Source organism: Ambystoma mexicanum, chromosome 1p (genome assembly GCF_040938575.1).
Source record: "Ambystoma mexicanum isolate Mex_15411 chromosome 1p, UKY_AmexF1_1, whole genome shotgun sequence".
In the NCBI taxonomy this organism is placed as follows: domain Eukaryota; kingdom Metazoa; phylum Chordata; class Amphibia; order Caudata; family Ambystomatidae; genus Ambystoma; species Ambystoma mexicanum.
Window position 1 is genome coordinate 310,461,680 of NC_090921.1, and position 1,153,433 is coordinate 311,615,112.

The 1,153,433-nt window shown below is 46.4% G+C and overlaps 1 protein-coding gene across 3 annotated transcripts; it reads left to right on the forward strand.

The window, feature by feature from the left end:
* Positions 1-430,063: 430,063 nt before the first annotated feature.
* R3HDM4 (R3H domain containing 4) lies at positions 430,064-917,647 on the forward strand. 3 transcript variants are annotated; one of them, XM_069647594.1, is made up of 8 exons: positions 430,064-430,305; positions 504,634-504,788; positions 552,328-552,446; positions 605,222-605,345; positions 706,871-706,956; positions 832,278-832,363; positions 849,370-849,425; positions 916,549-917,647. In XM_069647594.1, the coding sequence occupies exons 1-8, from the start codon at positions 430,265-430,267 to the stop codon at positions 916,650-916,652; spliced, it is 771 nt and encodes a 256-aa protein (XP_069503695.1). In that variant the 5' UTR covers positions 430,064-430,264; the 3' UTR covers positions 916,653-917,647. The 3 variants fall into 3 exon arrangements, 2 of the variants coding, with proteins under 2 accessions (XP_069503695.1, XP_069503687.1); XR_011303256.1 differs by having other exon boundaries at positions 430,094-430,305; positions 849,370-849,517; XM_069647586.1 differs by lacking the exons at positions 849,370-849,425; positions 916,549-917,647 and adding an exon at positions 847,465-847,769 and having other exon boundaries at positions 430,118-430,305.
* Positions 917,648-1,153,433: the final 235,786 nt, after the last annotated feature.

The window sequence follows — 1,153,433 nt, forward strand, 5'->3', positions numbered from 1 at the left end:
AAGTGACAGTGAATTACATAGTGACGTTGGGCTCCCATGAGCTGTGTGGGCAGTTTGTAGTCAATACTGTGTAGACATCCCTAGTGGATATTGTTGTTGTATTGTACACTGCATGGTGTATTGATATGTGCTTGTGCATCCATGTCTTCCTTCTAATTTGCAGGTTCCTTCCTCATGTCTTCACAAGGCTGTCTACTTTGCAGATGCAGTTCATGTTGTATGCAGTACAGTGAGACATTTGCGTGGCAGCAACACTCTACAGTTGGAAGGGGTCGATGTGCTGGCGTATTCAGTTTGTAAGACTACCACTACTTGAACTTAGTACTGTCATGTTTTTGCATCTTTCCATGGTGTGTTGCAGCATTGTGTTGGTGGTAAGTATTTGGTAATGTGTGCTGTTAGTTATACATTGCTGGGAGCATATTTTGTGTGGGCAGTTTGCATTAGGGACAGTGTACTTTGTGACACTTGTGTCAGGTCTTGTGCATTGCTTTGTTTGCTTTCACATTGCATGACATGCCATGGTGTGTTTGGTGGTGGAGCTGGGGAGGGGTTGGGTGACATGGCGCTGTTCTCATGTTGTATTTAGCAAGGGGATAATGAATTTAGCAGATGTATGTCTTTTGATGACACAGCATTGGTGGTGTTTGGGTAGGTAGGGATGCACACAATTTAACACTTCCAGGTGACCAATCTCAGGCTTGTATAGTTGTGACAGTTGACTGTCCTTTATGTCATCATCATTGATTGTAGCTGGTATGTGCCAGGGCTGTGTGCACTCCACAGGGGTGTGATTGTATGTGAAGTAATTAGCCACCAGCTGCATACGGGCTGCCTCACCACGTGCCTTTTCCCCTCCCATGTGCAGCGGGCGTGCATGTGGTTGGGGATATGGGGGCACCACCATGTCTACTGGCAGGCCCCGGCGTGTTGCAACGCTGTTCAGGACACATGCTGCCACTATGATCCTGCACACTACTGGGGGAGCGTATAACAGCTGCCCACCAGAACGGTCAAGGGAGCGAAAGCGTGACTTGAGCACTCCGAATGTGCGCTCCACTATGCCCCGGTTTGCAATATGGGCTGTGTTGTATCTTACCTCGGGTGGCGTGGTGAGGTTCCGAATTGGCGTCATCATGTGGGTGCTCAGAGGGTAGGCACTGTCCCCTGGGGAGGTGGTGATGGGTATCATTAGTGGGGTTGTGACATTACTCAGTATCTGGCATGTATGCATGTGCAGTGGCATTTATGCTCACCAAGCAGCCATGAATCGCCATGCCGCCCAGCTTGTTCTGTTCCTTCGGCCTTCTGCCAGCATTGCTCATCTGCGTTGCTCGCCTGGCTGCCCCATCTCATATCATGCACGTGTTTTGCTATATTTCTGTGTCACTGTACTTCCATTAAGTGTCAACCTGCTTTCATTTTTATTGCGTAAGCAACGTTGCCTTTGGTGTAAAGCAAAAAATGCTGTCAGACTCTTCAATGTGGCATCGTGGCAAACTTTGTAAAGTAACCGGTACTTTCTGTAGAACTTGGCAATTAGCCACTGGGTACTGGCCCGTCGTTTGTGGCTGTACCCTTGATCAATTAACCAATGGGAGGAGGCCCCTTTGCCATGTGCGTGCATTTTATTTAGTGGTCATTTCTGGCTTTGAGCGCATTTCTTGGAATTCAGGTGTCTCTTGCCATGATCTTGTATGCCCGCTTAGCAAATGAGAGGGTCGCTTTTAATAACTTTACATTTTGTACCAAGACCCTTCTAAAGCGGAAGGTTGATAGATGAATGTGGCATTCCTTATTCTGTCCTCATCTTTGTTAGTTTCCAGCAGCCATGTTGGTATTTGTCACAGTGTCATATGTGACTGGCCAACCCCTGATGACCAATGAAGCACATGCCTTGTTCTACATTGCAGTCATTTCTTAGTACAATATTGGTTTGGCTTAATGTTAATGTTAATGTTAAAGGATATTTGAACCGCGCACCATCACCACCGGAGTGGTCCCCTGGCGCTCTCAAGGCAAATCCATTCCATTTGCAGCTGGGCCAGCAAACCCATTTGAACCATTAGCAATTAGGACGCTGTATATCCTAGATGCTTTACCAAAATCATTCATGATATTATAGAATTAAAATATGTAATGCACGTTTATGTGGTGCACTGTGTAGAATGCACTATAGGTGCACAGTGGCATGAGTCTTGCTCTCATGAAAATGCTAAATGTCAAAGCCTTTCTTGATTATTTAAAAAGAGTGTATGAGCAAATTCACACTCTGAAGCTCCAGCCCTCGACGCTCTGTTAAATAGCTAAATACAGTGTGATTTATGCCACGTGTGTATATGTAATGAGTGTTTTATTGGAATGTACAAGCCACATAATAAGTGTAACCGAATTGAAAGAACTGCATTGTAGTGCATTTAAATCATGTTTACGCAGTTGCTGTAGCTACCAATGCTCTGTATTGTGTTTTTACTTTTTGCTATTAGACAGACGAGCATTGGAGCAGTTCCAGATGGCAAAGTATTCTTCCAAAGTTTCAGGCCCAAGATGCATTGGGCCAATTTAGATTGTCTATTATTTGTTGTGTGATCTTGACTTACTGCTCAGGTTACCTTCAGTTCATCTTAAAGCATCATTTGCAGGTACTGATGTTTTGTTGTTTAATGTTGGTGATGCCTACAGTTCACAGTGAGGGCACTGCTAAAGTCTCTTGTCCAAAAGATCCAGGTCATTTCCCAGTCGTTTCTATACAGGATTGTAAAATCTGTCAAGGAACATCGATCTTAGCAATGAAGTATTTCCAGGCATAGCGGGGCAACCTCTTACTTGCCCCCTCTCCCCACAGACATAAAACCATATTCATCTTCCCCTTATCCCAATGATTGCACAGACTCTTATTTTGTAATGAAAAACATACAGGTCACTTTATTGGAGTCAACTCATGAGCTGTCCTGTCCTTGCCTCGGTCCCGAGTGGACCTGGCCAAAACACCTCTCGAGGTGGCCCTTTGCCATTCCCTGGCTTTACACAAACCGGTGAGCCGTCACTTTGGTTTTATTCTCCTTCTGGGTGACCCCTGGTGCGTGTGAGAAAAGCGCAGAGCCCCTTTAAGAAGGAAGAGGCTCAGGGCAAGGGGAGGGAACAGGGTGGTGGGAAAAAGGGGAGGGACAAAGGGGGAAACAGGCAGAATTATAGAGGAAGAATAAAGAAGAGGTTGACAGTTAAAGAGGCTCTGGAGACCTTTCTGTGTATGGAGTGTGGATGATAGCCAGTGATAACAATTGGCGACGAGGCCAACGAGGACCCACTCCATGGAGAAGGCGGAATAGATGGATGAGGTGCACCAAGCAGAACGGTGGGCCAGTTGAGACCAGTAGGAGAAGCCATGTCGGGCAAGGAGCCCAGCAGGAGGGAGGTAGCGCTGCACCCGGCAGACCGGAGGGCCAGTGAAGTCCAGCAGGAGGAACTACGCCCAGTTAGGTTGGAGGGTCAACAGAGCCCAGCAGTAGACAGGCATTACACACCCAGCAGATGACAGGAGTAACGAGGCAAGCAGACTCTGTGGCCCATGAAGGAAGGCCAGTAGCAGAGACACAGCCCGACAGCAGGACAGCGGGTCGTGAACACCCAGCGGAGTGAGTGCGACGATGGGCCTGGTGAGCCCAGCTTCGATCAGGCGGGTATGACTACCCTAGCCAGCAGTGCGGTGGAGAGTTGAAGCCCAGCAGTCCGTGTCGGAGCACGGAGGAGCCGGTGAGTGACAGAAGACCACCGCGGGCAAATGGTGTGGGAAGCCCAGCAGCCAGTACAGGTGAAGGTGAAGACCTGCAAACAACGAGCCCAGCAGCTCGTGCCGTAGCATGGAGGAGTCAGGCGAGCAGAGGAAGACTGCTGCGGGTGGAGAACGTGAGCAGCCCAACAGCCCGCACGAGGGAAGGCGGGCACCAAGAAGTGAAGTGCCCGGCAGCCCGTCATGAAGAACAGAGGAGACTGGCCAGCAGGAGAGGACCGCTGTGTCCCACGCAGAGAGGAACCAGGTGCACCAGTAGGAAACCCTGCACCCCTGCCCCACCCCCACGTGCCAAGTGCCGCCAGCAGAGGGCAGCAGAAAGCAGACACCCCCTGCATCACGCGCCAAAGCCTGTACGCCCAACACGCTCGCATGAGCGTTCCAAAAAGATGTTTTTAAAAAAAGAGGAGAACACACGAAGTGAGCGCGACTCAACATGCCACCGCAAGTACATGGCAAACCCCATGATTTAAACAGTGCTAACAGCCCCAACAGTGACAAAATCACGTCCAAACCTACACCATCTACCGCAAGCACCGCCACAAGGCCACAAGCCATTCTACCGCACAGCATCGCACAATACCACGCTAAGAGAGGTGAGGCAAACGAGACAGAATCACATTGCTTCGCCGCGAGAAGTACCAAGAGCATAAACCCTATTCATCATGGCTGACCAGTCACAAGCAGCTGTTGACGCAGGTGCACAAGACCTAGCGAACTTGGGCCCCACATCCGATGCCAGCCTCATGAGGCATGCCGACCCATTCACACTCAACCCACATCATGATCAAGGACAAAGGTGGGAGGAGTGGGTTGAGGAATTTGAAGACTTTGTAGGAGCAATAGGGAACCAGGACCCCCCAAACCAAATTAACATATTTATGAATCTAGCAGGTAACGAAATAAAAAGCATAGTAAAGACGATTCTAGCACAAGAAAGGACCACGTACGAATGCCTTCTCACTGTAGTCAATGACAGGCTGATAGTAAACCCCAACAAGAACTACGAACACATGAATCCGTGGGACAGTTTGTCATCCACCTCCAGAAGAACATTATGTGCTGTGACTTCACCAACTTCAATGACGAGTAGGCTTGGAACGTGGGCTGAGATTGTATTTCAGCCCACATTTCTAGCTACCTGATTGGCTGGTTCCCCCTTGTCGGGTGCTAATAAAGGCTCCTGCATTCCAGACAGAAACCAACTTGCGTTTTTCCGTCTGCAAGCATAGACTGGTGAAAGGGCCTGAGCAGTGCTGTTGCCAGTTCTAGTTTCATGCAGAAAGAAAATAAAACGGGGTATATTGGGGCTCACTGTTACAGACTCAACTGCCTCCACTTACCCCCTAACTTTGCTTGTTCCCCTTACCCCTCGGCTATTCTATTGCAGGCTAGGTTTCACCAGGGGTGTTGCTAGATCTGGGAACAATCCGGGGCTGCGCTAATTTTGGGACTATCGGGACTGGGGGCTAGCTAGCCTTTTTGGTTGCAACCCCTGAGCTTCTATCCAGGGCTGCAACCAAAAGTCCCAGGATATAGCGCCCTCACCCCTCCCCCCCCCACTTCCTCCGCAGCAACTCCTCTGGTTGTCATTCTCTTTCCCCCAACCAATACCATATCGCTTCTGTTTTGCAGGCCATCGAAGGGAGAAATACAATCTAATGTGAATGTGTTGTCTCTTCTCGCTGATGCTGACACGATCTGCGGTAAATTGTGAATGACGTGATTTGCATGAGTAGAAAGAGTGGCACTGCCGACATCCTGACCCCTGCCTGCTCAATGGGCAAGAGGGAACGCGAGCACTATTGTAATACTTGAAATGCACCCTTGAGCCTGGGCGTCAGTCAGGTTTCGCTTCCCTTCTGAATAAATAAGGGTTGTACTATTTCAGAGTTTATGTGTTAATAACACGTGGGCAGATGCGTTGAAGTTACTGATTACAACCTCCAGCACGTATCCACCCCTTCTCTCTCCCCGTATCCACTCCTTCTCTCTCCCGCTAATGGAAAGAGAAAAATGGGTGCGCTTGTTTATGAATGTATAATAAAGTACCTCCATGAAAAGTAAATAACATTAAAACAGCTTCGCCAGCTGCTCAGGTGCAGGCCTCAGAGAGAGGAGCTGCCTCAAATTCTGTCCACTTGAACGTAAAAGAAGAGCCGTGCGGATGATTATGGAGCGTGCGCTGCGCGGGAGGCCTCACGAGCACGAGCACCTGCGGCGTGCGTAAGTAAGGACTGTGAGTGATGGATGCGTCTGACGGGAGAACTCCTGACCTCTGAGAAGGCGTTCAGCAGGCATGAGAAGGAGGAGGGGTGCGCCGCGCATTCTGGGCTCTGAGCAAGACAGGCAATTTGGGCTTTTGGGCAGACATGGGATCTGCACTGTCCGGGCCATGAGATGTCCACATTTGGCGTATGCTGTTAGTACCTGGTAAATGTCCATCTAATCGCTGATGCTTCGTTTCAACAGCAAGTCAGGGCAAGAAACAGATGCAAGGAAGCATATACTATATATGAAGTACACCTCTGAAGGCACACTTGGTTAACACATTTGTATTTCACTTGCAACTGGTTTAGCGCTCTAAGAGCTGCAGTGAAGCCTTATTATTGTTATATGAGGGTATTTATTGAACTTTACCTTTCAGGAAGGCTAGTTAGGAAGCACAGACATAGCTCAAAGAGATGCTCGGGCATACTTATGGGAGGAAAGGGGCAGGTAGTGGGTGGGAAAGGTCATAAGGACTAGCATGGCCATGGGCGGTCGATGGGTGGGTAAATATCCCAACCCCTCACATCCCATTTCCGTAAAGTAAGCGGTCTCGCATAGCCACTGTAGGTGGCCCCGCTGCGTGTGGCTCTGTAAGATAAAGGGAGGAACATTAATGTGACAGTGGTAGAGGTTGATGGATGTGCAAAGCCGGGAAATACCCCGCTGCTGTGTGCCAAATTACTTTTCATATTGGGCTAACCGCGGGTTATTTCAGAAATAACCCTGGTTATTACTTGCATCAAACAATAAAACAAAATGGCAGCTTTTTTCATTTCTGAAAAGTCTCTCTACTGAAAAGCAGCATGGGACATATAGCGACAATTTTAGGAGAAGCGGTCACCCCCTTCTCCATCAAATATTTGACCAACTACTGTACGGAATAACCCCAGACCCCTCCTGGAAATCGAGGCAACGCTTCAAGTCCCAAGTTGTTTCGTACCTGGTCCAATTCTGTCCAGCGTTTTTTGCTGTGCGCTGAGCAGAAATAGAAATGAATAGGAGTAGGCCGAAAACAGTGTTGTTTGGCTTTCTTAATAACTTTTTCATTTTACGAAAGAATCTTTCCCAGTACTTGCAATCTGGTGGGGAAAGTGGAGTGTGGCTTAGCAAGGTTCTTAGCAATTCAATTTTCGGGTTTCCTATGCAACTTGATGCTCAACTATAGTGCGGCTTCCACCGCAAAAAAATTTAGATGTGTATATTCTTCATCACTTTCCTGATGGATCGATGAGATGCATTTTCTTAAAATTTAGATTAAATCTATTGGAAATTATGGAACATGTAGATTGTGCAAGAACCCTAAAATAATTGAGACCCGAATTGAAAGGATATCAGAACAGAGTGCTTCAGTAGATTTGTATTTGATAATGAAGCCATCACCTCAGAACACTACAGGGGTCTTTGTGCGCATGGTAGACAGGCGGATCCTAGCCTAGATGTGGTGGAGTACTAGAATAGAATAGAAAACCTACTGGTTAAGGTATTTTTGTAGATGAGTGTATTCTTTATTTTTAGACTTCGTCAGTATTACATTTATAAGAATTTGTTATTTCACTGTAATCCTTTGTATTCACTGATCATAATCTAATGTTAATAGTGTGTAATGTTTGACCTTTTCAGACCAAAAATGCAAAAAAATCACTTTTAGAATGTGCTGTCCTTCCATTCTCTCTCATGTTCTAAAGTCAAATTAATGTCTCTATGAGGAAACAAAAATCCCAATTTCATATCTTGTCACAGCTGTTTTCTTGTAGGTAGTTGCTAGTCTAAATTTAGCCAAATCAGTTACAGCTGCGCCCCCTGCATTCAGACTCTAGAATAGAAATATGGGCCAGTTTCCATCTGATCTTAAACCTCCTTCCAATGCTTAAGTAAAGGCATAATTATATAACATCCAAACTTGCATAATATATGAAAACCACATGTGTAATTATTAATGTAAGTAAAATAAGCAAGACAGAAAGGTGCCTCATGTCACTTGCATGTCACATCTCAATATTCATCCTCATCGCCTGTTCTGTTCCTTCGGCCTTCTGCCAGCATTGCTCATCTGCGTTGCTCGCCTGGCTGCCCCATCTCATATCATGCACGTGTTTTGCTATATTTCTGTGTCACTGTACTTCCATTAAGTGTCAACCTGCTTTCCTTTATATTGCGTAAGCAACGTTACCTTTGGTGTAAAGCAAAAAATGCCGTCAGACTCTTCAATGTGGCATCGTAGCAAACTTTGTAAAGTAACCGGTACTTTCTGTAGAACTTGGCAATTAGCCACTGGGTACTGGCCAGTCGTTTGCAGCTGTATCCTTAATTATAACCAATGGGAGGAGGCCCTTTTGCCATGTGTGTGCATTTTATATCAGAGCAACATGCTATGTGTGTGTGTGTGTGGTGTGTGTGTGTGTGTGGTAATATTTGGCTCCAAGCTAATTTCTTTATTTTCAGTTAGCAAGCGCTGCACAATCTCTTATCTAATGCAAGGTTGGCTATTAATAACAATACGTTTTGAAACATTACCCTTTGAAAGTGTGGGATGAATATATTAATATAACATTCCTTATTTTGGGGTATGGTATGACAGTTTGTACAGTAAGTGGTACTTTCTGTAGCACTCGGCAATTAGCCACTGGGTACTGGCCCGTCGTTTGTGGCTGTACCCTTAATAATAACCAATGGGAGGAGGCCCTTTTGCCATGTGCGTGCATTTTATTTTGTGGTCATTTCTGGCTTCAAGCACATTTCTTGGAATTCAGTTGTCTCTTGCCATGATCTTGTATGCCCGCTTAGCAAATGAGAGGGTCGCTTTTAATAACTTTACATTTTGTACCAAGACCCTTCTAAAGTGGAGGTTAATAGATGAATGTGGCATTCCTTATTCTGTCCTCATCTTAGTTTCCAGCAGCCATGTTGGATTTTGTCACGGTGTCATATGTGACTGGCCAACCCCTGATGACCAATGAAACGCATTCCTTGTTCTACATTGCAGTTATTTCTTAGTAGAATATTGGTTTGGGTTAATGTTAATGTTAATGTTAAAGGCTATTTGTACCGCGCACCATCACCACCGGAGTGGTCCCCTAGCGCTCTTAAGGCAAATCCATTCCGTTTGCAGCTGAGCCAACAAACCCATTGGAACCATTAGCAATTAGGATGCTGTATATCCTAGATGCTTTACCAAAATAATTCATGATATTATAGCATTAAAACATGTAATGCACGGTTATGTGGTGCACTGTGTAGTATGCACTATAAATGCACAGTGGCATGAGTCTTGCTCATAAAAATGCTAAGATTATTTAAAAGGAGTGTCTGAGCAGATTCACACTCTGAAGCTCCACCCCTCGAAGCTCTGTTTAAATAGCTAAATACAGTGTGATTTATGGCACGTGTGTAATGAGTGTTTTACTGGAATGTACAAGCCCCATAATATGTGTAACCGAATTGAAAGAACTGCATTGCAGTGCATTAAAATCATGTTTGCGCAGTTGCTGTAGCTACCAATGCTCTGTATTGTGTTTTTACTTTTTGCTATTAGACAGACGAGCATTGGAGCAGTTCCAGATGGCAAAGTATTCTTCCAAAGTTTCAGGCCCAAGATGCATTGGGCCAATTTAGGTTGTCTATTATTTGTTGTGTGATCTTGACTTACTGCTCAAGTTACCTTCAGTTCATTTTTAAGCATCATTTGCAGGCACTGATGTTTTGTTGTTTAATGTTGGTGAGGCCTACAGTTCACGGGGAGGCCACTGCTAAAGCCTCTTGTCTAAAAGATCCAGGTGATTTCCCAGTCATTTCTATACAGGATTGTGAAATCTGTCAAGGGACATTGTTCTTAGCAATGACGTATATCCAGGCATAGCGGGGCTACCTCCTACTTGGCCCCCCTCCCCACAGACATAAAACCATATTAATCTTCGCCTTATCTCAATGATTGCACAGACTCTTATTGTTGTATTGGAAAACATACAGGTCAGTTTATTGGTGTCAACTCATGAGCTGTCCTGGCCTTGCCTCGGTCCCGAGTGGACCTGGCAAACACATCTCGAGGTGGCCCTGTGCCATTCACAGGCTTTACACAAACCGGTGAGCCATCACTTTGGTTTTCTTCTCCTTCCGGGTGACCCCGTCACTTGCGGCTTTAGTTCTTAGCGGGTAGTCAAGCGAGCCTCTGGTTTTATTTTTCTGCCCGGACAGTCACTACCATGCACCTGTGTTAGGCAAGATTTGGTGCATACCCTTTGGGTGCACTACAACAACCTTGACCTCCTGGCAAAAGGAACCCAGCCTTTGGTATAAGTCTGTACTGCACAGGTTGGTAGTCTGGCTGAGCAGCAAGGCTTATCTCAAAGGGTGGGGGGGTCACTGTGAGCAATAGAGTGGTTACACAGAGATTCACAGTGACAGTATCCAAATAAACTCTTACAAACAAGGTTTCTTGATTAAACAATTATTAATTTATTAAACAGTCAGCTTGGATAAGCCTTCTACAAAAGGGGCAATATAATAGTAACACACAAATACACTGAAAAATACACAATCTCAGTTTCTCTAAATCAGCAAGTACTCATTTGGGATGGCACACAGACACTTCCTACACCCTCAGATGGCTTAAATAGCTAGGACACCGTGGACATTAATATATTGCTGGTACATATAGATCAGTATTGAGATGAGTGTCAAAGTAAAGAGGTTTCAGACAAGAATATTCTGAAGCAGGTAAGTAATTTAGAACCCCCCAATGCAAACTAAGTTAACCCTTTAACGTAGCTAGAAAACACACTATCAAAGGACAGAAGAGTCATTCAGGGAGCCAGGCCAGCCAATGTCAATTGGGCAAAAGTCTAGGTGAGCTGAAGCACTTCTTTGCAGGTAAGTAAAAGTCTTGCACAATGTTTTAGAAGTCTTAGTAGAAAAAATAGAATCAATGTAGGGGCACATGCTGGGAGGCTTGTGAGAAGTAGAAGATGCAAGCAACTCTACAGGAGCAACCACGACAAGTCTCAACTAAGAACAAGTATGGGTACAAGACAAGAGGTACGTTCTCTTAGACTGTACAGTACCTTTGGTTCGAAGAAATGGTTCCAGCTGGCGTCTGTTCCTGTATGGCTCTGTAGAGCCTTTTGTTCCTGTGCCTCAGTCGTGGGGACAAGAGGGAGGACTTCTGGGGACTCCTGCAACACAACGGAATGGTTAGCGCCAGTAAAGGGCAAATTTCAATTCAGTGGCACTTCGGCATTTCAGCTCCTCACGTCTGACAGCAAATAGCAACACTGCGGTTCTCAGATACCACTTAAGACATTCCTTGCTTCTGTGGTACAGCACTCTGTTGAGGTGGCTCAGGCTTGGTCAGTCCTGCATCAGGGAAGTCCGGAGGATATTCCTAGTGCTCGGGTCCAACTTAAAAGCGATCATCTCGATTAGGTGTTCCTCCTCCCCTTGGCACTTCGGTTCCAGCAGCAGCGGCAGTGGAAGTATAGCCAGCTTTGAGGGGATGTCCAAACGTGTTCACTTTGGAGTTCATTGGTCCAACCATCTCAAGGGGAGAAGTCTTCCTTGCAGGGTTACGGAAGTTGAGGCGAATTTGGAGCTTCTGCACAGCAGCAGGGCTTCACCGGGCAAACCAACGGTCCAGGAGTTGCAGCAGGCATCTCTTCCAAGTTCTTCTTCTGATTCCTTCCTTCAGTGGTCGACTCTGTCTTCCAAGCCAAAACACCTTGCCTTTTATGCAGGTTTCTCCGATTCATTCCAGCCTAGCTGTCAATCCCCCCGCAGGGTGGCTGTCCTTGCCAGACAGCCAGCCGGCCAATCACCTTTGGATGCATTTCTGTAACCAAGCGGATTAAGCACATGGAGTTTCGGGCACCTCCCTCTCTTCCTGCCGCTTCTAGACATACTCGAGCCAGAGGCTTCACTCATGAATCCCACCAAAGACAAAATGAGCAAAGGGACCAAACCTAGTAAATTTCAGGAAGGACGTTTCCAACAGGAAATAGTGAAAAAAGAAGACCGGGGCCATTTTGACCAAATGGGCACCCATGGTGCTTTACTGCAGCTGCAAACGCAGCCCGCGGCAAAAAAGTCCCAATGGTAGTTAAAAGTAAACCACTGCCACAGCCATTAATTGTAAAATGTGTAACAACATTTTTACATGAGAAACTAGAGAAAGGGAATACTAAGTAACCCCTCCAGCACCCTATTGTAAGATAGTGTGTGCTGGGTCTAGAAAGTTACAAATTTAAGTAAAGTCAATTTCACTTTACTGCTCTTGGAAACAGTAGTTTGCCCAAGAGAAGGTATTTAAACCTTTGGGAAATCTGAAAGACTTCTCTGTGTCACTGCACTGGAGGTGCTATGTGTCAGAATGTAAAAATGATGATGCCTATGGAGTTATTGTCAGACTCCCATAACCAAAAGAAACACAGAGTTTATATAACAGTAAAATACATGAGAGTGGGGAAATGGTCTCACTCTCTCCAGGTTAAAAATGAAAAAGTCCTAGGGCCTCATTACGACCCAGGCGGTAAGGGGTTTACGCCAGCGTAAACATCGCCGACCCTTACCGCCTGAGTACGAGATCCCTTAGCGCCATGGCGGATCTAACACCTGCTTTTAGCAGGTGTAAAAATCCATGGCGCTAAGGGACCTTGATGTTAATTACGCCACCGTAATTTACGGTGGCGTAATTAACGCCTTCCCCACTCCCATTATGCCCTATGGGGCAAAAATGGGAATGGGGAAGGGTAAATGGGTATTGGGGACTTACCGCCCCGCCAAGGTCGGAATGGGGCGGTAAGTCCGCCAACTCCCATGGCAGAGTTGGCAACTTAGCGCCATGGTCCATGGTGCCAATAGCGCCATGGACCTCCGCCAAGGTCGTAATGAGGCCCCTAGAGTCCAGAAAAAGTGCTGGGGGTCTCTAAGGTAGAGGGGAATTAGCACATTTCTGATAATTCTCCCTAACAACCTGTATGGAGCGTCACCCCAGTGCCACTACAGTTACAAGGAATCCAAACTGACCACAACCGTGTCAGTGCCCATAAAACGCCAACCTGTCTCCTAGAGCCAGCAGGTATAGGTCACGGCAGCATCCGCAGCGTGACTAATCCCCAGCTAACTCCGCCTGTGACAAAGGAAAAACACCATTAGAGATATAACAAAACTATCATAAGGAAAACAACATTATTTCATTAAGAGTAACAGAAACCGCAAACAGCCATTCACATTTTGCCCAAATCATAAAAATGTTGTTAACCTCATTCAAAACAATATGTCCTTCTTCTAACTCACCCTGCCAAATTCCTTCAAGAGGAGCAGGTTGGTGGGTGGCATGCCCGGTGCTGGAAAAGAGACTGGCTCCATCCAGCGCCGGCTTTTTAAGTGCCCTGAACCCAGGGACACCAGATGGTTTCAGCCAGCCTGGGGTGCAGGGCATGCCCCTTCCGGCTCCCTTAGAAGAGCGGAGGCAGTGCAGACCCAGGGATGGTGAGAGGGTCAGCGGGCCATAGGCGTTGCTAGGGGGTCTATAGACCGGGGGCTTTTGGTTGTAGCCCCGGATAGAAGCTCAGGTGCAACAACCAAAATGCTAGCTAGCCCTGAGTCCCGTCAGTCCCGTCATTAGCTTAGCTCCTGATCTTTTCCAGACCTAGCAACACCCCTGCAGCCCGCTATGCCAGATGGCCGCCATGGAAAGGGAAGGGGGGGTCCATACAGAGCCCCTCTTCCCTTTCCATAGCAGTCGGAGAAGCTGGGAAGCTATGGGGGTGGCCTGCACTGCCGCAACAAACAGGTAAGTGGGGTTGGAACGGGGGCTTGGAAATGGTAAAAATAAAAAAAATGAAGGGACGGAGGGTGGGGTGGAATGGCAGCCGGAGGAACCAGCCATCAGGTGGCTTGGAACGTGGGCTGAGATTGTATTTCAGCCCACGTTTCTAGCTACCTGATTGGCTGGTTCCCCCTTGCTGGGTGCGAATCAAGGCTCCTGCATTCCAGACAGAAACCAACCTGCGTTTTTCTGTCTGCAAGCAGAGACGGATGAAGGATCCTGGGCAGGGCTGTTGCCAGTTCTAGTTTCATGCAGAAAGAAAATAAAACGGGGTATATTGGGGTTCACTGTTACAGACTCAACGCCTGCACTTCCCCCACTACCTTCCCTCGTTCCCCTTACCCTCGGCTATGCTGTTGCAGTCTAGGTTGTCACCCTCTTTGCCCAAATAATACCATATGGGCTGCTGTTTTGCAGGCCATCGAAGGGAGAAATACAATCTAATGTGAATGTGTTGTCTCCTCTCGCTGATGCTGACACGATCTGCGGTAGGTTGTGAATGACGTGATTTGCATGAGTAGCAAGGGTGGCACTGCCGACATCCTGACCCCTGCCTGCTTAATGGTAAGAGGGAGGGCGAATAATATTCGAATAATTGAAATGCACCCTCGAGCCTGGGCGTCAGGTTTCGCTTCCCTTCAGAATAAATAAGGGTTGTACTATTTCAGAGTTTTGGGGTCATTACGACCCAGGCGGTAAGTACACCAACTTTACCACCATGGTGTAAACTATGTTTACACCATGGTGGATGGCGGATTTACCACCCCATTCCAAGGTGAGTGGGGCGGTAAATCCCCATTTCCCATTTAAACTTCCCCATTCCCATTTTTGCCCCATAGGGCATAATTGGAGTGGAGAAGGCGCTAATTACGGCACCGTAAATTACGGTGCCGTAATTAGCACCAAGGCGGTTTAGCGCCATGGATTTTAACGGCTGCTAAAAGCAGCCATTAAAATTGGAATCAGGCGTTAAGGGTTAACGACGGCGTTAACCCTTAACGCCTGAGTTGTAATGAGGCCCTTTGTGTGTTAATAACACGTGGGCAGATGCGTTGAAGTTACTGATTACAACCTCCAGCAGGTATCCACCCCTTCTCTCTCCCCGTATCCACTCCTTCTCTCTCCCGCTAATGGAAAGAGAAAAATGAGTGAGGGCAAATATCGTGGCTGCGCTTATGCACTAATGTATAATAAAGTACAGCTTCGCCAGCTGCTCAGGTGCAGGGTGTCTGAGAGCGGGGCTGCCTCAAATTCTGTCTTCTTGAACGTAAAAGAAGAGTCGTGCGGATGATTATGGAGCGTGCGCTGCGCGGGAGGCCTCACGAGCACCTGCAGCGTGTGTAAGTAAGGACTGTGAGTGATGGATGCGTCTGAATGGAGAACTCCTGACCTCTGAGAAGGCCTTCAGCAGGCATGAGAAGGAGGAGGGGTGCGCCGCGCATTCTGGGCTCTGAGCAAGACAGGCAATTTGGGTTTTTGTGTAGGCATGAGATCTGCACTGTCCGGGCCATGAGATGTCAACATTTGGCAAATGCTGTTAGTACCTGTCAGGGCAGTTACTAGCCCATTTGGTGCTCAGGGCGAAACACTAGTAATGCGCCCCCCCAACCCCACTCCCACTGCACGCCACTCCCACTGCATGCCACTCCCACCGTGCGCCACTCCCAAACAAATGAAATCGGTTTTATTACATCATGATTCAATAACTTTGAAGTAACTCCTTGGACAAAGCAGAGTACACAAACAGTATATACTACTTTTAAAGTTTTGTGTCCATTTTTAGTCTATGTTAAGGGCACTCTCCTCGACTTTGCTGCTGCGAAAGTATTTATTGCTGCTGCATAATCAATGTTTTCGACATATCGGACCCCATATTTGGATGTGATGAAACGTTCTCTTCTCAAGAGATCAGCAGTATGGTTCTGGCCTCGTCGAAGTTAGGAGGCTAGAACGGAAAGGACCAGAAGCTCTGGGGCTCTCTTAGAAGACAGGCCACAGGAAAAGCTCCATCTCCAGGTGTTACTCAAGACCTCCAGTGTGCCATGAGATGAGTCACAACAATGAGATTGCGAATATAACTAACCTCTACAATAGGACAGTTAGATATGCCTCCCATGTTCTATCCTCTGAGAAGATTTGTAAGACCAAGAAAAGGTCCTCGCCTTGGTACTCTCACACTGAAATCTAGGACCCGTGCTCTGGATACTAACTGGTGCAAAAATGATCTTGCGGAGGACACGTTTTTTTACAATAACTGTCAGACTCTCTTCCACAATACAGAGCAATGCATATGTTCTTTCCCCCTGCATTAATGAACATGCCAACAGAAAGGGAGCTCTTTCAGGTGGTAAAGGATTTTGCTAGTCCTGATGCTATAGCCAGAGCGTCTCACGGGGACCAGTGGGATACAGGGACCAGTTGGAGCACACATTGGGATACAGTGGGACACAGGGACCAGTGGGGGCACACATTGGGACACAAGGACCAGTGGGGGCACACATTGGGACACAGGGACCAGTGGGGGCAGGGGACCAGTGGGGGCACACATTGGGACACAAAGACCAGTGGGGGCACACATTGGAACACAAGGACCAGTGCATAGCAACAGCTAATGAGATAAGCCATCAGATAACAAAAGTTGAATTTCAACAACACAGCTTTCTTCAGTACTTTCTAAATCTGTATAACAGCATGAATTGAACAATATCAGGTGTCACCCCTGTCTTGTTGTGACGTGATCGTTAGTACCTACATGAGAGAAATTGAAGAGGTGTGGATATGGTCAAAGCACTTTAGTATTTGTATCCATCCTAAAATGCTATTCTCTCCTCTTCAGACGCACAGTACACTGAACAATTTTGGCCATGTAATAGCCACATTCTAAACATGACTTCAAAAGGTAGTACTTTTGAAACCATCTTTTGACACTTAACTGATGCGTAACCACACACACGGAAGGCCCTTCTTAAACAAAAATGTTGTTTCAGAAAATATGAACACTTTCAGCAGTGAGTAAGTTTGTCCTGTTCTGGATTTGATTCTGTGTGAATAACACTGATAAATGTGTAGGTATAACTTTGGCCCGTAAAAAGTATGCCTAGTAAATCCCCTGTGTCTGACTGACTGAACAGCCAGTTGGGAGTTTCCATATTGTACGCAATAAAAATACATTTGCCATTTCTCAATTCCTATTGGTTAAGTAGAAACCTACCGCTTATCGCTATAAGATGATGGTACTTTATGCATCAGGTATCATATCTAAAGTAATCCAATAGAACGGTTTTAGGTTTTATGTCTCCAAGTAAAGTGGCTCTTTTAATGTACCCATACGGGGAATGTACACATGAATGACACACGTGTAAGATTAAGATTGGCTTGTCTAATTACGCTCAGGTCAGCACATTTTGTAAAATAAATGATTTGTAACACAAAAAAATGCAAAAAGAGCTGTTCGGTTTGTCAGAGCACATCACTTCAGGCAATGGCACCTCAGGCCATTCGGTGCTGGGAGGTGTTCCCTGCATACTCTGCAGTGGGGCGGGGGACGGGCAGAGGGGACTTGGGCTATCTAGCATAGGTGGTGGGCTTTGTGTTGGAAAACCCTTTGGCACACACACCCACCTCAAATCTCATGGATTATAGGAAAATGGTCAGCCAATTACGAATGAAGCACTGTTACTAGTTCCGCTATTGGTAGTGGTTTCTGATTTAATACATGCCACATTTGTTATTTACATAACTACTTGGGCATTTCGGTAGGAAGCGACATTGCCACTACAGCAGCCTTATTTATAACCCACTATATCCTTGTACTGTAGTACATTGGGACACGGGGATACAGGGGGGGCACACCCTGGGACACGGGGATACAGGGGGGGCACACATTGGGACACGGGGACACAGGAGGGAAGGGGGGCACACATTGGGACACAGGAGGGCACACATTGGGACAGGGGGTTACAGGGGGGGCACACATTGGGAAAAGGGGACCAGTGAAAACACACACTCTCATACTCTCATACTTTCATGCTGACACAAACACACACTCAGTACACACAGCTCTGACAGGGAAAACACAAACAAAGGGGTCAAGGACTTAGAAGAACAAAGCATAATAAAAATAATAAAATAAACATGGTAGGCACCTACCTTCTTTCTGATGAAGCGTGCACACAAACAAGTCCGAGCTGCAAATAAATGTTTCTTCCAGGAACGCTGCAAGGAAAGCAGTGAAGTCTTCGAAGTGCAGGGTCCAAGAACGCCGTCTCGATAAAGCCAGCAGCAAAGGTGGGCGGCCAGCAGGAAAGGCGCCTTTTTATGCCCCCACCCCAGCCCAACCCCACCCCAAGTGGCGCGAAAGTCAAGGGAGGGGGTGGGCTGGGAGCCTGCTCTGACTTCCGTAATGTCACGTAGTACCTGTGTACTACGTGACATTACAGTCAAAAGAGGCAGCGCCAGCACCTGCTACGGTGCTGCGCAGCCGAACTCTCTGCCCTCGGCAATCGCTGCACACAAACCTAAACATGAGAAGCCCTCCAGCCAGGGGCAGGGACCGGGGCAAATGTGCCCCCAGGGCAATTGCGCCCCGGGCAGCTGCCCGCCTCGCCTGTGCCAAGAAACGGGCCTAGTACCTGGTAAATGTCCATCTAATCGCTGATGATTGGTTTCAACAGCAAGTCAGGGCAAGAAACAGATGCAAGGAAGCATATACTATATATGAAGTACACCTCTGAAGGCACACTTGGTTAACACATTTGTATTTCACTTGCAACTGGTTTAGCGCTCTAAGAGCTGCAGTGAAGCCTTATTATTGTTATATGAGGGTATTTATTGAACTTTACCTTTCAGGAAGGCTAGTTAGGAAGCACAGACATAGCTCAAAGAGATGCTCGGGCATGTTTATGGGAGGAAAGGGGCAGGTAGTGGGTGGGAAAGGTCATAAGGACTAGCATGGCCATGGGCGGTCGATGGGTGGGTAAATATCCCAACCCCTCACATCCCATTTCCGTAAAGTAAGCGGTCTCGCATAGCCACTGTAGGTGGCCTCGCTGCGTGTGGCTCTGTAAGATAAAGGGAGGAACATTAATGTGACAGTGGTAGAGGTAGATGGCTGGGCAAAGCCGGGAAATACCCCGCTGCTGTGTGCCAAATTACTTTTCACATTTGGCTAACCGTGGGTTATTTCAGAAATAACCCTGGTTATTACTTGCATCAAACAATAAAACAAAATGGCAGCTTTTTTCATTTCTGAAAAGTCTCTCTACTGAAAAGCAGCATGGGACATATAGCTACAATTTTAGGAGAAGCGGTCACCCCCTTATCCATCAAATATTTGACCAACTACTGTACGGAATAACCCCAGACCCCTCCTGGAAATCGAAGCAACGCTTCAAGTCCAAGTTGTTTCGTACCTGGTCCAATTCTGTCCAGCGTTTTTTGCTGTGCGCTGAGCAGAAATAGAAATGAATAGGAGTAGGCCGAAAACAGTGTTGTTTGGCTTTCTTAATAACTTTTTCATTTTACGAAAGAATCTTTCCCAGTAATTGCAGTCTGGTGGGGAAGGTGGAGTGTGGCTTAGCAAGGTTCTTAGCAATTCAATTTTTGGGTTTCCTATGCAACTTGATGCTCAACTATAGTGCGGCTTCCACCGCAAAAAAATTTAGATGTGTATATTCTTCATCACTTTCCTGATGGATCGATGAGATGCATTTTCTTAAAATTTAGATTAAATCTATTGGAAATTATGGAACATGTAGATTGTGCAAGAACCCTAAAATAATTGAGACCCGAATTGAAAGGATATCAGAACAGAGTGCTTCAGTAGATTTGTATTTGATAATGAAGCCATCACCTCAGAACACTACAGGGGTCTTTGTGCGCATGGTAGACAGGCGGATCCTAGCCTAGATGTGGTGGAGTACTAGAATAGAATAGAAAACCTACTGGTTAAGGTATTTTTGTAGATGAGTGTATTCTTTATTTTTAGACTTCGTCAGTATTACATTTATAAGAATTTGTTATTTCACTGTAATCCTTTGTATTCACTGATCATAATCTAATGTTAATAGTGTGTAATGTTTGACCTTTTCAGACCAAAAATGCAAAAAAATCACTTTTAGAATGTGCTGTCCTTCCATTCTCTCTCATGTTCTAAAGTCAAATTAATGTCTCTATGAGGAAACAAAAATCCCAATTTCATATCTTGTCACAGCTGTTTTCTTGTAGGTAGTTGCTAGTCTAAATTTAGCCAAATCAGTTACAGCTGCGCCCCCTGCATTCAGACTCTAGAATAGAAATATGGGCCAGTTTCCATCTGATCTTAAACCTCCTTCCAATGCTTAAGTAAAGGCATAATTATATAACATCCAAACTTGCATAATATATGAAAACCACATGTGTAATTATTAATGTAAGTAAAATAAGCAAGACAGAAAGGTGCCTCATGTCACTTGCATGTCACATCTCAATATTCATCCTCATCGCCTGTTCTGTTCCTTCGGCCTTCTGCCAGCATTGCTCATCTGCGTTGCTCGCCTGGCTGCCCCATCTCATATCATGCACGTGTTTTGCTATATTTCTGTGTCACTGTACTTCCATTAAGTGTCAACCTGCTTTCCTTTATATTGCGTAAGCAACGTTACCTTTGGTGTAAAGCAAAAAATGCCGTCAGACTCTTCAATGTGGCATCGTAGCAAACTTTGTAAAGTAACCGGTACTTTCTGTAGAACTTGGCAATTAGCCACTGGGTACTGGCCAGTCGTTTGCAGCTGTATCCTTAATTATAACCAATGGGAGGAGGCCCTTTTGCCATGTGTGTGCATTTTATATCAGAGCAACATGCTATGTGTGTGTGTGTGTGTGTGGTGTGTGTGTGTGTGTGGTAATATTTGGCTCCAAGCTAATTTCTTTATTTTCAGTTAGCAAGCGCTGCACAATCTCTTATCTAATGCAAGGTTGGCTATTAATAACAATACGTTTTGAAACATTACCCTTTGAAAGTGTGGGATGAATATATTAATATAACATTCCTTATTTTGGGGTATGGTATGACAGTTTGTACAGTAAGTGGTACTTTCTGTAGCACTCGGCAATTAGCCACTGGGTACTGGCCCGTCGTTTGTGGCTGTACCCTTAATAATAACCAATGGGAGGAGGCCCTTTTGCCATGTGCGTGCATTTTATTTTGTGGTCATTTCTGGCTTCCAGCACATTTCTTGGAATTCAGTTGTCTCTTGCCATGATCTTGTATGCCCGCTTAGCAAATGAGAGGGTCGCTTTTAATAACTTTACATTTTGTACCAAGACCCTTCTAAAGTGGAGGTTAATAGATGAATGTGGCATTCCTTATTCTGTCCTCATCTTAGTTTCCAGCAGCCATGTTGGATTTTGTCACGGTGTCATATGTGACTGGCCAACCCCTGATGACCAATGAAACGCATTCCTTGTTCTACATTGCAGTTATTTCTTAGTAGAATATTGGTTTGGGTTAATGTTAATGTTAATGTTAAAGGCTATTTGTACCGCGCACCATCACCACCGGAGTGGTCCCCTAGCGCTCTTAAGGCAAATCCATTCCGTTTGCAGCTGAGCCAACAAACCCATTGGAACCATTAGCAATTAGGATGCTGTATATCCTAGATGCTTTACCAAAATAATTCATGATATTATAGCATTAAAACATGTAATGCACGGTTATGTGGTGCACTGTGTAGTATGCACTATAAATGCACAGTGGCATGAGTCTTGCTCATAAAAATGCTAAGATTATTTAAAAGGAGTGTCTGAGCAGATTCACACTCTGAAGCTCCACCCCTCGAAGCTCTGTTTAAATAGCTAAATACAGTGTGATTTATGGCACGTGTGTAATGAGTGTTTTACTGGAATGTACAAGCCCCATAATATGTGTAACCGAATTGAAAGAACTGCATTGCAGTGCATTAAAATCATGTTTGCGCAGTTGCTGTAGCTACCAATGCTCTGTATTGTGTTTTTACTTTTTGCTATTAGACAGACGAGCATTGGAGCAGTTCCAGATGGCAAAGTATTCTTCCAAAGTTTCAGGCCCAAGATGCATTGGGCCAATTTAGGTTGTCTATTATTTGTTGTGTGATCTTGACTTACTGCTCAAGTTACCTTCAGTTCATTTTTAAGCATCATTTGCAGGCACTGATGTTTTGTTGTTTAATGTTGGTGAGGCCTACAGTTCACGGGGAGGCCACTGCTAAAGCCTCTTGTCTAAAAGATCCAGGTGATTTCCCAGTCATTTCTATACAGGATTGTGAAATCTGTCAAGGGACATTGTTCTTAGCAATGACGTATATCCAGGCATAGCGGGGCTACCTCCTACTTGGCCCCCCTCCCCACAGACATAAAACCATATTAATCTTCGCCTTATCTCAATGATTGCACAGACTCTTATTGTTGTATTGGAAAACATACAGGTCAGTTTATTGGTGTCAACTCATGAGCTGTCCTGGCCTTGCCTCGGTCCCGAGTGGACCTGGCAAACACATCTCGAGGTGGCCCTGTGCCATTCACAGGCTTTACACAAACCGGTGAGCCATCACTTTGGTTTTCTTCTCCTTCCGGGTGACCCCGTCACTTGCGGCTTTAGTTCTTAGCGGGTAGTCAAGCGAGCCTCTGGTTTTATTTTTCTGCCCGGACAGTCACTACCATGCACCTGTGTTAGGCAAGATTTGGTGCATACCCTTTGGGTGCACTACAACAACCTTGACCTCCTGGCAAAAGGAACCCAGCCTTTGGTATAAGTCTGTACTGCACAGGTTGGTAGTCTGGCTGAGCAGCAAGGCTTATCTCAAAGGGTGGGGGGGTCACTGTGAGCAATAGAGTGGTTACACAGAGATTCACAGTGACAGTATCCAAATAAACTCTTACAAACAAGGTTTCTTGATTAAACAATTATTAATTTATTAAACAGTCAGCTTGGATAAGCCTTCTACAAAAGGGGCAATATAATAGTAACACACAAATACACTGAAAAATACACAATCTCAGTTTCTCTAAATCAGCAAGTACTCATTTGGGATGGCACACAGACACTTCCTACACCCTCAGATGGCTTAAATAGCTAGGACACCGTGGACATTAATATATTGCTGGTACATATAGATCAGTATTGAGATGAGTGTCAAAGTAAAGAGGTTTCAGACAAGAATATTCTGAAGCAGGTAAGTAATTTAGAACCCCCCAATGCAAACTAAGTTAACCCTTTAACGTAGCTAGAAAACACACTATCAAAGGACAGAAGAGTCATTCAGGGAGCCAGGCCAGCCAATGTCAATTGGGCAAAAGTCTAGGTGAGCTGAAGCACTTCTTTGCAGGTAAGTAAAAGTCTTGCACAATGTTTTAGAAGTCTTAGTAGAAAAAATAGAATCAATGTAGGGGCACATGCTGGGAGGCTTGTGAGAAGTAGAAGATGCAAGCAACTCTACAGGAGCAACCACGACAAGTCTCAACTAAGAACAAGTATGGGTACAAGACAAGAGGTACGTTCTCTTAGACTGTACAGTACCTTTGGTTCGAAGAAATGGTTCCAGCTGGCGTCTGTTCCTGTATGGCTCTGTAGAGCCTTTTGTTCCTGTGCCTCAGTCGTGGGGACAAGAGGGAGGACTTCTGGGGACTCCTGCAACACAACGGAATGGTTAGCGCCAGTAAAGGGCAAATTTCAATTCAGTGGCACTTCGGCATTTCAGCTCCTCACGTCTGACAGCAAATAGCAACACTGCGGTTCTCAGATACCACTTAAGACATTCCTTGCTTCTGTGGTACAGCACTCTGTTGAGGTGGCTCAGGCTTGGTCAGTCCTGCATCAGGGAAGTCCGGAGGATATTCCTAGTGCTCGGGTCCAACTTAAAAGCGATCATCTCGATTAGGTGTTCCTCCTCCCCTTGGCACTTCGGTTCCAGCAGCAGCGGCAGTGGAAGTATAGCCAGCTTTGAGGGGATGTCCAAACGTGTTCACTTTGGAGTTCATTGGTCCAACCATCTCAAGGGGAGAAGTCTTCCTTGCAGGGTTACGGAAGTTGAGGCGAATTTGGAGCTTCTGCACAGCAGCAGGGCTTCACCGGGCAAACCAACGGTCCAGGAGTTGCAGCAGGCATCTCTTCCAAGTTATTCTTCTGATTCCTTCCTTCAGTGGTCGACTCTGTCTTCCAAGCCAAAACACCTTGCCTTTTATGCAGGTTTCTCCGATTCATTCCAGCCTAGCTGTCAATCCCCCCGCAGGGTGGCTGTCCTTGCCAGACAGCCAGCCGGCCAATCACCTTTGGATGCATTTCTGTAACCAAGCGGATTAAGCACATGGAGTTTCGGGCACCTCCCTCTCTTCCTGCCGCTTCTAGACATACTCGAGCCAGAGGCTTCACTCATGAATCCCACCAAAGACAAAATGAGCAAAGGGACCAAACCTAGTAAATTTCAGGAAGGACGTTTCCAACAGGAAATAGTGAAAAAAGAAGACCGGGGCCATTTTGACCAAATGGGCACCCATGGTGCTTTACTGCAGCTGCAAACGCAGCCCGCGGCAAAAAAGTCCCAATGGTAGTTAAAAGTAAACCACTGCCACAGCCATTAATTGTAAAATGTGTAACAACATTTTTACATGAGAAACTAGAGAAAGGGAATACTAAGTAACCCCTCCAGCACCCTATTGTAAGATAGTGTGTGCTGGGTCTAGAAAGTTACAAATTTAAGTAAAGTCAATTTCACTTTACTGCTCTTGGAAACAGTAGTTTGCCCAAGAGAAGGTATTTAAACCTTTGGGAAATCTGAAAGACTTCTCTGTGTCACTGCACTGGAGGTGCTATGTGTCAGAATGTAAAAATGATGATGCCTATGGAGTTATTGTCAGACTCCCATAACCAAAAGAAACACAGAGTTTATATAACAGTAAAATACATGAGAGTGGGGAAATGGTCTCACTCTCTCCAGGTTAAAAATGAAAAAGTCCTAGGGCCTCATTACGACCCAGGCGGTAAGGGGTTTACGCCAGCGTAAACATCGCCGACCCTTACCGCCTGAGTACGAGATCCCTTAGCGCCATGGCGGATCTAACACCTGCTTTTAGCAGGTGTAAAAATCCATGGCGCTAAGGGACCTTGATGTTAATTACGCCACCGTAATTTACGGTGGCGTAATTAACGCCTTCCCCACTCCCATTATGCCCTATGGGGCAAAAATGGGAATGGGGAAGGGTAAATGGGTATTGGGGACTTACCGCCCCGCCAAGGTCGGAATGGGGCGGTAAGTCCGCCAACCCCCATGGCAGAGTTGGCAACTTAGCGCCATGGTCCATGGTGCCAATAGCGCCATGGACCTCCGCCAAGGTCGTAATGAGGCCCCTAGAGTCCAGAAAAAGTGCTGGGGGTCTCTAAGGTAGAGGGGAATTAGCACATTTCTGATAATTCTCCCTAACAACCTGTATGGAGCGTCACCCCAGTGCCACTACAGTTACAAGGAATCCAAACTGACCACAACCGTGTCAGTGCCCATAAAACGCCAACCTGTCTCCTAGAGCCAGCAGGTATAGGTCACGGCAGCATCCGCAGCGTGACTAATCCCCAGCTAACTCCGCCTGTGACAAAGGAAAAACACCATTAGAGATATAACAAAACTATCATAAGGAAAACAACATTATTTCATTAAGAGTAACAGAAACCGCAAACAGCCATTCACATTTTGCCCAAATCATAAAAATGTTGTTAACCTCATTCAAAACAATATGTCCTTCTTCTAACTCACCCTGCCAAATTCCTTCAAGAGGAGCAGGTTGGTGGGTGGCATGCCCGGTGCTGGAAAAGAGACTGGCTCCATCCAGCGCCGGCTTTTTAAGTGCCCTGAACCCAGGGACACCAGATGGTTTCAGCCAGCCTGGGGTGCAGGGCATGCCCCTTCCGGCTCCCTTAGAAGAGCGGAGGCAGTGCAGACCCAGGGATGGTGAGAGGGTCAGCGGGCCATAGGCGTTGCTAGGGGGTCTATAGACCGGGGGCTTTTGGTTGTAGCCCCGGATAGAAGCTCAGGTGCAACAACCAAAATGCTAGCTAGCCCTGAGTCCCGTCAGTCCCGTCATTAGCTTAGCTCCTGATCTTTTCCAGACCTAGCAACACCCCTGCAGCCCGCTATGCCAGATGGCCGCCATGGAAAGGGAAGGGGGGGTCCATACAGAGCCCCTCTTCCCTTTCCATAGCAGTCGGAGAAGCTGGGAAGCTATGGGGGTGGCCTGCACTGCCGCAACAAACAGGTAAGTGGGGTTGGAACGGGGGCTTGGAAATGGTAAAAATAAAAAAAATGAAGGGACGGAGGGTGGGGTGGAATGGCAGCCGGAGGAACCAGCCATCAGGTGGCTTGGAACGTGGGCTGAGATTGTATTTCAGCCCACGTTTCTAGCTACCTGATTGGCTGGTTCCCCCTTGCTGGGTGCGAATCAAGGCTCCTGCATTCCAGACAGAAACCAACCTGCGTTTTTCTGTCTGCAAGCAGAGACGGATGAAGGATCCTGGGCAGGGCTGTTGCCAGTTCTAGTTTCATGCAGAAAGAAAATAAAACGGGGTATATTGGGGTTCACTGTTACAGACTCAACGCCTGCACTTCCCCCACTACCTTCCCTCGTTCCCCTTACCCTCGGCTATGCTGTTGCAGTCTAGGTTGTCACCCTCTTTGCCCAAATAATACCATATGGGCTGCTGTTTTGCAGGCCATCGAAGGGAGAAATACAATCTAATGTGAATGTGTTGTCTCCTCTCGCTGATGCTGACACGATCTGCGGTAGGTTGTGAATGACGTGATTTGCATGAGTAGCAAGGGTGGCACTGCCGACATCCTGACCCCTGCCTGCTTAATGGTAAGAGGGAGGGCGAATAATATTCGAATAATTGAAATGCACCCTCGAGCCTGGGCGTCAGGTTTCGCTTCCCTTCAGAATAAATAAGGGTTGTACTATTTCAGAGTTTTGGGGTCATTACGACCCAGGCGGTAAGTACACCAACTTTACCACCATGGTGTAAACTATGTTTACACCATGGTGGATGGCGGATTTACCACCCCATTCCAAGGTGAGTGGGGCGGTAAATCCCCATTTCCCATTTAAACTTCCCCATTCCCATTTTTGCCCCATAGGGCATAATTGGAGTGGAGAAGGCGCTAATTACGGCACCGTAAATTACGGTGCCGTAATTAGCACCAAGGCGGTTTAGCGCCATGGATTTTAACGGCTGCTAAAAGCAGCCATTAAAATTGGAATCAGGCGTTAAGGGTTAACGACGGCGTTAACCCTTAACGCCTGAGTTGTAATGAGGCCCTTTGTGTGTTAATAACACGTGGGCAGATGCGTTGAAGTTACTGATTACAACCTCCAGCAGGTATCCACCCCTTCTCTCTCCCCGTATCCACTCCTTCTCTCTCCCGCTAATGGAAAGAGAAAAATGAGTGAGGGCAAATATCGTGGCTGCGCTTATGCACTAATGTATAATAAAGTACAGCTTCGCCAGCTGCTCAGGTGCAGGGTGTCTGAGAGCGGGGCTGCCTCAAATTCTGTCTTCTTGAACGTAAAAGAAGAGTCGTGCGGATGATTATGGAGCGTGCGCTGCGCGGGAGGCCTCACGAGCACCTGCAGCGTGTGTAAGTAAGGACTGTGAGTGATGGATGCGTCTGAATGGAGAACTCCTGACCTCTGAGAAGGCCTTCAGCAGGCATGAGAAGGAGGAGGGGTGCGCCGCGCATTCTGGGCTCTGAGCAAGACAGGCAATTTGGGTTTTTGTGTAGGCATGAGATCTGCACTGTCCGGGCCATGAGATGTCAACATTTGGCAAATGCTGTTAGTACCTGTCAGGGCAGTTACTAGCCCATTTGGTGCTCAGGGCGAAACACTAGTAATGCGCCCCCCCAACCCCACTCCCACTGCACGCCACTCCCACTGCATGCCACTCCCACCGTGCGCCACTCCCAAACAAATGAAATCGGTTTTATTACATCATGATTCAATAACTTTGAAGTAACTCCTTGGACAAAGCAGAGTACACAAACAGTATATACTACTTTTAAAGTTTTGTGTCCATTTTTAGTCTATGTTAAGGGCACTCTCCTCGACTTTGCTGCTGCGAAAGTATTTATTGCTGCTGCATAATCAATTTTTTCGACATATCGGACCCCATATTTGGATGTGATGAAACGTTCTCTTCTCAAGAGATCAGCAGTATGGTTCTGGCCTCGTCGAAGTTAGGAGGCTAGAACGGAAAGGACCAGAAGCTCTGGGGCTCTCTTAGAAGACAGGCCACAGGAAAAGCTCCATCTCCAGGTGTTACTCAAGACCTCCAGTGTGCCATGAGATGAGTCACAACAATGAGATTGCGAATATAACTAACCTCTACAATAGGACAGTTAGATATGCCTACCATGTTCTATCCTCTGAGAAGATTTGTAAGACCAAGAAAAGGTCCTCGCCTTGGTACTCTCACACTGAAATCTAGGACCCGTGCTCTGGATACTAACTGGTGCAAAAATGATCTTGCGGAGGACACGTTTTTTTACAATAACTGTCAGACTCTCTTCCACAATACAGAGCAATGCATATGTTCTTTCCCCCTGCATTAATGAACATGCCAACAGAAAGGGAGCTCTTTCAGGTGGTAAAGGATTTTGCTAGTCCTGATGCTATAGCCAGAGCGTCTCACGGGGACCAGTGGGATACAGGGACCAGTTGGAGCACACATTGGGATACAGTGGGACACAGGGACCAGTGGGGGCACACATTGGGACACAAGGACCAGTGGGGGCACACATTGGGACACAGGGACCAGTGGGGGCAGGGGACCAGTGGGGGCACACATTGGGACACAAAGACCAGTGGGGGCACACATTGGAACACAAGGACCAGTGCATAGCAACAGCTAATGAGATAAGCCATCAGATAACAAAAGTTGAATTTCAACAACACAGCTTTCTTCAGTACTTTCTAAATCTGTATAACAGCATGAATTGAACAATATCAGGTGTCACCCCTGTCTTGTTGTGACGTGATCGTTAGTACCTACATGAGAGAAATTGAAGAGGTGTGGATATGGTCAAAGCACTTTAGTATTTGTATCCATCCTAAAATGCTATTCTCTCCTCTTCAGACGCACAGTACACTGAACAATTTTGGCCATGTAATAGCCACATTCTAAACATGACTTCAAAAGGTAGTACTTTTGAAACCATCTTTTGACACTTAACTGATGCGTAACCACACACACGGAAGGCCCTTCTTAAACAAAAATGTTGTTTCAGAAAATATGAACACTTTCAGCAGTGAGTAAGTTTGTCCTGTTCTGGATTTGATTCTGTGTGAATAACACTGATAAATGTGTAGGTATAACTTTGGCCCGTAAAAAGTATGCCTAGTAAATCCCCTGTGTCTGACTGACTGAACAGCCAGTTGGGAGTTTCCATATTGTACGCAATAAAAATACATTTGCCATTTCTCAATTCCTATTGGTTAAGTAGAAACCTACCGCTTATCGCTATAAGATGATGGTACTTTATGCATCAGGTATCATATCTAAAGTAATCCAATAGAACGGTTTTAGGTTTTATGTCTCCAAGTAAAGTGGCTCTTTTAATGTACCCATACGGGGAATGTACACATGAATGACACACGTGTAAGATTAAGATTGGCTTGTCTAATTACGCTCAGGTCAGCACATTTTGTAAAATAAATGATTTGTAACACAAAAAAATGCAAAAAGAGCTGTTCGGTTTGTCAGAGCACATCACTTCAGGCAATGGCACCTCAGGCCATTCGGTGCTGGGAGGTGTTCCCTGCATACTCTGCAGTGGGGCGGGGGACGGGCAGAGGGGACTTGGGCTATCTAGCATAGGTGGTGGGCTTTGTGTTGGAAAACCCTTTGGCACACACACCCACCTCAAATCTCATGGATTATAGGAAAATGGTCAGCCAATTACGAATGAAGCACTGTTACTAGTTCCGCTATTGGTAGTGGTTTCTGATTTAATACATGCCACATTTGTTATTTACATAACTACTTGGGCATTTCGGTAGGAAGCGACATTGCCACTACAGCAGCCTTATTTATAACCCACTATATCCTTGTACTGTAGTACATTGGGACACGGGGATACAGGGGGGGCACACCCTGGGACACGGGGATACAGGGGGGGCACACATTGGGACACGGGGACACAGGAGGGAAGGGGGGCACACATTGGGACACAGGAGGGCACACATTGGGACAGGGGGTTACAGGGGGGGCACACATTGGGAAAAGGGGACCAGTGAAAACACACACTCTCATACTCTCATACTTTCATGCTGACACAAACACACACTCAGTACACACAGCTCTGACAGGGAAAACACAAACAAAGGGGTCAAGGACTTAGAAGAACAAAGCATAATAAAAATAATAAAATAAACATGGTAGGCACCTACCTTCTTTCTGATGAAGCGTGCACACAAACAAGTCCGAGCTGCAAATAAATGTTTCTTCCAGGAACGCTGCAAGGAAAGCAGTGAAGTCTTCGAAGTGCAGGGTCCAAGAACGCCGTCTCGATAAAGCCAGCAGCAAAGGTGGGCGGCCAGCAGGAAAGGCGCCTTTTTATGCCCCCACCCCAGCCCAACCCCACCCCAAGTGGCGCGAAAGTCAAGGGAGGGGGTGGGCTGGGAGCCTGCTCTGACTTCCGTAATGTCACGTAGTACCTGTGTACTACGTGACATTACAGTCAAAAGAGGCAGCGCCAGCACCTGCTACGGTGCTGCGCAGCCGAACTCTCTGCCCTCGGCAATCGCTGCACACAAACCTAAACATGAGAAGCCCTCCAGCCAGGGGCAGGGACCGGGGCAAATGTGCCCCCAGGGCAATTGCGCCCCGGGCAGCTGCCCGCCTCGCCTGTGCCAAGAAACGGGCCTAGTACCTGGTAAATGTCCATCTAATCGCTGATGATTGGTTTCAACAGCAAGTCAGGGCAAGAAACAGATGCAAGGAAGCATATACTATATATGAAGTACACCTCTGAAGGCACACTTGGTTAACACATTTGTATTTCACTTGCAACTGGTTTAGCGCTCTAAGAGCTGCAGTGAAGCCTTATTATTGTTATATGAGGGTATTTATTGAACTTTACCTTTCAGGAAGGCTAGTTAGGAAGCACAGACATAGCTCAAAGAGATTCTCGGGCATGTTTATGGGAGGAAAGGGGCAGGTAGTGGGTGAGGAAGGTCATAAGGACTAGCATGGTCTTGGGTGGTCGATGGGTGGGTAAATATCCCAACCCCTCACATCCCATTTCCGTAAAGTAAGCGGTCTCGCACAGCCACTGTAGGTGGCCCCGCTGCGTGTGGCTCTGTAAGATAAAGGGAGGAACATTAATGTGACCGTGGTAGAGGTAGATGGATGGGCACAGGCCGGGAAATACCCCACTGATGTGTGCCAAATTGCTTTCTAGGTGTTTGGTGGAGAGACCTGAGGACATGTTATCCCTAGGGACGATCCCAAAAGCTGATAGGCTACAGCATCTTGGGTCTGGTTAACCAGTTATGCGGAAGAGCATGATGGGGCTAGAGAGGAGAGCTTAGTCATGTCTCGATTAGTGATGATGTACTAATGACTAGGCCGGTGGCAGGTGTCTATGGGGGATTTGTATGTGGTGTGTGTCCTGGTTTTCCCTTGGCATGTGAACTCCTTACCTCCCCTTAGCACTTGCCTAGCCCCTTGAGCCCCCACCTCCTGTACTTCCTCCCTCCCCCAGCCCTTCCGCCTTGACCTTCATTCTCCGCTTGCAGTTATTGTCACTGCACTTGCAGGGTCTGAATGTCACAAGGCCTAGTGTGACCATTATTGTTGTTTCTTCCTCGGCCCCCACCCCTTTCTGTCTTGTGGCACCTGGAAACACTTGAGCATAGGCGCCATACAAATGTCCAATAAATAAATAAAAAAGAAGGTGCTAGGAGATCTTAGAAGGTAGTCGGTTATTCAGTGGAAGAGAGGAGCAGGACTTACAGGGCAAAATATCCTGCAGCCCTGTACACCTGCCACTGGCCACCTGCAGACAGATCTCCTTTCACTAGCTCACGTTGCTAATATCAATAACTCTTTGTCTGTCTTTCTCTCTCCCTCTATCTCTTTCTCTTGCAAATAGATCCATTGCACCCCACCTGCAACAAAACAAGCATTTGCGAGTTGGCATATGAGGGGAAGGGGCAGTCTGGAAACGCCACTCATTAACATAAGCTACACGCTAAGGCTTATGGGAAACAAGAACATTTGGGTAAAAAAAGGACTGCTTGACATTTGAAGTCCGCAGGCACCAATAACACCTTCCTTAGTATATTGGTTAGGAGGCTGGGAGATGCCTGTAACCTCACTCTGACATATATTGTGGGCAAAGGTATCATGGACTGGCATTGGGAGATGATCGTGTGCACTGTTGTTGTTATAATGTAACATTGTAAGCCATTCTATAAAAACCTTTCTCAGGGGTCCCTCCCGCCCCTCTGAATTCGCTTTGGTTGGTTCGGGCTCTCTGGCTACGCTTGGTCACTCTGGCATATTTGTGGGAAATGCCCAAACAGTTAAACATTTCACCAGCCGCCACTGGTGGCGCGCAGGCCAGGGGGCATTGGAACATAGACATTTTCTAACACTTTGTACTGCTCTTTTTGGGCCAAGTCAACTTGCTGAATGATGGAGGAGGGTTTGTTGTGGAGATTGTATAGCATGATGTGGCAGGCAGATTGGACATGTTATGTAGCATGACATTTTTGTCTCACATAAGGGGAAAGGCCAACATCATGTGTTTTGTTGCATGGGTAGGGTGGGGGCATTTGTGCTATCAGCAAGTAACTGTTTTCTTACTGTGGCATTGTATGTTTTACTGGTGTTAAGGGCACAGACAACATGATGAGTGTTCTGACAGGGTGAGTCGTGTGTGGAGACGTTTGTGCAGCCAAACAAGGAATCATTGCATGTTTTACTTGCGTGAAGGGCAGAGTCAGTATGAAGAGTATTCGTACATGGAGATGCAGCAGTTGGGCAAGCATTTTTGTAACAGCAATAGCATATTGTCTTCCTGAGGCAGGAGAGTTTTACTGGTGTTGGCAAAACCAGCAAGGGAATGTTCGTACATGAGCATGTTTTCTTATGGTATCGTTACTGTGCATAGTATTACTAGCCACACACAGAGTTGGCTGGTACATTTGGGTGTTAGGACACAGGAGCCAGGCGCAGCCCACTTGTTTCTACGCGCTGTGAAAGATTTAAGGTTTGATTAAAACACATGCTCACATCTGTCACCTAGTATACAGTGCGCTGCGTGACCCTGCGGCAGCATGTTCAGCATGCCCATTGAGCATGCATGGTGGTCCCGGCCGGCCCAGAGTGTGGCGCCGATTTGCTTTGTTGCCAATCTTGGGATGGAGGTCCTCAGCATGGCTCGCAGGGGCGGGACACATTTTGTGTTAAGCAAACTGTGCACTGCCTGTGAAAATCTGCAGCGGGCCCTATGCGCATAAGAAAGTTGTGGCGGATTAGAATATGGAGTTCATGAGCAGACGACTTGATGCTTTCAAGGGCTGGATTCCCCCTAGCATCTCCTCATATGGATTGGTGTGCATTATGTCTGACATTATATCAGCACACAAATGGAAACCAGCATGGTGGGAGACTGGTGACAGGGCCCTGTGGCAACCCCCTATTGTTGTAAGGAACTGCTCGTCTGCACAAGCCTTCTGTAAACGAGGCACCTGTGTTCGTCTTTGGTTATGCAGGGAGTGTGTCCATTCTGTTGGAAATAAACAGAGTTGAGTGGTTGTGGCATGCGCGCTCTCGCTTAATCTCCCGAAGGGTTTGCATTATGCCCTCTGACGCATCACTAATGTTTGAGACAGTCCCATAAACATCAGCGTTCAGGTTATGAAGAAGCAGTTCAGCAAAGAGAACATTCACTGGCACATGCCCAGTAAATCCTTTTAATGTGCTTTGCCATACATTTTCATGCCAAGAAGACCCCAAAAACATGCTTTGCTCTGTAAAGTATCACGTGATTCATATTTTAGGGTTTGAGTGGGGTATAGTGGTTTAAGTAGCAAAATAGTACTGAATAATCTCCCATGTGTTCCATATAGCGCCCTAAAACCAGTGCCAGTGTTTCACAGCACTTGAAATGCCAATTGTCATTATTTTCCATTTCTGAACTATTCAATGTATCGACCTTAAAAGAGACATCACCTGGAATTCAATCCTGGGGTGTTGCCAGTCACAGATCTGGGCAAAGGGTGTGATAACCTACTGGTCTCTTATTCATGCATACACAGTTACAGCAAATGGAATGCTTTGCAAACTGTTATATGTGTATCCATAACTGTGCAGGCATGTACTTTGCTAAACGGAAGCCTGTATTTTCATCATACTTTGAGACCAGGGGGGCAGACCCAGATAGGCACTGGGGAATATGGGGAAGTTCATGAGCAGGTTGAGGATCACGAGCCTGGATGGGAAAGAGGCTTGGAAAGCGTTTGATGGGAAAGGCCTGGAAATCCGTGCTGCCCATCGCTTATATGAGCACAGACCGGAGAACGTGTGGCAAGAGAAGCAACTCTCCCTCCTAGTAGTTCTTTATCAACTGTGGACCATGTCCGACTCTGCATCCTGAATGAGAGTGTGCACAATGTCAACATTGCTAGAGATGAAGCACTTTTGGCTTCTAAGTCATATACATGAACTGCACTCTTGGCAAAGCAGTGATCTTGGAGAGTATCGTGATCCACATCTGATAGTGAATTCTTTGAGTGCTAGAGCAGAAAGCAGCAAAGGTAGCTCAGCAGGGCGAGTGACTGTTTCTGAGATATTATATGACATTTTTTCCATTCCCTCTGAAGAAATGTGTTGTGAAAGGCGCCACTTTACCCTGGGCTGGGTCCGTCTCATACGCAGGGCAGAGTTCGGGGAACTACGGACCATCATGGTCAAAATCAATATGACTGTTGGTAGAAACCTTTGGGCGGCCTATGTGTAATACAGCTCTGTTGGGGCTCTGTCGGTTGCCAGCAATAATATACTCATTGCGGAGGGAAACCAAGCGGACCGAGAACTGGAGCCGCTAGGTTTAATCTATCACTCGAGAGCTGCTATCCTCCCACGTGATCCTGCACCCAGCACCCCACCAAACGTCATACCATAGATCTGAGGTCAGGTGGGTTATCATGACTGGGGGAATTCAGAAGATGACAAGGGCCCGGGGGCCTGCGTAGGGCCCAAAAGAAACCAGGGAGTAGCCTTACTGATAAATTCCTCACCACCGCCACCCCCATCCCCCCAGAGGACCACATTCATTGCATCCCATATAGTGCCCTGAGTCAAAATATTGGTGAATCGTTCTTTTCAAAGAATTCTATCAATTTCGCATCTGATTGCTATATCTTGGGAAAAGAGCCAAGTAGTACCACTGTTCAACAAAGGAGACGTGACCGATCCCCATTGTTACCGCCCAATTGCCTTAATGGATGTTTCTAACAAGATTTTTGCGGAATGTTTCACTTCGAGACTGGAGGATTGGGTTTCGGAGAATGTTGTCCTACCAAACACACAGGCTGGTTTTCGCAAAGGGTTCTCGACTATCGACCAGTGTTTTATTCTGAATCCAATAGTGGAGAAGAACTGCCTGTTTACCACCTTTTTGAATCTCTCCAAAGCTTGACTCCATCAGCCGAACGCTACTATGGTACAAGCTAAACAGAATCTGGGTTCCCCCCAAGCTCCCCCAATCAATGAAGGTACTTTTATATGGATTCCTCAGTGGCAGTCAGGGCAATAGGCATTATGGATATTCAAGGATGTTAGTACTAATAAGGGGGTGTTGGGAAGGGGGAAGCTCAGTTCCCCACCTAGGCGCTTTAAAGTAAGGTGAGATGCATTCGAGGCACTGTGATGAGCCAGCGGGACCCTATGTCAATATAACCAATTATAGTTTAACTACATGGTGTGGCACAAGGCTCGGGCGGCATCACCATTTTGCGTAAATATTAGTAATCCTCTGTAGAAAGAAAGGCCTGAGCGATAAATGCAGCATTGCCAGCATTAGGCCCAAATCCATGAGGCCACAGAAATCTCCAGTCATGCCCGAGCTCCCATGAGGACAGTGCGCACCCCCACCCACCACACCATCTATTCATTGGTCCAAAAGTGTTGGAAAGATGTGTTTTTCAGCCACGAGGAATTGGCCTTACAAGGCCGCAATCAGAGACCGGCGCCTGGTGTGCATGTTACCTCACACTGCCCAATGCTTGACCTGGCCCATTCCCGGGTGACCACGAGTTATAGCCCATATAACTGACGAAACCCTAAGATCCCCGAATTCCATGACACGGATGCTCTTTGACTCCCAACCCCAAAGTAACAAGTCCTGAAATGTTCAAAGAGGATGGATAGGGCATAACGGTGAAGCGACAATCGTGTGATATGTATTGCGAGGTGCTGGGAGGGATAAATTAGAGAACAAAACGAGGGTGGATGCCTTGGAGCCGGATGGTGCAGAGGGAGTGAATGAAATGTGTGTAAAGGTTAGAGTGCCCCAGAACCTCCTGTGTGCCAGTCTTAAGGCACGCCAAGTGCACAGTATGAGTGATAAAACAAGCTGTATAGTAGGAGTATATTTAATTTGTTTTCTGATGAGAGAAGAAAATGAACCCTGTAGCACCCATGTGATGAAGATGATCGGACTGGGCTGGGCTGGGACCAATAAACTGCCATCCTTTATGGATAAAGGTGGTAACTGTATAGGGTCCATCAAATCAGCCGAGCAGGTTTTTACTGTCTGTATTGCATCATCTATGACGATGTTTTGCTTTATAAGATTCTGCTTGTGCTACTTTTCGAAAGAACATTCTTAGCAGCAGAGTTCTTTGCTGTTGCTCTCATCTGCGTGTGAGATTATAACTTTTTTATCCTTACAAGATCGACTTGGGCCTTTCTTCCCTAGCGGGTTGTATTTTTTCTGGTGTGAGCATTCAGGGATCTGCCTTCAGGGGTCAAACAAAGATGCCCTCTAGCACTCCTTTTATTCGCTTTATTTCTCTTTATTTCTCTGAAATTGTAATCCCCATGATGCCATGCAAAGCCTGATAAACCCCTGTTTGAGAAGGTGTAAAATATAGCTCGCTTATGTATGCCGATGATACCATCCATTATGGACCTAACAGTCAGAGGAGTACAGCAGAGTCTGGAGTATGCTAATAACGACTTCCAGGTGCATGGCCTTAAACTGAGCCTTGCAAAAACCATAATTGTGGTGTTTGGCAAATGAAATAATGATTTTAATTGGGTGCTTGAAATCTCAGCAATAGAAGTTGTGAATGAATATAGATACTTGGGTCTGCTCTTCTCTTGGAGCGGAACATGGAGAAGTCATGTAAATACAACGGTGAAGCAAGCATTGGCGGCTCTTAGAGGGCTTCTCTGCTTTTATCATCAATTTGGAGTAAAACATTTAGATAAATGCCTCAAGGGGCTGCAATCTCAAACTAATACGGCAGTCCTCTATAGTGTGGAAATCTGGGGTATGTCCTCGTGTAGGTCCCTGGTAAGTTTCCAAAATGCATGCTTATGTGGAATTGTGGCCTTACCGGCGAGAACCCTTGGAGACAGAGGCATAGACAGGGTAGGGCCTGAGTGGGCAAGGCCCAACCAAAATCTGTAAATGTCCACCTACCAGCGCTGTGTGGGCATTTACAGATGTTAATGTGACTGCAGTGGGCCCAACTATATCAGCTTCAGGCCGCACTTGTTAGACAACCCTGGACGCGTCTCTGCCTGCAGATGCTCTGCGGCATGAATTGGGACTTGTCAACATCTGGCTTTTAGCTGAGGAGCTGTTTCTGGTCTTCTTTCTGAAAGCCCACCTCACTACTCCTACGAATACAAATCTTGGTGCTGCATTGAGGTGAACTATGCTGCTACCCTAGCAAAGATTGCTCCAGCTGGTATAACAGCGGGATTAATATAATGGCCCGCTAGAGGTTGAGGGATGTGGCAGCTTTGCGTACCCTTTCAACTTTGCAACACAAGCTTTTTTTAAACAAAGAGCCGCTGCAACGAATTGGGCGCCTTTAAGGAAAGAATTGCGAAGTTGCCCTCGTTAAAATGGTATCCACCCATCCCAGAGCTCCCAAAATGTGCCCCTGCAATAGTAGAGCTAAATGCAATGCACCTGTGAGCCGTATTTGCTGATCGCACAAATATCCTAGCGCTCAGAGCTAGAGCACCATGGCTGGGACTGGGGAAGTTATTTGCCCCTGCGGTTTGGAGTGTGTGGAAAATTTAATTCATTTTTTTACGGTTTGCAGGTTTTTTTGTAATCTATGGAAACAGTAGCTTATGCCACATTTTATCAGGAACAATATCAGGCCTGTTGCTGGGGCGGTGAGCTTTTTTATGATTAATAATGATGACATTTTTTTATCTGATGCAGCGAATTTGATTACGTTTGCTTTTAAAGATATGCATAGAAGGAATATTGTAACATAGCCTTGTTCGACTTTAATCCATCCCTGTTTAAATGCACTGAATTTATTTTATAATCGGTTTGCACTGCTGTTTGTACTATGTCTGTGTGTTATGTACTTTTTTACTCTGTTCTTTTAAAACTGTTAATGGATTGCTTTCCGAAAAAAACTTTGAATCTCTCTTGGATGAGCCAACTTCGAGGATACCAGGACGAGCGAACATAGTCAGCGGCGATCGAGGCCCCACACAATAACAAGAAGGCCAGAGCCCAGATTGACAAGCCCAATGGCCTATCAGAGAGGGAGAAATCCCTAGGGTGAAATATTGAAAGGATTCTCAACCCTTGTCACCTTGTACACTGCTTCTTTTCCTGCTGAAGCAAGGAAGTGCTGGTAGCGAGCCCTCCACCTGGGCCTATTGATCATCCCACGGGAGGGAACACTCCCAAAACTCAAAATCAGAAAATGTTTTGGCCTTACTACAGAAAGAACAGCACAAGAGACAGCTTTGAACGCATAATGGGTGGACTGAAACAGGAAAACCTTTTGTATTTTCTGTATTTTATTTGTTTGTGTATGCATGTTTTACAAATGTAACCTTATACACTTTTAGAATTTGGTCATTAAAACATTAATATGGTACAATTCATATTATCGGATCCACTAATTCCTCCATATTTATCATATGTGTCATCTGCCACCATATAAAATACAAATAAAAAAAGAAAAATACAGCAGGCTTAACATAGGAACGATCTTACTTTGCAAATGGAATGCTCCTCTTCTAATCATCTAGGATCTACACAGAACCCACATCTTTTCTAAAGGTTGTCTCAAGGTGTTTCGAGTAATTGACTATATCAATAATTAAGCTGATCTGTCTGTCATGCATGCATCTATTCCAGAAGGCTCCAGACTCATAGTTATGTTAAAATTTTCCAAAATAGCAATAACAAGCCCGTGCAGCATACGGACAATTGAGGAAAAGATGTTTTACCGTTTCCTGTTCTTCTTTATTTCGGCAGAGGCGACGGAATCATGCCAATTTCTTTCATTTTCTCTGGGTCCCATGATCTCCATAGTTTCTAGTAAGTTTGGTCTGAAATTCATGTATATCCGTCTGTAATGTTTGTCAGTAAAGTGTGACAGATAATATGGTAAGGCTAGGAAACTCGGAAGATATTTTAAAAATTCAGTGCTAAGTTTCAGCAAACACAGGTCATCTATGTTCCTATTCCAGTCCCATAACCTGGCTCTTTAAAAAAAAAAGAAAATCAAGTTTTACTACCAAGGAGTGTTCTCTACTGGGACGAAATCGATCTTTTCTGGAAATCGCCTATTCAATCTTGCATGTTTTAATACTTGTATGTATTTTATCTTTTCAAAGTCTTCTTTTACAACACCTAAAATATTATTATTGTCTAACTCGAGATCTGAGTTGAGCCATTAAAGGGGGTTTGCGACACCGAAACGGGCTCCTCAAAATCCAGCCTTGAGGTGGTTCAGGACAGTTTCTGAGTTTCTAAACTGTCAAGGCTATAGAAAAGATGGGGGAAATTTGTGAGTGTAGAGCCTCTTTAGTGGGGCTTCTCGGTATCCTCTGTGTCTTCTATCCAGCTGTCTGATTTCAGCTCCCAAGGAAGCTCCTCATTGCACTCTTTTGTTCTAAATATCTGTATATGAGTGCTTGGTGTTTACCTCCAACCCCAAGCAGCAAAAGTCTGGTACCACCTTAAGCTTCACAGAATTTAAGAACCATATGCATTTATTAGATTATTTTTTGTTTTGATTTTGTAAATGATCAGGTGGTTCTTATCTGCAAAATTGTTCAGGGCATTGAAAGCTGCTTGTAGGCCTCTCTTAATGTGATCATACAGAACTACAACATCTGGGTAGGCTAGGTAGTACCTAGATTTTGGGTATTACCCAAATTGTTTGTTTACAATTGTTCGAATGAACAATTGACCGAATTTAAAGGGTCACAATTGACCTTTTCACAATTGACCGTATATATATATATCTGTTTGGTAACATATATTTATTTATATATATAGGGGTTTTGGGGGTTTGGCGTTAGGTGGGGGGTTGTGGGGGGTTCCCCCCACATATATGTTACAATTGACCTTCACAATTCGGTCAATTGTGAAAAGGTCAATTGTAATTCGAACAGTTGTAAAACGAACAATTCGTATACAACCAGATTTTGATGTACTGTTTTGGCCTTATCCAGCTCATCTTTGTCAGCCGAGCAGGCATTGAACAGAAAGGATGCAAGGATACATTCTTGTCTTAATCCTTTATTTGTCTGTATGCTGTGAGTGCAGTAACCAGATCTGTCTGTCGCACTTACCCGTCCTTGTGGCTGAAGTGGTGCTGGCTTCCTCAGCTGTCAGTACGCAGAACCCAGCATGGCATTTGGAACCATCTGCAATGGTCTAGTCTCCTTTAAGATGGCGGCTCGGCAGCATCAGAACAGGCGTCTTTCGGGCAGGCAGTTCAGGTTTCCACTATAAAAACAGGCATCAGCAGGGGTGAGTCACGTTGCAACTGTGTTTTGCTTTACGCTCTGTTTCTCACCCCCTGTTGCTGCCTTTCTCATCTTCTGCTCCTTGCTACGTTCCTTCCTGCCTTCCCCTGCTTGATTTCTTTCAATGTTTTCCCATGCTGTGCTTTCACCATACCTTCTGTTTTTCCAGCTGCCAGTGTTGCTTTGATCCTTTTCTGTAACCCTGATTCCCGTTTCAACTGGCCAGGTTTTTCTCCCTCATTGGGAGTTTTTTCCTGAGGGTTTACCCTAATGAGTGTCGTGGGTGGATAGTGTTTCTATCGCTGTCCGTCTAGGCTGTCAGGGAAGTGGATTCTATGGGCATGCTCTGTACGTACAGTGGATCAAGGTAAGTGTTTGCATAGACTTTCTAGGCCGGCTCTGACCGAGGCGTCAGTATAGATACATTCTGCCCATGAATCATCGAGACCACCTTTTACAGAGCTTTTTCCAAAGACAATTTCCACAAGTAGTATTAAATGATGATGCTTTAAAGTCTACAAAACCCACATAAATGGGAGGATTTTTTTTTAGTCAAGGTTGTTTTCGTCAGGATGCTGAAGACGAACAAGTTCTGGGCAGTGAGCCAATTTTCTCTGAAACCTACAACCATGCTTTAGCCTATTAAATATGACGGTGCCGAAGACACTATCTAATAGCTCAACAAGCCCATAATGACTGGGTTAATTCCCTTTTTAAATCAGAATTCTTTGCGCACATTCCTCAAGGTTCTCATCTTCTCTGCTTGGGGGTGAAACCAATTTGCTATTTGAAAGTGAGTTTGTACGTAAGTACCCCATTCCGCCACACTAATAGGATGCAACTGGTCAGAAATGTGAGTTTGCTTGCCTTTATTAATTATGTCCCAGAAATACAGAGAGTCCTTAACTAAGATGATGATTAGCATCTTCTCCAATCTTACTTGTGTAGTCAATTTTCTGTGGTTCTTCTACGAATTCCTATTAATCAGTCTGTATCTCCTCTTCAGCAAAATGTACCGTGTATTTCTCTGGGTACTATATTGTGCCTCAAGAAGTTATTTTCTAAGAAGTTTCTTTCTATCCTTGTTTCATACGACTTCCATAACCCCTCTATATATTGTTGTAGCCACTACCCCTTTGCTTATCAACCATGCATTTGTTAGATTTATGTATTCATCTGTCGTTTCCTTACCCATTAGTTTGTTTCCACAATTGCCCCGGGCTCGTGACTTATCCTCATAAAGCCCTCAAAATGACTTAGGTTTCTATGACACCACGAGACCCTGTTTCATTGATTATTAATTTCTAGTCCTCTTAAGTTACTCATTGTTGTTTCAGTGCACTGTAAATTAATGCATTCTTCCCACTGTCAAGCGCTAACACAAATGTAATCAAGTGCAGAGTGTCATGACGAGTAAATGTACCTGTCCTGTCACCTTTTAGTCTGCCATTAAGCACCGTCAAACCCCAATCCTAGAATGCATTTCAACAGAGGTCTGGGAGCCCCTCTACTGAGACCAAAAACGACCAAATTACCTGTTCTATGGGTAAGTTCCAACTTGAGAGGGTCTACAACCACGTGTTTGCTCACTGTACCTTTCACAGAGGAGAAATATCCATTTGCATATCAGGTAGTTCCACCTGGACTGCCCCAACACCGAAATGCTAAGCAATTCTCCTCTAAATAAGAGTACCAACAGCTACCACAGACACGTGTTTCAGCCTAGTCGTGCCTCTCTAAGAACAGTGAGCAGGGGGCCCACTCTGGATTACCTGGGCAATTTAGGGTGAAACCCCAAGTCCCTAAACATTTCGAAGAATATGTGTGCCCAAAATCCGCCATTGTTGTTCACTGTTTTTTGCATTGGATTGGCTTTAGGGATTCTGTACAATGCCCCATAATGGACCTTGTATGCCTTAATTTCTGCCGGGCAACTAGACTAAAAGTCCTCCGCACATATTACTACACGCTTAGGGTACAAAGTCGTCCATTCTTCTAGTATATTTTGCAAATTTAAAACTAGTCTGTCACACTCATTATTACCCAGTGCACAATATATATTGATCAGCAAACCTAATGCTATTGTATGGTTCTTCTCTGTAAAAGTTAGTACAATTGTAATAACGTTTTGCCCCCAGTGATCCCTTTTGATTTATCGGAAGACGAATTTGTTGTTTCTACCAATCCATAGAGCTCCTTTGGGTCTTCCTAGAGCACCTTTATTATGTAGGTCACTGTAAGATATCAACCCATCAAAATATAGAGGAGCCCATTTTCATATGTTGCATAATGTGAATGAAAGGCGTAAAAGCCTTGAGCAAGGCCTTTATGCCTTTCATTCACCCCAAGCCATATTTTCAATCATTTGTGAGGGCCGAGAGGAGGGGGTTAAAGGCAAATTGCATTTCTGCAGCTTTCCTTCCTCTCCACCATACAAATGCTTCAACATTTGCTCCGGCATGGAATTTCATGCCTGGGCAAATGCTGGAGATCCGTTTGGGTTCCGCTGTATCAATGGAAGAAGGACAGAAGTTCAGGCTCACCAGACTACCATTATTTATGTGTATTCTTGTTTTTTCCCCATCCTCTTTGTTTTCCACATTAGAACCTGCATAGGAAACCACACAGGTGCTAATAGTGATATAGTCAGCTTTGCTCTGGCTTTTAACCTGGGTGGCAGGCTGTTACCAGCAGGGCCGGCTCGCCAGCATGGGTTGAATCGCCTCAAGTGTTCCCTACATTTTCAGTGTATTTCTTCGAATTCGGGACTACCAAGACTGGCACTTTTGATGTTGGGTTGGTAATGGGGGACTCTCTCCTTTGTTTTCCAAATGTTGGAGCCAGCAGAAGAGATTAATAAGTGAGGAGTCAGACTTTCCCTTCTCTAGGTGACTGTTGAAGAAATCCGCCATTTTCTTTTGTTCAGCCTGTGAGGTACTCCCCTCTCCAGTCAGTTCTTTTTGTTGCAACGGACTCTCTCAGAGTACATTTAAAGGTGGCTTTGAGTTTTTAGTGTATAGACCAGCCAAGTTATTTTACCCTTCCCTCCTATTACTCAAGTTATAAGGAGAGGTGCTGATGGAAGGTGAGCGTTCCATGGCAAAGCCAGGAGTAGGATTAAGGCACAAATGGTACCAAGAGTAAAGAAGACAAAGATTAAGTGTTACATTGCTTCAGCTTCATTTTGTTAGAGAAGACAAGCACCTTTGGTGACCGCTTTGACTGTACTTTACTGCGGGTAACTGCGCTTAACTGGCATTTCGCTGGTGCAACCAGCCAGCGTGTATTTGAGTCTCCAAACGCTGCCATTAAGGGTAAAATTTAAAGGACCACATACAGCAACTCTTTGTCCGTGATGCTTCTCTTAGCATTCACTGCGGGTAACTGCACTTGGCTGCCGCTTTGCTGGCACAACCAACTGGCGCATATTTGAGTTTCCAAACGCAACCTCCAAACATTAAATTAAAGGGAACCACATACAGTAACTGTGCTTTAGCAATTAACTAATTAGCTTCAAACCACATGTGTCCAGGGGTGAATTCCTAACAAGCTCTAAAGCTTTAAATACAACTAACCTTCATTCACTTCCCTCCCGTTACCTCCACAGTGGAGGGAATCAGACATTTTTTGAAAGTGCTGCCTTTACCTCTTGTAACTAACAAATGGAAGCAGGAAATGTTAACAAACTGCAACTCTAAATTAGTAGTATACGTGATCTGGTGTCCCGGCAAAATGATCTATATAGGAAAGACAGAGAGAAAGGTTAAAACCTGTATCACGGAACATAAAAGTTGCATTAAAAACAAAGTCCACACGGTCCCCTTGGTAGGTCACTTTATTGAAAAAATAGTAGAAGAACTGACTTGGTCCATAGTATATCAAGTGAAATCCAGCAATGATATCAATATGGACAAAAAGAAATTCCTGAAAAAAGAGAAGGAGTTAATATTCCTAACAAAAAGAATGGAGTTGGGGTTGGACGAAAGACCAGAATGATGTTAATCGGTAATCAGTCATGCAGATTACTAACGGGTTAGGTTTGGTATGAGTGTTGTATTGAGATAACAGCAACACATACATTACGGGCCAATATGACAGCTGAAAAAGAAGAACATAGGCATTTGATGTCCTAATAGAAGATATAGGTGGTGAGCCCAAATAAAGATCTAAAATTATGAGCTAAGGGCTTACATACTTCATCTTGAGGTGAAAGAATGACGGGAATTAAAACTTCAGATGAATGTTGATATCATACAGATATCCGGCACACCTGCGCTGGATTTTACAATAACAGTTGGTCTATATAGGGCTTTGGCTGAAGTGGAACATCTTAATTACATGGCATAATCAGAGTACTAATGTAGAATATAGCTGTGTTACCTTGACAACGAGAATCCAGTTTATATTGTACCAAAGAAAAGGACTCTAGACGTATGTCGTGTGACGGAGTGACGTCACATTAGCGACGAACAATACAGAGCGACACAAAATCAGGGACCTGCCCGAGAGGCGTAGCGTTGCAGGAAATGGAGCCAGACAAAAAACGTCCGGATGAATATGAGCACGAGAAGGAACTAAACTGATCATGATTACGAGTGGGAACCGATACCAGCGGTAGTGTGAAATCGCACACAAATGTTCAGGTAAAGAATGAGTGCGTATAGCCGCTGATATACGTAACGCGGTCATAATGGAGTAAGTGAAGGAGAAGGGCTAGGATTTTCTATTAGCTCCCTAAGACACCTTTATATCTATCATTTTACAGACTGTGATACACTGGAGAACAAGCAATGGAAACTTTAGGAATTAATTCGCATTACCAAAGGACCTCTAATTAGGACGCAAATTTAAATCGCACAAACCGGATGACACAAAGAAGGTGCATGTCCAATAACTGGCATAAAGGTAACGAGGCTCACGATGGACACTATGACTCAGTAAGATGTTTTGAGGCCAAATATAAGAACCAATCCCTAATGCATGATACTTTATATGATTTATCGGCTTAGGTTTGTGACACAAAAGACAACCTAGAACTTTATCCTAGAGACCATTAGTACTACACCAAGCTACAGAAGAAAACATGTGGTAGCAAGACGGTTGTAGAAGACACATAAGAATAATCAGTGTTGATAAGGTAAATATCCAGAAATCTGATATACTTTCTCAAGTCCTGTATATAGGAACTTTGAACTATGAGTAGAGAGTGTAACATAAGAAAAACAGAATTGTTTTGGGGAACACTAAATCGAGTGTTAATGCGAAACCTGTTTCTGTAAAACAAGAGGGAGATGCAAGATAAGATAAAGGAGGGAGGATGGCAGTCACTTTCCCACTCCACTGTAATTAAAATACAGTATCTTGTAGTAATAGAACTACAAATAAGACTGGTTACTAATGAAACCATCTTTGTGTTTGCTTGCTTTTTACAGACCACCATCCGCTTAATGGGTTCAGATGTAAGATAAAAGGGAGTGAGACAGAAAATCACCCGCCGACTACCAATAGAAGACAAGCACTTTTAGTTGCATAACAAACTGTTTGTGTACATGCCATTGTGTACATGCCACTGAAGAATTTCCTAGACAATTGTATGAGAGATTACATAAGGAATGAAACATGTTGGGTATGTTATGAGTGTTGAGTGTATGGATGACTGATTGTCACAAGGAAAATTAGAAGGTGTGAGGACGACTGTAAATCCTGCTAATTGAGGCAGACTTACTGAATAGATCCCTAACAAATATTTGTGTTATAGATTGAAAATTGCTAAATTAATTGATGTGTTTATGTGATTCACTTGTAGGTGACAAATGTTTTTTAAAAAATTGTTGTGTTAAAAATAAAAATGTATATGTTTTGATAAAAAAGAAGTCAGTGGTGGTATGTGATAATTCAAAAGAAAATTACATAGAGTACTGGCTTAATACGGATGGGTATGAAAAAGCAAGGGACCCTTTAAACAAAGTTGGTGTATGGTTTTGTTCTTCCTTAAAGAGGGCTGTTTAAAGTGGTCCAACTAAAGATTCCCTCAGGTCTCCATAGGGTTTGTTTGCCTCAGCAAGAGTCAAAATGATGGGGGCGTGGAGGTGTCACAAAGTGTCCCATCCCTAATCGTCCCATAAACCTCAGTACGAGCTTTCGTATGGCTGCTGATCCTTTCGTTCACACTGTTTCTTTGGTTTTAGCAATACATGTCCACATGGTAGCTCTTTATTAGGGATTACAGCAGGCATTTCAAGAGATACAGGAGTGAAACATTACTCTGAGAAGCCCTGCTCCTCTTACAGTTCATGTTTAGGCAATTAGCACTGAATTTCAAAGCCATCAGCTGTGAGAGACGGACACAAAGGTAATGTTTTCTCAAAAGTTGCCATTTTTATTAAATAGAAAGTGGTGAGATAGATGCCTAATACCAAAAGGTATCTGACCCATCCACTAATACATACAACAAAATTATACATGGAATGTTTGGCGGTCTTCAGTTAAACAAAACAAAATACCAATTAATAATCAAAGATTTTAGAAAGTACTCCTTGTAACAAGGTTGGACTCCCTTCCCCTGGATAAATTCAGGAATATCGTGAGCAAAGTTCAGATTCAATAAAATTCGGCGTAATAACAAAGTTCCAGTCAACGTAGCACAAAAAGTCTTTTCCATTCACTGGATCTTTCCACTTGGCAAAGAAAATGTCTCTTTCACAAATGTGTAGTCACAATCAACACAACTGTTATTTTCAACAGTCTCCTGCTTGGCAAAGTAAATGTTTTCCCTTGAAACACAAGTACATAAACAAAGGCAAAAAGGCCAAGTAATTATTAGCACATCACACTCCTTTTCTCAAAGGAAACACTTTTGTCAGGATAGAACAGCAATTACTTTTGGTAATGCAACAGTTCATCAAAAAGGTGATAAAAGTATCAAGTTCTTTCCTAAACACCTTTCCACAAAAAGGTGATAAAAGTATCAAGTTCTTTCCAACAGACCTTTCCACCACAGCCAAAATGCTTTAAATCACCTACGTCCGTCCTGGTATACTCGCCAGCCAAGACTATCAACTAATGGTCCCTCTCCTGGTTTACTCGCCTGGCAAGATTCTTCACACCAGTATCCTTTGTGAGGAGTTTTAAACAATAACTGCACTTGACAATGTTGGTTACATATCTCCCAAGATTAGTATTCCATAAAAGGGAAGTTGCACCCTTGTTGTCTCTTGATTTCTCTTCTATAGCCTTTTGGCTGTTGGTAATGCAGATTACAGGTTTCTGCCCATTGATGTTTCATATAAAGAGATTTGTGCTTCTGTGGCCTTTGTTTTATTCTTAGGTGACCTCTTGGCTGCTGGCAATGTGGGTTACAATCATCCCCCAATTGGTATTCCTTTATAAGGAGAGATGCGCCCTGGCTACCTTTGTATCACCCGTCTGTCTCCTCTTGGCTTCTGGTAATGCTGGTCACATGCCAGGTAGTGTTAGGGCTCGGGGTTCATTTGGGGCCCCAAGGGCCTTGCATTGTCACCGGAGACTCTCCTGGAGTCAGTCCTGGCTCATATTTGGAATGGGACTTGAAGGGACTACTTTTCATATGGAGGCCTGCAGCCAACAGAGAGGCACCCACACAGTCTAGTCCCTAAGAACCAGACTGTGCGGTGCAGTGTTTTAGGGTGTGGTAGCCCGGACTACTTTTCCTGGACTACTTTACAGGGTAGGCTATATAAACCACACCCAAGCTAAAGAACGGGCTTCGCGTTATTCTGCAGCCAGCAGCGTAATGCTCACCATGTTCAGAGACCAGCACCCGGCGTTCCTGGAATCGGGGACCTGCAGAGGGGACAAAAGAACATTATTAGCAGTTCCAGCTTACCTGCAGTCTACCATCCTTCGATCCCAGCTGCTCGCGGTCTTCCATCCCGTTGGCAGCATCTTCAGTACATCGCGCTCGCACCGGAACAAAGCACCTGGGGAGGAGAGAAAAAGGGACAACGTTAAACAGGTTACTCACGGCAAGCTTAGCAGTAACCAAAATCTCCTCACCTGGCTGGGCATATCTTGGCCAGTTCCGCTCCGGAAAACACCGCATGCCCAGAAAGACCATCGTAACCTGAAAAGGAATAAAGAATACAAGTTAGCCCAAAAAAACATTAGTGCGCCGCACTTCGCGCTGAACCTTCCTTTCTTCATATGCTCTGCGTCCATAAATCCCAGCAGGAGCCGAACCCAAGCAGCGCACCCAGCGAACCTCCACATACCTAAAGGGGAAACAATCAGGGAAAGACATTAATAGCCCGCAAGAAAGCAAAGGCCCTCAAAGACTACTGTAATCGAACTTACCTCTTTAAAGACACTTGAATGGGTTGGCATCAGTGAAGTTAACTCGGTCGCTTCAACCCACAGAAACTACGCGCCCCTGCGCAGAAAGCAGGACGGAGAGCACGCCAGACATCATAAGAAGGTGAGGAGGGTGGGGCCTTCAGGTCGACTCCAAGGGGCTGGTGGGAGGAAACGAAATCTGAACCTAAGCCCAGTCCTCCTGTGTTTTCAGGCCCACCTGCCATAGAAGACATCATCCCGAATTGAGTACATCTGGGGGAAATCCGGCAAACAGGGCACACAGGCGTCCCCGTGGATATTAGGTGAGCATAACAAATGCAGATTACAAACATCCCCCAATCGGTATCCCTTAGAAGGAGAGTTGCACCCTGGCTTCCTTTGTATTACTCTTCTGCGGCCTATGGCTTCTGGTAATGTGGGTTTCAAACATCCCCCATTGTTATCCCTTATAAGGAGAGTTGTGCCCTGGCTGCCTTATTTCATTTGTTCACTATTCAAAATCATTGGTTCCAGTTGAAAGTCTCAGACGGAACACTCCGGAGCCACCTAGTGTCTCAGGCCAACTCACTGATTTTCCTTTGCGTCTCCTTCTTTCTCGCGGATACTGCAGTGAATCTCCTCTGGTATGTCTGCACTTCTGCTAGCTCTGGTATGAGTGTTGCGGTAAGCACAGTCTTTTGGTGGACCTCTGACAGCTCTGTTAGGTCTCCGATTCTGCTTCTTCACCGGAGCGGTCACGGCGTGTTAGGAGCTCATCTGCCACATGGCGTAGCTTTCCCCAATGCCGCTTCCAGCTGCATTCTCTCTGCACTGCCACGTGCCTTCTCCCGCGTCTGCCTCAGCTGGTGCTTCTTCTGCTTCCACAGCGTATCCCACGTTCAATGCTGCTGCCGCCTCTACTACTGCATCATCATCTCCCTCTCTCACCTCAATCTCGTCCCTGAATTTAAATGTCCCGCTCAGGTGCTTCCCATTGTAACAACTAGACTGCTCATTATGTTTAATCTTTGTCAGCTCTGAGTCCCTCTTCCTCATCTCAGCACCACTGGCATTATGGGTTCTGCAGTCCATAATTTTTTTGGTCTTTTTATATTTAATTACCTTTAACGGATTTGTGAACTGAGAGTTTTCAAATTTATGGGAGGTTGTGAAAAGAGGTTGTAATTTACCCTTGTTTTTAGGACCTCTCTATAAGGCAGAATCATGATGATTTGGGGTTGCTGAACCTCCAATGTACCAATTTAATGTTATTTAGCAGACTTTTCATAGTTTGTGCTTCGGGTAGTTGTAGCAGAGGGAATTGTACACTGACAACATGCCATTAGGTATCTGGGTATTATGGGAATTTCATCCTCAAACGACGATGAATACCATGTCTCTCCTAGAGGAGTCACCACTTCCCCTTGACAGCCGTCTCCTCCCATGTGATCCTCCCTCATGTTACCACCCTTGTCTCATCGGATGAGAGTTTAGGCTGGGGTTTGGTGATGACACCCAGGATTCAACACAGTTGTCTATACAATCTGTCTGAATCACAAGTAAACATGTCAACACAATATATGTCAGGCAGGATGTACCATCCAGATATGTTTTTTTTACTTTGCATTCTGGGAATTGTAGTTAAGGATTTGAATGGAAAAAGCTAAACTACAGCTACACGTGTGCAAAGAATAAAAAAAGTACTGGATGACTTACGCCACCAGAAATAGGTCTAGTTGGGAAATTGGTAACATATTTTTATAATTGTATAAGGCTGGCAAATCTGAAATATTTATTTGTTTCTCAGAAAGAATGTACACTTTTTGAGTACCCGGAAATGTCATGCACCTTATACATAACAAGCTGCAGGGCTATGTAAAACAATGACTACAAGACGGTCACTGTATTGCACTGACCGTTCAGACGTGTGTCTATGTATTTAAAGTAGTACATTCCGCAAGACAGTTTATTAGGAGCTCAAGTTCTCCCCTCTTATCATTGTGCATTCTGGTACATCATAATGCAAATATGAACACAAAATGACATGCACTGAAAAAACTCAGACTGGGTGTAATGCGAGAGCTGTTGTTTCAACATTTTAAGAAACAATAGGGTGAGTAAATTAGCAATGTTAGGTGAGAAATGTGGGACGGGATTTGACCTCTTGTCTAGCTTTAGTGTGCTTTAGAGGTTTCATTCTCAGCAGTTATTTTGCTTGCAGATTATTTTGTACTGGAATACAGAGAACATTTACTTCTCTGTTTAAAGTTGATTCATCTCATGGGGACTAGGTGTTCATGTACATACATCTCTGGATATATTTTCCCACTTCGATGCACATATTCGAATTTTGGCAAGTCCGTTTCTGCCTTTTATCCTCATGCATTTGATCAAGTATGTATCCTTGAGAATAAACACTTCTATGTACTGTGTTTTAAAGCTACTGGCCAATTTTATGATGTAGTTAAGTTTATTACTTGCACCAAGGAGATTGCTGATTTGTTCTCTAAGCCCTGTTTTGGGAGACCTTCAATTCCATGAGTATTTGTCTCTAGGTAGATTATTGCATAGGTATTTTTGTATAGGCTTTTGTATACGTAGGCATTGGCTGGGTGTTTTTTTTGTAGACATAGGATAGATAGTGACCTTTGTGTCTAGGTAGTTTATGGTAGTTACTGAATGTTCTTGTCTATGTTGGTTAGGGCTGGAATCTGGGGGTCATTCATAAATGGTGGATGGGCAGTAGTACCCTGCCATTCATCAGCCCATATTAGAGGATCCAGCAGAGTGGCAGATTAAAACAAAAGCAGGGAGGAGGAAGTGTACTGGAGCACTCCCCCCTCTGCAGGAACTTTGAGCTCCTATTCATACTCAACGGGCCATGTCTGGCTAGGGCTTATAGGGGGCTTCACTCTGGTCACAATCGTTGACATTACTGTGCCTCGCCCCCAAATACATTGAAGTTGCTATGATTGCCAAACAGTGCCCTAATGTACTTTACGTGGTTGCTTCCAACAGTCTGTAGTCACAGAGGGAGTTGGGAGTGGGGGCAGCCAAGCCATTACTATGAATGTTCAATACAACATTAAAAATGATGAATTGTAGATTACAACATTTTTCTGAAGGGTCGCTCATTTCCTTGTAGTCTCCATGCAATGCAACATTAAAAGTCCAAAACTACTGAGTCAGTGATAATAGTGAGCTGTGCTCTGGTGCCAGCAGCAGATGGTATGTTGTAAGACAAGATGATCATGGGGGCTCCAATTGGCAGATTAATGTTTGCTGCAGAGTGGGGAATGCCATAACTCAATGTTATCAGACTGAAACATTTGCAGAATGGAACAAAATAACTGAAATCATCAAAAATATATATTAGCTTTAGCAAGGGGCCTTCTTGTCATCACACCTACCATGGATCTGTAACCTTTAGCAATCCTGGTGATTCTGGGTAGAGCTACCATCTGCCCTAGCCAGCATGATCAATGATGATGGGTCATGGAATTTGTAGTCCAAATTCATCTAGAGAGCTGCAGGTTGCATTGCTCAACTTTGATCATGTATTAATATTTTATGTTAATACATCAGGCACAGGGATTGCCTTCTGGTCCCTGCCTAATGGATCAAATATGGGATTTCTGAGCTGGGATTTACAAAATACAAAGTTTTGTACACACTGGGCCATGGAAAAGGGGGTAGCAGTATAATATGTCCCGTATACTGTAAACTTAACTACAGTAATGTCTTATGATCTACCTACATGCGTAAATTGTGAACAGTTTCTCCAAGTCAAATCTAGTGTTGTGTTGAATTTTTAAAAAGTGCAGGTTTTGGGTCTACATATACACAAACTAGGCTTACAGGGGTGCACCTGCAATCAGGCAAGAAGGCCACAGTGCAATGCAGTGCAATGTCTCCTCTCCCTTGCATTAGACAAAACGGAGCCAAAAGGAACAGATAAGTACAGAAATTCCATGTCTGTACTCACCCTCCCCAACCCAAAGAAAAGTAAGGGATCCAGCAGCCCATGACTACGAGCTAAGTAATGAACATACATACCTGCTATTTTATACAATTCAGACCATTCAGTGCACAGATCATAGACATAAAATGACTGCACGCACATTCCTCACTTCAACACTCCCTCCCGTCTACTCACACCTCATTTTGGGTGTGCGCGCTTGTTGGGCGTGCCACCAAAATTAACATACAAATGTTTCTGCAGCCCGGACAAAGGCCAGTATGTTTTGAAAAGGCCGGTCAATATTTCCATGTACCTCTGTTGCTCTTCGTATTTGATTTATAGTCGAATTTGGAAGCAAAGAACTTCTACAAGACATGCGATCTGCCACGCAAAGTCAACTTTGATCACCCAGAGCTTGGAATGCCACTTCGACCTCTGAAGTGCAAATGGCCACTGAAAAACAAGAGTCCCAAAAATCTGAACGCTAAAACCACTAAGATGGAATGGAAGAGCAAGATGCTCACTGTTAGGAATTGAGATGGTGTTTCCATTCTTCCGTCTCATTCCCTGCGGAGTACGCTTACCAGATTACAAAATTCATGCACACAGTCACACTTACTGCCTCCTTGTAAACGATGAAAGGATGTTTCGTTACAATCTCGTAGTATTAAAAGAAAACTACGCCCGTTAAAAGACATACCCCTTTTGCTATGCGGTGGCGGTTGCCATGGAGATTGGGGCATAAGCATTAGCTCCTTTCTACGTCATGCGCATGTTATGGTCATGTGACTTCAGATTCTTTAACCCCTTCCTGAAGAGTGACCGGTGCTTCTGATTGAATGAAGTGTGTTACATTCTATATGCTCGAGTTCTAAGTTTCTTGCTTTCTGACTATTAGCTCGTTTCATGAACTCTGTTTTTTCTTGCTCCCTGCCTGCAATGTTAATCCTTGGACTTGGTCCTCTTTCTGAAGACTGGTGAACTTTGTTTTCTTTTTGCTTCAATCTTGCTCCTGTTTACTCACTCTTGCTAAGTACTAGATCTCCTGTTGCCGACCCGGACCTCCATAAGGATTGCCTCTGCCTCCCGCTTTACTGCAATTAGACTTGATACTCCTGTTGCCGATCCGGACCTCCATAAGGATTGCCTCCGCCTCCCGCTTTACTGCAATTAGACTTGATACTCCTATTGCCGACCCGGACCTCCATAAGGATTGCCTCTGCCTCCCACTTTACTGCAATTAGACTGATACTCCTGTTGCCGACCCGGACCTCCATACGGATTGCTTCTGCCTCCCGCTTTACTGCACTTAGGTTTGATACTCCTGTTGCCGACCCGGATACTCCTACGGATTGCCTTGTTTCCTGGATCCTACCTGCTACACAAGCTACCTGTTAAGACTGAAGGCACTCTTGTCTCTACTTCACCCCGGTACGGACTAGAGACTTCCTTTGTACCTTAGGGGGGGGGGGGGCAGGGAGCGCCCTTGTTCCTTCGGCAATTGCTTTGGACTTCCTGACCATTTGGCGTTCGCGTGCCATCGAGAAAAGCCCGTCCCATTTCAGTGCCTCCAGGTTTTACATGTAGCTTTTGTCATCCGCTGCTGTAGAATTCATAGCCGTTCCATCCCAGCTCCTGGTAAAGATCATCTGGTTATTCCTCCTTATTCTATTTGTTCCACTCGAGCATTGTTTTACTTAATTTCTATATTTCTCTTTCTGTTGCTACAGATACTTCATGCCTCCCTTTGATGCCTGTTGATTTTGTCCAGTATTTCCTACCAGTGTGGTGTTATACATTACTAACCATCAACAGTGAGGTTATATTTATATCCACTATTATTGTTCCTGTCTAACGAAAGGGTTGTTGCTAATTTGCCTTTCCTTTCCGGTTCTAGGAGGTCTGCTGCACGCGTTTGGGTCCATTCTTCCAAATAATTGATCCCTTGCTATTGGTTTTCAATCCAGACACAGGGTTACATTGTTGGATCGAATTTGTCATCTACACGACTTGGGCAAGTTACGAGGCATTCTTGACACTCAGTAATGAATAGAATAAGTACTATACTGGCCAAATGTTAAACTCTTTTTCCTTGTACTCTTTACCTTATTGCACTTTGTGTTGGGTACAATCTGTGTTTCTTACTGTAGGCTATGTTACTGTTTGTTACAGTATTCCATTGGCAATGGCAAGCAAATGGTTCCTCGCCCGCTAAGTGTGTTGCTGGCTTTGGGCTCTATCAGGAGTTGGGCGGTAACCAAGCGGTAAATCCACTGGGATACTGCCGAACACAATTAGCATTACCGCAACTTGGTCCGACATTATTAGCACCGGATCACAAGTTGCAGTGATGGGGTAAGTCCCCATTTTTTCTGAGTCCATGGGACTAAATGGCACTTTTTCTGGGCGTTTTCGGTGTAATTACTGTGGCAGTAATTGCGCCATGGTAATTGCGCCAAAAATGGGTGGAAAGTTGCTGAGTGTCCCCCAAACTCGGGATTGGGCAGAGCAGTAATGCAGTAATAGTAGTGATGCCACCACATTTTTACCGCTCCGCCCAACTCCTGATGAGGCCCTTTGTCATCACACACGCTCACTCTCTCTCCATATTTTTTCCACACCTTCCTGCAATATGTTCTGCTATGAGGTGATGTGCCAAAATGTTCTAGGGCTTTTCTTAATAGAAGATTCTCAAGAATGTGTGATTACCCTAATGCAGAAATAGGTCATTGGCTGCACTATTCTGTTTAGAAACAATGCAAATGGCAAGATATAGGGCCTCATTCCGAGTCCGGCGGTAACAGGTGCCGGTATATTTGTTAATCCCCATTCCCATAGAGTCCTATGTCACTCTATGGGAGTGGGGAAACAGGAGCACCGGCACCGTTGCCAATGACTGCTGCGCCTGGCAGGGTCAGACCTGTCGGGCACAGCGGCCCCGGCAGGCAGACTTGTAGATTGCCGGTCCGGAAACAAGGGTGCCACTGAGCTTACTGGCACCCTTGTTTCCGGACCAGCAAACTTATAATGCAGCCCATAGTCTGCATTCATCATGATATATGATATTACTGGGTTTATACTGCACGTCACTTTCTCTAGAGTATGTTTCATTCTTCTGTCTCTTACAGAAATGCAAGATTTTTCTGCATGTAAACTGCATTCATTGTGTTATGTTTTGGTATGTTACTGTATATTGATAACAATGCCAATCACATAGCCTATCTCCCTCACTCGCTCAACTGCATCTGTCTCCTTCTGTGTCTCTCTTCCTCACTCCCTTTGTCGCCATCTTCTGTAACTAGGCTCAGTGGGTTCTGCTATGGTTTGATGTTCTAAAGTAAAATGACCCGCAGAATTCTCCACAGTTCGAGAAGGAGGTTCTGGACTGCACAATGCCACTCAACCCTACTGCCAAATTCACTAAGGATACAGTCTATTCCGCTCCCGCTGCTTGCATGCAGCACTCAGGATTAGGCAGATGCTGTCCGATACAGAGGTTCACATTAGGCTTTTGTAACATCTTGTCTGTTGATTACAGAGACTCAGTGACAACTTGGATATGCTGGTGGAGATTAAGGGGGGTGTCTGCTTCCACCTTTGAACTAGAAATTGTAGAGGTGCATCAGGGTTTGATGTCGGAACTCCCACCGTTGTGCTCTGCCTTTTCTGCACCCTGCCCTTTGCAGAACCAACGTATCCACACCTATCACCATCGCTGAACCACAGCCTTTCCCTCACCTTCTCGCGCCCACTTCCTCCTCACCAGCTCCCACATTTGCACGCAATTCCACCTCACACATTGCCACCCTTGCATCCCCACCTTCTCTTCTGCCACATCCGCCTTTGCACGCACTCCTTCCAATCCTGGCCTCTTTCTTCTCACCCATTCGCACCGTGGTCCCACCAGCACACTTTGCTCCACTGACTTTCATGCCGAGCCCGAGGGTGGAAGAATAGTGTTGTGACCCATTGCCAGATTACACCCTGCAAACATTTCAAGAGGATGAGAACGTGATTATTATTGCTTGCAAACATTGCCCAGGAAATGTAGTCCACATACTGTTAAACCATTTTGTCACTTTTGAGAAGTAAGCAAGTCAATTCTATTCTTCTGATGACCGCAATCAAAGTTCACGGGTGACCACACCAGCTTTGTAAGAATAAAATAAACAAAATCTTGTCGATGCAAACTTTGAAACTAGAAGAACACCTGTGTGCCCTCCATCTGCCAAAGCACACCTCCCGTCTTAGTCACCAACCTTCCACCTAAACACCACCCACATCTCTTCCCCTTGGAACCAGATCGCAGTAACAGCCATAAGCTTTCCGCTGTATCAGCTCTAATCTCCTTGGCCGCAGATATCAGTGGAAATCATCAACCTTCTTCAGTGTACCACACCAACCTCCTGCCCCGTTGGTCACTGACACCAATGGCAGTCAGGAACCCGCCTCCCTCATCAACTCTGACTGGTCCTTCACCTTTCGCTCCTTCAGCTACACTGTTGAGGCCGTTCTTTGCTTTGGTTGGACGCTTTACCATACTGTTCTGCACTTTCCTTCTTCCTTCCACAGTGGAACATTTTAGAACAGTTCTAGTATGCACTTCTTCTTTGTATTGGGTGACAGTGCTGTAGAAAAAAGGTAAGTAGCGAGGTAACATAAGATAATGATACAGCACTTTCAGAGTGAGGCATAGCGTGCATTCTTATTTTAGTCACTTCTCTATTGAGCTCCATGACTGCGGGGAGAATCTTCGTAATGTGGGTTATTATCCTTACATGAGTATCTGGGGTGAAGACTTGCAGGAAATAGTTGCAATGACCCCCAAGAGTTGTGCCTTATTGGTTGGCTTATGAACACAATTGCAGTACCTCTGGCCTTCTTCCCAGATCAACACCACGGGATTTAGGCCAGTGGTATGTAGAGGTGTTTGATACCAAGTGGGTCCCCTGGCCTCCACAAAAGCAGCTGTACAGAAGTGCGTGTGGTCATTTTCCTGCACAATATTTCATTCATGTGTGTCCTCCAGGCAATGCCCCGTGCCTTCAGAGAACATCCCATGCAGTATTATGATATCTTAAAAGAAGGCTGTGTCCATTATGGAAAAGGAGTGTGGGAGCCCCTCTACTGAGAAGGAACATGGGTCAAATACCCTCTTCTATGGAATTGTTTCCACTCAGGAGGGTCTACAGCCATGTTTCAGCTCACTGCACCCTTCACAGGGGGGAAATAGCCATTTGCAAATCAGTCTTTGTTCTGTTCAACCCACAAGGGCAGTCCACCGAAATGCTAGACAATTCTCCTCTGAACAAGAGTACCTTCAGAAACCCCAGACACATGTTTCGGTCTTATTTGGTCTCCTCAGTGAGGTGAAGCTGAGCCTCTTTAAGCCTCTGTGTTCATTATGTCCTCAAAATAAATGAGCAGCCCTGGATCCTTCTTGGAGATGTCTCCCAATCACGTACGTTTATTGGATGGCTTGGGGCGAGCTTGCTTGAAAAGTGTCTTTTCAGTAATGCCATCCTGTTGAATCTCCTCAAAGTCTTCCATCCTCTCCTTGCAGACCATCCAATGGGCTGCCTGCATTTCCTGTTGCCAGCCAGATCATAGGGCAGAGCCTGTGGAGCATGGTCAAGGCTTTGGTATAGTAAAATAAATTAATGTGTTTTATTTATTTATTTTATTTGTTGTTAGCGCCCACGACCCAGAGGTATCGGGGCGCTAGCTTACAGAGCAAAATACATAGACAGGTACATGGTTTCATTTCGTGACAGCGGTGGTCACAGCTGGTACAGGATTCATGTAAATTTGTTGAAAAGAGTCGAAGGGTACTGTCATGATGGGGCGGTAGTTGGTCGGCATGGTGGGGTCAAGGAGGTTTTTTTCAGCAATAGTGTGACCAAGGCTTCTTTTATGGAATTGGGCACATTACTGGAGCTGAAGCAGGCATTGATAAATGTGGTAATGGTGGGTCGAGGAGTTCTGCACACAAATTGATGAGGTGGTCTAGGCAGATGTCGCCTGTACAATTGGATGCTTTGAGGCGCAGGATGGTGGAGAGCGTGTCTGCCGAGGGGACAGGGTAGAATTCGATGGTGGGGGGGAGCTGGGTGTGCTGGGTATGGGGATGTCTGAATTGATACATATGAGCTGGGATTTCTTGAGAATGGTTTCGTGTCTAAGGTTGAGTATTTTATTTGCTACGGTTGATTGTACCAGGGAGCACCAGGCTTTGTCTTTGAGGAAAGGTATAGCAGGCGGGTCGGGTGTTTCGAGCTCTTTGAGGATTTCGAAAAGCTCTGGTGTTGGAGCGGTCCTCAGCAATGCGGGTGTTGTAGATGGTGGCTTTAGTGTTAATGATCGCCAATTTGTAGGCAATAGCGCTGATGTTAAAGGCTTCTTTGTTGGTGGGGGAGGGATTTTTTCTCCAGATGTGTTCTTTGGTGCGTTTAGATTTACAGCGGGCTGCTAATTGCTCAGTGAACGATTTGTGGTGGTCGTCATTTTTCCGACTAGTTGTCTTGAGGAGGGCATGAAGGTCTAGGGCACAAAGGGTCATGGAATTGTAGGCTGCGAGAATGGTTGTGGTTATCGGGCCATGAGTCGAGGGAGGTCTGGATGGTTGGCTCCAGTGTTTCCTTGGTTATCTTTTTGGTGTGTCTCACAGTGATGGGAGAGAGGATAGTCATTATTTTGTCGTGGTGAGTACAAGGGACAAGGTGAAAGAAATCACAAAGTGGTCAGTCCAGGGTAATGGATTTATGGCGGTAACTTGAGTGGGGGAGATTATGTGGAAGGATCCAGTCGAGGTACCGACATTTGGCATAGGTGGGGGTTCAGATGGCGTGTGTGAAGTTCATCTCATGGAGAGTGGTGGAGAGGGTGGTGGCCTTTAGGTCTGGGGGGTTATTGACTCCAAGGTTAAAATCACCCAGGAGAAGGAGTTTGGTGCTGGGCTTCAGGAGGGGGGCAACGAGGAGGGGTGGGTCGGCATCAGGCAAACCGATGCTATTGGGCTGGTGATAGAGAAGCAGAATGTTGATGGTGGTTTGCAGGTCTTACTGGAGTTTAGCTAGCTGGATTTTGTGCCCCGGCTGGGTTGGGAGTGGAAGGATTCTGATGAGATGTGAGGTTTTGGAGATGATGGCAACTACTCTGCCTTGGCTCCCCATTCTTTCAGACCGGAGGATGGAGTAACCCAAGGGGAGGGCAAGAGATGAACTGGGGCCAGCTGCCTCGTGCAGCCAGGTTTCAGTGATGGCGTGCATGTCCAGGTAGTTTTTGAGTAGGAGGTCATAGATATCAAGTGTGTCTGCACAGATGGAGCAAGCATTTATGAGGGCACATAAATAGACTTCCTTACTCCCCATGAATATTTCTGCACCCTTCATATTAGCTAGCCTCTCCCCTGTAAATGGTTTGTTGGCATTGTCTGTCTGTTGTCTTTCACTATATGTGCGCACTGATGCATGGGGGCTACGGTGCGTTATAAGTGCAACATAACATAACGTAACATGCCAGGGGTTTGGGCGCAACAGGGTAACTTTGAGTATTAAGGAGGGTTATTTTTGGAGCTGAAGTGAGAAGGGGGGCACAGGGAGCTAGGGATTGCAGTCGGACCTGGCAGATGGACCAGTAGCCATGAACAGAGCATGTCGTATGCACCGGCACCATTCTGAATGGTACCAGTGCATCCGACCTCCCCATTCCCATTGGGCCCTATGGGGCTCAATGGCAATGGGGAGCATTTTTTACTGGCGCCCGGGAATGGGCAAATACCGGGTCCGGCGGGGCCGTAATGACCTGGTAATTTCCCATTCTCGGGCGCTGGTCAAATTCGCAAGTTCGGTGTAAGCCTGCCGGTTTTACCAGCAAGGCTACTGCCGAACTTGGAATGAGGCCCACTGTCTTGTTGGGGTGAGGAAGAGTGGGTGAGTGGAGTGACTACGAACTTTGTCTTTGTGCATCAAATTTGCAGAATTTAGGCATCAAGCAGATGTCAGCTATGTTGAATAATCAGTGTGTTTAATTCATTTATTGGCAACACCTGAGGCTAAAAACAACCAATATTACCAATAAAATACATTTACTAATCTCGCCTAAATGCCTTGTTTTCTTCAAATGGTCTCATATATGATATATATGTACATTCTATTTGAGAGTGGCAGGGTCCTTCTTTTTTAAAGCAATTGTCAGGGGTTACACCGTTATGTTGGACATTGTTTAAAGCCTGGGTAATCTGGGCCTGAAGGCATGATGTAATACTATTGATGATGCCATCGGAGAGGATACAGAGATGAAAAGCATGTTATACGCCTCCAGTGCAGGCTGCCACATCTGTTAATATAAATTGTTAGGGATAGTTAATCAATCAGCTGAGGCTAACAGTTCACCTAATAATAGTCCTACCATTACCTGTTATTCAGCTTGCATGTGGGTGACTGGGCAGGCACAGATGTTTGCCTATACATGTAAAAAGCAATGAACACGTGTAAAGCCCAAACTATTGCCATTGCCAAAGCTTGTTTAGTTGTTCTTTGTTACTGATGTGTTCTCTGAATTTGGTTTCCATTACACTTTTCAGCATGTTCTGCTTCCTGTGTCTATTCAGTCTAGCTGTCTTCCTTTTCCTAAAGCAGTATGTTTACAGTGCCTCTCTTTTTTTGCACAGCACAGTTTACTGTGCTCTATAGATCTTTGACCTTGCTTTGTTCACAGTTTACACTTGATGCAGCTCCTCTTGGAAGGTTTGCTCATTCTGGTTCTGGTTCCCATTTAGTTCTTTGCCTGGACGAGGAGGTGGAAAGGTTTTGGGCTTGCTCTGATGTTTTCCCCGTCCCTTTTCCTTTACTCCCCATTGGGATGGGTTAATGTGTTCCTTGGTTTTCCCTCTCTTCTTCCGTGGTTAAATGTTGGTGGGTCTTGTGTGGTATGCTCGTTTGTTTGCCTTCCCACCTCTGCCTGAATGTCTCGGTTTCCAGTAAGCACTACTCCTACTGTTGGCCCTTGTCATGAGACTTGTATATTTAGTTAGCCTTTCTTTACTGGTGTAGTCTTGTAGGGTCCCTGTTTGATTGCTCGATATGCAGGCATCCGGGATGGTGTTTGTTGGCCTCATGGATATCGTCTTGAAACTTACTTATGCCACCAAGGGCACCAGGTAACAGACCCTGTCATTGCACATCCTGTCAAGTGGACTGTCTGTCACAGTAACCGAGACAGCAATTGTGTCTGAGAGTTCCATTGCAATCATGAGATGTTTCTAAGCACTTAGCCCACAACCCTTGCATATTATTTGTATAACCTACTTCTGGCTGTTATCATACATGTGTCTTCGTTCATGATTGCATTTTATTTAATACGTATTTATACCTTACGTGATCAAGTGCACATCCCCCTTGTGAATATCCTCTGCCTTGTGCATCCCCTTGACAACATGTGTGTTGAAAGCATGGTTGACCATTATGTGACTCATGGTGTACATGTTGTCATCTCTGCAATGGTCAAGGGCTGAATAGAGTTGCAGTCTGATGTTTGCAGTGGACACACAACCCCACTGGGCTACATTAGGGGCTTGAGAGAGGGTTTGTTAGGCGCGTGCATACTCCCTTAGAAGCCAATCCACCACATCTACCTGGATCATGGCTCTTAAGGAGTCACTTCTTTCACGCCACTGGGCGTGGCCTCCACTCTGACCCGAGGTAAGCCCATAGAGCAGGTTTTTGCCTGCAAGGCTGGTGCAGTGCATGGATTCCCAGCATCTCCACACATTGCACGTCCCTGTCATCTGCCTCCCACACCCCAAGCTCAGGGCAATAGGAATGGCATGAGGCAGAGCTGGGGCAGCGCAGATGTATATTGTTGAGGCAGACCTCGTTATTTTCTATGGCCATAAGCAGGGCCACATTTTTGTTGTAAGTTTTTTTTCTTTTTCTTCTGTGGCTCTATTACTATGGATTGTTGGGGCCAGCATCATAATATGCACAAAAGTGATGGGTGGAAGGTTTTGAATGAATCTGAACCACTGGCATTGCTCTGGGCAACCTTCCACACCACCTTTTTTTAGCCCGCCTGCGCCATTGCAGAAGGGGTCCAGCCATATGCAAATCAGTCAGGTACTGCCACCAATTATAGCAGCCCAGCCCAAACTGCTAGGCCAGGTCCCCTCTGCACGGAAACACAAGCAACCCCAGACATGTTTCGGCCTTGTTGGGCCTCCTCAGTGAAGTGCAGCTTGGTTCCCTATGGCGCAGCGAGCAAGGGACCCACGTCTGGGCATACCCTCTCTCACATAATGAGACAAACAGTAAGCACAAAAGTGATGGGTGGAAGGTTTTGAATGAATCTGAACCACTGGCATTGCTCTGGGTAACCTTCCACACCACCGTTTTTTAGCCCGTCTGTGCCATTGCAAAAGGGGTCCAGCCATATGCAAATCAGTCAGGTACTGCCACCAACTGTAGCAGCCCAGCCCAAACTGCAAGGCCAGGTCCCCTCTGCACGGAAACACAAGCAACCCCAGACATGTTTCGGCCTTGTTGGGCCTCCTCAGTGAAGTGCATCTTGGTTCCCTATGGCGTAGCGAGCAAGGGACCCACATCTGGGCATATCCTCTCTCACATAGTGAGACAAACAGTAAGCACAAAAGTGATGGGTGGAAGGTCTTGAATGAATATGAACCACTGGCATTGCTCTGGGCAACCTTCCGCACCACCGTTTTTTAGCCCGTCTGCGCCATTGCAAAAGGGGTCCAGCCATATGCAAATCAGTCAGGTACTGCCACCAATGGTTGCAGCCCAGCCCAAACTGCTAGGCCAGGTCCCCTCTACACGGAAACACAAGCAACCCCAGACATCATAAACATGTGTTTTACAGTAGCAATGCTGGTATATATTGTTGGCCACTAATATCATGAAAATGTGCTCTACTGTTGCAATGCTGGCTTAAATGGTTGAGACAGAACTCACAGTTTTTTGTCTGAAAGCAGGCCAGCATTGGCATATTTGACGGGCCTCATAGACTGCTGCGGGCACACTCACTTTGGAAGATGATTAACACTGGCATTTATAATTGCGGGAGGCGTATGATTTTTCTTTAAGCGCAACCAACATGAAAATGTGTTCCAAAATACTGTTAAGGATATCACATATATTGGGATATTTCCTTTGTTCTCCCATAGAACGGATTGTAAATTTCGTTTGCTTGCAGCGCATATTTTCTGACTTTTGTGTTGCAACGTGCACCATTAAATGTCATTATTTTAAAGGAACACGTCAGTGTTGGCTCGGGCTCACCGAATATGGTTGCACACTTGGGCCAATTCTGGGATGATATGAATGCTGCTCCACTTTAAATAGCCACAGGCCTCCACTACCTACAGGTGATTGGCCGCCAGTCTGGCCGATTCAACCTGCCCAGGGGCCAGGCTATTATACAAGTCTATGCGTGCATACTCGTCCTTGGCGCTTAAGGGGTTAAGGAGGATGGAGAGTGGGGTAGAAGAGGTGATGGGGGAAGGAGCCTAATGGTGTACTCTTAACATATGAAGACCCTTCATGGCTCTAGGCTGCCTCAAAACACTGAGGGTGAAGAGGACAGAGGGAAGAAAGGGAGGAGGGAGAGACAGATGTAAGGAGACAACTGTATGTTATTTTAATTGCTTTCATGCCATTTTCACAGCTCTCAGGCGCAATCAATACTGAGGGTGAAGAGAAGGGAGAGGGCAAGTAGGGAGACATAGGCAGTGTCAGAGGAAAGCAGAAAACACGTTAAATTGGTGGCTTATGGTATTGGCAGACAGAGGCGTTGCTAGGGGGGAATATGAGGGGGCTATAGCCCCGGGTCTTTTGGTTGTAGCCCCGGATAGAATCTCAGGGGCTACAATCAAAAGGCTATAGCTAGCCCCGAGTCCCAACAGTCCGGACATTAGTATAGCCATGGATCTTTTCCAGACGGAGCAACACCCCTGCTGGCAAGCAGGGGAGAGAGAGAGGGTAGGAGTAAAAGAGGGGGGAGGATGACATTACTGAGTGTGCTTCAAAACGACGTCTCTGTATTATAAATGCATGGATAATGGGATGTAATCCTCGGAACTTTTCTCTTTTGAAGCCCTTCATTTCTTCTGAACCCCACGTCTAACCTCATCCCAGCATGGTAAAGCGGAAAAACAATTGCCATGCCAACAGAAAACCCAAAGCTGCAGGACTGGAAGCCCGGGCATGTGTGACCAAACAGAGGAAGTGGCACTTGGCCTTGCCCAGGAATTAAACACATGCCAGCCGATCCGATCCGCGCAAATGCCTGCATCGCCCTGACGACGGCGGCCTGATGGAAGCCTAACAACCAGAAGCTGATTACAACAGATGCGCCCACCCTTCTCTGCCAATGACAGGCGACCTATTGCACTGCTTCTATCGATTTAGCAAGAAATATTCATGTGAACATTGCAGGAGCGTCTGCATGGGAGGGAGCAGAATGGGTGTGGGTGGACTGATTGCAGGGCAAGGAGGTGGATGTTTGCAGCGTAGGGTACATCATTTCTGGGCACAGAGTTCAGGCAAAAGGGTTGGATGGGCACAACCCATGGCCAGCGGTGGCCACGGGCAGGACCGTACCCACACTTCATTGGGAATAACCCTTCAAATGGTGGGCGAGTGGTTACCTTCAGAGACATTGAGGACCGGGGCAATGCACCTGCGTGGGGCTGCCTTCTTGTTACACCCCACGTGTTGTGGAAAATAGCCAGTGCATTGCCCAAAGTATTGTTTGGTACTTTAATTGGTACCTGTCGGCATTCTGTCACGTCTGCAGTGTGCAGTTGGCTTTGCTTTCTATCATAATCCCATCCAAGCCTAAATGGCACTACAGTTGGAGTGTCTTTGAGGTGTCAGTGGAGTCTGAAGGGAGTATTCAGGGGATGATTTATTTTGCCCTGGTCTAGTGTATCCTAGCATAGCTTGACTTAGCCGGACGGTTAATGGTTATTCTTTATTTAAATATGTGCATGGATGCGTGTATGCCTGTGTTATGAGGGAGTGTATGGTCATGGGTGCTCATGTGAATGATAGAGGACTTGCTGTGTGAATGTGTGTGTGTGAATGGGTGTGTGTTTGTGTTGGTCTGGTGAGCTGATTTTGTCGAGTGGGAGGGTTTACAACAAAAGCATTTTAAAAATGCCTTATTTGCACAATCCCCCTACACACCTGCCAAAATCAGCCCTCCTTCTGTGGAGCCCAGGGGACTGGGATGGTATTTTTCTAATGTACACCTATCATAGATGTCCAGTCAAAAATACCATGCTTTCCCCCTGAGTTCCCCAGCGCCTTGCATACACACATAATGACGTTGATTGTGAGATGGTGTTAGACGCTGTGGGGCCCAGGGGACAGGGATAGATAGATGTACAGTAAAAACCACTATGCCTGCCCCCTGGTCCCTCCCAGTGCCAATTGCAAACTGTTTGACTTTTTACTCAAATTCATTTTAACAGTATGCTCTAAAATGCAACATTTTAACCAATTATTTAAAGAAATTCCCTTGGGAGAACCCCCCGAATTGGCTTTGGTTGGTTCGGGCTTGCTCAGTCGCTATGGCATATCTGTGGGAAATATTTATGGGCGACACTTAAAAAATTCGCCAGCTGACAATGGCCCTGGGACTGTGCTGGGAGCAGGGTGGAGGGAGCCCAGGGACTGTGGTGGGAGCAGAATGGGGGAGCCCAGGGACTATACCGGGAGGAGGGTACAGTGACAGCGCGTAAGAGTTCATAGCCATTTGGACTTACTGTCCATTTGGCATTTTTGGGGGGATCAGCCTACGCACAGTTTGCTCAGGGGGGGGCCTAGGCCAATAAAGGTTTGAAGACCACTGGCCTAACCTCACTTCATCTAGCACAACGTGCCATAGTAGGTGAGCAGAATTCTGCCCTGGCCAAGCAACTGTGGTGACTGGCGTTACCCTGTGTGCAAATTCATCATTTTTCTGCTGCATTCAGTCTCAGGATGAGAAAGTGATTATTATAACCTGTAAAAACTGCCCAAGATATATAGTCCACATACTGTTAAAACATTTTGTCACTTTTGAGCAGTAAGCAAGTCAATTCTGTTCTTCCGGACCGCAATCAAAGTTCAAGGGTGACCACACCAGCTTTGTAAGAATAAAATAAACAAAATCTTGCAGATGCATAGTTTGAAACTAGAAAAAAACCTGTGTGCCTGCCATCTTCCTAACCACACCTCCCGTCTTAGTCCCCAACCTTCCCCCTGAACACCACCCACATCTCTTCCCCTTGGAACCAGATCGCAGTTACAGCCATAAGCTTTCCGCTGTATCAGCTCTAATCTCCTTGGTGGCAGATATCAGTGGACATCATCAACCTTCTTCAGTGTACCACACCCCCCTCCCAACCCATTGGTCACTGACACAAAGGGCAGTCAGGAACCCGCCTCAATCATCAACTCTAACTGGTCCTTCACCTTTCGCTCCTTCAGCTACACTGTTGAGGCCGTTCTTTGCTTTGGTTGGACGCTTTACCATACTGTTCTGCACTTTCCTTCTTCCTTCCACAGTGGAACATTTTAGAACAGTTCTAGTATGCACTTCTTCTTTGTATTGGGTGACAGTGCTGTAGAAAAAAGGTAAGTAGCGAGGTAACATAAGATAATGATACAGCACTTTCAGAGTGAGGCATAGCGTGCATTCTTATTTTAGTCACTTCTCTATTGAGCTCCATGACTGCGGGGAGAATCTTCGTAATGTGGGTTATTATCCTTGTGTGTATCTGGGGAGAAGACGTGCAGGAAATAGATGCAATGACCCCCAAGAGTTGTGCCTTATTGGTTGGCTTGTGAACACAATTGCAGTACCGTGCCTTAAAACACTTGTGTATAGGCGCGTTACAAATGCCATATCATATCATATCATACTTCTGGAATTCTGCCCAGATCACCACGGGATTTAGGCCAGTGGCATGTAGAGGTGTTTCATACCAAGTGAGTCCCCTGGTCTCCACAAAAGCAGCTGTACAGAAGTGCGTGTGGTCATTTTCCTGCACAATATTTCATTCATGTGTGTCCTCCAGGCAATGCCCCGTGCCTTCAGAGAACATCCCATGCAGTATTATGATATCTTAAAAGAAGGCTGTGTCCATTATGGAAAAGGAATGTGGGAGCCCCTCTACCGAGAAGGAACATGGGTCAAATACCCTCTTCTATGGAATTGTTTCCACTCAGGAGGTTCTACAGCCATGTTTCAGCTCACTGCACCGTTTACAGGGGGGTAAATATCAATTTGCAAACCAGTCTTTGTCCAACCCACAAGGGCAGTCCACCGAAATGCTAGACAATTCTCCTCTGAACAAGAGTACCATCAGAAACCCCAGACACGTGTTTCGGTCTTATTTGGCCTCCTCAGTGAGGGGAAGCTGAGCCTCTCTAAGCCTCTGTGTCCATTATGTCCTCAAAATAAATAAGCAGCCCTGGACCCTTCTTGGAGATGTCTCCCAGTCACGTATGTTTATTGGATGGCTTGGGGCGAACTTGCTTGACAAGTGTCTTTTCAGTAATGCCATCCTGTTGAATCTCCTCAAAGTCTTCCATCCTCTCCTTACAGACCATCCAATGGGCTACCTGCATTTCCTGTTGCCAGCCAGATCATAGGGCAGAGCCTGTGGAGCATGGTCAAGGCTTTGGTATAGTAAAATAAATTCACGCTTTTTATTTATTTTATTTGGTGTTAGCGCCCACGACCCAGAGGTATCGGGGCGCTAGCTTACAGAGCAAAATACATAGACAGGTACATGGTTTCATTTCGTGACAGTGGTGGTCACAGCTGGTACAGGATTCATGTAAATTTGTTGAAAAGAGTCGAAGGGTACTGTCATGATGGGGCGGAAGTTGGTCGGCATGGTGGGGTCAAGGAGGTTTTTTTCAGCAATAGTGTGACCAAGGCTTCTTTTATGGAATTGGGCACATTACTGGAGCTGAAGGAGGCATTGATAAATGTGGTAATGGTGGGGCGAGGGGTTCTGCACACAACTTGATGAGGTGGTCTAGGCAGATGTCTCCTGTACAATTGGATGCTTTGAGGCGCAGGATGGTGGAGAGCGTGTCTGCCGAGGGGACAGGGTAGAATTCGATGGTGGGGGGGAGCTGGGTGTGCTGGGTAAGGGGATGTCTGAATTGATACATATGAGCTGAGATTTCTTGAGAATGGTTTCGTGTCTAAGGTTGAGTATTTTATTTGCTACGGTTGATTGTACCAGGGAGCACCAGGCTTTTTCTTTGAGGAAAGGTATGGCAGGCGGGTCGGGTGTTTCGAGCTCTTTTAGGATTTCGAAAAGCTCTGGTGTTGGAGCGGTCCTCAGCAATGCGGGTGTTGTAGATGGTGGCTTTAGTGTTAATGATCGCCAATTTGTAGGCAATAGCGCTGATGTTAAAGGCTTCTTTGTTGGTGGGGGAGGGATTTTTTCTCCAGATGTGTTCTTTGGTGCGTTTAGATTTACAGCGGGCTGCTAATTGCTCAGTGAACGATTTGTGGTGGTCGTCGTTTTTCCGGCTAGTCGTCTTGAGAAGGGCGTGAAGGTCTAGGGCACAAAGGATCATGGAATTGTAGGCTGCGAGAATGGTTGTGGTTATCGGGCCATGAGTCGAGGGAGGTCTGGATGGTTGGCTCCAGTGTTTCCTTGGTTATCTTTTTGGTGTGTCTCACAGTGATGGGAGAGAGGATAGTCATTATTTTGTCGTGGTGAGTACAAGGGACAAGGTGAAAGAAATCACAAAGTAGTCAGTCCAGGGTAATGGGTTTATGGCGGTAACTTGAGTGGGGAGATTATGTGGAAGGATCCAGTCGAGGTACCGACATTTGGCATAGGTGGGGGTTCAGATGGCGTGTGTGAAGTTCATCTCATGGAGAGTGGTGGAGAGGATGGTGGCCTTTAGGTCTGGGGGGTTATTGACTCCAAGGTTAAAATCACCCAGGAGAAGGAGTTTGGTGCTGGGCTTCAGGAGGGGGGCAACTAGGAGGGGCGGGTCGGCATCAGGCAAACCAATGCTTTTGGGCTGGTGATAGAGAAGCAGAATGTTGATGGTGGTTTGCAGGTCTGACTGGAGATTAGCTAGCTGGATTTTGTGCCCCGGCTGGGTTGGGAGTGGAAGGATTCTGATGAGATGTGAGGTTTTGGAGATGATGGCAACTCCTCTGCCTTGGCTCCCCGTTCTTTCAGACCGGAGGATGGAGTAACCCAAGGGGAGGGCAAGAGATGAACTGGGGCCAGCTGCCTCGTGCAGCCAGGTTTCAGTGATGGCGTGCATGTCCAGGTAGTTTTTGGGTAGGAGGTCATAGATATCAAGTGTGTCTGCACAGATGGAGCAAGCATTTATGAGGGCACATAAATAGACTTCCTTACTCCCCATGAATATTTCTGCACCCTTCATATTAGCTAGCCTCTCCCCTGTACATGATTTGTTGGCATTGTCTGTCTGTTGTCTTTCACTATATGTGCGCACTGATGCATGGGGGCTACGGTGCGTTATAAGTGCAACATAACATAACGTAACATGCCAGGGGTTTGGGCGCAACAGGGTAACTTTGAGTATTAAGGAGGGTTATTTTTGGAGCTGAAGTGAGAAGGGGGGCACAGGAGCTAGGGATTGCAGTCGGACCTGGCAGATGGACCAGTAGCCATGAACAGAGCATGTCGTATGCACCGGCACCATTCTGAATGGTACCAGTGTATCCGACCTCCCCATTCCCATTGGGCCCTATGGGGCTCAATGGCAATGTGGAGCATTTTTTACTGGCGCCCGGGAATGGGCAAATAACGGGTCCGGCGGGGCCGTAATGACCTGGTAATTTCCCATTCTCGGCCGCTGGTAAAATTCGCAAGTTCGGTGCAAGCCTGCCGGTTTTACCAGCAAGGCTACCGCCGAACTTGTAATGAGGCCCACTGTCTTGTTGGGGTGAGGAAGAGTGGGTGAGTGGAGTGACTACGAACTTTGTCTTTGTGCATCAAATTTGTTTTATAAATAGAGCACATGATTGCAGAATTTAGGCATCAAGCAGATGTCAGCTATGTTGAATAATCAGTGTGTTTAATTCATTTATTGGCAACACCTGAGGCTAAAAACAACCAATATTACCAATAAAATACATTTACTAATCTCGCCTAAATGCCTTGTTTTCTTCAAATGGTCTCATATATGATATATATGTACATTCTATTTGAGAGTGGCAGGGTCCTTCTTTTTTAAAGCAATTGTCAGGGGTTACACCGTTATGTTGGACATTGTTTAAAGCCTGGGTAATCTGGGCCTGAAGGCATGATGTAATACTATTGATGATGCCATCGGAGAGGATACAGAGATGAAAAGCATGTTATAGGCCTCCAGTGCAGGCTGCCACATCTGTTAATATAAATTGTTAGGGATAGTTAATCAATCAGCTGAGGCTAATAGTTCACCTAATAATAGTCCTACCATTACCTGTTATTCAGCTTGCATGTGGGTGACTGGGCAGGCACAGATGTTTGCCTATACATGTAAAACGCAATGAACACGTGTAAAGCCCAAACTATTGCCATTGCCAAAGCTTGTTTAGCTGTTCTTTGTTACTGGTGTGTTCTCTGAATTTGGTTTCCATTACACTTTTCATCATGTTCTGCTTCCTGTGTCTATTCAGTCTAGCTGTCTGCCACTCTTTTTTTGCACAGCACAGTGTACTGTGCTCTATAGATCTTTGACCTTGCTTTGTTCACAGTTTACACTTGATGTAGCTCCTCTTGGAAGGTTTGCTCATTCTGGTTCTGGTTCCCGTTTAGTTCTTTGCCTGGACGAGGAGGTGGAAAGGTTTTGGGCTTGCTCTGATGTTTTCCCCATCCCTTTTCCTTTACTCCCCATTGGGATGGGTTAATGTGTTCCTTGGTTTTCCCTCTCTTCTTCCGTGGTTAAATGTTGGTGGGTCTTGTGTGGTATGCTCGTTTGTTTGCCTTCCCACCTCTGCCTGAATGTCTCGGTTTCCAGTAAGCACTACTCCTACTGTTGGCCCTTGTCATGAGACTTGTATATTTAGTTAGCCCTCCTTTACTTGTGTAGTCTTGTAGGGTCCCTGTTTGATTGCTCGATATGCAGGCATCCGGGATGGTGTTTGTTGGCCTCATGGATATCGTCTTGAAACTTACTTATGCCATCAAGGGCACCAGGTAACAGACCCTGTCATTGCACATCCTGTCAAGTGGACTGTCTGTCACAGTAACCGAGACAGCAATTGTGTATGAGAGTTCCATTGCAATCATGAGATGTTTCTAAGCACTTAGCCCACAACCCTTGCATATTATTTGTATAACCTACTTCTGGCTGTTATCATACATGTGTCTTCGTTCATGACTGCATTTTATTTAATACGTATGTATACCTTGCGTGATCAAGTGCACATCCCCCTTGTGAATGCCTTGTGCATCCCCTTGACAACATGTGTGGTAAAAGCATGATTGACCATTATGTGACTCATGGTGTACATGTTGTCATCTCTGCAATGGTCAAGGGCTGAATAGAGTTGCAGTCTGATGTTTGCAGTGGACACACAACCCCACTGGGCTACATTAGGGGCTTGAGAGAGGGTTTGTTAGGCGCGTGCATACTCCCTTAGAAGCCAATCCACCACATCTACCTGGATCATGGCTCTTAAGGAGTCACTTCTTTCACACCACTGGGCGTGGCCTTCACTCTGACCCGAGGTAAGCCCATAGAGCTGGTTTTTGCCTGCAAGGCTGGTGCAGTGAATGGATTTCCAGCATCTCCACACATTGCACGTCCCTGTCATCTGCCTCCCACACCCCAAGCTCAGGGCAATAGGAATGGCATGAGGCAGAGCTGGGGCAGCGCAGATTTATATTGTTGAGGCAGACCTCGTTATTTTCTATGGCCATAAGCAGGGCCACATTTTTGTTGTAAGTTTTTTTTTCTTTTTCTTCTGTGGCTCTATTACTATGGATTGTTGGGGCCAGCATCATAATATGCACAAAAGTGATGGGTGGAAGGTTTTTAATGAATCTGAACCACTGGTGTTGCTCTGGGCAACCTTCCACACCACCTTTTTTTAGCCCGCCTGCGCCATTGCAAAAGGGGTCCAGCCATATGCAAATCAGTCAGGTACTGCCACCAATGGTAGCAGCCCAGCCCGAACTGCTAGGCCAGGTCCCCTCTGCACAGAAACACAAGCAACCCCAGACATGTTTCGGCCTTGTTGGGCCTCCTCAGTGAAGTGCAGCTTGGTTCCCCATGGCGCAGCGAGCAAGGGACCCACGTCTGGGCATACCCTCTCTCACATAATGAGACAAACAGTAAGCACAAAAGTGATGGGTGGAAGGTTTTGAATGAATCTGAACCACTGGCATTGCTCTGGGTAACCTTCCACACCACCGTTTTTTAGCCCGTCTGTGCCATTGCAAAAGGGGTCCAGCCATATGCAAATCAGTCAGGTACTGCCACCAATGGTAGCAGCCCAGCCCAAACTGCTAGGCCAGGTCCCCTCTGCACGGAAACACAAGCAACCCCAGACATGTTTCGGCTTTGTTGGGCCTCCTCAGTGAAGTGCATCTTGGTTCCCTATGGCGTAGCGAGCAAGGGACCCATGTCTGGGCATACCCTCTCTCACATAGTGAGACAAACAGTAAGCACAAAAGTGATGGGTGGAAGGTCTTGAATGAATATGAACCACTGGCATTGCTCTGGGCAACTTTCCGCACCACCGTTTTTTAGCCCGTCTGCGCCATTGCAAAAGGGGTCCAGCCATATGCAAATCAGTCAGGTACTGCCACCAATGGTAGCAGCCCAGCCCAAACTGCTAGGCCAGGTCCCCTCTACAAGGAAACACAAGCAACCCCGGACATCATAAACATGTGTTTTACAGTAGCAATGCTGGTATATATTGTTGGCCACTAATATCATAAAAATGTGCTCTACTGTTGCAATGCTGGCTTAAATGGTTGAGACAGAACTCACAGTTTTTTGTCTGAAAGCAGGCCAGCATTGGCATATTTGACGGGCTTCATAGACTGCTGCGGGCACACCCACTTTGGAAGATGATTAACACTGGCATTTATCATTGCGGGAGGCGTATGATTTTTCTTTAAGCACAACCAACATGAAAATGTGTTCCAAAATACTGTTAAGGATATCACATATATTGGGATATTTCCTTTGTTCTCCCATAGAACGGATTGTAAATTTCGTTTGCTTGCAGCGCATATTTTCTGACTTTTGTGTTGCAACGTGCACCATTAAAAGTCATTATTTTAAAGGAACACGTCAGTGTTGGTTCGGGCTCACCGAATGTGGTTGCACACTTGGGCCAATTCTGGGATGATATGAATGCTGCTCCACTTTAAATAGCCACAGGCCTCCACTACCTACAGGTGATTGGCCGCCAGTCTGGCCGATTCAACCTGCCCACGGGCCAGGCTATTATACAAGTCTATGCGTGCATACTCGTCCTTGGCACTTAAGAGGTTAAGGAGGATGGAGAGTGGGGTAGAAGAGGTGATGGGGGAAGGAGCCTAATGGTGTACTCTTAACATATGAAGACCCTTCATGGCTCTAGGCTGCCTCAAAACACTGAGGGTGAAGAGGACAGAGGGAAGAAAGGGAGGAGGGAGAGACAGATGTAAGGAGACAACTGTATGTTATTTTAATTGCTTTCATGCCATTTTCACAGCTCTCAGGCGCAATCAATACTGAGGGTGAAGAGAAGGGAGAGGGCAAGTAGGGAGACATAGGCAGTGTCAGAGGAAAGCAGAAAACACGTTAAGTTGGTGGCTTATAGTATTGGCAGACAGAGGCGTTGCTAGGGGGGAATATGAGGGGGCTATAGCCCCGGGTCTTTTGGTTGTAGCCCCGGATAGAATCTCAGGGGCTACATTCAAAAGGCTATAGCTAGCCCCGAGTCCCAACAGTCCAGACATTAGTATAGCCATGGATCTTTTCCAGACGGAGCAACACCCCTGCTGGCAAGCAGGGGAGAGAGAGAGGGTAGGAGTAAAAGAGGGGGGAGGATGACATTACTGAGTGTGCTTCAAAACGACGTCTCTGTATTATAAATGCATGAATAATGGGATGTAATCCTCGGAACTTTTCTCTTTTGAAGCCCTTCATTTCTTCTGAACCCCACGTCTAACCTCATCCCAGCATGGTAAAGCGGAAAAACAATTGCCATGCCAACAGAAAACCCAAAGCTGCAGCACTGGAAGCCCGGGCTTGTGTGTGACCAAACAGAGGAAGTGGCACTTGGCCTTGCCCAGGAATTAAACACATGCCAGCGGATCCGATCCGCGCAAATGCCTGCATCGCCCTAACGACGGCGGCCTGATGGAAGCCTAACAACCAGAAGCTGATTACAACAGATGTGCCCACCCTTCTCTGCCAATGACAGGCGACCTATTGCACTGCTTCTATCGATTTAGCAAGAAATATTCATGTGAACATTGCAGGAGCGTCTGCATGGGAGGGAGCAGAATGGGTGTGGGTGGACTGATTGCAGGGCAAGGAGGTGGATGTTTGCAGCGTAGGGTACATCATTTCTGGGCACAGAGTTCAGGCAAAAGGGTTGGGTGGGCACAACCCATGGTCAGCGGTGGCCACGGTCAGGACCGTACCCACACTTCATTGGGAATAACCCTTCAAATGGTGGGCGAGTGGTTACCTTCAGAGACCTTGAGGACCGGGGCAATGCACCTGCGTGGGGCTGCCTTCTTGTTACACCCCACGTGTTGTGGAAAATAGCCAGCGCATTGCCCAAAGTATTGTATTGCTACTTTAAGTGGTACCTGTCAGCATTCTGTCACGTCTGCAGTTTGCAATTGGCTTTGCTTTCTATCATAATCCCATCCAAGCCTAAATGGCACTACAGTTGGAGTGTCTTTGAGGTGTCAGTGGAGTCTGAAGGGAGTATTCAGGGGATGATTTATTTTGCCCTGGTCTAGTGTATCCTAGCATAGCTTGACTTAGCCGGACGGTTAATGGTTATTCTTTATTTAAATATGTGCATGGATGCGTGTATGCCTGTGTTATGAGGGAGTGTATGGTCATGGGTGCTCACGTGAATGATAGAGGACTTGCTGTGTGAATGTGTTTGTGTTGGTCTGGTGAGCTGATTTTGTCGAGTGGGAGGGTTTACAACAAAAGTATTTTAAAAATGCCTTATTTGCACAATCCCCCTACACACCTGCCAAAATCAGCCCTCCTTCTGTGGAGCCCAGGGGACTGGGATGGTATTTTTCTAATGGACACCTATCATAGATGTCCAGTCAAAAATACCATGCTTTCCCCCTGGGATCCCCAGCGCCTTGCATACACACATAATCACGTTGATTGTGAGATGGTGTTAGACGCTGTGGGGCCCAGGGGACAGGGATAGATAGATGTACAGTAAAAACCACTATGCCTGCCCCCTGGTCCCTCCCAGTGCTAATTGCAAACTGTTTGACTTTTTACTCAAATTCATTTTAACAGTATGCTCTAAAATGCAACATTTTAACCAATTATTTAAAGAAATTCCCTTGGGAGAACCCCCCGAATTGGCTTTGGTTGGTTCGGGCTTGCTCAGTCGCTATGGCATATCTGTGGGAAATATTTATGGGCGACACTTAAAAAATTCACCAGCTGACAATGGCCCTGGTACACTGCTGGGAGCAGGGTGGAGGGAGCCCAGGGACTGTGGTGGGAGCAGAATGGGGGAGCCCAGGGACTATACCGGGAGGAGGGTACAGTGACAACGCGTAAGAGTTCATAGCCATTTTGACTTACTGTCCATTTGGCATTTTTGTGGGGATCAGCCTACGCACAGTTTGCTCAGGGGGGGGGCCTAGGCCAATAAAGGTTTGAAGACCACTGGCCTAACCTCACTTCATCTAGCACAACGTGCCATAGTAGGTGAGCAGAATTCTGCCCTGGCCAAGCAACTGTGGTGACTGGCGTTACCCTGTGTGCAAATTCATCATTTGTCTGCTGCATTCAGTCTCAGGATGAGAAAGTGATTATTATAACCTGTAAAAACTGCCCAAGATATATAGTCCACATACTGTTAAAACATTTTGTCACTTTTGAGCAGTAAGCAAGTCAATTCTGTTCTTCCGAGGACCGCAATCAAAGTTCACGGGTGACCACACCAGCTTTGTAAGAATAAAATAAACAAAATCTTGCAGATGCATAGTTTGAAACTAGAAAAAAACCTGTGTGCCTGCCATCTTCCTAACCACACCTCCCGTCTTAGTCCCCAACCTTCCCCCTGAACACCACCCACATCTCTTCCCCTTGGAACCAGATCGCAGTTACAGCCATAAGCTTTCCGCTGTATCAGCTCTAATCTCCTTGGTGGCAGATATCAGTGGACATCATCAACCTTCTTCAGTGTACCACACCCCCCTCCCAACCCATTGGTCACTGACACAAAGGGCAGTCAGGAACCCGCCTCAATCATCAACTCTGACTGGTCCTTCACCTTTCGCTCCTTCAGCTACACTGTTGAGGCCGTTCTTTGCTTTGGTTGGACGCTTTACCATACTGTTCTGCACTTTCCTTCTTCCTTCCACAGTGGAACATTTTAGAACAGTTCTAGTATGCACTTCTTCTTTGTATTGGGTGACAGTGCTGTAGAAAAAAGGTAAGTAGCGAGGTAACATAAGATAATGATACAGCACTTTCAGAGTGAGGCATAGCGTGCATTCTTATTTTAGTAACTTCTCTATTGAGCTCCATGACTGCGGGGAGAATCTTCGTAATGTGGGTTATTATCCTTGTGTGTATCTGGGGAGAAGACGTGCAGGAAATAGATGCAATGACCCCCAAGAGTTGTGCCTTATTGGTTGGCTTGTGAACACAATTGCAGTACCGTGCCTTAAAACACTTGTGTATAGGCGCGTTACAAATGCCATATCATATCATATCATACTTCTGGAATTCTGCCCAGATCACCACGGGATTTAGGCCAGTGGCATGTAGAGGTGTTTCATACCAAGTGGGTCCCCTGGCCTCCACAAAAGCAGCTGTACAGAAGTGTGTGTGGTCATTTTCCTGCACAATATTTCATTCATGTGTGTCCTCCAGGCAATGCCCCGTGCCTTCAGAGAACATCCCATGCAGTATTATGATATCTTAAAAGAAGGCTGTGTCCATTATGGGAAAGGAATGTGGGAGCCCCTCTACCGAGAAGGAACATGGGTCAAATACCCTCTTCTATGGAATTGTTTCCACTCAGGAGGTTCTACAGCCATGTTTCAGATCACTGCACCCTTTACAGGGGGGTAAATATCAATTTGCAAACCAGTCTTTGTCCAACCCACAAGGGCAGTCCACCGAAATGCTAGACAATTCTCCTCTGAACAAGAGTACCATCAGAAACCCCAGACACGTGTTTCGGTCTTATTTGGCCTCCTCAGTGAGGGGAAGCTGAGCCTCTCTAAGCCTCTGTGTCCATTATGTCCTCAAAATAATAAGCAGCCCTGGACCCTTCTTGGAGATGTCTCCCAGTCACGTATGTTTATTGGATGGCTTGGGGCGAACTTGCTTGACAAGTGTCTTTTCAGTAATGCCATCCTGTTGAATCTCCTCAAAGTCTTCCATCCTCTCCTTACAGACCATCCAATGGGCTACCTGCATTTCCTGTTGCCAGCCAGATCATAGGGCAGAGCCTGTGGAGCATGGTCAAGGCTTTGGTATAGTAAAATAAATTCACGCTTTTTATTTATTTTATTTGGTGTTAGCGCCCACGACCCAGAGGTATCGGGGCGCTAGCTTACAGAGCAAAATACATAGACAGGTACATGGTTTCATTTCGTGACAGTGGTGGTCACAGCTGGTACAGGATTCATGTAAATTTGTTGAAAAGAGTCGAAGGGTACTGTCATGATGGGGCGGTAGTTGGTCGGCATGGTGGGGTCAAGGAGGGTTTTTTCAGCAATAGTGTGACCAAGGCTTCTTTTATGGAATTGGGCACATTACTGGAGCTGAAGGAGGCATTGATAAATGTGGTAATGGTGGGGCGAGGGGTTCTGCACACAACTTGATGAGGTGGTCTAGGCAGATGTCTCCTGTACAATTGGATGCTTTGAGGCGCAGGATGGTGGAGAGCGTGTCTGCCGAGGGGACAGGGTAGAATTCGATGGTGGGGGGGAGCTGGGTGTGCTGGGTAAGGGGATGTCTGAATTGATACATATGAGCTGAGATTTCTTGAGAATGGTTTCGTGTCTAAGGTTGAGTATTTTATTTGCTACGGTTGATTGTACCAGGGAGCACCAGGCTTTTTCTTTGAGGAAAGGTATGGCAGGCGGGTCGGGTGTTTCGAGCTCTTTTAGGATTTCGAAAAGCTCTGGTGTTGGAGCGGTCCTCAGCAATGCGGGTGTTGTAGATGGTGGCTTTAGTGTTAATGATCGCCAATTTGTAGGCAATAGCGCTGATGTTAAAGGCTTCTTTGTTGGTGGGGGAGGGATTTTTTCTCCAGATGTGTTCTTTGGTGCGTTTAGATTTACAGCGGGCTGCTAATTGCTCAGTGAACGATTTGTGGTGGTCGTCGTTTTTCCGGCTAGTCGTCTTGAGGAGGGCATGAAGGTCTAGAGCACAAAGGATCATGGAATTGTAGGCTGCGAGAATGGTTGTGGTTATCGGGCCATGAGTCGAGGGAGGTCTGGATGGTTGGCTCTAGTGTTTCCTTGGTTATCTTTTTGGTGTGTCTCACAGTGATGGGAGAGAGGATAGTCATTATTTTGTCGTGGTGAGTACAAGGGACAAGGTGAAAGAAATCACAAAGTAGTCAGTCCAGGGTAATGGGTTTATGGCGGTAACTTGAGTGGGGAGATTATGTGGAAGGATCCAGTCGAGGTACCGACATTTGGCATAGGTGGGGGTTCAGATGGCGTGTGTGAAGTTCATCTCATGGAGAGTGGTGGAGAGGATGGTGGCCTTTAGGTCTGGGGGGTTATTGACTCCAAGGTTAAAATCACCCAGGAGAAGGAGTTTGGTGCTGGGCTTCAGGAGGGGGGCAACTAGGAGGGGCGGGTCGGCATCAGGCAAACCGATGCTTTTGGGCTGGTGATAGAGAAGCAGAATGTTGATGGTGGTTTGCAGGTCTGACTGGAGATTAGCTAGCTGGATTTTGTGCCCCGGCTGGGTTGGGAGTGGAAGGATTCTGATGAGATGTGAGGTTTTGGAGATGATGGCAACTCCTCTGCCTTGGCTCCCCGTTCTTTCAGACCGGAGGATGGAGTAACCCAAGGGGAGGGCAAGAGATGAACTGGGGCCAGCTGCCTCGTGCAGCCAGGTTTCAGTGATGGCGTGCATGTCCAGGTAGTTTTTGGGTAGGAGGTCATAGATATCAAGTGTGTCTGCACAGATGGAGCAAGCATTTATGAGGGCACATAAATAGACTTCCTTACTCCCCATGAATATTTCTGCACCCTTCATATTAGCTAGCCTCTCCCCTGTACATGATTTGTTGGCATTGTCTGTCTGTTGTCTTTCACTATATGTGCGCACTGATGCATGGGGGCTACGGTGCGTTATAAGTGCAACATAACATAACGTAACATGCCAGGGGTTTGGGCGCAACAGGGTAACTTTGAGTATTAAGGAGGGTTATTTTTGGAGCTGAAGTGAGAAGGGGGGCACAGGAGCTAGGGATTGCAGTCGGACCTGGCAGATGGACCAGTAGCCATGAACAGAGCATGTCGTATGCACCGGCACCATTCTGAATGGTACCAGTGTATCCGACCTCCCCATTCCCATTGGGCCCTCTGGGGCTCAATGGCAATGTGGAGCATTTTTTACTGGCGCCCGGGAATGGGCAAATAACGGGTCCGGCGGGGCCGTAATGACCTGGTAATTTCCCATTCTCGGGCGCTGGTAAAATTCGCAAGTTCGGTGCAAGCCTGCCGGTTTTACCAGCAAGGCTACCGCCGAACTTGTAATGAGGCCCACTGTCTTGTTGGGGTGAGGAAGAGTGGGTGAGTGGAGTGACTACGAACTTTGTCTTTGTGCATCAAATTTGTTTTATAAATAGAGCACATGATTGCAGAATTTAGGCATCAAGCAGATGTCAGCTATGTTGAATAATCAGTGTGTTTAATTCATTTATTGGCAACACCTGAGGCTAAAAACAACCAATATTACCAATAAAATACATTTACTAATCTCGCCTAAATGCCTTGTTTTCTTCAAATGGTCTCATATATGATATATATGTACATTCTATTTGAGAGTGGCAGGGTCCTTCTTTTTTAAAGCAATTGTCAGGGGTTACACCGTTATGTTGGACATTGTTTAAAGCCTGGGTAATCTGGGCCTGAAGGCATGATGTAATACTATTGATGATGCCATCGGAGAGGATACAGAGATGAAAAGCATGTTATACGCCTCCAGTGCAGGCTGCCACATCTGTTAATATAAATTGTTAGGGATAGTTAATCAATCAGCTGAGGCTAACAGTTCACCTAATAATAGTCCTACCATTACCTGTTATTCAGCTTGCATGTGGGTGACTGGGCAGGCACAGATGTTTGCCTATACATGTAAAACGCAATGAACACGTGTAAAGCCCAAACTATTGCCATTGCCAAAGCTTGTTTAGCTGTTCTTTGTTACTGGTGTGTTCTCTGAATTTGGTTTCCATTACACTTTTCATCATGTTCTGCTTCCTGTGTCTATTCAGTCTAGCTGTCTGCCACTCTTTTTTTGCACAGCACAGTGTACTGTGCTCTATAGATCTTTGACCTTGCTTTGTTCACAGTTTACACTTGATGTAGCTCCTCTTGGAAGGTTTGCTCATTCTGGTTCTGGTTCCCGTTTAGTTCTTTGCCTGGACGAGGAGGTGGAAAGGTTTTGGGCTTGCTCTGATGTTTTCCCCATCCCTTTTCCTTTACTCCCCATTGGGATGGGTTAATGTGTTCCTTGGTTTTCCCTCTCTTCTTCCGTGGTTAAATGTTGGTGGGTCTTGTGTGGTATGCTCGTTTGTTTGCCTTCCCACCTCTGCCTGAATGTCTCGGTTTCCAGTAAGCACTACTCCTACTGTTGGCCCTTGTCATGAGACTTGTATATTTAGTTAGCCCTCCTTTACTTGTGTAGTCTTGTAGGGTCCCTGTTTGATTGCTCGATATGCAGGCATCCGGGATGGTGTTTGTTGGCCTCATGGATATCGTCTTGAAACTTACTTATGCCATCAAGGGCACCAGGTAACAGACCCTGTCATTGCACATCCTGTCAAGTGGACTGTCTGTCACAGTAACCGAGACAGCAATTGTGTATGAGAGTTCCATTGCAATCATGAGATGTTTCTAAGCACTTAGCCCACAACCCTTGCATATTATTTGTATAACCTACTTCTGGCTGTTATCATACATGTGTCTTCGTTCATGACTGCATTTTATTTAATACGTATGTATACCTTGCCTGATCAAGTGCACATCCCCCTTGTGAATGCCTTGTGCATCCCCTTGACAACATGTGTGTTAAAAGCATGATTGACCATTATGTGACTCATGGTGTACATGTTGTCATCTCTGCAATGGTCAAGGGCTGAATAGAGTTGCAGTCTGATGTTTGCAGTGGACACACAACCCCACTGGGCTACATTAGGGGCTTGAGAGAGGGTTTGTTAGGCGCGTGCATACTCCCTTAGAAGCCAATCCACCACATCTACCTGGATCATGGCTCTTAAGGAGTCACTTCTTTCACACCACTGGGCGTGGCCTTCACTCTGACCCGAGGTAAGCCCATAGAGCTGGTTTTTGCCTGCAAGGCTGGTGCAGTGAATGGATTCCCAGCATCTCCACACATTGCACGTCCCTGTCATCTGCCTCCCACACCCCAAGCTCAGGGCAATAGGAATGGCATGAGGCAGAGCTGGGGCAGCGCAGATTTATATTGTTGAGGCAGACCTCGTTATTTTCTATGGCCATAAGCAGGGCCACATTTTTGTTGTAAGTTTTTTTTTCTTTTTCTTCTGTGGCTCTATTACTATGGATTGTTGGGGCCAGCATCATAATATGCACAAAAGTGATGGGTGGAAGGTTTTTAATGAATCTGAACCACTGGTGTTGCTCTGGGCAACCTTCCACACCACCTTTTTTTAGCCCGCCTGCGCCATTGCAAAAGGGGTCCAGCCATATGCAAATCAGTCAGGTACTGCCACCAATGGTAGCAGCCCAGCCCGAACTGCTAGGGCAGGTCCCCTCTGCACAGAAACACAAGCAACCCCAGACATGTTTCGGCCTTGTTGGGCCTCCTCAGTGAAGTGCAGCTTGGTTCCCCATGGCGCAGCGAGCAAGGGACCCACGTCTGGGCATACCCTCTCTCACATAATGAGACAAACAGTAAGCACAAAAGTGATGGGTGGAAGGTTTTGAATGAATCTGAACCACTGGCATTGCTCTGGGTAACCTTCCACACCACCGTTTTTTAGCCCGTCTGTGCCATTGCAAAAGGGGTCCAGCCATATGCAAATCAGTCAGGTACTGCCACCAATGGTAGCAGCCCAGCCCAAACTGCTAGGCCAGGTCCCCTCTGCACGGAAACACAAGCAACCCCAGACCTGTTTCGGCTTTGTTGGGCCTCCTCAGTGAAGTGCATCTTGGTTCCCTATGGCGTAGCGAGCAAGGGACCCATGTCTGGGCATACCCTCTCTCACATAGTGAGACAAACAGTAAGCACAAAAGTGATGGGTGGAAGGTCTTGAATGAATATGAACCACTGGCATTGCTCTGGGCAACTTTCCGCACCACCGTTTTTTAGCCCGTCTGCGCCATTGCAAAAGGGGTCCAGCCATATGCAAATCAGTCAGGTACTGCCACCAATGGTAGCAGCCCAGCCCAAACTGCTAGGCCAGGTCCCCTCTACAAGGAAACACAAGCAACCCCGGACATCATAAACATGTGTTTTACAGTAGCAATGCTGGTATATATTGTTGGCCACTAATATCATAAAAATGTGCTCTACTGTTGCAATACTGGCTTAAATGGTTGAGACAGAACTCACAGTTTTTTGTCTGAAAGCAGGCCAGCATTGGCATATTTGACGGGCTTCATAGACTGCTGCGGGCACACCCACTTTGGAAGATGATTAACACTGGCATTTATCATTGCGGGAGGCGTATGATTTTTCTTTAAGCACAACCAACATGAAAATGTGTTCCAAAATACTGTTAAGGATATCACATATATTGGGATATTTCCTTTGTTCTCCCATAGAACGGATTGTAAATTTCGTTTGCTTGCAGCGCATATTTTCTGACTTTTGTGTTGCAACGTGCACCATTAAAAGTCATTATTTTAAAGGAACACGTCAGTGTTGGCTCGGGCTCACCGAATGTGGTTGCACGCTTGGGCCAATTCTGGGATGATATGAATGCTGCTCCACTTTAAATAGCCACAGGCCTCCACTACCTACAGGTGATTGGCCGCCAGTCTGGCCGATTCAACCTGCCCAGGGGCCAGGCTATTATACAAGTCTATGCGAGCATACTCGTCCTTGGCGCTTAAGGGGTTAAGGAGGATGGAGAGTGGGGTAGAAGAGGTGATGGGGGAAGGAGCCTAATGGTGTACTCTTAACATATGAAGACCCTTCATGGCTCTAGGCTGCCTCAAAACACTGAGGGTGAAGAGGACAGAGGGAAGAAAGGGAGGAGGGAGAGACAGATGTAAGGAGACAACTGTATGTTATTTTAATTGCTTTCATGCCATTTTCACAGCTCTCAGGCGCAATCAATACTGAGGGTGAAGAGAAGGGAGAGGGCAAGTAGGGAGACATAGGCAGTGTCAGAGGAAAGCAGAAAACACGTTAAGTTGGTGGCTTATAGTATTGGCAGACAGAGGCGTTGCTAGGGGGGAATATGAGGGGGCTATAGCCCCGGGTCTTTTGGTTGTAGCCCCGGATAGAATCTCAGGGGCTACAATCAAAAGGCTATAGCTAGCCCCGAGTCCCAACAGTCCAGACATTAGTATAGCCATGGATCTTTTCCAGACGGAGCAACACCCCTGCTGGCAAGCAGGGGAGAGAGAGAGGGTAGGAGTAAAAGAGGGGGGAGGATGACATTACTGAGTGTGCTTCAAAACGACGTCTCTGTATTATAAATGCATGAATAATGGGATGTAATCCTCGGAACTTTTCTCTTTTGAAGCCCTTCATTTCTTCTGAACCCCACGTCTAACCTCATCCCAGCATGGTAAAGCGGAAAAACAATTGCCATGCCAACAGAAAACCCAAAGCTGCAGCACTGGAAGCCCGGGCTTGTGTGTGACCAAACAGAGGAAGTGGCACTTGGCCTTGCCCAGGAATTAAACACATGCCAGCGGATCCGATCCGCGCAAATGCCTGCATCGCCCTAACGACGGCGGCCTGATGGAAGCCTAACAACCAGAAGCTGATTACAACAGATGTGCCCACCCTTCTCTGCCAATGACAGGCGACCTATTGCACTGCTTCTATCGATTTAGCAAGAAATATTCATGTGAACATTGCAGGAGCGTCTGCATGGGAGGGAGCAGAATGGGTGTGGGTGGACTGATTGCAGGGCAAGGAGGTGGATGTTTGCAGCGTAGGGTACATCATTTCTGGGCACAGAGTTCAGGCAAAAGGGTTGGGTGGGCACAACCCATGGTCAGCGGTGGCCACGGTCAGGACCGTACCCACACTTCATTGGGAATAACCCTTCAAATGGTGGGCGAGTGGTTACCTTCAGAGACCTTGAGGACCGGGGCAATGCACCTGCGTGGGGCTGCCTTCTTGTTACACCCCACGTGTTGTGGAAAATAGCCAGCGCATTGCCCAAAGTATTGTATTGCTACTTTAAGTGGTACCTGTCAGCATTCTGTCACGTCTGCAGTTTGCAATTGGCTTTGCTTTCTATCATAATCCCATCCAAGCCTAAATGGCACTACAGTTGGAGTGTCTTTGAGGTGTCAGTGGAGTCTGAAGGGAGTATTCAGGGGATGATTTATTTTGCCCTGGTCTAGTGTATCCTAGCATAGCTTGACTTAGCCGGACGGTTAATGGTTATTCTTTATTTAAATATGTGCATGGATGCGTGTATGCCTGTGTTATGAGGGAGTGTATGGTCATGGGTGCTCACGTGAATGATAGAGGACTTGCTGTGTGAATGTGTTTGTGTTGGTCTGGTGAGCTGATTTTGTCGAGTGGGAGGGTTTACAACAAAAGTATTTTAAAAATGCCTTATTTGCACAATCCCCCTACACACCTGCCAAAATCAGCCCTCCTTCTGTGGAGCCCAGGGGACTGGGATGGTATTTTTCTAATGGACACCTATCATAGATGTCCAGTCAAAAATACCATGCTTTCCCCCTGGGATCCCCAGCGCCTTGCATACACACATAATCACGTTGATTGTGAGATGGTGTTAGACGCTGTGGGGCCCAGGGGACAGGGATAGATAGATGTACAGTAAAAACCACTATGCCTGCCCCCTGGTCCCTCCCAGTGCCAATTGCAAACTGTTTGACTTTTTACTCAAATTCATTTTAACAGTATGCTCTAAAATGCAACATTTTAACCAATTATTTAAAGAAATTCCCTTGGGAGAACCCCCCCGAATTGGCTTTGGTTGGTTCGGGCTTGCTCAGTCGCTATGGCATATCTGTGGGAAATATTTATGGGCGACACTTAAAAAATTCACCAGCTGACAATGGCCCTGGTACACTGCTGGGAGCAGGGTGGAGGGAGCCCAGGGACTGTGGTGGGAGCAGAATGGGGGAGCCCAGGGACTATACCGGGAGGAGGGTACAGTGACAACGCGTAAGAGTTCATAGCCATTTTGACTTACTGTCCATTTGGCATTTTTGGGGGGATCAGCCTACGCACAGTTTGCTCAGGGGGGGGCCTAGGCCAATAAAGGTTTGAAGACCACTGGCCTAACCTCATTTCATCTAGCACAACGTGCCATAGTAGGTGAGCAGAATTCTGCCCTGGCCAAGCAACTGTGGTGACTGGCGTTACCCTGTGTGCAAATTCATCATTTGTCTGCTGCATTCAGTCTCAGGATGAGAAAGTGATTATTATAACCTGTAAAAACTGCCCAAGATATATAGTCCACATACTGTTAAAACATTTTGTCACTTTTGAGCAGTAAGCAAGTCAATTCTGTTCTTCCGAGGACCGCAATCAAAGTTCACGGGTGACCACACCAGCTTTGTAAGAATAAAATAAACAAAATCTTGCAGATGCATAGTTTGAAACTAGAAAAAAACCTGTGTGCCTGCCATCTTCCTAACCACACCTCCCGTCTTAGTCCCCAACCTTCCCCCTGAACACCACCCACATCTCTTCCCCTTGGAACCAGATCGCAGTTACAGCCATAAGCTTTCCGCTGTATCAGCTCTAATCTCCTTGGTGGCAGATATCAGTGGACATCATCAACCTTCTTCAGTGTACCACACCCCCCTCCCAACCCATTGGTCACTGACACAAAGGGCAGTCAGGAACCCGCCTCAATCATCAACTCTAACTGGTCCTTCACCTTTCGCTCCTTCAGCTACACTGTTGAGGCCGTTCTTTGCTTTGGTTGGACGCTTTACCATACTGTTCTGCACTTTCCTTCTTCCTTCCACAGTGGAACATTTTAGAACAGTTCTAGTATGCACTTCTTCTTTGTATTGGGTGACAGTGCTGTAGAAAAAAGGTAAGTAGCGAGGTAACATAAGATAATGATACAGCACTTTCAGAGTGAGGCATAGCGTGCATTCTTATTTTAGTCACTTCTCTATTGAGCTCCATGACTGCGGGGAGAATCTTCGTAATGTGGGTTATTATCCTTGTGTGTATCTGGGGAGAAGACGTGCAGGAAATAGATGCAATGACCCCCAAGAGTTGTGCCTTATTGGTTGGCTTGTGAACACAATTGCAGTACCGTGCCTTAAAACACTTGTGTATAGGCGCGTTACAAATGCCATATCATATCATATCATACTTCTGGAATTCTGCCCAGATCACCACGGGATTTAGGCCAGTGGCATGTAGAGGTGTTTCATACCAAGTGAGTCCCCTGGTCTCCACAAAAGCAGCTGTACAGAAGTGCGTGTGGTCATTTTCCTGCACAATATTTCATTCATGTGTGTCCTCCAGGCAATGCCCCGTGCCTTCAGAGAACATCCCATGCAGTATTATGATATCTTAAAAGAAGGCTGTGTCCATTATGGAAAAGGAATGTGGGAGCCCCTCTACCGAGAAGGAACATGGGTCAAATACCCTCTTCTATGGAATTGTTTCCACTCAGGAGGTTCTACAGCCATGTTTCAGCTCACTGCACCCTTTACAGGGGGGTAAATATCAATTTGCAAACCAGTCTTTGTCCAACCCACAAGGGCAGTCCACCGAAATGCTAGACAATTCTCCTCTGAACAAGAGTACCATCAGAAACCCCAGACACGTGTTTCGGTCTTATTTGGCCTCCTCAGTGAGGGGAAGCTGAGCCTCTCTAAGCCTCTGTGTCCATTATGTCCTCAAAATAAATAAGCAGCCCTGGACCCTTCTTGGAGATGCCTCCCCAGTCACGTACGTTTATTGGATAGCTTGGGGCGAACTTGCTTGACAAGTGTCTTTTCAGTAATGCCATCCTGTTGAATCTCCTCAAAGTCTTCCATCCTCTCCTTACAGACCATCCAATGGGCTACCTGCATTTCCTGTTGCCAGCCAGATCATAGGGCAGAGCCTGTGGAGCATGGTCAAGGCTTTGGTATAGTAAAATAAATTCACGCTTTTTATTTATTTTATTTGGTGTTAGCGCCCACAACCCAGAGGTATAGGGGCGCTAGCTTACAGAGCAAAATACATAGACAGGTACATGGTTTCATTTCGTGACAGTGGTGGTCACAGCTGGTACAGGATTCATGTAAATTTGTTGAAAAGAGTCGAAGGGTACTGTCATGATGGGGCGGTAGTTGGTCGGCATGGTGGGGTCAAGGAGGTTTTTTTCAGCAATAGTGTGACCAAGGCTTCTTTTATGGAATTGGGCACATTACTGGAGCTGAAGGAGGCATTGATAAATGTGGTAATGGTGGGGCGAGGGGTTCTGCACACAACTTGATGAGGTGGTCTAGGCAGATGTCTCCTGTACAATTGGATGCTTTGAGGCGCAGGATGGTGGAGAGTGTGTCTGCCGAGGGGACAGGGTAGAATTCGATGGTGGGGGGGAGCTGGGTGTGCTGGGTATGGGGATGTCTGAATTGATACATATGAGCTGGGATTTCTTGAGAATGGTTTCGTGTCTAAGGTTGAGTATTTTATTTGCTACGGTTGATTGTACCAGGGAGCACCAGGCTTTGTCTTTGAGGAAAGGTATGGCAGGCGGGTCGGGTGTTTCGAGCTCTTTGAGGATTTCGAAAAGCTCTGGTGTTGGAGCGGTCCTCAGCAATGCGGGTGTTGTAGATGGTGGCTTTAGTGTTAATGATCGCCAATTTGTAGGCAATAGCGCTGATGTTAAAGGCTTCTTTGTTGGTGGGGGAGGGATTTTTTCCCCAGATGTGTTCTTTGGTGCGTTTAGATTTACAGCGGGCTGCTAATTGCTCAGTGAACGATTTGTGGTGGTCGTCGTTTTTCCGGCTAGTTGTCTTGAGGAGGGCATGAAGGTCTAGGGCACAAAGGATCATGGAATTGTAGGCTGCGAGAATGGTTGTGGTTATCGGGCCATGAGTCGAGGGAGGTCTGGATGGTTGGCTCCAGTGTTTCCTTGGTTATCTTTTTGGTGTGTCTCACAGTGATGGGAGAGAGGATAGTCATTATTTTGTCGTGGTGAGTACAAGGCACAAGGTGAAAGAAATCACAAAGTGGTCAGTCCAGGGCAATGGGTTTATGGCGGTAACTTGAGTGGGGGAGATTATGTGGAAGGATCCAGTCGAGGTACCGACATTTGGCATAGGTGGGGGTTCAGATGGCGTGTGTGAAGTTCATCTCATGGAGAGTGGTGGAGAGGGTGGTGGCCTTTAGGTCTGGGGGGTTATTGACTCCAAGGTTAAAATCACCCAGGAGAAGGAGTTTGGTGCTGGGCTTCAGGAGGGGGGCAACAAGGAGGGGCGGGTCGGCATCAGGCAAACCGATGCTATTGGGCTGGTGATAGAGAAGCAGAATGTTGATGGTGGTTTGCAGGTCTGACTGGAGTTTAGCTAGCTGGATTTTGTGCCCCGGCTGGGTTGGGAGTGGAAGGATTCTGATGAGATGCGAGGTTTTGGAGATGATGGCAACTCCTCTGCCTTGGCTCCCCGTTCTTTCAGACCGGAGGATGGAGTAACCCAAGGGGAGGGCAAGAGATGAACTGGGGCTAGCTGCCTCGTGCAGCCAGGTTTCAGTGATGGCGTGCATGTCCAGGTAGTTTTTGGGTAGGAGGTCATAGATATCAAGTGTGTCTGCACAGATGGAGCAAGCATTTATGAGGGCACATAAATAGACTTCCTTACTCCCCATGAATATTTCTGCACACTTCATATTAGCTAGCCTCTCCCCTGTACATGGTTTGTTGGCATTGTCTGTCTGTTGTCTCTCACTATATGTGCGCACTGATGCATGGGGGCTACGGTGCGTTATAAATGCAACATAACATAACATAACAGGCCAGGGGTTTGGGCGCAACAGGGTAACTTTGAGTATTAAGGAGGGTTATTTTTGGAGCTGAAGTGAGAAGGGGGGCACAGGGAGCTAGGGATTGCAGTCGGACCTGGCAGATGGACCAGTATCCGTGAACAGAGCATGTCGTATGCACCGGCACCATTCTGAATGGTACCAGTGCATCCGACCTCCCCATTCCCATTGGGACCTATGGGGCTCAATGGCAATGGGGAGCATTTTTTACTGGCGCCCGGGAATGGGCAAATACCGGGTCCGGCGGGGCCATAATGACCTGGTAATTTCCCATTCTCGGGCGCTGGTAAAATTCACAAGTTCGGTGTAAGCCTGCCGGTTTTACCAGCAAGGCTACGGCCGAACTTGGAATGAGGCCCACTGTCTTGTTGGGGTGAGGAAGAGTGGGTGAGTGGAGTGACTACAAACTTTGTCTTTGTGCATCAAATTTGTTTTATAAATAGAGCACATGATTGCAGAATTTAGGCATCAAGCAGATGTCAGCTATGTTGAATAATCAGTGTGTTTAATTCATTTATTGGCAACACGTGAGGCTAAAAACAACCAATATTACCAATAAAATACATTTACTAATCTCGCCTAAATGCCTTGTTTTCTTCAAATGGTCTCATATATGATATATATGTACATTCTATTTGAGAGTGGCAGGGTCCTTCTTTTTTAAAGCAATTGTCAGGGGTTACACCGTTATGTTGGACATTGTTTAAAGCCTGGGTAATCTGGGCCTGAAGGCATGATGTAATACTATTGATGATGCCATCGGAGAGGATACAGAGATGAAAAGCATGTTATAGGCCTCCAGTGCAGGCTGCCACATCTGTTAATATAAATTGTTAGGGATAGTTAATCAATCAGCTGAGGCTAACAGTTCACCTAATAATAGTCCTACCATTACCTGTTATTCAGCTTGCATGTGGTTGACTGGGCAGACACAGATGTTTGCCTATACATGTAAAAAGCAATGAACACGTGTAAAGCCCAAACTATTGCCATTGCCAAAGCTTGTTTAGTTGTTCTTTGTTACTGGTGTGTTCTCTGAATTTGGTTTCCATTACACTTTTCAGCATGTTCTGCTTCCTGTGTCTATTCAGTCTAGCTGTCTTCCTTTTCCTAAAGCAGTATGTTTACAGTGCCTCTCTTTTTTTGCACAGCACAGTTTACTGTGCTCTATAGATCTTTGACCTTGCTTTGTTCACAGTTTACACTTGATGCAGCTCCTCTTGGAAGGTTTGCTCATTCTGGTTCTGGTTCCCGTTTAGTTCTTTGCCTGGACGAGGAGGTGGAAAGGTTTTGGGCTTGCTCTGATGTTTTCCCCGTCCCTTTTCCTTTACTCCCCATTGGGATGGGTTAATGTGTTCCTTGGTTTTCCCTCTCTTCTTCCGTGGTTAAATGTTGGTGGGTCTTGTGTGGTATGCTCGTTTGTTTGCCTTCCCACCTCTGCCTGAATGTCTCGGTTTTCAGTAAGCACTACTCCTACTGTTGGCCCTTGTCATGAGACTTGTATATTTAGTTAGCCCTCCTTTACTGGTGTAGTCTTGTAGGGTCCCTGTTTGATTGCTCGATATTCAGGCATCCGGGATGGAGTTTGTTGGCCTCATGGATATCGTCTTGAAACTTACTTATGCCATCAAGGGCACCAGGTAACAGACCCTGTCATTGCACATCCTGTCAAGTGGACTGTCTGTCACAGTAACCGAGACAGCAATTGTGTATGAGAGTTCCATTGCAATCATGAGATGTTTCTAAGCACTTAGCCCACAACCCTTGCATATTATTTGTATAACCTACTTCTGGCTGTTATCATACATGTGTCTTCGTTCATGACTGCATTTTATTTAATACGTATGTATACCTTGCGTGATCAAGTGCACATCCCCCTTGTGAATATCCTCTGCCTTGTGCATCCCCTTGACAACATGTGTGTTAAAAGCATGATTGACCATTATGTGACTCATGGTGTACATGTTGTCATCTCTGCAATGGTCAAGGGGTGAATAGAGTTGCAGTCTGATGTTTGCAGTGGACACACAACCAACCCCACTGGGCTACATTAGGGGCTTGAGAGAGGGTTTGTTAGGCGCGTGCATATTCCCTTAGAAGCCAATCCACCACATCTACCTGGATCATGGCTCTTAAAGAGTCACTTATTTCACACCACTGGGCATGGCCTCCATTCTGACCCGAGGTAAACCCATAGAGCTGGTTTTTGCCTGCAAGGCTGGTGCAGTGCATGGATTCCCAGCATCTCCACACATTGCACGTCCCTGTCATCTGCCTCCATCACCCCAAGCTCAGGGCAATAGGAATGGCATGAGGCAGAGCTGGGGCAGCGCAGATTTATATTGTTGAGGCAGACCTCGTTATTTTCTATGGCCATAAGCAGGGTCAAATTTTTGTTGTAAGTTTTTTTTTCTTTTTCTTCTGTGGCTCTATTACTATGGATTATTGGGGCCAGCATCATAATATGCACAAAAGTGATGGGTGGAAGGTTTTTAATGAATCTTAACCACTGGCATTGCTCTGGGCAACCTTCCACACCCTCTTTTTTTAGCCCGCCTGCGCCATTGCAAAAGGGGTCCAGCCATATGCAAATCAGTCAGGTACTGCCACCAATGGTAGCAGCCCAGCCCTAACTGCTAGGCCAGGTCCCCTCTGCACGGAAACACAAGCAACCCCAGACATGTTTCGGCCTTGTTGGGCCTCCTCAGTGAAGTGCAGCTTGGTTCCCTATGGCGCAGCGAGCAAGGGACCCACGTCTGGGCATACCCTCTCTCACATAATGAGACAAACAGTAAGCAAAAAAGTGATGGGTGGAAGGTTTTGAATGAATCTGAACCACTGGCATTGCTCTGGGTAACCTTCCACACCACCGTTTTTTAGCCCGTCTGTGCCATTGCAAAAGGGGTCCAGCCATATGCAAATAAGTCAGGTACTGCCACCAATGGTAGCAGCCCAGCCCAAACTGCAAGGCCAGGTCCCCTCTGCACGGAAACACACGCAACCCCAGACATGTTTCGGCCTTGTTGGGCCTCCTCAGTGAAGTGCATCTTGGTTCCCTATGGCGTAGCGAGCAAGGGACCCACATCTGGGCATACCCTCTCTCACATAGTGAGACAAACAGTAAGCACAAAAGTGATGGGTGGAAGGTCTTGAATGAATATGAACCACTGGCATTGCTCTGGGCAACCTTCCGCACCACCGTTTTTTAGCCCATCTGCGCCATTGCAAAAGGGGTCCAGCCATATGCAAATCAGTCAGGTACTGCCACCAAAGGTAGCAGCCCAGCCCAAACTGCTAGGCCAGGTCCCCTCTACACGGAAAAACAAGCAACCCCAGACATCTTAAACATGTGTTTTACAGTAGCAATGCTGGTATATATTGTTGGCCACTAATATCATGAAAATGTGCTCTACTGTTGCAATGCTGGCTTAAATGGTTGAGACAGAACTTTTTTGTCTGAAAGCAGGCCAGCATTGGCATATTTGACGGGCCTCATAGACTGCTGCGGGCACACCCACTTTGGAAGATGATTAACACTGGCATTTATAATTGCGGGAGGCGTATGATTTTTCTTTAAGCACAACCAACATGAAAATGTGTTCCAAAATACTGTTAAGGATATCACATATATTGGGATATTTCCTTTGTTCTCCCATAGAACGGATTGTAAATTTCGTTTGCTTGCAGCGCATATTTTCTGACTTTTGTGTTGCAACGTGCACCATTAAAAGCCATTATTTTAAAGGAACACGTCAGTGTTGGTTCGGGCTCACCGAATATGGTTGCACGCTTGGGCCAATTCTGGGATGATATGAATGCTGCTCCACTTTAAATAACCACAGGCCTCCACTACCTACAGGTGATTGGCCGCCAGTCTGGCCGATTCAACCTGCCCAGGGGCCAGGCTATTATACAAGTCTATGCGAGCATACTCGTCCTTGGCACTTAAGGGGTTAAGGAGGATGGAGAGTGGGGTAGAAGAGGTGATGGGGGAAGGAGCCTAATGGTATACTCTTAACATATGAAGACCCTTCATGGCTCTAGGCTGCCTCAAAACACTGAGGGTGAAGAGGACAGAGGGAAGAAAGGGAGGAGGGAGAGACAGATGTAAGGAGACAACTGTATGTTATTTTAATTGCTTTCATGCCATTTTCACAGCTCTCAGGCGCAATCAATACTGAGGGTGAAGAGAAGGGAGAGGGCAAGTAGGGAGACATAGGCAGTGTCAGAGGAAAGCAGAAAACACGTTAAGTTGGTGGCTTATAGTATTGGCAGACAGAGGCGTTGCTAGGGGGGAATATGAGGGGGCTATAGCCCCGGGTCTTTTGGTTGTGGCCCCGGATAGAATCTCAGGGGCTACAATCAAAAGGCTATAGCTAGCGCCGAGTCCCAACAGTCTGGACATTAGTATAGCCATGGATCTTTTCCAGACGGAGCAACACCCCTGCTGGCAAGCAGGGGAGAGAGAGAGGGTAGGAGTAAAAGAAGGGGGAGGATGACATTACTGAGTGTGCTTCAAAACGACGTCTCTGTATTATAAATGCATGAATAATGGGATGTAATCCTCGGAAATCTTCTCTTTTGAAGCCCTTCATTTCTTCTGAACCCCACGTCTAACCTCATCCCAGCATGGTAAAGCGGAAAAACAATTGCCATGCCAACAGAAAACCCAAAGCTGCAGCACTGGAAGCCCGGGCATGTGTGACCAAACAGAGGAAGTGGCACTTGGCCTTGCCCAGGAATTAAACACATGCCAGCGGATCCGATCCGCGCAAATGCCTGCATCGCCCTAACGACGGCGGCCTGATGGAAGCCTAACAACCAGAAGCTGATTACAACAGATGCGCCCACCCTTCTCTGCCAATGACAGGCGACCTATTGCACTGCTTCTATCGATTTAGCAAAAAAATATTCATGTGAACATTGCAGGAGCGTCTGCATGGGAGGGAGCAGAATGGGTGTGGGTGGACTGATTGCAGGGCAAGGAGGTGGATGTTTGCAGCGTAGGGTACATCATTTCTGGGCACAGAGTTCAGGCAAAAGGGTTGGATGGGCACAACCCATGGCCAGCGGTGGCCACGGGCAGGACCGTACCCACACTTCATTGGGAATAACCCTTCAAATGGTGGGCGAGTGGTTACCTTCAGAGACATTGAGGACCGGGGCAATGCACCTGCGTGGGGCTGCCTTCTTGTTACACCCCATGTGTTGTGGAAAATAGCCAGCGCATTGCCCAAAGTATTGTATTGGTACTTTAATTGGTACCTGTCAGCATTCTGTCACGTCTGCAGTGTGCCGTTGGCTTTGCTTTCTATCATAATCCCATCCAAGCACAAATGGCACTACAGTTGGAGTGTCTTTGAGGTGTCAGTGGAGTCTGAAGGGAGTATTCAGGGGATGATTTATTTTGCCCTGGTCTAGTGTATCCTAGCATAGCTTGACTTAGCCGGACGGTTAATGGTTATTCTTTATTTAAATATGTGCATGGATGCGTGTATGCCTGTGTTATGAGGGAGTGTATGGTCATGGGTGCTCATGTGAATGATAGAGGACTTGCTGTGTGAATGTGTGTGTGTGAATGGGTGTGTGTTTGTGTTGGTCTGGTGAGCTGATTTTGTCGAGTGGGAGGGTTTACAACAAAAGTATTTTAAAAATGCCTTATTTGCACAATCCCCCTACACACCTGCCAAAATCAGCCCTCCTTCTGTGGAGCCCAGGGGACTGGGATGGTATTTTTCTAATGGACACCTATCATAGATGTCCAGTCAAAAATACCATGCTTTCCCCCTGGGATCCCCAGCGCCTTGCATACACACATAATCACGTTGATTGTGAGATGGTGTTAGACGCTGTGGGGCCCAGGGGACAGGGATAGATAGATGTACAGTAAAGACCACTATGCCTGCCCCCTGGTCCCTCCCAGTGCCAATTGCAAACTGTTTGACTTTTTACTCAAATTCATTTTAACAGTATGCTCTAAAATGCAACATTTTAACCAATTATTTAAAGAAATTCCCTTGGGAGAACCCCCCGAATTGGCTTTGGTTGGTTCGGGCTTGCTCAGTCGCTATGGCATATCTGTGGGAAATATTTATGGGCGACACTTAAAAAATTCACCAGCTGACAATGGCCCTGGTACACTGCTGGGAGCAGGGTGGAGGGAGCCCAGGGACTGTGGTGGGAGCAGAATGGGGGAGCCCAGGGACTATACCGGGAGGAGGGTACAGTGACAACGCGTAAGAGTTCATAGCCATTTGGACTTACTGTCCATTTGGCATTTTTGGGGGGATCAGCCTACGCACAGTTTGCTCAGGGGGGGGCCTAGGCCAATAAAGGTTTGAAGACCACTGGCCTAACCTCACTTCATCTAGCACAACGTGCCATAGTAGGTGAGCAGAATTCTGCCCTGGCCAAGCAACTGTGGTGATTGGCGTTACCCTGTGTGCAAATTCATCATTTGTCTGCTGCATTCAGTCTCAGGATGAGAAAGTGATTATTATAACCTGTAAAAACTGCCCAAGATATATAGTCCACATACTGTTAAAACATTTTGTCACTTTTGAGCAGTAAGCAAGTCAATTCTGTTCTTCCGAGGACCGCAATCAAAGTTCACGGGTGACCACACCAGCTTTGTAAGAATAAAATAAACAAAATCTTGCAGATGCATAGTTTGAAACTAGAAAAAAACCTGTGTGCCTGCCATCTTCCTAACCACACCTCCCGTCTTAGTCCCCAACCTTCCCCCTGAACACCACCCACATCTCTTCCCCTTGGAACCAGATCGCAGTTACAGCCATAAGCTTTCCGCTGTATCAGCTCTAATCTCCTTGGTGGCAGATATCAGTGGACATCATCAACCTTCTTCAGTGTACCACACCCCCCTCCCAACCCATTGGTCACTGACACAAAGGGCAGTCAGGAACCCGCCTCAATCATCAACTCTGACTGGTCCTTCACCTTTCGCTCCTTCAGCTACACTGTTGAGGCCGTTCTTTGCTTTGGTTGGACGCTTTACCATACTGTTCTGCACTTTCCTTCTTCCTTCCACAGTGGAACATTTTAGAACAGTTCTAGTATGCACTTCTTCTTTGTATTGGGTGACAGTGCTGTAGAAAAAAGGTAAGTAGCGAGGTAACATAAGATAATGATACAGCACTTTCAGAGTGAGGCATAGCGTGCATTCTTATTTAAGTCACTTCTCTATTGAGCTCCATGACTGCGGGGAGAATCTTCATAATGTGGGTTATTATCCTTGTGTGTATCTGGGGTGAAGACGTGCAGGAAATAGTTGCAATGACCCCCAAGAGTTGTGCCTTATTGGTTGGCTTGTGAACACAATTGCAGTACCGTGCCTTAAAACACTTGTGTATAGGCGCGTTACAAATGCCATATCATATCATATCATATCATACCTCTGGAATTCTGCCCAGATCACCACAGGATTTAGGCCAGCGGCATGTAGAGGTGTTTGATACCAAGTGGGAACCCTGGCCTCTACAAAAGCAGCTGTACAGAAGTGCGTGTGGTCATTTTCCTGCACAATATTTCATTCATGTGTGTCCTCCAGGCAATGCCCCGTGCCTTCAGAGAACATCCCATGCAGTATTATGATATCTTTAAAGAAGGCTGTGTCCATTATGGAAAAGGAGTGTGGGAGCCCCTCTACCGAGAAGGAACATGGGTCAAATACCCTCTTCTATGGAATTGTTTCCACTCAGGAGGGTCTACAGCCATGTTTCAGCTCACTGCACCCTTCACAGGGGGGAAATAGCCATTTGCAAACCAGTCTTTGTCCAACCCACAAGGGCAGTCCACGAAATGCTAGACAATTCTCCTCTGAACAAGAGTACCTTCAGAAACCCCAGACACATGTTTCTGTCTTATCTGGCCTCCTCAGTGAGGTGAAGCTGAGCCTCTCTAAGCCTCTGTGTCCATTATGTCCTCAAAATAAATAAGCAGCCCTGGACCCTTCTTGGAGATGTCTCCCAGTCACGTATGTTTATTGGATGGCTTGGGGCGAGCTTGCTTGAAAAGTGTCTTTTCAGTAATGCCATCCTGTTGAATCTCCTCAAAGTCTTCCATCCTCTCCTTACAGACCATCCAATGGGCTGCCTGCATTTCCTGTTGCCAGCCAGATCATAGGGCAGATCCTGTGGAGCATGGTCAAGGCTTTGGTATAGTAAAATAAATTCACGCTTTTTATTTATTTATTTTATTTGTTGTTAGCGCCCACGACCCAGAGGTATCGGGGCGCTAGATTAAAGAGCAAAATACATAGACAGGTACATGGTTTCTTTTCGTGACAGTGGTGGTCACAGCTGGTACAGGATTCATGTAAATTTGTTGAAAAGAGTCGAAGGGTACTGTCATGATGGGGCGGTAGTTGGTCGGCATGGTGGGGTCAAGGAGGTTTTTTTCAGCAATAGTGTGACCAAGGCTTCTTTTATGGAATTGGGCACATTACTGGAGCTGAAGGAGGCATTGATAAATGTGGTAATGGTGGGGCGAGGGGTTCTGCACACAACTTGATGAGGTGGTCTAGGCAGATGTCGCCTGTACAATTGGATGCTTTGAGGCGCAGGATGGTGGAGAGCGTGTCTGCCGAGGGGACAGGGTAGAATTTGATGGTGGGGGGGAGCTGGGTGTGCTGGGTATGGGGATGTCTGAATTGATACATATGAGCTGGGATTTCTTGAGAATGGTTTCGTGTCTAAGGTTGAGTATTTTATTTGCTACGGTTGATTGTACCAGGGAGCACCAGGCTTTGTCTTTGAGGAAAGGTATGGCAGGCGGGTCGGGTGTTTCGAGCTCTTTGAGGATTTCGAAAAGCTCTGGTGTTGGAGCGGTCCTCAGCAATGCGGGTGTTGTAGATGGTGGCTTTAGTGTTAATGATCGCCAATTTGTAGGCAATAGCGCTGATGTTAAAGGCTTCTTTGTTGGTGGGGGAGGGATTTTTTCTCCAGATGTGTTCTTTGGTGCGTTTAGATTTACAGCGGGCTGCTAATTGCTCAGTGAACGATTTGTGGTGGTCGTCGTTTTTCCGGCTAGTCGTCTTGAGGAGGGCATGAAGGTCTAGGGCACAAAGGATCATGGAATTGTAGGCTGCGAGAATGGTTGTGGTTATCGGGCCATGAGTCGAGGGAGGTCCGGATGGTTGGCTCCAGTATTTCCTTGGTTATCTTTTTGGTGTGTCTCACAGTGATGGGAGAGAGGATAGTCATTATTTTGTCGTGGTGAGTACAAGGGACAAGGTGAAAGAAATCACAAAGTGGTCAGTCCAGGGTAATGGGTTTATGGCGGTAACTTGAGTGGGGAGATTATGTGGAAGGATCCAGTCGAGGTACCGACATTTGGCATAGGTGGGGGTTCAGATGGCGTGTGTGAAGTTCATCTCATGGAGAGTGGTGGAGAGGGTGGTGGCCTTTAGGTCTGGGGGGTTATTGACTCCAAGGTTAAAATCACCCAGGAGAAGGAGTTTGGTGCTGGGCTTCAGGAGGGGGGCAACGAGGAGGGGCGGGTCGGCATCAGGCAAACCAATGCTATTGGGCTGGTGATAGAGAAGCAGAATGTTGATGGTGGTTTGCAGGTCTGACTGGAGTTTAGCTAGCTGGATTTTGTGCCCCGGCTGGGTTGGGATTGGAAGGATTCTGATGAGATGTGAGGTTTTGGAGATGATGGCAACTCCTCTGCCTTGGCTCCCCGTTCTTTCAGACCGGAGGATGGAGTAACCCAAGGGGAGGGCAAGAGATGCAAGAGATGAACTGGGGCCAGCTGCCTCGTGCAGCCAGGTTTCAGTGATGGCGTGCATGTCCAGGTAGTTTTTGAGTAGGAGGTCATAGATATCAAGTGTGTCTGCACAGATGGAGCAAGCATTTATGAGGGCACATAAATAGACTTCCTTACTCCCCATGAATATTTCTGCACCCTTCATATTAGCTAGCCTCTCCCCTGTAAATGGTTTGTTGGCATTGTCTGTCTGTTGTCTTTCACTATATGTGCGCACTGATGCATGGGGGCTACGGTGCGTTATAAGTGCAACATAACATAACGTAACATGCCAGGGGTTTGGGCGCAACAGGGTAACTTTGAGTATTAAGGAGGGTTATTTTTGGAGCTGAAGTGAGAAGGGGGGCACAGGGAGCTAGGGATTGCAGTCGGACCTGGCAGATGGACCAGTAGCCATGAACAGAGCATGTCGTATGCACCGGCACCATTCTGAATGGTACCAGTGCATCCGACCTCCCCATTCCCATTGGGCCCTATGGGGCTCAATGGCAATGGGGAGCATTTTTTACTGGCGCCCGGGAATGGGCAAATACCGGGTCCGGCGGGGCCGTAATGACCTGGTAATTTCCCATTCTCGGGCGCTGGTAAAATTCGCAAGTTCGGTGCAAGCCTGCCGGTTTTACCAGCAAGGCTACCGCCAAACTTGTAATGAGGCCCACTGTCTTGTTGGGGTGAGGAAGAGTGGGTGAGTGGAGTGACTACGAACTTTGTCTTTGTGCATCAAATTTGTTTTATAAATAGAGCACATGATTGCAGAATTTAGGCATCAAGCAGATGTCAGCTATGTTGAATAATCAGTGTGTTTAATTCATTTATTGGCAACACCTGAGGCTGAAAACAACCAATATTACCAATAAAATACATTTACTAATCTCGCCTAAATGCCTTGTTTTCTTCAAATGGTCTCATATATGATATATATGTACATTCTATTTGAGAGTGGCAGGGTCCTTCTTTTTTAAAGCAATTGTCAGGGGTTACACCGTTATGTTGGACATTGTTTAAAGCCTGGGTAATCTGGGCCTGAAGGCATGATGTAATACTATTGATGATGCCATCGGAGAGGATACAGAGATGAAAAGCATGTTATAGGCCTCCAGTGCAGGCTGCCACATCTGTTAATATAAATTGTTAGGGATAGTTAATCAATCAGCTGAGGCTAACAGTTCACCTAATAATAGTCCTACCATTACCTGTTATTCAGCTTGCATGTGGTTGACTGGGCAGGCACAGATGTTTGCCTATAAATGTAAAAAGCAATGAACACTTGCAAAGCCCAAACTATTGCCATTGCCAAAGCTTGTTTAGTTGTTCTTTGTTACTGGTGTGTTCTCTGAATTTGGTTTCCATTACACTTTTCAGCATGTTCTGCTTCCTGTGTCTATTCAGTCTAGCTGTCTTCCTTTTCCTAAAGCAGTATGTTTACAGTGCCTCTCTTTTTTTGCACAGCACAGTTTACTGTGCTCTATAGATCTTTGACCTTGCTTTGTTCACAGTTTACACTTGATGCAGCTCCTCTTGGAAGGTTTGCTCATTCTGGTTCTGGTTCCCGTTTAGTTCTTTGCCTGGACGAGGAGGTGGAAAGGTTTTGGGCTTGCTCTGATGTTTTCCCCGACCCTTTTCCTTTACTCCCCATTGGGATGGGTTAATGTGTTCCTTGGTTTTCCCTCTCTTCTTCCGTGGTTAAATGTTGGTGGGTCTTGTGTGGTATGCTCGTTTGTTTGCCTTCCTACCTCTGCCTGAATGTCTCGGTTTCCAGTAAGCACTACTCCTACTGTTGGCCCTTGTCATGAGACTTGTATATTTAGTTAGCCCTCCTTTACTGGTGTAGTCTTGTAGGGTCCCTGTTTGATTGCTCGATATGCGGCATCCGGGATGGTGTTTGTTGGCCTCATGAATATCTCTTGAAACTTACTCATGCCATCAAGGGCACCAGGTAACAGACCCTGTCATTGCACATCCTGCCAAGTGGACTGTCTGTCACAGTAACCGAGACAGCAATTGTGTATGAGAGTTCCATTGCAATCATGAGATGTTTCTAAGCACTTAGCCCACAACCCTTGCATATTATTTGTATAACCTACTTCTGGCTGTTATCATACATGTGTCTTCGTTCATGACTGCATTTTATTTAATACATATTTATACCTTGCGTGATCAAGTGCACATCCCCCTTGTGAATATCCTCTGCCTTGTGCATCCCCTTGACAACATGTGTGTTAAAAGCATGATTGACCATTATGTGACTCATGGTGTACATGTTGTCATCTCTGCAATGGTCAAGGGCTGAATAGAGTTGCAGTCTGATGTTTGCAGTGGACACACAACCAACCCCACTGGGCTACATTAGGGGCTTGAGAGAGGGTTTGTTAGGCGCGTGCATATTCCCTTAGAAGCCAATCCACCACATCTACCTGGATCATGGCTCTTAAGGAGTCACTTCTTTCACACCACTGGGCGTGGCCTTCACTCTGACCTGAGGTAAGCCCATAGAGCTGGTTTTTGCCTGCAAGGCTGGTGCAGTGCATGGATTCCCAGCATCTCCACACATTGCACGTCCCTGTCATCTGCCTCCCACACCCCAAGCTCAGGGCAATAGGAATGGCATGAGGCAGAGCTGGGGCAGCGCAGATTTATATTGTTGAGGCAGACCTAGTTATTTTCTATGGCCATAAGCAGGGCCACATTTTTGTTGTAAGTTTTTTTTTCTTTTTCTTCTGTGGCTCTATTACTATGGATTGTTGGGGCCAGCATCATAATATGCACAAAAGTGATGGGTGGAAGGTTTTGAATGAATCTGAACCACTGGCATTGCTCTGGGCAACCTTCCACACTACCTTTTTTTAGCCCGCCTGCGCCATTGCAAAAGGGGTCCAGCCATATGCAAATCAGTCAGGTACTGCCACCAATGATAGCAGCCCAGCCCAAACTGCTAGGCCAGGTCCCCTCTGCACGGAAACACAAGCAACCCCAGACATGTTTCGGCCTTGTTGGGCCTCCTCAGTGAAGTGCAGCTTGGTTCCCTATGGCGCAGCGAGCAAGGCACCCACGTCTGGGCATACCCTCTCTCACATAATGAGACAAACAGTAAGCACAAAAGTGATGGGTGGAAGGTTTTGAATGAATCTGAACCACTGGCATTGCTCTGGGTAACCTTCCACACCACCATTCTTTAGCCCGTCTGTGCCATTGCAAATGGGGTCCAGCCATATGCAAATCAGTCAGGTACTGCCACCAATGGTAGCAGCCCAGCCCAAACTGCAAGGCCAGGTCCCCTCTGCACGGAAACACAAGCAACCCCAGACATTTTCGGCCTTGTTGGGCCTCCTCAGTGAAGTGCATCTTGGTTCCCTATGGCGTAGCGAGGAAGGGACCCACGTCTAGGCATACCCACTCTCACATAGTGAGACAAACAGTAAGCACAAAAGTGATGGGTGGAAGGTCTTGAATGAATATGAACCACTGGCATTGCTCTGGGCAACCTTCCGCACCACCGTTTTTAGCCCGTCTGCGCCATTGCAAAAGGGGTCCAGCCATATGCAAATCAGTCAGGTACTGCCACCAATGGTAGCAGCCCAGTCCAAACTGCTAGGCCAGGTCCCCTCTACACGGAAACACAAGCAACCCCAGACATCATAAACATGTGTTTTACAGTAGCAATGCTGGTATATATTGTTGGCCACTAATATCATGAAAATGTGCTCTACTGTTGCAATGCTGGCTTAAATGGTTGAGACAGAACTCCCAGTTTTTTGTCTGAAAGCAGGCCAGCATTGGCATATTTGACGGGCCTCATAGACTGCTGCGGGCACACCCACTTTGGAAGATGATTAACACTGGCATTTATAATTGCGGGAGGCGTATGATTTTTCTTTAAGCACAACCAACATGAAAATGTGTTCCAAAATACTGTTAAGGATATCACATATATTGGGATATTTCCTTTGTTCTCCCATAGAACGGATTGTAAATTTCGTTTGCTTGCAGCGCATATTTTCTGACTTTTGTGTTGCAACGTGCACCATTAAAAGCCATTATTTTAAAGGAACACGTCAGTGTTGGTTCGGGCTCACCGAATATGGTTGCACGCTTGGGCCAATTCTGGGATGATATGAATGCTGCTCCACTTTAAATAGCCACAGGCCTCCACTACCTACAGGTGATTGGCCGCCAGTCTGGCCGATTCAACCTGCCCAGGGGCCAGGCTATTATACAAGTCTATGCGTGCATACTCGTCCTTGGCGCTTAAGGGGTTAAGGAGGATGGAGAGTGGGGTAGAAGAGGTGATGGGGGAAGGAGCCTAATGGTGTACTCTTAACATATGAAGACCCTTCATGGCTCTAGGCTGCCTCAAAACACTGAGGGTGAAGAGGACAGAGGGAAGAAAGGGAGGAGGGAGAGACAGATGTAAGGAGACAACTGTATGTTATTTTAATTGCTTTCATGCCATTTTACAGCTCTCAGGCGCAATCAATACTGAGGGTGAAGAGAAGGGAGAGGGCAAGTAGGGAGACATAGGCAGTGTCAGAGGAAAGCAGAAAACACGTTAAATTGGTGGCTTATAGTACTGGCAGACAGAGGCGTTGCTAGGGGGGAATATGAGGGGGCTATAGCCCCGGGTCTTTTGGTTGTAGCCCCGGATAGAATCTCAGGGGCTACAATCAAAAGGCTATAGCTAGCCCCGAGTCCCAACAGTCCGGACATTAGTATAGCCATGGACCTTTTCCAGACCTAGCAACCCCCCTGCTGGCAAGCAGGGGAGAGAGAGAGGGTAGGAGTAAGAGAGGGGGGAGGATGACATTACTGAATGTGCTTCAAAACGACGTCTCTGTATTATAAATGCATGAATAATGGGATGTAATCCTCGGTACTTTTCTCTTTTGAAGCCCTTCATTTCTTCTGAACCCCACGTCTAACCTCATCCCAGCATGGTAAAGCAGAAAAACAATTGCCATGCCAACAGAAAACCCAAAGCCGCAGAATTGGAAGCTCGGGCATGTGTGACCAAACAGAGGAAGTGGCACTTTGCCATCCCCCGGAATTAAACACATGCCAGCGGATCCTATCCACGCAAATGCCTGCATCGCCCTAAGAGCGGCGGGCTGATGGAAGCCTAACAACCAAAAGCTGATTACAACAGCTGAGCCCACCCACCTCTGCCAGTGACAGGCGACCTATTGAACTGCTTCTATCAATTGAGCAAGAAATATTCATGTGAATATTGCAGGAGCGGCTGCATGGGAGGGAGCAGAATGGGGTTGGGTGGACCTTATTGCAGGGCAAGGAGGTGGATGTTTGCAGCGGAGGCTACATCTTTCTGGGCACAAAGTGCAAGCAAAATGGTTGGGTGGGTACAACCCATGACCAGCGGTGGCCGTGGGCAGGACTATACCCACACTTCATGGGGGATAACCCTTCAAACGGTGGGCGAGTGGCTACCTTCAGAGACATTGATTACCAGGGCAATGCACTTGCGTGGGGCTGCCTTCTTGCTACACCCACGTGTTGTGGCAAATAGCCAGCGCATTGCCCAAAGTATTATTTTACAACAAGCGCATTTTAATTGGTACCTGTCAGCATGCTGTCATGTCTGCAACGTTGTGTGCATTTGGCTTTGCTTTCTAACATAATCCCATCCAAGCCTAAATGGCACTACAGTTTGAGTGTCTTTCAGGTGTCAGTGGAGTCTGAAGGGAGTATTCAGGGAATGATTAATTGTGCCCTGGCATAGTGTAACCTCGCATAGCATCACTCAGACTAACGGTTATTCGTTATTTAAATGTGTGTGTGTGTGTGTGTGTGTGTGTGTGTGTGTGTGTGTGTGTGTGTGTGTGTGTGTGTGTGTGTGTGTGTGTGTGTGTGTGTGTGTGTGTGTGTGTGTGTGTGTGTGTGTGTGTGTGTGTGTGTGTGTGTGTGTGTGTGTGTGTGTGTGTGTGTGTGTGTGTGTGTGTGTGTGTGTGTGTGTGTGTGTGTGTGTGTGTGTGTGTGTGTGTGTGTGTGTGTGTGTGTGTGTGTGTGTGTGTGTGTGTGTGTGTGTGTGTGTGTGTGTGTCCCCGTTGAGCTGATTTTGGCGAGTTGGGGGGGGTTGTACAACAAAAGTATTGTAAAAATGCCTTTGTAGCACAATCCCCCTACCCACCTGCCAAAATATGCACTCCTTCTGAGGCTCTGTGGAGCCCAGAGGATTAGGATGGTATTTTGTTACTGGACATCTATCATAGATGTCCAATAAAATACACCATGCCTGCCCCTGGTTCTTCCCAGCCTCAATTATTCAAGAAATTCCCAGAGGAGAACCCCTACCCACCCACTGAGTTGCCCTTGGTTGGCTGCGCTCAGTCGCTATGGCATATCTGTGGGAAATATTTATGCCCCGACACTTAAAAAATTCACTGGCTACCACTGTCCCTAGGACTGTGCTGGGAGCGGGGTGGAGGGAGCCCAGGGACTGTGCTGGGAGGAAGATCAAGGAGCCGGCACGCAATAGTTCATAGACATTTGGATTGACTCTCCATTTGGCATTTTTGGGGGGACCAGCCTGCCCACATTTAACTCAAAGTTTGAAGACCACTGGCCTAACCTCATTGAATATAGCACAACATGCAGAGTTCTGCCCTGGCCAAGCAACTCTGGTGACTGGTGGTAGCCTGCGTGCAAATTCATCATTTTTCTGCTCCATTCAGTCTGGTATTCTAGAATCTATGGTTCTCTGACTGGCTAAGCAGAATATATATCCTGTTAAATCAGTTATGATGAGATGATGGATGGGCCAGTGCCACAGTAGTGCATTTTCAGTTGACTTTTTAAGGGTCCACCAGCAGAACAGCACCAAGGGAAACCATTTGGCCCTCATTAAATCTGCCCAATTGTAAGGCCGGTGTTGTGACAAAATAGCACTTCGCATTGAGCAGCATTAATCATTCACTAGCAGAATGACTAGAAAATATTCTCTTCAACTCATCATGCTGCAGGCAACTGGGAAAACAGGACATATCCCTCCTGACCAGTCAGACTGTGCTGCACCGAGATTACAGTTAACATGTCTTCTTAATTGTTGTACAGTGCGAGATATCCCTTCTTTCTGACCAATCAAGGGAGGAACATGCATAGGAGGTTGTAGATCCAGAATACTTAGGGTGATAAGCTAAGAGACCAGGAAAGATTCTATATAAGGGAAGTAATTAAGGTGATCTAAAATTATCTTGTTGGGAGGCAGATGAATACCTCATCCAAAGCTTCTGCCCCTCCCCGCACCAATACCGCAAAGGTGAGAGAGGTTACTCCCTGAGGCAGCATTTCTTCCCTTACCCCCCACTGGTACAGCACATCTTGGGGACAATGTGAGGTGAAGATGAAAAAAGCATTCAACTAACGTAACAGTAAATAGCGCATGCATTAGACATGAACCAAACATGCACTCCACATGAAGAACATATTAGACATGAACCAAACATGCACTCCACATGAAGAACATTTACAATCGGTAATATATGCATTTAGACATGAAGAAAACTAACATCGCATCCCAAAAATGAAGAATACTAACATGACCAACATGAATGACATTGAAACACGAGTGAAACATAGGCAGCCATATTCTTAAAGATGGACGCCACAGCATGTCTCAGAATTAGCAACAGCCTCAAGGATTTCTCAAAAAGCTCAAAAGGCTGAATACACAAAAACACATATCCGTGCAGAGCTCAGACAGTAGCCAGAAACAAGTACCAAGGTTAGAGGAAATAAGGGATGATTGCGACAGCGGAACAAAGGCACGAGATAACAGTTCCTAAGATGCAAGCAGCATGCTCCAAGATTAATTAAGGTTTCAGAAAGGCACAAACAGCCTTTGATAGTCAGGTGCAGCATAATAGCAATTCAAAAGACTCCAAGAAGAATAACTCAAGAATGTCCCCAATGGCAAGATAAAACATGACACATACAGTAGTATTAGCTAAAATCTTAATACATAGAAGGTAATTCAATTTCATACACTGTCTCTTAGCACGTGACCCAGACACAGAGAACACTGGCCATTCATTAGAAACAAACACAGAAATGGCACCTGGGATACTGCCAAATGCAAACAGAGACACAAATCGCTGCACAAGGTTAAGTAAAAAGGGATTGCCCGATCTCATGCCCTGGGAATGAGGGATGATAATGTTTAAATGGAAGAAGAGCAGTCAATGGGCCTCTCTCCCACCACTCTAAGTGTGGCTCATATCTTGACAACCTGTCAAGTTTCCAAGGTTGGTAAGTAAGGAGCCAACCTACCAAATTCTTTGGTGACACACCGCGTCTGAAATCGTATGCCAACCAACTACTTGTCAAGATGATGTATTTTAACCTTTATCAATATAGGGGTGGTTCCAGGTGGAGCCATCAGATACTTTATGATATGTTTAACCCCCTATAGAATCTCTATGTAGCCAAGCCCACAAACCTATCCCCAGTCCCCATATGCTTGGTGAACTGATATGTTGTGACATCATTTATAACATGTTTTAATACTTATTCAATTGTTTTTGATTTACATGTTGAGAGCAGCAAGATTTGATACTCTGTACTTGTATGCTGAATAAAGCTGGGTTTTGTCATGTGCTTTGTCTACTCTGTTATTGAGTATTGTTTTGAGTTCGATACCTCTGGGCCTATCTGCGATTTTAGGGCCTCCTCAACATATGGTAGCAGAGGACAGTAGCTAATCCTCGTCAGACTGTCGAGGGGTGCCAGCCGTGTCCCTGAGGACTGCGGAGGGAACTATGGAGACCGTGATCATGCGCAGCAAAGAGACGTCGACAGGCACCCCCTTTGAAGAGAAGTCCTGTCTGCTCCCTGCAGGCCGCCCCATAGGGCGTAGAGAAAAGCAGGCTGATAGGGGAGACTCAATGCTGGAGACATTCATTCGATCCGTGGATGTGAGTATGACACAGGCATGGCAAAACTGTGGAGGGAGATTTTTGTGTATTGTGTGGTTGTGAAGAAATAAGAGATTGAGAAAAAGAGATCATGTGGTAAGTCTTGTTACGAGCAGTAATAAAGAGATGAATCCCTCACATGGAGTGAGAAGACAGGTGTATTTTATTGGTGTCATGATTGCTGACACCAGCCTTATGTTGTGAGACAGCTTAGTGTGAGACAGGCATGGTATCAAGAGAGACACAGACTCAAATGGGTTTGTTTGAAAACCTTTATTTACTAAGGTTTCTGTGTTGGTGTAATTACCGACTAGCAACTCTAAAGGGGTAATTCCCTCAACAGATGTTTCTAATTGCCATCATTGTTTAAGAGTACAAAATAAAAGTCTGTCAGTGTCTAAATCTAAAGCAAAACACATACGGGTGACGAAAAAACAAAGTTCATGGCTAATCCTCCAGGGATATAATAGCCTTTCTGTCACTATCTATCACGGTATCACACAAGACAGAATAAAGACTGGAAAAATATACATTTGCCAAACGTTCTTAAGAGCTTTTATGAACTTTTGGCAAATGTATACTTTTCCAGTCTTTATTCTGTCTTGTGTGATACAGTGTCTAAATCTATACTTGCCCTCAATCTATACAAGAATGTGATATGAAGTCCCTTCAAAAATAAGAAAAATAGTGGTTCACCGAAAATGGAAACCAGGATTGATTTCAGGTGGTCATCTCACCAGGTGCTGCTGGGTCAATTTCACACAAATACGTTCAATCCACATAGCTATTCGTAGGACCTTCTCCTCCAGTCCCTTGTAGTTATTCCAACATACCTTCAGTGTCTTTATGTCCTTTGTGGATCCCTTCCCCAAGCTTTAGCTTCATTAAGTTTAAAAATACCATGGAAAATGGTAACACAGTAAGCCTCTCGAGGTTCCCTTCCCCACGCTTCAATCCTCTCACCTGTTAAAAAAAACGAACAAGTCTCTTACTTGGTTAGGCCTGTCAGGGTCTCTGTCCCTCCAAGCTCTAGGCCTCTTCCAGCTTTTAGACACAACACATGATGTATTACAGTTCTGTCTTGAATTCATAAAGCATTCTTGCATGGGGTACAGAGGCTTTCAAAAATGTCAGGCTTTTTTGCTTTTCTTAGGCACGATCACTCTGACCCCCTTGCCCCTCTCTTTGCTATCACCTTCTTATGATATCTTTTTGTTTCCTTCAGATACTTCCTGCACCCCTTTTCCTCTGCTTTCCTTTCCATGCACACCTGCACTCTCTGCTTTCCTTTCAGTGCACACCTGTACCCTCTTTAACATGCACCTGGCACTTTGCCGATCTGCTTTCCTTTCTGTGCACCTTTGCACCCTCTTCAATCGGCCCTGGCACTTTGCTGATCTGCTTTCCTTTCTTTGAACACTTGCACTCCCTTTTGTTCATTGAACACTTGCACCCTCTTTTGAATGCCCCAGCCACTTTTCTTTGCCATTCTCGTGCCACTCTTTCTCTATGGGCCACTTGCTGCTTCTTTCCACTTTCTCTCGCTTTCAGCTTCGATCAAGCTTTTACTCGCCTTTCACTCCAATCTGCCTTTCGCACTGCTTTTCTTTTGCTTCCTGTGTCCTCACTACGCTTTCAGCATTTTCGCTTTACTTTCACAGTTTTCTTTCATTATAATTCTATGCCGCTTTTCCTGTTCATGCCTTTTGCCCGCTCCGCTCTCATTTAAACGCACGCTCCTGATGTATTCTTACATTCTTCATGAAACTAACCCGGCAGCATCGCATTGAGAGGCGGTTCCTCCAGACAATGCAGGGTTGAGTTCAGGGTCTCACCACCTGACCACCCCTCAGGCACACTTGGGGTCAGCACTGGACCCAAGGGAACAAGCACTTTTACTGGACCAAGCCTGCAGAAGGCAGACCTCGCTTCTTCGGCTTCCTGGAGGCACGGCTCCCTCGCCATGCTGCAGTCCACACACACCGGCCCAGCGTTTCTGTGTGCCGTCTTCTTCCTGCTTGCAGCTCCTGCTTCTCTCTGCTCCTGGGCTCCACTAGTCCTGACTGCTTCCCCAGCTCATTCATGTCTCTGTGACTGACCACACCTTTTATAGCTGAACAGTCAAGTGGAGTCAGGTTTGAATGGTTACCTACCAATGCCTGACTCTATTAGTGGGACAGTGTTTTTTTCTAAAGTAGGTGGCCCTTTCTTTCCCCATATTATTCCTATGGGGTTTTGGAACATGATAATAAAGGGGGAGTAATAAGGTGTTTGTGAATTGAATGGGAGATAGGATGTTCTTCTGGCTTTGTGGTCATAGAATGGAAGGGGTTTCTTTTCTGGCATACAACTTCCTATCCCTGTTGTTCTGTTGTGGTAGTGTGGGTCCTGATAATGTTCACCATATTTTAGATGGATAAGAGGTGGGAAGATATTAGTATTAAGGGCTTGTTTTGGTCCTATTGGGTTTTTCTTCTTTCTATCTCTGAGATACTGAACTCTTTCCCTCCTCGCCCTGGGTCATGGATGCCGATATTGGAAGGAGAGAGGGTGAGATCGGGACTGGTCTGACTGGCCTTCATGTATCCCATGAAAGTGTCTGAGACTTTCGCCTCCTTCTCGATTGACACATTCAGGTAACGTGTCTTGCTTAGGGTGTCTCCCCGATAACAACCCTGGACTCCCCTACCCAGGTGATCCTCCCTCGCTTGTCCCCCCCAGGGTCGGGATCCAAGAGTGATTGTGCTTCCCTGGCCACCTGAATAGAGTATTCTCTGGGTGTAAATGGGAGGATACCCCTAGGTTTCTTACATTAGGCTTTTATAAGTGGATTTCTTTAAATTTGTCGAGGACGTGAAGTGGTGGTGTGGACCAAGATGGGTGGTCTGGTGCGACAGCAGCAAGGTGGGGCTGCTTGGGGTAGGAGAGGCATTTGTGGTGCCGCTTAGAAGGGTGGAGTGACGCAAGAGGAGTCGTCTCAAAGAGAGACACAGAGGTGTCAACTTGTGGGGAAATATTGTTGAGGAGGAGTGCGTAACGGTGAGTGAGAATTGTAGCAGTGTTTATTGATCAGTGGTAAGTTGTGGTTTAAATTGTCACTATGGGAGACACTCCCATCATTCATTTGTGTAAGACACATCCCTGATATAAGGACAACATTATTAAATACCATACGAAAGGCGATAAAGATACGGCAGGCAAGATGTTTATGCCCTGTCCACAAGCAGGCATGAATTCAAAAACAGTATTGCAACACATGTGCACATATTTACATGGAACTCATAAGGGAAAACAGTTAAAGAACAGACTAGACATGCTCAAGCTGTGGAAAATATTTGAGGAATCGGAGGCAGAACCGAGTATGAAAGAACGGATGCTTAACAAGCATGATATGGGGTGTATGACATCCAATTGCTCACCCTCTTCCTCAGCGCATTGATCTGTCCTTGACAGTACAAGGGTTACACCCATTAAAAACATTAAAAGTAGTGGCAGGGTATATTAATCGCACATAGGCACACCCCGCCTGTAGTGATTCAGACATTATATGTGGAGAGAAAATAATCAAACAAAGACCTGTGTCCACGCACATAGAATATGACGAGCGCCACAGCTTGCAAGCAAAACTAACAGAAGCAGAGGAGGAGGTGCAGAGAGAGAGATAGGGGAAAGGTGACAGGGTTGAGACAGCAATTGTGCCGAACCAATGTAAAGGAGGACAAATAATACTCAGATTTGATGGAAAGGGCATCAACGATTCTTATGAGAAGGCAATGGAAGGTAGAGAAGGAAAGGAGAAGGGAGTGGAGGAAGAGAGAGAAGTGGAAAGACAAAGAGAGGAGAACGAGTGAATAGACAGAAGGAAGATAAGGAAAGATAGAAGAAATGGGAAGAGAGAGAGAGAGAGAGCAAAGAAAAGGAGGAAGAAAAAGAAAAGGAAATGAGATGAAATGATGAAAGGATAAAGAGAGGGGTTTATAGAGACGCTGTAGGGAAGTTGATGAGATCATGAGGAAAAACACAGGAGTAGAAAAGGGAGAGGAAGACATTAGGAGAAGAAATAGTAACAGTTTTCCCTGCAACAGAGCAGATGGCATCAATACAAGGGGAAGTTGGTGAACGTATCAGCAAGAGGGTAGCAGAGAGCTATTATTGGAGAAGTTAAGGCGTGGAACATGCCGCTGTACTTTTTCAGGAAGGCCCTGACAGATCCCTTTGGAAGACTAGATTTTGAGGGCAGAGAGGACGAAGAGGATGAAGGCAGCAAAGACACAATGTTGGAAGTCGAAGTGGATGAGGAGAGTTGGGAAGAGGAGGCTACACTATGGGCACAAGTATAGGGAGAGAGGTGGCTTGGTCAGAATTGGAGGAGCCCGCGATAAGGCCAGAACCAAAATCAAATATCCGTGGCTTGAAGAGCTTAGTAGAGGGTGGAGGACAGGAAGACTCCATACATAAATAGACTACGAGATTTACTGGCCCAAAGGAAAGCTAACCTAACGGAAGTACCAAAAAGAAAGAAGGGTGCAACAGAACTGTTATGTAACGCCGAATTGACACAATTTCTTTTATTAAAGAAAGGTAATGGACTAGCACAGTATATACTGTGGCCTCAGACGGATACAAATAATTTGATTTACAAGTTACCGTCACTCACAGCAGGAAAGTGGATCTATGAGATAGAAAGAGAGGTGGCTGGCATGACATCAACTGTGGGTGACATGAAAAGCTTGTTTGCTGCAATATTGGGTGAACAGTCAGACGACATTTGGAAACCAGCAGGGTATCCTAGGGTGACATCCCAAAATACAAGCCATGATGATGCACCTTTCAATAATTGTCGAGCAGGTGTGTGGAAGGCACTTAGAATACTATTCCGAGACACATCAGATATGAGTGCCATAATGACGCGAAAATAAATTGGATGAGTTGACAAACCTGCTATGTATATACAGGAGATTCAGGAGAAATCGCATCTGGACAAAGGAAGCATGAGACAAAAATATAACCATTTTTGTATCATATTTTATGTCATGACCTTCCTGAAGAAGTACAGAGGCAGTTAAAGGAAATTATAGAAATTGAAGCTAAACCATGGCCAAAGATAAAATTAACCATTGTCCATCATTGTAGGTTAAAACAAGATTAGGATATAAAGAAGTTTGGGGCCAGGTAGATTGATGAAGCAAAGTTGGGCCAATAGAAATGATTAGAATTGACAGTAGAAGAAGCAGTGGTAACAAATAGTGGGGAAACAGGGTCGAACAGAAACTTTTTGCGGGAAGAGTGGAGTATAATTATTATCTGCAGGGGACAGGGGTTGAACCCAGAGGGAGGCAGAGGGTCTGGATTTCATGCCCCACAAGGAGGAGGTTTAATGGGGGAAAGCCATGGTTTGGAGGACCTCCAACACAATTTTGGACATGCAGAAAGATTGGACACATTGCACGTGCATGTAGCAGTGGGGGAGGAATACTACAAAGTTGGCAATTATTTGGCCCACGAAGAGAGCCAGCACACTCCCCACCATATAGTACATAACCACAAGAATATTATGCCAAACATCACATGCAGTATCAGACACAAGTGCCACAAATAAAACAGACACAACAGGAGATATAGCCTCCAACACAGCAAGCACCAATACAGGCACAGGCACCAATACAGCATAAAGCAGTGACAACATGGAACGCAAATATATTGCTGCAGGCACCTATACCCAGAATAGAAGGTGTGACAGTAGTGCAAAGAGCTGCCCCTAATCAGTAGCCCAGGTGCCGGTTTGTCTTGTACGTGCTGTTGTAAAAGGCAGTTAAATGTGAATTATATGCAACTAACAGTGCTCCTTCACAGAGGATGGTATTTTCTGTGCCTCAGAACTGTCTGACCCTTAACTCATGAGCCACAGCAAGCAGATAACATTGGTTGGAATGTCTCCCTCCTAGAACAGTGCGCCAGTGCCCCGTGTTCCCCTTAACAGAAAACTGTCTCTGCAGCCTCTGCTAGAATACGAATGTTTAGACTGAATGAAGACTTGTCATAACTGTCAATTACTGAACCCTAACTTGTTCGTCATGTATAAGGGCGGGCCGAATGGTATTGTAAAGGATGATGTATTATGTATATATATGACTGCTTTAGCGCTTCTCGCTCTCTCTCATCTCACGGTGTCTGGGAACACACGTCGTGAGGCGTTGAGACCCAGTCGGCCGACTGAGATAGCTTTTGAAAGGAAACCTTTCACTGGCCCAGGACTGAATATGTACCCACAATAGGACAGCCCACAGAAAGACTACACCAGACCCACAAGAGGTAGCAAAGGTTGGGGTGACCATAGGTGACAAAACATTTTCCTTCTTAGTAGATATAGGGGCAACTCGATCCTGAAAAGGGGATATGTTCTACCCCAAGGATCCATTATGTGAATGCACAAGAATTCATAATGGCATTCTATGGCCAAAAAGTACCAAGAGGGGTGCCACTAAACCCAGACGTATTCCTTTAAGCAGTACACATGTTGTTAGCATGGCTTCCAAGAATACAGGACAACTTATTGAGAAAATAAATGGTTTACAAATAAACAATTAAAATTACCCACAGAATTTTTGTTTAGACCAGGAATGCCCACAGACGTGGCAGAAGGGCAGACAATTACAATTGAGCTAGAAGCAACAATAGTAAGAGAAGACAGGGTAATCTTATATGGAGTAGCCAGCAAAAGGGTACATTGTCGCACAGTAATAGTGCTTTCCTCAGTGCATTGACTGACTGATTTAACAGATGAAGAATTGTTTACAGATGAGGACTCAGATGACGAAATGATGTTTAGCATCAGTCTCACATATCAGTGGCAAATTAAGGGCAGGGAGATTCACCAGAGAATTTAATTGGTGAGGAAAATACCATCCTTTCTTTAAGAAGGTTTGGCACACATGCCAAGCTTACTATGGACCCATAATCCATATGATGTTGGTCTATTAAAAGGTGTAGGAGCAGTAAAAATCAAACTAAAGAAGGGAGCCATTTTACCATGAGTAAAACAGTATCCCATGTCAAAGGAAGCTGACGAGGGTATCTATAAAACTATCACCACTTTAGTGCGACAGGGGATATAAGTGCCTTCAGAATGGCCATGCAACACTGAGTTATACTGAAAATGCAATTGCATAGCCCGAATGATATGAATAGTATGTTGACCAGAAGCAAATAGCATCATGTGACAAACATTGCAAACCGTGAAACCTGAATGTGACCATTGGGAGTCCATTTTGTAAATGCCGGCCATTTTTGTTTTTGTAACGCTTTGCAAATATATTCTATGCTTCAAATCCACACACGATGCGAGGCCACAGCTTGAACTCTGAAATGCTAACATAGACAGGAATGTAGAGCCGTATAGAAATTCATTGTTTTCCTCTTACTGAGGCCTTGAAGCTGTGCAAAGAGCTGCGCCTAATCAGTAGCCCAGGTGCCGGTTTGTCTTGTACGTGCTGTTGTAAAAGGCAGTTAAATGTGAATTATATGCAACTAACAGTGCTCCTTCACAGAGGATGGTATTTTCTGTGCCTCAGAACTGTCTGACCCTTACCTCATGAGCCACAGCAACCAGATAACATTGGTTGGAATGTCTCCCTCCTAGAACATGATATCCTCCCCTGCGCCAGTGCCCCGTGTTCCCCATAACAGAAAACTGTCTCTGCAGCCTCTGCTAGAATACGAATGTTTAGACTGAATGAAGACTTGTCATAACTGTCAATTACTGAACCCTAGCTTGTTCATCATGTATAAGGGCGGGCCGAATGGTATTGTAAAGGATGATGTATTATGTATATATATGACTGCTTTAGCGCTTCTCGCTCTCTCTCATCTCACGGTGTCTGGGAACACACGTCGTGAGGCGTTGAGACCCAGTCGGCCGACTGAGATAGCTTTTGAATAAACCAGACTTGTTTGGAATTCAAACCTCATGACTGGCGTGTCATTTAGTATATGGTTATTGTGCCTTTATTCCATATATGGACTACCAACTGCAGTGTATCTGAATAAAAAAGTGACAGGGGGGCGTGAGGATTTATACAGGATTCATGACCCCTGAATAATATTGTTGAGGCAGAGTTTCCATTGGTGCCAAATTCAGACTGGATATTATGTAATATACAGTCTACAGCCAAATACTTTACAAAGATCGATTTAAAAAATGCCTTCTTTTCAATTCCCTTACTTTAAGATCCTGTATATTTAACAGAGTTCACCTATATCAGAATCCAATTGCAACATTCCTCTTTGCCCCAGGAGTACTGTGAATCGCCCTTGGTGTTCAATAGGGTATTGCAGATTGACTTAGGAAATGTACAACTTGACAGTCAGTCATCCAATATGTGGATGACATCTTAGTCTGCAGCACCACGGAGGAGGAGTGCAGAAAAGACTCAGTGAAACTACTGACAGTACTGGCAGAAAAAGGGTACAAAGTGGACGAAGAGAAATTAAAAATTGTCAGGTGGAGGTCCGATACATAGGCCAGCTAATATCTAAAGAAGGGAGGAAAATGACACCTGAAAGAGGAGAAGCAATTACCAAAAAACGCAGGCCAGAGACAATGAAAGAATTACAGCCATTTCTAGGCCTTTGCAATTATTGTAGAACATGGGTCTTTGACTAAAGTCCATATGTCAGGCCACTTCTAAGAGGACTGAAAGAAGCACAGAAAGATAAAAGTGACATAGCCTAGACAGGCGAGATGATAGATGCCTTTGATGAGTTGAAGCTAGCAATTAGCACAGCTCCTGTGTTAGGGATTCTTGATTAAAAATGAAGACCTTGTTCTATTTTCCCATTCAAATGGAGTAGTGATGCCGCTGTCCTTGCACAGAAAGCTTCTATGGGATATAAACCAATAGCATTCTATAGTGGGAGGTTAGATTCAGTAATGAAAAGCCATTACCCATGTGAGCAAGCATTGGCTACAGCAGCTTTTGCAACTAAGAAATCAGCCAGCAAACCTGTGGGTTGTTCAGTTACATTATATGCTGAACATGCCCTTTTTGCCATCCTTGAAAAGCCCAAAAGTACATTGACGAGACAAAGAGCCTCAGGCTATGAAGTGATTATTTTGAATCAATCAATCAATATTGTTAGGTATGAAGTGGAAGACTCCAAGTTGCAGAATGCGAGTGTGAGCCTGAGAAACCAAGCTGTGCTATATTGCTGTACTTCCAGCATTTAAAATATTCACAGTCTATAGCCTTTATTTGGCGCAGACTTGTAGCTCGTTCTTTATTGCACATGAAGTTTAGAAAAGTCGAGTTTCCATAAAAACAGAAAACTCATTTGTGATGTGAAAACCTAGCACACATCATGACTATAAACGTGCCCATCTAAAAGGGAGTTTTATTTTGTGAGTCATGTCAATTGAAAAACGGACCGATCGCTAACTGGAGCCATTTGCAGCCTTTCAGATAGAAACGTGCTATTCACAGCTCTAATAGCCTAACCATTCACACGCATTAAGCATACTTGTCACAAACAAAAATGGTCTACCGCAGTGTCCACTATCCCATTACAATGAGCTTCTCATGTTGAATGTGCTGCTAGAAAATGTTTTGCTCATAAAACACGTTTTTGCCTGGCAGTTTCAAGTTGCTGTGTTGGGACAGTCGTGGCACAGACACCGTTAATCAGCTGCACCTTCGCCCTCCAGATGACAGGTTTGGAGAGGAGCGAGAAACTGCACAGCAAGCACTGCACTGGCCATGAATTTCAGGTTGGCGGGGGGAATTGAAGCCTAAATAGACAACAGTGCAATGGTGTAGCGAGCTTGGAGGTATCTGGGAGTGGTATGCCTGCTTTGTATTGCTGTGTTGTATATCGGGCGCATGTCAAGCCAAAGAGCACGGTGGCAAGGCCAAAAAGTAGCTGACCAGAGAGCAGGGGGAAGGGGTGGCTGGGGTGCAGCCCAAGGGATGGGAGGTCTGAGAACAGACCAAGAACAGAAGAACAGAGCACAGTGTGCCGTAGCACAGGGCAAGCGATAACTAGGGACAGCACAGGATCACAGGTGGCTGAGCACAAGATAAGAGTTAGGGGGCTGCAGGCTCGGGCAAGGGGTGGATGGGTACACCGTAGGGCAGGAGGTAGCTGGGGTACGCACAGTGCATGGTGAGAGGTGACTAGGTAAGGCATAGCCTGCAAGGGCATTCACAGGGCGATGGCAGGATGAGTGAGTAAAGGCTGGGGGAAAGGGAGGTTTCTCAACAGTCCTCTGGTGAATGGGGTGAAGAGAAATATCTTTAGTGAGAAAAAGGAGTGTCCACCGAGTTAGAGAAAAGTGCCTCAAAGGGTAACGCAGCAGAGCAGTCAGACTTCACACTTAACAGAGGATTGGCTGGTATCAAAGCACAATTAGTCACATACACAACAAACAACACATAATATGCTGTACAAATATATACATGCTGCTTGTCAAGTATTTCATTAAGGCAGTGGTATTTAAACCTTTTTATGCTGAGGCCCCTTTGAGTAAAAATAATGTTGCGGAGCCCCCCTTGAGTAATGATAATGATGTGTTATTTATATAGTGCCTTAATCCAAAACACTTTACAGAGCACATATTTACATACAATATCATCCAACCGAAATTGGTACCTCGGAAGGATGAAAGGCTGAGTTGGCCCTGCCAGGATTCGAACCTGCGACCTACAGTTCACGCTCAGTTCACAGCAGCGAGCACCCAACCCGATCTAAAACTAGTGTTGGTGGTTCCCCAGATGCCATATCTGCTTATATTTCCTATTGAAAGTAGTCACCATGCTCCCTTTCCAAGAGCTTCTCCCCCGCCCCTCCTGGCCACCAATCGTGACCCCCTAGGGGGCAGGAGGGGGGAGCATCCTCACAGCTTGAAGACCACTGCATGAGGGGAAGAATATACAGCCAAATGAGTGCCAGTAAACATATACCAACAACGTGAACATGTAGGAAAACACATGAATGGTAGACAACTCCTAACATGGAAACACTGGGCATATGTAATAGTAAACAGGAGAGAAGAAAGGGTTAAACATTATTAGAAACTAGGCTCAGAGGGCCAACAAACAGGCAGCAAAATTAGTCAAAGAGTACTGGGCCGGAAAAGGTCACAGTTCACCCCCAGAAATATAGAGGAACAATGTAACCACACGTGGTTACTGTACCATCATTGCTTCCCCTGTCACACAGTGAACTACCCTGATTTATCATTCTAAAATCTATAGTGCGTCACTGGTACGTTCTCAAATGACATTTATGTTCTACAAATCCCATACGGGGCCAGGAAAAATGCCAAGGTCTAGGTAAGTGCTTTCTTACCTCACTTTAAAAGAGTTTAAACGTTTTCAAAAGTATCTACAGGAATCAATGGGACAGATCCTATAGTGCTGCTATGGTAACTTCAGCGTGTACCCAACAGGTGCAGCAGAAGAAGCAGCAGTAGCCCAAGAGGGGAGCCCAGGTGACACTTGCAGGATTGGAGAACCAGCAGGCCGGGAAGAGCTGATTGCAGACGGAGCACAAGCTCACTCCACACAATGCAGATCGATGGTAGAACACCCCACTACTCGTGCACTAAGTGGACCCGCTAGAATGGAGCAACCCAGGGCTCAGGACCCCAGGACCTGCTGAGAGGTACTCTCAGGGCAGGGAGTTTCGACTCCTTCCCAGGGATGGCAGGTGGGCAATTGAGTTTGGGTGTCAGGTTTAAGGCTGGCTGGCTGCAGTTGGGGGCAGCCGATGGAGTTACTGGAGCCCATAACCCAGCAAGGGTCCAGATGAGGAAGACCTAAGAAAGAAGACACCTGGAGAGATGGCTCATTCGACAAAGAACCCAGCAGCAATGACGACAGGGACAGGAGCACTGCTGAACCCGGCGTGGGTCATATGGAAGCCCAGGGGAGAAGAGGGTACAGCGTGCAAGGACATAGTAAAATGGCTGCAGGACACCCAATTTACACCACAAAGAAGCTGAGGCAGAGCAGCGGCAAGTCACTTGGATTTCCAAGCGAGAAAGCCCAGAAGGTACTTGGACCAGGAGGATGTTACCATGGCGACAGCAACTGCAGATAATGAGCAGTCCAGCCATAACAGCGAGTCAGCCAGCTAGGAGGATGGCAAGAAGCAAAGGTAGAGCAAGCGGGATGTATTGATGAACGGGTCCATCTAGTATGGCCATCCAGAAGACTTCAGAAGCCCATCTTCAAGCAGTCTCCAGATAAGAATCAGGAAGGAGTGTCAGGGCTGCAAAGGGCCTCCCACTGATAACTCAGTCACTCAGTGTATGGACCAAGCCTACCCACTATACACACTCTAGGCACCACACACATCGCAGTGGCCCAACCGTTAAACTGGCCCTAAACACTGACCTAAACATGCTGCAGGCACCCCCACTCAGAATTTATATTGAGAAGTCTGGAGGATTCTAGACCAGCCTACACCAGCTTAAACCAACACCGAGGGTGCATGTGCAAAACGCGTTCAGGCTGTGCCCAGTGGTCCACACACACAGATGACAAAAACAAAATGCCTGGGGGCATTAGCATCCAAACGACCACCCCATTGGTGCACTAGGCGACTCACGCAGTAAAAGTGGCTGCAACCCTGGTGTTGCCCAAAAAGATTTTAGTCCCATGGTGATAGAATCACCATGGGACTAAAAGGAGGTGGTTTTCTACCCTGGGAGCCATATGGACAGCTAAAAGCAGCACAGCAGAAATAGGGGTTCAATGATAGGGGAACTTCACTAGCGCCACTGCAGTCACAAAAGAAAAGTAAATCAACATGGAAGCTTGCAACCATTCCTGCCCTAACACTGAGAAGAACAAAAGGCAAACCCCCGAATTCTAATAGATAACAGGCTGAGCATGAGAGCATAGGGCCATGCCATGGAGTGAAGACAGAAGAATAAGGGGGCTTAGAGTGTGCATTGTCACTGACTGATGGTGACAAGACACTGACACTACGCCCTTCTCTACTGTGTAGCCTCCTTCTAATTGCACAGCACTCAACAGCTGCCAACTAGCCTTGCGCTACATAAATCAGCTATAGACATACATACAACAGACAATGGCATGAGCACAGCCATGAAAGGCTTTTCCATCTTCAGAGCCTCCGGGAGGGATCCTAATGACTATTCCCTTTGCCCAATTTAAGAGCATGATGCCAATGAGCCAGCTGGGCAATGTTCTCAAAATGCATATTGCCGCTCACTGACTAACATGTTCATATGTATTGTGAACGTGTGGCACATGTCTCGTCATATGCATTTCGACAAAATGGCACTGTGCCTATATGTACACATTTGCCCATGGCTTATTAGGCACCAATGTCATTTTCCCTGTGGATCCAGCCCAAGGTCACCAACTCTGCCCTTTGTTATGGTATGTTAAGCAGCTTTTACAAAGCTCGACATCTGCTTTTTATAAATACTCTATGTGCTGATAGATATATTGGTCCATTATTATAGTATTAACAATAATAATAATAATAGCCCACCCTCCCCCTCCCCCGTTGTTAGCTCCCCACTCACTGGTATGTCTGCTTTCCTCAATGTGTACTTACTTCTATTTCTTGTAAGGCACTCTATTGCTTCCTGAAGCTAGGTCCATAATAAATACCCTAAAAATAATAATAATAATAATAAAAAAAATTATTATAATAAACATTGGCTGCTAGCCGTGGGTTTCTCTGGTGGGTGTACCATAGGGCGGTTGGGGCTTGTGACCTACTTGTATTGAAGGGTTCATCTGTAGATTGCCTTACGGTGATCGCCACAAGGTAGGACGTAGTCTTGCGACGATTTCCAATGCCCTGAGGGTTTCAATAGCAGAGTCTTGTGCTCTGCCTTTGAGGCAGAACGAGCCAGGAGATGTGTCGGCATGTGTCGGAGGGTTTATTAGTTGGGAGCGGACGTAGGAGCCCTTGACGGGGTGCATTTGTGAGTTGAGTCGGTGAAGTCCGAAAGAGTCACATGTATTCTTGTTGGCGGTTGATTGAGTAAGTATACACATCTACTCCTCTTACCACCTGTGGTTGTCGGGTGTGATGTTCATTGTTAAAAGTTGGCTGAGGATCGGGTGAGTATGTGTGTGCACACTGCAGTGGTGTGAGCAGGGTTACTATACCAGATATGAGATGTTCTGTTGTGCAGTGGAGACTCAGGGGTGTTTCGCCTAAGTGCTGCCTTCCCGTCTACCTGTTGATATAGCAGAATTTGAATGGTTCTTGTGGCTTAGTGGTGACTGTGTGTATGTGGTTTGGGTGCAGCAGGGTGTCTAAGGGGAGATGGTGCCACAGTTTAAAAGACCTCAACTCTCTTCCGTTTCCTCCAGTGTAGTGTTAGATTATGGAGCACCCACGTTCTCCCTGATATCTTAGGTCAGGCATTAGTGTTTTACCTGCTTGCTCTGTGTGCAACATTTCTCCGCTTTAATATTGAGTGTGACCTCTCATTCAAAAAACACATCGCCAGGAAGACCCAAACAGAATGGTACAAGTTTGCGCTCCTCCCCAAAGTCAAAACTTTCATCCCTGCTTTGAGTTTCGGAACAGTTGTCCAAACCCTGGTCATATCCCACCTGGGCGGAGGCAATGCCCTTCCCGCAGGAGTCCCAGATGGCACCTTGTCCTTCTCAATCTGTTCAGCAATCTGCAGTACAGCTCATCACAGGTCTAAGAAAATAGGACTACATCACCTGCATCCTGCCGGAGCCGCACCGTCTACCTCGTCAAGCATGTATCATGTTCAAGGCAGACTGCTTCGCTTACATAGCGGTCACAACCAAAGCCCTGCACTACCTGCCTGAGAAAATCACCATCTCTGGAAGCGAATGAGCCACCATGAGCCACAGCATCACCAGACTGCTAACAAGAAGGAATGAGCTAGGAAACAGGCGTTCTCCTGCTAGGCACCCTGTCTCTGAAGCTTGTTGTCAACAGAGATAAAACTGGCCCCCTCCACCCTACACTTAGGAAGGACATGAAGACCCTGAACCTCAAAGAACATGTCAACATGCCCTGATAAACCACACCCCAGCCCCTCTTGAGCGCTCCCTACTACCTGCCCTCCCTACCCATTCCAACTACCTCTGCTACCAATCACTGCGCCCTACCTGTAACCGCCTGGACGTGTCCACTGCGTACAGCGCTCTGATGCGTCCCAGCTAGGTTCAGGCTCTATACATCCCAGACATAGCTACACATAGTGAAAAGAAAACCATTGCAGCTAAAAAACCTGCACGCGCAGCCTAGTATGCCTGCCTGCGCCTCAGAGTGCCATTGCACGCCTTGAGTCTGTCGCAGACTTACTGAAGCAGCATGCAACTTCAATAGTCACTGATGCCGGGTGAAAGTCAAGCCCCCTGCTGCTTCCAGCAAAAGCTGCCGGTTTCAGATCTCCCCAGGATATTAAGCCTTTAGAGTCAAAGACATTTCTACTTAAAGGGATTCTTTATCGCCAAATAAACCCCCTTTAAAGTCTCTGCCTAGCCCTACACCCAGCTTGCGCCGCTTTCAAAAGAATGACCTTAAATATCTTTGATTTCTGTGTTATCCCTGTGCCCCAAGCACGGGCCAGAGAGGCTGAAAGGTCTTTGCTGTGTCGGGAGCCCTCCTGTGGCTTTAGTGCCACAATGGCAAAGGTCAATTGTATGGGCTGGGCATCCTATTGAAGTCGGCTCGTGGAATTTCTGACTGTAAGATTTCCCTTTCCCCCACCTGGAGAAATGCATGTATATATTTAGGGACCGATTTATGGAATTTTTTGCACGGTTCAAAGTGACTTTGCACTTCTGAAAAGTGACTTTGCACTACGGACACAAACCCTGATTCATGGAACTGTGCAAAGTGTATTTTTAACCTGCAAAGTTCATTTTGTACGGCAAAAATGACTTTGCACTAACGTTTCACTGCAAAAATACACTTTGCGCAGTTCCATGAATCAGGGTTTGTGTCGGCAGTGCAAAGTCACTTTTCAGCAGTGCAAAGTCACTTTGAACCGTGCAACAATTTCCATGAATCGGGCCCTTAGTCTTTACTGCACTAAGCTTCCAGTGAAATACACCAGGGGAAGGGATTTAGTAACTTGTAACCACAACAGGAGAAGGGTTGCTTGATAAACCCACATAAGTATTATTTGGCATCCCAGGTTTCCCTATGGGTATTTGCCTGGTGCAGATACAAATGTAGGGTGTCTTCAAAGGTGTACAGTGCCACCACTAGTCCCATGAGGCAGCCATGGTCCCAATAGGATCTGCATGATGTGTGGGCAACTCCCCTCATAGTACTACCCTCATTACATTATACCATTACACCTGTGAGTCCTTTCTATGTTCAGCCTCCTTTCCTTTCGCTTATGGGTTGGTTATTTCGCAGAGGGCTCAATATGTCAACAGTGACTCACGGCGTGCGTAAAGGGTTGCAGTAGAGAAGCTTGAATCTCTGGGAGATTGTGGCATAGGGGAAGACACAGCCACATGCAGATCTCTGTGTGAGTACTATTCAAGAGGCAGGCACAGCTGTACTCGGACCCCTTGTGGGGCACTAGTTGGATGGGTCCACGATGAACCCCGAAAGAGAGGGAGGCTCTCAGTGTGATACCTAGCACAGAGTTGCCATGCAAGGAGCACTCTGAAGTAGGCTTAGCAGCACATGTTCATCACAATAGCCAGTGAATGGGCAGGAGGATGACATTGTGAGAGGCTTTGGGCCCAGCACTTATCTTCTTGGCTCGTAATTTTTCAGGATCTCGATCATTGTCCAATCAGAACTCACCTCACGGTCGCATTCATGTGCAGATGGATGTCTTTCCCCCTTCAAAGTGGTTGTTCAACAAATGCAAAGAAATGGAACTATGAACTGTTCTCTAATCTACACTCTTTCTCTCAATGTTTTTGATATACTTTGCTAATTGAAACATTCATATTTAATTCAAAACAATATAGTTCGTTGATGGCGCCTTTTATTTAGAAAATGTGGAATGCATTTCAATTTTTTGTCAAACCGAAACTGTCATTGCACAATGTTTTGAGCTACTTTGCACCTCCACAGGTGACTGCTAAAAAAAAGCTGATATGAAAATATTCATTCATTGATTTTCACTTCAAACAAAATAAACTTGACACATTAGTTCATTACGAGTTCTCAACACAAATCCCTTCTGTGTAACATTTTCATGGGCCTTATCACGTGGAGAATGTTCGCTGATCTTCCCTGATCTTGTTTCTGTTGCAAGGAACCTCCAGGGTGGCTGAGGCCAGGGACATCATTTAGGGGTCGCCAGGGGTCGCAAATGCGAACCCTGCGGTCTCCCTTGCTACCCCTGAAAAAAGAAACTGTTTATTTTTTCATGCAAGCTCCTGTGGCTAGCGCCATGTGGCTCTTTGCTTCTGGAGTCGCTGACTTTCTTGTTCAGGCCTCTTAAAAAATACAGGGTTGCACAAGTCTAACACTTTTAGCAGTGACCCTAAATAAGAAAGAATAGGAATTACAAATCATTTGTCTTTCTGGAATTCTATATAATAATTGCTAGACTCATTAAAGGTTTATTTCAGCCACACTTCAGAGGCTAAGTCACTGATTTAGTCTGTTCTTAAACACCTCAACTCAGCCTTTCATCCTTCTGAGGTCGATAAATGAGTACCAACACAGGTTAGGTAATATTGTATGTATATTTGTTCTATATAAAGCTCGTAAGTGCTATAAAATAAGACATTATCATTTGGCCATGGATGTCTGCTTGCATTTACAGTGATTTGGTAATTGCTGTCCCCTCCCCCCCTTCCTTGGCTACCTTGCCTATCCCCTGCCTCTCTGCCCCCTCTTGGGCACTTTCTACACTTCCGCAGGGCGTACCTCTGATCTGTACCCCTCCCCGGAACCTTCTCCACATTGCCACTCTTAACTCCCGCTCCACTGTCAAACACTCCTCTGACATCTGCCACCTTGAAGAACTCAACCTCGATGTCCTCGGTCTCACCGAGACATGGTTTACGTCCAGCTCTGTCACCAGCTTTGACACGCTCCTACCTGATGGCTACAAGATCCTCTCCGCACCCAGGCCCAACCGATCTGGTGGGGGCGTAGCCCTTATCTTCCCTGAGTGGATTCCTGCCTCTATCATTCCTACGCAGGCCTACTCCTCTTTTGAATGCCTTGTCTGCAGGCTCTCTCTCTCGCCTAGCCATTCCCTTACTGTGGCTACTATCTATCGGCCACCTGGTCAGGTTTCTTCCTTCCTCTCTGAGTGGGCGGACCTCTCCTCCTCACTCCTGGCCTCAACCACTCAACTCCTCCTCCTCAGAGACTTCAACATCCACCTGGATGCCTCCTGTCCCCCCTCTGAACTCTTTAGTGACCTCTGCGACTCCCTCTCCCTCACTATTCTCCCCTCTGGCCCGACTCACTATGCAGGGCACACTCTCGATGTTCTGATCTCTTCAGACCTTCCCCTCTCTATCCCTCTCTCCACTCCTCTCTCCTGGAGTGACCACTTTCTCCTTTCCTCCCACCTCACCCTCCCTACCCCGCAGGCCAAGCCACCTCCGTCACTGCCACCCACCTTCTCGGTCACCCGACCCATGATGCGCGTGTCAGTTGAGGCTTTCGCTGCCACCTTCTCACCTCCTCCTCCCCCCTGGCTGACTCTCACCCTGACGCAGCCCTCTCCACTCTCCACTCTCCACTCTGCTATATCTGATACTCTTGGCATCCTTGCCCCTGTCATGAGAATCCGCTTGAAGCCCAAAGCCAAGTGCAACTCCTGGTACGACTCAGACCTCGTCAGCCTAAAACGTAAGTGCAGGGTTGCCGAGAGGAAATGGCATGCTTCAAGTTCATCCTCTGACAAACTGGCCTGCCGCCTGCTGCAAAGGCAATACCAGCTCTCCGTCCTCACCAAGAAGAGAGCTCATATCCAAGCCCGTGTCTCTGCAGCATCTAACAACTCGGCTGAACTCTTTAAAATCTGCAAGGAACTGGCCAATCCTGTCGCAGTCTCTACCTCTCCTGTCCCTTCCCAGGCCCTCTGCACGACATTGGCCTCTCACTTCATTTCTAAAACTCAGGACATCCTGTCCTCACTCTCCTCCTCTCACCCCCCTCCCGCTATTCCCTGCTCTTCCTCTGGCCCTTCTGCTGCCACCCCTCCTCCATCCTTCTCTACCTTTCCCCTTTTCTCCCCAGACGAGGTTTCTAGACAAGTCCGATCTATGAAAGTCTTTTCGAAACAGGTTCACCCCTGTTCCTCCAAAACTATTAAGGATCACATTGACTCCCTAGCTCCTGCCCTGGCGGATTTCTGCAATCACTCCTTCGCCAGTGGAGTCTTCCCTTCCCCCCTGAAGCACTCCCTTGTGCACCCTCTTCTTAAGAAACCCTCTGCCGACCCCTCCTGCCCGGTTAACTATCGCCCAATCTCCATAACTCCCTTCCTGGGCAAGCTCCTGGAGAAACTGGCCATTTCCCAACTCAATCTTCACACTGAATCTGTTGGTTGTCTTCATGACCATCAGTCTGGCTTCAGAGCTGCCAGAAGCACGGAAACTGCTCTCCTGAACATCCGTGAAGACCTGCTCTCCAAACTCGACTCCAACACCCCTTGCGTTCTTATCCTACTTGATCTCTCTTCTGCCTTTGACACTGTCAATCATGCCATCCTTCTCAACCGTCTCTGTGACAACCTGGGTATCACTGTTCTGGCTCTGGCGTGGCTGACTTCTTTCCTCTCCGACCGACCCTCCCAGGTCCAACTTGGGTCCTTCCTCTCTGACATCTTTTTCTCTACCTGTGGTGTCCCCCAGGGATCTAACCTCTCTCCCTGGCTGTTCAATGAATACCTGGAACTCCTTGCCCACCGCATCGCCACTCACTGTCCCAACTTTCAGTGCTATGCTGATGACACCCAGCTCATTTTCAGGCTACCCTCATCCTCCTCCTCTCCTTCCCTCATCTCTGACTGTCTGTCTGCCATCCAGGATTGGTGTGACGCCAACGACCTCTGCCTTAATGCCAGTAAAACTGAGATTCTACTCATCGGCACACCCACTCCCTCCTTCCCTGCAGCTCTTTGGCCGGCCTCCCTTGGCCCTCCTCCCACTCCCACCTGCAAGGCAAAAAACCTTGGGGTCATCTTCGACTCTGCACTCTCCTTCTCCCCTCACATCTCTGACATCTCTAAGAGGTCACACTACCAGCTGCACCTCCTTAGAGGTATTCTTCCTTTCCTATCCTTCCCCCAGAAGCTCACTGTCTCCAGAGCCCTGGTCCTCTCCAAGCTGGACTACAGTAACAGTCTCTATCTAAATCTTCCTGCCTCCACTCTCCACCCTCTGCAACTTATCCAGAACAGGACTGCGAGACTTGTCCTTGGCCTCAAGCCCAGGGATCGTATCTCTCCCGGACTGAAATCTCTGCACTGGCTCCCAGTGGCTGCGAGGATTAAATTCAAAACCCTCTGCATTGTACACAATGCCTTCTGGGGTCTGGGGCCGAAATACCTTCAACTCTCTCTTCCTAAATACCTTCCTTCTCGAGCTCTTCACTCATCTGCCTCGAACTCCCTCATGGTCAGTCGCTTCTCCAAGCAACGAGTTGGTGGCAGATCACTCTCTTCGGCAGGGGCCTCTTTCTGGAACAGCCTTCCTGCCTCCCTGAAACTCGAGGAGAACCACCTCCGGTTCTGGAAACACCTCAAAACCTTCCTCTTTGCTTCTGCTTTCTCTCCTCCCCTCCCTTGCTGAACTCCTGACTGAAATTGCACTGGTTACCTGGCCACCCTTCTGATCTCTGGCCCAGGCCCTGTCAACTGCCCACCTGCACTGCCTCCCTGGCAACCCCTGCACTTGGGGACTGTTTTTCTGTACCCCTTCAGTCCCCTTTCCAGCACTTTGTCCGCACTTCCTTGCACTTGCCTGTTGCTGTTTTTTTAATGTGTTTTATTTATTTATCTTATTTATTCCACTTCCCATGTACTGCACTTTCCCCTCTCCCTTTTCCCCCTTGCACTCTTCCTTTTCCCCCCCTTCCCATGCACTTGCGCGATCTGAATGACACCTGGTCTAGTAAGATCGATGTCTGTCCTCCCTTTGTCCCCCCCCTTGCCTCGTCGCGCCTTGAAACACTTGTGTATAGGCGCGTTATAAATGCCATATCATATCATAGCATATAATATCATATCATATGGGCCTATACACACTGATCCTAACGATACATATGGCTATCAATTTTTGTATGAAATGTATATCACATTATAGTGATATTGTAACCATATTTTTCATAGTCTACTTAGGGAAAATGCTATGTGATGCCACTACCTGTTTTGTCAAGGGGTGATAAGTAGTGTTCCATCGCTTCTTTTGATATCACTTTGGGGTGTGGTCAAATGACATAATTTCCTGTGATGTCACCAGACGTCAAGCGTCATGTGATGACACTTACGCTACCTCAGGCATTTTCGTGAAATGACGTCCATGGCTGAGGCATGGGGTTATACGAGCAGCGGATGTTGGGGGCTGGGGGAGTAGGATGAAGGTATATTTATTATCATTTTCTTAAAATCTGGGGAGCTGGTGAGGATGTATCTACCCTCCCCAGGTTTCAAATGTCATACATAATTTGCAATTGCACTCTATGCCAAAGAGCCTCAGATTAACTACATTACCCCTTGAGATCGGTTTAAAAGAGGCAGATTCAGAGCATCGAAACTGTTCATCACACTTGATCAAAATAATAAGGCACAACACCCAGTACATAGTGTGTTTGTAGAACAAAATCGGAATTTTGATACTTTTAGTAATTCTTAATACAAAGACCCATGCTGAGTACCACGCTGGGACAGGAAAGGGAACCGGCCGCACATCTCAGGACGTGGCGGCCCACATCTGCACAGGCCTTGCACTAGTCTCAAGGTGCAGCAAAAGCAGCCGAAAGCAATGGAAAACAGAGAACCACTAGGCCTGCACAAGCCACAGTAGCATCAGCTCATGCCTCACAGGTGTGTTTTCATGCAGCAAATAATTCTGCTAAGCACTGAAGGTGCAGATTGTATGTTTGCGAGGGGGACTGCCTTTGATTTGTCTGTTTCCTTCTTGCGCCGGCACCTTTTTGGGGATTCATGCCTGAGCACAGGTGGCCATGTCATGGAAGCTCTGGTGAAGCGCAGCACGGCTCTATTTTCTCTAGCATTCAAGTCCTCACTGGTTTTCTTCAAAATTATGAAGTTGTAGAATCTTATGTACGGTATTGGGCATGGTTCGTGGTATCCCAATGGTACATCCGGCGGGATACCACCAAACGGTATTAGCGCTACCAGCATTTTATTTTGTTTTGCCGGAATTACCAGAAGATTACAGGTGCTGACAAGGGTAGTTACTCCCCATTCCATGGAGTACCATAGGACTTCATGGGGGGAGTTGCCAGCATTACTGGCACCGGTAATGCTGGTGCCGGTAATACTGGCAATTTGTTCTGGTGGGGTGGCGGAATTACCTCCAGCTTTTGGCTGGAGGTAACTCTGACCACCCCGCCTGTAAACACGGAGTATGCCGGTGCGTAAACCTGCCGGTAAACGGAATTACTGGCATGTTAATTCCACACCGGCATACTCACAATGAGGCCCATTGTCGTAATGAGTCTCACTCTGCATTTTGTACTTAAATTGATTGGCCTATTCCTCCACCACAACTGCTTATAATGCCTACTGCCACACTCATTCACTTTTTTTAATTTATATTTGAATCAGCTGAAATTAATCAACCTTTCAAAAAGGAATCTTTTAAACATAAAGGGCCTCATTACGACCCTGGCGGAGTGGGTTTACGCCAGCGGTATTCGCGGCGGACCCGTCCGCCCTACTACGAGTTCCCGTAGCGCCATGGAGCGTTTTCCGCCTGGTTTTTCCGGGCGGAGAAATCCATGGCGCTACGGGACCTTGTTGTTAATTACGCCACCGTATTTTACGGTGGCGTAATTAACGCCTTCCCCACTCCCATTATACCCTATGGGGCAAAAATGGGAATGGGGAAGGGTAAAATGGGGGATGGGGATTTACCGCCCCGCCAAGGTCGGAATGGGGCGGAAAATCCGCCAACCCCCATGGCGCTATCGGCAGCTTTCCGCCGTGCTCCATGGTGCATTTTGCACCACGATTTCCGCCAGGGTCGTAATGAGGGCCAAAGTATTATGACAATGAATAGATACAACCAAAATCACCATGATAACATATGAATGACATATTAAAAAAGAATACATAATAAAATACACAATAAAATTATCAAACAATGCAGTTTCCCATAACATCAATCCATGACAACAGATCAGTCCATCAGATAAAACTTAAATGCTAAAGATCACAGATACATTTATTAGGGCTATATAAAATTATCTAAAGCCAAACTTCTAAGAAAATTAATGGATGCAATTTTTAACGGCATATAAGCTGATGAAAGTATTATAGCCCAACATTGATCAGGATCTAAATCTCCCAAATATTTACAATGACGTGAACAGTGGGTTTCTCTGGCTGGACGTAATACCACACATGCTGTGATCAAGTGCTCCAAAGTTTCAGGAGATATTCGAGTTAAACGAAAACGACATTGTGTTCCAATGTCTGCGATTGGTAAAAGCTTGCGTTGAACCGAAAGCGCTTTCGTGGGCCATAATTCAAATCTCATACGTAAAATACTCAAATGAAATTGAACTGAAGGAGCACGCAGCAAATAAGAAATCTGCTCACAGCACCATTTTTTCATACTGCAGACATTGATTTAAAGTTTTGATCCAGTCCACATCGTAGATTTTTGGATTTTACTTTGTCTGGATTATTAAGCAATTCATCAATTGATAAATTCGCCTCAGCCAATGTGTGGTATACTTTATAGGTCCATTCAGTTACAAAGACATGCTTTGTTGTAAAGAAGTAATTGGCCAGAGTTCTCAGAATGGAATTTTGATTTGTAGAAATCAAGCATTTTCTAAAAAGAGAGCATGCTCGCCATAAATGAAGCGCTCGAAGAGAAATCAACCCCAGCTCATGCGTTTTACACACATTGCGGGAGGTGCAAAACTTGCCTCCAAAATGTTGCTTCCCATTTATCGAATTGAAGATCAATACCACTAGACAGGGTTTTTAGTCTGTTTAAAAGACTTGGGACTATTTCATATTCCAAAAAACCCATGCTGTTTTGATTGAAAACTTCCCAAATTTATACAAAATAATTTTCGCCTGAGATATAGCTGTAGCTAACTTCTCCTCTATGTACATAATTTGGGACCTGGCATTGTTGTGATCTTCAAATGCCATGCCCAAGTATATATAATATGGAACAACGCTCAAGGAAATGTTATTAATCGACCAGGTGAAAACATTCTTATATGTCCTTTTTGGGGAGTATAACACAATTTGTGTTTTTTCAGTTTTAATCCATAGTTCATTTTGCGTAATATAGGCCTGAAAGCCAGCAAACAATTTTGTAGACCTATTTGTGTTTTATAAATTAATACTAAATTGTCTGCATACATTAACGCTTTTATTGACTGTTCATTAAATTTGGGGGAATCTGAAATTATTTGATCAAAGATATATTGTACGTCGTGTATGAAATAATTGAATATTGCAGACACCAAGAGATAGCCTTGCTTCAGGCCTCTTGCTGTTGGAATAGATCTTGATAATAGTCCTGCAAGAGACAGTCTGATTTGTATTGACGTATCAGTATGTAAGGCTGAAATGATATCATAAAGAGAAGATGGACATTGATCTCTGTTCAATTTGGAGAATAGGATCACACGTGAAATGGAATCGAATGTGGCATTGAGATCAACAAACATGAAAAAAATTGGTTGTTTTAGCTTATGGCTTTGGTGTTTAATGGCATTTAAACATAGTAAATTAATGTTAGTGCCTAGACCCGCTACAAATCCTGTTTGCGATGGATCCCTGAGATGATATTTTGCTGTCCATTCATTGAAATCTCTTAGGATGAGTTTGGCAAATATTTTTTCTGGTGCGTCCAAGAGCGCAATTGGTCGATAATTACTGGGCATACTACGATCCCCTCTTTTAAAGATTGGAATAATAATAGATGTTTGCCATGATGTTGCTACTCTTTTTGCTATTAAGATTTCCCGGAATAGTTTGAATAAAATCCAACTCCATTCTGTCGGGTGGGTCTTGAACATTACATTATTAAGCCCATCGGGACCAGCTGCTCGAGATGAACTTGCCTGTAATATAAAATCATAAATGGTCTGTTGTGTGAAAACTATTTGCCAATGACCCCTTGACCTAGAGATGCGAGTAGAACCGGTATAATGATTATCAGAATAGAGATCTAGATGAAAGGAAATCCACTGGTGTTCTTGCATTCCATTGATCTGGGCATCGGCTTGCATGTTTTAGTTTGCCAACGCTAATCCCATACGCTCGCTATCTTTTTGGAACATAAGAGATTTTGGACTTTTGATCCAGTTCTTATAGCAGCATTTAGCTGTTTTGAGCTCCTTACATAATGTTAACGACTTTCATTTGGTAAGAGTCTTCTGAAGCTGTCTATATTCAGCGCGTTTTGCACGCAAGGCTGGATCAAAAGCATGTGCATGTTGGACTACATTGTGCCATGGGATAGCGATAGTATTGGAAAACGCTACAAACAAGTCTGAGTATTCGATTGAGGCGTATCCTGAAATGCAATGGTCTATGTCTGAGCTAAATTGCGCCAGTTGAGCTGGATTCCAGCGAATTCTAGATCTCGATGAGTTAGTGACCATAGTTTGGGAATGGAGTGTAGGAAGTTTTATTACTGAATCCCACAAGATGGTTAATAACAAAAGTCTATGATCACTTTTACCTTGATCTTTTACAACCATTGTTTGAATATATTGTAGTAAAGAGGCTTCAACGTAGATATAATCGATGGTACTACTACTATTTCCTCTATGCCAGGTATGGTGTGGGGGTTTGCCGCCCATTACCGCCACATTCACCATATAGACATTTCGGTTTTCCATAAAGGAAAGCCATGTCTGGACCTCACTGATGGCTTTGTCCTTGTGGCAACAATCAAGATTTAAATCGCCCACGATGATGGTATGTGTAATGGACGCACGTTTGATGATATTATTCAAAACTTGGAATAGACCTTGATAGAATGTCTCATCCGTCATTGCCGCCGGTTTGCGGTATATGTTCACCAACGCCCCAATGGTTGTTAATTATACATGTGCTTTGGGTTAGACATGGAGCCTTCTACCGACCCCTGGGAGCTTTGGTAAATGTTGGGTGTGGGCAAAGTATGATGTGGTCTGGCGGCTGTACGATCGGGGTCTTGCACAATGAGAAAGCCCATATTGAACAACGCCATTTTGGCTTTCCAAATTGCATTCATGACCACTCCTGATGTTATCCAATGCCGCACCACCATACACCTTGATTCAGAAATTAATTCAATTTGGCCCATGTCACTCGACACAATGGGCCTCATTACGACCCTGGCGGAGTGGGTTTACGCCAGCGGTATTCGCGGCGGACCCGTCCGCCCCACTACGAGTTCCCGTAGCGCCATGGAGCGTTTTCCGCCTGGTTTTTCCGGGCGGAGAAATCCATGGCGCTACGGGACCTTGTTGTTAATTACGCCACCGTATTTTACGGTGGCGTAATTAACGCCTTCCCCACTCCCATTATACCCTATGGGGCAGAAATGGGAATGGGGAAGGGTAAAATGGGGAATGGGGATTTACCGCCCCGCCAAGGTCGGAATGGGGCGGTAAATCCGCCAACCCCCATGGCGCTATCGGCAGCTTTCCGCCGTGCTCCATGGTGCATTTGGCGCCACGATTTCCGCCAGGGTCGTAATGAGGCCCAATATCCTCTAATTCCACCAAGTCATTAAAGATGTTGATCACACTACACCTATTAAGGTCGTATGATGGGTACGGTCTATTTCTACACTTCATTATCAATGTATGACATGGCGAATTGACAGAATGAGAATATCTAGATACATTTTTATACGCAGGTCTATCAAGAGCCATGTCTTGATGGCACTGGGATGAGCTGGTCCCCTCCCCCTTTCTTGGCAGATAGTCACTTTCCTGTGGCCGACCTGTAGGCAAGGGAATGAAAGCAGCTAATTCGGTGCTACCGTTGGCTGTCTGTTGTCCTATCTGATGTTTAGTCAGATTGGGATTCTGGGGAGGTAAGGATTTGACCTCTGGTTTAGCTATACGTGCTGCCAGATAGAGTTCCACCATATGGTGCAGGTCCTTAATTGTTATTTGAGTTTCAGTTGCGTTGATCAATACTGAAGAAGCCACAGGTAATGCGAAGGAAACAGTGTTTTTGGGAGGGATAATGGGAGCATTACATTTATCTGCCTTTGCCCACTCCTCAATAGAGTGTATAAGATTATTCAAAGGTGAATAGGGTTTAGGTGTTGTGTTATGTCGTTTTCTAAATTGGGGAGAGTCATCGATGTATGTTGTTCTGATACGCTGACAACATTTGAAGCACTGGAAGCCATATTATTTGTCCCAACTACAACCTTTGGAAATTTGGTTGAGTGATCAAATGATTGAAAAAAAGCATTCAAAGTTCCTCTGAATAGTTTTGCGGCAGCCATGTTTTTTGTTTTCTTAATAAATGTACGCCGACCTTTCGTGGCTCACTTTAATTGAGTTTGGGCTGCTTTTGGGCCTTTGTAGTAGCACTGGCTAGTTGTTGTGTGGGACATTCCACCCCCAAGGACTACACAAGCGGCATCGTAGGCGAAACTGGAGGCGAGTGATCAGATAGACATGACTGGTCTTCCCTAGGGGGAGCTGATGGTGTTACAGTTTTTTGCTCAATCGCACAAATGATGCCCGAGATGAGTGGTAGAGAGGGATTGGAGATAGACGGAGCAATATAGAAGTCCTCTACAATAGAAACCACCTGGCAATAATTAGAATCCTCTAAATCAGATGTCGCGTGCGTGGGTTTAACGGAAGGTGGTACTGCCGGTGTGTTGGAAAAATGCACAAATTGACTATTTTTGATACATGTGGTCAACTCCTCCATCTTAATAGATTGTGCAAAACGTTTACTCTCTACAGTCTCATACATTTTTACCAGGCTAACAAGAGTGGTATTAATGGCCATTAGTACATGCTGTAACATAGTCAAATACTGAGGAAATGAATCTCTTAGACGTGAGCGTGGCAGTCTTGGTGTTGGATGCATAAATGAGTCCACCAATGAGTGGACTTGAGCCATGTAGGAATTTAAAGTGACAACTTCAGAACCGCTTAACCATGTCTCCTCAACAATGGAAATGGGGGACTCACACTGACTGGCATATATTGAAATGCCAGAGATATCATGTGTCAGTGTGGGAAAGGCAATTGGAGAGAGGAGACAAAAGGAGGTTGGTTCAACGATGTTACCCTTGACTGAGGTCAACGTCGTGTGGTCAGATAAGAGATGAGAAATTGGCCTTTGGTTGGGTGTCTTTAAAGACTCACATGGAATATTTGTGGAGGAAAGCACATGTGGTCTGGAAGACACTGTTAGATGGGATACGTGAGCAGTGGGCAAACCAGTAGAAACCGATGTCTTACTTCTCATTGGAGTAATTGCAAGGGCAGATTGGAACCATTGGGGATGGCAGTTGCATTGCTCTCTGAGGAGCTAGGTATCCTATGCGTGGAAGATGTCGGCATGTTTGTTTTAAGGGAATACATTGTAAATACCATAATGTACTTTTTAATGAATACAGCAATGACAAACTTATTTTAAAATCAGATTACTGAAAAGCTTTCCAATATACCACTAATGTGACAATTGTAACCAATTGTAAATACCTGTGAACAAAAATGAAAAGATTAAACCAGAGCTGCCTCGCCACTGCCTCTCCGCCCCTCCGCGGCTAAGCGGCAAAGCGGGTACTGCTAAGGGTGCTTACACGTGTGTGTGCATGCTGTGCGCGTGCGTACACAATTTATGTGAGCCTGGAAGTGCGGCGTTGCAGGTGGGCGGGCCGAGGGCGGGACAAGCAGCAACTGCAATGGAAAAGACACTATCAACTCAAGTTGAATCTCACAAGCGTGGCAAACTTGGCAAATGAGGCATCGGTACGTAAGTCAGAGTGCAAGTATGGCTCTCAAGAGTCACCTTGTATCTGTAGCAGAAAGCCCAAGTCCACAAGTCCACAAGTTCGCAATTGCAGGAAAAGCACACAGCAGCGTCCAGAAAGGAGACTCGCGGCAAAGTGGGTACTTCTACATGTGCACGCACGCTGTGCGCATGCGTGCACAATTTATGTGAGCCCGGAAGTGCGGGGTTTCAGGTGGGCGGACCGAGGGAGGGACAGGCAGCAACTTGTATCTGTAGCAGAAAGCACAAGCCCACAAGTCCACAAGTTCACAATTGCAGGAATAGCACACAGCAGCGTCCAGCAAGGAGACTCGCGGCAAAGCGGGTACTTCTACGGGTGCTTACACGTGTGCGCGCTCATTCACTTTAGCAATATATTGTATCAGCCAATTGACAAACCTGAATTAATTTGTAAAAGTAGCTAGTGCTTTCTTGCACATAAACCTGCTCAGATGGCTCACTTAGCCGGAAAAAGCTGAGTTTACTGGAGTTGCCTACATTAAAGAACCCCTGAATGCGATGTGATTGTACTATACCTCAACTGGATCTGGCATGCAGTGAACGGTGTGTGCAGACTGTGAGTCGCACACCTGGAGGCCCTGCTGATCTCTCTATTGGAAACTAGTTGGGAGAAAGCCAGATGCCAGCTCAACTCTGGCACATGAATGAATCCTTTTTAGTGCTGCCATTGTTCAGACTCCCTCCCCTATCCCTCGGGATCCAAGTTGGCTCCCGTGAAATGCTCATGACAATGCACGTCCAAACACAAAGAGGCTTTCATTGTTGTGATTATTTCGCAGAGAGCTTCCTCACTCCCTTGGCTCCAACGTATTAGGCACGTTTGACGTGACCTCGATATGGTACACATCTGTGAAATTCAGATTCGATAAATAGTGGGACTCTTGGGTCTGTTAGAATTGCGTTTGAGGCTGGGTTTTGAAAGCCGTGGAGTGGAGAACTCTGGCATTGTTCTACATGAGCCAGTGTTTAACTCAGACTTAAGCCGCAGATAGGGAATGGAAAACAGGGCTTAGTGTCTCAAATGTCAATGTGACACTACCATTGGCTACCTTTAGGGAAAAATGCAAAGGGGTGGTTATGAGCTTTGCTCTAATTGCCCCATTAGTACGGAAGACATTTATATTGCCTGCTGCTTTTACCAAGCTGTGCAAAAAAAGTGGCCTGGGCGCCCACAGGGTACAACAGTGTGTCCCCTTCTTTAATTTATGGGACCCTCTGTCTTCCATTCCATAACTACAAATGCCTCCTCACCTCTCCCTCTCTATGCTGTCTGGGGCGGGCTAAGAGTGCTGACCCTGACAAGTAATGTTGTTAATATTACTGGAAAAATGGCAAAAGACATCATGAGTGTTTTGATGTGGGAGGAGGGGTCGTCTTTACATTTATGCACTGCCGCACTTTGCAGCCAGTCTGGAGATATTTCCTTACTATGGATAACAGAATATGGAACAACCCCCCACCTTCGTTTAACATATACCTCTGTGGGAGGGCTGCCAGACAACATTCCTTGACAACAGTTTAAAATGTACCACATTGTCTCCTGCCTATTTTACAGTCTTCTCACAGGTAGAAACAGAATTTTTAACGACCTCCTCGCGCCGGGTTGAGGACACCTAGCAACGTGGAGCAGATGCATATTGATATAATTAACTCAGGTCAGCAGTATCTAGTGCAGACTACGGTTCTCACAGGGTTCAGCTACTGCCTGGTCCACCTTATGTTGGTGATCTGCACAATGGAGCCGCCTCGCGGAGTGAAGCGAGAGCGAGGCGGTGCACTAAATTTCCCTTATCAAAGCAAAACGTAAATACGTATGAAGCGGCAGCACATGAAGCAGGCTGTATCATGATAGATGGGGAGGGGAAGACATCAAGCACATATCTGGACACGTTCAAAGAAACAAATATAGTGAACACTATAGACACAAAAACAGTCGTGAAATTGACTAACATTACCCTAGAAGATTGTACACGAAAGTTACTGGAAATGGGTTTGTTTTTCGCTCCAGATCAGAATTTAGATCACGTTTATACCCTTATTGATGTCTTCAAATTCTGTAGGAAGCGTTGCTTATCTAAACACTTGGTGTGCTCAGATAAGATACTGATCCCATTCCATCGGAAGTAGACAGGTTTAGCATAAGAGAAAAAAGAAGGTCTTATGTGCCTTACCTCATTAGCGGACGAATCCAATCTATCAGAAAATAATACTGAATTTTTGGATTTGGACTGTGAATTGTTTTTTCATCATAGTCACTTCAAGCCAAAGTATTGCTTTATTCCCCCAATGCTTGATGTCAAAGCAATCACCTCATTTGAAATTCTTGTTTAAGCTGATTTAGCTAAAATTAACTGGTTTCAAAGGCAAGTTAACATGTCGAAATCTGATATGATTTGCTTTAATGAATTTAGCACTAACCACAATCTGGTAATCAAACCTTCAAATAATGGGGGAATGTTGTAATCTGGGGTAGAAATGATTATATTAAAGATGTCTATAAACAGTCTTACCCAAATTAATCATTTACAAACTCTCGTATGGCAAATATGCCCAAATTGTGCCAGTACTATTCAATCGTTTGTAAACGATCAGTTTGGGTAATCACTTAAAAACATGGGGAGCGAGGGTTGCAGGGATGTCCCCCGCTCCCCATGTTTGGTACTGATAGCCTGTGGGGGTAGCAGGGGTGTCCCCCGCTTCCAGAGGTCTGGAGGTGGGGGGACGGGAAGAAAAAGAAAAAAAAAGAAGAGAAAAGCGCACTCTGCAGCGTCGGATCCGACCCATGTAGGAGGGACGGACCTCATGCCGCAGGGTTAGAAGATGAGCAGACGATGAAATGGTAAGTAGTGGGTGGGTGTGGGAGTGTATGGGGTAGGGTGAGGGGTTTTAGTTCCGTTGGATTTGGCCACAGCAAAATTGGCTTCGCGGTCGAATTCACCACAAACAATTGTGCTAAGGTCAAACCGTTACATCCCTATAAATAGCTTTGAAATAGAAAATTGCTATAAAAAGCTAGCAAATAAAAGAGGAATATTTTTAATGGTAAAATACCCTTCAGTTGCCACATTATACTTATTTCCTAAACTTCATGAAAGCAAATCTGACCCTCCTGGCAGACCTATTGTTAGCTCCATTGGTTCATAGAACAAAATCAATGAAACTAGACATGGGTTCAATGTCAAGTATTATTTGTATTTGTTCTACTTCCATTTGTGACTAGTCTCCCATCCCATGTTAAAGATCCTGGTGATGTTCTGAATATATTACAACATATACTGGGGAAAAAGGAATTTATCATGGTGACCCTGGATGTCACATCATTGTACACGGTTGTTCAACACGAACATGGCATAGCAGCAGCCGAATTCTTTGTGCGTAACAGATTAGCAACGTGTATCCAACAAAATGGGATGCTCCTCGAGATGATTATTTTTATACTCAAGCATAATTATTTCTTGCTTAATGAGATATTTTCTTACAACTGAAAGGTACTGCTATGTGTCTTAAGTTTGCTCCCCCTTATATCAAGCTTCCAATGGGTTACTGGGAGGACGTATGTGTCCTCAATAATCCCAACAACAAATTAAATGATAGTATTGCCATTTGGCTTCGGTACATTGATAACCTCTTTTTAATTTGGCAAGGCACCATGGAAACCCTAAACGATTCCCACACATTTCTAAATTTGAATAATCTTAATTTAAATGTTGTGATAAATACTAGCAAACATAACATCGAATTTCTAGTCTAAAAATAATGGCCATAGATGGGCAAACTCACACAAAAATGTACTGAAAGCAAACAACAGGGAACACTATTTTACATGACAACTATTCCTTATGCAAAATGTTTAAGAGCGAGGAGAAATTGCTCAAGAGTCGCTGACTTCGAAACCATAAGCACAGAAATGAGCGTTAGATTTTCAAGGACGGGTTATTCCAAGGAGGTCATAAATCAGGGAAAGAACAAGACCAACTTAAGATCAAGACAAAATATGTTACAACTGAAGACAAAATAAATCACAATTTAAAAATATACGTTTTATTACCACCTTTAGTATGCAAGCTTGACAGGCCTACAATATTATTAAAATATTTTGGCACCTACTGCTCAAGGACATGACAGAGATGTCTTTATGGGAGGGCAAATGGGGCGCTTGTCCTGGGCCCCAACCTTGCAGGGGGGCACACAAGGCTGTATAATCTTTAGAAGTCAGTTTCCATTGCTGACCAAGCATAAATGGCACACGTTAGGATATGATATGGCATGCTGTTGAGGCTGTAAACCAATGACCTGTCTCTTGTTGACAAGTACATTCTGCTCTGATTATTTCATCCTCTAATGCTTTCTTTGTTCGGGGTGGTACACAGTTTGAACGTTCACTATAGCACACCTCCTGTAGCATTCTCACCTTTCTGTGGGCACCCTATTGATCATGTGCAAAAGCCAAAGTTGAAATGCATATTGATACATTTGAGTGGTGTGAAGGTTCAGAAGATAGCTCAGTGTGTTAAGCACTCATTGCAGAGATATGTGTTCATATGCAAGATTACAAAACCAAATTCCAGCAAGACTGGCTCAGCCTTTCCTAAATCTGAAGTTGATAACTCTGCATGTATATGTAATTTGTTTTGTAGCACATTGAGTGCAATTATCAGAAATGTATCTGCACCAAATAGCAGTTGCTATAGAAACAAAACGCATCAGTAAGGTGAAGGTCGAGAAATCAGAAATCAGTTTCTTCAGACAGGTGGTTGTGAAACCTACAAACACTCACCCCAATGATGAGCGTAAAGTGTTAGTTTGGAGAGGTGAATAGGTAGCAATATTCAAAACTGTGAAACCAAGGCGTTCATTCTCATGTCCTGGCTTTATTAGCAGATGGTTGAGTCATCCTGGACAAATCATCTTATATCACTAACGGTACTGTGCTATCTGCTGTGAAAAAAGGCTTGCCTTCTCATATGCTGATGGCATTGTTTAGCCTATTACTTGATCATACTTTTTTTAGGGGCCTTTTGAGTGGAAGGGGGTCTACACAGATGAAATCTGGCCAGATATTGCGGGCCTGCGGCAAGCATATTTTAAGGTGTGCTCATTTGGCAAAAAAAAAACGGTTTGCTATTTTGTACAATTCAAAGGTTTATCTGCACATTTATAAATATTAAATTTGACAAACCTGTGTTTCGGGTCTATTTAAATATTTTAAAATAAGAAACAAATCACATCAATTAGACTGCATCTACTTAAGCACTTCCCTTGATGGTAGAGACAATGATACTAGAACCATCCTCATTTTCTATAATGAGCTACTATGAAATTTTGTTATTAAAAAAACTGTTATGTTGGGTTATGTTGGGTGTCCTGACCCACGTTTGAGCTATCATGCTGCAACATTTGGTGCTGTGGGCTTAGAAAATCCAAGATGGCCAAAAAGCCCACATGTACGCCAGAATAGGAAAACTGTGCAGTACTGGCATGGAAAACATCATGATGGCCAGAACTTCCCAGAAAATGCACAGGGGAAATGCATGAAGAATAGGCTGCCACCCATTTTTGCCTATGTTGTGAGCACAGGAGGGCACTGCCTAAAACCACCATTGGGCTACCCACACAGTAGCCTGAAACCATTGGGAATGGCAATGCTGATTGCCAAAAGCAACCTAGAACTGTGGGGAATTCATTTTCTTAAATCCCAAAAATGGTTCCATTACCAGTACTCACTACTATCAGAAAGGCGGCATTTTAAAACCACCAGACTTTTGTGTAAAACTTAACAAATGAAACAAAACCAGACCAAGGAAATACTTGCTAAGAGGTGAATATAATGTAAAACTATACTCTGAAATGACTAGAAGGAAGTCATTATTTAATGTTTATGTAATAATCATAATAGACTTAAACTGGGGGACAAAAAGTGACATTTAGCTGAAACCTGGCTTAATGAAACTGAATTCTGCCTGACATCTACCCCCACAGGAGTTAAAACCTGCTCAGCCACTCTTCCCCTTGCCAAAAGGAGTTGTCACCTCTCTGATTAGATTAGGGGTGGAGCAGCTACAGGGAGTTGAATAAAGGCCTGTCCTGGGCCCAGGCAGATGGTTTATTGGGGGGATCGTAAATGGCTTCCTTTTGAACAAAGCCCTTCCTTGACTCAGGCAGAAGTTATATTGGGGGCGTCTTAAAAGTGGCTTCCTCTTGGCAGAAACGGGGAGGGGCAGCCCTCTCTGAGGACAGGCGGAGCTTAAAGAAAGTGGATGGACTGGTTTCTCCACCATGTGACCTGGGAAGACACACCCCTGTTGGCCAGAATATGATTTTAAGAAAGATGTATAACTCATGGTGCGGACTTGTCAAAATTAGCTAAATGTTACCATAATTCTTGTGATTTTTCTGCCCACATTTTAAGAGGTTTTAGGACCCGGTGGGATGATCTGGGGGGTTGCTAGGGGAAAATAGGGTTTCACTCCAAATGTCTGCATGTTAAAAATCTGACACTTCATCAATTAATGTCCACACTCCTTGCGCACATGTGTGTAAATTTGGGTAAATGTCCGATATTGCAAAACCAGTTAAAAAGTGCAAAATGTTGCCATTTCTGAATGCAAGCCCCCAGGAAGAGCAGAGTTTGAACAGAGTATACCTCATGTGATATGTGATATGTGATGGGTGCATGTAATTTTAAACAACTGTGTATCTGTGCAATATGTATTTGAATCAAATATAGATTTGTGGGCAAACTGACCAGGGGAGTATCCTCTGACCCATAAAACCTACAGCATCACTCTGACCCACATTTCCTTCCCCCAATCATGGGAGAGGGGAGAATTGGGCCAATGACAAGTAGAGAGGGGCAGGCTTAGCTAGGCCCAGGCACACACCCATTTTCAAAACACATAAAAAGAGACTGCTGGGACAGGTAGAGACACTCAATTCCATTTGCTGCGGAGCATGCTGACCGACGACTTCACATACAGAGATCCTACACTTAGACTTCCAAGCTAAACAGAGACTACAGAACTTTGAACCAAGAAGGCCCACTGCGAGCAAAAGTATTTGTCAGCAGGCCCACAAAATCATTTGCAGACTATTCACAGCCGGACCCAGGTGTTGATTCTGGCCTGAAACCCTGTGCCAGAAAGATCCAGAAGCAGTGCTGTACCCAGAGAAAGCAGAGCAGTATCCAGAACCAGAGGCCAAAAATCCAGAGTGACCCAGACCGCTGTTAGCAGAACCAGAGAGCTGACCCAGATCACTGTGAAGTGCCGAGACCAGAACCGGAGTCCAGTCCAAAACCTGACCAGATCCGTGGCGAGGCCTATTTCAAAAATATATTGTGAGTACCTAGCAGAACTGTGCAGAACCAATCTCTTAGTTAAAATAATCTAATCCAAATTATTTTAATCTAACCAGAACTGCCTCCTAGCTGTCACCTGTCATTTTCTAGCTGCAAGCTGTAACCTGTCGCTTTGAACTTTTAAAATTTCAAATCCGAAAAACAACCTTCACAAAATCGTTCATAACTCCGTAACCGTTTGGGCTAGGAACTTGGTTTAACTTTCCTCTGAAAGCTCAGAATCTTACCTTTCAAACAAGCCTAGAACCGACTCCTTATACTTTCTCCGCAATCACGATTCACACATTCGCAAATTTTGCCGCGATTTGCGTTTTGGCCTGATTTCTTTACTGTAAAAATCAGCAGCTTTTGCCTGAACTGCTAAAATTTCGTTTGCCTCTTAAGAACCATCCCTGAATCATTGCATTGCTAGAGTGAGCCTGAACTCATATTAACTAGATACCACTCACCCTGAACCTCCTGAAGGGAATTAAAAGCATTTTCAGCATATTTCTCACTGCATTGTCACCATATTCAAAGCATTTTGCCTGTGTTTCAAAACTCCTATTTGTTGTATAAGCTGCTGAGGGGGAATTGAACTGAATTCTATTTGATTGCATTTCTAAGAACTGTGTGCTCTCCTCTTCATTTCCTTACATTGCAAAAGGGGGGGGGAGTGGATTGCCAGAGAAAAGTGATTACATTGTTTTGTTGAAATCATATTGAGTATTTTCTGTATTGCATTTTCATTCAACATTGCATCCATCTGAAACTAGATAAAGCATTCTCTACCACCTTATTCTTCTGTTCCTATTCCCAAGCGTGCTACCTCATCCTTTATACTACTCCTGGGTAATCAAATCAGTTTATTAGTAGAACATTACCCATTGTTGTTAACTGCTCATGTTCTGAAGTGTGATATTAATTATTAATTTATTATAAAGTGTGATATATATATATTGTTTACATTCTCAAATAAACCGTTTAAACTTGCAAAACAGAACTACTTCTTGGCTCAGTGGGGTCAGGGGGGTTCCAAGAGAGGGGTGTTATATAGGGGTAGGGCGTGCGAACTGACGGGATACATACATTCGGTCGGATCACCACGCTGTTTTACGCTGTAAAGCACTCTTCAAAGGGACACTCTAAGGAAAAGGTCTGTTTTTCAAAAATAAAATACTAATTTCTGTAAGTCAGGACAGAGACCAATCTCTAGAATGACAACCTTAGTAGACATGAAAATAGCCAGAGAGCACTTCTTACATAAGTTATTTGTGAGAGGTGAGTGGACTCACCAGGACCGCATGGTCTGGTTGCAGGCCATCAAGCAACAGGTCACTGAAACAGGGTCAGATATATGGAGAGATCAGGGTCCCTTACATGTGGCCCTGAGTAAACTATACATGGCTCCTAAAGCTAAGGATGAACAAGACAAGATGGTTAGGATAGCGGCATACCTGTACTATATATGGGAGACATGCAGGATAAATGTACTGAAAGCCAAGATCTGGCGAATAAGCGACAGATGGCGTTAGAGAAGGTCCAATCTGACCTGGTCTCTTCTGAGCAGAGGCTGCAGGGGAGCCAGGAGTCAGAAAATGATAGTAGGCAGTATATCATTAAAATAAAAGAGGACATGGATATACTGCAACAGGAAAAGACAGACCAGGATACCAGAATTCTGGCCTTGCAGAAGGAACGCCAAGACAGTTTGGACTCCCTACTGCAGAGCCAGAAAAAGCTGGAGCAACAGATCAATTTCAACAGGGCATGCACAGAGCAGGTAGCCACCCTGGAAATCCAACTAGACAGAGAGAAAGAGGAGAGCAATAAACTGATCCTGAAAGATCTGGATACCCAGGCAGAGTTTGATCAGGAGCGCCAGAAAGCTGGTGCCTTCCAAAGGCAAAGGGACGACCTGACGGCACAGATGCAGACTCTTAGTCAGGAAAGGGACACCTTAGGCCAGGAAGTCTGCCACTTAAAAAGAAAAATGGAAGAAAATCACCTGGCCCACCAGGGACTGGGTGACCTCCAAAAAGAACATCAGGACTTGCTAGAGCACACCAGGAGGGTGGAGGAGGCTCTGGCAAGACAGGAGCAGGCCAGTAGGGATGGGACTCAGGAGGTAACCCTCCTGCAGCAAAGACTGGCCCAGTGCTCCAGGACCAATCAGGAAACGCACAGAGAGAATGAGGCTCAATGATAGGCTCCAACAACAGGTAGCGATGCAGGAGAGACTGATAGAGTCTAGTAAGGCCTTAACTGAGGAACTGAAGGCGCAGGCTCTTGCATTGCAACAGGGAGCAGGGGCGCATAGAGACCAGGTTCGCTGGGAAAGGGAAAAACCTGAGCATAACCTCAGGAGCCCTAGTACCAGAGGCCTTTATCTCTCTCAGTCCCTGGACTCTGCCACCCCCATGTCCCCTGGCGCACATGAGCACCGGGCCACAGGGATGGCAGATTACTATCCAGCCAGATGCATGGGGCTCATAGGCCAGTACCTCCCAGGAATGGATGGGCGGGCATCCGGGTATGGGCACCCAAGCACAGTGCAATTTAGTGGGGAACCCCAGGAGAATAGGCCCATTAAGGGCATCCTAAAAACTTCTGTCCAGTTAGGTCAGTGGGGGGGTACCCATCAAATCCTGGCAGCAAGGAGGAATCTGAAGACTCCTCTGAATGGCGCAGGACACAGGAGACCAGGTCCCCACATTCTGCCAGCCATTCCCAGGCTCGCAGAATCCGGGAAAACCTGGAAGATCAGACAGGAACCTCTGGGAGCAGTGCCTCTGAGTCAGAGGATGAATGGACCAGGGTTACCCGAACCAAAAAGGCCAATAAGGCAAAAAGGGCCTTGCTTAAGGGCCCATTGAAGCAAATAAAGGCAATAAGGAGTCATCACGCCTTATCACAAGAACGCCAAGTATTCTGTTTGGGAACACTCGGAGCTTTACGAGCAAATGATGGAGACTTTCCATTTTAAGGACAGCCAAAGCTGTATTCAATATGTAAAGTGGACCTTCTCACCAGAATACTCCAGTTTCTTTGCGGGGCTGGAGGACCAAAATCATTTAAGATGGTCCACCTATAAGGCTGTTCACAGAAATCCTCAAGAGGCTCGCAAGGCAGCCTACAATTTGCAATGTGGGGAGGATCAGGCCCCACAAAAGTTTGTGCAAGAATTAAAACGTGCTTTTGCGCAGACCACCAGAAGGGTGTGCACGGATAGCAGAGAATTTATCAATACGTTTTTCCATGCCTTACCCAAATACATAATGACCCAGCTCGTGAGAGATTTTCAGGAGAAAAGATCTTTAGACTGGGTCATTGAACAGGCTACCCGGATCTATGAGGTGCAGAAGCCCATAGAAAATAAAAATAATGCGCCGAAAAACCCCAAAACCAACAGCACCCCTGCTGCTGCCAAGGTGGCAGAGGTAAAGGTTGCCCCCGTTTTAGATTTGGAGATGGGGGGCCTAAAAACCTGCCTGCACCAAATAATTCACAGCCCAGAAGGCCCTCGGGCCAGTCACAGACAGGGAGTCGAGGAGGTAGTCCCACAAATGGGGTCCCCCACTCCCCTGACTATGTAAGTCCCCGCTACAAGGGAAACCGACCAATCGTGGGTTATGTGTGGACTCCTCCAGCCCAAGGGGGGGGATCCAGCCAAGCACCTGACCCGGGGAACTTCCCTCCTAACTTCCCCCAGGAGGGCAGAAATTCTCCAAATCATGGGCAGAACGTTTTCCCCAGGTATCCACCCAATTTCCAGCCCCAAAATCATCCATTCTTCTTTCCCCAATTCCCTGAGCCCAGACAACCTAATCCGGGAGAGGGGAGGCCAAGGGTGGAGGGGTACCAAAATCTTCCCAACCAGGGGTACTACCAGAGAAGGGATAGCTACCCTTCCCGGGATCAGCCCAGGGGAGAAAATAGAGCCCCGTATAAGCCTGAGCGGGTTTCCCAGTTAGAGCGCCAGGTCCAAAATATGGCACGAGATCTGGGTCACATACTGAGGGCTCAACAGAAACCTCAGATGAGCATGCCACCGCAGAATGCCCCAAACTCGGGACCTGGTGCTCCAGAACAATGACGGGGGCAGCACCCCGATAACACACCGGTTCCCAGGGAGGAGGCACGAGGGGAAAAGGGTGTAAAGCCTTGGAGGAAGCTTCCTTCCCAACTTGTAAACAGTCCCTGGAAAACCAGGAACCGGAAACAAAATCTCCTGCTCCTGAATGCCTGCCTCCCAAGGAGCAGAGGGGGGGTAGGAGAAACAAAGGACCCAAACAGACCCACTTTGTGGAGGAAGTACAGGTCTTCCAATTTGAGGGAGAGGGATCCTCAGAAGATCCTGGGAAAAGGATCTTCTCCTTCAGAGATGGGGGAACTCCTCCCAAAGAAAAATGGGTCCCAAGGGATTCCAATCCAGACTGGGGAGATATGGAGACTGGGCTACCACCGCCCATCATCTCATACCAGAACCTACAATACCGAAATCCCCTGATCCAAACCCATCCTGGTGACTTCCTCCAAAAAGGGGGGGGGGGCGGCCCAGAACCGGAACCAGGGGAACCCACAATGGCTCTGATCTCCAGTTGCCAACTTTTTCTTTCAGATTCCCAAGACTCTCCACAGAATTCTGCCCAAATCTCTTCTCTAGCAATGTCCAAAACCACAAAGTTAGCCCACCAGTTGTCCAAAAATGTGCATTATCTGTGCCCCTTGAGGAGAAGGAGGGAAGATACTATGCCCCGGTACAAGTACAGGGGCAGAGTACAATTTTGGCACTGGTGGACACTGGATCCCAAGCTACCCTTCTGTCCAAAAGGGCCTTTGATGAACTAAATGCAGGAAGGGGGAAGAATTACCGTATTCCTCTCACCTCTCTTCCCGGACAACTGCAGAACTTTGAGGGGAAGGAAATTCCCGTTGAGGGGACTGCAGACTTGGACATTAAAATTGGGTGAAACAAGGTGAAACACCCGGTCATAGTAGTGACTCCAGAGGGCACCCCTTGTTTACTAGGGAATGACCTCCTGAGAAGGTTGTCACCCCTAATAGATTGCGTAAACAAGGTCCTCTGGACCCAGACTAGCCGACCAATGAAATTAAAACAGAGTGTCAACCATGTTAGTTTAAACGGCACCTGCCACATGGCTGAACAAAAATCTGACCAAGTAGAATTTCACTTCCGGAACAACCAAACTCCAGACATGACAGTAATAGCAGTAGGACAACAGACTGGTGATGGAGGGGTCCTCTCTATTTCTGAAAATCAACCTTCCTTCCAGTTTAAGTTGGTATTCCACACTGGAAGGAAACACCCTGAAATTCTTTACTAATCCACAATCAGAAACTCCCACTCCTATAGTCCAGAAAGATGTGAAATCAGCTCAGAGCCTGGCTGATATTCAGCAAATTGGAGAGCAGTTGTTCATCCCTGTTCAGTTAAATGATGGGAAGGACTCTGTTCTCGCTCGAGTGTGCGTGAACAATGGTAAGAGCTTCATCAGCAAAGCCATGTTCCGCCAACTCCCAAAAGATCCAGCCATTCCCACGTTCAAACTGATAGACAAATGGGAAATGGACCTGGAAGCACCCAATTCCAAACATCTCCTGCCAAGCAGGTGTATGCTCAAAATCTCCATTGGCAACAGGAGCATAGTCCACAATTGTTGGGTCGTGCGAGACGTCACTGCCGCTTTTTACTTTAGCAGTGACATTCTCAATCGATTTGCCATTAGTTTGGACCTAATAAACTTCAAAGCTTGGACCCGATTAGCGGATAATGCCATGGGCTTTGATGATCCAGAAAAAGCATTTAGGTCAGCTCAATTGCTACCTTATGCAGTTGAAATTCAGATCAAAGAGGAAGTCACCATCCCAGAAAGGACCCGACAATTCTCCCTGGAAGTGAAAGTTAAAAGAGGACAACATTTGAAAAACCCTGATGCTTACATACATCTAAACGCTTCTCTCCAACAGCAAGGGTTAGGGGTAAACCCAACACCATTAGTCAACATAGAACATGACACCATTCCAATAGAGGTGGATAACAGCGACTTAAAGAGTATTACTCTAGCCGCAGGCACCATTATTGGAATGGCGGTTGATGACCGACATTTTTCCATTGATCTAGGAAACGAACTTTTTGGACCAATCCCCAAGGACTGTTTTGACGGTGACAGTGATGACAACACAACACCAGACAGGATTTTCACCCGGTATGGAGGGAACCTCCTGGTGTACACTTCCTGCCCCTATGGTAAGGAAGATGTGACTTGTGACTTCAGGAGGGATGAGGTGATTTTCCAGGTCCATGAGGGTTTCCTTTCCCACCTGAGGCCTCCAGTCCAAATCAGCACTCTGACCAGGGACTTCTCCACCCAGCTGGAGGAGGCCGCTGAGATAGCCAAACCAGAAGTCTTTCCAGGCTTCAGGCAAATGGTGCAAGAGAGAGTCAACCTAGCTGATGCCTGTGTGACTCTGGAACAAAAGCAAAAGTTGAAACAAGTTTTCTTGGATTTCCAAGATCTCTTTGCGGTAGACTCATATGACTGTGGTCGCACCGACATCCACACAACAACAATTCCCACGGACCCTGGAATGACTCGAGTGTTTGTGAAGCAATATCGCTTGCCTCTCGCATCCATGGAGTCCCTTACTGAAATAATTAAGAACCTAGATTCCCGGGGAATAATCCGTCCAGTCCACAGCACTTTCAATAATCCGGTGCTGGGAATATTGAAGCCAAACGGCCAGTGGAGACTCTGTGCCGACCTCAGGGAGCTCAACAAACGGGTCCATACTTCCCGATGGCCTCTGCCCTACATTGACCAAGGGCTGGCCCAGATCCAGGGGTCACAGGTATTCACTGCAGTAGACCTGACCAATGGATACTGGACTGTGCCTGTCAGTAGGGAGGACCAATAAAAGCTGGCTTTTACCTTTGGGGGCCAGCAGTACACATGGACCCGGAATCCCTTTGGATACCTCAACTCCGGCAATTAATTCAACATTTTCCTACACAAAGCCATGCCCGACCTGGGTGCAAGGGGTAACCTGGCTTATGTAGATGATGTCCTCATCAAAAGTTCATCTGTGGAGGAACACATAGCAGAGATCCGTTATGTTCTGACCCAGTTGAGTGCCGCCGGAGAAAAACTTTCCTTTCAGAAAGCACAGTGGTGTAGAACCCGTGTTAATTTCTTGGGGCATGAGATTACTCCTCAGGGTCTCTGTCCCCAAGAAAAGAAAGTGGAAGCACTCCAGAAACTGAAAGACCCCACAACTCTGCGGGAACTAAGGAGCCTCCTTGGACTGACTAATTACAGACCCCTGATTCATCTCCTGAAGGGGGGGTCAAGTGGGAATGGGGTCCAGAACAAGCCGAGGCAGTAAGACAACTCAAAAGAAGCCTCTCACAAGCACCTTGCCTAGCTTACCCTGTCAGAAACAAGGAGTTCTTCCTGGAGAAGGGGTTCTCTAATACGTGCTTGACGGCAGTATTATACCAAAAGCATGACAAGGTCAATAAAGTAATCTCCTATGCGAGCAAAACTTTATCCTCTGTGGAGGAAAAATTCAACAAATGTGAGAAGGCACTCCTGGCAATGGTGTGGGCATTGAAGAATTACCGCCCGTTTATCCAGGGGGAACACATCATAGTGGAGACTCCACACCAGCCTCTGCAATATCTCCAAAGTGACAGAATCCGGGCCGGGAATGTGAGTAATTCCCGAATTACTTCCTGGATTCTGTCAATGCAAGGCTTTCCTGTGGAGGTCAGATATGGCCAAAACAAGAAGAGTCCCCTCGCGCAAGGTCTGGCTGACTTGTATGATTGTGCCAGAGAAAACTGTCTCGAGGACGAAAGTCTAAAAATCAAGGACAACATGGAGGCATACCTTAATTCCCCACACAAAGTCTTTGAAGAGGACAAGTGTGAGGGAATGTCCACTGTCTATGTGGATGGATGCTCGTACCATGTTGACAACGACGGGGAGAAAGAACTGGTGGCTGGCATAGGGAATGCATGGGTGAAGGAGTTCCCAGAACCATCCGCTGGATACAAAATTGGTCCCCGAAGTAGTCAGGTGGCAGAATTGATGGCTGTGCATCAGGCCATCTTCACTGCTGTCCAACATCAACTCCACAAACTGGTCATAATCACAGATTCGGATTATGTACGGAACGGGTTCGTGGACCACCTGGTAAATTGGAAAACCAGAGGCATGTTATGTGCTAATAACAAACCCTTGAAACAAGGGAAGTTAATCCAAAACATTGATGATCTGGTCATATCGAATGGGATGACCATCTACTGGAAAAAGATCAAGGGTCATTCCAAAGTAGAGGGACCAGACAAAACTGGAAATGACTTAGTTGATCAGCTGGCCAAAACCGGGGCCATCCAAGGGGATCTAGTCGAAATAGAGTCCCTGTTGGGGGAAATCCAGGTCACTGCTATCACTAGGTCCCAGACAAATGCTCACAATGATCTTTCAACTGCCCAATGGAGCAAGGAGACCCCTGATGCTGATTTGATTACAGCTCAGAAGGGGGATCCAATTATTGGTAAGTTTTACCAACACCTTGAGGACCCTGAGAACTTTCCCCTGATGGATACCGATTACATTGGGAAAGAGGACCTAAGAGTGTTGATGAAATGTCCAAAAATGTTCCGAATCCAAGACGGTTTGCTGGTAAAGAAATCCAAAGCTGGCCACGATCAGTGGGTGGTCCCTACCTCATTCCGAAGCCTGATGTTAAGTCACGCCCATGATGCGGCCACCGCCGGTCATAGGGGGTTTCACACAACACTGGAAATCTTAAGAGAGGTTGCATACTGGCCACACATGGGGCAGGACCTTGACCAATACTTGAAGGGGTGTCTTGTGTGTGCACAATTTCAGTCATCATCCCTCACACACAGTGCGCCTCTCCAAAAGAGGGGGATGACACTGCCATGGTCAGATTTGCAAATCGACTTTGTAGGCCCTGTAATCCGCTCGTCTAGAGGAAACAAGTACATGTTGACCGTTACATGCTTGTTTACCAAGTGGTCGGAATGTCTCCCAGCTCCAAATTGCAAGGCAGAAACAGCAGCTGCCCTGATGATTAACCACATCTTTTCCCATTTTGGTCTACCTCAAAGGATTGAGTCAGACAGGGGTAGCCACTTCACCAGTGAAGTAATGACAAAGATGTGGGAGATTCTGGGGGTCAAAAGGAAGTTACATATTGCTTACAGGCCAGCTTCTTCTGGAGCAGTAGAACGTTACAACCGGACAATTGTGAGCATATTAAAGAAGTTTGTGGCAGATTCTGGGCCAAGTTGGGATATCCAATTACCTCTGGTCCTAATGGCCATCAGATCTACCCCTTCATCTGCAACCAAAATGTCACCATTTGAGCTGATGACTGGACGCAAGATGGTGCTTCCCCAGCATTTGCTCTACAGAACCCAAGAGCAAACGTTGATAAATGCCTCCACAACTCATGAGTATGTGGAGAATTTAAGGAAACACCTTCAACATGCTTTTGCCTATGCTCAGCGGAATCTCGAAAGATCAGCCGAGAGTATGAAGACCCACTATGACCTGAAAACTTCCAGGAAGGAATATCAGGTGGGTGATCGGGCCTATCTATATAATTTCCAAAGGAACCAGGCCAAACAGCGAAAATTCTTGCCTACATGGAAGGGACCGTTTGAAATTATAGACAAGATCTCCCCTGTGGCCTAAAAGATCTGCATCCCCAAAGGCGGTTTGGCAGAGGGGGAAGACAAGTGGGTACACATAAACCAGTTGAAGTGTTTCCATCCCAGGCACACTTTGCAGCAACTGGAGGAGTCCTCTGTAATCCCAGAGCGTACCGCTCCAGAGTAATTCAATTCCAACCCTAAAATATCCTACATATAGCCTATCAAATTCTGTGTTTCTCAGGTTTATGTGTTCCTGTCGCTTAATTTAAAAAAATGTGCATGTTCATATCTGTTGAGTTCTAAAATATATATGCCACCCCACTATATCAATGGTGGAGGAGAAATGTCCATGAATAGGTATTGCCTCTTTTCCTTTGTCGTCCTAGGAGAGAGAAAACCTGGAGACTGGCCAAGGAGGACGATCCGGAGACCGGGAGCAGAGACCCAAGGGGCCCGGGGTACCGTCCAATATTCCCATCAGGACCGGCGAGGAGAACCGATCGATCAGTACCGGATGGAGGAAAAGATGCTGAACTGTGCCATTTGCAGAATTGGAAGAAGATTATGCGGACATACCAGTGCGTGGGTCAAAACATTCTGTGCACCCGACTCCCCATCGACTCAAATTCAAAGTGCAGTCGCGTGGGGGGGCTTTGTTGGGTGTCCTGACCCACGTTTGAGCTATCATGCTGCAACATTTGGTGCTGTGGGCTTAGAAAATCCAAGATGGGCAAAAAGCCCCCATGTATGCCAGAATAGGAAAACTGCGCAGTACTGGCATGGAAAACATCATGATGGCCAGAACTTCCCAGAAAATGCACAGGGAAATGCATGAAGAATAGGCTGCCACCCATTTTTGCCTACGTTGTGAGCACAGGAGGGCACTGCCTAAAACCACCATTGGGCTACCCACACAGTAGCCTGAAACCATTGGGAATGGCAATGCTGATTGCCAAAAGCAACCTAGAACTGTGGGGAATTCATTTTCTTAAATCCCAAAAATGGTTGCATTACCAGTACTCACCACTATCAGAAAGCCGGCGTTTTAAAACCACCAGACTTTTGTGTAAAACTGAACAAATGAAAAAAAACCAGACCAAGGAAAGACTTGCTAAGAGGTGGATACAAAGTAAAACTATACTCTGAAATGACTTGAAGGAAGTAATTATTTAATTTTATGTAAAAATCGTAATAGACTTAAACTGGGGGACAAAAGTGACATTTAGCTGAAACCTGGCTTAATGAAACTGAATTCTGCCTGACATCTACCCCCACAGGAGTTAAAACCTGCTCAGCCACTCTTCCCCTTGCCAAAAGGAGTTGTCACCTCTCTGATTAGATTAGGGGTGGAGCAGCTACAGGGAGTTGAATAAAGGCCTGTCCTGGGCCCAGGCAGATGGTTTATTGGGGGGATCGTAAATGGCTTCCTTTTGAACAAATCCCTTCCTTGACTCACGCAGAAGTTATATTGGGGGCGTCTTAAAAGTGGCTTCCTCTTGGCAGAAACGGGGAGGGGCAGCCCTCTCTGAGGACAGGCTGAGCTTAAAGAAAGTGGATAGACTGGTTTCTCCACCATGTGACCTGGGAAGACACACCCCTGTTGGCCAGAATATGATTTTAAGAAAGATGTATAACTCATGGTGCGGACTTGTCAAAATTAGCTAAATGATACCATAATTCTTGTGATTTTTCTGCCCACATTTTAAGAGTTTTTAGGACCCTGTGGGATGATCTGGGGGGTTTCTAGGGGAAAATAGGGTTTCACTCCAAATGTCTGCATGTTAAAAATCTGACACTTCATCAATTAATGTCCACACTCCTTGCGCACATGTGTGTAAATTTGGGTAAATGTCCGATATTGCAAAACCAGTTAAAAAGTGCAAAATGTTGCCATTTCTGAATGCAAGCCCACAGGAAGAGCAGAGTTTGAACAGAGTATACCTCATGTGATATGTGATGGATTTCTAGGGGAAAATAGGGTTTCACTCCAAATGTCTGCATGTTAAAAATCTGACACTTCATCAATTAATGTCCACACTCCTTGCGCACGTGTGTAAATTTGGGTAAATGTCCGATATTGCAAAACCAGTTAAAAAGTGCAAAATGTTGCCATTTCTGAATGCAAGCCCACAGGAAGAGCAGAGTTTGAACAGAGTATACCTCATGTGATATGTGATGGGTGCATGTAATTTTAAACAACTGTGTATCTGTGCAATATGTATTTGAATCAAATATAGATTTGTGGGCAAACTGACCAGGGGAGGATCCTCTGACCCATAAAACCTACAGCATCACTCTGACTCACATTTCCTTCCCCCAATCATGGGAGAGGGGAGAATTGGGCCAATGACAAGTAGAGAGGGGCAGGCTTAGCTAGGCCCAGGCACACACCCAGTTTCAAAACACATAACAAGAGACTGCTGGGACAGGTAGAGACACTCAATTCCATTTGCTGCGGAGCATGCTGACCGACGACTTCACATCCAGAGATCCTACACTTAGACTTCCAAGCTAAACAGAGACTACAGAACTTTGAACCAAGAAGGCCCACTGCAAGCAAAAGTATTTGTCAGCAGGCCCAAAATCATTTGCAGACTATTCACAGCCGGGCTGAGCTGTTGATTCTGGCCTGAAACCCTGCGCCAGAAAGATCCAGAAGCAGTGCTGTACCCAGAGAAAGCAGAGCAGTATCCAGAACCAGAGGCCATAGATCCAGAGTGACCCAGACCGCTGTTAGCAGAACCAGAGAGCTGACCCAGATCTCTGAGGGGGGAGGGGGAATCTTGACATTCGAGGACCGCTGTCTCAGATTTCACCTTAGTATGTTGGCTGGCAGGTTGAGAGATGCCTCAAACCTCACTAACATGCTATGGTGCTATGTTCAATGGCCTCCTGGGACTTTTGCCCGTCAAGGCACAGCAAATGTAAGTAAATGTAGAAAGAATTTTCAATATGAATCTGAAATTCTGTCAAGGGCTTACGGACGTTATCTGTATTTTTAAGTACTGCACAAGCTCTAAATTTAGTGAAACCTATCCAATCCCGCCATTAGGGTACTGAAATTCTGTTTTTCTAGCTTGATATAGATTTGATAGCTCTGGCAATTAAGAAATCAAATGATTACACCTGAATCAATGACAATTTAAATAATGCATTAGATTTGAAAACAATATCCATATAAGATGATTGATTTCGGATTGGTTAACTCTTGAGTGAAATTGACAGACTTCTTGCCACAAATGATATCATTCCAAGCAGTCATATAACACGTGTTGTAGTGTGCCAACTTTTTGTTTGCATTGCCAACAATCTTGTGATTTTTTTACAACTTGGCTTTTATACATTTTACCTGAGTTCATAAACAATAATTGGGGGCAGATTCGCCACATTTACCATCTTTTTCAGTTGTTTTTCCGTTTCAGTCAAGACAGTCAAGACAGTTTTACATTCTTGTTTTTTTCTAAGTGTTTGCTTGATTGGTTCTCGCCCAACGAGTGTTCTTTTGTTTTTTTTAATATTCTGTGTTTTCTTTTTACAGTGTGAAATCTCCCTGGGGTACCTTGTGAGTAAACCTGATCTCATGGCTTCACGTAAGATGTCTGGTGAACAAGCTCTCAACTTGGTCTTGCAGTCGGACTTGGAGTGTGAGAATGAACCTGAAGCGCTATCAGACACTGACTGTATAACTGAAGGTGAAGTGGATTCTGGAAGCAATTTTTCTTTTGAGGATTCTTCCTCAAGTGATGAAGAAGTGACCCATTAGGCACATCATACAGGTGGGGAACTTCCCACACAAAGCCAACCTGCAAGTTTGAGTGGACATGGGGCACATGCACTAGGTGCGAGCTATGTGCCAGTTGCCCAGAGCGCTGCTGATGTGTCTGACTGGGTGGCTCTGGCAATGGTTCAACCTGTTATTCCACCTTTCACTGGAGTGCCAGGGTGAAAGAGAATACTCACGTTTTTTTGCCAGTTGATTTTTTTCAACCTATTTGTTGATGATGAGTTCCTTTATGACATGGTTCAGCAAACACATTTGTAATGCGGCCCAGTTCTTGAGGAAACATGATGGCAGCCTGCATCATCTTTCTAGAGCTCGCCAGTGGTCTCCTAATTCGTTTGTTCAGATGAAAACATTTTGGGTTCTTTCTCTGCTTGTGGGAATGATGTGCAAGCCTTCAATTTCGTTATACTGGTGCACAAAACCATATTTGCCAGCACCTTATTTTTCTGCCATAATGAGTAGAGATTGTTAACTGGGACTGCAATGTATGCTGCATTTCAGTGAAAGTTCTGCATCATTACCAAGAAATGACCCAAATTTTGATAGGCTCTTCAAAATTCACCCATTTGTGGAACACTTTACAACACGATTTTCTAAGGATTTTGTTCCTGGGCAGCACATACCAATTGCAGAGTCTTTGGTCTTGTTCAAGTTTCAGCTATTTCTCAAACAGTACATACTGTGAGCCAGGCCATGTATCAAGAGATGACACAGGCATAAAAATTTGAGTTTTAAACAGTAAACGTCTTTATTTAAGGTCAGGATATTGTAAGGCAACTGATGCAACTAACGAAAGTCTATGTCTGTAAGCCCAAAACAAAAGTCTGTCGGTGTCAAAACATATGCTTTCCCTCACATCTAACTTAAACACAGTGTAGGGATGTTCTTGTTCAACAAAAATAGTGTTCAAAAGTAAAATGCAAAAACAGAGTTCTGCTGGAGTTCTTCTCTGGCTCTTTTCTACAAGTTCAAAGTATATTAGTTCACAAAGTTCACCAAGGTTTCTCAGGGTTCCCTTCCCCAAGCTTTAGATTCATGAAGGTCAACAGGCTTCTCTGCAAGTTCAAAACATATCAGTTCACAAGTTCACCAAGGTTTCTCAGGGTTCCCTTCCCCCAGCTTTAAGTATATTGATTCACAAGGTTCAACAACTGCTCTCCAGTATTCAACAAGGCTCTGGGTTCTCCTTCCCAAAGTTCAAAGTCTCTTGTCACGCTATTCAACAGTCTCACTATACTTGACATGAGCTCTGGATTCCCTTTCCCAAAGCTCAAAGCACTTTGAATAGTTCACAATATTCAACAGCATATTTCTTGGTCTCCTTGATTACTTTCATGTTTGGTTGCGGCCCCCTGGTCTAAGTGCAGTTGATAGGCCACACGGTCCATCCATTACAGGTCGCACAACCATATGCCCTTAGCTTCCCAAGCTCTCTTCATTGTGATTAGCTCACACTTAATTTTTCTCACACTTCATTGTGCTCCCCTTTTCTGTCACACATTATTCGTACTTGATACTTGCAAGAGTTTGCTCATTGTTCAGAGACCTTCCAACACATGTCCTCCCTTGTACGCGGTCACTACGATACAATGTTTTACCCACGTTTAGCTTTCAGGTCATTGTTCACTTCTATACTTGATTGTTCTCACCTTCGTTTAGAGACTTTCCACAACGTGCCAACTGCACGTGACCACTCCGCTACACTGTATCCATTCAGTTCATTCATTCGCACACCAGGTTTCTTAACACATGAAACTCATTGGTCGCTCTGTGGGATCTTGAAACCTGAAGGATTCTCACAATAACCAGCAAAGGACACACCATGGAATCAAGGTTTACATGTGTGAAAGTACTACTGGTTATGCATACAGCATGAGTGTATGCAGGAAAATACTCTACCATAAATCCTCCTGGCTGTCCTGCATATTTAGGGGTCCTTGAGAAGATTGTGTGGGATCATTGCTCCTCATTATTCCATAAGGGTCACCATTTCTGTGTGGACAGGTTCTACACTGGAATTCCATTGTTTAAAGAATTTCACAGTCTGGGCACACTGGCATGTGGAACAATTCGTAGTAACCACATAGGCTTCCCCAAGCAGCTTGTCTGTAAGAAGCTTGACAAGGGGGCATGTGAAGCCTAGCAGTGTGAGAAGGCGTTGGCGGTAAAATCTTGCGACAGAAGGGATGTGCATATGCTAGAACTTTCCAACATGACGCTTATGACGTAGATGCAGTTCACTGGGTTTTCCAAAAATATTTGCTGTCAGTCCTTCCTTTACATGGGGCTTCCTCTGAGAAAGCCAGTGTTTTCCTTCCATTGAGGAAACGACACGCTGTGTTAGATGGTCAGATTTAGAATTAAGGTACTTAGCATTTCTTATTCTACTTGATTCATATATATTTTATATTTGGGTGTTTGATAAATGCCACTATGCAAAGTATGGAATGACTTCTAATTTAAGGGCATGCGCTAGATATGACCAACACACAGAAACACAACATCAGAGAGGACATGTCAGAACCGGCCTCAGTCGGGAGGCTTTGGCGGGGTGTTAGGTCAATAGAAGAGTGAAGTTTTAAGTTCACGTTTGAAAGTTGAGAGGCTGATACATGCTCTTAAATCAGGGTGCAGGGTGTTCCGGCATCTAGGCACGGAGTGCGGAAAGGATCCATGTGCAACAATAGCCAGCATTGAGGTGTGCATTGCCTATATGGTCAGATCACTTTTTTATTATGTTCCATCTTACCATACCAGCTTTGGTGCTGGATAGAAAAAACGTACTAAAAAGAGTGACCAGTTGGAATTTTAGTTACATCCATGTGGGAAGATTTCAAAAACTGTCTTGACGAAATTATGGCTAATATTTCAGCAGAAGACAGTCCACGGACATTGGTGACGAAATATGAGAAAATATTACCGGAGCTCCTGAATCAGCTGGCACCATTGAAATCGAAGTCTTTCAGGGAGCAAACGAATGGGCAGAAATAGTTCACCTCCTCACTTACAGCGCGGAAAAAGAAAAGCTGCGAGAATCTGGGAAAAGGAACAGACACAAGAGAATAGAAATTCCTGGAAGAAAATAGAAAAAATATATTAATATTAGATTTTATTAGCAACAAAATGTTTCTTCGACAATCAAATAATTAATGCAAAAAGGACTCTAAAAAGCTTTTTGAAATTCTCAGAAATCTGGAGAAACGGAAAGCACAATCCAATCACTTTATCCCGCAGGATTGTGTAGCTATCCAGAAAACTTTCGCAGAGAAAATTAGGACAGCACAAAATAATATGAGGAAGAAGCTGGTCACTTTAACCCATGCCAATCAAGCGCAAGTCAGATCAGGTCCAAAACCTTGAATAAAATGAGACTCACTACATGATTTGGTTAAACTCTTTCATCTAAAGTCATCCTAAAGAATGGCGATATCGTTGTCAGATTTGCCAATGCCACTTTTGAAAAAAGGAAACTCCGGCCACATTAAAAAAAGGTATATCAGTTACACCTCTTATTAAAAAGGCTGGTCTGGATCACCAACTTTACTCCAAATACAGACCCATAACTAATGTTGTTTTTTTGCTTAAGATTGATTGATTGATTGATTAATTGATTTGAGATAGTGGACTAATTGGCCTCTTTGCAGTTTCAGCAACATCTAGAAAATGCTAAAATTCTACATTGTAGACAATCGGGTTTTAGATCTTCCCACGGGCGGAGAGCGCCCTTCTTGACCTTCAAACCGAAATGCTCAAAGTTATGGATAGGAGTAACTCTGGGCTGCTGATGCTTTTAGACCTATCAGCAGCCTTCGACCTTGTAGTTCATAATAAACTATTAGAGATAGTAACATCTATAGGTAATTGTTCGGAAGAGGCGGTCTGTTGGATCAGATCATTTCTGAGTGATAGGAGGTGTAGAATTGTCTGGCGGGAGGTGTGTTCAGGGCCTGATGTGCTTTATTCTGGGGTTCCACAGAGAGCCTGTATTTCCCCATCCCTGTTCAATGTCTTCTGCCACCCATTATGTGATTTACTGAAAACATTGGGAGTCCGATTTACTAATGATGCTGATGACACTGAGCTCCTTATGGAGCTGAATGGGGAGTATGCAAAAGATGCTGAGAAAATATCCTCCATCTATGACCTAATACAGAACTGGATGGAAACTAATGGCATGTGCTTGAATGGAGATAAGAGCGAGCTCCTGATTTTCGGCTGCCCACAGGCACGCACCAGACTCCATAATTTATATACCGGCTTCACCATTGAAGATCATTGCATTCCAGTAGCTAAGAAGGTTAAAACACTAGAAGTAATTATAGATTCCTCATTGAATATGGATGTCCATGTTAATAGCACCATTTGCAAAACAACATACCATCTTAGACTGCTGAGACTGGTTAAACCATATGTTTCCGAGGCCAACTGTTCCATGTTGGCTCGAGCTGTGGCAATCCCTAGCATTGACTACTGTAGTGACCTGTTGGGAGGAACCAACAAAATATGTGTGGAAAAACTGCAGATTTTACAGAATGATGCTATCCGGATTGTAAAGGGTGTGCTAAAACATGTACATATCGGCTCAAAGGAGGAAGCTACATTGGCTTCCAGTCAAGTCTAGAATTTGCTTCAAAATACCATCGTCCATATCTGCTTATATGGACAAGCACCTCGGTACATTAAGGACTGCATCAATGTACAGAAGTATGTGAAAGAAACCAGGTCTACGGATACCATGCACCTGGTCATCCGAGGAGCAAACAGGTGAGAGGTTACAGTTGTGCCTTCCCGGTCCAGGCCGCAATGGAATATAACAAGCTATCGCAAGAACTGCGTACTACCCACATCCCACTGCTGTTCAGGAAACAACTGAAACGGTCATGTTGGAATAAGGAGTATTTCACCTGTTTCTCTTCTGGTCCTGTAGCCACTTATACCAACCGTAATACCAAACACGATCATTATGAAGTGACTAATCCCAGCAACTAATGTCTACTTACTCAATGTGATCCCAAGCAATGTCGCCACTGAATACACCTATTAACTCGCTACAAGCGACCCTCGCTTGATATCCAGAATATCGATCTTCTTGGATCATAACTCCACCCAAACACTTCCCTCCACATGACACTATGCTTACTCTCTGCTCTACACCATCACACAATTAGAGTGCAGCTAAACCTCTTGATCATTTCGGCCTAGCTGCTCAAATATGAACACTACCCCATGGACACCCATCACTCTAATAAAAAGCAGCTATATCCCATGACAAACAGGCCTAGCTGCTCACATAAGCGTCCTTCAGGCATTACGCAGCCAGAAGCAATCTGGAAGGCCACCCGCCAGACTGCACCCATTCAACTGATATCAAAACCACCACACCTAACCCTAGGATGCAGCTGCCATCAGGCAATTACTTCATCTTCACACATAACTTGTGCACCCTTGCACCCTACTACACCTCCCTCTCTCAACTGACCTGGACTACAGTCCTTGAGGTCATTCATCCTATCAGGGGTTTGAGGTCATACCAATGATATATAGAGTGCTATATAAATGCCAAATAACATGGCATAACTTTTCTTGAATGCGCCCTGTTGCCTGCGGGCTCTGGCGCTATATAAATATATAATTAAAGTAAATAAATAAAAGTTGGGAGTTGTTAGATCGGAGGACTCTGCGCACGGGGAGCCAACACATTCTTTCAGCCAGGTAGCGTGGACTCTTGCTATAAAGGCACTTATGAGTGATAGAAAGGGTGTCATAGGTGACTCTGCTTTCAACTGGAAGCCAGAGGAGAGCCCTCCTAGCCTTGGAGACGTGATCGGTCCTCCATAGGCCTTCCACCATGCGGACTGCTTTGTTCTTAATTACCTGTAGGCAAAGCATTTCCCCTTTACCGATGCCGTGCAAGAGACTTGCACAGTAGTCCAGGTGAGCCCCACTAATTGCCCTTGCAATAGTGGCACAGTTGGAAGGGTTTAGAAAGGGCCTAAATTGAGCTAGTAGCTTCAGGTAGTATGCTGAGCTAGAGACAAGGCCATTGACGTGTTACTTCATGGTCAGTTCCTGATCAAGAACAACACCCAGAGTTTTAACTTTGGGCATAGTGGCTATGGTGCAGTCTGTGATGGTAAAGGACCAATATTCCTTGCTAAGCTTCCACAGTTGGGGTTCTGTACCCACGATCATGAGCTCAGCGTTTTTGTTGTTAAGAGCCAGACAGTTGTCAACCATCTACGACTCAATTGAGCTGTAGATGTTATTCACAGTGATGGTGCCTTTTGCATGATGCCCTGAAAGCAGGATCAGGCACAACATATCGTCCACATAATTTGCATAAACAACCCCTATTTCCTCCAGCATCTCAAAGAGAGGCATTGTGAAGATGCTGAATAGTGTGGGTTAGACACACGCCCCCTGGGGTACTCCGCACAATATCGAAAAGTCCTCAGTCTTTGAATCATTGTAGAATACTTTAGCTTTCTGCCCGGACAGAAAGGTGTCAATCCACTCTGCTGCCTCAGATGAGAAATGGGCTGAGTTCTGCTGTCTTGGCACAAGGATGGCGTGGTCCACAAGATCGAAGGTTAAGGATAGATCAAGTACTATCAGAAGTACTGTGCTACCTTTTTCAAAAGTACTCCACAGGCCACACACCTTAACAGTATATATGGTACTACCTGCTGTGAGGAATAACGTGATCCCTGAATTTTTGGCCGAAGGCAATGCTGAAACAAACCCACTTGGAAAAGGAAAAGAAGATGTCTCTTTAAGGAGAAACATACATTTAACTGAGATGAGTGGAGTAATGAGAAAGATAGAGAGGGACGTATGCAGGGGAAGCACCCTGACATGATCACGCCTGGGAGAGGCGGAGCCGAGCCGAGCCGTGGAGCCCGTGAGTTTCGAGGAGGCAAAGAACACCAGTGGGAGATGCCGGAGACCCAGCACATACAACAACGGGGAGACCGTTGTGAAGCAGGAGACAGGAATCCTGTATCAAGTGTTGGCGTGGCCACAACCAGATTGTGATGGGCAAGATGCCTGGAGAAGCACCCAGGGGCCATCCCAGCAGGGAGCGCAATGAGCTCCCTATCGCCAGCACCCGTGTGCAGCAGCAGCTAGAAGGAAGACAGTGAATGGGAAGCCAGCGAACCCAGAGCATGAGAAACCAGATACCGAAGAGTACTGCCCAAGCGAGCGCCGTGACCTGCAACGGTCCCTTGCATATACGGAGGTACCAGGGAGAACGGGAAAAGCGGGAGATCTGCCGGGAAAGATTATATGAAGAGTGAAACTTGTCTCAGTCATAAGTACAAGATATTCACTAACAAATTGTTTAAATGGAAGTGTGAAAAACAGATACAAAGAATAACGAGCAACCCTGTTTGAGAAATAATTAATGACTGCAAACAAATACCATGAACGGAAGGAAATGACCCTATGAATTTAAAGATGAAGAGTGAAGAAAGCCTGGTATGAAATCTTGTAATGAGGGATGTGAGATGAAACTACCAAGTGAACAAGATAGAGAAAGAGACAGTTATAGAGAGAGAACCCAGGAAAGGGGAATTATCAAATTAGATCAAGTTCAACCCAAGCTGAGAAATCCAGGGTTAAAAGACAGTGATAATTCTATAAGTGTACACAAGACTGCAGGAAAGTATAGTATCGAAAGGAGAATTGTCATACGTATATCAGTAAAGAGACGTTAAGACCAAAGAACAATGTGGAAGAGCTACAAGAGCTTACCAAGGAGATATCTAAAGATTATTCCAGAGAAACATATGGAGTGAAAGAGGGACTTTTAAAACACCAGCAGATAAAAGAAGACCAGGGGAAGAAAGACAATCTCTTGGCCTCGTTTGAGTTGGTTTTATTGGTGGTTGGGTCACCTAGAGTTAGGTTTGGACTGAGGACATTTTACTTTGGGACTTCCTGATGACCAACAGCACCTTTTGTTCCTTCAGATAGGCAGGGAAATCCCTCTAGCAGTAGGTAAAGATAAGCCTTATTCATCTAATTTCATTAAAAACAAGTCAGAATGTCCTTAACGTGTCCGACTCCCTTTTCTGACCCGACACACTACGTTGAGGAATAATGCATGGTGATACCTATGATCACAACCTCCACATTCCAATTGATATCGCACATGTGGCAGCCCCTGTGAACCAGGCCCTCTAAGGAAGATAATGTGTATTTTAATCAGCTAAGTGTAGCTCGCCAAATGGCAGGAGGAGAACCTGAAAGGCCAGGCCTCCTCTTTGATCTCTTTGTGAGGATGGGTAACACCATCCAACCACAACAGCAGTACAGCTGTCCGGGGACTGGGCATCAAGTGAGCACACCCATTCAAAATGAGTAGCCTCACACCAGAGCGCTGCATATCTAAGGGCCTTTTCTCTCAGTAAGAAGGGTAGTCAGCTGGATTATGATAGGCAGAAGGGCATTAGTCAATGGAAAAAGGTTTCCACCATTTTGATTCTCACTGTCCCTTGCTCTCTTTCCTATCCCCTCCACTTCCTCTCGAGCAAAGAACTTTGGGTGTGACATCAAAAGGGCAAAGTCCACTTCACCACCTAGTAGGGATTGGACTGCTAAGGCAGGCTAGCTCAGGTCCAATCACCTGAGGACACTTTCCCTTAAAAGAAGAGGTCTTCCACCTCTTTAACAGATTCGCTCAGTTCCTCTCAGATCCTATATGGCTGAAGATTTGTTCTGAAGATCTCACTAAGTTGTACTCTCCAAAGCCCTCAGCTCTGTGGTGAAGAAGGAATCATCCAAGGCAGAAGGAGGGTCTGGGGTCTGTCCCCTACCACTCCTATGGCACATTGGGAGCAATCGAAAACATTACCCTAAGAGCCATCCTAAGCATCCCAAGGAGAGAGCACATCTCACATGCGAGGATCGACTCCCACTGGCTCCCAATCAAAGAATGCATAACTTTCAAGGCCCCTCACAATCATATACAAATGCCTCGCCCAGACTGCCCCAGCCTACCTAACAGAAAGAATACACCAGGCTCCTGCCTACAGACCAAAACATGACCAATACTCGCAACTCCTCTCCATACCAACATTCAACAGAGCCAAAGCTGGCGGCACCAGCTTCGAAGTATTAGCCCCAAAAGCCTGGAACGCGCTTCCACACAGTTTAAGAAACCAAGAAACCCTCACAATTTTCAGAAAGGTGTTAAAAACAAATCTATTTAACTAAACCATTTCCGAATGTATTGCCTCCAACACCGTTCCACTGTAACCTTGAAACACTCTCAGCACTGACTTTCAACCTGTGTTTCTACCTGTGTCATATTTGTTATAACTTGTATTACCGCTTCTGAAATACCGGTCCTAACGTGTATTAAGTGAATAATCTGTAACAGCGCCACGATGCCCTTGGGCCGCTTGGGCGCTTTATAAATCCAAATAAATAAATAAAATAAATAAACCTCTGCTGTGGATCAGGACCTACCACACTGCACCAGAATCTCTGAGCTGGGAGAGCAGACCCTGAATGGAATCATCCTATCCTCGACTCCCCCTGAAAGGGCCTCACAGCAACCGGAGGACCAGACCACCCAAAGCTCTCTGCTCTGTTTACTGCACCAAACATGTCACTCCATGTTCACTGCACCTTGAACAAGAGGGAAGTCACTGGCGCTGGTTGTTTTGCTCCTCCAACAATCAAACATGTGCTTGCAGCTTCGACCAGCTCGACACTGCATCGTGTCCCAACTAAAGCTTGTCCCGAAGCGACTGCCCAAGAGTCAGTCGCTGACTCTAACTGGAGGTTACAACCACAACGTGGCCTACCTAGTCCTTGAACTGCTGTCTCATCGATTGTACAATGACACCACCAAGATCACCACTTCGACGACAGTCGCCTGCCGACTCGAACTGCTGGCGTGTCACTCTTTGACCCCTCTCAGCAGCATAAAGCTCAACCTGGCCAACTGTGAAGCGTTGCTGGACCGCCCGGCCTGCATCTTTGAAGAGACACCATTCTACCACACAGAGCACCCGCATTTGCCCCTACTTGATGCCAATTTGCTGCCGGGACCTCCATGATCCTACTTGCCCGAACTGAGCCTACTCAGTTTCCATCGACTTTGACCCCGGGTCTTACTGAATCAGCCCACCAAGTAATGAATCCAGGTACTTTTGACTCTGAACTGCCCCCTTCATCCACTGGGACCCTAGAGACTGGATAGGTCACAATCGCTCTTACTTTCTACCAAGATATCCTTTTTATGGTACTACCTTACCTACCACCTCTGGAACTACTCTCAGACTGCTACTTTTGCCAGTCTGTTACATCTTCTCTGTTCTTCCATTAGGGTGTGTTTTTGCACAGTGTTTATATTTGTTTACATGCAGATGGTGTGTTGTAATGTTTATACTTTTATAGAATCTTGATTGGACATTCCCTTTATTTTGGACTGTGATACTGTATAGTTTGGGTCGCTTATGATTCACCTTCACACCCCTCTTAAGAGCATAGCCTTTCTTCTGCCCATGTTACCACAAAAGGCGAAGGAGGTATATCTCTTAACGGTCCCTGGTTTACCTTTATGATTGTGTTGTGTTCTAGTTTGTATAAGTGTGAGGGCTAAATGGGCCATTTTACCCCGACTAATCCTTGTACTTTTGTGAGAGAGAATCCAATTAATCACAGTGCTACCTTAACTTATTCTAAGAGGATTGGAGGGAGGGCTGTGATGAAATCCCTCAAAGTGTAAACATTTTAAGTGCACTCATCAGCACTTTATGGGGTGGAAGTATGGGGTTTTTCATGTTTCAATGTTTAGAGATATTGAATTAGGGAAGAAAGCTTTTTTTAAAACATTATTTATCTCCCGAAAGGTCCACCAACTATCCCAGTATATTTAGAAATTACACCATTACCTGCACAGTATGAAATTTGGCTAAGAGTACTGCAATTTCGGTTCGACATAAATGCGAGAGCGGAACCAAGAATCCCCAAAAAATGTGTTATGGAAATTTAGTAACCCGAGAGAGGGATGTGAGTGGAAATGCAACATTTTTGTTAAGAAATGTTAAAAGATCCGGATCTGTTTTATTTATGGAACAAGAGTAGTAGGTTACCAAAGACAATTTAAAGTAAGACTAAAGAGGTGTTTTTTAGTAGTGGTTTTTATTTCATTTCCTATCAGGAACTGCCCTGGGAACTATCTCTATTAAGTATTTATGTGCTTACTGGTGCTGGGGATGCGAAAATTACCTGCACTTGTTAATTTGCCTGAGAAAAGAAGCTTTATTTACGAAGTGTAGAATGGATTTGCTTACCTTAAAAGATATAGTAGCAAAACGGAACAAAGATATGTTCACTTTCTGTACTTATTTGTTATATACCATCTACACTGTGACCCTGTCTCAGTGATATCACTGTGAGAATGTTGTGTGGATGCTGAGAATCTTTGAGTATATTTTCTTGTGAATCAAGGTTTCACATCCAGGTAATTTGAAATGTAAGCCTGAGTGGTGGTGGGAGCCAGAGGATTCCCATTTCCCCTACCCTGTCACCCTATGTATGTGCCTACTTAGTTCCTGATCTGATGTAGCCTGATGTAAACTAATAAAGGAGTTTCCTGAGGAAATGTAAGCTGCCTCCAGAAGTGCAAGTTATTTCAGATGGTGACGAGGATGGGAAAAATTGATCAGTTTTAGAACGCTTCTCTAAGTTCTAAACAGGACCTTCACCTGCCACCCAACGCTCCCATACGACATCCATATTACTTGAGAAAAGGACCTTACAATGTAGCCCGGCATCATATCAGTGGCACTTCCCTCTTATGAGGCAACCCTCTGACGAACAAATTATGGACTTCGGAGTTCCCTTCTTCAATGTTATATTGCCTCTTAGACTTGCCTCCAGATTACACATATCATGAGGCAACGTTCTTATCAGGAGAATCCCTTCAACGGAATTCAGAAATGTGGCTCCCACATATGCATTAAGTTCACTGCCCGAGCACAGCTCTGAAGACTTTGCATTTGGACTCAGGTATTGCACTATACTCTGTCGGCCTGCCAAACAGGAGACCACAGAAAAATTGCTGCTGCTTCTTCCTTCCACTTCCAATAGTTACATTTTTGTTAAACTCTTTTTTTCAATTTTAGAAGCATGGTTGTTAAAAGGTATGTTTGTGTCCTTCTCTCTAGGTTGTGGCAGGCTCGGGTGCCGTCCCCTAAGAGTTATGGACAATTTACAGATGTTTTACTGTCTGCTGAGCACGATGTGTAAGAAAATGCCTCCTTTATATGCTTTGAATTGTGCAGTTGTGTTTCATTCTCCACGCCCCTACACTTTGGTTACAAACTTCCAATGTTTATAGATAGCCACAGTTGAGAGCACATTACTGATGAGGGGCATAGGCAGTGGATTTAACTGGATCTCTTTTTGGGACATGTTGACCATTTCAAGGAATTACCAGAGCGTGGCGTTAAGGTCATCATAATCATTTTGTACTTCCCGTGCTACTTTACATTTCCTGTTTCAACTTTCTGCATTATTGCTTGTTGTTCGGTATTACAGACCCAAATGTCATATGGCTAATGACCAGTAGGTACATCAATGTTACCTCTTGAGGATTTTCAGGACAGAACCAATGGACTTCTACAATTTATGGGATCCATTGTTATTATTCCCCTGTACCTGGACGTTTTCGAGTTTCCTCAAAAATTATTTTCATGGCTAGTTCTAACCGCTTGAGGACTTTCCAGCTTTGCAACCAATGGACTTTTACAATGTACATGATGTTTATTATTGGTATGCCCTTTACCTGATGTGTTCACCTCTGTTTAAAACTTGTTTTCATTTCTTTTTCTGGCTCTGTTCCAGACATTTTCAAAGTGTAAAACTTTCATCACAGTTTAGACAACAAAAAAAAAGAGGTACACACTCGATTGTTCCCTAAAAATTGGTTTATGCCTCTGCAAGGTAAACCTAACGTTTTGTGTTTTGCAGGAGTCAAATGTCAATATCACAATTTCCTATCCTGTTTTGCTTTGAAAGTGCTGTAACCACTTCAATGCTTCAATTTAAATATTGAGGCATGCTTACACAGGACAACCCTTTTACTTTTGTGGGGGTGTTATGGCTACTTTACAATTCATTTTCTGTTTCTAAATTACGCGTGCACCTGCACATGCGCATTACAACCTATTTATGGGTGTAATATTACTTAAATGCGGCGTGAATGGCAACGTGGTGGGCAATCTGAACATATATAATAACATGTCTTTCTACATGGTTATAATCCAGTGCCTACGTCTCGATTTCTTATTTCTGCTCTAACTGATACTTTCTGTTCATAGTGCTGGTAATTACTGCATAGAATTTCAAAGAGCAACGCTTGTGATTTCTTTTTTACACATTCAAACTTGTGTTGTTCTGAAGGGGGCAGGTCTTGTTAGCAATTCTAAGTGCAATCTCGCCATCATGGTAGCCTGCCATGAAAAGAAAAACAAATGTGAATGTAGGTCGAACTACCTGTTCTCCACCCGACATCTCAAGTTGTAGGCCGTGCCTTTGCCTAGTTGCGTGGACACTACATAAAGTGTTTGCTCGGCTTATACTTCTGCACTTCGGCTTTGCCACACACACATGGTTTACTTTTACTTTGTGGTATGTTTGGTTGATATCCATAAAGTTTTCTATGGAATCAAGTGTAAGGGTGCACCCTCACTAAGCGCCTCCCTACAGGTGGGCTCATTTCATTTAGGGTTATCACTCACAATGTCTGGAATATAAGCATAATTACTATGTGCTAACGGCTTACATTATCTTCTCTAACTTTGCATCTTGGCATGTGTGATTGATATTGCTGATGTGGGGTGGGGCATTTCAGAATTTTCTGCTGTAAATTGGGACGCCTTCTTCACCTAGGATTTGCATTTCAAATTAGCAATCCCAAATTATATAACCCTATTATAAAATTACTTACTGGTATTCATGTCAATATCAATGTTCACTTCTACATACATTTCAGTAGAGAACGTCAGTTCTTTACTTTATATCAGTGCATCCTACTTACACGGATTCATGTTCGAAATCAATGTCATTTGACTATTTTAGGATGATGCTCATTCACTAATTTAAGGACGTAACCATCCTCACCCAGGGCTCACGGGCATCGCAAACATGTTTAATGGTGATAGCCTTTATGAGGATTTCCAGAGTTATGACAATTCATGCTCATAACGGTCCCTGATGTTCCCGTTTTGCCTTTTCGTTCATGAAGGGGCATTTGCAATTTGGATAGATAATTTAGGATTGACAGCCGTGGGTGTGTGGGCAATAGGCAAAGTAGCTGATCTTTCATTACTTTAGTAAAACAGGGTAAAAGATTATATACATCATAGGTATGTGATACAATTCTTTTGGTATAGAGAGCAACAACTAACAATTGCTATTGTGAATCAGTGTTACAATTGCTGTGCATTTCCGGGAATTTACTGCTAGTTGTGGGCTATTTACCGTGTTTTTCCACTTACATTATGTTCCTCATACATGTTGATTCACATGAGTTCTGAACAGCATTCTTGTGGGATGGGACACCTCCTGCATGACAGTGTTGAAACTTGCCGGTGTAGGACTGCAATTTCCCTAAACGTAACATATATTAGTACAAGAAACTGACTAAGGTGGGTTGGGACGCCTCCTGCCGTACGGTTTAAAATCGGGTGTGAGTTGGGACACCTTCCTCACCCGTAGTTATGTAACAATAATACAATTCACACTGTTGCATGTTTCTTCTTCAGAAAATTATTTTCACTACGCTGTGGTGATGTCTCAAAGTATTCTCCGGAATGATCTGTTTGAATGTGTAAGTAAATAGGTTCATTAATTTAGGACAGTTAAAGATCCAGAGGTATTACAACCCTTACAAAGCATTACCATTACGGAATTATTATTCTGTTGGGTCATCACTCACTATTATTTGTGTGGTATTGCTACCAATTGGTGCAGTCAAAACTTACACCACGAACATGTGACAATCATTAAGATTAGTAATGGGGTCCAACTACTCATGTATTGGTGCTCAGTTGACTTGGTTAGATTGCTACAATTGAGATGCTCAGGTATGTGTAGTACAATTTCTTTAATTGTTATTTATAAAATTGAGGGTTTTTTTCTAAGTGCTGTTGTTGGTTAATTACTTGGCTATGTCGAGTTGCAAATGTTGTAATTTTCAATTTCATCATGACACACTTATGATTTAAAATGTTCATTATGGTTCCATCATTTTAACATATGTATGGAATTATGTGTTACAGTGGCTTATATCCTTCAATATATTAATAGTTTCCCTGCTCACTCTCCTAGCCATAGAGAGCAGAGAGTGTAATGAATATTTTATGCAGGTCTCGTGAATGCTTTGCTTGTATAGTGACATGTTCCCTCTTGTCCTCTTGTATGATGGTTGATGGAGAGAAGGTGTGTGTTGTGTCCCACTTTGTAATGTTACTTCCCTGGATGGAAGGGATGTGTTTTATATCTCATCTACACTGTGTTCCTGTCTCACTGATGTCACCGTGAGAATGTTGTGTGCATGCTGAGAATGTTGAGGATATCTTCCTGTGAATCAAGGTTCCACATCAGGGCAGTTTGAAATGTAAGACTGGGTAGTGGGCACCAGAGGGCTCCCATTTCTCTTACCCTGTAACCCTATGTATGTACCTACTTAGTTCCTGATCTGATGTATCCTGATGTAACCTAATACAGGAGCTTCCTGAGGAAATGTAAGCTGCCTCCAGAAGTTCAAGTTATTTCAGTATTACAAAGCAACTATGTGGTATCTCTGTACCATTTTCTGTTCTATTGCCCATTCTATAGTAATAAGGAAACAGATATGATAACGTACGTTGGCTACAACTATTTTTACAGTGATCAGGATGCTGTTATCATTTGTTTAGGTGTCTGTGTGTTCTGATATCATGTTGTGGTTCGCAGACATTTTAGATGCTGCATGGTAAAAATGGAAGAATTCTATGGAAAATTGGTTATATCAACCTCATAATAATCTTTGTGTTTTGCTTTTTTCGATGTGTTTATCGGAGTAAAGCTATAATGAATAAACAGAATTGTAGACCCTGCAGCCTGATCATCACACACATACAACAAAACAAATGAAGACAACCAAGAAAAATCATAGTTTCAAAATAACAATGAAGATAGAAAATGATCAGAATGCAGATTAGATGTGATATTAAAACTAAGACTTTAAAGCAACAGCATACTGAAGAGAGACGATCTACTACAATTTAAAGACCATAAGCTTTCTGCCTCCAGTCAATACTCCTCTTTAGGAATTTGGGTAGTTTGCTCCTTCTACAGCCAGTAAGGATACATTCAATGTTTCTATCCCATTCTGGAATATATACTTTCCAGATGCATCCATTCATTTTGTAGAACTGTAGATGTTCATCCTTCCCATTTAGCCACATAAAGCTCTTTTTCCAAAGGACCTTCCCTGGTCTCTGCCATGTGTGCTTCTAGATATTGGTTATAGTGATAGTGCTCCTATCTTTAATGCTGTTGGCTATTTGAGCATTCTGCGCTTTTGGCATACGTTTGGCGTATCTTCTTTAAATGGCATGATTCCATCTCTCCGAGCCATTTTGAGATCAGGAGTGAAGAGTAAAGTCTTGATGAAACTAGGCTATGCAGTATTGCCACTAGGACATGACAGGAGAATAGTCAGTTTGCAGAATCGAAAGATTATCAGAGTTAATGAGCATTTGATTCCCATAGTGTCAATGAATTCCCAGTATTTTGATCCTTATGTGACAGAGGCAAAGGGTGCAGTGAAGTAGTTTGAGTCAAGCAATTAGTTGTTTCCCTTCAAAGGCACAGGGAGTACTGATCTCATATTATTACACACTTTTTGAAGTTCCTCTTTTAGTTGTCCAATATCATATTTTTTGCTCTTCCACCAGACTTAGCAATTCAGAGTAGACAAGAGCGCAAATAGGACTAGGTTCATCCAAGATCGTGGACTCCTGTGACACCTTCGATTGCACTGTAGGGAAAGGAACAGCGATGCCTCTCAGGGCCACTTAAGTGAGGGGATTTTTGGAGGGTGTTCTGGATTTGTAAGCGGTGGGTTAGCACCCAGATGGCTGTACTCAGATTGCTGAAAAAACAGAACATCTGGCAGGAGACTAAGCATGAGTGGCATAGTAGACGAGAGCCCGGAAGCTCTCCTCTCTTCAATTTCCCTCTGGTTTTTAGCTAACAGGGAGTGGATCCTCTGGTCATGCCTTAACCTTATTGTAAACAGACAATCCCTGCTGGGGTTTTTATTGTCGTTTTTTTCCAGTCAAGATATCATTGCTGGTCCTGCCATCATCGACCTTTTCACTTCTTTCCAAAGTCAATTCGACTTGGCTAATTGAACCATTTGCAACTTGAGTAGCATATGTAATGCTTGGAGAATATGTCCCCCTTGCTGCCAATCGAAGCAACACTCGCAGACAATGCCTGGAGTAATTGGTGCACTTTACGTTGGCCGGGTTCACTTGACTTTGTGATTGATGTGGACATACAGAGTTCAATAACAGGACGATTGCTTGGCAACATACAAAGAGCTGCAAAGGGAATTTTCCCTCAATGCAGCTCTTGCGATAGAATATTATTAAAGTTTGGCAAATATAACTAGAACAATATTGGTGACAATCCTCATACCAATAGTAGCACTGTCCTTTGTAATACTGAAGAGAACTTTTCCACCCCATTAAACTTCACGTGCTTCTAGATCAACATGTACACAGTGGCATAATAATGTGGCAGAAGATAAAAGCAGGATATTCAGTATGAGCAGAAAGACACAACATCACTACACTACAACACTGACGTCAGAACATTCAAAGCAGATAGCATCTTGAAATCAGCACAAAACAGCATCGCAGAGAGCTGTGAGGCATATTGGACCTCCTAAAAAGTCATTTTGGACCGTCACACTCCCCCTACCCAGAACATGGGAGGACAGAGACAAACCCTATCAACCCAACACTCACCCCGATTGTGTGGGAAACCACTTCTGTCTTCTGGCACTCTTTACCATCATGGGATGACATGGCTGGTTCTGATGAGATTATAGGCAGTAAATCTGTCTTCCACATATTACAATTCCTTAGACATATGGGACATCTGGAAAAGAAGCCCAGGAGTGCACTGTAACTGTCATCTAACTGTAGTTTATGGTAGCCTTCAGACAGGAGGTCATCCCAGATGTAAACTAGGACAGTCCATGCCCATCACAATGGGGCATGGACTAATGTCAATTATTTACGCTTGATCATAGGAAGGGAACTGGTGATGAATACAACATTGCTAAAATCATGGTGGAGGTTGTGATGGCGTTATAGTTGGAGAAATGAATAGCTGTAGTCAAATCAGCAGGAAACGTGACTACAGCCATATTAGATGTCCAATAAACCTGAAAGCAGGATGCAAACCTCATAGAATGAAACTGGGGAAATTGTTGGAACAGAACGACCAAATGTCAACATGCATGCATCGGTTCCATGTAATACTGTCCCTGTCAAAAGGTCGCCTGCAAAAAAAGTCACAAAAAAAGCTGTTTTTTGCGGGGACATTATTCCATTGAACATGCAGGTTTTTTTTACCCCCTTGGCCTCTGCACGTTTTGACACCATATATATGGTCACCATATATAATGTTGCCACAGCCTTTTCCCGGCGATATTGGGGATAATATTACCTCATACTCATGCAGCATGGTGATGTCTGAAATGTCTCATTGTTTCCTTTTTTGTTTAGATGGTTTGTTCACTTACCCTGATAGATTGTGTTATTTTGCTAACCAGTTTCTTTGGAAATGAGGATGGGAGGATGGGATGCTTGGGGGAAGACAGCTGGGGAGTTAGGGGTGCGGACATGTCTTGGTTTCTCGACTTCAAGGAACGTCCATGATTCCTGTTCATGACATATGGCTCGCTTCATACCTTTGCACCGGGGCTCACGGGCAAGCCTTATGCTGCTGTGACTTGCTGTGTCCCCATTCATTTCCCATATTCCTTGTTGAGTAGGTCGTTATACTGTGTTTTTTCTACCCTTCTGTGGCCTGCAGCTCTTCTGCAGGACACCCCATACTCTTTTTCTTCTTTCAACCACTCCAAATTCCCAACAACCCATTGGATTTATTCTTCTCCCCTAATATATATGCTCTGCCCTCCTCTTGCTTCCTGCCTAATTAAGTAGCTACTTGGGAGATACGGACAATGGCAATGAGACTTCCTGTGCCACTCCACCTGTTTCCTCCTAATTCTGGAGTTACTTTTGGAAGCCGAATTTTGGCGCCCCTTTCCTGCTTCATAGCTCAAACTTCAAGAGAATTTGGGTTTTCCCATAACCTCTCTGCTCCTCCCTTTAGAATCCATTGCCAGAGTTCTTGCCATCTTCATGAAGACTCGTCATACATTGGGAAGTTTGAAGTCCTACATTTTTTTCTGCACATTTTGGTACTTCTTTATGCCACAGGTAGAGAGAGTGTGGGAGAGAGAAAGTGAGAAAAGAGTGTTGGAAAGCAGAATATCTGGCTGGCATAGCAACTAGCAATGCAAGTGGCATGCATCAGGAAAACCTCTGAATGTTATGTCTTGTGGTTCTAGGAAATAGCCACCAGTGCAAGCTTATTTGATTAGATTTTGCCAAATCAGGAACTGTGGTTATTTTATGTGCAGGCTTTCAAATGTATCAGCTGGGGAGAGGCTGCACAAGGATCCATTTGCTCTGCACTGCCGTTAAGCTTTATTGTATATGGTCCCTTCTCTAACTTCAGGAAGCACCAATCAGGCGTAATCCCTCAGGTTCCTTGATCCTCCGCTCCCACTTGGCTCGCCTCCTGTGCTGGTTAGAGGAAGATCCTGGGAGTTGTGGCATGGCGTGCAAGGTCGGCATCCTTACTGGCCCTGTTCATGCTACCATTTCCCCCCCACATTCGTTTGTATTGTTAACAATGTCTCCTCGTGTGTTCGAGCACCCCCCAGGCTGTGGCATCTAAACTGAAGGATGACGCCGCTGCCAAGGTGAGTTTTCAAAAAGTGTGTTTGTTTGAAGAATCAAATGAAAGCATGTTCATGAATTGGTTTGCATGTGTGTGCGCGCGTCGGTGTGTGCGTGTGAAGTATGTGTGTGCATACATGTTCTGAATAAAAGGTGTCGGCCTGTGAAATTTTGAATGATCATGTTTGTTTGCACATGCGTGTCAGTGAGTGTGTGGGAGACACTTGTGTGTATTTTCCATGGAAGGGTTTCACTGAGCACCATCAAGAACATTTTCTGTAGTGACAAAGAAAGCATAGGCTTGCCCAAAGACTGCATGAAACATGTTTTACAGGGCCATGCTGGCACATTGCGGACCGAGCCATCATGGTCATGTGTTTGGTAGTAGCAGTAAGGACATGTATTGAGGGCACCAACATGAAAGCATTCTAGAGTGGTGGCATGTATTTTGGGCATGGAAGTGTTTTACGGTGGACATAGGCAGTATGAAAACAATGTTTTATAGGACCATATCGTCATATATGACGGATGGAGGCATTATGAAAATGTTCTTTAAAGTGGCAATGATGGCATATATTGTGGGCATACTTATCATGAAAAAGTGAACAATGTGTCTGTTTATTGATATTGACTTGGGAGCCATCTATTGGACTTTTGTATTCCCCTGCACGCTATCCACGCTATCCTTCCTTCCCCTATTGCATTGCCCTTCCTTGCCTCTCTTGATCTTTCAGTCCTTTCCTTTGGAGCCGTCACTGGTTCCCCTTGCATCAAGTTTCAAGCCCGTGAGCCTCGTTTGGTTGTGTGGATGAGTAGCGGTGTTTGTCAGGCGAACACATTTCGTTTTGGGTATTATGAGCTTCAGTTAATAATTAATGATTAGATAAGCAGGAATCATTCCCTGAGGAAGAGGATCCACCTTGGTCCATGGAGATAAGGCCCGGGAGGATAGCTCAGGGGCAGCGCGCTCGTCTTGGAAGCAAGACAACGCAGAGCAACACAGGTTTGATCCCCGGGTCCGAAACCTCTGGGCATTAAGCGCATTGCAGTACAATTGCGATAGTTGCACACTATCATTGTATTGAAGGATGTGGATTCTATGATCCGAATTCTCTAAAATGTTTGGAATTCTCTGCAACCAAGGAAAATTACTTGCGTACATTCAAAACTACCTGTGCAGTCTTATCTGCCACCAAATGTCCGAAAGGCCGTTCCTGAGGCCCAAGATTGTTTAAGCAAGACTTTTCCTTTCAGATATGTTGAACAACCAACTGAACATCAGCGTTTTTAATTCCGATTGGTCCAATGTTTTCAGATTTGTCATTCTGCCAGGACACTGGGAATTCAGATGGGTCATTCAAGCTTGGCATTGCTTCATGACTTTGATCATAAGTGAACAAAACAAAGCCATGGTGCCAGGCTGCCGGAGCTGGCGCTCGATCATGTAGAAAGAGGATGAACAGCAGGCTGGCACGCTTCAATCATCAAAAAGTACAAATGCTGCAGCACTCAGTCAAGGTTCCAGAGTGTTTGCTTTACTGGCAGGAGAGCAGAGAACACACACATCTTCCCAGTGTAATACATTTTTATTGAACATTAGGGAAACGAATCGCAAAACATTGGTAAGATTGAAAATGATAAAAAAAAACCTGTGTGTGCATTGATGCAAGAATTGTGACAATATATTAATATATTGATAGGCAGAGATTATTGAATAGATACAAACAAGTGAATTGAATAATCCAGGTCAAGCATGAAGAGAATAAAGTAATCCATTACTTTCAAGTGTTTCGAATAAAAGTGGATAAATGATTGAGTTTTGGACAGACTAGGGAACAATCAAGAGACAGACACGGTACACAAAAAGGGGTATGGGGGAGAAAGGATATAGTTTACAAGTTTGCTCATATATAGTTAAGAATCTTGCAGTTCATATAGTTAATGGTTGGAAATTCATGTGTTACTGAAATCCCCAGACACCCCCTCTTTTGTCTAAATATTGATTCAGGACTCCCGGGCTCCAGAGGCGCAGCACCGGGCTGACCCATGCCCCACTTAGGAAAGCCATAATGCTGGTTTTCCCTCTTCCCCCCACCGTAGGATTTATATTATGCAATCAGAGGGGAGTTGGTTCCTGCTTACCAGCATTGACTACAGCTACCAGAATTCCCTGAGGCCAAAATTGGCCCCAATCAGCAACACCCGAAAAGACTGCCTCCCTGAAGATTGCAAGAGACATGAAAGCATTTGGAGGCGAAGAGCAACTGAACTGCAGAAGGTACACAAAGCTGGGAACTAGAGTGCACACCTCACCCCCTCTTTTGTCTAAATATTGATTCAGGAGTACCGGGCCCCAAAGGCACAGCACCGGGGTGACCCATGCCCCACTTAGTAGAGCCATAATGCTGGTTTTCCTCCCTCCCCCCACCGTGGGATTTATATTATGCAATTGGAGGGGAGTTGGTTCCTTGCTACCAGCATTGACTACAGCTACTGGAATTCCCTGAGGCCAAAATTGGCATTAATCAGCAATACCTGAAAAGACTGCCTCCCTGAAGATTGCAAGAGGCATGAAAGCGCTTGGAGGAGAAGAGCAACTGAGCTGCAGAAGGTACACAAATCTGGGAACTAGAGTGCACGCCTCACCCCCTCTTTTGTCTAAATATTGATCCAGGAGTCCCGGGCTCCAGAGGCGCAACACCGGGGTGACCCATGCCCCACTTAGGAGAGCCATAATGTTGGTTTCCCCCTCTACCCCCATCCTGGGATTTATATTGTGCAATTGAGGGGAGTTGGTTCCTGGCTACCAGCATTGACTACAGCTACCAGAATTCCCTCAGGCCAAAATTGGCACTAATCAGCAACACCTGAAAATACTGCATCCATGAAGATTGCAAGAGGCATGAAAGCGCTTGGAGGGGAAGAGCAACTGACCTGCAGAAGGTACACATAGCTGGAAACTAGAGTGCGCGCCTCACCCCCTCTATTGTCTAAATATTGATTCAGGAGTCCTGTGCTCCAGAAGCGCAGCACCGGGGTGACCCATGCCCCACTTAGGAGATCCATAGCACTGGTTTTCCCCACTCCCCCCACTGTGGGATTTATATTGTGCAATTGGAGGGGAGTTGGTTCCTGGCTACCAGCATTGACTACAGCTACCAGAATTCCCTGAGGCCAGAATTGCCACTAATCAGCAACACCTGAAAAGACTGCCTCCCTGAAGATTGCAAGAGGCATGAAAGCGATTGGAGGAGAAGAGCAACTGAACTGCAGAAGGTACACAAAGCTGGGAACTAGAGTGTGCGCCTCACCCCCTCTTTTGTCTAAATATTGATTCAGGACTCCCGGGCTCCAGAGGCACAGCACCGGGCTGACCCATGCCCCACTTAGGAGAGCCATAATGCTGGTTTTCCCCCCTCCCTCCACCGTGGGATTTATATTGTGCAATTGGAGGGGAGTTGGTTCCTGGCTACCAGCATGGCCTACAGCAACCAGAATTCCCTGAGGCCAAAATTGGCACTAATCAGCAACACCTGAAAAGACTGCCTCCTGAAGATTGCAAGAGGCATGAAAGCACTTGGAGGAGAAGAGCAGAAGGTACACAAAGCCTGGAAATAGAGTGTGCGCCTCACCCCCTCTTTTGTCTAAATTATAGACATAGGAGAAACTTCATAAACCATGTGCAGACATATTATGATGGTCCAAGTAATTAATAAAGGGGGCCCATTTCAAGTTGTGTTTGGGGACAGTATCAAGAGACAGAGCCATACAGTGTTCAATTCTATGTGTGTGTCAAATATTGTTCCACCAGCCCTTAGTTGAGATGTTTTATTTCAATTGGCAGTAATGAGCTTGATGGCAATAGCAATAAGGAGGTCAAATAGGATGGGGGAGGAGAGTGATTCGTCCACTTTGACCGCAATACTTCCCAGAAACACAGTTGGGAGGGAAAGAGGAACATGGATGTTAAAGATTGCTGTTCGGTATTTCCAGATTTCAGGTCTTCTCTTTACAGGCTAGATTACACTCCGACCCTTCGATAGTTTTGCTTCATGGGGCGTGAGGTGTGGAGTTTAGCCACCAAGTTGATTGGTGTTCCATTCGAGACTGCTTTGTGGGTAGTACATGCTGTTTTGAATGTGATCCTGCCGAGGAGGGAGAGCCAGTGAATCTTCTGTACCGTATAAGAGACATGGTCAAAATAACGAGCGCATGTAATGAGATGAGCTACAGCATGGAGCGCTGCATTGAGGGGGGCCAGGTGAGGGGCTTGAAGCCCAGTAAGGAGGGCATTTCCCCCGTCAATGTGTGAGATCATCAGGGACCACCGTGCAATAGCCATGCAGGGGGATGAAGGATTTGATTTTGTGAAGTGTGAAGATCTGTGGCCGCATAGTTCAGACCTTTTTGATGTGCTTTTAGAAGGAAAGGCTACTATCAATAATGGAGCCCAGAGAGTTGGCTGAATTTGACAGCTGAAGGTAAATCTTTCCAGGAGCAAATGGTCCAGCCATTGTTACACAAGTTGCTGTTTGGTGGGCAGACCGATGAGGACAAATTCGGTATTGGTAGGGTCCAATTTGACTTAATCGCTTGATACCCATGTTTGCATGGTACCCAGGTATTCGCAGAAGTGAGTGTTAACCTAGGGGCTTTCAGTTTGGTGGCAGATGGAGGGTAATGATTTCTGAAGATTGTGGGTGGAACAATTAAGACAAGAGTGTACTGTCTAATGGGTAGAATGCCAGGTGAGGGTCTTATTTTGTGATGAACGTGGGTGGACAATGTACCACACATGATTTTGTTTTGTGGTTTGCAGAGGCCGGAAGCTTGGTTGTGGGTCTTTTGCAATTTTTGTATTTTGTATTTGTTTATTATTTGTATTGCGCACCAGACCCAAGGGTATCAGGGCGCAGAGCATAAAATAATTCAAAGCTTAGTTATACAGGAAAATTACAGGAATAAACAATTAAGCACACAGAGGAATATGATACAAGTGAGAATAACAAAGGGATGTACAATATACAGTAGCAAGAGAGTAAAATATTGTAACATAAGTAACATGCAGAGAAAAGCTGTACAGTTTGAAGGCAAGTATTTACAGTCAATATTTACAGTCATGTTGCAGTACAGTATCTAGTACCAACTATAGATCTGATTCTTTAAGCCATTTGATGTTACTCTTGCGGATGTTGTGGAAGGACTGATCGACTCTTAGTGTAGGTGGTAGTGAGTTTCATAGTTTAGCTGCCTTGACTGGGAAGCTACAGCCCCCAATTCTTGATAGCTTGAATCTAAGAACTGCAAGGTGATTAGTATTAGATAGTCTAGTGATCCTAGTTGAAGACATCTTGTTGAAACTTTCTGACAAGTAGCTGGGTGCAGCATTGTTCAAGCATTTATGGGTCAAGGTCGCAACCTTCAACTTAATTTTGTCGAGTGCAGAAAGCCATTTGTTGGCTCTTCGTGTCACAGAGATGTGTACTTGTTTAGCAATTCCTAATGCAGCTCTAAGAGCATTATTTGCAAGGTCTGGTATTTTTTGATAATTTGTTTATTAGCACATATGAATAGGGCGTTGCAATAGTCCAATTTTGATAAAATAAGAGTTCGGCTAAGGTGATGTAACTGCTATTTGATAGAAAAGGTTTGCTAGCCCTAATCAATTTGGACGTATAGGCTGTGGGGGAGGCCACCGCATTAGCTTGCTTGTTGAGAGATAAGGTTGAATCTAGGTAAAAACCTAAAGTATTCACCTCTTTGGCCACAGGGATAGTGTTATTATCGATTTGAGGTATGCAGTGGTGCCTAGGATGATGATCTCAGTCTTGTCGTCATTCAGACATAGACCGTGGGTAGCCATCCATGCCTGGATGACGAGGTAAATCCTATTCACCAAGGCCAAATCCTTGTCGTAATCACCAGAAAGAGGGAGGAGGATCTGGGTGTCTTCTGCATAGTTAGTGTAGGTGACACCCAAATGATCCAGATCATCGAAAAGGGGCTTAGTGAAGATGCTGTAGGCGGTAGGTGAGACACAAGACCCCTGAGGCACTCCACAAGTGATAGGGGTGGGGTCAGCAGCTGCAGTTGGGGAGAAAACTCTCATAGTCCGGTTGCTGAGAAAGGATTGTATCCAGACTATAGCTTCCTCTGAGAAGTGGGCAGCTGTGTCAAGGTGACTACATAGGACTCTATGGTCAACTAGGTCAAATGCCGCAGAAAAATCCAATAGGAGAAGGAGGACGGGGATCCCCTTGTCTCTGAGTTCGTCAATCTGTGCCTTTAAGTCTAATAGGCTGTTTCCGTTCCATGCTGTGGCCGGAAGCCAGACTGACGTGAGCCCAATAAGGAGTTGGATTCCAGGTATTTTTTAATTTGTGAGTAAGCCATTTTATTTAATATTTTCAACAGGAATGGCACAGTTGTGATGGGTCGGTAGTTAGTAGGGATAGTTGGGTCCAATGTCTGTTTTTTTAAGAGTGGGAGCACCCACGATTCCTTTAGGTTAGCTGGGATTTTGCCAGATGAGAAAGAAGCGTTGATCAGTTTAGTGATGAACGGGGCCAAGTCTCTAGCGGCATCCTTTATGAGTTGTGCCGGGCAATGATCTCCCTTACAGTTCGACGGTTTAAGTGATTTTTTCCGTCTCAAGTATAGTAACCTTAGTGAACTTGAAGCGTGGGGGTTGGTGAAGGCTATTGGGTATAAAATCAGCAGTAAAGGGAGATAGGGATGATATTTTGATTAGTGACTCTTTTTTTTGTTGGCGATTTTCATTTGTAAGGTCTTGACTTTATTAACTAGTGTGTGCTGAATGTCCGAGCACCAAAGCTTGTCTTTTGTGCAGTTATCCGGTATAGAGATTGGGGTTTCCAGCTCTTTAAGTATAGCAAAGAGTTCCTTCGTGCTTGACTTAGCCTGGGCTATTCTAGTATTGTAAGTTTCATGTTTTGCTTGGAGTATTTCCTTTTTATAGAGAGCCGATATGGTGTGGAGGTTGGTTTTATTTTCCTCAGATGGCAGTAGTCTTCAAGATACCTCACATTGCCTTTTATTTTTCTGCAAAGTCTTCAAGTGTGGGGGATTCCAAGAATTAAGGTGTGCCTATTTAATGGTGCTATTGAGTCTAAGGAGGTGGACATAATTTGATTGAATTCTTTAACTAAGTCATCCGAGTGACTATGGTCTGGAAGAGCATTGAGTGTGGGGAGAATCAGAGGGAGTAGGTTGTCAACTGTAATGTTCTTTTTGCTCCTAGTTAGGATGGAGGGGGCAAGAGCCGGTGTAGTGATAGGTCTTTCAGTACCTAGAGAGAAGGAGATCAAGTAGTGGTCCGTCCAGATCTGGGGAGATATGGAAGATATTCTATTATTACAGTTATGGTCTGCCACCCAGTCTAAAGTTCGGCCTTTGATATGGGTAGGGTCAAGCACTGTTTGAGTAAATCCTAGTTCAGTTAGGGTATATTGTCATTAGGACCCAGGTTCATATCTCCTGATATTAGTACCTGAGAGGTATTTTTAAGGTTATTGGATACAAAGTTAGAAATGTCATCCTCAAAGGTACTGATAGGGCCTGGAGGTCTGTAAACCAGCTGAATCATAAGAGTTTGAGTTTTGTTAATAGTGAGTTTGATGGTAAGGAGTTCACATGATTTAATGTCAGTCGCAGTTATTAATCTGATGGGTAGATTTGCTTTGGTAATGAGGGCAATGCCTCCTCCTCGTGAGTCATTTCTATCCGATCAAAGCATAGTGTAACCATTAGGTATAGCTAAGGAGAGAGCAGGACATGCCGACTCTGCTCTACCAATGAATTCTCCAGATTCGCCATCTCTTTACATTGGTCTAAAACTAAAGATGGGATCGGATGGGATGGGAGGAGTTATAGACTGCTGTCAAATTGCAAACTGTGGACAAAGGAAACCTGGGCTCAATACCAGCTTTCCCATTGCACCATAAAATTATTGTGAAATCATTTTACTTTATTTGGTATGTGGGAGCGGTTCCTGGGCCTGGCTCTCTAATAAACCCCCAAACATTACTGAAATATACGTTGCATAAAAGGAAGGGAATGTGAATAATGTCTTCCATATTTATTTGAGAATGTTTGGAATGGGGAGAGGTTGGTATTGAGTTTACTTCTACTGGACATTTGGGCTGCTGTATTGTGTGCTTGTGCCACTACACTATGGACCAGAAAATTATACTTGTCCGCCAGGCCAAAAAATGGGCAGTCCTTGCATAACACAGTGCCTCTTAGAACTAACGGAAGGATCTGGAAGTAGGCCAACTAGAGTCTGAAATGGCCATGCAGAGTCACTCTTCCATTACAATATGTGCAATGAGAATTATGTTGTGGCTTTATGTGCCTTTTACTCAGAAAGGTATTTTGTAACATATACTGATTTAAGTATACAGTCATATATGACCAATTTCTCCTAGCAAAGATTCCCAGTGATGTTAACTTTGGCAATGGAGACATGGCCTCGTTTTAAGGGAGGTTTATAGCTCTGAAACTGCTGCTTGTCTTGACTTTATTCAAGCCCTACCCCTTGAAGCTGCCTCTGGTATTGGCATTGACTCTTCCAAGAAACCATTACAAACGACAAATCAAGGGCACCGGTGATAAACAGTGTGATAGTGTCTAAACATCAACTTCCACTAATCCTTAACTTGCAGTAGTACCAATCTCATCCATGCTGCTCAGACCAGAGCACCGAACTCCTTAAGTGAACGTGCATCGGGAGAAAGGGATCTTGCCAGGAGCGCCCTAGTCTGCTCTGATGGGACACACAAGAGATAAATCCATTAACTTTTGCCATGATCTGCATCTAAAATGTACATCCAAGACAGCTCCACTTGAGCCCAACTGAAGGACAAGGAGGCGAACCAACTAGAATTAAAACTGCCATGTTGCCTTGCTGTTTCATCTCTGCACGCTTCATCAAATGCAGGAATTGAAATTAAGTCACCCCTTAAGTGCCCTATTTTACTACAGACTCCAACCGTATAAAGTATGTGGCAGTATTTGGGCCTCGCTTACAATAGTGAAGACAGAAATAATGTTTTAACCCAGTTAATGCAATGATCACGCCATAATGGGACCTTGTAGTCATGAACCCCAGAAACTGCCCCTATACAGAGCTGGACTGGGCTACAGGCAACTCAGTGGATTTCCCCGTAGGTCTCTGAACCAGGGGCCTGTTTTTTTGTGGGTACTCTGGTTTTCTGTTCCTCTATTCCTTTCTCCAACGCACCTACCCCTTCATTGTTATCTCTCCTCATCCCTTACTTTAGTTTAAAGTCAATAATTTGTTATAAAGTTACCAGTATTTTGTTCCACAATCTTGACAAATGTTATGTCAGTTTGTTATGTTTAACTACCCATTTTTCAAAACTGCCTCGTGGTGAAGCCATCCAAACCCTACTTAGAGGGGTTGGGCTTGCTCATGCGGTGTAATATGGGGCCACTTTGAAAAACATTTCCAGGGCCACTTTTGCCACCCACTTGCTTTTTGACCACATCTGTTATAGATTAGACTCTGCAGCGCGTGACTGTATTTGCGCACTGCTTTTTAAGCTGGTGCTTGATCCCCTAGATGTCAATCCTGACACCCCCAAGCCAGCTGCCTACAACCTACCAAAAACACCTTTCTTCCCTTATCTTAAGGTGCGTGGCAGAGACCTATAGTCTGTGGGCACTGCTACTAAAAGCAGCATCCACCAATTCCTCCCTCTGGTCGAAGCGGCCGACTGTAGCAGGACTGGCATCATGACTAGTAGGAGGCCCAGCAACTGCATGAGTGGGATTGCAGAGCGGGTTGACCACAGGGCAGTCATTTCTTCTTGGTTTCTTTTGGGAATAGGAGAGCAAGCACAGAGGTTTATGTGTATTTATTTTGTGGCGCACAATGCTACCATGAGAGATTCCTGTCATCACTCCAGACTGCCTATTCTCCACATGCATAATTAAATGCTGAAAGCTTTATTAAAGAGTCAGCCACATTTTAAACTTATGCCAAAAGACATTCAGAGTGCAACGAGTTTTCAAATCGATAGGAAAAGAATTCCACGTCTTTGGGGCAAGAACAGAGAAAGAGGCAGAATCTAGCCACCATTGGGTGCACATGCTCTGCCGAATGAAGAATTTGCCCAGGGTAGTAAAGTTTGATCCTAGATGAGAGAAAGGACATCCCTGTTTGCTAAGGGCTGTGGACCACCATGACAAGAGCTTCAAATACACTCCATTGCCTAATGTGGAGCCAGTTCAGCTGTGAAAGTTAGGGAGCGATTTGGGGCGATCGTTGCAAGGTAAAAGGAGCCTTGTAAGATGATGCTCAGGCAGTCTGAAATAAAGTGAGGTGGCATAGTTCATCGGTTTGAGGAGACAGAGAAGATGAAGAGATTCACGGTGAAGAGAATGGGCCTGAACCTATATAGAAACGAGGAAAGATAAATAAGGGGTGGAGTCCATGAATACATTTTAAAACCTTGCATAATAGACGACAGCGCAATTGAGTCAAAGATAAGCCAGAAAAAAGATGTAAGTAAATTGGAGTTGCAAGTAAACTGGAATAACGAGAAGGACAAAAGAGAGTACCAATAGCAGTGTTGCATATAGCCATTTAGTAGAGACCAATTAGTAACACAGAGCAGTAGTCAAGAAGTTATAGGACCAGAGAGGACATTAAATGTTTAGTTGCTTGAGTTTTACGAATTTTGTGAAGATATTAGCAGCAGGAGAGAGAGATATAAGAAATAGAGGGAAATAGAAGGAATGGATGAGCAGAGCTTGAGAAACACTGTGTAGTACAGTACAGGAAACGTGTCAAAAATTTGACGAACCCAAGACACTGACAAGAAACGATTAGAAAGATAAAAGCAAAACTTTCGATGAACCAAATCACAAAATCCAAAATATGACGGAATTGCTAGCAGTAAAGAGTAATAAACCGCATCAAAGGCAGCTGATATGTCAAGAAGAATAAGAATAGATGAGTCTTTTGTATGATGAGCAGAAATAACAGAATCCATAACAGCCAGAAGAGCACAGCGGAGTAGCTTTGCTCAAAATATTGGGGCGATATGACATCTAAATGAAAGGGGCCCATGCCAAATGAGTGGGACAAATGGTGTGCCACAAAAGTTGTAGGGGACAAACTCCCTTGTTCCCTGCCCCGCCTAAAATTGGGATTGGGGTTGAAAGAATGATTTAAAAATGTTCGAGGGAGGACAGACTGAAGATTATTTTTTCAAAATAACCTTCGGTCTTTTCTCCCCTGAACATTTCTGACTTGGCCAAACCCCTGCTCACACCCCCGCCCACACACCTTCCCACACCCCCAACACATCCCATCCCCACCCCCTACTTACCTTGCCTCCGAGTCGCTGGGCCCTGCAATGCCTGTTGCCTTTCACTTCCATGATAGGGAACCAGCGCCGCAGGGTCATTTCCTTTTTTCTTTTTTTACGAGATGGCTGTGGGGGACACACCTGCAGCCCTTTTCTTGGGGGGAAGATGCCTCTGGGCTCTCCCTAACCCCCACAGTATAGTGAGCGGGGGTTGCAGGTGACACCCCCGCAGCCCCTGCAGCCCTTTTTTCTTTTTTTGAGGGGGTGGCATATGCCGACATTTTTGAAGGTAGAATATTTGGTAGTACCTTTTTTAGAATGTTTGATTGGGTAGGTCATTTCAATTCAGTCTTTTTGGACAAAACCTAAAATTACACCAATGGAAGAAGAGTTTCCGTAGAATGTAGAGGACGGAAGTCACACCGAAGTGGAGAAAGGAAATAGTGGTGGTCAAGATAGGTAGAGACCTAAGTAAAGAACTCAATCAAAGATTGGAGAAGATTTTCGTTGGAGTCATTCAGATACTTTTGGTTTTCAACACTTTTTCTAACATCAAGTTAAAGACATTTTCTTTCACCTTTTGTTGTTTGTTTATAAGTGTGAGATCCAGGATTGGGTCAGGATAGTTTGTTTTGGACACAATAAAGGATTTTCAGTTACTGACATCCTAACACAGACAGATCCTTAGTTTCTGTTTCTAGATCTAGGTCTAGAGAGGTATTTTTCCAACCCATTTAAAAACATTTTTAAAATACCTTTAACCAAGGATACACAACTTTGTGTCCGTCTCTCATTTCTGACCCCTCACAATAGACAGAAAAGCAGGAGGCATCTGGCGATGATTGAGGACAAATTGTGATTCAGAACCTGTAAGAGACAACAGGGATGAGAAGAAAGAGAAGGAGGACCAATTGTGATTCAGAAGCTGGAAGAGACAACAGGGAGGAGAAGAAAGAGAATGATATTCATTCTTAGCAATGGGTAAAGCAGACCCATATGTAGACTGAATAATAGAAAGACGATCCAAGTCATTAAATGACTAAGACCTTTTCCAAATCCTTTCAGCGCAACGTAAAGAGGCATGCAAAGATATAAAATTAGAAGTAAGCCAAGGCTGGGGAAGTTTACAAGAAGGACAAAAAGGTTGGCTGGGTGATGGAAAATCAAGTGAAGATTGATGTACCTGAGAGATTTCTGCTAAGACACCGCACATAGGACATGAAAGTGGCAGTATAGATAATGATCATCTTTGGATTGATCTCTTTGAAGATGTTAGAAATGATGCTTACAAATTTGGTAACCAGGGTGGAAGGGGGACCTGTGTCTTTTTTGTGTAACAAACTAATAGATACCATTGCTTACCGCAGAACTTGAACCATAGAATGTTTATGCAAACCGTTAGATAGGATTGTTGTTAGTTGGACTACTTGGTGGCATAACCCTCACAGGAATATTTTTATCTTAATGTGTTAATGCAAATCCTAATTGAATTCCGGATTCTATGTATATTTTGTGCAATTCAGGTAACAGTTGACCTCCCTTCCTGGTGAATACCAAAGGGTAAAACCAGGGTGATTTATAATTCATTGTTTGAGGCATCCAATTGAGGTTTTCAGCAAACAAGTCTAAATTACACTAAGTCTTTTTACACTTATTTATTTTGATGTTTGTGTATCGTGAAAAATTAACCCAAATCAGGAGTAACTTCACCTCTATGGTGCAGCATATTTTTGTGTAATCATGCACCGTTATTTTTGGGAACCAATTTTGTTTTCAAATACAATCACTTGTATCTAATGCTCAGCCCCTCTCTGTGTGTTTCTTTTCAGACTAACTTTTGGGCTTTTGTTTGATTTATTCAATCAGTAATACTGAGAGTCCCCAATTGGTTGTGTTTAAATAAGAACATTGTGGGTAGGACCCTCTGGTAGCAGTACTTCCCCTTTTTTGCTTGATTCTTGGAAGTGGGACTTTGGCAGGGGGTGTTTTCTTTCTCATACTGCAATTGATATTTAGAATATGCAACTATTTGTATGTTTCAATTGATAAGTACCTGATTGTGACCATCTTTGAATAAAAAACAATACAAATAGTTGAATACAAAAGAATGGGAAAGGGGTAGCAGCCATGCAGGACAATTCATCAAGAATGACGAGAACCAATTGAAGGCGTGACAGTCATTGTATATCTGGCAATTCATGCCAGTTGTGCCAAAATCATTTTATTGTCAACAGTGTGGAAAGTCACCAACAGGTCAAACATGACCAGGCCTATGTCAGCTAAGGCACCACCCTCAGAATATTATCCCATGTAGCCAACAGTACAGATCCCATTCCTCGGCCAGGGTAAAATCCTGACGGAAGAAGATGGATTATACATTTATAAAAATTAACCATGACCATGACTGTAGACTGAAGGAGCTTAGCCACAGTCAGGAGAAGGGAGACATGTCTATGAATCACCACAGCTTTGGGGTCATGCACAGGCTTCATCAGAAAAAGCCCAATGACAGCCCTCTTCAAATTATCTGTAACATAACCTAGTCAGTGATAGGGATGCAATAAAGACAAGTGCTAGCATTTCACAAATCAATAAAAAAAGGATTTAAGAATATTCACTAGACAGAAGTCAGGGGAGCTCTAGACGTATGTTCCTTCATGTATTCAACAACCTCCCAAGATGAAAGATGAGAAGAATCATAAAGCATTTGAAACGATTTCATAGGAACTCATGGAGCTCTGGGCATCAGAAAGAAGATGGTTTATAAGGGGCCCCTCAATTAACTCTACTTTGTTAAAAAAGTAATGTGCCAATTGTCACAGAACTCTAAAGAAGGATCTGTTTGAGGTAACACTGCCTCAGGGATGAGAGTTCTTCAAGACTAGAGAAAATGTGTCTTTGTAAACTATCAGCTAATTCAATGGCTGTCATCACGAGTCTTCCTGTAACATGCCGTACCGGCAGACCTGCCTTTCCATTACTAGCACCCTATATCCCCGTGTTACCGGGATATTACGGTTGCCGGCAACAGTGGCAAGTTCCCATTCCATGGAGTCCCATGGGATTCCATGATATGGGAACTACTGAATCACTGGCACTGTTATTAACAGTGCCAGTGATTCAGTGAATACTCTGCCGGTGGGGCCTGAACACCCAGCAGGTCAGGCCTGCCGGTAGTTCACTGCCCCTACCAGCAGACTCAGAGTGAGCGCATGATTATAATTATAATTGTTCTTTTATAACGCGCTTAATATCAGAAACCAGTTTCTAAGCGCGCGACCGGGATTCGAAAATGTGTTGCTATACGTTGTCTTGCTTGCAAGACTAACGTGTTGCCCCTGAGCTATCCTCCCGACCTTAATCCAGAAAAAATGCCTGAGCCGGTAGTACCAGTGTTTTTCCTGCCATTTTTTCCCGACTGGCTCATTCCTAATGAGGGCCATTGTATCACAGTTAAGCCAAGCTTCACTTTGTGGTTCGTGGCCGGTTCAAAGGTTATAGGCGAGATATTCTAGGTCTGGCTCTTGTGACAAATCAAGGGAATTCGTCCCTTCTTCCTAAGAGGTTGCCCCGCTGCGAGATTAAGGAGGTGAGACCGCTCCATAAGACCCTCCCTAGGAATTGAGGCAAGATCTTCATATGGGGTTTGTCCAGCCGGGGTTAGGACTTGGAATGTTAATGAATCCTACAGAGTCCTCACAAAGACCCTACCTAAATGTTCCTCCCAGGAGGTATGGGGAAGGCAGCTGCTACCTGATCCTGACCCTGGAGGTTATATTAGCTGGGACGATCAGCTGGGAGGAGAAGGGCCCCGGGGAGAGAGGAGGATTCCGTTCGATCAGACGCAGTATTTGTCTTCCTCAGAGTAAGAAACATCAGGGATGCCAGAATATATAATGGCTTGTTGCCAGAGGGAGGCTTTCTTCCCCAAGACTAATTATCATGTTGGTGGTGAAAACTGGCATAACCAGTCATTTATTAGGGGTAAGACCCCCAACCTAAAGTCACCCAGAGGTATGGTGCTGAAAGCTCCTTTGATCCACAGGGGATTGTTAAAGGCGAATCTCAACCATTAACATCTTAGATTCTGAAAACCCTAATTCTTTTGTAAATCAGAACCATCCATTAAATCCTTATAAAACCTAGAGGAGGAGATTTCGAAGAATAGAAATGAAGGTACTACATTTGGAAACAACATTCAAATTAGAAAAGGTAATTGGAACATTAAGGACTTCAAGTCCCACAATGCCCAAAGTACTGGGACGATGAGGAAGGATGCAGAGACACTGGGCTGCAAGTGGCAGTCTAATTATATTAATGACTCACACCTGAGGGAGACTGGAAAGTATAAAAGACCCCCTCATATGCAGGACATAGGGAGCAGTAGTGGGAGGTGGAGTGATTTCCGTAACTCCACGTTGCAGTTGAAGTTAAAGGATACTAGAGACTTCGGAGCTGCTGTGATTTGTAGATCTGAGAGGGTCTCTACCTTCAAACACCCTGAATGCAGAGGTTGCACAGTGGGAGGCTTGCTTGTGAAAGCCTGCCTCCTGAAGACTGTGAATGCAGAGGTCATGTGGCAGGAAGCATTAAGTTAAGTATAAAAGCTTTCCCCAATGTGAAGCAGGGTTCGGTCCCAGGCGAGCACCAGAGTGCCCCTAGAGCAAGGAACGCTCTATTCCCGAATGGCGTGGACTGCGGGAAGCAGAAAGAAGTAGTTTTTCAGTCAGAGTGCAGCAGAGAAGGCAGAAGACCCGGAGGAATCTTGGTATTGCAATGCATGCGTATGCAATATCTGGTGAGTTCACCAGTTGCGGGTGAACCCGGAATGCTCCGTGATCACCCTCTGGCCAAATGTAATGCTTTAGAATACTGAACTGGTGTAAAGAACCTGCAGTGACAGAATAATAATGTTTTTGAATACAGAACTTGTGTAAAGAACCTGAAGTGGCAGAGTAATAACAATGCTTTTGAATATCAAACTGACCAAAGAAGCTAAAGTGGCAGAATAAGAACTTTGGGACAAACAAGAAAGCTATCATTATAATGGTGAGGGTCAGAGACATTGCCAAAGTCACAAGAGGGCAATATCAGGGCAAGTTTGTTAAGAACCAACATTGCCAAAGTTAAGAGAGGGCAATTAAGAAGCAAGTTTTTTATAAACCATTTTGCCAGAGTGAGAAAGAACCAAGTGTTGTAAATGACCCAAAAAAGCATTTTCTAAGCCAGAAAAGACAGAGTTGGAGTAAAAGCCACGTTCAGCAGCTGGTTAACATATGAGTGGGAAAACAGAAGTGTTAGGCGAGCAGCCTTCCTGATAGAGAGTATTCAGGAAGAGGGGAGCATAACCTGCATTGCATGTGGCAATCCCAAGTGTGGAACAAACAGCACCAATGTGTTTCATGTCTTCGCAGAACTAGTCAGCAGTGATGTTGTGCAAAGTCAAAAGACTTTGCTAAATTGTTAGAAGTACATCTTTTTTTACCACAGAAGTACTTGCAGTAGTGCAAAGTGCTACAGAAAAGTGTGACAGTCGGCAATGGAGGTCCCGGTATCCTGGTGCTTTACTTTGGAGTCTTCTCTCTGTATCCTTTGCTACCTGGAAACTCCACCCTCAACATCTATTTAGAGGGTGTCTGCCGCGAAGTGAGCCGCAAAGTGTGGCTGTCAGTAGACAGTCTGGCAGTCTGTAGGTACTTTAATTTGGTTTTGTTCGTTCTGTACGTTTTGCTCATTTTGTTCATACTGCCTGGATCGCTGCCTTCCCTCATTTTGGGGCCAGGTACTCTTGAATCAGTGAGTCTGTGACTGCTTGATCGCTCACCGCTCAATGTGAACACTGTGGATGCCTGCATTTAATACTGTAATGACCCTGAACTTAAGGATCGAATTGTAGAATCTGGAATTTGGAAACCTGACACTTAACAGTGGAGACAGCCGGTTACACCAGAAGGAGTGTGTACCAAAATTAATTTCTATTCGCTGATCAATCCACACTGCGAGAAAGGTGGTTGCACTCAGTGACTGCGTGGTTTTCACCTTTTTGAGCTGAGTGTATTTTAAACTAATTGTATTCAACTGTTATTTTTATATGCACACGCCTTATAGTGTGTAAGTATTTAAGTGTTTGCAAGCAGTGGCAGTGGGGTTATTAATCTTTTGAGCTGAGTGTCTAACTCCCTCTCCTACGCTCAAAGTGAAACCACCTGCTCTTTTCTGTTTGGTGTAAGGCCAGGGTGTGCAATGTAATTAGGTCTATGGTTACCCACGCAGGTCTGAGGAGCCAAATCAAGGGCACAATTCTCAGAGGGTAGGGTTAGTGTCTCCGGCCATAGTATCAGGGGTTTGGATAGGATCGTTGATGAAAAATCAGAGAATGATATTGTGGCAGCACTAAAGCATAACTTAGAGGCTGATGGAACGTCTCTACTGGACGATCCTAGTAATCCGAGCCAATTGGGGTGTCCTGTTAATCCCTCTGCTGCTCAGAGCCCAAGGACTAGTCTATTAAGTGAGTGGATCAACGCTTGCTACTAATGTGTTACTATCTCCAATTTCTGGGAAAACAATAACAGACTTTAATAAGTCAGTGGATTCAAGTACAGAGTTAAGGCTTCCTTCTAAGTGCACTGCAGTACTAGACCAAACAGTGTAGGAAGGAGCTGAACGATTTAAGTTTAATTGAACATATGGATTTGGTTTTAGTAGATGTGGATCACAGTGTAGTGCAACAAACATGTGATGGATCGGGCCTTGGCTCCCCCACTGAGTTGACTGATTTGATGGTAAATCCAGGAGTTAACTCTTTTTCTATAAACTCTGTAAACCATGATGTGTGTGGGGGCTCCAACGTTTTACATCATACACTTAGGGATGTTGATGAACGTATTAGGCTTATGCACCAGAACGTATCTGCATTGAACATGGCGCTTAGTTCATTTGTAACATTATGTCAACATATGTGGCAGGAGGTGCGAGCACATTCTATGATATTGGGTGCTATACTGACTAAATTAAAAGATGTGGATTTGTGGTTTAGTAATGCGTGCTGGTGGGCGGTGGTTTACCGTTGCATTGGACGGGTTTTAAAATCAAAAGTATTAAATAAGACACCTATTAATATCTCCGACAATTCAACTGTTGAAGGGAATTTGCTTAATTTGGAGACGGAAAAGCTTGAGGGGGACCTTTTGAGGGGAGTCACTAAATCAAATCAACAGCTTATTGAAAAAAATGATCAGGTGAATAGTGCACAGCTAGAACTAGGTGTAACAGTGATATTAGTGAACAGTGGGGTGATGTCTCCTCCTAGGAATACCCTGACAGAGGCGATGAAACACAAGATTCCAAAAACATTGGATTTAGCCTCTATTAATAGTGAGGTGCTTCCCCCCAAGAGACTGTTAGCAGAAGGCCCAAAACATAAAAAGCCAAAAAACCTGAAACTAATAAAAAAGGAACCATACAGCCTCATGCTCGTTTTGTAGAAACCTGGCCATCACAGAGACCCTGAATAAAGTCAAACCATCTAAGAGGAGACGGGGAGCCCCGACTTTAATAACTCCAGTAGTTGAAGAAGTCAGCAACACCGCTACTTCATAGGACACAAAAGGAAGATTTGGGAAAATAACTCTGAGTCCAAATAACAGAACCAACTCAGGAAGATGGCAAAGTACTGTTTTATTATCAATTATCTAAAACAGGAAGGTTACAACGAACTTCAATGGACGTACGCTCAGTCACTCAGTGATCTTTGCACAAAACATGACTCTTATAACAAAAACACGTCAGGGATGACGTCATACTACATGGCAATAATAAAAAAAACTATAAAGGGTCGGGATTGGTCAAGGAAAACATCTAAGTATACTTTTCTATAGGGGCTAAGATTGTGATTGGCTGTCCACTATCAGGTGGACAACATATACCCACCTCTAAAACATATCATCGCCAGAAACATTAGATACACAGTTTCTCATTGGTCTTCAAACTATAAGGTCCTTCGTTGTATGGACTAATATAATTGGTTGACACCCTTGTGCCATGTCTGAAACATTCGGTTCACTTAGCAGCACATAAGCCCAGACCCTGGTGCAAGGAGATGGGGCATGACACTACCCCACCACCCAATTAGCCTAGCATCTCTCATTGCCCATGCCTGCTGCCTTGAGCATTGTCTTAGTACTTGGCGTGGCAAAGTATTCTTGTCTTTGAGAATGCACAGGAGTGAGAGCACTCACTATCGTGTCTGGGACTTTATGTTCAAACTCTATTTTCATCCTTGGCTCACGTGACAGGAGACAATGATTTGGTCCATTTTGCAGGCTTTAAATGCTCTACAAGAATTAAACTTGGCACCCTTGGTGTTCTTTCATTGCACCTCAATAAGGTAAGATTCATCCTCTGCACGTTCACTCCTTTCTAGAATAGATAGGTGACCTTGGCTGCTTCAGTCTTGACTCTAGGCCAGACAACCTTTCCATGCAGCTTCGCGATTCTGCTTATTCTTGCTGTGACAGAGCTTTCCCATCCCACTTTATGGGTCCTGGCTTACTAAATTTATGACACCAATGTCCAGTTTCTATACAATGGTGGCTTCACCTGCGTTCTATTCACTACTTATAGCCAGTTCTTATGATGACTTGGACTACCTTGCGTTTCAGCATCTGTACATGTATTGAATGGATGATTACTGCAGCATTTTGTGCATGTGTAATCTTCTTCCTTTGTATTTAAAAGTTTACTTGATTCTTTTACTCCGTCATTAGTTTCTTTAGGATCTATACATCCTCTTCAGCCAGTATCTAGGGATGATGTGCATCCTTTTTATGATGTCAATAGATTATTTTATTTGCTCTTTCTCACATTCCTATCGGGAGTTCCTCCCTTAGGTTATCATCACTTTGGGGGTACATTCAGTAGGGTTGTCTCAATGGGTATCTTCCTTTGAACACACGCTGCGGTATTAGCACAACAGCTGGTGTCAAACACGGCACGGTCTCATGTCTCCAACATATGGGAGGACAGGGGCGTGGCCTCCTGCAGAGGTATACAGCTGCTCCTCTCCATTCCCCCCTGTGGTTGAGTCCTCAACCACCTCCTAGAGTGTGTCTGCATCCTGGTGTTTTCTCTTGAAGAAGTGTTTCTTAGTTTTTCATATTTTCATCACCACCCTCAGGGTGCTCGCTGATTTAACATGTTCATCTACACTCCAGTTCATGTATTTACATTGTCCATTCGGGGTACAATAGACCCATCGCCCCACGCATTTCTTATGATTCTTCGGATACAGAAATGTTGTTCCCTCAGGTGCTACGATTCTAGCCTTTGTGGATTCTCTGACAGCGTAATCAACTACTTTCCTTGCAATTTTCTTGCATTGGGCAATTATTACTCTGACTATAAAGAATCCAAATTTATTTAGCACCAGTATTGCTCCAAGAACCTTGAATAAATTTGCCAACAACTGAGAAATCCATGAAAACAAGGAGGTAAACCAACTGTCATCTTCAATGCCATTTGTCTCTTCTTCAATCTTGGTATGCAGGTCCATCAGCACCAATATGGCCTCTGCCAAGGTCCCATTCTCGCCAAGCGTGAGAAGGGGTAAAAGTGCAACATGATGGCCCGATTTTGGTGCACACTCCTCCTTCCATTGCTGTGATCATATCAAGGACATATCTATTCTGGAGGGTCATCAATCGTATGGCCCTCAGCTCTTATTTAATGACATTAAATCCCTTTATGGTAGCATTGATTGTTTGCATAAGCTCCCATCTGGTGATTTGTAGCCATTTGACATTCACCACTGTTTAAATTCCAGGCATACATATAGCTGTCATTATCATAGCAGTCTTGCTGAACAACTTGTATTCTTCAGGAATGGTTTCATATGCTGTTATTGATTTAGCTGAGAAATAATTCCCTCTTTTCGTCTGTCGGAGTTCAAGTGCTCTTCCTTTTCTCAAACAGTCATCCACTTTTAGGAATTCATCAATTTTTAGGTCGCTCTGGGGAATCACTCATGCTGGAACATGGATGAACACCAGGAAACACACTCCTCCCCAATTCTTGGGCAACTTCATAGAGGCTCTAGATCCACAAGCCCAATATCGATCCATAAGGACAGCTGTCCCTTTTCTCATTGCAGGAACATCATTTGTGGTTTTGCATCCTTTATTATGTCCCATGTGGTTCTTTCCATGTCTTCGGAAACATATTGTTGCATTATCCAATGGGATTACAAATACCCGGCCTGATTTGTCTTGTACTCATGTCAGTAACCTGGAGTGCTTGGCCCATGACTTTAATCACCCATCATTCACTCTCTGCACTCCTTGTACGTATTCTGTTTTCAGCAGATGAGCTGCACAGGACATCATTCAATCTTCCCATCCCTTCTTGGTATGCACTCGTCCATGGATCGACACTTCTGATTGTTCCTAACATCCAGGCATTTCTGCCATTTCCGTCACATCAGAACAGTTCATTCTCTTAATTTCTTCAAGGATCACCTCATCCTGTCCTGCAGCAGGATACACAAGCATTTTGTCTGTCCGTCCAGGCTCCTTCTCCATTCATATCATCTTGATATAGTCATCCTGGTATGGAAACAACTGTCCTGATCTCCATTGCAAGGTTGCCCAGCTTCCTTGGAACTGTTCCCGAGCAGTACATGCTGCAAGATGGCTGAGGCATTTTGCCTCGTATGCTGATACCTCCTTTGAAATTAAAGTCTTTACTGTATTCATGACATAGGAGATGAGAGAGCAGACATAGCAATTCTCATCAGATGCTCTTTCCTCCACCTTTTTCATGAGCTGATACCACATATTATTCCCCAAGAGAACTGACTTATCTACATAGGTATTTATCCCTTCATTATCTTCATCCGCATCTCTTTTATGTCTCCTAACATACCCATAGAGATCCAAGAAATTGTCATCATTCGTACTCATAGTGGGGAAAATCACAGGAGCTCTTTCTTCAGTGGGACCATTAGGATAATAGAGACTGTGAAAGGTAAGGTACAAAAAGATAAAGAGAACAATCATGCAGATACATATTATGCATAGAAATCTGGAAAACCATTTGTCCTGCCATCTCACCAATTGCTGAACTTGTGCTCTCTCTATAATCATGTTGTCTTCTTCATTAATCATTTTAAATACAATAATTGAGTTCTTTTACATTAGTAACTGTATAATTTGTTCAATTATAGTAATGAGGAGTCTTCTTATGACTGGACTGTTTTTAGGATCCTGTAAAAAAAGTGTGAATATCAACATCTCTCATTACAATAGCAGGGTAAGATTGAAGTATGAACACAAAGACAGCAACCACAAGCCGATGAATGTCACTTTTGGCAGGTATGCTGTATTTGTATCACTTAAAACAGATATTCTGCATGAAATGAATCTGGGTACTGATCTCTCTTCCAATTTATGATCAAGAACTGACGTTTAGGCATATTATTAAGACAGTTCTTCACTGTTCCAATATATTTCTAAAAGTTTAGTTCAGTTTCTGGAATTTCTCCACGTGTCTTTGCACTTCCTGATAAAATATAAAAGTAATCTCTATTGAATTCCAGTCCAAAATAAGAATGTGGTAGTCACTTGTTGCTTTATCCTTCCTCTTCTTAGTCATCTTTCGAGTTTGCACATGCAGACAGTCTCCTTCTTGTCTTGCTTCTAAGTCAGCAACGGTGGGCTGTAGGGTCTCGCCTTTACAAATCTTCACATCACTCAGATGCAGTCAAGCTCATTGTCCTGAAACTTTAAGTGCAGATGGGGAAACTTCTTCCACAAGGATTGGGCCACTCAACTTCGGTTCATGCCACTTCTGGGTGACATTTTTTATAAGAATCGAGTCCCCAACATATAACTTAGGTGGTGGTAATAGTTCACTTGTATCGGTCGCCAAATTGTCTTCTTCCATATTCCTAGACCTTCCCCCGATACTTGACTTGATCTGAAATGAAAGAAATACTGGTAGTCATACATGTAAAATAATCATGAATTTCATCACCTAGAGTACTAGGTACATTCTGGCCATGAATCCTGATCCTAGACAGAGGTATAAGAGATGGTCTCTTTCGACGCCCTGTAACAAGCTCGTGCAGGGTGAGGTGGTGGTCCAAAACTGGCTGATTCCGAACGGCATGTAAGAACAGGAGTAGGCAATACAGCCATGCCTTTTTAAAGTCAATTTAATCTGGACAATCCTCTCTTTGAGGAGGCTGTTGAGTCTCTCACTTATTCTGTTGGCTTGTGGGTGATACGTAGAAGAAAACTTCTGCTTTATACTTAATAAAAGCCCTATTTGTTCGAGAAGTTAATTGACAAAATGTGGCTCATTGTCAGATCTTAGTACTTCGCATACACCCAACCTTGGGAAATATTTGTATACTAAAAACATAGCTGCGCAATCAGCATCAGGGAGTGTACACAGACCCGCTTTGATCCACCTAGAGATGGGGCACATCACCACTAATAGATACCTGTATCCATTACATGTCTGCAGCATTTAGACTCAGTCGATATGTAAGTGCTGAAACTGACTATTCTGATTAGGTATTACTCTTGTAATCGTTCTCAGTGTATGCCCAGCTGTAAACCTTTGACACACAGTGCAATTCACCATAAACAGTGCAACATGTTCCACCAAATTAGGAATGAACCAATTTTCTGAAATATTGGCAGCAAGACTTTCTCTAGTTATATGCGTGGGTTAATGCAGCTGTTTAAGCGCGAGTTTCAACAAAACTACTGGCATCACTGGCTTTCCAGTGCTTTCCTGTTGCCCTAAAGCTTCAGCGGGGGATAAAGAACACCCCCCTTCGCATCCATAGTTCTTGCTCTTCTTGTGGTGCACTTCCATGAATCTCTATTAATTGGGTTATTGACAGCATATTAAACCCCTTTTGTACTAACATGCTTCTAGTCAGATTTTCTTTAATATCCTCGGTATCAAAACTTGAAATATCTGGAGAATATGCAACCCTTCTGGCTTCTATGTCTGCAGCTTAGGTTCCGCAAGAGATAAAGTCTGTTCGTTTAGTATGGGCTGTGCATTTTATGACTGCTGTGGCCACTATGAGTTGTAGTGCCTTAATGAGCCCATCCAATAAGGATGCATGTTGCATTGGAGAACCGTCTGAGTGGAGATAGCACCTCCTCTTCCAACGCAACAACCCTGCATGCACGGTTGACATCACATAGCCGGGGTCACTGTACACTGTCACTTCCTGCCCTTCATGTTTCTCAAGTGCGATAATAAGCGCTGCTGCTTGCGCTGAAAAATGAGACGGTAGCCTTGCACTCGCCACTAACTCAAATTCACCATTTAATTTGTGTCTCACCACTGCAGAGCCTGAATGCCTCACTAGTCTGATCAATTTTCGAAGAGCCGTGAATAAAAATAATGTTCCCTCCAGCCAAAGCATTCTTTTTCACACGGGGTATATCATCATAAAATGTAATATAATTTGCACAGTCGTGTACATGATCACCGCCTTCTATGGATTCAGCTACAAACATGGAAGGGTTCGCTATTTTACATCTTACAACTTTAATAGTTTGGTTAGAAATCATTACCTCATGAGCTGAAGCACTTTAAGATGTCAATGTGCCCTTGACTTTCTCTAGAATGGCAAGCAGAGCATGCTCCACGTAAAGGCCCATAACAATACTTGTGGACGTACCTATTGCAAATGCTTCAGCCGCGAAAGATTATTTGCAAGGGAAGTATCCACTCATAACTGGGTCTAGAATCCTGCTGTAATATGCCAAAGGTTTATACCCCAATGTGGTTCTTTGTGTAAGTACTGCTGTCATGGCTGTCCCATTTGTGTGTGAAAACAAATAAAATTCCTCGCCATTATTGGGAATCCCTAAAACTGGGGCTGTACAAATTAATCCTTTCAACTCCTCAAATCCTTCCTCCATTTCTTCGGTCCATTCTATTTTTTCCTTACCCGCTTGTGCTTTATTTAGTGCTTGCAATAGTGGCTTGGTATGTGTGCTGTAATTAAACACCCAGGCTCTGCAATAACTGCACAAACTCAGAAACTGCAGCATCTGAATCACTGTGTACGGTTTTGATGTTGTTATGATTGGCTCAGCTCTCTCAGGTGTCACTTTCTTCCCTTCTTGTGGAATCAACTGACCTATGTACAACACCTCTTCTTGACAATACTGTAATTTCTCCTTGTCTACCTTATATCTCTCGCCTGCTAAAATAGTAATTAGTTGGACAGAATCCTGTCTACACTCATCCTCTGTGGTGCTGCAAAACAATATGTTACCTACGTACTGTATCACTGCACTTTTAAGATCGACATTGCCTACATCCATCTGTAGGGCTCTGTTAAAGATTGATGGGGACTCACAATACCCTTGAGGCAGCCGAGTAGCCGACTATCTTTTAGTCTTTTTGGATGAATTGTAAAAGAAGTCAAATCTTGTGAGTCCTTGTGCAACCGGGATGAGAAAAATGAAATTTTTCAAATCGGTCACCGTAAAATATTGAGCTTCTACTTGGATACTGCACATTATTGTCGCAGGATTAGGAACTAAAGGAAACTCAGTGTCTACAATCTGGTTAAGAGGTCTTAAATCCTGGATAAATCTACACAAACCCCCTTCAGATTTTTTAAACAGATACCCCGTGGTACTGCATGATGACTCTGATGGCACCAGAATCCCCCGATTAATCAGTGCTGGAATAGTCTGAAATATACCTTCATCGGCTTCTCGGGACATGGGTACTTTATTGCTTGGGGTACAATTGTTCCAGGCTTAAGCTTTATTTTAACCTCCCCTATCCCCTTCAATAAACCTACATCATAGGGCCCTGTGGTCCACAGGACACTCAACACCTTTTCAAGATCCTCCTGAAAAAAATGCTTGTCATTGCTGCATTATTGTCATTCTCTATGGGAGTTCCCTCTTTTCTATCCTTATCCAGTATGTAATGCTTATGAAGAACACCACTTCGTCATCACTACGGTCTTCGCTGAACATATCGTCAGCGGTTATGTCAGTCAGTCTGTACCCATCCTCAAGAGCTATCACTGTTCTCCATGGTATACCCTTGTGTCTATCCCTTAGAGTATTGCCATCTCTCCTCATACTATAGCTGCTTCCAACTCTATAGGAATAATCTGTCCACCTTCCTCATCCATGGGTATTTGGGATCTAAATAAAAACTCATCAGGTATCCTCACAATCTTCCCTACCAGACCAGGTAGGCATGTCAGCATAATGCTCACTGCATATAGAAAAATCTCTGGATCTACCGGGATGCCTCACAGAGCCACTTGCCCTGTGAATGACAGTACATTTAAATAGTGTATTCCTGGAGTTGATCACACTATTCCCTGATCAGTAAATGAAATCATCATGTTAGGTTTTGTCATAAAATCTCTTCCTAAAATGTTAACTGGTGTCTGTCATAAATATAACAAAGGGACGGACATTTCACATTCTCCTGTAGAGACCAGTAACTTATCTGTAAAATGAATTAGGTTTGTAGCTCCAGAGAACCCTTGAGCATTAGTTTCCCTCCCATATTCACAAACGAGCTGCCCCAGTGTCAACAAGAAAAGAAAAAGATTTACCTTCTATCGTCACATCAACCCTTGGTTCCTCTTGGGGGTCTGGTGTCACAGATAGTACTGAACACATCAAGTCACCCTGTGAGTTGTCCTATTGCGTGTACAGGCTCATCCCCGTACCCTTGAAAGGATTTCCTCCTACCAGTGACACCTCCTATTCTAGGTGTTAGTACTTGTCCTGTATTCGCATATTGCTGTGTCTGCATACGGTCTTGTTGTGACTGCCCCTGCAGTGGATGCTTTTTTGCTTGTCCCTGCTGGGGCACCTGCTGCACTTGCAGCGCTTGTGCCTGATAAGATGTGAGATCTTTGGCAAATCCCTCTCTGGTCTGTGTGCAGTAAGGCGGTGGATAAGCCATTCCCCCTCTGGAAAACTGGCCATTTTGTCCACTCCCTCGGCTCTCGCATACGCGTGCAATGTGTCCTGTCATTCCACAAATCCAACATACTGGGGGTGTCCTCCTGGTAAACCCTCCATGGTTAAATCCTATCTGTGCACTTTAGTTCTCGTTCTGTGTGTTTTGAAACCTACCTTGGTTGGTCTGAAATCCGCATCTGAGATCATCTTGACCTTGCAACCATTTGTAGAATTCACGTTTACTTACTGAGCCCATTGCGGGGATGGAAGTGAATGTCCAAAATGGCTGCGCACCGGTGTCATGTTGTTTGGCTCATTTTTCTCACACGCACTACACTCCATCCCTTGGACAATCAACTACCAAACCCAATGGACGAAAAGAAGGTTCCCTAACCTACGAAACATACCCCACATGTTTGGAATACATGAAATACAACAAGAACAACAAATCAAAAACCCAAAACAACAAAAACCAAAATAGAAACAGAATGTAAAGCTTCTGGAATCCATGCAAAAATCTGATCCCACCATCCCCCATCCTGGTCTTGAGTGACTTGAGAAATCAGATCCCTCAACCCACCAATATGCTTTTCGATTGACCGAGAATGGTCCTCCAAGTTAAAACAACACATCCCTTCAACAGCATTGCATCCCAAATTATGCTGCAAAAACAGATAATCAGTAGCAGCTCTATTCTGCAAAATAGTTTTTTTTAAATGTTTACTAACAACAACTCTGTTAAAGTTTGAGAGGTTTCATTTAACCCTTTGACTACTAAGCAAGCTAATTTAATCATGGTCTTATATCCCCCGGCCACTAAACCCCAAAACCCTATCAGGGTAATGGCAAGAGCCAATACTTTGGCTTCAGATAACAAATGTACATTGGAGTCACAATCAGGCGACAAGGCGGTGTAATGAATAGACCACGTAGATCGTTGAATGGCAGGTTGCAAAGGAAACATCATCAGACTAAGACGTGTTAAAGCATAAAGGCCACCTGAAATATTAGCAGGAATATATGAATAGGTCCAGTTCCCACAGGAAAATAACCAACCCGTAGGAAGTTTCATATGATTCAGGTGGCTGGTAGTGAAAACTGTGTAATTAAAAAGCATATGATTCGATACATCAATGCACACACTCGCTGGTCGAGCACACAGGCGTATTTCAAAATCAGTTCCTCCTCAGTCATTGGTCAAATCCAGTTGTTGGCATTTACCAATATAGATCGGATCACAAGTCATTTGATAACAAACATCAGCAGGAGCAACATTATAAGTGACAATGCGTGTCATGTTCCTCCATTTGCGGTCCGTACCTTCAACAAATTTGTAGTACTCATAAATGGAAAAAGAACCTCGTAGATCAGATTCCTCCACTAATTAATTCTCATGCAACACCCCAAATAGATGTTGCAGTACAGGGGCAGGTTTTGGTACAGCTACCAGGAATGTGGAAATCAGATTCGCAGAATCATGAACATCTGTTAAACAGAAATGTGAGATGTTCAATACTCGCAGAGCTAAAAAGATCCAAATATTCTCAGGTTGCTCGAAAATGGGCAAATAGCCATATTGCACAAAGGACATAGAGACTGCAGAAAGGGGGTAAGGCATCACGCTTATGCCCACGTCGAATTTGGAAAAAAGCAATATCCACTGCAATTCATGCATCATTTGGTGCAGCGGGTGTAGTAAACTCATTGGTCATCATCCAGATCTCCGGCTCCATCTGCAGGATGGAGACATTTCTCACTTCTACTGGCATGTCCCCGGACCCTCCCCGACAGACTCCACACATCCTCGCACATGCAATCAGCATACACAGGATCTAAAACAGTCCAAATTTGAAACAAAATATTAGTGGAGTACATTACTCACACAACTAACATTTGTCAGCGGGAACATGAGTCCATTTCCTTTTGCCAAGTTCCATTACCAGGACCACCTGATCATCTTCTGCTGCAATCATATCCACCGGAACGGGCGGACCACTAGGCTTTCCCACCCGCACCTTCGCACCTGGGACAATTGCATCTGAGGAGCCAAAGCCCTTATCCCCATGGGTTGTCACTACTGTGGGCGAGTCTCCTTTCTTCACCAGAGACAATTTCACAGGTACCACAATTAGTTGTGCTACCCTATCCCTTACATGAATGGGCAACATATTTTCACCACTGTTCAGCAAAATTACCTTTATTTGTCCTTAATAATCCGCATCCACAATCCCACCCAACACCTGAATACTCTTTAAGATCTGAGGGCAATCAATCCCATATGGTCAGAGGGAATCTGTACTCCAAACCCTGTATCAATCACCACAATTCCCCTGAGTTCCAATCAGATTTCTTCCTGTGTGTGTAGACGCAACCCAGCAGACTCAGGAGTGGCTCGATAAGGAGCTAAAGCCCCAAGAGTCATTTCCCAATACAACAAAGTTTCCATGGCTGTATTTGGTGTCATTTGTATGGGTGGCATTAACATGTGCATCAGAGGAGTCTCTCCGTTTGCAATGGGGCAATTATTAAGGATCTGGATTGCCTCCAACACATGCTCATGCCGCCCTTTAAAGGTGCCATCATCTGTTTTACGCAACTGTTCTTTCAACAATCCATTCATTCTCTCAATCAACCACGAAGCCTCAGGGTGGTATGGGACATTAAAGATCCATTCAATGCCTTTCTCCTGACAATAATCCAGAACCAATTTTCCCTTAAAGTGTGACCCATTGTCACTCTGAATCTGGAAGAGTACTCCATAGTACACAGCCATTTAATCCGAAAATGTTATTGTATTCAATTGCGTGGCTCTTTCTCATGGCAACACCATCAGGTAACCAGAACACCTGTCCACAATAGTGCGTCCATATTGACATCCTCGACTAAAAGGTGAAGGACCAATATAATCGATCTGCCAAATCTGTCCAGGTAATTTACCCCATTTCAATGTGCCTCAAATCACATGAGAAATGGCCATCTGCTTCGGATGCTGACACAGGGGGCATTGCAAAATCACTGTTTTTACAATCTCTAATGGAATGCTAATTCCCCTATCTTGTGTCCACCTGATAGTAGCCTTTTCTCTGAGATGCCCACTTTTCAGGCGGACCACATAGCAATCCCTTCCAAATCACCTTCCTCAGATCTCGTATCCATGACTGCAATTTTGGCATCTTCATCTGCAACAGAATTGAACCACAGTTCTAGTGAATCTGTCGCACAATGTGTATCTACATGATACACAGTTACAGCTAGGGCGCCAGCATCTCAGCAATATCTTACCACAACTCTGTTCCCCATACCTATTTGTTATGAATCGTCCATCCATTCTTCTGCCATATAGGCAGACAAACAGCCAGCCCATTTGCAATGGACCATGAGTCTGTGTATATATAACAAAAACTAAGTGCCTCTTGCTTCAAAGCCCGATATACGGCATATAATTCTGCAAATTGACTACTTTTCCCTTTTCCAGAAGTGGTTAACACTTTCTTAAATTTGGGATTATATGCTTTCGCTTTCCAATGTCGCTTAATCCCTACATATTTGGCTGACCCATCTGTGAACCAGGCATATTCAACTTGTTCAATTCCTCCTTTTACCGGGGACTCCCACTTTCTGTCCTCTATGTAGATTCCAGGTCTTTTAGCGGCACTCCTGCCACTTGTTCATGTAATTTTGCAACTCCACCCTTTCCTGTTTTGGCACGGTCCTGTATGGACCACTTCCATTTAATAATGCCAACCTCTTGTGCATGCCCTATATGATGTGTCTTAGGGGAGCTCAATACCCACTGCATGATTGGAATTTCCGGTTGGATTAATACATCATGTCCCAACGTCATCTGCTCGGTGTCCATGAGTGCCCAATAAGAAGCGAACAGCTGTTTTTCAAAGGGAGTATATCGGTCACTAGCCGCAGGCAATTTACGACTCCAAAACCCGCTTCCTGTCCTGTTTTTGCAACAAACTCCAGTTGACATAATTGTCTTGCAGGGACACATTCAACTCTACCTCCCCTTCCCTCAATGGACATAAATAGAACGTTCTGTATTGTATCCTTTGCAAGCTGAAATGCTCTCTCTTGCTCTTCACCCTATTCAAAATAGAATTTCTTGCGCGTCACTCGGTAAAGGGGAACCAAATCTGCCCCAAATGTGGCATATGCTTTCTCCAAAATTCCAAACAACCCAATGAACTTCTGAGGTTGTTTCTTTTTCGTTGGGGTGGAGAACTCAAAAATCTTTTGCTTGGCTTTTGGCACCTTTACACGATGTCCGTTATGCCATTGTATTCCCCAAAAGATAACGGTCTCTGCTGGACCCTGTGTTTTAGCTTCATTCATTTCCCATCCTTCCTTACGTAAACCTTCCCTGATAAGTTCCAAGTGCGTTTGCACGCTATGCTCATCTTTTCCCTGTATCAATATTTCAGCAATATAATGCATAATTTGCACATCTGGCATGCATAGAATTTTGTCTAAATGTTCTGCCACCAGCCGGTGACAGATGGTCAAACTGTGCATGTATCCCATTGGCAAACATTGGAACGTATATTGCCTCCCATTCCAGGAAAATGCAAATTGCAACTGGCACTTTTCAGCGATCGGCATGTGAAGAAAGCATTAGCCAAATCTAACACCACATACCAAGTTCTCTCGAACTTCTGCACATTCTCATCAAAGTAATGGTATCTGGTACTGCAGGGATTAACGGATGAGGTGTATTTATTCAACTCGCGATAATCTACAGTCATACTGTAACTTCTGTCTGGTTTTTTAACAGGTCAGACCGGGTTGTTCCAAGCCATGGTTACGGGACACAACACGCTGGCTTCCACATATAATTTAATGGTGTCTGAAATCTCTTTCTGTCCCCCGGAATTCGATACTGTTACTGTTTCATGGAGATCTGCTTTGTAGCCAACGGAACCTGCACCGAGGGCGTCTTAAATTTTCCTACCACAACCGGGATACAAGTCAATGCACTCATGCCGAACTGATAAAGTGTACCTTCCAACCCCAGAGTTAAAACCTCCAAAATGTCAAATCCAATGATGTATTCAGGCATCAGAACAACTAAAACTTAATAAGTGTCCCTTTTTAAACTGCCAATTTTCATATCAATTTTAGTCTGCACAGCAGGGGTCTCTTTTTCCCCCAAACCAGTAATTGTGAAATGCCATTCATTAAATGTTGAAGGATTCCCATGTATCAATGAGACCTCCGCCCCGGTGTCAATTAAGGCGCGGACCTCTTGGATATTTCCTGATTGGCAGAATAATTTCATTTTCACATGAGGCTGTCTGTTTACCATAATTCGGGCAGTTGTCACCAGAGTTTGGCCATAAACCTATTCATACTTCGAATGGGCATATTTAGACTCTATTTCCACCATTGCACTCACCATTTTCCTCAAATTTGCATAGGTTGGCTGAAATTGTGGGGATTCATCGTCTACATCTTCTACAGGTGGCGCGGAAGGTACCGAATCCCTACTGGGTTTCTGCACATCCTGCCGTTTCACTTGCTTGTATCTTTCTTTACCTTCCAGTCCTCATTTTTTGTATAACTTGTACATGTCCCGTGTTTCATTTCCATCAATGTCCTCCCGTGGCCTTTCATTCCGCCCCTCTCCTTCCCATTCACAGGGTATATTCTCAGCCTTTTCCCATTCCCCTAGGCCGACCAATTGCCGAATGGCATCCTCCCTGTCATTCCCACTAATAGTGTCATTGTGACATTCTTGTATGCAAGGGGAGCGGTTTGGATGATGGCATTTCTAGCTGAAACCAACAATGCTATCACTCCCATATGTTGGGGTGTCTCTAAATGAATTGCTTTCTTCATGGCATGCTCCCTCACTCTTTGTATCGCCTCTCTCAAAGTATACCACTTCTCCTGCGTAGGCTATTTGGAGGCGATCAGATACTTGTGGTTGCACACTTGGGCCACCATTTGTAATAAAGAAATTTGCACCTCTCCCCCGTCATCATCACGGGAGAGGGCCTACACGTAGCAACTCCTGTATGTGCGTGTGAAAAGGGTAAAAACCTAGATGTGTCCGTGGTGTCAACCCGGAGACCCGCAGCCCTTCCATCAAACAATTTGACAACCCAAGTTAACAAAGATTCACCAGCCCTCTGTTTCAATTGGCTGATCATTTCCCCAACCTCCTGCTGGAAATAATCCTCTATCTTAGTAAAGTCAACCAACACCCCTCCGAGATTGTTGGGATTAGGACAAGCTTGCCTGTGCATCATTGGTTTAGCTGTTATCCCCGCCCGACCAGACTCTGGCCAGGAGACTACCTCCGGCTCTGAACCACTCTCTGTGCTGGTATGGTCGAAGACATCCCCATCCCATTGTTTGGGGTCCCAATCAACCCCTGTGGAGGCAATCACAGTTGCGACCTTACAGGTGTTCACCTTTCCTCTTCGCTTTCGATATTTGTATCGAGCAACTCTTACAGCAGCACGCTCTGCTACCGCCTGATATTTGTTTGTCTTATCATGATACAATTTCATTTGAAGCTGCTACATTAACGCAATCTGCTTCTCCGCCACGAGCTCCTTTTCCAATCTCAACACACTGCAGCTCCACGTTCTGTTAATGCACCTTTCAGAAAGCATGCAACAGAATCCAACCTCTACTGCCTAATGCGGAACACTCTTTCCCTTTCTCCACTGGCACCTGTTGTAGGAAGCCCTCTACCTCAGCCTGGCTTACCTCTCCTATGTTATTATGCCAGGTCTCACTCAGACCTGCACCTGATGCCCAGGTTTGCATTAGTTTATCATATAGACTTTTGGTCCACCCTCGGATAATCACTTCAGGAGAGTCTCTGCCTGCAGAACTTCCTTTCTTTCTAAACAGGGAACTCATGATATCAAATGAATGTTTCACGTGCCTATCAACAATACCACAAAACACCAATCCCTCTCATCAAATATTCATAAACCCAATAGTGCCTTGCGGAGTCCAATACTTCACATATATCAATTTAGCAGGGCATCTTTGGCATCAATAGCAGCACAAAGACCCTGCTCACTGCGCCAAATGTTTTGCTTTTCGAGGCACATGCAGGGGCCTCAGATTTCTGCACCCTCTTACCCCGACCAAAAGCAAACTTTTCGACTCAGGGAGGCAATGAAGCACACATAGAATACTGGTTAGAAAGATAAAATAAATGGATTGTTAAAGGCCCTTTATTCACACCCAATAAAGATACATATAAATAACACATAAAACATATACAAGATTAGATATAAACATAAAGAAAAGTCATCATCCTAGCATTGGTTGCGGAAGACACTTTCATCTCGGACAACTTAACACTGCTTAGTCCCACGAGCAGGCAGGCAGAGAGATCACTCATGCTAACGGGGTATGTAAAAACATATCTCTTTTGCATTATAATGTTGGCCTAAGCACGAACACATTGAACCGTGCTATCGCGGCCCCCGAACGCCATCCTGATTGTTTTGCTCTCTTTTCCAAGTTTTCATTCCAAACGAGGTAGAGATTCACAAAGTCACTGCTTGGAAACTCCTAAAACATGCCCCTGCACAGGAATGCTGAAACTGCTGAGCATATTGTTTGTCTTTAACCTTAGAGCCTTGAAGTACTGGCACGAACGTAGCTAATCTGTAAATTAGGTGCCTTCCTGGCTTGCTGGGTTCTCTTGCCCTTTCTGCAGCTAACTGTGAATCTGCATTGAGACTATTACATGAAGCACAATTCATGGCATATGTTGTTCTAAAAGGCCGAGCTACTGAGTAGAAATACAGGCTGACCTTTTAGTCTAGAAACAACATAGATAAAGTAGCACGAGGAATGTTACCTTGTGTTAGAAACATGATATATTTCTACACCCCACTCTGCTCTGCTTCCCATAGTGTCAATTGTCTGCGAGATGATGCAGAGTGTTGAAGCATATGTTGCTATGGTAAAATGCCACGTCTGTAGGTCATGAACCATCACCACATGATGGGTTAGCACAAATTCATCATGGTATTCTAAATTGTATAAAGTGTGTTCACTCCCCCATGTCTTAGCTCACTTTCTCTATGCCTTTATACATGCATCAACGAACCTGGGTCCGCTTAAGTGATAATAAACTGTTGTTTATATATTTGTTCCTCGTGCCTGGTGTGTCTTCATTTCTTTGCAGTAGACTTATATTTTTGGACTAACAGAATGGCACCTGGAACGTGGGCTCTTCCGATTATGACCAGTCAGTTTGCGAGGATAAAGTTGATGGACCGAGATCAGGGAGTATCAGGGGCCCCTGCACCTTGAGACGCGATTCCTCAGCAAACAGCTGCTTACGATCTCTGTACGCCACGCTTCGCCCAGAGGTCACGACGGCAAGATTACCGGAATAGAGGCTTTTTGGGAAGACGGCCAGTCACAATGAGGGTTCGATTTGATGGGGGATCCCTCTTTGATTAGAATCAGATGAGTCTGTTTCAAACTGATAGTGTCTGATAATTTGTTTAGTTTAGAGAATATCTTAAGTGTAAAATATTGGCCTGGTAGAACTGCTTTTCAGTCTACAATACTGACGATGCTTTTGTAAAAATCATTTTCTTTTGATTATACACAATAAAAAAATTCTTTTTTTTAAAAAAAAAACAGCTTTTTCAGACATGCCAGGTTTCAGCAAGTTATCATCTTGTTGGGCAACGCTTTGTTGCAAGAGAAGACAACTGAATGGTTTGGAACATAGTCAACCAGTGCCACCCAAGGAGTCGCCGGCCTATGATATGTGTGTAAAATATAGTTTAGGAGTTTAGTATTCAATAGTGTTTGGCATCGTCAAATCAGACATGAACCAGAACTTCAGTGGCCAGAACTAGGGAGTTTTGAGATGGCAAGAATTGGGCGTTTGGTGACTACATTATTACACAAGAAAGCAAGACCTGCTGCATTTGACATCATTAGGGATTGGCGGAAGGATGCCACCCAACGCAAAAGCAATGAGGAATACGCATGTAAACACCTTACACAGGCTAGTAGAGCCTTAGCACATGACCAACAAAAGGAAGAAGAAACTATTAGGAGTATGGATGGGGGTTACAATTAGAAGTACAGAAAATATACCTGTCAAAGGATTTGCATGCATCTGATGAATTGATAAATAAACTCTTAAATGAAAAGGGAGCATCACCTACTACACCGCCTCCATATATACCGCCACAGCCACAAGCACCACAAGCACAGGTACCATTGCCTGCACCAGCTACACATTCTAATAATTTTAATTTGCCTTCCTAGTGCACACGACTTGCTCTTAATTTCGTTACCAGCTACTTCTGCTACTCCACTTTTGAGACATGACAATACTGCTCGCGATCAGAGAATTGTAACACGTAGCACAATACCGCCAGTATGAAAGAGGGAATTGCGGGAGTGGGCAGAAAAATATATAGAAGGGGTAATGTAGCATCGACTTTGCATTCCCTATCAGACCATGTGGGTATTCCTGAACAGAGGATATTTATAGAACAAATGGGTTTATTCTTAGCTGAGGTTTGGGGTGATTTAACAGATTCGGCTGTAACACAGGAATTGCAGGATTTTAATTTTATGTCCTGTACTAGAGATACCGCACAGAAAGTGCACGATCATTTATCGAAATTATTTTTCTTTAAACATGAACTTGATTGTTTGCACCAAATAGCATTAGACAACGGTACCCAACCACCTTCATATGTGCAGGAAGGATGTTTGCCTCAGTCAAAAACAGTTAGTGAAGAAATGTACATATGTACAAGAGACACTCTTAGATGGATCTCAGATGCCTCCATTTCACCCATCGAAGTTCATTACACGTTCAGCCAATATTCTCTGCCTATGCAGAGAAAGGTATTACAAGTTATATTAGAATATTTGCAGGATGAATGTTTCATAAGAAAATTGTGTTGTCCTGCTGATATTATGGTAATTTACAAACATGTGTTTACTGCTGACACCACGCTAACTTCATTGTCTCTCGATTTGGCTTTACTCCTTAATAAACGTTCAGAATTTCCCACTGTAAAATTGCCTAATGGCAGAGATTCCTCCAACTCTTGTACCGAAGGTAGAGATACCTGCTGTAGGGGGAGCAACTGCCAGGAGCATTCCAGCCCATTATATTTCACAATTTGTTCATGTTCCATTGTCCTGGCAGGAAGTAAACACTCTTAAGCAGTCTATTCCAGACATTAGAAAGAATCCTACATTGTTCTATAAAGAAATAGAATCAATTCTGAATTTGTCAGTTTTCACTTTAGGTGATATCAACTTATTATTCCCTGTAATTTTACCCACAGATTTATGGAAGCAAATTAGGACTGTATATGATCAAGCTGCAATGGGCGATACTTGAGTTGCCCTGGAACTAGCTCATAGATCTAGGAAAGCTGGAGAGAAACCGCTGCAGAACATATTCATGTTACCGAACCACATAGTGGCTAAGCTTAAAGCTTTAGTGCCAGAAAAGAGAATTATTTGGGATAAATTAACCACGTGCATGCGAGGGAGCAACCACATTTTTCAACAGGTTTGAACAGGTATTTTCAGATTTCAGTGGTCAAGATTTGAGTACGGAACCTGGAAAGAGATTGTTTGTTGACAAATTTGTGTGAGGGTTACTGCCAGACATTCAGTCGCAGATCACTGCTTCTGAAAGTGCATTGCAGGCTAAGTCGCAATCTGAAGTTTTACATATTGCTCAGTATTACGAGAATAGGGTTAACAATGAGAAGGAGAAAATAGAGAAGAAAAAAGAGATTTGAAGACTAGGATACTTTTGCAACAAATAGCAAGAGGAGCAAGGGAGAGAATGCACAGCCGAGAGGTCAGTTCGTACTGCAAACGGGGCCTGTTCATATGAATCAATGTGCCTATTTAGGCAAGAGGGTCACTGGAGGGCACAATGTCCGACCCTCCAGCAGAGAGCAGCGAATGGAACGATCAGTAGAAGATCGAGAGCACGCCATGGCATGCCCGGTCCAAATAGGAATCAGTTTGCTCAAAATCAGCAGAACCAACCACAGGATAATAATGCAGGTAATCAGGGAGGTCAGCAACAGAATACTGGTAACACGAACACTTTTGAAATCAATTTGCACTCCTATTTCACTGAAGATTTCACATCCAATGATGTTTTGTTTCTCTAGGACAGCCTGAACCAGAGTCTGGAACCTATTCTTATTCCCATAGATCAGAAAGGTCCCTAAGAAGAAATGAAAGTCGGGAATAGGGCACATGTTTTTCTATTAGACACCGGAGCACAGAAGTGCTCCATTGACCATCTGCAGGTTCCAGATATCCCACTGTCAGGGCAGAATAATGTTTCTGTAGGGGTTTCTGGTACTCCAGTAGTAAGTCTGGTTTCTCGACCAGTGCCAATAGCTTTGGGTAAATTCACTGACTCGTGTCCATTTTAATTGACTACGAATTGTGGTGAGAATCATCTGGGACTGAATTTGTTAAAGAAATTGCATGCAGTGATTTACTGCTCACCAGATGGAGTGCATTTGACCATTTTACCCAAGCTGAACTCCACTTCACAATTTATGACTTTGCCTTTACCAAGTGAATTACAACAAGTGCTTACTCATTTATGGGCAGTAAACAACAATGATGTAGGGGTACTAAATGTTGAGCCTGTACGCATAGTATTAAAATCTGGTATTACATTGCAATACATTCTGCAGTATAAAGTATCTGTTGAAGGTGAACAAGGTATTGCATCTGATTTAATGCAGCAAGGTGTTATTGAAGAGATTTCTGGCAGTACATGTAATAGCCTGGTTTTGCCTGTTTATAAGAAAGTTGATCATGCTTACCCTACTGTTTTGTTATTGATCTTTGTGCGATTAACAAGGAAGTAGCACCACAGTTTCGCATTGTCCCTGACATCACTACCATCCTGACTATGATTCCTGCTACGGCAACACATTTTTCCATCATCGACTTGAAGAACACATTCTTTAGTATACCCATGCACCCGGACAGTAGATATTTGTTTGTGTTTTCCCTAGGAGGTTGCTCTTTCACTTCCACACACACCACAAGGGTACAATGAGAGTCCTAGCATTTACAGCAGAGCCCTTAAGGAACAACTCAATATGCTTGAATTGCCTTCCACTTGCACATTGATACAGTACACTGACAACCTACTTATTGCTGCAGATTCTGAGACCGTTTGCAAGGAGGTCACTGTATTATTATTGAAGCATCTAGCTGAGCATGGCCATAAAGCATCTCTGAAGAAGTTCCAATATTGTCAACATGAGGTCGCCTAGATACGCTATCTCCTGTCGAAGGAGGGTAGGCGCCTTGTGCCTGAACGTATACAAAGCATCTCTGGCATGACTGTTCCAAATACACAGAAAGAAGTTACGGCCTTTATCAGCATGGCTTTGTATTGTGGGCAATGGATTCCAAATGTTTCACTTTTTGATTAAGCCAATTCTGGCATTAACAAGGAAGGATGTAGCCTTACCGCTACCTTGGGATATGGATTGTCAAGGAGCTTTTGATCTGCTCAAAACAGCGTTATGTTCGGAGCCAGTTTTGGGCACACCAAACTATACGAAAGAGTTAATTTTGTTTGTGAATGAGCGGAATGGGTGTGCTTTGGCTGTTTTGACGCAGGAACATGGAGGAAGTAGACCATGCAGATATTTTTCCTCCAAGTTAGACCCTGTTGCATGCGCTTTGCCAAAATGTCTCAGGGCTGCAGCTGCTGCTGCCACCTCAGTGAAACAAAGTGAGGGTATGGTTTTGGGTCACTCCTTAACCGTGATGGTACCTCACTCAGTACATGTTCTGTTAAATAAAACACAGACTCAGCATCTCACATCTGCCCGGCTCACTAGGTATGAGTTGATCCTATTTGCACCTCACATGAAAATTAAGAGATGCTGTTCTTTGAATCCGGCTGAACGAGGATTGCACTAATAATGCATTCCATGACTGCCTGTACATTACTGAACAGGATACAAAAGGCAGAATCGATTTGAATGATACACCATTGACGCCTCCAGATGGAGAGCTTTTCTGTGATGGCTCTTGTTTTAAACTACCTGATGGCACTTCCACTGCTGCCTAAGCAATCACCACGTTAGACAACACTTTTGAGAGCAAGAGAATTCCACACAACTCCGCCCAGGCTGAGGAGATTGCTGCCTTGACTAGAGATTGTCAGATATCCCAAGGGCTCAATGTAAATATTTAAACTGATAGTCAGTATGCCTTTGGAGTGGCTCACAATTTTGGCAAACTATGGGCTGAAAGGGGATTTCTAGCATCTCAATTAAGCATAGTCTCTTGATAGTGCAATTGTTATCGGCATTAGCCCTCCCCAAACGACTAGCTATAATGAAATGCGCAGCACACCAGAAGGTGACTGATGACACTGGAAAAGAAAAAGGAAATGCCTTTTCAGACAAAATAGCTAAAAAAACTGCCACCAACCCACACTCAAAAATGTATGTGTTAGATTCTGCTAAGGGGGGTTGCTGAAATGGGGATGGTGGAGGAAGGCGTTAGTAGTGTGAAAGAGATTCAGGCTGAAGTTACAAAGGAAGAAATTGAATATTGGGCTTCTGAACCTGCAGGGTTGGATAATGAGGGTTGTTGGGTTGACCAGGAGAAACAGAGATGGATGCTGCCCAACACATATGTGACAGCAATAGTTTCTATAGCACATGGCCCACCACACATTAGTGCGAAGAGCATTTGTAAACACTTTGACGCAGACTGGTACAATGATAACATTCCCAAAATTGCAGAACGATTAGTTCAGAACTGTATGATTTGCCTGCAACACACCATTGGAAAGGGTACACCAGGACCCAAAGGTAGTTTTGGACCTCCCTCTATGCCATTTGAAGTGATTCACTGTCAGAATTCCTCTTCACTGGTTGACCCCGTAGTGTAGAAGATGAATTCTTCCCACCAATGTACCCCTCTGAATGGTACCAATCACACATACAGAGGGATCAATTAATTGAAAGATGTATGGAATTCCCGTCGAGACCCACGTAACTGTAGAAGGAAAGAAGCACAATTAGTATCCAAGTATACTTTTAGGCTTCAAGCAGTTACTAACACCCCTTCCCCACTAACCTGATCAAGGAAAGAGCTGATCTCTGAGCATGGGTCGTATTTCGTAGTAAATACTGCAAAACAAACCACCCTTCTGGTTACAACCCCTTAAGTACAAGGCTGCCAACAATACTTTAACTGTACAATAACTTCTTACCAGAGATTCCAATAGTGTTGCACACGTAGTCACTGACACAGACTAGATAAACGAGGAAACCAAACCCCGTATGGCTTACACGAAATGCATCAACAGAAAGTTACCACTCCCGCGGTGCAGCCGATGCTGTCCCACGGAGCAGCGGAGGCTCTGTCGCTGGATGGAAAGCGCTCCCACGTTGCAGCAGAGGCTGTCCCATGGCGCAGCGAAGGCTGTGTCGCTGGACGGCTAACGCCTCCCACGTTGCAGCAGAGGCTGTCCCACGGCGCAGCGGAGGCTGTGTCGCTGGACGGCTAACGCCTCCCACGTTGCAGCAGAGGCTGTCCCACGGCGCAGCGGAGGCTGTGTCGCTGGATGGCTAACGCTTCCCAAGTTGCCGTTGCAGTGCCAAGAAGTGCAAGAAGTCAACTAGTAACACAATCCTTTAAACAAACCGGGTCAGAACGACACAGGCAGAATAGACCAAGGAGTAGGCAATTTCAAATCCAGGGATAGAAGGCGAAGGTCGAAAAAACCAGGATATCACCGAAGTACCGAAACAGACAAGGAAGATCCAAAAATCAAGGTCGGGTTCAAAAGCAGGGAGTCAAGAAACCAGGGAATCAGGAAACAAGGTCAAGAACGCAAAAGCTCCAAAAACAATGCTTGATCAGAAGCACCGAACAAGCAGGGAGGCAGGGTTAAATAACCAGGAACAAATGATCAGCGCCGTGACCCAGCACGTACGTTGCGTCTCCCTAGCAACGTATTGCCTAACTTCCATGGCAACCTCCAGCCGCCTCGGAAAGCCGGGTTTTGAAGTACACGTTTCCTGATTGCACGAAGCGTGCGTAGCCTGGTACGAAACCCTGTACGCATAACAGTACCCTCCCCTAAAGACGCGTCCCGTCCCCTTGAGGGCCAGAACTCCGATACCAATCGAGGAGCATGAATATGACTTACATGTTCCCAGGTTCTCTCTTCCGGACGTATCCTTTCCAATCCACATAATACATCCTGACACCCCTGGAAACCTTGGTATCCAGTATTTTGTGGATTTCATACTCATCTTCACCCTTCACAGACAGAGGAGGCGGGCGGGAAGGGAGCGTGGTACCAGGGTGAAAAAACTTAACAAGAGATACATGGAAGACAGGGTGTACTTTCCACTTGGCAGGAAGAGACAGCCTTACAACAACAGGATTTATCACCGCCGTGATGACAAATGGCCCGATGTAGCATGGGAGAAGTGCCCGTCTACCAGGAATATGCAAATTCTTCGTGGACAGCCAAACCTTACTCCCCACTGCGTATGTAGGGGCCGGAGAACGACGGACGTCAGCAAAACGTTTGGCATTGGACTGAGCATTTTTGAGATGAAGTTTGACCTGCGTCTGTATTGAAACAAGCTGCTGAATACAAGTGGAAGCCGCGGGGTGACGTGTAGGAAGAGCCGGAGAGAGAGGCATCGACCTAGGATGCCTACCATATAAAGCAAAAAATGGCGGAAGAGCGTGTAGATGTATGGAGAGAGTTGTTATAGGCAAATTCTGCCATAGAAAGTAACGAAAGCCAGGTGTCCTGATACTGATGAGTAAGGCACCTAAGATACTGTTCCATAGTTGAGTTGAGGCGCTCGGTCTGTCCGTCCATTTGAGGATGGTACGAGCTGGAATACCTTTCATCAATACCAAAAGAAGCGGTAAGGGATTTCCAGAAACGAGACGTAAACTGCGAGCCCCTATCCGAAATGATAATACAAGGGAGGCCAAAAAAACGGAAAACATTCTTTAGGAACAGATCCGCCAAGGCTGGGGCGGCAGGGAGACCCTGACAAGGTACGAACAACGCCAGCTTGGTAAAATAATCAATGATCACCCAGATGGTGTTGAAACCAGAAACCGGGGGCAAGTCCACCACAAAGTCCATGGAAATCATGTACCACAGATAGTCAGGAACAGACATAGACTGAAGTAAGCCTACAGGTTTGGAATGTGGACTTTTACATTGAGCACATACATAGCAACAAGCGATGTGTTCTGCAACATCTTTAGCCATAGAAGGCCACCAGCACCACCGTTGTAGAAGATCGAGGGTCTTCTTCGTACCCGGGTGTGCTGCTAACATCGAATCATGGCACCACTTGACGGCCTTCTTACGAATACCACCATCTGGAAGGAACAGCACACCCTTGATATGAGGCAAACCGCTAATAACTTCAATATTAAGTTTAGCTGCTTCCGTAGGATTGACTCTCACCCATTTCTGTAATTCATCCCGCAAGGTAGATTGTAAGGTACAAGCACAAATCACCTGATATGGCAATAAAGGACGACCATCTGTACTTGGAGGAGATGACTCGCCATGGATGCGCGAAAGAGCATCGGCCTTCGTGTGCAAAGAACCGGGGAGGTATGTTATGGTGAAGTTGAACATTGAAAAGAACTCATGCCACCTAGCATGCCTGGCAGTAGAACATTTAACTGACTGTAAAGGCACTAAATTTTTGTGATCAGTGAAAACCTGAACTGGGTATGCTGTACCCAATAAATGATGTCGCCAGGTCAGGAAGGAGTCCCGTACCGCTAACAATTCCCTTTCAGTAATAGTGTAGTTTCGTTCATAGGATGTAAATTTCCTTGAATGAAATGCCACCGGATGCAACCCCTTGGTTTCCGGGCATTCCTGAGACAATATGGCACCAAGCGCAATGTCTGAAGCATCAGCTTCTACCACAAAGGGTAGACCAGGATTAGGGTGTTGAAGCACCAGAGCGCTAGTAAATGCAGCTTTGAGACTCTGGAAGGCTTGATCACAAACCCTGTCCCAAAAAAAAACCTTTTTGTTGCTTGTTAAGGCTGTTAATGGGGCGACCAAAGTAGAAAAATCCCTAATAAACCTCCTGTAGAAATTTGCAAACCCCAAAAAGGATTGTAGAGCTTTCAACGAGGTGGGCGGGGGCCACTCTAAAACCACCTTAACCTTAGATTGACTCATTTGAATTCCTTTACTGGTTATGTCATACCCGAGAAATTCCACTTCCGAAGCATGGAAAATACACTTCTCTAACTTAGCAAACAGATTGTTTTCACGCAGTCTATGCAACACGCGAGCAACGTGTGTTACATGTAACTCATAGGATGTGGAATATATCAAGATGTCGTCCAAGTAAACTATCAGAAATTGGTCCATCATGTCATGAAAAACATCATTGATGAAATATTGAAATGTAGCGGGGGCATTACAGAGTCCAAACGGCATGACTCTGTATTCAAACAATCCATACCTGGTTTTGAAGGCCGTTTTCCACTCATCTCCGCTACGGATTCTTACTAAATTGTAAGCACCGCGTAGATCCAATTTGGTGAATACAACCGACGAACCCAGTTGATCCAGGAGCACAGAGATGAGAGGGATGGGATATTGATTCCTAACAGTGATGGAATTGAGAGCCCTATAATCAATACACGGACGGAGATCCCCCTCCTTTTGGGGCACGAAAAATAAAGGAGACGCCGCCGGTGAACGAGAGGGGCGTATAAACCCTGATTTTAGAGACTGATCTATGTATTCTTTTAGAACGAGATCTTCTTTGTGGGTTAAAGAATAGATCCTCCCTGACGATAGCTTACCCCCAGGAACCAGATCGATAGGACAGTCGTAGGGTCTGTGCGGGGGCAAAACCGAACCACCTCCTTCATCGAACACATCTTTGAATTCAGAATATTCCGTAGGCAAAACACTGGTTATAACCGCTCCGACAGTAGAGGCAATATCCAATAGAGAATGGCAAGGACTATTTGCTGGGAGCTTGTTCTTCCAACACAGATTCTCACAATATTCTGACATAAACTCAATCCTGCCTAAGTGCCAATCAATGGACGGATTGTGTAACCGTAACCACGGAAGCCCCAATATGAGCTTGAACTGAGGTGCAGTTATAAGATCAAAGAAAATAATTTCTGAATGTCCCATTATAGTCTCCATTGGCAAATCCTCTGTTTGCTGCATCACCATTCCAGAAACCAGGGAAGAGCCATCCACAGCGTTCACGGCTATAGGATTCACTTTATCAATAATAGGAAGACCCAGATCTCTGGCATACAAGGTATCAATATAGTTTCCTGTAGCGCCAGAATCTATGATGGCTGTGGCTTGAACAATCTTGTCTTGTGATAGCTTGAAATTCACCTCCATTTCAACAGGTTGAACTAGCAGGGAGTCCTTGAAAACGTAATTACTCAGCAATTGGACTCCTTTCATTGCCGAGCTTTCGCGTTTCCCTGTCTTTTGGAGGGCTTCTTGGTGCAAGCTTTCAATAGATGTTCCGATGATCCACAATAGAAACACAGATTGTTTTTCTTACGATTCTCTCTTTCTTCTGGTGAAAGAGGACCTCGTGTAGCTGCCCCGATCTGCATTGGTTCTGGTGCAACAGTAGACGATGCAGGGTTGATGTGGACGTCAGGAGCCACACCTCGTTTCTCCCCTTTTCGAGCTGCCTTGCAGGCGTCTATCTGAAGGACTAGTTCCAGTAGTTCTGGAAAAGAAGCTGGTACTACTGGAACCATAGCAAGGGTATCTTTTAAGGTTTCGGATAATCCCTTGTAAAACAAAGAGGCCTTCTTATCATCAGGCCAGCCCGTCTCAGCCGCTAATTGATTGAACTTTGCTAAATAGCCGAAGAGCGTCATATCCCCTTGCTGCAAACTTAACAATTCCAACTCCATGACTTGGGCCTTGTATCGAGTATTGAATACTTTCCCCATTGCTTCAATCAAGGCGTCACAATCGAACAGTAAAGGACTTCCCACTTCCAAAAGAGGGTTAGCCCAGGCAGCGGCAGTACCTCCAAGATGGGACAGTAGGAAGGCTGCCTTTGTTGCAGAATCAGGAAAAGAGCCAGGTCGACATAAAAAATGTAAGCGACATTGATTTAGAAACGTCCTGAAATGTTTTGGTTCCCCATGGAATCTCTCCGGTGGGGCCAAAGGAAATTGAGACGTAACATATACTGGCCCGGCCCCCGCCTGTGCAGATTCCAGTACCAGGGCAGCCAGTAGTACTGGTGCTGCTTGAGGCATTGGCTGTATAGCCGTTTGGAGTTCCAGAATTTGTTGTTGAGTAGTGGCATGAGCATTATCCATATCTGTTCTCAGATCTGCCACTAATTGGAGGAGGTTAGTTAAGGTCTCGTTGGGGTCCATGTTTAAAGGCTTCTGATTATGTCAGAATTCCTCTTCACTGGTTGACCCCGTAGTGTAGAAGATGAATTCTTCCCACCAATGAACCCCTCTGAATGGTACCAATCACACATACAGAGGGATCAATTAATTGAAAGATGTATGGAATTCCCGTCGAGACCCACGTAACTGTAGAAGGAAAGAAGCACAATTAGTATCCAAGTATACTTTTAGGCTTCAAGCAGTTACTAACACTCCTTCCCCACTAACCTGATCAAGGAAAGAGCTGATCTCTGAGCATGGGTCGTATTTCGTAGTAAATACTGCAAAACAAACCACCCTTCTGGTTACAACCCCTTAAGTACAAGGCTGCCAACAATACTTTAACTGTACAATAACTTCTTACCAGAGATTCCAATAGTGTTGCACACATAGTCACTGACACAGACTAGATAAACGAGGAAACCAAACCCCGTATGGCTTACACGAAATTCATCAACAGAAAGTTACCACTCCCGCGGTGCAGCCGATGCTGTCCCACGGAGCAGCGGAGGCTCTGTCGCTGGATGGAAAGCGCTCCCACGTTGCAGCAGAGGCTGTCCCATGGCGCAGCGAAGGCTATGTCGCTGGACGGCTAACGCCTCCCACGTTGCAGCAGAGGCTGTCCCACGGCGCAGCGGAGGCTGTGTCGCTGGACGGCTAACGCCTCCCACGTTGCAGCAGAGGCTGTCCCACGGCGCAGCGGAGGCTGTGTCGCTGGATGGCTAACGCTTCCCACGTTGCCGTTGCAGTGCCAAAAAGTACAAGAAGTCAACTAGTAACACAATCCTTTAAACAAACCGGGTCGGAACCACACAGGCAGAATAGACCAAGGAGTAGGCAATTTCAAATCCAGGGACAGAAGGCGAAGGTCGAAAAAACCAGGATATCACCGAAGTACCGAAACAGACAAGGAAGATCCAAAAATCAAGGTCGGGTTCAAAAGCAGGGAGTCAAGAAACCAGGGAATCAGGAAACAAGGTCAAGAACGCAAAAGCTCCAAAAACAATGCTTGATCAGAAGCACCGAACAAGCAGGGAGGCAGGGTTAAATAACCAGGAACTCCTGATCAGCACCGTGACCCAGCAAGTATGTTGCGTCTCCCTAGCAACGTATTGCCTAACTTCCATGGCAACCTCCAGCCGCCTCGGAAAGCCGGGTTTTGAAGTACTCGTTTCCTGATTGCACGAAGCGTGCGTAGCCTGGTACGAAACCCTGTACGCATAACATTCACTTTGACTTCATCGAGATGGAGCACTGCCAAATCTACAAATATGTGTTAGTAGTGATGTGTGCCTTTAGTAAATGAGTTGAAGCTTCCCCTTTGAGAGATAACACTGCCATATCTACTGCAAAAGTAATGCTAAAAGAGTATTTCCCTAGATTTGGATTACCCAGAGTAATTTGGTCCGATGATGGACCACACTTTATAGCGACTATCATGCTACAGGTATGATTGGTGCTACAAATTGATAAGAAATTTCATTCAGCAAGGCATCCGCAGAGTGCCGGTTTAGTAGAATGTCATAACGGTATCCTTAAGAATAACCTAGGAAAGGTGTGTGCACATAGTAAACTGAAATGGCCTGACGCCTTACCATTAGCCTTACCTTCAATGGGGACAGCGTCTCAGTCTACAATAGGACTTTCTCCCTATGAAATCCTCATGGGGAGACCTGCCAATGTATGGGATTCACCTAGACCAAAGAAACTACGTGAAATAGAGTACCCGTTATTAACTGACTTCTGCGATCAATTGACTCAAAACCTGCGTTTGATTCACCAACAGGTTCGAGCAGCTTTGCCCGAGAAATACGAAGGACCTGGTCACCGTATTCGACCTGGGGACTTTGTTTTAATTAAGGATTTCGAGAGGAAGTCCTGCCTTGCAGCTCGTTGGAAAGGACCCTATCAGGTACTATTGGCTACTCAGATGGCTGTTTGAGTCGATGGAAAACGCCATTGGATACATGCAGTGCATCTGAAACGAGTGCCCTTGCCTTTACCCTGTGACAAATGGAGGCAGTTGATGATCCTGATTGCAAAAGTGTGCCTTTGAATGAGGACACCCATTCTGATCCTGAGCAAAATCTTGAGCCCAAACAACTCAAGAAATCCTCACTTTCTTCAGGCTCTGTTCCTTTGTTCACCGACCACTCTGTACCGAGAGTCACGAGGTACAACCTTTGACAACGGAAATATTTAGGGAATTACATTTTGATAGATTAGGACAGTGTAGTTTGTATACTGCATCCACAAGAAACCAACTTCCTTCCCTCCAATCCCCCTAAAGACTGTTCAGAGTTCCACAGAGGGGCAGGGCAAGAAGAAGACTACAAGCAAGATCGGCCACATGGTCAAACGACACTTATGGATGAACTTATAAAGCCTGTTTCAGTGAGGCTTCTTAACGGACACTGAAAACTATGCCTATATTTGGGCCACATAGAATCGAGGACATGGAAAGCATTGCCACTGGAAAGCCCATATCCATATCAATGAAATCCCTCTGCTGAAACCATGTGCCACAGATGGCCCAAGAGTCATGAGGATGTTTCAAGGGTTTTGATTCAAATGTTTTTTGTGCCCTATGGCTGTATTTCATCTAGTGTCAAACCTCGTCCCTAATACAGGTGTTCGTAACTCCTGGTTAGTGCTACTGAAGGTTGACATCCACTGTCTGAATCTGACCTATACTACTGGTAATGATCTATGATCTGGCAATCTAGACTCCCTCAGGGACTCCCTAGCTGTTCCTACTATACTAAGTTGATAGTGATCTAATGGGGCGTGGATAGTGCCTTACAATTATTCTGATTGATTCACTCTTCATTTAACACGCTTACTCTCACCTATCTCTTTGCTACTCTTTCTTCTGGTCTACTTCATCTCTCTCATCCCACCACCCCTCTGTCCCTGTGATAGTCTCACTCCTCCTAGCTACTACCTCCACCCTTTGATGCTACTCCTCCTTATTCTCCTATACCCCACCCTCTCTACAACTCCCTCTTCCACACTACTAGCCCCTCCTGCACACTACTACTACTATTCATTCATGCACAATACTACTACTCCCTGCTCCACATTATTAGTACTACTGCCATCACACTACTACTCCATCCTCCAAACCACTACTCAGCCACCCTTCTTTCACACAGTAACATTCACTTTTGTGATAGGTCAGAATCAGGGCTCGGACAATGAGGCATGGTTCAACGTTCTTTTATTTTTTTTGCTCCAAGTCAAAATGAACCTTTCTGTAACCCTTTAAGCTCATACTATATTCTACAAAAGAGGGTCAAAAGAGTGCTCATCAGGATGTCAAGACGTCTTGAACTGAATAAGGTCCTTGGTGTGTAATCCAGCTGTATCTGACCACTCTTTCCCTATGCTACAAAGGAAAACAACAAACAACCAATCAAGACTTTAGGGAACTACGCTCAGGGAGGCGTGGTTGCTGGCTTCCGACCCAACTCAGCCCCTCTTTGTCATAGACTCTTGCCTATGTTTTATAGCTCAAGTTATAGTTCAAGTCTTGATGAATGGAACGATACACCGGTCTTACTGTGTCTCATGCCACATTTGATGTCCTTCAGTCTCTCTCCACACTGGGGCAGCTCAGGTACTGGTGGCAAAGACATTTTCTGTACAATTGATAAAAGATTGGGTTTTGAATTCATTTGGAAGGATGCTGAGGAACTATTAATAGATATGTGTGCACTTATTCCTTTGATACGTACGATAGTATCATCGGACATTGACTTTATTGAGTTGGTGGGTATTGAAGGAACTATGGCACATTTCTATTCTAAAACTGTGGCTTTGCTTGTATAGAATCACACAGAAGATTTCAGTTAAATGGGCACAGATATTTTTATTTCATAGATATTAATAAGCAATAGGGTGACACATTTATCAGAACAGGGGAAAATCTGTGCTGGAACAAAACTATGCCTGTTAAAATAAGCTGTGTGGCAGAGAATCAGCTTTCAAAAAGGCTCTTGTGTTCTAGAGAAGGCCCCAAGGGGGAAGAACAGCCTGAGGATTGGTCGTGGCTTCCAATAACCCTAGTACAACCCCATATGTGAGAAATAAAGTGGCCAATATTTAAGGGGATACAGGTAGGAGGGGAGAGGAGCTACCATTAGTATGTCAATTTTGGAAACAGGCAGCTTCCTGATTGATCCTTCCAGCCCATGCGATTGCAGGACTGCAGATCAGTGTTTTACCAGCTATGCCCTAGGAAGGAAAGAGCAACTCATTGTTCCTTGAAGCCATCAGAAAAGGCCCCTACTAGAGCTGGAGCTAGAGCTGGAACTAAGCTGAAGAAGATCTCTGCATGTGGAGCACCCTTATGCCTGACCTTTGTCCCTGACCAGCCATTTTGGAAGCAGGCATCTCTCTGAATGATCGTTTGATCTATGTGATTGAAGGTTTGTAGATCCGGTTTTTACCAGCCTTGCACTGGGAAGGAGAGAGCTACTCATTGTTTATATGAAGACAGCAGCCAGCAGCAACAATCCTGCTGGAACTGAGCCGAAGGCCTCTAAATTTGTCTCACTGATTGGCTGGGCTCCTCATTGTTCCTTTGAAGCCAGAAACACCAACCTTAGCCAGCACCCTGCAGGAGCTGAGCTGAAGATCTCTAAATATGGTCCACGTTTTGTCTGGACCTTTGTCCCTGAGGAGCCATTTCGGACGCAGGCAGCTCTGCAATTGTTTCTGCTAGCCAATGTGCTTGCAGAAAGTAACATCTGATTTATACCAGGATTGCCTTGTGAAGGGGAGAGCTTGTTCTTGTTTCTTTGAAGCCAGCAGTCAGCAGAAACAACCCCTGCTCATTCCCTGCTAAAGAAGGAGCTGGGCTAAAGAACAGCTCTTCATTTAGACAATTGTTTTTGTCGCCTTCGTCACTGAGTGGCTATTTTGGAAGCAGGGACCTCACTTATTAGTACTTCAGTCTTTGTGCATCTAATAAATCCCTGTCCAGAGACGTCCACCACCTTGTGTCCATAGCAAACGGCTACACAGAAATGGGCAGGTTCAGTTTAGCCCTTGTAGTACAGGCATGACCAGCATAGCTACACTGAACTGTATAGTAAATTACAATCTCCATTGACAGCGTTCTTGTTCTATCTACTAATTACAGACTGATTTTTTGTCTTCTGATGACATGTCCCTGCCTTTGGTCTAAGGTCCTAGAATGTCTATTGCTCTTTAATAAAATATTCTGACCTGTGTTTCTTTTCCATTAAAAAGTGGCACCTACCAATCGCTATGGAACCCATGGTGTATTCCATTGAGAAGCATATATTTAGAGGGCTGAACATCAATGGAGCACATGTGTTCCTATCAGTACATGCAGATGATCACATGATTTATGTTAAGAACCCCTCTTATTATTCAGACCCAATACTTGTGGAGATTCCTGCATTTTGTGGTACCTCTGGACTACAGGTAAACCCGATTAAATATGAGGTGTTCCTAATCAAAGATTTTGAAATTGACACTGGACAATTACTTTGGCGTCAGGACTTGGTTCGCTATTTAGTCAGACATGTTGCCGAATGCAAGCACGATCATAGCCTTACCTCACATGGAATTACTACAACAGCTTGTACTGAAAATGAACCAATTAACTCACAATGGTAATATGCATGGTAATATTACAGAATGGCTTTATTTGTATAGGAATATTCTAATTAAGCTACTGATATCCCTTTTCAACAAACATTGTCAGTTACTGAGTAGTCTGGTTTGGAGCACTAGTCAACCAAGGGTTAAATGGGAAATTCTAGCACAGCCATTGGGATGTGTTGGTATGGAGATACCAGACTTAGACATGTACTATTAGGTGGTACATTTTACACGTGTACGCTGCTCGTTTACTTCCACTCATAGAGCCCTGCATGTCAACCTAGAGAGAGCATTACGTCATCCACAAAAGTTAACTAGCAAATCAATTGAGCGACCTAAAGCTTTCATTAAAGTTATTAAATACGGTCGACACTTCAGTTTGGGCATGCTGGAGGTTACATAAACAATTGGGGTTGAACAGATCTTTTTCTACAAACTCCATTGGTTGCCAGTTTCTACCCGCATTCAATTTAAATCTTTGTGTATTATATCGCGCTGTACACCAAAAAGATTGCCTGTCACTGCAAAACAAATGTCTGCCTTACCATCCTAGATGCTCGTTGCTGTTAGCCTTACAGGCGCTGTTGGTTGTTCCCAGCTATCGTTTTGGGCGATGGGGGGGGGGCTTCTCCATTGCCCGGCCTAAACTTTGGAACCAGATGCCTTTAACTCTTAGATCTATCTCTGATTTTAATCAATTCAAATCTCGGCTGAAACCCCATTTGTATTCTTGATTTTCAGTATTGTTAGGTTGTACTGTTTTCTATTTTGTTTCCATCTTTTTTGGCACATTGATGGCCTTGGGTGAAAGTCCCGCCTCATAGGAATCAGATAGATAGGCCCTGACAGTTACTTTTGAGCCTGTCTCTTGGAGGGGTTTTGCAGAATGAGGCTTGATACATTTGCAAGAGGTCTGGTCGGAAGGCAACTTTATAACATATCAACTTCAGAGAGAAGTGGATTCTACTAGCAGGTATGTATTATGGTACAACAGCCTATGCACAGACACGAAAGTTTTTTCTTGATTAATGTATTTCTCATGGACAGTACTTGGGTTTTTGCTGACATCAGCTGAATGTAATCACACCATTTCAAGGCTATATAAATGAACGCTCTTCACACAGTGGCAATCGCATAATTCTAGAACAAAGTGGGTTGAAGGGTTAGGCAGGCAATTGACTGGCATGCAGTGGATGGCAGCTATGAAACACATGCATAAGGTATCAATGCGCTACTCTCATAATGAATTAATCTTTTATAATGTGCTTAATACCGGAGACCACTCTCTAAACACGGGACCAGGATTCAGACTCGTGTTGCTCTGCGTTAGCTTTATTCCAAGACAAACGAGTTGCCCCTGAGCTGTCCCACCTGCCCCTCATAAACTCAATCATTTTAAATATGTGCACCAATATCACTGCATCTCACAACTAGCAAAATATAGCTCACAATATAATGGTCAATGTCTCAGAGGCTGCACTCCTGATGCAGACGTTCTACATTTGGCATGGCTATCCATTTGTTCTGTCATTTTCGAGACGGTCTGGCTAAAAAATAACAGACATAGTAGACAGTGGAATTGTAAGATCAACTCGAACAGTTTATTGGTCTGCTCCTCTGACTTTAGCAAGACGGAATCACGATTCATATGAATTGCTTGTCTATTGGCTAAATTTCCTGCAGCTAAATTGTGGTTAAAATGAGCTGCGCCAACTGTAAATTCATGGATGAAGAAGCTGTTATGGTGCAATGAGCAAGAATTATATACATTATAAGGAATGTGGTAAATCCCTCCTCGAGTCCAAAAGACTACTGGAGGAAATGATGGCTTTGTCTGAGCCAGAGTACACGAGCGGAGGAGAGTAATGGGTAGTTCTCTGGGAGTTTCATCTTGCAAACTATATACCGGATCCTTTAATGCTCAAACTAGAAACTAAAAGAACCTGTGTAATCTGGCAACTGCATAGTAACACTAAATTCAACATTTATTGACGTATATACTGTTAAATTGACTGGGAATGTTATGTAAAAATATTAATGTTGTCAACGCACGATTATTAGATGCAATAAAAAGAAGTTAAAACAGACAATAGAGGCACCTGCCACCTTAGTATTTTCTTTTGCAGATTAAGGATATTTCTGTAATTCCTTGTGGATATAGAAATTACATCAGGTCTTAGGTTCCTGTAATACGGTTGGTATATGTCACCTGACTCTGACTTGAACTAAAACTATTAATTTGTCCCTCAAGGCACCTGCATTTTTGCTGGTGTATTTAATATGCATCTGACCTGGATTTAAAAAAGGGAAATTGGGCGAGGCCCCTAAGGTCCTGTATTATTGCCTGTTCATTTACATTTCAACTGACCTGCATTAAAATAAAATGAATCTGGCCCCTATGGCCCTGTATTTTTGTTTGTATATTTAGAATGCATCTAACCTGACTTTAAGAAATATAATCTGGCCCCTAAAGTATTTTTATTTATTTTCGCTGGTGTATCTAATCTGCATCTGCATCTGCCCTGCATTTACAAAATGTATCTAACCCCAGATATATTGTAGCTCTGCAAGTGACTCTAATCTGCATCTCATGTTCTTTTGAAAGCTTAATCTGACCTTTAAATTCTTAGAGTACTGCTGCAACCAGCTCCCACTCAGCACAGACCCACTCAAGAACAACCATTCGTTGAAATGGATAATATTCACAATACCCTTAAGTAGTGTGATTAAATAAACTTCCCACTTGGACTTGCCTCTAAAATTGAACATATAATAATAACCCAGACACCCCTTAAACTGACTGCTATTGGGCCATAACAACAAAGAATGGTGGACAGACATTCTCATTTTAAGTAATCCCCTACAAGATGACGCCAAAAACCTGTTTCAATTAATTTTCCGAGCCCCTATAAATGCAGGACTGCATTGGAACACAGCCATCCCGCCACACAAAAAAGACAAACTGACCATAAACACTTACAATAATGCACCCATCATATTCCAGGAAATCGACCTTGATTGCCCTATATGACAGACTACCCAAACTTATTAACGTAATAAAGAAAAGTAAGACCCTCCAACTGACCCTTAACCTTCAAAGCAACATACCACTAACCGACTCAGGAAATCAATCAATGCCAACAACGCGGGCAAACCCTGAAAACATCGGTCCAAGGTGGAGCGTACATAATCTCAGAAACGCTACTAAGGGTCCAACCCCCCAACATGCCAAGCTAAGCATACTTACTATAGAGGACCCTACTCCAGCTATCAGTCTAAACTGCAACAAACCACAATCACTCTCTACCAAATAAATCAGAAATCACATATCAGAAAATAGGCACAGTTAACAATAGATTGGATATCAAAAATTCAAGCAATGTCTGCCAATGCATAGAAGAGTTCAACCTGGACTTAATATGAATCGCAGAAACATGATATCATGCACTCAATGCTCATTGACTGCATGATATCATCTGGCTATAAAATAATTGTCTTAGATAGAACTAGTTAAGTAGGAGGATGAACCCTGTCCTACCCAGAGAGACAACGTTATCCCCGGTGAACACACCTAGTATAGTTTTAAAATGTGCCTGCAAATATTGCAAGTTATTGTGGTCTCCCACCCTCTCGGAGCCAGTCCCTCATTTTCCACTGAATGGTCAGTGCTACAGGCTAGTATTCAAGCCATCTCAGATCCTTGCAATACAAATTCCAACTCACTTTCCCAAACCATGAATAATATGGGTTGCAAACCCTCGATTAACAAGCCTACACACAAATGGACATGCCATTGGCATTATCTACTCATTTGCGCCAGACTACAAACGGATGACACACATGGAAATGTCATGGCCTGCTCACCATCTGCAAAATAAATGGGAGCACAAAAACCATTACATAAACAATCTAACCAAAAAGGACAGCCATAAATATTCTATCCTTAATGGACAAATTAACCAAACGAACAAACAAAATTTAGAAAAAATATTTCACACTGCTCCAGATGAGAAATAATGCTGGAAACAACCCCTTCAATTAGAAGAAAACTAAACATAGAAATCACTATGAAACTGGACATCATTGCACCAAGAATCTGAAAAGAATAAAAACCAGGACCAAAATCAACAACAAATAGTTTGATTATGACTGGCCTGTTTTACCTCACCTAAAAGGAAAGGCCACAATCTAGAACACGCATGGGGAAACCAAAGTCACCTCATGATAAACTGGCATGCAAAGTTCATAGCACAGGCTACGATGGTATCATTGTAAAAAAAGAAAAAACTTTACTATTAGCATTGTATCTCTTCTGCAGAATAAAAAATGAAGGACATTTTCAAAGTTTCCAATTAACTAATCCACTCACAACAAACAAGTAATCAACCAAAACCCTCAGAGGAACTGGCACACTCTTGCTAGGGCCTTTTAGTATATACAAATTGGTAAATGTCAAGCCAACATTGATCACCAGAAGCAATCAGACAGAACATCCACCATAAACCAGGGCCATCTGCCTATGTTTATAGAATCAACTCCATTACAACTGAAGAGCTGATTGATATCAATACAAAAATTAAACATCTTAGCTAACCATTCTGATTATGCCCAGCCACCATGATCAAGGAAAACATAGCTAGCATGGTCAGGCCACTGAGCAAATTTTCTAATGCACCACTAACATCCGGCTGTATCACAATATCACCAAGGAGAGATAACTGAAAACTACAGACCCAGTTCTAACATTCCTTTCATTGCTTAAATCTTGGAAAGATAACCACCCAACTCTTCCTTCATTCACTGAGAAGAGAATCTCCTACTTCACGAAAACCAATCTGATTTTCGCTCAAACAGGGGTATGGAAAAACGTTTCCTTTTTATGAAAGAGGAACTCCTGAAAGCACTTGACAACAATACACTAACGGCTATATCATTCCTTAATCTATTGGCTGCCTACGATACAGTCAACCATCATACACTAATACAAACATTGAAAGTGCACATGGTAATAGATGGTACTGCCCTGAGGAGGATCACCAACTATATTGGCAATTGTGCAATGACGGTTAAAATGGGAGACTTCCACTCAATAATCTTCCCCTTAAAGTGTGGTGTTCCCCAGTGCCACATTGTATCCCCATGCCTATTAAATGTTCACACCGAACCTCCTAGCAGATATTATTGAAATCTTCTCAACGTATTTGCAATCATACATGGGTAATTCTCAGGCACAAATGAACCAGGATTAGACCATAGATGATAAACTCTGCCTTAATGCCTTCAGAACAGAGATGGTCTTCTTTGGGATACCAACCCCAAAAACAATACCTTTCAAACAGCCACCCCTCATGGCTATGGCACCTACATTGATTGATAAAGTTGCTACTGTACATTTACAATCTCATATCTCAGGGGCTGGCATTCTGCACAAAAAGCTATCTGGTTTCTGCTGTTTTCACAGTACTGAGAGTGCATTACTGGATTTACAGACCCATATGCTATCCAAGATGGAGCTGAGCAAATCGTTGCTGCTGGTATTGATAGGTTTATCGGCAGCCTTCGATTTACTTGATCATATGATTCTGATAGATCGGATGGCCACTCTGGGGGGCCTTTCAGTTGAAGCCATTAAATGGCTAAAATCATTTCTCGAGGGACGTCACTCAAGAGTCTATTGGGGTGAAAATGCTTCTGAAATTGAAATCACTACATGTGGAGTCCCTCAGTGGGCATGTCTATCCCCCTTACTGTTCAATATATATATTATCCCACTGTGAATGAATTTGAAAATGTGGGTTTCTTTTTTCCTAACTATGCAGACGACTTCCAGTTGGCACTAGAGATCAGTGAAAACTATGAAATTGATCAGGGGAAGCTGGATTCAGTCTATCAGACCATCAAGGGCTGGATGACAACAAATTGGTTATGCCTGAATGCAGCAAAGACCCAGCTCATTATCTATGGGCCCCAGCATGCCAGAGATAGGTTGAGTCAGTCCTTTGCGAGTTTTATGATTGATGGTAGTCAGATAGCAGTCATGTCCAAAGCTTACCTGGAGGCCAGCCTAAATAGTGGTGCCCATGCTGAGGCAATAGTAAAAAACCCTAATTACCATCTTAAAGTGTTACAACAAGTTGCTCCCTTGGTCTCAAAGGAAAATCGTTAAACTGGTCAGGGCGGTGATACTCCTACGACAGGACTATTGTAATGCTCTCTTAGGTGCGTCAAACAAAGAAGACGTCCAGAAATGTGCATAAAGTGCAGAATGCTGTGGTACGTATTGTGCACCAGATGAGTCGTTTTGAACCTACTTTTGCTGCCGAAGCGAGTTGCAGTGGTTGCATGTCTATGCAAGGATTCAGTTTAAGTTGTTGACTGTCTGTCACAGATGTGTCTTCGGAGATACCCTGATGTACCTTAAGGATTGGTTGAATGTTTATCGGCCAAAAGAAATCTTCGATCCGCCAAGGCCTGCTGCTTACGAGTTGACCTCATAAAATGCGCCTGTGGAAACGGTTGTGCCTTCCATGCCCTAGCAGCGTGGGATTGGAATGACTTGCCGGAACTTCTTCGTAAGGAAGAAAACCACCTGGCTTTCAGGAAATTGTTAAAGACTAGACTGTTTGAGTAACATCTGGAATATTGCTGGCTTTATGATCTTCTCTGTTAGGGTGCCTGGATGCCTTTGGGCTTTGCCGCGATACAAATCCATTAACATAACATAACATAACATAACATAACAGGAAAGGGGTTATGGAGATCTGGCGATCGTAAGCAGGGCAAGAGTGGTTGGCTGTGGGTTTCTTGAGAAGAGGGTGCAGAAGAGAGTGCTTCAGAGGGTTGGGGAAGGCCCCGGAAGGCAAAGGAGAGGATATAGAAGTTGGCCAGAGCAGGAGCAAGGGTGTCAATTTGGTCCTTGATGGGTTTAGGTGAACAGGAAAGAACCTGTTTTGACAAGACCTTCATAGATCCGACTTGTCTAGGAACCTTGTCATGGGAGAAAAGAGGAAAGGAAGAGAAAGTGAGTGGGGGACAGCTGCAGGAGGGCCAGGGGTAGGGGAGAGAGAAGGGGGAAGAGAAGGAGAGGTGGGGAGGGTGGACAGGATCTCCTGGGTTCTTGAGGTGAAATGAGAGGCAAGGGCCATGCTAAGGGGCTGGGAGGCGACAAGAAAGGTAGAGAATGCAGCAGGTTGGCCAACAGAGTTTGGTTCAGTTGTTGGAGGCCACAGAGGCACGGGCTTGGATGTGGGCTCTCTTCTTAGTCCGAACAACGAGCCGGTAATTCCTTTGGAGCAGGCGGCAGGCCATTTTCCCAGAGGATGTACAGGAAGCCCGCCAGCCTGCAGCCCGAAGCTCAGCTACAACGTGTTTACCTTGGAAACAAGACAACACGGAGCAACACAGGTTCAATCCCCGGGTCCGCGCTTAGAAACCTCTGGGTATTAAGTGCGTTATAAATAAGCTATCATATCATATCATAGCCACCCTACACTCACGTTTAAGGTTAGCTAGTTCAGAGTCATACCAAGAGTTGCACTTGGCTTTGGGCTTCAAGCGGATCCTCATGACAGGGGCGAGATCATCCAGAGTATCAGAGATAGAGCATGGAAAGGGATGTGTCAGAATGTGAGTCAGCCAGAGGAGGAGGAGAGAAAGTGGTGGCAAAGGCCTCAACTGACACATTTCATGGATCGGATGACCGAGAAGGTAGGTGGCCGTGTTGGAGTTGGCTTGGCCTGAGGGGTAGAGATGGAGAGATGGGAGGAAAGAAGGGAGTGATCACTCCAGGAGACGGGAGTCAGAGGGATGGAGACGGGGAGGTTGGAGGAAATCAGAGCATCCATTGTGTGCCCTGCGGAGTGAGTAGGGCCAGAAAGGAGAATAGAAAGAGAGACAGAATCACGCAGGTCATGAAAGAGTACAGAGGAGAAACAGGGAGCATCCAGATGGATATTGAAGTCACCAGGAAGGAGGAGTTGAGTGGTTGAGGCCAGGAGGGAGGGGGAAAGGTCCGCCCACTCAGAGAGGAAGGAGGTGATCTGACCAGGTGACTGATAGATGGTAGCCAAGGTAAGAGAGTGACCAGGAGTGAGAGAAAGCCTGCAGACAAGGCATTCGAAAGAGGAGTAGGTCTGCATAGGAATGATAGAATCAGGAATCCACTCTGGGAAGATCAGGGCTACACCCCCTCCGGGCCGGGTGGATATGGGTGCAGAGAGGATCTTGCAGCTGTCAGGGAGGAGAGTGTCAAAACTCATGACAGAGCTGGCCGTAAACCATGTCTCAGTGAGACTAAGGACATTGAGGTCAAGTTCTTCAAGGAGGACACAGATATTGGAGGAGTGTCAGACAGAGCCCGAGGGGGGCCAGGCGAGGATGAAGGAGAGGGCAAGGTAGCCAGGGGAGAGGCAAAGGGGGAGGCAAGGAAGCAGAGGAATGGAGAGAGGGGGCAGCAGGTGATCAAAGGAAATTGAGGAGGCGTGGGAAGCGTCTATCAAAGAGAAGGAGGTTGGTCTGGAGGCCTTGGTCCAAGACAGTGCCATTCAGGTAGACATTAATGATAACCTTAGAGGAGTCGAAGGGGGCCAGGAGGGCCTCCCATCGGGTTCCACCATTAATGGGAGAGGAGGAGAAAGGAGAGAGCACAGAGACCATATGAATAGTTCAAAGATCTGGCGAGGGAACAACAAAGAGGATGTCAGTGAGGGTTTTATCTGGAGGAAGCGCTAGTATAAGTGTCAGCGATAGTTAGACCAGGGTTAGAGATCAAGATATCCCTTTTGAACTTCTTCCTGCCAGACTTAGTGAGAAAGGAAGGATAGTCAATGGAGAAACAGTTGGAGAAGATAGGAGAAATAGAGAGCGCCAATGCAGTCAATGGGCCAAGTACAAGAGAGAAAGCATGCAATACAACCAGGAGGGCACAGCTAAATACAAATTGAACAATGGGTGGAACACAACTTCATTCAAAGTGGAACAGTGGGAGGAAACACAGCTAAATTCAAATTGGAACAATGGGACGTAAAACAACTAAATTCAAATTGGAACAGTGGGAGGAAACACATTCAGATTGGAACAGTGGGATGTAACACAGCTAAATACAAATTGGAACAGTGGGACGTAACACAGCTAAATTTAAATTTGATCAGTGGCAGGAACCAGGCTGTAGACGTGGACACAAGGTGAGAGGGAGAGATGGAAGGAGAAGTCATAGGGGGTAGAAATATGTCCAGTTGGCTGGGAAGTAACCATTGTTAAGGAGGTGAAAAGGTTGTGGTAGTCCAGGTTCCACTGAGGAGTGAGGGAGCAGCATCCAGAATGCTCCAAGTGAAGAGGATGCAAGCAGTCCCCAGACAGCATACCAGCAGTGGACAGGGAGCAGATAGGGGCCTTAGGAAGTGGGCCTTTGGTGAGGGGGCCGGCTAAAGCCTGCCGGTCCCCAGTTGATCAAGAGCAAGCCCACAGTGGCCAATGAGACTGCAGGAGAAAGTAGGAAGGTCAGACTGACAATCTTAACAACAAAGAAAAGGCGGTGACCATCTTGGCAGTGCCGCAAGGTCGGCTGAAAAGCAAGCAGCATGTTAGTGGTAATAAGGTTTGCGATATCTTAGGCAAGTGTCATGATTTGCTCCCTTCGCTCCCGTTCCCACCACTTGAGGGCATAATTTGGGGTTTATTCCCTACTGGACACTCCTTCCAAACCTTATGCTACAGTGCTGTGATGAATTGGGAGCGCTAAATCCTTATTTTCCAAGCTACTTCCCTTCTGGATCCATTCCAGGTTTTTGGCAGCTAGTATGCTGCTTTAATCAAATGAGTATGCTTCCCAGAATTCCTGGCCCACAGCTTCATCTCCATCTTTGCAGGACAAGGCTGGGTGGACGATAGGCAACAACAGTGGCTGCAGGTGCAGCAAGCAGCACACCTGCGGCGTGTGCTCGTTAAGCAGGTTTAAAAGCCTCAGTTTGCTTCAGTCCAGCGCTGGCCATTGATGCAGTGTTCCTGTTTGTGACGGGTCCCTTGTTCCTGATTCTTAGCCTTGTGCCTAGTTCCAAGTTCTATTCCTTGTTCCTTATCCCTGGATTTCGAATGTATGTGCTTAATTGATTTCTGCTTCCCAGATTCCCTTTCTGTCTTCCTGTGTTTGCAGGCAGCATTTCCCAGTGCTTTCCCTTTTGGTGTGGCCCAGTTTGCCTGTGTTCTATATTCCTTTGACTTTGTCCTTTGCTGCTGTAAACCTTGATGCTTTAGTCTTTCCTCTTTATAGATTAGCTTCCTGCCTTTTTCCTTGGATGGGGGGGGGAGTTTGCCTTTGTAATTTGGTTTTTCCCTGCTCCTGTTCCTTGCTTTCTCTTGGAATCCATTCCATGTTTTCCCTTGCACATCTGCATTTATTTCCCATTGATTATTAGGTGTGGTGTGCTGTTGTAGCTAGCTCCTGTGTGAATGCCTCTGTTTTCCTCACTATTCTGTAATCACTATTCCTTCTTGCCCCTTGTCTTGAGTCTTATGTATTTAGTTATCCTCCCATTGCTGTTATAGCCTTTCTGGGTCCCTGTTTGATAAATGATGTTCATGGGCTTGCTGACATGCAGGTGGTATTTCTCGTCCTCGTGAGTACTGTTTTTAAGTTTCCTTATTCAATACCATCAAGAGTGTTAGATCACAGATCCTGTCGTTGCTTGCCCTCTACGTGGGCTTAGCATGGTCAGTACCTGTAATAGCAATTGCGAGTAAGGAGCTTGCCGACTTTCCTTGCAGTGATAAGGAGCTTCTAAGTGCTTACCCCACATCTTTTTCCATATTTTTGCATTGTTGTCACACTATGTTTGCACTCATGGGTTTTTAGTATACATGAGTCTTGGTTCCTGTGTGCATGTTGTTTGACTCAAAGCTATTCACTGTGTGATTTTGTGCATATTGCCCTTGCCATATTCACTGCCTTTATCCTTACCTGACAGCATGTGCAATGAGTGACCTTGCATTGATGAGGGCATCCTGGATCATGGTTTCTTTAGGGTTAATGTTGTGAGTTTGGGTAACGTGGCATCTGAATTTAGTATTTGTATCGATGTTCGAGTGTCAAGTTTGCTAGGTTTCAGGGGTGAGGGGTTGAGTTTCAGGGTTGAGGTGTTCCTGATGGATGTTGATGAATGGCAGTCGGTCGGTGAGTATCGAATGTTTGAGCTGATAATGGGGGGTTTAGTTGTCTCAGTAGTGTGGCTAATGGTTCTGTAGTTAAGATGTGTATTCCTCTGGCTGGTCAAAGGGATAGTGGTTGAAGTTAGGCACCTTCTGAACCTAGTTTGAGTCGCAAGCCTACTATTTCTGATGACTAGTGGGAATGGTAGGCCAAGGCTAGGTTTAGGTTGCGAGGTCAGGCGCAGATTGGTTTCTACTGTCTTATTGATGGGATAGGTTTGTAGGCTCATCCGTTGGGGTGGGCCGAGGTTGTGTGTATTAGCAGATAGTAGGAAGTGAGTGGGGGGTGATAAGAGTCAGGGAGGTTACGCGACACTGATAGTGTGACGGTGCATAAGTTGTTGGTAGAGGTCTGTGGTAGGCTGAGTTTGGGGTAGGGCATATCTGAATGAGAGTGCTTGCAAGTAGGTTGGTTCATAGTAAGCAGCTGATGTGTGTAAGCAATCAAGAGAGTGTATAGCTTTGGTGTAGGTGTGATCAGGCGAGAGTACAGCTGAAGCTAGAGGTTAGTAGGGCAAATAGAGTGTGGTACATGACAGGTTGGCTACTACTTGGTAGCAAGCTTAGGTAAGGTACAAGCAAAGTGATGTATGATTGAACACATGCATGTGCGCATAAGGCATATTTTGCGCATTAGGCAAATAAAGCTATGTTAGGGGTGGGGATCAATGGACTCTAATCAGGCAACTAGTACAGTTTCGCTGTACTAACTGCAACTGCCTCACACTGCATGATTTGCAAATTGACTCTACCAATGGCAAATTGCATCAAAAATGTTTAAATGTGTTAGCCAATCAGCCAATTGAACCTGTTACATACTCCTTTGTTCTACTGCAACTGCCTCACACTGCATGATTTGCAAATTGACTCTGTCCAAATGTTTTAACTGCACTGAGCTACTGTAACTGCTGTGTACTGCACAAATGGCAAACCCTCCATTTTAACTATTCTGCTTGCACAACTAAGCCATCTCTCTGCACTTCACAGAGAGATGGCTTAGTTGTGCAAGCAGAATAGATGAAGCACTTAAACTCGCGTTAGGTAATGCAGTTCACACAGTGTGGTTAATACACTTTAAAAATGGAGGGTTTGCCATTTGTGCAGTACACAGCAGTTACAGTAGCTCAGTGCAGTTAAAACATTTGGACAGAGTCAATTTGCAAATCATGCAGTGTGAGGCAGTTGCAGTAGAACAAAGGAGTATGTAACAGGTTCAATTGGCTGATTGGCTAACACATTTAAACATTTTTGATGCAATTTGCCATTTGCGTAATGCGAGGCAGTTACAGTAGAAAGGTATATGTGTCAAGCTCAATTGGTGAATTGGGTAACAGTATGTTGGGCAGTCAGTATGCTATAGGTAGTTAGGTTAGTGGACAGTGCAATGTAAGGCACATTGTATTTAAACTATAGGTGCTAGTCGCAGTCCCTGATTACGCTGGTGGTCAGGTCAAGCATGTACGTCAACCGGTCATTAGTACAGAGAAATACTATTATGAAGGGTCTGGAATCTTGCAGGGGTAGGAAGGTGCGAGCATATAGGAGCCTTTAGTTCATGCGGTCGCAGAAGGTTGTGGAAGTATAAATGTTTGGTCAATACAGTGCAGGTGGGAACCCAGCAGGACTTTGGGCGCAGATCCAATGAAGTTCCACAGCATGAGGAGGTCACATTTGAGTGTTAAGCTTGAGCTGGAGTAGGCACTAGTGCAGGTATGTAAATGGTGGTGTAGGTGGTGACTGAAATCAGCTCAGTGAAAGAATTGTGTGAAGTGGTTGCCGTGGATCGAGATGAAAGGCAAAGGGTACACTCAGACCGAGTAGAAATATGCAAGTGGAGAGTTTTTATAGGCTGATGTAGTATGTATAGACAAATCTTACCAGGCTTGATAAGGAGTTGGATCAGGACACGATGCAGGCATGGTGGTAGAGGAAAGTAGCTGTGCCCATGGGCTCCGGAAGACTTGGACAGGCACAGACAGGGGCCTTAGCCAACAGGCCTTTGAAAAACAGGGCCGGCTTCCGCCTTCCGGCATGGTTGATAGGCCCTTTGAGGTTAGTGCTGGCCAATCGAAACAGGTGTAAATAACGGGGATAGACAGCTGATTCTCTGCAGAGAATGGTCACCTCTTAGAGGCGCAAGAAGACGTCAGTCATTTAGGAATTAATGTTTGTGTTTGTTGTGGAAGTTCAAAATATATTTTCTAAGCAGGTTAGGGGCTGAACTCAACAAGGTTCTGCCTCAGTTTCAGAGGGAAATGGTTACCGTTGCAGTGCAGTGCTTTTGAAAATGTCCGGCTGTTCGTAGTAATTTGCACTTTCATACGGCGTCGTTCCAGTAATACCCAATAGGCTTACCTTGTGTGGTAAGGTATGAGTTGGCTGCTCCTGTAGCATCAGCAAGAGTGAGAAAGGTCCTGCTATGATGAAGAGACTGTGTGGTTGACTTCCTTAACATGGAGTGGCACAGACAGGGGCCTTAGACAATCTTTTCTCAATCCTTCTTCTTACTTTTGATACCCTCTTAGGGCTTCTAGATTCTGGTCTACAGGGTAGATTGCTCGCAGACAACCATTGGTCCTTTTGATCTCTTTCATGCAAGTTGGGTTTCCTATTTTGATGAGGGTGGTCACTCCTGGGGCACTCTTGATATTTAGGACTCTCAGCATCATCACATGATGTGGAAGTTCACTCTTGAAGTACTCTTTACTTTGAAGGTAGGCTTGATGTTTGGAGAGGCTGTCCCTGTGAGTCTCTTGCCTTTTCGCTCCTTGTATATCAGTACTAATGTGCTGGAGCCTATCTTCAAGATGTACTGGACTCTTGGTCTTTTGTGTATCGTTGCGATGAGGTAGATTATTCCAGAGACTGTTAGTACTCAGGGAACACTGATGAGGTAGATCACTCTTGATTACCACTTGACTCTTGGTTCTCTGGGTAGCACAGTGACGAGGGAGATCGCTCCTGAATAACACTTGACTCTTTATCTGATGTGAGCATCTCCCTGGATCGCACCCAGGTACTCCGCAACTCCTATTACCTTGGCTGTGGTAGGAGTGCATTTCTAGGTCTTCCAGCGGTCCCGGGTCGACTTCCACTCACACGTCCTCTGCATGTCTTTCTTCCTGTCTTCCGTCTTGGTGCAGTTTCTGGACTGCACGGACTACGCCCTAGAGGTCGCGCAAGCATCGATACAGTGGATGTTGAAGTCGGGTCTGTCCCCGACTCACAGAGGGCCTCTATAGGGCCTGCTGCTCGAGGTTCTCCCTCTTCGGAGAACTGACTGCCTCTCAGTAAGTTCTCTTCTTTGAATTCGAATCTTTCGGGCCGATATCTCAGGACGCCAGCTTCCCTTGCTGCTGCTGCAGACCAGCTTTCTGTTCTCTGAGTCTGAGTCCTTCTTCAAGCTCTACTTTATACAGCAGGGTTCCGCCCCCACATAACATCTTTCCAGTTGTTTTGAGGTCCTCTTCATACTTCTTTGAAGCCACCATGTCGCAGTCCCTTGATAATACATCCCGGGTTATTCTTCATGTTTTCCTTCATCTTTGTCACAGTTATCTTAGATCTGGCAGGTGATACAGAAGAAACTTTACAACAGCACACAGTAGTACTCTTAGGATGGTTATTAGATGGAATAACCAGGGTCGTAGGTTGTAAAGGAAAGGATTTTGGGGAGGTTGTTTGCAGTATGAGGGCCCTTATCCCTGTGAGGGGAATCACACCCTATGAGGTCTTGGTGCATGTTACCACAACTAGAGGGTCTTTTGGGTAGCTGCCTAAACTCCCTAGCCTCATAAGATTCCCCTTTGGGGAGTGGTGACAAGATCCAGTGAATTGTCACTCTACCCACATAGATGGCCAATCTATAAACTCCATCCTGACTTACACCCCCTTCTGTCCCACCTTAGGACTGCTCCTCTAGCTTAGGCTGACCACTTCCTCATTCTAATTTGTGTACACATATATGCAACAGCCCTTCCTCCTGCCCCTCAAAGACATCTTCTTCACCCCCCGACCAATGAAAAGAGTCACAGATTCTAATTTTGTTGAGACCCTTACACTCTCCCCCTTTCACAAACTACCCAATGCCCCTGCTACTCAACATCCACCTAGAAGTTACCAGGACCATGGATGTCCTTGCACCAATGATCAAGAGAAGAGTACTTCAACAAGTGTCATGGCATGAATTATCCCTTATGAAATGCACAACCAGAAAGCTCTAAAGGCAGTGGTGGAAAAACCAGGACTCAGCAGACGTTTTGAGCCTTGTAATGGTTTACATGGGCACCATCACCACAAAACAAAAATGCTACATGTCCGCATTTCAACCAACCCTAATAGATCCATCGAACGCTTCCATCTGTAAGGAACTTAAGAACGATATTGAATGGGCCATTGACTCTGACCCCTCCCAGCTGTTGGCCTATGACCTTCCCATCAAGAAAGTCCTTAATAGCCAGCAAAACAACAGGAGCAAAGATCTGTCATTTCTTCTCCCCTTGGCACCACATCCATGCCCCCTGTTTCTAACCCATATCTTCAACAGAGATTGTAAACACTGTTCCAGAGATAAATGCTTCCCTTGAACATGTATATCCCTGCCCTGCTATTGCTCTCAAAGACAACATCTCCTCCCTTGCTCCAGCTGTTCCTACTTTCATCAACAGCACCTTCTCAACCTTGTTCATGAGCCTCAGCTTCACGTTAGACCTTCCAAAGGAAAGTGTCTGGCCTCTTGTACATTGATGAAGACCTCCTGGAAACCATAAACAACAGCACTCCTGCCACTCTAGTCCTACTGCTTTCGAAACAGTGACCCATCAAAATCCTCTTCATAGGCTTAAATCCACAATTGACTTTACTAGTTGTGCCTTAGACAGGATTACTTCCTTTTTGTACAAAAGACCAGAGTGAGGGTCTGCAACTTCAGGCCTATGCAATTCTAGTCACATGTCGGGCCTCCCAAATATCTGTTCTAGCCCCATTGCTTTTCAACATCTATGTCAAGCCCTTGGCATACCACATTGCCTCTTTCCTATTGCTCCCAAATGTATGCTGATGATACCCAGCTTGCTGTCAAGCTTCAAAGCCATGTATATATTCTGGCCATTCCTTTCCAGCATCCAGCACTTGATGACTGACAAACTCTTATGCATTAATGCCAACAAATCTAAAATCCTTTTCCTGAGCAACATCATCCTACCTCACTTCCCTTTCATACAGCGCCCAGACCATGACCCCTGCACCTATCCCTATTTCACTCACAAACTGGGTATTACCTTTGAAGGCAATATTTCCTTTCACAAAGACATCGAGACGATCGCAAAAAACCTATTACATGCTGGCTCTCCTGACAGATATAGAACCCTTCTGAATAGGACTCACATAATTGAAGTATCCAGAGTCATTGTTCTAGCTCAACTGGACTACTGTAAGAGCCCTACTCGGGCCTTTCAAAACTGAAATCCACCTTTTTGGAGTTGGCCAGAATAAGACAACCAATATTATTCCAGGCCACAAAAATCTAGCGCACATTAAGGCTGCTCTTTATACACTCTATTGGCTCCTGATCAAACAAATCTCATTCAAAACCCCTGGCTTCATCCACCATGCTTTCCGGAGGCTGACCCTTTTTATATTACCACAAATATAAAAAGGGCATCAAAATAATTCAGGAAGAAAGGGATGAGCCAGATTTTTTCCTCGGGCATGTGCGATCCTATGAAATTATCTCCCCCACCACTTGACTTTAGAAATATACTTACAAAGTACCTGTTCAAGCAAGCCTTTGAAATTATAGATTGAGTCTCTTCATCGCCACTGCTCCCACCAAGGTTTTGTCAACACACATCATACCCTGCCTCTGCATGAGTAGGCCCAGTCTATCCACTAGCTATTAGAAAACTCCTCACTACCAGGCACATGCCCTCTCAAATACTTGATCTCCATCACATTCTCTGACTACTTCCTCTGGCAATGGGCTTCTATGACACCGTTGATGTCCTCACTTCTGCATGCCCTGATGCCTTTTTCACTTTGTGTCATGAGGCTTTTCAAAAACTGAAGATGTTGTACACAGACCTTGCCAGTGATGTATCCTGCTTTAGCCTGCAGGCCCTGGACCCTTACCTCTGACTGAAACACATCTCAGAAGTTTGACCTTGACCTATTGCCTCTACTCATCAAACATCTGGGCATTATAACAGACTGATTTCAGCCTATTGCCTTCACTTGCTGCACTATTCCAGCTGTCCGCTCTAGGGAATGCCAAGCAAGTGATTTGGGACGCCAGGTGACTCACCAAGCCAGTGGATGTTGAGTCCTTGGAAGTTGTAGGGTGGACCTCTCAGTAACCCGCCCTTGGTCCCCGGTTCATGACTGGAGGCAGTCACAGGGATATTATGAATGGGGCCACTCCCCAATTTCGAGATCTATAAGCTCTCTCAGGCCAGACTCAAAGCTCCAGTGTAAGAAAGCATATGTTTCCCTTTAAGTGTAAACAACCCACTTCCCCCAAAATTGCTAGTGTGTATTTGGATAGTGTTTTAAGTTCAATAATAACTTCGGGAAAGTCATTCACCAATACAGAGCAACATGTGGTGAACTCTGGAATCCCGCAAATAGAATGTTACCAGTCTGCACCATTCCGACATGGTATGTATGATCTTGAAACTAATTTTAAAAAGTGTTGTTTATTGACTTAATATTCTTACACAGCTGGTTTAACTTTCACAGGGCCAGAAGGTTCACCCACATATATGAAGCGTTCAAACAATTTATTTTTGATTTCCCAGCTTTTAAACCATTTAGGTGGAGAGCATAAAAAGAAATTTCAATGGATGCAGCAGTAAATAGATTTCTGGAAGAGTGAATCAATTTCAAGATGGTTGAAAAGCAGATTATAGGCTTGCTCGGGCCTCCTAAGTGCCAAAGCATCCACATGATGGCTCAAAAATAGCAACCAATCAAAGCAGTGTCACAATAATGTACAACAGGTACCGACCCATGCCAAAAGACCTACCCACAGAGAAGGGAGGAAAAAAAACAGAGAACCCACTCAGCCAGTGGAAGTTGTTGGAGAAGGTTGTGGCAGATGGGTTGAGAGTGGTGGAGATTGGCACAACGAGAGATAAGTAAGTGCAGGAGGAAAAAGGGAAAGAAGATAGAGGAGGATGTGGTAGTGACAGAGGAGGGGGTGTTAATGACAAAGAAGGAGACATTAACTGAAGTGGAGTTGATAACAACATGAAGAAAAGTGCAGATAGCAGAAGGAACAACAGCCGATAAAGATGTTTCCTAGCTAGCTGAGCATTTCAACATCTTTGCATCCATTACCATGGCAGAAATGAAACATAATGACATTTTGTTCTATAAGCCTGTGAATCTCAATGTCCTCAGGCCGTGCTGTGCATAAGACGACAGTATTTGGGCATTTCAAAATACACTTGCTCTGTGATGACAGCACCTGAAATAGGTGATGCTTACCTTCTTTGTAATGGTTATATCTGGTATGTGAGGCTGCAACTGGCCTATGTCAGCAGGTTTGGGGCGTGTGAAGGTGCACTTAGCATTTGAGGGCAGTACCTGGTGTTGTCACACTACACCTTGCATACAATAATTAAACTGGGCTTATAAGTCTTTACTTAAAATAAGGCGGCAGTACTTTGCTAGTTGATGTTGCATGAGGCATATCATTGCAGCACCTTGACATGTGAGGCTGAACCATCCATAATGACAATACATAAGCAGGTGATGCTGTATTTGACTGTCTTATGAGGGTTCACCTGGCATTGAATGGCAGTAACTGCCTACGGCAGGGCTGATGGTGCCCTAACTATAACCACATACTAACAAGAGCAATAATTAAAATAACCTTTTGTTTCCGAAGTAACCTTTTTCATTGTATTAATTTTACAAAAAAAAACAGTTTTCGTTACATCAGTAATGTCCTTCCTGCAACAGCACTGGTATCAAAATGCATGTTATATTGCTGCCTGTGATGTTAGTGGCCAAAAGGTCATTTGATGTCACTTCCTGTGATGTCTTCGTTTTCATGATGTCACTTCCACTACCCCTGGTATTTCGGTGAAATGACGTCTCTGATCCTAGGAATGTCAATTTTGATTTTCATAAAAGCAAAACAAAGAATCATGTATAATAGATAAGAATTATGATGCCACCATCAGCACATTCAGCAAATGCAAAGACGAAACTGTTTACAGTCTAGCGACCAATTCAGTTAATGTTCTCCCTTTTAACGGCTTTCTTCTACAAGCCATGTCATGCAGCCAACATACAATACACAATTAATTACACAACAAACTATCAGTTGTATATGTGCTTCACACAGTAATTCCTACGAGAAAGAAAATTAGACAAACGTATATTTATATTTTATACGGTTAACATTGTCTACACCATGGAATCGACCCACATGCCAAATGTCAGGTTTGTAGCATGTTGGGTAGTATGCTGAACATTTCGAACAGACACACACACATCCACAAATGTACTATATATATATAGAAGATTGATAAAACATACCTCTGCCATTTTTAAAATACAGCTGATTTATAAAATAAAGGTTATGGAGAAAATAGTTATGTATAATGAATACAACCATCTATTACCACTATAAACATAAGTTAAAAAAGGTTGCATGTAACATTGTATTTAAAAATGGTCAGCTTAAAGGCATGGTCTAGTAAAAAATGTAATTGTCCCAACGGGTCGGCCATGTTTTTTTAAGCCTAAGTGGCTCGATTTTAGAAAACTTTCCTATGGACCTTACCCGATTTTTCGTCCATTAAACGCACGCGAAAACAAGCACCAGGGAGCCGCCATTTTCTGATAATCCTATCTTTTCCCCGATCGCCCTGGCTGACCTGCTTTTGCGGCACTAAATCAATTCCCCCGCCCCTGAGCCTGTCATCAGCAGACTCGTACCGCCCATTTCCCAACGCCAAAGCACGTCTCGTGTCAACATTCGCTGCGCTTCAGCTAATGACGTGTCGCCATGGAAATGGCAGGACGCCTCTCTCCTCAATAAGTATAAACAGACCGGTTCACAACACACAGCAGCCGATTTTCGATTCCATTCCTCTCTCTGTGTTACTTTGAGTATTCTGTGACTCGTTTCAGTGCTCTGGTCAGCTACCTTCGCCGCTTGTAGCCCGTGTGAACAGATACCAGTACCACCGCTATCAATTATTTTAGTTTGTTTAACACACAATGGCTACAATAATGCCCTACATGTACGAGCCAGAGTATACCGAGGAGGAACTACTGGAAAGGGAAGCACGCGAAAACGATGGGGATTCGGACGGCAGTTGGCAGGACGAATCAACAGACGAAGAGCCTGGGCCTAGTCGAATGGACGGCGTCTCCACCTGGTGCACATGCAATCGGTGCGAGCTAATGCCAACTGAGGACGAGAACTGCTGCTGCCGAGAAAACTCGGGATGCCGGGCCTACATTTCAGAAGGCGAGCCACGACCGCAATGCATCACCGAGCTGCCAGACTTCAGGGCAGCCTGCCTCACAAGGGCCGTGTTGAGAATAATGATGGTGCTTATGCACGAACTTCGAGCAACTGTTCATCCTCGTAATCCGAGTAACGAGTAAGTATACTCTGCTTGTCATTCCACTCCTATTTCATGTTCTTCTGCTATATCCAAAATTACATCTACATATCATTGTAACGCATGTAAGTCATTCAATAGTGTGCATTGTCTAGATAGCATTTGTCCGTGTAAAATGCCATTAGTTACAAGAATTGTCATTGACAACAAACGTTTATTAAACTTATCTGGGTCATTTAAAAACAGTTTGTTTCATTCCTTTTCACAGGTGGTACAGGCTGGTAGCCTATCGTTCCTTTACATGGTGGCTTCACGGGAGGCTTGGACACCGCGTTCGAAGAGTGATACCCGCCTGTGCCATTCGTGCCATTAGAGAAACGTTCCCGAGTGACAGCGGTCAGTACAGGGGATTTTCTCTCGCTGTGCTGCAACCTGACCTGTACAATCTTTAAAGTCTTGTATTTTTGTGTCATGAAAATAAGATACAAAATAAAACACCACATATATTTTAACAACGTTTGTCTCGATTTTTTAAATGAATCAAGTGTGTCTCCATTCAAGGATGGACGTCAGATATCTGTGCTCCGAATGGGTGAAGGTCTGGTTGCTGTGAAGCAGGGTGGTCACTATCTATCTAAGCTAACATAACATATTCTCGATAATGCATGCACTAAATAACACTTCAAAGTCTTTCAGTAGGTTGTGTCTCTATAAAAGTCACACATATATCTATACTAACAATTACCATTGGATTATACAGGCCTTAGGGTCTTGACTACTATAATACACCGGTTGAAGTGTGGGTCTGTGCTCACAAGAATCTCCGGTATGTGGCATTTGTTATTGATAAGCAACGATATACTATCATTGATATAAAGGCGATATAGTGTATATTGATATAAAGGCGGTTCGCGCCGGTGGATGCGCGCTGGCATGGGGGGCTGTGACGGGCGCAAACGGCTTAGGTGCCAAACTACATGTACACTTCAAAAGGTGTCCCACGCCAAGGGACCATCGGTCACATGGCCTCCTCAGACCCCGTGTCTCCAGGCAGGCCTCCCCTGAGGCAGGCCGCCCCCCTGCAATCCACATAAGTGTGTCTCCATTCAGCAGTCTTCCTGTGCCTTATCTGCACGCCCCAGGGCCATCCATCCCACCCACCTCTATCTATCTATTGTTTTTTGACCTTGAGACAGGGACCATGACGAAAGAACTACATTTGAAGGGAGTGCGCAATAACGTAAGAGACGATAAGGCAGAAAATTCAGAAACTAGACCGAGTTTCAGTTTTAGGTCAGTATACGAAAAATCATTGTCAAGAGCACGGTCCGTTTTACAGACTGCATTACGAAGAGACACAATGGAAATTTCAAATATAATGTAAGTAAATCTTTACACGCTTTTATACCGGAATGAAGATTTAATGAATGGATGCATGAATAAATGAATGAAGGAAGAGCTAGGAAAAGCAAGTAAAACTGTTCGTAGTGGGCACATGGGCATGCAGGTCCACTGGTCTCACCGATCTCGCTCCTTGGCCCAGCCACTTTTCCCTGCACTACAGGACTGTCTCTGTATCCTTCAGCCCCTTCTCCCGGCATTTACCTTGCACTTGCCACCAGCTGGCCCTATTATTTAATTTGTATTCAACTAACCTTGTACAGCCCATCCCCATGCGCGATCAGAAAGACACCTGGCCTAGTAGGATCGTTGTCTGTCTGCCCTTGTTCCCCACCTGCCTCGTCACGCCTAGTAACACTTGAGTATAGGCGCGTTACAAATGCCATATCATATATCATATCATTCCTCACGCATGTAGACTGTCGTTTATCATTGTGTGTTGGCCTTGATTTATCTCGTTACTTTTCGCATTGATTTTAGGGACGAACATACTCCATTGAACTACCCTTGCAAGCAAATAGTTTCTGATCGGCCGTAATAAATAAAATGAGTAATATTAATGAAGTTCGGCTAGCGAGACTAATTATCATTTTTTTGTTTTCATAACAGGTATTTGATCCCTTACTGCCCCTGCTATCTGTTTGAGACACCGGCGGATGGATTCTTCAGCAGACACCTGCAGCTTCGTGTCAACAACTGGAGCACGATCACCATATTATGGGACGATCGCCAAGGGCCCACATGCCCTTACGCTGTACTAGCGGCTAGAAGCAACATATCAACCTTTAGGATGGACTAGTGCCTAGTTGATGGAACAGCCTTGTGGTTCACCGTGCTTCCAAAGTGATTCTTTTTACGAAAATGAACACCCTGTGTACCATAAAGCAACAGCGCGTGACTCAAGATGAAACGGAACAGTTATTGCGGATACAGATAAAAGAAAATAAATGGCTTCTGGAGTTCATATGTCAATTGCTGAATATTCTCTAAACATTTAATGTCAAATAAATGTACTTTACCAAATGTACCGTGTTGCTGTTTCATTTTAAAGTACAGTTTCATATTCCGAATTGTGGCGCGCTGTGTTGTGAGTTGATCTGTGTTGGTTTCCGGGTTCTGTGTGGAGTCGCGCAGAAGACGACTGGGCGCGTTTGCCTACGCAGCACAGTAACGTCACGGGGAGAGGCGGGGAATATGAATGTTTTGATAATGTCAGGCTCAGGGGCGGGGGAATCGATTTAGTGCCGCAAAAGCAGGTCAGCCAGGGCGATCAGGGAAAAGATAGGATTATCAGAAAATGGCGGCTCCCTGGTGCTTGTTTTCGCGTGTGTTTAATGGACGAAAACTCGGGTAAGGTCCATAGGAAAGTTTTCTAAAATCGAGCCACTTAGGCTTAAAAAAACATGGCCGACCCGTTGGGACAATTAAAATTTTTACTAGACCATGCCTTTAAGTTAGCAGTATATCCTAATACAAATATACCATTAACACCATACTCATTTCTGAATGTTAACCACAGATGACATTTGTCAAGGAAATATTAATTTGCACATAGACAGGGCATGCATTAGATGTCAGATTCGAAACTTTCCCAAAATGGGCTTTAAATTAAGTGCTCTAAAATGGCTGTACCTTGGGAAATGAAAGAGAAAGTGTGCTAGAGTCTCCCTGCTCTCATTGCAGACCGGGCATATATCATAGGAGGTCGTGTTCCATGCGTGATGCAAATGTGCTGATGATAAGCTACCTAAGCGACATTGTAGGTATAGGGATCGTGCATAAGGATGACTGACCATATTTTGCTATCCCTCATAAATGAAATCCTGCTTACTGGACCAAAAACCCACTGTTTGGGTTGAATGGCTGCAGTGTGCCAAGACTCGCTCCTTCAATTGATCGGCAGGAGCTTTCCATAGCACTTCCTTAATCACACTGCCATCCATCCCTACCCTGTGTGTCAAAGCAAAGGTCTGCAAGACACAGGGAAACCAATGAAGTGTGAATATGCTTGCGCCAGGCTAAAGCACGACCTCGGTTCTGGGCTAACAGGTCAGACAGCGCTTCTCTATCTTTCTCCAGAAGTGCAGAAGCCCAAACACCTACCCAGTAAAGTACTGGCCTGAGTGCAATTGTCTCTGTCATAAACTCATGATTAATTTCTAAGTGCAGGATGATGCTCGGGCTACTTTAGGGCACGTTTATTTTTTTTTAAAGAATTTATTTTCACCAACTTAATCTTGCTGTGTTTACTAATTCCCAATTTCAGATCTGTAGATTGCGGCTTCCTTCGCCTGTGGGTTATAAGTGTAAAGAGTTGGCGAGAATGCACAATGTCCACAGGCAAAGGCACGTGTTATGATAGCATTGCTAGTCCTTTCCAAAGTCAGAATAGATATTCCGATTTGTTCTGACCATATCCGGTTACCTGTGAATCTTGCTCCCAGGTAATCCTATCTGCTTACGTGTTCGATATTGTGTACATCTTACACTAACTGATGCCTGGGAGTTCTGTGTGAATGATGGAAAAATAGTGATTTCCTGTTAGTTAAATTAATCAAGATACCATTATTAAGTATCACTACATATTATCCCCACCAAAAATATCACCATATATATGGTCGTCTGGAACGGCCATAGGCGATATTTTTGGGGGGATCATTTTTGTGGTTTTTGGGAGCGAGTTGTGGGGGTGTTCCCCGCTCCTTTAAAAATGATACAGGGGTTGTGGGGCTGTCCCCCGCAGGTTCTATGCCTTAATATCGCTGCAAAAATATGGCGATATTTTTGTATGGCAATATTTTTGCGGGGATATTAACACATGGAACCCATTAGTCGTGCAGCTTTCATCAGACAATGTCACCTGCTTGTTCAGTCCTGCCTGGGTAAGTGAAATTAGGACTGCTTCATCTGTGAAAAGTAAGAGGGATCTTTTCTGATCCCAAACTAGGGGCATCTGACATAAATGTGTCGAGAAGCCTGCTCATAAAAATACAGCATCGGGTTGGGGCAATGATGCATCCTTGTCTCACACCCCTTTGTATTTTAAAAGGTGAACTGGTGCACCCAGATAAATTGCATCCTACCATTGTGGATATAAACTCGAGATTGCTTGAAGCAAGTGGGTGGGGATTCCTGCTTTTTTTTAGGATCCCCACAGCTGGGTTCTAGATACACCATTGAAATCTGTCTTCAGTTCCATGAAGGCAGAGCGTACATTTAACTTAAGGTTACATTTTTTCGTATTAGCAGGAAGCGATTGAAGGATGGGTCTATGGTGCTCAAGGTGGGCTGGAAGCCTACTTGTAGATGGCTAATCATCTGGTTCTCAATCGCCAGGTTTGACAGGTAAGCCCACAGTGCCCTTGCATACATCTTACCTGCCTCATCAAGCAACAAGATGGGCCTAAAATTAACGGTATCCTGACGACCACATTCGGGGAACTATTTCCGCAACCCTCCGAGAGGGCAGGACCACACCCTGTTCAGCAATCACTTTAAATAAGCAAAAAAAAGACTGGGGCCCAGATGTCTATCTCTGTTTTTAATATGTCTTTTGGTATTTCATCTGGACTAACCGCCATTGCTAATGTCACAATTTTCCAAAATGCTGCACTCTCCTTATTCAGGACTCCGTCTGTGAGGTCCTGACACCTGTCTTTAGCAAATTCTCTCTTTTTATTATTTATCAGTTCCTTATAAGACCATCTCAAATGCCATTGATTATATCTATTGATCTTTTCTGTATTTGTATCCCTTTTATAGGTACTTTTTTGGCTTCCCGACAATCTCTGTCAAACCATCTTGTTTGTCGTGTGGCAACAGCCCGTACTAGTTTCCTTGTTCTCATTACTAATGGGTTAATGCTGTTAGTAATATCTTCATGAATTACAATTACTTCAGTGTTACTTAAATCAGTGGCCCTCATTACATGTTCGGGAGAATTTGAATTTCGGTGCATTTCCCTCTAACCTTAGAGACCCCCAACTCTTTTGCTGGACTCCGGGCATTTTAATTTTAACTTGTGAGTGAGTTGGACTTATTTCTTACTCTCTCATCTGTGTTTTCTGACAAAGATGTTCGTGTTTCTTAGTATTAAATGGAGTCTGGTAAACTCCATAGGCATCTGTTTTTTGCATTGTGACACACAGCACCTTTTGTTCAGTGCCACTTCTCTTAATGTTTAACATCTTCTTGGGTGAACTACTGTTCCCAAGAATAGTAGGATGTCCCCGGTCTTACTTACCTGCTCCTTTGTGGGTCCAGCACACACCACGCTATGTGGAGTGCTGGACTGTTACATAGTAACTCCTTTATCCCACTCCCCATGTAACATTCTGTTACACTAACTCAATTGAATGGCTGGTGGCAGTGATTTCTTTTTTTACTACCTTGTGCCACGTATCTGCAGGCTGAATGCTCAGCTGCAGTACAGCACTCAAGGGTGGCCATTTTGAATTCTCAGCTGCAGTACAGCACCCAAGGGTGGGCATCTTCCCTTAAATATACCTGTTTTAAGTATAACTGATGCCTTTTCTACTTGCTATATTAGATTTCACTGTTTTAAGTATGGCGGATGCCTTTTACCCTTTCTGTATTAAATATAACTTTTTTAAGTATAACTGATGCATTATCTCCTTTTCTGTATTTTCTCCTTTTCTGTATTAAGTATCTTTTATAAATAAATACTTTACATTTAATAAAACTTACTTTACATTTATGTATAATAACACACACTTGTTGATTTTTATTAATACAAGATAACACTAAATAGAACACACATATCTGCGTTTCTGGCTGTAAAAAGTCTGCAAAATCTATACACATTGTATATTGTCTCATTATTATTATTATTATTATTATTATTATTATTATTATTATTATCAGCGAATGTCGTCAACATTTGATCGGTTTGCTTGCCATTGCTTGAGGGCATTTTCAAAATAGCGGACATCGATCAGCATGCCAACATTTGACTGATAAAGAATATACAGTGTTGTCCACATGTAATAGCTTTAGAGCCTTGGAACGGCACAGCGGTGTAATGTAATACGTTACAATGCTTTTCACTTAATCTGTTAGAAATTCTATTAAAACACGAGAGTATATAGAGTGTTGTGGAAAGTTTGCCAAGCTGTCTACCGCTGTTAGCGTATACCCTCCAGCCACAGAGCTATCCAATGCATTCCATCCCCGGCCTGTGGATCTGTGTTTACCACCAGGCTAATAGGGCTATTTTGGGGTAGTCGTGTGGAGCAGGGAATGCTGACACTGTGAGAAACCAAAGGCTGTCTCACCTACTAGTACTCGGGGATCCCTCTCACTCTCAGGTGGCCAGGGCACAGCCATCGCCTTTGGATCCAGAACCTGGTGGTGAACCAGTGCGAGAGGATCTCCTGGGTGAGGGGTCTTTCAGGGAGTGGAGGTGAGGCGCCCGATGGTGAGACGAGTTATGCCCCCCTTTCCCATACACCTGACACATCCTATTTCATAGGATTCTCCAATGTCCCAACTTCCCCCACCCCCCTTTACACAAACACGGGGCTGAGGAAGACGGCGACAGAGTAAGATGTCTAACCCTTACATAACTCATTGGACATGTCCCGCTAATAAGGTAGAGTCAGACACTTGACTTGAAGGGCATACACCTGATGCCAATCAGCTCTCCTCACACAGATAAAAGGTGTAACATAGAGACACACTCTGAGCAGGGTGGAACACGAGCAAGAGCAGAACTCAGTAACTATGCTGTTTCACAGGGCGTGGGTTTCTTTTGTTTCATTCAATAGAGTGCTTGACACATAAACCCAGTCGTAATGGGCTTTATGTGTCCGTCTATTAATGAAACAAAAGAAATCTAACACTTATGGAACACCACAGGGCAATGCGACACTGGCTTGCCACCAGCAAGAAAATAAAAGTATCTGTCAGGGCTGTCTGGGTAGCGGCTTGATTGGCATTTCGGGAGACTGCTGAGGGCCCAATTAAATTCCTGGTACTGTGATTGACATTCTAACTTGATCCAATGTCAGACTCGTCAGAGCAGACACCGTAACTCATCCTAACAATCCGCCTCTCTCATATCCATTCAGACAGCCAGAGAGGCTGGGCTGGACTATACTGTGCAGTGCGTATACTCTAAAGCACGACTTGGCAACATATATGGTTGTTTTATGTGTGTCCTGTTTTTGTATTGTAGTCTGGTCCTGGCTGTGTGAGCTTTCCCATTGGTGCTGCAGTGGACTCTGTACGTGATACACACACATCCTCAAAATCAAACATGGTTTAATTTCAGTTTCCCCGTATTATCAGGATACTGGGGCAGCAGGGGGCAGGAGCGAAGAAAGGGGCTGGTGACTTACCCATAGCCCACACCCTTCTCCGTAGCCACACGGGCATCCCATTGCTATTATCTAGCAAGTGCAATTATTCTGAAATATAGACATTGCAGGTGAAATGCACAGTCTCTGGATTTTGACACGAGAAGAGGCAGGCATACGTTCAGTTCATTTCAAGTTCTTACACCGAACCCCTTCCCTTCTAATGCTTTTCTTATTCATATGGTGTGTAATAGGTAACAGATGTAGTTTGTAGTGAGTGTTGTTACGTTTTTAAAAATAACAAGGTTCAGGTAAAATAAAACTGCCAGTTTTGCCTTGAATTTCAAGCATACAAATTAGAAGTTTGTAGACAGCAAAGAAGAAAAATTAAGAAACATGAACATTATAGAAACTACATTTACAACTGCATACCAAATAACTTCTCCAATAATGATTGAAAATAGTCCCTAACCATCAACAGTTCCTAGATTATACCCTTAAAAGCTAGAGTAATGGTAGTGACCCGATCCAACAGGTGCCTCCTTTTGGAGTACTTCGCCGCCCAAGCACCAAAACCTGGCTCTGCCACAGCCTTTAGGCCTTGTTATCTGCCCACAGTTTCCTTTATCCCAGTTGAGAGTTTTTGCATCATCAGTCATCAATTCAGTCCTTTTTGTACAAGTCCAGAGTTTCAGTTCCTTGTTATTGTAGTCTAGAGGTTTGGACGGGGGTTTCCTTGCTCCTATTCTCTAGTCCATCCATAGTTCCTTTAGTCAGGTCTATAACTACCAGCCTGCACTCTAGGGATATATGAGGTTTTCCTCATTTCTTTCACTGAAATACACTGTCTAGTTTTTTCCCTCCAATTTTACCACTTTTTTACCCCAAAATTAGCACGGAGACCCCACACACTTCCCTTTCATCTCCCCACTGTATACTTTACACCAGCTTGCCATTTGCATTTTTGCCCAAAAAAAAGGTTAATAACTGTGGCAAAAACAATTGGACAAAAAAATTGTATTTTTGGAAAAGTGGGGAATACCCATTCTAGTCCACAGTACCGTTGTGCTTACTTTCCAGTTTGCTCTTGCTTACACTCTTACTGTCTGTTCTCTGTCTTGGACCTTGTTTACTTCGGCTTCCTATTCGTTCCCTGAATATTTCTGTGAAGGTTTGCATTACTGTGCTTAACCTCACTTGTCCTTATGTAATTCCTTTGTCCAGTGTTTGGCTGATGGGTTTTCCAGCAGGCAATCTCCGGTCAATTCTTTTGCTGTGTATCTGTATTGTCCATGGTGCTATGTTTAACAGTGTGCAGGTTCCCGTTTCAAGAGGCAGTCACTGTTCCAGGCCTGTTAGACCTGTGCTTGCTTCAGTCTTGTATTGTTTCCTTGTTCGTGCCTTTGGGTCCAGACACAGAAGCCCACTCTTCCATGAGCATTAAGAGTGGGTCACTGTAAAAACAACCTACTCAAAGGCTAGAGTGTTCCCGGTGTGGGAAACCCTTTGAATATTACACCTTAAGTGGCAGCCAAACCTGTTTGTCACAGTTGGACTCCCTGCCCTTTTCTGTTCACTGACATTGCCATCAGTCTATGCTTGCAGCCTATCCTTTCGTTCCTACAGGACTCTTTTCCTTCCTGTCTCGTCTATCACGCTATCTTCAGATTGGGTGGTACTGGTCCCCAATCGAGCCCCTGACAACTTTATGTTTGTTTATGTTTTTATAGTTTTTATTTAGCTTGAGGCAAATATGTACTGGCCATTTTCGTTATAGGCAGGTACTTGTTTGTGAGGGAGCTTGCACTGAGCCTGTCAAAGAGAGAGAAAACGAGCAACAAAACCCTGCAGTGCTGCTGCATATGCTGTGCCTGATATGCATGTGTGGGCTCGGAGTGCTGGCCTCTAAATGTTCTTTGTGTGGCAGACCATCTGATTGATGCTGCACATATTGTCAGGAAGGATATCTTCTGTTGCATGTGCTGTATCTGAATTAAGATAGCATTATTTTTGCCAGTGCCACACCTTTAATGTGATATAGATGCATTTATATCTTGGGCGTGCAGTTGCATTTTACGTTCGCACTACGTACCTGATGTAATGCACATGCTGTATGCAACTCTGTGCATTTGACTACGTATTTCACCACCACATGTAACTGCTTGACCACAGCGCCCTGAGGGTTTGTGTGGGATATGCAAATGAAACAATACATTAAATAAATAAGTACAGTCATTATTTCATGTGGTGGGTGTGTGTGTATTACACCAGCCCCGCAAATTAGGGTTCAGAAAATTGGCTGTGCTCATGAATGGCCAAATACTGCCTAGCGATCACATGGAAGATTTATGTAGCTATACAGGCAAGCTACCACCCACCAGCCCCTGCTTTCACAAACCCTCACCTCCCGCACAATCCCAGACACCCCCAACCCCTTTCCTCCCCTTTTCCACCCTCCACCCCTCTTCCCCCTACAACTCCCAGTACCACATCTCACCCTTCGCCTCCCTAAGTGCAGCACGGGGCGCCCTTGCTAGCAAACCTCACTCAACATATCCTCCCACTCACACCCTTATGCCCCCAAACTATCTCCTAAAAGAAGAAGCCTCATCCACCAGATGACTTCACATCCTTAGTCCTCTCCTCAGCTCGACCCAGGATCTCACCCTACATCACATAGTTACTCTACCCAACCCTCTGCTCCCACTCCCAGCCCCGTCCTGGCTCTCTTCACCTCCCCACTAAAAACCCCAGCAGCCCACATACCTCTGCCAGGAAAAACCAACGTGCCTCCAACCACTTCTTCACCTCTCCGTCTACAGCACCACAACTGATCACCACTCTGATCTCCCTCAGACCATCCTCCCTCCCAGTCACCCTTCTCCACCACCTCCCACACCAAGCTCCCTTGCCATCCCCTATTGGACCCCACACCACCTTTCCTGCATACTCATTAACGCCAGATCTGTCTCAAAAAAACAAATAAAACATGTTTGACCTTATTTCCAGTGAACATCCTGATAACCTATTCATCACTGAAATATGGTTTACCGATGACTGCGGACCTATCGCACATGAGGTTTTCCCCCAGGCTACTCTCTGATTGTACAAAATAGACCCAGCAGAGCAGGAGGATTTGTCATTCTCCACAAACAACACCTCTCAGTCATATCCACTGAGAATCTACACTGTAACTCTGATTGTGAATAATTACTAGCAAAGACCTGCCTACTCCCCACCCTCACCTATAGCTTCCTACTTGTATATAGGCCTCCAGGCTATATTAGGATCTTTGCCGGCTCCCTCTGTGACTCCCTATCTGCCACTCTAAACCTGCATCCAACCCTCACTATATTAGGAGATTTAAACATCTGGTTTGGCGTCCCCACCAACCCGATGACCTGTTCGCTAACTGACTACTTGGAAGCTCTTAGCTTGACTCGCTCCCCCAACCCACCCCACCAACCCCACCTCTATCCCCCCAGCCCTGCAGTGCCCCTCTGGAATAAAGTCGGCATAAATCCTGATCTGGCCAATTCCCTTCTAAACACCCTTCCAGTCCTCAAACGGCAGGGTGGATACCCGTCCATCGACCTTTTCGACCCTTGCCTCACCAACGCTCCGATTAAACAGGGCCTACTGGACTGAAATAAGAAAAGCCAAAAAACCTTCTAGGGAAACCGGATTTCTAACTCCAATAAATGGAGCAGAGACCTCCACAAAATTATCACTGAATTCAAGACCCGGAGCTGCTCAACTTCTCATTCATTACCCTCTGGGCCTTTTGCAACACACTATCTGACCACTTTCACATCGCTATGGAAAGACACGGCCTCATCCAGCGCTTTAAGTGAGGTAATAAATTGAGGGGGTGGGGCGTATTTGGGGGTGGGGCTTGCAGGATAGGCATGGCCTAAGACCTGATGGTCGTGGACTACAAATAAACATGTAAAAGGCTCTGGCCTACATAACTAAGTGTACATTGCAACACAGTCTGCTTGGTATATTCCTTAAAATATAACAATGCAAAGTCGGGCAATTGACAAAAGGATAGGTGTTAAGGTACACCATCAGGTTCATTAGCATCCTAGTACATAGGTCGGGAAAGAAAACCCTTCCATGTCGCTACACTGCAGAGCCATGCATAAAGAGGGGATGACTTTAATAGTAAACAAAAACAAGAATTCCAATAGTGAAACACAATTTATTTCAACAATTGTCGATTTCCCAGTACCCCACATAATATTCTTCATGGCAGTCATTCTATGCCAGAGTAATCGTTTTTCATCTGACTAGTAATTTAAATGTGGTATGGCTTGCTTATGCGACACCAACTACATTTGATAAGTGCTTGTAGATGCGGGCGCAGTATGAAGGGCCAACGAATTTCTGCCTACTTAGTATAAGGGGCAGGCCCGCAACAGGAGCTGCTGGCATACCAATGAGGGCCCAGCTGTGCCGGTCAGGGCATTAATCAGTATAGATGGCTTTAATGCAATGTTTAAAAGGAGTAGCTGGTGCTAGTCACTGCTAACTGGGTAGTGGCAATGCATTGGAGATGGCAGTGACGGGGGTAGCTAGCAGGAACCGTCGCACACCTGTCTTATCCTAGGACTCATCAGGCTTCTGCTCTGGGAGGTGGGTGTGGGGTCTGAGCAGGAAGCAGAGGCAGGAGGGAGAGCCTAATGGGACCACAAGTACAATTGGAATGTGGCCTTAACAGGCAGAGACGGACCTCTCTCACGGATGGCCAAAAATCCAACACAGTCAAAACATTCTTCACTGTCTGTGATACCTTCTCCAGTGCTACGGATAGGGCATTATCTAAATACTCTTAAAGTGCTGGCCACACAAATAAAGGCAGTGCCAGGCTTGTGATGTGCCTACGCCAGTGCATATTCAGTTGTGGGGGGAAAACAAGATAGTAGATGAAGCTCTGCTGCTATTAATTGCAAATGTATAGGAGCACATTCCGGCCGCTTTGGGGCAACTGTTCTGTGCCTGGAAAATGCGGGTCCCATGCATTCACAAAAGCCAAAACATTTATGTTATCCTGTCCCACCCATCCACGAATGTTTACCGTTATTTAGCATCCATTTCAGCATTAATGCCACTTTGATACTGAAATGGATGGTAAATAATGTCGAAAATGTGTGGAAAGGTCAGGAGGAGGGACAGGATAACAGAGGCGTACCCAGACAGAACAGGATACTTCTGTTCGGCCGGCAGCCACTGCTTTGTAGATCAGCGAGGACAGGTCATAACAGATAGCCAAAAGGACAGCTAAAAGAGAAAAGAGAAAATGAGAGAGGGAGAGAGAGAGAAACATGTTGCCGTTTCAGCTGTTCGAGGCGAATGCCTAAGAGACAAGTTTGTCTCAACCAGTTGAAACTTCAACAGAAAAGCAGTTTGCAAGCCACTTACCTTGCCATGGTTGTGGCTTCTCATTGTGTCGTCTTCTTTCTAGTCCGGGGTACGGACTCCGTGCAGCAGGTAATTGGCAGCAGACCAAAATGGCGCACCCTTTTAACAGGGTTGGCCGGACTCTGCCTCTTCATCTTTATCTTGTGATCCCTTGCAAGGGGTTGGGAGAGAAAGTTTCAGTTAGCGAAGGGGGACGCTAGGGCTGGCACACTTCCTAAAAGTTTCAAGTTTGGCCAATGCTATGGCTGACACATCTGTCAGCCACAGCAACTGACTTTAATAAAGACGTCGCCAGCGGGATAAAGTCCAGTTGCGGCTGTGGCCGCAGTGAGATAATGCCCCAGCCCACTTAAAGCACTGGCCTCATCCTCTCCAAACGAGCTTTGGTCACCCCCCTTCCTTGTGTCCTCTCCCTCACGGTCCACTTGGCAAGTCCTCTCCTCGTTCACGCCCATCTCCCACTCTGATTTCCTAAAACTCCTAGCACTAAGCCACAATGGACTCAGAGCTATCCCTCTCCCAACACATCAACTCTGTGCCCAGAACCTGCAACTACTACTCACACATCCTAAGGCAAATCTTCCCCTACCTATCCTACCCTCATAGACTCGCTGCAATACTTGCCATTATTCTCTGCCCCCTTAGACTATGCCAGCTCTCTCTATCTTGGCTTCCCAGCACATTATCTCAGGAAACTCCAACAAATCCAGATCTCTGCGGCCGGACTCCTCTTCTTCCACCCAGAGAACATATCACCTCGCCCTCAGAGTACTACAATTGCTGCCTTTCATCTGACGGGCCAGCTTTAGAGGCATATGCATCACACACTGCACCCTCAACAACACTGGGCCAGAGTTCCTCCAGGGCAAGATCACTTGCTACCATACGACCATATCCCGCCGATCAGGCTCGGCACTCCTTCTAGTATCCCCCCACACAACTCCACCAGAATGGGAGGTTACACCTTCACTATCCAAGCCCCTTCCATCTGGAACTCCATCCCACAACTTATCCGTTGCAAGGAACACTACCTCTTTATCAGAAATGATCTGAAAAGGATGCTTTCTCCAGGGACATCCTGATTCGTGTAGTGAAATGAAGCCCCGACTCTATCCCCATCATGACACCATCACTCCTCCAGCCGCAGCCGCATTCGTATCCAAATCAGTCGCTCTGCAAGGTGAGGCATAACACATCTAATGCAAAGTATCTCCATCTCCCATGCAACAACAGTGCAGAACTCTACCCAGGGTCATGATCTGACACCCAGGCAGCACCAACCGTTATCGCGGGGGCCCACATTGTAAACTGGCAACCACAGACTACTATCCACAAAACTCTGGCATCCACGGACTGCGGTCATGCAAGTATGTTGCTAATGCTATGCCCAATGAGGAACATAACACTCCACTAGACGGAGGCCGGCTGCAATCATCGCACTGGCCCACCTAGGGACACCATCTTCACTCTAAATCCCACTAAATAAATAGTGCACATCAACAATCCAGTCTATAAACTACTGCATCATCTCCAAGCCTTAAGAATTCATTCCATTACTCAAACACGGGGTTAGGATACCTTATCCTCAGGACTCACCTCTCTCAGTACACCTGGAAGACATTGTATTTGGCCTGTCTAATGCACCTTTATGTATGAGCACTACCAGAAAAGGACAAATAAAGATAAGCGGGTAGTCTCAATAGCGCAACGAGACGATAATAAGACAACCGATTAATCACACCTAGAAGATGCAATATGATAGCATGTCCATGATGCTTGGAAGACCTATTATGGCGATCCAGCTAGTCGGCCTAGAGGACTCCCTCTCATGGACCACAGCGTCAACCACAAGCTGTATCCAAGCGTCAAGGTATGTATAAACGCACCACTTTGGGGGACATCGGCTGCAGGAATGGCCACCCGCACTCATGCACCAGAATTCAGCAACGACCAATGACAAATTCGGTCTAGCAGGACACATAATGTTGTTTCACCAGACTATGCCTCAACACATCGGCCATTAAAATATAGTGATGACCTATGACAAAATTCGGTCCAGCTGGACACATAACGAGTCTCTTGCACTCACACGCTCTCCTGACCCCCCTAAGCGCCCGACCACATGCTTGATCTGTGGTTTTACTTACAGGAGCCCGGCCAGCCCACCTAATTCATTTTCTTAGTCAAAATGCACACACACATTGTAACCCTCTATGAGAATATCACATACTCTGGACTGCGGTACCCGAGGGCATTCCCACCACAAGAGCGTTGAGATTATAATAATAGTAAAAGGCGCTATATAAATAACGACTACAATTACAAAATGTGAATTTTTACATTTAACCTGCCATTGCTGCCAGAGAAATGATTTGTTATAATTTGCTTGTTTCATGTGATTAACAAGATCCCCGACACATGACCCTGAGCACATGTCCCAATTAGGAGACAGTCCAACCCCCATCACACAGGTGCAAGTCACGTTCCCAAGCACAACTCAAGGGTAGAAGTGATTAGGCTTTAAATGGCAGCCTATCCAGTGTCACGCATGGGCAGGCTCGGACTGACCTATAGGGCAATAGAGCAATGTCCAAACCAAAGATGCAAACTGCTAGCGTTGCCAGTTTTTTCTGGTCAATGTGGGCCAGTTTTATGGCTAATGTGGGCCAGTTTGAGGAGTTCCTTCAGTATGTGGCTAGTAGTTTTGACCAGTGTTGCTGAATAAATATCTTTATAATGCACAATTTGCATCACATGTTAACCAAAACCTCTGCCTTCGGTACGATACAGTCTGTCACAAAAGGAATGAATTGCCATGGCACACTTTTTCATTGCTACCCGAGACAATTTTATACCCCAGCCTGTCCCTGCACATGGGGAGCCCTTGCAGGAGGAAAGCGGCAGGCTTTAGGAGGCCAGGCAGGATCCTTAGAAAACTGGCAAGATGAGAGCATCAGATGGGAGACAGCTGCCCTAAAGAATCGAGGGGATAAGGACCTTTGGGGAAAAGAGTCTTGTGTTTGGTAAGAAAGCAGAAATGTGTTACAGAGAGGAGGTTAAGATTATCTTCAAGGTAGAACGTGCAACATTTTAGCTGGGGGGTATAGGAATGCCAAGTAGAAAAGAGGTCCTGGTTTGTAGGAGACAGAGAAGTAGATTGTTGTGCACCATAGACACAGGGGTATCACCTTGGGGAGTGCGAGAGGTACCATCTGGAAGCAAGACCTTCTTAGACAAGAGAGAGAGAGAGAGAGAGAGAGAGAGAGAGGATAGATTTAGCATGCTCGGACAGATGCTGGAGGAGGACCACCAGGGGAGTTAATATAGGTGGTTGGAGAAACGAGATAGCAATGCTATGCTCGTAGCAGTAGGCAAGCATAGGCTTAGACAGGTAAGAGAAAACACTCAGCAAAGCCATCTAAATGAACGATGAATGGAAGTCTAGAGTAGAGCCAGGCTTCTCTGCTGAACCTCAATGGGTCACCCAACTCAGTTGGCAAGTGTCACCCATGTTTCCAGCATGACGCAAGGAGAACTACATTTTTTATACCTTACCTAGCAAAAAAAACTCTAAACCATCTTACAAGTGGTATTCCTGAGCCAAGTCTTGTGAGAAGGAGCCACTGCTTTGCACACATGGGACCCAAAGAAAAAGGCCTAGGAGGCATTGGTCCACTATATTGTGACAACATCTGTCTGCCCAGGAAATTTGGATCCGGAACCTGGGGTAACACGCAGCTCCAAGGGTAGGTCCAGAGATCCAATGGACTGGTTCCTGGAAGCCTCAAGAGGGCAACAAGCACAGTCCATGAAGCGATGAGCAACATGTCTTTTGGGTTAGAGACACACAGTGGTGTGTGGGGACATTGTGTTGGCACCAACAGGATTTGGTTTGTATTGGTCTTTGGAACATTATTGCTTCAAGAACCATTTGTAACAAGAGATGAATCCCTGTTTGTTTGGACATTTGAAGACTTGGTCTCCTTCCTCACAGGATACCCAGCCTTAATGAATTGTATTCCTGGCCCCTTGTTTTGTTGTGTTGGCAAGCATCCTGAGACCTTAGATCACGTTGTGTATTTGTTTTAACAAAACCTTTAAACTTCAAGAAGAAATGGAGATGAGGCACGCACTCTGATTCCCAATCAGATTTACCTGTTAAGGAACAGTTAGTCTTCTCATCCAAACGTTTTCTTGACTCTATCAATCATCAGGGAGGCTGTGTTTCTTTTCCTTTTCAGGTGTGTCTGGTTAATTCTCATTGAAGTCTCTAAGGATTCTGGTACATGTCGTTGCACACTTTTTTCAATGCAGGTGACTAGAAACCAACTCTCCTCCAAAGCACAAATCTTTCCCTTCATAGGGAGAGGTGGAAAACCATGTTTTGGCTCTCCATAGTAAGTCATGATAACCCTGGTGCTGCTGCCTCTTGAGCCTCCCTGATGATTGATAGAGTCAAGAAAACGTTTGGAGGAGAAGATTAACTGTTGCTTTAGCAGGTAACTCTGACTGGGAATCAGAGTGCGCGCCACATATCCATTTCTTCTTACAGTGTTTAAAGAGTCCCTGGTTCAAGAGGCAGCAGCACCAGGGTCATCATGCCTTATTATGGAGAGCCATAAACATGGTTTTCCCCCTCCCCCTATCAAGGGAAAGATTTGTGCTTTGGAGGAGAGTTGGTTCCTAGTCACCTGCATTGAAAAAGTGTGCAACTACATGTACCAGAATCCTTAGAGACTTTAATGAGATTGATAGAGTCAAGAAAACGTTTGGAGGAGAAGACTAACTGTTGCTTTAGCAGTTAAATCTGGCTGGCAATCAGAGTGCGCGCCTCATCTCCATTTCTCCTTTAAACTTCTGAGTCTCCGTTTTGGGGGCATGGTGATTGGCAGCCATTCTAGCCGCTCATCACAGTAAATACAATTGTTGCTATTTATTGTTATGAGGCATATGCTATTTTTGTCATAAAAACAGTAATGTTGGATGAATACTGGAGTTTGCAATTGGCCTAGGATTGTTTGTTTTCTTCAGTGTTGCAGAGGAAATATCTTACAACTGAGAAAGCAGAACCACAGGATCTTCAAACTACAAAGCCTCCTTGTATTGCTTCATTATATTTCAAACCGACCAATCCGGGTTCAGACCCAGATGCAGCACGGAGACAGCAACCATACAGGTGGTTGGCGATACCCTCAACATCCTTCACGATGGCCGCTCCTGCCTTCTGGTTCTACTCAACCTCTCGGAAGCTTTCAACAAAGTAGACCACCAGGCACTTACAGACTCCCTACATCGGCGCATGGGGATCAGAAACCTTGTTCTACGCTGGTTCAAGTCCTACCTCAAACCGCCAGCAGTTTGTTCAGATGGACACCTCTAGATCGCCTATGCTACCTGTCACATATTGAGTCCCACAGAGTGCCAGCCTCTCCCCAGTGATCTTCAATCTATGCATGGAGCTGCTGTGAGCCCTCCTAGCCACACACAACATACACATCCACCAATACACTGATGACAAACAACTATACCTCAAGAACAACTCCATCAAGGACATCCATATGCTCAAAACCTGCCTCTCGTTGATCCAGTCTTGGATGTCCAGTGCATACCTGAAGCTCAACCCCTCCAAGACCTGATAACAACTCCTCACCAAAAACACGAAACACCCAAACATACAGACCTGGCTATCAACCAAGAACTCTGAGGTCTTCACACACCCAAGCTCACCACATGCACCAAGTCCCTCTGGTTCCACATCAACAAACACCTCAACTTCAAAAGACACATAGCTAAGAAAGCTCAGACAGCTTTGTATCTGCTCCCCCTCCTGTGGAAAGTCAAGCCCTTCCTCCCTCCTGGACAGCTTTAGATCTACCGTTCAAGCACTGGTCCTATCCCTCCTGGATGGGGCAATGCACTCCTTGAAGGCCTCCCGTTGTCCTCCCTTTTGCCCCCGAGAAGTGGCCTACACGCAGATGCATGCCTCATAAAGGGTCTACGCAGATATGACCACATCACCCTAGCCCTCATCAACCTTCACTGGCTCCCACTGCATGCACAAATCACCTTCAAGTCCAGCTATAAGGTCGTCGCCCTCAAGTCATCGAGCTACCTCGCTGAGAAACTCAGCATCTCTGGCGGACAGAACACCAGAAGCCAGGACATGTGCAGACTAGAAATCCACTGCTGCAGAAAGGAAAGGACCAGAAAACAAGGCTTCTCTGCCTACACCCCAAGACTTTGGAACCGCCTCCCGGTCAGCATATGACTCGCCCCCACGCTCCTACAATTCAGAAAAGAACCCAAGACCAACTGCTTCAATGAATCTAGTCTCCCTCCTCAACACCTATGCCATCACGTCGCCATTCGTGCCACCTGACTCGCTAGACGCCGCCTGCCCCTCTCCTTCAGCCACCGGGTACAGCTGTACCTCTCCTATGTGCCCCTCTGTATCCTAACGCCCGCTGTATATCGGTTCTGTTGTTACCTCTGAAAAGCTCTCTGTTATGTATCTGAACTGTTGTATACCTCCGTAATGCGCTCTGTTGCTTCTCGAAGCTAGGTCTGCTCTCAATAAATACCATAATAATAATAATAACTTCATGAAAACACAATTGCCATTCTTGTATTTAAGACTGATCAAAACCACTTCATAGATTGTTGTCCAACATCTGTTTGAGAAATGTCCACTCAATATACTCGTGTGTAATAATTTACATGAGAGTTGCAAATGTGAAATGTCTCACTGAGATCTTTTTGTCATTTATAAATGGCTACCCCATCGAAGTAAAGGCAGTTATACTTTCGGTTCCATGTGATAATGTCCCCTCAAATATATCACCATGCAAATAAATCACAGAAAGATTGCAGTTTTTTGCAGGGACATTACTACATGTAACATGCAGGGGACACCCCTGCAACCCACAAACCCCTTTTTTTCAAGGGGCACGGGGGACACCCCTGCAGCCCCCGTTCTCCCTATATAAGTGGTCACCTATATAATGTCGCCACAACCTTTTCCCAGTGACATTATATACAGCGACCATATATATAGGGATATTATTACCTGATACCGTAGTTTCGACCTGTACAGAGCAGCGCACCAAATCAGCAGGATTCTTTGAGTATTTAAACGTGTGGTCCCAAGACTTGGCTACCAAAGGAGAGAGGGGACGTACACTTAGGAATGTATTGGAAATCTCACACTAAGGAGGAGAAGGGCCATTCATTGGGAGTGGCCACATCTTGAGACTGAGTTTCTATTGCAAGGGATTCGTACTGCTGGGGGGTGCGGACTGTGTCTGTACATCACTTCCTGGAGGAGAGAGAGAGGGCTACACACCGACATTAGTGGTTGAAATAGGAAGAGACGCATGGGTCTCAGATAGACTTTGGAGACCGATAGTATTGCCTCATTTGCAAAATTATTTATTGGAAAAAAATGATTGCCTTGAAGCTGTGTTAGGTCGTATTGCTGGCAATTGAGGGTAAAAACATTTTTGCAAAATTTTCTTATTCAACTCTAAAGGTGGTGTCGGGTAAATGCATAGATTGGCAGGGATTAGGAGGGTAAAAAAGAAACTTTAAGGTAAAAAAAAAGAAAGTAAAAAGGAGTTGGGATGCCACTATTGTGGTGTTTATATCCAGCATTCTTCTGAGTTCGATATAACCTAGGCCCCTTGGGAGCATGAGACATATTTCTGTATATGCTATGATGCTGGCTCTAGCTATGCGAGTTGTGGGCAGCACAGTTCTCTCAGTGCATTTGCCTTGAGTAGTATACTTGTGGAGCGCTTTCATTGAGTAATGTTTGCCACTAAACATTTTTCCATGGGGTGTTTTCTTTAGGCATAGAACAAGGATGGTAGGTTAGGAGTGAAGGGTGGAAGGGAATGGGGTGGGGTAAATTGGAACCGTCATTGGGTAGGACTAGGGATGAATGGGCTGAGGGCAAAGGGCTAGGTGTATAGGTGGTTAGGAGTGACAGGTAAGGTGAAAAGTGGTGACGGGAAGCATGTGAAGAGTTTAAAGAGAAGGGTAAAATCATTTTCAGGCAATTTCCTTTAATACTTTTAAAGAATACAAACTTGAGGAAAATGCACTCTCTGCAAAATGTACTCAAGGAACAAACGCAGACGAAACTAACATACATTTGAAAATTGGTGGGGACTGAGAGGATAACCAGCGAAGAGGCTCCTCCCCTCAAGCACCCCAAAACTCTTTGTTTTGCTCACTCTCGCACTGCCTCAAAGACTGAGGGCGTCCCAGATTCAACGGATTGACATCTGGTAACCTTGCATACGGCTGGGGCGAGGATTCTGAACCACAGCTGGCCATTAAAAGCATATTAAAATATGTTTGTCTTTCTTATGCCAGTCGCCCAGATGGCATTAATTATTTCACTGTCTTATTTGAGCAATGTGTTCTCTGACAGTTCCATCAGACAAATAGGGATAAACTGGTACCACAAACCCAGGCATGTTCTCTACATATCATTTCCATTGACAAACATTCCCAGCGTTTGCGAAGGCGCACGTGACTTCTTGAACAGACGCTTGAACACAGAACGGGGGAGCCTTGGCAAACAATGGCTTGGGCTCAGCCGGTTCGCAATCTCCTTGCGCGCTTCTTCCAGGCGGTTCCTGGGCAACACAGATGGCGAAGAACAAATTGCAAGAGACAACAAACGTTTCCACATCCGCTGAAGAAATCTCAAGGGCACATAAACATAATAGCAATGTTCTGAAGAGGATTCTTTGCAGGCTGTTATTTATATAACTGAAACAGCAGGTCGCTCATAGAGACAGAGAGAGCGGGCGGTCACCTGAAAAATAGAGTCCAGTCTGTGGTAAGTCAATGGAGACCAGTCTGTATTGGCCAGCAGTTTAAGACAGACTTGTTGGAAAATAAACTTTCCCTTGAGTTTGGGACTAGGGAACAAAATGTAAATCAGTCGTAAATGGTGGCTAACCGTGGTAGTTTTTTTAAAATTATTGTGTGATTGGAACGGGTACAATATGACACAGTCTGAAATTGCTGTAGTTATTTGGGTTATAATCACACTGATCTGGGAGTATACACTGTTCTCCGTTCCCGCAACACTAACTAGCCCACAATCACGCCAAAGTTTCATATTGTATTTCTACATTCTAGCTGAATTATCTACCACGTGTAAATTATCCAGTGTCGTCTCACCTACCTGCTCCCCTCTCCTGGGATTGCTGGATGGATAGGCGTATGGCCTAGGCCAGTTGTCCAGGTCCCATGTATGGCTCATGCAAGTCTTGCTCCTGCCTTATGCTCGCTCACTTTTCTAGACTAAGTTCTGTCTACAGCAATCGAGCATAACATTGTATCTTATTATCTATTTATGACACCAATATACCAAAGGCCTTTGTAATTCCTGTAGAAGGTTCAAACAATGGTTTAAATTGATTCTTTTGGTAGGGTGCTAGGGTCGACCCTCACTCTTTAGTCCATAGATAACGTTTCCCACCTAACCGAGGCTTTCATAATCCCCAGGTTAGAAGATGGAATATTGACCTTCACTGTCTAGCTAGCTGTCTGTATAGGGGAACCAAAGGCAATTGCCTTTACTATGTAAACTCCCTCTTCAGTTTTCTGAACTATCCCTACACTATCAATGTTTTTAGTGCTTATAGAGGGTAGGAAATGTGCCTTCCAGACACACTACCTGACTAAATACACCTTTTCTCAGGCCTGAGCCTTCCAGACACGCTACCCGACTCAAGGCACCTTCTATTCCTCTTCTTGTCTCTGAATGTTTTACTCTCGCCTCTACTCTCCAGTTTCCAACTCCATGCACCTTCTCTCCTACATCCCCCATGTCCTCCTCCACTGTCCCTCCAATGTCTCTAATGCCTTCTACTACTTGCCTACACCCTGAGATGTTCTAACTCCCTCCTCCACACTTCTATTCCCTCCTCCATGCTACTAGTAGTAGTATGGAGGCAGGAGTAGCAGTATGGAGGAATGCCTCCATACTACTACTATCACTCTACTCCACCTTCTACTCGGTATCCCCTTTTACTCTAAAAAAAACGCTTTCCACTAACACGCTTCACTCCCTATAACACTCTCATTCTTCATCCTTGGCAGGCACACTAACTACACAGGACAACTTGCTCTTACCAAGAAATACTGCACCTTTTGTTAAATTCTCCTCAACACTATGGTCCACCTTCCTTGCTCCTGCTGGTATCTTGGTCTGCCAGCCCCTCCTGATCTGACCTCACCTGAATAACATACAACCTCCTGCTTCCTGTTGCCCTTTTAATCCTCCCTCTTCTCTTCCCATTAGAATATTAGTTCTGGCCAATCTGGACCTGTGTGCACCACCAGGGAAGTTTTACAAACAGAGGAATTTATAAATATCCTTAATTTATCACTGCCCCAGATCACTGAAGCAGCAATGGTGGCCCGCATTGCAAAGTGCCCAAGATTCACTTAGGCAGCCTTGGCGTTGCTTGCCCCAAGGTAAGTAAAGTTGTGTTGAATGGTTGCTGCTCCGTTTTAAGGTCCTTAGTGGTCTAGGTCACCTGCAGCAGTTTTGCTTTCCAAACACCATTGTTGGGGAATAGCATGCAGTGCTGTGGAATTCTGCATAATATCTCCGGTTCCTCTCTCACTGCCATTCTCTCTCCGTCTGGTCTCAGCACTTCAAATAGCTGAGCAGGTTGTGTGGGGCGCTGATTGTTGTAGTGCTGGAGGTGGCCTCTCCGTACTGGTACTTCTTCATTTGTGATTGTGATTCTAGACAAGATAAATCTTGGCTAGTACTTTCTTCAAGAGATGGGAGTGATGCAAGCTGGTACTGCCCATAAATAAGCAGGGGGAGGAGACAGGAATGAAAACACTTTCAAATGCCACCGCCCTTCTCCGAGGTAAGACTGGCTCTGGCTTCGACTCTGGTAGGCCTCCCACCTCAGGCTGAGAGGGGGTTGTATCCGCTACTGACATGGGCGCATTACTGACCATATCACACACCTCCACCCTTTACACCTCATCTTCCTGGCCACTATCTATGGATAGGGGGATAGAAAACCTGCATTGTGCTGTGTGGCCCCAGCCCGTGTTCAACTTTAAAGGAGTAGGATTGTAAGGCCAAGAACCACCTTAAAATACAGGGTTTGGTGTCTTTGTTTTTGCCATCAAGATTAATGGGGCATGGTCAGTAATGAGTTTAAATTGTCTTCCAATGATATGATATCATAAAATGAATACTGCCCAGTTGATGGCTAAACATTTCAACTTCACTACTGGATAGTTCTTCTCTGGAGGAAATAATTTCCTACTGATGAACATGATCGATTTCTCTTCACCCTCCTGTATACTTGCACCAATACTTCCCCAACACCAATTGAGGAGGCATTTGTTAGAAGAATACATCCTTTTGTGAAGTCAGGCAGTACTGACCTGTTGCAAAGAGCCTCTTTTAATTTGTCAAATTCCTTTTGAATGCCTGAATTCCACTGGAAGATTTTAGGGTTGCTTTTGGTGAGTTTGTCAATCAATACCACCTCTCTCTCGGAGGAATTCATTATTAACATCAGATAGCAATCCACAGGGCCTAGGATGGCCGGTACATACCTTTTTGAAATTGGCTGTGTTGCTTTCTGAATAGCTTCCACTTTGACTCTCTCTTTAAGAACTTGACCATGTCCCACTTGGAATTCAAGGTATTTTACACAAGGTGGCATTTGGCTGGATCGGCACTTGGGTGGACCTTCTATAATTGATCACAGGCTGCTGTTATATGCTTGAGAAGGTCCTCCCACGTGGAGCTGTATAGGACTATTTTGTCGACATATGCGACAGGGAATTTGAAACAGGCCCTTGAGAGCAGAGAAGGCAGTTTTAGGTTTTTCTTCATTCAGCAGAACCTGTCAATACCCCTTTATCAAATCTAGGGTGGAAATAAACTATGCCTTTCCCAAGATTTCAACAAGCTCATCTATTCACAGTATCAGGTAGGTGTTGAACCGGGAGATTTTGTTGAGACACCGGAAATTGATACAAAATCTCCATGTATTTTCAGATTTGAGTATCAGAACTATTCAGGAAGGCCCTTCACTGCAAGACTTCTCTGTTAACCCAAGGTTGAGCATTTTCTTTAGTTCTTCCATGATTATTTGTTTTCTGTCCAGAGTGAATCTGTACGGCGTGAGACATATCATCAGTCCGGAAGGTGTCTGAATTTTATGCACAACTTCCTTCACGCGTCCAGGTTTTTGGGAACACACATCTGGGTACCTTCCTATCAGTTGAGCAAGTTCTTAGTGACTGGTTGTGGACAGTCCCACATGTATTGTGACTCCATTAACTTCTACGGCAGGGGAATCTCCAGGTTTTATTAGAATACAGCAATAAAAGCAGTGAATTGCTGTTTTGTTTTAATTTCATTAGCTTGTTCACCTGGTACAATTGCAACAGTTTTCGATAATCAGCTTGTTGGACTTTATATGTGAATTGGGAAACCACTTCAGTGGCAATACATGGACTATCCCATCTGGCCAACAGTTTGTTTTGGGTGGTAAAGAGTTGAACCGCCACCTTGTGACCCTACTGGAAATTGCTCAACCTGGCATTTTTGTTGTATGCCTTCTCCTGCCATGCATGGAATCCTGCAGGTGATTTCCAATCTGGACACTTTCTTCATATGTTAATGCATATTTTTGAGAATTGGATTGTTGCTTTTTTGTCAACTGTTGGGCTCTTCTGGTTGCTCCCTCATGATATCCAAAATGTTGCAGGGTTTCAACTATACACCAACTCAATGACGAAAAGCCTGTGGGCAACTGGGGTGTTTACGGGGTGGCAAATAGAGCCTAAAGAACCAGGTAATCCCAATTGCGTCCATCCTTAGCAACCAGTTTCCTTAGGATCCATTTTAAGGTTTGATTTCATCTTTCCACCAGTCCATCGGTTTGGTGATAGTATATCAAGATCCAGAGGCTCTCTCTTTGTGTTCAATTGTCTGGTCTCAGTGCTTCAGATAGCTGTTGGTAGGTTGCGTGAGTCGCTGTAGAGTTGTAGCGCTGTGGGTGACCTCCACGTACTGCTAGAGATTCATTTGTGACTGTAGGAAAGAAAGAGAAAACTTGGCTCGTACTTTCTTCCAAGTGTCATGGGATGATGCAAGCAGGTACTGTCTTTATTTAAGGAGGAACTTGGGCAGGGGAAAAGAATGTAATCCCTCCAAACTGCTACCGTCCCCTTTTAGGGTAGGACTGGCTCTGGCTTCCACTCCAGTGGGCCTCACTGCACAGGCTGAGAGGGAGCCCCTATCCCTGTGTGACAAGGTCAGATTACTGACCTGGCCATGTGTTTATTTTGTACGAAATTTGTCCAAGAAGCCTTCTTTCATGTACTGATATTTGGTTTCAAAATGCACCAAGCAAAGTTAAGAATTAGAAAGAAACCTATGTCAAGAAGAGGTCAGCGATCAACCTGTCTGCCTGTGCACAAGCAAATATACGACAGCACAGACTCACATGACTTTTCCACTGAAGCGCACATTATCTCCAGTGTCCTCCAATAACACAGAAAACTGTAAAACTTCATCACTTAATAAGCTTTCCTTTGTGGACTTCCACTATTTGTAGAAATACACACGACATGGTGAGGAGGGGACACACAAGTCATGGCACATTGTCCACAAAAAACCTAGGAAGATCTTCATACCCACATTCATATAATCGAAGTAAACTTAAGACAACAGTTACTACCATTACTAAAATGTAACACACTATTGCCATGCCCAATGGAAAAATACTCCCTTCAAAGAATCACAGATGAGTCAAAAATCAATCCTTCAAATGCCCCAACTGGAAAAACTAAAACTAACTGCATAAGTCTGGAAACAGCCATCATAACTTAAAAGAAGTTGTAGTTAAGGCCCTTCCAAATCTAGTGATACTCAATACATATAAAAGGCATATTAACCTGTTCTCACCAAAATACATTTCTCCAGATCATACCGAAGCAGACATCGCAAAGACAAGGAACTACTTTAAAGCAACATTGCCTTCTGAAATCAGACGTAAAACCCTGAAGGGATAATATTCAGAGCTGACAAGCAGGCTTATAGTCCCTTAAAAGAACCATTATTTTGTGAGAAAAACATCAAGGAACAAGGTTTAGGGCAAGATAATTACGAAAGGCCATTGATCACCCCAAGTATTAAAAAATACATGGCTATCTGTCATCCATTCTATTAGAAAATATGTCAGTGTAAATCTTAGGCAATTTGTTTCTGGCCCAATCATTATACCAGTGACACCTTGAACCGCCCTACCTCACCTTTGTCACTCCTTCCTTGGGTCATCAATGGAGTCATTCCCTTTACTAAATCTCTTACTCATGATACATATGCCATCCTTTCTCTTTTTCTCCATTTGTTTCGTAAATGTAAGAAACTGCCTCTGGGTAATCTCCATTTGGTGATTACTGCCGCATCCTCTTAAAACTCTTGACCCGAACATGGGCTATCCAATTACAATATTTGGCTCATGACTGCCCAGGAGTCCCTTCTTCTTGGCAAATCCATCTTTTGCCCCATTGTCCTGTCCAACCAAAATTGTTCTTGCTATAACTACTTGCCTTAAACACTCCTACCAAACCTGCCAAAAGCCATTGGCATTGCTCTTACTAAGCACAACTTCTTCTGCTCACGAATCTCTCCAGCTACTGACCCCCAAAAATAAATCTTTGCTTTTATTAATGAGCTTTCATCTACCACTGTTTCCTCGTGCCTCACTTCAGACCTTGTCATTAACATTCGTGATCTCGGCCCAGACACAGCAGGACTACCTGCTTATTGTTTGCAAAACCATCATTGTCTTTGAGGCCAATGCTGCTCTATCAAAAACAAAATCTAAAACTATCTTGTGGCACAGTGGGAGCCATCTTGGAATGTTGATATCAGGCACTCATTTGTGCATTGTGTGCCAAAGTATTTACTATAGCCATTCATTACTTACCCGACACTATGTGTATACATAGTTATATATTGTGCTTATGGTGTGTTGGATTTTTAAATAACTGCATTGTGTTAAAGTTCCTTATTGCTTATCTTGTTAATTAAAATGTGGCTGCACCATGATTGCATTCACAAAATGTTTCTTACATTTGTGAATGAACACAAGAACATAGGATTATGCATTCAGGGCGGTCTTCTATTCCGATAGGTCCTTGTGCACCATTTAGACAGCTGCCATCTTGATGAGTACCACAACATATTAACAGTTCCATAGCCGGCCAAGGTTACCATTTTAAATATGTATCTAGTTCTTTTTTCTCATTGAAATGTGCATTTCCATCAAGAGAAATGAGTGATATGCCTAAATACCATTCTCAAGTACAGTATGCCTTCTGTTGAGTTTTGTGAACAGCTCTCTTCTTTCATTTATGACAAATCTGAGTCCATACAGTCCTTTATCCCAGTCAATTCTCGATCTATTATTACCATAATGTTCCTTCTGTCCCTCACTGGTCCTCACCTCCTCCTCCTATGGTTGATTTCCCTTCCTCCTTCTCTCTCTGACCTCTCCCACTATATTATGAAGCTTAAATATGATTCTCTATGAACGCTTTGCAGGTTAAATTACTAAACATTGTCCTGGCCCAGTGTCTAGAGCTTTTATTTCCGTTCTTAAATCCTCTATAGCCTGGGGCATTGTCCCAACTTTTCTCAAATCTACACTTGTTCGCTAAAAATGCAATCTTTCCACCCTTTGAATACAGCTATCGGCCTGCTTCTTTGCTAACACCTCTGCTGACATGCTTGAACTCAATCTCATCTGACAACTTCATTGGTTCATTGTACAATCTGCTTTTTCTTACGTTCTTTAACTAACTTTCCACCTGTCATGCATCCCTGGCACTGGATGGCAGCTGTGGCATAGGCCTGCTCATGCTTGACCAGCTGGCTGTTCATGACATAGACAACCATTCCATGCCGCTGGTTTTACTTTAGTTCTTTTCTTTTCATCAGAAATGGCCACGCACAATAAACACTGTGCCACACTTGGTCCTTATTTAGTTTTTGTTGTTTATAGGTTCTGCAAAGCATAATCAAAAGAAAAATGCCCATCTGATAACACGTGTTTCAACACACAAGGGCCTTTCTCAAATCTGGGCGAATAAGGTCTGTGCATATACAACAAACATTAAGTCAACATATGAATAAGATGTTAAACAAAAATTGTATTATAGTCCCAAAAAACATATTACCCACAGTTAGGTCAAAGTTTCAAAACACAGACATTGAGGAGGGGTGAAAGGGAAGGGCGGTTTAGGGTATAATGAAAGAGAAAATGAAACCAAAAATCAGTGCATGAGTGACAGAATAATAAATAGTAAATAAAGGCAGTTCTACTATTATGTATTGTCACGGGTATTATTTTTCAAAGATAGCTGATATAGTTTTGTTCCGCTCTTACACCTATATTCCAAATGTGGGTTAAAGTCTGGTGTGCCAAAAATCAAGAGTTCAATCCCCCTAGAGAGTACATTTTAGAGTAGTAATGATCATAAATAAAATGTGTTGCAAATTACATTTCTGTCTACGTTATTTAAATTGTAGTCAGGAGCGGAAGATGAAAATAAAAATGTATTATTTTCGACCGGAAAAGCCTGGTGGGTCCCTGTAAATGGCATTCATTCTAAAGATATAGGGGCCGATTCATGGAACAAACGTGCGCCGAAAATCTTCGCGCAAGCAGGCGCAAGCGGAAAAAAACAGGCGCACGCGTGCGATTCATGGAAGTCCCTGCGCGTGTACACCTCGGGATGTGCGCCAAACCCGTGCATGGCGCACAAGTCACTGCAACCTCCCGAAAGGCGTGCGCGACGCACACAGTGAAAGCGCACAACCTCGGCGCGTACACCAGAAAGTGGGCGGGACACGGGGTGTAACGCGCGGAATGGGGAACAACGCGCGAAAATAAGGGCGTAACTGGGGATGTACTGCAGGGAAACAGACGGAACGCCCACACGCACTCGAACCACACGTATTCATGGAATCGAATAGGGCAAAGCCACGCACAGCCAAAGACACGCACAAGCTGAAACACGTCCGCCACACGAAGGCAGGCGGTAGAGTCCCAGCGCATCACAAAAGTGGCAACATACAGCAATTGGGCCTGTGCGAGCGGGGTACGTGTATTTCGGGGGCGCGCGGGAAGTTACACACGCGATTGAGCGGGGTACGTGTATTTCGGGGGCACGCGGGAAGTGTATTTCGGGGGCGCGCAGGTGCCCCACAGTGCTGGGTGGTGGCGGTGGTGGGGAACATGAGTTGGACATGGGTGGGGGCCTGCTGGCAGGTGCCCCACAGTGCTGGGGGGTGGGGGTGGTGGGGAACATGAGTTGGACATGGGTGGGGGCCTGCTGGCAGGTGCCCCACGGTGCTGGGGGGTGGGGATGGTGGGGAACATGAGTTGGACATGGGTGGGGGCCTGCTGGCAGGTGCCCCACAGTGCTGGGGGGTGGGGGTGGTGGGAGGGGAGACATGGGTGGGGGCCTGGTGGAGGCTGCCCCTGGTGACTGGAGGGGTGGGGGTGGTGGGAGACATGGGTGGGGCCCTGGTGGAGGCTGCCCCTGGTGACTGGGGGGGTGGGGGTGGTGGGAGACATGGGTGGGGGCCTGGTGGAGGCTGCCCCTGGTGGCTGGGGGGGGGGGGTGGTGGGAGACATGGGTGGGGCCTGCTGGCAGGTGCCCCACAGTGCTGGGGGGTGGGGGTGGTGGGGAACATGAGTTGGACATGGGTGGGGGCCTGCTGGCAGGTGCCCCACGGTGCTGGGGGGTGGGGGTGGTGGGGAACATGAGTTGGACATGGGTGGGGGCCTGCTGGCAGGTGCCCCACAGTGCTGGGGGGTGGGGGTGCTGGGAGACATGGGTGGGGGCCTGATGGAGGCTGCCCCTGGTGGCTGGGGGTGCTGGGAGACATGGGTGGGGGCCTGGTGGTGGGTGCCCCTGCACTGCTGGGGGGTGGGGGTGGTGGGAGACATGGGTCGGGGCCTGGTGGAGGCTGCCCCTGGTGACTGGGGGGGGGTGGGTGGGAGACATGGGTGGGGGCCTGGTGGAGGCTGCCCCTGGTGGCTGGGGGGTGGGGGTGCTGGGAGACATGGGTGGGGGCCTGGTGGTGTCTGCCCCTGCACTGCTGGGGGGTGGGGGTGGTGGGGAACATGCGTTGGACATGGGTGGGGGCCTGCTGGCAGGTGCCCCACAGTGCTGGGGGGTGGCGGTGGTGGGGAACATGAGTTGGACATGGGTGGGGGCCTGCTGGCAGGTGCCCCACGGTGCTGGGGGGTGGGGGTGGTGGGGAACATGAGTTGGACATGGGTGGGGGCCTGCTGGCAGGTGCCCCACAGTGCTGAGGGGTGGGGGTGCTGGGAGACATGGGTGGGGGCCTGGTGGAGGCTGCCCCTGGTGGCTGGGGGGTGGGGGTGCTGGGAGACATGGGTGGGGCCCTGGTGGTGGGTGCCCCTGCACTGCTGGGGGGTGGGGGTGGTGGGAGACATGGGTGGGGGCCTGGTGGAGGCTGCCCCTGGTGACTGGGGGGGTGGTGGGAGACATGGGTGGGGGCCTGGTGGAGGTTGCCCCTGGTGGCTGGGGGGTGGGGGTGGTGTGAGACATGGGTGGGGGCCTGGTGGAGGCTGCCCCTGCACTGCTGGGGGGTGGGGGTGGTGGGGAACATGAGTTGGACATGGGTGGGGGCCTGCTGGCAGGTGCCCCACAGTGCTGGGGGGTGGGGGGGGTGGTAGACATGGGTGGGGGCCTGGTGGAGGGTGCCCCTGGTGGCTGGGGTGTGGGGGTGGTGGGAGACATGAGTTGCACATGGGTGGGGGCATGCTGGCAGGTGCCCCACATTGCTGGGGGGTAGGGGGGTGGGAGACATGGGTGGGGGCCTGGTGGAGGGTGCCGCTGGTGGTTGGGGGGTGGGGGTGGTGGGATACATGGGTGGGGGCCTGGTGGAGGGTGCACCTGGTGGCTGGGGGTGCAGGGGGACATGAGTTGGTGGGCAGTAGTGCTAGTTGACATGTGGGTTGGCTGGGGGGCATGGCCATGGTGGATGGGGTGCCTGCAGGACATGTGCAGGGTAGGCCCCTGTGGTGTGAGCCACCTAAGGGGCCGTGGAGGGTGTAGAGGGAACACCTGGGAGGACCCACACGTGCAATTCACGTGTGGTGCTCCCCGCGCACCCCTGTAATACACGTAGCCTGATGGAATCGCGTGTGGAACTTCCCGCGCACCCCTGAAATACGCGTACCCTGCTCGCACGGGCCTAATTGCGTGTGGAAATTCCCGCGCACCCCTGAAATACACGTACCCTGATGGAATCGCGTGTGGAACTTCCCGCGCACCCCTGGAATACACGTACCCTGCTGAAATCGCGTGTGAAACTTGCCCTGCACCCTGAAATACACGTACCCTGCTGAAATCACGTGTGGCACTTCCCGCGCACCCCTGAGATACGCGTACCCTGCTCGCACGGGCCCAATTGCGTGTGGAAATTCCTGCGCACCCCCGAAATGCACGTACCCTGATGGAATCGCGTGTGGAACTTCCCGCGCACCCCTGGAATACACGTACCCTGCTGAAATCGCATGTGAAACTTGCCCCGCACCCCGAAATACACATACCCTGCTGAAATCGCGTGTGGCACTTCCCGCGCACCCCTGAGATACGCGTACCCTGCTTGCATGGGCCCAATCGCGTGTGGAAATTTCTGCGCACCCCTGAAATACACGTACCCTGCTGAAATCGCATGTGAAACTTGCCCCGCACCCCGAAATACACGTACCCTGCTGAAATCGCGTGTGGCACTTCCCGCGCACCCCTGAGATACGCGTACCCTGCTCGCACGGGCCCAATCGCGTGTGGATATTCCCGCGCACCCCTGAAATGCACGTACCATGCTGAAATCGTGTGTGGAACTTCCCCCGCACCCTGAAATACACGTACCCTGCTGAAATCGCGTGTGGCACTTCCCGCACACCCCTGAGATACGCGTACCCTGCTCGCACGGGCCCAATCGCGTGTGGAAATTCCCGCGCACCCCTGAAATGCACGTACCATGCTGAAATCGCGTGTGGAACGTCCCCCACACCCTGAAATACACGTACCCTGCTGAAATCGCGTGTGGAACTTCTCGCGCACACCTGAAATACACGTACCCTGCTGAAATCGCGTGTGGAATTTCCCGCGCACCCCTGAAAGACGCGTACCCTGCTCGCAAAGGACCAATCGCGTGAGGTACTTCCCGCGCACCCCAGTGATACACGTAGCCCACTTGCCGTGCTGGTACAGGGTTAGCGCAGCCCTTTGCGCTGGATTGGGTATATTGATGGCTTTTCCCTGCGCGAGAGGCGTTCTTGGGGGCGTAACTGGCGCTGCTGCAGGGTCGCTGCGCCACTGTGCGCCACGGCTGGTTTTGGTGGCTGGAATACATGAATACGCTGTGCGCGGAAATGGATTTTAGCGCACGCGGCTGGCGCAGGGATTCGCACGCGCACACTGTGCGCCAGCCGCGTGCGCCACTTGTGCGCTGAATTCTATGAATTACCCCCATAATCTCTACTGAACAAGATTCAAAATGCAGTCAGGCTCCCATATTGTTGAAATGTATCAAAGTAAATTAATACACGTAGGATTTTGCAATGGTGCAAATAATGACGTCGTATCTGGCCACTAAATCGTGCGATTTGCTTCAGTAAGCTTTGCATGTATAAACTGTTTACCCAGTTTACATATTGCCGTTGTTTTTACGTAGACTAATGTTGTCATCACATTGCAATGCTCATTTCATTCAGTGTCGCCAAGCACGCGGGACCACGAACTACACAGAGTGCATTACGGGGGCCGTTCAATCGGGTGGTCCGTCTCGGTAGGGCTTACCTCTAAAGTACGTCTCGTCTCTTCAAAGCGTCGGCGGTCCTCTGTGATCACAATGGTTCTCTATACCTTTGGTTGTCAAGGTAACACTAGTCCTATCTTAGTGTCTAGCGCTCCTGGGTTCACGGGCGCCATATTTTGGGCTTGATATATACGTTGACCATTATAAGAGACATACAGGAACCCAAACCGATCCTATAATTATATTTTATCCGTTAGGGGTAAATGTTTAAAATGAAATATATACGATAATCACAGCTGGAAGATGGTTGTAATTAACGTGTTGTTATTGTTATTTTGGATTTATAACTGGATATTCAAAACAACTTGATAAATGGACATAAAGCCGAGGGAAAAGAAGCGTAATTCACAATTTTCCATTGCAAATGACAACAGTAGATATACTGATTTATGTTTTGGCAAACTAACATAGCTCGGGGGAAATGTGTGGTCCCTTAAGCTGCTTATGTATTGTGTTGTATGGCTCTAGACACTGGCAAGCAGCCAGAGACTGCATGGATTAGGGCACATCTCATCTCATTAGGTATTTCATATGGCCATATCGAGCTTGGGGTGGGGTTCACACCACTGTGTGGGGATATACAGACATTTCTTAATATAACAGTTTTTTAGTAGTATAACAAATTTTACAAATGTATATATACACATAATACTCATGAGTCATTGGTCTATTTTAATTCACAAAAAATGGATCATTTCAATGTCCTTATTTCGGCCAAACTCAGTTGCGCAATTTACTTCTTGGTTTCCTCCCAGTCTCCTGTAGTTACTTGTTTTAGTCCAATGAATTTGAAGTTTCTCTTGTCCTCCAATTGGTGCTTTGTTTGCCAGTGATGAGCTAATGGTAAAAGTACGTCTTGATTTCCAATGCCAGCAAAGTGTTTACGAATTACAAACACTTTTTTAGTTTACTTTTAGTTTGCATGTAAATTTGAATAAGTCTATTTGTGCTTCAATGTGGTCGTATCTAAAGGTGGGGGCGAAAGATAGACCTTTATTAAGTAGTTTGATCTCGTCTGGTGTTAGGTCCTTGGAAGAAATTTTCATAATTAGATCATTTCTTTCTTGTTGCCTGCAGCTATCCTTGTGCTGGCTCTTGTCAACCGTCTGAATTCCTCTAAGGCGTCTGGATTTCCGCAATCCTGTACCCCCCTCCTTCCTCTCCTCCTGAGGTAACTTGCTGGGGGTTTTGTGGTGGTGTCTGCTGAAAACGGACTTGCTTTGTGTTGGCTATTCTGGTTCCCTTTTTGAAACGTCTAATTTGATTTAAGAAACCTGATCCTTCAATGTTGCGATCTGCTCCACCTGTTTCTTCTTTATCAGCTTCTGAATCAACATATGAGCTGGCCGGTGATGTATTCGGGGTATTTTCCTTGGATAATGGTTTAGAAAGTTTGTTATATTTTTCTTTAAAAGTGTAAACTCTGTCTTCGTGATAATCACGCTTGTCACTGTAAAACTCCCCAAAATCAGACAAACGGGCTTGGAATCCTGGTTACCAACTTTACCAAAAGGATTTAGAAAATGTAGATCATGTAGTCTGTGCAAGCATGCATAACCCAATACACACCTCTTTACTGATTCACGAGGAACAACACATATGATTAATGATACCATCAACTACAGAAGTAAATATACAGTGTATGCCATCATCTGTATATGTAAGTGTATCTACATTGGGAGTACTATTAGAGAACTCAAAACCAGATTCGTGAACACTTTGCTGGCATTGGAAATCAAGATGTACTTTTACCATTAGCTCATCACTGGCAAACAAAGCACCAAATGGAGGACAAAGGATGGGAAAGGAGAAGACAGAGCAATAAATAGGAAGGAGGCGAGAAAATAGGATTTTGGTTGTGTCCTCTGCTTTGGATGAGGTTGAGGAGGTGAGCTCATAAATGTTGTTTTTCCAAAGCACTAAAGCTGGGCCAGGGGAACTGGATTTCAGCTAAACAGCATAGATCCAAAATAACAATTTAAGTTCAAGTCACCTTTAACAAAAATCAGTCACTTTTCTCTGGAGAAAAATATTTTTCAAAGTGACCATAGTTGATGGTAAGTGTGAACTGATTCTTCATCCACTTATCAAGAAAACTGGTAAGACCTCTCATGTAAAAAACATGACACTTGTAAAAGAATTTCCTGGAATGCTCAAACTACAGGTTCAGTGGTGTTCACAGACAGTAGTTGTGCTGTATAGTAAACAGATGTCCATAAGGTAAAAAACAATGATCAATGTATTCATGAGACAAAGGCAAGAAAACCGGTCCAATGCATTTCGGACACAAGTCCATCCTCAGGGACCAAAATCTAGAAAAATACAAAGGATGATAACTGAATGCCTAAGCACAAATTCAACACTGTCTACCATAGAAAGTGCTAAAAAGTAACAGGATATGAAAATGTCCTACCTGCCTGTCTATGTCCTTTTAATCTCATGCCTTCATAACTTCAAAAGAATAGATCCCGAAATTGTAAAATGTACACAAAAAGCAAAATACTGCGTGTCGTTAAACATGGTATATGGTGGTACTCGCATACCCGTGGGTTACGGTGTAGCTCCCTGGACATGTTCAACATAATGTTGTCAATGAGCAGTTTAGATTGCTGTATGAATTCTGTAAGAATAGCAAAGAGTCATATATAAGAGGGTTTAACATATATCTATAGACTCAAAGGTATACAACCCACAGTAGTTTCTTACCTACTGGAGGGAACAGCACCCACATCTAGTCTGCACAGAGCAAGGGTCCGTCTCATGTATCCAGCTGTATTTTATACATTTGGAGACAAGATGGCTGACTGGTCATGTGTGTGCATGATGACGTGATCACATGATGTTATTGTGTCCAAAAAACTGTAGAATTGATAATACATAGTGACTCTGGTGCAATGCCCACAGGGCGTTGTATACAGAGACACGTAAATGCTGAACATTGAATAAATGGATAACCATAAGAACTAGGTAAGAGCTATAGAAAGGAAACATGGTGTGTATCCGAGTTGAAAAGCTCTCTGTGAAGGTACTTTCATGACATGGGGAAAAGAATTCCATAAATGGTACTGTAGCATAGGTAAACAAAGTGCCAGGAGAACAACCTACCGTTTTAAAAACCAGTGTAGAGGAGGAGCACGTACCCTTAAAAGCAGCTTCAAACACAGTCAGTTTGTGAGTTGTTGGAGAGGACGACATGCAGAGAGAGAGAAAGAGAGTTGGTGAAGAAGAGAAAGGAGCGCTTGAAGCAGAGAATATGGTATTGGAGAACTCGAGTGTGGTGGAGAGCTGGTAACATCTTAGGGGTTAGGGAAGCTGGAAATGAGTTGTTGGAGGAAGACAATAATTGACTGAGGCATTACCACCTGGAGAGGAGGACACAGAAGAATCTTTGGAGGAGGTTTGGAAAGTTCAATAGGTTGTGAAACTTGAGGGTTAGGAAGGGGAGCTTTTGGAGGAGGTTGGAGAGTTTAAGCAGGAGGTGGGAGCATTGTCGGGGGAGGTTAGCAGAGTGAAGGCAATCAGAAGGATATTGAAGGAGTCTGGTAAGTTGAAGGAGCAGGTTGGGGAATTTAAAGAGATGAGAAAATTGACAGAGGAGGTTGGAGAATAGCAGGAAAGAGGTGTTGGATACCAAGCAGAGGAAGGTGGTAAAGATGAAGGAGATGTTTAGCATCTGGAGGTAGAAGAAGACATAGAAAAGAAGAAAGGTGGTGACTTGAAATCAGGGAGGTGAAAGGAGCTGGAGGGAAGGGGATTCATTGGAAAAGGTGGAAAGTCTAGTGAAATAACATCTGGTGGAGGTGAGGTACTGGTGGAGGAGGGGGAAAACATCAGCAGGCAAACCTAAAATGAAAGGGGCTGAGCTAGGGGTGAGTCCATGAGCTGAAGGGGAGAAGTACACAGTAGAGGAGGCACAAGCACATGGGATGGCAACAAGGAGAGAAGGATAAGCCGAGGTAATCGGAAACACCTGTGGTGGAGAAGGGACCATAGAGTGACCCTAACAGCCAGCTGCACACGCTGCTGAACTAAAGACTTTGTTCCCGTCAACCTTGGTGAAACTCATGGAAAACTACAGTCTTGAAGGACTCTCAGCCGCAAATACCCAAGGATTTCGTCTGAAATCAGCAAGTGGGTCATTTTCAAATATTCAGTACAGCATAGGGGAAGAACTAAATAAATCAGACAGGACCACCCCAAACATGCCGGCACCTAGAGATCACACCATTGGGCCCCACAATCCCACACCTTACCCCGTACCCTGAAATGCATCATACAGCTGGGACTGTAGCTCATTTGCCCTTTTACCACAAAACAAACGGCATTGATTTGTGATGTTGAGATAATAAACACTCTTGAAGTACATCTTTCAGTCAGTCCCATCTGTTAATCTCAGAGGCCATCCTGACACTTTACAGACAACATGCAACCTGCATTGAAAGTGCTACTGTGTGTCGCATTATATTTGCTCTTTACTTCCCACATGAATATTTCAATCAAATCAAAAGCGTCACATGGTAGAGTGTTATATCTGCCTTTTTACACTGCGTAAGGCGAACAGGCAAGACAAAGGACTCTCCTTTAGGATGCGCCCAACAGATGAGACGCATTATTTCTGCTTCTGGGCTGTTCACAAAACAAAGCATAGCCCAGAGTGAAGTGATGCTCCCGAGAGCCCCACGCCCAGATAAAAATAGGCAACATACTGCCAATGCCCCAGGCCATCAAAGTAACACCCCACCCATGTTGAGCCACCCTAAAAATACTTGCTAAAAACCTCCTGCCCCTTGGCTTTTGACAGTCCTCCTGTCCCCCTCACTTGCTGATCACCTGCCCCTTTAAACCCACTCATCTGAAACTGCCCCTCATTGCCCCTGTGAACTGCCCTCTTTTCTATAACTGCCTCCCTGAACGTGTGACCCTTCTTAACTGTGAACGGCCCATTGCCCCGTGACACTGTGGAGTGTGCCTGCCCCAACTTACCCCTTGCAGTCCCTCTTGCTAGAAATTGCTCCCTTACCCCTGTTAACAACTTGACAGAATCTACGCTTTTTGCCCTGTAACCAGACTGATGTGCCCCCCTGCCCTTACTCCTGCTCTGCTACACTCCTCCTTGCAGCACCATCCGGCCTCTGCTACCTCGAACCTCCCAGGCTTGCCACCAAGTCACCTACAAGCCGATTCCCAGAACCTGTGGCCACAACTTGTAGCCCACTCCACACACAGACCAGCTTGCCTCCCTCTTAGCCCCACAACACTGGGCACCCACCAGGACCAACAGCGTAGTCTTGTCAACCAAGTACGCCAAGGACAAGCTTAATGTATTGGTGGAGAATGTAGTGTAGGATGTCCCATGCCTAAGAAGCCATCAGAAGATGTCGGCTCGCCAACACAACAAGAGCTAGGAGCCCATCCTGACTGACCATGATGAATGCTGCCAAACTCTTCAGACGCACCCCATTTTAGAACCAGAAGCAGTGGCAGGACCTACAGAGGCATGTACGCAAGCTGGTCGTGTGCTTGGCCACAGGAGGCAGTGAACCCCACCACAGCTAGAGCTATGGCCATGAAAGGAGGCATAGAGGGAATTGGAGGAGTCGAGACTGGGGTTGAATGTGAGCACATTGCATGTATGTAGTACAAAAAACCACAATGTATTCTCCAAACTGTGCAAATGACAAAAATTATATTTGGTAGGAACTAGCTGGCCTGCGTAGTGCCACAAGGGTCTACTCTCTCACCCCTCCTTTTCAATGTATATATAACTCCCTTCAGCGAGCATCATGGAGAGTTGGGGTTTTGACTTCCAGCTGTATACTGGTGATACAGCGTTTTTAGTTGATCTACTTAACAGTCATGAGGCATGCAGGAGAGTGCTTGGGGATGATACAGAGATGGATGCCGGAGCAATTTTCTCATGCTTAAAAGTGGAAAACGTAAATACTGTTAGGGAGCCAGGAGAAGGGAGCCCCCCACTCCCTGCTATTTACATGGCCCTCTAGTTTTGACACTTCTCCTGTTCCAGTTGAGGTAGTCATAAATTGTGGGAGTCTGATGAACAATACATTGTCCTTTGCCCCCAAGTGGATGCTGTAGTTAAGAGTGCCCACTTTTACCTACATAACATAAGCAGATGTGGCTACTCCTTAGATCTGAACCACCGAAAGACTCCGGTTCAAGCATTGGTCCTATTCAGTATCCAATATGGTCCAGCTATCTATCTGGGTGTAGCAAGGAAATGCAGAGCAAAACTGCAGGCAGTGCACATTCATGCGAGTAATTTATGGGCTACACATGTTTCAGCAAATCTCTGAAGCCCACCCCTTACTGTAATAACTGAACATTGAAGTTCTTATTCAAATCAGTTTGAATTCTGATTTGGAAAATTATTCAGGGACTGGCGCCTATATACTTGGCCAAATTTGTAAAGTCTTACGCTCCTGCTCGTGTTCTTAGATAAAGCGGGAAAGATATATTGCAGGATGATAAATATGCAGAAAAAAGGGTTTGGAGGCAAAATGATCAGCACCTTGGGCTGTCGCCTTTGGAATGGGCTACCATTCCTAATTTGCAACGGCCCCACTATGCAAAATTAGGCTAGATTAGAAAAGTCGATGCCCTTCTTTTTTCTTTTAAGACCGATAGAACACTACTGGATAGTGTTGCTTTTCTGTTTTAATGCATTTCTATGTTGATTATGTTTTAATTCTAATGTACATGATTGCATTTATATTTATGTAGCGCCTTGAAACTAAGTTTGCTGTTAAATAAATATTTTTTCTATTCTACTTTTTCTTTCTATTTTGCCAGTGCCAGCAATGTAAACAAGGGCCTAAGAAAAAACAATGACCCACTGTGACGAGGACTGGAATCAGGTCTTGTCAGGGAGGGGGTGACCCTGCACCCTACTTCCCCTCTAAGGTGCCTGTGCGAGTTCAGTCCCACTCCCAACCCCTCCTTACCTGTAGGTGTGGCGGCATGAGGGATGCAGCAGAGAGCTACAGGACGAGGCCTTGAAGAAGATGCAGTATGTTAGCACTGCAGGGCGGAGGGATGTCCAGTGCCTTGGGATATGACGAGCGTGACCACATCGGTCACAGACGCCTGAGAAAGCAGAAACCCAATACTACGGGACGCAGCATACTTCATAACATCGGCATATACCGAGGACACCATCTGCTGGAGTCCACACAAAGGCAGTCCAGCCACTATCCTACCAAGGATTACAAAATTACAGAAGGGCCCCAAGAGGACCACGGTATGAGGGGCAACCAGTCCCCTGCAACCAATGTCATTCTCTGTGTCAAGACTGCACAGAAAGGGGGTGGAGCTTGCACACCCTTTTAAGTCTTCCCCTGTCACACACCCTCAAGGAAGGTAAGTCATTGGCCAGGGTGAGCTGGCCAACCAGGGGAGGGGGCTGGGCTATTTTAAGGGAAGCCTAGTGAGTGTGCAATGTGGGTTAGCATGGTGGGGACCGGAGTCGGAGGAGGACATTCGAGAGACCAGAGGAGGCTAGAGCAAAAGGAGTGCTGAGGCTATTGGAGAGAGTGGTTTGTGGAGTGTTTGTGAGTGAGTAAGGAGTGTATGGAATAGTGACAAGGTAGGAGCTAGTTGTGGTGGAAGTTGGTAGTATTTGGTAGTAGTTTTAGCAGAGATAGTTGGGAGCAGTGGATGGTAGTGAGTGTTAGAGGGTGATAGCGACAGTAGTGGAAGTGATGATAGTGGGAGAGGTAGCAAGAGTAGTAACGGTAGAGTTTGAGTAGAAACTTAAAGAACATAAAGTCGGAAGACCTAACAGACTCTCTAGACATGATCATGAAGTGGTCCTCGCAACAAGACCCACCAAATAAACTGGTGGAAATCACTCCTGAACAGAGTCTCCCCAATCAAAAGAAAAAAGGTCAGTGATAAACCGGAACATCAACACTGGTTCACAACAGCCTTGACCACTCTTATTTATTTATTTATTTATTTTATTTATTTATTTGTATTGCGCCGGTAGCTCGCAAGCTTCGGGGCGCAGGAACAGGCACACGAGAAACAGGTGACGGGTAACTAACACAAAGCACAAGACAGATATATATAGGATATCGGACTGGGTCAGAAAGATTTATATGTTTTACTTAAAGATGTAAGTTTTCAATTGTTTTCGAAAGCGTTGATAGTTGGTTTCCATCCTTATCTGGCCCGGAAGATTGTTCCAAAGGCCTGCTACTGTGACAGGGAAGGATTTGCCTGCTCCGTTTTTGAGTCTGAAAGGAGCTTTCGTAATCAGACCATGTTCGGATGATCTTAGCTCTCTGGAGGGCTTATATGGAATGATTTTATTTTTCATGTATGCTGGGGCTTTGCCATATATACATCTGTGTGTGAGTGTGAGCGACTTAAATTGGACTCTTTCCTCGATTTTCAACCAGTGTAGTTTTTTCCGAGCTTCGCTAATATGCTGGTTCCTGGGAATTTGTTTGATGATTCTTACTGCATTATTTTGCAGGACTTGGTAGCTGTGGTAACAGTTTTTGTTAGAGCCTAGAATTAACGCGTTGCCATAGTCGAGGCGAGATAGAATTGTGGCTCTTGCAATCGTGGCACTGTTTTCCTCCGATAGATAGGGTCTGATGGCTTTCAATAAGCGGAGATGATAGGAGCATGTTTTTTTCACATAGAGGGTTTGAGCCTCGGATCCTAGAGATGCTTCCAACATCATCCCCAGGGTTTTAACCTTGTTAAGGACTTGTATTTGAGTGTCTTTGATGGTAAAGGTGTTATATGCGGGGTGGAGCTTGGATCTGACCAAATTGGAGCCAAAAACCATGAGCTCGGTTTTATTGCCATTTAGACACATCCAATTTTGATCCATCCAATTTTCCACTGCTTTATACACTGTGTCAAGTTTTTTGTTGTCCTTTTGATGGTCTCCACTTAGTTCTATTACCAGTTGAGTGTCATCTGCATAATTGGTAAAGAACGTGTTGATGTTATCAAGGACGATGCATAGAAATCTAAGGTATATGTTGAACAGGAGTGGGGACATGCTAGCGCCTTGGGGGACTCCGCATGTAATTACTTTTTCAATTGAAAATAGATTTCCCCAATGTACTCTAGATGTTCTATCTTGTAGGAAGGACATGATCCAGCTTATAGCTTCGTCTGAGCAATTTGCTGTTTCTTTTAGAGCTGACTTAAGTAAGTTGTGGTCTAGTAAGTCAAAGGCCGCGCTCAGATCTAAAAGTATTAGTAATCCAGCTTTTCCCTGATCAATTATGTTAAGCATCTTAGTCTGTAGGTCCAGCATAGCTGTTTCTGTGCTATGTGCTGGTCGAAATCCTGACTGTTGGTGATGGAGGAGGTCAGAGCTTTCTACATGTTCCTGAAGTTGTGTGGTGGCAATTTTGTCCATGATTTTAAGTATGAAATTGCAGTTAGTTATGGGTCTTAAGTTGTTTGGGTCCCTTTGGTCTAGGTTAGGTTTTTTTACAAGGGGTGTGACTGTTACCCTTTTTATGCTTTTAGGTACATTTTGGTCACGGAAAGATGTATTTATTACTTTGGTTAGAGCTGGTGCAAAAATGGCTGGATGGTCTAGGATCAGGTTGGCCGGGAGTATGTTTTCCGCGCACGTGGTGGGTTTCATGGATGCTAGGGTTTTTATCATATCGCTGGTAGTGATGGGATGGAATTTGAATTGGGTCGTCTGGTGTACAAGTTCCTTTGGTGTGTCTTTGGTGGAAGATTTAGAGGCAGCTTGGGATTTGGCTATGATATCCCTGGCCTTGTTAATTTTATTAAAGAATGCGATCTGTGTTGCGTCGCATTCTTCTTGGGTGGGCGAGAAGGCTGGGGTTAAGCTTTTTGGCTTATCTATAGATTTTAATATATTGAACAGTTTGCTGGTGCAGTTGGCTGCTGCAGAAATCTGTTTATCATAGTAGTTTTTCTTAGCCTCAGTTATCATTCCTTTGTAGATTTTCTCCCTGGTTTTCCAGAGGGATTTATTGTCCACTGTGGGTTTTTTTCTCCATTCATTTTCCCTATTCCTTTTAAGCTTTTTCTGTTCCTCTGTAAACCACTCTTGTTTTATTTTTTTTAGGTCTAGAGGTTTTGGTTTGGAGTGGGGCTTCGCGGTCCACTAGTGCCTGTAACTGGCCAAGTAGGTTGAATAGAGTGGTTTCACATGTATCCTCAATTTTTCCCTCAGTTTCATGAGCATGTAGACATTGCATCAGGTGCTCTTCATTGATGTTTTTATAGTTCCGCAGTGTTTTTTTGATAGGGAGATTGGGAGTTTTGGGCCTTTGTGCAGGGGGGTAGATATGAAAGGTCACGCTGTCTTAATAAGGCAAAGAGACAGGCTGAAAGAGCATGTGCAAAAAACAAGACTAGGGAAAACAAACAACAGTGGAAATTATTGGAGAAAGAATATAAAATAGAAATCTAGCAGACAAACAAAAGCGTTTATAACAACCAAATAGAAAATGCAGACAATGATACAAGGAAGCTTTTTGATATCTTTAGACAGTTCGATAAACCCAAGTCCCTGGAACGTCCTTTTTTACCAGAAAATGAGGACGGTACGAAGGTTCAGCAAGTCTTCTTGGACAAGATTTTGTTAGCACGAAACAATATTAAAAAGGGCTCAAATAATGACAAACCTCTTTTAAAGGAGGAAAAGAAATCATACGACGAGCAAGCAGAGGTACAGCGATGCTTTAACTTTGACCCAATCTCCATCTTAGAAATGGAGACAATGCTAAAAAACATGCGCCCAACCTCATGCCCTGGTGAACTCCTGCCATCCAAAATCATCCTAGGGAATATTTAAACGTTTACCCCGTTTCTCAGGTGATTTGTTAATTCCTCTTTTTATCACAAAATAGTGCCTACGGAGATTAAGGATGTGGCGGTAACACCACTTATTACGAAACCGGGATTGTATGCGAAGGTCCCCTCCAATTTGAGACTTATTACAAATACCCCATTCTTGCTTAAAATCGTAGGCAAAATAGCAGATGCACAATTGCAAGACTATTTAGAAATCTCAGAATCCTTGCACATCTGGGTTTAGGAAGAAACATGGGATGGAAACAGCCCTCCTGGATTTGCATACACAGATGTTAGGTATAAGGCTGGGATGTTGATCCTCTTTGATTTATCTGCAGCATTTGATGTAATCGACCACAGACGCCTGTTACAAACACTGTCAGACTCAGGGAACTGTTCAGCTAATGCCATTTAGTAGTTGAAATCCTTATTGAGTGACAGAACATCATAGATTTGTTGGGGGAATGCCACTTCTGAATCACCTCGAATAGAATACGGCGTACAAATTACACAGATGATTTCCAATTGGTGATGGATCTTAGTGAATCACACGAAAAGGATACGGAAAACCTCAACAACATATATGGCTCTATTAAGTATTGGATGATGATTCACTGGACGTGCCTAAATAGCTCAAAAACTGAGCTTATGATTTACGGATCTGCGCATGCCAGGGCTAAATTGGGATCAGAATATGATGACTTTGAAGTAGAAGGGTGCTTAATTCCTGCATCAGACAAAGTCAATACCTTGGGGATTCACTTGGATGCCTCGGTGGGAGCTGATGCCCATGTGAATGGGATCATAAAAAACTCACATTATCACCTCAGGGTTCTGAGGCAGAGTCATCCATTGGTGACTCGTAAGAACTGCAAAGCTTTGGTGAGAGCTATCATAATGTCATGGCTGGACTATTTGTTACTCTCTGCTGGGAGGTGCCAGCAAAGATTGCCTGCAGAGATTACAAATAGTCCAGAATGATGCTGTGAGAATCGTGTGAAGGGATAATATTGTGATTGCCCGAAAGGAACTCCATTAGCTCCCAGTGACCGACAGGGTACACTTTAAAATCCTTACTTTAACACACAGATGTATTTATGGGGAAGCCTCTCGATACAAGTAGCAACGTTTGGCCTACTACAAACCAGGCAGATCCTTACGTTCAAGCACTGCACAGTGGCTTTCCATCCCGGGGGTAAAAAGAACATGGGGAAAGGTAGATAATTTCCAGTTTTTGCAGCTAGGGCACGGAATGATCTTCTGGTAAACCTAAGACAGGAAGAAAAGCAGCACATTTTTAATAAACGGGTGAAAACCCTACATCAATAAGTCAACTGCCAACCTCCCAAATAGCTATACATACTGTCTTGTCTTCTAAAATGCCTATGTGTCTATGTGGTGTCCTGATGCCCAAGGGCTATGGTGCGATATAAACAAATAAAATAAAGTTGTAGTAGCAAGAAGGAGGAAAAGAAGTAGAAGTAGTAGAGGCAGTAGTAGAGTGGTAGTTGGAGGCAGGAGTCATTGGAAGTAGAGGAGTAAGGAGAGTAGTAATGTCTAAGAGTGGAGTGACAAAGAGAGTGTGAGAGCAGAGGGACAGGAGTACGGCGGGAGGAGAAGATCCGAAGGGAGACAGTCAGCCAACGCCTTAGGGAAAACCACTAATAGACCAAGGTAGAAGAAAAACAGATAGGTGTCCTGATCCAATAGCTACTAACAACATGGTTAAGGACGCCTGGACTAGGGAGAGGGAAAACCAAGAGTACTAGTGAAAGAGGGACGGCCCCAGTGACAACTTCTCTAAAGTACCTGATAGGCCCTAACAATCTTTTCTAAAAATCTACAGCCATTCTGTCTGTCACACCACCCAGGTAGAAACTGTCAAGAGCATGTGAGATCATCAGTGTATTCATGCTTCACCAAGATTCATAATGGCACGCAGTCTCCGCCAGCAGAGTGTAGTGGCTAGGAAGACAATGAGTCTCATCATGAGTTGGGCGGTAAGCTCCAAAAGCGGCCCTAACAGAATTAGAGCAGTCAATACCGCTCCGCCAGATCACAAGCCAGTTCAAATTACACTGGCGAGATTACATCCGGCATTATTACAGCTGGTGGAATCGCCGCCCATAACATGAAGCACAAACACTGCCATATCAAAAGTCCACGAACTGCAGCGTTAGCACTGAAAACCGGCGCTAATACCACCGAAAACACTGTGCAATTAGCCCCAGCCTCCAGGTGGAGGTAAATGAACACAGGTGGTAGAAATGAAGCCACAGGTGATCCCAATCCACTGAAGATGGCTACATAAGGCACACGCCTATTCCAAACACAGTTTCCAACACCATGCTACCGCTAGCCATTGCTAGCTGGCACATGCAGCTGCTCATGCTGCGCCTGGAAGTAGAGAGGCAGGACAACCAATCCAGGGCACAGGGTGCACGGGGGGAGGATGAGGTGGACGTGGAGAGGCCAAGCAAGACGTGCACTGAACCCCAGGGTCAGGCCCTCATCCTGTTCCTCACTTACAGCCAGTTGGTCACCCTGTATTGCCTCAACATGGAGACCATAACTGAGCTGCTCACTACAACACAGGATGACATAGGGAGCAGGATTAACATCCGGACAGCTGTGCCCATACTGGTAAAGCTAGTTTCTGTCCTACAATTCTTAGGAACTTGCATCTTCCAGCACTCCGTGGCCATGATGCACGGCATGGCACAGCCCACATTCTGTGCAGTGTTGGCCCACGTGCTGGATGCCCTCCTGTGGCATGTTCAATGCCACACCTCACTGCCCACCACCCCAGCACAGGTCAATGCCATGAAGGCACAGTTCTATGCCGTTGGCCAAATGCCCTCGCAGCCCTGGACTGTACCCATGTTGCGTTGGTGGCCCCCCAGGCCCACAAAGCAGTGTATTATAACAGGAAGCACTACCACTCCCTGAATGTGCAGGTGACCTGTGACCCCAACCGGTTCATCACCCACTGCTGTGTCCGCTACTCTGGTTCCACCCACGATGCCATGATCCTATGGAACAGTACGCTGCCTGGATACATGGAGAGGCACAGAGGACAACGGACATTGATAGTGGGCGAGTAAAGCTGTCTGCATGTAGGCACTGCAATGCACAAGACCAAATTGGGGGTGGGGGTGTGAATAACTCCACAAAGCATGCCATGACAATCAAATGTAAAAGTCTTACCTGCCCATATCCCTCACCAAAGTCACAGTACAGCACAGGGAACATGCACATGTCGTACATACCTGGATGGAGAAGCTGATGAACACATACAGTAGCAACGCCAAACACACACATGACTACAGGTACAAGAATGCAACATGCATAAACCAAATCAATTTCAAACAAAGTGCCACATTGGATCATACAAAATCAACCGTGCCAGTACCACAGCCATGTATCCATGTACACCCAGCCGGCAATGCCAACCTGCTGCCCCCAGAAGCCTAGAGAGGGCTGATAGGAAACCCATCAGGCCACATGCACGAGAGCAATACACTGCCACAAGACAGCCACCATGTCAGCTTGACATGACACATGACGTAACATCTGCTGCAAGGGTGCATGTTGAGCAAACACAAAGCATGATACGAGTGACAGTACATGCATAGACATTGTACAGACATATGCCAATGAAGCCCCATATGCATGCACATGTCCATTGCCCTGGTGCTGTGAAATGCTACTCCCCTACCCCCACAGTACACTGTGACACATGGCTGTGCCTCTCTCCATGCAGGTGACTCCGGATACCCGCAGCTGCCCTGGCTAATGACACCTGTGCGTGATCCACAAACACTGTAGGATATTGCCCACAACCACGCTCACAGCAGGACCTGTGTGTTCATAGATCATACCTTTGACCTCCAGAAGGCCCGTTTCCGCTGCCTAGACCGTACTGGTGGAGCCTTGATGTACACACCTGAAAAAGTGGGTAAAATAGTGCTTGTGTGTGCGCCTTGCTGCACAATATCTGCCTACTCAGAAATATTCTGCTACCCCCTGAGGTAACCATGCCTCTCCCAGATGATGAGGATGCAGTGCCTGTTGCAGAGATGACTGCAGGCATTACCAGAGATGGCTAACTGGCTCGCCAGGGACTGATAGACAATTTCTTCTGATGCATGCACATGGCACATGCCATGCACCACTGTGTGGCACTCACATCAATTAATGAACACGACAATGACACAATCAGGAATGTCCATGCATAGATGAAGTTCAACTGTTTTACTGAAATAATGTGCACCAACTATCCCCCATCCCTGACACTCCTCCACACTATTCCCCCTCCCCCTTCCACCACCAACACACTTACACACTATGCCCCTTGCCCCCTCCCACCACCAACACCCCTTCACACTAAGCCCCCCACCCTCCCACCAACACCCCTACACCCTTTCCCCCCTCCCACCACCAACACCCCTACACACTATGCCCCGCGCCCCCGTTCACCACCAACACCTCAGCATGCCCACTGTGGGCAAAATGTGTGTCAATGTCACTTCCGTGGCCTCTTTCCCCCCATGGGTGCCCCTAGTGGTCTAGGCCCCAATTGGCGCTCAGACCAGGGTAGGTGTACTGGGCTGTGTCCCCTCAGTGGATGTTGTCAAACTTGAGGGTATTGACCCTGGCCCCCGGATGTGTTGAAGTGGCCATTGGATGCTTTGTTGCATAAACTCGGCAAAGGACGAAATACCTTCCGTCAGCTCCCTGACTTGTTTCCCAGTGTGTCATGGCGTTAGTACTGGAGGCTGAATGTGCCCTGCTCCTATCCATTGCCATCACAATCCTGCGTGTGGCCCCTTGCATGCAATCACGGATGGCGTGTAGGTGCATGGAATGTGTGTGGCCAATGGCCTCCATCTCCTGTCACTGCCTTTCCATTTTATCCAGCCTCTGGGGGATGGATTGACTCGGTGGTATGTGTTGAATGGGAGTGGGGCTATGCACAGGTTCAGGGCTGTAGGCTGGTGAGCCGTATGATAGCATGTACACATCTGGCTAAGGTGTCTGGGCACGCTGGTGGTAGGGTGGGCTCTCTGGAGTGTGTGAACCTTCATTGAGATGTGGCACTGGGCTTGCATCATCCTGGGTCTCGACGGTGGCCCTGCCAGCAGGTGTGGATTCAGTGTCTGCCGCTGCAGTTGCGGGAGAGGGTGCAGTGGGCATGGAAGTGGACCTAGAGGCATGTGGTGTTGGTACAGGGCCTGCGCTGCCACCTGCATGCTTGGCCTTGCTGGGTCCAGGTGATCTATGGCAGTACTTGTACTTTGGTGTGGCTTCTCTGCGACCTTGAGGGGTGGTGGTGGCAGACCTTGAGGGCCTGGAGGCGCCACTTCCCGATGGGCCTGCCCCCTCATCCTCCTCAGATGCTTCTGGAGAAGCGCGAGTGCTGTAGGGGACATATGAAATGTTGTCAGGTATGGTTCATTCACATGTGTTAGCATGCAAGACACATTAGTTTTGATACAGTGTCACCCCACACATTTGGCCAGATGGCATTGTTGTTCAGGGGCCATTGCATGTGGGCACAGCATTGTGGGAATCGTTGCAGCCATGTGTGTGGGACACAGGGCCAGGTGGCCTTTTGCCTATGTATGGGGAAGTTAGGATATCCATGCTGGCGCAGCAGGCATATTACATGCATGCTTGTGGTCCTTCATACACCCACATCCCCTCCCCGGGTGATGCATGCCTTGTGGGAGTGGTGGCTTCCTCTATTGCACTGCCATGGCTCTATGGGGTGCTACTATGCAGCCAGCAGTGTTGCACTGTGGTTTTCTGTGTTTAACTTGCTGCACCCATGTCGGTGAAGGGGGACATGTACTTCCGTGGGGCTCATCTGCCATGCCAACATGGGGCAGGCCATCTGGGCCCACAAAATGCTTGTGTGACTGGTATGCCGTATCGTAGTTACTCACGCACCACAATTCTGCTGGCATAGGGTGCACCAGCAGGGGTGTGGTGTGCATTGCACTTGAATTGGTCACTTGCCGTCCCTTCACAGTGCAGTACCACTCAAGGGTGCACTTGCTACCCTGCCTCCCGGCTGCTGTGGAGGGTGGCTGACGTGGCAGCCCATCACTTCACCCTGATTGGCCGGCCCAGCTGCGGGGTCTGCTGGCGTGTGTCCCTGTCCACTACAGCGTCTTGTGCTGGGATGATATTTTTTCATGGTCATTTGCTGTGTGCTGTGTGAGGGGAGGTGGGCTGACTCACCTCCTGCCTCTTGGCACCCACCTCCGGCCCTCTGACTCCCTTGATGCCCTCCATATCGAGGATGGTGCTGCATTTTTCCTCTCATGTCATCAGGACTAGTGGCTCGAAGGTCCCCCCTCCAGTTGCTATTGACTCCTGGTGGTGTTGGGGGAGGAGTCCCCGCACCCAGACCCGGAGGTCATTCCACCTCTTACGGCAGTCCTCAGCATCATGAGGGATGCTTCCCACCACTGTTACCTTCTGGCCGGTTTTCTTTCTTTGCCTACTGCGATAGAGTTCATCGCAGTTGGCCACTATCTCATCATGAGCACCACCAGTTCTCCCTCACTTAATATGGGCTTTCTCAGCCTGTTCTTGGGCACCTTCCCTTAGAGCCTCTCCTGAGACGTGTTTACACTGTCTTTCAGATCCGGATGGCTACAGGAAGGGGGTGATTCTTGTTGGATTGAGTGTTTCAAGATGGCCACTGCCATGCTTCCCGTTCCAGTGATGATGCTATTTCCACCGGCGCTAATCGCGTTGGGGATGCTGGCAGTAGCGCTATTACGCTGATATTATGACAGTGTGCCTTGTTTCCGATGGGCAGTATTAGCATTACTGACGGAGTGGGGTGAGATTTAATGCCAGGCTGTGATTTGGAGCTAATACTGCTGCATGTCCCGGTGGTAACGCTAATTTTGCTCCGTCGAAAATGTAACGAAATACCGCCCAACTCGTGATGAGGCCCAACATACCAAGTGGATGGCTAGCTACATACAATAAAGCCTTTGAGGGTTCTTTGAAAACAAACTGGTAGAAGGCATGGAAAATAGAGCCAATCTGCGCATTAAACACAACACTCTAGGTACTGTAAGGAAGGCATGGCATCAACAGTAAGACGGACACAAGTGACCACAGTTCAAGGGTTTTTAACATTCGCAAGGGTGTGATGAACGCCTATCTAAACCTAAATCTACAGATGGGAACAAGCTACGACCATAAAATAATAATTATGCAGTCCTAGTGGAGTTGTGTAAAAATAAAAGGGTCTATACCAAAAAACCTATTGCCAATCCTTACCGCCAATTCACAAATTATGTTGGTAGTGTTCATGAAAAAGAAAGCGTTCACAAAATGATATATCAGGATGTTCGGGCCCTGGGCTTCCCTTCCCCACATTTTGAGCACAGGCAAGGCAATTCACTGGAGCAAAGCACACACTAAGGCTTCTACGGCATGAGGATATATTTCCATTACCAGCATCAGGACCTTCTGTGTCCAAGTCTCTTTGCTTCTTAAAAAGTCTTTTTATTCAAAGGGCCTGATGTACAAAACAACAAGATTTCATTTTGGGTGTTCTCCTTGGATCCCCCTAAGCCGGGCTCAGATTGCTTTCAAAAACAAAAGATCAATGTTCAATCCCCCTCTTCTGGGCTCAGATCCCCTTATTACAATGTTCTGAGAATACGCTTTCTCAGGTGACTCATGGTTTACCCCGGATCCCCCTCAGCCGGGCTCAGTTCCCTTTATTACAATGTTCCCAATTAGTCTCCCTCAGCCGGGCTCGGACCAATTGCAGTATACATTAAACCATCAAAGACTTTCAAATGTGCACAGGGTTTAGCTTGACCCACTGCAGGACCACTACGATCTCAAGATTCCCTTTTTCTCACACTTAGCATCAGTTGTATACCTGACAGAGACTTTCGAATGAGCAACCACGTGCACTGGACCACTCTGTCTACAGTATCTTTTCTTGGCCTCCCAAAGTTCAGTCACTCCTTTGGTTTCCAATTATATTTGCGTCACTCGTCACATACGTCTCACACACTCTGCTCTTAGATATCTTCATACAATGTTGCCACTTGCAACCTTGGTTCAAAACACAGGGTGGTTTGGTATCAGTCTCTCTGACTCACCGGCTGTGCTGTCTTTACTGACACTGCTGTGTTGTAGGTGCCAAGGACCGTACCATGGCGGCAATCGCTGCACCCCGCCTTGGTTATTGACGTGGCAGACCCCCGGGTACCTCTGACAGTGTACAGGTTAGATCAGCTTTAGTACCTGGTCTTAGGTTTTTTACTTTCCAAGGTTCACGAAAGTAACAGTCTTTACAGGGCAATGGCATTTCCCTCCCTGCAACCCTCTCTGGTCTCGCCGTCTTTCTCCTCGTATTAAACTGCCATTTTGGGACTGCTGTTTCCTGGTGTGTTTTGCCTCACCCAGAGTGTACTTTCGTGCTATGCCTTTTGTCCGTGTGGGGAAGTGTGATGGAAGTCAGGTGTGTGTAATGATCAGTCATTTCATGACCTTTGTATTGGGACCTGTCAGGTATACGGCTCTGGGGTTCATCTGTTGTCGCTCACGGTGAGCTCTCCGTGAGAAAGTGTTTGTGTGTCAGGGGGTGGGGGGAGGAGGTTGAGTTCCTAGGTATCCTACCAGGTAGGAGGGGGTAAAGGTGTTACTCGAAAGGGGATACCGTGCCAACCTCCACTTCATGAAGACCCAACACCAGGAACTGGATACAAAAGCGATGGCCGTGTCCTGGCCACCTGGATGAGACACCTTCAGGTTTCTCACAGTACTAGGTAGCACAATGACATGCAAAGCTTATATCTGATGTCCACCATTTGCATCTCATTCTCCAAACCTGTGTCTACCCCTTGTGCTGTGTAAGCATAGCAGAGTCAACCAACAGTGAGTACCAGTTAGAAGCTCACCCCTGCAGAAACTAAAAGAAGTTGTTCTAATTCATAGGAGTGGCATGCATGTATGTATATTTTCCAGCACAACCAGCCCATGATCCTATAAACTGATGCCATGAGCATGTTAAAGGACGCTGTATCTGACATCCTGATTGGAGCCCAAGCTCCTGTGTATTAACTTATCACCATCCCCATTGCTAAAATGCAAACATGCCATCGTTACCACCATTTACATGCAATTACACACAGATTCCTCAATACTCTGGACAACTACAAAATGAGGCCCAATGTAGGTAGCCAGAGTGCAATGTCATGTAATTCAGTGCCACACAACAGAGCAATCATCAAATGTGCATCCATGCACTATGTGATGACAAGCAAGATTTGAAAAGGGCATTCCATCATTGCCAGAAATCATACAATCACTTACCTGACCAATACGTACCCTCCCTGTGCGCTGGAGCTCAGATTTGTCTGTAGCAATCATCCAACCTCAATTGGCCACCCATCAACCTGTCCCATGAAATCCCTTTCAAAGCTATTGCTTCAACCAACTGAACATTCTGTCTCACATGGCTGAGAAAACACATAACTACTGACTCTGGTGTTGTTAAACAAAAGTAACACTGTTGCATGGAAATTGGTTCAAGGTGGCTGTAACAAAGATTTGGTAGTTGCAGTCATTGAAGTGAGTGTTATGAGCAAAGGACAGCAGCGAAAAAGGCATTCAGAAAGTTCCAGACAGGAAGGTCTCCTGTTTAGGTCGCTCTAGCATTCAGTCTTTAACACTTTTTCTTGGTACCACAAGGCCTCTGCACCCCTCTTGAAGGATGCAGGGTCTCCCAAATGTCTTCCCCATCACTGGAGCTCTCCTCCCTTTTGTTATGTATTCGCCTATTCTGGGGCTGAGTCACCCCTTAATTTCTTTTATTCAGGGATTTGGTGCCCTGTTTACCCTTCCAAACGCAGGTACATAGTGCCCTGCTCACTAATTCACACACAGGAATATAGTACCCTGCTCACTGTCCCAAGAATATAGTGCTCTGCTCACTCTCTTTTTCTTCACTGTAACACACCCCTCTTCTGTATTCCAGGGGCACTCCACTTCTGGGGTCAAAAGCCACTCCCTCTCTTCCTATTCCTCATTCCTTCCTTCTTTTGGGCCAAGAGTCTCTTTCTACAGGCCTCAAGGGGCTCAACTCCCCCTCACTAGAGCCCACTTATCTTTTAGGTTCATAGGGTCAAACCTCTTCCTCACAGGAGCACACCCCTCATCTGTAGTTAAGGGCTTCTCGCCCCATTATTGGGGCACAATCCCCTTCTCTGGTTCTGGTGAGTTTACTCCCCCTCACTGGAACAAGGTTCCACTTCTGGAGTTCAGTTGAGCTCTTCTCTACCTCACTGGAGTACACCCCTCTTCTGTGGTTCAGGTGGGCTCTTCGCCCCTCACTGAAGCACACCCCTCTTCTGGGGTTCTGGTGGCTCTTCTTCCCCTCATTGGAGCAGAGCCCTCTTCTGGGATTCAGTAGTCTCTTCTCCCCATCACTGGAGCAGAGCTCACTTTTGGAGTTCAGAGGAAATTGCCACCGTTACAAGTTGCGGTATGGTGGTGTTAGTCCTGACGGAATTACCTCCAGCATTTTCCTGGAGACTTTTTCTCCACCTTACCTCCAAACTCATAGTTGGGCAGTGCAGTAATGCAGTGGTAACTCTATTACTGCTGCATTACCATCGTTTTGAGCCACACCGCCCAACTCATAATGAGGCCTAGAGTCTGTGTTTCTTAGCTTTAGTAATAAAGGCCTCACTGTTCTCCAATTGGCTGAGATGACCTTGCTATTCCAAGCAAGGTCTTTTTCCTTGGGACCCTAGTAGTTTTTAACTAGTTATGATATGATATGTTATTTATAATGCACTTAATACACAGAGGTTTCTAAACGCGGACCCGGGGATCAAACCTGCGTTGCTCCGTGTCGTCTTGCTTCCCAGGTTAGCACGTTGCCCCTGAGCTATCTTCCCGAGACTCTGGGATTTCGGAATAGTTTAGGGCTAGTCCTGTCAGCCCTACTCTCAGGCGGACCAGGACTGGAGGCAAGGGTTGACAATGTGTCTGTCCCATCTGCTTCATGCCACAGAGATTGGGGGGAAAGGGGCGAGGGAAGTGTGAAAGGGGCTCATCAGCCTTCTCTATTCATGCCTGCAGAAACACATGTGAGAAATGTAGGGTTACATCAATGACATGTAAAACCACAAAGGTTTTGTGAAAGAATGGGAAGATGCGATATACACAGACACTAAAATTACACTACAATCCCAGATCAGCAGCTGCCATGTATCACAATATCGTCCAGTGCTCACACAGGTTGGTGAGATGCCTTTCAACTATATTATACCAACATATGGACACGCACACAGTCACAATATACATGTATTACAATAGTATGCCTTTATATAGCACTTCAGTACCCTTACACTTACCCAGTGGCTCACTATTAAGTCTGTTCGAAGCGGCCGGTTTACCGGTGCTGCCGGTTTACCAGTGTGGCTTGATGGGATACCGCTGAAGGGTCCATTCCTCCAATGCTAGGTTTGTCTGTGTCTGCCTCAGGAGTCGCTGGAGCTCGCTGATCCTGGCCTGAGCTACTGTCGCTCTGCCAGTGTGTTCTTCGCGACTCTACTTTGTTACCTCCATTTTGCCATCCTGTGTTTGGGAGCCAGTGAAGCCGCTTAAGCTGCAGATTAGTGGGTAAAGAGAGAACACTTGTTTGGTCTCACAGCGATGGCCATAGCTTAGTAGCCTTGTGGGGCTTGAACAGATTGTTTGATTGTTCTTGGCAAATTAGAGTGGCTGTGTGTCCAAACCTTTTAGGTCTGTTTTATTGTTTCGTTTTGGCAACTTGGAACGTGTGTGCACTGTGTACATGGTGTTATAGAGTCATAACAGGCAAGAGACCATTACATCCTGCCTCTCTCCGTTTTGCCTGAGCTTCTGGTTGTTCACCATGCCTATTACCAGAGCTCACACTTCTAAAGGGATGCCTAGACAATTAACAGAGTCTCCACCCCAACCTAAGATTGCCGACCCTATGGCATTAACAGGGTCTACCCAGATAATGCCTAAGTATGGGTCTGTGGATCCGCTTTTATCTGAACCTGTTATCCCCTCCATTCATACAGCATCGAATAATAGTTGTCAGTCAGTGGTTCTGGCAAGAAGTACCCATAGAAGGCAGCATCTCTTAGAAGAAAAGATGGATCAATCTGATGATGGAACGGATCTTTACTGGCTGCCCCAATGGCAAGCGTTGAGCGTGAAAACACTGAAAAAAGAGCTTTCATTTAGATAACCTGTACTACTAGGTAACTGTCCCTGCACAGACTCTAACTGTACCTGTGCATTGGTATGCTATCCCTAGTCTGCGGTGGTGGTCCGCCGATCTAGGTGAAAGACAGAGAGAGGAACTATCCCCGTCTAAGCTCATTCTAAAAATACATTGGTTTGTATAACTAGTACATTGGTTTGTATAACTAGTCATTAGTCATTTTTACTGTCGTCCGTTGTACCAATAGGTACAAAATAATGTATTTTTTAAAGTGTTTTTCAGCATTGAGCTTGTCAAGGAAACAATTAGCTGCTAGAAGGATCATGTGAGCCTGCCAAGTGAAGTAGCCATTGAAGGGCAATCTGGCAGCTTTATCCAATTATTTGTATTTGTGTTTGTTTATTTATAACGCGCAAACCCACAGGCCCAGGGGCATCAGGGCGCAATTTGCACAAGGTTGCAAGAAAAGAACATACAGGGATATAAATTACAATAAAAGTGTGTCAAAACAGCAAAAAACAAACTTAATAATTACAAATATTACACAGGGTACAGTATCCCTAGGCTTAGCAGAGGAAGTATCCCTGAGATAGTTGGGAGGGTAGCAGCCCGGAAATCATGTAAGGGAACAGGCGGGCTGGGTAAGTAGGACAAATGTCTGACACAACTATTGCTGGTCAAAGAGCCAGGATTTGGTTTTATTCTTGAAGGTGTTGAAGGAGTCTTCAGCTCTGATGGCAGCGGGGAGGGTATTCCAAAGTTTGGAGGCTAGGACAGGGAAGCTGGTGCCTCCGGCTTTTTGGAGCTTAAACCTGGGGATAGTAAGGCAGTTAGTCTGGGCAGTTCTTAGTGGACGGGCAGTGGATTGGCGCGAAAGCCGACTGCAGAGATAGATCGGAGCCTTGTTGGCTAGGCATTTGTGCGTGAGGGCAAGCGTTTTTAGGGAAATTCTCTGCTTCACGGGTAACCACTTAAGGCTAGTTCTGGCTTCTGAGATGTGGTGGTTACGAGGGATGTTCAGGGCTGCTCGAATTGCATTGTTCTGGGTGGTTTGGAGTTTGGATAGGTTTTCTTGGCTAGTGCCTAAATATAGAGCACTGCAGTAATCTATTTTTGCCATGATAAGTGTTCTCGCTAGTGTGACGCTATTGTGGGTGGTGACGAAAGGTCTACAGGCTGAAATGAGTTTGCACGTGTAGGCGGAGGTGGACCTGACTGCATTAGTTTGTCTTGACAAGGATAAGGTGGAATCTAGGTAAAAGCCTAGTGTTTTGGTGTCTTTCGAGACTTGTATGGAGTTGCCGTCTATGATGAATGACTGATAGGATGGCTCAAGTTTGCTAAGGCGTTGTGAAGTACCCAGGATAAGTAGCTCCGTCTTATCGTCGTTCAGACATAGCTGGTGCTGGGCCATCCAGGCTTGGATGACCAAGTAGACGTCATTGAGGGCCTTGGTGTCAGCAAGATAATCACCAGAAATGGGAATGAGTATCTGGGTGTCGTCCGCATAGTTGGTGTAGGAGACACCCAGATAATCAAGCACATCAAAGAGTGGTTTCGTGAAGATATTGTAAAGAGTAGGTGACACGCAAGAACCCTGAGGAACACCGCAATGAATAGGGGAGGGAGCTGCGGCAGCGGAGGGTGCAAAGACCCTCATAGATCTGTTGCTCAGGAAGGATTTGATCCAGGCCGCTGCGGAGGGAGAGAAGTTGGCAGCAGAGTGGAGGTGCCTGCAAAGGATCTGGTGGTTAACCAAATCAAATGCGGCGGAGAGGTCGAGGAGTAATAGCATTGCTAATTTGCCCTTGTCCTTCAGGACTTCAATCTGGGTTTTTAGGTCTAGTAAAGCCGTTTCGGTCCCATGTCTGGGCCGAAATCCGGATTGTCGTAGACCTAACAGATTGTTAGATTCAAGGTAGTTTTGGATCTGCAGATAAGCTGCCCGGTCCAGTATCTTCAGCAGAAATGGTACTGTAGTGATGGGTCGGAAGTTCGTGGGTATGCTTGGGTCAAGGGACGTTTTTTTTAGTAGCGGGATCACCCAGGCGTCTTTAAGGTTGTCCGGGACAATACCTGTTTCAAAGGATGAGTTAATGAAGGTTGTAATGAATGGGGCTAGGTCATGGGCGGAGCCTTAATGATGGGAGCTGGGCACGGGTCACCTTGGCAGTTGGAAGGTTTCATCCTGAGGATGATGCTTTCTACTTCGGTGACAGTGAGCGGTGCGAAGGTGAAAGGTTTGATGTTGACAGAGTTGGAGAAGGTGGGCCTAGTGGGGGAGAATGAGCGGTTGTCCCGCCTCAGGCAGTCCTGTTTTTCATTTATTTTAGATTGGAGCGTAGAGATTTTGTTTAGAAGGGCTGCTTGAATGTTAGCACACCATTTGCTGTCTTTCGTGCAAGTGTCTGGCGGGGAGACTGGGGTTTCGAGCTCTTTTAGGACTCTAAAGAGTTCCTTGGAATTAGAGTCGGCTTGCATGATACGATTATTAAGCGATTCTTTTTTAGCAGTGATGATGGCGTCTTTATAAGTGAGGGAGGCGAGAAGGAAGCCGTCTTTATGCTCATCAGAAGGGTGGCTTTTCCAACGGTTTTCCGCGCAGCGTTTGGCTTTGCGGAGGATTCTTAGCTGTGGAGTGAACCATGAGTTGAGATGTGCTCGTGGTTTAGCCTTCCTGGTTTTAATTGGTGCTATGGTGTCAATGGCCGTGAGCATCGTTTGGTTGTAGATGTCTGCTAGGGAGGTGGGATCAGAACAGGCGTTGGTCGCCGCATTAAGAGAGGGGAGTAGCAGTGGGAGGAGTTGTTCTCTTGTTATGTTTTTTTTATTACGGGTGGGGAGGGCTGGGGCTATGGGTGTTAGGGCTCGCGGGGTAGCTTCAATGTTAAATGTTATGATATGATGGTCAGACCATAAGCAAGGGGAGTTATTGAGGACCTGGATGTTGCAGTTGGAACCGGCTAACCAATCGATGGTCCTGCCTTTGATGTGGGTCGGTTCTTGTATGTACAAGGTGAGGCCAAGGTCGGTAAGAGCATATTCCAGATCAGTTGCTACAGGATCCTTAGGGTCACCGCGACCAAGATTGAAGTCACCTAAGATGATTGTTTGGGAGTTGTTTTTTGTTTTGTCAAGAAGAAGAGTGGAAATTTCACTGACAAAGGTGGGTGCCGGCCCTGGAGGCCTGTAGATAAGGTGAAGGGTGGCCGTTTGGTTAGGTGTTAGTAGTAATTTGATTGTCAGCAGTTCAGCTGATTCAAGTTTGGATTCGGATACCACTCTTAGGTCAAGGGAGTTTTTGTGGATGAATGCCACGCCGCCACCTCTAGTATGGGTAGAGGAGCGGTCACAGCGAGTGATGCCATAGTCAGGCGGTAAGGCCAAGGATAGAGAAGGGCCAGAGGCGGCATGTAGCCAGGTTTCAGATATGGCAATGAAGTCAAGGTCGGCAGTGGTGATAAGGTCGGCTATGTCAAGAGCGTGTGCTGTGAGAGATCTAGCATTGATGAGGGCACACTTGAACACAGGCAATTTAACCCCTGTGGTCTTAGTTTTGCAAGTGGCGGTGAGCGAAGGTGGGCTGGGTGGAGTGCGTGGGGCTTGCTTGGTAGTGTTGGTGCGGGAAGGACGAATGCGGAATCTGGTGCCTAGTCTCGTGTTCCTGAGAGTGAGAGGGCAGGGTTGGTTGGGGGTAGGTTTTGTGGCAAAGTGTTTGAGCCAGAGGGCTGGGTCATTGAGGTATTGGTTAATCTGGTTGCAGGGGTGGTGAGCGTCAACGGTAGTTACTGAAGGACTCGTTGAGGGTGTCAAGGTCATGGTGGGTGACGCTAGGTCAAGTGGGTAAGGGCAGGCCAGGTTATTAGCCTCAATGGTAGGAGTGGTTGACTTGGGTGGTTGAGTGAATAGGGACAGATGTGTGGTAAGGAGGTGGTGCAATAGAAGGCGCACGCTGATGTGCATGATGGTGGTGCTGGCTGCCAGAGTGGGTTCCCTATGAGCTAGTTGGCAGGGACAGGAAATGGTCTGTAGGCGACCAAGAGGCACAACACAATTGAAGTGGTCTGTAAACGACCTTAAGGCACAACACAATTGAAATAGACTGTAAGAGACCTTAAGGCACAACACAATTGAAGTGGTCTGAAAGAGACCTTAAGGCACAACACAATTGAAGTGGTCTGTAAACGACCTTAAGGCACAACACAATTGAAATAGTCTGTAAACGACCTTAAGGCACAACACAATTGAAGTGGTCTGAAAGAGACCTTAAGGCACAACACAATTGACGTGGTCTGTAAACGACCTTAAGGCACAACACAATTGAAATAGTCTGTAAACGACCTTAAGGCACAACACAATTGAAGTGGTCTGGAAGAGACCGTAAGGCACAACACAATTGAAGTGGTCTGTAAACGACCTTAAGGCACAACACAATTGAATGGTCTGTAAGAGACCTTAAGGCACAATACAGTTATAAGGTGGTCTAGTAGTGGCCCACAGGCACAATATACTTATGATATGCTATAGTTCGAGAGTTTCAAGGGTGGCCGGAAACACGTTCAGAAAACAGTGGCTCAGAGAACATGGCTACAGTAGTAACCCCGGTACTGGCATGCGAGATTATACTCCTTGAAATGACGGTCCACGTAGTAAAAGGGGTACTGAAATAGGCCGACTGAGGAGGAGTCGTAACATTGCAAGCTCAGTAATTAGACAAGGACAGGGGCAAAGTACTTACAGTAGGATCTCCTTGTATGAAAGGAGATGTTAGGATGCTTGGATCCGATAGCTTGCCTCGGGCTTTGCAGAAGGCGGTCGGGGAGGCTTAAATTGGGCAGGGGGGGTGGCCACGCCGCGCTCCCATGCGCGTAACAGGTGCAGGAACAGGCCTTTGTGTGGCCTTCGTGCTGGCCGCCGGCGGTTCCGCCTACTGGCGGATGAAAGCAGTGTAAAACTGCTTCGAGCGAGGATCAGCCTCACTTTCGTGCCGCGCGGCGCCCGGCATGCGGGAGTCAGGCACTCTTGAAGACAGGGTCAGGCAGGCCCTTCGATGGTGCCGGCGAGGATGCACTCCGTGTGCGTAGAGTGGATGGGAGGGGGGGCTCCTGCCCTCTACCCTCAGCGAGGAAGGATGGAATGGGGGCACAGGCGCAGGAACAGGCCTTTGTGTGGCCTTCGTGCTGGCCGCCGGCGGTTCCGCCTACCGGCGGATGAAAGCAGTGTAAAACTGCTTCGAGCGAGGATCAGCCTCGCTTTCGTGCCGCGCGGCGCCCGGCATGCGGGAGTCAGGCACTCTTGAAGACAGGGTCAGGCAGGCCCTTCGATGGTGCCGGCGAGGATGCACTCCGTGTGCGTAGAGTGGATGGGAGGGGGGGGCTCCTGCCCTCTACCCTCAGCGAGGAAGGATGGAATGGGGGCACAGGCGCAGGAACAGGCCTTTGTGTGGCCTTCGTGCTGGCCGCCGGCGGTTCCGCCTACCGGCGGATGAAAGCAGTGTAAAACTGCTTCGAGCGAGGATCAGCCTCGCTTTCGTGCCGCGCGGCGCCCGGCATGCGGGAGTCAGGCACTCTTGAAGACAGGGTCAGGCAGGCCCTTCGATGGTGCCGGCGAGGATGCACTCCGTGTGCGTAGAGTGGATGGGAGGGGGGGCTCCTGCCCTCTACCCTCAGCGAGGAAGGATGGAATGGGGGCACAGGCGCAGGAACAGGCCTTTGTGTGGCCTTCGTGCTGGCCGCCGGCGGTTCCGCCTACCGGCGGATGAAAGCAGTGTAAAACTGCTTCGAGCGAGGATCAGCCTCGCTTTCGTGCCGCGCGGCGCCCGGCATGCGGGAGTCAGGCACTCTTGAAGACAGGGTCAGGCAGGCCCTTCGATGGTGCCGGCGAGGATGCACTCCGTGTGCGTAGAGTGGATGGGAGGGGGGGCTCCTGCCCTCTACCCTCAGCGAGGAAGGATTATCGTTAGCTGTGTCTAAACCCTTGCAATCCCCTTTGAAGAGCATGAAGAATGTGGTTGCAGAAGCCCTTTCACAGACCTATAACAAGTTGGATGATGATTAAGTTAGCCACACTGGGAGGTGGCAACACATCAATGAGAGGATTATTTCCTACCTTAATGTAAAAACAGTATGGATTTCGGTTTTTGGGAGGAACCCTTTGATAGGTTTATGGCACAGGTACCCCTTACCAGACTTGACAGTGTCAAACGGATTTGAATGTTACTCGGATACATCCTCACATGGTGGACCTAGCCTGTCAAACCGATTTGGTAGAAACAACCAACTCTGTAAGGGTTGAGGGGTGTGGCTTGGCAGCCATGGAGATGCATCTCTACTGAGCTCAGTGATCCGGCAATCGATCCTGAGAAGCGTGAGCTGCCTGGTAGCAGATCACAACATTAAAATAGCACCATGGGTGCATGAAGGCGTCTGGAATAATAAGCAAGTATCCGCAAGTAAATCGACCCAGGCGAGCGTAAGATTTGAAACTTTGTTGCACGGACCGAGAGCAGCAACAATAAATACAAGATGGTGGCGTACTCGGGACAAAGGGACCCGTGCAAAAGTGGAACGGGCTGCCAAATGAAGTACGATATAACAGCAAATGAAGGAAGACGTACGCCATGATAATATAAGCATACCCGCACTGGCCAGCAAACAAAAGAAGACGGGAGGTGCGGTGCTCAGTGGTGAGAGGAGACCGCTGGAGATTATGTGATACGGCCGTGCGCGACGGGGTGCGCAAGGCTGGAAACAAAGACTATAAGGAACCCCCGCACATCACACGGACAGCAACAGGTGGCAGCCAAACCTGAGTACAAAGAGCAAGGGGTGACACAGCACAACGATCAATGTGCGGGGCTGCCTGCACTCACACAGAGGCTTAGGGATAAGCCGACAAGTAAGGAGCAGAGTCAGAATTGCTGGGAGTCGGGTGCGGACGGTCGTGTTCCCCCCCCCCCAGAGATTGGCAAGGAAGGAGAATTCCTAGGCATGGGACAACAATCACTGGGGAGCATTGGAACTCATCATGTGTTTCCATCCGATGATATAAGTTGTAGCAGTCAGCCCCGGCGAGGACAGGCCCTAGGGCACGAACAGGGTGGAGCAATGTTTGTGAGGGGCGGAAAAGTCAAAAGCAAGCAGCCCATGATGGACATCTTTGCAAAGTCACAACAATCTCCCAACACCCCAACGACAGATGTAGCCACTCCTCGGGAAGATAGCGCAATCCTAACGGCCATAACAGAACTGAAAACCTCATGGGGGGCAGCGATGGCAGACATGAGAACTGCACTGGAGAACAAAATAGATGTAGTTGGAATTGAGGTCAACCTGTTGAGACAGGACGTGAGGGCCCTGGTGGAGCGAACGAATGGCCTAGAAAGTGCAGTGAAGATTAACAAGGACACTAGCGCGAATAATGCCAAAGAAGTCCACATATTGAAGCAGCAAGTGGCTAACTTGGAGAATCGAGCAGAGGAGGCAGAAGGACGGTCGAGGCGCAACAACGTACGAGTGGTCATGCTCCCAGAGGGGGAGGAAGGGCAAGATCCCACAAACTATGTGGAAAACATGATAATGCAAGAGATAGGAGCTGGTGGGCTCTCCCAAGGGTTTGCAATTGAGCACGCACACCGGATGCTGATGAGGAGAACGCATCCTGGGGCCCCTCCCAGAGCAATTATAGCAAAAATGTTGAACTACATAGACTGAGAGAAGATATTGGAATTCTTCCGGAAAGGAGGGACGATAAAAAGAGGATCCGCGATCATCACTGAATATCCCGATTACACCATGCAAGTGCAGAGACAGCGGTATAGCTACGTGGTGATCAAGAACAGACTACGCGCAGCTGGATACAAATCCATGCTCCTGTACCCTGCAAAGCTGAAAATTTTCCACAAAGGCAAAGCGTTGTTTTTTGATACCCCGGAGGAGGTGGCAACATGGCTGGATGCAAACGGCGGTCGGAATGAGACGAGGATCAAGATCAGCAAAAATGCGATAAGTGACTATAATGCCATGTAGGGTGGCTGGAGGGAGGAGGGAGCCAGTAAAGGGCTAACAGAATTGGGAAACAGAATAGTGCCGGAATTAAACAAATGACATTTGGACATGTTGGACTAGAATATAACCCATGAAATGCATGACGGGCAGCGAAGAAGGCGCTTAAACTGATATATTAAGTTGGAGCTCTTAGCTGGAGAAGACTTATCCCCAAGTATTAGAATAGTTGGATCACCACTATGGTGATATTTTTTTATTTTTTTATTTTTTTTTTTTATTTGATTTAATTGTATAATACAATTTTTACAAAATAAGAATATAATCCTCCCATTCACGAAGAGCACTAACAGAATGGCGTGAGGTCTTATTTTAACCTGTGTTGCAGTCACACGTAGTTCCCACTCCAATTCTACACCGTGATCATGCACAGGGACCGCGACCCCCACAAAAGTGGGGGTTAAGAACACCCAATTGGCTATCCTGCCCATCCATGACTGCGGTCAGGTAAGCAGGCCAATCTCTTGAAAGAACCCTACCACTGCAATCACCCATGTAGTCTTTTCCCCACTTATGAGCCGGCGCCACCATTCCTCTTCCTCGTAGGCGTATAGGTTTTTGAACAAATGTCCGAGGTGTCTCTGGCGGGGGCCTGTGACGCCTAAGCAGTTGAGCAGGAGGTGTCTTGTGGTTTCCGCCATCTCTACCTTCATGCAGAATCTGCATGCTTCGTCCGGGGCCAGTTTTCTACGGAATAGGACTTCCCTTGTGTGAACAATGTTAAGGCGGATTCTTAAAAAATTCATCCTAAGTTTAGAGTTCGGTCCTCTTAATAAGTAAGGTTTAAGTTCATTTACTTTGGACAGCTGTGGAATAGGATCTGTAAACAGCTTTGAGGCGGCAGCTTTTTCCAAGGTGTTAATCCAGTCTTCATTTAATAATCGAAATTTCGCCTTGGACGGGTTATTAATTAGTTCATCTTTAGAACTTCCAGCATTCTCTAAGATTGATTCGATCTTTACCGTCCAACTTGTGAGCATTTTACATGATCCAGACAGTATTTCATACTGGATTTCTTTCATGATCCCTGCGGGGTTGGAAGTAGGCACTTTCGAAATAACATTGCTTCATTACGGGAGACAATAGAGGTCAAAGATTGTAGGGAAAGTTCCCTTCTTATTATCACCATTGGTAGCGAGTCAGGAAGGTTAAGAACCTTTCTCCAGTAACAACCTTCCACTTTTAGCCAGAAAGATGTTGGCAGATTCGGTAGGGCTTCTGCTCCATATGTAAGTGTTGGAATCACTTTGGCCTTGTAGAAGGTTATCACAGGGGTCATGGTGAATTTTCCATATTTTTTCAATATTGCCTGAGATTGGGAGGCGAGAAGTCTCGCCTTAGTCATGATGTTCTCCTGCATTAGTTTTTCCTTGCGGTTCTTGCTGATAATCACTCCCAGGTATTTAAAGCTGTCTACCAATTCAATTTTGGTGTTATTTACCGCCCATGTGAATTTCTCTGACTTCCTTTCATTTCCTCCCAAAGACATGATTTTGGTCTTTTCCAAATTCATCAGAAGGTTATTCTCTTTGAGGTAAGAGTCAAGGTTATTTATCTGTCTTTGGAGGCCGATAGGAGTTACATCAAAGAGGATTATGTCATCCGCGTAAAGCAGTCGTGAAATTTTGCTAGCTCCCAATGTCGGTGGAAATGTCCGGACTCTAGCTTCATACTCTTTGAAGTCGCCCGTATATGCGTTATACAGGGCGGGAGCTAAGGGGCATCCCTGCTTTACCCCTCTTACTGTCTTCATCCAGGTGGACAGAAGACCTTGGTTGTTGAGTCGGACACATATTGTGGTATCTGTGTATAAGGCCTTTATGGGTTCCAGTATCCTTGGGGGGCAGGCGTGGTGCTGTAGTTTATCCCATAATCGTTGCCTGTCTACCCGGTCAAACGCCTGGACCAGGTCGATAAATGCCATGTAGATCTTGGGGCTGCCTTCGAATACCTTGGCTTTTAGTGTGCTCACTGCCAAAACATTAGCCAGGGTGCCGACGTTTTTCACAAACCCCGCTTGGAAGGGATCTGACAGACCAGTCGCCGAGATCCAGTTCCTAAAGTTGACCAGGACTAAGGCCCCAAAGAGCTTTCCTATGGAGTCTAGAAGAGCGATCGGCCGGTAGTGTGCAGGGTTGTCTTTACACCCTTTTTTAAAAATAGGGACCAGAATCGCTTTCTTCCAGGATGATGGAATGGTCGAGAGACTAATACAGTTTAAAAAAACTTCCTGGATGAAAGGGGCCCAAAATTCCGCTTTGTTCTTTATATCGAAATTGGTTATACCATCGGGTCCTGCCGCTCTGGATCCGTTAAGCTGAGTGATTTTCCCTTTAATTGTGTTCAGATCCGTTGGAATGTCCCACAGTTCTCCAGAACTAGGTATCCGGTTCTCTATAACCTTCTCCCGGAGTCCATATAGGTTTTCAAAGTGAGATAACCAGGCTTTTTTACCAATTGTGTTTTGTAGTGCCTGGTTTGCTAATTGAGAGTTGCCTTTAATCAGTGACCAGAAGTCGCGTACCTTTTGGCCACTAATAGCCTTCAGCATGTTTTCCGCGTCTGCCTGGTACCTATTTGCCTTGGTTGATTTCAGCCAAACTTTGTAGGCTTTTCCTGCAGTAGCGGCTTCGACCTTCTTACTAGGTGACATAGTTTTTGCTGCCTCCCGTTGAAGCTTTCTGACCTCCTTTCTTCGGGTAACTAGTTGTTCATTATATGTGTGAAGTGGGGCTTTAGATCCGTATTGTAGCACTTTTTTTTTTTCCTGTGATAGACTGTGAGTAGGGGGAGATATTCGATCCTGCTTGATGGACTTAGCTGCTTAATCAGCTTGTATTCCTTATATTGGTTGGTTATTTTGGAAATAGCTACTTCTGACAGTCTCAGTCTTATCCCGCTTTGGTTTACTAACAGATCCTGTGCGCCGTGCTCCTCCTTTCTTCTCCTTGACTCCCACGAGAAAGTTAGTAGATTATGGTCGCTGTGCTGTGTTTTTATAGTTGTAAGGGATGAGCACAGCGGCAGGAAGCTCTTGGACACCTGGATGTAATCAATTGTTGCTGTTTGGTTTCCTCTTTCCCAAGTTGGGATGTCTTCAGTTTGCTTATCGGCCCTTTGCCCCAGGATATGCATCTCTCTTGTGTCAAGGAGGTTGTGCCACATGCTGTTTCTGTCTTGGGGTTCTTTGGAGTCGAGAGTTAGGTCCGTATTCAAATTTCCGGCAATGATCACATCGCTCGAGGTAGATGTTATTAGGAAGACATCTATTAGGCTCTCAATTTGTGCGAGAAAAGTGTCATTGTTCACTCGCTTTGGGTTCCAGTATGCGTTAATCAGCAGGATTTCTGATTTATAATTGCGGTCTGCAGGGCCTTTCGGCCTTTCCCACTCCAGAAGCGTTGCCAAAAAGAATTCTGATGCCACGAGTGTTTTGGACAATGATAGTCCAGAACCCGCTCGTAGGGCCGTAATGAGGCCAGATCTAGGCCTGCCTCTCTCCTCTCTAAGGGCGGGTGAGTGTGCTATTTGAAAGCCGTCCAACGTTGGTGGCTCCATCAGCCACGTTTCCTGCAAACATAAAACATCGAAGCTCCCCAAGTTGACATCTGAGGAGACCGTTAGATGACTGAAGCCTCTGGTGTTCCATGATCCCAGTTTCAATGATGTCTCCCGGACTTCTGTAGAGATCGATACTTTCTCAGAGGAGCCACCGAAGAGGGCGTCTAGTGGCTACTTGTTATTGTTTCTCCTTCCTTCCCCAACAGGGTAAATTTTCCCCGAAAGACTACTGTCTAGTTGCGGTGTATCCTCGGATTGCTCCACACGTTGAAAAATTCTTGGGGTGGGGTTTCGCGTCGAGAATGGAACCCGGGCAGGGCTTCTCTGCCCACTCCTTCTCCTTTCTGTGTCGCGTCGATTGGTCAGATTGTTAAGCGCTCTCTGAGATCGTTTTTCATCATGTTTGCTGAACGTTTCGGGCCTTGTAGGGGGTTTATAAGGCACCGAGTCTTGGTCATGATCTTGATGTCTGGGTTGATGGAAGGACCGCTCCCAGAGAGGCGAGGTTGATCTATTGCCCTCCTTAGCATTTACCAAGTCAAAGCCCAAGTTATATAGTCTACCTCTTGCTTTCCAGATTTGATCTTGAATGTAGTTTGATCCAATATGTAGGTACGAACTGTCAGATCTTCCATTAGGGTTCGGTTCCAAAATATTTATGTCTTTTGTGACATCGATATGAGATAACCGACTCTTCTGGAATAATTCGAGTAATGCCTTTCGATTTAATATCCATCTATCCTGTCTTTCTTGCATTCTTTGGAGTTTGAATGTTCTTGTCATCATTTTTCTTTGCCCGAGCAGAGGTGGGCTGTAAAGGCGAGTAGATCTGCCCTCCCGCCGACCTGTACCCGACAAGGTGTGGACTCTGGATCTATAATGACGTTTGGGTTTATCTGGGGAAGGGCTTCTGTGCTTTCTGCTCTCTATTTGGGTCCAGGGATTTTTCGCCCCGGGGGAGCTGCGGCTTTGATGTAGGTTTCGGGGGTGGGCTTCCAGTTGGTTTCTCCCATGGGGTCTCTTGCCCAGCGCTGGGCCTGGATTCTTGTTTACTCTTCTCAGGGGCAGAGTGGTTTTTGCCGCAGCCCGCGGAGAAGTCGAAGGAGAGTCAAGAAGCAAGGCCTTTGATTTTGGTTCGTCCTTATCTCCGTTATCACGAGTTTCCGGTTTTTTTCTTTTTTGGGCCAAAGCTTGGGGAATTTCTGATTCTGATTCCTCAACCGTGTAAATGCTCATATTCAGTAGATCAATTGAGCTGCTGGAGCCCTCTCGCGATCTTTCTAGACTCCGAGAGGTCGACCGCGTCTTGTCCGCGGGTTTTAATTTGAAGACTTGACGATTTTGAGTTGGTGGGGTCGTTTTTCCTTCGTTCCTCAAGACCTTATTCTCAGGTTTAGCCTTTTGTGTGGGGTCTAGCTGAGACTTGTTTTTTAGAGCTTTCTTCCCCTTAGCGATAGGGTTGCTTTGACCTTTGTGCTGGAAAATTTCGAAGGTAGATGGAATTTTCATCGTGGAGAAGTCTATTGGTTTCACACATGATTGAATTATTGCGTTTTTTGGAAGGGAGAATGCCACTGATCCATTTTTCTTTCCTGATTTACTGGCTGAACGACTCAGGGACTGGCCGTCCTTTGTGATATTTTCCGGCTGGTCAGCAGATTTTGCCGGAGAACGGGGTCTCTCTGTCAGCCGGTTCCCCTCCTCAATGTCCCCTACCTCCTCACGTCCTTGGGTCGTCACCATAGGTTCGTTCATCCCAGGTCGCTCTATAGTTTGTGTCCCTTGGGTGTTTGTTTGCCAGTTTGCCAAGCTTAAGTTGGGAGTGACTGACTTTTCAACGGGTCTTGATCGAATCTCAGCAATCGAGATTTCCTTGTCATCTCCTTTATGATGTAGGTGTGCAGTGATAAATCCCTCTAGAAAGGTCAGTTTGGTGTGCATGTGTGCAATCAGAGTAGTTTGATCTTTTAAAGTGTCACTGATTGCTTCATATAGTTTCCCAAACGGGGCCAATGCAATAGTGACCGAGGACAGCATAGGCATGAGATCCTCTTTTTTCAGGGGTATTTCTTGCACTTCACTGGGGGGATTTTCTCCTTGCCATCTAGGAGCCAACTGAGGGCCCAGATCTTTGGGGTGTCTCGAGCTTGTATCGTTTGGGGGAACATCCCCTTCTGTGAGTGCTTCAGGACTAATCGCTATGAGATGAGGAAATAGTGAAGCGGGTGCATTGGGCGAAATAGGAGGGCCCATTTCCGGGGCTGGGGGCAGATGTGGCTCTTCTGTTGGGGTTTCCAACGTGCCCAAGCCCACTACTTTCATCCTCGCATCGAATACGTTGTCAGTAGGTAGGGTCACCCTTCTAGGGGTGTCACTTCCCACTGGTATTGTCTTGATGTTTAACTGAGTTATGACCAGCTCTTTGTTCAACCAGTCGCTAGGAGCAGGAGCGGAGCCAGGTACTGGGCTGCCTTTCCCGGTTACTGCATCTGCGCCCATACTAATTGGATTCAAGGTCTGGTTCCATAGAGTCGGCAGGTGTGATGAGTTATTAGCCACTTTCTCTGGCAAAAGAGTCATCTCAGAGGGAGGGTTCAAGTGTAGAAAGTGCATTGCTCTGTCTTCCACTATGGCCAGCAGTTCTGCATCTGAAATATCATGCCGTATTGTATCTTCCGTTCGTACTTTTTTCCCAAAAAACTCTTTCAGAGTTGGTTTTGATTTTAAACCTTGAAAAGTGGAGAGTTTTTTCCCCCCCACCTGCCCTCTTTTATATGGGGGTTTAGCCCTTACCGCTCTGCGAGAGGATATTTTGTGACTGCCTCCCGCCATTTTCGGCGAGATGCCGATTCTCTGGTCGGCATTTGTTGCTGTGCCCGTCGCGTCTGATCCGCTTGGTGGAGCGAAGTTCAATGAGGGTGTGGGGGGGTCGTTTCCACCAGTGTTCAGCGCTAGAGTGGTCAGCCTCGAGGGGGAAGCGCAGATTTGGGCGTCCCCATCTTCTGCGACAGATCCCATTATCTCCCGCACCTCTTTTTCTGCCTCTCCCCCCTTACCCGCGAATTTGCCCAATACTTGGGTAGCTGATAGCAGGACACCTGGGTCTGGGGGTGTTCTCAGCTCCTCCTCACCCTCTGTGTTGTGTATCATGACCACTATCCGCTTCTCCTGGGGTGTGGAGGGAAGTGACTCCGTGGTGCCCCCTGGACTTAGTACTTTCACCACAGGGGAGTCTATAAGTTGAGGCAGGTGCCAGGATCCCGTCACCCTCGTCTCCTGTGCGGGCGAGTTAGGATGCTCAGGGCGTACTCCTTCCGCTCCTTCAGCGCACAGAGGGGCTATCACCTGGTTTGTTATTCTTCCACACACGATTTCTTGGCCCTGAGCTGTGAGGGTGGGTAATGTAACTGGAGGTGTAGGGGGGGGCACAGGACACATCGATGTTACTGTAACAGCTTGAAGATTTTCTAAGACTCGTCCCGCCATTGGCGCTGTTGTAGCCAGGCAACCCTCCACACTATGAGATTCAATCGGAAGAAACCTAAAGTCACTTACTTCGTTCGTCTCAGTATGCCGAGTGGAGTTTACCTGTGCTTCTTTTCCCGCATGTTTTATTCGGGAAATCCGCTGCAATCTCAGGGTTGCCAGTTGCTCTACACTTTCTGGCGAGGTTGCGCTGTCCTTGTTGTTACACGGTGGCGGGCGAGGTTTGCCGTTTCTTAACACGCGCTTGTCCTGGTCCTCCGCCCCAGATTTCCGCTTTGCGGGCTCCTCTATGGCTGCCATCCGCCGGGCCTGAGGGGCGATGGGTCGATCTGCACACAAGGTGCGTTCGTTGCAGGCTCGTCAGGCGGTCACGCGGGCCCGCGGACTGCTGACTGCCCTTGTCAGTCCCTTCGCGGTCCGCTTCGCGGAGGGCTGGATGTTTGTAGAATGGAGGGCTCGGGACACGCCTCTGAGCACACGCCTCCAACAGTAGAAACAGTAGATACTGAAAAGGTACTCGAACACCAGCACAGCGTGCTGGTACAGCTGACTGCCCTCGTCAGTCCCTTCGCGGTCCGCTTCGCGGAGGGCTGGATGTTTGTAGAATGGAGGGCTCGGGACACGCCTCTGAGCACACGCCTCCAACGTTAGAAACAGTAGATACTGAAAAGGTACTCGAACACCAGCACAGCGTGCTGGTACTGCTGACTGCCCTTGTCAGTCCCTTCGCGGTCCGCTTCGCGGAGGGCTGGATGTTTGTAGAATGGAGGGCTCGGGACACGCCTCTGAGCACACGCCTCCAACAGTAGAAACAGTAGATACTGAAAAGGTACTCGAACACCAGCACAGCGTGCTGGTACTGCTGACTGCCCTTGTCAGTCCCTTCGCGGTCCGCTTCGCGGAGGGCTGGATGTTTGTAGAATGGAGGGCTCGGGACACGCCTCTGAGCACACGCCTCCAACAGTAGAAACAGTAGATACTGAAAAGGTACTCGAACACCAGCACAGCGTGCTGGTACTGCTGACTCCCCTTGTCAGTCCCTTCGCGGTCCGCTTCGCGGAGGGCTGGATGTTTGTAGAATGGAGGGCTCGGGACACGCCTCTGAGCACACGCCTCCAACAGTAGAAACAGTAGATACTGAAAAGGTACTCGAACACCAGCACAGCGTGCTGGTACTGCTGACTGCCCTTGTCAGTCCCTTCGCGGTCCGCTTCGCGGAGGGCTGGATGTTTGTAGAATGGAGGGCTCGGGACACGCCTCTGAGCACACGCCTCCAACAGTAGAAACAGTAGATACTGAAAAGGTACTCGAACACCAGCACAGCGTGCTGGTACTGCTGACTGCCCTTGTCAGTCCCTTCGCGGTCCGCTTCGCGGAGGGCTGGATGTTTGTAGAATGGAGGGCTCGGGACACGCCTCTGAGCACACGCCTCCAACAGTAGAAACAGTAGATACTGAAAAGGTACTCGAACACCAGCACAGCGTGCTGGTACTGCTGACTGCCCTTGTCAGTCCCTTCGCGGTCCGCTTCGCGGAGGGCTGGATGTTTGTAGAATGGAGGGCTCGGGACACGCCTCTGAGCACACGCCTCCAACAGTAGAAACAGTAGATACTGAAAAGGTACTCGTACACCAGCACAGCGTGCTGGTACTGCTGACTGCCCTTGTCAGTCCCTTCGCGGTCCGCTTCGCGGAGGGCTGGATGTTTGTAGAATGGAGGGCTCGGGACACGCCTCTGAGCACACGCCTCCAACAGTAGAAACAGTAGATACTGAAAAGGTACTCGAACACCAGCACAGCGTGCTGGTACTGCTGACTGCCCTTGTCAGTCCCTTCGCGGTCCGCTTCGCGGAGGGCTGGATGTTTGTAGAATGGAGGGCTCGGGACACGCCTCTGAGCACACGCCTCCAACAGTAGAAACAGTAGATACTGAAAAGGTACTCGAACACCAGCACAGCGTGCTGGTACTGCTGACTGCCCTTGTCAGTCCCTTCGCGGTCCGCTTCGCGGAGGGCTGGATGTTTGTAGAATGGAGGGCTCGGGACACGCCTCTGAGCACACGCCTCCAACAGTAGAAACAGTAGATACTGAAAAGGTACTCGAACACCAGCACAGCGTGCTGGTACTGCTGACTGCCCTTGTCAGTCCCTTCCTGCTGAGCCGTAAGTATGGCATTTGCTGGAAAAGGGCTAGATGTGGGGGTGCCTGAGATCCAGGGATGGAGCTGGGCAGCAGTTGTGGGAGGGTGGGGGGGATTGCAGTGAAAATTTGGAATTGGGGATGTTGAGGTGTTTGAAGTTGGGGAGGGTTGGGGAGGGGGGGAAGTTTGGGAAACAGTAGGGGTGCGAGCCTACACCCCGAAAAAAATAATACAAGTCATGGGAGACCTTAAAATAGTTACTTGGAACGTTAGGGGGCTCAATAGCTATTTGAAAAGAAGAACAAGTTACCAACTCTAACGTTCTTTCGATTGGATGTTCCTCCCACGTATTCCTCATCTTGTGATAATTCGTTTCGCCAGCTTCGCTGCATCGAAAAAAAAATATTCGGCAGAAGGCGCTGTGCTCGAGGTCGTGGCGTCGAATATCCTTCGACGGGTTCTGTACCGTGTCGACGTCACCGATGGTATAAATGGCTCAAGCCGAGCCCGTTGGCTTCAGTTCTGTTTTTTCGAGGAAATACTCGTGGAACATCTAGGTGTATGCTGTGACTGATAGACCCATTGTGAGAGGAAATTGTACGAAAGTATAAACTATACTGCGGGGTAGGTTGGGAGGGTCGATGAGGAATATGTGGGAGGAACATCCAGTCGAACGCTATAGTTGGTATGTAACGCTACAGTTGGTAAGTAACTTGTTCTTCGAATGGATTGTGTCCTCCCACGTATTCCTCATCTTGTGATAGACACCCATAGCAGTGATTTGGAGTGAAGTACCGCTCTGGCAAATAGTCCCTCATTTGAGGATGCGGTATCTAAACAGTAATGCTTGATAAAAGTATGCATTGATGCCCATGTTGCAGCGGAGCAAATATCTTTTGCCGGGACTCCCCTCTTCAAAGCCGCAGAAGTGGCCATTCCCCTTGTGGAGTGAGCACGTAGCCCTTCCGGTGGATCTTTTCCTGCTAATCTGTAACATTCCAATATAGCTAGAATAATCCAGCGGGATATGGTTTGTTTTATCACCGCTAACCCCAATTTACGACCTGTGTAGCCCACAAAAAGTTGGTCGTCTTGATGTAATTTTGCCATTCTTGCAATGTAAAAGCTGAGAGCCCTTTTAGGGTCCAGTCTATGTAATCTCTCCTCTTCTTTTCCCAAATGAGGAGGAGGATAAAATGTTGGTAAAACAATTTTCTGCGACAAATGGAAGTCGTAAACTACTTTTGGTAAGAAAGATGGTTTAACTTTCAGAACTACTTTGTCTTTGTAAAATGTGGTGTAAGGAGGTTTACATGAGAGAGCCTGTAGTTCACTAACCCTGCGGGCTGATGTTAATGCCACAAGAAGGACAGTTTTTAGTGTTAAAAGCATCAATGGACATGAGTGCAGAGGCTCAAACGGTATACATATTAAGAATTTAAGAACTAAATTCAAATCCCAAGTTGGAACATGAAATGGTATTGGTGGATATATATTTGTAAGTCCTTTCAGGAACTGTATTATTAATGGTATTTTGAAGTAAGAAACCTCTTCCGAGGAGCGCTTAAAAATGGACAGCGCAGCAAGGTATCCTTTAATTGTTCCGATCTGGAGCCCCAGATTGGCTAGATGTAACAGGAAAGAAAGCACCATTGGTGTGCCACATTGAAAAGGGTCCACATCTCTATCTTTGCACCAGTTACTGAATGTATTTCAACGACACCGGTACAAGGATTTTGTTGGTGGCCTCCTGGCCGAAAGCAAAATCTCCATTACGTCATCTGGAAGATCCCAATCCTTGTATCTCAACCTCTCAAAACCATGCATGAAGGTTGAGCGTGTTGACCTCTGGATGGAGAACTCGACCTTCCTCTTGCGAGAGAAGATTCTCTCTTTGTGGAAGACGTACTGGAGGGCAGATAGACATGTCCAGAAGGTCCGGGTACCACGTTCTCCTGGCCCAGCCCGGGGCAATTAGGATCATGGTTTTCCTGAACTTTCTCAACCTCCTGATTACTTGAGGAATCACGGGGACTGGAGGAAACACGTACAGCAGGGGAAAATCCCAATCCACTACGAACGCGTCTCCTAGAGCTCCTCTCGGAGGAAATTCCCTTGAGCAATACTGATCGCCCTTCCGGTTTACCGAGGTTGCGAACAGATCCACTTGAGGGGTTCCTCAAAGGGTGAAGATCTCCAGAAGGACTTCCTGAGCTAACTCCCACTCGTGGGAAACTGTGCTCTGCCTGCTCAGAGCGTCTGCCGCCGTGTTCTGCTCTCCGGCTAGGTGAACTGCCGATAGAGAGATTCCCTTTTGTATTGCCCAGAACCAGAGCTGCATCGCCTCTCTGCACAGAGGTAGTGATCCTATGCCTCCTCTTTTGTTGAGGTAGTACATGGCCACTGTGTTGTCCGTCATTATTAGGACATTCTTTCTCTGTACGGAGGGCAGGAAGGCCTTCATAGCTAGTCTGATTGCCCTCAGCTCCAAAAGGTTGTTGTGTAGTCTGGACTCCGATGGAGACCAACGTCCGCTGATTGTCAGATTGTTGGTGTGTGCTCCCCACCCCATGAGTGAGGCGTCCGTCACTACTGTTATCTCCAGCCATGGTTGCCAAAAGGATTCTCCCTTTAGGATGTTGTCGTTGCAAGCCCACCATGAAAGATTCTGAGCAACTGCGCTCGGGACTTGCAGAAGATCTGACATATTCCCTGAGAATTGGGACCACTGAGTTCTGTGGGCCCATTGGAGGGATCTCATTCTCAATCTGGCCTCTGGCACCAGAAAAATGCAGGATGCCATGAGGCTGAGCAACCTCAGGAAATCGAAGGCCAGCAGATGCTGGGCTTTCTGGAATTTTGTTAACATATGCTGTATGTGGAGAGCTCTCATCTCGGGTGGCAAGGCTTTCCCTGAGGAAGTGTCCAAGACTGCTCTGATAAATTGGAGCTGTTGTGATGGTACCATGTGGGACTCCTTGAAATTGAGGGAGAAGCCCAGGTTGTGGAGTAAGTGGCAGGTGATCAACAGGTTTTCCTGAGCTTGTTCTGGGGAACGTGCTCCGATTAGCCAATCGTCTAGATAGGGCTATACGTGAATCCCCCTCTCCTGAGACTCGCTGCCACAACCGCCATCAGCTTGGTGCAAACCCTCAGAGCGGAGGTCAGCCCGAATGGCAGAACTCGGAACTGATAGTGAGAACCGCCAACTGCGAACTTCAGGTATTTTCTGTGCTTGGGATGGATCGGCACATGAAAATAAGCAACCTGAAGGTCCAATGATACCAACCAGTCTTGAAGCTGGAGAGCCTGAAGGATCTGAGAAAGGGTTAACATCTTGAACTTGTCCTTCCTGAGGAATTTGTTTAATTTTCTCAAGTCCAAGATGGGTCTCAATCCTCTGTCCTTTTTGGGGATGAGAAAATAGGGGGAGTACCAACCTTTGTTCCTCTCCGTCACAGGTACATGTTCTATTGCACCTTTCTCTAGCAGGGTTATAACTTCCTGCCAAAGGAGCGGGTCTGGAATTTGGTAGAGCTGGTTCCCGGTGGATAATCGTGAGGTCTTTTTAGGAAGGGAAGGCAGTAACCTTGGGCTACTGTTTCCAGTGCCCAAGCATCTGAAGTAATGCCTCGCCATCTTTTCAGATGCTGAGAGATCCTGCCTCCCACTGGTGTTTTGTATGATAAGACCTCAGAGTGATTTGGAGGCGGCTGCAGGAGCGGCTGAGGGCATAGATGCCGTTCCTGAAGATGGCTTTGTAGTCTTTGCTCGTCCACCACGAGTGACATTTCTTCTGCCCCTTTGAAAAGCCTGTCCTCTTCCTCTACCCACAGAGGAGTAGTATCGAAAAGAACGACCCCTCCAGGAAGATGAGCCCGAATAGGGTTTCTGAGGCTGTCACATGGAAGCACTAAGGGATTTTGCTGCCGCTTTTGAGGTCTGTAGTTTTTCCAGGCTCTCATCAGCCTTACTACCAAACAGCCTCGAGCCATCAAAGGGCATGTTGAGAAGCCTGGTCTGTACATCTGGTGCAAACCCTGACTTTCTCAACCACGCAAATCTGCGTAGCACTGTGCTGGATCCCATGGATCTGCTAATACTATCAGCAGTATCCAGTCCAGACTGGAGGCATTTCCCCATTGCCTCTTTACTGTCATTGACTATATTCAGGAAGCCTTCCCTTTCCTCGCCTTCCGGAATATGCTCAGCCGCCGCTGAAATGCATTCCCACAGGGTATGTGTGAACCTGGCCAGGGTACAGGTGACATTGGTAGATTTCAAGGCCATGCTACCCGAAGTAAAAACCTTACGAGCCCAGGCATCAACCTTTTTCTCCTCCCTGTCCAGAGGTATGGTTGGGTATGCTGCCTGCCTGGATGTAGTAGCTGCCTGAATAACCAAGCTTTCTGGAGTAGGGTGTCTACTTAGGTATTCTGGGTCAGAAGTTGAAGTTCTGTACTTTTTTGGGCAATTGCTGTCTACTGCAGCAATGCTATCAGGTTTTTCCCAGTTTTTGTCAACTGTTCTTTGTAATGCCCTGTGAAAGGAGAGAACCAGATATTTCCGGGGTCCTCTTACTATAATATCAGTAATATCATCTTGTTCGAATGTAGGGGAGGCTCTTCCCCAACCCATATACTCAATCACCCTACTCATCAAATTCCTATACCCTGAGTCTGCATGTTCCTCAGGGTCAGGTGCAGCAAACTCCAATTTGTGTGATGTGTCTACACCACTAGCAGAATGCAGAGTTTCAGATAGGTCTCTCATTTCTGTCTCAGGATTTATGAGTTCCTCTGGAACTTGTCTAGTTCCATATTTTACTCCAAGAGGAGTGACCTCCTCATCATCTCAACCAGATTCTTCAAAAATTGAAGACATGGACTTAAAGAAGTCCGATCTTGGTAAGGGTGTAAACCTTCTCTCTTCCTCCTAATAATTTGTCGAAGAAATCGGTGTTTTCTTCGAGGTAGTCTTCGAAGGAGTCGAAGGAACCTTTGACACACTCGACGAAGCCACGACAGAGGCATCGAGGATGAACCAGGCTTCGGCATCGGAGCTGTCGGCGCCGATTGCGTCGATGAAATTGCATCCGACTTCGACAATTTTTGTTTCTTATGAGGGATCGGAGAGGCACTCGATCCTCGAGGATCTCTTAACGACTTGTCGACTCAAGATCTATGGGTACTACTAGGTTTAATCGTAGTTTCCGACTTCCATGCGTCGTCCAAAGGAGCAACCGGGGTCTGTTTTTTCTGAGGTTTCTTCGAGGGGGTCAAGGCCGTGTTCTCAAAGACCTGCAACATTCTTTTTCTAAAGCTCTCCCATTTTGAAGGTGAATCCGACCTAGTCGGACGGCGAACCAATTCTGTTGATGAATCGGACGATGATGATGGAGACCTATGTCTCCTCTTGAGCTTATTTGAGGAAGATGAAGAAGATCGTCTTGACCTGCTACGAGATCAGAATCTCTTCGAGTGCTTTTTGTGTCGTTCCAATTCCTTAGAGTCGGACGATTTTTTATGTTTTTTAGATAAGGGTTTCGAAGAGCCCTTTGATGCCTCCCGCCCCACCGCTAACATACTTTTCCTCTCACGGAGGGCCTTCTCCGTCATAGACTGACAGGAGCCACAGTCGCCGGCCCGATGGTCTGAGCCCAGACACCAAAAACAGATACAGTGGGGATCGGTGATGGACATCTTCGATCCACAGTCATTACACTTCCTAAAACCCGTCTTGGGAGTCGAAGCGGTTGAAGAAGAAGACATTTTCTTGACAATAATTCTCGAAGCGTGCCGTTCACGAGAGCGAAGCAATCGGAAAAACGGAACTGAAGCCAATGGGCGCGGCTCGAGCCATTTATACCATCGGTGACGTCGACACGGTACGGAGCCCATCGAGGGATATTCGACACCACGACCTCGAGCACAGCGGCCTCGGGCGAATGTTTTTTTCTGATGCAGCGAAGCTGGCAAAACGAATTATCACAAGATGAGGAATATGTGGGAGGACACAATCCATTCGAAATAAGGTTATGATGTACCTGCGCAGGCAGAAAATTGACATAGCCTTGCTACAAGAGACAACGCAGGAGAAGCTGGAAGTGATACGGAAGAAGTGGAGGGGGACTGTTGTGGGGGCATCATATTCAGCCTATGCCAGAGGGGTAATTATTTGGGTGGGACCGCATGTCCCGTTCCAGCTATTGCAATATACGGCGGAGCCAGACGGGAGGATGGTGGTATTGAAGGGGCTGGTGGAGAACAGAGAGATATGTATTGTAAACACGTATTCCCCAAATCAGGACACCAAGATAGACAGACCCACTCCAGCTGCAAGGACATTGCAATCACTATTAGCGGATTTTGGGTTGGAGGACGCATGGAGATTACGCCATCCGCAGGACAGACAATATTCCCACTATGCAGCCCCTCAGAACCTACATACTAGGCTAGACTATGGGCCTCATTACACGGAAGGCGGTGAACCATGGCGCTATTAGCGCCATGGTTCATGCCGGTAAAATACTGGCACCGCCTTGGTGGAAAGGGGAATTACCGCCCCATTCCAAGGTTGGCGGGGTGATAATTCCCCCTTCCACCATTGCCCTTCCCCATTCCCATTTTTGCCCCATAGGGCTCTATGGGAATGGGGAAGCCGCTAATTACGGTACCGCAAATTGCGGTACCGTAATTAGCTCCACTGGTCCCTTTGGGGGTTGGTTTTTAATGCCTGCAAAAAGCAGGCGTTAAATTCCCCAACCCGCAAAGGGACCTCATAGTAAGGCGGTAAGGATTTACCGGTACCGGTAAAATACCGGTACCGGTAAACCCTTACCGCCTACCGTGTAATGAGGCCCTATGTGTTTGTTACACATGAACTAATGATAGAAATAGCGCAAGCAGAGTACAAGGCGAGGGTCCTTTCCGACCACTCGCCGCTGATGCTAGTATGGCAATACCGGCCCCTAAGAGAAAGGATACCGACATGGCGCCTGTGAGCAGAGGCGTTGAAAGACAATGGGCCTCATTACCAGGTTGGAGGTAATGGAAAAACGATGCCGGTAACGGATTACCGGCATCGCTTACCGCTCCGGTGTATTATGACACGGCAACCCGCTATTAGCGGCTCCCTAAATAACGGTGCCTCTAATAGCGGCATGGGCGCGTACACGCACACCTTTGGGGAGCAAATACCGGCATGCCGGTAATAGGAACAGATCCCAACCCATGCGGACATGCAAATACCGGCATCCAGAAGCCGGTAATCACGGGCTGCGCGATGCCGGCCATACAGGCTTTGCGGACCACCCGCAAACAGCAATCAAGCCAACTGCCACAGGTGCACACAATCACCACAGGTGGAGTCAATGGAGGCTGGGCCAGTATAAAATGAGCACACACCACACCCCTTCCAACAACAAAATGCTACCACTAGCTGTTGCAATCATGGCGCTGGAGGACATGCCTATACTGCTACAACTACAGCAACAACACCAACTACAACAACAACTACAGCAGCAACAACAGGCAGTACGGAGGAGACGCAAGAGGAGAAGGAGGGTGAGACAGGCCCAGCAATTACCACCAGCGCAGCCAGCAGTGCCTCGTAGACAGCCACCAATCCCTCGCATCAGACCCAGGCCATTCAACCTAACCCCTGAGCAGATCCACACCCTGTACCGGTTGGACCGGGATATCATCACCACCATAGTGGACATGATACACAATGACATTGCCAGCCTCAAAGAAATACACACTGCCATCCCCCCACTACTAAAGGTGGTGTCTGTGCTCCACTTCCTGGCCGTAGGCACCTATCAACACACAGTGGGGCAGCTGCATGGCATTTCACAACCAATATTTTCACGAATGTCGAACCAAGTGCTGGATGCCCTCCTGAAGCACGCAAGCACCCACATATCCCTACCACGGACTGCCCAGGAGATAGCCGACACCAAAGTAGGCTTCCATGCACTGGCAGGCATGCCCAATTGTGTTGGTGCCCTGGACTGCACCCATGTGGAATTGGTAGTCCCCCATGCCATAGAGGCGGTGTACCACAATCGCAAGCAATACCACTCCATCAATGTGCAAATGGTATGTGACTCCAGCAAGATCATCACACATTGCTGCACCCGATTTCCCGGATCAACACATGATGCCATGGTGCTACGCAAATCCACGCTACCCGTCACATGCAGCGACATGCTGGAACACGTGCCTGGCTGCTTGGTGAGTTGCCCAACTGGCCCATGGAAGTGCTTTGGGGCACTGATGTGTAGGGATGCATACTCCACCTGGGTGGGAAAGGGGGGGATGCATACTCGACCTGGGTGGGAAAGGGGGGGGTGCATACTCCACCTGGGTGGTATATGTCGGTGATTGTAGAATGCATGCAGAGCTAAACAATCCTGACCTGAACCTCACAAACAGAACATGACACATCACTGGCACACATTTTACCATTTATGCATATCGAAGACAAGTAAGAGGCATGACCAGGCCACCATGGGCATGACAAGCAATGCATGACTGAACAGGATTGCAACTGTGCCAATGTGGCTAGTGTGACCATGCACAGTGTAGAATACACAGCATGAACGGGAGGCTAAACATTGTCGTACAACCACACTACATCCGCCTCAGCGTGCATTATTACACCCTGCATCATCTATTGAACGCCATCCAGACTACCAAACCTCATAACAGTATAGTATGCATCAACGTAACAATCTTGCATACGCACAGGGGGACATGTGCATGTCCACACCAAATAGCTGTGGCCATGACTGTGCTTCCTGAAGGTGGCAGCTCAGAGTGACACCCACCTATCTGTATTTGCTTGCAGGTGATGGAGGATATTCCTTGAGGCCGTGGCTACTTACCCCTGTGCGGAACCCACAGAACAGCCATGAAGAGGAGTACAATCGTGTGCACACCCGTACCCGTGTTGTGACCTTTGGCCTGTTGAAGGTGCATTTACGCTGCCTAAGCAGATCTGGTGGGGCACTCCAATATGGTCCTGAGAAGGTGGCAAAGATCACCATGGCCTGTGTCATGCTGCACATGTGCGTCCGGAGAAATGTACCACTGCCACCTGACATTGACATGCATGCACCGGGTGAGGATGAGGATGGAGACGGGGTTGAAGTAGCCCCGCTGCCAGTACGTGATGCACAGGATGGCCATGCAGTACGCCAAGCACTGATTCACGAATACTTCTGAACAACAGGGACTATGATAGACATGTGTCACTGACACACTGGGTCCATGTGGACATGCACATTGGGATTGTTGGGAGTTGGCCACTGAACACCGTCACACATTAAATGGATATGCACAAAATGAACAATGTCCAGCCATAGAATTTTTTTGCACACAACGGGTGTATTTGTTCTAACAGAGAAAAATGTGACCACTCCCCCCAACCCCCAGTGAACTCCCAAACTCACCCCACAAACCCCAAAAAACCCCAGTGAACTTCAAACCCACCCAACAAACTCCAAAAATCCCCAGTGAACTCCCAAACCCACCCAACAAACCCCAAAAGTCCCCAAATGTACTCCATGAAATGGTCCCCTTCATCCACAACCATGTGTCCCACTCCCATTGTCTGGCCACACTACTTCCGGGACTTTTTGCTGTCCGGAGGTGGCATCTCTGAGTGACGTGCACTCCTCCAGGTCTGGTGCACAGGGCTTGCGGGGACTGAGGATGCAGGTGTGGTGGCTGTGGATGAGTCCGAGGTAGGTTCCACGCCTGCTCCAAGGCGTGGCCCCTGCATATGGAGCAGGATGGAAGTGAGGACTTGGGTTACTGCCCCCAGACAGTCCCTCATGAGCACAGCCGACGCATTCACGGTGGCTGTGTTCGCTGCGATGGTCACTGTGGTCCCCGCAATGGCAGCTGCAATACCCCTCCTTGTGTCCTCACCATCGGCAATATACTGCCGCAGGAGATCCAACATGGCCTCCTGTCGGGCCTCCACCCTCGACAGGCGTGACTCCAGGGTGTTGGTGGGAGCTGGAGTGGTGGGAGCTGGAGTGGTGGATGGTGCATGCACAGGGCCTACATCCTGGGTACTGTCCTCCTCGAAGGGGCACAGGTCCGAATCCCTCAGGTCAGAGTCATGGAGGCAGGGATCATCACTGCTGTAGGTGGTTGAGGGCTCCATATGGGGCGGGGGTGGGCAGGGGGCTTGGGTGGGTGTAGAAGGCACTACTGTGACTCCCTCAAGGTCCACATTGCCATCCAAGCCGTCCTCGGTGGTGGGTGGTGCAGGAAGGGACCCCCTTACAACCGGTGTGGGCTGCTGGTCCTGATGTGTGTCCGGCACACTGGAAGCAGGTCTTGGTGGCTGTGTTTCCACCCGGTCAGGCACACTGCCTATGGATGTGGCCTGCTTGCCTGCCAGGGGGGTGGTGGTGGCGGTGGCCCTTTTCTTATGGTGTGATGTGGATGCCCTTGCGGTCTTCTCCTGACTGGCATCTTCCTCATCGGTGCTTAGGGGGTAGAAGAGATGCAGGTCATCAGTGATGGTGTCACATGCCAGAGGCATACAATTGTGCAGTTCAATATTCATACATGCATGCATCCATGTCCTACAGGTGTGTCACACTTGGTGATCTGAGGGGGCATATTGGCATTCAATGCATGACAGGTGGCATGCCGTTCATTTGGGCTTTGTGTGATGTGTTACATGGGCACGGTCCAGGTGTGTTGGCCGTGTGTTGGTTATGGGATTGTCACTCAGCATGTATTTCTGCGTGTCAGGGTTTGGCCCGCAATCTGGACTTGGATATGTTGATGTGGGTGTAGGGACATGCCTTGCCTTGCCTAGTCTCTCTTCCACATCACTTGTACTACGTCATGGTTTCCTCTACTGGGATGTGCAGGGTCACTCACCTCCTTCTGGGGATGATGCTGCACCCATCTCCATCTCCCCGAATCCCTCAATCGACTCAGGATCGATGTAGCCGCTAGCAGTCTCCTCCCAGGGCATCATCTTTGCAGGTGAGTGGGGACCCCCGCCTGTCGCCATGGCCGCCCTCCTGTTGCTTGACATGATGTTTCTGACCCTCAAGCAGAGGACGTCCCACCTCTTACGGCAGTCACAGACAGTAAGTGGGGTGGTCCCCACGGCCGACACCTTCCGGGCAACCTCCTGCCAGATTTCCTTTTTCTTGAGCTGGGCCTCACGCTTCACATCATTTGCTTTAATGATGTCTGCATGTACAGCGAGAGTGTCTGCCAACATATTCAGCTCTGCGTCGGAGAAACGCTGTTTCTGCTGCCGGGGGGGGGGGGGGGTGGTGTTCCAGGTAGCCTTAGACATCCTCAGGGTATTTCTGCAGAGCACAACAGGATTCGACTGGTGGTTTGCAATGGATTGTGTTTTTAAAGATAGCCACCGGCCAATTTCCCGTTCCGACGCAATGGCATTATTTCCGGATCCAGTTTCACGAGCCCGGTATTAGCATGTTGGTATTACCGGGTCGGTATTTAGGGTTTCCTCCTAGGCGGTGGCGGTATTGGCGGGTCCCGTGATGCCGCTATCTGGGGGTTGGAGGGCCTTTAGCGGCATGTCGGTATGACCATTACCGGCATGGGGGTTCGCGCGTGCTTGCGCACTCATAATCACCCGCCATTTGCGGCATCATACGAGCATGGACCTTTCATTCCGCCATGCCGGTAATGAGCACGGTTTTACCGCGCTACTCGTAATGAGGCCCAATGTATTTAGGGAGGACATGCGAGAGGAAATAATAAGTTATTTTGAGATAAACACTGGCATCATAGAGACAGCAGGCACACTGTGGGAAGCCTTGTGAGGGGTATAGCCATAGCCAAGTCCAAAGGATTACAAGGTGGGATCTTGACCGAACTGCAAGAAGTGGAAACGGAGCTAGAAATAGCGTTAAAAAGGGGAGGTAATACCAAAGAAGACACTGAAGTAGTACTTGAATTGCAACAGAAATGCGCGAGATACTGGGAAAGATTATGCAACCTCAACTACAAAAAGTATATAGAGAGACAGCATGCAGGAGGGGATAAACCAGGGAGAGTTCTAGCATGGCTATATAAAACCGAGACCCCTAGACCCACGATCAGAACGATAGCGAAGGAGGATGGGAGCATAGTAGATACTCAAGAGGGGGTTAATCAGGAGTTTGTAGATTATTATAGGCTCCTGTACGGAGACGAGGAAGGAAGCAACAGCAAAGAAATAGGAGAAGCGTTAGGAGATATTGGATTACCACAGATTAGTGCGGAAGAGAGCGGGGAGCTAGAAGCACCGATTATCCTAGACGAACTGGAGGAGGTAGTGAGGCAGCTACCCACTAGTAAGACTGATGCACTCCCAAGCGAATTCTATAAAATGTACAAAAATGAGATACTCCCCCCCCCCGCTCTTAGAGATGCTCAACGACGCATATGAGGTAGGGAAACTACCGGAGTCCCTACGAGAAGCGGTTATTATACCACTTCCCAAACCTAATAAGCCTGGCCGAGATTGCGGCTCTTACAGGCCCTTGTCAATGTTAAATCAGGACAGTGAAATATTAACGGCGGTCTTGGCAAACAGACTGAGGAGGGTCCTCAACAAGCTAATACACCCCGATCAGACTGGCTATTTTCCCAATAGGGATATATCAAACAACTTCAGGCGTCTTCACAGAGTCATTAAATACGTGAACGGAGACGCGGGTGAGATGGAGATAGTATCGCTAGATGCAATAAAGGCATTTGACTTGGTCAGATGGCCCTGGCTAATTGCGGCCCTGGCCACTTATGGCATAGGACCGGGATATCTCAAATGGGCTAAGCTATTATACAGCGCACCACTAGCCAGGGCTAAGACAGGAGCTATAATTTCAGAGAGATGGCAACTCAGTAGAGGTACTAGGCAGGGATGCCCATGGTCCCCCATGCTGTATATTCTAGCCCTAGAGCCCCTGGCAATATACCTGAGGCAGCAGTATGACGTAATAGACATCAGCATAGAAGGGGAACCGCATCTAATTTCATTGTATGCTGATGATATGTTGTTGTATTTACGCTATCCGGAAGAGAACCTCCAATACATATTAGAAGTGATGGAGCGATTTGCGAAGCTCTCTGGCACAGCTGTGAACCCCGGAAAGTCCTGTGTATTTCCACTGGACAGGTACAGAGGGATCCCGTTAGAGCAGTTGCCGACCCTGCAGATATCATGGGAGGTCAACACATTCAGATATCTTTGGGTAGATATATATCATACGGTAGAAGCAGAACATAAACAAAATACGGAGGAAACAGTTAAGAAAATAGAGAATAGTATGAAGTTTTGGGTGAAGCTCCCCTTGGCAATGATGGGACGGGGGGCAATGCTTAAAATGGTGGTATTGCCCAAACAGTTGCACTGCGTCGCGAACATCCCATACTTGATATCTAGAAGATTCTTTGCCAGGTTAGACAGCGTATATAGAGAATTCCTATGACATGGGACGAGGAACAGGGTGGCCCTATGGAAGCTACAAAATTCATATGAGAAAGGGGGCATAAAACTACCAAACTACAAAACTTACTATATAGCAAGCCAACTACAATATGTAGCTAAATGGCTCTCTGAGGAGCCGACTTTAGAATCCAGATTGTTCCAAAAGGACTGCGCCCCATTCTTCTTAAGAGAGGTGATATGGTTGCCCAAGTCGGAGATGGAAGGACGCCCGAGGGTGATGATGCTCGGGTGGGAAATATGGCAGAGAGCCTGTCAGTTAATGGAAAATCCGTCCCGTGCTCCCTGCAGATCCCACTGGTCGCTGTGGCGGGAAAAGAAAAGCAACTAAGACTAATGATTAGAAAGCACTGGGAACCGGTGGGGATAGCAACAATGGGGGATGTGTGGCAGGAGGGGAATATATGGGATTTTGAGGGGCTGGAGGAAACGGGGTTACATGCAGGGCAGTATATCACGTATCATGGGGTGCTGCAGCGAATCAAAGCAACCTGGTCTGAAGTGGTACAAGCAGAGGAACCGGACGCCACCATAGACACGAAATATGACATAGCAGAGGGAGGACATGAAATATCCAGATTATATGAGATGATAATGACCAAAGTGGGGAAGGAGGTGGTGCAATTTAGACTGGACTGGGAAGAAGAAGTAGGGCCCCGATGAGTGATGGGATTTGGGAGCGAGCTCAAGGATATCATAAAAAAGTGTCGAGAAACACCAGGTTACAACAGATACAATTATATATAACTCACAGGGTGTATATGACACCCCAAAGAATATCCAAATTTAAAAAATCAGGACGTCAATCATGCCCCAAATGTAATGAAGAAAATGCGGGAATGGTGCACATGTTTTGGTCATGTCCAATAATAGAGAGATTCTGGTGAGAAATAGCACAGAAGATGGATCAAAAAGGGATCAAAATGGGGGTGGATACAGCTGGGGTTGCCTGATAGGAGGGTTTCCCAGACCACGTAAACTTAAGCATGTGAGCAAACTGAAAGATCTAGCGTATGTTCTAGCAAAGAGAAGTATTGCCACCGGATGGAAGGCATGTTATAGACCAAGACTGGAGACGTGGTGGAAAGATCTACAAAAATGGGCAGAGGCAGAAACTACGGTGTGGCAGGAAGCGTGTAAAGGTGGGGGGGGGAGGAAGAGGCTGGAACCTTAATAGGTTGGACGCCATTGATAGCTGAACTATTTGGGCCCACGCATGAAGAGTCAAGCGACCGAGATTCAACAAATAACGTTGGAGAGGAAACCCTACTGCACGATGTAGCAACGGAAAATGTGGGGGAATAGGCTCGGTGGGGGTGGGGAATGGGTGAAACAGTGGACTTGGATGCAGAAATGTATATTTGATTATTATTTGCACTGCAGGTTTTCGTTTGTATTGTTTTTTGAAATAAAATCAATAAAATTGTTTTAAAAACAAAAAAAAAACTCTGTAAGGGTTAGTGATGAACCTAGTGAACATCAGATTGACTTGATATCTCCAGTTTCTGATGTTACAGTTGTGCCAATACCATCAATTTCACCCTGTACTGCTAAACCATTGTTTAAAAATACTTTCGATACTGTGAAACCCATTTATAGACCTACGGGCACCACTTGGGAAAGGATATTCACATTGGGAAGTCTAGTTTGCCTGAGATTAGTGATCCTAACTTCAGTGGGCTCATTATGGACCAGAGACATTTTATTCTAACCAATGTGAATAAACCCCACATATTGGAAACCAGAGAGTCTCTAAGAAACAAGGTGTTATCTTGGTTACATGCCAGAATGGGGCCAGGTTGCATTAGAATACAAGATTTAAGATGATTGCAAAGGACGCAAATTAATGACTGGCACACAGGGAATACCACAGACTGTATTGTTGTAGGCTGTGGCCGGAACAACCTCCCTTAGTTTTTGAGTTGCTGTAAGACCTCGAGTAATCATCCATCTGCTTCTAATGTGAGAATTGTATTAGATGATTTGTATTAGACCTCCAGGTGGTTGATATCCTTTGGACTTTTTAGAAGTGTTTGATTCTTATTTCATTTTTGTCTGTCTTATGTTGTTTGGTCTGCAGGAGCAGGTGTGGTCTACGTGTGTTTGGCGCATTATACAAATAGGAATAATAATAAGGACAGACTCCTCCTGGTTCAAAGCAAAGTAATAGCAGGTATTATCATCACCCCATTTTTAATTAAATTAATACTTATATCGCGCTTCATGCTGGAGTCCAGTTTTTAAGCGTAGAACCTGGGTTTGAACCCATGCTGCACAGCATTTTCCTGATTCCAAGATGAGGGCATTGCCCCTTAGCCATCTTCCCAGCCCGAATGGTACTTCATGAAGCTTCATTTGTCCGACAGATCGGTAACCATGTTGTAGGGTCCATGTTTTGCCATGGCAACCTACATATGACATTACCTCCCATCACCCATGTACCTGGAATGCATGGCTTCTGCATTCCCAACGAGCAATGATGCCAGCTATCCAGTGGAGGGGCCAGGACCCAGGGAACAATAAGGATGGGGTTGATGTTCTGCATTCTCATGTTTTTGGTTTTAGTCCCTAAACACAAAACCAGTGTACATCATGATGTATTCACATAGCCATTCATCTGCCCTCCTAAGTAAGCCATACGTCCATTACATGCATGCCCACATTGAATGCATAGCAGGATGTGTCCATTCATGATCCCAGTCCATATTCTGTGCAGACTATCATTCCCACATCCCAAATAATGACATTACTATTCCTGTCGTTATTTCTCAATCCAGCAATTTAGTGTCAGCCCTGGAAGATGCCCGGGCATGGGAGGAGGAGAATTTGAGTGAACTGATGAATGCCTGTTCCTCATTGAGGCCAATCATGGCTGATGGCAACCTGTTCCGGGAGAAGATGCTGTGAGAGTTGGAGTCAGCCAACAAGGTCAGGGCAGAAATGCTAGTGGAGGTGTAGGCAGCTAGGCAAGAGGTGAGTAAGGTTGTCTGACCTGCCCAGGAGCAGGTCGCTTATGATACAGCGGAACCAGCAGAGGCCTGTGCTAGGACCAAGAAACATAGCTGACTGGCCTGTGAGCAGGCCACTGCTAATGTAGTTACAACACAAAAGATTTGTTCTCAGTCCAGGGAGGAGGCTCAACAGGTGCAGTGCGCTGCTGATGCAGCCACAGTAGCAGAGGCCTGTGCTCAAGCCAGGGAGAATGGCCAACCTGTCCATAAGCAGGCTGCTGCTGATAAGGCATGTGCTCAGGTCAGGAAGGATGCTTTCCAGGCCCACGATGATGGAGACCAGCCTCTGCCACAACTAGTCCCAAATTGAGTGGACCGGCTGCTGACGCCCCAGGAGCAGTTCCTTGCAGGAGTGTGTGGGGAGGGAATCAACCCTCATCTCTTCCTCAGCCCACTTTCTCTGCTCCTACTTCAGCACAGCAGTCACCTGCACCTCCTAGTCACCCCTGCCATCTGTGGATCGTGCAAAATCAAACCTTCAAGAAGCATGGCATGGAGCTCGAGCAACAATAGCAGGGGAAGTAATCCCACCCTCACATCTCACTCCTTTTTTCCACTTTCTGCGCCGGTAAGATTGCCACATTACTTTGTTTAGATCGTTTAACATCCTGGATTGTGTGCCCCGCCCCTTGGCTCCTGTTTCTTTTGAAAAGCCCTGGGCTACTTCCTCATGGACACGACTGTAACGGTTTATTGAGAGGCCACCCTCAACCCGGGGAGTTCCTTCACTCCCCGATCAAGGTGTCGCGCAACAAAATCTTTAATGGATTCTTTGTTCAGCCCTATTTTAGCCTCATATCGTGCCACTTGAGACCTCCCCTTGTGCCCCCAATGAGCCAAGAACCAGGCCAGTGTACAGAAAATATATATATTTATATGAATTATAGATTTGATGAAAACCTACACACATCATCTCATCCGTAACACAACACAATAAACTTCTTTAGCAAGTACCAACAGTGATTACTGAATCAAATTACACTTGCAACAAAACACAGGTTCAATAGGAAACAAATCACGCATTGCTATTACAGTGCTGAATATATGGGGTGGCACTGGACACCCAGAAACTTTCCGTTTTGAGAACGCCTCAACTTTTAAATCGCATGTAAAATATTAAAAGAATCAAAAGAAGAAAAAAAAGTTTTGAAACAGAAACACCTTAAGGTGAAATGCAGGGTTTTGTCAAATGGAATAAATGGGATTTTTCACATTGGAACAAAACACATTCCCATGAAAGCAGGAGTTTGGGGAATGTAATAAATTAGGATTTTAGTTTTGAGACATCAGCACATTCAAAGAAAAGGCAGGGTTTTGAGATTTTAGTTTTTTGGGGAAGTCTGGGGATGAATGGACAAATAGGATCACCCACTTATATTAAAGGCTAGAGTGATTTAAAGTGGACTGGCATAATCTTTGTTAATTTCGAATTTTAACAACACATCACCCATGGTAGATTTGTATAGGAGAGATAATTAATATATATTTTAGTCAAATAGGCTAAGGATCTACACCCATTTGTACCCAAGTCCCTATAAAGGAAAAGTATTAAGGCAATCAGGACCCCCATAGATTTGTTATCATTTGGATTGGTCTACTTACATAGGACATCAGTTTGGGGCATTCAGAAAATCATTTGGGCTCCTCTGCTTTCTCACAGCCCAGATCTGTGCAGAAGCTATCATTCAGAATGAAGGCCTAGTCAGCAATGGCTTTCCCTTTTCCCATGTAATGTTAAGCAGCTGTCCCAGGTTATCCCAGTTACATTAAGGGCAATTCTAGATGTATAGCAGCTTTCATGTAGTTTCAGGATCTCCCCCCAGCAAGTCTCCAGCAGAATCCCCCTCTTTCATAGTGCATTGACTTTATGGACCAGTGATGACACAATCAAGAATTCAATATTGGGCAGTGCCCTACAAGAATTTGCGCACATTTGATTTGTCCTCATTCATCTCCCCACCCTAGAAGTCCATCCCCCACCGACAGATAGGTTCCTGGGGTGGTGACAGTTAAATTATGAACATAAATGGGAGAGGGAAACCCCCATCACTAAATTTGCCATCTGGATTTTTCCACATGTGACAGAAAAAGTCTCACCATGGCAAATATATTTATTTTATATACAACCCTGGGAAATTTCCCATTCCGGCATCATACTGCACTGACAAGTGGCATTTTTTTGCCATTTACACAAAAATATAAGTTATGCTCATGACATTTTATATCTAGATCACTAATTTAATAAGTCATCTGCCCACCAACTTTCAGAGATTTATAACATTTTTGAGGAGGTCAGAATCGCACGTTCTCTGATCACACCCTTTCCCAACAACCCATAGAGGTGATATTTACATTATCAGAGCCGGCTCATCCTAACCTTTCGGAATAACATTTAAATGATCTCAGTGCGACTCATGGTTCAGGAATTATAAAAGAAAAATGGCTTCTGCCATATTAACCTATAGGCCCATGATTTCCTATAATGCCTCTTAGTTTCATTTCTTCAATGGATCACCCCCATTTCTCTGAAATCCCGTCATACAGGCCTGGCGTGGGGCTAGGCTGAAGTTTACATTGTCCTGCAATTTGATCCATTAGTCTCCTTGGATCTTTGAGACTGAGAGGATGTCTCACCTCTGCTCTCTGACATTATGGGGCCCCCTCTTCTAATCTGAATTTAACCACAGTTCAGATCTAAAAGTGTATTTTTTTCTTAACACTGTACCCACCCTGGTCAGCTCTTGAAATTCCTGATGTGCATGGGCCAATGTTTCATGGATATCAAAGATGCAACTAATGAGTCAAGCAGACCTGCCAGGGAATTTACTTGTGAATCTGCCCAGAGATACCACATGTGGCATGTTTTTAAAAAACATTTTCAATATTCACATTCATTTTTTATCACAGGCAGCCTTTCACCTTGGAATTGCTATGTATTCTGCTGGTCAGGGTTCAAGCGGAATTGGAATCCTGTGGATTTCTTATTCCTTTACACATAGCAGGAGTTGTTTAATGGAATATGGAAAGAAAAAGGCTGTTTATGTCGGTCACTCCCATCCCACAGTTCCATTACCATGAACATATTTTGTATTAAAAGTGGGACTTCTCATTTCCATGATGACAGTTCTGTGTTGGAAAGTAGGTCTTACTCACTCCAAATGAAATTATGTAACGGCACAGTTTGCATATTTGAGTTTCAATGTAAAAGGGCTGCTGTTTATTTTTTATTCACAATGTGCCTTTGCATGTTGGCTCAGTTCATGGTGTTATTTGCAGCAACCATGTCTTTCACCCTTGGGATGCACATCCAGCAGTGTAGCCATTTCTATTATAGTTTGCTTTTTGCTGTCAGTGTGTTTTCCATCGTACAATATTCTTGTGACTACATTCAGTAAGACACACTTTTGGCATTTACTAGGCCTCTTCACTGTATCTAAAGTTAAGACTGGCCGGTAGATTCCAGTGTGTCTTTTTATTTGAACAGATCAAAATCGCAGCTGAGGCCTAGTTTGGCCTTCCTGTTCACAACATCTTGGGGTTGAATTGAAACCCCAGAGGCCCCCCTCTCGTCCCTTTATTCCTATGACACGGAGGAAAGAGCAGAGGAGATTGGGAGTTTTCTTTCTGTGTCCTAGTTTCGTCGAGCACGTCTTGCTCGTTCTCCTTTCTGAGGGAGTGGGTACTCTGGCCTCCACCCCTTGGTCTCCTCAGTTGGGGTAATGGATTCGACTCCCCCTCAGTTCTTTGATCTTCTTACCCAGGGTCCTCTGCAGGCGGGAAATTCGAGGGAGGTTAAATTGTCTGGACAAAGTAAAAAGGCAGATTTAAGTATTTTAAATAGAACTGATTTCCCTGGCGTATTTACATAACATCCACAAAAACAACTTTTAATTACTACAGTACAACATTGAAGAATTGGCAAAACCTCTATGCATATATCAGGGGTGGCTAACATTCTATCATTTATTTTGGACATTTTTCATGGTAGGTAATGACTTTTACTCCCTGGATATCTATTTTAGTCTCCTTCCGGGTTCTTAATTCTTCAGATGGTTCTTTAATTCAACCTTCATGGGGCTCCTCGATCAGTTACAGAGCTTGTCTGGGATGACAGCTGTTTAACTGATTGATATGCACCCATTACTCTTCCGTCTGTTCTCCTTTGGAGATATAGATCCTATAGGCAACAGGTGACATCTTAGCAACGATCTCATAGCTCCCCCTCCAGGAAGGAAGAAACTTCTGTTCCTTGGTCGATTCCTCTGTAAATTGTACAGGTAAACCATAACACCTACCTCGTACTCTTTCTTGGTTGTCTTTAGGTCATAATATTTCCTCATTCCCTTAGCCGACATCTCTAAATTGCGCTGGGCATAACCAAAAGCATGCTGGAGGTGTTTCCTTAATTTTCTATATATTCATGTGTAGTGGACGCATTTATCAGGGTGTGTTCTTGAGTACCAGAGAGCAGATGCTGAGGTAACCCCATATTTCATCCCGTCATGAGCTTGAATATTGACATTTGTGTTGCAGAAGATGGTGTAGACCTAAGAGCCATCAGGACAAGTAGTAATCGGATGTCCCAATTGGGTCCATAGTCTGCCACAAACCTCTTTAAGATACTCACAATTCTCTTGTACTTTTTGACGCCCCCTCCCCAGTCGAGGCTCGGTGGTAGGCAATGTGGAGTTTTCTTTTTACCCCTAGAATTTCCCACATCTTTGCCATCACCTCACTGTTATAATGACTTCCTCGAGCCTATGCGGGAGGCCAAAATGAGAGAAGATGTGGTTGATCATTAGTGCAGCAGCTGTCTCTGCCTTACAATACAGGGCTGGAAGACACTCCATCCATTTTGTGAACAAGCATGTCACAGTCAACATGTACTTGTTTCGTCTCCATGAGCCAATCACTGGCCTGATGAAATTGACTTGCAAATCTGACCAAGGCAGTGTCATTCCCCTTTTTCGTAGAGGAGCTCTGTGTGTGAGTGAACTGGGTTGGAATTGAGACCACACCAGATATCCCTGAAGTTAAGTGTCGAGGTCCTAGCCCATGTGTGTCCAGTAAGTAACCTTGTGCAAGATTTCTAAAGTCGTATTAAACCCCTGATGACTGGCAGTGGTCGCGTCGTCATTGGAGTGGTTCAACATCAGGCTTCGGAAAAAGGTAGGTACCACCCACTGGTCACATCCAGATAGGGCTCTCCATGCCAACAAACCGTCTTGGATCCTGAACATCTTGGAAAACCTCAACACCCAAAGGTCCTCGTTACCGGCATAATATGATTCTGTTAGAGGAAAACTTACGGGGTCTTCAATGTGTCAATAGAATTTTCCAATAATCGGGTACTCTTTCTGTGCAGTGATCAAATCTGCATCTGGGGAATCTTTATTCCACTGAGCAGTTGAGAGTTCACTATTTGCATGAGTTTGTGACCTGGTGACAGCGGACACTTGGATTTCACCCAGCAGGCATTCTGTTTCTATGAAATCCCCCTGCAGAGCTCTGGTTTTGGTCAGCTGGTCAGCCAGGTCATTCCCACTCTTATCTGGCCCCTCTATTTTGGAATGACCTCTTATCTTCTTCCAATAGATAGTCATCTCATTGGAGGTCGCCAGATTATCAATTGACTGGATCAGTTGGCATGCTTTAAAGGTTTATTGTTGGCACAAAGCATGCCTCAATTCTTCCAGTTAATTAGGTGCTCCACAAACCGATTCCTGACATAATGAGTGATTATGACCAGTTCTTTTATTTTAATTTTATTGAGCATTTGTTAGACGCCAATACAACAGGATTGTATTTCAAAGTGCCACAAGGCTCAATGGGAAAGGAACTGGGAAATAATAATAATAATGGAAAAAACAGTAAATATACAATTGTGGTCTTACTAGGACTTGTGACATTCGGACGTGCAAGTGCAGTGAGGAGAAGTGCAGGTGATAGGGATGGAAGGAAGGGGGGAGCAGAGGAGGGCACAAGTCTTAGTGGAGGGCGAAGGAGGGAAGTGGTAAGGGGAGCCAAGGAGGAGAACCTCAGGCCAGGGGCTGGTGCAGGTGACTCCCAGGGTGGGATGCAGGGCTGCCAATTAAGGGCACACAGGACAGTGCAGTGGGAAAGGGTGCTGGTATCATGTGAGATTCATGAGGATCAGGTCATGGGGTGAGTAAGAGGGAAGGGAAAGCGGAAAGGAGGTTGAGAAAAGCAGAGTTTTGAGCAGTTTCCGGAACTTAAGGCGGTCCGGCTCAAGTTTGAGAGGGGCAGGGAGGGTGTTCGATAAGGATGCACCAGCCGAGGAGAGAGATCTGCCCCCACTCTCTGCTTGGAGAAGCGTTTCACAGTCAAAAGGTTGGAGTTAGAGGAGCATAGGGCTCTAGCAGGGGAGTATTCAGGGAGGGAAAGTTGGAGGTAGCGTTGTCCCAGGCCCCAGGAGGCCTTATGGATCATGCAAAGGGTCTTGAATTTGATCCTTGCAGCCACCAGGAGCCAGTGGAGAGATTTTAGGGTTGGAGAGATACGGTCCCAGGGCTTGAGGCCAAGGATAAGTCTTGCAGCCCTCTTCTGGATTAGCTGAGGGGGCGTAGGGAGGAAAGAGGAAGATTGACAAAGAGGCTTTTGCAGTAGTCCACCCTTGAGAGGTCCAGGGCTCTGGAGACATTGAGCTTCTGGGGGAAGGTGAGGAAAGGAAGAATGTCTCTGAGGAGGTGGAGCTGGAAGTAGGACTTCTTTGTAAGGTCCACGGTGTGATAGGTGAAGGAGAGAGCAGAATCGAATATGAACCCAAGGTTTTGGCCTCACTGGATGGTGGGGATACAGGGCCCAAAGATGGTGGTCAGAGGGTAGGAGGTAAAGAGGGCACAGGTGTCACAATGAAGAGGATCTCCATCTTACTGGTAATAAGACAAAGATCATTAGCTGCACACCATGCCTGAATGTGGACAGATAGTCTGGGATGAGAGTGTAGGAAGAGTAGGTAGTAGAAGGAAGTTTGAAGAAAAGCTGTGTTTCATCAGCATAAAACTGGAAATGTAGAGCAAATGAGATCAGGTGAGCAAGAGGGGCGAGATAGATATTGCAGAGCTACAGCGAGAGGATAGAACCCTGGGGGACGCCACAGGTAGAGAATGTGGTGGTGGAGGAGAAAGGGCCCAGCTGCAGCTGGGAAGGGCGGTCAGTGAGGAAAGTAGTCAGTCAATCCAGTGCCCGCTCAGTGATGCTGAGGGTGTCAGTCATTTTATGAGGATAGAATGGTTTACTGTGTCAAAAGCAGAGGAGAGATCAAGGAGAATGAGAACAGCAGAGAGATGGAGTCTAGATTTGCGAGCATGGTTTCACGGGTTATCAGGAGAGCTGTTTCCGTGCCTCTGAAAGCCTGGAATTCAGATTGATGGTCATGAATGCAACCAACAAGATCAGTGTGGAGGGGTAGTGGAAATAGGGTGACAGTTAGCTGGGCAGGAGGGGTCAGCAGATGGCTTTTTTAAGAGAGATTGCAGAAGTGAGTGCTTGAGGGATAGAGGGAAAGAGCCAGTGGCAAAGGAGTTGTTACGGAAGTCAGCAAGAGCCGGAGTGAGAGAGGAAATATTGTCCTTAATGGTTCTGGAAGAGCAAGGGAGCAGCTGTTTTGGAGGAGACCTTCATAGAGTGGACCCCTTTAGAGACCTCATCCGGTGCTATGGGCAGGAGGGAGGAGAGTGAGGGGGTGGAAGGAAGGTAGCCAAGGGAGGCAGGATAGCAAGTGAGCGAGTGGAGATAGGGATGGGAGAGTGAGGACAGGGTGTCTTGAGTTTTTGATGTGAAATGGGATGCCAAAGCGGTGTAAACACCCTGGGAAGGAAGGAGAGAGGTGGAGACTGCAACTGGATTGGCGAGTTCCTTGCAGATTTTGAAAAGTTTGTCCATGTTGTTAGTGGCCCCAGAGATGCAGGCTTGGATGTGGGCCCGCTTCTTGGAGCAAATAGAAAAGCGATATTGCCTTCCGAGCAGGCGGCAGGCCAATTTAACAGAGGTTAAACCCAAAGTGACTTCGGTTCAGCAATTCTGCACTTGCGTTTCAGAGATGCTAGATCGGAGTTGTACCAGTTGTTGTTCTTGGAGGCAGGTTTTATGTTGGTCCTCATGACAGGGGAAAGGATATAATGGGTTTCAGAGATAGAGAGGTTTATGTTAGCTAAGACAGAGTCAGAAGTGGGAGTGGAGGGATGAAGGTGGAGGCAAAAGCAGCGACTGACACTTGCTTCATCGGTCGGATGACGGCGAAGGAGGCTAGCAGTGCTGCAGGTGGCACGAATAGAGGGCCAAGGGGCACCAGATGGGAGGAAAGGAGAGAGTGATCAGACCAGGAGAGGGGTGGTGGTGACCGGATTAGAGATAGGGATGTTGCCAGGAATGAGGGAGTTCAGAGTGTGACTGGCAGAGTGGGTCGAACTGGAAGGAAGTCTAGAGAGAGAGAGGGAGTCACAGAGGACACAGAACTTGGAGACGGATGACTTAAGGGAGTCAAGGTGGATGGTGAAGTTACCAAGGAGAAGGAGTTTGGAAAAAGAGGTTAAGCAAGGTAGGCCCATTCAGAAAGGAGGAGAGAGATAGGGCCAGGGGGCCTGTAGATAGTGGCAAGGGTGAGAGAGAGAGTAGGTGCGACCCCAAGCCTATAGACAAGGCATTCAAAAGGAGGAGTAGGAATGAGTGGATATGATGGAAGCAGGGACCCACTCAGGGAAGATCAGGGCCGCTCCACCTCCAGGCCTGTTGGGTCTGGATTTGGAGAGGCTTTTGTAGCCCACAGGAAGGAGTGTGTCAAGAGCAGTGACAGAACTGGCATTGAACCAGGTATCGGTAAGAGAGAGGACATCAAGGTCAAAGTCTTCAAGAAGGGGACAGATGTCAAAGGAGTGTTTGACAGCAGAGTGAGCATTCAGAGTAGCTATGTGAAGCTGGTCATCACCTTTGAAGGGTTTGCAAGGGGGGTATAGGGGCGTGATACCCCCATCTGTGATGATGGAGAGATGAGGGTAGAGGAAGGAGGAGTGGCAGGAGAAGGGAGGAAGTTTATGAGAGAGGGTAGGAGCCTATAAAGGAGAAGGAGAGTGGGTTCAGAGTCTTGGGTCATGATGGCGCCATTGTGATAGACATTAATGATGCACCTAGAGGATGAGAAGTATGCCAAGAGTACTCCTCCTTTAGTGCCACCATTCATGGGTGAGAAAGGGGAAAGTGGAGACCAAATGAGGGGTCCATAGGTCAGGAGAGGGAACAGAAAAGAGGATGTCAGTATTAGTCTGCCTGGAAGTAGCATTGACATAGGTGTCTGCAAAAGTTAGGCAGTGTTAGAGACTAGGAGAGCTCTATTAAGCTTTTTGCTTCCAGTCTTCGAGAGGGATAGGATAGGTTATAGAGAACAAGTTGGAATACATAGGGGAGATGGCGAGTACCATGGGAGTGGCGGGGAGAGAGAAGAAAGACAGGGGAGCTGCACGATGCATGAAAAGCTCACCAGGTGGCCTAGCAGCCAGGCAGGTAAAGATGCAGAGGTGGGCAATGAAAGACAGTCAAAGTGCAGATTTAAATTGCACACCTAAATTCTATTTTCAAACAAGGCAGTAAAATGCAATACAAGATGGTGGATGCACAGCTTGAAAAAAAAGTACACCTGAATTCAATTTTCAAACAAGGGCACTGAAATGCAATACAAGATGGCGGATGCAAAAGCACACCTAAATATGATTTTCAAACAAGGCACTAAAAAGCAATACAAGATGGTGGATGCACAGCTTTAAAAATGCACATCTAAATTTGGTTGTCAAACAAGGGACTGAAATGCAAAAGCACACCCAAATTCGATTTTCAACAAGGATGCAGCCCAAGAAGGTGGATGCACAGCTTTAACAAGCACACCTAAATTTGATTTTCAAACAAGCACTAGGATGATAGTACAGCAAGAGGAACATTCCAGGTCGTGCAGAATTACAGTACACCGCTTAAGTAGGCCAAGGCAGGCCGACAGTTACCAAAGCACAAAGGCAGAAGTGAACTTAAAATCGATGGTGCAGATAACACAAGCTGTAGAAGAGAAGGCCACTCTGAAGTGCGGTGCCCTGGAGATAAGTTACAAGTTAGTCAGAGTTAATGGAAAGAGGGCCGCAGCAGAGGCACTTGGCTGGAGAATTAGAGGTTAGGTGCAGTGCAACAAAAGTAGTCAGGTCATAACCAATAGAGGGTGAGCAGGGTCACGCCAGTGAAGCTGTGTTTTTGAAGGGGAAGTGAGGACAAGGGGTATAGAGGTATTGAGACATTAGGAGGTAGCCGATTACTCGGTATGCGATTGTGCAATGCCACTGATAGATGTTTTTCTCGCCAGGAGGTAGGGAAGATGGTAGGGGCCCTCGCAGCCCACCCAGGCCCAGACAGGGGAGGGCAAGACCCTTTTGTGGGGCCCGTGATCACCTGCCCGGCTCTGTGTGCTGCAGGCATGATGTAGGATGGCCAGGCAATGAAGGCAAGCCTCACTTGCAGACCGGGGAAGCAGCAACTGCTGTTTTAGATACTGTGCGGGGTGGCCATGATGAAAGTGGAAGCCTTGCATGAGATACGAGAAGCAGGGGGGGGGGCAGCCTCCAAAGATCAAGAAGAAAAGCACTCCCAACAAGGAGCGCACTCTTATACCTACGGCCCTTGAGGGGGCCGGCGATCACCTGCCGGCTCTGTGTGATGCAGGTAGGATGTTGGATGTCCAGCCGATCAAGGCAAGCTTCTTCTGCAGACCCGGAAAGTAGCAACAGCTGTTTTATATTCCATGCAGGGTGGCCATATTCATAGGGCCCTTGCCGACTTTTTCAAAGTGGATGTCAAGCATGATGTGCGGGAAGCAGGTGGGGGACAGCCTCCAAAGGTCAAGATCAATTGGAGTTGGTGGTGCACTGCAGTGAGGATGGCTTTATGAACGGCCATCAACTCTGCAAATTGAATACGTTGGGGTCCTATTTTTTAACTAGCAGAGGGTTCTGGCGTAGCATTCACCCAGGCATTCCATGTGCTAGCAACTAGTGCTTTTTCCCCGTTGTTAACATGGTAGGGGCACCCATACACATACACAAACTGTGGGTATCCCCTGACATGTGTCTTCTTCATAAACCTTGTGTGGGGAAGATAAGCTTGCCTCCATGTTGCCATTGGTCATTAGACTTTCGTCATCTAGACAGTTTTCTTGAGCACAATCATACAAGTCTGCTGCCAACCCTTATACTAGGGGACTCTTCTTGTTTTGCCTATATCTGACCGCCACAGGAAAGCCTTCCATGGACAGAATCCAGGAAGTATTTCTGTAATTACTGATGTTCCCCACCCGAATTCTGTCACTTTGTAAATATTGCAAGGGGTGGTTAGGAGTCCCGACAATGATGTGCTCCTCATGGATGAATGGGTGAACATTTTTCAACGCCCACACGATTGCCAGGGGTGCCTTCTCCCAGTCATTTCATTTTTCCTCCATGAAGGACAAAGTTTTGCTTGCGTACGAGATGACTTTATTGACCATGTCTTGCTTTTGGTACAACACTGCTGTTAGGCGAGTATCTGAGAACCCTGTCTCAAAGAAGAACTCCTTTTTCTTCATGGGGTAAGCCAAACAGGGAGCCTAGGAAAGGCTTCTTTTCAGTTGTTTAACTGCCTCAGGTTGCTCCGGACCCCACTCCCACTTGACTGCAGTCTTTAATAAATGGATAAACGAGGAGGGAGTTAATATGAAAGTATGTCTTCAAATACCGCCAAGTATTTATGGTAAGCAACTGGGATTATAGCAACCTTTTGTATCAGAGGGCAAGGGTGTTCTGGTCCCTGGACTGAAGCAAGCCCCAAACCTACAGTACCTTGAGATTGGTAACATTTCTCCTTACACAATCAACTGTACAGTTTTGTTTGTCCAGATCGTTGGATTGTGAGGTCTTAACCATGGTATTCCTAATATGAGAGGAAAATGGGCTGCTCGGATTATATCAAAGACCAGCCTTTCTTGGTGGTGGTTAATGTCCACCTGTAGGGGAATGATCTGTTTAGTGATGAGACCAGAACATAAGGGACGACCGTCGACTCCTTCGACAGGTTGGGCCTCTTTCCTGTCCACTATGGAAATACTAAGAACAGATGCCCATTCGCTTTCCATGAATATACCTGCAGCACCGAAATCCACCAAGGCCAGAACAGTAAGAAGGTCCATCAGACCTTGGAGGACCATCAGACGATCATACAATAATTGTTTGAAGGCTGCAATATGAATGTTGGGACTAACCACAACACCCTGGTCTCCTGTCCCCACTAGGACCGGGGTCTGGAGTTTCCCTGTTTCCTGGGAGGAACTTCAGGACAGTCTCGTAAGAGGTGGCCCTTGGAACCACAATACATGCAAAGACCTTGATCTCTCCGTCATTGTCTTTTGGAAGGAGTTAGGGGTCCTCTGGCTGCTCCTATCTGCATTGGTTCATCTGGAGCAGGGGGTTCTCTGGCAACGGGTGATGGGTTCTGACAAGGCAGGAGGGAGCAAGCTCGATTCTTCCTTCTTTCTTCCTTTCTTTCAAGTTGACAAAACTCAATTTGTAACACAGCAGAGATTAGCTCGACCAATGTAGTAGGACGCGGAATCCATGACAATTCATCTTTAATCTCTTCTGTCAAACCTCTACGGAAAATGGTATATTGGGACGACTCAGGCCAACCTGCCGCTGATGCCAGATGCTTGAATTTTGATATGTAGGTAAAACCTCCATGTTCCCTTGTCGAATATCCAGGAGATATTTGTATGCATTGAAAGTAAACTCCTGTCTTTCGAACATACCCATGAGGGCCCGCACAAAGGCTGCATAGGAAGCTACTAAATAACCATAGATGTAGCCCATGACAAAACGTTGACTGACATGTTTGAAAGCATGAAACCAATTTTTGCTTTGTCAGTGGCAAAGGTGGTATCCCGGAAAAGAAAATGAACAGTGCAAGAATCCAGGAACTCCTTCAAACGTCCTGGAGTCCCATGTTATTTACCGGAATTGAGCCCACCAACTGGAGCATCAGAGGACAAAGTGTCTCTTGCAGTCATCAGATGTCGTAAAGTAGCATTCTATGCTTTCAGATTCTGCACTTCAGCAGAAAGGCCTTGTATGGCATTGATAAGTTCTTGCAATTGGGCCATCGTGACGGAATCCTCTTGGCATGGCAAACTCTCACCTGAGTCTATTGAGTCGGATCCTTTCCGAGAGGTCTTGGATTTATCCTTCTAGTTCTTCTTGTCACAAAGCCGGTCTTCGTAGAGGAATGTCCAATCCTGACCAGCCGCCACTATGACCAACTGAAGGTGGCTAGACAAAAAAGAAAGTGGCAAGCAGGGGGGATAGGTCCAATAATGGGGTGCAGGAAAAGCATGAAGGCAGAAAAACCCTCTCCGGAAGGGAGAACCAAAGGACAGCAAGGCAGCGCTGGCAGAGAATGGGAAAGGGGGAAGAGAAATACCCCCAAGGGAGAAACCCCAGACCTCCATGCAAGGGGAACCAGGCAAGAAAAACAACAGACAGCTCACGAGGAGGCAGGGAACCAAGGAGGAACGGGATAATGAGCAAGGGCAGAGTGGAGCAAAAGGAGGCACAGAGAAAGGTAAGCAAGTAAAGTGGAAAGCTAGCATCTTACTCCAAAGCCGAAGCGAGGAGAGTTGCAATGCAAGGGGAGCCGCGGCAGATTGGATAATGAGAACTGCTGCTGTGGGCGGCCATCTTGAAAAGAACTAGACCGCTCTCATTAGAACGTGACCAAACACACGCTACTTCTGGAAAGACAGCCGCTCTGTGCACTGTTTCACCTCCCCCTGCGCCAGCAATACCACAGCGACCAACGAGCAGCTATGACAGTACAGCTCCAGAGGAGATTTGAGGGGACGTCTGAGTGATCAGAGGGTGTCCCAGCTGAGCAGAGGTGTGGGAGCGCTGCTGTGGGGGCGGGTCACTCCTGTCTGGGTTGGGGTCTTTGCATTCCAGATGGACTGGAAACTGAAATTGTAGCGGTTTGAGTACCCACGCAGTCCGAGATTGAGAAGATCTACCCCAGACCTGGACATGCTGGAGGGAGGATATGACCCTGCCTCTACAAAGAGAGCTATTGCCTCATTTTTGGAAGAGATTCGGGGAATGAGGGCCAACATTGAAGCAACAGTGGACAAAATGAATCTCTGAATCAATAAAATGGATGAGAGGTTGCAGGCGGTCGAGCACAACCAAATATCCCTCGATACTCTGAAAACTCAGATGGACATGACGATGGTGAAATCTTGCACAAGGTTACTTACTGGACACACATGGGCTAGGTCCTCAACACTTACCTTCAGGGGTATCTGATGTGGTCTCAATTCCAACTCAGTTCACTCACAGCCTTATTGAAATTAAAAGACCCGACTACTCTGCGAGAATTAAGAAGCCTTCTTGGACTCACTAATTATGGTCGGAAGTTCATTGAAGACTTCACAGAGGTCACCTTTCGGATTAGCCAATGCACCTGCTGTATGCCAAAGATTTATGAATAGACTATTCTCAGACATTCTTCTTCACCATGTAATTGTCTATCTTGATGACATATTTGTATATTATACAACCCTATCAGCCCATAGAGAGCACTTAATGGAGGTTCTAGATCGACTACACAAGAACACGCTTTTAGCCAAGCCCGAAAAGTGGTTGTTCGAAGTTCAATGGATATCCTATCTAGGATTCATCTTGTCAGATAGGGGTATAGAAATGGATCCCAGAAAGCGTACAGCGAAATTAGGGTGGCAGGCCCTCCAGTTAAGGAAATCCAAAGATTCATGGGAGTAGCATATTTTTACAGAAGATTCATAAAGAATTTTTCCAAATCCATCCTTTCAATCACCAGACTCCTTAAGAAGGGAAGCACTTTCCAATGGGATAAAGAAGCTGAAGACGCTTTTGAATCTCTTAAACAGGCATTTTGTTCTGTTCCCATAATTTGTCAACCAGACCAAACCAAGATGTTCATCATTGAAACCGATGCCTCATGTGAAGCCTTGAGAGCTGTTCTCAAACAATCAGGTAATGACAACCTGGAGCATCCAGTTGCTTTTTACTCCCGCACACTAAACCCTAGAGAGCTGAACTATTCAGTTATTGAAAACGGACTCATAGCAATCCGGGCAGCATGTACAGAGTGGCGACATCTCCTCTTAGGATCTTTACATGAATTTGAAGTCCATACTGACCACAAGAACTTGCAGATCCTGCAGCAAATGGAATGTCGCAACAGTCGGCAAGCCCGGTGGGCTTATTTCTTTTCCCCAATACCATTTCAGGATCACTTACATCCCAGGGAATCTAAACATCTTGGTGGATGCTCTTTCTAGAAAGGAAGAAGAAAGGAGAAAAAAACCAATTACTCTGAAAGGATAATGGGAAACAAGACCTTTCATCTGTGAGATAATTTCCTTTCTTCAACAAGTTAAGGAGGCCTATAGCCATACAGACAGGACCATACCAAAGGGATCCCACATTCATACTGCAAGATGGGTTGTATTTCCACTTAAACCACTTAGTAGAACCAACTTCTTATCTGCAGACCAAGATTAACTTGGTGCCATGACAATCCAACGGCTGGTCACAAGGGTATAGTGGCCACATAAGAGCTTGTTTCGCGTTCATTCTGGTGGACTAATGTCAAACAGGACGTAAGGGCATACGTTTTGTCTTGCCAAGTCTGTGTCAGGAGTAAGTACACCACATCCAAACCCATGGGGAAGGTGGAACAGGCCCCAGTTCCATTAGGACCCTGGACTCACATCTCATCCAATTTCATTGAGGATCTTCCGCCTTCCAATGGACATACCGCTGTTATGGTCACCGTAGATTCCATCAGTAAGATGGCCCATTTCTGCCCCTTCCTGGAGTGCCATCTGCTCCAGATAAGGCTGTGGTGTTTCTGCAGGATATATTTCGCTTACATGGTCTTCCCTCATATATCACTACTGATAGGGGATCCCAATTTACCTCCATGTTCTGGAAGACACTCTGATTTACTGGGGATGGAAAGGGCGCTATCTTCCGTTTCTCACCCCCAATCCAATGAGCAGACAGAGAGACTAAACCACACATTAGAACAATAACTTTGTTGTTACACCACCAATGTGCATTCTTCCTGGTCTGATCTACTTCCACTTGGAGAATTCTCCTATAACAATAACATCCATTTGGCCACAAAGATTAGTCCCTTCTATTGTCTCTCAGGTATCCATCCCAGGGTATTCCCGGACAAGATAGGTCCACCTTCCAACATCCCTGCCTTAAATGACTACCTTAAGGACATCAAGCAAAACCAGGAGAAAGCCCATCACCATCTTAAGATTTCTAAAGCACGAAACAAGAAGTATGCAGATGTACAGAGAATCCTGAATGGAACATAGGAGATCTTGTTTGGCTATCTACAAGAGATCTACCAAGATGGATACGACCCTCCAAATTCTCTCCCCGTTACGTTGGACCTTTTTCAATCACGGGCAAGATCAATCCAGTGGCTTTTAAACTTAGGTTACCGTCCTCATGGAAACGCATACGCCCTGTTTTCCACTCTTTTCTTCTCAAGTCCTACCGACCTGACCCTGCATCATCCTACAAAGTCACCTAGACAGGAAGCCCCTGTCTCTGAACGCGAGGAGCATGAAGTTTCCAAGATCTGACTCATGTGTTTTCCAAGGTTCTCTCCAATATCTAGTCCACTGGAAAGGTTATACCATATCTGAACGCACATGGGAGCCGGTTTCTTACATATATGCCCCCAGGTTGGTTTACCAATTCCATCAGCGGTCTCCCTGGAAACCAGGTCACGGCAGGGGTAAAAGGAGGCATACTGTCACAGCTGCCAGTTGGTCGCTGTCGTATCGCTGGCGCAGAGGGAGGCAAACGGTGCACAACGCGGCTGTCTTTCCAGAAGCAGCATGTGTTCCTTCACGTTCCAAAGCGAGCAGTCTACCTCTTTTCAAGATGGCTGCCCGCAGCTCACCTTATTATCCGGTCTGCCATGGCTCACCGCGTGTTGCTTCTCTCCTCGCTCCGGCTTTAGAGTAAGACGCTAATTTTCCACTTTACTTGCTTACCTTTTTCTGTGCCTCCTTTTGCTCCGCTCTGCCCTTGCGCATTCTCGCATATCTCCTTGGTTCCCTGCCTCCTTGTGAGCTGTCTCTTGTTTTTCTTGCCTGGTTCCCCTTGCCTGGCCATCTGTGGTTTTTCCCTTGGGGGTATTTCTCTTCCCCTTTCCCGTTCCCTGCCAGTGCTGCCTTGCTGTCCTTTGATTCTCCCTTCTACATGGTTCCCCTGTTGCCATTCATTGGATATTCTGCCACCCGGAGAGGGTTTTTCTGCCTTCAGGCTTTTCCCTCACCCCATTATTGGACCTATCCCCCCTGCTTGGCACATAGTCCTCTGTCTAGTCACCTTCAGTTGATCATAGTGGTGGCTGCTCAGGATAGGGCCTTCCTCTACGAAGAACGGCTTTGTGACAAGAAGAAGAACAAGAAGGATACATGCAAGACCTCTTGGAAAGGATCTGACTCATTAGACTCAGGTGAGACATACCCTTCCAGGGGTCTTCAAGGGCATCCAATAGTGTGACTTACTGCTCCCACTCAGTATCAGTGCAGGCCTACCAGCTATCCAGACCTTTTATATGACAGTCACCTGCCAGGCCCAGCGCAGTCCCAGGCCTCTCTCCATCAGGGTTGTAACAAGCGCCGGGGTCAGGGCTGCCAGATCTCTCCTTCTCGAACTGTGCCCGAGGTCACTCAATCCTCAGGTCTGGGTGTCGAGCACAAACCACAGCCCCCGTAAAACAGCTGGGGCAGAACCCCTCTCCCCTCCACTCTGTCCTTGAGCCTTCCAATATTTGCCTAGTGAGGCGGGCACATGCCTCTAAGCCGGGTCAGGGGCCCACACCTTACTATCAGGCTCCTATGATCCACAAGCTCCACCACTCTCATGGAAATCCAGAGAGTATTAAGCCCCTCAATTCAGAACGGCCTGGTGCCAGACGGGACCTCAGTGTGCGCCAGGGATTGGGTCTGGGGCAGGAAAAGGCAGGCAGTGCATGTAAAATGAAATGTTCCGTGAACTACAACTCCGAGCAGTCCTTGGGGAAGTTGGTAGTTCTGAATTTTGCGCGCAGCAACAGCTGCCGGTAATGAGGGACTATTTAATTTGGCGGCTGCCTGTGCTCAAGTGCAGATTATTCGTGATTTCCAGCACCGGCGGTTACGGCAGAGTGTTTGAGGGATTCGGGAGCTGGCAGCGACGCAGAAGGAATGCTGCAGTCTTTTCAGCTCGGGCCGCTGCAGTGATAGTGACAACGGCCCGGCGAGTGCTTCGCTCTGCAACTTCAGGTCCGGGTTGACCCATGGGGCCCCGGACACTCAGATAAGTGCTCGTACACAGTTTTTTCCCTGCTGGTCATGTGTATGTTATAGAGCATGCATGATTGCTTACTGAGGATAAGGATTAAAGCTTGCACAAACCACGGCTCCTGAGATGAGGGGCTGGTTGAGCTTTCAAGTGGCAGACATTTGTTTATATTAGTGAGAGAGGTTCAGCCGCAGTGAAAGGCAGCAGGCCTGTTTAGGAGTGGGGGATGGGGAATGGGATGTAGTACTGGGTTCACTGTCATTACATGAGGAGGAAGGGTTCATGGACCTATATAACATATAAAGGGAAACCCTTGAATGTAGTGTACTGCCACGTTTGACTTTGCCTGCCCAAAGGGCCATGTGTTTGTTTCTTCCTCAGAGGGGAAAACCCTTGCATGTGCCATCTCCCTTACTATTGAGTCAATATGTGCTTTACATGCTGCAATATGCTCCATGTCCTGTGTTGCCATGCCGCAGTAAGTTCTCCATTATGTGCTTCCATGCTTAAGTGAGTTGTTCCATGTTATGTGCTTTCATTCTGCATTATGTTCGGTGCTGTATGTGTTCCACATTCCCCAGTGGTAGGCTATTAGGTCTAGGTAGGAGTCTCCAGGTTAAGGTTCTAGGTACTGATGACATGCATAGGTAGTGTGAAGAGTAGGTCAGGAGTGTTGGTATATAATTTTTTGCTTTCCCTAACTTCCCCCAAACCTATCCAACTGCGTTTCCCTATATCCTCTTTCCAGTTTTCCTCATCTCCCCCCCATCCACAACCTCTCCCTATTCCCTCTTCCCCCCATTGGCTGCCACGTGGCTACCTGTTAATTCAAAATACAGGCTCCCGTACCAACCACGGTGGGAGGGTTGATCTATTCGGCTTCTATGGTTCGGGGGAGTGTCAATATTCTCTCCTCCCGTGAGTCGACAGAGTGGGCCGTGTGCCAGGGTCACTCAAGTGCACCTCCCCTACCACAGCTCGCTGTGCATTGTGTCAAAGCTGAGTGGGGAGATCCAAATCGCTGTGATGGTGCGTGACATTGCGCTAGACTGCCTTCGTGTGAGGCCTGTCCGGGGGGAGGCTGCTTACCTTCAAACACTACAAGCCTATTGTCACCTCGCCAGGCCCTCAGGGCCCTCCACCTCCTCCCCGCCTCTGTCTGAAGGGCATAGGCTGCTCCTGCGGCTCGCTTGCAGGTTTCCGGCCCGGAGCTACATGCCTTCAGATTTGCTTTCGTTTTCTCGTGGCGACTCACCAAGCAGATATCCCGGGTGCCCGAGGCACAATCTGCCTCAGGTTTCTTCCACGGGTGCCAGGGCACCTTAGGGTTCACCCTCTACAAGCGTTCACCCGGGGGGAGGCTTGAAGTGGGGGCTTGATCCACTTTTATAGCCCGTTGGACCTCGAGTCGCACGCTCAGGTTGGTCCCATATGCTTGCCCCTTGGAGGCCTTTGACACTGTTTTTTTTTATTTGCAACCACTCGTCAGCAAATTGCAAAAAGAAATATGAATGAGCTGTGAGTTGAGCCATTTGAGTCTGTTCCTCACATGTAGTTTGCGTCATGTAAAATGCCTCTAACGCTTTGTGTAACCACTCATCTTCAAGCCAAATGTCAATTCCTTCTCATGTAATCTCTTGCATCATTTTAGCTTGCTATATCCCCTCATCCACATCTGTCCACTCTCTACGAATGAACAGCTTGGTGAGGAGAGGTTTGCTGGCATCATCAACTTCAATGGCACTCATTTTAAAAATTGCCTTTTGCAACCCTGTACCTTGTGGCACTTAACAAAACAAAGGTGACTTTCCCTCCACCTCAATGCAATTACATCAGAATGGAATAGTCTGTCACAATGCACTTCTCATGAGTCAAAATAATCAACCAAAACCCAGCACCTGCTACCAATTTGCAACGGTTTATTAAGAGGCCACCCTCAAAACAAGGAGTTCTTTCCCTCCCCAATCAAGGTGTTGCACAACAAACTGTTTAATGGATTCTTTGTCCAGCCCCATTTCAGCCTCCTATCATGCAACTTGTATTCCTAACCCTGTGCCACCAATGAGCTAGGAACCAGGCCGGTGTACCGAACATATATATATTTATTTGAAAATAGATTTAATGAACACTGCACAAAATCTACACACGCCACCATACCCGTGGCACAATACACTCGATGCGGGTGTGAGCTGCTTCAGTGCATTGCTGTCTGGGCATTGCAGAATGGAATGTCTGGTGTAACATGTGGAGCAGAGAGTACAGTATTGATGGTCAATGTAATTATGTAGACACAGTAATGCAAGTGATGCCCAAATGTTAAATGTTAAAGATATTTGCGCACCGTCACCAACGGCGTTGGTCCCCAGGTGCTCTAGCGGATCTGCAAACAAGATGGGATGGGTTAGTAGGGCAAAGAGGGAGTAGGATAGTGAGAGGAGTGGTGTTCTGTTGGCAGCTTCAACTCAGTATAAACCGGGTGCTGAGCTTTTGGTGCGAGTATCGGGCGATGTCAGTCTTCTTGTGCTGTTGGTGCGGTTTATGTGTTGTAGCGGTGTGGTGAAGTGCATGCGGATTGCGGTGCAAGAGGTGGTTGTGTTAGTTTGAGTGAGATAAGTATGTAGAATGTTTTGAGCTTTTTGTTTTTTTAGTTAGTGGGTTAAATGTTTTTTTTTAATTGTAAAAACTTCAGTTCCATAAATCAATACCGAACTTTTGTTACATTTGTACATCATCGTCATTTACATGGTTTTTGATTAAATCTTTCTCCGCACCTAGGTCCATGTCTGCATTCGTTGCTTTATGACTGTTTCGTGCTGCTTGAGTTTCCTTGTTAGTTAATCTATTGTTTCTACTGAGATGTCTTTCATCGGGCAAGGACTATTTGTCACAAAGAATCATGTCTAAATAGTCAATTAGCCTACATGATAACTTGATGTTTCAACCAGCACTTACATATGCCCACCATTCGTCCATATCGTTATTTTGAGGTTTGAAACTGCTCAAGTGCAGAGTCCGCTGGCTGTTAGGGCCTGTACAGGCCGTTATCAAATGCTTTAAGGAGCCCGTTTCTCCTGTCCCACAGAATCTGCATTTGTTATCCATGATGTCTTTGTTCCGTCTTATCCAAAGCATTTCCCTGTTGTTTAGGGCATTTAGTCTGAATCTTTGGAACCTATGTCTGTGGTGATGTGACAGGCAGTCTAATAAGTATTTTGGTTGATTGTGAAGTTTGATTTCTCCTAGTCCCAGTGGAAGAGCAATTTTGAGTTTTGTGCGTTTTTCGAGGTTCTGAATCCATACCCAGTTTTCTAGTTTTTTTTTTTGCATGTTGGGGGCGATCGATTAACTCAGATCTGCTTATGTCAGTGGCTTCCATAATGGCGTCTAGCTTTTGCTTCCAGACTTGAGTTAGTTTGGATTGCATCTCGTAGTTTTCGATCCTGAAAATGTTATATGCAGGTATCTTTTGTCTTTTGACCAAGGTACATTTTCATCAGAGTCGCAAGAGATTTCCATACGATTGTCATATGGTGAGAGTTGACTGCCAGTTCATATCTCAACGCAGTTACAGAAATGTAATGGGGGAGCTTCAGAGCTCGTCTCCAAAAAGTGCCTTCCAATCTTTGCCAGAGACGATGGTCGAGAATCCAGCCGGCTTCGGCACCAAACACAATAGTCGGGATAAACTTCTGGAGATAGAACGTCATTATTGGAGCAATAGTGAATTTTCCATAATCGTGATTGATCTTCGCTCCTTGTACACCAAGTTTAGTTTTTCTGTTGATCAGATCTTTAATCCATGCTGCTTCGCAGATCGAGTCATTAAACATCACACCCATGTATCTTATAGATTTTACAGTGCTGAGACCATCGTTTGCAATTTGCCATTTAAATTTTTTGTCTTTCCTGTTAAGCGTTTGTCCAATGATCACAATCTTTGTTTTTTCTGTTTATCGCAAGCTCATTTATTTCCATGTACTCGTTTAGGCGATTCAAGAGGCGCTGTAAGCCGATCTGGGTGTAGTCGGTCAGGACCACGTCATCTGCGTAGACAAGGAATTTGATTGGGGTGTCACTGATCTTGGGCGAAAAGCATGGTACTGTGTCTAGCCACTCGGGCAAATCAGCTATGAAAAGTTTGAATAGTTCAGCTGCCAACGGGCAGCCTTGCTTGATGCCTTTGTATGTGGTTACTGGCAAACTCAGGTCACCTTGTTGATTAAGCTTTATTTGCAGCTAATCATGGTATGGCTGAATGCCTGGGTTTCGGGAGTCCTGCCTGGTGCAAAACGGCTAGACTTTGGAGACCCGCATAGTGGGGGAGAGGCCCGCGCCCAACCAAGCAACTGAGTATAGTAATTTACTTTGCTGGATATGAGAAATAATTGAATAATTCAGTGCTGTCCTACAACATAGCTAGAATCGGGAGTCCCGCAAGGGGAGAGAGAGGCCTACACCTGACAGGAATTCGGTGTTGGCGCGACGCAGGAGTCAGGGTCTCCTCTTACCCTACCACCTAAGTGAATATGTCTGCTTGAAGCTTATAGTGAAATGTTTAAGAAACCAGCCATTTAGTGGTTGTTAGCATTCGACATGCATGTGCCCTTTGTCTGCAGCAGTGCAAGAAAGACATTTGAGTATCATTTATGTGAGTTAAAGCAGGGCAACATTTACCTGTGTGGGCCAGTGGTACAGAGTTGGCTAGGGATATGCTGAAGGATACCATGGTGGTCCAACCAGATGGTTCCCATGACATTCTGGAATGAGAAGTGGCGTACTCTGACTTGTAATCTGTGACGTACTTGCACTGAATGGCCTACCCCCGTACGTGGCATGGGAAACAAAGGGAGGCCTGGCATCACAAAACCGAAGACCACTCCAGGTTTCGGGAGAAGCCTGAGCTCCCATTCATCTGGCTAGGAGCTCGACAAGGGGCACCCTGCTTCTCATCTTCCAATGTCAATAAGTCAATAGGATTTGGAATGCACAAGTGTACCAGGCAGAGATATACTGCATCTATGCGCAGATGGTATGTGGAAAGGCTGGAGCTAAACAGAAAAATGAAAATAGATCAGGTAAACATCTTTTTTAAAATTCTTTCTGAAGACTATCTGGGAGTTGGAGGAGTGAAGTTGAAACGGCAGGTTATTCCAAAGATGAGGGCCAGCCACAGAAAAGTGTTAGTCCCCTCGAGTAACACACCAGGAATGAGGGATGACTAAAATATTAAGCTGGGCTCACAAAAGAGGATGTGAGGGATGATATGAAGTGATTTCTTGTGCAAGATATTGAGGTGCCAGATCATGAATGCGTTTGTAGACTAGACAAAGGATTAAAAAAATGATCTGCTGGCCATCAGGCAGCTATTGAAGAGAGAATCTGAACCTAAGAGTGTCTTGGTAGATGATGAATGAGACGAATGGTTGCATTTTATACGGATATAGGGGCAAGAAAAAAACTAGCATGCCTATGTATTGTGCGTTGGATAGGCCAGCCCAAAGTTAGCCAGTGCACCAACCACAGTGTCATGATCTGATTTGCATAAGAAAGGAAGAGTATGGCATCATAGCCGAAGACAGAAAAAAGGTGATTTTTACCACCATATTTATTTGTTTGGGGAGTTGTTACTTCAGGGTCTGAAGTGGTTCCAAGATTTTAAACCTTCGTAGAGAAGCTTGTGGGAAGCCGGACAGTGAATTATGTGAAGTGTGGTGAGAAGGGTCATACAGCATGTGTTTTCTACCCAGGAGCATAATTTCAGTTTGCTGGGTTGTGCTGAAGTTTGCTGTTGGTCAGCCATGACTTAGTCTCCTCAAGGCAAAGCTGATAAAAAATGTCAGAAGGATCGGATACCTTAAGAAAACGTTGGGTAGGAGTGATAAGAAATGTCAAATTTCGGAATAAGAGCAAACAGTGCTAGAATATAAATATTGAAAAGCAGAGTGAAAAGAGATGAACCCTGTGGCACACCAGATGAGACGGAAGAGAGGGTAGAGATGAGGGGTCCCAATTTCACACTCTGAGATCTGTCCAAGAGAATTCTCTGGAACCAATCTTCTAAACCAGGGTTTAGTTGACTCCAACAAGGTCAGAGAGCTGGTGTAATAAAATAACATGTTCCACCGTATTGAATGGGGCGGATAAGTCTAGCATGATCAGGAGGGATACAATCTCTTGGTCAGAACTAAGACCAAAGGTGTCTCACTCCCATGTCTTTGTAGGAAACCAGATAGATTGAAAATGGTCCAGGGTTTGGTTACATTTAACAAAGTCCATCAATTGTAAAAAGGCAACTTTTTCAAGCATTTGGCCAGCCATGTGTCGATAGTTCCCCATTACAGTTGGGTCGAGAGAGGATTTCTTTAGCAGTGGTGTCCTAATAGTGGTGTTCAGGTTAAAGGGAAATATTCCTTTCTTAAGGGAAAGATTAAGAAGAAGATGTGCAACATGCTTAGCTAGAGTCTTGGCTTGAGCTTGGGGCAGGAAAACCATTCACAGCGGAACAAGTGGGTTTGAGTTTACTCATTAGAGAGTAAACCGCATGCTCACACACATTTAAAAGGGATGGGGATTTTATGGGCTGGGTGGAGAGAGCTGTGAAGAGAAGGGTGTAGTTATGAGGGATGCGAGATTCACATGAAATCATGCGAATCTTTTCCAGAAAGTATTTTTTCTAAGTTATTAACAAGAGAAGCAGAGGGTGGCAGAACTGGAGGGATTAAGGAATTAATCCACAGTTCAATAAAAAGCTCTGCAGGTGTATTAATGGTCAATTCAGCGTTGCTGTGAAGTTAAGTGGTTTTAGCTAAAAGAAGAGCTCTTTTAGAGGCCCGATCACCTGCCTGTCCCAGTGGTAGCTGGGAGCTATATCAGGCCTTCTGGCCTCATGAGAAAACATCCTGCTCCTGATAACTGGCAACACAGCAACATGAATATATGCTAATTGCCTGGTGAGTATGCCCACCCCATGAAGATCTGGTAGGTCATTGGGTCTCCCTTGTTGGCCATGCCAGCCTCCATTTACTTAATCTACACCATACTGTTTAGGAGTTCTGTACCATCATAGAATATGCATTGAGTAATTGACCAGCTCACATTGCTTTTTCTGCTGCCCACCTGGGTTTCCTCAGAGTATTCTTTAGCATTCATCCTTTGGTAGCATTAGGCCTGCCACCCCACCCCACTACATCCTTTCATTGCCTCCCTATTGCCTTTCTCGCTGTCCTAAATGGCTCACTAGCCACCTCTCTGCAGCCACAAATAGCCCCACTGCTACACTATTGGTATTTTTCCACTCTCTTTACAATGCTCTCACTCCTTATGGAACAGCTGCCCTTTGCCTATCTGTTTCTTTCCATTCCTACACATCATCCTCTTCATCCCACTGACATATTGCATCCAAGCAGACCTACTTTCTCTAACCTTATTGATCCATCTTGCCAACCCCATTCCACCTTACCGTCTATGCTCGCCAACTGCTTTCACACTCAGCCTACGGAATGCAAAAATGTATTTATACTGACAACTCTTTCCTCTCTGATCGGCCGAGTTCTCAAAATTAACTAACAGCTATAGCCATCACTGAAGATGCAGCTCTATATCTTGACCTCACTACCCCACTGCCTTGTACATCCATTCTGTTGCCTTTTCCCACTGCTGTTCTCCCGAGGTTGAAGGTGAGGTGAAGTCGAGGTGAAGGTCAACAAGGTCTACCATAGTGCTCCCCTGAGACCCTTCATCTTCTACCAGTCACCTTTGAATTATCACACAAATACTCCAGCCCATCACTTTACCCAATCTTCCAAATATGTTCCTTGTCAGGACTTCGCCTCTCCATCTCTAATGTGGACCTCATCCACGAGGCCGTATGGCACACATGGATGACTCGGACCCACAGACACACCCATCAGGACGGGACTTTGGTAGAGAATGAATACCTATTCAATCACAGCACCTACCACAGCCACCAACTACATGAACTCCAAATGATGTGCTTATCCGTAGACTACATTCATCTGATCCATATGGTCTCTGCCAAATCTAAGGGGCTATGTGTGTCCTGTGGGATGAAGATGGTTCACATGCGGGGTAGGCATGTGATGGGATGCATTTGTGAATGTTTATGGTTTGATGTATATACCTAGGACCCATGTCAGGCGTTGCTGTAATCCCTCCAAGATGGGTTGCAGGTTCATGCAGTCATGGTTGGAGTTGGTAAATCTGGCACACACGTGCATGTAGAGCAGGACAGGCCCACAGAGCATCTGCACATCGATTGCGAGTTACATGTGTCTGTTTTGGAAGACCTCCTTTCCTGCCTTGTGCCCCATGTGTGCAGTCCAGGGCCCCTACCACTTTGGGTAAGGACACTATGGCATAGAACTGTGTCATGATGTGGTATTGGGAAACTGGTTCAGTCGAGTCATCCTTACCGTCAACACCTAGGACCCTGTGTAAGGATGCGGGAGAAGCATGGCTGGATGATTCCATGCTGGAAAATGTCTGACAGTTGAGAAGCTTCTACAAAGTGGACGAACACTGCAATCTGCCCGTCTGGCTCATGGAAGCACATAATTTGTGCCTTGCGGCTGTGCATGTTGGTCATGCAAGTACATGCTGGTTTTCTAGATTTTGGTGGAACAGCCTTGGCCTGTACAACTAAGGTGCTGACTGGGGGCTGCGGTGCAGGCTGATGGGCTAAGCATAGGACGAAGCAATATAGGAAAGCAATACGCAATTCTGATCATAAGTAAAAGTACAGATCAATACCATCCAGTGTGGCCAGTGCATAGAAAGCATTGAGGGAGAGCCCCACCATTATATGCAGGCTTATATACTCATTTCGTCATGCACAGTGACAGAGCAATTGCCCGTCTGCAGGTACAGGATCCCTGTATGCCCTCATTTGGGGTGCTGTCCCATGTGCCCCAAGTGCAATGATGAAGGGTCCGACAGGAGAGGTATAAAGGGAGACTGGCCTGTAGGAATGAATGAGGGCTTCTATTTCCATCCTATACCCATTCTTTCCTGCGGGCCGTGCTGAAGGACGGACTCAAAGAGGGAATCATCTGTCAACTTCCCTACCTGCTTCCTGCAGCCGAACGGAGAAGGGAGAAGACAAGCAGAGCTGAGTCACCAGACATGCAACAATTCTCCAAACTAAGGTACGTTTTAAAAAACAAAAGTGTGTGAGTGAGCATTGTCCAAATGTGTGCACATGTGCATGCATAGAGTGTACGTGTGCATGGGTGGGATGTTGTCTGTTGCTGGTGATGCAGGATTGAGTGCAAGTGGGGTGGAGGGTTTTCAAAGAACATGTATTCTTACATTGCCAATACTGGCATTAATGGGCAAAACAGACAGGAGTTCTTACTCATAGTGGCAATAACAGCAAGATCGGGCAAAGCCAACACTCATGTCATTACTGGCATTATTGGGCACAGCCACCATGAATGTGTTCTGTAAGAGATCAAAAGTAAGACTCAGACACAGTAATAAGGTTCAATATAAAGTATGACCTTTACTGTTAAAATAAAATGAGAGATTGGAGAACACCTACCGATCCCTAGGTCTATAAGGGGTTTCCCTGCCTCAACAAAACGAAGGAACGTCTGTGTCAGGATATTAAACAAAAGAGCGTCTGCAGTCCCGTGTCCAAAAACCCTACACTGACCCTTACACTCTAAACTCAACCTAATGTGTACAAGGGGGTTTCTGTAAGCTATGGACTTGTAGCTTTCTTTCAAAGTTCTAGACATTAAGTTCCAAAGTGCAGAAAAGCAAAGAAATAAATGTTCCAAAAGAGGAAGGCTCCTCCCTTAACCTATGTTTCTTCTGGTCTTTCCCTGTCTGCCTGGTACTTCTGGAAAATATGCCAAATAATGCTCCACTGCAGAAATGATTCTCCCCTTCTGTTTTCTTCCTTTTGTAATGTTTCACCTTCCAATTCCAAGGGGGACGCCTTTTCCCTTGATTTTCTCCACTTGTCAAAATTCCACACAACTTTAAGGAAAATACTTCTTTGCCTTTTCTCCTTTTGTTTTCAGCTTCCAGTATGTTAATGTATATTGTAAGGATAAAGTGTGGAATAAAACACCAGTGAGGCTCCAATAAAAGGTGCAAGTAAGTTTTATTGTGGGCATCAAGGCACAACAGCGCCCAATCCTCAGAGGTTCACTCTCCACTCATTGCAGGATTCTCCTTCTCAAGCCATAACACTTGTAACAGCCTGAGAATGTGAAGTCACTGGATGCCAACACTAATAAACTTATGTATAAGGTAAAGAAGCACTAGAACAGTATTACAGGAAATAACACTACAACAATGTACTCCAAGCCTCCTTTGAGCACACCGTTCTTTTAAATGTCCTACTACACACTCTGTATTCACAACCTGTATTTCTATTAATCTAACCAAGGGGTAGGATTCTTCCCTTTTCCGTTAATTCTTCTTCTTTCTGCACGATTGTCTGGAGGCAGGCCCATGGGCACATAGGCTGGGAGAACAGGATCACCACTGCACAACCACTATGGGGTAATCATATGCTGGCGGAGGTTAAAAAACTGACCACATGGACCCAGTGGGTGAGGGCTGGGATAACAACAGTGGGAGATGTTATCGCGGATGGCGCCATCCTCCCGTTTGAAACGCTCCAACAGAAATTTGGGATCCCGGCAGCGGAACAATATCACTATACACAACTAACACATGCTCTCAGGGGTTACAGGCAAGAACTTGCCGACGCACCAGATTATACACCCTTGGAACGTAACCTGCTAACACTACATATCCCCACTAAGGTAACAACTATACTGTATAAGGCCATCAATGCATTTGCTACGCCAGAACTGACCAGCCTGAAAACTAGATGGGAGCGGGATGTTGGGGATACTGACCCTGAAGACTGGATTCGGGTCCTCATGCACGCGAAATTGCAATAGACTCCAGAATAAGACTGGTACAGCTCAAGATACTCCACAGGGTATACTACCCCCATGTGGCCATTTCGGTTGGGGAAGGGCAGCAGATCCCAATTGCCTGAGATGCCGGGGGGAGGAGGGCACTTTTTTTCATCTCCTCTGGGAATGCCCTAAAATCAGAGACTTCTGGACACAGTGCTCACAAGTACTTACGAACTCTGTGCGTACAATAACACTCGAACCCGCAATAATGCTACTAGGCGCTCCGGATGAAAGTACTTCAAACAAATGGGAGGGTATTTTTCTCTCCACGGCAATGGGCCTGATAAAGCGGGACATAGCACAGAAATGGGGAGCCCCGGAATGCCCAACAGCCGACCAATGGGTCAATGAAATGGACATCTGCGTGACAAAAGAACAGAGAATATATACGGCACGGGGGTGCCCTGCAAAAGCTACAAGAATCTGGGGAAAGTGGGAAGAACGTGAAACCTGAGAACTATTGGGGGGCAACGGCGGGAGCACTGGGGTCCTATCTGGAACATTACAGGCGATATACTACTGGAGGTGATGCATGGAGTGACAAACATGAACAGACCAAGGAATCAACCCGAGATGGGGGAGTTAAAGGGGGTAACTGTTTATATGTTGTATGAATGTGTTTAAATCACCAATAAAATATGTTTATTAAAAAAAAAATTACTCTTCTTTCTGCCCCTAGTATACTTTCCTGTCAGGGTATTTGCAATGTTCTTATTGGTCCTCAAAGGGGGTGTGGGCCTTCCCTTTTATGTTTGGTCTCACTGTTCAATAGTTCCCGATTTCCCTACTCTTCACACTCCTGGTTTACTCTGCTGCCAGGATATTATCCCTCTGGTTCGTGGGTGCTGGTTCAAGGCTTGCAGTGTCTGGTTTACTCTCCTGCCAAGGCTTTTTACCTCCTTTCAATTTGCAATACTTCCACTTGTCTTTTGGTGTGAGTCGCAGACTCACTGTTTGCCTGGTTCACCCTCCTGCCAGCGCGTTTACGTTCTCCACATGCTCTTTATTTCATCCAGGAAATAAAGGCTTTCCAATATGGGTCTCTGACCCTTTATTGACCCTGTTCTTTTTAAAATCAGCTTCTTTTGTTTGGGCCACTGATCCTTTTTTAGCACTGTTCTGGTTTGTCTTAGCCTCTCTTTCCAGATATTGGGTCACCAACCCTTTCACAACACAATCCGTATTTGTATTCCACTATTGTTCTAGGTGTTGGGTCACCAACCCCTTCTTAATGCTCGCTTTCCCAGTATTGGGTTGCTTTTCCTTTTTTACAAGACTGTTTGTATCTGTATTCCTGTCTCTTTCTCAGGTTTGGGTCACCAATGCTTTCACAACACTGTCTGTATTTGTATTTCTCTCTTTTTCCGAGATTTAGGTCACCACCCTTTCTTAATTTTGTTCGTACATTTTCTGACTGTGAAGGTGATGTGGCATTCACCCACAACAGCCCCGGTAACCCGTTCACTCACCCTGGGCATACCAGGTGGCTCTGGTACTTCTTGCATCTCTCATTCTTCTCTTGCTGTTTGTCGGCTGAGCGTACATCCCGGAAGCTTGTGTGCTCTTGTTTGCCTTCCTTCACACCGGGTGGCTCCAGCGGCCCACGGCTGGAAGAGTTTGCCTCTGTGCTACCATATGTGGGTAATTCCGCAACATTGTCATGCACCCTGAGGTAAGTTGACGCAAGTAGTAATTCCCGATAGTGTGGTGACACAATGGCCTTGGTAAAGATCTCCTTGGAACAAACAACCGGGCTAACCATAGGAAATGGACGCAGAAAGGCATGATTAATGCTGACATTCAGGATACTCACTAGTTGAGGTGGTGAGCTGAACGTGAGCTGCTCCAATGACTGCGCATTCTGCTGCAGAGTCTGCTCCAGGGGCAAATGACCCATACCTTGATATTTCAAAAGAACGTCAGCTGCTTTGCTACTGCGATAATGGGTGAGTACTAGAAGCAAAGTCATCGCTGCAGCAGCAGGAAAGAATGCCGTAACGCTGCTCTGTAATCCTTGTGCGAAGATCTGGGCTACAATAACATGGTGCCGGTGCGCAGCCATCTTGGACATTCACCTCCCATCACTGTAATAAAGCCTATGTTTTACGTAAGCTCAGCAGAACAGACATGCATCCCGGTAGCGAAGGCAAAGCAAGGTCATGTAAATATTGTTGCAGAATGGACTTACTGTAGAGAATAGTTATGGTATTGTCTGCTGAAAGACGAACTGAAAAGGGAGTCGGAGCGCAATGCAGGTGTAGTCATAGGGAGTCCTGGGAATGAATGCGAGGAAAGGGAAGCCAGGTTTTTCTACTTCCGGCAGGTCTTTTCCACTCTTTGCTCTTTTTTCACTTGTGATCTGCTCTTCGGCCTTAACTGAAAGAGGCGGGGAGATACCCCCATAAAAGAGAAGAGGCTTGTTAGCCAAAGACTCAGTCAGAATCCCCGGATGATGTGGTCACGTGGATGGGAGGATGCTCCGCACCAGACAAAGTTATTGCGCATGATCTCTTTGCCCACCTGCTCTGGGACTAAGCAGTGTCATAGTGGCAAGATGAGGGTGTCTTTTGCAGCAGCTTTAATGGTGATGTTTTCTTTCCATGTTCTTACATAACTATCTATTTGTTTTATTTGGTGATATATATATACATATATATATATATTACACGGCCACGCTAGGGGCCGTGTAGTCATGGTTAAGTTGCTGTTTCCATAGGAAGAGCACTTTTTGGGCGGCTTATAACTCCGCTCCCCCTGGACGAATCCTCACCAAACTTTGCACAAAGAGTATATGGCCCACTCTGCAAAGTTTGGTGAGGTTTGGTCTGGAGGGGGCAAAGTTATAATAGCGATATCTCTGCGGACACACTTCCCTGTTCGCTCCGCAGACAGGACACCAATTGGCTAATTGACTTGTGTCATGTCCGCGAACACCCAACGTGTTCGTTGATTGGTTGGCGTGAAGCGTGAGGTGCGTCAGATTTTTGGAAACGCCCGCCATCTTGGGACATCGGCCGGTGTCCGCGGACATTGCGGTTAAAAACATATTAAAAAACACAACATTGCACTTGTCAAACTTATCAAATAATCTCTGGGGAGGTGAGGGGTGATGAGGATGGGATGGAATATGGCTGCAAGAAGCAAAAAATGGGTGGTTTTTACCGAGAAAGTCTGCAAACAGTTCGGCTGTTCGCGAAAAGTCCTGAAAAGTTTGCTAACACCTCAGCATTACAGGGCTGGTGAAATGCAGTTCTTGGATGGCTTATAACTTTGGCGCCACTTAATGGAACTGCATGTATATTCCTGGGCTGATTCTGAGTGAGTATGCAAAGTTCGGTGGAATTCTGTCACAAGGGGGCAAAATTAGAGGGGAGGGTCCCAAAATAATGTAAAGGCTTATGAGGTGCCCTTTGACGAATCCTCACTCAATTTGGGAAACTAATAATACATTTGGATAGGAATGTTTTTCCGAAGTTTGGTAGGATTTTGCAAAGAGGGGACAAAATTTCCAGCAAACTTGCGTAAGGAGCATTGGCAAGAACCTACAAGCATGGTTTTACAAATGTGCCAGTGTTTTATTATTTGACAAGTGTCAAAATGTAGCTACAAAAAATAGCGGTATACCTTTAGTGACTGAGGGGTAGCCTGTGGCCATGGGCAGTGGCCAGATTGTCTGGGTCATGGAATAAGGTCATGATCCAGACAATCTAGCAACTGCCCATGACCACAAGGGACAAAACATAGGATTATAGTGGCCATGTCTACCTGGGTCTGGCTTTGGGGTAAAGCTATTTGAAATTAGGATAGATTTGAAAGGTAAGAAAAATGTGTTTGTGGTAATATGGTCATGGGGTTTTCTTTTTGCTTTCTGCAGGCTGCTATGGAAAGCGAAGAGGGGCCCTGTATGGAACCCTCACCTTCCTTTTCCATGGTGGCCATCCTGGAAAAGAATTTTCCTTCCTACACCTGGACGCCCCACCTCGGGTTCGCGCTTTGGGAACCTAGGGTGCTAATGGTCTTCATCCCCCATTTCAGGGCTGATGGGGGGATAATGGTCCAGAGACCTCGTTATCCACCCTCGCTTTGCTTGGGCTGATAACTTGGGCTGCTGGGTCGGTATCCACCGTTCCAGTCCCTGGAACAGAGGATGAACACCACAATATTCCCATTAGCATAGCACAAAATGCAAATGGAAATGTTGGCAAATCTTATTTAGTCTATGTACTTTACTGAGAAATATAAAGTAGATGGAGTCTATACATTTTTTTTCTAGTTCTATTTTAACTGTGAAAAGTGGGTCCTAAAGGAATATGTCGTTTGTTGTTTTTGGATGTATTTTTTGGGCACGAGAGCTGAGAACGAAAGGTGGGGAGGGAAATGAGGGAAGAGCAACCAAACACTAATATGGAGGGTTAGGTGGACAAGGGAAAATGTTGCGTGTGTGTTATTTCTAAGTTAGGGGGCACTGTTTCTCATGTTCCCTGATTACAGCAGTGGTGGTGGCTGTTGGGCAGGAGGGATGACTTTAGCTGATGCCATTTTAAGATAAATAGCAGTTTTGCTAAAAGTATGTACTGTGTTAATGGATAATGAGTAGGAATAGGTTTTGGAGCTGTGCAAGGGAAATTTGAAAGTTGGAAGTTCCTAGATCAGTATAAAATGCAGTTCTGAACTGTTCGCCAAGCAGAGATCTTATTGTGAAGTGCGGACGGGTTCTCAGACACGTCATCATGCCACGCGCCAGCGTATGGTCATGTGGCACTGTCCGGAAGGTCCGCCATGAAGTCAGATGTTCGTAGACGTCTACGGATGCAAAAGTAGTTGAAATAGCTGCAAGAAGTGTATAGAAGTGTTAAGAATTATTCCAGATAGTGTGAAATGGCAGAGTTTTAAGGTGAAACATTGGAAATTGGACACACATATTGCTATATTGGGTAGGTATGATATTAGTAAGTTGTAGGAAAATGGCATGCACTGGTAAAAACCAATGAAATTCAATGAAAAAACTTTGTTAAACGGATGTTATGGTTCCAAGTAAAACCGAAAAACCCCTGAAATTCACTAGTTATGGTAAGCTAAGCAAACATAACTTGCGCCACCACCGTGCACTGCTAAGACTAACACCCAGGACAAAGATGACATCACAAAAATCATTGAATACCTCACTGATGACATCACACGTGAAATACATTTTGATGAAAAGTCTCTACAAGGAGTTGTGTTTATATTGTTGATAGCAAGATGTCAGGAGTGATCGGGAGACCTATCATGAACTACTTATTCTATTAAAGAATGTACTCATCTAATATCATTGTATTGGAGTGTTGTTGTTAATACAGAAACCTAATCATATATAAACATAGGCAATGACTGCAGCATGCATCATAGAAGTACACTATTTATAATATTGTAATTTTGGATAGTACAATAATGAATGCTCCCTTATCAGTGTTTTGAGTAATGTTAAACATGTAATAACTAGCTAACATTTCAAGACTTACAGCACTTGTGCTGGTACAAACAATACATATGAAGCACCACAATGCATACAATTCAGAGGCACATACAGGGAAACTAAAGTAAGGAAGAAAGAAACTGCATCATCAGAAAATATTAATGACATTAAAGTTTATCTTCATGTATACAAATGAATCGTGTGTTTGAGGCCTGCTCATTTCCCCCGTGTATGTGCACCATGAGCTGAGACCAAACCCTAAGGAAAGTACTTAAAGAACATATGACAAGGTTAACATCTAGATATATAGCACCTTTTTAAATGTATTATTCTGACTGCTAGTGAATAAAACCACCTGGCCTATATATGTCAGGGAACAAAAACAAGTGGCCCAGATATGTGATGTCATCAGTGATGTCATCAATGACATTTGTGATGTCTTCTTTGATGTCCTGGGTGTTAGTCTTAGCAGTGCACGGTGGTGGCGCGAGTTATGGTTGCTTAGCTTACCATAACTGGCGAATTTCAGGGGTTTTTCGGTTTTACTTGGAACCATAACGTCTGTTTAACAAAGTTTTTTCTTTGAATTTCATAGGTTTTTATTAGTCCAACTTAACCATACGGTCCCTTTAACAAAAGTTTTTTCAGTGAATACATATATATATATATATATGGCCTGCCGTAGCGGTCGTGTAGTTATGGTTAAGTTGCTAAACTCATAGAAAGACCAGTTTTTGGGTGGCTTATAACTTTGCTCCCCCTGGATGAATCCTCACCACACTTTGCAAAAAAAAAAAAAAGTATATGGCCCGCTCTGAATTTTCTCGCCAACTTTGGGGAGGTTTCCTGCGTGGGGGGGGGGGGAAGGTTATAAGGGAGAGTCCCAAAGAAAATGTTTTGCCATTCAAAACTTTGCGCACGGCTACAGGCTAAACGGCCGGAACGATTTTCACCAAATTTGCAGCAGGAGCGGGAGCTTGGTTCAGAAAGCGTGCTTTTGTGCGTTTGGTGGAAATCTGACCAGTGCTTTAGTTGCAAGGAACTGAAATGTAGGGCTAAAAAAAATAGGGATATCTGGCTCCGCGGACCCATTTCCCTGTTCGCTCTGCGGACAGAAGTGTCATTGGCTTGCGGTGCATTGTGACGGTGGCGAGCATTGGACGCGGCAAGTGCTTGGCTGCAGGGAAGCATGCTGTGTGTCAAATTGTTTGCGATAAACCGCCATGGTGTAATGGAGGGCAGTGCGGTGGTGGCGGCAGACTCCGGAAAACATACTTTACGCTGTTTCCAGCGTAAAGTATGTGGTGGTGGAAGTGATGGAAAAGTTGGGGGAGCGATAAGTAGTTCATGTCATATATGTCAGTAGGTGGAAGTAGACGGCAGTGTGCCTGCTGTATCCGTGCGTATTGAGCCAATTTGCGGCTGCCTCCACAGGTGACTACCTTGTGTGGGGGCTGCAGGCAGTCTGCGTTAAGGCACGATAGATGCGGTGCAGTGACCTCTTTCCGTGGTCACTGATGGTACAGCAGTGGCAGAAGGGAAGTACAGTGAACACCACATACAATTATAAACCTATACTGTACTATGGTGTGTTGCGTGTGCTAAGGCCATAGTCCCTTGGATGAATGGGTGGGACCCTTGCATCGACAGGTATGTGCTGTGGGGTAAAGTAGGTTTCACATTGTTGCTTTCTGTGTGTGGTTTGTGAACATTGCATACAATCTTGGTTCCATGGATGTGGGGATTGGTAGCACATCGTACAGTGTTCACTGCATGCCTGGACCTGATGGAGTGACCAGTCATGTAGTGTGTCCACTGGGTGCAGTGGTGAAGTGCTGGGTCCTTAGAAGTGGTAGGGATGAGCGGTATGTACGTGGCCACTTGTTCACCTGCATGACTTTGTTATGTTGTGCTGGTTGTGGCCAAGAACTACAATGTTGGTTGCATGGCGAAAGGCCGTAGGTCAGGCACCGAAGAGCCGAGGCCTGCACCGTAGTGACGGCACCATAATGCAGGCATGCAGTTGAAAGTATACATTTCTCCAAGGGAGGTGACGTTGAAGAATGGTGGTGCAGGAAATTGTACACGTGCTAGAACAGCACAAGTAAACTGATATGCATACAGTACCATATGGTGTAGATTACTGCATGTGGTGCACATTCGGGAGCCACATGTCACCATTTGGCTTTCGCATGGGTTGCCCTTTATACCACCCATCCTATGGTACGTTTCTGGATTGTGGTACGCAGCAAATGTTCCCATTCATGGCGCCATAATGTTGTGAAGGCCTAGACTTTTGGGTACACCCAAGAGCCTAGGCCTTGCCCACACCAAGCACAACATAATGGCGCCATACAGGGTTAACTCTGCATCTCTCTGAGGATGCTGACCTTTGAAGAGTGGTTGTAGTAAACATTTTACACTTGGTGGAAAACCAAAGTGAGGTGATATGCGTTCACTAGCACATGGTATAGGTCATTGCACACGTTGCATATCAGCGACCAATTTCTTACCATTCCCATTTGCTATGGGTTGCTCTTTACAATACCCTTGCTTGAGCAAGTGTCTTAACATATTGCGCCTTGAGAAGAAGTTGTGAGCATCACAAAGTTGAAATATGGACAATGTACACAGCCACCCACATACCATTCAGGCCAGCCATCGCAACGACATGGAGCCATGCATTCAAATATTTGGCCAGGGTGAAAGTTAGCAGGTGCAATTGTAGATGTGGAGTGCATTACACATGACCTGTACACTAAAAATGGGATGTACTAGGGTGTGTTGTGTGTGGTGAGGCCCTAGCGTCTTAGATGCATGGCTGGAGGCCTTGCATGCACAGCTATGTGGGTTGCTTGCACATTCCGTTTGGATTGTTGTATTTTGCGTCTGCTTTGTGTGCATGGATTTTTCATTCAATGGGTGTGTTGATTGTTAGCACATGCTCCATTTTCCAGTACATGAGTAAAAACTGTGTGTATACAAGTGCATAGGGTTGAACTGCAGCGAGTAGAATGCATTGTGCACATTACTGTCTGCTGTACTGCACTTTGAAGTATTGCATCATTGCACTTGCACAGTGCTGGGAAGAAAAAACATATTGCTACCTGCACTTAATGGTGCTGGGTGGCGCTCGGGGTGAATGTGGACGCTGACCATGTGGATAGCTTGCAGAACTGTTACCTGGAGATGCTGTCAGATGACACCAGACATGTTCTGTGAGTGTGTAACGGTACGCCTGGAGTGCTGTACAGAAATGACAGTGTTCGATGCAGAAGTCTTGGATGTGATTGCTACAAGCTTGTGTCACTATTTCATACTACCTAATGAGGGAGTGTTGCAAATGTAATAGTGGAAACAGAAGGACTGTCTATGCTTTACGGGGGTGCGGCCCTCGCTGTAGCTGGGAAGAGGCATGTGGAACATTCTGCCCTTCTGAGCATGGTGGCTTTGCAAATGGAACTGTGGGGGTTATCCAATCAGGTGTCGCGTGTGTGGGTCACAGGAAGGGGCAGTAACATTTTCACTCAAAACTCGATGTAGTGAGTCTGGCAGAGATGGCGAGACGCAGAGTGCTGATCGTGGGTGATACCTTTGTGCAAGATCTGCACATGTATGCTGTGGAAAGAGGCTTTGCTGCTAACTTTCAGTTGGAAAGAGTGGAGGCTTTTTGGGCCACAGTCGATGAGTGGGGTTTCGGTTGTATGGCTCTCCTTTGTACATGTGTGGCCTCTGTCGGTACTGTTGATGGTGTGGTCGTGCATTATGGAGCACTAGATTTGGGGTACATGTTGTGCTCATGTTTGCTCGCTCACCTAAAGAAGTTGATGACAGCAGTGATGCAGATGTTTCCCACTGCCAAGGTGATTTTGTCATCGACACCACCAAGAGGAGTAAGAGACCATGCCGGTGTAATTTGTCTACAGCCAGAGGTCGGGAGGTGTTTCATAAACAGAAGCATGTGTGACTTTATGTGCAGTTCTGGGATGTTCTACATACACTTTGACAGCATGAAAAAAACACACCAAAAATAGAATGGTATGCAAGCACATACACGACAAAAAATAACAAAAAACAAAAAAATAAAATACAACATTTCTCACAGGGAGCAGTAAAGTCCCAATCCCCTACCCTGTTTCACATTGTCTCCCCCTCCCACCTCTCTGGTTCCTAGCAGGGTAACTCTGCGGACTCCGCGGTACTGTGAGGATTAGATGTGCCACATCCAGCCCCTTTCGGGATGCCAGCTATGCCAATGGGACTATGGAGGCTAAGGTATTGCTCAATGTGGTTGCTGGTTGTGGTGTGTACACAAACACTGTGGGGGAAGGTTTGCTTGTACAGACAAATGTAGGAGATTACGGTTGAAGTGTGCAAGGTAAGAGGCAGGCATCATGTTTGTATGCATGCACTGTACGCACTTGCTTAAAGTTGCTAACATACATTGAGTGCTGCTTTTGTGCAATAACTTTTCAGACAATTGTAGTACATGGGTTACAGCGGAAAGGCCATTCTGTGTAGTGTACAAAGTAAGTGGCAGGCATTGTGTTGGTATGAATGTAGTGTGTGTATGATATGAAGAGTGAGAACGAGAGAGGAGAAAAAGGAGAGTTCTTCCAGACCATGACCCCTCAAGTTCCAGGGAGGAACAGAGCCTGTTCCAGGGGGAGACCCCAGCAGAAGAAAGACATCTACCACCAAGTGGGTGCTTGGAGAAGCGACTGACACTGAGGAAATTGTAGGCAGATGGCCGAAGAGCTGCTTCAGGAAAATATTTGGAAAAGTGTTGTAGGTGGGGGCGTGGCTTGGGCAGCCATGGAGTAGGACGTGCTTCCTGAGCAGCTCCGGAGGATCCGACATATGATGCGTGAAAACTACCTACAAAAACGCGCTATTGGGTACAGGACTGACAGCACATGCATGGGAACGTGTGCTCTGCACACTGTATAAAGATCGAGTGAATCGTGTGTGGAATTCTGGAGGAATCGCTCGGCGAAGACGGCTGCTGCTTGGTGCATTGTTACACAAGATGGCCGACAACAAAGGAAACGAAACTGAAGCACCCGGAGCTGCAGAATAGAGATGGCAGCCGTGGGGAAAGAATGAGGATGGCGAGCGGAGACAAAGCGAAACCCCTGCAGCGGTAAGCCGTGTACTTGCAATTGTGTCACGTCGGCCTGCGTGCTTACCCGGAAGGCAAGAGCCCTGGGGCAGCGGGGGTGCGCGGTAAGGGGCTGGCACAGAGCGTCGTGCAGTCCCGGTTCGCACGCAGCGGGAGCCCACGCGCGCACTGCTAAATGTGCGAGCAGAGCAATCCCGTGAGGAACCAGACTGGGAGCACCGGGACACGGCATTGGAGAAAGGTGCGCGCCCACGAAATACGAGGCAGAGCGAACCCTGCGCTGCGCCGCTGGAATAGATAGGCCACGCCACGATAGACATATGAAGTGCTCGCTTGGCACTGACTAATGAGCAGAAAGCCGCGGTAAGAGGCAGAGGACGGTGCACGGCGGCTGCTTGAAGAGTACTACAGTGGCTGATAAGGGTGGAAAAGACGGTTGGGGAGGCACACCGACGCTGAATCGATACAGAGAAGCATAACAGAAGCCGCAGAATGACGGCGCGAGGGGCTGTGAGCAAGGACAGGAATAAGCAACCCACAATGGATATTTTCGGCAAAACGCAACAATCTCCTGCGGCCATCGCGCCCAAAGGCTCGATGGCACCAACGGAGGGCACCACAGTGACTGAAAACCATCAGATATTGGAGGCCATCACGGAGCTGAAGGACTCATGGGGGGTTGCGATGTCAGACCTGCGCACTTCCCTGGAGGCTAAAATAGACGCAGTAGGCATAGAAGTCACCCTGCTGAGGCAAGATTTCAGGGGGCTGGCGGAGCGAACGAGCAGCCTGGAAAATGCAGTGAAAACCAATACGGACACCAGCACCAACAACGCAAAGAAGATCCATGTACTCAAACAACAGGTAGCTAACCTGGAGTCTCGAGCGGAGGAAGCGGAAGGGAGAGCAAGAAGGAACAAGGTCCGCGTGGTGGGCTTGCCGGAGGGAGAGGAGGGACAGGACCCGACAGACTACGTTGAGAACCTACTCTTACAAGGAATTGGGGCTGGAAACTCTCGCAGGGATTTGAAGTGGAGTGCGCACATAGAGCCCTTATGAGGAAGCCGAGGCCAGGGGCCCCTCCCCGGGCGATAATCGCCAAAATATTGAACTACAAGGATCGCAAGAAAATACTGGAGTACTTCCGAAAAGGTGGAACGATCGAAAGGGCTTCAAGCACCATCACGGCGTATCTGGACTACACTATGTTGGTCCAGAGGCAACGGTACAGCTATGTGGCAATCAAAAGAAGGCTACACGCGGCTGGGATAAAATATATGCTTCTGTACCCCGTGAAATTGAAGGTGGTGCACAAGAGCAAAATGTATCTGGAAGAAGCAACGACGTGGCTGGATCTGCAGGGCTACCCGGAACGAGACACGGAACAGGCCCAAGAGGGACACGATATGTGACTGGGATACGGTATGCATACTGTTAAGGTGTAGAGTGAGCACCCCAGGGGTGCCTAGATGAAGATTAAGATTAATGGGCGCGGCTGAAGGAGGCTGATATTTTGATAGGATACCGCTGACTGTAACGGACTGAAAGGACTGGAATATAGTAGCATGTACATATACGCAAATTGTGTAACAATGTGTAGTTAACCCGAAGTGACACAGGATCGGCAGGGCGAAAGCACCCTACCCCCCGAATTATAGTTGTAGTAGTAGTAGGTTAGCCACTAGGGCAGCCTCACCCTGCGGCGCTTCGAGTGCAGGCGAGAGCCAGAAAGAGCTAGATGCGGGGGAGCCTGAGATCCAGGGATGGAGCTGGGCAACAGTTGAGGGGAGTGATGTTGGGGAAGGGACGGGAGGCGGGAGGGAGGGGGAACGGGGAGTTTGGGGTGTTTTTGGTTAAGGGGAATTTAGAACGGCAAACAAGCCTATACAGATTGGATTGGAATTTAAAGTCAGACTGCACCTGTGGGGGGAGGAAGAACTTGTACAGGCCATGGGGGACCTTAAGATACTTACATGGAACGTGCAGGGGCTCAACAGCTACTTAAAAAGGAATAAAGTTATGTTGTACCTGCGCAGGCAGAAAATAGATATTGCATTGCTGCAGGAAACCCACCTTACACGAGAGAGGATGGACACGATTGCTGGGAAGTGGAAAGGAGTGCTGGTGGGCTCATCGTACTCTGCTTATGCGAGAGGAGTGCTTATTTGGGTGGCACCACATGTCCCTTTTCAGCGATTGCAAGTGGTGGCTGAGACAGACGGGAGGATGGTTATACTGAGGGGAATGGTGGAGAACAGGGAGATAAGCATTGTCAATACGTATGCCCCGAACAAGAACACAGCGGCGTACATTAGAACATTGTGTGCTAATTTGAGCGCATGTGTAAGAAGCGCGATGATCTGGGGAGGGGACTTCAACTGCGTATTGAATCCGAGGGTAGACAGATCGGATGGGAGGATGGATAGACCGGCCCCTGCAGCCAAAGCGTTACAAACATTGAGTGACTTTGGTTTGGAGGATGCATGGAAAGTGAGGCACCCCAGGAAAGGCAATATTCACATTATTCTGCCCCACAGCAGTTATCCACGAGGCTGGATTATGTCTTCACATCATCTGAAATGATAGCGGAGATCACACAAATAGAGTACAAAGCCAGGGTCCTTTCTGACCACTCGCCCCTGATTCTCGAATGGCAATACTGCCCCCCCGAGAGCGAGGATCCCAACATGGTGCCTACGAGCGGAAGCGTTGCTAGACCCCTTTTTAGAGAGGACTTGAGGGAGGAGATTGTAAATTATTTTTAAACAAATACTGGGAGCGTGGATTCGGCGGGAACACTATGGGAGGCCTTTAAAGTTGTCATGAGGGGGGTAGCCATAGCAAAATCCAAGGGTCTACAAGGTGGGGTTTTAGCCGAACTGCAGGAGACGGAGGAAAAACTTGAGGAGGCTTTAAGGGGCGAAGACGATACAGCAGAGAAGCTAGAATTGACACTTAGGCTACAGCTAAAATGTGCAAAATATTGGGATAGATTGTGTAACCTCAATTATAAAAAATACGTAGAGAGACAGCATGTGGGAGGTGATAAACCGGGGAGACATTTGGCGTGGTTATATAAGAGTGAGACCCACAATCAGGACTATAGAAAGAGAAGACGGTAGCGTAGACGACACCCAGGAGGGAGTTAATCAAGCGTTTGTGGATTATTATAAGGTATTATACGGAGACGATGGGGAGAGTAGTCGCGCTATGATGGAAGAAACGCTTGAGGACATGGGGTTGTCCAAGATAAGCGAGGAGGAGAGAGAGGAACTAGATACCCCGATTACCTTAGAAGAATTAGGGGAGGTGGTGAAGCAGCTGCCTACTAGTAAAACCCCGGGGACAGATGGACTCCCAAGTGAGTTTTACAAAGTATACATGGAAGAGGTCCTCCAAACACTGTAAGAGATGTTAAATGAAGCGTTTGAGACGGGACGCTCACCGGAGTCACAGAGAGGCCGTCATAATACCGCTCCCCAAACCTAATAAACCTGGGCACAGCTGCGGTTCCTATAGACCCTTGTCGATGCTGAATCAAGACAGCAAGATACTAACTGCTGTTTTAGCAAATAGACTGAAGAAGTTTTATTGGCAAACTAATACACCCGGATCAAACGGGCTATGTCCCACATAGAAACATTACCAATAATCATAGGCGACTCCAGAGAATCATTGAGTGTGGCAGAGAAAGAGATGATGAAATGGCAATTGTGTCTTTGGATGCAATCAAGGCCTTTGACTCAGTTAAATGGCCATGGCTGCTTGCGGCCCTGAAGTACTACGGGTTAGGGCCTGGATATGTAAGGAGGGCGAAAATATTATATAGCGAACCGCTGGCTAGAGTTAGGACAGGATCTGTGATATCGGAAAGGTGGCAGCTCAGCAGGGGTACTAGACAGGGATGTCCGTGGTCTCCAATGCTCTACATACTGGCCCTGGAACCTCTAGCAATATATCTGAGGCAGCAATATGACACCATAGGCATTGAGGTGGAAGGGGAGCAGCATCTGATCTCCCTATATGCAGATGACATGCTACTGTACTTGCGATTCCCAGAAGAAATCTCCAGTACATCCTAGAAGTGCTGGAGAGATACGCTGTGCTGTCCGGTATAGCAGTGAACCCCCAGAGGTCCAGCATGTTCCCATCAGGGGAGTACATGGGGATTCCAGCGGAGCGACTACCTGTATTGCAAGTACCAGGGGCGGTTAACACATTTCGGTACCTGGGGATAGATATATACCACACCGTGGAGGAGGAGCATAGGTGCAACACAGAAGTAGCCATTGAAAAAATTGGGAAGTGCATGCAATTTTGGGCAAAGCTACCCTTGGCGATGATGGGGCGGGGAGCAATGCTAAAGATGGTGGTTCTGCTAAGGCTCCTACACTACTTTGGGGACATATCGTACCTTCACCAAACTGAATAGCATCTGTAGGGACTTTTTGTGGCATGGCACGCGAAATAGAGTGGCGTTATGGAAGCTACAGAACTTCCATGACAAAGGAGGGATAAAGCTGCCCAACTATGAGGCGTACTACGTGGCAAGCCAATTACAATATGTCGCCAAATGGCTCTCTGACAAAGAAACCTCAGAATGTAGGCGTTTGTGCGCGATTGTGCACCTTTTTATTTGAAAGAGATGATGTGGGTACCCAGGGCGGAAATGGTGGGGCGCCCTAAAATAAAGCTACTGGGTTGGAAGGTGTGGCGCAGGGCATGTCAGATGATGGAGAACCCGTCCCCATGCTCTCCGCAGATACCACTGGTTGCATTAACGGGGGCAGACGTGCAGCTATGAATGATACTCAGGAACCACTGGGAACCGGCTGGGGTGGCAACAATGGGTGATATTTGGCGGGAGGGCTCTAGTATTACTTTTGAGGGGCTGCGGGAAGAAACTGGGTTGCACGAGGGCCAGTACATTACGTATTATAGAATGGTACAGAGGATTAAGAGAACATGGCCTGAAACTGTGTTGAGGAAGAATCAGATGCCACCAAAGATATGATATAGGACATAGCTGAAGGGGGCCATGATATTTCCAGATTGTATGAAATGCTGATGGCTAAAGTGGGGAAGGAGGTCACGTAGTTGAGACTAGATTGGGAAACGGAAGTTGGAGCCCCGATGGAAGACGGGATGTGGGAACGGGTGCAGGGGTATCATAAGAAGGTGTCTAGAAACGCGAGGCTGAAACAGATTCAACTGTGCATAACGCATAGGGCATATATGATGCCTTGGAGGATATTGAGGTTTGAAAATACAGGACGGCAAGCATGCCCCAAGTGTGATGAGGAGAACGCGGGCAAGGTGCATATGTTCTGGTCATGCCCGATCATATAACGTTTCTGGAGGGAAGTGAAAGGGAAACTGGAAAAAAAGGGGGTCAAGATTGTAGTGGATACAGTGTGGGCCTATCTGCTGGGGGTGTTCCCAAGACCACAGAAGCTCAGACACGTGGGTGAGCTGAGGGATTTAGCTTATGTGCTTGCAAAAAGGAGAATTGCCATGGGATGGAAGACATGCCACGTGCCAAATGTGGAGGTGTGGTGGAGAGATTTGCAAAAATGGGCGGAAGCTGAAACTATGGTATGGCAAGAAGCGAGTAGCACAGGGAGGAGGAGGAGACTGAGTCCCTGATGGCCTGGAAATCATTGATAGCCGAACTGTTTGGGTCAATATGTGACCCGGCGGAGCCTGTAGAAGAGGAGACCGTACCACAGGATGCGAAAACTGAAGGTTCAAAGCAATAGACTCATAGAGGGGGGTGGGATAAGGGAAGTAGTTGCTAGAAGTTAAGAAAGTGTAATGAAACTGTTGGAACATGCTCTGTTTGTTTGGTTTGTATTGTTTGGTTGTGTTTATAACTCAATAAAATGTTTTTTAAAAAAAAAAGTGTTGTAGATATTGAGGACCCAGGCCCCAGAAGCCCTTGTGGATCATGTAGAGGGTGTTCACCTTAACGGTTGCAGCCAATGGGAGCCAGTGCAGAGAATTCAATCCCAGAGAGATATAGTCCCTGCGCTTCAGGGCAAGGATAAGTCACGCACTCCTGTTATGGCTGATTTGCAGAGGGTGGAGAGCAGAAGCAGCCACATTTATAACGAGGCGGCTGAATTAGTGCACCGTAGGAAAAAGCACAGCTGCACCCACAGTGAACGTCTGGCAACTTGCTGTTCGCTAATAAGATATATTCTCTGCTGGTTTGGGTGCCACATTTCTACAATTTTATTTATTTATGTAGCAAATGCATTAGTGTGGAAAGAAATTCGCACCCCTGCCGGAAGGAAAGGAAACAGTTTATGTTTGCATATCACAATGACTGATATGTGTAAATGGAAACGTTGCGAGCATATACCAATCAAGTACCAATTGATGGTAGGTCATAGGAAAAAATACAGTGGGCCTCATTACGACCCTGGCGCTAAGTGTTTAACGGCGCCGTAAAAGGCTGCGGCACCGTTAAACACTTAGCGCCTCACTACGAGGTCCCTTTGTGGGACCCGACCTGAACGGCTGGTCTAGACCAGCCGTTAAAGTAGGGACCCGCAAAGGGACCTTGGTGCCAAGTACGGTACCGCAATTTGCGGTACCGTACTTAGCGCCTTCCTCATTCCCATAGAGCCCTATGGGGCGAAAATGGGGAAGGGCCATGGTTCAATGGGGAATTACCGCCTTGCCAACCTTGGAATGGGGTGGTAATTCCCCATTGAACCATGGCGGACCCGTTACAACACCGGCACCAACCATGGTGCTAATAGCGCCATGGTTTAGCGCCGGTGTTGTAATGAGGGCCAGTATGTTTGTTACTTACGCAATGTACGTTCCGTGGCAACTACAGTGCCCAGAGACACTTTCAAAATGGTTGTAAGCGAACTGTGGAAACAGTATTCATACCTCTATTTCGTGGTGAAGGGTCCCCATGCGCATGAATGAATATTCAAAATTCTTGCATACTTTCACCAAACTTTGTACGGGACGTGCGTTGAAATGCAGACACACTTGCAGTGCACATGTGTAACAGGACCCATGAAGTGTTGTACAGAACTGCCAGTGTTAGATGCTGACGTCTTGGATGTCATTATTTAATAATACCCAATGAGGTAGTGGTAAAGAAAACAGTGGAAATTCAAGGACGGTTCCTGCTTTACAGGAGTCCGGCCATCGCGGTCTTTGGCAAAGCGCACATGCCACATTATGCGCATCTCACCATGCTGGCCAATGGAAATGGGTCTGTGGGCTTTATCCAATCAGGTACTGAGGGCGTGGGCCACAGGAAGGGGCAGTAATGCTGTTTTTCATTTACGCGTTGTGTTGACTTTGGGTGATGCCTTTGCAATAGATCTCCACAAGTATGCCCTCGAAAGACACTTGCAATTTTGGTTTGGAAGCAGCGGACGCATTGTGAAGCGGTGTCTATGAACCCAGTTTCGCCGATATGCATGAACTTTGGAGAGGCCTGGCCACTTCTTCTTGTGTTGATGTTGCCGTTGTGCACTCCAGAGGCATGCATTTGTGTTACGGGGCTTGTTTACGTTTGTTCCGTCAACTGAAGAGGTTGCTGAATGCAGCGAAGAGGCATTTTCCCACTCCCAAGGTGCTTTTCCCACTCCCAAGGTGCTTTTCCCATCCATAACACCAAAAAGAGCATGGGACAATGCTAAAGTCTGCTGTTCCGAGCCAGAGGGTGGAAGGTGTCTCATCAACAGAAGCATGGCCAATTTTTTGGTCGCTGGTGGGATGTTCTTCTTCAACAATGACCTCATTAGTGTTGGAAATGCAGAGTTTTTCCAAGAAAATGGCATTTAGTTGTTGTCCATTGGTAATGCTGTTTTGTTTGCACATCTACAGGATGTGTTGAAGAGTTTACTGTAACAATGTGAGCACAAGAAAACACAAAATTACATAAAAATCGATAAAAAAGGTGTTTCGCTGGAAGCACCTAAAAGAAAAAGAAAAAAAAAGACTCTCCTCAGAGCCGCCACTGAAAACAAAGTACCCTTCCCTGGCTGCCATTTATTCCCCCACGCCGGCACGCAGTACCAACACCACATCCGGGGACTTTAAGGATGGTGGCCATGGAAATGGGATTGAGGGTATGAGGGATTGCGCAATAACACTACTGGGTGTGGTGTGTACGCAGGGGACTGTTGTACAAAACTGATAGTGTTACATTAAGAGTTCTTAAATTTAATTGGTGGATGAGTCTGGAACTATTTAACAGTACCTAATGAGGTAGTTATGGACAGAAAATAGTGGCAAGGGAAGAAGGCCTTCTCCTGCTTTACTGGGGTGCGGTACTTGGGGAAGCGCACGTGCCCCATTGTGCACTTCTCACCATGCTGGCCAATGGAAATGCGACTGTGGGGATTGTCCAATCATGTGGTCAGGGTGTGTGTCACAGCAAAGGGCGGCAATATTTTTTTTCCTTCCTTTGTGTAGTGCAGCTGGCAAACATGGAGAGTCGCACAGTTTTCATCGTGGGCGATACCTTTGTGGAAGATCTGTTCCAATATGCCCTTCACAAAGGCTTCTGTGGCACTTTCGATTTGGAGGGAGTAGAGGCTTTGTAGTGCAGTGTCGATGTGTGTTTTTTCGGCGGTGTGCTTGCAGAATGTCGACGAGTGGCCGCTTCCGCAATTGTACATGTTGTGGATGTGCGTCTATGGAGCCTTGTTTTTGGGTGCCATGGCTTGTTCAGGTGTGTACAGTCAACTGAAGAAGTTGACGAAAGCAGTGAAGCACATTTTTCCCACTACAAAGGTGCTTTTCTCATGTATCCCATCAAGAATAGTGTGGAACTACTCCAATGCATGTATGGATTTTCAATGCCATTTGCGATGTAGGAGGCACTTGGCCAGGTCATGCGTATGTTTCCCATCTAATGTATAATTTTTTTTCGCGTAACGCTGACACAAATGTGGCTGCGCTACTCGTCCTGGAATGGCGAAGTGTGGTACACTGTGAAGACGTCTATTTGTGCCTTTTTACGATATGTGACAATGTCGTAAATACGATTATGACGTTTCACAGCACGAAGAGTTTACCCCACAAATAGCGTTTCTTACTATTGCTGCCATTCCCATTTTTTCACAACCTATCCAACATGCCTTGCTCCACTTCTTGGAAGTACAGGAAGAACTTTTGTAGTAGGTGTTGCGCACTAACACGCTTCAAAACGCACCGCAATAAAGAAAACTTTTTGCTGCCAGCCCTTTCTACCCGATTCCACTACAGTGTTTTCCACAGAGCCACGCCTCCTATTATTTAGCATCCATTCTATGGAGCGTATACGGTGCCCGGCGCCCTGCACCCGTTCATTGGCAATTCCATGTTTCCAGTAGCTTTCTATAATAAACTTTTTACCTTTTCCCGTTGGTTTCTCTTCTATTTGTCTTCGTCTTGTAACTCATGACACAGAAGGAAAGGAAGCCAAGTGCCAGTATGGGAGGAGCACCTACAGGGATAACATAGGGGATGTGCACAGAGATGGAAATGTTGGGTGGCCCTCAGTTAAATAGGCGCCAGTTATTGTCATGCTCCCGGCCCAACCCTTCCCAAGCACTTCCAAGTAGCTCCCCTCTAGAAAAGCGCGTTGCACTACATGCACAATACAATGCCCTTTGCCAGGTACGGGTCTGCAGCGCAGCATATGGTCTGCAAAGATGTTATAAAGACTCGCTGCCCTACACCAGTGTCACGGATGGTGGCCAGAGCAGATGTGGAGAATGCTGTAGTTACTCTAATGCACCGTTGGAAGGCCAGTACCATGCCCAATGGTGGCTTGTGCTTGGATTTCAGGTCTCGCCAAATACAGTACGGACATTTCATGGTGCGCCATTAGCCCTAGGACCAGCATTAATGAGATGAATACATTCTGAAATACAAGAATGATTACAACAAGTACAAACGCAGCTTCACTACATGTAGCAAGAAGATACTTATTCAGTGAAACCCATGCGGCTACAGTACTTTTCTAAACACCAGTGACATTCTTTGCGCTCCAAAGACCCTGCTGCTTGTTTACTTCTCTTTACATGTACTTGTATGTGCGTGACCAAGGAGCACCAGCTTTCCCATTTTGCAGTCTCACTACAGACTGTCACACTTGCAGTTAAATGTTTCCTCCAACTCAGAGACCCGCAGGCGAACCCTTGACACTGTCCGTCATGGTGCTCACTGCAGAGACGGTGTGTCTGTTTCATGGGTCATGGAAAGGCAAGCATCACATCATTCAAATTAATGCAACTTTTAACACGCCAAGTGTACTCTGGAGGTTGCTGTTGCTTGTTGTAAGTGGGCCTGATACAGCCAGGCGTGCTGCAGCAATAAAGTGGAAGGTTTGCACAGCAAACCACGTAGTCGCCGAAAATGCTTGCAAGACGGCAGCCTACCATATGAATCCGTTGGGCTGGTGACAGGGGTTGTGTTACCAGCACACAAAAAATGCCATACACTAGCACATAGCTGTGGAATGGACAGACGTGTGCGCCCACAACTAATCACCATTGCATTACAAGATGCGCCCATGCAGCCACTACTGGAGTCCTATGGATACCAGCATTTTGATTGCACATACGCTGGCCAGGTGCAGTCTCCCTGGGAAACCTCCATGGTGCTTACCTGCAGCCATCTCGGACAGTAATGCGCACCACAGACTCACTCTTGCACTGTTAACACAAAAATAAAAAGCAGACACACACACACACACACACACACACACACACACACACACACACACACACACACACACACACACACCTGTGTTGAGTAAATAAAAGGCTTTACTGATTATAAAGCCTTTTATAATCAGTTATTAGCTGTGTTATTTGTCCATATTTTTTGCCTGTCTGTGTCCAACCTGCCTAAATTGCCAGGTAAAAGTACAACATGCTCCCTGTTGTGTACCGGCGAAAACCAGCCTTGCTAACGCCCGCCGGCGGAGGTTTAAACCACAGGAGATCTGGGGATTATAGTTAAAAGGAACTACTGGCAATGATTCAGCCAAATGCAAGCAGCAATTCAGGAAAGGTTCTTGCGTAGTACAAAGAGCACTTGTTGCACAGTGATGGGTATCGACTTCAGGAAAGTCAACGCCAAATCTGCCTTCAACGCTTGTCCAATGCAAAGTATTGATGACCTAATTGATCAGCTGGGTAATGCTGTATATCTCTCTATCATAGAACTTACAAAAGGCTATTGGCAGGTTCGGTTATACGGTCCTGACAAGGAAAATAAAACTGCCTCTTCCACACCTGCAGGTCTGTTCCATTTTAAAGTCCTTCCATTCGGACTACATGGGCCCCCCACAACATTTAATGGATAAGATCTGCCAACCGTACTGAATTCTGTGGGGCCTATATAGAAGATATTGTAATACACAGTAAAACCTGGGAAGATCACATACATCACCTTTACACAGTCATGCGAGTATTGAGAAAATGTAAATTGGCTCAATCCGCAGTTAAATATCTGGGATATTTATGTGGGTAACGGCACTGTACAAACCCAGCAGGAAAATGTTAAAGCTGTCCTTGATACCCCCACGTCAAATACCAAGAAAGACCTTAGAGTTTTCTTAGGATTGATAGGCTACTATCGCCGATATATCCCAAATTTCTCAAGTAAAACTGCACGATTTACAGTCAAACTGAAAAACGCTGAGCCCGAAAAGATCAGGTGGAATGACGATAAAATTTGTTATACCACATTAAAAGGAGACCTTTTGTCAAAGCCCAATTTAAAAATGGTAGCTAATTTCTCCAAAGAGTTCATCCTGCAAACAAATGCCTATTATTGGGACAGGGAGAGGTCCCTCTCTCAAGATCATGATGGACTAGAACACCCCAACTCTACATCAGTAGGAAGTTGTTTCCCTGGGAGAAGAATTATTCAGTGATTGAGCTTGAGGCCCTGACAATCAAGTGGGCCATACTCGATCTATATATTACCTATTGGGTCGCAGATTTAGACTAGTTACAGATCACTCTCCTATGGTGTGGATCAGCCAGCAAAAAGAGTCAAACCCGAGAATTATGCGTTGGTTCTTAGACCTTCAGCCATATGGTTTCACAGGTGAACACCGGAAGGGTCGAGATCAGGGAAATATGGACTAGCTTTCCCGGTTTCCATGTGAAACACATAGATCCAACCTGCATTGGGCAAGGGTATGTAAGAAAACGGAGGGCGTCCCCACTTCTTTTCCCTCTGGATTCTCCTCTTGGGTGTCCAGGGAAAGGCCATTGCTTTTGGATCCAGACCCTGGGGGTGGATTTGCGAGTCAGGATCACCTGGGTGGAGGGAACGTCCCTAAGTGAGACATGATATCCCTCATTCCCGTTTCATAATCCCTCAAGCCTTTATAGGCTGTCAGCCCTTTGCCCTTTCTTCCCCCAAAAATGCTAAGGCACGCCTCTGCACGCTCACACCAGAAAAGAATCAGCCAGCTAGGGCAAAAGGCCAAAGACACTCTTGCAAGGATAACAAGTATTTATTTCTATAAAAATAGGAATGCATCAGCAAAGAACACTGCTGCCGCGGAACTTTCCATCAATAGAAGTTATGTTGTAAAAGGCAGTGTGAAGTTTGTGAAAGAATAGCGACCTAGCAATGTATGCTAATAATTCAGTGTGAGGGGGGCGAGTTCTTTTTTTGTACAGAATTGTTAACCTGTTGATGCATAAAGTTTGGCCTTGTGAATAATACATATTCTGTTCCATTGAAATGGTGTTCATTTTTGTTTAAGCAAACATTTGGTCTGTTATTTACAGTGATATTAAAATGTCCATCTCTGCCCCACCACCCTTTTTATATGTCCCTATAATATAAAAGACAACCCTAAATAAATCCCTAGAACAAACAGACATAGCAGAAATACCTGCTATAAATTGCATTGCACACATATAGGAGTATAATAACCTAGGCAAAATACTCTACTACAATTCTTTCTATTATATAATGAGTGATTTGAGAGCGCTGGTTCCATCTTCTTGCCCAACATGAAAGGCAAAGTTTATGCAGAAAGAGAGAGAAAGAGATATAAAGAGAGGGAAAGAGAGAGTCCCCTTCCCCTATGTGAACGTGACCTTCTCTAGCAGCTGTGCTTACGCACAGGTTTTGTGTGGGGACGGTGGCGACTGCTGGCAGTGAAAAAGAAAATGAGGTAGCGGCATACCGTCAGTGTCTTTAAAGTGCCGGTACAGCATCCAAAGGCACTTTTCGAACATCTGAGAAGTGAATCCAATAACGCAGCCCCTTCACCTTCACTGAGAGTTGAAAAGATGACCTCAAAAGGTCCATTAAATCTGGGTCTACCTCACTTGCGGACAAAGGACCATATGTAGACAAGGTCTCCTGGCAGCAGCGGTTTATTTATTTATTTTCTATTTATTTTGCATTTTTAAAGCGCTCACATGGCCCTCAGGCATCGAGGCGCTGTTACAGGAATTGTTTGTTTTTTAGTTGCGTAATTGTTTTTTTGTCTTAGTTGCGTACGCGCTTAAACACCCAGAGGTTTCTAAGCGTGGACCCGAGGATCGAACCTGTGTTGCTTCGTGTCGTCTTGCTTCCAGGGCACGCAAATTGTCGCGGAGCTATCCTCCTGAGGTTGAGTGGGCAAAGAGTCAGTCGTGCAGTCAGTTGTGGCACCTGGCAAGTCTTCAGATCTGGGCGATGCAATCTGTTGGGAAATACATTTGAGTGCTCTTGTTAGTGTTGTCAAATAGTCTTTGAATTCGTCGCCTAAGAAAGCTGCTGCCTTATGTGTGTCTGACTGTAAAGACGCCGGAGGGGGGTGTATGTACTTCCGCTCTCTATATGGTAGAGGAGAGTCACAGAGGATCCCAGCCAACATTCTCTATTATTGGTACGTGGTTGAGCAATCAAGGCCTAGCTTCTCAGGAGGTGATGCAGGCTGGTTCTTAAGTATAGTGTAGTCCCCAAGCACCCACAAATAAATGTCCACACACTGTATCGGTTAAAACACAGTCTTTATATAATTAATATTCAAGGTGATGTACACTATCATTACAACTCACTTTGTACTCAGAAATCAACAATGGTAAATATATACAGTTCTAAAGTGGTACCACTAACGTTATCGGATCTCGTTAAAGTGCATACGGTCAGAATGACACACAGATCAAAATAAAGAGGAAACCAGCAGTACAGAGAGGAAGGAAAGCAAGATGGTTGAACGATTGACAGAATACTGGCCCGATACCTAGACACAGTTCTGTTTGGAGATGCCCCCACCTGGGCAACCTGTAGAAGAAAGATACAAGCCCAGTCCTTATATTGTTCACACTATACTTTCCAATAGTTCTGCAACCCCAAAGTACCTGGCATTGTAGCGTTCCTCGTCGGGGAATCGACGGCCCTTCTTTAGTGTCCTCCCTTTCAGGCAGGAGTCATGGGTCGTCGAAGGTCCGACGGAGAACAGGTCGAGCTACGATGTTGAAGTGGCTGCGTCGTTCCTAGCGGTGCTCGTTGAAGGGAAGCGTAAACGTCCTGCCAGGAAGAGGCGTGCAGGGCACCTCGGTGTCGATAGTTCTGGACCGCAAAGAGTTTGAAGAACTGTGGCCCAGCAAGGGCGTCGAGTCGTCGGCGTCTGTGGTCTTTGGGTGGCAGGAAACCCACCGGTAGATGCTCCTCGGTGCTTCGACGGTCAGGCCTTCTCCAGCAGGATACAGCGGCGACTATGTGGACGAGAGCGTCCTTGGATCCGCAAGTTCTTAGGCAAAACAGGAGCATGGCGGCTCCGGCCGGCAACGGCGGTCGTTGACAGTGGCGGACAACAGTCCAGGCGCTTCTCCTTGAAGTTCCGCAGCAGTCCCCGTATCGGGTCGGCAGCCTGTCGAAGGTCTGTCTACCAGGGAGCTTTGGCAAAGATCAGCTGGTGCACGATGGTCCCTCGTAGCTCAGGAAGAGGGCGCCTTACCAGGTCCTCTCTGGGTCAGTCCTTGGAGGCACAGCAGCTTTCAGATTGTGAAGAGAGCAACAGCAATTCTTCTCATCCAGCAGGGCTCAAGGTCAAGCTTCAGTTACTCCAGTTACTCGTCGTAGTGGACTTCAGCTTCTGAACACGATTCCTAGCAGTGAGAGGTCCCCAGATATACTGTTGATCTCCCATTCATTCCGCTGGGTCACACTCAAGCATCCAATCACGACTAAGGGCATTCAGGCAGGCAGGCAGCCAATCAGGCCCACGGTGCATTCAGGCCATTCACTTCTCTCCAGACACTCACAACAAGTTATTTGTATTGGGACAAGTACTGAGCTATTCAACATCCATGCAGCATTCATACCAGGTTCGGGCAGGGCTGTATCAGTCAATTGTGGCAACCACCAGCAGATACTAGACACCCACAACATATAATGCGTATTCGTCACACACTCCATTCACCCAGGTCCCACCCACAGGCGTACCCACAACATACGGTCATTGAGAAGGCTCCAGCCAGTCTGGTCGGCACTTCCCCACACTACCATATATGGAACTTCCACCCAACAGCCAGTTAGGGGGAAGGGACAGAGGCAGGGCTTCCCAGGACTTCTTGAAGATCAAGGTAACAGGTGATGGAAGGCAAGAGGCCATTTTGTCTCCATCAGGAATCTACCGATTCTAATGACAGGGCCTGGGCATCCCAAAATGGAGGACGCTCAGGGCACCAGTCATTTCAGCACAGAGCTGTCACCAGTCCGTACCCTGCTCTGTGGGTCACACACGTGCCCAAAAACATACACTGGGGCACAGGGTTACACCCTTACCCATGGGTGCCATAAGGGTATCCCATGGGTCTGTTCACCAAACCAAAAGAGAGCGGCACCGCCAGGAGTCCCACATGAACTCCTGGGCGGAAAACACGACAGAAAACACAATAAAAAACACAACGATACAGAGGCCCTGTCCCCCGATGCATTTCCAGCATCACACTGACGCCTTCCTAATGGGAGATATTGGTGAGGGAATGCAACAACCAGTTACCACCTCTTGGGGTGATAAATGGTGGTCCTTGCTTGACTTCGTGCGCAAACTGAACAGTGACAATGGTAAGCAATGAACCCCGTTTTTCTTCAACGTGGTGCAAAGCTTAGCCAGCTTACTTTTGAGAAGTCCTTTGATCCTCTCCACAACTCCGTTGGCCTGTGGGTGATAAATTGTACACATCCAGTGTTTAATGCCAAGCAGTGCAGTAATCTCCTTAAACAGCTCCTTAAAGTGTGTACAGACAGAAGACACCAGAGGGCGCGTTCATGCAGGCTGCCTGAGCGCGTTGTTCCCGGTGTACCAGGTCAAAAAGTGCAGCGAACACCCACTTGCAACCCCCCCGCCTCCCCGGCAAGTACTTGTCTGCCCCAACGTGGGAGAACATATTGGGAGCACTGCTCAGAAATCTAGGTGAAAATCTAGATGTTGAAGCAGATATACGCCATAAAGAAGGCCCCCACAGGAAAGCGAAAGTGCTTTCCCGAATGGTGCGCACCACAGGAAACACATTTGGAGCCACCACAGGAGCACCTTTAGGCCTGCGATCTGCAGCCCGGGCCGACGACGGGAGCTTGCACATCGGTGCTGGAGGCCTGGAGCTAGTCAAGCCCTCGTTGAGTGCTCTGAGTGTGGTGCCCCCATCCGCTTGATGGGAGAGGTGTAAGGCAGTGAATCTGAGCGGCGAGGAGTGGGAGAAGGTGGCGGACCCGAGCGGGATTGGGGCCCAGGCCAGTGGCGAAGTGACAGGAGCCATTGACGGACCCAAGATGGACAGGGTGCACAGAGCTGGTGGAGCGAGCAGAGGCCGGAGGTCAGTCCTGGCATGCTTTCACAATTACCCTGACAAGCAGAAGATCCTGGACAAAGCAAGGGGAGTATTCACAGTAATCACAATCTTTCAGGATCTTTCATCATTCACGCTGGCCAAGAGGCGTTAATGCGCACCCCTCACGAAATGGCTGAACGAGAATGCTGTACATTACAGGTGGGGCTTCCGCTTCTCCATTTCCTTTGAGGTAGATGGATATGGTTACAAACTGGTCACGGAGGATGAACTACTGAGGATCACGGAATAACTGATGGTGGATCCGCGCCAGATGGAGGTTCGAAGGGCCCAGAGGACAGACAGTGGCAAATAAACAGGCAGAACAAGTGCAGAGTCCCCAGTTAGCGATAATTCAGGAAGTTGAACACTCCTACTGCAGGGGCCACCAGAGTTTGCCGGCCCTCCATGGGGGCTTATAACAGTGCCTTGTGTAAACCTGAGGTTGTTGGATTGTTGGTATGGAGGGGTGTTTCGTTTATTGTTCTAGGAAGGAAGTGTCGAGTGAACAGGATGTGTTCGAAGGAGAATCCATTTCGCCTTGGATGGCCCACAGGGGGTGAGCTGGAGGTTGAATATTGGTTGGGGTGGCTTTTTATTAGAGGGGGAAGGGGGAACACTGTTTGAGGGTGTTATTGAGATAGTCAAAGGGTGGGGCTTTTGTGTTTAAAGAGAAGGAGGTGGGGACCTGGTGGACTGGGTCTTATCGGTGGTCTGATGATGGTCCAGTGATGCTATCGGGAGGGGACCGGCACCACAGGGGAAGAGGGGGGAATGGGGAAGGGGGAGGGTGGGATGGAGAAGCGGGAGGGCGGGATGGGGACGAGAGGGGGGGGCAAGGGGAGTTGGGAAGGAGAGCGATTGGTTCAATGTTTCATGACCCAGGGGGATAATGTCTGGTATAGCAATATGTCAGTTCGGTTGGAGGTAAGGAAATGGCAGAGGTGACTAGTGGAGTATGGGAAGATCATTTGCGAGTTTGCATGCTAAATGGGAAGGGCCTGAATTCCCGACCAAGAGGTCCTTAGTGGCCAGAGAATTTTGGAGAATGGCGATGTATGTTCTCCTCCTCCAGGAAATTAAGTATGCCAGGGGCGAGGAGAGGCAGATCCTGTGTGCGCTCCTGGGTCAGACGTACTGGTGGTCGCGTGAGGTGCAAAAAGGGGGTGTTGGTATTTTAGTACATAAGAGGTTACGAATGCAGGCAGAGGAGGTGTGGTGGGGAGAGCTATAATGTTGGTGGACTTCTCGAAAGGAGTCCGATACACTTTTTAGATCCAAAACACCCCCAACCAAAGGCAGTTGCATTTTCTCAAACCCATGTTGGCAACGGTACAGAATGGAGGGGAGGGACATCTGATCGTGAGTGGGGATTTTAACATGTGGACAAATATAATGATGGATAGAAGGGCCATGGAACAGGCTGGTATGGAGTTCCCTGTGGTGGCTGGGGAGGGTTTCCTGGATGGACTACATGGCCTGTGTGATGTGTGGCATTTCTTTCACCCGCAAGAAAGAGGATTTACATTTTATTCTGCCCCCCATGGGACCTATACCCACATAGACTATCTTTGTGTCTACAGAAGGGGGCGAAGGGCTCAGAGATTCACCAGATTACCTGGTGCGATCATGATATGGTGACCCTCGATCTGACCTGGAAAGGCTTAGACCCTAGTATGTTGTTGTGGCGATGTAATGAATCACTGTGGAGGGATCATGCATTTTCGGTAGGAATTTGAAAGGGCACTACGGGAGTACTTTCTTTTGAAAGATACAGGGGAAGTAGATCAGGGTACGTGTGGGATGTGGGTAAGGCAACTTGGAGGGGCCTGCTGATTAGAGAAGGGTTGTGTTGGAAGAGAGAGGACTCGGTTGTGTAAAGAGAAAGGGATCTTGGAAGGATGGACACAGGTATCGGAGGAGGGAGCAGTGCACTTGGTAGAGGAAGTGAGGGGTAAAGGGGAGGACCTTTCCGCGTTGGAGGAAGGTAAGATAATTCGGAAGCTGCGGTCCCTGAAGCAAAAGTATTATGAAAAAGGGGACAAAGCAGACGCCGTACTAGCAGTGAGATTACGTGGTCAGCGCGCTGACAGATGGATACCGGGGGTAGAGGGATCCAGAGGGGATAAGATCCCATCTGTCAGAGGTGTCTTTGCTGACGCTGACTCCGGAGTAGGCAGAGGAAATGGATGCCCATATTACTGGAGAGGAGGTCATGCTGGCGATTCGGAAATTGCACTTGGGATAGCACCTGGGGAAGATGGGTATACAGCCAGTTTTTATAAGACATTCGCTAGCACTCTCGTCCCAGATATGATTAAATTGTTTAACAACATTTTGGAAACCAGAATGTGCCTCACCCACAAGTCCCTGGGGATTTGTCATCCAGGTTGCCCGGACACACCCATTGCTTTTGGATCCAGTTCCTTGGGGTGGACCAGTGCGGGAGGATCAGCTGATGAGGGGTCTTCGGGGAATGGGACACCAGAAGATGAGAGGCCGTATCCCCTTCCTTGTAACACCTTTACCCCATCCTACTCGGTAGGATATTTAGGAACTCTACCCCCCCTTTTACAACATGAGCACTTTCTCACTGAGAGCCCGCTCTAAGAGAAAACAGACTAACACCCAAGCTGTGTACCTGACAAGTCCCAATACTATGGTCAGGCAATTATCTACAATCACTCACAACTGACTTCCATTACACTTCCCTACACAGATAAAAGGCAGAGCATGAGAGCATATTCTGAGCGACGCAAAACACACAAGGAAACCACATTTCCAAGAATGCAGTTTAACGAGAGAAGAAAGTCGGCGAAACAGAAAGAGAGGGAAATACCCTTGACCTTTTCGACAAGGAACTGTTGCCTTCATGAGTCCTTGAGATTGGAAAGCATAAAACCAGAAAAAAAGCTTGAAGAATCCTGAATTGTGTGTCGGAGACACCCAGGGTCCTCCTGCATCAATAATCAAGGAGGGGAGAATTAGCACCCTCCGTGGTACTGTCCTTGGCTCCAAGAACAAAGCCGCTTCAGTGAAAACAACACAGCCGGTGAGTTGGGGAGACCGATACAAGACCGGTCTGTGTTGAAGCCACGGTTGCAAACAGCAACATTGTATGGCGAGCACTCGAACAAACATTGTTAAAACGCTTGTGATCAGAGACATGATTGAAGTTAAACTGCTGATGAGTGATTGAACTTTAAAGCAAGCTACAATATGTTTGACAGAGTAATCTGGCACTGCGTGGGTGCTCAATTGAAGGACTCTGCAAGGTGTCCAGCTGAGGAGTAACGAAAGTAGCTCAAACAAACAGAAACATTTAGGGCGTGGCAGTTTATAAGCAGTTCAGGAGTTACTGTCATCTTGAGTGTTGCAGTCCACTGTATGTATGTATATATATATATATATATATATTAGTGTGATTTTACAATGGATGTGTGCACAACAGCTGTAAATTTTAGAGTATAGTGTAAAATGTTGATTGTAGTTACCCATAAGCACTTCATACAAAACAAAAGAGCGCTTTCCTTCATCAGTTCATGAAGGAGTGTGTGTGTGTGTGTGTGCGTGCGTGTGTGTGTGCGTGTGTGCGTGGGAGCGTGCGTGCCTGCGTGTGTGTGTGTGTGTGTGTGTGTATGGGCTGCTAGGTTTTCCAGGTATCTTGCAAGTTCGTTATTGGGGTTGGAGTCCATGTTTTTGAAAATACAGATGTGTGCCAGGAGATGTTGAATAATGATTCAGGATCATGTCTGTTGATGGTTGACAATGTCCAGAGGGACTGCAGACAGCACCACCCAGAGGCAGAAATGCAAAGTTATGACACGTCCTTAAATGGCAGTGTTAAAACAGAAAGTATCACAATAGCCCTGTAGAAAAGCATATCAAACTATCTAGCACTGCATTTCTCAAGGAACAGACTCTTACCGAGAAAGCAGACGAAGAGAAGAACGCGTGCAAGAGGGACCACCCTACTGCGTAAGTGAGACAAGTCCGAACGTGATTAACCAAGACCATGTTGATGCAGCCAACAACTTACAGAAAGGAACAGAATCTCAACAAGGAAGCATTGAACCCAGAAGGCTGCAGAGGAACCATGTCACCATTGCACCACCTTTTCTCTAAGGAGGGAAGGAGATTCTATGTCAAGACCTGGAGGCTCGGATTATGTACGACTCATCTTTACTTCTCGAGCAGTCTCATTAACAGTAAACATCATAAGTTCCAAAAAACTACAATCTCCATATGTTTTGAGTCTTTGTAGTCCTTGATGTTATTGGTCCTTCCAAACATGTGAACTTTTTTAAACCAATAGTTTGTCTATTCCTTTAAATCCTGTCCAATCTTAACAACTCCTTCTTCTTTGCTGCTTGGGCAGCCAGTTAAGTGATTTACAGTTTTGATCATACTGTCAGAGGTTAAATGTGTTTATTTTATATGTATATATTTATGTGTTGACAAGCGAGGATAGGTGCAGCATAGGATAAAAGTTGGCAGAGCATTTGAGCTAGATTAGGCAAGTTTTGTAGTGTTTTACAAGGAAGAAGTATGCGACGGGATACAAAGGTTCCAGCGCCTGCAACACAAGAATTTAGCTGACAGGGGGCACTGCGGTCATGGACGCTATCGGAGCGCAATGGGACTAATTATGGTTCTGACGCTCGCGATCTTCTTCGGTGACCGTTAGAGAAACCTGCAGGGAGTGAGAGTGGACGAGCGTATTAACGCTAATTGATTTGTAGAACACGTTTGATTCAGGATCTACACCCGACAAACAAATCAAACTCGACAGAGTGGTTTTCATCGCTACCTGGTGGCTGAAAAGATTTTATTTTGATCTCACGAAAGTGAGACTTTCACACAAGTTTAGAAGGACTCAATAGCTGATAAAAGTGTATGAGGCACAAGCTAACCACAGAAATATAACTGCATAAGCTGCTCTGCCCTATATATAATTTGGACGGGTGCAGTCCCAAGAGACCCTGTTTTTTAAATAATAGTGGCATACCTCCCAGTATATGATATGAAGCTGTCCAGCTCCGGTGAAGAGGGAAGAGCTCAGGTGAGCCAAAAAAGAATCCAGCCCTTTATGGGGCATGGATTACAACAGTTGTCCATCATGGAGGACTGGTTAAAGTTCTCCAGAGGTACGGAGGAACTCAGAGGAGCAAGTGGACAGGGGAGAGGGAGAAAGGGGGAAGAAAGAAAGCGGCCAGAGATGCCAAGACCCCTCCCCTCCGTCGGTAACGCCACATAAAGGTAAGGGAAAGAGAAAAGCAGTGAGCTCTAAAGCAAAGGAGCGCAGATGGCAAGATGAAACCTCTGAAAGTGCAGAGGAGTACGAAGAGGATTGGGGGAGCCAACCTTAAAATGAGGATGTAGAGATATCATAAGATGAAGAGAAACTAAAAGAGCTTCCAAGAAAAAGAAGGTAGAGGACAAGGAGGAAACCGGGGAGGATTTCGACCCGGACCACTTGATCCACCCACGTTCCTCAGAATGAGAACCGCCCGCAAGAATAGCGGCTTACATAAAGAAACTGCTCGGGATACCCTCAGCAAAAGCTAGGAATAGGTTAAGGGCAGAATGTCCAAGACCACATCTGCCCGAGGGTATAGCGGAAACCCCGGATATCGATGACCGAATGGTCACATTCATGGGAAGATATGTGAAAGACATCAAAAAAGGTTTAGACAGGTCCTGGTGTTCATGATGGACGTGATTGGCCCTCTAACTAAAATTATGGAAATGGAAGAGGAGCCAAAAGAGTAGAAAGAGGCCATTGACTCCACAATCCTGTATGGATGGGCCCAGAGAGCGACATGTTTACTGGGCAACGCTAACAGTGCGATTATGGCAGAGAGGAGGAGGTTGATTCTAGTAAAGATCGACCCGAAACTCAGCAAGCTGGCCACACCGGAAGCGGCTGCTTCAGCCAAAGGTAAACCTTTTGGCGACGCTTTCATAAACGAGTTGACAAAATTAGCGAATTCCTATGCGGCAATCGATGAACCTCGGGTATCCTTGGAGTGTTCGGCAAACAGGTTTTTGGCCGGGCTGGAAGACGCAGGGGCCACTTTGCCAGCCGCTACTCATTCAATAAGTCCTATAATGACAGATACCAAAGGAAACAAGATGAGCGAAAGCCCCTCCAGTTTTTCACTTCGGGAAGAAGAGGGAGAGGTTGGAGACATGCAGAGAGCCAAGACCAAGCGAATACAGGGGAGAGCAAAGATTCAGGCGCAAGCGTTGAACACACAGACTCCCACAGAAGGCGGGAGAGTGGCACAATATGTATAAAATTGCAGCTCATCTCATCAGATGCTTGGATTATAGACAGTCCAAGGGTTTCATACAGAATGGCACACAACACCAATACAAGAGAGGGGGCCAAACACGCTAGTACAGAGCGCTGCAGACGAAGCGTTATTAGATACAGAAATAAGAGGGTTAGCTCTGAAGGCAGCCAGAGTGCTAGCGCCAAATACAACAGGGAGCTTCATAAGCAACATGCTTTTGGTAAAAGGTTATCACAAACTAAGACCGATTATAAATGTAAGGGAATCAAACCGTTTTGTGGTTTACAGGCACTTCAAGATGGAGGGTATACACCTCCTGAGGGACATATTACAGCAAGGGGTCTGGCTTGTCAGAATAGACCTCAAAGATGCATATCCGACCATACACATTGCTAAAGAACAACAAGAATTTCTGAGATTCAGATGGAAGGGTCAGATATGGCAATTTACATGCCTACCCTTCAGGCTAGCATCAGCCCCATGGTGTTTCACGAAAGTGATGAAACCAGTGTAACCTTCCTGAGGGAACAAGGGATCAGACTGATCATTTATCTGGACGACATATGTTTAATGTCTCACGACAGATTGCTGATCAAGGATCAGGTGGACACCACTATAGATTTCTTATTGAAACTGGGATTCCTGGGGAATTGGGAGAAATCTATGCTACAGCCGGAACAGAACATGGAGTTTTTGGGTTTCAGGATAGATACAGTGAAAGGGACATTGAGTCTCTCCTTGAACAAGGTAAATGACATCAAAATAGAGATAAAGAACACTCTAGCGAAAGAGATGATGTCGTTAAGAGAGATAGAAAGATGAGTAGGATGCCTGGCATCCTCAATCCAGGCCTGCTACACTACAGAGCCCTCAAAAGATTAAAAATACAACATCTCAGGAGGGGCATATCTGACGAACAAAGAATACCCCTTACGCAGGAAGCAAAAGGAGCTAGAATGGTGGTTACAACAAATGGATGTCTGGAATGGAAGGGCATTATTTGGCTCATCCCTGGACCTGGTGCTAGGGTCCGATGCCAGCAGGTAGGGATGGGGAGCCAGATGCAGAGATCTGTCGACAGGGGGCAGATCATCAGAGGAGGAAATGGGCCTTCACATAAACTCTCTGAAATTCCTAGCGGGTTCATTCGCAGTGAAATGCTGGACGTAAGAGAGACCCCATTGCTGTGTTCTTCTCAAGATGGATGACGTATCCGCTGTTCGTTATATAAACAGACTGGAAGGCAGCAGTTCATTATATAAGTAGACTGGAAGGCACGAAGTCCAAAATTTTAGCATTGTTAGCGAATACGTTTTGGCATCTTTGCCTGCAGAGGGCATTGTCAGTGATGGCGGAATACCTTTTGGGCTGCCAGAAAGAATAGCCGACTGGAATTCGGCAGGAGAGGTCAATAGGAAAGACTTGTCCCCGAAAGGAGTAACATTTCATATCACGAGAAGAACGAAAACGTTTTTAAGGTCAATTTCATACGATACATTTTATGACATCCTAAGTTATGTCCAGTGAGATGCATTTCGGCATACGAGACCATCACAAGAGATCTACATCCCATAGGAGTAACGCAATTACTCATTGCTTTAAGGAAAACCTTCGGGGCAGTGGTTGCCGCTACACTATCGAGGGGGATCAGATGGGTTATGTCCCTAGTGGGCGTCGATACGGATAGTTACGGGACCCACTCTGAGAAGTGTGATGACCTCAAAGGCTTTTCATGCGAGAGCCAGACCCTATGAAGGCAGCAGACTGGTCGAATGAATTGACATTCAAAACCTTTTATTTCAAGCATGTAGAAAAAGTGGAAATGTTGGTGGGGAGTAAACTTTGAACACGCATAATCCGAGCCTCCGGGTCATCACATAGCATTCAGGTTTTCCACACAGACATTACAGAAAGTCATAATTCTATTAAAGACACTAAGGTACAGGATTATCCCACCCGAGTAATTGTATTAATGAATATATAACATAATGATTTAATATAATGTCATGATGCAAAGTGGATATGCATTAGGGATTTTATGTATGACGATTACCCACCCACTGGGACCAGATGTCTGAAATATGGTTTGTGTTGCAGGTTCCATGATGGATAACAAGCCGACTGGTTCATGACTATCTGAGAGAAGAACAGTTCATCAGTGTTAACCGGTTGGGGCACTAAAGTTTGAAAGGACCAGCAAAAGAAAGAGGAGTTGTTAGGATGGTGGACGGGATTTATAGGTATGGACAGAGACTATTGGTTTCAAAAAGATCACATGTTTGGAAGGACCAATAACATTAAGGACTCCAAAGACTCAAAACATATGGAGATTGTATTTTTTTGCCTTTGTGATGTTTACTGTTATTGTTAATGTGGCTTTTAAGAAATAAAGATGAGTCAAGCGTAATCCTTTGCCTCCAGGTCTTTAATAGAATTATGACTTTCTGTAACCTATGTGTGGAAAATCTGAATTTAGTGATGATGCACATATGTGGTATATCACGTGAACTCGACGTGGGAGCAGCTCCTTCCTTTTGCTCTTCGAAGCAAGCACCAACAGGCTCAAAGATAGGAGAGAACATAATATAGTGCCAATCATACCAAGAAGACTACCCACACAGCCATGATTCTATTATAGACAGCGGGGCGAGTATTACTTAAGAGACAGTGGACGCTATAAATACTCTACCTAAGATCCAGTGGGTAAGTCCTGTCAAACTGCTCCAATAGAAGCTGGCATGAATCATTTGTTGGATGAAAAAGCTGTTAAAAGGCATGATGCTAAATCGTTTCCTATTACCTTGTCTTCAAGCCCTATTTCCGACATCACCAGCTTTAGTCGTTTTTTCAGTGTGGTCAGCAGTCATTGTGATGGTTGCTATAAACGTTTCTTAAAGTATGAAGAGGGTTGGAGAAAGACCTATCGTGCCCTACCACTATGAGGGGTTTTCATGCTTTCAATGAAACTAATGGCCATCTGTGTAAGAATGTCCAAAAATAAAGGGTTCTATGTCCCGTGTCCAAAATCTTAACCTGACCTTTAAATACTGAAGTTAAAATAATATGCAAAGGCATAGAGTCTTTCAACTGGCCATCTGACGTGTTTTCCAATGTTCCAAAAACAAATTTCCAAAAGGTGAACAAAAAAACAAATGATCAAAGTTCCACAATCCCCAGGAGGGTGGGGGGTGGGAGGGTTCCCCAAGTTTCTTTATAGTTCAAAATCACAGTTATTTTCTTCTGGATATGCAATTAACCAATCCAGAAGGTATGGCTCCCATCCCCTGGATTTCACACACTCAAGGGGTTCCTTTTTCTTCTCCTTGATTTCCACAATTTCCAGACTCACAACAGGTTGCCTGGTATACTCTCCTACCAGGGCTTTCATCACACGCAACAATTCACTTCATTCAGATACTGGGTCTTCAACCACTGATCTCGTTCTCAAATGCACTCTGCGTCCCAGCTCACTTGCCCAGGTATGCCCTGTGAATGTCACTGCCTTTGTTTGGCATGCGGTATATGCTGCAAAGCGCCCCAGTGTCGTAATTCCCCTTTCTGGGGTCACTGGTGTCGTCGGCCTGCTTCCGTGTTCTACGTGGTATTCAGTCTCTCCAGTGGGGTACCTCCTCCTTCTGTTGGCGTCTCGTCTGCTCTCCGGCACTCGGTACACCAGGGTCTCTTCTCTGCAGAGTATCTTGCGGCAGGCCTCCATGCTCCGTACCTTCTCCCTCTCTGCTTCTCGTGACAGTGGGCATAGTGGAACTCCATCTTCCTCGTCGTGCCAGGGTTTTAAATGTTCCAGCACCTATCGGTTTCCTGCAACCCCTAGAGCGTGTCTCTAGTTCTGTAACTTCCACGCTTTGCATTACTCTTATGCTCTTCCTCGTTTCAGTGCTTTTGTAAAAAGGGTTAGAAAGAGCACTACTATCAGTGTAAAGTGGTTAGACTGGATCTATACCACAACATGCCATATAGATTTGGGATTTCAGGGTGTTGTCATACCCTCAATGGAAAGGGGGATACCATGTTCCTGCCAATGAGTCTCCTCCTCTCCCATGAGGGTTGTCTCCCCCGTATGATCCCCCCTCATGCATGCACCCCCAGGGTCGGGATCAGGTAGCTACACTTCCCTGGCCTTATGGGAAGAGAGTTTCCCTGGAGAGGGAGCGATGACATCACTAGATTCATCACAGGTCATCAGATCTTATGACTTGAAGGTCCTTTGGAGGAGTCAGGTGGATGAGTGGTGCTCTCAGAGCAGAGACTGTGCAGTTGTGGGTTGCGGTAGTTGCAACCTCCCCATTATTTTTGTTTTTTTTTCAAATATATCTACTGTACAGCTATGTGAAGGAATGGCCGATCAAGGTTTGGGTTGCGTCAGCGACCACCTCATTTTTAAAGGAACCCGTGAGTTTCCCTGAGTCACGTCTCCTCAATGGCATTCTGGTATTTTCCATCCCCAATGAGAGATTCCAGGACTGAAGGATTTTCTGTACAGTATGAGGCTTTTTGAAGCCTCTGATTATGATTACTTTAAGATGGTCTGGCTAGTTCTGTTAGGATGTATTCCAGCTTTTCTGAATGGTTCATATCGTAATAAATACATCTCCCCTCACTGTAGAGAAAATCAAACATTGGCACAGATTGCTCTTTCACTATTTGATGTTTACAATTTTCATCTCACGTACAGCGTTTATAAAGCGTCTATGCTGCGGCTCATGCGTTATATACATGATCTCGTCAAATGCCCATCCAGGGAGTTCTTCATATGCAGAGAGTCTGAGGAAGGACTTTCAGCCTTGGCAGGTTGGAAAATCCATTTCGTATTTCTAAATACATCTCGACAACGTACTAATATGGTTATTGCTGTAGAGCTTAGTAGCAGATTGTTCATATATAGTTCACCAAGTGAGAACTCCATGTTCAGTGCACGTATCCACAAATCTTCATCTCAAGAGTGCAGGGAATATATCATTAAATCCTCTTTGAACATTTGCTCCACCTGACTGGTCTATTGACACTGGGAGCAGAAAGAAGCATGAGAAGAAACGCAGAGTTATAATGCCTTCCAGAAATCCAAGGGGGTCTTCAGTGACTTGAATCATTTAAGGGAGGGAGTATGAGAGAGGAGAGGGTAAGAAGGGACAAATCACCCTATGACAACTGATTTGGTATTGTGTGTGGTTCGATGGAGCTGGGTGGATGAAGTGCTTGCCAAGGGAGGTAATGTTTCAACTTTCAAATAAGAACTGTGGAATGTTCTTTTTTGGTTCTAGTCCTGATAGGCCTCACACACTCATTGATTGGTGGCTCCTAGTGACCAGGAGTCCATTAAAAGGCACAGTGCAGCCACTCAGAAGAGGGGCCAGTGGCTTCCTTTGAGTCTCCATGACAGATACAGGGTGGTCCCGGTTAGAGATCGTTGCTATAGTCAAATGGATAGACAGGTGGAAATTTAGAAAACCATTAGGACATTATTGGAGCTCCAGGTGAAACACAAGTGGTAACACTGACCTTGGTGGCCAATTAGAATGCGGTGTGTAGATATAAGCCTTGAATGCTGCGTAGCCAGTGTAAGCAACACTCAGTCTCATTCAACCATTGTGCCACAGCTACTATCTATATTGATAAGAATTTGCCAGGCTTTGAGTGTTACTGCGGGCAGTCATGTTTAATTTCTTGATGGCTCAAAAGTTAATCTCATTTGCCTAGGGATGTGACAATGAAGGTTCATTTGGGCAGGTCAGTGGTCAAATAAGACACACTGCTGTTTGGTTTGTCACCCTGGCTCATTGGCTGAGGTTCCCAGGGCATATATTCCATTTCAATGATCCAATATACCAAGCCTTGTTGGCACTGCTCCTTTCAGTGTCTGAGGTCTGCCACACTATCTTCCCCGGGCCCTTCTCCCTGTCTCGCGCTAGACTTTTTCAAGATGCTTTTATTGACACTGATGGTACAGCAATTTGACCCAGTTTGGCATCCAAACATTCCAGAGTAATCTTGGGATTTATGGGTGCAACATGTTTCATTCATTAGCATTTGCGTGTCTGAATGGGGGTTCTGCTGGGATCAACCTGCAACGCCCTCCCTTTTAGCTATGAATGTCTGTCATTGAAAAACTGTGATCACCATAACTATTGGCTTTGTATGTTATTTCCAACATGTTTACACATGTAACGGACGCCATCAGCATTCTTTACTTTTTCATTTTTTTATTTTTGTATTGTGCCTTATAGTACATAAACTGGACTTTTCATACATTACTAAAAATTCACATATATATCCAATACATACATTTAGCAGCAGAATATCAACAGACCTAATGCAACATATTTCAAAAATCTTAATAAAACAGAAATGTCATTAGTATTTAAAATCCGAATCCAGAGGTCCTCATCCGAGGCAATTTTTTCCTTCTGAAGGGAACTCCATGCCAGTCAATATATACATACATGTTCTAAAGCCTCTCTGTCCTGCAAGCAGTATCGCCACAGTCTCATGCCCTGGGAACATTCCTCCTAATCCCGACCACCTCCATGGTAGAGAATATATTTAACTTCAGCCTACATTTTTTAAAACTAAAATCTCTTGAGGCGTGTTTCCTTAAAGGAATGGTTTGGTCAAAAAATGTTATTGCCCCTACGGGTCGGCCATGTGTTTTTAAGCCTAAATCGCTCGATTTTAGAGATTTCCTATGGACCTTACCCGAGTTTTCGTCCATTAAACGCACGTGAAAACAGGCATCAGGGAGCTGCCATTTTGTGATAATCCTATCATTTCCCCCATCGCCCTGGCTGACCTGCTTTTGCGGCACTAAATCATATCCCCTGACCCAGAGCCTGACATTATCAAAACATTCATATTCCCCGCCTCTCACAGTGACGTTTCTGTGCTGCGTAGGCAAACGCGCCCAGTCGTCTTCTACGCAACTACACACAGAATCCGGAAACCAACACAGATCAACTCACAATACGGCGCGCCACAATTCGGAATATGAAACTGTACTTTAAAATCAAACAGCAACGCGGTATATTTGGTAAAGTACATTTATTTGACATTAAATGTTTATAGAATATTCAGTAATTGCTATATGAACTCCGAAAGCCATTTATTTTCTTTGATCTCTATCCGCAAATCCGTAAAAGTTTATCGTGAGTCACGCGCTGTTCCTTTATGGTACACAGGGTGTTGGTTTTCGTAAAAAGAAGCACTTTTGTCGCACGTTGAACCGCAAGGCTGTTCCATCAAGTAGGCACTAGACCAGTGTAAAGGTTGATATGTTGCTTCTAGCCGCTAGTACCGCTTAAGGGTATATGGGCCCTTGGCGACCGTCCCATAAAATCATCAGAATTGTGCAGTTGTTTACATTAAGCTGCAGCTGCCGGTTAAAAAAAACCATCTGCCGGTGTCTGAAACTGGTGGCAGTAGCAAAAGGGAAGGATATACCTGTTTTGAAAACATAAAATTTATAATTAGTCTTGCCAGCCGATCTTTATTAATATTATTCATTTTATTTATTACGGCTGAGCTGAAACTATTTGCTTTCAAGGATAGTGCAATGGAGTATGTTCGGCTCTAAAATCAATGCGAAAAGTAACGAAATAAATCGAGGTTAGTACACAATGAGAAACAACTTTTTGTCTACATGCGTGTGGAATGTGGACCTGCATGCCCATGTGCCCGCTACAAGGACGATCCCACAAAAGTTTTCCAAGCTCTTCATTCATTCATGCATCCATTCATTAATTCTTCATTCCGGTATAAAAGCGTCTAAAGAGTTACTTACATTATATTTGCAATTTCCATTGTGTCTCTGCGTAATGCAGTCCGTAAATCCCACTGTGCTCTTGACAACGATTTTTCGTATACTGAACTAACATGAAACTCGGTCTAGTTTCAGAATTTTCTGCCTTATCGTCTCTTACGTTATTGCACCCCCCCTTCAAATGAAGTTCTTTCGGCATGGTCCCTGTCTCTCAAGGTCAAAAAACAATAGAACCTTATACTGCCAGTGCGAGTTGTGGGCCTCTTCAGGGCGCGAGCTGAAAATCAAAGCCGCTGACCTTCACTAGAAATGAGCATACATTCTTTCTTTGCAACATCCCGTAGTAAAGCCATCTGTGAGAACTTGAAGTTTCGAATCCATCTATGTACTGCGCCTCAATGTGCAAATGCGAACTGGCTTCTCTCCCATCTGCAACGGCTCGCTTGGCGCGCTCTAAGGCCCCCAATTTTGTCCTCGTTGTCTGCGAGCTTTGAAGCCCCAAAGAACCATAACTATTGAGACTTTTAATTTTTTGGGGAAGATCAGGGAAAGTATAAAGTACCCGAGGAGTTGAGTTGAAAGTGAGATTTATTGTTTGTTTGTTTTATTATTTGCAATACGCAAGCCTCCCCTCGGTTAACAGTGCGCAGAATTTACAAGAGATTGCGAAAATTAGTTACATCAAGAAAAATATATACCTACACATATAGACAAGGTCAGCAATATGAGGTGAATAGAGAGAGAATTCAAAGATGACACCAGGTTGTTCGGCACCCAGGATGGTGAAGGTAGGGGTTAGGGTTTAGTGTACTTTGTATGCACACTGTACAATAACATTTATTTACAAAAAGACAATCGTATTACAATTATTTAAACCGGGATTTGTACTTTACAACCAGCTCTCCTTTGGGTGGACATGGCACAGTGGCTATGTTGGGTGGCAATGGATCAGTGCTCTGCACAGAAACGTTCAAAATTCCATATCTGTGCTTCTCTAATACAGCAACAATAAGGCTTTTGACAAAGTTGAACTCCATTTCCTCATAGACTGGTTTGATCAACCATTGCTTACTTCTTTTTGAAAAGGCCTTAGTGTAGCGAGGCATCCTTACATTATCCTTAGTCCTAGATTGTTCACGGCCCAGATTCTCATTATGGGCCAAGACCGCTTATAGAGTCCTATGTCTCATGCCCTGCATGCTGAAATGCAAGTGCTTTGGCCTGTACTTTAGGCACATATTGTGGAACACCTCCAAACCTCCTGTGTGACATAATTCTGTCAGTCCCCTCAAATCTCTTAATAGAGTTTTATCGAAAACAATCTTCTCAATGGCTTTGTGTGTCGGTGAAGATGGATTCAACCACTTCTTCTTCCGTGCCTCCACTGGGGACAAAGGGCCATGATCACATTGGTGGAAATGTAGGTTTTCTGACCAGCGGTGCACGTTGGTACAGTGGTGCATCAGTGACCGCCATTTTTCAAGTAGTATTTCCACTGACCCTTCACAAGTTTTGGAGCTCCACCAAAGATGGTTGCTGATAGACTGGGACCACTCTGAAATACTTTCCAAACCTTTTTTTTTCCCTGCAGCCGAGATTTTCTTATTGATTGATTTAGCAAGATGCCATACGTCAAATTGATGTTTAATATGTGGGAACTGCTCTCTCATTGTCTTGGCAATTGAAACGTGTCTGTCCGTGGCTATGAGGTCGATGTGCATTCCCCTCGATTGCAGATATTCCACTGATTTTATAAATCCTAGTTTCTCCATGGCCACTGAGGATGTACATTGTGTTACCCGCACGACCACCGAACTCACAATTTTATTATTATCCATGTCCTGAAAGTGGTAGGGGCAGTACTTGGCAGAAAATCCAGGGCTGTTGCACTGTCCATCGCCGGCTAGCCTGAATGCATCTCTAATGGCCGGAAACAGATAATCACGTTGGTATTTGTAGTACTGCTTTTTTTAAATGAAATGGAGTCCCACAAACTGAAAGAAAGACTCTAACTTTCTAAATCTGGAGCCACTAAAAAGTAATGCAGCTGCACACAGTAGACTGCCTGCTGGCAGTTTCCCCAGCATCGGTTGTGCAGACCATGAAAACGTATGATGTAATGTACAGGCGGCATGTATTGTGACGTTACTGCCTTGTTTTTGACAAGTCACCTAAATCAATGGCTTCCCGCATACTTTCCCTCTGACGGAATGCCCACATTTCAGCATACTTATAATATCCATCAAACAACTGTTGAATACTATGTATTTGCCCTCTTTCATTAGACTGTCATCCTGCGTCAAAGTTGTTTCGGCCTGTGACGTTGAGGACATATCACCACATTTGAAAGAAATATCGATGCTATCAAGTTCTGATGTGTCGGTGAATGCTGCTGCTGGTTCATTCTCTGTCATTTCAACATCTGCTGCTTCAACATTGATGGGAGAACACAACAATGTTGACAGCTTTTTTGGTGGCAATTTTTTGGCGGGTGTAGATTGTGTGAATTGATCTGCGACTACTTCAGAGCTATCTTCAATACATCCAGTATCATGTTGTTGCGGTGGTGCGGTCGTACTGTAGCAATGGTCCAATACAACTTTGCCGGATTCTCCAGACACATTCATTTCATTTTCTGTCCATTGGACATGAGCCTCCCGAGTCTCAACACGCCGCGTCTGAATTAATAGTTCCTCCATAGCCTCCATAGTGTAAATGGTCTGGCAAGCAACATCTCTCATTCGCTTCACTGTCTGTGTATGTATAGTTCGTAGACCCACGGGTAACTAGAGGGCAGATTGGAAAAGGGATGTTCAGTTTAAACACAAGATAAAGTATAGTACAATTGACTGGAAAAAAACATAAAATAGTCCCCAGCACAAAAGAATTTCTAAAGTTATGAACTGTTTGCAACTAACGTTATTTTTGTTTCTTTTCTTTGCAACTTTTTTGACTCGACCTTCAACATGTGCACGCTGTTGCTCCGATTCGTATCCGCATGTCTCCCCTTCCTCTTGCGCTGCAACGACTATATTTTCTGTATCCGCATAGACAGCACGTAATGAGGCTCCATCGACTCCCTGAAACATAGTATTTTCATTACTGTGTATCAAAATATTGTTAGCATAAAACACACGTGAGGACGAACACACATGTACATCTCAATAGCCAAACACGATTTAAACATTGTGTGGAACAATCAAACGACAAGTATTCGAGCTCTGAAGACCTAGTTCGAAGGAGATGTCAGTATCCATACCTCTGGCTCTGCATGGACTGCCACGAATGATTGTATTGAAGAGGAGGCATCAGCAACTCCCTGAAACACAGTACTTGCGTTAGTATGGTTTTCAATATTGTAAACATAACACACACTTGGGGTCGACGGCACAGGTACATATAAAGAGATAACCACAAATGTTGCATTGTCTAAAAGAATCAAGGAATATTTAAATATGATCAGATTTAATCAACTTATTTCTCCGATTTCTTTACATCTGCATCATCTAAATAGGATCTTCTGATTGTAGTGGAAGCTCCATCGTCTCCCTGAAACACAGTACTTGCGTTAATAGGGAAGAAAGTATAGCAAATGGAATCACGTTATATGATCACGCTCGATGGAGCTGTCAGTATCCATACCTCGTGCTGCTGAAGAATATCTAGGGCTGTTGTCAATGTGGTGCGCACTTCCGAAAGCTGTTGCGCCGATTCGTATCCGCATGGTCCCGCTTCCCCTGGAATTACTTGAATGTCAGGCTCTGAATCAAGTGCGTGGGTTGACGATTCAACAACTGCCTGAAACATAGTATTTGCATTAGTAAGGATTACAATATTGAAAACACAACACACGCTTCGGGTCGACCGCACAGGCACATATCAATGGCTAACCACGAATGAAACATGGTGTAGAACAATCAAACGACAAGTGTTCCAGTCCTGATGATCACGGTCGATTGAGCTGTCAGTATCCATACCTCGTGCTGCTGAAGAACATCTAGGGCTGTTGTCAATGTGGTGGACGCTTCAGCATCTCCCTGAAAGACAGTACTTGCATTAGTATGGATAACACTAATTATAACTGAAAACAAACACCAGGCGACGACAACTAAGGTGTATATCAATTGGAAAGCACTAACCAAACAATTGGTAAAATAATCATACAATACATAAAAACTATTACTTGACATGCATAAAACAAGTCTGTAGCGGAATAGCCAAGTATGATTACTTGATATGCGCTAGAAGTGGTTGATAACTGCGAGCACGTCATGGAAGTAGAACGTTCTTGCTTCAGATTCAAGGGATAGTCAAGAAGTTGTAAAGGTAAATTATTGTTTGATAATGAAATGCCAATATTTAAAATTGCCATGTAAGGAGACAGAATACTTGAGTAAAGCGCAATATAGCACAGTTCCCTGTGTCCATATATAGATTTCATTTGTGGGGTATGAAATCTAAAAATAATATATTGATGAATGTCATTATTCAAAAAGCTATACACTCATATCAATGTCGAAAGTATTAAAAATTGGAAACAACACCTAAACTATCAATGAATCCATTCGGCTACCTACACACTATCGCAAGGGCTAAAGCAAAAACAAACACTTGACTCACCAGTGGCAGAATGTGGACGAATAGAGTGGGAATAGCGTTTGCGAGCAATTTTCGTGTCGATCGCTGTTTATTCTTCTTTGTTACCCAAGATGCGGTGTACATGTTCGAGGGAAAGTGCCTGCTGCAGATGCGGTATCGATCACCCCTCTTGTCCTCAAAGACTTGTTGGACTCTACTTTCCAGCTCATCCAGTGGATATCCGCAATGTCTGACCCATTCTCTTATTCGATCAACAGTTTTTGGGAATACATGCATTGTAGTGCCTTCACTTTTAGCATGGGTCTTCGAAGGGCAACCGCTAATCGAACAGGCAGGCATTGTTGCAAGGTTTGATTTGGTCCCCGGAACTATACCAGTTCATCATGTGCGGCTACGTATTCGCATAAATTACAGAAATGTTTTAAATTACGTGACTAAACTCTGAACATGTGACTCGTCCCTTGGATGTTCTGTCTTGCACGAAAAGGAAACATGCTTACATTATAGACTGGACCCCCGAAGGATGCAATTCAATGACAATTGACACAGATGAAAATAAATAGATCTATTGATAGCATAACAATTGAAACTCAAGTCAATAGCAATGAGACCAATGACCATAGCTGTCAGGTTCAGGTTCAAACTCCCCCTTCTCCTCACCTGAGTCCTCAGAGGAACGATCCTTAAGTACGGTTTCAGGCTTCTTATTGTCCTTCTTCCTTTCCTTGGGTTGGTTATCCTTTAGCTTCCGACCTCTTCTTTCGTGTAAATAAGGTCTGGCCCCTCTAGAGGCCACCGTGACAGAGATGAGAAACTGCCCAGGGAGGCCCCTAGGAGGGCCAGCCTCACCCCAGGGAAAAAGCCGGAAGGCAGAAAAAACCCTGGTACTGCAGAGGAACGTAAAAGTTGTTTCCAAAGACCAAAATCTAGCAATGAATCTCGTACTGCAAGATGTGAATGGCTCAATTACACAGAAGAATATTCTGAACTGAAATTCAGGGGAAAAGTACTGGAGCAGACAGGAAATGAAATAAAGTATAAACTGTGGTAAAGAATCCCCTAATACCGAAAGAATACTAAGTTAAGTAGGACCGGCTAGTCGCCGGGAGCAAGTAAGAAAATGAAATGTAAGTCGCGAGAGCTGTTCGCGTACAGAAAAGAAACACTGCCGTTCGCATGTTAAATAAAAGCGGCAGGGTTAGTATGGCAAGGCACCGTGAATGCAAGCAGGGAGGATGAAAGAATAGCAACAGAAGGCAATCAGAAAAATGGTAGCAGTTAAACAGGCAGGAATCCGTACAAAAAGCAAAGAAGAAATAGAGAACACAGATATCAAAATAGATGGCCCCCACAGGAGGAGGGCCGGAATGCTATGGAGTAATCACAAGAAAAATGCACAAGAGTAGCACCGGAGTGCGAGCGAAGAAGCAAGAGGAAAACAGATACAACGCACCGGCAGAAGGGGAGGAGCCGGAAGTTATAGTGATGAGGATGAGGACTAGAGCGCTACCCAGAATGGAATTAATGCCGCCAGTAATTCCACACTTTCCAGCCACCGATCCTGACAATAGCTCTATTGGGTACTGTAATCGCAAATAGATAGAAATGTAAAAATGACCGAAATATGACTAGGATACATGGCCTTACCTTGACCAACAAACAGTTGGATTCAGCAGGCCGAGCAGTATGTTGCAGGAGAACAGGTAGATGGCCATAGGTAGCACACTGACGAGTTTGCTCGAAGCGGTCACAGATAGCACGACGACGAGCAGATTAGCATAGATCTCAGTGCTTCTCAGGTAGAAGGTTCAGGAGTTGACTTGTAAAGCACAAAGATGTTCTCATGAGACAGATCAAGTGGTTTATAAAGTATTAGAAAAACAGGGGTGTGTTTGTGAATGAATGACGTGTGTATGTCGTGGTTTTATGTGGTTTGCAGGGGGGCGGCCTGTCTCAGGGGAGGCCTGCCTGGAGACACAGGGTCTGAGGAGGCCATGTGGGCGATGGCCCCTGGGCGTGGGATACCTTTTGAAGTGTACATGCTGTTTGGCACCTTGGCCGTTTGCGCCCGTGACAGCCCACCATGCCAGCGCTCATCCCCGGGTGCGAACCGCCTTTGATAGAGGGGGTGGGATGGATGCGCCTGGGGCGTGCAGATAAGGCACAGGAAGACTGTTGAATGGAGACACACTTATGTGGATTGCAGGGGGGCGGCCTGCCTCAGGGGAGGCCTGCCTGGAGACACGGGGTCTGAGGAGGCCATGTGAGCGATGGCCCCTGGGCGTGGGATACCTTTTGAAGTGTACATGCTGTTTGGCACCTTGGCCGTTTACGCCCGTGACAGCCCCCCATGCCAGCGCTCATCCCCGGGTGTGAACCGGCTTTGATAGATGGGTTGGGATGGATGGGCGGGCCTGGGGCGTGCAGATAAGGTACAGGAAGACTGCTGAATGGAGACACACTTATGTGGATTGCAGGGGGGCGGCCTGCCTCAGGGGAGGCCTGCCTGGAGACATGGGGTCTGAGGAGGCCATGTGAGCGATGGCCCCTGGGCGTGGGATACCTTTTGAAGTGTACATGCTGTTTGGCACCTTGGCAGTTTGCGCCCGTGACAGCCCCCCATGCCAGCGCTCATCCCCGGGTGTGAACCGCCTTTGATAGAGGGGGTGGGATGGATGGGCCTGGGGCGTGCAGATAAGGCACAGGAAGACTGCTGAATGGAGACACACTTATTTGGATTGCAGGGGGGCGGCCTGCCACAGGGGAGGCCTGCCTGGAGACACAGGGTCTGAGGCGGCGATGTGAGCCATGGCCCCTGGGATACCTTTTGAAGTGTACATGCTGTTTGGCACCTCGGCTGTTTGCGTCCGTGACAGCCCCCCATGCCAGCGCTCATCCCCGGGTGCGAACCGCCTTTGATAGAGGGGGGTGGGATGGATGGGCCTGGGGCGTGCAGGCAAGTGTGTGGGAACGAGGGGCCATCAGTCCCCTCTCATCCTTTACTTCTCATTAGAAACTCGTACCAAGTGCCTCCAGTAGTGGGTTTGCCCCTTGCCCTTATGTGATGTTAACTTTGGATGACATTCACGTAGATGGGACCACTGAGCAGGACACGGGGCATCCATTTTTGTACCCCCTTTCCACTCCATCTTGGTGACCAGGGCTCACTGCGATAGTACAGCGCGCAGAACACATGGCCCATACCCTCGTTCCCACTCTGACTGGAAAACTCCAGAGGTATTTGCAACAGCCAAGAAATGTAACACATCACTCTTCCTCTGAGATCGCGGTCCTGCATGTGCACCAGCGTGAACTAAGCACATAGCTAGTTCATCTCCACAAACGTGTCCTTGCCGAAGCACCCTCGACAGCGGAAACTTACTGCCATTCTGACCCTGTGTCCCTGCAAGGTATTCTCTTCATGTGCCAGACCACTGACCACGCCATGATGCCCACCTAGCAGATCCCAACTAACATTAGACCCCTACTGCAGTATATCGTTGGTTGCCTATCAATAACAAATGCCACATACGGGAGATTCTTGTGAGCACAGACCCACACTTCAAACAGTGTATTATAGTGGTCAAGACCCTTAACCTAAGGCCTGTATAATCCAATGTTAATTGATAGTATAGATATATGTGTGACTTTTATAGAGACAAACCGACTGAAAGACTTTGAACAAGTGTTATTTAGTGCATGCATTATTGAGAATATATTATGTTAGCTTAGATAGTGACCACCCTGCTTCACAGCGACCTGACCTGCACCCATTCCGAGCACAGATGTCTGACGTCCATCCTTGAATGGAGACAATCTTGATTAATTTAAAAAATCGAAACAACCGTTGTTAAAATAGATGTGGTGTTTTATTTTGTATCTTATTTTGATGACACAAAAATACAAGACTTTAAACATTGTACAGGTCAGGTTGCAGCACAGCGAGAGAAAATCCCCTGTACTGACCGCTGTCACTCAGGAACGTTTCTCTTCTGGCACGAACAGCACAGGCGGGTATCACTCTTCGAACGCGGTGTCCAAGCCTCCCATGAAGCCACCATGTAAAGGAACGATAGGCCACCAGCCTGTACCACCTGTGAAAAGGAATGAAAAAAACTGTTTTTAAATGACCAAGATAAGTTTAATAAACGTTTGTTGTCAATGACAATTCTTGTAACTAATGGCATTCTGCTCGGACAAATGCTATCTAGACACTGCACACTATTGAACGACTTTCATGCGTTACAATGATATGTATATGTAATTTTGGATATAGTAGAAGACCATGAAATAGGAGTGGCATGACAAGCAGAGTATACTTACTCGTTACTCGGATTACGAGGTCGAACAGTTGCGCGAAGTTCGTGCATAAGCACCATCATTATCCTCAACACGGACCGTGTGAGGCAGGCTGCCCTGAAGTCTGGCAGCTCGCTGATGCATTGCGGTCGTGGCTCGCCTTCCGAAATGTAGGCCCCTCATCCCGAGTTTTCACAGCAGCAGCAGTTCTCGTCCTCGGTTGGCATTAGCTTGCACCGATTGCATGTGCAAAAGGTGGAAACACCGTCCATGCGACTAGATCCAGGCTCTTCAGCTGTACAATCGTCCTCCCAACTGCCGTCCGAAGACCCATCGTTTTCGAGTGTTTCCCTTTCCAGTAGTTCCTCCTCGGTATACTCGGGCTCGTACATGTAGGGCATTATTGTAGCCATTGTGTGGTAAACAAACTAAAATAATTTATAGCGATGGTACAGGTGTTCACACAGGCTACAAGCAACGAAGGTGGTTGACCAGAGCACAGAAACGAGTCACAGAATACTCAAAGTAACAGAGAGAGAGGAATGGAATTGAAAATCTGCTGCTGTGTGTTGTGAAAGGGTCTGTTTATACTTATTGAGGAAAGAGGCGGCCTGCCATTTCCATGGCGACACGTCATTAGCTGAAGCGCAGCGAATGATGACACGAGACGTGCTTTGGCGTTGTGAAATGGGCGGTACACGTCTGCTGATGACAGGCTCAGGGGCGGGGGATATTATTTAGTGCCGCAAAAGCAGGTCAGCCAGGGCGATGGGGGAAATGATAGCATTATCACAAAATGGCAGCTCCCTGATGTCGGTTTTCGCGTGCGTTTAATGGACGAAAACTCGGGTAAGGTCCATAGGAAACTTTCTAAAATATAGCGACTTAGGCTTAAAAACACATGGCCGACCCGTAGGGGCAATAAAAAATGTTGACCGAACCACTCCTTTAAGTACGGTGCCAGCACATTAAAAATGTTATTGACCAACTAAAATGGTCATTAAAGCAACGATAACCTAGGAGATCTGACCCAGACTGGATCCTACAGTCTGAAAATATTTTTTGACTTTGTATAGCGCTCTTAGTATTTTGTTTCTTGCTTAGTTTATGATGTATCCTTTGGGCCTGTTGTGCTCATATGTAATTTTTTTAATGTACATTTTTTTTAATTGTTTTCTTTTTACTTTCTTAAATGTTATTTGTTGTTTGTTTTTGTATGTTTTTTCTGATTGTACATGTGCCTGTTAGCCTAGGGGCCTAAGGCGCATTAGAGATGGACAAATAAAATTAGGAGCGTACATATGCAACTCGCTGAAATGGCGGGGGATATTATTTAGTGCCGCAAAAGCAGGTCAGCCAGGGCGATGGGGGAAATGATAGCATTATCACAAAATGGCAGCTCCCTGATGTCGGTTTTCGCGTGCGTTTAATGGACGAAAACTCGGGTAAGGTCCATAGGAAACTTTTCTAAAATATAGCGACTTAGGCTTAAAAACACATGGCCGACCCGTAGGGGCAATAAAAAATGTTGACCGAACCACTCCTTTAAGTACGGTGCCAGCACATTAAAAATGTTATTGACCAACTAAAATGGTCATTAAAGCAACGATAACCTAGGAGATCTGACCCAGACTGGATCCTCCAGTCTGAAAATATTTTTTTACTTTGTATAGCGCTCTTAGTATTTTGTTTCTTGATTAGTTTATGATGTATCCTTTGGGCCTGTTGTGCTCATATGTAATTTTTTTAATGTACATTTTTTTTTAATTGATTTCTTTTTACTTTCTTAAATGTTATTTGTTGTTTGTTTTTGTATGTTTTTTCTGATTGTACATGTGCCTGTTAGCCTAGGGGCCTAAGGCGCATTAGAGATGGACAAATAAAATTAGGAGCGTACATATGCAACTCGCTGAAATGCGACCAAACACATCAGTATGACCAGCTTACCTGGTTGTCCATGAAATAACTGAAAAAATAAATACCCAATTAAAAATAACAGATTGTTGGCAGTCGAAAAACTAAAATTACTTTTGTGTTTTTGCTTTTTTTAATAATGTGGGGGTCCTCCTGCAACCATCCTCCTCCTCCTACCTTAACTTATACCCTTACCCTACTACCCACCTAGTTCATTTATTAAAAACGTACAAAAATCCCTAACAAATCCGACCAAAAAAAGTGGTTATTTCATCTACGTAGGTATTTTTGCATTTGATTTTTTTTACGGATACCAGCTTAGCTGAAAGCTGTTTCAGTGATCGATTTCAATTGGCCTGCCACCTTAAAAAAAATAAGCCCCAAATTGGCATACCAGAAACGAGAATAGCACCGAGTAGGCTGTGCCATTATGCGAACTACTTTCAGTAATCTGCAAACCAGAAGATATTTTCCTCCTGAAAACCCTGCTAGATCATATGTTGAAACCATAAAGTAATAAAGATTCATGGAGCGGTACGAGGCAGATCCTGCACCTTCCACCAGAAAATGTCCTACTGCAACCACAAGGGCTCAATGGGGATCTAAATCCCCTCAATAACACCAGCGAACCCAGGCTGCAGATGCCGACTTATATGATTGAAGGGTGCTAGGCAGTGCTCCAGTTAAGATCTTGAGGTGGGAGTATTTTTCTCCCTATTTTTAAAATGTGATTTTAAGAGAGTAAAAATGACTTTTCTCCTTTCCAAGAGTAAAATGTTTGTGACATCCAGCCGACGTGTGCAAAAACGGTATGGAAATCATTACTATGCAGCAGCTTTCGGCACTGTGTTAGAATACATCTTTCATTATTTCTCCAAGGTCTGGCCATTCTATCTCTCCAGTATATATTTAAATGTTGAAAACACAAAAACCTAGCCAATTATGTAGTAAAGCAAGCATGAATTGTATTGTGTGTTTTGAAGTTCGATTTCGATAGTAGAATTGTTTTTGACGTTTAATGAAAGTCCTCATTTCCTGGAGCTATTACTACCTATGACAATGTTATGATACAAGAGTGCAGTGAGGAAAGGGCTCCATGCTAAATTCTATATCTAATCTCAAGGTCAAATGGTTATTTATATAGCGCTTTTATCACAATTATCACCAAACCGAAGTTGGTACTCTTTTATCGACCTTCAAGGGATGATGGCTGAGTTGGCCTTGTCGAATTCGAACCTGCAACCTACAGATCACGCACAGATCACAGCAATAAGTGCTCAACCGGCTGAGCTAGCTTATTGGCTAACATCCTTCAGAGGTCGGTTAACTGAGTATCGACTGAGGTGTAATCACAGTGCCTAGATATTGGACGAACCATCTATGAAGCACTACATAAAGTTAAATACCTATCTGGATTATCACAGGGACAGGTTCTGCTAAGTTTCTATTTTAATTACAAATGTAATTTTCATTTGTTTGTTTTTTAACAGAGTTTGCACTTCCTAGAGAATTAGGTTTTAGAGGTTTTAATTGTAGTCTTGAAGATTTGAGAGGTTAGAACAACACCTGTGATTGGTGTAATGACAATGGGCCTCATTACGACCCAGGCGGTAAGTTACCGCCTGGGCCGTGACTTTACCACGTTTACTACGTGGACTTTACCACTTTACTACGTTTACGCCATGGTGGTAGGCGGACTTACCGCCCCATTCCAACCATGGCGGGGCGGTAAATCCCCATTTTCCCATTTTCCCTTCCCCATTCCCATTTTGCCCCATAGGGCATAATGGGAGTGGGGAAGGCGTTAATTACGCCCCTGTAAATTACGGTGGCGTAATTAACTCCATGGTCCCTTAGCGCCATGGATTTTAACACCTGCTAAAAGCAGGTGTTAAGTCCGCCATGGCGCTAAGGGACCTCGTACTCAGGCGGTAAGGGTCGGCGCTGTTTACGCCGCCGTAAAACCCTTACCGCCTGAGTTGTAATGAGGCCCAATCACTCAACCTTGAACAAAAACTCTGCTGCCACTGACCATTTATAGTAATGTACCCATGGACTGCAAGGTTGAATGTATGTAAACTAGACCGTGCATAGTCCTCATTTTACACAGTTTTTATAATTAGAGTGAACATTAAATTATAAGTGTAAAAATGATCTACCTCTGCATGATTTTGCACAAAGCACAGGAACTCTGAAAAATACAATTGTGCAATACTGGTTTGCTTTCACTGAAAAGAAAACACTGCTAACAAAATAGTGCAACTTAGTTTTCCATCTTATTAATTTTATAATCCTAAAATGGTAGGAAAGTAAATATGCGCCATGCTTTTGTTTGCTACATGGGCAGCAACACAGCAGAAGCTGAATGGAAATAAACCATTCCTTTGATCACACGTGCAGTTTCTTTTTTGAAAGGCTTCAGAGAAATACATTCTGTTTCAGAGGCTTTTATTTATGGCCTGCAATCACATCCATGTAGATAAAAATCAAAAGAAGCCTTCTGGTTTCTGTCAAGTAACCTGAACTTAGCACTGCCCTCTGAACGTGTGTGTAAATGGACATAGGAAAATAATAAAGCTGTCGTATTTACAATATTTTCATGTGCAAAAAGTCCTAGTACGCACCTTATCTGGAGGCCTGGTGCTAGAAACCCATGATGAGTGGTGAAGCCGGGTCAAAAAGGTTCTGTGGGAACCACTGTTCCCTGAAATCAGCAGGCAGAGGAAGGAAGCCTTCCAAAACTAGAGGATACACTTCCCCATGGGGACCCACAGGATGTCGGGAAGAGCCGGGTATAACCAAGGGATATCTATTAATAGGCAAGACACCATTGGGGACCATGCTGAGAAGGCAATAATGAGAAAATCAGTAACACTCTTGCGCTTTGAGCCTGAAACAGAACCATGGGAATCAGGGCAAACGGTGGAAAAGCGTGCACAGTGCTCTTGTCCCATACTGTTATAAAGGCATCTGTTGCAAAAGACTCTGGGTCCGGCTTACAGCTGAATAAATACAGAAGTTGGGAATTGAGGAGGGATGCAAACAGGTTGATCCGTAAAGGGCCCCATAATCCCTCAAGGATGAGGAACATCCCAGGCCATAATTGTCAATCTACCGGATTCTGCCAATGTCAGAAACGCCAATCCGCTATCACATTAGACACCTCAGGGATGAAAACAGCTCTCACCTTAAACAGAGAGGGAAGGCAGAAATTCCAACCATGTATGCACCCAAAGCAGGAGAAAATGGAATATAGAGAGAGTTGCCCTTTCAAGAAGAGATCCAAGGAGGTCATTGACCTGGAGGGGTGAGAACCGGTGACCGGAGAGGGAGAAAGACCCAAGGAACTAAAGGGCCTTGATAACTCTACCCGGGATGGACTCAAACAGGAGAGAGAAGATTCTTCCGAGAATGTGAGATCATGGAGAAATTAAAAATGAAGGAAGTGTGGTGCAGGAGATGCCACCGGGTGAGGAGAGCAGAGAGAACCGGCCTCAATGTGAGAGGAACTGACTCGCAAGGTTTGCAGACTTTGTGTTGGAGTAGAACCAGGCTGTTCCACAAAAGGAGGCATGTGGAGAAAAGGTCTCACGAAAGGGCAGGCCACAGCCCTCTTGCGAGACCAGAATAGATACGCACATGCTAGCTCCCATGCTGCGGCATTCTGATTGCGGGCTGACCCTGACATGTTAGGTACATAAGTTCCCATGTTTGTGTGAAAGCATCAAGCCTTGTTGGAATTGCTGACACAGTGACGCCAACTGTGGTAAGCACCTTATGACTGTGTCCTAGGTAAATAAAGATATTAACCTCACTGTGGCCCATAGTGTTCATTGGGGCCACAAAATACACTTATACAAGCATAGGAGAGTGTGAAGATGTTTGATGTGTGTGTTTTGAAAAATGTACTTGTCTCCATCGACACCGCAATTACTATAACGTCCTGTTGTCAGAAATGCCCCTGGTCTAACCAGGGCTGGCATTAGGGCAGGGCCGCCAGGCAACCGATTGCGGCGTGCTGTCATTAGCCACCCACCACGCCAGCTCGGGGGGGGGGGAGTCTTTCAAGGTCTCCCCAGAGCTAGCGTGGTGGGAAGAAGCACCGCGCCCTATTGAAATTAAATGTGCTGCACTCTAGCGGGGGCATTATTTCATGACAATCAAGGCCTGTAGAAAAATGTGGTGTCGCGCCGACATCACACATACGTGACCACATGGGTGTTGGAGGGGGTTCCAGATAGTTGTCTTGCTGCTAGGGCGCTGACGCTAAAAAGGCCGCCAGAGTGTAACGTTACTCTAGGCTCTTGATCTGTAATGTAAACAGCCAGCTCCACTAGCAGGGACCCTCTGGTCAGCCACCACAACAACTGCCACGACACCATGCTCGGCAAGAACACAGCAACTGGGGCAGGCGCAGCAGTTCGCCAAAACTACAGCAGAGATGTCTTGTTCCCATTTTAGACCCTTGATGTGCAGGTCCCCTTAATCCGTGGCCCGTTTTGTTTCGCTCGTCAACTCCTACACTTTTGGACAAAATTAACTTTAATGTTAAAAATAAATACAAAAAAATGATACGTACCTGCAACCTCACTACATATATGCACGCGCCTGCGCCTCAAAGGTTGTGCAAGATGCAGTCACCACGCCAACGGGGCCGAGCGCGCCCTTGCTGTACGTATTTACGTGCTGAAGTCACTGGGAAGGTGCCGCTGGCCGCCTGCGTCACTGGTGCCGGAGACGGCGGCTGACGGCGCTTCGGCCCCTGTCAGCCTGGACCTCGGGCGGTTCCCACCCACCAACCCTTATCCCCCCAATACCCTCCCTACCCTTCCCTCCCCATCTCCGACACCTGCTCCTCTAATCCCATAGATCTCGTCCCTATCCCCTCAACCACCATGGTGTTGCTGGAGAGCGGAGGAGAGGGCGGACATTACTGGTGAGAGGGGGGAGATTTGGTGCGTTTAGGGAATAGTGACGTCAGAGAATGGACCCGTGATGTGGGGGGCCAGTGGTTAATTGGCGTCAATTTTATGCTGGCAGTTCTTTATCGAGAGTAAAAAAAAAATGGGTGAGCGAGCACGCTTTCTTTGCCTCAGATGCGAATGCCCTTGACACTTGCACGTCACAGACTTTACGTTGAAAACATTGAGTCCTATGTCCATGTTCCCATGTCCGCCCCGTCCCATGTTACCTATCATTTACTGACAGGTCAAAGTGGGCGGGAACTAGAGTACGATGTTCCCCTGCTTATCTTGCTATCCATGATCGTTCCCTTACTTTAGGAACACCGTTGTAGACAAAACAAGGCACCTTTTGTGTGTTTCATTTTTTCTTCTCTTTTTTTTTCTCAATTAAAATTGAACCTGAACCCACCCTACCCGCCCCCGCTAACGCTTCTCTGATACATGACACTACGCTACCTCGCAGGTGCTGATTTCACTCTGTTTGTTAGAACCGAGAGCTATTCATAAGGCGCTAAAAAGCCCAGCTCAGCAAATATTTGCCTTTGAATTGCTATAGGTCAGGGTATCTGCAGGTAATAGCGGTGAGTGCCTCAGTCTGTATGTCTCTATAGTCGTGGGTAAGTCCTGTAAAAGGAACGAATGGGTGGGTGAATGGAACAGGGAGGCTGCTTGCTGTGTGAGTAATGGTGGTCATTTAAGAGCATTTTCTTTTCTGCTTCCTTGATAGCACAATTGTTAAACCTAGAGTGGAGGAAAGAAAAGTCTCAAGTTTACACTTTGACCCTGGTACTTACCGTGCCCATGCCCCGACCCATCCAAGCCCCCACCAAAACCTACTTACACCCAGTTCTTCTCACAAACCCGTTCTGCGCACCCCTTTCCAAATGTTCATTACGAACCCAAACATAACCTGGGCATTTGTCCATCCTTGTACCTACACACTTGCTCATTCTATTTGCCCCTTTGATACCCCACCCAGGAAAGGGGCAGAATGAGTTGTTTTCTTTGTTGGCATAAAAAAGGCAACATATTTATTTTCACAACATAACAATAAACTCAAAACACTGCAAACTAGCTTTGTGAAAATAGTTCTGAAGGTGCGGCGACTGCTCCATGTCCAAACCTTGCTTTCCCCTTTCCCAATCAAGTCCACTGTAGGCCAAAGCTCCCCCAACCTTTCTTGTCTGAGCCCCGCCTGCCCTTGCAGGTGTTCCTGGGCTGGGGGAGTGCCGTTTAGTCGGGGTGAAGCTGAGCCCTTATTGCTACCTCCACCGCCCCTGCTGTTTAGGCCCCCAAGAAGCGCTGATCCTGAGAAGAGCGAATACCCTTCCGGCTTTCCAATGGATCATTCGGAGTCTGTATCTTGCCAAAACACTGCCTTGCCGTTCTGCGACATCAACGGCCAGGCTTTGCCATTCCGCCGTCCTGTATGCAGGATGGGTGGGAAGAAAACCAAACACAACAGGTCCTTTGATGCGGCGGGCTTCCTCTGCTCGAGCTGGAATCTCCTGCAGAAGGAAAACTGGGCGTTTTATAAGCCGCCTTGCCCGCCCCCTCCTTTTGTCTCCTTTCGCAGGCATTTCCTCGGTTTCGTGGGCTTCACGCCCCTCAGGCCGATTCAAGCACACCTCCCCTTACCCAGGTGGGAGGGAGGAGAGGACCCTGCCCATGTTATTAGGGTGCCTCCTCCATTTTAATTACGTTGTAACCTCCATGTCCTGTTGCCCCTTCTGTCACAGTCCCCTCCCAACCAGCCAAGTATGCGCTATAAGTAACTCTGTGTTATTCATGGCCTGCAAAACGCCCATTTCCTTGCCCTCTGTCCCTGGTTATGGCAAGTTTGTCGTTTTTTAAAGTACCCACTTCCCTTTCTTCTGACCTATTCTACAGCCCACATTACATCCGAACCCAAGTAGAATGTAAAGTCCATTACACCATTTTTATGCTTGGAAATGATCCAACATTTGCACTTGTTGCAGGATCTGCCGCAGACAAGGCCAACACTCAGTTGCCCATTCACTGCTGTCTGCTACCCTCTACGACTGATTGCTTCCTGTTTTTAATGCTGTGTTGATAAGACCTGTTGTGATTTTGTATAGAGCCAGGTGTGAGGCCGTTTCTTGCTGTGATTGGAAAACGAAGCGGAAAAAAAGATAAACCAGAGTAGAGTTTGTCCAGTCTGAGCTCAGAAGCTTGTCTCTGATTGGGACCACCTCTAAAACACAAAGGATTGAGAACAAAAAAGACCCTTTACATTGTGACCACCTGACACATGAATTTAAAAAAAAAGTCTGTCCTATGTTTTCAGAGACCTAGATTTGTGTAACAAAATATCATAAGTGGTACCATAGGGTCCCCTCATCTCCCTAACATTTAACAATGTGGTTAGTCGGAGGGCACCATTGCTTGGAATAAACAAGTATTGGCAACAGCAACAGTTTTGAGTTTTGTGTAGACGTGGAATGGGTATTTGCCAGTCCCTCGATATAATGATGTATATACCTTTTTTAAGAATGTATCTCTGAGTAAAAAAAACAGGGGCATTAAAGATGTTTCCTTCTGTTTAAACTCACAATCTGGGTAGATCTTCCTTGCTTTCTACTTTGGACATTTCTTTTAGAAAAAGTTGTTTTTCCAGAACATTTCCTATTCACAACTTCTATCAACAGTTTAAGGAGTGTCAGTCTCTTTCTCCGTTCCCTCCCCCTAGACAGACAGCTCGCCACCTTCACCTAGTACAAGCCCACCACTGTGAGGACAGTTAGGTTTTTGTTGGAGGGTTAGATGAACTATTAGTGACATTTTGTAATCATATCCAATGCTGCCCTGTTACCCTTTTTGTTTAAAAAAAAAAAGTCAGTTGACATAATGGTACTACCTGGCCATACGATGCCAACAGCTGGAAAAAGGTGTGATTACCTGGGCATATATAGCAGTACCTAGCAAATGCCTATACACAAGCCGATGGTTTGCCAATGCTTGTTTTCAACAGGATTTAGTACAGGGATCAAGTGATAAGGCCACACGAGCAAACGTCTTTTGCTCCAAGTCCAGTGGCTGCAATTTTGCAAGGGGAAGGAAGAGCTCTCAAATCACCCCAGTGCACCAGGGTGATAAGGAGCCCTCCGTTTATTAAGCAGAAGACGGCTGCATAAAGGTGATGCAAACATGCGAGTACATTTCCCAAAGTCGTTAAAATTGAATACATACGTTATAGCAGAGTTGCAAAAGACTGTGCACGTATATAAATCTTTACCGCCTACCCAGACTTTATCGTCAATTTCCCCCAGTTTTGTACCAGGACGTTCCATGCTCCAGTTATTGCAAATGTAAACCTCTGTTCCTTGGAAAGGGTTCACGTTTTCAAGACGCATAGACATGAACAAGGTTTCATAGATAACAAAGTAAATATAGGCGTTCTCCACACACCGCAAAATGTCCTCCCAAGGGCTTGCAGTTAAAACATCGAGACCAGTAGCCAGTCGGCTTCATCACGTAAGATACCGTTTTCTCTGCACCTACGTGAGTTTTACCAGCTACACACAGTTCTGCACACAAAATAACAGAACTAGTGTTCAGCTAATTGTTACCCAGAACAAGTGGGTGAAGGCTTGGTTAAGGTATTTTTATTACACCAGTAGAGCCTTTGCAGCGGCAATTGTCATTAACTCTCAGCAGACTGCTTAGGAATAACACTGGCATGCTAAAGTCTGTTGTTAATGTTTGATAGAGCTAGCTCAGAGTTCCCAGAAGGATGTGTTTTGAGTGGGGATTAGCAGATGGTGGTGGGAATAGTTATGGGGATTGTCCTAGCCATAAGTGGATAAATAACAAAACCGCCATAAGCTGTGTCCCTCCTCATCTGACCTCTGCCTATTAGCTCTACACCAATACAATAATGTCAGCTTATTCTCCTCACTTCTTTCACTCTCTCACCTCACCACTAACACTCTTATTATGCCCATTAGCTTCTATTCTTTGTTTTTGCACTCAACCTTTTAACTGGACTCCTTTCCTTATTGCTATACTCCCTCCCATGTTCATTCTTCTGTTCTATCTCGCTCCTGCTTCCATTGCACTCTTATTTGCCTGCTTTCAAATTTCGCTTTCCCCTACTGGTCACATTCTCTTTTTTTTTTTCTTACTCATTGTCTTGTCGCTGTTGTCTTTCTCGGCATGAAGGGCTTCAAACTGGACCCAAGAGCAAGAATCCAGACTTAAGTGGTAGGTGGCAAATATGCTGCCCTGGTGAAGAAGGGAGTGGGCACTACCCAATGTTAAGAATATGTAAATAAAGGTAATTGCAGAATAAGGGGAACAAAAGATTCCCAGAAAGCACAATTGGGATAATGAGTCACAAAGATACCAGAGCAGTTTGCTCAGTTGCTGTGTGCTCACAGTAACGGTAGTTATACAACCATGATGATTATATAATTCAGTAAAAGAGACACATAGCAAACGAATGTCCTACAAGTTAGCTTATGTTTGAAGTGGACAGATCACAGTAGCCAGTGCATTTAGGGCAAAGCCTTCATCAGGGTGAATCCATAGTAAAGGCAGACAATATATAGTGATCCTATATATGGAAAAAAGGTACCAAACACAACCATCTGTTGAATACTGTTCAAACAGAAATAGTACCTTCACTGTGCACTTACTTGGACCATCAGTGCCTCAAATCAAATATTTATTTATTTATTTACTTGTTTTTAATCGGAAATGAAATTAACGATTTTTACAAGAACCCTTCTTCTACAGATGCGCCAAGGAGCTTTTGACGGTCGTTTTTCTGATGTTGACACTTCTAAGTTCATATTTACTTTCTGCCTTCTCTCTCCGGAATTTCGCTGTTATTTGGTTGTTTCTTGGATTTGGCTTGCAATGGGCAATTTTACTGTTCCGGCCATCTCTGCTATTTTCATATGGGCCTGTATGTTGGAAATCTTTTCGAAGGCAAGGTCTATCAATTTTACTGCCGCTATGGTCCATCTCGTTGTTTCTCCGGAGATTAGCCTATTCCAGACCGCCTCTTCATCTAGCGTCGTCGCCCCTTGCAGACATGGTTGTATATATCTGTCTCTAATTATGCTGGTTTTTGGGCATCTTAGGACTAGATGTCGCAATGTTTCCACTTCTTCTTTATTTTTGCATAGGCGGCAACTTTTATCCATTTTTGATGATCTAATGGCTAGGATTTGATGTGTCATCAGCAGGTTTAGTCTTGCCTTCAAGAATGTGCTCCTCATCTTTTTGTTCGGGAACTTTTTGCAGTAGTTCAGTGGCTCTTTCACCCTGTTGAACGTCGGTGGAAGGTGGGTGAGTAGCTTATTTGCTCTCGCTGCGTCTACAGTGTGGATCCAATCCATGAGTTCGATTTTTATCTTTACTCGGTCTGGGTTTTTTTTGAGATCTTCTTCTGTGCATGATATTTCATTTAGTGTTTTTTGTATTGTTGTTGCCCAATTGTTGAGCGCTTTGCAAGTGCCCGTTTTCAATTCTTCTGCTATCACCGCGCATATTGGCAATGAATCGGCCATTATGATTTTTCTATAAAGTCTCTTACTTTGCTTGACTGATGCAGCTAACGAGACCAGGCCCAACTCCCGTCTGATTGCGGGCATGGAGGTTGATTTCGGTAGGCCTAGTACTGCCTTCCACACATGTCCTTCCAATTTTTGCCATATGGAGTTCGGTAAATTGAGCGCGGCTTCCATACCATAGGTGATAGACGGCACAACCTTTGCCTTGTAAAATTTTATTGCCGGAATAATGGAAAATTTCCCAAATTTGTTGTCGACAGTCTCATTTGTGCCGTAAGTCTTTTGACTTTGTCCCATAACTGATCTTGTATTGCGTTGTCACCTGCTGATCCGTCTAAGGTTACCCCTAGGTATTTGAATTTGTCAACTACTTCCAGTTTGGCGTTTTCCAAGTGCCAAGTTGACAGTTTTGTATTTTTGTTTGCGGTTTTTTCAAAGACCATCACTTTAGTTTTTGTTGTGTTAATTTCCAGATGGTTTGACATATAATTTGCCAGGTTGTTTAGTTTTCGTTGCAGCCCAATTGGTGTTTGGTCGATAATGATGGCGTCGTCTGCGTACCATAGTCGTGGTATGATTTCCTTTCCTATTTTTGGTGGGAAAGCTCTTATTTTTTTTCTTCGATCTGGTAGTCCCCCAAGAAAGCGATAAACAGGGCTGGAGCTAGTGGGCAGCCCTGCTTTACACCTCTCTGGATTTCAATCTCTTCCGACAAGGTGCCTTGTTTATTCAGTTTTACTCTGATTTTTGTGTTTTCATGAAGCGCTTTTATTGGTGCCAGGACAGACGTTGGGCATTCCCACTTTCTCCGTTTCAGCCATAATTTTTCACGATCAATTTTATCAAAGGCTTTTGATAGGTCTACGAATGCCAGGTAGATTTTTGGGGCACCTTCTTTTACTTTCGCTTTCAAGATCTGAAGGATCAGTATGTTTATTGCCGTGCCTCCCTTCTTCTGGAATCCTGTCTGAAAAATGTCGAAGCAGGGTGCTGTCGTTGCCCATGTCCCAAAGTGGATTAACAACTGGGTTGCGTAAATTTTGCCCACAATGTCTAACAGTGCTATGGGCCTGTAGCTTTCTGGGTCTTCTCTGTCGCCTTTCTTATACACTGGCACAATTATGGCCTTTAGCCATGTTTCCGGCACCATTTTTGTCTGGGCGCAATGTGTGAAAATTTTGCTAATTAGCACCGCCCATGCCTTCGCAGATTGCTTTAGGTCGATATTTGACAACCCGTCCGGTCCGGGGGCCCTTGATGTTTTTAAGTTTTTGATGGTTTTTTCAATGTCTGTGATGTTAGCCACGTTCACCCAAGTGGCTGTCGTGTCTAATAATCCTTTGGTTGTTTGCGTTTTTGGTCGCTCAAATTGTGCCATTAGGTATGATTTCCAGTTTGACTCAGGGACTTGGTTTATCAGTTCTGGAGGCTTCGATCTATTTGTTTCTTTGATTATTCTCCAGAAATCGCTTGTTTTCTTTGAGCCAAGACTTTTCAACATTTTTTCCGCATCTTGTTGGTACATCCATAGTCTATGTTGCTTTAGCCAATGGTTATATTTCTTAGCCTCCATCTGCCAGTTTTCCCAGTCTTCCTGCTGGTTTCTTTTTGTTGCAATTTTCCTTAACCTCCTCACCACTTTTCTTCTTTCCACCACCAGTTTGTCATATGTGTGTAATGCGTTTGATGTTTCCTTCTGTTGACTCCTCGCTGGTTTTTTGTATGGGATTAGCAACGGTATGTAGTTCGGTCGAGTTTGTGGGGCTTTTTCTTGAGCCTCCTCAGAGAGTCTATAACTTGCTGTTATCGTTTTTACCTCTTCTTCTGTTAGACATACTCTAGATTGTTGGTTGTTTATTTCGAGATTGTGTTTATACACGTGATTTTCTGTTTGTGATCCTGTCCATTTGCATATTAGCAGATTGTGATCACTGTGTATGGTTCTTTGAACTTTGTATTCTTCAATTCTGGGTATAAATTCTGTTGACACAAAGATGTAATCTAGGGTAGCTTTTGCATTCAAACTCTGCCAAGTTGGAATATTCTTTTGTTTCAGAAATAGTGCTGCAACGTTATGAAGATTTCTTGGTTTAATCAGGGTCTCCCATGCAACACCCCTCTCGCGGGTCGAGTCTTGACACTTTCCCAACTTTATTTCTTTGTTCCCCTCTCTGCAATCGGCGTTTAAGTCGCCACATATGATGATGTCCGCATTCATGTGCTCTATTTTGATTTCGTCTATCACCTCTGCCATTTTTGCGCAGTACGTTTTGTCTGTCATCTTTTGGGGGTTCCAATACGTGTTTATTATGATGATTTGGTTGCCAATCCTCTTGCTAATTGATTTTCCTTCGTTGGTCCATGTGGTCAGTATTACTAACATCTCATATGATTCATGTAATTTTTTCGGTGTTGCCAGGCCTACTCCCATTTTCGTTGCTGTCAACAGGCCTGAGGATGGTCGGCCTAACAATCCCTTGCTTGCAGGTGCTATTTCCACTACGTAGACGTCTAGGCCGGGTTTTTCTTGTAGCCAAGTTTCTTGTGGGCATATGATGTCTAGTGCGCCTAAGTCCACGTCGCCCGGTCTGGTTAAATGCCTGTATCCTCTTGTGTTCCATGACCCCAGGATGAAACATTTCTTGGTTTCTTTTTGGTCACCACTTCTTTGTTCATCCCACGTAGGTGCTGGTGACCGTGTTAATTGCTAATTTTCTGTTTTGCCCATTAAGGCTGCTTTTAGCCATGCTAGCGGGCCCGTGTTCGTTGACGTATCTTTTGTTTGTCTCAGAGGTGATTTCTTTGCTCTCTCGTTTCTACTGTGGCGGCCAGTTCTCTCTGGGCTAAAATGGCTCTGAACGCGCCTTGATTCCACTCTCCTGTGTAGGTTCTGATATTCTGCTCCCGTGTCCTGGTGCTCCTTCCTTGATTGCATGTTTTGTTTTTCGTCCTTATGGGATCTTCAGTTCTCTTTTCTCTCTTCCGTTCGTCCATACTTCACTTGCCAATCGATACCCCTTTCTTCTCTCTGTTTTCCTATTCTATTCGATCGATACCGCTCTTCTGTCCGTGAAGTGAACTGGTATGGTCTTCTTTCTTTTTCGTCGTACTTAGTGTCTTTCTTTTCTTTTTGTATTTCTCTTTTAATTTCTGTCAGCCCAAACCCATTTTGGAGCATTTCAGTAGCTGCGTTTACTTCCGTTTCTTGCCGGATTGGTTCTTTCACGTGAATGTATGCCTTGGCGATCTTTCCTCTATGATAAGGCTCTACTAACGTGATGTCTTCTGTTTTTATCATTTTAAACGCATTCATTTTACTCATTAATTTCAAGATCGTCTTCCTGTTTAGGATCATGTATCCACTTTTTATATCTAATTGCTCAAGTTTGAATATACGTTCCTGTCTTTCCGCTTTCGACATACCAGTTCTTCTGTTTTTCTCTGGGCTTTTTATCTCCTGTTTTCCATGCTTTGATGACCACTCACTTATTCTTTGATCTTTCGGGGGCTTTCGTTCTTCTTCTCTGTTCTTTTTTTGTGTTTCCGTTGCTCTTCCCTTCTGGATCTCACTTGCCTCTCGGCTTCTTTTTGGTGTTTGGGGTTTCATATTTTCTCATTTCTATTTCTTTCTCCGGTTCTTTTTGCTTTTGTATTTGCTGATCTGTGTTCACCTCCATCACTTTTGTGTTTGTGTCGCTCATAAAATCTTCGACCGAGAGGGGTGGACTTCTCATTTTGTCTCTTTTCCTTCCTTTCTGGCTTTTTTCGGAACTTTCCTCTCTAATTTCCTCTTCTTTTTTTTTCCCTTTAGTTTTTCTGCTTCCTGCTGCTCCGCCTTCTCTGTCGTCGGGTCTTTGTCAGTCTTGTCATTTTTCTTTAGTTTCAATATCACTGGGACTTTGTTCTGGGGATGATTATGGAGTCCTGATTTGATTGGGTATGTTTGCGGGGGTTTGGACCTTTCCTCCATCACTTCCTTTATCTCATTGTCTCCTTTATGTCTCTCTGTTATTGCTGCGTTTTGACTTTCCCGCTCTGATTTTTTGGTTTTCTTGTTCTCCTCCTCTGTCCCTCTTTTTAGACACTCAATTTGTTTCTTTAAGTCCTCCAGCTCTTTTTCCCACCCTTTCTTGTAGGTGTCAGTTCTTTCTTCTACAGCTGTGATGTATCCTTCTATATGCGTGATTTTTGTGGACATTGAAGCCAGAATTGATGTGTTGTCTTGTATTCCTTCTTTTATTGTTTCGTATAGTTTGCAATATGGCGCCAATGCTATCGTTATTGCAGACCTGATTGTTAGTAGATCTGGTTTTTTGCTTGGGGACTCCTTTTGTGTCGGCGTGCCTAATTCACTTATCCTTCTATTTTTCGGCGATTTTGGAGTGCTGGCTATTTTCCCTGGCATAGCCATTATTTCTGTGAATAGGCTATCGCTTGACCTGGGTCTGTGTGCTTTTTCCTCCAACCTTGTGCACTTAGGTTTTTCTTTCTGTGTTTCTCTTTGTTGGGTCTCTCCATGTAGTTCTTACTTTCTCCGGGGTACGAAGTAACTGGTCTGAATTCGGGTGTGTTTTTGCCCCATCTGGGCCATCCACGTTTTGTCGTTGATCTTTAGGTTGGGACACCCTCTCCCGGGTCGGGGCCTGTCTTTGGTTGTCGTCTTCAGGTCTTGCGGTATTTCCCCCTCCTTCAGGCTGCTCCTCCTGATGTTCTTTTAAAGCGCTTTGCTTCCGTCTTTCTTCTCTTTCTTCTATTTGTCGCCGGATTGCTTTCCAGGCATTCCTTTTTTCTTGCAGGAGCTGCTGCAGGCCTATAGCTGGCGATCCTTCTGGCCCCGGTGAGACCCCGGGGGTCTGTTGGCTATCTCCTCCTGAATTTATCTCAACCGCTTCCAGCAGTTCTGCGTCAGATTGTTTTCCGATTCTAATTTTCGTTTCTGCTGGTTAAAGAAAAATGCTTTCAATGTTCTTGACAAGGATACTGGCAGTGGTCCTTTTTGCATTCCCTCATTTTTTTTTTTTTGCAGTTTTTTTTTTATATTTTCTAATGTAGTTTTCGTTTTGCGTTGTTGGTTTGTTGGTAGGTATCCTTTTTTTCTATTTTACTTCTAACGCTTTTTTTTCTTGTTCTATTTCGGAATCTGAGTCTGACGTCCCCGTTTCACTTTCATTCCAACTTTCTTCCGTGCTACTTGCTTTCCCCTCGTTACTGATGAATTTGCTACTTGCCACTTGCGTCCAATTTTCTTCCCTTTGTTTTATCTCTTCTTCTATTACGTTCTCACTTATGCCTAGTTCCTCTTCAGTGTCAGCAAACTCTGGTTCCCTGTGTACATTTGCTTGTACGACTGTTTTGGGAACCTTCTCTTTTGGCCAGTCTAGCCTTCTCCCTTCTTCGTTTTCTTGTGGTAAACTGTCCACCTCCACTCTTTCCCTTTCTTGAGTGGCGGTCAGCTTGTTAGCCTGGCTCTTGGCCAGTTCCGCTAACTGTGTCCCTTTGGTGTTTTCATTTGGGCTGTCTGTTTGGCCTCGAACTTTCTCACGGCGTTTCTCTAGACCACTCCTCACCGTGTTCTCCATCCGCGTGGGGCTCCTCCTAGCCCGCCCTGAGTCAGGTGAGGCAGGCAGGGCTGGGTGTCCTGCTCCGTGGTTTGTTGTCTTTTCCGATGATTTCTGTTCCCTCCGGTCCTCGGCGTCACAGCGCTCCTGCTGAGGGTCCGTCAGCGGCTGCCGTTTCCGGAAACCCACTCGCCTTCGGTGCGGTGTGCAGGGCGCTGGCCACCTCAGATCCCGGTAGGTCTTGTTTACTTTCGCCGCTTAGATTTATTTCTGGGGCTTGTGGTTCTGTTACTGGTTCTGTTGTTTGTTGTGCGTCTTTCTCCTTTGGTTCAAGGACGCACAAAGTAGACGTCGTGCCCACCTCTCTGAGCTCGTTATTCGCACTGTTGAGACGAGACCTCGGCGTATATAGCTCTTTTTTTCCCTTCGTGGGCGGTTTCTTCGCTGAGAAGCGTCTTTAATTTCAGCCGAGTGGCTGGCGATTTCACACTCCTTAGACGCCGTTTATTGTTGTCAGTGTTGTCAGTGTCCGAAACCGCTCCCACCTCGTCCGGTTTTTCATTTTTACTATTTTTTCGCCCTTGCTGTAATGATGGTCTCTCATATTTCTGGGCTGCCTCCATATTATGTTTACCTCTGCCTCTGCCCTCGCGGGCTCCCGTGGACTCCAGCAGACTCAACTCTCCTCACCAACCCCGCTCACCGCTCCGCTCTGGTGCAGGGTTTTTAAGCCCTCCCACACGCTGTAGTAAACAGTGGAGAGAGACTCCAGCAGACTCAACTCTCCTCACCAACTCCGCTCACCGCTCCGCTCTGGTGCAGGGTTTTTAAGCCCTCCCACACGCTGTAGTAAACAGTGGAGAGAGACTCCAGCAGACTCAACTCTCCTCACCAACTCCGAATGTAATCAAAATATGAATCTGTTTCAGGCGTTCACCAAAAAATAGAAAAGCAATGGTGCCAAAAATCCGAAATAAACATGAAGAAACGATACCAAAAGGTGCAGTACTACATGTTAAAGAACAAACGGCTGTCAAAACTAGAGGAGGCAAAAAACAAGACATAAGGAAGGAACTGAAGGGTACAACTTAATAATCTCCAGTTCCACATTCCCAAGACCAACTTAACAACGTGCACACGGTGAGTATGCTCGGAAGTGACACCACAGTGCTGAGATAGTATCAAGAAAAGTGCGGGAACGCAGGTGGCTAAAAAATAGAGGAAAAACGGAGCAGTGAGATGACGTATTGTCCCTCACCTGGGCCGCACTGTGGGCAAATATATAATAAACAATGAAAAAAGTAAATATAAGCCAAAAATAATAATCAATACATGTTGTGAAAAACCAGAGGGTGTTTCACAACCTAGTCCCCAGGGATCCCATACTAGGTGGCCAGGGAAAGGCCATTGCTTTTGTATCCTGTCCCTGGGGGTTGACTGGTGAGGGAGGATCTAGGTAGGGGGTCCTTGGGAAGTGGGGGAGAAGCAATTGATGGTGAGACGTGGTAGCCCCCTTTTTTCCACAACCCATCTAACCCCTATCCCTACTTATTTCATGGGAAAACTACAGCTACCATAATTCCTCCACACTTCACATTTGACACTACTGAGCCGAGGAAGATGAGGATTGAGGCAGGAAGATTACCTCTACTGACTTGCAATGGTTCTGTCCCTTTATTGAGACCAGGCAGAGTCAGGTACGTAATCCTAACTATACACACCTGCCACTTGTTAACACGCCCTCTCAGGATAAAATGTGGCGCACACAGGCAAACTATGAGCGAGGCTGTCTACGAGAAGGAGAAATTCTTTCGGGGCTTATGCGAACCAGACAATGGAAGTTGGAAAGCCAAGGGGCTAATCGGCAGTTGCGATGAACGAGGGGGAGAGCCATGTGAGAATTCCACACTTTCGGGACGCCGTAAGCGTTCCAAGACTGAAACCGAGTGACCAGAAAGGAGAAACCTTCAAGGTGCTTCAAAGCGGCCCGCGACCCTCTCGGGTGAACAACCGAGTTGGGGAGGAGCAGAGGAGGCATTGGTAACGGCCTTGACTGTTAGATGAAAAGCGTTGATGAAAGAAGCCCAATTACCATGACTGGTGAGTTATTGAAGGCAACAAAAGCCCGGTTTGTGTTTAAAAGCGAAAGTAACTCTATCTAAAAGTTGAAGGTGGCGTGTGTGCTGATAAAACGTGCAATGGAAAGGGCAATTGCTGAATTGTGAGGGTGCATACAAAGTAACAGAGTGGTCCTGCGAGGCGAAGTGGCAATTTCGAAAGTCTCTGTGAAAATGTTATGAGATGAAGTATGTTATAATGGGAACCAAAGGCAAGACCGTAATCGTGATCCCGAACGAAAGTAAGTAAAAGCAGCGAAGTGTGTGAACTCTACTTATGCCAAGAGGGCAAAGTATATGAACTTTAAAAGATATCAAGAGGGCAAAATTAAGAGAACAAGAAACTACATGTATCAAGAAGCATTGGTGTTGCGAGGTGATGAAGATTGTTGATTGCTGAATTGTTTGAAGAGAGGTCGAAGTGGTTATGCAGAGGTCTATGAAAAATACATGCAGTTTTTAAAGTCTTCGACACTAAAAAGATATAAAGACAAAACGTTGGAATGGGTACCCTCCCAAAGAGAAAGACAGGCTTGAGCCCGGCTGAGGGAAGCCTGTGCTAAAAACTGTGACAAAGTGAAAGGGTGATGTAAAAAGCACGCTCAAGCCTGGGGGTGGGAAGCTTGTGTTGAATTGTGGCAAAGTAAGTCAAGAGTAGAACTGGCGGATGAAGCCTAAAGAATTGTTAGAACTGGTAAAAGCAAGAAGCGCAAGCCTGAACTGTTGAATTGGGCTAGTAAGCTGAAGTGTGCAAGACTGGTAGAACTGTAACATCCACCTATTCTTTTTAAGAAACTCTCGAGACGCTCTGCTGCTGACGTGGGGAAGGGAGTTGTTACCAAAGCCATTCTGACATTTCTTTGAGACACAATTTTTCCTTTTGTATTCCCTTGACACGTTTCTTATTTGAGAAAGAGGGCAAGGTTATATCTTTTTAGTTGGGCCTTTTTATTTTCACTACCCTGACTTGGACTTGTTTATTAGTTTAGCAAATGAGTGTATGGAATGGATGAGTCTGTGGTGCCGATAAATATCTGGAGTGAGTGAATATGGTGCCGACAAGTGTGTGGAGCGGGTCAATACGTAGAACGGATAAATTTGCAGAACAGATGTGTATATGTCTGTGTGTGGAACGGACGAATGGGAGGAACAGACGAGTAAGTGGAGCGGACGAATACATGGAGCGGATCAGTATGTAGAGCGGATGAATTCATAGAACGGATGAATGAGGGGAGCGGACAAATGTAAGAAACCGACAAATACATAGAGCGGTCGAGTAATATATCAAGCAGACGAGTAGTATGTTGTGCCGATAAGTGGATAGACTAGATGAGTGTGTGGATCCGATGAGCATGCGGATTGAACGAGGGTGTGGATGCGAACTATGGAGCGGACGACTGTATGTAGCGGACGAATGTATGTAGAGCGGACGAGAACATGTGGTGCGGATAGCTGTGTGGTGCGGATGCCTGTGTAGAGCCGATGCCTGTGTAGAGCAGACCGGATGAGCGTGCAGACCGGATGAGCGCATAGGCAGACTGGAGTGCATGCGCGGGGAGGACGGGAGTGCATGCATATGGAACACATGAGAGCATGCATGAAGCACACTGAAAATGAGGGATAGACTAGAGCATGCAAGACGAACTATGAATGCGCGAGTGTGTACCTGATCGCATAAATTGCGTGACGTACATAATATGCATTGGTATGCGGGAACATTTGAAAGAACATATATCATACCACACCCCACGCCTACTCTCCTCTTTACACCACCACTCAAATAGAACACAGGGATACTATGACACCATTCGGTATAACTGTTCTCATATCAACATCTCCCGCTCACTCCCCATCACTCTAAGTAACCACCGCTGGTTTTACACCCCCAGCCAGGCGTTTCTCCTCCGGCCTAACGCAGCCACACTCGAGCTGGATAAATTCTGCCAGAGCGAACACATTCTCCTGACCTCTCAACCACCACACCTACCGCTAAGAAGCCGCTACCACATTAACTCCGCACCAGCTGCACACATACCTTGTGCGCACACGCACCTTTTGACTCTCTTCACCCTCTCTACTGACCCGAACTTCGGTTCCCAAGGGCGTTCAACCTACCAGCGCCTTCAGACCATACCAATGGTATATAAGGCGCTATATAAATGCAAAATACCAATAACAATAATGGTTGAGATAACTCCCATTCTAGAGCTGGGGCCAGATAGGAACTCTACCAACCCAACCAAAATGAAGATGTTCAAACCTTGCATCCATTGTGTCCGTGTCTACTATTGATAACATGCCTTCCTTAAAGTGTAAAAATAATTGAAAATAAAAACTGATAAAAGAGGAATGTAATATGTATAAAAGTTTAGAAATGTAATGATAAGCAAAATATTCCAGTGAAAAACAAACTTATCCAAAAGTAACATATCAAATAGAAACTTTAAAATAATTGAGATTACTCATAAATGTCACCAGGATTCTGCAAAAACAAGGTACCTTTTAATATATTGATATTCGAAATATGCCATGCAAATGACAAAGCTGATCTCAAAAGAACATCTCTAATATGAACTTCAAAAGGTTGCAAAGTATGCTTAGATATCTGGTTTCTACATCATGCAAAAAGAAATATGAACAAACCACAATGAGTCCAGGGTGATGTTTCCTGGAGGCTGGAGCCTCTCTTCACAGCTGCTGCCGTCCAACTGGACCCTCCCATCCACCTGGTAAATTGTTTGAACTCCCCTGGCCTCCCCGTGAGGGTGAAGCCAGCGGAAAGTCAAGGGAGCAGGGTGTTTGCATACACAGGGGTGTTCGTGGCCGTAGGGTTGTATACCCCACTTCTCTGAAGACTGAGCCATCGGGTCCCACACTGGGGCCTGAGGACTGCCACTTGTTGCTGCCGATCGACAGAGCGCACCAGTGGCAATCATTTCTTGCTTTGCCAGCTGTTCCAACTTTGGTCTCTGCCCCGGGAACCCGCTATGAACCCACAAAGCCAGGGGACTTTAATACAGGAAACACCACTGCTGATAAGCTCTTTATAATTTGTGATTCCATGGATTCTCATTCTCATTGACACTCACCGGAGGTACTGGGATCACCAGAAATATCGGGAGCAGTGCCATTACATTTATTTCTTTGCATTTCCATTTTCTAACCTTCGGCATTTGATTTCACTTATCAACAAGACTATATGTGGACCCGGGTTCGGCCTGGGTTTTGGCCTTGGCCTGGGGCCTAAAAGGAAAATGTTGTCCCTAAAATGAAACCAACCCAAAAATCCTGCCCTGCTCCCCTGGGCGGATGTTGACTTAGCAACCTCCACTGGTCTTGATGCTGCTGGCACTTTTGGTAATTCCCACCTACTCATTTCAGAAATTCAACAATTCCTGGGCACTCCCAATGCCATCAACAGTTTGCTCCAAGGAGTGGGAGGAAACTACTGACACTGTTACCATCATCTGCACTGTTACTGAAACCAAAGATTCCACGCTAGCCACTTAAACCTTTGGCACGTTATCTGGCATGGCAACTGTTGTCCCAGGCTGCTCGATCTCGCATGCCCAACTGGACCTTATGGATTGCCTGGATCATTCAGATCAACAGTTTTGTGCACGGGGCCCCCTAAATATTCAGGGTCAGGTGGACCAAGTTCCAACTAAGATACTTGTCAGCTCTGGCCCTAGCCAGAATGAACTCACTACGGTTCCCCTTCCCAAAATCATGCCTTTAAAGGATAGTTCCGGGACTTTTTTTTTATTGTTCCTATGGTTCGGCCATGTGTTTTTAAGCATAAATCGGTAGATCATAGAAAACTTTCCTATGGACCTTACCCGACTTTTCGTCCATTAACGCACTCGAAAACATCCGCCATTTTATGATAATCCTATCATTTCCCCCCATCGCCCTGGCTCACCTGCTTTTGCGGCACTAAATCAAATCCCCCGCCCCTGAAACAGACTTGATCAAAACATTCATATTCCCCGCCTCTATCCGTGACGTGACTGTGCTGCGTAGGCAAACGCGCCCAGGCGTCTTCTACGCGACGCCACACAGAACCAGGAAATCAACACAGATGAGCTCACACAACACAGCGCGCCACAATTGGGAATATGAAACTGTACTTTTAAATTAAACCGCAAGATTGTAAATTTGGTAAAGTACATTTATTTGACATCAAATGAATATTCAGCGATTTGCATTTTTATTTGCTCACGTTCCAAAAAGTTCATTTCGAGGCACACGATGTTCCTTTGCTGTACACAGGGTCTTAGATCAATGAATTTTTATTTGCTCTCGATCCAAAATAGTTCGTCTTGAGGCAAGCGATGTTCGTGTGCAGTACACAGGGTGTTGGTTTACGATAAAATAAGCTCTTCGGTCGCACTGATAATCGCATGGCTGTTCCAACAACGAGGCACTAGGCCACCACAACGGTCTGTATGTTGCATCTAGCCGTTAGTACCGCGTAAGGGCATACTTGTACTTGGCGATCGTCCCACAAAATGGTCAGGGTGCTAACGTTGTTCACGCGGAGAAGCAATTGGCGATTATAGAAGCCATCCGCCGGTGTCTGGTACTCGTGACACAGACCATAATGGATGATGTACCTGTTTGAAAAACATAAAAAATGAAATTAGTCTCACCATCAGATCTTTATTAAAATTATTCATTTTATATATTAGGTCGGGAAATTATTTCATATCTAGGACAGTGCAACTGGGTATTATACGTCAAGGGGGGGCTGTAGGATACTGAGACAGTCCCCCAGTGCAGGGGTTGACAGGGAGTGCAGGTGGAGAGTGGAAGGGCCCAGGACCGAGGTCGCAGACAGTGGACCAGTTGTAGCAGGGGAGAGGGAGAGAGAAAGCAGAAGCAAAGAGGAAGGTTTTGAGGTGCTTCCGTAAAAGGAGATGGTTCTCCCCAAGATAGTGCGCGGTACAAAACAATATGCCACATAGAACGAACAAGTACAACTTAACCCGTCTTTAAAGCTACTGTATAGTAATTAAATTGCGGTATAAACTCATCTAAAGAGTTACATACATTATATTTGCATTTTCCATTGTGTCTGTGCGTAGGGCAGCCCCGAAATACCACTCCTTCTATGCCGACGTTATTTCTTCTAATGAATGAACATGAAATGGCTTTCGTTTCTGAAATTATATTCATTATCGTTTCTTACATTATTGCCCCACACCCCCAAAAAGAAGTCTTTCGGGATGGTCCCGGCCTGTCAAGGTCAAATAACAATAGAACCTTATACTGAGTCGTGGGCCATTCCGGCACCCGAGCAAAAAATCAAAGCAGCTGACCTTCACTTTGAACGAGCACACATTCCTAGTTAGCTACATTCAGTGTAAGGCCATCTCACAGGACTTGAAATTTACACTCCATCTTTGCATTTTGTCTGCGTGCTTTGCAGCCCCAGAGAACCATAAATACGGAGACATTCTATATTTTTTGAAAAATTATTTATAATACTGTTTGTTTTAATTTAATGCGCAAATGAAGAAGGTTGGATAGACACATTGCATGTACACTGAGCAATCACTTTTATTTACACATTACATAGATGCACATATTCAATGGGCCTGCGACATGAGGAGACTCGAGAGAACAGACAATCAAATTACAATCATTTAAACCGTGATGTGTATTTCTCAATGAGCTCTTCTTTAGGTGGACATGGAACAGAGGCAATGTTGGGTGGCAATGCAGTTGTCCCCTGCACAGGTTCGTTCACAACTCCATTTATGTGCCTATCTAGGACGTCAACAATAAGTCTCTCAATAAACTCATATTGCATATCCTCAAACACTGGTTTGATCACCCATTGTTTACTACTTTTAGTGAAGGCCTTATTGTAGCGAAGCGTCCCTAAAGTTCCGGTCGTCCTACTTTGTTGACGGCCAACATTATGGTTATGTGCCAAGACCGCTAGAAGAGTCCGATTTATCATGCCCTCCGTGCCAAAATGCAATCGTTTTGGCCTGTACTTTAGGCACATATTGTGGAACACCTCCAAATCTCCTGTGGCAGAATTCCGTGAGTCCCCTCAAATCTCTTGTTATAGTTTTATCAAATACAATCTTTTCAATGGCTTTGTGAGTGGGTGATGAAGGAATCAACCTCTTCTTCTTCCGTGCCTCCTCTGTGGACAAATGGCCATGTTCACAATTGTGGAAATGTTGGTTTGTGTTCCAACGGTGAACGTTGGTACAGTGTAACATTACTGACCGCCATTTTTCCAGTAGAATTTCCAACGACCCTCCACATGTTTTTGAGCTCCACCAAAGATGGTTGCTGATTGACTTGGACCACTGTGAAATACCTTGCATTTCTTTTTTTTTTTACCTGCAGCAGACCTTTTTTTATTGATTGTTTTTGCAAGATGCCAAACGTCAAATTGGTGATTTATATTTTTGTACTCTTCTCTCATTGTCTTGGCAATTGAAACGTGTCTGTCCGTGGCTATCAGGTCGATCACCATTCCCCGCGATTGTAGTTCTTGCAATGATGCTACAAAGCCAACTTTCTCCATGGCCACTGAGGATGTACTTTGTGACACCTGCACGACCACCGAACTCACAATTCTCTTACTTTCCATGTCCTGAAAGTGGTAGGTGCAGTACTTGGCTGAAAATCCTGGGCTGTCGCACTGTCCATCACCGGCTAGCCTGAACCGTTTGCCCGCGAATGTACTATCAATAGACATTTTTTCCATTCTCCAAGCTTCGCTAATGGCTGGAAATAGATAATCGGTTTGGTGTTTGTAGAACTGAGTTTTCGCAATGAAATGGATTCCCACAAACTGAAAGAAAGACTCTAATTTTTTAAAACTTGAACCACTAAAAAGTGCAGCCGCTGCACAAAGTAGATTGCCTGCTGGCAGTTGTCCCAGCATGGGTTGTGCAGACCATGAGAAAGGATATTTTGTACAGGTGGCATGTATTTTAAGGTTAGTGGCTCGAATTGCACGAGTCACATTAATCAATGGCTCCCCACATACTTCCCCACCTACCGAATGCCCACATTTCAACGGAATAATAATATCAATCAAACAACTATCGAATACAATGAATTTGGCCTCTTTCCTTATACTGTTACTCTGCATCCCAGCTGGTTCGGCCTGTAACGTTGAGGACATGTCACTCACATGAAAGGTAGAATCTCTGATATCGTCTTCCGCTATGTTCAGTGATATTGAAGGTGTTTCATTGTAGTCCACTTCATTCTCTTCCATTGCAACATCTGTTCCTTCTCCGGCGATGGGTGAATAAGATAATTTCTTCAACTTTCTCGCGGTCTTAGTTTTTGCGGGTGTGGATTCTGTGAATTGATCTCCGACTGCATCCGAACTACCAGGAGGACATTCACTATCAATGGCTGGATGTGGTATAGCTCCGTTGTCAATCACTTCATATTCTTCTTTTTTTTTTTTTTTTTTTTTAAAGTTTTTTATTAATTTTTCAAAGCAAACAACAATACAAACCAAACAGCAGTGTAATAAACAATATTCCAATAAACATTTAACCATTAGTGCGCACTACTCCCCTGATCCCTCCCCCCTCGCGAGCCATTTTCCATGTCTTGTTCCGCTTCTGTTGCACATGAGCGGGCATCGTCATCATCTGGATTTCCCAAAACCCCTGTCCCGAATATGCAGGATATCAATGTCTTCCATGCCATCAAAGAGCCCAGTTCCTCCTCCCAAGACATACAACTCGCCTCTTGCCACACCGCTGTCTCAGCCTCCGCCCATTTCTGTAGGTCATTCCACCACACCTCAACCCGTGGCTTGCTACATTTTTTCCAGCCCATGGCTATTCGTCGTTTGGCCAGCACATACGCTAAGTCTTTCAGTTTGCTTACATGTTTCTGCTGCCGAGGTCTGGGAAACCCACCCAGAAGGCATGCCCAGGCGGTGTCTATGGCAAACGTGACCCCTCTCTCTCTCAGCTTGCGCGCCGCCTCCCTCCAGAACCCCTCAATCACTGGGCACGCCCAAAACATATGCGTCATGTCCGCGTTTTCTTCGTCGCATTTGGGGCACGCCTGTCTGCCTGCATTCCGAAATTTGGATATCCTCAGAGGGGTCATGTACGCTCTGTGCGTGACGTACAGTTGTATTTGCTGCAGTCTGGCATTTCGAGACACTTTCCTGTGGTACCCCAAAGCCCGTTCCCACATCCCATCTCCCATTTCGATCCCCACCTCACTCTCCCATTCCAATCGTAGGCATGTCAGTTCCTTCCCGACTTTAGACATCACCATCTCATACAGCCTAGAAAATTCATGTCCCCCTTCCGTTGTATCATATATCCCCGCCATCGTAACCTCCGATTCGTCTGCTATGATATTCTCAGGCCACAGTTCCCGAATTTTCTTCCCCAATCTGTGGTATGTAACATATTGGCCTTCGTGCAATCCAATCTCCTCGCTAAGTTCCACAAACCCCTTAATAGCATCCTCCTGCCACACATCGCCCAATGTCACCAACCCCACCGATTCCCAGTAGTTCCTAATAATCTCCCTCAGCTGTCCATCCACCCCCGCCAGGGCAACCAGTGGAATTTGCGGAGAACACGGAAGTGGGTCACCCATCATTGTACATGCCCGTCTCCACACCTTCCACCCCAGCTTCACCATCGCCGGGTACCTTCTCGTGACAGCCTCGGGCAACCAAATGACCTCCTTTAAGAAAAATGGGGCACAGTCTTGCCCGAATAGTCTGAGTTCTGGGGTCTCTTCGTCGGACAGCCATTTAGACACAAACTGTAGTTGGCTCGCTATGTAATACGCCTCAAAGTTTGGGAGTTTGACTCCCCCCTTTTCATGAAAGTTCTGTAACTTCCAGAGCGCTACTCTGTTACGAGTACCATGCCACAGAAACTCTCTGCAAACCCCATTTATTTTAGTGAAAAAACCCTTAGGGATCATGTATGGGATGTTGCTAAAGTAATGTAGCAGCCTAGGCAGAACTACCATCTTGATCATCGCCCCACGCCCCATCATCGCTAGGGGCAACTTCTGCCAAAAGCTCATACATGCGCGTATCTTCTCAACAGCCATCTCTGTGTTGCGCTTGTATTCTTCCTCCACCGTGTGGTAGATGTCTATTCCCAGGTAACGGAATGTATTGACTGACCGGGGCACCTGGAGCACCGGCAGCCGCTCCGTGGGAACACCCCTATAGCAGCCCAACGGGAAAATGTACGATTTCTGGGGGTTGACCGCTATGCCCGACAACCTCGCATATCTCCCCATCACGTCCAGGATATATTGTAAATTCTCCTCCGGATGACTCGGGTACAATAACAAGTCATCCGCATACAGGGATATCAGATGGTTTTCTCCCCCCACCTCAATGCCCACGATATCATACTGCTGCCGTAAGTACAGTGCCAGAGGCTCCAGGGCCAAGATATACAACATCGGGGACCAAGGACACCCCTGTCTGGTGCCTCTACTAAGCTGCCATCTCTCGGATATAATCATGCCCGTCCGAACTCTAGCCAGCGGAGCGCTGTACAGCAGCTCCGCCCATCTAATATATCCCGGTCCCAGTCCGTATTCTCTCAAGGCCGCCAGCAGCCACTTCCAATTAACCGAGTCGAAGGCTTTAACAGCGTCCAACGACACTATCGCCATTTCCCCATCACTGTTAGATCCCATTTCAATCACCCGGTGGAGTCGTCTATGGTTTTGGGCAATGTTTCTCCCCGGGACATATCCCGTTTGGTCCGGGTGTACCAGTTTGCCTATCACCCTCCGCAGTCTGTTGGCCAGGACAGCCGTTAGTATTTTGCTGTCCTGATTCAGCATAGATATTGGTCTGTACGACCCACAACTATGCCCGGGTTTATTAGGCTTAGGGAGCGGTATAATAATCGCTTCCCTGAGCGATTCCGGCAACCTCCCCTTCTCGAACGCCTCATTAAGCATATCAAGCATCGGGGGGAGTACTTCCGCTCCAAAAGTTTTATAAAATTCACTGGGCAGGCCGTCCGTTCCTGGGGTCTTGCTAGTGGGTAGCTGTCGGACGACCACCTCCAACTCCCCTAGTGTTATTGGGGCATCTAGTTCCTCTCTTTCTTCCGTGCTTATCCTGGGCAACCCGAAATCTTGCAGGGTCTCCACCATTTCCTCCCGGTCGCCGCCGCCCGGATCCCCATACAATGCTTTATAATAATTTACGAATTCCTCATTGACACCCTCCTGGGTATCTATCTGCTCCCCATCCTCTCTAGTTATTGTCCTAATCGGGGGCCTCGGGGTTTCTCTTTTATATAACCATGCCAAAAGACGACCCGTTTTATCTCCTCCCGCATGTTGCCTTTCAATATACTTTTTGTAATTTAGATTACAGAGCCTCCCCCAATGTTCTGTACACTGCTGCTGCAATTTAAGCACCAGTTCGTTATCTATATGCTCGCTCTTCAGCGCCTTTTCCAGCTCTCTCTCCGCCTTCTGTAGATCGACCAGGGCCCCATTCTGCAAACCTTTCGATTTAGCAATCGCCACCCCTCGTACCACAACCTTAAAGGCCTCCCACAGAGTTCCCGCCGAGTCAACACTGCCAGTGTTGGTATCGAAATAGCTAACTATTTCCTCCCGCATGTCTTCCCTAAAAGCCTGGTCTTTAAGCGCCTCTGCGCGCAGGCGCCACGTCGGGATCCGCGCTCTGGGGCGGCCATATTGCCAACCCACCACCATAGGCGAGTGGTCCGAGAGGACCCTCGCTCTATATTCCGCACTAGACACATCCCCCAAGACGTCCGACGTGGCAAAAATATAGTCTAGCCTAGTGTGCAACCGCTGCGGGGCCGAGTAATGCGAGTACTGTCTCTCATTGGGGTGCTTGGTCCTCCACACGTCATCGAGCTCAAAGTCCCGCAGCAGCGTCCGCAGCACCCGGGCTGCCGGGGCGGGCCTAATCACCTTATCGTCGGATCTGTCCATCCCCGGGTCCAACACACAGTTAAAATCCCCTCCCCAGAACACCGCACTCCCCACACACCAACTCAAGTTGGTACTCATGGTCCGGAGGTACTCTGCCGTGCCCTGGTTCGGGGCATACGTGTTCACTACACACATCTCTCTGTTCTCGACTACCCCTCTCACCATAGCCAGACGCCCCTCAGTATCCACACGTTCCTGCTGCAGTTGAAACGGGACATGCGGCGCCACCCAGATCAGCACGCCTCTAGCATAAGCTGAGTACGCGGATCCTACCACCGTTCCACCCCACTTTTTCTTCACCAGCTCTAATTTGTCTCGGGTCAAATGCGTCTCTTGCAGTAATGCGACGTCTATCTTTTGTCGCCTCAAGTACAACATAACTTTATTCCGTTTAAGATAGCTATTGAGGCCCCTGACGTTCCATGTCAACAATTTTAGCTCCCCCATGATATACTGATATCTTGCACTCTTCCCCCCGACCATCCCTGCTCGTTCATGCTATCCAGAAGTCTCATCCAAAATCTTCCCTCAGGGCTCGCGATCCCGTTCAAACCTCCCAACACTATGTACACCCCAACTGCCCCCACACCCCCCATTCCCCCTGCCCATCCCCTCCCCCCCCCAACTCCCTCCCCAACTGTTGCCCAGCTCCGTCCCGGAAACTCAGGCCCCCCCACATCTAGTTCCGGCTGTTACACACAGAGCCCAGTAGGGTAAAGTCGCCCTAGCGGCCACTTAACTAAGAAATACTAAACGGGGGTGAATGGACCAGCCCTGAAAGGCTCCCATGTACGACAACAATTACAGTGCAAACAGTGCATTTAACATCCAGTTCCAGGCCCGACCTCCCCAGGCCATAGCAATAACTATAGTCAAGTCCCATAGTCTCCAGCAACACCCTCTCTCGTCTTAGAGCACTTATCTCTCATTGCCGCCTTCGTCCGCCCGGACCTCCGACTCCTGGGGGCTGCCCTGCATGTCCAGCCAACCCATGGCTTCCTCCGGTGACTCAAAAAACAGGGATCTATTATTGTGGATCACCTTTAATTTGGCCGGGTAGAGGAGCATATATTTCTTCCCTGCCTCTCTCAATCTTCTCTTGACCGCCCCGAAGTTCATCCGACTCCTCTGCACCATCATGGTGTAATCTGGGTAGGCCGTTATAGTGGCCTCCCCCCTTTTGATGGTTCCTCCTTTACGAAAATGCTCCAAAATCCTTTCCCGGTCACGGTAGTTGAGGATTTTGGCTATCATTGGCCTGGGCGGACCGCCCGGTGGAGGCCTCCTAGCCAATGCTCTATGTGCTCGCTCCACCGCAAAACCCTGCGACAGCGCACCCCCGGTGATCTCTTGGAGCAACATATTTTCAATGAAGTCCGTGGGGTTATGGCCCTCCAATCCTTCCGGGATGCCCACAACACGGATATTGTTCCTTCGGGCGCGCCCCTCCGCTTCTTCGGCCCTGTTCTCCAAGTTGCGTACTTTCTGTTCCAAAATATGCAGGTCGGCTTTGTGTGAGGCACAATCTGCCGTGTTGGCGCTGCCCTCCTTTTCCAGACTCTCTGTGCGCTCCGATAGGGCCTTCACATCCTGTCGAAGTAGGTTCACCTCCTCCCGAACTTCTCCGACTTTGAGGTCGAGCGCTGTTTTCAGGTCCGCCACCACCATTTCAAGCTTGGCCTCCCAAGCGCTTTTCAAGTCCGCTTTCAGTTCAGCGAGAGCAGCCAGCACGTCCTGGTTTGGGCTAGCCGCGGCCATGGGTGGCTTCTCCTTGGTCCGAGCACTCTCTGGGCCCGTCGGTGTCTTGGTAAACTCGTCCAATGTGGGCTGTTTTGCTCTCTGTCTGACGGCCTTATTCGCCATTCCTCAGCCGCTGTAAGCCGTGGGCCCGTACACGCGACCCCGTCATAGGATCAGCCACTATCCGAGTGTCCCCCAAAGGTCAGGGCCAAAGCACGTAGTCCGTTGCACCAGTCAGCTCAGGCGGGTCCTAGTGCCGACCGCCGACCGTCGCCGACCGTTTCCCAGGCCCGCGTTAGGTCATCGGTGCCCACAGAGACGCGCTGACGCTCTCCCAAAAGCTTATCTGTATCTCCACGGCCTGCACCGCCCACGTCGCCGCCGATCACCGCGAGGGTGTTCCTTTCAACGCGTTTGTGTCCCCTCCATTGTCCGGTGTGGCCGCCATTTTCACTCCGTCCGGTCCGCGACTCCAGGAACTTCAATGGCATTTATCTACCGTTGCCAGGCTTGTGGAGGTTTCAGCTCTTCCATAGTTGTGCAGCTCACATTCATGGACAGGTGCTCTCATTTCTGGCCTGCGGGAGTTAGTGCCAATGCACTATTGCATAGGATAAATGTAGGATCTCCGGGAGCTCTCCCAAGAGCGCGTCCCCTCACATGGCTTCCAAGCCACGCCCCCCACTTCATATTCTTCCCATTGGCACGATGCATCTCCAGTCTCGAGTCCCTGCCAAAAGGTTTGACAAGCAACATCTCTCGTTCGCTTCACTGTCTGTGTAGATCTAGTTCGTACACCCACTCGCAACTAGAGGACAGATTGGAAATGGGATGTTCAGTTTAAACACAACTTACAGTATTGAACTATTAACAGTGAAAAACAACATAATATAATGACCAGGACACTAACCTTCTTTTGCTTTCTTTTCTTTGAAACTTTCTTGCCTCGAACTTCAACATCAGGACGCTGTTGCTCCGACTCGTGTGTGCATGTCTCCACTTCCTCTTGCGCTGCAACGACTATATTTTCATGATAAGCACATCCATCACGCACTGACGCTCCATCGACTCCCTGAAACATAGAACTTTCATTAGTATGTATAATAATATTGAAACCACAAAATGTATTTGGGGACCAATACCCACGTAAATCTCAATAGCAAAACACGAATGAACGCTTTGTGTAGAACATTCAAACGACAATTATTCACGCATAGTTGATCTAGTTAGATGGAACTGTCAAGATCCATACCTCGGGCTCCTCATAGACTTCCATTGATGATATTATTGAAGATGATGCTTCAGTAACTCCCTGAAACACAGTAATTGCATTAGTATGGTTTTCTATTTTGTTAAAAAGAACATAAACTTTGTGCAGGCGTCAACGGCTCATCTAAATAGACCTGCACAAATGATCAGTTGTCTAAAATAAATAATGGATATGTAAATATGATTCGATTTGCTTGATCGTATGAAGTTTCACCACCCAGAGATCTGCATCAACTACTAGGGGTGATGTTCTTGTAGAAGAAGCTCGGTCATCTCCCTGAAACGTAGTACTTGCGTTAATAAAGAAGGAAGTATAGCGGATGTAATCACGTCATATGATTTCGCTTGATCGAACTGTCAGTATCCATACCTCGAAATGCATAAGAACATCAAGGGACGATGTAACTGCGGTGCACACTTCTGCAAGCTGTTGCGCCGACCCGTAACTGCATGCTCCCCCTTCTTCTTGGACTAATGCTCCATCGACTCCCTGAAACATAGGACTTTCATTAGTAATGAACACAATATTGAAAAAAGAAGACACATAGGAGGGCGACGACAGAAGGACATATCAATGGCTAAAAACGAAAGAAACATTGTGTGTAACAATCACGCTACAAGAATGCAAGATCTGATGATCTCCATCGATGGAACTGTCCGGAAACGACCTCGAGCATCTGAGTGACATCAACGGTAGTCGTCAATACGTTGGACTCCTCAGCATCTCCCTGAAAGACAGTACTTGCATTATTTTGGATAACAATAATTATAACTGAAAACAAAGACTAGAGGACGAGTACAAGGGTGTACCATTAGGTAAAATAATTACACGATAAATTAAAACTATTGATTTACATGCCTAAAACAAGTCAGTGGCAGAATAGCCAAGTAAGATTACCCGATAGGCGCTTGAAGTGGCTGATGACTGCAATAACGACATGGATGGAGAATCTTCCGCCTTCATATTGAGTGGATACATAAATGGGGAAATTATTGTTAGCTAATGCTACACACTACCGCAAGGCCGAGAGATAAATACGTAAACTTGACTCACCAGTGGAGGGATGTGGACGAATAGAGTGGGAATAGCGGTTGAGAGCAATTTTCGCCTCGCTCGCGGTGTGTTCTTCTTTATTAGCAATGATGTGGAGTACATGTCAGAGGTAAAGTGCCTGCTGCAGATGCGGTATCGATCACCCCTCTTGTCCGCAAAGACTTCTAGGACTCTACTTTCAAGCTCAGACGGTGGATATCCGCAATATCGGACGCATTCTCTTATCTGATCTATTGTCTTAGGGAAAACATGCATTATAGTACCTTCAGATTTATTATGGGTCTTCGAAGGGCAACCGCCAATGGAACAGGCAGGCATTGTGGAAAGTTCTGAAAAGTAAAGATCAACAATTCTCTATGAATACCAATGTAAACTCAGAAGATGTGACTAGTTCCTTGCATGTACTGTCTTGAACGAAAAGAAATTGGACGCAAAATGATTATGGTACATGGCCTTACCTTGACGAACAAACGGTTAGATGCAGGGATCAGAGTAGTTTCTTGTCGTAGAACAGGGAGCAGTTCACAGGTTGCAAACTGAGGAGTTTCCTCGAAGTGGTCACGGAAGTTCACAGAGACGAAGAGCAGATAACCAGCACCTTCACGGGTTGACTAGCAAAGCGCAAAGAAGTGCTCATTAGAAATATGAAGTGGGTTATAAAGGATTCGAAACTGGGGTGTGTTTGTGAATGAATGACGTGTATATGTCGTGGCATTATGTGGTTTGCAGGGGGGCGTCCAGCGTGAGGAGGGATGCTTGGCAGGCGACACGGGGTCTGGAGGTAGACATGGGAACAACAACCCATGCTCTATAGACCACTTTGAAGTGTACATGGTCTTTGGCACCTTTTGGCCTTTATCGCTCCCTGACAGCTCCACTTGCCAGCGCAAGTACCCCGGTGCGAACTGCCTTTGATAGGGCGGGGGGTGGATTGGGGAGGTGGTCGTGCAGACAAGACACAGGAAGACTCGTGAATGGAGACACACTTATGTGGATTGCAGGGGGGCGTCCAGCGTGAGGGGGGATGCTTGGCAGGAGACACGGGGCGGCACGGGCCAGAGGGGGTCATCTCTGTACCCGGTGTCCAAAAGGATGATTTATTGGGCGGCCTGCGTGAGGGAGGATGCTGGCCGGAGACATGTGGTGTGACAAGACAAGGCACAGGAAGACTATTCAATGGAGACACACTAGATTCATTTAAAAAATCAAAACAACCATTGTTAAAATATATGTTGGGTTTTATTTTAGATCTTAATTTCAATTGAACATAAATAATAAACATTACACATTGTAAAGTTCCGGTTGCAGCACATCCAGGGAAAATCCGCGGTATTGTCCACTGTCGCGGATGAAATGTTGTCTAATGGCAAGTACCGCACAGGCAGGTATTACTCTCCGAACGCGGTGTCCGAGCCTCCCGTGAAGCCACCAAGTGAAGCAACGATAGGCCACCCTGTACCACCTGTGAAAATGAAAGATGCATACTGTATTAAAATGACAAAACTTTCTTATCAATGTCGATTCAGGTAAAAAATGTCATTCTGCTTTGAAAAAAATTCTATCTAGAAAATGCACAATATGGAACCAATTTACATGCATTCGAATGATATGTAGATGTAATTTTATATGTGGGAGACGACCATGACATAGTAGTGGCATCACTGACATCACAACCAGAGTATACTTACTCGTTACTCGGATTACGCGGACGAACAGTGCCGCGAAGTTCGTGCATAAGCACCATCATCATCCACAACACGGTCCGTGAGAGGCAGGCTTCCCTGAACTCTGGCAGCTCGGTGATGCATTGCGTTCTTGGCTCGGCTTCCGAAATGTAGGCCAAGCACCCGGAATTTTCACGGCAGCAGCAGTTCTCCTCCTCAGTTGGCATTAGCTCACACCGATTGCACGTGCACAAGGTGGAGACGCCGTCCATGCGACATGGTCCAGGCTCTTCATCCGTTGACTGATCCTCCCAACTGCCGTCCGAATCCCCATCGTTTTCGCGTGTTTGCCTTTCCAGTAGTTCTTCCTCGGTGTACTCGGGCTCGTACATATACGGCATTATTGTAGCCATTGTGTGGTAAAGAAAGTAAAATAATTTACAGAGATGGTACAGGTGTTCACAAGGCCTAGAAGCGGCGAAGGTAGCTGACCAGAGCACAGAAACGAGTCACAGAATACTCAAAGTAACACAGAGAGGAATGGATTCGAAAATCTGCTGCTGTGTGTTGTGAAACGGTGTGTTTATACTTATAGAGGAAAGAGGCGTCCTGCCATTTCCATGGCGACACTTCATTAGCTGAGGCGCAGCGATTGTTGCCACGAAACGTGCTTTGGCGTTGGGAAATGGGCGGTACGCGTCTGCTGATGTCAGGCTCAGGGGCGGGGGATTTGATTTAGTGCCGCAAAAGCAGGTGAGCCAGGGCGATGGGGGGGAAATGATAGGATTATCATAAAATGGCAGATGTTTTCTAGTGCGTTAATGGACGAAAAGTCGGGTAAGGTCCATAGGAAAGTTTTCTACGATCTATCGATTTATGCTTAAAAACACATGGCCGAACCATAGGAACAATAAAAAAAAAGTCCCGGAACTATCCTTTAACTGGACAGGAGGGCAATTCACTCTCAATTGTGGGCATCGATGAAGCGACTAGCCAGCTTCCCCCGCCTCCTCCCCCCCCACACCCCAATCTGCATGCATGGGCGGTGAATTAGAGGAGTTAGTGGGGTGCTCAGCAAATACTTTGGAAGTGAGTAGCGCATATTTCCTGGGACTCCCCAATCACCCGGTATCTAACAGGGAAGCAGCATGCAGGGCCACTCGTGCCATCTATGCTGTTCAAGGGGAGGGGCGTCCGGAGGGAAGGGAGTGCTGCCTTAGTTGTAGCGCGGTGCTGGCCAAGCTCTCCTTAGTGAACAATTGCTCTTGTCCCTCATGGCAAGAATAACTGCTGGTATACTGTACACGCTGTTGTCAGAACGGTGCCGTTCTGACAACAGCGTGTACAGTATACCAGCAGGTGTGAGTGGATGAAAGGGGCAGGAGAAGGAAGTGTGTGTGTGTGTGAAGGATGATGGAGAGAAAGCGTCTCCGAAGGTGGTCACAAAGACCAAAATGCATCCTTTTCTTTACCCCCTTTCATTGGAATAAAAATATTTTACAAACTTCCAAACTACTTTGAATTACAGTATTATTGTTCAACATTGAAAGAGGAATATGCAATAGATTGAATTAACGAATTAACTTAATGTGGGAACCACACATGTCCTTCCAGCTGTTTAGGTAACCATACCCAGACAAACATTCAGTTAAATCTAGCGTATCACTCCATTGTGCAAATGGATCGTCATCTGGCAACAGGACCAAATAACCTATGATACAATACAAGAGATATCCGAATAATTATTGTTTAAATGGCTGTGCCCACTCAATCCCACTTGGAAATCCAATGGTTGGAAAGAAAGCAGAAGTAGCTACTGCACCGGCCTTACGGGGGGGATGAGAATGGGTCTTGTGTTAGGCCCAACGCACCGAAACAAGTAGGACTGCCAAATGCACTCTGTACAGTCCCCATTTTAATATAATGGTTTAATATAAAACCATTATATTAAAACAAGACAGTCACCCCCGAGTTAAACAAAGGTTCCAGTGGGAGTCACCATGGGAACCGAGCATTTCCCAAAAAAGTTAATGCTGAAAACGATAAGGGGCCGAATCGAGGGCTGCAGGACGAGAAAATCCCAGGGACAATTAAGATAACGGTGAACACAGCCAGGGGGTCGGCTAAAGGGTTGTCTAATTCTTCAAGTAAACCTATCATGCCCCTTTGCTCCAGCTCAATAATCCTACATGGAGTACTGAAACCGCCCCCTAAATGAAAAGGACCAAGGGAAGCACTTAGAAATAAATGCCTGTACTGGCTACGCTCGGTGAGGGGATGTCTTTTCTGAAGTATTGACCATATTGTAGACTGCACTAGGATACCTAAGATTGGGGAGGATGACTGTGACTTTGTCAGGATAACTCCCAAGAACTCCAAATATGGCCGGGGCCATATTGAGCTCTGGATGGCTACGTAATCCTCGGAAAACCAGTGTCATTGTTATGTGCCACCATCTCTGAGGAACTCTGCGTTTACCAACGGTCCTGACTGGGGCAAATGCTGCTCCACTGGGGGTGAGACCTGTGGGTTTCTCCCGACCAATGGTTACTAACAGGTTTCATGGAAATGCCTGAAGGAGACATCTGTGTATTAGCTTAACATGGCCCTGGTCCCTTGGACACCAGTTTTTCTTTCCTACTGATCTGTGATAATGTTTGTCTTGGGTGGGTTTTGAAATGATTATAATGTGTGGTGTGAAAACCTTTATGGCTTTGGGTCATACGACGATGACATTAAAAAAGGCAGCGACTGAAAAAGATTAAGTAAAACAAATATCTAAAGCAAAGAGCCTAGAGGAAACCTGCCACATTGCATTTCTGCGTTCATGCTCCCTGGTGCCACAGAGTGTAGACTGTTGATGCAGTAGGCTTCTGTGCTATAAGATTTGGTGTGCATTATCATGGCGTGTGGTAGTGATGACCTCTGGTATCTGGAACTGAATTTGGTAAACTTATGGTGTTGCTTGCAGAAATGACTTGCTATTGCCGAGTTGAGATGGAGTCCTGATGTTTCACTTATGTTCATTCCTGCTTGTCTTGGCTGCTCGTTTACATTGCCCCACATAGTATGTTTTATCTGCAGTTTGGTAGGCTGCCTTTTTCTCGGCTCCTGTGTATTCAGTGTTACCAACAGTGCCGGGTGACTGACTCCTCCCACTGCATACGAACCTCCTAAAAGCTGAGTGCTGCAGAAGTTTTATCTGCATTTTGGCAGTACGGTCTGTAGGACTGAAGGAAGGTCAAGAGACGGAAAGTTCAGTGGGTGAGCTTGCATTTCGGATACATTTTTGCCGCTCTGTTTTAATTTGCTTTGAATTTGTTAAATTGGAAAAATGACAAACTGGAAAAATGACAAACCTGAGTAGTAAAGTACAAGCAGTGGCCAACAATCGTGATACAATATTGGCTCTGCTAGTCTTCCCAAACAAAAAGGACAGATTGGGGTTGGCCATGGCAACACCGGCCGCTTTCACCACCATCTACTTACACGCATGCCTACAAAAGTTTTTACACTAGGGTCCTAATAAGAAGGCGACTAAGTCTAAAATGAAGGATTATTTCCCGTTGTTGAGGACAAGAGAACATTTTGGGCTGGTTGAAAGTAATCTTGGCCCACTCCCGCCGTCAATTGAGAATCAAATATTAGGGAAAACAGAAACATTAGTGAGGAGGTTGCGCCTGCGCAAATGAAGATATATGGGACTGACTTACCACTATTAAGCGCCTCATTATAAAATACGCTGCCAATATTTACAGAGGAAGATTTTATTGATGGCCGATTACACTGGATTCTATTGTGGTGGAGTTGTAGTCTGGCAGAACTATGCTCCTACTTGGACTGACTTTCATTCTGTTTTCTCATTCCTGGTGCAGATTTGTGGCAGGATGTGTGATGAATTAAAAGGCCAATCAGGTCATCTTAGTTTTATATCAACATCACTTGTAGAAGTAGAAAGGAGTGTATGGTGTAGTAGGTGACCACCTTGAGGGAACTGTTTCTGTTTTAAAGCTTGGCAGGATTTCTGAAAATAGGACAACATCGGTGAACTGAGAAACTTTTTCAAATGTTAAACAACTGAAAGAGCAGAAAGCAGTGATGGAAGGAGGTGAGGGAAGTGGACTTATTTTCAGCAAACTGCCTCAGGTCAAAAAAGGGAAGAACAAATATATGAAAAAGTAGAAAGATGGCTGCATGTTGTCTAGTGGGGTGTGGGGGTGCTCAGGTCAATAAGGCTGGCGAATGGCCTGTCTGCCAACCAAAGGACATGTTTCCGAATGGGGAAAGGAGGGAAATTGGTGGACATGGCCAGGGAAAACAATAATTAACTTAATGTGGATTGTCAGACCAGCAGTTTAAAGGCTAATTAGACTCCCAAAATAAGTATGACTGCCTTTCAATGGAGAGGTGAAATGCGCATTTTCAAAACTAATTTAGATTAAAATCTACGGTTGTATACTGTGAACATCATCAATAGGGTGACATGTATTGCGCCTATTGCATCAGGTCCCCCCGAGCCAAAAGTATTTTGATTCCCACACAGCATAGGTTTGAATAAATGGTATATGACAAAAAAAGAGTAGGAGAAGGATAAGAGAAATTAACAAGTGAGTTAGCTTCTATGGTAAAGGATTCACCTTATTAAGAAGGAAAAATAACGTTGGCATAATTGGCTCAAATCACATCAGTACCCCCTTTATCCAAAGACTGGGAGGCCATGCTGGTCGTTATGGATAATACACAAGATGTCATTTTCTGGCCAATAGTTAACTCTTTGGACATTAAACAAATGGTGGTGCAATCTAACCCAATTGAGGAAAAAGCCAGGGCTTAACATTTTAAGATCCTGCATGGAAGGGATTTGTGTGAGCCTGTGGAGAAGGTGATGGCAATTGGAAATATAAGTAGAAGACGTTGAAAGAATGATTAGGAAAGCGAGTAACTCCAGAGCAGGGGGAGGTGGGCAAATTAATTGTCCAATGATGTTTTTAAACTGTCCGGTGGGCTGGTATTTTACATGCGCTTTTTGACGACATCATTAGGAATAGGTGTACCCCCGATTTCCTGGAAAAGTGCATTTATTATCCTGATATATAAAAAAGGGGACAGGCCGAGTCCGCTAAATTAGATGCCTTTTACATTAATAGATGCGAACAGCAAGCTCTTTGCAGTATTAATTCTAGTAAAACTTGAAGAATGGGAAAAGGAAAGTCATATTTTAAATACATTCTAAACAGGCTTCAGGAGGAACATTGGGACTGCCTGTAACAGCTTTCTTATGTCCTATGTCCAGAAGCTTGCATGGAGTAAAGAAATTATACCACTATCTGCCGCCTCCCAAGATCTCTCAATGGCGTGTGATTTTAGTGACTAGAAACCTGTTGTGGAAGAAATTGCATGATTGGGTCCTGCCCTTGGGATCATTCGGAATACTGATATACCTGTGTTCTGGAACCTCTGTGCAAGTAAGACTTGATGTTGAGAGAAAAATGTCTGGGGAAATTATGACCTGCTCTGGGTGAAGACAAGGGTGCATGTTGGCCCCTTGCCTTTTTATTTACATGTGTATATTGGAGAAACTTTACAAAATGCAGCGTTTGTAAGCCCAAAGTTAGGGTAATATGTGTAACATGGCTAGCATACGCTGATGATTTTTATATCATTTGATAAGTCCCAGTCGATCTTCAACGCCTGCTCAGAGCCTTTGCAAGTTTTATGGGGGATTGTACATTAAAAATCAATCCCTCAAAGGCAAAAATAATTACTTTTTGTACAAAGGACAAAAAGTGTAACCATACATGGTATATTAATGAAGAACTCTTGGAGATAACCACTATACTCTATTTAGACTATACTGTATTTAGATATACCTATAATGGCCTATCCGTGTACATTTCTTTTATAGAGAGTGGTTGAAAAAAAAAAGCGCTTACTCCCGTTTCCGCTCATTCCAACTCCTTGCACCCCTACATTGGAACTCGCTCCCTCTTACAATCCGCTCTACCACAACCTTCACCTCATTTCAAACTTCCCTTAAATCCCTCCTCCTCCATTCTCCTCCTTGAAAACTCCTCCTCTGCCCTCTTCACATCTCACCCACCCCCCCCTCTTCTTACCCTCATCTGATTCCTCTCTCCCCTCTCCTACTCCTCTCTTTTCCCCTTCCTTTCTCCCTCGCCCTGTCTCCTCCCCCCACCTCTTCCCTCTCCGCCGCCCCACCTAAGTTAATTGCTCTTTGCACTGTTTTGTTGAATGATTCATGATGTAAATTTTGCTCTCATTGTTAAATGTTGTTGTTATATTGTATTTTGTTGTTTCATTGTACAGCGCCTTGGTATAAAGCGCTATATAAATAAATAAATCAATCATTGGCGGGACAGATCAAGGCGATTGATAGGAAATTCAGTACATTTCCTTTGGCACGACTGTTAAATATAGGGACATAGTGCTTCACAAATTATTATATGGTCTTGAAGTATTACCGATTTGGTCTTTGGAGGAATTGTTATTATATGAAGCCTTGATCTGGAGGTTTTGGGCCTAATTCAGACACATTTTATAATGGCAAAACCCCATTGGAAAACGTTCTGTGAATTAGGCCATTTGTATTTCCTGCCCCAGTGCAAACCGATAGCTGTTTAGGAAACTCATTGGCTCTTCCATGGAAACGCTGTATGCTTGTATGGGCAAAGAAATGCTTGCATCCCGTTAAGGATATTGCCACTTATTGTACTAAAAAAATGGTTGAGTTAGAAGTAACGTATGCAACTCTTTTAAATAACCCAGATTAAAATTAAAGATCATGCAGAGATTAGATTGAGACTTGGAACACTATTGGTGCCCACGCAGAGTATATTAAAGCTGCAGTGGTATATACATGATTTGGTGTGGAGGAAGACATTTCCTGACTGACTCGCACAAAATATGTACGTGAGAGGGCTCATGAATGTGATTAATACTAATGAAATTATCTGTATAAGGAGCAGGCTGACCAAAAGTCTTGCCTTCTGTAGAAATCTGAAAATCGTGTACTACTTAAAAGATTTGGTGATTTCCTGCCGATTCTTTGGTCCCTGCGCATCTTTGTTTGGTAAATCTGTGCATTATTTGGCAGAGGTAGACGGGTGGGAGGGGGAATCTGTGGTTTTATATGCTGTGGGCAGGTCAGTTTCGATGTCTCTTGCTATAGTTCGATTTTTAAAAATGTGTGGGCAATTTGAAATGTATTGTTTTTTTTAAATATTCCTAACGATCTCTGTTTTAGGGTACTTAAAGATGTTGAGCAATGTATTTTAGGTGGTTTTAGAACAGTGTTATGTGATTTTTATAATCCTTTAAAAATTTAATGGTATGCAATTGTAAATTAATAAAACAATAATAGTATAATCCTAAAGAACAATTTCTTCACCTGTTCTGGGATGGTATACAAAATCACCCTTGATAACATTGTAACTGTTACAGTTAGCACATTGTAAGCATGGGAGCGTTACCCATATGTCTTATAGACACTTGTATGTATTTCGGGACCTCTGTTAACCAGAAGATTCCTCAAGTTTTCACATTTAAATGTGAATGTAGGGGAGGGGACAGAGTAATGTTAGTCTTACTGTCTGCGTTGACATTTTCCAATTTTTAAGAAGCATGTTACATTTTGCATCTCGGTATTAAATGTCCATTCTCTAGGAGTCTCTAGCATGTTATCCCGGAGTGGAGTGATCTCTTTGGGATGATGCACGATTCCTTTCAGAATCATATTGTCGAGTTCCAATCTGCTCCGTGCCTATCACTGGCTTTTGTTTTTACCCTAAGTGTTAGGCAGAAACCTGTGCAGTTCCCTTAGGGACCACTGCAAAAAGTTTAAGGCTACAGGTGTTGTCAGTAAACCCAATTGGTAGCAGTCTGTACCACCCAGATTTACCCAGTAGCTGTGGCTGAGCAGTCAGACTTCTCTCAAGAAGAGATGGGCAGTATATATGGTATACACATTGGGTACAAAAATACAGTAGCACAAGCAAACACTTAACAGAGCTTTGGTATAAAAGTATATAATTATTTATTTAAAAACATACTTGTAAAAATACACTGGCACTAGTATGTCAAGCAAGTTCAAACACAGTCACTAGAAATATATACACCTCCCTGATTAATTATTCGACAAGTGTTGGGAAAAGGAAAAGAACACCACTTATCAATACAGAGGTGAGCGCTTAACCAAAATGGCACTCCAATAATTATTTAAAAAGGGAGGAAAAAGGCAGAATTAGGAAAATGCACAATACCAACACTTTTAAAAGAACCACAGCAAGTCAAGAAAGGCAGAGTCTACTGTAGAGCAAAAAGTTCATAGGCCAGGCCCACTCTTGGAGAGAGCAAGGCGGAATGTGCCCAAGATCACACAGTTGAAGTACACTTTAAAAGTCTTTGCAGATAGTTCAAAAGGAGTTGGATCAGTTCAGAAAAGTTAGTTAACAGGTCCCAGGTCACCCCAGGATAGAGAGGATTTATGCAACACCTTGAACAGTCTGTTGCAAGGGAGACCATGTGGGACCCAGTACCTGAAATGGTGAGAAAGCTCCAGCGGGGGCAGTTGTTCCTGGCAGCGGGTGCAAGTCGGTGCTTCGTCCAGGGGAAGAGAAGATCTCGACGTCGAGGAAAGCTGGAGGTCGTTGCACTGCCAAGGAAGAAACCAGCCGCAGAGTTTCCCAGTTAAAAGGTACTAACCTTTTATTCGCGGTAGTGGTGAAGCGTGGCTATCCGGCCACCGGGGTGCTTTGCACGGGCGATTCGACCACGAGACGATCCAGGAAGGCGAAAAGAGGGCGAACTGGTTAACCCCACCAGGAAGAAGACTCTACTGTCGTCGGGAAGTGGTGAGTCGGTTCAGCAGGGCTCCACCGGTGGTGTCGTCGTTGCAGGTCGACTCAGCTTCTCCCTCTTTGGATTCTTTAGGTCCTGTGGCGACTTCTGAAGTTCCAGTCCCCAAAGCCCTGCTTTTATGCAGAAAACCCCCATTCATCAGTCCTAGCTGTCACTCAAATATGCTGGGCCAATCACACAAGAGTGCGAGTCCAGGGTGCCTATTCCCCCCCCCCCCTGCCACACATCCTGTAGACCCAGATAGAGTGGCACCACTTTTAGAGGCTTCTGTGTTGGAACAAAGAGCTCGACTTGGGTTGGAGTTGGAGGCGAACACAAACGCCATTTTAAAACCGAGTCCTGGCAAAAAGACCCAATCGGGGAATAAATATTAAATAAATAACCCGGCGGTATCTTTAACATTGCACCAAAAAAATGGTGCGTTTAAAATCAATGGGAAAATCCCATAGGAAATATTTCGCGTGATAACCACTGCCACCAGCCAAAAACTCGACGAGGGGGGACTGCACAGACCCAGGGGAAATCTAATGACCCCTACCAGTACTTCCACAATATGATGGTTTGTACTGGTTCTGTTCCCCATTTAAGACTAGTAAAGTCAATGGTGACTTTACATACCCTGGGAGACAGTAGTCGGTCCCAGGGTATGGAGTCTATGTTTGGGGGTCACTATGACACCCATGTGTTACTGGACTGAGGGTGCTGTGTAACACTCTTACCAAAAACACATGAAGCTCTTTGGAGTAAAAGACCCCATAGCCCATAAAACACATTACAAAGTCAAAGGACATTCTCAAATCATGCCTAAGAGTGGGAGAAAGAGTCTCGCTCTTAGCAGGAGAAAAATATAAACCCCAAAAATCCAGCAAAGCTGCTCAGGGACTCACTAGGTTTGGGAGATTAGCCTATACAGAGGATTCTCCCTAACACTTGCCCTCCCCCCCCAGACTAAGGGACAGGAGGATTGAATCCACTCCTGGATGAATCTCATACCTCTAGTTGATGACATACATCCTAGAGAGACCATCAGCATTTTGGTGGTGACACCCTGACCTGTGCTCAATGGTGAAATCAAACCCGTGAAGGCAGATTGACCATCCCAATAGTTTTGGGTTTTCATTTGCATCGACCATCTCAAGGGTTGGTGGTCAGTCTGAATGACAAAAGTAGAACCATACAAGTATGGCCTAAACTTCTTCAGTGCCCACACAATGGCAAAACATTCTTTCAATTGTTGCCCACCTTGTCTCAGGATCCTTCAGCTTTCTTCTGATGAAGCAAATGGGGTGCTCTTTACCCTTCTCATCTAGTTGGCTAAGGACTGCACCTATACCTTCATTAGAAGCATCTGTCTGCACAATGAAAGTTTGGTGGTAGTCGGGAGCTCTCGGTACTGGTGCTTGGTCAAGAGCTTTCTTCAGGTTTTCAAAGGCCTGATTGCACTCCTCATTCCATCTGACCTTCTTAGAATTTTGGAGAGGAGATTACATTCAGTGGAGAAGCTATGGTCCCATAGTTCTCAATGGAATTCCTGTAATATCCAGTGAGGCCTAGGAAGGCTCTCACTTGGGGATTGAGTAGTAGGTGTTGTCCAATTTTGCACAGCTTCAATCTTACTGAGCAAAGGCCTTATTTCTCCACCTCCTACCTCTACCTCATGCCCAAGGTAGACCACCTTACTCTGTCCAATCTGGCATTTACTTACCTTTATGGTCAGGTTGGCCTTCGCAAGAGCCTGCAAAACATGTCCTAGGTGTTTAACATTCTCTTCCCAGGAGTGGCTGAATACTGCAATGTCATCCAAGTATGCCATGCAGAAGTCCTCCATCCCAGCCAGAACCTGATTGACCATCCTTTGGAATGTTGCAGGTGCATTTTTCAGTCCAAAAGGCATAACCTTAAATTGGTATAAGCCAACTGGGGTAGAAAATGCAGTTTTCTCCTTGGCATGGTCTGTCAGGGCTATTTGCCAATAGCCTGACGTTAGATCAAATGTGCTGAGGAACTTGGCTGCACCAAGTCTATCCACCAACTCATCTGTTCTAGGCAAAGGGTGGGCATCAGTCTTGGTGACTGCATTAAGAGCTCTATAATCCACACAGAATCTCAATTCTTTGGATCCCGCCATTGGTACTAACACCAATGGGCTAGACCATGGACTAGTAGAGGGCTTTATTACCCCGAGGCCAAGCATCTTGCTGACCTCCCCTTTGATGTGGGATCTCACATTTTCTGACATTCTGTATCCTCTGCTCTTGACTGGCAGACAGTCACCAGTGAGTATATCATGCAGGCCCCAAGGGGTCAAGCCTGGTGAAAGTGAGAACAGGGAGGCAAACTGATTTTACATAGATTTGCACTCCTCTTGTTGCTCAGGTGTCAGATTTGAAGAGCGATTTACTCCTTTAATCTTGTCATCCAATGGTAAGCCTCTGAGGAGATCAGGGAGAGCTTCACTCTCTTCTTCCTCTTCTGTTGAAGCTAGAAGCAAGGCTCCTACTTCAGGCCTGGAGACATACGCCTTTAGTCTGTTGGTGTGGAAGACTCTGGGAGCCTCCTTGGGATTGCCCAAGTCCACCAGATAGTTCACCTCTCCAAGTTTACCCACAACCTTGAAGGGTCCCATCCATTTATCTTGCAAGGCCCTCTGCCTTGTTGGGATCATAACTAGAACTAGCTGGTCTTCAGTGAACTCAACCATGTTAGCCTTTTGATCATGCCAATGCTTAACCTGAAAGCTGGACAAGCTTTGGTCATCACTAGCTTCTGCCATCATGTGTGACATTCTCCTCCGGAGACCTATCACATAGTCAGTCACTCTGACTGGCTTGGGGGAAGGAGCACTCTCCAACCCCTCCTTAATCAGGGCCAATGGACCTCTGACTGGATGGCCATAAAGAAGTTCAAAGGGAGAATAACCTACTCCCTCCCGAGGGACTTCTCTATAAGCAAAGAGAAGGCATGGCAGTAGAAGGTCCCACTTTCTTTTAAGGGGATCTTCTAAAGCACCTATCCTGCTCTTCATGGTTCTGTTGAACTACAGCAATGCAGTGAGTTTTTAAGCAGCTAAGGAACTGTGGGGTGGCTGAAGAAGCTCTTGAGGGTTCTTTGCTTGTGTTCAGCCCGCCCCTAGCTGGAGCAAGTTGCTAATGGTGAAGTGCCGGTGAGGGTTTGTGGTTCTGTATCAGAAACTGTTACATATTCAATCGGGGGCCAGGCATATTCAATTAGGTGCCAGGCTTCATCCTCATCTAGTCTGTCATGATTTTCATCATATCCTGCATGCCAGAGCCTAACCCCCACCCCAAATGCAGTTTACATGCCTTCCTGGGTTGCAGCAGAGAATAGTGCTGCACCATATGCAAGCTTTGGCTCTCTTTATTTAGAGCAAGAGAAACCACTACACCTGAGCAAAGGACCGCCTTACTATTGGGCAGCAATATTTTTGGGGGTCTACCTCTAGAGTATCTAGGAACCAATGCTTATTGCCCGTGTGTGTATGATAAACATTAGATGTTCATATCTTCCCTACATAGTGTTATAATTCAAACCAACAAGTATGTGCAATTGGAGAATAGCATTTTATACTTTTAAATAGAAACACATTAAGAATGTTCTCAAACTCTTCTTTATATATATATATATATATACTCTTGCAGAGAGAAGTATAGTCAAACAATATACAGTTACCAATGTTAGCAATAAGTAGTTGACTTATATTGTGACGAATCACAAGAGTCAGTCACTTCTCTCCAGGGGCAACCTTTCCCTGTGAGGCTAGGGAGGTGAGCCTGCTACATGATACGCCTCCTGGGTGTAGAGGCAAGCGGGAGAGACTGTCACCCCCACCCCTCTTGCAGACAATGACTCTCATTCTGATGAGGAACTCCCTAATCAACCTACCTATAGCCCATAGCTAGTAATATCTGCTAGAAGACAACCTGAAGAACAAACTGATATTTGTTATCGTCACCGTAAGGCTTCAGATGGAAGTGTCTGACACAGAGGTGGCATTTTGGTTGATACAAACTTTTATTTGCATACAAAAGGAAAGGAAAAGCCTGACTTGCCCTACTTACTATAAGGGCTTTCCCTACCTCAACAAAAATACCAAGGACCTGGTCAGGATGTCCGTAAAGTAAAATGTCCACTGTCCTGTGTCCAAACCTATTTGCCTCCCTTACATTTTCCACTAACAAACGAAAAACTGGATGTCTGTTCACCCAGGAGGCCCCTCTCACTCTAGATGTAGACTCCACGGCACTGTTGTTGTGCAAAGAATATATGGTTAAATGTTAAGACCAACAAAAGGAAAATCTGTTCTTCACGCTTCTGGGAGGTACCCCGTTGTTGGTTCTTGCTTCCATTCTTGAGCGCGATACAAATCCTCTGGAGGAATCCTTTTACTCTGTTCCTGTTAAACAAAATAAATCCTTCCAGCCTTGTTTCAGGTCTGGTTCACTAACCTGCCAGACTTGACTAGATAATATTTTAGTCCCAAAGGATGTTTGCTTTGCCATCCTGTTTTATTTATCCTTTTCTAGTCTGGGTCTCCCAAACTACTTCTGGGCTCCAGCCTTGTTTGTTTGTTCTCTCTGCTCTGATGAGGACTTTCAACTCTCAGATATTTTACTGATGGGCCTTGTCCGCTTTCATTTGGTTCCCAGACCCTGTTGCTCTGCCTCGGCAGGACTTCATTCCCTCGTGTATCTAGTGTCCGCTTGGACAGGCCTGGTATACTTTCCTGCCAGGCTCTATATCCCCACAGGTGTAGTCCTGCTATTGGTATCAGCTTGAGTACTCTGTTATCCCTTTGTAATCTTTGGGATATACTTATCTGCTTTACAAATTTTTTGTCATTCTGCAAAATACTGCTTCTGTCCCCCTGTGATCTTCCGGATAGATTTGTGTGGTTTACAAAGTTTGTATCAATTACAATGCCTCTGGTACCCCTTTGTGCTCTTCAGGATATATTTGCATGGTATGTGTGGGTTTTCAACTCCTCCAGCTCACTTAATGCCTTAGCCACCAGTCCGACCCTGTCCCTACCTTTTGGGAAGCCTCAGCTCGGTCTCTGGTTTCTTGAGGTCTGTCAAAACTCCATCTACACGTGTGCCTAGGCCAGTTCATGCACATACCTATTCTGCTAGCACCCCAAAGTGGCCAGTGCCTAGGAATGCATGTTTCCGCTTCCACACACGGTTCTCCTCACGTTTGCAGAAAGCGTATTTTCTTGCACGGTACATATTGCCATGGAAACTGGGGAAGCCAGGACCGGCGTTTCGTCACGTGCTCCACGCAAGAAGGCACGCATCGCCAAGTCATGTGACAGGGACAACATAAGCACGTCCTCTTCCAAGTAACAGCGCTTCTGATAGAAGTTTTGCCAGCGGAGAATTCTTGTATCTCGTTCTGCTTTTTAATTCCTTGTTGCTGACCGATATTTGTTCTTGGACTCTGCTTGCCTCCTTCCACGTCTGTACCTTGCTCCTACGAATGCCTGCTCTACGGCTGCTTATCGGAATGTCTGTGATTCATTGCCCGCTCAACGCCAGACCCCTTGCCTACCTTATAGACTCCTTACACAAACCCTTGATCCCTTTCCTAGCATCACCTCTCCTGGACCCCGTTGTCTAACCCCATGAATCTATCGGTGGACTATTTTTGGACTTCTGTTTGCCTTCCGTGCACCGACTAGAGATTTCCTTGTGCACCCTATGAAAGGATGGGTGTCCTCGGGCCGTCGGGTTGGAGTTTGGACTTCTTAATCTCCCGGATTCCCTGGTTTCTTCACTCTTCTTTCGGAATTCCTGGATTCTTCACTTCCTCTGAATTTCTGCTCGACTCGCTCTTGGTAAGAAACATTCCTTCTGTTTGCTGTATTCTCTGACCTTGCATCGCTCTTATGTGGTATCTTTTTGGTTATAGGTGATCAACATTGGCTGAGAAACCGCTGAACTAACATTCCGGTTTTCGCGTGCTGGCCCATATAGGATACGCTCTGACCAGGAGATTAGCCTGATCCTATATCCATTCCTTGCTCTTTCTGCTTGTCTTCTTACAATTGCGCTAACAGTGTCTCTTTCCTTGCAGCCAGTGTTGTCACTGTAGGTCCCCTGTCTTCCAATCAATAGACTCCTTGGATTGTCACATCTGAACAACCAAGGGGTACGTTGGTTGGAAGAACTCTTCTATGGTCATGAGTTATACAGCCTTCCTGATTAGTGGCAGGAAGTTCTGCTATACCTACAGAGAGGCATCCATGGTAAGGGTGATCCCTAACAAAATCAAAAACCTTTATTACAAATGGACACCTCTCACCCACCTTCGATGATTGTTCAATTGGTCTCGCAGATATGACAGCGGAAAATGAGGCCACACAACGTCGTATTGATGCCCTCCAGACATGACCCCTGGGGGTAGAAGCACCTGCTCCTGTGGTGCCTTCTGTCTCGGATTATTCACTTCCTCGACAGGACCTTGTTCCTGTACTAATGTTGGCTCCATTTCCTTTGCCCCTGTCCCCCCGCCCCCTTCAATAGGGACCCGAAGTTGTTTAGGACTTGCCATCAATCAATGCGGACTCCATTTTTTTGTGTCGCCCGGCATCCTTCGCGGATTCCACCACCAAAGCAGTGTTTGCCTTATTGAGGCAGAACCGCTGCTGCATGGGCCAATCCTTTACTAGAAGAGGGCAGCTACATGCTGTATGATTGTGATTCCCTAATCACAGCTATGGGTTGTGTTTTTGACACGCGGTACAATACACAAGCCACCATTTTGGAACTCCTCCGCTTGCACCAGGGAAACGCCTCTCTGTTGACTTAAGTGAAATTCAATCAACTGGTAACTGAGATGAGTTGGCCTGAGGAGAAAAAGGCAGCCATTTTTACAAGGGCTTGTCCGATTCTCTCAAGGATGTCCTGGATACTGTTCCTTTGGTTCCCACAACCTTCAATGAGCTGTTGGATCTGGTGCTTCAGATAGATACCAGAAAAGCAGAAAGCTAGGGCAAGAGAAGACCACCTCCTCGGTCTCCATGCTATCTGACACCACAGTCAGCAGGGATGGTGAACCTATGCAGGTGGGCGCTATAACAGCCAGACTGCATCAGAGGCCATGGTTCGCTATGCGAACACCAAATGCCTGGAAACAACGGTGGGGCCCGCGGGAAGCAGTGAGGTGGACACTGGAGAAGCAAAACTCGAACCTGAACGTTCGAGCCGAAAGGAGGAGGAAGGAGACACTGAAGGAAGCAGTCATTTGTGGTCGGGGGCAGACCTTGGTGCCATCCGCGAATTGTGTTGCCTGAATGCGGATAGTGGAAACCCTAATGCACGGCCGGTAGCGGGGTTGAGAAATGGCGTGGGTCCTACGGGCAAGGAATGCGGAAACCACGACATAGGTGACCAGACGGAGCAAGGGTCTGCCGTGTGTTCCGCGTGTACCGCAGCATGAACGACCAACGGGGGGAGGTTGTTGGGTCAAGACGCCACAAACGGGGAATGGAACAAAGAAGCAAAAGAACTGTATAACCTCGCACTCGTATAACAGAGAAAGGAGACCAAAAAGAAGGATCTTGGAAGGTCTTTATCCTTACCAAAGCTAGGGACCTCTGACTGTACAAACCCCAATCTTCACCTCGTGGCACATGGCGGGGAGACGACATGGCGATTGGGAGCACGGAAGGAAGGGGGCGGTGCTTGGGAGGGTTTTTATATCCTCGGACATAAGGAGAGACCTGATTGGTTCAAGAGTGGCCAGCCCCTACATAAAGCAAAGAGAGACAAAGGACTGATGGGGAGTTCTCTCTCTTCTTTCAGAATCGGTTTGGAAGCGAGGAGACCACAAGTCCATACAAGTGGGCTTTTCGAAGATTAAACGGAGATTTCTGCCTTACACTCGCAGAAACACCATCAGAGTCATCTCGGCTGGAAAGAGAACTGATATTTGAATTAATATTTTCTTTTCATTTCTTAAAAAAAGTCAGACTGACTTTTGTTCAACTTACCTACCTAGTCCGAGTGGTCTGTCACAGGTGCCATGCGTAGTCCGTTGTCTCTGGCAGAGAGAGAGAAGGGGAAGAACAACCTCTGCCTCTACTGTGGCTCATTTGAGCATTTCTTACGGTCTTGCCCTAAAAGGCTGGTCAAACGACAAACACCAAAGCTCTATGAAAGATTGAGTCTGCTTGTCGTGGTAGATGGTACTACCGTGCTTTCAGGCCTGGCTACCGAACGCACTGTTGATTTGCATATGTCCACTAAGTGTGGACATTCGGAGTCTATCGCTTTCGACTTGATAGCTGCCCCTCAGTACAATATTTTGGGTCTCCCTTGGCTCTCCCACCACAACCCGGTCATCGATTGGCCTGGTCACAAAGTCTGTTTCTGTTCGGAACATTGTCAGATCCATTGCAAGGGCACAGATACTAGAAGCCCACCTGGACCTAGTGTTCCACTCCCCTCCCGAAGCAATATGAAGAGTTTAGTGATGTCTTTAGCAAAGGTAACGCAGAGCAATTACCTCCACATAGACCTTATGACTGCCCCATTGACCTAGTTCCTGGAACGAAGAGGCCTGTCGGTCGTTTGTATTCCCTCACCCAGAGTGAACATTTTCTATTAAAGGAATTGACAAGGCCCTTCGCATGGGATTCATACGCCCGTCTAAGTCTCCCGCTGCATCCCCTTTTGTTCTTTGTTCCAATGAAGGAAGGGGACCTGAGGCCTTGTATAGATTATAGAGCTCTCTACGCCCTTACTATCTGCAACCAGTATCCTTTGCCTTATATCTGTACTATTTGATCAACTGGGCACTTCTGTCAGTTTCACCAAACTAGATCTGTGCAGGGCTTACAACCTTGTCAGGTTTCGTGAGAGTGACGAGTGGAAGACCGTTTAAGACTCGGTACGGTCTTTTTGAGTGCTGCGTCATGCCCTTAGGGCTTTGCAATGCCCCGGCCACGTTTCTGATTTATGATCCGGAACATGATTGACGAGTATGTCGTGATTTACCTGAATGACATTTTGATATACTCTCCGTCCCTCAATCAACATGTTCTGCATATCTCTTCGACTGTTGCAGCGTTTGAGGGAAAATCAACTCTTTGCCAAACATGAGAAGTGTATATTCCATGCCACGGAAGTGGAATTTCCTGGCTACGGCCTGACCATAAGAGGGGTGAAAATGAACCACACCAAGGTGAAGGCAATCCTAGAGCGGCTGTCCTTACCACCATAAAGGTATTACAGTCCTTCCTGGGATTTGCCAATTTTTATAGGAGGTTAATTCGATCCTTTTCATCCGTGGTTGCTGCCTTAACCGCACTTACCAGCAGCAAAGTTCCCTTCTCATGGTCCACTGCAGACCAGGAGTCATTTGCCCTCAAAGCGGCCTTCACCACTGCACCTATCCTGCAGTATCCTGATCCGGCCATACCATTCAGAATTGAAGCAGACGCCTCTGACGTGGCCATAGGTGCCATTTTGTCACAAGTGTACAGACACTGGTGTGCAGTATCCGGTTGCATTCTACTCGCAGAACAGGAATTGTTGGTGGTTCGGAACGCTTTTATGGAATGGAGGCATCACGTTTTGGGTGCCTCTCACCAGGTACATATGTATAATGATCATCGCAATTTGTTGGCCCTAAGATCCGTTAATTGTTCAATGGCACAACATGCTCATTGGCACGAGTTCTTTGCAATGTTCGACTTCACCCTCTCATACCGCCCTGGACATCTGCATTCAAGGGCTGATGCTCTTCGCGCATGCATGGCACAGCTCTGCCAAGTGCGCCTGACGGCGCGCTCCTACTCCCTAATCAGGTGGTTTGTGGGTCACGCTCCAGTCGTCTTAGATCTTCCATCCAGGAATGGGCCTTAAGGAAGCCGCCTGAACTGGCGGAATACAACATGGACATTGCCCACTTGCTGCCCTACTATCAAGGATGTGTCTACGTTCCCGATGCTGATATTCGATGCAGTGCCTTGCACTGGTGCCATGACTCTGCGCTGGCTGCTCACCCAGGCAGGAGGAAAACACTTGACCTCATGTGCCGGTGGTGTTGGTGGCCCTCAATGCAACAGGACGTCGCAGTGCACGTAGCGTCCTGTGCGGTGTGTACTCCATGTTAAGTCCTCTTCGTTCAAGCATGTAGGACTTCTGCAACCCATGCCTGATCCGCAACACCTGTGGAGCATGCCCGCCATGAACTTTACTTGCCCCCTGTGCAGGAGTACAACGCTGTGTGGGTTGTTGTGGACTATTTCCCTAAGATGGCCCTTTTTGTGCTGTGCCGTGCTGTGGTTTCCCTACCACACCGGCACTCTGTTTCTGAAAAATGTATCTCGTTTTCTTTGGGCTCCCAGATGTTATAGTGACAGATCGTGGCTCACAATTTACTTCACATTTCTGGAGGGCACTTACATCTTCCTTCGGCATAGACCAGAGGCATTTCAGTGCATAGCATCTGCAAACAGACGGCCAGACAGAGAGGCTCAACGCAACCCTAGAACAATATCTGCATTGTCTCACTCTGCAACACCAGGAAACCTGGTCATCGGTGCTGGTTGCTGCCGACTTTGTCTACAATATTCCATGCACACAACTACTGGGTCCTCGCCATTTTTTGCTCTTTATGGCCAACACCCACATGCTATTCCTTTTGGATCCGGTTCTTCCTCTGAGCAGCCTGGCTGCACTTGACTGCGTTAAGGATGCGTTAAGGATTCTGCTACCGTGCTCCAGCACATCAAGCAACATCTGCTGGATGCCCAGGAACACTCCAAAGCCTTTGCGGATATGCATTGTTCACCTGCCTCTGAATACACGGTTGGCATGCAAGTCTGGTTATCCACAAAGGATTCCGAGTCTCAGGTCTTTGCTGCCCTGATTTGTGGGTCCATACGAGGTCACTGAAATCATCCCTCTGGCTATAGGGTTAGCCATCACCATCCTGGAAAACGCATCCCGTGTTTCACATTTCCTTGGTCAAACCATGTCTCCCTGATACTAGGCTTCCTTCTTGGCCCCCTCCGGTCACGTTGCATGGCTCCGATGAATACGAGGTACATGCCATTCTTGATACCAACCTCCGTCGATGGGTGTGCTACTACTAGGGGTGTCACGGTATTAGTTTTATGACGGTACAATAACCTTCTTGCCAAATGACGGTATATCATGGTTATCGCGGTATAGCAGGTGGAGTTAACTAATCTTAACATATTTTCTAAAAGGTCATAAATTGTCAGATTTATCATCACAAACAAAACCATGCACCCAGGGCCAGAATTGGGCTTTTCAACATACTTTCCACTGAAATGCCACCCCTTGCTTGCACCAAACACAAACGCACGTGTGGAGAGGAGGGGGAGGTGGGGCCCTGCTGCGACTGGCAAAGCAAACTGAATAGCTTTTCTTAAGTGGTCATTTAGGTTTTTAGCTCCCCCACTGGCTACTGGTGAAGATGAACATGCATGCAAAATTGATAATCTGCATGCCAAAGATCAATGGAGTCTGATGGTAGTATAAGCCTGTGCACACACACACACGCACTCTCTCTTTACGTTACAGCCTTTAGTTTACTTCTGGGCCAAAAGGTGTTCAGTAATCACGGACATGTTACCCTTTGGTATGGCAGCAGGGAATACCCACAGAGATGATTAAATTTCGCAGTGTGACTTATTATATGTAAATTCAATGATAGAACCAGGGAAATCCGCCATTGTCATATGTTTAGAAAACATTATCCATTATAAATATATAAACCCCAAAGCCTCCAACCCAAAGTCCCGGGAGGAAAGCTCAGCGGCAACGTGCGTGCCTTGGAAGCAAGACGACACGAAGCAACACAGGTTCGATCCCTAGGTCCGCGCTTAGAAACCTCTGGGTGTTTAAGCATGTTATAAATATGCAACTAAGACAAAAACAATTACGCAACAAAATAAACAAAACCAATTTCTTTAACAGCGCCTCGATGCCCTGGGGCTGTGTGAGCGCTTTTAAAAAAAAAATGTAAATAAAAAAAGTAAACCCCTTTCCTTCTTGGCACTGTATTTATTCTTCCTATTGCTAACATGTTGATTTTGTGTCAGGCACGTGTGGTTTATGGAATGGCATTAAAAACTGCTCAAACTGAAACTACTTGGCAGACGGCACATCCAACAGTGCAAGACCAAGACAGCGCAGAACTTGCTTACTGCAGCCTTTCCAAATCAGATTGAAAAGCACACTTAACGGTATGAACGGTATACCGGTATAAACAATGACGGTTATTATTGTTCAATTAAGTGGTTCACAGTATCTTTAACGGTATACCGTAATACCGTTGCATCCCTAGCCACTACCTGGTTGATGGGCTACGGTCCAGAAGATTGGACCTTGGAGCCTGAGGGCAACATCAACGCACCCCTCATGCTTTCTCATTGTCTTGCTTCTCAGGATGTGGGGGGGGCCGTTTGGGGGAGGATGCTGTCAGGACTCCGTCTACATGTGTGTCTAGGTCGCTTCATGCACGTACCAATTCTGCTGGCACCCGAAAGCAGCCAGTGGCTGGAATGCACGTTTCCGCTTCCACACACGGTTCTCCGCACATTTGCAGAAAGCGTCTTTTCCTGCACTGTTCGGATTGACATGGAATCTGTGGAAGCCAGGACAGGCTCTTTGTCACGAGTTTCGCACAAGAAGTCACATGACAGGGACAACATAAGCACGCCCTGTTCCAAGTAACGGCGCTTCTGATTGATGTTGCCGGCAGAGATTTCATGTATCTCGTTCTGCTTTTTGATTCCTCATTGCTGACCGGTATTTGTTCTTGGACTCTGCTTGCCTTCTCCCACGTCTGTACCTTGCTCCTACGAACGCCAGACCCCTTGCCTGCTCTACAGACTGCCTATCGGAACATCCTGTGATTCATTGCCCGCTTAACACCAGACCCCTTGCCTGCCTTACAACTGTTCTACCTTCCTTACACCGAACCCTTGATCCCTTTCCTAGCCTCACTTCTCCTGGCCTCCGTTGTCTAACCCTGTGGACCTATCGGTGGACTCCTTTTGGACTTCCTTTTGCCTTCTGTGCACGGACTAGAGACTTCCTTGTGCACCTCTGAAAAGATAGGCATCCTTGTGCCATCTGGTTAGGTGTTGGACTTATTCATCTCCCGGATTCCCTGGTTTCTTCACTTTTCTTTCAGAATTCCCGGATTCTTTACTTCCTCTGTTTTGTCTCACTCTTGGTAAGAAACATTCCTTGCGTTAATTGCAGTATTCCCTGACCCTGCATCGCTCTTATGTGGTATCTTTTTGGTTAGGCGATTAACACTGGCTGATAAACCGCTGAACCAACACTCTGGTTTTCGCCTGCTGGCCCATATAGGATATGCGCTGACCAGGAGGTTGGCCTGATCCTAAATCCATTCTGTGCTCTTTCTGCTTGTGTTTTTACAATTGTGCTAACAGGGTCTCTTGCCTTACAGTCGGTTGTGTCGCTGTTGAGTCCCCTGTCTTCCCATCAATAGACGGCTTGGATTGTCACGTCTGAACACCAAGGGGTACGGAATAACTCGTTCTATAGCCTTCCTGATTAGTGTCGGGAAGTTCCCCTATAACTACAGAGAGGCATCCAGGGGAAGGGTGATCCCTAACAAGGTAGTGGAGCGGAGCATCGCTGTTACTGCATTGCTCTGCGCTCTCCTTCGCCTCGCGGCTCCGCCGCTTTGGTTTCTTCCGCTCGTCTCCGCTGCCTGCATCCTACCTCTTCTGCCGGTCCGTCTGCCATCCTGTTGTCGGTCAGGTTCACCTTGTCTGGACCTCTCTGGTCTCAGCTCTCAGCCTTCGGGTCCCCTGCCATAGAACAAGCGTCTCCTTGCATGTTATTCCAGGGCTGGTTCGACAGACCATTGAGTCCGTTCCTTTTTAGGATTGGGGCTGCTGCTTGAAATCTATACCGTGAATGGTGGGTCTGTGCACCCTGGTTCAATCTTCATCTCAGTATTCATTGACCTCAAGGCTCCCAGGACCAGGAAGACTTGGGGGGTTAAGGGGAGTAGGGATACCAAAGGGGTTAATGGATACCACGTTCTCCCAGGGGGACTTGGGAGGCCATAAACAACGGCAACAACACTTGAGGGCACCACGGAGCATGCCAAGCTAAAAGCAAAGAGCCGAGAAGCCAACCTGTCCTTCAAGGAAGAGAGTCCCGTCCTGACCAAAGTCGCGGTGACGTTACACCTGAGATACGAAGGTAACTGGGATTGTGAAAGACCCAGGTGGGGCACCGAAGATACCGACTGGGTGTCATGATGCCCGCTCCCGGGGAGCCGGTTCAAGCCCTGCGTCCCCGAAAGCGGACATCCAGTCCCCAAGGAAGGACCCAGCAACCCCATATAGGGGCCCTTTGGACAGTGTCCTGGCGCCTCTGGCGCCAGGCTCATAAAAGACATCAGTCCTGGCGCCTTAGGGGCCAGGCTCATAATGGGAGTGTTTGGGTGCACTTACCTGATGCAGACCATGCTGCAGGATCCCGGCCTCCTTGAGGCCTGAAAGGAACTACTTTACCTGTGGGACTAATTTACCATCCGGGCGTGGTCGGGGAAGGATACATACCTGGAACTTCTTCCAAGACTATTTAAACCCCACCCGAACAGCCACACGTGCTTCGCGTTGTTCTGCATCTAGCAGCTGGACGCTCACCGTGTCTGCTCCTGCATCCTGACTTCTGCCACGCCTGCCAGCATCCTGGATCACCTGCAAAGGAAGAGAAGAAGAGAACAGAAGAAGGAAAAGTCCTTACCTGCTAAATCCACATCCCGGAGACATCTCGCCGACAATCCTGAAAAGGAAGACTTTTATTTAAAAGCTCATTGCGTCGATCGCTGTAGCGCCGCATTCCACTCACCTTTACAGGGCGCCTCCATGTTCAGCAGCGATCATCCGGATTCGCAGTCACGCCCCAGCGCGTAGGGAGAAAAAGACCAGAACAAAAGGTGAGAGAGAGAAGGTAATAAGGAAAGCTAAATCTCCATGTTAAGACTTACCTGTTGATTCATTCCCTCTTCATTTCGGGTCCACGCCGCATCCTGGCATTTCCGGACCCCGGCCCCTAAGGGGGAAAAAGAGACATCAGCGTTAATGAGCGAATGAAAAGACATTACCAAAAAACGCTCATTAAAGACTTACCTGATTTCTACAAGGATTTCACCTCTCATCTCGGGTCTGTGCCTGTTCTCCGGCATTCCGTACCCCGGCCCTTATGGGGAAAAAGACACTAGCATTAGTACATTAATGCATGGACACAAGGGGAACCTCTTATCAAAAAACTTACCTGGAAGCCAAGCAAGTTTGGTTTTCACCAATCCGAAAATCCAGTGAAGTAACTGGATACCAACGCGCCCCTGCATCAGAAGCAGGATGGGGAGCTCGTCCTTCCAGACCCTAAGGTGAGACGCTACGAGGAATCACAGAAGGGTTTCGAGGAGGGTGAGAGGGGAAAGTGGGAGGCCGATTGCATTACCCCGCAGACAGTTAATCCCCTATTTTCGCCTACAGAAGGATACTTCTGCGAGCCAGACAAGCCAGATTTGGGGGCCCGGTCCAGTCCGTCTTCCGGACCCTGCGCATCACCTTAGAAGAGGTCAGAGCAGCGCGAACCAGGCCAGCGCCTCCGTGGGAGTCAGGTCAGCGTTACACTGGGACGTTCATACTCATCCCAGTAGAGGCCTAGTGTGGAAAGCGTGTAAGAAGAGTGAGAATTATTACAGGAATGCTCCTACCCGTTCCAGTAGAGACAAAGGGTTGGAAGTGCACTAAGTGAGAATAATTACTGTAACACTTATACTCCTACATCCCGTACCCTTTCCTCCATACTTGTGGGACATTCTGTCCTTTTGGATTAGACCGGAGCATTTTTGTAAAAAGCATCAAAGATGTCTGTCCTTGATTTTCACACGCGGTACCGCACATGGTCGTAACCCGGCCCTCCTGAGCTCTGCACCGCGCATTGGCCCCCCCAGTCCTTTTCTCTGCGCAGTCGGGGCTGGACGCACTGGCATCACTGGGAATTTGTATTCCCCTTTATCCTTCCCTCCGGCTCCGGTTCCTCTGTCATCTAGTCCTCCGTCTGTGCCTGAGCGTCTGGGATTCGTGGCCTGTTCTTCATGCAAATGTCGCTTCGCGAGTGCGGTTGCCCACTCTTTGCTGTCTAAGCCCGGAACAACGCTGGGATTTGTGTTTCTACTGCGACACCCTCTCCGTCCGGGCACTCTGTCTTCTTCGGTGGGAGGAAGTGTTTCAGCGCATTCCTCCACCTCATTTCCAGCTTTTCATCGACGAAAAGAAGAAATGCCCGATAAGTTCTTAACTTTTTATGGTGCCCCGGCCAGGGGACTCCTTCCCGGGGCCTTCCAGGTTTGGGAGGGGCTCGTGTAGCTCTGTCACCAGGGATTCTCCTGAGGTGCTTCAAGGGCCTAATAGGCGCACCAGAGTGTTCTCAGAGGGTTCCTGCAGCGGGCTTGCCAATACCAGACGCCGTTCCGAGATTCACCACTTGGGTTCTAAGGTTCAGCCCAGTTCGTCTGTGGCTCTGGATACCGGGGTTCGCCCTGAGGTCTCCATTTCTGGAGCTTTCCCCACTGATACGGGGGTAAACCCTGAGGTCTCAGTTTCTGGCGCTTTTCATACCGAGTCACATCTCAAAGCCCCTCTTGAGGGAGATGTACGTCCCGGGTTAAAACCAGAGGTGGTTCTTTGTGTGGCTAAAGCCAGCACAGACAGAACTGGGAGATCTTCTTGAAAGGTCTTGTCAGTGAGGTACATCCCTCCAACCTTAACCACGCTTTGGGTTGTGGTGGCACCGTTTCTGTTGAGGGGGCAAAGAGGGTGGTTACGGACCATAACTCCTCCACTACCGGCTCTGCCAAGGCTCCTCCAAAGGAGGCTAATTTTGGGGCAGTTACTAAGATGTCCAGGAAACATCTGAGACCCCCCCCCCCCCACCAGTACCGGCTCTGCCGAGGGTCCTTGTGTCAAGGCTAAGGTGTTATTTAAGTCCCCTGAGCAGACAATTGCCTCATCTCCACATGTGACGCAGTTCTCCTCAGGTATCGACAAAATGCCGTCTCAACCCCTATGGTCTATGGCGGCCATTTTGGATACCTCTCTTACACCAATTTTCATGACGTCTGGTGCTGGGAGTGTTCCTTTTGTGGCTGAGCAGCCTTTTCTATGATATATGGACAACAAAAATCTGTTCCGTCCTTCATTTGACTGGCGTGCTCAGACACCGCTGCCTCATTCAGTCTCGCTCCCTCTTGCTTCCGCTCCACTAATCTATGTGGTTCCGGCCGGTGGTGGGCCTTCCTGGCAACCATCCTACTTGCGTTCATGGGGGTATGCTCCTCACGAGCTGCCTCTTCCTGTGCCAGTGCCAAAGCCTTCGGCTGAGAATTAGTTTTTGGGAAGTTTCAGATGCTCATGCACTCTGCCCCTATGAAGGCGTATTTCAAACGTCTATTCAGGGAAATGTACCCTGAACCTCTTGTCCCACCTTCTGCCCCGGCTGTTCAAATGCAGGTCTCGGTGGTGCCACTTCCTCAAATGCTTCCTTCTGGACCTCCTCTGACCACAGTGTCTTTGGGACAACACTTTAAAACCTGAGGCAGTATGCATCGTGGAGCAGTCTTCTGTTTGCGCCTTGTTGGATGAGCCTCAAGGAGATCAGGATAGCCTCAGGATAGCCTTGAGCAGCCCCGCTTGGTGAGAGCATTCCATGACCAGGTCCTGGACTTGATGGCCCTCCTTGATATACCAGTACCTAAGGGCCCCACTCCTCAGGAGGGGGGGTGCTTTCTGGAGCCTTTACACTGTCACCCCAGGAGCGCACCGGCCTGTTCCTCCAGACAGATGTTTTGGCTGAGGCCCGTAAGGTACGGGATAAACCCCACACCGGGCTACACCTCAACAAGAAAATCGATGCTCAATACAAGCTTCACGCCTCTGTGGAGATGGCCTTATCGGCTTGTCCGCTCCCTTCCTCAACGGTGGTTGCAGCGGCCACCCTCCATTCCAAACCGCCTCAGCTGCCCAAATCCTATCCAAAGAGGATTAACTTCTGGACACCTTGGACCAGAAAAGCTTTGCCAATTCGGTACTCCAACTTGGTCAAGCGAACACTGAGCTCATCCTGGCAGCAGCCAATCTGAGGCTGTGGAAAGAGTTAGCCGACTTCCAGGAGTGTATTCCTGTGGATAGGCTAGATGACTTTAAAGCCTGCTTGTCAGACGCCAGAGTGTTGGCACAGGATCTGCTGCAAGCTGTGGCGTACACCGTGTAGATACCTCGACTCGAGGCATTATAGTCGGGGTTGACACCTCCCGCCAGGCGTGGCTCCACGCAACGAAGTTCTCAAAGGAAGTGCAAGACAAAGTAGTGGACCCTCCTTTTGATGGCAAGGAATGGTTTCATTCTTCTACTGACGAGGAACCCACAAAGACAAAAGCAAGTACCTAAACCGCCAAATCATTATCGGTCCTGGCGAAAGCTTCAGCCAAGGCCCCTTATACACAGAGGTCAGGGTCCCAGATGCGATCCTTCACTGGGTTCAGGGGGCTTCAGGATCATTGTGCGCGCCAAACTGAAGCTTCAGTTGGTGGGACCCGCCGAAAGCAACAGCGGCAAGGTTTTTCTCTCGCCCATCAGTCTCCTCTCCAGGGACAGGTAGTCTTCCTGCCGACAAATCATCCAAATGAGGTCGCACAAGACTCCAGTGGGAGGATGAATCTAGTCTCATCTGGAGGCATGGCAGACCATCACTGAAGACAGGTGGGTTTTGCCCATCGCTCGGGCGGGCTTTCCTTTGTCCCGCTTTCCTTTGTCCCTCTCCCACCCTTCTACCCTCCCTTTCAACAGATTGGGTTGCCCTCCCTCAGAGCCGAGGTACTGAAACTTCTAGATCTCAGAGCGGTGGAGACTGTTCTCCTCAGGGAGCAAGGGAGGGCTTCTACTCATGTCTGTTCAGTGCCCAAACTGAAACGGGCTGGCCTGCACACTATCCTCGATCTTTCCCAGTTCAATCTTTCTCTTCCCCAAGAGAAATTCAAGATGAGGGCGACTGGCTCAGTGTTGTGGACCTTCCAGACGCTTACATGCACATCCTGATATGGAGGCCGCATCGGAAATATCTGCGGTTCTCCCTGGGAGGGGGAACACTTCCAGTTCTGTGTGCTCCCTTTTGGTCTCAGCTCGGCGCTGCGTGTCTTTACGAAGATGATGTTGGTCATCGCAGCTTTCCTCCGGCTATAGGACGTTCTTGTATATCCATATTTGGACGGCTGGCTCCAGTGCAGTCCTCGCCCGCAGACAGCATTGAGCAACCTCCAGTCTCTTCTCCAGCTCCTGTTCACCATGGGCTGTCGGTGAACAGGCGGATATCTTCCATGACAGTCTCTCAAGACCTAATTTTCCTGGGTTTCTGTTGGAATACTGCCAGTACCAAGGTGTTCCTAACGGCGGACAGGATTGCGAACCTATCAGCCACATGTCGGCACTTTCTCCAGTCTACGCACATGACGGCTTAGTGGTTCTAGAGACTTTTGGGCCTCATGGTTTCTTTTTCTGGCTCTCAAAGCCTTTCAGCCGTTTATCACTAGTAAAGTAGTACGTATTTGCACTGACAATTCTGTAGCGATGTTTTACATCAATAAGCAGGGTGGCACCAAGTCGCCTCTCCTTGTCGACCTAGCCATACAGATTTGCAAATGGGCCATCCAGCACAAGATTTGGCTCCTGACTGTAAACCGAGTCACATCAATGTGACTGCAGACTCACTCAGCCGCCAGTCAGCAGCCAGTTACGAGTGGGAATTGAACACGCATTTTCTCTCCACCATTTTTCGTCAATGTGGCACTCCAGAAGTGGACCTCTTTGCGACTTATACAAACAGGAAACTTCCTCTATATGCATCCAGAAACTGTCTGATTGGGTCTCCTCTCTAGGGGATGCTTCCGAGATTCCATGGCACAACCTGAAGGCTTATTCATTTCCTCCACTGCTTCTGATTCATCGGTCACTCTGCAAGCTCAGGAATGCATCAAACTGCACTCTCCTCTTCCTAGCTCCTTGGTGGCCAGCAAGATTCTGGTTCTCGGAACTCCAGCATCTGTTCATTCTTCCTCAGATCAGCGTGCCGTTGATTCCCAACCTGCTTCACCAGTGCGATCACCAGACGTGGCACCCCTTCCCACAATTGTTCAGCTTGGTGCCTAAATTCAAATCTTTAGCTCAGTTTAAATTGTCCAAGGTCAATATGCACGTTATTCAAGCTGACAGAAAACATTCTACAAGGTCTCAATACAGGAGCAAATGGCTCTGTTTATGCCACTGGTATTTGGCTAAACAACTTGACCCCAGGCACGCTACGATTGACACTGTTTGTTTTTCATCTCGCTGCTTCAGGCGTTCATGCCTTGTCCTGCAGGACCTATTTGTCTGCCATTGCGGCCTATCTGTTTACTTGCAGCTGTTACTTTTCTTTGAATTACCCAGTAATTAAAAGGCATTTTGCCGGTCTTCTACATCTTTTCCCACCGTTACGCACTCCTCATCCCAAATGGGATTTGAACGAGTTCCTCCACACCTTATGCCATAAACCATTTGAGCATATGGCCACTACCGATCTCGAATACCTTTCTTGGAAAGTCGCGTTTCTTATCGCAGTGACATCGGCAAGGCGAGTAAGCGAGGTACAAGCTCTCTGTGGAACATCCGTTCCTCACCTTCCAGAAGGATACGGTTGTGCTCCGCACTCCTCCTTCTTTCCTGCCTAAGGTGGTTACCGATTTTTATTTGAACCAATCTATCTCATTATCAGTCTTTTTTTCCTAACCCGGAATCGGATGCCGAGAGTCTTGCACAAATTGGATGTCAGACGAGCCCTGAAGCTTTACCTCAACAGGACTAGTGAACTCAGGGGCTCCTCACAACTCTGTCACATTCAGAGACCCAAAAGGGAAACCAACTTCAAAGGCAACTATCTCCCGATGGATTGCCTCCTGCATTTCTGAAGCCTATACCATTCAGGGCCTTCAACCTCCAAAGGACATTCATGGGCATCTTGTACGTGGCAAAGCGGCTGCTGGTGCCTTCCAAAAGTATATTCCTTGGGAAACCATCACCAAGGCGTCTATGTGGGCTTCCCCATCAGCTTTTTGAAAGCATTACTGCTTGGACCTGAGCTCCAGGGCTGATGCCCAGTTTGGCCAGTCTGTCCTTATGAATGTATTCCAGTAATGGGGTTTTCCATCCGCCCTAACTAGCTGTGGTCGTGCTTGGGAATCTCCCACAAGTATGGAGGAAAGGGGATGGGACGTAGGAGTATAACAAAGTTACTCACCGTAGTGACTACTTTAATCCTAGTCCATAGTCCTCTTGTCTCCATATGCCCGCCCACCGTCCCCTCTAAAAAGTATCCTCTTATTGCTTAAATGGTCTCAGACCTGACGATAGAAAAAGACTGAAGGGCGATGTGCTGGGCGGAGCTCAGGAGGGCGGGGTTACGGTCATGTGCGATACTCAACGTAAAAATAAAAGGACAAATTCGAAATTTCATTTGTGATGCTTTTTACAAAAGTGCTCCCGTCCCAAAGAACAGAAGGTCCCACAAGTATGGAAAAAAGGGGACTATGAGCTAGGAGTAAGGTAGTCACTACAGTGAGTAACTTTATTATACTCGTCTGAGTCGAGATCAAGTGTTGGAAGTGCATAAGAAGAGTGACACGTCCCAGTAGGAGTAAACCATCTGAAATGCAAGAAGAAAGGGAGAAATACAATTGGAACACGCACACTTGTCCCAGGCAAGACCAAGTGACAAAAGTCAATAGAGAGAAGGAGAATCATTAATGGAACAATCTCATTAATACTAATCAGAGAACATCTTTAGTTTGACTAACAAAGAAGGAACAGAACTATCCCAAGGAAAATGGGGGGGGGGGAGGGTGGGGAATACAAATAAGATCACAAGAGGAAAGGCCAGTAAAAAAAGAAAGTTGAAAAATTGAAGAACCCAATATCTGAACTATATAACTTGATAGCGGAGTGTTTGCCGAATGTTTGGCATTGGAGAAGAAGCTCTGTTGGAGTCTGTCCTTGTTTCTACCACTGGAAACCATAAAGACTACTCACAGACGCGGAGCGTAGTGGAGTGTTTGGCATTGGAGAAGAAGCTCTGTTGGAGTCTGTCCTTGTTTCTACCACTGGAAACCATAAAGACTACTCACGGACGCGGAGCGTAGTGGAGTGTTTTACGAGTGTTCGCTTATGTGTGCGCAAATGGACCTTGAAACATCAGGAGAAATGTACTCACGAACTCGGAGTAAGGTACGTGCACTAGATGTGACTGTTGAAAAACAGACTTTTGCCCTACCATTAGTTTTACCACTTATCACATCTGCCATAAAGACTGCCATAAAAGTTACTCCAAAACAAATTAAAAAGCCAACTATAAACTTACATTCTAACAAAGTCTGTGAATTGGACACCAATTTTAGCCAAAAACTGCTCCTCACCGATGATTGATGATTGTCTTACGCCTGGGGATTCGATGGCGTGCTGACTCCGGCAGCCCCAGCGGAGCAGCGTGTGTAAATGGAGCTGTGATTGAGTCGTTTATCTAGCATGAAGTTGAGCGCGTCGGAGACGCTGCGGGTGGGGGTGCGGATGTGCCCGCTCATGCCACGACATTGATGGCGCATCAGAAGGTTCCCTCTCTGCGGCGTGTCACGGGTGGGAGGGGGTGCGCTGTGAAGAGGAAGCAGCAGCTGATCCCCCACCCCCATGCTGCAGGCCGGCGGGCGATCTGCTTCCATGTGCGGGCGGGGCTTGCAATGGGAGTAAGCCGGACCAGTCTCTGGCAGATGCAGGCGCGGAAAGCGAGGTCTGCTCCTTGTCACCTGGTGCTATGGCTGGCGAGTGCTCCATCTCCGAAAAGCGGGGATCGGGAGGTCTCTGTAGCGAGGCAAACACCACCCTGCCGTTTGCTCACGCGCCATACCTCAAACCCACATCCATATCTGAAATGGCAAAATTAATGGTATTTCAGTCTGCACATCTACAAAAATCTGATAACACGCCCACACTTGAACCCCTAAACATGTGTGAATGCGAAGCTGAAAGCATGCAAATACAAAAAGAAAGCACCAACATCAAACTCTTAAAAAATGTTAGTGCAAAAAATAAGAACACCTGCATAGATGGTGCGCGACTAAAAGGTCTAGCGCTATCTGGAATACAAAGACAGATGAAATATGCAAATAAAAGGTGCCACTCCAGTTCCGAGTGAGGTGGCATTTCAACAGAAAACCGTTGCAAAGTGACGCAACCAGATCCATAAATAAGAGCAAAACTCAAATATGCGATGACATGCAAGAAAGCATAACATCGAAAATAGTGCTAGATGGCAGAAGCACTGCCCCAAAAGGAAATGTCACTTTGGAAATAACAGATGATGATTTATTATCAAATACAGCTGAGATGATTGACATGTAAAAAACAAATCTAACCTCAGAAAAACTTAGCTCTACGAACATAATTGCAGAAAAAATTCCAAATGAAGCAATCCAAAAAGGCTTGCCAAAGCAAAATGTGGAAAAGGCTCAAAAGGAATCATGGGCTCCTAAATGCTCACGGAAACACTCACCTGCACAGAGCACTTAAAAAAACATACAGTGCATACTCTTAGACCTTGTAGAACAAGCTGCATCAACAGCCAAAACCACAAACAAAAATAATGCTGAACTTGAAAGTCAAAAGCCAAGGTCATTTGAAGAGGGATAGATAAACAAACAACGTGCCCTAGAAATAAAAACATTACAAGAACAAATTAAAAATTTTCTACCACATACAGTTGCTCAAAGGAGACTATGCCATCGGATGATAACACATCCTCAACAGAGTATAGTTCAAATGAGAGTAACAGAAACAAAGGAAATAACTCAAAAAGACTCAAACCTCCCACTCAATAGGGCACCAAAAGAAACTAGGGGACTCAGAGGCGCAGGAAGCCATCATCTCCACAGTATCAATAACTTTGGCCCCTTTCCTAAAACTGTATGAAAGTCTAAATGAAAATCAACAAGACCAAACAACAATGATTGCACTAATGAACAGTAAAATGATTTATGTAGAATCAGTCATGGAGGCAATCAAAGAAAAGATAAGCCGGGAGAAAGAATTGGATGGAGTCATCCTAAAAACACTGATGGATCTATTACAAGATGCTAAATCCGACAAACATCTCTTCTTAGAAGGGATTTGAGAAATTATGACCCTAGCACCTCAAACAAACGGTGCTAAAATAGAGGAACCGAAAAATATAAAAACTATCGGCGTGACAGTGAGCGAGCCTGATACCATGCAACCGATTGCATGTGAAGAACAAGGAGTCCCCTCACCAGTTACATCTAGTGTGACAATGCCTCTAAAGCCAATACCATCCGAATATGTAAACTGTCAACAAATTCTAGGCGAGATTTCCGACCAATCTGTGAAAACTACAGATAAAGCAGTCACAAGTGCCTTCTCAATATTCGATCAAAATGCAACTAAAAAGGCAGAGTATGTGATATTTCAAAATCATTACATGCACTCTGACGCCAATACAGACTAACAAAACTCCTACCTCTCTCTTCTTCGGGATTGATGGTTCTTTTATCTTCCGAAGTAATGGGAAAATATCTAGAAGCCCCTCCATAATCGGACTTCGTAGAGTCCGACAGTGGTGGAGCCTCCAGGGAAAACACCTTATGGGGAAAAACCCTGTGAAGGGCTGCTAGATAGCGTAGTTTCCTGAGGACTGCAACCTGGAGATGTTTCTGGTAGAAAATAATTAGCCCCTTCGGTTGAACTTCCTAGTCTCCTCCAAGATCTATAGGCGCTAGGTGCAAGTAAACCGAGAGGGATTAATAACACGAAGGATAGATGTTACAGACCCAAAGAGAGTATATCGGTTGATCTCTAAAAGGCTTACCCTAGAAACAGCTAAATCAAGCCCGGAAGACTGGAGGGTTAAGTTCCTGGATGGCAGATTTGGAGAAAACAGGGGGAATAGTAGCAAAGCCTAACAAAGTGAAAGAATGAAAATTAGACTGTCTTTCCCCTCCCAAACCTGCTCTTAATAAATGAGACGGAATGTTGCTTAAGCTTACCACCCGAAGGAGACTCTGGAGGGACTAATACCCCAATTGTGATGAATGGAAAAATACCGGGTAAAGCACGAGAAATGCCAATGAAGGAAATGTGACTCTATATTAAGGATCGTACCAGGACCTGCGTCCTAATATCCCTGGACGAGGGACAGCCTCGTAAACACAATAACTCCTCTGATTCCACAGGAGGTGGAGAAGAAGGCGGGGGATCGGAGCTGTGATCTGATGAAGGCCAAAAGCAGACAGTAAAGGGAGTTCCAACAACAAGTAAGAGCGGAGAAACAGACACAGGATAGCCAATTTAGTACTTATACTAACAAGGAAAGAAGTGGAAAGGCAGCAGGCACTGTATGAGAGTAGCAACGTGCTGCCGATGTGCGGGTGATGGGTATGGAAGTACTGCTCGCCAGTCTGGGGGCGTGGCTACAGCCTCTTCCTCATGTGAAACAACGGCTGTACCGTTACTTGCCGCAATGTGATTCTACATGTTGGATGAGTAAAATGGACGCTGCACATCTCGCCCGTAATCCCAAGGTTCGTGTATTCCACGAATCATCAGAGTAACCAAAATCAACAAATACACAAAAGAAAAGCTGAAAAAGTGCCTGCAAAACAAAAAATGTGAAAAATAAAGAAAAGAAAAAGATCTGTGGGTCTAGGAGCTTCTTAAGAAATTTAAAACTACAGCGGAAGGTGAGAATCCAAGTACCTCTACTATGCCGCCACCTAGCAGCAAACCATCAGAGATTTTGCCCCAGCTGGCACAAGGAAAGATCTTGTCTGTATCTGTGTCTTCCGACGAATCTAGTACATATGATGGCAGTCTACAGGAACTTTTAGACTGCTCACTCTATGACACCGAAAATTTGCAAGCAAATGAAACTCAAAAACGGATGATTACGGATTTCAACATATACGAATCCAAAGAAGTATGCATTGACCCCAAGGCTAACAACAAAAAAAGCGAAGAAAACTTCCTAACCTTAAGTGAAAAACTGCAAAAATGTACAGCCAAATATACAGAAATGAAAGGCCCGAAAGAAAATTTCCATGCCTAAGAGCCACTACTTGAAAATCTGAATAATGCTCACCAAAAAAATAAAGGAAACGAGACGAGAACACTGATTGAAAGACAAGGAACCTTAAGAAAAACTGGACAAAACAACAAATGGATGAAGCAAAATCCAAAACCACCAGTCATGAAACTCCTCCAATATATTCCTCAACTAAAAATTCTAAAATCAGAAGAAATTTTGTCTGTTTCCCCGTTGAAGCTCGTGTTGATCTAGTTGAAATTGTGACAACTCGGTCATACTTGCTCTATTATGTTAGAAGCACACGAAAACCTCAGAGTACTGGGTTTTAAGATCACAAAACTAGTGGAAAACCAAAACACCGATGAAGAGACAAGGGCTCGTGGCAATAAAAAAAACGAGCATTTCAACAGAGATTTCTTTAAAGATGATGAAGTGAAACATGACAAACCGAGAAATGAGAAAGTGATCATATTCAAATCTCTCGCTCTGTTTTGACTTCAGAGTTACTTTTGTGGCAGCAATGATCCAACAAGGCAGGCTATAGAATCAACGCACCGACCATTAAATGAAAACCAAAATGGAGAACAAATTCAAAGGCATGAAAAGGAACATCTAAACAAAATAAAAATAACCATAAAAAGAAACCAAAAAACAGTTGATTCAAACAACATAACAGAAACATTAAAAGATGATCCGAAGTAATTGGCTAGCTGGTACTCTTGACATAATTTGAAACTGTAGGCACCCAAGTAGACCAATGGAAAAAAGGATGCTGGAATATCAGAGGATTCTGTCATCTTTTTAATGATTTCAATCCAACCTTATGTAACATTGAAATAATATGTATACAAGAATCATTGCTGAAAATTGCACCTTGCAAGGAAGGATACACTGTGTTATGCAATCCAGCAAAAGGAGGCTTACTTGGAAGACCATCTATCTGCAGGTCTATTAACCTTAATTAAAAACGGATCCGGAATAACGGTGCCTGAATCCACAAATATCAAATCGTACACCAAGGCAACAGTAGTGCAGTTTCATTCGGAAGCTCCAAAACCTACATAACGTTGCTAATGCTGAATGTTTATTGGAATCCCTCAAAAAATGAAAGCGAACAATTCATAGATCAAATAATGGAATGCCTGGATTGCAAAAGAGAAGCACACCAAGACTTGAATATTATCTGCAGTGATCTTAATGCAGAAGAAAATAACACAAAATGAAATAAATAAAAAAAAATGGCCAAAAATGTAAACGTAGACAAACTTGGAACGACGAAATGGAATCGAGGAGATTGCATAGATTAAACGGAAATACGAAGGGGGACATCCCGCCCACCAATACCTGGACCAATGGCAATGTGAGTAATATACTGGACTATATGTTAGTCTCCGAACAACTGTTCGTGAAAATCCAGAGCTTCAGGGTAATACCATCAATTCACAGCGACCACAAGCCAATTATCGCTGTGATTTCTCACTGGAAGATCAGACCAAACCAGGTATGGGATACCAAAGTCAAGCTAGAATCTGGATTAAATCGTGTGAGGTTGAAAAGAAACGACATTGACACTGTATTGAAAAATCCGGATAAGTGGCAAGCCAAAGAGAAAATGTCTGTGGAATATGACACGTCTCTACAGATATTTAAACAAAGCACAGGAAAATATATGAAACCAAAAGCCATGCATATGATCCAGAGGTGATGATACAAAAGAAACAACTGCGAAAGGATCTATACGTATTAAAAACAGAAAAGATCAAAGGAACAAAAGAACTGATCCGGAAAAGAAAACAAAAATATAAGAATTGGCAGAAATCTCATAAAATACAATTGCTACAACAGGACGCTGAAGCCATGCAAAAAGCCATGTACAACACAAACAGCAGGACATTATGGGATTTGCTAAATGAGAAGCAATCGGCAGCGCTTATGAACCCCATCCCAGAAATTGGCTGGATGGAGCACTTTACAAAATTATTCAATGACACAGAAAAACCGGACTTGGCAAGTAATACAAACGAAAATTAAGCCGGATCCTGGCATATCCCCTGCGATAAAGAAGACATAAAGTTGTTAATTCTAAAAGCAAGTTCTTCAAGAGCCCCAGGGCCAGATGGCCTATTGAACGCGGTGTTAAAAGAAGATCGAGAGACATTATTTTGAAAGACTGTTCAAGAGAATCACCAAGCTGGGACAAATCCCCAAATCATGGAAGTCGGCCATTGTTGTTTCTCTTTTTAAAAAAGGAAATCGAATGGAACCAAAAAATTACCGACCAATCGCCCTGCTGGATTGTGTTGTAAAAATCTTCGCTACACTTTTGTTAAAACAACTAAAAAAGTTGATTAAAGATACAAATATCTATGACAAACAGCAGTTGGGCTTTGTTGAAAATGTAGGGTGTAGCTTAAATCTCCTGATATTAGGATTGATGAAAAAAGAGCATATACAAACTATACACAGCCAGCATTGACTTGCGCCAAGCTTTTTCTAGTGTAAATAGAAGACCTATTTGGGAAAAATTGGCCTCTAAAGGTTGTCCTACAGATATCCTGAAAGCAATCAAGGAACTGTATGCTAAAACCTCAAGAGTAAAATTAGACCAAGGTGGCAACCTATCAAATGACATAAAAACAACAAAAGGCCTAAAACAAGGTTGCCCGCTATCCGCTACTCTTTTTCTGCTTTTATATCGAAGATCTACAATACTGCCTGGAAAACAGTAGAACCTTTCCACCAAGACTAAGGGCCTGATCACGAGTTTGGCGGTAACCCTTAAATCCGGCGGTAGCGCTGTTTCCGCCGGATTTAAGGGTCTGCCAAATCAGGGCTCTCAGCTGGGGGGAAATCCGCTGAATATTCGCGCTCATACCGCCGGCGAGAAATCCACCAGCGGTATGAGCGCGAAATTTCCCCATTGTGCCCAATGGGGAATGGGGCGTCCTGAATGGGCTCAATGGGGATTTCCAAATCAGCCAAACCCGTGATCCGGCTCTAATAGCGCCGGTGGGTTTGGCGGTAGGGCAGATGGTGCCAGCGCGATTAGCGCCGGCATTACCGCCCAACTCGTGATGAGGCCCTAAATGGCATCAACCATCTATTATATGCAGACGACCTAATAATATTAAACCACACACAAATTGGTCTACAAAGGGCTCTAAATCAGGTAACAAAATATATAGAAAAAAAAGGCTGAGAAATAAATGCAGACAAGTCAGAAATACTGATAAAGAATGAGGAATGGTCAGTGAACAAAACGCAAATAAAACCATGCAACGAAATGAGATACCTTAAGTGGGATAAAAAATGAAGAGCCCTGGAAAAGGATCCTAAAGACGAAAACAAAACAACTAATAGCGCAAGCGAATATCATCAATAAAAGATACGGAAAAAGTTCCCTCCGACCTTTAATAACATTCTACAGGCTCAAAGTAATACCAACACTAACCTATGGAGGAGAAACCTGCATGAATATTCCAGAGGATTTCTGGAATAGCTTAGAAGGGTTATTCTGGAAAAATATCCTACCGTTACCGAAAGCGACACCAATGTCGGTAATTCGCCATGAACTCGGCCTGATTGCTCTACGTGTGTACATCCGCTATAATAAGCTGATGCTGTATAGAAAAACAATGACCAATTTGATGCCACCCCAATTTGAAATATTCTGTGAAAACAACAATTTCGAAGAATAGGTAGTTGAAGATTGGAAAAGAGAAAATGAGCACATTTTAAGAGTCCAGTCTAGAGAATCAAACTTTGGCAGAAAACCCAATAGCTGTCAAAAGAATGCTATGGGCAGAGGGACTGGTCCAACACTGAAACAAAAAGAGCATTGTCAAAAACTCATACACTCCTGAAAATAAATTGTGGAGTGATGTCTATTATACCGGATTACTTGAGAATATTTTCAAACCGTAAGCAAAGAGATCTATAATTACGGTGCTATTTTGCCCAAAGCTAAAAGAACTCCGAAATTTGTACTTGAATAGTAATATCGTAGATCAATGTGGGCTAGACTCTGAGAAATGGTGGAGTTTAATATATGACTGTCGAACACCAAGAATAAACTTTGTAACAGTCACATTTTTAGAACAAACCCTTAAAATGCTAGACCATTTGAACAAAGAGGATGGCTAATGAGACGTAATGTTTTTATGTTCAAACTTGCTTTTTAAAATATTCTCTATGTAATGCTTGCCTAATTTGGAGGCTGCTTTTAAGTTAGATTTCTTTTAAGGGTTGCTCTTTTGTCTTGGTTTTTGGTTTTTTCTTTTTCTACGTATGATTTCTATTTATTTATGTTTGATCTTTGTTAATAATTGTGAAAGGTTTGTAATAAACCAAATACAAAAAGTAGTTCCAAATAGATACAGACGAATACTTTATTGAAGTAAACTTGCTGAGAAACCAGCTCACAGGAGAATGGAGTCATTCTCCTGTGCCTTAGTAGTTTTTGTAGTGGTAGGGTCATGTTTGATTAACTTGGACTGATCTTCTTTTTGGACTCATTGACAACTGTTGAGCACCCTAATTTGTTTGGTAGTGTGAGGAACCTGAGGGCGTCCTCACTACTTTTCCCCCTGTAACCTCTCTTCGGGTGGCCATGGAAAAGAATGGACGCGCTTTGAAACACGTGTAGAGGCGCTATATATCAGATCATCGCTCTTGGATACTGACCCTTGGGCTAGATATGCGAGGGAAGATCACCTGGGTGGAGGAGACTTGGGGAAGGAGGAGAGGACGTCCTTGGGTGAGAGGTGGTATCCCCTTTCCTTTTCATAATGAACCCTCTATCCATCAAGCCTTAATAGGTTGTCAGCTTTTTCTGTGCTAGTTTCTTAAATTCCTCAAACACCAGTTTGACCCTGGGTCGAGAAGAAACCAACTAGGAAGGCACCCAGTTATTACTTACTAACCTTGTTACTTGTTAACCTTTCACATGTATGACATTCTGTAACCTGTAACTTTGCACCAAGCTGTACGTTTTCATATCTCCTGCTACTTTATACCCTATGGTCTGGTGCGCATAATAAATACTAAACAATCAAACTAACATCCTCATTTTGTTAATACACATATCCGCCTGTATCGGAGGCCAGCACGATCGAGCAAAGCAGTCGTTAAGGTCCTGAGCTGCAGGTGGAGCATCGCTGGGTGAGCAGAGCCACGGGAAGCTGCTGAGGGGGGAGGGGGAGGACACGAGGTACCGCACGGGCAGAAGAAAACCTGTGGTGGTCGAGGAACTTGCACAGTGGCCGTAAGATCCAACCAGTGAGTGAACCATGAAGGGGGACAAGCGGGCTGGCAGGCGCGTATAACAAGCTAGCAAGGAACATTGATTTCAAGCAAACTGAAAGCAGTTACAAGCACTTTTGAATACAGAATTTATATCGAACCAAGCGGATGCAAGGGTTGGATATTCTTGACTATTGAGCAGAGTGAAAGAAAGTTTCAGAATATGCCTGATACAAGATATTGTTTCTGATGCTTGTTAGTCTACTTAAAATCACATGCTGTGCATATAGTCCGACATCTTGTCGTAATCTCATCTTTCTTTCGAAGATCGAAAGGAGACGTCGACATAGGCGTCAATGTAACACTATCCCTAACGGGACGTGTAGTTTACCCAAAATCCCTCACACGTTGGGGTCCCTCAGATTGTTTTTTTCCGCCTACTAGTTGGTTGCTTTATGCAGAACTCGCATGAGTTGATATTGCTTATTAATTATTCATTGTCCCACGACCAATGGTCATCTAGTCTTCGCTACTTCCTTTCGATGTGTCTATTTTGTCCCCAAGGTTGTCTGTACTGTTCAACGTTAATAATGTCTGATTCAGAGCAGGAACATCGTGGTGGGATGGACCTGGCATTTCCGCCGGTGTGAGAGTTCTGATCAAATTTAGCAAACTGGTCCATTGTAGTCTGCTTCTCAGGGTTTCCTATATTGCAGTGACGATTGGTGGCCGCACCAGGGGTGCCGTGCGGACCCACCTTCTTCTCTTGTGTTTTAAAATCTTTCGTCCCACTTTTCCTTTGTTTACTCCCTTCTCGCCCACTAACGATTTTGGCAGACTGCTACCTCGTGATGGACGATGCTGGCTAGTTGAAGGGCGTGCCGGTGGACCCCCAGGGTCAACCACGTTGTTCGTGTGGCTAGGGGATTGTATACGGGTCCATAGAGTTCTCTGAAGAGTGTGCAAGGGTTCACTCCCACAAATAGATGAGGCCAGATACAGGTGTACTCAGAGTGTGGCGGGAGGAGGGGGTATTAGTTGTCTCAGGTTCTAGCCAGCTCTGAAGCCTAAAATGGTCGTTCCCTCGATGCATGGGTTGCTTCTATCAGCAGGCCCTTCAACAGGATACTGAGCAGCACACTATGCGGGACTGCCTCCAAGGCCGGCCCTGGGCCCAGAGCTGTTGTGTTTCCAAATGTGTCCCTTCCAACCAGGCCAAACGGGGGAGCCCATCAGTGTCAGCCTTGTCGGAGGAGTTGTCCCATTAAGGCTATATACTACCCCGGGGGGTTAATAGTAGTTAACCCTGCGGGGCAGTTCACCCGGACTCACTTCATGTTGGAACAGCGCCCCACTGCTTTGCCCACATGCTAGTCAGGCAGTAGTGCACCCACTGCGGAGGAAGGCACTGGGTCTGTGCGGGTAACCTCACCAGCGCAGGACGCACAAGCCCAGCCGTGGATCAGTGTCGGCGACCCTGTGTACTCGCTGGGTTCTGTATGGATGACACCGCCAGTGTCAATGCTGCCTTGTACCTATCCAGCCCTTGTGTAGCTGGTACTGCCTTGAGCCCATGCAAGGTATACCCCCAGCTGGTGGCACCTGCAATATTTCACCTCCTTACTCGACCTCAGGTGGTGCGCCCCACCACCTCAAACAAATGCCGTCCACAGGGTGGGGGTGGCCCGGGAGAAAAAGATGAACCACATATCCGAGGCTGTATCACATCGGGGCTCTGGGCGTCGGCTGGCCGAAGTGCTCCGGGCAGTGGAGCCACCCGGAGGGGACCAGTCTGAGGGACAGCCCCGCTCACTCGAGCTCTGGAGATGGGTCTGATCCTGCTTCTCCCCCACAGACCTCCCCCCGACGATCAGCAGGGCTCTGGGCTTGTGGCTCGTGCAACGCCTGTGGGGCGACGGGCGCAGGATAATGTTCTGTGTTCCCCGAGGTCGGAGATGTGTAACGGGCTGGGCTGCAAGCCACGCCACGCAGTGTACTGTGGCACCTCGCCTGCCCTTCAGGAGTGCAGCGCCTGAGACCTCACTGGCTCATAGCTGTCGCTCCTCAAGGAAAGGACCTCCCGGGCCGAAAAAAGCTCTCGGTCGCAATGCAGTGATCAGGGTAACAGTGCACCGCTTCCAGCTACGGTAGATTCAATAAAGGCAGGATAAATACTGCAGGATGTTTCAGCCTCCGTCGGAGCACTCTCAGGTGGCAGCCATTTCACAGCAGCGCAACAGCGCCCCCCCCCCTTATTTTTATTTATGCATTCATAGCAGCACGCAAAACCCATGGGCAACTGGGCGCTAGTTACAGGAAGGAACAGTCGTAGTGGAGAAATGGTGAGGCAGAAGGGATAAATAAATATTAAAGAATACTACAAATCATTCAAAAAGGCTCCATATTGATTTGCCTATTGACACTTGTCCATGCCCAGTTCCCTTCCTGAACACACAATACTTGTATCACTTACCTATGTTTTCTACTTAGGATTTCAAACCCACACCACGGACCAGCACCTCCCAACACGATTTTGACACAAGATACTGTTTATATGTGAGCATTTCTGACACCTATTCCCTCATGACCAATAACTAAAACCAAATGATACGTAAATGGTGAGTATCATACCCCTTTCTTACATCACTAAATGTGCTTCCAACCATCACGTAGATTACAACAATAATGGGTCCATTCCACTCAGTTCTAGAAAATCAATTTTACTTGTGCATCCTATGGTATAACAGAAAATATTAGCTAGTTTGATTCCATGTGTACTCCCAAATATGAATAATTAATAAGTGCTATCAGTTATGAATCCTATTTGATAACTGTAACCAGTTCTAGGATTAGCTGATCCCTTGTTGCAAGCAACCATGTATATATATACCATATCCAATCTTCCAGTATGCTCAATATTAGGGTTTCCAGGAAAATCTATAAAAAAAAAAAATGAACCTCCCATTGCATTGAAAGTGAATAATCTACATCCTGACTTGAAGCTAGCCCGTTTTAAGACATATTGTACCTAAGTGAGTCTGTCAATCTGGATTCTTCATCAGCACAGTTTAGTTACTTTCAACAGTGAGTTTAACATTTTAAGCTTGGCTATATGTCACTGCAAATACAGTAAAGAAAATCTAAATGCACTATTTTTTTTATTTTTGTAATGGCCACAATTCTCTTCCTTAATGATGAGAATTGTGCCTGGGTTATAGCTGCTTCTCCTGTTTGAACCTGTTCTATTACTAGAAGAGAAATACCAGACGGAATATGCAAAAAATGACTTCAATTGGCTAAGGGATATAACTATAGGGGGGAAATTGCAGTCATTAGCAAGAAGTGTACATGCAGGATTGAAACGGATTAGGCATTAGAGTCAATCGAAAAAATGTGTCCAGCTTCACCAAGATTAGGTACTCAGTGTTTCTAATATGAAGGCTGCATTTCGATAGTACTGTCAAGTGGGCATCAAAGGCGTCAAATTAGCATAATTTGGGATTTCCTGCAATGACTGAAGCGCTGTGTCTAAAAACTAATTCAACTGGAAGTCTTAAACAAGTTGCTATATTTTCACACTCTCCATAAAAGGGTCTGGAAAAAAATCGACATGGGTGCAGTAGTGCTTGTGGTCATAAGCAGCGCATAGGTGAAATATCTTACCCTTCTTTTTGTCGTCCTGCATAGAGAAAGGGTTGTCGAAGAGTGATCAGGTTGCTAATCTTGCAGGCCTTCAGCAGAGACTACTTAACACGATATAAGAGAATTGTTAAAATGTGGGGTTGAAACGTTGGGTAGGCTTCAAAACGTAACTAGGAATGGTCCAATTGTTTTACCAAAAGGAACCCACTCCGCTTTGAAAAAGATCAAATTAAGGCTGGGAATCATGAAGTGTTTGTATTGTTAGGATTGGATTAGCCTTCGAATATCTGGACCATTATTGATGACTAGGCTGCTGAAATGTTTCCTATTAAGCAGTAATTCTAAAAAATGTGCAAGTGCCACACAATGACAGTTATCTTGTGATGTTTCCTTTAGCCTCATCAATGACTGCCTCCCACCCCTCCCACATTCCCCATCAAAAAGGTTTCTACCCGCCAAGCGGAAGCAGTACTACATCAACCGGGCCATTCGCAACTCTGACCTCATCCCTAAAGCCAAGGGACGGAAGAGCCTCCAAAGGCTGGAGAACAGTAAGTGTACCCCCTACGAGTCCACTAGAGGGTTGTGCAATTTTTGTAAATATCCTCTTGTCTAACAAATGTTTGGGAAATCAATGTGCACCAGAAGTAAATATACTTTGCCTAGCATGCTGCATAGATGAAAAAATAAGGCATGCTCACATATGAATTATATCTTTGAATTTCTTCACCTGTATTTAGCAAAACGTCTGTTACCAGTCCGACATGTTTATGGAACATGCTTTGTTAAAAGAAAAAAAATAATCTTATCTGGCTTCATGAGATCAGATTTCAGGATTCCAGTCTTTGCTGGAGGTGGGGCTGCACTGGCAATGGAACTGTCTTAGTGATAATTACTGAAGGGGGGTTTTAGTGAGCGAAGTCTTCTTTTCAAAGGAATCCTTACGTTTCTTATCCAGGTCCTCTCATGAAGCGCTGCTAGTGAATCTGAAATATTATTGTCCAGCACCAGCAACATTTAGTCTCATGAAGTCCCATACAGACAAAGAGCGGTACCAGGGGTTCTATGTTCTTAGATCGCCAGTTTTTTTCTGGCCAGGTTTTGTCAAATATTTTCGGCCAAAACAACGCAGCAAAATGTTTTTTTTCATTTTTGGGCCCCCCCCCCTCCCATTCCCGAAAACCCTCTTTCACTATTCCCCTCACCCTGTATCATTTATATCAACACCCCCGTCCCTACTTACATCTTGTGAAGTTAGTTTATTACGTGGTTCTGTAATGGGGATGAGGGCACCTGGCCAGGTACCGCCCCCACCATCCCCCCCCCAAATCTGGTTCCAGTTATGAATGATGAAACAAACTAAGAAATGTTCAGTGAACTGTCAGCAAAACATAAAGAATCACATAGCCACAATAGAAACAGCCACAATTAAGTGTAGAAATACTGTGTGATAGGGTAGTTTACACTTTTAGAAGTAGGAGGTTCCAGAACACGTAGGTCGGACACACGTGCAACAGACGGGTAGAACATACACTGGACATGAAGAGCACTTAAATGGCAGGAAGGAAAATGGAAATACTGCCATTATTTTGAACAAAATTAGCACGGATCAACTTCTGAAATGCTGCATCCAGACATAAATTGCTTAGCACACAGCTTTCCAGGCTTCACGAAGCCAAGACAGCAGAGCAATGCCAAGGTCGGTGCGCTGAAGCAAGGTTTGCTTGAGGACCCGAAACAGCATTAGATAATGTTTCTAATAGCACACAGCATACGATTGTAAGGTTAATTTGTTTCGATTGGTAGCAGTGAGACACACACATCCTTGAATACCAGGTGCAGGTAGCTACCATGCTAATCGATCCCACAATGAACAAACCTACAGTGCCCCCAAATGGCCACTGAAGGAAAGCGCACACACGTAGAACAGCAGGAAAATTCCAATAAACAGCGTAAATTATTTTAACACAGCGGTCCCTCATGTGAACAAATCAATGGTCATTTATTCAAGGCCCAATTAGTGCACCTGCCATATCTCTAGCATGTCCAGACACCAAGACGACACACCCAGGGCCACAAACAGGATGGTAGATGGGCCTCAAGCATGAGAACGAGTTGGGCGTATTACTTTCATGAGATCCTGGCGGTTCCTCCATTTCTCCTTCCCCACCATGTAACTTGGCACAGCATAATCGTGTCCAAAGCCAGATAAACAAATGACTGGCCTAAATACATTTTGTTCTATCTACAATTCTAGTACAGTGGCAGCCAATAGCAACTAGTATGAATTGTATCAGTTGTTGAAGGATGTACCTAGAAGGAGTTATTAGCTGTGAAAGGACCGATGGTAAACTGGTCAACCTATAGAGAAATATATGTTCCATACTCATCGTCCTATCAAGTTAGAGAATAGAGTTTTGTTAGGATTACGATCAGGGTGTCATTATGATGCATTTTTTGGGTAAGAGCTTGTCGTTTCTAAATCCATTTTGAGATGTCCGTTGTACGCTCTTGCACAGCTGACTGTTTTAGAATGGGAAAAAACGGGGTTTCTTCGTGCACCCTGAGTTACTCTGATTATTCAGTTTCATTGATTATTGATAATCTGGGCCTTAACAATTTGTGTATGTTTAAGTCCACTCTATGAAGTAGATTTATATTGTACACCTTCAACCCAAACACTAGGTTTGTGGACAATGTCTAAATGGGATGTGAAACCTCAGGTTCAACCGCTCGTCCAAATTGTGTGATCTTGGGAAAATAATTTACTTTCCCTGTGTCTTAGCTGCCACAATTGGGAGTCCCTAGAAATGATTCAGTTCAGTGTACACAATCCAAAACAGCCCCACTCATGGTTTATTAGAGCCAGTAATTATGGATTGTGGAAATGTTTTCTTTATTAAATGGTATTCAGCATCCACAAAATGTTTGTTTCCAAATATGAGGGTGGCCATGAGGATCATAGTTGTTAGGTTCAGTCCATTGCAACTGGTAAAAGAAGGAAGGTTGGTGCTATTGGCAGGCTGTTGGAGTTATTTAAATTTAGAGAAAAATTATCAACCACATACATTATGCAGCCGAAATACATTTTTTTGTTGAAGCAAAATCTAGGAGAGTGTGCTTAAGACATTGAACACTTGCATAAAATAATCAGTTACTACTGTTTTGCAATATTGTAGTCTTTACTGTGTCTATGTAATGCTTTTAATTTATCTAAAAGTTAATAAAAACTAGTGTTTGCATGATAAAGCAATGATTTCATTTAGCTGGAGCGGGGTTGCAGTGCAGGGTTTCTAGTATAGTGGTGCAGCCTAGTGTTTTGCCTGGGGCTGTATTTAGAAACCCTCCAGCCATTCACTCAATTCAGAGGAGGGCAGCAGGGAACGTTAGGAGGCTGAAGAGTAATGCTTGTTTAGCAAAATGTTTCTGCTCAATAGATTGAATAAGCAGACTGCTCTCATTATGTATGTCCCCTCAGCAAACATACAGACACCCCAAACAAGTGGACTAAATCTGTTTTACACTGTCATTCTTACCGAAGTTGTAAAGGATACAGGATTTTACAAACGCAGGCAGTTGTGGTGCCCATAAAACAAAATATAATTATTTTAAAACCGGTGCTAAAACTAACAGCATTTCATCTAGTTGCCTCCATTCTTACTCGCCACAAATACTGTCCATACATGCAGTGTCTCAAACGGCACAACCCAGATTTGCTTGGCCTGTACAAGTTATGAGAACCGAGAAAGTGGCTGGTGTGGCGCAGCAATGCTGCATCCCACACGGGCCTGGGTGGCACATCAGCATGAGCCTGCACCATCTCAGCACAAATTGCTATTAAACTAATGAATGTTATGATACATTATGATGGAGATGTAAAATACCATTTATGTTGTATGATATTAAGCATTACTTCTTTGTATTCTACTGACGGCCACCATTAGCCACTTAGATCTTTGGTAACACTTGCTTTGAAATCATTCCACTCACTCGCAAAGGTCCTAACTCAGTAATGCATTTCAATTGGCACGCACCCTCCATAAGCAGAAAAGTCTTTCACCTACCCTGGGTACAAAAAGGTTGAGAGGCATGGCCACTCCACAGCAAAACAAATCTCAACATAACCACAGCCAAGAGTTAACTTGACTAATGTCTCAGCAAAAACATTATTTTAGCTTGGCCCTTCAAGGCCTCGGCTTCAGGCTCTCTGGTCATATAATAATGCCTGTGAGTCCTCGGCCCAACTTGCACAACTTGGGTTTCTGTAATGCAGGCATGAATGTACTCGTAGTATTACATTTTGTAAGACGCATGATTTCTTCCAGTTGGCTTGATCAATCCCAGTATATATAATGTATCCTATCATCCAGACACCCAGAGTGCTGGTTCTTGAGAGCTTACTTCACACAGTCCCACTAAGGCTGGTGGCTAGGCTTGTTGCTCCTGCACAGTGTACCAACTCTACAGTTTCCAAAAAAGACCCGTTAATAGAAAACAAAAACAGAACATGGACACTAAAATCCGTGTTTGTGTGCCACAGGTAAGAGCCACCAATGGCTAAAGCACTGCACTTAAAATGGGTACATATGGGGAGCAGATCGAAGGCCTACAATGACTTAACATTTTTGAGTTGCATAAATGAAGACCAGTTATTTACCGTACTAACCCATGCCCTAAGCATATGGGTAATGTGAAAAACCAAAGGGTGTTTCACAACCTAGTCCCCGGGGATCCCTTAATCGGGTGGCTAGGGAAAGGCCATCACTTTTGGATCTCGACCCTTGGGGTGGACAAGCGAGGGAGGATCTCCTGGGTAGGGGGTGCTCAGGGAGTGGGGGAGAAGCACCTAATGGCGAGACATGGTATCACCCTTTTTTCCACAACCCATCTAACCACTAGCCCTGTTTATTTTATGGGAAACTACAACTCCCATAATTCCTTCTCACCTTGTATTAACAAAAGTACTGCACCAAGGAAGGTGAGGAATGAGGACCGAAGGATTACCTCCCCTGACTTGCATTGGCTGTGTCCCTGTAATGAGTCCAGGCAGAGTCGGGCACTAATGTACATCTGTCACTTGTTAAGTCTCCCTGTGAAAATAAGAGGTGGCACACACAGACACACTTTGAGCAAAGCGGAACTGCTCTTCCGAGGCTGATGCTAACCAGTCTGTGGGAGTTGGAAGGCCAACGGGCTGATCAACAAGTGAGAGGATCGAGAGAAAGCCAGGCAAGATTTCCAAGCTTTCTGGAAGCCAAGAGTGTTTGAACGGCAGAGCCGAGCGAGCAGAGGAAAGAAACCTTCAGGGTGCCAAGAAATGGCCCACAACCCTCCCGGATGAACAGTGGAGTTTGGGATGAACAGACGAGGCGTTGGTAACAGCCTTGAGCTGCAAGTAAAAGATGAAAGACATTCATTTAACACAACCAGTGAGTTATCGAGTACAAGAAGTTTGGTTGATGTTAAAGGGAAAGTGACTGATTTGAAAGTTGGAGGTTGCTACTCTATCCTTTTCTTTTAACGGCACACATGCAGAGTGGACCTGTGACAGGAGTCGCACATTCAAAAGACTCTTTGAAATGTTATGAACTTTTGAAAGATATTACAGGCGTAGATCAAAGGAAAGAAAGTTAAATAAGAGGAAAATAAAATATGTGAAATGTGAAACGCCCCAAGACGGCAAAAGTAAAAAATAAAGAACTTTGGAAAAGGCAAAAAAGGCAAGTGTTGCAAAAGAAGATTGTGAATTGCAGGAAGATTAAAAGAGCGGTTGAAGCAGTCATAGAGAGGTCTATGTACATTTCTTTCCATTTCTAATGTCTTTGACAGTGAAAGAGATCGACAAACCCCCACGAATAACAAGACCGGCTCGGGCCCAGCAGAGAGAAGCTTGTGCAGAACTGTAAGAAATTGAGAGCATATGAACTGAGTATTGATGACAAGGCGCATGAAGCCTAAGGCAGGGATTGAGCTACCAAAAAGTGAAAGCCTAAAGATTGAACAAGTAAGCCAAAGTGTGCAAGACTTATCGAACTGTGCCATCCACCTATCCTTTGTTTATTAAGAGATTCTCTAGACCTTGTGGGGTTGAACCTGGGGAAGGAGTTGGCACTGAAGCCATTCTGAAATTTCTTTTAACACACCATTTTCCTTTTTTTTTTTTTTTTTTTTTTTTAATTCCCTTACCACATTTGTAATCTAGAGAAGGAGGGCAAGTTTAGGTTTTCCTAGTATAGGCCTTTTTTATTTTGACCAGACTGACCTGTACGTATTTGTTGTTTAATGGTCGAGACAACTCACGTTTTAGAGTTGGGGTCCAGTTAGGAATTCGACTATCCCCAGCAAAATGTATAAATTATTTTTTAAACATGTATCCGTTGTTGTCTACTGCTCAATACCATGCCTTCCTCACAGTAATTCGCATCACATAGCTACAGATTACTGCATGCAGGGCCAATGCAGGTTCTACAATTGCTATGGTGCTCTTGCCATGCTGTGTGTGCGCCGAGCAGCTGGGAGTAAACTGCTTCAGCTAAAACACAAGCCAATGAAGAGGTGCCTTGGTCACAGGCATGCATCTGAGCCCTTAATTGATGCGTAAAATAGGTTTTTTTTCCTTTTGAAAGGGTTAATCTGAGTACGCACCCATTAAAATGGTTGCCACACATGGAGTGAGAATGTAAAGTAAGTGATATAAGGCACCAGAGGAAGTTCCCAAAGAAATAACAATGAGTCTTATAAGCACCCTATGTATATCGCCTACTTGCAGAGGTGCTTTTTGAGGGCGAAGAGGAGCATGCATACATGCGACAGAACCACGAGATTTAAGGCAGGGTTAAATAGTAGTCTTTGATTTTAAAACGAGCAATCTCTCAACGACTCTGCCGGAGCGACGTTACTTGAAACTGTGTGACACTTAAGATGGTCATCGGAATCCTTTCCACACCAGACTATACATTTTGAAATCCTGCACACACAAGGCTTTAGATTACAAAGGCCTACTCCTTTGATGAATGAGGGCGGACTAGCGAGCAGGGTGTATAGGCAGATTCTACTCGAATATAAAGGCAATGATTCGCTAAGAATTGAATGGGGTCGGAGAATTGGTGTGGACATTGCTGTGGAAAGTTGGACAAAGATGTATGGGAATGTCAAACTGTGTTCCTTGGGTTTGACTGAACGGACAAGACAAATTAAGATCCTGAATAGGGTCTATTGGACCCCGGAAAAATTATGGAGGAGAGGTTTAAAGGATGATCCGGAATGTTGGGCATGTGTTCAGGATAATGGTACGATGGAACATATGCTGTGGGATTGTGTGAAAGTGCGTGGGTTTTGGAGTGATGTCTGTGAAATTTGTGTAGAAATCCTGAAAGTGACCATTGATTTTAATTTCGAGACGTTAATTCTGGGGAATGACTCTTGAATGACCTATCTCAGTGCCAAAAAAAAATGGTTATTTAGAGGGGCTGCAGTGGGTAAGAAAATTATCCTTAGGAATTGGAAATCAGTTGCTACATTAGAAAAAAGAAATGTGGCTAAGTGAAATGCAAGATTTGGCAGCTATGGAGGAACATTTATATAGGAGACAAGGCAAAAATGGTTTGTTTGCAAAGATATGGGGGAGATTTTTGGAACTGTATTGAATTAGAATTTGTAGGCAATGAGATGTGAACTGCGGGTTAGGGTGGGTTTCGTTTCTATAGATACTATTGCTTTTGATGTTTCTGTGAATTTGTATATAATATTGCTTTTTAAAATTGATGTCTTCTTTCTCTACATTGAAAATAAAGTTTTAAAAAAAAAAAAAAACAAAGGCCTACACCTGTGCCAGTTTGTGTATTTGGCAGCTGTGCTTTCCACTGTCCAGAGCCTTCAGCTCCTGGAATACCTTCATTTACAGCACTTGCAAAACCTGGTCTGTTGAGGGGGAGAGTGGGACACTAAAGTGCTGCAGGTTTTGGGACCTACGAGGCAGGATGTTACTCCATAAGCAGCACACTGGTCGTACAAAAGTAAAGTAAAGCATTGAAGCTCGGTCACAAGCACATGTCTGCGTGAGGAGGCCAAGCTCCTCATAATGTGCAAGGAGTTACACCTACTGCGCTATCCGATTGGAAACTGGGAAGGGTTGGCAGTCCCTGACAAAATAGATATATTTAGACTCTTATTAATGTTAGTTGCTAAGCAGCATAAACTGGGAGTTTTGCTATCTGGAACCTTCACTTCATAGCTAGCACGGTTTATTTATTCTGAAGCACGACATTCACAGCCACCCACTTCTCCATAGGAAAAAGGAAAAATCAATTTTACAAGCTTTTTGTCCTTGACATTAAACATGTTCCGGGGCGTCAGCAGATATGATTTACGCACGCCTGCAGGAGACCAGCTATGATCTATTGGAATGGTATTAAGTCTACTTGTGCCTCATTGTTTTATAGGGAGGGCATTGCTTTGCATCGGTTCCTAAAAGTAATATTAGCTGTTACAGCTGCTTGCACGTTATCCAATTTGAGGGCCTAATGAAAAGGTTTGACTGTGGTAAGGGATGGCATGTTTCAGCAAGTTTTATTTGTAAATTCTTCCTAGTCTTCTACTACTGTGATGAGTGAGATTACCCGCAAGGCTTTTGTGACTCTTAGTTCTCGGGGTATCACTACTGCGACGAGAGAGATTACTCCTGAGACTATCTTGGCTCTTCGTTCTCTGAATGTCACTACTGTGAAAAGGGAGATTACTTCCGAGGCTTTCCTAACTCTTGGTTCTGTCACTTCTGTGACGAGGGAGATCACTCCGATGCTCGCTTGACTCTGGAGCTGTCCCAAGCCCTTAACCGGTCACCCGCTTCTGTTGTCTTTTGTGTGTTGGGACTGCATCGCCGGTTCTTCCTGGGGTGATGGGCTGCCCTGTCTTGCGTCACTGCTTTGTGCTTTCTTCTCTCTGTTCCCCATTCCATCCTTGCGACTCTGCGCAAACTTGCGCCACACGGCTCTGGCATAGTTGCTGGACCACATGTTACACCTCCACAAGGCCACACCACTGCTGGCTTTTCTGCCCTTCTTCCACTGGTCAGGAGCTTGTCCTCGACCACAGAGCACCTCTGACCATTCCCGGATGTCCCTGCCAACTGGGATCGGCGTATCTGCAGCTTCGTATTCACAGGTTTGTGCTTGCTGGGCTGGCTTCACGCTTGCTGCTTTCTCGATTTGCCAGTCCTTTCTCACTCTTTATTTCCTGCAGCTGGCTCCTCCTCAGCGTAAAGTCAGATTCCTCCTTTACTGTTGTTGCTGTAATCTTTATGCCTCCTTGGGGTCAACTATTCTTAGAGTTATGGTCAGGCAGCCTGTTATTACTCTGCAGGCTTCTTTGCCTCTTCCTCGTCTGCGTTCTATTAATCAGTGAATCAAAGACTGAAGAGACATTACCATAACAGACAGTGTTATTAGGGATTTCTCACAAGGACTAAGTTCCAAGGGAAGAGGTGTTAGGAGGAGAGTCTCTCCCTGCGAGGTCCTGCTTCCTACGATCCCTAGGAGGAGACTATTTGGTAGCAGCCTCACCTCCTTAGCTTCACAGAGAAAGGCTCCCCACTGGGGATAAGTGATGAGATCATGCGAATCGTCACACTGTTTATAAATACCAGAGTTTTTATTTCACAATCTGACGTTTCTTTTTTTCTGGTAAACAAAGCCATTGATGGCACTATACTAAAGTTTGCATATAGAATACATCTGTCTTTTGGATTAAGTAAAGTGTATGTGTCTTCCTGTATGCAATTCACATGAATGGATTAGCAAGGCCCATTTGAACAGTTTGGTTATTTTAATTAGCATATTCATATCGTGTAGACTTATTTACAGACAGAGCTTCGTTCTTTCACTGCATTTTCTCCTCTTCATCACCTAGGCCATCACGCCACCCCCACAACTCCTGACTCATTAGACACCGTCTGCCTCTCTTCTCCCTGCAACACTGTACATCTGTGCCCCGCTGTATCCTACCCCAGGATGTATATCTGTTCAGTTGTTGCCTCTGTAAAGCGCTCCGTTATGCATCTGTACTTTCGTATACCTCTGTAAAACTCTGTGTTATGTATCTGTATTGTTGTATACCTCTGTGAAGCTCTGCCTTGCTTCTTTAAGCTAGGTCCACGCTCATTAAATACCATCATAATAATGCAAACTCAGAACTGCCACGTACAAAGGCAGGTCCTATATCCTTCATTTGGCTTTCGTCTCATCTTGGAGATGTGCAAGGCCACTGCTAAACCAAAACATTGCAGAAGAATGTATATAAGACTCACTTGGGTTAACGGGCAGAAAGACTTGCAAAACGTAAAGAAAAACCCATTGCAATCCAGGTGCATGTTAGAATAAACATGGCATAAAGAACAAAATGCTAAACTAGTTCAGTTTTCTAAGAGAATTGCTGAAATAATGTATGTTTTGAGCGGAGCACCCATCCTACCCAGAGTTAGTTTTAGGGTAAGATATTGCAAAACAAAATAATGTATATTTTGAAATGAGCATCCAGCTTGCCTCTTAATTAAAAAATAAATAAATAAAATAAAACATTTGTCTGGTCTACCTGCACACAGCAGTTAAATGAGACTAAAACTATATATCGCAGATGAGATGCTGAGATAGGGAGAGAAGACTCTGAATTTCCAGACGCTTAGATAGACGAAAGCCATGTTAAAGTATCAGCTGATGCGGGTGCGGATGGGGTTCAGTGCAGATATATAGAAGCATGGATGCGCCAAATGAGAACATCAAGGCGCATCAATTTTTCGGTATGTCAGCTAAATTTGCACATTTCTTGTCTTTGTAATAAAAATTCAAAGTCAAAGCATATCATTCTGTAAGTCTGAATCAGGAAGCCCATTTTAAAAAACAAAAACTTTAAAGCACAGTAATCAAGAAATAATTTGAATGCTGTTTTCATACTCTATTTGTATTTTCGATATAAACAATCCATTCGTACCACCAATTGGTACCCCTCATCGGAAAACCTTTAAAAGCAGAGACCTGCTTAATCTAGCCACTCTTAATGCTAGCTCTATCAAACACTCTGCTGACATCAGTCTCCTCCTCGAGGACCTTGACCACAATGTCCTCGTCCCTTAAAGAGACGTGGTTCAATACCAGCTCAGTCACTGCTTTTGACTCCCTTCTCCCTGATGGCTACAAGATCATCTCCAAGCCTGACCCTAACCGTACTGGCCCTGATCTTCCCCGAGTGGGTCCTCTCTTCTCTCATACCCACCCAGCCATGCTCTTCCTTCGAGAGCCGGGTCTGCAAGTTGGTCATCTCTCGTACCTCCTCCCTGACCATTGAGACAGTCTATAGGCCACCTGGCTCTACCATCCCTTTCCTCTGAGAGAAGGCTGATTTCTCCTCCTCCTCATGTCCTCTTCCTCCTAAACTCCTTCTACTGGGTGACTTCAACATTCACCTTGAATTCTCAATCTCGGCGTCCACGCTCTTCTGTGACCTCTGCATCTCGCTCTCTCAATTCTCCCCTCTGGTCCCACCCACTCGGCTGGACATACTCCCTATTCCTTCATTAACCCTGATCTTTTGCTCTCCTCCCCCCTCACTACCCCACTCTCCTGGTCAGACCACTCCCATCTCTCCTTTCGGCCCTCTGACCCCGCCTCCCTCAGCTCTGCCAACCTTGTTCAGACATCCTCCTGATGAAACAAGTGTCGATTGCCGCCTTTGCACCCTTCTTCATCCCATTCTCTCCTCCCACTGCAGACTCCACCGCTGACTCTGCTCTCAGCAACCTCCATCTTGCCATCACTAACACTCTCCACATTCTTACCCCAGTCATGAGGATCCGCCTGAAACATGCCACCAAGCGTTGCACCTGGTATGACTCTGAGCTAGCAGCCATGAAGCGCAAATGCAGAGTTGCGGAACGGAAGTGGCACACCTCAAGCATATCCTCTGACAAACTGGCCTGTCGCCTTCTCCAAAGGCAGTATAATCTCGTCATTCATTCCAAGAGTGCCCACATCCAGGCTCATGTCTCCGGCGCATCCAACAATACGGCTGAACTCTTTCAAAATCTGCAAGGAACTAACCAATCCTTCTGCACGGCATTGGCCTCCAACTTCACAGCAAACATACAGAACATCCTGAGCACTTTATCCCTCCCTTTGTCCCTCCCCACCTCCCATCCCCATGCACCTCTGGCCTCCCATCCTCCTTCAGCCTTTCTTTCCTCCTTCTCTCCTACCACATCGTACAAGGTCACTAGGGTTGTCCGCTCAATGAAGGTCTCCTCCAAACAGGTCTCCCCCTGTTCTTACAGAACTATTAAGGACAACATCGGTTCCCTTGTCTCTGCACTTGCTAATTTCTGCAATCATTCTTGCTACTGGGTCTTTCCCCTTTTCCTCAAGCACTATCTTGTGCGCCCCCCCCTGAAAAAACCTTCCGCTGACCCCTTATGTCCAACTAACTACTATCCCCATCTCTATCACTCCCTTCCTTGGGAAACTCCTAGAGAAGTTAGTCTTCCCTAAACTGACACAGCATACTGAGCTCGTTGGTTGCCTACACAACCATCAATCTGGATTCTGAGCATCCAGAGGCACGGAAACTGCTCTTCTGAACACCCGTAAAGAACCGCTTCCATCTCTTGACTCTAACTCTCCCTCTGTTCTGATGCCTCTGTCTCCTTAGCCTTCTCCTGTTTTTTCTTGCAAATGTTTGTCGCCTGTATCACGGGCTACCACTTTGCTGCAATCCCCACTATCTTTTCTATAGAGACATGTACATCTGCAGGGAGCCCACTTGCTAAGATATGGTAGAACAAAGGTATTTTGTATTCCCATGCTTATTTTCCTTTGTCCACATTTCCTGTATGGATCGTATGGGTCCTCATCAGACCCATGTCTGACGTGTCTGATGGAGCTCCCTCTGAGCTTTCCAAACATATGCTTGATAATTGTTGAAGGGCGCTCCATCATGTATATTAGATCTTAATTTTACCCAAGAGTATCTGACTTATTGCCATATTTTGTCACTTCTCTCCTGACCATTCTACTTGATCTCTGCTCTGCATTTGATGCAGTCAGCCACTCCTCACTCATAAAACGGCTCCATGATACCCTTGGGATCTCAGAGCGGGCACTGGGCGTCGGTATAGGCGTGTCTGTAACACGATCCCTACCGTGACGTGTAGTGTACCCAAAACACCTCACGCGTGAGGTCCCTCGGATTGTTTTTTTCCGCCCAGATTACTGGTCGCCCTAATGCGGAGCTCTTGCATAGAGATAGCGTTATTGTCATTATCGACTTTGTCGTTACTCCCGTTAAGTCACTTCGACTGTTGAATCTTGTGAAACAACGCCGAAGACTGCTGCAGACTTTCGACACCTGTTGATCCCGGAGACGCTGCTGTCCACGTGGCAGGGCCTTCTGGCCGGCCTAAACAGTAGGGATAGTGGGGTGGACATAATCTTACAAGTATGCCTTTCATTATTCACTTTCTCTGCTCCCTAGGTTTTGTCATTGCTATAATTTCGCTATCGGAAAGACTCCATTTAGATTTTGTTCCTCGTGCAGGGCCAAATATCCTTGGAAGGACGAACATGCTCGGTGCAACAATTGTCTGCCCCTCGACCACAACGGAGCGAGTTGCGTGGCCTGTAGACTCATGCGCCCTAAGACGCTTCAGGAGCGTCGCTTAAAGCTGTGGGCGGCCTACGGCATGTCGCAGGCCGAATGCCCCCCCCCCACATTTGCAACCACCGAAAGTGATGGGGGAACTAGCGATGACCAGGCCTACATGTCGGAAGCCATTGACCTAATGGCAGACTGTTCTCGGTCCGCAATGCCCTTCCCGACCCCACCAGGCAGGACGCGAGTCACGCTATGGGGAAAACACCCGGCGACAGGGGCGCACAGTATCATAACATCAAACGCACAACCTAAGGTTCTGCTTCGGCAGCCCTGTCGAAGCATACCAAAGCGCCAACGGAATCATGATTCTTCGTCGGGATCCTATGATCAGTAGCCTTCCCTGCAACCGCAGTCGCGGACTGCGACTGGGCAATCCAAAGTAAAGGGCGCCAACACAAAGTCACGCGGATGTTGAGGCATTCCAGGAGGACGCGCAGATGCCGCTTAAGGCCCGGGTGGCGGCGAAATCCACTGCTCGGCCCCGGTTCACCCGGTGACGTCAATCCACCACGCAGCCTCTGGTTGTCCCAGTGGCATCTAAATCCACTGCTCAGCCTCCGGTTTAGCCGGTAAACCGGCCAGATTCTCCTACCTTTGCCGAAAGCATCGCAAGAATTACTTCAGCAGTTAGACTGAAGGAGCGGTTGAGTCCTCTGTCCTTTAAGGCACATTAAGGAAAAAATCTCAACGTCACAGAGAAGATTAACCCTTTCCTCCCCTGGACCCCACTGGTTCATCCTCATGGACCAGGGATCATTTGAGGGATATATAGAAAGAATAGAAAAATGTCTTATTCTGAGACCCTTGCTCCCAAGAGGCCTCATAGACTTTGCTTCGACTCCTGTGTCCAAGTTTCAAAGGACCTTGGAAGATCCACATGAGGAGTTTACTTGTGTCCTCACAGATGATGATGTTATGGACATTTATGATCAGGATGAAGATGGCACCTTTCTGGAAAACTACAATGTGGATGATCAGACAGGTCGTATGGACAATTTGGAGGACAGCAGTCAGGTTGATGCTCAACCCTGGACGTCCCCTCCTCCCACCCAGGACCGCGATGTCCTGTGCATAGATTTCCGCCGCCCCTTCCACTCCGGCTGGACGACCAGATCTTGAAGAAGTTGGATGACCATTTTCAGATCGCCACTCAAGAGGCGCCTTACCAGATTCTGATTTCATGCAGGATGTACACCAAGAAAAACCTCCGGCCAGCCAGTCCATCCCCTTGTTCAACTCAATCAAGAGGAGATGGGCACCTTCTTTGATGCCGGCCCAGACCAGGGCGGTCAACCCTAGGGTGGAGAAGCTGTTTCGGCCTTCTCCGACCGACCCTGCCTACATCAAGGGTCGTGCCACTCAAGATTTGTTAGTGGTTACCACTACTAGAAAACGGGCTGGTGTCCCCCCACCCCTCCATCTACAGGAGAGGCACCATCCGATAAGGAATCCAAGAGACTTTATGCACTGTGGAAAAGGGTAACAACGGGTGCTGCGTTTACCACCCGTATAGCCAATAACACCACGCTATTGGCCAGCTATGCAGACCTCCAGTGGAACCTTCTGCAAGCAGGCCTTCAGGAAGTGGCAGAACCTACAAGGACCAAGTTTCTCGCCATTGTTTCCGAAGGCAAGCAGGTGAACCAGAATGTGCTCAAAAACACTCTGGACGCTGCCGAGACAGCGGGGAGAACCCTGGCACAAGGTACCTTGCTCAAGAGGCATGCATGGCTGAGGAACCTGGTTTCAAGCCAGAGACCCAAGCAGCACTGATCAACGGGTTTGTTAATGAGACCAACCTGTTTGGCAAGGCAGTGGACGATGCTCTTGAAACAGCTAAGAAAGAACATGAAACACTCAAGTCCCTTCAACAGATTACCCAGAAATCCTCTCCACGACTTATCCACCCAGAGGACAGCAGCGTGGAAAAGTTAGAGGACGAGGTTCCAACCCCAGAGGCGCTCCGGCCTCTAGTCAGAAATGACCTGCAGATCCAGGTCCCCTCCCATGCAGTCCCGGTCGGGGGGGCGTATTACATCTTTCCTTACTGCATGGGAGGGGGATAACAGACCAGTGGGTACTCAAGACGGTCACCCAAGTGTATTGTATAGAACTTGCCTGACCACCCCAATTCAGACCGTCAAGATCAAGACGCCTGACGTCGGACCACCTGCAAATCCTACTGCAAGAGGTGCAGATCTTTCTCGGAAAGGACGCCATAGAAGTTGTCCCTATTCTACAGGTAAACAAGGGTATTTATTCAGTGTACTTTCTTGTACCCAAAAAGGATCTCACCGTGCGCCCTGTGCTAGATTTGCGCCCAGCAAACAAGTTTGTCAAACCTCAAAGGTATAGTCACTTTACAGGAAGTAATCCCGCTGTTGAAACAGGGGGATTACATGGCAACACTGGACATGAAAGATGCATACTTTCATATTTGAATGTTGCCAGCGCACAGAAAATACCCAAGGTTCATGATGGAGGACAAGCACTATCAGTTAGAAGTACTCTTCTTCGGTATTGCCTCGGCACCAAGGGTGTTTCCAAAGGTACTGGCAGTAGTGGCAGCACACCTAAGCAGACTATTCGTCCCAGTTTACCCTTACCTCGACGACTGGCTCGTAACAGGGGAGTCCTATGAAAAATGCCTATTGAACACTCCGAAGACAATAGACCTCTTATTCAGTCTGGGATTCTCCATCAACGAGAAGTTCAGCCTAGACCCCAGTCAAGTCAAACAGTTTCTAGGGGCTATAATTCGGACAAAAGACGGCCTCGTCTTCCCCTCCGAGAGGGTTCAAAACATGCTGTTTCAGATCCCTCCTTATGTAGCCAATTGGGAAGTGACGGTACGCAAGGCCATGCGACTGTTAGTAAATGATGGCGTCCTGCATTTACTTAGTTCCTCAGGCGCGTCTGCGTCCCATGCAAGAGTGGCTCAACAGCCAGTGGTGTCAGGCCAGCGGACAATGGGAAGAGCTGCTAGTTGTCTCGCCAGCCCTCTAACCTGGCCGAAGGAAGCCTACACACATTAGATGTGCGCAGGGAAGTCATGTTTTACCTGGAAAGGACAAAACTGAGGAAAAGGAACCCATTTTTCGTTTCAGTGGCAGCTGGCAGAGCAGGGGATCCTGTCTCCAAGTCAGCTATCACAAGGTGGATAGTCAAATGCATCACACTTTGTTACGCTCTTGCGAAGAGAAAACTGCCTTTCAAGCCTAGAGCACATTCTACTCGAGGCCCTGGGGCTTCCATAGCATTCATTGCAAATGTTCCCCTAGATTACATTTGCAAAGAGGCAACCTGGCTCTGTACACACCTTTACAAAACACTATTGCCTAGACACTCCTATGTCTGATTATGAGGTAGGACAAGCAGTACTAAGACATCTTTTCACTACTGTTCCTTCTCACAACCCACCTCCAACTCCAGGTACTGCTCACTAGTGTATGCACAGCATGTGAATCTAAGCAGATTAACAAGCATCAGAAGTCATGTATTACTCACCGTAATGGCATTTCTGATGATTGTATATGCTTAGATTCACATGCGTCCACCCTTCCTCCCCGCTCGGGTGGAAGGAACATAGACTTCAAATGGATGGTGTCCTTGCACCTCCTCATCTTAGATATTCAATATCTTCAGCTTTGCTGCTTCGGAAAAAAATAAGTTCTCCACCAGAGGGTGCTGTGCTCGAGGTTGCAGCATCAATGTCCCTCGGAGGCAGTCGTTGAACGTCGGCCGTAGTATAAATGGCTCGAGCCGCGCCCGTTGGCTTCAGTTCCGTTTGTCCGATATCTTTCGCTTGGTATCAAGAAAACGACACTTCAGTTCTTCGAACTGTCTTCTTTGTCGAATCCTTCCATGCCTAAAACTGGCTTAAAAAAATTTCAGAAATGTGGGAAGATGTATGGATCCCCATCGAAATTGCCTCTGGTGCTTGGGTCGGCCCATTGAGTGGACGAGTACGGTTCCTGTCAGGCAATGACCAACAAAGCCCTCAAGGAACGTAGAGGTAAACTGGCGGTGGGGGAGGAATCCTCCGTCTTCTCGGCTGAGTCGAGTGACAAACATCACAAATCGAAGAAATCAAGGTCGAGGAGTCGGTCTAGGAAGTAGTCTTCAAAAAAATCGAAGAAAAGGCAACACCGACCTCCCTCTTCCTCTTCTTCGACGTCATCAGAAACAGAGGTTATCACCTGCCCTTCTAAGTATGATTCTCCTAAAAAGTGGGAGGCAGTCAGAGCCTCAAAGATGAAAATCTTTGAGAATGCGGCCCATACCCCCTCAAAGAAATCTGGTGAAGTCCATGCCCCTGCTCATACTAAATGTGACAGAGGGAGATCGAATACAAAAAGATTAAAATCCGGCGAGAATTTGCAGAGGGTGCCATAGAGGGAAAACTCTCTGACGCCTCATAAAGAAACTCCTACCAGTGCATCAACCGGAGGCACTACTCAACAAAATGCCACTGAATACCCAACTGCCATTAAAGTCTATAGTTAAAGTTCAAGTTTATTTATACATATAGCAAAACAAATGCTTTGTATAACAATTGAAAATTCATCACCACTTATAAACACAAGTTAAAAACTCATAATTCATATATATATACAATACAATTCATTACATAGTCACTCAATCCAGCATAAGATCAGTACAATCTGGTTATAAAAAGCAGTCATAAAATATATCAAATTTAGATCATCCCCGCGCAAGAAACTAAGCCATTGGTCTTCAATTTCACTAGGATCATAATGATTGTTGTAGGACTTCGTATGTTTGTATATCGTATAGCATACAGACTTAGTCTTTATCGAAGGCTTCCTCGACGCCTCTAAGGAGACGGGGTCGAAGGCGTCGACAGCCTACTCTGCCATCCAAGCTTGTATCTCCAGGTATAGGTTGTTGATCCGCGTGGAGTCCTCTTCATAGCAGCCTGATAGGGTGATGAGAACTTGGGTATCGTCATCATTGGTTATCGTCAGCATAGTTTGTGTATGTGACACCCAGGTTATCAAGGCGGTCGAACAATAGCTTGGTGAAGATATTATATAGGGTCGGCGAGACGCACAAACCTTGTAGGAAACCACAGAGGATGGGGTGGGCTGAAGCCCCCGGATAGAAGACCCGGGTGGTTCGGTCGGCTAGGAAGGATTGGACCCAGGCAGTCGCCTGGTTGGAGAAAGCAGCTGAGGCTGTCAGATGTTCCATGAGGATCTGATTGCTGACGAGGTCAAAGGCTGCTGAGAGGTGAAGCAGCAGGAGAATGGCTAATTTTCCCTTATCCTTTGCCTCGTCCATCTGGATTTTTAAGTCCAGGAGGGCTGTCTCTGTTCCGTGCCTTGGTCTGAAGCCAGATTGTCTGAGGCCCCAGAGGTTGTTCTCTTCCAGATGCTTCTGAATTTGTAAATACACCACTCCAAGATCTTTAGGATGTAGGGAACAGTGGTAATTGGCCTGTAGTTGGTTGGGTTATTGGGTCTAGGTGTGAATTTTTTTTTTGCAGGGGCATGACCCAAGCCACCTTGAGGCTGCTAGGGACTGAGCTTGATTTGAAGGAGCCGTTGATAAGGGCTGTTATGAAAGGGGCCAGATTGTTGGCACCTTCCTGGATGATGGGCGGTGGGCAGGTGTCCCCTTGGCATCTGGAAGGCTTGAGGCCTTTGATGATGCGACACTGGGGTAAAGGAGAAGGGGGGGGGGGGGGCAAGTGGGAATTTCAGAGGTGGGTGGGGGTGGAGGGTTGTTTTTTGTTGGCTAGGCTGAGCTTTTTCTGTTCGATTCTGGATTGAAGCATGGCGATTTGTCTGCCAAGGCTTTTTGGATCCTCTTTCACGCATGTTTCAGAGGGTGTGGAGGGGGACTCGAGTTCCCTAAGGATGGTGAAGAGCTCTTTTGTTTTAGATTTGGCGCTTTCAATTCTGTTGTCGTATGTCTCTTTTTTTGGCTTTGAGGATGGAGGTTTTGTAGGTGGTTGCAGCTATCGTGAGTAATGTTTTGTTGGCCTGGTAAGGAGTTTTTCCCCAAGTGGCTTCTGCCGCCCTTTTGGTGTTCCGGAGGGTTTTAAGCTCCGGGGTGAACCATTTGTTCAAGTGGGCTGCTGGTTTAGCTTTTGTGAGTTTGATAGGGGCGATGATATCTACTGCTGATTTAAGTGTTTTTATTATAGAGGTCAGCCAGTTTATCCGCATCTAGGTTGGCGTATTTGCAGGTGTGAGGATGTTGTGGATTAGTGGACGAAGGCTTTGCAAGGTGATGTTGCAGTTATTCCTGGTGAGGGTTTGCGGGATAGTAGCTGGAGGGGTGTTTGGTTGCGTCTTCCCTTGGATAGAGAAGTAGATGGTGTGGTGGTCTGACCAGGTAATTGGCTTATTTTTAAGGATTGGTTGTGGAGCAGTTGTGGTCCGCTAACCAGTCCAGGGGTCTGCCCCTGTGAGTTGGAGCTCTGATCCTGAGCTTGAACCCTAGTTGGGAGATGGTATTTTCCAGCGAGAGCGCATTGGCGTCATTGGGATCCCCGAGGCCCAAGTTAAGGTCTCCCAGTAGAATGATTTGAGATCCTATTTTGGTATTGGTGGGCAGGAGGTTGGAACTCTCTTCCTCGATAGATGAGATGCAGCAGGACGGTTTGTGTGGCTGAGAGTTGGAGCTTAGCAGACAGGAGTTCGGCGGACTGGAGGCTGGGTGGGGTGGTCCGTTCTAAGGCCAAGGGATGTTTTGGTGATAAAGGCTACTCCTCCTCCTTTGCCTGAGTCCCTGTCGTTCCTTAGGATTGAGTAGCCTTCTGGGATGGTGAGGGATAGAGCTGGGCCTGCTGCTTGATGCAGCCAGGTTTCAGTGATAGCCAGGAGATCCAGATTGTTAGCGGTTATGAGGCCTGCGATGTCAAGCGCATGGACGACCAGTGAGCGGGCATTGAATAGGGCACTTTTGATCATGGGAGGCTGTTATGTTGATGGTGGTTTTATGGGTGTTGTCGCAAGTTTGTGTGGTGCTAGCTTGAGCTTGGTTATGATGAGGGTGTTTTTAGTGAGCGATCTGGGAGTTAAGAACTGTGAGCGAAGTCTTAGGTTTCTGTCCTTCACTAGGCAAGGGTTCCAGGGTGTGGGAGGAGCAGCAAATCGGCGGATCCATTCTAATGGACTGATGGCGCAGTTTGGCTGGTTAATCTTTTTAGTATCGGCATACCCCATAGTTGTGGAGTATGTAGGATGGTGAGGTGGGGGTGATTGAGGAGGTGGGGTTGAGGGGAGGAGGAAGGTGGTGTTGGGGTGAAGTAGGGAGAGAGTTACTGAGAGGGTCAGAGTTGGTAAGAAAAGGTTTGCCATGAGAAATCAGTTTGTGACTAAGGGTATAGTCCAGGTTGGGTGGACACTGGGCAGTTCAAAATAGACACAATAGGCAATAAATGGGCTTAAATCACAGTTGGCGTCGTTCAAAATAGACACAATAGGCAATAAATGGGCTTAAATCACAGTTGGCGTCGTTCAAAATAGACACAATAGGCAATAAATGGGCTTAAATCACAGTTGGCGTCATTCAAAATAGCAGAAAGTAAATGGGCCTGCTAGAGCATAGTTCAAAATGGGCACAAACACTAGTGCAGTTAATACAATTGGATAAAGTTAGGCTCGTTCTGGTTTTGGCTAGATGAAGTAAATAGTAGCAGATTGGCAGATGCAATAGTTACAGGTAGGCAGGGGCTGTTTAAATAGTTGGCTAGTCGTAATAGAAGAGCATTTGGTAACTAATAGGCATATAACACGTGACCCGGTGAGGTAGGGCAGTTAGGTGTCGTGATAGGAGCCCAGGTTAGATGTTGGCTGAGTAAGGTTCTGCACTTGGCGAGGGGCGGAGACGCTGTGACGCTACAAGAGAGTACTTGCAATGTAATAGGTGCATTCAAGGGAGACAGTTCACTAAGGCTCGCTGCCCATAGATACTTATGGTATACAATAGGCTACATGCAATAGTAATCATCTTACATTAGCTCAGAGTGGGGGTGGAACAGCAAAGGTGCAGTTAGTGAACATACTCATAGTTTAGTCCAATGATAGTTCGTTTCGCCGGACCTGGGGCATTCGACATGAACTGCAGGCTGGCTGAAGGTGAGACTGGTGGGAGAAATGAGTCGGGATGAGGGCTGGATGGCTTAGGTGCTAATTGTGCGAACAGGGACAAACGGGGTTGCTTGGCCTTATAGTGGCCTTGTGGCCTTGAGGTGGCCGCCGGCTATTGCACCTGCTGGCGGAAGTGTTTGTTCAAATAGCAACAAACGCGCGTTACCTAGCAATGCTAAGCCTCGTTTTCAGGCTGCAGCGTGCCCGACATTTTGGATTTGTGAACTGTCGGCGCGTGCGGCCTTGGTGACCAATACGGGCAGTAGCAGTGGTGATCTGCACAGGAGGGTGCAGGGGGAGGCCCAGACAGGGCAGGGGGTGAATCCTAGATGCTTTCCTCGGGTCGCTGAAGTCCGCCGCAGGAGGGCACACGGTTCTTGGATGGTGTGGCACACGAGGCAGAGGGGCGGCTTGGCTCCTAGGTAGATGTGGGGGCTCCTTCCTCTCCACCGGTGGAGGCGCTGTATAAAATGTGTACATTTCACAGAAACACTTGTATGTGATTTTTTTTTTCTACAGGAATACCTGATCTGAAAGCCTCCTGTAAGGGGACGGTACTGGCTATGTCCCATCAGAGAAAGGAACCGCAGGGTGAGTGAGTTGCAGGCGTTTTCTAGTAAGCCTCCTCACACCATTTTTCATAAGGATAAAGTCTTAGGGTTAAACCCTCCTTTCTGCCAAATTGTGTCTCTGACTTTCATCTGTTACAAAAAAAATAACAGTACCTTCTTTTTATCCTCCTCCTCATGCAAGTAAGGAGGAAGAAAGGTTACACAGACTGGACCCAAAAAGGGCTTTTAGTTTCTATATATCCAGATTGTCTAACTTTTGACAATGTGACAAACTGTTTGTGGGATATACTGGATGTTATAGGTTGGCTGTTAAAGATCCTCCAGGTGGGCTAAGAGCTCATTCAACCAGGGGCATGGCAACTTCAACAGCTCTTCAGAGGGGTGTCCCAGTGCAAGATATTTGTGCAGCAGCCACCTGGTCATCTATGCACACTTTTCTGAAGCATTACTCTCTAGATCCTACATCATCACAAAGGAGTCTCTTTGCAAAAGCTGTACTTCATACAGTCCATAATTAATATTTCTGGTACTCCTTCCTCCAAATTCATACTGTTTTGGGAGCCTATCTAAGATGAGGAATACGTGGGAGGACACAATCCATTCGAGAACAAGTTACTTACCAACGAACGTTATTTCGACTGGATGTTCTTACCACATATACCTCATCGACCCTCCTAACCTACCACGCAGTACAGTGTGGTGTCTTTACACTCAGTGTTCCTTGAGAGCTTACTGTCTAAGGGGTACGCCTTATCTACTCATTTAAAAATATACGACAGAACTGAAGCCAACGAGCGCGGCTCGAGCCATTTATACTACAGATGATGTCGACGTTCGACCGCTGCCTCAGACGTACATCGACGTCGCAACCTTGAGCACAGAGCCCTCTGGTGGCGAATAATATTTTTTTCCACAGCAGCACAGCTGAAGATATTGAATATCTAAGATGAGGAATACGTGGGAGGAACATCCAGTCGAAAGAACTTTACAGTTGGTAAGTAACTTGTTTGTCTTACTACTTTCTCTCTTTTATGTACTCACTCACGATAAGCCTTGGGCTCCCACATGGCAAAAAAAATACAATCGGAGGGACCTCGGCGCGTGAGGGATTTTGGATACACTACACGTCACGGTAGGGATAGTGTTAAAGACACGCCTATGGCGACGCCGCCTTTCAATCCTCGAAAGACAAGATGCAATACTCTGCGGTTACCACTGGATGTCGGACCATATGCACAGCATGTGAATCTAAGCAGATAGAATAATCAGAAATGCTATTACGGTGAGTAATGCATGTCTTATTCTCACCTGTGTGCTGCTTTCCCTCCTCCTTTTTTGTTAGTGGCCCCTGATTACTTATGAGTGGCCATGTTGTTTGTTTATTTATTGCATTTGTTAGTATGCCCAAACCCGCAGGTATCACGGCATAGATTACAGGAAGGTGAAAGAAAACATGCTGGTTACAAAGGGTCAAACATAGTGTTACAAAAGAAAAACTTAATAACAACGGTGGCTTCGTATTAATAAGGGTATCGTATGGTCGCAATAAAAATATATAGTTTTGTGGAATACACCAACTGAAAGGGAACCCACGAGGGGGTTTTACCTTTTTCAAGCTTTGACCATTAATGTGTGAAAGAAGCATTAATAATGCGACGTCTATGTATTTCAAGAAATAATGCACTATGCACTTTAGCTTCTATACACATTGACAACATTAAGGTTCTTATTGGTTTAACCGTATCCTCCACCTTTTTATCCAATCATGGGAGTGCATAAAAGTTGTTTGTGAGTAAATATTTTTGTAAATTCAAAAAAGGAAAATAAGAATTTTCTTCACCGGGAAACTACTATACTAATTTAAAAAAGATATATAAAGTGCATAAAAAAATATATAAAGTAGTTTCTCTGATATACTCATTCCTGAAAACATATGGAATACACAAACGACTATATTATTAAAAGATGCACACTAAAGATGCTTTAAACTAAAGGTGTAGTGAATATAAAAGTCATTACAAAATGGCCGAATGCTTTGAACAATGGAAAACATAGAATTCAACTATGGTAGAAAGTGAAAACGGACAAAAACTCAGTAGAACCATAGTTTGTTTACCTTTTTACCTTTGTACCTGTATTTAATGGCTGGATGTATGTCTGTTCTTTTGTACGTGATCAAGCAACGGGACCGTTGCGAAACGCGTTGTATGAGGCGAATCTGTTTCTACCGATGCCTAAATAAAACTGGATATAAGAAATACATATGTTGTTGTGTGATGGACTGACCTGAAGGAATCCTACGAATTGGCATACGGCTGTAACTTGACGAGTGCCGTCGCACTTTGGAAGAAGTGCGATAACTTCTTCTTTGAAATATATATATACACACACACACATTGGGGGAGAGTTACAGAGGCCTTGCAGTCACAATTGACAGTTACTTATATGTACAACAAATTCCAATTACACGAGTCCTGAGGTTGTGTACCAAATTAACTAGTCAGATTTAGAATTTATTAAACAACCCGGTTTTTATGAGTTTATTAAATTGGGTGTGGGAGCTCTCGTTACTGATAGTGGGGAGCATGTTCCATAATCTGGGGGCTGCTACAGTGAAACAAGATTCTCCAGGTCTTGTGTTCTTGAAGCGGGGTACAAATAAGAGGACGCTAGTGTTGGACCTAAGGAGTCCATTGGGTGTTTTAGGTTTAATGCAGTCATTTAGATATGTAGGGGCGTTTTGGGTGATGCATTTGTATGGTGGTGAGTGTTTTGTGAAAGATCCTTCCTTGAATGGGGAGCCAGTAAGCCTCTCTCCTCAAATGTGGTCACTTTTTTCTATGCCTAAGGCTGCTCTAAGGGTTTTATTATGTTGGCCACCCATGAGTCTGCTACTCTTGTAACTTCTTGGGATTATGAGTCAGCCAAGTGCTGTCTCAGCTCAGGAGAGCTGGCATCAAACATTGATCATTATAAAAAGATTTCGAGGGGATTGGGTCCGCCGCAGTATTCCATATCTGTGATGGGTAATCACCACAGCTGTGCTGCTTCGGACGCCCGTAGCCTCAGTTCTGTTTTTTCCGAAAACGTGTTAGCTTCGGAGATCTCGGCACGCCTCAGTTCTTCTGAGTTACTTCTCTATCGGTTCTTCGAACTTGGTTTGTGAACATTGTATCATGTCTTCCTCTTCTTCCGTCCTGCGGCCCGATTTCAAGAAGTGTCGGAACTGCGGTTCCAAGATGTCGGTGATGGACCCGCACGACACCTGCCTCTGGTGCCTCGGGGAGGACCACGCTATGGACAATTGTGACGAATCCCAGTCGCTCACGTCGAAGGCCTTGCGGGAGCGGAAGAAGCTTTCGGTAGGTAGGGTTTCCAAACCCTGTAAGCTGAGATCCACTGGACTTTCCACTGACGATTTGAGGGGTGTCTCTCCTAATCGTCGCCGGAAGTCCAGGGGTCTCAGTCCCGGAGTGGGTGCCGCCATTCTTCTGCCACCTGTCGCCGTCCTCGTCCGAGGACTCCGCCCGTCGGCGGGTTGCTTGTCCCAACACGCTGCAGAATGGGAGTCATTATGCAAGAAAATGTTGTTGAATTTGGAATCACAGGGTGTTACGCTCACCTGACTCCCACGGAGGCGCTGGCCTGGTTCGCGCTGCTGTGTCCTCTTCTAAGGTGATGCGCAGGGTTCGGAAGACGGACTGGACCGGGCCCCCAAATCTGGCTTATCTGGCTCGCAGAAGTATCTTTCTTAGGGTCTGGAAGGACGAGCTCTCCATCCTGCTTCTGATGCAGGGGCGCGTTAGTATCCAGTTACTTCACTGGATTTTCGGATTGGTGAGAACCAAACTTGCTTGGCTTCCAGGTAAGTTTTTTGATAAGAGGTTCCCCTTGTGTCCATGCATTAATGTACTAATGCTAGTGTCTTTTTTCCCATAGGGGCCGGGGCACGGAATGCTGGGGAACATACACCGACCCGAGATGAGAGGTGAAATCCTTGTAGAAATCAGGTAAGTCTTTAATGAGTGTTTTTTGTTAATGTCTTTTCATTCGCTCATTAACGCTGATGTCTCTTTTTCCCCCCCTTAGGGGCCGGGGTCCGGAAATGCCAGGATGCGGCGCGGACCCGAAATTAAGAGGGAATGAATCAACAGGTAAGTCTTAACATGGAGATTTAGCTTTCCTTATTCCCTTCTCTCTCTCGCCTTTTGTTCTGCACTTTTTCTCCCTAGGCGCCGGGGCGTGACTGCGAATCCGGATAATCGCTGCTGAACATGGAGGCGCCCTGTAAAGGTGAGTGGAATGCGGCGCTGCAGCGATCGACGCAACGAGCTTTTAAATAAGTCTTTCTTTTCAGGATTGTCGGCGAGATGTCTCCGGGATGCGGATTAAGCAGGTAAGGACTTTTCCTTCTTCTGTTCTTCTTCTCTTCCTTTGCAGGTGATCCAGGATGCTGGCAGGCGTGGCAGAAGTCAGGATGCAGGAGCAGACACGGTGAGCGTCCAGCTGCTAGATGCAGAACAACGCGAAGCACGTGTGGCTGTTCGGGTGGGGTTTAAATAGCCTTGGAAGAAGTTCCAGGTATGTATCCTTCCCCGACCACGCCCGGATGGTAAATTAGTCCCACAGGTAAAGTAGTTCCTTTCAGGCCTCAAGGAGTCCGGGATCCTGCAGCATGGTGTGCATCAGGTAAGTGCACCCAAGCACTCCCATTATGAGCCTGGCGTCATAGGCGCCAGGACACTGTCCAAAGGGCCCCTATATGGGGTTGCTGGGTCCTTCCTTGGGGACTGGATGTCCGCTTTCGGGGACGCAGGGCTTGAACCGGCTCCCCGGGAGCGGGCATCATGACACAGGGCTCCGGTCCGTCCGCGCCTTCGAGAGAAGCCAGCCGTGACCGTGCTAGAGCTGCCACTCTCACGCCTTAAGGCTCGGGTGGTCAGCGCGATCATCGAGAACCTTTTGAGGTCTCGATCGGACAAGGTGGATCGCTCTAGCCATGCCCGCTCCAGGTCCCGGTCCTCGATGCCCTCGGGAATGTTGGAGCCTGAGAGGTCTTCTTTGAAGACGTCGGCTCCATGTCCGTCGAGAGGTTCACTCGAGGCCCCGGCTCCGAGGTTCGCGCTCTGGCCTGGTTCGCGCTGCGGAAACAGAAGCAAGGCTTTCTGTGGTCATACTGGCAGTAGATTGGTGCCACACGTTCTGGGGAAAAAACTACAACTGAGGCTAAGGGCGTCGTGCGTCCTACTTATAACATCCGGTGATGTCGTCTCGACGGAGACCCTCGGACAGTGTATTGACGTCATTGACGCAGACGCCGAAAATTTTCCGAAGCAGCACAGCTGTGGTGATTACCTGTCATAGATACGGAATACGTCGTCGGACCATCCCATCGAAAGAACGTTTCCAGGTAAGAAAGTAACTTGTTCTTCTCATTCCTTCAAAGGAGTTCACTTTGGAACCCTTATCCCAACCATCTAAGTTGTTCAAACATTCACACACCCAGATAGCCAAAGGGGTACCATAAGTATTTTTGAGGGCCCTAAACCTCTTATGGTACTGGGAAGGAGTTTTCCCAAATCTAGCTATCAAAGCTAGCTTCACATTCTCGTACTCCAATCTTTCAAGTTCCCCTAACTCCATTACAGCATCAGTTGCAACCTGCGGTAGCCTAGGCAAAAGCCAAGGAATCGACTGATTCCCTGTGAGACCCTGAATCCCATGATTGTATTCATAAGCACCCAATCAGTCCAAAAAGTCAAGTTTCACATCATACATACTCACTGTTTCTTGGGCAGGCAAGGCCTCTTTGGACTGGAAGACCTAGAGACTCTGGGAGGGAAACAATTTCAAGAGGCAATCTTCATTTTAAGAGCATGTTGCATTTCCAATTCCCTGAGTTTGATGTCCTGATGTTTGGCTTCAGCTTGGGCTTGCAACCTTTTAAATTCCAATTCAAGTCTCATTTTCTCAAGAAACACCACATTTTGGACTCATGTACCGGACCTTGTGGGGTCCCAGTGGGTAAAACTTGAGGCAAAATGGCCTGCTGAGGCAAAGAGGGGCTCCTATCCTTGGGCACCTCTCCCTCCTCTGGCTCTTCTAAGACATTCGAGTTGGACTCTGAATTATCATCCTCCTTATCAATTTTCACATTTCCTGTGTTAGTAGGTGTGACAGGCCTTCTATCCATACTTTGCTGATTCAACAATCTTGCAATCAATTCATCTTTCTTTCCTTTAACAGGTTGATTACTGACTTTACACGTGTCTTTCAGTTGATCTACTGTTAACATGATCAGCGCTTCCTGACTGAAGTTCTCCATATTTGGCATGTTACAATTACTTTTTTAGTGGAGCTTAGCCTTGTGAAGGTTTTTAGTTGAACAAAAGCAAAGCAAATACTTTGTGTAACAACTCTACAATAGATCCCGACCGCCTGCCACCAGTGTTAAGCAAGATTTGGTGCAGTATCCTTTGGGTGCACTACAACAACCTTGACCTCCTGGCAATAGGAACCCAACCTTTGGTATAAGTCTGTACTACAGAGGTTGGTATTGTGGCTGAGCAGCCAGGCTTATCTCAAGAGGGGTCAATGTGAGCCGTAGGGGAGTTGCACAGAGATTCACAGTGACACATATCCAAATAAACACTTAAACTCAAGGTTTCTTGATTAAACAATTAATTTATTTAACAGTCCGTTTGAATAAGCCTTATTCAGAAGGGGCAATATAGTAGAAGCACACAAACTCCGAAATACACACTCTTAGTTTCATTAAATCTGCAAATACCCATTTGGTAAGGCCCACAGATACTTTTTACACCCTCAGGTGACTTAAATAGCTGGGACACTGTGGACATTAATATATCACTGGTACATTTAGAGCAATACTGAGATGAGTGTTAAAGAGATGTGCGAATAAAGCAAGAGATCACACAAATATTCTGAAACAGGTAAGTTCTTTTGAACCCCCCAATGCAAAGTAAGTTGACCCTTTCCTGGAAGGAAGGTACCAACACACAATCAGAGGAGATGTCATTCAGGGAGCCAGGTCAGCCAATATCAATTGGGCAAACGTCTAGGTGAGCTGAAGCACTTCTTGTAGGTGAGTATGTTTTAGAAGTAGAATCAATGTAGGGCCACAAGCTGGGAGGCTTGAGAGGTAGAAGATGCAAGCAACTCTACAGAAGTAACCAAGACAAGTCTCAACTGAGATCAAGTAAGGCTACAAGGCTGTACAGTACCTTTTGGTTAGAAGAAAGGGTTCAGCTGGCTTCTGTTCCTGTGAAGCTCTGTACATCCTGTTGTTCCTGGGCCTCAGTCGTGAGGATAAGAGGGAGGACTGCTGGGTACTCCCACAACACAACAGGATGGTCAGCGACAGAAAAGGACCAACTTCTATTCAGTGGCACATCACGGTTTCAGCTCCTCGTGTCTCAGCAAATGGCACCGCTGCGGTCTCACAGATACAACTCTGGACGTGCCTTGCATCTGGGGTCTAGCAATCTGTTGAGGTGGCTCAGGCTTGGTCAGTCCTGCTTATAAGGAGTGCAGAGGAGCAGCTCGGGTCCGTCTTAAGTGATGCACTCCGTTTGGTGTTCCTCTCCCTGGCACTTCGGTTCCAGTAGCAGTGGAAGTATAGCCAGCTCTGAGAGGATGTCCAAACAAGTTAACTTTGGAGTTGATTGGTCCCACTAACTCAAGGGGAGAAGCCGTCCTTGCAGGTTTTCTCTAGTCGAGGCCAATACTGAGCTTCAGCACAGCAGCAGGGCTTCACTGGGCAAACCAACGGTCCTGGAGTTGCAGCAGGCGTCTCTTCCAAGTTCTTGTTCGGATTCCTTCGCCCGGTGGTTGACTGCCTTCCAAGCCAAAAAGCCTTGCTTTTTATGCAGGTTTTTCCCATTCATTCCAGCCTAGCTGTCAATCACACAGCAAGGTGACTGTCCTTGCCGGACAGCCAGCCGGCCAATCACCTTTTGGGTGCATTCCTGTTACCGAGGGGATTAAGGGACGGGAGGTTCGAGCACCCCCCCCCCCCTCACTTCTAGCCCCTGCCAGACATACTGGAGCCAGAGGCGGGCTTCACTTATTAATCCCGCCAAAGACAAAGTGAACAAAGGGACCAAACCTGGTTTGGCACGCAGAGTAAATCTCAAGAAGGCCCTTTCCAGCCAGAAATGGTGATAAAAGACGACCAGGGCCATTTTGACAAAATGGGCACCCCTGGGTGCTGTACCGTAGCTGCGAACGCAGCCCATGGTAAAAAACACACACAACATGGTAAAAAGTAAACCACTGCCGCCAGCCATTAATTGTAGAAAGGGAAACATAAAAATGTTACATGAGAAACTAGACAAAGCGTATACCCCTCCAGCACCCTATGGTAAGATAGTGTGTGCTGGGTCTAGAAAGTTACAAATTGTAAGTAAAGTCAATTTCACTTTACTGCTCTTGGAAACAGTAGTTTATTCAAGAGAAGGTATTTAAACCTTTGGGAAATCTAAGAGACTTGCCTGTGCCACTGCACTGAAGGTGCTGTGTCACAATGCAAAGACGTTGCCTATCAAAGGCCCAAAGTTCAGCAAAAGAGCTAGGGGGTCTCTAAGGTGGGAGGAATTCAGCACTAAATTGAAAATTCTCCCTAACTCGCCTCAACAGAATAATTCACAAGATGCACCAGGAACAAGTCACAATGATCTTAATAGCACCAATGTGGGCTCGCCAGCCATGGTTCTCGCATCTCATGAAGATTTCACTTTGCCCTACAGTGAAATTGCTTTGCCTCTTCAACATGCCATCTCAAGTTCAAGGGACAATGCTGCACCCTAGCCCACAAACTCTCATCTTAGCAGCTTGGCTCCTGAGGTCTGTGAGGGGTCAGCAATGAGAGACGGACACAAAGCTGTCCTTTTCTCAACATTTGCCATGTTTATTAAAAATAAAAAGGGTTTTGGATAAAGGCCCATCTCTCCCTATCCTAACCAGAAGGCCCCTGTCTAGCAAACTAAAACTAAAGAAAGACGGCCTTTTGTCCAAAGCATATCTGACTCTCGCACAAACATTTACAACCAGAGTATGCAAGGAAAATGTCTGTTTCCAGTGCAACAAAAATGTGCAACCGTTCAAAACGATAACTCTAAAAAATCCTTGTGACCAGGGTTGAACTGCATTTAGATACATTCATGAAGACTTTTGCAAAAGCAATTTTCCAACAATAGTGTATTCAGCTGAAGATAAGTTTCTTTCATCCCACACGTCTCTGAAATTAGCAAAACAAATGTCTTTCATGGACACTGGTTCAAAATCAAAGCAACTATTTCTTTCACAACGACTTTTCTTCCAAGAGGCCAAAAGTGATTACTCCAAAGAATGTAGCAACAGTCTTTTTTATGGAATACTCTTATCAAATGGCAGTCATTTTTTCTTGCTGTACAATAGTTCATCACAATAGTAAAGCAAATAGTTTCTTTTCAACACACTCTTTATAAAACCAAAGTGGTTGTCTTTATTTAAAAGGCTCCTCTCCTGGTTTATTCGCCTGCCAGGAATGATCTCTACTTCACACAATTTGTTCCCTTCCAAGTACTATCCTGCCAGAAATGGCTTCTTTAACAGTTAATGTTCCTTTGCTTGTGGTAATTGAGGTTTCCCCAAACTGACATCCCATGTGTGGAGAATTGTACAGCTTTGTTCTTATGTCCCTTCTCAAATTCTCTTGGCTAATGGCACAGCAGGTTCCAGGTTTCCCCAAACTGACTGTGCGTGGAGAACTGTTTACATTTAGCCCTTCACTTCTTCAATCTCTCTTGGCTGTAGCAATGTGGCTTCCCAGTTTCCCCAGACTTGCATCTCATGCGTGAAGAACGTTACCCCTATAGCTCCTCTGCTCAACTTGTTAGGAGTTCAAATCTCTTCCCAAGTGTCTTTTAGCTTTCCCACTTGTCCCCAAGTGCTTTCAGTTGACTCCTTGGGTGAAAACGTGGCAGTATCGGAGCACCGTGACCTGGCCGATTGGCCCAGTTGCCTAGAGTCTCTCATGGCGCTCTCGTCAGCTTGCCCGTTGCAGCTAATTGAACATCTTTCGTTCCTCCAGACTGTGTCTCATTCAGTCTGGCGGCTGCTGCCTTCCACTGGAGTCTCTCGGGGTGCCTATGAGCATCTCCCTCCACCAGCATTGCTTGCTGCGGTGGGTCTGTTTAGGAGTGCGTCTTCTGTGACTTTCTGCCCCTGCTCCTTCCGTCAGGCTGCATCCGCCTCCTGCCCCACTCCTGTGCACAAAGTGCACCATTTTTGAATCTCCTGCACAGCTGTTCATCATTAGAACAACTAGTCTGGACCTTGGATTTGCAGTTGGTCTTCCACATTTTCTTCTTCCTCGTCCCAGTATCAAGGGTATTACAGGAATTGAAGTCCATCATATTTTCACCCCCTTTTAAGGCAAAATTGTTTCAATTGTTAGTCGCACTTAAGTTTGTTATAAGCCGAAGATCTTATGTAAATATGATGAGCTGTGATATTATGCTCAGGATCTTTACCCATGAGAGAATCATTGTATTCATAGGACGTCATATGTGACTTATGGATTCCTTAGGAGTTCATGAGGGGTAAGACTTATTCTGTTTAGGTGGTTTCTCGGATAATGTTCTTTTGGATATGTTTTTTCTTCAGTAGTATTTTTATTGAAAACTCAATGTACGTGGCATTTAGTCAGTCAACAACTGCGGGAGGCGTGAGGGGAAAAAGAACCCACAAGCAATCCCTCTCACAGGTAGGTGAACCTTTACTAATAGACACCAAAATGCTTGTGGGTGAAACACTCTTTCAGGGGGCTTTGCAGATCAGTCAAGCAAAAAGGTCAATCTGATTGCATATTCAAATACATATTTTATTCTCATCTCATGAAGTTAACTTGTTCAATTAATTTGCTATATCTAACAGTACATCACAGCCAGTTTAAGGGAAAGAAATACAGGCGTTTCCTTTCCACTAATACAAATAGTTTCCTGTGTTGTGCATACAAAATCAACTATGTAAAACTTGCATCAAGCACGCCATTCACCCTAGTGCTCTTCCAGTCATACACGTATATAAAACATCAAACACCCCAGCATGTTTCTTTCCTTTATCAACTATTCTAAATGCTAACAGGAAATTCCACAAGGGCTAACTGTCTAAGCAATGTACACTACTACAATAGTATGCAGCAAGTGAATACCAATTCACAATTTGGTTTTTTACTAAAGTTAATGATATTGTATTCGTCCAACGATGTAGTCTTCCCTTGAGCAGGGTGTCGAACCTTCCCCTAAAACAGAATGAACATTGGTGTGAAATTACCGTAAATTAGGGAGTTTAAATCTCACTGCACAAACCAGCTCTATGGAATGTGCTCGTGTATGCTAATTAGACCACTGAAATCAAAAGAAAAACATGACATTTAGTTAACATCTACAATTGCTTATAATGTAAGCATTGAAATTTCATTCCAAGTTTTATTTTCATATAATCCCACCAATTAAAATAGTCAAATTAACAGTAAACGTACAAATAATATAATAGTTGGTTTCATTGACTGCCTGTCATGGCATGCTCACTGCTTCCTCTGTGGAACAGATCTGCCTTCCTCAACTTTGTGCCCCTTGGTCTAGAGTGTTTCTTTCATTGTCCGAGTCTGTCTTGTAACAGTTGTTTCAGTGTTTGTGGCCTAAAAAACATATGTTCCCTTTCCTGGACAAACTCTAAGAAAGAGGCCCAAGTGCGTGAGAATCATGTCATGGTCCCTGTCGTATGTACCGTCTGCTTTTCCATGGCTATCGTTTCCCAAACCTTGACCCACCAGTAGGACAAGATCGGTCCCTGTCGGATTTCCAAAAGCGTGCTCGGGGTCAGCTTTGCGTCCAGGAGCAGCTGCTTTGTGAGCTCCGCCCTGGTGCCTGATGCCAGGTACGAGCCATCCACAGGCACATCCACTAGTAGGATAGTGCGCGGGCACATTGGGAGAGAGGCCCAGTGATGATGATGTTCTTGGATTTAATTTCTTGCCAGAACGTTTGTATTTTGGGGCATTGCCACCACATATGTAGGAAGTCCCCCTGCTGGCCTCATCCGTGCCAGCATCCGTCAGAGTATTCTGGTGATATTGCGTGTAGTCTCTGGTGGGTCATGTACAATATGTAGCATGTCTTCTGTCGCACATTCTTTGGACATGGTGCATCTGGAGCTTCTGCCGGTTCGTGTCCATATCTATTGCCAGGAGTGCGGAGTGATTTCTGTCCCAATGTCTTTTGTCTTTTTCTCATTTTTTCATGTACGCTAGTTTGTCCTTGGGATTGGCTTTTTCCGGTAAGCGGTAGTTGGCAGATATTTTCCGTGTGCTGTGGCCTTATGTCATGCTAGTTGCGGCTAGATACTGTTGGGCCCAAAAATGGAAATCGCCCCGATCCCTGGGGGAGGGAGAGTGGGTTTCTAAAATATGGGCAATATATGATCTGGAATTCCTGACCCGTCTAACATCGAGGTCCTATGGCTTCCCTTCTTTGATAAATATGGGATAACAGTTTAATATACAAGAAACGCCTTGGACGTACTCTTAGATCTGAACATTGCCTGCTGGACCCCCTTTCCTGAGCATGGAGGGATCGGCTGGAACGAGAGATGCTGTTCCTACATGTCAGACCTTGCGTCTTGAGCGCCCCCCCTTTTTAGGACTAACGTATGCTCGTGACTTGCCCTTGTGAGATAATGTGCTGGACCTTGCCCGTTCTCATACACAGGTCCTGGAAGATCTCTGCATCACCTGCCACTCTTTCCACAGACTGGGCTTCTCCCTCACTTTAAAAAAATTACACATGATACCACATTATACCATCACAAAGACTGCAGGTTGCTCGGCCTCATGGCGTTCTGCATATTTCTGGTGCCCTAGGCTCGCCTGAGAATGCGATCCCTTCAATGGGCTCTCAGGACACAATGGTCCCAAGTCTCTGGCAGGATACCATACCTACTTCAGGTTCCAGAGTTGCACGGGATCTCCTATGGTGATCTTGCAAGGACAACCTTCTGAAAGAACCTTTTTGGCTATCGTGGGCGTAGATAACAGTAGTTACGGACGCCTCGCCTCGCTGAGGGGGTGGGGATTTGGACATATTTTTTGTTTTAGCACTGACATCCCGACACATTGTATACAAATTGCTGTGAGGAAAAGCTTAAGTTTTGGACACAGACTTTTTTACTTTGGACTTCTTGACGCAGACTATCCTTAGTTTATTTAGGTAGGGAAATACCACCTTAGTATAGGACAAGTTAGACCAACCTGCTTTTTGTGTAATAAAACGTTATAGCCCCAAACTTTAATACAGTTGTCGGTCTACTTCATGATGCCTTTACAGGTGACACAAGGCAACGACACTCGGCAAAAAAAGGAGTAGGAGGCAACTCTGGGCAGTGGCGCAGGGCGATCAGTTGTAGGGCAGAAGCCAGTCGCGGGGCAGCATTTTGCAAACACAAAGGTGGTAAAAGTAGTGAATAACATTTACTGACTATCTTCAAAGGGAACACAACAGTGTATCCGCCAACCAATACAAATGTGCTGTGCTTTCCATCTCTAGCCTTTAATCCTCTGCATCCCATCTCTCTGTATCCTTTACTGTACCTGTATCCTTGTAATTGTATCCATAATGGTATACATTTTACAATTGTCACTGAAAGTTTCTCCATCATGGATCTTTCATAGATTCACATGCTATGAGTATTCCCCGGCATCGGGCATCGGGCTGGGAATCCTCTGTTAGCTTTTTTTGATTTCCCATGCTAAAAGCAATCCAATTTGTAGCCTATCATCCTTGTTAGGGGTGGTGTTAGTCCCAGTCAATGGGACCACAAGTAGCTTGAGACTAGTCCCTCCTCCTCCTTCCCTTCAGATTATAACCGTGTGTTGAAGCTGAGGGAGTCCTCTGGTTTTTCTCCACATAGAATCTGGGTGATATAGCTAAGAAAATAGCATGTTTTTCTTCTATAGTGTTGGATCAACAAGTCTACAGTCAAACAGTGTGTGGCAGATAAGTGGGGATGGAGGGCAAAAGGAGGCCCCTTTTTAAGGCATGTGCCACTTGTGGCCTAAAAATGTAGATGAAGGGTATAAACATTCCGATTGCATATACTCTTTATACCCCCAACACACGGTTTTGCTCCAAGACACTCTAAGATAGGACCCGGAGGCTGAATGAGGGAAACTACCCCGAGTACCCCTCTGACGTCGAATCAATGAGGCGCATGGCCACCCCCAGGGAGAAGCGACCGCGGTCGAAGGAGGGGCCAGGTCGGAGGAATGTTCGGTGAAGAAGACCAAACAATGGGTTGTCCACGGCGAGCGAGACAAGGTCTTGCTGGGGGCTTGAGAGGCCATCACCCATAGGACTGTCATCACTGGGGGAAAACAGTGAGCCCGGCATGGAGCATGTCGACGACCGAGGTACCAGCTGTCAAGTAGACTCGGAAGCCAAAACACAAGCATAGAGCCAGGTCAGTGGATGAATCTAAACAAAGTTAAAACACTCGGCATATGCCTGCAATCCTCATTAGGAGCAGAGGCACAGGTCTCATACCTAAAAAGAAATTGCCAGTACTATCAGAGATTACTTTGTCGCATTCGGTCATATCTTAACGCCAAAAATAGCGCCACCATTGCTAGAGCCACTATCCTGTCTCGACTCGATTATGGTAACGCATTGATGCTTGGGTCTAGCAACAACTGCATTAAACAATCCCAAAAAATCCAAAACAACGCTGTCAGATCCATCACCGGCAAACCCAAGCGTGACCATATTACCCAAGACAGAATTGGCCTTCATTGGCTGGCCATAGAGGAGCGCATTAAATTAAAATCCTTGACCTTGGTCCACCGCTGCCTATACGGCACGGCTCCATCATACCTAAAAAAGGAATTCAATTGGTACGAGCCAAGCCGATGTTTAAGATCAGCTAAACAAGGGCTACTCAAATCCAGCCATACCAGAGTAAAATCCACTGGACTTGGGAGGGCCTTTCCCACCAAGGCAATTGCTCTTTGGAATGAGCTTCCGGGCAATCTTAGGCTGGAAAGTAACTACCTTTCCTTTAGAAAGCAGCTGAAAACATTACTCTTTCGGTAATCTGGTACATATTCAGCTTCGGACTCATATTGAGTCCATCTCTTCTCCGTTTTATGTAGTCCGGTGATCTCTGCACCCTTCGTGTTTTTGACGCGCCCTGATACTTCCGAGCTGCGGCCCGTTATAAATATATAAATAAAATAAAATAAAAATAAAGGAGCCTCGTCGAAGACTATGTTCACCTTGTTGGGGGAGAGGGGAGGGAGCATTAGGAACACCATAAATTCCTTGGGCAAGCGAAAGCTAGACGGAAGGCACCGCCACCGATGGCCGTAGCCTCATGCCCCTCGTCAACAGCACCTTTGGCTACACCAAAAGAGAATAAGCACACTTCGACCTCGTTGACAGGACCACAGTGAGAAACACCTAAGGTAGGCCCGGCGACGAAACACAAACACAAATCCAGCTTGCCTATGAGACATAACTATCCCGTTGAAGCACCATAAGACCGGCTCATTGACGGAGAGGGCCACAAAGCAGGGCCACACATCAACGGATGCCCCATCACTAGCTACGGCGGCGGGAAAAGAAAAATACCTGGGGCACAAGAAGTCACACAAGAGCGGCTCGTAGACGGAGAAGCATAAAATGTCACAGGCACAACCGCTGCAGCTTCCTGAACCAAAGAAGACAACACCTCCTGCTGTAGACCTCGGGCTGGAAGAGCCCATACATCAGGTCTCTCCAATTCAATACTCTGAGGTTATCCCTGAAGAGATTTTGCGATAGGAAATTGACACCGACTTTGAGGCACAACACCAACAGCCCCAGGCGTCAGACCAGTGACACCAGGGAGACATTTCCCGGAAGAAGGCCAGTCAGGTTGCGGCCCACACGATCCGCAAGGATGGGCAGGGCCGGCACCGGTCCCAGGACCTAGACACCCAGCAGAGGGAGGTACAGGCTCTGTTGTCAAATCCGCAAGCCTTAGTGTCCATACATGTAATCTCTTCTTTGCAGAGGATAATTACCCAACTAGACGCAGCACTAATGAGGCCAGCACTACCAGCCTTACAACCGCCTCCCGAGCAGCATCCACCTCAGCCAGCTGCTCCGCAGCCTTCACTGTATAGGTCCAGGGTGGCAGTTGGGTCCGCAAGGTCCTCCATGGGTCAATCTTGATCCAGGTCTATCTCCCCCAGCATCCTCCGTGGCCCAGCAAGGCCGCAGATGCAGAAGAAAATCACCAGCTCTCACCTCTTCCTTACGTAGAGCAACAGCACTCAACTTTAGTGCAGGAAGTACCGTAGGAGAGGCAAACGAGCCACAGGCCACCACGTCTTAATTTCACTCCATGGATAGGGACACCGATTCCCCACAGGAATGCCTCCCAGACAAGGAACCAGCAAAACCATCTCCTGGATGACATCACAGGGTTTCATTCAACAATCTTGAGGGCTTTCACAGAATTTGGCCTTCTTGCCTCTGAGGACAAGAAGGAATGTTTGTTTTTCAACCACATGAGAAAAATGAGGAAGGCAGTCGTAGCAGGCTTCAAAACAGTGAAGCACCAATTCACGACTCGAGCAGTAAAAGAGCGGCCTGACCAGAACAACCCACCGGAAAAATGCAACCAAGTGTCTAACTTCTCAGCTGTCACCCGAATCGGTGCTTTCTGACGAGCAGAAATGCGCAGTCCCTCCGGACAACGAGCCATGCAAACAAGATGCATTTGGGAAGAAGGTCCTGGCGATTCCACAACAGTCGCAATGTATGAAAAAGGGATGTGGCACAAATTATTCCCGGTCCTGGAGCATCTTCCAGATGAAAAGGAAGCACAGGCAATGCTCAAAGAGGGGGGTAAGACGCCTCCAACTCGAGTATCAACATGGCAGTGGATCTTGTGGAGACAGGGTTCAAACAGGTAGGCAATGGAGCGGTCCTAATACTACAAGCATGGCTCAAATGCAGCGAGTTCCGCACCAATGTCCACCATAGGGTGCTGGACTTGTCCTTCGAGGGAGACAAGCTCTTTTGCCCGAAGATGATAAAGCCCTCAAAACTAACAAAGGACAGTCAGGTCTTTGACATCCCTTCAGAACCACCGCCCTTTTCGTTCTTTCAGGGGAGTCGCTGGCAGAATGTTCACATTGTCTTCGAATAGAGGAAGACAATACTCCAGATGGTCTTCATATTATTCCCAGGTGTACAAGAGGTCATACCAGGGATACCAAAAGTCGACTACAGACAGAACCAGCGTGGCAAGCAGCCCCCCAGAACCCAAAGAGGGCAGCAGGGCAAAGCCTGCCAGTGACTGCACACCCTGCGGCGCCATAGGGGGAGGATCTCCAGGTTTGCCCGGAACTGGAGACGGACAAATGGGTGCTAGAGGCAGTGTCTTACGGGCATCTTAACGCCTCCTCCCATGCCTCCAGACCACCGACCTCAAGCACACGAGAACGCACTCCTTGGAGAAGTTCAGCTCATGCTGCAAAAAAGGGCCATAGAAAAAGTTCTCAGAGGGAAAGGGAGAGTACGTCCGATACTTCCTCGTCCGCAAACTGGATGTAAAGTGGAAGCTCATCCTGGACTTGCAAAAGCTAAACAAGTACATCAAGCGCAAAATGTTTACCATGATCACGTTACAGCACGTAATACAGGCAATGCAGCGCCACAACTAACTAGCATCCCTGGACCTCCAGGATGCATACTTCCACGTCCCCATCCACCCAGGGCACAAGAAGCATCTCTGGTTCGTGGTTGTCAAGTTGCACGCCCAATTCAGATTACTATGATTCGGCTCAAAATCATCTCCCGCACCTTTACAAAGTGTCTCGCAAAAGTGGTAGCCAGTCTCCGCAAACAGCGCCATTACGTCTATCCCTATTTAGACGACTAGCTAGTGCATGCCCCATTCAAAACGAGAGCAAAGCTCTCCAAGGCAGCAACAGTGCGTCCCTTCCCAAGCCTATGCTTCGCCATCAGTTGCAGGAAATCCTTCTTGCAGCTATCAAAATAGATAGTATTTTTTTTTGTAGCAGAGTTCTCATGCCAGGAACCTAAAGTGCACCCCTCGCAAGATAAACACCATCTGGGCGCTGCTCAGAACGTTCATACCGAACAAGACCCGAACAGTGTGCCACTGCATGCTCGGAACAGTGGCATTGTGCATAACCCTCATCCCACACTGCAGGCTTCACTTGAGGCCACTGCAGGAGTTCCTGGCGACAAACTGGGCCCACGTACCCGGGTCTTCGGGGGGGCGGTGGGGGCTCAGGTTAAAAAATGTCCTTCAAACTCTACTTGCAGCTCCAACGGTGGGCCGACAAAGCCAAAATCGGCAAGGTGAAGCCGTTTCAGGAACCCGTGCCCAGCAAAACACTGGTCACCGATGCCTCCCTACAGTGATGGGGCGCACATGTGGATCAACAGCACATCCGTATGGAGCCCCCCCCGCGAGGCATTCCTCATATCAATTTGCTTGAGCTCAGAGCGGTTCGGTGGGCACTTAAGTCATTCTTCCAATACTCGAAGGCCAGACATGCAAAGTCCTAACGGACAATTCAACCATGTTGAATTACCTGTGAAAACGGGGAGGGGCACGGTCCAAGATGCTGTCCAGGGAAGGCCAACTAACCTGGCATTGGGCCATCGCACACAACACCAGGGGTACAGAACCAGACTGCAGATGGTCTCAGCAGGTGGATGTTGCAAAACCATGAATGGGAGCTCAACCACTCAACACTGCAATTGCTATTCCGGCAAAGGGGGCCACCTGTCGGTGAACCTATTCTCCACAATCCACAACAAGAAGTGCACCAGGTAAACCAGCAGGACGTCCCACCAGGGCTCAATCGGAGACGCGTTCACTTTTCCATAGAACAGCCTTTTCGCATATGCTTTTCCACCATTCTCTGTCCTGGTCAGAATACAGATGATCAGATCAAGCGTAACCCCTGCAAAATAATCCTCTGCCCCGAATTGGCCATGCCAAACCTGGTACTCTGACCTCATCCAGCTCTTCAGGGACGAACCCATCTGGTTCATCGTTCGCCCAGACCTCATCACCCAGGGCCAGGGGAAGATACTACATCACAGCCTTCAGTTACTCTGCCTGACGGTGTGGCTTCTGACTTCGCCAAGTTTCGGAAGGGTTAACTATGTTGCAAGAATGCAGATGTTGGCAGCAGCAAAGCCCCACCCCTCCACTGACATATAGCCTGAAGTGGGAGCGGTTTTGCAAATGGTGTGAAAACCAACATGGGGGTTAACCAAGCGAGGCTTAACCTATTCCGGTTGACGTGGAAGGGCATAACTATCATACCTACTCACACTGTCAAATGGGGCTACACCCACAGCTCCATAAGGGTGCAACTAGCAGCCATCTCTGTAAATACAAGACAGAGTAACGGAACGCCCTGCACGGACACAGAGTACCCAAGTATTACTTTTCCCCAGAAAAGAATATCACCTGAGTGGAGCCTTAACATCGTTCGCTCTGGGTTTATGAAGAAACCATTTGAGCCTATGGCCACTACATTGCTCAGATACCTGTCATGGAAGGTGGCTTTTCTGGTGTCTGTGACGTCGACGAGAAGGGTATCTGAACTGCAGGCACTCGCAGTCAACCCACCATACCTGCATAAGATAGAGGGCTTTTGATGAAAAACCCGCAATTTATCCCCAAAGTCCCAACTGACTTTCCCAAGAACACGACAATCACTTCACCAGTTTTCTTCAACAAGTCAACGTCCTCGGTGGAAGTAGCCTTCCACGTCAAGCGAGCTTTTAAATACTACATTGATCGAACCTGTTCCTTCCAGAATTCAACACAGCTCTTTCTAACATGTGGACCTACTAACAAAGGCAGAGCGCTTTCAAAGCAAGGCAGAGCAAGATGGATTTCCTCTACCATTGCATTTCCGTCGTAAATCAGTGGGGGAAGCTTCTGCATGCGTCCCTGCGTGCATAATCCATGAGAGCAACAGCAACCTTGGCGGCATAGTGGTTGGGGGACCCGCTCGCAGACATATGCCAAGCGGCTCCTGGTCGGTACCACATGCATTCACAAGGTACTAATACTTGGAGAAGCAGCACCCTGAGGATGTGCAAGCAGCGAGAGTGGCCCTGCAGCGCTTTTTTCAATAAGGTACGCTCCTATGTTTTAGCAATGGGAAATGTACTGGCTTTACCTTTATACACATCCAACTGCTGTCTACTACTACGTTATCTATTCATAGCATGTGAATCTATAAAAGATCCAATGCCGGAGAAGGTTTCTTACCTGTAACTCCTGTTCTCACACTGTTGGGTGAAAACCATATTCACCCTCTGGGCGGCGATCGCCATGGGGTCAGAATATGAAGGGAAGAGGATGATGAGGAGGAGGAGGAGGAGGAGGAGGAGGAGGAAGAAGAGGAAGAAGAGGAAGAGGAGGAGGAGGAGGAGGAGGAGGAGGGACTAGTCTCTAGCTACTCGAGTTTCCATTGGCTGGGTGCAAAAATCACCCATAATAATGATGTTAGGCTACAAATTAGAGGTTTTTCTTGCTTTTAGCAAGGGAAATCAAAAGGTAACCAGGGATTCACAGCCTGACGCCAGGGAATATTCATAGCATGTGAATCTATGAAAGATACCAATGCTGGAGAACAGGAGTTACAGGTAAGAACCGTTATCCTTCTCTCAATTAACAGATAACGCACAGTGAATTTGCACCCTCACCAATGGCAAACAGTGCACTATGGCGCCTAGAAATACTTGTATATAGGTGCATTATAAATACCAAAACATATTGTATATCACGAACACTGAGCTTCCTTTGCATGCACAGAATCTCATGGTCAGATGTTTGCTGGACAGGTAGCCTTGCATACTTCAGAAATCAGTAAATTATCGACTGAGGCAATAATAGTTAGTGCTTAGAAGTTGAAGGAAGTCTGCATGAACCACTACATAAAGTTAAATACGTATCTGGATTACCTCTGCAGGCACAAGTCTTGCTTAGTTTCTTTTTCAGTTACAAATTGATCTATTTAATGTGTTTTTGTATAAAGCTTGCACTAAATGGAGGGTAAGGTTTTGAATGTTAGAATTGTAGTCTTGAAGATTGAAAGATGCTGTGAACCCTGCGACTGATGTAATGACAATCACTCAAGTGCGAGCAAGGGCAGTGCTGCTGCTAACCAATTATAGTACCATTTATCACATTGGCTACAAGTTAAGTTAGTGGATGTTTAAACTAGACATTCCATACTCATCCAGGCCTCAAATATGGTTTTGAGGCACAAGTATTTGACACCCTTTTTATAGTTGGTGTTAATTAAATTGAGTGTAAAAAATATTTGCCTACGCGAGTGTAAAATATATGCGACAGGCAACCAAAACATGACTAAACTTGAAAATTAATAGAACACCTTAGCAGTAAAACAAGGGCTGTGTAGCAAAGATGTCTGTAATAATATATTAAATTTGTAGAACACCTTCTACTCATTAATATGAATGAACACACCACATATATGCATCTTGATGATAAATGTACACAACGCAGGAACTTCGAAAAATACTTTTGTGTAATACAACCATGCATTCACTTAATGCATCATTTTGTTACAAAGGAACAATGGTAACTAGTTTTCCATCTTTTTACTGTTAGAACCATAACATGGTAAGAAAATAAATATGCATGCATCATGCTCCTCCCCGTGCAGACACCAAACTGTCAGAAACCAGAAGGTATCTCGCCCGCTAGTCCCCAGGGATCTGTCATTCAGGTGGCATGGACACAGCCATCACTTTTTGATCCAGTTCCTGGGGGAGGACCAGTGCGGGAGGATCACCTCAGTGAGGGGTCCTCGAGGAGTGGGACACCGGATGTTGAGACGCGGTATCCCTCTTTCCTGTAACACCTTTACCCCTTCCTACCCAATGGGACATTTAGAAACTCAACCGCCTCCTTTTCCTGCACAAACACTTACACAGACAATCCGCTCTGGAAGAAAACTGACTTGCACCCAAGCCGTGTACCTGACATGTCCCAATACTATGGTCAGGCGTGGTCGGGCAATTATTGACCATCACTCGCACCAGACTTCCATTAAGCTTCCCCACACGGATAAAAGGCGAAGTACGAAAGCATACTCGGAGCGAGGCAAAACACACAAAGGTAAAGCAGTTTTGAGACAGCAGTTGAATGAGGGGAGAAAGAGGGGCAACACCCTTGACCTTTTTGTGAGGAAGCGGTCACTTTCAAGTAACCTTCAAGGAAGAAAACATAAGGCCAGGAAACCAGGCTAAAAAATCCTGCACTGTGTGTTGGAGATACCGAGGGTCCTCCCGCACAACTGACCAAGGCTGGGAGGAGCAGCAGACCCTGTGCCATCGCTCTTGGCTCCAAGAACAAAGAAGCGACGGAGAACAACACAGCCAATGAGTTGGGGAGACAGATGCCAGACCGGTCTGTGCTAAAGTCAAGGTTGCAAGCCATAACATTGTAAAAAGCGAGCTGGAACGAACATGTTAAAGGTGTTTGATGAAAGACACGAGTGAAGCTAAATTGCTGGTGAATATTTGCAAGCTACGAGACCATTGACAGTGGTCCAGCAGTGTGAATGTGCTCAGTCTGTATCCTGACAAAAGAAACAAAAGTAGAAGATTGATGTGAAGTGTAAATTCTGTGAAGTGAATCAAAGTGGTCCTGCGAGTGTGTCGGCAAAACCCATCGCACTTTCGAAAGACTTCGATTCTGGTATTGGTCCGAGCCCGAACGAGGGAGACCCGTGTTCCGAGACCGAAGAAGGGAGACCAGTCTTGAACTTATGAAAGTGAAACCCCTGACAAAGGAACCTTTGTGTTTGTTACATCATGCCCTCTGCAATAATAGACTGTTGTTGCGAGATGGACTTTGGCAGAAGGTCTTGATGCCTATGTGTTGAACTGTTACCTCGTGGCCAAGAAGCCAGAGTGTGTGCGAAGCCCGCAAGTGCTGCCTTGCCCCTGCTGAAAATGTGGGGAAGGGAAGCTAACTGTTCAACTATCCTGACATATCATTTCTTGAACACTTTTCTTTTGCATGCATTGTTATCCCACACCTTTTTGTATTTAGGAGTAAGGATTGGCAATAGGTTTATTAGTATAGGCCCCTTTAATTTGACAGACTCCACTAGGACTGCCTAAGTCAGTCCTACTGGAGTCTGTCAAATTATTTGATGCTCATAGCTTTCTCCTCCATCTTTAGATTTAGAAATGGTGTTCTATGAACCCATTGAAGTTCAATAAACTCCCTTGAACTGTGATGACTTGCGTCTGCCTTCACTGTTTGATACCATGCCTTCTTTACAAAAAACAGCCGAATTTGAACAAAAGAAATGTTTTTTAAATAAAATCCTGCATGTGCGTGCAGGTCAGGGCAGAAACAATTTGAAGGAAGGGGCGTAGCATAAGGAAAGTAAGCAAGTCGTATAAGGAAAGTAAGCAACTCCCTCAAACCCTATAGTTAGAGATTTGTCAGCCGGAATCCATGGTGTCGTCACCCAGTGTAGGTTGTTCATAGTACAGTAACAAGCATATTTGTTTAGCTCTGCTTTTGCAGTCTTTTTAAATCTTAAGTAGTTATTCTGTGGTTGGAAAGAGCCTTTGTTGAGCGAATCGGGCAGAATGACTGCCAAGACTGTGTTTTCCGGCTGATCTTCTGAGTATGGGTTTGAATTTGATTTTTGTATTCCACTGGTAAATCAGTACAGTGTTTTGGTACAAGAATCTTTCGTTTGTGGATCTTCAGGCCAAGGAGCACGTTTATGGCGCGGGGCTGAACCAATTGTATCTGGCTGTTTTTTAATGGTAGGTGCACTAGTAGGACTTGGACAAAATCAGGGCTTTGGTAAGCTCAATTCCATGACCCTCTATAAGGTATCTGAGAATTTCTTTAGGGAACATTAGGTTCCTGATCACGGATACCAATGGCAAGTGATTTATTTTCAGTAAGAACACAGTTTAAGACATTATTGAATTTATAAAAGACATTATCTCTTGCCTTACATTGAAGGTATTTTTTGTACCCTCAATAATAGTGCCTGATAAGTATATAGTCTCTATCAAAAATAGGTACCTCAAGATGTGAGGGCGTCTTGCAGTGTTTACATACCCAGAAAAGGCCTCAATTTGAGAATTGTGTTGGCTGTATGTACTCAGCCATCTCATGAGAAACAATTGGCAATTGTTGTTCAATCACCCAGCACAACTTTGTTAGCGTTTATCTGGTAGACACTGTCCAGCAACCATCGTTAATTAAAATATATAATTTATTTTTGTGCAATTTCCAACAGTACATCCCAAATGTACACACGTGTCCTGCTTCTGTTCTCGCACCCACTTCCTCTAAGGCAGTCATGCTCCTTTTTTCTTTTCATTATATAAAAAATAAAAAGGCAGTTTGCAAATGAGTCACTTGGTTATTTTCCTGATGAGAATCTTCAACCTGATTTCAAACCAAATAATGTAATTGGATGTGGCTGTCCTTTACTCCAAAATAGTGTGTTTCAGTTTATCACCTTAGTCTTGTACTCTTGGTAAAAGGTGATGGTCTTGTCAATACGTGAATCTAAAATGGCTTCTAATGTGTTTTTGTTTCCTTTTTGAAGTTGATTGCAAATCCAATCTAAAGTAATCCAGTATTACAAGAATGCTTTTGGTATTCCTTCTGGTAAATATGATTGGCTGAATCCAAATAATCCACTCATGCACTGTTGATCACATTTTCTCAGAGTTGGGTGCATTCACCCTGCAATATTTGTAGACGCAGCAGCAGTACTCTGCATGGCTAGGCTGAATGCTACCACGTTCTGCTGGTTATCTCCCCCTTTCCTTCATTTACACTTTCTTGTTTGGCAAGTCTTTCTCATTTACCCACACAGGCAACACCTGCTCTGCACTGTTAGTAATATCTGTTATAATAAACGTATGTAATTTGAAAATGGTAGTCACCACTAGGTTTAAAGTAACATCATTTGCGGCAGTGCTGCAATGACGGCGTTTGTAAGAATTTTAGTATCCTCCTTAGATGACTACAAACCGATCCCTTGAAGGTGCCTGCAGCCTCACTTTAGCTATGGGACAGAATAGAGCAAATAACGGAGCAGGATTCTTGCCAAGTGTGTCTTGCGACTGGAGCCTATTAGGGTAACAACATTTTACCAGTTTGTGTTTAGACGAGGTTGTCATTTCTGCCCCTGGACTAATTTATTATTTATTGCTTTGCTTTTGGGGTAATTCTTACATTTCTATATGAGGACTAGACTTGCCTGTATGCCATACGTATATTGTTTGATCGCTGTGAAGACCTATTTCTCTAGACTGGTTTAATATTTTCTTGACACTGCTGTAGGAGGTTACATTTATGCACTCCCTCCCCTTAGTTGTTTTTAAGTGTCCTTTCTGTTGTAGAGGCAAATGATGCGCCTGTAAGTGGACTTTTATTTTATTTGTTCCATTTCTTTTTCTTGGTGCTGGAATGAGTGTGTTAATGAAATTCCCATTCATTGGTGGGAAGGTTCCTTCTCCTTGATGTTTCTGCAGCCTTGGTACTTTACTCTCAATGTGAGTACTTTTCTTTCCTAGCCCGCTATCTGATGACCTTGCTGGAGCGTGATGATTATGGAAACGAGGAAGGGGACCTGCTACAAACTGCATCTCCCAGCGTGTTTACAGAGGCATGTAACAATGAAACTTACATGGAGGTATGTATGCAGTCTGTGCTCCGAGCCAGTATCATCTTGATCAAAGCATAATGCAAAGTTGATGCAAAGCATACTTTTTGTTGTGTAGTACCTTAATCTGTTATAATTGAAGAGGAGGACTCCAATGCAAACAAATAAAATCACTTCTCATCTGCCCGACCTCCCTGGAACCTGTTGATGTTATAAAGAGGTATGGTCAGGGGAAAAGGATCTGGCAAACTCGGCTGTTTAGTAACCATAAGGTGCCGGGCGTACCACCTCCACCGCAACACCTGCATTGCAGAAAATGTGAACCACCAACATTGATCTATTTTAAATAGTTTTTGTTATGCCCTTTTATAAGGTGCAGAGCTAATCACAAAACTGCCTTTTTTGGTTTCAACATCTCTTTTAATCTTAATTTTTCGTGATTAATTTGCATACCATCCAATTGACCATAATGAACATTGAGAAAACAAAGAGGTACAAAATACAATGGTATTCCACATTTACCATATTTTATTACTAATGAGCATAAGAAGGGACACATGTCACCAAGGGATTACAATATGGTTTTGACATATTTTTATACAGATACAAGAATCTGTTTGAAAATTGATACCTTTTGAAAAACAAAAATAACTTAATAGACTTTCTACACATTGTGAGCAGGGCAGAATACCAAAGGAATGTATCAAACTGTATTCAATTGTGAAACCATTGAACCTACCATAGTGACAGGGAGCCCCCTAATATGTAATATTGGTATATCAGACTGGTAGAATTATTAAAAGAAGTGTTAGCTATAATGCATGATGATCCTTATTGGGCGATTTACACAGCGAGTTTCTGCCTACCTATGGAACGTATGTACTAATTAACACTACTATGGAATAGAGAAAGAGTGACTTTATATATTGCATTTTAGCAGCACTAAAATAGTTCCTGCTGCGATTTGGGGAGTACAAGAGGGAGTATTGATTAGCACAAGGCTATATATAAATGGGGTGTCATTAAGTAACCACACAATGTAGAATGCATAGAGGTTCTAAAGATTATGTGAAACTAAAAGGTATGACGCACTGCAAGCTGATACTTTTTTACTTGGATTGTTCAGTCAATAGTTTGACAAAAACATATCTGGAGTAAACACATAGTTCAAAACCAAAAAGACATTATTCAAAGGTAAATGGATCCTAATGGACTCTCAAGTAACCTTCAGGTGCGTGTTGGAATGATCAACAAAGCTTAATTGATTCACTAGATACTCTCTCAATTAATTCCCCTTCGTAAAAAAAAGGGAAACCCAATCACACTCCTTACTTGGCAAAATGCCCTTCCAAATATCTCATATGTATCTTATTCCTTTCATATCATTAAAATATACATACATTTTCTATTTCCATAGTTATGAATTATATTCAGCCATTAACTAATATTTTCAATACCAGCATAAATTTATCAACATGAAATGTCTTCACTAACCATGTTTCATCAGAAAAGACTATTGTATAATCTACAACTCAATTGCACAGCACAATTATATACAGCACTTATTCTTAATTAAAAAATGAGTAAAGATAGAGTTCAATTTCTCATTTTATAATGAAACAATATACTTACAAGTCGACAATGTACCATAATTGTCATGTTGTCTTTTCATAAACCATATTCTCTACGCTTTTCCGGTAGTAAGACACATCCTTAGGAGTATCTCTCGTCTTCTGTCAAACAAATTAAATTGAAACAAATTACTTTGTATATTAATTGACTACTGATTAACTCTAGTTAATTATACTAACCTTATATTTTTCAGTCTACTAGTTGTAATATTGTCATTTTTGTAAATTAGTTCCACAATTTTGCTTTCACTTATAGGTACAGTCTTCATCAAAAAAGTAACTCTGTAGTTCAAATTTTGCATTCAATTATTTTTCAATCACCCCTTTTGATTATAACCGGTCTAAAAAAGAATATGAACAAAATGTTACATTTGCCCCACTTTCCTATTCTCTACGGGCAGTCTTTTTAGGTCTATCCTTACCTCATCCAAAAGAACATCTTTCCTCTAAGTAGTCTGTCAGTTAACTGGCAAGTAAGCTCTTACTCCTTCTGCGGTTATTATTTGGATTTAAAATGTTGCGACATTGCCAACTAATAATGTACAACTTTGTTTGATCTGTTTTAAGATTTATCACAAAGTAGATAACCCTGTGTACAAGATCACCAATAGATCTTTATTACCCAATGTTCACGTCCCTCTGATCTTCATAAGAATCTTAACATATTCTCTTCACCTTTTGGGGCGTTTTTAAAAATAAATACTTGGCAAATTGCTCAATGCTTAATTGTACCTGTGTAAGTCATTTTTATGAAAACATCAATTACCGGTTAGTGTATTTTCTTCAAAAATGTAACACTGTAAGACGCGGGTCAAAGATATCAATTATCCACATCTTGAGCCCAATATAGAGTTCTGCCTAGCGGAAAACATATCCATCCCAAAAGGAGTATTAGATGATGCAACTTGCAAAAACATGTTCACCCTTTTAGTGACAAATTTCTATATTGGATACACCCTTATAGAAATGGTGCCAAATCCCATTCCATGTTCATTCCCTTTGGTTCTAATGCTTCCGTCTCTTTGAACCAAAATAATTCCCTTCTAGATAATAAGGTCACTAGTATCAGTTGGACTTGTTCCAAAATAATGAACTGCATCCATGCTATAGTATAGTTGGCACTCATGAAATATCTTTCCACTAGTGACTTATTGACTTAACGTAAGTCACATGTGAGAACTAGAAATGATAAGACTTGCCTTTCTTGTTGTCATGCTGATGTAGAAAATACCACATGCGCATTGAATCCTGAAGATTATATCCTTAGAATCACAGGTCAATGATTGTGCAGGATTATCTGTGTCCACGTGTATGGATGATTTAACCTATTGCCCTTTATAATGTTGCTACAATGTTGACAGTATCCACATGGTTGTGAATCCTTTATTGATTTATATTTTAATGAAATGTGAGCTGACTTATAAGATACATTTGAGATATTTTGAAGGGCATTTTACCCATAAGGAGTGCAATTGGGATCTACTTTTGTACAAAGGGGAATTGATTGTGAGAGTGTCTAGTGTATCAATTAGTCTTTGATACTTCTCACACACACCTGAAAATCACTTAATGAACCCTTTAAGTGCCATGTGTATTTCCCCCCCCAGTGCCAGGGCCTTATTTGGTGATTTTGGTATGTGGTCATTCAATGCCTTGTAACTTTTTTGTTCCATGAGCTATCTCGGCCATATTTGGCTCCTTTTTACCCCACAAGTAGGCGGTCGTAACGCCACCCAGGAATCCTAGGTTGCTGTGGGGGGTGGGGGGTGAGAGAAAATAAGCAACAAGGGCGAAAATTTGAGGGTTTTTCAAAAAATGACAATAAAATGATGTACAAAGAAGCCTGTGGTATTTTCCTTGTAAGAGCTAGGAACAAACGGTTTGCTGTGCTGAGTTCTCCAATTTCCTGGCTTTCAAGAACAGGTTGAGTGGAAACAAATTTGTTTTATTTTGATGTGGTTTATCAAATGTTTTGTGAGAGGTAGGCGATTTTTGGCAATTTTTCCCAATTGGATATGCATGGACGGAATGGAAGAAAAGGGTAGGAAAGCCGAATTGGAGGACATAAAGGCATATATTTCTGAAAAGTAGACAAAATTCCAAGTTTAGGAAGGGGTGACTTGCGTAAGTCAGGCAACAACTAGGTAGGGGAAAATGCCATAGATTGGGGGGAAAAGCGGGAAAATGACCGGGAAAAAAAAGGTATGTGTTGGACATGGTTGGCTTGGTACAGCAATGGCTTCTATGAATTTTGAGAAAAGCAATGCTCCGCTGCATTCCTCCGACTCTTGCAGTTAGGAAAGCACACATTTTTTGTAGTGTTTTACAAAACAAGCAATACCACAAGTCAAACACTGAGCCATGGTACACACTAGTTTTATGCTCACGGCCTGAACAGATGCACCTAGCATGTGTAAATGTGGTGAGGAACGGCAAGCATCCATTTTTTGAAAGCGCACAGGCAGACCGTTTCAAGGGTAGGTGACTTGTGCAGGCTAAAAAAGTGTATGGTGCCTAAAGCAGCGACTAAATGTAGGTCACATTTGGGAAATGAAAGGGTTGTGTGACAAAGGGCACCAGCAAATAGGTCAAAACGTTATGAAAACCACACAAACACAACAAATGTTAAACCTTCCTGCGTTCCCACAGGTGTCCCGATGAAAACAAGTGGGCCCTGGAATCCTTTCTCTCTTACATCCATGGCGCGGTGGTTCGAGTGTTGACGGACAATACCACCACAATGTTCTATTTAAGGTAGCAGGGGGGCAGGCATTCTCAGCTCCTGTGCAGAGAGGTTCAGGAGGTGTGGCATCAGGCAATTGCTCAGGGAATTTACATTACTGCTTACCATCTACCTGGGGTCCAGAATGTGCAGACACACACTCTCAACGGAGACGGGGGGCAGTTGCATGAGTGGACGCTGAAGAAGGAGCAGGTGACCATCTTTCAGCTTGTTTGCCACGCCAAAGAACCAGCAGTGCCATTTTATGGCAGCAGAGTGGCTCATCCAGGATCAAAAGGAGACGCGCTCTCCTTCCCATGGATGGGCCTCTTCGGGTATGCGTTTCCGCTGCTTCGTCGGACAACCCAGTGGGTGCGCAAATACCCGTGCAGAATAATCGTAATCGCCCCATTCTGGCCCATACAAACGTGCTTCTCGGATCTCCTTCATCTAGCGGTGGGAGAGCCGCTTCGTCTGGGGGCAGGACATGATTTGCTATGGCAGGACGAAGGGAGAGTGTGGCATCACGATCCAGCAGCTCTCCGCCTGGCTGCATGGCTCCTAGAGTTTGGTCATCTAGGTATATCACAGGAGTGCCGTCGGATCCTGGGGGATCGAGAGAAAAGATTTGCTCCGGTATGGAGTCTCGATGTGGTTCTCGCTGCTCTCATGAAACCGCCGTTTGAGCCCATGTCGACGCCATCCTTGAAGTTCCTCTTGTGGAAAATCTCGTTTCTGGTGGCAATCACATCTGCCAGAAGGATTTCGGAGCTTCCGGCGCTGGTCATTGACCAACCGTACCTGCGATTCATGTGGGACAAGGTTCTCCTGTCTACTAATCCGGACTTCATACCAAAAGTACCTTTGGTGTTTCACAAACACGCTACAATTCCCTTGGCCTCATTCTTCGCTAAGGCGACCACGCCGGCGGAAAGAGCCCTGCATTCTCTGGACGTTAAGAGGGCGCTGAAGTTTTATCTGGCTCATACTCAGGACTTCAGGCAGTCGAATCAGCAGTTTGTGGCGTTTGGTCCCTCCTGCAAGGCAAGATCCATTTGCAAGCAAGGACTTTCCCATTGGGTCTCGCCAGTGCTCCAGATAAGATTTTGAGGTGGGAGTATTTTACTCTCTATTTTTTAACCTTTGAGAGTAAATGTGATTTTAAGAGTAAACATTAGGTTTCGCCTTCGCAAGAGTAAAATGTATGCGACATCCAGCCGACGTATGGAAATCATTACTATGCGGCAGCTTTCTGCATTGTGACAGAATACACCTTTCATTATTTCTGGCCATTTGATCTCTCCTGTATATATTTAAATGTTGAAATCACGAAAACCTAGCCAATTATATAGTAAAGCATACATGAATTTGTATTGTGTGTTTTGAGATTCGATAGCAGAATTTTGATGTTTAATGAAAGTCCTAATTTCCTGGAGCTATTGCTACCTAATGGTATGCCAATGCTATGATACAACAGTGCAGAGAGGCAAGGATTCCATGCTAAATTCTATATCTAATCTAGTGGTCAAATGGTTATTTTTATAGCTCTTTTGGTAAAGCGCTGTACATAGAACATATTTATCACAATTACCACCAAATCAATGTTGGTACTCCTTTATCGACCTCGAAAGGATGAAAGGTTGAGTTGGACTTGCCGGGATTCGAACCGCAACCCACAGATCACACAGATTGCAGCAATGAGTGCGCAACCGGCGAACTAGCTAGCTTATTGGCGAACATCCTTCAGAAGTTGGTTAACTGAGTATCGACTGAGGTATAATAATCACAGTACCTAGATGTATGACAAACCATTTATGAAGCGCTACATAAAGTTAAAAACCTTTCGAGGGGATTGGTTCCTCCGACGTATTCCATATCTGACAGGTAATCACCACAGCTGTGCTGCTTCGGAAACTTTTTTCGGCATCTGCGTCGGTGCGCCGTCGTCGAGGACCTCCTCTGACGTCATCCGATGTGATAAGTAGGACGCACGACGCCCGTAGCCTCAGTTCCGTTTTTTCCGCGAACGTGTTGCTTCGTTAATCTCGGTTACGCCTTGGAGTTCTGTTCTTCTCGGTTCTTCGAACCTGTTCGTTTTTGTGAGAAAATCCTTCGTAAGAAGATGTCTTCTTCGTCTTCGACCCCGTGTCCGGGCTTCAAGAAGTGCGGGGAGTGTGGGTCCAAGATGTTGGTGACGGACTCGCACGACACCTGCCTCTGGTGCCTCGGGGAGGCCCACGACACGGATGACTGTATTGACTGCCAGTCGCTCATGTCCAAAGCCTTACGGGGCTTTCGACGGATGATTCGAGAGGTGACTCTCCGCGTCGTCGTCGGAAGTCTTGTGGGTCTCCTTCTAGGAGTCGGTCTCGCCACTCTTCGTCTTCCAGGTCCTCTTCTGAGGACTCTGCCCGGCACGTCACTTACCCCACCAGCTGTGTGACGCCGGAGGAATGGGCTTCCTTTGGGAAGAAAATGCTGGCGATTCTCGAGTCGCAGGGTACTAAGCTGTCCGTGCCCCCGAGTGCGGTTGGCCGTGAAAGGTCGAGAGACACCGTCGGCACGAGTCACGGGAGAGGTCCGTTCGGACAAGGGGACTTGTTCTCGACGTACCTGTTCCAGGTCACGGTCCTCAACGCGCTCAAGACCGTGTGCACCTGTGATGTCTTCGAGGAAGACATAGACGCCTGAGGCGTCGATGGCGTCGACAGGCTTTCTCGACGCTCCGGCTCCGAGGAAGTCGTCAAAGCCGTCGACGCTCGGGTCGTCGAAGGACACGCTCGGAGCTCCGGCTTTGAGGACTGTGTCGACGCCGTCGATGCTGGTGGCGCTGCATCTGACGTCGACGCCGATTTACTCGACACTGATGCCTGTTCTCTCGACACCGGCGCCGATTCACTCGACGCCTTTCGAGGCAGGGGTGTCGGAGGTACCCCGTGGCACGGGGTAACCCCCTAGAAAGGCTCTGGCTAAGAGCAAGCACTCTCGAGTGCCTTCTTTTCACCACCTGGAATATATTTCGGAGGTGGAAGAGGACTCTGATGACCTGGTTCCTAGTCAGGTTCCAGATGAGATGGTCCCAGGCTATAGCCAATTTGACGATTTGAGGCAGTCACTGCATGATGCCTTGTCTCGTTTCACACACACTCTGTGGAACTGTGTTGCGTTAGCGGCTGAACATATTCCAGAAGGGGACGAACGGGATGGTTTCCTTGCTATGGTCCAGGATGGTAAGGATGCCATGCGTGAGTCCGTTCAGTCGGGTTTGGACATGGCTGAATGCGTCAGCAGGTCCATAACAGCGAGCATCGTGATACGCAGGTTTGCGTGGTTGCGGAAGTCGGGGTTTGCTCCTGATGTGTAATCCCGGCTCCTCAATATGCCCTTTGACGGTGAACACCTTTTTGGCAGCAAGGCTGACGAGAGCCTTCAGAGGTTGCAGACCTCTAAAGCTGCGCCCAAATCGTTAGGTGCTGCAGTCAGGCAACCTCATCTTTTTCGTCCTAGGGGACAGCAATGGAGGGGTGGTTCCTTTTCGTTATTACTCCTCCTTTGGTAAAGCGAGAGGAGCTGGCAGTCAAAGAGGCCAACGCAGGGGTACCAGAGGTGGACGACAGGGTACCCGTGGTGCCAAGGCCGATCGGGCAGTTGCCTCTTTGCCCTCAGGTAACGCCGCAGCCGCTACCACTCAGTCATGAGGCCCTGTCCCATGGTTCGCCGGTTGGGGGGGAAGGCTGGCGCAGCATCTTGTAGAGTGGCGTGCCATTACTTCAGATGTGTGGGTTCTGGAGATCATAACCCACGGCTACTGTGTTCCCTTTCGGCAGAGGCCTCGCGACAATCCACCAGGGAACCTCTTTCAAGAGTCTGGATCCGCTCCTTGCGCAGGAAATTCAAGCCCTGCTGGAGAAAGGCGCCATAGAACTGGTGTCTGTAGCGCAGAGGAACAAGGGATGGTATTCCCCTTATTTTTTGATTTCGAAGAAAGACGGGGGATTGAGACCCATCATGGACTTCCTCGGTTTGAACAAACTCCTCAGGAAGGACTAGTTCAAGATGGTTACTCTCGCTCAAGTCCTCCAGGCCCTTCAGCTTCAGGATGCTTACTTCCATGTGCCGATCCATCCCAAGCACAAGAAGTACCTGAGGTTCGCGGTTGGCGATTCGCACTTTCAGTTTCGGGTCCTGCCGTTCGGATTGACCTCCGCCTCGAGGGTTTTCACCAAGCTCATGGTGGTGGTGGCAGCGTATCTCACGCAAGGGTGGGGATTCACGTCTACCCCTACCTGGACGATTGGTTGATCAGGGCGCGCTCTCCCGAGCAGGTCCTGGATCATCTGTCAGTCACCTGCCTCTCCCTTCACAGGCTGGGCTTCTCCCTCAATTTAAAGAAGTCCCATTTGACGCCAACACAGCGGCTCCAGTACATCGGAGCAGCGCTCGACACTTCCCTGGGGCAGTGTTTGCCTCCCCAGGTGAGGGCTCTTCACATTCAGCAGATGGTGCACAAGTTTCAGCATGCCCAGACGCTCCCAGCGTTCGAGTTCTTGAGGTTGCTCGGCCTCGTGGCATCCTGCATTCTTCTGGTGCCAGAGGCTCGCCTGCGGATGAGATCTTTGCAGTGGGCACTCAAGATACAATGGTCGCAGTCCTCCGGCAGGATGTCGGACCTGGTTCAGGTGCCGCCCTCGGTCGCCCAGGACCTTCTGTGGTGGGCCGTCGAAGGCAACTTGATGAAGGGGGCTCCGTTTTGGCTTCCCTGGCCGGAAGTGACGATCGTGAGGGATGCATCCCTCACGGGATGGGGAGCTCATGCCAACGAGTTGAGTCAGCGGTTGTTGGTCTCCGTCGGAGTCCAGACTCCATATCAATCTGTTGGAGCTGAGGGCCGTCAGACTAGCCCTGAAGGCTTTTCTGCCGACTGTGCGAGGAAAGAATGTCCTGATCCTGACGGACAACACAGTGGCCATGCACTACCTGAACAAAAAGGGTGCGGGGGGCAGGGTCACTTCCTCTGTGCAGGGAGGCGATGCAGCTCGAGTTCTGGGCCATCCAGCAGGAAGTTTCGATCTCGGCAGTTCATCTGGCCGGAGACGAAAAAGTGACGGCGGACGCTCTGAGCAGGCAGCGCACAATCTCTCACGAGTGGGAGTTGGCTCAGGAGATTCTCCTGGAGATCTTCGCCCTTTGGGGAGGTTACGGAAGTTCGGTTCCCGGATGATCCTCATTGCTCCGGCATAGGCTCGGAGGACGTGGTACCCGGACCTTCTCGACTTGTCCATCTTCCCTCCACGTCGTCTTCCCTACCGAGACGATCTGCTCTCACGGGAGGGGTGTCAGGTTCTCCGTCCAGAGGTCAGATCCCTCAACCTTCACGCTTGGCTTCTGAAAGGTTGAGGTATAAGGATTGGGTCCTCCCTGAAGACATGATGGAGGTGTTGCTCTCGGCCCGACGGCCAGCAACAAAGTCTCTGTACCGTTGGCGTAAGTTCTGCGACTGGTGCAGAGTTCAGAATGTGGATCCTTTTGCATGTGACATCCCCATGGTTCTGTCCTTTTTTACTTTTTGGCCCACAGGGGCTTGCAAGTGGGTACCATTAAAGGTTACTGTCATGATCTCTACTTCCAAAAGGTCAGGGTTTTCCCAACTCCCTTGGAAGCAGATCCATAACCCAGGTTCCGAGTGCCAACCAGTCCCAATTGGGACCTTTTGGACCCAGTCCTGGCGCCAGTGGCACCAGGCTCATAAATATGCCCAGTCCCAGCGCTGGAAGCGCCGGGCTCATAATGCTTGGGTGGACTTACCTGCAGCAGACCATGCTGCTTACTTGCCTGCCAGTTGAGCCTCTGATCCTCTTCTGTTTGGAACTACTTTTCCTGTTGGGTGGGGCAGGAGCCACTCCCTAGATTCAGAACACTGGAACTCTTCTGGAAAGCAGGAACTCTTTTCTTACCTAGGCGTGGCTGTGGAAGGAGACACCTAAGCACTACAGGAGGCTATTTAAACCACACCCGATGGATGAATCTTGCTTTGCGTTATTCTGCATCCTCTGCAGCAGAACGCTCATCGTGTCTTCTGCATCTGATCCTGGGCCTAAGGAAAAAGGCTTACCATCCTGAATCCAGTCTTCTGCAACACCTATAAAGACAAGAAAGAACAGGTTAGCATTACGGGCTTCAGTGACAGCTCTTCACTTACCTGGTCCATAGGCTGTCACCAACGCCTCGCGCTGCATTCCGGCATCTGAAAGACAAAGGCTTACCTACTCTTCGTGCGCTCCGGAGGCCTTCGGCGCTGCATCCCGCATCTGAAAGACAAAACAAGGTGCGTTTAAAGACATTGGGGAACTTTAATACTCACGTGCCATTACTCCTTTCCCCATCTAACCCAGTGGGTATTCCGGCACCCTGCAGCCGCTCCGAACTTGTACCTGCAAAATAAAAAGACAGAGCGCATCGTGAAGCAGGCAACAAGCGCTTACTTACGTGCTTCCAGGCGCTTCTATTCATCACACGGGCTCCATCTTCAACTCACTTCAGCCCGTCCTCCGCCATCGCCGGAACCCTGCAAAACAAGAAACATCATTACTAAAGACTTTAAAGACATTAGAATTACTCGAAACTTACCGTTCGTGCAGTAAACGACGGACAGCAGTCCTCTGAAGTCAAGAGGCCTGCTCCCCTTATCCAGTGAAGAAACTGGTTACAGCACCCTGCCCCGAGGCAGATGGAGAGCACGGCGTTCACTTACCTAAGGTGAGAGCCTTAACCTTTGGGGTTCTACAGGAGAAGAGAAAGGGAAGAAGAGAGAGACATTCAATAACCCAGTTCCTTAATCCCATATTTTCTATCTGCAGACATCTTACCCTTCAAGTCAGACATACAGTGCACAGAGGCCCAGCCCAAAGAGCCAGCCGTGTGTTACACATCACCTTTGAAGATACGGTATACGCCCAGTCAAGACCGGCGCCTCTACGGAATCAGGTGAGCGTTAGTTACCTGGCGGCGCTGTCCATCTTTAAGCGCTCGTCCGAAGAGTGTTCCTACTTTAAAATCCCTTTTTAATTTCACAGTTTCTGAAAGGGCTCACTAATGTGTTCCCTCCGTCACCTTTCCTGGTGCCCGGTTGGGATTTGAACCTTGTTCTCAGGTTTCTAACGGGTGCTCCCTTTGAGCCCCTTTGCACTCTTGTCCTTTGAGATGTTGACTCTTCAAACTGTATTTTTAGTTGCGGTCACTTCCGCTCGCAGAGTGAGTGAGTAACAGGCACTTTCAGTTAAGCCTCCCTTCACTGTTTTCCATAAGGACAGGGTTGTCCTTCGAGTCCATCCTTCTTTTCTTCCGAAGGTAGTGACAGAATTTCATTTGGCCCAGAAGGTTGTTCTTCCGGCATTCTATCCTCCTCCCCATCCTGGTAAGGAAGAGGAGAGGCTCCATAGGCTTGATCCTAGGAGAGCTTTAAGCTTTTATGTTTCAGGCATGTCCCGGGTCAGAGTGGACGATCAACTCTTTATTGGTTACGCTGGAAAGCGTTTGGGACAAGCTGTGACGAAACAGACTTTGTCTCGCTGGATTATTTTGGCCATTTCGGAGTGTTACCGCTTGGCGGGTAAGGACCCACTGGCTGGCTTGCGGGCCCATTCTACCAGGGGTATGGCTGCATCTACAGCCCTGCATAGGGGTGTTCCTATTCGATGTAATGCAGCCACCTGGGCTTCAGTACATACATTTGTACGTCACTATTCCCTCGATTCCATCTGAGGACAGGATCTGGCCTTTGGCAAGGCGGTCCTTTGCTCTGCTATTTGATTGGCAATTATAAATTTTCATTCTAAATTCTTTCCCTCCTCCTTGCTCTGGTACTGCTTTGGGAGTCTGTCATAGATATGGAATACGTCGGAGGACCCAAACCCCTCGAAGAACAAGTTACTTTCTTACCTGTTAATGTTCTTTCGATGGGATGGTCCGACAACGTATTCCATATCGCTCCCTCCCTACCTTCCCCGCTGCAGAATTTCTTATGCGATTGCAGTTTACGTTCCGCAAGGCTTTGTGTCTGACTGGCAGTAGACTAATGTCACACGTTCTGGGGGGAAAAAACTACAACTCAGGCTACGGGCGTCGTGCGTCCTACTTATCACATTGGATGACGGCGCATCGACGTCATCGACGCAGGACGCAGACGCCGAAAAAAGTTTCCGAAGCAGCACAGCTTTGCTGATTACCTGTCATAGATATGGAATACGTCGTCAGACCATCCCATCGAAAGAACGTTACAAGGTAAGAAAGTAACTTGTTGATCTGGATTATCACAGGGACAGGTTTTGCTGAGTTTCTATTTACTTACCAATGTAACTTTCATTAATTTGTTTTTGAACAGCGCTTGGGCTTTCTTGAGAGTCAGGTTTTGGATGTTTTATTTGTAGTCTTGAAGAATTGAGAGGCTAGACCAGTGATCAGTGTAATGACAATTACTCACCCTTGAGCAAAGACTCTGCTGCCACTGACCATTTATAGTAATGTACCCCATTGACTGAAAGGTTGAATGGATGTAAACTAGACTGTGCATAGTTATCATTTTACACACTGTTTTTATAATTCGACTGTAAATTAAATTAGAAGTGTAAAAATGATCTGCCTCTGCATGATTATGCACACAGCACCGTAACTCTGAAAAATACAATCGTGCAATACTAGTTTGCTTTCACTGGAAAAAAAGCATAAATTGTGAGAAAAATAAAAATAAAAAAATAATTCTCAATTGCAACTTAGTTTTCCATCTTACTAATTATACAATCGTAAAAATTCTAGCAAAATATGCACAGTGCTTCTGAAGCTGAATGAAAAGAAACCATTCCTTTTATCAGTGTGCAGTTTATTTTTTCGAAAGGCTGCAGAGAAATACATTCTGTTTCAGAGGTGGCTTGCAATTACATCCATGCAGATAAAAATCACAAGAAGCTTTCTGGTTTCTGTCAAGTAACCTGACCTTTGCACTGCCCTCTGCTCTGTATTTGTGTGTAAATGTACCCAGAACAACAATAAAGCTGGCGTATTTACAAGATTTTCATGCGTAAAAAGGCCTGGTACTCTCCTTACCTGGAGCCCTGGGTCTCGCCACAATTTCATTTTGTCACGAAAAGACATGCCAAGCCCTTGAGGGGCAATCCTATGGCCCATTCTACAAGGTCCACAGTGTCGTTGTCGGCGTTCTGGGCTGGAATCCCACTCATTGACATTTGCAAGGCGGCTTCTTGGGCGGTGCCGCATACATTCACCAGACACTATTGTCTGGGTCAGCAACATGTGGAAGATGTGCAGGTGGGACGGGAGGTCCTTCAACGCCTCTTTCGATAAGGTAAGCCCCGCAGGTTCCTGGGTTTTTGTTTTACTCTATCACTTGCTGGTTCTGTTATCATGCATGTTGTTGGATGTTATTCGTTATGTTCATGGTTATGGCCTGGGGGCATGGGGTTGGTTTGCCAGTTGTGCACCTCCAAGGGTTGGTCGTACCGCTATGTAATCTATTCACAGCATGTGAATCCATGAAAGATCCAATGCTGGGGAAGGGAGTACTTTCTTACCTGTAACTCCATTCCTCCAGCGTTGGTATCTTTCATGGATTCACATGTGCCCGCTGATCTCCCCCTGCAGGCAAACCGTGATTCGGGTTCCCTCTACTTTAGAGGTTAAAATCTGAAAGGAAGCCGCGGGGCAGGCCTATTTATACCGGGCTTCCTATTGGGTAGCCTAAACCACTCCATAAGGACGTCGATGGGACATGAAGGTGTTGAAGTTTTCCATAGGAAAAGGCTAGGTTAATGTTACTGAGGTTTCCCCGCCTGATGGGAAATATTCACAGCATGTGAATCCATGAGATATCAACGCTGGAGAAATGGAGTTACAGGTAAGAAACTACTCCCTTCTCCTTCTCTGTTTGGCTTTCGACAGGATGTGTGATCGTGCCATCAGGCAAGTACAATTTTTCCTTCGTCATTCTGGTGTCAACCAGGGTCGCTGATGTAGCATTCCCTTCGCTGTCCTTGCAGTCTACTATATTTCTCAGGATCAGTTCTCTGCTAGTGTGAGATAGCATGTAGCTGGGTTAAGATGGGTTTTTCAGAATCCACTCTGTGGGTACATTGTGAGAGGCCACCCTTTTCTAAAGTAAAGGAAAAGACACCACCAATGTCTAGCTAAGCTCTATCAAGGTAGTGTGACTGAACAGTAAGGCTTAGAATTAGTAGAATGTGGAGTGGTGAAGGGTTCAATTAAGCACACACAGGGCATTCTTACTAATTTGTTAGTATGAAAATACAGTCATATTATAGAGCGTGGACAAACTCCTGCAATGAAAATCCCAGTTATGCAAAACTGCAAAACATACTCTATAAACCTATTTGAGTCTTGTGGATCTGCTTAGAATCACATGCTTTGCATAGGCCGACATCTAGTTGTAGGTGCACAGTATTACATGACTTGTTTTTGAAGTTTGAAAAAGGGACGTCGGCTGGTTGGGTTTGTAATACTAGCCCTAGTGTGACATGCATTGTGCCCATGGTCCTTCATGAGTCGAGGTCCCTCAGATAGTTTTTTTTCCCGCGATAGTGATTGGTCGCTTTATGCGGAGCTCGTAGCAGTGCTTCTTAATCTTGACTATAATCCTAACTTTATTAATTGTTCTTCTGACTTTCGAAGGACGCTTCTTCGACGAACACCTCGACGGAACCCCTCGCCAGCGGAAAATGTTGGCAAATTTATCGACTACCGGCTGCGGCCTACACCATCCTTACACTAGCGATAGTGGGGGTTTCAACATTCTTGCATTTCTTTAGCGAATGCCCATACAGCCAGGGACGGCAGCCGCTACCTGATCCTGACCTGGGTGTGGCTATATTAGAGGATCACATGGGAGGAGGCAACTACTGGGGAGATGTCATGAATTCATTGGATGAAATGCAGATTCCCCCATTTTCTCATGGAAAAAACCCCTTGATACGTAATACCCGAATGACCTGTTGCCATGCATCTACCCCTCCCACACCCCCCTCCCCTTGCCCCCTTTACGGAAAATAGAACAACCTTTTCCCAACACCCTTTAGGCCAGGCCTGTCCAACATACGGCCCACATGTCCTAAAACAAAATGTAAACCGAGCACTGCAGTTTTGCAGTTTCATCCCTCCCTCCTAGTGCATTTGAATCATTGTTAATATTCATTTAATAGGGGAGTTTTTCATGCGTTAAAATAGCTTCTTTAGTGGCAGCACTTTAAACAATACTTAAGTGTGATAGCTCGGGGGCAAGGCAAGACGACGCAGGCAACACGGGTTCGAATCCTGATCCTGTGCTTTGAAACCACTCGCTGGTTTTAAGCGTGTTGTAAATGAACAATTGAATAAAATAAACAGGGGAAAACCTCTTGACTGACTTTTTTTACTTCTCGTTTACTGTTACAGGTGCATTTATAAGCAGTTGTGTTTAAAATCACCTGTTTCTAACTAATTGCCTTTCATCTGCAAGCTCAAAGTTCCTAGCACTTAAAATACCCCAAAAGAAAGCTACTAACAAGTGTAACATCAACCAAATTCTGAGCTGGCTCAAGGCAAACACTCAAACACGTAAAACAACCATGCGTTTCATGGGAATGTTGAAAGGTCATTGTTAAGTATAATGGGGGTAAAATGGGGGATCTTTTGATTCTTGGCAAGTTGTTTTTGTCTGCTGGTGTCCCAACAGCATCGATCAAAGAGGAATTAATGGATGCGCCATCTCGGACAAGCACCACAGGTTCCCATCAGCAACCAACAAATATGAGGCACCCTCAAAGGGCACAAACAGCTGTCAGTGGGGTCCACTTAAAGGGCAGATAATGCTTGAAAGATTAAGTCCAATGTGTGGGAAATGACACTCTGTGCACAAGTTGAGTCTGCACAATATTGTTTTTGAAACTTTAAAAAAAAATCGAAATCCGCATTTGCATTGAAGCAGCCCAGCGACTTTTTCAATGCATCGCAAAAATGTTCAATTAAATGCTTCAGGGTATTGCCTGTTAGCTATATAATTGATTATTATTACTGATGTAAGGGTCTGTGTTAAATGTCACCATGTTTGAGTCTAACCATCACATCCAGTCATAACCTTCTCAGCCAGTCATCCGGGGCATCTCATCGACTGCACTCTAGTACATTGCACTGGATAATTTCCTCTGTCCCTCACTCTCTAAGGTCAAGTTGCTAACTTGTCCTGTACCCAGGCAACGCTCAGCTCCACATTTTAAAACCTATCCTAGGGCTTAGGCCCAAAACAGTTTTCCATTGGCTGTTGACCTGACATGTTGACATGCTGGGGAAGAAAGGAATACAGGGAAAGGAACACCTCTGACCTCAGTGCGTGCCCAGAGTCGGACTGGGGTATACAATTGTCTCAGGCACAAATGGAAAAAGTGGCCCACATTTGCAAATGGCAATTAATTCCTTTCGTGACAGAATGTTTGAGTAGTTCCCATTTTTAAGAACTTATTCAGTAACGCTGGTCAAAACTACTAGCCCCATGGTGAAGTAATATATCAAACTGGCCCACATGGCCCAAAAAAGTGAGCCAGTTTGACCCAAAAAACTGGGCCACACTAGTGTTTTGCATTTTTGGTTATGTCATTGCCCTACTGCCCGATAGGCCAGGCCAGGCCTGACATTTAGAACGCAGTAGACGGGGTCTGATGGAAAAGAAAGCAGAAAGTAGTATTTGTTCCTGCGCATCATACTGCATTTCAGACGGACATGCAGGTAAGTGCTGGAGCAGTTCCGAGGCAGTGGATGTTAGCTGAAATTGACGTGTGTGCGTGTGAACTGTAAAGGATGTTAAACAATAGAATCTATTGCATAACATCCTTTACAGTTGCATAGATATCAGCATTTTACCATGTATGTCACTGAAAGACGACCCACATCCCCGGTCCAAAATGTCCAACAATGATTCCCCCTACACACACACACACACTCTCAAACACACAGACATGCACCCTCACGTTCTTCTTTCCACCACAAGGTTCTGGTGATGTTTTTTCTAATGTATTTTGGATCGCTTTATTTGAATATATTTAGAAAATTAAATGGGAGTAAAACAGCCACATTTGTGCTTTGAGCTGCATGTTGAAGGCAGGCAGAAGTGGTGTTCCCGCCTCGTGATTACACGGTGCAGGTCTGTATATTCCCTGTGCCTTGTCTAGAGCGTTCATATTGGCTTGACAGTGTCGTGTGTGGACTTCTTTCTCGCAGGCGAGCTCGGGAGAAAATGCTGTGTTCTCCCCTGCAAACATTAACTTTTGATTCTAAAGTTAATGTTTGCAGTTAAAAAAAAAAAAAGTATTGGTGAAACGTGACTGCTGCTTCAAACGGCAACACTTTTTTTAAATTTTTTTTTTTTTATGTTTCATTTTTTTAACTTTTAATTTGTCTCCAGTTTTCCAAGGTTTCTTTTTAACTTATTACAGGTTTTCCAAGACTTAGAATTTCTTGTAGAAATTGGCATATTGTCAAGTTTTTGCGATCTGCCGTTAAGCATTTACATCCATCTCTCTTCTGTCTCCATCGTTTGTTCTCCGATTTTATAGTAGCTGCCGAATCTGGATCTTTGTTTGTTCTGAGAGATCATTATTCCATTAGTAGGTGGAAGAGTGTTTCAGATTTTTGGGTGTCGGAACAGAAGCAAAAAAAACTTTTTAATAAATGGAATGTGAGTCATACGATAGCGTAGCTTTGGAAATCTGTACCACCTGCTGGGGACACGTGGCTCTTTACAAAAAGGAAGTAACTAAGGTTAATACTATCACCTTAGTTACTTACTAGATCTCTAGTTACGATCAGACCTGGTCAAGACTATTAGGGGAGGGGGAAGAAGAGCTCCGGATACCCTAATAGCACGAGAGTTCCCTCTTCCCTTAAAAACAAAGTAGTAACACTCCAGAAACTCCATTATATTCCCCAAAGAACGTTAGACCATCATCTACCCTAGGAGACTGGCTGTGGGCAATGTTCTTTTGACCAGTATGAACAAATATCATCCACTCCAAGGACATCACTCAGTGGTCTACAGGGACTAGAGACAACCGATAGTCCAAAGGATAGTGGATGGGGATGGAATTAAAGAAATACTATCCTACCCACTTTTCCTTCCTTAGATTAGAAATGTTTCTCTTGTGGGGGAGTATGGTCATCCGACGAGGCATTGACGTTTGAATAGAATGGATATCCTCACCACACCATCATTATAAGATCCCAGTCAAGCTGGACCATCTTATGCAAGTATCCTCTAGACCCGACCCAGTGAGAAGCTAGCAGAGGGGGGAACAACCCAGAGAAATCTCTTCCGAAATGGAATAAAAATAAGAACCGAAGAGAGACCCCTGTTTTCCTATACACCGGGAACAAAATTACCTAAAGAGTCTCTGCTGTCCTAAAAGGATGAGCTATTTGGGCCCAATTGGACTCTCGGAGTAAGGGATGTGCATTAAGAACAGACTTGCTTCCCCAGGGATGGAAGCATACCGGAAAAGAGTAGGTGGGGGTCATGGCCAAAGTGAGACACCCACAAACACAAATCCCCATCACCATCTTGGGAAAAGAAGTACACGTTGTGTATCCATAATCCCTGAGCTTGCGGTCCAACTAGTTATAGGGAGTAATGGTCTGCATTTTGATCAATGGGTATCACAGGTGACTCAAATAGGAATAAGAATACACAAGGCTAGACTTCCTCACCCCCTCTGACCCTCCCCACCTAAAGGAAACATTTAATGCACTAGTGGCAAAATCCCTGCCTTGTATCCCTAAGGACAAGAACACTTTAGGGAATGTTAATAACTCAAAATGTGTATTCCCCTATTGACACCAGGGGAAAATGATTGGTACCCGAACACCCCCTTTTGGAACAAATTTCAATGTATGTGCCGTCTTCCTGAGCTCTGATTTTTTTTTTTTTATTATTTTTTTTTTTTTTATTTTTAAATGCATTTTAGGATAATTGGTGTGGTGTAATTTTATCCTCATTTCGTTTTTAAATCAGTTGGGGGACTTGCCTTTGTGAAGGATAGCTCTGCTGTGCTGCATACTTATTCTGTGACACTTTAAACTGCCCAATTTACCTTTTTGTTTGCTCTGGCGACGTTGTTACGCTCACCTGGTATCCACAGGGACGCCACCCAGCCGGGTTACTCGCTGGTATGCTTCTCAGCTTTGCCCTGATGTGGTCTGCGGGGAAGGTTCTGCCTGAAAATACAGGAGGATTGTGTTCAAGATTGACCGACTGGGGTAAGTATCCTCCCTCCACCCCCGTATGATTTCAGTCCCTCTGGCGCCCTCTCACCTTGTGGTAGAATTAGGCGTGCTCTCCGTCCTGCCTTCTTTGCAGGGGCGCGTTGTCTTTCTTGGGCAAGTGCGGTCCAGTTACTTCACTGACGCCGGCCCGTTTTGATATTGTTCAGGTAGGTCTTATTGTTGTTCTTTTGTATTGTTGCTATCCTGCATGCCTTGCTTTGTTTAAAATGTCTCTTTTTTCTCCCTTAGGTATGCAGAGCTTCAGCGTGGCGAAATGGCTTGGTTGAGCCCCGCTGGTAAATGATGGCGCATTAAGAGCGCTATGATGCGGTAAGTAACTGCTATGCGCAGCGCTGAGAAGTCCTGCCTTTGCTAACCTGTGTTTTCCTTCCTTGTAGGTCACTGTGTTCTTCAGCGCGACTGGAATGTCCGGAGTGGTGCCAGCCAAGAGGCGACCAGTCAGGTAAGCCTTTTGAGCAGTTCGTAATTTGTAAATGTCTCTACTGCTTTCTTTAATGTTGCCTCGATCATCTTCTTCCAGGTTGTTCTGTCCGGTAGGCGTGCAGATTCGAGGAAGCTGTTCTCAGTAGCTGCGAGTGTTTAAAGATGAAGACTGCAGGTAAGCTGCTGCTTCTAATGAAGTTCATTTTGTCTCCTTACAGGTTCTGCTTCTCCGAGGTTCGAGGGAATAGCTGGACACGGTGAGCGTCACGTTGCAAGCTGCAAAGTAACACAGAGCGTGTTGTCTTGCTTGGGTGTGGTTTAAATAACCCCAACAAAATAGTCCAGGTAAAGTAGTCCCTAGGCTGCCACACCCAAAACACTAGACTATAGCTTGGTTCTTAGGAACCAAGCTATGTGGATGCCTCCATGTTGGCTGACAATACAATAAAGTAGTTCCCAAGCACCTTGTTTTTCATGGTGTATGAGCCTGGCGCCATAGGCGCCAGGACTGGCCCCATGAGGGCTTTTGAAGAGGATGCCAGGCTCTAGAGGCCAGAGTCCTGACTCCACCTGGCCAATGGGTTTGCCAGAAGGGGTTTTGGGCGAGGGTCGTGACAGACTTCTCATGTGGCGAGCAAATTACGTCACCCAGCAGCATGTGGGTACAAGACCCTTAGCTGGCTTGTGAGTGCCGGCGTGTGTGGCAGGTTAGAAACTGGTTTGTGGCTTGTTTGTTGGAACAAGGCTGTTTTTCCTTTTTTTATTGTTTTTTTTTTTTAAATCTTTGTAACGCGCCGAAGCTTGCAAGCATCAGGGCGTGACTGACACAAGGACTGAGAATTCACAGGACAGTACACGTAGAAAGTGAAGTAGGCTCAACGTGAGCGCAGGGGTGGCGAGTGTGTCAATTTATTTAAAGAGCGTTGTTTTCAGCTGCTTCCTAATGTTTGTATGTTACTTTCGAGCCTAAGGTTACTAGGTAATTCATTCCAAAGGGAAATGGCTTTGGTGGGACACGCTCTACCTAGGCCTGTGGCTTTTATTCTGGAGTGGCCTAACTAGTAGTCCCTGCTTTTCAGATCATAGGCTACGGCTTGGCTCGTGCCAGTTAAATTCCTTCTTCAGATATGACGGGGCTGCTCCGTTTAGGCAGTGGTGAACCAGTGTCGGGGATTTAAAGGTAATACACTCCTTTATTGCTAGCCAGTGACTGTCATTTCTGTGCTTTGTTATATGGTCGCGTTTGGACTTTCCTGCAATGGATCAGACTGTGTTATTTTGAATTATTTGGCATTGCTTTATGCAGTTACTGCTGGCACCCAAGAGCAGGGCGTTTCCGTAGTTCAGTCGTGACAGAATGGTGGCGCTGGCTATTTTGGTGCTGTTTTTGGTATTTAGATATGGCCTAATGCAGCATAGGAGCTTCTGATAGTATTGGCAATTCCGTTTTAGGTATGAAGTTTGCGCCTCTGCCCTAGTGAGGATTGCAAGTAAATACCAAGTGTTTTAACTTTATTTGATAATATGATGGCAGAGTCCTTTATGAGAAAGGAGGAGTAGGCTGGGTCTAGGTTTTTTAGAACTTTGGTTGTACCAAATGTCATGAGCTCCGTTTTGGAGCTATTCAGACACATTCAATGTGATTTCATCCAATTTTCGATAGTATTATAGATGGCCGATAGTCTGTTGTCGAGAGTATGGTCCCACTCAATTCCAATATTAGCTGCGTGTCATCTGCAAAGTTGGTGAAGTAAATACCAAGCTGTGAGAGATGGGTGCAGAGACAGCAAATATATAGATTGAAGAGCAATGGTGAAAAACGAGTTCCCTGCGGAACGCCCCAGTCAACAGGTTTGGATGTGGTTCGAGTGTCTGCTTCACACATCTATTAAGACTGCTCTTGTTATCCATTATCTAAAGCCTGTTGCTTATATTGTGGCTTGCTAGGCATGGCTTCTACTTTTAAAAATGAGGTCAGTAGAGAATTTGAAGTATTATCATGGTATGGCCCTTGATTCTTCCTCTGACAAGCTTTTACCGTTTTCACCTATTACTGCAGTTAATTGGGATAGGATAGAGCACGTCTTTTTAGTGACATCCCCATGTTTGAATGTTTGCAATTCTACTCCAAGAACTGGGAGGTCAGTTGAGATTGTGGTGAGCTATCGTGCGCTGGCCCTGAAGCCTTCCTCTGATAGGCTTTTATCACGCTCACCTACTATTGTTGTAAATTTGAATGATAGCAAGAGCATCCTTAGTGACATCCCAATATTTGGATGTCTGTAACTCTGTCCCCTTGCCAGTAGTAAATCCTACATCTGATTTGATGTTGTATCCTGGGCTCCTTTTGGCCTCCCTTGTGAATCCAGCGCACTTATCTATGGGCTCTATAGCGGATGACTATACAAGGCCCAACAGTGTTTTGGACTAGGATTGTGATTTGGCTGCCCACTATCAGGTAGACAACATATGCCTACCTCTAAAACATGTAATCTTCAGAAACATTAGATAGTTTCTCATTGGTCTTCAAAATATAAGGTCCTTTGTTATATGGACTACTACAATTGGTTGGCACGCTTGTGCCAGGTCTGGAACATTTGGTTCACTTAGCAGCACGGAAGCCCAGACCCAGGTACAAGGAGATGGGGCATGACGCCACCTTCCCACTCAATTAGCCCAGTATCTTTCATCGCCCAAGCCTTCTGCCATGAAGATTGTCTTTGAACTTGGCCTAGCAAGGTATCCTTGTCTTAAGAATACATGGGAGTGAGCGCACTCATTATCGTGTTCTGGGACTTCAAGTTCAAACTCTCTTTTCATGCTTAGCTCACGTGACGGGAGACCACGATTTGGTCAATTTTGCAGGTTTTAAATGTTCTAAATGAATTCAACTTTGCACTCTTGGTGTTCCTTCTTTGCACCTTAACAAGGGATGATTCATTCTCCGCCCGTTCGCTCTTTTCCAGAATAGATAGCTGACCTTGGCTGCTTCAGTCTTGACCACAGGCCAGACGGCCCCGTCTTGCAGCTCCACGATTCTGCTTATTCTTGTTGCAACAAAGCTTTGCCTTCCCGCTGCCTAAATTCATGATACTGATGTCCAGCTTCTATATAATGGCGGCTTCGCTTGCGTTCTATTCACTACGTACAGCCAGCTTCTATGACGATTAAGTCTACCTTGCATTTCAGCATCTGTACATTTATTGAACGCCTCATTTTCTGCAGCACTACGTGCCCATGTAATCTTCTTTTTCGTATTTAAAAGTTCACTTGATACTTTACTTGGTCATTTGTTTTTTTAGGGTCTATACGTTCTCTTCAGTCAGTATCCTAGGACGTTGTGCATACTTAGTATAACGTGACTGTCTTCTTTTCTCTGCTCTTTCTCATATTCCTTCAGGGAGTTCCTCCCTTAGGGTTGTCAACACTTCGGCGATACATTCAGTATGGTTGTCTCAACGGGCATCTTCTTTCGAACACACACTGCAGTATTAGCACAACTGCTGCTGTCAAACACGGCAGAAAACAAGTCCTGCAATACACTGCCCCTACCACTAGATGTCGGCCTATGCAAAGGATGTGAATCTAAGCAGATCCAAGCATCAGAAATACGATTACGGTAAGTGATGTATGCCATATACATTCAAGCATGTTCGTACTTGGATAACTTGCACTGGTTTTAGTTAGATTTCATATCTACACACTTAGTTTTAGTTCAGTGAGGTTTATTTGGTATTAAGTGGTCAGCCGACACGTGTTTCGACCCCTCTAGGTCCTTTTCAAGGCTGGTTTATATACAGACCGGTGTATTGGTGAATAAGTGACATATAGTGAAGGTGATAATAAGTGAACATGAATATAGTACATTAGGTAATGTGTTTGTATTTACAAATTGCACACGTTTTAACACGTGTTAGTATATACATATTAACGTAATCATGATTTATCGCATTTGTTAATATGTATAAAGTTCATTGGGTATTATGAGGGCGAATTAACAGTACCAAGGGAAGGAGAGGGAAGGAAAAGAGGTCATTGGATTAGTTTGGGTGTAGTCTATGCTACTCATATTGGCACATAAGTTGCCTCTTTAGGGCATATTAGATAGTATTTGTTGAAGGTGGGCCTTACTAAGGGTTTGTTTAGACGCCACATCTTTGGAGCGTGGTATGTGATTATTTTACGATGGCCCGCTAGGGCTGTTTGCTGTGGCGAATACCAGAATTGAGTTAGAGAACTCTGGGAGCTGGTGGGTGTGCCTGGTGCATAACTCTGCAGTTCTAAATGCCAAGTTTGTATATCGACGTGTGTCTAGTGTGTCCGATTATGTAGATATCCTGGCTTTTAGGTTCTAAACCATTAAAAGCTATTGAATCCTGCTATATAATTAACCCTCTGCGTTTGCTGGTTAACCATTCGGCGTCTGGCGCGCTAGTGGCTTCTATCCTGGGGCCATGCCGTGTGTTTTCTGTCCAGTAGTGGTTGAAACCTAAAACTTGTGAGATCGATTGATATACTGGATAATGTGTAGTACCTTTTGTGTATTCTTAGTTTTGTTGGTGATGCTCATTTGAGTGCAGCTAATTATATAACCCTTTGCAAATGTAGGTTTTCCGGTTCAATGACTGGGGCACTGGTGGTTCTAGAACTGGACTATCCTGTGTGCTGTGCATCCAGTGGCTGTTGATGCATGAGCACCATGACCCTCTGCTCTAGACCTGTTATCTATAGGTTGAAGGATATGAAGCCCCGAGCTCAACAAAGGAAAGACACTACAGGGCAATGTATAATATGTTAAAAATACGCCAGGATGAAGTTAAAATGAGAAAATTACACACATTTTGTTGGGATGATCGAGACTACAGGGAGGATTGAGTTTTCACTTTCCAGCCAAAATATGACCAAACTACAAGATCATGAGAAAGAATGCCAAATAGCTCCCCAGCAAGCTCAGAAGCCGAAAGTGAACCAGAAAATACTGTTATGCTCACCTGGTATCCACAGGGACGACACCCAGCTGGGTTACTCGCTGGTATGCTTCTCGGCTTTGCCCTGATATGGTCTGCTGGGAAGGTTCTGTCTTGTGGTAGAATTAGGCGTGCTCTCCGTCCTGCCTTCTTTGCAGGGGCGCGTTGTCTTTCATGGGCGAGTGCGGTCCAGTTACTTCACTGACGCTGGCCCGTATGATTTTGTTCGGGTAGGTCTTATTGCTGTTATTTAGTTTTGTTGCTATCCTGCATACCTTTCTTTGTTTAAAATGTCTCTTTGTTTTCTCCCTTAGGTATACAGAGCTTCAGCACGGCGAACTGGCTTGGTTGAGCCCCGCTTGTAAATGATGGCATTAAGAGCGCTATGATGCGGTAAGTAAGCGCTATGCGCAGCGAAGTCTTGCCTTTGCTAACCTGTGTTTTTCTTCCTTGTAGGTCGCAGTGATCTTCAGCGCGAGTGGAATGTCCGGAGTGGTGGCAGCCGAGAGGCGACCAGCCAGGTAAGCCTTTTGAGCAGTTTGTAATTTGTGAATGTCTCTACTGCTTTCTTTAATGTTGCCTTTATCTTCCTCTTTCAGGTCGTTCTGTCCGGAAGGGGTGCAGATTCGAGGAAGCTGTTCTCAGTAGCTGTGAGTGTTTAAAGATGAAGACTGCAGGTAAGATGCTGCTGCTAATGATGATCCTTCTGTCTCCTTGCAGGTTCTGCTTCTCTGAGGTTCGAGGGAATAGCTGGACACAGTGAGCATCACGTTGCAAGCTGCAAAGTAATGCAAAGCGCGTTGTCTTGCTCGGATGTGGTTTAAATAGCCCCAACAAAATAGTCCAGGTAAAGTAGTCCCTAGGCTACCACACCCAAAACACGAACCAAGCTATGTGGATGCCTCCATGTTGGCTGACAATAAAATAAAGTAGTTCCCAAGCACATTGTTTTTCATGGTGTATGAGCCTGGCGCCAGGACTGGCCCCATGAGGGCTTTTGAAGAGGATTCCAGGCTCTAGAGGCCCGAGTCCTGACTCCACCTGGCCAATGGGTTTGCCAGAGGGGGTTTGGACGAGGGTCGTGACAAATACAAACACGACAACTACAAACAACGGATCAATATTCACAAACCTTTCTTTTTTAGAACAGATCTAACGGCACAAGAAGACCAACCGTTAAAATTCAAAGACATTAAAAAATGTTCATTTTTTGGATCCCCTAACAGTTACTGCAACAGTTCCAAACGAAGAAGAGGCAGGAGGTCTGGTAAACCGCAACAACGAACTAGTAAAAGAATTAGGAAAACGACTAACAAGATCTCACTCGCAGAAACTAGCAGGACCGCTCCTAGCCCTATCAAGCCAACTATCGGATATGGAAATAAAAGTAATCAACAAGGGATTCCTTCTCAACAAGCTCTAACAATTTTGTGGACCTACAGATGGACCGTTTCACATTCACATGAAGACTCAAATTAAATAAATTATTTGCAACCAAACCTAGTATATACAAAAGACTATCTCAGAAAGAGACTCCAAGCACCAGCACATTTGGAAATCTACATGATACACATCTACTGACAACACTGGATGAAGACACACAGACCACCAAGGAGGAATTAATGGCACAGATATTGAAGAAGTGCATAAACAAATACTTGAAAGGAAATCAAAATTTACCATGCAACTTTATACAGAAAATTTATGTTGGTGCCTTCCAGCAAGCGGTTATTTTGGACCTTCATAGACTGGAAGATTGTAACCAACGAGATAAAGAAAACGGACTCATCTTGAAAAACCAGTACCCAGAAGCCCTTTGCAAATTATAAGACCCAGAGCTTATGATAAAAGAAGCAGATAAGTGGGGCAACATCGTACTAATGGACAAAAAGACTATCAAAATGGCTAAGAACCATCTCAGCACCTGAGGAGGATATATTAAACTGAGTAACAATCCTATCCAAACCTTCCTGAGAGTCTACAACCTAATGTTAGAAAAAAATACCTCAATATACCTCAATAAAGGACTGCTATCTAATGATGAAAACCAATGCTTATGTGTCAGTCATCCAATAATGCCAACGCTTTATTTTCTACCAAGGTGCACAAAGAATACAGCAATATTCCTGAAGGCAGGCAAATGATTGGCACAGGTGGAATGACAGAGCCTTTAGCCAAATACATAAACAATGTAATCAAAGCAGAGGTACCAAATATACCATCCTACATAAGGGACTTGATGCATAGACTGCAAATATTGGAATACATTGATTGGGAATCAGACTTCCTCCTTGCTACTCTAGATGTGAAAGCACTCTACACTTCGATAGACCGCCAGTTAGCACTGAATAGCATTGACCACCTCTTTTCCGGCAAATCAGCCTCACACTATGCCCACTTGGAAATGACCAGAGTTTTTACAATTTTCTCTATCTAACATCTTCCTTTTTAATGATTATAACCGCCAAACCAAAGAGATATCAATAGGAACCAGATATGCCTCATCCCTGGCAAATAGTTGTAAGCACCTATACAGACGAACACACTCCCTGGCCAATATCAAATTCAAGAACAATATCAAACATTTTTATTGTTTCATTGGCATTGATCATTTGGCAAGGTACAGACCACCAACTACTGTCTTTTGTGCAATAACTAAACACTAACCAATTTGGCATTGAACTAACCAGCCATGTGTCAGTACTACACAACTGGAATTCCTAGACCTGACCATCCAGGTCTCAAATAATAGACTGACCACCCAAACCTAACGCAAACCAACAGAGGTACTGCACGCAACAATTTGTCCTAAGAAATCTGTTATCACCAACATTCCCAAAGGGTCATATATCAGAGTTGGAAGAAATTGCAACACCAATGAGGGATTCAATAAAGAATGTGAACTTTTCAAACAAAGATTTCAAGGCGGAGGGTATAAAACGTGCAATCTGAAATGAACGAGAAATGGCAGGCAACCTTGAAAGAGAAACACTTCTTCTCCAGCATGGGGTCTGGCATGGATTCACATGCTCATGAATATTCCCCGTCGTCAGGCTGGGAATCCTCAGTGAAGAAAAAATCAGTATCAGTTTCGTTTCTGATCTGTCTTTCGTAGTAGTAACCAATCACTGATCTCTGCGTCATACTGACCACAGCCAATGATTGCCATCTCCCTAAGCCCCGCCTCTCGCAGCCATCTTCAGATTTTTACCGCACGTTCAAGTGTTGGGATCCTCGTGCTATTGCTCTCGAGCTTTAGTGCTTTTTTTGCGCTTTTTCTTAGGAAAATTTTCTCTTTTTCGGTCAAAAGAGCCTCAAGCTCCTCCGTTTCTTTATCCGATCAACGGGGACCCGTGTCGGATTCTTCTACGCCCCTCAAGGGTGAAGATTTCGTCGAGCCACCCTTTTGGAGGACTCCAGAAGTTTCTCAGGCCCATCTCGATCATGGCCCAGGAGAAGGGAAGCTCAACGCCCGGAAAGCTGTTCAGGGTCTGCCCTGGATGCCAGCTTCAGAATGTCTTTAAGGAGGACGAACACTCCCTTTGCCTCTACTGCCTGCATGAGGACAAGACGCACGTGGAGAAGGACTGTGCGTTTTGCGGCAATATGTCGGAGCGGACCATGAAGGACTGCCATCTGCGTCTCGCCAACTGGCTGGAAGGGCCAACTGGCTGGAAGTCCGAGCGGTCTTCTAAGACCTTTGAGGGCGCCCTGGCGACGGGGGTCCAACAGAAGGCCAAGCACCGCGAGTCCGCTGGCACCGGGAGCGCCGAACGGTCGGGCTCTTCGGGCGCCAGGCAGGGCGCATCCTCCCCGGCGCCATCAACCACGAGCCAACGCTCTGGCTCGGGTAAGAGGAAGGCCGAGCACCAGGCGAAGCTCCTGGAGAGACCCCGGTCGAGCTCGAAGGCCCCATTGGAGGGGGAGCGAGGCGGTGACCCTCCCCACCATCCCCCCAAGGAGAAGGCGGTGAACGCACCTATGGTGGTGAAAGCCTTAATCCACCCGGCCAAGGCCTCTATCGAGACAGTCGTGGTGGCCCTGGCTCAGCCTGTGGAGACTACACCAGTGGTGGCGACCTCGGGCCCAGAGTCTCCCTGCCACCATAGAGGATGGAGTCCTCTTTCATGCCCATCGACAGGACCCCCGTGAAACCTCTGACTGAGAAGAAAAAGGGGGGCAGAAGGTTGTCGTGGATTCAGCCTCAACCTCTGAGGAGGAGCTAATCGAAGTCTTAAGCCACGGCGTTGGCGTGGAAGAAGACCAGCCCGTCGGGAGGGACCCCGACGTAGGAGACGAGAAAGTCGAGGGTGCCGACGGGGCTCCTGACCGCCCATCGGACTCCCCTCAACCAATGCTGCAAGACAACGCGGTGGCCATTTTGTTGGCTTATACAGTCCTTATGCTCGGAGATAAGGACGAGATTGCCGTTACCACCAAAGGAGGAACCTCTCCCGACAGGGGACCCGCAGCCAGGCCCTTCTGGAAGCCCCCCTCCTAAGAGAAGGATTCATCCTCCACCTCCTTTTCAACCATCGGGCCCTGCTCAGCCCTCCTCCCCGTCCACGACCCGTGGGGATGATACGGGGGCTGACACGGTCGCGACGGGCATAGACGACGAGGATCTCCCGTCGTCGCCTCCTCCCCGGGCTTCCCCACCCGACGAGATTGGATCGTTTCATGCCATGATCGCCAGGGCATCCAAGCTTTTCCAGCTCTGCCCGGAAGAGAAGAAGGAAGGTTTCCTTTATCAACGGCGTGAGACCAAGAGAAAGACGGTCCTCGCTGTACCTCTACTGGACGATATCTGGGATGAGGGTCTCGCCCTCCTCAAGAACCCATCCACAATGCCTGCGAGAAGGGACCGGTACGAGAAGTAGTACCGGGTCCCGGACGCGGCCCCCTTGTGCCTTTTGGGCACAGCCGACCCCGGACGCGGTCGAAAGAAATTGGACACGATGGGACACAGAGTTATCTCATCGGCAGCGACGACGATTAAGGCTGCCAACGCCTTGGCTATCGTAGCCCGCTACGACAGGGAGTTGTGGTACAAAATCGCCCCCCTGCTGGACTTCTTACCAGACAAGAGGGCGGAGGCCCTAGAGATCTTGCAGGAAGGAGAAGTGGCGTCGGACCACGCCATTACGATAGCGACGGACATCGCTGACACTGGATTTCGCCAGTTGGGCAACGGCGTGTGCCTTAGAAGGCGTGGATGGCTCAAGGCAACTGACTTCCGTCAGGACGTGCAGACCAGAGTCTTGGACATGCCGTTCGACGGGAACAACCTGTTTGGGAAAACAGTGGACGATTCCCTACAAGTCATCAAGACGGACACGGAGACGGCCCGGGCTCTTGGTGTTCTCCAGCAACGACGGCCGCCCTTTCGGAGCGGCGGAGGCAAGCAGGGTGCCTCAAAAGGTTCCAGCGGCGGATTTTCCACCTATCGTCAAGCGGCCCGTTCGTCGTCGCAAGAAGCCTACAGGGGACGAGGCAAGTCGGGCGGACCCCACCGTTGTCGCCAAGGAGGGCAAGGCGGCAAAGCCTCGTCGAAGCAGGACTGAACCGGCCGTGGGGTCGGGCCCCCACCGAAGCACCCCGGTGGGAGGCCGGCTGGCGAACTTCGTCAGCGTGTGGGAGTCCATCTCCACCGACAGTTGGGTGCTGGACGCCCTGGCCCAGGGTCACGCGCTCAAGTTTGTAAAAGAAGTGCCCGTGCGTCCCCCCCATGGCCAGGAAGGAACATCACGTCCCTCAACTTCTCTTGGAGGTAAGGGCGATGCTCAAGAAAGGCGCCATCGAGCTCGTCCCAAAGAGGCTTCGGGGGTCCGGAGTTTACTCAAGATACTTCCACGTGAAGAAGACGACGGGAGGATGGCGTCCCATCCTGGACCTACGACGACTGAACAAATTCATCAAGGCACAGAAGTTCCGGATGGTCACCCTCCAGCACGTCCTGGGTCAACTGGAGGAGGGCAATTTCCTGTCGTCGTTGGATTTGGAGGTTGCCTACTTCCATATCCCCATCCTAAAGGGACACCGAATGTTTCTCAGATTCGTGGTCCCAGGGTGTCACTACCAGTTCAGAGCCCTTCCCTTCGGATTGAGGTCGGCACCCAGGGTGTTCACCAAGTGCCTTGCACCGGTGGCGGCGCACCTGCGCCTGGAGGGGATCCACGGCTACCCCTACCTGGACGACTGGCTCATCCGAGCAAAGACAAAGGAGCTCGCCGCGGAGCACACGGCGAGGACCGTCCAACTACTCACAGACCTGGGATTCTCCATAAACTACGCCAAGTCCCACCTGGTGCCTGCTCAAGACGCACTGTTTCTGGGAGCGAAGCTCGACACAGTGGTGCGTCTGGCCTCTCCGTCGGAGGAAAGGACGAGGGCCATCTTGGGCAAGGTGCAGCGGATGCTGGTTGCGGACGCGGCCAGGGTGAGGTCCATCAAGTCCCCCCTCGGAATGATGTCTTCTTGCATTTATCTCATCCGCCTGTGCAGGCTTCGGATGCGCCCGTTACAGGAGTTCCTGGACGCTCGCTGGATCCAGACGACGGGCAGCTTCGAGGAGCGGATCACACTCGACGAGAGCTTTCGACGAGCGATCCGGTGGTGGGGCACCCGCGCGCATCTGACGGCGGGCATGGACTTCCAGACCCCGGCCATCAGAAGACAGTGAACACGGATGCCTCCCTGGAAGGGTGGGGAGCGCACACCGAAAATCTGCATGCGCGGGGCCTTTGGCTGCCGACGGAGAAGTCCCTCCATATCAACGTCCTGGAACTCTGTGCAGTGTTTTGGGCCCTCAGGTCCTTTATTCCGTCCCTCAAGGGCAAGGTGGTGAGGATCTTCACCGACAACACCACCCCCATGTTCTACATCAGGAAGCAGGGCGGTACCAGATCCCCATCCCTGTCCAAGGAGGCTCAGGATCTGTGGCATTGGGCCGTCGCCCAAGGGATGTTTCTGGTGCCGTTACATCTGGCAGGGATAAAAAAACACCATCGCCGACAGAGAGCTGCGCTCGTGCCACTAGTGGGAACTACGACAGGATCTAGTGGACCGCCTCTTCCGACGGTGGGGCACACCTCAGATTGATCTGTTCGCGACGGCGACGAACTCCAGTGCCGGAGGTTCGCCAGCAGGTTTCCCCAGCCTAGGAGCATGGGCGATGCTTTCTCGTTCCCCTGGGAGGGCCTGTTCCTATATGCGTTCCCTCCATTGCCGCTGCTGATCCGGCTCATCAACCAGCTCAAGAGGTCACTGTGCAGGATGATCCTCGTCGCACCTGCGTGGCCGAGGAAGATATGGTTCCCGGACCTTGTGGACCTGTCGGCGTCCCAGTCAATCAAGCTGCCAGTGGACGTGGCTCTTCTCTCCAGAGAAGGAGGCGCCATCCTCCATCACGACCTGAAGTCGCTGAACTTTCAGGCCTGGCTCCTGCAGCGTTAGATTTTGGAGGTTACGACATACCGGCTGACTGCAGGGAAGTTCTTGCAAAGGCCAGGGCGTCCTCAACTCTTAAATGCTACGGACACAAATGGAAGAGGTTCTCTGTCTGGTGCCACGCACAGAAGATTAACCCGCTACGGATTACGGCTCCTCAAGTTCTGCCGTACCTACTGACGCTGGCCAAGGCTGGACTGGCGCACGCTTCCATCAAGATTCATCTTGCTGCGATCTCCCGATACACCAGAACCACGGGACGGACGTCTTTGTGGTCTCATCGTCTGGTGAAAGAATTCATGAAGGGACTGTTCAGATCGTTCCCGCCGGTGAAGGCCCCGGCCCCGGGTTGGGAGCTCAACGTGGTGCTGACCAAGCTCATGGGACCTCCGTTCGAGCCTCTGCACTCAGCTCCGTTGAAGTTCTTGTCGTGGAAAACAGCGTTTCTTGTGGCCATCACCTCCGCACGACGGGTGGGTGAGATCCAGGCCCTTTCCTGCAAGCCCCCGTACTTGACTTTTCACGACACAAGGATAGTGCTCAGGACGCACCCCTCCTTCATGCCCAAGGTGCCGTCGGACTTCCACCTCAACGAACCCTTGGTGTTGCCTTTTTTCCTCCCTCTCGCCTTCGTCGCCGGCTGAAAGGACTTTGCACTCGCTGGATGTGGCTAGAGCGCTGAAGTTCTACGTGGACAGCACGAAGAGTTTTCGGAAGACGTCACAACTTTTTGTGAACTTTGGACCTGTCCATCAGGGGAAGGCTCTCTCGAAGGCTTCCATTTCCAGATGGCTCTCCGGCTGTATCATGTACTGTCATCGGTTGGCAAACCGACCGCTGCCTGGCCGTCCGAGAGCCCATTCCACCAGAGCGATCGCAGCTACCACGGTGTTCCGATCTGGTGTGCCCTTGCTGGACATCTGCAGGGCTGCTACGTGGAGGTCGACGCACACCTTCACGAAATTCTACTGCGTCGATCGGGATTCCAGGGAGGAGTCTAGGGTCGGCCAAGCAGTGCTGTGCAACCTGTTCGCCTAAGGTGAGCCTGGTGAGGAGGTAAGAATTGCTTAATGTTGAGTTTTGGATGTAATGCTTAATGTTGAGCCTTTGCCACCTCCCGTGGTTGTGCATGTGTGTACTGCTATGTATTTTATTCCTGAGCATGTGAATCCATGCCAGACCCCATGCTGGAGAAGGAACAAGTTACTTACCTGTAACTGTTGTTCTCCAGCATGGGTCTGGCATGGATTCACATGCGAACCCTCCCGCCTACCCCTCTGCGGCTCTTCACTTGGTCATACTGCCACTTCACGTGCTACCAAATCTGAAGATGGCTACCAGAGGCGGGGCTTATGGAGATGGCAGTCATTGGCTGTGGTCAATATGACGCAGAGATCAGTGATTGGTTAATACTACGAAAGCCAGATCAGAAACGAAACTGGTACTGATTTTTTCTTTACCGAGGATTCCCAGCCTGACGACGGGGAATATTCATGAGCATGTGAATCCATGCCAGACCCATGCTGGAGAACAACAGTTACAGGTAAGTAACTTGTTCCTTATCCCCAAACCTAAGACACAAAGGGATGACAAAACTATCAGATTTGTAACTAGATATGATACAAATAGTTACAAGATGCAGACAATCCTAAAAAAACACTTGTCCTTGTTGCTCATGGACCTTGATATCAAATCGGGCCTTAATCCCAACCCAACTCGATCTTTGAACACCAACATTTGGAACTATCCTCAGCCCATCATTCATGACAAAGAAAACGTAACCATAACATTGGCTGAGGCAGGCCAGACCAATAGGTTTTACCAAATGCGATACCTGCTCCATTTGTGGATATGCTGGAAAAAAAACAAATTCCCAAATTCAAAAACTGTAAATATGTCATGAATGGACATATTAACTGTTATACTAAATAGGTAGTATATGCCATTGTTGGCACCTGTAAAAAAAATCTCTATAGGTAGCACAATAGGAAAACCCCAAAATAACATAGGTTCACAAGACCAGAAGCTCCCACTGGCAAGAAAATCATCAACTTGATGACAGAAAGAAAATCTGTTTATTGGACGCCAAACTGCTGTATGTGGAATCGGGGGAGGGGGGGGGGGGTGGAAACGGGAACGCAAACCGAGATAGCAGGAAGCAAGAATGATCTGCAGATTCAGATGTGTAACCAATGGTCTGAACACACATCATGGATTTAAATGTATGTTTGTAATAAATATGCATGAGTAGCAAATACCAATTGTGACAGGGTTAAACTTCTAAATCTCTAACCAAACCCATTGATCAGAATGGCCAATTGTAGCATAGGATTGCCATTACAATAAAGACAATTGTGACGGGGTCTAATTTCTTAACCTCTAGCCAAACCCCTTGATCCGGATGGCCAACTGTAGCTTTAGATTACCATTACATTAGAGTAAACGAAGACCACACTTTCAATTTGATTTTTGCAAACCAACATGTTTGACATCCACACCACCCATTGTGCAACAAGCTTAGTCTTTGGTAAACCATATGTATCAAATGACCATCCTATCGAACAAAAGAGCATAAAAATGGGGCCTGACATTAGCTTTAACCGTGGCAATCCAGATTGCCCAATCTCGAACCTTAGTTCTAATAAACAATAATTCCAAAAACGAGCAAGCCACAGCTCTAAAATGTAATTCATTAAATCTTTCCAGCCCCTGCATGCTGACTGTGCATATGCCAAGGAATAGCCTCCCCATGGACTGCTGATCACTGCACGTCGCCCACACCAAATAGAGCATGTGCGAAGATTAGTGTTTGCAAGCCCGGACCCAATGCGCGCAGAGTAGTGGTCTACCTTGAACTGCCTGACAGTGTACAGGCATAGAAGCCAGGATCCCCCACTTCCATTCCACACCATCCTGAGGAAACGTTTACATCTGCATTAAACTGCGTCACAGGTACGCCAGCCCAACTCTAACTATAATATGCACGCCAAACCATTGATCCCGCCTGGAATAACGCTCTTAATCACAATGCCCCTTGCATATTAGCACCCTCCTGCTCCTAACGGAGGACTAAGGGAACAAAATCGCACCGGCCTGTACAAGCTGGGGGGCACTAACCGAAGAATCTAGCACTTGGCATGTTTAGGAAAGTTAAAACACAATAATGCAATGGGAATTTATATGAATATGCAAGGGAACTCCTAAATATATAGATAATAGGTCTAGCGAGGAGGGTCACAGTGCCCATGCATACACTGCCACTGAACGCACATCGCACAGGATATTCCCATGATGGAACCACTACTGCCCCAGTCATCGACCCGGAAACCCTGCAATTTGCAATAGGCTATATAATTAGCTGTGCTCAAATGACTACTGCCAACAGTAAGAATGCAAAAAGGTACGCCACATTATCCGGTAGATCACTCAATCTCACAGGTTTTACGTATAAACCACCACTGGACCGACAGCGCACGGGATGGCCCCATGATAGAAACCACTAGTGCGCCAGCCTCCAAACGGTCAACAAGCAAATGCAGTGGATTCATTATATAGCGGGATTCCATAGCTTTTAATGGTTTATAACCTAAAAGCCAGGACATCCACATAATCTCTTGTAGTGTATAGAGGGGTTTAAACCGTGGATCGGTGCACTACAGCCGTTGAACAATAGTGAGAGGTCAGCTGCAGTATCAGCACTTACAGGTGTCCCCCCCCCCCCCTTAACCTCTAATCTTTGAGAAGAACCTCTCGGGGGCTGTTGGTGGCTGCACACAAGACAAGATGGCAGATTATCTACTGAACCGCGAAGAGGATCGAGCTGCCTTATTCGCTTCCAGGGGGAGCATTGGAAATGCTTTTAGGAGCAACTACAACTGATAGAAATGTATAAAATTGGAACGACTTTGCAAAAAAGAAATAAATATTGAGAGAAAGTCCCACTGACCAATTATCTGGAGAACAATAAGATCCAGAGGGATCTTGGAATCCTTATTTTTCCCAATGGTGATAACGAGGAAGACCACTATGTAGCCAACAAATCGGAAAGTAACTTGGACCAAAGCTCTAAGGTTATGATCGAGCTACTAGTAGAGCATGCAACTAGAGAGCATACACGTGTACAAAAATTAATAGAAATCACCAAACGGGAGATTAAGAATATAACCAGTCCACAGACTATCAAAGACAAGAACTATGCCAAATTATGAGATCTTGGAAAATGATCAAGATGAAGTGAAACTACGCATTTTTAGGAAACCTTGGACAAAGCAGCTGCCTGCAACACTCCTCAGCTTTGGAATGTCCGCCTTTAAAGGACGACACAAGCCCATTGAAGAAGGTAGGCGAAGTGCCTCGACGAGCATCTACCGCCATCCGCATTAAAGGATGTTTTCAAGCCAGTCTAGTTCCTCGATCTGCAACTGAGGGCAAAGCTGACTGTTGTCAAGATGCTGTCGCTTAAAGATATCAAGACGTCTCGACTAGTGCTTCAGAACCACAAAAAGCACTGAGACAACAATTCCTGACCCTGATATGCCGTGTAGGCCAACCTGCAGCCGTTTGTCCAACTTTACTCGCCAAACCATCTTGCTGCTTGATACACACAGTTAACTCCCATCTCAAAATCGTGCAACAGAAACCTGCAAAGCGCCCTGATGCAGACTGTCCTGTCGGACACCTACAGTACTGGGTACATTGTTCTGCCACCCTGGTCCTTGCCAGAAGGCCCCTAGAGACATATTGGGACCCATTTCTCCCTTTATGTTGAAACAAAGCCAACTTCAGCTGTTGTGGTTAACCATACCGACTACCCTCCTGTCAGTATCCAGAAGGCACCCATTTCCCTTCTTTGAAACTGTCCTCTGCATTCCTTTACAGGGTGGGTTGCATTTCGTAGTGTTGCTAGAACTGTCTGTTGTGATATAAATGAAGTAGATATTTTTAATACAACCTTGACTGGACAGTCCCTTATCATTGGGTAATAATTGTATTTTCACTGTTTTGCAACTAACCGACGAACCACAAGCTTAAGGAGATGAGCCTGCCGTTTCTCTGCTGCTGGGAGGGAAACATTTTACCAAATTCATCCTGCTGAGTTCCAGTCCTCCTTTTTTAATTTTTTTTTTTTTTTTTTTCAGCCATCCTAGCAACTCCTTCCACAAGGTTCACCCTGTTGAAAGGTGCTCTTGGAGTACTTTCACTGCTTTCTTGGAAGTGCATGCTAGGCTTAAGGCTGCCTTGGTTTGCCCCGAGGGGCCCTCCACATGGCCTGACCCAGGCACTGCTTCAAAACTGCAACCTAATATCTTTCCCAGAGTTCCCTCTTCAGCAGATAGACTGGCCCTAAAACCAAGATATGTGTTGTCTCTGTTGGTGATAAGGAATCACCTGGACATAGTATTGATGACCTCTGGTGGCATATACATAACCCTTTCTTCTTTTCAGTGTCCAAATCTCCCCCCCACCCCACTCCCATTGCATACAGCGCTTGTGGTTGCACCTCATGAGAGTGTGGGTTCAAGTGCTTTCACGAACCACTTTGTAGCAGTTAGGCACCACATTCTGATTGTTCCCTTGCCTTCGGCCAGTGAAATGGTCCACTGAGTAGCTTCTCATTCGACATCAGTTCATGAGATTGAACGGCCCTACCGAATGGTGTCAAGTGCCCACTGCACCTCTGACTCTACAGGTGCACCCGAGGAACAAAATGATGGCTTAAAAGGCCAGGAATATAACATAAGCCGCCTGGTCTGAAGGTGCACACGAGGCAACTGGCAGCTAGTTATCCATTACCCTAGCCTGCATAATCTCCCAACGCTTTGTTTGCTGATGGGCAGTTCTTCTCACACCACTGGAGATTCTGAGGCTAGCTCTCCTAAAGTGACAGAACAGTTGCTTCAGGAGCTGTGACACCGGAACTTGGTGGGTATATAGGATATTGGTTTGGCAACCTGCATGAGTTTGGACCGAACAACTTGGTAGATTGGTCAACTCCTTTTGAAGGGGCATGCTTTCCTCTATGCACCATGTTGTAGTACAGCCTAACAAACACCCTTATGGCTACTCCTAGTCCTGTGTACCCACAACACAAACAATCACGCAGAGAGTTGTCCATCCCTACAATGTAGAAGATGATAGGCCGGAAAGGAGGCCTTTCCAAGTTCTGTACTTTTATGACCACCCTGCTGATGAGGTATCTTTTCCAAAGAGATTATCTTGGACGTTCTACCTTTGGTGCCACTGCTGCTTCCCCTCTCTGCATCTATCCCCGCATCCCGGTACATTGCTTCTGTAAGCAGTATTCTCTGTACTCTAGTTCTCGTGCTGATGTGAAATTCGCAGTCAGTCCATACAATTTTTGCTTAAGTATTTTTCTAATTCTGCACTATTCTCAGCCGTCCCCTTGCTTTGAAGGGTGCTTTCTCATGTATGTTTTGATGAAATGGATGGGATGTAGAAGTTCAAAAAAAGACCTACTGTAATGAATACTGGACTCCAGTGTTTAGTCTCCTTTCTTCATATAACCCTTTACCATCCCATCTAATAAGAGTCTGACCTAAAGTTTGTCTGTCTGTGCTGGGGAGCTTATGTTCTGGGGAATAAGGCATGGTTGGACATGCACAATGTTAACTAATGTTGCTCCGCATCTGGCTCCGGTCCAGTCTCTGATCCAGGGAGTAACCCTGCCCGTATTTTTCAGCCTGTTCGTTGGTTTTATTCATGCAGTGTTTGCATTAGTTATCACAGCCAGGTTGCCTACAAATGCCATGTGTGACAGTCACCCATCTAGTGCCAATTAGGGAGTGCCAGGCATCGTTGGGGACCAGCAGGCGCCAACTGCACTGTAATAGCCCCCTCCCCCCCCACCACAGAGCCTGTATTTGGGGCATTCACAAGAGTGGTCCCAGCTATCTGTAGGGGGTGCCCTGGGGAATCGGAGTTGGGTTGCTTCACTATCTGCACCTGGATTGACCCACAGATAAGAGATAAAGTGGCCTCCAAAAACAGTGAAGTCCTCCCTGCCGTCCAGGAACCTTGGTTGGAGACACTGGCAAACTCACCATGAAAGCATACCTACCTAATTTAGTGAAACAAAAACCCACAGAATTGCGTCACCCGTGGCTCGCCCATGAATCCACAAAGCTCCACCCACCAGCCAAACCCTACAAACATAAAATGTATTTTGCAAACTGATACTCCAAGTTAGAGGTGCACAGAGTGAGTAAACGCTGACCGGCCCATACAAAAAGCTCGAAGGCAGTGGAAAAATACACTTCACAAATGCCCCGCTCTACATTCTCAGTTACCTTCTGTGAGAAACCAGAAGGTGTCTCACCCACTAGTCCCTGGGATATGTCATCCAGGTGGCCAGGGCACGGCCAACACTTTTGGATCCAGTTCCTGAGGGTGGACCATTGCGGGAGAATCGCCAGGGTGAGTGGTCTTCGGGGGAGTGGGACAACAGATGGTGAGATGCATTATCCTCTTCCTTGTAACACCTTTACCTTCATCCTACCAGGTAGGATATTTAGGAACTCTTTTTTTTCCCCCCCAAACCCCTTTTTACAACACACTTTCTCATGGATAGCCTGTTATGAGAGAAAACAGACTAACACCTGAGCAGTATACCTGATGTGTCCCAATACAATGTTCAGGCGAGGTCAGGCAATTACTGACCATCACACACACCTAACTTCCATTACACTTCCCCACACTGATAAAAGGGGGAGCACAAGAGCACACTCTGAGCGAGGCAAAGCACACAAGGAAATGGCAGTTTCGAGATGGCAGCTGAGCGAGCGAGGAAAGGTGGCAAAACCGAAGGGGGATCGACAAGGAACCATTACTTTCCAGAGCCCTCAAATATAAAGCGTAAGACCAGGATACCAGGTTGAAGAATTCTGCATTGTTTGACGGAGATAACCGGGGACCTCCTGCTTAATAATCAAGGCAGGGAGAATCACCAGCCGCCGCGGTACCGTCCTTGGCTCCAAGAACAAAGCCACTTCATTGAAATCAACACAGCTGGTGAGTTGGGGGGACTGATGTAAGACCGGTCTGTGTTGAAGCCAAGGTTGCAAACAGCAACATTGTATGGTGAGCACTGGAACAAACATTGTTAAAACGCATGTGATACGAGACGGAAGTGAAGTTGAACTGCTGATGAGTAATTGACCTTTTAAAGCAGGCTACAATACCTTAGACAGAGTGGTCCGGGACCACATAGGTGCTCAATCGAAGGTCTCTGTAAGGTATCCAGCTGAGAAGTGACACGAAGTGGTCCTGTGACGGGTCAAGCTAAATCTTGCACACAAACGAAAGTCTTCGATTTTGATGAAGTAGAGAAAGTTTGGAAAAGTACATGAATTTGGTCCGAGCCCTGCAGACGGAGACAGTTTGAAGATTTTGGTGGAAAGTGGGTCTGAGCCCGATGGAGGGGGACCCATGGTGACCAGTAAATCACCCGAGAATTTGTATAAGTGAAAATCCTGAGAAGAAAGTAACTTTATGGTTTTGTCGTGTTGCATCAGGCCCTCTGAAATAAGAGACTTTGAATGGCAAAGAGTCTTTGGCACAGAAGGCCCCGATGTTGAAGTTTTGAACTGCATCCTCGTGCTAGAGAAGCTAGAGACTGTGCTAAGCTAGAGTGTGCCGCCTTGCCCTATGCTGAAAACGTGGGGAAGGGAAGCCAACAGCGTGAATATCCTGACATCTAATTTCTTGAACACTTCTTTTGCATAACTGTGTTTCCCACACATTTGTATTTAGAAGTAAGGATTGGCAATAGGTTTATACGTATGGGCCTTTTTATTTTTACAAACTCGACATTATTATTTCATGGTTGTAGCTTGCTCCCATTGTTAGATTTAGGATTAGATAGGCATTTTTAAAACCCAATTAAAGTTCAGTAAACACCCTTGAACTGCTTGTGTCTGTCTGACAGTTTGATACAATGCCTTCCTTAAACTTCAGATAAAGCTCATGTCTGCACCCACACATCGCCCTCCAAGCACCGAGCATCGGAGAGGAGGGGGCGCGGTGTGGTGGGGAGATGTTTCTGCCCAGACGAGCCCCAGAGATTTGTACGAAAAACCTGTGGATGAAGAATGGGGACTCATGGGAGGTGGTATGTGCCAGTCCCTGCAGAACACTACTTTAATGCTGCAGTCGCCATACCCTGTAGCATTGATATACAGTACAGGATGCCAGGTATGGGCAGGATTTACTTTCAATACTGAACCTTTGCCCACGCCGCAATGTGATTGGCTGCTATAGCCAATCACATGGAGGAATGTCTCGGACTGCCAGAAAACCCAGAGACTTCATGCTCTTCCCCAAAACACAGAGAAAAGCATAAGGCAGGTCTGCATGAAAGTGAGTCCTGACCCGTGGGCCATAACTATGGCCATTCTACGATGCACAACATTTTCCTAAACTCAGTGAGTGGTCTGTGAGTTGGACCACAGGACTGCTTGTGATCTCACCTCGCCTCCTCTCTACCTTTTCTTCTGACTGTGTTATGCGGATGCCCCTCGGCTCTCCTCAGCCTCCGCTCCTCTCTTGCTTATTCCGGACTGTATATTCGATTCAGGAGTGGTGCTCCTCCAACAAACTCGGCCTTAATGCCAGTAAGACTGAAATCCTTCTCATTGGGACCCCTGCTCCCGCTTTCCCTCTTACTCTGGTCGCTCTCCTTGAGCCCTCTTACTGCGTCTTCCTGTGAGGCAAAAAACCTGTTATCATCGACTCCTCTATCTCCTTCTATCCACACATCACGGACCTTACTAAGAAGGCCCACTACCAGTTGCACCTCCTCAGAGGTATTCTTCCTTTTCTCACTTTCCTCCAGAAGCCCACTGTCTCCAGAGACCTAGTTCTCTCTAGGCTGGACTACTGCAAAAGCCTCTTCCTCAATCTGCCTTCCTCTACACTGCGCCCCCTGCAACTAATCCATAAGAGTACTGCAAGACTTGTCCTTGGCCTCAAGCCCAGGGATCATGTCTCTCCAGCTCCCTGTGGCTACAAGGATTAAGTTCAAGACAGTCTGCCTTGTCCATAAGTCTTTCTGGTGCCAGGGCTTGCATTACTTCTAACTCTTCCTAAACACCTTCCTTCTCGAGCCCTTTGCTGAGCTACCTCCAACTCTGACGGTCAGGCGCTTCTCCAGGCACAGTGGGGGGCGTAGATTGCTCTCCTCTGCAGGTGCCTCCCTCTGGAATGGCCTCCCTGCTCCTCTCAAACTCTAGCAGGACCACCTCAGGTTCCGGAAGCTGCTCAAGACCTTCCTTTTTTCACTTCTTTCTCTCTCTCTCGCCCTTGCTGACCTAACTGGCTGCTTCGCTGACTGGTTGCCTGGCTACCCTCAATCACAATGGGCGCCAGGCTCCTTCACGACCAGTAGCACCTGAACTGCCTCCGGGCCTTCCGTGCACTTAAGGACTGTATCTGTAACTCTAAAGTCCCCTGCCTCCTTGCACTTACCCAGAGTGGGCTGCACTTACTCAAAGCAATGCTGCCGTGATTGCACTTCCCCCTTCACTCCCTCTGGCACTTCTCCTCTCCCTCACGCCCCCACCCCCCCTGCACTTGCACGATTTGAGTGACACAAGGCCAAGCAAGATAGTTTGCGTTGTCCTCCCTCGGTCTTTCCTACATTGTCTTGTCGTGTCTAGAGAACACTTGTGTAACGACGCGTTATAAATGTCTCATGTCATACCATAACTGATGATTGACACTCCTGTAAGAAAATGGAGCACAGCGGGTCTTTGCTGCTTGCACAAAGTACTCCCCTGAATTCAGGCCCGGGAACAGGTACACATGGAAAAGAGGGTGCTTTTTGCATGTTAGTGAGGTGTAAATGTGTATTTGCAGATCATTTAAACCGAATATATTTTTCACTAAGCACAGCATACTTCATTGTGTTCTGATGTCTACAAGCTTTATTTCAACATTACAAAATACAAACGTCATGAGTGAGCAATATTTTCTAGACAAATAAGTAACAGCACATAAAATAAAACAATTTTGTAGAAGAAAGAAACTAAAAAGAAAGGGAAAACAGGATAGAAGAAAGAAAGTCAGAAACCAGGAAAGGACAGAAAACCAGAAAGCAATTGGTTAACCAATGGAACCATCAATGCAAAATCAATGAAACATTGAATCAAATAGTTACAAATATGCATTCACACAGCAATAGCAATTTCATTGTGTTCTGTGAGGTAGAATAAACTGAAATGTACAACCATTCCCTGCCATTCTGAGTGTGAAGTCTCGCTGCTGATCATGTGACCTTTGTGAGAGTTATATGGCACTTTTGCAGAGTCTATTAAAAACCAAAAGCATGCCATTTACCACTGTTAATAGGCCACTGGTTCTCATAGAGTGCAGACAGTCAATATGCAGATGTATGCATGCTTGTTAATGGGTACAATACACATAGACTTTGACCTTTATTTGTAAATCTCTGCTGTGAATTTAAAAGTCTGTCGCAAGATTAGCAAGACTGCGAATTAAACAGAATTATGATGCAAATGATTTTATGAATTTGCACCCGGGAAAGGGCGCTCAGCCAATCTGGTGGCTGGAACACTGTCGGCCCACTGTTTCCAGTCACCCAAGGCCCTGCCCTAGGTTGCGCCATCTTGTTTTAGGGGTGGCGACAGGGAGCCTCTCCATGTCTCCACTCCCCAACCCCAGAAACAAACTTAACCCTTTCCTCCCTCCTTCACTCCCCACTTGGACAGGAGCTCCATTCCCGGTACTCCTACCGCCTGCGGCGGTCGCCGTAGAAATGTAAAAGGGACCAAGTCCTTTTTCCTATGGCGACGGCCATTGTTTTTCTTTTTCTTTTTTTCGGGAGAATGGGCTTGTGCAATACTCAGAGCTCATCTGAAATATTTTTTTTAATTAAACCATTTGCACCCCGAATTATTGGTATAGCAAATGGCTATCACTCCCTTGTCGGGGGGCTGAGGGGAGGACATGGCTGATAATGGTCCACCACCCTTGTGGAGGCCCTCGTTTCGCTCTGACCTATTCTAGGTTAAGGCTGGGGGTCCGTTATCTGCCATGTCCGCCCCCCGACGTGGGAATGATTGCCATATTATTACATTTTGACCTGTAAACTCTAAATGGACATTTGAAACGGAGACTGAGAAATGCATTTGACCCACCCACTACCAGATACATCAAGAGAGTGGATGAAGGAAGATCCTGTCACTCACTGTCCTCCATAGAGCTGCAGTAACTTGGGCACAAGGAGTGCCCTATGCAATCTCACACTTAGGTACTCCATTCCCCACAATACATTACAAGGGAGGGAACCAGAATATAGAAACATGCAGTGGGGAATTTAATGACTACATACTCCAGAGCCCATACTTCCGGAGATGCTGAACCTTTTAGAAGCCTGAGATCCTGGAAATGTAATGTAGGAAATGCCAAAATATTTCCACAAATGCTTGTGAAACCGTGAGTTTCCAATTAAAACCCAATACAAACTGCACCCCACAAACCACTCACTGACCATCAGTAATATCATAGTAAGGGAATCAAGCCTTCTGAAAAGAATAGCCAATCTCAGGGAAGGATGCAAATACAATTCAGAAGTAACTCATCGGTCACCTTACTAAATACCCCTACTAAATACCCCTCAGCCTCCAGGGTATAAAAGCGGATGTTAAAGTTCATTCAATATCTTGGATATGGTGAAAGCAGACATACCCGTGGATGCTCTGTCAAGTGGAGATGCTTGATACTGGAAGAACTGCTGTCTGCAGTATGACATTGTAAGCCTTAGAATGGCTGGGTGAAGAGGTGGAGAGATGCCAGCCCTGCAAGCTCTGCAGGACAATGGCTGGCTAGAAGGGCACCACAGCCCCTTGCAAGTTTTTGGGGGAGGGGACCGGGGGGGGTCAGGCGGGAGAGGGGATTGTGAGGGGGGGATTGTGAAGGTTTGCCACCAGCAACCCCCTAAGAAAGAACGAAGGCCAGTGACAAGAGGACAAGAGAACATCAGCTGCCAGAATTGGGGTTGAAAGAAATACAGAATAACCCAATGTGCAAGAGGGACCTGCTGTGAATCCTGAAAACAAAGGTCCAGGAGGAACCTGTTGTGAATTCCTAGAAACCCAAAGTTCCAGGGGGACCTGCTATGAACCCTTAGAAACCCAAAATCAAGAGGAGGCCTGTCTGCCTTTTTTCTTGTTACTATTTGGATTTCGGGATAGCCTGCATTGTCACCCCTGCCTTTTCCCCTTCTCATCTCTTGCCTCCCCCTTCCTTCCCTTCATTTATTCCTCTTCCTGGCCCCTCTCTGTTGCCTACTCAAGCTCAGTTTGCCCTGTCGGCTAGTTGGTGCACCCTTATTCCTACTTGCCCAAAAGGAAGGGCACTTTGACATTTGATTTGAGATCTCAATGACATAACCAAGAAAGACTGATATCCGCTACCTCTTATCCGGGATATTATGGAATCACTCTGAACGGCAATGATGTATGCTAAGCTAGATCTGCAGGAGGCTTCTCATTTGGTACGACTAAGACCTGGTGATGAATGGAAGGCAGCGTTTAAAACACCCCTTGGGCATTACGAATATTGGGTATTGCCCTTTGGTCTGAGCAATGCTCCCGCAGTCTTCCAACGCTTTATGGATCACCTCTTCGCAGATCTCTTGCCTTTATCGGTCTGGGTTTATCTAGACAATATTTTCATCTTTTCACCATCTCTGAACAAAGACATTGAACACGTCCAAACCGTGTTAACCAGACTGGCGGATAATCAGCTCTATGCCAAACTTGGAAAAAATTCCTTTTTCACCAAACTGAGTTCCTGGGTTACGTCATTGAAAGAGATGGCTTACACATCGATCCACAAAATATACAAGCCATCTTTTATTGCAATACACCCCAATCGGTGAAAGCCTTACACCTATTTTTTGTTTTTGCCAATTTCTATCGTCTGCTCATACCTGGTTTTTCTCACCCATCAGCTTATTTGACAAGACCGATAAGCCCCATGCACGCCTATTGCTGAGCTGAAGACATTTCCAATAGTTTAAAGCATTGATTACCAAGGTTCCAGTAATGCCACCCTGACGATGGCAAACAGGTTATATTGTAAATGCACGCTTCCAATATGGCCATGGGGGCAGTGCTATTGCAGGAAGACAAAGCCATGCATACTAAACACCCGATTGCACACTACTCACGCAAGGTGACTCCTTGCTAACTTAATTATGCCATAATTGAGAAGGAACTATTGGCCATCAAGGAAGCCTTTACAGAATGGGGATATCATCTTTTTATGGGAGCTTTTCGGGTAGAAGTATGCACAGATCACCTTAACTTACAATGTGTCCATTGCAATGCAAGTCCAGACGCATTTGCAATGCAGGGCCAGGTGGGCGTTTCTTTTCACCCAGTTTTACTTCCATTTAACCTACATCCCTGCCACTAAAACCTTGTGCTGGTGCTTTGTCCCGATACCTGGAGAACACAGACAACATGGAGGACAACTTAGACCCTGTCATTTCAGCCCACCATTTTGCTCGTTTGTCATTGTAAGATTTGTGTTCCATCCAGCAGTAAACCCCGATTGACCCTGGTTTTTCTCGTCTTTCGGAACTAGGGGATGTTTATATCTATCTGCAATTGAAAAGTGAACTCAAGCTCTGGCTGAATACCACAATTAGTTTGTGGGAGGTCATAGAGGGCAAAAAGCCACACAAGAATTTCTGACCAAGAAACACTTGTGTACAGGCGCATTATAAATGACTTCTCATATAATATCAAGCCCTATGATCCGGCTCATTATAGTCGCTCGCCTCCCAGTCCTTCTGCACTCCTAGTCTGTGGTCAGCCGAAATTTGAGATCCAGTCCATTTGTGATTTTTTTGTGTCGCTGGGGGTACCTTTACCATCTCATTGATGGGAAGAGTTATGGTTCCTTTGACCGTTCCTTGGAACCTGCTTCCCATCTACAAACTCACCAGTTGATTCAGGTGTTTACCACTCATGGTTCCCTTGGAAGCCTACGCCCCCTGGGATTTGGCATACTGTAAGGCATGCTGCTCTCGGCCCCTTTGCCTGCAGGTAGCTGGCGCCTATATGCCCATTGGCGTCTGCATCGTGGGGCGAGGAGACACTGACACATATGGACTCAGCAGCTGTGTGCTGTTGGCGATGCTGTGGAACACTGTGTCCTCCATGTCTGTTTTACCATGTCTGGATGGTGCACCAGCCCCCTACCAGCGTTTCCCCCCCCCCAATCACCAGCCAGATGTCCTCAATTGCCGAGTATGCACAACCACGTCGCGGGAACCTGCAAGCCATACAAACCGCCTTGTAGGATTGCCAGGTGTGCGTCTATGCTCCACAAGTCGGTTCCCTCTGCTCCTGACTGCTGCCTTTTTTCTTGTTCCTTTTTAGGCTTCTGCCTAGCTAGCCTTGCTGACCCTGGCTTTCCTCCTTCTGTTCTCTTGCCTCCCTTGTCCTTGCCCTCATTTCTTCCCCTTGCTGGCTCCTGTCTGTTACCTGCTCAGGTCCACTTTGCCCTGCCGCCTAGTTGGTGTCTGCTTTTTCTCTGAAGACTGTGATGAACCAGGAATGAGACTGGGACACAAAGGTCTCCTAGTGATTGTTATAAACCTTTATTCAAAATGAAAGGGGTTGGAAATGTCCCTACCTGTACCAAAAACTAAGGTTCTGTTCTGTCTAGATGTCTAAAGCAGAATATCCTGTGTCTGAAATCCTGTTATACCCCTCACATTCTTAAAGTAACGAAGTCTAAGGTGCTAAGGGTATTGGGTTGGCCTTGAAAGCACACAAATATTCAAAGTTCCAAAAGAAAATGTTCGAAATGGATAGTGTTCACAGTTCCAGGGGATGTCTCCCGTCCCCAGGTTTCTTTCCATCACAAACATTAGTTCAACAAAAAATAACCAAGTTCTTTATAGGCCAAGAGGCGAACTCCTTCTCTTGTTATTGCAATTTACTTCATGGACTTGGATTTGCCTGGTATACTCTCCTGCCAAGGCTGTCACATATATTTAACAGAAAGGTGGCCCTGAAGCGTTAGGACTATGGGCAAGAATACAACTATAAAAAGGGGTAGATCGGGAGAACAATTTGCCTCTTCTCAGCTCTCCGTCTGGTCACCGCGGTTGAAGGGCAGTCTCATGCTCTCAGCCCAGCTAAGCAGAGCACCGACTCTTCCGTTCCTTCCTCGCTGGGAATCCGGCAACCGCTTAGCATCAGGTAGCGGTCTGCCTGCTCCTTCACCCGACTTTGCATGCCGCCAAGTTCTCGCCGAGCTTCCTCCGACGCGAGCCGCCTGCACGTGTCTGGTGTCTGTGTCTCTCTCTCTCTCTCTCCTGCCTCAGCTGTGGGGAATTTAAATGTCCCGGCATTGCGTATCTCCTTTCAACAACTAGAGCACGGTGTGGGCTTCCGTGTTCTAGTGATCTTCATAGCTCCATTCCTCCTCCTCATCCCAGTATTTCCAGTATGTGAATAGAACAACTAGTCCACACGTTGGTGTTTGGATGTTACTTCATCTGCATGAACTCTTCCCTCTTCTTCATCTCAGTTCCTGAGTTTATGGGACCTGCAATCCATAGATGTAATTTGATTTCCAAATGTATGTTAAAACTTCACATACTGAAATGGCAAAAACAGATGTTTTCTGTGGATTGTGAATGTTGGAGCTACACATGAAGTTTTGGTTAGAGTGATAAAAGGGAAGGGGTTTCTGATTTTCATAATGGGAAATGGTTGTATGACATCAAGCCTTCAAGAACTTGGATGTTAAAGGGTCTTTATTAGTAAAACGGGTGGAATACTGCATTGCATCTAATGGAATCCTCCTCCAGGGTCAGAATAAGGTAATGGCTGCCATCCCCTGGCCACATGGGAAGAGGCTTCCTCCAGAAAAGGAGTGATGGCATTATCAGATTCACAAGAACCTGCGGTTCCGCTGGAGATTCCTTTCTGCTGCTCCATCTGGTTGCCTGTTGGATTTACCGGTATCGCTCCATAATGTTGCCACGATTACAGCGACACTTCCAATACTGCGCCTTTGCGCAGTTCAAAAATCCCATCCCCTGCCCAATTGCACAGACTTGGGGAGGGGTGGTTGTGGGGGTAATGGGACTCGGGGTTGTCCGTCGCTTGCATTAGAAGGAGAGCGGGGGACAAGAAAGTTGGAGAAAAAAAGTAAAAAATAAAAAAAGAACCCTGCAGCGCCAGCTCTGACCCATGTTAAGGGGTTGGAACTGATGCTGCAGGTATAGAGGGTAGTCAGCAGCACCCCCCCGGACAAAACTGCACCAAACATCGCAATATCATTCAGAGGGGGCCAATTACTTTTTCTGCAAACAGGGCTGCTACCGTAGCCCCTGTACTATATTAACTATAATGTTCCCATAAACTGCTTAAAGCATTCTGGGAGCTATGTGCTGTTATTTCAATGACTTTGGAGGCGCACAAAGTGAGGGCGACATTGACTGCGCTCAAGCAGAGCTGGGGTTGTGGGGGTGTCCTCCGCTCTACTTGGGTGCAGTAACGGGGGTAGGGGGTTGTGGGGGTGTCCCCCGCTTACCATTTCGGAAAGCGGGGGACATGTAAGAAAAAAGATATGCATCCTGTGGCTTCAGCTCCAACCCACGTTAGTGGGAGGAGCTGACACCGCAGGGATCGCAGAGTGCGGGCGGCACATTCAGAAGTGTGCTGCCCTAACGGTAGTGGGTTGGGGGGGATTGGGGCGTGTAATGCAGGCCAGGGGAAGCCGGCACAGTGATCGATATCACTGTGCCGCGCCGTAACTGGCGTCAGCATTTTCGGCCGTCGCAGTGATCACGTAGATCCATTAAAATGGTTTGTCAAAGCAAAGACCAGTAATGAAATAAATCATGTCCCTGGTGGCATGAGAAAAACAAAACAGGTGATGGCTGGAAAGTTTAGAATTAATCTTAACCTCGACCATTGCTCTGGGCAACCCTCCAGAACTGCCAAGCCATTCCAAAAGGGGAAAGACCATATGCAACTCAGTCTTGTTCCCACCCCAAAAGTGCCAGTCCTGCCCGAAATGCTTGGTCACATCCCTTTTGCACGAGACCACAAGCATGCCCAGACATGTTTCATCCTGCTTGGCCCTCATCAGTGAGGAGTAGCTTGGGTCACTATGCCCAGCAGGCACAGGACCCACTTCTGTGCATATCCGTCCCATTCGGGGTGACTATAGCAAAACAAAAGAGGCAATGGCTGGAAGGATTAGAATGAATCTTAACCTCTGGGATTGCACTGGGCAATCCTCCAGACCATTGTTCTTCATCTGCCTGGTGGCATGGAGTCATCTAGTAACTGACACTTGGAGCGACACTCTTCGTTGCTTTGGTTACCCACCCCCATTTTCCGATGGTTATGCTCCATCTTACTCCCAGGAATGTTGTCTCACACCGGCTTATCTGTCTGACTCGGGGCCTGGTTACTTTGTTTTTTGACCTTGTGCTCATATTTCATTCTTGCAACTTTTTTATTACTGCTTGACTGACTTTTTCTAATGTTGCAAATTCACATTTTTCTGCCCACTGCATTCTTTAGTTTTTCATCATACTCCCTTTGAGTCCCTATCTTTCGCAGTATGGACCATTCCGTGCTTGTGCGCCCCTCTACTGTGTAGCCTTAGTCTGTGTCCATTTTTATGCCTACAAAAATAGCAATGGTTCTTTTTGCGCCCACAAGTTCCCTGGAAACCCATCAGATTGTGTGGTCAGCATGGACATAAGGTCACCCTGAGGTAACGGGAGTCCAATTCTGGTGTGCATGCTCTCCCTCCCAACCACTCGCCCGCGCCCTCACAAAGCAATGGAGAATGGCTGGCACAGTCAAATGCCCAAATAGAACAATGTTATGAAAGATAAAATCTTCATTGAACAATGAAATAGACTGTTGCACAGAACTATAAAAAGAAATGTGAATATATGAACTATAATGTTCCCATATACTGCATTCCTTGGAAGTTAAGAGGGCGTTGAAGTTTTATCTCGACCGGACTCATGTCTTCAGGAAGTCAAGGCAGCTGTTTGTGTTGTTTGGCCACTCCAAAAAGGGGGCAGTCTATTTCTAAGCAAGGACGTTCCCATTGGGTCTCCTACAATTTCCTTTTGCCACGGGAAGGCTGGCAAGCCTTTGCGGACCACTCCTAAGGTCCATTCAATAAGGTCCATGGCATTGTCAGCGGCGCTGTGGGCTGGCATACCACTCAGTGACACTTGCCAAGCAGCGTCTTGGGCGGTGCCGAATACCTTCACCAGACACTACTGTCTGGAGCAACAACATGTGGAAGATGTGCAGGTGGGACATGCAGTCCTCCAACTCCTGTTCCAATAAGGTAAGCCCTGCAGCTTCCGGGGTTTGGTTTGTTCTAATGGTGTGTGTTTCTTATGCCTATTGTGGGATTATTTCGTTATGTTGCTTACTGTGATCTGGAGTCGTGGGGTTTTGGTTGCCTATTATGCACCATCAGGTTGTCATACTGCTATGTAATCCATTCAAAGCATGTGAATCCATGAAAGATCCAATGCTGGAGAAAGGAGTAGTTTCTTACCTGTAACTCCATTTCTTCAGCGTTGGTATCTTTCATGGATTCGCATCCGACCGCCAACCACCCCTGGACGCAACCCTTGGTTTGGTTTTCCTCTACTTTGGCAGGTTAAAATCTGAAGAGAAGCAGCAGGGGTGTGGCTATTTATACTAGACGTCCTATTGGTACAGCCTAAAGCACCCAAAAAAGACGTCGATAGGACACTCTGTCGATGTTTTCCATAGTAAAATGCTACGTTAAGGTTACCGCGGTTTTCCCAGCCTGACGGGAAACATTCACAGTATGTGAATCCTTGAAAGATACCAACACTGGAGAAATGGAGTTACAGGTAAGAAGCTACTCCCATCTAATTGTGGAGAGTGTTGCTGGGAACTCACAAGGGAAGTACTTTAAGGCATAAACCCTGAATTTCACCTGATGACATGTTGATAAATTCACCATAATGCTCTAAAAAAATCGGCCTCCTCTTGCAACATAAATATACTAGTTACATCATGCATCAGGGTCCGTTCTCCGAGGCACAGTAGGAGATATGTGGATTTCTTTAGAGCGGAATTGTTTTTATTCATCAGCATTGGGTGGGTTTATTAAAGTTTGGTTTTCAATAACATTAATAAAGCAGTGTACATGCCATCTTCAATGTATTATAAATGTAAGCCTTCTTCTGTCTTCTATCAGATCTGGAATGATTTCATGAACCGTTCAGGTGAGGAGCAGGAGCGAGTCCTTCGGTTTCTGGAGGAAGAGGCCAGAAGGAAGCCAACAGGAAAGTTTGCTGCCAAAAATGAAGACAAAAGGAAAGGTATTTACTTCCATGGGGTATGTTGATGTTGGCTGTTGGAGGCATTATTTGGATCTAGCAGGTCATCTGTGGTGCTGCAAAACGTTCTATACCTGTTGGTTTATTTAGCTTGGCTGACACAAATTGATTGGCATGCTTTTCGAAAACACTGATACAAAGGTGCATGAAGAATAGTTTTCCTGTTGTGTGTTAAATTGCACTCCCTACTTCAAACAGCCTTAACCTCTCCTTTTTATATGATGAAATGTCTTCCTGAAATGATTTGTCTTCCTAAAGGTTTGTAAAATACATTAACATTTTTGCCATTTTGTCTTCTTTCCTTACAAGAACTGTGGTTGTTTCTCTATTTAAAAAAAGTAGTGTATTGGCTTCCACATAGCCTCGCCATAATAAAATGCAGATTATATGAAGCTAGATGGGGCATTTCTGCAGCATTTGCGCTTTCATACATTAATGTTTTGAATAACTCACAATTTTAACGGGACAGAGGACAATAACATAACATGACAGAACAGTAATAATTGACCTTTTAACCAGTAGCCTATCCATTTTGTTCAGTCCCATTTTCCCTAGACCAAGCCACCCAAGAAAGCCATTTCAGATTGTTTTTTGCATGGTATTCCTCTCCATTGTCCCTGCCTTTTTCATACCTGCACAACTGGATTAGATTATTCAGGCTCCACATCTGTGCCAGATATTTTATTCAAAGGAAAATTGTTCTTTTGATAACTGTACGTGCCTTGGGTGCTGTCACATCTGTTGGTTTTTTCCTGCACTAATCTTTTGCTGGGCCCTTCATTCACATTTAGAGTGTCGTGGGAGAAGGGAGAGCTGGCTGACTTCAGTTAAAAAAACTGCATTTCCAAGGATTTTTATATTTTTGGGAAAAAGAATATGCTCCTCATAGACTGTCTTAAGGAGTGTATTTATTACCCACAGCAGCCCTCTCAAAAGCCTGAAGTCGGCCAGTCAGATTTTGAGGAAAGCATCTCCCATCTTGCTGAGACTAGTGACTTTGAGCACTCCTGCTCCAGCTGCCTCTCCCTGATGAGGAACTAAAGATAGGCCCTGACGATAGACCTCCAGTGGAGAAGAGGCAAGGATCTTCAGGTGGTCATGGTCATTCATCAGGATTATGGCTGGTATGCTCCTGTCCTGGGGCTGTTTTTAGATTCATAAATAAAATAGGTTAATCTGTTTTTTCCTCCATCCATGGGGGAAACTCCACGAGACATTAAGTTGTGAGGTTGTCCGCGCATTCCATGCGGCACGCCAAGTGCTTGTTTACAACCCTTTCTTCTCATTCATTCATAAGGAACCTTCTTACCACATCACTACTATTGAGGCACCCAATGGCATCATTTATTTTATTTATTTGGTATTTATAATGTGCCTATACAGCAAATGGTGTTTCAAGGCCCAACAAGACAAAAGGGGAGGGGCGGGAACAGAGATGAAGAATAACAAAAAATGGACCTAGTAGACCTTCTCATTTGGATTGTGCAAGTGCAGTAACCGTAACTTTGGCGAGGAGGAGGGCTGCCGACAGAGCAGATCGCGCTAATGCTAAAGAGGGAAAGGAAGTGCAAATCGGAGTGGAAAGGGTGCAATTGCTGGAGTGGGAGGTGGGGTGGAATAGGGCCCATTGGCTAGACAAGTGCTATGGGGAGGCCTGGTGGACAAGTGCCAGGGGAATGCAGGGAGTGCAGGGAATGAAGTCCCCATGCTAAGTGCGAGGACCGTGCTGGATGGGCTGAGTAGAGGTGCAGGCTCCGCCAGTGCACATTTGAGGGTGGGGATCAGAGTAGACCATGGTGCAGGGGTAGATTGGACAAGGGGGCCTGGTGCCCTGTATGAATCAGAGGGAATCAGTCAGCCAGTCAAAATGCGGCAGGGTGGAACATTGGCAGGGGAGGTGGAGAGGGAAGGAAGAAGAGAACAGGAGGATCTTGTGAAGCTTCCAGAACTTAATTAGATCTGACTCGAGCCTGAGTGGGGTAGGGAGACCGTTCCAGAGGGAGGGTCCTGCCTAAGAGATCAAAGGCAGTCACTGGAGAACACCCACTAGCCACCCCCTATTGCCCAGCCATTTGTGCCTAACCTCCCCTTGATGATGATCCTGTCAACTAAATCAATTGTACTGATGAGGGAGCAACCACTGTAGTCTGATCTCTCATGCCTCGACGGACCTTGCTGTACCTTTTGTCCCCTGTAGTTGAACTGTCTGTTTTGCCTGAGGTTTTTCCGGACACTAAAGGGCATTCCCCCCTCTTTGGAATAAGACCATGAAGCAACCTATATGTCTCCATTGGCCTTTTCACTGTATGACCAAGGGATTTCAATCAGGCACACACCCAGGTCTCGCCTTAAACGCCTTGAAACCCTTATTTATTTTTGTCTATGTTCAGTATTCTGAATGATATACCACTCATATCACACCCGTCTCAAAATACCCCCAGGTCACACTGAACCAGGAATCGGGCTCGTTTGTAAAGGTAAATATGTATTTATTATTCACATCACACCTAAGTTTAATACATAAGCAATCACCGAACGGTGACAATACAATTCAGAATTTAAGTCAAGCAATTGAATTCACTTATAATGAGCAGAATAGAAAACAGGCAAAAGAACAGTTTTGTTTTGTGCTCAGATTGCGTTTAGGTTAATGTTCCCCCTGCAAAGTACTGAGATACAAATGACCAATCCTACACAAATGTGAGTAATCAGCAGGTATTCAGGAATGAAAGACATTGGCCCTCATTACAGGTCGGGCAGTCTGGAAATTACAGTGGCGGTAAACCCGCTGCCACTGTTGATTCCGGACCGCCCGATCCCGACTCCTGCAGGCGGGAGGTGATGTTCCCGCCAGGTCTGACCTGGCGGGTTTAACACCGCCCACCTGCAGGCGGACGAGGAAACACCGGCACCATCACGAGATGGTGCCGTGTTTCCATGATCCCCATTGAGTCCTATCGGACTGCGCTGATTTTCCCATCTGTTACAAAACTATAACTCCTTAGTGATTTTGATTAAAGTAATTCCCAAACAGAACAAACTAGAGTATCACACATGGAGTTATGAGTGGCGGTGAATAACTGATTCCTGTGTGGCATTCATCGGACTCAGTAGGAATGGGGATTTACACCATTCCGCCTCCGGAATTCCCGGATCACCGGGGTTGTAATGCCCCGGTAATTCCGAGAATCACGGAGGCGAATGGTTATACGAGTCCGGCGGTAACCAGGAGGGTTTTACTGCCTCTGTTACCGCCGGACCCGTAATGAGGCCCTATGACTAGAGTGTGATGCAATCTTCCCTCCCCAAACAAGAGAGAAAAATGTTTTTGGCTAATGACACGATACATGTGATATTGGAGAAAAACGTGTCAAATACACTGTTCCGCAATGCGGTTTTTAGTTGTGGATGCAGCTAAGAGTCTAAGGTATCAGTGAGAGTTGAAATTCCGTTTCTATCTTTAAAATTGAAGAAGTTGGAGGTTTTATTGAGAGGCGTTTTTGCAAAATAGGCGCGCAAATGAAAACAGAAATTCGATTTTAAAAAATGACAGGTTTTCTTATACTATATTAATGACTATGAAAGAGAGAATGCCGCACAGGAATCAGTTATTCACCGCCGATCAGAACTCCTCACGTGTGATACTATAGTTTCCGTTCTGTTTGGGAATTACTTTAATCAAAATCACTAAGGAGTTATAGTTTTGTAACACAGATGGGAAAATCGGTGCAAGAAGGATTCTAACAGTACTAGGGTTCTGAATTAAAGATGGGGTGGGTTGAGATTTGGATAATACAATGCAGATATACTATGGGTCACTGTTCTTCCTATTATACTTAGTCCTTTATAATTAAATTGGACCATCACGCTCTGGTCATTGGATGGGGTCAGGTCTACCAGCAGCAGGGTACCTCTGGGGGGATCGGATCAGAGTGAGGTTCTGGTCAATTTCGGACTGCACTTCAGACTGGATTTGGAAGGCCCTTCTGGTTACTAGACACAGTAGATCAGTATGCAAGTTTCAGCGGGCAAGACTTAATGGTAGCAAGCCAAGCTGAATCAGAATTATATCCCCTCAAGGTTGGGATGTTTGAAATGGGGTTTAGCTAGCAAGAGTTCAGCAATGCGAAGTCTGGATTCTGCAAAGAAATCTGGATCTTTAAGGAATTCTGGAGTCAGCTACAAGATGAAGATTTCTGAAACAAGGTGCTGCGCGGACATCTGGATGGGTTCTGGAAGCAGTCTGTGTTATGTGTTGTCAAGTTCGTATATTTATTCTGTCAAATGCCACCCCCCAGTTTATGGTGTGGGCAGACTTTCAAAAACACCCCCCCACCCCTGGCTGTGAGTGGCTGCAGGCATGTGCTTTTTGGTTGGCGATCTGAACAGAGCTGTCCTCTTGGATAGGATCTAGTAACTCCCACATGGATTTTTACCAAAACATAACGTTTGCACAAATGTACATTTCTAACATTATGTACCATAATAAAATTAGACACATATATTTCATATCCGATTGTCTACATTCATGTTCACTCCCCCTCTTTGTGCGAGCTGTCTTTCTCATTCTACAGATGTTTATCAATTTTCACCATAACGGTTTGGATTAATCATTTCTAATTTGCTTCATCTCTGGGCACTGATCAGTGGATCATGTACATACACTCTTAGGTTTGCAACATTAATCGTTCTGCTACAATGAGAACATTTTCATAACTTTGGTTCCTTAAATGGTACAGGTTTCAATGTCTTCAAATCACAAGCCTGGAAGTAGATTGTTTACCAATTTTCAGATTTATCCCTCTTTAGGTTGCTCAGTTAAAGCGTTCTAAAGCGTTCTAAACTTTAATCAAACATAAGGATTTAACATCAAAGTTCTCCTTTGTAACCTCTGCTTCCCAGGTAGCAGCTGTCAAGTCTTTTGATCAGGGGGGTGTGTTCCCTTCCTGGAGGGGGAAGCTCCTGCCCTTCCCAGCAGAGGTCCATGCTCAGCCTGTACATTGTTCTGGGCTCAGCCACAGATGAATGTCTAATGCGGCCTCGTTGTTGTTATTATGCGGGTACCATTAGGCTTCCTGTTTTCAAGGAAGTGTCAAGATGAGATGTCAACTCAGGCCAGGCTGTCAGCTCAGAATTAAATAGTGGATTAGCTCCAGACTGGGTTCCTTTTTAAATTAGTCTTCATTTCACATATAAAATATAAGCACAGTTTATAAGGGATTTGGACATTTAAAAGAATTAAGCCCTTCACAACCAGGCTTTAAATAGGTGGATTTTGCAATTTTAATTAGGAAACCGAAACCTTTTAAACTGGGTTTGACAGCTAATTTTCTTAAGCAGCTGCCAGGCAGGGTGTCCTGGATTCCTCTCACTGCCTGGAGAATCCATGATTTCAGCCCACTTTCCTTTCCATTATTCTCTGGGGAAAATGACTGAATTTTTAAGGGTGTTTTCGGATTTTTCCCTTTTGTGGCCTTGTTTCAGGTGACAGATGACAGGTGACGGCAGTGATTCCTGTTTTTACACCAACTTTACCTGTGTGGCAGGGTGTGCAGCTCTTTTGTGGTTTATGAACCATGCGCAATTTTTCAGATTTAGTGCGCACGTGGGTTATCGCCTCCATTTTGGCCGTTTTCTTTCCCCTTTGGCAAATGGGTGCAGTGTGGTGCATTGGCGTGGATACAAATATTCCACATATACCCCTGCCCCGACTCCAGGGTGACGTCCAGTTGTGGGGGAGTTGAGCACGTGGTGGTATTTTTTTCCTTCGGTCCATGTGAAGAAATCCGGTTGCTTCTCCCGTCAGCGATGGATGTGACACGCTCTTCTTGCTGGTTCTGGTTGGAAGTGTGGAGCGACACTCCGGGCTCTTGGTTCTTTTTTTTTACGGTCCCCGAGGAGTCCTCCTTGGTGATTAGGTGCTTCTTAGTTCCAGTGCTAGAAAACAGAACATAGCACAGTTATGGAATTTTCCCCACTACTGCTCCCCGAGGGGTGTAGTGGGGCAGATGCATGCATTGAATATAATTTACAATATTCCCTGCCTATATTTAATAATGGTCTTAACCCTCTTTCCTTGTTCGTACTCGAACATTTAATAATTCTTTTTATGTCTCCGGATTTTCCCCTTCTGTGTTTCCGGTCAGCTCCTCTATTTGACGCAAAGTATGCCTGGAGGGCAACTCTGTAGCTGGTTTATGTGGACCAACTTGTCTTCCTCCTCGGTCAAATTGCCCTTGGGGATGCGGATTCAGAAGGGCCCAGGCAACTTGGGAGGAATTAGCGCTCTTTGGCTTGGGTCCTTTGGAAATTGTACAAGTAGACCCTGTCTCCTACTTGCTATTCCTTTTTAGTTGTCTTAAGGTCATAGTGGGTCTTCATACTGTCTGCAGATCTTTCTAGAATCCGCTGAGCATACGCAGAAGCATGTTGAAGGTGTTCTCTCATATTCTCAACATACTCATGAGTTGTGGAGGCATTTATCAAGGTCTGCTCTTGGGTTCTGTAGAGCAGATGCTGGGGTAGCCCTATCCTTCGTCAGCTCAAATGGAGACATCTTTGTTGCAGAAGAAGGGGTACATCTGATGCCCATTAGGACAAGGGGTAATCAAATGTCCCAACTTGGCCCAGAGTCTGCCACAAACATTTTTAATATGCTCACAATAGTTTTATTGTACCTCTCAACCCCACCATTAGAGGACTGGCGGTATGCAATGTGTAGTTTCCTTTTTACCCCAAGTATCTCACACATCTTTGTCATCACTTTGCTCTGACTCAATCCTTTGGGGTAGTCCAAAACGCGAGATGTGATTGATCATCAGGGCAGCTGCTGTTTCTGCTTTGCAATTTGGGGTTGGGAGACATTACACCCATTTAGTAAACCAGCATGTTACGGTTAACATGTACTTATTCCCCCTAGCGGAGCGAATCACGGGCCCGATGAAATCGACTTGCAAATCTGACCAAGGCAGTGTCATCCCCCTCTTTTGGAGGGGACCATGGTGTGTTAGTGATGTTGGCTGAAATTGTGCACACACAAGACACCCCTTCAAGTATTGGTCGAGGTCCTGCCCCATGTGTGGCAAGTATGCAACCTCTCGCAAGATTTCTAATGTCGTATGAAACCCCCCCGATGACCGGCTGGTCGCATCATGGGAGTGACTTAGCATCAGGCTTTAGAATGAGGTAGGGACCACCCACTGGTCATGGCCAGATATGGATCTCCTCACCAACAAACCGTCTTGGATTCGGAACATTTTTTGGACATTTCATCAACACTCTGTGGGTCCTCTTTCCCCATGCAATCGTTATCAGTCAGGGGAAAGTTCTCAGGGTCCTCAATGTGTTGATAAAACTTACCAATTATTGGATATTCTTTTTGAGCTGAAATCAAATCAACATCTGGGATCTCCTTACTCCATTGGGTAGTTGAGAGTTCATTGTGAGCATTTGTCTGGGACATAGTGATAGCAGTGACTTGGATTTCTCCAACAGGGTCTCATCTCATGTAGATCCCCTTGGATGGCTCTGGTTTTGGCCAACTGATCAGCAAGGTGATTTCCAGTTTTTTTTTCTGGTCCCTCTACTTTAGAATGACCCTTATCCAGTAGATGGTCATCCCACTAGAGGTGACCAGATCATCCATATTCTGTTTTAGTTTTCCATGTTTTAGTGGTTTGTTACGACATAGCATGCCTCTGGTTTTCCAATTAACCAGGTGCTCCACGGACCCGTTCCGTACATAATCTGAATCCGTGATTATGACCAGTTCGTGGAGTTGGTGTTGGACAGCTGTGAGGATGGCTTGATGCACAGCCATCAGCTCTGCCACTTGACTACTGCAGGACCGATTTTGTACCCCGCGGAGGGTTCTGGGGCATCATTCACCCATGCATTCCCCACGCCAGCCACAAGTTCCTTTTCCCCGTTGTTGTCAACATGGTAGGAGCACCCATGCACATAGACAGTGGGCATTCCCTCACACTTTTCTTCATAGACTTTGTGTGGGGAATTAAGGTATGCCTCCATGTTGTCCTTGATTTTAAGACTTTAGTCCTCGAGACAGTTTTCTCTGGCACAATCATCCAAGTCAGCCAGACCTTGCGCGAGGGGACTCTTCTTGTTTTGGCCATATCTGACCTCCACAGGAAAGCCTTGCATTGACAGAATCCAGGAAGTAATTCGGAATTACTCACATTTCCGGCCAGGATTCTCTCACTTTAAAGATATTGCAGAAGCTGGTGTGGAGTCTCCACTATGTGGTGTTCCTGGATAAACGGGCAGTAATTCTTCAATGCTCACACCGTTGCCAGGAGTGCATTCTCACAATCGTTGAATTTTTCCTCCACAGAGGATAAAGTCTTACTCGCATAGGAGATGACTTTATTGACCTTGTCATGCTTTTGGTATAATACTGCTGTCAAGTATTTGAAAACCCTGTCTCCAAGAAGAACTCCTTGTTTTTGACAGGGTAAGCTAGGCAAGGCGCTTGTGAGAGGCTTCTTTTGAGTTGTCTTACTGCCTCGGCTTGTTCTGGACCCCACTCACACTTGACCCCCCCCTTCAACAGATGGATCTGGGGTCTTGTGATCTCTGCGTAATCCTCAATGAACTTTCTGCTATAATTGGTCAGTCCAAGGAGGGTCCTTAGCTCCTGCAGAGTTGTGGGGTCTTTTAGTTTCTGGAGTGCTGCTACTTTCTTTTCCTGGGGACAGAGACCCTCAGGAGTTATCTCATGCCCCAAGAAGTTGACACGGGTCCTGCACCACTGTGCCTTTTTGAAAGAGTTTTGTTCCGGCAGCTCTCAACTATGTCAGAACAGAACGGATCTCCGCTATGTGTTCCTCCACAGTTGAGCTTTTGATTAGGACATCATCTACATAGACCAGGTTACCCCTTTCACCCAAGTCGGGCATGGCCTTATGCAAAAAGATATTAAGTCATTGCATAGTTGATGTATCCGAAGGGGGTCCGGGTCCAAGTGTACTGCTGCCCTCCGAAGGTAAAGGCCAGCTTGTAGGTCCTCCCTACTGACCGGTACAGTCCAGTACCCATTGGTCAGATCAATGGCAGTGTATACCTTTGACCCCTGGATCTGGGACAGCCCTTGGTCAATGTAGGGAAGAGGCCATTGGGAAGTGTGGACCCGTTTGTTCAGCTCCCTCAGGTCAGCAGAGTCTCAATCCCCAGCACCGTATTATTGAAGGTGCTGTGGACTGGACGAATTATCCCACGAGACTCCAGGTTCTTAATTATTTCAGTAAGGGACTCCATTGATGCGAGAGGCAAGCGCTATTGCTTCACAAACACTGTAGTCATGCCCGGGTCCGTGGGTATTGTTGTATGGATTTCGGTACGACTGCAGTCATGAGTCCACCGCAAAGAGATCTTGAAAATCTAAGAAAACTTGTTTCAATTTTGGTTTTGCTCCAGAGTCTCACAGGCATTCGTTAGGTTGACTCTCTTCAACCATTTGCCTCAACCCCAGAAAGACTGCTTGGTGGAGATGTCCCTGGTTAAAGTACTGACTTGGACTGATGGCTTCAGGTTGGGAAGGCAGTCCTGGTGGACTTGAAAGATCACCTCATCCCTCCTAAAGTCACAGGTCACCTCTTCCTTACCATAAGGGCAGGAAGAGTACACCAGGAAATTCCCCCCATGCCCAGTGAAGATCCTGTCTGGTGTTGTCATTGTCGCTATCATTGTCACAAGTCATTGGGGATTTGTCCTATCAGTTCATTACCTAAATCTATGGAAAAATGTCGGTCTTCAAACGCCATTCCAATAATGGTGCCGGCGCCCACCGTGATACTCCTAAGGTCGCTGTTATCCACCACTATTGGAATGGTGGGTTCTGTATTGACTAGTGGTGTTGGGTTTAACCTCAACCCTTGCTGTTGGTAATGGGTATTGAGGTGAACATATGCGTCACGATTTTGCAGTTTGTCCTCTTTTAATTTTTACTTTAAATGGGAATTGTCGGGTCCATTCTGGGATGGTGACTTCCCCTCCAATCTGATCTTCAACTGCATATGGCAGCAATTGAGCTGACCGAAATGCTTTCTCTGGATCATCAAAGTCCATGGGACTACCCGCTAATCGGTACCAGGCTTTGAAGTTTATTAGGTCCAAACTAATGGCAAAGTGATTCAGAAGGTCACTGCCTAAATATAATGCAGCAGCGACATCTCGCACGACCCAACAATTATGGATTATGCACTTCATAAATGTGAGTCACCTGTTCAATGACCTAGTCTAGTGATCTCTTCTCATGAAAGTCCCTCACCTTCTGGGTCATGATGTATTTAGGGAGTGCTTGAAAGAAGGTATTAATGAACTCCCTACTGTCAGTGCGCACCCTCCTGGTGGTCTGCGCAAAGGCACGTTTTAATTCTTGCACACATTCTTGGTCTTCCCCACATACGGGTGTAGGCCGCGTTCCGGGCCTCTTGAGGGTTCCTATGTACAGAAAAATTGTTTTAAGATGGCCGCCCTATAGGTGGACCATCTGGAGTGGTTCTGATCCTCCAGCCCCGCGAAGACAAATTGAATCCAACTCTGGCTATATTTCAAATGGAAAGTATCCATCGTTTGCTTGTATAACTCGAGGTGCTCCCAGACGGAATACTTGGAATTTTTATGATGGGGGTTATGCCGCTCCCAATGGCCTTTATCTGTTTCATGGGATCTTTCAGTAGGGCTATCTTAATTTTGTTGGCCTTTTTAGTCTTAGTCACCCGTGTCCACTCATCCTCTGACTCAGAGGCACTTCTACAGGAGGTGGCTATCTGATCCTCTAGGCTCTCCCTGATTCTGCGAGCTTGGGAATGGTTTGCAGAATATGGTGGCCTAGTTTCTTGAGACCTGTGGCGCTCAGAAGAGTCTTCTGACTCTCGCTTGTTTCCAGGATTGGCGGAGTACCCCCACACTGCCCTAGCTGGGAAGAGGATTTTACGATACTCTTTTTGGGCCTAGTTTCATGGAGTTCCACACCAAATTGTACAGACTGATCCTTTGGTAGGCAGTATTTTTGAGGATCCAGTTCCCTGATGCTCCCCTCACTGGAGTCTTCCTGATCAGAGATGTTAGCCCTAACATTTGGGAATCTGTACAGAGATGCCCGCCCATCCATTTCTGGGAGGCGCTGATCGGTCAGTCCCATGTTTCCCATTCTGCTGAAGTCTACCATCCCCGTGGCCCTTGGTTCATATGAGCCAGTGGACATGAGGGCGGCAGAGTCCATGGTACTGAAGGGGTTAAAGTCCCTGATGACAGGGTCCTGATGTTATGCTCAGGGGTTTGTCTGTCCCTTCCTACCTAATCTCTTTCAGCCCCTATTCCCTGGTGACCTGCCAAAATCTGACTCTCTTGCTCCTCTATTAAGGCCTTACTGGTCTCAATGATTTGCTCTTGCATGGCTATCTGTTTGTGGAGCCTATCATTCTTTTCAGAGAGAGCCTCATTGTCTCTCCGTGCTTCCTGCCTGGATTGGAAATACTGGGCCAATTTTTGCTGCAGGAGACTCCCCTCCTGAGTTTTGTCATTATTGGTCTTAGTGTTCTTTTCCAGAGCATCCTCCACCCGCCTGGTGTGCTCTAGTAGCTTCTCGTATTCAATTTTAACTTCACTAAACTCTTGAAGGACCAGCTGTCTTTCCTCTAACTTAGTTTTTAATTGGCTGACTTCCTGGCCTAAGGCGTACGTCTCCTGAGTTAGAGTGCCCCTCTGTTCAGCCAGGTCGTCCCTCTGTTTTTTAAATGCACTAGATTTCTGGCACGCCACATCAAATTCCTCTTGAGGGGATGTCTTTAATAATTTATTTATTGTTTTCCTCTTTTAATTTGTCTATGCGGTCTTGTAGGATAACTACCTGTTCTGCACAGACTGTTAAAAGTTAATTGGTGCTCCAGTTTCTGTTGACTCTGTGGTAAAGAGTCAACTCTTTCCTGACATTCTTTTTGCAGTGTCTGTACTTGAGTATCTTGCTCTGCATTCCTTTGCTGTAAGAGATACAGATCTTCCTTCAGTTTGGTAATCTAATGCCTAGCCTCTGTTTCTGATTCTTGGCTCTTCTGGAGCCTTTGCTCTGCAGAGTCCAGATTAGTTTGGATTTTCTTTTCCTCTTGCTTATTTGCCAGAACTACATTGTCTGCATGTTTTTCCTGTATTATTCCTATGTGGAGGTACAGGTAGGCCACTATTTTGGAAATTTTACACAGCTCCTCTTTTATTTTTGGGGCCATGTACAGTTCAGTAAGCACTTGGTGTAATGGACCCTTGTCCTGCCATGTATATAGGTCTATTGCAGTGACTTGTTTTATTTCCTGTAGCCATACTTGTTCATCCTGTTCGGGCCACTCACCCCTGACGAACAGTTTGTGCAGGAAGTGTTCCCTAGCAATATAAATTTCTACTGGGGTCGCCATTTTAGAAATATCAATTTCCTTATGGCTTATTTCAGGGTTAATTTATTTTTACAAACAGGCCCGATTTTTCTTTTTTTTTTTTTTTTTGAGTATTTTGAGAGGTTCTTGTACAGTGTAGCACAGTACCCCAACCCAGCAAGGTGGCTGTATCCTACAGGCTAGTATGCTGTGTTAGACTGTCACGGGTGGTATTTCAAATTCAGAATCGTGGCACGAGCCCCCAAGCTGTAAGGGATTTCAATCAGGCACACACCCAGTTCAATATTCTGAATGATATACCACTCATATCACACCCGTCTCAAAATACCCCCCAGGTCACACTGAACCAGAAATCGGGCGAGTTTGTAAAGGTAAATATTTATTTATGTAATTACTATTCAAATCACATAGGTCGAGCAGTTGAATTCACTTATAATGAGCAGAATAGAAAACAGGAAAAAGAACATTGTTGTTTTGTGCACAGATAGCGTTTAGGTTAATGTTTCCCCTGCAAAGTACTGAGATACAAATGAGCAATCCTACACAAATATGAGTAATCAGCAGGTATTCAGAAATGAAAGACAATGTCTAGAGTTGGATGCAATCTTCCCTCCCCCAACAAGAGAGAAAACCATTTTTGGCAAATGACACTGTTAAAACGGACAGGTGAGAATAGCTTTAAAAAATAATGCAAAAGGGTGCAAAAATGCTTAAATGGATATAATTTCTGAGGAAAGCAACACTAAACAGGTCCTAACACACATTAGCTATAATATAGACAACAGTACACACTTTATATCAGAATGGGATGGAAGAAGAACTTTGAAATGGGACAAACACACGTGTAAACCTTTGAACTTTGCAAATTCGCTGCAAACTTTTACTCTGTGATATTGGAGAAAAACGGGTCAAATACACTGTTCCGCAATACAGTTTTTGGCTGTGGGTGTAGTTAAGGATCTTGGGTATCAGTGAGAGTTGACATTTCGTTTCTATCTTTAAAAGTGAAGAAGTTCGAGGTTTTAGCGGGTGGCGTTTTTGCAAATGAAAACAGAAATTCGATTTAAAAAATGACAGATTAATGACTATGAAAGAGAATGCCACACAGGAATCAGTTATTCACGGGCGCTCATAACTCCTCATGTGTAATACTCTAGTTTCCGTTCTGTTTTGGGAATTGCTCACAGTCCTTTATAATTAAATTGGACCGTCAGGCTCTGGTCATTGGATGGGGTCAGGTTTACCGGCAGCAGGGTACCTCTGAGGGGATCGGATCAGCGGTATGGTGCTGGTCAATTTTGGACTGCCCCTCAGACTGGATTTGGAAGGCCCTTCTGGTTACTGTACACGGAGTCAGCTACAAGATGAAAACTTCTGGAGCAAGGTGCTGCGCAAACATTTGGATGGGTTCTGGAAGCAGTCTGTGTTGTTCCTATATTTATACTGTCAAATGCCATCCCCCAGTTTATGGTGTGGGCAGAATTTCAAAAACGAACCCTCCCCTCCCCCCGGTTGTGAGTGGCTGCAGGCATGTGCTTTGTTTTGGTTGGCGATCTGAACAGAGCTGTCATCTTTATGATAGGATTTAGGAACTCCGAAATGGATTTTTACCAAAACATAACCTTTGCACAAATATACATTTCTAACATTGTGTACCCTAATAAAATTGGACACATATTTTATATTCGATTGTCTGCATTCACATTCACTCCCCATCTTTGTGTGAGCTGTCTTTCTCATTCTACAGATTTTTATCAATTTTCACCATAACGGTTTGGATTAATCATTTCTAATTCGGTACATCTCTGGGCGCTGATCAGTGGATCATGTACATACACTCTTAGGTTTGCAACATTAATCGTTCTGCTGCATCACATTTTTTTTCATAACTTTGGTCCTTGAATGTTACAGGTTTCATCGATGTCTTCAAATCACAAGCTTGAAATTAGGTTAATGTCTACCAATTTTCAGATTTATCCCTCTTTAACATCAAAGTTCTCCTTTGTAATCTCCCCTTCGCAGGTAGCAGCTGTCTAGTCTTTTGATCAGGGGGGTGTGTTTCCCTTCCTGGAGGGGGAAACTTCTGCCCCTCCAAGCAGAGGTCCATGCTCAGCCTGTCTTTTGTTCTGGGCTCAGCCCCAGACGAATGTCTAATGCGGCCTCATTGTTCTCTTTGTTGTCATTATGCGGGAACCATTAGGCTTCCTGTTTTCAAGTAAGTGTCAATCTGAGATGTCAACTTTCCCAGGCCAGGCTGTCGGCTCAGAATTAAATAGTGGATTGGCTCCAGACTGGGTTCCTTTAAATTAGTCTTTTCATTTCACATATAAAATATAAGCACAGTTTTAAGGGATTGGGACATTTAAAAGAATTAAGCCCTTCACAACCAGGCTTTAAATAGGCGGATTTACAATTTTAATCAGGAAACGGAAACACTTTTAAACTGGGTTTGACAGCTAATTTCCTTAAGCAGCTGTCAGGCAGGGAGGCCTGGATTCCTCTGCCTGGAGAATCCACGATTTCAGCCCCCTTTCCTTTCCCTAATTCTCTGGGAAAATGACAGAATTTTTAAGGCATTTTCGGATTTTGCTCTTTTGTGGCCTTGTTTCAGGTGACAGATGACTGGTGACAGAAGTGATTCCTGTTTTTACACCAACCTTGCCTGTGCGTGGCAGGGTGTGCAGCTCTTTTGTGGTTTATGAACCATGCGCAATTTTGCAGATTTGGTGCGCACAGGGGTTATCGCCTCCATTTTGCAGTTTTCTTTCCCCTTTGGCAAATGGGTGCAGTGTGGCGCATTGGCGTGGATACAAATATTCCACGCCCCGGTTGGAATAGAGTAGGATTCTTTTCAATCTGACATTGTGTAATCTCAGTAGCACATTCTCATGAAATGTCAGGTGCAAGGGCTTCCTCTGTGGACCCAAGAAAACACATCTACATGCAGCCAGGAACTTGCTCTGTGTCAGGGCGATGGGCCTTGCCATCTGGGGAAGAAAGAGGCTCCAGGTTCATCATTTTGTCTTGCCCAACTCTAGAGTCTCTTATGCTCATGCCAGGAAGAACAGGAGGATGAAGAGAAGCAGGGAACTACGATTGCGATTACCGAGAGGACATAGAAGCCTAGCCATAGTTTTAGTACGAGCTAGCCAAGGGAGTGGAAGGTGAAATACTTTTCTTTTTCCCCTATTCGTTGTTACTTAAGAGGGCCGATCAGTTCGTATTAGCCCGGGGCCTGTGTGAAAGGCCCAAGCATATTGAGGGCGTTTAATGAGGGTCCCTGGGCTGATGCCTGTTGAGATGGATTTCTGAACTCTGACCTGGTGGGCAGAGGTTCATAAGGCCAGCCTAGTTTCTTGGAACAGGGTAACCTTCTAGACAAGCTAGACCAATCAAGGCAGCTTGGCGGTGGTCAAGATTAGGTCTCAGGAGAGGCGAGGGTAACTAAAAGACCTCAATTGGCACACAGAGTAAAGGAAACTTATAAATCACTCCCAGTCAGGTGTAGATATATGCAAAATAAATATACATTTATTTCAAGGCTTTTGAGTTTCAACACAAAAATCAAATCACAGTAATACTTATTGAGCCAACACAATCCTATCTAAATACATATATACAAGACCAATGCAGGCTAAAGGGAAGGGTTAATGCACGAAATGGGTCCACAACCTAAAAGGGGAAGGAAACAGGCAGTGCAAATTGTTAATCCCTTCTGCATCTGCATCCAACACACTCCTAACTAAGAGGCAGGCCAATCCCTAAGAAGAGTGGAGCCTAATGCTCAAATGTACATGCAATGCAAGCGTACGCAGTAGTTCAAATGGGCAAAACGGGCTCTCTTTAAGGGTCTATAGCAACTCGGGAAGGTGGGTGAGGCGATGAAGAATAAGTTCCCACTATTTGAGGAGGGTCTCCACTTGAGGGTAGAGTAGATTCCAAGAGTTAGGAATAGTTTGCTAGCTCGCACTAGCAGTGGAAAGATGAGGGGCCCTTGGGGGCCACTTGTGTGTAAAAATAGATAGAGGCGCTAAGGGCCATCGGCTAGGGTTGCGATTCCTCTCCGACCCCCGGCGCACTCCAGACCAAACTTCGGCAGTCGAGTCCATTTCGGTTGCAGGTTCAAGTGAAGCAATTTGGCGGCTCTGCGGCTTTCAGCGACGAAGATACAGCGATGATTCCCAAACGGGACAGTGGCAATTTCTCCGCTCCTGGTGGATGGATCAGGCCAGTTTCACTGCAGCAGGCCTTAGGGGCAAGAGGGGCACAAATGCAGCGCACCTGCAAAAGTTGTCACCACGGCTGGGCGACATGGTAACCGCGTTTTGCTCCGGTTCAGGCGCACTCGTCTCACTTCAAATCTGGGAACGCCAAGTGGCGAAATTCGGTGTGAAGGTGCCGTGAACACAGAGCTAGCGATATACCAAGTTTCGAGGGCCTCCTCGAAACGGCGGCGTAGACCGAGCAAAGGTCCTGCGTAAGCTGGTCAGCCCACTGGTTGGCCCAGTGACACTTCCGAGAAGGCCTAGTTGCAGGGTTTGATGAAGGTGCCGAATAGTTGGTCCCACTATTCCAATGGGTCGAAGCCTCTTCGCAGACCTTCTAGGATGACCAGATGCAGAGGGGTCCTTCGGGACGACAGCGGGTTTAGGGTGGCAAACCTTCCAGCTGGTCATCAGCGGTACCTCAGCTTGTTAGCTTCAGGATACTTGGATCCTATCCTTTGTTTATTGAGAACACCACAGATCGACATGACATGGGTGTTTGGGGGCTTCTCTTATCCAGAATCTCCTTTGTGCCAAAACAGAGGACCCAAAGGGAGATCTGCTCACATACAGGCATACCATACGTGGATCAATCACGGACCACAGTGGTCCCAGGCATTCACAGCACTCCAGACTCTCTGGCTCCCAGGATGTGTAGTGGGATCAACACCCCAGCCCACATCCTGGAGGCACACGCAAGGCATACAGGAGCCCGCAAAAGCTTGGCCTTTCTCTGGAAAATGCATACCCAAATAAGGACTGGCCCGGGTCGGCTCGACCTGGGGAAGGTGAAGGGCCATGGGCAAGATGGCCAAAGGACAGCACAAAGAACCTTGTGGCATGACCATTTTGGAGCCATGCCACCTATTTGTTGCAATTGCGGTTTACATGACAGGAAAGGGTTAAAAATACATGAAAAGATAAGCTGCCACCAGCCCTGTCCGTGACGCATCTGCAAATCTCCTAAAAACTCCTTCAAGAGTATGTAGGGCCTTTGAAAATGAGACCAAAGAGTTACTGGAAGGTACATTGTACACTTGTTACATGTTGAAGAAAAGTTGCAACATTGGAAAGGACTAAGGGAAACAAAGTCTTGCAGTACTGACTGTCTTAAGGGCATGTCAGTTTCCCCATAAAAAGTGAGCGAAAGCCCAGGGGAGGGCAGCAGAAGGCTGGGCTCCCCTGGTAAAGTCAGACTATGGTGTTAAACAGCTAAAATGAGGGGGTACACCACTGTAGGGAAAATTACTCATAAATGGAAATCTTACCTAATACTGCCACCGGATCTGGAACACAGATGGCGGTAACGCTATTTGCACACTGTGTTGCCTAGCTGGTAACCGGGGTGCTGAGATCAAAGTATTTCATTTGAAAGAATGGGACCCCACTGTCATGACCGCAGCCTCCAAGGAGTCAGGTTTAGCCCAACTGCCTCGGAAGCTGGGTCACAACTTTATTTTCAGGCACCCATCGGCTCCCATAGGGGCCTTATGGACCTTGTCCTGGCGCCAGTGGCGCCAGGCTCATAAGGGGACCCAGTCCCGGCACAGGACGTGCCGGGCTCATGATGTAAGGAATGGTGCTTGGGTGGACCTACCGGCTGCAGACCATGCTGCTCACTCCCCTGCAGGATGAAATCCTCATCCATCCATGGCTGGAACTACTTTACCTTCTGGGTGTGGCCAGCACCACTCCCTGGGACTGGATACCGGAACTATTCTGGAAGCTGGGACTTCTTCCTTGGGCGAGGCTGCTGTGGAAGGAGACACCTAAGCACTCCAGTAGGACTATTTAAACCACGCCCGATCAGAGCAACGTGCTTCGCGTTATTCTGCAATAGCAGCAAGACGCTCACCGTGTCAGCTCCAGAGAATCTTCAACTTCTGCATCTAGGGAAGAGAAATCCGTAATCTTACCTTCTGAAATACCATCTTCATCTTCTGCAGCATCTGAGAAGGGAAAAGAACACCAGGTTTGCACGAGATAACAACCAGCGCAGCACTTACCCAATCCATCGGTGCATCTCAAGCCACGGGCTGCAGCTCTCCATTTTTCGGCACCCTGTGGAAGCAAGGACATTGGTTAGTAACCATCGTGAAACTTTTCCTACCTGCGCTGCATTCTTCTCGCCTCCGCCGACGCTGCTACTCGCATCTGCAAAACAAAAGGACATCATTAAGAAATACAAAAACTCCATCCATACGCACGTGTTTTGGGCAGCTCTCCTCTTTCTCACTCCTCGGCGCATTCCTCGACATCTATTTTTCTACCCAGCTGCTTCTGCAACCTGAAAAAGGAAAAGAGACATTAAGTGCTTTAAACTTCGAATTGACATTTTTTACTTACTTGCCTGCAATACCTTCGCCTTTCCATCGCTCTCCATTCAAGCAACCGCCGTTCGTGCTGCTAACGATGGCCTAGCTCCAAATCTTCATCCTCTGCAACCAAGAGGCTGGACAATTAACCAGTGAAGTAACTGGCTTCGGCGCCCCTGCACAGACGCAGGATGGAGAGCTCCGCTTTCACCTATATAAGGTGAACACATTTAGCCTACGAACTACTTGGGGAGTACCAGGAAGGGGAGTCAGCTTGCCCAGTCAGGCTTATATATCCTATTAACCCCTTGCTCTCACAATTGCAGACACCTCACCCTTCAGATCAAGATCTCATTGAGGAGAGGGCCTTTCCAGGGTGGCATTCGAGGCCTGCGCGTGACCCTAGAAGACTCCGAGAACCCCCAGCCCAGACCTGCGCCTCCGAGGGATTCAGGTGAGCGTTACAGAACGCGAAGCCTACCGCAATATTCCCACCCAGGCGCAATGGAAACCTCGGACACAGATCAACTGGCTCAAATGCTTGGGGAACTAAGGGCAGAAGTACACGCATCTCGCCAAGAAACAAACGCTTTACGAAGGGAGTTGATCATGGCCAAGGAACGGACTGATGATCTGGCCAGACAGTTGCTACAGGCTCAAGCGGGACAGACGCCACTGCCTCTCTATGGAGGGGGCGGCACGCCTACAACCTCAAGTAATCCGGTGCAAATTAATCTGCCAGGGAATGTGCCTTTGGCCCCGCCCGAACGTTTTTCCGGTGATCCAAAGCGATATGCAGTATTCATCAATCAATGCCGCTTGCACTTTCTGTGTAGACCCGCCGCATTCCCAACGGACCAAGCCAAGGTAGCATTTGTACTTTCCTATCTTAGCGGTAGTGCTGCAGACTGGTCCATTCCTCTCGTGACACAGGATGACCCGCTCCTCTATAACTTTCAAAACTTTCAGACCAGTATGGAAAAGTTGTTCGCAAGACATTCGCAGGGGCAGGCCTTGGACAATGAACTCCTGTCACTCAGACAAGGTAATCAGGATCTCCTGGCTTACATAGCGTCCTTTAATAGACTGGTGGTTGAGACCAGATGGCCTGAAGATAAGAGAATCACGCTCTTCTACAGAGGTCTACGTGGGGAACTTAAAGACGTTTTAGCTCAGGTGGTGAATCCGCCGCAAGACTGTTCAGATTATATCGACCTAGTGGTCCAATTAGATCATCGGCTACAGAACAGGAAGACCGATCGATCCAGATTTGAAACCCGGGTACTTTCAAGACCTCAGAGCTCCGCTAAAGGGAATGACTCCGTGGAACCAATGCAAATAGGAGTAGTAAAAGGACCATTAACCCAGAAAGAACGGGAAAGAAGAAGGCAATTACAGCTGTGCCTATACTGTGGGAATTCTGGACATTTCCTTCGTGATTGCTCAGTGAAACCGGTCAAGAAGACCGTAGGAGCTTCTGATAAAACTGCTGAGAAACTGGAATCGGGAAACGACCTCGCCCGACAAGCGTAGAGGTCCGCTTGCCGAGCGTTAGAACCAGTTCCTTGACCTCGTATTTGGTAATGCCTATGGTCCTCATATGTCCCAATAGACCAGATCGCATGCATGCTATCAAAGTATACATCGATAGCGGAGCAATCGGTAATTATGTGGACCACGACTTGGCTACCAGGATGGATCTTCCCCTACGTCCCAAGATGGTAAAGGACGTAATCACTACAGTGGATGGTACTGAAATAGCTTCCGGACCAGTTTCTCATACCACCGTGGAGGTAACGTTGTTATGTCAAGGCGGACATCGGGAGAAGATCGTGTTTGATGTAATCAAGGCCCCGCAGTTTCAGGTGATTCTGGGAATGCCTTGGTTGGAAAAGCACAATCCTCAGATAAACTGGCGAGCCAAGGTGATTCGGTTTCCAGAATGCGCTTCAACCTGTTATCCTCAGCCCGAAATCAAGCTAGCAGCCATCACTTCCGAGGACCCCCGATTACCTCTGGAATACCAAGAGTTCATCGACGTCTTTCAGAAAGATCAAGCCAACACCCTGCCTCCACATCGGTCATACGACTGCCAGATAGACCTGATACCTGGGTCCACCCCTCCGTGCAGTAGAATATATGCCCTCACTGAACCAGAAAACCTCCATCTCAGGAAATACTTGGACCAGTACTTGGCTAATGGATTCATCCGTCCCTCGAAATCCCCGGCTTCCTCAGCTTTGTTCTTCGTCCCGAAAAAGGAAGGTGACCTAAGAACGTGTATCGATTATCGCGCCCTGAACCAGATTACAGTAAAAAACCGATACCCGCTGCCCTTGATTCCTGAATTATTGGACCAGGTAAAAGGCGCCTGCATATACACAAAGTTAGACCTCAGAGGAGCTTACCATTTGGTATGCATTAAGGAGGGCGACGAATGGAAGACGGCCTTTCGCACTAAATATGGATTATTTGAGTATCAAGTAATGCCCTTCGGACTATGTAACGCACCGGCCGCTTTCCAGTTTTTCATGAATGATGTCCTCCGAGAACTTATTGATGTGTGCGTAGTCGTTTATATTGACGACATCCTGGTATACTCAGCCTCAGAATCTGATCATCGTAGACACGTCACAGCGGTTTTACAGAGACTTCGCCAACACCGCTTGTTTGCTAAACTGGAGAAGTGCACCTTTCACGCAAAGGAAGTGGAATTTTTAGGGTTCATCTTATCACCCAACGGAGTTCACATGGACTCAAGAAAAGTGGATGCTATCACCAAATGGCCTTCCCCAACTTCCGTGAAAGGTGTGCAGAGCATGCTGGGCTTCGCTAATTTTTACCGAAGGTTCATTCCGGAATTCTCTCGGGTAGTCCAATCTATCACGGCTCTTCTGAAAAAGAATAAAAAATTCGAGTGGACTCCAGAAGCCGAACAAGCCTTCCAAGAATTAAAAACCAAATTTATCTCTGCTCCAGTCTTAAGGCATCCCCGTCCAGAACTTCCCTACATCGTCGAGACAGACGCTTCCAGTCTTGCAATGGGGGCGGTGCTGTCACAAAGAGACCCCGAGACTCACCAGTTACACCCTGTAGCCTTTTGGTCTTGCAAATTTTCGGCTCCTGAAATCAACTACACAATTACGGACAAAGAACTCTTGGCAATTAAGTCCGCCTTTAAGGCCTGGCGGCATTATCTTTTGGGAGCCCGGCACACAGTAACTGTAATCACGGATCACCGTAACCTCCAGTACCTGAAGTCAGCTAAAGCTCAATCTTCGAGGCAACTACGCTGGGCTTTATTCTTCGCAGAATTCGATTTTGTAATCACATTTCGACCAGGCGTTAGGAACGGAAAAGCAGACGCCCTTTCCCGGATAGGGGTAGACGAACTTACAGCTAATCCTGAGCCGGTGCCAATAATTCCTGAACAAAAGATTCTAGGAGTAATCCACACCTCATCCCTCGAAGAGATTAAAGCAAGGGTCAATCAACTCATAACTCCCGAAGATTCATCGAATTGGCAATTGAAAGGGAAGGATTTTACAATAGATCAGAACCTATTGTATTTCCAAGGAAGACTATTCTTACCCTGCGCTGACTTACAAAAACAGGTCATCACCTGCTACCATGATTCTCTAATGGAAGCACATCCTGGAGTTGCCAAAACCTCAGAGAAAATTAAAAGGCATTTTTGGTGGCCATCTTGGAGGAAAGATATTAAGGAGTTTGTGGCTTCTTGTGGTATCTGCGCACAAAACAAGAGTCAGAAGGAAAAACCAGCAGGATTATTACGTCCAATAGACATTCCACCAGGCCCTTGGCACACGCTCTCGATGGATTTTATCACGGATTTACCCCCTTGCTCCGGATACAACACAATTCTAGTGATCGTGGACATTTTTCAAAAATGGCTCATTTTATCCCACTGAAGGGTTTACCTACAGCTTCCATTCTAGCCCGAGAATTCCTTGAAAACATTGTCCGGTTGCACGGTTTCCCTTCGGTACTAATCTCTGACCGAGGGAGCCAATTCATTTGCCATTTTTGGCGGAGTTGTTGTCGTTTAGCACAGATTGATGTACGACTTTCCACCAGCCATCATCCTCAAACCGATGGGCAGACTGCGAGAACTAACCAAACTCTAGAACAATATCTGCGCTGCATGTTGCATCAATCCGAGGGTACTTGGAAGGATGTCCTTTGGATTGCTGAATACGCTTGGAATAATTCAATCCATTCTGGGACAGGAAAAACCCCTTTTTTCCTGCTGTATGGAAGTCATCCTCGAACCTCAAATCTGGACCCACCTCAAGCTCTCGGAACACATGCTGTTGACCATCTGCATTCGGCGATAACTCAAGCATTTAAAGAAGCCACAGCTCATCTTCAACGAGCTAAAGAATCATACAAAAAAGGAGCGGACCAACATCGAAAAGAGGCTCCTCCATATCAAAAAGGAGATCAAGTCTGGCTGTCCACTAAACATTTATCTTTAAAAGGGCCACGCACCTTCAACCCAAGATATTTAGGACCCTACTCGATCACGGCCGTGATTAACCCAGTGGCTGTCAAACTAGAATTACCTACTCGAATGAAGATACATCCTGTCTTCCATGTTTCTCTCCTGAAACCTGTGCAACCCGGAACCCGTTTGACTAAACCTCCTGAGCCAACCCAAGTTGACGGAGAATCCGAATTTGAAATTCGAGACATCTTGGACTCCAAAATTTCCAAATCAAAACTATACTACCTGATTGATTGGAAGGGATATGGACCCCAGGAGAGATCTTGGGAACCCTCAGAATACGTACATGCACCTCGTTTAGTCCGAAAATTTCATCGGGCTTTTCCCAACAAGCCAAAACCTCCGGAAAACACAAGCTTGGGAGGGGCCTTGAGGGGGGGTACTGTCATGACCGCAGCCTCCAAGGAGTCAGGTTTAGCCCAACTGCCTCGGAAGCTGGGTCACAACTTTATTTTCAGGCACCCATCGGCTCCCATAGGGGCCTTATGGACCTTGTGCTGGCGCCAGTGGCGCCAGGCTCATAAGCGGACCCAGTCCCGGCACAGGACGTGCCGGGCTCATGATGTAAGGAATGGTGCTTGGGTGGACCTACCGGCTGCAGACCATGCTGCTCACTCCCCTGCAGGATGAAATCCTCATCCATCCATGGCTGGAACTACTTTACCTTCTGGGTGTGGCCAGCACCACTCCCTGGGACTGGATACCGGAACTATTCTGGAAGCTGGGACTTCTTCCTTGGGCGAGGCTGCTGTAGAAGGAGACACCTAAGCACTCCAGTAGGACTATTTAAACCACGCCCGATCAGAGCAACGTGCTTCGCGTTATTCTGCAATAGCAGCAAGACGCTCACCGTGTCAGCTCCAGAGAATCTTCAACTTCTGCATCTAGGGAAGAGAAATCCGTAATCTTACCTTCTGAAATACCATCTTCATCTTCTGCAGCATCTGAGAAGGGAAAAGAACACCAGGTTTGCACGAGATAACAACCAGCGCAGCACTTACCCAATCCATCGGTGCATCTCAAGCCACGGGCTGCAGCTCTCCATTTTTCGGCACCCTGTGGAAGCAAGGACATTGGTTAGTAACCATCGTGAAACTTTTCCTACCTGCGCTGCATTCTTCTCGCCTCCGCCGACGCTGCTACTCGCATCTGCAAAACAAAAGGGCATCATTAAGAAATACAAAAACTCCATCCATACGCACGTGTTTTGGGCAGCTCTCCTCTTTCTCACTCCTCGGCGCATTCCTCGACATCTATTTTTCTACCCAGCTGCTTCTGCAACCTGGAAAAGGAAAAGAGACATTAAGAAGTGCTTTAAACTTCGAATTGACATTTTTTACTTACTTGCCTGCAATACCTTCGCCTTTCCATCGCTCTCCATTCAAGCAACCGCCGTTCGTGCTGCTAACGACGGCCTAGCTCCAAATCTTCATCCTCTGCAACCAAGAGGCTGGACAATTAACCAGTGAAGTAACTGGCTTCGGCGCCCCTGCACAGACGCAGGATGGAGAGCTCCGCTTTCACCTATATAAGGTGAGCACATTTAGCCTACGAACTACGTGGGGAGTATCAGGAAGGGGGGTCAGCTTGCCCAGTCAGGCTTATATATCCTATTAACCCCTTGCTCTCACAATTGCAGACACCTCACCCTTCAGATCAAGATCTCAGTGAGGAGAGGGCCTTTCCAGGGTGGCATTCGAGGCCTGCGCGTGACCCTAGAAGACTCCGAGAACCCCCAGCCCAGACCTGCGCCTCCGAGGGATTCAGGTGAGCGTTACAGCCACGCAGCGTCCCGTTCATACAAAGGAAATGAAATGCTCACTAAAGATGGCTGCTATGCATCTGAAAGACGTATGGAGCCCCTCTTCCATTTCCATGGTGGCCACAGAGGCCACCGGGAGGAAGCAAAAGCGACGTGTGCCGCTGCCGCGCTGAGCAGGTATGTGGGGAAAATGGGGTTCTGAAAAGGAAAGGGAAGGGAATGTGTGGGGGGGGGATGGCAAGCCGGGGAAGCAGTCATCAGGTGTTTCTGAACGCGGGCTTGCATCGGTAGTGCTAATGTTTCATATTTTTGCCCATGCTGCTATCAATTAAAATAAGTATAGGCCTTGAAGAAGCTTGCACATTGTATACTTATTCTAAAATGCAATGTTGTGAAACACTTGTTGCAAAGCTAGAAATGTATTTATTCCATAAATTATAAATACGTTGTGATTTTGCATTTAATTGAACACATTAAATATTCAGTCAATTAAACAGTGAATTACATGACAACATAAACACTTTTGAATTAGTGTTGTACTATAGGGTTTAAATAAATAAATGAATGTATGTCTGACATTGTGTACTTAGCAATGAGTATTGTATTCCATAACTTAGGAAATATATGCACGTTGTAAATTGTCTGAGGTATGTAAAAGTACAATATTGTTGAAAAAGTACTTTTCTTGGGTCTCTTCTTTTAAATGTGTTGGTTTTTTTTTAACAATTGTGCGTGATCATCACTCCCTACAAATAAATTGACAGTTCATTTTACTCTGTGGTTTGTGTCTTTAGCAAAGTCCCCAAGGTGTCCCCTGTCTCCCCCCCCCCCACAGATTTGGTGTCCCCAATGCCCCTGTGCGGCCCGCTAGTCAAAGTTGTGTGTTTTCCTCTAGTTACCATAGTTTGTGTATTATGCAGGTTGTGTTCCAAGTCCCTATGCCACAGGCCGTGCGATTAGTAGAGGCTTGTATTATCCCAAACAATGGTTACTGGGCACTATGTATTTTTGGACCACCCACAAATGTTTCCTTGCATGACCGCAAGAGTGAGATTGGGTTCACCCCTTGCTAGACTTATTTTTTGTCTAATTTCCGTGGCCATCCCACCAATTTTATGGGATTTTCTTCTTCGAGGACCGTACTAATGTAATGTGAGGAGTATTTCCTTTTTTTACCTTGCTTTCTAGGCACTATGCATGTCCATGCTAATCTTGCGTCTGCTGCATTTCTTCTCAATAACATGCCCTAGTTCGAGCGGGGCTTTCCACTGTTGCAAACTTGCCTTAGTTTCTATGTGCTATTTATACACGCCCAACACATTTGCATTTATTTCCATTGCTGTCTCTGCTTTGGTCCGAGATGGGGTGTCCAGTGTTGCAATGACATTACCAACAGGCCCCTTGTGCTATGCGTAGACAAGGGGCCTGGCTACGTGTCTGTGTAGAATCCGATGTCTGTGGTCCAATAACTCTGCATTTCATATATGTTGAAATTGCAGGGTTGCCAATCCTGGCCCCTCAATGTTGCACACATGTAATATGTGCATATGTCGTATGGGGAAGGTTAAAGTGCAGACATCTCCAAGATGAGGCAGGTGAAAGGGGCGACCTATCTAAGATGGTGTGGGCTTGAGTGGGAGATATCGCTGAGGTGGTGCCGGTGAAAGCGCCACCATCTCTGATATAGCAAGTGAAATGGGTGACATCTCGCAAGCAACTGAAAGGGGTGACGCAGCAGGTGAAAGCCTCCATCTCTGAGATAGTGGGCAAGTGTAAGAGGTGGCATCTCTCGAGCAGCTGAAAGCGGTGAAATCCGAGGTGGCGCAGGTGAAATTGGTTGGTGACTTTAATTAACCGTGTCTCTCTTCACCTTGGGGCTGGGGGTTGTGTGGCTCTTCTGGACTATGTATTCAATATTCTGAAACGCACGTCATTTTGACCTCCATTCTACATGCAGCGACAGGGTGCACGTTTCCCAGCAATTTCAAAACATGCTGATGGTTCCTCGTTTAGGGTTGGAGGACAGAGACAATCTGATTTGCACTGTTGCTGTTGTTTATTTGTCTCTCTGATTCCTGAGCTCTGCTGTTTCAGGGTTGTCAGCTGCTTCCCTCCCCCACTCCTGCCAGGGCTGCCTCGGACCCTTCCACGCTCCTGGTGTGAAGTGAGTGTGAACTTGCAGGATTCGCACCTGCCCAGGTCACATAGCCTATATCCGGGAATGGGCATGGGTTTCGGGGAAGGGGGGAGACATGGGTTTGGAAGGGGGTTGGAGTAGGACATGGGTTTCTGAGTGTGGCTCCAAGGCTGTCTGTGCCTCGGGACCCTGAAACTGTTAAGATGGCATTGCCGCCACATGAAAAATTCAGCAGCCAGCATTACCACTATGAGTAGATTTTCTAATCAATTGTTTCTGTCAACCTTGGACAGACAAGCGTCCCAGTCATTTTGAACTCCCTCTAGAACGTCTATTTTTCATTGTCCTCTTCGTCAATAAGTAGTAGTACTCTTGCTCATCCAGTCACTCAGAGGTTATGTTTTTATATATATATATATATATATATATATATATTAGTGGAATCTGCAGAGTATTTGTTTTTTGAAACTCGAAAATGGGCGTCGACACAGGGCGTGCCAGTAATACTATCCCTAGTGTGATGTCCACTTTGCCCATGATCCCTCACGCGTGTAGGACCCTCAGATTGTTTTCTTCCGCCATACTTGTCGGAAGCATTGTTGCAGAGATGCCTGGCTTTTAGCCATTTTGCTAAAATCAATATTTAATTCCCTGTTCTTTCACTTCTACGTCGGGATCCGAAGATCGAAGCCGGTCCGAAGAACATATAACCGTCGAGACTGCACAACAGTCTTTGGGCCTCGGAAAGCCTCTGGCCTCGGCCCTGCAAGTAGGGAGAGTGGGGGGTGGAAACGTACTCACACTGGCTATTATTTCCTACATACTCTAGCCCGCTGCCATAAGGTGACATATGGAGAGTACTCCACTTAAATTTTGCCCCAAGTGCAACCGCAAGTACCCTTGGGTTGACAAACACGCCACCTGTAATCTGTTTGCCTAGGGACCACCCCGAGGCTAACTGCAGAGCGTGTAGCCTGTTTAAGGTGAAAACACCAAAGGACCGCTCCACTAAACGTTGGGCCCACCACGCCAGGCAGCTCGAGGCCATGGAAGCAGTGGGTGCCTTCAGTGATGGCAGCGATGCCGCACTTTCGGACAGCGAGGGCACAGGGGCGTCGCAAGACACCCAGGCGCTAGTCCCCGACCTCTGAAGATTGTCTGGCGGGGCAGTTCTGGGGACCACACCCGGCGACACGAGCGCTACCCAAAGTACTACACCTAAGTACACTAAGGCCAGCCGAGACTCGACACGCGTGTCGAGTTCTTGGAAAAAAGAGGCACATAGACAGCGGTCCACAGAATCGGTTTCCTCTGGGCGTTCCAGGTCGAGATTGCCACACGGCAACCGTCCACAGTTGCCAAAAGTGCCTCGCTCCCCAAAGTCACAGAGGTGTATTTGTCGGGTGACGAATCCGACCTCCACCCCCAAGTTGCACGCAGAGTCGGCTCCGGCAGCCCGTTCGGCGTCTGCCTCCAAAAGTCGACGTGCACACTCGAAAGATTCAGAGAGTACCCTACACACCCCCGAATCTCGACGCCAGACGTCGAAAGGTTCAGATAAGGTTAAAACATCAGGAAAACACTCTTCTACTCAAGGGGAAGGGGATAAACAGCAGAAGTCATCACACTCAACTTCTGCACCCCAGGTACCCAAGGACAGACGCAAGTCTTCAGATAAGGATAAATCCAACTCCCCTGCCTCTAAACCCAAACTTATCCCTCCCACTCCTCAGGCTATGGGAATAGAAGAGGAACCTCAACAGGAAGTTGTCATCCCCAGCTCCAGAGAATGGAGCAGTGAGGACATAGACAGGGTAATGAGGAGAATGTCTTCCCTGGCTGATTTCTACTAAAAAAAAACAGAACATTTCCTCAGTTATCAGAGTACCCCTGACAACGCTACTCCTTCAGGATCCAGGAACCCTCAGCCTCCTAATAAGAGACCTTGGTTTCAGACTCCAATTCAGGGCCTGATTTCAGACCCTTACTACATCCAACCTTACCAACAGTATGGTGAGGACCCAGATATAGAAATATTGGACAACCAAACAGGAGTCTATTATTATGGAGATGAGGGCCAAGATGGGGAAGAGGAAGACGAGGCAGAAGTGTACAATATAGAATCTCCTGTTCGCAAAGAGCCACAGGTTGCTGACTCTCCACTAGATAACCAGCCCCTTCTAAATGAGGTCTTCGCTAGAGCTGCCGAGCACTCCCACATAGACACTCAAGGGTTGCAAGAAGAGAGGGACTTTGCAGAGGAGATCATGGGAGACAAGAAGTCCATTGCCCAAGCCATCCCAATTCTGAAGTCCATCCAACGCAGAATTGATTCTTACCTCCTCACCCCTAATCTCACCAGGGCTGTAAACCCCAGAATGGAAAAGATGTTCAGGGCCGCCCAGTCAGACCCACTTTACATAAGGGGTCAACTTAAGCCTGACTCGCTGGTAGTCACTAACACCAGGAAAAGAGCAGGGACACCTTTATCAGCATCTGAGGCTCCCAAAGACTAGGAGAACAAGAGAACTTATGGATTGGGAAGGAAAGTGGCCTCCACTTCCACTTACCAAGGAAGAATCGCCAATACCACCACTCTGCTGGCAAGCTATAGTTGCCACCAGTGGGAGCAGGTAGCTGCTCTCATTGACTCCGCACCAGAACCACTAAAGGGCCAGTTAGCCCAGATCGCGTCGGAGGGTAGAGCCATGTCCAGATGCATTCTAAAGACGACCTTTGACGATGCAGATAATGCAGGCTGGCTCATAGCAGAGAGCACCGTCATTAAGAGGCACGCTTGGCTTAGACAGTCCGGGTTTAAACCCAAGACCCAGGCAACCCTTATCGACATGCCGGTGGAACCGAAAGTCTTGTTTGGCAAAGCAGTAGAGGACGCACTTAAAACTGCCAAAGACGAGTACAATACCCTTAAATCCCTGGGACAATTGACTAATAAGCCCATGAACCAAGGAGGGAATAGTAATTTTCGTCGCTCACGCGGCCAAAATTCCCAGAGGAGCTCCAATTATGCACAGGGACAGGGTACATCGTGGGGTGGCAACCAACAGACTACCCAAACTTACGGCAAAGGTAATAAGAGGAGGCGTGGTAGAGGTAGAGGTAGAAGCAGCCCAGCGAGAGGCAGTACGCCTCCCGGGAAACAGTGACATTCCGCTCAGGGTCCCTTCCCATGCATCCCCAGTAGGGGGGTGCATTTCCAACTTCACCCGGGCATGGGAAGGGATCACATTGGACAGATGGGTGCTGTCTACAGTGTCCGCAGGATATTGCATTGAAGTGCTGGAGCGCCCCCCAAAAGATGCATTCCTTGGACCACCAAAAGATCCTCCTCGAGGAAATCGTCAATCTCCTCGCAAAGGACGCAATAGAATTCGTCCCAGGCAACCAGGTAAACAATGGTATTTATTCAACTTACTTCCTTGTGCCAAAAAAGATTTGACAATGCGCCCAGTATTAGACTTGCGCCCTGCAAACAAGTATGTCAACCCCCAAAAACTTTGCATGACTACTCTACAAAAAGTAATCCCCCTCCTAAAAAAGTGAGATTACATGGCAACATTGGACATGAAAGATGCCTATTGTCATATTTCCATGTTCCCAGCGCACAGAAGATTCTTGCGCTTCAAGTTGGACAGTTAGCACTACCTGTTGAAGGTGCTGCCCTTCGGAATAGCCTCGACTCCAAGGGTATTCACCAAGGTACTGGCGTTGGCGCAGCATACCTACGCAGGGAGGAAATCCCAGTGTACCCTTAACTGGACAACTGACTCATCACGGGGAAACCCCCAGTAATTTGCAGGTACATCCAAAAAATTATGGACCTCTTCGAATTTGGTTTCTCTATCAATGAGAAGAAAAATCAAGCCTGGTGCCAAGCACCTCCAAACAGTTCCTAGGTGCTGTCCTAAACACTTAAGCTGGGTTGGCCTTACGGCCAGAGGAAAGAATTCGGAATATGCTACTGCAAATTCCTCAATATCACTCCGGTCGTCAGATAAGGGTGCGCAAAGTGATGCGTTTGCTAGGCATGATGGCGTCATGTATTTACCTGGTTCCCCATGCGCGCCTGCGCATGCGACCCATGCAGGAATGGTTGGTGAAACAATGGTCTCAGACAAGTGGTCAGTGGGACGATCTAGTGGTCGTTTCGCCAACACTGGTACAAAGTCTTCACTGGTGGACGAGAGCGAACCTGTCAAAGGTGAAACCCTTTTTCGATCCGGAGATGCAGGCTGTAGTCGCAACAGATGCGTCCCTATCGCGGTGGGGAGCACATCTCCTTCACCACACAGCTCATGGTCTCTGGTCTCACACAGTGGCCAAGAATCGCATAAATCTGCTAGAGCTTCTGGCAGTCTTCAGAGCGCTTCGAGCGTTCGAGTCCCACCTGTTGAACCTGTCAGTGCAGATCTTCACAGACAGCATGACAGCCATGTTTTTACATAAACAGGGAGGGACTCGTTCGCCAAATCTGTCCAAGCTTGCCCAGAAAACTTGGACATGGGCACTCAGACAGAACATTTACCGGTCATCTCAACATGTTCCAAGGGATCTCAGTTCACTAGCAGACGCTCTGAGCAGAGAACCCCTCCCAGAAGAACACGAATGGTGTCTACACAGAGAAGTCGTAGAAGACCTCTTCTCACAGTGGGGTTTCCCCACTATAGACCTATTCGCCACAAGCGAAAACAGACAATGTCCAGGATTCGCATCCAGGTTCCCCCAGCCAGAGTCCAGGGGGAACGCCCTGTGGATGAACTGGTTAGGGATGCTTGCCTACGCTTTTCCACCAACGCCACTTATTGGGAAGGTGGTCAATAAGATGCACAGAGAATCGATGATGCTCATCCTAGTTGCTCCCATGTGGGCGAGACAACCGTGGTTCCCACACCTGCGCAGACTAACAATGTGCGAACCCATCAAACTCCCGTGCTGGCACAACCTACTATCCCAGCACCAAGGTCAAACAGTGCATCCTCAACCCAGCTCAATGAACTTGGCAGCATGGCACCTGAAGTCATAGAGTTTGGACATCTCAACCTACCCCAGAGATGCATGGATATCCTAAGAGAATCTAGGAAACCAAACGGGAGATACTGTTACCTTGATAAATGGAAAATATTTGTTATCTGGTGTCAGAATACAGATCAACCCGGTTGATTGCACTCCTGCCAATATTGTCACCTACATGCTCCACCTGCTGGACGCAGGGTTGGTATTTAATTCACTCAAGGTACACCTGGCAGCGCTGTCACCCTACACCACCTCACATAACAAGGTATCGTGGTGGAAAGTACCAGTGGTTTAAGCCTTCATGGAAGGGGTAAAGAGACTCCACCCCCCCGCCACCCCCCAATTTCAAACCCACCACCAGGATGGGACCTTATTGTGGTGCTTGCTAAACTCGTGGGCCCACCCTTTGCACCCATGCATAAGGCTAGTCTCAAACACCTGACCTATAAAACTGCCTTCTTAGTAGCTATTACATCCATAATAAAGGTCAGTGAAATTCAGCCTCTGTCAGTGCAGGATCCTTTCTTTACTGTTCATAAGGATAAGCTGGTGCACACGCTAGGTTCTCGCCTAAATTCATTTCAAAATTCCACGTTAACCAGTCCATTGAGCTAACGGCCTTCCAAGAACCCTAAAGCTCTGCTGAGGTGAAACTACACACACTAGATGTGCGAAGAGCTGTCCTCTACTATGTAGACAAGACCAGACCGCTTAGAAAGACAGATCAACTGTTCGTCTCCGTAGCTACAGGCAGAGAGGGAGATCGCGTCTCTAAAGGTTCCTTCTCAAAATGGATAGTAAACTGTATCCAGCTGTGCTACTCCCTTTCTAATAAAACACTGCCTATTAGGTCAAGAGCCCACTCTACTAGAGGTACTGGGGCCACTCTGGCTTTCATTGCAAATGTACCCCTTGACACCATTTGCAAAGCAGCTACTTGGAGCTCTATTCACACTTTTACTCAGCACTACTGCATTGACACGCATTCCAAGACAGATACTCAAGTGGGGCAAGCGGTTCTAAGACATTTGTTCGCACATGACCCTTCTCACAACCCACCACCTTCTTCTAACACTGCTCGTTAATCTATGCACAGCATGTGATCTAAGCAGATTCCACAAGTCTTAGAAGGGATACATTACTCACCGTAATCGTATTTCTGATGCTTGTATCTGCTTAGATTCACATGCGCCCGCCCTTCCTCCCCTCTGAGAGAAGGCGCATGGATGCTTGTTCTATCCATCTGCTTGGATAATCTGTACTCCTCATGCTACCTCATGTCAGAAAAAATACAATCTGAGGGGCCTACACATGTGAGGGATCATGGGTACAGTGGGCGTCCCACTAGGGATAGTATTACCGGCACGCCCTGTGTCGACGCCCATTTTCGAGTTTCGAAAAAAACAAACTGTAATACTCCGGAGCTTCCACTAGATGTTGGCCTATGCATAGCATGTGAATCTAAGCAGATACAAGCATCAGAAATATGATTACGGTGATATATTTGCATTCCAAATGGATTGTGTCCTCCAACGTATTCTACATCTGACATGTAATGTCCACAGCTGTGTACTTCGGAAACCTTTTTGGCAGAGGGCGTCCTGGGTCGATGGCCTCAGGTCGATATCCCTCGAAGGCCTTCCCTCGAGGGCGACGTCACCAGATTGTATAAATAGGACGCACGGCGCCCGTAGCCTCAGTTCTGTTTTTTCCTCAAACGCGTTTGCTTCGGAGACTCAGCGCGCCTCTTGTATTCCTAGTGAATATCGTCTTCTTCAACCCCTCTGACTCCACAGCCTGGCTTCAAGACTAGTCGGGACTGCCAGTCGAAAATGTCGATTACCGACCTGCATCGCATTTGTTTGTGGTGCTTGGGTGAGGGTGACGACACCGACGACTTCCAAATGCCAGATGCTAACTGCTAAGGCCTTGCGGGAGCGTAAGAGGAAGCTTCTGGTAGATCGGTGTTCTAAACCCACTAAGTCCCGTACAGCTAAGTCCAAGGGTATGTCCACGGACGACTCGAGGGTCGACACTCCGTGTCAGAAGGAGTCCCTGGGATCTCGGTCCAAGAGTGGTTCCCGCCATTCTTCGTCCTCTTCTCGGCATTCTAGGAAGCGCTGTCACCGGTCACATTCCCTGTCCTCCTCGGAGGATGGAGCCGCGAGGAAGGTGGCTTGCCCAACTAAGTCCTCGACTCCAGAGGAGTGGGCTGCTTTCAGGGAGCAGATGTTGTCAATTTTCAATCGCAGGGCACAGTTATGGCTGCGCCTTCTGTTGAAGCCGGCAAGGAACGTTCTTGATCTGTGGCTCGTGCGCCTTCGGGCTCGGGTCCTAGGCGCGATCCTCATTGGGAACCTCCGAGGTCCTGTTCTGACAAGGCTCCGTATGGTCGCAATACACGTGCTTCTGGGTCTCGGTCCTCGTCCCTCATCCCCAGCGAGAACACAAACTGCTAAGGGGTCGGCGTTGGCACTGTGTCCGTCAGATACGGACGTAGAAGCTTTGCCTTCGTATCAGCCCTAGGTGCCGTCGGTGCCCTTGTTGAAGCCGTCCATGCCAAAGCCATCAGCGCCATCAGCACCCTCGACGCCTTCGGGGCCTTTTGGCTGAAATTTACAGTCTGAGATCCCTGGTACTGTGGATCCTCCAAGGAAGGCTACTTCCAAGTCTGTAAGGCCTGTTATGGACTCCAGACCCTTGGCTGTTCCAAGACAGGACTTTTACCTCCCTCTGGAAGACCTCTATGAGGAGGAGAGGTCAGATTTTGATCTTGACCCTGTTGAGCCTGATGTGGCTCTTGTCTTTTCAGGGGATAGCCAATTGGAAGACTTGAGACAATCTCTTCATGACGCTAGTGGCCTGAACACTTCGCCGGAGGTGGAATTTTGCAGGCCTGATGCAGAGTCGTCATACAGGAGACTTATGGCTAGAGTAACTGAATACCTGGGTTGGTCCAGTGCTCCTGAAGCTTTTATTCAGGATGACTTAACAGACATTTTGGATCAAGGTCTGTCCTCTGACCCGGTGTTGCCATTTCATTTAACCTTGCAGAAAAGGGTGGCGGCTGCTTGGCAGGCCCCGGAATCTCTTCCGGCAGTTAACAAATTGTTCACTAAACAATACTGCCCTTCCGGTAGCGACCCCAGCTACCTTTCATCTCACCCCACTCCTGAGAGTTTGGTGGTTCAGGCGGCTATGGCCAGCTCAAGGCAGGCAGCGTACTCTACCATCCCTCCTGATAGGGACGACAAACGCTTCGACGGATGGGCACGCAAGGTGTTTTCTGCAGGGAGTATGGCGCTAAAATCCGCCAACTCCACTTTTGCCTTGGCAAGATTTTCACACACTCTGTGGAACTGTTTCTCTTGCGGCTGAGCATATTCCCAATGGGTAAGAAAGGGATGTGTTCCTGGTTCTCGTGCAAGATGGCAAGGATGTTGTGTGAATCGTTTGGAAAAGGCCAACAGTGTTAGCCGGTCCATGGCTGCGAGCACCGTTATACGCAGATTTGCGTGGTTGCGCAAGTCGGGTTTTGCTCAGGATGTGCAAGCCTGTCTTCTGCACATGCCCTTTGATGGCGCGCATTTGTTTGGCAGCAAGGCTGACCAGAGCCTTGAGAGGTTGCGGACCTCAAAAGCTGCGGCAACATCACAGCTGTGCGTCAACCTCCACCTTTTCGTCCTAGGGGACAGCAGTGGATGGGAGGCTCTTTTCGTTACTATTCCTTCTTTGGTAGAACGAGAGGAACCGCCAGTCAAAGGGGTCAGCGTAAAAGTACCCATGGTGGTCGGGGAAATAGAGGTGCCAACGTTGCTCAGGCAGCTGCCTCTTTGCCTTCAGTCGCTGCTGCAGCCACTCCAAAACAGTAGGCCATGTCCCATGGTTCGCCGGTTGGGGCAGACTTTCTCAGCATCTCGAAGAATGGCGAGCCGTTACTTCAGATGCCCGGGTTCTGGATACAGTAGCGCACGGCTACTGCCTTCCTTTCCTAAAGCGGCCTCACGACAATCCACAAGGGAATCTCTTTTGACGCTTCCAGATCTGCTCCTTGTGCAGGAAATCTTGACCCTGCTAGAAAAAGCGCTATAGAACTGATGCCTTTAGCGGAGAGGAACAAGGGATGGTATTCCACTTATTTTTTTGATCCTATAGAAAAACGGGGGATTGAGACCCATCATGGACTTGGGTTGGTTGAACAAACTTCTCAGGAAGGACCAGTTCAAGATGGTCACTCTTTCTCAAGTCCTCCAGGCCCTTTAACTTCAGGATTGGTTGGTGTCTCTGGACCTACAGGATTCTTACTTTCATGTTCCGATTCATCTCAAGCACAGAAAGTACCTGAGATTTGCAGCTGGCGACTTGCACTTTCAGTTTCGGGTCCTGCCAGTCGAATTGACCTCCGCCCCAAGGGTCTTCCCCAAGCTACTGGTGGTGGTGGTGGTGGTGGTGGTGGTGGCGGCAGCGTATCTCGAGTGAGGCGGGGATTCACGTCTACCCGTACCTGGAAGACTGGCCGTGCGCGTTCTCCCGAGCAAGCATTGGATCACCTCGGTCTCACCTGCCGCTCCCTCCACAGGCTGGGCTTCTCCCTCAATCTCAAGAAGTCTCATCTGATACCTTCCCAATAGCTCCAGTACATCAGGGCTGTGTTGGACACGTCCTTGGAAGTGCTCGCCTCCCAAGGTGAGGGCTCATCACATTGTGCAGATGGTCAACAAATTTCAATATGCCCAGAGTCTCCCGTCTTTTGGAATTCTTAAGGTTGCTCGGCCTCCTGGCATCCTGCATTTTTCTGATGCCAGAGGCCAGGCTGACGACGAGATCCCTGCAATGGGTTCTCAAGATGCAGTGGTCGCAGTTCTCAGGCAAGATGTAGGATCCCGTTCAGATTCCACTCTAGGTCTCCCAGGATCTTTTGTGGTGGGACAATGAGGGGAACCTGATGAAGGGGGAGCCATTTTGGCAACCGTGGCCGGAGGTGACTCTAGTGATGAACGCTTCCCTTACAGGATGGGGAGCTCATACCGCAGACTTGACCACGCGGGCGTTGATCTCTGTCGGAGTCCAAACTCCACATCAACCTGTTAGAGCAGAGAGCCATTAGGCTGGCCGTGAAGGCTTTTCTGCCGTCTGTGCGGGGGAAGAGTGTCCTGATCATGACGCACAACAGTGGCCATGCATTACCTCAACAAAAAAGGGGGCGAGGGTAGGGTCACTCCCACTGTACAGAGCGGCAATGCAGCTCTGGTTCTGGGCAATCCAGCAGGAATTTTCGCTCACGGCAGTTCATCTGGCCGGAGAGGAAAAGGCGGCGGCGGACGCTCTGAGCAGGCAGAGCACGATCTCCCACGAGTGGGAGTTGGCTCAGGAAGTCCTTCTGGAGATCTTTGCCTTTTGGGGAACCTCACAAGTGGATCTCTTCGCCACCAGTGCCAACCGGAAGTGCAAGAGATTCTGCTTGAGGGAATTCCCTCCGAGAGGAGCCTTAGGAGATGCATTTGTATTGGACTTGTCATTCCCACCGCTGTACGCGTTTCCTCCAGTCCCCGTCATTCCTCAAGTGTTAAGGAGGTTACGTGCCCTCCATGGAGATCTCCATCTCGTTGGCGTAGGTTTTGCGACTGGTGCAGAGGACAAAATGTTGATCCTTTTCAGTGTTCCATTCCAGTGGTTTTGTCTTTCTACCTTTTTTTGGCCAACAGGGGCCTTCAAGTAGGTACCATTAAGGGTTACCTGGCGGCGCTGTCTATCTTCAAGCACTCGTCTGAAGAATCTTCTTACTTTACCATTCCTTTGATTTCCCAATTTCTTAAATGACTAATGTTTTCCCGCCGTCTCCTTTCCATGTGCCGGTTTGGGATTTGACTTTGGTTTTGAGGTTTCTCATGGGTTCTCTGTTTGAACCTTTGCATTCTTGTCCTTTCAGATTCTTGTCCTTCAAGACCATATTCTTGGTTGCGGTTACTTCCGCTCATAGAGTGAGTGAATTGCAGACACTTTTATCTAAGCCACTCTTTACTATGTTCCACAGGGACAGGGTTGTACTGATGGTACGTTCTTCCTTTCTACCTAAGGTAGTGTCTGAGTTTCATTTGAGCCAGAAAGTGGTTCTTCCTTCTTTCTATCCTCCTGCTCATTCTGGTAAGGAAGAGGAGCGACTCCATAGGTTGGACCATAGGAGAGCTCAGAGCTTTTATATTTCTAGGATGTCCAAGGTCAGAGTGGACGATCAACTCTTTGTGGGGTATGCTGGTCACCGATTGGGCCAGGCTGTGACAAAACAGTCCTTGTCCAGGTGGATTATCCTCCCCATTACTGAATGCTACCGTTTGGCAGGCAAGGACCCTCCGGAAGGGTTGCAAGCTCATTCCACTCGGGGGTGTGGCTCTTTCCAAAGCCCTGCAGCGGGGAGTTCCTATAAAGAATATTTGTGATGCAGCCACATGGGATTTTATCCACACTTTTGTTAAACATTACTCCCTGGATACAATCCATGGTCAAGATATGTCCTGGGGTAAAGTGGTTCTTTATTCTGCCATCTGATTGCGTACTCTTTATTCTCCCTCCTCCATTTTCTGGTGCTGCTTTGGGAGTCTGCCAAAGATGTAGAATATGTTGGAGGACACAATCCATTAGAAGAACAAGTTACTTACCAACTGGTAACATTCTTTCTATTGGATATTCCTCCAACGTATTCCACATCGCCCTCCCAGCCTTCTCCTCTGAAGAATTTTCTATGCGATTGCAGCTTACGTTTCCGCAAGGCTATGTGCAGTCAGGCAGGCATTGGATATGTGCAGATCACATGTTATGGAGGAAAAAACATGGCTACGGGCACCGTATGTCCTATTTATAACATCCGGTGACGTCACCCTCGATGAAGGCCTCCGAGGGACATCGACCAGACGCCATTGACGCAGGACGCCCTCTGCCGTAAAGGTTTCCGAAGTACACAGCTGTGGACATTATATGTCAAAGATGTGGAATACGTTGGAGGAACATCCAATCGAAAGAACGTCACCAGTTGGTAAGTAACTTGTTGTTCTGAGGCTTGTGGAATCTTCTTGCATTCACATTCTATGAGTAGGCCGACGTCTAGTGGAAGCTGCAGACTATTACAGTTGTTGTTATCGAAACTCGAAAAAAGGGACATCGACAGGGTGTGCCACTAATACTATCCCTATTGTGATGTCCACTGTACCCACGGTCCTTCATGTGTAGAGGTCTCTCAGATTGTTTTTTTCCACCATCATTGTTGGTCTCTCAAAGCAGAGTGCCTTCTGGCTAATGTCATTTATAAAAAAAAAATGAGAACTAGTTACTCTTTCTGTCCTGTCTTAGCCGTTCCCCCTACAACAACTTGGCGACGGCTTTGAACTTGCCTCGCCGAAAATCCACACAGCATCGGAAGGCCGCTCTGGGCCTCGGCCCTCACAGTAGGGAGAGTGGGGGGGGGGGGTGGTACATATCTTAGTTAAACTATGAGAATGCATATTTCCCCTTCTTCCAACTTTATTCGCGAAGCTGCCCTCCATTTGAAATGGAAAATACACCTTTTAAATGTTGTCCTACATGTAATAGAACATTTCCCCGGAAAGACTTGCACCGGGAGTGCAACCTTTGTCTTCCAAGGGACCATAACGAGGGCCACTGCAAATCTTGCAAGCTCTTCAAGCCCAAAACTTTGAAGAACCGCAAAACAAAGCCCTGCGTCCACCACGCCATGCAGGCCGAGGCTGCCATGGATGTGGAGGGTGACTGCAGCTTCGGCATCTTCAGTGACGATGACAGCGAAAGGTATCTGTCGGATTCCCATGTGCAAGCCCCCGACCCCACAAGACAAACCGGCGTCTGTTATGGGGGTGACACCTGGCGGTTCCAGCACAGACTAGCTTTCCCATGCTAAGCACACAACTCAAGGCCATAAATCTACATCAACACTGGCTACACAGTGTGTCAAGGGGAAGGTCCACCATTTCCCTGTCCTCTAGGCAATCGTGATCGTGTTCGCCTCACGACAGGCCCCCGAATTCAATAGAAAAGCCTGATTTGTGTGCCGTGTCCAAAACTACTGCTGAAAACCAAACGTCGAAAGACGCATTGCCGGCCCGTTCACACGCCGATAAGCAAAAGTCGACTGACACGTCGTAATCGTCAAAAGCCCCTCAGACCTCGAAATTGTCTCATCTTGTTAAAAAAACATGTCCCAGACACACTTCTGAAGGGTCGGACTTTGTAACACCACACATCAAAGACCCACATCCCCTAGGGAGAAGAAGACTATTACCCAAGGGGAAGGAACACTATCGGAGGCTATAAGGCACAAGATCCAGCCTACACCTGAACTACCTCCCACAACTTCCACTATCCCAAGTTCATTGCATTGGTCTGCTGAAGAAATAGACAGGGTCATGAGGCGCATGTCCTCTCTGGCCAACATTTTCGACAGCCTCCCTCAAGTTCTATAAAACCTCCAGAGCACGCCACCAGATAGTGGGGCAGCACTGCCACAATCCCCCTGCCAAAAGGGCCCGGGCAGACACCCTACAAGCAGCCACCCCTCAGCAGGGCCCAGGCCAGCTTGAACACTGACCCCAAACAAAGCTTCCAGGAGACTGGAGCATAAATGGATTCCGAGGATCAGGGGGATATAGAGGAGGTGGACCACTATTATGACGATGACCAGGAAGGCGTAACATCATACTGTCACTAGACCATGCAGACCCACCGGTGGCAGACTCACTGGTAGATAACCAGATCCAGTTAAATGAGCTGCTCCTAATGGCAGCTGAACATTTCCAAATGGAGACACAAACACAAGTAGACAAAGATTTTGTCAAACCTATTAGGAGAAAAGAAAGCAGCAAACCAATTCATCCCCTTACTACAATCTGTGCAAAGGCGAATACAACCCTCTTTGGTAACCCCTAACCTAACGTGGGCTGTAAATCCCCGCAGTGAATTCTTTTTCCGACCAGCCCCCTCATACCCCCTATACCTGGGGTCAGTTAACACTGGACTCCTTGGTCATTACCACCACGCGGATCATCATTGGCACACCTGACAAGGAAAGCACACTTTTGGTAGGAAAGTCGCCAACTCTGCAGCATGTCAGGAGAGGATTGCCAATAACACCACCTTGTGGGACGAAATACCCGCAATAATGGACTCAGCCTAAGAGCCATTGAAATCCCAAATCTCCCTCGCCGCGACAGAAGGGAAAGCTGCTTCCAACTGCATTCTGAAGAATAATTTAGATGAAGCTGATTATGCAGGGAGAATTATTGCGGAGAGTACACTTATCAAGTGCCACACATGGCTGCGCCCGTCAGGCTTTATGTTAGGAACACAAGCGACTCTTCTAAACATGCCGATAGAGCCAATGTTCTGTTCAGCAAGGCAGTTGAGGATGCACTCAAAAGTGCTAAAGAAGAGTACGACACTCTAAAGTCACTGGGCCAGCTTACAAACAAATCCTCCGGTCAAAGGGAAGGCTATCATTTTCGTCGCTGTATGGGGCAACATTCTCAAAGGTGGTCTGGTCACAACCAGGGTCAGAGTTTGTCCTGGGTTCAACACAAGGCCAATCCTCACAAGGCTTTCAGAGCGGCCACCGAAGATCTTGCAGCAGGGGCAGATCCTCCTCTTCCAGAGGTGGAACCACACCCTCAAAACCATGACCAACCGCTTCAGGTCCTCTCCCATGTTACTCTAGTAGGAGGACGCATAACACACTTCACCCACGCATGGGAGAGAATCCCCTCAGTCAAGTGGGTGCTTTCAACTGTGGCGGGCGTGCATTGTATAGAGCCGCTACAACGTCCCTCCTACCATCCTCTGAGACCAAGAACCACCACAAAGGAAGAACCGCACATACTTCTGGAAGAGGGGAAAGCGCTGCTGTTAAAGGACGCTGTCGGAATCATCCCAGCGAACCAGGTAAGTAAGGGTATTTATTTAACGTACTTACTTGTGCCCAAAAATATCTAACAATTCGCACTGTATTACATCTGTGCCCTGCAAACACCTATGTGAAGCCACAAAAATTCTGCATGACAACGCAATCTTGGATATGAAAGGTGCTATTTTCATATTTCAATGTTCCCAGCGCACAGAAAGTTATTGCGTTTTAAGATGGCAAACCAGCACTACCAATTCAAGGTGCTACCACTCGGCATAGCATCTGCTCCAAGAGTATTCACCAAGGTACTGGTGGTGGTGGCAGCTCACCTGCGCAGGGAGGCAATCCCAGTGTACCCTTACCTGGATGACTGGTTGATCATGAGGGAGACACCCCAGATTTGCAAGCAAAATACCCAAAGTACCATCGACCTTCTTTTCCAATCTGGTTTCTCAACGTCCAGCCATGTACCAAACAAGACCAAACCGTTCTTAGTAGTTGTCATAAAAACAAAGGTCTAGTCTTTCCCTCAAAGGAAAGAATACAAAACATACTGCTCCAAATTACTCCGTATCAAGCCAGTCACCAGATAACGGTACGCAAAACTAAACATTTGCTCGGCATGATGGCATCTTGCATTTACCTGGTCCCACGCGCACGATTGTGCATTCGCCCGATGCAGGAGTGGTTGGCGAAACAGTGGTCTGAGGCAGCGGTCAGTGGGACGATCTAGCAGTCGTTTCGCCAACACTACTACAAGCTCTACACTGGTGGACAAAAGAGAATCTGTTGAAAAGAAAACCCTTCCACAACCCAGCGGTGCAAGCGGTAGTTACAACAGACGTATCACTCGTTGGGGGGGGGGGGAATCATCACCTCCATCTCATAGCACATGGTCTGTGGACTCAAATCACAGCACAGAACCACATCAACTTGCTGGAATTTCTAGCAATATTCAAATTGCTCCAAACTTTCGAAGCGCACCTGACAAATCGGTCAGTACAAATTCTCACAGACCGCACTGCTGCAATGTTCTATGTCAACAAGCAGGGGGGGGGGGCACACGTTCTCCAAATGTGTCTAGGCTAGCACAGAGAATATGGAAATGGGCACTGAAATGGGGGATGTTCCTGACTTCCCAACCTGGGAACTCGACACCCTAGCAGACTCGCTAAGCAGAGATCATCTACCAGAAGACCACGAGTGGCAACTCGACAAATGTCATAGATCACATTTTCTCACAGTGGGGCTACCCCACGCTAGACTTGTTTGCTATAAGAGAAAACAAGCAATGCCCACACTGTGTCCAGGTTTCCCCAACCAGACTCCAAGGGGAACACCTGATGGATGAGTTGGTCAGGGAGATTTGCCTATGCTTTTCCACCAACTCCTCTAATGAGCAGAGTTGTCAACAGGATTCACAGGAAACAGATGACGTTAATCCTAGTTGCACCCATGTGGGTGAGACGACCTTGGTATCCACATCTGCCCAAACTGGCGATGTGCGATCTTGTCAAGGTCCTGTACCCGGCCAACTTGCTTTCCCAGCACGGGGGGGACAACACTACACTCTCAACCTCACTCACTGAACTTGGCAGCATGGTTCCTGAGTCATAAAGTTTGGACATCTTAATTTAATTCAAAGGTTTATGGATATCCTGAACAAGGCAAGTAAACCACACACCAGACACTGTTATTCTAACAAGTGGAAAAGATATATAATTTGGTGCCAGTCAAAACAAATAAACCCGATAGAATGTACTCCAACTAGCATTCGTCATTACATGCTCCACGTATTCGACTCAGGGTTAGTCTTTAACTCTATAAAGGTTCACCTGGCGGCTCTATCCGAAAACACCATCTCTCACAGTAAAGCATCCTGGTGGAAGGTTCCTGTCATTAAGGCATTAATGGAGAGAGTAAAAAGACTCCACCCTCCTATATTGAACCCACCGCCAGGCTGGGACCTCAATGTAGTACTTGCAAAACTCATGGGGACCCCCTTTGAGCCTATGCATAAGTCAAGCCTTAAACACCTCTCGTATAATATGGCTTTCTTGGTGGCTATCACCTCCATAAGGAGAGTCAGTGAACTTCAAGCATTGTCCATGCAAGACCCTTTCTTTGGTATCCACAAAGACAAATTGGTATTAAGAACACACCCTAGGTTTTATTTCAAAATTCCACGTAAACCAATCCATCGAGCTACCAGCCTTCTTTCAGAACCCAACAGGCTCAGCTGAGAAGAAACTCCATACACTAGATGTAAGTAGATCGCTCAGAAAAACAGACCACCTGTTTGTCTCCATAGCACCAGGCAGAGAAGGAGACAGTGTTTCCAAAAATGCCATCTCCAGATCGATAGCCGGATGCATACAGCTCTGCTACTCTTTATCAAGCAAAACTCTGCCTTTCGCACCAAGAGCTCACTCCACAAGGGGTACAGGTGCTACTCTGGATTTCATCGCAAACGTCCCGCTGGATACCATTTGCAAAGCAGCTACATGGAGCTCAGTACATACTTTCACTCAACACTACTCTATTGACACACACTCTAAAACAGATTCACAGATGGGACAAGCGGTTCTAAAACATCTATTTGCCGCTGTACCTTCTCACAACCCGCCTCCTTAACCAAACACTGGTCGTTAATCTATGCATAGCATGTGATCTAAGCAGATTCCACAAGCCTCAGAAGGGATACATTGCTCACCGTAATTGTATTTCTGATGCTTGTATCTGCTTGGATTCGCATGCACCCACCCTTCCTCCCCTTTGGAGTAGAAGGTGCATAAATGTTTTTTTGGGCTTTATCTGATGCCTATCTGCTCTACTACACCTGTACTCGCGCTACACTTCATGCAACCTGTCTTGAAAAGGGGAAAATCTTCCTCGGGATCAGCCCTTGAGAGCAAAAATTACCCAATTCAGCCAAAATACAGGTTCTATCGTGCTGAGCAGTGAACTCATGCTAGTGACAAATGACACCTTCAAAATGCTTACCATTTATTAGACAAAAGCATAAACAGTAAAATTTAGCAGCACTTGGAATTCAAGTTAGAGAAGATTACAAAACACAAAGCTTGGAGAAATACAAAATATAGAGAAACATAGAATTTAGAGAAACATAGAGAAACAGTCTTACGCCCCTTCAATCAGCGCTGGGAGACCCTGGTCCTCATAAGCTAGCTGTTGCCAGCCCCGCTCAGATGACAGCGCTGCAGGGTGCCGACAGAGCATCAGGTTCCGGACACAGTATCTTGCTCGAACCAAGTCCACGGATCGATCTCCCACCTGATTCATGTGGGCATGCATTTTTGTAATCTCGTGCTGTCAGTCACCATGACACACAGTTCCAGAACTTTCCCTGTGCAAAATATAGGCTTGCTCATGGAAAAGCCCAACTCAGTGAATTTCCACTGTGCTCCTTTCTTTGCCCCTCCCTGCTTGGAGCCCATCTGCGCGAAATCTCAGGAATGTCTTATCAGTGCCTTCCCAGAGAAAGAGGATTTGTTTACATAGCCATGCAGGGCTACAGTTAGAAAAGCAAAATATTCCAACAGAAGCCGAGATGAATTAACCCCATGTGAGCAAGCTCGAAAAGGCATACACTCGTAGCTTAGTGCCCATAGCGCTTCAAAGATCTAAGCGCTATATAGGTGCTATAATGCGCCAAACCCTTCAATAATGTCTATATTAGCTACAGAACTGGGGCCTTCGCCCTGCCTGTCTATCTACAATGCATAATGTGACCTACCACCCCTACTAGGCCTGCATATTCCTTGTAGCTCACTAGTGCATAGTGGAGGTGCTACTTTCAACATTTAGCATTACTTTCAGCATTTAGCACATACTTTGAATAAACTATTGGCTTTCAGCGGCTAATGCTGTCATCTAAAGCCCTGATTGGCAAATTGTCACTTTGTATATCACGACACAACCTCATGTCAGAAACAAAACAATCTGAGGGACCGCGACACGTGAAGGACCATGGGTACAGTAGACGTCACACTAGGAATAGGATTACTGGTCGCCCTGTCGATGTTTTCGAAAACAACAACTGCAATACTCTGCAGCTTCCACTAGATATCGGCCTATGCATAGAATGTGAATCGAAGCCGATACAAGCAATATATATGTATATTCTTGTGGAATCTGCTTAGATCCCATGCTTTGCATAGGCCGACATCTAGTGGAAGCTGCGGAGTATTACAGTTCTTTTCAAAACTCGAAAAGGGACGTCAACAGGGCATGCCAGTAATAATATCCCTAGTGTGACGTCCACTGTACCCATGATCCCTCACGTGTCTAGGTCCCTCGGATTTATTCTTTCTCCACCATTCTAGACGGACGCGTATAGCGGTGTCTCTTTCAGCATACAGCCATTGACTATTTAAATTATCGATAGTATTTCTTTCTATCCTTTCAATGACCTTCAAAACATCACGTCTGTGAAGAGAAAACTGCCCGCCGAAGGACTAAAGCGACGGACCATTCGGCTATGGAATGACGCCCCGGGCTTCGGATCAGACAGTAGGGAGAGGGGGGAGGTCATTTTAGGATGAATATACCCCCCCTTCCTACACTTTTTTCACCCAGCTGCCATAACCTGTAATTATGGAAAATACCCCATTTAAAGTGTAATTGCAAATTCCTGTGGGTAGACAAACATTTAGTTTGTATTTTGTCTCTATCAAGAGACCACGTCGAAATCTCTTGTCGAGCGTGCAGGCTCTTCAAGCCAAAGATGGTAAAGCACCACTCACAAAGCGCTGGGCCCACTAAGCCAGACAGCTCAAGGCTATGGAGGTAGAAGGCGCATTTAGCGATGGCAGCAACGTCATTCTTTCAGCTGGGGAGGGCAACGGAGTTGCTCAGCTACTCAAGCGCAGGCCCCCGACCCCATAGGACAGGCCGGCGGCCATGTGTTGGGGACAACACCCAGCGGCGGTAGCGCTACATAGACACACACCACTGAGCACATTAGCCCAGGTCGTGACTCAACACATGATAGGATATGATAGGTTATTTATAACGTGCTTAATACCCAGAGGTTTCTAAGCGCGGACCGGTGGATGAAAGATGTTGTGTTCCGCGTCGTCTTGCTCCGAAGGCGAGCACATTGCCCCTGAGCTATCCTCCCAACACATGGGGCGAGTGATCGGCAAAGTTCGACACCCAGGCAAAGGTCCTCTGAGTCCAGTCTTCTGGGCAATCTCGTTTGAAATCGCCACACGACAGGGCCCAACCGTCACTCGCAAAACTCCCTCCGAGGATCGATCATCCGTGGATGAGGCCTTGCCCCTACCCGCATCAGAAATGCGACGTTCGGCATCCGATAAGGTGGCAGGCCACAAAAAGTCAGGTAAACACTCCTCTGGGCCCCAGGGCCGGGGAAACATCACAAGAAGACCTCAAAAACTCCTCATAGAAACAAAAGCCCTCTTAGGGGAAAAAAAACCTCTCAGATGGAAAAGCCTAACTAATCCAGGCCCATAGAGAAACCTAGAAAATCTAGGCCTAAAGTGGTACCTCCCACAGATGAGGATTTGGGATTACCACAGATTGAGGGGAAAGTCCTAAATTCCAAAGAATGATCTTCACAAGACGTGATGAAAAGAATGACCTTTGAGTTTCCACTCCACTTCCTCCACCAAAGCTCCGTCTGGTTCACAAGCCTCTGTCTTACCTACTCAACCCCCTTCTTAGAGGTCTCGTTCTAATGTTCCTTTACAGAGTACAGTCATAGATCTCTACGACCCAGAATCAAACCAAGAAGATCTCTCCTTTGTAGAGGCAGCTGACCCTCAGTAAATTGAGGATACACTGGACCCTTATTATGGGATGACGAGGACCAAGAGGCTGACCAAGAAGCTAATATGTACTCTATAGACTCCCCTCTTAACCAAGACACTCCAGTTGTCGATTCTCCAATTTATAATCAACCCCTCCTTATTGAGGTGCTAGACAAGGCGGCTGATCACTTTCAGATTGACACCCAGGAGGTACAGGAGGATATAGACTTTGCAGAACAAACCCTGGGGGACAAAAAGACAGTAGCGCAGATTTCAACCATCTTTCGAAGCACCCAACCTCACACGAGCTGTAAATCCTTGTGTAGAGAAATGATTCAGACCCGCACCTTCAGACCCGTTATATATATTAGAGGGCAGCTGAAGCCAGAATCATTAGTTGTGACTACAACTAGAAAAAGAGCGGGCACACCCCTTGCTTCTTCTGAGGCTCCACCCAACAAGGAAAGCAAGAGGATCTATGCATGGGTAGGAAGGTCACCTCCTCTGCGGCTTATCAAATAAGAATAGTGAACAATGCAACACTTTTGGCCAGTTACAACTGCCACAAGTGGGAAGAAAGGTCGGCTTTACTTTCATCTGCCCCAGAACCACTAAAGTCCCAACTAGCACAAGTGGCTGCAGTGGGGAGGGCGGTCCCTACCGGTGGTCTTAAGACCAACTTTGATCCGGCGGGCAATGCCAGAAGAGTTATTGCGCAGGGGACTGTTATTAAGAGGCATGCATGGCTGTCTCAGTCGGGGTTCAAACCAGAGACACAGGCCACCATAATTAACATGCCTGTTGAACCAAATGTGCTCTTCGGTAAGGCCGTAGAAGACCTCCTTAAGACTGCAAAGGACGAGTATGACGCTCTTAAATTTTTGGGTCAACTTTCCAACAAACCTTCCGGGCAGAGGGTAAATGTCGATCTTTGCTGTTTTCGAGGCCAAAACTCTCAACGAGGATCCAACTACAGTTGAGGCCAAAGTTACTCCTGGGGGAATAATCCAGGCCAATCCTCCCAGGGATATCCTAGAGGACCACGCAGGGGTTGTGGTCGGGGAAGAGGCCCTGCTCGAGGTGACACACTACCACCAAAGCAGTGACATTCAGCTTCAGGTTCCCTCCCATCCTTCTCCAGTAGGACGCATTTCCAGCTTCACCCACGCATGGGAGGGAATCACCTCAGACAGATGGGCGCTGCAGGCGGATACTGTATAGAACTTCTCCAATGTCCCCACGATCACCCACCCCGACAGAAGACCCACTCAAAAGAAACATCAGCGGATCCTTCTCGATGAGATAGCCACACTTCTGTTAAAGCACGCCATCGAAGTCGACCCAGCCAACCAGGTAAACGGGCCAAAGAAAGATCTAACAATTTGCCCAGTATTAGATTTACGCCCTGCAAACCAGTATGTCAAGCCACAAAAGTTCTGCATGACTATGCTACAAGAGGTAATCCCTCTACTGAAAAAGGGGATTACAATGCAACATTCGGAAGAAGTGGCCTTAGCGTTGTCTGTCCCCTTCCTCCACGGTGGTGGCTGCTCCTACATTACAATCCAGACCCGCTTCATCATCTTCTACATCGGCAACACAGGTTCTGGCCAAAGAGGACAAGCTTCTTGACTCTTTGGGGCGGAAGATTTTCGCTAATTCAGCCCTGCAGTTAGGTCAAGCTAACGCAGAACTGGTATTAGCGGGGGCGAATATGAAAATGTGGAAAGGTCCGTCAGAGTTTGAGGAATTCATTCCCGCTAATAAACTAGAGGATTTTAAAGCGGGATTGTCAGATGCCAGGGTCCTGGTGCAGGATACGCTGGAGGCCGCGGCGCATCATGTCGACACCTCTTGTCAGGCTTGGCTGCACGCTACCAAGTTCTCTAAAGAGGTGCAGGATAAAGTTCTGGACCTGCCTTTTGATGGCAAGGAGCTTTTTCATTCAACAGATGTTGAACAGACTAAGGACAGCACCCAGACCGCCAAGTCCTTGTCTGTCTTGGTGAAATCTCCTTTCAGGGCACAGAGAACGTTTTCGCAGCCTCGGTCTTCCTCTGGTTTTAGGGCATTTCTGGATTGGAAGTCCGTCAGGAATATCCAGCCGACAGCAGCAACGGGACGGTTTTTCTCCCGTTCCGTGGCCTCCTCTTCAGGTTCAGGTGACGCTGCCACCGATAAACCAACTAAATGAAGTTCTCTGCGCTTGCACGAGACCCGGTAGGAGGGCGAGATACAGAAGTTGCTGGATCTCGGAGCGGTGGAACCCGTTCCCCTCGGGGAGCGAGGGGAGGGCTTCTACTCCTGGCTGTTTACGGTGCCCAAACCCAACCAGGCTGGCCTGTGCACCATCCTAGACCTTCCCAGTTCAATCTCTCTCTACCCCAAGAGAAATTCAAGATGATCACACCCTGTCAGATGTCCTCTTTACAGAAGGGCGATTGGCTCAGTGTGGTGGACCTTCAGGATGCTTAAATGCATATTCTGATTTGGAGTCAGCATCGGAAATAACTACGTTTTTCCGTGGGGGAGGAGTATTTCCAGTTCCCAATGCTCCCGTTTGGCCTCAGCTCGGCACCGCGTGTCTTTATGAAGATGTTGGTTATCGCAGCTTATCTTCGGCTTCTGGGTATCCATGTGTATCCGTAGTTGGATGATTGTTCTTGTCCTCCTATCAGCCTTGAGCAACCTTCAGTCTCTCCTCCAGGTCCTGTTCCATATTGGGCTGTCAGTGTATTTGACCGGGGACAGAATGGCAGATCTGTTGGCCCTGTGTCAGGTGTTTGCGCAGTCAGAGACCATGTCGACCTGGTGGTTCCAGAGGCTTCTGGGCCTATTGGTCTTGCGTGTGCTGGCTCTTCCTCTTGCTCGTCTCAAGATGAGGTGAACACAGATGGCTCTTCAGTGTTCTTGGCGCCAAGCAGTAGACCGAGATTCAAAAATGATTCCTGTTCCATCTTTCACGAGAGCAGACCTTGTGTGGTGGTTGTCTCTCAGCAATCTGTCGGTGGGCGTAGCCTTTCAGGATCCCGACCCGCTAGTGACAATCACGACGGACTCATCCCTTCTGAGGTGGGGTGCGATGTTGGACCTTCTTCAGGTTTCCGATCTCTGGTCACCGCAGGACTAACTCCTTCATATAAAAAACGTGGAGCTCCTGGAGATCTTCCTGGCGCTCAAAGCTTTCCAGCCTGTCATTGTCAACAAAGTAGTCTGGATCCGCACGGATAATCAACAAAGTCCCCTTCTCTTGTGGATCTTGCCATTCAGATATGGGAATAAGCGGTTCAGCATGGCATCTGGCTGGTGGCAGTGCAGATCCCGGGTCAGCTGAATGTTACTGCGGATGCCTTCAGCCGAAGTACAATGGTCCGCTACGAGTGGGAACTGAACTCTGAGGTCCTCTTGCAAATCATCCGGTGTTGGGGCACTCCAGAAGTGGACCTCTTCGCAACAGCGTCGAACAGGAAACTTCCCCTGTATGCCTCGAGGAATGGGCTGAGAGCCTCTTCTCTGGGGGATGCCCTTGAAATTCCCTGGCACAACATGAGGGCGTATGCTTTCCTGCCTCTGATTCATCGGACGCTGTGCAAGCTGAGGGGCACGGTGAACTGTTCTCTTCTGCTCGTAGCACCTTGGTGGCTGGCCAGGTTTTGGTTTTCAGAGCTTCAGCATCTGTCGGTGTGTGCACCGATCAGGCTTCCGTTGGTTCCCGACCTGCTTCACCAGAGAGATCGGCAGCTGTGGCACCCCTCCCCACAATCGTTCAGCCTGGTGGCATGGTGCCTGAGTTCAGATCTTTATAACACCTCAATTTGTCCGCTGATAACATGCGTAATAATTCAGGCGGCCAGAAAGCCCTCGACGAGATCTCAATACAGGCGCAAATGGCTTTGGTTCTGCCACTGGTGCTTAGCCAGACAGCTGGACCCCAGGGGGGGCTATGATCAACACAGTGCTGTCCTTTCTCTCTCGTATAGCAGAGTCAGGCATCGGGCATCCATGTCTTGTCATGCAGGACTTATCTCTCGGCTGTTGCTACATACCTATCCACGATCAGTGCTCTTTTTCGCTGTCAAACCCAGTGGGTAAAAGGCACTTTGCGGGTCTCATACGTCTTTACCCTCCTATTCGCAAACTGCATCCGACGTGGGATTGAGCCAATGGCTACTGTAGAGCTTAAGAACCTTTAGTGGAAAGTGTCCTTCTTGGTCGCTGTGACTTCGGCAAGACATGCGAGTGAGCTCCAGGGCTTGTCGGTCGACCATCCCTTTCTGGTTTTTCATAAGGATAAGGTTGTCCTGAGGACAAATCCTAAGTGGTCTCCGATTTTCATCTGAATCAGTCAATCTCCTTGCCTGTCTTCTTTCCAAACCCAGCCTCAGAGGCTGAGAGGGTTTTGCATTGCCTGGACGTTAGAAGAGCTCTTGAATTCTATCTGGACAGAACATCTGAATTTGAGTTCTTCTCAACTCCTGTTGACTTTTGGTAATCCGCAGGCGAAACAGGCCTCTAAATTGACTATCTCCAGATGGATATGGAGTCTTACGCTGTTCAAGGTCTTCAACCTCCAAAAGGGGTTCATGCACATCTGGTACGGGGCAAGGCAGCTGCTGTTGCCTTTCAAAAGTATGTCCCCTGGGAGACCATCGTGAGTGGCTACCTGGGCCTCTCCATCGGCCTTTTGTACTACTGTTTGGATCTGAGCTCCAGGTCTGATGCTGAGTTTGGCCAGGCTGTGCTTAAAAATCTTTTTCAGTAAGGAGTTTTCCATCCATCCGTAATTCCTCTGAGGAGTGCTTTGACATTCTCCCATAAGTACGGAGGAAAGAGGACGGGAGGAGTATAATAAGGTTACTCATAGTAGTGACCACCTTACTCCTAGTCCATAGTCCCCTTTCCTCCATATGCCCGCCGTCCCCTCTAATAAGGTTCCTCTGTTATTGCTTAAAGGCGATACAAAAGGACTAATGGGCGATGCGCTGGGCGGAGCTAAGGAGGGCAGGGTTACGGCCGCGTGCGGTGCGCCGCGTAAAAAGAGAGGAAGGACACATTTTTGAAAAATGTGATGTTTTTTACTCTAACATCTTCTATGTCAATAAACACAACAGAGCCAGATAACCTCCTCTTTGCAGGCTGGTCATTTCGTTTTAAAAATGGGCCTTTAACCGCATATGTTAGTTCTGGTGTCCAGGCAGGAGTGCTGGCAATCAAGGCTGATTAATACAACAGACTCACTTAGTCCACCCATGAGCCGCACTGGTAGGCTCTTCAGCTGTTACATGTTTGGGGGAGGGGTCGGGGTCAGTCATCTGTAGGGCTTTTCGTAACTCTAATGTACAACAAATTCCAAAACTATACTTTATAGATGGGGGGGGTAGTTGTTGGTCTCTTGTCATTCCATTGGCGAAATTGTTAACTTCTGTGCTCCCTCATCATTCCCCCTGACACTACTTCCCTGGACAGGGCACCATTTCAGAATGTGCTGGCATTTGACTCGGTCAAATAGCTTCCTGCTGGCCAAATTAGTTCTAGTTCTTCTACCTGCTATTATTTTAAGCCCCTCTTGACCTTCCAATGAGATCTAGTCTCTTCACTCAACAGGAGAGATGCATCATTCTTAATTCTCTTGAATCCTTGAACTTAGCAGTCTGCCTCCTGAACAACTTGGACATCTCAGTGTCCCACAGGATAGTCTTGCCATCCTGCAGGGAGTCAGTGAGTCCTCTGCGCAAATGATCACCACAGAAAGATGGTATGGAGCGGTCATTGGGCCATTTATCTATTCCCAGGTAAACCATGTTTCTGATGCTTGTGGATCTGCTTAGAATCACATGCTGTGCATATAGTCGGACATCTATTGGAAATCGCGGGGTATTGCATCTTTTTTTCGAAGATCAAAAGGGACATTGGCATGGGCGTGACTGTAGCACTATCCCTAACGTGACAGGTAGTGTACCCAAAATCCTTCGCGTTTCGGGGTCCCACCAGATTGTTTTTTTCCGCAAACCTAGTTGGTCGCTTATGCAGAGCTCGTAAGAGTTTATATTGGTACGTTAATTTCCACGACCTACAGTCGCATAGTCAATTCAACCCTTGACTGCTTCGTGGGTTTCCTTCCACCGACGGCTACAACTGCTCAGCGACTGGATTTTTATTCCTCTCTCTGAGAATGTATTTCCTTCACCCCTCTTTCTCTTTTTGGTCTGACTGCCGCTAACCTCTGCTACGGAGAGGACTCATTTTAAATTCTGCCCGTCGTGTAGCGGCAAATTTCTCTGGAAAGACACCCATCGCCGATGCAATCGGTATCTTCCTCATGACATGACCACAGCTAGTGCCCATGCGAAGCCTGTAAGCTCTTTCGACCAAAGACGTTGAAAGACAGGTGGACTAAACGTTGGGCTGCGTACACTATGCAGGCCGAAAGCCTTTCCCCCGTCGCTTCGGACAAGGAGGAATCTGTCGGCAGCCATGGCTCCGAATTGTAATCCATCAACCTCTCAGCAAGCCTACGGGCTTCCAGATGCCCATCCCCAGCCCCAACAGACAGGGCACTGATACTGTTATGGGGAAGTCCCACTCGGCGACAAGGGCACCCACGAACCATGTGTACACAAGCACACAACCCCTATGGCCTCTTCTGAGTCATCGAAGCACTTGACGCCCATAGGCCCGCCGAAAATGTCAACGGCCCCTGCCGAACCTTGCAGTTCGATGCCCTCCACGCAACCACATTCCCGCTATCTCAGGGTGCACAAGCTCCCAAGGACCCGGTGGAGTTACAGACCACGACTGCGCCTTCTGGCACATCAAGACCCTCTATACAGCTGCCGAAGCTTCGCAAAAGCCTTTTGGAAATCATTTCGATGGCCAAGGTGTACAAGGGGCAATATCTCTTGTTGAGAGTACTATTCTGAGGCCCCCCAGCCTCTCTATGGCCTTATTAGGAATATCATCCCCTTCTGGCCAGCCCTTCCCTCCTCCTGACCATGCTGCTTCCTCTATGGACTAGGGAAAGGTTTGAGCAATACATGGGACAACATTTCCCAGTGCATTGACGTTTCAGACGATATATTATACCCAAGAGGCCTGGGGAAGTGGATTCTTATCCCATCCCCTCCGAATTGCAGAAGTTCCCACACCTCTGCACAGGACACCAAGAGGACATCTTGCAGGTCCCAGATGACCCAACCCAGGAGGATTCTTATGAGGAGCTTAACCCCTTTGATCAAGAACAAGCTAATCGGGACCCAGACTGGGACCAGGCGGAGTAAATGGGTCCTCTGGGTCCTTGGCTTAGACTGACACATACCGCTGACCCAGACACCATCTTTCTGGATCACCCTTCTAGTCCTCCACAAAGAGAGTCGTCACCTGTTGATGACCAGATGTGCAACTCCATTTTAAAAAGAGCAGCTGACCATTTTAAAATTGCAGCGCACGTAGCCGCTTCAGACTCTGACTTCGTGGAGGATATCCACGAGGAGAAGGCTCCAACTAGCCAAGCCATCCCTTGAATACTATAAAGAAGCACCTAGGTTTTCAAGTTACAGTGGGGCCTAGTGCAGGGTGGTCTTCAGGACATTCCAGAGCCCACCTGATCACGCCTGCTGGCGGTCATGGCTGAAGGCAGACAAGCAACTCAAAACATACTAAAGAACCCACTGTACTCTGCTGAGACCACTGGACGCACTCTCGCTCAGGGTACCCTGCTTAAAAGACATGTGTGGTTAAAAAATACTCTGGGTTCAAACTCGAAACTCAGGCCGCTCTAATTGACAATCCAGTCGAGGATTCAAACCTTTATGGGAAAACGATCATGGCTAAGCCCTTCCACCAGTGTGGAGGCTCCAACACTCGCCGTCCTTTTGTGGCCAGTCCTCCTCCTGCTAGCCCCAGGGGCAATATGGCTCAGGAAATAATTCCTGGTCCTCCGGTCAAGGCTCCCCTGGTAATTTCCAGTACCGCTAAAGAGGCTAGAGGCAGAAACTCTACTCCCAGAGGCTCCCTGGCCTCCACCTCAAAGTGACTCGCTGTTTCAGGTCCCCTGCCACGCTTTCCCGGTCGTGGGTAGCTTGTCTTCATTCATCCATGGCTGAGAGGGGGATCACTTCAGATCAGTGGGTACTAAAGACCATTGCCCCCGGGTAAAATTGAGTTTCTCCGACCACCTCGCTACCACCCACCAAGAAGCAGACGCATGTCGCCAGAACACCTGAGCATCGTGCTGGAAAAGGTTCAGGTCCTGCTCGAAAAGGGCACCATTGAAGTCATCCCCCTTCTCCAGGTAAACCAGGCTAATTATTCAGTGCACTTCCTTGTACCCAAAAAGGATCTCACCATGAGCCCTGTTCTAGACCTGTGCCCTGCGAAAAAGTATGTCTAACCTCAAAAGTTCAGGATGACAACACTTCAGGAGGTCATCTCACTGCTGCAGCAGGGGATTACATGGCCACATTGGACATGACGGATGCATACTTTCTTTATTTCAATGCTGCCAGCACACAGAATGTACCTCAGCTTCGTGATAGAGGACACCCACTATCAGTTCAAGGTTCTCCCCTTCGGCATTGCCTCAGCCCCAAGGGTGTTCACAAAGTTACTGGCGGTAGTTGCGTCTCACCTGCGACGGCAGTGCATCCCAGTCTATCCTTACCTCAACGACTGGCTCATAACAGGTGATTCGTACGGAACATGCCAGACAAATCCCCAAAGGATGGTAGATCTCCTCTTCAACCGAGAATTCTCAACGAGAAAAAAATCAAGTCTAACCCCCAGCCAAGTCGAACAATTTCTGGGGGCCCTAATTTCGGACAGAAGACTGGCTCCTCTTTCCCTTCGAGAGGGTTCAAAACATGCTGTTCCAGATCCCTCACTATGTAGTCAGTCACCAAGGGACCATACGCAAAGCCATACGACTGATGGGGATGATGGCTTCCTGCGTCTAACTAGTTCCTCGCGCTCGTCTGCGCATGCGCCCCATGCAAGAGTGGCTCGATCGATTTATTTGCCACTCTGGAGAACCCCCAATGTCCAAATTACGCCTCCATGTGCCCACAGAACCGCTCCAAGGGGAATGGTCTTTGGATAACATGGTCCGGAAGATTTGTCTACGCGTTTCACCCGATTCCCCTGCTCAGCAGAATAGTGCACAAGATGCACCAACAACCAGTCCCGATAATCCTGATAGCCCCTATGTGGGCCTGCCATTAGTTGATCTCCCATCTCATGGCAATGTCAGTCTATCCCTCCCAGGAAGCTGCTGTGCCTGTACAACATGCTTTCTCAATATCAGGGAGAAACACTTCACCCACGCCTGCAAACTCTCAATTTAGCATCCTGGCTCCTGAGGGCATACAGTTCAGGCGCCTTCAGCTCCCTCAGAGATGCATGGACATACTCTGAGAGGCACGAAAACCTATCACCAGACATTGCTATTCCAGCACATGGCAGCACTTTATCTGGTGTAATGTCAAGGGCATCAATCCCATCGATTGCTCACGTAAAGATATCCTTTTCCTTACTCACCTGTTAGATTCAGACTGGTTTTCAATTCTCTTCAACTTGACTTAGCCACGCCTTCGGCGTACACCACGTCCCAGAGCAAGGTCTCATGGTGGAAAATTCCTGTAATTAAGGCCTTTATGGAAGGGGTAAATGGACTTCATCCCCCTATCTCCGACCCAGCTCTCGGGTGGGACTTGAATGTTGTTCTTACCAGGCTAATGGGACCTCCCTTTGAACCAGTGCATAAGGCTAGCCTTAAAGCACTCCCCTACAAGACTGCCTTCTTGGTGGCGATCACCTCTATAAGGAGAGTTAGAGAACTGCAGGCCCTTTCAGTTCAAGACCCATTTGTCACGATTTACAAAGACAAGGTGGTTTTGCACACACACCCTCGCTTTGTGACCATATTTATCTCAAAGTTCCATGTAAACCAGTTCATAGAACTACCCACCTGTTCCAGAACCCCACTAACGTGGCAGAAAGAAGCCTCCACACACTGGTTGTAAGGAGAGCAGTTATCTACTATCTGGAAAAGTCAAAGCCACTAAGGAAAGCAAACCAGTTCTTTGTTTCAGTGACAGCTGGTAGAGAAGGGGGCCTTATCTCTAAATCAGCTGTCTCCAAGTGGACCGTAAACTGCATCACACTGTGTTTCTCTCTTGCCAAGAGAGATCTACCCTTCACGCCTAGAGCACACTCAACTCTGGGCACACGGCTACCATAGCATTCATTGCAAATGTTCCTCTAGATTCCAAAGCAGCTACCTGGAGGTCTGTACACAGCTTTACACAACACTACTACCTGGATACACTCTAGGTCTGAATCTTAGGTGGGACAAGCGGTGCTAAGACATGTCTTTGCTACTGTTCCTTCACACATCCCACCACCATCTCGGGGTACTGCTCACTATTCTAAGCAGATCCACAAGCATCAGAAGACGTGCATTACTCACTGTAATAGCATTTCTGATCATTGTATCTGCTTAGATTCACATGCGCCCATCCTTTCTCCCCTTGTGGAGTAGAAGGAACATAGACATCATACACCTTCTCTCTTCAGTACACTCACGCTGACTATAAGGCTCCCTCACGGCAGTAAAAAACAACCAGTGGGACCTTGACGCGTGAAGGATTTTGGGTACACGACACATCACGTTAGGGATAGTGTTAGTCATTCCCATTTCGACGTCCCTTTCGATTTTCGAAATAAAGATGCAATACACTGCGATTTCCACTAGAAGTCGGACTATATCCACAGTATGTGATTCTAAGGAGATACAATCATCAGAAATGCTATAAGGTGAGTAATGCATGTCGTTCAATGTTTCCAAACTGGAATCCAAGTTGACTCTTGTGGGACTTAACGTTGTAATTCTGAGTCTGACGCATCTGTCTTTTTAACCGCTACAGGAATAGTGCCATCGTAGGAAGACCAACCTGTAGTGTTAAACAGGGTTTTTCTTAATTTATTCCTGACTGTCAGTGTTAGCTGTGAGTTTAATTCTTGGGCGGGAGCGGGGATGGGGGTTGGAGGTGGTAGTGTTCGTAATGAAGTACGGCTCAGACTTGCACATAAGCATCAAAAAAAGTAATGTCAACACACACAGTATACTACTGAAATATACACCCTCTATACAAATGTGTGCATTAAAGTTATATCTACTGTCACAGGTAGGTACTGGATAAAGTGTCTAAGAAAACAGTGACATGTCACTAAAGGGGACCAAAGACAATCTAGATCATATTCAATACAATTTTATGGATCAGTGAAATGACTTGTGTAAAGTTAAGAGCAGAGTTGTTAAAAGGCTTGTCCCTAGAGTTTAACTGAGCAGTCTACAAGCAGTTCATGATTGTAGGAAAATGGTAAAATCAGGATAAGAGGGTCCAGGCAGTGCTGCAGAAATGTCAACTATTAGACTGCCGAAAATAAATGGCTCACACCAGAGGCGATGAGACGACCACTAGATGCCTTTGAAAACGATGCAGGCAATTTGGCTCCTGGTGCCTGCAATTGTTAGCAGGCAAAGCTCCCCACCCCCAACACTGTACATGGGAACCAGTGATGAAGCCAGAATCTTAAGACCCCAAAGTTGTGGACGTGGCAGATAGTTTAGAGAAAAGGTCAACAGACACCTTTTGAATAAGACGTTTTCGTTTACCTGTAATGTCTCCGTCCCAGAGTGTATCCTTTTGGGTTTGGCCACCAATATGAAGCTGGCTGCTGAACACAATAGTTATCAGTTGAAACCACCTACATTGCATCTGAAAATACAGCTAGTTTGAGGAGCATCACCAGAACATCTGTGCACCTCTCCTCAGGCGTCGGAGATGAAAGTAAAGATATTGACGGTGGGACAGTGCTATCTCTTCAGCAAAACAGTCTGTTTTGATGTCCTGAAAATGACCAAAGTTGCTGCTACCAAGAAACAGTTTAAATCTAAAAACAGTTTTAGGACGTCCAAAACCATGTGGCAAAAAAGAGAAGATCCAGAGATCGAGGTTGCATAGGTAAGTTAGGATATTGGGTTTTCTGCCGGTTTACGTTTGGGTTCAGGTTCGAGACACAAGGTGTGCACACAGCCTGAGACAAGAGAAGGATAAAACCAACAATGCAGAAGAGGTCCAAAAAGTGGCAGGGGGAAACCCTTGCATCAGACTAAAGAAAACTAGCTGCATCACCATGGTATTCCTTCGGGACAGGTCAGTCTTCAGGGCAATACAGATACGGTCCCAGTTGACTGAGTCTTTGAATTGACAGAGCAGCACGGGAGCATAGCAGTGACCACAACAGGATGCACATGCCCCAGGATCTTCTAGGAGCCCTCATAGATCTGATTAGCAAGGAGTATCCCCCTGTCCCTCTGATACCAGAGGAAGGGAGAACCTGAAGTGGTATCTTTTGGGCTGGCAAGGAGCAGCGTTTTACATTCAAGAGTTCAAGACCCAACTTTCCACCGGATCCTCTGTATCGTGCTTCTAGGAATTTCTGGAGGTTGGTCCAGGTTTTTGTTTATGAATCTGGTGTGCCTAGTGTATGGGAGTGAGGGGTCCCCAGGGCCCCTTGCGCCGTACACTCCTCAGTACGAGGCTTGGCAGTACGATGCTTGGACCACGTGCCTCCGGTAGTGGGATTTCCCCTTGCCCTTATGTAAAGTTAACCATGGTTGACTGCTACATAGATGGGACTACTGAGCAGGACACGGGGCATCCATCTTTTGTGCCCCCTTTCGACTCCATCTTGGGTAAACAGGCCTCACTGCGATAGTACAGCAATGCTCCGCTCCCCTTCCACCGCAGCAGCCAAGGACAGACACACACACAAGCCGCGCAGGCAGCTGGCTGGCCCCCACCCTTGCACTCCCCCTGCGAAGGAAAGCTCTGCGCTCCCATTCTCACGCTGAAGCCGGAGAAAGTTGCAACAACCAATATGATAGTTTTCTTCCTCTGAGATCACTGCTAGCATGAGAACCAGCATGTGAACCTGGATGAGCTAAGCACTTTCTGCTTGTTCGTCCCCATAAACGTGCAAGGCACCCACCACCATTTAGAGCAATTTATTGCCATCCTGACTCTACGCTCCCTGTAAGGTATTTCTTTGAAGTGCTGACCCTCGCCTGTGCTGCGAAACCCACCCAACACACCCACTACTAACCTTAAGCATTTTACTACAATATATGTTTTTTCTCATACTAATAGGTTTGAAGTTTAGGAGATATGTGAAACACAGCTTGATTCTTTTTACATGCACAATAAGGGTCAAGGCCTCTAATTAAAGCCACAAATGACCCAATTGTACTGACAATAATTATGTGTAACTTGTGTAGAAATATGAAAAGTAGCATAAAATGTTTTTCGATAATTTATTTAGTGTTTTTCGAATGCAACATATTGGCTTAGGTAGTGACCACAGTGACCGGACCCTGACCTGCGTGGACCACAAGATATTTGACATCCGTCATCTCGTCAGCCACTCGGCCAACCAGAAGGAAGAGATGCCACCCACACCTACAGCACCACACCGCCTGGCCAATCGGGTCCATTTAGCACTATTTGTTAGAGTTACTTTAATTGATATATATACAAGTATGATGTAAAAGTTTGGTAGGGTTTTTTTGGGTTATTTCGTAGCTGGAGAAATGAACCATCCTTTGAACTCTTGCAGCCGGGTCTCGGTGCCTTCTTCCCCGAAAGGGGTCGGGTTGGTTATTTTATTTTCTCTCACACGTAGCAAGCCGGGGAAAGGCACCTACATTTTTGGTGACCCCCCGCAATGTGATTTGGAGATGTGCCTGGAGGCCTGCACCGCCCGGCAGCGAGATCCAGGGCGCCCCCAGCAAAACCATCGCCTCCGCGGTTGACCAGACTGTGCACACCAAGAAGAAAGGGTCAAGGGTTCCCGGTTGACAAATACCCGATCGAAAAAGCTGCTCGCCAAGGCAGGCCACGGCTTGGTTGGGGGACGGACCTGAGCGGCGACCCTCGGAGTACTTGACTGAACACATGGAGTCCCAGTTGCAAAGACCCCAAATGAAGGTAAGGGGAAATATGGGAAGAAGGGAATTAGCAAACAAAGGGAAGGTAGTTAAGAATAGGGTCTGTGTGTGTGAGTGACGGTGAGGCTTTTCTGATCTATTCTTTATATGGCCATTAGGTGTTGTAAGAAGTGAAAAGAAAAGTGGTATCCTAGCCCGTACGGGGTAGAAGGCGGCGCCGCATAGCATTTGTCCCGACCAAGTGCAGAATTGAGATAAAGAGAAAATAGTAGGGGTCTTGTATATTGAGTAGACTCGGAGTAGTTTTAGAATATTCTTTTTCCGTGGAGGTAAGAAATCTTGAGACATAATAAAGGTGAAAGGGGTGGGGAGTGAATGCGAAATAGTAGGTAGAATATGGAAGAAGAAAAACCAGGGACAGGAATAGGGAAAGAACAAACGCACGCAGCCAGTGCATGTGTATGTTGCATGATTATATGTTTGTCGGTCTGCTTTGTGTATATGTCTTGTTGAACACGCCAAAGTGTTTCAGTACAAGTAACTTGTGATTAATGAATAATAGGCAAAGAAATAAATTGTGAGAGGTGACCAGGTAACACCTCAAGAAGAACAGCTAATGCGACATACCATAATTGCGAGCATTGATAAAGAACATTTCCACATATTGTAACTGACATATCAAGTGAGAGGTGGGAAGGGACTCAAGGGTACCAGAACACACAAGAAAGGAAAAGGGGCATTGCCATGGGGGGAGTAACGCCACTGGCACATATTTGCCAGTACCTTCCACTATATAGCGACAGGATACAGAAGTATCGCGATCAGTGGATCACTGAGATAAAAGGAGATGGGGGTTATACCAATTTGGCCAGAAGGAGGGTCATTCGTCAAAGAGTATTGGACCTAGTATCAAAACATTTGCTAGCACAATACAAAGGGAAACAATTACAGAACTGGAGAAGTGTTAGATTTATGGCGAATGTTTGAGGAAGTTACCCCCACGGCAGAGGTAGGTACAAGCCGAATGATAGAAAAGCAGAAAATACCTGAAGAAGTAAGCGGGACACCAAAAGGGGAGTGCTCAACAACTACAACTGAGAACGAAGTAACAAAAATCTATCCCTTAATGACCAGGCCAGCAGTAGGGTTTAGTGAGCCCCTGTATATACCACCCACCCCCACTGCTCAGTGCGGGGCAGCAGCCCCTGAATCCCCACCATATGACAAAGGAGGCTTTTACGGCCCCACAAGTGCGCCTCCTGTGAACATAGCACGTTTAACAGGCGATTTAAATCGCCAACTAGCACACGCACAAATGGAAATAACACAGTTAAGAGCTCTGTGACAAAGGGCAAATGCTGCCAGGGGGAGGGGAGGTTCCCCCGCTGTCACTGGCAGATCTCACCCCCCCGATAGGGCCAGTAAGCAATGCGACCCCAGCAGTCTCAGTATCAGGGCAATCTATAGCATCACAAGGGACGTCATCACAGCAAAGACAAGAACAAGAGTGGCAGTCAGGACAGTTCCTGTTCCAATTGAATAACAAGCCAGTGAGAATTATACGCCCAGATACACCGAAAAGTCAACAAAGTGGAGATCAGGGTGAAGGACAAGGAAGTGAACCCAAGGAAAACTGGGAGGATAATAACGAGCTAGAGTCGGAAATAGAAGAAGTATGGGATGATTTAGATGAATATGAAGAGGCAGCTGCCGCAGCGGTTTCCCCAATGCCAAAGACACACTATCACCACCATTATGGCAAGGTAGATTAAGACAACGAACAGGGAGGACAGGGAACATACTGGTAAGTAAAACGAAAAAAGGGAGAACGAGCAAAACAGGAAAGAAACAGAAACTACAAATGCCACTGATACATAAAGGAGCAGGTAAGCCAAACTATATTCCGTGGGCCCAAATGGACAAAAACAACCTGTTACCTGCTCCTCCCGTCAGCGGGGGGAGGAGTTTTAAGTGAATACATGTATTTGAGAAGAACAGGGCAGGCGTGCCGTTAGCTATAGGTGATGTAAAAAGCTTTAGTATCAGCAATCGGGGACCAAGCAGACACATCTGAGAAAGGGCAGGATTCCCGGGAGTAACAGTGAGCTGTGATCGCCACGATGGATCACCATTCAACAATGTTCGAGTACAAGTGTGGGATGCATTGTTGCGTGCATTTCCAGACGTTCCAGATTTACATGCAGTGATCCAGTGCACGATGGAGGAGAACGAGGACCATCGGTAATTCATTTTGCGAGTGCAAGACTTATGGAGAAGCGAAACTGGTACGGCATGGAATCAATCAACAGCTTTATTTTATCATTAAAAAGGGGTTGCCGAAAGAGGTGCAGAAGGCCTTGGACAAAATAGCTGGGATCGAAGCCAAAGGGTGGCCTGACATTCAGAGCATAATTGTACACCATTGGAGGAGGATCAAAGGGAAAGAAAAGGTCACGCAAAAGAGGCTGGCCGACGAAGCAAAATTAGTGCAGACGAAATTAGTGAACGTTGCCGCCCTTACTGCCAGCGTAACTGCAGACAGAGGAAACGAAGGGGAGGAAAACGCGAGAGGAAGGCCCATTGGGATAGCAGCGCAGTGGGTTGGAGCGGACCAAGGACAGTGGAATGGAGAGGAACAGCCATGCCAAGGATCACAGTGGCAGAACAGGCCGGCCCAAGGAAGAGGTGGGTACCGTGGGCAGAGGGGAGGGTATGGAGGAATGGGAAACAGAGGGTATGGTGGGCAAGGACCAAGAGGAGGACAACAGGGGTCATGTTGGAATTGTGGAAGATGGGGATATTCACGAGATTGTAGAATGCAACCATCGGGGTATTTTCAGGGGCAGCAGCAGCCCATGAACAATGAACAGGGGTTGGGCTGCCCACACCCAGGTAGCCCTTGTGGAGCTCCAAAGAGGAAGGGGGACAACATGATGAGTACTGCTATGACCCCCAAATGCAACAAAGACAGCCAGCCCCACAACAGCAGAAACGGCAGCAGCCACAACAGCAAAACGCACTACAGCCCATGGCAAGACCAAACTCAGTAGGGAACATAAACAATAACCCTTTTGCAGCGGCTGCAAACGGTGCCCTTGCACCATTTCGTGGCGTAACGGTCATAGGTGACAACGTTTTTCCGGTGTCAGGTCAGCAGATACCAAGGCTAGGACAGCCCACAGGGAGTACTTGCGTGTCTAGTCCTATCCACCACACAAAGTGCAAATGAGGAACCACTAGTGGTGGCAGAGATAGGAAACGAGCAGTTTATCTTTATGGTAGACTCTGGAGCAGAAAAATCATGTCTCCCAGAAGGGCGGTTTCAGCTCTCGGGAAGAAATTTGGAGACGCAGGGGTTCTCTGTGGCTATTTTAAAAGTTCCTTATACAAAAGATCTTGATGTAACAGTAGGGGGGAAAACAGTGCGCGCACCCTTATTGTATTACAAAGACGCGCCAATCAATTTGATGGGACGAGACTTGCTCAGTAAGTTAAACATGACCATAGCCTTTACTGAAAGAGGTATAGTGTGCTCGACGCCAGGAGTATGCCCCGTACAAGCACTCCTGATAATAAGCACGATTACAAATGAAGTTGCAGTAAGAGGGATCCCCATTGACCTGGACATGTTCGTCTATGGAATACAGGTATTAGCCCGAGTAGTGCCTGAAATAACACAAAAAGAGTGGAGAATACCATCAGACTTCATATTCCGCCCAATCACGCCAACAGATGTAGTGCCAGGCACAATTATATCTATAGAAATGAGGCCGTTCAAGTTTCCAATAAACACATTGTGGTCATAGGCCTGGACGCGCAGGGACGCGAGTGGAAAAGTGTGCTATGCATAGAGCCGAACATAATGCTAGAAGATATAACTGATGAAGAATGGTTTACCGATTACGAGGGGGATGGAGAAATAATGGAAATATGCATGCCATGTGACCTTATGATCCAATACAGAGAAATAATCAACCCACTCATGGCTAACATAAAGGCCCCACTGACAATATTTGAGGAAGACATGGCCAGGGTAGCACCTGAAATTTGGACTACAGGGCCACACGATGTGGGACTGTTGCATGAGGTTGCTCCCATAAAGATAAAACTGAAACCAGGTGCCCTCCCACCCAGAGTGAAACTATATCCAATATCCAAAGAAGCAGAGTAAGGTATTAGAGAAACAGTGGATGCACTCCTAAGCCAAGGTATCTTATTGCCATCAACTTCCCCATGCAAAACAGCGATTTTTCCGATTAAAAAAGCGAAAGGAGGGGCATGGAGAATGGTCCAGGACCTCCACCCACTCAATGACGTCATCCAAAAAGAGTTCCCATTAGTGCCTAACCCGGCATCCATATTGTGCAGTATACCAAAAGAGGCAACTTGCTTCACTGTCATTGATCTGAAAAATGCTGTTTTCTCTGTGCCACTCGCACCAGAGTCGAAGTACCTTACAGCCTTTACATTAGGCAACAGCAGATATGAACACTGCAGACTCCCACAGGGGTATTGCGAGAGCCCAAGCATTTTTAACAGAGTACTACGAGAAGATATCGGCAACATAGATGTGGGGAGCATCTGCTTATGAAATAATATCCAGTCCAAATGTACATGTGGTCAGATGCAAGACAGTGAACCCAGCCACATTCATTACAGAGCCATGCACAACTGAGGATTTACAGGAACACGATTCTAGCACGTATGAGGGAGAGGGCGATGACATTCCCAAAGCAAGAGAAAATGCCCTTACAGAAGGAGAAATCTATTTCATAGATGGGTCAGCATCCATAAACTCAGACGGGAGAGAAACATGTGGGGATGGCAGTCGTGCGCATGGAAAAAGACCACAGATCTCATTTGGAGACAGGAAACGACAGGCAAGGTAGTGATGCCTGTAGAATTATTAGAAGTAGCGTTCCAACAACTGCAGTTCCCAGCTCACGTTGCAAAACCACACATCGCCTCAGACTTTCAGGAGGATTGGTTTGTTCCCAAGCTGCACGAATACTTGTCTGAATTTGTGATTGAATGTACTACATGCCAAACTTACAATTCAGGAATGACATTACGAACTCTGCGTGGCACTTTGCCATGGCCTACAGGTCCATTCAGAGCACTACATATCGACTACGCCGATATGGGAGAAAGATGTAATGGAGCGAGATACTTGATTGTGGTGGTATGCCCTTTTTCGCGGTGGGTGGAAGCGGGCCCCTGTCCCCATCCGGACGCAAAATGTGCTGCCAAGTTCCTTGTGCAAGAAGTATTCTTGCGGTGGGGAATCTGTGACGTGATCCGTTCAGACAACGGCACGCATTTTGTGAATGATCTCTTCAAAGAAGTACCCTCCCTTCTGGGGGTGAAAAATAAACTATGTTCGATTTATCATCCATTGGCCAATGGAGTTGTGGAGATGATCAACGGGCTGCTCAAAAGCAAGTTATCGAAATTATGCAGCACGTTGAAAAAAAATTGGGTATATTGTTTGCCCCTAGCACTGTTCCAACTCAGAAATTAACCATGCAAGGATCACCATTTGAGCCCGCACGAAATCGTGACGGGGAGAAGAACACACGCCGCTCTCTGCTGTTAGGAGGGCGTCTGATGCACACAAGGCTACCACAGTGCTGGGGGAAGAGTTTCAGGAATACCTAGCACAGCTAACGCGCGCAGTACGCAGCATAGCAAAACAAATTGCTCAGCCATTTACTGAAGATGTAGCAACAGACACCGCCATGTCAGCAGCAGATAGCCCGGAGGGGCCTTTAATGCCAGGGGAACCCATCTATGTTAGAAGTTTTGTAAGAAGGTGGAATTCACCAAGATTTCATGGTCCATACAAAGTGGTGTACAGCACCCCAACCGCAGTTAAAGTGAAGGGACTGAAATACTGGGTGCACCTCTCAGACGTGAGAAGGGTGCGTGGTGTCACACTCCCCCAAAATGAAACTGACTGTGTGAATAGCATCGCTAACACAGTCTGACATGATGAAAACTGCAACTAAGACAGGGAAAGTATAGTGAAAAAGCAAAATGTTTTTTTTTTTACATATTCTGTCTTTCTCTCTCTTTTTTTCTTTTTTCTTTTTAAATCTCATATGAATCGTGTTATTTCTTCTATTTTTCTTCATTGTTTTTATGATAAATGGAAAGAAATTGCTAAATGCCTAATTGAGCAAAAAGATGAAAAAGAATGAACAATTGCAAATCTGTTTCTTTTCATGATGACTTAACGAATTTGTCTCGTCCACATAGGTTCAACATGAGCCAATGCGATGAAACGGCTGAGCAGGCTGAAATGTTAGATAGAAATAGGGATGCCACTAGGGCCAGTAGATTGAGCAATGTAGAATGCATTATAAAATATGCTGCCATATTTGCAGTAATGATGTTTTATTTTATTTGGTATAACGTTTTATTTGTGGCAAATGAAATGAACAATGGGGGGAGTGGGGCTAATATGACAAAACCAGGGTCTAAACTAATATGGACTGGAGTAACAACCATTTTGAAGGACATTTATAACATTGAATCAAATAGCATAAATGCAACGCCACCCTATGAACAATTGTAGGTGAACAAAACTGCTATTCCATTGTTGAGTAATACTATGGCCAAGGAAATAGAGCTTTGATGGAATGTAAATTACGATTACTATTGGTTGACTAACTCCAGAAATACAAGCATGCACACACACACACAGCACCAGAAACCACTACTGAATACACACGTCACCATGAACAACATTGATGATGCATGGTCCAGAATATTCCCGATGCAATATCAACGAGTTGGTACCCAATTAAAAAACAAAAGGAGAAAAAGGGGGGCGGGAAAAAACAGATATATTTACCACAATCTGGGGTTGGATGAAATAGAGGACCCCCGACACCCTGACCAATCAAATAAATGGTATTCAGACATGAGCACCGCAGCAAAGCAAGCAAGTAATGAAAGTTGCTACGTGTGCTCCCTTATTCCTCATGCAACTGGAACCCCAAAAATGTTAGTTCCACATAAAATACCCTTGCCTGAGGCCCAATGTTTGATTCATCTGATGCTGTGTAGAATAAAAGACATTTCAGGCACACTCAGTCCCCATGGAAAAATTGGAAAAAGAACAAACATGCACCAGCAGACGACGAGGAGTAATCTGCCTCCAAGAGCCATTTTTCATCATAAAAGGGACAAGGTATGCAGAAGACAAGTGGCATGATGAAACGATTAAATGCAAAGCTGAGGGGCTTCGAGGGCTGCCAGACGAAACATACGAGTGGGCAAAAGAAACGTGCATCCCCATCTGGTCACAGCATATCACCAAGCTGACATGGGTCACACCCCTCCAGAGACCCATAAAGATTCAAAGGGAAATACCGCACAAACTTTGCTTCCATGGAGAAGGGAAGGTGAATATGGGAAACGCAAAGCAGTGCAATAAGACTTTAATAATACCAGATATGAAAAAAGGCACTGCTGCATTAATGGACATATACTGGATCTGTGGCAAATGAGCTTACCTGCATCTCCCAGCATCCTGGAGGGGCACTTGTGCCCTAGCCACACTTCACTCAGCACTAATTGGTGATACCAGAGAGCCACGTTCAGTTTACAGCAGGCCAATCGGGTGACATATCGGCAGCAGGGCAATCGGCTGAAACATCGACAGTGCCTGATGAGACAATCACGGAGCCCCCAGCATACAAACTATTGTCAGAAGAAACATTGAGAACCAAGTTGTCACGCAGCAAAAGATCCAATTATCTTTCGTCCAAATCGTCAGAACTCCTTGCTGAAATCCCGCAACAGTACAAGCTTTTCTCATCTGCAGAGACATTTTTTGCATCATTTCTAGCACCAGGCGTTCAAGCAAGGACAAATGCGAAATGGCTGCAGATAACACGCTGAGAGCTCATCCAGCTGGCTAACGACACTGAAGAAGGATTCAACATCATAAAAATAGAGCTCCGTGCACTGCGCCTGTACACTGAAGAAGGATTCAACATCATAAAAATAGAGCTCAGTGCACTGCGCCTGTTGACGATGCAAAACAGATATGTCTTAGATCTTGTCACGGCGATGGACGGCGGTGTTTGCAAAACAATTGGGGGGCGTGTTGCACGTTCGTAGCAACTTCAGATGCTGATAACGGGACACTGTCACACGTGATAACAGCAGTGCATAATTTAGGAGAAAGAATGAGAACAGAAGGTGGAGCAGACAACACGTGGTTCGACAATCTGTTCAGCTGGATACCATCATGGGTGAACATAGCAGCGAAGATACTCGTTCCCATTATTGTCTTTCTTCTCCTAATATTCTGTGTGCCAACTGGGACTAAGATGCTGTGAAAATAATATGCCTAATTCAGCGATGATGGTAACAGTGGGCCGACAGACAACGGTGGCTACCATGATAGATGCCCAAGTACAAACTGGAGAATACACCACACCGCAGTATAGAATGACTGCCATCTATAGGCAGTATGGGGACGTGGTCGATAGTCTACTACACACTACCATTAAAGATCCAAAGAACTTGCTGTGGTATAACGAGGTTTGGATAGATTTAGATGGGGATGGTGGGATATACTTAATGGTCACCCCAGAAGAATAAACAAGAAGAGGTGACAGCTTAAGAAGTCTGTGCAAATCATGGATGCCAATAAAGGGTATACCCGCTTGGGATGAGGCTGTGGCTGAAGCTGAGCGCTACCGAAGGGAGAACGGAAAGAACGAGATAAGTAGTTTGTTACTTTAGATGTAACGAAAGGGGGGAATGTATGGAAGTGAGGGGTCCCCAGGCCACCTTGCGCCGTACACTCCTCAGTACGAGGCTTGGACCACGTGCCTCTGGTAGTGGGATTGCCCCTTGCCCTTATGTAAAGTTAACCACGGTTGACTGCTACATAGATGGGACTACTGAGCAGGACACGGGGCATCCATCTTTTGTGCCCCCTTTCGACTCCATCTTGGGTAAACAGGCCTCACTGCGATAGTACAGCAATGCTCAGCTCCTCTTCCACCGCAGCAGTCAAGGACAGAGACGCACACACAAGGCGCGCAGGCAGCTGGCTGGCCCCCCACCCTTGCACTCCCCCTGCGAAGGAAAGCTCTGCGCTCCCATTCTCACGCTGAAGCCGGAGAAAGTTGCAACAACCAATATGATAGTTTTCTTCCTCTGAGATCACTGCTAGCATGAGAACCAGCATGTGAACCAGGACGAGCTAAGCACTTTCTGCTCGTTCGTCCCCATAAACGTGCAAGCCACCCACCCCCATTTAAAGCAATGTATTGCCATCCTGACCCTGCGCTCCCTGTAAGGTGTTTCTTTCAAGTGCCAGACCCTCGCCTGTGCTGCGAAACCCATCCAACACACCCACTACTAACCTTAAGCATTTTACTACAATATGTTTTTTCTTATACTAATAGGTTTGAAGTTTAGGAGATATGTGAAACGCAGCTTGATTCTTTTTACATGCACAATAAAGGTCAAGGCCTCTAATTAAAGCCACAAATGACCCAATTGTACTGACAATAATTATGTGTAACTTCTGTAGAAATATGAAAAGTAGCAAATGTTTTAGATAATTTGTTATTTGGTGTTTGTCGAATGCAACATATTAGCTTAGGTAGTGACCACAGTGACCGGACCCTGCCCTGCGTGGAGCACAAGATATTTGACGTCCGTCATCTCGTCAGCCACTCAGCCAACCACCAGAAGGAAGAGATGCCACCCACACCTACAGCACCACACCGCCTGGCCAATCGGGTCCATTTAGCACTTTTTGTTAGAGTTACTTTAATTGATATATATACAAGCATGATGTAAATGTTTGGTAGGGGTTTTTTGGGTTATTTCCTAGCTGGAGAAATAAACCATCCTTTGAACTCTTGCAGCCGGGTCTCTGTGCCTTCTTCCCCGAAAGGGGTTGGGTTGGTTATTTTATTTTCTCTCACACGTAGTAAGCCGGGGAAAGGCACCTACACTAGTTATATACACACAGCCCTCCAATCATATCACATGCACTCCCAGGAAGTCCAGCTTCACTCCTGTTTCTCAGGCATGCATCCACTTACACAGGTTTTAGGGAGTAGGTTTGTAGTAGCTAGGCTTTAATTTTGGCTTCACCAGGGGTCTACATCATTTTACTGCCGTAGCCCAGTATACCTTTTTGGTAGCCATTGGGGTACCAATGAGTGGGTTTTTAAATCTTGTATTTTTCAGGGCTTCCTTTGTTCAAGCTGACGGAGAGATGGCCTCAAAATGGCTCTTCTGGTGACACAGGCTCATTGTGAGCTCAGAATGGCAGCCTCGATATTGATCCTTACGCGTTTATTAAACTAGTATAGATGCCTGGGCTTACTTCCTGTGGGGGTGGCTTTGGTTAAGTGGCAGTTGGTCATCTGATCCTTTGCTCACAGACACCTTTAGGGATTGGTGGGCAAGCCTTTGGCTAGCCCCTTTTTGCCCTTTTGCAGTGGTGTGCAGGCTTTACCTGCCTCTACTTCTCTCTTGCTGCTTTGCTTCTGGTACTTGAAGGGGGCAGGTGCCTTAGCTTGCATACACTTGCTGAGTGCAGTTGATTTGGCATAGTTCTGATTTATTTATTTTATTTTCTCATCCAGGCTTCCTGAAGACCACCTGCTGACTCTCCTCATTCTCTGGTTTGAGTCCTTCAATCTGGATCTGTTTTCTGAGTTGTTTACCAGTTTCTTCACATTAAACATGGAGGAAGAGCGATTTTAGACATCCCATAATGTGGTGCAGTAAATCGTTGAGCAGAACTAGCAAAGAATAAACTTTATTGTAAATAAGTTACAAAAAGTTAGTTAAATGCATACATAGACTCAATACATTCATACAATTACAGACTCTCAAAACTGAGGACACAAGGATGTGCAGTATTCAGGTAATATGCTAGATGCCGAATAGTGACAATTAACCTCTATCTCGATTGTGGAGCCCTTCTAGATAGTCAATTAGGGTTGATAGGGGGTATGTTTACGGTCTCGTAGGGATGTTAGTAACTCCTTTTTATTTAAACTTTAAACAGAAATAGCCTCTGCTTTTAGGCTTTGGCATTATCGTAACATGTTTTTGTTAGAGTTCCCATTCATGGTGAACATTCATCAGGAGCACTGTAGTTAGGGTCACTAGTGATGCGGGGCTCTCCGCTTAAGAAACCCTCAGGTCTCTATTGAATCAGCTTCCAAATTGATAACCATAGTTACACGTGACTGCTACATTATCTGCTGTCCAAGAACAAAACAAAATAACTATTAGTGTTATATTAAATGTGAGGGATACAAATGTAATCCCTTGACCATCTAGGATCTTGCTCTTGGCTATGGGTCACTGCTAGTGTCCAGAGTGGTCTTGATGCTTCGCCATCTGCCATTTCTTTAGCTGCGGAAGGTGGGTGCCTCCAGTCATTGTGCCTGCACTGGGATTATTTGTTGCTTTCATAGTTTGTACATCAAACTGTGAGTCTCTTGTAGTTCCCATATTTTCCTGGTTCATTGTTCCACTTATGGCTTGAAAGTTGACGCTGTGGGAAGGTCCTTTGTTTGTTTCTGGTTTGTTTGGGTTGATGCTGGGTCAGGTTGCAAGTTCTTCGGGACCTGATCTTTTAAGCCACAGCCGGGAGAGAAGTCCTCTACTTTCAGGGTAGTTTTGTGCTGCTGAAGATGTTTTCACTGAAACTGCAGACATGTTTACCTACCTTATTGGGTTGTAGGGTGAACACTTTTTGATACTTCCCCTGAGGGGTCCCTCTGGCATCGAGATTATTTGGTGGTGAATCTCAACATTTCCCTCAGACTTCTATTGTTGGTCCTCCTGCTCTTCTGCTTGTTTCTCTGGAGTTTCTGGTCCGTCCTTAGACTCCTAGAACAATTCTTTGTGGTCTCTCCTGGCTTTCCGTGGGGTTGGTCACTGCAGAAACTGCACCTGTGGGATGAATCCGATTTACTTCCAATAAAGCGGATGGGCCAATGACTCTTCCCATTATTCCCTATATAACTTTGAACCTACTCTGGTAAATTGATTCTGGGGTACTCGCCTGCCCCTGGACATTTTACCCTTGCTCTGCAAGGTACTTGGTGATCTCTGGACCAAATTCTGGTACTTAGCTTTGATTTGTAAACCGTTTTTTACAGTAATGCTCCACATTTCTCCAATGGGACTGTATTTTGTAACATTGTAAATATGTTTCCCTTAAATGTATAGCTAAGGTTACTGCTTCTTAAATGTCACTTCAGTAATTGTTGAAAGACTTTGGCTGTGTTTTGAAACTGTTCCTTACTCTCTATGCTTGCGTGTATTATCCTGCATGTATTTGAATTAATTTTAATATTCTGTCCTAGAGGGAAATGTTGTAGGTCCCATAATCAGTGTTTCCCTTTTTTCCCCTTCCCCTACCAGTGTGTTAGCTGCTGACCACCTGGTCCAGGGTCTTCAACAATTGGGTTGAGTATTAAGTACTGTACAGAATTGTGCAGGCCCATAGGGTGCTTACCTATTACTTAGTTTTTTTGGCTTCCTAGTTCTCTCTACCCCCCGTTACATTATGCTGGAGTCTGCCTTTGGTAGTGTTGACATTGGGTTAGGAATGTCCTTTATAGACATTACTGTTTTTATAATATACTGGAGTTATTTTTAATACTGAGTATTTTTCCTCAACTTCTTATTTTGGCCCGATGCGTGTGGACTAAGTGCGCCTTTGTGTCAAGCTACTACTCCTACCTGAGACACAGCCTTGTCGTTCTGTCCACGTTATCTCCACTAACTGAGGTTTGGCTTCCCTTCCTTATCATGTGCATTAGTTTCGCTTTAGGGTAAGTGGTAGTAGTGCACTCAACCGAGGGTGGTACAAAAACTGACTGAACAGCTACTGTAGCCATAAAAAGCCACTAGAGGGTGCAACAAAATAGAAGTTCACAGCTATACAGCAGCATGTAACCTGACACACATTCTGGGTTCGAAAATGCAAGTAGGGGCAAAAAGGGGTTAGGAGAGAATACGTTTTGGAACGTCTTGTGAGCTTATGAGCTACAAAAGCCATTACACATTAAAAATGAGTTTATCTCGAGTGTTAACAGTTTAAAAATTAAAATGTAATTGGTCTCCACTGAACCTTCGGTTTACACTTCACCAAAAAGGAAAATAGATCAGAAAATCGACACACCATTAAAAAATGCAATTAGGCTATACAAGTGTGTCCAACGTGGATCTGTGCCCTAACACCAGCTTAGAGACTTGAAAGCAGGAGGTGCCAGAAGGAGTCATTAGGGGAATCCAGACCCAAAGAAGGAAACTGAGCTGGAAGCCTGGTAAAGGATCTATCTTACCCCTTGGCAGAGACCGGATTATGAGAAGTAAAGAAACCTTTGAGCCTGCTGATGGCAATCATTTCCACAGTAGTGCCTATGCTCTTTTGAAATGGCTATAGTCTCTGTGCTCTCAAATTGTCTTGCTACCTGCTTTTTCAAAAATGTTGGTATCCACTCTTTCTCAATCTTCAGTCTCCCACTCATGTCTTCACCCCCTCCAAGAGGGTTTCCGTCAGGGCCATATCACTGAGCTCATCCTTAATGCTGTCTTGGACGATCTCTGCCCGACTTTGGATTCTGGCTGAATTTTCGCATTGATAGCATTGCAGAATTTGATAGTTAATCACTGCATTCTGTTAGGCACTGTCAATGCTACAGGATTCCCTGGCAGATGCAGTTGTAGGTGACGCACAAAGTTTTTAATATGATTCTGGCCTTAATGGGTAACCAGTGGATCTCCCTCCTAATATTGGAGATATGGTCAGACTTTTATTCCTAGAGCTGCCTGTAATGCTTTATTTTGCATTAGCTGTAATTTGTTTAGATTCGAGTTGGAGGTCCCTAGAAGTAGAGCATTACAATAATCCAACTTTGATAGATGGAATCGGGGCCCTGGCCAAGATAATGCAATTTGTGGGTTTGAGGAACTGTCGGCTTAATGCAATTCATTTGTATGTATGTGAGAAGTAAGAAGTGGATGAAGATGGAACAGAAATGTGTTTTGCCATGGTAAGATTGGCGTCTAGGTATACTCCCAAGGTTTTTATTTAAGTACTAGTATCGGCGTACCATCGATGTTGATTGAGGAATAGTCTGAGTGGAGGGCACCTATTAACGTTTGGGATCCCACAATGAGAATCTCAGTCTTCTCATCGTTAAGGCAAAGACTATTCAAGGTCATCCAGTTTTGGATGATGGCGTAGGTTTTATTAATGGTCAATGTGTCCTGGTCACAATTACCTAAGATGGGTATGAGGATCTGGGTGTCATCTGCGGAATGAGTGTAGATGACAGCCTTATCGTCTAATGCTGAGAAGAGAAGCTTCATGTAAGCATTGTGTAGTGTTGGCGACAGACATGACCCTTGGGGCACCCCGATTGGGACTGGGATGGGATCAGCATTGTCTTTACCGATGGACACTCTAGATGTACGTTCGAATAGAAAGGATTTGACACAAAGGGTGGCATTTTTGGAGAAACTAAAGTCATTGGCTAAGGTAGTGCATAGTTTGTCATGGTCAACAAGCTCTAATGCTGCAGAGAGGTCCAGTAACAATAGTATGCAAAGTTTCCCTGCATCTCTGATGGAGTCCATCTGCATTTTCAAATCAATGAGTGCCGTTTCAGTACTATAGTTGGGCCTAGAGCCAGATTGTCTGGCACCTAAGAGCTATTTTTTTTCAAAGTGGACTTGGATTTGTGAGTAAGCAATTTAATCTGATCTTCAGCAGGAAAGGGACGGTGGTGAAAGGTTGGTAATTCGTAGGCACAGTCTGGTCGAGTGTTATTTTCTTTTAGTAATGGGGTAACCCACGCTTCTTTAATAGTAGCCGGGACCGTGTTAGTATTAAAGGAAGCGTTGACAAAATTAGTAATAATGGGGGTGAAGGTGGGAGCACATATTTTAATTAAGTTATCCCCTTTACAATTGGAAGCTTGGAGTTTGGCAATCGTATTGTTCACTAGCTCTTGGGTCACTGGGGTGAAGTGGAATAGTAGTGCTTCATTGTCATTTGATTTTATGATAGTGTTATTCAGGACTTTCTTTTCTGCTAGTATTTTACTTTTAGAGGTAATTTTATTTTGGAGTAGCAAGATTTTGGCGGCTAGTGCATCTTGAATGGTGGTGCACCATTCTTTGCTAGAGTTGGCTAGAGTGGTAACCTGGATAGGATTTTCCAACTCTCTGAGAATGGAAAATAGCTCTTTTGGATCCGATACAGCATTGTTAATGTGAGTGTTGTAAGCATTGGCTTTGTGAGTAACAATCACAGCTTTGTAGATTTTGCTTGCTGCATGGAAGGCTTCTGCAGAGTCTGTAGTTGGTGATTATTTTAATAGATATGTTTGAGCGATCGTTTAGTTCGCCTGAACCAGAAACACGTTCTTTTATCCGCACATCGCGTTTTGGTCGTGAGTGGTGCAAAGGACTCAATAGTAGAAGTAAAGTACTTATGATGGGTGTCTGCAATGAGGCATGGTTTGTCACTTATGAATGCATAGGTTTCTAAGGCTTTGCTCAGGATGGGGACTAAGTTCTCAGCAGTGAGCTTTTGGATATTTCTGGTTTCATAGGTGTCCATTGCCTTGAACCTTGGCGGGCATATTTCATTGCAGGTAAGGGTGAAGTTTACACTATGGTGGTCTGACCATTCGAGAGTTGCGATTGACTCAATAGCTAATGCAGCATTCAGTGAGAGTATCTAGTACAGTGTTCTCCCCTTGATATGGGTAGGGGAATTCACAAGTTGTGAGAAATTTATATCTTTAAGGGCAGTGTGCAGGGCTTCTGCTTTGTGGTCTTTGCTGTTGAAGCCTAACTTCAGGTCACCAAGGATGATGCATTTAGTATTGGGTTTGATGATCAGGGCTAATAGCAGCGGTATGTCAACTTCTGGATGGGCATTCGTGTTGGGCGATCTGTATATCACCACAAAATTGATAGTAGCTTTGTAATTAGTTGCAAATTTGGCTAAAAGAAGCTCGTAGCCTTCTGTTTTCAAGGAGGCAGGATCTTAAGTGTAGGTTGGTCTTCGCTATAATGGCTACACCACCTCCATGGGTATTGGATCTGTCTGTTCTAAGGGTGGTATAGTCTGGTGGGATGGCGAGGGCTAGTAACGGTCCAGAAGCTTGGTGATGCCAGGATTCTGTGACCATTAGGAGGTCCAGTTGTTGAATAATAAGGTTGTGTATCTCTATGGCATGGGCTCCTAGCGGTCAGGCATTGATAAGGGCACCTTAAAGGTCGAATGGTAGCTTCAGTTTTAGGTGCAGTAGAAGAAATCGGCACCTGACTATCTGAGGAGATGGCCGATTGTTCATTGCTCACTGCTGCAGGTTTCTTGTAAGAATCGTTTTGGTGGTTGGGCTTGGGCTTGGGCTTCGCCTGATCCGGCTCTACTATAAGTACTTTAGTACGTGATCTTAGACGATGGAGTCTGTCATTGCCCTAGCTAGGGTAAGAAACTGAGTTGTGAAAGGTTTTCGGAATGTAAGGTAAGAGACAGAGGTGGACGCTGGATTATTATGCCATACTTTGGTATGTGATCTAAGGCGATAAAGTCTAGCATTGCCCTGAATGGGATAAGAAGGTACTTCGTTCGTGGTAGTTAGTATACATTTGGAAGTGGTCTTGAGTGGGAAGATGGTGAACTGTGGGTTATTTAGGCTTCTAGTGGCAGTAGGTGTGCGTTAGCATGATCCTGGATAGGAGGGAATGCTGAAGTGTGGGGTAGAAATGGGGTGGGGCAGGGGATGGGATTATGCCAGAGGCATTCTAATCTGGTGAGACCATTACCAAAGCTGATGAAGTGGCTCCCTGTACAAGGTGGACAGTTAACTGCAGTGCAAAATGGGAACATGATTATGAATATTCAAACTAACATTATTCTATTCTTTGTAGGAAGGTAACTGGGATGGTCCTGCAGCAGAGGCTCCTTATATACCTAATCAACCACGCATTACTAGAAGTGTGGTGTATAATTCATGTCAACCGGAATTACTTTTTATCAAGAGACAGAGTGAAGTACAGTGCATTATTAATTTGGGCACATCGTGGTTGAGCATCAATGTTGCAGTCTGACTAATATACTATGTTAGTGAATGCATGGTTGACCTCCAAATGGCGTAGCATATCAAAATGGGTAGAATAGCGAATATAGTGGCCTGCAGATAGATATAATACGTGCAGTTGAGCCGTGAGTAGTGTGACTTTTCAGTATTTACTCTAAGGAATATGGCTATATTTCAAGACCACGACTGTGCTGGCCTAAAAGTAGGTAAAGCAGCACTAGTGAATGAGGCAATCTCCCTCAATAGAGGTTAGTCTATCGTACAATAGTTCATATGCACACACACCGGTGATAGCCATCGAACAAGTCTGTTTTTCCACCTGATAATTGAGTTTAGGCTTTGCGTACAATGGCTGGAAATGATGGGTGACAAAGATAGAACAGGCTACATAGGCTTTGCAGTAATGCAGACGTCTGACTGATCAGATCAACAGTGAAGTGGCCGGCAGATAGCAGTGATGGAATACTGCGGAACTATTAGCTACATAGACATTTCAGAGCAACCTTATGACGGGCTATGCACACAATATGACCTGAAGTGATTTTATAAATTAGCAATGGTTGCAATAGAGGAGTGCTCTGCCTCCACTGGAGTGTGGGCGTAGGAAGATGTTATGAGCGGCAGGATGATTTGAATTTAAATACACAATACTAGTGAGAATACAAGACACTTAATGGGCACGGGGGCAGACCGGTATCGCAAAGCTCTCGTATCTCAGCAGACGAGCTGACGAGCAATGTAATTCAATACTGATGATTTTAGAGTGTTGCGGAAGCGATGGGCTCAATGTTACTTACAGTTCTTGATATTCACGGCTCCTGTCCCGAGCCTGTCGGAGCCGGGCGGGACGCAGGTACTAAAAACTCTGCTCAGACAGGCTCGGGACAGGAGCCTTTTTTGATTGCCTTCTGCGAGTGCCGGCTTCGCCTGCCGGTTGCTGCAGATTGGCTAACTAGGCACCAATCAGCTGTGCTGGACTGCTGGGCAACTGGAGGAGGCAGTCTGGTGTGGTTTGACGGCAGCCATCTTGGGATGAGTTCTAACCCACGCAGTTAGGTGGGGAAAGCATGTCTGATGATCTTAGTATGCACAAAGTAGCGATTTTAGCAAGCTGTGCTAAACACTAGCAAAAGTGTTGTCGTAGCTTGCGATTTCTCAATAATAGCAGAGATCTTGCCAGCAGATTTATGGAAACAGGTTAGGTCTGTATACGATGTACCTGTTATGGGCGATACCTGGGTTGCACCCGAACTAGCTGATAGGTCAAGAAAAGCTGTCGAGAAACCTCCACAGAACATATTGATATTACTGAATCACATCATAACCAAACTCCAGACTTTGGTGCCCGAGAAAAGAATCATTTGAGATAAATTAACCGTATGCATGCAAGGGAAGACGGAGGAAGCCAAAGAGTATTTCAACAGGTTTGCGCAAGTGTTTTCGGATTTCAGTGGTCAGGATATGAGAACGGAACCAGGAAAAAGATTGTTGATAAATTTGTATTGCCCGACATTCAGTCTCAAATCACGGTCTCTGAAAGTGCATGGCAGACTAAGTTGCAAATCCGAAATTCTACATATGGCCCAGTATTATGAGAATAGAGTGAACAATGAGAAGGAGAAGATTGAAAATAAAAGGTTGACCTAAAAACTAGGGTGCTCCTGCAGCAAATTGCAAGAGGACCACACAGAGGAAATGCTCAACAGACAAGACAGTTTACCCCACAAACAAGGACGATAAATATAAACTAATGTACATATTGTAAGCAGGAGGGCACAGTATCCGTTCCTCCAGCAAAAAGCTTGAGGAACATCCAGTATCCGTTCATACAGTATCCGTTCCTCGAGCATGTAGCAATGGCATGCAAGGACCGAATAGAAATCAGTTTTCCCAGAACCAGCAATATGAAGATAATGCAGGGAGCCAAGATGGGCAACAAAATACTAGAAGCGCAAATGTTTTTGACAATGCTACACACACATATTTTTCTGAAGATTTTACATCGGAATACATTTTGTTTCGCTAGGGCAGCCCGAAGCAGGGTCAGAACATACTCCTATGCCCATAGACATGAAAGGACCCTACGAAGAAATAAAAGTTGGGGATAGGGCGCACACTTTTCTGGTGGACACAGCAGCTCTAAAATGCTCTGTTGACCACACAAAGGTTACAGATGGTCCCCCTGTCAGGGCAACAAAATGTATTGGGGTTCTTTGCTACCCCAGTAGTAAGCCCGTTCTCTAAACCAGAGCCGATTTCTTTAGGGCCTTTCACTGACTCATGTCCATTTTTATTGACAACCAACTGCAGTGAACATCTGCTGGGATTGAATTTATTGAAAAATTTTGCGCAGTGATTTACTGCTCTCCAGGTGGAGTGTACTTGACCATTTCGCCACAGCTGAATTCCACCTCACAATTCAGGGCTTTGCCTTTACCCAGTGAATTGCACCAGGTACCTACACATTTATGGGCGATAAATGACAATGATGTAGGAATTCTAGATGTTGAACCAGTGCACATTGTTTTAAAATCCGGTGTTACATTGTCTCGCATTCCATACTATAAAGTTTCAGTTAATGGTGAACAAGCACTAAAAGTATTGTCTCAGTTTTAATACATCAAGGTGTGATAGAAGAAATCTCTGGTAGCACATGCACTAGTCCTGTTTTGCCTGTTTATAAAGAAAGGTGTCAATGCATTTATCTTTGAGCGAGTAACAAGGTAGTCACACCAGTTTCCCATTGTTCCCGGCACTTTTTTTCCATTTATTTTTTTTTTTAGCATCCACATTCACCCAGATAGCAGGTACTTGTTTGCCTTCTCTCTTGGGGGACGCTCCTTTGCTTTCACACGAATACCGCAAGGATACACTGAGTCCTAGCATTTACATTAGGGCCCTTAAGGAACAACTAGGTACTCTAGAATTACCTTCCACTTGCACACTTGTACAATACATTGATGACTTACTTATTGCTGTAAATTCAGAAGGCGCTTGCAAGGAGGGTACTATTTTGTTACTAAAGCATCTAGCTGATAATGGTCATAAGGTCTCAGGAGGATAGCTCAGCAACAATATGCTCGCCTTGGAAGCAAGACGACACGGAGCAACACAGGTTCGACCCCGGGTCCGGGCTTAGAAACCTCTGGGTATTAAGCGCGTTATAAATAACCCATCATATTGTATCGTAAAACCTCTTTGAAGAAATTTCAGCATTGTCAACAGGAGGTCGTCTATTTAGGCTATCTCCTGTTGAAGGAGGGAAGGCGCTTGGCACCTGAAAGGATACAGAGCATCTCTAATATGGAGATACCAAATATACTCTACAGAAAGAGGTTAGGCTGCCTGTGGCAGGCAATGGATTGCAAATTTCACTTTTGATCAAGCCTTTGTTGACACTGACAAAGATGTAGCGTTACCTCTACTGTGATAGTGCCTCACTCGGTAGATGTACTACTGAATCGAACGCAGACTCAGCATCTCACATCTGCCCGGCTCGCGAGATACAAGCTAATATTTGCACACCACATCAAAATGAAGAGCTGCTGTTCTTTGAATCCAGCCGAACTATAACCTCCTCTAAACGAGGACAGTACTAATGACACAAACTCCCTCCCCCTATGATTGTCTTTGTCACTGAACAAGATACAAGTGGGAGGATTGATATAAGCGACACACCCTTGCCATCCCCGGATGGGGAAATATTTTGTGATGGTTCATGTATCAAACTCCCAGATGGCACTTCTACGGCTGCTTATGCAATTACCACCTTAGACACAATTATCGAAAGTAGGAACATTCTTCACAACAGTTCCCAGGCTGCGGAAATAATTGCTTTGACTAGAGCGTGTGAGCTATCCCAGGGGCTTGGAGTGAATATTTATACAGTACGCCTTTGGAGTAGCTCACAAGTTTGGGAGATTGTGGGTCAAAAGTGTATTTTTAACATCTCATGGCACTAAAATTCAACATGGTCCTTTGATAGTGCAACTATTATCAGCATTGGCTCTGCCTAAACATCTAGCCATAATGAAATGCGCAGCACACCAGAGGGTAACTGACCATATTGGGAGGGGGAATGCATTCGCAGGCAAGCTAGCCAAAGAAACTGCCACAGACACACAATCAAGAATGCATGTGTTGGACTCTGCTAGGTGGGTTACTGAGACTGGGATGATGGAAGAGGGCATTAGTAGGGTGAAAGAAATTCAGGCCGAAGCCACAGCCAAGGAGATTGAACTATGGGGTACTGGCCCCGCAGGGTTGGATAGTGAGGGTTGTTGGGTTGATCATGAGAAACCGAGGTGGATGCTGCCCAAAGCTTATGTAACAGCTGTAGTTACTATGGCACATGGGCCAGTTCACATTAGTGCCAAAAGCATTTGTAAACATCTAGACCCAGTATGGAGTAATGACAAAAATTCCCAAAATTGCAGAACAATTAGTTCAGAACTGTATGATCTGTCTACAACAGAACATTGGAAAGGGAACACCAGTGCCTAAGGCTAGTTTTGGACCCCCGTCCATGCCATTCAAAGTGATTAATTTAGACTTCATTGAGATGGAGCAATGCCAAAATTACAAGTATATGTTCATAGTGATATGTGCATTCAGTAAATGGGTTGAGGCTTTCCCTTTAAAGATAATACTGCCATAGCCAATGGAAAAGTCATGCTAAAAGAATACTTTCCTAGATTTGGATTACCTAGAGTAATGTTGTCCGATAATGGACCACATTTTATTGCCGCTATCATACTTACAGGTATGTGAGGAGCTACAGATTAAGAAGGGTTTCCTTTCTGCAAGGCATCAAGAGTGCCGGGTTAATTGAACGCCACACTGGCATCCTTAAGAACAAACTAGCGAAGGTGTGTGCACATTGCAACCTGAAATGACCCGATGCCCTACCACTAGCACTGTTATCTATGAAAACTACTGCCCAGGCAAAAACAGGGGTGATGGGGAGACCTGCTAATGTATGGAACGCACCCAGGCCTAAAATTGTCAGACTTCGAATACCCACTATTGTCTGATTACTGTGACCAGTTAACGCAAAATCTGCGTTTGGTTCACCAACAGGTTCTTGCGGCACTGCCTGATAAATACGTGGGTCCTGGTCACTGCATTCGATCTGGTGATTAACTACTGGTGAAAGACTTTGAGCGAAAATACAGTCTTGCCGATCATTGGAAAGGACCCTATCTGGTGCTACTGGCTACTCAGGCGGCTGCTCGATTGGACGGGAAGAAACACTGGCTTCATGCAGCACACCTGAAACAAGTGCCTTTGTCCTATGACGAATGAGAGAAGGAGGAGGGCAAAGATCTTGAAACCAAGTGTGTGCCTTTCAGTGATGGCACAGGTCCTGGTCCTGAGACCAAGCAACCTGATTGTCCAACACTTTCACCACTTTCTTCGGATACTGATCCGTTGTTCACGAATCACTCTGTACCTGGAGTGACCAGGTGCAATCTTTGACTACGGAATTAGCTAGAGGATGACATTTTGTAGTTAGGAAAGTGTGGTAAGAATACTGCACCCACAAGAAACCAACGGAATTCCCTCTATTCCCCCCCGAAAAACACAAACGCTTGTTTGAAGGCAGAGAGGGGGGCCGAGAGGGGGCTGGGCAGAGAAGACTAACAAAAATTGATTTGACTACAAGCCAGATTGGCCACCCAGGTTTGTCTTTAATAGGCAGCGAAACCTGAAAGATAGTTTAGTACATACCTACACCAAAGAAAAAAAGGTAGTCGACCCACAAAGAACACTATGGGAACTTCCACCAGTAGTTGGGAATTTTAAATGTGGGAACTGTTCCGTATGCGTCCTAACAAAAAACTTGACAAGTGTAAATCTTAAAGGATGAGAATGCCACTTAAACACGTTCACCAACTGTCAATCCCAATGGGTTGTGTACGGTATCCAATGCCCCTGTCATCTATTGTACATTGGAAAGACCAAGAGACCAATAAAACAACGGATTGGCGATCAAGTATTAGAAATCAAACTGTAAATAAACCTCTAGTAGCACATTATGCGCGTCTGAAGCACAAGCCCAGTGATATATTTTGGTTTGTCATTCAGACTGTACAGATCTCCAAAAGAAGCAGAATGAAGATCTTACATTGAGGAAATGCAAGCAAAAATGGATATATAACCTGGACACGGTGGAGGGCAGCCTAAACTCTGCGGTTGAATGGGGCATATTTTTCTAACTTTTTCCCAACAATCACCAAATATTTGTCAGCTGACATGGAATTTAGTATGGAATTCGGTGAGCCGGGCCGCACAGTAAATCTACACAAAAATTCCTCCAAGTACAACGCATATAAAATGATAAATGGGAATGAAGGCCACAAAACACCTGTCCATGTGATATACCTGAAGAGACACCCAAATGCGGAGTCACAACAGAGGGAAAAACACCCTGTGTTTTCTCGACCTGATCAATAAAAACATGGAGATCATTCTGACCTGTATATATACGGAAGCGACCATACAGGGAGCCTTGTATAGAACAAAAAGAAATGGGGACACATGCAAAATATAATGTATTATGATGTATCAATTTGCGAAACCTTTTGAAATATATGCAATTACGTGAACGAGGCAAATAGCCAGTAAATTTCAACTTTATAATGGCGGCAAACTTTACTGTATTATAACACTGCACATGAAAGACAATTGTAAAAATGTATGAATTTCGCAAACTATAGCCACCAAATGATTAGCACATACGTTTTATAAACAATAAGTACCACAACATGGTGGGACAATGGAACCGCACACACAGGATGTGACGGTCAGGTGTTTTGCAAGATTAGGAAACGCAGAACACACGGAATGATGTAGATTAGACGAGCCGCGACAACAGCCTGAGGACTGTGCTGGGGAATCGACACACCAATGTTTGCTGCGGTCTTTAGGGAAACAAAACGGAGATTACAAAACCTTTATTTGTAAGTTTCTACGTTTTCTATATATCTAAGCGAAACTCCTGGAGATGTAAACGGCTTAATGCTTGCATACTGCATGTGCCGCGTACGGGAGAAGGGCGCATGTGTTTGTTTGCAACTTTAATAATAGTCCAATGAACTCAAAAGTAGGTGCTCTGGGCGCGTCCACCACTCGGGTAATTAATAACATCCGAATGATAGTGATGTCTTATCGCATACCGTCGGAGAGTAGAAGAGGATGTAAGCATAAATTAATGAAGTGAACGACCTGGTTTGTGCCAAAAGTAGAAGTCCTCCCTAATTGCCAAGAGTGAGCCAACACAAATTCCACATCTGATTTTTTGTTCAACGGTGGTGGAAGCATAACGAAAGAGCAAGACAAAAGTTAGAAGAACTCAGAATAGATGCTGACTGAAGAAGGCAGATATTCCCCACGATTTCAGCAAGACCAAGAGATTGGCTCGCGAGTGTGGAGCAGCCATCAGAGAGGTCAGTGATCCACGATGATGGTAGAAATGTCCATGAATCTGGTTGAGAAACAACCCTGATAATAATCATATCTGGGTTATATACAGGTGAATTCAAGGTTCAGCCTCCACAAACAGAAGGAAATAACACAGGGAACAGATTAACGCAGCCCTAGACAAGGAAAGAAGAGACCCCCTTTCCATAAACAATTTCGAAAAGCTCTTGTACGACCAGAGAAACTGACCAGGTCAGTGGGGTGCAAAAATGGGGATATAAACCTCATAATGTATGAATCATGCCGTCTTAAATATTTAAAATGTTAATGTACACATTTTTACTTTTACTTTTGTCTATAGTAACTGCAAGTTTTGAATCATTGGGGAGTACATGAATGTTAAATCAACACCAAAGCAATTACCTGTCCTGAAGAGAGAGAAAAAACACAGAGTGTGACACCAGGGATGGTGTGTAAATGCGACTCTAACTGAAACATATATAGACATATCTATTAGAAATAAAAATAAATTTGTCTAGCTATAAGAAACTGCAATAACTGTCTCCCTTTGTCAAGTTTTCCTTCAAAAGAAAACAATTGAGAAATGACAACAATTGTGATATATGCCCCTAAATTGGGCTTGCTAAAAATCAAGATAAATGTTTGTTTCTTTTTTATTGCTTGCCTTGTGGAAAAGCTCTCATGAATGTGTGATTGTGTGTTAAATGAATAAACTTTTTTTAATCAGTTTTAGATATCGGCATGACCTCGTATAAGAACAAATAGCTGGTTATGTTCTCACCTCCCACAGCATGGTGAGAAAGGTTTAGGTTGGTACATATATCCACTCTCGTTATCAACTGCTGCTTATGCTTCTTTTGGTAAATGGAATGATAGCACCACTGGTAACTTTGAAGGGACAAACATCAACGGATTGATTCAACAAGTATAGCTGCCTCTAGGATGCTCTGTCTTTGGTAAGAAAAGCACAACCAATGTTGCCTCTACCAAATATACAGATAAGAGATCTCGACCCTACCAATCAATATCATCTAGAATGTCACCAATGGGGAATAGGGAAGCAACTCCACCATTTTACACCATCAACCACGATCCCGATACAGTACCATTTTGTTTAAAGAAAGTAGGTTCCCGGTATAAGTGTACATATGACTAATGTATGCACACTGCAACTTTGAGAAACGAGACACGGCCCTTATACATTTGGTGGGACCCATTTACTTTGTCTGTGGGAAACAAGCGAATCCATGGTTACCCAAGGATTGGCAGGGAACATGTTACTTGGGGATACAGCAGCCAGGAGTTTACATAGCATCAACTGCAGAAATACATAAACGACGCCTTAGGAGAGCGATCAATGATGAGACAGCTCTCCAGATATTTGGGGATTTAGCAAAATTCATGATTCCATTTTGGGGACAAATAAACTCTCGAGACATTAGGAAATTGGCTAGTGTTAGAGAAAACCATTACTGAAACAGATATGTTTGATATGACATTAGAGCAAAGAGCTATTCGATTAGTCACACTTCAAAATAAAATGCTCTTAGATGTCATGTTAGCTGAGCCTGGATGAGTTTGCAAAATGGTTTAGTCAGCATGTTGCGTTTACATACCTGACTCCTCCCTTACTGTGTTCCAAGCTATAAGATTACATACCCAGAGTTCTGAAATTCAGGTCGATGAAGGAGATTGGAATATTGGGACATGGGCTTGGAATCTATTTAGAACCTGGGGTTGGAAGATATTCTCTGCACTTGCCATTTTCATTGGAGTGATCTTGTTCTGTTGCTGTTGCATACAGTGCTTGCCAGTTTTAGGTTCCATACTAAGAAACTGCTGCTCTAGAACTCTGGAAAAATGTAAACCTACACCTTATCCCCCTGTTGATATAACTAATGCCTTCATTTTGTAGGATGTGTAAATCATACTGTTTATGGCTATCGAGCTATATTAGTCTGATTATATAACTTCAATGTGTTAGCTTAGGCTAAAAGTAGGGTTTGTGAAAATGCGACTATTGTGTGTTATTGTTAGCGTAGGTGCAAACTTTGAAGTGCGCCATACAGATTGCATTCAGATTTCTTTGCTCCCTTATTGGGTTTTCATTCTGCATGCAGAAAATGATCGCCACCTCAAAGGCTGGCAAACGTATCTCTGCGAGCTTTCAACAGGCAGACGCAGACAGACAAGGATAAAGGGTAGTGTATGTTCCTCTCTGTCTTCTGCTATCCGAAGCTAATCACACGATTCATGTTTAGAAAACATAATGTCCCATGCACTTTCTAGAGAGGAAAAGCTAATTGAACTACGGATCCGAAATGCAAAATGCCCTTTTCGTCTAACACAAACATTGATAATGAAGCACAAGGAATGTCTCCTGATGAGAACGTGATGAACTTACTCGCTCTGAGAACAGTAAATTGTACAGAGGTGACGCAGAGCGAGGTACCATATGTCGCCATGGAAAAGACCTGCGTTGCGTAGGTCCTAAACTATATATTATTTCAGCAACCAAAGCGAATTTGAAGTGTACTTGGCCTGTTCCCCCATGTGTATTGCTCAATTTCTCTGACTGTACACAGACATAGCAGAACTTGGGTCCGCTTAAAACGAGAATAAACTTTTGTGACTGGTGTGCTTCATTTATTCCAGTAACTCAGATTTGGAACTAACAGAGGCAGCCATAGAAGGCCGAGAATCCTCGGAAGAAGAGGTCGAGGAGGTTGCAGAAGTTCTCGCAGAGGAGGAGAAGGCAGACCGTGATGACAAAGGACCACAGGGTCCAGAGGAAGGGGACGACATGGAAGACGTGTTTGATCCAGGCAGTATTAGACACCTGAAGTCTACAGAACGGCTGCTTCCCCCAGGGTGGCTCAGTATATGACGTAACGCTTACGCAAACCCCTGGAGTTGGAAGTGCCCTCAGAATGAGCGCGGACTCCCTAGTAAGATCATGGAGAATCCAGAACTGGATGCCAAGATGGTCACATTTGTGACTAAAGCCATGCAGGACATCAGAGCAGTAGACCCGTGCCTTGAAGTCCTGTCCGGATAAATTTCTGCATATGGCAGGGCACCTCGTGAAAATTATAGACCTGGCAGAAAGGTCCAGAGATGCAAGCTGGCCAACTGGGCGCACAGAGCGGTTTGCTTTCTGGGTAATGGCAGTTGTGCCCTGTTGAAAGGGAGACGCCGTAGCCTATTGCTGAAGATTGACACCAAGTTAGGACACCTCGCCTATTACGAAGCAGGCGAGGCAGCAAAAGGCATGCTTTTGGCGAGGCGTTTGCCAAGGAAATGTCCTGATTCGTGTGATCCTATATGGTGCTGGAGAAGGCTCAGACATCCATCCGTAAAATATTCCCCGGACGGGTTTTCGCTGGGGCTGTTCACCATAGAGGCTTTGCAGCCGGTCGCACCTTCACAAGACGGCCTCAGGGACCCAGGACACAGTTCTGGGAGAACAGACAACGGGATGCTTTTTTTCTGACTAGTTTCCATGGGAGAAGAGGCAGAGGGGATTTCTGACAGCACAATTCCATTGGCGGTAAGTGCGCAGAGCGAGAGTTACCCCAGTGCTGGGGGGCGTACAGCATTGCATATAAGCAAGTGGCACGCGATATCGAGCAATGCCTGGGTGTTGCAGGCTATAGTGGGTTCAAACTTAGTTTTTGGGTGCTCCACAACAGACCCGTATCCCGACCAGTATAAGATCATCAAAGCAAAAGGCGTTTCTCCTCAAAAGGGAGCTTCTAGCGCTAGTGGAGAAAGAGGTGATGGAGAAGTGTCCCGACTGAAGTACAGTGTTTTACAGCAATATGTTCCTAGTGCACAGGAAAGGGAAGTCGAGACCATTTATCAAACTAAAGGAGTTGAAAGGGTGGCTGATTTACAAGCACTTCAAGATGGAGGGCATTCACCTCCTCAGGGACTTGTTGTGAAAGGTAGACTAGCTAGAGAGGCTGGATCTGAAAAAATGCCTACCTGACCATTCCAGTGGCTCAGGAGTTCAGAGATTATCTCCAGTTTTACTGGAAAGGGCAGAGTTGGTGTTTTGCGTGCCTGCCTTTTGGCCTAGCAACGGCCCCCTGGGCTTTCAGGAAAGTGATCCGGCCAGTCGCGGAAGCCATCAGAAACCTAGGCATCAGATTTATTTACTTAGACGATATCTTGGTGCGAGCTCAAAATAAGTCTGCCTTGACGGAATAAGTGCTCTGGGTGAGCGCTCTTTTGTCCTACCTCGGATTTCTGATCAATCGAGTGAAATCGGAACTCAGTCTGAAACAACAGGGACGTGCCGGAGTTGGTCATAGAGTCTGACGCAAGCAGGTCTGGCTGGGTTCGCCAGATGTGGTCAGTTACAAACAGGAGGGCGATGGTCAGAAGAAGAGTTAAGGCTACATACAAATTGCCTAGAGCTGCTAGCAGGGTTGTTCGCGGTGCAGGCGTTCGCCAAGGACTGAACTGTTGCATTCTGCTGGGGATGGACTCAGCAGTGCGTTACATAAACCAGTTAGGAGGAACAAGGTTGAAAATGTTAGCAGAGATAGTGAAGGATTTCTGGCATTATTGCCTGCAGAGGAAGTTGGTGATAGCAGTGGAATACCTTCCGGGGAAGCAGAACATGATAGCAGACTGGAACTCCAGATATCTGGCAGACTCCAGTGATTGGATGTTGAACAGACAGGTTTTCGCACAGTTAGTGTACGCGGCCCAGCAGAGGGAGACCTTTTTGCCGCCACATTGAACACACAAGTTCCCAAATATTACAGTTGGAGGCTGGACCCCGGTGCTTTAAGGACGGATGTGTTTCTGCACAGCTGGGTAGGAGAGCTTAATTATGCCTTTCCCCTGTTCGTTATGTTGATGAGGGCCCTAGCGAATGTTCACAGGGCGCGAGCGGAGGTAGTGATGGTAGCGCCACTTTTGAAATCGCAGGCGTGTGTTCTGATTCTCATGGAACTTTTGTGATTTCCTGAGACTGATGCCATGGGAAGGGGACCTGCTTTGCGACCCAATAGGGCAGGGACATCCCTTAGTCCAGACAGCGGCCCTGCAGCTTCTGGCGTGCAGGATTTCAGGAGACGATGGGACTTGCCAGGCCTTTCGAGTGAAGCTGCAGACTGTATGAGAGCTTCATGGGCCCACTCCACACTTGGGAGCTATGATGCTGCATCGGACAAATGGCAGGACTGGTGTGCACAGCAATGTGTTCATCCCGTTTCAGCATGTGTAGTTCACGTGCTCAATTTCCTAGCAGAAATGTCAGTTAGTGGGAGATCTTTTCGCACCCGGGAGTGTATAGATGCAATCTCCACGGGGCACGAGCGATGTGAAGGCCAACCTATCGGGGCACACCCAGCATAAACCTCCAGTTCCCAAGTACTCGGTGTTGTGGGACGTCGAAGTGGTATTTTGCCTCTTTAATAGCCAGATAATTAGCTTTTGCGAGTTCAGCGCTTGTCTGGCAGATTAGCTATGCTGTTGTGCTTGGTTTCATGTAGGAGAGTCTCCGATGTGAAAGCTTTAGAGGTTAATAGAAAGGTTTTCTATCCGGAGGGACGAGCCTTCCAGATTGCGCAGAGGACTAAGAGTGTGTCTACAGTCATTTCATAACCTTATTTTCCAGGAGAGCCCAAGTTGTGTGTGACGCGTAGCATTAAGGAGTATGAGAGTGACAACGGATATTAGGCCAGCAGGGGTTCAGCAGTTGATAGCTCGTAGGAAGCCTTTTCATGCGATAGCCACAGCCACCATAGCCAGGTGGGTTAGAGAAGTTGTGTTGGCCAGAAATAGACGCAAACATCTTTTGGGCCCACTCAGTCAGGAGAGTGATGGCATCCAAAGCATTTGTTTTAGGAGCTTCTTTGCATGATATAGTGAAGGCAGCAGACTGGTCTTCAGAGTCTATGTTTAAGACCTTTTACTTCAAACCAGTCTCTACTGTAGCTAATGTGGTATTAGAGAGCTTTAAACAAGCATAATGCTCGCGTCCAGTCTTGACACAGAATGAAGATTACACATGAGTGGCGGTAGGTAGTCTTGATTCTATTAAAGACACGGATGCAAGCATTATCCCGCCCTTGTACGCAGGGGGGGGTAGTGAAATAATTTGTTGTTGATATTTCGTCTGTCTCATGTATATGCTTATGTAGCCGGCGACTGCGTACTCCCACCCTAACTGTGTTTTTGGTTTGGGTGCTAGGAGACGAGACCAAGAGTAGCTGAGTGGGACGATGACTCCTGATTAAAGAAGCCCGGAACGGAGGAGTCGGCTTGGAGTCAGTTTTTTTCGAAGCTGTTGCAGTTTCACGTTCAGAAAGTTGCGAAATGTCACTGTTACAGTTTTCAAGACCTCAAAGAAAGTTGAAGTAGTGCAGTCAGGATGTGATGCATGGACGGTGCTGGTCCAGGATTGGTGGTGGGACAGAGGTCAAAACTACAGGAACACTGGGGACTTGTGGGGATTGGTAGTCCCAGATGATAGTTTTGTGGAATGTTTTTCTGTTTGTTCTGGTTACTGTTTAAAAGAAGAAAAGAAAAAGGAATGTTTTTTTTTTTTAACTGAGGATCTTAAGTTTAAAAAAAAAGCTGCTATGCGAAGTGGCATTAAAGAGTTTTAAGCATAAGGCTCGCCTCCGTGTCTTTGATAGAATCAAGACTAACGGCGCTAATAGCCTGGGTAATTTTCATTATTTCCTATGGACAGACTGCTCACAAGTAGTCTACATTTTGGATTTTCGTCCTCTCGCTTGTTGTTGCATTCAGGGATCCTTTCTCTCCCTTCTTCAGTTGAATCTTTGTCGAACCTTTCTCTGAGCTGATTGAGTCATTTCTTTCTTTATATGTGTAGATGGCATCCAGGTCTTCATCTGGATGTACAGGGTGCCACTTTTGCACATTTTCAGGGATTTGCCAGCGGTGACCTGCTGAATGAACCTCAACCATATTGAGCTCAACTCTGATACGTGCTTGTGGTGAAAGGCCCTCCATTCATCTGGATCTAGACTATGCGGCCCCAATCTTTCTCCCCGCCCTTCTCCTGTTAAGCAGAGTAGTAATGCGACACATTCTTGTCACTTATAACTCTTTCCTTTTTCTGTCTCTCCCTGATTGCATTTCTGCTATCACAACTCTGGTCCAGTTGACTGGCCTTTGACAATGCATCATACCGGTGACTGGGCAAAATGGTTGAATTCCATTCCGCCTGCCGCAGCAGCGAAATTAGTAAGATTTTGGTCTGTTTCGCCGCAATCTGACATTCTGCGACACCTGCAAATCAAAAAGAGCAGCATAAAGTTTCATGCCGCTGCGCTCCTAGTATGAATCGAACAAAAAGCGGCACAAGGTTTCTCGGGTAGCTGCACGAACCTAGAACGGCTCGAGAAAACCATGCAATGTTTCTTGTGCCACAACGCAAAATTAGTACAGACCTATAATAAACCCACTGTGACAAATTAAGGAAATTTGTCCTGTCTCCCCAAAGGGAAGCCCCGCCACCCTGTGAGGCAAGGTAGTTGAGCCACTCCACAACACCCTCCCTCTTGGTCGATGCAAGTGGACTGTCACAGGGAAAGACTGTTCCTCTGGGGACAAGGACTCCCATTCCCGTGATGGACTCCCTGGTGGCATCCAAGTGATGGCTTATATGGAATTACATAATACACCGGAATATTATCAGTTTCACAAAGATAAAGTGAACCTATATCATAACCAAAAATAAACTGAGACTATCGCTTTAAATCTGACTCTCCAATAGACTGTGCTGAATAGACTGAAAAATCACCCTGCACATAGCAGAGCAAGAGCAGCTCCGACGCGGAGCAAGAAACACTAGACGGCCAGCATTTGAGAGTGAAGGAAAAACAAGTACAGTGGAACAGATAGTTTGGTGGTGTGACCACAAAGTAGGCAGGGTGGGCAGCACGCCCGTTCAACTACGCCGAGACCACAGACGGGAGAAATCAACTGCCGATCCAAGCCACAATGTCAGTAGAATCACAAAGGCGAAAGTGGGACGTTGAAGAGAGATGCCCGAAGAGTCGGTCACAGAGCTACAAAGAAAGCGAAAGAGAGGCCATCATCCTACCAGTGCCAGTGACATTACCCCTGCAAACAGAAGGTAATGCAAAGATGACGGAATACCATACAGGACTCATTATAATTTCAATAAATCTCGCCGCTGTGCTAATCTGAAAAGAAGCAGAATCCCTCTGACAAACAAGTGTATTAATGAGATAAGGAGACACTCGAAAACCTCAGAGTGGGAGAGAAATAAAATGTGTAGTTTGTTACCTTGGGGAAATGGGGAAGGCCAAGCAACGTCCCAAAGATAAGAAAGAGAATATAAAAGAGAGATACACTTGGTGAATAGAGATCTGTGAGGACATGACCGCAAACTTCATACATGAAACAGCACCCTGGGAAGGGGTGTTTGATAATTGGAAATTGAGCAATCAGAATATACGAGGGGAGAGCAATATACAAGAGGGTCTGGTGCCCTACACAAGAGAGAGAGGGAATCTGAATAGATTTAAGAAAATCTATAATAAGCCGCAAAGTGAACCAACCAGTCCCCTAAAAGAACTACAGAGATTCATTCCGGAGATCACGAGTGACGATTTATGTTTTGTCTATTAAGTGGAACAATAGACTCAAGAAAACACCTGTGACAAAACACAGCAACCAGGAGAAGGCCTTAATTAACTGGCCTTAGTTAATTATGTTAGTGGTAGGGTCAGATAGTTTAGATTTGGACAGTAGACCAACTTGTTTTGGACATTTCACACTGACTGAGGAGCACCGTAGTTATAAAATAGGTATGGAACACTCTATAGCCATAGGGACAGGTAGGCCTTATTTTACTTAAAATAACCAGTGAAAATGTCTTTACAGAGTCTGCATCCTTCTTCTGATCCTCCACACTGCACAGTTTAATGTGCTGCTGTGTGAACATAGCACACATGGGGAAAAAAGATGCACAAAGCTTTGTGCCGCTGTGCAAACTTAGTACAAATCAAACAAAAAGCACCACCAAGTTTCTCATGCCACTGCGTGCACCTACTAAGAATTGAACAAAAATCTGCACAAAGTTTCTCGTGCTGCTGCGTCTTAGCACGGTTCAAGAAAACAGTGCAAAGTTTCCTATGCCGCAACGCACAGCTAGTATGGATCTAGGATCAGCCCTAACAGTTTCTGCATGAAACTAGTACAGATCGAAAAAAGACTGCACAGAGTTTGTGTAGCTAACATGTCCTATCTGATCTTTGTTCATCTAGCCTTATGTTTAGAGTTCCTCGTTTCCACTGTGTTCAAGCATTTTCTGTTTCCCCTTCTGTATGTATTTCTTTTTTTTAACACAACTATATTTTAGACACTAGCTGAGACAGAGACTAGATTAATAAAAAGAAATGCTACAAGCCTACTTAGTGTTATATCTTCTACCCTGGCAGGAGCCATAAATCATTTGAAGGAGAAACCTCAGCGTGTCTTAATGGCTAGAAAACTTTGTACAACAGGCCAACGTCTGGCTGGTGAGTGAGACTGACAAAAAACATAATCAAGAGCAAAAATATTTGTAAGAATGTGAAAGTATGTTGTAAGCACAGGAAAGCGACCAATGGCTAATGTCTTAAGGTAATTTCGAGTGGAGTGTGTCCTCCCACGTATTCCTCATCTTTGTCTCCATTTCCAGCTTTAGCTGCTTCAGAATTTATTTTTCTCTTGTTGGCAGAGGGTGCTGTGTGTTGAGACAGTCGACTCCATGTCCATCGAGGCTTTAATTTCGGTTGATGTAATCGACGAGTACATATACCATGCACAGCACCCGTTGGCTTCAGTTCTGTTTTTCCACAATAGTGATTGCTCTGTGATTAACAGCGCTTCAGTTTTCTTCGAAAACCTGTCGCTGTGGCCTCGTCTTCTGCTCTGAGTACTCCAAAGAATGGCTTCAAGAAGTGTATGCGATGCAGCGCCAAGTTGTCCATCACGGAGATGCATAAAGTTTGCCTCTGGTGCCTGGGCATCTAACACGTAACTGGCCACTGTCGATCCTGTCAGTCGATGACTGGTAAGGCCTTAAAAGTGCTAAATTAACAATTGGTAGGATTGTCCCCAAATCCCTGTGCACTCCTTCTAATTGGCATTATCCCATGAATCGAGAGATTCCTCTCCTCACAAAAGACAATTGAAAAAACAATATAATTTGAGGAGCAGACATTCTGTCCGCCAGAAAATCAAAAAGAAGACACAGATCACTGTCTTCTTCCTCGTCTTCGTCAGAAAGGGTAGTCTGCCCGACCAAATCTTCTACTAAAGAAGAATGGGAACTCTTTAGGGGCAAGTTAAATAAGCTCCTCGAAGATCAACGCTCTGATATCTTCGAAGTACAAGAAGATTGGCCATGTTACGGTCACTGACGTGCATGACGCCAAGGCTCAAACCCATGCGCTCTTGTAAGACTAAGACTACTCTAGAGTCTTCCAGCACTCAACGAGATGAGAAATCATCGAAGAAATTGTCGAGTCGAGGGCAAAGTCTGTTGTGGTATAATCTTAAAATAAGTCATCAACGCCACAGACATCGATACTTCACCATCGACGCCGTCTGTTCATACTTTGAGGAAAAAGTCAAGAAAAGGTATTTAAACCTTTACCTAAAAGGAATTATTTTCAACTCAATGGCTATTTATGAGGGATACAAAACTACTGATAAGACACCTCTGGGTGGTCTCCAATTGGAACCCATTAATTTCCAGAAAAATACTGTTACACCTGAATGTTTTATTTCAGAAGAAACTAGAGTCAAACAACTGACTCATTACAAACAGCCAGTGGAGTTGACACGTCCCAGAACTTGATTTTGGAAAACCAGATCCTGCTGAACATGCAGATGCATTTTACAGATCACTAATGTCAATAGGGTAGTAGATTTCCTGGGATGGAGTAGACCAGCTCCTGTATTTGAATAGGATGACCTTACAGACATACTTGACAGTGGGCCACAGAAGGACCCCATCTTACTTGATGGGAGGAAATACTTGCTGGTAAGCAATATTCAAGTCGTGAGCTGGGCGACACATACTTAGAACTGGGTGCTATAACCCTCAGACAAAGTAGGGAATGCGAACGGGGGTATTGTCCCTTTAATGGGCGCTTGAATCTGTTGAGTCGAGATCATAATTTGTTTTTGTATCCCGTTTGAGTTGGTTAGAATCCCATGCCTTATAGACTTTATCCCAACCAACCTGATGCTTCTAAATAATGATTTTCTGACTTGTGCCTGCTCTGTTGATCCTTCATCACGCATGTTAGAACAGGAATCAACAGGACCTGATACAAAGTCCCAAACTGGTGAAGTTCACTGCTGAGGCCAGGATTCCCTGCTAATCTACTCCTAGTGCTATGGGCGATCATTCATACAACGCAGAAGAACGGCTATTTCCTCAGGGGACTGGAAAAACGCCTATATATTAAGTTTCTCTGTGGGACCTTTGGATGGACTGCTTTTAGAACACTCTTGCCCACTAATAAAGATATAGATGCAGGAGTCCTGGATAGGGAGTCCTGGGGAAACCTAACAGTCCTCTAGATCAACTGTGGAACCCATCCCTATCTATAAGTTGGTGATCCAATTTCCCAAATGTGTGACCAGATCCTATCTCCAGATGCCGAGGAATTTCCAACTTTATTACCCATTAGCAGGGTCAACCAGGGGTTTGTCACCACTACTCCCACCCGGAACAAGAACCCTTTAGCAGCATTCCTACAAAATACTCTAATTTCGCTACAGTCCAAAGAAATGCCCTGCCTGCAAAAGACTTTCTCAGGTAATCACTGAAGCAGAGGCAGTTTAGAAGTAAGGCCCTTCTTTATAGAGAAGTGGGTTATTCAGTAGAGCAGGTATTGTTCATAATGTTTTATGAAGATTGAGTCACTTCCATCGACAACCCCCAGAAAGATGGATTGGTGGAACGTTTTGACCAGACCCTTAAACATCTGTTACAAAAACGCGTAGGCAAAGGTGGTCGAGATTTGGAAGAGCTATACTGTAGGCATTCTTTCTAGTATGGAATAGGCCCCAAGCTTCAAGAGGGTTCTCTCCTTTTTAAATTGGTTTGCAACCAAGGGCCTCTGGACATTTTTTAATGTACTTGGAGGTGGCTAGGAACAACAGGAATTCAAGGTGGTTAACACTGTACAGTTTGTTCAGAAGACCAAAATAGTATGGCATTAGTAAGGGAAATTAATAATCCAACATTTTATGCAGGTCCAAGGTAAACAAGAGATACTGTGACAAGATGGCTAGGCTCAGAGTTCTAAAGTGGTGACCAAGTAATGGCACTGTGTTCCACCTCTGATTAACTTCTAGTTCAGTATCGTGGGCCTTGTGGTATTACCAACGTCCTGTACGACTAACTTACCATATAAACTAGCTTAACTAATAGGACTACCTACTGAAATGTATTCATAACTGATCAGTTGATGTTATAAGTTTAGCTAGTTGGTCTTTCATTGGAGTGATTTTCTTTTTTTGTACAGTGGTTCAAGCCTTTTATGAAATTTTCAAAATATACACTGTCAATGTTGTTCTGCTCTATTTTAGTGTACTGTGTGCACTGGGAATTTGGATTTCCCCCTTGTGTACGTGACCAAATGTCCATGTTATGTTTGTTATTTTACGTCTCCTGGTGAGATGTGTGTAATGTTATATGGATGCAGTCTGTGATTGTATGCATGCTCCTTAAATTGCTTTCCTTGTTTCTTCTGGTGTTTATATGTATGTAGGTTTGCTGCAATTATTTTTCAACTGGCTTCGGTTGCATTCTTAGATGGCATTATTATGACCGATTCATCTTGGCTTATGTGGATTTTGCGCTATTTTGCTCCATTGGGATTGTGTGTTGGGATTGTGTGTGAACGGAACATAGCACAGGGCCAACGCGCTGGTCTTGGAAGCAAGACTACGCAGAGCAACAGAGGTTCGAATCCCGGATCCACGCTTAGAAACCGAACTCGGGTATGGTATTAGGCACGATATAAAAAAACAATTAAAATAAGTGTGTTCTTGGCAGGTTAGGGGCAGGAGGTTTCCACGGTTTTAGAGTATGTCCTCCAGTCTGGCACTTACTCAGTTGGGTGCTGTACATCTATTCTTGCAAGGCTATGCTTTCCATCCTTCATTGGTTCTTCCCCGTGGCTTCTCATGTGATGCCCTTCACTTCCTCATTCAGTGGTTATTATTATTATGGTACTTATTCAGCGCGACCTAGCTTCGATGAGCAATGGAGCGCTTTTGTGATCGGGACCTACCCCATGTGAATGGGTGTAAGTTGTCTCTGTCAACTTGTGGTGGATATTGGTGGTGTCTTTAGTTTGTAGTGCTACGCTCAATTGTTTGGTTTTGTGTTGGCGTTTGTGAGTGTTCTGGCACATGGTCTAAATGTCAAGGGTGGTTTGCATTATATATCATCCAGGTTGCCTGTAGTGTGCACCATCATGAGGTTTGCTTTCTGCTTTATATTTGAGATTATCCTGCATGAGTAGCTGCATTTTTGTGTTTGTGCGCATCTGTTTTGTTTTTTGGTATGGATGGTTGCAGTGTGTGGATTGTTTGAATTGGATGATAGGAGTTGAGATGTCTGGGTCTGGATTTGAGTGTGATTTATGGATGAGGTAGGATGTTGTAATGTTGGTGCCTGTGAGTAAATGGAAGTTTAGAAAATGCTTGGTGATCGTGTTGTGTGTTGGTTGCGTAAATTTCAGTTGAGCCTGAGCGCGTGGGCCTTAGGATGGAGTGTTGGGTGTCTCCCATGTCTTGGATCTGTTTTGAAGAGTTACTGGATTCCTATGATTTAGTGTAAATAAAGCAACATACATGTTTTATACTTCCTGACTCCTGCGTGTACCTGACTAGGTGTCCTCTTCAATCTAAAAGTACCCTTGAAAGCCCAAAAGGCTGGATCACCTCTTGAGGTACAGAATATCTGCCAACCTGTACTCTATACAAGGGCGAGGAAATACTTGTTAATGAAAGATGGTTAAGAAGCATGCAGAATGCTATATCTTGAGACTGGTACGTCAAGACGAAAGCTGGGCACTATAACCCTGAGATGCTGATTTGTGAGCTAAGAAGCCAGTGTGTTAGAATGGGATATCCTGAAAGGCCATTGCCTCTTACATAAACACTTGCACCATTAGCGTAATATTTATACTGGCACTTATAGTTATTTAGTTATTCCTTTTGCGTTTGTTCAAATTGGAGGCCATATTTTACTAATAGTAGCAGGTTGCGTAGGGTAATGTCGTTGCACTGACTTTTTGACTAGTGTTTTGTTGAGCCGACATCACAAGCTACACAAACTATTTGTGTTTAAAAATAAATAAAAAAATTAAAATGCTTTTTGTATTGAACGCATCTGTGAGTTTTCTGATGTTTTGTACGGATAGATTCAAGAGCAGTGACTGCAATGTGATGCTATTTGATGTTGCTAGATTACCTTTCTTGTCAAGTATTCAAATGCACACTGCTGTAAACTGTGTCCCTGGTTTGCGGCAAAATTTCAAGTGCTCTGGCTGTGGTTCTACTTTTTATATTTTTCTTTATCCGTTTAGTTTTCAATTAAAACACATGTGGAGGGATATATTCAAAGTGAAGTTCAACAAATCTACTTTTCATATCCAATAACCTGTAACTTCAATCCACAATACTTGTATGGCTGGAGTTTCTCCTTGTTTATCCCCCAAATAATAATGACCACACATGAACCATTTCTCCTTTTCCAGAGCTCCCTGCTTACACACCCGAAGAGTGTTTCCAGCGGATCAGTCGTCGCATTCGCTCTGCACTAAGGCGTCGCCAAATACCCATGGTGAGATAAGTGAAGGAGAGGTATTTGGTTTGGTATGACTGATACATTTGCTTGTCCTTTGTGTTGGTCAGCATGGTGATAGCTGTGTGTGTGTGTGTGTGTGTGTGTGTGTGTTTGTATGTACTGCACTATAGTTAAGGTGTGTAGCAAGTTCCATAGGAAACCCGAAAATTGAATTGCTAATAACCTTTGTGTTGCAAGACTGATTTGTCTGATCCTTTACATACAAAACGTTTGTCACAGCCTCCCCACATCTGATCACCCCCTCGTTCCCCACCTTAGTGAAAAAAAGCAACAAAAAATATGTTTTCAGCCTACTCCCATTAATTTCCCTATAGAGAGAACCAAAATGTCTGTGCACAGCAAAAAACGCTGGCCGAAATTAGACCGGGTACGAAACATGGGCTAGCGTTGACTCGATTTCCGGGATGGGTCGTATTCCATCCAGTAATTGTTCAAGTATTTAACGGAGAAGGGGGTGCCCCTTCTTCCAAAATTGTGTCCCACAATGCATCAGCAAGGTTTTTCAGGAAATCTTTTTTTGTACTCTATGCGAGAGGTAACCGCAGTTAGACTTTGGGTTAGATGAAAATGAAAAGTTCAAAAAAATCATTTGGAGGAGGAAAAAGGATCAAATGGCATCAGGCTAGAGAAGTGGAAAGAGGACTCCATGTGAAATTGGGGAGCAGGGTGTGGTGAGGCGGCAGAGTTACAGTTCAAAATTTTGCATGCATAACATGGGTTATACCTGAGGATAACCGCTGTTACAACGGAAGATGCAAGCGGGAATGAAATTGCGTCACACAAAATAGTGATAGGGGGTAACGGTAAAGGGCTAGGGAGGGGAAAAAGCACCTTGAGGTGAGTGGGCGGACCATGGGAAGAGGAGGGGGGCACTTTGGATTTTACAAGTGTTTTCTTGGGATAACCCAGGTTATGAAGACCATAACATGGGTTATCCTAAGAAAATACTTGAAAAATCCAAAGTGGCATAGCGACAGGCATCAGAAAAGAGCTAGGCCAGGGATGGTGGCCCCCTAAGGAAACCTATAGGTGGTACAGGTACAGTGGCCATGGCCAAAGGCCATGGCTAGTGGGACCTAAAGAACTGTTGGTGGAACATGCACAGTGGGCATGGCCAAAGCCATGGCCGGTAGTTTCTAAGGAAACCTAATGGCCATTGCTAGTGACTTTGAATAAACTATGGCGGGGTTGAGCAACCTTTGGCTCCCTAGATGTTTTGGACTACAACAGTGAACACTTACGAGGACCAATTCCCAATTGAAGTAGGGTCTGTCTAACAATATCTTGTACAGACAGAGTCCCACGTACGAGTTTGAAAAGACACAGACAACCAACGTACGTACAACGGCTACTAGAGCACTAAATGCAATGAGACATTGGCTAGTGTATAGGGCAAAAATTTAAGACCGAACAAAGGGCTATACCTCCCTCTTATACTACTACCCCTGCTCCTAGGGATCGGTGGTTGGCCACCATGAAAGGACAGAAAACGAAGTAAGTCCCCTAATATGTTTAGAGATTCTCTTGTCTCATTACCTATGGAACAACACAAGACCTAGTTCTCACTGTTCTTACGGCATTTCTGCCATTCATTCACACAAAACATGTGATATTCAACAAGTCACTAAAAATGTGGGCCATGTCTCAGGTCTCCTACTTTTATTGTTCCTGGATCATATCACACCCCATTAAAATAAGTGCCTCATACATCATTCTAAGCACAATCATTACGAAGACGTAGTCTAATCTCTAGTTTTGAGTTCACAAAAATAAAACAAAACAGAAATTTCTTGCACTTCAACTATTTTTCACTCCTAAAGGTTGACCGGTTTCAATGGCATGCACTATTTAAGCCATCTTCGTCAGGACCAGCTTCTTAGTGTTTAAATGAACACTATGCATATGCAAGTCCCCCCTCACCACCCATTGTCAATACAGATTAATCATGATACTTGCTGTTCATAGTTTTCTTGCCACGGACTGGGACTGATAATTCAACTGCACTGCAGTCTCGTATTGCCTCGGCCCCCTCACCCAGTGGAGCAGCTGCTATGGTCCATCGTTGTGCTACAGCTCCTCCTCATGTAGCTGCCTATTCTGTCTTACTCTTGAACTACAACACCCATCAGCACTAGCCAGGTTAGTCAATGGTGGGGGATCATGGGAGTTGTAGCACAAAACATCTGATGGTATAACAAAACCTTTGAAATTCACTGAAAAAACTTTAGTTAAGAGACAATTAAGGTGATCAGATTTAACGCAACAAAACCCTCAGCCGATGTAGGCAGTGATGATCATCCCTGTTGCAAAGCTCATGTGCACATACATAACAGATGGGATTCACAATTACAAAGTTAGTGGACAGCAAGGTACCTCAGTGGGGTTCAGCACTTGCTGGTGCAATTTGTGTTTGAACACATCTTTAGATGCTAGGCATCATCAATGGGGCTGGAGGGGGGTTGGGCCGAGTTAAGATGATCCTACCTCCCCAAATCCACTGAATTTCAAGGACTTTGTTGCGTTATATCTGATCACCTTAACTGTCCCTTAACTAAAGTTTTTTTCAGTGTGTATATATTCTGAGGCTTAGATCACATGCTGTGCATAGGCCGACATCCAGTGGAAGCTGCAGAATATTACAGTTGTTGTTTTCGAAATTCGAAAAGGGACGTCGACAGGGCGTGCCAGTAATACTATCCCTAGTTTGATGTCCACTGTACCCATGGTCCTTCACGCGTCTAGGTCCCTCAGATTATTATTTTCCGCCATTGTATGCGGCCACATATTGCGGAGTGCAGTTTCAGCTAACGCCATTGACTTTATCAAAGTTTAAAAATAGTTATTCTTCCTGTCCTTTTTCAATTGCCGTGTCTTGACGCAGTGATAAATCAACAATCTAAGCACAAGACGAACCGTCGGACAAAAACTTTGGATTCTTTTGGCCTTGGAAGGACCAACTGGCCTATGCCCTTATAGTAGGGAGAGTGGGGGGCGGTCATATCACAATTTATTTCTCCTCCCCTTCCGTTTGTTGCCCTGCTGCCTGTCCCAATCATGGATATGACCCTGTTCAAATTTTGCCCATCCTGTAACAAAAATATTCTGTGGATCGATAACCACAAGGTGTGTAACCTGTGTCTTAATCGGGACCACGATAAAAAAAAGGGCACTGTCGGGCTTGCAAGCTCTTTCGACCCAAGACCCTTAAAGATCGTAGGACAAAACGCTGGGCTCATCACGCCATGCAGGCCGAGGCCGCAATGGACGCAGATGGAGCCTTCAGCGACAGCAGCTATGTCGTCCTTTCGGACACCGAGGGTAACGGGGAACCTCCACGTTCCCCGGTGCTAGCCCCTGACCCTAGAAGACATGCCGGCGGCTCTGTTGTGGGGACGACACTTGGCGGCAAGAGCACCCAATCTCCTCACACTAAACACATACCCAGTGGCGATGTTTCAAGCACACAGCGAGATTTGGCGTCTAGGCGCAGATCTACAGATTTGCTGTCCTCTGGGCACTCCAAGTGTCGGTCACCTCATGACAGGCCCCATAAGATTAAAGATGCCACCCATAAATCCTCGTCTACCGAGTGCCGAAAGACGCGGCGGAACACCATCCCGAGCATCAAAGGACGCAGGGAAGGCCCTTCCCAATACCGAAACTCGACCTGTGTCGTTGAAAACTACTCCAAGTTCGAAAAAATCATCCTCTAAGAGCTTTGATCATAGGGATAAATAGGAAAAGGGTAAGTTCCACAAATACAAGGGTAATTCCCTTAATGACAAACCTAAGGACAAACCTCAGAGTGAAAGGCCTACCTTAGAAGAAGATACCCTACAGGAAGATGGTGAGGGCACTGTAAGTGAAGCCCTACACAATAAAGGCCTGCCTACATCTGATGTTCCTTACACAGGCATTATTCCCAGTTCAGCCAAATGGTCAGCTCAGGACATAGATGGAGTAATGTCCAGAATTACTTTATTTGCTAACTTCTTTGAAGAGCACCCTCAAGCCTTTAAGAGCACACAAAATACACCTCCCACTGATCAGGCTACCACTTCTCAGCCCTGTCAATCATCCCAACCATCTGATCTTTAGGATACGTCTACTGCCAAAAAATCCCGCATCCCTGCAGATCTTTGACATGCATGTAGACACAGATGAATATCAGGAAGATACTATGACGAAGAGGATGAGGGGGATAATAATGATGACGATGAAGCAGAGGTTTATGCTATGGACTCTGCAGTTGTACAGGATTCACCATTACCTGACTCCCCAGTGGATAACCAACCCATGTTAAATGACATTTTGGTTAAAGCAGCTGAACACTTCGGCATTGAGACTCAAGAGACTCAGCAAGACAAAGATTTTGTAGAATATCCTGTTGGACAAAATGGCTGCCACCCAGTTTATAGCCACTTTGAAGTTCGTCCAAAGGAGGATAACAACCTTCTCTTGAAATGCCCAATCAAACAAGTGCAGTTAACCCAAGAATAGAAAAGTTATTTCGTCCGGCCCCATCTAATCCCTTGTATATAAGAGGACCGCATAAGCGGACTCACTGGTGGTCACAACTACCCGAAAGAGAGCTGGTACACCCTTAGCCTCCTCCGAAGCTCCACCAGATAAAGCGAGCAAAAAATGTAACGCCATGGGTAGGAAAGTGGCTACTTCTGCAGCTTATCAAGCAAGAATCGCCAACAATTCCACTGTTGGCAAGCTACGACTACTAAATGGGATGAGGTTATGGCCCTGGCTGACTCTGATCCTGAACCTCTGAAATCCAAACTTGCCCTTGTCGCAACTGAAGGCAGGGCCACTGCCAACAGTCTGCTTAAAAACAACCTGGACGCTGCGGATAATGCCAGACGTGTTATCGTAGAAGGCACTATCCTTAAGCGCCATCCCTGGCTTCGATAATCCGAGTTTAAAATAGAGACTCAAGCAACCTTGCTCAACATGCCAATAGAACCTAACTTGTTATTTGGCAAAGCAGTGGAGGATTCTTTAAAGATAGACAAGGACAAGTATGAAACTCAAGTCCCTTGATCAACTCACTAATAAACCAACCGGACAAAGGGGAGGAAACAATTTACGCCGTTTTCGCGGCCAAAATCAAAGAGGCTCCAGTTGCAGCCAAAACTAGAATACATCTTGGAATTATAACCAAGGACAATCGTCCCAAGGTTATCCTAGAGACCAGCGCAGAGGTCGCGTTGGTAGACCCTCCACTGGCAGAGGTGGAGGAACGCCTCCCAAACAATGATGCCCCGCTACAGGTACCCTCCCATGCCTCCCCACTCGAGGGACGGTTTTCAAACTTCACCCACGCATGGTAGGGCAAAACCACGGATAAGTGGCTCCTACAATCACCATCAAACCTTCCCCCGTGCCAAAGGAAAACGTCAAGAGAGGACCAACTCATCTTGATGGAGGAAGTCAACGCGCTACTCTTCAAAGACGCCATCGAGATTGTTCCGTCAAACGAGGTAAACAAGGGTATCTATTCAACATACATCCTTGTACCAAAGAAAGATCTGACAATGCGCCCAGTATTAGACATACAAATATGTAAAGCCACAAATGTTCTGCATGACTAGGCTATAAGAAGTAATCCCCCTGCTAAAGCAGGGAAATTACATGGCAAAATTGGATATGAAAGATGCTTATTTTCATATTTCAATACTCTCATCACACAAGACTCTTGCGGTTCAAAGTAGCAAACCAGCACTACCAATTCAAGGTGCTACCCTTCGGAATAGCCACAGCTCCAAGGGTATTCACCAAAGTACTGGCGGTGGTGGCAGTGGACCTGCGCAGGGAAGCAATACCAGTGTACCCCTACCTGGACGACTGGCTGATCACAGGAGAAACTCCCCATCTTTGCAAACTTAACACACAAAGAACCATAAATGTTCTCCATCAATTGGGCTTCTCGATAAACGAGAAAGTCAAATCTTGTACCGAGTACATTGAATCGGTTCCTAGGAGCTGTATTAGATACCCAAACATGCCTAGCCTTTCCATCCATGGAAAAAGTGCAAAACATGCTTCGGCAAATACACCAGTATCAAGCCAGTTTCCAGATAAGCGTATGCAAAACAATGCGATCACTAGGCATGATGACATTGTGCATTTATCTAGTCCCACGCGTTCGTCTGCGCATGGGACCATGCAGGAGTGTTTGGCGAAAGCAAGAGATCAGTGGGACGATCTAGTGGTTGTTTCACCAACACTGGTACAAAACCTACGCTGGTGGTCGTAAGAAAACCTGTTAAAGGGAAAACCCTTCCACGATCTGGAGGCACACGCGGTTGTCACGAAGACGTGTCACTTTCCGGGTGGGGGGCTCAATACCTTCAGCACACAGTCCATGGACACAGGTCACCGCACAGAACCATATCAACCTACTGGAACTATTAGCAGTACTCAAAGCACTTCAGGTGTTCGAGATGCAACTGACGAACCAGTCAGTTCTAAGTCTAAAAGACAGCACAACTGCCATGTTCTATATCAACAAACAGGGGGGCACACACACTCCAAATCTATACAAGTTGGCACAAAGAATATGTAGGTGAGCACTCAAATGGGGGATATCCCTATCCTTCCAACACGTTACAGGGGTACTCAACACTCTAGCAGACTCTCTGAACAGAGAGCCCCTATCCCACAATAAACTTGTTCGCTACAAAAGAAAAAAAGCAATGCCCATACTTCACATTCAGTTTCCCCCAGTCAGACTCCAAGGGAAACGCCCTATCGATGAACTGGTCAGGGAAATGTGCTTACGCTTTTCCCCTGACGCTGTTAATGAGAAGGGTGGTGAACAAGATAGGCAGAGAACTGATGACGCTCATCCTCGTTGCTCCTATGTGGGCTAGACAACCATGGTGTCTGCATCTGCGCAAACTGGCGATGTACGATCCCATCAAGCTCCCGTACCTAACCAACCTGTTAACCCAACACGGAGGAACAACTGTACACCCTCAGCCACACTCAATGAACTTGGCAGCATGGCTCCTGAAGTCCTAGAATTCGGACGCCTTAATCTACCACAGCGGTGTCAAAGAGGCAAGGAAACCTAACACTGTTATTTCGACAAGTGGAAGAGATTCGTAATTAACCCCATAGAATGTAATCCTTCTGGCACTCTCAACTATATGCTCCACTTGTTAGACTCAGGGTTAGTGTTCAACTCTATAAAGGTCCACCTGGTGGCTTTATCAGCTTATACCACCTCTCAAAGCAAGGTATCGTGGTGGAAGATTCCAGTCATTAAAGCATTCATGGAAGGAGTCCAGAGACTCCACCCTCCTATTTTAAACCCACTACCAGGTTGGGATCTCAATGTAGTGTTAGCAAAGCTCATGGGCCCCCATTCGAGCCTATGCATAAGTCAAGCTTTAAACACCCGACATAGAAAACTGCCTTCTTAGTGGCTGTTACTTCCATACGAGTTGGTGAACTGCAAGCATTCAGTGCAGGATCCTTTCTTTATCATTCATAAAGATACATTGGTTTTATGTACTCATCCTAGGTTCTCCCGTAAATTCATTTCGAGGGGATTGTGTCCTCCGACGTATTCCATATCTATGAAATGTAATCACCACAGCTGTGCTGCTTCGGAAACTTTTTTCTGCGTCCTGCGTCGATGACGTCGATGCGCCGTCGTCGAGGGCCTCCTCTGACGTCCGACGTCATCCGATGTGATAAGTAGGCTGCATGACGCCCGTAGCCTCAGTTCCGTTTTTTCCGCGAACGTGTTGCTTCGTGATTCTCGGTTCACGCCTCGACTCTTTGGAGTGCTGTTCTTCTCGGTTCTTCGAACCGGTTCGTTTTGTGCAAATCCTTCGTGTGAGGATGTCTTCTACTTAGTCTTCGACCCCGCGTCCGGGCTTCAAGAAGTGCGGGGAGTGTGGGTCCAAGATGTCGGTGACGGACTCGCACGACGCCTGCCTCTGGTGCCTCGGGGAGGCCCACGACACGGATGACTGTATCGACTGCCAGTCGCTCACGTCCAAAGCCTTACGCGAACGTAAGAAGAAGTTGTCGGTAGGTCGGGTGTCCAAGCCCAGGAAGTCGAAGTCTGCGGGGCTTTCGACGGATGATTCGCACCGGTCGTCTTCCAGGTCCTCCTCGGAGGACTCTGCCCGGCACGTCGCTTACCCCACCAGCCGTGCGACGCCGGAGGAATGGGCTTCCTTCGGGAAGAAAATGTTGGCGATTCTTGAGTCGCAGGGTACTAAGCCGTCCGTGCCCCCGAGTGGGGTCAGTCGTGTGAGGTCGAGGGACACCGCTCGCATGAGTGGTCGGCACGAGTCGCGGGAGAGGTCCCGTTCGGACAAGGAGACTCGTTCTCGCCGTACCCGTTCCAGGTCCCGGTCCTCGACGCGTTCGAGACCGTGTGCACCTGTGAAGTCTTCGAGGAAGACATCGACGTCTGAGGCGTCAAGGGCGTCGACAGGCTTTCTCGAGGCTCCGGCTTCGAGGAAGTCGTCGAGGCCGTCGACGCTCGGGTCGTCGAGGGACACGCTCGGGGCTCCGGCCTCGAGGGCTGTGTCGATGCCGCCGATTCTGGAGGCGCTGCATCTGACGTCGACGCCGATTTCCTCGACTCAGATCCTCTCGGCGCCGGTGCCGGTTCTCTCGACGCTGGCGCCGATTCGCTCGACGCCTTTTGTGACGGAGGTACCCCGGGGCACGGGTGGACCCCCTAGGAAGGCTCTGGTTAAGAGCAAGCACTCTAGGGTGCCTTCTTTTCGCCGCCTGGACTATATTTCAGAGGCGGATGAGGATTCTGATGGCCTGGTTCTTAGTCAGGTTCCGGATGACATTGTCTCGGGCCATAGTCAGTTTGACGAGTTGAGACAGTCACTGCATGATGCCAGTGGTCTGGACACCTCTCCGGAGGTGAAGTTTTGTAGGCCTGAGCCTGGCTCTCATGCTGATTCCTCGTACCGACGCCTTATGGCTAGGGTTTCGGAGTACTTGGGATGGTCTGCTCCCCCAGGGGAGTTTGTGCAGGATGATCTGACGGACATCCTTGATGTTGGTCCCCCAACTGACCCGGTTCTGCCGTTCCATATGGCTTTACAGAGAAGGGTGGCGGCGGCTTGGACTGCTCCGGAGAGTCTCCCGGCGGTGGGCAGATCCTTGTCGCGAAAATACCGTCCAGCCAGTGGCGACCCCTGCTACTTGACCAGGCACCCCACTCCGGAGAGTTTGGTGGTGCAGGCGGCCATGGCCCCGGCGAAGCAGGCGTCGTACCCTACCATCCCTCCTGATAGGGACGACAAACGTTTTGATGGCTGGGCGAAGAAAGTGTTTTCTTCTGGTGGTATGGCGCTTCAGGCGGCCAACTCCATTTGTGCCTTGAAGTGTTTCACGCACACTCTGTGGAACTGTGTTGCCTTAGCGGCTGAACATATTCCCGAAGGGGACGAACGGGATGGTTTCCTTGCTATGGTCTAGGATGGTAAGGATGCCATGTGTGAGTCCGTTCAGTCGGGTTTGGACTTAGCTGAATGCGTCAGTAGGTCCATGGCGGCGAGCACCGTGATACGCAGGTTTGCTCCTCAACATGCCCTTTGACGGTGAACACCTTTTTGGAAGCAAGGCTGACGAGAGCCTTGAGAGGTTGCAGACCTCAAAAGCTGCAGCGAAGTCGTTGGGCGCTGCAGTTCGCCAACCTCTGCCTTTTCGTCCTAGGGGACAGCAGTGGAGGGGTGGTTCCTTTCGCTATTACTCATCCTTCAGTAAAGCGAGAGTAGCTGGCAGTCAGAGGCCAACGCAGGGGTACCGGAGGTGGACAACAGGGTACCCGTGGTGCCAAGGCTGCTCGGGCGGTTGCCTCTTTGCCCTCAGGTAACGCCGCAGCCGCTCCCACTCAGTCGTGAGGCCATGTCCCATGGTTCGCCGGTTGGGGGAAGGCTGGCGCAGCATCTTGTAGAGTGGCAAGCCATTACTTCAGATGTGTGGGTTTTGGAGATCATAACCCACGGCTACTGTCTTCCCTTTTGGCACAGGCCTCGCGACAATCCACCGGGGAACCTCTCTTTGTAGGGTCCGGATCCGCTCCTTGCGCAGGAAATTCAAGCCCTGCTGGAGAAAGGCACCATAGAACTGGTGCCTGTAGCGGAGAGGAACAAGGGATGGTATTCCCCTTATTTTTTGATTTCGAAGAAAGACGGGGGATTGAGACCCATTATGGACTTGCGCGGTTTGAACAAACTCCTCAGGAAGGACAAGTTCAAGATGGTTACTCTCTCTCAAGTCCTCCAGGCCCTTCAGCTTCAGGACTGGTTGGTGTCACTCGACCTCAAGGATGCTTACTTCTTGTGCTTGGGATGGATCGGCACATGGAAGTACCTGAGGTTCGCGGTTGGCGACTCGCACTTTCAGTTTCGGGTCCTGCCGTTCGGATTGACCTCCGCCCCGAGGGTTTTCACCAAGCTCATGGTGGTGGTGGCAGCGCATCTCAGGCAAGGGGGGATTCACGTCTACCCCTACCTGGACGATTGGTTGATGAGGGGGAGCTCTCCCGAGCAAGTCCTGGATCATCTGTCCGTCACCTGCCGCTCCCTTCACAGGCTGGGCTTCTCCCTCAATTTAAAGAAGTCCCATTTGACGCCAACACAGCGGCTCCAGTACATCGGAGCAGTGCTCGACACTTCCCTGGGGCAGTGTTTTCCTCCCCAGGTGAGGGCTCTTCACATTCAGCAGATGGTGCACAAGTTTCAGCATGCCCAGACGCTCCCTGCGTTCGAGTTCTTGAGGTTGCTCGGCCTCATGGCATCCTGCATTCTTCTGGTGCCAGAGGCTCGCCTGCGGATGAGATCTTTGCAGTGGGCACTCAAGACGCAATGGTTGCAGTCCTCCGGCAGGATGTCGGACCCGGTTCAGGTGCTGCCCTCGGTCGCCCGGGATCTTCTGTGGTGGGCCGTCGAAGGCAACTTGATGAGGGGGGCTCCATTTTAGCTTCCCTGGCCGGAGGTGACGATCGTGACGGATGCATCCCTCACGGGATGGGGAGCTCATGCCAACGGGCTGACAGTCAGCGGTCGTTGGTCTCCGTCGGAGTCCAGACTCCATATCAATCTTTTGGAGCTGAGGGCCATCAGGCTAGCCCTGAAGGCTTTTCTGCCGACTGTGCGAGGAAAGAGTGTCCTGATCCTGACGGACAATACAGTGGCCATGCACTACCTCAACAAAAAAGGGGGGGCAGGGTCACTTCCTCTGTGCAGGGAGGAGATGCAGCTCGAGTTCTGGGCCATCCAGCAGGAAGTTTCGATCGCGGCAGTTCATCTGGCCGGAGTCGAGAACGTGACGGCGGACGCACTGAGCAGGCAGAGCGCAATCTCTCACGAGTGGGAGGTGGCTCAGAAGATTCTCCTGGAAATCTTCGCCCTTTGGGGGACCCCTCAAGTGGATCTCTTCGCCTCCAGTGTCAACCGGAAGTGCGAAAAGTTTTGCTCGCGGGAATTTCCTCCAAAAGGAGCCTTAGGAGACGCGTTCGTGGTGGAGTGGTCATTCCCGCTGCTGTACGCGTTTCCTCCAGTCCCCGTCATCCCGCAAGTGCTGCGGAGGTTACGGAAGTTCGGTTCCCAGATGATCCTCATTGCCCCGGCGTGGGCTCGGAGGACGTGGTACCCGGACCTTCTCGACTTATCCATCTGCCCTCCACGTCGTCTTCCCTACCAAGACGATCTGCTCTCACGGGAGGGGGGTCAGGTTCTCCATCCAGAGGTCAGATCCCTCAACCTTCACGCTTGGCTTCTGAAAGGTTGAGGTATAAGGATTGGGACCTCCCTGAGGACGTGATGGAGGTGTTGCTTTCGGCCCAAAGGCCAGCAACAAAGTCTCTGTACCGTTTCCGTAAGTTCTGCGACTGGTGCGGAGTTCAGAATGTGGATCCTTTTGCATGTGACATCCCCATGGTTCTGTCCTTTTTACTTTCTTTGGCCCACAGGGGCTTGCAAGTGGGTACCGTTAAAGGTTATCTGGCGGTGCTGTCCATCTTTAAGCGCTCGTCTGAAGAGTGTTCTTACTTTAAAATCCCTTTGATTTGGCAGTTTCTGAAAGGGCTCACTAATGTGTTCCCTCCGTCACCTTTCCTGGTGCCCGGTTGGGATTTAAACCTTGTTCTTAAGTTTCTTATGGGTGCTCCGTTTGAGCCTTTACATTCTTGCCCTTTGAGGCTGTTAACTCTGAAAACTGTGTTTTTAGTTGCGGTTACTTCTGCTCGCAGAGTGAGTGAGTTACAGGCACTTTCAGTTAAGCCTCCCTTCACTGTATTTCACAAGGACAGGGTTGTCCTTAGAGTTCGTCCTTCTTTTCTTCCGAAGGTAGTGACGGAATTTCATTTGGCCCAGAAGGTTGTTCTTCCGGCATTCTTTCCTCCTCCGCATCCTGGTAAGGAAGAGGAGAGGCTCCATAGGCTTGATCCTAGGAGAGCTTTAAGCTTTTATGTTTCACGCATGTCCCGGGTCAGAGTGGACGATCAACTCTTTATTGGTTACGCTGGAAAGCGTTTGGGGTAAGCTGTGACGAAACAGACTTTGTCTCGCTGGATTATTTTGGCCATCTCGGAGTGCTACCGCTTGGCGGGTAAGGACCCACCGGCTGGCTTGCGGGCCCATTCTACCAGGGGTATGGCTGCGTCTACTGCCCTGCAGAGGGGTGTTCCTATTCGCAACATCTGTGATGCAGCCACCTGGGCTTCAGTACATACGTTTGTACGTCACTATTCCCTCGATTCCATCCGAGCACAGGATCTGGCCTTTGGCAAGGCGGTCCTTTGCTCTGCTATTTGATTGGCTATTCTAAATCTTGATTCTAAATTCTTCCTCTCTTCCTTGCTCTGGTACTGCTTTGGGAGTCTGTCATAGATATGGAATACGTCGGAGGACCCAATCCCCTCGAAGAAAAAGTTACTTTCTTACCTGGTAACGTTCTTTCGATGGGAGGGTCCGACGACGTATTCCATATCGCTCCCGCTGTGCCTTCCCCGCTGCAGAATTTCTTTTGCGATTGCAGCTTACGTTCCGCAAGGCTTTGTGTCTGACTGGCAGTTGACTGGTGTCGCACGTTCTGGGGGAAAAAACTACAACTGAGGCTACGGGCGTCGTGCGTCCTACTTATCACATCGGATGACATCGGACGTCGGAGGAGGCCCTCGACGACGGCGCATCGACGTCATTGACGCAGGACGCAGACGCCGAAAAAAGTTTCCGAAGCAGCACAGCTGTGGTGATTACATGTCATAGATATGGAATACGTCGTCGGACCCTCCCATCGAAAGAACGTTACCAGGTAAGAAAGTAACTTGTTCTTCTAAATTCCACGTGAACCAATCCATTGAGCTTCCGGCTTTCTTACAGAAACCAACTAGATCAGCTGAGTTAAAACTCCACACTCTAGATGTGAGGGCTGTTCTTTACTACGTAAACAAGACCAGACCGCTTAGAAAAACAGATCAACTGTTTGTCTCCATAGTAACAGGCAGAGAAGGAGACCGCATTTCCAAAAAGGCCATCTCCAGATGGATAGTAAGATGTATTCAGTTGTGCTATGCATTATCAAACAAAATCCTGCCTTTTACACGAGAGCTCACTCCACAAGGAGCACTGGAGCTACTCTAGCTTTTATTGCAAATGTCCCCTTAGACAGCATTTGCAGGGCAGCTACATGGAGCTCAGTACATACTTTCACTCAGCATTACTGCATTGACACACATTCCAAAGCAGAAACACAGGTGGGACAAGCGGTTCTAAAACATCTATTTGCCGCTGCTCCTTCTCACGACCCACCAGCTTCTCATAACACTGCTCACTAATCTATGCATAGCATGTGATCTAAGCAGATTCCACAAGCCTCAGAAGGCATACATTCCTCACCGTAATCGTATTTCTGATGCTTGTCTCTGCTTAGATTCACATGCGCCCACCCTTCCTACCCTTAGAGAAGGTGCATAGATGTTATATGAGCTTTCTGTCTTTAGCTGCTTGGATACAACTGTACTCACATTACACTTCATGCAACCTCATGTCAGAACAAAACAATCTGAGGGAGCTTGACGCGTGAAGGACCACGGTACAGTGGATGTCACACTAGGGATAGTATTACTGGGACGCCCTGCTGACGTCCCTTTTTCGAATTTTGAAGAAAAAAAAACTGTAAAACTCTGCAGCTTCCACTAGATGTCGGCCTATGCATAGCATGTGAATCTAAGCAGATTCAAGCATCAAAAATACGATTTCAGTGAGTAATGCATTATATATTACTCACATGTAGTGTGTGTATGTGTGTGTGTGTATATATATATATATATATATATATATATATATATATATATATATATATATATTTGTGTGTTGGAAAATGTTTACAAAAGTAAGTAATACATGTAAGTTTACTACCAATAAAAAGGTGAAGTTTACAGACTTTGGGAATGTCAACATTAAGTTACAAATACTCATTCAGCTAAAGTGTTTCCCTCGCACTGAAAATTAAAACTTGGCTCATAATTCACCACTGCTTTTAAGACTCAATTTAACTGTAGGCTTTTTGTGAGCTACTTAATCATTTAAAGTGAGTATTGTGATGCAGTGCTTGTTCAGGTTTAATTTGTAGTGTGAGGGACTTTGTTTTATGGAAGTGCTTCATTGTATTGAATGTTTGTAGTGTGTGTAATGATTTCAATTATAGTACGATGGGCTTTCATTTAGGGAAATTCTTGATTTGTACCCGACTGTTGGCATTACCAAAGTTTGTAGACTTTTTAGTTAACATGTGTTTTAAAAAAAGGTATTTAAAGTGTTTTTTTCCAGTTTTCCTTTTTTCCTGTATAGTTAATGTGCTGAATTGTAATATCTCCATATTATTATAAGTGAACTTGTCTAAGTTTGTTGTTGTTGGTCATACTGTATACTAATCTGTATCTCGGCATGATTGAGTATTTTCTTTACGACAATTGTGTGTATTATTGTTGGTCATGGTGTGGGCTTGTATGCAGAGTATGTTTAGGACCATTTTACTGAACTATATGTTGTGTGTTATCCTGAGGGAACTGTGGAAAGGGGTCTGCGTGTAGGGGTTCGGCGGGCGTTGGGCAGGACTAGTCTTCATATGCATTTTGTGCTATTTATTTTGCAGTATAGTTCTTTTGCTCCTCTGGCCCCGTTTACATTCCAAAAGAAAAAATCATTTTTACATAAACTAAGTGACTACAGCGTCATGCAAGGAAGGCAAGGTATCGAAGTGAGACACACAAGTGACCACAGTTCAAGGGTGTTAAATGAACTTTCACAAGGGGTGGAAAAATGCCCATCTAGATCTACAGATGGGAGCATGCTACGACCATCAAACAATAATAGAGTCCTAGTGGAGTTTTGTCAAAATAGGACCTATACTAAAAAAATAAATATTGCCAGTCCTTACTGCTAATTTACAAATAGTGTGGGTGGGAGGCAGGGGGGGGGGCGTAATGTTCATGAAAAAGAAAGAATTGTTCACAAAATTTTTAAGTCGGGATGTCCGGCCCGTTGATTTCCCTTCTGAGCGGTTTTGGCACGGGGCAAGGTGGTTCACTCGAGCCAAGCACACACACTGCCTTCTCCAACACGAGGATACAGTTATATTTCCAGCATCAGGTCCTTCTCTGCCCAAGTCTCTTATCCCATCAAAGTCTCTTGATTCAGAGGGCATGATGTACAAAACAAAATAGAAATGTATTTTCTTCTTAGTTTTCTGCTTCGAGTGTCTCACCCTGGATCCCCCTCATCCGGGTTTAGATCCATTTTTTGTATTCAATTGGTCTCCCTCAGCCAGGCCCGGACCAATTGCATTTTACTTTACACTTATCGAATACCTTCGAATGTGCACTGGGTTTAGCTTGACCCATCCCAGGACCACTTTGATATAAAGTTCCTTTTTCACCATTTCTCCAGCATGGGGTCTGGCATGGATTCACATGCTCATGAATATTCCCCGTCGTCAGGCTGGGAATCCTCGGTAAAGAAAAAACCAGTATCAGTTTAGTTTCTGATCTGTCTTTCGTAGTAATAACCAATAACTGGTCTCTGCGTCATACTGACCACAGCCAATGACTGCCCTCTACCTAAGCACCGCCTCTGGCAGCCATCTTCAGATTCATGTGTTGGGATCCTCGTGTTATTGCTCTCGAGCGTTAGTGCTATTTTTCGTGCTTTTTTCACAAAAACTTCGATTCTTTCGGTCAAAAGAGCCTCAAGCTCCACCGATCCTACATCCGATCAACGGGGACCCGTGTCGGATTCGTCTGCGCCCCTCAAGGGTGAAGATTTCGTCGAGCTACACTTCGGAGGACTCCAGAAGCTTCTCAGGCCCGGTCTCGGAGATGGCCCAGGAGAAGGGAAGCTCGACGCCCGGAAAGCTGTTCAGGGTCTGCCCTGGATGCCAGCTGCAGAACGTCTTTAAGGAGGACGAACACTCTTTCTGCCTTTACTGCCTTCATGAGGACAAGACGCACGTGGAGAAGGACTGTGCGTTTTGCGGCAACATGTCGGAACGGACCATGAAGGACCGCCATCAACGTCTCGCCAACTGGCTGGAGGGTAAGAGCCCGTCTGGCGAGAAGAAGAAATCCGAGCGGTCTTCTAAGACCTTTGAGGGCGCCCCGGCGACGGGGGCCCAACATAAGGCCAAGCACCGCGAGTCCGCTGGCACCGGGAGCGCCGAACGGTCGGGCTCTACGGGCGCCAGGCAGGGCGCACCCTCCCCGGCACCATCAACCACGAGCCAACGCTCTGGGTCGGGTAAGAGGAAGGCCGAGCACCCGGCGAAGCTCCTGGAGAGGCCCCGGTCGAGCTCTAAGGCAGAGGAGGAGCGTGGCAGTGCCCCCTCCCTCAAGGATAAGGCGGTGAGCGCACCTAAGGTGGTGAAGGCCTTGATCCATCCGACCAAGCCCTCTATCGAAACGGTCGCGGCGGCCCTGGCTCAGCCTGTGGAGGCTGCACCAGTGGTGGCGACCTCAGGGCCCAGAATCTCCCTGCCTCCTCGGAGGGAGTCGTCTTTTGTGCCCATCGATAGGACCCCCGTGAAACCCTCCGTGGGGAAGAAGAAGGGGGGGGCAGGGCGTCGTCGTAGATTCGGCCTCAACCTCAGAAGAGGAGCTGATCGAGGTCTTAAGCCACGGCCTAGGCGTGGAAGAAGGCCAGCCCGTCGGAATGGACCCCGACGCAGGTGACGACGACGACATCGTCGAGGATACCGACGGGGCCCCTGCTCGCCCGTCGGATTCCCCTCTGCCAGCGCCGCAAGACAACTCGGCGGCCATTTTGTTGGCCATACAGTCCTTATGCTCCGAGATAAGGACGAGGCTACCGTTACCGACGGAGGAACCTCTCCCGTCGGGGGATCCAGAACCGGGACCTTCTGGTGTTCCCCCTACCAAGAAAAGAAGGATCCATCCACCACCTCCTTTTCAACCGTCGCGCCCCGTCCAGCCCTCCTCCCCGTCCACCCGAGGGGATGATACGGGGACTGACACGGCAGCGACGGGTACGGACGACGAGGCATACGACGAGGATATTCCGTCGTCGCCTCCCACCAGGGCTTCTCCGGCCGACGAGATCGGATCTTTCCGCTCCATGATCTCCAGGGCTTCCGAGCTTTTCCAACTCTGCCCTGAGGAGAAGAAAAAGGAAGGCTTCCTTTATCAGCGGCGCGAGGCCAAGAGGAAGACGGTCCTCGCAGTGCCTCTGTTGGACGACATTTGGGATGAGGGCCTTTCCCTCCTCAAGAACCCTTCCATGACGCCAGCTAGAAGAGACCGGTACGAGAAAAAGTACCGGGTCCCGGACACGGCCCCCCTATGCCTCCGGGCGCAGCCTACCCCGGATTCCGTCGTCTCCGCGGCAGCCAGGAAGAAAGCGGGGGGGGGTGCGGCCTCCACATCGACTTCCCCGCCGGACGGCGAGGGAAAGAAATTGGATGCTATGGGACGTAGAGTCATCTCGTCGGCAGCGACGACGATTAAAGCGGCCAACGCCTTGGCTATCGTGGCTCGCTACGACAGGGAGCTGTGGTACAAGATAGCTCCCCTGCTGGATTTTCTGCCGGACGACAAGAGGGCGGAGGCCCTGGAGATCCTGCAGGAAGGTGAGGTGGCCTCGGACCACGCCATCACCGTGGCGACGGACATCGCCGACACTGGGTTCCGCCAGCTGGGCAACGGCGTTTGCCTTCGACGTCATGGATGGCTCAAAGCTACGGACTTCCGGCAGGACGTCCAGACCAGAGTCCTGGACATGCCCTTCGACGGGAACAACCTGTTTGGGAAGACAGTGGACGATTCCCTTCAGGCCATCAAGGCGGATACTGAGACGGCCCGGGCCCTTGGAGTTCTGCAGCAACGACGGACGCCCTTTCGGAGCGGCGGAGGCAAGGGCGCCTCCAAAGGTTCCGGCGGCGGTTTCGCTTCCTACCGTCAAGCAGCCCGCTCGTCGTCGCAAGAGGCCTACAGAGGACGAGGCAAGTCTAGCGGACCCCGCCGTCGTCGCCAAGGAGGTCAAGGCGGCAAGGCCGCGTCCAAGCAGGATTGAACCGGCCGTGGGGTCGGGCCCCCACCGAAGCACCCCGGTGGGAGGCCGGCTGGCGGGCTTCGTCAGCGTGTGGGAGTCCATCTCCACCGACCGTTGGGTGCTGGACGCCCTGGCCCGGGGCCACGCGCTCGAGTTTCAAAGAAGGTGCCCGCGCGTCCCCCCCGTGGCCAGGAAAGAACTTCACGTCCCTCAACTTCTCCTGGAGGTAAAGGCGATGCTCAGAAAGGGCGCCATCGAACTCGTCCCAAAGAGGCTTCGGGGCTCCGGAGTCTACTCGAGATACTTCCTCGTGAAGAAGAAGACGGGAGGATGGCGCCCCATCCTAGACCTGCAACGTCTGAACAAGTTCATCAAGGCGCAGAAGTTCCGGATGGTCACCCTCCAGCACGTCCTGGGTCAGCTGGAGGAAGGAGACTTCCTATCGTCGTTGGATTTGGAGGATGCCTCCAGTTCAAAGCCCTTCCCTTCGGACTACGGTCGGCACCCAAGTGCCTCGCACCGGTGGCGGCGCAGCTGCGCCGCGAGGGGATTCACGTCTACCCCTACCTGGACGACTGGCTCATCCGCGCCAAGACGAGGGAGCTCGCCGTGGTCCACACGGCAAGGACCGTCCAACTCCTCACGGACCTGGGATTCTCCGTGAACTACGCCAAATCCCACCTGGTGCCCGCGCAAGTCGCACTGTTTCTGGGAGCGAGGCTCGACACAGTGTCCCTTCTGGCCTCCCCGTCGGAGGAGAGGACCAGGACCATCTTGGGCAAGGTGCAACGGATGTTGGTGGCCGACGCGGCCAAAGTGAGGTCCATCAAGTCCCTCCTCGGGATGATGTCTTCCTGCATCTACCTCATTCCCATGTGCAGGCTCCGGATGCGCCCGTTGCAAGAATTCCTGGATGCGCGCTGGATCCAGACGACGGGCAGCTTCGAGGAAAGGATCAAGCTCGACGAGAGTTTCCGACGAGCGATACGGTGGTGGGGCACCCGCGCGCATCTGACGGCGGGCATGGACTTCCAGACCCCAGCCCACCAGGAGACTGACCACGGATGCCTCCCTGGAAGGGTGGGGAGCGCACACCGAAAATCTGCACGCAAGGGGACTCTGGCTCCCGACGGAGAAGTCCCTGCATATCAACGTCCTGGAGCTCCGTGCAGTGTTTTGGGCCCTCAGGTCCTTCCTTCCGTCCCTCAAGGGCAAGGTGGTGAGGATCTTCACCGACAACACCACCACCATGTTTTACATCAGGAAACAGGGCGGAACCAGGTCCCCAGCGCTGTCCAAGGAGGCGCAGGACCTGTGGCATTGGGCCGTCGCCCAAGGGATTTTTCTGGTGCCGTTTCATCTGGCAGGGATAAAAAACACCATCGCCGACTCACTCAGCAGGGAGCTGCGCTCGTGCCACGAGTGGGAACTACGGCAGGATCTGGTGGATCGCCTCTTCCGACGGTGGGGCACACCCCAGATCGACCTGTTTGCGACGGCGACGAACACCAAGTGCCGGAGGTTCGCCAGCAGGTTTCCCCAGACGAGGAGCATGGGCGATGCTTTCTCGTTCCCCTGGGAGGGCCTGTTCCTCTACGCGTTCCCTCCCTTGCCTCTGCTAATCCGGCTCGTCAACCAGCTCAAGAGGTCACGGTGCAGGATGATCCTCGTCGCACCTGCGTGGCCGAGGCAGATATGGTTCCCGGACTTGCTGGACTTGTCAGCGTCCCCGCCGATCAAGCTGCCGGCGGACGCGGATCTACTCTCCAGGGAAGGAGGCGCCATCCTCCACCACGACCCGAAGTCGCTGAACTTGCAGGCCTGGCTCCTGCAGCGCTAGAGTTTGGAGGATACGACATACCGGCCGATTGCAGAGAGGTTCTTGCAAAGGCCAGGGCGTCCTCGACTCTTAAATGCTACGGACACAAATGGAAGAGGTTCTCTGTCTGGTGCCACGCACAGAAGATTAACCCTCTACGGATTACGGCTCCCCAAGTACTGCCGTACCTGCTGACGCTGGCCAAAGCTGGTCTGGCACACGCGTCCATCAAGATTCATCTTGCTGCGATCTCCCGATACACCAGAACCACGGGGCGGACGTCCTTGTGGTCTCATCGTCTGGTGAAAGAGTTCATGAAGGGACTGTTCAGATCGTTCCCGCCGGTGAAGGCTCCGGCCCCGGCGTGGGAGCTCAACGTGGTGCTGACCAAGCTCATGGGACCTCCGTTCGAGCCTCTGCACTCGGCCCCGTTGAAGTTTCTATCGTGGAAAACAGCTTTTCTTGTGGCCATCACCTCCGCACGACGAGTGGGAGAGATCCAGGCCCTTTCCTGCAAGGCCCCGTACTTGACTTTCCACGACACGAGGGTAGTGCTCAGGACGCACCCCTCCTTCATGCCCAAGGTACCGTCGGACTTCCATCTCAACGAACCCTTGGTGTTGCCTGTGTTCTTCCCGTCGCCTTCGTCGCCGGCTGAGAGGACTTTGCACTCGCTGGATGTGGCTAGAGCGCTGAAGTTCTACGTGGACCGCACGAAGTGTTTTCGGAAGACGTCACAACTCTTTGTGAACTTTGGACCTGTCAATCAGGGGAAGGCTCTCTCGAAGGCTGCCATTTCCAGATGGCTCTCCGGCTGTATCATGTACTGTCATCGGTTGGCAAACCGACCGCTGCCTGGCCGTCCGAGAGCCCATTCCACCAGAGCGATCGCAGCTACCACGGCGTTCCTTTCTGGTGTGCCCCTGCTGGACATATGCAGGGCTGCTACGTGGAGGTCGACGCACACCTTCACGAAATTCTACTGCGTCGACCGGGATTCCAGGGAGGAGTCCAGGGTCGGCCAAGCAGTGCTGCGCAACCTGTTCGCCTGAGGTGAGCCTGGTGAGGAGGTAAGATGCTTAATGTTGAGTTTGATGTAATGCTTAATGTTGAGCCTTTGCCACCTCCCGTGGTTGTGCATGTGTGTACTGCTATGTATTCTTTATTCATGAGCATGTGAATCCATGCCAGACCCCATGCTGGAGAAGGAACAAGTTACTTACCTGTAACTGTTGTTCTCCAGCATGGGTCTGGCATGGATTCACATGCGAACCCTCCCGCCTACCCCTCTGCGGCTCTTCACTTGGTCATACTGCCACTTTTACGTGCTTCCAAATCTGAAGATGGCTGCCAGAGGCGGTGCTTAGGTAGAGGGCAGTCATTGGCTGTGGTCAGTATGACGCAGAGACCAGTGATTGGTTATTACTACGAAAGACAGATCAGAAACGAAACTGATACTGGTTTTTTCTTTACCGAGGATTCCCAGCCTGACGACGGGGAATATTCATGAGCATGTGAATCCATGCCAGACCCATGCTGGAGAACAACAGTTACAGGTAAGTAACTTGTTCCATAGTTGCCATTCATTTGGATGCCTAACAGAGACCTTTGCATGGGCACCCAAGTTTCGCCGAAGCACTCTTCAAACACTGTTCTTAGTGGATTCCGTCATACAATGCTGCCACTTGCAACCTTGGTTCAAACGTAAGCTGGTTTTGTGTCAGCCTTTCCGACACACCGGCTGTGCTGCTTTTACTGGTGCGACTTTGTTGTAGGAGCCAAGGACAGTCCCACTGCTGCAATTGCTCCTCCCTGCCTGGGTTATCAACGCGGGAGCGCCCTGGATACCTTTGATGTACAGTGTAGATTTGTACAGCTTCAGTTCCCCGTTTTAGGCTTCTAACTTTCCAAGGTTCGTGAAAGTAAGGTTTCTAGAGGTCAGGGGTACTGCGATCTTGGAACTGCGGTTTCCTCGTGTGCTTTTCCTCGCTCAGTGTGCTTTCGTGCTCTTCCTTTTATCTGTGTGGGGAAGGGTGATGGGAGTCAGGTGTGTGTAATGACCAGTAATTGCCTGACCTTGCCCGACCATGGTGTTTGGACATATCAGGTATACGGCTCTGGTGTTGGTCCGTTGTCTCTCACGGTGAACTGTCCGTGAGAAAGTGTTTGTATCGGGAAAAGGGTGGGGGGGGTTTGAGCTTCCATGGTATCCTACCTGGTAGGATTGGGGAAAGGTGTTAGAGGGAAGGGGATACCACATCTCACCCTTCGGTGTCCCACTTCCACTCCCCCGAGACCCCTCATCCAGGTGATCCTCCCGCACTGGTCCACCACAAGGAACTGGATCCAAAATCGATGGTCGTGTCCTGTACGCCTGGATGACAGATCCCCGGGCACTAGCGGGTTAGACAACTTCAGGTTCCCCCTACTTATCTTTCTCTCACTCTCTCCAGATTAACATAAACTGATCTAGCAGGGTGAGGTATGCAACCATGTCCCATTCCATGTTGTGAGATATTATTCCAGTACTCATTTTAATGTTGCATTCTGGATCTTCTAGTCCTCAGTTTATAATGGGGAACTCTAGGACTCTGTCTTAGAATGAAAAGTTAAAATCAGCATCTCCCAAATGGAATGGGGAATGTTGTCCTTTATGGGCCTACTTAAATCCTACCATCTGGCACTCACCCTGTGGCAGATGTGTAGAGGGTACTTGGTTGGGGGTGAGGTGCTTAGGCAGCAGCGTTGCAACAAGTTTGTTTGTACATGACGGTTTTCCTCCCCCTGCCTTTATCCTTAATTTCTCATTGCCCCACTCTGGGTTCCCCCTCCTTTCTAGTGTATTGTGAGGCCAAAGGCTGACTGCTGATTCAGGTTCCTTCCTTTTCTTCGCCTCCTTTCTGTGACTGTTTATTCTCCTCTCAGTGCCCAGTGCTTTGTGCTGGCCTTCACCCCTCCCTCTCCTTTTCACCTACCTTTCTCTGTGCTCCACTCCAAGTTCTTTCTCCACCTACCTTTCTGTGCGGCAGTGGATGTCTTGTCAGGAGCTGAACTATGCTTGTGCATAGTTGTCTTAACCATAAAAAAATATATGTAGGAGACCACCAGGGGGTGTGACCGACATGGCCGAGTGAAGCTGCTGCTCCGCTCGAGGCCCGCCAAACTAGTGCTTGCCAGACTCCCGCCTTGGCGGAATTGACCTCATTGTGCGAATCCTGAAACCCCCGGGGGTCTGGACAATGCAAGAGGTTGTGACACCCAGCACCTCAGCGAGCGTAGTCAGGCACAGTGTTAAGCTGTGCGGGCCCGGAGCGGAGAGAGGGCTGCACTTGACGTGTGCCCTCGGCAGTCGTTTCCTGTCTTCTCCTTGGTGAGTGTGAGAAGAGGAAGAGCTGAGTCAGGGCTTGTGGGGCCCGCTTGCCCTGGGGAGCCTGAACCATGGAAGCAGACGTGGAGCCGGCAAGAGGGAGGAAGAGCTGTCGGGGAGGTGAGGAGGAGACACAGAGGTGATCTGTGGTGTTGATCCAGCCACCACGCGACAAGGAAGAGGACAGCCCAGCTGGAAGTTGACCGGACTGCGGGCTGCAGGTGAGGAGGATGATGGAGGGGGTGTCTGGAGACTCTCGCCTGCACGCAAGTGTAGCTGTCCCTTTTGGCTCTGCAAGGGACGAGAGGGAAGTCGTGATGTCCCACACTCCCCCGCCTGGAAGCACAGCCTTGATGCGGCGGCCCAGGGGGCCCATGAAAGAACAGTAAAACCCGGGCCCGTGGTGGTGAAAACTTCCCTCGGCCCCACCCATAGTGAAGTACAAAGAATACGAGGAGTGACATTGTGCAGAGGAGTGCATTCCATGGGGTGCCATGTGTTATTATTAGGGTTTCCTGTTTTAGAGGGTTATTTTTTACTTCTGGAGGTGTTTTTTCAGTGTTTTCACACTGTTTCAGGATCAGTGTTATCCCGTTTGCCCACTTCAAAAAATCGTAGAAATCATTTTTTCCGGTGTAAACACACACATTTTGTTTCATTGCATGCATGTAGGGTAATGTCTCTTGGAGCAAGATGTTATGAACTCTTTCCGGGCAATAAAGATGAATGTGTTAATCCAGTAATCTCTTTCTACAAATCCAAATTATTGTAGTAAATTATGCAATACTTTTTCAGGTACTCTTTGCCTATCCTTGCCCTTTCTTTCTTTTCTTCCCATGAACACTTTGATTTGTAAAATTACCTTTCCCCATTGTAGAGTCTTCTAATTTTAGCAGATAAGGCATAGCATTAAAAAAGGATTTGCCGTGGAGCACTCACTTTGGTGGAGATGAGGATTATTTTGACTGTCAAAATAAATAAACGCCAAGCAGATAACTGTTTATTAAGTGCTGCTCATTACAAAATGACAAGTGAGTCTCATTAATGTACTCCCTGAAACTTGATTGGAGGGGGTGAGCAGGTCAAAACTGTTGGCCTGGTGTGGGAATATCAGGGGATCCTATTGCAGAATGTATCAAAGGCAACTCAGCTGATTTGGTGATTGTTGCTGAGATGTTATATGTTTATACCTTCCTGTAAATCATATGGCTTTTTTCCTATTCCTGTTGCAACATGTGCTGTAAAAAGTGTTGTTTTGACTGAGGATGAGCACGGCTCTCTCGCTTCACCTTGTGTGGGAACTTTTGTCCCCATAGTGAAAATCAAAAGCTGGTACCGATGAATATGAATGCTTTCCTGTTTTAGGGGTTTATTATTTTTTTTACTTCCGGGGTGCTTTTTCAGTGTTTTCAAAATAACCTGAGAGAGGAAATGTTCCATACAAATGCTGGAAAAGTGTAAAAGGTGCTCACCTTTTAAACCCAGCAATCTGTAGTGGAATATTCCCTGGAAAACAAAATCCCAATACAAGACAAGTGCTTGTTTCATTGGGGGTAACGGTCTGCACTGGGAAAATGACATCCTGGGTACAATCCTGATAGCCAAATACTTGAGCAAGCTTGCCAACTTAAAAAAAAAACATGGGTTAAATCCCCCTCAAGTTACGCTGTGCACTGACACTGACATGTAGCTACCTTTTTTGTATGTATCCCTTAGATGAGCCATAATTCATAAAATGGTCCTAATTTAAAAACTCTCCTTGAAGAAAGCAAGCGCTAAGCAGCAATTAAGGGACCTGAAGATTTGGATGGACTGCTGGGTGCGGATGCTCCAAAGAGCCACATGAGGTTTGGAGGTGAATGTGATACTGTGGCCTCGCGCAAGCCTCATGGAAGCCTCACACGGCTTTCCTTATCTTACACTTTTCAGCTCTCCTCCAGACAGATGCACAGAGTGTCTGACCACAAACAGACACTGAAAAATCCATCTTAAACCATTTTTTGTAAATACAAATTTTTGTCAGTGGTCAAGGGCTATTTTGAGGAATTTTAGCCAATTTTAAGACGTGAATCGGCAACCATAAAAATGACTGCAATTTGTGTACAATTCCTCAAAATGGCTCTGTTCACATATGAACATATATATATTTTTTTTTTTGCAAAGAAAACGATGTAACATTGAATGTACAGCGTTTTTGAATAAGGTCAGGGGACAGAAGGGAAAACGATGGGAAAAAGCAAACAAGCATACATGGGGGGGGGGGGAGTAAGACCCTTTACCTATTGTCTGCCATGCCCCCTCTTCAGCCACCCCATCAACTCCAAACTTCATCTCATCTCTGCTCATACAATGCACCACTGGGCAAGAGGAAACAGTGTTTTTCAGTTTAAACCTAGGAGGCACTTATTCTTCTGGGGGATGGAGGGGGGGCGAGTTCCGGTGTTTATCGGATTTGACTGAGCAAGAGGAAACAGTGTTTTTCAGTTTAAACCTAGGAGGCACTTTTTCTTCCGGGGGTGGTGGGGGGGGAGGGGGAGTTCCGGAGTTTATCGGATTTCACTGTTCACAGGAAAGCCTAGTTATTATCCCCGCAAAAATATTGCCATACAAAAATATCGACATATTTTTGCGGAGATATTAAGGCATGGAACCTGTGGGGGACACCCCTGCAACCCACATGTTATTTTAAAGGGAGCGGGGGACATCCCCGCTCCCCATAACCCCAACAATTATCCCTACAAAAAATATTGCCTATGGCCGTTGCCGACGACCATATATACAGCAATATTTTTGGTGGGGATAATATTACCTGATACGTTCCAAGGACTTGAACACCAACCCAGAGCCTAGCGGAATCAGCACAAGTTACACTGATGGCCAAGGCATGTCTGTCAGACCTCATGAAGCTGGATGCCTGCAAGTTTAGAATGCTCCCTACTGACGCCGAGACATTGCACGGGTCTGTTTAGATTCTCTCTAGGTTGTATGGAGACGAGTTGGGTGTTAAGAGGTAAAGGCAAAAGCCGTGGTCCGCCACAGGAAGATGTATTCCCACCATTGTGATATTTCAGCCAAGGGGAATTATAAATCTGGACAATCCCTCTGGTGATTGGCAAGAAAGCTAACTTGTGGTCCTGGCCGGGAGTGGGTAGCTTGGCCTTTCAGGCTCTGAAGTTGGATGGCCCCAGGACTGGCAGCCCTGTGTGTGTAAGATGTACAGTTGCCCATTCCGCTGCCTGAAGACTACCCCTGAGGGACTGTGGCTGGAGTCAAGCATCGAAAAGAAGGGCTAGCAGTGGGAGCGGAAAGGGGATATATGAGACCCTAAGCAACGGGAAAACACTGGTGTAGAGCGCGAAGGGGAGAAAAGCACACGCAGCAGCGACGCTGGGCCCTGGTCCCGACCAGGGACACATACAGGCCAGGCCAGGAAGTGGGGCACTGTTCTCACTAGAGGAGACGAGGAACCCAGAGGACTCTGGAACCCTGGTGTATTGTGGAACGGGGACCAGAGGAAACGGTCCGCAACTAGGCTGGAGTAGCAGAGACAAGGAGCCTAGGGGGCAGAGGCTCGGGGATCTAGTTATTTGTATTTTATTTGTATTTTATTTATTTATATTGCGCACCTAACCCCAAAAGGGGGTAGCAAGGCGCAGGGGCAACAAGAGGACTGCAAAGCTTGGTTACACACAGGACAAAGTCCAGCCGTGGTTACAATGCTGGACACGCCAAAAAGAAACCATGCGCGCCGAAGAGGTGACAATTGCCAAGGAAAAGCGGGGCAACCATAAGCACAGACCCCTTGGGTATTGCCCAGGGCAGTTTGGACACAGTCACGGGGTAACTGGGTCTGAAAGCAACAAGGAGCCCCGGGGAACAGACCGACCCACAGAGGACGTAATGCAAAGCCAAGGACAACCCAGTGGTGGCCAGCAGACTCACTGACCCTCGAGGCACACTGCAAGGGGCCGCACTGGAAGAAGATTGGGTACTAATAGTGTGGTGCAGGCAGGAGTACAGGCCCTACAGCGCTTCATGAGAGGCCGGGCAGAAGACTAGAGAGGGAGCTACCCAGCCCAAGTGGAGATGACAGCAGGGGGAGGCACACCGGTGCCGGCCCTAACCAGAGATGACCTCAAGGACATACTTCAAGAAATCAAGGCAATTCGAACAGACATTCAAGGCTTGATATGCAACCTAAAGGGCCACGTGGACAAGCTGGAAGATAAGATGGAGGGAATGGAAAATAACCATCATCAGGTGGATCTTCTGGACATGAAATACGAGGCTCGCCTAACGGACCTGGAAATGCGAGAGGAGGAAACCATCTTCAAGCTGGACGACCTGGAAAACTGGGAGCGCTGGAATAACCTACGTATCCTGGGGGTCAGAGAACAGAAGGGAGAGTTGCCTGTGGAGGTCGGGAGGAAAGTACAAAGACTGATGAACCAACTTTTGCATTGGATCGGGGGGAAGGAAATGCAGCTGGATAGAGCACACAGAGGTGGCGGTGGAGGAGCAAAGGGCCCAAGGTCAATTGTGGTCCGCTTTCTGAGATATAGGGAGAAGATGGAGGTCCTGGACAAAGCCAAGAGATTGAGGAGTTTCAAATATCAAGGGACTCACCTTAACTCATCGCAGAGATTGCCGCCCCATCACGCAATGATTGAAAGAAAGGGGCATCCAGTATCGTTGGTCCTTCCCATTTGCGCTGTCGTTTGAGAAAGGGGAAGCAGACTATTGAGTAACCAGCAGACAGGAGGTGCACCAGGTCCGTCAAATTCTCAAGCGGGAAGACCTTGCGGAGGGTCAGGAGGGGACGGCGGTTGCACCGACAGAGCAGCATACTACAAGGTGAAGACAACATTGCGGAACACCGCTCTGCGGTGGACGGAATTGGAGGGGGGAGTTGTAAGCATCTGAATGGCACGAGTTGAGGGTGAAGGCCCTAAAATTTGGAACTTTGAATGTCAAGGGCCTGACCTCTCCCACCAAGCACTAACTGGTGGGGAGGGAGTTCTGAAATGGAGAGCTGGACGTGCTGTTCGAGGAGGAGACGGTTGTTTCAGGGGGAAGAGAGACTTATCCTGGGAGCTCAGGTTGGGCAGGTTTTCTGGGCCTCTGGACCTACCAAGAAGGGGGGTTGTGGGCAATTGACTCAACCGAAGTATGCGGTTGGTCGAGCCATGAGTTTGAAAGAAGGGGGATGGGAGAGTTCTGGTTTTCACTGAGTTGTTGGAGGGTGTACTGCTGACTATTGCAGTGGTGTATGGCCCCAACACGGGACAGTTGCACTTTCTACAGGAAGCCATGGGAGAGATACTTCAGCAGGTAGGGGGCCTACTACTATTTGGGAGGGGGACTTCAACATGTGGGCGGACCTAGCTATAGACCCTAGTGGAGAGCAGGACACGGTGGGAGCGGATACGGGGCGACGGGGGACTACTCAGGGCCCAAGCGCTGGTGGATGTGTGGAGGGAGAGCCATCCCACATAGAGGGGGTTACACTTTCTTCTCCTCAGTCCATGAGGCCAGAACTCTGATTGATTACTGGTTCCTGGAACAGACATCTCCGTCGTAGAGTCTCCTCTTGCGAGCACACATCAGTCAGTTGTACGGTCCACGACACGGTGGTTATGGGATTTGTGCTGGAAGGATTCAGACCCTGTTAACCCTCATGGCTCTGTAATGCTAACTTGTTGAAAGATGCGGTCTTCTTTAAGGAGATACAAGGGGCAATAGAAGAGTTCTTTACTCTCAATCACACAAGGGTGGGCATGGTATGGGATGCAGCTAAGGTGACGTAGAGGGGCCTGAACATTTGGGAAGGCGCGGCCAAGAAGAGGATTAGAACCCTACGGGCGGATAAACTTGGGGGCGTGATCCGACAACTAAAGCAGTCGGAGGGGAAAGGGAAGGAGAAGGTGGGGGCGGTCCGCAAGTTAGCGAGAGAAAGGAGGCAGGAATTAAGGGACCTTGAGGTGGGGAAGGTGATTGCCAGCTTGCAATTCTTGAAGTAGAGGTACTAGGAGAAGGGGGACAAGGCTGAAGCTCTGCTGGCGGCCAGACTGAGGGGCCAACGTGCAGAGAGATGGGTAGCCGGAATCCGGGGTCCTGATGGCCAGTTGTGCTCCCTTGCTGGAGATGTGGCTCAGGAATTTGCCACTTTTTCCGAACGGCTTTACGGGCAAGAATGGGAGGCAACCGATGTGGATCTGCATAGATACTTGGGGGAGATGCCCCTGCCGAGTCTCCAGGTTAGTGAGCGGGCGGGAATGGAGGGGCGAATTACGCACTAGGAAGTCCTGAGGGCGATAGCGGGGTAGAAGTTGGTTAAGGCCCCTGGAGAAGATGGGTATACTCGGGGTTTTACAAGAGCCGTGCAGTCTTTAGCGCAGCGTATGGCAAAGCTGTTCAATCATATCCTGGACACAGGGAGGGTTCCCCCTTCATTTGGGAAGGCCCTAATCACGGTAATGCCAACGGAGGGCAGGAATCCGGACACTGTAAATCCTACCGTTCTATCTCGCTACTTAACATTGACGCGAATATCTTCACCAGAATACTGGCCACACACATGGAAGCCCAGTTTGGTCCGCCCGGATGGGACAGAGTGGGGTTCATCCAGGGGAGGCAGGGGGCAGACTCTGCACCTGATGGAGACAGCAGTAAAGAGGGAGGGTGTCCGAGTCCTGGTTTCCCTTGACGCCGAGAAGGCTTTTGATCGGGTGGATTGGAGGTTCCTAAAGGGGGTCTTACAGAAATATGAACTAGGAGAAGGAATCATGAGCGGGATACAGGCTCTGTATTCGGCCCCGGAGGCGAGGATGATGGTAAACAGGAGGCTGTCAGGGGTGTTCAGGTTGCGGAGGGAGCCTAGGCAGGGCTGCCATTTCGCCTCTCCTAATTGCTCTAACAATCGAAGTGTTGGCGGAACGGCTATGGAAGGCCCCACGGGTGGAGGGCATTAGAGTGGGTGCAAGTGAGTTTAATTTGGGCTCTACACGGGCGATGTGCTACTGCACCTGGTGAATCTATCCAGTTCTGTCCCTGCAGAACTGGCGATAATTGACGAGTACAGGCAGTTCGCAGGATTTAAAGTCAACAAAGACAAATCATTGATTTTCTCGATCGCCGTTGGGGGATTCAAGGCAGGCCGAGCTACTCTGGGCCCCTGGGACTGCAGATACAGCTCGACAGCATTAGATATCTGGGAATCAACATAGTCTGACCAGGAGAGGATTTAGGTAGAGCTAATTACCCTCCCCTCTTCAATAAACTGTTTGCGGAGATGGTATCTGGGGTAGAGGATAGCTGTCGTGGATGGGGAGGCTCAAGGCAGTGAAAACAAACCTCCTCCCGAGAGTGCTAGATCTTTTTCAAATGTTGCCATTCCGGGCCCCAGAGGTGTACCTGAGAGAAGCGAAGTCGTGGATCGTGCAGTTCCTCTGGCAGAATCAGAAACCCAGGGTGGGATATGAGACGCTGATACTCCTAAAGGATCGGGGGGGTGTGGGGCTTCCAGACTTATTGATGTATTATAGGGCATCACTGCTTAGGACACTGGTCCCACATCCGAGGGAGGATCCAGAGAGACAATGGGTATATCTGGAGAACCAACACATGCTCCCAGCAGCGGTGGGGGAATGGCTCTGGCTCCCTAAGGGGAAACTCCTTAGGAGAATTTGCGAACGCCCTTTTCTCGGGGTCAACTGGGAGGTGTTGAGTATGGGAGACAAACGGGATGGGATCACCATGTGGTCCTCTCTGATGAGCCATATATGGGCCCCCTCGGTGCTGGATCCTATACCGCATGTCTCAAGGTACCAGGCTTGGTTTGAGGGCTGGCTTTCCAGAGTGGGGCAGTTTTGGCGGGACGGGACATTTATGAGTATTCAGGAGTTGGAGGAAGCCCTGGCGATAGGTACACTTCCAGTGCTCCTCTACGTCAGGTTAAAGGGTATTTTTACAGCGGAAAGGTGGAGGGAGTCTATTTAGAGATACCTCACGCCAGTGGAAGGGGTATTGGATAGGCGTAAGCAGATGAAGGGTCTCATTTCGCGCCTGTATGGTCCGCTGCTAGAATCAAAGGAGGGCGGAATCCAAGGGCTGCGCCCGAAATGGGAGAGGGCATGGAGTTGGAGGGGAACCTCTGGCAACAGATGTGCCGGAGAGCTTTCAAGACATTGATCTCAAGGTGTGAAATTATTGCACAGATAGCAGTATTACCCAATGCGGTTATCCCACAGTAAACCCTCAGTGTTGGCACGGTTGTGGCGACACCGCAGACTACTGGCATATGTGGTGGGGCTGCCCTAGAGTACAAAGTCACTGGACAGAGGTCCTGGGGTGGATTAAGGATGCGGGTGGGTGGGGGCAGAGTTCGAGCCCATGTTGATACTCTTCGGTCTTGTAAAAACGGAGGACAGGTGGCAAGCCCTCCCCCTGCTGACACATTATCACCACCTGGCAGCTCGGGTGAACCGAGCCAGACACTGGAAGAGAACGGCCCTCCCCATGTTGAAGGAGTGGACGAGCACTGCAAGGGATATATACTTGATGGAAAAAATCACAGCAGCAATTCATGGAGGAGGGCTGCTGTAGAGCTGGAATGGCAACAGTTCTGCAGTGCCTATGGGGGTGTTGGGTAAAGATATAAAAAACCTCAGGGAAGGGGGCCTGTCCCGGCCTGGACAAATGTTAATTGGTGGTCAGACTAGTTGAAGGAGGATAAGTGAGGACTCCCACCACGGAAACCAACATGGCATTGTTCCATTTGATGGTGACTCTAAGTACTGGTCCTTTTGGGAATCATTCACCTGGGACGGGGAGGAGTGGGGGTAAAGGAGGGGTGGTGGGAGTTAGAAGGGCACAATTCAGTAACAGTATTCTTATCATAGACGGTTGTCCCTTCGATGGACTTATATTGTTCAATGTTTGACTGTGATTACAAAACCAATAAAATTATATATAATTTCTGAGGCTTGTGAAATCTGCTTAGATCACATGCTGTGCATAGGCCGACCTCTAGTGGAAGCTGCGGAGTATTAGATGTTTTCGAAACTCGAAATGGGACGTCGAATTGGGCGTGCCAGTAATACTATCCCTAGTGTGACGTCCCCTGTACCGATGATCCCTCACACGTGTAGGTCCCTCAGATTGTTTTTTTGCGCCATACTCTTCGGACGCATGTGTGCGAAGTTCTTTTGGCGTACAGCCTTATCTATAGTTCAATTACTATTAACTCTCTTCCTATCCTTTATTCACCGAACGCTGATGAATGACGCCGGTGACGCGCGGAGAAAACTTTGTTAAAGGGATGTTATGGTTCCAAGTAAAACCGAAAAACCCTTGAAATTCGCCAGTTATGGTAAGCTAAGCAATCATAACTCGTGACACCACTGTGCACTGCTAAGACTAACACCCAGGACATCAAAGATGACATCACCGTGCTACTAAAAAAAGAGGATTTTTTGTCCTATACAGGGACTCCTTTGGCGTCCTGGTTTAGGAAGGAAAATCCTTTTCCAAGATGGCCACCATGGAAAGGGAAGGTGGGGGTTCAGTACAGGGCCATCTTCGCTTTCCATGGCAGTCTGCAAAAGGCAAAAACAAAACTGTGTGACTATATTACCACAAGCACGTTTTTCTTCCCTTTCAAATCTATCCTAATTTCAAAGAACTTTACCACAAAGCCAGTGCCAGGTGGACATGGCCACTTTAATGCTATGTTTTGTCCCTTCTGGTCATGTCCAGTAGCCACATTGTCCGGATCATGACCTTATACCATGACCCCGACATTCTGGCCACTGCCCATGGCTACAGCCTACCCCTCAGTCACTAAGTGTAAGTGACTCCAATCCAGCAATCCAACTAAGTCAATGTTGTGATGTTTCTTTATGCAGAACTATTAGATGGCTTGGAACACTGAGTGTGCCTGGAATGTTTTACTATGAGCTTCGCTCCAGTGTTCCAATGCTGTCAGTTGAGCCTGGGTGATGGGGCCCGGTGGTCTCTCATAGATAACATCTTATGTAACTTAAATAAAGTATTTACTTAATTAACCTAAGACGACTACAGAAGCTACCTTACAACAATGGCGACGAGGATGGGATAGTAAGAACCCACGCAGAGATGAAGAAAGCTGTGGTGGGGGAGCAGCAGAAGGAGAGAGACCACTGCCCCCAGCCATCCAGAAGTAAGTCCCATCACCCAGGGGCGCAGAGCGTAGGGGGTTAGAAAGAGACAGGGAGTTGAAGTTAAGCCCTGTGAAGTACATTCAAGCAAATCAGAAACAGAAGCCAAGTGGGCGAGAAGTGCAGTAACCCCTGTTGGACCACAAGCAGAGGTGGAGTAGGGGCTGTGAAAGGAGCCCCGGCGCCCTTATGAATGGACGTGGCAGTCTGAAATTTGAAGTGAGCAAGCTGTATGAGGAAGCCCCGGTGCGAGCAGAGCGGTCCCTGAATTACAGGAAGGGGAGAAGCTCCTTAGTGAGCCCTAGCGCCGCATTTTCCACAGAGAAGCGCAGTAGCCACAAGGGGTGAAGGTGAAAGGGGAATCAAAGCGGAGCCCTGATAGCGTGAAAATAGTTCTGTGTGTTCACAGTAAAAGAGACACAAGAAAGACTGAAAGTGAGAAGTACGAATTGCTCCATCGTGCCCAGAGATGTAGGGCACGTAATGCTAGAGAAGAAAGCAATCAACAGTACCAAGTTTTTGTGGTACGTTTAAAATCACCTGGGAGCTGTCGGTGATTTGTGTTGGGGCGAGACGCAGTGTGTTACCGTATAAATGACGGTTGGCCGGAGGAGATCTGCATCGCTCAAGTACAGAGCAGTGACTGGTGACGTCACACAACAAGCAACTGGGGATGGCGAAACTAGGATAGTCACGTCATAGTGGCGATGCGAACCGTGGTTGCCATAACGGTCTTGATGATCATGGTGGAGGGTCAGTGAAATGGCAACTCAGTGATACGGGAGGAGCTGAAGTCGACGTGGAGGAAGAGGAAAGGACCCTAAATTGCGTGAGCCTGCAGACGTCGTCATACAAAAGAAAGCTTAAACGCCGAGCGTGGATTAACGACGAGTGACAAGCATATAGTAGAAGCGGAAGTAAGCCAAAGCGGAAGTTATGAAAAGATGTGATTGCAGGAACTATGGAAGATTGTAAAGTGGCGATAGGTCCGGCTCCCGATGGCGAAAGTACAAAAGACCCGTGTCTGTCGGACGATGGGGGAGAAATAATCTGCAAGACCCGCGTCTGTTGGACGATGGGGGAGAAATAATATGCAAGACCCGTGTCTGTTGGACGATGGGGGAGAAACAATCCGCATATGGTCAGGAGCTAGTGACATCTGAACCGGCTTGTTTTGTTTTGTCTTAATACCTTGGAAGCCCACTGGAAAAGTGGTAAGCAGTTGACACAGAACAATTTGCAGATTGGATATGTTGAGGTGAACGGGATTTGGAGACTTTGTGAAAGGCTCAGTACGCCTCAACGTTTGAGCAGAAAATGAAGTTTACTCCTGATTTGTCAAGTGAAGTTAACCACCACGAGCATTTCACACGTGGGAACAGTGCAAGTTTCAAACTGAGCTGAACGTTCGTGGTGTAAGTGAGGTTTCAAGCATTGAACCACGAGCATGTGGCTCAGAAGGGAAGTTCGCCATGTATCCTTTACTGTTTCATGATATAGGATGAAGTTTCAGTGTGTACTATAAACAGTATATGGATGAAAGTGAGCATGGACATTGTACTAGAGAGGTGTGTGTCTGGAAGAAGTGTGGTGGATGGTAGAAAGTGTTTGAGTTTAACCTTTTGCAGGATTTGCAGCTGAACATGAACTTAAATGGACTTATTCATAAGAATATGGTTCTTATTTATGTGAGTGTCGGAAAGGCATGAGCAACGTTTAGTGTGTAGAAAGAGTATGGAAATGTGCTAGGAGTAACCCGTTTTGAGGCATTTCAGGATAAGTTGCAATTGCAACAATGGACTCTTAGGAATATAAAGTGACTATGTAATGTTTACAAATTGAAAGGCAGCCAGAGAATGTGAGTGTGTGCGTCCCATAAAGAGTTAGGGAGATAGCGTCTCCAAGTGAGTGTGGGCGAGCCCCACAGTGTGTAGGGAAGGAGCTACTCCTAGTGTGTGGGTGAGTGCCACAAAGTGTTAGGACAATTGTGCTAGAGAATATGGGATAGCGTCCCATTGCGAGGGGTTGTAGACCCATTATTTGTAGGGGTAGCGACCCATTGTGTGTAGGAATAGCGTCCCATTTAAGAGTAGCGATAGCGTCCCACTGTTTGAAGGGATAGTGTCCCGTTGGAGAAGGGATAGCGTCCCGTTGTATGTAGGGATAGCGTCCCACTGTTTGAGGGGATAGCGTCCCGTTTGAGAAGGGATAGCGTCCCGTTGTCTGAAGGGATAGCGTCCCGTTATATGTAGGGATAGCGTCCCACTGTTTTGAAGTCTGAAGCATGTGTAGGGATAGCGTCCCACTGTTTGAAGGGATAGCGTCCCGTTGTCTGAAGGGATAGCGTCCCGTTATATGTAGGGATAGCGTCCCACTGTTTTGAAGTCTGAAGCATGTGTAGGGATAGCGTCCCACTGTTTGAAGGGATAGCGTCCCATTGTGTGAGGAGTTAGCGCCATGTTTTGAGTAGGCCAAAGTATATGGAGGTGGCTGATTATATACCCCAAGTGTTTTTGGTTAGTATCACGTTGGTAGGGAGGATCCTTCCACTTGTGTGTGGGTGACCGATACCATGTGGACATTGGTGCCGCCCAGATGTTTGGAGTTGCATCATCTCTAAAAGATGATGTTTCATCAGTATAGTTCACCTTAGTGACATGTCCATGAAGGTTTACCTTGGGATGGGTCCTTCCTGGAAGTGTTATGTGAGGAGAGGTATGCATACAGTGATATGTTCAGTTGATCCTCCAGCAAAGCGTTTTTTTTAAGGTTGACCAGTGAACGAGCTAAACATCTCCCTGACAGGTTGCCATCGGAAAGGGAAGAGATATTATGCATGATGTTGAGTGCGTTGGACATTTCATCTCTGATTTGTCGATAGAAAGGGAGATGTGTTGTGATGTTTCTTTATGCAGAACTATTAGATGGCTTGGAACACTGAGTGTGCCTGGAATGTTTTACTATGAGCTTCGCTCCAGTGTTCCAATGCTGTCAGTTGAGCCTGGGTGATGGGGCCCGGTGGTCTCTCATAGATAACATCTTATGTAACTTAAATGAAGTATTTACTTAATTAACCTAAGACGACTACAGAAGCTACCTTACAACAGTCAATGCCTAGTCTGGGATGCCCAATGGAAGCCCTTATTTATATATTTTGTCACGTTCTTAAATCTGGATGATGAACCCTTATATAACGCCCCTCTCTTTGAATCCCCCTGACCTCACTGAGCCAAGAAGTAGGTTTGTTTTGCAAATTAAAAGGTTTATTGGAAAAATTAAATATATATATATATATATATCACACTTTTATGAAGACATTAATATTTGATAGCACACTTATGAGTATGAACAGTGATCAACAATGGATATTACAGTAGCACAATTCCTTAATTACTTAGAAGTTGGTATAGAAAGGATAAGGTAGCAGAGAATAATTTGTATAGTTTCAAGGAAAAGCAATGATGCGAAAGAATACAGCACAGAAATAAACTGGATATGGTTTCAACAAGAGATAATATGAACACTTTTTCCTCACTCCCCCCGCCCCCTCTCCCATGCAATATGAAGAGATGGAAATGGGGGCACACAGGTTTTCAGGAATACAATCAGAAGCAGTTCAGTTCCCGTTTCCCCCAGCAAGCTTAGAGAAACGGGGATGATTTTAAAACACAGGCCAAATACTTTGAAATGTGGTTGCAATGAAGTGAAAAATATGCTAAAAATGATTTTAATTCCCTATAGGAGATTCAGGGTAGGTGATAGCTACTTTGAATTAGTTCAGGTCAACACTAGCAATGATTCAGGAATGATTATCAGAGCAAAAACGAATTTCAGAAGTAGAAAGCAAGAAGCAGCTATTTTTACAAGTGGTGCAATCGCTGCACTTTTTCCGAGTGCGTCGATCGCGCTTCGTTTCCTAGCTTTAAAATGACAGTTAAATCTCGCTTCTAGGACATACGATTCATAAGATACTGACGTTTTTGTGAAGAAGTCAAGATTTCAGAATGACAGATGACACTTTTGCAGCTTTGAAATCGCAGAATGGACACACGATTTCTATGCAGTTCTAAATAGGTTGAAATGGATGGGATGAGATTACTTTAGACTAAGACTATGCACAGTTCTTAGCTGGATACTCACTCCTAGTTTTGGACTGGAACGGACCTCGTCACAGATCTGGTCAGGTGGGCTGCAGTTCTCTCGCCGGACAGTCTCTGGCACTGGTTCTGCTCACAGCGGTCTGGTCTGGATCTGTTATCGGCACTGCACTGCACAGCGGTCTGGTCTGGGTCTGGATATGGTTCTAGCCAGAATCAAACCGCTCGCCCGGCTGTTGAATAGTTTGGTTAGGTTGCTGGATTCTGGGGCCTGCTGAGAAGGATTCAGCTTTTGGTTCAGGCCTCTCTGCTTCAAGTTCTGGAGTCTAAATTCTGGATATGGTCGGGCAGCGTACTGCGCAGAAATAGATTAAAGAGAGGAAAATGAATGTCCCTATCTGGGTCTCAGTGGTTCTTTTTATGTCTTTTGAAAGTGGGTGGGAATGCTGACTTTCTATGCCCAACCCACTAAGGATTCTGATAGGCTAAGGATTTACTGTCCTCTGACTGGAGAACGGAGTAGTGAGTCAGAATGAGTCAGTGATGCTATGTTTATGGCTTGACTGAAGTCCCTCCCCTTAGCATTTACTTGGAAAAACTATTTTTCAGAACCAAACATGCTTCCCAGATACACAAGTTGTTGAAATTACATGTACACATCGCAGATGAATTAAGACGGGTCTCTGTTCAACCCTGATCTTTCTAAGAGGTTGGGTGCAGAAGTGACAACATTTTGGTTTTTCATCAAATCTGACACGCAGGTACACACCCTCTCTGGGCATATTACAGTAGGTTTTGAGGTCTCTAGCATAAACACAGACGTTACAATATTAATAATTACAGGGCTTGGCCTCAGAACATCCTACAGCGTCCAGCTTGTCTCAAATTGTGGGTGCATTTTTCATATTAAGAATCCCCAAATTGTACATTTCTGTCAGCTTGATACAATATTTTATAAGCAATTTAATAAAACATACATTTGCCTCCACTGCAGTACACCCATTTGTTTGTCCCCGCCCCTAGAAACTTGGCTTGGCTCAGAGGTCAAATGTCTTGCCTTCCCCCAGAGCAGTGTTGACATTTCACACCCAAAATCAGCATACCCTATGCAGCTGAAGGAATCCTTTGTCTGGTTTTTCCTGCTAGCAGGGCATCAGTCCAGGGTGCCACTCCATCTGATTAACAGAACCACGTGATTTCCTGCCTTCTTGCTGAGAATAGTAGGTGTGAAGACTTCTCATGGACAAGCAAGCCTTTGAAGTCCCAGCTAACTCAGGTTCACTGTTTAGCTCCTGAAATACAAGTCTCCTGTCAGAATGTAGATCGCTAGCGCCGGTTAGTGGTGGGCACCGCTATTGCACCCATTTTTGACAGCTGCCTTAAATGAATACATTTCAAAAAGGGGATTTTACTTGATAGCATATGATCCTTGCTAACATTGTATTGATGTGGATTCTGCAGTAGAGTAATGTAGAACACCCAACCAGAAGTTGGAATTTTTTGGTGGTTTCATGCCCATGATTTTAGCAATTTTGACAATCAAGAAATGAATTATTGAACAGCTCTGTATTCCTTTGTCTGCTCTTGTTCTGTGGGCAGCCAAAGTATGGGGCTGGCAATGGTCTCCTGTATTAACACTGACAGAGGCAAAAGAAGTTGGCAGCCTGTCTGTCAGGTTCTCACTGCACACTTTCTGGTGATTTCTGGCCAGCAGCATGCTTTCCGGCGGCCATTATGTTTCCCATGTCAGTAATGCACAATGATGTTGTATGGCTTGGATGCGTGGCTTGAAACTACTACATTATGATTGTCAAATAAGAAAACACTACCACATTTGCAAAACCATGCTTTTCGATTGTTGCCAATGAGCCTTACGCAAATGTGCTGGAAATCCACCCACGTTTTATTTTTTCAAAACTGTCAAAAGAATACACATGATTCGTCATATAAGGTGTGCACAAAATCCCAACAAACTTTGTAAACTCATTCGAAATCACGTCAGAAATATTCCACCCATCAGCATTAACCCTTCACAACGCTCAGAAAAAATGATTGTCCCGAGGGTTCAACCATGTATTTTTGTACATACGTTGATATATCGCAAACCTTTCCAATGCACTTTACCTCATTTCTCCTCTTTTAGAAACATACAAAATCTGACAGCAGGGCGCGTCCATCTTGTGCTATTCTTATCCATTGCTGCATCGGCCTAAGGTAAACTGCCCTGATGTCACTAAATCATATGCTTCGCCCCTGACCCTCACATAACCAAACCTAGTGATATTCAACACCTTTCTCGGTGACGTTCCTCTTCAGCGTAGCCAAATGCGCCCATAATCACCTACGTGCCGTGACGCAGAACCTGAAAATCAATACACATCGACTAACATAGCATGTCACAAAGCGAAATATTAAACCGATCTTTAAAAGAACACTGTACAATTTCTAAAGTACGTTTATTTCACAATAAACTCTCCGAGAACATTAGACTATCAATCAAATTGCAAATTTGTTCCTTCGTTCGTGATCGAAAATGTTAATCGTGAGGCACACGTTGTTCTTTTCCCATACACAAAGTGTTCATTTTCGATAAAGGAACCGCTTGGGCCGCACAGTGAATTCCAGGGCGTCTGCATGAACTTGGGCCTAGACCCCCATAAAAGATGTTATGTTACTCCTAATTGCTAGTTCAGCGTACGGGCACATTGGCCCTGGGCGATCGTCCCACAAAACAGTCAGTGGTCCAGCCGTTGACGACTACGTGCACCTGGCAAATAAAAAAGCCATCAGTTGGCATCTGGAATCCATTACAATTGCAGTAAGGCAGCATGTAGCTATTTGGAAAACATAACAGAAAATATGAATCAATACCCAACCTTGATTACAATACATCTATTGATTTCTTAATTCGGCATACAGTTTAAACTAACGATTAGCACACACAGCAAACAATCTCAAAAAAGACAAAAAGAGCGTGGAAACTAGTACACATCACTATGATCATACATGACATTTTAAAGAAATATTAGTGTTGAACCTGGGTGAATCTAGTGATAGTCTACATACACCTAGATTCTGCACTCCCCATAACCACAAAAAAATTACAACCGCACAGAGATAGTAATTCAGTTACATTGCCAAAATTAATGTTCAGCTAATAAATTAAAGCTTGTTCTGGTGTACAGTCGTCAAAAGCAAACTTGCATGATATTCACTGTCTCCATTCTCTTTGCGTAACTCAGATTGCAATGCTCAATGCGCACACACCAAAGAATCTTCATGAACTGATTTTACATGTTCCTTACAAACTTTTGGAATGCATAACCTTATCAAATGTTCCTTATTCCAAACCTCCTCTCACTGAATTCTTACTGAATATTCCCTTTCCCTCCAGGTCAAAAAACAATTGACCCTTATAGTTTGTGTCCCATGCGTGGGCTTCCTTAGCTCGCAACCAAAACATCAAAGCTGGTGACCTTCACTCAGAATCCAAATACATTCTCACTTTGCAACAACATGGCTCAACGCATTCATGAGAAGTGGTACTCGCATACACATGCAGAGCCGCTGTTTCCCTCAAACACTGCAGGTGGCTGCCTCAGATGCCAAACTGTAGGGGGCGCCAGTCTGACTCCAATATTTTAAATACATTTTAACACAGACACATTATTCCTTCGCCTGTACTTTACGCACATTATGTTGAGGAACACCTCCAAATGTACGGTATAACTTTCGTGACAAAAAAAACACCACTTTTTAACTTCTTGCTGCCACATCCCATCCTCATCAACCCTCACCTTCCGAGGCATTATTTGATAAGTTTAACATGTGCAATGTTGTGGTTTTATTTTTGTTTTTGCGGCGATGTCCGCGGACATCAAAACACGGATAAAAGATGGCGGGCGCATCGGAACAATCTGACGCACCTCACCATCCAATGAGCAAACGTGTCGTATGTCCGCAGACATGACGCGCCCGATTAGCCAATATGTATCTTGTCCGCGGAGCGAACAGGGAAGTGTGACCGCAGAGCGGACATAGAGATAGATATCACTAATTTTTTTAGACCTACTTTTTGATTGTGTAAAAAAAAATAAGTACTGGGCGGATTTTCACCAAACTTGCAAAAGCACGCTTTGGTGAAAATCCATCCAGCGGTTTGATCTGCAGCCGTGCGCAAAGTTTTTCCCTCATTCAGTCTATGGGGAAAAAAATCCATTTTTGGACCCTACCCTATAACTTTGCCCCCTCTCCCCCCCGAACCAAACCTCCCCAAACTTTGCAAAAAAAATCAGAGTAGGCCATATACTTTTTTTGCAAAGTTTAGTGAGGATTCGTCCAGGGGGAGCAAAGTTATAAGCTGCTCAAAATGTCCTCTGCCTATGGGATTAGCAACTTAACCATAACTGCCCACTCGAAAATGGGCGTCGCATAGGGCGTGCCAGTTATACTATCCCTAGTGTGACGTCTACTGAACCCATGATACCTCACGCGTGTAGGACCCTCAGTTTGTTTTTTTCAACCATACTTGTCGGAAGCATTGCTTTTAAGCCATTTTGCAAAAAATGTATATTCATTTCCACATTCTTTCACTCCCGCGTCGAGACATCGAAGATAGACGCCGGTCCGAAGAACAAACAAATGTCGAGAGCTGCATGACAGACTTTGGGCCTCGGAAGGCCTCTGCCCTCGGCCCTGCAAGTAGGGAGAGTGGGGGGTGGTAACATACTCTACACTCTTATTATTTCCCACACACACAAGCCTGCTGCCACTAGGTGCATATGGAGAGTACTCCATTTAAATTTTGCCCCAAGTGCAACCGCAAGTACCCTTGGGTTGACAAACATGCCACCTGTAACCTCTGCTTGCCGTGGGACCACCCCGAAGCTAATTGCAGAGCGTGTAGCCTGTTTAAGGCGAAAACACTAAAGGACCTCTCCACTAAACGTTGGGCCCACCACACCAAGCAACTCGAGGCCATGGAAGTGGTGGGTGCCTTCAGTGATGGCAGCGACACCGTACTTTCGGACGGCGAGGGCACAGAGGTGTCAAGACACCTAAGCGCCAGTCCCCGGAGGATTGTCCGGCAGGGCAGTTATGGGGAACACACCCGGCGACACGAGCGCTACCCACACTACTACTACACATAAACACTCCAAGTCCAACCGCGACTCGATACGGTGTCTAGTTCTCGGAAAAGACATGGAGAGAGCGGTCCACGGAGTCTGTGTCCTCTGGGCATTCCAGGTCGAGATCGCCGCACGACACGAAGCAAACTGTCCACAGTTGCCAAGAGTGCCTCGCTTCCCCAAGTCACAGAGGTACGTTAGTCAGAAGACTAATCGAACCTCCACACCCAGGCCGCACACCAGAAGTCTGCTCCGGCAGCCCGTTCGGTGTCTGCCTCCAAGTCCCCACGTGCACACTCGAAAGCGAGAGAGGGTAGCCCCGAATGTCGACGCCAGGCGTCAAAGCTTAGAAAGGGTGAAAACCTCAGGAAAACTCTTCTACTCAAGGGGAAGAGGGTAAACCGCAGAAAAAGACCGTACTCTTCTTCTGCACCACAGACACATAAGGACAGACATAAGTCCTCAGATAAGGCAAGTTCCAAGACCCCGGTCTCTGCCCCTAAAACCAAACCTATTCCTTACACTCCTCATGATAGGGAAATATATTACGCTCACTTGGTTCCCACAGGGGCGTCGATCGGACCCAGACAGCTGCGGTCTCCAACAACGTGATGCGTAGTGCCGAGATGACTGTCTGGACTGGCCCGCCTAATCTCGTCTGCTTGATCCGTAGAAATATTCTCCTGCAAGTGGAGAAAGGTATTTAGCCACCCATGGATTTTAGTGATGGCCCCCTCCCACTGTTCTCGTTCTCCCCTCTTGTCACCTCCGATATTCCCTTTTAGTAACCTCACCTTATGTTTTTAAATGATGAGCTCTCCATCCTGCATGGCATGCAGGGGCGCGTAGATACAAGTTACTTCACTGGATTGAAGGTGCTGGAGGAATTCCATAGGAATATTTACTCCGGGGTTTATAAAATTCAAAGAGTTCAATATGTCCGATGTTCACTCTTATTCCATTCCCTTGTTCAATTGCAATTGGTTCAAAGAATATTGCCTGGAGGCAGCTGATGGCGTTCAGGTAAGAGTCTGTATTACCCAACACTGTCCGGTAAAAGTTTCATGAGTTTAACTTGTTGTTTTCTCCCTTTATAGGTGCGGCAAATGAAGATGAGGCGTATTAAAGGATAATGCATCCGGTGGTAAATCAGGTAAGCCTATGGTGGTAAGAGATTGTATTCGTCGGCTCTCTTGGCTCACCTTGTTGTTTCTTTTGTTTTCCCCCAGGTGCTGGAGTTCGGTGAAGAAAATGATGGAGGAAGCGCCAGATCGAAAAATGCTGTGAGGACTGCTGAGTATGGTGTGGCGCTGCAGCTGGCGATGCGACGCGTGCAGAAATAATGTCCTTTTCAAGTTCAAAGACGTGATGGATCCGGAATCAGGTAAGGGTTGAAATAATGTCGGTGTTCTAACCTTTCCTTCTTCTTTCCTCTTTTGCTAGGAGTTCTGGATTCGAGACGGGCGTTGCTGAAGACTGGATGCTGACTGCAGGCACGGTGACGTTGCGCTGCTGGATGCAGAATAACGCGAAGCGTGTGTTGCTGATCGGGCGTGGTTTAAATAGCCTCCAAAGTAGTTCCAGGTAATAAGTTCCCCAGAACCTCACCCGAGTAAAAAATTGTTCCTGTATCAAAATAGTTCCATCCATGCCTCACGTTGGCTTGGATTCAGTTGCAGCATGGTCTGCATGAGGTAAGTAATGTCTATGAGCCTGGCGCCTATGGCCCCAGGACTGATTTCTATTGAGCCTGGTGCCTAAGGCGCCAGGACTGAACCCAGACAGCCCCTAGCCGGGGCTGCTGGGGTTTTAATAAATATCTGGATGCCTGCTCCCGGGGCTGATGGGCTTGGTCCGGATGCCCGGGGGTAGGCATCATGATAAAATAGTAGGGGAACCTTCACAAGAGATTGTTATCCCCATCTCCAGAGAATGGAGCAGTGATGATATAGACAGGATAATGAGAATGTCTTCCCTGGCTGATTTCTACTCTAAGAACCCAGAACATTTCCTCAGTTACACTCCAGACAGTGCTACTCCTTTAGGTTCCAGGGACCCTCAGCCCACTAGTAAACAACCCCGGTTTGACACTCCAACTCAGGGCCGGACTTCAGACCTTTACCACGTACAGCCTTATCAACAGTACAGTGAGGATCCACAACTTTATACTGAGGATCCAGACATAGAAATGTTGGACGACCAAACGGGGTAGATTATTATGGAGATGACGAGGGCCAGGATGGGGAGGAGGAAGACGTCGCTGAGGTCTACAATATAGACTCCCCTGCCCACAAAGAACCTCCAGGTTACCGACTCTCCAGTAGATAACCAGCCCCTGCTAAATGAGGTCTTGGCTAGAGCGGCAGAGCATTTCCGCATTGACACTCAGGGGGCACAAGAGGAAAGAGGCTTTGCAGAAGAGCTAGTGAGAGTCAAGAAACCCATTGCTCAAGCCATTCCTATTCTCAAATCAATCCAATGTAGAATTGATCCTTCCCTTCTTAATCCTAATCTCACCAGAGCTGTAAAACCCAGAATTGAGAAGTAGTTCAGAGTCGCCCAGTCAGACCCTCTTTACATAAGAGGGTCAACTGAAGCCTGACTCCTTAGTAATTACTAACACCAGAAAGAGAGCGAGGAAACCGCTATCATCTTCTGAGGCTCCCCCAGACAAGGAGAGCAAGAGAATTTATGGGTTGGGAAGGAAGGTAGCCTCCACTTCCGCTTACCAAGCGAGAATCGCTAACACCACCACTCTGCTGGCAAGCTATAATTGCCACCAGTGGGAGCAGGTAGCTGCTCTCATTGCCTCTGCACCGGAACCACTAAAGGGTCAGTTGGCCCAGATCGCGTCAGAGGGTAGAGCCGTGTCAGGTTGCATCCTAAAAACAACCTTTGACGCTGCAGATAATGCTAGCCGGCTCATAGCAGGGAGCACCGTCATTAAAAGGCACGCTTGGCTAAGACAGTCAGGGTTTAATTCCGAGACCCAGGCAACCCTTATTGACATGCCAGTGGAGCCGAGTGTCTTGTTTGGCAAAGTGGTAGAGGACGCACTGAAAACTGCCAAGGACGTGTATGATACTCTAAAGTCCCTGGGACAATTGACAAATAAGCCCCCTAATCAAAGAGGGAATAGTAAGTCGTTCACGCGGCCAAAATTCACAGAGGGGCTCCAATTATGCACAGGGACAGGGTACATCATGGGGTGGCAACCAGCAGACTACCCAGAGTTATGGCAGAGGTAACAAAAGAGCTGAGGTAGAGGCAGCCCCGGCAGAGGCGCTACGCCTCCTCCAAAGCACAGTGATGTTCCTCTCAGGGTCCCTTCACACGCATCCCCAGTAGGGGGGCGCATTTCCAACTTCAACCAAGCATGGGAAGGGATCACATCAGACAGATGGGTGTCCGCAAGATACTGCATCGAACTGCTAGAGCGTCCCCGAAACCACCCTCCACGTCAGAAAATACATTCCCTGGATCACCAAAAGATCCTCCTCGAGGAAATTGTCAATCTTCTCGCAAAGGACGCGATAGAACTCATCCCGGGCAACCAGGTAAACAAGGGTATCTATTCAACTTACTTCCTTGTTCCAAAGAAAGATCTGACAATGCGCCCAGTATTAGACTTACGCCCTGCAAACAAGTATGTGAAGCCCCAAAAATTTCGCATGACTACTCTCCAAGAGGTAATACCACTCTTAAAGAGAGGGGATTACATGGCAACTTTGGACATGAAAGATGCCTATTTTCATATTTCCATGTTCCCAGCGCACAGAAGATTCTTGCGCTTCAAGGTGGACAGTCAGCACTACCAGTTCAAGGTGCTGCCCTTCGGCATAGCCTCGGCTCCAAGGGTATTCACCAAGGTGGTGGCGGCAGCACACCTACGCAGGGAGGCAATCCCAGTGTACCCTTACCTGGACGACTGTCTCATCACGGGGGAGACCCCAGTAATTTGCAGATACAACAACATCCAAACAACGATCGACCTCCTCTTCGAATTGGCTTTCTCTATCAACGAGAAAAATCAAGCCTGGTGCAGAGCACCTCCAAAACAGTTCCTAGGAGCTGTCCTAAAAACTCAAGAGGGGTTGGCCTTTTCATCAGAGGAAAGAATTCGGAATCTACTTCTGCAAATCCCTCAATATCAGTCCGGTCGCCAGATAAGGGTGCGCAAAGCGATGCGTTTGCTAGGCATGATGGCATCATATATTTACCTGGTCCCCCACGCGCGCCTGCGCATGTTACCCATGCAAGAATGGTTGGCGAAACAGTGGTCTTAGGCAAGTGGTCAGTGGGACGATCTAGTGGTCGTTTCGCCAACACTTGTACAAAGACTTCACTGGTGGACAAGAGAGAACCTGTCAAAGGGGAAAACCTTTTTCGATCCGGAGATGCAAGCTGTAGTTACTACAGACGCGTCCCTGTCAGGGTGGGGAGCACACTTCCTTCACCACGCAGCTCAGGGTCTCTGGTCTCGCACAGTGGCCAAGAATCATATCAGTCTGCTAGAGCTTCTGGCAGTCTTCAGAGCGCTTCAAGCGTTCGAACCCCACCTGTTGAACCTGTTGGTACAGATCTTAACAGACAGTACAACAGTGATGTTTTCCATACACAAACAGGGAGGGACTTGTTCGCCAAATCTGTCCAGGCTTGCCCAGAAAATGTGGACATGGGCACTCAGACGGAACATTTACCTGTCATCTCAACATGTTCCAGGGGATCTCAATTCACTAGCAGACGCTTTGAGCAGAGATCCCCTCCCAGAAGAACACGAATGGTGTCTGCACAGAGAAATCCTAAAAGATCTCTTCTCACAGTGGGGTTTCCCCACTATAGACCTATTCGCCACAAGCGAAAACAGACAGTGCCCAGGACTTGCATCCAGGTTCCCCCAGCCAGACTCCAAGGGGAACGCCCTGTGGATGAACTGGTCAGGGATGCTTGCCTACGCTTTTCCACCAACTCCTCTAATGAGGAAAGTGGTCAACAAGATGCAAAGGGAACTGATGACGCTCATCCTAGTTGCTCCCATGTGTGCGAGACAACCTTGGTTCCCACACCTGCGCAGACTAGCAGTGTGCAAACCCATCAGGTCGTGCTGGCACAACCTACTATCCCAGCACCAAGGTCAAACAGTGCATCCTCAACCCAGCTCAATGAACTTGGACATCTCAACTTACCACAGAGGTGCATGGACATCCTAAAGGAATCTAGGAAAACAAACACAAGGCACTGTTATTTTGATAAATGGAAGAGATTTGTTATTTGGTGCCAGAATAAGCAAATCAATCCAGTTGATTGCATTCCTTCCAATATTGTCACCTACATGCTCCACCTGCTGGATGCAGGGTTGGTATTTAATTCACTCAAGGTACACTTGGCCGCGCTGTCAGCCTACACTACCTCCCATAACAAAGTTTCGTGGTGGAAAGTACCAGTGGTTAAAGCCTTCACGGAAGGGGTAAAGAGACTCCACCCTCCAATTTCTAACCCACCACCTGGATGGGACCTTAATGTGGTCCTTGCTAAACTCATGGGTCCACCCTTTGAACCCATGCATAAAGCCAGTCTCAAACACCTGACCTGTAGAACTGCCTTCTTAGTAGCCATTACATCCATAAGAAGGGTCAGTGAAATTCAGGCTCGGTCAGTGCAGGATCCTTTCTTTACTGTTCATAAGGATAAACTGGTTCTACGAACACACCCTAGGTTCTCACCTAAATTCATTTCTAAATTCCACGTTAACCAGTCCATTGAGCTTCCGGCCTTCTTCCAAGAACCCAAAAGCTCTGAGGTGAAACTATACACTCTAGATGTGCGAAGATCGGCCCTCTACTATGTAGGCAAGACCAGGCCATTAAGAAAAATAGACCAACTGTTTGACTCCGTAGCTACAGGCAGAGAGGGAGATCGCGTCTCTAAAGGTGCCATCTCCAACTGGATAGTCAATTGTATCCAACTATGTTACTCCGTTTCTGAAAAGACTCTGCCTTTTACGCCAAGAGCCCACTCTACAAGAGGCATTGGGGCCACTTTGGCTTTCATTGCAAATGTACCCCATGACACCATTTGCAAAGCAGCTACCTGGAGCTCTATTCACACCTTTACTCAGCACTACTGCATTGACACTCATTTCAAGACATATACTCAAGTGGGACAAGTGGTTCTAAAACACCAGTTTGCTCATGACCCTTCTCACATCCCACCTCCTTCTAACACTGCTCGCTAATCTATGCAGAGCATGTGATCTAAGTAGATTCCACAAGCCTCAGAAGGGATACATTACTCACCGTAATCGTATTTCTGATGCTTGTATCTGCTTTAATTTACATGCGCCCGCCCTTCCTCTCCGCTGAGAGAAGGCGCTTGGCTGCTTGTAGTCTTATCTATCTGCTTGGATAACCTGTACTCCCGCTACTCCTCATGCTACCTCATGTCAGGAAAAAATACAATCTGAGGGTCCTACACGCGTGAGGGATCATGGGTACAGTGGACGTCACATTAGGGATAGTATTACTGGCAAGCCCTATGTCGACGCCCATTTTCGAGTTTCGAAAAACAAACTGTAATACTCTGCAGCTTCCACTAGATGTCGGCCTATGCACAACATGTGAATCTAAGCATCAGAAATATATGATTACGGTGAGTAATGTATTATATATATATCTGCCCCGCTGCCATACCTTGACCTTATGGAGAGTACTCCGTTTAAATTCTGCCCCAAATGTAACAAGAATTTCCCCTGGGTGGATTAACGTACTGTGTGCAATTTGTGTCTCCCTCGGGACCACTTTGAGGCATCTTGTCAGGCCTGCCAACTATTTAAGCCTAAAACCCTAAAGGGCCACTCCATTAAGCGCTGGGCCCACTACGCCAGGGAGGTTGGGGCCATGGATTTAGAGGAAGCATTCAGCAATGGCAGCAATGCTGCCGAATCGGATGGCGAGGGAGACTGGGCGGCTTCAGCTACCCAGGCGCAGACCACCGACCCCGTAGGACTGGCCAGCGGCCATGTTGAGGGGACCACACCATCGGCAAAGCGCAACACGTTCATCTACCACCAAGCACATTAGCCCAAGCCGAGACTCGACATGCGTGTCAAACGATCGGCAACAGTCAGCACCTAGAGAGCGGTCCACCGAATCCTCGTCCTCTGGGCGTTCCCGATCGTGGTTGCCTCACGACAAGGCCCACCCGTCCTCGGACGGGAAAGGTGTTGTCCATCAAACCTCGAACCTAGACCCGGTCGTATGATCGTCTGACGACAACACTGTGTCTTGACCCACTACCGAAACTGGACGCTCCGCTGTGGGATGTATTGACCCACTTCTGCTCTGCTATGCTGCATCACTCCGTTATGATGATGGTGCCAAACAGCAGGATGGCCGCAAAACCTTTGTGCGCACCAACACCATGGAAAATTTCGCTTTTCAACGCACAAAAAGATGGCTGCCCAATCTGCCACGCATGTTGTCAGTGGTGGAACAGAGCTCTCACTTCTGAAATGTGTCGCTGGGCTCCACAACAATTGAAAGTGGAGTGCAGAAGGAAAAAGCAGTGCTTTGCTAAATGAAACTTCAAATCTTGCTTTAAATCACTTTTTCTTTGGTGTTGAAACTTAAGAATGCTGGTACAGAACACCTTCAAATATTCAAAATTCTTGCTGAGTGCTACAATTAGTTGAAGAAACCATTGTGAACTTACAATGTATTGAAAAGCTGAGAGCATAAAGGGATTACCACAGCAAAAGTGACCTGTCTGTGGATCTGTCAAAAATCTCTGTGCAGCAGAGGGCTGCTGTGATGACAGCTGTCAGTGGCCTGCCTGATTAAACTTTAACATGTATAAACTGAAAATCAAATGTTTGCAATCTAAGAAGCCTGTTACTGATAGTAACCTATATTGTAATTGTTTTGATTCCATGGTTTAAAATCTTGAATGAGAATTCTAGCTGTTATTTGAGACAACAAGTTTGTTTTGTGTTAAGGAAAAGGCCACAGAGTTAACAATTATTTAAACTTTGCTGAAGCTGCCAAACTGGAATAGCAGGTTTCTCACAGAAGGAAGGTATTTCCCCCCCAGCAGAAAATCACGGAGAAGTGTTAATTACAGGGTAGGAAAGAACCTGGTCTACAGAGGCAAAAGGAACAATGACAAGCTGGAAATTCGAAGTGTGAAGACAGTCGTAAATGGCCTCTGCGAGGAGTAAACCTGGGGGGATGGCTCCTGGGCTTCCAGGGAGAGACCAAGGGGAGGAGCAAAATAACCATTTGTTGCTTAAGCAGGACAAAGAACAAGACTGATAACTTACTACGTAGAATTGTGAAAAATAGAAAAATAACAGTTAATTTAATTTCTGGATGCACAGGTGAAGAGGCACCAGGACTGTGTCACGGTCCATACCCCCAAACATCAGGTACAGACCACCCTGCCCAAGGCGCTGGGTCCCATGGGGGCCTTGAAGGCCCCAAGGAATCTTGCAGTGGCTTCCTGGACTCAGTCCTATCGCCTTTGGCGCCAGGCTCATACTGCCATCACCAACATGGCACGTTTCAGACCCAGAGAGGCACGTGTGAACCAATATGAGGCAGGGTGAAGGGATTATTTGCCGTCGGACTATTTGCTTGGGTGTGGTTTCTGGAACTACTTTACCTGAGAACTACTTTCAGAAGACTATATAAGCCACACCTTTCATACAGAACACGCTTTGCGTTATTCTGCACTCCTGCAGCGTAACGCTCACTGTGTCTGCAGCTCCAGGCCAGCCATCAGCCACGCCTGTCAAGTTGTCTCGAGTTACCTGCAAAGAAGAGTGAGAAAGAAGAGCAGAACAAGATAACTTAACCAGTCTCTTCATGTAACGCTCACCTGGTTCCCACGGGGGCGCTGGTCTAGTCTGGATTGCTGTGGCCTCTTCTAGCGTGATGCGCAGGACCCGGAACACCGATTGGACAGGACCTCCAAGTCGGGCTTGCCTGGCCCGTAGGAATACCCTTCTGCAGATGAGAAAGGGGATTAACAGTCTGCAGAATAGTGTGCTAGCTCCCCCCTTCCCCCTTCGTTCCTCTCTAACTTCCTCCAAACCCCGGTTTAAGCTCACCTTATGGTTTGGAAGGATGAACTCTCCATCCTGCTTCTGGTGCAGGGGCGCGTGTTCGTCCAGTTACTTCACTGGTTTTCAGAATGGCGCTGGCAAAATCCACTTGACTTTCCTGAGCGATGCGCCGTAAGTATGAAAGTTCAAAGTTCAAGTGAGGCCCCCTTTATGTTGTCTTTCTAACCTGTGATCTGTCATTTATTTCAGGTGCAGAATGAAGGCGATGCGTCGAGGGGTTAAACTGCCGAGGTGAGTAGTGATGAGGGCGATCCCTCTAAATGTCCTTATCATTCACCAGAAATGTCTCTTGGCCTTTCCCCATAGGGGCCGGGGTACGGTACCTGCCAACGGGGCGGTGCCGACCCGAAATGTGGAAGAAAAGCCGGTAAGTATTATGGCTGTTAATCAGGCTTTCCTTCTGTGTTCCTTCTGCTCACCTTTTGTTTCTTCCTCTCTCCCCTAGGTGCAGAGATATGGCGTCCGATGCTGACAGCCGCGATGGAGCCGGGAGATGTCTTGAGGACAGGTGAGTGAAGCGTGGCGCTGCAGCGAGCAACGCGATGCTTTTAAATGGAAGTCTTTCGAACATACCGCTTATCTCAGATCTATGCAAAACCCACCCAGATCTGCAACACCTCAGGCACTGGGAACAGAAGGGGATTTACTCATGGGGGGACTTATACACGGAGGGGGAGTTCATGGAATTTGAAACACTTCAAGAACAAAATGATGTCCACGTTGGCCAGTTTCTATGGTACCAAAAATTAAGATCCACGGCACGTGCCAGATGGCCGACATGGCCGGAGGAACCAGACACGAACCCCCTAATTACGCTGCTATATGAACTAGGTGAGGGAGGAAGACCAGTGTCTCAGATCTACGGCCACCTAAATGACACCCCCAACCCACGCAGTGCCGGGCTAAAATCCAAATGGGAAGCAGACATAGGCCGAGAGTTAACAGACGGGGAATGGGAAAGGGCCCTCATATTCCCTAAAACAGTATCCAGAAATCACAGATTTAGACAAATACAATTGAACATGCTGCATCGAACATACCTAACCCCAAACAGGCTGGCCAAACTTTACAACACTCAGAGCCCAGAATGCACCTGGTGCGAAATGGACAACGCGGACCTGCTCCACATGTTCTGGCGGTGTGCCAGGACACAATCACTGTGGTCTTTTGTACAGCAGACAAGCGAAACTCTGGGGCTGACCAGGTATGAATGGACTCCTGCGGAGTGCCTACTTGGCACATACCCCAGACCAGCAAAGCTGAAACACCTCACTAGATTAATGGACATTATGTGCATTCTGGCTAAGAGGACAATTGCAATGTCCTGGAAGAAACCATCGGGACCACAACAGAAAATCTGGCTCAGGGAACTGAAAAGATGGGTGCAAGCCGAAACGAAAGCCTGGGAAGAAAGTGTAGCCAGATCCACAGATGCCTCGAGTGTAACCCTAGAGGCTTGGAAGGGACTCACAGATTCCCTGTTTTACCCCTCAGACGATAAGCCCCCATGAACCAGCACAAACCCGCAGTAGGAAGTCCCACGGACAGGAGTGGAATTCTGGTAGAAGCCCAACCATAAGTTTATGCGGGCCCTGCTAAAGGAAGTCCCGTCATCCCCTGAAAGTCCCGATCCCCCCCAATGCCCCACTCGGCACCGGCCACTCAAGAAGCAGACATTTGGAGATAGTTAAAGTTTCTATGTTAAGTTGTAAATGTTAATAATTTGAGATGCAATCTGATTTATTGTCTGATGGCAGACCTGGCAATTTTCTTGTGCTTATAACAAATGCCAATAAACAGATTTGAAAATAAAATTTAAATGGAAGTCTTTCTTCAGGGATGCTGGCGAGAAGATTCCGGATGCAGGTAAGAAGTTTGAAATAGTCCTTGGTTTTCACCTTTCTCTTCTCTTCCTTCCTTGCAGGTCTTCCAGGTTCGAGGCGGGCGTGGCTGGAGTCCAGGAGCAGGAGCAGACACGGTGAGCGTTAAGCTGCAGGAAGCAGAACAATGCGAAGCATGAGCTGCTGTCTGGGCGTGGCTTAAATAGCCTCCAAAGAAGTCCCAGGTATGTATCCTTCCCTGGCCACGCCCGAGTGAACAAATAGTCCCTGTGAAAAAATAGTCCCTTTCAGGTCTCAGGGAGGCCTGAAGCGTGCAGCATGGTCTGCATCAAATAAGTGCACAAAACACCTCCCAAAATGAGCCTGGCGCCTATGGCGCCAGGACTGATGTCCAACATGAGCCTGGCACCAAAGGCGCCAGGACTGAGACCAAAGAGCCCCTATAAAGGGCCGCTGGGCTTTTACCCGAGGGCATGATGCCTGCTTCCGGGGGTGCTGGGCCTGGCCTGGTGCTCCGGGGGTAGGCATCATGACACTTCATCGCGTTCGCTCGGGAGTCCACGCTTCTTCAGAACTGAAAAGGAAAGTCAGATTAGCCTTGCAGACCACACACTCTTCATCGCAGTTCAGGACCGCACTAATACTAACCAGCGAACCATCGGAACGTCATCACTCGATCTCCGCTTCATCTTCCGAACAGAAAGAAGACCTCAGGCTAGCAGAGCAGTGGGAAGACCTCATTCTGACTTCTAATCCTGCACGAGACAGCTCTCACCTGACGGCAGCAATCCTCACGGGCTCACAATTCTTCATCACACAGCCTTTGTTCTGGAGATTCCGCACCTGCAGAATATAAAAGCAGCAGGTTAGTTGTGCAGAAACACAGTATCGGGTGGAAAGACTTTTGCATAGCACTGGTGCAAATCTTACCTTGGGAAGCCAGCTACCAAGAACCTCGCTCCATCGTATGCACAAAGAGGGAATCTGTAAAGAAAGGTACAGAGTGAACTTTTGCAACTTAAACTCTTAGCTATCCATATCTTTGGAGTCAGTTGTCTGGAACTTTCAATAGGATCAGTGAAGTAACTAGATCCTAGAACTACGACGCACCCCTCCGAACAGTGGCAGGATGGAGAGCCCGCTATTCTTAATTCAAAGGTGAGATATAGCGGGGGGTGCAAGAGGACGCCACGGGAGACGGGAGTCGCCCTCATCCACATGGTTGGGTAACCTGTGATTTACCTTTCTAGGTAAGCCTGCTTTCGTATCGGAGGGGAGTACAAGACACCACTCGCCATCATCCAGCTCCGTTCGGCGCCCCGGTGGAGATCAGGTGAGCGTAACACTGTGTGACATGTTCTGGACAGAAATGGCAAGAAATGTGAGTTTACGCAAAATATATTTCCACCAGAATTGTGAAATTTTATACACTTATTCCCATGTTAAACATGCACATTTGTAGAAATTTGCTTAAAAATTGGACATTGTGTTCCTAGTGAAAAGGGCAACATTCTGTGAAAAGCAGAGACAAGATCCCACAGCTACAGGGTTTTGAGGAATAGCTGCTATGTAAAATATGTAATCTGTATATGTGATTTTTCTGGAGGTTGCACATGTGGAAATTTATTTTGCCAAAACTAGATTTTGTGTTTCAGGGACTAGGGGTGGATTTGCAGCCTCATAAAAATGCACCATAAAGATGGCACTCTGCTTCTCTCCTCCTATCAAGGCAGAGAGTAGACTCTGACCCAATCACCTTTCAAAGGGGCAAGCTTAGGCTAAACTGGCCACTTTATGATGTCATTTCATGGCATAAATAGAGACAGCTCACCACACAAGAACAGACAGATTCACTCACTATCCTGATGCTGGCGGAACACCCTGCTGCTGAACTCTACATCTTCCTTTCTCCAGACTCCAGAAACTTGGCAAAGAAAAGGCCTATTGCATAGCTGAACCATTCTCAGCTAGGCCTCAAATTCCAGAACCGAACCCCACAAGCCAAAGGGGAAGCAACATAATACAGCCGAGCTGTGCTGTTACTGCTTGCGTGCTGAAAAGGAATAACCTCCGAACCAAGAAGGGCAGATCCAGACCTGTGCCGTGCAGTGACCAGAACGCTTTGCTGACCCTGACCAGTCCGATGTGCCAAGCTGTCTTTTCTAAACCAGATCAAATTCCCTGCTGACGGTCCCATTTAAAAATGTATCCAGTGAGTATCAATGGGAAGAATTGTGTCCCTAGCATATGTACTTTGCATAGTGTTAGCCCTATCTTGGACCCATCCTGTCTTGTATTCAGAACCTGTATTGTGAGGAGTATCTTTGCATTGTCTGAAACATCTCTCCAACCCATCCTATCTTTCCTCCATAACCAGTATTGTTAAAACTATCTCTGCGCTGATACTTTTCTCATCTGAAGAAGGTGAGTTTCCTTAGCAGGCAGTCACCCTGATCAAGTGACTGTGTTCCTGTGTGGTATTCGTTTTGTTCATAGTCATCCTCTAGTGTAAGCAACCCATTTGTTATTTTCAAATCAATCAATGTGATTCTCCCGTTATCGCGAATATCGCGCAGTGAAAAGTTTGCCGAAAAATATTTGTTTTGGGAAATTTTTACACGTGTAAAACAGCTTTTAATTGCTTCCGACTTGAAATTTTAAGATTTCAAATGTTTTCTTGGGATTAAATCATTGCTTGAGCTTGTGTGTAACTATACAAAGCGGCTCCCATAAGAATTTATAACAATTTCAGCAATTTTGACCATATTTGGTGTTTTTTGCCCAGTCCATTCTAAAGATAACTTTAAAAGCCATTTTGACAGCTGGATATATCGACTCTCTTGTGTTTGCTGGGGGAAAGTGGGATTGATATTCTGTTTGAATTCTGCCATTCCTGAATACCTGCGCTCTCCTCCTATCTCGTTACATTGCCTATTGGGAGTTGCGGGATGTGCAGGGGGAACCTTTAACCACAGTGCTATCAGATCTAAACCAACACAAAAGTATTTTCTGTGCTGAATTGTTTTACTCACTACTTACTCCTTGTGTATTAAAGAGATCATTCAGTGTTACATCACCATATTGGTGATTGTTATGTACCTATTAAAACATATTGTGATTAATTTTAAATAAATAAATATTTACTTTTGCAAACAAGCATGTTTCCTGGTTGTGTGACCGGGGGGGTTCCAGGAGAAGGGTGTGATATGAGTGGTATATCGTTCAGAATAAAGAACTTTTAGACAAAAATAAATAAGGATTTCAGTTGTGCACTACATGCTAGGCGTTGACTTGGGTGTGTGCCGGATTGAAGTCACTTACACCGCTTCTAACCCTATACCCGAAATTCAACGCTCCTCGTCGGATCACGCCTCTGACATTCGACACGAGGCGTCGGACCAAGCGGAAGGCCCCAAGAAGTCTAGTAAGTCTACTTCTAGCCATGGGGGAGGCGGTAAACACCTCAAAAATTCATCTAAAGATACCCACACTTGTAAAGAGAAGCATAGGGAGGACAAGGCTGCTAATAAATCGGTCAACCCCCAAGACCAAAGTTACACCTCCAACAGATAAGGACATGGGCCTCACCCCTCATTCTGTTATTATACCAGGCTCCAAGGAATGGAGCTCTCAGGATATAGACAGAGTAATGAAAAGGATGACCTTTATGTCAGATTTTTATTAAAAAGATCCAATCTATTTTCAGAGTTATAGGAACGCCCCTCCCATCTCAGCTCCTTCTGGTTTCAGGGCCACTCCTGTGTCTCCTCAACCCCCTCCTAAGAGGGCTCGCTCTGATACTCACTTTCAGCACTTAGTCATAGACCCCTTTATAGTGAGCATTATGACCCAAATTTATACCTTGAAAAAATGACCCTCAATTCAAGGAGGAACCGGCTGCAGACCCTTACTACGTCGGGATGATGAAGACCAGGAGGCTGAAGATGAGGCTGAAGCCACACCTTAGACTCCCCACTTCCTAAGGATCCTCCTGTTAATGATTCTCCAGTCGATAACCAACCTCTCCTTAATGAGGTGTTGGCTAAGGCTGCTGAACGCTTGCAGATAGATGCACAGGAAGTTCAGGAGGACAGGGATTTCGCAGAGCAAATCCTGGGCGACAAAAGGGCAGTAACTCAGTCCATCCTGTTAATAAAATAAGTTCATCGCAGAATTCTGCCTTCTTTGCAGACACCTAACCTCACACATGCAGTAAATCCACATGTTGAAAAGTTATACTCCTACGTCCCGTCCCTTTTCCTCCATACTTATGGGACATCTCTCTGTCCTGTGGGACGGGGCCAGAGCACTTTCCAAAAATGTATCCTTCCTCTATTTCTTGCGCGGGGCCCGGCACGCGGCCGTAACCCCGCCCATCTTGGTTCCGCATCGCCCATCTTGGTTCCGCATCGCCCATCAGTCCTTTTCTCCGCTCGATCGCGGCCGGCCGCACTTGCATCCTCAGAAGATTTTCTTCTCTTTTTTCCTCTCTGGCTCTCGCTAGCGTTTGTTTATTAGCCTGTCTGTCTTTCAATTTACACTTTCCAGATTGTTCATCGTGTCGCTTCGCGAGGGCGGATCCCCATCCTCTTTGTTTAGAGTGTTTGGGTCCGGAACACCGTTGGGACTCCTGTTTTTACTGTGACTCCCTTTCGGTCCAGGCACTTCAATGTCGGTTGGAGCGGTGGGAGGAGGTGTTCTGACAAACTCCTCCTTCACATTTTCAGGCGTTCATCGACGAGAAGAAAAAACGCCCGGTAAGTTCTTTACTTTTCAGAGCACCCCGGCCGGGGGATACCTTTCCGGGTTCCTCTCGGTCCGGGAGGGGGGTTGATCGCTCTTGTCACGGGGTTCGCCCTGAGGTGCCCGTTGGGCCTAATAAGTCTACCAGAGTTTTCTCCGAGGGTCTCCGTAAGGGGCCTGTGAACACTGGAGTACGCTCCGAGGCCCCTCCTGTGCGGCTGTTTGTAGACCGAGTTCTACTGAATTGTAGGGTAACGGAGCTCGCTCTGAGGCCTCTGTCGGCTTCCCTCAAAAACAACACCGGGGTGCGCCCGAGGCCTTGGCTGGGCTCGTTGTTACTGAGCGGATGTTCAAGGCCCGTGCAGATAAGGCTGTTACCGGGCTTGGGTCAGAGGTCCCTCTTTCAGACGCTAAAGCTACCAACAGTTCTGAGAGGCCGGACAAGGCCTTGTCGGTGAAAGCGGTTTCTCACCGTTCCTGCTCTTGTGGTGACACCAGATCTGTTGAGGGGGCAAAGAAGCAAAGTTATTTTACCAGCAGTGCCGAGGTCCTTCCTTCGAAGGCTAATTTGGCGGTTGGTATGTCTCAAAATCATTTCAGGCCTCATAGTACCGGCTCTGCCGAGGTTCCTTATGTTAAGGCTAACACTAAGACCCCTGATCCATCGACGGGGGCCCTCTGCCTCACTTCCACACGTGCCGCAGTTCCCCTCAGATGAGGACAAAATAGCGCCCGTTCCCACCACGACCACAACGGCCATTTTAGGTGCTACCCCTACAACTACGCCATCGGCCTCTGGCGTAGGGCTCGGTCCCTTTGGTGAACCTAAGGTCGCTTGTGCGCATCCTTACCGGCCGGTTTATGATTGGAACGCCCCGGATGCCTCTTCCGCACAATGTTTCGTTGCCCACGGGGGCGGCACCCTTGATTTATGTGGATACGTCGGTGATGGGGCCGGTGTGGCACCCACCCTTCCCCGTTATGTCTCTGGATGTTCCGAAACAATCTCCTGAGGGCGCCTTTTTCGGTACATTTCAGGCGCTTATGCGCACCGACCCCATGAGGGAATATTTCAAAGGGCTTTTCAAGGAGATATGTCTACCTGCGTCTCTGGCTCCACCCTTTCCTCCGGTGGTTCTGCCAGCGCCTCCCTTGCACGTGGTGCCTCCCCCGGCTCTTCCGCCTGTGCCTCCGTTGTCCCCAGTGGACAAGGCAGTGCCTGACACGGCTCAGCAGGATCCTGACCTGTCAGATGACCCTCAAGGCGATCAGGACAACGAGGACCTTCCCCTCTCTATCAGAGCCTTTCATGACCTGGTACTGGACATGAGTTGCCTAGATGTTTCGGTGCCCGAGGCACCCGCTCCGCAGGAGGGTGAGCTTTCTGGGGCGTTCACCCTGTCTCCCTTGGAGCGTACTGGCCTGTTCCTGCAGAAGGGCGTTCTGGCCGAGGTCCGAGTCTGGGAAAAGCCACACTCAGGACTCTTTGTCAATAAGAAAATTGACGCAAGGTATAGGCTACATTTCTCGAAAGAGGTGGCCCTGTCGTCTTGTCCACCTCCCTCCTCCACAGTGGAGGCTGCGGCCACTTTGCAATCCAGACCTGCAGCATCCTCTTCCACGACGGCTACTCGGGTCCAGGGTAAGGAGGGCAAGCTCCTCGACTCCCTAGGGAGGAAGATCTTTGCCAACTCGGCCTTGCAGCTCAGGCAGGCTAAGTTGATATAAGCGGGAGCTAACGTGCAGATGTGGAAAGGTCTGTCGGAGTTTGAGGAGCACATCCCGGTCGAGAAGTTGGAAGACTTCAAGGGTGGCCTATCCGACGCCAGGGTCTTGGCCAGGATCTCCTAGAGGCTGCTGCTCATCACGTAGACACCTCGACTCGGGGGGCCTTATGCTGGGGGTTGATATCTCACGGCAGGGGTGGTTGCAGGCCACTAAGTTTTGAAAAGAAGTGCAGGACAAGGTGTTGGACCTTCCGTTCGATGGTAAGGAGCTCTTTCATTTAGAGCTCAGCAAGACGAAGAATAACACAGACAGCTAAGTCATTGTCTGTCCTGGTTAAGGCTCCTTTCAAAACCCAGAGACTGTTGTCACAAAGTTGACTCTCCTCTGGCTTTAGGGGCTTCCTCGACCGCAAATCTCAGAGTGGATACCCCTGCGGGGAATAACCGCCATAGGCAACAACGGATGCGGTTTTTCTCCTCAGCCTCCTCCTCAGGTTCAGGTGGCACCGCCACCGATAAACCTTCTAAATGAGTGCTTTCCGTGCTCGCACGAGACCCCGGTGGGAGGACGCATTGCGTCTCATTGGGAGGCGTGGCAGACCATCACAGAAGACAGATTGGTCTTGTCAGTCGCTCGAGCGGGTTTCCGCTTACCTCTGCCCCCTACCCCACACCGCAACCCTCCCTTTTCAGCTGTCGGGCTCGCCCTCCCTCAAAGCCGAGGTTCAGAAACTTCTGGACCTTAGAGCTGTGGAACCCGTTCCCCTCGGGGAGTGAGGGGAGTGAGGGGAGGGTGCTCTACTCCAGCTGTTTACGGTGCCCAAACCCAACCAGGCTGGCCTAGGCACCATCCTAGACCTTTCCCAGTTCAATCTTTTCCTACCCCAAGAGAAATTCAAGATGATTACACCCAGCCAGATACGCTCCTACTTGCAAGCGGGCGACTGGCTCAGCGTTGTGTACCTTCAGGGCACATACATGCATATCCTGATCTGGAACCCACACAGGAGATATCTCTGCTTCTCTTTGGGAGAGGAGCACTTCCAGTTTCGAGTGCTTCCTTTTGGCCTCAGCTCGGCGCTGCGTGTCTTTACGAAGATGTCGGTGATTGCGCCCTATCTTCGTCTCCAGGGTATCCGTATTTGGACGGCTGGCTCTTACGCAGCCCTTGTCCGATAGCAGCAGCGGGCAATCTCCAGTCTCTCCTTCAGCTTGGGCTGTCAGTGAACTGGTGGAAATCTTCCATGACAGTCTCGCAGGACCCGATTTTCCTGGGTTTTCGCTGGAACACAATCGACTGCAGAGTGTACCTGACCGGGGACAGAATGGCGGATCTGTTAGCCACGTGTCAGATGTTTGTGCATTCGGAGAGCATATCGGCCTGGTGGTTCCAGAGGCTTCTGGGCCTCATGCGTGCTGGCTCTTCCTCTTGCTCCTCTCAAGGCGAGACGGACCCAGATGGCTCTTCGGAGTTCCTGGCGTCAGGTTGTGGACCCGGATTCCAAGCGGATAATGATTCAGGATTCCATGAGAGTGGACCTAAACTGGTGGTCATCTCTCAGCAACCTGTTGGTGGGCGCAGGCTTTCAGGACCCGGCCCCCATGACGATCACAACGGACTCCTTCCTTCTGGGGTGGGGTGCGACGTTAGATGATCTTCAGGTCTCAGACCTATGGTCGCTTCAGGACAAGCTCCTGCACATAAATCATTTGGAGCTTCTGGCGATTTTTCTGGCGCTCAAGGCGTTCAGACTGCTCATTGCCAACAAGGTGGTCCGCATACGCACGGACAATGTGGTGTCAATGTATTACATCAACAAACAAGGGGGAACGAAGTCTCTTCCCCCCCCCCCCCCGCCCCCTTGTGGACCTGTCTATCCAGATATGGGTGTGGGCCATGCTTCATGGTGTCTGGCTGCTTACAGTACACATCCCGGGCCAGCTGAATGTCACAGCGGATGCCCTCAGCCAGCAGACAGTGGTCAGCTACGAGGGGGAGTTGAAGGCAGAGGTCCTCTCATAGATTTTCTCGCATTGGGGCACACCGGAGGTGGACCTCTTCGCGACCGTGGTAAACAAGAAGCTTCCGCAGTATGCCTCCAGAGGGGGGCTGGGAGCCTCCTCTCTGGGGGATGCTCTCGAGATTCGATGGCACAACATGAGCTTACGTCTTCCCGCCTCTGTAATTTCGCGCTGCTCCCTCTGACCCTTTATAGATTAGGGGACAACTAAAACCAGATTCCCTGGTCGTTACCACCACTAGAAAAAGAGCAGGAACCCCACTTGCTTCCGCAAAGGCTCCTCCAGATAAGGAAAGCAAAAGAATCTATGGTCTAGGGAGAAAAGTCGCTTCATCTGCGGCTTATCGGGCTAGGATAGCCAACAGTCCCACCCTCTTAGCAAATTATAATTGCCATAAGTGGGAGGAAGTATCTGCTTTGCTTTCCTCTGCACTTGAACCATTTAAAGTCCCAGTTAGCACAAGTGGCAGCTGAGGGGAGGGCAGTGTCGGGCTGCCTCCTGAAGACTAATTCGACGCAGCTGATAATGCGGGCAGAATAATCGCTGAAGGCACGATCATTAAGAGGCAAGCATGGTTAAGACCATCAGAATTCAAGCCTGAAACTCAGGCGACACTGAGACATGCTGAACGAGCCTATAGTATTATTCGGCAAAGCCGTCGAAGATGCACTCAAAACGGCGAAAAATGAGTATGACACCTTGAAATCCCTTGGTCAACTCACCAACAAACCCTCTGGACAGAGGGGAAACAGTAATTTTTGCTGCTTTCGAGGCCAAAATTTCCACAGCGGGTCAAACTATAACCAAAACTAGGGCTCATTGTGGGGGAATTACCCGTCACAATCTTCCCAGGGCTACCCAAAGTCAGGCGCAGAGGTCGTGGGCGTGGAAGAGGCAGCCCCGCTAGAGGTGGTCCCCTCCCATGCATCCCCAGTGGGATCACCTCAGACGTCCAGTGACGGGAGGCTACGAGTTGCAAGAGCTCCCCCAGGACCATCCTCCACGACAGAAAGTACACTCGCAGAAAGATCAGAAAATACTCCTCGAGGAGATCGCAACTATCAAAGGATGCCATAGAAGTCGTCTCGGCAAATCAGGTAAACGGGGGTATTTATTCCACCTACTTTCTTGTGCCAAAGAAAGATCTCAATCTCACAATGCACCCAGTATTAGATTTGCGCCCTGCAAAAGTATGTATGTATGTATTAACGGCCATTATTATTTGTTAATCAAGTGAGTGCTGCCACGCACTGCTATTTGATTCAGTGCACCACTTTTGGCCTGCCCTCTGCACTTCCTCCATTAAGGCCCACAAGGAGGTACCTAGGCTAAGATGGCCGCCCCTGCTAACACCTAACTTCACCATCACCCACCAGGAACCTTGCCTACACCCGGATTGGCTGCGCTACAGCTTTAAGCCAATCACTGATTGCCGGCAGGCCCACAGGCATGCTCCTGTCTCGAGCCTGTCCAGAGTGGACAGAGGATAGGGCCAGGATCTCTGCTGGCCCACCTCGCCACCAACGTAAAGTCCCAGACTCAAACTGCCAGGACACATACCACATGGTAAGACTGCTGTGCCCTCACCACTTTGACTTTGCACTGAGATGCTGACCTTATTTGCTATTATCCGCCACCCCAACAACGTGGCACCCCGCCCACTGCTCATTTTCGTCTTTTGGTCCTATTCAACACACATCTGACCATTGCTACTTTGTAGACCACCTCTATACTTGTGTCCTTTACCTGTCTATTATCAATTGCCTCTACTACTCACTTTTACCTGTTCCGTACCCTCAATGTGCAGCCCCAAGATGTGTAACCTGCAATGATATGTAAACGCGTATTACATCACTGTCCCACTATTAGCTACGCTCCCAATCATTACCCCTAGCATTCATAGCAACTGTTTATTCACTGCATTGTACGATATCTGTACCCCTAAACATTTAGCTTGAAGAAGGATTTATGACTGCCTACCTATACCCTGCTGCTTCAATTACGTACTCCTTGGCTATATTGTTTATTACACACTGACTAAGAATGCATACTCCCATAAATCTATGTATCTCGAATACCTACTTGGGCTATGGCTACTGATATTGTTTGGTAACCATCTTTCTAAGACTTCCGCTACCACGTTCTATGCATTTTAAAATGCCGACCTGCGCGATTGTTAATCCCTGAACCTTGTCGCCTCTCTGTGTCTCTGCTTAACACTGCAATTCAAAACTGCCCCCATATGCTCCACTATTTAGGAATGCTATCTAACCTTGCATGAAAGTAACAGGCCCATTAGCGACACCAGGTGCCCACTACGTACCCAGCTCCGGGACATTACAAACTACTACCTCCTTAAGCCTTTCATTCTACCCTGACCCCAGGCCTCAGCATCACCACTGTTACTTCTAACACCAGACACAGTATTTCATCTGCAGTACTACTCCCACACACCATGCTAATGTGGCTTGGTCTAATCATGTTCCCGTACAGTATCATGCTAGATAGTGTACCATGTAGTGGTAATCACTACATCACCCATAATAATGGTCTGGCCAAACTTGCTTGCCCACGGCATCACCCTATCACCTGTCCCACACCATTTCTGCCCTCACTGCCAGCTTTTCCATTAGGCTCCAGCTACACACACACCACTAGTGTCAGCAACCTTACAAATTACCCTGAATCTAGTACCAACACACACATATGACCACAAACCCGCTTCCACGCCATCACCGGAAACGACCTTTCACACCCCATCACCGGAAACAACCTTTCTCACCCCATCACTGGTAAGTCCAGGTTTCACCACCTAAGACCCTGCTCACCCTGCCATACCCATGATACCACACCCAAATGCCAATTCTCACCTACACTCACACCTCATGTAACCAAACAGCAAGATGGAATACTCATTGTTAAACCTAACCTAACAGAACGTAACAGACTAGGTACCAGACTCCAACCAACCAGACAAACCTAACTCCAATAGCCCTAGTTTAAGCTCAGTCCCCAACAACTCTAAACCCAGCTGCAGAAAATCTCACTTTAACGACACAAAGCATTCACTTAACAGTAGCTCTAACCACATCCAGAGGGATACCCTAAAACACCTTTTAAGAGGAGCATTACTCAATGTTCGTTCCCTAGCAGCCCACATAACTGAAATTGCTGACACCATTCTGACTAACAACCTTGACTTCCTCGCCATGACAGAAACCTGGCTACATGATGCAGCTGGCCCGTTTCTAACCTTAGCCATTCCTGACAACTATTCCATCCTCGGAGCCGACAGAACCAAGGCTTGAGGTGGGGGTGTAGCCATTATCTTTAAATCTACTGCCTCACCACTGGCATCCAGTGAACTCCTCACAGTCAAGCTTCAAACGTCCCCTAAAAATACCTTTCCGATCCACCTAATATATAGGTCTCCAGGTCCTATAGGATCTTTTGAAGAAGACATTACGTCATCAGTAGCAGAGAACTCAAAACCTACTACACAAAATATCATCCTTGGCGACTTCAACCTCGGCTTCAAAGACCCCAACGACCTACCAGCCACCTCTGTTGCCAATGCACTAGTTGAGCATGGCTTCCTACAAATTAGTACACAACCGACTCATGTGAAAGGAAGGGTACTCGACTGGGTAGCAGCCCTCACTGCAATATTACCCATAAGGATTCCTCACCACTCGTGTGGACGGATCATCATCTCCTCTCCCTAGACATTAATATCAACAACCTAGAGCCTAAAAAGCCCCCCATGGCACCATCATGTCCAACTAGGAATAAACACAACATCACAGCAGAAGCTTTAATACCTTTAGTAGTCCCCACACTCCATGCACTGCTTGCCACAGCTGACTTGAAATGCTGGTCAACACCTACAATGATTCTATCTCGAAAGCCATTGACACCATTGCCCCATTAAAACTGCGTAAAGGTAAACCCAGAGCACACCTGAACTCTTGGTACACCCCTGAACTCAAACTACTAAGGACAGAAAAAAGAAAACTTGAGACACTCTGGAAAATGACACCCTCTGCAGAAAACAAACTTAATCTAACAAATATTACTGCTCTATATAAAAATTAGATAATGCGTACCAAAAAAGAAAGCTTCAACTCCAGAATAAATGAGGCAGGTTCCAGTACAAAAGAACTATTCAACATCTTAAAGGAACTGGAAAACCCCAATCCACCAGCAGATACCTGCACGAAGGACAAACCCTGGTGCACCAGCGTTCAGAATGCTCTCGCCAATAAAATTACTGGGCTCCAAACAAAAATAGAGGATAAATGGCAACAACTCACCGCTGGTAAATCTACCAGTCCAATCACACTACCCTCTGTGCACACAAACTCAGGTTTCACATTCAATAAGGTAACTATACCTGAGGTACAAAAATCATAGCCTCCCTTAAAGCATCTAATTGCAAAGGGGGCAGCTGCCCTGTGGAGATTATAAAAGACGCAGCTAGAGATCTATCCCCCTTCAGTACCAAAACAATAAATTCTTCTTTCACCAACAATTCAGTCCCAAACAACTTAAAACAATCGTGTGTCCTCCCACTTCTCAAACAAACATTAGATCCGTCCATACCCACTAATTATACACCAATCGCACCTATCCCATTCTTACTGAAAATCCTAGAGTGTCACCTACCTGCAAATTCAAGACTATCTAGAGACAAACTAACTTTTAGGAATACGGCAATCTGGCTTTAGACCTCAACATGGAACGGAAACCGCCCTTGTTGACCTCAAAAGTCAGATTGATGAACTAAGAGATGAAGGTAGAGTCGCCATCCTACTTCTCTTAGACCTCTCGGCAGCCTTTGACTTGGTTGACCATAAAATCCTATGTGCCCACTTGTCATCGGCAGCACACTTATCCAACTCTGCTGTCATGTGGATCCGACCCTTCCTTGCAAATAGAATAATGCGTGTTTTCTCACCCATAGCGGCGGCAGACCCGATCCCCATCACCTGCGGTGTCCCACAAGGCTCTTGTGTCTCGCCCACTTTGTATAACATCTTTACAAAGCCCCTATTCGACAAACTGGACCGTCTGGGTATCACCTGCACAAACTATACAGATGACACCCAGATACTCCTAAAATTATCAGGCATCTACGATGCTGATGTCGGCCGGATCAACAAAGTCTTCTCCATTCAGGCATGGATGGCCACACATGGCCTCTGTCTGAATGATGACAAGACGGAGTTACTCCTGGTCGGCTCACCTAATAACTTGCTAAAACGTAGTCCTAATTACACTAGCATCCTCATTGATGGCAACAACATACCTAGTGTCAAAAGTGTCAGCCACTGCCTATACTGGCAAGCTGATCAGAGCCAGTAGACCGCTACTGTCACCCAATAGTGCCTCATACTGCTTAGGGCACTCATACAGTCCAAACTGGATTATTGCAATGGCCTATACCTAGGCGCTAACAAATCCATAATCGACAAGTTACAGGTTCTACAAAATAATGCACTGCGAGCTGAATTCAACATACCTAGGAGAGAGCACATCTCGGCCACCAGAAAATCTTGCAAAGGGCTATCCATACCAGGAAAAATTGACCTCAAAACCATCTGCCTTACCTTCAAAGCATTAAATCATCAAATCCATACCTACCTTTCAATCTTTCAGAAATCGGGCTGTCACATGGTTATTGTACAAAAACTAACGTAACTCTCCCGACTCCACCTTGTCCATTACCCCTCTAACAGTATACTATTCCTTCCTGTCACTGCCTCTTTGAATGTTTTATTTGTAATATATCTATATAAATTGTAAAAAGCCTTCATAAAATCTATAAATTGTACCCTGTAACCATTACCTTCAAGCGCCCAGATACCTCTGGGTCAGGCATGCTATACAAATAAAACAAACACAAACGCTAAAAAGGGGGATTACATGGCAACATTGTATATGAAAGATGCCTATTTTCATATTTCAATGTTCCCAGCGCACAGAAGATTCTTGCATTTCAAGATGGCAAACTAGCACTACCAATTCAAGGTGCTACCCTTCGAATAGCCTTGGCTCCAAGGGTATTCACCAAGGTACTGGCAGTGGTGGCAGCGCACCTGCGCAGGGAGGCAATCCCAGTGTACCCTTACATGGACGACTGGCTCATTACAGTGGAGTTCCCCTTAATTTGCAGACAAAACATCCAAAGAACCATCAACCTCCTCTTTCAATTGGGCTTCTCCATCGAGAAAAAGTCGAGCCTCGTGCCAAGCACCTCCAAACAGTTCCTAGGAGCTGTCCTAAAAACTCAAGAGGGGTTGGCCTTTCCGTCAGAGGAAAGAATTCAAAATGCATTGCTGCAAATTCCTCAATATCAAGCCGGTCGCCAAATAAGGGTGCGCAAAGCAATGCGTTTGCTAGGCATGATGGTGTCTTGCATTTACCTGGTTCCCCACGCGGACCTGCGCATGCGACCCATGCAGGAGTGGTTGGCGAAACAGTGGTCTCAGGTTAGTGGGATGATCTAGTGGTAGTTTCGCCAACACTAGTACAGAATCTTCGCTTGTGGACGAGAGAGAATCTAACAAAAGGAAAACCCTTCTACGACCCAGAGGTTCAGGCAGTCGTCACAACAGACGCCTCCTTAACAGGGTGGGGAGCGCACTACCTTCACCACACAGCTCAGGGTGTGTGGTCTCGCAAGGTTGCTCAGAACCACATCAATCTGCTGGAACTTCTAGTAGTATTCCGAGCGCTTCGGGCATTCGAACCCCTCTTAACGAACCAGTCAGTGCAGGTCCTTACAGACAACACAACTGCAATGTTTTACATAAACAAGCAGGGGGGCACTCGTTCTCAAAATCCGTCCAGGCTTGCCCAACAAATTTGGAAATGGGCACTCAAACTGAAGATTTACTTGTCAGCCCACATGTTCAAGGGGAACACGACTCGCTAGAAGACTCTCTGAGCCGAGATCCCCTTGCAGAGGAACACAAATGACGACTACACGAAGACGTCGTAGAACGCCTCTTCTCTCAGTGGGGTTTCCCCACAATAGACCTATTTGACGCAAGCGAAAACAGTCAATGCCCAGGCTTCGTTTCCAGGTTCCCCCAGCCAGGCTCCAAGGGGAACGCCCTATAGATGAACTGGTCAGTGATATTTGCCTATGCTTTTCCACCAACCCCTCTAATGAGGAAGGTGGTGAACAAATAAACAAGGAACCAATGACACTTATCCTAGTTGCTCCTATGTGGGCAAGACAACCCTGGTATCCACATCTGCGCAAACTGGTGATGTGCGATCCCATTAAACTTCCGTGCCAGTACAACCTACTCTCTCAGCATGAGGGACTAACAGGGCACCCACAGCCGCACTCCATGAACTTGGCAGCATGGCTCCTGAGGTCATAGAGTTCGGACATCTCAACCTGCCACAGAGATGCATGGATATCTTGAAAGAATCAAGAATCAAGAAAACCAAACACTAAAACCAAACTTCATCACACATTCTAACTTGTATGCTCCACTTGCTAGATGCAGGGTTACTTTTTAACTCCCTGTTCCACCTGGCGGCCTTGTCAGCCTGCACAACCTCACAATAAGGTCTCACGGTGGAAAGTACCAGTCATCAAAGCATTTATGGAAGGGGTAAAGAGACTCCACCCTCCAATCTCTGACCCGCCGCCAGGGTGGGACCTCAATGTGGTACTCGCTAAGATCATCCCTTTTGAGCCTATGCACAAGTCTAGTCTTAAACATGTGACTTATAAAACTGCCTTCTTAGTGGCTATCACTTCCATAAGAAGGGTCAGTGAAATTCAAGCTTTGTCAGTGCAGGATCCTTTCTTTGTTATACACAGACAAGCTGGGATTACGTACTCACCCTAGGTTCTCAACTAAATTCATCTTCAAATTTCATGTAAACCAGTCAATTGAGCTTGCGGCTTTCTTCCAAGAACCCAAAAGCTTAGCTGAGGTAAAACTCCACACACCAGATGTGAGAAGAGCGCTCCTCTACTACATAGACAAGACCAGACCACTAAGGAAAACAGACCAATTGTCTCCGTAGTGCCAGGCAGAGAAGGTGACCGCATGTTTAAGAATGCCATCTCTAGGTGGATAGTCGGATGTATCCAACTGTGCTATTCGCTATCAGATAAAACACTGCCTTTTACGCCCAGGGCTCACTCAACAAGAGGTACAGAAGCCACTCTGGCCTTCATTGCAAATGTTCAACGTCCCTTTTCAAGTTTCGAAAACAACTGTAATACTCTGCAGCTTCCACTAGATATCGGCCTATGCACAGCATGTGAATCTAAGCAGATACAAGCATCAGAAATACGATTACAGTGAGTAATGTATTCCATATATATACATACGAGTTAACACTTTCCAACTTCCTCTACCATTTTTAGTCAGCTTCATGCCCTTACGCTGTAATTGTAATATTTTAGTATTCTGGTGATTGTTCTCCAAAGGAATTGTCACTAGCATACTCGGATAAGATGTCTAGAGTGCTGTAGAACCAATGGGGTATGGGCCAATAACAATATCTGCATAGCCAAGACATGCAGTGGGTTTGACCCCAAGTGCAGAGGAAAAACTGTCAGTGAGAGGGCCATCCCCATATCCGCTACACATAGATTGTTCACCAGGGGTGCCAATACGCACCCCGCTTAAGTCTCATGTTAGTAGGTACTGGGGCAGTTACTGATCCTTCCTGAGCGGTCCAGACTATGACATAAGTGTCAGTCCATAAGAGTTGAATGTAGTAGAGCAGCTGTGGATCTATACCCCAAGCAATTTATGTAGCCCAGAGACGGTCACGGACAACTGAGTCAAATGCGGCCTAGCAGGCCACGAAGCAGAGGTAAAGTGCTCCCTCAGTTCCTTTGCACATACCGGCTGACAGGACAGCGAAAGCCCACATAGTTTGAATTGAAGAGCAGCCCTTTCAGAAGCCAAATTGCTGAAGTGTGAGAAGGAGAGTGGTTTGAACCCAGGTCGCTAGGATTTTTACGACAATAGTAGTAAACATTTTTTGCTACTGGAGTACAACATGGCGAGTAAGCCGAAGTTACAGGGGTCCTCATGTGATCCTTTTTAAAAACTGGGTTAATGATCGAATACCGCCAGCTATCAGGAATTACTCTGCTATGTAGGACTGCCATAAACATAATATGCAAAACCTCAGCCCAAAACAAAGGACTCCATTTCAGAATGATATTGGCTAGCTCATCGGGCCCTTGGGCATGTGATGACTTCAATATCAATATAATGTCCACAATATTAGTGGAACCACCAACAGCAGCAATTATATCATTGCTTGCAAAGCCTGGGGTAATGATAGAAATTTCAGATGAATTGGTGCTCCAATAAGTCTCATGTATATGGAGAATCCATTGCTGATCAGCAATCCTGCTTTATTCTGAGCAAGTCCCCAACGACATATATGCTCTGTACAAATGCCAGAACTTGCGGAAATCATTGGTCTTAATTTAAAGATCAGCTACCAGTTTTCCGATAGAATGCTAGTTTTGTGTTGGACTAGCCAGTTTTTATATTTTGTTTTAATGGTAGCAATTTCGCTATTTGGATCGACCAAGGACATGATTTGTAACACCTAAAACCAACAATCTGGGACTGCATTAGCTTCTTTTGTTTTCTTTTTTTTAAACAGTTTATTTTTTTGGTTACCACAAGAACTTATTCTATTCATTGCACTATTAAGTACATTGTGTCATATTACAAATCTTGTCCATTTACTTCCCTGTCCCCCCCCCCCCCCCCCCAACTACCCCCTCGCCTATCCCGGCCTATCATGCACCACATAATTCCACCACCCTAATTTTTACCTTTCGTCATCCACCCTAATGTCTGCTTCCTCCTGTGCAGGGATGCGTTCTGTATCTCTGGTTTCTTGTGTTTAAGTGACCAAATCTGCAATTAACTGTTTCCACAATTCCACCCCTCCCCCCACCTCTTCTTGGTTCGAGTTCCTGCCTATTGCTTCTTGCCACATCAGTTTCCGAGTTCGCCCTTTGTAGCAGGTCCCTCCACCATATCTGCAACCGGGGTCTTGTCTGTGCTTTCCATCCCATCCCTATCCTGCATTTCGCTAATATATATGCCAGATCTTTCAGTTTACTCACATGTTTTGCTCTTTTGGGCCTTGCAAAGCCCCTAACGAGCACGCTAGGGGTGTTGCGATATCCAAGGTGATATTCGCCTTTGCCACTGCTGGGCCACCTCTCCCCAGAATCTACCAATCTCTATACAGGCCCAGAACATATGGACCAGATCTGCATTAACCTCTCCACACTTTGGGCACTATTGTGTCGCTGATCGGCTAAACTTTGCTTTTTTATGAGGGGCTAGTTATGCCATTTGCGTTATATATAATTGAATCTGTTGGAGCCTTGTGTTTCTAGACCCTTTTTTGTGGTACGCCATAGCTCTGTTCCATGCTGTATCTGACATGGGTTTCTGTAAGTCTGCTTCCCACTGCTATGTTGTCTGCCCCAGTTCCTTCCCCACTTTGGATATTAGCAGCTCGTATATCTGAGCAACGTTATGCCCACCATCCGACATATCATAGAATGTCTCGATCGTCTCATCTAGTTGTAATGGCACTTCGATTTCAGGCCATCTGCGTCTCATATTCTGCAGCAGGCTGGCGTATGTAAGGTGCTGCCCTGGATGCACTCCTGTTTCCCTTATCAATTCTTTTAACTCCTTGGGCAGACCCTCCACGAGCACATCCCCCACCGTCGCCATTCCTTTAGGGTCCCAATATTTTCTCACATTTAACCTAAGTTCCTCCCTCATCCCTACCAGCGCAACCAGCGGGATCTGTGGGGAATACGGTGTGGCATTCCCCATCAATTGACAGGCTCTATGCCCCACTTCACATCCCAATCTCATCAACCGGGGTGAGCGTGTCATGCGCGGGTCAGTTATCCATATGACTTTGTTCAGAAAGAACTGGGTACTTGTACGCAGCAGCCTTGATTTGTGCGTTTGTTCCTCAGACAGCCATTTGACTACAAATTGCAGCTGGCTAGCAACAAAGTATACTTCAAAATTGGGTAGCTTTATACCTCCCAGCTCATACGAGTTCTGGAGCTACCAGAATGCCACCCTGCACCTTGCATTATGCCGCAGGAAGCTCCTACATATACCATGCGGCCTTCTGAAGAACAGCCTTGGTATTGCAAAAGGGACCTTTGTGAAAAAAATGGGTGTCTCAGAAGCACCACCATCTTCAGCAGCGCTGCCCGTCCCATTATGGAAATCAGCAGTCTATCACAGAAAGACATGGAATTTTCAATTCTATTCACTGCTCTAACCGGGAATTGTACAAAAATGTCGACCTGAGAATTGCGACGGACGAAAATGAGGACTCCCCCCCCCCCCCCCCCCCCACATATCTATGTGGTGCAAAGTGTTTAATAAAAAAAAAAGTCGGCGTTTTCGGCTGTCACAATTGTGTGGTTTCAGTGATCCCCTAGATCCCTCTAACAGTGTTCTGCGTGTGCTCTGTCTGCGGGTTGTGATAGTTGTTTTCCCCGATGTACCGGAATGTGTCTAGTTCCCAGCACCAGTAACGTGCGCTCAGGCTTTCCGACATATCCCCCCAATGGGAACAGACTCGACTTCTGTGGGTTAATTGTTATGCCTGACAATGCAGCATATCGCTCCATCGCATCTAGGATGTATTGCAAATTTGGCTCTGGGTGTTGCAAGTAAAGCAGCATATCATCTGCGTATAATGAGATCCAATGCCTTCCTCCCGGGGTGTCTATCCCCACCTCTCCATATTCTTCCTGTAAATACACTGCCAATGGCTCCAACACCAAAATAAAGAGCATCGGAGACCAGGGACACCCTTACCTTGTACCCTTTTTTAAACTGCCATTGTTCTGAGATGATTGCGCCCATTTTGACCCTGGCCACCGGTTCGCTGTATAACAGTCGCACCCATTTAATATATGTTGGTCCTATACCCAACCTTTCTAGCACTGACAACAGCCATGGCCATCTGACCGAGTCAAACACCTTGACTGCGTCTAGTGATGCCACCACGCCTGGACACCTATCGTCTTGGGTACAATCTGTTACGTTGGGCAGTCTGCGCAAATTAATGGTAATGTTTCTATTCAGGACATATCCTGTCTGGTCCGAGTGTATAAGCTTGGTTTTGACTGGTTTAAGCCTTAGCGCCAATACTGCAGTGAGTATCTTCCCTTCTTGATTTAATATTGAGAGGGCCCTATATGAGCCACAATCTGTATCTGGCTTATTTGGTTTAAGAAGTGGAACAATCAATGACTCTCAAGAATCCGGGCAAATTGCCCGTGTCCAATGATGCATTAAGCATTTCCAACAGTGGGAGTAGGATGTCTGTCTTATATTCTTTATAGAATTCGCCTGGGAGCCCGTCTGCCCTTGGGACCTTGCCTGTGAGGTCTCCTAATATAGTTGCTTATAATATTCATGGAAACTTTTGTTTACCCCATCTTATGTCTCGCATAAAGCCCCATACGGCCCCACAATTGCTCTGTCTTCCGTTTACTCTCACTTTTATACCGCCATGCCAGCAGACGCCCTGGCTTATCCCCTTCTGCGTGCTGCCTCTCAACGTATTTCCAGTAGCTTAAGTTACTTAACCTATCCCAATGCTTTCGACATTCTTGTTGTAGGCTGATCACCTCCTTTGCCACCTCCTATGGACCTCTTTCCTGCTTGTTCTATAGCTTCCAGTTACAAATCTCGTAAAATAACATCTTTTATTCCTTTGGATTTCGGTATGGCTGCTCCTCTTATCACTATTTTAAAAGCCTCCCACAATGTACTTGCTGATTTCACACTGCCCTTGTTCTGAAACATTGTTATTTTTGTTTGGTCTTGCTTGCTAGGGAGGGCCGCCGCAGAAATCCTACTTTTTGCCCCTGTGATCTTGGAGCAGCTGGCAGACTCTGTCTGAGCCAGGCTTTTAGTGGGCCTAGTAACGGGAGCGCTCCTTTGAGACCAAATGCCTGATGGCTCCTTCCTGTGACAATGGTTAGGGGGATACAGCGCATCTGTGGGACGGATATGCCCAGACGTGGGTAGAGACCCAAGCTACTCCTCATTGATGAGGCCCAACAAGGCCGCAACATGTTTGGGGATGCTTGTGGTCTCATGCAGAAGGGAAGTGACCTAGCAGTTCTGCCCCTTTTGGGGTGGGACCAGGCTGGATTTGCGACTGGTCTTTCCCCGTCAGTAATGGCTTGGCAGGCGAAGAATGATGGTCTGGAGGGTTGCCCAGAGCAATGTCAGAGGTTAAGATTCATTCTAAACCTTCCAGCTATCGCCTCTTTGTTTTTGCATATGTCTCGCTTTCATCTGTTTTGGTGTTCAATATGTCAAATCACAATGGATTGAGAAGTTGCTGTGCTTAGTAACATGTCACAAATTATTTGCGATTGCATATGTAACTGCACTCGGTCATAGATTGATCCGTAAATTCCACTGTTTTCATATCTTTGGATATAATTGTTCTCAATCAGGGTATATGGTGAAATAACTTCAGAAAATGTTTCCTGTTTAGAATAAGGCCGTCCTTGATGGGTAGAATATGTTCTAACAGTGAACAATTGTTTGTGCAGGATTTTTGCGTTTCTTTCTTTTTTGCAGCGCACAACTGCAATGGGTTTATTTTCTCATCACCCCACGTTGTGCGACAGTTATTTTGATCGTTTACCTTATCCTTATCCTCATCCTTTTCATATGTATATTATTTAAGCAATGTAGATTCACTTATCCGTTTCGCTTCTCGCCTGGTCATCTTTCTCTGACGGCATGTTAGTGTCCATCGACTAGTGCACATCATCCAGGGTCTCAAAGAATACAGCCCGGTCTTTGTGTAAAGCCTTCATTTTTGCAGGGCATAACATGTACTTGAGAAGAGCTGCACGTAGTGTCCTCTTGACCGCCACATAGGTCATCCTCTGCTTTTGCACCACAAAAGTATAATCTGGGTACGCTGTGTTGGTCGCCGATGCTCTGCTGATCGTTCCTCCTTTCCGAAAGTGTTCTAGGATCCTTTCCCTGTCCTTCTAGTTAAGTATCTTGCCTATGATCAGCCGAGGTGGGGCCCTGGGTGGCGGTTTCCTTGTTAGTGCTCTGTACACTCTCTCGACCATGAACCCTTGGGTAATTGACTCGGCTCCTATGTCCTGTAACAGCATGTTTTCGACAAAGTTGGTTGAGTTTGAACCTTCTTCCACGTCCGGAAGTCTGACAATCCTCGCATTATTTCTTCACACCCGACCTTCAGCCTCTTCTGCTCTATTCTCAAGATGCCGCACCTGCTGCTGCAGTATGGAGACTTCCTGTGGGTTTTCCTTGCAACTGCTTGTATTAGCCTTCAACTCTTTTTCCAGCACTCCTGTGCGTTCGGTCAGGGCTCTGACATCCTGCCTCAAGAGGTTCACATCAATGCTGATCGCGTCAATTTTAGATTCCAGTGTCACCTTCAACTCAGCTATGGCCTCTAGGATCTGTTGATCATTTTGCCTGGGGGCCTCCTCTCCTCGTGCCTCTTGCACCATTGTCTTCGTGTCATCCGCCGTTTGTGCAGATTTGGCGAACGCATCCACAGATGACTGTTTCATTTTGCTCTTGTTTGGCATAGATGCCATTGTTGCACCCACTTGCTGGTATCCCGTCCAGTTCCCGTAGTTCGTACCGTCTCACTTGTATGTCAGCTCCCCATTGTGACTTAATGCTGCGAGTCTCGCCATGCAGGAAAGAGCACTGCAGATATAAATTTGGCACATGCTGTTGCATCCTTCAGGGCCTGCAGGTCTTCCCAGGTGTTTTGTGGAAGCTTTGAGTATGGTAGGTCGGGCTGTGTCCCTAGGGGTATGCCCTTAGTCCGTGTGCTTCCACACCTCGTCCCGGCTCTCCGGGGTTACCTTCTCCCACTCCAGGCATCCTGCGCGTATTCTTATCACTGTCTTGGCTTCTTCCCTTGCAGGCTGTACTGTCTGGCTCCAGGCCAACACTAGTCTTCTGCCCGGGTTATCTCAGTGTTGTCTTCTTACTGCATCATGCCGCCGTATGTTCCTGGAAACCAGTTGCAGCATACGTCATTATGGCTTCTCCCCCTTTTCTGTGCGCCTAGGATACGGCAGTTCAGTAGTTGTCTACTCTGGCATACTTGCGTTGTGTTCTATCCTGGTATAGTTGTTAGCTGCTTGCCACCGATTCCCCCAATGTAGTGCTTTTTGCTTCCGCCGTGTGTGGGCTTCCAATGCTCTTTAGTTACTTCCCCATATCTCCAATACAGAAGGCTCGGTCTACGCCTTCAGTCTCTGTTCCTGTCCTACCTTGTGCAATGTTCGGTGTGCTGGCTTTGCCGGGCTTGGGGGAGGATGGGAGGGTCCTCCCATGCAATTCTCTTCGAGCTACGTTCCGGCCATTCCACAATGCTACGCCGCTGCTCTCTGTTCCACTCCCACTGTCAATACCGTGGAACAGCAGTGCTCGTGTGGTGGTGGCCAGTGTGCACACTGTGCGCCTGGGTCAGATCACTATATCTCTTCCATATAATGTTAGTGTGTTCAAAAAACTGTGCGTAGATTGTTATGACCACATGGCCACCACTACTGTCTTGAGTTTGGTGTTTCTCACTGTGCGTGAACGCCTTTCACAGTTGGCAACCCCGCCCGGTGTGGTGTGCTTACTGTGTCCCTGCTGCATGCGGAGCCACCATGCTTGCCGAGTCCCGGTCAGCTTCTTATCTTCGGAGGCTCCCACTTTGTTAAACAGGTTACCAATATATCCCTGTCAACCCCAAGTATGTAATGTGTCCTGGTAACTAGCTCTACCTGTTAGAATTTTTTTCTGACTTTGTATGGTACTCCTGATTTGCCATGCATCACTTTGTGCTACATGTGTATAACTGTATTCTTTTGGGCGTGTAAGGAGTCCTTGTGATTAATTCTTTAAGCAGGGATAAACATTTCAAGGTGCAAGCTAATAGCCATGCATAAACACCCTGTTGCTATGTTCTAGAGCAGTACGATTACTGTATTGATGGTTTCTATGGCAACTTGGGTACCAATCATGACTGTGTAAATGCAATTTTTGTTATGTCTAGGTTCTCGTGTCTCTCCCCGCCCCCTCTATAAGACCTGTTACAGAGAGTTCCCTCGCATTTTACCAGTTGGGGTGTGAACGGTCTTCAATGACATTTACTGTTTAATTTTTCTTATATGTACACTCGGCATTTCTTGAGTTGTGTGCCGAAAGTGCTTATAGTTAACTTGATAGATCCTATATGTGTTAATTTAGTAAGCTGCATATTCTTTCAGTATACAGAGTGTTGGGTGAATTCTTTGGTTAACTGTGTTGAGCAACTGGTCATCCCTACCAGCCCTCCCTCCTGATGTTTCGTCTGACCACTCTGCCACTTTTAGAGGAGTTTGGCTTCCCTTTTGGGTGGATTTATTGTTCTGTCTTTAGGCTAGGTGGTGATACAACCCTCACCAGATGCCTGTATAAAAACGGGCCTACCATAAGGCAGATCATGCAGTACTGTTTGCGTGCCTACTTGACAACATTCAGGACAGGCAATGGATGGTCTGTGCTGGTCACATTCACCTACGCGTGGACAACCAGGTCTGCCTGCAGTACATTGTACTTGATTCAAACAGAATACTCTGTGTAATATTCCTCTGGGTCTCACCTGTACACCAACTACAATTAGGCATCTGCCACCAACCAGGAATGTTCAATCAGTTGTGTGCGAGTATTACCCCTGGCCATAACCAGGGTATCCTGACCCTTGGAGTCTTGACAGTATTTTTTCAGCCCTACCTCCAGAGTCTTCCCTCCACCCCGCAGGGGAGTGTCCATGTCCCCCGCCTGCAGAGGCTGTGGTAGGAGTCTGGGTAGGGTAGGGAAACGCATGTACCTGTCACTGTGCAACAGTAAAGAGAGCAGGAAACAAACCCTGCAGTAGGCGGTTGATCTAAATAGCCAACACAGGAGAGGTTTACCAATGTCACACATGTTTATGACTTGAGATAATGGAACAAGTTCCTCGGGAAGGACAAGTTCAAAAGGGTTACCCTTTCTCAGATCCTTCAGGCTCTCAAGCTTCAGGATTGGATGGTGTCATTGGACCTTCAGTATGCTTACTTTCATGTGCCTATCAATCACAAGCATTAAGTACCTGAAGTTCGGTGGTTCTCATGATCAGTTTCAGGTTCCTGCATTCGGGCTGACCTCTGCCCCGAGGGTTTTCACCAAGTTGATGGCAGTGGTGGCAGCGAGTCTCAGGAGAGAGGGGGCGGGGTATTCACATCTACCCCTACCTGGACAATTAGCTGATCAGGGCCTGTTCTCCCAAACAGGCCCTGGAATATCTTAGCATAACCTGCCACTCTCTCCGGAGACTGGGCTTCTCCCTCAATTTCAAGAAGTCTCGCATGATACCGTCTCAAAAGCTCCAGTTCATCGGGCGGTCCTAGAATGCTTCCTCGGGAAAGCTTTGCCACCCAAGGTGAGGGCTTGACACATTCTGCAGATTGCCACCAAATTCCAGAATGCCCAGCATCTTCCGGCCTTTAACTTTTTGAGGTTGCTCTAACTCATTGAATCTTGCATTTTCCTGGTGCCAGAGGCTTGCCTGAGGATGCGATCCCTCTAGTGGGCCCTCAGGCCGCAGCAATCTCAGTTTTCAGGCAAAATGTCAGATCTGCTTTAAGTTCCAAGCAGTGTCGCTCAGGATCTCCTGTGGTGGGCCTGCAAGGACAACATTTTGAGGGGGTAACATTTTTGGCAGCCGTGGCCAGAGATAACTAGTTACAGATGCTTCACTTACGGGGTGGGAAGCCCACGCCAATGATCTGACTGTCAGCGGTTGTTGGTCTCCATCAGAGACCAAACTACACATCAATAATTTGGAGCAAAGGGCGATCAGACTAGCGTTGAAGGCCTTTTTGCCCTCTGTACAGGGAAAGAATGTCCTGATAATAATGGACAACACAGTGAGGGTAACTACCACTGTGCATAGAGGCAATGCAGCTCTGGTTCTGGGCAATTCAAGAAGGAATCTCCTTATCAGCAGTTCTCCTAGCATAAGGAGAACACAGCAGAGGATGCTCTGAGCAGGCAGAGCAGTGTCTCCCACGAGTGGGAACTAGCTCGGGCAGTGCTTCAAGAGATCTTTGCCCTTTGTGGATCCCCTCGGGTATATTTGATTCTGTCCAGTGTCAACCGGAAGTGCGAGCTGTGATGCTCCTGAGAATTTCCCCCGAGAGGAGTAATAGAGGATGTGTTCGTAGTGGACTGGGAGTTTCCACTCCTGTATGTGTTTCCTCCAGTCCCTGTCATTCCTCGAGCCATCTGGAGGTTGAGAAAGTTTGGAAAATCCATGATTCTAATTGCTCTGGATTAGGCCAGGAGGACGTGGTACCTGGACCTTCTGGACGTGTCCATCTGCCCTCCAATTCGTCGTCCACAAAGAGAACACCTTCTCTCGCGAGCGGAAGGTAGGGTTCTCCATCCAGAGGTTAAGACACTCAACCTTCACGCATGGTTTCTGAAAGATTGAGCTACAAGGATTGGGACCACCCGGAAGACGTGATGGAGTCTCTGTATCGCAGCCGTAGGGTGAAGAATATGGATACTCTTCAATGCGACACACCTGTGGCGTTGTCATTCCTACTGCTTCTAGCTAATCTGGGGCTCCTGATTGGCACTGACAAGGATTACTTGACAGCGCTTTTCATTTTTTTATTGTATTATTGTAGAAACATCTTACTTTTGGTTATTCCATTTTTAAAGGGACTCACAAATGTGTTCGCTCCAGTTCCATTTCTGGTCCCTATTTGGGATGAAAATCTAGTATTAAAGTTCCATGTGTGCTCCTTTTGAGCCTCTTGACTCTTGATGATAAAAGTGAAGACCATCATAATTAACCGTTATAACATCCGCCCGCAGGGTGAGCGAATTAAAAGCGTTTTCATGCAAGCCACCATTCACAACCTTTTACAAGTTGTCTTGAGAGTTGAGCCTAAATTTCTGCCAAAAGTAGTTTCCGATTTTCATATCTCACAGAAAATGTTTTGCCAACTTTCTAGCCTCCTCCACACCCTAGTAAGGAGGACGGAAGACTGCACAGACTAGACCCTAAAGAGCAAGCCCTGACATTCTACAGCTCATGTCTTGCTAAACTAAGGCAGGAGGACCAACTTTTTATCGATTTACATCAGGCATAAATTGGGTCTGGCAGTTATTAAGCAGATGTTATCCAGGTAGATAATTCTGTGGTTCACCTAATGTTAGACTAGCAGGGAAGGATCCTCCCGAAGGTTTACAAGCTCACTCCACAAGGGGCATGGCTGCTACTTCTACCTTACAGAGAGGGGTGCTGATTCAGGACATCTGTGTGGCAGCCACTTTGTCATCTGCTCATACCGTCAAAAAATACTATTGCCTCGGCTATGCTTCAGGCCAGGAGGCGTGATTCTGAAAGGCTGTCCTATGACAAATACTGAAAATGTATTCTTCTTTCCCGAAAATTCGTACTCCCTCCTCAAATTTTCATTACGCTTTGGGAGTCTATCTAAAGATGAGAAATATGTGGGAGAACACAATCCATTCGAAGAACAAGTTACATATCCCTGGTAATGTTCTTTCGGCTGTATGTTCCTCCCACGTATTCCTCATCGCCCCTCCCAGCCTACCCTGCAGTAGAATTTAGTGTTCTACACCTTGTTTCCTTGAGCGTCTGATCAGGTTTGATTACACCAATGCTGGTTAGGTTATCCTATGGGAAGAAGGATAAAAAACAGAACTGAAGTAACTAGTGCGGTGCATGCTATTTATGCTATTGATGACGGCAACCTCAAAGGGAGAAGGAGGCCTTCGAGGGACATTGAGTCAATGATGACGAACGATGCCCTCTGCCGGGTAAACACAATTCAAAGCAGCTCACTATGGAAGGGGAATATCTAAAGATGAGGATAAAGTGGGAGGCACATGAAGTCAAAGGACGTCACTGGTGGTAAGTAACTTGATCTTCTCAATGTGATATCGAATGAAGGGTAAAAGGCCTCCTCATACTCGCGCTGTTACGTATAAATATATAATCATGACTGGTTACAGAAGAAAGCATACTTAGCTACATGACAGTGTGTAGGATATACATTTTGGTTACAGGCATTACATAAGACATAAACATGCAGAGTTCTGGCCGACGTGAAGTGGAGTGTTTTAGTTGAATAGTGTTGTTTTGAGGCCTTTGCGGAAAGCTGCGAGGGATTTCTCAGCTCGGAGTGCATCGGGCAAGGCCTTCCAGAGTTTTGGTGCTAAATAAGGAAAGCCGATCCCCACCGCTTTGGCCCTTTAGATGGGCGGGATGCGCAATTGGTTGGCGTAGTGAGTTCCTTGGGACGTAAAGAGGTATCTCTGGTGATGGTTTCAGCTAGGTAGGGAGGGGCCGAAAGGCTTAAGCATTTATGTTTTAATGTGAGTGTCTTGAATGTGATTATCTCCTTTACCGGTAGCCAGTGGGCCGTCTAGCCTGTGTGATATGGTCCCTTTTAGGAATATATGGTGCTGCTCTAAGCGCATTATTCTGGACTGTTTGGAGCCGATTTAGGTTTTTGGCTGAGGTGCCTGCAAGAATAGACTAGTTTAGCTGCAATGGTGGCTCTAGCGATGGAGAGGCAGTTTTGGTTGGAAAGGAATGGTTTTATAGCATTTATTAATTTAGTGGTGTGGGCAGAGGCGGAAGTAATGGTATTGACCTGTCAGGTCACAGACAGGGTGGAGTCTAGGTAAACCCCAAGGACCTTCACTGAGGAGGAAACTGGGATGGTGGTATTGTCAATGGTGAAGTTGCCGTATTTATGGTTGAGTTTGGAAAGTATTTTTTTGGGGCCTAGGAGGATGATTCCGTTTTGTATCTATTGAGGCATAGTCCGTTGTCTGCCATCCAAGCATGGATGCTTGAGTATATTTGGAGAAGGGATGCAGAGTCCAGGTCGTATGAGCCGGTTAGAGGGAGGAGTACTTGTGTATCATCGGCATAGTTTGTGTAAGCTATGCCAAAGAGTCAGTTTGTCAAAGAGCTTTGTCTAGGATTTTGAGGAGGAATGGGACAATGGTGATAGTGCGATAGTTATTGGGAGATGATGGGTCTAGAGAGCGTTTTTTGAGAAGGGGGTGGACCCTTGCTGCTTTTAGGCTGGACGGGACAGTACATGTGGTAAAGGAGGCATTAATGAATGCTGTGATGAGGAGCCAGGGAATCAGCGCAGTCTTTGATATTGTTGGGTGGACAGATGTCTCCTTTACACGTGGAGGGTTTGAGATGTTGGAGGAGATTTATGACTTCCGATTCTGAAACCTCTCTGAAGGAGAAGAGGGAGGTTTGGGGGGAGGGGAGCTGGGCATGGCAGGACGGTCAGACTTGGTTAGTGCTTTGCGTTGTGTTTGTGTTTTATCTTGGAGAAGTCATTTTGTGAGGCAGGGCTGCCTGTATGCTGGAGCACCAGGCTTTATCTTTTATGATCTCATCGGGGCTGGTGGGTGGGGTGGTGAGATCTTTAAAATTTGAGAACATTTCCTTTGATTTAGGGTTAGCGTTCGAGATCCTTAGGTTGAATGCGTTAGGCTCTGCATTGGATATAGCTTTTTTATATAGCGTAGATAGCCTTTTGAGTTCATCCTTGGTGGAATCACTGGGATTGGTCTGCCAGTTGGCTAGAGCAATGTGTTTCTTGGTGCGAAGGGCTAGTAAGTCATCCGTGAGTTGGTATGCATGGATTTTTATTTCTTCACTAACTGTAGCATGCAGGGAGTTGAATATGGCTGGTGAAGGCTAGATGCCTGGGATTATCCACAATTCAAGAAAAACGACAAATTGAAAAATTCCAAAAATATTAAAGGCACCTATTAATGCCCCATGATCTTTTCATCGAAAGAGTATCACAAATGGGATAAAAAGAATTAAATGTCTATTGGGATCAATGGAGCCAGCATATAGCCAATCCAAAATAAGGTGTTTGCTCTTTAGGTGGTGAGCGAATTTGACTTGGGGGAGTGGTTGTTGTAAAACCAGAATTGTTCTCCAAGCAGCTCAAACAGAACCCATATTCTGCTCAAGAATCAGTAGGCAGAGTCCTTTAGGGATTCAAAATGGTTTAAAACGGCTAGAAGCCAGCTGTAAGGCATTCATATCCGTAAATGGAAAGGGGTAGTAGGCCCCTCCACACCCTAGTAAGGAGGTAGAAAGATTGCACAGACTAGACCCTAAAAGAGCACTCTGCTTTTAGGAACTGTTCCAACAAATGTGTCTGCGAACTACAGACTCCTGTTTAAAACTACAGAAAGGACTGCATTTTGTAGTTTGCAGTGTTTGCTTTTATCTATGTTTTGTATTTTACTAGAACATTGGCCTCCACCCCAGAAAAAGACGGCATTGATTACACAATAAGAGGGAAATTTAGCCGGCTCAAGGCCGTTGGCACGCAGCCTGGGCTATTGGAAAAAACTCTACTGTACTTCATTCACAATATGCAAAAGCAAATTTCGCAGCTTGCATTTCACTAAACATGAACGTGTTTTCATCACACTGTGTGCATTTAGCAAGAAGGCCTGGCTAATATGGGAAAACATGGGGAATATATGTCAGTCTTGGGGTTTATTCAGAGGCTCATCCCACAAATTGGCTTCCCTGGTGAGGCCTTGGATTAGAACTGAAAGTATAGTAACTGGTCATGGAATAAATCCCATTTTGTTCTTAAGCATCTCGATTTTCCAGTTCCTATTGGAGTGATGGATAATCAAACTAAAGTAGAAGAAAGGTTCCGCTTTCAAATCTTTTGCATGCTTTTGTAGACTATTACTCACCATTGCACAAGTGTCAGAGGATCATTTTGTTAAGTATGGAACTTTTTCCACCTGTGTTAAGTACATTTTGCTAAGTAGAAGCTCTTGTGATAATTCCTTCAAAAGGCGTTTTTGCGTCTGTAGTATTACCCAGGGACAGGAAGTGTGTGCGACTCTTTAGTAAATGTTTAGCGTTTTATCCACATTTGGTGCTTAATCATAATAGCACTCATTTTTAATCATCGTAAGTCTAAATCAGCAGCACTAAATAACTTAATTTCAGGTGGTACAGCGATGGCTTAAGTGGAGGTACTTCACAAGCAGCACTATATTTAGTATTTCCTTTGAGGTCTTGAAGATGTTTGTAACATAAGTGGGCGCTCGAATTTGTGGGCCCTGGTTTCCAGGGTCTTCCTAGGAGCACTATGATGCAGAGTGTACCAGTTTAATTGCAGATCTCACTGCATGCACAATGGGAGGTTAAAGATGAGACAAGGGGTCATGTTAATTGATAAACGTTTGGACACCACAACATTACTTCCGTTCTTTTCATAAAACACCGCCCCTTCTAACATCCAGGACCCTTGAACATATGTTTGTTTTGGTTTATTTTAAGAGCTAGCTGTATAGACCCTGCTACGTCTAGTTATTCTGATGCTAACCAGTCTCTGAGAGCATTCGGGGGAGAGGGGAGTTTTTTTGCGCTTCTAGGTCACTACCACCTAACCATCACGCTTGTTTTGCTCTCTGGCTCCAGAAGAGCATTGCAGCACAAAAGAAGGGATTTCATGCATTAGCCCTTGATTTCTAAGTCCAGAGCTGCTGCAGAAAAAACAATGAAACAATGTTATGTTTAGAAAAGGTACTTTCTTGCTCTCCGTTCTCAGATGTTTTTGTTTCCCTGTCTTGAGTAGCTTGTTTGAGGGTCATACATGCAAACACAGTGAACATAGAACATTGATGCATGGGTGTTATTTAAGGATGCAGTGGAGGTGATGATCAATGCAAGTGACAATATTCGCAAACTTCGCTGTATGTTTTGTTTTTTAAGCAGATTGTTAGAGGGTACCCTTCTGGGGGCTGGAGGGGAGAGAAGACAATACACTCAGCCCACCTATGTTTTGGTGTCCAAATCAGTGAATGCTCCTCGTGAAAAGCAGGAATGGTTCAGTTAGCCCTGCTTGGATTCAAACCTTTCATCTGCAGGAGCTGTAGAGATTTCTGCATCAGTAAATATTGTTGTCCATTTGATTTGGACACTGGTGGTATATACATCAACACTGTAAGCTTTTTCACCCGTGATTTGAACCTATAACCACCAGGCTGTGCACAGATCAATTCAGCAGGCGCGTTCATTCTGTTATCTCATTGATGGAAACTGAATCCCAAGACCTTCAAGATGAACCCGGGTCTGGGAGGAACCCATGGTGCTCAGAGATGGACACAGATGGAAATGTTTAAGTTTCAAAATCTTTATTAACAAAAAAAGGATGGGATGGTTACTGCCTACTGGCCCCATCTCTATACTGGGAGTGATCTCAAACATTAAATTAAAGTCAATCAAAATGATAACTATGTCCATGTCAAAAACAAAGCTTGCCATCACTTTTCTTTAACCATGTATATGGAATTTGACTAAATAAAAAAAGGGGTGAATCAAAAGAAATTTCAAGGTGGCGCTGCAGTGGCTCTGCAGCTCTCTTGTCTTGGGGTCTCAGTTGGTAGTGGAGCTGTCCCACAGCTCCCTTCCCCAAGCTTAGGATACTCAGGATTTAACTACGTTCTGTAGGTTTAAACAGGTTACAAACGGTTTCTCAAAGTTTCTTCAAATTCAATAGTTTCGAAGTTCCTTCAGGTTACTAAGGGCTCTCTTCCTCCAGAAGCCCTCCTTGTTACCTTCTTTCAGGAAACTCGCAATTCACAGTTCACAACTTAAAGGGGTCACAAGAGTTTCTTGCTCTGCTTTCTTCCAGGGTTATCTTCCCCTTCAATCTTGTCACTTAGCAGTTCGGTAGTACTTCAGAATGGGGTTCCCTACTTTTTGGTACTGGAGACAAACTGTACATATCTTCCAATTGGCCCTGGCCTTGAACTTTTCACCATTCCTTTTTCACTTTTGGGTAATGTCCCTGTTCTTCTAGGGCCTTTCACAGCATGTCAACGTACATGCACTTATCTTGGGGTCTTAGCTCGCTTTTCCCTGTTGCGCAGCTCCCCTTCACTTGCTCTCTACTTGGCTCCTCCTTCGAACCTCACAAAGCTTCCCTGCACTTTCGGAGAGCTGGCATCAGGTTTCACATTTCCTTTTTTTTTTAACAACTTGCAAATGTATATTTTAAATTTTTCCTCCTTCCTCTCTCTCTCGTGCACATTTATTTTCATGGAATTTTGACTCTTGCTGTCATTCACACCGCAAGTCCCAAAATGCTGTTCATCTTGGGCATTTCCATTTTCTGGCTCTTTACTCCTGCTGTTACCCAAACTGCAAGTCCTAGAATGCCTTTCACCTTCATTAACCTTTATGCTTCCTTCTGCCACTACACACACACACACACACACACACACACACACACACACACACACACACACACACTTACCGGGTTCCTCTGTCTGTTCATGAGACTCACCTGGTTAACGTGGCGCTGGTGGACAATTATTTGGGTCGAAGTCTGGGTCTCTCCACCTACCCGCAGACACCTGGGCTTCCTTTCACATGCCATGGGGAAGCGAGCATTGCATTGGACACAGCCAGCAGGCTACAGTCTGCCTTCTCTGGCCCCTGAGAGAGACAGCTCCTCAGCTGCACTGCAGCCCCTCACAGGCACTGGGCCAGTGCCTCGTCCAATCCGTTCTCCTCCAGACTCTCTCCACAGCTGCTTTTGCTTCCTCCTGCTTCTGCGCTCTCTAGGTCCTCTTTGCAGTTCCAGCTTGCTCAAAATGCTGTTTCTGGATGCTGCTTCTGTACTCCCAGCTAGAGTAAAGTGAAGTCTGGTTGTGCTTGATTGGATTGCCTGATCCTGCCTGGCTTTATTAGTGTGACAACCTAGTGGTGGGTGATGGTAATATTTCCTCTGCTTCTTAAAGTGCTTCTCAAAGGTCATCTCCACTGCTCTCAGTTGCCTCTTCTTCGCAGTGTTTATTGGAAATAGGGGTGGGGGGGCGTGGAGCAGGACTTAACATATCCCATGAAATTAACATATCCCATGAAAGTCTGGGGAACATCGGTTTCATGGTCAATTTGAATTTTGAGTTATTTATAACGTGCATACAACACACTTAATCGAATCTTGGCACAGGTGGATCAATAGGCTAACTAGATCAAATTCAATCACTTGAATACTTAGTCCCAGTGAAATTCACAGAAAGAGGAATATAAGAGCAGCTCCTTTTTAAATAGGTGAGTCTTTAGCCCTGTTCTGAAAGTCAGAAGGGAGTTAGCCCTTCTTAGGGGTTTATAGACATAATTTCGAAATCAAAAATTTCGAAAGTCAAAAAGTCGAAAAAAAAATGTCGAAAAAAATAATGTCGAATTTATTTTTTATGACGTTTTTTTTTCGAAATGGGGGGGTTCCCCCCCAACCCCCGTTTTTTTTTTTTTTTTTTGTTTTTACCTTTTTTTTTTAATATAAACTAGAGCCCAAACAAAAATATCGAAAAAAAAAATAATTCGACATTTTTTTTTTCGACATTTTTGATTCGACTTTTTTGACATTCGAAATTTTTTTTTCGATATTATGACTGGACACCCTTCTTAGGTTCTGTGGGAGACTATTCCACAGTCTTGGTCCAGCAACCGAAAAAGTAGTCTCCTCTTGAGACAGTTTGTCTTGGAAATAGTACGCAAAAATGGGTCTTATGACCTTAAAGCCCGAGACGGATGATACAACTTCAGTTTATTCATTAAGTAGCTTGGTGCCATCCCATTGATACATTGGCACACCAAGCACCCAATCTTGAATTTTATGCGGTTCTGTACCTCTAATGAAGGGAGCGGCAGAGGCCTGAGGTTGAGGAATTTTTGGATACCCCAAATGCCAGTCTTACTCCAGTCTTACTCCAGCATTTTGAGCTTTTTGTAAGCAATGAATCAGTTTGGTCAGAGTGCCAGCCAGAAGTCTGTTACAATAATCTAGTTTGGAATTAACAACCAAAGCACGGTCATTATCAGGTACGTAAGGCAATGCTTGATGTAGGAGGTGAATGTTATTAAAAAAACGGACTGAACTTTGGCTTAGACCTTAGTGGCAACCCAACCATAGTGGCATATTTAAGACTAGACCCAAAAAACTGGGGTTGAAGAGGGCTGTTTTTCCCATCGAGTAGATGTTTAGGTCCAAACAGAAAAACCTCTGTTTTTTGGGGTTAAGTTGCAGAAAGTTTTGCACCATTCAATCCGCTATTTCCTCCAAACATTTGCCTACCTTGGCAAGAGCATCTTCCACATCAAGCCTGATGGACAGCTGCGTATCGTCAGCGTATTAGTGGAATCTAAGATGGTATTTCTCCAAAATATCCATAAGGGGGCGAAGGTTAATATTGAATAGAAGAGGGGAGAGTGCCGATTCCTGTGGTACACCACAGCACTGGAAGAGGATTTTAGATATAAATCCTCCCACCTGTACACATTGTTTGCGCCCTATAAGAAATGAGGTAAACCAGTCGAAGGCACAGGAATCTACGTTCACTAAGTTCTTTATACGATCTAGCAGGATACCGTGGTCCACCTTGTAAAAGGCGGCGGATCGGTCGAGCATTACAAGCAGGGAGAGTTTACCTACTACATCTGCCTGCAACCTCTCGTCCCATACGCCACCAGTGCTGTCTGTCCCATGTTTAGGATGAAAACCGGACTCTAGTGTGGAGAAGGTCATTGTCTTCGATATAGTTTTGCAACTGACTAGTGGCCTACTTTTCCCGGCCAAGGAAGGCCAGCAATGGGGCGATAATTATTGTAATCCTCAGGATCGTGTTTTGTACAGATGTTACTCATTATTTGGAATTCCTGTTGGAATAGGGCATCACACCGTTGTGATGAGTTAGTTACTTGACTCTCTTCTTGTTACAGCTCACAACCATAGAGGGAATGTAAGCCTTTCTCAGGTTTCTCATTACAAATCACAACAGCCGGGGAATGCCTAGTTTCCCCTGACACTTCTCACGCATGCACTGCCACAAAGAAGATAGTTTGCAGAAGTTCTTCTAGGCTTTGGCAGACCTGGTTCACTCTCCTGCTAGGTACTGCCACAAAGAAGATGATTTGGATGATGATTCTTGATTTTTGGGTGTGGGTCCCAGACCTTTATTTGGGGTTCTTTATCAGGATTTACCTCCTCACCCCTGCTCTGTATTCTTGGAGGTTTCCACAGACTCCTGCGCTCACCAACCTTCTCAGCAACCCAGATACCTTTTGGGTTCTTGCTGGACTGCACCCTCCGAGCTTCGGCTTCGGTCTTCCCAAGGCTTCTCTGACTTTCCTGCGGGCTGCAGCATTCCCACAGCGTACCTCTTCCTTCTGCATGCACATTAGGATTTGCATGCACCGTCCAGGTTCTTCTCACACCCAGACCTTCGCCTGGCCAGGCCTCCGTCCTTTTCCTCCCCGCCTAAGCAACCACGGGTGTTTTGGATGCCTCTTTCCTGCGGCATTCGCAGGTTTCTTCCCGGTGCTCTGTCGAACCGCTTCCTCACTCGGGGTTGGTTCCTCCAGGGAAGGGTTTCTCCCTTTAGTAAGTCATATGTTGTTTTTTATCTTCGAACTATCAAAATAACTAGAACATGTATGTACGTTCTCTTGAGGACAACTCATTGCTCTGCATGTCCTCCTCATCTCAGTATCTTCTAGGGAGGACCTTCTAAGGTCAGCCCTATTTTCCTCGTCCCAGTCAACCTTGGCGTTTCAATGTTACCGAAGCAAATAGAAGTGTGGGGTACATCGGGTTGAATGAAGAGATAAGAGGATGTGTATGAGGTGAGTGGAGGTGATGAAGTCTTCGTCATAACACATTACCCTTGGATGGTCGCTCTTGTCCATAGAGGGGGAGTCTCTCCCCATGAGATCCTCACGCTGAGTATCAGCCCCATGGGGGACTATCAGGTAGCAACCTCACCTCCCTGGCCTCATGGGAAGGGCCCCCCCCTTCCTTCAGGGAGAAAGGACAACATCCAAGGATTCGTCACAATCTTGAATCCCTCAACTGGACACAATACATCTCCTCACCCACCCACACAAGAGGTTACACCCTTGATGCGATTTTCAGCACCACAAATGGATCTACCCAGCCACCCCTCCCTGCCCTCTATCATGCACTGATCACTCAGCAATTTACTTATGCATACCGCTGAGCACAGCGGCTGGCGTTCAATGCCACACACGACAACACTTCTACCATTCCACTATGGAACAAAGTCATAATCGTCCCAGATCTAGCACACTCACTCCTCAACTCTCTCCATACACCTGGCCTCCATGAAGGACCTCCAGCGATCGAATCCTTCGACCTCTGGCTTACAAACGCCCTCACTCCAACAAAACTGACCTCTCAGAGATCAGGACCAACATCCAGGTGGTTCACCGCCAAGCTCAAATCACTCAAAACTCTCAAGCACCATCTGGAATGGACCTGGAGAGCCGCCCCTTCAGGCCAGAACAAAACCGTCCTAGCAAGAACAACCAGAACATACAGACTGGAAATGAAAAAAGCAAGAAAACATTCTATGGGAACAGAATCCTAAATGCTCGAAACCCGAGAAAGGAACATAGAATCATAGCCAAATTCAAATCCCATGCATGCTAGAGCCAGCCGCCACCAATCTCCCAGGCCCTATGTGACACCTTATCACTACACTTCCACAATGCCGCTAACGAGAGACACTCTCCATATCTCTAAACTAAAACAAATGCCCACGCCACCCACCTGCCCACTGACCGACCTTCAGACCTCCCCCACCCCTGATAAAAATCTTCAACTCTTTCTCTCCCATCACACACACCAAGAGTTCCTCTCACTCATAGCAGATAGCCGCCCTTCAGGCTTCCCTGAGAACCCCTGCCCACCCTCACTCCTCAAAACATTCTAGCCTCCACCCGTGCAGGTAGTGTCGCACGCACAATCCTCACCCACTCACTCACATCAGGATCTTTCCTGAAAGCCCTAAAAACCACCTAAATCGAACCATCCTCAAACAGTTGACACACTCCTCCCAAGAACTACCGCCCCAACACCCGTTTCATCGCCAAACTCATGGACTGCACAGCATACAAACGGCTTAGCCATTTTGCCGAAGCCAACAACCTCCTAGACTCTGCACAATCAGGCCACTCAGGGGAACAGAATATTCCCTACACTCCATCTGGGACGACCTAATAAGAACAGCAGACGGAGAAGGCTATCCTGTACTCATCCTGCTGGACCTCTCTGCAGCCTTCGATACCATTGATCACACAGTCCTACTAGACAGGCTCCAAACACCAGGAATCGGAAACAGAGCCCTCTCATAGATCTCCTTTTATCTCAAATCGATCACAAATCATGCACCTCCACCAGTTCACATCCACATCACGTCCCACAATGGGCATCCCTATCGTCCTTAATTTTGAACTTCTACCTAAAACCCCTGCCAGCAATCCTCTGCTCATCCTCAAAATCTCAAGGCTCTGGCAGTCCGGACCTGTCATGCCTCTCGGATATTGACCACTGTATGACGACCAACCACCTCATCAACCCTGGGAAAACTGAAATCCTAGTTTCTGGGAAAACAACCCTCCTCCCCCCAACCGATTCCGTTGCCTCAACCCCTAAAACAAGCACTGGCAATCTCCAATGTGGTTAAAAAAAAAAAACCTGGAATGCTCATTGGATTCAGACCTATCCCTCACCAAACACACCACTTCCGTATGTAAAACCTGCTTCTTCCATCTACGGATTCTTGGGCGTATCTTCCCTTACCTCACCTATCCCCATCATTTTTCGGCCATCAATTCCATCATTCTGTCTTGCCTAGATTACGCAAACTGCCTCTACCAAGGAGCCCCGGCATCTCAACTAAGGAAACTCCAAAGAAACCAGAACGCGGCCGCACGCCTGCTCATTAACCTACCCGTCAGAGAACACATCAGCCCTACACTAAAAGTCCTCCATTGGCTCCCGATTGGTCGATGCACTACCCTTAAAGCCATGTGCATCACCCACCGTGCGGACCACAACACCGGACAGGAATACCTTTGTGACAAAATCGTTCCCTACCAACCCTCAAGGAATCTTGGATCTCGCACAGCATTTCGCCTAGTGATCCCACCTCACAACTCAGATCCTCCTTCTCTGTCCAAGCACCAATCTGGAACGAACCTACCCCTGCACATTCGCAACACTGAAAACACCTGAAATTCAGAAAGGCCCTAAAATCCTGGCTCTTCCCATAATATATCCCTTAATTCTCCCCCCAGATCCTCCCCACACCCCTCCTCAAAACTACACTACCGTACCCAACATTCCCATACACCAATTACAGCAAAGGCCGGCAGCATTCACAGCGGCTCACCTGACATACTGTTCGCTGCACGCACAACATTCCTTTCCTGTGGCACACCGCTATAAACTCACCTGCCCTCACCGCCCAGACCCTTGGACAAAGATAGCGCCAGCCAAACTACTTCGAAGCCTACAATACGTATACCTCACACCACCTTTGTGGACACAGGCACGGCCAAACATCCATGCTCCATAGAATGCAGCTATGCTATGCTCATCCAGTCTAGCAGCGCATATAGCCGTCCACACTGAAACACCTGACGTACCTCAACAACTCTGCCACTAGCATACAGCGACTACCAACTAAAAGAAATTTAGTATAGCTGGCCACACATCAACTCTCTCAACAATAGCACTCTATTGCAAACCATATACAGCATCCACCCACGTGCCTGACCTTTTTGGGATGCTTAGTCGAGCCTAGCCAGCCACCTAAGTCCTAGTCTGGCGAAAATGCACACATGCATCTCCTAATCTAAAGCTCTTAGAACTTCCAACACGTTGACTACGGTCACTGAGGGCATTCCAACCACAAAGCGGATTGAGGCCATACACATGGGGAAAGAGCGCTATATAAATTACCAAATGCAATACAATGCCAGTTAACCTTGGAATCTAGATAACTGGGATTTAACTAGCCCTTTGCCCTCATTTTTTGATTGCCTGTATTTCTGTCGTCCTGCTCTCCCTCCTTCCCAACTGGTTGGGAACACCTATAACTGCAGTCAGGTCGGAAAAGCTGGCTTCTAAAGAGGGCTGGCACTTTAATAACTTTAACAAAGTTATAGGACTCTTTTACATGTAAGCGTCCATCTGCGCGCCTGTTCCCTCCCCACACCGTCACCAACCACTGCGCCAGATACAGATTTTTAATCCTACGGGCCGGGTTGGAAGTACTGCGCTCCAAGACATCCCAGTTGTTTGTGGCATTACTTTTTGCTGTCCGACTCCATTTTAATTGGGATTGGTGCGTCCCTCTGACGCATGTACCACTGAATTCTACCAATGCAGCCATTGTCGGATGCAGTTCTCGGTGGCCGATCTTCATTCCTGTGTCCGGTGCCTGGGGAATCTGTCCCGAATGTATGTATTCTGATGTGAAATTAACCCAAGTTCTCGGCGGCATAGTTTTTCCATATCAGTGCTGGGACTGGTGCTGAAGGTGACAGAGGACTTTGTAAGCACCAGAAAGGAGGGGGAAATCGGTAAGTGGGAGACCGTACCTGCATGTTTGGTGTACATGTTTCGGTACTGCAGTGACAACCGCAACCCCAGTTCTGGGGGTTTCACAGGACAGTTTAGGGGGAAACCCTGGGAGTCGACATCTGCAAGCACCCCTTGATGGGAAAGCGCAAGTACTTCCAAGTTGGCAAGGATCTGAAAGGATCCACCCGGTACTGGAGGATTTGTTAATTCCTGACAATAACCGTTACGGTACAGGAAATAGCTCTTCTGCCTCAGATAAGGACCGAATGGGCAAAATTTGCCTTAAAGAGGCAAGGATCTCCAAGGTCGAATATGTACCTACTGGTTCCCCTATAGCTTCATCGGTACCCAAATTGGGTACTGCAGACGAAACTTAAAAATCTTTGGTACCGAAGAAAAGCAGGAAGAGCTCTCAAAAGCGGGACAAGGAGCATTCTCGGACGACACCAGGCTCAGTACTGACTTCTCCATAAGACGCTCACGGCCACTTTGTAGTATTGGGGTGGAACAAATATGGTATTGGGCACGTAAAAACATCTTTTTTTTCAACAGCGTAACATCTGGAGGTGTGGTAGTCTTAGCAAACAATCTGAGAAGACTAGGGTCGGGACCTCACAAATTGGGTTGTTGCGAAGATGCTATTCCAGAAGTGTTGTCGCCTCGCGGTGGATCTGTTTGCAACCCACTACAAGGCCACCTGTCCCAGTTTGCATCAAGGGAGGGACAAGGACATCACTCTTTGAGGCGCTATGCAGTTGGATTGGTCGTACAAAATATTATGAGCGTCCTCTGCTTCTTTTAATGCACAAGACTTTGATGAAGTTCAAAGCAGCATAGAACTCTACAATGATCCTCATAGTCCTGTTCTGCCTGCGTCCGATTTGGTTTGTAGATCTGTTGGATCTAGCGAGGATTGCGAGTTTAGATCTACAAGTAACGAAATAACTTATGACTCTGCAGAAGGGGCATGTGCTTTACCCCTCCCCTAAATTACTGAATTTGAAGGCTTGGTTCCTGAACAACTGACCTTTGCTCATTTGCATTTATTTGAGCACAATCTAAAAATCATGACTGCTTCCAGGAGGGCATCCACTAAGGAGCAATATTGAAGCAAATTGTTGCTGTTTTGCCATTGGGCTCTGGATTGTAGTTAAAAACCCATTGAAGGCGCCTGTTGATGATGTCGTCCTTTGTCATTTTTGTCATCAGCAGGAGTGAAAGTAGAGACCTGTAAACATGATTTGTCAGCAATAGGCGCCTATTTGAATAGAGAAGAGAAATGTGTTTCGTTATCAAACGAGGCAATTCGAGGCATTTTGAGGGCCTTCTCTAGTAGTATCTAGCTATTCACAATCCTCCACCTCAGCGTAATCTAAATTTGGTTCTGTCGGTATTAATGCACAAACCATTTGAGCCTATGGTTTCTTGCGATATGTACCTTCTAACATGGAAGGTAGTATTGTTAATGGACATAACTTCAGCAAGACATATAGGCAAGCTTCAGGCTCTGTCCTCAAAGGAGTCTTATCTGATTTATTCATAGGGATAGGGTGGTCCTTCGTACAGTGCCCTCTTTTTTACAGAAGGAGGTATCGGAATTTCATCTGAACCAAGAGATGTTCCTTTTAATTTTCCATCCCAGACGACACTCTTCACAGGCCAAGGATGCCATACATAATCTGGACGCGTCGAGTGCTCTAAAATTCTATTTAAAAAGGAGCAAACTGCTCAGCAAAACAGAACTCTGTCACATATGGTGGCCTTTCGCGGGCTAATAAGACTGCAAAAGCTGTAATTGCCAGGTGGGTTGCCTCATGTATTGCAAAGGCTTACGATGTGAGGGGGCTTTCGGCTCTGTAGAGACTGTGGGCTCATTCCACAAGAGCAGCATCAGTTGTGGTTATTAGGCATGCTCCTATTACAGAAATGTGTAGGGCTGCTAAGTGTGCTACCCCTCTTGCATTCTGCAAGCATTACGCTCCAGGCACTTCAAGGGAGGTTTCCACTTTTGGCCAAGTGGTGCGTCGCAAATTATTAGCGTTAATCTCGTATATGCTGTATCCTTCACCCTTGCTATTAAGACTTTTTAGTCTTGTTCCCAAACAGTTGGGATGAAGGGAGAGAAATGAAAAATTACCTTCATGGTGATTCAGGTTCTCTTGGTCCTTGCTCTCCCTCATTCAGTCATCCCCAGTAAAGCATATACTTGACCAAAGCCTCCAGTAGGCGAAGGGAAAAAGACTTGGGACCTGGGCATGAAGGGTGGGACGCATGAGTGTAAAAGAGTCCCATAACTTAAACATGTTTCTTAAAGGGGCAGCTATCTTCAGAACCCAGTTGTATCTGACCCACCTGCAACTGCAGGCTTTCCCAATGTGAAAAACCAGAGGGTGTTTCGCAACCTTGTCCCCGGGGATCCCGTACTCTGGTGGCCAGGGAAGGGCCATTGCTTTTGGATCCCGACCCTGGGGGTGGACAAGCGAGGGAGGATCAGCTGGGTAAGGGGTTCTCAGGGAGTGGGGGAGAACACCTGATGGCAAGACATGGTGTCCCACTATTGCCACAACCCATCTAACCCCTATCCCTGCTTATTTTATGGGAAACTTCAGGTCCCATAATTCCTCCCCACGTTCCATTGGCAACACTACTGAGCCGAGAAAGATGAGGAATAAGGTCAGGCAGATTTCCTCTACTGACTTGCAATAGCTCTGTACCTGTAATGAGACCAGGCAGCCGGGCACGTAATCCTAACTATATAAACCTGCCACTTGCTAACACTCCCGTTCAGATGAATAAAAGGCGGTGCGCACAGGCACACTCTGAGCGAGGCTGGGTACGAGAAGGAACAGCTCTTAGGGGACTGATGCAATGGATGTCGGAAGGCCAAGGGCCTGATCAGCAGTTAGCAAGATCTCGAGAGCCAGGCGAGAATCCCACACTTTCGGGAAGCTGTAAGCGTTCCAAGACTGGAGCCGAGTGAGCAGAAGAAAGAAACCTTTAAGGTACTTGAAAGTAGACCGCAACCCTCGCGGAAGAAGGCTGATTAAAACAACCAGTGAGTTATCGAAAGCAACAAAAGACTGGTTTGTGTTAAAAACAAAAGTGGTTCTATCTCAAAAGGTGAAGGTTGTGCGTAAGCCGATAAAGCTCGTAATGGAAAGGGTAGTAGCTGAATTGTAAAAGGAATGGATACAAAGTAACATAGTGGGCCTGCAAGGAGAAATCGCACATTCAAAAGTCTGTGAAATGTTCTGAATTGATTGGGAATCAAAGGAAAGGAAGTAATTGCGATCCAAAAAGAATGTTGAATAAGTGAAAAGAAGAAAGCAGACATAAGAAACTACAAATACCAAGAAGTATTAGTGTTACATATGAATTTTGGAAAAGGCCAAGAAGGCAAACTAAAGAGAATAAGAAACTACAAGTACCAAGAGGTGGTGTGAGAGCAGGAAGATTGTGGACTGTAGAATTATTGAGAGAGGTCGAAGTGGTCTTGCAGAGGTCTGTGTAAAATCCTTGCAGTTTCGAAAGTTTTCGACAGTGAATAGACACCTCAGACAAGAGTGAAGGGAACACCCACAAAGAGAAAGAGACTTTGAGCTCGACAGAGGGAAGCCTGTACAGTAAAGGCCAAAAGTGGAACTGTATATTTATGACAAGGCGGATGAAGCCTAAGGACGTGATTGAACTACTAGAAGCTTTAAGCCCAATCCTGAACTGTTTATATTGTACCAGTAAGCCAAAGTGTGCAAGATTGAAAGAACAGTCCCATCCACATATACTTTTTAGGAAACTCTCTAGACCCTGTGGTGCTGAACGTGGGGAAGGGAATTACTTAAAGCCATTCTGACATTTCTTTGGAGACACTATTTTCCTTTTGTATTCCCTTAACACATTTGTCATTTTGAAAAGGAGAGTAAGGTTAGGCTTTCTTAGTGTAAGGGATCACTCCGACAAGGCAGCTGATACCACCAAAATGCTAGTCTTTATTGACTTAACAGCTTCAAGTTATAGCAGGAAAAAAAATAAAATAAAGAAATTAATCTTTTCAGTCAGGCTTCCAAGTATTAATTCTTAGTGCCTGAGAGGCAGTCCTTGTAAGCTTCCTTCTGGAATATGGACTATATCTGGGCTTAGTCCTCGTAACCCCAACGGTAAGAGGCTCCTGCTGCTTCGCTTTCCAGTTGGTTCTGCAAAGAAGTGGAGAATTCACCATTAGTCCTACATCTCTCTGGTTTATATAGGGGCTGGATACTTCTGGTCCAATCAGAGTCCTTTACCCAGCTAAGTCTTGATAAATCCCCCCAAGCCCCGCCCCGCCCCTTCCTTGAGGCAGTTCGCCATGATACACTCCACCCGCAGGCCATGAGGTAAGGATTCTGGTGTGTATTGGGGCTTCGATGTTCCTTGTTTTGGGGAGTGTTATACTTGACTTTTAATTGTCTTTCTTGTGGCAATTCATATGGGTTCTCCGCCCTTTCTCGAGCCATGGTTGTGTGTCGGCGTGCCGTCTTGATAGCACCCAGACCTTCCTTTCTCTGCCGCGTGCGGAGCCGGTGGTCATATTCCTCACAGGGCTGCATGCCGACATCACGAAACGCGGGTCTCTCTCTTGTTGCGGAGCACAGGCCAGGCTCTGGCCTTCTCTCCCCTTGTTCGCCTGGGTCCTGACCACAGCCGCGCTCTTGATTCCAATCACCTCCCTCCTCTGGGCGCAACCAACGGTGCAGTCACCCGCAGCCGGCTTTGGTTCGAACTGGGAAGCGAGCCGGCCGCAGTCGGCACCCCACCACGTCTCCACCTCGAAGTCCACCTCCTCCTTTCTCACGGCCCCTTCCTCCGACTTCAAGCCGTCACACTTAGTATATGCCTTTCTATTTTTACTAGACTAACTTGGACTGTTTATTTAATGGTCGAGATTACTACCATTGGGGTCAGTTAGGAATTCTACCAACTCAACCAAAATAGCAAATGAAGGTTTTCAAAACTTGTATCCATTGTGTCTGTGCCTACTATTGATACCATGCCTTCCTTACACCAACCGGTTGTGAAGGAGTTGAGTAAGAACTGAGAGTACCTGAATCACCATGTAGGTGATTTCTTTTCATATATTATTGAATCTGATGTACAGCAGTCAAAATGCCAAAAACAAATGGGTTTTTGGTGGTCTAACAATTATATAACTTCTTTATATAGCACTTCATGCCATATTCTCCCACTTTTATGCAAGGTATCTGTTATTACACAGTTTAATGTTACTCTGTTTATCCAACCCAGAATAACAAAGGACTGGCTTGACTATGTCGGGATTAGAGCCTGCGGCTGCAGATTGTACATAGATGAACGCTTAACTTGCGTTCTATTACCAGCCACAGTCTGACTTGGAAAAAATACTGTTAATACTGCTGCATTTGACAGTGGACCAGTACCTGTTTTGACAGGGTCTTCTTCTGGGAGCAAGAAACATTATTTCAACAGTGCATACCATCAAGTAAAAATACACTTATGGGTTAGCAGAGTGAGTAATGTTCGCATTTAAATTGGATAATAATGCTATTTGCTGCTCTCACTGAATGTGCCAGTGATACTAAAAATGTGAGTTGAGGCAATTACGTTTGCGAAATTAAAAATGTTTTCTGTAGAATCCACAGGATCCAAGTGTGCCAGAAACAGTATATTAATTCAGCTCAAATAACCTAATTCATTCTCTCAAAATGTGTGCTTTAAAAAGAAGCATAAACTAAAAACTGCTGACGAATGGAGTACAATACATGAATAACAAGTAAAAAGATTCATATTATCTATACTGCATGCTTCATTACTTTCAATCATTCCAATAATATAGCCTGATAGACAATATAAACCTCTCTAGTCCTGCTTTAATGTTAACTCTAATAATAAAGGTTCTTCCGTACCAATGGTACAGCGCTCGTTGACTTGCAGGGTTTCCACCCAGTTAGACTAAACTCTTACTGGCAAACGTGACTGATCGTTAAGGCGTCACTCTCAGGGAAAGATACTGGCTACATCTAGGTTACAGATCACACACAAAGGATATGAAGTAAGGATTGCCACACAGGTATGCTCTGAAAATAAATCTATTCCATTAACAAGAATGTGCTTCAAAGTCACATTCTAGTGAAGGTAGGTACACTTAGCATAGATGCAGAATCAGTAATGGTGTCCCAAGTGGGCCTTGCACCACTTTTAACTAAACAATATAGTATTCCTTCCCAGCATGAAAAGTGATACACAACTACAGTTTAAAGTGACAGAAAACTATTGAGGGCACAGTTAAAATTTCAACTAAGGGTCTAGAACGTCTATCCATACTTTGTATTCAATTGTTCACCAAGAGTCACAGCTAAGTAATTACTTTGTATTATTTTATTACTTTTTTTTCCATAGGTTATTACTGAACAAAGACAAGTGCATGTATTCTGGTTATGGTTCTACCATAGGTACGTTCTGACAGGTCTCATCTGACAGGAAATCAGTCAACCATCTCACAAGTCTGGAGGGCCCCACAGAAGATTATCATGCTGAGGTTCCACCATCCCAAGGAGGGTTAACAGCAGGCAAGGTATAACTTCTTTCCAGCAACCCAAACGGAAGTGATAAACAGATGCAGCAGCCGATGGGCAGTCATCAACTTAAGCAAGCACAGGTCTACAAGCAACACAGTTAGAAGAAAGGTCTCTGCTACAGCATCTCTCTCTGCCCACAGCATCAGCAGATTTGTACATGAAGATGCGTCATGATGATTTCGTACAGCAAGAGGGAAGCACTGAAGTCTAACTTGATGTTCAGGCACAGAAAGAGCCCTCTCCTGGCATGCAGTGACCTCTATGTTCTGTAGCAGATCTGCTGGTCTTTGAGATTTAGAAGGGTGCCAAAGGGATGTGCAGGATGGTGAACCAGCTGACCCCACTGGTTCCAAGAAGGGAATCTCTTCAACAGGTTTCCCCTGGTTGAGAGAAGCGGTGCCATGCTTTTTGGGAGTTTGCTTTGGGAATAAGGGCTTCAAATTGAGTTCTCCGCATCCCTGTTGGTTGGCTTGGCTACTTTGGATCAGGTTTCACTGCTAGACTAAAACATGGCTTCACAATCTTCCAAGATATACACATCCTGGGTTAGGTGTTACCACAGCCAACCTATTAAAAGGCTTGAAGCATTGAAAGGTTTGACCGCTGTCCAATCATGGATGGTGTGACGAATCACAGGATTCAGTCACTTCTCCACATAAGGAAAGGGGTGGGGGGTGGCTTTCCTTGTTAGGCTAGGAAGGATAGCCCGCCATGCGATACACTCGCTGGGGTAGAGGGAAGCAGACCTCACCGGGAGACTCCCCCCTTGAGGACAAGAACCCCATATTCCCTCGCTCACTCCCTCAAACATTCCCTCACAACCCACCAGGTACAGTAATACAACCAAAAGACCTTGAACCATTGTTGGTCTTGTAGAATTATATCAGTAATCCAAGTTAAAGAAACTGGTATCCCAAATACTGAGAAGAGTGATCGGGGAATACCGAACACTTCATGGAGCGTGAAGGACTATACCACTATGGTGGCAAATACTCAGCTCTCAGTTATGACCGAAGAGCCCAGGAAATTCGAAACACTGCATGCAGACCGAAGAGACGGCTGGCGTGGAAAAAGGACGCAAGAGAAGCTGTGGAAAGAGAAACCCAGGGAAGATCCCAAGAGTGTATGGTGGCGTGACCACAACCAGTGGACTGTTCATTCCAGCAACTGCGCCGAGACCACAAGCTCTCCAACATTAGAGAGTGCGTGCAGAGGGAGGGAGTGAGCGAGAAGGAGAGAAGAGTGAAGCCATCCTGATGGAGCGAGGAGAGATTCCCGTCCTGCGAAGAGGCCCGGTGACGCTAACCCAAAGGAAAGGAGGTAATGGGGACAGTGGGAGACCCGGAAGGGATAAAAAGAGTACATGAATCCTACTAGTCTCAGTGAAGATGTGTGGATCATTTGTGGCATAATCGTCCCAGTAACACTGAAGAGTGGGATTCAAGTGTCAATCGTTACTGGCACAATCATACTCGTCCCAGTAACAGTGAAGAGAAGAATATAACTGAGAATAATTATTGGAACTGCTAAGCTCATTCCAGTAATGGAGAAGAATGGGAAATAAACTGGCCCAGCCAGGAAAGAGTTGACATTTAGAGGGGAAAGCGCAATACTTGTAAAGACCCAAGATAGAGAGCATCAGAAGGGAAAGGCTGTGTGTCCGACACATCAGGAAAGCTGAAGAAACCCATTTCTGAACTCTATGAAGTATTGAGTGTAGTTGCAAAGAACTACCTAAACATTAAATATTGAAGTGACTTTGCTGAGAAGCAAAACACAGGGGAAGTGAGTCATTCTCCTGTGCCTTAAGTTACCTTTTTTTTTTACATGGTAAGCCCAGAGTAGACTAGATCCGGTAAATCCGATGCAATTAATGTATTGGTATAACTTTTTTCAGTTAGTAGGCTGGTTAATATAACAGAGTATTTCTCATAGGGTACTCTTTCCATTCTTTGAGTAAATTGATATGGTACCTATGAGTCTTTATTTTCCTGCCTGGTTTCTAGGGTTCGTGCCATATTCGTTTTGACTATATTTCGAACTGCTGTCATATGTTGTTTCAATCTTTGTGCAGTTTGTGATAATGGTATGGTTGTCCTCTTTCTTACCAGGTCTTTCGTAACATATCTAATGCATCTCTAGGTTTTCTCCCATATAGTAATTCAAAAGGGGAATCTCCTGTAGAGGGCTGGGGAGCTTTTTTGATGGCCAACAGGACCCGTGGTATCATAATTCCTATCTGCTTCAACTATTTTATTTAAGATGTGTTTTAGAGTTTAATTAAATCTTTCTATTAATCTGTCCGTTTGAGGATGATAAATGTAGGTGCGTAAAGTGTTTTAATCTGAAGAATTTCCTTAACCTTGGCCATACGTTTACTCATGAAAGTAGGCCCTTGATATATCAATTTCTTTGGGAAATCGTATTCTAGAAAGGAACGGGCGTAGGTGTGTCAGAATCTGTTGTGAAGTATTGTATTGCAATGCAAAGGACAAAGGGTAGCGATGTCCACAATAACTATTATTTCTGATGCTTATTAATCTGCTTAGAATCACATGCTGTGCATATGGTCCGACATCCAGTGGTAACCGCGGAGTATTGCATCTTGTCTTTCGGGTGACCGAAAGGGGACGTCGGCATAGGCGTGTCTGAAACACTATCCCTATTGTGACGTGTGTAGTACCCAAAATCCCTCACGCGCCGAGGTCCCTTAGATTGTTTTTTTCCGTCCAGATAACTGGTCGCCCTATAGCAGAGCTCTTCATGAGACATTGTTTATCTTCCCGAATTGTCGGTTATTCCCCGTTAAGTCACTTCGCCCATCAAGAATATCTTCGACGAAGACTACGGGGGAATCGTCTGCGGCTGTAGGTTCTGGCGCCTAAGATCCGGCGTTCGGACTTCCACGTGGTCGGGCCTTCTGGTTGGCCTACACAGTAGGGAGAGTGGGCTCGGGGTTTGCCAGACTGTTATTATGTCTTTCCTCTTTTCCACTGTTTTCCTTTTTGGTCTGGTCACCCTTCCCTTCTGCTATGGAAAGGACTCCATTTAGATTCTGCCCTGTGTGTAGGGTCAGATATCCGTGGAAAGAAGAGCACACGTCGTGTAACGCTTGTCTCCCCCTAGAGCACGACGAAAAGTGGTGTTCGCCGTGTAAACTCCTTAAACCTAAAACCTTTAAGGAGCGCCGGTTGAATCGGTGGGCCGCATACGGAATGTCACGCGTGGAGCCTTCCTCCCCTGCCGCGACACCAGCCGAAAGTGACGGGGGTACATCGGATGACCAAACGTCCAACGCAGACATTATAGACCTTGAGGCGGACTATTCTAGGGCCGCCACGCCCATCCCCGACCCTTCCAGGCTCGACTCCGGTCTTGCTACAAGGACCACACCCGGTGACAGGGGCGTACAAACACACCGCACAAAGCACACAACCCAAGCGCCCTCCTCGACGACGACTTTGTCGAAGAAGGCGAAAGCGCCAACGGGTCCGCCGGAAACTTCGGGGGCGCCCACGGATCAGTCTGATCCGAAGCCTTCCCTGCATCCGCAGGAGCACATGACGACCGGGCATAACAAGGGCGCTACTCCCCAAACTACATGCTCCGAAGTTTCAGAACAAGAAACTTCGACGGATTCCAAGGTTTCCAAGCCCGTACAGGCCCGAAAACTACAAGTAGGCCTCTACCCGAGAAGCCATCCACTGGCCTTTCTGGAGCCGCGGAAGACATTTTCACTGCCGACACATCATCGGAGGCGTTGTCTCCCGAAGATTCGGTGACTATCCGTAAGCGCATCAATAGGATTGCTACGGCGCTGGGCCTAGTACCGGTTCCGCCCAGTTATGGGCCAAAGTTCCACTGATTGGGAAGACGATCACGAAGACTCTTACGAAGAAAGCCAGGTACCCCTCTCAAGCACCCTGAGGAGATCCTCTCAACGCCTTAGGACGGAGAACACGGTTCCTACTCAGCTAGGTCCATTTGGGTCATCCAAGTGGACCACGGAGCAATTCAAGGGGTGTATGGATCGGCCGGAGCAGTTTTCAGGGCTTCTGATCAACCTCCGCCAAAAAAAGCTCGGGTAGACCCTAACTCTCAAACACAAGATGTCCAACACCAAGTTGACTATCAAGATGATGTCCAGATGGACACGTATAGAGACATCTATACAGAAGAAGAGTCTTCTTCTTTTCTGGACAACTACGGGGAAGATCAAGGAGCAACGGACAACTGGGAGGACTCCCAGCAGGACGATCACAACTCTGATATTGTTTGCCTCGACTCTCCCCCATCCACCCCGATTCTGCAAGCTTCACCGGTGGATGATCGAATGGCTTTCAACAACATGTTGAAAAAGCAGCGGAATTCTTTAAAATTGCCACGCTTGAAGCCTTGCCCTAACAAGATTTCACGGAGGACATTATTAATGAAAAGCCTCCGGCAAGCCAGTCTATCCCTCTCTTGAGCTCTGTAAAGAGACGGCTGGCCCTTTCCTTACTCACACTCGCTCAGACTAGGGCTGTGAACCCAAGGGTCGAAAAACTTTTCCGACCCTCACCCACCGACCCGCTTTATATCAAAGGACACGCAATCCCAGACTCGCTGGTGGTGACCAACACTCGCAAGAGAGCAGGGGTTCCCCTTGCTACGGGAGAATCACCCCCGGACAAGGAGTCCAAAAGGTTGTATGCCTTAGGCAAACGGGTTACGTCGGCGGTGGCCTATACCGTCCGGATTGCCAATAACACAACGTTACTAGCAAGCTATGTCGACGCCCAATGGAACCTACTCCAGGAAGGCCTTCAAGAGGTTCCGGAACCAACCAAAGCCAAGCTTCTCGCCATTGTGTCAGAGGGCAAACTTGCCAATCAGAATGTGGTAAAGAATACCCTGGACGCCGCAGAGACAGCAGGCAGGTCTCTCGCACAGGGTACTCTCCTAAAGAGGCACGCGTGGCTGCGCACGTCGGGCTTCAGGCCTGAGACCCAGGCACCCATTATCAACAAACCCATCGAAGAGGCCAACCTCTTCGGGAAGGCGATAGACGATGCGTTGGAGACAGCCAAGAAGGAGCACAAGACTATTAAGTCGCTGCACCAGATTTCCCAGAAACCCTCTTCACAGAGGGGCTGTAATTCTCGGCGGTCCTTTCGAGGCCAAGCCCGCGCCGCTCAAAACAACTTCGGCACGAGCAACTTCAAATCAAGTCAACCTGCTGCAAGCCCCACTTACTACCCCCAGAGGGGTCAGAAGCGCGGAAAGAATCGAGGCAGAGGCTCCAATTCCAGAGGAGCGTCAACTTTGGGTCAGAAATGACCACCAAGTCCAGCTCCCCTCCCATGTCTTCCCGGTCGGGGGCGATTAACATCCTTCCTCAAGGCATGGGAGGGGATAACTTCAGACCAGTGGGTCTTAAGGACGGTCGCCCACGGTTACTGCATGGAATTCGCCCGACATCCACAGTTCAGACCGCTGAAACATCGACGCCTTTCACCGGAAACATCTGCAGATCCTGATCCAAGAGGTGGAAGCGCTGCTGGGGAAAAGGACGCCATAGAAGCCGTCCCAATTCTTCAGGTAAACAAGGGTATCTATTCAGTGTACTTCCTTGTACTCAAAAAGGATCTCACCATGCGTCCTGTTCTAGACCTGCGCCCAGCGAACAAGTTCATAAAGCCCCAGAAGTTTCGCATGGTAACACTGCAAGAGGTAAACCCATTGCTAAAACAGGGGGACTTCATGACAACATTAGATATGAAAGATGCATACTTTCATATTTCAATGCTGCCAACGCACAGGAAATTGCTAAGGTTCGTGATTCAGGACAAACACTACCAGTTCAAGGTACTCCCCTTCGGCATAGCCTCGGCGCCAAGGGTGTTTACCAAGGTCCTGGCAGTGGCAGCGGCACACCTGCACAGACTCAGTTCCAGTTTACCCTTACCTCGACGATTGGCTCATCACGGGGGACTCGTACGACGTTTGTTTTTCGAACACCCAAAAAACAGTAGACCTACTGTTCAGCCTGGGATTTTCTATCAACGAAAAGAAATCCAACTTAGTCCCCAGGCAAGTAAAACAGTTCCTAGGGACTCTAATTCGTACGGAAGACGGTCTAGTCTTCCCTTCCAGCGAGAGGGTTCAGAACATGCTCTCGCAGGTTCCTCAGTATATAGCCAGTCGAGAGGTGACGGTGCGCAAAGCTATGCGTTTGCTAGGAATGATGGCGTCATGCATATACTTGGTTCCCGACGCGTGGCTGCGCATGCGTCCCATGCAAGAGTGGCTCAACAGCCAGTGGTGTCAGGCCAGCGGACAATGGGAAGATCTGTTAGTTGTCTTGCCAGCCCTCGTTCTCTCTCTGCAGTGGTGGTCGAGGGAGAACCTCTTGAAGGGGAAAACCTTCACCACCCCTGCAGTGGAAGCCACTGTCATGACAGACGCATCTCTCACAGGGTGGGGGGGGGGGCCCTCACCTGCTTCAACAGACAGCGCACGGAGTGTGGTCCCCTCAGGTAGCGTCCAACCATATAAACCTACTGGAGCTACTAGCAGTGTTCAAAGCATTGAAAGCCTTTCAGTAGCAACTGCAAGGGAAGACGGTGCTGGTCTTAACCGACAGCACAACAGCAATGTATTACCTGAACAAACGGGGGGGGCACTCACTCTCCAGGGCTATCCAAGCTGTCCCAGAACATCTGGATATGGGCTCTCAAACACAAGATGTTCCTGATATCCCAACATGTTCCAGGGGAACTCAATCTTCTGGCAGACGTAAAGCAGAGATTTTCCTCTGCCAGAAGAGTATGAATGGCGACTGCACAAAGACATTGTATCCAACGTCTTCGCAGAATGGGGGTTTGCAGAGATTGACCTTTTCGCTACTCAGGAGAACGCCCAATGCCAAGATTACGCCGCCAGGTACCCCCAGAACCGATCCAAGGGGAACGGTCTCTGGATAACTTGGTTGGGGAAATTTGTCTACGCTTTTCCCCAGACTCCCCTTCTGAACAATACACAATAAAAAATGAATAGTACACAAGATGCACCAGGAACCAGTCACCATGATTCTGGTGGCTCCCATGTGGACCCGCCAACCTTGGTTCGCGCTCCTGATGGAAATGTCCCTCTCCCCACCAGTCAAGCTGCCCTGCCCATACAACGTGTTGTCTCAGGACAGGGGGGAGACTCTGCACCCATGCCCACAAACTCTGATCTTAGCAGCCTGGCTCCTGAGGTCATAGAGTTTGGACATCTGCAACTCCCTCAAAGATGCATGGACATACTGAGGGAGGCAAGAAAGCCTAACACACGTTATTGCTATGCCAGCAAATGGATACGTTTTGTCATTGGTGCAGTTCCAAAGGTGTCCATCCCACCGATTGCTCGCCTTCACATATTGTGTTATATCTAACCCATCTGTTGGACTCTGGGTTAGTATTCAATTCCTTAAAGGTTCACCTAGCGGCGTTGTCAGCTACAGCACGTCACAGCAGAAGGTGTTGTGGTGGAAAATACCTGTGATTAAAGCCTTTATGGAAGGGGTTAAAAGAATGCATCCCCCATCACTCACCCAGCCCCTGGGTGGGACCTAAATGTGGTTTTAACTAGGCTCATGGGACCCCCCTTTTGAGCCTATGCATAAAGCTAGTCTGAAAGACCTAACCTACAAGACACCCTTTCTGGTAGCTATCACTTCTATCAGAAGAGTTAGCGAACCACAGTCCCTCTCGATTTTGGACCCCTTTGTTACAGTCCACAAAGATAAGGTAGTTCTGCGTTCACATCCCAGATTTGCGCCGAAATTTATTTCGAAGTTCCATGAGAACCAGTCAATCGAACTACCCACTTTCTTCCAGAGAACTACTAACGTGGCCGAAAGAAGCCTTCACACACTAGATGTGCGCAGGGCAGTCATGTTCTACATGGATAGAACTAAACCACTGAGGAAAACTAAACAATTCCTTGTTTCAGTGGCAGCTGGTAGAGAAGGGGACCCTGTCTCTAAATCAGCAATATCAAGGTGGATTGTCAAATGCATCACACTATGTTACACTCTTGCAAAGAGAGAACTGCCCTTCAAGCCTAGAGCACATTCTACTCGAGGCACTGTGGCATCCATATCATTCATTGCAAATGTTCCCCTAGAGTCCATTTGCAAAGCGGCAACCTGGAGTTCTGTACACAACTTTACAAAACACTATTGCCTAGACACTCATTCTAGGTCTGATTCTCAGGTGGGACAAGCAGTACTAAGACATCTTTTTTTTCTACTGTTCCTTCTCACAACCCACCTCCAACTCCGGGTACTGGTCGCTAGTCTATGCACAGCATGTGATTCTAAGCAGATTAACAAGCATCAGAAGACGTGCATTACTTACCGTAAAAGCATTTCTGATGATTGTATCTGCTTAGATTCACATGCGCCCTCCCTACCTCCCCGCTCGGGGTGGAAGGAACATAGACTTCTTTCTACTTTCTCTCTTCATGTACTCACTCACTATAGCCTTGGGCTCCCTCATGGCAGAAAAAATACAATCGGAGGGACCTCGGCACGTGAGGGATTTTAGGTACAACACACGTCACGATATGGATAGTGTTTCAGACACACCTACGCCGACGTCCCCTTTTGGTCCCCCGAAAGATGAGATGCAATACTCTGTGGTTACCACTGGATGTCGGATTATATGCACAGCATGTGAATCTAAGCAGATACAATCATCAAATGCTTTTACGGTAAGTAATGCATGTCATACTTGTGACCTAACGTTGAGGTTTCTAAAGGTACTACTATATCCATTCCTATCATTGAAAAGGGAGTGTCTATAAAAGGTAAGGGTTTTAAGGGGAGCAGAGGAGTGATTTAGTGCTGGTTTTCAGACATGGGGAACACGTGCTGACAGAATTCTTTACATCAGTATAAATTACTGGTCAATAAGTCTATTCACAATTAGGGCTTGAGTTTTTGCAGTCCCTAAATGTCCTCTTGTTGGAAATGAGCCCTTTCCAACGCAATATTTGTATGTCTTTTGGGGATTACGACCTAGGGGTACCTGTTGGTCCTACATCTCTTCTATATAGTAGTCTGGATTTTAGAAGATCAAATTGTCTGGTCTTTTCCCTTCCTCCCTCCTCAAAGATCACCTGAATAAAGGTTCAGCTAACAAGGGATACTTTCTTTTTGCGAAAGCCAGGTCTCGAATAATATCTTCCTCCACAACATTGGGCTTTACATAAGATTCTATGTCTGCTTCACCAAAACCCAGAGTTCCCCTCTGTTCTCTATTTTTAACTTCTTTGTGTTGTATAGTGGCTCCAGCAGAACATGAAATCGTAGCATAGAATCTGGATGTTCTCCACGTCATGTAGAACCTTTAGCTATGTGAGAATGTTTATCTTTAGTTGAGAAGTCAGTTAGTTCCTCATGATGTTATGAAGGATGTGCTGGGGGTTTTATGGATTGTACCTACAAGAATAAAGTAGTTATTCTTCAGCTACTAAATCGTGTAAGCTGCTTTATTACATTGGGGACGAGGATTAAACCCCACCATCCAGCAGCCAGCTCAGAAAAGTGCAGGTACTAGAATACTTGAGCCCAATTTGTTGTGGAAGTGAAGAAACGGTGCAAAAATTGGACATACAGTTTTGTATCCAATTTGTAGAAAGGATACAGTTGAGTGACGGAGGGGAAGATTGGGTCGAGTGAAAATACGATCCGCCAGAAGGACATAGCACCCGATGTGTCGTATGATAACGTGCTGAAGGACCAGTGTATTGGATTGCTACTTTAAATGAAAATCCTTCAAAGTTGCAATATTCATTTTGGGATTGAGTGCGATAACACAGTTCTTACTTTCAAATGCAGTTACACGCTCACCATGATGCACTGAGGATGGCCTAGCAACGGCGTGCAGCAGTCATCAGCAAACAGCGAGAGGCCTTGAAGGCACCGGAGTTCAACCAGAGCGATCTTCGGACGAGTAGCCAATGTGTGCAGAGCATTTCTGCACGTCTATGGAATTTTGGAGGAGGGGCGGAGGAGTCCGGAGGACAGTTGAAGGGAGCAACCACGTCAATAATCACGTGATCGCGCTAATATCATATACGGCAGCGCAACGCAATGCGGAAACCCGTTTCCTAACTAAGACGTCGCTAAGATACGGTAATCATATGGTGAAAGGAAATGAATACGATCAGCGAATCCTCAAGGCAAAGGTCATTGCTATTTGCCTAAACCGCTTTGTGCTTACATCGTGAAAGCCACGCACAGGAGGAAAACGTGTTTGGAACATTGAGGATTGCTGGTGTGGATTCAAGCATGCTATTTTACACCCTCACATTAGAGGGTTTAGAACAAATAAGCATACGTGCGCTTGGAGCCTACGGAAGGGGCACACGTGTTGCAACGGCATTGCCACAGTAAGGTATTTTAAAAATGTCCAGGTAAATACTGCAAGTAAAACTATACATTCGGAAATCACAGGCAGTAACATTTTGGTAAGCATAGTTGGCAGATTATACATTATATGCAGATGGAAGTAGCAGGAGTCGCAGGACCACCAATATCTTTGGCAAGTCCAAGACCCACAAAGATTAAGTGGGCAGCATGGAAGAAGGGGTTTCTCCATTATATAAAGGCTGCCTGTGGTAACTCTATATCGGCGGAAAGAAGAGTTTCACAATTAATGCACTTTTTAGGATTTGAAGGACAGTGGATTTACGAGACACTACTTGACATTCCCAATATATAGATTTGGAAAGTGGGTCCAATGAGTTTGATGTCGCTCTTCTAAAACTAGACCACCATTTTGAAGTAAAAACCAGCACTGTGTTAGAAATGTATAATTTTGGGACGAGACAACAGCAGGAGGGTGAGTCAGTCAAATACATAACTGCACTGCAGCAGTTGACTATAAATTGCAATTAGAGAAAGTTTGGATGAACACATAAGGGATCAGTTTATGATCTAAGGATGTAGATGTAATAAGATTAGAGAAGAGATATGGTTGAAATATGATCCTGATCTTGATGAAGTGATTTTAATAGCTAAGAGTTCAACACACAATGGCGTGTTGCCAAACTGGGTAGGAAGCATAAATTAACAGAATCTAATGCAATTTTTGAGAGTGTGATGGGAATAGAGATTTTAAGAAAGCAAAGAACAAAAATGGGAGAATATATAACCAGAGTGGGTTTGATAAAACAGATGGGAAGGTTGAAAAATATAAAACACAGACGAGTGAGGAGAGACTGTGTTTTAGATGTGGAAGTGCGTCACATTTTTCAGCTTCCCCAGCATGTCCAGGAAGGAAGTTAATATGCAACAAATGTAAACGGTGGGGACGTTTTGCCAATTGTTGCTATTCAATGCCTAGAGAAAGGAAAGTTCTATGTGTCGGATGAGAAGCATCAATCATCTGGGGAGGAGGATGTTGAGATAGTCAGTGAATATGGTGATGTGTGGCGAGGAAGACAAATGTGACAGTCCATTTGCGGACATATGGGTAAATGGAAAGAAAGTAAATATGATGGCTGACTCTGGAGCAAAATTATCTTTAATGTCCTGAGAAATTTATGAAAAGTTTCTTGGTGGGGAAGTTCATGATTTATTGCCGTCGGACAGAACAGGTGGCTATAATTTATCTGGCATCCACCAATATCACACTTTCTTTTCATATCGAACACGAGAGCTTTGGCCAGCTTCGGTCAGATCTATTTTTCTCTATCGCTTGGGATTCTCTCACATTCCATGTCCCAAATGAATTCGACTTCTTTCTGCAACAAATTTTTCATTCTCACCACTATCAGAAAATCCTCCAACGAACTTCTGGTAGAATTCCACCATACCGAAGAAAGACTTCAAGTCATCCTTTCCACCTGGAGACTTGACTTTCTTAATTCCACCTACCATATCGTTCCTTGGTTTCAAACCTTCTCCTTATATTTCATGACCCAGATATTCTATAACCTCTTTACCAAACATACATTTTCTTCGCCCTTAATGTCACTCCCCTTTCACCCAATATTTTCACCACTCTCCTGAGATTTACATCATGACTTTCCTGATCATTGCCATACACAAGTATGTCTTCTTGAAAAGAACATACCCCAGGAAGACCTTTAAATATCTTGTCCATCACTTTTTGAAATACTGAGGACACTGATACGAAGTCAAAAGGCATTCTACCTTATTGGTATATCCCCTCATGGGTAATGAGCGCAGTCATATTCTTGGATTCCTCATCTAATCTGATCTGATGGTACGCTGATGACATATCGAACTTAGAAAAAACATTGGCTTCCCCCACCGTAGCCAACATCTCAGACATGTTTGTCAGGGGATGCCTTTCAGCAACAACACATCGATTTAACTCTCCCAAGTCGACACACAATCTCAATTCCCCACTACTCTTTTTCACAATCCCAATGGGAGATAACCATTCCGTGCTCCTCGCTTACTCAATTATACCCGCTTCTTTCAATTTCTGAAGCTCCCCACTCACTCAATCAATTTTGCGACAACAGATTTGCACCTTTCCTTCAAAACTATTTTGTGGAGCATGCCACTCACACACCCTATTCTTTTGGAAAATACCTTTTGTGTTTTCTTGAACTATTTGCATTTCATCACTTACATGTAGTACCTGTTGCACTGTGTTAGGATCCAATCTTATGTGCAAACCTTTCTGTTCTCTCCACCCTCGCAATGTTTCCCAACTCTTTGTAACATATACCTTCCCTTGTGTCTCTCCCTCTTTAAATCTCAATGTGGCCATGAAATATCCTATGACATCTATTTTGTCTAAATTATAGCCACCTGGCCTTCTGTCCGATGGCAATAAATCATGGATGCCAGTGATTATGGCATAGGAGCGGTATTGTCTCAGGTAGCAGGTGAAAATGAGTCGATTGTCACACATGCGTCAAGAATGCTGAGAGGGTCTGAGAAGAATTATTCAGTTTTGGAAAAGGAGGCCCTGGCCTGCCATTGGGCAGTAGAGAAATTCAAGAATTTTGTATGGGGAGCTGAGTTTGTGATTAGGACTGACCATAAGCCTCAGACATTTTTGAAAGGAAAGGATTGGAAAAAATATCAAGGAGGGTTCCGAGAATGCAGGGACATAAATTCAGTACGGAGGTAGTACCTGGAAGAGGGAGTGTTTTACCATGTTTCCAGATTAGTTGTTAGTGAACAGGAGAGAGATGATGAAGGGAAAGGTGAAGTTGTTACTGATGCCGTATTTGTGAATCATGAAGGTATAATTACCAGAGAAGAGTGGTTGAGAGTTTTGAGGAAATATGAGGTTTTTGTGAAGACGATGCGGTTCATGCAAGGAGAATGGCCTGGAAAAAGGCTGTTGAATGAAGAATAAAGAGCTTTGTGGGAGGTGAGACTGGAACTGTGTATAGAAGGAAGACTTGGTATGATAGGGCCGTAGTAACGAAGGTTTTCAGGATGATTGGTGGAAGCGAACCATGAGTGGCACATAGGTATATCGAAGGCCAAGGGAGTTTTAAGAAGCGATTATTGGTGGCCAAGATTTGATAGTTGTTGAGAGTATGATTGGAAAATATATTCAGTGCAAGATGTCAGGTAAGAATGCGATAGCGAGGGAGCAACCGATGGTGAAAGTGGATGACCCCGTCAGAGTGTGGAGTGAGCTGGAATTGGATGTTTTGGGACATGGGGCGAGGACCTGGTAGATTTATTTTGGTGTACATGTTTTCAAGATGGGCAGAATTTCAAATGGTGACAGACACATCATCCCAGAGTGTGATTACATTTTTGCAAGCAGCGTTTGAGTGGGAGGGTTTGCCTTATTGGATTTTGGCAGATAATGGAAAACCATTTATAGGTGGACATTTTCAGGAATATTTAAGGTTCAGTGGCGTGAGACATAAGAAAACTGCATTATATCACCCACAAACAAATTGTATGGTTAAGCGAGTAAATGGATCCATTATGGATGCGGTGCGAATGGCGAAGGAGAGTGGAAGAGCTAGAAAAACCGCTGTTAGAGACAGATTATATACATTACGTCTAGCCCCCCATACAGGTACTGGTGTTAGTCTGTTCGAGCTCATGAGGGGAAGAAAGCAAAATACCAGGGTGGTACCTCCATGGCAGGGTTTGTGAGTCAGATTGCCTGGTAAGAGATGTGAGAACCAGAATGGATGGCAGAAAAAGGGATTATGCAAGAAAAGTGAATGAGAAGTCTGGAAGGAGAGAGGTGAAGGTGAAGGTAGGAGAATGGGTCAGAATTAACAAAGGAGCTGTGGGGAAGAAAGGAGAACTATTGTAGTCCCGTCCAAGTGAAGCATGTGTTGAAGGGAGCAAGAGAGTGTTGAGAGTAGAAGGAGGACAAGTATGGAATTTCTTTGGCTTTGATAATCCCGATGTGGAGGCAGGATGGGCAGTGCATTCCGGGAGTGTCAACTGCCATCACTATCCCTGCTTAGAGGACCATATGATATGGTACACATTAAATTAGTATCGTTTTAGAATCCTCAAAATATATCGGATTCTTTTTCCATGGCCATGAAATGTGTGTATATAGTTGTTTGTATAAAGTTGTGTATAGTTAATGTAAAATATATATATCTTTATCATTTGTGCAACATTTCCAACGGAAGGAGTTGTGTTGTATAATGGCTCCAGCAGAACATGGAATCGTAGCATAGAATCCGAATGTAATCCATGTCATGTAGAACCTTTAGCTATGTGAGAATGTTTATCTTTAGTTGAAAAGTCAGTAAGTTCCTCATGATGTTATGGAGGATGTGCTGGGATTTTATGGATTGTACCTTCAAGAATAAAGGAGTTATTCTTCAGCTAGTAAATCGTATAAGCTGCTTTATTACATTTTAGTTTTGGAAACGGCACCTTTTCCAATATCCCTTGAGCTATTCTTTCACCAGCTTTAACTTGATATGCTTTTATTCCATTTTTTGCATCAATATTTTCACATCCCCGTTATAGTAGGGATCAATCGCCCCTGACAAAATGTCTAAGCCATAGCGCCAGTCTAGGCCTTACTTCGAGGCAAGTCTGATATAGTTGCCAGTGGGAGGGATAAAGACTAAATCAGTAGAAATCCAAACCCTGTCTCCAGGTTTAATTAATTCCCCTCTACAACTATATATATATATATATATATATATATATATATCAAAGCCTATAGATTGATCAGTAGCAATAGTTGGAGCGGAGGCCCTCTTATTAAGTTTCTCAAGTTTTAGGGTCCCCCAATTTCTACCAGTTGACTCAGATACCACTCCTGACAGCATATGTGTGGGGTCAGAAATGTGATGCGGACAACCCAGTACAGATTTTTAATAAGATGCCATTTTATTAACTTTAATGGGCTTGATAATCGCCTCGCTGTCCCTTCCCTAACGAGGATTTACCTGTTCTTCAAAATAACTAAAGGAAACACTCTAACAAAAGTAATCGCCACTCTCAATTATACATACATAACTTAACAAGGTGATAAATGGCCATTCAAAAGAACAAAACTCACTTGATAACTGCTTCTCCCTGTAACCTGGGTGAAATCCCCTTCCCCAGATCAAACAGGTTATTTACTCAACCGTTCAAAGACAGGGTAGTTCTGTCTTGTAACCAAGTTTAAATAATATTCAACCAGTCTGTCTCTCCACTGGTGGCAGACTGTACACCACAACTTCAGAAAACCAGTATATTTCTACAGTTGGTATGTATCAACAAAAAGACTTTGTCAGGATGATGCCACAACAGTTCACAATATAGTTTTAGGGGTCTTGCCACTTCCTCAGTCTTTAACCACAAGATAGTACTTCAAGAACATGCATGGTCCACTCACCTTCCAGGTCTACCACTATAAAGTCCCTGTCCTGGTGTACTCTCCTAGCAGGACTAATGAACACTTATAACACTACAAAAAGTGCTTCTATGGGAAAGGTTTTTTCCAACAACTTAATGTTTTACTTGTTTTGACTTTCCACAACGTCAGTTTTGACTACTTCTTTTGGAAGACATGAAACACATTGGTGCGGTTTAATCCGCACTTCGAATTGCCACAGGCAATGCAGTTTATGCTCCTCTTCCTGAATACTTTCTATCAGGAAGGCAGCTCTCCTCCCACTTTTGTTTTCCTACTTTTGTTAACCAACTGCTGATAATGGCTTGTACTCCCAACTCGCTCTGATTTGGCTTAGACAAGGCGTGTTTAGGTTAGTTACAACATTTGCTTCTTTCTCACTCTGGCAATAAGTTTTACAAACATCTTGTTTCTGAATCGTCCTCTTGGCTATGGCAATGTTGGTTCTTATTGAGTTGCTTCAATGTTGCCCTTTCTTGACTTAGGCAATTGCTGCATTTCGGGAGGATAGCTCAGGGGCAACACGCTCGGTTTGGAAGCAATACGACACGGAGCAACACAGGTTTGATCCCGGTTCTGCGCTTATAACCCTGGGTATTAAGCACTTATAAATAACCAATTACAATTATAAAATTCTAACCTAGGTAAGTACAGTATCATCTTCTTTGTCTGTCCCCCAAAGTTAATATTCTGCTACCTTAGCTTGGATCAGTTCGATATTCAAAGTGATTATAATTCTGCCACTTCACTTACTTTCTATCTGCTTGGTGGTCAAATTACTATTATTCTGCCACTCTACTTGTTTTACATCAATTCGATAATCAAATGGTTTAAACCAGGTTAGAGGGTGATTACGCAGCGTTGTGAGGTCACCTGATTCTAGTGAACTCACTGGGAACTGCATATTGGTCCACTTTCTCTGCTGCCTCTGGTCTTCTGCTTCCTCTGCTTCATTCGGTCAGGTAAACTGCTACGTTCTGCTTTCCGTGGCCCACGACGGTTGGAAAGGAGCACCACTCACTCCAGTACACTCTACTGCTCGCCTGCCATCAGAGCCGCTTTTAGAGTGGTCAGGGACGTCTTTTGGGTGTCGTCACTTGCTTCTCGCGTGATCTCCCTTGCTACCCTTTAAAAAGAAAGATTTATTTTTTTGCTTTGGTCTTTTTTTATTTACAAATTGAAGCTCCTGGGCTGTGGCTAGTGCCCTGTGGCTCTTTGTCTCTTTGCTTTCTTGTGCCTGCTTCTTAAAAATAACCGGGGATTCCACAAGTGTAACACTTTGAGTAGTGACCCTAAATAAGAAGGAATAGCAATAACAAATAATTTCTTTCTGGAATTCAAATAATTTCTTTCTGGAATTCAGTACAATATTTGCTAGACTTATTAAAGGTTTATTTCAGGCATACTTCAGGGGGTGAGTCGCTTCTTCTGAAACACCTCAAATTCACAATGCAGACAAAAACTTCCCAAAAGCATTTAGAGTAAAATAAGCATCCATTTTGCTGATTCACATAGCGTTTTCCTATGATATTGCACCATCTGTGAATCAGACCCTATGTATTTTGCTTTTTACAAGTTGCAGTTGTATGGTTTTTTCTGCCGTTGTCTCTTTACGATCATCGCATGACAGTCCAACTCTGTGTCTCGGTCACTTGACAAAGTCCTTGTGCCTAAATGCTTGTGTACAGTGTAGCAATGTTTGACCATAGCACATAGTGACTCTTGATTTCATTGTGCTACAATTAATGCTTTGTTGTAATGTGTCCATCTTTCCTATCTCCATGGCATGCTGTTCAGGATGTTTGGGTAGGAGGTAACGAGTGCCCAGAGTACGGGATGCAGTGTGTGTGCTGCTTTCCCTTCACTACTCTATTCTTTAACACACAGTTATTCCCAATGGTATGTATTTTGCCAACCTCCGAAGCCTGAAAAGTAAATCCGTGCAGGCTTGAAATGTGGCCAACTTTGCACCAGACCTGCAGATGAACTGGCCTGCTGTTAAATCGCAGTTACCAGTTTAATGGTATCCACTACAGAGTGTAATTTGCTTTCTGGCTTTGAGCACATTCAGACATGTATTTGGTCATTTTACTACAGCCGGTGTTAGGGAGAATTCTCTGTTTAGGCTGAATTTCCTAACCTAGTGAGTCCCTCAGCAGCTTTGCTGGATTTTTGGGGTTTAATTTTTTTCTCCTGCCAAGAGTGAGACTCTTTTACCCTCACTCTTGGACATGATTTGAGTGTGTTTCTTTGAATCTAGATGTTTTTAATGGGCTATGGGGTCTTTTACTCCATAGGGCTTCATGTGTTTTTGTGATGTGTCACACAGCACCCTCAGTGCAGTGACACAGGGGTGTCATAGTGACCCCCCAGTATAGACTCCATACCCTGGGACTGACTACTGTCTCCCAGGGCATGTAAAGTCACCATTGACTTTACTAGTCTTAAATTCTGAACAGAACCAGTACAAACCATCATATTGCGGATGTACTGGCTGGGGCAATTCAATTGCCCCAGGGTCTGTTAGTCGAGGGGGCAGGTCTCCGTCCCCTCTGATCGAGTTTTGGCTGGTGGCAGTGGATACTACTTTTTATATTCAACCGCAAATATTTCCCTATGGGATTTCCCATTGTTTTAGGCTACTATCGTTATTTAATTATTTATGGTAGCCTCGAACACACCGCCGGGTTATTTGATTAATATTAATTCTCCGGTTGGTATTTTTTGCCAAAACTTGATTCTAAAATGGTGTTTGTGTTCCCTTCTGTGACTCCAACCCAAGTCGAGCCCTTTGTTCCACTTTTTGGCGGGCTTCTCCACAGAAGCCCTCCAAAGTGGTGCCACTCTGTCTGGGGTACTTGGGAGGGGTGGAGGGAAATTTAGGCACCCTGGACTGAGTTGCCTAGGCAATTCAAGTCGCACTCCATCCTGATTGGCCCAAGTGGTGAGCCGACCGGCTCACCACTTAGCATGTTTCAGTGACAGCTAGGCTGAGTGAATGGGGGTTTGCTGCATAAAAGCAGGGCTTTGGGGACTGGAACTTCAGAAGTCGCCACAGGACCTAAGAATCCGACGAGGGAGAAGCTGAGCCGACCTGCCACGACACCACCACCGGTGGAGCCCTGCTGGACTGCCTCACCACTTTTCCCAACAACAGAGGAGATCTCCCGCTGGAGAGTCTTCTTCCTTTGACTGGTGGGGATAACCAGTTTCACCGTCTTTTCGCCTTCCCGATGTACCTCGTGGCCGCCTTGCCTGTGCCAAGCACCCTGGCAACCGGGATACCACGTTTTACCACGACTGCAAAACAAAGGTACCACCTTTAACCGGAAAACTCCACGGCTGGTTTCTTCCCTGGTAGTGCAACGACCTTCATCTTTCCTCCAATTCTAGATCTTCTCTTCCCCTGGACGACGACCCACTACCAGGAACAACTGCCACCGCTGGAGGATCCTTCCCACTTAAGGTACCGTGGCCCATCTGGCTTCCCTTGCTACCGACTGTACGGGGTAGATTTAGCCCCCGGCTTTCGAACCTGGGTTAGCCCAGGACACCCTGGCTAAACTTTCTTAAAGCCTCTCTAAACCCTTTTTGAACCCTCTGCAAGACTTTCTAAGCCTAGTGTAACTGTGTGATCTTGGGCGCATTTGTGCTCTGCTCTCTCTAAGAGGGGGCCCACCCTCTGGACTTTGGCTCACCAGTGACTTTTTCTGCCTTGCTAACAGTGTTCCTGAATCTTAGAGTGGTGTACCTTTCCATATTCTGTCTTTTTCCCTCCCTTTCTCACAAAACTTATCAGAGTGCAATCTAGTTAAGCGCTCACCTCTGTATGAAAATAAGTGGTGTCTTACTGTGATTTATCTGATAGGAAAAAAAGGGATGTGTATATTACAATAGTAACTGTGTTTAGAATATTTTACAATAAGAGTGCTCAAGTGTTTCAAACTGTGTTTTTAAATAAATAATTATATACTTTGATACCAAAGCTCTGGTCAGTGTTTGCTTGTATTGTTGCATCTGAGTGCCTATTGTGTATACTTTGCATACTGCCTAACTCTTCTTGAGGGAAGTCTGACTGCTCAGCCACAGCTACCAGGTAAATCTGGGTGGTACAGACTGCTACCAAGTGGGTTTACTGCCAACACCTGTAGTCTTAAATCTTTTGCAGTGGTCCCTAAGGGAACTGCACAGGTTTCTGCCTAACAGCCGGTAAGATAACTCGGGAAGTTGAGCACTTGCTGCTGCAATGTGTGTGATCTGCAGGTTCAGATCCCGGCCTGGCCACCTCAGCCTTTCATTCTTCTAAGGTTGATAAATGAGTACCTACGGAGGTTGGGTGATAACACATCATTATCATTTGGCCTTGGACATCAACTTGCATTCACAGTAATTTGGTAATATGGGCCTATACACACATATATTAACAATACATATGGTAATCCATTCTTGTATGAAATGTAGATCACGTTACAGTGATATTGCAACCACATTTTTTCATAGTGCACTTACAAATAATGCTATGTGATGCCACTTCTTGTTTTGTCAAGGGGTGAAAGATTGCATTCCACCGCTTCCCATGATGTCACTTCGGGGTGGGGTCAAATGACATCAATTCATGTGATGTCATCAGGGTCAAGGGTCGTGTGATGTCACTTCCGCTACCCCAGGCATTTTGGTGAAATGACGTCCCTGTCATTGTGAGAAACTTGTAACTTAACTCTTCCCTATGTTAAGGAGCTCCGAAACACCACTAGCTACCCAACTTCCCTACACACTTGTCGGCGGGGTGGGTGTTCTTATAAGTGATTATTAGTTTCACTTAGCTGCATTGATCACAAAAACATAGGTATCAGAAAAAACATATTTTAGTTAGTATCCACATAGATCAAAACGACCATCTATGAGCCAGGTATGTCAATGGTCTGACTAAAACACAAAAAGATATATAAACGTTATCTTGGGGTACTTCAAAGTGCAAATCATGACATCAATATCACATATTTCACAGAGGCATGCTAATGGTAGCTTTTCAACCTTTTGGATAGATAGATCTCTCATACTTTCTATTTCCCTGATTGTGATGTTAGTACCAAGGTGATATTCGGTAAGCATGACTTTATGACTTGGATCATGGCACGTCAAAAACGTAACGCTTCCCGCCACTCAACCTCTGCATTCCCAGTCTTCAGGGGGAAGTTTTTTTTAACAAAGCTTCCCGTTGTTCAACCTCCATTCAAGGTCTTTGAAGGAAGAGACCCTCTCCGATCCGGCACCCGCTTGACAAACAACGTTGGCTCCGGCGTGTCTGCTCTCCTTCAACTGCGGCTGCAACTTGGAGTTTTTCCCATCAATCCACCTCCCACTACTGCGCTCTATGGCCTGCACCTCAGGGTGTCTTCTATACCTCTTGGTCTCCCTGAGGTATGGGTCGTCAGTAGAATTAGACTGCAACTTGCAGTCATATGCCTCTACATCCCTCTTCTTCATTCCAGTACTTTGGGCATTGTGGGAATGAAGTCCTCAATGTTCAAATCACTTTTTCTATTCAGTTTCCACTGTACAGTAGGCCATTAAGATGGTATGGTATTTGGGGAAGTTATTATGTTTGTTTGAGTTTATATAGTGCTTTACACCAAAGCGCTTTACAGAATAACAGATACAGTAATGTATTAAAGTATGAAAGGGGTCTCCCCGGCCCCTCCGGACCTGCACCCTGGCCCCCCCCCCCCCATGTGATCCTTCCACAGAACACCACCCCCAGGGGCAGGATCAGGAAGCGTCTGCCTTTCACTGCCCACATGAGAAAGGTCCTATTCCAGGTTAATCATCTGATTCATCACAATACCTACAGAATGAGGCTGCAAAGCCGCAAAAAGGAACACATTTTCTAACCGTGATATTCCAACCCCTTGCACAAAATACATGTTCTCACGATAAAATGCTTCCATTAATGCAGAAAGATGTGAACATGAGCCATATTAAAGATATACTGTATCAAGTCAGTGGCATAATTATACACTTTATTTTTGTAAAGGTAGGTTAGTCATGGCTCATGCTGTGGGATTAAGCATGGATAAACTCTGTAGGGAATCATTCCTCACGCGTGCCCTCATTTTCTTTGTAGGACAGGTTGTCTTCTGGTTAACACAATGACAGAGCAAGTATAGGTGGCATAATTTCTAACACTATTAAAGTCATTAATTTGTAATACTACACTGCTCACTATTGGGTAAGACTTTGACCTTTTTTAGTTTGGGTTATTAGGTGGCATATATGTGTATGTGTGAGATAGGTTAGAAGTGGGTGAGGTAGGACCAGTGTGGAGCGGGGCATGAGGAGACCTCCCCATTAAAAGGAAGGGAAACCAGAAAAAAATATCAACACAACAATTTAAACTAAACCGCCACAAAATAAATGTGATTGATGAAATCACATAGAACCATTACAGGCAGGGATGAGAGCAACGTCATCTAGGTCCAGACACATGTTACAAAAAAGAGAGCATGCAATCACCAGTAGACCTCAGCTGCCTGAGGTTGTAAAAACAAACATTGGAAATGCCAACAGTTTTGACTTTTGAGAAGGCATGGGATAGGCATTTGACAGTCACTGCTGTAGTGGTACTGCCTGGAAATTAGATGGCAAGAGCTGAAAAGTGGCATGATTACCTTGCTATAGCAGCGCCTGCTTAATGGCTATTTAATACCAATACACAATCCAAAACTGTTGGCTTTGCCAGTGTTTTTATTAAACAGGACTTCAGTGCAGGTCACATATACTGCTTTTAAATCAAGTGGCAGAAGGAACAATTAGTTGAGTCATTTTCTTTACACAGTAGAGCATTTACAGCGCCAATTAAGTCATTAGCTCGCAGTAGACTACTTTGAAATAACACTGGCAAGCTCTTTGAGTACAAAGTTTGATGTTACTGTTTGAGGTAAAGCTAGCACAAAGGGATCCCAGGAGGTTGGGCTTCAGGGGGTGGGGGACAGGAAAGAGGTAGGAAGGACCATAGGGGTTAGCATGAACATAGGCAGTTAATCGGTGGGTTACCAAACAAAACCTACAAGCTTGGTCCCTCTCCCCATATCCCATCTCCCTCCTAGCTGTATTCCAGTGAAATCGTTTTGTTTGTAGGTGGCACTTTAGAACCACCTTGTAGTGAAAACTAAAATCTGCATGAGTTGGAAAGCAGAAATGTAAAGAAACCATGGATAATATGGAGCAATCAGAATTACTACTAAAGAAAAGGTCTGTAATGGGTCAATGAGAAGCGACCAATAAGGGAGTAGGGTGAGCCCATGTGAGAAAAGGAAAGGGGCTTAAAGTCCAGGATGAATTGATCAATGATTCCAACTTTGGACTTTTGGTTCTATCAAAATTATGATATTCATGCCAACACCAAATTGCTAATATTCCCTCCAGATTTTATATTGCTCTGCTTGGTTAAAGCATGGTCTCTTTGCACTCATCTCACTGTTAATATTCCCTCCAGACTACGTATTCCTGTGCATGACTCCTATTCAACATTGCGCTGTAACAAATTGGTTCCCTGTCTGATGTTCATTCAATATGCTCACTCTCTAAAGACTGTCTTTCTTAATCTTTCAGGGCACCCTGGAGGGTTTGGAAGAGGAGCTGTTGACTTTTTTCTCAGTGAGCCCTCAGTCTGTGTATACAGCCATGCTGCAGAACAGGTAATTTATATTCCTACAATAACCATTTGACTTGGGGAGCTATCACTGTGGGTGCAGATAATCTTTGTGAGCTATAAAATAGGGGCCATGGTTTTTCTGTTGGTATACATAGCTGCTCCATAATGAATTCAAAGTGTCCTTTGCAACATCAAAGTGCATCGAAAGTTATTGTCAGGTGCTTGAAATACACTGTATTGTGGTTCTGAAGTTCTAGAGAACAGAGTTCCTCTTACCTGTGTGAGCTCCCTTCCTGGAAGTGTTCTTGGCTCACGTGTGAAAAAAGCAACATTTGAGTGTCCAGCATTCTGGGAAATGTGAGAAGCGGTATGCGATCTTTGCACCACGTATCCTAAAAGAGACCACCCAGGCTAAGACTGCATACCGAGCCAGCAGCATAAAGCAGCATGACAGGGGGGAGCAGGTAAGTGTGTATGGGGCCGTGGTAGTCGGATGGGGATGCGGGAGCCGGGCCATGTGTGCAGGAGGTGAGGTGTGGTGGAGGTTGAAGGTAGAAAACCCCTCATGGAGCATGAAAAGGAGAGCAGGACGTGGTGAAGGAGCAGGGGGTGCAAGCAAAGGTATATCCCCGAGAGCATGAATGTGTGGGGGGTTGTTAACCTCCCCCATCTGCCGCCCCATCTGTGGGAGGCAGATCGACGGCAGCCTAAACAAGGCAGCTATTTTTTGGAATGGTCTCCAACTGGTGGGATAACGACACTAAACTTTGAAAAACACGGATAGTCTTGGCTTAAAGGGGAAGTTTGCTGAGAAATGTTATTGTCCCAATCGATCGGGCATGTATTTTTAAGCATACTGTAACCGATCTTACATGCCCTATGTCCTATGCATCTGACTTTAGTTTTGCTCACCTTTACACATGCAAAAACAGGTTGGGCGCCACCATCTTGTGTTAATCTTATCCATTGATACATCACTGTAAATTAAAGTGCCCTCGCGGCAAGAATATACATCGCCCGCCCCTCAAACTGGCATCACTAGAAGCTTACGCCCCTTTTCACAACGCCAATGTACGTCTCGTGTCAACGTCCTCTGTTCAAGCTATGAACGTGTGTCCATGGAAATGCCAAGACGCCTCTTTCCTCAACAAGTATAAACAACCACTTTTTGATCACTCAACATTGGAGTGTCTTTTTCCTTTGTATCAGTGTATTTTGTTTGGAGCCTCTCTGACTTGTTTCTGCTCTGTTCAGCTATGTTTCTAGTTCGACGCCCTGCAAACAGATACTTACACTATCTGAACTGCTTAAACTCAGTAGTGGCGTTTTATTTAAACATTTCTGATATACAAATGTCTTTGCCAAACCATATTTAAATTCTACTTTTTCAAGGCATTTTTTTTCCATGTGTGAATGCGAAATGTCATAGTTTCTGCCTATTCATGTCTGCACTACAGGTTTTTGAAGCATGGCAGTGTTCTCTGCTCTTCTTTAACAGTAGTTACTGTATACAAATAAACACATTCCTATGTTTGTCTGTTGATTTTGTACTTCAATATTCAGGAACTCTGGCGACAATACAGCCCTACTAGTACGAGCCCGAATATAGCGGAAACAATGGGGAATCGAATGAGTCGTGATGATCAATCACCGGAGCATGAACCCAGTCGCATGCAAGACTTTTCCCCGTGGTCTACCTGCGATCATGCAAAGTTATGCCAACCGAGGTGGAGAACGGCTGCTGCCAAGAAAACTCTGGATGCTTGGCCTACATAGCTGAAGAAGGCACATGGCCGATGTGTTACCAAGCTGCATGATTTCAGGGCACAAGATCTGTGTTGCGGATGGTGACGGTCCTTATGCATGAACTTCGAGCAACAGTTTGCCCTCGTAATCCAAGTAATGAGTACGTTTACTCTAAATCTGTTGTATGTTTGACAACTGAGAAGACTAACATTTGATGTTGTTCTCCATCATTGTAACTTCCATTGATCACTGACTGTTTTTTTTTCTTCAGTAAATTGAATACATTTCTCGTACTAATGTAAAACCAGAGTATTCATCCCTAGATTTAACGTCAGAACAATTCAAGTTCTTTCACTTCGAACTTAAAATCAAAATTTCCCTAGGTCCCAAAATGTTCTTGCTTGAATAGTCGTTCACATTTGTAATTTATCGATACTTCAAGTATTTTATTCTCAAAGCTACTTTTTTAAGGGTAACAATGCCATCGAAATGTAGGAGGCGTTTTACAATAATGTAGTTATCTGGTTCATTCAAGTAAAATATTTGTTTGGAATGGATTGTGTCCTCCCACATATTTCACATCTTTTGATATCTACAATATCCAGCTTCAGCTGCTTTGGAAAAGGATTTTGGCAGAGGGCGATGTGCATTGATGCGGTCGACTCAATGTCCCTCGAGGTCCTCCGTCTCGAGGATGTCATCGAAGGCATATATAGCACGCGCAGTGCCCGTTTGCTTCAGTTCCGTTTTTCCGAGTAAGCTTTTGCTTCGTGAACTAGTGCTTTTGCTTCGTGAACTATGGCGCACTTCCAAAGTTTCTTTTGAGAAATATCAAAAACAGAGGATTGTATCTTGTCCCACTAAGGCATCTACTCTGGTTGAATGGGAATCATTCAAGCAGGAAATGCTCAACATTTATCGAGAGCCAGAAAGCCTCAAAGCAAGTAGCCCATGCTCCTACTGTGCCTTCTGAAGCCGGTAAGGAAAGTGCTTGGGCCAAATCCTGCGCTCCATCGAGCCTTTGAAGAAGGTCAGATTCCCATTGAGAGCCGTCGAGGCCTCGACACGACGAAGTCATCGAGGAATCCTTTGAGCCATTGAAGTCTGTAACGGACAAAGTCCAAGGACAAGTCGTGTCAATGCCACCAGTGCCATCAACGTCACAGGTGCCATCGATGACATGTCTACAATGTTTGCATGAAGACATGGACGTCTCCATGGATATCTGGCTCAAACCCTTCAAAGCCATCAACACCTGTGCCTGAAATTCAGAAAACCTTCACTCTTTTACTGAGGAAGGATTTCTTTGTCACTTGTATTTAAGGGGACAATGAGCTGTCAGATGATGATGATGCACCCTTTGGATTGCAGTATGGCACTCCAAATGTCCCCTATAGTTTCATATCGGAATAATCCAGGTTAAGAGACCTGCATGAAAATGTACAGACAGCCAGTGGAGTGGACACTTGACCAGAATTGGATTTTGGAAAGCCTGAATCAGATGAGAACACAGATGCCTCATACAGGCAATTAATGACCACAGTAGTTGATTATCTGGGATGGAGCAGGCCTGCCCTCCCATCGAACAGTATGACCTTACAGATATCCTGGACAAAGGTCCTCAAAGAGATCCTATCCTACCCTTTCATGTCGCTCTTCAGAAGAGAGTACGTGCTAATTGGGAAGTCCGGCTGTTAATAAAAAGTTGACAAATGGCGAACGCCAAGTAGTGACCCCAGCTACTTGTCAATAGCAAAACAAGAGGTGATGGCTGGAAGGTTTAGAATGAATCTTAACCTCTGGCATCGCACTGGGCAACCCTCCAGACCATCGTTCTTCGCCTGCCAAGCCATTACAAAAGGGGAAAGACCATATGCAAATCAGGCTTGGTCCCACCCCTAAAGGAGTAGTCCAGCCCGAACTGCTAGGTCACATCCCTCTGCACGAGACCACAAGCATTCCCAGACATGTTTCAGCCTTGTTGGGCGTCATCAGTGAGGAGTAGCTTGGGTCTCTAGGCCCAGCAGGCACGGGACCCACGTCTGGGCATACCCGTCCCACTCGGGGTGACAATAGCAAAACAAAAGAGGTGATGGCTGGAAGGTTTTGAATGAATCTTAACCTCTGGCATTGCTCTGGGCAACCCTCCAGACCATCGTTCTTCGCCTGCCAAGCCATTACAAAAGGGGAAAGACCATATGCAAATCAGGCTTGGTCCCACTCCTAAAGGAGTAGTCCAGCCCGAACTGCCCAGCTACTTGTCAAAACACCCTACCCCAGAAAGTCTGTTGGTGCAGGCAGCAACTGCTACCTCCAAGCAGGCTGCTTATCCAACCATCCCACCAGATCGGGATTTATAAACTCATAGGCGCCTAGTCTAGGAAAGTATTTTCTGTCTGGAGCATGACTTTCAAATCACCCAACTCCACATGTTTCCTTTTGAAATTCTCTTATACTATATGAGACTGAATATCCATGGCGGCTGAACACATTGCTGAAGGGGAGGAAAGAAACTGTTTCTTGGCTGTTGTAAAAGAGGCCATGAGCGAGTCTCTTCAGTCGGGTTTGGATTCTGCTGACAGCGTCAGTACGACCCTGGCGGCAAGCACCATGATACGCAGGTTTGCATGGTTAAGGAAGTCTGGATTTGCACCAGATGTTCATTCTCGACTCCTTTTTAATATGCCTTTTGACAGGTCTCAATTTTTTGGCAGCAAGGCTGACGAAACCCTTGAGAAGCTGCAGACCTCGAAGGCGGCTGCCAAGTCTTTAGTTGACGCTATCAGACAGCCTCAGCCTTTTCACTCCAGTGGAACTTCTTGGAGGGGTAGATCCTTTTGCTACTACTCCTCAGTTGGAAAGGATTCCTTCGTGGTGGTCAAGGGAGAGGTGCAAAGCCCCCACAAGCGGCGGCATCTTTACCTACAGCCGCTGTTCAGCTGCCTCAAAACCTTGCTGAGGTCTTGACTCACGACGCCACAGAGGGAGGCAGACTGTCTCAGCATCTGAAAGAATGGCAGGGTATTACTTCGGATGCTTGGGCATTACAAACCATAGCCTAAGGTTACTGCCTCCCCTTCATTCAGAGACCTCCGAATCATCCACAGGAAGCCATTCCTTAAAGGTTCCAGATCTGTTCCTTCTGCAGGACATTTTGACCCTGCTAGAGAAATGTGCTATAGAGCCAGTACCTAAAGGAGAGGAAAAAAGGATGTTATTCTCCATATTTTCTAATCCCCCCAAGGACGACTGAAGACTGAGACCCATCCTGGACTTGGGATACTTCCAGTTCGCCAGGAAGGACAAGTTCAAGATGGCCACACTTTCTCAGATCCTTCAGGCCTTCCAACTCCAGAATTAGATGGTGTCATTGGACTTCAGGATGCTTACTTTCATGTGCCAATCCATCTCAAGCACAAAGTACCTGAGGTTCGTTGTTGGTGGTTCTCATTATCAATCAGTTTGGGCTCTGCCGTTCGGGCTGACCTCCGCCCGAGGGTATTCACCAAACTGATGGCAGTGGTGGCAGCGAGTCTTGGGAGAGGGGGGGGTTCCCGTCTACCCCTACCTGGACGCTTGGCTGATCAGGGCACTTTCTCCCGGACAAGACCTGGATCGTGTCAGCGTGACCTGCCACACTCTCTACAGACTGGGCTTCTCCCTCCATTACAAGAATTCCCACATGATACCATCTCAAAAGCTCCAGTTCATCGGGGTTGTACTGGATAAATCCTTGGGAAAGACCTTGCAACCCGAGGTGAGGGCTCGAGACATTCTGTAGATGTTCACCAAATGTCAGAGTGCTCAACGTCTCCCGACCTTAGACTTTACGAGGTTGCTCTGCCTCATGGCATCCTGCAGTTTTCTGGTGACAGATGCCCGTCTGAGAATGAGATCCCTTCAATTGGCTTTCAGCACACAATGGTCTCAGTTCTCGGGCAACATGTCAGACCTACTTCAGGGTCCAAACAGGGTCGCGCAGGATCTCCTGCGAGGACACAATTCTGAAGGAGAACTTTTTTTTTTCGGCAACCATGATAACCGTAGTGACGGATGCCTCACTCACAGGGTGGGGAGACTGTGCCAACGATCTGACAAACAGCAGTCATTGGTCTCCATTGGAGTCCAAACTACACATCAATCTTTTGGAGCGGAGGGCAATCGGACCAGAGGTCTTCACCCTTTGGGGAACCCCTGAAGTGGACTTGTTCGCGACAAGTGTCAACCGGAAATGCAAACTGTACTGCTCCATGGAATTTCCTCAAAGGAGCTCTATGAGACGCATTTGTAGTGGACTGGGAGTTTACACTCTTGTACCATTTCCTCCAGTCCCCGTTATTCCTCAAGTCATCAGGAGGTTGAGAAAGTTCAGGAAAACCATGTTCCTAATTTCCCCGGATTGAGCCAGGAGGATGTGGTATCCAGACCTTCTGGACGTTTCATCTGCCCTCCAACAATTCTTCCACAAAGAGAGGACCTTCTTTCGCGAGTGGAGGGTTGGGTTCTCCATCCGGAGGTCAAGACACTCAGCCTTCTTGCATGGTTTCTGAGATGCTGATTGGGTCCTCCCGGATTGACGTAATGGAGATTTTGCTTTTGTCCAGAAGGCAGCAACAAAGTAGTCTTTGTACCTATGCCATTGGAACAAATCCGGAAGCTGGTGCAGGGACAGGAATGTGGACCCTTTGCTATGCAAAACAGAGGTGTTATCCTTTCTGCTGTACTTAGCCAATCTGGGGCTCCAGGTTGGGATCATTAAAAAGGACAAGGTCGTCTTTGGGTGTCAAACCTTCATTCCTACCAAAGGTCATATCACATTTTCATTTGGGACAAACAATCGTGTTACCTACTTTCTACCCTCCACCTAATCCTGGCAAGGAAGAGGAGACACTACACGGACTCCACCCATGTAGGGCTCTGACTTCCTACATTTCAAGGATGTCAAAATTGCGTCTGGATGAACAACTGTTTATAGGATACACTGGTCATATGTTGGGACAGGCTGTAACCAAACAGACCTTGTCCTGCTGGATTATTCTAGCCATTTCCGAATGCAATAAGCTGGCTGGGAAAGATCCCCCTGAAGGTTTGAGGGCCTATTCCACTAGGGGTATGGCTACTTCTGCTCTGCAAAGAGGTGTTCCTATAAAAAACATTTGTGAGGCAGCCACTTGGTCTACAATTCATACATTCACTAAGCATTACTGCCTTGATTCCACCTTAAATCGGGATGTAAGCTTTGGGAAAGCAGTCCTTCATTCCATTCATGACAATCCCTAATTACAAAAATGTGTACTCCCGCCTCCAATTCAATCACTGCTTTGGGAGTCTATTAAAAGATGAGGAATACGTGGGAGGACACAATCCATTGAAGAACAAGTTACTTAACCCTGGTAATGTTCTTTCGCCTGGATGTTTCTCCCACATATTCTTAATCGCCCCTGCCAGTCTAGCCAGCTGTAGAATTTCCATGTTTATTGCAGTTTATGCTCCTTCAGAGTCTAGTATGGTCAAATCCTTTTTAATGTGCGTAATTCCACTTAAGAATGACACGATAAACAGAACTGAAGCAGACTGTGCGTGCTATATATCTCTTCGCTGACGGACATCGAGTCGACGGCCAGCGCCCTCTGCCAAAAATATTTTCCAAAGCAGCTGAAGCTGGATATTAGAGATACCAAAGGATGAGGAATACGTGGGAGGAACATCCAGTCTAAAGAACGTTACCAGGGGTAAGTAACTTGTTGTTCTCTTTCACAGGTGATACAGGCAAAACCAAAAGGAAAGTCAAAATCCGGATTGGAAAACATGGGAATAGAGTGGCTAGTGCACCCTTGGTCGGCCACTTTAATACTCTAGAACATAAACCAGAATACCTTAGGTGGACAGTTGTTATGAAGATAGGCCCCACTAGCAATGTAGCCAATGATAAATGTTTGGCGGTACAAGAACAAAGACTTATTTTTTTTACTAAAAGCCATGTATCTGGTCTGAATGAAGAAATAGATTGGAGTGTGTTTGTAAGTAAGACACCACATCCAGACTAACAAGCTATTTGAGATTAGCATTCCTATGTCCATTATATTGAATCCGTTACTTATGGCGGGCAATTGGTGCCAAGCAGCTATTATAACATCCGTTAATACCCCCTGTATTAGTTCGATCTACTTATTTCTGGTGCGTTAAAAACGTAATATCTTCGACTGAGTAGGAAATGGTAGTGTATTCCACAGTTATGCATGACTATGTGGTGTTCATCCCTGCAAGCCGAGGTAGATGATGACCATTCCACTTGTACACTTGAGTATCCCATACCTCTGTCAATATGGCAGGACAGTGCGATTTGATAAACGTGTACGCGCAAGTCTTTTATTTCTATGAAGTATGCGAATCGCCTGATTAACGGACTACTACTAACGAGCACAACCGACACCCGGTTTGAAATTCTCAATATAGTGCGAAGGCGTGGCACAGGGACTGCATGATTAACTCTGGCAGTTCGCAACAGTAAGCATTAGCAACCATGTACTTGTGTAACTTAAGTTGCATCTTGCCACTACGCGTCTGGACACCCATACACAACCGCCGACCATCATGGTGCCGCATGACATGGACACACATGGGACGTGATATTTAAACTACACTAACCATATGCTGACTATCATATTTTGTAGCAGACAATGCCATTTTAGATCTCCTTAGCAGACCAGGCTGCCTTCCCTTCCTGCAGCTGCCTCACGACAATTCACTGGGGAAGCTCTTTGAAGTGTCCGGACCCGCTCCTTGCGCAGGAAATCCTATCCCTGCTGGAGAAAGGTGCCATAGAACTGGTGCCTGTGACGGAGAGGAACAAGGGATGGTATTCCCCATATTTCTGGATACCCAAGAAAGACGGAGGACTGCGACCCGTCATGGACTTGCGTTGGTTGAACAAACTTCTCAGGAAGGACAAGATTGTTACTCTTTCTCAGGTCCTCCAGGCCCTTCGGCTTCAGGATTGGTTGGTGTCTCTCGACCTCAAGGGCGCTTACTTTCATGTGCCGATTCATCACAAGCACAGGAAGTACCTGAGGTTTGCGGCTGGCGAATCGCACTTTCAGTTTCGGGTCCTGCCATTCGGTTGGACATACGCCCGACGGTCTTCACCAAGCTCTTGGTGGTGGTGGCAGCGTGGCGAGGGGGAGGGGGGGGAAGAATTAACGTCTACCCCCACCTGGACAACTGGCTGATCCGAGCGCGCTCTCCCGAGCATGTGTTGGATCATCTCAGTCTCACCTGCCGCACCCTCCACAGGCTGGGCTTCTCCCTGAATTTCAAGATGTCGCATTTGACACCGTCCCAACAGCTCCAGTACAACAATGCTGTGCTAGACACGTCCCTGGGGAAGTGTTCGCCTCCCCGGGTCAGGGCTCTTCACATTGTGCAGATGGTGGACAAGTTTCAAAGTGCCCAGTGTCTCCCGGCTTTCGACTTCTTAAGGTTGCTGGGCCTCATGTCTTCCTGCATCTTTCTGGGGCCGGAGGCCAGACTACGGATGAGATCCCTGCAATGGGACCTCAAACCCCAGTGGTCCCAGTTCTAGTGCAAGATGTCGGATCCCGTGCAGATTCCACTCTCGGTCGCCCAGGATCCTCTGTGGTGGGCTGACGAAAGGAACCTGCTGAAGAGCGAACCGTTTTGGCAACCATGGCTGGAGGTGACGATTGTGATGGATGCTTCCCTCACAGGATGGGGTGCTCATGCCAACGGACTGACAGTCAGCGGTCGTTGGTCTCCTTCGGAGTCCAGACTCCACTGAAGGCTTTTCTGCCGACTGTACGGGGGGAAAAGTGTCCCGATTATGACGGACAACACAGTAGCCTTGCATTACCTCAACAAAAAAGGAGGGGCAGGGAGGCGATGCAGCTCTGGTTCTGGGCCATTGAACAAGGTCTTTCGATCTCGGCAGTTCATCTGGCCGGAGACGAAAACGCAGTGGCGGACCCTCTGAGCAGGCAGAGCAGTCTCTCACGAGTGGGAGCTTTCTCAGGAAGTCCTACTGGAGATCTTCGCCCTTTAGGGAACCCTGAAAGTGGATCTCTTCGCCACAAGTGTCAACCGGAAGTGCAAGTTTCTGCTCAAGGGAATTTCCTCTGAGAGGAGCCTTAGGAGATGCGTTTGTGGTGGATTGATCATTCCTGCTGCTGTATGCGTTTCCTCCAGTCCCCGTCATTCATCAAGTGTTGCAGAGGTTCGGGACCCGCATGATTCTTGTGGCTCCGGATTGGGCCATGAAAGTGTGGTACCCAGACCTTAGTCCATCTGCCCTCCACGCCGTCTTCCTTACCGAGAGGATCTGCACTCGAGGGAGAGGGGGTCGGGCTCTCCATCCAGAGGTCAGGACTCTCAACCTTCATGCTTGTTATCTGAAAGATTGAGATACAAGGATTGGGACCTCCCGGGTGATGTGATGGAGGTGTTGCTTTTGGCCAGGCGGCCAGCAACAAAGTCCCTGCACCGTTGGCGTAAGTTCTGCGACTGGTGCAGGATACAGAATGTTGATCCTTTCCAATGTTCCATTCCTATGGTTTTGTCTGTTCTGCTTTCTTTGACCCACAAAGGCCTGCAAGTGGGTACCATTCAGCGTTACCTGGCGGCGCTGTCCCTATTTAAGCGCTCGACTGAAGAGTGTTCTTACTTTGATAACTTTTGATTTTGCAGTTTTTAAAAGGAATGACTGTGTTTCCGCCGTCCCCTTTCCAGGTGCCAGTTTGGGATTTGAATTTGGTTTTGAAGTTTCTGATGGGTGCTCCGTTTTAGCCCTTGCACTCTTGTCCTTTGAGTCTGTTGTCTTTCAAGACAGTGTTTTTAGTTGCGGTTACTTCTACTCGCAGTGTGAGTGAATTGCAGGCACTTACAGCCTAGCCACCCTTTACTGTTTTCCATAAGGACAGGGTTGTCCTTGGGGTGCAGTCTTCTTTTCTGCTGAAGGTCTTGTCTGAATTTCATTTAAGCCAGAAGGTAGTTCTTCAGGCGTTTTTATCCTCCTCCGCATCCTAGCAAGGAAGAGGAGAGGCTTCATAGGTTGGATCCTAGGAGAGCTCTGAGCTTTTATATTTCGCGGATGTCCTGGGTCAGAGTGGACGATCAGCTCTTTATCGGTTATGCTGGACACCGGTTGGGCCAGGCTGTTACCAAACAGACCTTGTCCAGGTAGATTATCCTCACTATTACTGAGTGTTACCGTTTGGTGGGTAAGGACCCTCCGGTAGAATTACGTGCTCACTCTACTCGGAGCGTGGCTACCTCCACTGCCCTTCAGCAGGGTGTTCCTATTCAGAATATTTGTGAAGCAGCCACATGGGCTTCTCTACATAGAACTTTTGTAAAACATTATGCCCTGGATTCAATCCGCGGGCGGGATCTGGCCTTTGGTAAGGCTGTTCTTTATTCCGCCATTTGATTGGTTATTCTAAATTCTTTTCCCACATTCATAGTTTGGTACTGCTTTGGGAGTCTGTCATAGATATGGAATACTTCGGAGGACACAAACCCTTCGAAGAACAAGTTACTTACCAAATCTGGTAACGTTCTTTAGATGGGATGTTCCTCCGACGTATTTCACATCGCCCTCCCAACCCGCCCCTCTAGTGAATTTCCTATACGATTGCAGCTTATGTTTCTGCAAGGCTATTGGCAGTCAGACTGGCAGGAGATTGGTGCCACACGTTCTACGGAAAAAACAACTGAGGCTACAGGCGTTGCGTGTCCTATATATAACATCTGGTGACGTCGACCCTCGATGGAGGCCCTCTGCTGAAAATTTTCCAAAGCAGCACAGCTGTGGACATTACCTGTCATAGAAATGGAATACGTAGGAGGAACATCCCATCGAAAGAACGTTACCAGATTTGGTAAGTAACTTGTTCTTTTGGGCATACTCCTGGAAAAGCTGGCCATCTCCCAGCTTAACCTTCATTCCAATTCTGTTGGCTGTCTCCACAACCATCAGTCTGGCTTCAGAGCGCCCAGAAACACGGAAACTGCTCTACTGAACATCTGTGAAGACCTGCTCTCCAACCTTGACTCTAGCATTCCCTCTCTCATCTTACTCGATCTCTCTTCTGCCTTTGACACGGTCAACCATAGCATCCTGCTCAACCGTCTCCGTGATAACCTGGGTATCACCGATCAGACTCTGGCCTGGCTGACCTCTTTCCTCTCTGATCTACCTTCCCAGGTCATACTGGAGTCCTTCCTATCATCTATCTCGCTCTCTACCTGTACTGTTCCCCAGGGGTCCAACCTCTTGCCCTGGCTTTTCAACCAATACCTGGCAACTCTCGCCCACAGCATTGCCATTTTCTGCTCAAATGTCCATTGTTATGCTGGCGACACTCAACTCATTTTCAGGCTGCCCTCGGCCACCTCCTCTCCCATCTCTGACTGCTTTACTGCCATTCAAGATTTGTATTCCGCCAATGATATTTGTCTGAATGCCAGCAAGACTGAGATCCTTCTCATCGGCACACCTTCTCCATCCTTTCCCTTCACTCTTTTCCTGTCCTCTCTTGACCCTTCTCCTACTCCATCCTGCGAGGCTTAGAATCTCGTGGTTATCTTTGATTCCACACTTTCCTTCTCTGCCCACATCTGTCTCTAAAAAAAATCTAACTTCCTACTGCACCTCCTAAGAGGTACTCTATTCTTCCTCTCCTTCCCCCAGAAGCTCACTGTCTCACAAGCTCTGGTTCTCTCTAGGTTGGTAACAGCCTCTTTCTAAACCTACCTGCCTCTACCTTCTGCAACTAATCCAGAACAGAACAAAGACTTTTTCTTGGCCTCAAGCCCTGGGATCTTATCTCTCCAGCTCTGAAATCTCTCCATTGGCTCCCAGTGGATGCAAGGATTCAATTCAAAACCCTCTGCATTGTCCACAAGGCTTTCTGGGGCCTGGGTCCAGAATACCTTCAGCTATCCCTCTGCAAATACCTCCCCTCTGGAGCTCTTCGCTCCTCTACCTCGACCTCCCTCAGATTCAGTTGTTTTTCAAAGAAATTAGCTGGGGGTAGATCTCTGTCTCCGTCTTCGGCTGGTGCCTCCCTCTGGAACAGCCTCCCTGCCACTCTAAAACTTGAGGAGAACCATCTCCGGATCCGGAAACACCTCAAGACCTTCCTCTTTGCTTCTGCCTTCGCCCTCCCCTCGCCCCTGCTGATCTGTTCTCTCCTGGCACCGTGCACCTGGCCACCCTCTGGCCTCCGGGCCCAGGTTCCTGCTCACCCTGCCATCCTCCCTCACTGCCTCCAGGCCACCCCTTGCACTAGGGCCTGCATCTGAACCCATACAATCCCCCTTTTTGCACTTATCTACCCTGTCCGCTGCCTTAAACTCAGCACTTGCTGGCTGCACTACCACTTTTGTTTGCTTTTGTTATCTATTTATTTATTTTTCTTAAGTATTTATTCTGTTCTCATTTTGCTCCGCACTTTCCACTTTCTCCCCCTTGCACTTGCAGGTTCTCAATGTCACTGGGCATAGTAAGATCGTTGTTTTGTTCTCCCATGTTTCCTCTCCCTTGCCTTGTCGCGCTCTGAAACACTTGTGTATGAGCACGATAGAAATAAAATATCAATCCAATTCACAAGGCATTCTGGGGCCTGGAACCACGCTGTGTCCAACTTTCACTCCCTAATTATTTCCCTGCTAGAGCCCTAGGCTCCTCTAATTTTGACTCTGACAGTCAAACGTTTCCTCCTTGGCTTGGATATTATTCTGCATGTTCCGTTCCCATTTGCTTTGTGGCGTTTTGGAACTCAATTCAGTTGTATAAAGCACCTTACTACAAATATGAAAAAAAATGAAACACAGATAAATACACCACATTTAAATCGCTGATGGTAGAAAAGGGTCACTTGAAATGTGCCAAAAGGCTAGAGACACAATAGATATGAGTACACCGTGTTCTAAAGCCTCACCTTGTGGTGCGTGTGGCTACTTGACATGAGAATAAACACATGGGAGACATGTGTAGTGTGAGCACGTAATCTCGCCCGGTCTCGCCTGATGATCCACAGGACTGCTTTAGGTGCGGAAGTGAGCATGAACAGACTTGCAGGAATTATAGTAAGAGGCGAAATTATATGCCAGAAATGTAGGTAGCTAATAAACAAATCAAGGGTGGAACAGGGACTTGGCAATGAAGGTCGGGAGGTTTGTACGAGACTAGGAGTACGTGTACGCTTTGGGCCATGAAAGAGTGCGGGACCAGTGAGCCGGGGGGGTATGCATCTCCTATTGTTATAGTGCAGAGATGGCCCTGGAGGTAACAGCAATGCATAATTTTCGGGTGCATTATCGCTTTCCTGTTGCAGCAGATATTGTAAATTGCTGTTTTTAACTGTCCTTAGTTTTCTAAACAATGTGTCTGAATCAAGGTCTTGTGCTGGATCTTTTTTTGTGGCATTCTTTCTCCAAAACGTAACCTACCCCTCTCTGGCTTACATCACTGAATACAGGCTGGCATTATTTGTCCTTGAATGAAACGCACTAATAGTTGAAGGACATAATGTTCGAATACCCACAAAGAATTGATAACATTGACTATATTGAAAGTGGACATACAAAACTTTAGTTTCTATTTCTGAGATCTTTTTTCAGAGTGGTTATTCAGCGTGACATTGAGAGAATGAAACACTCTGAAATTATGTAAGCGCAACTTCGCTTAATATTTGAGCTATTGAAAATGGCATGTGTGCCGTGCGCTTGATGATTAACTATGTGACTGACGAATGTACTTTTTGACGAAAAGAATACATATGCGTATGTTATGTTGAAGGATATTTATACCGTGCGCTAGACCACCCGAGTGTTAAACTTGCGTTTTTTTTGTGCCTTGCTCATGCATATATTCTGTGCAGATTTGTGGGTTGTTAGCTGGGCTATATTGTGGTGATGACTCCTCAAACACCCGCTCGCAACACCTGTGTTCAGACTAATGATGTCTACAATGCTTTGTTCCGTGCCATATCCTTGTGTACAGCCACCATCACCCCAGGGGTTATCTGTTTACTTGGTACTCTTTCCACTTCAATTATAATGCCTTCTGTCTGTGGTTCAACCTAAGAGGTTCCTATCTCTGTCCTTAGTTTCAGGTAGGGCCTGCTATGGGAAACGGGTGCCCCTGGGTCTCCCTTCTTTTCGGAGGTCTGACTACTTCTACACACTTCCCTGCACGTCATGGTCTGACCTACTCCTCTGTCTTGACATCTGTGTTTATTCAGTGTGGTGTGGGTGTTGCTCATTCGTTTTTGTCAGGTTCTGAATTATAGCGTAACATTTTAGCAAACATTTTAATGTGTATATTGGATTATAAAACAGCTACTGAAATATATATTTTTTATTCTGTCATTTACACAGCTATATTCTACCGTTCTGCACATGCCATAGTTTTCAGCTCCCATCTGATAGATTCATCAATCAACATTGGATGATAATCAACAGCGCTTCTTTGATAACCATTCTGTGGGACGATTGCCAGGGACCAATCTGTCCTTTAGCGGTAGCAGCAATAAGAAGCAACCTGTCAGTGTTTATGATGTGAAAACGAGCTGATGTGAAAGCTTTGTTTGAAAGTGAAACTCTTTATCTTCTGACTAATGGAACACCATGTATGTCCAACAAAGATCGGCGATGGAAAATAAGGACACAAAGAACATAGAAGAAATGAAATTCCGGGGTTAATCGATTGCTGAACGCAAACAGCGTTTCATGAGGAACATTTGAAGCATGTCATGTTCGCTAGCTATAACTTCGACTGGCAACATATATCAATGTTTCCTTGGACATAATCTTCTCTTTTGAGCGTTATGTGAAAAATAAAAGTACTTGTTACATTGCAGACTATTGATGTTTTCTTCAAAATACATTTGTTCTGTTTGTGAAAAGAAAGAAAAATGTCACGCTTTGAGAAGATGTGTGTATCTTCCTGGTTCTGTGTTAAGTAACATTATGGTGTATGTGATGAAAGGGTACGTTTGTGTACGCTGGCCACAAACGTCATGAAAATAGGTGGAGCATATCGTTTGGACAGGGGATGCCAGTTCGAGGGGCAGGCGATCTATATTCTTGCCGCAAGGGCTCTTGAATTTAGGGCGATGTATCAGCGGATAAGATTAGCACAAATTGGCAGCACCCAACCTGTTCTCGCGTGTGCAGATGTGAGCAAAACTAAGGTGAGATGCACTTGAAAACTTTTTAAAGATAGATTACAGTATGTTTAAAAATACATGCCCGATGGGGACAATAACATTTCTGAGCGACCTTCCCCTTTAACGATTGGAAACATCTTTCTAGTTAAGTTTTAACTTTTTGTTTGTCATGCCTAGGGATTTCTGATTTCAGTGGTAGTTTATTTTAATGTTTCTTCTCCGTTGCTTTCAAGAGTTAGCAGCATGGGTGCTATCAATGTTTTCCCCTTAACATATTGCATGCAACTGTTTATTCAGTGTGTACAAAAATGTGGCTTTTAATTCTACATGCATGTTGATACAGCAAAGTCACTGGGTAAATAAAGTTATTTAAAACACATATTTTCTGCACAAGAAAAATAGTTTTTATTAGAACTTAAAATTCTTATTTGGCACTTGCTTCACAATCATAAAGTGCCTTACATTCTCTTTAGAAAGCCTACAGATGGCTTCACTCCAAGTATAAGGCAAAGGATCATCTCAGTTTCTTTTCTGAGGTTTTACTGAAACTGCAAACAGAAAAAACTATTGGCGTCCAGCCTTTCCTCAGGTCAAGCCATTTGGGAACTGTGAAGTATTTAAAAAAGGCTGTGCAAGGACAAGCTGTACAGTAGAGGATTATGAGGCTAAGGAAGGGTGGGTAATATGATTGGGTGGCTAGAAAAGGTGGAGTGTCAGTATAGGGTAGAATGCAAAGAAAAGCATGAGAAGCAGATTTTCCCATAGGTGAACTAATCTGTGAACCTTATCTCATTAAAAATGGGTGCATTTGGCACAGAACTCAGGCTCCCCCTCCCACGCTCCTTGTATCACAACTCTGCTCTGGGCCTCTCCTGTTATCAATTGTAGTAAATGAAAAGCCCACACAAAGTAGAGCCCTTAGAAATTGTAATTTGTTTTGGAGTTTCCACGGAAAAGCATTAATTTGATCTCTGGGGTTTTACAGTTGTCAGTTAAAACCTAATTATGCAAAGCCTAATCATATGACTCTTCATTTACAGGGTTACATTTCTGCTGATCTGCTATAGTATTGGCTCCCAGCCCCATTATTAACTCTGAGCATTTTCTCTTGCAGCTACGAGCGACTGCTACTTCACGCTGTCTGCCAATATATGGACTTGGCCTCTGCCAGTAAGGCATTTTACAATGGTTTAACCTGACACCGACCTTTCCCGGTTATCCTCCAACCTCAGCCCTTATCACCGCCCTCTTCCTTCTAGACCGTAAGCCTTGCCTTCATGATCCTTAATCCTCACAGCTTCCTTCTTGCCTCTACACACACTCCTCCCGTTGCCACTCTTTTCCTACCCCTACCTCCTGACCCTGCCCCTTATATGGCAACACCCTGTCTTTTTTCCTCCTTTCCACACTACGGTAGAAGGGGAATGTGGAAAGAAGGCAAAAGTACAGGGTGTCACCACGCATTGCTCTGCCTGTTTCCACCCCAGCACTGCCTGTCCCCACAGTACGCTGGTTCCATCTGTCTCAACCCTACCTTTGCCTGGTTCCACCCTTATTTGCACCTCACCCACCCTTTTATCACCAGGAGCCTTTTCCCTCTAACCTCAACACCTTACCTTCTACTCCCCACAACCCCATTTTTTCACTGGCCCACCATTCAAGGCCTCATGACTGTTTGCACCCTTGCATTTCTCATATGGTTGTGTGTGTGTGTATGGCTTATTTATTTGATTGTGTAAATGTATTTTGTCTTCCTATCTGTCAGTGTGCACTATTCATGTTTCCATAACTGTTTATGTAGCCCCTAACATGGGATCTTCATTGATTTGATACTCGTGAACATGCAGTATTTTCCTTAGTAGGACCTCTATCCACTTAAGAAAATAACAAGTAGCATTTGCCGATCTAGTTTATTTTTCATTTTTGCCAATTGTACGCCCTAAAGCAAAGTGGTGCTTTAAAAAAAAAAGCAAGGTAAAAGGCAATCTTGAAACATTTGTAAACTTGATACTGTCATTTTAAGCCAGGTATGGATGGTGATTTGTTAAGCAGTGATCAAAGTTTACAAAAAGAAGTAGTGGAACTATGTTCCCTGCTGGCCTGCCCCCCGCTCCTTACAAACCCCATCACCACACCTCCCACGCACAATCCAAGCCCCCAGACAAACAGGTATTTCGGAATTGAGCCGTAGGCCCTGACTTCATACTTCAAGTGATGGTTTGACTTGAACCTGTTTGCTTCTTTCGAGGTCGCTATCCCGTCCACACTCCACGGACTTGTCTTAACCTGATTTGTCCTAATTCATTCTCGGATACCGAGTGTCTTTCAAGCGATGATTTGCAATAAAATTCCTCTTTCCTAAAATTCTGGTCATGACCCTGGTCTAGTTTTTCAACAGGGCAAAAAGCAGAGGGGGCAAATCTTGGAGAAGTTTCCCATAAAAAGCCAGTGTTTTCCATTCTTTTATGGTTTTTAGGGGGATAGCCCAAGTTCACGCCGGACCACTTGTATTGGGATAGATCTTGGTAACCCCAATACTTTTTTCCAAAAGGTTCCCTCTGCCACAGACCCCAAGGAATAGCGGATAAAGAAATAGACCTCGGCTCCATATGATAAAGATGCTGTAGAAAAATGGCAGAACTTTTTGTTAAGCAACCTTGCTGAATTTGTCACGGTTTTTGCTTTGTGTTTTATTGCTGCTTCTGTGTTTTTTGATCTTACTCATATTTATCAAGATTCACAGATATGTGAAGGCATCGACTATTTCAATCTGTGAGCTGCCCAAGTACCACTTAAACTGCAAGTGTTGCTTTCGGTTGTATCCAAAAATCATGATTTTTGTTTTTGCTGTGTTCACTGCTAATTCATTTTCCTTCACATATTCCTCCAATTTTCTTAGCTGTCGCTGCCGTCCAATCATGGTTTGGTTCATTAATACTAGATCATCTGCACATAGCAGATGACTAGTTGGAATTCCACCTATCTTCGGGGGGAAGGATCTTGCCTGATAGAAGGTCTCTCCTATATCTGAAATGTAGAGGTTGAAGAGGACGGGTGCTAGCGGGCAGCATTGTTTAAGACCCTTGGAGGTGAATATGCTGCTCCGTTCAGCCTAAACCTCATACTTGTCCCAGTATACAGTGCCTTTAACAAGTCGAAGATATCCTTTGGGCAGCCCTACCTTGATAGCTTTTCCCACAGCCCAGGTCTGCTCACGCTGTCGAACGTCTGCACCAAATCAACAAAGGCGACATATGTTTTTGATTTTTCCCTCCAGAGCCCTACTCTTCAGAAGGTTAATTAAGGCAATGTTTGGGCTTGTTCCCAGCCCTTTGACGAAGCAAGACTGGAGTATGTGTGTGTGACCCTCCCTTTTGGCCTATCTGTTCAACCGTAACCTCAAGCATAATCCAAAGTTCTTTCCTGTGACATCCAGAACGGCAACAGGTTTTTCGGATCGTCCCTGTTGCCCTTCTTAAACATCGAGACCATGATAGCCTGTCTCCAGGAGCCAGGAATACTGCGTCCTACCTCAATCCTTTTGAACCTCGTGGACAGGAAATTTGCCCACATATCTGGCTCCTGTTTTAGCATGGCAATGGTCATACCATCTGGGCTAGGGGCACGGGATACACTGGCCCTCTTGAACAGGCCCAGGGTGTCCTCCATGTTCTTTTCTGGGACCCCATTTACTTGGTAAGCAGCGTGAGGGGTATCCATGCTCTTTATTAGGGCCCAGACCTCCCCCAGGCTCTTGACTTATAGACACAGCATGTCTTCTGCAACATTCTGGCTTTATATCTTCGTAACCAGTACTTATAACCATTCTTTAGGCCTTTAGTTGCTATCCATTCCCTTTAAACTTCTTAGTGCTTTTCTTAGAGCCCTTCTTTTAGCTTCCAAGACGTTGTTATAAGTATGCCGATATTTCCCCGGGCCACTGTTTTGTAATTATAAAGGACTGGAAGATGGAAGTATAGTCTCAGGGGTCGACCAACTCGTTTGGTTCCTTTTGGACAATACTCTGAGTATTGGTCTGCCAAGCTCTTTGTTCTTTTGAGACCTCTTTCATCTGCAGCCCCCGTTAACTACTTTAGAGACCTGCTCATCCGAACTACCTCCTTCTGGTTTATTTCTCGCATCCTCAGTTTGAACAGGTTGTGGCCCTTACCATCTCAAATGTTTTTAATTTCTGAATTAGGTCCCTGGTTACGAAGATGTAGTCAATAATAGCCGCTTGGGTGCCTCTTGTCCATGTAGGCTTACAGGGGATGTCGCTCTTAAAGCAGCTGTTTGAGATATGGAGGTCTCTCTGATCCACTGCTGCTATTCAGGTCAACCCCCTCTTTTCTGATAAGTATGAACTTGTTCTGTTTACAGAGCCGCCTTTTTTCAGACAAGTAATATTCAGGTCCCTGCAGATTATTAGGGACAACGATTCCTCAGTCACATAAATGTCATCAATAAGTTCACAGATCTTTTCTATAAATTCAGGCTCCCCTAATTCCACTGGATTCCAGTAGATGTTTTTTATTATAAATTGGCTCTTTTTTTTGTTTTTTGGCCCATACTGTTGGACTGCCAACGTAAGACCACTTTCTGCATGCATGGACTTGGATTTTCCACATTCATCATTTCCAAACCATCCCATTCCGCAGTGCAAATAGAAGACCTGCAGATGGTCTTCCCATGGCAGCTACTTTAGCTGGGTTGATGCAGATAGCATAACCCTCCTGGCTCGGTTTGTCTTGCATCCAGGTTTCTTGTAAGCAAATGAGGTCAACATCTGCCAACTTCTCCCCTTTTAAACAAGTGGCGGCACACCCTGGTGTTCCATGAGGCCATTACCAGTAACTTGGGGTTGCTCCCCTCAGACTGCTACTGGGGATGTGGTTTTGTCTGTATACCTGGCGACCAGGACCATGAGTCATTCACTGGAAAACTGGTGTCACTTTCTTGGGAAGTTCCACCTTTCTTTCTTACTCCAAGCCTCCATTTGTCATAATCGTCATCCTCAATAACTCCTTTCCATGGCATAGGGGCTCTTTTTCTTTAACTGGCCTATTTGGGCCAATGGCCCTCCTTAATTGCTGCACGCCCTCCATCTCAACCTTTTCAATTCTGTATTTGTGCTTTGCTAAACTGTAAGTGTGTAGGTTTAAGTAGATTGTGTTCACTTGTTCTAAACTTTGGTTCGGCTGTTTCATTCTTGAGTTGCAGCACCGTTGTTAAGTCGATCCCCACAAATGTGTCTTTCAATCACTGGCAAGTCATCCGTAGATATGTCTTAAGTTTGGGAATGCAGTGGAACAGGGCTAAAACATGTCTGTTTAAAATTAGCAGCGACTGTCCGGTATTCTTTGTAGACAGAGGCTACGGGATTGATCTCCTTTTCTTTCTTTTCTTGGTCTTCGATCTTCTGGTTTATTTGGGGTGGGGGAGTTTCTTAATTTAGAATCCCCTTTTGCAGTTGGTTGGGTTATTTTATAGTTTTTATCAGCAACAGCTCTTTTTTTTTGTAGCAGTGTAAGAAACCTATTGTCAGTGGCCGTAAACCTGGGTGTCTGGGCACGGTCCACCTTTCTTGTGTTTCGGCCTGATGGATTACACTGTAATGAAATTGCAAATTCAGTCAAAAGTTCTGTCTACCCATACTGGGGGTGTTCTTCTGAAGTTAACGTTAGAAAAGAGTGTATGTTGCAAAACAGCGCAGTAGACTCCTAGGTCAAAAGTTCAATAATAGACTCTGGGAATCTTGACGATTTTCTATTAGAGTCCAATGTTCATCCAAACAGTTAAATAGTGTTTTATTGCTGTTAAAGCCGACACGCATTTCGACCATTCGGTCGTCCTCAAGGCAAATTGGTCAGAAATAACGTTCCTAATTTTGCTAGTATGCCACCCGTGTTCGGGAGGTGCTGAAAGGAGACCTCTTAAAGTGAGGGTCCATCCTCAAGGTGGTTCTGTAAACCAACAACCGCAATGAAGTCCTTAATGGACAGCACTTCATGGTAGGTTCTCATATAAATTCTTGTATGCTGCAAGTTATTAGATTCCAAAGTGACATGTCCTTATACCCGTGAGTATGCAATAAAGGGGCTCAGTCCTGCGTTCACTGCTAACCGTTAGCAGGGAACGTGGGAGTGAGCCCCTTTATTCCATGGTTCTGTATAGAATAAAGTATGGAACCACATCCTCTGGTCCACCACCTGTGAGGTTTTTCCCCCCTCAGATATTGGTGGGGGGTTAAACCCTAGGAGGTCATCCATCTGCCTGAGGTAGGCCTGGTGTTAGACCGGGCACGCTTGTAGCAGACCTCCTTCATTAAGCTCAGATTGTATGATCTTTAGGGACGGTATGGGCTGTAAGGCCCGGGTAGCCGACTTCCCTCCTTTTCTATGGTTACCAGGTCAGCCGGAATAAATTGAGCTGCCGCAGGCAGGTGTATGCTTGCAGTATCTGCATACGACAGGTCCATACCCATCTTTTTTGGTATTGGGGGGGGGCTTGTGTTATAGTAAGGCAGTAATACATTTAAAGCAATGAAACGCAAGCTACCCCTGTCTCCTGTGAATTTTAACAATTTATGTCCACCACTTATTGACACATGAATGGTTATATCATTCTAAAAACAATATAGATCACCCAGACTCAGGATCTGAAGTGTTTTCATCAAGTAAAAAATACTCAAATATTTATTTTTTATGAGGAATCTTAGAAATTCATGCACTAAACAAATGAACATCACATTACAGATTATAAAAGATACGTTGCAAGGGTTTTATATAGAACCTCATTTCTTTTTGCATTTCATTTGATCATACTTTTGCACTTGTTTTCAAAGAGATTTTATACCTAAATATACTAAATGCGAATTGGTTGTTTTTTGAAAACCAATGTGTCTTAGGGATGTTGTGTTGATGCGTTTCGGCCTATTTCTGTGGAACAAACCCCATCCCAGAGAAGGTTTTTCCGGAGGCCTTCCTCTGGAAAGATGTTGTTACTGGTTTCTTATAGTTCATAGATCTTCTAACCCTTAGTACTTCCTAAAGAAAAATAATGAAAGAAACGCACAAACCCTGAGTCAATGGAGTGAGCAGTCTCGGTTAAAAACTGTTATGTCAAAAGGTGGGCCTGGTCTACTGACCTTATTTCAGTAGAATCCGGAACAGGGACATCTTAATAGGTTCCTTTTAGTGGAGCCGTACATATTTGATCTGTTGGAGAACCATACAGATAGTTTGTTGTGGGTGGGACTATATCTCCACTCATGATGGTTGTTTCACTCATCTCAGAGTTTAAACACCTACCTTTCGTGCACAATGGTGCTATATATTGTAGAGGGGGTGCACAGACATGTGTAGTCTTCTGTGCAGCACCTACAGATGGAAATACAAAGTGAGGTGTGTGGTTATGCTTGTCTTAATAAACACAATCATTAAATCTGGGGAAGTTGGTAATAAGAATTTGTGAAGTGGGACCTTCGTCCTCGGGTATACGTATTACAGGTCTGATCTTATGTTTACTGTGCGAAGTGAGGTCGGACCCTAGGACCAACCCGGTGACGGTGTTATGTGGGAACTATTATTAGTTCTCAGACACGTGAAAAATTGGTGCACCCTTAATAATTTATGCTGGGCGAGGACAGTTGCCCCTAATTACTGCCGGGACCAGGGAACACCCTGGTATCTACTATGGCTTCCTTTGCCACATCGTGATTAGAGATAATTGGATGCTTCCATTCGACTGGGACGTCGCAGATGCCCGAAATATTGCGTCTCTTACTTCCGCGTTCAATTAAAGGCGCCACTCGTCAAGTCAACACATGGAAGTAGAAAGGGGAACATAGCGGGTGCGCACGATAGATTGTGCCAGTTTTTGCCAAGCGATTTCAGGGTCAAATGACAAAGATGCTTGTGAAAGATGTATTTTAATATTCCAAGTGGATATTTTTAAGTAGATATTTTTAATTTGGAGAAAATATTGACAAAATCTATATTTGTTCTTAAAGGATTCATATTGTGTGGGGATCCCTCTAGATGTAGAGGAGCGGAAGATATATTCAAATCTTGTTTAGGAGACATAATTGTCATGTAGACGTTAGCAAAACTACACGGCATGTTCCGTTAGTAGACATAGAAAGAGGACTTGCCGATTACGGAGCACAAACCTAATGCTGGTGAGATGCAGTTGTCTCTATCTATATACCACATCTGTGGTCCATGGTGCATTTAGTCAGATAGCTACAATAGGCCTTATACGTTGTTATACATAGACTGAGCTTAGCTTTTAGAAAGATGGAGAAAAGGGGGGGGCGGGAGGTATGTTTGTGTCAATTATTGTCCTTGTTTAGGGAACTAGTATCGTTATTATCACATAATAGTTTGCTACATTGGGTGACATCTCAAACAGAGACCAACAACAAACACATTTTGTGCCACTGCATTTTAGTACAGCGAGTGGTTGCTTTTTGCTTGCACTTTATACTTAGAATGTAATATCCTACATTAAGCACAATGTTATTTACATACATTCAGTGATATTTTTCTGCAAGTCCACTTCTATTTCATGCTGTCTTCTGATCGGTGTATACAAAACCTTTATTTACCACAGATTCAACGGGAAAAGGAAGGAGGAAAACGAAGGCTGGTCTCTTGCCAACACCTTACACGTTATTAATATCCTTTTCAGATAGTCTATGTATGGACATTTTGAGGGGATTGGGTCCTCCAACGTATTCCATATCTACAACAGTAATCACCACAGCTGTGCTGCTTTGGAAAATCTTTCAGCGTCTGTGTCCTGCGTCAATACGCCGTCCTCGAGGACGTCCTCCGACGGCACCAGATGTTATAAGTAGGATGCACGACGCCCGTAGCCTCAGTTCCGCTTTTTCCGCGAATGTGTTCGCTTCGGGAGTCTCAGCGCGCCTTGACTCTTTGGAGTTTCTGTTTCTCGGTTCTTCGAACCTGTTCGTTTTGTGAAGTTTCTTCTTCGTGAAGGATGTCTACCTCGTCTTTCACCCCGCGTCCGGGCTTTAAGAAGTGCGGGGACTGTGGGTCCAAGATGTCGGTGACTGACTCGCACAACGCCTGCATCTGGTGCCTCGGGGAGGCCCATGACACGGATGACTGTGTCGACTGCCAGTCGCTCATGTCCAAAGGCTTGCGGGAGCGCAAGAAGAAGTTGTCGGTAGGTAAGGTGTCCAAGCCACGGAAGTCGAGGTCTGCGGGGCTTTTGACGGACGATTCAAGGGGCAACTTTCCGCATCGTCGTCGGAAGTCCAGTGGGTCTCGGTCCCGGAGTCGGTCCCGCCACTCCTCTGCCTCTTCGAGCACTCCCGGAAGCGCCGTCATCGGTCGCCTTCCCCGTCCTCCGAGGACTCCGCCTGTCGCGGGGTCGCTTATCCCACCAAGCATGCAACGCCGGAGGAATGGGCTTCCTTCAGGAAGAAAATTTTAGCGGTTCTCGAATCGCAGGGCACCGGTCCGTCCGCGCCTCCGAGTGGGGTTGGTCGTGATCGGTCGAGAGACACTGCTCGCACGCCTTCGGGCTCGGGTGGTTGGCACGATTCGGGGGAGAGGTCCCGCTCGGACAAGGGGAATCTTTCTCGTCATGCCCAGTCCAGGTCCTCGACGCGCTCGAGACCGTGTGAACCTGTGGTGCCTTCGAGGAAGACGTTGATGCCGGTGGCGCTGAGATCGAAGAAGTCGGTGCCCAGGCTGTCGAGGGACACGCTCGGGGCTACGGCCTCGAGGCCGGGGCTCCGGCCTCGAGGCCTGTGTCGAGGCCATCGATGCTGTCGGCGCCGCTTTCGGCGTCGACGCCGATTCTCTCGATGCCCTCGACGCCTTTCGAGGCTGTGTCGACAGGGGTACCCCAGGGCTCGGTGGAACCCCCTAGAAAGGCTCTGGCCAAGGTCAAGCATGACTTTGGTTCACATTCTGTGCCTGCTTACCGCCATCTTGAGTTTATTTCAGAGGTGGATGAGGGCTCTGATGATGGCATGGTTCCTGACACGGTGCCAGACGAGATTCTCTCGGGCCATAGCCAATTTGAGGACCTGAGGCAGTCCCTACACGATGCTAGTGGGCAGGACACCTCTCCGAAGGTGGAGTTCTGTAGGCCTGAGCCTGGCACTTATGCCGACTCATCGTACTGTCGCCTTATGTCTAGGGTCACCGAGTACTTGGGATGGTCTGCTCCCCCAGGGGAGTTTCTTCAGGATGACCTTACGGATATCCTCAACCTTGGTCCACCAACTGACCCAGTACTGCCGTTTCATATGGCTCTACAGAGGAGAGTGGCGGCGGCTTGGACTGCTCCGGAGAGTCTCCCGGCAGTGGGCAAGTCTTTGCTGCGAAAATACCACCCAGCCAGTAGCAACGCCTGCTTCCTGCTCAAGCACCCCACTCCGGAGAGTTTGGGGGTGCAGACAGCTACGGCCCCAGCAAAGCAGGCGTTGTATCCTACCATCCCTCCTGATATGGACGACAAGCGTTTTGATGGCTGGGCGAAGAAAGTGTTTTCTTCAGGGGGTATGGTGCTTCTGGCGGCCAACTCCGTATGTGCCTTGTCACGTTTCACGCACACTCTGTGGAACTGTTTCCTTGGCGGCTGAACATATTCCCGAAGGGGATGAACGGGATGGTTTCCTTCCCATGGTTCAGGATGATAAGGACACCATTTGTGAGGCCGTTCAGTCGGGTTTGGACATGGCAGATTGCGTCAGCCAGTCCATGGCGGCGAGCACCGTGATATGCAGGTTTGCGTGGTTGCGGAAGTCAGGGTTTGCTCCTGATGTGCAGGCCCGGCTCCTCAACATGCCCTTTGACGGGGAACATCTTTTTGGCAGCAAGGCTGACGAGAGCCTTGAGAGGTTGCAGACCTCCAAAGCTGCAGCAAAGTCGTTGGGCGATGCAGTTCGCCAACCTCCGCCTTTTCGTCGTAGGTGACAGCAATGGAGGGGAGGTTCCTTTCGTTATTACTCCACCTTTGGTAAAGCGAGAGGAGCTGCCAGTAGAAGGGGCCACCGTAGGAGTGCCAGAGGTGGAAAACAAGGTACTGGAGGTGCCAAGGCCGCTCGGGCTGTTGCCTCGTTGCCCTCAGGCAACGCCGCAGCCGCTTCAGCGCAGTCATGAGGCCATGTCCCATTGTTCGCCGGTTGGGGGAAGGCTGGCGCAGCATCTTGCAGAGTGGCGCGCCATTACTTCAGATGTGTGTGTTCTGGAGATCATAACCCACGGCTACTGTCTTCCTTTCCGGCAGAGGCCTCACGACAATCCACCGGGGAATCTCTTTGAAGAGTCCGGATCCGCTCCTTGCGCAGGAAATTCAATCCCCACTGGAGAAAGGTGCCATAGAACTGGTGCCTGTAGCAGAGAGGAACAAGGGATGGTATTCCCCTTATTTTTTGATTTCCAAGAAAGACAGGGAATTGAGACCATCATGGACTTGCGCGGTTTGAACAAACACCTAATTACGGATAAGTTCAAGATGGTTACTCTCTCTCAAGTCATCCAGGCCCTTCAACTTCAGGACTGGATGGTGTCTCTCGACCTCAAGGACGCTTATTTTCATGTGCCGATACATCCAAAGCACAAGAAGTACCTGAGGTTCACGGTTGGCGACTCGCACTCTGTTTCGGGTCCTGACCTCCACCCGAAGGTCTTCACCAAGCTGATGGTAGTGGTGGCAGCGCACCTCAAGAAAGGGGGGATTCACGTCTACCCTTACCTGGGCGATTGGTTGATCATTGCGCGCTCTCCCAAGCAAGTCCTGGATCATCTGTCAGTCACCTGCCACTCCCTCCACAAGCTGGGCTTCTCCCTCAACTTAAAGAAGTCCCATCTGACACCAACTCAGAGGCTCCAGTACATCGGAGCAGTGCTTGACACGTCCCTGGGGCAGTGTTTTCCTCCCCCGGTGAGGGCTCATCACATTTAGCAGATGTTGCACAAGTTTCAGCTTGCCCAGAGCCTCCCAGCGTTTGAGTTCTTGAGATTGCTCGGCCTCATGGCATCCTGCATTCTTCTGGTGTCAGAGGCCAGGTTACGAATGAGATCTTTGCGATGGGCACTCAAGCTCCAGTGGTCTCAGTCCTCCGGCAGGATGTCGGACCCTGTTCAGGTGCCATCCTCAGTCGCCCAGGACCTTCTGTGGTGGGCCGTCTAAGACATTCTGATGAAGGGGGCTCCATTTTGGCTACCCTGGCCGGAGGTGACGATCGTGACGGATGCATCTCTCACGGAATGGGGAGCTTATGCCAACGAGTTGACAGTCGGCGGTCATTGGTCTCTGTCGGAGTCCAGTCTCCATATCAATCTGTTAGAGCCGAGGGCCGTCAGGCTAGCCCTGAAGGCTTTTCTGCCGACTGTGCGAGGGAAGAATGTTCTGATCCTGACGGACAACACGGTGGCCATGCACTACCTCAACAAAAAGGTTGGGGGTGCAGGATCACTTCCTCTATGCAGGGAGGCGATGCAGCTCTGGTTCTGGGCAATCCAGCAGGAAGTTTCGATCTCGGCAGCTCATCTGGCCAGAGACGAAAACGAGACGGCGGACACTCTGAGCGGGCAGAGCGCGATCTCTCACGAGTGGGAGTTGGCTCAGGAGATTCTCCTGGAGATCTTCGCCCTTTGGGGAAACCCCTCAAGTGGATCTCTTCGTCTCCAGTGCCAACCGGAAGTGCGAGAGGTTCTGCTCGTGGGAATTTCCTCCAAAAGGAGCCTTGGGAGACGTGTTCGTGGTGGAGTGGTCATTCCTACTGCTGTACGCATTTCCTCCAGTCCCTGTCATCCCGCAAGTACTGCGGAGGTTACGGAGGATCGGTTCCCAGATGATCCTCATTGCTCCGCGTGGGCCTGAGGATGTGGTACCCGGACCTTCACGACTTGTCCATCTGCCCTCCACGTCGTCTTCCCTACCGAGACAATCTGCTCTCACGGCAGGTGGGGTCAGTTTCTCCATCCAGAGGTCAGATCCCTCAACCTTCACGCTTGGCTTCTGAAAGGTTGAGGTATAAGGATAGGGACCTCCCTGAAGACGTGATGGAGGTGTTGCTCTCGGCCAGACGGCCAGCAACAAAGTCCCTGTACCGTTGCCGTAAGTTCTGCAACTGGTGCAGGGTTGAGAATGTGGATCCTTTTGCATGTGACATTCCCATCGTTCTGTCTTTTTTGCTTTCTTTGGCCCACAGGGGCTTGCAAGTGGGTACCGTTAAAGGTTACCTGGCGGCGCGGTCCATATTTAAGCGCTCGTCTGAAGAGTGTTCCTATTTAAAAATTCCTTTAATTTCTCAGTTGCTGAAAGGGCTCACTAATGTGTTCCCTCCGTCGCCTTTCCAGGTGCCCTGTTGGGATTTGAACCTGGTTCTCAAGTTTCTGATGGGTGCTCCGTTTGAGCCTTTGCATTCATGCCCTTTGAGACTGTTGACTCTTAAAACTGTATCTTTGGTTGCGGTCACTTTAGCTCGCAGAGTGATTGAGTTACAGGCACTTTCACTTAAGCCACCCTTCACTGTGTTTCATAAGGACAGGGTTGTCCTTGGAGTTCGTCCTTCTTTTCTTCCGAAGGTGGTGTCGGAATTTCATTTAGGTCAGAAGGTTGTTCTTCCGGCGTTTTATCCTCCTCCACATCCTGGTAAGGAAGAGGAGAGGCTCCATAGGCTTGATCCTAGGAGAGCGTTAAGCTTTTATATTTCATGCATGTCCCGGGTCAGAGTGGACGATCAACTCTTCATTGGTTACGCTGGAAAGCGTTTGGGACAAGCTGTGACGAAACAGACTTTGTCTTGCTGAGTGTTACCGCTTGGCGGGCAAGGGCCCACCGATCGGCATGCGGGCCCATTCTACCAGGGGTATGGCTGCCTCTACTGCCCTACAGAGGGGTGTTCCTATTCGTAACATCTGTGATGCAGCCACCTGGGCTTCGGTACATACTTTTGTACGTCACTACTCCCTCGATTCCATTCGTGGGCAATTTTATTGGGCATTCTAAATTTCTGTTTTCTAAATTCTTTTCCCACCGCCTTGCATTGGTACTGCTTTGGGAGTCTTATCATAGATATGGAATATGTCGGAGGACCCAATCCCCTCGAAGAACAAGTTACTCTTACCTGGTAACGGTCTTTCGATGGGATGGTCCGACGTATTCCATATCGCTCCTTCCCTGCCTTACCGGCTACAGAATTTCTTATGCGATTGCAGCTTACGTTTCCACAAGGCTTTGTGTGTCAGACTGGCAGAAGACTGGTACCACACGTTCTGGGGAAAAAACTACAACTGAGGCTACGGGTGTCGTGCGTCCTACTTATAACATCTGGTGACGTCGGCCGTTGGAGGAGGTCCTTGAGGACGGCGTATCAACGTCATTGACGCAGGACGCAGACGCCGAAAGATTTTCCGAAGCAGCACAGCTGTGGTGATTACTGTCATAGATATGGAATACGTCGTCGGACCATCCCATCGAAAGAACGTTACCAGGTAAGAGAGTAACTTGTTCATCTATAAGAGGGCTGAAAATACAGGGGGTGTAGTGATTTTTATAATCAAGGATAGCAAAACAGACCAGGAATTTATTAATTCACATTCTTATCGATCTCAAAAAAATAAACTCCATTCAATGGCTGAATTCAAACCATTCTTGACACTGTCCAATTTTTTTGATCCATTTCTGTTCTAATCTTTTTAGCTCTAGAGCTCTGTCACCACCTCTGATTTTTGCTTTTACAATCTGGATCACATACCATGTTAACTCTGTCTATTTGTGTTTTTTTTAAGGTAATGATCAACAAGAGGTTTATCAGGGACCCTGTTTTTTAAACACGATTGATGTTCACAGATACGTTGGTGGACAGGTCTTTGTTTTTCCCATGTACCACAAATTGCAGGGATATCTAATGCCATAGACGGCCCATGCTGTTTTACAATTGGAAACTTCATTTAATTGACCCTGAAATCGCTTGGCAAAAACGTGCACAATCTATCGTGCGCACCCGCTCTGTTCCCCTTTCTACTTCCATGTGTTGATCTGGCGAGTGGTGCCTTTAGACGCAGAAGAAAGAGACTCAATGTTTCTGGTATCTGCGACGTCCCGATGGAATGGAAGCATCGGATTCGAAGAGAAGCCACACGATTTCACCGTGAGGTAAGGCCTCAATCCTATGTCGGTTTGTGAGGAAAGGGGTCTTTATACCTCAGTACCGGCAACCGACATTAAGCAAAGGAATATTTGGAATCACTAAGTGGTTTATCTCTAACCATGATGTGGCAAAGGAAGTCACAGTAGATACCAGGGTGTTCCCTGGTCCCGGCAGTGATTAGGGCCATCAGTCCTCACCCAGCATAAATGATTAAGGGCGCACCAATTTTTCACGTGTTTGAGAACTAATAATAGTTCCCACATAACACCGTCACCGGGTTGGTCCTAGGGTCTGACCTCACTTCGCACAGAAAATATGGCGAAGATCAGACCTGTAATACATATACCTGAGGACGAAGGTCCCACTTCACAAACTCTTGTTATCAACTTCCCCAGATTTAGTGATTGTGTTTATCACAAGTGTAACTACATAATCACTACTACATAGGGCTCCTCCCTTTGTGATTCCATCTGTAGGTGCTGCACGGAGGACGACTACACATGTCTACGCACCCCCTCTACAATATCTAGCACCAGTGTGCACGAAAGGTAGGGGTTTAAGCTCTACTGAGATGGGTTGCACAACTTTCATTAATGGAGATAGTCCCACCCACAACAAACTATCTGCATTTTTCTCCAACAGATCAAATATGTACGGCTCCACTAAAAGGAACCTATTAAGATGTCCCTGTTCCAGATTCTACTGAAATAAGGTCAGGAGACCAGGCCCACCTTTTAACATAACAGTTTTTATCTGAGTCTGCTCACTCCATTGACTCAGGGTTTGTGTTTTTTATTATTTTTGTTTAGGAAGAACTAGGGCTTAGAAGATCTATGAACTGTAAGAAACCAATAACAGCATCCATCGTGAGAAAGACCGCCGGAGAAAAACCTTCTCTAGGATTGGATTTATTCCACAGAAATAGGCCGAAATGCGTCAACACAACATCCCTAATACACATTGGTTTTCAAAAAACAAAAAATTCGAATTTAATATACTTAGGCTATAAAGTCTCTTTGAAGACAAATGCAAAAGTATGATCAAATGAAATGCAAAAAGAAATGAGGCTCTATATAAAATCCTTGTAATGTATCTTTTATAATCTGTAATGTGATGTTCATTTGGTTAATGCCTGAATTTCTAAAATGAAGAGATTCCTCATTATAAAAAATAAATATTTTAGTGTTTTGTACTTGATAAAAAACACTCCAGATCCTGAGTCTGGGTGATCTATATTGGTTTTAGAATGATATAATCATTCATGTGTCAATAACTGGTGGACCTAAATTGTGAAAATTCACAGGAGACCGGGGTAGGTTGTGTTTCATTGCTTTCTTTAAATGCTTGCAGTATCTGCCATGTTTGAGTGTTAGGAGTTATGCAGGTGTTACCAAGGTAAATGTTTAGGACTGGATTTCTTGTTGATTCCGTAATGTTTGTATGTCAGCGCTGATGTTGCACTTCCTCTCGCAGCTCCAGGCTACAATTTGAAGCAGAGTTAACGTTGGCAGCAGCGCTAGTTCTGTTGCTGATAATGGATTTTTCAGTAGCCTGGCGGTTTTCCTGTGGTGGACAAATTATGTGGGTTTTGCAGTAAACAAAAAAACCACTCTCCCACCCCCTCCCACCAGAACCTCGGTCCTATCCGTGTTTATACCAGGTTTCTCGATCTTCCCTTAGACTTGTTTCCTTGAAAGTGTTTAAGGAGGCAAGTTCACTAAGGAGCGGGCAGGCAGGGGGAGAGGCAAAGTTAGTATTATGCACCGGCACTAACGCTGGCACTGAAAGTCTTCCCTCCATTTCCCTTTAGTCAGGTAGAGGAATCACTGAGCTGCGCTGTCATTCTACTGTTGCCACAACCACGAGCCCGACGCCCCACGGCCACTTCACAGGTTTCTGGACTTCTCCACAGTCTCGAGCGTTGCAGATGATGACCATCCCAGAACGGTTTCTTTTTAAAAGGAAAGTATAGGAACAATACACTGCACCCGCCCACTTTGACCACTGTTAAATCAAGGGGCGTCATTATTTTGTCCAGATAGGCAGGTGCACAGCGAGCAATGCCATATCCAATAAGCAAGGTTTGGGGCATTTCTCCCCTTGATAAATGTTTTTAAGGAGCACATTTCTAATATATTGGGTAAAAACAATACAATCTATAAATTGAGTTTCATGTGAGCACATAAAAAGCTCCAATAAAGATGCCATGTCACCAACCGTACACCACAGCATTTTGCAAAACATTTCAATGCTCGGTTTGTCCAAAGAAAACCTTTTTCTCAACAATATATATCGCCATTGCCTTCTAAAAAACATTTTTAATGTGGCCAGTACCCAAGATATCGTATTGTCACTGTAAAACAGTGGGAAAAAAATCAAGCTACCTGTGCATATAATATATGCAAGCATTTATATACCATGCCAGTGTAAAAACACATGGTCCTGCCAGCTGTGATGAATCCTCGGATGTCGCCCCTTTTTTTTGCATAAGGAGAGCCACTCCAGTAATAATATTCTGGGAAGCAAACCGTATGTTCACACTGCATCCCAATCGTCCACTTCATGTATTTGTAGACATAGCACACTATTCCCTACTGCGATGAGGAAGATGCACGGAGCACTGTAGAGTGCCCCGCAGAGCCAACATGAGCGGTCTAGACTTAGAACAAGTACTGAGATAGAGAGGAGTCATTGAGGCATGAAGAGTACTCCTTAGAACCATCTTGAGCAGTCTAATTGCTGACTGCTCATTGGTCCAAGGAGAGTAGAAATAGAAGAGGCAAACAAGGAAGTGTTCAAAAGCCCTCCCTGGAGGAACAAGGAGCAGAGGAGTTATGCTGCAGGAGATGGGGCTGTGGACCAGCGGTAGGGGAGCATTTGCATGCTGTAAGTGCTAACGACAGGGGGGGGGGGGAGCCCCGGAGGATCCCTCTCATAAGGACTTGACAAAGAGTCTAGCCATCTCTGGATGAACCAAAGGTCAAGCCTGCCCTTGAGGAGCATGGAGACTGACCGGGAAGCAGAGAAGTGAGAAGGCTGCTGCAGAGCTGATCCAGTGGATAGGGACTGCTTAACAAGGATAGGTGGTGAAACTCCTGGCCTCCCTGAGGGTCCTTCTGTGTGGCTGCAAGGTGCTATGCTGACCAAAAGAACACAGTGTGGAGTGGCCGTGGTTCAGAGAAGAATGTAGAGAGAAGGGGAAATCCCATGGCACGTCGTAGGGATCCAGGAAGAACCAAGACCATCGTGGATCATGCGACAAGGTATGCAGATAGATGGGGAGGCACTGGGGCCCCTGGAGAGTGGCAGAAGCAGTAGAAGGAAGCCCTCCCCATGGCACTGTGTCCTGGCCAGGAAGCCTGGGACCAACTGAATTGGAAGAAAGCCTGAGAAAGGTTAGGGGAAGGGAATCATCCCGTTAATATTGGGAACTCTGAGACACGTTAAATGAAGTCTAGAAGAGGGAATACATCCTCTTGGTGCTTGTGAAACAGAAAGAAGAAGCCAGGGGGCTGGAAGACAACCCTGCTGGCATGGATAACATTTGTGTGGTAACAAACAAGGGGAAGGGAATCATACCACCTGTTGTAACTGGAGCTTTGAGACTTTGAGAACTGTCAGGAGGAGGGAGAATCTTCTTTTTGGCACCCTATTTTTGAAATTCTTTCTACAGAACTCTGTAAGCTAGCGAGAAAACTCTTTTCACCTTTTTTTAGTTTAAAGTGTAAGGGACGGAAATAGGTTGAGACATCGGATGGTGGACACTTTTTCATTTGAACATCCTGACTAAGGCACTAGTAGGTTTGGTTGAGGCAGGGAAAGCCCTCTTAGCTTTTGGAAAAGGTAGGAGTTTCCCCAACCCCTTTTTACTTTCAATAAAATACATTCATTTACATGCTGGCTATGCCCAATATATACCACTTATGCTATTGTAAATACATTTTAATTCTGCCTGTGCCCATTATGCATCAGAGGCATGAAACTATGAAAAAACAGCTTTAAGGCCGATAATAATGTATGCTAGCATTACCCTGTGAAACATGTTCATGCTGCCACTGCTTAACATTCACTAGTATTGCCATTGAAAACATGACCATGCCACCTATACATATCGTGGAACAGCATGCCCCTATAAAAGAAATTTTGCTGATGACTCGGCCCAATATATGTGAAGTCTGCCACTGCAAAAAACATTTACATGCCAACTGTGCCAAATATGCCGCTGTAAAAATACTTTATCTTGCAGACTGTGCCCAGCATATAACAGTATTGTATTGCCACTGCAAATATATTTTCATGCTGGCCGTTCCCAATACTTGCTAAAATGACACTATAAAAATGCTGGCTATTTGCAAAACTGAGGAGGGATGGGTAGAAGGGTTAGAATGAATAATCACCATTGTAATTGCACAAAGCAACCCATCAAGCTATCATTTTTCAGCCTGTCATGAAAATACAAAAGGGAAAAGACCACATGCAAATTCGGCTTTGTCACACACCAAAAGGACCAGGCTGTTCCGAACTGCTAAATTGCATCCCTTCTGCGTATATGATTTATTCAAAATCAGTTTGGTAAATATGCCCAATATTTGCTGGTATTGCAACTGAAACTTTTTAATGCCAACTTTTATGGCAGAATTTAATTTTGGAGTTATGCTGTGCCATTTCATGGGGCTCACAAACCTTTTGATTTTTTTTTTCCTCTTTGGTTTCTAAAGTCTGACTCATTTTTGTAGTCCGAGGGATTTCTACTGAAGCTAGCTTGCCACTCCAACCCTTTTTAGTACTGTCATATGATAGTCCATGTATCTTGGCCGAAGGGTGATTTTATCAGTTTACAGTGGTTTTAGGCAGTAGGCTGGTGGCAGCTGTGATTTGGTTTTGGTATTACCAGGTATGCATGATGATTTTACTGCATTAGTTGCCTATTGTACCTTTTTGGTAGCTTTTGGGGTGCTAATGTATGTTAAGTCCTGTTCTTGGCCACTTTGTTTTTGGGCCATATCTTTGTTTAGGTGAAACCATGAGGCAGCCCTAAAATGGCCAGTGTGCAAACATGAACTCACTCTGATCCCAGCCCTGGACCCTCCGTAAGTGGTCTGGAATGGTTTAGACGAGGCCAATAGACCTACTAGGTGAGCACGCCTGGATGTTTGACGTTACCTAGAGCCAACCTGATTGGCTGTCTGCCAAAACCTTTGAGTATCCTTGTGTGTAATTGAAGGGCTAGTTTCGGCCAGCACGTGTGTGTTTGGGTATTTCTAAGGAAGGCCTTGACCCTGCCTAATATATGCTCGGATTTCTGCAAGTTTATTTACTTGCTGGAGGTTTTTGCCACAAAACGTGTGCTGCAGTTTTGGAACCAGGTTTTCCCATAGTGGCTCGGGCCCAGTGTCCTGACCCTCTGTTTCTGGCTGCTGGCCATCCTTCCTGGGCTGCTGTTGTCCTGCAGTGATAGCCCTCGCTTGCTGAAATCCCTATGCTGGGTCCTTTTCTATCCCTCACCAAATAAGTTGGGTCACTTCATATATCTAACAATGTTGAAAGTGTAGTCTACGCTTTAGAGGGTGTGGCTGGGAGGCGGCTTCACACAATTTCGGGGTGCAAACCTTTGCTAAAGCAGGGTCTCTTCGTTGATACAGCCCTTTGATGGTCACTCAATAAATGGGAAAACAATGCGTCTGTTACTACAGGTTAAAGGAGCAATCCTTCACAGGATCGATCTTCAATACGCAAGTAATCGGATCTTTCTTAGAAGGGTTGAGAAACTGTAGCACCTGGTTAGTCCTTCATCATCTTGGGAGCTTAACATTGTTTTGGCAAAATTAATTCATCTCTATAGTTCATGCGCAAATCTGACTTGGAACATCGGTCTACTTTGAGGGGTCAGAAATGATAGCTGGACAGTTATATTTTCCTCAAAATCAGACATTTTATTTTTAAAAAAGAAGGGGTTGGGATTATACTTGGGAGAGACTTCCCTACCTAGAAACTAAAACGAAGTCTGTCTGACAGGATGTCAGTTACTAAAGAAAGCTGTGTGTGTCCAAAATGCCCTATTCTCTGACCCTCACACCAAACAAAACAAAATGTGCAAGGAAAGGATTGATTAGTTTTTTATAAGACACTTAATACCAAGAGGTTTCTAAGGGCGGAACCAGGGATCGAACCTGTGTTGCTCCACGTTATCCTGCTTCCAAGGCGAGCCTGTTTGCCCCCGAGCTATCCTTCCGAGACAATGTCTTTGTCTGGATGTTGGCCAAAAGCATTCAAAACCAAAAACATAAAGGATGACTCCAACGAAAAATGTTCTCCAAGGTAAAAGACTCTTGGATCCAGAGGTTTTTCCCCTTCCCCTGGATTCTTAGATCAACTCGAAAAAATGTCTCTTTAGCAAATAGTTAATTTGTGTCTTCACAAAGTTCTTGTTTAAAAAGGAAAATATATTCTGTAACAGTCTTTCTGTAGCATTTCTGATACTTTGTAGACCACCTGGCATACACCCCTGCCAGGAATCTAATTTATGAGTTTCAAAAATTCTTTATCACAGTTCCTCGATTATACCACATGATGTGCTTGGTATATTGGTCTATTGTGTAATCTTTATTCTTCTCCCCACATTGGCATCTCATGCATCTCTACTTGATTGGGGTTTGTGTTCACACTTGGTCTTCATTCAAACATTCCTCATACTGAGTATTGAGTCTATACTTTGCCTTGTCTGCATGCAAATAAACTTGGCCTTTGAACTTTGCTTTGCCTGCATTCAAACATTCTTCTTTTGTGCTGAATTGATACTTTGCCTTGTCTGCATTTAAACAACCTTTGTGCAATTTCTGCATCAGCAATATTATAGCATTCAAACACTTGATGGCGCGCTGGTCAGAACGCCCCGGGGTCTCCAGCTGCTTTGGGCAGACTCACAGGTTGCTTCCAGCGTCTCCGAATCTGCTCGCACCTCTATGGTGTGAGTCTTTCACCCGCTTTCCAGTTCGGAGTGTGCAGACATTCTTCCTGCGCGGCTCAGAGTTCACACGCCAACTCTCCTGCTCAGCCTGGACTGGAGAATATTGTCGCATCGAGCGACCCAATCTCCAGGAGCACTGGTGTGGCTCCCGGCATCTCCAGTCGTCCTTGTTCACACGTGGTCCCTCTTTTCTCCCAGCGGTTCTGTGACCCCAGCTCAGTTGGTGTGCCTCATGTTCCTGAGCTTTGGCGTGGGTGGCACCGTCTCTTCCTGCACTACTCGACCGGACAGTGCAGTTGCAGACTAGTTGCTTTTCCAAGCCTGCAATAGACAGCATGTTAAACTGTGAGAACTTGTCAGTTTGCACAAACTCCTTTGTCCTCCTCGTCTCAGTACCTGGGTTGTTCTGGGAGTTGGAGTATGTAGTTGTCTTGGGATTTCTAACTCCTGGATGGTTTTTCTTATGAGTTTCACATAAAGGCACATTAGAGACAAGCAAGGTTGTGGGTGTTTGAGCCAGAACAGTGTAAAGAAATGGTTTCTTGACTTCCTCTACTGGGGGGACCATAAACTGACAATATGCCATTTAGGTTTTAAGTACTAGAGGGTTCTTCCTCATGAGGAAGGGGGTGGGGGATATTGTCCCTCATCCAATGAAGTCATGTCATCTCCCCAGTAGTTAACTCCTCTGTGATCCACCCTCATAAAGCCACTCCCAGGGTCAGGATCAGGCAGCAGCTTCCGTCCCCTGGCCACATGGGAGGAGAATCCCGCCGGGGATTCCGTGATGACTTCATTGGATTCATCACAATACCCTGTGGTAAGGTCTAAGAGTAAGCGACTGGCACAAGGGTGGCCTGTTGATTGGTAAAGACTTTTATTCACAAAAGAAATGGAGAGGGTTGCAGGAATTCCTAGCCATCTCTAACTCGAAGAGGGGCCTGAACAAAACTAGCTAATGAAACTCAGTGTCAGGATGTCCAAAATAAGGTTTGCCGTCCTGTATCCAAATCCTAACATGTCCCTTACAAGCCTAATTGAATATAAGGTGATAAGGGAATGTCTCTTGGCCGCATACTGCAGCCCAGCTTTTCAGTTCTCACATAAACGTTCCAACAAATGAGGTAGATAAAAGCAAACTGAAAGTTCCACAAGGCTTGGGGGTTGTTTCCCTTTCCAGTTTTACATAAAATGAATCCTCTATCTTCACTGGTTATAAATGAATCCTTGTCTGTAGCTGGCTGGGCTGCTTTTCCAGGCTAATGAAAAATGGCCTGGATTCTTTTCCCCCAAGCCGTGCTGAGGTCCTTGACAAGCTTTTCTCAATACTCCCACCTTGGTCCACTCTCCAGCCAAGTGGGGTATTCAAAGATCTTTCTCACAGTTTTACCCAGAGCCTTGGTTTACTCTCTTGCCAAGGTCCCTGAGTGTTTGTTGTGAACTCAATCTTGTATTACTGTGTTTGTTCTGAGGGTGCTTTTCCCCTGTTAGGATCCCAGACTATGTTCAATAGGTCAGTTCCACGATGCTCTATCTGCTTTTATCCCCTTCCACAGCCTTAGTTTACTCTCCTGCAAAGGTTTCTGCAGGCAGTTTGTTTGCCAAGCTCCTGTATCTCCTTTTGCAAGTTTCGGGTGTGCTTCCGCACATGGGTCCCAGACCCCCTTTTTACAGTTCTGTGTTCCCTGGACTCAGTAAACCAGGTCTCCACTCCAGGCATGAGCTGCTTGCCAGGAGAAATTCTCTTAGCTCTTGTTTGGGTCCCAGACCCAATTTGCACTGTATGGGGCTTTTCGTGACTTGCCTTACTCCACTCAGGTGCTTTCTCTGCTGCCACGGCTCCGCTGCAACTTCTCATTCGGCGTCCCAGCTCCCTCGGCTGCCAGGAAGTGCTGTCTGCTTCTCCCCGCCTCGGTATAGCCTTTCAGTAGCTTTCCTGCGCACGCCTGTCACAGGGCTACTGTCGCACTCAGTTCTGCCTCTTTGTCTCCTGCATGTTCGCCATCTGCCGCACTCCCAGTCCCTGCTGAGAGCAACAAGAACGCCATGTTCGAGGGGATTGGGTCCTCCGACGTATTCCATATCTGACAGGTAATGTCCACAGCTGTGCTGCTTCGGAAAATCTTCGGCGTCTGTGTCCTGCAGCAATGACGTCGATGCGCCGTCCCCGAGGACCTTCTCCGACGGCTGATGTCACCCGATGTGATAAGTAGGACGCACGACGCCCATAGCCTTCGTTCCGTTTTTTCTGCGAACGTGTTCGCTTCATGAATGTCGGTACGCCTCAACTCTTTGGAGTTTGCTGTTTTCTTCTCGGTTCGTTGAACCTGTTTGGTTTTTTGTGAAGACCTGTTCGTGGCGATGTCTACTTCGTCTTCAACCACGCGTCCGGGCTTCAAGAAATGCGGGTACTGTGGGTCCAAGATGTCGGTCACAGACTCGCATGACGCCTGCCTCTGGTGCCTCGGGGAGGCCCACGATACTGACGACTGTGTCGACTGCCAGTCGCTCACGGCAAAGGCCTTGCGGGAACTCAAGAAGAAGCTGTCGGTAGGTCGGGTGTCTAAGCCCCGGAAGTCGAGGTCTGTGGGGCTTTTGACGGATGACTCAAGGGGCGACTCTCCGCGTCATTGTCTAAAGTCCAGTGGGTCTCCTTCCAAGAGTTGGTCTCGCCTCTCCTCCGCCTCCTTGAGGCATTCCCGGAAGCGCCGGCATAGGTCGCCTTCCCCGTCCTCTTCCGATTCTTGAATCGCAGGGCACCGGTCCGTCCGCGCGTCCGAGTGGGGTCGGTCGGCACCGGTCGAGACACCGCTCGTACGCCTTCGGGCTCGGGTGGTCGGCACGATTCGCGGGAGAGGTCCCGCTCAGACAAGGGTAGCCGTTCTAAGTCCCGTTCCTCTTCGTGCTAGAGACCGCGTGATCCTGTGCCATCTTCGAAGATGTCGACGCCTTTGGTGCCGAGGTCGTCGACTATTTCTCTCGAGGCTCCGCCTCCGGGGGGGGTCGTCGGCGCCTAGGTCGTCGAGAGACACGCTCACAGCTCCGGCTTCGAGGCCTGTGTCGATGCTGGCGGCGGTGCAGCTGACGTCGACACCGATTCGCTCGACTCCGTTTCTATCGACACCGGCGCCGACTCGTTCGGCGCCCTCGATGCCTTTTGAGGCGGTGGTGTCGGAGGGGCCCCATGGCACAGGGTTAGCCCCTAGAAAGGCTCTGGCTAAGGTCAGGCACTTCTTTGGTCCCCAGATGTCTTCCTCTCCCCGCCTGGAGTACATTTCAGAGGATGATGAAGGCTCCGATGACGGCTTGGTTCCGGTTACGGTACCAGATGAGCTTATCTCGGGCCATAGCCAGTTTGATGACCTGATGCAGTCACTGCATGATACCAGTGACCTGGACACCTCTCCAGAGGTGGAGTTTTGTAGGCTGGAGCCTGGCACTCATGCCGATTCTTCAGATCGGCGCCTTATGTCTTGGGTCACAGAGTACTTGGGTTGGTCAGCTCCCCGAGGGGAGTTCGTTCAGGATGATCTCACGGACATCCTTGATCTTGGTCCCCCCCACTGACCCGGTTTTGCCGTTTCATATGGCTCTGCAGAGAAGGGTGGCGGCGGCTTGGACTGCTCCGGAGAGACTCCCGGCAGTGGGCAAGTCTTTGTCGCGAAAATACCGTCCAGCCAGTAGCGACCCCTGCTACTTGTCCAGGCACCCCACTCCGGAGAGTTTGGTGGTGCAGGCGGCTACGGCCCCGGCAAAGCAGGCGTCGTATCCTACATCCCTCTGGATAGGGACGACAAACGTTTTGACGGCTGGGCGAAGAAAGTGTTTTCTTCAGGGGGTATGGCGCTTCAGGCGGCCAACTCCATATGTGCCTTGTCTCGTTTCACACACACTCTGTGGAACTGTGTTGCATTAGCGGCTGAACGTATTCCCGAAGGGGACGAACAGGATGGTTTCCTTGCTATGGTTCAGGATGGCAAGGATGCCATGTGTGGGGCCGTTCAGTCTGGTTTGGACATGGCAGATTGTGTCAGCCAGTCTATGGCGGCGAGCACCGTAATACGCAGGTTTGCGTGGTTGCATAAGTCTGGGTTCGCTTCTGATGTGCAGTCCCGGCTCCTCAACATGCCCTTTAACGGTGAACATCTTTTTGGCAGCAGGGCTGACGAGAGCCTTGAGAGGTTGCAGACCTCCAAAGCTGCAGCAAAGTCGTTGGGCGCTGCAGTTCGCCAACCTCTGCCTTTTCGTCCTAGGGGACAGCAATGGAGGGGAGGTTCCTTTCGCTATTACTCGTCCTTCAGTAAAGCGAGAGGTGCTGGCAGTCGGAGGCCACCGTAAGAGTGCCAGAGGTGGAAACAAGGGTACTCGAGGTGCCAAGGCTGCTCGGGCAGTTGCCTCTTTGCCCTCAGGCAACGCCGCAGCCGCTACCACTTAGTCATGAGGCCAGGTCCCATGGTTCGCCGGTTGGGGAAGGCTGGCGCAGCATCTTGTAGAGTGGCGAGCCATTACTTCAGATGTGTGGGTTCTGGAGATCATAACCCACGGCTACTGTCTTCCTTTTCGGCAGAGGCCTCACGACAATCCGCCTGGGAACCTCTCTTTGAAGAGTCCGGATCCACTCCTTGCGCAGGAAATTCAAGCCCTGCTGGAGAAAGGCACCATAGAACTGGTGCCTGTAGCGGAGAGGAACAAGGGATGGTATTCCCCTTATTTTTTGATTTCGAAGAAAGACTGGGGATTGAGACCCATTATCGACTTGCGGGGTTTGAACAAACTCCTCAGGAAGGACAAGTTCAAGATGGTTACTCTCTCTCTCAAGTCCTCCAGGCCCTTCAACTTCAGGACTGGTTGGTGTCCCTCGACCTCAAGGATGCTTACTTCCATGTGCCGATCCATCCCAAGCACAAGAAGTACCTGAGGTTCGTGATGGCGACTCGCACTTTCAGTTTCGGGTCCTGCCATTCGGATTGACCTCCGCCCGAGGGTTTTCGCCAAGCTCATGGTGGTGGTGGCAGCGCATCTCAGGAAAGAGGGGATTCATGGCTACCCCTACCTGGACGATTGGTTGATCAGGGGAAGTCCTGGATCATCTGTCCGTCACCTGCCACTCCCTTCACAAGCTGGGCTTCTCCCTCAATTTAAAGAAGTCCCATTTGACACCAACACAGCGGCTCCAGTACATTGGAGCAGTGCTCGACACATCCCTGGGGCAGTGTTTTCCTCTCCAGGTGAGGGCTCTTCACATTCAGCACATGGTGCACAAGTTTCAACTTGCCCAGAATCTCCCAGCGTCCGAGTTCTTGAGACTGCTCTGCCTCATGGCATCATGCATTCTTCTGGTGCCAGAGGCTCGTCTGCGGATGAGATCTTTGCAGTGGGCACTCCAGCTCCAGTGGTCTCAGTCCTCCGGCAGGCTGTCGGACCCTGTTCACCCAGGACCTTCTGTGGTGGGCCGTCAAAAGCAATCTGATGAAGCGGGCCCCATTTTGGCTGCCCTGGCCGGAGGTGACGATTGTGACGGACGCATCGCTAACGGATGGGGAGCTCATGCCAACGAGTTGAGTCAGCGGTCGTCGGTCTCCGTCGGAGTCCAGACTCCGTATCAATATGTTGGTGCTGAGGGCCGTCAGGCTTGCCCTGAAGGCTTTTCTGCCGACTGTGCGAGGAAAGAGTGTCATGATTCTAACGGACAACACGGTGGCCATGCACTACCTCAACAAAAAGGGGGGGGGCAGGGTCACTTCCTCTGTGCAGGGAGGCGATGCAGCTCGAGTTCTGGGCCATCCAGCAGGAAGTTTCGATCTCGGCGGTTCATCTGGCCGGAGACGACAACGAGACGGCGGACGCTCTGAGCAGGCAGAGCACGATCTCTCACGAGTGGGAGCTGGCTCAGGAGATTCTCCTGGAGATCTTCGCCCTTTGGGGGACCCCTCAAGTAGATCTCTTCGCCTCCAGTGTCAACCGGAAGTGCGAAAGGTTTTGCTCGCAGGAATTTCCTCCAAAAGGAGCCTTAGGAGACACGTTCGTGGTGGAGTGGTCATTCCCACTGTTGTACGCATTATCTCCAGTCCCCGTCATCCCGCAAGTACTGCAGAGGTTACGGAGGTGAGGTTCCCGGATGATCCATATTGCTCCGGCGTGGGCCCGGAGGACGTGGTACCCGGACCTTCTCAACTTGTCCATCTGCCCTCCAAGTAGTCTTCCCTACTGAGACGATCTGCTCTCAAGGGAGCAGGGTCAGGTTCTCCATCCAGTGGTCAGATCCCTCGACCTTCACGCTTGGCTTCTGAAAGGTTGAGGTATAAGGATTGGGACCTCCCTGAAGACGTGATGGCGGTGTTGCTCTGGGCCAGGCGGCTGGCAACAAAGTCTCTGTATCGTTGCCATTGGAGAAAGTTCTGCGACTGGTGCAGAGTTAAGAATGTGGATCCTTTTGAATGTGACATTCCCATGGTTTTGTCTTTTTTGCTTTCTTTGGCCCACAGGGGCTTGCAAGCAGGGACCATTAAAGGTTACCTGGCGGTGCTGTCCAACTTTAAGCGCTCATCTGAAGAATGTTCCTATTTTGAGATTCCTTTAATTTCTCAGTTTTTGAAAGGGCTCACTAATGTGTTCCCTCCGTCACCTTTTCTGGTGCCGGGTTGGGATTTGAACCTTGTTCTTAAGTTTCTTATGGGTACTCCGTTTGAGCCTTTACATTCTTGCCCTTTGAGACTGCTAACTCTTAAAACTGTATTTTTGGTTGCAGTTACTTCCGCTCGCAGAGTGAGTGAGTTACAGGCACTTTCAGTTAAGCCACCCTTCAGTGTGTTTCTTAAGGACAGGGTTCTCCTTAGAGTTCGTCCTTCTTTTCTTCCGAAGGTGGTTTCGGATTTTCATTTGAGCCAGAAGGTGGTTCTTCCGGCGTTCTGTCCTCCACATCCTGGTAAGGAAGAGGAGAGGCTCCATAGGCTTGATCCTAGGAGAGCATTGAGCTTTTATATTTCGCGCATGTCCCGGGTCAGAGTGGACGATCAACTTTTCATTGGTTACGCTGGAAAGCGTTTGGGACAAGCTGTGACGAAACAGACTTTGTCTCGTTGGATTATTTTAGCTATCTCCGAGTGTTACCGCTTGGCGGGTAAGGACCCTCCAGCTGGCTTGTGGGCCCATTCTACCAGGGGAGTGGCTGCGTCTACTGCCCTGAAGAGGGGTGTTCCTATTCATCACATCTGTGATGCAGCCACCTCGGCTTCAGTACATACTTTTGTACGTCACTACTCCCTCGATTCCATCAGAGGGCAGGATCTGGCCTTTGGCAAGGCAGTCCTATATTCCGCAATTTGATTGGGCATGCTACATTTGTGTTCTAAATTCTTTTCCCACCTCCTTGCTTGGTACTTCTTTGGGAGTCTGTCATAGATATGGAACCTGGTAACGTTCTTTCGATGGGATGGTCCGACGACGTATTCCATATCGCTCCCTCCCTACCTTCCCCGCTGCAGAATTTCTTTTGCGATTGCAGCTTGCGTTCCGCAAGGCCTTGTGTTTCTGACTGGCAGAAAACTGGTGGCACACGTTCTGGGGGAAAAAACTATAACTGGCTATGGGCGTCGGGCGTCCTACTTATCACATCGCGTGACGTCTGCTGTCGGAGGAGGTCCTCGGGGACGGGGCATCGACGCAGGACGCAGACGCCAAAGATTTTCCAAAGCAGCACAGCTGTGGACATTACCTGTCATAGATATGGAATATGTCGTCGGACCATCCCATCGAAAGAACGTTACCAGGTAAGAAAGTAACTTGTTCTTCCATTCCAGCTTGCGTTTGAATGCACTTCAACCAATTGGGCAAATGAAAAGACTAGACCGAGCACTTCAGTTCTCAAGTGCTCTGCACTACTCCGTGCCTCTTCCTAGTCTCCGATTCCTTATTCAGCCAGGGTTGAACCGGGTTCTCTGCCATCTTGTTAGTGTCTTTGATGTCTATTGGAGATATGTCACAAAAGTACATTGATGTACTTGGTGAAGGGGCAAAAGAAGTGTTTGAAGGAAAGGTGAGAGGGTTAAAAGGATACTGCATTCTCCCTTTGTAGTCACTGCTCTCAGTGGGGTTCTCCCCTCCCATGAGATCCTCCCGCCGCGTACCACCCCCAGGGGGACTATCGAGCAGCGGCCTCACCACCCTGGTCTGATGGGAAGGGGCTCCGCTATCTAAAGCAGTGACAATACACCGGGATTCGTACATGCCCGTTCCCTTACACTTTCTCTCCTAAAGGGAAACAGGATAGGAAATCTATGTTCCCTTGTTCCATGGTCTTGTGATGTTCCACGGAAAAACAATGTGGTTGCAAGTCGAGGAATCTCCACTAAATCTGCGGATTGGTATCTTTCCTGAGGCTAAGCCATATTAACGGGGAGTGGTCGGTGACTAGTGTAAACACTCTACCTGTGAGATAGTATCAGAGATGTCCCACTGCCCATTTGATTGCTAGGGCTTCTTGCTCTATTGTAGCAGAATTTCTTTCTCTGGGAAACCGTTTCCGGCTAGTGAACAGTACCAGGTGTTCCATCCGTCATAAACCTGGGACAGTACTGCTCCGGCATCAGTTTGTAATATAAACACTTTATTAGAATTAGCTACTTTAAGCACAGGCTCACAACACAGGGCTGTTTTCAGAGAATTAAAGCAAGCCTTACCTTCCTTTCCCCATTTGATCTTTTGTGGCTTAGCATTCTTAATTTGTCAGTTAAGCAGGATGTTATAGATGGAGAACTTGGTGTGAACCTTTCTCTAACACCCTACTAATCTAGACTGGTCTTGCCCGCGTCTGGTCCTCAAGCCAATCATGCAAGTTTGTTCTCAGTTGTCTGTCTTAATAAGAGAGGTCATGCTCACCTTTATAACTGGGAGTTGGCAGCCTGCATGAAACAACACATGATGATTAACTTGCAAGAGACCTGGTTAAAGAAGGCCCCCGCTTTTGATGGCTACTTGGTCCTACATCAAGCAGCACATCCGGGGTAAACGGGCATCCTTTTGGAGGTCTGGTTACTCTCATACAATCCTCTGCCTTTTGTGAAATTATTTCCTCACGTGATCTCTTATTTGGAATATTGGTCACTCGCATTAGATTCAACTCTTGTAACATCTTGAGGCTAAATATTTACTGTCATAGTGGTATGGGTCATTTGGTGACCTGCTTGGATCTTATATCGGGGTCTGTGGCGGATTGGCTTAGTGTTACATCAGATGGCCACGTCATGGTTGCATGGGACCTAAACTCAGATTGCATGGTGGCCTTGGAACACCGTCATTCTTGGCAGAGTAAGAAAGGGATTAAAATAAAAAATGTGGGAACATGGTTGGCCTGTTTCATGAACTTGGGTCTTGCACCTCTTAATGGTGCCTTTAGTGGAGATATTCTATGCTCATCAACATGGACAAATGTTAAGAGCTCCTCTACAATTGATTTGTTTTTGTGGATGGGGAGGGGATGAAAAGATGCACGGATTTTGAGGTACTGCCTATGTATATCGGCGACCACTCACTTCTTGTTGCCCACTTTTCTTTGGAAGATCTGCATTGTCAATCATGCAGGCAGAGTAACTGGCTTGTGGTAGAGGCATGGTTACATCTAACCAGCAAGGAAATAAACTCTTGGTCTCCCTCCCTCACAAATTATTAGAGCAAATAAGGGCCGGGTGGGTATGGGGGGTGGGAGGAAACGACCATGCAGGCAATTGCATCTTTACGATCTGGACCTGGTTAAAAAAAGAAGGGAAGTGAGGAAACTTAAGACTCACTAAGAGGGATGCCCTCTTAAATTCTTGCTTTCAGCAGGAAAGAATCAACGACCCCAGAAGAAATGGGTCCGAAATACGAGGGAGCGGCGGCTATAGAGAGATCCTGAATCTATGTTGGCAGTGCTGGTTCCAAAAAACATTGGTGCATTCTGGTCTGGAGGAAATGGACTGGTTGGAACTCTGGTGAATGCGGTGTGGGAAGCAAAGTGAGCGGAGCATTTTGAAGGCCTATACACAGCTCCAACTCTGGGAGGGACCAGTAAAAGAGTCATATGGCGGGTAAATAGAAGGTACCTTCTCTAGACCCGTCGGTCAGAAATTTGTTAACTGTAATAAGTATATGTAGTAATTCCAATGCACCAGGCCCAAATGGTCTTTCAAATCATCTGCTGAAAACAAACCCTCCTCTTTGGGCAGAGATATTACACTACTTATTTGCCGACATAGCTCGCACTCTACACTTTCCCCCCTCTTGGGATACTGCTCACATTATCCCGATATATAAGCGGGCAGGGGGAGAGACAACCTGCAAAACTACAGGCCCATCGCTATACTCGGATTCTAAAATCTTTTCTATACTTCTAGAACACCTGGATGGTTGGGCCGACATTAATTGCCTACTGCCAATATGGCAGACAGGCTTTAGGAAGGGAATGAGGATGCTCCTAAATGGCATGCTCGTGAAATGTTTACGGGGCTGGCATGGGCTCAGGGGGCACGACTGGTATACCTGGTCTCAATAGATCTGGCTGCAGCCTTTGACTCGGTAGACCGAGCACTTTTGTGGAACAAGCTACAGAGACGGGGAATTCCTCCGGGATTACTAAGAATTTTGATAGGGATACACAAGGAGTCAGCTATCCAAGTATGCCTGAATCAACAAGGAAACCTATATCGCTCAATTAAAACCTTTAGAGGAGTGAGGTGGAGGTGTATCCTTGCCCCGTTCCTTTACAATCTATACATGGCTGATTTGGGACCCCATCTACAAGCTGCTGCATTGGATTCTCCCAAGATAGCTCAAAACAAGGTGGTGTGGACAGGGTACTCCAATTTGCTTATTTTTGATCTGACTCCTGTGGGCCTGCAGCGGGTACTGAATTGAGATTTATAATCCTAGATTGAATACCTGCCTACTCTTGAAGCACTCATCTGGGGCAAAGTGTTGCGTCTCCCTTCTTCCATCCCTCATTCTAGCATCAGATACGAATAGGACTGGTTTCTCTTAAAGCCAGGGAACTGTGGCAATATATATTTCTTTTTATAGGAAATCACTTAATCCTGCAGGAAACTCCCTCTGGGATATGTTTGGGGAAGCAGCGGATGGGAGGGGCACAAGTGCACTGGTAGAAATAAAAGATCTTGCCTATGCCTAAGGTTGACTTGCTTAACTAAAAAAAAGAATACCCTACTAAACCCAAAAAGGCTGTCCGGTCTCTCTTGGCTTTGGGTATAGAGCTTTCCTTGACTACTTTTACTTTCTCTAGATTGGGTTGCACCATGCCGTTGCCTACTAAGAAGTCAAGGTATTCAACTGCTTACTGGGCAAGATGGAACTCGTGGCTGTTAATCTGGAATTACGTAGGGCTACAACTATCCGATATAGATGCGACATATGTTAATTCCACATCTTACTGTGAATGATGATGTTGTCTAAATAGGCTCCACAGAAATGTGAGTATGGTTGCCAGATTTGGTCCATCAACCTTTGGAAGGTTGATGGCGCTATAGGAAGCCTAGAGGGAAGAACCTTCAAGTGAATTAACCCCCCTGGTGTGGAGAAGGCTGTTTTCTCCTTATCCTCTGGGTTCAGAGGGACCAGCCAGTAGCCTTAGTCTGATCCATTGTGGAGATATACTTGGCGGTGCCCAGATGATCGATGAGGCTGTCAATTCCTGGCATCGGGTAACTGGCAAGCTGGGACACTGAATTTGTTTTGCAAAAGTACATACAAAATCCCCCTGATTGATCTGGCTTTGCCACAAGGACTATTGGTGAGGACCATGTACTCTGAGAGGGTCTGTGGCATCCTCAGCCAGCATCTTCGCCACCTCCTGAACGATAATTTACTTTTGGGCTTCCAGAAACCGGTAGGCCTTAGATTTATGACTTTGCCTAGGGCAGTGCGAATATGGTGAAACACATCTTTTACCCTCCCTGGCTCGTCTCGAAATACATTATGGAATTGGATCAAGAGATCCTGAATATCCTGTTGTTGGGTAGGGAGGTCTCTAGAGACTAGATTTAAACTACCCCCTTCTTCAGTTAACAAACTGGCCATTACCACAGATGTTGACTATTGCATCTTGATTCCTGTCCTTAAGCAGGTTGATGTGGTATACTCTAACTTTTAACCGTCTGTCTGATTGAGAGACATGGTAATTATCTTCCTCAACCAGATTCTTTAGAATTTTTAGGGTTTGAAACGTTCAACCAGGTCGTCGGTCTGTGGGTGGTGCGAAGGCATCATGAAGAAAAACACAGACAACAAATTCAAAGTTCAAAATAAGTGCTTTTATTAACTTAAATGTCAGAATGAAAAAAGGCCTAACTTGCCCTATGCTAAGGTGGGATTTCCCTACCTAAAGAAAACCTAACGAAGGTCTGAATCCGAGTTTAACTGAAGAATCTGTCAGTGTCCAAAACCTATACTTGCGTTCACAACTAAATCTGTACAATGTGTACGGATGTCAGCAACCACAAAAAAAGAAAACCCCGTTTAACACAAAGTTCTGAGCTTCTTCCAGCTCGCAGCTTCCTTTCAGCTCCCTTCCCAAAGTATGAAACCGTGCCACAAACATTCTCAAAACTGCCTTTCGTGGACTAAATAGGAAGTAGTCTGAATCAGGACATGGGGGGTCCCTTCCCCAAGTTTTCAGTAGCACATTTCTAAAAGTAAGATAGCCTTGTTAAAGTTCCAAAATTTCAAGTTTCAAATATTGGTTCCTTTTTAATTTGTAGCTTTCACTGTTCCCTGTCTGGATTCAGTGTCCTACTTCTGATTCGTACTATGTTTTTGCTGTTACGCCTACACCAACAGCACTCAAATATGGGTCTGACTTGATCAGGACCAAGCGACGGCAGCCTCTGAATTGCATACATGTCTGTTGGCAGTGGGAGATTGGATGAGTGCCAACTGGCTTAAGCTGAATGGGGGCAAGACGGAGGTCCTGGTGGTGGATCTCCCACCTCTGCTGCATTGTAGTTTTCCTCTTTCTGGCACACCACGTTGGGTGATCTTCCCATCCCGGTGACAGTTGTCAAGAACTTAGGGATTCTCCGGTCATCCACTCTATCTGACAGATTAGTGCAGTGTGTAAAACTGGACATTTGCTGTGGTCAGAATGCTGTGGAAAGTGCTCCCCTTTTTACCTGCACATCTAAGACCTATGGTGGTGGCTTCATTAACCACTAGCCAAATTGACTATTGTAATGTGCTCTACTTAGTACATATGCATCGCCTCCAACTGCTGCAAAAATTTAGCAGCCAGGGTGGCAGCTATCTCTCTACGGTGCACGCAAGCCCGGTGCTTTGGGCTCTCCTGTGGCTCCCGGTTGCCCAGAGGATCGAGTGTTAGTCCCTGTATCTGGTCCATCCAAGTTTTGCCCCTATATGCCAGGATGGGCGCTACGCTCTAGCCATGCCAATCTGGTGGCAACCCCAAAGGTGCGCCTGCCCTGGGTTGGTAGACAAGCCTTGTCGTTTCCAGCAGCCAAATTGTGGAATGGCTTGCCCTCTGACCTAAGAGGCACTGCGAACCACCTTCAGTTTAGGTGTGCACTGAAGACCACCTTGTTTTAAAGTATAGGGGAAGGCTGTGTTTTTGCTTTCCTCGCGCCAAGATGCCTTCGGGTGAAACTGCACGCAACAAATGCGTACAACATAACATAGGTAACAAGTGTTTGATTCAATTCGGTATTCACTAATCATGAGTTTTGCTTATTATTCCTTTTGTGTTTTAACTGTTGGTCAATAATAGTTTTGTTTCCCTTTTAATTGGATTGCCCAGTGCTCGGAGACATTTGAAAATGTGTTTCTTGCCACACACGACCACTCGGACACAATCCTCAGCTTTTCCCTGTTTTTCGGTAATTGACCAAGGGATCAGACTTTCAAAAACGTGCTTATTCAAGGCACGCGACCACTCCGATACAAGTATTCACTGTATAATGGAGATCACAAACTCGCACGTCAGGTTTCTATTCATTAGAAACTCACTGGTCGCTTTTCCATTTATTTTTGCAGTGTGGATCACATGGCCTTTTGCAGCGCGGATCACACTGTGTTCTGGTTTTATGGTTAGGGCTCCGGATCCTGCCCTTCAGAATCTCCTGTAGTGGTTCTCTCGGGCAGGGGAATAAGTGCCTCACGGAAAGAGGAAAGGGGCCAGCCTTCCTGCAAGGCTCACTGTGCTCAGCCAGCTCCATTGAGACTAGCCCCCGCCACACTATGGACCACCTCTCTCCTTGGTCCCCAGCGCCTTAGTGTCCCACTTGTGCTGCTTGCATAACCTCCTCACTGCTTCTGTTGCTCTCCCAGTCACTCTCTTCCACTTGGCAGGACTCCTTTTATACACCTGCATCCCCATGGCAGGCTGCAGGTGTGGATGCTCAATTAGCTCTGTCTGGCCACAATGAATGGGACATGTCTGACCTTCACAGATCTTAGCAGGCATCTCCCTCGTCCAGTACCAGAGTGGTAACAGAACATAGTCTTCTTTGCTCTTATTTGCTTATTCCCAGTACTGTCAAGTGTCAAATGTAGAGAAATTAGTAGAACTGCCTTATAAGGGTTTGGTTGCTTGTCAATAGGAAAAGGGGGGATACCATGTCTCACCCAAGGGCACCCCACTCTCATTCCCCAAGGACCCTCCACCCAGGTGATCCTCCCTCACTTTTCCACCCCCAGGTTTGGGATCCAAGAGCAATGGCCTTTTCCTGGCCACCTGCACAGAGGATCGAAGGACTTTAGGAGTGTGAATACCCTTGGATTTCTCACATACCCTTCCCCAGTGCAGGATGGACCGAGGTGCTTCACAGGGAAACCGGGAGAGGAATTCCACGTTACCTTGCTCTCGGCCTTTCCGGTGTTCTACTGTGAAGCAATACGGCTGAAGGTCCAAGAACCACTGCATTACCCTGGGGTTGCACTCCTTCCTCTGACTAATCCAAACTAGAGGAAAGTGGTCTGTTAAGCAAAATCTGCGACATAAAAGATAATACTTAAGGTGAATTATGGCCCATTTGATCGCCAGTTCCTCTAACTCAATGGCTGAATAGTTTTTCTCTGGGAAAGAGCTTTCTACTAATGTATACAATGGGATGATCAAACCCATCCTCGTTTTACATCAACACAGCTCCTAATCCTGTTAAGGAAGCATCAGTCTGAAGAATGATTTCTTTAGAAAGGTCGGCTACGCCTAAAACAGAGCTCTGGCGCAAGTCCTGTTTCAAGGTTGTATAACAGATTTCATACTCTTCTTCAATTTGTCTCAGTCTAGATGTTTTACTAGAAACATTTGGAATAAATCTGTGCTAGTACTTGAATAATCCCCCAAAACACCCTCAGATGTTTTTGTTTTGGAAGGGGGCGTTTCCAGGACAGCCCTTACCTTCTCCTGTTGTGGTTGGACGGTGCCATTACCCCCAAAAAAAAAACACATTCTTAACTGGCGATTGCATGCACTTTTTTGGGTTAGCGGTTAGCGGTTAACCCCGCTTTTATAATCTCATGGTATGAAAGTCGTACAGATGATCTTCCCATGTCTTGCTCTGAATTATAATGTCATCTATATTGGCTCCACACAATTCCTAGTTTGTTTTAATATTTTATCCATAAGTCTCTGAAATGCTGCAGGAGCACCATTTAGCCCAAAAGGTAGGACTTTGAATTGAAACAAACTTGAGGGAGTGGCGAAGGCAGTTTTTTCTTTATCGGGTCCACGTAAAGGCACTTGCCAATATCCCTTTGTAAGATCGAGTGTTGACAGATATACAGAATTACCCAACCGATCTATTAGATCATCAATACAAGGCATGGATTTAAGCGTCCAAAGCAGAGATGGCATTCAATTTATGGAAATCTATACAGAATCTCCAACTTCATAAGGTTTGGCCACCAACACGATGGGAGAAGACCAAGGGCTACTAGAAGGTTCAATGATGTTATCCTCTAGCATGGTTTTGACTTCCTGAATTATGGTTTCCTTCCTAGCCTCAGGTAACCAGTAAGGTTTTAGGTGTACAACTTTACCTACAGGAGTGTGGATATGATGATAAACACCTCTCACTTTCCCAGGTTCTTTCTGGAATACATCAGTATATTGCCTTAGAAGCTCATATAGATCTTGTTTCTGATTATTATTCAGGTCCGATGAAATTGGGGCCTTACTTTTTGTGTCCTTGGGTGAGAAACAAAATAATATCATGGCCAGAGAGACTGCGGGATGTGCCAGCCACTCCTAACAAATTGGCATGATAGATTTGTTTTTTTAAGGTGGCAATCAGGTTGTGAGATCTTATAATTACATGGACCCATTTGCTCTATTACTTTGTATGGTCCATGCCACCTGGACACAAGTTTATTTTCTGAAGACAACAGGATGCACTCCTTTTTGACATATCGAAAAGGATCTAAGAAAAACCTTATTATAAGAGTTCTTTTGTTTCTTTTGCCTTAACCATTGGAACTTTTACCAGAGATCTGACAACCTTGATGTGCTTTTTCAACCGACTCAGTCTGGGAGAGGGAAATTGGTGCTGCCTCTCTCTCCACCCAAATTTCTATGAACATATCCAGGACATCCTGTGGTTTTTGTCCATAAAGGAGCTCAAATGGGGAAAATCCTGTCCAGGCCTGAGTTTTTCCAAACTACGACCAAGGCCCAGGGTATCATCTGATCCCAATTTTTCCCATCTTGTTCTTCTAACTTTCAGAGTATGGTTTTAAGATGCTTGTTAAATATTTCCACTAGACCATTTGTTTGGGGATGATACACTGTTCTAAGGGTAGCGATGTGTAATAGTTCTTTAACTTCCCCCATATGCTTTCTCATGAAAGTTGAGCCCTGATCTGTGAAGATCTCCTTCGGAAAAGGGAGTAGATGTTTCAAGATCTGTTGGGTTGTGCTGGCTCTCGAGGGGAAGGCATCTGGATAAGGTGTGGCATAATCTACAATGTCTAAGGTATATATATTCTCCAGTTTAGAAGTATTCAGGGGTCCTCCAATATCCATACCAATCCTGGAAAATAGATCCTCAATCATTGGCAATGGATTCAAGGGAGCTAGTCGTGTATGTGTGCTAGTTCTCTGGCAGACTGTGCATGCCTGGATAAAGTTTTTAATGTCAGGGTAAATTCTGGGCCAATAGAACGTGTTCGCTATTTGTGCTTTAGTTTTGAACTGCCCCAGAGGACCTCCCATTAGATGAGAATGGGCTATCTCTAACACCACCCACTTATGACTCTTGGGGACCACCAACTGCATTTTTACTAGACCTTCCGGAGTGGTATATATTCTAAAATGAAATCGAGATATAAAAAAAGAAGGGTCTCTCTTTCTCACGGGCTCCAAAACTGCTTGTTACAATTCCTCGGCCAATAAGGGGTCATTTCTCTGAGCAAATGCTAAATCATGAAGTGTCTCGGGCTCTTCCTCAGTAGGTTTTCTAGTTTGTTTTAGTAGGGTCTTCAGGTGATTCGTCAGCCTCCCCAAAGCCTTGAGTCCCCCCTCTCTGTGCTTCCCTCCCTGGATTTTTCTATACGCCTAGGGTATACTGCTTTTTGAAGCACTCTTTGAACAATCTTATCTTTCTGGTGGGTCTGGAATGTATCCTTTCTGTGGTTCTGTAATAAGACGTTAACATCCTCTCGGATGTCTGGGTCTATTACCCCCGCAAAGACATCAATCCCAAAATCTCCATGCTAATCTAATGAACGTATCAGGGGTGGAATCAACGTTGGGTCAGTAAGTATCGGTCTCCTGACACCTGGGGGACTTTTTTCATCTCTACTACTACAGATATCAAATCCGAAAGAACCTTGACACTCACCTTCTCAAACTTTAGGGTTCCCCAACTTGTATCGGTTGAGCTGCATCCCACTTTTGACCCCCTCTGTGAAGCCACCATGAAGGACACAGACAACAGATTCACAGTTCAAAATAAACACTTTTATTAACTTGAATATCGCGATGGAAAAATGCTTAACTTGCCCTGTGCTAAGATGGGATTTCCCTACCTAAAGCAAACTAAGGAAAGTTAGAGTTCAACTGAAGAATGTCTGTGTCCATAACCTATACTTGCCCTCACAACTAAATCTGTACAATGTGTAGGGATGTCAGCAACCAAAAAGAAAAGGGTTTTTAACCAAAAGTTCAGAGCTTCGTCCAGCTCAGCGCTTCCTTTTGAGCTCCCTTCCCCAAATATGAAACAGTTTCACAAAAAGTCTCAAAATGACCCTCCTTGGACTAAAAAGGAAATAATCTGAATAAGGACCTGGGGTTCCCTTCCCCAAGTTTTCATTACCTTAGTTCAAAAATAAGACATCCTTGTTAAAGTTCCAAAAGTTCAAGTTTCAAATATTAGTTCCTTTTAATTTGTAGCTTTCACTGTTCACTGTCTGGATTCAGTGTCTTACTTCTGTTTTCTAACAAGTTTTTGATTCAGTTCGGTATTCACTAATCGTGACTTTTGGTTACTGCGTTTTAACTTTTCTTCAATAAGTGTTTTGTTTCCCTTTAATTGTGTTTCTTGCCACACACGCCCACTCTGACACAAAGTATCCTCAGCTTTTCCCTGTTCTTCGGTAATTGACAAGAAAAGGATCAGAGACTTTCTAAAACATATTTATTCATGGCACGTGACCACTCCGATACAATTAATTCACTGTTAACACACTCGAACGCCACATTTCCCTTTCATTAAAAACTAACTGGTTGCGTCTCTAGTTCTTATTGCAGCGCGGATCACACAGCCTTCTGCTCACAGCCCTGTTGCAGCATGGATCACACAGCCTTCTGGTTTGAGGGCTAGCACTACAGCCCTTCAGACACCCCTGCAGGGGTTCTCTCGCACAGGGGAATGCGCACCGCAAGCAATGAGGAAAGGGGACAGCCTTCCGGTAAGGCTTCCCTCAACGTGCTCAGCCAGCTCTAGCGACTCCCAGCTCCCCTGCCACGCTTCCATGGACGGCCTCTCTCCTTGGCCCCCAGCATCTCAGCTTTCTGCTCCTGATGCTTGCACCGGCCTCCTCGCTGATACCATGTCTCACCAAAGGGTACCCCACTCCCACTCCTCAAGAGCACTCCGCCCAGGTGATCCTCCCTTGCTTCGCCACCCCAATGGTCTGGATCCAAGAGCGATGACCTTTCCTTGGCCACCAGTGCAGATGATCCAATGGGTTTAGGGTGAGAATACCCTCCGGTTTCTCACAGTGGTAAACGGGCGTTCTGAGGGTTTTCATTTGAAGGACTTCCTTCATCTCGGGCATGACCTTACTCATGAACGTTATGCCCTGGTTGGTAAGGATCTTCTTTGGAAAACCAACTGGCGATAATGAAGGGATTAGATATTTCAATATTTGCTGGGTAGTGTTGCTACGCATAGGGAAAGCCTCAGAATAGTGGGGGGCATAATCCAGGATGACTAATATATTCCAGTTTCCCAACATGGAGGTTTCCAAAGGACCCACTATAGCCATTCCTATTCTTGAAAATGGCACATCTATACTGGGCAAAGGCTGTAAAGGAACTGGCGAAGAGTTTTGGAGGTCAGCCTTTTGGCATAAAGGGCATACTGCACATAGTTTATCAGCGGACAATAGAGCCCGTCAATCACTTGAGTCTGGGTCTTTGCTGTTCCAAGATGTCCAGCAGTGAGGTGAGCATGTGCAATTTCAAGAACCACCCTCCAATGATTCTTGGAGCTACTATCTGGGATCGTGCAACCCCCGTCACTGGTAACATTCCCCCTGTACAATAACCCACATGTTGTAAAAAAAAACAGACCCTCTTTTCTTCTTCCTTCCTCTTCTGGTATTACCTGTAAGAAAACATCAGACAAGATTGGATCGTTCCTTTGTGCAAAAGTAAGGTCTGGCATGATTTAAGTTTCCTCCTGGTCATCTCAGGGTTCTGGTGTGCTAGTAATGGTAGATAGTAATATACCTCCTCAATACTTTTGTATCTCAGGCTGTTTGACTCTGCTCATAGACCTCTGTTGGGGAACACTGCTCTCTAAAATACCTTGGGCCACCTTATCACCTACCCTGATATGAGAGTTTACCATTGTTTTGTTGTAAGAACTTTGTTGCACCTGTACTCTGGGTCTACAACCCCAGCTAACATATGTTAAGCCATACCTCCATGCTAGCCCAGATTTGGATGTTAATCGGATGCATGTACCCTCAGGAGAAGTTAGGATTAGGTCAGTGGGGATTTGCTGTCTCTCTCCTGGCTCTATGGTCAGTTCTTGACTACCATAGGGTCAAAGCCAGTGGACTCTTGTGTAGCCACAGTTGAGGTAGTCTTTAGTTGAGAGTTTAGTAAAATGTAGGCTTCCCTGATTTGGACCAAAAATGTCACATCCCATTACTGACCATATGTGAGGGTCTAGGAGTAATGGACGGATACAAGGGTGGCATGTTGATTGGTAAAGACTTTTATTCACAAAAGAAATGGTGGTGGGGGTTGGAGGAAATCCCTGATAGCCCCAACTCTGAGGGGTTTCCCTGTCTCAACAAAGCTAAGTAATGAAACTGTCAGTGTCAGGATGTCCAAAATTAAGTTTGCAGTCCTGTGTCCAAATCCTAACCTTTCCTCACAAGCTAAACTGAATACAAGGTGGTAGGGGAATGTCTCATGGCTGCCGTCCTCGAGCCCAGCTATGCAGTTCTCGAATAAAAATTTCAACAAAAGGTGTAGACAAATGCAAACAAAGTTCCGCAAGACTTGGGTGGGGGGGGTTTGTGGAGTGGTGGGGGGGAGGGGGTTGCTTCCCTTTCCCCCAAAGTGTTTCCAGTTTTATACAAAATGGTGCCTGTTATCTTCACTGGCTTCAAATGAATCCTTGTTTGTAGCTGGCAGGCCTGCTTTTCCATTTGCTCCGCCACAAAGAAAGTGCCTGGATTCTTTTTCCCAAGCTGTGCAGAGTTCCTTGACCTCCTTTTTCTCATTTCTCCCACCATGGTCCACTCTCCTGCCAAGTAGAAACAATCTTTCTCACCGTCCGACTTGAGTCTTACCCAGAACCTTTGTTTACTCTTCTTCCAAGGTCCCTGAGGGTTTGTTATACAACTCCATCTTCTTTTCCTCTGTGTTTGTATTCAGAGTACTTTTCCCCTGTAAGGGTCCCAAGCCCCCTTCAGTTGGTCAGTTCTGCGATTCTCTAGCTGTTTTTACCCCCTTCTACAGCCTTGGTTTATTCTCCTGCCAAGGTATGGGTGGGCTGCATATGTTTGCCAAGTTCGTATCTGTCCTTTTCCAAGTTTGGGGTGTGCTTTCCCCACGTGGCTCCCACACCCCCTTTTTACGGTTGTCTGCATTCCCTGGACTCTATAAACCCGGTCCCCACTCCCGACATGGGCTGCTTGGCAGGAGAAGTTCTCACTGCCTCTTGTTTGGACCCCAGACCCAGGTTCCACTGTCCAGGGCTTTTCATGATTCGCCCAACAGTGTTTCGGTGTCCCAAACCTCTGCCATGGATGATTGTTCTGGTTTCCCCGACTCTGCTTGGCCGCTTTCTCTGCTCCTGCGGCTCTGCTCAAGCTTCTCCAGCAGGCAAACACTTCTTGTTCGGTGCCCCAGCTCCCTCTGCTGTCAGGAAGTGCTGTCTGCTTCTCACCAACTCGATTCAGCCTCTCCGGAGCATGCCTGTCACCTGGCTACCGTCATGCTCCGTTCTGTCTCTACGTCTCCAGCGTGTTCACAGGCTGCGGCACTCCCAGTCTCTGCAGAAAGAAATAGGAACACTATGTTCCATTCCCGCGTGGGTTTCGAATGAACTTCAAACAATCAGGAGAACGAAAAGACTTGACCAAGCACTTTGGTTTGTTCCTCTTCCTCATCTCAGTATCCTTAATGTGAGTGTAATTAACATCTATTGGAGATTCGTCACAAAAGTACATACGGGCGAGAGAAGGGTTTGAAGCAAAGGTGTGAGGGTTAATGGGATACTGAGTTCTTCCTTTGTGATCACTGTTCTCAATGGGGTCCTCCACTCCCATGAGATCCTCCTGCGGAGTACCACCCACAGGGGGACTATCAGGTAGCAGCTTCACCACTGTGGTCTCATGGGAAGGGTCTTTCCCATCTAAAGCAGTGGTGATGCCTTGGGATTCGTCACACCTGGCAAATGGCCCTTCAGCCACTAAGATAGGTTCAGGCTTTGTGAAAGTATGGCAACTAATTGAAAACAAAGTAAATTCACAAGCTTTTTAATCTTTTCTACTAAAAGTAATTCCAGATTTAAATATCACACTACTTCCTTTCCACCTTTTTTCCCTAGCCCTTCTAGGCCTCCGTAGAGGACCTTAGATAAATTGGATATTAACGTGGAATTGGATTCTGTCTCGCAGGAGTATAGGTATGAATAGGTAAAATGGCCCACTCAGCCCTCCCACATCTACAAACCAAAATACAATGCATTCATAAAGGTAAAACGGGGTCAATAGAGATATTCCTTTACCTTTCAGTGGTAACGCGGACCTGGAGGGAAGGCTACACTCTCAAAAGGGGTGTGAAGGTGAACCAGTAGTAACCCAAATAACACTATCACAATCCAAAATAAAGTGCATGTCAAATCAAGGATTCTACAAAAATATCAACACTTTAAGAAAACACACCCATCTGTATGAAGAACGAAAAGAGATTACTCTACAAAAACCCACCCAAAAGGAAAGAACAGAGAAGATGTAACAGACTGGAGAAAGCTGCACTCCTAGCGTAGTTCCAGGGGTGGTAGGTAAGGTACTACCATAAAGGGATAGTGGGTTGAAAACAGGAGCGATTGTGAGCTAACCAGCTTCTAGTGTCCAAGTGGACTGTGGGGACAATTCTTTATCAACAGTACCTGGATGCAGTTCTTGGTGGGCTGACACATCAGACTGTTGAACGATGATGCAAACTGATCAGGCTCAGTTCGGTCATGTAGGATCGTAGGGGCCCTGGCAACAAGCAGTCATCGAATAGGGATGAATGTAGGTACTCTGTGCAGTGGAACAGAGGTGGTTCAAATGATGCAGGTTGGGTTGTCCCAAGAATGCTTCGCAGTTGGCCAGGCCGAGTCAGGCTTTAGCCTCTCGGAGGGGTCAGTGAGTGACGCTCTAGCGGTTAGTCTGCGGGCGATGTTCATCAAAGTGGTGATTGAGGGTGGGTTGATGTGTTATCGGTGAGGTGGCACTTCTCGGGCTAGCTGGGCCGAGCCGTTGTTGTAACCCCTGTTAGTTAGCAAGTGACCCTCTAGAGGTTCTGTTTCAGTTCCGGTTTTGAGCAGTCACTTCGGGCATAGCAGGTGACATGCTTCTCTAGGACACGATGCAGTGTTGCGCTGGTTTCGATGCAGTGCAATAGTTTGGCTGGTTGGCGGAACACAGACACCAGCACCTTCTCTGTTGTTCAGGATGCAGAGAACACTGGGTGACTGGTTTGGTGTGGTAGAACAGGGAGCCTCGGCTTGTCTGGCCTTCCGGTTTCTATGAGGCCTTTGCAAAGGACTCGAGGACAGGATGCTCCAATTCAGGGTCTGCTCTTCTGCCACAGAAGATCTGTTGCAGAGTGGTTGGTCCTGGTCCACAGCACTGTTCACTCCCTACGGTCTCTGGGAGTGGAAGGCTTTGGACAGTACAACTGTCCCAAAGGAAGGCCAGGGGAAAATGTTCAGAACGTCACTTTGGCCATAAAGGATCCTTGAGGAACTTGGGGAATTCTGCTGAAGGGCTGCAAACCCCCTCCTCTTAAGGGCACAAGACCCCAGGGAATTGGTCTAAAGCTAGCCTGCCTGCTAGCCTGCCTTTTGTGGATCAATCCCTGCTCTTGGCTGAAGTGGACTTTGTCCCAATGATATCACACCCAGAGTGCTTTTCTTCAGAGGAAGTGGAGGAGAAAGGAAAGGGAAAGAGAGAAAACGAGAAACAAGATGGTGGAAGGCTTTTTCTATGATCTTAGTTTAGGGGCCATATTCAAAGGCTATTTCTCTACAAAAAGACCTAATATATATCCCTATACAATACTCGTTATACACAGTTCCAATTAATATTTATAAAACCAAAATGTATTAAATAGCATCCGTAAACATCACCTAAAAAACGCTATATTCTAATTGTTACTCTATACGCAGATTGTACTATTCTCTATTTACAATCAACAAAACTGTTTCAAAAAAATATATATATAAGCTCCTGCATTCTTTACTCCAATTTAATATTTCTGAATCAAGTATTAAAATATAAATATATAACAAAGTGCAAAACTCAGAAGGAAGGAAAATACGGTTAATATCTGTTGTTTTTTAACCACCTTAAATAGTATCTACGATTAAGGAGGAGAGACAACTTGCAGCCTCCTATAAAGGTAGATACTATAGTTAACAAAGTACCAAAAATGTCAATGCAATTCACTGTTTTAACATGCTGCTATTTCTCAGTATCCGTAAACCATCAAAAGAATATAAGTTACTCGGCAGGGCCAGGTATGCCCAACAGCTGGACGAGCTGTAAGAATCTGACTCTCCTCCCCCCCCCCCCTGCCCTGCCTGTAATGTCTGACAAGGCTTACTTCCAAAGGAGTCCACGTATTCCTATGTAGCGTACCTCCAAATCTTAATCCAAAAAAGTTTCTTTATAGCAGCCCACATGCCTAACAGGCTGACTCTGCGCCCTTGTCGCCTCTGCGGGCTTAACGCTGCAAGGGTGTCAGCGTCCTTCTTTTCAGCATGCCACTTCCTGGATGGGTGTGTTCGGCAGTGTTAAAGTGACGGATGCGGGTTAAAAGATCAGTTGGCTGCAGACAAGCAATACTGGCCGCTCAGGTAAAAGAAACTTCAATGTTTCAAAGCATGTCCATTAAGGTCCAAATAACACCTTTATCACCTTAATCACTTTTTAAGAGATGGTCTTTTTGTTCCATTTCATGTTTGAATAGCAGAGAAAGAACGTTGCTTTTAATCCTACTTTGCTATCATTGGTATTTTCATTGAATTCATTAACAAACAGCCCACCTGCCTTGTGTAATCAGGATTTAAAGTCAGTCAGGGGGTAATAAAGAGTTTGATTCCTTACGCTTTACACAAAAAAGAACGGTGTGGCGGAGCAGAAGGACGCGGCCTCTCGGACGACATTTGTAAGGTGTATTTAGGCTGAACTATCCCTATCGCTATGGGGTATACCCTACCTATATGAATAATTAAGGTGCTCTTCAGTCGTCTGAATGGCCAAAAGGAATATTCCTGCTTTCCAAAAACTAATACTAACGGACCCTACTACTAACTTAACAAGCGATTCAAGAGAATTACTCCCTTTACCTGATGTGTATTTCTTCGTCTTTAGACATCTTGTGAATATACAATTCTTAAATAGTCTTTCGTGACTTTTCTTATCAGGTTGTGAAGCTTGGGATAGAACGAAAATGTCGAACCCCTTTACTGCAAACCCAAAAATGGAGGGTGTTTGTTTATTTTTTTTCTTTACCCGTTGTTGAACTTTCTCACAAATATAGGATAGGGGTATTTAGGAATGGAATGGGGAAGCAGGCTGCATGGGTCTCCAACCCCCCCCCCCTAACCCCCCCACATTTTTTTGTCCAGGGAAAAAGTGCAAAGAAACGAAAGAAAAAGTCTGGATTGTCGGGGTTCTCAGTAAAGGATTCTGTATTTTCAAATAGATCCGTGAAGATCACTCATGCGATTATGGACTTTGCTATCCTCTTTATAAATGGCTTTCCTTGACTCTTGTCTAATCCTTGGATCGGTCTTAATGGGCTTTGCATGAACTGGTGAAATAAAGTTTCCTGTATGATATCGTTTCTAGTTCACCTTTTCCTTGCCTGGTTTCTCTGGTGGTTTATTTATCATAGAGGCTTCTTTGGCCTCAGTTCATCATATTATTTCTTTGATATATTCCACTCTCTGACTCTTGACCAAGGGTTAACTTTCCCCTCCTCCTAGACTAGTGGTTTCCTGTCTTATTGATTTCCCCTTAGGGTTTTAAGCCTGCTGGGCGCGTAAACAGCCCCACTTACCTGCATATTGCTGGCAACTCTATCTGTGATGGCAGCTCCTTCCGTGTTGGTTCAACATGACTACGATGCGGCCTGGGTGCAGCCAGATGGGGGACCATTGCTCACCGAAGATCAGCACTGCCATGATTGTTGCCGTGCAGCGGGGTGTAGATCCCGCCCCATGGCTTCCCAGGACATCACTAAGTGTCCATGGTTACCAGGGCAGCGTGTCTATAAAAGAGATCACGCTATAAAAGGCAGTCCTGAGCTGGAAGTTGGTGCGTTGTTACGCTCCTTCCGAGTCCTGTCCTAGTGTCAGTCCTGGCCACTCGTGTCCCTTTAGTTTCCGGATTGCCTGCTCCTTGCTCCATATCACTTAACTAGGTTTTCCCTTATCATATCCATCTACTGCCATACCCTGTTGGTCCCGTTTCTACTTACCTGGTTATGCAGCAATTCAGAAGTCTCCCTGTGGTGCCTCCCAGCACTTTAGCATTCCACAACATCTGCACTGAATATCTACGGCACCCCTGACAGTGCACTGTGCTGTTCCTTTGCCACAAAAAAACTGGGGTGCCATAACATGGCATGGGATGCTCGTTCAAGAGGCCTGTGAGTTCCTTATTCCTCCAGGGCCTACTTGGGGCGTCTCCTGCGTTACCTACACTGCCATTCCCATCACAGCTACTCTTCTAAGACCACGAGACCCAAGAAAGACTCAAGATCCTCAACACAAACGTGAGTCAATCCTTGACACAGGGATGTCTATTATTCTTTTTCAATAAGACAGTTCAAGTTTCTTAACTTTGATTCCAAGTTTTTCTCATTTCTACTGGGACAGGTTTCTTGGAACATCTGAGTCCCTTGTGACCGTACGTTCGTCCCGGGTTCCCCGGTACCTTCCGTACTCTGGGATTCTTAGAGGCTAGGGACTTTCTCCTGTACTACATCTTGCATTCGGTTCCCTCTAGCTGGTGTCCTCGCCAGACAACTCTTGTTCTTTCTCCCGGCTTCTCCGTATCTCTACAAGGAGCCGTGCCATTTGCTGTGGCTTTACCGGGGTGATGTCGACGTCACACTGGCAGCCAGCCCACCACAATGTCACCCCACCAGCGAATCCTCAACTCCAGTCATCTCTGCTTTACATCTCTCGCACTCACCTGGCTTCCAGCATTTGCTTTGCTGGTCGCACGCAACTCTGAATTTCGCAGGCTCTGAGTCCTTCTGCGGCCCTGCCTCCTGCTTACGCTACCAGTGGACCTTCCCTGCTTCGGTATGCATTCCTCTCTCTCTCCTTTGATAAGTACTACTCTTTAACCTATCCGTCGCAGTGGATTGATGATTTCCATTTAAAGAGACAACTTCTTTCTTCCTCATTATAGCACAGTTTTTCTTTCTCTTCAGTCAAAGACTCTGTTCTTGGAAGTATTTGATATGTTAGATAGTCCTGTGTATGCCATCAAATAAATTGGCTTAGGGAGTTCCTCACAGGAACAGGAGTCTCTCCCGGTGAGTTCCCACTTACCTCAACGTCTAGTGAGGGTGTTCTGGAGTGGGTTCACCTGCTTAGCCTCACAGGGGTAGAGAGGGCTCCCATTGGGGAGAAGGGTCGAAATCGCTCAATTCATCACAACGGATTCCTACTTAGTGCACGTTCCATTCTGAAAGCCTGCAACATCCTGATGCCTAAAAGTGACTGTCATTTTTTCATGTTTACAAATTCTTGCCTCTGTTTATTTCTATTTCTTTTTGTATTGAATGGATGTACAGGTGATGACACTGTTTTTCAATATTCCAATTCCTTTGAGAAACTATTTGCAAAGGTAATAATAAAATGATAGGCAAAATGATAGTTTTATGTTTTTTAGAAACAGCTTGCTCTCCGTTACATGTTGAAAGATCGACATTTAGAGATATTCAGTGATCATGCATTCTGTGGTGGAGCTGGAGAACAAGAATTCTAAGTAGCATTTTCATGGGCGTAATTTTAGGGGGGGGGGGGCGGACGAGGGTGTTTGTCCGCCCCAACTTTCATGGCACACCATTTTGTCCCCATTCATTTGGCTGGGGCACCTTTTAAACAGATGTCATGTCCCCCCCAACTTTTTCAGAAAAGTTACTCCATTGAGCATTTTTCCTTCTTTGACCTGTCCAATTTCTGTCTCACTATGGTTTTCTGATCAGTGTATCTGTTAACCTATGCTCGCATATTTGTTTCAGTGTGTTTGATAATTTTTCTCTGTTCCATGTACTTGTGTCAGTGGCTCTCTTATCCATGTATTAGTTTCTGGGGCTGTTTTAGTTGTAGGTATGTCTTATCTTTAAAAAACAATGTGTGCTGTATTGGAGGATGGGTTTCAGGAGCTTTGTGAGTCTGTGTGTGGCAATATTACCCTGGGGTATTAGAAACGCAGCCTTTTTACCTAAATGTCTAGTTGTGAAGTGTTGTCTTGTGGAGCAGTCTCTGATGCTTTTGAGTGTAGGGTGGAAGCGGTTTCTGATGCTGAAAGAGAACAAAGTCTTAAATGAGATTAAATTGTAACATGGTATGTGATGCTGTGGGTGGGAGATGGTCTGTGAGTGAGGTAGAGTAATAGTAGCTGGTCTCTTCAGATTAGTTTTGGATTAGAAGCGATGCATTGGGAAAGCATAGATGAGTACACACTTTGGTGCTGTTTAAAGGTCACTTCTGTGTTACTGGTTTTATGTGCCTTAATCATATGGGGAGTAGTTTAGGGTGGGTCGCACAAAGATAAGCTGTGTATAGCATCTGCCCTTGTTTATGCCTCCCATTAGCCTGTCTGCACCAGTGTCACTGCTCATGTCTCAGTGGCCTTCTTTGACTCTAACCTCTGTTTTTCCGGTTCCTGTATGGGAATGTATAATTGCATCACTCTGTATTACCTGGCAAGCTGGCAGTGTTTTCTTGTCTGAAATAAAAACTTTTACCACGCATCTATGTGCCGCCCACCTGTGAGCAAATGGCTACCCCAGAGAATCCTGCTGCGTGGCAAGCTTTGTTTCTTCACTGCGCAGTCCTGCCTTCCAACCATTTTCTCATTAGTGCATTTCTCAGATCTTTGCAGTCAGGTACTAAGAGACACTGGGCCTCACTACAAATCAGGCGGTCCGGAAATAACGGTGGCGGTAAACCCGCCGCCACCGTTGTTTCCGGACCACCTGATCCCGACTCCTGCAAGCGGGTTTAACACCGCCCGCCTGCAGGCGGACGAGTAAACACAAGCGGCATTGCAAAAAGCTGCTGGTGTTTGAATGATCCCCATTCCCATTGAGTCCCATAGGACTGTTGACGCTGTTGTACAAGTCCCATAGGACTCAATGGGAATGGGGATTAACACCATTCTGCCTCCGTGATTCCCGGGAAACCGGGGTTGTAATGCCCCGGTAATTCTGGGAATCACAGAGGCCGAATGGTAATACGAGTCTGGCGGTAACCAGGCGGTTTTAACGCCTCGGTTACCGCTGGACTCGTAATGAGGCCCACTGTTAGGATTTTCCTGCCAAAGACCAGTCTGGGCTTAACAGTATTTTGTGTGTTCAGCGGGGAATCTAAGCACTGATTAGAGCTGGCACCACACCATTTTCTGTTGATAGGAGGGAAGCAAGGAGACGTACAGTTCTTATAAAGCTAAAGTTCCCATTTCATTATTTTCCCCACATGGAAAGTAAAGGGGTTGTGTACCGGCGAGAGTGGCTGTGGATGCATGTTTAGCGTCCTTTGGGCATGCAACCTTTCTTAGTGTGTGCATATGTATTTTGCGAGAGACATGCATTTGTGTTAGTGTGACTGTAAAGAGTGCATTGGTGGTGTCTGTTTCTCTATAGCGTTTCACTTCGCAACCTTTTAGTTCACATCAAATGCAAGATCGTACATCCAATGCCACATGGACTATGCTGAACGTCTGGGGAGCATTTGATGAAGAGAACTCATAAACTTTTGAATAATTCCCCAGTGAGGGTACGGCCCAGAGCGGTTTTACTTCTTTAAAAAGTATTTCAGACCAATTCAAAATTGCTGTCCTTTATTCCTCTGTCCTTCACAACTGCTTTAGAATTGTCTGCTGCCAAGGAAAGACCTCATCAAGCTTCTGCAAAAGAATGCTGTCACCTGAAGATGTACTTCTTACTTAGCAGACCGAAACCCGATCCTGGTAGTTTTTTAGATTTTGCTTTTATAGCTTGCAAATCTTTTTTACCTATACTTCTCCAGCATTGGATCTTTCAGGGTTCAGATGCTGTGAATATTTCCCGTCAGGCTGGGAAACCTCTGTAAGTTTAACATAGCGTTTTACTATGGAAGACTTTGACACAGAGTGTCCTATCGACGTCTTTTTTGGTTGCTTTAGGCTGCACCAATAGGATGTCTAGTATAAATAGCCCGCCCTGCAGCTTCCCTTCAGATTTCAACCGTCTCCAAACTGTTGGCATCACCTCGTGTTTCTCTCAAATTGCTCTTCGAGTTCTACACATGCTTTCGCTGGTCGTTCTTTCCAGGCTCGATATGTCATCTGTGGGCCTGAAAGAAATCACTGTTTATGCCTTGTGCGACCTTCCGCCTAAAGAACGTGTTCGATGGGGATGGCCATGCAGACTACCTTTATTGCCTATATCCCATTCATTCCGCAGACAACTGTGAGGTTTGTCAAGGCTTCTCGCAGAAGACAGTCAAGGACCGCAATCGGCTGTTGATTTGCTGGATAAATGAGGGGACTTACCCGGGTTGGGAGGTTGGTTCGGCCCGAGGGGGCAGGTCCTCTACTACGGCGTAGAAGGTGTCATCACTCCCGAGGGCGCGGTCGGCGGAACCCACCTCTAAAGAAGCGGCGCACAGCAGGGCCTGTGTTTGGAGGTGGGGCCTGGCAGGGAGTCATCTGGCCCTAGGTTGGTGCATCGGAGTAGAGGGTCGGATCCCTCTCAGGACAAGGCTCCCAGGGCTGAAAAGTCAAAGTCTGTGAGTTCCATACTGTCGAAGTCGTTGACGCTGTTGTACAAGTCCCCCAGGGGCTGCTGAGGAGAAGGCGAAGTCTCGCATGTCCTCCTCGTCGACAAAGCACTCGTCGTCGAAAGACCGGCACCGTTCCTCTTCAGGCCGCGAGTCTCCCAAACATCAATCGGGCTCCACATCCAAACGGTCCACTTCACCAGAGAAGGCCAGGCCGGTGGCGGCTTTGGTTCCGTCGCTGAGGGGTTTGTCTACACATGTCCCTCCGTCGACAGTGGTGGTGCTGCCCTCTCTTCCTTCGCCGACCGTGGTGATGACTGCTCCGTCATTGATCGCGCTGGATTCCTCGTCGACGTTCATGGGGGCAGGTGCTCCGTTGACTTCAGAGGTGCTGTGACAGTCGGGGTCCGGCCTTGGGCCGTTGCTCCCATTGTAGATTCTGCAGCAAGACCCCATGACGTACGCCTTGGACTCGAGTCCGGAGCAGGAAAGTCAGCTGTTTTTCGATCCGTCGGCGGTGGATCTGCCGCAGTATCCATTGGTGAATCTGCACTTGATGCTGTCCATGCAGGTGCTTACCACGCTGCAGTCGCTGTTGGGGCAGTTGGATGCACGGCTGCCAGTCCCTCCATGCCCGGTGGGTCCCATGAAGGAGGAGGAGCGGGTTGTGCCGCAACAAGATGGTGTGGGTGCACCTCGCCTGGGCCTCCCGCATACGTCACCTACGGTTCGGCTGCCCGTGCGGTCTCCGGTTGGTTTCGCCCCTCCCCAGACACATCACAACCCACATCTGAGTCTGTGGTGTCGGCGGCGGCTGGCCGTAAGGCTCGTAGTCAGCACAAGTGTATGACGCCCCCGGACAATAGAGACCCGGATGCAGGATGCGTTCGGCAAGAAGGTGCTTACGGTGGGGGCTACGACGGTCAAGGCGGTCAACTCTTTGGTTATAATGGCTCGATATGACAGGGAGATGTGGCACCGGCTGGCTCCACCCTTGGATCATTGCCTGATCAATAAAGGAAGGAGGCAATGCTGCTGGTTCGAGAGGGGGAGGAAGCCTCCAACCACAGCATTAGCATTGCAGTGGACCTGTCAGAGTTGTAATTCAAGCAGATCAACAATGGTGTGGTTCTCCGTCGGCAGGCCTGGCTGCGTTGTACTGACTTCAGGCCTGAGGTGCACCACAAAGTGGTAGATATCCCATGTGAAGGGAAGCAGTTGTTTGGTACTAAAATTGACAAGGCGTTGAAGGTGATGAAGGAAGACTCTGATACTGCGAGGTCACTGGACACGCTGCAGAGTGGATGCTCTTTTCGCCCCTTTTGTGCATTTCGCGGAGCCTCGGGAAATGTCAGATTTGTAGGTTCCTGTGACAGGGGATATGGTCACCCCAGTTATACTTCACAAGGGTTCCGACGTTCTTTCCAGTCCACAAAAAGGGCCACAGACTTTCAAGCGCAGCACAAGAGGGGTCTGGCAGCCTCAGCTAGTAAATGCCGGCAGTCCAGGCCTTAGCAATGAATGCCATATTGGCAGTCAACTAGGGGCAGGGTGATGTACCATATCGACGAGTGGCAGTCTATCACTATGGACAGATGGGTGCTGGATGCAGTACCTTATGGCCACTCGTTGGAGTTTCGGCGCTGCAACGCCCTATTCCACCAGTAAAGGTTTTGTAGCTGCATCTATCAATTTTGCGGCAGGAGGTGCGTCTGATGTTGGAAAAAAGGGCGATCAAACTGGTCCTGTTGTCGGAACAAGGATAGGGGGTGTACTCCTGGTATTTTGTAATCAAAAAACCAAATGGAAAGTGGCACCCTATTCTGGACCTTCAGCCGTTGAACAAGAATTTGTAGCGCCTGAAGTTCAAGATGTTGATGTTACAGGATGTCATATGCTCGGTCCATCCAGGAGAATTCTTGACGTTGTTGGACCTCGAAGACGCCAATTGCTTCCCAAACATCGCAGGTTCCTGCGGTTTGTGGTCGGCGACGATCATTACCAGTTCTGGGTACTCCCGTTTGGCCTCAAGTCTGCTCCCAGCACCTTCACCAAGTGCCTAGCTCCGGTGGCGGCCTTCCTCCACAGGGGATCATGTTTACCCATACCTGGACGATTGATTGGTCAGGGGTGCGTCTCCTCAAAGGGCGTCAGTCTCTCTCCAGGCAGCAATGCTCCTGTTATAGCAGCTGGGCTTTGCAGTCAACTTCGCAAAATCTTGTCTGACGCCATCCAGGGACGTGGTTTTCCTAGGGACCCAGTTTCACATCCTGAATTGTCGTCTAAGGCCAATGCAGGAGTTGCTCGCCTCCAGGTGGTCAGAGTCTCCGGTCCTGGTCCGACAAGGTGGTAGTCTCCCGGGCTTTGGCAGAGGCCCTGCGGTGGTGGACCTGCTCCGACAACATTGTGAAGGGCATGCCCCTGGTGGAGCCGGACCTTCTATACACAATAGTGTCGGACGCATCCCAGGTGAGTTGGGGTGCGCATCTCAACCAGTTTCAGGTTCAGGGGATGTGGACTCTCAAGGAGGCGTCCTTTACATCAACATTCTGGAATTGAAGTACGCTGGGCTCTGAAGCCTTTTCTGCCTCTCATTCAGGGTACAGTGCTCTGCGTTCTGACAGACAACTCCAACACAATGTTTTACCTGTGCAAGCAGGGTGGCACACACTCACTGCTCCTGTCCCGGGAGGCTCAAGTGGTCTGGCATTGGGCCATTGCTCACGGGATTCACATCACCGCTTACCAGTTGCGGGAGTGCAGAACATTCAGGCGGATGCTCTCAGCAGGGACACGGGTCAGCTGCACGAATGGAAACAGAAGGACGCCGAAGTGGCAGGAATTATCACGAAATGGGGCACTCCCCCTCTGGACTTGTTCGCAGCCCGGAAAACAAGAAGTGCTGTTTTTTGCCAGAAGGGTGGCTCATCCGGACTCGAGGGGAGACGCAATCTCATTCCTATGGGTGGCCTGTTCGCATAAGCGTTTCCTCTGATCTAGAGAACGAAACCGATGGTCCGCAAGGTCCAGTGCATGGTGATCCTGGTGGGCCAATTTTGACACCGGCAAACTTGGTTCTCGGATCTGCTTCATCTTGCGTTGGACAACCCACTTCTTCCGGGATCGGAGCCGGATCTGCTATCAAAGGAAGATGGAAAGGTGTGACATCACGATCCAGGTTCTCAGTCTTGCGGCGTGGCTCCTGACCAATCCGAATTTGGCTATCTAGAAATCCCGCCGGCTTGCTGTCTGATCTTGGCAGCGGCAAGGGCACCAACTACCAACGTATCGTACAGTCGGAAGTGGACTAGGTTCTGTACCTGGTGCGCTGACCAACCGGACTTGCAGCCATTAGGTGTCTCCAGCTCAGCTTCTGCCATATTTTCTACTGCTGGCGAAGGGGGGGCTGTCGTCTTTGATCAAGGTCCATCTGGCGGCCATCTCCAGGTTCACGAGACAGCACAACTCTATGCCTCTGTTCAATTAGAGGTTGGTCAATCATTTCCTCAGAGGTCTTTTCAGGACGTTTCCCCCAGAGAAGAAGTTTGCTCCGGTATGGAGTCTCAATGTGGTACTCTCAGCTCTCAAGAAGCCGCCGTTTGAACCTATGTCGGCAGCGACGATGAAGTTCCTCACGTGGAAAGTCGCTTTTCTGGTGGTTATTACATTGGCCAGGAGAGTCACTGAACTTCAGGCTCTGGTCATCGACCGCCGTGTCTGCGGTTCATGTGGGACAAGGCTCTCCTGTCTACTAATCCGCACTTTATCCCTAAAGTGCCGTCAGAGTTTCACAAGAACTCTACAATTGCTTTGCCCACTTTATTCGGTAAGGCTACCACTCCTGCGGAGAAAGCGCTGCATTCCTTGGACGTTAAGAGAGCGTTGAAGTGTTATCTCGACCAAACTCTAGGCTTCAGGAAGTCAAGGCAGCTGTTTGTGGCTTTTGGTCCCTCCAACAGGGGGCTGTCAATCTCTAAGCAAGGATTTTCCCATTGGGTTTCCTCTACGATTTCCTTCTGCCACGGGAAGGTTGGCAAGCCTTTGCAGGCCAGTCCTAAGACCCATTCTACAAGATCCACGGCGTTGTCAGCGGCGCTGTGGGCGGGTATACCGCTCAGTGACATTTGGCAAGCAGCATCTTGGGCGGTGCTGCATACCTTACCAGACACTACTGGCTGAGGCAACATGTGGAGGATGCGCAGGTGGGATGTGCGGTCCTCCAACGCAGCTTCCGGGGTTTGGTTTGTTCTAATAGTGTGTGTTTCTCATGCCTATTGTTGGATTGATTTTCATTATGTTGGTTACAATGGCCGGGGGGGCATGGGGTTTTGGTTTGCCTGTCGTGCACCGCTAAGTTGTCATAGTGCTATGTTAACTATTCACAGCATGTGAATCCATGAAAGATCCAATGCTGGAGAAGGGAGTAGTTTCTTACCTGTAACTCCATTTCTCCAGCGTTGTCATCTTTCATGCACTCGCATGCTCCCACCGGCCGCCCCTGCAGGCAAACTTTGGTTCGGTTTTTCCTCTTTGGGAGGTTAAAATCTGAAGGGAAGGCGCGGGTGCGGGGCTATTTATACTACACGTCCTTTTGGTGCAGCCTAGAGCAACCAAAAAGGAAGTTGATAGGACACTTGCGTCAGTTTTCCATAGGGAAACGCTATGTTAGTTACCGAGGTTTCCCAGCCTGACGGGAAATATTCACAGCATGTGAATCCATGAAAGATACCAAAGCTGGAGAAATGGAGTTACAGGTAAGAAACTACTCCCTTTGCAAAGTCTGCCGTCTGGCAGTTGGTCCAAAATAATACACTTTTACTAAACATTGTTTAGACATTGATTAGGGCGGGTCAGAAAAGAATAGGAGCTGTCTATGAAGTATGCATGGTATCCAAAATGATCTTTTGAATCTACTCTCTCCTAAGGTTGTTTTCTTATGCCATTGGCTTTGGTCATCAAGCGGAGGTGCAGAGAGAAGGCTGACTACCTCCAAAACCTTCAATAGTAATAAGGGATTTTCCTGTGCCGGTGATGTGGGGCAAGTCCTGTAAATGAATAATAGGCCTTATTGGGCAATTTCAATTCGCAATGTGGTGTCTTGGCTCCATGGGGGAAAAAAACTTGTGCACATCCTATAATTGTATTTTCCTGTGGATATTTGCAAAAAGTGTACTTCGGGATCGCAATGAGAGCAAGTGACAATGTTGTGGAACAGTTTAACTCTGCACACTGGAGACCCTAAAATATAGCAACTGGTAAATCTGAGAACTTAGGGCAGTCTGAACAACTCACCAAGATGGAGGAGCTACAGATCAAATTATCTTCTGAGCCATAGGACCACTTCTGAGGCAGAGTCCTCAATAATTCTAGAAGAGGGGATAATAAAGTACTCATTCAATGAAGCGCTCCTGTCCCACAGAAGGTGCTGCCAAGACTGGTCTAATAAAAGTTCACCCCATACTTACAGGGTGAAAACATTCAGTAAGGAAATGAATGCATGCAAAAAAAAAAAAATTAAACCAGGAGGGTATATGACAAACTCTTAGGATCTTTAAAAGCAAAAACAGGGAATTTGAGACCTTAACGACGTTAAAGGGCCTGAAAAATACATTATTCAAACCCTTACCAGTACACACCAAGATTGTGCAGGTAGCCATAAGATTCAAGGCACCGAAAGACAACCTCTTGGGCTTTACAAGCTTTATTCCAGCATTACAAAATACAAACGTCATAAGTGAGCAACCTATTTTCTAGACAAATAATTAACGGCACATAGAAAAAAACAATTTTGTAGAAAAAAGAAACTAAAAAGGAAGGGAAAACAAGGGGATAGAGGAAAGTAAGTCGGAAACCAGGAAAGGACAGAAAACCAAAAAGCAATTGGTTAACCAATGGAACCATCAATGCAAAATCAATGAAACATTGAACCAAATAATTACAAATCTGAATTCACACAGCAATAGCAATTTCAACTACAGAGACTTCCCATTGTGGGTCAAAAAATAAAATTCAACCGTAGACCTCCAGGAATCTATTCCAAATATCCCAGAATTTCTCAACATCATCCGCATTCTTTGCCTTCTCATAAGTTGAAATAGTTAAAAGTGCATCCACCCATTCATCAATGTTAAAGGAGAAGCTCGACTTCCACAATCTCAATATCATCCTCTTAGCAATCATGCTGGCTCGGAGTATCCAAGTCGCCTGCCCAAAAGAGATGTCATCAACTTTTGAAACGTCCCCTAGAATCAGCAAGGTAGCAGAGATGGGAAAACGTACAGCTCAAACCCAGTCCCAACCTCTCACAAATGTACTCTTAGAATGTCTTTGTCTTAGGACAGAACCTTATCAGATGACTGAGGGAAGGACAACCTCACTGTACAAGAGAACGTGGTGTTGAAAGCCTCCACAACCATTGGGTGCACACATCATCAGAAAGGCCCATCCTTTGGAAAAGCCTATGCACTAAAAAGCTTGCCCAAGACCAATTGCAAAGAAGGCTTTTCCAGGCATGTTGCAGAAATTCAATAGGTTGTATAGATTAATACGTGACAATAGAGCAAAATTCATAGGAGGAATTGTCTCCTACTCCTTCATTGAAACTTTCATGCAAGTTTATTATATAAAGGAAATATCTCAAAAGAAGGTAAAGCTTACATTTCGGCAAGGTTTGCACAATGTAAATGCACTCATGATGGGCATGACCGCAAGGGGCCAAAGAAGACTGCTCAAGATCAGCTTCTGGGTCCTTTCAAAATACCCAAAGCGTAATCAAGTCCTTTACTACTTGCACAAGGGTGATACTGAATCTACTTCCCTAAGTGAGGTGCATTTAACATGAGCCAGTGTGTGCCTGGACTCCTTATATCAAGGATTCACCAGATGATACTGAACCTCTTTCATCCTCCGCACTTTGTGATGCCCAGAAGAAACATTCTGCTGTCAATAGAATGTCTGCAACTAGATACAAGATTAATATGCAGACGGAAGAGCACGACAGTGAGTTGTAAACCAAAATCACGTCCAGACAATACCCATAATATGGTACAGGTAAAGCAAACCATGCTTAATCCAGCTACATCTAGATATGTTTCAGGGGTCACCCGAAATCCTATACAAAGATAGTGGCTATGAAAAGACATTGTGCATCAACATCTGAGGCACTATTTAACAAGGAGAGCAAATTTATGCCAAATTGGTAGGAATTTTGCCACAACAGTGGCATAGTGTATGTATCAAAAACTCAGCACTTCTGGCGTGGTATGATCCCTCCAAGTGTGCTGAAATACAGGCTTTTACTAAAGTTAGTTTAGTCAGTGCTCACAACACATCTACATAGACACATTTCACATGTGGACCCATAACCTTGATGACTAGCTAGTAGGGGCGATTACAGACACTAGCCAGAATGCTCACAAATGCCACAGTGCAACTCCTACATTTTCTTGGATTTATGGTCATTGACACAACATCAAGTCACACAGGACAAGGACTTCTTAAAGCTTTTTATCCACAGAAGGGGATACTGGTCTTTGTGCCAGCAGTTTCACTTTTGCCATCTGTCAATGTCTGACAGAGGAATTGTCAGGAAGTGGGAATCTGTTAAGGTGACGGCAGGCATGGATATGAGTTTGGTTCAAGCTGTGTCCTTGTAGAGATCTCAAGATGCGCAAGGACAGGAGGATGCCTAGAACCTGTTATTCTTGCAGCAGAATTCACCACTTAAAGATGGTGGCTGCTGATTGCAGTGTTTAGCTTACTGTTTGCATAAGCCATTTTTCTGATCAACATTCTAGAGGTGTTATTGTAGGTGCCTTTCAACTAAAGCCATCCCTAAGCAACAGCTATTTTGTAGTTCTTTGTTTATTCTGGGCCTATAGAATCCTTTTGTGTGAATCATTTCTCAAGGGATCGCATTTTTGTTTCTCTTTGTTTTGTTACTTATGAAATATAATGGATCGCACTAATGCATGGAGCATTGTGAAAAATCAGTTTTTTTCCTCTCACCGCCCAATCTGCTATGATTTTTATTACAGATATTAAAGAAATTATTGTGATTTTCCCTGAAGAAACCCAGATGGCTAAACTGATGTTCATACAGATGTCACACTTTACTAACAGTCTAATTTGGACATGGAAAACATTTGGAACTATTAATGACAATATACACTGTATGTATTTAACCATATGATGCATGGCATTTATTTATTCTTGGGAGTAGCGCTTGTATCTAGCAATACATGTTAGTTTATCAGAAATGATCAGCAATGACCATAGCAATCTAGGTAACCTGTATTAGTGATTTTGCAGAGTGGTCGTTTTTGGAAAGACGTTGTTGGTACCAGCTTAATGAAGGAAACTCTCACTAGAGCAGATTCATTATTTTCCTAGTTGGGTTTCCTTTCTCCCATTACAATTGCCCAGATTGGGGGTGGGTCTTAGCCGGGATACTTGTCAGTTGGAGGGGGCTATGAGCTCTACACAGCCTTCTAGGGGCAACTTCCTGGGGCCATGATTGCCACAGGCCTGCACTCCATTGCATGCGCTTGGAGAGTTGGGAGCTAAAAAAAAAGCACAAATCTCTAAAATCTTTAAACCAGATTTCAAACAAACCCTATGTTCAGCGTTATATTTTTAACACACGCAGGTATTTTCGTGGACAAATATATCCATGCACAACACAATCTGCCTTCAAACAAGGTTCCTCATCCCATTGGTACTCAAACACTTGATAGTCGACCCCCTTTCAATCCACTTATCAGAGGGGCTTCAACGGGTGTGATGAATCCAATGGAGTCCATTCCCGGTGGTGACCTCCTTCCATGTGGCCAGGGGACGGCAGGCGTCACCTGACCCTGGGGTGGCTATATGGGGGAGATGTCATGCCTTCATTGGGTGAGACATGGTACCCCCATTTTTCCTTGAAGATAGCCCTCCCATATCTAATACCCTCATGGTCTATTGTCACACATCTACTCCTTCTCCTATGAAGAATAGGGAAAAACTTTCCCCAAGACCTGTAGGCCAACCTTCCAACTTTGGTCTGCCTTGTGAAACCTATGAAACCGCTGTCTCCAGTTCCACCTATCAATCTTGCAGGACTGTCTTGCCATTGAAAACCATTGAGAAGGTTTATCCAAGTTTTTCAAGCCAGTTGTCAAAAATGAACATCCTTTCCCAGAATTGCCAAAATACTGGGATGAGGAAAAGGATTGAGCAATGCAGAGCAAAGATGGCCGCAAGGTCAGCGAGCGCTCTAGTTTTTCCTCACATACACCTGTGCCTGGGAATTTTAAGAGCAGAGGCAGAGAGTTGAGGTCCACTACTGTGTGTTTGCAGGTGAAGGAGAGCAGTGCTTCACTTACTGGAGCCTGGAACGAAGCAGACATGTCAAGTGATGGCCACGAGAGATGGAGAAAACCAAATGGAAACAGTCACAGGAAGGAAACAAACACTTTACCAGGTGGCCGCAGAGAGTACAGGAATGCCAGGTCCACCCAGAAACAGCTGGTACACCGGCGCGTTTTAGCGGCCACACCGTATGCAAGTAGTTGTAAATCAAGCAACCGGGAGAGAAAGAGCGAAAGGACTTGTTAAAGAGTTTGAAGGCAACGGATCCACAGTTCACAATACAATGGTGTATAAAATCAAATGTGGGGATGGTAGAAGGCCTAACTTGCCCTATGTTATGGTGGGATTTCACTACCTGTGCGAAACTAAGGAAAGTCTGAGTTACTGAGTACAACTCAAAAATCTGTATGTCCAAAGCCTATGCTTACCCTCAGCTAAAGCTAAAAAACGTGTAGGGATGTCAATCCCAAAGAAGTGGTGTTCAACATAAAGTTCTGAATTTCGTCCAGCTCTTAACTTCCTATACAGCTCCCCTTCCCCAAGTTTAAGAAAGCTCCATAAAAAAAATCTCAAGATTTACATTGTTCAAGTTCAAACAGTTCCACACAATCCTCAAGTACCCTTCCCCTAGTTCAAAGTGACACAGTTCAAACAAAAGGGGTCTTTAGGCCCTGTCCTCAAGACAGTATTTATATTTCAAGTCTCAGGGATCCCTTCCCCAAGACTTCAATCGTAGCAACCAAAATGTCTTCCGGTCTTTTAAAGTTCAACTTAACTCTGGGTCAACCTAACCCACCTTGTTTGCATCACCAGCTCACTTCCAGTGCTTCTCCTTGGTTGGTTTCACAATTTCTTTCTTTCACAATATAGGGCTCACTGGTCTAGGCGCAGTTCTCATACCACACGGTCCACCCATCACAGTACGCACATCAGGACCACCCCCCCAGGCTCCTCAGGCCACACACATTCTTATTCGCCCTTGCGTACTGATTCACCTTCACTTGGCATCTCTTTGTTGGCCTCTTGACTTTGTGCTATTTTATACTCTTCTGGCTTTTCCCAGTTAGTCTCCTGGCTTTGCAACAATGTACTTACACACCTCTTGTCAGTCTTTGACCTTGCCACATTGCATCAGTTCATAAAGTTCACTTTGTCGTGGTCTTGTGTATGCCTGTAAGGAAGGCATGGTATCAAACAGTGAAGACAGACACAAGCAATCACAGTTCAAGGGTGTTTATTGAACTTCAAAGGATTGGTTGAATGCCTATCTAAGGATAGGAGCAACCTACGACCATCAAATAATAAGGCCGTCCTAGTGGAGTCGCTGTCAAAATAAAAGGGCCTATACTAATACACCTATTGCCAATCCTTATTTTTAAATACAGATTGGTGTGGAACAACAATGTTTGCAAAAAGAAAAGTGTTCAAGAAATAATGTGTCGGTATAGTTGAGCAGTTGGCTTCCCTTTCCCATGTTTTCAGCACGGGGCAAGACTGCACTGCACGCACTCTGGCTTCTCGACACAAGGATACAGTTTAAAGCATAGGTAGCAGGGCCTTCTGCCAACACTTCTTTCCCGAGTAACAGTCTCCTATTGCAGAGGTCCAGTCGTAACAAACAAGCACCAATGTTACTTTCTTATCAGGATTCTCACATTCACAAGTTCTTGCTTCCAGTATTCATCATGTGTCTCCCTCCTTTGGGCCAGATGCCCTTTTAACACAGTGTTCACAATTGGTCTCCCTCGCTCTGGCCCCTTTAGCACTATGTTCACATTTGGTCTCCCTCTTTCGGGCTCAGACCATGGATCTCCCTCCTTCGAGCTCTGACCCCTTTAGCCCAATGTTCACAATTGGTCTCCTTTCTATGTTTTCCTCTTTGTATCACAAATTAAAGACTTTTGAATGTGCAATGGGTTTTGCCTAAACCTTTGCATGACCACTTCAATTCACTTCACTTATCATTCTCATCAATCTACTTTCGTTTCTGCGACTTCTTGGCTGGATACCTTACTGAGTCCTTCGACTGATCCCCTTCGCCGTGCCGGACCACTCTGTCAATGGTGTTGTATCTTTCTCCGTTAATGTTAAAACATCCATCAGAAATTAAGCTTTTCTCGCGTCTTTCATCGCACAAGTTATCAATCTTTGTTCTTGCTCTCTTTATACAATGTTGCCGCTTGCAACCTTGACTCCAACACAGACCGGTCTTGCATCAGTCTCCCCAACTCACTGGCTGTGTTGATCTCGGGCACTGCTTTGATCTTGGAGCCAAGGACGGTACCACAGCGACTGTTCCTCCCTGACTCGGTCAGCCGTTCGGGAAGGCGCTTGGTATCTGCGACACTCCATACAGGATTCTTCAGTCTGGTTTCCTGGCCTTATGCTTTCTAATCTGAAGGGTTCTAGAGCATAACGGTTTCTCGATGGAAGGGTCAAGGGTATCTCCCTCCTTGTGTACCCTTCTTGGTTTACCGTCTTTCTTCCCTCGTTCAGCTGCCATCAGGGAAAATACTGTTCCTTCGTGTGCTTTGCGTTTCGTAGAGTGTGCTCTCGTGCTCCGCCTTTTATCCGAGTGGGGAAGCTTAATGGAAGTCGGGTGTGAGTGGTTATCAGTAATTGCCTGACCATAGTACCGGGACATGTCGGGTACAATGCTTGTGAGTCTGTTTTCTCCAAGAGCGGGCTGTCTGATGTGAAAGTGTTTGTGTAGGGAAAGGGGGCGGAGGGGTAGAGTTCTTAAATATCCTACCGGGTAGGATGGGGTAAAGGTGTGGCAGGGAGGGGGATACCGCGTTTCGTCATAGTGTCCCACTCCCCGAAGACCCCTCACCCAGGTGATCCTCCAGCACTGGTCCACACCCAGGGTCTGGATCCAAGGGCGATGGCCGTGCCGTGGCCACCTGAGAGAGAAAGGCAGACCCCCGGGTACTAGCGGGTGAGACTAGCTGCTTGTGAGACTAGACTAGCAGCAGCTGCTCATTCTCCATCAAGGAGGCTCCCACACCTCGAGGATGTTGGCCGGCATCCTGGCTCCTCTTCATGTGCCACCACGGCTGCCTCATCATGGAAAAGGTCCCCTGGTCTCCCCTACACAGGCCTCCCTGTTTCTTCATTCTCTTCTCCACTGGTCTCCCTTCATACACCTGCAGCCCCTCTTTTTCCTAATTGCCTGACCCTAGTTAATCGGACATGCCTGACCCTCGCAGAACTCTGCAAGCATCTTCCTTGTCCCAGTACTAAAGTGGTTAAATGGGGGTGTAGTTTTCATTACTCCTAGTCGCCTCTTCCTCGTCAAAAATGAGGGGTAACTGCTTTATAGTAACCCATAAAGGATGGGGGAGGGCAAGGCTGGTCCTCAATAGGAAGAGGGGGGTGCCATGTGTCGCCTGTGGGCACCCCACTTCCTATCCACAAGGACCCTCCACCCAAGTGATCCTCCCCCGCGTCTCCACCCCCAGGTTCAGGATGCAAAAATGATGGCCTTTCCCTGGCCACCTGAGAAGCAGATCTAGGGGGGAGTAGGAGTGAGAATACCCTCCGGTTTATCACAAGGAGGAATTAAACTACGAGCGAAACCCTTAAAATATGTGAATGTATACAGTGACGGTATGAGAAACGCGGACAGGATAATATATCAAGAAGATACATTCTCGTGCATGGGGTCTGGCATGGACGCACATGCTCATGAATATTCCTCGTCAGACTGGGAACCCACGGTAAAAAAGGAAAGCAGTTTTGCTTTAGCCTGAACACTTCTTATCTGTTCTATAACCAATCACTGTCCTTTGGGTCATACTGCCCCCAGTCAATGACAATAATCTCCCTAAGCTCCACCCCTGGTGGCCATCTTCTGATTTTTACCACACATTTCAGTGTTGGGCGTCCTCTCGTGTTTTTTGCTTTTTTTGGATAACTTTTTTCTTCAATCCTTTCATCCTCGACCGTTGCGGTTGACTACCGGCAGCGTGGACCCGTTGGCAGCGAAGATAGAGTTCCATTGTTGAATTTTCTATCCAATGCTTGGGCCTACATCTCACCTAGGGTATGTCGGAGTTGGGCAAGAGAAGTCTCTTCAGGGCCTTCAAATCCTGTGGCCTGAAGAATGTTTGAGGATCAGCACCTCATCAAGTGCCTGTATTGTCTGCATCCGGACCACAATGAAGATGGATGAGAAATCTGCCGTGGGTTCCCGGACGAAAACCAAGCGGGACCCTTATTGCAGGTTGGTGGCTTGAGGAGAAGGCCTCTGACACGGCAGCTAGGCGCAGTCCTGCTTAGTCGAGGACCAGCCAGGCCCTTGAGCGTGCTCCCTCTGCGAAGATATCAAGGTCCTTTGACGATGCCCCTATCCAGGGGATCCAAAAGAAGATTAAGCACTATGCTGCTGATCCCACTAAGGTTGCTGCTGCTGCGGGATCTGGCTTCGGAAGGACATACTCCCCATCTCTGTCAATGGGGAGCCTGTCGATTGGTTTTGTGCCTTCTGCGAGGAAGTACCAGACACCCTCCAAGCACATGTCCTCTTTTAGGGACACGTCTTTGAAAGAGAGCCCTGCTGGAGGCCTATTGACTACTTCATCATAGTCAGCTGTGGCCAAGGCCCCGTCGACGACACCATAGTCTATCAGGACAACTACCCTGTTGATGACTACTTCGTCCGCCAGGGGTTCCACTTTGTCGACGACCATGACTCTGTATAATCCTTTGTTCCTGCATGGTAACTATCTAATTTCAATCAACAAGGGAAGAAAGAAAATATCCCTCTAAAAAATGCATACATCCGATTAGCAGCGCAGGCACTGGCTAACGTTCCTTTTGGTTTCTGTGGAGCTGGGAAGTTGGGTGGAATGGAGGTAAGTAGACAGCTGCATATAAATTTGTTCTGGTGCCAGTGTGACAATGAAGGAATCAAAATGAAGTCCTTTTGTCGCAGCCTAGAAGCTATTAAAATATGTTCTTATCCATTGTGCTCCTGTAGCTCTTTCTCAAAGTTAGGAATCGCTGGAAGGCATATCTTATAACAAAAATCTTTACAGGTCAATTTGCTGCAAGATAGTCTTGTAATAAAGTACAGTAATGTAGTTCAGTGCACAAGATCACGTTAAGTGATTCTGTAAGCAGACGGTCTGTGTTCTTGAAAGACGTTGTGCTGTGCATGGGGCAGTGATACTGTGTACGTTATGTTGCCCTTCCTTCCTTTTTTCGACATGTGGTGGTGTGCTTCACTCACTTGTTCACTCGCCCATTTTCTCTTTTCTCTCAAGAGTTGACTTACGGTCTCCTACCTGCCCTCAGTCAGGGAAACTATTGATTGGAAACGGGAACTATTGGATCTGTGGTACAAGCTCAGGATGAGTGTGTGAATGTCTGGAGATGCGGGCAGAAGGAAAGGGTATTGTGTTGAAGTCTGAGGATGACGATAGAGAAATAGTGCAACAGAAGCCATTGTAAAGACTCCCCAGATGTTGGCAGAGGAATTGTGGAGGAACACTTAAAGATATATTTGAATGCATGCAGAGTTATAGACTAGAAGAAGGATGTATGATGCTATCCTGTAATGTTGGCTGGGGGATATTGGAGCATGAGAACCCGCAAGTGACGCTGACAAGTGGAAAAGTGAAATGGAATGGTTAAAAAATGCTGGCAGTAGGATAAAGGGATGGGAGGGAAAGGTGTGTGTGGAGTGCTGGTGACCTTTGCATATCACTGATTTATTGGAAGCCCCGCATGATGTGGACAAGAGCAGTTGCAGATTACATTTATGTCAATAGTCTGCTTATAGCAGGCCCAAACAACAATTAGGTATTTTTGAATGGCGCAAACCGCGCAAAGGCTGATTTGTAATTCCTGTGACATATTTATCATTCCAAGGTTCTGACTACGAAGGCAAGCGTCGAATGATGGTGAGCAACAAGCATCGTGTCTTCCTCCCACCTGAGCTGCTGCTGTCTGCCTACTTGGGACAGATGTGTTGATGCCACCTGGAATCGCTCTCCCACCTGGTGTCACTCTCCCACATCCTCGTCTTGCTGCCTCATTCAACAGAATTCAACACAACAGCAGAGTTTGATCCGCCTGTACTCAGCGGTTGGCGGTTGGCCTACACCTACAAGGCTGATCATCAGAGAGAAGCTTTCATGAGAGGGGATGTGTGTCTTTCGTTTAATTTATTTTGTGGGTCTGTATTTTCCCAATTTTATCAGCTTATGTGTTTGTTTTGATCTGTTTGTGCTGCCAAATTTGGCTGGTAGGGTTTAACTATTTACTTTATTCATTTTAGGGGCTTGTGTCGAACGATTGAGACACACCGCCTTCTTCGACTACCTTCCCCCCATCCCCCAAGAATAAAAGCACTTAAGTCACAGGCTGCATGCAGTGTGAAGGTTGAGAAAAGTGCTCCATTGTTCCGAAGGCTCATTCTCCTTCAGTAAATTAGTGGACATTAATTTCGATGGCTCTGAGGTGTGGCGGGGTCAAGGTGTTTTTATGAGAAAAAAAAATCTTTCTGATCACCTGATCACTGCCGCTACTGTATGCTGGTCCATAGTCCCCAATGACCTTTGCTGCGATTGTTTACTGCCTGGAGAGTGTAGAGCTTGAGTGAAAGAAATACAGCTATCGCTCGTGGACTATATCAACAAAGGCCATGCACTGAGTGGACATGAAAGCTCACGTTCCCTCTCCTGTGCTGTACATATTGAGGCTGAGGCAAGAAAGGCGGCTTCACATACTGCCCAACTTTCTGGCCCAACTGTCTGAAGAAATGTCACCTAATGTGAGACCTTTCTCCCAGCGATTATGGGTGGATCTTCCTTCCTCTGCTACTGAACCAGCAGTTATGCTCTTCCATCCAAGGCTTTGATTTGTTTTTCCATGTTTATAACAGATATTCCTATCCCGTTCTCCCAGGTACCTCCTGCATGCCACCTTTGGAACCCATAATAAAGCTAGGAGTCGCCTCTTTATTGCATATATTTTCATTACATTTATTGCGATAATAGCTTTCAGCTAGAGCCCCCATTCTAGATCTTAGATATGCTGGCTGCGTTACTTTACAGACCTCTTTTAAGACGAGTCACGTTTTGGTGGGCAAGTAAAATTGCTCATTGGTACTCCTAGAATGCAGTGTATCAAGCTTGTGTGTGAACAAAATGTGTTTGTGTCTATCTTACATATTAGTGGATGCACGTTTTCTGTTTGGCATTTTGTGTGCAAGTGATCTACAACCATTAACGAGGGCTCTTGGACCCTGATTGGATAATAGGTTCTGTGTAGCATAACCAATCCTATTCATTTACAGGATGTCTTGGAGTCGTAGTGTATGTACGTAGCTGATTGAAGCTCAAAGCTGAGTTGAGTTACGCTTCATGAGAGGGGCTTTGAGTAGTGCTGACGTTTACAGAAGACAAGTGGAAGAGCAGGTTTGCTCGTTACAACACACTTGTTAATCGCTGGTACACATTTCGCTATTCTGGAGGGGTTGCCTCTGTCAGCACAGTGTTCCATTATTCTCTGTGTGGTATGCACTCGTGCAAGAGCCCTTTTCTATTTTGTTTCGTGTATGGAAGTTGTGTGTGAGTGACGTAGTCACCACTGCTTTTACAGTAATCCCAGCAGTAATTCAGCTGTGGGGAATCTCGTTTCACCATGGTCCGTAATTTGCCCCTGTGCCTGAGTAAAAACATGTCTCTTGTGTGTAGACGTAGCCAAGGTTTTCGTCTCCCACATCCTGATTGAGCCCATGCAATGCCCTCCCCCAGATTTATTTTTACGTGCAGTATTTGTACCTTCACTAGGCTTATTTTCTTCCACCTCCAGGACATGGGAAGGATGTTGATGACTGCTATATGAGGATCGCGTCCTTCCTTTGCCACCATGAGGTGTGGCCTTAGGTTGGAAAATTACATTGTGCTGTTATTTCAGGCACCCCAGTCATGGCCATTGATTGAATATTATCATATCCCATCGCAGTAATTCTGGATGTGATTGAATAACGTTAAGAGATATCCTTCCTTGGCTGTAATTAAACTTTTCTGCTCCTCATTTGAGTGAGCTATCCATTCCCAATGAGTATTGGCGATTAAAAGTAATAACTCTCGCCTTGTATGTCTGTGACGATACTACTTATCATCATTGGCACTTCGCCAATGATGATGCCTGGGGAACATATGCACTAATCTTACATAGCGTGACCACACTGCAAGATGTAAGCATGTTAGTCAGTCTCCTAGTTGGGTTCTTGGTATGTCTGACAGCAACAAGTGGATTTGGGGAATGTGGCATCTGAATTGTGCACCTTTTTGTTACCATTACAGTCGAAGTTGATGCCTTTGTGCTGTTTCCTACTCCTAAGTGTGAATACTCAAAAATGAAAGCCTAAAACCTGCAACATATTCTCTGTAACAGGTTTATTCAAGGGCCAAAGTATACATTGGACGGGGATTCATTGTAGTTGGTTATTTGCCATACCGAGTCGCCAACTGCAAATCAAAATTCTATTTATTTTGTGATCATTATTATTGATTATTTTTAATTTGATAATTTTATTTTGCTGCCTGGCTGTCAGGACCTTGCGTTAGGTGCAAAGGCACCACGTTTTTATGACTTCTTGATGCAAATTGTTAAGTTAATGGTCAGCCGCCATCACTGTTGCTGCTTAAGTGGTTAGCACAAGGTGTGGGATTTTGCTAACGTGAATTGATGTCTGCCACTGTAATAATATAGTCGTACATGGCATGTGGGTTGTACACCATGATTCAACGCACTCTTGGTCACCATTGATCACTGAAGGTGATGGCCAGAGCTCCCTGGACAGTCTACTTCTAACAATAATATATTTTTTAAAAAGATCCTAGTTTGAAAGGGGATCAACATGTGGCTGAATACAAGAAAGTATGCATCTGTTTGACCTCAAAGATACCATCAAATAAGAATATCTGTTTTCTGTGTATATTAAATTATATATACAGTTTTCTGTGTTGTTGCTTTTCTTCGTGTAAATGCCAAGTCCCGATTTTAGATTGTGTTCTGCTTGTTTGTACCTGACAGTGTGGATATTTCGTAAACCGATGGGGTTCTCATTGTGTTTTATTGAGTATTTACTTTACGAGACCTGGCTTCAACAAGCAGAGGAACATTATACTGATTCAGCGAATGCCATCATTACCAGTGGAAAGGTATAGTGATGTTATGAGGCAGCTCAGCCCTGTGCATAGGGCTGTAACGGCCCACGCCCGAGTTATGGGTCGAGGGAAAAGCAGAGTTCAAATAACAAGAGTCGGAGATAATTCAACGTTCACTGCCATCTCTGCAATGCAATTATATCATAGCAAAAATCGCAAAAGCAGGTTAGAAACAGAAAACGTCAAGCTTTGTAACAGTGGTTATGGCCCTCTGTTGGCCAATTCGATACAATGGCCCATCCACATTTCAATGCTAAAATGCTATGTTATAAATACCTCTCGTCGGATCCAAGGCAAATATTTGTATACTAATGAAATTAGTAGACAACCTTGGTTTTATAATAGGGGAGGTGGCTGCCATTTGTCTGTTGGAAGCCGAGCAATTTGAAAGCCAAATTCTGTGATGGGAACAGAGCAAGCATCTGTTAATTTTGTTCTCCTTGTTTGATGCATATGGGTTATAACGCGTTGGTGATACATGTTAATTGAAAGCAAAGTTCCTTGTCTCACACATTGAAACTGACCTTCATGAAATTGGACTCTAATATGGCGTTATTAACCTGTTCCTAGTAACAGCCGAATTGCCCGAGCGAAGCAAGGGCAGTTAACGAGGGCTCTGGGACATTACCCCCTGGTGTAGCCCATGGAACTGGTTAATCACGCATTAGCAACCCGGATTACCAAAGCGGTAACCTGGGGTTCTAAAAAAAAAAACATTTTCATGAATTGAAAGGGACGCCACATGTGCCCTGTTGAATGAATGAAAATACTTTGCCAAGCTGGCCGCCATGGCTGTAGAAGGCAGGACTCTGTACGTAGCCCCTCTTCGATTACCATGGCGGTCAGCAAAGCAAGATGCACTGAAGCTGCTGCAACGGCCGGTGGCTCCGCCGCCACAATGTTAAGTGGGGTTCGGGAGTGGCATTTGGAATATTCGTTTTTTTTTAAGAGGGCAAGGCTGGGTGTCTAGAAGACGGTGGGGCAGGTGAGGCAGCCAACGGACTCTATTGAATGTGGGCTGAGTTTGGGAAACTGATTGGCTTGGTTCCACGCGCCGGGTGCTAAAGGAAGAAAAGGAATGTATGCATGTTTGATCCATAGAGTAGCATTTCTGATTGAAATTATAATGAAGGCTGAATACAATCACAATGGGGCCTGCACTGTAGTTTGTTAGAATGCAAGAATCCATTTCAGATGAGGTTTTCGAAAAAAAAGACCATGAGTTGTTGCCATTTGTCAGGAATGGCAATATATTAGACCAGTGATCGGAGTATGCACAATGCAGATTTTGGCCCAATTTTCTTTTTCTAATCTGAGAAATGGCCAGTCTTTTGTTCAAAATGTTTGGCCCAATAAACTTGTAACAACTGAAACAATTCAGGACGTAATTTGATGGAAACTAATTAGTTCGTGACAAACATTGATTCATGAGTAGTGAAACAATATACCACGTGCACGCGCAGTGATTCGGAAATCGGAATCTGGTAAAGCAACTACCTCTCATTTGCACTGCAGTGAATTGACCAAATTCGAGTATTTTGGCTCTAATTTACGGATCTTTTCCTGCTCGTGAGGACAAATGAAAGTCATACTCGAGAAAGATCTGCACAATCATATTTCTCGTGTATGAACGAGGACTGCAAAAGAACATGCAAGTTAACCATCACACGAGATCTGAGCACAGTAGCAACAGAGCAGCTAGGATCTAATAACCATGATTGTTTCTGTAGAGCAAAAAAGGCACACAGGCCACCAATACCAAGCATTCACTGAATATTTGTGTAGACTGGATCTATGGAAAAAACACGCAATCTGCTGGCCCTTAAATGTCAGTTTAGTCAACAGGGACACCTTATGTTTATCCAGCAAGTTTTCCTTCACACATACCCGTATACATACAGTTAGGTCCACACCATATAACAGTTGGGAACTTTTGTTGACCCAGCATAGTGTTGTATAAATCACTAGTACCCCAGTTAGCTAACATGGTTTCATCCTCTGGTATGTGTGCGTCGTGCTACCATTTGTTACCACACATTGCAACTAAATACCAACCGCAGTATATGGAGGCCACACGAGCCGAGTAACAACTTAAGAAGGGCCAAGTTGCCACAAAGTCACCAGTAAACCCGTAAGTGTCTGACCTGTGACTTTGTAGCAGATTCAGGGCTCTGTTCTCAGCAGTGAACCTACCAGGTTTGTCCAACTCAAGGGACGGAAACTGTTAGGCAGAATCCTGTGCAGTTCCCTTGGGGAACACTGCAAAAAGTTTAAGACTACAGGAACAGCAGTAAACCCAATTGGTAGCAGTCTGCACCACCAAGATTTACCTGGTAGCTGTGGCTAAGCAGTCAGACTTCTCTCAAGAAGAGTAGGGCAGTATGCAGAGTATACACAATAGGGTCAAGACACAGTAGAGCAAACAAACACTGACCAGAGCTTTGTATAAAAAGTATATAATTATTTATTTAGAACACACTTTAGGCAATACACTAGCACTCTCAATGAAAAGTAATCTAAAACACAGTCAGGTAAGTATACACACCTCCCTTGATAACTATCAGACAAGTCAGGGTTAAAGCACAACTATTTGTTAAGACAGAATGAGCGCTTAACCTAGATGGCACTCCAATAGTTGGGTTAAAAAGGGAGATAAAAGGCAGAGCATGAAATAAAACAGTTCCCAACACTTTTGAGTTCAGAGAAAGGCAGGTTATACGGTAGAGCCAAAGCTCGTAGGCCAGGCCCTCTCTAAATGGAGCCACACAAAATGTGGCCAGGATCACACGGTTTAAAGTGCACTGAGAGTCTTTGTAGAGTGTTCAAAAGAGGCTGGGGTGAGTCAAAATATATAATTAGAAGGCCTGGAGCCAACCCAGTTTAGAAGCCAAGGATTTAAGGGTCACCTTTAGCAATCTGTAGAAAGGGAGGCCAGGCAGGACACAGTACCTTAAAGAGAAAGGAAGCTCCAGCGGGGGCAGTTGTTCCTGGCAGTGGTTGAGGTTCGTGGTTCCGACCAGGGGAAGAGATCTTGTCGAGGAGGAAACGTGGAGTCGTTGCACTGCACAGGGATGAAACCAGTCGCAGAGTTCCCGATTAAAAGGTATGGTCCTTTTATTCGTGGTCAAAAGTGGTGAACTTGGCTATCTGGCCGCTGGGGTGCTTGGCACGGGCGTTTCGACCAAGTGACGTCTTTGGAAGCGAAAAAGGGCGTACTGGTTGGTCCTACCATCTCAAAGGGAGAAGACTCTCCAGCAGACGATCTTCTCTTGTCGTTGGAAAAGTGGTGAGTTCGTTGCAGCAGGGCTTCACCGGTGGTGTCGATTGCAGGTGGCTCAGCTTCTTCCCTCTTCGGATTCTTAGGTCCTGTGGGGACTTCTGAAGTTCCAGTCCTAAAGGCCCTGCTTTTATGCAGAAAAACCCCCATTCATCAGCCTAGCTATCAATCACACATGCTAAGTGGTGAGCCGGGAGGCTCACCACTGGGCCAATCGGAGTAGAGTGCGACTTGGGTTGCTAAGGCAATGCAGTCCAGGGTGCCAAATCCCCTCTCCACCCTTCCTGTGGAACCCAGACAGAGTGGCACCATTTGTAGGGCTCGCCAAAATAGTGGAACCCAGACAGAGTGGCACCATTTGTAGAAGCCTTCCAAAATAGTGGAACAAAGGGCTCGACCTTGGTCAGAGTTACATAGACTGACACAAACGCCATTTTAGAATCGAGTTCTGGCAAAAAGACCCAACCAGTGATTTAATATTGAATAAATAAGCCGGCGGTATCTTCATTGCACCAAAAAGTGGTGCATTTAAAATCAATGGTAAAATCCCATAGAGAATGTTCCGTAGGAATATTTCGTGTGGTAACCACTGCCACCAGCCAGAAACTCGACGATGGGGGACGGGACAGTGCCCCCACGAAAACAGACCCAGGGGCAATCGAATTACCCCTTACCAGTACTTCCACAATATGATGGTTTGTACTGGTTCTGTCCATAATTTTGGACTAGTAAAGCCAATGGTGACTTTACATGCTCTGGGAGACAGTAGCGTGTCCCAGTGTATGGAGTCTATGTTTGGGGGTCACTGCGACACCCCTGTGGCACTGCACTGAGGGTGCTGTGTACCACACATACAGAAAAACAGATGATACCCTATAGAGTAAAAAAGAAACCCCATAGCCCATAAGCACATAACAAGTCAAGGACATAACTCAAATCATGTCTAAGAGTGGGAGTAAAAGAGTCCCACTCTTAGTAGGAGGGGAAAAAAAGACCCAAAAATCCAGCAAAGATGCTGGGGGACTCACTAGGTTTGGGAAATTTATAAGAGAATTCTTCCTAACAGAAACATGTCAGTTTTTCAGGATACCCCGCTTTAATATTTGTAAGACATTTGCATACAATGATTCTAAATGCATGGAACTTTGTTCTCATGAATATTAATGAGGGATATCCTGAAAACCTGTCACGATTCTGGCCTTCAATGCCTGGAGTTGGGACAACCTTGAAGGCCACGCATACAGTTATGCACCTAATATACTAAAGGCCACACCAGAGAGCCTTGTAGAACTAAACATTCTGGGGCAGTGTTGCCCCGGGTACCCAATGTTGACCCTCTGGTGCACTAGACCTTACTACCAGACTACCCCTTCACTTAATGCCATCGCCGTGAAGTGGACCTACACTGGTGTGGGTAGATACAGAAGGAACCACTATAAGGTCTCCTTTGGTCTCCCTCTTTACTCTTCTACCTCAGCATGTTGAAACGGCTTGAATGCGATGTATTGCACTTTCCATACAACCAACATAACACTAGCAGAAGCTAAATCAACGTGTTTTATATTTAATGGGTCACAGACTAATGTTTTCAGGTCAGACACAGAAAATCCCAGATACTCACATGGACTAAGGAAAAGCTATGCTACATGTCAAATGAGTTTGTGCAGCTAATAGAACCTGCAGTGTTCATAAAATCTAAAGTGTCTTAATGCAGCATGGAGGCCATGTATGTTATCTTGCATTTGTATTACACCTCAGCCGAATGAACGTTTTAACGTCTGTGTTACTGATTAATTGCAAATGCAAGTAATGCTTTGGGTGGCATTAGGGTTCAAAAACAATTTCATTAGAAAGCATTAATGTCAAAAAGTTCTCTGACTCTGAAGCCTAAACAGTGCCATTCATCAGGTGATCAAACGATTTTACAATGTTGGCTTTGGCAATTGCAGAATCAGTCTGGCAATGCAAGGTTTCAAGTTCTAGTTACTCTAGTAGTGCTTAGAGAAAGCAAGCTAAGGGGGAAAATGAGTACACTTTTCAGTTAGGGAAACCTTTTATGTTCGGTTAGCATTGAGGCACGTGCCTGGATAGATAACCATCCCATCAATTGGATAGAGTCCGGATGCACCATGACCACCTTATGATTAAAGCACTGCCCATTGGAAGGAAACTTTGCAGTAGATGGTCAAAGCCTTTGTTTTTGAAAAGTGTAGTTGTCCCTTGTTACAAATTGGGCCACTATGGTATTTCTGTTCAAGTCTGTGACATGCAGCACATTGCAAATCGTTATACACTTATGAAAGTATATAACTATTGGCCGTTTGAGTCCATGAAAGAAATATTTCATTCTAGTTTCCAGTTGATGGAAGCTTTTGGTGAACTTCTTTCTTTTTTTTAAACTTCCGTTTTTATTGGCATTTTAAATTTTACAAATAAGCAAACAAGGAAAAAGAACAGTGGATCCCCCTCCCTCCCCCCCACCCTCCTGCCCTACCCCTGGATTCCCCCCCTTCCCCGTGTCCAGTTCAGTGTATTCATCTTGGGAGACTTCCGGAGATGCCTCCGTCTCCCTTGTCATAGAGTTGTAGTGGTTATGCATCGCAACATCAGTTGGCTGGCTTCTGCCATTCCCCAGGTCCTGGGGCCCCAAGTTTGGTTGACCTTCAAAAGGGGGTCAATCCCCTCATCTCCAGGGTGGGGGGTCTCTCAATGGGTTCAGTGCACACACCATCCCCAGGATTGCTGGACACCCGACCAGTCCGTGAGGAATGAGCTAGTTTTGTCATTTACCATGGCCGTCAATTTGGCCATCAAAAACATATTTTTGACCTTTTTCAGCCAGGCCTCCTTCGAGGGAGCCTCCGGACTTTTCCATTTTTGGGCCAGAGCCACTCTTCCAGCCCTTAACATAGTTTCCCACATCCTAGGGTAACGGTGCACCTCTGTGTCCTCTGGGGGGAGGCCCAACAGCATCGTCAGGGGATTAAGTGGTATGCGGGCCTCAGTCACTTCCTCCATCCAGTCCCTCACTTGCTCCCAATATGTTTGAACCTTCGCACAGTGCCACCACATGTGGCCTCTGGTCCCTGTCTCCCCACACCCTCTCGGGCACCTTGGTGACACTCCCGGGAACATCTTGGATAATTTTGCGGGGTCTCTGTGCCATCCCTGCAGTATCTTAAAATTATGTTCCATGTCAGCGGTGAAAAGATTTCCGTGAAATGCAATCTTAAATATCCTAGCCCAATCATCCTCAGAGATTTCGGCACCTGCCAGGCCTTCCCAGAACAAGCGAAAACTCCTCCTGCCCTGAAGGTTGTACGTGTTTAGGACCCTGTACAAACTTGAGACCGCCCCCTTCCTGGAGGCCGCCAAATCGAGGAGCTTCTCAAAGGGGGTCAACTGTCTTCGCAGATTGGTGCCCCAAGATGGGTCACAGAGGATGCCCTTCAGGCGAAGGTATTCGAAGATAGATATTGAGTCACGACCCAGTGCCTCCCTGAGCTCCTCATAAGGTAAGAATTCACCGTCCCTGAACATCTGCCCCGCCCATTCCATCCCCCTATCTGACCAGATCTGGGAGTGTTTGAACCCTCTTCCTCCCAGGTTGATGGGCTGTCCCCAGAGGGATGACATTGGAGACGGCCATGTGGTGAGGTGAGCAGTCTGAGGGCCTTCCTTCCAAATGTCCCATAGGACTCCCAGGGTCGGGTGGGCCCGTAAACGCCCTGGTATTTCCCTGCGAGGCGTCCACAGGAGGTCCCGGACTTTGTGGGGATGGGCGTCCATGTCCGCCAGGTAGGACCAGTACGTTCTCAGCCCCTCTTTCATGTGCTCCAGGAGGACACGCAGTTGGGCAGCACAGAAGTAGAGGTGAAAGTCTGGCAGCCCTCCTCCCACCTCCTCCCTTGGTAGGGTCAGGACGGCCCTTCCAGTTCTCGGGGTTTTGCCTTGCCACACGAAGTCACGGACCCCCGATTGTAGGTCTTTGAAGTTCTGAGCCGGGACCCTGGTCAGGAGTGCTGTGAATAGGTACAGGAGTCGTGGCAGGACATTCATTTTGACGGCCGTCATTCGGCCATACCACGAGAGAATCATTTTACCCCATCTCCTCAAGTCCGAGGTGATCTCTGTAATCATGGGACCGTAGTTGGCGGAGCCCAGATTCGACATATCTCTGGGGAGGAGAACCCCCAAGTACCGTATAGCGACCTTCTCCACCTTGATCCCGTGGAACCTATTCTGGGGGTCGAGCACCGGGTCTATTATTCGCATTGGGAGCAGGACTGATTTTGCAGTATTTATTTTTAGGCCCGAGAATCGACCAAATGCTGACACCAGGGGGAGGGAAGAACCCGGATCCACTATGTAGGCTAAAATGTCATCCGCAAACAGGGAAAGCTTGAATTCTATCTCTCCCCTTCTTATTCCCCTAATGTTCGGGTGCGCTCTGACCGCAATTGCCAGGGCTTCCATGGTGAGGACATAGATCAGGGGGGAGAGTGGACACCCCTGCCTTGTTCCTCGGGAGAGGGGGAATGACCCAGACAGTGTCCCGTTTACCTGTACCCTCGCTGTGGGGGCTCTATAGAGTGCAGTTACCCAGCTCATGATGTGGGTCCCAAAGCCCATTCTTTGAAGGAGAAGCTCCATATAGCGCCACTCGACCCGGTCGAAGGCCTTCTCCGAGTCCAGTGAGAGGACGCAAGCGTCAAGTTCCGATGATTGGGCAAAGTGGAGCAGGTCTAGGGTCTTGCGGATGTTGTCCGAGCCCTGCCTCCCGCTTATGAAGCCCACCTGGTCCCCGTGAATTAACTTCGGCATTATGCCTTCCAGCCTTTTCCCCACCACCTTGGCCAGGATCTTCACATCTACATTTAACAATGATATGGGCCGATAGGAGGAGCATTCCGAGGGGTGCTTCCCCTCCTTGGGCAAGACTGCTATCACGGCTCCCATCATAGACTAGGGGAGTATGCCCCCGTCCAGCACTTCGTTAAAGACCCTCACTAAGTATGGGATCAAAGAGGACCGGAACTTTTTGTAAAAGAAAATTGTGAAGCCATCTTCCCCGGGGGAGGTTCCCACCCTCATCCCAGAGATCACCTTGTCCACCTCATCCTCTGTGACCGGACCCTCTATCCCTTCTGCCATTTCTCTTGAGAGGGATGGAATCTGTATTGAGTCAAGGAAGGTGTCTATCTGGGCATCATCTCCATCATATTGGAGGAGTAGAGGTCACTAGTACTACATGGTGTTTGAGGCTCAGCCCCAAGCACATGTACTTTTTTGTTTTATATGCTTGCCTGGCACCTAATTCCCAACTCGTATGGCACTTGTATATCAAGGCTTTTGCTATCTTACAAGCAGATTTGTTGCTAGGACATTGTTTGCACAGGATAAGATGAGGCCTGTGTTAGGGAGAATTCTCTGTTTAGGCTGAATTTCCCTACCTAGTGAGTCCCCCAGCAGCTTTGCTGGATTTCTGGGGTTTAATTTTTTTCTCCTGCCAAGAGTGAGACTCTTTTACCCTCACTCTTGGACATGTTGAAGTGTGTTTTCTTGGTTAAACCTTGTGTTGAATGGGCTATGGGGTCTTTTACTCCATAGGGCCTCATGTATTTTTGTGATGTGGGTCACACAGCACCCTCTGTGCCGTGACCCAGGGGTGTCCTAGGGACTCCCCAACATAGACTCCATACCCTGGGACTGACTACTGTCTCCCAGGGCATGTAAAGTCACCAAAGACTTTGCTAGTCTTGAATCCTGAACAGAACCAGTACAAACCATCATATTGTGGACGTACTGGCTGGGGCAATTCGATTGCCCCAGGGTCTGTTAGTCGAGGGGGCACGTCTCCGTCCCCCCTGATCGAGTTTTGGCTGGTGGCAGTGGAAACTACTTTTTATATTCGACCGCGAATATTTTCCTATGGGATTTCCCATTGTTTTAGGCTAACACATTTAATTATTTATTTACGGTAGCCTTAAACATACCGCCGGTTTATATATTTATTTTTATAACTCCGGTTGGGACTTTTTGCCAAAACTTGATTCTAAAATGGCGTTGGTGTTCGCCTCTGTAACTCTGACCCAAAGTGGAGCCCTTTGTTCCACTTTTGGCGGGCTTCTCCACAGAAGCCCTCCAAAGTGGTGCCACTCTGTCTGGGGTACTTAGGAGGGGTGGAGGGGGATTTAGGCACCCTGGACTGAGTTACCTTGGTAACTCAAGTCGCACTCCGTCCTGATTGGCCCAAGTGGTGAGCCGCCCGGCTCACCACTTAGCATGTTTGAGTGACAGCTAGGCTGGGTGAATGGGGGCTTGCTGCATAAAAGCAGGGCTTTGGGGACTGGGACTTCAGAAGTCGCCACAGGACCAAGAATCCGACGAGGGAAGAGCTGAGCCGACCTGCTTCGACGACACCACCCGGTGGAGCCCTGCTGAACCGTCTCACCACTTTTTCCCGACGACCGAGGAGAACTCTTAACGGAGTGGCTCCTTCCCTTGACTGGTGGGGACAACCAGTTTTCGCCTTCTTTCCGTTCTTTTGAGGTATCTCGTGGCCGCCTTGCCTGTGCCAAGCACCCCGGCATCCGGAATACCACACTTTACCCCCATACCGCGAAAGTCGGTACCAACCCTTTAACCGGAGGACTCCGCGGCTGGTTTCTTCCCGGGCAGTGCTACGACCTTTCTCTTCTGCTCTTCAGCGAGATATTCTTCTCCCCTGACCGACGTCGAGCCTTGCTGTCACTGCCTGGAACAACTGCCCCCGCTGGAGGATCCTTTCCGCTTAAGGTACTGTGTTCCGCCTGGCTTCCCTTGCTACCGACTGTACGGGGTAGATTTAGTCCCCGGCTTTCGAACCTGGGAGTGCCTGGGACACTTTGGCTAAACTTTCTGAGCCACTCTAAACTCTTTTTGACTCTTTGCAAGACTTTGAATCTCTAACTAACAGTGTGATCTTGGGCACATTTTCGCTCCGGCTACTCTAAGAGTGGGCCCTGCCTAGTGACTTTTGCTCACCTGTGACTTTATTCTTCTTTAAGCCTATTGCAAGTGTTCTGGACCTTAGAGTGGTGTGTCTAACCTATTTCTGCTTTTTCTCTCCCTTTCTTGGAAACTACTAGAGTGTCATCTAACGTTAAGCACTCACCTCTGTTTTAATTAAGTGGTGTTAACCTAGAGTTGTCTAGATAGGAGAAAGGATTGAATTTACTTTCATTATAACTGTGTTGGAGTGTTTTTACCATATTCGTTGTTAGAGTGTTTTTACTTATGTGTGTTTTTAAATAAATAACTATATTCTTTTGAAACCAAGCTCTGGTCAGTGTTTGCTTGTGCTATTGTGTTTTGGTACATATTGTGTATACTTTGCATACTGCCTAACTCTTCTTGAGAGAAGTCTGACTGCTCAGCCACAGCTACCAGGTAAATCTGGGTGGTGCGGACTGCTACCAAAGGGGTTTACTGCTCTACCTGTGGTCTTAAATCTTTTGCAGTGTTCCCCAAGGGAACTGCACAGGTTTCTGCCTAACACTGGTGTACAGCGGTGGGATTTGTATTGAGTATACATTTTATTGTGCTTTAGATACCTTAGTGCAACTAACCACAAAGCTTAGCACTGAAAAAGTAAAACCTCTAACATGTCAGTTATAGAAAGCTATAGTCAAGAGTCCCTTGCAGCCAAAACTGCTGATTGTTTAAGAGTGCTCTGTAAACATAAGGATCTCCTGACTAAGGGCAAGAAAATGGAGCTGATTGAAAGATTGTTAGCTAACCAAAGTCTGGGTGATGGTTCAGAGGAGCCTACCACTCCAGCAACTGTAGATGACAGTATTGAAGTTAACATGGAGCAAAATGTTGATGATTCTGAGGAAGAGTCAGAAGAGGAGGGTGAGGCTGTTGTAACTGTCCCCCCTAGGCCTCTGCCTGCTCTACCTGCTGTACCTACTGGACCTTTACCAGGTCCCACATTTAGTCCTCAGTACTTTGAACTGGAGAAAATGAAGCTAGAATTGGAGTATAAGAAACTTAATGCTCAAACTGACAAAGAACTAAGGCTAAGGGAAATGGAGCTCAAGTATGACTTAGAAATGAAGAAATTATCTGTTGAGAATGTTTCTCTCTCTGGCTCCTCTAGAAGTTCCAGTCCTAAAAGACCCCGGATGCCTAAAGAATTGGTTGGTATGTATGAGCCTAAGTTGGATGTGTTGGATTGGTTGTCTCTGTTTGAATATAATCATGGGCTCCAGAACATCACAGGAAATGACTTACTCACCTGGTTGTTCTCTAGGCTTCCCCCTGTTGCAACTGATGTGGTAATGGAGATGGGGGAGGAGGATAGGAAGGACTATGAATGTGTGAAACTAGCTTTGATAGCTAGGTTTGGGAAGACCCCTTCCCAGTATCTTAAGAGGTTTAGGAGCCTCAAAAAGCATGATGGTACCCCTTGGGCTACCTGGGTGAGTGAATGTTTGAAAAACTTAGAGGGATGGATTAAGGGTTACAAGGTGAACACTTATGAAGGTATGAAGAATTTGTTTATGTTGGAGACTATTTATGATGCCTGCTCTCCTGAGCTCAGACAACACTTGGCTGATTCCAGGGAATTAGATTCCCGGAAGCTAGCTAAGGCTGCTGACTTGTGGGTTGCCAACAGGGCCACTCACAAGGATTCTGGGGTAACTCAGAGGAAGGATGGGGAGAAACAGCCTAAAAAGGACTCCAAAGAGAATTCTAATACCTCCCATACCCAAGAGGGCCACAAACAACCAAATAACCAGGGTAAGCCCCAGGGTAAACCGAATCAGGCTAGTGTACCTTCTGGCCACAAGCCAGAAGGAGGTCAGAACAAGCCACCCTTCCAGAGAGCATTTGGACAATGCTATGTCTGTCAGGGTACTGACCATATCAAAGGAGATCCCAAGTGCAAGGGTAAACCTGCAGGGATCAGCACAGTCTCCTTAGCCTTCACTCCTGAGGATGAAGTACAGATGGCTAGTGCCCACTTTGAACTCTTTGCTGAAGAACCCTTGGGTCTTCAAGCAACTGTAAACTTAGAGCCTATGGGTCTGGTTAGTCCCCAGAATAGGGTTGTGTATAACTCCCTACCTGTTAACTCTAAGGTGTATTATGTGGACAGTGTTCTTGTCAATGGCCAGGATACTCCTGCCAGGAGAGACACTGGGGCCAGCAGAACAGTAGTGGATGAAAGCTTCTTTCAACCTGAGGATGTGGCCAAAGCACCCAAAGGTCCCACTAAGATGTCTGGAGGCCCTGTCCAAATGGTTCCTATTCTACCAGCCCTCATTCAGTGTAACAACATGACAGTGAGGATCCCTGTCAGTGTTCAGACTGAGGTACCTGGGAAGGTCCTGTTAGGGAATGACCTAAGAACTCTAGGAGTAGTGTCACATACCCCCAGGCCTCCCAGTATGGAGAAGCAGAACTTAACCAAATTGGCTAGACAGGCTACCTTGAAGGACCCTTCTAAGCCGGTGGGACCCTCTACTGAGAACCCCGCTACAAGCCCTGGTGTTAGTAAGTTGACCTCTAACCCAGGCACATTTCCGGATAGTATGCTAGGAACATGGGCGCCCCAACCAAGCTCCATCATTGTTCCCCTAGTTTCAGAGTCTCTGACTCCCCCTGCTTCTGAGGAAGAGGTGGATAGACCAACTAGGCCCCTATCTGGACCTGAGAGAACTGGTAATTCTCAGTGCTGGTGGAAAACCAGAAAAGAAAAGTCTAAGGCCAAAAACCTTCAGACTGTTGGACCTTCTACTGAAGACCCCAACTCAAATCCTAATATTAGGGGGGAAACTCCTAAAATAGGTAAGGGTAGATCTAAGAGGAAGGGGAAGCAGGTACATTGCCTAACCCCAACCCCTCCAACCAAGAGGCCTAAGACCCAACCTGCTCCCACAAGAGAGGTGGTGAGGAACCTTGGAGGCCCCTCTAGATCTAAGGGAATCCTTTATAAGGACCCCTTCAAAAAGCCTAACATAGGTTCAGGAGTTGTACCAACTTCTGAGGGACTGGTCAACCAGATCCCCTATAACAAAAAGACTGATGTTCCTCAAAGGGTTTGTAGGTCCTTTAGCTTGCAAAAGAAAACCTTTGAGTTCTCCCTTAAGCAAAGGTCAAGGTGTCACCATCAAAATGCTGATGGACTCTCTAGGATGTATATCATCGACTAGAGGTATGAGGTTCATCCAGGAGTGGATTAAATCCTCCTGTCCCTTAGTCTGGGGGGGGCGAGTGTTAGGGAGAATTCTCTGTTTAGGCTGAATTTCCCTACCTAGTGAGTCCCCCAGCAGCTTTGCTGGATTTCTGGGGTTTAATTTTTTTCTCCTGCCAAGAGTGAGACTCTTTTACCCTCACTCTTGGACATGTTGAAGTGTGTTTTCTTGGTTAAACCTTGTGTTGAATGGGCTATGGGGTCTTTTACTCCATAGGGCCTCATGTATTTTTGTGATGTGGGTCACACAGCACCCTCTGTGCCGTGACCCAGGGGTGTCCTAGGGACTCCCCAACATAGACTCCATACCCTGGGACTGACTACTGTCTCCCAGGGCATGTAAAGTCACCAAAGACTTTGCTAGTCTTGAATCCTGAACAGAACCAGTACAAACCATCATATTGTGGACGTACTGGCTGGGGCAATTCGATTGCCCCAGGGTCTGTTAGTCGAGGGGGCACGTCTCCGTCCCCCCTGATCGAGTTTTGGCTGGTGGCAGTGGAAACTACTTTTTATATTCGACCGCGAATATTTTCCTATGGGATTTCCCATTGTTTTAGGCTAACACATTTAATTATTTATTTACGGTAGCCTTAAACATACCGCCGGTTTATATATTTATTTTTATAACTCCGGTTGGGACTTTTTGCCAAAACTTGATTCTAAAATGGCGTTGGTGTTCGCCTCTGTAACTCTGACCCAAAGTGGAGCCCTTTGTTCCACTTTTGGCGGGCTTCTCCACAGAAGCCCTCCAAAGTGGTGCCACTCTGTCTGGGGTACTTAGGAGGGGTGGAGGGGGATTTAGGCACCCTGGACTGAGTTACCTTGGTAACTCAAGTCGCACTCCGTCCTGATTGGCCCAAGTGGTGAGCCGCCCGGCTCACCACTTAGCATGTTTGAGTGACAGCTAGGCTGGGTGAATGGGGGCTTGCTGCATAAAAGCAGGGCTTTGGGGACTGGGACTTCAGAAGTCGCCACAGGACCAAGAATCCGACGAGGGAAGAGCTGAGCCGACCTGCTTCGACGACACCACCCGGTGGAGCCCTGCTGAACCGTCTCACCACTTTTTCCCGACGACCGAGGAGAACTCTTAACGGAGTGGCTCCTTCCCTTGACTGGTGGGGACAACCAGTTTTCGCCTTCTTTCCGTTCTTTTGAGGTATCTCGTGGCCGCCTTGCCTGTGCCAAGCACCCCGGCATCCGGAATACCACACTTTACCCCCATACCGCGAAAGTCGGTACCAACCCTTTAACCGGAGGACTCCGCGGCTGGTTTCTTCCCGGGCAGTGCTACGACCTTTCTCTTCTGCTCTTCAGCGAGATATTCTTCTCCCCTGACCGACGTCGAGCCTTGCTGTCACTGCCTGGAACAACTGCCCCCGCTGGAGGATCCTTTCCGCTTAAGGTACTGTGTTCCGCCTGGCTTCCCTTGCTACCGACTGTACGGGGTAGATTTAGTCCCCGGCTTTCGAACCTGGGAGTGCCTGGGACACTTTGGCTAAACTTTCTGAGCCACTCTAAACTCTTTTTGACTCTTTGCAAGACTTTGAATCTCTAACTAACAGTGTGATCTTGGGCACATTTTCGCTCCGGCTACTCTAAGAGTGGGCCCTGCCTAGTGACTTTTGCTCACCTGTGACTTTATTCTTCTTTAAGCCTATTGCAAGTGTTCTGGACCTTAGAGTGGTGTGTCTAACCTATTTCTGCTTTTTCTCTCCCTTTCTTGGAAACTACTAGAGTGTCATCTAACGTTAAGCACTCACCTCTGTTTTAATTAAGTGGTGTTAACCTAGAGTTGTCTAGATAGGAGAAAGGATTGAATTTACTTTCATTATAACTGTGTTGGAGTGTTTTTACCATATTCGTTGTTAGAGTGTTTTTACTTATGTGTGTTTTTAAATAAATAACTATATTCTTTTGAAACCAAGCTCTGGTCAGTGTTTGCTTGTGCTATTGTGTTTTGGTACATATTGTGTATACTTTGCATACTGCCTAACTCTTCTTGAGAGAAGTCTGACTGCTCAGCCACAGCTACCAGGTAAATCTGGGTGGTGCGGACTGCTACCAAAGGGGTTTACTGCTCTACCTGTGGTCTTAAATCTTTTGCAGTGTTCCCCAAGGGAACTGCACAGGTTTCTGCCTAACAGCCTGGTATCCATGTCTGATCATATACTATAAGGCGATGGTTACACCTTAGTTTTAGTAGATGCACCCTCGGTTTCTACCTCAGATATGAAAATCCAGGTAAACAATTTAACATGCTACAGAAGGGAAGACGGAATCAAATCAGTCATACGTGGAACATGTTCTCTAGGTACTTACTCATTCTTAAAAAAACACCAACTAGAGGCATTCTAAACACAAGGTTCATGGGCACGTTTATGAAGACCAAGAAATTCATAACGCTGGCTCTTCAGCAAATAACACATTAAACTCAAAAAGCAGAATAGCCATGCACAATCTACCTACGAGACTACCAACTTCGGTTGCTCACTTTTAAATTGAAATCCACCATAACGTTATTCTCAAAGTGCAGTGGTTACAGCATCCTTGTGAAAGCTAAGCATGTTCAAATACGCTTACTCTTGAAAGCGGGCACAATTGCCACTGCCAAGAACTATTTCATTGTTCAGAGCTTCTTGAAAATCTTTACCTATTGATCAATTACAATAATTCTGCCCCTCCTCCCAATATATTCTCTTGCATGGTAGATATATTAACCCCATAAAAGAATGTTTTCCTAAGAGAAATTCTGATTTTTACACAGGATTTCTCTTGTTTAGAAGATTCCTTTTGACGACAAGAATGGTCCAATTCGTGCTAGAGACAATACCATCTTGCTTTGTTACTGAACTCTCCCACAAGGCAACATATCAAGTCATTGCAAGGCTGTCTCGAAGACTAGTGGACCCAGACATTGCTGAGCTAGGAGGCAAAGTAAGCATTTACTTTTCTCGCATCCTGCCACACTCTTGCCTCCTGCTAAACACTCTAATATAACTCTTTAGCATCTCCTAAAATTATAAATATCAAACCGCACTACCCCTAGTTCTCCAATGAGCTTATAACTCTTAAGTCGAAGGCCAAAGTCCTTGAACAAAGGAGGAAAAAAAAGCATGTGTTTCGAATGACAAATCAAAATATAAAATTGGTCTGTTTTTTAACACAAGGCTATTTTTCAGGCAAAACTGTCATATGCTTACACAACCTGCACCAGTAACAATAGCAGAGTATTCTTTAGAGATCTAAAATATCTTGTAACACAATGCCTTAGGCCCAAAGTCATTCATCAGAGGAACTATCCTCTGGCATTTATTTTCATTAAATTACCAAACTAAGAGTCACTTGCTGCCACAGGTGCCCGTTCAGCTAGCCATCATTCGGTCTCTCTTGGAATTTACAATACATAAACTCCTTGTCCATTTATCCAGCCAGCCAACCAACATGACTGGGATGTTCTAAATCAAGAAACAAGGAGGGACTTGATCTACACTACTGTCCGGCCCATCCAAGCTCATTTGTGCTGGGAAAGCAAAACAAAAATGCAGACTTTTCTCAGCAAAGGTCCTGTGAAAGGCGCGCATTACGGTACTGAATGAAAATGTTGTCAACAAGTTATTCAGATTGAGAGTTTCAGATTGTGACGAATACTTGGTTGTTGTCCCTTCTACCCTAGGGGGAGCCCCTTCCAATGAGGACAGGGAGGTGAGGCCGCTACCCGCTAATCCCTCTAGGAGTGGTACTCTGGGATCCCACATATGGGACTAGGAATGACTTCGTGGGGAGAACGCGATACGTCCATAATACATCCCAACCTCCTTCACCTTCATTCCCTGGACAAAGTACACTGGTCCCCCCACACTTCCATATACAAGTAGATAATCCAACCCCTGTGATGACCACTGCGATGAGGGAAGAGCAGGGACCACCTGCCCAAAATATTATGGAAAACCAGGGTGAAGAAGAGTCCAGCAAACCCAATAGAGTGTGATTATAAAAAGTGTTTTGTGGAACCAAAGTGAGCATTTCAGTGTATGTGGACATTGTAAGAGTATAAAAACGAATAAAGCACAACAGAAGGGAGAGAAGGAGCAGCAGCCAACCGGTGCAAGATGCTGAGAAACCCGGGAAGTGCAAAGGAGAAGCAGGCTAAGCTGAGGGAGCGCCGAGAGCAGTCTGCTCCTGGTATTGCAGGAATACCAGGACTCCTTTCCACGAAGATGCTGCTGAAGTCCTGCAGAGAAAGGGAAACGACAGTGTGGCGAATGAGTGATGCTGACACCATCCATAATGAAACCAAGGCTGAGAACTGGCAATGACCGACAGTGGGAAGCAGAGATGCTGCAGAATGAAGGAAGAATGGAAAAGGACCCCGGCAACAACTGGCCGAGCACCTAACAAACACTGAAGGCAACAGGTGATGCGCAGGAACCGGCAGGGGCAAACTAACATTAGAGGTGACATCGAGGTACGGGTATGATAAATCGAAATGCCCCCTCCCTCGTCACAGTACTTGGCAGAAGAATAGCCCAAGTACATTGAAAAGAGAAACCAGGGTCAGGGACCCGAATAGAAATAATACAAATCAAGAAGCTAACCACAGTACTTGGCAGGAAAGTAGACCAAGTCTGTGTAGAAGAGAAACCAATGTCTGGCATCCCAATAAAAATATTGAAAATCATGAAGCTACTAAGACGGTCTGGGACCCAAAGCAAAGAAAGAGGAAGAAGTGGAAAAAAAGCCTCTACCTGGCAGGATAGTGGACCAGATATAGGGGAAGCCCGGAAAAGGGAATGAGACTTCCTCCAAGGTGCATCTTCCTCGTGGCAGTACCTGGTAGGGGAGTACACCAGGTCTGCCCAACACAAGTCCATGCATCAGGCTTGACTCACAGTCTGGGAAAGGCAGGGAATGTGAGTCATTCCCCCCTGGTGTTGGTGAACATTGTGAAAGAAGCCAAGAAAACGGAGTAATTTCATTGGCCTTGTGAGAAGCCTGAGACAGGCCAGGGGCAGGGAATCGTCCCACCATGGTGTTTCTGAACATTGTGTGAACAGCCAAGGGAAGGGAGTCCTTTCTTTGGCTTTGTGAGAACCCTAAGAAAGACCAGGTGAAGGGAACATTGCAGTATTGAGGAAACCAGAGGAAGGTTAGGGGGAGAGGGTGTCATCCCTCCCCTCCAACACTGTGAAGATGCAAGACTTTTCTTTTTCTCTCTTCTCCCAGAAGGCTACAAGATACTCTCTGCCTAGACCAAACAGACCAGGTGGTAGGAGTAGCAGTGATCTTCTCTGATTGGATCCCTGTGTCTGTCATTCCCACGCGGGCCTATGCATCCTTTGAGTGCCTGGTCTGCAGGCTCTCCCTCTCTCCTAGCTCTTCACTCCTGCTGGCCACCTTCTATCGGCCACCTGGTCAACCCCACTCTTCCTCTCGGAGTGGGCTGACCTGACCTCTGTTCTTTCATCCTCTTCAACTCCTCCTACTGGGTGATCTCAACATCCATCTCGACTCACCCGATTCCTCAGGACCTTTCTGCAATCTCTGCGATTCTCTCTCTTTCCATCTTATCCTCTGGCCCAACGCACATCGCTGGCCACCTTGGATGCTCTCATCTCAACTGACATGCCTCTATCTCTTTCATGGACTGATCACTCTCTCCTTGTATCACTTGAAGCTCTCTTCTTATCTTGCATCGGTAAACCTGACTCTGCCGCCCGTCTACAATGTCATCTGCCCCATGAAAAGAGTGTCAGTAGCTGCCTTTGCCTCCACCTACTCTGCTCCTTTTACTCCTGTGGCTGACTCCCACCCTGACACAGCCCTCTCTAACCTTAACCTCTCAGTTTCCAACACTTTTGATATTCTCCAGCATTGGATCTTTCATGGATTCACATGCTTTGAATATTCCCCGTCGTCAGGCTGGGAATCCCCGGTACATTATATAGACCCTTTCCCGTAGGAAAACTTTTTCGACGCTTATGTGTCCTATCCACCTCGTTTTGTATCATGCGTGCCCGTACCGTCAGGACGTCATGATATAAATACAGGCCCCGCCCCCGCGCTCCCTCAGATTTCAACCGTCTTTCAAAGTAGTGGGATCCTCGTGTTTACTACTAGTGAAAACTAGGTTGTTTTTTATTTTCTGTCTGTTTCGCGTAAGCGAAGTTCAAATTCTGGAGAATTATGTCTGGAAAGGCGTTATTTCGCCCATGTGCAACCTGTGGCCTCAAAAAGGTTTATGAAGGAGACGGCCACATGGACTGTATCTACTGTCTCCACCCGCACCACACGGCGGATACATGTGAGATATGCCAGGGTTTCTCCCAAAAAACCCTTAAGGACCGTAAAAGAAGGCTGGTCGACTGGCTTAATGACGGAGCGGGTGCCTACCCGGCTTCGGAAGTTGGCTCCACGGCCTCCAGGAGCAAGTCGGAGCCTCCGTCGAAGAAGGTTCGGCCAGCAGAAATTCGCGCTGAGGACAAGCATAAGGGGAAACATGCTGGATCCTCCTCATCACATAAAAAGCCCTCCTCCTCCTCATCATCTAAGACGGAGAGGCTAGCGCTGTCTAAATCCTCCTCAGGGGACCGTCCCAGGTCTTCCGTGAGTCGAGAAGCTTCAGCCGGGAAGTCGGCATCGAAATCGACGACGAAGTCTAAGGGCTCGACGACGACGACTTGCTCGTCGACCTCGGTGTCATTGACGATGCCTATTACCGTTCAAGCAGCAGCGGTTGGGATTCCTTCGTCGACGGAGACTCAGTCTATGGCTTGGCTGCCTGAGGTCTATGACCCGATCCCCCCTGAGGTCTTACTGCAGCCAGACACGGCCTGCTCGGCGGAAGGGGAAGGTGACATGGTTCTACAGCCATCGGATTTAGGCTTACGGCCTTCCACGTCGACGGCGACGAGTGCGAGCGGGGGTATGGTACCTATATCATCCACGTTACTGACCCCCCAGACGGTTTTGTCTCTGGATGTGCTTAATACTCTTCAGAAGCTACTACAGCGGCTGGATACGCAGTTCCCTCAACCTGGGACGTCATCGTCACTTTTGTCTGTACCTTCCGTCGACGAGCAAACTTGTACGGCTCGCTCGTCGACGAAACACCCATCGGCTCCCCAGGCGGTGAAAGATCGTCCTCGAGCTCAGGAGGAGGGTGAGTTGTCGGAGTCCGACTCTATACGTGATGACTCGGGGTCAGACATCTCCCTGTCACCGTCGAGGGACCCGACATGGAATTCGGATGTAGAATTGGAGTCTACGAGGAGCCAGACACAGCCATCTCCCCCTGATGATGTGGGAGCCTTCCATGCAATGATGGGGAAAGCGTGTTCCGAATTCGGCTTGATTCCTGAGGAGCAGAGGAAAGACTGTTTCCTTTTTGACCATATGGGTCAAAGGAGAAAATCGGTATTTGCCATCCCAATCCTTGACCACGTGTGGCAAGAAGGTCTCAAGACGATGCGCCATCCGTTCTCGGAACCAGCCATAAAGGGACGGATCGAGAAGAAGTTTAAAGCTCCGGAGTCCACTCCAAAATGTCTAACATCACAGCCTCTGTCTGACTCGGTGGTGTCGGCGGCAGCGGCTAGGAAGGCCAGGGTCCAGCAAAAATGTTCAACGCCACCGGAAAGCGAGGCTAGGAGGCAGGACGCATTTGGAAAGAAGGTGCTCTCGGTCGGAGCGACGACAGTAAGAGCAGCCAATTCCTTAGCGATCGTGTCACGATATGATAGGGAAATGTGGCACAAATTAGCCCCTATCCTAGAACACCTGCCAGACGAACACCGGAAAGCAGCTATGTTACTGGTGCGGGACGGCGAAGAGGCCTCGAACCACGCTATTAATATCGCAGTTGACCTAGCAGAGTCTGGTTTCAAACAAATCAACCATGGAGTAGTGCTTCGTCGACAAGCGTGGCTCAAATGTACTACTTTCCGTCCTGAAGTACAGTACAAAGTCCTGGACATGCCATGCGAAGGGGAGCACCTGTTTGGCGAAAAGGTTGATGAAGCGCTGAAAGGGATGAAAGAAGACACGGATACTGCTAGGTCCCTCGGCGCCCTTCAAACGGGTAGAAATTTTCGCTCTTTTCGCCCCTTCAGAGGTGCTTCTGGAAACTCCCGCTTTGGAGCCTCGAGGGACCGTGGATTTAACAGGCCCTCGTACTCTTCACAAGGGTTCAGACGTGCATCCCAGTCGGCACGTAGAGGCAGAGATTATCAAGCCTCCAGACGACGCGGCTCGGGTCCCTCGTCGACGAAGGACAAGCAAACCAGCAACCAATGACGGCCTTCGGAACGTCCTGGGGGGTCGAGTCTCTCATCACTTCGACCGATGGAAATGCATCACCAAAGATCGATGGGTCCTGGACACGATTCGCATGGGTCATGCGCTGCAATTCAAAGACAAGCCTCCGCGTCTTCCTCCTTTATTCTCGCCACAGCCCCACCTCCAAATCCTACGACAAGAGGCGGCGCTTATGTTGCGAAAAGGGGCGGTAGAGAGAGTTCCTGTGCCACAGGAAGGCCAAGGAGTTTATTCCAGGTTCTTTGTTGTCAAAAAGCCAAACGGCAAATGGAGGCCCATTCTCGACCTGAGGGTACTCAACAAGTGGCTAAAGAGCCAAAAATTCAAAATGCTAAAACTCCAAGAGGTTATCAGATCGGTGCAACCCATGGACTATCTATCATCACTAGACCTTCAGGATGCTTATTTTCACATCCCAATACGCCCACGACACAGGAGATATTTAAGATTCGTCGTCGGGAGAAAGCATTTTCAGTTCAAGGTCCTCCCGTTCGGGCTCAAGTCCTCCCCCAGGACGTTCACCAAGAGCTTGGCCCCTATAGCGGCCCATTTAAGGAAGGATGGTCATCATGTCTATCCATATCTAGACGACTGGCTAGTCAGAGGGTCATCCAAGGAACAAACACGAGACAGTCTACGAGCCACAATGTCCATCTTACAGGAACTGGGCTTCGCAATAAACTTCAAAAAGTCCTCAGTAGAGCCTTCGAGGACCTTGGTCTTTCTAGGAGCGGAGTTTCATACACACACAAGCCTGGTGAAACCATCCAGCGAAAGAATTCAGAAACTTCAAAACAAGGCGTCGGAATGGAGAGGCGGTACCAAGGTCTCTGTGCGCAAGTACATGTCCCTGCTAGGGACCATGTCGTCCTGCATTCCGTTAATAAACAACTGCCGTCTGTTTATGAGGCCTTGCCAGGAATTTCTAGCGGACCGTTGGGCGCAGAGCAGAGGTCGCTGGTCCGACAGACTGGTTGTCGACGAACAACTAGTTCAAGCACTCGGCTGGTGGAAAGTGTCTACTCATCTAACGAAAGGGATGCCTCTACTGGAACCAGAGTTCCAAAAGACGGTGGTGACGGATGCATCGCTGAGCGGATGGGGAGCTCATCTGGATATGTTACAGGTACAAGGCCAGTGGTCTTTGCAGGAGTCCTCCCTGCATATCAACCTGCTAGAACTGAGAGCAGTGCGATGGGCTCTGAAGTCTTTTCTTCCGCAACTGAGGGACTCGGTGGTGCGTGTCATGACGGACAACACCACTACGATGTTCTACTTGAGGAAACAAGGAGGGACACGTTCCAGGTCCCTATCGACGGAGGCACAGAAAATCTGGCATTGGGCCCTGCAACACAACATGCAAATCTTAGCGTTTCACCTACCAGGAGTGAAAAACGTGGAAGCCGATGCCCTCAGCAGAGAAATGAACGAAGTTCACGAATGGGTGCTGAACGACCAACAACTTCAACAAGTATTCAAGGAATGGGGACACCCTTCCATAGACCTGTTTGCAACGAAGAACAACAAGAAATGCCATCAGTACGCAAGCAGATGGCCTCAGCAGGGCTCACTGGGGGATGCGTTCTCATTCCCATGGACGAACAAATTCCTGTACGCATTCCCTCCTTTTCCCCTTGTCCGGAGGACGTTGCAATGGATCCTCAGGTACCCATGTCGGGTAATTCTGGTGGCCCCATACTGGGCCAGACAGGTGTGGTTTTCAGACCTACTACACTTAGCGGCGGCGGAACCGATGAGATTCCAGAAGACCCCCGACCTTCTGTCTCGACAGGAGGGTGTCGTTTGGCATCACGACCCGGACAGCCTCAAGTTGACGGCCTGGCTCCTGACTTCGCCGAATTTGGTCGGCTAACGATTCCGGAGGACTGTCGACGTATCCTGCAAGCGGCAAGAGCACCTTCCACAAACGCCTCATACGCGTACAAATGGAAAAGGTTCTGTCAATGGTGTGAGGATCAACCAGGTTTGGCCCCGCAATCGATTAGGCCGGAACAGCTCCTTCCATACTTGCTGTTATTAGCTCAAAAGGGCCTGTCGGTGTCGTCAATAAAAGTACACCTAGCAGCCATTTCCAGGTTTACTCGTCAACGGCACTCGGCACCATTGTTCAGCGACCGCCTGATTAAGCACTTCCTTAAAGGCCTCTTTCGGAGTTTCCCTCCAGAGAAGAAATTTCCACCGGAGTGGAGCCTCAATCTGGTCTTAACGTCTCTTATGAAACCTCCGTTTGAGCCAATGTCATCATCGTCTCTAAAGTTTCTGTCGTGGAAATTGGCCTTCCTGGTGGCCATCACTTCAGCCCGACGTATTTCAGAAGTTCAGGCTCTAATGGTGGACCCACCATACTTACGATTTTTCAAGACCAAGGTAGTCCTAGCCACTAACCCACAGTTCATACCAAAAGCTCCTTCGGTGTTTCATAAACACTCGTCTATCGTGTTGCCTACGTTTTTTCCGGAGCCATGCTCGGGAGCGGAGCGCATGCTACACACATTGGATGTAAAAAGGGCTCTCAAGTTTTATCTTCATCGTACGCAACCGTTCAGAGAAACGAGACAGCTGTTTGTGGCCTATGGGTTGGGTGCTAGAGGAAAAGCCATTTCGAAGCAAGGACTATCAAGATGGGTGTCATCTACCATTTCGTACTGCCATTCCAGGGCAGGGAAGCCTCTTCTACGACGGCCAAGAGCTCATTCAACTAGAGCAGCGGCATCGTCGACGGCACTGTGGGCCGGAGTCCCTCTAGGGGACATCTGCATGGCGGCTACCTGGGCGGCTACACACACCTTTACCCGCCATTACTGCCTGTCGCAGCAACATGCCGAAGACACCCGGATGGGACAGGCAGTGCTTCGACACCTATTCCAATAAGGTAAACCCCGGCTGCGGGGTTGCATCCTGTGAAATTTATGACTGTATGTGGTTCGTTTTCCTATGTTAACTATTACTGATGTATACATGATCATAGGGAACGGCCTTTGTGAAAAAAGTATATGGGTTTGCATGCACGCCTCCTCTTGGGGGTGGTACTGTTATGTAATCTATTCAAAGCATGTGAATCCATGAAAGATCCAATGCTGGAGAAGGGAATAGTTTCTTACCTGTAACTCCATTTCTCCAGCATTGGTATCTTTCATGGATTCACATGCGCCCACCTGCCTCCCCTGAACATGCAAACCGGTTTCCCCACTACTTTGGGGGCCGAAATCTGAGGGAGCGCGCCTGTATTTATATCATGACGTCCTGACGGTACGGGCACGCATGATACAAAACGAGGTGGATAGGACACATAAGCGTCGAAAAAGTTTTCCTACGGGAAAGGGTCTATATAATGTACCGGGGATTCCCAGCCTGACGACGGGGAATATTCAAAGCATGTGAATCCATGAAAGATACCAATGCTGGAGAAATGGAGTTACAGGTAAGAAACTATTCCCTTCTTGCCCCTGTCATAAGAGTACAACTGAAGCCTACCAGAAAGTGCAACTCTTGGTACGACTCAAACTGACTGCCCTTAAACGCAAGTGCAGGGCAGCCAAACGGAATGGGATTCCTTGGGCGCACCCTCTGACAAACTGGCCTGCCACCTCCTTCAAAGGCAGTATTGACTCTGCATCTGCTCAAAAAAAAAGTCTGTATTCAGGCCAAACTTTTTAAAGTCTGCAAGGAACTTGCCAACCCTACCGCAGCCGTCTCCACCCTCACATTCGCACCCACCCAGGCCCTTTGCTCAGCCCTGGCTACACACTTCACCTCAAAAACACAAGACATCCTATTCTTTCTTCCTCACCACCTTATGCACCAACATCTCTTGTACCGCCCTTGGCCACTCCCTTCCCCACCCCTTCTCGCTTCTCTCACCCCTGTCATACCTGAGGAGATCACTAGACCAGTCCAGTCTATGAAAACCTCCTCAAAACAGGTGGACCTCTAGCCCTCCAAAACCATCATGGACAACATCTGCAAACTCTCCTACGCCACTGGAGTTTTCCAAACTGCTCTTAAGCACTCCCTTGTGAACCCTCACCTCAAACCTTCTGCTGATCCTTTAATTCTGGCAAACTATTGTCCGATCTCTATCACTCCTTTTCCTGGGCAAACTCCTGGAGAAGTTGGCAATTTCTCGGCTTACCTTCCGTACTGAATCTGTTGGTTGTTTCCATGACCACCAGTCTGGTTTTAGAGCATTCAGAGGCATGGGAACTGCTCTTCTGAACACCTGTGAAGATCTGCTTTCAAACCTTGATTCTAACTCTCCCTCCGTCCTCTTCTACTTGACCTCTCCTCTGCCTTCGATACAGTGAATCACAACATCCTGATTGCACGTCTCCGTGATACCCTGGGCATCACTGATCACGCCCTGGCGTGGCTAACCTCCTTTATCCACTGCAGGTGTCTCCCTCTGGAACAGCCTCCCTGCCTCTCTCTGGCTTGACCGGATCTCCTTAAGTTCCGGAAACTCCTCAAGAATTTCCTCCTTCTCTCTCTACCCATCCCCTGCTAACCACCTCTTTTTGGTCGCTCTCCTTAACTTCTGCTCTGTTTCGCCGACCGGCTGCCGGGTGCACCTTCAGAGCCTATCAGGTCCCAAGTTTCCTCGCCAGTCTCCTGCACTTGCCGCAGCACTACTGCACTTCGGTTACGACCTATAAGAGTGGTATCTCTCTGCACTTAACAAAGGTTCTGATTGGACTGGACGAACTTGGTCCCTGGTGCTCTCCTCCCGCCCCCACACATTTCCTGTTTCTGTTCACCTGCATAATCTGAATGTACCATGCCTAGTAAGATAGTTTGTCTTGTGTTCCCTATGTCTTCCCCTCCCATGCATGGTTGTGCTTTGAAACACATGTATAAGCGCATTATAAATAATCAATCAATCAATCTTGTTTGTTGGTGAAGTACCAAGCCAAGAAGGCTTTTGCTTTTGCCCTGTTTGAAGAACATTTACCTTTTGATCACCCGAAAGTGAACTTAAGTTGATCATCCAGAAGGAGGGCATTCTTCTGGACCAAGAAGATCACCACTTTACTTAGTTTAATTTAGAGTGTAAGGGACGGAAATGGGTTTTGACTACTTGTTTTGATGGACATCCTTAGTATTTGGGACATCTAGGGTTTTCTTTTATTTGGACTAAATACGTCTATAGCCAAAATATGCCACTTGTTTGTCGGTCTCTTACATCTACACCCTTTGCATCAAAGTTCCAAGAACAGGGTTTTCTAGGGAACGTCACTTTCACTGTGGAGGAAAGCCACAGCTGGGAGTAAGTGTCTGGAAGACACATCTGCAGTCCTTCCTCAAGTTGCACTGGGAATTCGGCTCTGTGAGTGGCTTGTCTCCCGCTGCTCATCTCAACCAGTACAAGATGCATCCAATGTAGTTTTGGCTCCTAAAAGAGCTCCTACATGGAGACACAGCATTGCAATTCTTCACTTAACACAAGGTCATTTGTCATCCTAATGGAAAAGTACTATGAAGTGCCATATAGCTGCCTCAATAACATAACAGATTTATGACACAAGCTGGCGTGCCTCCACCACACTTTGGAGAGGTTTTATTCTTCACATTAACTGCATACTCATTAAGGAGAGGAGATGCTTGACTGAGAGAAGTGCCTATTGCATATAGCTTCCTGGATTAACACGTAGAGGAATGTTAATTGCTTTCTTCACCAGCGCCACTGGGGCTGGGTGTCGTCGGAGTGACCCTTGCAGTCTGTCGGATGAACTGGAGGCCACTGGACCAAACCCTCACACCCCCCACCCAGGGCCGAAGCAGGTGGAAAAAATGAGCGACTGGCGAGCATGAAACCTCATCTATAGAGGACGAAGAATTGCTTCCATGTCCAGGAAAACTGTAGCATGGACACAGGCACCCTGGTAAACCGAATCAGCACTTCGAAAAGCTACCAGGGCCAACTTTAGGCCTTGTGATGGATCTGCCACCACCAGTTTAGGAGGAGGGAGTTGTCATTTTGCAATCAATTCTATGCTATTTCATTTGTTGTTTGCCTCCAAATATCCTTGCCTCATGAACAATTGAAAGATGAACCTTTGTATTGGATGTGAGTCAGTTCTTTGATTCTAGAGACATTGGTGTTAGTTTATTTCTAGGTGTCATTCCGTTGGACATTTAACAGATATATCAACCAATATCACGTTTATTAAATTGTTAATTTAGCAAAAGCACTCATTGTTAGGCGCTGCACAATGGAGTCGCTGAACTCAACCGCTACTTAAATCGCATCGCATTTTCACCCGGACCCCATCTCTGTGGTCTTGCATCAACCTCAGGCTGATCCGAGACTGTTTACAGTTCGCAACCCAAGAGCCCCCACTACACCCTCAATGCAAGTCCAGCCAGCCTCCAGGGACTCCTGCTACACTTCGACCACAAGTAAGCGCCTTGGCGCCTCAGCACTCACCGCACCTCGCCGATCCCACAACGCACATCCAGGCCACCCCAGCCAAGTGGGAAGTCCTCTTGGCCAGTTTCTCATCCTTGCGTTGCTTCATTAATGTCTATCACAATGGCACCATCCTGGTTCAGGGTCCACAACCCAACCTCCTTCACTTGCCCGGATCCTGCCTTCTCTCAGTAACTTCCTTCCTTCGCCTGAATTTCCCCCTTCTAATCTCTGGTGTACCACGCCCCTGTACTACTCCTCAGAAAACCTTCAAAGGCACAGACCGCCTCCACTTGACGACTCTTAACGCCCGCTCAGCCAACAAACACTCCTCTGAAATTTGCCTCCTTCTTGATCACATTGACCGCGACATTCTCGCTCTTACTGAGACTTGGTTCGATGCCAGCTCAGTCACTGCCTTTGACTCCCTCCTCCCTGGCGGCTTTAAGATCATCTCCAAGCCTCAACCCCACCACACTGGCAGGGTGGGGTGTTACTTTAATCTTGCCTGAGTGGGTTCCTGCTTCATCTTACCTACTCAGCCCTATTCCGCCTTTGAAAGCCTGGTTTGCTAGTCAGTCATCTTCCCCCATCTCCACCCTGACCATTGCTACCATCTACCGGCCTCCAGGCGCCACCACCCTATTCCTCCACTCTGAACGGACTGACTTCTGCTCTTCCTTACTTTCATCCTCCTCCTGGGGGATTTCAACATTCAATTGGACTCACATGGCTCTGCATCCACTCTATTCACTGACCTCTGCACTTCCCTTTCCCTCTCGGTTCTCCCTTCCGGGTCAACCCACTCTGCTGGACACACTCTGGATGCGCTCATACACTCTGACTTCTAGCTCCCCCCCCACTAGTCACCCCACTCTCCTGGTCAGACCATTCTCTCCTTTCCACCCACCTGGGTCCCGTTGGTCCTCTGACCACCCCCCAAAAGTCCCACCAACCTTGTTCCCTAACATCTGCCCAATGAAACAAGTGACTGCGGCTGCCTTCACCTTCAGCCCCCTAACCTTCCACATCAGACTCTACCTCTGACGCTGCCCTCAGCAACCGCCATCTTTTCATTACCAATACTCTTGACATTCTTGCCCCAGTCATGAGGATCCATCTGAAACCTGCCTCTAAACATAACACTTGGTACGACACCGAACTTGCGGGCCTGAAAAGAAAGTGCAGGGCAGCAGAACAGAAGTGGCCAACATTATGCTCATCCTCTGACAAACTGACCTGCCTCAAAGGCAATATGGACTTACCCACTGTGCAAAGAAAAGAGCTCACATATAGGCACAGGTCTACGGTGCATCCAATAACCTCCCCTTTTCCTTCCCAGGCCCTCTGTAATGCACTGACCTCACACTTTGCCACCAAAACTCAGGACATCCTGACCACCCTTTCTACACTCTCACAACCCATCGCTCATCCCCACTCCCTCCCCCGTCCTCCTTCTCCCCTGTCACACCTGAAGAAGTTACCAGAGATGTCTGCTCTATGAAGGTCTCTTCTAAAAAGGTCTCCCCTTGCTCATCTAGGACCATCAAGAATAACATTGGCTCTCTTGCCCCTGCTCTCGCTGATTTCTGCAGTCACTTGTCACTGGATCTTTCCCCTGCCCCTTAAGCACTTGCTTGTGCACCCACTCCTGAAAAAAAACATCCTCTGACCCTACTTGTCCGGCCAGTTACTGCCCTATTTCATCACCCCCTTCCTAGGGAAACTGCTTGAGAAGCTGGCCTTGCCCCAACTCAACTAACACACTGAACTTTTTGGTGGTCTCCACGACCATCAATCTGCATTCCGAGCATCCAGAGGCACGGAAACTGCTCTTCTGAACACCTGTGAAGAACTGCTCGCATCTCTGGACTCCAGCTCCCCAGCTGTCCTTATACTCCTCGATCTCTCCTCTGCCTTTGAACTAGTCAACCCTTTCATCCTTGTATCTTGGAGCGGGCACTGGACTTGCAGACCTCTTTCCTCACTAAGCGCTCTTCCCAACTCATCCTTGGCCCGTTCTCCTTTCCTACTTTCCTCTCCAGCTGTGGTACCCCTCAGGACTCTATTCTCCCCCTGGCGCTTTAACATCTACCTTGCTCTCCTTGCACGCCTCATCTCCGCTTTCACCTCCAACTTCCAGTGTTACGCAGACGACATCCAGCTCTTTTTCAAACTCCCTTTCCGACCCTCTTGCACCCTCAACCATCCCTGACTGTGCCTCCGCCATCCATTCCTGGAGCACCTCCAATGAGGTCTGAGATCCTTCCCATCGGGACCCTGCTCCTTGCTTCTTCCCTTCACTCTGGCCTTCCTCCTTGGGCTCCACCAGCGCTACGCCCCCTCCAACCCTTACAAGCAATAGCACCCTTGGGCTGCGCACAAGGCTCACTGTATGCATCCCACACCATCCACCTCAACCACTCCGCCCACCGCAGACTGGCAGACCAGGGTCCACGCCACCTGAAATCCCAGATTCTGCTATTGCTATGCCTCCTCCGCTCCTTTACGAGGAATAGGTTCCTCAGACTGTGCACACACTTCATCCCATGTTTTCCTCTCTACACTCCCCAGCTATTGCGACCTAAGCTAGCGTGCATGCCAGTCGGTTCAATCCTTAAGTCTACCTACTGAAAGCTAATCGACGCAAGATCAGTCCCGGCCCACGCAGCTCAAATTCTTGACCTCTATCAACCTCGACTTACTTGCCATTACTGAAACCTCGCACCAACCCGCAACAGGCCTAGCCCTCTCCATCGCCATCCCTCCGGACTATGCCAGCCTAAGATGTGACAGATCCTCTAAAACTGGAGGAGGCGTCGCCCTCATCTTGAAAAACACCCTTACTATCAGAGCCACGCACAGCAACGTCATTCCCAACTGCAAATCCCTTCTCGCCAAGCTCTCCATGTCACCTACCGACACATCACCATCCTCCTTATCTACCGCCCTCCTGGCCCCATCGCTGCCTTCGAGGATAATTTACTGCAAAGCATCTTCTCCATCAAGCCCAACTCAAAATGTGTAATCTTTGGGGACCTCAACCTAGGCCTCAACGATCCAGCAGACTCACTTTCCAATAGCGTAGCCTCTGCACTTAATCAAGCTGGCTTCACGCAAAGTTCCCTCAAGCCCACCCATGACCTAGGCAGTACTCTTGACTGGATTAACGACCTCAATTGCAAAATCCACCATCCCCGTCTCCTCCCACTGCCCATAGTCTGACCACCAAACCATTGCCTTCAAAATTCCCCCTTCAAAACTCCCCAGACAAGTTCACCCTGCTAAACCTGAAGGTATGGTCTGGCGCACAAAAAACCTAAACATCACTAACCTCGCCCCGCTACTTGCCGTCTCCGCTCACCTCCCATCCTCAAGAACAGATCCAGCAGCATTGGTTGACCTCTACAAGCAAACCATTGCTCAGGCAGTCGACACACTTGCCCCACTTGAACTTCAGAAAGCCAAAAACCTTGAAGCCTGTGCCAAAAAGCACATCTCTTAGATGGCCTGGAAAAAAGAACCTCCCCTACATCCAAAGCCCTCTTCTCCCCCCTCACGAAAGACTATGGAAGGGAAATCCACACTGCCAAAGCCTGCAGCTACCATTCCAGAATCAGTAACGCCAAATACAACTTCAGGGAACTATAGTCAATCCTCTGGGAGCTAGAGACCCCCTTCCCCCAGCCAGACGTGATAGTTGACAGTGCTTGGTGCAACAAAATCTAAGACACGCTCACTGGGAAAGTCAACTCCCTCAAAGATTCAATCCTTTCCAAACAACTTGCCATGCTAGCCATACCACCTCGACCCACAGCACCCAGCCCTTTACCAACCCACACCTGCAACCCCTTTCAACTTACACCCTGTCTCAGCCACAGACGTCACCAAGATAATTCAAAGTCTTAAACATTTCTGTTGCAAAGGTGACAATTACCCAGCTCCAACCAGCAGACTGTGCCGAGACACTTGCTCCCATCATCACAGCCACCATCAATGCTTCCTTCTGCACCAATCTGTTGCCAACCTCCCTACTGCTACTCAAGAAACCCTCCCTCGACCCCTCCATACCCACAAACTACCACCCCATTACTACAGTACCATACCTCCTGAAGATCCTGGGTCGTGTAGCTTATATCCAGGTCCAACAGTATTTTGAGGAGAACAATATCTTGGTCTCTCGCCAATCAGGTTTCCGCCCTAAGCACGGAACCGAAACTGCCCTACTTGCCCAGAAAATCCAACTTGATTCAATCAAGGACACTGCCAAACTTCCCTCCTGATGATGCTGGACCTCTCTGCAGCATTCGATCTGTTAGACCACCAAATTCTCTGTCCACAACTTGCCTCGACAGCCAACTTCTCTCCTTCAGCCTCCAATTGGATTAGATCATTCCTAGCTGATAGATCTTCACAAGTCTTCATCAATGACTTTTCTGCTGCACCTACTCTGGTCACCTCTCTCCCACCCTCTATAACATTTATACAAAACTCCTTTGACCACCTTACCTACTCTGCATATCCTACACGAACTACACTGACGACCCACAGCTCCTTATCCACCTTTCCGGCTCGCACGCTCAGGACTCGGCCACTATTAGTCAGTGTATGAAGTCATACAAAACTGGATGGCTTCTCACCTACTCTGCCTCAATGACGGTAACACTGAAAACCTCATCGCCGGAGCCCACTCTACACCACGCAACATTGACCCAGCCTACAAGCAGTTTGCCATTGACGGAAACCGTATCCCCATCTCTGTTGCTGCCAAAAGCCCTGGCCTTTACCTGGACTCTAACCTTGACCTTTTGTGACAAGTGAACTCAATTGCCTTGCCCGCGCCCTACACAGCCAAATTGCTACAATCCAGCAGGCCCTTCCTCTCCACTTCCAACTGCCTTGCCATTGCAAGAGCCACCATAGGAGCCAAGCTCGGCTATTGCAATGCCTTATTTACCGGCACTTCTGAGCGCAACCTGAACAAACTTCAAATGATTCAGAACAATGCGCTCGAAGCGGCTATTGGTTTCTCCAAATCTGACTACATTTTGAAAGCCAGGAGAGATGCACAATGGCTGCCCATCTGAGAAAGGATTACATTCAAAACACTGTCCCTGATCCATCAATGTCTCTCCAACTCTGCACCGACCTACCTCTCACGATGCGTGGAAGGATACTCCCCAGCCTGACCTCTTAGATCTGCAAACTCTCACTTCCTGAAGAGCCCAAACTTCAGTCGCTTTCCGGTGGGGGGTAAGAGCTTCCCGGTCATGGCCGCCAAACTCTGGAACAATCTACCTCCTGCACTCGGCAAAGAACCGTCCTTACAGATATATCAACCAATATATACTGGACCTTCTGCCGAAACTTAAAAACCTGGTTGTACAACTAACTTTGTTCCTCCTAAGACTCATCACACTGCCTAATGCATTTCCCCTCCCTCAATGTAACTAGCGCCTAGATAGCCGATGGTTTTGTGCGCTGTAATAAATGCAAAAATAAATAAATTATGAGGCAAGTATCGTAGTAGCACCGGTGTCACAGAAGTAACTAATGAAGGATAGCTGTTAATACCTTTCTTCTGTGGTCGCCGCCTCAATTAAGGATACATAATTTTGGCAAAGAGGGACTCTGGTGCATGATCCCACATTTGCGGGACACATCGTGTGTCCAGGTTGGAACGACCCTGCATGAGCTGAGTCAACCAGGGCTTGACGAGCCCATGAGCGATTTCAATTTAAGGGACTCTGCAGATATTCTATATAGTTTCCCCTTGCTTGCCGTTGCAGCTGACACATGCACGCGACAACGGCTATGCAACAGAATTATGCCCACGCCTCCAAGTGTGTTGAGGAAAGGACTATGTTGCATTCCAACGCAGTGACTGAAATGGAACAACATCGATAACCATCCCGGTTGCCAGGCCACTGCAAAGAAGCACGCAGAAGCGCCATTCAGAATCATATCGCGGACTGTACACAAGGTACATACGTTTTAGGGGGTAAAGTTGCCTAGTTTGCTCACTAAAGGCTCTTCTCCCAAACACGTTTAATATTCTGAATCACCTCACTGATAGTTGTAACATGCAAAAATTAACAGTGCACCCACCAGCAGATTTTCTGTCATACCCAGGAGAACCCACTACCCCATGGTCCGAATGGAAAGAACATTGAGGCAATTAAATAAAGACAACCGAACCCGAAGGGCTAACATCAGAAAAGAAACTCCTATTATTGTTCCAGGTTCGAGTTTCAGAGGGTCAGAGAAGATGCAGAGAATTGCCTGCTTTTACATTGAATGAGCCTAGTGCAGGAGACATGGACATATACAACAAAACCATGAGACACTGAGATGTACACTATGTGCCAGAAATTAACATGGACATTGAACGATTGAACTTCTCCACAGGTCAAAGGAGCCCACAGTGGAATATGTTTCAGCACTGAAACTCAACATGCAGGTTTGCTGCAGGACTAACTAGAGGAACTTATCTGAGATCAAATAATCACCCACACAAACAACTCAATACAAGAAAGATTGTGGCTGTGTGGAGATCCATCACTGGCAGAAACGATCACAATTGCCAAAAAGATTGACCATACACAAATGTGTTCCAAGGATATCAAAGAAGATAAAAAAGGGAAGCCTTGAAACCAATAACAGAAAAAGAGAATGGAACAAGCGAGGCATGAAGGGGAGGAAGATATTGGTGCTAGGAGAAGTATACAAAAGCTGGAGGAGAAAATAAAACCAATGCTTCCGATGCAGCAGGATCGAACAGTATGCAAATTCACAACAATTTCCAGCATTGAATTTGAAATCTCCAAATGGTGGCATATGAGGACAATTTGCAGTAGTATGAAGACCCAAAAATGAAAATGGCATATATACAAGAGGATGATACATCCGAAGAATAAAAGTCATGTTCATTAAAAATCAAATGGAAGATTTGAAGTTTGTGTCCTAGCTGTGACATTTTCGTAGATCGAATAGGAATGCATTTTATGTTGGACAGTTGTGCCCTGTACACCATTATTTCTGTGAAGAAGTTCAATGAGCTGCAGAGAAAAGGTTTTAAGGCGATGCTCCTGATATTGGATGTGAAGAATCCCAGAGGATTCCAAGGGACAACATTACAGATGTTAGGATACTTTCACGCATTGTCTGAATTCAAGGATAGTATGGCGGCTTTGAAGATATACGTGGCCAAGAAAGGAGTTGAAGTACTTGGCTGAACTTCTAATAAGACTGGATGCTTTTTAGAAGACAGTGTAGTGCGCTCAAACAAAGGCGCACACAAAGTCAAAGAGTTTGGAGAGATTGTCAGTTCCAAGATTGGTTGTCTAAAAAGATAGGAACATAAGATTGTCAAGGATGGAGCAATACCAGTAGCTCACAAGGCAAGGAGTATTCCATTTGCATCGTGAGACAGTGTAGAGAAGGAATTTGGTAGATTAGAGGCAGAACACATCATTGACAAAATAGTCATTGGACTGCATAAGCTTTAAAAAAGAACGGCAACTTGAGTGTGTTTGTGGACCTACAAGATGTAAATAAAAACATTCTGGTTGTTCACTTTCCTTTGCCGTAGATAACAGAAATGCTGAATTGCATAAGTGCTTTCAGAAATATTCACAGATATGTCGATGGCAGATCACCAGATAACCCTCACAAAGGACAGCAAAGACGTTCTACAATTTATAGCACTATATGGGCTGTACAGATACAATTTGATGCCGTTTGTACTGGCATCTGCATTGGCAGTTCAACAAATTGTCACATGTTCTGAAAGGTTTAAAGGGGACAGCAGTATATCAGGACAATATTCTGATATATGGTATGAAGGAACATGATGAAAGACCTACGGCAGTCCTGCAGAAGGAGAAAGGTATGACTATCGAGATCTGGATATGCAAGTTCAGAAAAAAGTAAGTGGACTATTTAAAATGTGTTGAATGTTCAGGGGTGTAAAACAAAATATGACTCACTAAAAGCAGTGAGGGATGCACTAGTTCCTACGCAGCGGCAGATTCCCATTGTTTAGGCCCCAGCTATCAATGTGTGTCCTTGCTGCCGTCACCCCGGGCTGTTTGCAGGAGATTCACACGGTAGAGAGAAGTATCCCGCACATCGCTCCCACTCATATCAAGGAATTTGTTTCTTCACAATCCTTGAAGCAGGTAAGTCAGGCACCCTACATAAGCGTAAGAGATGCAGATCCTGTAGCAGTTAATCACTGTGTCACCTGGGGTTTGCTCTTAGGCTGTCTCTTCTTCTACCAGTGGAAACACAGAGGTCCTTTAGGGGACCGTGACTGAAGCAGTCACTGAGGCAATCCAGGCTTTCACGGGTGGTGTCACTGAGGGTACTTCGGGTCTACTACCGAGTCTTGCAGACCCGAGGTGGCGCCTCAGTGTCAAATGTCTACCGGACCCAAATGGCTGAGGGGCCTCAACCTTCCAGCCAGTTCTGAGGGCTTATCTACCGGGGTATGCCCCAAGAACCTGCAAAGGTCTCAGAAAAAGGAGACCTCTGCATTGAGCAAAGCTCCTAGCATCTCTGCCTTGCTTCAAATATCAGGTTCTACGATTACTACAATCTGTGAGGCACATTCACAGCCTCCTTATGGTGTGACAGTTACAGGGGCAACAGCTGCTGTCTTGGGCAGCAGAAGAAATATCTTAGGTATACACTCTGTGATGTCTGTACCTCACCAAATCCTGCTCCCTTTTGCCCCTCCCCCACCTTCTACATGCATAAAGACGAATTTGTAAGGGTCCAATGGTCGCCAATGACAACTTGGTCGACTTCATACCCGGTGCCGTCATTTCCCCTCAGATTTGGGGCACCTCTTCCGGTCAGACAACCGATTTGGTACCCAGGGCCCTCTTCAACTACTTGGACACCCTCAGCCTGCACTACTTCGTCTGAGTACAGATTATTTGAAAAGTTCCGAAGAATCGTGAAGGGTTATTTTAAGGATTTATAAAAAGAAGTCCATCACTAGGCCATCCTGGCTCCGCAGGCTTCTCCTGCCCCTTTGCAGCCCTCATCTACTCCAGCTTATACTGCAGACTTGTGCTCAACCAGCAGTTTAGTGACAGTGATACCTTATAAAACAGCTCTTTCTAGTACAGACATGACTCGGGGATCTATGCTGAGAGCTGTGGATCGTACAAAGGCCTAGACTCCACACATTCCAGGTGAAAACGATGAGAGTGAGTGGGCCGAGGAAGAGATCTTTGTCTGCCTGGTCATTTCATAATGGCATGGCTGGGATCCAGGGTTTCCTAGGTTTTCCTCTTCCAGAAAAATCTGACGGAGAACCTTGTGTCTCAATGGGAGTTCTCTCAAAGGGACAGAAATGGAATTCCGTTGAAAAAAGATTTACTGGCTGTGGCCAAGAGCCTTTTGAAAAATCCACATTCTGTGCCCACAGTCAGTAAAATAATTGAGGCCATATATAGGGAACTATATTCAGAAACTCCAAGCCTATCGGCAGTTCCACAAGCAGTCTTCCGTGGTGGCATTGGAAGTATGTTCGCAAAAACTCTCCAAACTGTCATTCAGCATGCAATGTTCTAATACTCTCTCTAGAGAAGATAAGTTGCATCACTCATACAACAAAAAGGTTTATACTAATGCATCCCTTCAGAGCAGCCAGAGGCACAGAAACTGCTCTCCGGGACACCCGTGAAGATCTTCTCTCTAACCTCAACTCCAGCTCTCCCTCTATCCTCATCCTCCTTGACCTTTCCTCTGCTTTCGACATGATCAATCATGCCATCTTGATCAACAGACTGTGTGAACCTGGGCAACACGGATCAGGCCCTGGCATGGCTGACCTCCTTCCTCCTGGGCCGCCCCTCCCAATTCTTACTTGAGTCCTTTCTCTCCACCATCTCTCTCTCCCCATGTGGGGTCCCCCAGGGCTCAATCCTCTCTCCCTGGCTCTTCAATGTCTATCTGGCACCTTTGGACCACCTGATCTCCACCTTTTCTTCATACTTTCAGTGTTATGGGATGACACTCTGCTCTCTTTCAGGCTTCCCTCAGCCGCCTCCTGCTCCTTCGCTCGTTCCTGACTATCCGTGATTCAGGATTGGTGCACCTCCAACGATCTTTGCCTTAATGCCAGTAAGACTGAGATCCATCTCATTTGGACCCCTCCCGCTTTCTCTCCCTCACTCTGGCCACCCTCCTTGGACCCTCTACCCTCGCCTTCTTGTAAGGCAAAAAACCTTCGCGGTGTCTTAGACTCACCCTCTTCTTCTCTCCTCATATCATGGCCCTTGCCAAAAAGACCGCCTTCTAGCTGCACTTCTTCAAAGGTATTCTACCGTTGCTAACTTTCCCCCAGAAGCTCACGGTCTCTGGTTCTCTCCATGCTGGACTACTGCAACAGCCTTTTTCTCAATCGGTATACCTTCGCCCCCTGCAACTAATCCAGAACATGCCTGCAAGACTTATCCTTGGCCTCAAGCCCAGGGACTGTATCTTTCCAGCCCTGAAATCCCTCCACTGGCTCCCGGTAGCTGCAAGGATCAAGTTCAAGGCCCTCTGCATTGTCCACAAGTTTTTCTGGGCCCGGGGCCCGCACTAATTCCAACTCTGCTCCGAAATACCTTCCTTCTAGAGCCCTTCCCTTTGCTACCTAAAACTCTCTGAGGGTCATATGCTTCTCAAGGCAGAGAGTGGAGGGCCACGACCAGTCTTCCTTGCACTGCCTCCTGGCCTACCGCCCACTGAGGGGCTGTAACTGTAACCCCTACAGCCCCCCTGCCTCCTGCACTTACCTAAAGCCGTGCTGCCCTGGCTGCACTTACTCCCTTGCTTGTGGTCTTATGCAGAAGGGATGTGACCTAGCGGTTCGGGCTGGAGTGCCCCTTTTGGGGTGGGACTAAGCCTGATGTGCATATGGTCTTTTCCCTTGTGTAATGGCGTGGCAGGCGAATAACAATGGTCTGGAGGGTTGCCCAGAGCCATGCCAGAGGTTATGTTTCATTCTAAACCTTCCAGCCATGCTGACATGATCGCACTTTCCCCTTTTCCTCTACTTTGCACTTCCCCTTGCACTTCTATTGCCACACTTGCACAATCCGATTGACACAAGGCCTAGTAAGATCATTTGTCTTGTCCTCCCGTTGTCTTACCTCCCTTGTCTTGTGGCGCCTAGAAACACAATATCATATCATTTATGTTAAGATGGATTTCTAAAATCTAACATGGGTGACTGATTTCAAGAGGCCACCCTACTTATAGTGAACAGGGAACTCTGAGAGGTTAGCCAAGAATTCCGGTAGGTTGTCTGTGATTTAACTGAATTGCAAAATTCCTAATTCAAAATTTCCTGAATGTGGCAATGCCGGATTTGAAATCTCCCCCTCTGTCAAATAATGCTCCCCCAACTGCCCCCCTACTTACCTGTTGGTGGCACACTTCGGTGTGTGCAGCCGACTCCCGTCTCCCTGCAATGCTAGTTCCCTTCACTTACATGGATAGGAACCTGTTTTTTTAAATTAACTTTATTCGGGAAGTGGGGGCCACCCCCGCATCCCCTTGCTCGCTACAATGGTATCGTATGGTAGATTTGTTCGAAATTTTCGGCTGTATGAATTTTTCGTATAGCCAAAATTCCAACAAATCCACCATTTGTTTTTTTCTTTTCTTTATACTGATCCCATCAAGGTATGCCTGGAGAGTGGTCAAGGCTTAGTCTCAGGAGAAAGTGAGTGGTGTCAGGGGTCCAGAATGGGTCCACAAAGTGAAGCGCACAATAATTCAATTTAGACAGGCAAGTACACACATACTCTTAATATAGGCTCAAAAACACATACTAGAAAAATTAATCAAGCAGGTAATATCAAATAATATCAAACAACACTTATTTATCAAATATATATTGATATATATATAGTCACCTTAGGTTTGTAGAAAAGCTTATTGAACAACCTGAAGGTAAGTAGTGATACAGTGAGTAAAACCAGTGCACAAGAATGATACCCTAGCTTGATAAGTCAAACCCCTATGTTGAATGTGGCCTTGTGCCCAAAAGTCACAAAGTTTCTTCTAAGGAGAGAGGACAGATGTATGAAGGGTTCTTGTGGTTTTGAAAAATGTTCCAGAAGAATTCTCAACAATATCTTAAGTAAGATTATTTCCCTATCCTTTAGAACAACTTTTGAATCAAACGATCAAAAACCAATGGAATATACCTATGATTATTGAAAGGTTTGTTATAGGTGAAACAGGTGAGGCCGAAAGCGTTGTTAATACCCCACTCCGGCTCCGATTTTCCCAATTGACTAGGCAGGTCGACTGGGAGTTGCTGGAGGTAGTTTATCCCGCTGTTGGATCCCGTAGAAGATGTCCAGGAGCTGCAAGTGCAAGGATTCTTCTGGTCAGTTCCAGGAACAGAGTGCAACCGTTTTCGATGAAGAAATGCAGAAGGCAACATCGGGGGTCCCCGCCAGTCGCTGTTGAAGACTTTTCAGGACACAATTCCTTGATGCTAGGAAGCTGAAACTTGGCAGGAAGGCGTCTTGTGGCACTGGCTCGCAACCACTGAAGTTCTGGGTGGAACAGCAATGCTTCTTGCGAGGTAGCCCACTGGAGATCTGGTCAATCCACTGGGTGATCTATGGAGGATTCCGAGGGCTAAGGATGGCTGGATCTCGAGAAGGCATTGAGTGATGTTGGTCCCACAAGTCCAAGGGTGAAGCACTGCAGAGGGCCTTTGCAGGTCAGGTGGTCCAGAAGGGCTTCACCGGCCAAACGCAGGAAAGGATGACAGGCCTCTTTGCGAGTCAGCCACGGATCTTCAGTCGTCTGCTCTTCTACACAGGCTACTTGGCTCCAATTCTGATCTGCAGCCATTTCTTCAGAAGTCCTCGTCTTATCCTAAATCCTGAGTGGAAGCAAGTACAAGCCCACCAATGATAAGGATCTGTACCATTCAAACAGCCAACAGTGGTGTAATCAGGGACCACTGTGGGTTTCACTCATGCACAACACCAGACTTGCAATTCAGTCAAACCATGGATATGGAGTGGGACTAGACTGTCCCACCCACTTCCTTGATCCACACACACATGGCATGCATAATCCAGTGAAAACATCAGCTTTCCTGAACGGATGCATGCCCATATAATGGATTTCCTGACCTGAGAAGGCCAAATAAAAATGTAAAAATCTCATGGCATGTCCATTTTGGGTCACTAGCCACTTTTAGTAGCTAGACACGGCAAAAGCAAATATGCACACTAAAAATATTGCAGAAATAGTACAAATGTCTTTAGGCACATATGAAAGTAACCAAAAATCCCCAGTGTAAAAGTAACCCCACTGCATTTTATGATGCTGTGTGCTGTGGTGGGTCAGAAGAAGGACTTGGGCACTTTTAAGGACATGGTTCACAGTATTTTTATTTAAAGTTGAATGAGTACTAGCTTTCCATATCTCTATGGGTGATCCCTGCCTGTTTTCTAACCAAGCCGCTAATCCTTCAATCGTGAATGTCCTAAAGGAAGAGAGTCGCTGTCCAAAAACTAGCTGATCCTAACACTATATAAAATAACGTGTTGGAGGAGAATGTCTCCCTTCTACTGAGGTTAGTTCTTAGTACCAGTTTGTATGATTCTTCAATAATAGTTAATCTTTAAATAGGCTCTGGATATCTCTCGTAACAATCTTTGTAACACTTCAAGAGACATAAACTTTATGTCGGTCATCAGCTATAAAACTGGTGTTATCGAAGACAGCATTTTTAGTGGCCATAACGACTGAAACAAAATGAGTGAGATTCAAATGCTGTCTGCGTCAGAGCCATATGTCGTCTTTCACAGAAATAAGGCGGTTTTAAGAACTCACCCTAAATTCTTGCCAAAGGTGGTGTCGCCCTTTCACTTGAATCAATATTATTTTACCTACATTTTTTCCATCCCTGCAGACAGACTGGGGAATGCATTTTACATACACTTGAAGTTTGGCAGACACTTAAATACCAATCATAGACTTACAGAATATCAGAGCTTCTTTGTGTCTTTCAGTGGTCAGCCGGCTGGCCTTAAGGGATCAAAGGCCACCATAGCAAGATGGATTTTCTCCTGTATCGCTGAAGCATACAAACTGCAGATCAAAACAGTACCCAAGGGCTTGCACACCCATGCAGTCAGAGCTAAGGCTTCAGCTGTTGCTTTGATATGATATGGCATTTATAACGCGCTTATACACAAGTGTTTCAAGGTTCTTTTCGGAATGAACGTTACATGGGAAGTCTTCAGTAAAGCAGGAGCTTGGTCTTATGTGTCTGCTTTTTGCAAACACTACTCAATGGACACTTCAGCCAGAGCTGATGCCAGGTTTGGGAAGGGGGTTCTACAGAACCTGTTTTCTACGATTGCCAGCCTCCCAAGGTTATTAGTGCTTGGTAATCCCCCCATAACTATGGAGAAAAGGGGATGGGACCCAAGTGTAAGAAAAGGTTATTCACCATAGTGAATTCTGTACTCTTAGTCCATAGTCCCCTTTCCTCCAGACGTCCCACATTAAATAAGCTGTTAGTCAGGTGTCCCGTCTAGCGGATGCAAGGACTGACATGTGTTGCCGGCAGGTGGAGTAAGTGGGGCTAGCCACGCCCAAGCTGTGGCGCCTCCAGTGCTATCTACATTTCCTAAAGGGAAATGTACTTTTGTGCTGCGTAAAAGTATTCTGTTCCTGCCCCATAGGATGAAGTCCCATAAGTATGGAGGAAAGGGGACTATGGACAAAGAGTACAGAATCACTATAGTGAGTAACCTTTTCTTTCTGGCATAACTGGCACCAAAAGAAGGATAAGAGAGAGATATTGGTGACCAGGTATGGACATCATTGTATAAAGATTGTGTAGGAGTTATTGGCCATGTCAGAGTACAGACAGGAGTTTAAAAAACTAAGAGGCAACCTCTTAATACTGTTGAACTGCCAAAAGAAGCATGGCAGAAAGTGGGACTTGACATATTAGCCCTGTATCATGTGTTAGGGAAGAGAATAAATGATATGGTTGTGGTGATTGAGTACTATTCGAAGTAGTCCGAAGTCAAGGTAGCGAGAGATGTCTTTTTTTCTGATGTTATAAAATTCATGGAACAGGTGTTCAAAAGTTTAGCCTGACGTCATGGACTACAGTTTAAAGGGGTGAAGACTCACAAACGCTAAGGTGCAGTGCAGCTTTGTCTAGAGTGCAGTTGTTTCTGAGTGGGTGTGTTTAGGGCTGCTTTATGTTTATTTGCTATCCTCAATTGTATGAAATACAGGTGCATCCTCAATCTGTGGACAATAAATATTAGAAGAGGCACCTGCGCACTTTTCATGTCTCATTGACATGATGCAGGAGGTGGCCACTGCCCATCGCTGGCTGACGCTGGTATAGCGAATTCTCCCTCTTCATTGTTGCAGCCTGGATCTAAGCATTGAACTGCCAGAAGAGACATGGGGGAGACGGCTGCGACCCCTCAAACTGACGGCTGAAGCCCCTCCCATCACGTCTCAGCCACATCCATAAAACAGCACGGCTGCGCACACCAGAGAAGTGCCTGTTTGGCTGGAAGCTCTGTAGTCTTTGCCGACCTGGATCATTGCTAACTCAATAGTGTACTTCAAAACATGCAAGCCCTTATAGCAACTCTGACTATGTTGGATATATTATCCAACATTTACTCAATACTAACAACCTATTTTTTTTACTGTTGTTCACTATATAGGCTGAAGCCCCTCCCATCACGTCACAGCCACATCCATAAAAAAGCAAGAGCGTGCACACCAGAGAAGTGCATGTTTGGCTGTTCGGCTGTGGTGGCTGGGCGGCTTCACTTTATATATCGTTTAAGTTCTTGAGTTAGCTTAATGAAGGGAGACAAGAACATTGAAATTGTTTGGAGGCTTTCTTGAGGCTGCAATTCTTACCGCGGTAAGCTGGTCTATCTGGAAATACCCAGTAGAATTGGTTGGAAATTCCTTGGAACTTTATTTGAGTGCAGGTAAAGGTTATTGGCGGTCTAGACGCATTGCCAAGTAATAACTTCGCGCCTCTATGAGCTAACAAGCTTTTGCTGCTATGTCGATAGACTTGTGAAAACCTACGTCTTCTGCTAGCGTTGGTGCTGTAATTCCGTCTCTATGAGTGGATAATTGTAGATGGAATGATCTGGATTCAGTACTGCCGGTTAGCGCATTGATAATAAAGATATATACGGCACTTTTTGTTTTGGTGGCGCGGTAGAAACAGCTTGGTACTGGATGCAATATTGCCACCTAATGTGGATGTAGGGGTGTCTGATGTACGAGGGGTGGGCTGCCGGGCCACATGAGGGTGGGAATGAAAGAAATGATAGGTCTGAACTGCCAGGATACACTAGTTGTATAGTATAAGCCCTGTATAAGCCTGTGGTAAAAATGAAGGTATTTAAAAGTAATAATTTGAAGAAACTTAAAATAGAAAGGTAACATTTTGGGTGGAGGCGTGGTACCGGAGCTTACCAGTACCATTTTATCCAGACCGGCAAACTGAGTTGTGCTCGCGGGGGCCTTTCATTCTGCCAGGTCTGCCCATGCGGAATGGCAAGCCTGTAGCACCGGCACACCACAGGCATCCCCATTCCCATTGAGCCCTTTGCGGCACCCACAAAAGGGCAATTACCGGGTTCGGTGGGGCCGTAATTCCCCGGTAATTGCCCATTCACGGTTGCTGGATTTTCATGCCGGTTTGGAGGTAGCCTTGCCGGATTTACCGGCAAGGCTATCTCCAACCTAATGAGGCCCATTGTGGGAGAGGAGGCATTTGCAAGGAGTATACCAAGACACGTCGTAAAGAATGGGGTCTAGATTCTAGAAGGGTAAAAGGTATGAAGAAGAAAACTATTATTACATGGAAGTATACAGTGCTGGTTCCCCTGGTCTTCACAACCACGCACGTTGACAAGAGCATTAGCTCTGCCTCTCCCGCAATCTCCTGGTTTGGAATCTGAGTCAGACAAACTGGATGGGGAGCGGTGAGAGATGAGTGCACTGATGCGCTTATGGCTGAAGCAATGCTGGATGCAGAAGAGGGGGTGGTTGTATGCGATGGAGATACTTGCTAGAACAGATCAGGTGGTAAAACTAAAAAGCACGGTTAAAGAGGAGGATAAGAGAAATGATATTGGGAGGGAAAGCTTAAAAGAAAGAGCCCCAGACTTGGAAATGAAATTGGGAGTAGGAGGTAATGTGGATGTAACTGGTGTGTCGGATAAGGAATCGGTTGCGAGATTGAAAGAAAGGGAAGAGGAGGGACAACAAATTGTAGTCTCGAAAAATTCAAAAAAAGAGAAATGAAAAAAAGGACAGTGTTGAAGGCGGCTGAATTGAAAAATGTAAAGGCCTCTTCTCGCATGTTTCTGCGGCCTATGGGATGGGGTCTAAACGCTGGGCAGGCAATATTGAAGAAAGAGAGATGTTTGGGAGAAAGTAAAGAGCGAGATGTCAATGAATGTGATTTGACTGAGGATAACAAAAAGGGTCATTTTAAACAATGAATGAATACTCAAAGGCTGAGATGAAACTTGTAGACGTATTAAAACAGAAAAAAACAGAGACCTATGGGGGAAGAAATAAAAAATGTAATCAGCCTTTACAGCTTCATCCCAGGCTCCTAACGCCACGTTATTTGAGTCAACATTTGAGTCATGAAAGTATTTGCGATGTGGAAAAGGACCAAGAAGGGCGGGTGCAAAATAGAAGTGTGAAGGTAGTAAAGTGACCTATAACAGGATTGGGGGAAGATTACGTAGGAAGTGGAAACATGCTTGACACAGAGGTGGCATTGGTACATGGGGTGGGGGGCAGCATAAAGAAAAGTCTCATCTCTGAATCTGAGGTAAGAAATATTGTGAGATATTTTGGAGGAAATCAAAGTCTGGGAAGCAGCAGCGGGAACAAAGGAGTGGGCGGAGAGCAGGGAAGGAGTGGGGATCAAGCAAGGGATAATGAGTGTATGGATCAAGCAGAAAATCTTGACCAGTCTAGAGGGATGGGCTAAAGAGAAGGAGAACAAAATCTCTATGGTAGGAGAGGAGGAGGTTAATAAACTAATACTTAAACTAAGACCTCCTAAACAATCTGATGCCCCCAGCTTAATCTTCAATTGCGTATTTGATGAGGGTGGGCCGAATTCTTTGCACAGGATGGGTATCCTGGCACTTTTCGATGAAATCCCTGCCTTAAGACTGATTACCTCGGCGGATATCCAATTGGTGTATTTTATCCATCTGCAACGTTATGATTATCTGAGGTTTATCATCCAATTTCCCTTGGTAAGGAACATAATACTGAAAGACGCACTTAAGTTGTAAAAATACGGATATGATATTTCGGTATATAACAACGAGAAATATAAGCATGAGGAAAGCAGGGGAGGGATGACACAGAGTATTGAGAGGGGTAGAGTGAAAGAGGAGGACTAGAGACAAAGGCCGCCTTGTGGTGAGGTTCCCAATTGTAGGTGGCTGGCACTCACACTAAAAGAATTGATAGCACAATTGAAATCTTTGAGTCAACCACTTTAAAAATAATAATACCTTGAAACTCATTATTTGGAACACCAGGGGGCATAGGCAATTGCTTACTAACACAAAAGTCTTTAAGGCAATCAAAGCAAATGATTTAATATTTCTTCAAGGAACCTGGGTAACATCGAAACTCATTTGGGATCGATTTGACATGATAAACATATGTGCTGTGCAGGGGGCAAAGGGAAGACCAAATGGTGGGGTAACAACTGTACTTAAAAAGGAGCAGGAAATAAAGGTAAGAAAAAAGCAGTATAAGGGGGTTGCGTAAACCTGGCGATTGATTCTCTTGCAGAACGATGCCCCCACATGGGCGGCCAGTGGCCTTTCCTCTGAGATTGACTACATATTTGTGTCAAGTAATCTTTTCTCTAAGGTATTGAATTATGAAATCAAGCCAACTGACATGAGTGATCATGTGCAACTATGGGTGCAGTTTATTTAAGTCGGTGCCTAATATAGTATCCTCAGACATTAACTTGAGGGATCTACTGGTCAACAATAGTGGACACCGATTGAGATGGTCTGCTAAGAAAGTGTCAATTTAATACAACCATGATGAGGGAATTCGATGCTAGCCCTTTGCAAGATAAACTGTTAAGATACTTTGGGGAAGTGAATACCGAAAGGGGCCAAAATACTAAACCTGATAGAAAAGGAAGGCATGTGTTTAATATAGAGGTAAAGGCAAGGAAAAAGATCTTGCATAGAGAGATTCGAAAATCTTAAGGACAAATGCGAAAGAGGTGAATAAAGGAGAGAACATCCGGTTACTAAAACAGGTATAAAAACTGGTTAAAGTGCGAACGAGCAAGACTGTACCAATGAGATGGAGAAAGAATTTTAGAAAGTGTTAAAGGTAAAATCTCAAGCGCCTTCTGGGACCTATTAAATAAAACCGAAGAAAGCAACAGTTCACTCCTAAGTAATCCAATTCCAGAGGAGATTTGGATTCAATATTTCAAGGATATGCATACATCTAATATCTTGGAATGCAATGATAGTGTAAAAAAGGACCAAGAGTGGTTAATAGATATTTCTGTGAACAACATCAAAGTGAAAATTAGGAAATCCAACCCATCAAGATCAGCCGGCCCAATACCTTAACCACTGTCATATTAAAACAAAATTGGGGTTGTGGGCCAAGATCCTTCAGATGGAATTCAAAAATATAAGGAAACACATATTATTCCAGATTCGTGGAAAATGTCTTATATGGTCCCTATTTTCAAGAAGGGCTCGAGACTGTTACCAATGAATTATAGAACCATCTCAATAATGGATGTGGATTCTAAAATGGTCACTTCGATTGTGCTTGAATGCATATAGGAATGGTGCACGAGTAATAATATACTTGATTATAGACAGATGGGCTTCGGAAAAAACATGGGTACGGATTGTGGCGGCTATTGGTGATTTGCTCCAGAGATTAGCCTGGTCTTCAACAAACTGCTATATTTATGGCCTCAATGGATCTAAGCAAGGCGTTCGAAATGGCAAATAAGAATTTACTTTGGAAAAAACGTATATACATTCGGAATGCCAAAGGGTTTACTGAGCATTGTTATGCATTAGCATAAAAACTCGAAAATAAAGATTAGATTAAATTCTGAGGGATTACTTTCAAAGGAATGCCAAACCATGCGAGAGATATGTCAAGGGTGCATTCTAGGGGCCACGTTATACAATCTATACATGTCGGATGTAGGTCAGGTATTACATAAGAAAATGCTGGCCTCTCCCAAAATTGGAGCATTCAAGTTAAATTGGGCGGCTTATGCCGATGATTTCTTGCTGATAGACTCAGTAGGATTTCAAAGATTTATTGTAGCATTTGGTGAATACATGTTATCAATAGAGCTAAATATAAACCCTGCAAAAACAGTGATTACGAGAATGGCCAAAGGAAAAGAGAATAGGGAAAGAAAGTTGAAGTGGACCTGGGAAAATAGTGTGATGGCAATAAAGGATAATTTGAGATTTCTTGGTTGTCCAATTGTGGCGAGATTCAACAAAATATCCTATAAAAACTATCTAAAATCAAATGTAACAGGAATGATAAATCAAATCAGGCAATTGGATCGGAAATTTGGTAAATTCTCGTTTACACCATGTAGGGAATTCTATAGGAGCAAAGTTTTAGCAAGTATTTGTTATGGCCTTGAATTTTGGCTCAAGGAATTGGTGTCGGAATTTAAAGTTGTAGAAAGTGGGATTTGGCGATCTATCCTTTATTTCCTTCCCAAATGTGTTCCGTTGCAGGTGTTACGTTATGAGATTGGTCTGCAGTCCATTGGTGGTATAGTTTCATGGCGAAAACTACGCCTGCTAAGGAAGTGTGAAACTTTGCATGATTGGACATTATATGCATTATTGGGAACAAATGATACGGCTGGCTATATGAATAATCTTAGGGAACAGTGTGGCATCATTCTTGAGATTCTAGGTCTCTCTCTAGACATATTAAGAACTAGCCCGACAAAGGTAAAGAATATTAATAAGAGCTTGGATTGGGAGAGGAATAGGTTGGAGATTCTCATCTCTCAGATCTATGGTCAAGCGGTTTCCCCACAAAAAATTCCTGGTGCAATGGAGAACTATCTTAGGAAATACCCCAGTAGAAAGGGGAAAATCGGGATTATGAGGTTCAGATTTAGGACCTGACTCATGGGACGTTTTCCCATGGGATTGCGCCATTATAAACCACTTCATGAATCAGGCCCTTAATGTCTTGTCAACAAATGAAATACATTTCATTCGCAATCCAGGGGAAGGGGCAAATAGTATATGTAGACAACGTAAAAACCAGTTGGAAACTGAATCATTGTTTCGCTTGTTATTGCTGTGTCCGGAACTGTTGCCTAATAGGATAAAGTATTTTAAATGTTTTGTAAATAAGGAATGGATTCAACAAAAACAGTTTTGGTTAGCTTTGTTACATAGTGACTTAATATCATTAAAGTTGAGTTTTATAATTTTTTTAAATTGTTTGTAAAATAGATTAAAAGCAGACAATTTAATATTTACAGGGTTCTGTGGAAACTTTGAGAACATGTAGAACCTGGATAGTACTATATACTTGTGAGACTTGTATGACTTGTATGAAATTAGATCCATACTCTTTGTCATTTGATTAATTGTTTTTCTCTCTTTATTATTAATACTCTTTTTCGTTTATATGTTTTTCTGATATTGTACTATTTTACATATGTTTTTAAACGATTTTTGTAAAGGTTTATCTAAACCATATACAAAAAAAAAATGAATCCACAGTGTGGGACCTGACATTAAAGTTCTGCAGGTTTTTTCTCAAAGTGATTGAGTATCTCTTGAGGATTGGCAATCTAGTAGCTGGTTGTTGTTCCAGGAGTTAGATTATGCCTGCGATTGGTGCCTCCACATGGAGGTTTATAGGGGGTTATTTGCTTGGTGTGGTTTATTTTAGATAGATATTTTTGCGAAATATCTGAATTGCCTGATTATGCATTTTTACAGCTGGAGACAAGATCAGTTTTTGGAGAAGGTGCATGGTTTCTTACAGGTTTGGGAGATGGAGGATCTTTACTCTGATGGAGGTTCTTCCATTCTACACGATTGCTTGAACTATTTTGTATGCTCATGAGCGGGATACATTGGTACTGATTCTGGCTGCCCCAAGCGTGGATCCCACTCACACTGGCATGAACGATGGTTCCTTATCTTTTCTATCTTCAGAGATCTAATTCTGAATCGCAGCAAACCCCTTCCACTAATTCTTGTGTGTTCTCTTTTAATTGATGGCAGTGCTGATCTTCGGGTTAGATGTGTCTTAGGCAGTCTTTCAGAGACAGATGCATGGTTTATACTGAGCTCTTTGGCACCAAGAACTTAAGTGATTTGTGATTGTGTTGAACTTAAGTGATGGGTTGTTTGCTGCAATCAATGGAATATGGATCACTTTCAGACTTACTGGTGGTACGTTTTCTAGCTGAACTTTGTTTCTACTGCTTCTTGTATGATAAAGCTCTGTAGGTCAGCCATTTCCTCTTTACATTCCTTAGTTGATGGTGAGTATTGATTTCTCTGTTTGAATAGCCATAGCACCCAAGTGTTTGGGCTGGAATCCAGTTGGTAGCATTCTCAATGTGGCAGCTTTTTCTCAGGGACATGCTTTGATTTTTAATACAACTTCTGTGGTAATTTAGCAGGTTTGAAATTGCAAAGTGGGAAGACTACCAATCTATTGAATATCCATTGCTCCTAGTACATTTTGACAGATAGTCAAGATTCTAGGATTCATGGTGCAGAGGTTACTATTATCCCACCCATCTTTTCCTCAGTGTCCTTCCCCAGCCAATGATTCTGACATGTTTCAGAAACTCAGAATTATTGAAGACCGCTTTAGTAGCCCATGCACCCTGTACACTGGCAAAATAACCAACACGTGAGGGACAGGGCCTCGGCGGCAACTGTTTGTGTGTTTACAAGCTTAGCTAAGAACAAGGAAATGGTGCACTTCCTGCCTCAGCCCACCACAAGAGTTCAGTTGGCAGTTTTGAGCTGCACACTGCTGAGTGTTAGCTGATCAAATAAATGCAGGAAGTTGCCATTTAATGGAAGATTTCAAATGGTCACTTTTTAAATGGACAAACCAGTGTCACATAGTTTGCAGTGAAACGTGCTTGGTAAAGATTTCACATAGCTTTCAGACGAATGTGATTCTTAAATGTTACAAATATTCTACCTCTGATAAAGAAAGTGAAATGTCACCCATTTACTGTCGAAGCAGCGGATATTACAGTGTCTACATGTGCAGGGCAGCCATTTTAATGTTACAGATCTATATAAATATATGGTCCAGCACAAGACACAGACAAACGAGAGGCCAGCAGATTTCCCTGCGCTTTGAAGCCAGAGGGTTTAGGGAGAGGAGAGTGATGCAGCCAGTTCCAAGGAAGCAGATCCTGTCAACCTCAGAAGGAGCCGTTTACTTTGAGGATATGTCCTCTCTAGACATGAGTACAAGTGGATTGCACGTTTGCATAAAGAGTAGAGGCGTGTAGTATAGCTTAGCAGCAGAAATGTTTTTCCAGTTTTTATTTTTTAAACTAAACATCACTTGTTTCATTATTTGAATACTCAACATGCTCTTCGCTTGTTTCATTATTTGAATGCTCAACATGCTCTTCGCTTATATGATAATCTTGTTAATAGGTTTGATAATGTTAGGCTATATCTGCTTTTGCACTTGCTAGTTTATTAAAGATAGGAACCCTCTGGAAATCAGGGATCATATTAAATACATTAAAATGACAACTCTGTCAGTGTATAATGCAACGTTATCTTAGAGTGAGTCAAGACTCCTAATTCCAGGACTGTGTTTAATTGTGCTGATGGCACCAGATTCTAGTCCAGAATGTCCTTAAGCACTGGGAGTCGGCCTAGGGTGTTTCAGACATGAATGACTGATGACCAGGGGTCACTTGTCACAGCCTCACAAGGGGTGGAGGCAAAGGCTTGTGCTTATGTCTGAATCATAGGCAATCATGACAGGTGGTGCCCATATTGCATGGGGCTTCTTAGAGATGACAGTAGCATTGTTAATAATAACCTCATGCCCTAGTCACGATATACTGGGCATAAATATTTTTTCTAAAAAAGCTTTTTTTAATAAAGTGGTTAGATGGGTATAGAAGATGGCTCATCAGATCAATATTTCTAAATGCAGAACAGCAGTTTTGATTAGCTAGGACTATCACACTGTGAGGGGCCAAATATAATCTTTACAGTAGCAATTCCGTAATTGGGAGGTGTGCCGGCAGACTCGCTATTCACTTACTTAAAAACGCCAGCCAATAGAATAAATCATTTGTATGCCACTCTCCTGATAAGGTGAGACTTAAATACTATCTGATATATCTCCCAAACCTGTTTCTTGAATTGGCTTTCGCTCATATAAATCATGTAAACTGGTTTGGAGGCAATCTAGTTTATCCACAAACAAATGCTATGTGAAGACTGTTGGCCACACCCAACCTGTCTATAGAATTCATAGCATTTTTTCACCCATATTGCAGAGGGCCCTTTTTGCAAGCAGAGTGTAAACTCAAGTAACCTTGCATTGCAATATGCTGTGCATCATGGTATATTGCCGGCTCAGCAACCACAAAGATAGACTGACACAGGACGGGTGACGCTACAGACATTGAAAATTATATTCCAGATACATAGAACATACGCAAGTGGTATTCATTAAAACTAGGACAGCTGCAAGCCGCCTATCCACAGGTTAAACCTCAACACAGGCTCAGGGCCCTAGCCATGTTTCTTCCCTCTGGCTGCACACCGCCCTTAGCAAGCTGTGACAGCAGGATTTCAAGGTATAGCTGGCTTTATTTACAGCTGTTGGACACTCCATCTATCACATCTTTAGCATCAATATCGGCAGACATTATGGAAGCACAGGGTGCTGCTTCAGCCAGAAATGTAGGCTTCTCCATAGCCTCTAATAATTATCAAATGGTTGAAAGCATATTTATACCTTTATTGAAGAGAGCCTGCCAGATTAGAAGTTCATAGAAAATTATCCCAATTGAATGAGCAAGAAAAAAGGGAGCAATTTGGGGACATAGTGATAGCCACTTATCAGTCACTAGACAACGATTATCTAGGCAGAAGGCCTGCAGAGGCACAGAAAAAGGCCATCAATGATAGTAAGCCAGGCAAAGAGACACACATGCAAGGGAGGCCCTCGAGAGGACGAGGATCTTTTCAAAGTAAAAGGGATGGTAGAGCACATAGACATCAGCTTCCCCCAACAGAGGAAGAAACATACCCAGAACAAATACCAAAGAGTGAGAAAGCCACATGAGAAAGGGACACCCCTCAGTGGCAAGGCACTCACAGAGGTAGATGACCTTGGGGTAAACCTAGAGGGCAGCCCCATTTTAAAAAAAACAGACTATGATTTTAGACAAGTTTATAGTACTGATGAGGGCTCATCTCATTCCCTGCAGGCAAAGACGCAAGACTGTTTTTTAAGGCTGAGGAGAAAAACATGAAAGTTGAAGGAAAACACACTGTGGCCCTTTAAGTTCAGCAACATGCAGAGTCCATTCACACATCAAACCATTCCCAAGACTAAGTAACACACTGATTGGATAAAGAACTTTTTAGATTCAGGGTCTGATATTTCTATACGTAAATGCAGCCACAAGGCATTGCTACAGCACACAAAAGCACATAAAAATACAGAAATAACTACACCCACGGTGCAAATGTTGGCAAATAAGGAAGTGTGTTTTATAACCTTTCTGTTGGAAGATGAACATCCCAAGCAGATTTAAGCATGGTTATGGCCACAGTTAAATATCTAATATAAAGGGGGTTTAGCGCTCCAAGATTGGCCACCATTGTTTGTGGGACAAGCACCAAGAGGTGAAGTGGTAGCGATACCTGCCTTTCAAAGGAAGTGATTGGGGACCTAGTACAAACATGTGTACAAGAATGTGCAGTACTTGGAGCAGTGCAACTGTTTGACAACCATGTAGGACCTGATCTGGAATGTCCAGTGCATGTGATTCCATTTCTAAAACCACCCTGACTGCAGAGGCAGTGTCCAGTTAAGCAACAAGCAATTACCCACATACACAACATAGTGGACCAGTTAATGGACCATTGGGTAATTATAAAGCAGGCTAGCCCACATAATACTCCGGTGTTGCCTACTTGGAAACCAGATGGTACTTACCATTTGATATTCGATTATAGAATTTTGAATTCACATTGTAAGAGAGAGGCAGTCCGAAATTAACACAGCTCCTTTCTCCTTGTCACGACCATAGCCCCTGGCCTTCAGGGCCTCTGGACCACATTGCAGGGTTCCTGCGTGGCCCCAAGGGCCCAATCATGCTCCCACAGACTCTCTTGGAGTCAGTCCTGGTGCCTTTGGCGCCAGGCTCATATTGCAGAAAGAGGGGCTGTAGTCTTTAATGGAAATAGTACAACATGGATGCCCCCACATGGTTCAGTTCCAGAACTGAACCATGCGGTCTAGCTCTTTGGGTGTGGTCAGGCCTGAAGGCACCTGGGATACCTGCAGACTATATAAGCCACGCCCGAGCTACAGAACACGCTTCGCGTTGCTCTGCACTAGCAGCATGACGTTCACCGCGGTCTGTTCTCTGCATTCCGGGCCTGCACCTGTGGAAAGAAGAAGAACATCATTATTCATCCTTACCTGCTAATACTCCAGCTCCAGTTGTTCACTCCAGAGTCCTGAACCTTCAACATCTCAGCGGACGCTCCCCCCTGGAAATCAACCTGTGGAAGAAAGAAACAGAAAAAACGGCATTAGTAAGCGTTCGCATTTCACATTTAAACAACAATTCAGAAGCACGCTTACCTGAGCGGAATTCGCTGTTGGCTTATGTTCATCTCGGCCTTCCATCAACCTGCCTCAGACTTACTCGGCGGTGATTCGGATAACTTCCACCCGTCGCTCTGCATCCTCTCGGCAGCTACCAACCGCAAAAACAAGACAAACTGTAAAGAAGAATAACACAGGTTAGCACATCATAAAAGCGCACATAGCGCTGCGCGCATTCACCTCCCGTCTCAAGCACAGCCCCAGCCAGATCAGCGACTTCACCATTCCTCCCGCACATAAGGGAGATGAAAAGACATTAACAGTGGCTATAACAAGTACGGACAAACAATCAAAACAAAAGGCTTACTTGAAGAACTGAGTCGCAGCATGTCTGCACTCATGGCCAGTGAAGCAACTCGGCAGCGAAGCGCCCCAGCCACGACGCGCCCCTGCACAGAACTGCAGGACAGAGAGCGCACCATTTCAAAATCCAAGGTGAGAAAGGCTCTACGGAGATCGGTGGGTTCACGAGAGAGGTGGGCCCAGAGAGGAGGAGACTGTGGGCTAAATCCAAACTACTGTTTTCCAGATCAGATCCTTGGCAGAAGGAGAACCCAGGGGAGGAGGATCCAGGTCGAAGGCAGTCCAACCAGATCGGGTGGCGTCCCTGTGGATACCAGGTGAGCGTGACAGAACGCGAAGCCTCAAAACTATAATCTACCTGGGCGTCCAGCATGGAAACCTCTGAAACTGACCAGTTAGCCCAGGTGCTGGGGCAGTTACGTTCTGAGGTGCATTCAGCCAGACAAGAGACCAATGCATTAAAGAGAGAACTAGTAGTGGCCAAAGAACGCACTGATGATCTAAGTAGACAACTCCTTCAATCGCAGGCCGGACAAGCTCCATTGCCTGGGGTCATTCCATCGATGCCAGCACCACCAATTAATCCGGTACAGATCACCCTTCCTGGAGCAGTTCCTTTAGCTTCACCAGAGCGTTTCACGGGGGACCCTAGGAAGTATGCAACTTTTATGAATCAGTGTCGCCTTAATTTCCTTTGTAGGCCTGGGGCGTTTCCTAATGATCAGTCACGAGTGGCCTTTCTGCTGTCTTATCTGAGTGGTAGTGCTGCAGATTGGTCTGTACCTTTTGTTAGCCGAGATGACCCCCTGCTATGGGATTATGGGGGTTTCCAGCAGGAGATGGAAAACTCTTGGCCGACCGTTCTCATGGGCAAGCTTTAGACATGAACTCTTGTCCCTCCGTCAAGGAAATCAAGACCTATTGACATATGTAGCGACCTTCAACAGGCTAGTGGTCAAAGAAGAGTGGCCTGAGGACAAAAGGACCACGCTTTTCCACCGGGGCTTACAGGGAAAGCTAAAGGATGTTCTTGCCCAGGTAGTGGACCCACCCAAAGACTGTGGCAAGTTTATCAACCTGGTAGTTCAACTTGATCATAGGTTGCAAGATTGAAGAACGGATCGAAGCAGACCAGACGCACGCCCCATGTTCGTGTGCTCCAAGGACCATGTTCAGCGAGGGATGGACAGTCAAGCGAAACCAATGCAACTAGGAGGGGTAAGACCCCCTTTAACCAAAGCTGAAAGGGACAAGAGGAGAGAACAGCAGTTATGCTTATACCACGGAAAAGCAGGTCATTTCCTCAAAGAGTGCTCCGTAAAGCCACCAAGAAGGGCCGTAGGAGCCATGGATAAGGAGAAACCAAGTGTGGTGTCACAAACTACCAAGCCCGGCAAATGTAGGGGTCCATTTGTCGAGCGAAGAAACTCAACTACAGACCTCCCATTTTGCGTTTCCCGTGATCCTAATCCGCCACCATCAGCCATCAAGGATGCATTCGGTGGAAGCATACATTGACAGCGGAGCCGTGGGGCATTACATGGACTAGGATCTTGCAGCAAAGATGGGGCTCCCACTCTGCCCTAAGTCAACCACCGAGACTGTAACCACCGTAGACGGTACTGAAATCGCCTCCGGACCAGTATCTGAATGTACCACTATTCTAACCCTCTTATGTCAGGACAGCCACCGGGAATCAATTGCTTTTGATCTCATCAAGGCACCCCAGTTCTGGTTGATCTTAGGAATACCATGGCTGGTCGCACACAATCCACGAATCAACTGGTGCACAAGAGATATGACTTTTTCCTAAGACTGTACACGCACTTGCTATTATAATGGAAGGAAATCAACGAACACAGGTTGATCGGTCCAGGAAGGGGTGGCAAGTACCTTATGCCTGGTTGGTACCCTACCAAGCCAATATCAGGACTTTCAAGACGTGTTTCAAAAGGAACACGCTAATACCTTGCCACCCTACGATTGCCAGATCGACCTGTTACCTGGTGCACAAATCCCTTGTGGTCAAATCTATGCGCTTACAGAACCAGAGAATCAACATCTGAAGTCCTACCTAGAACAATATCTGGCCAACGGTTTCATCCGCCCCTCGAAATTACCTGCAGCGTCGCCCCGATTCTTCGTGCTGAAGAAGGAAGGTGATTTGAGGACTTGTATTGACTATCGTGCACTGAATCAAGTCACTATTAAAAATAGTTACCCCTTATCCCAGAATTGTTAGACCAAGTCAAAGAAGCCCAAATCTACACAAAATTGGATCATAGAGGGGCATACCATCTTGTTGGAATTAAAAAAGGGGGACGAGTGGAAAACAACATTTCGTACTAAATATAGCTTATACGAATACCAAGTGATGCCTTTTGGCCTTTGCAATGCCCCCGCCACATTTCAGTATTTCATGAACAATGTCTTAAGAGAGCTGATTGACGTCTGTGCCCTCGTCTATATAGACGATATCCTAGTATATTCAGCCTCAGAACAGGACCATGTCAAGCATTTTCATTCCCTCCTTACCAAGCTTCGCCAAACGATCTTTACGCCAAACTTGAAAAATATTCATTTCACGTTACCGAGGTAGAGTTCCTTGGGTTCATCCTCACTCCAAAGGGAATCTGAATGAACGTGCACAAGGTTAATGCCATTCTAAATTGGCCGACCTCAAATTCATTCAAAGGAGTCCAGAGCATGTTGGGCTTTGCAAACTTTTACTGCTGATTCATCCCAGGATTCTCGCAAATAGTACACCCAATCACGTCTTTATTGAGGAAGTGCAATAAGAAATTCCAGTGGACAGAAGAGGCTTAAAAGGCTTTTCAGGAACTCAAAGTGAGATTCACTTCCCCTCCAATCTTGCGACAACCCCGCCCAGATCTTCCGTATGTGGTAGAAACGGATGCCTCCAGTATGGCTATGGGCGCTGTTCTATCGCAAAGAGACCCACACACCGACCAGTTACATCCGGTAGCCTTCTGGTCACGTAAGTTTTCACCACCCAAACTCAATTATGCCACCACAGACAAAGAGCTTCTGGCCATAAAATCAGCCTTCAAGGCCTGGCGACATTATCTGCTAGGGGCTAGGCACACAATCATTGTGATAACGGACCATCGAAATCTACAATACTTAAAGAGTGCAAAGGCTCAATCCTCACGACAACTGCGCTGGGCCCTCTTCTTCACGGAGTATGACTACGTAATCACGTTTCAACCTGCGGTCAAAATTGGCAAAGCTGATACCCTTTCGCGCATGGGTATAGATGAACTGGTATATACGACCCCTGATCCTGTGGCCATCATTCCGAGTGACAAGCTCCTAGGCATTACAACCACCATGACTCAAGACGAACTGCTACAAGGAATCTGACTTGCAATGACTCCTGAATTATTACGAGAATGGGGCTCGCAGGGAGCACACTACACAGTCAAGGACCAACTACCATACTTCAGGAACCGTCTATTCTTGCCCAATGAAGAGCTTCAGGAACAAGTCATCTCGGGATATCATGACTCCCTCATGGAAGGCCACCCTGGAATCGCCAAAACCCTGGCCAAGGTGAAACTGAACTACTGGTTGCCTACGTGGCGCAAGGACATTATTCAGTTCATTATCTCTTGCAGTATTTGTCCACAGAATAAGTCATCGAAACAGAAACCAGCTGGGGACCTCAGATCATTGGACATTCCACCGGCTCCATGGCATACCTTATCTCTTGACTTTATCACCAACCTACCTTCTAGTCAAGGATACAATACCATCCTAGTGGTCCTAGGCTTGTTCTTTAAAATTGCCCACTTCTTGCTGTTTAAAGGTCTCCCAAATGCATCCAGCCTGGCAAAGACATTCCTAGAACACATTGTACAACTCCATGGGTTCCCATCAGTACTGATCTCAGATCGAGGTACCCAATTTGTATCCAACTTTTGGAGAAAATGTTGTTCAATGGCTCCAATCCACATTGGACTATCCACTAGTCACCATCCCCAAACGGATGGCCAAAGGGAAACAGCGAACCAGACACTCGGACAGTACCTGCGCTGTATGCTCCATCAAGTGGAAGGGAATTGAAAAGACTTATTGTGGATTGCCGAGTATGCCTATAAAAATTCCCAACACAACAGTACTGGACAGACTCCATTTTATACTATGTACAGCAGACACCCACGCACGTCTGAACTGGACGTCCCTACAACTCTGGAAATGCCGGCCGTCAAGACCTTACACGCCATGATCTCTCAGGCCTTCACAAGTGCCATAGAGCATTTACGTCAAGCCAAGGTTCACCAGAAGAAATACGCAGACCTGCATCATGATAAAGCCCCCAACTACCAAGTCGGAAACAGAGTGTGGATAGCATCGAAGCATGTACCTCTAAAAGGGACCTGGGCATTCCGACCATGATATCTAGGACCCTTTACCATTGAATCTATCGTAAACCCAGGTGCATTTAAACTGGCCCTGCCCACCAACATGCATATTCACCCTGTGTTCCATGTATCCCTCTTAAAACCAGTTCAGCCTGGAACACGGGTGACCACACCACCCAAACCTGTAATGGTCAATGGAGAACAGGAATTTGAAGTCAAGGACATTCTGGACTCAAATTACCTCAGAGCCAAACTATACTACTTAGTAAACTGGAAGGGATATGGTCCACAGGACAGAACATGGGAGCCTAGCGAATACATCCATGCACCACGTTTAATACAACGTTTTCATCGTGATTACCCCACCAAGCCAGGACCAAACAGAAGAACCACCCTGAGAGGGGCCTTGGGGGGGAGTGCTGTCACGACCATAGCACCTGGCCCTGGCATTCAGGGGCTCTGGACCATGCAGTGTTCCTGCGTGGCCCCAAGGGCCCAATCATGCTCCCACAGACTCTCTTGGAGTCAGTCCTGGCACCTTTGGCGCCAGGCTCATATTACAATAGGAGGGGCTGTAGTCTTTAATGGCAATAGTACAACATGGATGCCCCCACATGGTTCAGTTCCAGAAATGAACCATACAGTCTAGTTCTTTGGGTGTGGTCAGGCCTGAAGGCACCTGGGACACCTGCAGACTATATAAGCCAGGTCTGTTCTCTGCATTCCGGGCCTGCACCTGTGGAAAGAAGAAGAACACCATTATTCATCCTTACCGGCTAGTACTCCAGCTCCAGTTGTCGGGGGGAATTCTGCCGGGGTCGGCCGGGCCGTCCGCAGACCTCCGGGCAGGGAGGCCCCAACCCCTCCCGTATATCCCAGATGAGATAGAGTATGAGACACACGCAAGAAGCAAGGTGACTCTGCTGTTTATTAAACAAAAACGGCAGGGATGGGTCAAGGAGCGTACGCGTCCGTCCTGACACACACACAATCGTGGGCTCGCAGGCCCTTTTTACCTTAGTATGACGCGCTACTTGCGTCACCGTAGAAAGTTTAACAAAAAACCTATTGCCACTCTTAATTGGTTGCTCGAGTGGTAGGGTTAGTATAGCATACGTATAGAGATCAATATTAGTGGACAAGGGTGAGTCAGGTGATATATCTGGGTTGTCCCTACAATTAGATACATGAGAATTGTTACATGAAGACCACTGATGATTGGTCAATATTAATGGCGTCAGTGATAAGAGCCCCATGTTCTGATTGGTGCGCCCGTGAGCTTCCCAGCTTGGGACCATCGCTGTTCCCAGCTCTCGGTGTACCTGTCATTTGCAACAATGTTTCACTATGAGTACGTGCAGACAATGTGAGGACTTATTCATGAGCTGGAAGGCCGACTACTCCCACTGTCGCAGATGTCCATTGAGCCTTTTAAGTGTGTCTGCCTGTGTCTTGTACCGAGGGATCCAGACGCCTTCTTTCTCCTGGACTTGGCATCCTGTCAGGTTCGGCTTGGTCACGTGAGGTGGGACCGTGTTTGAGGCAGACTTTGCACTATTAATATTGTTTTTCTACTGTGCGCCTGGTTTAATTTTGCAGGTGTGACTTTAACGTTGGTGCGCGGCGTGCGAGGTTGCAACATCGTGCCCTTGATGGTCTGCTTTCGGAATGTGGGTTTGCAACATTACGACCTTGGCTGTCTGCTCTCGCCAGGCTCATTCTGCGGGATCAGCAACCTGACTCTTGTTCTTTTAACGTCCATGGGAGCTCTTGCTTGCGGCCTACTTAGGCCTGGTGTATAGGTGGAACCGTTTGGTGCACAGGCGCTTTAGGTTATAGTAACATATTGTCTTATGACCAGTATCATGTCTTCGTTATATTTCTCGTTATGGCACCTGGGTTTAGGAGAAGCGTAAGCAAGCTCTTTAGATGAGTTCATGATGCGTCTTGCGTTTCTGCATTTTGAGAGCCTATGTGGAAAATAATAAAGATGCACGTCCGTGAGTATGTCTGTCGCCTACGTCATAGCACTGAGTATATTCTTTGTGTAGATTGGTGCGGGAGTGTCCAGTGTGTATATTTGCACAGGTGTGCTGACCGTTGGCTAGGTCGTCATTGCATCTCTAATGACGTACTGGTTTTAGTCTAGTTGATCCGTGCCGCAGGTGTCAGCATGGGCAGGGCGTGCTGTTGGGCAGGCAGATGGACACATCCGTATGTTCCTGTACCAGGGTATTTGGTCGTCTAGTAGATGGGCAAACTCTTCTCGTGGCGGGTGCCTGGGCCGTGATCCTTTAGGCCAGGCGCGAGAGGGTTAGGACGGGAGCCTGTTTTTCCATTCTCCCACTTCAGTCCCCCCTCTGGTCGACTTGTCGACCACAAACATATCTTTTTCGTTATCTCCTCTTACTCTCCATATTTTAGTTATTCCTCCTAGATGTCCATAGTGGTTAACATGATCTTCAAATGACCAATACATATATTCACAGTTTCCTCCAGGAGTACAGTATACCCATTTCCCTATGTAACTCCTGGGGTTTCTTGGGTTCTCCATCTTCACTGAGGGTGGGTCCAGATGGTTGGTGTTGATCTGGTTTCGCAGCTTCTCCCTCTCTTGTATTATTATGCCTGCGTGTTGGCCGTCATCTGCTGGCATCAAGGGGTGCATACCGATCATTTCAAGCAACTCGTCAGTGGTGCGTGCCTTCCAAAATCTTATTATGATCAGTGTAGCTCCAGCCAAAATAGTACAACCAACTATAATTTTTAGTCCATCTGACAGCCAAGATGGCATCCATGACCATAATAGTGAAAACTAGCTCTCATCCTTTTTTACACCTTTGCTTTCATCCATCATTTTGGATGTGAAACTGCTTCTGTCAGTGTACCGTTGTCAGCATCGTTGGCAGGAATGAACGTGCAGCATGATTGTCCTATCTTTGCGCATACTCCTCCTTCCATGGCTGTGAGGAGGTCCAATACATATCTGTTCTGGAGTGCTACCATCCTTACAGCTCGCAACTCCTCTTTTATTGCGTTGAATCCATTTACTGTAGAATTGATGGTCATCATTAGTTCCCATCTAGTTATCTGGAGCCATTTTGCGTTTGCGTAAGCCTGCAGTCCTGGATGGATTATTGAAGAGAAGAACATTGCTGCTCTGCTGAATAGTCTGTGTTCTGGCGGAATTGAAGTGAGGGCCGTTTCCGACCTTCCTCATAGGTAATTTCCAGTCAGAGGTTCTCCTTGTCTTTTCCTTCTATTTAGGACGGTATTGTTACCGTTGGTCCTGTTCCCTTGCTCCTCCTGAGGTGGTGCAGATCTCTTCTTTCTCTTGTCCCCTTCATCCATTTTGGGAAAGCTCGCCACATTCACATGCTTCTTGGGTACCACCAGTGACGGTACATTGACGTGCACCATCGTGCATACACCATTCGACAGAGGGGGCAGTGTGTGGTATGCCTTTTCTCCACAGGCCCAGTAATGGTCCATTATTACTGCTGTTCCTGCTCCCCCCTCAGGTAACTCCATCACGCTGGCACAATTGGTGTTGTATCCTACGTCCACTTCTCCTTTATGTTGGTAGCATACCTTAGGCGCAGTCAGCGGGCGTATTGTTATTGGGTCTTCATCCGTCTCTATCCATGTGAGCATTGGTACGTTCTTGATCCAAGTCGTCCAACATCTGTGGTTGTGTGCCTCGATAGTTGAGATAGTTTCCTTTGTCACCATGTTGCTGCCAACCACTCCTATCTCCCAATTGTTATCCAAGTACACCTTCCCCGTTATCGTCACCAGTGGCCTCTCCCAGCATCCTAGTTTACCAGGAACTTCAGTGGCATACCAATCACATGGCAAATACTGCAGTGTTACTTTCTTTGTTTCCCCTTTTGCAGGACCACTTGTTATGTATCTGAATGCTTCAGCATGTAAACTGCTCTTGTGGTAACTCAAATAGGTCTTGAGGAAGTTGTTTTCGTATGGGTCTGAATCTCGCGTTTTCCACACCATATGCACCACTGTCCCTTGAAACCTTCCTTTCGTTTGGAACAGTGCCAAGTATATAATGCATCGTGCTGTCTTCATCTATTTCTGTGGCAACAAATGTTCGGGAAGCGCTCATGGCGTATGGTATTAATGAGCAAACGTAGCAGCTGTCTTCTGTTGTCTGCTTACCAATGCGGGTCATGTGTTGGTACCGTATGTTGTTTGAGACGTGTGCTGAATCTTGGATATAATTATCAATACCTTTATTATCTGAGTATGTGCTGCGTTGAACTCTATTTTGCTTGTGTATAATTTTACTGGTATCACCTGACGTAACACCTGTTGCAGCTGGGGATGGGGGTGTATTAGGTTTGGGTACAGCAGTAACATTGATAGCACAGCTGTACTGCCATACAGAGGCAGCCAAGAACCCGGTGATCATCAAAATCCCTATTATTTTTATTACATATGCTAATTTCACCGGCATTTTTGCTCTTACCTTGCTGCGGTCCGGCAGCGTATTCTTGCGACGTTAAAGTTGCCCGCCTGAAAATTCTCAATATGCTGGTTATTAAATGTTAGTTGTTGTTGTTTAAGCTCTCCCTATCAGGTAGTCATTCAGTGCCCAGGCGAAGAGCTGTTCCCACGCCAATCTAAGCGACCTATCTCTTAGGGCAGGCAGGTATGGGTGAAGGTGGGGCATTGAGTGTTCTATGGCCAAGAGGAACGCTGTGTAGTACACACGTACCCTTCTCTTTTTCAGGTACGTTGGCCTTTTTATTTCATATAAAAATTGGTGCGACAATTCTTCTGGGTAGTAATCGTCTGGGGGTACCATCTACTCCTGGGCAATGAATTTGTTAGTTATCTATTTTCTTAGCAGTACGATAATACGCAGTTCCTGCATGTGCGAGAGAAAAGAAAAGAAAGCATTCACGTGTTTACATGTGTACTCGTGCAATACAATGTCCTTTAGTACAGTTATTACTCGTATTGGGGTATGGGTCAATGGGCAGGGGGTTTGGGCTCAATTGGCGGAAGTATTTTTACTCTTTGAGCGTGTGACCATGGGGTGGGCAGTATGGGGATCACCCTTTTCTTCTTTAGTTATTGTCTCTGGGGAGTGGCAGGGTATGGGAACACTTGGGTCGTTGGCTGTGATAGAACTCTCTTCCTCCGTCAGCGATGTTGTTGTTGTTCTTCCAACGGACCTGTCGGTGGCGCTGGGGCGGGTCTGGAGTTTGTAGATCTTTACATCGTGTAGGTGATTCCAGGCGCGCTTATCCTGTAGCTTTACTGCTCTCGTTGATACCTCCTCTACTAGATGGGGGCCAGTAAATCGCGGACTGTTCCACTTCCCATTGAAATTGCGAAGCAGTACGTGGTCACCTTTAGCAACTTTACACAGTCTTTCTTTTTCCAATTCTTTATCCGCGTCTTCTTGTTGATTGCTGTTAGACCCGCCCCGTGTGCGCTCGAGCTGTTGAGACACAAACACTACACTAGTAATCAAAGAAGACACATATTGGTACATTTCATCACCAACGTTGTCGGTAAATGCTCTTGATGTTGGCGTTAGGGGAAGGCGCATTTGACGTCCGGTAACCACCTCATGTGGGGTGAGGTGGTGGTCGGACCCTGGTCTATTACTTAGCTCGAATAGGGCTAATGGAAGGCAATATAACCAACTCTTCTTTGTTGTTTGCTGTATCTTTGCGATTGCCTCCTTTAATAGGCCATTCAGGCGTTCACATACACCGTTGGCCTGTGGGTGGTATGCACATGCAAATTTATGCTTTATGTTCAGCAAGGATGTGATGTGCTGGAACATTTCGTTTGCGAAATGTGGGCCATTGTCTGACCTTAACACCTCGCACACTCCCCATCTTGGGAAGACCTCCCTCACTAGGAATTTAGCTGCTCTAAATGCATCTGGGTGTGAACAGGGCCCTGCTTCAATCCACCTAGAGAATGGACATACTACTACGATCATATACCTATTTCCTTGACATATATTGATCATATCAACATAATCAATATGGAGATGCCGGAAAGGTCCCTCTGGCCGGGGTATAGTACCTCTTACCACCTTTAGAGTATGGCCGGCCGTAAACTGTTGACATGTGAGACAATTACTGATAAAGTTTGACACATGAGAATTTAGCTCGGGGCAGAACCAGTCTTCCCTAATTCGTGCTGCAATTACTTCCTTGCCTGTGTGGGCTGGATGATGTAGTTGGCTCAGGGCAGTGTCCAAAAGTGCCAATGGTATTACAACTTTTCCAGTGCCACCCTGGCGCCATAGTGCGTCAGTTGGTGACATTGTGCATCCTCTTTTTACCCATATTTCTTTTTCGGCCATTGGTGCAGCCGCTTGTAGCTCCATAATCTGCGTGGCTGGGAGATTGGTGTACCCTTCTCTTATCAACATCTCCTTAGCTATTCCCCTCCCTCTCCCTCTCTGTGACTCTGGGGGGGTTCCATATCTCACCAAAGTATGCAGCATACTTCGCATGTGCGTCTGCTGCTGCATTCCCCTTCGAGACGTGCTCTTCACCATTGGTGTGTGCGGTGCATTTTACTAAAGCTAATTCTTGGGGGTCATTTATTACTTCAATTAGTTCAGCCAATAAGAGAGCATGTTGCACTGGAGTGCCATCAGCTCTCCTAAACCCTCTTCTTCTCCATTTCGACAGCAGAGAGTAGACAGTGGATGTAACATATGCGCTGTCGGAGTATATGGTCACTCGTTTGTCAAAGCTTTCCTTCAACGCCAAGATCAGTGCAACTAGCTCCGCTGCTTGAGCGGAGAAATGCTGTGGTAATCGTACACATTTTATTGCCACACACACCGGTACCTCCATCATTTTTACCACTGCTGCCCCAGTTCTCCTTATACCATCCCCTTGATCGATAGTTGATGACCCGTCAATAAATAAGAGCTCACCACCCTGCAGTGCGTTTTCTTCAACCTTTCTAGTACATGAGTACATTTCAGTTATTTCCGTACAGTCATGGGCATAATCTCCCTCCTCAATTACTTCTGCTATGAACCTTGCAGGGTTGACCATGCTACATCTAACAATTGATAGTTCAGCTCTTGATAAAATGATCTCATAACCTGATGCTCTTTGCGTGGTTAGGGTGGACTTAGGTTTATTCAATATCGCAAATAGTGCATGTTCCACAAACAGGGTAGTTGGGCACCCCATGGTGATTGCTGATGCCTTTTCCACTGCAAAAGCAGCTGCGGCGAGACCTTGTTCGCAAGGGAAGTGACCTAACATCACAGGATCAAAGTGGCCGCTGTAAAATGCTAGTGGTTTGTAGCCCATGCTTGTTTTTTGAGCCAACACTGCTTTCATTACTGCTGAGTTGCAGTGTGAGAATATAAAAAACTGTCTCTCATAGTCTGGGGATGCCAGCACTGGAGCAGTTGATATCGCATCTTTCAATTCACCAAAAGCCTCTTTCATTTCCATTGTCCACCCCAGCTTTTTCTCCCCTTTATTAGCTTCCCTCAACGCCTCAAGCAGGGGTCCTATGTACGAGCTGTAATCAAACACCCATGCTCTACAGTAGTTGCACAGCCCCAGGAACTGCTGCAGTTCCCTCAGTTTGTGGCATTGGAGTGTTTGAAATGGCCTGTGCTCTTTGTGGTGCAATCTTTCTTCCATGTTGGGATATAAGTTGACCAATGTAAAGTACCTGTTCTTGACAGTACTGTATCTTTTCCATGTCTACCTTGTAACCTTTTTCAGCCAATATTGTCAACATCTTTAAGGAGTCCTCTCTGCATGTTCTTTCGTTCGTGCTGCAAATTATTATGTCATCCACATACTGCAACACTGTGCTTTCCACTTCAATGTTACCCAAATCCATCTGTATCACTCTATTGAAAATTGAGGGTGATTCGCAATACCCTTCTGGCAATCTAGTGTGTTTCCACTTTGTGTTTCTGTAAGTGAAGCTCGTCAGATCTTGTGAGTCTGGGTGTAATGGTATTGAGAAAAAAGCATTTTTAAGGTCGATCACTGTAAATCGTGATGCCTCTGCTGGAATGCCACACAATATCGTGGCCGGGTTTGCTGCTATGGGATATTCCGCTTCTACTATGTTGTTCAAGGGCCTGAGGTCCTGTATGAAGCGCCAAGACCCCCCTTTAGCCTTGCGCACTGGGTACACAGCCGTGTTGCAAGGTGATTCCGAGGGGACCAATATGCCATTATTTATAAGGGCCGTTATGGTTTCATATATACCCTCATCTGCCTCTTTTGATAGTGGCTACTGTTTTACTCTGGGGAGTATTGCACCTTTTTTCAATTTTATCCTTACTCCCCCTATACTTTTTATGCACCCCACGTCATAGGGGCCAGTAGTCCACAATGATTTGGGTACCTTTGACATATCCTCCTTAAAGAAGGGGACTGGGGTGCATGCGGGTGCCTCAAGTGCCATTGCAATTTTCTGTGCTACTTGTTTGTAAGCCACTCTTAGCCATATTTCCACACTCATCATAAACACCATTTCACCTTCTTCCTTTTCATCTGAGAACAGCTCCTCATCTGACACCTGGGTGAGCCTACATCCTTCTGCTAATGCGATCACGGCCCTCCATGCTCTTCCTTCTTTGTCTTGGGCATGTACAGCAATGTAGTCAGCTGTTGCAATAATGCTCTCAATGTCCATTAAGATCACCTTTCCTTCTAGTTCATTAACAGGTGTTTCTGGTCTGAACAGATAGGTTGCTGGCCTCCTCCATATTTTCCCTTCTATCCCTGGCATCCATGCAATTGCCATATCTGTTCCATACTGGAATAGTTCGCCATCTACTGGCTCCGCCCTAATCGCTGTCTGTCCGCAGTATGTCTGCATAATCTGTCGTGCTGCGAGCATGCTAATCCCTGGAGTAGAGCAAATTATGCCGTCCTCAGTAAAGGAGATCGTCATATTCAACCTGTTCATTATGTCTCTCCCCAGTATATTTACTGGTGAGGCACTATAATATAAAAGTGGAACTGACAGATCATAATCTCCAATAGATAAGGGAATGTTATCAGTAAAGGGAACCAACCCTCTAGCCCCAGAAAATCCTTGGGTGTTCATGGCTTCGCCTGACATCTTAAATTTACCTTCCCTTATGCAAGACCGGGTTGCCCCGGTATCAACAAGGAATGATAATTTTTTGTCACCTATCGTTACCTCTATGCGTGGCTCCTCCGCACTATTAGGTGTTACTGACAGGATGGGACACACCAAGGCCGTCTGTGGGCTGTCCTATTGAGGGTACAATGATTGGCCATTTCCTGTGTAAGGGTTGTGTCCCAAGACCGTCACCCTACCCAGTTGTGTTTGTTGTGCTTGGGGTTGCTGTGTCATCGCTACCTGTTGTTGTGGCAGCGAATACGTCTGTGGCTGTTGTTGTGTTAATTGTTGTTGTTGTTCATTTCCCTGTTGCAACGTCTGCTGTTGCTGTAGGCCCTGCTGTTCCTGTGAGGGCCTTGGTTGTCCCTGTTCACTCCATGATGGTATACCTGGTCTAACTCTACACGTGCGTGACATGTGTCCTAATAGTCCACAGCTCCAACACACCGGCGGTTCCCTACTTTGCCATGGAAAGCTCCCTGTGTTGTCCTGGTATACTGGTTGCCCTGTGGGGTAGGGGTTTCTAAATCCTCCCACCTGTTGCTGGGTGTTATATCCGTATCCTCTCCCTCTCATAAATCCTCCTCTCCCCGTTATAATTATAATACCCAGCTCCTGCCATCGTATGTCCACCTCCCATGTTGGTCATGTATGGTTGTATTGGCGGCGCCTGTTGTGTTACAGTCTGTGAAGGTGGTATTTGGGCGGAATCTTGTGCAGCCACTACTTGTGTGGGGCTTTGGGTCATTGTTGTGGGCGTAGTTATTAGTGCCCCTTCCATTGTGTATTTAGTAAGTTTTTTCTGTACTAGTTTAGCCTCTTCCGTTTTACTGTCCTCTTCCTTTTGTTTCATTTTACCTTGCCATGTCCTGCAATGATGCACTATAGTAAGTTGTATTTCTGGCCAGGGTTTTGATTCCATTCCCACTACTTTCTTTAGTTGTTTCTGAACTCCTTCTGGGAGCCCTTGTACTAGTATATGATAGAATATTGCTGGTGTTTTATCCCATTGCTCTCTCGTTTCCATGCGCCACTTCTCTTGGATCTCCTGAATATAATCAACAGGATCTTCATTCTCACGCATCTTGCGAGAGGTAATTGCTCCTATGTCTGATGTGTCTGGGTACTGTACCCTCAGTGCCTGCCATAGTGCATGTCTGCAGTTTGCGAATGGTGCCCCATCGTGCGATGTGTTTGTTATTGTTACCCCATGGAATCTCGCTCTCTTCCAAATGTCATCCGCTCTATCCCCTAATATTGATATTAACAGGCCCTTTACATCTCCTACTGCTAGTTTCTGTCCTGCGGTGTGTTTTTCCATTTCATATATCCACTTACCCGCACCTCAACTCAATGATGGGAGCCTGCATTTTATATTTTCTTTATCAGTATGCTTCCAAGGGACATACTGCGGTCTAACCCCTCCTCTCTCTAAAAGTGGCATCAAGTTATGTCTCGTTTCACCCATTGTGTTCCATAATACCGAGTCCTCACACCCTTCCTCCTCTTCCCTTTCTTTTACATCTTCAATTTCGTCCGTATTTCCCCTACTCGTAACTTTTTCTTCCACATCTTTTCCTGTGTTTAATGTGGGCATGTTTATTCGTCTTTCCTGCCTGCGACTAGGGAGGTTTCTAAGCCGATATGCATAGGGTGTCAATTCTTCTGTGAAGGGCGCGAGTTTTATTTTGCGTAACGAGCGTGAGGTGGTTGAGCATGTAGGGTGCAATGGGGGAGGGCGTGATGGGGATGGGGATGGTGCGGCTTCATGTGTTTGTCTTTCCACTATTCCTCGCTCTCCCTCCTCACTTCTCTCCAGTTCATCCATTCTCCTACTGATCCATGGTGAGTCTGTGTTGGTTCGGGTGATGTATAGTTTGTCTAGACTTTCCCTTTCACTGTTACTTCCTTCTTTCTCCACTCCTTCTTCTTCCTCACTGCAAAAGTCAGTCATAAACGGCAACCCCCACTCGGTCTTTTTCCCCTTGATCGTTACTGTTTGTAAATCTATTAGGTCCAGTTCTCATGTTTCTCCTTTATCAACCACTCCCCTTTGTGCTGATGTTGTGGCTACTTCTGTGTTTATATATACATTCCCCCATTCTCCACTCTCCCTACTCCTATCTTCTCTTTCTCCTTCATTTCTCTCCTCCATCTCCCTACTATTTTCCTCCCTTTTCCTTTTTAATTCCTCCATCACTTCACTTCTCATCTTTTCTAATATTCTTTCATCCTCCTTCTTCCTTTCCCATTTCATCCTTTCTCTTTCTACTATACTCTCTATCACCCTCCCTTCTTCGTATTTCTTAGTTGTTTCTGAAAGTAATCTCCTCTTCCACATTGCCATTTCTTTTTCTTTTTCTTCTTCTTCCCTTTTCTTTTCTCGCAGTACTACTCTTGATACCCTTTCTGCTGCTGCTTTTACCCTTTCGGCTTCTCTCCTTTGCTCCTCCGTTCGTTCCCGTATTTTTTCCAATTCGTTCTTACCTTCCTCCCTTTTCCTCACTCTCTCTTTCTCCTCCCTTTCAAGCTGCTTAATCAATTCATTCTGCTCATCCCTTAATTTTGCTAGTCGTTCCTCCAAAATCTCTTCCTGTTGTCGTAACAGCTCTTCTCCCCTCATTTCACTATCCCTGGCATTATCCTCATCTGTTTTCTTTACTACCTCCTTCTCTTCTCTTGTTAATGAACCCCGTAATTTTAATAATATCTCTGCAGCTACCCACTCATCGTTTCCTATTTCCACAGTCTGGTTTTCTCCAGTCCTCCCCTCCCCTGCTGGCATCTTCCTATGAGCCACATATGGTGGAGGGCTGTATGCCGGGTTCGAGTATCCCTCAGCCGCCCTTAACTGTCCTCTTTCTATTTCTCCTAGTTCTCTTAAAGGGTACAACCCCCGCCCTCTGTTTTCACCCCCCTTGCTATGGGTATCTCGTTGCTCTGTTCCTTTTTTATCTCATCTGTTTTATTATTCTTTTCTCCTCCCTCTCCTCGGTTCCCCGTGTTCTTTGGGTCCTCACTCCCCTTTTTCCCATCCTCTCCTCCCTCCTTAATCTCTTTTTCTTCCGGTATTTCCCCCATAGTGAACATTCCATTTGGTCCTGGTCGGGACCCCTGGAACATCCTCCATAAGTTAAACACCTCCACATGGTTTGCCAACTTCTTCCCTTTATATGTATTGCGCAGATGGTTTAATAATGAATGTTGGACATATGGATCGAAGCTACCATTAGGCGGCCACGGTGTTAGCATCTTGTTATCCGTCCCCTGGGTCCATTCTATGCTCTATTTAATCAGTTTCTCCCTATGGGGTGGCAGTGTTGTGCAGATGTGTTGTAGTGGGGTAGTGAGTGTGTTCCCCCACCCTCCCGATCCTGCCCCATATGACATAGTAGCGCTCCACTTGTTACCCTTCCCCTATCTGGTAGCAGTTTATCTCACTAGCAGTTTACAATATACAGCCTTATATCGTTTAGCTGGCCCCGTAAGTTTGGGGACTTACGATAGTCCGCTAAGAAAAATTATAGAAAATATGGTATGTTACATTTGTATATTTCCTTCTGTCTTTCTTTTTTTTTTTATACAACACCCTTACGGCCCCCTGCGGCCGAGGCGCACGTAGCCCCCTGTGGCTGCGTAGCCCTTATGACGTTCTTATACAGTCGTCCTATTTTCACGTGCTCCTCCCCCTTCTACACTGGCCGTGGCCGGCATTCTCCGTGCGCAGCCACGTTCCCCGTTTTCGCCTTTCCCTGATCAACTCATTGCCGTTTATCTCCGTTTCCACTTCCTTACCACAGTTCTCTTCCCCACCAATCTCAGGATGGAAGATGCCTTGTGCTCGGGATATCCTATGAAAGCCCTACTGGTGAGGTCACCGATCTCTTCGAGCTACTGATAAGTTCTTCATATATTCTTTAAGTTCAAAATGCACTTTCAATCTACCCCCGTTAACCCTACAGCTGTCTTCCTGTCACTCCTGGAACAAGGTAATCAAATCAATAATATAATCGGACTGCGCACGCTGCGTCGCCTCGCATGTGATACGCCCCTCGACAGGAGGGCTTAACCAGCCAATTATCTTCCGTATTGGGCAACTACCTAGCTACCGCCTACAGGGAAACGTCATCTACCTATCGAGTTTCTTGCACGAACAATAGGGATCCTCATCTACTCATTGATCAATAAATGCCAAATCGTAGGAAACCACGCACACCCACACACCCTTACGCGTAGTCGTGACCTAGGCCAATCAGTGTCTACGAGCGGCCGCACGTGATGCTTTCGTGCTCCGCCTCCTCCCTTCGCGTAATGTAGCCGACTGCCCTCGCACTTGTTCGGCTACCATTCATTCCATTTCCACACTAAATTCTCAAACCTTCGCCGCGCACCTGTGTAACACCTCCCGCCTCCCTTATTTAACTCTTCCCCCCTCTCTCACAATTTCACATTGCTTGTTGTGCGTGGCATGCTCACCAAATTCTCTTGAGGCGGGGCCGCTCGACTGCGTGCACCCCTCCAAGCGGCTTGTCACCTCCCCTCGTCTGGACCACGTCTGGACACTCGCCAACCGCGGGCGGGATACTTATCAACCGGCTCCTGAGGGTCAATATCCGGATTGCGCTGTCCGGTCTTCTCGCAGCTCCGCGATGGTCCTGTAGTCCTCAGAAGGGGGCGACGGCAGAGGGGGCCGCGCCGCCGGGCCTCCTCAACCGGAGTGCCTGGAAAAAGTAAAAAAAAAAAATAAAAAACGCGGATCTTAAACAGATCTCAGCAGTGCCTCCAACCTGTCGGGGGGAATTCTGCCGGGGTCGGCCAGGCCGTCCGCAGACCTCCGGGCAGGGAGGCCCCAACCCGTCCCGTATATCCCAGATGAGATAGAGTATGAGACACACGCAAGAAGCAAGGTGACTCTGCTGTTTATTAAACAAAAACGGCAGGGATGGGTCAAGGAGCGTACGCGTCCGTCCTGACACACACACAATCGTGGGCTCGCAGGCCCTTTTTACCTTAGTATGACGCGCTACTTGCGTCACCGTAGAAAGTTTAACAAAAAACCTATTGCCACTCTTAATTGGTTGCTCGAGTGGTAGGGTTAGTATAGCATACGTATAGAGATCAATATTAGTGGACAAGGGTGAGTCAGGTGATATATCTGGGTTGTCCCTACAATTAGACACATGAGAATTGTTACATGAAGACCACTGATGATTGGTCAATATTAATGGCGTCAGTGATAAGAGCCCCATGTTCTGATTGGTGCGCCCGTGAGCTTCCCAGCTTGGGACCATCGCTGTTCCCAGCTCTCGGTGTACCTGTCATTTGCAACAATGTTTCACTATGAGTACGTGCAGACAATGTGAGGACTTATTCATGAGCTGGAAGGCCGACTACTCCCACTGTCGCAGATGTCCATTGAGCCTTTTAAGTGTGTCTGCCTGTGTCTTGTACCGAGGGATCCAGACGCCTTCTTTCTCCTGGACTTGGCATCCTGTCAGGTTCGGCTTGGTCACGTGAGGTGGGACCGTGTTTGAGGCAGACTTTGCACTATTAATATTGTTTTTCTACTGTGCGCCTGGTTTAATTTTGCAGGTGTGACTTTAACGTTGGTGCGCGGCGTGCGAGGTTCCAACATCGTGCCCTTGATGGTCTGCTTTCGGAATGTGGGTTTGCAACATTACGACCTTGGCTGTCTGCTCTCGCCGGGCTCATTCTGCAGGATCAGCAACCTGACTCTTGTTCTTTTAACGTCCATGGGAGCTCTTGCTTGCGGCCTACTTAGGCCTGGTGTATAGTTGGTACCGTTTGGTGCACAGGCGCTTTAGGTTATAGTAACATATTGTCTTATGACCAGTATCATGTCTTCGTTATATTTCTCATTATGGCACCTGGGTTTAGGAGAAGCGTAAGCAAGCTCTTTAGATGAGTTCATGATGCGTCTTGCGTTTCTGCATTTTGAGAGCCTATGTGGAAAATAATAAAGATGCACGTCCGTGAGTATGTCTGTCGCCTACATCATAGCACTGAGTATATTCTTCGTGTAGATTGGTGCGGGAGTGTCCAGTGTGTATATTTGCACAGGTGTGCTGACCGTTGGCTAGGTCGTCATGGCATCTCTAACGACGTACTGGTTTTAGTCTAGTTGATCCGTGCCGCAGGTGTCAGCATGGGCAGGGCGTGCTGTTGGGCAGGCAGATGGACACATCCGTATGTTCCTGTACCAGGGTATTTGGTCGTCTGGTAGATGGGCAAACTCTTCTCGTGGCGGGTGCCTGGGCCGTGATCCTTTAGGCCAGGCGCGAGAGGGTAAGGACGGGAGCCTGTTTTTCCATTCTCCCACTTCACAGTTGTTCACTCCAGAGTCCTGAACCTCCAGAATCTCGGCGGGCGCTCCCTCCTGGAAATCAACCTGGGGAAGAAAGAAACAGAAAAAATGGCATTAGTAAGCCTTCGCATTTCACATTTAAACACCAATTCAGAAGCACGCTTACCTGAGCGTAATTCGCTGTTGGCTTATTTTCATCTCGGCCTTCCATCAACCTGCCGCAGACTTACTCGGCGGTGATTCGGACAACTTCCACCTGTTGCTCCGCATCCTCTCAGCAGCTACCATCCGGAACATCAAGATAGCCTGTAAAGAAGAATAACCCAGGTTAGCACATCATAAAAGTGCACATAGTGCCGTGCTTCGCGCATTCATCTCTCATCTCAAGCATAGCCCCAGCCAGCTCGGCAACTTCACCATTCCTCCCGCACCTAAGGGAGATGAAAAGACATTAACAGGGGCTATAACAAGTACGGGCAAACAATCAAAACAAAAGACTTACTTGAAGAACTGAGTCGCAGCAGGTCTGGACTCACGGCCAGTGAAGCAACTCGGCGGCGAAGCGCCCCAGCCACGACACACCCCTGCACAGAACTGCAGGACGGAGAGCGCACCATTTCAAAATCCAAGGTGAGGAAGGCTCTAGGGGTATTGGTGGTTTCACGAGGGAGGCGGGCCCAGAGAGGAGGAGACTGTGGGCTAAATCCAAACTCCTGTACTCCTGATCAGATCCTTGGCAGAAGGAGAAACCAGGGGGAGGATGATCCAGGTCGAAGGCAGTCCAACCAGATCGGGTGGCATCCCTGTGGTTACCAGGTGAGCGTTACACTCCTGCTCAACTTGCACAGATGCAAATACAAAACAATCCATAATCTAGGTAATGGATATTTTACACAACCTTTAGGTGTGCGGATCCAGAAATATACTGTGTTTACTTTTAAGGACATGCATTTTCAATTCACCGAAATAATGCAGGGATATAAAAATTAACCCAGCACATTTTCAAGTTGAATACAGAGTTTGCTGGCAGACATTCATAACTGTTGGCAATATGTAGGCAACATTTACATCACCTATGAGAATCTCAATGAACGCTTGCAACAAGTGGATTTAGTCATTCACATGTTGGCTGCAAAAGGGTACTTGATTAACTGCAAGAAAACAAAAATAGCTCATTGTGAGGTTATGTTCTTAGGTTTCACGCTCGCATACGAAGGCAGAGGCTTGGCAGCAGATTTTCTTGAGAAGTTTGCCAGGATACGTCCTCCTAACACACTTGCAAGCCATTTAGGTCTTTCAAATGTTGGTATATTTTACGTGTCCAATTTTGCCAAGCTAGTGAAACCATTGTATGCTTAATAAAAACCAAATTTCAAAGCAGTGCATTGGTTACTAGAACACACTCACATGCTCCACCATGTGTACTCCTCAATGACACAAACTGTCCCTTTGTAAAACAGGAACACAGATAAGAAAAATGGCAGATGGAGTGGCATTATGAAGGGATGTTGCGGAACACCAGAGCCATTACGGGGGAGCAGGAGTAGATGGTGGCAGGAGGTGGCTCTCCAACTGCGGCGACAGTGGAAGAACCGCAGCGCGGCTCCTGAGGTGAGAAGGCAGGAGCATTGGCAAGCAAACAAAGCCCAATAAATGAAGATATGACCAGAAAAGCCCAATTAGCTTCAAGCACTCGATTGGGGACCACAGCAATGAGTATGATGAGTATGATGAGAAATTATACACAATGACAGTTGAAGAGAAGGGTAATTAATGCTGAGGGAGCAGAGAGATGAAGGAAGTCAAAAGAGTGTCATTAAAGGTTAAAGTGCTAGGCTGCAGTGGCTCTGATATTTTGGGGGTACCTGAAATCGCAGTAATGGAACCAGACAGTATGGCAGTGAGTGCAGGTGTTTAGAGGGCAAATGAAATCAACACAGCCCTAGCTGCAGAAGTGTGTATTTCATGCTGGAATAGAGTCCTGAGGAGAACAGGGGGTCAGTTGGTCCCGGTGCCCCCCGATCAGACAGAGGTTGAAGATCTGGTATCCCCACATCACTGCAACTTGGAGCATTGCCTGGCAGACAGCTTGCACTCACAGTTGAAAGAGAGCAGTGCTGCAGGCACACATTTGGAAGGTGCATGAAACAAGCCTCAGGCTTCATCTGGAAGGTGCTAGGCCTTTGGTGTGGGTTTCCAGGACCCTTGGTTGGCGACCTCCTGACTGGCAGAGGAGAATGTGACATAAAGAAACCTACCTTGTACGACTGGTTTCGGGCACCATACGCTGTGCCTGCACCATGCTAATGGACAGCGCTTTAGAAGTGTTGTTGCACCTCCCACTCATTTCAGGGCCAGAATGCGAGCCTGAGCAGGAACTGGGCCACCACTGGTGGTAAGAAGAGTTGGGCTCCAGGCAAGAGGTGTGCGGAAACAAGGTGACAGCAGGGTGAAAGGGTCTTGGAGTGAGAACCTAGGAAACGGGGTCGATAGGCTGTAAACAGTCTTGCCTGGCTGTCTAGCTATGTGGGAAGGCAAAGACGCAGAGTAAGCATGGTAAAAATGGCCTAGGACTTGTGAGTAGAAGAGCGCTTTGAGTGAAGGGCCGGGCGGGTCCAGAGTGGAGGTTTCAAGCTGCCATAACATCACAATCTCACAAAGTGCCTTGTAACTGGGGATTTAAGGCACCTTCCTTGTATTCCGGAGAAGGGTTCATCCCACCTGAGTCGCCTCCCTTTCTCCTCCGCTGCTGGAGTAGCGCAATACCCCATTGCAACCTTTTTGACGTCATGCACCTGATTTGTCTGCACCTGGTTATGCTGCTAGACTGGCTGGTGAGTTCATCATACATTGTGCAGTGTCTCCGTCTCTCTCGCTCTCCCCCTCCATCTCTCTGCCATCTCCCTCCATGGTGCTCTCCATCTCCCCTGTTTATTTTAACTGCTACTTTATCACCTATCCTACCTCTTTCGAAGTCTGGAAGGAAAAAGTTCAAAAAAGATCTCCTGGACTCCAATCCAGACCTGCCCATCGCTGACACATATGCCAGTGCTTCTTCTGGGCAGACTGTCACAGACATCCTCTTTATAGCTCCTTCTCCAGACCTATGGACTCCCCACATGGTCTCTGTCCTCTCTCCTTTCCATTCATCACCCATTAATGGTGGCATCAGATGGGAATTACTGTTGGCATGCCTCTCAACCTTTAGGTACATCATTAGTGTCTATCAGAATGGCACATCCCAACCTCCTCCTTCTTGATAGGTGTCTTCCGTCTCTTATCAACTTCCTCCCTTCTTCTGCCACTCCTCAGTCTGCCCCCCTCTTGCCTCTTCTTCACTTCTGACGAGCATACATCATCCCTGAACTCCTCCTCAGAAGACTTTAAAGGTGTCAACCAGCTTCACCTAGCTACGCTAGAATCTTGCTCTGCTGTTAAACACTCCTGATATCTGTCTCCTTCTTGAAGACTTTGACCTTGACGTTCTCACTCTCATTGAGATGTGGATAACTGCCAGCTCTATCATTGTTTTTGACACACTCCTCGCTGAAGGCTACAAGATTCTCTCTAAGCGCAGGCATAACCGGTCTGGAGGTAGTCGCCTTGATCTTCCCTGAATGAGTCCCTGCTACCATCATACACATGCAGACCTACTCCTCCTACGAATGCCTTGTCTGCAGGCTTGGTGCCTCTCCAACCCTCTCGTTGACTCGCCACCCTCTACAGGACCCCTGGTCTGGTCTCCCTCTTACTCTGAGTGGTCTGACCTAACCTCTTCTCTTCTTGCCTCCACCTCCAAGCTTCTCCTCCTCAGAGACTTCAATATTCACCTTGACTCTCCTGATTCGACCACTGGAATCTTCTGCAGCCTCTGTAACTTATTTTCCCTCACTATTCATCCCTCTGGTCCGATGCACTCAACTGGACATACCTTGTATGCTCTCATCTCAGCAGACATCCCCATCTCCAACCCTCGCTACACCTCTCTCCTAGTCTGACCATGCTCTCCTGTCCTCTCACCCGGATCGCTTTGGTCCCCCAGCTAAGCCACTTCCTGAACTCTTTCTGTGTCATTCGACCGATGAAGCGAGTGTCACTTGCTGCTTTTGCTTTCACTTTCATACCCACTCTCACTCCTGTCACGGACTCCCACACTGACTCTGCCCTTGTTAATCTTCACCTCTATCACCACCACCCTGTACATCCTGGCCCCTGTCATGAGGATGCACATGAAGCCTGCCTCCAGGTGCAACACCTGGTAAGACCCCGACCTAGCCTTTCTGAAAAGCAAGTGCAGAGTTGCTGAGCAGAAGTGGTGGGCATCAGGTACATCCTCCGACACACTGGCCTGCCACTTGCTCCAAAGGCAATACAGACTCTCCACCCGCTCTAAGAAAAGGATCTCTGGGGCCACTAACAACACAGGTGAACTATTTAAATTATGCAAGGAACTTGCCAACCTACTGCAGTCTCCACTTCTCCCCTGCCATCCCTGACCCCTCTGTATTTCACTGTCCTCCCACTTCATAACCAAAACTCAGGACATCCTGACCTCACTCTTCTCTACTACCCTCACTCATCCCTCCCCAGCTCTCAGCACTCCCTTGCCACTCACTTGCGCCCTTGCTACCCCTCAACCACTCCCATGTGCATCCTCTCCCTTAAAGGCCCTCCGCTGACCCCTCATGCCCAGCCAATTGCTGCCCTACCTCCATTACCCCCTTCCTGGGCAAACTCCTGGAGAAGCTGGTCATCTCCCAACTGACCCAACACACTGAATCTGTTGATTCTCTCCACGACCACCAGTCTGGCTTCATAGCAGTCAGAGGCACGGAAACTGCTCCACTGAACACCCGTAAAGACTTGCTCTCCAATCTCGATTCCAACTCTCCATTCATTATTATCCTTCTGGATCTTTCCTCTGCCTTCGACACAGTCAATCATGCCATCCTGACAAATCGGCTCTGTGAAACCCTTGGCATCACAGACCTAGCACTGGAAGGGTTGGCCTCTTTGCACTCCGACAGACCTTCCCAGTTTCAACTGGGCCCTTTTCTCTCCCCTATCACATTCTCCACCTGCATAGTCCCTCAAGGCTCTATCCTCTCGCTGTGGCCCTTCAACATCTACCTTGTCCCTCTGGCCCACATGATCTCCTTCCCTCCTCATCAGTGTTATACAGACAGCACTCGGCTCTTCTTCAAGCTTCCCTCTACCTCTCCTCTCTCATCCCTGACTGACTGCTATTCAGGCATGGTGTGCAGCCAACAATGGTCTTTGCCTTAATGCCGTAAGACTGGGATTCTTCTCATTGGGACCCCATCTCCCTCCTACCACCTGGCTGCCCTCTATGGGTCCCCTCACCCTCTTGTGAGGCAAAACAACCTTGGTGTCATCTTTTACTCCTCTCTCTCCTCAAATCCTGGACCTTGCCAAGAAGGCCCACTATCAGCTGCACCTCCTCAGAGGCATTCTCCCTTTCCTCACCTTCACCCCAGAAACTCAATGTCTCCAGAGCTCTGGTCCTGTCTAGGCTGGACTACTGAAACAGCCTCTTCCTCAATCGCCCTTCATCCCCCCTCAGCCCCCACTCTACAACTAATCCAGAATAGGGGTGCAAGACTTATCCTTGGCCTCAAGCCCAGGGACTGCATCTCTCCAGCCCTAAAATCTCTTCACTGGCTCCTGGTTGCTGCTAGGATCAAGTTCAAGACCCTCTGTATCACCCACAAGGCTTTCTGGGGCCTGGAATCCCACTACATTCAACTGTCTCTCCCCGAAAATACTTCCTGTTATGTTAGAGCCCTTCGGTCTTCTAGCTCCAACCTTCTGCAGATTAGATGCTTCTTCAAGCAGAAAGTAGTGGAAGGATCCCTCTCTTCCGCAGGAGCCTTACTCTGGAATGGTCTCCCTGCACCTCTCAGCATGAGCTGGAATAGCGAAGTTCTGGAAGCTCCTCAAGATCCCCCTCTTCTCTTCATCCTTTCCTCTCCCCCACCCCTGCTAACACCCCCATCTTCCGCAGTGACTGGCTGACTGGTTCCTTCTGAGTTCTGCAGGGCAACAGGCCCCCTGTCTAGTGCACCCCCCTCCTCGCACTTATCATGTGGACCTGCACTCTTTGTAATCCCTAGCACTTTCCTTCCTGGCTTCCCCTTCACACTCGCCTAGCCCCTGTGGCCCTCTCCCCCCCTTTTCACTTGCACACTCTCCTGTTTACCTTGCACATCCCTTCCCCCTAGCACTACGTATTTCATGCAGACCAGCACTCCCCCCTTACACTTTTTGTTACTGTACTTGCATGATCCAAATGTCACATGGCCTGTAGGACCATTATTGTTATCTTTCTCCCTTACCATTCCCCAATTTTTGTCTTGTGGCACCTTAGAAACACAACTTATTGTATAGGCACCATACAAATGTCCAATACATTAAATAAATAAGGATCTAGAGATAAATCTGTTTGTGGGGGTTAATGCTTTCACATATACGGTTTGTAATTTAGGGGAAATAAAGCCAATTGCTTATCAATAAAATGTGTATTCCACACCTGGATTGAGATTTACACCTGAGAAGATCCTCTGCAGTTCAAATTATTATTCAGACAGAGCACCCCCTTAACGGTGAATAGAACTATAAACATAAAAACACCTTTAGTTCAACTTGAGACTGCCACAATAGCCGGCCTGTCCAATGCAAACGCAATACACACTAGATGGATTCAATGGTCAACATCTCAACATGCCCCAGGTGTAAAATATCATTATAAAGCAGAATTGTCAAGAATTTATGGTTTCATTTGGACAATGGCTACAGAGCCAAACACCCCATTGCCTAAAATCCCATTGTTTGAATTTTTCCGAATAATGTATTGTGATGGTTCCACACGCGAGTTGTTGGAATACGTTCTAAGTATGCAGCTGCATGCAAAGCTATATTATGACATTTTACAAATGAGGAAAACTATATACATGCTGACATTGCAACAAATCACCTGGGAGACATGTACACCCAGACTGCTGAATTGCATGGATTGTTGCTTGCATTGAGCCAAGCTGACTCAGAGAAACCCACGCTAGTGGTCTCAGATTCAGATTACATTGTCTGAGTTTATCACTGATTTGCATTGGTGGATTCAAAATGACTTTAGAGACATCAGGAATACAAGTTATGCTTCCAGACAGCTCTGGAGACAAGCTTGGGATCTTAAACATTCAGCCTTTACTACGGGTGATGCACACAAGAGCACATACCAAATGGCATGTTCATAGCACTGGCAATGCATTGGCAGACAAATAGGCCAAAGAGCACACAGTGAGAAAAACAGTAGCAGCCATAACTCGCTCAGTAAGTCCAATTAATGAAGAAATAAAAGAAGCTTGTTTGGGTATTCTACTCAGGCCAAAAGGCTTCCCATGTAATTGCATTCATGACATTGAGAATAACCAAGCAGTAGTCACAATTACTATGAAAAAAGGAGATCCTATTCAAAGATTAATCCCCAATGAGGCAGACAGGGACAATCTAAGAGCTGCCACTCACTGGACTTGCATCTACCAATTGTGGGGTAACTGAAACCACAGAGCTGCTTCTTGATAGGTATTGGTGGCCAGGTTTAAGGCAAAAGGTTAAAGTATGCATAGCAAACTGTGACACATGTCTGAAAATGACTGTGGGTCACAGCAAACAAAAAATGAAGGCATCCCCTTTAAGAAAGGTAACCTCGCCCTTTTTAGATTCAGTATTTGGATTACATAGGCCCACTACCGATAATAAATAAGTACAAATATATTCTAGTAATAGTGGATTCTTACACTAGATTCACATTGATGATTCCTCAGATGAGGATTGACGGAAAATCAGTCATACAGGCACTGAGACGAATAGCGTAAAAGGGCAAATAACTCCATAAAGTTGTGCCGGACAAAATTCATCCTTTCAATGGGAGGGGATGGGTAGGCCATGTGCCTCTAGTAATCAGAAGTTTAAACAATTTACCATGCCAGTCTTTTATGCAGTAATAAGACTCCATTTGATCCCTTCTTTGGGAGAAAAATGTTTATTCCTGATCTGCACACTCTCCCCAGCCCTCTTTCCAGACCATAACTGCTGGCAACAGGTGGAAACCGTCTAGGCCAACCTGAAGACAGAGACTGGGTGCTGGAGAAATCCATGTGCAGACCGGCAGTGCAAGTGGTCAAATTGAAAGGTTCCAGAACCAATGTTCTGCCTGCAATACCACCCAAGAGTGGTACCAGGCATGTTTCTATGGATCACCTGAAACATGTTGCAGATGGTTACTGCAATGTTTCCATGCAATCATCCGCTTCCAGTTGAGGAGCCTGAAGAAGAAGACACTGAGATTAGACAAATGATGATCATTGGAATCCAAAATTATTAAGAATATGCCACACTTGACTACAACTCCACGAGTCAGGGAAGTACTACAGCTCTACCCATTTCGAAGTGGAAGTCGTTTACTGCTTCTAAAACAATGAAAGAATTTTTTGCGCAAGACTTTCTGAAAACATTTTTTCATGCTGCCTCTATTATGGTTGAGTCTCACTGTGTTTCTAATCTCATTGACTTCCATTGCACCTATAAACAAAGAAGTAGCTCTAAACCCTTTGAGTTCTTCACTCACGTTCAAGAAGAGAGCGTCAGGAGCCAGGAACTCAAGCCTCAATACAATTGTTTCCTCTAACCATGGGGCAGGTGTGGATGTCATTGTTTAAAACAGTTCACACGTTTTCTGTGATTGAGAAATCCATAGTTTTTGCACCCAGTATTCCTGTGTCCAGAGCATATAGAGAACTGTTAAGAACTAGGCTCCAGACATTTGAGCTAAACGATTTGTTTTATTCTTTTGATGACATTGAAGATCTCCATGAGATGGGTCCCATGTGTGTTATGTGAGCTAGTACATTGCCTTTTTGTTTGTCAAAAGTGAACCCATCCTGTGACCCAAATATATTTCTGGGGAACACTGTGCAGTGCCTTTTCAAACCGATAATGTTGGCAAGGAGGGGGACGCTCATTTCAGGATCCCCAGGGCTTTCGAATGAGGCAGAAGCCTGGGAGTATGCAGTAGGAACTCAGGGAGGGTGCAGGGGGGTGTTCAAAGGAACCATGGTGCGTGGGGGAGGGGAGCAGGTTCTCCACGTCTGTGTACCTGCGGAACAAAACGCCATCTTGGATAACTGCAGCCATATAAAATCAAGGCCTAGTGTTGCGCTGCAGTTAGGGCCGGAGGGGAAGTAGGAGATTGCATGTGAGATTAGGTCATAGCATGGGCACCCGTGAGAAAGGCCAGTGCTGCAGAGATTCATAGACCTTCCATTGTCTCATGTTGCCAGTGTTCTTATCCCAGAAAGATTGTGCCCTGCAAGTCCTTAAGGGGGCTGAGCTCTCTGTAAAAAGTGATCGCAGGAGAAGGAGGGCAAGAGCCTTCACCTTCCCCATAATAGCATTTAAATAGCCCATCCCAAGACCCCTGGCCTGTAAAAAGTACCGGCTAGCCCCAGACCACCAACCATAAAACTGTTAGACCCACAATTGATCAGAAAAGATCAGAAAGCAGGGACCAGTTGCCTTCACCATAGGTGACATGATTTGTGCTGCGAGGCACCGGGAGGGATAAAACAACATAGCTAAAACGAGCGTGAGAAGTCTTGGGAGGGAACCAACATGTCTGGAATCGAGCTGTAGTTAGTTAGAAGCAATGGCCTCAAGGTCTCTTCTTAGCCCATGTCTGCAGTGCCAGGTGCAAGTTAGGTCAGAGATAGAGAATTAATATTTGTTTTCTTCTAACAAGCAATTAATTGTAACTGCATGCCTGCTGACGTGTGAGGAGGTGCCCACATGGAAGAAGGACTGACAGGACTGGGAACAATGGCCTGGCATCTCCTAAGGAGCAGGTAGCCTATATATAGGGTTGCACCAACTAGCCATTCCAATTTGTACCTTTGTACCTATTAGACCCTGTGTGTCTTTATAAACTATTGCTCATACTAATTTTGCCTGAACGTTCGGTGGCAGCAGAGCTCTCATAACTATTTTTGTGGAAATAAAACTTTGTTCTCCTTGCACGAGGTGTACTGGGCTTTTTTCCCTAGAAGGATGTATTTTTTTCTGGTGTGAGCGTTGAGGGGCTTCTCTACATTTTTGGTGACCCTGATGTGTTCCGAATGACCCTTGTGAAGGCGGTTTTTTCCAGGCCGCACTTCTGGAGGGGCCGCACCCACCTACAGTGATCAGTCCCAATCGTGCAAATGTGCAGTGGTGTACATGAGCCCTTTTCACAGAATTCCAGTCTGCTCTTTGAAGCTGGGCTCGACTCCAAGGAAGGGTGCAGGTCGGTGTTGGTACCCCGTGTCTGAAGAGTTTTGATGAACACGCTGATGTAAGTACACCTTTTGCGAGTGACGACAACAGGGGACAAGAGTGAGTGGTGGGCGTGTGGTATGTGTGGAAGGAGTGTGTGAAAGACCATGTGGAAGAGTTTTGTTTTTATTATATTTATTTTTAAGGAGATAACGTGGAGGAAAAAAAAACAGGAGTGTGGGAACCTTCCCAAGTGAGGCGCGGAGGTGGTGCCATTTCATATTGATATACGAAGGATACAATTGTAAGAACTCTGCATAGTTGAAGAGCTCGGATTCCTTTGGAAGAAGGAAAAAGTAGTGATTTTTGTTTGCGCGGCGTATTAGTTTGGTGTGTTTTGGTGTATTTTATTATTGTGGGTTTGGTGGCGGCTGAATGAGGGCCTGTGGAAGTGTTGTGTGTGGAGTGAGTAGTGGCGAAGTGTGGGGAGGAGGGGAAAGCGAAACGGACGACTGGGAGGTGGGCTTGGAGGACTCATAGTGACAATTGAGGTTTTTTGAGAATAAAGTTATTTGGGGAATGACTCAGCTGGAGTATATATATAGTGCATTACCTTTGTACAAAGATAAGATGGAGAAATGTCATTGTCAGTTGGTGACAGAGACTCAAGTGGGGATGCCCCAACCTTGCAGGAGCAGGCGACTAACGATAGAGGGATACTGAAACATATGAGCATGATCCTAGCAACCAAATACAAGGGCAAACAATTGCACAAATGAAAAGAGATTTTGACCTGTGGAAAATGGTAGAGGATGTAGAAGATGCCACCAGGTGTGTGCCCCAACATGAAGATAGTGGCCCCTAAAGATAGTGACCACCACAGCGCCGGAGGAAGAGCCACAGCCTGCACCTAGGGAGGGGCTTTACCCATTCACCACCCGCCCAGCAACAGGATATATGAACTCAACATATGTTCCAGCACCTGACACTGCCCCACCTCTGTATCAACCAACATCCAGCAGCATTGTGCCACGGAAAAGTAAGTTGTATAAGGATTTAAAAGAGTGTTTAGGGGTGACGCAAGTAGAGCTAGTCTGCCTGAGGGCAGGTAATGAAGGCGCGGGCGACATGGGAGGAAACCTTTTCATGTTCCCAGGTACCAACACTTACCCTGACCAGGGCAGCCCACAGAAAGCCCTTACATGTCCAGTCCTGTCCATGACTACCCATCCTGATGAGGAACCGTTGGTGGGTGCTGAGATAGGTAACAAGCAATTCATCTTCATGGTCGACACAGGTGCAACTAAATAATGCATCAGTCATGGAAACGTCCCGCTATGAGGTGAAACTCAAGGATTCCCTGGGGCTGTCGCGACGGTTCCCTAAACAAAAGAGGTAGCTATCAAAATAGGAGGGAACATGGTGTGTGTCCCCTTGCTATACTCAGAGGCGTCCCCCCTAATCTGTTGGACAGGATTTGTTGAGCATGCTGAACAGGAACATCTCCTTTACAAACAATTGGGTGGTATGTGCCACCCCAGGCATGTGTGCCTTAAGGGCAATGGTCATCTTTCGGGCCCGTGATGGGAGGTGGTGGTCCGTGGCATCCCAGTGGACCCGGACATGTTTGTCTATGCAATAATGGTATTACTTGATGCAGTGCCACAGATTGGCAAGCCTTGTTGGTGGGTGCCATCAGATTTCACCTTCCACCCTGTTTTGATCCCAGAGTTTGTGGCGAGTACGGTACTGTCCCAAGATTTACAGGGCCTGGTCGACTCAGCCAAAAGGATTGTTGTGGTTGTGATGAATACACATCAGTGTGAGTGGTGGACGGTGCTGTGCATTGATCATACAGTGCCTTTTGAGGAGGTGACGGATGCAGAATTGTTTGAAGACGGGGATGACGATGGAGAAGTTGTACTAGCAATCTGTATCCCCTGTGAAATTATGGTGCAATACCGTACGGTGCAATGTTCTCTGATGGCCCTTGTGGCCCCGCCCCCTTTCACTGAAAGAGACCTAGAGCAGGTTCCAGAGAGATTATAGACTACTAATGCTCATGATGTAGGGCTCTTGCAGGGGGTGGCATCGGTTTGAATAACACTCAAGCCAGGCATGGTTCTACCTCGAGCCAAACAGTACCTATTGTACAAAGAGGCGGAACAGGGCATAAGGGACACCATTGTGGCACTCCTGATTCAGGGAATATTAGTGCCCTCCCCCTCCCTGCAAAACTGCTATCTACACAATAAAAAAGGCAAAAGGGTGGCGATGGTGAATGATTCAGGACCTTCGTCCTCTAAATGATGTTGTCCAGGCAGAGTTTCCTGTAGTTCTGAATCCTGCAGCAATATTGTGCAGTGTCCCAAAAGAGGCAACCCACTTCACCATAGTAGACCTTAAGAACGCCTTTTTCCCCATACCCCCTGTACCCTGATTCGCAGTACCTCACCGTGTTCACGCACGGAGGAGTGCATTACGAGCACACAAGATTTCCCCAGGAGTATTGCGAGGTACCGCAGCATCTTTAACAGGATCTTACATGCTGACTTGGGGAATATTCAAGTGCCCAGTACCGTTATTTAGTATGTTGATGATTTTCTGGTGTGTAGCAACAGTGAACAGCAGTGCAGGAAGGATTCTATAACTCTCCTGCAACTACTGGCATACAAAGGGTAGAAGGTTGATAAGGCAAAGGTACAATACTGCCTTTAGGATGTGCTCTATTTCGGCCGGTTGATATCTGTTTACAGGAAGAAACTCTTACCCAATCTCACCAGGGTATCTACTGTAGGTGAGCATACTTTCCTGGTATTCATAAAAGTCTTTATTCTCAGCTTCCAAAATGCTGCAGCTCCCTTATTTGGTTAGCACATCAATTGAACATCAATTGAACATCAATTGAACAAATCAAGCATACACATTATTTTCCTTTAGGTTCTAGCATTCACTAAGAGAAAGATTCCATTTTGAATGAGGTTGCATTCCATTTAGGATGCGGTTGCATCACTGGGACCTCAAACTAGCATGAACTATGTACAGGTGAACTATTTGCATCATAACACTCACCACTTTTAACAATCTAAAAGCGGTCATTTCTATTGCCCGGTATTAGCTACACCTGACTATACACTAGAGTTGTATTTGTTTTCCCATTCTAATGGCCAATTGAGGACTGCAGTACTCACCCAAAAAAGCAACAAGCCATAGGCCTACTACAGTGGGCTGTTCTATTCTGTGATGAATGGCCAGTTCGCATACGAACAGCACTTACTAAGGCTACCTTCACAATTGAGCAGAGCTCCACAATTGTCATGGAGTGCGCTGCAATTTTGAGCATGTCGAACATGTAGTGTTTGTCATTTTAGAGTGTTCCAAATCAACTCTGACCAAACAGCGGGCATCTGCATATGAGATTATCCTGCCCAGCCCATACATCCACATTGTAAGATGTACAACTGTAAATCCTGCCACATTCCTGACAGAAGAGTGCACTGAGGAAGACATTGCTGCACACGATTGTGTACCTTTTGAGGGGAGGAGGATGACATCCCAAAGGCAAAGCATAGCTCTCTTGAAGGGGGGGAGGGTACTTTTTGTTGATGGGTCAGCAACTACCGATCAGAGCATGGGTTTGAGACATACTGGGGCAGCAGTGGTCTGCCTAGTAGATGGGGTCTATGAGGTATTTGTGTAAAAAAAAGACTACCTATGCACTATTCGTCCCAAGCAGCAGATCTGATAGCACTCATCAAGGTGTTTTTGGCATCTCAGGGGTGCTGTGTCATATTTATTCCGATTCCGCTTATGTCACCACTACGGTACACGCAGTGGAAGAGGAGGGGATTCAGAAGGGCTGATGGGTCCCCCGTACAACATGCAGTACTTTTGGACAAATTAATTCATGGTTTAACAACTCTCCTTGACAGCAGTGATGAAATGCACCGCCCATGCTAACGATACACTTGGTAACGTCTCACTTGGTAATGCTGCCGCAGATGCGGCAGCAAAGCAAGCAGCATACTTACAAATGCAGAGTGTTTCGGAATACCCCGTAATAGCGTAGGGCAAGGAACAGATGCCAGATGTTTACAATACCTTACCTATTACACAGCTAATTGTACTGCAGGGATGAGTTGCCACAAGAATTGTTGCAGTTCGCTTTTGACCAGCTGCATCATCCATCCCACATGGCCAAACGGCATATTGCTGCAGACATACAGGACTGTTTTGTCCTGAATCTGCAGGAGGCGATGACAAAAATGGTTGTTAACTGTATCACCTGTCAGACTTACTGTACTGGTCTCACATTAAGAACAATTAGAGGCACACTGCACAAGCCCTCGTGGACCCTTCCGCGAGTTGCATATCGACTATGCAGATATGGGAAAAAGGTGTGGGGCGATCACAATACCTAATAGTTGTTGTGTGTCCCTTCTCACAGTGGATGGAGACTGGTCCTTGTGCACACCCTGATGCAAAGTGTGCACCCAAGTTTTTCTTCGATGGGGTGTGTGCAAAGTGTTGAGATCTGACAATGGCACGCATTTTTTCAATGAGCTCTTTAAAGAGATCCCTGCATCAAGGGTATTACACATTGGATGTGTACAATTAACCACCATAGGGCCAACGAGGTTGTGGAAAGGATCAACTGACTCCTCAAAAGCAAATTGTCTAAGATGTGCACCAAATTAAAGGAAAATTGGGTGCACTGCTTACTTTTTGCTCTGTTTAGCATGCGGATGCAACCCTGTTAGGATCACCATTTAGTGCTCTATGAGGTGGTAACGAGGCAGCAAATGCACACGCCCATATCTCCAATCAGGAGAGCATATGGTGCTCACAGGGCACATCCATTTTGGGGAAAGAATTTAGGAGCTACTTGCATGCCCTAATCACAGCGATAAAATGTAACAGATTGCACCACTAAGAACTGAGGAAAGAACCAGTGCTGCACCTGATTCGCAGCCCACATTACCCCCTCCAAAGCTTTTTCCGGGGGCATTTTTTTTGTGAAGTATTTTGTTACCCAAAGCACAGTGAACATTTACGATTGCACAGCCCAGGCAGTGCTCACTGATTGCCCCCAAAGAAAAGATAAGAGACTTCCCTTTCATGTTTCTTTTTTTTTGGCAATAGGCTCATCTTTTGGGGGTTTCTTTTTTTAGCAAGAAAGTACGCTTTTGTGTTTTTTGGTGTATTTTCATTTTTTCTTTCTAACAAAAAAAAAGTCATAAAACCAAACGCAACTACCTCATTATAAAAAGCTGCTACGAAGTGTTTGTACAAAGTCTCTCCTTCTTTTCCTCTCTCTCTCCTTCTCACTTTGGTGCGAGGATCCAAAATGAGAAAGTACTGCTGGTATAGATATTCTCTTACAACGGTGTACTCCTCCACATATGTGTGAGTTATGCACTGTGCGGCTACTAGTTTTGCTATTTCCATGTTAGGATTAGGAATATATTGGTGTGATTTTATATGGGGTGGGCATGTAAAAAGGGTGGTATATCAAATACTGTCACATATGTAAATATAACACATAGTACTATAGGTAATGGTTCCTCTGGGTCTTTCTCACACCCCACTGTTGCAAATGTACCTGCATTAACTGAAACAAGTGAAGTGAATTATGCTGAGACCACATTTCATAACATGCTGTCTAATGTATCTATTTCTAGCACACGGGTTACCCACCAGCATATGGGAAAGCTCACAGATAAACTGATGTTGCCATCACTTTTTCCTGTCTTCTACGACATTCTTGTAAACAAAGGTTTTCCGTCTTGTATCGCACATATTAATGTCTTAGAAAGTTTTAAATGACAAATAAGAAGATTCAATTATTACTAATACTGAGGACTTGTATTAGACACCATAGAGGATGTGCACCATCGAGAGTTAAACAATACATGGTACGCAGACATGAGCTGAGTGGGGAAAACTAAAGTTAATGGAAGGTATGTCTGTTCCTTGATTCTACATGCATCGGGGGCCCACAGGGTATTAATGCTGCGGGAAATCCATGTGGAAAGTAAAGAAGAGACATGTTTTGCTTCCCTGCTGTTACCAGGAGTGCAGACAGCCGTGAATGCTAAGTGGCTGCAAATTGTGAGGTGGGAAGTGATCCAGCTGGCCAACAACACTGAACAGGGTCTCAACATGATCAAAATGAAAAAGGCGTGCAATTAGGCTGATGATGCTGCAGAATAGGTATGTGCTAGACCTCTTCAAGGCCATGGAGGGGTCTGAAAAAGGTTCTATGTGGTATTACTGCATTTTGAAACGAATACATCAAAAAACACCAAAAAGAAAATTTATTTTGGTGGTTTTCAAAATGCTGTAATATCATTTTGGGCCCCGACCCTTGGTTTTTACGGTATTCGGGAGGTTTCAATCCCAACCCATCCCCTGTTTCACGCTCCTACCCCACCTGTCCTGCACCAAACTTTCCTGTCACGCTTGCACCCTACATTACTCTTTTAAAATACTTTTTAACTCACGCCCACTCCCATTCCCACTACATGCATTCACTCACCCCTCCCTCACATATATGTACACACAAATGCACACACCCAAACACTTATCTTGCTTCCGCCATGTCCCTCCCACTCGTGTGCGTCTCATGCAGCAGTTGTTCCCAAAATGGCTGTGCACTGAGAGGAGGGCTGTGTCGACGGAGCAAGGCAAGTACGAGTGGGGGTTGGAGGGGGTCAGTGGATTATCGATTTTTATTCAGTCTTTCTAAATCCATCTTTTTTTGGTTTGGTCTGGTGAAACAATTTTTTCACCTAAGGCCCTGCAAAAAGGTCAGAGATTCATGTTGCACCTACGTACCCCCTAACAATGTGGAAAATGGCGCTCTCACAAACATAATGGGGGCCCTGCACGTCTTCAGCACCCACATGCAAACAGAAGCTGGCATCCAAGGGACTGATTGGTTTGATGACCTCTTTTCTTGGCCACCGTCCTGGATGGGGGCGATTGTGAAGATGCTGGTCCCCGTGATCGTGTTGGTATTGGTGATATTCTGCCCATGCCAGATGGGACTTGAGTGCTGTGCCAAAGCAGTGCCTAGCAGCGCAATGATGATGGTCTCAATTCAGGTACATGAGGCACCTCGTGGTACAAAAAACAGTGCAGTCCAAACTGATGACCCAAACAAACCCTGTATGGTTGCCATAAAACAATGCTTTGATCCCTACAGTCCCACCACTCAATCCAGAGCATTACACGGAGCATTGCGTAGATTTAGCAGGGGGTAGAGGGTGTATTTACATGGCATGTACTCTTGAGCAATATGCACAAGCATGGGAGAATTTGCGACACGTGTGCATGTCATGGCAAAGGAGGGGTCACCCCCATATTTAGCAGCTGAAAGATTAGAAAGAGAAAGATAGGGTGAGAAGGACAACAGACTCACATTTGAATTTGTTAATGTAGTATTAACGAAAGGGGGAATGTTGGGAGGGAGGGAGGCTTGTTCCAGGCCCCCCCAACACAATCAAATGAGGCAGAGGCCCAGAGTATGCAGTAGGAACCATAGTGCGTGGAGAGTGATGCAGGTTTTCGCGTCGGTATACCAGGGTAACAAAATGCCATCTTGGATAACAGCAGTCATATTAAAATCGAGGCCTAGCATTGCATTGCAGGTAGGGCTGCAGGCCCCAATGTACACATGGGGAAGTAGGTGATTACATGTGAGAATAGGTTGTAGCATGGGTACCATACCAGTGAGAAATGCCAGAGCTGCAGAGATGATTGACCTTCCATTGTCTCATGTTGCCAGTGTTTCGTATCTCAGAAAGAATGTGCTCTGCAAGGCCCGTGACGGGGGTTGAAAGCTCTCTCTAAAAAGCGATCACACAAGGAGGGCACGAGCCTCTGACCTTCCCCATTTCAACTCTTAAGTAATAGATTTAAATGCCCCATCCCAAGACCCCTGGCATTCCAAAGTACCAGCCAATCCCAGACCACTGACCATAAAACTACTAGACCCACAATCGATCAGAAAAGATCAGAAAGCAGGGACTAGTTGCCTTCACCATAGGTCATGTGATTTGTGCTGGAGGGGTAAAACAACAGAGCTTAAACGAGGGTGAGATGTCTTGGGAGGGCACCAACGTGTCTGGAATCGAGCTGTAGTCGGAAGCAATGGCCTCAAGGTCTCTTCTTAGCCCATGGCTGCAGTACCAGGTGCACGTTAGGTCCGAGATGGAGAATGTATTGTTTTTTTCTTTTCCTAACGAGCAATTAATTGCAGCTTTGTGTCTGCTGATGTGTGAGGAGCCCCATGGAAGAAGATGGACAGACTTGGATGGGACCAATGTCCTGGCATCCCACATGGAGCAGGAAGCCTGTGTATAGGGTTGCACCAACCAGCCATTCAAATGTATACCTTATGTAAATTATGTCACTGATGATGCTGTGTGTCCTTATAAACTACTGCTCATACTAATTTTGCCAGAACGTTCCGTGGCAGCAGGGCTCTGTTCTGGTGCATTTTTATTTTTGTGAAAATAAAACTTTGTTCTTCTTGCAAGAGGTGTGCTGGGCTTTTTTCCCTAGTGGGTTGTATTTATTCTGGTGTGAGCGTTGAGTAGCTTCTCTACAATAGCCCTGCCTTTCAAGCACAGTTCCCTTACATTTCCCTGAAGCCATACCAAGCAAGGGATTACAGGTTTGAAAATCAGTATAGGTTCCTTCCAGAGCCAGATAATGCACAGCACATGTATGTTGCAGATTCAGTCATTTTCGAGAGAAAATACTTTCAAACATGACTGAAAAAACATGGCGGGATTCAGTCCCCTTTTGGTCTGCTTGGGGTCAGCAGAAATGGCAAATCAAGGTGTTCACACATGGCATGTAGCTACCCACATTTGATATACCTTTTAAATCATGCACACTTCCAGACCACTTGCAGTAATAACTTGAGCTTCCACCCTAAGTGGAAGAAGGAAAAGGGTGAGTTCTGGAGTGCGGCATATAGCGAAGAAAAGGAATACAATGGCACCAATCATATTACCTATGCATCAGGGTATCTTGTGTTGTGTGCTGTTCCAGCAAATTAATGTAATAACAGAAAAGCAGGGACAATTGTGTGCTCATATCATGCGTGGTACTCCCACAACACTTCCCTGACACATGCTATATCGATATGTAAACCATACCAAAGAATGCTTTCGCAATGTCACTTAATGAGGTGATACAATCCCTAGATAATTTTATAAAAGGAAAGAATTGAACAGCTATCATGCAGACAGCTACTATTCTGAGGTACACACAGTGTGGCCATGTCAGGGGTTCAGCTACCTGCACCGTCTCTGCCCCTAGAATACCGTTTGAGGAGGAGCATACGCCCATAACAGGTCAAATGTACACTTGGTCACAAGCAATATTGCAAATCCTGCAGACTGAAAGTGAGGCAGTACAGAAAGGATTCCATGTGTCAGATTCTAATGACCAAGCGCTAGATCAGGGCTTCTATGCGCTAAGAGATGTCATTACAGATGTAATAGGATTGGTTCAAAATGACCTGTCTGTTATTAGAAGTGACCAAGAAGCAGTAGTACGTGTTTCTATTGTAACAGATTTTCTGGACACTATTAGCAAAGGGGTCCCAGATTTGAATGTGATGTCATGGCCAGAACAGATACATGCCCTTAACTTGTTCAGGGTTGCAATATGCCAGGTAATGTCAGGCTCTACTTTCTTGTTGCTCAGTGTACTTGCAATAGGTTTTGTGGCACCATCTGCCTGGTACCGGAAGTGACTAATTGGGTTTTGCATGGTGTTTTAAATATACCCCTTCAAACTACACCTTTTATGGTCTGTCAGGAACTACAATTCTGGGGTAATCTGCACTTTATGAATGACACTTGGTTTAGAGAGGACTATGTACTGCCTTATTCCCATGCATGCGTTTCACCTTCAAGTCCTGAATTAACAGTGTACTTATTACATGAATGCCAAGATTCCACTTGCATAGTTTGTGTGCATGCTGCACAAGTGAATTCCTGTGAGAATAGCACTGAATGTACGCTCCATGTTACACCAATTGCATTTTTCCACAGTCAAGTACATAGCTTATTAAATGGCTCATATCTTGTGCATTTCAATGCATCATGTTTCATATTGACATTAAGGTTCGAACCCTCGTAACTGCATAGTACATAAATCTTAAATGTAAGTAAATGTAAGTAAATCTTGTGCATTCATTTTGAATCCACCCACCGCCATAGCAATTCAAATTCCTACCTTAGCCAAGCCTCAATTTAAGGTCCTTACAGTTTCCAAAATTGTACTTATATTTGGCACACATACAAAATATTTGCGTAAGAGTATGCAGCAGTGAGGAACCTTATCTCGAAGTACACCACAGTGGTTAAACAGATTGCCTCTCTCCTAGCCTGTGAAGATGCAATGGAAGAGGCCATGCACTCTTTGATCAACAGCTCGCAGTAAAAAGGAGTAAATACTGTTTTCTCTGCAGATCACTGTTTCAAAAACCTTGGGAAAGGTCTTGGAGCACAATGTTTTCATTAGAACACTGGCATATTGGCCAACTGGTTTGCTGTGTGGACTGCTTGTAATACTTGGACTATCTCTTGTGTGCTGAATTAAACACAGAATCCGGAGTGTTTGCGACATGCAGCACCTTAAAGCAATCCATTTTTGTTTCAGAGCTGAACTATACAGACGCCTGAGGTACCAGTAGGCTGCGTAATTTCAACAACATTGTATTTGTTCATCGATTAGGAACAAGTCGACGGTGTCAGCCTGTTACGAAGACGCTCTAGACACAGGTAGGTCTTCACAGTAAGTATTTATTTAGATAACAGGATGTAAAGGCCCCCACAACACAGAAGCCTCCTCTTCTCCCACAAGAGGCTTCAACTGACAAACCTAGAACCTTGGGAATAATATAAACACACACACAGGGGCTGTGACATCATCACAACCTGAGCAGGTAAACATTCCACTGCATGGCTTTCCATGCAGCAGTAATCAACATCATAACACATCTCCCTTTTTTTCCAAAGTTTCGTACATGCGAACCTTTGACCTCACACTTGACCTCTCTTCACAGTAGCCACCCTACTCTTGTTCCAGACCTGACCTCCTTCCACACGTACTGCTCTCTTTATAACAGCAACCACTCTAACTGGATCTGAGTATAACGAATCGCCTTTTCTCTTCACCACACCCTTCTTTATTCTTATCCAATCACCCAGCTCCACATGCAATTCCTTCCTTCCTCTTCTCTTATTTTCTCACATGACCCACTCACTCTTCTTTTTCTTGAGTGTATTTCTCACTTCATCAATAACTACATCCCACTCCCTGCTCCTCCCTAACCATGGGGGACACGCCATCGAGAAAGGCTTTCAGCCCGTCATACGTTCGAATGGACACAGTCCAGTGGTTGCATGGGGTGCCATGCGCAACGCCCACATTCTGTTTTGAATCGTCACTAATTTATCGAAACCACGCTGCTCTCCCATGCGTACGCTTTCCATCACACACCTATTTAGTCTTTCCACTACTCCATTGGTCTCAGGATGATAAAGAGATGCCCTCCTATGACTTACTCCACACCTTTTTAAGTATGCAGGAAATAGCCCTCCAGTAAATTGCGTTCCATTGTCAGTAAGAACACTCTCAGGTAATCCTTCGCTCGCAAAGATTTCCTTCACCATGCTCTCTCCCGATATTTCACGCACCACCTTGAAATCTACCCACCTGGAAAACAAATCAACCACCAGCTCCACATACTTTCCTCGGCCATACCCTAGGTCAACCGGTCCCAAAATATCCATTGCTATATCACACCAGATTTTTGATGGAACTCCTACATCAATCAGGGGCTGCTATCTAGCCTCCTCTCCCTTCCCACTCTTGATACAAAAATGGCACAGTGCAAGATGATTCTCAACTTCCTTGTCGAATCCCGGCCACCAATAATCTGATCTTAATACTCCCTTGGTCTTGGTAATACCAATGTGGCCACTATGAGCCAAATCGATAATTCTTTTTCGAATACCTGCCGGAGCAACTGCTCTCTCCCACCTGAACAACACGCCATCAACGACAGATAGCTCATCCTTAACTTCCCAATAGGGCCTCTCACCCTCGACCAATTCATATTTGTTGGGCCAAACAGACGTCGATACACATGTGATCACCTTATTAATTATCGAATCTCTTGCAATCTCCACCAGCCACTCTTCTCTAGATACGATTCCCTCTCTGTTAACAAACACCATTTCCATTTCCATCTCCTCATCCAACCCTTCCTGGGTTGCAACCCTTACTCTTGAAAGATTGTCGGCTAATATGTTCTCCTTCCCAGGTATAACCTCCATGGAAAATTTGTGCGCCTGCATCCTGGTAACCCATCCGGCTACTCTGCGCAAAACCTTATCCAAACCCTTACTCTGGAAGGTAGCCTTTAAGGGCTTGTGATCAGTACGCAAAATAAATTCCATACCCCACACAAAATTTCTAAACCGCTCAACAGCCCAATAACAAGCTAAGGCTTCCTTCTCAAGAACGGAATATCTCAACTCTGCACCCTTCAAGGCACGTGACGCATGTGCTATCACCTCCTCTGAACCATTGTCCTGTCTCTGCGAAAGTACTGCACCCAGCCCTCCTTCGCTGGCATCTATAGTAATAATAGAACATTTCCTTGTGTCAAAACAACCCAATGGGCGGGGCCATATCAATCTCTTGTTTGATCTTTGTAAATTCCATGTCACACTTTTTGTTCCATATGAATTCAACCCCCTTTTTTAGAATCTTCCTCATTTCCAAAATTTTGGATGCATAATTCATCACAAATTTTTGATAGAATTCCGTCATGCCTAAAAATGAACGTAGTTCACTTTTATTAGTTAGCTTTTCAATTACTTTTATCGAATTTACAATGCTCTCTTTAGGTTTTACCCCTTCATGAGAAACTTCGTGGCCTAAGTAATCTACCTTCGAAACAGTAAATTTACACTTTTCCTGCCTTAATGTGATCCCCCTTTCTTCAAAAATTCTCAGAACTTCGAAAAATCTGTTGGCGTGTTCTTCAAGTGTTTCTCCACAGACCAACACATCATCCTGGAAAGAAAACACCCCCTTGACACATCTGAGTAAGCGGTCCATTACCTTTTGAAACACCGACGAGGCCGATGCCAAACCAAAAGGCATCCTTCTAAATTGAAAAACACCTTTGTGAGTAATGAAAGCAGTCAGCTTCCTACATCCCTCCTCCAACTCAATCTGGTGATAAGCTGACCCCATATCCAATTTTGAGAAAAACTTCCCTCGCCCGACCCTGGTCAACATCTCACACATGTTGGGCAATGGGTGCCTATCAACCATGATACATTTATTGAGCTCACGCATGTCTATGCACAGCCTTAGATCTCCTGAACTCTTTTTAACAACTACTACCGGGGATACCCATTCAACTCCACCTGCCTTTTCAATCACACCCGACTGCAACAATTTCATCAACTTCTTTTTGACCCCTTCCCTCAAGGACAAAGGTACTGGCCTGAGCTTAGCAGCTACAGGTGTGCTATTTCTTTTCAAAATGATTTGGTGAATAAAACCTTTCACTTTTCCCATGCTTCCATTAAACACTCCACTGTGCTCTACCACATACTTACACGACCCTACACATGATCTTGATACCTGATAAAGCTACTCCTCTTTGTTTGGGTCTAGCCTGATGGCTAGATTTTTCTGCTCCCTTCATCCCAACAAGGATTGTCCCTTTTTTGTTATGTATACCTTGCCGTCGCATTTCCGGCCCTTGAACTCAAACTTACTCCACACATACCCCAAAAGGTCAATTTTGTCCTGATTATAACCACCTGGATTTATATCAGGTTTAGATAGGCCGGACACTTCCCCTTGCATGTCCTTCTCAAACACACTTCTTGACACTAAAGTGACCTTGGACCCAGAATCTGCCATCATGGATACCTCAAGGCCATTCACTTTCACCAAAGCATATGGACGCTCACAGTCATCCACACTTTCATCCTCCTTGACAACATTAACGGTGTTAACAACAACATTCTGCATTTGAAGTGTCACTTCCTCCTCAGACCACCTTCCATCATCTTCTTCGTTCACATATAGGACCTTCTTTTGAGCATTTTGTCCAAATTGAAAGTTTTTTCAACAGTTTGCGTAATGCCCTTTCCTCCTACACTTAGCACATGTAGCCCTGCGTCCCAGGCACACAACCGAGGATGCAAAGTGTGTATTGCTCGCACATCGGAAACATAGTCTCTCATCTTTCTTCTCCGCCTTCTGCGGTAGTTCTTGGCTTCTTTTCTCTTCCACAGTCCCCCGACTTGACTGCCGATTCCTTGACTTTTTCTTCCCCTTCCCGTCTGTCACATTTAAAACTTCAGATTTGCTCTCCTTTGGCTCTCCTACTTCGTTTCTGGATAATTTGGCAACACACGCTAATGAGTGTTCTACCCTCCTCGCAATGTCCAATACGTCATCCAGATTTGGCTCATCTCTTAGCCACAGCTCCTCTCGGATTTTGTTGGCCCTGCAAATTGTCATGAATTGATCACGTATGTGTTCGTCAAATCCATCTTGGAATTTGCAGGACAAGGCAAGGTGTCAACGCCGTCACGTATTCCTCCACAGATTCTCCAGCTGCCTGCACACGCATGCGGAAATTGTATTGCTCCAGTATCGTGCTGGTCTTGGGATTAAAGTGATTATTCAACTTCATCAAAGCCAAAATCGAATTCGTTCATGTCATCACCACCACCATCCCCATGAGGTTGTGGCAGCGTTTTGTATATTCTCTGGCCCTCATATCCCAAGAAATGCAACAGCGCCAGTTTCCTTTCGCTGGAGTAAGAAGACCCACCAGCTGCCTTCATATAGTGTAAGAAGCCCTTGCGCCATTGAGCCCACAAGATTTGTGCAGGTCCCGGCACTGGCATAAAAATTGGCGGTCCTGAGATAACTGGTAAAGCTGCCATAATGTCAAAAGTGTGATTTGCCGGTCTGTGACCTCCTAAAACTGTAGTTGAATTCCAAATGCTCCAGTATTTCACGTGCCTTCCAATGCCGTGCTAGCTGTCTTTAGATGGAATCCTGCAAGCTTGAAATTTCCCCTTTTTGTTGCAGCTAATTCCACACACAATGCGATGACAAGATCCTTATCTTGGGTGGCGCACCTTCCAATGCTGTCTGCGCGGTAATGTGTTCCACCTGCGCACCTCCTACTGAACCTACGGTAGTGCTCTGCACCGCCGCCCCGGCCTCTCACTGGTTTTCCAACTGCGTGCTTCCAACGGACTGGAGGGGATGATCTCCTCTGGGTAGAGGCGGGTCAAGGCTGAGACTGCCCACCTTACCTTCTAGGTGTGCTTCGCCTTCCCCCGTTCCTCGGCGATGTGTCAAGTACCGGCACTGGACCACGCGCCGCCCCCCACCCCCTTTTTTTCTTTTTGGAAAGCTTAAGTCTGGTCGCGGCGATCCCGCCTGGAGAAGGGTAGTGGCAGCGAGGAACACGATCGCAAAGCCAAAGGTGCCAAAGACAAGCAAAGTGGGGCAACCAACTCGTAGCTTGTCAGTGCATGCGGGCAGCGCGGCACTTACTTGGAGGCAGGACTCACTGGACACGAGAATATCCGCTTTCTTGGTCTGGGGCCGCTGCAACGCTGGGGAAGGCAGAGCGGCCCAGAGCAGGGACAAACAGCTTGAGGCGGGGTGGCCTAGCTTCGGTGGTCGCTTCTACGCCTTTTGGGCAGCGGAGCAACGTGCAGGGAAATTTGTTGCTGGGGGCCTTCTGTCATCCCATCCTCGTCGCCGTTGTTACGAAGACGCTCTGGACACAGGTAGGTCTTCACAGTAAGTATTTATTTAGATAACAGGATGTAAAGGCCCCCACAACACAGAAGCCTCCTCTTCTCCCACAAGAGGCTTCAACTGACCAACCTAGAACCTTGGGAATAATATAAACACACACACACACACACACACATGGGCTGTGACATCATCAGAACCTGAGCAGGTAAACATTCCACTGCATGGCTTTCCATGCAGCAGTAATAAACCATAACACAGCCATTGCCAGATGTATGGTGTGTTCCAAGGAGTTGCTTCTAACCAGGAACTTGGGTCTCAGACTCTCACTCAGGACTGTTGCATCATGGCAAGATCGACTCTCCAGATCTCTATCCGAAAACAGACGTGTGTGGGATTCAGAGATTCTTACCTGCAGTGTTCAACTGTGACTTTATTGAAATCCCTCCAGCTGCCAAGGCTCGCCACGGGATTGTGTCTGGGGAGGGCCCACGAACCAGACAACGAAAACGGCAATGATGTCCCAATGTCTCCCGTGGGACCAACACAGCAGCAAGTGGAACAGATGGTTCCCCTGTCGCAAAGCCTGACTAAAGAAAGACACAAGATGACACTGGTTTCCCCTCTAACCCTGTGCCCCAAGGAGCCAACAGTTTGGAGACAGATGATGGATACTTCTAGTTCCGGGAATACATGGCATGATCTGCTGATGCCCATGTCCTTGCAGAAATCTGGAATGCAAATTCTTTTTCCATCACCACTCTGTTTTCTGGCACACATCAGGAGAAGATTGGTAGCAAACCCTGAGTTTGGAAAGCCTGAAATATTGCTGAATCCGTCACTGTTGGAATCACAATCTGGCTCTTAGGAACTGAAATTATACCGCATTTTACCTCAGGGCCCAAATCTAAGCACTCACCATACCTACGTATTGGATGACCACCACCTACAAATCACTGCGGGAAACAGAGGAACTCATGCATTAGTCTTCCTCAAACACCACCAATTAAAGCTTTGGGCAATCTACATGAGCAGCCATAGGCTTCAGATCACAAATTACAAGGCACGTTGGATCAGGTCAGGAGCCAATTTGTGCTGGATTTTAATTTCTAATGGGTTCTGAAAGACCCTGCCTTCTTATCTCAGGGCTATGACCAGTAGTAGGAATTTGAATTAATCTGAATACCTCACATTGCATACATGTATTAATTTACGTTTTTATTTTAGCCATGACCACTAGTAGGAATTAATTGGAATGCTGCAAGTAAAATGCATTCGTTCAGGTTTCTTCTTTGCACCTACAATATGCTTCTTAGTGCTCATGTATGTACTCTGAAACTCACTTACTAGTGTATGCAGTCATTATAAATCACAATTGCTACAATGTGCATGCTTTATTTTTGCCACCAATATAGAGGCTTGTTTTGCAAGTATAGCTCCTAGATGTTTCAATAGGGGCTTCAAAGTGCTACAGATCATTGATCTATTAAATATGTCTTGAGGGCGGTGACATGCGTCAAACTCTGAATAATTTAAGACGGCTTTAATAGTCCATCCAACCTGTACATTGTTAAAATAATCAAACACTTGAGTCACAGGGCCTGAGCTGCAACCGTTTGAACATTTGCCAGCTTAGCTAAGAACAAGGAAATGCTGCGCTTGCTGTCTCAGCCGACCACAAGAGTTAATTTGGCAGTTTTGAGCTGCCCACTAAGTGTTAGCTAATAAAATCAACACAGCAAGTCACCATTTAAAGGAAGATTCGCAATGGTCACTTTTTAGATGGACAAACCAGTGTCACATAGTTTGCAGTGAGACACGGTTGGTAAAAGTTAACAAGACTTCACCTCTGATACAGAAAGCCTTCTTCCATAGCTTGCAGAAGGATGGGATTCTCCAATGTTACAAATATTCCACCTCTGATAAAGATAAGTGACAGATCACCCATTTACTGTTGATGTGGCGGATATTACAATTTCCACACTTGCAGAGCAATGGTGGAATGGGGATACAATTTAAGTAGAAAAATGTAGTTTACTTAACTATATTCTATATTAAAAAAAAGCCTCAGCTGGTTCTTGTTTTAATAGCAACACATTGAGAGCACAATCCTACAGTTAACACATTTAAAACCACCATCACAAAATACATGTACACAATTCTCAAAGTATAACGTGCAAAAGGTGTCAGCAAGGAGACCATCCCAAACATTGGTCCTAAAAAAACAATGTGCAAATAATGCTTTGCCCTCAATTCTCACTGTACCACATTCTCAATTAGTGGCAAAAGACCAACATGTACATAGATGCAACAAGGTTTGTTGTTAAAGCCAGTCTAGTAGGCAAGACAATTAAGTAACAATAATTGTCTTCTACTATCCTATGGAGCTCTTCTGAAGGGTCTTTAACTTTCCCTTTCTACCTAATTTCAACAATTCCCTGGATCTGGTAATGTTTTAATCAGGACAGGCTGCAGGTGTCCAGAATTAAATAGAAAAAGACACTGTTAAGTTACAATGGAGGTCATTACGACCCAGACGTTAAGGGTTAACGCTGTCGTTAACCCTTAACGCCTGATTCCAATTTTAATGGCTGCTTTTAGCAGGCGTTAAAATCCATGGCGCTAAACCGCCTTGGTGCTAATTACGGTGCCGTAATTAGCACCTTCCCCACTCCCATTATGCCCTATGGGGAAAAAATGGGAATGGGGAAGGGTAAATGGGAAATGGGGATTTACCGCCCCACTCACCTTGGAATGGGGCGGTAAATCCGCCATCCACCATGGTGTAAACATAGTTTACATCATGGTGGTAAAGTTGGTGTACTTACCGCCTGGGTCGTAATGACCTCCAATATGTCTTTTCACATACAAAGTTTGCTAACAACATGCATCAAACTAAATCAAATAATCAAAAAATGTAGCGCTTACTAATTGCTTTCAAAAGTGTTCGGGTTACGTTGGCTCTAAACAGTAGCTCAACCGAACCTTAATGAATCAAAAACAGTAAAAGAAAGCACACATTGGGCCTCATTACGAGGTAGGAGGTAGCCATGGTGCTATTAGCACCATGGCTACCCCCTTACCGCATTCCGGGTCCGGGTTCCCGAAATAGGGACTTACCGGGTCATTCCAACCTTGGAGGACCCGGTAAGTCCCCATTCCGGGAACCATTCCCAATTCCAAATCGAGCCCCCATAGGGCTCAATGGGAATGGGGATGGAGCTAATAATGGTACCGCAATTTGCGGTACCATTATTAGCTCTGAAGTCCCTTAACGGGTCCCATCCTTAACACCTGGTCAGACCAGGCGTTAAGGAAGGGACCCGCTAAGGGACCTCGGAATAGGGTGGTATGGGATTACCGGCACCGGTGTCCTTACTGGTGCCGGTAATCCCTTACCACCTACCTCGTAATGAGGCCCATTGTCTTTCCAACTGTAATGTATATACATCTGCCTACACATGAATAAAAGGAGGACACTTACAGCACCACCAACAGATCATGAATCGGTGTTCCTATCTTCTCTGCTTCTCACATCATTCAATTGATGACATAGCTGAAGAGAAATACCCATATTTTTTTTGATGTATATGTGTCAGCATGCCGTATAGGCTACTTAGTCGAACACGGTCATGACAAATATAATGAGCAAAGGTATATTAGAATGCCTATACCTCATGGTCCATGATGTGGGAGACCCAAGTCGTCCTACTGTGTGCCGTCAAAAAAATCTTGCACCGGCACCTCACACCGGCCAAAAAAGAGGAGCGGCTATAGAAGCTATCAAACTTCCTCCTACGCTGCCGCGAGTCCGCTCAGCAGCTTTGAACATTCTGTTCCATATGTTCGCCGAGAATGATAGCCCACCATTTTCCGGGTAAACATAAAAGCAACACGTAATCGCTGTCACATGACAGGGATGTACAAATCACAATGTTACTTTCCGCGTTTAGTTGCTGTGTTTCCAGACGGAATGATTTCTAACTCCAGGCAATTACCCCATGTGATTGCCATCGCATGTGTGTGAACGGCATCTTGGGGGGAAAAAGAATTCAATATGTGTCACTCAAATCAAAAAGAGGGGGCCGCCCAAAGACATTCTAGTCTGCATAGGTGGCCACCCTCCAGAAGTGCGCAACTAATGATACACGGTGGATAGCAATGCATTTTAAGCACCACCAGTGCTGATAACTCAGCTGTCATTTCTATGGTGAAGAAACCCATAAAACAGATGGCTAATCGTATAAAATTGAATCCGTAATTGGCTCCTCATGTAGAAATGGGAGGACAGAAATGCCATAATTGTGTATGAGTCAACCAAATTAATATGGCGCATCTGCCAAATTAAATGGTTACAAGGGATTACATGAAATATACTGTTTATCACACAGCAAACCTATACATTTACCAATTGTTTCAAAAGGCAATTATCACATTTTAAAGAACATTTCTCACAATGTAAAGAACACCCACAGTTGTAGTTGGAGTAGCACAGATGTATACAGGGTAAGGTTGTAAAAATGCAAACCATATTAGATATACACATTTCAAACTGTCCATCAGGGACACAATATATATGCATTGAAACCATCCCCAAAGGGTTCCACTCCTCCTATTGTTTAAGCCCTGATCTGAGGGTGTCTAGGGTATACATCCAATATTTTTCTCAGTGCCAAAATCTGCTCTGTGCTCCTTTGATCTCCACCCACAATCTTCTCAATGACCCACCATATCATGTCATTCTCACTGTGCTTCATAGGTAAATGGTGTTCAACTAGGGGGCCCGAGGAAGTCTTAGTTCTAATCTGGACTTATTTTAGGTAATCCTGGTCCTGACCCATCTGGTTGTCTTGCCCACATAAATCTTTAAACATGGGCATTGTATGATGTAAATAACATTCATACTTTTTCAGGTACTATGAAAATTAAAGTACCATTCTTTGTTGTGAACCTCAAAACTCAATTTAATCCAGGAAAGCCTACACATCACACAACCCCACAAGGGTAATGTCCCTTCGCCAGGGGGCATCCCAAACATGACCTCAAATTGCAAGATTTTTGCATGGCCATATCAGCTGCCACTAAATGTTGTTTAATATTTTTACCCCTTAAATGCAGAGAAGGGGGGTTCCAAATCCAGATTGTTCAGCTGAAGTAAATGCCATTTTTTTTATGGCATTACTATGCTGACTAAAGGACATACCACACACAGTTCTTAAAGTCTTGGCTTTGTGGTGGCATGTCTCCAAAAGAGTAGATCTATCCAAGTTCCTAGCTCTCTTTTTGGATTGTCTAAGAGTATAGCTAGGGTAACCTCTCCTGGTAAATCTATGATATATGATATGATATGATATTTTATGTGTATCACGCTTGTACACAAGTGTTTCAGAGCACGACTAGGCAAGGGAGGGGAACAAGGGAGAACACAGCACAACATAAAAACAATCTTACTAGGCCCAGTGACATTGAGAACGCGCAAATGCATGAGAAAGGGAAAAGGGAAAAAGTGCATGGAAGGGGGTGAGTGGAAAGTGCAGAAGCCGAGGAGCGCAGATAAATAAAATAGAAAATTGAGGTGGTAGTGCAGCCAGCAAGTGGTAAGTGCTGTGTTTAAGGCAGCAGACTGGGTAAGTCTGAATAAGTGCAGAAAAAGAAGAAAAATGGGGTGGGGGTGTATGGGTACAGATACAGTCCCCAGTGCAAGGGGTGGCCAGGAGGCAGTGCAGGAAGGTGGCAGGGTGAGCATGTACCTGGGCCCAGGGGACAGAGGGTGGCCAGGTGCACAGTGCCAAGAGAGCATATCAGCAGGGGAGAAGGGGAGCGAAGGCAGAAGCAAAGAGGAAGGTTTTGAGGTGCTTCCGGAACCAGAGATGGTTCTCCTCCTGTTTTAGAGTGGCAGGGAGGCTGTTCCAGAGGGAGGCCCCAGCCGAAGATAGAGATCTACCCCCAGCTCGTTTCTTTGAAAAACGACTGACCCTGAGGGAGCTAGAGGTAGAGGAGCGAAGAGCTCGAGAGGGGAGGTATTTGCGGAGGGATAGCTGAAGGTATTTTGGACACAGGCCCCAGAAAGCCCTGTGGAGAATGCAGAGGGTTTTGAATTTAATCCGTGCATCCACTGGGAGCCAATGGAGAGATTTCAAAGCTGGAGAGATATGATCCCAGGGCTTGAGGCCAAGGACAAGTCTCGCAGTCCTGTTCTGGATAAGTTGTAGAGGGCGGAGAGTAGAGGCAGGTAGATTTAGAAAGAGGCTGTTACAATAGTCCAAGCTAGAGAGAACCGGAGCTTGGGATACCACGAGCTTCTGGGGGAAGGAGAGGAAAGGCAGAATACCTCTGAGGAGGTGCAGTCGGAAGTTTGACTTTTTAGAGACATCAGAGATATGGGCCGAGAAGGAAAGTGTGGAGTCAAAGATGACGCAAAGGTTCTTAGCCTCGCAGGTAGAGGTAGGAGGAGGGCCAAGGGAGGCCGGCCAGAGAGTGAGGGAAAAGGATGGAGATGGTGGAGATTGCCTCTTCATAGGCAATATCTGCTTCTTTTTTGAAGTCTTGAATGTGGGTGTAGTTTCTCCTTATATGGAGGAATTGACCAAAGGGTACATTATCCCAGCAGGCTTGTGGGTGGTAACTTTGGTAATGCAGGATGGTATTGCGGTCCGTAGGCTTTCTATACAGACTCAACCCTAGTGTTCCCCTCAATTTCCTTAATCTCCAGATCTAAGAATGGAATACATTCAGTGCGCTTAGCAATCGTGAATTTTAAGTTTGGGTTGAGATCATTAATCCATATGTGAAATTTCTCAATATGTGCTTGTCTAGCCTAGGGCATTTCAGACATGAAGGACTGATGACCAGGGGTCACTTGTCACAGCCTCGCAAGGGGCAGAGGTAAAGCACTCGTGGTCATGCCTGAATCACAGGCAATCAATTCCTTTGGACAACACTTATTTTGCTCAACAGAGGTTTGGAGGTACATTGTGCTGGCTGTGGGAATTGTTGGCTTTTTTTTATCTCTGTTATGTTGTTGTTTCTTCAATTCATGCAATAACGAGACGTACCAACTCATGCGTCCTTCATCTTCTTTATGTATATTCTAACTGAACTTCCCAACCTCTACATTCCAGAGCCCTATTCCTATCATTCTAATATTCTATGTTTTATCTGAACTATGACTATGCTAATGTGTGTAATAACAATACATAACACCCCCCTCTTAATTATCATCTAAATGCTTATCAAACTGTCAGCTATTACATCTGTTCAATTAGTCTTGCTGGCTTGCAAACCACCCTTTGATGTTTGCTTCTCATGTTCAAGTTCCAGGGCTCATCACAATGTTCATATCTCTTGAATTCGTACACAAGACTGTGCAAAAGTCTTTGCCTTCAGTATCCACCCCATCCACATTCACACCCCCACTACTACCTGCTCCCTCTTCACTTTGGGCACACCCCACACTCAAATCCACCAATTCCCCTTCCGCATATAGCCATGTTAAACCAGTATCCATGTCAAAATTATTGAACTCCTTCGACCCATCCCTTTCAACCCCTTTCTCTTCACATCCATCTCGCATGAATTCTTTGAAAAAGGATACATTTCTAGTTATTTCACCATCACTACCAGCCGCTGTGACCATGGATCCCTTTACATTTTTGACCTTCAATAGTGTCGGCTTATACTTGGATTCTGTTTTCTTTCGCTGCTTCTGTTTCACCACCACCACATCTCCTTCCTGTAGTTCCATCTCTGCAGTCTTACTTTTACGATCCACCCACTCTTTGGTCTTCAACCGTTTTATTTGATCTCTCTCTCTCTGATTTCATCCTCCTCAGCTGTGTAGTCTTCCACTCTAGGAAGTCTAATTCGCGGCTTGTATCTGACCATCAATTCTGCTGGAGAGTACCCTGTCATTTCATGAGGGGTGTTTCTATAGCTCCTTAGCATCTGCAAAACTGCTTGTGGAAACGACACATTATCCACAACAGTCTTTTGTCTGGTCTGTTTTAAGGTACTCATGAATCTTTCCACCATCACATTTGCTTGTGGCCACAAAGGTGTTATCTTCTGATGTCTGAATCCCATGTGAGCTGCAAATTTACTAAATTCATGTCCTTGGAAAGGTGTGCCATTGTCTGTCTTGACTGTCTGTGGTATTCCACACTCACTGAAGAGTTCATCTAGTATCACCACTACATGGTGAAACGCCGTGGATTGGACTTGTTTTACCAGCGGAAACCTTGAGTACTCATCTATGGCCACAAGTAAATACCTTCCTTCTTCTAGTGGACCGAAGGAATCCAGAGCCACTCTGTTCCACGGTCCCTTGGGCAGTGGCACTATTTTTGGAGGCGTTGCTTGAGTAACAGGAGATGTTATTTGACAAGCGAAACAATTCTGTAGAGCGTCTTCTACAATCAGCTCCATACATGGAAACCATACTTGATTTCTCAGAATTTTTTTTTTTGTGTTCACTGCTCCCCGGTGCCCCTCATGAGCCAACATCACTAAAGTTTTCGTCAAACTCTTCGGCGCTACAAGTCTGCTCCCTCTTAGGAGTATTCCGTCTTTTGTTGCAGATAGTTCACTGCTCATCTTCGCTAACTTTCTCAGATCTTTCATATCTTCCTCTTCCAAACCCTTTTCCTGATCAATGCACTGCCACCTCACATTCCGTGTGAGTTTAACTGCTACTTTTATCATAGGATCATTCTGGCTTTTATCCACAAATACCTCCTTTGTTATTGCAATGGGCAATGCATTTAATGATACATACGATTTGTACTCTTCCGCCTCCATCTGCATTTCCTGATCCACTATGTTCACTGGATGCCTTGATAAATAGTCGGCTGGATTTGCATCTTTCCATGGCCTATGTACGATCTTGTAATCATATTCTTGTAATCGCATACCCCAACGCTCAATCCTCGGGGGCATCTTAACTCTTGTATTCCCAAATAGTGAAATTAGTGCCTGATGGTCTGTTACAAGCACAAAATTCTTTCCTTTTATAAAATGGTTGAATTTTTCACAGGCCCACATGGCGGCGAGACTCTCCCTTTCTGCCTGCGAGTAGGCCTGCTCGATGTCACTTAGCGCTCGACTAGCATACACAACAACCGTCAGCTGTTTGTCTTCCGATGTCTCATCAGGATTTGTTTTCGCCAGAATTGCACCCAATCCTACAGGACTAGCGTCAGCAATCACTTCAGTGTCCCATTTTGGGTTGAAGCAGGCCAACTGTCTATCATTTGCTAGCTCCCTCTTTATATTCTTGAAGCTCTCTTCACATTCTCCACTCCATGTAAATGTCTCATCTGTCTTCAGTAGATGCCTCAAAGGCTCAGTAAGTGCAGCATATTCTGGAAAGTATCTTGCACATCATCCTACCATTCCAAGAAAAGATCTCAGTTCTGCTACATCCTTAGGAGGTTTCAAGTCTAATATCACTCCCACTTTTTCCGGATCTGCTTTCATGCCTTCCTCAGAGAATGTCCAAATAATTTCAGGCTTCGTTTATTTATTTCACATTTCTGAGCATTCAGTGTTAGCCCACTCTCCTGTAACACCCTGCACACCTGTCTTAAAGCATCATCATGCTGAGCCTGGTCAGTCCCGTATACAAGAATATCATCGCTATAGTTGAATGCATTTGGTACTGGCGCTATCACTTTCCTAATGACTTCCTGGAAAATTTCAGCAGCCGAAGAGACTCCGAAACTATGTCTCTTGTACCTAAATAATCCCTCATGAGTACTAAAAGTGGTTATTGGTCGAGATTCATGATCAATCACCAATTGATGGTAACCCTGGTTTAGATCTAATTTGCTGAATCTTTTGGCTTGATGCAAGCGAATGATCATGTCTTCTATATTCGAACCTGGATATGTCTCCCTCAATATGGCCGTATTTGGTATCCTCATGTCCACACATAGTTGAAGCCGCCCATCAGCTTTGGAAACTAGAGGAGAGGGTATCAGGTAATATTATCCCCACCAAAAATATTGCCATACATATGGTCGTCGGGAACGGCCATAGGCGATATTTTCAGTGGCGATAATTTATGGGGTAAATGGATGGGGGGGTTGCGGGGGTGTCCCCCGCTCCCTTTTGAAATATATGGGGGTTGCAGGGGTGTCCCCCGCAGGTTCCATGGGGTAATATCGCCGTAAAAATATGGCAAAATTTTTGTATGGCGATATTTCTGAGGCGATATTATCACATGGAACCGAGGAGAGACCAATGGGGTCGGGCCATTCTCAACTCTTTCGATTATGTCGTTATCCCTCAATTGTTTCAATTCCTGTGATACCCTTTACTGCAGATGAAAACCTATACGTCTTGGGTGCTGTGGGACAAGCCGAACCGAACTATCACTGTGTAGATCTATGCTGTTGGATTTCAATTTCCCAAGTCCCTGGAATAGTTTTGGGAATTCCACCTTCAGCTTTTCTAGGTCCACCTTTTCTTTGATCACAAATCGTATGGTTTGTGACTCTGAGGGAATGCCTTGTATCTTTTCATACTGATTGCATCGTACATCAATGAGTCCCAAATTAGTTGTAGTCTTGCAACTGATGAGGCACCTGCCAACAGTAGGGCTCTTAATGACATGTATTTTGGTTGGTATGCATCTCCCCATGTGGATCAAATTGCATTGAAACAGCCCTTTGTTCAACAATGGCTGCTCCACACCCCACTGGAAAATCGCAGCTCTTGATGCACTCAAGGGATATTGCCCAGCTACCTTTCTATACATTTCCTCACTCATAAAATTGACCGTTGATCCAGTGTCCACTAGGAAAGGTATATATTCTCCATTCAGATTTACTACCACTTTTATTGCATTCTTTCCACTTTCTTTGTTGCTTATTAACCTCACATATTCTCTGCTATATCTGTCATATTCGTATTCTTGTTGGCAGTCCATTGGCTCCGCTTCCTCCTCGTATGATACAGTTGATATCGGTGGATTGTCATATGGGTCCTCATACCTTACTCCTTCCTGAGTTTGGGACTCATTATTAATTATTGCTCTCTGTCTCAAGTCTTGTGCATTTTGATCAGCTGTCTCAATCTACAACTCATCCATGGCTCTAACAAACCCTGATCGAATTGTTTGAGGATTCATTCTCACTCCAGGATAAAGCCACGTATCTTTTTCTGCAAAGTTTCGCCCTCCAACACCTCTTTGGCTATCATGTCTTATATTCGGCATGACCTGTGGGTTGTAATTACTAGGCGGTGTATACATTCTTTCTCTGCGCATTGTCTGGAAGTGGTTCTCCTGCCCACATCATAGGCATAGCTGGCCCATTGCAGGGCAGGGCCCTTTGTGTGGAAATTCAAAGCCACATCGGTAGTACTGTCTTTCTCCTCTGCCCCTGCACATCATATTCGGTGATCCCACTCCAGGATATCTCCTTTGCCACTGGATATTCCCATTCATGACGGCAATAGTGTCCATCTTCTTCGGGTTTTCTATGTTCGCCGCTTGTGCGTCTACCCTCTCATATAATCTCGCAAGTTCCAACACTTCCTACATCGGTAAAGGCTTTTTTTAATAGGTGCTTTCTAAATTGTGATGATGGGCATCCTTCAATCACTCTCAGCCGTATTGCCTCATCATCATTGAAGTTGGTAAATTCACAAAATGTGGTCTTCTTTTACAACCTCAGTACAAATTGGGCTATTGTTTCGTGAGGGCTTTGTGTACATTGGTTAAAGACATACGGTTAAAGACATACCTCTCGTAATCTCTATTGAGTGGGATTATTATCTGTGCATTGATTGCAGCCACCAACAGCGGATAGGTCATTCTCTCTTGGGCTGGAATTTTTTTGATAATGCTTTTTATTTCCTTCTCAACCAAATTTGTGAAGATGTCTATTTTATTTGGCACATTTTGATCCTCTACAGCCTTCAGGAATTCCTCGAACTCTTCAATCCACTCTTGCCATCTTTGACCCTGAGTCTCTTGTGGTTCCAGTGAAATGGATTAGGCCTTCTCAAGTAGTTTAGTGGATTTGTTGACATTAGCATGCTTCCTGATATCTGAGGTATGATTTGCTGTTCAATTGCCTCCCCCGCGGAATGTGTGTCCTCCATTGATATTTTGTGCACTTATTTTGGTTTGTTTATTTCAGGGGATATTTATGTGTTTATCTTCTCTTCTGCTTTTCAACTTTATTGCTGAGTTCAGTTCCTTGTTCAATTGTGCAAGTGTATTTCCACTCTTTATGTTTTAATTTCACTTTCTATTGGATGACATTTAACTGTTTTATTGACCTGTTTAAATTATGTTTTTCTCCATGAAGCTTCAGTATGTGTTATTTTCACTTGCAACTTTATATCCTTCTGGTGTTTCTGTGTATTTAATTGTCAGTTTATTTAATCACGAACCAATCCGTCCGTGTTGATTCAACTTGCACTGTGGATAGTGTCCCAAGATGGCGGCACGTTTTTTTTTTACGTCCACAGGTCCTTTCCTTTAAACTTTGCTTGTTACTTCCTCATTGCGTTGTATACACCTACACGCACAGGTTCATTTCTTTGTGCTCGCGCTGCTCGCATACAGGCTTGCGCACCTCAGTACGTTGTTCCCTCGTTTGAATAATGCTTTCACGCTTATCTCATTTAACTATATAACATCCGTGCTCATATTGCCTTTTTTGCTATCGGAGGTCATATTCACTCTATTGCCAGTCCTCCTACCTCAAGTCCGACTTGTTTTGTAAGCTGTAAGGCATTCGTGATTTCCGTTCTGCTCTCTGCGTCTGGACACCTCCCGATGCCTTTGTTCACAATTGTTTTGGTCCCGCTTGCCTTCGGGTGAATCCTACGATTGACTCTAGTTTATCCTCGTCGCCATTGTTATGTTGTTGTTTCTTCAATTCATGCAATAACGAGATGTACCAACTCATGTGTCCTTCATCTTCTTTATTTATATTCTAACTGAACTTCCCAGCCTCTACATTCCAGAGCCCTATTCATATCATCCTAATGTTCTATGTTCTATCTAAACCATGACTATGCTAATGTGTGTAATAACAATACATAACAATCTCCCTGCTGCAATTGGTCAGCTCATTTCTGAAAAGGCCTACGGATTTTTTCCATGTGAGCAATCTCCTTGGAACCAGATATGCTCCTTCAACAGGAGATTCCATATTGGAGAAAGGTGCTGTGGAAAGGGTACCTGTAGAGCAGCAAAAATACGGTTGGTACTCCGCCTATTTTCTGGTTCCTAAGAAAGACTGAGGACTGCGACCCATCCTGTACCTAAGAAGTTTGAACATGTTTCTCAGGAAGGACAGATTAAACATGGTCACTCTTTTGCAGATCCTCCAGGCTCTTTAGCTCCAGGATTGGATAGTGTCCCTCAATCTTCAGGATGCTCACATTCGGGTGCCTCAAGCTGAGAAAGTACCAGTTCTCGCTTTCAGTTTTGAGTATTGCCTTTCACGCTGACCTCTGCCCTTAGCAGTTTCAAGCACTCTAGTCAGACTCTCCTTCTAGCCTAAATATCAAGACGGTGTTTATTTGGAAAACCATTGGTGCGTTATCAGAGAATCTGAAGGAGGAAAGGTATATTATAAAGTGTGGATGGATCAAGGTATGTTTAGTGATTTATAGTGCACATAACAATGAATTGTACTGATCAGAATAAACTGCAACTGGGCGATGATGGAATACATACGAGAATTCAACACGTGTCCATTGTATTGGTGAGGTACAGATTAAGAGAAGAAAAAGGTTTGAGGTGTTTCTGAAAATATGCGAGAGATTGGAGTGAAAGCAGTAGATTGGTCCACATTTTTGGACAAAAAAAAGAGAAAAAGCCTGTCTTCTCATGTGGAGCAACGACTGGAAGGGATGGCAAGTAAAAAAGCATTAGAAGATTGAAGCTGGCAAGAGGTTTGGTGCAGGTGAATCCGTTGGTTAAGGTAGAGTGTGGTCAATCCATGCCCGCACTTAAAGAATAGGCACACAACCTTAAATTTAAAGATTGTAAAGCAGCCAGTGAAGGCTACACCTTGCAGCAGATATTGCAGAATCTCTTTGCAATTTGGGAATTGGTGTACCACTGCATTTTGGGTAATCTGTAGACTGTGAATCAGGTATTTAGGGATGGCTGCGTAATGACCGTATTCATAGTCTAGCCTGGAATTAACCAGGGCCCCAACCAATTGGGCATGGTCGAACTGTGGAAAATACAACAGAGCGCAATGAAGAAGTCAAATAGTAATAAAGACACCTCTGACACTTTCGTTAATTTGTTTTGATAAGGACACCTAAGCGTCCAATATTACCCCAAGGTTCTGAACCTTGGCCACTAAAGATGTCAGGAGGCCAAACAACAGTGACATTTGAAATTGTCTGTTTCAATCAAGTAGTAGATGTTTTGGGCCTAGGAGCATCACTTCTGTTTTGGATGGATTAAGTTGATTATTGATTGCAAGCCAGGATTTGATCTCAGTAAAATACAGCTGAAGTTAGCCTGACGTTTCTTTGGGCCCTGAGGCTTTAATTTAAGTTGGATATAATCTGTGTAAAATTGATCATTGTAACATTAGAGGATGGACAGGTAAGGGAGAATATATATGTTAAAAAGAAGGGGTAAAAAGAGCAGCCCTGAGGAACGCGAAGGAAGTGATGGGGACTGAGAAGGAACAATAAGGTCTAAATTTTACAGATTGAGTTCTGCCAATAAGAAAACAGTGGAACCACTCTAGTGACACACATTGGATTCCAGTGAAATAAGAACATCTGTTTAGGAGGCTGGAGTGCTCTAGCATATTTAAAGCAGCGGACAGATTCAGCATGACCATTGGAGACACATGACCTTGATCAGAGCAATATAACAAGTCATCCCAAACTGCAAGCAGAGCTGTTTCGGTGCTATGCCTAAAACAGAAACCAGATTGAAGTTTATCGCGACTACAAGTGCCCTCAAAAAGGAGTGCACGTTGTTCGGATACTATTGTCTCAATAATTTTAGTCATCCACGATAGGCCTGCTATTGGACGGTAGTTGCTGAGAGCTTTGGGGCCAAGATTTTTTCCCAACAAACTCCTGCAAGGAGAGGTTTGTTCATTTAGTGCAATCAACAACAAGAGGCGCAGGGTGCCTTGGCTTGGAGCCCACACAGGTTGTGTGTCGATTTTAGAGTGGATGGGTCTAAGCTTGAGGAGCAATGGTAGAATATCATCAATAGAGACTTCATTGAAGGACCCTAATCCTCTCGCTCGACCATCCTTTACCCACCCCTTCCCACCTGAACATGTATAAAATGTTAGCCTATGGTTTGGAATGGGTATCAAAAGTTCTTGCTTTTTCAGGCATGTGTGGGAGTCAGGACTGCATCTGGCAGACATCTGACAGAGTAGTGAGCCCGAAAACCCACATGCTTTTTTTCTCTGGCAAGAATAGTACCTGCACAGGCGTACGCGGGGGATCTAAATATCTTGCAGTTGGAAGTCACAGCTTCCAGTGCAGATTAAACTACTGCACATTGAGAATTGGCTGCGGAACAAGTCGATACAGCAAGCCCTAACCCTCGCAGAATTTACCATAGCTTGTCCGATATGTAGGGCAGCTGGCTCACCCTCAAGTCCCCACATCAGTCAATTGAAGGTACTCCAGTGATCCCATTGGTACCCCTTGAATGCAACCATGGCAGCCACTGCATGACAAGGCATTAATGATGCAATGTCAGTTACATGTTCTCACTCAATCAGCAGCCTTTGACACAAGGCGGGCTAGAATGGCATTTTGGCTTCCTATTTAGCAGATGATGCTGTCCGATGCTAGGTCCGCACTTTAAACAGTACCATTATATAACTGACTCCCTGTGTTCCAATTAGCCAGGGTTTTAAGAGGAGTTTGGTAGAATTTTAAAATCTAGAACCACAATATTGTCTGTAGAAAATATGCTGCTTACATTTAGACAAAGCAAAAAAGACCTAGTGATGTGCGTGACTCCATTTAATTGGTAATCAAGGCAGATTACCTCGATTAACCCATGGTAAATGGCCAACTGAGAAAATAATGGTTTTGTCTCATCAGGAGCCGAGTGAATCCAGAGCCCACCACGTTGACTGCTGTCATACACTAAGGGCCTCATTACACGGATGGCGGTAAGGATTTATCGGTACCGGTAAAATACCGGTACCGGTAAATCCTTACCGCCTTACTGCGAGGTCCCTTTGCGGGTTGGGGGATTTAACGCCTGCTTTTTGCAGGCGTTAAAAACCAACCCGCAAAGGGACCCAGGGTGCTAATTACGGTACCGCAATTTGCGGTACCGTAATTAGCGCCTTCCCCATTCCCATTGAGCCCTATGGGGCAAAAATGGGAATGGGGAAGGGCAATGGTGGAAGGGGGAATTACCGCCCCGCCAACCTTGGAATGGAGCGGTAATTCACCTTTCCGCCAAGTCGGTGCCAGTATTTTACCGGCATGAACCATGGCGCTAATAGCGCCATGGTTCTCCGCCATCCGTGTAATGAGGCCCTTAGTCTTGCAAATAGATCACTGCAAATCAGAAAAAAGAACATGATCAAAGGAAATGGGGAATCTAGAGCATGATATGTGAAACGTGATCAGAGAAAACCAACTATTAGCACGGACTATAATTCCCAATAACCAGGATCTATGCAGATTGGAGGAATCAGGGGTAATTGACACCTGAGGAAAGGGATGGGGAGGTGACTGTAGTTCTGTATTTATTGCAGCAATATGGCCACTTTGTTAAAGGAGGTACTAAAAAGGCCAAAATGATATGAAACGAGCTAGCTTGGCAGATATATTAGAACCTATGTTGGGTGAGATAAGGAAAACCCCAGCCAGTACTTCAGTGAAAGCACCACCATATGCAACCACAGCCACTCTGGTATTTTTAGGCCATACGGAGCTGGGGAACAATATGTTACATTAGCACCTAGGGAAGTGCCACTTGCCAAACAGGTGGGGAGGAATGCTTGCTTGCACTAACAATATAAGCCCCTCAGCCTTTTTGTTCCATGGAATAATGTTCCTGCAACAATGTCACCTGGCACAAAAGTTCCCCAACATTGACCTTTTTTGCAGGAACATTATCACATTGAACATGCGGGGGACACCCCACAACCACCAAAACCTTTTTTTCTCTTCTCAAACCCTGCTCCCCTGACCCCATATATTTGGGTCGCCATATACAATGTCGCAACAACCTTTTCCTGGCAACATTATGTATGGAGCCATATTTATGCAGATAATATTACCACCCTTTTCAGGTGTCTGCACTGCCCCCTAGTGCTGACATTCTTTTTTTGTGGGCCCATCCCCACATTCCCCGTGCCCCCCTCATATCCAGTACCTCTCTCTCTGTGTTTTCCCTTAACGACCAGCTACAAGCCACTCGGTTCCACACTGCCCGCTCGTGCCTTTCACTATGGCGGTCAGCAACATAGAAAGGGAATTTCTACAGAACTGCTTGTTTTTCCTTTTAATTAACAAGAATTGGCCTTGCAATGTTGGTGCAATTCCAATTTCCATGAGTAGAAACAGTGTTAAGGGAGGGCTGTTTAGCCAGTAAGCGCCCCACACCTTCCCTTTGCTCTGCCGTGGTGGCTTCAACTCCATTGGTAGATCTTTAAGATGATGCCATTCAACTATTGGTTGACAGCAATGATCCCCAAAGTGTCATTTCGTCTCAAGACAACTTTTTCGGAAAGGCTGTCTACCCAAAATATATTTGAAATGGACTTAGCAAATCCAATCATTGGTCCAATACTTGAAGATTGCTGTAACAATATTATTGTAGCAGACCAGAGACTCTATACCTAATAAGGGGGATTTTTATGGTGTACTGCCTGTACACTTATGTAGTGGAAGATGTGATCTGTGATATGTTGGAAGAGGAAATAGTATTCTGAGTCACAAGTAACTACCTCAATGTCAAGGGAGCATCAGTCTAGGGATAGGATCTCACCAACCATCTCGGAGATACCTCAAATTGCTACCACAGAAATATGTTCATGCTTCCATCTGATGGTCGAAGAACAGATTGGCATGGCTGATGCCTGTGAGACAGATGAACAAAGACAACAATCAAGACAAGTGTTGGTTGCATTTTCAGAAAATGCTCTCTGTCCATTCATATAATTCTGATATTCATCTCTCCATTATACGACTATATCCATGGAGCGTAATATGGCCCCCATATGTGTAAATACACTAGAGGTTGCTTCTTGCAGCTATGGAATCACTATCAAAAATGTGGAATCCAGTGGGATTATTTGATCCACAGAACCTTTAATAACCCAGTACTAAGAATATTAAAACCTGATGGACACTGTGAAAACCAAAGGAAACTAAACAAGAAAGTGCATGTCAAGGTGGCCTCTACCTTATATTAATCTCAATTTGACTAACGTATATTGGACTGTTACAGTACTCTGTGGACACCGAAATAAATGTGCCTGGGGGGCATCAGTATGCATGCACCCGTATACCGTACATTTAAAATTGGCATTTTTTCAATACCCACATAATACCCACATAAAGCCATGGTTGACCTTATAATTGTGTTTTATAATGTACTTAATTTGTTTCTAAGAGTGGACCCACGACTACCCATGTGGAAAGAGGGATCTTGGCCTATGCAGATGACTTGTTAATAAAAAACAAAACTGTTGAACACTGTGTGATGATCTGCCACTTGTCCCAATTAAAGAATGCAGGTATAAAATGATCTCTTAGAAAGCACAGTGGTGCCGAACCAAAGAAAATCTTGTAGGCCTTCATCTGCAGAAAAAGAAGGGTGATGCATTACTGAAATTGAAGAACTCCACAAATCTATGTGAGTTCCACAGTCTTTTTAGGATTGACCAACTACAGTCTTAAATGTATACAGAATTATACATAGATTACTCAGTCCGCATTCCATCTGTGAATTGCAGGGGCAAAGTGGGAAAAGCAGGTCTAAAACAAAGGCTGTAAAACAATTGAAAATAAGTGTTTCCCAAGCTCCCTGCTTAGCTTTCCCTATCAAAAATGAAAATTGTTTCCTGGAAATGGGATTTTCCGACATCCATTTAACTGTGGTCTTGCACCATAAACATGACAGGTTAATACGGTACTTTCATATGCCGGTAAATTATTGAAATTAAGTTTCATTGATGTGAGGAATCCCTCCTGGAGACCGTATGGGAAATGAAAAACTGCCATCCGTTGATTCAAGGGGAACATTTTATATTTTAGACCAGTCACCAGCTCCTACAATATTTTCAAAGTGACTGCATATTGAGCGGGAATGCCTCTAATTCAAGGATTACTTCCTGGGTTCTTTCTATGCTGAGCAGTCCTGTATAAATCCAATATGGCAAAAGTCCAATGGTACAAGGATTAGCAGATCTACATGACTTTTGGCTTCATCACAAGTCTGGCAGTAACCCTTTAAAGTGCCGGTAACGGAATTAGTGCAGCCAATAGCGTATCATCAGATCATTGGCCAGCACAAATACTGCTGACTGTAAAAATCCTCCAGCGCTATTACAGCCAGCGCCCTCACAGCTGGCGGTATCAGCGCCGGACAAACGAAGCGCAAACCCAGCCGCATCACAAGTCCATGTACGGCGGTATAAGTGCTGAAAACCGGCGCTAATACTGGCAAAAACATGGCACAGTCCCCCAGCTTCCAGCTGTAGGTAAATGAACACAGGTGTCCGAAATGTAGACACAGGTTACCCATTGCACTCCTGAGGGCTACATAAGGCACATCCCTATTCCAAACACTGTTTCCAACACCATGCTGCCACAGCTACTGTGAGCTGCGACAGGCAGCTGCTCATGGTGCACCTGGAAGTTGAGAAGCAGGACAACAGGAATGCCATGGCAGGCCATGGCACAGGAAGTACGGGATGGGGGGAGGAGGAGGAAGAGTATGAGGAGAAGAGCCCAAGCAAGGTGAACAGTGATCCCCAGGGTCAGGCCCTCTTCCTGGACGATGACTGACAGCCAGTTGCTCACCCTGTACTGCCTCAACAGGGAGACCATAACTGAGCTGCTCACCACAAAACAGGACGACATAGGGAGCAGGGCCAACATCTGGACAGCTGTTCCCCTCCCTCCACTGCTGATGCTACTGTCTGTCCTACAATTCCTTGTAACTGGCACCTTTCAGCACTCTGTGGTCATGATGCACGGCATGGCACAGCCCACATTCTGCACAGTATTGGCCCAGGTGATTGAAGCCCTCATGCGGGAAGTGCAGCACCACATCTCACTATCTACCTACCCCTGCCCAGGTCAATGCCATCAGTTCTATGCCGTTGCCCAGATAACCAAAAAACAAATGTGATTGCTTCCCTGGACTGTACCCATGTTGTGTTGGTGGCCCCCCAGGCCCACAAAATCAGTGTACTGTAACAGCAAGCATTACAACACTGAATGTGCAGGTGACCTGCAGCCCCAACCTGTACATCACCCACTGCTGTGCCCACTACCCTGGTTCCACCCACGATTCCATGGTCCTACGGAACAGTACACTCCAAGGATACATGGAGAGGCACAGAGATCTACAGAACTGGATATTGAGTAAGGAGAAATGCCTGAACGCATGCACTGCAATGTACATGCCGAAATGGGGGGGCGGTTAAATAACTACACAAAGCATAGCATGAAAAGCAAATGCAAAATCTTTACTTGACCATCCACCAAACCAACATCAGACCAATGAGCATGCACATGCCGGTTTTATCTGGATGGAGAAGATGATGTACACATACAGTAGCAACTATAAACACAAACATGACTACAGGTATCACAACGCAACATGCACTAACCAAAGCAATGCGAAAAAGGGCCAAATTGCCTCACACAACAACAACCCTACCAATTCCACCACCATGCACCCATGTGTGAACAGCCCACATTGGCGACCTGGTGGCCCCAGATTTTCAGTGAGGGCCCATGGGAAACCTAACATGCCACATCCATTATGGAAATACACTGCCACATGACAGCCACCATGGCAGCTGCACATGTCACCAACAGACACCTTGCGTAACATGCTGCAAGGAAACACGGTGCATTTGAAGCAGAAACAATGCATGACACAAGTGACCCAGGATGCACAGACATTGAATAGACATGACGTGAAATGAAGACCCAATTTGCATGAACAAGATGTCTATTGCTCTGATATTGTTTAAGGCCACCCCCACAACTTACACCATGACTAATGCATGTGCCTCACCCTATTCAGGTGACTCCCGATACCCACAGCTGACCTGGCTAATGACCCCTGTGCATGATCCACAAGCACTGCAGGACAATGCCTACAACCACGCTAACAGCAGGACCTGTGTGTGCACTGAGCGTACCTTCGGCCTCTTGAAGGCAACTTTCTGCTGTCTCAACCGGACTGGTGGAGCCCTGATGCATGCTCAAGAGAAAGTGGGTAAAATTGTGCTTGTGTGTGCCATGCTGCACAATATCCGCCTGAAGAGAATTGTTCTGCTACCCCCTGATGTGGACATGCCACCCCCAGAGGATGCGGATTCAGTGCCTGTGGCAGAGGCAAATGCACGCATTGCCAGAGATGACGTGAGGGATGAGAAATTGACTCAATTTCTTCTGACACTTTCACATGGCACAAGCCATGCCCGACTTTGTGACACTCACCTCTATCAAGAAGCACGACAATTACACAATCAGGAATGTCCTCGTATTTATGAAGTTTAACAGTTTTAATGACATTAAGTGCCCCAACTATTCCCCGTCCTCCACCCACCACCAACTCCCCAGCACATTATCCCCCTAACTCCTCCCACCACCATCTCCCCAGTATGGGCACTCAGGGCAATTAGTGTCTCAATGTTAATAACCGTGGCCTCTTACTCCCCGCCAACCACAACCCACCAGCCCCCGGTGACCCTGATCTTGAGCGCCAATAGCATTGGGACTGGCATCTGTGGGAGTCATAGAACTGGAAGGGATGGAGCCTGGCCCCCGGATATGTTGGAATAGGACGTATGTGCTCTGGAAGATGGCCTCTGCGAGTGCCGAAACCCCTTTGCCCATCTCCCTGACCCTCTGGCCGTATACTGTCAGGGAGGCCATACTGGCAGCTGCCTCTGCCCGGTTCCTCGTAATGGCCCACACAATCCTGTGGGTGGCCGCTTGTAGGCAGACACGGATGGCATCCAGGTGTTCCGAGTGTGTGTGCCCTGTGGCCTCCATCTCCTTCTGTCTCCGGTCCATCTCCTCCAATCTCTGCAGCATGGTACTACTTTGTGGTGTGCAGTAGCCCTGGGCTGTTGTCAGGGGACCCCTAGGAAGGAGTATCAATGTCCAGCTCAGGTGTCTGAGCATTCTGGCGGTGGCAAGGGCACGCAGGGGTTTGTGAATGCTGGCGACGGTGAGCGCTCTCTAGTGTCTGAGCATGCTGGCGGTGATGAGGGCTCTCTGGGGTTTGTGAATGCTGGTGGTGGCAAAGGTGCTCAGGGGTGTGTGGCCCTTCTGTCGGGGTGACTCTGGGCTGGTGTCCCACTGCGTCTCTACAGTCGCCCTGCCTGGAGGTGTGGCCTTGGTTTCAGACCTTCAGTTTCGGGAGTGGGTGCAGTGGTCCTTGCGGCTTGGCGCTGCTGGGTTGCAGTGTCTCACGTGGGACATCCATCTCCGCGTAGCCTGTCTGTACCTTTGTGGGGTATTGGTGGTGGTGGCGGCGAACCTTTAGGTCATGGATGCACCACTCCCAGATGGGCCTGTCCACTGATGCCTCTGGCAATGTGTGAGTGCCTGTAGGGGACATAGGAAATGTTGTCAGGTATGGTTCCCCCAAAGACACGTTTTCTATGGTACATAGTGGGACCCCACATATTTGGGCAGATGGGCATTATTGGTCAGGGGAGATTGCATGTGAGCCCAACATTATGGGGATGGTTTCAGCAATCACTGTGTGACACATGGCCAATTGGTCTTTGGCCTGTGTGTGGGGAGGGCAGGTTGTCCATGCTGGCAAAGCTGATCTATGGCATGCATTCTTGTGGGCCTTCATACCTTCACATCCCATCCCTGGGTGGCACTCACCTTGTGGGTATGGGTGTGGTAGCTTACTCAATGGCACGGCTCTATGGGGCACTGCTGTGTGTCCACCAGGGTGGTGCTGTGGTGTACAGTGATTGGCTAGCTGAGTCCATATCGGTGTAGGGGGACGTGTACTTCCCTGTGGCTTGTCTGCCATGCCAGCATGGGCCAAGCAAAATGGGCCTGCAACATGCTGGTGCGACTGCTGGATGGTGTTGTGGTTGCTCACACACCACAATCCCTCTGGCACTTGGTGCACCAGCAGGGGTGTGCTGTGCATGGCACTTGGATAGGTCACTTGCCACTCATTCCCACTGCTGTAACTCGCAGTGGTGCCCTTGGTGCTCTCCTCCATGGCTGCTGTGGAAGGTGGTTGATGTACCACCAGTCACTCCACCCTGTTGGCATGCCTAGCTTCTGTGTCTGCTGACATGTGTCCCTGTCCACTGGGGCAATTTATGCTAGGCTGCCATTTGTGCATGCACTTGTGCTAGAGGGGGTTTACTCATCTCCTGCCTCCTGGCTGCTGGCACCCATCTTCGCACCTCTAACTCACTCTATTCCCTCCATATCTAGGGCTGTGCTGCACTTTTCCTCCCAGGCGGTGAGGACCAGTGGTTCCACAGTGCCTCCTCCATTCGCAAGGGACTCCTGGTGGTGTTGTGACAGCAGTCCATGCACCCTGACCCTGAGGTCCTTCCACCGCTAGCGGCAGTCCTCTCTGTCACAGGGTACACTCGCCACTGCAGTCACCTTCTGGCTGATGACATGCCAGATGGCTGTCCTGTGATCTGATGCTGCCTACTGCCACATAGTTCATCACAGTGGGCCATCACCTCATCTGTGAGGACCGCCAGCTCCCCCTCACTAAACTTGGGTTATCACAGATGATTTTCAGGCACCTTGCCTCTATACCTCTCCTGTGAAATTTTGGCATGTTTCCATGTCTGGATGACTGCAATAAATGGAGATATTTGATGGATAGTGTTTTTAAAAATGCCCACCTGAATGCTTCCTGTTACGGCAATGATGCAATTTCTGCTGGCGCTAATAATGCTGGCATTATTCGCGCTGGGATCTCCAGCGATATCGCTATTTCACTGATACTTCGGCAGAAACCCTTATTTTGGCAGTAATGGCGCTAGCGCCGGAGAGGGGCACACGTTCACACCAGTTTGTGATGTGGCACTAACACTGCTGCATGACCCGGCATTAACGTGATTACCAATCAGTGGAAATTGCACCAGATTACCGCCAGACTTTTTATGAGGCCCAATATCAGGGATAATTGTTTAGAAGATCAATTAAAAACAACTGATAACATTAAGGCATAAACTATCATCTCCTCACAAGGTGGATGAAGAAAATGCGGGTCAGGGAATTCCCATAGTTTGTTTTGATAGATGTTCCTACCATATCATAGGTAAAACACAGAAGGCATTAGTAGCGGATGTCAGAAAGGCTTGGGTAAATAACATCCCCAAACCTTCAACAAGCTATAAAATGGGTCCAAGGAGTAGTTAAGTGGCAAACTATATGACCATATATAAAGATGTCCTTACTGCCATAAATCTCCAAATCCAGGAGGTAATAATAATAACAGATTCATATTATGTATTAAACGCTTTGTTGAGCACTTGATTAATTGGAAAATCCAGGTGTATGTTGTGGGTCAACAACAAATCCTTCAAACATTGGGAGTTCATCTAAACAATACATAATTTAGTGACATCGAACAATATAACTGTGTTTTGGAGGATGATAAAAGGGCACTTGAAAGTAGAGTAACAGGAAACATGTTAGATCAATTAGGCAATACTGGGGCTCTCCATGGGGAATGCATCAATATAGAACATCCCCTGTCCGAAATACAAGTAACAGTATTAACTTGATCACAAATACACGCTAAAAATGAGCTTTCCACTCTTCAGCGGTGTAGAGATGCACCAGATCTTGATCTAATTACTGCTCAGAAACAAGATCTAATTATAGGGGAATATAATCAATATCTACAAGATCCAGAAAACATTCCTCTACCTGTACAAGATTATCAGAGAAAGTAAGATCTTAGAGTTCTAATGAAGTTTCAGAAAATGTTCAAGATCCAAAACGGATTGTTGGTTAAGAAACCCCAATTGGGCTACGATCAGTGGGTATTGTGTACCCGAGTCTGAAGTAGATTATTAAATCAGGCCCATGATCTAGCGACAGCTGGTCATACGTGATTTCCAAAAAATATGGATATCCTATGTGGGGTTGCTTATTGGCCACACATGGATCAAGAGTCGACACCATTATCAGTGTATATTCTGAGTTTTATAGACTGTTTCTGTGCTTTTGCTACAGTTACCATAAAAATCAATCCAGATTGGTGACATGAATATCAGCACTCTTCCCCCTCTCTATTTCAGAACAATACAAGCAGGAGTAATTGGTGAATGTATTAATCTCACCCCTGCCCACAGGATGCAAAACTAATGGCAGCTAACGCACACTGAATATTGACCATATTTAGCTCAAACTAAGATATAGGGACACCAGATCATCACTAACATACGGATTGATAGAAGGTATTTTGCAAGGGCTAAGCACAAAATGTTTCCTTGATGCAGAATTAATAGCACATCTTAATTCCTCTACTTTTAATAATGGTGGCACTGAGTGTTATTTTGGGTGCTTCAACAAATCCACTGGCTCTGTCTATTATGGTAAATGGCAATAACGGGCATGCACACAGATGGAATTATATAACTATGTTAATTTCAGATAGCGATTTGATGTGCAATATACTGTATTTTAATCTTAATTTGTATATGTTTTTTTTTTTGTATTCCTATTCTGTCCCCCAACACTGGCCTTCATATGTATATATCAATTTGGATTTGATTCATTTTGCTGTGGTTATGATAAATTAAACCTTGAAAAAGACCTAGAGTCGAAACAAATGTTGGCTGCGGCAATGAAAATTAAAATCCACTTATGAACTTCATTTGGTTTTGATCACTTTTAGACTCCTACTGTCAAGAATATAATTACAGCCTAATAAGGTTCTATAGGCTACTAGATCTATTGGCGAATGGCAAACGTGGGATAGCGGTATACACACATACATTTTCTATGTTTTTGTGCTCTGGGTAGTACCCATAATTACCAGACCTGCAGCGCTCCAACAATTATGACATTTTCAGTCCTATAGGACTCCATGGGGATGGGGACCATGGAAACACTGGCACCGTAAATAACGGTGCTGGTGTTTCCATTTTCGTCTACAGGCGGGTGGCGTTACTCCTGCCAGGTCAGACCTGGCGGTAGTGACACCACCTGCATGCAGAACTCTTAATCTGCCGGTCCGGAAACAACGGTGGCGGTAGGTTTACCGCCACCGTTGTTTTCGGACCGACAGGGTCATAATGAGGCCCAATGTCTTTTAGCTACTCGTCTGCAGCCCACCTTTATAGTTCAAAGTTTAAAAATCAAGTTCCAAAAAGATATTCTCAACTCCAGGGGAATGACTCCCATGACCTGATTCTTCTCCTTGCAACTCAGTTCTGGAGTGGATGACTCCCCAACCCCCTACCTCTTTGGTCTTCTCCTTTAGTTTCCCACAGGACAAGAGGACGGCTCCCTCCTCTTAGCTTCACAATGTTCAGTGGCAAGGGGTATATTTCCTCCATTGACTTAATTAATGTTTTGACACTTCAGATTGCCGAGGGTACAACTCTTCCCTTGGCCTTTTTCAGGTTTCTACAATTGAGTTGCAAGGATTTCTGACTTCCCTCATGACAGATCCCTTATTTTCAATACGTAAAACGTTCATATTCCTAAGGAGTACAGGTCTTCACTTGACCTCTCTTCTTAAGGTAACACAATTGGGTGCGTGTCCCAGACTCGCAATCTGCTAGTATACTCTCCTGCCAGAACTTTCTTGTTTGCCTCTTTTTGGAATACAGATTTTCAGTATTTCTTCACAATAGTGGGGTTTCTCTTTCTGCCAAATGTAAATTTGCTGCTGGAGTTTTGTGGTTCCTTTCGGGGTACTGGCTGCTTTTATTGCCCTTCTTTGACCGCTACCCTGATCCTGCACCTTCGACACTGTGCTGACTGCCCGCATACCTGCTTCTTCGGTGCATGGGCCTCGGGCAGCAGTGTCTTCCCTGGAGTGTACAATGGCATTCGGGTGCTGTCTGCGGCTAGCAACTTCCTCGCTGCTTGCTCTTCGTTGGGTCTAGCCTTCTCATGGACACCTTCACTGTCCGTTCTCCTTGCGGGTTGGGAGTACATTCTCTTGTGGCAGACCAGGCAAGTGACTGCCTAATGGTTGGCTCGGGTAGCGTGTCAGGGATGCCCTCCTCCTTGAACTTGGAATGGGTTCTCCTCTTCTTGGTTTTGCCCAGCCCTTTTGTATTTCCCGTGGCCATTCAATGAGGGAAAAAGACTAGACCGGTCACTCTGATTAGGAGGTGGGATTGCTATACTCTGTCATTTTCTTCATCACAGTTTCTTCCCATGTTTTAAACTGGGGAAAACTTGAAGTTTGGCTATAAGTCATTTTTGGACGGTCTAAGGTAACATTCAATATGCCATGGGGGCTTGTAGAATTTCGCGGTCATAGATATTTCCCAAGGGAATGAGGGGATACCAAGTGTTACCTGGCAAATCCCTTCCCCTGTAAGGGTAGTCTACCCATATGTGGTCCTCCTGCAGATAGCCACCCCCAGGGTCAAGTTCAGGTTGCTTCTGCCTTTCCCTGGCCACATGAGGAGATACTTTGCCTACAAAAGGAGTGATAACCTCACTAGATTCATCACACAAGTAACAAATCCGTTAGTCTGACCTGGACACACAGTTGGGGTGTTGCAAGCACATTGTCATTCTCAAATACAGCAAAGAACACTTTGCATCCATTATTTTGGTTTCTGCAGTATAGGAGAAGTTTTACAGATTAGGCCGGGACTTAAGAAATGTACCTCGTTTTTGCAGAATTCAATGCGCCAAAATAACTAAGTTCCAGACAAGACACTGACCTTATGGTTCCAACATAAAATCTTATTTGTGCATGTTTGTTTGGATGCCATTGGATCCCAAATGGCCTAGGCAAGCCTTTCAAGTTAATATTTAGCTTAGATGGAACCACCAACTCACAGAAATGAAAAAAAAAAGGAAATTGCAACACTGGATTTGATGGCACAAAAATAAAATCACCTATTGCTCCTAACTTGTGAAAGCAGATATGATATTGGTACATGTAACATATCACCGGATTCTGGAATCATGCAGTTTCAAAAATGCATATCACAATAATGGGGTAAATCTGTAGCAGAAATTGTGTATGAAAACAATCTGAGTCCAGATCTGACAACCTCCTGAAGAGAGGCAAATGAATGTGTTATTCATTATGTCAGCCCCTGCCCTGCCCCGATATTGTAGAAATGGAAGAGGCGCTTCTCTCATGACATGTGCCCCCTCACCGCCATCGTACCGCAGATGCAAAGATGTTACTCACTAAGGCAACCCTGTCGACCTTACCCTGGAAGAATTGAGGAGGAGCTGAATTTGCAAGCTATGGAGGATATAAACATGATGCAACCAAGATGACGAAAGCAAATGATGTAACTACTGGAACTGACGCACGTAGGAGCATTATACACGAAGCATATAGGCATCCAGCACAAAGATAAATAGGTCAAACTGCATTTAGACATGAAGAATATGCTTGCATCCAATAGGTTAGAAAACATATACTCTATGTACACTGAACGCAAGATGCACAAGAATGGAACAAGAGTGAGTGGCCATGCAAAACAAGATGGACGGTGCAACCACATCCAAGTGAATGTGAGACATTTAGAAACCTTGAAACTGCAGAGGGATCCGAATTGCTGAATTCGCAGAAAAGCCAAATCTGAACAGCTCAGACAATAGGTGCACATGCCTTGCCCTGGTTACTGCGGAAAGAAAGGTTTAAAGGTTTGGATCAGTACTCAAGAGAACAGACGATAACAGTTCCCAGACGTGAGACACTTTTCACTAAGGTTGGGTAAAGAAACAAATAACTTTAGAAGGTTCCCATTGGCTCAGGCTTAATATTGAGAAAGTTTCTCAAACAAGTCTGTAGAGGTCAGGGGAGGTAAAGACACCCGCATTAATAAGGGGTAAAGTCCTGATAAATATGGAGCTGAATAATGCAAAATGTAGCTCCACACACATGACCTACAGGTGGAGAATAGTGACTATTCATTAGCTTCAGGGACAGACTGATTTAGGCTTTCGTTCCCATCGTCTTTTTCAGGACAAAAGATACAAAACTATGCCCATACAAGGCTCGCAGACTACAGAATTGGAGATAGTATCGAACTTGGGAAAAATAGCACCTTAGTGCTGTTCTTACCAGCTCCTATTGTTGCTCATGTGCTGATAACCTTCCAAATTGCCAAAGCTGGGAAAGGTAATGTTGACCAATCCCTACCCACCAACAACACTGTCCTATAACTGTTTCACCGGCCAATAATAATGTATTATGATTGGGGCGTGGCCAACGAGCGTGCGATGAGTACGTGATTCCTCAGGGCTCCCGAGGCCGCAGGCTAGATCTTGCTTTTATCCTGCAAATTCGGGTTACTGCACTCACGAAAACAACATCCACAGGCGTCGGAGCCCCCAAAAATCGGGCTGCCCTAATGTGGTTCTGAACCGCAGTATCGACTGTGAGAAATCTGCTGTGGAAGATCGGCATGGCAGACTGCAAGAGTCCAACAAGATGGCCGCTGGGGCGACGGAATAGAAGGTAGTGCAAAATGTGGCAGAGACCGCACTGAAACGGACATCCTGAGACCCAACTGTCGGACTCCGCTGCTGTGGCACTGCAGACAGTATACACAGATCTTGCCTGCAAATATCCTCATGTGTGGGTCATGGATGCACATGCAGAAGCGATCGTGCACTGACACCCCCTGCTCCGTGAGGAGGGATCAGAGAATCAAAGGAAGATGCCAGCAAGGTCCCGGCAGAACCCGGGCCCACTGTCATTGAGGCGGAGCGGAGCAGTGATTCGGGGCTTCCCACTGGCCTGCCGCCTTGCCATCAGCGAGTCCCCACACCCGAGCCGTGGACACTCAGATAACTGTGCTGATTTTAAAAGGGCTCCGACGGTCGTTGCAGCATGTCCCCTGGTGTTACATGGCGCAGTGGAATGAGCTGCTAAGGACACGCAGCCCGAGAGCGCTGTGGAAAAGACTGAGCAGCGCCAGCGCAATCAGCTCCTGAGTGTGGGGCCCGTGCGGAGCAGCAGATCTGAACACCGCTCCGAGAAACAATAGAAACCGGTACACTGCCTGCCTGACACTACCGCTATGTGGTAACGGCGCCCTTCACATGCACGGTACATTTCCTTGCCTGATGTACCTACAGCACAATTCTACTGAAGGAGCAGATACTAAGAGCTACGACGCTTGTGCCACAAAATAAATCCAAAACCACGGTGTAAAGCAGCCTGCAAGGAAACATGAACACATACCAGTACATCGAGACTACACGTTCATCTGCCAATCTGACGCCGAGAGAACTGCATGCTAGAGGTTCAATGAATGCTTCCGGAGACAGACACCCTGCAACGCATCTACATGGTGAGATTGTCCCTAATGGCGCCGCGGGCAGGCAAACTGCGGAATACTGCCCATGTGTGTTCTGACTGCGAAGTGAGCAGCCCCGGCTACAAGGAGTGATTGTATATACACGTCTCCCCAGTGATGAAGCCGAAACGCCTAACAGTGGCAGTGCGTAGCAGTATTGCCCCTGGCCTCCGACAACTCACACTGTGACCCTAGAATGGAACCTGTCACATGAACTGCAGTGCAGGTTACACAAGATAGTTAGGAATGGTAGGTGGGATGCCCATAGAGAGTGTGTGACCGCTGCAGGGCAAAAGAAAACCGCGCACTGACTGTATAGCGCACTGAATTCCCAGTGAAGAGGTGAGGTGACTGAACGCTGAGTGTCCTGGGTGAATTCTAAAGGGCTTGCACCCTGTTTACATCCTAGCTGACCAACCCAACACGCAGCAACAAACGTTCACATCCTGTTTGCCAGTGCTTGTGGATACAGAACGTCAACACTAATTGCCATTTGCTGAAACACGAGTCGGATGATAGCTGTTACACTGCTCTGGGAGTAGCACACATAACGGAAGTTATAGGGCCTCATTATGAGGAAGGAGGTAACAATGGCGCTTTTAGCGGCATGGCTACCTCCTTACCGGGTGCCGGGTCTAGGTTCCTGGAATGAGGAATTACCCGGCTATTCTGACCTTGGAGGGCCCGGTAATTCCTCATTCAAGGTACCCGGTGCCCCGGTACATCCCCATTCCCATTTGAGCCCCCATAGGGCTCAATGGGAATGGGGAGGATGCTAACAACGGGCCTGTTGTTAGCATCCTGGTCTGCTCGCGAGACCCGCTAAGAACGCCTGGTAAAACCAGGCGCCCTTAGCGGGTTCCCACAAGCAGACCTCGTAATGGGGTGGTAAAGGGTTAACGGCTCCGGCACCTTTACCGGCGCCGTTAACCCCTTACCGCCCTCCTCGTAATGAAGCCCATAGTCTTTACGAGATTGAAACAGAGCACACTCCACAGTCTATTGTCCTCTGCGGTCGGCTCCACAGACGAGGGGGCCCACAAATTACTGTACATGAGCTGCATTAGCTGCCTGAAATACACTGGTAGTGGGCTCCTTGTGAGCACATCACTGTTTGCAATGGTCACAGAAGACCACTAACTCACTGGCAGGCAAATTTGGTGCGCAAGCAAGAGCAGAGCTACATGACCAGAAGGCTTGACAAACGCAGCCCCTTCCAGATTGTAAGGGTGAAGACTGGATCTACACTCTGGTTGCCGCAATGAAGGCACTGTCACTCTCGTACTTGCTTGCTACAGTAAGTACAACTGGAGCATATACTTGCCCTGGCTGTGAGTTCTTACTGGCGGCAACCGAAACAGGTAAATCTCCCTAGAGAGGAGTAAACAAAATTTTGAATTGCCTGTCTTTCACGCCAAGAGGGACCAGGGTCCTTTGTCCTGCAGTGCACGACTCTCTACCCGAGACACTCACACCAACAACTGCTAGAGGATTTGACACCAAGTGCAGGACACATGCCTGAAATGTATGACAAGCTACCTGCGGGAGGACGGATATAAGGGGCGGAACACTGAGGATGGAGTGTTGACCTTACAGTGTACCAAACGGCTGATGTGACCATGATATGACTGTATGCTAAATCTTCAGTGAATGCGTCCAAGGACAGCCACCCTGAGAGCGAGACCACATGACAACATAGTACACAGCATTCACTGCTACCTGCCTGCGTGTGAATCCCCCTATAGGCTCTGAACAACGACAAGTGTAGTCACCTGGGTCAACATCGGCTAGATCACCATGGGAAAAGACATGTCTAGGAACGCGACAACGCAAAGCAAAATGGAGCAGTATAAGACCTCGACACAGGCTCCCCTACAGGGACTGGCCAACTCTAGCAACACAACCGGAACAGGAGAAGGCAACATTTCCCTGAAAGATGTTATGAATGCTATCGCCAACTCAAGAAATTCTATGTAAAAAAAGATGGATAGCATAAGTACGGAGGTGTCGCTATTGCGTCATGACCTGCAAAAGCTTATGGCCCGCACAGGAGAAGCTGATGGCCGCATATCAGGAACAGAGGATGGCCTGAGGACTGTAAACCACCAGATGACCGGAGCACTGGCATGCCTCAAAGCACTGGAAGAGCGGGTGGAAGAGGGAGAGGCCAGGGCAAGACGGAACAACATTTGGATCCTTGGATTACCAGAAAAATCTGAAAGCCTGAGCATGGAACTGTTCCTTGAGCAGTGGCTTGGTGACCTATTCACTCCCAAGACCATATCAAAATTCTTTTCAGTAGAATGGGCTCCTCATATACCAGCAGGCAGGCAAGTCACTGGAGCTCCCCCACGCACAGTAATGGCAAAGCTCCTGAACTACAAAGATCGAGATGCGGTGCTTCAGATAGCGAGAACCAAGGGTGCAATAATGTACAATGGCTCAAAAAAAAAATCCCGGATTTAACCAGAGAGGTTCAGAAGGCAAGGCAATCATTCCACCCACTCAGAAAACGCCTTCTGTCTCTGAACATAAAATATGGGCTGCTATTCCCGGCACAATTGAAAATATACTATAACGGAACAACGGTGCATTTCACGGACCCCAGAGAAGCATGGGACTGGGCAGAGAGACACCTACTGAATGGAAGCCGAAATGGAGACGAGATGGTAGCAGAAATCGGCCACGACCAGAGAGGGCACCACCCGAGCGCCCGCAACAGGAGAATGAAGCACTGCCAAATGAAGAAAATGACTGAGGCGAAAGAAGCGGCAGTAATTTAACATGAGATGTTCGGAGACATGGCACCATGACAATGCCAAGCAAATACAACCCTTACCTAATTGTTGTACACCAGTATTTGTAAGTTTGGTTAATCTGACTGTAAAGTATTGACCTGTTAGTTTAACGTTTCGGTCTATTTGGGCGACAGATGCGTCAGTTTGGGATGGAGTATGGGGAGGGGGTATTTGGGGTTGTTTTTGTTGAGCTAAGAACGGGTCAATTGTTTGCAACAGACACAAGTCGGATATGGGTAATCACGACTCATAGCACAGGGCATGCCCCCCGAAAAGGGAGTGCCTTGCGGGGCACACACGCTTACACCCCACGTGATGACTCAAGCTAAACTACTAAACAATTATGGTTCCTAACATGGAACGTAAACGGTCTTGGTAATAGTATCAAAAGGAGACTGGTGAGACAATTTTTAAACAGACATAGTCCGGATATAGTGCTCTTTACAGAAACTCATCTTGCAGGCACTACATGCCACTTTTTCAAGAGAACTAATTACAGCACTGCGGTACATGCAGGATTCTCCATGGGATCAAGAGGTGTGCTGATCCTACTGCACAAAGGAACCCTCTTTGTGATTTCCAATGTAATCCAAGGCACAGGGGGGAGATGTGTTTCTACACGGCACACTGTGGAATCAGACCTTCGCCATTTTTGCGCTTTACTCACCCCCAACACTCATATCGGCATTGATGGAGGATATCACACCAATAATAGCAAACAATGTAGCAGATAATTGGATAATAGGGTGGGACTCTAATGATGTCATGAACACTGTAGTAGATTGCACACACATAAGGGGAAGAAACCCTACAACACTCACCAAACTAGCCACTTTTGCAACGGCACTAGGGCTGAAAGATGTATGGTGCGACCTACACCCCACTGAGCGTGAATACTCGTTTCATTCTGGGGCACACGCATCACTCTTCAGGTTAGACTATTTCTTCCAGCCTGCAGCAAACATCCATAAGGCAACGGAGGCAACCCTGCTCCCATGGGGCTTCTCGGACCACTCCCTACTGGGGAGACTCCTCGAAACGGAAAGACACCACCCCCCCACCAACCTGGCAGCTAAACAATTATTATTTGGGCTTCCCAGACCAAGTGGAGAAAATTCAAACGGCCTCATCCTTATATTTTGAGTTGAACGAAGGTTCAATAGATGAACAGCTATGCTCTGGGAAGCCTATAAGGCTTTTCTTAGAGGCGAAATACTTGGGTGGACAGCCGCACACAAGAAAGCACATAGGAAAGATGTGGCAGCTGCAGAACTGGGAGTTCGGCGAGCTGAAACACTATACATAAACACAAATCTACCTGAAGACAATAGGACCCTGATTCTGGCGCAAAAGAAATTACAAAATTACCTTTGAACTGCTCAAAACAAGCACACAGCACGATGCGTGCATGACTATATGAGACGGGTGACAAAGCCGGCAAACTCCTGGCATGGTTGGAGAGGAGGGATGATGGGCATCAGCAGGTCAGGCACATAACCACCGACACAACAGGGCGGGCCTCCACCGACCAGGACATCGCAGAGAGCTTTGCAGCCTATTATGAGGAATTGTACTGCACCCCCACGGGCCCCATAGACTCTTCCATCTTAGATGAGACTGCACTGCCAGTATTAAACGATACACAGAAAGCCGCACCTGGAGGAAGATATAATGGAAGAAGAACTGATAGATGCTCTGTCACAACTCCAAACTGGGAAAACCCTTCTCTCATGACATGTGCCCCCTCACCGCCATCGTACCCCAGATGCTAAGATGTTACTCACTAAGGCAACCCTGTCGACCTTACCGTTGAAGAATTGAGGAGGAGCTGAATTTGCAAGCTATGGAGGATATAAACATGCTGCAACCAAGATGACGAAAGCAAATGATGTAACTACTGGAACTGACGCACGTAGGAGCATTAGACACGAAGCATATAGGCATCCAGCACAAAGATAAACAAACAATAGGTCAAACTGCATTTAGACAGGAAGAATATGCTTGCATCCAATAGGTTAGAAAACATATGCTCTATGTAAACTGAAACGCAAGATGCACAAGAATGGAACAAGAGTGAGTGGCCATGCAAAACAAGATGGACGGTGCAACCACATCCAAATGAATGTGAGACATTTAGAAACCTTGAAACTGCAGAGGGATCCGAATTGCTGAATTCGCAGAAAAGCCAAATCTGAACAGCTCAGACAATAGGTGCACATGCCTTGCCCTGGTTACTGCGGAAAGAAAGGTTTAAAGGTTCAGTACTCAAAAGAGAAGTGGAAGAAAATAGGGGGTACTGAGGTGGCGCCACATATGCTCCATATATTTCGGTACTCAAAAGAGCTAGGGATTCTCCCTCCAGACCTATGGAAGGCCAGCATAATAGTAATCCCCAAAGAGGCAAAGCCTCCAGATAAGTGCAGCTCCTACAGGCTGATCTCTCTTATAAATGGTGAGGCCAAAATCCTAGCGAAGATGCTTGCAAATAGACTGCAAGGTGTGATAACATATTTGATTCACCCAGATCAATGTGGCTTTATGCCAAAACGATCCACACGGATGAACATCCGCAGGCTTCATCTGGCCATTGAGAGAGCACCAGCGCTACAGGAGTCTCTTGCGTGCTTGCAATAGATTTTGAGAAGGCATTTGATTCGGTTTTACTGGGAGGTACTATGGGCAATAATGTGCAATATGGTCTTTGGAGAACAATTCATAAACTGGGTGAAACTCCTGTATAACTCCCCGACGGCAGAGGTTAGGGTGAATGGATGGTCATCGCATAGTATTAACCTGGGAAAAGGGACAAGACAGGGCTGCCCCCTGTCTGCAATGTTGTTTGCATTGGTTATGGAACCTCTAGCGGTCCTATTGAGGAATTCACGATCATTAAAGGGTTTTCACTGGGCTAACAACTGGGACGATAGATTCTCCCTATATGCCGACGATCTGTTGCTTTACTTAAGTGATCCAGCAGAATCTTGCCCCATTGTTACACATATACTGGAAAGATATGGGTTATTCAGTGGGTTGAAAGTAAATTGGGGTAAATCAATACTATTCCCGATAAAAGGTATAAACAACATTGCTCCGGATAGCTGCCCATACCGGGTGGAAACGGAGCAATTCTGCTACCTTGGCATCCACATTACTCCCAACCTTGGTGACTAGACACTGGATGGCCCTACTTCTTACTCTACAGGGGAGGCCAGCGCTGTTCAAGATGTTGGCTCACCCGTGCTTTCTATACATCATGCAGAATGCACCACTACACATCACTGTGAGGGAATTCCGCAAAATTTACCAGACACTCAGAAAACTACTATGGGGAGGTGGACACCCGCAGATTGCTCTATGCACCTACGATGCTCTATATGGGAGAGAGGCATTGGGCTCCTCACATGCAGACATACTACTAGGCCTCCCAAATGGCGGTCGTAAATGACATTCTACACGGCAATGCTGAACTCCCACACATCCGTGCAGAAATGCACGCTAGACAAGGAATCTCCCCACAAGAAAGCCTGTACCAGACCATCAAACACCCCCTCCCTGCACAATGGCAACTCACACAGCGCAGATATGGGTGGAAGTACACAGACACATAGGCTGGGAAGGGAAGATCACCCCGGTCCAGCCTTTGTGGAGGAATAGATGCCTACCTCAACTCAATGTCCTCCCGAAATGGGTGAACTGGGAAGTGGCTGGAATTACCAAGATCAGTGATGTAATACAGGAAGGCACTATAGTACCCTTTGAGAACCTAGTAAATAAGTTTGATCTCCCATTAACAGAGCACTACCATTACAGGCAAATGTATCATGCTCTGCGAGCGCACCTGCCAGATCTCTCTGATATGCCTGAATGCACGCCAATTGAAAGAACCATTGTCCTGGAACGGGTAGATGTGGAAACAACCTCTCTAATGTATGACGCAATCTCTGCCTTTGCAACACCAACTCTCTGTAGCTTGAAAGCCAAGTGGGAAAAAGATGTGGGCCTATTATAACCTGAGGACTGGACCACTGCCCTAATATATCCTAGAGAAACTGCCATATCTGCCAGAATCAGACTTGTACAACTTAAAATATTACATAGGATATGTTATCCGAGAGTAGCGCTGTGTTAATGGGGTAAGATTACCCACTCTAATTGCCTCAGATGCCAACAAGAGGGGGGTACATTCTTCCATATTTTATGGGAATGCCCACAAATTCGGCCCTTTTGGCAGAGCTGCTGCGATAGACTATCAACGGTCATGGGCCAAGTGATACCCATGAACCCTAAACTGTTATTATTGGGGGTAGATGAGGGTGGAGAGATGTCACAGTTTTAAAAATTATTGTTTTCAACGCCCATAGGCTTCGCTTAGCGGAACGTGGCACAACTATGGGGTTCAGATCTTGCGCCACAATATGATCAATGGGTGGAAGATGTGGATGCGTTCATCGCAATGGAGCACTGTGTATATACAGCGAGAGGATGCTCTGGGAAAGCGCACAAGATTTGGCAAAGATGGGAAGAATGCTAGGAGACGCAAAAGTTATCATGATGATCAGCAAGTATCTAGACATCATTTGATTTGTATACATAATGCAATTGTACCCGCTCGAGTTGTACTGAAGTACCTGAACAATGTATTATGCCTATAACCTGTGTATTGTGTTTGTAAGGTTTCAATGTTTTGTCTGTTGTTGTTTTCACCAAAGAAACCAATAAAATGTCTTATTAAAAAAAATGTATTACGAATACATTTATTCACCTGTATCAATTTAGTAGGTAGTCTCCGCATACGTTTGTGCTATCTAGAATTTGATGAAACATCAGTTTTGATGCAATTCTTGTTTTTAAGATATTGTCAAGCCTGAATGCGAGTGAGAACTCAGAGATTTTCTTGATGTTCACAGCTTTTCCTGTTTTATGATTGTGAATAAAACAGTTCTTTGTCAAATTTGTGGACTTTTCTGTTATTGGGCATGGGATTTCCACAGCCAGTCCTATCTGCTTACCCAGGGGTTTCCACCCCACCTCAACATCCTTGTGACATGACAAAAGACATTGAATCTATCAAAGTGGGGGTTAGGATAATGGTGAGTTAAGAGAACAAATGAGAGAACCAATGAGTAACAGTTCCATCAAATGAAGCTGCCTGGGTGAAATGTATTACAGTTCAAACACGAAAAGAAAGAGGCTTGTCCAACCAGAGAGGTGTTGAGTGGGGTTTATTAATTTATGTATTGGACATTTGTATGGTGCCTATGCACAGATGTTTCCAGGCGTCACAAGACAAGAGGGGTTTGGGGGGAACATGGGAATTGTAAGAATACAACAACAAGAACTAAAGAAAAATGGTTATATTGGCCTTGTCACAATTCTACGATGCCAGTGCATGACAAAGGTGAGAAGTGCAAGGGGGAGAGGGCTATTGGGAGAAGTGCAGGAAAACGGATGCCTCCATGTGTGGGGGTAGGCATATGCTGGTAAGGCCAAGGAGGCAAGTGCCAGGGAAATAGAGGGGGATGGGTTGGAAAGAATGCAGTGGACCGGGGACTGGGTTGGGGTTGGTCTGGTCCCGATAAGACTCAGATGACACCAGGCCAGTGGCAGGTGTAGGGTTTAGCACAGGAGGGTGAGAGGGAAGGAAGTGGAGAAAAGGAAGGTCTTGAAGTTTCTGGAACTTAAGAAGATCTGGCTCAGTCTGAGGGGAGGAGGGAGGCTGTTCCAGAGGGAGGCGCCAGCTGAGGAGAGGGATCTACCTCCCACTCTCTGCTTGGAGAAACATTTGACCTGTAGAGAGTTGGAGTCCGAGGACCAAAGGGCAATGGCTGGGAGGTGTTTCGGGAGAGAAAGCTGAATGTAGAGCTGCCCCAGGCCCCAGACATCCTTGTTGGTGATGCAAAGAGTTTTGGATTTGATCCTTGCAGTCACCAGGAGCAGGTGGAGAGATTTTAGGGCTGGAGAGATGCGGTCCCTGGGCTTCAGGGCAAGGAGAAGTCTCAGTCTTATTCTGGATTAGCTGGGTGAAAGGAGGAAAGAGGATGGTTGAGGAAGAGGCTATTGCAGTAGTCGAGCCTAGAGAGAACCCGGGCTCTGAAGACATTGAGCTTCTGGGGGAAGGTGAGGAAAGGTAGAATTCCCCTGAGGAGATGAAGCTGAAAATTTGATTTCTTGGCAAGGTCCGTAGTCTCTGAAGAAAAGGAGAGGGAGAAGTCAAAGATAAGGTTTTTAGCCTCACATGTGGGTGAGGAGAGGGGACCCAAGGAGTCTGGCCAGAGAGTAAGGGGCAAACTGGGAACAGGCATCCCAATGAGAAGGATCTCTGTCTTGCTGGCATTGAGACAGAGATCATTGGCAGAGCACCATGCCTAAATAGCAGTCAAGTATAAGGCAGGAAGAGGAAGAGGAGGAGTAGGAGTCGGTGGAAGGCAGCCGGAAAGAGAGTTGTGTGTTGTCTGTGTAACACTGGAAATGAGCTGAGTAGGTGGAAATGAAGTGGGCCAGAGGGGCCGGATAAATGTTGAAGAGCCATGGTGATAGGATAGAACCCTGAGGCACGCCACAGCTAGAGAGTGAGGTCGAGGAGAGAAAAGGATTGATTGGACTTGGGAAGGTCTGTTAGCAAGGAAAGAGGTAAGCCACAACAGTGCCCTGTCCGTGATGCCAAGAGTATCACAGAGACAGTTTATGAGGATGAGTGGTTCACAGTGTCAAAGGCAGAGGAAAAATCGAGGTGAATCGGAACAGAAAGATTGTTAGAGTCCAGATTGGAGAGAAGGTCTTCTCTGGTATTTAGGAAAGCAGTTTCAGTGCCTCTGGTTGCCCAGAAGACTGACTGGTGGTCATAGAGGCAGCCAGACATTTCGGTATGGGGGGGTCAGTTGGGGGATAAACAGCTTCTCTGTGAGTTTTCCCAAGAAAGGGGTGATAGAGATAGGTTGATAGTTAACCAGGCAAGAGGGGTCAGCAGACAAATTTTTGAGGAGAGGGTGCACAAGCGAGTGCATGAGGGGTAGATGGAAAGAGCCTGTGCCAAACGATGGTTAGAGGTCCGCCAAGGCAGGGACAAGAGTGTCTGTTGTCATTGATGGTTCTGGAAGAGCAGGGTAGCACCTGTTAAGAGGAGACTTTCACAGAGTGGACAATTCTAGAGATCTCATCTGGTGCAAGGGGAGAGCAGGAGGAGAGTTTGGCCAGGGGGAGAGGGAGGTCAGAAGAGGCAAAAGCAGGAGGGACATGGGGGGGAGAGCAGATGACAGAGAGGACAGGATGTCAAGGATTTTGGAGACAAAATGGGAGGCCAGTGCAGAGCATAAACCCTGGGAGGGAGGAGAGAGTAGGGTACTGCAGTAGGATAAGCGAGTTACTTGCAGATTTTAAAGAGTTCAGCCCTGTTATTTGTGGCCCCAGAGATGCAAGCTTGGACATGAGCTCTTACTTGGAGCAGATGGAAAGACGGTATTGCCGTTGGAGTAGACGGTAGGCCAGTTTGTCAGGGGATGAGCCAGATGTCTGCCATTTCTGCCTTGCTGCTTTGCACTTTCGTTTCAAATCGGCTAAGTCAAAGTCGTACCAAGAGTTGCATTTAAAGGCAGGCTTCATGCAGATCCTCATGACTGGGGCAAGGAAGTCCAGGGTGTTGGTGCTAGAGAGATGGAGGTTAGTTAGGAGGAGAGTCCAAAGAAGGGGGCAGGCGAGGCATAAAGGAGGAAGCAAAGGCAGTGACTAACACATGCTTCATCAGTCACTTGATGGAGAAGGAGACTTGTAGTACGGGGAGGGAGACTGTGAACAGGGGAGGGCAAGGAAGGAAGAGACGAGAGAGGGGACAGACCAGGAGAGAGGGGTAGTGAGGGGATTCGAAAGAGGGATGTCAGTCGAGATGAAGGTATCAAGGGTGTGCCCTGCAGAGTGGGTTGGACCAGAGGGTAGTAAGGGATAGAGTGTTGCAGAGGTCACGTAAAAGCGCAGAGGCTACATCAGGGGAGTTGACATGGGTGTTGAAGTCCCCAATGAAGATAAGTTTGGGGAGGAGGCAGAAGAGTGGAGGAGAGGTCAGTCCATTCAGAGAGGAAGAGGAAGGAAGGGCCAGGAGGTCTGTAGATGGTATCGAGAGTCACAAGAAAGAAGGGGAGACAGTCAGCTTGTAGACAAGGCTTTCAAAGGAAGCGTAGGATTGAGTGGGGATGATGGATGCAGGAACCCACTCTAGCAAGCTCAGAGCCACTACTCCACCATATCAGGATGATATGGGGATGGATATGATCTTGTAGCCATCAGGAAGAAGAGTGTCAAAAGCAATGACAGAGCTGGCCTTGAACCAAGTCTCAGTGAGGGCAAGGGTGTCAAGGTCTTCAAGGAGGCAACAGATGTCAGAGGAGTGTTTGATCGAAGAGCGTGAATTGAGGGTAGCTAAGTGAAGCTGGTGACCCGCTTTAACAGATTTACGAGGGGGGTAAATGGGTGGGGTGCTACCCCTGGGTGTATGAGGGGTGGAAGGCGAGGGTGGAAAGTTGAAAAGGGAAGGAAGACGCCTGTCCAGAAGGAGAAGGTTGGTCTGAACGCCCTGGGCCATGATAGTGCGTGCTGCCAGTAATGGGTGAAGAGGAGAAAGGGGAGAGGGCAGAGACCATGTGGGGGGTCCATAGGTTAGATGGAGGAACAGCAAAGAGAATGTCAGTGATAGTTTGACTGGAGTAAGCATTGCTGTAGGTGGCTGTGATGGGCAGATGAGGGTTGAATGCCTTAGGAATGCCTTTTTTAAGTTTCTTCCTTCCAGATTTTGTGAGAGAGGGAGGAAAGAGATGGAGAAAAAGTTATACAAGAAAGGGGAGAAGGAGACTCCCACATATATGGTTACTATGGGGAGTGGGGATGCCCTTAAAAATGCTGATGCAGAAATCTTTCCCAAGATGGGTCCAGATAGCCTGAGAATGATTTAGGCAGCAGGGGATAGACTGAGACCAGGGTGTACTTGATGGAGATTCCCTGGAGCTGCTGATGTCCCTACTTGCCCCATGTCTTTAAAAGACAAGCCAAAAGTGAGTATAACAATCCCAAATAATTTAGTTATATGTCCCCTGAATCAGTCACTCCCCAGATAGCTATTGAAAGCCTGTTAGGGGATCCTTTACCAGTAGTGCCACTGAATGGGAACAGAGATATAAGGAACACACTGCAGAGGTGTTTAAAAATAGAATGCTATAGAATTTGCCATAGAAATGCATGTACGGAGACCACAAGGGGACGTCGAGATGTTCTGAAGCATCTCTGTTAGTCTCCTCCAAGGGGTGCGAAATTAAGGGATTTGAGCCCCCCCAGCCTGCCTGCAGCGACCGCCTGACCCCCTGGGGAATTCTGAACCCTTGGGACACCGTCTGCAAGAAACCCCGGTCTTCCAGAGCTGCTGGTAGCTAGAGATTCATCCAGTAGTGAAGAGCGGGACTGAACGCGCCTCCCCAACTGCCTGGCAGTTCCACGATAATCAAGCAGACGCCGCAGCATGGGAGTTGCTGGAGGCCTCTGAGCAGTGAGCGGCACGCTTAATCTATGGAGTCCACACCGAAGAGCTAAGCGTCCAGTGTCCCCCCCCCCCCCACACAACACCAGGCCCCCGTGCCTCCTCTGCACTCTGCGGGGCTGGGGGGAGTACGCCGTGGGTGGTGGAGCAACGGTGAGCCCCGGACCAAAGTGGACACACTATGTACCTTGCTCCCACACAGCATGCGGGGCGGTGTTGAGAAAGCGGGGGCGAGGTGGCATAGGCAGCAACTGCCTGGAGACTTGGACCCCCATCGGGGGGTGTCACGCCCCTCTACCCTGAGGGACTGCCCAGTGGCCGGGGACCACGAGTGTCTGATGCCTTCTGGGAAGCAGCGGTGGGTGAGTCTGCATACCTGTGCCCTCGCTGGGGCCAGCTGAGTGGGCCGTCAGCCGGAGGAGCCCTACCCCCACGATCCTCCACTCGGGTGCTTCCCGCCCCCGGTATCTTCGCTCTGGGGCGGGGGCCCTCCAAGCTTCCTTACACGGCTTCCCCCTCTGCTGGACCTGGGGAGGTCCACCGGCGACAGCAGAGAGACACCAACTCTGGGCACGGGGTGTCCCTCGGCCCCATCAGGTCAGTGTCCTGGGGATCCCTTCTGCCCTTCACTGCCTGAGAGAGCTTCCCCAGCGTGCTTTGACAGTTTGGCCACCTTGGCGAAGAGGAGTCAGGAGCATTGATCCCCACTGCTGCCTCCCCCTGCTGATGAGGATTGCGTGCTTGGCCGTGGCGACGCAGCCGTTTCTTTGTATTCCCCCCGGGAAAACTGTAGACAGTGTGGAGAAGCCCCTGCAACGGCCTCCTGCCACTGCTGAGGGAGGTTTCAGAGACTAAGACGTGGCGATCCTGGGCTCTCCGATGCCCCTTCTCAGCAGCCCATCTCTACATTCACTACAGGGTGCCCTACGGAGTACTGGGAGATTCACCAAGTGGTGGCCATTTTTTTATCAGCCCCTTGAGGCGGTCGTGACTCTGCTGGGAGTCCAGGGTGGGGGTCTGGACAGGCTTTTGGTGTCAGTCAGGGCCTGATAGCCCGGCTGTCCCACCGCCTAAGAGGGAGGCTACCTGTGATACCAAGCCATTGCACTGTCTTGGCCTGAGCTGGGGCATTGCATCTTGTGGAGTTGTGCTTTGGCGAAGAGACCCTAAGAAGCGCTGAGCCCACCTGCCTCCTGGCCCTGGTTGACCTGACTCTGTATCTCTCAGCCGTGGCCCTTCTCCCACTTTTGTTGTTCCAGACGCAGGCACCCCTAGGACTGGAGTGTTCACCAAGCCGTTCACCCTTCTGGCGCATACAGCTGCCCCTCGTCCTACAGCCTACAGGGTCTATCCCTCCAATACTTTGGTCCCCCTGGCCTGTTATCGGATCTCTTGCCCTGGCCCTGGCCCGGGAGCCCAGTCATAGCCCAGTCTTACCCCCACTAGGCGAACTGTGCTTTAAGGTGCTGTGCTCCTCGCGCGTTCTCCCGCCCAGATAGGGTGAAAGGAGACGAAGAAGGAAACTTACTACATATGGGGAAGAATCATCTGTGCAATGTTGTGCTTGCGGGCGCTCCGACGAGGGATCTTTCGGGCGCCTGCACAAGTGCCAATTGGACACAATCCCTCAAAGACAGCACCTGAGGAAGCTTACCCACACGGCCTTTCTGGGGGGTCGGGTTGGTTTAGCAGACAACAGAGTTCCAGAAGATTAGTGTCACTTTCTTCCTAGGAGTGTTGGTGGGGGGCAATGGTGGACCTCCCATAACAGCTGGGAAGGTCTGCATGTCATGCCTGCGCCACGGGCACACTCATTGGCAACCATTATGGACTAATTGTTATTCATTCATCTTTATAATACTCTTTGAACAACCCCTATTCACACTTTGGTCCTTAATTCCCATTTGCGCAACATTGGTACTTTCCTATTTAATTCAACTAACTACATGTACCATAATGCACCTTGCTACAACTATCAATTCCTGGCCATTCCCATTCGTCAGTATTGGAACCACAATCCCCAGAAGCCCTAGCGATCAGTGCTGCTTCCACCATCTCAGGACCAGAGAGGGAGGAGGCAGATTATCTTCAGGTGTGCTGCTCCAAGTGCTGCCAATTAGCCTGCCTCAGTACAGGGCAGGGCTGTATTTAAGCAGCTGCCTGCAGGAGCTCAGTCTCTTGCATCAAGAGTCTCCCAGCCCCTTTTTGCCTCGAGCCACGAATTTGTATGCTGTTCCTGCTTTATGCTGCTTTTGTTCCAGTGCCCTTTCTGGGCTTCCTGCCTTGTAGCCTACTACAGTCCTCTGCAGCCCTCACAGTCAGCGGCCCTGCTCCTCTGGGCTCCTCCTTGCTGCCCTGCTCTTCTGGGCTCCTTGCCTTGCAGCCTGCTTCACGCCGCTGCCTACAGCCCTTGTCCTCTGGGTTCCCTGCCTTGCAGCCTGCTTCACTCCGCTGCCTACAGCCCTTGTCATCTGGGCTCCTTGCCTTGCAGCCGATCACACTCCGCTGCCTTCTACCTACAGCCCTTGTCCTCTGGGCTCCCTGCCTTTCAGTCTGCTCCACTCCGCTGCCAAAAGCCCTTGTCCTCTGGGCTCCCTGCCTCGCAGCCCTGCTCCTCCGAGTTCGCTCCTTGCTGCCCTGCTCCTCTCGGCTCCCTGCCTTGCAGCCTGCTGCACTCCGCTGCCTACAGCCCTTGTCCTCTGGGTCCCCTGCCTTGCAGCTTGCTACACTCGTCTGCCTTCAGCCCTTGTCCTCTGGGCTCCTTGCCTACAGCCCTTGTCCTCTGGGCTCCCTGCCTTGCAGCCCTGCTCCTTCGGGCTCGCTCCTTGCTGCCCTGCTCCTCTGGGCTCTCTGTCTGCCGTCTACTACAGCTCTCTGCCCTGCTCCTCTGCGCTCCCTGCCTTGCAGCCTACTACAGTCTTCTGCAGTCCACAACAGTTTACCTGCACCTTGTGCCATCCGTTACTGCAGCCCTGCTTCCCTGTTTGCAGCACCCCTGTTTCCTGGCTGCTGCTCCCTTGCTCTCATCCTTGTTTGCAACCCCCTGTTCTTGATCCCTGTCCTTCTCTTCCTTGAGTCTTCTGTCCTTCCCTTAGGTTACCCATTTCAGTTATACTGCTTTTCCTTCATTTCCTTCTTCTAGATTGCTCATTGACTTCCTTTTCCCTGGATATTTCTGTTCTTGTCTTCTCTTGTATCGTAGGTAGATCCCTTTGCATAGAGCTTGACTGTTGGTTTCCGGCAGGCAACCTCTGCTCCTTCCCTTGTCGTGTTTCAGTGTTAGACAACCACTGCTGTTGTTCCCAGCCATGAGCATACAGCGTGGGCCCCTGTAATAGCAATCTGTACAGAAGGCTGGAGTTTCCTAAGGTCCGTGGAACTCTCTTTCCCATTTCTGCATACACCCCAAGAGGGAATCCAGTTTGTTTGTACCTTTGTATTCCCTGTTACAGTTGCCTACTCTTCATTCTTGTTGAGCTTCCTGCTGTGTGTGTGCTTATCTGTCACCTTACATCAGTACAACCACCCAAACCTTACCTGGGTGCCCTGTGCCACTCTTGACAGAGTGCCATCCTTGACACTGCAAGTGGAGGAACCGGAGTTGAGGACCCCCTCATAGATTACCTGGACTCCTCAAATGCATCATTTCAAGCCCCCCTGCTGACTGACACCCTCCTTACCCCTGGAAATTCCTGCCTTCGAGTCTCTCTTCAATGGACTGGGCTCAATCATTGTGTCAGTTCCGTTACTCCTCGTTGACCCCCATGGAAACTCCCAACGCACCCGCCCCTCCGCATCCAGAAGTGATGGACTTCCAATTAGTTATTCGGAGCATGACGGCTCTCCTGGAGGAGATCCATGGCTTCGGAGCCGACATTGGAAAAAGACTGGACTCGCTAGACAAGAAGGTGGACTCGGTGGAAGATCATGTTCAGGCCCTAGAGGGGAAGCAGACTTCCGTTGATTTCCTAGAAGCCCAAATGGATATGCTCCTAGCGGAGCTGGAAAGGCGGGAGGAGAAATGTGCGCTGAAACTTGATGACCTGGAAAACAGGGAATGTCATAGGAACCTACTCTTCCTGGGGATCCCGGAAAGGGATGGTGAAACGCAGTCGGACATCGTTAAAGCGGTCAACGAGGTGATTAGTAAGTTCTTTGACGAAACCAATACCACTGAGCATACCATTGATAGAGCCCATAGAGCTGGAGCCCCGTCCAGGAGACCCAGGTCCATTCTTGTGAGATTCCACTACTACGCCGAAAAGTCTAAGATCTTGGAGCTGGCTCGGAAGAAGGGCCTGATAACCTGGGAAGATGCGAAAGTCTCGATATACCAGGGTCTGTCTGCCCTTACCCTAGCAAGGAGACGCCTCTGCTGTCCGCTTACAAGGTGGCTTTAGCCCAAGGGGGCCACCCCTTCTCCCTTTCCTTCGAATGTGAAGGCTATAAATATTCTCTGGTCCATCCAAAGGGTAGTCCGAGAGCTCCTGGGTGAACCTTCTCGTGAGGACAATAAAGAACATTCCGAAAGACCCAACGAGACCCAACGAGGGCCTAGGGGGAGAACGGGTGAACCATCAGAACGGCGTCGAGTGCGGGGTCATATAAAATTTAGAATGGTGGTCCCGCCCTCCCCTGGGTCTTTCAAGGACTAGTCACGCTTTGTAAGCTGGCAAGGTTTTCCGAAAAGGCGAGCTGATGTCTCGTTCGAAACCTTCACGGTCCTATCCGAGCAAACACAATTCAAATGTCTTTGGGGGTGTCTTGCATCGTGATAGGGACTGTCCCTTGGTTGGAGTGCGGGGGGGATGTTCATCTTCTGATGGGTCAACGGGGGGTTGTGGGGGCTCAGCATGTTTGCGCTTTGTTGCCATTTGCTGCCCTGGTGGAGGTAGACGTTGGTGGCCAGGTTGGAAGACATCTCTTATGTCGCAGGCTGTCCAGGCGTTTAGTGGGGGGGGGTAAGTTGGGGAGTTGTTTGAGCTGGCAAGGGGGTTATTATTGTTTGAAAGAACCGGAACGGGTCCTGTATCCATTGAAGGTTGATCACTTTAGAAATTTCTCAGATTTTCAGGCACTTGGTGAGGAAGTTGGCGAATCCGGCTCCCTCGCAGGACCTGATATAGCCTTCTGTCAAGCCGATGGCTGATGTTTCTCTTTCGCTGACACTGGGTTCGCTAAATGTTAGGGGACTGAATTCTCTGAATAAAAGATCATGAGTGACGAAGGAGTTCAACAGGCTGAAACTTCATTTTTTGTATTTGCAGGAGACCCACTGGGCGAGGGGTAGGGAGATGGCACTTCCAGATCTATCCAGAAGGTTTTCCATGCCTGCGGCCCCACTAAAAAGAGAGGGGTAGCGATTGTGGTGTCACCCAAAGCTCATTTCATAGCAAAAGCTCAGCGTGCTGACCCTAATAGTCGGTTTGTAATGGTGAAAGGGGAGATTAAGGGAAAGAAAGTGACGTTGGTGCCTATCTATGCCCCTAACAAGGCCCAGGACCATTTTTGGGAGGGGGTAAAAGCAAAGATCATGGGTTTTGCAGAGGGACTTCTCTTGGTGGGGGGGGTGACTTTAACATGGTTCTCAACCCAGATAGAGACAGGAAATCAGATCACCCTATCACAGACCTGCAAACCCAGAGAAGGTTGGCCGCAGCTTTCCATGCCACGAACGAGGCGCTTGGTCTTCTAGACTCCGCTCTTCACATTTTTCTCTGGTCCGCATTCATCTTTCTCTAGGATCGATTATGTTTTGCTTGACAGAACTTTGCAGGAAAGTATTTCGGGGTTCGGGGTGGAGTTAATCCCGTGGTTCGCCCGTGACCTACTTCGGGTCCAAGTTGGTATCTACCCAAACCCCCCCATGCCCGTGAGATGGACGTGTAACGATCTACTCTTGAAGGATAAGGAAACTGCCCAGTCTCTCCTAACGAGTATAAAGGAATTCTTTAAGCTAAATGATAGTTGAGAATTGGACGAGGCGGGTGTCTGGGAGGCCTTTAAGGCAACAATCCGGGGAATCTTAATGGGCATGGGGGCAACAAGGAAGCGTGTCAGGAGTAGAGAGGAAAAGACTCTCAGGGACAAAATAAATGCAATTCAGCCGGGGGGTAAACTCCGTTCCCAAATGTGTCCAGGTAAATGGGCGGAACTTCAACAACTTAAGTCGAAACTGGCTACCCTTTTGGTTGGGCAAACTGAGAGAAAACTGTCCTTTCTTAAACAAAAGTATATGGAGAGGGGGGAGAAAGCAGATACAATTTTAGCTTGGAAGCTATGTGAGCTTAGAAGTAGTAGAAGGGTGGATGCAGTGATCTCCTGGGGGGCGAAAAATGTCTCAGCAATCAGGGGATTGCAGATCCATTCCGAATATTCTATGAGTGCTTGTACACATCAGAGTGCTTGGGAGACGAGATGGAAGCTGATGCCTTCCTGAACTCTCTCCTGATCCCCCGCATCCCCTGTAGAAGGTGGTCCCTCATCACACCCCAAGAGGTAGTGGATACTATTGCCTCAATGAAGGGAGGAACCACTCCTGGCAAAGACGGCTTCACAGTCCTGTTTTATAAATCCTTTCGTTCGGCTCTGGCCCCATTCCTGGCTAAACTATTCAATGCAACCTTGAACTCTGGGACACTTCCCCAGTCCGTGTTATCGGCCCGTATTGTAGTTATCCCGAAAGAGGGAAATGACTCATTGAGCTGCCAATCCTACCGCCCCATTTCTTTGTTAAATACGGATTTGAAGGTCCTAGCAAAGTTGCTCACAAATAGATTGGCCCAGCACCTCCCCTCTTTAGTGCATGGTGATCAGGTTGGGTTTACCCTCGGGAGGCAGGGGTCTGATAATATTAGGAAAACTCTAGATTTGATGCATGAGGCCGATAATAACAACGTAGAAGCCTACCTTTTATCATTGGACTTCGAAAAGGCCTTCGAACGGGTGTAGTGGTCGTATATGAGTAAAGTCCTCTTCAGGATGGGTATAGGGGAGAGATTTCAGGGCTAGGTAGCCGCTCTCTATAATGGTCCATCTGCCAGGGTGTCGGTCAATGGGGTAGTTTCTGGTTCGTTCTTCCTTTCCCAGGGTACTCGACAGGGCTGCCCTCTTTCTCCGCTTTTATATGCCCTCGCGATGGAACCACTTGCTATAGCTATTAGACAGCATCAGGGGATTTCTGGGGTCAGATGCAGGGATTTGGATTTTAGGCTATCCCTTTTTGCAGACGACATCCCTGTCTACATGACCAAACTGGAGGTCTCTCTCCCGAACCTCTTAAACTTAATCCGATCATTTGGAGTCTTTTCTGGTCTGAAAATCAACCCAGCAAAGTCATGTCTCATGCCAATGGGGAGATTGGACGGGATCCTGGAAAGGAAAGACTCGGTCGAGGGTATCCAGGTTGAGCATACGTCTGTACTTTATCTGGGGGTCCGTCTCCTGAGGGATCTGGGAAATCTCTTTGAGCTCAACTTCCCCCCCGCTCTCCCCAAGATCCGTTTAGATCTCCAATGATGGGCCCCTCTGACCCTCTCTTGGTTTGGGCGCATGGTATCCTAAAAATGAATATCACCCCTCGGCTCCTGTACCTCTTTTCTGCCCTCCCTATTATAGTACCAGAGGCCTTCTTCAAATCCTTGCGGGCCATGGCCTTGCGGTTCGTCTGGAATGGAAGGAGGCTGAGTGTTAAATTTGATACCGTGACTCTCCCGAAATAATATGGGGGCTTTGGGCTCCCAGACTTCCGCCAATACTATAAAGCGGCCCAGTTAAGGTCATGTTAGAGCACATGAAAGACAAACTGTGAACCTATTGGACATATATAGAAGACACCCACACGCATCCCAAGAAAGTGAGAGATTTCCTGTGGGCCCCGGCCAAGGATCTTCCTGGTGAAGTAAGGTATCACCCAACCATATCAGTTTTGTAGTCCCTATGACAGCAAGATAAAACTAATGCTTTCCTTTCCTCCAGGCCCTCTCCCCTGTCCTCCTTATGGGGGCCTCCCCTTTATCTGGGGAAGAGGGGATTCAAGCATACCCAAATGTGGTCTGACATGGGATTGGAAAGAGCTGCCCAGTTCTTTCATAATGGCGTTTTTATCGCATACAGCTCTATTGCGGAGGCCATGGGGGACCACCCGTTGTCGATCTTTGATTACCTCAGGATAAAGGGATTCCTGACTAGCCCTTGATGGGGAATGTCAATTTCCCGTCCCCTCAGACCCCTAGAAAGAATGATAGTGGAGGCTCCTGCGAGAAAAGGTGCTCTTTCCAAAATATATAGAATTCTGATAACAGCCCGACTCGAGGGAAAGCAGGGGTTGAAGCAGTTCTGGGAGAAGGCATGGTCCAAACTCTTTGGGGTGCTCTTTTCAGGTTCCCTTTACACGGCTGCTATGGAGCATAATTTTAAGGTCTTACACACGTGGCAGCTCCCACTTGAGAGGTTGGTTAAATGTTTTGCGGCTCCTCCCCCCTCTGTCCTAGGGATTGTGGTCAGCGAGGGACCTGGTATCACTTGTGGTGGGAATGCCCTGCAGTCCAGATTTTTTGGTCGGAACTCCTGAGCTGGATTAAAGATATTGTGGAGTTCCAGCTTTCCCTAAGCCCTATGGACTTCCTGATTGGTTACCCCTCGCCTGCCTCAGACTCAGACGCCTTCCCTAGGGTGGTCCAGGCCATATTGAGGGCAGGGAGGTTGGCTCTTGCTCAGAAGTGGAGAAGTAAATCAGTCCCCTTCAGAGCTGAATGGCTGGCAAAGCTTTGCGCTATCTTCACTTACGAGAACCTAATAGCTCTGGTTCACGATACGATGAGCACCTTCCTGCTGGACTGGAAGGTGGTGCTCTTGCATGAAGACAGTGGTTTGATGAGACTTTGAGGCTCTTAGCCCGGACCTGGCCCAATTGATGATCTCCTTATGTTTTGCCCTGTATTGCTAATGGGGGGGTTGTCGCGAAAGAACCCACCTGGTCAGCCCAATAATTCTGTAAGGCCCTGTATTACTAATGGGGGGTTGTCGCCAAAGAACCCACCTGGTCAGCCCATTAATTCTGTAAGGCCCTGTGATGGTCTTCTTTGGATCCTCTATGGCCTGATTGGGTCCGGTTCATTATGAGCGGGAGGAGGGTTTAAGAGGATGGGGGGAAGGGATTATTTCGTTATTATTTGTTAACTGTTCTTTATCTTGTTTTAGTAAAATGATCAATAAAAACCAAGTGGAAAAAAAGAAATGCACATACACCATTCTCTGACACTAGCCAAATAAAATAATTCCATAGTTTTCATGATTGGCTTTTGAGAAATGGTGTACAGCATAAGAGACATTTGCAGGAGATTATTTAACTTTCTATCTGTGGGAATCAAAGAATACAAAGAGAGTCATCCTGAGTAAATCTATATCCTTAAAGTGAAGTGGTAAGGAGGTTATTTTTTCCACTTTATTATCAAGAAAATGATCTCAATTTAAATGTGCTGTCATTTTTCTGAATTACATTTAGCATTTGAACGGTGCCCATTGGAATTGTTAATACTAGCCCTGACACAGTTATATTTTTAGGTATGCACGATACTGTAAAAAAAACTTACATTTTGTGCTCTCATAAAATAAAAACTTCTATTTTGAACCCAATCCTGTAGATCAAGTTGTTTGGTGCCACGCTGCGTATTTTACGTACATATCAAACTAGAAATCCACCATAAACTACATTCAGAAAAGGATTGTTTTTTTTAAATCAAATTTTATTGGCATTTAATGGTAACAAGAGGCTTCTACAGCGTGTCAACTTTTGGGCAAATGCCCATCATAACTTTACAATCAAACCATACATCCTTTGCGTTCCTCCTCCCAAACCCCATAGTTCAAGGCGCGAAACAGATTGTCCATAACACTTCTCCTAGAACAACTCCGACCGGGCTAATGGCCGTCTGTGGTTAAACCGACTCCCCCAAAACTAAGGCAAAGTGTTACATGCTATGGATGGTTTCGGGCCGGGTCATGAGACCCCATGATTCTCAGGGCGTTTCCTCTGTGTGGCCGAAAGCCTCCATAAATTGTAGCCAGTCCATCTCTATCTGGGCGCTCGAGCCCTGCGTAGCCGCTGTGAGTCTTTCCATGAAGTAGATATCCTTAGCCACGGCTACCCACTCACTTTTCGTGGGAAGGCCGGCCCTTTTCCATGTTCTAGCCCGAGCTGCCAGGAGTAACGAGTGTGTCAGGTCGGGAAGTTTCTCCCAACGTTCATCCCTTAGCTGAAGGCCAAACATTATCAGGATAGGATCTTGTGGGTAAACCCCCTCTCCCGCCTGTTTTGCTCTTGGTGGTCGTGCAGATTAGTCCTACCACCTCCGACCCCAAGCACCACCCAGGCAGGAGATGACAACAGCCCGTGCAGCGCTTGAAACCACAGGTGGAGGATTTCGTCTTATCAGGAACCAGAAACGCCAAAGACCCTCTGACCACTGTAAGGCAATAGAGGGTTAGTCAATACAGGGAATGGACAACAAGCCTTACGATAGAATAGCAGAAAAAGGGCTTACCCGAAAATGAAGGAGAGGGTGGCCTGAAATGTGTGGTGGAGTAGTGGGGGTACAGCGAGCACTGGTCGATTGTGTCTCTGACAGGACTAGTGATGTAGAACTCCGAGGCAGATATGTGGGATAATCCGTGAGCAGTCCAATAGGCAGTTCCGGGGTCGATAACCAAAGTTCAGTGTCCAAGGGAATATCCGTAGGCAGTCCAGTGAGCAATTCCGAGTCAAGAAACCAGTAGCAAGCAAACAGCGTGATATCCGGGATTAAGAACAAGGCAATCCGTTAAGAGTTCCGTGGTCAAGTATTCGTGGTAACAATATCCAAAAAACGCCAAAGCAATCCGTGAAGGAAGCAGCTGTGAAGCGGTGCTTCCGTGTTTCTCTGCTCCCTTTAGCTTGTGTGGAAGGTCACGTGATCACATCACGGGAGGGGAACGTGAGTAGTCTGAGTCACGTGACCCGTGATGATGACGAAGGCTGTTGTGGATGCCTAGTCACGTGACGTGCGGTTCTATGTGTGCCCAATCGGCAGCGCCAGTTGTGTGAAAGTCTCCATGGGAGGTGCCAGTGAAGGAAAGGGCGAAGATCCCTCGGGCCGTGATGTGCGGGTCTCCTCTGTTTGGCAGGAGACCCTCGCCGCTCGCCTGCAGGGACACGTAGGCCACGTAAGTCTTGATGGTGGCGTACGTTGGGAGACACGACAGAGCCCCCCCCTAACGGCCCACGACCCCGTGGGCTAGACGGATGATCACGGTGGAACTGGCCAACCAACCGGGGGGCCCGGACATCCCTGGAGGGCACCCAGGAACGCTCCTCAGGGCCGTAACCCAACCAGTCCACGAGATATTGCAAGCGGCCCCGGACATGGCGGGAACCCAAGATAGCACTGACCTCATAGATGTCAGGAGAGGACAAGGCGACAGGGGCAGGAGGGGCAGTGAGACGGGTAGGACCTAGACAGGGCTTGAGCAAGGAGGTATGAAAAACCGGATGGATACGCCAGGTGGTAGGAACAGACAACCGTAGAGCCACAGGGTTCAGGACTTTGACTATACGGTAGGGACCCACAAATCGGGGAAGCAACTTGCGGCAGCCAGGGATGTGTAGGTGGCGGGAGGACAACCACACTCGATCCCCCACCCGATATTCGGGAGCCGCCACCCGTTTTTTGTCAGCTGCGGACTTCATGGAGACCTGGGCTTCGCGCAAGTGGACTAGGGTTTGCGCATGGACCGAGACTAGATCACGGGCGCAGGTAATGGCAGCAGGAGTAGTGGATGAAGTGAAGTCAGGAAATGGAAGGGTGCGGGGATGCTGACCGTACATGGAATAAAAGGGAGAAAAGCCAGTGGAGGAGTGCAGGGAGTTGTTATAGGCAAATTCCGCCAGGTGTAGTAAGTTAAGCCACGTGTCTTGGTACTGGAGAGTTAAACAACGCAGGTACTGCTCGAGGGCTTGGTTCACCCTCTCTGTTTGCCCATCTGTTTGCGGGTGATAGGCTGAGGAAAAGCGGGCATCAATGCCAAGTAGCTTGGTCAAGGATGTCCAGAAACGGGAAGTAAACTGAGTCCCACGATCTGATATAATGATCTGTGGCAGACCGAAGAGACAAAACACAGACTTGAAAAACAAGTGGGCCAGGGTAGGAGCGGAGGGTATCCCGGTACAAGGTACAAAGCGTGCCATTTTGGTATAGGAGTCTACCACTACCCAGATGGTGTCGAATCCTTGCCTGCGTGGCAGGTCCGTGATGAGGTCCATCGAGATAGTGTGCCAGGGTCTGGGGGGAATCGGTAATGGCTGGAGTAACCCCAACGGGCGACCCCTGCGCGATTTACCCTGTGCACACACTGAGCACGTGTTTACGTAGTTCTCCACGTCACGTTTCATTGATGGCCACCAACACCAGCGTTTTAGCAGTTCTAGTGTGCGACGCTGCCCCGGGTGGCCATTAATGGCGGCATCGTGTGACCATTCTAGTGCTTGGTTGCGTGTGTCGGTAGTGGGAAGAAAGAGCTTGTCTTGGATGAACGGTAACCCCTCCTGAAGAACCAGATCCCATTCCGCCAGTGCGTGTGGATGTTGGGAGACCCAATGACGGATGGTGGACTGCATGGACGAGGACGGTGTGCAGACACAAATGACATGACCCCCCTCGAGCAAAGTGGCAGGAAAAGACGGAAGAGACTCCCCCCCAGGTGAACGTGACAGAGCATCGGCCTTCCCATGGACAGCACCCGGTCTGTGCCTGATTACAAAATCATATGCAGCAAAAAACAGGTGCCAACGCACCTGTCGACTATTAATGCATTTAAGGGTAGCCAGGTCCTGCAGGTTCTTATGGTCGGAATAAATCGTGGTCTGGTGCCGGGCCCCAAGGAGGTGGTGACGCCAGGTTTGCAGTGCGTCCTTGATGGCCAACAATTCCTTCTCAGTGACAGTATAATGTAACTCGGCTGGGGTGAGTTTCCGTGAGTGAAAAGCCACGGGATGCAAACGACCAGTGGCCGGACAGGGTTGGGAAAGGACTGCACCCAAAGCAAAAGAGGAAGCGTCCGCCTCCACGATGTATGGGAGTACAGGGTCCGGGTGCTGAAGCACGGGAGCAGTCACGAATCTGGTTTTCAGCTCCTCAAACGCCTGCTGATGTTTCAGGTTCCAAGAGAACGGAACCAGTGGACTGGTAAGAGCGGTAAGGGGAGCCACTATGGAGGAGAAGCCAGCAATGAACCTCCGATAGAAATTAGCGAAACCCAGAAAAGATTGTAACTGCTTGAGGGTCTTTGGAGCAGGCCAATCCGTGATGGCACGAACCTTTGACTGGTTCATTGATAGACCCCCAGGCGTTAGGTGGAACCCTAGGAAGTCGACCTCCTTAGTGTGAAACAGGCACTTTTCGGGCTTAGCAAACAAGGCGTTTCTGTGTAGACGGGCCAGAACCTCCCTAACGTGGACGATGTGGTCTTCCAGAGAAGGGGAGAATATCAAAATGTCATCCAGATAGACCACGACGTACACGTCTAAGATGTCACTGAATACTTCGTTAACGAAGCGCTGGAAGGTGGCTGGGGCATTACATAAGCCAAAAGGCATTACCGTGTATTCGAAAAGACCCTGTCGGGTGCAAAACGCAGTCTTCCACTCATCCCCCTGACGCATGCGAACCAGATTATATGCCCCCCGGAGGTCCAGTTTGGTGTAGATGGATGCATGTGTTAACCTGTCTAGTAATGTGGAGATGAGGGGAATGGGATAACGGTTCTTCACAGTGATGGCGTTTAAACGTCTATAGTCCACACAGGGTCGTAGGTCACCCTCCTTCTTCGGGACAAAAAATATTGGACTGGCAGCCGGTGAATTGGAGGGTCGTATATGACCTAACCGCAAGGCTTGTTGTATGTACTCTTTTAGGGCCTGTTCCTCCGACTGTGATAGAGAATATATCCTACCTCTCGGTATCGGGGCATCAGGGAATAAATCAATAGGGCAATCATATGGCCTATGGGGTGGCAAGCCCTCTGCAGAGGCCTTGTCAAAAACAGTTAGGTAGTCATGGTATTCGCTGGGAATCCCGGCCTGAACGGCTCCAACGGAATGTGGCGTTGCAACCGGACGGTTCCCATCGTTCGTGTGTAAAGCAGTCAAGGCCCCAAGAACTCTAGCAGGGTTGGAGATAGTGTCGGGTTCTGTTAAGCAGTAATGTTGGCAGACCTCAGACTCGAAGGAGACCTGTCCAGTACCCCAGTTAATAAACGGGTTGTGTTGCCTAAGCCATGGTATACCCAGAATGATCCCAAATTGTGGTGTAGCGATGAGATCAAAGGACATGGTTTCCTTGTGAGTGTCCTGGACCACCACCTCTAAAGGAGCGGTTTGATGCTTGATCGGGCCCGAAGCAAGGGAGGTCCCGTCCACCGCTTGCACGGGTTCTGGGTACTCCTTGGTTATCAAAGGCAGGTTGAGGCGATGGGCTAGCGTGATATCTATGAAACAACCCGTGGCTCCTGAATCGATGACTATTTGTACTGGGTGAATGCAGTTCCCGGTGGGTTTCAAGAGAGCCTGGACAATGACGGGTCTAATGGGACCGAATGAGGGCTCAGTGGGGGTCAAAGAAACGCTCGCCCGTCCCCCCGGTCTCAGGGGCGAGCTTTCGGAAAACCCGGACTTTTGTTTCTTGGGCGACGGGGGCATTCCTTGACGTAGTGCCCGTTTATGCCGCAGTAGAAACAGGCATTATCAGTCCTTCTGCGCTCTCGCTCGGCCTGGGTTATCGGACTACGTATTCCCCCTATCTGCATGGGTTCGGGTTTTGTGTCCCCCAAAGAAGGTGTTTGCGCGGAAAACCCGGCTTCTGCCCTCCGCTCTGAGCGTCGGGCGTCCACCTGCAGGGCTAGGTCCACCAGATCCGAAAAAACGGCCGGGAGAGAGGGAACCACAGAAAGAGCATCTTTCATTGCACTGCAGAGGCCCCTGTAGAACACGATGGCTTTTTTGTTCTCCGGCCATGAGGTCTCTGCAGAGAGTTGGTTGAAGCGAGCGATGTACTCGATGAGTGTTTGTTTGCCCTGTGTGAGATCGAGTAATTCCAGATCCCGGGAATGTGCCTTGTATCTAGTGTCGAACACCTTGGCCATCTCGCTAACCAGGAGGTCGTAATCGTAAAGAGCAGGGTGGTTGCTTTCCAATAAGGGATTCGCCCAGGTGGCCGCTACCCCCGACAAATGAGAGAGAAGAAAAGCCGCCTTAGTAATAGAGTCCGGAAATGCCTGGGGCCGACATAGGAAATGGAGCTTGCATTGATTGAGGAAAGTTCGGTACTTCCTTGGGTCACCCTGGTATCTTTCCGGGGCTGCAAGCGGGAACGGGGTTGGGAGAACCATGGGTGTAGGAAGGGGGGGTGGAATGGATGATGGAGGATTAGGAGCTGGGACGTCCCCAAAGTCAGCGTCCTCGGGCAAGGGGTGACGGGCACTCTGTAGGGCGTCAAGGCGATGGTGAATGGCAGTCGTGGCTGCGGCCATGTCAGACCGAAGGGCCGCGACTGCCAGCATTAGAGCGGTCACAGGGTCCTCGGCCGAGACGTTCATAATCCGGACGACCAAAAAAGGCTTCACAGTCTGTTTTGCTCTTGGTGGTCGTGCAGATTAGTCCTACCACCTCCGACCCCAAGCACCACCCAGGCAGGAGATGACAACAGCCCGTGCAGCGCTTGAAACCACAGGTGGAGGATTTCGTCTTATCAGGAACCAGAAACGCCAAAGACCCTCTGACCACTGTAAGGCAATAGAGGGTTAGTCAATACAGGGAATGGACAACAAGCCTTACGATAGAATAGCAGAAAAAGGGCTTACCCGAAAATGAAGGAGAGGGTGGCCTGAAATGTGTGGTGGAGTAGTGGGGGTACAGCGAGCACTGGTCGATTGTGTCTCTGACAGGACTAGTGATGTAGAACTCCGAGGCAGATATGTGGGATAATCCGTGAGCAGTCCAATAGGCAGTTCCGGGGTCGATAACCAAAGTTCAGTGTCCAAGGGAATATCCGTAGGCAGTCCAGTGAGCAATTCCGAGTCAAGAAACCAGTAGCAAGCAAACAGCGTGATATCCGGGATTAAGAACAAGGCAATCCGTTAAGAGTTCCGTGGTCAAGTATTCGTGGTAACAATATCCAAAAAACGCCAAAGCAATCCGTGAAGGAAGCAGCTGTGAAGCGGTGCTTCCGTGTTTCTCTGCTCCCTTTAGCTTGTGTGGAAGGTCACGTGATCACATCACGGGAGGGGAACGTGAGTAGTCTGAGTCACGTGACCCGTGATGATGACGAAGGCTGTTGTGGATGCCTAGTCACGTGACGTGCGGTTCTATGTGTGCCCAATCGGCAGCGCCAGTTGTGTGAAAGTCTCCATGGGAGGTGCCAGTGAAGGAAAGGGCGAAGATCCCTCGGGCCGTGATGTGCGGGTCTCCTCTGTTTGGCAGGAGACCCTCGCCGCTCGCCTGCAGGGACACGTAGGCCACGTAAGTCTTGATGGTGGCGTACGTTGGGAGACACGACACCGCCTCCCTTAACCAGCTCAGGACCTCAGACCAGAAGGCTTGAACCTTCGTGCACGACCACCACATATGCCAGTAGTCGGCATTTTCCCCACATCCGTGCCAGCACTCTGGGTCAATGTCCGGGAACATCCTTGAGAGGGTGATCGGGTCATAGTGCCATCTATGAAGGAGTTTGACAGCATGTGTTTTATATTGGCAGGAGATGGATGTCTTAAACGCCCTGCTGCAAATACGACCCCATAGCCCGTCCCCCACTCCACAACCCAGGTCCCTCTCCCATTTCCCTCTAAGGCTTTTGGTCGTTCCCTCCCGGGGGATCATGAGGGCTCCGTAGAGGAGGTAGATGAGTCCTTTCATTTATACGTGAGAGTCTAGAATTATTTCAACCGGGGTGAGCTTTCTTTGTATGCAGGGGTTTAGTTTAGGTTTCATTAGGACACCCTTGAGACGTAGATATAAGAGCGGGGAGAGGGTACCAATTCCCAAGGCCTCCTCAAGTTCCTGAATGGGAATGAAGGAGTCCTCCCGCACCAGCTGACCGACTCTGGCTAGACCTGCCTCGAACCAGGACTGATAGTGTTCGTAGCCTGGGATTTCCTCTAGAACTGGCGTGGACCAGATGTGGCTCAGGGGCAAGGGCCATTTGGTCACCTTTTCTCTAATTCCCTTTCCTGCAAGTGCTTTCCACATAGTTCCAAGGATGGGGTGGTCCCTGATTCTTTTGGGTAGTTTTTTCAGGGGGACCCATAACCATTCCCCCACAGTGACTGGGTGTAGGTAGACATTTTCAAGGTAAACCCATTGTTTATTGGGTTCCTCCCTAAGGTGTGGGGCCAGGGCCCTAAGATGAGCTGCTCTATGATATGTTCGCAGGTCTGGGAGGGCTAAGCCCCCTCTATCCTTGGGGAGGGTGAGGGTCTCATATCCTATTCTGGGTCTCCGGCCCTGCCATATAAATTTAGTTATTCGTCTTTTGGCTTCGCTAAGGTAGGATTCTGGGGCCTCCAAGGGGAGCATCTGGAAAACGTATAACACCCTAGGTAGAAGGTTCATTTTTATAGCATTTATTCTTCCCATCCATGAGATCTGTCCCTTCGCCCAGCCCTCCATGTCCCTGAAGAGTTTGTCGAACAGAGGGGGGTAGTTTGCCTGGCTCAGGTCTTCGTTAGGTCTTACTATATTGATACCCAAATATTTTATACCCTCGGGGTAGACTTGGAGGCCCAGTGGGATCAATTCGGCTAGGTTTCTCTCTGCATCACGAGCAAAAGGGAAGACCATGGACTTGCTTATGTTTACCCTGAAGCCCGAGAAGCGGCCAAATTGTTCTATGACCTGCAGGGCGGCCGGGACCGATCTCGTGGGTTCCCTCAAGTGTAGCAGAATGTCAGCTGCGTAAAGGCCCAGTTTAAACGTGCGGCCTCCTATATCTATACCTCTCACCATCTGGGAGTCTCTGATGCTTTCTGCCAAAATCTCCATGGTCATTGCGAACAGGAGTGGGGAGAGGGGACAGCCCTGTCTTGTCCCTCTCTGTAGGGTGAAAGTATGTGACAGGTGGCCATTGACCGTGACTCTGGCAGAGGGGGCCATGTATATGGCTTTAATGGCCTGTCTAATACCCACCCCGAAGCCTAGTTTCTCCAAGACCCTGTGCAGGAATCCCCAGTCCACCCGGTCAAAAGCCTTTTCTGTGTCGATGGACACCAGAACCGGGTTGTCCCCCTTCCGTGCCGCCTCCCTCATGACGTGGAGGGTCTTGCGGAGGGTATCGCCCCTGCCTTCCCTGTATGAAGCCCACCTGGTCCGAGTGGATCAGCTCCAGCATGTGGCCATCTATCCTCGTGGCAATGATCCTGGTAAATAGCTTTGCATCTACATTTAGGAGAGAGATCGGTCTGTAGGACCGACAGTCTGCTGGGTCCTTCCCCTCCTTTGGAATCACGGTGATCAATGATTTACCAAATGATGGGGGTGCCCTCCCTGTGGCCATGATGTTGGAGAATAATCTTGCCAGGAATCCCGCTAAGTGGCCCGAGAATGCCTTGTAGAAGCCCGCCGTGTACCTTCCTTCTCCCGGGGCCCTTCCAAGCTTGAGGCCTGATATTGCCTTGAGTACCTCCTCCTCTGTTATTGGGGCGTCCAGGGCCTCCGCCTCCGGGGCTCGCAGGGTGGGGAGGGCGACCCCACCGAGGAATGCGTCAAGCATTTCCTTCTCTGCCCCCCCGTCGCTTTCATACAGGATTTCATAGAAGCCGGCAAAGCTCTCAGCTATGCCTTCGGGATTTGAAGTTTCCCCCTCTTCTCCACACACAACTCTGGACACCCACCTCTCTGCTCGTTGGCCACAGAGTTTAGCTGCTAACATAGCATCTGCCTTATCTCCTTTTCGTAATACCTTTGGCGTCCTGCCACAATCCTGCCCATCTCTAATTCCCTCAGGTCCTGCCTTTTCCCTCTTGCTATGCCCAAGTCTCTCGCCCTCTCCTCCTCCCCCTTCCCTTCGGACCTTTCCAGTATAAGGATCTCTGACCTAAGTCTGTGAGCCACGAGCGTCCTCTCCCTTTTTTTGGAGGCCCCCTCGCTAATCAGCCTACCCCTCCAGGTTGCCTTCGCCACCTCCCATACTAACCCTTGGTCAACTTCTCCAGTATCATTTAGTTCGAAGTATTCTCTAATCGCCTCTATCATTTTCTCTTTAAAGACCGCATCCCTTAGGAGGAAGTCATTACATCTCCACAGAGAGTTCCTAGGTTTTAGGCCCGAGATGCTAATGTCAGTCCAGACAAGGTCGTGGTCTAACCAGCTGACTGGGCGGATCCCTGAGGCGTCTATTCTGCTCATGTGCTGGTGTCTCGCAAAGAGGTAGTCTATTCTGGTTCTCGTACCGTGGGCGGCTGAGTAGAAGGTGTATCCCCTCTCCTTTGGGTGGAGCTCTCTCCATATATCCACCAGACCCTTCTCCCACATTAGGTCCTGAAGCCCACATTAGGTCCTGAAGCCCTCCATAAGGTCGTGCCCCCCCGCCACCCGGTGAGATGGCCTCACCACTATGGTTCAACTCCCTGTCAGCCCACATGTTGAAATCCCCGCTCAAGAGGAGGAGACCTCCCGCTCTGGTCAACACCTCCGCAAGGGCTTCTTGGATAAATCCCAGCTGCCCTACGTTGGGGCAATATATAGCTGCTAGGGTGATTTTTGAGTTGTGCAAGTTGCCTGACACTACCATGGCTCTCCCGTCTTCCCTCTCCCATCGGGATATCTCTGTCAGTTTATGATTCCTGTGCAGAACAATTCCGACACCCCCCTTCTTAACGTGGTCGGATGCCCAGAAGGTCTGGCCCACCTGGGGTCCCGGGATCGCCCTCTCTTCCCCCTTCACCGTTCTAGTTTCCTGGACAAAAAGGATATCGGCTCTCGCATTTTTCATTTCCCTCCCCAGAAGTGAGCGCTTTGTCAGGGAGTTGAGCCCCTTAACTTTGAGGGAGCCTATTCTGAGGGACTCAACCCGGCCCTTCCTCTCATTCTGTGTCATTAGTTCTATGCCTTGAGTTCATCTTTTCCCCGGTCATGTGGAGATTGTCCCGTTCCCTTGTTGAGCTTGGTTCGGTCTGGGCCTGCAGGCCTCTAACTACCTCACCCTTCCTTCTCCCCTGCCCCCTCCCTTCCCAGTTCAAGACGCCTGCCAACGGGCAAACCACCAGGGTGAGAGAGTGTCCGTACCTCGCAGGACTCTCGATGAACTCTGTATCCCCGTCCGGGATTGCAAAACGGGTGTCCCTCTGTTTTCCGATCAAAAGTCATTGTTCACCTGGTCTTCCCCAGCTTCTGACGTGGGGGTGTTTGGTTTTCTGAATTTTCTCCTGCCCTTTGTCGTCTTCTTCGTGGACCAAGGGCCCTCAGGTTGTCTCCGGGGATCAGGCTCCATTTGTGTGCCTCCTTCGTTCCCTCCCTCCAGGGAGTCGCTCTTGAGCACTTGGAGGACTTGTGTGGCTTCTTTGCCGCCGGTCACCCTGTACTCTACACCCGCTCGCTCAAAGAAGAGGGCGAACGGGAACGACCATCTATATCTTATGTCCTGGCTGGTGAACCACTGAGTGAGCGGGCGGCAATCCCTCCTGCGGGTGAGTGTGAGGGTCGAGAGATCTTGGTAGATCCTAATTGTGTCCCCTTCAAAGATGAAGCTCTCAAGCCTTTTTGCCTTCTCCAGGACCTTCATTATTTTTTCTCTGTACCGAAGGAAATGCACCACTATAGACCTTGTGGCCCCTCCTCCGCCCCCTCCACCTCGATGTGCCCTCTCCAGCTGGACCTCCTTTCCCCCCTCCAAGGTAAAGAGATGGTTGATCAGTCCTTGAACCTTCCTTCCCACATCGGCCGCCGTCTCCCCTCTTTGCTGGGTGACGCCCATTATGCGCAGGTTATTTCGGCGTTCCCTATTTTCCAAATCATCCATCTTCAAGGTTATGTCCTCATCTCTCATTTCGAGGTCTGTTAGTCTCGCCTCATATTTCATATCCAACAGGTCTGTTTGGAGGTGGTTATTTTCCATTCCCTTCCAAGGTTTCCACTCTTCCCCTGAGGTCCACTATAGAGGTCTGTATGTCGGTGCGAATGGCCTTAATTTCCTGAAGGATGTCCTTGAGGTCCTCCTTCGTTAGTGGTGCGGGGGGAGGGTCGCTGCCTGAAGGCATGGTGGCACTGCGGGCCTCTCTCGGGGCTGGAGCTGTTTGTGGACGGCGAAAGCGTTGGAGGGAAAGGATTGCCCGAGTGGCCGAGGGCCTCTCCATGGTGTCGCTCTTCGTTGGTGACCTTTGGTGCGATGCCTCTGCGAGGCCAGCCCGTGGTGCACTCAGCGCGTAGTGGTCAAGTTCTATGGGGTTGGGGCGTCGAGTATGTAGGCCTTGGCTTGGTGCTGAGGAAGCCTGGGGCCTTCAGGTATTAGGGCTGCGGCCCACTTCGTTTTGAGGGCCCCTGCTGTGATGGCAGGGAGGAAGGCGGCGCGGGAGGTGGCGCCGCTGGCGGAGCGTGAGCCGCCCTGCTCCGTTCCTTTTCTTTTCTGCTTGTTTTTTTGGGAGGGGGGTTGTGTCCCAGGAAGGGGCCACAGGGGGCTGAAGGGGGGGGGCGGCACAGTTTCCTCAAATGACCCCTTCACCCCTCCGTCTCCTCACCTCTTTTCCGTGTACTTAGGGAAGCTGGTGCTCAGGGCCCGTATTCCTCCTCCCGCTGGAGTAGCCGCGAAGATGTGTCTCTTTGGGCCGCCTCGCCCCGGGTTGGGCTTGAGAGGTCGGGTGTCCGCCTCGTGTCGTGGACTCAAGTCCTTGGAGCGTGGGCATGGGGCCCGGGCTGTATTGTGGGCGGAGGCTCTGCTCTGGAGTGCGGGGCTTCCCCGCGATCGGCAAATCAAAATGCCGACGTCCCCGCGAGTCCTCTGCAGGGGGCTCACAGGTCTGTGTGCGGGATGGCGGGGGCTCCCGCTCCGCTTGGCTTCTTCTGAGCAACCACCTACATGGGGGATAGCTCCCTCTGTCGCCGGACCCCCGCGGGCCTTCGACGGGCGGCGCTTGACTTGCTATGGCACTCGCCACGGGCTGTGGGCACCGGAGCCTCGCCACCCGCTCCGGGTCTCCTGGCATGTACCGTGAGTGTAGGGGGGGCCACCCACTTTCCGGGTCACGCCCTGGTCTCAGGAGGGGGAGGCGGCAGTGCGGCCAGATGGTGTGCGCATGGGGCCCCGCTCGTTGCCAGTCCGCTGGCAGCCGGTCGCCTTTGGGGGTTTTCAGGGGGGCTGGCCCCTTGGCCTCGGGCGGTGCTGAATCCGGGCCCTTGATCGGGGGCTTCAGTGGGGGAGATCGCCCCGAGTGCTGGTCCTCCCTGGTTTCAATGTGAAAATCCCGGCCGGGGATTGAAAAGGCCCACTAGGCCCTGCGAGGCAGGAGGAGCGCGAGCCTCACACGACTTGCATGCTCTGCGCCCCCTGGCGTTCACCAAAAGGATTGTTTTTAGATTAGGAAAGTTACATATGATTCCAACTTCTGTTTTTCTCTAATGGCACCACTTGCTGATTGTTTTTGAGAAACCGAAAGGAAATGTCTATTCGAACAAAATGTTCTCTCATGCCAACACTTGTCAATGCTGTTAGAGAAAACCAAAAGAAATGTATATTATAAAATGTTTTGGTGATCCCAACATATGTCAATCGGGTTGGCGAAAATAAAGGGCACCTTATATATTTAGTCGTGTTGTTGAAAAATGTTAAAAGGTACGGATGTTGACATGTGCCGACAATTTGAATGTTCCTTGTATATTTGTCTAGAATAGTTATTCATATTTCATATGATACGAATTGATGTTTGGGTGCATTGTTATTTAGCAAGACAGCAGCAGGCAGGTTATTTTTCTTGTCTGTAGGCAAAGGGCATGTACTCTGTAACGAACATGTGGATGATTTCCCTAGCATAAAGTGAGGGAACCATCTTTGGTTTTGATTTACTATTTTCAATAAAATTGCTTGCATCTCAACAGAGGTGGGCTTGAAACAGGGATGCCTCATGGCCCCCATTCTTTTAAATCCTTATCTTGCAGACATGGGCCGTGCACTGGTTGACCCAAAAACTCTCCCTCCGAAGTTCGGGGATACGGTTGTACTATGGATGGGTTATGCAGACGACATTGTGATCCTGGACCTAACGCCAGGTGGTCTGCAGTCTTCTCTGGACAACCTTGACTCCTACTTGACCCTGAATTCTCTAAAAGTAAACATCAATCAAACCAAGATCGTGGTATTTGAGACATCCCATAGGCATGCTGTCAGAATAAGGTGGAATATGAGGGGAGTGGTGGTTGAGGTGGTTTCTCAATACGTGGGTGTTGTATTCGAAGCTAACCTAAGAGGTACGTCTCTTCTTTTTGGTCTTAAGGTTCGCACAGCATGCATAGTGGGGGCTATATGTTCATTTGCACAAAGGGGTGGAGGTTGCTCACTGGGGAAACTGCTGAAGCTGTTTGCTGCAAAGGTTGCGCCAATCCTGTGCTATGCAGCGGGGGCCAGCGGCCTGGCTACTTTGGATGCAATTGCTAAGATCGAGACTGGGTTGTTAAAGCGTCTGCTAAGACTTCCATCCTTTGTTTCGGTAGAGATGATTGCTTTAGAACTCGAAATGATCCAAGAGCGCATTGCGCTCACCAGCATGATGCTGTACTGGAAACTTGCACATGCACAACCCAGTACCTTGATGGGGATACTGATCAAGGCTTTTGTCACAAAGGTTGTTTTCATGAGGAATTCAATATTGGGCCGAATGTTGAGCATGGTTAACCAGTGGGTTGGGAGCAACTGGGAGAGCATGCTGACGTTAAGTGTAACCCAATATAAAAAAGCAATGAGAGAGAAAATGGTCTCCCTAAAATGCGAGCAAATGGTTGTCGCATTGGCTGTCAAATCCACCGCTGCCAGTTTATTTCCATCAATTCTAGAACGACAACTAGTGCCCTCCTACATCAGCAATTTTTGGGGGAATTCCCTTGTGTGGGACTATCTCTGGCTTAGATTCAATTTAGTAAGTACTCTTGAAATTGTCAGGCGATGCTCTGATACTCCTCAGGGGGCAGATGGTGTCGGCTCTGCGGCAATGATGTGGTCGAGATGGTTCAACATCTCTTGACTAACTGTGAAGCACTAGTACGAATACCATCTCCGGTTCCAAGGGGCCTATTTATGTCTGGCTCGCATGATTGTCTTTCTTACTAAGCTGTGGAGAGAGGTAACTGGGATATTTAACATTTGAGCAGTTGGAATGTGTCCATGCTATATTGTTTTCTTTGCAGGATGACGATTTGATTTTTTTATGTCTGTTGTGTCAAAAGTTACTTGCATAACTGTATGAAATTCAGATAATTTTTTTTAAAAAATGAACTGTTTGTTCTGATCAACAACTGCCTGGTTTTTGTCCCAGAATTTTTGGGTGGGAATATTTTGTTTGGGAATGTTAGATCATGGGGCACATCACTGCATTAATATGCAAATTAGATCACATTCTCTGACACTTGTAAGGTAATGCCTGAGCTAGTTGACTGACAATCCTGTTTATTTAGCATATCTATTTACGTGGGGCACCACAGAGTGTGATACATGACTGCTGGATTCAGGTAATGTGTCTGTGGGAAGCCGTTTGTACTTCCTTTCGGATGGGTTCCATGTGTTTTTACCCCTGATTTCTTTCATCCCCAAATGTTTCAAACTCTGGGATGCCCCCCCAGAGCAAGGCTGCATTCCCAGGGGTCGGGGCAGGTGCGTACGGGAGACCCCAGCCTGAGATTTTATTTTTTAAAACAAGTTTATTTTTTTGTTGGGTTTTTTAATGTAGGAAATAGGCTGGGGCAGTTCACAGGGTCAGATTGGAGCATAAAACTGTCTCAGGCAACAATGAAAAAGTGGGCCATAGTTGCAAATGGCAATTCATTCCTTTAGTGCTAGACTGTTTGAATAGTACCCGAGAGGGTATTCTTTGTTAAAATGTAAGGAAATTGTGATATTTAAAGAATATTTATTCAGAGACAATGGTCAAAACTACTAGCTGCATAGCAAAGTAACTCATCAAACTGGCCCACATTGGCCAAATCATTGGCCAATATTGACCAAAAAAACAGTTCCACACTAGCATATTGCATTTTTGGTTCGGGCATTGCCTTATAGGCCAGTCCAAGCCTGGCGGCTCATCCCTAATAGGCGAGGGGGCGTAAAACCAGTGGCCCCACCATGGAACCAGCCCAGTGAAATACTGAGCACCCCTTCAGCTGCTTTTTCCAGTTCAGGGAGTGCTCCTGGGCTGGCTTAACTGTCAATGGGAAACTTTGTTTCCCATTGACAGTTCAGTTCCACAGTTGCACATGCTCACTGAGCCATGCAAGGCTGGGGGCGTTTTGCTTTGCCGGCCTTGCATAATTCATTGGAAATGCTGGCTGGGGAAATGCATGTCTCTGTGCGAGGGGAGCTCCTGCGCCTCTTCGCACATACAGACAGAGCAGCCTGGAGCGGGGTGTTTCGGCACCCACACGGAGGCCCATGCACGCATGTGCAGGAACCGGGAAGCTCTTGCTTCCTGATTCCTGTTTGTGATGCAGGAGCTGGATCGCTGGGGAGGAAACTTCAGGACTAGCAGCAGAAAGTACGTTTTTGTTCTTTTATTTTTTATTTGAATATGTGTATGGATGTGTGTATGCTTAAGTTATGAGTGAGTGTATGATGATGGGTGCTCGTGTGAATGAGAAAGTGCTTGCTGTGTGAATGCTGTGTGAATGTATGTGTGTTTGTGTTAGCCCGCACAGCTGATTTTGGAGATTGGGAGGGAGGAGGGTTGTACAACAAAAGAATTTTCAAAATCCCTTTTGTTTGCTAAATCCCCCTTCCTACATGTCAAAATCAGCTCTCCTTCTGAGGCACTGTGCCCAGGAGACGGGGATGATATTTTCTTACATCTATCTAGATGTCCAGTCAAAAAAACCATACTTCCCACTTGGGCCCTCCAGCGTCTTGCATACATACATAATCAAGTTGATTGTGTTAGGCACTGTGGGACCCAAGGGACAGCGATGGTATCTTTTTACTGGACATCTATCATAGATGTCCAGTAAAAATGTCATGCCTACTCCCAGGGCCCCCCAGCGCCAATTGCAAACTTTTTTTAAAAATATGTTCAAAAATGCAATACTTTAACCCATATTTTTTTTTAAATCCCAGAGGAAAACCCCCGAACTCCTGCTTAATAGGTTCGGTCTCGGTCACTACGCTCATCTGGGGCAAATATTTCTATCCCTCCACTTACAAAATTCACCAGCTGCCACTGGCCCTGGGACAGTGCTTGGAGCAGGGTGGGAGAGTTCAGGGACTGAGCTGGGAGCAGGATAGGTGGGAGCCATGGGATAGTGGTGGGAGCAGGGGGGAGCCCAGGGTCTGTGGTGGGTTGGATAGAGCCCAGGGACTTGATAGGAGTGGGATGAAGGAGATCAGAGACTGTGATGGGAGCAGGTGGGGGAGCCCAAGGACTATACTGGGAGTAGGGTGTAGTGACGGCACACAATATTTTCTAGCCAAATTGATTTACTGTCCATTTTGCATTTTTGGGGGGCCTAGCCTGCCCACAATTTGCTCGGGTAGGGGGCCAGGCCGAAAAGCTTTGAAGACCACGACTCTAGGGGATGGAATGCCTCTCTAAAAATCATTCTATGTGGCTACAAACAATGGAAGGAACAAATGAAAGTGATGCATCTAGGTCAGGGGTTCCCCAATCAATTTTGAAAGGAAAACCAAGCCTCTGTGTAAAGATGAAGACATAAGGAAAGAACTGAACTTGCTGACATTTGCTGTCCATGAGTTAAAAGTTGAAATTCAGCAGTTAATAATCTTCCTCCGGGATATAAAGAAAATGATGATATGTAGCCCCCCCACCCCACTCTAGAAGCAGTATTCTGCACCTGACACAGCAATAAGAGAGGCTATTGAGAGACATACTAGAGCATACCCACCTCCATCCACTAGAGCACTGTCATCACCTGTCTTGAGAAAGTAGAACAGAACAAATAGCGTAAACTCACTCACACATCGACTAGCCTTTGGGATAGAATTTGAGACAAGGCCAAAGGTGGGAGATTCTTTAAGCCATGACCAAAATAGTCAAATTAAAGGTAGGGAGTGTGTCATCTATATGGTGTCCCTAGTTTAAAATCTGGTCACATAGAAGGAGTGAATCAGTCATTAATAAATGTATCCATTGGATTTGCAATACAAAAGGCTTTTGTTTCATTATCAGAAAATACATTTAAGACGCCAGAAGATTTAAAAACTCAAATTTGGACTTAAATCAAACTTAGGTTTTCTAATGGCTTCCTTGTGTCAGGCCTCTTGTCCATTAATTTCAGTACCTATCCACCCAGTTGTCTGTGTGTCGATCTGCGAAGTAAACCACCTGGTACCTTTTATGTTCTAATCTCAGTAATTCCGCAAGTAGCCCAGCATGTCGATAAACTGACGTCTGATAGACTGAGAGGGCCAGAACCTTCATGGGTTATAATACCACCATACTGGGATCTCCGCCCCCCCCACTTGTCCAGGTTTACCTTCTTGGTTGGATGCATTCCAAGCCCTTATCTCGAAGATACAAAATCTATAATCACGTGGAATATTACAGGACTTCGCCAAAGTTATTTAGTCTGCTTTCAAGAAACGTGGGTTCGCTCATAGGTCACCACACAAGGTTACGCTTATTTTGATGTTTCAGCAACTATAGGGAATCGCCCAAAAGGGAGGCCAAGTGGAGAATTGTGAGTGTGGGTGAATACAAATTTAAATCTTTATGTAACAGTTATGGAAACAGCTTCACTAGATTTACAATGGGCCTCATTACGAGGTTGGAGGTGAGTAACTGTCCTTAACGGCATGGAGCAATCACCGTGTCCGTGTAGTAAAGAGCCCGCTAATAGCGGGCCATTACAAGTTCGCGGGTACGAGCTTTGCGCCATGCTGGTAAGGACATTACTGCCATGCCGCTAAAGTCCCAAAAATGGCTCTAATAGCAGTGACCGTAAATAAGCGGAACCGAAAGTAGCGTCATCGCACAGGAACGGGAAAGAGCATGGTGGCCATCTTTAAAAACACAATATCCGTTGCCATCCTCAGCACCCAGGACCTGCATCAGCACAACAGCAGCCCCAACTTCACCTAACACTCCATCAGAATGCCCAAGGCCCTGAAGAAAGGTGGTGCGCGCCAGCGCAAGGTCCGTTTCTCAGTGGAGGAGCTAAATATGCTCGCCGACACACTTGCTGAAAATGCAGAGGTTGTGTTTGTGCAAGACATGCGGCGTGCTGCCCAGATAAGAAAGAAGGAGATCTGGGAGGAGGTGGCATGCAATGTCAGTGCGGTGGGTACCACCACCCGCACTGTAAAGGATGTGCGCAAGCGCTGGGATGACCTGCGCCTCCGTGTCAGGAGCATTCTAGCAGCCAATCGGAGCCAGGGCATGGGAACAGGTGGCAGATGAGGCTTCCCGATCAAGGTGACACACTGGGAGGAGACATGTGCCAGCACAATTGGCATAGAGACAATTGAGGGAGTGGGGGAAATGGAGCGTGGAGCGCCGTCAACGGCGGATGGAGGTGAGTGTCCACACAAACCACTATAATGCAAAGCATGACGATATCCCCCAAATGTGACAGTGAAATGAGCCAATGCATGGGGCATCACACACACATGTACACAACCCTGCCTATAGGCTGTCCACAGCACCATCACCTCATACATGTGTCACCCAGACGTATGCCTGCATGACCCACCCATATGGCGAGCAACCTGTATGTCACAACTCAAAGTCCAAATAGCCTCAAATGTATAGAACTGCAACAATACCAATATATGCATGATGCACGTAGAACCATCACCGATGCTGTCCCTCTCTTGGTCCCCCATAGGCTCACAATCTGACAGTGAGGACCAGGACTCCGCGGCGCAGGCCACAACACCCATGAAGAAGGCCAGGGGCATGGAAGGAGGCAACAGGCCTACCACATCAAGGGGCTCTGGCAAACTAGGACTGCCGCAGAAGCCCAAAACCACTCAGGATGCTACGTCACCAAGGCGTGAAAGGGGCACTGACACCGCGATAGCACCCTCACCAGCTGATACCACCACACAGGAGCCAGTGGTAGAAGGCTCACTGTCCGCTGCCAACAGTTCGGTTGGAGAAGCAGCTGCCACCCCTGTCGGATGAAGAGGGACAAGGCCAAACACCCGTAGGACAGGGCACACCCAGCCTGCAGTTGTCACCCCACCTCATCCCACACCCCACATCCAATGCCAGCAGCCATGAGCTGTCTGGTGGTGAGTCATTGCCAGGGAGATGGAGCCCCAGGGAGATCTCACCTGATGGCGGACCCATAGCGCACGCTGCATCAACATCCACCGGTGTCAGGGACAGAGACCAGGGAATCAGCCTCATCCAAAAGCGCCAGGAGGAGCTCACTGCGCTGGTTGGCCAGCACGTGAGCGAAGGTGCCCTGGCGAGGGAGGAGTGCCGTGAATATGCTACGGCCATTAAACTCGCAATAGAAGCGAGTACCACACGCATCTGTGAAGAGTTGGCTGCTGTCAGAGTGTGGGGAGAGTGTGTTTGGGGGAGTTGTGGGGGGAGGGGAAGGAAGGAAAGGGTGTTTGGGGTGGAGGGTTTATGCACTTTCCATACACTTTATGGTTAATACACCCGTTGTGTGTTATCGGTGACTCTTGCGGACTAATGCTGCACTGAAGTGCACACCATGTGTGGGGGAGTTGTGGGGGGAGAGGGAGAGTGTGTTTGGGAGAGTTGTGGGGTGAGGGGGAGGGGCAGAGTGTGTTTGGGGGAGTTGTGGGAGGAGGGGGATGGGGGAGAGGGTTTTTGGGGTGGAGGGTTTATGCACTTTCTATACATTTTATGGTTAATACACCCGTTGTGTCAAGAACAATCACATGACTGGACATTGGTTATTGTGTATGTGTGCTTTATTGGTGAACACTGCACAGTGTCCATGTCCCCCCAACACCCAGTGCCCTGAGTCCCACATCCATTGCACCCTCTGCATCCATGTGTATTAGAAATATTGGTCTATCAGGTTATGGCGCACAGCACGTCCCTCCTGTGCATCACCACATGCCTGACGTGCAACCCCATCTTCTTCCTCCTCCTCAGCCTCACCAGGCATTTGCAGTTCAATGGCAGGGGGCAGAGGCATGTTCCCTCTGATGCACATGTTGTGCAGCATGCCACATGCCATGATGATCTTGGCCACCTTCTCATGCCCGTAGAGGAGTGCCCCACCCGACCTGCTGAGGCAGCGAAACCGTGCCTTCAAAAGGCCAAAGGTCTGCTCGATCACCACACGGGTACGGGTATGTGCACGATTGTAGTCCTCTTCGTGCCTGTTCTGCGGGTTCCGGACAGGGGTAAGGAGCCACCTCTTCAAGGGATAGCCAGCATCACCTCCATGGGTGCAACATTGGTTATGTGTAAATGATATCATCAAATGGAACCTGTACCTATCACACACAAGCCTGCAGTAATGTGTTTCTCACATCCACATATCCCTGCATGAATGGAGATATTCAAAGTAACCGCAATGTGTGAAGTCACATGGTCCACAGGTGTGCGTAGTATCGTCTAGTTGATGTAGGGTGTCCTATTCCTTGCTCATGTTCATGCACTGTGGTTGCCTACGGCAGTTGTTGCCATGATCTAGGTGATGTGTAGTTAATCGTATGCTTTGATCCTGTCACTGTTGGAACCAGACTCTTAATGATCTGCCATTCCACGCTTGATGTCCTCATGCTGGCATGCTGCACTTCTATGGTGGTGTGCCAGTGACATTCTGTATATTGGCTTCATGTGATTCCTTTGTACGCACTCATGGACGATTGTCAGGTGTGATGCTGTTCAGCTGTCATTTGCATTGGGCATACTGACAGCATGTTGCTGCATTGTGTTGCAGAGGGTACGGTCTGATGATGTGCAGTGTACATGTCGATGGATATGGTATGGTTGCAGTACTGGCATGTTGTCATTGTTGTGCAGCATGCGTCTTGCATATTGGTTTCAGGTGTCAGGTTCAGTCTGGGCTGCTTTGGGGCACAGTATATTTCAGTATGGGCATTGTTCAGTCTCTCAACTAATACCACCCAGGTGAAGTATGCATCTCCCCCCCCAATTTCACCCAGGTGAAGTGTGCATCTCTCCCCCCACCAATCTCACCCAGGTGAATTATGCATCTCTCCCCCCCAATCTCACCCAGGTGAAGTATCCATCCCCCCCCCAATCTCACCCAGGTGAAGTATGCATCTCCCCCCCCATCTCACGCAGGTAAAGTATGCATCCCCCCCCAATCTCACCCAGGTGAAGTGTGCATCTCCCCCATCACACAGCCATGTGCTTGCAATGCAGCTCACCAAGTAACCAGGAACGTTGTCCGGCATGTTGCTCCATGAAGCGTGGTATCGTGGAGTTCTGAAGCACCATTGAATCATGGGTTGATCCGGGAAATCGGGCACAACAATGTGTGATGATTTTGTTTGAGTCACATACCATTTGCACGTTGATGAAGTGGTATAGCTTGCGGTACACTACCTCCATGGCATGTGGGACCACCAATTTCACATGGGTGCAGGGCACCAATGCAATTTGGGATGCCTGCCAGTGCATGGAAGCCAATTTTAGTGTTGGAGATCTCCTGGGCAGTCCGTGGTAGGGATATGTGGTCGCCTGTGTGCTTCAGGAGGGCATCAAGCACTTGGTTCAGCGTGCGTGAGAATAATGGTTGTGATATGTCATGAATCTGCCCTACCATGTGCTGGTAGGTGCCTATGGCCAGGAAGTGGAGCACAGACACCACCTTCAGTAGAGGGGGGATGGCGGTACGGATGTCTATGAGGCTGGCGATGTCGTTGTGTATCATGTCCACAATGGTGGTGATGGTGTCCGGTCCAGACAGTACAGGGTGTGGATTTGCTCAGGGGTTAGGTTGAATGAACTGGCTCTGATGCGAGGGATTGGGGGCTGCCTGCATGGTACAACTGCCTGCACTGGTGGGGCATGCTGTGCCTGCCTCACCCTCCTTCTCCTCCTGTGTCTACTCTGTGCTGCCTGTTGCTGTTGTTGTTGTTGTTGCTGGTGTAGCAATACAAGCATGTCCTCCAGCCCCAGTATTGCACCTAGTATTGGAATCATTTTGGTGTGGGAAGGGGTGTGGGAAGGGGTGTGGTGTGCTCCTTTTGTGCTGGCCCAGTCTACATTGCCTCCACCTGTGCTGATGGTGTGCACCTGTGGCAGTTGAGAACACTGCAAATGGCATTTTACGGGTGGTTCGCGATGCCGGTATTGCTGGCATGCTGGTATCCACTTTTAGCACCTTCTTGATGCCGGTATTTGCATGTCCGCCTGACTTGTGATGTCCTCCTGTTTACGGCATGCCGGTATTGCCGGCATGAAGGGCCACATGCCCGCGTCCATGCCGCTGTTAGAGGCAGCGTTATTTTTTGTGCTGCCAATAGCAGGTTGGCAGGTCGGAATTGACTTTCTCATGGGACTGAATAGCCTTTTGGGAAATATATTACAAGCACCCCTATGGGGTAAATAGCGTGGCAACCCCATTCATTTTTGAATATGTATTGGGAAGGTATTTATTGGATGGCCAAACACACACTATGGTACTACTAATGGGGGACCGTAAATGTAAATAGAGTAGGTCATGGAAAAACATCAAATTTGGGACATTCCTCCTCTTGTCACCCAGATCACGAGACGCAACAAGATGACACTGTGCAAGCCGTTTACAAATTTGGGTCTACGGGTTCTGAATAGCGGGCTTACAGGGGACACTCCAACTGGGAATAAGTTTACAAAAGACACTAGGCAGAGACAAAGTGACTATATATTTATTGACCGACAACATTGGAATAAAACTATCACCCTGGAGGTAAAACAGAAATGAAAGTGACCATTTCCCTGTTAAAGCAATTATATCAAGTCGCTTTGGTATTACAACCGTCCCAGGCATATCCGAGGAGGAGGGAGTGGTAAAATAATTACACTCAAATGGGATCATTTATTCCTGGAATCTATAGCTCCATAGATATATAATAGTAGTGTTCCAATTTATGAGCAATGATCCTGTACACCAGCTCCCTGTAACCTCATTATCTGGAGTTCCTTTGAGGAAATGACTAGACATAAAGCACCCTTTTTAAGCAAACCTCCTGGAATGGTGGTTAAATTCCAAATTAACGTAGAGCGCTGGTTTGATAATGAATGTGGTTAAAAAACAAAGGTGAGTTAATAAGGGCCCTTAAACCAAAAGTGAATGAGAGCAAAAAGGAAATCCTAGGCTTATGTCAGAAAATCAGAAATCCTTACAGTATGCGTCATCTGTTAGGGCATGAAGGGCTGATGGAATTTGATTTAATAAGGGAATAATCATGGGTGGGAGTGACCTTTAGTATTCCAACATATAATCTTTAGCTGGGAAGACTGGAACTTTCATGGACGGGGCCCTAAAATGGTACCCATACGTAGATAATGGCAACCATGATCAATCACGGTATTCCCAATTTCAGGCAGATTTCAATTTATCCATGAATTAAACATTGCGTTGGTCAGGTTTGCCATTTTGCTTGCCGATTTTGATGGGACCAAGTCACCCTTGATCTTCCGTCTTGTTTACCCGGATAGTCGAGCCTCCCCTTTTAGAATTAATCAGAACTTCTTTAAGTTTAAAAACGTCAATGCCAACTGCCCAAAGCCTAAAACTTCATCTGTAACCGTAGATGAAATTAAATTACATGCAAAGTCTATATGAACCATGCCATTTCTGTCATTCTTTGGAAATGGTACCAAATTGATATCCCTGGACGAAATTCGTCATAAACAAGGTATATTATTTAATAGCAATAAAATATTATGTTGATTTAAAATTGTCAAGGATGTAGCCCCGAAAATATATTTATATCACCAATATTCTTGGCAATGAGAAATTGGTGTTATGTTCTGTTACACATTCTTATTCCAGTGGGAGTCTATTCCATAAGCCTGTGGCGACGACAGAAACAGCTTGGTTGCCAAGTCTGGCGCAGTAAATTCTGGGTACTGCTATCCGAAAGTCTGCAGAGGAGTGGAGTGTGCTCGATGGAACATAGTGACAGAATTTGTGCCGTAGATATTCAGGCTCCAGGCCATTAAAAGCAGATAAACTAGGCAAAGTGCCTTAAACTCCACTCGTTGGACCACCGAGAGACAATGCAGAGAGCGCTGACCCAATGAAACATGATCGCCAGAAGAAGGAACCAAAGACTGCTCGAACTGCAGTGTTTTGCAGTATCTGCAGCTGGTCCAGAAAATAGGTAGGTTGGGCCAAGTAAAGGGCATTACAGTAATCAAATGAACTCAGAGTCAGGGAGACCACCAACTGGTCCCACAGCCCCGTCGGGAGAAACGGGAGCACTCTACGCAGAACTCGAAGCTTAAAATGACATTTATGGCAAACTGCACTGACCTGAGACTCCATCAAGAGGGAGGCCAATATTTTGATACCCAAATTCTTAATCATAGTTATAGGGTGAGGAAAAGGGCCCAGAGAGGGGGGCTAATAATCTGGTGTCCAGGAGTGGATGGCTGATCGTGGACCCACCACTAGCACCTCTGTTTTTCTGCCATTCAGTTTTAGCCAATTAAGACTGATCCAATCTCCAACTGCTTTAAGACAGGCTCTAAGCGTGGCTGCCCCAGAAGGGTTTTCCAAACTCATAGGAATAAGAATATGTGTATCGTCCGCATACATATGGCAGTGTACGCCATAAGACTGAATCCAATGGACAAGGGGCTATACATATAAATGAAAGAGGATGGAAGAAAAGGACGATCCCTGGGGGACACCACATGACAAAGCCTTAGAAGATATCATAAATTGCCACAGTGCCAGGACTTTGGAGCAGTCAGTTAAAAAAGATCCGAACCAATAAAGCTCCAGACCTGACAGGCCAGCCAACAACAACCTGTGAAACAGAATGGTATGATCAATGGTGTCAAAAGCAGTATACAGTTCTAGTAGGATGAGGACACAGCCCCCATCATGATCAACCAATCTCGCCAGGTAATCCATGACTGAAACCAGAACTGATTAATTCCCTTGACCGGGACTAAAGCCTGACTGAAATGGATTGAAAACAGAGGAGCTTTCCAGAAAAGAACTCAACATGGGAGAAACTATCACCTCCAGCAACTTATAAGGTATGTAAGTAGAGAGATGGGATGATAGTTGGACGGGAGCAGAGGATCAAGTGAAGCTTTCTTTAAAAGTGGGATTACCATGGCATGCTTAAGTATGGCTGGGATCAAGCCTATAGAAGAAGAGTTGTTGACCGCCGTAGTGACTGCGCAATAGCAGGTATAATTTGCTTTAGGATGGGGAGAGGAATGGAGTCACCGGGCAAGGTCGATTTGAGCTTCATTGTAGCTTTGATTATCGCAATCGTGTCTGTCACTGGAAATGTGGACCAGGATGATATATTCGTTGAAGCGGCTATCAGCACAGGAGCATCTATATCAACCTTAGACACTGTGGATATAGATTGGCGGATACAGTTAACTTTATCAATGAAAAAGTCAGATAGTTCATTACAGAAACGTTGAGTAGGAGGGATAGTGTCCAATGAAGAAGGAGCAGCTGATAAAGACCGAACATTTCCAAAAAGTTCTTTAGGTTGATTCAAAGCATTGGTAATTTGACCAGAAAAATGCGTACATTTAGCTAGAGTGATGGCCTGCTGATAAAGTTCAGTCTGGCCAAGACGGAGTAATCAGAGCACCATTTTCTCTCTGCTTATCTGCGCAGAAGATGGAACTCTGCCAGGTAAGGTGAAAACCAGGGTTCAAAAGGGTGTGCCCGAGTTTCATGGAGTTTAACTGGGGCTAAAACATCAGTGACTGTTAAAAGCAAGTACCAACTGAGATAGACTAGTATTTTCCTGGTCCCATAGTGCTGTTACTTTAGCTGAGATAGGAGTTCGGCTCACTATAGACCACCTGTATCTCAGAGAGAGAGGTGGCAGCGTCAGAACCGGAGCGTGTGCACCGTTTATAGTGAAAGGCAGCAAAAAATGGTCTATCCACAGAACCTCATGAGGCAGGGAGGACATGAATAGTGCACAAGCTGAGAACCGCAGATCCAGCTTGTTGCCCTGAATGTGTGTGTAACATAGAATATGTTGTAAACGGTCTAGGTCATTCATAGATCGTAAAAAAGGCTATTTGGTGACACTTTGAAATTAAAATCACCTAACACAATCAGGTCAGGGTGCTGTAATTTAAGATCGGTAACTCGATCAACAAACAAAGAGCAGTAAGTCCCATCTTGTGAAGGGGGCCTGTAGACCAGAACCACATATGCTGTTTGGGTATGAGACAAGGAAACACGCAGGAGTAAAGACGCCATTTGAACAGAGTGCTGAACAGTCAGTAGGGCACACAATATAGATGTTGGAAACATAACAGCTCGGCCACTGGTGGGCAGATCTCCTGTCAACATGTAAGATGTTGTAATCTGATGCCATGGCTTGGACCCGAGAAGGACCTGAGGTGTTGCATAGCCAGGGCTCTGTTATGAAACAGAAGTCGGGGGAAGTCTCACTGAGTAACTCATAAATATCAAAAACGTGAGCAGGAATAGAGCGTGCGTTTACTAGCAAACACTATCATTTGAAAGGAGAACTTGCAGAGTTGGTCACAGAAGGACAATTAGCAGCGACTGGCATTACTTGTGGTAAAAGAGTATCACAGGGAGCTAAGATGAGCATTGTAGTCCTGGAATACTTATAACGCCATGAAACCTGGCCATTATGTAATACCTCTGGCCCCTCAATGGCCCGGACGGCACAGACGGGCTTGCCTTTAGCGCGCCTTCCCTGCTGCAGGCTCTCTAGCTGCGCAGACAAACTCTCTCGGCACATAAGTGCCAGCCGGAAACCTCCAGAAGTGTCGCGGAAAACTGCGAGAGTAGTAGCAATGAAGGAAAGACATTACGTGTTCCCAGACTAAACTTCCCCAGTGACACTGAGCCCAATGGGGGTGTGAGACTCTTGATGAAAATCTATAGGACTGAAACTGGATTTCCTTTTATTTCGAAGACAATTACATTTTTCTTCCAGTGTATGAAAGTGCGAAGTGCAAGTGGTATCCATTGAAACACTTTGTGAATTCAAAGCGTTCTTCAATGATAAACATTTACCTACTAAAGTGCAATTATCTCAAGAGTTAGTAACCAGTACTAACCCTTTTTGAAGATTTGATGCTGCTGAAGTTGCTTTCAAGGATTTCCGGATTCTCTGTTGCTTCTTGAATAGAATAGGTCGAAAGATCTGACAGATGGATCTCCGCGTCTACAGAATTCTCAGCGTCTGTATTATATTCCACTTGAGGCACGGAGAGTTAATATTTCTGCTTACTAAAGCACTGTACGAATCAGGGCTTTATTCCAGATAGCTGCCAATTTGGCTTGTTTGTTTTTCATAGGGATACTGGGTGATCTGCACCTGCCTAACGGTTCCGGATTTGCTCTTATCCAAGAGCTTGTGGTGAGGTGCCATTTTTCTCCATTACAGAGAGTTTTGGCGTATGCAGGAATTTCCTGGATCTCGTTTTTTTATTGGAGGGATGGCTTTAATAATTTGCCCTTTGTTTCATCTTCCCCTAATCTTCCTTTGTTTAATGACATTGTTCTGTGAAATTGAGGGTGAGACCTCAATTACAAAACTGAAGCGCTGTTTCCCTCATGCTCATTTTGCAGAGTAATAATTTCACTTTCTTTATTTTGATCCATGGGCTGGCACACATTTTGGGTGTTATGCATCATATAGCGTTGGCCATGTGTTCATTCGAAAGTTGGAGTGTCTTTAGTTGTAAATTAAGGCAGGATTTGATCTTGGTTTCGCGCATAAGAAGCCTTCAACAAAGTTCAACGTGGTGGTAAGAAGAATTGCCTTGTGATTTCTAATCTCTTGGTGAATATTTTCATATAATTTCACCAACGAATTTAACACCAACTTGAGAGCAAATATTGTTGGTTGAGATGTATGTGGATTGTCATCCAGGTGTTCCTGGGTCTTTGGTGAAGTAAGATGTGCAGGGGAGGGATACTAGGTATAAAAAGCAGCTAAAGGAGATCTCGACCCATCATTACATAAGAGTGAAGGGGATTTAGCCAGAAAATCCACCGAATCGCGTAGTGCATTGAATGTTGGTGATAAAGTTAAACTGCCTACTGTAGACCACATTGCTTGTGTGTTAGGTAGAACTCCCATCTGACCAATGTTAAGTGAGGATGACACTTTGTCTCCTATAGCCGTGGGGTTTCAAGCAGAATAATTCTCCATCAGTGGGAAAATTCTGAAGATCTGCAGTACTCTGCATAAATTCTGTGATTTTTAACTGTGGCAGTTGTGAGATGGTCAGGAGAGGTGGGTTGAAAGGCTTTAGATTGTTGTTGTGCTTCATCCAATGTACTAAGTAAAATGAGATAATCGTGTGTGGCTGCAGCCGACATCCGTTGTAGCCCATATGTAGTTGACGCCATCAAAGTAAAAGTAATAGGATGGCCTACTGCAAAATTGAAGAATTGGCGACCGTACCACTTCTTTAGCTGCTTACTACCAGCGGAGGCGGTGATCCCAAAACCTTCACTTATCACAGAGCCGACGGGAGAATCTGGTCCAACCATTCAATGCTCCCTAGCCCCGCAGCAACTGCAGTAACTTCAGTATGCCATGCGAGCGCTTCACGCTCCCCTCGCATTATTAAACATGTAGTAACAGCTGACGTCGCTTCTACGAATTACACAGTAGAGATACTGCAAGTCCAACACTGCTCCTGCAGTAACTGTGGTGCACTCTCCGGCACTCTGCGCTCAGGGCGTTTCTTCCTCATTGTTGTAATTCAGACAGGAAAGTCAATTCTGCAACTTCCTTGAATGATCTCCTTGTTACCAAGATTGTTTACAGATTTTTGTCTAAAATGCCAGCAAATGGATTGGATTCACATCCTCCAGTTCGGAACCCAATTCGTACCCAAAGTCTACATAGTGATTACGTGCACTCTTCACATCATTCTCAACTGTGCACATGGAATTACAGCTGTTTAGTCTTGGATACCTCAATTTACTTTTGGACTCTGTCCTACCTAGATGTCCCAACTCTACCCACAAATCTCCATTCGGTCATACTCATGTACATTGCAGCATGGATTTTATTAGGATGAATGTGGGACAACTCCTTATTTTATCAAAGTTCTAGAGGAACCTTCTGGGATGGTATTCTGTGATTTTAATGAAAACATTTTAACGAGGTAAGTTTTACCGAAACCCAAATACCGAAGAAATACCGAAGATAATATACATAGTTGGGGGTAAGGGGTTAAAACAGGTGGAGAGAGGGTTGGGATGGGTTAAAACAATAGGGAAACGGGGTATTGAGGGGCAAGCCCGTCCCCAAATAAACAATTCAATACTTTTTCAGTATTTTGGTTTCGGTAAAATTTACCTTGTTTAAACATGTTTTGTTAAAATCACATAGATCCTTCTGGGGTGTTTTTGGAATTTTTTTCCGTTTTTTTCGTATGGAAAAAAGAAACAGATTGGCATTCATACCTTAACAAAACTGTCAAACGTAAACCTTTTTCTTACACAAGAAAATGTTCAGATGATCAGCCATCTGCAGAGCCAATCTCTCCTCTTACCGGTTGACACAATAGAAGCATTGAATCGGAAGAACGCCAATCTCCATGTCCCAATTTGGCCTCCTCATCAGCAGTTTTTCATTGAGAAGCACAAATGTCATCATAGTGTCCTTCCCTTTGCCTTCAGCTTGTTCACCTTCATTGTTCACCCAGATGATGAACTGGGCGGCCGCCTTTCGACATTGTAGAAGGATACACATCTACCCCTATTTAAATGATCGGCTAGTACAAGCTCACTAGCTTTTGGAAGGCAATTTGTCTTTGCCAGTTCTACTGCAACTTCTTTTCAGTCTACTATCCTTAGTAAACTAGAAATAATATCCACTCTGATTTCGTCTTAGTCTGATCTTCATTGTTTATCAGGTTGTTCAGACCCCAGACAGTATATAGCACCTGCAATCGGCAGTTCACATAATTTTATTTCCAGGAACACCACCATAACCTAATGTTTCCTATATCTCTTGAGGCGTTGTACATCTTGGCAGTCTCCGTTGCTAGGCTCAAGATGTGCAAGATGTTATCACAACGTCTATGCAAGTGATTGATGGCTTGCAACCTCAATCATCCCCAACCCCAATTTCTCAAAGCAATCAGCAGTCCATCAGGTGTGGGGTCAGAGATACATCCTGACCTTTGAAACGCAGGCACTCATGCCACATGTGGATACCTCACATCTGCTGGAATGACAATTCCCACAGACCGTGGTAGTATTTTAACTTCTGCGCCTCTCAACTAAAATCTAATAATTGTTGCCTTATCCATCTGGTGGCCAGGTAATCTCTAAAAATATGTCATACATGGTTATAGTATTGTGACTAATAAGGGCACATCATTATGAAAGCAACCTCAATTTAAAATCAGGAAAGTGTCAATCCGGTGATCCCAGGTCAATGAAATCAAGGCAACATATATTAATGGCTAGCCTGGAAGTCTCCACTGCTCTCGGACAATAGCCAGGATGATGCCTTCTTTTGATTCCCTGGGAGCAAGGTCCCCCTGCTTCCCTTCAGAGCACAGGGGCTCTCACCAGGCAAGCTCCTGGATCACTGTTGGAAAAGGGTTCTCATCTACCAAATGCCACCCTCACACCAGGCTGTTGCATACCAAAGGGATTTTGTAGTCAGCAGGCTGCTTAGGAAGAAGCTGGAGTTAGAGTAGCTAGAGAGGACAGGTGGCCCAGAGAAGGGGTTCCACCATCCTGGTTTCTGTTGAGGCTCTCGTCCGTTCTGTCCCCTCCATTTACTGCAGAACAAGACACTCTTGGTATGATCTAAGAAAGCAAGGGTCACTTTTTACAACAACAGAGACAAATCTGTTACATCAGGCTTTCTTGGAGCCAATTCACTGTGACATGTTGTCTTTTGTAAGGAGTGGGTCTCCCACCACTTCCTTGATTCAACTTTGGACATCAGAAGAAGAATACACGTTTAGACATCTGCTGGGATAGACGTCCATTCAAAGGTTCCCTGAAATAGAGCTCAAGCCAGAACGCGCCAAATGCAGTGGAGAGCTCTGTTTCTAACTATCCCTAGGAAACATAGAAGGTGACCTGTTGTGGACCAAGGCCTCCCAGTCTGCCAGGCACACCCTATGCGGAGGGAAAAGGACTGGTGGGCAAAGCGGTGGAGTGGGGCCAAGCACGGGATTGCGTGTATGCCCTCAGTTTGCTTTCTGTTATCCAAATAGTTTTTGCAAGGTGAGAAGCTCCGGCCAGGTCCACATTGCGGCTGCCATCTCTGGAGAATGGAGGAAATGGGAGTATGGACTAGCTGTACAAATCTTATTCAGCCGAAAGGCTTGGTCTGCATGAACCAGACGCAGCCATGCCACAAATTCTCATTGGTTGAATATGCCACAAAACAAAGGGTCTTGTTTCCCCCAGTCCTCCATGGCACTAGATTATTATTAATTTGACACACATATTGCCTGCAATAACTTTGTTTTAATACCGTTTAAGGTTGCTGAAAGGTTGCACGCTTTATCTCACCAGCTGCTGACAGCTTCATGTCAGCAGCTTGGACCCTACATGGTCTCCTTTTCGCAGAATCACCTGAGTCCAGGACTCATCCACCGTCCTGGTGGATTGTGATGCTGGAAATGCATTTGAGGGAAAGGGCCTCCATATCCTTGTCCTTTATAGCTTTAGCATGTGTATTCTGTCTTGTTTCCCACACAGGAGTTCATGTGGGACTCCTGGCGGTGCGGCTCTTCCTCCTTTTGGTTTGGTGAACAGACCCTTGGGATACTCTTATGGAACCCACGGGTGGGAATACGACCCTGTACTCCTAGTGTATGTTTTTGCGCACCTGTGTGAGGCCCACAGAGCAGGGTATGGGCTGGTGGCAGCTCCTTGCTGAATGTGACAGGTTCTCTTGAGTATCCTCCATTTTGGGATACCCAGGCCCTGCCATTGGAATCAGTTGATTCCTGATAGGAAACAAGATGGCCCCTGTGGCCTCTTGCTTTCAATTGCCTGTTACCTTATATTCCCAAAGTCCCGGGAAGCCCTGACTCTGTCCCTTCCCCCTGACTGGCTGTTGGGTGGAAGTTCCATATATGGTAGTGTGGGGAAGTCCAGGCCAGACCGGCTGGAGCCTTCCCAATTACTGTATGTTGTGGGTACGCCCGTGGGGAGGCACCTGGGTGAATGGAGTGTGTGACGAATATGCATTTCATGTTATGGGTGTCTAGTATCTGGTGGTTGACACAATGACTGAGACAGCCCTGCTCGAAACTGGTATGAATGCAGTGTGGAGTGCTGAAAGGCAGAGTACTTGTCCGAATCCACATTCCGTGTTGTGAGTGTCTGAATGCAATGTGAGCCTGATTGGCTGCCTGGCTGCCTGAATGCCCTTCTGAATGATTGGTTGCCTGCCTGAGTGTGATCCAGCAGAGTGAATGGGTGATCAACAGTATATCTGGGGCCCTCTCATGGATGGAAATCGTTCAGGAGCTGAAGTTGATACTTGATGCTTACTCTCGAAGCCGAGCCAGAAGTAGAAGGTGAACCGCTGTTCCCTTCGACGCAATCTGAAAGCTGCTGTGCCTTCAAGAACTGATCCAAGAGAGGACTTGGCTAGGAGACCTCTTCCCGATCTTCGAGGGACCATCGTGCACCAGCTGATCTTTGCCAAAGCTCCCTGGACATCAGACCCTCGAAAGGCTGCCGACCCGAGACGGGACCGCAGTGCTCCCTTGCCTAAGAACATTGAAACAAGGACTCCCTTGCTCATCCGGTCGACTGCTTTCATCCTGCCAAAGAAAATCAAGGCCGCCGACAACTGAGGAGAATCCACCGGTGGGTTTACCGTCACCCGAAGACCGCACAGACGCTGACAACTCGACGCCCTTGCTGGGCCAATGTTCTTCATTGCGGCAACAAACCCTTGTTGTCGCGGTACACCGCATGCCTCAGCTTGCAGGACGTTTTTGACTGATAGTCAACGAGCACCGCAAGAACTGAAGCTGCTGCCGCAACAACCGTGTTCACCTTTTTTCTTCACCGACTCTCAGTGACCCGTGGCTCCTGCTTTAAAGGGAGTGCACTCAAGAAGGGCCCGTCGACGACTCACCGAAGAACTCTATGAAACCAGGTACTTTGGGGTTGTGGAACCTTTTAAAAGGACTCAAGACTATATAGAGCATAATAGGACTGGGCCTGTCAAATACGCTTTATTTACAGGTTGCCCAGTTGGGGGGATCCTCGCACAGAACCGTCTCATAGTAGTGGGATAGACTGTTCTGTCATTGCTTGATTTAACTTGCTTTCTTTCTGTGGTCTATCGTTGATTCATCTTACCATCTGATTCGTATGTTATTGGGGCTGTTAGCCGTGACACATTTGAAAGGAATCCATAGTTAAGAGTGGCACCACATAGACCTGTATATATTTGCCATTATAGTATTGCCAGAGTACAAAGTGTTTTATTGTGATTGTGTATATAACCTTGAACCTTATTTATATAAAGACTGTGTTTTCATTAACATAGTGTGTGGACTTTCCTTTGTGGGTGCTTGGGGACTTCACTGTACTTAAGAACCAGCCTGCATCACGAGAGCTAAGCCTTCATTGCTCGCCCACGTTTTACCAAATTAGAGAACCTTGGCTGGGGTGCTCTTTGCCTCTCATTTACCACATAGAGAGCAGGAGTACAGACGTCCCCTTCCGGTGCTTTACATGGATCATCTTAGCAAACCCTCTGCACTTGAAAAAGACCCTTTTTATGGTCATAAGATGTGTTGGCTGTTCCTTGCAAATGCCCTAAATTTGTGGCTGTCCTTTCTATATTCTCTGTACTGGTTGCACTTTGTAAACACACAACTCGCATAGCATATCCACGCCCCATCTGCTATGATGTGTCTTCTCTTCTTTAGTGTGATAGCGCAATAAAGCATAACTTTGGTACACCAATTCTGCTCCACGCTCAGGGGCGCCACCAGACATTTTTCATAGGGGTGGTCTGATGAGGTCACTGGAGGGGCACACCAAAAAAACACTTAAATGAATTTCAGGCAGGTGGGGGGTGGGGGGGGGTCATAGCGTTTTTATATGGGTGGCTGTGTCCAGGGTCGGACTGGAGCATAAAATTGTCCCGGGCACCGATGACAAAGTGGCCCACAGTTGCAAATGGGAATTCATTCCCTTTGTGAAGCTGTTTGAATAGAACCCAATGGGGAGGTTGTTGATCAAATGTGCTGCACTTTGTTGGAAGAATATTTAGTCAGCAACACTTGTCAAAACTATTAGCCGCATTGTGCAGTAATTCATCAAACTGGCCCACATTGTCCTAGAAAGTGCCCCACTTTGACCCAAAAAAACTGGCCCACACAAGCATTTTGCGTTTTTGGTTCGGCCATGGCCTATTGCCCTATAAGCCAGTCCAAGCCTGGATGTGGCCCCGCTTGGCCACCCCTTGGTGCCGCCTCTGACCACGCCCATAGTTGCCTTCCTTTCTTGATTACTGTTTATTGCTGTGCCTGACCCGTCATGGTGCAGTTCCTTAGTTCCTTACCTAGGCACATGCTGAGGGAGAGGCGTCTATATTTGTTTTTGAATACCTTGCAGACCAAGCGCAGGTGATTTCAGTCTTCATGCCGACCCCCACCACCCCCCCAGTGTTTTTGGACTAGCAGTACGTTAGTCATTACACTGAGTAACCTTACATTTTTGCATTGTGCTTGTACTTTCTGGCACTCCCGCTATTTCCTTCGTTACCTTTATACCAGACCCGCTCAGGAGCAGTACAAAAACATGTTTTCTTTCTTGAGCAACATTTTGTAGCCTATGGGTTCCCCGTGTGTGTACTCCGCTATTTACCGTGCAGCAAAGACTGCTTTGTTGTCTCTTTCAATAGTTTGCTTTTAACAGAACTACTTGGAATCTTTCTTTTTTCTAATAATTATTGGTTTCTGAGCGGTTTCCCAGAATCCTTTCTCGACTTCTCTCCCTTATTTACAGCGGGTTTCCCACGGTGGCAGAAGTGGCACATCTTTTGTGTGTGCAATGTTGCATTTTGAAATCTTTAGTTCTCGTTTTGAAGAGCTGGCTGTTCACAGAACACAGGAATAAACACTGTATGAAGAGGATCCTACACAACATGGGACACGCAACACATCTCTGACAAAAACCCAAAGAAGCACAACAGAGAGCAGCCAGAAAACAAGAATGATTACTTAACATCTTCTAGAACAATGAAAGCACTTGACGTTAGCACTTAAAACCAGACGGCTGGAAGCTATCACTCCTAGAGTGTGGGGCATATAGAACATATCACACAGAGCACAAGAAACACAACCTATAACAGCTTGAGCATGAGTGCACTATGCAATGCACTCAGAACACACGAGAAACAGTACCTTCAATATGAGAAGCACAGCACAAAGCGCTTAGAACAAGGCATGGCCACGACATAGACTTTGAGCTGCACAATATAGCTATAACCTGGAACAGGCGGTCTGGAAACATTGGCTCTGCAGATGGTTTCGACTACAACTCCCCTCAAATCCATCCAGCAAAGCCAATGGTGAAGGATCATGGGGGTTGCAGTCCAGAATATCTGGCGGGCAGCAGGTTCCAGACCCCTGACCTAGACCATACCTGCAGCACAAAGCACCTAGAACAAGGGAAGCCCAGAACATAGCACCCCCCTGTACTAGAAAAGCAGAACTTCAGAACATGTAACATGTGGGTCAAGATTATCTAACATTTGCACTGGCGCAGAAAAGTGAGCAAATGCTTTGATAATGCAAAATGTAGCAAACCGATTTTGTCACCATCCATATTATCTAAAAGCGTTTGCACTAGGCCAACCATTAATGAGGCTGTTCTTTGCACTATATTTGCTGCATAACATACAACAAAAGGTCTATACTAAATGTGTTTATATGTAACGTAGCGAGCTTCAAAAGAAAACAGCCTGCGGCAATATTCGTCTTTTTTTTTTTTTTAGATGATACCAATTGGGGATAAAACTGTTTGCTTCATTCTCTATCATTAGACCAGCAAAAGTGGTGCTCAATTCATTTGCTCCACTTTTTTGCACACATGCACCCTCCAGGTCCTACTGTTCACTTTTTCTCACTTCTGAAAAATACTCCTTGCTCGTTTCGAATCGAATCTAAGCCAACTCGGGGCGAAGAAAGAAGCAAGCACACTGTTCAATCACTTAAAAACAGACACATGGAAAAATCCTAGAGAGCAAGCTTGAGGTTCATTACGCATACACGAAGAACAGACGTTTGCCGATCGAACTGTCTTTCCAGAGAGTTAGTGGAGGAATAGTTGTTAGGTTCAGTCCAAAAAATGCCAGTCCCAGCCCACCTATAAAGGGAAACGCTTTCAAAGAGATCCTTTCTCACAAAACTACAAACTTTGGTTCAATGGTCTCGGGAGGATAGCTCGGGGGCAACGTGCTCGCCTTGGAAGCAAAAAACGACACGGAGCACCACAGGTTCGATCCCCAGGTCCGTGCTTAGAAACCTCTGGGTATTAAGCGCATATAAATAACCCCTCCTCATGCACTCTTATAGGAGGGTTTATCTTGGACTACTGTATCTCTGGGAGCCGTCCAGTGGTTCCTTCTTACAGCCTAATGCGGGATGGCTATGGTGCGGTGGGAGGCTTGTTTACTTTGGGCTGAGGCTGGATTCTTCTTGGGGTTCTCTGCATAATCCATCCTTATTGCAATCCTTCTCCATCCTTATTGCAATCCTTCTCTTGAGGCTACCTTCTAGAGGGCATCACGGTGATGTTGGGTCCACAGGAGTGTTGGGTCAGGTTAACTGATGAACTGCCATTGAGTAGTTCTAATGTCGTCTCCTTTTTAAGGTGCGACACAGTTTCATTACTACCTGTTTTTGTGTCAAACCCAGATTGCAAAGGAAAGCGGAGTACGTTTCCATGCTAAACAGCGTCCAGTTTTTGGGGGTGCTGTGTTCTTACAGTGAAGGTCAGATTCTTCTTGGGGGCAACTCCTGCAAAGACAAAAGAACAGACAATGTTTAACTCAATATAAAATTAATGATAAAAAACGCACACACACCCTGTGATTCCACTTCTAGCAGAGCATTTTGATGAAACTCTGTTCTATTAGTCCTCCAAAAACCAGGATGGAAATTAGGTTGTGTGTGGCTTGGTGTCCTCCCAGCTCTCCCTCCCTCACATGTTCTCCTCGACTCTGGCTCTCTCTGTGCACATGTAAAGATTAGTGAGAGGAAACAGCTGCTGGGTGCGCCAGTGGGCCTATACTGGTTATGGTGGCAGAGAGCTTACTCAACAATTTGCCCGTAGTCCTCTGTTCTGGTCCCTTCATGCTGTGTTCTGGCACAAAGCCGAGTGAATCCGACCGCGAGGAACAATGCCAGGCATGTAGTCTTGCAATGTTTATTGGCGGGTCTATTTACAAGGATAAGCAAATTATTTCCGACTAGAATGTCTTTCACAAGTCATCCTATGATTTACATGGCCGTGCCCATCACTGGGTGAAGTATCTCCCTCTTGAACTTTCTGTTTCTTGACTGAAGTATTGAATAGTTTAAGTATGCTGGCAAGGCCTCCGGTCCAGTGTGCTAGTTGCCTCCTGGATCTGTGCCAAACTGTGAACCTGAGCCAGTTCCTCAACTAGGCCCAGAGCTGTAAGCTGACAAGAGGTCACCCTATAATGTCTACTGGCTTATCACTAGGCCCACCACCACCTCATCTCTCAGGGTCCCTTAAGGTCCTGGCTCTATGACTCACCAGCCTGTGTCTCTCTCTCCTCTTTGATGTCTCACCACTTACTCACATCTGTGGCCCATTGTCTACCGCGCCACCCCCCTGCTCTCATGCACCTCCACAACTCTTTGCTAATTCCTACACCTGCCCAAGACTTCCTTGTGTGTTAGTTTTAGGGTCCCCCTTTTCCACACTATCACCTTATACTTCTCTGGGCCAGCTCTTCCCTTCTCTCCAAGCACCGCCTCTCCTCTCGAATGTCTCTCTACTATCAACACCCCCTCTCTTCCCACCCTCCTCCTCTCTAGACTCATGATGTTCCACGGCTACAGCTTTCTTCTCACCCTCTTCCTCTATCCATCTGCTGATGTTCCACCTCTCCTAGTTTCCTCTCTCCCTTGCCTTCTCTTTTCTACCAATTCTGCCCTCTCATCCAGCCTCATACGAATATACTCCTTCTCCAAACGCTCGCACCCTCCTGGGCGACTCTTTATTTTTATTTATATTTTTATTTTATTTTTGTACTTATGTAGCACCCAAACCCAAAGGTATCACAGCGCTGGTACAGCATAAGTAAGAAAAGAAAATACAGACAGTACATAGCTGGTTATGCATACCATAAAAAGCCACGTTATTAAGAGTTTTCTGCCGGTAAGGTGTGATGTTTCATTTCATGTGTACAGGGAGAGCGTTCTGGAGGGAGCGGCCAGTGACGCAAAAACTGGATCCCCCTGCTTGCTTGCAGTTGAATCTACACGTGCACAGTTCCAGGTAGGAAGAGGAGCGCAGGGGACGTACCAATGTTTTAGCTACAATGCGCGGAAAAAGGTAGGAGGGAGCATTTTGGTGTCGACATCGGTGGCTAATGCACAATGATTTAAATTACATTCTTGCTTTGATAGGAAGCCAGTGGACCTCTCATCTTGAGGTGGCTATGTGGTCTGAGAGCTTTAGACCTAGTGCTGGCCTTAGTACCTTGTTTTGTAAGGATGGAGTTTAGCAAGGTTCTTAGAGGACGTGCCTGAAAAAATAACATGACAATAATCAAGTTTGCTGCATATGATGGCTCGTACGAAAGTCAGGCAGTTCTCCGGGGGGATACATTTTCTACTAAGGGTGATGAGTTTAGCTGTGTAGACAGTAGCAGAGACAAGAGCATTGATGTGACGGGTCATGTTACGTTCAGCATCAAGGTATACCTCCAGCTTCTTCACATGTTTTCAGACTTGGACGGACGTTCCGTCGATAGGAAAGGACGAGTAAGAGGGGTCCATGGAGCTTAAGTGGTGAGAAGATCCCACACGTAGTAAATCCGTTTTCTCGTTGTTGAGGCAGAGATTATGGACGGCCATCCAGTTGTGAATGACGCTGTATGTTTGGTTAATTGATTTCGAAGTCTTGGTATTAATTCCCTGATAATGGAAGTAAAATGTATGTGTCATCTGCAAAGTTTGTGTAAGGTATGCCATGGGAATCTAGATGGTCGAAGAGGGGTTTAGTGTAATTGTTGTAGAGAGCAGGGGAGATGCATGAGCCCGGGGGACAACACGATGGACAGGGATGGGCTAGAGGCGGCGCCAATAAAGACCATGGAGGGGCGCTCGCTCAGGAAGGATTTAATCCAGAGGGCCACTTCTTGGGTAAAGTTAAAGTTTGACACAAGGTGCTGGCAGAGGATGTCGTGATCAACAAGGCCAAAAGCAGCTGAGAGGTCGAGGTGGAGCAGGGTGGTGATGTTGCCTGAGTTTTGGATATTGTTGAGTTGGATTTTGAGGTCTAAGAGAGCAGATTTTGTACTGTGTTTAGGCCGGAATGGAGATTGTCTGGTCCCAAGTAGCTTGTGTTCTGCGCAGGTAGTATAGCTCAGTGGTAACACTCTCGTCTTGGAAGGAAGATGGCACAAAGCAACACAGGTTCGAATACCGGGTCCGTTTTTTTATAAAAAAAAACAATTATAATTAAAAGTTAGGTTTGAAACTGGGAATAGGGGATGCAGTCAAGGTTTTCAGGAAGAGAGGTTCTGTAGTTATGGGTCTGTAATTTGTGGGGAGGGGAGAATCTAGGGATGGTTTCTTGATGAGTGGGGAAACCCAGGCTGCTTTGAGGCAGGTGGGGACATTGTTGGCAGAAAATGAGGCATTCAAAAGATCAGATATAGCCGGTGCAAGGGTGGAAGCGCATACTATGTGGGCTGGGCATCGGTCCCCTTTGCAATTCGAGGGTTTCAGATGCTGTATCATGTTAATTATGTCTTCCGAGGTAACAGGGGAGAAGTGGAATTGTGAAAGGGGTTAGGTGAGGCCAGGGAGGGGAAACCAAGCAGAGGGTTTGGCTGGAAGTAGTAGTTTCTTCTCTGTGATTTTGATTTTAAGATTCTCAATTTTATCTGAAAGGGCTGATTGAATGGTTGAGGACAATTTTTATCAATAAGGACCCATGAAGGGGTGGGTTGCTCCAGTTCTTTAAGGATGGCAAAGTGTTCTTTAGAACTGGAGCTGGCTTCATTGATCCAATTGTTGAAGGAGTTAGCTTTGGTCGTGATGAAGGTGTTTTTGAAAGCTTTGAAGGCAGTGAGAAAGACGTCATGATTTAAAGGTGTGGGTTGTTTTCTCCAGGTATGCTCACTGGCTCGTTTGAGCTGGCGCAGGGAGATAAGGCTGTCTGTAAGCCAAATGTTGGCACTTCTGTAGGGTTTGGTAGATTTGGGCTTCAGTGGGGCATGTTGGTTGATAGTGAACGAGAGGGCCTCTGTGATTCGGGAAGCATGGGCCAGTGGAAAATTAGATGTGACAGTCGTATTTAGTGTGACGAGCCAGTCCAGGGTACACCTTTTAGAGTGAGTGGGTCAGTGGATTTGCTGGGTGAAGTTAATTGCCTCAAGAGATCTGGTGAGGTTGGTAGCTCTGGTCTCGGCCTGTCATTGAAGCATAAGTTGAAATCACCCAGCAGTAGAAACTTGGTGGCAGGATTTATGAGGGGGGAAAAGAGGAGGGGGATGTCCATATCGGGGGAGTTCTGGTGGTTAGGGTGGCTCTATATGGCCTTATATAGGCCCCTGGCCCAGGATTTCAGGCTTCCACTGTTCTAACGGCCTTCAAGTGTAGTAGTTCGGCATATCCAAATTGATTGGCTGGTTGATCTCATTCTATGTGCCAACTCTTTTGGCCGAAATCTGACGGGTATGAACTGATAAAAGCTTGTGGTACCATCTTGGTTATGTTTCAAGTGACAAGACCAATGTCGCTCTGCGGATCCATTCACACTGCTTGTGGAAAGATTGAGAGTGCATAGGAATCCACCCTCTCTGGGATCTACACTGTAAGCAATACTTCTGACTCTCACATTGTTTGGTTCATGCTGCTATCATATCCCGATGATGTAGAAGGGCAGCAAGGGGACTGGAAGCTAGTACTCTCTAGGTGAACTGTATGGGGCACTCTGTTTGTTTGTTTGATTAATTTATAATGCGCACCAGACCCGAGGGTAAGAGGGCGCAGCAGTACAGAATATGGAAAGCTTACAAGGGTTACAGAAGGTACAATTTACATTTTACAATGTGTTAATATAAACAGGATAAGGCAGTAATGCAGTAAATTATATACAGGATATGATACAGTAAAGTAGTTGCCGGTAGTGTAACATAGGAGCAATACAATACTCTAGCCTTGGCCAAAGCAAGGTCTGTTCTCCTCTCTATCCCCATCCAGGCCCAGCATCACAACACGAGTAGAGGCACCCTGCCTTGTAATGTCAACGTCATGGGACAATCAGGGGCTTCCTCCTAGCTCCCTAATATTTAGTTGACTGTCTGAGATTGATTCTGCTCAGTGCCCTCCCCAAATTCTCTTCCCTTGTAATCTTTCCTTCTTTGGCTCTCTCCTACACAGCCTACCTTCCAGCACCAATCCTGAATCCAATCTCTACTCTTCCTCTGATTTCTTTGACGTAGCATTGGGGCCTGCTAAAGTGCTATATGTGATGATTTGACCAGCAAGATGTCATGATTTCACACCCTGTGAGATCAGGTGACTCGTGACACAATGTTATGGCCCATGAGATATATTGAGAGGCCAGGGAGAGCTGGTGATGTTGGAGGGCTAGAGGTGTTGGGAAAGCCATGTAGGGTCCGGCTGTGCTGCGGAGTAGTGGCGAAGGTAAGACAAAGAATTCATAAGCGCCAGCAGTGACGATACGCGCATACCATGCCTTTAGCAAGAGAGCAGAACGCCACGCAGAAGGCGGGAGGGAGAAGTAGATCACCATCTCTAGCTGGTAGAGAGACGTGTGACTGCAGGTTGCATACAAAATTATCCATACTGGATGCAGGGGATACAAGAAATGAAATCCTGTCACATGAGATGTTTGCAGACAGCCGGCAGATGGGCAACACTGAGAAGAACACAGGAAGGAAAAGAGTAGCTCAGCTCGGTAAAGTCAGTGGGGAAATTGATTGAAAGCAGAAAAGCCTGCTGGCTGAATCCTGGATCGAAAGTTCCTGGCCGAGTTGGAAAATGACTTACAATGAGAAAGACTGCATGCTGCAACTTGAGGGCCAAGTTCTTACAGCCAATTCTGAATGCAAGTAAAGCTGCTAGCTGGATGCTGGAGAACATGTTCTTCTAACCATCGAGAAATGAGTGCCAAGATAAATGCTGCAGGCTGTAATTTGAGGGTCCAGAGTAAGCAGGACGGCGGAATTCCAGACAATTCTAAGCATTGTGTATCAGTAGTTGACTGGAATTCCAGATCCCTGACTGCTTAAAGTACCCACCATTCTCTTCCTCACTGTGCTGCCCCCACTCACCTTCTTCGCCCTGAAGCCTCTGGCACCACTCTGCACTCATGCTAGCACCCTAGGCCCAGCTCACTGGTGTTCCCCACCCTCCTCTCTACACCGGATGCCAGCACACCTCTGCTCTTACTTACATTGTGCCGGCAACCGCAACAGACGTGGTCCTTCCCTTCTGTGTATGAGTGTTGCATCTCCATGCCAACCGGAACTTAACACAATCTCCCCATGTACTTTTTTTCTTTGCTGGTATCTACTTAGAACCCTGCACCTTCCCACCCATTGGGGCAAAGGTTCATGGCTATCAAGTGCCTGAAGCCCTCATTAACAGCCCTCGCTTCACCTGGGATCGTAAAGTCAGGCTTTGTAGGAATTAATTTTCACTGTTCCCAGTGCGCTAAGGCGAAACATAACGAAGATATAAACCCTGTGCGAACATGAAGGGCGACTTTGTAAAACATCTGAAAAAACGCAGTGTAAAGAGAAGTGCTATATTCTGGAACTTGAAGGAAAAGTTCCCAGTGCCACTGAAAAAGTGACTGAAAAGAGGAGCACTGCTTGCTTGAACTTTACAGGAAAATTCCTAGAGCAATTAAGAATGTGTTGGATGATAGCGCCTGGTGATTGCCTGGTGATTTCCTCTCAATTCTTCTGGGCGGAGGACTGGATAGCCAATCTACGGGTAGAGGAATCCGAAGTTGACCACTGGTGTTTGGTGGGGCCCTGGAGGTCCAGTCACTGCACGTATGTGGGGGATGGATGATGGGCGAGCAATGGTGAGGGTGAGTCATGGTGAAGGTGAGGCTAGTGAGGTCCTGCACGTCTGTGTGAGAGGTGAGCGTGGCTGGGAGTTGCCGGGTAGAGTCCGCACTGGTTGGGAAGTGAGGATCCTGAGGTAGCGCTTGGCCTGGATAGGCAGTAGTAAACAGGGGGAGCAAGTCGATAAACTCGGGTGTGAGGGCTTGCAGTGTAGGCATGGCTGGGGCCAGGCGGAAGTACAGGCGGCTCAATGGTAAGAGCAAGGCCGTGTGGAGGCTAAGATAGAGGGATGTCGGCAGCCGTGGTATGCGGCAAAGGTGGATGGCATGTGTGCGCCTTGCAAATTAGAGCAGCCCGGTGCGCGTGTGCGAGTGAGGTCCCGGGCAGAGGTGTACTGCCAGAACAATATGGTGCAGTGCGTGCAGTGCGTGCCCTTAAACCCAGATGGGCAAGGCTTTCTCGATGTGATATGCATGGGCCTACAACCACCCTGCATGCACTTACCACGCCTATCTCGGCATCCCCCAGTTGATACATTTACCATACTAACTACACGTGGCTCGGCCATTTTAACCAACCACCACCATGCCGGGGATCAGGCACTCACACACTCTGTACCCCCCTACTTGGACACTACTCCTTTCAACACTCTTGCATCCCCCAAGGCATATTTCTCTGAATGGCTGCCCTCATCCTGGGTTCCCAGTAGCCCGGACCACCCTGGTCACTCTCAACCTCCTCTTCCTTGAGGCACCTTCTCCGCATGGTTGCCCTGTCTCTGGGCTCCACTAGCGTGGACACCACTGGCCAACATCCCACCCCTTTGTTTCAGTTCCACCCAGAGACCCCACCAAACACCAGTGCTCAACTTCTGATTCCTCTACCCACAGATTGGCTATCCAGCCCTCCGCCCAGAAGAATTGGGAGGCAATCACCAGGCAATCACCAGGCGCTACAATCCTATACAGGATCACCTATCATTGTCCTGGTAAGCACCAGTCCTTATCCCTTATATGACTTAGATTATGCAGCTTGTCCTTATTCTAACCCTTCTCCACCTTGCTCTCCCACCTTCCCCACCCCGACCTTCTCTCCTTGGTACTCTGACGTCATCGCAACATGATTAATGTAAAATTGCTATAGGCAGAAATGTCTAATTATACTTGCCTAAATTGTACACATGATTTGTTTTGCAAACTGCCAATTGTCACGTCACTACCACCACTCCTCACACACCTCCACCTGTATATGCCATGTGATCAAAAATATTGTTTATAAACTATATAATATGAATAACCTCCTACTGATGCGCCGATGCTTTGTGCACAACTGTCACATCACCACACCATCACAGCCTTGATAAAGATTACGGTCGAAACACGCGTTGGCTCTCCTTTTACCTGTACCTAGCACATTGCTAGACTTCAGTTCATGTGTGTAACAACATTAAAACCCTCACTGGTGACAACAAGTCATGAGTTTTGCTCCATTATTTCAATATCCAAGAACTAACGCACTAACAGCTACAACAAAGGGATGAAAAACCACCCGCCAGCGCCATTAACCAATAAGGTTTGTCAAATTATCCAATATATCACCCCTTGGGAACATTGGAGTTTTGGTTCCCAGACAAACAATGTGCCAGGACCTAGGCCTTATTTCAGCAACCCACTAACTTTAGTCATCAGGGGTCCGCTTTGCCTTCAAACTCCAACCAACTGAACTCAATTAAGAAAGTGATTGGATAAGAGGAAGACTACATGCTGGAAACTGAAGGCAAAGTTCCTTGAGTCAGTTGAGAGGCTGATTGAAAGGGGAAACTCTACACTTTGAAACGTGAAGTTAACGTTCCCCAATAACTTGGTAAAGATCCATTCTAGAAGGAGCCTTCATGTTTCCCACTATGATCCACGCGAACCTCGAGTGGTTACAAGACCTGGCAGAGGAGGCGGATGCATAGGTTCTATTCATGAAGAGGGGTTTTGCTTGCTCCCTCTTATTTAACTTATGTATGAATTCTTAAAAGACACACAGAAAAAGGTAAGCCAAGATGTACTAAATGCTGGCTCCCAAAGGCTACCTGAATGTCAGAAAATTTGTGAGAAAGTAACCCAGCGCTTGCTAACTGGTGTATAATGGAGTATTCATAAGTGGTTGGTTTGGATTAAGAATTTATTTTCAATATATCAGATGTGCGTGCCCATTTGGGGGTGGTTACATTCACCCGGTAATCCTGAAACCTAGTTACAAATGACCTTGGTGGGCACGAATGCACAGACAATGAATCCAATTTGAATGTATCTTTCAATAGATTTAATTAATATCAAACCTTCAATCTCAAAAGAATAGTCATTCATAGCTCCATCAGTTAGCACAAATGTTCATTAAATGAACCTCTACTGGTAATTCATTCATTCATTACAGTTTTACAGTCAGATGTTAAATCAATAATTTCTAAACCTTTTACATGAGAAAGCCAAGCCTTTATTCATCATTCATTTGGTGCAATGACAAATCAATCTAATGCAACAATTGTACATGAGAAAGCAGTCACTTGTGCACGTTCCCATGTTTCCCCTATACCGGGAGTGTCCAACTCCAGCCCTCGAGGGCAGGAATTGTGATTGGTTTTCAGGATACCCCTCATTTCATTTTCATGAGAATAAAGGTGCATACATTTAGAATCGTTGCATGCAAATTTATCCCATGAAAATTCACGAGGGATATCCTGATACCCATCAGGATTCCGGCCCTCAGGGCCTGGAGTTGGACATCCCTGCCCTATACCAAGCTTTGTCAGGGCCAATACATGTGTATTCTATTGATACTGATTCTGTGCACCAACATTTCATGCTAGTGGTTATAGGTGCGGTGGTTTCCTTATGAATTTTGCAAATTGGTTAACTAGATATGGCAGAAATTGTTGTGGATAGAAATTTCCACCGGTCTGTCTGTAACTCAGTTGTTCCTATCTCTGGTGTTCTCAGTTGTTAATAGATTGTTTGCTCTTGGTATTCATGTTTATATATCCGGTGTGGCAATACTGATCCTTCTAATAATGATGTGTTCATCTTTCTCCCTCTCTCAATGTGTACGGCGATTCATAGACGACTGCTTTTCTTCTATGGGGAAGACGTGGCATTCATGGGACGCATTTCTAATGCACTCCAGTTATTGATTGATGAATACACATCATTCACGGGAGCAATATGAAAGTGACATTTTAAATATGTCTATCCTAATAGTGGGAAGGCGGCTATGTTTTAAGAGAAACTGTTTTGTTGATGGGATACTACTAGTCGAAGTCGAAGAGTTTGACTACCTAGCGGTTCACTTACATGTGAACTCAACGTATGGTCCATTTGGTGAGACAAGCAGTGTGGGTGGAATTGACAAGGTTTAGGAAAGAAATATCTGGAGTGGCAACGCACAGGAATAATCCTCCAAGCCTTCATGGCTGAAGTGGAGTGTGTGTGGTTTTGATGATCCTGGTGTAATTAGAAAAGCAGATGTTTATAGAAAAAAGTTGGCCCTGCCAAAATCAGCCACAATATATGTAAAGCTTATTGCACAGGTTGTGGAATATGGGGAGGACCTTGTGATGACAGAACCGGCGCTATCATGGTTCTCTACTTTATTTTTAAAATGTTTTTATTGGCATTTAGTTAAAGCCAGTTATGCATTGCGGTGTAACACATTCTGTTCAGATCATGCAACTATGCCAAGTTTTAACAATAACCTTTAAAGAAACAAAGCAAAACAAACGGTTTCCTGCTAAAGTCTTTGGGGCTCATTACGAGGTGGGCGGTAAGTAACGGCCCTTACCAGCATGGAGTAAATACTGTGTCCGTGTTGCTTCAAGGCCGCTATTAGAGGGCCATTACGAGTACGCGGGCATGAGCTTTGCGCCATGCCGGTAACGACCTTACCGCCCTGCCGTTAAAAGGTGAAAAATCGCCTTTACCGGCATTGCGCGAAGTGTACAAACTTATACCTGCAGCATTTCACAATGCCCAAGGCCCTTAAAAAAAGTGCTGAGCGCTTGCGCAAGGAGCGCTTCTCACAAGAGGAGCTCAACATGTTGGCTGAGACGCTGACAGAAAATGCGGATGTCGTGTTCTCCACTAACATGCAGCGACCTGCAGTGCAACGCAAAAAAGAGATATGGGCGGAGGTGGCGCAGAAAGTGAGTGCCGTTGGCACCACCCCACGCACAGCTAAAGATGTCCGGAAGCGCTGGGACGACCTGCGCTTACACGTGTGGAACATCATCTCTGCCAACCGTAACCTGGGGATAGCAACAGGTGGTGGTACGGCCTCCCCCATAAAGATGCAACCCTGGGAGGAGATCTTTGCAAGCACCATTGGGATGGAGGAAATTGAAGGAGTGGGGAATATGGAGCGTGGAGCACCGTCATCCGCTGATGCAGGTAGGTGTCCCAAATGAAACACTGTAAAGAACTACACAATGATGTCCCCCTGAAGTGACAGTGCAATGATGGGAAGCAGGGTCCAACAGACACATTTTTGCAAGACTGCTTACAGGCAGTGCACAGCACCATCTTGTCCCATGCATGATGCACCCCATATATGTTTCATCCCAGACGCATCCATGCATAACCCACCCAAAAGGCAAACAACCCGTATGTCACTACCCCAATGCCAATCACCTGCCATTCCATAGAAATGCAGCTACCACAATGCATGCCTGATGCATGCAGACCCATCACTAATGGACTCCCTCTCTTGGTCCCCCACAGGCACACATTCTGAGAGTGAAGACCAGGACCCCAGGGAGGATGCTGCAACACCAGCCAAGAGGTCTAGGGGCATGGTGCCAGCAAACTGTCCCTCAACAAAAAGGGGAAGAGGGCAACCTGGACTACTGGGCAAGCCCAACACAATGCGGAATCCAACAGCACAACTCTCCATCACTGACACCACCACAGCACCCCCACCAGCCACATCCACACAGGAGCCAGTGGCTGAAGGCACAGTTTCTACTGCAAGCAGTACCGTTGGTGAGACACAGCTGTGTCTGATGACGAACTATACACACCGACACCCGGAACACCTACTGGTACAGGCCCCCAGCAGTCACCCCAACACTCCCCACCCAGCAATCAGGATGCCAGCAGCCATGACCTGTCCGCAGTGGAGTCCTGGCCAGGGAGATTCTGCCCCATGGGGAGCATGCATGAGGGCCCAACAATTCCACATGCACCAACAACATCCGCAAGTGTCCGGGACAGGCAGGAGGGCATCAGTGCAATACAACAGCGCCAGGAGGAGTTGACAGGGCTGCTGACCCAGCACATAACCGAATGTGGCCAGGCAAGGGAGGAAATGAGGGAATGCACAGCATCCCTCAAATCTGCCATGAGTCCACTGGCAAGGACATATGTAGTGAAATGGCGGCTGTGAGGCAGGTCCTCACCCAAATGGTGTCAGCATTGGAGGCCCTGCGTCCCACACAGGTGGTTCAACAACCAGAGACCTCCTCAAATAGCAGCTCCAGACAGACCAGCCCCCTGTGTAGCTCTGTCCTGCGCAAGTCAGACAGGGGTCCACCCGATGCTGCCAGTGGAAAAGGGATGTAGGTGCAGCCTGGCAATCCGGACCCCTGAAGAACAATGGTGCATGCAAGTGCACACCATGTGTGGGGAAGTTGAGGGGGGAGGGGGAGAGGGGAAAGGGTGTGTGGGGAAGTTGAGGGAGGAGGGGGGAGAGGGTGTGTGGGGAAGTTGAGGGGGGTGGGGGAGGGGAGGGGGAAGAGGTGTGTGGGGTGGAGGGCTTCTGCACTAAATATGTTACATTTCTTCAATACACCTGTTGTGAAATCAGAATTCGAATGAGCGGATATTGTTTATTGTGTACGTGTGCTTTATTGGTGACCAGTCTACAGTGTCCATGTCCCTGACACACCCAGTTTCTGAGTCCCACCTCCATGTCACACTCCCGATCCATGTGTGCTAGAAACATTGGTTTATCAAAGTCTGATGCATTGCACGTCTCTCCTGTGCATCGCTGCCTCCCAGAAGTGCAGCCCCATCACCACCCTCCTCATCCTCATCGTCAGGTGGTTGCAGTTCAGCGTCAGGGGGCAGAGGCACATTCTGTCTGATGCACATATTGTGTAGCATGACACATGCCATGATGATCTTGCCCACCTTCTCATGCCCGTACAGGAGTACCCCACCAGACCTGCTGAGGCAGCAAAACTGTGCCTTCAAAAGGCCAAATTTCTGCTCAATCACCACACGGGTACGTGTATGCGCACGATTGTAGTCCTCTTCGTGCCTGTTCTGCGGGTTCCAGACTAAGGTAAGGAGCCACCTCTTCAAGGGATAGCCTGCATCACCTGCATGTGTGCAAGAATGGTTATGTGTAAGAGATCACATCATATGGCACTTGTATCAATGACACCATAGAATGCATTTATTTTCTGTTGGCACCCACATATCAATGCATGAATAGAGCCTCATGACGTTAATGCAATGTGTGTATTCATCAGATCGACAGATGTGCGTTGCATCGTCTAGTGGGTGCAGGGGTGTCCTATTCCTTGTGAGTGCCCATGCACTGTGGTAGTCCACTCCGGTTGTTGCCATGATCTGGGTGCTGTGTGGTCAATTGTATGCTTTCATCCTGTCACTGTTGATGGCAGACTCATGATGATCTCACTCTGCACAACAGATGTGGACATGCTGCTTTGGTGGGCCTCTGTGTTGGTGTTGGGGTGTGTTTATGTATTTTGCCCTCATGTGACTCCTTTGTATGCAGTAATGGAGAACTACTTCTTGATGATGGTATTTGGTGCTGTGCATTAGCCATACTAACTGCTTGTCGCTGCATGTATTGTTGTGGGGGCTATGGTCTGATTATGTGCAGTGTACATGTTGATGGCTATGGAATGGTTGTAACACTGCATCATTTTCATGGTAGGGCAGCTTATGTTGTGCATTTTGGGGTCAGGTGTCAGGTGAAGTCTGACCTGCTTTGGGGTATGAGCATGGTCCATCCTCTCAGGTACTCTCAGCCAGGTGAAGTATGCATCTCTCCCCCCCCTCTCAGCCAGGTGAAGTATGCATCACCCCCCCCATCTCAGCCAGGTGAAGTATGCATCTCACCCCCAATCACCTACCCACATCGCGATGCCATGAGCCTGACATGCAACTCACGAGAAGCCAGGATCTCTGCCCTACATGTCGCTCCATGTAGCGTGGTATCGTGGAGTTCCGCAAGATCATTGAATCATGGGTTGATCCGGGAAATCAGGCACAACAATGTGTGATGATCTTGTTTGAGTCACATACCATTTGCACGTTGATGGAGTGGTATAACTTACAGTTGCGGTACACTGCCTCCATGGCATGTGGGACCACCAATTCAACATGGGTGCAGTCGATGGTGCCAATGCAACCAGGGATGCCGGCCAGTGAATGGAAACCTACTTTGGTGTTGGAGATCTCCTGGGCTGTCCGTGGTAGGAAAATGTGGTCGCCTGTGCGCTTCAGGAGGGCATCGAGCACTTGGTTCAGCGAACGTGAGACTAATGGCTGTGATATGCCATGCATGTGCCCAACTGTGTGCTGGTAGGTGCCTGTGGCCAGGAAGTGGAGCACAGACACTACCTTCAGTAGAGGTTGGATGGCGGTGCGTATTTCAATGAGGCTGACAATGTCGTCATGTATCATGTCCACAATGGTGGTGATGGTGTCCCGGTCAAGACGGTACAGGGTGTGGATCTGCTCATGGTTTAGGTTGAATATACTGGCTCTGAAGCGAGGGATTGGGGGCTGCCTACGTGGTACCACCCTCCTTCTCCTCCTGCGTCTCCTCTGTGCTGCCTGTTGTTGTTGTTGTTGCTGGAGTTCCACTGCAATCATGTCCTCCAGCCCCAGCATTGCTAGTAGTATTGGAATCATTTTGGTGTGTGGCTGGGTGTGGGAAGCGGTGGGGTGTGCTCCTTCTGTGCTGGCCCAGTCTATATTGCCTCCACCTGTGCTAGTTGTGTGCACCTGTGGCAGTTTGGAACACTGCACATTGCCATTTACGGGTGGTCCGCGATGCCAGTATTTACTCCATGCCGGTAAGGTACTTTCCAGGCTTCAGTAAGCCGTTATTTGCATGTCCGCGTGACTTGTGATGTCCTCCTGTTTACGCCATGCCGGTATTGCCGGCATGAAGGGTTGCCTGCCCGCGCCTATGCTGCTATTAGAGGCACCGTTATTTACTGTGCCGCTAATAGCGGGTTGGCGGGTCATAATAGCCCAGAGCGGTAAGCGATGCCTGTAATCCTTTACCGGCATCGTTTTTCCCTTACCTCCAACCTCGTAATGACCCCCTTAGTGTGTTGCATTGTGAGCCCGGGTGGGCGTCCCATTGTCCGGGGTACAGTTCTTGCCCCCTTTCACATTGTGGCACCATCAGCTATTGTTCATCAGGCGCAGGTGGAAAGCCGCATGGGCATGGGGAGGTGTGTTCCACGATATGTGGTTCGTTCAGGGCGGTCTGTCATCAGATGGGTGAAACATGTCCCACACCAATGCTTTCCTTGCAACCCATTTGTCATTGCCATCCAGCCCTGATCTGCTGACCGCTTCCATTTACACCTTAGTTTCAGCCTCTGCCCACCTCTCAAATTCTCTATGCCAATTTTGGTATTGTGGCCCCCCCGACCCTTTTCCACGACATGGGGGTGGTTCTTTTGGACAGGATGCATGCGAGGTCCATAAATCTGAGCACATGTTTATATTTGTTAACCCTGGGGTAGGCTCCGAGCAGGCACTCCTTTGGTGACCATTCATACCTGACTACACCAGCCCACAGCCCCAGAACATGTGTATCATGTCAGCTCCCTCGCTTCCACACCATGGGCCTCGCGAGCTGGCGCTCTTGTTGAAGGTGGCTATCCTGTGTGGTGTCATGTAGGTGCGGTATAGCACATTCAGCTGTATCAATTTGAAGCAGTGGTTCCGTGACACTGCTTTGGGGTAGCTCAGCACCCTCTCCCAGTCCTGTTCCGTTAATGTTGTGCCCAAGTCTTCCTCCCACTGTTCATTTAGCTGTGTGCTCTTGGGGTTGGGTGCATCTATGAGCATGCTATACAGTCTTGAGACTGGACGCCAGCAGTCGCTGAGGTTGTACATCAGCGTGAGAATTGGTTCCGCCTGCGGCTCCTCTGGCCAGCCCACCCAGTTATCCCTGGCCACCTTTCGAACCTGTTGGTACCAGAGGAACTGTCCTCCCCGGACCTCTTCCCGTTCCTGTTTGAACTGAACTCCCTTAAGGCCTCTTTGTCATACATGTTCCCCCATGTGTATATCCCGCTCCCCTACCATTTTAGCACCGCCATGTCTGTGCTGTCTTGGCATGTGCCTGCCGCTATTGGTACTTCTGGGGAGTACAGGTGCGTGAGTTTTACTAGAGCTTGTGTCCTCTTCCATATTTTCCTTCCTAGTGTTGCCACCATTGGAGCGCCGGCCCAAGTGTTACCCAGAGTACTTCTTTCAGCGTGGTGGACGCCACCATTGTTGTAGCAAGCCGGTTTCTGAGGTGGACTCGTCCGCCAGCTATTTAACCACGTGGCTGAGTTGGGCTGCTAGATAGTACTTTTCCAGGTTTGGCAGTTTCACGCCCCCCTGGTCATATGGTAAGTGTAATATTGTTAGTGAGAGTCTGTGACGAGGGGCCCCCAAATCAGTTTTTCCAGTACTCGAAAAAAGGAGGCTTTGATGTAGTAGTGCACGTTGTTAAAGAAATATAAAAATCTCGGCAGGATGATTATCTTGGTCCCTCCCTTTTAGTCCGGCTATTGGAAATATGCAGGTTATAGATCTACTACAGCTAATTCCGGACACCTTGGCATAGTTGTCCAGTATGTCTAGGATGACTGGGACGTTTACGTGTGGGTTCCTTTAGTATAAAAGCATGTCATCCGCGTAGAGTGACAGCAGGTGCCCCACGCCCCAAACCCAGATACCAGCATCTAGATACTGTTTCCGGAGGTATATCGCTATTGGCTCAAGGCCCAGGATGTACAGCGTTGGGGATAGGGGGCAACCCTGCCTGGTCCCCCTCCTTATATCCCAGACTGCAGACACCAACCTCCTGGTTTTTACCCTGGCCTTGGGGTTAATGTATAGGATGCGGACCCAGCGGATGAAGACCTCCCCGAATCCAAACTCTCTCAGCGCCACTAGCAGCCACTCCCAATAGATTGAGTTAAATGCTTTAATAGCGTCTAGGGAGAGTATAGCATATTCCTTTTGGGATCCCTCAGTCTGCACCAGAATGTGTTGCAGTCTGCGCAGATTTAAAGCAGTACTACGCCCAGGTATGAAACCTGTCTGATGCTGTGTATTAGGCCCCCTATTATTCTATTTAGGCATTTAGCAAGTATTGTGGTAAGGATTTTGACATCATAGTTTAACATCGCCAGTGGGCGATAGGAGTCGCAATCTTCTGTTGGTTTCCCAGGCTCGGGTATCGGGACAATTAATGTTTCTCTCATGGACCCCGGTAGCTCCCCATTGGTGAATGCTTCTCGATAGACTTCAAGTAATACCGGTGTGATGACAGTGTCATATGTTTTGTAGAACTCCGGGGGGAGTCCGTCGCTACCAAGTGTTTTACTAGAGGCAAGGGACCTTATTGCCTCAGTAATGTCCTCTCTCATTATTTCGGCGTCTCGGGCCTCTCGGTGTGTCACCTCGATTTTGGGGAGGCCTATTTCCTCCAGTGTGTCCAAAATGTCTGATTGCGCCACTTGATGGTCATGGCTATATAAGTGGGAGTATAAGTCCCGGAATGTGTCGTTTATTTCCTGTTGTGTTTTGTGTGGTGTGCCCGTTTCATCTCATCATAGTTCTCTACATGGCCAGATGACAAGGCATAATGAGAGCTGATGTAGCTAGTAAATTATCTTTAACTGTTAAAGGTTGAGTAATGGTTGAGTAAGGATAGGTGAGCAAAGTCTAACATCAATAGATCTAATTGATTTCTTTATCCTGACACAATACCTATTAATGCTAAACACCTATCTAAGTAGCAATTGGAGAATAAACTACATGGTAGCAAAGATGCTATTGAACTGGTTTAATCGACTAATCGAGCACATGCAATGATATGTGACTTGACATGTATTGGCCCTTAAACATCCTGGTGTATATAATTGTGGACATCGGTTTTAAATGTATCACTTGGAAACAGTGGCAGGAAGATTGTCAGGCAGAGACTTTTGTGACCATTGATCCTTCTTTTGCCTAATCGCGATTTTAATCATTTTACATTATGGTGTGTGCTGTCCAGAATATAGAGACACAAGGGCTACTGGAAGTATCCCTGTCCTTAAAAGCACAAGCAGAAACTTTACACAGTGAAGGCTGGCAATATTTGAATTTGCTACAAGCATCTGCTAAGTCGACCGCATTGGCATTGCAGTCATTCCTTGATAAGGCAGCTTGGCTAAAGACAAGAGTGCTAAAAAGGCTAGCAATTGCGTAAATGTCCAGTGGCTATCTACCACGATTTTACGTTTATTCTTATTAATAGGTCTTTTAAAATCCGTGATGTGTTTTCTTGATGTGGTTTTATGAATCTTGTTTTTATCTGAAATAAAGTAAATTTGATTGATTAAGAGACCGAAGGCAAATAATGTGGCAATGCAAGAGAAAGATTAGAGTTCTGGACTAACTGACAAATCTTGTAATACCATTTTTTTATTGTAAGCTCTTGTCTCGCTACATAATTTTAAGAAATCTCCACACATAAACACTACTGACATGATAGGTCTCTCTTTAACCCGTGAGCTGTCTTCCGCTGCTCTCGCTAGTTCCTCCAGAAGGTCGTCTTCTGAAAGAATAACAATTCATGCTTCTGTGGCTTGGTCACATATGGATCTTCTTGGTTACTAAGATTGTGTTGCCGAATTGTTCATCACTGATCCTTGTTTTCACAGGATACATCCTGCTACAGCACCCTCCGAAGGCAAAGTGCAGTCAAGCCTGTCATGAGTGTTTGTTCTCTTGGGGGGTTGCAGGAATATACTAAGCATGCTGAATAAGTGTACAGCCATATATTGGGCCTCGTTACGACTTTGGCGGTAGCCATGCCCTTAATAAGGGCATGGCTGCCACCAAAACCGGGTCCAGGTCCTGGTTCCCTGAATGGGGAATTACCCGGCCATTCCAAGTTTGGAGGGCCCGGTAATTCCTCCTTCAGGGAACCCGGGCCCGGACCTTCCCTATTCCCATTTGAGCCCCCATAGGGCTCAATGGGAATGGGTGCAGGGAGCTAACAACGGGCCGATTACGACCGGCCCGTTGTTAGCTCCCTGGTCCCCTCGCGGGTCCCTGTAAGGTTGTCTGGTTTTACCAGGCGTCCTTACCGGGTCACGCGAGGGAACCTCGTAATGAGGCGGAATGGGTTTAACGGGTCCGCCTCCATTAGCGGCACCTGTTAACCCATTCCGCCAGGGTCGTAATGAGGCCCATTATCTACACAAGAAAGGAGTACATACGATGTTTCCGCTGTATGCAGAAGCTGTGTAAATATGGATCTGGCAGTTTGCGATCAATTTGAATTGATCTAAAAAGCATATGGCGGGCCAAAGAAAGTGGCAGTGGACAGTGTGAGGCGGCAGCAGGTGTTCTTCCATGACTGGACCTTGCAGAAGAAGGTGTTTGCATTAATTTCAACCAATGAGGGTTTTCTCAGAATTCTTTGCCTCCAAAGGGAATGGCAAGTGTCTGTGGCACTGTTCAAGGGAGGCTCCATCGGAGAAGTCTGACCCTGGGGAACAGAGCTACTTTCTGTCTTCCCTCCTCTCACTCTGAGGACTGGGGTGTTGAAGAGGCTAACGCTTCATAAATCTACCCCATGTCCCATTTAATGCTGGGGGCTATCTTCTCTGCTAGAAGTACAGTGCTGTGTACTCTGGCTGGAGGAGAAGATTATGTTTTGGACACTCGAGTAATTGAGTAGACCCTCTGAGATGGAGCACTCCGCTTGTTCCTGATTACCTAGCTCCATTGGCTTAGGAAAGTCTCAATATAGAGACCTTAAAAGGTCAATCATCAGTGATCTCTTTTTTTTTTATATGGGAACACCTAAGAAAGATACTTTATTATGCCGCCATGGGATATGAACTTGGTTAATGCTTTTAAATGGGAACTTATTTTGAGCAGGTTAATTCTTGTGCACTAAGACTTCTGACTTTGAAATGTTTGTTCCAGATTGCTGTAACTTAGGATAAGCAAGTCAAAGAGTTGCAAACTCTTTCAGCGAACCTGCCTTTCACCTTTTATTCAGATTACAGGCTTAGAACACACACTTTGAAGCTGTTCCCTCGGCTGGAAATAGTTTTGTTGTTTTATCTAGGCCAAAAGATATTTCTAAACTTAAACATTCCAGGAGGGGATGAAGCTGGCATGGGTCCAAGATGGTCTCACATCTTCAGGGCTCTGTGTGGGAGCTCCTCTAAGCATCCTCTAGCAGTGTTCTGAGTCGTTGTAATGAACTGTAAAGCAGGGATATTTGAAGCTGAAATTCCTCTGAATCGCTTTTATAAATTAGATGATTCTGCACCGTTCTCAGAGTTATGATAAGGAGATCCCTGTGTGCCCCTGCCCTTCTGTGCTAGGTCGCACTGTGAGTCTAACTGCAGGACGCTGTGGCATAGTACAGACACAGAGGTATGAAGTAGGGTTTGACCAGTAGAACTGGGGGCTGGCAGGGACCTGGAGCAGCCTGTGGGAGAGCCCCTCATTCAGAGGACACAATAGGAGATGGAAATTGCCAGCGGAATGTGACCACCCGCAACAAAAATGCCTATCCATTCAGCAAAATAGTGGCTCCTGAAATGACTTCAGAAAGTGATACTGCGGGTGGCCTTGGTGGGCCATCCACATACCATAGGGAATCCTCTGTGTAAGGAGATTTTCCAGTAGTCTTGCAAAACATGTCACTATAGGGTGGAGGTGATGGCTACGACCCTGGCTGACTAGCAAAGAAGAAAGAAGACGGGGTACTTCTTACCAAAGAGGTCATTCCAGAAAAGGGGAAAGAAATGAAGTCAGCCTGAATATTTACTGAACTAACTACGGGAGAAACTTCGTTCTTCAGGTAACTTAAGGGGCGTCACCAGACCATTAACACACATACACCAATGTATCACAGTAAGGTACACAAAGAAATCACAAACTTAAAATCAACTAGAAACAAAAGGAACGTTTGGTGGCTGCCCATAAAAAGCCATAAAATGCACCCAGTCTCACTCGTAGGATGTGTTTGCCAATTGCAAAACGTTTCATAGGGAGAGTGTACTCGCAGCACCAGTTATTCAATATAGCTTGGCAATCTTAAAGCACAAAGGGTAGAGAAAATGCGCAGCCACTCACACAACGCTATTAATGGTGCTCTCACAAGTCAGTAATCTCAAGCGCAGGAGCCACGCACAATGGACATACTTAGCTATGGAATACACCACCTTTCAGTCCACAGAGCGAAAAAAGATTTGCATTGCTTCACCAATAGTTCTAATATGCACCTTTAACAGAAGTGGTCCTAGATATCTTTTTTTTAATCGAGATGGTGAAAATATGAAATTGGCAGTTAAATCCATGAAGGGCAAACTTGGGGATCTTTCTGGACGATTGGCATCTACTGAATAGGCCATTGGTGGTCTTAAGCAATAGATGTCCATCTTAAAATGGCAGAATGGAGTGGCCTTGGCATCCTTTGACAATGGGATCTTTCAGATGTGTACCATTGAAAGTATCATGAAGCTGGATGCTAAAGTGGAGATGTTGATCAAACTGTGGCGGGGGGATCTCATATGTCTGTGTTGGGTCTAAATCTGTAGGTAGAAATAGAGGCAATCCTGGGTGCACCCTTGGGTGAACTGGAGGGAAATACTGCCTCATAACAAGACACGTGTATAGACTACCCACAACAAGTTCTGACCAAAAAACATAAAGAAAAGGGACTTTCTGGTGGTGCTCTGATCGCTGCACTTAAGCGATGGGTTTCTCTTGGCAACCATTCGGACCAAGGATGTTTATTTCTAGAGGACCACAGGTTACCAGAGTTCCATGATTTGATATCCCAAGATTTGGACAAGGAAAAAGGCTTTCTTGCAATAAGGAAAGAATTGAACCAAAAGGGCATTATGGATATGTTTACCTTCTCACTTAAAGTTTCCTCTTGTGATCATCTCATGTATGTCTTTGCCAAGTAAGGTGCAGCATGGGCTTTTTACAAGAGATTGAGGAGGGGTTATGCAAAAGCTACTGGAATCAAAGAGGCTGCTGACACAGTGGGCTGGAGGATGTTTCCAATAGGTTTGAAGTGCTTTTGCCCATAGTTTGAAATTTGTAATGGGGACATTTCCTGTGTAGGGTAATGTTTATATTATGATGTGCGATGACTTTTACTTCTAGCGTGAAAATGAGTGGATTCCCTGTGACTCTCCTTATTCACCAAACCTCCCTCCCTTTTCATGGGCATCTGTTCGCCTCTGCAGATTTGAACAGAGAGATCAAGAATAGGGTCAATGGGCATCTACAAAGACCACTTGTAGTGTTAGTTCTGTTACTACGGCCCATGCAGAGTAGGATATACTTTGCATTTGACATTTCTTACATAGAGGAGTTTCAATAGGATGGCCATATGGAAGCACCTTTTTTGAATGCTGTTACCTGTGTCTGCTTTTTTCCATGATGTTATTGCTTCTTTTACAAATAAAGTGATACTTAAAAGAAAAATAATTAGCTAGGAGGATCAACTGGCTGAATTTGAGAAAATGTTCGGGCCAGTCTTTAAGTTGCATAATGGATAAAGCACCAACCACTCTGGTAACTGCTGTGACAAATCGAGAGTATTCGTCCCTTCTCCCCAGGGGTGAGTAACCCCCTGTGAGGCTAGGGAAGTGAGCCCGCTCAGCAAGAGCCTCTCTAGCGGTCTAGGCAAGTGAGACCTCACTGGGAGTGATTCTCCTCCGGGGGCAAAGACTCTCATTCCCATGCAGACTTCCCTAGACAAGCAACAATATCTGCTTATATGAGATTGCCCTTAATACCAAGTAATGTGCCTTCCTTTCTATTGACTTCAGGCAATTTATTTAATTTATTTTATTTAATTTGTTATTTATAGTAAAATTAATAACCAGAGGTTTCTAAGCGCAGACCCGTGTATCGAGCCAGTGTTGCTCTGCGTTGTCTTGCTTCCAAGGCGAGCGAGTTACCCCTGACGAACCTCCCAGCCCTTATGCTGGATCAAATATGAAATATGAAGGAAATGGAATGGCGCTTTAAACTCTGATGTGTATGAAACTAGAATGAACCGATCGAGACGATTGAGAGAGAGCCATATGCAGGGCAAGTCCTCTGACGTAGCTACGCCTTGGAGGGGCAGAGCAGTGTACACCAGAGAACGCCAGAGGCCCGGTGTTACGAGAGCGGGTGAACTTGCTGTCAGGACGGAGTACAGGAGACCATCCTTTGTGGCGGCGTGACCAGAGGAAGTCTGTGGTGGGCCCAGAGCCCAAACAACACCACCAAAATCCAGAGAAACTGGACGAATGAAACCTTCCTTCGGCAGTGTGATGCCAAACAAGCAGATCGACCGAGACATATGGAGTTTGTAAAGCAGAGGCAGAGCCACAAGGAAGCTGCTCAATCTCGACGCCAGGTCCCCTAAACCTAAACCTGAGGAATGAAGGCACTGGACAGAGCGAGAAAGGGGGAGACAACCAGGACTGCAAGTCATATGTGAAAATAATTGCAATGGATTTTGATGTACCCATGGCTGTCAGGTGTCAGCTACACATGACGGGGAGGGTGACGCTGGTAAACTGCGTCTTCCCAGAGTACAAGACTATTTTTCTGCTGTGTGTTGAGTGTGGAAAATATGTGTAGGAATGGCCCCACATATTTTCGGAGGTTGTTCTCCCATCATTCATTCTTTTAAATAAACAAAAACAGGCAATCACACTCTTCCTGTGCGGATGGTCAAATCCCTCACACTTATCGCTTTAGACATTGGGCCTCATTACAAGTATGGCGGTCCGGAAATAAGGGTGGCGGTAGACTTTCGGGACCGCCGTACTATGCGAATGCCGGCAGGGGCAGGAATCCCACGTAGGTCTGACCTACTGACATGTGTCTCATGGAAGCACCAACACCGTTAGCAGCGGTGCTGGAGCTTCTGTGTCTGCATTCCCATGGAGTCCAAAGGGACTCCATGGGAATCGGGACTTACACTTTCCTCCGTCTGATATCCCCGGCCGCCGGGACTTGTAATGTCCTGGTAGGATCTCAGGTGGCAGAAACAGTGTTACAAGTAGCAGTATTCAATTTTTGCGCGTGGAAAGTGACTTTGCACTGGTGCAAAGTGACTTTGTACTGAAAAAATACACTTCGCACTGCTCTGTGAATCAGGGTGTTTGTTGGCAGTACAAAGTCACTTTTCACCAGTGCAAAGTCACTTTCCACCACGCTAAAAGTTGAATGAATTAGCCCCTTTGAAGCCAATCATGAGTCTGACATTTTCAATGCACTCTGATAGGCTGTAATGAATGACAGCTGAAACTGCCATGGACAAAATGAATTGCAGCAATTGTGCTGCTTTATCAATGTCAGCACGGCAGACTTTGGTAGCGTTTCACCTGCGGAGATGCTGCCAGTGCAAGTTACTACACTACGCTGTGATGCGGCCTGTGCAAGTTACTACACTATGCTGTGATGCGGCCTGTGCAAGTTACTACACTATGCTGTGATGCGGCCTGTGCAAGTTACTACACTACGCTGTGATGCGGCCTGTGCAAGTTACTACACTACGCTGTGATGCGGCCTGTGCAAGTTACTACACTACGCTGTGATGCGGCCTGTGCAAGTTACTACACTACGCTGTGATGCGGCCTGTGCAAGTTACTACACTATGCTGTGATGCTGCCTGTGCAAGTTACTACACTACGCTGTGATGCGGCCTGTGCAAGTTACTACACTACGCTGTGATGCGGCCTGTGCAAGTTACTACACTACGCTGTGATGCAGCCTGTGCAAGTTACTACACTACGCTGTGAAACGGCCTGTGCAAGGTACTTATTCTATGGGTAGTGAACCAGGAAACAAAAACGTAAAGACTGTCTGGTCACTGCTACGGCTCGAGTGGCTAATTTCAAAGACTAGGCTTTGCTGATAAAATGATCACTAAATCCTAGGCTTTTTTTCCAAGCTGTTAAAGCGTCCTTGTCTCCTCCTATATAGTGTTTTTTTTTTGTTAATTCATTTTGTATTTATAAGGGAACGAACAGAGAAAACGTCACAAAGAAGGCAACTAAGGGAAGAGAGGGGGAATTATTCAAACAAAACAGTTTTTAGCTTGCGACAGAAACCCAATTATCAGTTTTGAAAGTTCCCTGGAAGTGGTGAATCATGTTGTCATAATAGGGAAGATGCGTGACTTAGACCACATTCTATGTGTTTGGGATAACTCAATGGGTTGAGAAGAGAGGACAGTGGAGGCTGTTGTGTATCAGCAGGGGCATACATGTGTGCTCTCTGAGCTACATGCACACTCGGCTAGTCTACATACATTGTCCTTTGCTATAAGTTGACACACCAAATGTTATTTCTTGTTCCTTTAAGCCAATGTACTCCAATAGTGGCTTGTTGGGCTAGTTTTCTCCCAATCAAGAGTACTGCACCATGTCACTGCCTGTGTCACTTTCAAATCTGGGGCTGCAAGCTGAGGCCATAGTGGTCTTTCTTTTTATAGCCAGGGGGAGTTGGACTATGTGTGGGCTACTTTCTGGCCCCATTAGGCTATATGTGGGTTTCCCTTTCCGTCACAATACAGGCCGTTATTATTTGGAGCGGTGTAGTATCATCAACAACAAACAGATGTACAGATGTCCTCATATTTTTGACGGGGATGTCTGTATGTTGTGAGTGGTACTGCACTTCTCCAATCTCCATGTGATTTCTTATGAGGACATCTGCATGTTGTCAGTGGTATGGCACCTCTCTAATAAAATAAGTTGTGAACATATCTGTAAGTTGCAGTAAATTTGAGAGGTGACTACCAATGACAACATACACAACACCCATTTCCTGCTTCATTGGTTCTTGTTTATTTTATTTTTTGGAGAGGTGCAGTGTCACTGACAACATGCAGATGTACTCATTAGAAATCCCAATGTGACCACTCTGTTATCACAGAGAAGGAGCAGTTCTACCTGCATCTAGCTGAACTATTGGACTGGGCAAACCTTCAAACCAGCGATTTAAAAATATGCTATTTTCTTAGGCTATCAAGGTTCAGCGTTGCTTTCAAGGAGAGCAGAATAGATTGATAATGAGAGGAATATGTGCTTCTCCCCTTATACAGCGTACTTTCCAAAGCCGTTACGCAAGGCCCACTTGTTCCTTGCCAACACAAGAGATTGTTTGTTTATTTGTTTGTTTATTCACTTATAATGCGCACCAGACCCCAGGGTATCCGGGCGCAACAGAAAAGACAGTGCAAGGCTTAAGTTACAATGTTACAGATAATGTGCGGTATATACATGAATGTACAATTATATACAGGTTCCATGCAGGTTACATACAGGCAAGATATACATTGCTCCAGAGGATCAAATACCGACTGATTTACATATATACAGGTGCTAGTCGGTATCCAACACTATTCAGAAGAACAGGGGTGACAACTGGGTGATGTCTAAAATATCTACTTAGGAGTTACTGTAGTGGATATGTGCTGGTAAGCTAGTGTAGTGTAGTGGTAAGTTACTATAGTGGATATGTGATAGGAAGCAAGGCCTTGTATATTGTTGTAACTCTTGCCAGCTCACAAATAACCAAAGTTAAATGATTAGCTGTTAAAAGGTGACCCCAAAAAATCAATATGTATGCTTTAAGAACAATTGTCGAGCTGTGAAAATGGCTCTAAAAAGTAGTGGCACTATTAAAAGTCAAAAATAAAAGTAGTAGAGCACAGTTCCCATTAGTGTATGCTAGATTTAAATAATGAACTGTGCGTATGGCGCACAAACCACCTGTGCCTCAATCTGGCAATTGGTCCCAGGATACACACTGCTTCAGAACAATTGTAATTTATTTTTTGATGTTTGGCACCCTGGTAGAAGCCAAGCACCAATGGCTGACTCGACCGTCCCCCTGAGATGGAGACACAGCAGAAGATTGTGTATCCAGCTTTAGAAGTCCAATGGGAAGCCCGGGTCCCACCTCGTTAGACCCTGTGCGAGAGGACGGTTCTTCCAGGGCCTTTGCTCATTTGCTGTAGAGACCCATCCTGCATTGCGTGCGGCATGTGGGCCTCAGGTCTGTAGCTTGCCGGGTGTGATGGGTTATTTTCCAGAGAGTCAGGAAATTGATTCCCCCTTTGCTGTATCCTGCAATCTCTGCTGGGTGCAAGGGTGCTCTGATGTGCCACTCTTTGTTTATTGATGACGACAGAACACCCCCTTTCAATTAGTTTGACGGGGCTTGTAGGAATCTGAAACGATTGCTGCTGTGTGGCAGCGACTTGTTAAATCGTGGCAGAGTTGATCGTTGCTGGGTGGGCAGGTGTTTGCAGTTCCACATCCCCTCCTTCGCGTGCAGGCTAAAATGAGATCACAAATGATGTATTTACCTGCTGTGAGGAGAGCGGATGGACAGTGTGAGAAGCTTCTTCTTCTGAATTATGATGAAGCCTCTGGAGAGATCGCTGATTTATCATTATTTATTTAATCCCGCTGTGTTAGCACAATACTATCCAAGGGAGGGCTTGTTGCCTTGAAGCCCGTCTTTTAACTGTTTTTCTTTCCTTTTTTCTTTTGTTTAAAGACTTTTCAGTTCAAAACCATGCAAACAGCAGTGTGTAGACAGAAAGTTTTCAGCACACACAAAGCCTTGTAGACATAGTGAGGGATAATAATAGTAGGATAATGAGCCACCCCCATGTTGCTGCTTATTCTGACGGGCTAAGGGGCTTGACACCATCTGAGGGAAAGGGACGCTCCCCACCTGTGCCCCTTAGTTAAATCAGTGAACACCAAGTTTATGGAATAGGGGGTGTAATGGTGGTGACAGTTTCTGGATTATGAAGTTGGCTTTTTGGTTGGGCTCTGTGGCAGTCAAAGTTTCCTCCCTAATATTTTTGGGTACTCTTGTAGCCAAATGTTAACTGCCAAGCTACTTCTTGCCACCTAGTACCTGGTGCCCTTTTCACCAGGTATGTGGTGCAGCGCCTGTGCCTGCCACCATACCACCACCCCTCCCAATCCACCCACAGGCAACTGCGCACACTTTCCTCTTCCTTGGTGTACCAGAACCGGTGCCAACGTTGCATCTCCAAAATATCGCAGCACTGTGCTCCATGCCCCCAACCTCTGCTATTTCTTGATTTAAACACAAAGGGACCGATTCATGGAAATATTTGCATGGAAAATCGGGGATTTGCCTGCAAATCTGTGTGCAAATCCCTGTTCGGCGATTCATGAAACCGACTGCGCAGGACTTTCCTGGGACTTGAATGAAGTTCACCCAGGCCTAGCACATCTCTACGCACCGACCAAAATAGTGGGCGGAACAAGCAGAATGAGGAAGAACAGGCCAAAATGTGGGCGTGTTGAGTGACAGCACACAGCCAATGGCACGCCCATAGCCACGCAAATATAACCATATTGATGGATTTGCAATGGGAACGCCGGGTCACGAAAATCAGACACAAATCCCGGAACCCATACGCCACATGATAGCAGGCATCCATGTCAACATGCATAGGAACAAATGCCTATGAAGCCTGCAATACACACCAAATTAATGTCTACAGTTACGATGAATCCAGCAGTGTTCTGAGTTATAGTGCACAGACACTGCAGGAGGAGGAGGATGCCCAGGGCCCGGAACTTCACAACACGCACTATGTTTTTTGGCATGCCCGATGGTCAGGTCTGTGCCAGGTACAGCCCCCCCACCCCATATAATCCTAGACCTTGTCAGTGGGAAGATGGCCTAACATCACCCACCACCTGCTCCCAGGCCCTTAGCCCACTAGAAAAAGTGTTGACTGCACTCCATTTCCTTGCCACTGGGACCTTCCGGTGAACCACTGCAGTAGTTGGTGGGATATCGCAGGTTACCCAATCACACTGTCTACACCAGGTGCTGGTCTGCATAACAGCACGTGCATGTGGCACGCTTACCCCTGTGTACTAGGTACAATAGACTGCACACATGTTGCACTACAGACACCCCGATTGGCAGAGCACATCTACCAGAACAGAAAGCACTGCCACTCCATCAATTTGCAGGTAGTGTGTGATGCCAACAGAATCATTATGGAAGTCTGTGCTCGTTTCCTGGGCATTCAAATCTAGGTGTGTTTTTCATTGACTGCTATATTTTGAAGCCTAGGCCTTTTCCCCACTATCCAGGATATTTAAATCTAGGTGTGCTTTTCATTGACTGCTATATTTTGAAACCAAGGCCTTTTACCACTATACCGGATATTCAAATCTAGGTGTGCTTTTCATTGACTGCTATATTTTGATATGATATGGCATTTATAACATTACTATACACAAGTGTTTCAAGGCGCTTTCCCACTGTCCAGGATATCCAAATCTAGGTCTGTTTTTCATTGACTGCTATAGTTTGAAATCTAGGACTTTTTCCCAGGATATTCAAATCGAAGTGTGTTCTCATTGACTACTATATTTGGAAACTTAAGCCTCGCTGAGTATCTGGGAAAATCATAGTTAGGTGTGTCTCCATAACTGCTATACCCTGACTTCAGACTCAATAGCAACTAACCACAGAAGATAATTGATGGTAGTTAGATCTCAATCTCAAATTAATTTGAAGCTCAGGCCCTCTTCCCCCCCTCCAAACCAAACAACCACCACGTGAGTTGCTCTCACTGCCAAACCCTAGAAATTAGAACTCCTGTCAACTCTGGTTCTGCCTTACCCAGGAAAAAGGTACACTAGAACTCTATCTCACAACGTGGATAACTCCTCTGACAACCACCCAGCGAGATAGCGAGACACCCAAACAACAATCTTAGAATCATATTCAACCCTGGGACTCCCTTTACCCCACCCCCAAGAAAAATTAACCTATAGGGTAAGGACGCCCCAGTAAATACCTCGGGCCAGCAGCCCCCACCCCACATATCAAGCCACAAGACTGTTCAGACTACACCTTTACACCTATAATCACATTACAAAAAAGCCCGACCCCTGCGACCTAAGCTCAAAACATCTAAACCAACTCACCACTAAGGACCACAACATGACACAACACAGAACAGGATGACACCAAAGAAAAACAAGACAAGGAATAAACCAAATAGAACCACACCAGTCTCTCATCCATTGGACATAACCCCTAATTCAGAACGCATCCCCCCACAATCACGGTGGGCAACAGAAAAACGTCATGAGAAGAGACACATTTCTATACCTTACACCGTACTTTACAACTGACAACCCACCAGAAGAAATCAACACCACCAACAACGCTAGACAAACCAAAAACATAATAGAACAATGCAGAAAAAGAACAGAAACAATGAGAAGGAAGAACGAAATCAACACCTTTACTGAATACATCAAAAAAACACCAGGACACCTACATCGAATAAGGAAACATTTAGAAGAGGAACCTGAAGAAATAAGCAACCCAATAATTAATCTAGAAAATGTATTGACAACGAATCAGAGCGCACTGAACAACCATCAAATCCTGGGAGCCACATGCAAGCAGAACAACCTGACATAAGTGAGACAAAGCTAATATTAAATACTAAGCTGATCCATGCTGAAAGGATCCACTGCAACCTACTAAGCACAACATCAACATCAAAACATACCTCACAGATCTATGGCCTACTGTGTGATGGGGGTTTCAACATCCTCTTCATCAAGAAACATGGCTTAATGACAACTATAAAATCGCACTACATAGCTGCCTTCCCCCCAACTTCAACTGCTTACAGGTAAACAGGAAAGAAAAAAGAGGAGGAGAATTTGCAATAACATACAATGCGCATCTGAAAATAAAAGCAGAGGCACCATTAAACATCAAAAACTGTGAATCCCTAATCCTCAACCTGAATGTAAACCCCAAAATAAACCTCAAATGATTTCTTGATTACAGACCGCTGACATACGACGCAGCATTCGTCGACACCTTCACAGAAGCCATCACCAATCTAGGCATAGAACAAGAAAACCTGATAATCCTCGGAACTTCAACATCTGGTTTCAAGAAGAAAATACAAACTCACAAAAATCACTAGTCGAGCAACTCAAGACATTGAAACTACTCCAATTAGTTAAAGGAGCAACACATACTGCAGTACACAGGCTCGATGCAATCTTTGCCAACACAATTTATTACCACTACACCACCAATACATGAACTCTGGAGCGACCACTACATCATCCCATTTGTGATCATACTACCTACTAAAGAAGCCCATCAACCAAAAAACATCCAACCGTCATTAAAAGAAACTGGAAGACCATCAAAGGTAGAAACCTGATAGAGCAACTTGAACTCACAAAACCATCAACCACTAACCTGGATGAAGCTGACCTCGATGGAATAAAAGATCTACTTCATAAATGGATCACCGAAACAATTGACAATATCTCCCAGGAAAAACCTTTACGCCATCATGAAAGAGAGCAATGGCAAAATGGTTCACTCCCTTCCTCGGCGCCATGCAAAGAAAGAACAACAAGCTGGAACTAGAATGGAGGAAAAAATATGACCAGGCAAATAGATCAAATTTCAACGACAAATCCGAGCATACAAAAAGGAAATTCAAAAGGCCAAAAAGAAATACTACGACAACCGAAACACAAAAGCCAGCAGCACACAAAAAGAATTATTCAGTATAATAAACGAAATGAAGAATCCACTTAGTTGCAACAACACTCCGGTACCCTCACTCAAACTATGCAATGACCTTGCAGACCACTTCAAAAATAAAATCTGCAGCATCCACCAAATCATACAAAGCAGACGAGTCAACCAAAACACTGAACACACACCCCCAGCCGTGGAATGTCAATACAAACTCCAAAACCTCCCCCAAATACCAGTAGAGGCATTCATCAAGCTGGTAAAGAAATAGCAACAAAGCAGGCTCCCCTATGGACCCCTGTCCTCTAGATATCTACAAGACAATCCTCGCACAGGGCAAACCTCTGAAATGCTACAGAAACCTCTTTAACCTATCACTCGCAAAAGGGAAAGTACTGCAATCGTTCAAATTGGCGTAAAACTTTACAGGAGAGGGAGTGACCCCTGACCGGCCCATAGAGTCAGAACTCGCTCTTGGGTACTTTAAGACAAGATAGCTGCACCTATGAGGTGGATGGGGGTGTAGGTTTTTACTCCAAAACCAGTCAATAAGGACAACTCAATGGTTTGGCAAAGGGGAGTCCGTTTAATGACAAGTACAAAAAACAGGGAAACATGGAAATCGACAGTGATGCGATAGCCCGTCTCGCTTCAACTCCCAATGTCTTCATGCAAACAGTAACAGTTATACCCAAAATTCGTCATCATTGACGTGTAACACTCAAAAGTTTGTCATGCAATTCTATTGGTTGGAAAAGGTAACTTAACTATAGGTGCTATATCTGTATATGGTAACGGAGTGAGGGGATTGGATAAACATCATTAGGTGGGCGTCTAAGCCAATCCCTCTAACATTACTCTTGTAGATGCCACTAAAAGTACGACGTCCCATTGGTTCTACTATCTATAGGACTCTAGATTACTTGGTGCACTATGATTGGGTTGGCTTCAACCCATGCATAAATCTCCACTTTAATTAGCAGCATGCAGAATGGTCAATCTGGTGCAGGATGCCCCAAGATTCACCCAGCCTCCCTTCCATCAATCAGTTCTTTATTGCTATGTGTCAATTAGTTGGCTGTGGTTGACCTCCAAACTGTAGCTTCTTGTCAGGAAAAGTTATGGTATCTTCTGTTTGGGAGGCAGGCAGGCGGAGGTGCCTCTTCCCGCTCGGCTGGTCACGTGCTGGTACTCCGTGAATCTGCTTAGTTTTCCTTCTATTTTTGGATTTAATTCTTATTTGCCTTGCCACCTGCCTGGGCCTCCTTATCCCGACCTTCACGAGGCAGGCTGCTCTGTTCTTCAGTTTCGATTCTCCTGAGCTCCGATACTGTCCGCCTCACTTTCTTGGTTTGACCTCGACTTCCCAGGCACGGGCTGCTCTTGTTGAGTTTCGATTCAGCCGTCTCTTTTCTTGTTTTAGCTGGAATACGAATCCTGAATCCGTGAATCTGCTTAGTTTTCCTTCTATTTTTGGATTTAATTCTTATTTGCCTTGCCACCTGCCTGGGCCTCCTTATCCCGACCTTCACGAGGCAGGCTGCTCTGTTCTTCAGTTTCGATTCTCCTGAGCTCCGATACTGTCCGCCTCACTTTCTTGGTTTGACCTCGACTTCCCAGGCACGGGCTGCTCTTGTTGAGTTTCGATTCAGCCGTCTCTTTTCTTGTTTTAGCTGGAATACGAATCCTGAATCCGTGAATCTGCTTAGTTTTCCTTCTATTTTTGGATTTAATTCTTATTTGCCTTGCCACCTGCCTGGGCCTCCTTATCCCGACCTTCACGAGGCAGGCTGCTCTGTTCTTCAGTTTCGATTCTCCTGAGCTCCGATACTGTCCGCCTCACTTTCTTGGTTTGACCTCGACTTCCCAGGCACGGGCTGCTCTTGTTGAGTTTCGATTCAGCCGTCTCTTTTCTTGTTTTAGCTGGAATACGAATCCTGTCCTGTTCAACCCCTAGTAACCTGAGTTAATTTTGCTTTTTGGATAAAGTGGACATTGCACCAGTGTTTAAGCAGTCTTCATTTCGTGTCATTTGTTGGTAGGGTTTTCTCAATGGATACCCTACTGCCCATGGTTGTCTAGTTATTGGCACTTCAATAGGTATTGTTCTTCTGATGGGCACTGGGCAGAGCCCTAATGTGGCTCTCTGCTGGTTTATTTGCTCATCATACGTCACATATCTCGGAGTGAACGTTCCTGGTACTTCAAAATGGGCGGCTGGAGTGCAGGCTATATTTGGGACCTCTACACATCGAACCACTCCTCAAGGACACTGCAGTCAACATGGAATATCTCTCTAACTAGCAAAACTATTCGAACCCTACGTCTATGGACTAACACAGAAACACATAGGAAAACACCAGCTGTTAGACCAGTCGGATTTAGGCCTAAGAGAGGGACAGAGACGGCGCTCCTGTCAATCTGGAACTTTGTAAAGGCAAACAGAGATTCTGACACAAACTAGGCTCTGATACTGCTGGACCTCTCTGCAGCATTTTCACACATTTAGCCATGACATCACCATCAAATGACTAGAAGAAATAGGAATCAACAATTTACCCCTACTCTGGATTATATCATTCCTAACCGATAGAAGGGAAAACGTCTGGATAAAACCTTTTAAATCCACTGCAAGGAAAACCAACTGTGGAGTACCACAGGGATCGTCCCTATCCCCACTGCTCTTCATTATCTACCTGACCCCATTGATCAAGCTCATAAAAAGACACATCATTACGTGCTACAACTATGCAGACGACATGCAAATCATCTACAAAATTGAAGATGCACAAGAAGAAAACTCAATGCTGGAAGACTGACTATGAGAAATCTATGAATGGATGAACACAACAGCCTCAAACTCAACTCAGGCAAAACAGAAATAATGGTTATACCCAAAAACCAGAAAAACAACCACTGCATCCAATGACCCATAGAACTAAGAACAGCACCAATGCCATCGAAAACAGTGAAAAACTTTGGAGTCCTAATGGACGACAAACTAACACTAGAACCACAAGTAAATGCAATAATCAAGAAATGCTTCTTCCTTGATTCCTTCATACAGTAAAACGGATCCTACCATTCCTCTGCTTGACCCATAAAACACTCATATCCAGAATAGACATGCCAATAGCCTATAACTCAGAATGCCGGAATTCCTGCTGAAGAAACTGCAACGTATCCAAATGCAGCGGCCAGACTTCTCCTCAGACTACTGCAAAGGAAACACACCACCCCAGTCCTAAAAATATTACATTGGCTGTCAATCAAACAACGAATCAGGTTCAAGACAATGGGCCTCATTCTGACTTGGGCGGTAAGGGATAACGTCACCGGTAAGGAGACTGGTGCCGTTAAACCCTTACCGCCCAATTCCGAGGTCCCTTAGCGGGGGCCGCAAAGGACGTGTGGTCTGACCACCCGTTCTCTACAGGTCCCGCTAAGGGACCATGGCGCTAATAACCTGTAATTACCGCCTTCCCCATTCCCATTGAGCCCTATGGGGGCTCAAATGGGAATGGGGAATGGTTGGTTGAACGGGGAATTACCGGGTCCACACAGGTCGGAATGTCCCAGTAAGTCCCCATTCAACCAGACCAGACAGGGACCCGGTATTGGAGGCAGCCATGGCGCAAATAGCGCCATGGCCACCTCCAATTTCGGAATGAGGCCCAATGTGCATAACGCACAGAGCAAACCATGGCCAAGGAGCAGAATTTCTACAAAAGAAAATTACAATCTACCTAGTGACAAGGCCACTCAGAACAAGCAATGATATTCGCCTAGAACCAAAACATTACACAAGAAAAAAACTAATCTTTCTCCCACCTGGCAGCAGTAAAAACTTGGAACACACTCCTGAAAGAAATACGCACTACGAAGGATCACCACAAATTCAGAAAACTACTTAAAACCTGGCTTTTACCTCAGAATCAGACAGGAATTACTAGGAATTACAAAGTCACCACTAGAAACAGAACACAGTGCAGCAGGCACACATGGACGGAAGAAGCCAGGTAGGGACACTAAAAAAGACCCACACCCAAACAATAACCACACCAGAGACATTACACCAGGGATGCGCAAGATAGCGGCAGAGGGAGGAGCATTGCCCAAGTAACTGGCACCCCTGTAAGCCCTGAACGCCTTCCTCAGGGGGTGGGGGCCTCACATGAAGGGTTGGGGGGCAATGGTAGGCACACCCTTAGCAACCTAACAGCAAACCCTTCAACCATACCCATATACACTCAGGGAGGAAGGAAGGCCTTAACCACCTCATGACCATAGACCGCTAGACAGTTAGAGGGGAAAGCAACCACCATGTGTAGAACCCGGCTAATGAACCACTACAAACGCACAGCACAGGCAGAGATGCTGAGCACAGAAAGCCGAACCAACGAGTTAAGAAAAGCCCCACTAGCTCAATAGTAAAAGCTCAAGTTTCACATACACTTCTTAAACATCAAACAAATACAACCCCTTCTCTGCACAGCAATCCGCATGCACTTCACTACACTGCAACAACAAAACAAACTACACATAGTCCCACCCAGCACCACACAGGAATCTGCCGAGCCTTAAATCGTAACCGAAGATCAGCGAACGGTGCAAACCGAACTGAAGCTGACAACAGGACATCACAACTCTTGCTCTACCTCTTCCAGCTATTCCCTACTAACCCACCCCACACTCCATCCTTTTCAGAACTGCCAAAGCGCCAGGGGTTCTCTCAGGTGGTGATAGTGCACGTTATAGATGATCATGAACATTAACAAAGTGGAGCACATTCAGAGTGCTAAAGTCACGGTTTTGCTCCTCTGACCACTCTGGTGGGGTGCTGCTATATGCACCACCAGTAGTCTGTAGAATCATTGTGTCTGCATGTGTCCTGCACAATGTTCCCACAGGGTGCGGTGTACCAGTGAACATGCAGGTGGGATATTGACCGCACCCATAGACACCACCCTTGTCCATGGCTGGCCAAAGGGAACGTGGAGAGGTTATACGCACAAAGCTGGAGCAATCATGCTTCACATAAATACCAGCCCCTATAGAGTACACACAGTGAAGCCACCTCCCAGGTACCATTCAATGATGAATTGGGGCCTATCCCCCTTGCCCACAACAACACACTGAGAATCTGCCACTGGGAGGGCAGAATTGTGTGTGTCCTTTAGACATAAAACAACATGCACAATCAGAGGCCCCAGAAAAGACTTGTAAGTGGGAGTATACTACTACTACTCTACAAAGTATGTAGTGAAATCATTCTGGAGGCTCAACAACTGTACAAATGTCAAAACTATATAAACTATTAAAAATGTGTTGCTAGCAACAATCAAATCTTAGCACCCAGCCATTCATGGACACTGAAATCAACTATTCAACCAATTTTATAAGCAAACCAAAATAGAATTTGGTACCTGTCGGAACATTGCACTACAGGCACAAACCTATCCATGTTGCTGTGAGTGTGAAAGCAGGGGTGCAAGATTCCACATACATACTGGGTACGTGTCATTTGTTGATAGGGTTTTCTCAATGGATACCCTACTGCCCATGGTTGTCTAGTTATTGGCACTTCAATAGGTATTGTTCTTCTGATGGGCACTGGGCAGAGCCCTAATGTGGCTCTCTGCTGGTTTATTTGCTCATCATACGTCACATATCTCGGAGTGAACGTTCCTGGTACTTCAAAATGGGCGGCTGGAGTGCAGGCTATATTTGGGACCTCTACACATCGAACCACTCCTCAAGGACATTGCAGTCAGCATGGAATATCTCTCTAACTAGCAAAACTATTCGAACCCTACGTCTATGGACTAACACAGAAACACATAGGAAAACACCAGCTGTTAGACCAGTCGGATTTAGGCCTAAGAGAGGGACAGAGACGGTGCTCCTGTCAATCTGGAACTTTGTAAAGACAAACAGAGATTCTGACACAAACTAAGCTCTGATACTGCTGGACCTCTCTGCAGCATTTTCACACATTTAGCCATGACATCACCATCAAATGACTAGAAGAAATAGGAATCAACAATTTACCCCTACTCTGGATTATATCATTCCTAACCGATAGAAGGGAAAACGTCTGGATAAAACCTTTTAAATCCACTGCAAGGAAAACCAACTGTGGAGTACCACAGGGATCGTCCCTATCCCCACTGCTCTTCATTATCTACCTGACCCCATTGATCAAGCTCATAAAAAGACACATCATTACGTGCTACAACTATGCAGACGACATGCAAATCATCTACAAAATTGAAGATGCACAAGAAGAAAACTCAATGCTGGAAGACTGACTATGAGAAATCTATGAATGGATGAACACAACAGCCTCAAACTCAACTCAGGCAAAACAGAAATAATGGTTATACCCAAAAACCAGAAAAACAACCACTGCATCCAATGACCCATAGAACTAAGAACAGCACCAATGCCATCGAAAACAGTCAAAAACTTTGGAGTCCTAATGGACGACAAACTAACACTAGAACCACAAGTAAATGCAATAATCAAGAAATGCTTCTTCCTTGATTCCTTCATACAGTAAAACGGATCCTACCATTCCTCTGCTTGACCCATAAAACACTCATATCCAGAATAGACATGCCAATAGCCTATAACTCAGAATGCCGGAATTCCTGCTGAAGAAACTGCAACGTATCCAAATGCAGCGGCCAGACTTCTCCTCAGACTACTGCAAAGGAAACACACCACCCCAGTCCTAAAAATATTACATTGGCTGTCAATCAAACAACGAATCAGGTTCAAGACAATGGGCCTCATTCCGACTTGGGCGGTAAGGGATAACGTCACCGGTAAGGAGACTGGTGCCGTTAAACCCTTACCGCCCAATTCCGAGGTCCCTTAGCGGGGGCCGCAAAGGACGTGTGGTCTGACCACCCGTTCTCTACAGGTCCCGCTAAGGGACCATGGCACTAATAACCTGTAATTACCGCCTTCCCCATTCCCATTGAGCCCTATGGGGGCTCAAATGGGAATGGGGAATGGTTGGTTGAACGGAGATTTACCGGGTCCACACAGGTCGGAATGTCCCGGTAAGTCCCCATTCAACCAGACCAGACACGGACCCGGTATTGGAGGCAGCCATGGCGCAAATAGCGCCATGGCCACCTCCAATTTCGGAATGAGGCCCAATGTGCATAACGCACAGAGCAAACCATGGCCAAGGAGCAGAATTTCTACAAAAGAAAATTACAATCTACCTAGTGACAAGGCCACTCAGAACAAGCAATGATATTCGCCTAGAACCAAAACATTACACAAGAAAAAAACTAATCTTTCTCCCACCTGGCAGCAGTAAAAACTTGGAACACACTCCTGAAAGAAATACGCACTACGAAGGATCACCACAAATTCAGAAAACTACTTAAAACCTGGCTTTTACCTCAGAATCAGACAGGAATTACTAGGAATTACAAAGTCACCACTAGAAACAGAACACAGCGCAGCAGGCACACATGGACGGAAGAAGCCAGGTAGGGACACTAAAAAAGACCCACACCCAAACAATAACCACACCAGAGACATTACACCAGGGATGCGCAAGATAGCGGCAGAGGGAGGAGCATTGCCCAAGTAACTGGCACCCCTGTAAGCCCTGAACGCCTTCCTCAGGGGGTGGGGGCCTCACATGAAGGGTTGGGGGGCAATGGTAGGCACACCCTTAGCAACCTAACAGCAAACCCTTCAACCATACCCATATACACTCAGGGAGGAAGGAAGGCCTTAACCACCTCATGACCATAGACCGCTAGACAGTTAGAGGGGAAAGCAACCACCATGTGTAGAACCCGGCTAATGAACCACTACAAACGCACAGCACAGGCAGAGATGTTGAGCACAGAAAGCCGAACCAACGAGTTTAGAAAAGCCCCACTAGCTCAATAGTAAAAGCTCAAGTTTCACATACACTTCTTAAACATCAAACAAATACAACCCCTTCTCTGCACAGCAATCCGCATGCACTTTACTACACTGCAACAACAAAACAAACTACACATAGTCCCACCCAGCACCACACAGGAATCTGCCGAGCCTTAAATCGTAACCGAAGATCAGCGAACGGTGCAAACCGAACTGAAGCTGACAACAGGACATCACAACTCTTGCTCTACCTCTTCCAGCTATGCCCTACTAACCCACCCCACACTCCATCCTTTTCAGAACTGCCAAAGCGCCAGGGGTTCTCTCAGGTGGTGATAGTGCACGTTATAGATGATCATGAACATTAACAAAGTGGAGCACATTCAGAGTGCTTAAGTCACGGTTTTGCTCCTCTGACCACTCTGGTGGGGTGCTGCTATATGCACCACCAGTAGTCTGTAGAATCATTGTGTCTGCATGTGTCCTGCACAATGTTCCCACAGGGTGCGGTGTACCAGTGAACATGCAGGTGGGAAATTGACCGCACCCATAGACACCACCCTTGTCCATGGCTGGCCAAAGGGCACGTGGAGAGGTTATACGCACAAAGCTGGAGCAATCATGCTTCACATAAATACCAGCCCCTATAGAGTACACACAGTGAAGCCACCTCCCAGGTACCATTCAATGATGAATTGGGGCCTATCCCCCTTGCCCACAACAACACACTGAGAATCTGCCACTGGGAGGGCAGAATTGTGTGTGTCCTTTAGACATAAAACAACATGCACAATCAGAGGCCCCAGAAAAGACTTGTAAGTGGGAGTATACTACTACTACTCTACAAAGTATGTAGTGAAATCATTCTGGAGGCTCAACAACTGTACAAATGTCAAAACTATATAAACTATTAAAAATATGTTCTAGCAACAATCAAATCTTAGCACCCAGCCATTCATGGACACTGAAATCAACTATTCAACCAATTTTATAAGCAAACCAAAATAGAATTTGGTACCTGTCGGAACATTGCACTACAGGCACAAACCTATCCATGTTGCTGTGAGTGTGAAAGCAGGGGTGCAAGATTCCACATACATACTGGGTATAGGAATAGATTGCAGCCCATATCAAAACAACCACTGAGTGAGAGCCAATTTGTAAGTGAGCAAAAGTGTTTGACATACCCCAAGGACCACATTCACTGGAGCATCAAATAATGGTGCCATCACACATGAAAACAGCCTGTGACTCATGCCCATAATCGGCATGGCAGTGTACAAATGAACCACAGAGCATAGCAGATTTTCACAACAGTGTCCATGTAGTACACCCAAAGGCACACAGCACAAGCAACAAAGTCCCACACAGACGTCACATGTCCAACCACATCTCGATTGCATGTAGACACCAAATAACCACATGAGACCACAAGTAGGAAGGTTTACTACAAAATGTATGCTAACAAATTCAAGCAAGGTCAGCCTTGGACCCACAATGTGTGTTACTTAACAATAAACAGGTTCAGGACCCAAAGCATTCCACTATGCTCCCAATAGACAGTCACATCAAAGCCGTCATGTTAAAACATAATATAACAGTGCACTGCAAAAGACCAGAAATTCTTACCTCATCCCATGTGAGCCTGCATCATCTGAACCGTGTAGTACACCAAACTCCCCCTCTGTCGCCTTGGAAACCACCAAACACTCTTTCCTGGGCATGCATAGAGCTGCTACTTCCTCCATAATTCCTGCATCCATCATTCCATGCCAAATTCCTCTGTAGAGAAATACAAATCAATGTGAGGGTCAGCAACACATCTATGCACCCAAACATACAGCAACATGTGCCCCCCTTAGTGACATGCAACAAATGCATACAATAACTCACTAGCCACCCATCACCAGGTGTCCTGGCACACATACAGCCACACCTGACCACCTCACGCCATTGCAACATGAACAACCCACAAAGTGACACCTTACCCACCCACAACCCCTACACAGGCCGCCCCCCTCCCCCGAGTGCCATTCAGTCAATGTCCATGTTACACTTACCCATCATCATGCTGATGGTACCTTCACAACACATGCATCTGGCCACAGTCAGCATGACACTGAGAGGACCCCCAATAAGAGAACACTTAGAGGATGGAAACCCAGGAGCACCTTTGTAGTATTCTCGATGCCATGCTATGTCATCCCCTCATCAATGCGGAAGTAGAACAATGCAGTAAACACTTGCAGGGGAGCCAATGGTGCTAAGCCCAAGAAGATGTGAACCAGAAATCTCACCAATTGCACAGAAGACCGGATCTTGCAGAAGGCAGCATTTCACAGAGGCAGCTGTCAGACTGGAAGGCAGGTCACCGAGGTAACTGGCATGAAACACACAAGCAGACATGAGAAAGCAATGATAAACATAGGCCAATGACAAACACACACAAATGGGTGCATGCAACAGGAAAGTGCAAGGAGAGGCAGATTTCACTGGTGGGAATATATTGAATTGGGGCACATGTACATTGAACTGAAGGGAGCATTGAGATGCACCCAGCAGCTGTCAACA

What these genes read in the sequence shown, in the direction of transcription:
- R3HDM4 (XM_069647586.1), top strand. Translation starts at nt 430,265, where the DNA reads ATGGTGTTGCTGGAGAGCGGAGGAGAGGGCGGACATTACTG. An exon ending in CCTCCAAAGGCTGGAGAACA is followed by an intron (nt 504,789 to 552,327) that starts GTAAGTGTACCC and finishes TTTCTTTCCTAG; the next exon opens with CCCGCTATCTGATGACCTTG. An exon ending in ACAATGAAACTTACATGGAG is followed by an intron (nt 552,447 to 605,221) that starts GTATGTATGCAG and finishes GTCTTCTATCAG; the next exon opens with ATCTGGAATGATTTCATGAA.